This window comes from Schistocerca piceifrons, chromosome 3 (assembly GCF_021461385.2).
Source record: "Schistocerca piceifrons isolate TAMUIC-IGC-003096 chromosome 3, iqSchPice1.1, whole genome shotgun sequence".
Taxonomy (NCBI): Eukaryota; Metazoa; Arthropoda; class Insecta; order Orthoptera; family Acrididae; genus Schistocerca; species Schistocerca piceifrons.
The window spans coordinates 99,727,974-100,881,406 of NC_060140.1; positions in this window are offsets into that span (position 1 = coordinate 99,727,974).

A 1,153,433-nucleotide genomic window follows, 5' to 3' on the forward strand; every position below is an offset into this window, starting at 1 on the left:
TTTCATATCAGTGTACACTCCGCTGCAAAGTGAAAATCTCATTCTGGAGTGCAGCCCATATTCGCGAATGCTGCGTTGATACCAGTGCGTAGAGATGCGACGTTGCGGTGCTTTGTCTTATTGACAACCCTTTTGACTACTCTCCAAACATAGTAGTCGAGGAGGTTCAAATCCGGTCTATTCGGGGGGGCAGAACACCTTTGGCCAGAACACGTCAACGTTATCCGAGAGCCAGTTATGGACTAAATGGCTCTATGAAGTCCTCCTCTGCCATCAGACGCACTGTTCACTCTCTGGCATTCACTAGTGACGCCAGTTTCCTCGTGACACGTGTTTTCTCCTATGAGGTTTACTCGAGAGTTTGCGGAACCTTCCTCAGATTTCTCGGAAGAATTATACTTCGCCACAGTATCGTAAACAGTTTATCTCGGATACCCGAAGAATCGAACTATTTGAGTGGGCGAACAACCACCGCGAAGACTTTCGATAATCGCGGCTCTTTGGTTGTATTCCGCACTTGTCCCGACCATCTCGGCCATTTTGAGATTCTGACTGTTTACTAGCTAGCTACGGCTTTCAGTATTGCCAATCGCGACCTCCGGTGGAATTGAAATTGATATTTGTCCGGAATTAAACGCCGCACCCTGTACGGAAAGCTATTAAATTTGTGTCACAAGAGGCAAACAAAGAAGCAAAATTCTCTTTAAAAAGTGTGCGTGAGAGGTTTGCAAGAATTGCGAGCTATTCCAACTGCACAGAAATGAGAATAAAGAAGGTGGTGGTAAACAATGTTACAGGTACTTCCTAAGACTTCCATTGTTCAGAACAGATGCAGGACAAGTAGAAGGAAATACGTTTAAGTATTATAAACGAACCGATTTTCATTGAACTGACACACAATTTTCTCATATAATGTGTATTTTACTTTACATAATCAGCGCTGTAAGTGACATTGTCTGCTACTTTATATTTTGGATCTGTTTATGTTTTTATTTTTCCTTCGCGGAGTGCGTGACTGCACCTGTTTGCGTAGCTTGATCCTTTGTTTATGTGACAATTTCTTTTCCGATACTCTAGTGAGTAGTTATTGACTGCGAATGCTTACATTTGCCATACTGTCGTTAACCTGTTGGTGCACTACTGGCCATTAAAATTGCTACACCAAGAAGAAATGCAGATGATAAACAGGTATTCATTGGACAAATATATACACTAGAACTGACATGTGATTACATTTTCACGCAATTTTGGTGCATAGATCCTGCGAAATCAGTACCCAGAACAACCACTTCTGGCCGTAATAACGGCCTTGATACGCCTGGGTATTGAGTCAAACAGAGCTTGGATGGCGCACACAGGTACAGCTGCCCATGCAGCTTCAGCACGATACCACAGTTCATCAAGAGTAGTGACGGGCGTTTTGTGACGAGCAGATTGCTCGGCCACCATTGACCAGACGTTATCAATTGGTGAGAGATCTGGAGAATGTGCTGGCCAGGCCCGTACAGGACCTGCTACATGCGGTCGTGCATTATCCTGCTGAAATGTAGGGTTTCGCAGGGATCGAAAGAAGGGCAGAGCCACGGGTCGTAACACATCTGAAATGTAACGTCCACTGTTCAAAGTGCCGTCAGTGCGAACAAGAGGTGACCGAGACGTGTAACCAATGGCACCCCATACCATCACGCAAGGTGATACGCCACTATGGCGATGACGAATACACGCTTCCAATGTGCGTTCACCGCCATGTCGCCAAACACGGATGCGACCATCATGATGCTGTAAAGAGAACCTGGATTCATCCGAAGAATGTCTTTTTGCGATTCGTGCACCCAGGTTAGTCGTTGAGTACACCATCGCAGGCGCCCCTGCCTGTGATGCAGCGTCTAGGGTAACCATAGGGCAGGGGTAGGGCAGCCATAATCTCCGAGCTGATAGTCCATGCTGCTGCAACTGTCGTCGAACTGTTCGTGCAGATGGTTGATGTCTTGCAAATGTCCCCATCTGTTGACCTATGGATCGAGACGTGGCTGCAGGATCCATGTGGATAAGATGCCTCTCATCTCGACTGCTAGTGATACGAGGCCGCTGGGATCCAGCACGGCGCTCCGTATTACCTTCCTGAACCCACCGATTCCATATTCTGCCATCAGTCATTGGACGCGAGCAGAAATGTCCTGATGAACTGCAATCGCGATAGGCTACAATCCGACCTATATCAAAGTCGGAAACGCGATGGTACGCATTTGTCCTCCTTACATGAGGCATCACAACAACGTTTCACCAGGCAAAGCTGGTCAACTGCTGGTTGTGTATGAGAAATCGGTTGGCAACTTTCCTCATGTCAATACGTTGTAGGTGTCGCCACCGGCGCCAACCTTGTGTGAATGCGCTGAAAAGCTAATCATTTGTATACCACCGCATCTTCTTCGTGTCGGTTAAATTTCGCGTCTGTAGCACGTCATCTTCGCGGTGTAGCAATTTTAATGTCCAGTAGTGTATATCGTTTGGAGAATTGATAGCTGTAGCTTAAATATTAAGAGTGGTAACGTGTGTGTGTTGTTTCTTCTTCACCGTGCTGTGTCCGTTCACAATGGAGCCTTCCCCACTACCACTGTCTGCTGCTCTTGTGCGCCGTCTGCAAGGTATATGCCAAGTTACCCCTGTGCACTCTCTGCAGAGCGTGTGACTTTTCTGAGGACAGGCCGCCTTTGCTGCTCCTTGCCGATCAAGGAGTCACGGTGCTAAGATGCCGGACCCACATTCTGGAAGAAAGCTGCACAAATCAGTAGCACGATATCCTGATTTAGAGGTTACGGCAAGTACGAGTATGGTTTCTTTGGTATTTATATTTCTGATTTTATTCACTGCACAAATTGTTAGTCCTTAACTATGGCATGGCATAGGTAATACACTCCAGAGGATGAGTTTATGAACTCAAATTCGCAGTGGAAGAATGAATATCTAACATCTTTCTGAGACTTAAAGGTTAGACTAGTGAGTCCGCCATAGCTACCACATAGCTACGATTCCTCTAGATGAAGCACACATTCGAATATTCTGAACTAAAATTGAAGGATTTGAGCATTATTGAGGGGAATATTCTAAAAGCTGTCTCCGGTTTTATAGATGTTATATGGTATTAAGGCTACTATTGAAAGTCTTTCATTACAAAAATAATGCTAATAAAAGCTATCCTGCTTCCTCTGTCGAAACTGATTGTACGAGGATTGCCCAGAAAGTACTGCACCGCATTTTTTTTTTCTTCAACAATTCTTTATTGAACGTAACGAGAATTACACACAGTGAAGAATGGTGTTTTATCTTTTATACTGATCGTTGCACCACGAGGAAGGACATCAAACAGAATAACCCCTTCAGAGTCGCAGAAGACCTTCGACAAGACGTTACCGACTGATGGTGAGGCTTTGATCTTTTTCCTCGAAGGAGAGGTGAAGCCACTCCATGGACTGGCGTTTTGTTTTTGGTTCGAAGTGATGAATCCATGTTGCAACGTGTGACGGTACAAATGCCCGTTACTAGATGAATAGGTCTAGTACGCAAGGATTGCTTTGTGAAGAGCGAGCGCGCGACATGGTGCATGTTTCGCCGAAGAGCATGGTGCTCCCGCGCGAGATTTGCAACGGTCGGTGTGACGGTCTCCGCCGCCGGGCGGCCACGTGGCCAGCAGCTTGGGGCATTGTTTAGTTTTCGCGCATTACGTGAACACTATGTAACTTACGGTGAAGAGCGATGCGGCAGTGGATTGTGGTCAGCAATATGCACCTTCTGAAAGATAGATCCTTATTTCAAGTCACGAGACGCAGAAGTCAAAGTAACCTCTAAATCGGTTAATATCATGAATACTGAAAGATTAATAAACATAGTAAATAACAACTTACATGGATGAGCGAGCACACATTAAAAACGTTTCGTCATAGCGGATCGGATGTCGTAGTCATATGTGAAGATTCATAAATAATTGAGCCCATAAAGAACAATAAACGAAGTTTGATGGAAAATTGTTTACAAAATTCAATAGAAAATTCATGACATAATGAACGGCAGTATATAATTTTTTTGGAGGCATTACACGTATTTTAAACTAGTTAAGTTATACTATACACTTAACTTGCAATACTTTTCATTGTTTGCAAATTATTATTAATATTTATCACCCATAATTAATTAATTATTATATATATGAAGATTTTGCGCAGCGCAATGTGTATATCGCTATAGATTACGTCTAAGAACGGTACTACATGCAGTTCTATGTTAAAAGTTTGCAGCACAGATGCGCTAAGTAGCGAAATTTTGCAAAAACTAAAACTTGATTTACGAGCGACAGAATAATCCTAGAAATTAATGTAACATAGTGAATAAGATGTGCTTTTAGCGCGGTTCCGGTGGTGAACTTATTTCTGTCGAGGGATGTATGTATCTAAATTTGTAACCGTAACTGTTGAGATTGCTACTTGCATAACCTGGTGGGTACACGTCCGAGCCTATATAAGCGAGCGGCCATCTTGGCCAGGTGAGTCGTTGGTCAGTCGTTCGGCAGTCGGGGAGCTGGTGGGTGGCGAGCAAGCCCCACTTTTGTGTGGCCCACATGGTCGTTTGAGTAAGAATTTCTTTTCGCGCCGATGTATTTCGACAAAGAGTATTGTTTAATAGTGCAAGTGTGCATGCACATATTTGGTGAACTGGAAGTGCTACGATTATTCGTGTGAGTACGAATTACGAGGTATACATCGGCGTAAGTGAACGTGTGGCGATCTGTGATTTCGCGCCAAAACTGCTAGAACAAAGAGGACAGTGGGACTTGTGGTTCTGTTCGAATTGAGTGAGTAATTTTCGTTTATAGCAGCCTACATGACTGCTATTGGGGGCTCGGAGTCAAATTATTATTGAAGTAAAACTGTAAACCGTCTCACCAGTGCTAATTTCATTGTGTGAAAGAAGAGGACAACGCCAATAAATAGTGATTGAACTGTGTTGTGAAAACTGATTTTGCTATAATAATCGCCTAATTATTGTTCCCTAGCATAAACTGTACTCATGAATATTAATTCAAAAACTGTAACTAATGCGCAGATGGGGAACAGTGTACTAATGCACCAAGTGTGAAAATCACCCCCTGAGACTTACGTGGGAGCTAAAATTAGCACTAACATTTTTAACGAACATTTATATATGCACATTCGTGAGAACGCTTCAACCGCCCTTTATTTAGCGCCCTGTTGCAAACGCCTGTGACAATGTTCGACAAAAAATTGCCAGGATCAGTCTCCTAACGAACAAGCAGTGCCTTACAGACGGTCTTCCGTTGCTATTGATGGTCTTTCTTTCTTTTTTTTTTTTTTTTTAAGCACTATGGGACTTAACAGCTGAGGTCATCAGTCACCTAAACTTAGAATTAAACCTAACTAACCTAAGGAGGACATCACGCACATCCATGCCCGAGGCAGGATTCGAACCTGCGACCAAAGCAGCAGCGTGGTTCCGGACTGAACTGCCTAGAACCGCTCGGCCACCGCGGCCGGCGGTCTTTCATTAAGCGGCTAGGAATCCAGCGGGTACAAACCTTTGAGTACCACGACTGGTAGTCTATTGTGTCAGCACTACCAACAGAGACGTCCAGTTTAGCAGCAGGGTGTTTGTTTTTGATCGTTCAGTCACCTCGAACAAGAGTGTCCGCACGTTCCAACATTGCGGGAATCGCAGCGGTATGCGGCCGGCCGGCAGGCGGGATGTCGAGCAGCTCTGCGCGACCCCGTTACGATGATGACAGACGTCTCGGACAACGACTCACCGTGCTTTTTCTGGCTGCCAGGTCCCCGTAGACACATTGCAAGCGCCTATGGACATCTGTGATGCTCTAGTTTTCCGCCAACAGGGTCTCAATGTCAGTTCTCTGGTTGGGAGGCACCTCCGTTACAGACGCCATTTTGAAAGCTTTATATAGCGCCGCTACCTGTCAGAAAAGGGGTAAGGCAAGGATGTGCTCTCTCTCCTCTTATATTCAATGCTTACATCCAGAAAGCAAAAGGCCAAGTTTGAGAAACTACTGTGGTGGGGATCAGAATTAATAGGCAGAAGATAGACGTGCTACGTTACGCAGATGATATTGCTATAGTCGGAGACAAAGATCTAAAGGAAGTCCTCAGAAAAATGGAAAAAATTCTATGCAATCAGTATGGAATGAGAATAAACAAGAAAAAGACTGAATTGATGGTATGCAGTACAGGAGCAGGATATGAACCTCTGAGAATGAGAATTGGAAGAGAGGAGCTGGAAGTGATAGAGGAATTAACTTACCTGGGAAGCAAAATCACAAGAGATGGTAGAAGCCGGAAAGAAATTGCGACTAGAATACAAAAGGCCAAAATTGCATTTAATCGGAGAAGGAACTTACTCACCAGCAAAAACATCAGTCTGAAAAGGAAGGAAACGTATCCGTCTGAAAATAAGGAAACGTATCATGAAAGGTTTTGTTTGGAGTGTGGCCCTATGCGGATGTGAAACTTGAACAATTGGAAGAGAAGACGGATAGAGGCCCTGGAGATGTGGTGCTATGGAAGGATGATGAAGATCAGCTGGAGAGACAAAGCAATAAATGGAGAGGTGCTTAGAAGAGTACAGGAAACCTGATCTCTGTGGAGGCACATCTGAACAAGAAGAGACAAACTTGTAGGGCGCATCCTACAACAACATCAGTGGAACAACAGCAGAAGGAGCTATTTAGGGAAAGAATCGGCGGGGGTGACCAAGGATATCATACATGCAACATATCATGAATGACGTTGGATGTAACACATATGTGGAAATGAAGAGGAAGGCAGACAGAAGAGAGGAATGGCACTCTGCGGCAAACCAACCTCAGGGTTCAACACTAAAAGATCGACCTGTCAGAAGTTCATGAAATTATAGGAGCTGAAGCGGATATATTAAAGATGTCCCACAACTAATGCCGCTAATTTCGCATTTTTTTCCAACCGAAACTGGCCGAGAAATCAAATGTGTTGAATTATTTATTGAACCCCTGTCGTAATAATTTGAAATTTCATGCATCATGCTAAAGTTGTAGAAGCGATGAACTTTTTCCATTCACTATTTTATGGGGTTGGGCAGCAAGGGAGGAAGGGTTGTTGTTATTGTTGTTGTGGTCTTCAATCTTGAGACTGGTTTGATGCAGCACTCCATGCTACTCTATCCTGTGCAAGCTTCTTCATCTCCCAGTAGCTATTGCAACCTACATCCTTCTGAATATGCTTAGTGTCTTCATCTCTTGGTCTCCCTCTGCCATTTTTATCCTCCACGCTGTCCCCGAATATTAAATTGGCGATCTCTTGATGCCTCAGAACATGTCCTGCTAAGCGATTCCTTCTTCTAGTCAAGCTGTGCCACAAACTCCTCTTCCCCCCAATTCTGTTCAATACCTCCTCGTTACTTATGTAATCTACCCATCTAATCTTCAGCATTCTTCTGTAGCACGACATTTCGAAAGCTTCTATTCTCTTCTTGTCCAAACTATTTATCGTCCATGTTTCACTTCCATACATGGCTACACTCCATATAAATACTTTCAGGAACGACTTCCTGACCCTTAAATCTATAGTCGATGTTAACAAATTTCTCTTCTTCAGAAACGCTTTCCTTGCCATTGCCAGTCTACATTTTATATCCTCTCTACTGCGACCATCATCAGTTATTTTGCTCCCCAAATAGCAAAACTCCTTTACTACTTTAAATGTCTCATTTCCTAATCTAATCCCCTCAGCATCACCCGACTTAATTCGACTACATTCCATTATCCTTGTTTTGCTTTTGTTGATGTTCATCTTATATCCTCCTTTCAAGACACTGTCCATTCCGTTCAACTTCTCTTCGAAATCCTTTGCTGTCTCTGACAGAATTACAATGTGGAGGGAGGGTTTCAGTGAAAAAAGAAATTTGAAAGGCTTTGAAATTAGGTGTAAGATTTGTTGGAAGAGGCTAAGTATTCCCGTTCTAAAACACTGAATGAATACAGAGTAATTGGCAAGCAGCGGGCTACACTTCCTGAAGGCGTACAGATAGTTTCTAAATTCGATATTTCCCCTACTGTGTTGCTCCCATAACGTAAAAATTCTATCCACTAATGTGTACATTACGACAGCATTTCAAATTTTTAAATTCGCTCAGTTATAGTATGAAACATTGAATAATCTAATTTCTGTAGATGCTGGAGGCCGTTAGATAGGCATGCTAAAACTATGACCAGATGATCAGGAATAGTTTACAGCTGTTAGGTGTTACAGTTAATGGGCAAAACGCTGTGTTGTTACAAGTTGATTAACATATTCTTTATTTTCCAGATGTCTGTTGTGGAGGCTTCGTGCGCGCCATGAGAACGCGATGCCATCATTCCCAAGACTCAGGCACTCATGGTATAATGTCCTCGCAGACGAAGCCGCTATGAAATGTTGTGTTTGTCTTTCGTGCCCGTAGCTTTCACAGGTCTGGACAAAAGCTGCAATTGCACTGAATAGCTACAGTTCGCCCCACTCTAGTAAATACGTCAACGTTTCGCAATAGAAATGTTTGCGGTGGTTGGAACTGCGCATAAAGCACAAATGTCACGTGTGTATAACCTCTGCCTGAACGCAGATGCATTACAGCTCTGCCCGGATGTTGTATATACGATCACTGATAGCGCAGCGAGCGGCCGATAGATTCGCGATTAATCGGAGAAGAGGATAAAAAAGAGTGCCACCCATTGTGACGTCTAGTGCTCTTGGTAATATTTGCGTTTCAGTTGGCCACAATAACGGAAAGCCTGTGTGAAAGGAATTCCTCTCGAGCGTAAATCATCCTTCTGAATAAAACGCATTTTGCGCTCGCAAATGGGAATGCGGTGCTGCTGCGATGTTTTATAATGTCCGCGGCACAGGGGGAATGCGTAATTGGAAAGTAAACCGCATAAACACAGCATTACACCACTCACGCCCGTTTACAAGCACTACTTTTACATGTATGCGGTTGAATTTTGCTTTAACGTCCTTGAAGTTGAGTGAGCCTTTTAAAATGGATTCTTCCTGCACGTCAAGGCGCCTTTTGCCGCGTTTCCCTTCTTGGTTCCATCGTGAAACACGTAAATTTATGTGGAAATTCTATAGGGCAGCCTTAATCTCAACATCAGCATTTAATTTTATGCATAAATGTGCTCTACCCATGCATTACTAATGCCAAAATTAGCACGGGTCTTTGAGTCGTTAGTATTCTGACTGGTGTGATGCGGCCCACAACGACTCTTATCTAAACTCAGATTGGAATGTATACCGCAGAGACAGGCACGACAGTGAAGGGGCAGGCGTGTTTATAGCAATAAAAAGTGCAATAGTATCGAATGAAATTGACGGAGGTCCCAAACGTGAAATAATTTGGGTGATGGTCACGGTTAACGCAGGCTCGAACATGGTAATTGGATGTCTCTATAGGCCCCTGGCTCAGCAGCTGTTGTCGCTCAACACTTGAAGGAAGATTTGGAAAATATTTCGAGTAGATTTCCCGACCATGTTATAGTTTTGGGTGGAGAATTTAGTTTACCAAATATAGACTGGAAAACTCAAACTTTTATAACGGGTGGCAGGGACAAAGAATCCAGTGACTTTTTTTTTTAAAGTTCATTATTTGAAAGCTACCTATTAGACCTTCTGGTGACAAACAGACCCGAACTATTTGAAACAGTTAAGACAGAACAGGGAATCAGCGATCATAAAGCGGTTACTGCGTCGGTGATTTCAACCGTTGATAGAAATATTAAAAAAGGTAGGAAGATTTTTCTGTTTACCAAAAGTGACAAGAAGCAGACTTCAGAGTACTTGACGGCTCAACACAAAAGTTTTATCTGAAGTACAGATAGTGCTGAGGATCAGTGGACAAAATTCAAAACCATCGTACAATATGGATTAGATGAGTACGTGACAAGCAAGATCGTAAGAGATGGGAAAGAGCCACCGCGGTACAACAACGGAGTTAAAAAACTGCTACGGAAGCAAAGGAGACTTCACAGCAAAGATAAACATAGCCAAAGCCTTGCAGACAAACAAAAATTACACGGAGCGAAATGTAGTGTGAGGAGGGCTACGCGAGAGGCGTTCAGCGAATTCGAAAGTAAAGTTCTATGTACCCACTTGGCAGAAAATACTAAGAAATTTTGGTCTTACGTCAAAGCGGTAGGTGGATCTAAACAAAATGTCCAGAATCTCTGTGACCAAAATGGTACTGAAACAGAGGATGACAGACTAAAGGCCGAAATACTAAATGAGTTTTTCCAAAGCTGTTTCACAGAGGAAGACTGCACTGTAGTTCCCTCTCTAGATTTTCGCATTGATGACAAAATGGTAGATATCGAAATAGATGACAGAGGGATAGAAAAACAAATAAAATCGCTCAAAAAAGGCTGGCCGCTGGACGTGATGGGACACTAGTTCGATTTTGCACAGAGTACGCGAAGGAACTTGCTCCCCTTCTTGCAGCGGTGTACCGCAGGTCTCTAGAAGAGCGTAGCGTTCCAAAGTATTGGAAAAGGCCACAGGTCATCCCCGTCATCCCCAGATGTGCAGAACTGTAGGCCTATATCTCTAACGTCAATCAGTCGTAGAATTTTGGAACACGTATTATGTTCGAGTATAATGACTTTTCTAGAAACTAAAAATCTACTCTGTAGGAATCAGCATGGGTTTCAAAAACGGCGATCGTGTGAAACCCAGTTCGCGCTATTCGTCCATGAGACTCAGAGGGCCATAGACACAGGTTCACAGGTAGATGCCGTGTTTCTTGACTTCCGCAAGGCGTTTGATACAGTTCCCCACAGTCGTTTAATGAACAAAGTAAGAGCATATGGACTATCAGACCAATTGTGTGATTGGATTGAAGAGTTCCTAGATATCAGAACGCAATATGTCATTCTCAATGGAGAGAAGTCTCCCCAAGTAAGAGAGATTTCAGGTGTGCGATAGGGGAGTGTCGTAGGAGCGTTGCTATTCACAACATATATTAATGACCTTGTGGATAACATCGGAAGTTCACTGTGGCTTTTTGCGGATGATGCTGTAGAATACCGAGAGGTTGTAACAATGGAAAATTGTACTGAAATGCAGGAGGATCCGCATCGAATTGACGCATGGTGCAGGGAATGGCAATTGAATCTCAATGTAGACGAGTGTAATGTGCTGCGAATACATAGAAAGAAAGAACCTTTATCATTTAGCTACAATATAGCAGATCAGCAACTTGAAGCAGTTAATTCCTTACATTGTCTGGGAGTAGGCATTAGGAGTGATCTAAAATGGAATGACCATATAAAATTAATCGTCCGTAAAGCAGATGCCAGACTAATATTCATTGGAAGAATCCTAAGGAAATGCAGTCCGAAAACAAAGGAAGTAGGTTAATGTACACTTGTTCGCCCACTGCTTGAATACTGCTCACCGATGTGGGATCCGTACCAGATAGGGTTGATAGAAGAGATGGAGAAGATCCAACGGAGAGCAGCGCGCTTCCTTAGAGATCATTTAGTAATTGCGAAAGCGTTACGGAGATGGTACATAAACTCCAGTGAAAGACTCTGCAAGAGAGACGCTCAGTAGCTCGGTGCGGGCTTTTGTTGAAGTTTCAAGAACATACCTACACTGAGGAGTCAAGCGGTATATTGCTCCCTCCTACGTACCTCTCGCGAAGAGACCATGAGGATAAAATAAGAGAGATTAGATCCCATACATACGCATACCCACAGTCGTTCTTTCAACGAACAATACGAGAGTGGAATAGCAGGGAGAACCGATAGAGGTACTCAAGGTACCCTCCGCCCCACACCGTCAGGTGGCTTGCGGAGTATGGCTGTAGATGTAGATGTAGATATACCAACCTATTCATCTCACAGTAACGCTGCCACACAACACCCTCAGTTTTTTGTCGTATGTATTTTAATGTCTGTCTTCCCCTGGTTTATTGTCATCTGGCACTAGTCCTAGTGCGATGAAACTTATTCGTTGTTCCCGTTACATCACTGCCTTTACGCAATGTCGGGCTTGGTTAGCACTTGGATAGCTGACCCTCTTGGTCTGCCGAGCGCTTTTGACAAGCGGGGTGCAGTCAGCTCTTGTGAAGCCGATTGAGGGACTGGATGACTGAAGAGTAGCGGTTCCGGTCTCGAAAACTGACCACGTCAGCGACAGAGGAGTGCCTATCACATACCCTTCCCTGTCCGCATCCAGGGATACCTACAGACTGAAGATAACACGGCGGTCAGTCGGTACCCTTGGGTCTTCCGAATTCTATTCGGACGGAGTTAATTCGTGTCCTATCACCCATATGCTAGAGAGTGTTCTCCACATATTTCTTTCCTCGTCGACGCTGCAGACGGTCTCTTCATTTCTTATCTGTCCACTTAATTTTCGGCACTCTTCCCTGTCACCACGTCTAAAACACCCTGATTTTTCTCTGTTCCTGCTTGCCGGCAATCCATGATTTCATTACATACCGCAAACTGTTGAAGATGTACGTTCTCAGAAATTTCCTCTTCAACATAAGACCCACGTTTGATATTACTAGAGGCTCGCGGAGTGACCGCGAGGTTAGATGCGCCACGTCACGGATCGCGCGGCCCCTCCCGCTGGAGGTTAGAGTGCTTCCTCGGCCGTGTGTGTTGTTCTTGGCGTCAGCTAGTTTTAAGTTATTTAAAGTAGTGTGTAAGTGTAGTGACCTATGACCTAAGCAAAAAATGTTCAAATGTGTGTGAAATCTTATGGGACTTAACTGCTAAGGTCATCAGTCCCTAAGCTTACACACTACTTAACCTAAATTATCCTAAGGACAAACACACACACACACTCGTCCCCGAGGGACGACTCGAACCTCCGCCGGGACCAGCCGCACAGTCCATGACTGCAGCGCCTGAGACCGCCCGGCTAATCCCACGCGGCTATGACCTCAGCAGTTTGGTCCCTTAATTCCCACACATTTGTCATACGACTAGGCTTCTCTCAGCGTGGAATGCTCTGTTTGCCTGTGTTACTCTGCTTTTACCGTCATGCGTTATTTTACTTTCAAGGTAGCGGAACTGAAGACCTCCATTATAAACGATGGTAAAGGACAAATTGGTTGTTTCGAGAAACTGCACAGTGAAGTTTCAATTAAAGGTCTTAAAAGAGATATTTAAAGCACATGCTTTCTGATTCCTTTATTCAGATAAGTCAGAGTTTTCAAATATTTCTAATACAACAACATTCACTCAAAAAAAAAATAAATAAATAAAGAAAACGACGCACTACGAAGGAATATACGTATATGAACAGAACAGAAATCGGCAGAGTGACGTCCTATAATGATCAAAAGTATGCGAATGACCTGAAATGAGATTCACTTGATTTGTATGCAACCCACATAGCGTAACTACCTTGCAGGTTCTCTGCTTTCTTTTCGGTACAGACGTTTGAATATACCGGGTGATCAAAAAGTCAGTATAAATTTGAAAACTTAATAAACCACGGAATAATGTAGATAGAGAGGTAAAAAATGACACACACGCTTGGAATGTGGTTTTATTAGAACAAAAAAAAAAACGAAGCTCACAAAAATTTCCGACAGATGGCGCTGGACAGCAAAACGTCAGTGACTGCGCATGACAATCGTGTATAAAAAGAACTGTAATGAGAGAGAGAATAAGATGCGCCAGCAGTCGCAGCATGTTGACGTTACCTGAAAAGGCGCTTTTAGTGAAGCTGTATTATCAGAATGGGGAATGTGCTAGTTCAGCGTTACGATCCTATCGCCATAGAAAGGGGATTTAAACGAGTAAAGGTCCGTTGACAAATGCAGCTGTGGCGAGAATGGTTCAAAATGGCTCTGAGCACTATGGGACTTAACTTGTGAGGTCATCAGTCCCCTAGAACTTAGAACTACTTAAACCTAACTAACCTAAGGACATCACACACATCCACGCCCGAGGCAGGATTCGAGCCTGCTGTGGCGAGAATGGTTCAAAATGGCTCTGAGCATTATGGGACTTATCTTCTGAGGTCATTAGTCCCCTAGAACTTAGAACTACTTAAACCTAACTAACCTAAGGACATCACACACATCCATGCCCGAGGCAGGATTCGAACCTACGACCGTAGCGGTCACGCGGTTCCAGACTGCAGCGCCTAGAACCGCTCGGCCACTTCGGCCGGCTGTGGCGAGAATGATTTCGAAGTTCAAAGCCACGGGTTGTTTAGACGATAGACCCCGTAGTGGCCGACCGAGCAAAAGGCGTAATGCTGCTGAGACAGTTCAGGGAGAATTGGAGACTGCAGTGGGTTCCTCTATGCAAGGGGAAGTCAGCGCTCGTGCATTCCGTAAACTTCCGTTTGGTTGGCTCTTAGGCGTACCCTCCGATTCTATCCGTACAAAATCCATCGGCATCATGAACTGTTACATGGCGATTTAGTGAAGCGGAGGGCATTTGCGGTGTGGGCGTTTCAAAAGATGGCGGAAGATGACGATTGGTTGAGTAACGTGTTGTGGACCAACGAAGCTCATTCACGCTCCGAGGGTTTGTCATCGCCCACAACTTCAGAATTTGGGCTACTGAAAATCCTAGAACTGTCGTGGAAGCTCCATTGCACGACAAGAAAGTCACGGTATTGGTTGGATTTACCACATCTACCGTTATCGGGCCATTTTTCTTCGAGGAAATGCGTGATTCTGGTTTTGTAACTGCTACCTTGACGGGTGAGAGGTACGCCGATGTGTTACAGAATCGCATCATCCCCAGTCTGGCTTATTAACACCTGCTGGAACGTACGATGTTTATGCAGGATGGCGCTCCACCCCATACTGCGAGACGCGTGAAGGAGCTCTTGCGCGCGTCGTTTGGTGATGATCGTGTGCTCAGCCGCCACTTTCATCATGCTTGGCCTCCCAGGTCCCCAGACTTCAGTCCGTGCGATTATTGGCTTTGGGGTTACCTGAAGTCGCAAGTGTATCGGGATCTACCGACATCTCTAGGGATGCTGAAAGACAACATCCGACGCAAATGCCTCACCATAACTCCGGATATGCTTTACAGTGCTGTTCACAACATTATTCCTCGACTACAGCTATTGTTGAGGAATGATGGTGGACATATTGAGCATTTCCTATAAAGAACATCATCTTTGCTTTGTCTTACTTTGTTATGCTAATTATTGCTATTCTGATCAGGTGAAGCGCCATCTGTCAGACACTTTTTGAACTTCTGTATTTTTTGGTTCTAATAAAACCCCATGTCATTCCAAGCATGTGTGTCAATTTGTACCTCTCTATCTACATTATTCCGTGATTTATTCAGTTTTCAAATTTATACTGTCTTCTTGATCACCCGATACAAAATGATTACTACAAGAGGCCACAAGAGATCATTGCTCCGTGTGGCTATCGGCCCAGATCCAAATTAATATCACGATAATGCAAATATCAGAAAACACGTCATTAGAGACGACAAAGCCATTAGACTTGCACTCAAATTTATTACAGTAACCGAAATTTCAAACAGTAAATTTCAACTTGCAATTACATTACGAAGATTCTTATACTGTACTGGGAACTGGACCTTCAGTTCAGAAATTATTGCCCCTTTTAACTAACGACGGAAAATATCAAATATAGTTTCAGTCACAAGAAACAAAAGCGTGCGTGGGTTTAAACTTGAAATGACGTTGCATAGAGCTTTGTGTTGGACGGGGATTCGAGCCCAGCACCTAATCGGGTTGTTAACCAACCATTATCAAATGTTAGACTTCGTAATTTTGCACCAATACCGAGATGATTGAAACTGGAATGACGAGACGAAAAAGTTCTGCCTTATCGATGTTCCAACCCAGCCCCAATTGCAGTTGACATCTAGCCACGAATAAACGTTAAAAATCGGTTTATTTCACCAGTACCGAGATTTAAACATGTCAGAACTGGAAATAACATGACAGAAAGTTCTGTGCTGACTGGAAGTCGAACCATGCACATATCGTCGTTGTTGACTACACGTGTAGAATCGTTGACTCTTGTGTCCTTTTTGATGAATAACTAAGAGCCACAAGTTTGAACCTGAAATCATATGTCGAAATGTTCTGTGCCTGACTGGGAGTTGAAAACCAGTACCAATTATTGTTGTTGAAAACGCAATGAGAGGTGTTCAAAATCATGATCATTTGTCACCTGTAGGTTGATGACACAATGGGAACTATTGTCCCATACCAGGACTCGAATCGGTACGCGCCTTCTACGTGGAGACCTTGAGGATTCCTCAATCTTGGGAAACAATGGAACTGCATCGTGTTAAAGGGGTCAGACCAGCGAAAGAACGGATGTGAGTTAGAATCGCAGTCTAGCACCAACACCTCAAGTTCAGACACAATAAGAATTAAGTATCCTCTAACATTGCATGACGAGTGGCTCATTACTAAGAAAAATTCTCTTGTAAACAGTTGAATGCAAATTGGTGACAACAGTCTCAACCTGCTGGGAGTTTCGCCTGTCATGTCTCACCCTATTCCGATTCTCCTAAAATAAGTAGCGAAGGGGCGTCGTTTTTAATGTGGATTTGGAACCAAGGCGCAACGACTCGTTGTTAAACTGACGAGACCAGATGCGAAGATGGTCTGTTTGTGCTTGTTAAAAATGGTTTCTCGAAGTGTGAATCGATTCCAGACCTTAGGCATACGTAGCTAAAATCATTCCAACAGACCACCAGCATACACAGAAAACTGGTTCCTGGTTGTATCGTGAAGTAGGTTGTTCCACACTGGAAGAGAATTCAAATTCCCAGGAAGTTTGCTACAACCTGTTTGTAACACATATTTCCTTGTTTGTTCTCGTCATGTTAGTTAGCTGCCTTCGCTGCTCAACGTGTGCTTTTGACTTGATACTGTGATCACTGAAATATAATAACATGACTGTCAGCTGCACGAACTGACAATACAGTAGGGTGCGGAAGCCTCAGCAAGAAGTGTAGCCTTCCATTTGTGATTCTGTGCTGATGTATTTTTTGATAGTTTAGTCATAAATACGGCGCAGTGTAAACGTAAAAAAAGCCAGATATCTGACACACTCTCAACTTTACGTTTGAAGCTGCACTTTGTCTCATAATATTTCGTAGGTTAAGGTGTAGTGACCTTTTCTGTTGCTGTATATTATGTGAAAAGTACCGACGTATGTAATCCACGTGGACACAATTTATCTGAAAACTATGGAAAATTGCAAGTAGGCCTCGTGCTCTGAGGATTCCCTACAAACCTACTTACGTTTATAGATAACAACAATAGTTTCGTGTGGAATAGTGGCCTAGTACAAGTCCTTCTATTGGACGCCATTTCTGTAGTTTGTATGGTCCTAACCCAACTGTTCAACCGGTAAAAGCAGACTTACAGTTTAAGTTGGAGTTTCTGTAAACTGCTTGAGATGTGAGAGATGTGAGACTGAAAAATCGGTGATCCATCTGACAAACTGTCTCACGGCCTCTTAGTTTTCAGAAACGCACCTTACCGTTTACTTCCTCTTTGTGACTTGTGGCACTGTTTATTGGAGAAACAAAAAACTATTTCAGAGTATGGTTTTGTGTTTCTTTTGACAAAAAATGAAAGGTGTATCTAACGGTAAACATAAAATAAGTAAAATAAAGTACCTCCAATGGTCACAGGTTCCTTTCATTGTCGTAACACATCACATGTATGCTGTCATATTTTGTAAACAAACTATTGGGTGCATGGATTGTATAGCAGAAGAAAAAAATTATCACAAAGTACAAAGAATATACGTCCTAACAACATTATTACAGAATAAATTTTTAAGGACTTGGAGGTGTTGTTTTGAGGTGTCGAATCCATTTGTTGGAATAAATACTTCAGGTGGTATATAAATCGGATTTTGAGTGTTTTGTTTTGTCTATGGTCTTCTCTGCTTCCGAGCAAGAGGTTCACAAATTTTTTTTCATGATATAGGAAATGCTTGTAGCGGCAGGAAAGAACAGACAGAATCAACTTCACCGTGGGTGGAGACAAGGTGGACACTGTGCTGGTCCGTCAGATGATATTGACCTTCTCTAAACTTTAGATTTTCTTATTTTTATCTATTTGTATTTTAATTTTTAAACCTTACAAGTCGCTACACAGAAGAAATGAAACGGAATCGGAGTTCATTCTATATATCTTCCACCACTTAAGAAAGAAAAAATTTTCCCGTTGTCTTTTACTTTCTTTTTATTGATTAAAGAAGATAAACAAGACCAAGGGGGCCACAAAAATGAAATAAAATGTAATAATATTCCTGAGCGAGACCATGAGTAGGAAACGACATGAATCGCTTAACTCGGCCGATACCTTGATTACGAAGTACAAGGTTTGACATATTGGCGAATAAGTCGCGATACTGTGGCAGACACAAGCTTTCCAATATGCAGTGACCATATAATGGTGCAAGGCGGATGTCTCTCTACAGACCCCCCCGGTCCGATCTACACTGTAATGAACATAGTTGCCTAACAACCAATGCAGTGGTATTTGAGTTTGCTCGTAGCTTCAGAGCAATAGGATATCAGAAGTAAAAAGAATGTCAATGGATCGAGTCTAAAACACAGTGCCAGATCGTTTCGTGACCATGATAGGTAAGTGTATTTTGTAGCGTCTCCATGGTAAAATAGCGACTCCACTGATCCATGTCAGTGAGTCCAAGACGAAATAGGCGCTCATTGGTGTACCATCTGGTTCTACGAGGACGCCACCGCTGTTGATGAACCATGAAGACTAAGATGATATCACACCGTCTTCCTAGAAGATTGCTGTGACGCCCGTTCAGCCGGTGCCGTTCAGTCAGTCCCTCTCGCGCGCATAAACATACATGTGGTGGTGAGGAGCTAACTCCGTAAAATATGTGCCGCCAAATAACTGACAGGAATATAAAATTCACAGACACGTTTTAACTGGAAGTTCACCACTCGAATAACATCGACAGGTGGATGAAGATAGCCCGGCCGCAGCCGGTAAAATAACCGAGACGTGAATGTGTGGATTGCGTGAGAGATAGTCAGCACGAAACGCCGAACAAATCACACAAACGGTTTCCTATGGATATCGGAAAGCCCCACACCCCAGAGAGAACACGTGTAGACCACCAGAACCGACATGAATGTAGTGTGGTCACCTACAGCAGTGACCGTCAAACTTCCATTGCTCGAGAGCCAATACTGACGTTGTGAGGCGGCAACTCGGGCCATTTATGTACCGATTACGGTGTTAATTGACAACCTACGTAAATTAGTAATTTATGAGCTCCCAACAGATTAGCTACGGAAAGGGAGTGGTAAATTGGCCGCCGGCTCGCAAGTTGACACCCTTTGGAATATTTGCGTATCGACCATGCACTGTTTACTTTGCTACCATCATCACAGACGTAAAAGTTGTGGCATTTGATTGTCTGACAAACTATTGTTGCGTTGTCTGTGTAAACAGATGATTAATTGATTATCAACAGTACTTGTACTTAAATGTGAATGCGTTATGCAATATGACATGCGATCACAAATTTTTGTTGAAGGTGCTGACTCTTACTTCTCTTCTACTCACTGCGCAGTATTACAACGAAGTCAACAACACCTCTGTCAAAGAAGACTGATTATCACACTTCTGCCAAATCCGAGTTTTCAGTGGAACAAAGTAATCTATCACATGAGGCTTGTTACCATAGTAATAGATGTCTTTTTTTCTGTTTACAAGTCGAGCTATTTGTAGTTGCAAACTTGAGCTTCCTGGAACAACGTTGTGTATGAACGAAAATAGCGGACCTGGCTGATGTTTGTTTCGTTCCAAACGATACTGTATCGTTATATAAAAGCACATGAAAATGGAAGCAGAATGTCAAAATAAGTTCGTAGGACAGTGGGAAATATTTCCGCAGCGGGTAAAGGCGTGCCTGAAAAAAAAAAAAAAAAAAAAAAAAAAAAACAGGAAACAACAATACACTGATACTATTTTACAAATACCTTGTTTTGGCAGGATTTTTTTATAAAAATAGGGGTTAGGTTTTTTGTTTCGGGGCGTAGTGTTCAGCATTGGGACCGTACTTTTGCATTAAGTGGGGAAAAAAGGAGAGTAACTGATGTCATGACTAGCTGTGAGTGGAATTATGTAATATCTGATGCTTGTTTAAGTACACATTTAATTAGAAAGGAAATGAGCCAGAATGTTTTTGTGACTGTTAATGTTCCAGAAGTACACTACTGGCCATTAAAATTGATACACCAAGAGGAAATGCAGGTGATAAACGGGTATTCATTGGACAAATATATTGTACTAGAACTGACGTGTGATTATATTTTTACGCAATTTGGGTGCATAGATCCTGAGAAGTCAGTACCCAGAACAACCACATCTGGGCGTAATAACGGCCATGATACACCAGGGCATTGAGTCCAACAGAGCTTGGATGGCGTGTACAGGTACAGCTGCCCATGCAGCTTCAACACGGTACCACAGTTCATCAAGAGTAGTGACTGGCGTATTGTGACGAGCCAGTTGCTCGGCCACCATTGACCAGACGTTTTCAATTGGTGAGATATCTGGAGAATATGCTGGCTAGGGCAGCAGTCGAACATTTTCTGTATCCAGAAAGGTCCGTACAGGACCTGCAACATTCGGTCGTGCATTATCCTGCTGAAATGTAGGGTTTCGCAGGGATCGAATGAAGGGTAGAGCCACGGGTCGTAACACATCTGAAATGTAACGTCTACTGTTCAATATGCCGTCAATGGGAACAAGAGGTGACCGAGACGTGTAACCAATGGCACCCCATTCCATCACTCCGGGTGATACGCCAGTATGGCGATGACGAATAAACGCTTCCAATGTGCGTCCACCGCGATGTCGCCAAACACGGTTGCGACCAACATGATGCTGTAAACAGAACCTGGATTCATAAAAAAAAAATGACGTTTTGCCATTCGTGCACCCAGGTTCGTCGTTGAGTACACCATCGCAGGCGCTCCTGTCTGTGATGCAGCGTCAAGGGTAACCGCAGCCATGGTCTCCGAGCTGATAGTCCATGCTGCTGTAAACGTCGTCGAACTGTTCGTGCAGATGGTTGTTGTCTTGCAAACGTCCCTATCTCTTGACTCGGGGATCGAGACGTGGCTGCACGATCAGTTACACCCATGCGGATAAGATGCCTGTCATCTCGACTGCTAATGATACGAGGCCGTTGGAATGCAGCACGGCGTTCCGTATTACCCTCCTGAACCCACGGATTCCATATTCTACTAACAGTCATTGGATGTCGACCAACGCGAGCAGCAATGTCGCGATACTATAAACCGCAATCGCGATGGCCTACAATCCGACCTTTATCAAAGCCGGAAACGTGATGGTATGCATTTCTTCTCCTTACATGAGGCATCACAACAACGTTTCAGCAGGCAACGCCGGTCAACTGCTGTTTGTGTATGAGAAATCGGTTGGAAACTTTCGTCATGTCAGGACGTTGTAGGTGTCGCCACCGCTGCCAACCTTGTGTGAATGCTCTGAAAAGCTAATCATTTGCATATCACAGCATCTTCTTCCTGTCGGTTAAATTTCGCGTCTGTAGCACGTCATCTTCGCCTCTTCGTGGTGTAGCAATTTTAATGGCCAGTAGTGTAATTATGACGTCTGACCATAATCTGAAAATTACTAGCGCCATCATCTAATCTGAGTAGAACTGTCACTGTGGTGTAGCGGTTATCAGCGGCTCTCGCAGCCGAGCGAAGCAGACGTGCGGTGTCTGCTCTCCGCTGTCAGAGAGAGCCCGCGCGCCTTGTTTACTTTCTTCGGCCGACACGAACGTGACGCCGTAGCGCTACAAGACCATGGCAAACCAATACAGAAGATCAACCTTGAAATTCACATTTCGGAACGACTTTACCCGACCAAAGGCGCTCGAAGTCGAACCCTTTTTAAAAGAGGAAGCCAAGATCCCGGCTGCCGACATTGTCGGCATTCACTTTTCGATCGTCAGTAGCACGGTCTATGTAAAGCTCATAAACGAAACTACATGCGACAAGGTCCTTCGTGAGATGAAACAAGAACTCCGCTTCTGCCACGCAGATGGCAATGTTGGCAACGTCGAGGTCGGCCATGCCGCAATGGGACTGCGGACTATACGCATATTCGAACTTCAATTTGAACTCCCGGCGGCAGAAGTTGTAGCTGCGCTCCGCCCCTACGGCACGGTACACGAACACGTGGCTGAAAAATGGACCCAGTTTAAGACGTATCCAGTACTCAATGGAGTACGCCGAGTGCGCATAGATCTCCAACGACACGTGCCATCCTATCTACAGATAGGAGGATGCGGGGCCATAGTTGTTTATGACGGCCAGCCGAAGACGTGTTCCGGATGCGGCAAGGAAGGTCACCTTCGTTCCGAGTGCCTCCAGCGTCGGATCACACAACTCCCACAGAAGGACGTTGCACCACCAGCGGCGAAGACTATTCTACCCGTGACTTGCGCGGCGGCGCTCACGACGTTCTCCACACAACAGACACGGTCGACCGCTTCAGCGGTACAAGAATCACTTTCCACGGACAAAACCCTGGATGATCTGCCGACCTGGCCAGTGGTGGAAAATAGTACTACGACTCTGGAGCTACCGAACGCGACAGACATTGACGCCGGCAAGATGGCAATTGATTCCCTTATTATACCGATCGAAGCGTTTGTTCCGGCGGAGCGTGAGTCAGTGCCGTCTTCTGACAATGAAGGCCATGTACGGAAACAGCGATCACCGAAACGCCGAAAGCGCCGTCGTCGGACCGTGTCGGAACACAGCGGTTCGCATTCGGCCGGGGAAGAGCAACTGACCACTCAAGAAGCAAGCCGCGAAGCTGAGGCTGTTTCCACTGACTCCAACCTTGCAGAACAGACAGAAAAACATGCAGCTTTCGACCATCAGCCCATTGACAGAAACAGTGAGCAGCGGGAAGGTACCAGTGCAGGCAGCGAAGTCACCCGGTCCCTTACTATCAAACATTCCGAGGCTATGGAACATGAACAGACATCCGCGCCCGCTTCGTGGGCCGAGGACGTCGATACACGAGATCCCGACCCGCGGCCAGCTGAGGCGCCGCCGGATCATGCAGCATAAGCAGCACAAGGAGGACCGCGTTCGGCGGGGGGTGACATCACTTCCGATGTTCGCTTCTCTTCAACTTCAACATTGATAACCTCGCCCAAACGACGCGTTGCCAGGCTTACCGCCTGGCGACAATGAATATCAACATGATCAGTTCTCCTGTCAAGATCCAACTTTTGAAAGAAACCATACGAGCCATGGGAGTTGACTTTGCTTTCCTACATGAAGTGCAAAACGACTGCACTTCCGCACTTTTACGGTTACGCCACACATGTGACGCCCGGTAGCCCTGCAGACACCGGACTGGCAATATTAGTGCGTGAAGGTATTGAAGTTACCGACGTCACGTTTCTTCCCTCCGCGCGAGGAATAGTATTTACGGCACTCAACAGCCGATTCATTAATGTTTACGCGCCGTCGGGTACCACAAGACGTCACGACCGCGCCAGATTCTACTCCACAGATGTCGCTCCCCTTTTCCTTGGACGATACGACCACAGCGTCTTTGCCGGCGATTTTAATTGCGTACTTCACCCCAAGGACCAAATCCCACATTACATGCCTTGTCCGGAACTGGGTGCGATGATCCAAGAACTTCACTTGTGAGACACGTGGGAAAAAGTCCACGGTAACCGCTCTGGCCACACTCATCTTACCAGTCATTCGGCCAGCCGACTTGACCGCATATATGTGTCACAAGATCTCACACAAGGTGTGGTGGACACCGAATTATGGCCTCAAGCCTATTCCGATCACAGTGCCTATATATGCACCATACACCTACGCCCCCAACAAGTCTGGCGCAGCAATGGCTTTTGGAAGCTCAACATAACTCATCTCCAGGACCTGGATTGCCGTCGGCAAGTTGCAGCAACGTGGACTGATTGTGAACGCCGCCACCCACTATACACCTCGACCCTGGAGTGGTGGCTACTACACTCCTGGAAATGGAAAAAAGAACACATTGACACCGGTGTGTCAGACCCACCATACTTGCTCCGGACACTGCGAGAGGGCTGTACAAGTAATGATCACACGCACGGCACAGCGGACACACCAGGAACCGCGGTGTTGGCCGTCGAATGGCGCTAGCTGCGCAGCATTTGTGCACCGCCGCCGTCAGTGTCAGCCAGTTTGCCGTGGCATACGGAGCTCCATCGCAGTCTTTAACACTGGTAGCATGCCGCGACAGCGTGGACGTGAACCGTATGTGCAGTTGACGGACTTTGAGCGAGGGCGTATAGTGGGCATGCGGGAGGCCGGGTGGACGTACCGCCGAATTGCTCAACACGTGGGGCGTGAGGTCTCCACAGTACATCGATGTTGTCGCCAGTGGTCGGCGGAAGGTGCACGTGCCCGTCGACCTGGGACCGGACCGCAGCGACGCACGGATGCACGCCAAGACCGTAGGATCCTACGCAGTGCCGTAGGGGACCGCACCGCCACTTCCCAGCAAATTAGGGACACTGTTGCTCCTGGTGTATCGGCGAGGACCATTCGCAACCGTCTCCATGAAGCTGGGCTACGGTCCCGCACACCGTTAGGCCGTCTTCCGCTCACGCCCCAACATCGTGCAGCCCGCCTCCAGTGGTGTCGCGACAGGCGTGAATGGAGGGACGAATGGAGACGTGTCGTCTTCAGCGATGAGAGTCGCTTCTGCCTTGGTGCCAATGATGGTCGTATGCGTGTTTGGCGCCGTGCAGGTGAGCGCCACAATCAGGACTGCATACGACCGAGGCACACAGGGCCAACACCCGGCATCATGGTGTGGGGAGCGATCTCCTACACTGGCCGTACACCACTGGTGATCGTCGAGGGGACACTGAATGGTGCACGGTACATCCAAACCGTCATCGAACCCATCGTTCTACCATTCCTAGACCGGCAAGGGAACTTGCTGTTCCAACAGGACAATGCACGTCCGCATGTATCCCGTGCCACCCAACGTGCTCTAGAAGGTGTAAGTCAACTACCCTGGCCAGCAAGATCTCCGGATCTGTCCCCCATTGAGCATGTTTGGGACTGGATGAAGCGTCGTCTCACGCGGTCTGCACGTCCAGCACGAACGCTGGTCCAACTGAGGCGCCAGGTGGAAATGGCATGGCAAGCCGTTCCACAGGACTACATCCAGCATCTCTACGATCGTCTCCATGGCAGAATAGCAGCCTGCATTGCTGCGAAAGGTGGATATACACTGTACTAGTGCCGACATTGTGCATGCTCTGTTGCCTGTGTCTATGTGCCTGTGGTTCTGTCAGTGTGATCATGTGATGTATCTGACCCCAGCAATGTGTCAATAAAGTTTCCCCTTCCTGGGACAATGAATTCACGGTGTTCTTATTTCAATTTCCAGGAGTGTATGTGCCAAACCAGCAATCCGTAGGACACTTATGCAATATGGCAAGGACGTGACTGCGTGGCATCGACAGACCCTCGATTTTTACTACGCGGCACTCAGGGACCTCGACGCCTTACCCCCTTCCCCGGAGAGACAACATGACCAAAACAGAATCAAGGCTCACATACTATCATTGACGAAGCGCCGACTAGAAGGTGCAGTAGTCCGCTCGCGACGGCACGGCCGAACGGTTGCAGAGGAACCCACTATGCACCACGTAGTGGCGGATAAGCGCCGACAACGCCAACATTTAATCACACAACTCAGGACACACGACGGTCGCTTATGTACGACCCAAGCAACCATAGTAAAGGCGGTGGAGGATCATTTTCGTCATCTTTACAAGGAAAGAGCCGTCGATGATGAGGCCACTACTGAAGTGTTACAGCAGGTAACACGTACAATCGACGAAGCTACCGTGAATGCACTAACAGAGGAAATCTCACTCGAAGAAGTCGAAGACGCCGTGGACAAAGGTGCGGCCAATAAGTCTCCTGGACCTGATGGATTGCCCATAGAATTCTACCGGACTTTCCGTGACATCATGATGCCTCGCTGGGTTATAATGTTCCGCGAACTTATGTCTCCAGACTGTGTTGTGCCGCCAGCGTTTGTAGAAGGTCTTCTCATACCGGTACACAAGCCAGGTGGAGGGCTATCGATTAACGACTATCGGCCGCTTACAATGCTGAACGCCGATTACAAGATTTTCACCAGGATTATGGAGAGCCGTATTAAGACGACTTTGCCGATGATCCTTGCTCCAGAACAGACGTCGCAGGGGGGAGAAGCCAACATACACATGGCCACCGGTGACTGCAGGGACTTTATAGCGATCGCTTCTGCGTGCCGTCTGAGAGCGGCGATCGTCTCCGTCGATTTCAACCGCGCCTTTGATAGAGTGCACCACAACTTCCTCCTACGAGTGATGGACTGTATGGGATTCCCCCGGGCCTCATCGACACCCTACGGCGTATTTGGACCGCAGCCAGCTCACACGTCCAGGTCAATGGAAGGACTGTAGGATCAGTACCCATTAAGAGGTCTCTACGACAGGATTGTCCCCTTTCTACCTACCTTTATGCAATCGCACTCGAGCCACTCCTAGGGGGCTTTAACCACCGCCTATCTGGCATCACACTGCGGGACGTCACCTTTCGCTATAGGACATACGCTGACGACCTGCTACTGTTGGCTTGTTCCAATGACGAAGTTCAAAGCGTACTAACCTGGATTGAGCGATACGGACAGGCCGCAGGCAGTATTCTGAACATCAACAAGTCGGCGGCGTTGGATATTGGGCGTGGTCTCGGACCGGAAGCCCTCGCTCCCCTCCGACCAGTTTCTGATCTGCGATATTTGGGAATCACGTTCAAGAAAGATGTACGTAAAACAGCTGCAGCAAACTACCGACGGTTATTACAGATCATACGCGCAATGGTGCGACAGAACCTGCTCCGGGACTTGAATCAGCTACAACGTGTTGAATACCTGAACCTCTACGTGGCATCAAAACTCAACCACGTGGCACAGGTCCTCCCACTACCGCTGCAGATAGGTCGCCGGCTTCAGGCGGCCTTCAGTTACTACGTTTCCGCAGGTCATATCTTTAAAGTACGATACGACACTCTTACCCTCCCAGTACACAAAGGAGGGCTGGGATTGGTCAACGTCAGGGCGAGAGCAGCTGCCCTTTACATGAGCAACATGAGGAAACGATGGGAAAGTCAACATACCCCTCTCACGGGTCGTTTACTACAGGTTCTGATGCCAGCCTCTAACGTCCCGCCGGTGTCTGTTGAGCACGTCGCACCACAGCTCTCCCATGCGTCGACCTTCATTCTTGATTACAGCTATGTCAGCTCGAACCTCTCCGCCACACGTCCACCAAAGGCGAAAGATTTTTATACCAACCTTCTGCGGGCTGTTCCCCATAACGTGGTGGAATACGAGTACCCTACGGTTCACTGGCCAAGAGTGTGGAAAACGATACACCACAACTTTCTGTCATCCACGGTGCGTTCGAAGTGGTATCAGATCGCCAACAAAAAATATGCCACACGACAGCGACTTTACACTATTGGACTGGCAGACTCCCCTTATTGCCCAGATCGTCACCTTTTGGATACCGATGAACATCGTTTTACTTGCGCATCATCGTCCGGAGTTTGGCGACTAACACAGAAGATATTGGCTTGTTACCTCCGGGTCACACCTGATATGATTGACCCTCAGATCCTACTCTGTCCCGATGAAACTTACTTTCCGGCTGCAAAATATCATGCGCTTACATGGTTCAAAGGACTTACCGTCGCCGACATCTTTAGCGACGGAGAGAAAGAGCAGCTTGATTACTGGTGGTTCCTACAAAATGCTCACAATGCCCTCGAACGCACACCGAAATACCGTACGCTCTTCGCAAATTATTTACGCAGCGTTTTCGTTAACCCCCCACTCAGCTGGGGAGTGCGAAGCTGCGGTTAATGTTCTATGCCGCATCACACTAACGGCTCAACATTCTGCCTTGTCAGCCATGACCAAAGGAAGAGACAAGCTGCTGCAAGGATACTGTTTTCCTTGAGACACTAGCGAAGCAGAGCCTCCGTTGCAGATGCCCTTCAAAGGCGCTATTGGAGATATAAGATAACGATGGCGAGGCTCCAAGTGGAACCAGTTACATTATTGAAGAACCTTTTAGTTGGAATTACATCAGTGATTTATATTTTCATTTTTTGATTACTCTTTTATGCCACCTTTGTTGTTGTAACACTTACTTGTAACACTTAGTTACTAGAATTCTCATTTGTATACGTTCCCTAAATGTAATCATGTAAAAAAAAAAAAAAAGTGGCAAAGGATAGCCCTAACCTTGATTTCCCATATCTCCCCTGGTATATAGGCAGCTCTCTGGGGTGGATTTACTCAGGAGCCAACTTCTGAAGTGGATCAGATTTTTTGTTATAGGATGAAAAGTGGCGGTGGCACTTAGGTTTTTTTTAGTTCTATTTTCCTTTTTAAAGGAAAAAAAAGTGGTCAAAAAAGGGGTGGCGTAAAAAATAACAAAAAAAAAATAAAAAAGGGCTAGCGTAAAAAATGGAAAAAATAAAAAACCAAAAATTTTAAAAACAAAAAAAGAATAAAAAATAAAAAAGACTATTGAATGGAGGGTCGTGTGTTCAAAACTCACCTGAACTATAAGAGTTATTTTCTATATTCCGTTGAGGACATTCTAGAAGTATTTGCACATATCAAGAATCATTGTAGTGGAATGTTCTGTAACTGTATATATACCGTATGTGTTCTGGCAGGAGGCAGTTGGCTTGCGCTCTTATATGTGCTAGTGCTGAATAAACCTTCGTTAAGTGAAGTTAGTGTTCGTCATTCATCTAATTACACTTTCTTCTACGTGACATTATTCTGGTAGTGCACATTATCGACGACACAGTGTCAAACCAAGGTGTGCGGTGAGACCCTGAAAAGGTGAGATCTATAACGGAATTTCCTATTCCTAAAAGTATTAGAGATGTGAGAAGCTTCCTCGGATTATGTTCTTATTACCGTCATTTTATCAAAGACTTTTGTATCAAAGCCAGGCCACTCCAAGAGTTGTTAAAAGGCAATGCTAAATTTATCTGGGGTGGTCCTCAACAAGATTCTTTCGATGTGCTGCGAAAAGCTCTGACGACTGACCCTGTACTTGGTCTGTACGATGAGAGAGCACATACGGAACTACACACAGATGCCAGTGGGTATGGGATCGGTGTTGTTCTGGTGAGAATTTCTGATGGAAAAGAGAAGGTAATAGGCTACGCTTCCAGGACACTTACAAAAGCTGAGAGAAATTACTCAACTACAGAAAGAAAATGTCTTGCTGTGAACTGGGCCATGTGCCAATTTCGACAGTATCTCTATGGAAGGCCATTCGCAGTTGTTACAGACCATCATTCACTTTGTTGGTTGACAAGCCTTAACGATCCGACAGGACCACTCATCAGGTGGGCACTATGTCTTCAAGAGTGTGACACTACCATAGTGTACAAAAGTGAAAGAAAACACCAAGATGCCGACTGCTTCTCAAGAAACTCTGTGTAGGACCATCAAGACTTTGATGAAGATAGTGACTGTCTCACTGCACTGCAGGATCTCACTGCTGAGCAGAAGAAGGACACTTAGGTATCTCAAACTATGCTTGTCTTAAATCGGTTAGGGGATGTGAAAGGACAATTTAAGGTAGATAATGGGTTACGTTGCAGGAAGAACTTTGATCCGCTTGGGAAGTGGTGGCTACCAGTGATTCCTAAACACATGCGCTTAGATATCTATAGAAATTCCATGACGCACCTGAGGCCGGACATGTGGGATTTATTAAGACAAACGACAGGATCCGCAAGAGATTTTTCTGGCCAGGTTCATTTAGTAGTGTCCGTCACTATGTGTCGTACAGTCGAGAGTACCAGAGGAGAAAGGCAGTTCCTCATGAGCCACATGGCCGACTCATACCAATTCCACCAGCCGAAACGCCTTTCCAGCGTGTTGGGATTGACCTCCTCGGACGATTTCCACCTTCTGCTAGTGGCAATAGATGGATTATTAAAATGCTTTTTTATTCCCGTCTCTGATCACAAATTAATCCTTTAGACGATGACCGGTTTCAGTCTGTAATGACCATCTTCGGATCTAAAATATATACATCTGGTGAGCAGTGTGTCTTTTAACATAAAACAGCAATATGTATCGCAATATACTGTCATACACCAGGGAAATGTACAGATAAAATATGGTGTAACGTACCTTTTTGTACACCATGTCCTAAAGTGATACGGCCATAATGGCATCGTCAAACCATATGAATATAATCAGCATAGCATCAATTTCGTATTGCTGATTCTATCTGTTCCATGTGAGGTTTGTTTGCTACACTTGCTAAACTTGATAATCCTCCGAATTTCCTCCGCCATGTCAGCCGGGGCATAGTGTAAGTCGAGAAGTCCCGAATAGCTTCCCATTCCGCCACTGTGTCCTCCTCTGCACGGTGGAGTGCATTATCTTCATCCTCCGTGGGGGGACGTAGTCATCTCGATAACCAAATAATGCCTCGCGTATTTATACCCAACCTTACTTGATGAGTTATGTTGAGAACAGAAGGCATTTCCCTTACTTCCGCACAGTAGTCGGTCTAATCTTGTAACTGATTATCTCCTACCTACTCATGGAATGTATAGTCAAACTATATAATTTTATTTATTGAATGCTTATATGTTGTTTAAAATTTTTCTGTGAGAGATATGTCACGATGTATGTAAAGCCCTCTATTGGTTAAGTGCTTACGATCGGTGCGCGCCTACATAAGATCCTAGCGGCCGACCCAACAGAGGGCGCTGTTCATTGATCTGTCTCTCTTTCAGCTGTCATATAGACATTTTATCTTTCATAAGTAATTTATAGGTTGCCACAGGCAATGTATTACGCTATATTAATTGCTGACCGTAAATTCACCATAAAAACGGTCGGACCTATACTCTTCATATATTTTCTTTTAATAATTTTACATGTGTAACTGCATACATCTTTTAATGTATCACAATTGGTTTCTTTGATAGTCATCAATTTTAATAAGTCTGCTACATGCATTTTATCTCATGTGCTTTTATGAAATTATGTTTTTGCGTAAATGATTACTACATATAAGGAAGCCCACAGTAGCGACATCTAGGGAGGGTGTGGGCAAACAGGTTTCTGGATGCTGCTGTACTTCAGTAGCTAGTTGGCAATAATCACTATGTGGACGATGTGGCCTATTCTACACCATATTTTAAATCTATATGACGATGCTATGCTGATTATGTTCATATGTTTTGACGATGCCATTATGGCCGTATCACTTTAGGACATGGTGTAAAAAAGGTACGTTATACCATATTTTATCTGTACATTTCCCTGGTGTATGACAGTGTATCATGATACATATTTTTTTTTATATTAAAAGACATCCTCCAGCAGCGCCTTAACCTTCAGTCCGCTCCTTCCTGTAATACCTGTAATCTCCTGCATCCCACATACTCCCAAAAATGTAAAGCCCGACCCCCTCCAACCACTCCTGAACTCACCGTCCCTGTCCGCCCTCTGGATACCCTCACCCCTCCTGGCAATTCCCTTCTTCTCCCCCCCCCCCTCCCCTACCCCGCTGAGGACATCATCAGGTTCCTCACCATTCTTCTACAGAATGTCCACCATTTCCAGCGCCCTCACACCCTCCAGCAGATATCCCTTGTCGCCTGTTCCGTCTTTCACCTTAAAATGTATGCCACCTACTCCCACAACCAGGCCCATTTCACCTTCTCCCGTCTCGACACCCTCGTCTAAATCTCTGTCATGGCGCGACAGCACCGTATCCTGTTCAACAACATTTGTTCCCTTCCCACCAACAAGAACCTCTTCATGCACACCCTCGCCACCCACCATGTGGATGCCTTCCTCCTCAATGAAACCTTTCTTCAGCCCCACCACACCATACACACCTCGCCCTACCTCCTTCACCGCTCCAACAATCCCTCATCCAATAGTGCGTTGCGGAGTTGCCATTGGTCACCACCGCGAGATCCCAGTTCGTCTCCAACCTTTTCTTCCCGACCCCACAGAATACTTAATCCTTAGTCTCCTCTTCCCTCGCCATACCATCACCTGTGCCACCATCTATGTCCGCCCTAACGCTCCTATTCCTTTTGACTTCCTCTCCCACATTGACTGTACCTTCTCCTCGTACGTGATCGCCGCCGACCTCAACATCCATAGTCGTTCTGCCACCCAGACACGGCGGTGGCATCAGTTCCTCTCCTCCCTTCAGGGCGACCTCGTCCCCATTCCCCAGCACACCCGCCCTGAATCCAACTCCACTCCTGATGTCATCCTCTCCTCCCCTAATCTCCTTGGCCGCATAACGGTGGATATCCTGGACCCCATTGGTAGTGACCATCTCCCTGCCCTCCTCACCATTTCAGACGGTCGTCGCCCCCTCCCCGACCCCCGTCATGACCCTCCCCCAAAGTATGTCCATGATTATTCCCATGCCGACTGGAATGCCTACCGGGATACCCTATCCACCCAGGTCGATGGCCACCCCTTCACCTACCGCCACCCTTATGATATTACCCATGCCGCCTCCTTCCTCCAGCAGACCTTGTCTGAGGCCATGGAGGCCCACGTCCCTTCTGTTGCAATCCATCCCCACCGTCCTACCTTACCCCCATAGGTCGTCGTCCTCCTCCTCCTCCTCCTCGACAGTTTGTAGTGTGGTTATTCGTCGAGTGTGAATAGCTTCATGTTTTTTATGTTACTGTGTCTACTGGTTTTTACCCGCCAAATTGTTCAGTCTCTTTTGTGTCTTCTATATGTTTTCTCTTTGTTAACTCTGAAGCTGAAGAGCAGCATAAGGTGCTGCTGCCAGCTTACCTGCTGTACAGGTGTTGAAATTACAATAAAGGAAAAAAAGGTTAAAAGACACCCCCACACGGATCCTCTATGATCTCATTCCTTTCCCCAATATGCTCCTATTCCTCGAACATATCCACATACTCTACACCTCCTGCCGCCTTGATACCCCTCACCCCCTGGTTGCTCCTCTCTTCTCCCATCCCCACCCCTGCCACGTCTTCACTGTTGTTTCCCCCTACCCTCCATCTCTGCACCCTTCATCTCCTTTCCCAAGGTGGCTTCCATCAACTCCCCCTCCCAGATGATGCCTTCTCACCCTCCATTGATCCCTCCTATCAACTCTGACCCTCACTCCCCCCCTCCTTTACTCCATCCTTTTCGTGGGCTCCCTCTCCCCCCTTCCATCCTCTTTTTTCCCCACCTACCCTCTCTCTGCCCCCTTCTCACCCCTGAGTCCTTTAGCATTTCCATCCTCTGCCTTTTCCCATTCCCCCTCGCATCTGCTCTGCCCCTCTCCCCACTTATGAGTCCTCTCCCTCCTTTGGTTCCCCACCCCCTTTCGTTTTTTCCTCTCCTCCCTCCTTGTTTTCCCCCTCATCTGCCCAGTCCCCCCCCCCCCCCCCCAATCTGCCCTTTGCTAGGGAGTGTATTCTTTGTGCCGACATTTTCGTGCAGTGTTTTACAGTGAGTGTTCAGTGTTGTGTGTCTTTTGGGAAGTGTTGCGAACGGCCATCATACTGTCACAGGGTGTGATTTTTTATCTCTTGCGAACCGAAACCAAACTGTCGCCGTGTTTTTTAGATTGTGTGTCTACTACGATACTTGTCTGATTCCTGTGTATTTTATTCGCATTGCCAACCACTTTGCTTTATGTTTTAACTTTCCACCATTTTCCGCCATTTTACAATTTAAGTCGCCGTTTTATCGCCTGCTTTTATTGTTTCTTTCCTTCTCACGTTTTTCAAAAGTCTGTAGTCTGTAGAGCAGCGTAATAAGCGGCAACGTTACTTATCACATGACGACTGTCTACCATCCAAAAATAAACGGTCTTTCTGAACGCCTTAATAAGACCTTGGCCGACATGCTATCAATGTTCGTCAGTGTTGAGCAGAGCAACTGGGATGAGGTGCTGCATTTCGTTACGTTTGCCTACAACACTGCCAAACAAGACACCACATTTACGCCATTTGTCCTGGTGCATTGGCGTGAGGCGGCTACGATGACTGACACTGTGTTTCCTTTTCATCCTGATGACCTAGACGACGACTGCATCGACCAGGTGTTAGCCAGAAGCTGGCTGCTGTGGTCCGAGGGGTTCTAGGCGCTTCAGTCCGGAACCTCGCGACTGCTACGGTCGTAGGATCGAATCCTGCCTCGGGCATGGATGTGTGTGATGTCCTTAGGTTAGTTAGGTTTACGTAGTTCTAAGTTCTAGGGGATTGATGACCTCAGATGTTGTCCCATAGCGCTCAGAGCCATTTGAACCCGGAAGATCCGCAGTTACCTCGACTCCAAAAGCTGGAGGCTCAAGAAAACAATCACCGAACCACTGTTCGGAAGGTTGGTCTCTCTGAGAAGCTCCTCAGGCGCTACTTTGGACCTTATAAGATTGTAAGACAGTTGTTACTTATGAAGTTGAAGGTTGCGATCGCGACACAAGAAGACGAAAGATCAAGGACATGGTTCACGTCCTTTGAATGAAGCCCTATAAGGATCCTGCAAGCCAGGGTAGATTAGAAGCTCCAGCAACAGGCAACAAGCGGAAAGGAGACGAAGAGCATAGCTGCAAAGGAAGTTATAAGAAGATCACCGCCAGGGCGAACAGCAGTCATCGGGAGTCGGAGTATGCAGGACCGATGACTCGTTCCCGGACTAGGAGGACGTAAAACCGAGACGCTGTTCTCTTAAGGAGGGAGCAATGTCGCAGAAGAAAGTGAGTAGCACCGTCACTGTGGAGTAACGGTTATGATACTAAATTGTTGCATGGAGGTTCGTGAGTTCAAAAGTCACCTGAACTGTAGAATTTTAACTTCTATATTCAGTTTGAGGATATTCTGGCAGTATCGACAAATATCAAGAATAATTGTACTTGAATGTTCTGTGACCATGTATATACCGTACGTGTTCTGGCCACAGGCAGTTCGCTCCACGCTCTTGTATGTGGAAGTGCTGAATAAACCTTCGTTAAGAGAAGTTTGTGTTCGTCATTCATCTAATTGCACCTTCTTTTACGTGCCCATATCAATGAAGACCCCCCATGAACCATGGACCTTGCCGTTGGTGGGGAGGCTTGCGTGCCTCAGCGATACAGATGGCCGTACCGTAGGTGCAACCACAACGGAGGGGTATCTGTTGAGAGGCCAGATAAACATGTGCTTCCTGAAGAGGGGCAGCAGCCTTTTCAGTAGTTGCAGGGGCAACAGTCTGGATGATTGACTGATCTGGCCTTGTAACATTAACCAAAACGGCCTTGCTGTGCTGGTACTGCGAACGGCTGAAAGCAAGGGGAAACTACAGCCGTAATTTCTCCCGAGGACATGCAGCTTTACTGTATGATTAAATGATGATGGCGTCCTCTTGGGTAAAATATTCCGGAGGTAAAATAGTCCCCCATTCGGATCTCCGGGCGGGGACTACTCAAGAGGACGTCGTTATCAGGAGAAAGAAAACTGGCATTCTACGGATCGGAGCGTGGAATGTCATATCCCTTAATCGGGCAGGTAGGTTAGAAAATTTAAAAAGGGAAATGGATAGGTTAAAGTTAGATATAGTGGGAATTAGTGAAGTTCTGTGGCAGGAGGAACAAGACTTTTGGTCAGGTGATTACAGGGTTATAAATACAAAATCAAATAGGGGTAATGCAGGAGTAGGTTTAATAATGAATAAAAAAATAGGAGTGCGGGTTAGCTACTACAAACAGCATAGTGAACGAATTATTGTGGCCAAGATAGACACAAAGCCCATGCCTACTACAGTAGTACAAGTTTATATGCCAACTAGCTCTGCAGATGATGAAGAAATTGATGAAATGTATGACGAGATAAAAGAAATTATTCAGGTAGTGAAGAGAGACGAAAATTTAATAGTCATGGGTGACTGGAATTCATCAGTAGGAAAAGGGAGAGAAGGAAACATAGTAGGTGAATATGGATTGGGGGGAAGAAATGAAAGAGGAAGCCGCCTTGTACAATTTTGCACAGAGCATAACTTAATCATAGCTAACACTTGGTTCAAGAATCATGAAAGAAGGTTGTATACCTGGAAGAATCCTGGAGATACTAAAAGGTATCAGATAGATTACATAATGGTAAGACAGAGATTTAGGAACCAGGTTTTAAATTGTAAGACATTTCCAGGGGCAAATGTGGAATCTGACCACAATCTATGGGTTATGAGCTGCAGATTGAAACTGAAGAAACTGCAAAACGGCGGGAATTTAAGGAGATGGTACCTGGATAAACTGAAAGAACCAGAGGTTGTACAGAGTTTCAGGGAGAGCATAAGGGAACAATTGACAGGAATGGGGGAAAGAAATACAGTAGAAGAAGAATGGGTAGCTCTGAGGGATGAAGTAGTGAAGGCAGCAGAGGATCAAGTAGGTAAAAAGACGAGGGCTAATAGAAATCCTTGGGTAACAGAAGAAATATTGAATTTAATTGATGAAAGGAGAAAATATAAAAATGCAGTAAATGAAGCAGGCAAAAAGGAATACAAACGTCTCAACAATGAGATCGACAGGAAGTGCAAAATTTTTAAGCAGGGATGGCTAGAGGACAAAGGTAAGGATGTAGAGGCTTGTCTCACTAGGGGTAAGATAGATACTGCCTACAGGAAAATTAAAGAAACCTTTGGAGAGAAGAGAACCACTTGTATGAATATCAAGAGCTCAGATGGCAACCCAGTTCTAAGCAAAGAAGGGAAGGCAGAAAGGTGGAAGGAGTATATAGAGGGTTTATACAAGGGCGATGTACTTGAGGACAATATCATGGAAATGGAAGAGGATGTAGATGAAGATGAAATGGGAGATAAGATACTGCGTGAAGAGTTTCACAGAGCACTGAAAGACCTGAGTCGAAACAAGGCACCGGGAGTAGACAACATTCCATTAGAACTACTGATGGCCTTGGAAGAGCCAGTCATGACAAAACTCTACCATCTGGTGAGCAAGATGTATGAGACAGGCGAAATACCCACAGACTTCAAGAAGAATATAATAATTCCAATCCCAAAGAAAGCAGGTGTTGACAGATGTGAAAATTACCGAACTATCAGTTTAATAAGTCACAGCTGCAAAATACTAACGCGAATTCTTTACAGACGAATGGAAAAACTGGTAAAAGCGGACCTCGGGGAAGATCAGTTTGGAATCCGTAGAAATGTTGGAACACGTGAGGCAATACTAACCTTACGACTTATCTTAGAAGAAAGATTAAGAAAAGGCAAACCTACGTTTCTAGCATTTGTAGACTTAGAGAAAGCTTTTGACAACGTTAACTGGAATACTCTCTTTCAAATTCTGAAGGTGGCAGGGGTAAGATACAGGGAGCGAAAGGCTATTTACAATTTGTACAGAAACCAGATGGCAGTTATAAGAGTCGAGGGGCATGAAAGGGAAGCAGTGGTTGGGAAAGGAGTAAGACAGGGTTGTAGCCTCTCCCCGATGTTATTCAATCTGCATATTGAGCAAGCAGTAAAGGAAACAAAAGAAAAATTCGGAGAAGGTATTAAAATTCATGGAGAAGAAGTAAAAGCTTTGAGGTTCGCCGATGACATTGTAATTCTGTCAGAGACAGCAAAGGACTTGGAAGAGCAGTTGAACGGAATGGACAGTGTCTTGAAAGGAGGATATAAGACGAACATCAACAAAAGCAAAACGAGGATAATGGAATGTAGTCAAATTTAATCGGGTGATGCTGAGGGGATTCGATTAGGAAATGAGACACTTAAAGTAGTAAAGGAGTTTTGCTATTTAGGGAGTAAAATAACTGATGATGGTCGAAGTAGAGAGGATATAAAATGTAGACTGGCAATGGCAAGGAAATCGTTTCTGAAGAAGAGAAATTTGTTAACATCGACTATAGATTTAAGGGTCAGGAAGTCGTTCCTGAAAGTATTTATATGGAGTGTAGCCATGTATGGAAGTGAAACATGGACGATAAATAGTTTGGACAAGAAGAGAATAGAAGCTTTCGAAATGTGGTGCTACAGAAGAATGCTGAAGATTAGATTGGTAGATTACACAAGTAACGAGGAGGTATTGAACAGAATTGGGGGGAAGAGGAGTTTGTGGCTTGACTAGAAGAAGAAATCGGTTGGTAGGACATGTTTTGAGGCATCAAGGGATCACAAATTTAGCATTGGAGGGTAGCGTGGAGGGTAAAAATCGTAGAGGGAGACCAAGAGATCAATACACTGAGCAGATTCAGAAGGATGTAGGTTGCAGTAGGTACTGGGAGATGAAGAAGCTTGCACGGGATAGAGTAGCATAGAGAGCTGCATCAAACCAGTCTCAGGACTGAAGACCACAACAACAACAACAACAACATCAATGAAGATCATCCAAATGCAGTGCAACTGCGTCTTAATCATAATGTCACTCAAGGTTGGGGCCGGCCGTTGTGACCGTGCGGTTCTAGGCGCTACAATCTGGAACCTGGTGACGCAGGCCGCAGGTTCGAATCCTGCCGCGGACATGGATGTGTGTAATGTCCTTAGGTTAGTTAGGTTTAATTAATTCTAAGTTCTAGGCGACTGATGACCTCAGAAGTTAAGTAGCATTGTGCTCAGAGCCATTTTGAACTCAAGGTTGGGTACGTTGTTTTACTCTAAGAACAAAGGAGAAAATCAACCTCAAGTTAACATCCCTACACCACTGCAAAGCCTGTGCAATGACCTCAGCACGTTGAAAGCGTCAGCTGTGAACGGAACAGAGTTCTGTGTAGTTGTGAGTGAAGTATGTTGGAGCTAAGTGAATACGATCGTGGGAAAATTGTTGAGGCTCGTATGGTGTGGCCATCCCTTTGTTATGTATAGAGCATATTCCTCTATTGGCCGAGATAATGATGCTCTTTTCGGATATGTGTCTATTACCCTGATGTACAATACCGGGAATTTTACGTGAACTTTCCTTCTGACTGAACAGTTCGATTTATTTTCCCTTTGTTCAACTGTTGTTGTTACTTGTCCTAGATAGAAATAATTTTTGGTTATAGTTTGGAAGTTAATTAAATAAATATGTGTTGTTTCAGTATGTTTCATTAACACTTTCCATTTTTTCCCACAGTAACAGAAAATTAATATTTCTTTTTTTATAATTAACTTTGTACTTTTTCAAAAAAATGACTCTGAGCACTATGGGACTTAACATCTGAGGTCATCAGTCCCCTAGAACTTAGAACTACTTAAACCTAACTAACCTAAGGACATCACACAACACCCAGTCATCACATACTATTTCAAATAGGCAACGTTCTTACACCGAAAGCTACGCAAAATTGAGATGACTGTCCAAATATTATAAAATATGCTAAGCGCACGTTGCTGTTTTATAATACATACTGTACCGCTTGTTCACAGATAATGAAAAGTAACAACAACTGAATTTATTTACCGAAAAATTATGAAATTGTGATATACAACAAGCTTCGAGAGAGGTCTTCAATTTTTTGGAACGTTTTCCTTCGAAAAAGCAGAAATCGGTAAAATTATACTAAAATTATTTTAATGAAACATTCTTGATCGTATATATTTCGTTTGGTAGCCGGTTTCGGTCTTTTATAAGACCATCATCAAACACGTTTTTTATTCTTTGGTGACAGCAGGAGCCGGTGGCTTGGTGAAGGTCGCTCTAGACACTTGTGAGACACTGCTCACCAGTTGGAGTCTGTTGTTGGTTGCTAGATGCATATTATGCTCACCGGACAAAGTAATTAGTCCCTCCCGCCCCTCCCCACTGAAATACTTGTAAGCACCATTTACTATCGTGTAATTTCGACCATGGACTTGCTAACTACCTGAATTTGATTAGAAAGTGTGTCCACAAGCCTTTGCCACTACGTCACACCCAAGTTAAACCATCGCCGAGGAGTTGATCGCGCATTTCCACCAAACTGTGGGGATGCTTAGGTCGGCATTTTACCTGCTGTTCTAACGTGACCCACAGATTTTCTTCGGGGTTCAGGTCATATGATTTTGTAGGGCAATCGAGATGTAATAGGTTGGGAGTGTTTTCAGAAAACCAGTTGCATTTATAAATAATGTCATTTCTTCACTTCTAGGATGAAATCGTTCGGTACACACTACATTAGATACATACATACAAATATGCTGAATAGATTGGTTTCATAATTACAAGTAAACGGAGATTGCACCTAAAGTAATCAAATTTCTTTCAAAAGGTCTTAACACTCATTGCGCTCATAGTCGCTACTGTCGGTTATTGTGCCTTCAGTGATCATTAGTAACATACAGGCACACAATTCTTCTTCACAGAATGGCTGGATATTGTTTTCACGGGTCTATTACAAAAAGAGAACAATTTTGTTAACATATATTTAACGTTTTCTTTGAAGAACACTGAGTGGACCCACGGACAGGTGACAGATGCGACCAGTGACTGCCGGATGGTATGAAGTAGAGGTATAAGACCCAGTAGATAAGCTACATGGTTGGACTGGTACAGGGAGTCATGTATTCAGCATGGAACAGGTTTGGCTCAAATGGCTCTGACCACTACGGGACTTAATTGCGGAGGTCATCAGACTCCTAGAACTTAGAACTACTTAAACCTAACTAACCTAAGGACATCACACACATCCATGTCCGAGGCAGGATTCGAACCTGCGACCGCAGCGGTCGCGCGGTTCCAGACTGTAGCGCCTAGAACCGCTCGGCCACACTGGCCGGCTGGACCAGGTTTCAGCGAACAGTCGTACAGAGGAATCAAAAACGGCTTTGCACATCTCATAACAGTTGTACTGAAAATAATAGTTCTTACTACAAAGACGCTAATTTTCTGTTTACAAGTTAGGCATAAATCATCAGTACACACAGAGGTAGGATATCTATGCAGTATTTTCATGGGACATCGTTTTATAGTTTGTTTATCACAGTGACACTTGGTATCATAGAACGTCTTACTAGTTCTTTAATATTCTGCACCACAACATGCCGTTAGCTAGCTTCGCACATCACTAATGTTCATCTCAAGCACATCACGTGTTCTTATTAAACATAGTTTTGTATCCATCTTGATCATGGTATCTGAATTTCTTTTTTTTAACGGCACCGCTGGCGCGACGCTCAGTGTCGATAGTCAGGATTATCTTGGGTCACTGCGATTGTCGTTGGGTACACGCGTGAGCACTGTTAACAGCCAGTCGTCGTAACCGCATAATGTGTTTATGTGCCTGTGCATATGGAACGCCTGGCAGATATGCATAAGGACATCACTCTTCGGCACATTGAACCACAAACAAGCATCAGCTCATGGGACTGAATCCACGTAAGAGAAGTTTTTACCCATTTCACACAAGATTACACTCATACGTCATCCTGTCAGCAAGTGCCCTAATTCCAGTCATGAATGTTTAATGATTACTAGGAGCATGCACTGATTTCGCAACAGCTTGACAGCAGGTTTCCTTTTTAGAATTCTGTCATTTCTGCTGCATAGACATATTCCAAGTCCGCCCCTGTGGATCTCGCTATACTCAATAGAATGCAAAAATTCTTTCACCTTATATACACTACGAATATTAGCTTTACATTGCTCTTTGGATTTTTATGTCCTTAACAGAAACATTTATACTGAACCATACTAGCCTTTTATCGGTGAACTACTGGCTAGGTACAGCTACGACGATCCATTTCAAGAATCTGCCGCTGTATGGGCTTACCACTATGGAAAGCTTAGGCAATAGATTTTTCTTTTGTTCCGTGAACAATCTGCTCTTAGGAGAATTTTGACCACATAAACGTAAAAATACATCCAAATGAAATTGAAGGTTTCAAACATCAATCAAAGTGGCATTATGTCTTAGTATACACACTACTTTCACATTAGAACATTTGTCTATCACTTAACTACATCTGCTTCAATGTTCAAAATTAATGGATTAGAAGTTTGTCTCATTCACGCTCATGAATCATCATTTCGTAAACATAAACTTTAGGAGAGCTATAGCTAACCAATTAATTTCATTACCAATATTAGCAATTTGCTCTCAGTACTGCACTCTGGAGCACATACCAACTTAAATCATTTGTATGTCATGGTCAGTTAACCATTAAATTATGGGCAGTACAGCTTAAAGACTAATATACATATATAGAAACATTATCTTTATCTACAGGCTGTCCCACATAAAGCCCGTATGCCTCACGCTCGAAATTCAAGTTACAATAAACTAATTAAAACAGAATAAGTTAGAGTAAGATTAAAACAACATGTACTTTGCTTAAGAGATTCTGGAAGTGGTGGCCGCGGGAATTATGAGACAGCGTTGCCACTTCACAAGCAATTCGACTAGAGATGGTTAAGCTATATGTGAGATGTGCCAGTTTTATGTGAGACACCCTCTATATGAAAAGTAGTGATAGAAAAGAAAAAGCATCTTTAAAAACAAAATTTTAATTCTGTACTAAAGCACTTCTGTATCTTAAGCGTCCATTAGTATCACATATTGACATACTGTACACTTGATATATTTTCTTCCATTGTACTGGATTTTCTCTTTCATACATACAAAGGAATACAACTGTATACATATTTCTGACAACAGCTGATAATGTCATACAGCCCTTGGTCCACTTAAAAATATTAGTACACTGTAGTAAAACTATTCATATAATAGTTTACTTTATAGTGTTTCTTTACATGAAATTAACAGCTTAGCATTTGGATAGGATATTCCTTAGAACGTGTTTATGCGTGAATAACTAATCAACGATTAAAACCTTTTATGTTTCCTCAATTTAAGGCATACAAACATCACTATTACTTTTTCAAATCTTGGGGACTGTAAAGTTCTTTAATTTTGTTTCACTTCAGAAAATCTGGAAGATAACTGCTTCGATATGGGATCTGGATCATCTTATACCGTCCAGTATACAGTAGCTGCCATTTACAATTTATTCATTTCTTTTGAAAAAAGATTTTGCTTGTAACTGAAGCAATGTGGTTTCCGTTACGAAATGTTCCTGTACACATCCCAGCCAATTGGCACAGGTGTTCCTTCGGATTTATCTAGTTGTTGATTTCTTTGCTGTTAGTTATGATGGTGTATAAGGTGTTGTGTAAATTGGAAAATTATTGACTATTTGTTGAAAAGTTTCGATAAACGCCACGCAACATGTATCTTTCAAGCTTGCAAATACGTGCAAAAATCTCAGTAAATACGTGGAATGAGATTACTTTGTGCATTAAATTTTCATATTAGAATGTGTATGATGCTGTGGTTTTGTAAAACGTCTTTCTATAATTTTCATGTGAAGTTTGGTGCAGTGTCTGTTAAAAGTGCGCGAGGTTTGCCTACTTGCCTACTATCTCTATCTAGTGTCTAAGAACCCTTCTGATTATGACAGATGTGCCTGTTGATCTTATGGCACCTAGCTTGACGTTTTCGAAAAACGGTCATAAAGGGCAAGTAACACTGATGGATACGATTTCTAAATATTATGTTAGTGATGTAGACTGTAGTTCTGTGTAGTAACACTTGTTTGCAAGTTTTGGTTTTGATGGATCGACCGAGTTTTCAAAAACTTTTCTATATATCTTCGCGTATTTGGAAAATAACCTAAAGCCTTATCTTTCTCAGACTTTTGTTGCACTGAAGTGTCTCTAAACATAATGCACTTGGTCTGAGCATTACATCTATAGAACAACGCGTTATTCTGTAATGTTCAGTGTTGCAAGAGTTTCTCAGATGAACACATTTTGTTGCACTGAAGTGTTTCTAAACATAAAGCACTTGGTCTGAGCATTACATGTGTAGAACAACGCGTTATTCTGTAATGTTCAGTGTTGCAGGAGTTTCTCAGATGAATTCTACATGAGCCATGTCTTTCCGCCGCATTAGCTGAACGGTCAGAGCGTTGAAATGCCACGCACGGGGTCCCGGGTTCGATTCCCGGCTGTGATGGGATAATTTCTCCCATCAGGGACTGGATGTGGTGCTGTGCTCATCATCATTTCATACCCATTGTCGACGCGCAAGTCGCCCAATGTGGCGTCGCACTCAATAAGACTTGCACTTGGCCACCGAACCACCCGCGTGGGAACTTCCGGCCACTGACACCATACGATCATTTCCATTTTCTTTGTTCAAATTAGAATCAGCATGTCATAACGCAGTCACGTTAGAACACATATCTAGATAGTACTGCCTAAACTGAGTGTCAGTGGTTTGTTCAGATAAGTCCGTAAGATCAATTAGATTTGTGGTAATTGCGACAATTTATCTGCTACAACATTATCTTTCATAGGCACTGTCTCAAAACTATATTCCTGAGGGGATGCTGTCCACCTTATGATTTTAGCATGAAGTAACTTGCAGGTCAGAAAAACCTCAGTGCCTGGGTGATGGCAAAATAATTTAATGTTTTTACTGCAAATGTAGTACTTAAATTTCTTGAACGCCCGTACAATGGCTGGAGCTTCTGGCTCAGAAGTGGAATATGCCTGCTCACATTCTGAAACTAATCACGTTAACTTAAAACATATTGTTTTTCCCAGGCATCTGAAACTGACGAGCTGCAAATCCGGAAAAAGATATGCCCATTGAAATACAAAAATCCGTATTCATGCCAGGATGATGCAGGTTCTCAGAATTTTGTAAGGTGTTTTATATAGCAACGAAATCTGAATTACATGTCTCTGTCCAATACCATACAACATTTCTCTTTAGTAACCTAAACAGTGCTGAGCTACTGAGCAATTCATTAGGAACAAAATGACGAAAAAACGAAAGGAGGTGGATGAATGCCTGTATCTGCTTCTTTGTTTCAGGAGGTGGAAAATTCTTTATTGCACTTATTTTATTGGGGGTCAGGCGTTATCCCCGAAGAAGATGTAATGTACCCAGCAAATTTCATTTCTTCCAGAAGTTTGATTTTTGTAGGTTGGCTGCCACTGCAGCCTATGAAAATTTACATAATGCTCCGTCAAGCACATTACGATGTTTCTCCCACGTAACAACATCAATTAAGGTGTCATCAGCATACAGTGTTTTTAACTTACAAGTTAGGTCCTAGAACTGTATGTAGTGCAGCTAAAGTCTTACCGCAACCTGAATTGAGTTCAAATGGCAATACAAAAATGGTTCAAATGGCTCTGAGCACTATGGGACATAACTTCTGAGGTCATCAGTCCACTAGAACTTAGAACTACTTAAACCTAACTAACCTAAGGACATCACACACATCCATGCCCGAGGCAGGATTCGAACCTGCGACCGTAGCGGGCGCGTGGTTCACGACTGTAGCGCCTAGAACCGCTCGGCCACCCCGGCCGGCAATGGCAATACACAAAAGTGGTAACTTCCGCCAGAGGGTTTAGTGAATTAGTTTGATGACGCCTCGTTGTTGGTAGTCAGCCATGGTCATGGTCACTTAAATAATACTTCATTGTACGGACTGGTATCGGACAGACAATGGTGCATCTGACTATTCTGCGGGTTAGTATCATCCATATGTAAGTAGCCTGTTTATGTGTTTGTACGTTGGCAGCGCTATGCAGCCCTTTGCATTAATATCACTGACAGCACTGTGCGCCCTCGGTAAGAGACTCTGTGGCTGGTCGGACTCGCAGTTGCAAGTGAATAGCCAGCAGTGATGGCAGTTGGAGGTGAAGTTGGAAGTTATTAGTTAGCAGTGATGGAGGTTAGAAGTCTGAAGTGTTAGTGCAAGCGGACGTTTTGGACGTGTGTCCGTCATGGAGATGTAATATTGTTGACGATTATATCATTTATGGAACTAGTTATCACGGATGATTATATATTTTTTGAACTGGATGTCACTTGATTAAGGTAAAATCTGCTAAATACATTGTTTGCTCTGCTTCAAAATCTTTCCTTTGCTAACCACATGCCTATTAGTTGTCAGAGCCTACAGTAGTTAGAATCTTTTATTTAGCTGACTGTGTTGTTGCTTGCTGTATCGCTGTAGTTCGTGTAATGGAGAATCTCTGTGAGGTAAGTGGCTTATGTAATGTGTGGGTATTGTTAGGATATCTTCTAATTCAGGACCATTCTTTTGTGTGAAGTAAGTCAGATTGCGTTGCGTTTATATTGTGGGTCATTAATGAACAGACTAAGTTTGAGCTGTATTTGTCTGGGAAAATTCTGTAGCTCAGTGTTGAAACGATAAAGACAAGCAAAGTGACAGCATGTCGATTTCACTCAACAGTTTAAGTAAAAATATGTAAAGACGTTTCACATATCCCTTAGGTTCTGGTTTGCAATATGTGCAGTAATCGATGTTGTTGCTCCTACAGCGCTGTCATCCCTGTTTCCATGGTGACTAGGGTGATAGCGATTATTGTTTCTCCTTCTGCCATTATTTAGGTTTGACAGGCAATTGTCAGTACGTCATGTGTCATATCCGGATGTCATAGGAAGCGGCGTCACTTGGGCCGTGCATTCGGCTGGCCTGAATTATGTTACTGTGCTCACGGCTGGTTAGATTGTGGTGCACTATTATGGCAGTTATTATCTCTTCATTGATAAGGTCTATAGAGTCAAGTATGGATATAAAATTCTCTGTATTAACATCTGGTTCATGTACCAATATCTCGCGAATGTCTAAAGGCAACTTCGCATTATTTATGAGAAATTGGCAGGTCCCATAGAGACGTGATGATGTTTGGTTTGTGAGGCGCTCAACTGTGTGGTCATGAGCGCCTGTACAAAGTCCCAATCTCTACACAGTCCAATTTTTTTCTCAAACAAATCTGGCCATTGTCACGAATGATGACGATTAAATGATGTGGACAGCACAAATACCCAGTCTCCGGCCAGAGAAAATCCCCAGTCCGGCCGGGAATCGAACCCAGGACCCCGTGATCCAGAAGCAGCACTAGACCACCAGCTGCGGACAACCCATAGAGAGTATTGTCTCTTTGCAGAATATCTACGGAGGCTAACCTGTTTGGCATGAATTGTTTGAGGTCCCCTAAGACTTTGCCGGTGGCATCTTCAACATTGTTTAGATAATAATGCCCCTTCAGATTGTTCACATGTTTGCCAAGATTCTGCCCTTCGAGTTGCCCAAAGGTCGCCCCCACACTGTTGTGAAGCCTATCTCTGCTGTTCACTCCAGAACTGAGATAGCACCCCTTTGAAAGCGTTTATGAACACATCTGGGAGTGCATACATGTAATTCGTTTCATTACCATATATTGTGAGATGCACAACAGGATTATTGTAACTCTCGCATGTTGCATTACACAATTTCTGTTGCACAGTTGTGATTTGTGTTGTAACTTGGTCACGCTTTTCTGGCAAATCTTCTCATAGATTAGATTTTATTTGTGTTAATTCTGATTTTATTGATTCCCCAGACTTCTCCTGTTTGGACGTCGCAGCTGTTCGTTGAATATGTTCTAATTCTGATTTACTATCAAGTGCAAAAGTCGTTGTGAGAACTCATCAACAATGTGCTTGCACTCATCAAATTGCCTGTTGTTCTACAACAGTATCGACTTCATTTCCTAATTTATGTACAGTATATTTTAATCATTTTTACTTCTTAAACTAAAAACATATTGTTTCTGGAAGAACTTTATTGGCCTATTTTTGGTTGTGGAATTTGACCTGTAAAAACATTACACTGTAGTGATAAATTATTAAAGTTATTATTTAATCTTTGGAAATAATTGCAGTGTTTTTCTAAATGCTCAGATATTTTGTTAGATTTATTTTGTTGTTCAGTTTTAAGAACTTTTATCCTTTCATCCACTGCCTAAAATCTTAGTAACATCTGCATAATTGGATCAATGGGCTGGTAAATTATTTGTATGTTCGGATCACCTGAAGTATCGTCCATTCTAATATTTGCTTCACATTAAACAACATCGCACTGAATAATTTCATTATTTGAAGGACTGTCCATGTGAATATAAGTTTCACATAAAAGATCTCAATTAGAGTATTTTCATCACTTTCAGGATGCGTTTATAGATCGCATTCCGAAATATATGAATTTTCCATTTCAGTGTTAGCGAATTCGCTTTGTTGTGTAAAGCTCCATGTTACAATTTTCTTCCACAGCCCTTTTAGTAATCTTTCCTATTTCTACCATATATTAAAAGAATTTTTAATATATTATGAACTGAAATAGCATCTAGTCGGTAAAAGTGCTTAACATTTACAATTATCTCAGTCAATAATAAAGGCTGTGTATACAACAATGTGGTGTGACTTTGCCATTACATTTTTACGTGCTACTAGAGAAGGCGTCCTGACTTTAAAATTCATTGTACAGGAAAAAATATAGAATTTGAGGTTAAAAAAATGCTTTTTTATTGACGAAGATCTTATTGGTGAAGGCTGTACGCATATTAAACTAAGCCAAAAAGCCTGTGGTCGTTGCCTTGAATAATGATTGGATGTAAATTCTGGATAATTATTCTCCTATTTTTTGTAAGGTAATTTTTTCGATTTCTCTTCCGATTGATTGTTCTTTGATTTTTCGTTACTGTGTTGTATCCATCAACGGCTTCCTTATGAAATATTAAAAACCGACAATGTAAAATATCTACAAGTCGTGTGACACTTTCGCTAGTATAGCTCCTTTTTCACTTCAAATAAAAGATTACTGGTAAGAAGAGGAAGCAGAATGATTTTAATAACGGGAGCTAGGGAAAATAATTAGCGTAATCAGTGGTGACTCATTCACTGCTAACACAGTGATGCTTGACCGTCAACAGATATTTCAATGCCTTTGCAAAGGAATGATTCTTTATAAGATATCAGAATGTATGTAATAAATTTATATTAAATGCAGGTTCCAATATTTACAATGATATATGCATTTAAGGCTGCTGTAATGGCATTAGAGCGGTGGTCAAAGGTATTACCAATTAGCACCATCCGGCTTAAATCGTCACCCATCAACACAAAAGTCGAAAAAATATTTAAAAATCGATGTTAGTGCAAGGAATCAAGACAATATCAAATAACGTTTCTCTCAGGATTTTATTAGTTCTCTAAGAATAACAAAATAAGGACGCCATGCCCTTATATTTACCATTGTGACCAGAGGCGTACGAAGTGTGGTACAGGAAGATGAATTTCATTCCTCAATCATTTGTTTTAAACAAAATCCAAATGATTATTTAGAGTTTATAAGGTTATATAACATTGACAGTGCGTTTGTGAGACTGGGTATGCTTTTTATATACATATAATTTTTCTATTATTAAAGCTTAAAACGTCATTTTTTTGGATGAATCCAGATTCTGTTTACAGCTTCATGATTGACGTATCCGTGTTTGGCGACATCGCGGGGAAAGGACATTGGAAGCGTGTATTCGTCATCGCCATACTGGCGTATCACCCGGCGTGATGGTATGGGGTGCCATTTGTTACACGTCTCGGTCACCTCTTGTTCGCGTTGACGGCACTTTGAACAGTGGACGTTACATTTCACATGTCTTACGACCCGTAGCTCTACCCTTGATTCGATCCCTGCGAAACGCTACATTTCAGCAGAATAATGCACGACCGCATATTGCAGGTTCTGTACGGGCCTTTCGGGATACTGAAAATGTTCGACTGCTGCCCTGGCCAGAACATTCTCCACATCTCCCACCAATTGAAAACGTCCGGTCAGTGGTGGCCGAGCAACTGGTTCGTCACAATACGCCAGTCACTACTCTTGATGAACTGTGGTATCGTGTTGAAGCTGGATGGGCGGCTGTACCTGTACACGCCGTCCAAACTCTGTTTGACTCAATGCCCAGGCGTATCAAGGCCGTTATTAGGGGCAGAAGTCGTTGCTCTGGATACTTATTTCTCATGATCTATGCACCCAAATTGCGTGAAAATGTAATCACATGTAAGTTCTAGTATAATATATTTGTTCAATGAATTCCCCGTTTATCATCTGCACTTCTTCTTGGTGTAGCAATTTTTAAAGGCCAGTAGTGTACTTTGGCTGTGACGCATCACGAGCGAGAACCTACTGACAGGGCTAGAGGGAACGAATTGCCGTGATAGGTGGAGAGCACGTCTTTCGCCTCAGATGAAAAATTCATTTCCCACTACATGCTTTGGAAAAGATTTCATAAGTACATTCCTCGTAAGTATCGTTTCGAATATCGTGGAAATGTATGTGCGCCGTGCGCCCGCGTTTAATTTCGCGTAATTGCCGCGGATTTGTAATACCTCGGGCCACAAGAGCGCATGGAGCGTTACAGTCGCTGGTGGAGGGCAGGTCGCAGGAGAAGGTGGTCTAAAGGCTGCGGCACCCTGTAGGAGAGGAGAGTGTGACACTGGCGGCGAAGAGCGCAAGTGAGGCACCGTGTTGTTGTGGCCAAGCGTCAGCCGTGGCCTGTTGGCTGGAGTGGTGCCTTTGCACACTGCGGATTTGGCGGGGCCGAGAGCTGGTCGCAGCCGTGAACATTGCTCGTTAAAGGCTACTTCGGCAGGGCGCAAAGTATTCGGAGTGTCCTCTGCTTCTGAAGTTGCAAGGAGTTTCTGTCCATTGTGGTGCCGGGTTGCAGTCCGGCCTGACCTTTGCAGGTACTTGACGTGGTGGCGTCTGCTGGGTGATACCCGCGGGTTCCCGACTCTCAGTAATCTTCGTTACATCTTCCTCTCGGCGCTCTCTAAGCAAGCATTTGTCAGTATGCGCTGGATACTACTAGAAATACCGGTGAGCTTCCGACTAGCGTGCACGTCACTTGGTGTCGCGTGGTGGCTATTTTGACTCCGTATCCTGGTTGTCCGTTGTTATATATAGGGTGGACCATTGATCGTGACCGGGCCAAATATCTCACGAAATAAGCGTCAAACGAAAAAACTACAAAGAACGAAACTTGTCCGGCTTGAACGGGGAAACCAGATGGCGCTATAGTTGGCGCGCTAGATGGGGCTGCCCTAGGTCAAATGGATATCAGCTGCTTTTTTTTGAACAGGAACACCCATTTTTTATTACATATGCGTGTAGTACGTAAAGTAGTATGACCACTTTTTCAGCTTTGTGATAGATGGCGCTGTAATAGTAACAAACATATGGCTCACAATTTTAGACGAACAGTTGGTAACATGTAGGTTTTTTAAATTAAAATACGGATCGTAGGTACATTTGAACATTTTATTTCGGTTGTTCCAATGTAATACATGTACCTTTGTGAACTTACCATTTCCGAGAACGCATGCTGTTACAGTGTGATTATCTGTAAATACCACATTATTGCAATAAATGCTCAAAATGATGTCCGTAAACCTCAATGCATTTGGCAATACGTGTAACGTCATTCCTCTCAACAGCGAGTAGTTCGCCTTCCGTAATGTTCGCACATGCATTGATATTGCGTTGACGCATGTTGTCAAGCGTTCGGTGGATCACGATAGCAAATATCCTTCAACTTTCCTCACAGAAAGAAATCCGGGGACGTCAGATCCGGTGAACGTGCGGACCATGGTATGGTGCTTCGACGACCAATCCACCTGTCATGAAATATGCTATTCAACACCGCTTCAACCGCACGGGAGCTATGTGCCGGACATCCATAATGTTGGAAGTACATCGCCATTCTGTCATTCAGTGAAACATCTTGTGGTAACATCGGTAGAACATTACGTAGGAAATCAGGGAAATCAGCACACATTGCACCATTTAGATTGCCATCGATAAAATGGGGGCCAATTATCCTTCCTCCAAAAATGCCGTACATTAACCCGCCAAGGTCACTGATGGCCCACTTGTCGCAGCCAATGTGGATTTTCCGTTTCCCAAAAGTGCATATTATGCCGGTTTACGTTATCGCTGTTGGTAAATGACGCTTCGTCGCTAAATAGAACGGGTGCAAAAAATCTGTCATCGTCCAGTAATTTCTCTTGTGCCCAGTGGCACAACTATACTCGACGTTCAAAGTCGTCGCCATGCAATTCCTGGTGCGCAGAAATATGGTACGGGTGCAATCGATGTTGATGTAGCATTCGCAACACCGACGCTTTTGAGATTCCCGATTCTCGTCCAGTTTGTCTGCTACTGATGTGCGGATTAGCCGCGACGGCAGCTAAAACACCTACTTGGGCGTCAACATTTGTTGCATGTCGTGGCTGACGATTCACATGTGGCTGAACACTTCCTGTTTACTTAAATAACTTCACTATCCGGCGAACGGTCCGGACACTTGGATGATGTCATCCACGATACCGAGCAACATACATAGCACACGCCCGTTGGGCATTTTGATCACAATAGCCATACATCAACACGATATCGACCTATTCCGCAATTGGTAAACGGTCCATTTTAACACAGGTAATGCATCACGAAGCAAGTAATGTCCGCACTGGCGGAATGTTACGTGATACCACGTACTTATACGTTTGTGACTATTGCAGCGCCATCTATCAGAAAGCGAAAAAGTGGTCCAACTAAAACATTCATATTTCTTTACGTACTACACGAATATGTAATAAAAATGGGGGTTACTATTTTTAAAAGAAACGCAGTTGATATCCGTTTGACCTATGGCAGCGCTATCTAGCGGGCCAACCATAGCGCCATCTGGTTTCCCCCTTCGAGCCAGACGAGTTTCGTTCTTTGTAGTTTTTTCGTTTGATGCTTATTTCGTGAGATATTTGGTCCAGTCACTATCAATGGACCACCCTGTATAAATGTGTTATTTATGAATGTTGGTTTGTACTACTTGAGCCCAGTTCAGTCAGTGTGTGTGGGCTTGTGGTTCTCACTATTCCAAACTAATTTTAGAAGATGGAGATGTAATTCTCCTGATTTACGAATAGTTCTTTATAGTCAGTGAAAATTGTTTAATCAATCTACCTGATTTCTGAGGCATATCTATAGTTACCTGTTGATTAGTTTCACGAGCTCGAGCCGTTTACTGAATTGTTTGCATCTATCAAAGAAAAAAAACTAAAGGAAAATTTTCTGTCTCAGTAGTCGGGTCAAAGGTTCCAGCATATTGTTCGTACCTTTCTGCATTTGTAGTAAATTGAAGTTTTACTAAATAATAAACAAGTTTTCTCTGTATTACAGGATAGATGGTTGTATCTCTTGTTAACTGGGGCTGGTTTAAGATGCCTGTGTACCATGGCTGAAATTTTTAACAAAGGTTTCTAGCCGGCCGTAGTGACCGACCGGTTCTAGGCTCTTCAGTCTGGAACCGCGCGACCCCTACGGTAACAGGTTCGAAACCTGCCTCGGGCATGGATGGGTGCGATGTCCCTAGGTTAGTTAGGTTTAAGTAGGTCTAAGTTCTAGGGGACGGATGTCCCCATAGTGCTCAGAGCCATTTCAACCATTTGAAGGTTTCTACACTCCTGGAAATTGAAATAAGAACACCGTGAATTCATTGTCCCAGGAAAGGGAAACTTTATTGACACATTCCTGGGGTCAGATACATCACATGATCACACTGACAGAACCACAGGCACATAGACACAGGCAACAGAGCATGCACAATGTCGGCACTAGTACAGTGTATATCCACCTTTCGCAGCAATGCAGGCTGCTATTCTCCCATGGAGACGATCGTAGAGATGCTGGATGTAGTCCTGTGGAACGGCTTGCCATGCCATTTCCACCTGGCGCCTCAGTTGGACCAGCGTTCGTGCTGGACGTGCAGACCGCGTGAGACGACGCTTCATCCAGTCCCAAACATGCTCAATGGGGAACAGATCAGGAGATCTTGCTGGCCAGGGTAGTTGACTTACACCTTCTAGAGCACGTTGGGTGGCACGGGATACATGCGGACGTGCATTGTGCTGTTGGAACAGCAAGTTCCCTTGCCGGTCTAGGAATGGTAGAACGATGGGTTCGATGACGGTTTGGATGTACCGTGCACTATTCAGTGTCCCCTCGACGATCACCAGTGGTGTACGGCCAGTGTAGGAGATCGCTCCCCACACCATGATGCCGGGTGTTGGCCCTGTGTGCCTCGGTCGTATGCAGTCCTGATTGTGGCGCTCACCTGCACGGCGCCAAACACGCATACGACCATCATTGTCACCAAGGCAGAAGCGACTCTCATCGCTGAAGACGACACGTCTCCATTCGTCTCTCCATTCACGCCTGTCGCGACACCACTGGAGGCGGGCTGCACGATGTTGGGGCGTGAGCGGAAGACGGCCTAATGGTGTGCGGGACCGTAGCCCAGCTTCATAGAGACGGTTGCGAATGGTTCTCGCCGATACCCCAGGAGCAACAGTGTCCCTAATTTGCTGGGAAGTGGCGGTGCGGTCCCCTACGGCACTGCGTAGGATCCTACGGTCTTGGCGTGCATCCGTGCGTCGCTGCGGTCCTGTCCCAGGTCGACGGGCACGTGCACCTTCCGCCGACCACTGGCGACAACATCGATGTACTGTGGAGACCTCACGCCCCACGTGTTGAGCAATTCGGCGGTACGTCCACCCGGCCTCCCGCATGCCCACTATACGCCCTCGCTCAAAGTCCGTCAACTGCACATACGGTTCACGTCCACGCTGTCGCGGCATGCTACCAGTGTTAAAGACTGCGATGGAGCTCCGTATGCCACGGCAAACTGGCTGACACTGACGGCGGCGGTGCACAAATGCTGCGCAGCTAGCGCCATTCGACGGCCAACACCGCGGTTCCTGGTGTGTCCGCTGTGCCGTGCGTGTGATCATTGCTTGTACAGCCCTCTCGCAGCGTCCGGAGCAAGTATGGTGGGTCTGACACAACGGTGTCAATGTGTTCTTTTTTCCATTTCCAGGAGTGTAGTACTGTGGCAGCGGCAACCGCCGTCCTATGTTAGTAGATAAGGAGGAATTATTTCTACTGGCGTTGCCTCTGCCAACGCCTCTATCATCGTAAATTAGAACCACATTTTGCAGTCAGTTTAGCTGCTTCTAAAGCAATGCCGGTTTGATAGTTACTGGTAATAGCGAATGGTTGATATGTTTGACAAAGTCATTTGATCTTAGCCTTTGCTGTTTCGAATGTAAATGTGTTTTTACTTCATGTAATATTCTTTACTAAAAGGAGGTGACTATACTGTTGCCGTTTGAGTTGTATGCTACCAGTTGTGTTATTGGAATTAAGTCTTTTCAGTTCTGGAGGCAATTTGTTAATGTTATTCGTGGACTTTTTATTTAAAAAAAATAAATTCATTGGTGTTTTTAGAAACGTCAATAAATTCATTATGTATTAGTACCTTTCCATTCAACAGCAGCTCCCTACCGCGTTTTGGTTTGTTGTTTCTAAGCATCACACTTAGTAATAATGACAGCGTTTTCAGAGATTTAATGTAAAATTGAGATTCATGTCGTGAATCAGGTCTTTTTGTTCCAGGTAGCGTATGTTTTTAGTCTAGTGTGTTACCTCATATATTACACCATACAAGTTAGTAATAACACTGAACGCAAGTGGAATGATAGCGTAGTGGGTAAAGCGCTAAGTTTGTAATCTGTCGTTATCGGGATCGAATCCTGCTACTATAATTTACATATAATAGTAAATCCTCCTATGTATTGTGTTGTATATCTTACAGGGTTTTCTTTCCAGATGACCCCCCCTGTAACGCGTTCATCGCTACAATTAGATACCAAAAGACAATGATGTCCAATTTACGTAATGTAGATTTGGCTCTTAGTCAACAACATCAAGAGCTACACGTGGGACTCTATATTCTGCCGCTGAACTAGGAATACGATGCTATGTTTCAGCTACGCAAACATATCGTCAATAAATGTCACTGTGCATTTTTTTTGTTTTGTATCTGGCTGCAGATAGATAGGATTCTGAAATACGACCAGAGTTCAACTCTAACAATATTAAGTGTTTTCGACTTATTTTACCTTTATATGGTCATCTGTGCTCTTTCAATTTCTAGAGTATATTTTAACTTTTACCTGCTATACAAATTTAAGAATTTTGTAGCAGTTACCACATTTTTATTAAAATTACTCATTTATATTTGCAACTAACGATAAGACGTATACACAGGCACCTTTGGAGATACTAAATGTCATTTTATTTAGTAAACGTTCTCTGCGTGTCAGTTCGGCGGTGCTCTTGCTTCAGGGATGTACTCTGTGACTTGTAATATGAGACAGATATCCTTGGCGAAACATATTGTAAATGCTTGTTATATCTCTGACGTGACAGCGCATCTTACGTCAATTATCCGGCTAACTAAGATATAGAGTACATTTACAGCTCTAATTGGGCACTTGCATTAACCTTTAACGAGGTATGTGTAGTTACAATTCACTCTTTGTATTATATTTTTGACATAACACGCTACGTTTGGCAATTTAATATGCTGTACACTTCACAGACCGGGTGTGGTAACTCTGATTTATCGAGATCTGGCATCGTAAATATAGATTTTGCAAATGTGATCTTCGCTGAGAAGCTGTCTACCTTCAAGATGAATATTTTCAGATCGACCCTTATTACTCAGTATGACCAAGATACCCACGAAAATTACACTGAACTGAATTTTGAGAAAGCAGACGCACTTTGTTCACCGGTGTAGCTATTCTCTCTATGTAGAAAAATGAGTACTGTTCACTAACTACTGAAAATATGACCTCACGTACAACCTTGGAAGCACGTGGATATAAACAGCAGTCGCATGGAGTGGAAAACCTCTCTGTCTCTCCAGTAAAAGAAAAATTAATTAGGAAAGCCACACAACTAACGAACATGTGTTGAGGCACATACATTTATTACATGCTGAAAATCACAAGGGATAATCCTTGTTTCCGGGCTATGTGAGAATGTTGCTGAACAAAGGCACAAACTTTCAAGTTGTAGCTCAATTATGAAACGTACTAATATACGAGAGAGTCTCTGCAAGAACCATACACTTTACCTACCTCTGCGTTACTGTATACGCCACAAGTTAGCAAAAATGTTGGAGCAGACTACGGATTTTCTTCATCGGCAAAAAACCTACAACTTCGTTTTATATCCATTATTGGTTCTTCTATATAGTTTGGACAGTGGTGGAGAAAGATTGCGCCATTGGCTTGCGGCCTTCATAATCTGATCACTCCCCTCTTGGTCTTACAGTCTTACTATTCCCTCGTGGTTGTTGAGCGTATTGTATACTACCCGCCTTTTGAAGTATCTCAAACGTATTTTCAGAAAATTCCGAACATTTTTAGTTATTACGCACTTTTATAGATCGACTGATTCGATGAATGTGTGTTACATCATAACACAATCGCGAGGTGGGAACAGGATGCGCTTTATGGGATTCTTCTACATTCACATTAAGCTGATGGCGTAAATCAAGTTCCTTCCGGGTTTCTAAACTTATAATTGGCATCCAAAGGACTAATCAAGACAGTGTGTAGTGCGTATAAGGTCGGGAGACGTACCATCAAACTTACGGAAAATATCATCCGCACAATTCCGAAGGTAGGTATGGCAGGAAGAGAATTACCGTAGAAGCAGCTTAACCGCTCAGTGATTCGAAGTGCTTAGAAGAATAATTTATAAATGACTGGAAAAATTCGAGACTTGGGTGACAATCAGTTTGGCGAGAGGTAGTCCTGACATTGCGCTGGGTAACGGAAGCAAGGCTTAAGAAAAATCAAGACTTGCGCATAGGATTTGTCGACCCAGAAATAGTATAATGTAGAATTTTGCAAGATTTTCCAAATTCTAAGATAAATAGACGTAAGCAGTAGTTAAACACGGGTAAACACATACGAGGGTCGTTCAATAAGTAATGCTCCACTTTTTTTTATCAGAACACACACTACTGGCCTTTAAAATTGCTACAGCAAGAAGAAATGCAGATGATAAACGGGTATTCATTGGGCAAATATATTATTCTAGAACTGACATGTGATAACATTTTCACGTAATTTGAGTGCATAGATCCTGAGAAATCAGTACCCAGAACAAACAACTCTGGCCGTAATAACGGCCTTGATATGCCTGGGCATTGAGTCAAAAAGAGCTTGGATGGCGTGTACAGGTACATCTGCCAATGCAGCTTCAACACGGTACCACAGTTCATCAACAGTAGTGACTGGCGTATTGTGACGAGCTAGTTGCTCGGCCACCAGTGACGAGCCGTTTTCAATTCGTGAGAGATCTGGAGAATGTGCTGGCCAAGACAGCAGTCGAACATTTTCTGTATCCAGAAAAGCCCGTACAGGACCTGCAACATGTGATCGTGCATTATCCTGTTGAAATGTAGGGTTTCGCGGGGATCGAATAAAGGGTAGAGCCACGGGTCATAACACATCTGAAATGTAACGTCCACTGTTCAAAGTGCCGTCAATGCGAACAAGAGGTGGCTGAGACGTGTAACCAATGGCGACCCGTACCATCACGCCGCGTGATACGTCAGTATGGCGATGACGAATACACGCTTCCAATGTGCGTTCACCGCGATGTCGCCAAATACGGATGCGATCATCATGATGCTGTAAACAGAACCTGGATTCATAAAAAAAAATGACGTTTTGCCATTCGTGTACCCAGGTTCGTCGTTGAGTACACCATCGCAGGCGGTACTGTCTGTGATGCAGCGTCAAAGGGAACCGAAGCCATGGTCTCCGAGCTGATAGTCCATGCTGCTGTAAACGTCGTCGAACTGTTAGTGCAGATGGTTGTTGTCTTGCAAACGTCCCCATCTGTTGACTAAGGGATCGAGACGTGGCTGCACGATCCGTTACAGCCATGCGGATAAGATGCCTGTCATCTCGACTGCTAGTGATACGAAACCGTTGAGATTCAGCACGGCGTTCCGTATTATCCTCCTGAACCCACTTATTCCATATTCTGCTAACAGTCATTGGATCTCGACCAACGCGAGCAGCAATGTCGCGATACGATAAACCGCAATCTCGATAGGCTACAATCCGACCTTTATCAAAGTCGGAAACGTAATGGTACGCATTTCTCCTCCTTACTCGAGACATCACAATCACGTTTCACCAGGCAACGCCGATCAACTGCTGTTTGTGTATGAGAAATCGGTTGGAAACTTTTCTCGCGTCAGCACGTTGTAGGTGTCGCCACCGGCGCCAACCTTGTGTGAATGCTCTGAGAAGCTAATCTTTTGCATATCACAGCATCTTCTTCCTGTCGGTTAAATTTCGCGCCTGTAGCACGTCATCGTTGTGGTGCAGCAATTTTAATGGTTATTACTGTATTTATTGTTAAGAGGCAGAATTTGTTGGCAATATTCACCGATATGTTGATGTCCTGTTTTTCTAGGTAGTCGCCACAACGTTCTAGGGCCATAACGCAACGTTGTGGAAGAACACGTATTCCCTGCTGGGAAAAGCTCTTGTCCTGTAGGGTCTGCAGCTCGTGGTCGTGCGGTAGCGTTCTCGCTTCCCGCGCCCGGGTTCCCGGGTTCGATTCCCGGCGGGGTCAGGGATTTTCTCTGCCTCGTGATGACTGGGTGTTGTGTGATGTCCTTGGTTAGTTAGGTTTAAGTAGTTCTAAGTTCTAGGGGACTGATGACCATAGCTGTTAAGTCGCATAGTGCTCAGAGCCATTTGAACCATTTGTCCTGTAGGCGTAGCCATGTTTTCACTACAATTCTGACACTCTCGTCATATTCAAAGTGTGTTCCTCGTAGAGAATCTTCAAGCGGCCCAAAGAGATGGAAGTCCGTGGGTGCCAGGTCTGGACTTTTGGGTGGATGAGGCAATGACGTCCAACCCAATTTGTCGAGATGTGTTTCCGAGTTCTCCGACTTGTGTGTGGGGTTGTCATATCGTGTTGGAGCAAGACGTTTGCTGGATTCATGTCCCATCGAACACGTCAGAAACGGTCCTTGAGTTTATCCAGAGTCTTCACGTATGCCTCTCAATTGATGGTTGACCCTCTTGGCATCACATTCACGAGAATGACGTCATCACAATCCCAGATGACTGTCACCACGTCTTTTCCGGCAGTTGTCTTGAATTTCTTGTTTTGTGGTGAATGAAGATGATGCCACTCCACGTGCCGCCTTTTTGTTTCCAGCGCAAAGATGTACACTCAAATTTCGTTCCCCGCAACGATACGTGACAGAAAGGACTGTCCCTCGGTCTCAAAACGCACCAACAATTCAGATGAAATGGCCTTTATTTGAATCTTATGGCCCGCTATGAGTATTCGTGGAGCACCTCTTTGAATATGCGAGAGTCTCGATCATTGCAAACCCACTTCCAATGCTGATCGACAATTGTAGAGCCAATTGTCGAGTTGGGATGCGCCGGTCGGCACGAATAATGGCATCCGCATGATTCAGTATGTCTGGAGCAGTTTCTATGGCAGGACGCCAAGAGCGTGGTTGATGATGAAGCTGCATTTACCTATCGCCCAACTGTACTCCTATCAACTGCAACATCGCCAAACACTGCACACATACGTTTATGGATGTTCACCACTGTTTCTTTTTCTGCACACAGGAATTCAACAACATCACGCTGCTTGTAACGTCAGTCGTATGTAGACGCCATTTTGATGCTGTACTACGGCTCTGCCAGTTGCCAGAACTTCACCGGCGCACAGAACAAATATCAAAATGAAGCACCAAGAAGGACGTTTGTCTATGCATAATATTGGCTTTTTTCAAAACAGTGGGGCATTACTTACTGAGCGATCCTCGTACGTGCAACAACGAAGACGGAACAATAAGGTATAGTATTATTCCATTTCAAGAACAAAGTGTTCGGATTGATAGTGGTGTTAAGACTGGGATGCAGTAGTACTCACCTCCTGATCAGACCATACGCCGAAGAAGTCATGGTGGAAATTAATTATAGGTTCAGGAGAGGGATTATAATTCAGGGGAAAGAATATTAATGGTAAGATTCACTGAAAACGTTGTTGTCCTCAGCGAGAGTATGGAAGAATTTCATGGTATACTGAATAAGTAGTCTAATGAGCACACGTGGTGGATTGAGAGCAAACCGTAGGAAGCGAAAGTAATAAGTACCAGCAGAAGTGGGGCATTCGGGAGGACGACGGTTCAGTCGCGTCTCCGGCCATCCTGATTTAGGTTTTCCGTGATTTCCCTAAATCGTTTCAGGCAAATGCCGGGATGGTTCCTTTGAAAGGGCACGGCCGATTTCCTTCCCAATCCTTCCCTAACCCGAGCTTGCGCTCCGTCTCTAATGACCTCGTTGTCGACGGGACGTTAAACACTAACCACCACCACCAGAAGTGGGGCTGGTGATGAACTTAGCATCAAAAATTTAAGTTAAGGGCATCCGGTCGCTCTTTGACGTTAACAACTCCAAATCCTATAATGACTATTCCGATCCCATACAGGGGAACGATAAAGGCAGAACAAAAAGGATAATAAGTAGAAGAATATTGAATTGTATGAGATGTGATGCTAGGGAATCGCGTTGAAAATTAGGTGGACTGATAGGTAATGGGATGCTTCTAATCAGGATAGCCGAGGAAACAAAGTTATTGAAAAATCTGACGAAACGAAGAGAGAGGATCGTAGTATTTTTATTAAGAAATGAGAGAATAGCGCCGGCCGCTGTGGCCGAGCTGTTCTAGGCGTTTCAGTCCGGAACCGCGCGGCTGCTACGGTCGCAGGTTCGAATCGTGCCTCGGGCATGTATGTGTGTGATATCCATAGGTTAATTAGGTTTAAGTAGTTCTAAGTCTAGGGGAATGATGACCTCAGATCTTAAGTCCCATAGTGTTTAGAGCCACTTGAACCATTGTTTTGTTGTTGAGAGAATAGCTTGCATGACACTTGAGTGAGTTGTAGAGGGTGAAACCTGTAGGGGAAGACAGAGATTAGATTATACTCAACAAAACATGTAGGAAGTTCGGTCTGAAGTGATGGGTTTTGTAGAGAGTCGTTATGAAACTTCGCTGAATGATAGTGGCTCCCACCAGCCCCCTCTCCCCCCCCCCCCCCAAATCCCCAAAAATAAGCACAAGTTATTCTTTAAGTGTATTCCTTCAACGGAAACGACGGTAATGAGAGCTGAAGTGGTCATGGAAAATCTTATGTATTGTTCATCGATCAAGGTGGTGAGCCACTACATTCATATTCCAGTGGAAGGCGCTACAAACCCCCGCCTGGCCATTCTGTTTTAGGTTCTCTCTATTTTTCTAAATACATTAAGGTGAAAGCTGTGATATTTTCCTTGTGAACTCACGGCAGATTTCTTCCCCATTTCTGGCGTGCGCTCCGTGTCTAATGAATTCGCTATCGACGGGACGCACTAATTTGTCTATGATGGCTGTTGCTGCAGTATTGTTACATAGTACAGGAGGAGAACATTGTCATCTTGTTGGACACATAATCATTCACTATTTTTATCGGGGGCATACAAGCCAATCAATGCGCCTCGGGATAATAGCATACGTAAACGAGCTGCCAGTAAACGGCGTAAAGGTCCAAGGATTGTCCCCGGCCGCCATGTCATCCTCTTCCTTGCGACATTATGCGGATGGAGAATGGAGAGAAGTGTGAGCAGCACACCGCTCTCCGGGCCGTTTTGCCGACTCTCCAGACTGCGGAGTCGCTACTGTGCGGCAAAGTGGCTCCTCAATTGGCATCAAAAGGCTGAGCGCACGCTGCACCAGGCCTCGCAGCAAGGAGAACTCCTTGTCAGCACCAGAAATCGAACCCAGGTCCTCCACTTGGTAACCACATACGCTGACCACTTAGCTACGGATGCGGATTAATAGCTTATATAAGCTAACTGGCAAAGAAGGCCCTAGGCGCTTCAGTCTGGAACCGCGCTACGGTCGCAGGTTCGAATCCAGCCTCGAACATGGATGTGTGTGACGTCCTTAGGTTAGTTAGATTTAAGTAGTTCTAAGTCTAGGAGACTGATGACCTCAGATGTAAAGTCCCCTAGTGCTCAGAGCCATTTGAACCTTTTTTTTTTTTTTTTTTTTTTTTTTAAAGAAGGTCCACTGTGTTTACATGTACTTGATTATTTCGTACAACATAGTAACTGATTAAATTGGCAACTGCTTTTATAAAGAAGCAGTGTCGTCAGGTAACGAACGTTATACGCGCATCAAGGGGAGGATCACTCACTGAAATGCTAGAAGTGAAATAATTATGAGTGGGGCGTAGTAGGCAAGTTTCACAGATAACTGGACGAAAGCATTCGGAGCAATACCTAACAAGCTTGGCTGTCAAGGATTCCCTTGGAGAAGGAAGTTGGCAGCACTGTTCGTACTTAGAAGCTGCTGCTTTGCGCAGCATATACACAGCATGAACATAGCACCGTCTCCGTGCTGTAACTGAAATAGACAAATCACATATTTAGTGGAGCGCGTACTAGTGGCACCTGACATAAAAGTGGCAAAAGTTGCTACGTGTCAGCATTTGTAGCTGAGAGTTACTATCAGTTCAGCCCAAACATCCATGGTAGCAGTAAACTTGTTTCTACTGTAGTTCAACAAAACAGTTGGCTCTTTGCATACCAGTTACTACTATTTAAACACTTCTTTGACAGAGCAGCAGAACAACAGAAGTGTGACAACACAAAGAGAAATTACGAATAACATTTATTAGTAGCTGTAACACAAAATTTATTTAATTATGGTAGCAGTTTGATGTGTGGCTCGTCATATCCTATAACTAATAAAATTAAATTAAAACAACTTTGCTGTCACTCTGACTGAAGGTAATTATGGAGGCACTCATGGTTGCCCTATTACATCACAAATAATGGCTGCTAAGACGGAACGTAGTCTTCCCGGAATGTAGACTTCTGAACGAAAAAGACGGAATTGTGCACCGTAGTGTAATTAGCACTTTTCGCTGGGCTGCTTGTGGCTGAAGTACAGGTACTGTCTCTACTGCCTGCGCTATAGGCGCAGAAATGAGAAAATGTCCACAGCGTGACGTCATTTCTATCTGTTGACAGGAGAATCTCTACCTTCGCCAGTAAAAGGTGGCAGTAAAGTATAATCCGCACTGTGTGTCTGCTAGCAAGGCTATAAGTAAACGAATACAACATGCTGATAGAGGTGATGGAGACCACTGCAGCTGCACTGAACTGAGAAGGTTGTGGTGTTGTGTTGCTTCCTGGAACGTTTACATATGTGATGAATGTTGTGAGTAAGAAATAGCAGTTACCGGCACACTATCAGCCACTGATTCTCGTGTATACGGAGTGCCCCATACTCTTGCTGGAGGCTGTGCCCAGCATGCTTTGCAGAGCTTACTTTTCTTTCTAAATATTAACACAAATACAGAGCAGATACATTCAGATGCACAAAGTAAATGAAAGTCAATAATTTTTTGTGCATTAAATAAAATCTGAGATACATTCTTCAAATGTTTTGCGAGCGCAGTACGCTCTATGATCTACATCTACATCCATACTCCGCAAGCCACCTCACGGTGTATGGCGGAGAGTACCTTGAGTACCTCTACCGGTTCTCCCTTCTATTCCAGTCTCGTGTTGCTCGTGGAATGAAAGATTGTCGGTATGTCTCTGTGTGGGGTCTTTTCTCTCTGATTTTATCCTCATGGTCTCTTCGCGAGTTATACGTAGGAGTGAGCAATATAGTGCTTGACTCCTCGGTGAAGGTATGTTCTCCAAACTTCAGAAAAAGCCCGTACCGAGCTACTGAGCGTCTCCCTTGCAGAGTCTTCCACTGGAGTTTATCTATCATCTCCGTAACGCTTTTGCAATTACTAAATGATCCTGTAAGGGAGCGCGCTGCTCTCCGTTGGATCTTCTCTATCTCTTCTATCAACCTCATCTGGTACGGATCCCACACCGGTGAGCAGTATTCAAGCAGTGGGCGAACAACTGTACTGTAACCTACTTCCTTTGTTTTCGGATTGCATTTCCTTAGGATACTTCCAATGAATCTCAGTCTGGCATCTGCTTTACCGACGATTAATTTTATATGGTCATTCCATTTTAAATCACTCCTAATGCCTACTCCCAGATAATTTATGGAATTAACTGCTTCCAGTTGCTGACCTGCTATATTGTAGTTAAATGATAAAGGATCTTTCTTTCTTTACACTTGTCTACATTGAGGTTCAATCTGATCTAATCTACAGCCAAACAAATGATCACAATTATAGAAAAACTGGATGATTTATTGTAGAGAAAGTGCTTCATAAATTGAGCACGTCAATAACGCGTTGGTCCACCTCCGACAATTAGGCAAGCAATTATTCGATCTGGCACTGATTCATAGAATTGTTGGATGCCCTCCTAAGGCATTTCTTGCCATATACTGTCCAACTCGTGATTTAGATAATCGAGTTCCCGAGATGGCTGGAGAGACTTGTCTATAATGCTCCAAATGTTCTCAATTGTAGAGAGTGGCGACCTTGCTGGATAACGTAGAGTTTGGAAAGCACGAACACAAGCAGTAGGAACTCTCGCCGTGTACAGGGGAGAATTTGCGTACTGTGGCCCATCGGGTCCATCCGACCGCCGTGTCAACCTCACCAGAGGATGCAAATAGGAGTGACGTGTTGTCAGCTCACCACTCTCCCGACCGTTATAATGGTTTTCTTTGACCGGAGCCAATACTATGTGGTCGAGTAGCTCCTCAATTCGCATCACGAGGCTGAGTGTACCCCGAAAAATGGCAACAGCGAATGGCGGCCTGGATGGTCACCCATCCAAATGCCGGCCACGCCCGACAGCACTTAACTTCGATGATTTAATGGGAACAAGTGTATCCACTGTGGCAAGGCCGTTGCTAAAGGCAACAACATGTTGCGTGGAATTTCGTTTACTTACCGCTGTGTTGTAAGGGTTCCGCGAATGACAACCAAAGGGGACTTTCTATGAAATGAAATGGCCCTGCTGACCATCTCTGCTGGTTGTCAGGCCGTATGGTGGGAGACAGCCAGGCTGGTATCTTACCGTCTTCGGGCTCGTCGCCAGACAGGTCTTCATTGGTCACTGGGGATCACCTCGAAGCGAGACTCACTACAGATGACAATTCTGCCCCAGTCAACGAGATTCCAGGTCGAATATGCCCGACACCACTGTAAAAGGGCTTGTTGGTCTTCAGACTTCAATGGCAGTCGGTGCATGGGCCGCTACGTGCTCAGTCCACTTTCTGTGAGCCGTCTATTAGTAGTCCTTGTGGTCACTGAAGCACCATTTGGACGTCGGATCGATGATAATGATGAATCCAGTTCTCTGACTGCCTCTCTGATGACTTCTCAGTCATGACGTTCATTCGTCTCTCTCGGTCGGCTGCTTCATTCTTGACGCCGTGTTCGAGCGTGGTACCCATTCCTGCTCGTATCGTCGAATAGTGGCATGATATCTATTCTAATATCTAGTGATTCGTGGATTACCCCAACTGGCTTACCTTAGCCCAACTACACATCCTCTGTAAAAAGCTGATATCTGCATATATTATTAATGGGCCTGTCTGTGAGGCACAGCTACTGTCCAAAACAATATACGGAATGAAATTTGCGTAGACTGTATGAAATGGTAGCAGAATGTCCCATCTTCGCTATCGTTGCCGGCTGCACAGTGAAATTTCATCAGCGTCACACGTTCATCCATCAGCCACCAAACCTTACAGTTTTGTATTTTCCGTCGATACCTGTACGAATATCAACATCGGGCCAATTTTCAACTGCTGCGCGTTGTGTCGTTTTTCTTGTCTTGGAGTGAATTTTTGGTTTCGTCACCCAGGGCTTCGCCTGCATACACGTATGTTAGATATATGTCAATCATAGATACATGTCACATACACTTAGGATATTTCACAAATATTTGCACACATCTTTCAACCGTAGCTCTAGAGAAATTCGGCCTAAAATTTGAGGAAACTTGTAATTTTGCCAGTAACTGACCGTCATTTTGAGAAAAAGGACTCTCTCGCACTTGTGTATTTCTCAAGTGTTTTACACCATGCGTATCTAGAGAGGACGGTAGACGTATCTATGGTGTCTGCATGATCTTTGATCCCGAACCCGCTGGAAAAATTTTCACCCATTGCTCTGCTCACACTCACGATGTGGTTGATGCACTGAATAACGCAAATAAGAAACCAATCGAGGATCATACGAGCACATTCAAAGGATTCCAAGTCAGCTAATTACAGAAAAGAAATACCAACAGGTCATGAATGAGAATTTCACTCTGCAGCGGAATGTGCGCTGATATGAAACTTCCTGGAAGATTAAAACTGTGTGCCGGACTGAGACTCGAACTCGGGACCCTTTCCTTTCGCGGGCAAGTGCTCTACCATCTGAGCTACCCAAGCACGACCCGTCCTCACAGGATCAGGTCATTTCTGCACATTTATACATGGCAGTCCTTTTCATCGTTACCTCTACCCCTAGCAGCAGTAGATGTAATTTGCTCCGGTATACTTTTATACAAGTAATAATTCAAGTGTACAAAAAACTTGAATGAAATAGTTGCAGACGTTCCCGAGTAATGCTTTTGTGTCACGGTTTTCCACCCCCAAACAGAAGACGGTCCTGCCACGAGTGTGATGAAAGTTCTAGACGCCAAAGGCACCAGTTTTTACCCTTCCGTTATCAATACTGCACGAGCAGTTACTTTATCCGTAGCAATTCCACCGCGTACAAGTTTGTAGTACACGAGACCTCCATACCAGATTACAGTTCTTCCAATTGATTCTTAGACGGAGCGTGCAGTGGCTAGCACACCGGACTCGCATTCGGGAGGACGATGGATCAATCCCGCGTCCGGCCATCCTAATTTAGGAATTTATGTTTTCCGTAATTTCCCTAAATCGCTACAGGCAAATGTCGGGATGGTTCCTTTGAAAGGGCACGGTGGACGTCCTTCCCCGTCCTTCCCTAATCCGATGACACCGATGACCTCACTGTTTGGTCTCCTCCTAAAAACAACCCAACCTTGGACAGAGCGCTGAATATCTGCTGTTCACAGCTTGCATTCATTTAGGCATGAAGTGGGTTTCACACTAAGCTGGATGATGAATTGTCACATTAACCATGTGTCGGCAGATGCAAATCCTCCAGGGATTATGTGAGCCAGGTATGAGGCATCAGTATGTTGACAGGAATTTTTTATGACACACTCGTAGGTTGATACACTTTACTGGCCAAATTAACAGCTGCTGTTTATCATCAATTTCTGCGTGATAAATTACCCGCTTTATTAGAGATACATAGTAAATACCCCATACGCGGTGATTTAAAGAATGAAATTTCCACATATAAAATAGCTTCAAACGTTTCACTGTTAACAAATAACCAAATGTACTAAGTACTTGAGGTTAAGAGAGAAAAAGTTTAGAGTCGTTTTGAAGCTACATTTAATATTTGTTGGAGGTTGGTAAGTGCCTTGATGATGTAATACTGCGCTGAATATAGTGCGGGTAATTTACGCATCATTTCGAGTAAGAGCTCCTGAACTCTGTGACGTACAATGCAATAATTCTTCAGGTATATCCTGTGGTATATCCGTATACTGTCTGCAAAATTTGTTGTGATTGTAGTAGTAAAGGAGTAAAAACTTAAAATGTCATAGCTGGTTCTAAAATGGTTCAAATGGCTCTGAGCACTATGGGACTCAACTGCTGTGGTCATAAGTCCCCTAGAACTTAGAACTACTTAAACCTAACTAACCTAAGGACATCACACACATCCACGCCCGAGGAAGGATTCTAACCTGCGACCGTAGCGGTCGTGCGGTTCCAGACTGTAGCGCCTCTAACCGGTCGGCCACTTCGGCCGGCGTCATAGCTGGTGCTGAAGTTTTATTGCAATAACAGTGAAAATGTAGTAGGCTATAAACCCTGATATAATTTTTCGGAGGTGTCAACGGCAAGAAGTTTCTTAAAAGTTGTAAATTATGTGTAAAGTTTACTGGAAGGCGCTAAATATTCTCACTCTGAAGTTTTGGAAATTTGTCGTAAGGTCTTACGGGACCAAACTGCTGAGGTCATCAGTCCATAACCTTACGCACTGCTTAATCTAACTTATACTACGGACAACACACACACACACACACACACACACACACACACACACACACACACACACACACACACCATGCCCGAGGGAGGACTCGAACCTCCGAAGGGGAAAGCCCCGCGGACCGTCACAAGGCGCCTGAGACCGCGCGGCTACCCCGCGTGACACTTTGAAATACTGGATGAATATAGTCCGTATATTTTGCACGCGTCAGCTGCGGTGCCTCACTTATCCTACTGTGTTAAACCTGCAACGTAAGATTACACCTCTTCAGCCAGCCGGTGTGGCCGAGCGGTTCTAGGCGCTACAGTCTGGAACCGCGCGACCGCTACGGTAGCAGGTTCGAATCCTGCCTCGGGCATGGATGTGTGCTATGTCCATAGGTTAGTTAGGTTTAAGTAGTTTTAAGTTCTAGGGGACTGATGACCTCAGAAGTTAAGTACCATAGTGCTCAGAGCCATTTCTTTACACATCTTCATGAGTAGATTATGCAATCATTTCGAATTTCTAAATTCGGTCAGTAGTTGTATGACATACTGAAAAACAAATTTTTCTCGCCCTGGAAGCCGTTACACAGGCAACCTGCATTTGGAACCGTGAAGGGTTAGTTCAGTGGTCGTCAAACGTTTTTGATTAAGACGCCGTATTGGCATTGTAGGGCGAAACTACGGGCGGCATAGAACAGCAAAAGATGAGACGGGGTAAAGTGACCATTCAAAGAGAAATCAACTGATAGAACCCCACGACTCACACATTTTGAACCTACATGTTATAAGGTATCAAACCAAGTATTTTAACAGAAAAGGAACATGCTGTAAGGTATTGGAACTAATACAATATCTGAAGCCTTTCATAGTGACCATTACCTAAGAGGGTAATGTGGCCAGTGCCATTGCGACAGGATCCCATGTTTATTTTTCTGTTTCCGGGGCACATTTTCTGGATGTCTTAATCCGCTCCATCCGTTGTATTATTCGTGTTTTTTGGAAGTAACTAATACAGGGTTGTACACTTAGGTCACTTTTCCCGACACGTAGTGCAGGATCTTTTAGAAATCGGACGCCAAGTCGGCATTAGTGATCCACTGACCGAGCGACGTGGTTAGCACACTGGACTCGCATTCGAGAGGACGAAGGTTCAAACTCGTTTCCGGCCATTCTGATTTAGGTTTTGCGTGGTTTCCCTAAATTGCTTCAGGCAAATACGGGGATGATTTTTTCGAAAGGGCACAGTCGACCTCCTCCCCATGTTTCCCAAATCTGATGGGACCGATGACATTGCTGTTTGCTCTCTTCCCCCAAATCAACCAACCACCCAAATACAGAAAAAAACCATAAAATTGAAATAAATGACAAAGAACTACACTGATATTATAAAAAATTGTTACCCACAATACAAGTGCGGTTACAAGAGTAATATACTCATCAATGAGTTATCTTACATCAGACTACTCAAAAACAAAACAAAAAATGTTTTGTGCGGAATGTTATTCAGCTCTCCCTGCGGTGCCATTCCGTACTATTATGTGTCGTGTTCCGGGAACTCAGCCGGCCGGGGTGGCCGAGCGGTTCTAGGCGCTACAGTCTAGAACCGCGCGACCGCTACCGTCGCAGGTTCGAATCCTGCTTCGGGCATGGATGTGCTTGATCTCGTTAGGTTAGTTAGGTTTAAGTAGTTCTAAGTTCTAGGGGACTGATGATCTCAGAAGTTAAGTCCCATAGTGCTCAGAGCCATTTGAACCATTTTTTGAACCGGGAACTCATTCTGCGGTTTTCTGAGTTACACAGTTACTACGTTTCTTTGCAGAACCGTGTATGCCGTGTTCTGAGACCATAGGTGCCCCCTATGGAACTTAACATCTGAGGTCATCAGTACCCTATAACTTAGAACTACTTAAACCTAACTAACCAAAGGACATCACACACATCCATGCCCGATGTAGGATTCGAACCTGCGACCGTAGCAGTCGCGCGGTTCAGGACTGAAGTGCCTAGAACCGCTCGGTCACATCGGCCGGCTGTTATCTAAGGTTTTTGGATTCTGCCTGTAGTTGACAGAAACATACTATTATAAAATGCGGCTGAGAACTGCTGGCCGTAAGAACACTTGATTCGGGTCGCATACGGCCCACATGCCGCGGTCTGAAGTCCACTGGTTTAGTCGTTTAGTAATATGCACAGATTAACCTTCTAGAACGACAACGGATGTAATGTTTACACGATGGAGGAATATCTTATTTTCTGCACTAGGTATTATGTCAAGTTAGGTTTTAGCTTTAATCCGTGAATATGTAGTCAGTGCATCCTGTGGAAGTTGGAGAAAACCCGGTTTCACTGTTGCAAGCTGTTTGACAACCGACCCATGGAAAAGGTGCGGTTCTATTCCGTCACAATTAGGAAAGATGATAATGTGGTAATGGAGCAAGCACGTGATCTCATTTAGCAGTAATAGGGTACAGCTCGAATCACACATTCACACATTTAAAGTACTGTTGTGTTGCAGCATGCACCACTAACTAAACATATACGAGTATGCGATGAAACTTGGCTGTGAGAGACCTGAAAGTTACAGGGCGCACAGGATTTTACTCTGACCTATAGAGCTTGAATAGAGAGGACTACGGTAGTGAGATTTCCATTGTGAATGATTGGGAGATAAGCTGTCGATGTTTTTAAGAAGCCATTGTAATTTCTGATGTTTTGATGGTCACACGGAAGGTCCCAATACGATTTACGGACCAGAAGAAGTTGAGTTTTTAAATAGATACTGATCAGCGTTCTGCGAGAAGCTGCAGGCCTACGCCACGAAGATTGGGAGACCTCAGAGAGACTACGGAAGATTATTGTACTATGTACGAGGACTACGTTCTTGTACGAACAATAACTCAAACGTATGACAGTTTCAAGGATACAGGACTAGAACATGCTGTGTATTGCCTTAGAATATTTATGGTTTATTCCCAGGTTACGCCGGCCGCTGTAGCCGAGCGGTTCTAGGCGCTCCAGTCCGGAACCACGCTGCTGCTACGGTCGCAGGTTCGAATCCTGTCTCGGGCATGGATGTGTGTGATGTCCTTAGGTTAGTTAGGTTTAAGTAGTTCTTAGTCTAGGAGACTGATGACCTTAGATGTTAAGTCCCATAGTGCTTAGAGCCGTTGGATAAGCAGCTGAGCAGCAAGTCGTATACTCCTAGCTCACTCGTTTGTTACATAGTTTAATTCTTAATTTCTTTGCGTGTTTTTGGTACTTGCATTGTTTAATTCATAAATTTCGGGCGTATTACAGTATTTGAGAGTTGTAGCATCGCGTTTTAGTACCTGAATAGTGTAATTTCGCGTAGTCGTTTGTCTACTGTTTTTGTTTTGAACGGCCAGTGTCGGTTGGTCACAGTCAGTGTGCTCCCTGCCGCCGTTGGATAAGTAACTGAGCAGCAAGTCGTATACTCCTAGCTCACTCATTTGTTACATAGTTTAATTCTTAATTTCTTTGCGTGTTTTTGGTACTTGCATTATTTAATTCATAAATTTCGGGCGTATTATGGTATTTGAGGGTGTAGCATCGCGTTTTAGTACCTGAATAGTGTAATTTCGCTTAGTCTCCTTCCGCCACCGAGCAGTGTCAGCAGTGCGCATTTACTAGGCAATCTTGTATTTTAATAACCGTTTAAATTTTGTCGATTTGTTTGCGCTCTCTGTAGATTAGTTCAGACGTTCTTTGCAAAACAGTTTTTAGCATGGATAGGGACTGCAACTGCTGTGTTCGGATGCAGGCTGAGTTGGCATCGCCCGCATCTCCTGGTCGTGAGGTAGCGTTCTCGCTTCCCACGCCCGGGTTCCCGGGTTCGATTCCCGGTGGGGTCAGGGATTTTCTCTGCCTCGTGATGGCTGGGTGTTGTGTGATGTCCTTAGGTTAGTTAGGTTTAAGTAGTTCTAAGTTCTAGGGGACTGATGACCATAGATGTTAAGTCCCATAGTGCTCAGAGGCATTTGAACCATTTTGAGTTGGCATCCCTTCGCTCCCAACTTCAGGCAGTGTTGGCTTCGGTCACACAGCTTGAGGCTGTTGCCAATGGGCATCACTGTGGGGGTCCGGATGGGGGTTTGTCGGGGACGGCCAGCTCGTCCCACGCATCCCCTGATCGGACTACGACTGTGGTTGCCCGGGATACTGCCCGCATTGAGGCTGATCCCTCACCTGTGGTAGAGTGGGAGGTCGTTTCAAGGTGTGGCAGGGGGCGAAAGACATTCTGGAGGGCTGAACGGAAAGCCTCTCCAGTTTGTCTGACGAACCGGTTTCAGGCTCTGTCTCAGGCTGATACAGATCTTCGGCCTGACATGGCTGCTTGTCCTGTTCCAGAGGTTGCCCCTCAGTCTGCAAGATCCGGGCAGTTGCAGAGGGTGGGCTTACTGGTAGTTGGGAGCTCCAACGTCAGGCGCGTAATGGGGCCCCTTAGGGAAATGGCAGCAAGGAAGGGGGAGAAAACCAATGTGCACTCCGTGTGCATACCGGGGGGAGTCATTCCAGATGTGGAAAGGGTCCTTCCGGATGCCATGAAGGGTACAGGGTGCACCCATCTGCAGGTGGTCGCTCATGTCGGCACCAATGATGTGTGTCGCTATGGATCGGAGGAAATCCTCTCTGGCTTCCGGCGGCTATCTGATTTGGTGAAGACTGCCAGTCTCGCTAGCGGGATGAAAGCAGAGCTCACCATCTGCAGCATCGTCGACAGGACTGACTGCGGACCTTTGGTACAGAGCCGAGTGGAGGGTCTGAATCAGAGGCTGAGACGGTTCTGCGACCGTGTGGGCTGCAGATTCCTCGACTTGCGCCATAGGGTGGTGGGGTTTCGGGTTCCGCTGGATAGGTCAGGAGTCCACTACACGCAACATGCGGCTACACGGGTAGCAGGGGTTGTGTGGCGTGGGCTGGGCGGTTTCTTAGGTTAGATGGCCTTGGGCAAGTACAGAAAGGGCAACAGCCTCAACGGGTGCGGGGCAAAGTCTGGACATGCGGGGACCAAGCAGCAATCGGTATTGTAATTGTCAACTGTCGAAGCTGCGTTGGTAAAGTACCGAAACTTCAAGCGCTGATAGAAAGCACCGAAGCTGAAATCGTTATAGGTACAGAAAGCTGGCTTAAGCCAGAGATAAATTCTGCCAAAATTTTTACAAAGGTACAGACGGTGTTTAGAAAGGATAGATTGCATGCAACCGATGGTGGAGTGTTCGTCGCTGTTAGTAGTAGTTTATCCTGTAGTGAAGTAGAAGTGGATAGTTCCTGTGAATTATTATGGGTGGAGGTTGCACTAAACAACCGAACTAGGTTAATAATTGGCTCCTTTTACCGACCTCCCGACTCAGCAGCATTAGTGGCAGAACAACTGAGAGAAAATCTGGAATACATTTCACATAAATTTTCTCAGCATGTTATAGTCTTAGGTGGAGATTTCAATTTACCAGATATAGACTGGGACACTCAGATGTTTAGGACGGGTGGTAGGGACAGAGCATTGAGTGACATTATACTGAGTGCACTATCCGAAAATTACCTCGAGCAATTAAACAGAGAACCGACTCGTGGAGATAACATCTTGGACCTACTGATAACAAACAGACCCGAACTTTTCGACTCTGTATGTACAGAACAGGGAATCAGTGATCATAAGGCCGTTGCAGCATCCCTGAATATGGAAGTTAAGAGGAATATAAAAAAAGGGAGGAAGGTTTATCTGTTTAGCAAGAGTAATAGAAGGCAGATTTCAGACTACCTAACAGATCAAAACGAAAATTTCTGTTCCGACACTGACAATGTTGAGTGTTTATGGAAAAAGTTCAAGGCAATCGTAAAATGCGTTTTAGACAGGTACGTGCCGAGTAAAACTGTGAGGGACGGGAAAAACCCACCGTGGTACAACAACAAAGTTAGCAAACTACTGCGAAAGCAAAGAGAGCTCCACTCCAAGTTTAAACGCAGCCAAAACCTCTCAGACAAACAGAAGCTAAACGATGTCAAAGTTAGCGTAAGGAGGGCTCTGCGTGAAGCGTTCATTGAATTCGAAAGTGAAATTCTATGTACCGACTTGACAGAAAATCCTAGGAAGTTCTGGTCTTACGTTAAATCAGTAAGTGGCTCGAAACAGCATATCCAGACACTACGCGATGATGATGGCATTGAAACAGAGGATGACACGCGTAAAGCTGAAATACTAAACACCTTTTTCCAAAGCTGTTTCACAGAGGAAGACCGCAGTGCAGTTCCTTCTCTAAATCCTCGCACAAACGAAAAAATGGCTGACATCGAAATAAGTGTCCAAGGAATAGAAAAACAACTGGAATCACTCAATAGAGGAAAGTCCACTGGACCTGACGGGATACCAATTCGATTCTACACAGAGTACGCGAAAGAACTTGCCCCCCTTCTAACAGCCGTGTACCGCAAGTCTCTAGAGGAACGGAGGGTTCCAAATGATTGGAAAAGAGCACAGATAGTCCCAGTCTTCAAGAAGGGTCGTCGAGCAGATGCGCAAAACTATAGACCTATATCTCTTACGTCGATCTCTGGTAGAATTTTAGAACATGTTTTTTGCTCGCGTATCATGTCATTTCTGGAAACCCAGAATCTACTATGTAGGAATCAACATGGATTCCGGAAACAGCGATCGTGTGAGACCCAACTCGCCTTATTTGTTCATGAGACCCAGAAAATATTAGATACAGGCTCCCAGGTAGATGCTATTTTTCTTGACTTCCGGAAGGCGTTCGATACAGTTCCGCACTGTCGCCTGATGAACAAAGTAAGAGCCTACGGAATATCAGACCAGCTGTGTGGCTGGAGTGAAGAGTTTTTAGCAAACAGAACACAGCATGTTGTTATCAATGGAGAGACGTCTACAGACGTTAAAGTAACCTCTGGCGTGCCACAGGGAAGTGTTATGGGACCATTGCTTTTCACAATATATATAAATGACTTAGTAGATAGCGTCGGAAGTTCCATGCGGCTTTTCGCGGATGATGCTGTAGTATACAGAGAAGTTGCAGCATTAGAAAATTGTAGCGAAATGCAGGAAGATCTGCAGCGGATAGGCACATGGTGCAGGGAGTGGCAACTGACCCTTAACATAAACAAATGTAACGTATTGCGAATACATAGAAAGAAGGATCCTTTATTGTACGATTATATGATAGCCGAACAAACACTGGTAGCAGTTACTTCTGTAAAATACCTGGGAGTGTGCGTGCGGAGCGATTTGAAGTGGAATGATCATATAAAATTAATTGTTGGTAAGGCGGGTACCAGGTTGAGATTCATTGGGAGAGTGCTTAGAAAATGTAGTCCATCAACAAAGGAGGTGGCTTACAAAACACTCGTTCGACCTATACTTGAGTATTGCTCATCAGTGTGGGATCCGTACCAGATCGGTCTGACGGAGGAGATAGAGAAGATCCAAAGAAGAGCGGGGCTTTTCGTCACAGGGTTAGTTGGTAACCGTGATAGCGTTACGGAGATGTTTAATAAACTCAAGTGGCAGACTCTGCAAGAGAGGCGCTCTGCATCGCGGTGTAGCTTGCTCGCCAGGTTTCGAGAGGGTGCGTTTCTGGATGAGGTATCGAATATATTGCTTCCCCCTACTTATACCTCCCGAGGAGATCACGAATGTAAAATTAGAGAGATTAGAGCGCGCACGGAGGCTTTCAGACAGTTGTTCTTCCCGCGAACCATACGCGACTGGAACAGGAAAGGGAGGTAATGACAGTGGCACGTAAAGTGCCCTCCGCCACACACCGTTGGGTGGCTTGCGGAGTATCAATGTAGATGTAGATGTAGATGTAGATTTCCCAGGTTACTTTGGTCAGCTGATGGCAGATAGCTAGAAGGGTGAACATCAACAATGATTAAAAGCTGAGTTCACTTACATTAACTTCTTCATAAAAAAGTATTAAAACACCAACTTACACATACACTATATGAACAAAAGTATCCGGACACCTGGCTGAAAATGACTTACAATTTCGTGGCGCTCTCCATCGGTAATAATGGAATTCAATATGGTGTTGGCCCACCCTCAGCTTTGATGACGGCTTCCACTCTCGGAGGCATATGTTCAATCAGGTACTGGAAGATTTGTTGGGGGAATGGCAGCCCTATTCTTCACGGAGTTCTGCACTGAGGAGAGATATCGATGTCGGTCAGTGAGGCCTGGCACGAAGTCGGCGTTCCAAAATATCCCAAAGGAGTTTACGCTCCTTACATCGAGCGAGGGTTCGTTTGTCATTTACCGGCGTGATGTGTGGCTTATGATCAGCCGTTCGACCATGAAATCCAAGTTTACTCACCTTAGCCTGACTGTCATGATACTTACACTAGATCCTTACGCAGTCTGGAATTCCTGTGTGATGGTCTGCATAGATGTCTGCCTATTACACATTATGTCTAATTCGGGGATGGTGATTGCATCTTTCAACACGATCGAGCACCTGTTCATAATGCACGGCCTGTGGCGGAGTGGTTACACTACAATAACATCCATGTAATGGACTGGCCTGCACAGAGCCCTGACTTGAATCCTATAGAACACTTTTGGGATGTTTTGGAACGCCGACTTCGTGCCATGCCCCACCGACCGACATCGATACCTCTCCTTAGTGGAGCACTCCGAGAAGAATGGGCTGCCATTACACAAGAAACATTCCAGCACCTGCGAGAGTGGAATCTGTCATCAAGGCTAAGGGTGGGCCAACACCATACTGAGTTCCAGCATTACCTATGGACGGCACCACAAACTAGTAAGTCATTTTCAGCCAGGTGTCCGCATACTCTTGATCACATAGTGTATCTCTTCAAGTTTCCTCATCAAATACTGTTTTTTATTTTACTTGGTTTCCTTTATTAAATGCAAACTGTAACATAGGCGCACTTTTGAGTGTAGTGTTAATGTTTATCTTGTTTTCTCCCTTTTATATTTGTACATTGTTCAACTTTTTACTTTTTAAAATGCAGTATCACCACATTTTCAAAGATGGCGTTTACAGTATGTTCCCTCACATTCCTCCATTTTCGTACATTTATTCATTTATGTTTATTTTATGGATTTTGATCATGTTCCTCATACATATTGTTAATTCTTTCTTTAAATAGGTTTGTGTATCACACTCCATCCTATATAACTCCTGAAGTAGCCTTTTCAAGTACTAATTTCATTTTATTTTATTGGGTTTGGTTATTAATATAAACTGTTATGTAACTTCCTGTTCCTGTTTTGTGTTAGAGTTTTTCCCGTTTACTCCCTTTGTATTTATCTAGTGTTTAACGTTTCAAGTTGCATTACCACCACATTTCTGCTTCAAACTAGATGTGTAACTTCTTTCCCAATGTTGATTGCAAGCACTGTAACATTTTTGGCAACAATAGTCAGTAAATGAATGAAGAAGGGGATTTTAAGCCGAAAACCGGTTAACACAAAAGCAATATTGTAGAACAAAAGCAACCTAGCGCGTTTCAGTTATCATACAAAATAAAATGAGATGATATTTTCTTTTAAATTTTTCTTCTTGCTGTCATAGTGAGGTGTATCCGGGTAATGTAAGATAAAAATGATCATATTCTGTCAACTATGTAAAAGCAAAGTTCGTTTGTATTATTAAATAATTTTCTTTGATAACTGTATCGATATCTAAAGAGACGCTACACTCATATGTTGCATAAAAGAGCAGTTAGACGGCTTCTGGAAGACGCTCGCATTTAGCTTCACTCTGTTTTGTTCTTTCAGGTGAGACGAATGATAGAACGTGAACCAGTCTTGTAATCTGATTTATTCTGAACGATAACTAATTATATAACACCTGTATACAATCAATGTAGTCTCCTACAGAATTCTTCAGTATGTTTTTTACGTTTTTTTTATTTCAGAAAGTATATTTCAGAAAGTGTAATATACATTGTACGAAAGCCACCAGACAGATCATGTATAGTATTTCATTTCAAACAGAACGTGCACTTTTTTAATACGAAGTCCGAATCAGTGCCGCTACCACTATTAAATGCCGAAACTAAATCGAAATTTTTCACTGTCATTTGGCCTATCGAACGATGGTACGTGCAGCAACACGCATGGTCTTATACAGTTTCCTAGTAAGCGGTGGCTGTTTCAATTTACAAGAAAAAAAGTCAGCAATCTACGGAGTAACTAATATTTAATGTACAGATTTAAATTCAATACGTCGTGCCATCGCGTTTCTTTATGTGTCCTTTACATGGCAAACCTTTACTTATGTACTGCACTCTGTTAAGCAGTTTCAATTACCTTTACAATTTTCACTTGCTCTTTACTGTCAGACAAGGCTATATTACACTTGCGACGCGCAACTGGACGTACATTAAGTTTTGTACATGGTTTGTGAATTATAACTATCGTATGTACATGTATGAACTATTTCTTTGTTACATTAACACGGTACACGACACCTGGTGGAAGGAAAACTAATGTAAAGGATAGAATAAAAGAATCATTTGTCCTTTACTGCCGAACTTCGACTTTACAATACTTCTGCACAGTAGTTATTCTTCTATTTTATTAGCATCTTAATAATATGTAAATACTATTATAACGAATAAAAATATTTCTTTAATGTTAATTCGAGTCATACATAACCCTATAGTGGTTGGATCTTCATAGGGAGCTCTGTGGAACGTGAGTACAAAACACACGCGATAAAATCAAAATAAAAAATTCGCACACTGTATACTAGACAATAGAGGCAAAATGTGTTTATAGAGTAATACTATGCAAGAAACTGTATTGTTTCAAGCAACATTGTTTGCAACGATATATGACCTACAAATAACAAAAAACTTACTGTCCTGCAGTCACAATGCACCAAAGGGGAAGCGCCGTGGTAGAGAAGATCAAGCAAATAAATCTATCACGCGTCTGGCAGTATTTGCATATCAGTTCACCACAATGGCCCTAAACTGCACTGAAAAGAGCCTCTCATGAACATATATATCGTTGGGAATAAAACGCAGTTTGCATGGCGAAATAAATGCATACGGGAGCAGCAGCAGCAGCAGAGTTTGGGAGCAGCGAGAGCACTGTTTGCAGTATTTTTCCGGACAGCAGTTCCTGCATTCAAGTGCGAAATTTGCGTGCATAACAAAGTAAACAGAAACCACTGTCGTAACTTCATTTCCAGCAAAACTCACGTCAGTTTTTTTTTTCCTTTTTTTTCACGACGGGTGTGCTGTTCGTTGACAGGTCTGGCGTAATGAGTGACACCACACTAACATCAGTAAATGTATAGTATCCCGTCTGCAGCTACCTACGGGAAGCAAACTTAGTCATCATCATCATTATCATATCATAGTCTGGAACTTGTCACCAGGTACAGAAGTCATTGATACCACCATGCTGCTGTTTCGTTTTGGTTTGAACTACAAGTTTAGTTTTAGAAAATCGTAGGCTTCCCTTCATGAAGTTCAGTGTGTGACGTCTCCTGCCAAGACATTTGTAAAATCTGTGTAATATATGAAAATACCATTTATCTATGTTCTTATATTTCATTCCAGTATGATCAGTTGTCGATTATGAGGATTCGGTATAAAAGAAAGATTTATTTTGGGTTTTTATGTTCGTATAACATCACGTATGTCAATTTTACAAAAAACGTCTGTGGTCGGCGAGTGTGAAAACCGACGCCGAGAATGATAATTAAAAATATAACAAAGATATATATTGGCATATGAAATTGCTTATAAGTATCGGAGGCTTAGACATTACTCTGTCTTTTCGTAGCCGCGAGTGTTGTAAGAGCCTGTGACGCTCTCTCGAACGCTGAATTCGCTCTCATTTGTTTTTTGATCGAGAAAGACGCCATTGGGCACTGATGTATAAAGAAGGTGTGTTACTTTGAATTTTATGTTAATTCTGAATATAGAAATTGTCAAAAATAGTTGTAACAATTTGTAGCTCGCATGTTCACTATTTCATCCGACATTTTTAGCCCTTTTTCAGGGAAATTAGCATTTTTTGTGACGCAGTGCTGCGCCACGATCGCGAGAGCCGCTGCCGCGGCAAATTCAAATTGAATGAAAGCAGTTTTCTTGCAACTAAGCGGGCAGGTAACTGTACATTAAAATGATTTCTTTCAGCTTCCCGGAGACCACAGTGGAGAATTGCAGATTTTTTTATGCATTTTCAGATGAACATGAGCATCAGCTGGTACAATATCAGTGACTTAAATCAGAGAGTTAAGACTTCACTTGCGTGAGATCAAAGACTGCAGTGTTGAAATCTGGTCTGGCTAATAACATATAAATCATTTTAATCTTTAGTTTCATGTTCTCCTGTTAGCCGTGGTACTCAATAGTGTTAAAATATTAAAACATCCGCTGAATCTTTTATGTCTGACAAACATTGCATACTGTAACTTCTGTGCGTGTAATAAGAATAATTTTCAGTGCATTTCAAAAACTTAAGTAGAGAAACACATGTTTTATTTCTTAATCAGTTACAGTAATGATATAATGTTTCATTTCTAACAAGCCAGATCAGAGTAATAAGAACATAGTTTTACAAATTAAATATCATACAATCACAGCAGAGAATCTTTTAGCGTTGTGCGTATCCCCACACAACAGATCAGAGTGCACAAAGTTAAATTTCCAACCACAGAAACCAGTAGTGAGAACAGCATTCCATCTTTTGTGTTTGCAACGATAAACAACATATGGTTTATTTTTAAGTGCTGTGCCATATAAACTGTATTATGGCCAAAGATTATAAAAGTTTAATCCATGATTTTATTACTTCCGAGCAAATGAACAACATTCTTTTACATTCAGTCAAACTGTATATAAAAATCAAAGTACACGGGGATACGTAACACGTGAGATTTCTTTGTTATTTTAACCTACGTAATTGTAGTTAATTTCAGTGATCTGCTGATGTGCGCCCTTATTATACATCTAAATCTACAATTATACTCCGCAAGCCACCCAACGGTGTGTGGCGAAGGGCGCTTTACGTGCCACTGTCATTACCCCCCCTTTCCTGTTCCAGTCACGTATGGTTCGCGGGAAGAACGACTGCCGGATAGCCTCCGTGCGCGCTCGAATCTCTCTAATTTTACATTCGTGATCTCCTCGGGAGGTGTAAATAGATGGAAGCAATATATTTGATACCTCATCCAGAAACGCACCCTCTCGAAACCTGGATAGCAAGCTACACCGCGATGCCGAACGCCTCTCGTGCAGAGTCTGCCACTTGAGTTTGCTAAACATCTCCGTACCCGCTATCACGCTTACCAAACAACCCTGTGACGAAACGCGCCGCTCTTCTTTGGCTCTTCTCGATCTCCTCCGTCAACCCGGCCTGGTACGGATCCCACACTGATGAGCAGTACTCAAGTATAGGTCGATCGAGTGTTTTGTAAGCCACTCCTTTGTTGATGGACTACATTTTCTAAGCACTCTCCCAATGAATCTCAACCTAGTACCCGCCTTACCAACAATTAATTTTATATGATGATTCCACTTCAAATCGTTCCGCACGCATACTCCCAGATATTTTACAATAGTAACTGCTACCAGTGTTTGTTCCGCTATTATATAATCATACAATAAAGAATCATTCTTTCTATGTATTCGCAATACATTACATTTGTCTAAGTTAAGGGTCAGTTGCCACTCCCTGTACCAAGTGCCTATCCGCTGCAGATCTTCCTGCATTTCGCTGAAATTTTCTAACGCTGCAACTTCTCTGTATACTACAGCATCATCCCCGAAAAGCCGTATCGAACTTCCGACACTATCTACTAGGTCATTTATACATATTGTGAAAAGCAATGGTCCCATAACACTCCCCTGTGGCACGCCAGAGGTTACTTTAACGTCTGTAGACATCTATCCATTGAGAACAACATGCTGTGTTCTGTTTGCTAAAAGCTCTTCTATCCAGCGACACAGCTGGTCTGATATTCCGTAGGCTTTGTTTATCAGGCGACATTGCGGAGCTGTATCTAACGCCTTCCGGAAGTCAGGGGTAATAAAAAAGTTTTCGTTCGAAGGCCGTACAGTTTAGTCAGGCAGTGTTGCCGTGAGCGTTAAGGCAATCGTCCCATCGACGCACCAGGATGAAGAATCGCGTTTAGTAAGACACCGTGTCCCGCTGCGTTACGAAGTCCCGTGACTGCCTGCTGCACGCCATCGTCCAACAGCAATTGTCTGCTCTTCAAGACCCTTTTTAAAGGACCGAAGGCGTGATAATAGCATTGGGAGAGATCAGGAGTGAAGGGGGAGGGGGGGGGGGCTGTTCTAATGCCTCCCACATGAGTTGTCGTGAATTCTGCGTTACGACATTTCCTGCATGGGGATGTATGTTGACATGAAGCTGCAACACCCCTTGTTCACAACGGTTGTTTTCGATAGACATGCTGCCCCCTACACCCTCTTCATTCTCCGATGTATATGTGAAGATATTTGTCCCTCAGCAGCCAAGAAAATAATAATGGCACGTTGGTCCTGTTTGGACGCATTTGCTAATAACGTCGCCATAGTTCATGTCTGTGCAGTTACCGCACTCAAGTCGCAAAGACACGAATGCCGCACAAATCCCATGCCTGTATGTCAGTGATTAGCTACCTGCATTTTTATCTTCCTTGTGTAGCATCAGGACTTGTATAGACTTAGTGTCAGCAAACTGAACGTAGTTGGTTACACACTGTTTTTGTTTGTAACAGATCTGAAGATGATAGTTGCCTAAATCGGTAATGGTGAAGTGTAAAAATTTGTGCGATCAAGGCGGATCTGTAAAACTAAGAAAATCATCGGCGTGAGCTTTCGGAGCCGAAGGCCCACTCGTGTACCCTAGATGATTTCACGTCACAAAGCTTTACGCCTCGCCTGGGCCCGTCAGCACCGACATTGGACTGTTGACGACTGGAAACATGTTTCCTGGTCGCACGAATCTCGTTTCAAATGATGTCGAATTGTTTATTTATTTATTTATTTATTTTTTTTTTATTTGGCAATTTGTGGTAAGTTCCTATAAAACCAAACTCTGACGTCATCGTTCCCTAGGCTTACATACTCCTTAATCTAACTTAAACTAACTTACGCCAACGACAACACACACATCCAGAGCGAGGACTCTAACCTCCGACGGGATAGCCACGCGAACCACGGCAATGCGCCTGAGACCGCGCGGCTACCCCGCGCGGCAATTGCGTCGAGCGGATGGACGTGTAAGTGTATGAAGATAACGTCATGAATCCATAGACCCTGCATGTCGGCAGAGAACTGTTCAAGCTGGTGGAGGCTCTGTAATGGTGTGGGGCGTGTGTGGTTGGAGTGATACGGGACCCCTGATATGTCTAGACACGATGGGTGACACGTAACCATCCTCTCTGATTACCTGCATCCGTTCGTGCCCCTTGTGCATTCCGACGGTCTTGGGCAATTCCAGCGGACAACGCAACACCCCACACGTCCATAATTGTTATAGAGTGGCTCCAGGAACACTCTTGTGAGCTTAAATACTTCCGCTGGCCACCAAACCCCTATGACATCAACATTATTGAGCCTATCTTCGATGCCTTGCAACGTGCTGTTCAGAAGAGATCCCCACCCCCTCGTACTCCTATCGACGAATGGCCAGCGCTGTAAGATTCATGGTGTCAGTTCCCTCCAGCTCTACTTCAGACATTAGTCGAGTACATACCACATCGTTTTGTGACACTTCTCCGTGCTCAAAGGGGGCCCTACACGAGAACTGAAATGTGATTTCATTTTCACGTAATTTGGGTGCATAGATCCTGAGAAATCAGTACCCAAAACAACCACCTCTGGCCCCAATAACGGCCTTGATGCGCCTGGCCATTAACAGAGCTTGGATGGCGTGTACAGGTACAGCTACCCATGCAGCTTCAACACGATACCACAGTTCATCAAGAGTAGTGACTGGCATATTGTGACGAGCCAGTTGCTCGGCCACCATTGACAAGACGTTTTCAATTGGTGAGAGATCTGGAGAATGTGCTGACCAGGGCAGCAGTCGAAAATTTTCTGTATCCAGAAAGGTCCGTACAGGACCTGCAACATGCGGTCGTGCATTAACCTGATGAAATGTAGGTTTTCGCAGGGATCGAATGAAGGATAGAGCCACGGGTCGTAACACATCTGAAATATAACGTCTACTGTTCAATGTGCCGTCAATGGTAACAAGAGGTGACCGAGACGTGTAACCAATGGCACCCCATTCCATCACGCCGGGTGATACGCCAGTATGGCGATGACGAATAAACACTTCCAATGTGCGTCCACCGCGATGTCACCAAACACGGATGTGACCATCATGATGCTGTAAACAGAAACTGGATTCATCCGAAAAAATGACGTTTTGCAATTCGTGCACCCAGGTTCGTCGTTGAGTACACGATCGCAGGTGCTCCTGTCTGTGATGCAGCGTCAAGGGTAACCGCAGCCATGGTCTCAGAGCTGATAGTCCGTGCGACGTTCCTCATGTCAGCACGTTGTAGGGGTCGTCACCGGCGCCAGCCTTGTGTGAATGTTCTGAAAAGCTAATCATTTGCATATCACAGCATCTTCTTCCTGCAGGTTAAATTTCGCGTCTGTAGCACGTCATCTTCGTGGGGCAGCAACTTTAATTGCCAGTAGTGTAATTAATTAATTGGGATGAGATATGGAACGTTCCTGCCTTGACATATTACTGCTAATATGGCATTTTTTTTTTTTTTTTTTTTTTTTTTTTTTTTTTTTTTTTTTTTTTTTTTTTGCAAATTGTTGGGTGTTAGAGGCTACGTTGACCCTTTCGCATTGAAAAGGTTTCGCAAGTGTTCTTCTTCCTTGGCTGCACGGAAGAGGAGGTCTTGCTTACCTCGTGTCCTCTAAAGTTGTCTCGAAATCCCGAAAACTTTTCTTCTCTGCCGACCGCATATCCTAATATGCGAGCAATGAACTGTGAGCGAAGGAATCAGAAATGGGGATATCACAACGCCACTTCAATGATAATCTAAAAGTGCAATGATGCCACTTGATTTTAGTCGTCTCATTGTCACATCCTGGAAAATGAATCATTATAACAATAAACCACATGAGAGCCAGTTTAAAAGAAATGTGCGCACAAGCATGCACGAAATGTCGCGTGTGGCATTTATTACTTATCTAGCATTATGAAACTTCACTAAACATCTCCAGCGCTTTTGATAACTGAACATTATCGTACACAAACGTTTTCCAACGTATCTTCAAGACTGATTCACCCTTGTGCGAACATAAGACTCTTACACGGTGCACTCGTATTGTTTGCAGGAATACTAGTCGAAGTCTTCCTTTTGTAAATGTTTTCGAGATTGAATAATAGCTTCACTTAACTTGAATAACACAAAATATCTACTCGCAGTAAGTACATAGTGTTGGCGTGAAAGTTATATCTAGATTAAGTTTACAATTTTTTTCAGACGCTGGTTTCAGCGATAGTGTACTCAACGACGAACCTGGGTGCACGAATGGCAAAACGTCATTTTTTCTGATGAATCCAGATTCTGTTTACAGCATCATGGTGGTCACATCCGTGTTTGGTGACATCGCGGTGAACGCACATTGGAAGCGTGTATTCGTCATCGCCATACAGGCGTATCAGCCTGCATGATGGTATTCGGTGTCATTGGTTACACGTCTCGGTCACCTCTTGTTCGCATTGACGGCACTTTGAACATTGGACGTTACATTTCAGATGTGCTACCCTTCATTCGATCCCTGCGAAAACCTACATTTCAGCAGGTTAATGCACGACCGCATGTTGCAGGTCGTGTACGGGCCTTTCTGGATACAGCAGAAAATGTTCGACTGCTGCCCTAGCCAGCATATTCTCAAGTTCTCTCACCGACTGAAAACGTCTGGTCAATGGTGGCCGAGCAATTGGCTAGTCACAATACGCCAGTCACTACTCTTGATGAACTGTGGTATCGTGCTGAAGCTGCGTAGGCAGCTGAACCTGTACACGCCATCCAAGCTCTGTTTGACTCAATGTCCAGGCTTATCAAGGACGTTATTACGGCCAGAGGTGGTTGTTTTGGGTACTGATTTCTCAGGATCTATGCCCCCAAATTGCGTGAAAATGTAATCACATGTCAGTTCTAGTGTAATATATTTGTCCATTGAATACCCGCATATCATCTGCATTTCTTCTTGGTGTAGCAATTTTAATGGCCAGTAGTGTTATTAGCAAGTGTTAGGAGCCGCTTCAAGATGGCGTATAGCTGTTCAGTCCAATACAATAGAGCTGCATCTAAAGCTGGCTGGCGGTTGACCTAGAGAGTGCTAAGGCAGAATTTGTAAAAACAAGAAACGGGTTAAGCTTCTCTGAGCATCGCCGCAAAGCCGTAATACAAGAAGTTAAATTTGTTAGTTGTCAACCAATGAGGACACGACACCACGCCGTGACACCTGGCGACCAAAGATATGTCGACATCACGCTTGCCGCCCGCGCCTGCGTGTATACATAATGTACTGGGATGAAGTGACTAATGCCCACCCGCAACATGTCCAATTACTATACTGATGATTTGTGTGTTAATATAACAAATGTAAATTTTCTTCTCTGCTTTATTAATTTAAATTTATTACAGTTTGGAGCCGAACGCGAGGTCATCCAATTTGCATCTCATTTCCATTCGCATTTTATTACAGTTTGTATTGATAGAGGGTCATTGTTCTGGTGGGCTTTACTCAGGAGGAATAAATGAGAAAAATTACATAGGAAAATTTACGGAAAGAAGTGACCTTCTATATCCTTTATGTATCTCTTCTAGAAGTCACTACCATGTCAATAAGAGACAGTTTGTCTCGTTCTGTTTATGAATTTAAATCATTGGAGTATCTTATGAGTTTGTCGTTCCGTGATGCCTGAACTGTTAGCCTAGGACGTCTGCAAATGACTCTTCTTTTAACTTACGAAATTCACATTGCAGTGCACAGAAGATTACGAGCTGGGAATTTCTTTCAGAAACAGGTATATTAAAAAAAAAAAAAAAATATTGCGGATTACTGTGCAGTGAAAGACATAATTGTGAGCGTACTATTGCTGTTGTGGTTTGGAGACGGAGGACTGCTTTGATATACTGTGCGCACTAGTCTGTCCTGCACTAGCCTTCTTACATTTGCCTAACTTCTGCAAACTACGTGCAATCCAATCTGTTTACTGTTGTATGAAACCTCTCGTATTTATGTCCTGTCGAATTTCCCCATACCTTCTCCAATATCGCCACCCCTGTAACACACATACAACACACTGTTCCTTATATCATCAACCTATACCTTGATGCTTCAGAACGTATCTTACCAGCCCGTCCCTTCCATCATTCAAGTTGTGGTATAAATATCTATTCTCTCCTTTCCGATTCAGTGCCTCTTCATTAGTTGCACGACATACACTCTCAATTTTCCACATTCTTCAGTACCTACACATTTGAGAACATACTATGCTACTCCTGTATTTATTGTTTACTACTTATACTTTACTTAAGATCAACACTCTGAAAAAAACTTCCAAACACCTAAATTTTCAATACATGTAAATTTGTTTGACTTTTTCTCAGAAACGTTTAGTCGCTGTTGTTCATTTGTACTTTATGTTCTCCTCACTACATTTACCTCCATATCCATGCTCCGCAAGCAAATGTACTGTGCGTGGCAGAGAGAACCATTATCATCGACTTTCTCTCTTATTCCATTGACATATTGAGCGAGGAAACTATGAGTCTCTAAATGCCTTCTTGCGCACCCTGTTCCCTCGTAACTTATCCCATTACCCTTAGGAGAGATATAAGACGGTGTCAGCTTAATGATCGCTCAGTCGTCTCCGAATACAGGTCAATTTACCCAACGCAGTTCCTCTAGGACTACGTCGTCTTCATTCCCGAGATTCCTATTCACGTTGGCCAAGCATTTATGATAGTCTTTAATGTGGGCTACACCCACCTGCTACAGTTCTAACAGAACGTCTCTCAAGTCGTTGGATTTCTGTAGTCATACATACTTGACAGACGCTCTAAACGTTGGAGCAATGGAATTGGTTGCACTAGCGTATTGTACGTTATTACACTACACATTCGTAGAACCCTTTCATCGAATCCAGTCATCCATTCGCCTTCAGTAATGCTAACGCTACACGGTCGTTCACATTTATATTCTTACAAAGGAGTCATGCTTACTTCTCATCAGAGACTTCGTCCAGATTTACGTTGTATGCGGGGTATGGCCAGAAATGGAAGTGACAGAAGCTGGAGCAGATGGCCGATACTTTACACAGAACAGCATTTTCAGCGCGGGTTGAGTCAGGCATAAGTATTTTATGTGCATGTAACATACAGCTAGCGGCTGTCGAGAAGGAAAGACTACAGAACGGTAATCCCAGGATGTGAGCTCGATTCCTTCTGCGGGAAGTTTATTTTGTTTTTACGTTACTTGCGCTGCAAATAAACCGAAATAGTGCTCAGTATATAGTATTTATAAACAGTTTCATAAAAGGCTTGAAAAGGGGGGGAAAAGGGTGAGTACGCCTCACTACTTCATCAATATCTGGGAAACGTACGGCAACCTTGAACAAAAATTTTTTACTAATGCTGTGAAACCCTGCGAATAGGAGAACAAATTTCTTCTGTTAATTGACTTGTGGGGAAGACAAAAAGATCTACGTCTATATTTTACAAGATCAATGATTATCATCGTGCAGCGTTAAAGTAATTCACCTCCTAATACACTCACAGGTGCAAACCTGCAATGTCTATTTTTATCTTCAGAATAATAATTTCATCAAAAAATTTCCATTTTGCTCCTCAGGAGAAGATTGAGTCAAACTTGATTCCAGTGCCAATATTTGATGAAGTGAAATGGTGTTGTTACGCGTAGTTTGTCGGCAAACTGTGCGATGAGAGTGAACCTTTTATGAATGCAAACCAAGTTGGAAACTTTAAATTCAACATGTTAGTATCAAAATGGGACGTTTTTAACGTGTGCAAGAAGCGAATAAAATGGCTATTTTTACGATGAATATCAATCCTGCAATTGTAAACTATCAACTCTGAAATAAAAATAGTACCTAATTTTATACATGAAGTTGTCGTGTGAACCTTCACAAACGTTCGTTGACCTTTCAGTAACGTAGTTCTAACCAAAAAAGTGAGTTTTCGCGTAGAAACTCGAACCCATGATCCTTGCATTATCGTTCTGTACCCTTTCCTCTTCGCCAACCGCTGTCCAGAAACTGCGACTGTTGCTCGGAAAGTAATGCACAGAGTTTCTTATCTTCAACAATTCTTTATTGAACATAATGAGAATAACACACACGAAAAATAGTGTTTTATCTACACACCCAGTTTTTCCACATAATAACCATCCCTTTCAATGGCCTCTCTCCAGAGCGAAACAAGGGCGTGTATGCCCTGTCGGTACAATTCCTTGTCCTTCTGATAACCTCTCCCTTCGTGTACAGCAACTAACTGTACTTCTGTCGATGCTCCATACACGTTGCAAAGGCGTTGGTGTATATTCCCCACGGTTTCTTTCTCTGCAGTGAAAATTCGATGACGGCACGTTGCTTGTAACGTACATCACTTACAGACGCCATTTTGAAACTGCCCAGCAGCTACTCTATATGTCGAAAGTGACGGAGACTTGCCACGCTCACTCAGGAGACTTCAGATAACACACACGTAACGTTTCACGTTCGTAGCATTATTTTCTACTGAGAAAAAGAAAATGCGGAGCATTACTTTCTGCGCTGATGCACCAAAAAATACTGTCCTCGTCTAAATGCTTGGCCATTTCCGTCACTACCATTTCTGGTGTGAAGTGCTCACGACGATCTCCACTAATCTTGTAATCAGATCCCACACTATCTTTTCTCTTTGTTATAAACGTTATGTTACATTTATCCACGTCTGAAGAGAGCTATCATTCAACACCTAATGGAAACTTTGTCGTGCTATTACGTTTCTTTGGGGCAGATCTTATGTTGCTTTTGTTTCTCTGTAACTTTGACTGTGCAGTATGAATGACTGAATTTAACTTTTCAAATACTCTCGAGCCAGTCACATATTTGCGGATATACTCCACGTGATATTATTTCCGTCAGTAGCCTACGATGGTGTATATGTCGAAAGTCTTTTGCAAAAGAGACGGTATCTACCAATTCACCTGCGTCTGTTGTTTGCAAGGTGTCGTGTATGCACAAAGCAAGCAATGTTTTTCTGAATCTGGACTGATTTCACAAAAGAAGTGTGATTTCCGCCAGGAATGTCATAATGTTTCACTTTACAATTTCCTAGCTTCATCAGTTATTTCGCGGTCGAAATACCAAAACTCGTCTACCACTTTAACTATCTCATTTCTTGATCTACTACCGTTAGCGTCACATGATATAAATCGAATACATTTATTGACTTCATTTTTCTTTTGTTAATGTTCATCATATAATCTCTGACAGACTGACATCATTGGAAAACTTTATTTATTCTTCTTCTTTCTGTTTATACTAAACCATCAATACCAAAGGGGGGGGGGGGGTACATTATGTTCTTCTTTCGTATTATTGTAACCAAGTCGTGTGCTACAATTTTAAAATTTCGAATAAAAAGGTTTTTAATCATTTCTTCTGCTAGATTATATAGCTGTTCCAAATTTATTTTGCAAAATTTAATTAAGAAATTTACTTATTATCCAAGTGTTTCAGGTGGTCATGAAGTCTTAGCACTAGATGGGACTTTTCACTGCGACTGTCTTATTCGATAAATAATAATATTAAAAGATAGCTTCACATTCTGGATCCCACTTGCAGACAAGTATCTTTTTAGAATATGTTGTTAATAAGTCTACAACATTTATTGAAATTGGCACCCCCCCCCCCTCAAACTGGTAGAATACTTAATAAAAGCGTTAATATCTACATCTACTTTTACATGGATACTCTGCAAATCACATTTAAGTGCCTGGCAGAGGGTTCATCGAACCACCTTCACAATTCTCTATTATTCCAATCTCGTATAGCGCGCGGAAAGAATGAACACCTATATCTTTCCGTACAAGCTCTGATTTCCCTTATTTTAAAGTGGTGATCGTTCCTCCGTATGTAGGTCGGTGTCAACCAAATATTTTCGCATTCGGATTATTGATATTTCCACCTGTTCCTCCAGCTTGCTAAAGATCTTCTGCCCAATGGCTAATACTTTTACATAAATTTTTATATTCTGTCGTCCTCCGTTCTTGACATGGTTCTTCCAATTGTTCGTGGATTCGTTAATCTGCTCATTTATACTTTTCACTGGCGGTTCTTCTCTGACGTCAGCATTTCTCACCTGCAGGATGTCCAGTTATTGTTCTCAGGAAGCGATATTTCTCTTCTTGGTTCATTTCATTTAGTCAGCGTCCACGACTAATGTCTTCAAGGCATAGTAGGCACTGATCTCTATTGTGGAACTTAGGCACTGTTTCCTTTCTTACTTTAATTCTGAGGGTTTTATAGACTGTTCCGTTAATGTAATAAATCAGTCTACTATCTTTTGTCTGTCCATTTCTGCCTTGAATGAGGAAGTATTTCCTAAGAAGTTGAAAGAGTTTACTCTTTCTGTAAATTTGTGATTAGTTTGTTAGGAGTTAGCTCCTGATGCTTGATAACCATAACTTTTGTTTTCTTTGTTGAGATTACGTAATTTATCTACAAACGGTGTAGGTTAATTACCGTCTTTTGCAGCTGTAATAAAAGTCTTATTAAGATCAAACGCGCTTCACTTTGTTCTAAGCCGCCTTTTTTTTTAATTTAATCTTCGTGTTCTTCCAGGATGTGTTGGATTTTAACAGACAGAACTTTCACTGCACTAAATATCTCCTCGTTTCCTGTGTTTTATTTTGCTGTTGCCGTGTTAGATGTTGTGGATAAATATGTAAGTAGGCTGTTTAGGTTTTTTTTATTGGTAACGCCACCTCTGTATGAAAATCACTGGCTGTGCTGTGTGCAGTCTGTGGCTGCTTTGCATTGTTGTAATACTCGCCATTGTAGTGTTAGGCAGCTGGCTGTGAACAGCGCGTAGCGTTGCGCAGTTGGAGGTGAGCCGCCAGCAGTGGTGGATGTGGGGAGAGAGATGGCGGAGTTTTGAAATTTGTCATGAACTGCTATATTTATATATGATGATATCAAGGTAAATACATTGTTTGTTCTCTATTAATATCTTTCATTTGCTAACTATCCCTATCAGTAGTTAGTGCCTTCCATACTTTGAATCTTTTATTTAGCTGGCAGTAGTGGCGCTCGCTGTATTGCAGTAGCTTGAGCAGCGAAGATTTTTGTGAGGTAAGTGATTTGTGAAAGGTATAGTTTAATGTTAGTCAGGGCCATTCTTTTGTAGGGAATTTTGAAAGTCAGATTGCGTTGCGCTAACAAAATATTGTGTGTCAGGTTAAGTACAGTCGTGCATAATTGTTATAAGGGGACGTTTCATATGGCGACCCTTAGCCTAGGATACCTCACTGGAATCTTCTGATTTTTTTCTTGTAGTTTGTGTATTTAGTGTAGCTTTTGTTTATTGCTAGCGCATAATTGTAGAGAGAAACAGTTGTGGCATGCATGTAGATTTGCACCAAGTATTTCGCAGCTGCGCTGGTAATTAACTAGATATTATTTTCAGTGCTATGTTAATGTATTCCCCTATCTTTGCTCTTCAAATTGTGCTTTTCTGTGTTATCGTGTGAAATATTGTGACAATAATGGCGTGTGAAAAACGTAACACTCGGCTCCAAAGTAAACTGAGAAATGACAGTGAAGACGAAAGCAGTGTGTTGGCCCCACCATGTAATGAATTAACTAATATTCAAAGTAGTAATTTGGTAACTGTGCATAGGGAAATGGAGCGGGCGTCAAACAATGGCGTAGGCAGTGAAACAGGTAGTGAACAGGGAAGCATTATCGATCGATCGGTCGGCAACAGCTCGCCTCAGGAATCCGAAATGATAGGACACAATTTTGCAAACACTGTAGATTCAGGTTTTGCGTCCTCACCGTTTTCTCAAATGAGTCAAGACACGTTTTCCGCTTGTCAAAATGTGAATGTTGCCGGTGCAAATTCACTGCCGAAAAGCACTGAGGAACATGTTTCAGACACTAGTGCATTGTTATTACAGTTAATGCAACAAATGGGACAAAGGCTACAAAAGTTAGACACAACGCTTGAACAAAATCAGAAACAAACACAGCAACAGTTACACACAATGGAACAAAATCAGAGACAAACACAGCAAAAGCTTCAAAAGTTAGACTCATTGGAACAAACTCTCGAACAAACACGTGAGGATTTAACTGCTGAGTTACATAACATTGAATCGAAATGTCAGAAAGTGTGTAATGACGTAAAAACACAAATTTGTGAGCATTTTCAACCTATTTTTTCGCGGCATGAAAATGCATTACAGAATCACGAAGCAGCCATAAAAGAACTGCAAACCATTGTTCATGAAAATCATGAGACCTTGTGGGCTAAAATTGACTCAGTTGCATCTACCGATTCGGTTACGCAACTTGCAAAAACTCAGGAAAACTTAAAGGACACAGTAGATTCGATTTCAACACAAATGGACACTCTGAAGCTTGGTTCAGAAAAACACACTGAGGAAATGTGTTCATTATCAGAGAAAGTAGTTGAACTTTCGGATCAGCTAAATAATTTATCCACGAAGGTAGATGATAATCTGAATGACGCAAAGCCGGTAGTCTTTAATGACACAGAACAGAGCGAACAAATTAGGAAACTGAAACAAAATCTGAATCAAATTGATACGCAACACCAAAGAGAAATCCGGGAAGTACAAGATCAGCTGACACAGGTAATACAAGAATTACGTATTTCAGAAGACACTCGCGCTCCAACACGGGAAGAGGAACTTAGAAATACGCAAAAGCCACAAAATAATAACACAGGGCATTTCGGTAATTATGAAAGAAATTGGCAAGGTACACCGAATTTTGAGATGGAACCGCCGACACGACGTAACTATGACCGAGATGCTACTCGCCGACACGATGATTTTGACTATATGCTGTTCATGACTACACGTAAATTCAAAACATTTAAAAATTCTGGCAACGACATTCATCCACAAGCATGGCTCCATCAATTCTCGCATTGTTTTCCTCCCAACTGGTCGTTAGAACACAGATTAGAATTTATGTGTGGCTACTTAGAGAATGAACCAGCTGTAAGAATGCGGTCGGTCATTCACGATTGCCACAGTGAAGGAGAGTTTTACCATGCCTTCCTCTCAGCATATTGGTCTCAGGCCACACAAGACCGAGTAAAACATAGCATCATAATGATGAAACGTTTCGAACAATCTGAATTTTCCAGTCTTATGAAATATTTTGAAGACATGTTGCACAAGAATCAGTACCTGTCAAACCCATACAGCCCCTCAGAACTTATCCGCATTTGCTTAATCAAATTGCCTGAACATTTACGACACATTATTTTGGCAGGACGTTGCAAAGACGACATTGAAGCTTTTCAGGGACTGTTACAAGAATTGGAAATTGACACTGACAATCGCGGAAGGCGGAAACAGGAACACAACAATTACAGGTCACATCCGTCACAATTCCTCGATAATAACTGGACGCGACAAGGCTATTCTCACAACACAAATCGTGACCAAAACAGACACCACCCGTATGACAACCGTTGGCAGAGTAGTAATATTTACAGGGAAAGATCACCTCTCCGCGGTAATGACTATCACAGAGACAATCAGAGAAACAGACAATATGGGAACCAAAACAATTATTATTACGGGAGACAGAATAACTTGAGACGCAACGGTCCAGTGCGCAGTTACGATTCAGGGAGAAATTCTCCACCACTTAACCGACAAGAAAGAAACTACAGGAACTACCGACATGACGACAGACGATCTGATCGTAACGACAGACCTGAATTGCATCAGAACTGGCGGGATTCAAACAGAGCAGGGCCCTCTCGTCACGGTGAATTTGTAGAAGTTAGGTCTCCAAACCCCAATAACGACGCGCGCCAACAAAGAGACAATAGGCAATGACTCACACCGCTGGCAGCCACAAAACATACTTATGAAACTGACGACGCAGCTGCCGTAGCTAGTAATTACGTAAAAATGGAAGACATTAGGGACATCTTACTCCAGGAACACGACATAAAACATAACAGCATTGCATATCCTGTGATTCACATTACAGTAAATGATGTAAAATTTACGGCAGTACTTGACTCTGGCAGTCCCATTTCAGTAATTAGTGAAACAGCCTTTAGCAAATGCAACAAATCGAACGATTGTCCCACACTTCCGTTACGTAAGATTAAATTACAAGGTGCAATCTTTGGAAAAAGTGTAGATGTATGCCAACAAACCAACTTAGAATTCTTTTGTCAAAGCCACAGCTTCTCTATGAGCTTTCTTATTGTTCCATTATTGTCGACGGAAATTATACTGGGAGTAGACTTTTTGAATGAATACAAAGCAATCTTAAGCTTTCACGATGCTGAAATAAGTTTAGAAAAAGAAGGTAAGTCAATAGCTTTGAAATTTGAAGATTGGCTCTCAAACCATGACGAGGAAATTAATCGGCTTTACCTCCTGTTAGACAACAGTTCGGAATTTTCAACGGAACTTGACACTAACAATCACTCTGCAAGTACTGACAGGGATGGTATCGACGACATATTTGATACTAATGATTTAATTCAAAATAAAATTCAAACAATTGAGAACTGTAATGACATTGATAGGCAGGACCTTTTTGAGATTTTACAGGCACATTCCACAGTTTTTACTCACAAAACAGGAACAATCAAGGGATTTCAATACCAATTTCGTGTTCGTGAGCATACTAAATTTTGTGTTAGACCATACGTAATTCCGGCGCATTATAGGGACCGTGTTAGAACAGAAGTACAATCTATGCTTGATGAGGGCATTATTGAGCCTGCAGTAAGCTCATACAACAATCCATTACATGTTGTTGAGAAGAAAAATGGATCGATCAGGTTTGTCTTAGATTCGAGACAAATCAATACGATCATTATTCCTGAAACAGACAGGCCGCAAACGTTGGGAGAACTTCTTCAAAATTTTAATGGTGTAAAAGTGTTGTCTTCCATTGATCTCAGATCCAGCTTTTATCAGATCGAACTTCATCCAGAATGTAGAAAATACACAGCTTTCCTTTGTTTCGGCGTTTGTTATCAGTTTCGGAAACTTCCCTTTGGTTTGAACATTTCTTCAGCAGCATTCATTCGCGGGCTAAATTCCATATTGCCTGAGTTCTTAAAACGTCACATCACCTTATATGTGGACGATATTCTAATAGCAGAAGCTTCATGGGAACAACATAATCGCATCCTCAACAGTTTGTTACGCATTTTTGCAGAATCTGGAATTACAGTTAACTTGGAAAAGTCTGAATTCGGTAGGACAAAAGTGAAGTTTTTGGGACATATTATTTCTTCTGAAGGCATTCAGCCGGATCCTGAAAAGTTAGAAGCAATCAGAGCCATTCCAGTTCCATCTACAAAAAGACAAGTCCGCAGTTTTCTAGGTCTCGTAAATTTTTAGCGTCGTTTTCTGAATATGCAAATTCTTGTTACACCAAAACTTTGTTCTCTCACTGGAAAAAATACTATCTGGAACTGGGACGAACAAGCACAGTTGGAATTCGATTCTTTAAAAGAAGCGTTACTTCATGCGCCAATATTAGCTCATCCAGATCTATCACAAGATTTCTGCCTTAGCACGGATTCTTCTAAAGTCGGTCTTGGTGCCCATTTATTTCAAGAAGCCATAGAAAATGACACTACCGTTCAGAAAACCATTGCTTTTGCTAGCCGAGTGCTAACAAAATCTGAAAAAAATTATTCCGTTACTGAATTAGAAGCTTTAGCAATCGTTTGGGCATTTAACAAATTCCGTTTCTTTCTTTCTGGTAAGCACGTAAAAGTATACAGTGATCATCGTGCATTACAATTTCTTATGTCTTCAAAATTAAATCATGACAGGTTAAAACGTTGGGCATTGTTTCTGCAAGAATTCCGCTTCACAATAGTCTACATTCCCGGCAAGGAAAACATTGTTGCGGACGCACTGTCACGCGCACCGGCTGGGCTTGAGAAAAGTAACAAAGAAGGCAACCTCGAGAAAAATTTCAGTATTCTTTACATTCAGAAAGTCGCCTTTGAAAACTTCATCACCACATCTTTAAAAGACATTGCTCATGAACAAGATAAAGATCCGATTTGGAGAGACATCAAAAGTAAATGGCATGAAAAGACACACACTCAGATTCGGCATTATTACCTGGTTAGAAACAACATACTGTTCAAACGCTGCACTGTTGATGACAAGCTATGGGTACTTTGCATTCCTGACGATTTTGTTAATAAGCTCATTTGGTACATTCATTTCAGCTACGCACATTTTGGTCCACGAAAATGTTATCATATTCTTCGAACGACTTGTTATTTTAACAATATGGAAAAAAGAATTCGAAGAGTCTTGTCTATTTGTAAACTTTGTCAAAAGGCGAAACCATCTACTATCTCCCATAGTGCTCCGCTGTTTCCTATCATTCCTTCTAAATTAAAAGAATTTGCTGCTGTTGATCTCTTGGGACCGCTTGTCAGAACATCTAATGGATTTTCGTACGTTGTAGTCGCTGTTGAACTTACTTCAAAATTTGTTTCTTTCACACCGTTACGTAAAGCCACTGGATGGTCTGTATCCAACGCCTTTGTTAAAAATTTCTTACGTGAAGTTGGACACGTTAGTAAAGTCATTTCAGATAACGGACCGCAATTCAGATCTGCTGTTTGGTCACGCATGCTTCGCAACCATAAAATCAAACCTGTTTTTATTTCATTGTACTCACCACATTGTAACCCGTCTGAACGGATTATGAAAGAAATCAATAAGCTTTGCAGACTTTATTGTCACAGAAAGCATCAGCATTGGGACAGATATTTACACTTATTTCAAAATGTGCTGAATGAAATGCCTCATGATTCCACTGTTTTACCACCTACTCTTGTACTAAAGAATGAAGAACCACCGAACAGAATCAGAGAGCTTGTACCTTTCCCAAATACACGTAAACTTCGACACAAAGACATAATTGATTTGGCTTTTAAAAATATAAAATCTGCAGCAGACAAAAGGAGAAAACTACACGGTAAAGCAAATGCAAAGAAATTGTACATTGGTCAGAAAGTTCTCATTAAAGCTCATTCATTGTCACATAAGAAGAAACACTTGAATCACAAATTCTTTCTAGTTTACAATGGACCTTACAGAATCCGACGTATACCACATGATAATTGCGTTGAAGTTGAAACTCTGCGTACTAGGAAGAGTAAAGGTTTACACCACATTTCTCATGTAAAACCATTTATTGAAAGATAATCTGCTTTTTAACTTCGTCTTTGCCATAAAATTTTTCACTTCACATTTCTAATATGCATTGTCAGACTTAGAATCTGTTAACATACAACAATGTTTGAAGTTAAATATCCAATCAAGAACCAAGAGAACTTACTTAAACAGAAATGACGAATGCATTGCTATAGTGAACAGACGTCACAGTGTTATTGTGTGTGTACATTCTTGCTTGTTAGTTGCACGATTATGGAACGACTATAAGGCTTACATACTTAGAACATTTACCAGTACTGCTAATGAGATTTTAATGCAACATTTTGGTTTACTTGAAAATATATTCTGGATTTAAAGTACTTTCTGTGAGATACCAGATGACACAGTGGTTAGTTTATGTGACAGCTACACGATTTTATCACGACGCTACTAATGAGTGACAATATACAATGTTGCTTTTGCGGTGTTTCTGTTTTATATCTGCACAGTTTTTCTGTTTTATACTGGAAAGTAAAACATGTTTTAGTAGTAACTTTTGTAGTATAGCTACAATGAGACAGGGTTTTCCGTAGCACAACAATACGTTACAGCACAGTACGTTCTTCACCACAACAATAAGCGTAATAACTAAGATATCTATATGCAAAGCATTTCACTTTCGTTTATCATGAGGTAAGTACATTGTCTTCTGCAGAACTTAGCTTTCGGAGGACGATAACTACTACACTTCCACACAGATTATGTTGCAACAAGTCGCACATTTAGCGCTACAGTACATGTATTTGAGTGATTAATTTTGTACTTAAAACATTTATTTTTAAAGATTTTTGAATTACAAAGAAAGTTTTCCGTGATACATTTCATTCCATTGCTGTAATCTGTAACACCTGAGGGTATAATTACATTAATCCTCAGGGGGGTATACGCCTACTTTGTGTACCATGTGTTTGGCAACCACAAGGAACCCTAGATAATATGGCATTTGCTTATACAACTTTACACATCAGTACCATATTTCTCTAACACACAAATTACACAGCTATCTGATCATTTAACTGAGAGATAAACTTTTTTAATTACATCAGTGACAGATGTTTACGCAATTACACAGTTGGATAACTTCACACTTATGAAACTGTATTTTGTCTGTACTTTGTAAACTGTTCATATTTTTTCGGAACCATTGTGATACTATGAGAGCTTTGAATGATGTATTTGGTAAGGGAGCATGATTTTAAAGTACGTTTGAGGTAGATGACACTATTGAAATGAGCAGAGAATTTTTTTTAGGTTTTGAAATTATTGCAGAAAGCTACGACGTTTTTGAGATTTGACTGAGGTGTTATGATGTTATTATTACGACGACGATGTGTACTATGCTGTTGATATATGTTTATGATCAATAAGATGATGCCACCGTATATGAGGAATAAGAAGTATGTTGGAAACCAAGAATCGTACTTTAAGAGTTATGAAATGTGCGTAAATTCGTGACTGTATCACAATGCTGACGAATATTTTATTTGGACACTTATATTTATAGGATTCTCTTTCTACAGATTTGCAACGCTAATTCTTGACCTGTGAAATATTTTTATATGAGACTGTCACTGTAGCGGAAACTGCTGTCGTAAATATTTCCGTAAGAAAGTTAAGTGACCACCTGCACGTGCGTCGTCGGCACACAGCTGTGTCAGACACCTGGAGAACAAGCCATTAAGTAGAGTGAGGGCCTTTCCAGAGGCACAGGTAAAAAAAAAAAAAAAAGGAAAGAAAGGCAGACCTTTATCCTCGCCATTGACATTCCTTTGGAGCAAATATTGCAAATGCGACACCCTCATTACTTCCATTAACCTCGCTATTGACATTCCTTTGTAGAAAGCATCGCAAATATTACACGCTCATTACTTGAAAACATATGATTACTCGTACTTTGTGCTAATTACTGAAATGCTTATGAATTGATGGGAAATATTCGTACATCTGCACACCTGATTATGACAAGTGTCTTTCTACGAGAGTTGAGAGCTACTGACTTACGAATTGCCACATGACTATTGAATGATATTTTTATGCTTTGGTTTGCGTAATTGCTTATTTCATTTGATACCTGGTTTCCAGCTGTGTTGCAGCATTGCTTTTATAAAATAAAATGCATTTGCTAATGTGAACACTTTCTGTCAACAGATCTATTAAATAATTATGCTATGATCCACATTCTTTAAAAAAGGAGCACTTGGAGAGGAAAGAACAATAAGAAGGAACTAGTAACAGTAACAAATAATTTTCTTTTCAAGTACATGGTAATATTTCTTTTTACAATCAGTTGTTGTGGTGCACCACTTTAATTACATAGATATTAAGATGTGAATATACATTTCCCTTATCTGCATTGTTGTTTTTACTGTAATATTTTTTCTGCTTGAGCTATGTCATGTTTAGATATAAGCTGCTGTTTGCCAGGCATAGTGCTACTGAACTTAAATTTGTGTTACTGTGCTAAGACAGATTTATTTTTTTGTTGCAGCACATTGGCTCATATTAGTTGTAATGTTGCATTGCTTGGTAATTTAGATTTACTGTAGCTTGCTTTGCAATTTTCCAATTTTTTGGTCATTGCTGTTTGTGTTACTTATTTTGTGCTGCTGCATTGCCTCGTCCCTTAGTTTAGCATCTGAGCTCAGTAGATTTAAGTTAGCTTAAGAGGGGGTAGCCTCTAAGAGAATGAGTTGCGATGAATTGGAAGAAATGCATTGAGAAAACAGGTTTAGGTAGGATTTTCTTGGAAATAAATGTTGAGGTAAGAAATGTGTGAACATATAAATACAGAAAGCATGCTTAGATAGAATTTTTTTGCTGGAAACAAAGGATGAAATAAGAGGAAAGATATATGAAGTTTTGGGTTGGACTGCAGTACCAAATGTTACACTGAAAACGAACCCTGTCCTTTCCCATTGGTGTCATCCCACTATGTGTTTGTGTACCCTTGTGTATTTGTTTTCTTCCTGTCTCTGTGTAGTTTCATAGAATTTTTTCTTCTTTTAATATTAAGCTACATTCACTATGATGAGGAATACTGTTATCCTCGAATATAATTGGCATTAATAATATGTTATTTACTTTGTAAAGATGTTAGACATTATTAATTCTGTTCTGTCTAATGCTCATGTGTGAAGTTGATGTTTCAAAAGTTATTGTGATCTTTTATGTATATACTCATGTCATAATTCCACTGATGTATATGTTAGTTCGATTCTTTTGTAAAGCCTGTACTACAAATGTTATCTGTATTGTTATGTTCTTTAATGATGTATTTTGTACCTTTGTTATTGTATTCTTCTGTTATAAAATTGTAATTGTCACCAGTTCATGATACTATTAACTTGTAAGTTACATTTCACTGCACACGTTTCTGTTGGTCATAGTATATGGACAATATGTGAGACGTAGGGACTGTTAGTGTTTGCACGTGTGTTACTAATTCAGCAAGAGACTGGATAAAAGCATTGCTGGTTCTAAGGACAATTCCAAAAACTTTGTGAGTGCGCAAGTGGTGTTTTATGGACTTGCTATATTCTCCGCAAGACTCTTCGATGGTGAATGTGGACCTGCACAATCGCAACAGATGGCTGCTGGCCTTCTCTACAAGGACTACAGTGGGTCTGCATCTATGATGACCCACCAGTACCATTATCTCTACAAGGACTACAGTGGGTCTGCATCTTTGATGACCCACCAGTACCATTATCTCTACAAGGACTACAGTGGGTCTGCATCTATGATGACCCACCAACGCCATTATTTCTACAAGGACTACAGTGGGTCTGCATCTTTGATGACCCACCAATACCATTATCTCTACAAGGACTACAGTGGGTCTGCACCTCTGGTGGCCCACCAATACCATACTCTCTACCAGGACTACAGTGGGTCTGCTCTGTGATGACCTACCTACCAATATTCTTCCAAACTACGACTGACTCTGCTGTGGGTTTGCTCTGTGGTGGCCCATTACCTGTCAGCATGTCAAGAGTCAGCACTGTCTTTCCGTTGGAAGGACAACACTACTTCTTCAAGACTGCATGGAAATCCACTGTGTGCAATTTCTTTTACTAATGAGACTTTGTGAAAAAAAACCTGTAATTACTATTATGATGAATGATCAGGACTATCTTTATGGACTGTGAGAAAATTTTAGCTTTTGACCAACATTGTATCAATAAGTGTGTGTATTTGATTTCTTTGTTATTGTAATTATGAAAAATTTTATCAAATCATTATTGGCCACTGCCCAAAAAAAATTTGTAAAAATTTTTGTGGGGAGCATGGGGGCTATGTAAGTAGGCTGTTTAGGTTTTTTTATTGGTAACGCCACCTCTGTATGAAAATCACTGGCTGTGCTGTGTGCAGTCTGTGGCTGCTTTGCATTGTTGTAATACTCGCCATTGTAGTGTTAGGCAGCTGGCTGTGAACAGCGCGTAGCGTTGCGCAGTTGGAGGTGAGCCGCCAGCAGTGGTGGATGTGGGGAGAGAGATGGCGGAGTTTTGAAATTTGTCATGAACTGCTATATTTATATATGATGATATCAAGGTAAATACATTGTTTGTTCTCTATTAATATCTTTCATTTGCTAACTATCCCTATCAGTAGTTAGTGCCTTCCATAGTTTGAATCTTTTATTTAGCTGGCAGTAGTGGCGCTCGCTGTATTGCAGTAGCTTGAGCAGCGAAGATTTTTGTGAGGTAAGTGATTTGTGAAAGGTATAGTTCAATGTTAGTCAGGGCCATTCTTTTGTAGGGAATTTTGAAAGTCAGATTGCGTTGCGCTAACAAAATATTGTGTGTCAGGTTAAGTACAGTCGTGCATAATTGTTATAATGGGACGTTTCAAATATAAGCACATGTTAAGAGTGTGTTATCCTGATTTTTATGTATTGGATTGTGTTACCCATCATAGAGTTGTTTAGTGCAAAGAATGTACCAACATAACCTTCATGAAATATTACGATTTAGAAAAACCTTACATGGCCAATACTACAAGATCTTCCCTTACAGCAGTAGAAAATAAATTTCATTCTCTGTTATAATCTTGTTGAGGGTTACAGCTTTGTTTGTTCTTTGTTGAAATGAAAAAAAAGGGGTGTACTGGTAGTCATTTGTGGAGTCAGACTGAAATCCTCCCATACTTCGAGTTTGGAGCATTCTGTAGCTGACACAGATCTCGTATCACCCCAGGAAGATCCTAGACTCTAGAGATCAGAAATGGAGCAACTATGAGTCTACTGCTGCGGGCTGCATACATTGGAAAACAAGGCACCACTGTTACGTCAGTGCTAGATTACCTTGATTCCCAAGTGTGGTATCGCGAGTATGACAAAGACTGAAAACGGTTGCTTCAAACTCGTCGATTAGTTCTCTGTTACTGAAGGCTACTCGCGACTTAGTACGGAAGTCGGTTACACCAGCTTGCTATTGTAAGGTAGCGTGCATGATCGAGTGTCGTGATTAGACGTCGCTGAACAAAGCTCTGATTTGTGAGACTGTAGAGGATGAAACACGAAAATTAACTGATGCAATGTCTGTAGTTGCAAATGTGTTTCGCTTGAGAGTGTCTGGAATATGCTGCAGTCCACAATTCAGACGAAAAACATAAAAATTTCGTCTAATGCAAAGAAGTGGTTCCATTCTACTTTATTCCACCTCCAGCAGCAAAAAAAGTAATTTATGTACTGAGTCAAACGAAAACTGGGCAAAGAGCAATTTGGGTTGTTACGTCACGTAGTTGTTATGTCCCTGCGACCAAGCACGCTATTTCTGTATTCTTTTCGTGATGGCAACTTTAGTTTATAGGCTATCAGCGACTTTTTTGTTTTACAATTCATTTCTGTAACTTTGTAGAAGACTGTTGTAAATTTATATTGATAACTAATCGCCATTTAGAGAACGCACTTCATCAGTGAGTCACGTTTTCTGGTACTGTCGTCACAGACTTGGTAGCATCTCGAAAGTGTGTGTATTTGATCGTCGTTGTTAGTCAGTCACTGAGCAAATATTAAAATAAATTTATGCAGGATGTCTGTTTTAGCTTCAGACAGCTAAATACCTCGAAAAAGACGTGTCGGGTGAAAAAAGTATTCTGGGTGAAAAGTCAGTAAAGCGGACTTGTGTCTGTGCTGGTCACCTCCTAACCATCCCTCCCGTGTACGAGGAATTAACAACATATTTTCAAATCGGATCCTCCCCCCTCCCCATTTTCATTGCATATTCGGATTCTATGCCAAAAAATACGTACGATTGAATCGAAGCATTGTTTTCCTTCTTGGTAGATGGCGCCGTGATTGACAACTATGAAGTGTACCTGTTTTCCATTTAAGAACCTACGCATTGCATTTTACATTTCATTTACAATGTAAGTGTAACTCTCTGTGTTCTAACGGCTGATACTGATAGTAGTGCTAGACACTGACATTTGAATTAACTACACTACTGGCCATTAAAATTGCTACACCAAGAAGAAATGCAGATGATAAACGGGTATTCAGTGGACAAATATATTATACTAGAACTATGAATACATTTTCACGCAATTTGGTTGCATAGATCCTGAGAAATCAGTACCCAGAACAACCACCTCTGGCCGTAATAACGGCCTTGATAAGCCTGGGCATTGAGTCAAACAGAGCTTGGATGGTGTGTACAGGTACAGCTGCTCATGCACCTTCAACACGATACCACAGTTCATCAAGAGTAGTGACTGGCGCATTGTGACGAGCCAGCTGCTAGGCCACCATTGAACAAACGTTTTCAGTTCGTGAGAGATCTGGAGGATGTGCTGGCCAGGGCAGCAGACGAACATTTTTTGTATCCAGAAAGGCCCGTACAGGACCTACAACGTGCGGTCGTGCATTATCCTACTTAAATGTAGAGTTTCGCAGGAATCGAATGAAGGGTACAGCCACGGGTCGTAACACATCTGAAATGTAACATCCACTGTTCAAAGTGCCGTCAGTGCGAACAAGAGGTGACCGAGACGTGTAACCAATGGCACCCCATACCATCACGGTGGATGATACGCCATTATGGCGATGACGAATACACGCTTCCAATGTGCGTTCTCCGCGATGTCGCCAAACACGGATGTGAGCATCATGAAGCTATAAACCCCGAACCTGGATTCATCCGAAAAAATGACGTTTTGCCATTCGTGCACCCAGGTTCGTCGTTGAGTACACCACTGCAGGCGCCCCCCTCTGTGATGCAGCGTCAAGGGTAACCGCAGCCATGGTCTCAGAGCTGATAGTCCATGCTGCTGCAAACGTCGTCGATCTGTTCGTGCAGATAGTTGTTGTCTTGCAAACGTGCCCATCTGTTAACTCAGGGATCGGCACGTGGCTGCACGATTCGTTACAGCCATGCGGATGCCTGTCATCTCAACTGCTAGTGATACGAGGCCGTTGGGATCCACCACGGCGTTCCGTATTACGCTCATCAACCTACCGATTCCATATTCTGCTAACAGTCATTGGATCTCGACCAACGCGAGCAGCAATGTCGCGATACGATAAACTGCAATCGCGATAGGCTACAATCCAACCTTCATCAAAGTCGGAAACGTGATGGTACGCATTTCTCTTCCTTACACAAGGCATCACAACAACGTTTCACCAGGCAACGCCTGTGAACTGCTGTTTGTGTATGAGAAATCGGTTGCAAACTTCCCTCATGTCAGCACGTTGTAGGTATCGCCACCGGCGCCAGCCTTGTGTGAATGATCTGAAAAGCTAATCATTTGCGTATCACAGCATCTTCTTCCGGTCGGTCAAATTTCGCGTCTGTAGCACGTCATTTTCGTGGTGTAGCAATTTTAAAGGCCAGTAGTGTACTTGTATGGCAACGTAGTTTTCTGTTCCGTAAGGGGATGCTTGATATCGGTGGCTCCCCCCGAAGCCCGCCAGCAGAGTGGCTGGTTTCAGTGTCTGTTTCCATCTACCCGCCGTATTTCTTGCTCTGGCCGCTAGGCGACTATCCGTGGAATACAGACCACAACGACTGAAATAAGGTCATGAAGTCATGTTGGCCGGCCGCGGTGGCCGTGCGGTTCTGGCGCTGCAGTCCGGAACCGCGGGACCGCTACGGTCGCAGGTTCGAATCCTGCCTCGGGCATGGGTGTGTCTGCTGTCCTTAGGTTAGTTAGGTTTAAGTAGTTCTAAGTTCTAGGGGACTTATGACCTAAGATGTTGAGCCCCATAGTGCTCAGAGCCATTTGAACCATTTTAAGTCATGTTGAACGGCGCACCTGCCGTGGATCCTCGCCGAAATCAAACATCCCAGTGTTGAGAGGCAAGGAGACTCACTAAATTCAAGCGTTCTGGTGGCGACAGAAAACTTATACATCCACGTCTTTCTTGCTGGGTCATGCTGAACGTAGTTTCTAACAAGACACTGAGTTTTTTTTAACATGGCCTGTGCTGTACCGTCAAATCAGTAACACTCGAGTAAGTTTCTGACGTAAGTATCAACCTTAGAATACAAAGGTTGAAGTTTAGGTCGCAAATGAAACGTAGAATAAAATGCGTCGGTTCTTAACTGCAAAAAACAATCACGCTTGATAATCATCGGTTACAGCGCCATCTACCACGAATGGAAAACAATTATTTGAGTAAACAGTAAGTATTTTTTGGCGATTAATCCGAATACGCAATGAAAATGGGGAAGAGCGTCCACATTTGAAAATACGAAGTTGACCCTGCCCACGCACGGCGGGCGATTAGATGGCGGCGAGTTGTAGCATGTCGGCTTTCCCACAATCAACTTTTCGGCAAAACATTTTTTTCGTACGATGCGTCGTTTTCGATATAGTGATTTAGCTGCCCCTACCGATGTTGTTTTATGCAGCCTGCAATGTTATATCTGGACTTCCAAAACCACACGTGAGATTTCAAATTCTCTCGCTTGTGAATTTTGTCAACGAACTACAGTGCATATAAGGGTTGAGAGTGGATCGAATTTTCAGCGTAATTAGTTTTAGCGGAACGTTCACAAAAGTGGTATTTCTTTCATTACCGTCATGGGCACGTTTAAATAAAAAATTTTAACGAAATAGTGAACTATACTGGTGGGATGATTGTCCAATCAATAGAGGCTAAAAAGGAGACGAATATCGGGAATATTCGGCGTAATCGGAAATTTTTGCGTAGTGGTAGGAGGGAATGCCACGAACATCATCTTAGAAGCTCTGATGAGCAGGGGAGGGGAGGAGGGGGGAGGAAGACAGTGTAGGTAAGTTTGAGGGTCACTTCTGTAGGTTTTTAGAGTTCCGTACCTCAATTGCTGAAAACGAAGAAGTTATACGTTCACTTCCTTGTAGGTCTGTCTGTCTCTCTCTTAAAAACACCGTTTTATCACGAACCGATTGACTTATCACGTTGCAATGGGTGTTACATACCAAGGTCTATGGGCCCCTAGTAGTACAAAAAAACGTTAGTCGATGCAATCAGATGGTACGGCTACAGGGTGCTTGAGAAGTGATGGTCAATCATGAACACATGGAAAGTACAGGCCAAAAATAGCTAAAAAGCTCCAATAAAAACGGCTCCTAAAATCAACCATTTCTAGATGCAACACATTTTCTGCTTGGCTTCCTCAGTGTCTAGGAACACATGTACATCTGGAAGGACACTGTTAGTAAAAGCGTGAATGGCCTTTCAGACCATGATGCACAAAATTTAAGACTAAAAGGCTTTTGTACTCAAACCAATGTCATATTTAATTACAAACTATGTAGGAAAGTTACTCCAACAGCAACAGAGAGTTTTTTAAACATTGTCAAGGAACAGGAGTGGAAGCATGTTTATAGTGCCAATAACATAGACAATAAATACAATGCTTTCCTAAGCACATTTCTGATGCTCTTTGAGAGTTGCTTTACATTAGAACATTCCAAACGGGGTACTAGCAGTAATAGGCAGCCCAGGTAGCTGACTAGTGGGATAAGGATATCTTGTAGAACTAAGCGAGAATTATATCAAAATGTTAGAAGCAGTCACAATCAAGCTACAGTAGACCATTACAAACAGCAATGTAAGATGCTTAAAAATGTTATTAGGAAGACAAAGAGTATGTGGTATGCAGATAGAATAGCTAATTCACAGGACAGAGTTAAAACCATATGGTCAGTTGTCAAGGAAGTGTCTGGTCAGCAGCACAAGGTCGACGATATAAAGTTAGTTCGCGGTAAATATATTACTGTTACTGATAAATCAGATATATGTACAGTATTTAACAATCATTTTCTGAGCATTGCTGTGGAATTAAATAAAAATTTAGTTTCTGAAGGAAATCATGTAACTTTCATGGCAAATACCTTTCCGAGGAACCACAATTCTATGTTAGGGAATTCAGATAGACTACTTAAAACGAATGGAGGACTTGTCAAATCACAGAACAAATTTGGAGGAAAAATTATTCTTGAGGAGTGCTGTTTATTCAGTTATGAGAATGAGTTTCTCCATTACACACAAAACAGGATAAATAATAATTAGTGAAGATTGCGTAATGCTATACTAAGCGTAAACGATAAATGTTCACAAAAAAACAACAGCGGTGTAGGTAAAGTCGAGATGAATAGTTTCATACAGGAGTCTTTTGTTCTAGGAAGTCAGCAGGGAACAACCTCAAATTGTCCTACAAAAGACACCTAAGTCACGTCACTTGCGTGCCGTGCAAGGTTTTGTCTAAAATCGTCTTTTAATGTTAAAAATCCCTTGCTTTTTCACAAACACAATTTAAAAATGACGACGGTTCTGTTTTGCCTCAAAATATCGTGGACTTAAAGCACACCAACCCACAGTTTAAATCGTTTAGATCAGTGGTAGTCAAACTGCGACTCGCTGGCCACATGTGGCCTGATTACAGTATTCATGCCTTCCGCGGTTCTCAGCCATATTTTATAACAACACTACTTGACAAATCAGGTATTACCCTTGTACTCATTTTCCCAACTTTCTCTTAGAAATGAAAACTGTATTTGTAGTGTAACATCGGAAACATTTCATTTCCATGTATTGGTGGAAGCATTTTTTAAATCATGAAACAGTTTCTGTTAAGTGAAACTGCTCTGCACGCCTACAACGCTGTTTTGTGAAGATCTGTATGGCAACGCCCCTTCAGAATCCTATAAACGATTGTTGTTTTCACCTACAGCCGTTTCCGCTTCCCTGTTGAAAGCTGTTAAAAGTGTTGCCAGTTGACAGGGATTTCCTTAAATTGATTCGACTGTAGGAGTGTCTTAGCAGTGCGTTGCATGATGCGATATTTGTTCACTCACCTCATTGTTAATGACGTCATATCTCCTCAGCTATGACAGCTAAGTGGCTCTTACTCCCGCAGCGGTTGTTAGCCGATAAGTGTGTTAAATTTTGTTGACATCGAACCTGTCGTTAAGGAGGAGATGTGGAACATACGAACGTGAGAGGAGGACTGCTGTACTGTTCTTCTTCAAGTACTGACAACTCAGTGGTGCGCTATAGTATGCATTTTGACACGGAAATAGTATGGATTCTTGTAATGCTCATTGCAGAGACAGTAATCTTCAAATTTGGTTCTTAATTGTAGCAAGGGAAATGATATTATATTGACAATGTTCTAATACAATACAATGCGTAGAAAATAACTGACATTAAAAATGTTTAGTAAAGATTTTTTTTTTCGTGTGTCGAATTGCATAATGCATTTAGATATAGGTACAATTACTGTTAGTCTTAATGTCTATGTATATGAAGGACAACGTCCTGACTATCTGACTGAGTCATCAACGCCCAGCACAAACCGCTAACGATTCAAGCTAGAAATGTGGGGAAGGTGTGGATCTTTTATTGTAGGTGTCGTTTAAGAAGGGATTTTTCGACATTACAAAACCAGGGGGTGAAATTGGGGAAAAAAGGTTTTTTGAAAAAATGTCGCTATAAACACAATTTTAAAGCCAGACCTACGAAAGTTAGTATTTGGTTTCTGGGTCAGGAACAGAGAAATACATGCTTCAGCACTTTTGCAAATTTAACCCTATAGGGATGAATAGTGGTTGAAAGCTTTTTTTTTTGTTTTTTAAACTGTATCATCATTAAACAACTAATAAAGTATTTTTAAAGCTACAGCTATGAACATTGGTACTTGACTTCTCGGTTACAAATAAAGAAATACATGTTTCAGGTCTCAAATACTCCTCTGTGATACAGACGAGAGGGAATTGAGGCAATAATTAAATCACTGAACACTAAGGACTCTCATGGTTATGATGGAGTGTCTAGCAGAATATTAAAGTACTGTGCTGCATATGTCAGCCCTGCATTTATCCATATTTGTAATTTTTCCATTAGGAATGGTCAGTTTCCTGAGCGATTAAAGTACTCAGTAGTAAAGTCGCTTTATAAAAGGAGAGAAAGGAATAATATAGATAATTTTAGATCTATTTTTATGGCATCAGTGTTCGCAAAAGTTATTGAAAAGGCTGTGTATGTAAGGATAATTGATTATTTTATATCACACGATTTACTATCAAATGTACAGTTCGCCTTTAGAAGTCGCTTAACAGCTGAAAACGTTACATTCTCTTTTCTCTGTTAGGTACTGGATGGGCTAAACAAAAGGTTTCAAACGCTTGGCATTTTTTTTATTTAGCTAAGGGATTTGATTGTGTTGATCACAAAATATTGCTTCAGATGCTGGACCATTACGGAATACGGGGGAGCAGCTCACAATTGGTTCACCTCCTACTTTAGCAACATGCAGCAAAAGGTCTATATTCACAATGTTGATAATGGCTGTGATGTGTGGCCTGAGAGGGGTACCGTCAGGTGGGGGGTGGCCCAGGGATCGGTGTTGGGACCACTCCTGTTCCTTTTTCATATAAATGATATGCCATCTAGTATTACGGGTAATTCTGAAATATTTCTGTTTGATGATGAGACTAACTTCGTAGTAAAGGACATTGGCTCGGTTTCAAATAGTGCAGTACATCACCTAAGTTCTTGGCCTGTAGAAAATAAACGCTAAATCACAGTAAGACTCAATTTTTACAATTTCTAACACACAATTCAACAAAACCTGACGTTTAATTTCACAGAACGGGCATATGATTAGTGAAACTGAACAGTTCAAATTTCTAGGTGTTCAGATAGATAGTAAGCTGTCGTGGAAAGGCCACGTTCAGTATCTTGTTCAAAGACTTACTACTGCCATTTTTACTATTCGAACGGTATCAGAAGTGAGTGATCGTTAGACACGTAAATTAGTCTACTTTGCTTATTTTAATTCGCTTATGTCGTATGGTATTACATTTTGGGGTAACTCTTCTCATTCTAAAAGGATATTTTTGGCTCAGAAACGGGCGGTTCGGGCTATAAGTGGTGTGAGTTCACGTACCTCTTGTCGACCCCTGTTCACGAGTCTGGGTATTTTGACATTGGCCTCTCAATATGTATACTCCTTACTATCATTTCTTGTTAACAATATTAGCTTATTCCCAAGAGTGAGCAGCTTTCGCTCGGTTAATACTTCGTAGAAATAAAACCTACATTTGGATCGGAGTTCCTTAACTCTTGTGGAAAAGGATGTGCAGTAAACTGCTGCACACATTTTCAATAAGCTATCACTCGAATTGAAAAATCCTAGCAGGAATCCACACGCTTTCAAATTGAAACTGAAAGTTTCCTCATGGGTCACTCCTTCTTTTCTGTCTATGCTGATTCTTATTGTGTTGTTGACTGCGTTTACTTAAACTTATGGACTGAGTTTTTTCGGGTTCGTGAACATTTATTTTTCTCTGTTATTACTTTTATGTTGTAATTTCGTGTAGTGACACGTTCCATGACCTTGGAGATTTGCTCCTCAATTTGGTCCTACAGAACTTGACGTGTAAATAAATAAATAAATAAATAAATGGCATCTCTAAATGTTAAAGTAGATTTTCTAAATATTGTCTGTGTGTCTGAATGCACAACTGAACTTGTCTCTGAAATGAGTTGCGGATCTACTCAGGCAGTCCTGGGGAATTCTGTAAATGCTGGAAGATTGCTTCAGTCCCCAAGCGTAATTCCTCAAGAGAGTTGATCTCGGTAGCGTAGGCCAGGCTTTTCACATAGTCCCACACACAGAAATCTATAGGATTTATATCCGGAGACCTTGGAGACAATGGCACAAGACCTCCTTTACCTCTCCAATGTTGACCATACGTCCGAGTTAGAAGCCGGCGCACCCATAAACGAGAATGAGCTGGAGCACCGTCATGCATGAACCACATGTTCAGACGTTGGTTCAGTGGGGCATCATCATGTACATCTGGAAGTACAGTGGGCCGAAACCTCATGAACTGCTGTCCGGTTAGCCTCTGTGGTAGGACGTGTGATCCAATCATGCGGTCTCCGAGTAGTCCTGCCCAGACGTCCAACGAATAACGCTGCTGATGTCGTGATATGTGTGTTGCATTAGTACTGAAATCAGCCCAGATGTGACAGTCATGGTAGCTAAAAATACCGTCACAGGTGAATCCAGCCTCATCCGTGAATAGATTACTACTTACAAATAGGGGATTCAGGGTACACTGTTGTTGCCCCATTGGCTGAAAGTCTCTCTAGGAGGGAAGTCTACATTGTTGAGGGCTTGAACTCGCTGGAGATGATATGGATGGAGTACTTGCCGATGTAAAATCCGCAACACACTGCTATGACTCAGGACACGCTCTTGGGTAGCAAATTCTACTAGTCGAAGTACTCCGACGTTTGTGTACAATACGTAACACCCTTTCCTCAACATCGGATGTAATGGATGTGGATCGACCTCGTCATACATGGTGTGCAAAATTCCCGGTTTCTCTGAGGCGTTAATGTAACCGGCTAATTGTACGCCCGTCGGGCTACATGCGGAAAGGAAAAGCTTCTCCATACAATCATTCAGCTTCAAGGGCACCGCCATTCGCTTTGCCATACGTGAAGTGCATGTCAGCGTACGCTTCATTGGCGTAACCTGTGTCCATGGTGCCTTCACGTTCGTAGCTGATTGTGAGGCCTGTACGGCACAGCGCACGGAGGGAGAAAGAGAAGTAGTTGCGCATGTGCAAACAAACAGATAGTCGATCCCAAATCTTGAGCAACCAACGTAAATACTGCGGTATTCGGGGGGTGTTTACAGTTGGTTCCCACCTCGAATCTCGAGATACATCTGCCATGGCTGATTTGCGGATCCATGTTTATTGGAGTATTTTAGCTACTTTTGGACTGTACTTTCCATGTGAGAATTATTGACCATAGCTTCTGAAACTCCCTGTACTCTCAGACTCACTCATCATAACCTCTAGGGCACTTCCCTTTGGCCTGTAATCATGAAATTCGGCAGAAAAGGTTTCACAGTACAACCAAGGGAAAAAGTCCGAAAACTGTAAACTTGTAACTACACATACGAAACAGAAAGCTTTTTTATCATTTCTTATCTGACTATTTGTGTAAATCGTTCTGTTAAGACCACTAACACGTCTTTGTCTCAGGAACGGGTAGAAATATCAAGTTGAAATTTATATCACATACATAGGGTTACAAACAACATTAGCTTCTAAGTCAGTGCAATCAAAAAGTCAAATATTTCAATATTCGCATACCAACCTATAAAAACCCATAGGGTACTTCCTGTTGACTTACCATCATGAAATTTGCCAGGAAAGAAGATTCCACAGTAGAAGTAAAGAAAAAAATCTCAAAATAGTTAATTTGTAATTATATCACAAAACAATTCTTTTGTCATTTGTTTTCCCACGACAAACTTGAAATTAAAACCATAAGTAGTTCAGCATTGAATCTGACCTCAATGCAATAGTAAAAGCAGAATAACAGGACACGTTTTGAAATTCATCCACCGTCATGTATTTGGGAGCGTTCCCTGCACATAGATATGGCGTTTCATGTTATATCTGAAACGCTATATCCACAGACAGTAATCGCTCCTGGACAACTGAAGATGGATAAATTCTGAAAGGCGTCATATGGGCAATGAATTCATTGATTCGCTGATGTTTGGCTTTTACCATTGCGACCCAATCAGACTGAATATACAACTACCGATTATTGCGATAATGGTGGCACGCCTCCTGCATGACTTGATGCCTTATTTATATTATTGAAATGAAAACACTCTCGAGAATCTTGGAATTCCTCAGACCGATATTTTTCCAGTAACAATGTCGACAACAGCAATAATGGTCGAGATTCACGATTGCCGGAATGGATGAAGAGCCGACATATGTGACTAAGTTTATGTGATCGCTCTATGCTTGTTGACACCAGTGCCTACCAATTTAAATTGTATATTACAGCACTGAGGATGGTCACTAAGTGACCGAAAATCGATTTTGCGGATAATAAAACAAAAAAATACGACCAATGCTGTTTCTCCTTCCAAGTATATTTGTACTTAACTTTGTACTTAACACTCAGTGCGCGAGTCCGACCCACACCTGGCCAATTTTTTCTTGAATAACTAAGAATTAGTATCCTTCAGCGAAAACGTATCCAAGTACGAAATTTAATTACATTAAATTTCCTACTAAAAGTTACTGTTTAATTTTTTCTACAGCACCTATATACCGATGAGCCAAAAAGTGGTAAAATTGCTTAATATTGTGTAGGGCCCCCGCGAGCACGCAGAAGTGCTGCAACACGACGTGGCATGGATTCGACTAATATCTGAAGTAGTGCTGGAGGGAACTGACACCATGAATCCTACAGCGTTGTCCATAAATCCGTAAGAGTACGAGGGGTTGGAGGTCTCTTCTGAACAGTATGTCCAAAGGGATCCCAGATATGCTCAATAACGTTCATGTCTGGAGAGTTCGGTGGCTAGCGGATTTTTTAAACTCAGAATAGTGTTCCTGGAGCCACTCTGGAGCAATTCTGGACGTGTGGTGTGTCGCATTACCTGCTGCAATTGCCCAAGTTGGTCGGAATGCACAGTGGACATGAATGGGTACAGGGTCGTATCTTTATGAAGCAGGTGACCTATATCACTCCAGTTGCACACGCCCAACACCATTACAGAGCCTCCACTACCTTGAACAGTCTCCTGATGACATTCAGGGTCCATAGATTCATAGGTAGAGATAGAGACTAGTGTTTAACGTCCCGTCGACAACGAGGTCATTAGAGACGGCATAGATTCATGATGTTATCTCCATACACCTACACATCCATCCGCTCGATGCAATTTGAGACGAGACTCGTCCGACAAGGCAACATGTTTCCAATCATCAACAGTCCAAAGTCGGTGTTGACGGGCCCAGTCAAGGCGTAAAGATTTGTAATCATCAAGGGTACACGAGTGGGGCTTCGCGTCCGAAATCCCGTATCGATGACGTTTCGTTGAATGGTTCGCACGCTGACACTTGCTGATGGCCCAGCATTTAAATCTGCAGCAATTTTCGGAAGGTTTGCACTTCTGTCACGATGAACGATTCAGTCCTCGTTGGTCTCGTTCTTGCAGGATCTTATTCCGGCCGCAGTGATTTCGGAGATTTGATATTCCTGATATTCACGGTACACTCGTGAAATGATCGTACGGGAAGATACCCACTTCATCGCCACCTCTGAGATTCTGTGTCCCATCGCTCGTGCGCAAACACGACGTTCAAACTCGCTTACATCTGGATAACCTGCCATTGTAGCAGCAGTAACCGATCTAACAGCTGCGTCCGACGCTTACTTGTCTTATGTAGGCGACCGCAGTGCCGTATTCTGCTTGTTTTCATATCTCTGTGTACGCATGCCCATACCAGTTTCCCTGGCGCTTCAGTGTAGTTTGCGAGTGCTTTTAGAAGGCCAGATTTAACACTGCGTGTTGCATAAAACGTTATCTGTAGGGACAGCTGATTCAATTTGTATATAAACTGCACAATACTGACAATAACAATCGTCATGCCCATGCAACTCCGCGAGTCCACGCTTATACTGGCTAACACGAGCACCCGCTCTCCTTTCTATAGTGGATGAGTCCATTTGTACCAGAAAGAGAGTCCAGTGGTGAGTTCTCGGTTGAATGGGCAGTGGCGGAGATTCGAGAGCTGAGTCTCCGAGCACACTGAGGCGGCGAGTTCGCAGAGAACGTCATAGCAGTAGACGGACGTTTCTGATATCTGCTGGACCCAAGTCGATCATTAGCAAGGCAGTTGGAGGACTAGCCAGATTCGAGCTGCAGGTGAGAATAGTGGGGATAGAAAATCAGAAGAGAGCAGAAGACAATTTGTGCTAAGAGTCTAATCTCTTGTTCACCGGCCGGGGTGGCCGAGCGGTTCTAGGCGCTACAGTCTGGAACCGCGCGACCGCTACGGTCGGAGGTTCGAATCCTGCCTCGGGCATGGATGTGTGTGATGTCCTTAGGTTAGTTAGGTCTAAGTAGTTCTAAGTTCTCGGGGACTAATGACCTCAGAAGTTAAGTCCCATAGTGCTCAGAGCCATAATCTCTTGTTTATCTCGCCGCGCCGTATACTGATCGTCAAAACAAGTATTCGGCGAGGACAGCAAGGCAGCCGCCAGCGACCGGATGTCCACCTTACGCGGGGCAATCCGGTTTTAATTGGAAAAACGCCGACCACATAACGAGACTAATCCGGCGCTGTCCGGCCGCGCAGAGAAAAACCACCGAGCTGGTAACAAACGTAATCCGAGATCCGGAGCCGCCTAATCCCCGACCGGCCCTCCCAGATCTGTCAGCACTCTTCGTGGGCTCCGCTCCTTTCTCCTTTCTTTAGATTGGAGACGCTACGTTGGCACTGTGGATAAAAAAGGGAAAGTGGGTGCAGCGGCAGAAATCTAGACGAACGAGAACGGCACGGTCGTTTCCTGTCCGGCTTTTTGTGTGACCAGGGTATTAAGCTGATGAGATGCGTCGAGCATGAGAAAGTGTCTTCCTGCTTCCTCATTATCCAGACAAGCACAATTTGTAAAGGCTTCTTTATCTGAGTAACGACAGAGTGCTTCTGCTGACATGATGGTACTGGTGTTTCAATGCAGTGATGTTCTTAGCAGTCGCTTTTGCTTAAGACTGCTTCTCAAGTTCGAGGTATCACTAAACTAAACTGCCTCACCAAAAACAGGGCGAGGTGGCGCACTGGTTAGCTCACTGGACTTGCATTCGGAAGGACGACGGTTCAGATCCGTATCCGGCCATCCTGATTTAGTTTTTCCCTGATTTCCCTAAATCACTCCAGGCAAATACCGGGATGATTCCTTTGAAAGGGCACAGCCGATTTCCTCCCCCATCCTTCCCTAATACGATGGGACCGATGACCTCATTGTTTGGTCTCCTCCCCCAAACCAACCACCCAACCAACCTCACCAAAACAGCAGCACTCAAAATGCATGGTCAGATGCCAGTCTAACTTTGTACATGTAAATTGCAAGTGGTCTGTTGATTGCAATTCTTCGTGTCAGGTAGAACAGCTAGCAGAGTTCAGTTGAGCCGTGGCTGGCTCGAGTCATGCTTGTCTTGGGTTAAACCTCGGTTGCAGTCCTGTGGTTTAATTTCTCATGGGGTTACCGCGATAATGTTGCTGTCCTCTCCGTGAGGGCAGCAGCAGCGTGTATCGATACTAGTACTGCTGTACTATCTTTGGTGTGGCGGATATAGTTTCCGTCTGGCCGGTGTGTGACGATTCGGTCGGTTGGCGTGGAGCAGTAACGAAATCTCCGTCGTGGGTACTCTGGCCGGGGCCGCTGGCGGTCTGTACGCGCGCTTGGAGTGTGAGGTGCTGCTTGCGAGTGCTACGAAGTTCGTCGCCCACCGATCTTAGACATGAAATTTGAGTCGTCACTTAACCTACTATCGAGCCTCAACTGTTTTCACTCCTTCGTTTGATACTGGTTGTCGCTTTTGGGACATTCCCGCGAGCAACAACGTGTGTGTGTTTTCAAGTCGGCTAAGATTCCAGCCATCTTCCTGTGGAGTTTAACTTATTTTAATTTATTCCCCGTTATTGAAGTTTACCAGCGGCATCTTCTGCCTTGTGACCGTTCACGTTCCGGTTACCTGCTCTGGTCGTTGACGTAATTTTCGACAGTGTATTTTCCTCGTCGTGCTGTTGCTGTCCAGTGCGGCTAGTAGTTCGACAGCTGAGGTGTTTTTGGTCGTTGTATTGAAATCTTGTGATTGTTTTGCTGGTTGCGTGGAGCGGAACTGATTTGGTTGATTGGTCGGTCGGCTGTCTGTCGGTTAGGTTGCCTTTAGGGAGGACCCAAGGGAGGACTCGAACCTCCGACGGGGGTAGCCGAGCGATGATCGTCACAATTGTCCAATATCGTCACAGGCGATGAAACATGGGTTAATCACTTCGAACTGGAAACAAAACGGCGATCCATGGAGTTCACAACCCCTCCTTTGAAGGAAAAGATAAAAGCCTGCCTTCAAAGTAAAGTCACGGCAACGCTCTTCTCTGACTTGGAGGGTTATTCTCTTTGATGTCCTGCTTCATGCTGCAACGATTAACTGTGGAGTATACTGTGCTACCCTCAGAAAGTTGAAGAAACGACTTCAGAGTGTTCGTCGACACAAAAATGCAAACACATGACAACGCAAGGCCTCACAAAAGTCGGCGCACCCAAGTAGGGTTCACAAAACTACACTGGAGTCTTCTTTCTCATCAGCCCTACAACTCGGATCTGACACCTTCCGACTTCCATACGACTGGCCCAAAGAAGGATGCACTCCGCGGGAAGCAGTACGTGGGTGATCGGGAAGTAATTGATGCAGCAAGACTTCGTCTCCGACGTGGAGCAGTACGGTGGTACCATGTAGATATGAAGGCACTCTCAGTGAGGTAGCATAAGGCCGTCGCACTGAGCGGAGATTACGTTGAAAAATAGAGTTTTGCAGCCAAAAGAATGATAGATAATATTATGTACAGGAATCCTGAATAAAACCAATCTGATTTCAGAAAAAAAAAATGTTGCATTTATTACTGAACACCCCTCATAACTGGTAAGGCACACACACCCCGAGTACGGACCAGAGGTTATTCAGTTTGTTGATTGGGTGCACTTGCTACGGACGAGCTGAATACGAAATGTTATTTTTGTTGAAACCCGTCTTGCTACTAACCAAGTATTTAAAGCTTTATTTGAAGAATGTCACTTAACGTTTTATTGACTTTCAAACTGCTTTGATAAGTGTAATTCAAGCTGTAATATTGATGGTGCATATTTTTAAAATATTTTTAATTAATTTTAGTAGATGGCTGGTTCAGATTGCCTTGTTTAAACTGTAGGAAATTAACTGGATTATGTGTTCTGAAAGATTGTGCCATTTCCTTTCTGATGACCTCTGGAAATTAAAAGGAAGTTTCACATCAAAATGTTATTCTACAGGAGACCAGTACTTACTGCTCCCCTGTTACATGCACGAGTTACCATGGTAAACATTCGTCAACATGCCAAATATCCTAATGAATAATGTAATTTCCTCACTATCGAATTTCATCTGCCCAGATCGCAATAACTGTATATAGACAACCAGTTCCAGTGATTTAAACTAATTAATTAATCGAATAAATATATGTATTTGTATATGGAAGAGTAGTTATGATGGGTTAAAGTAATTAAATTAATCGATTAATCTTCAAATCATCTGCTTACATAGGCGATTATGCCACTCTATGTAGTGCACGTTCATTTAGTCATGGACATACACACAACAAAAAATTTTGCAGCAGCCCGGTTCCCAGAACGCCTGAAAATAGACGTTGACTGTGGATATTGTGTCACAGACTCAGTCCCTTTGACTGTTCAGCGATGTCACTAAACCCGCCCAAAGATGTAAACAACCACGCATGAGCAGCGCCTATCAGAGGGAGGGGTCCGACAGCCTATCAGTTCCAGCCATTCCAACAGGAAGGAGGTACACAGCTCGTGCTTTCTGAAGTTCAACCATGCCTAGACAGCCAATATCGCGTCCGCATTGTTACTTTGTGACAGGAAAATCTCTCAACAAGGGATGAGTTTAGGCGTCTCGGAGTGAAACAAGCAATGTTGTTCGCACATGGAGGAGATACACAGAGACAGGAATTGTTGATGACGTGCCTCGCCAAGGCCGCCCAAGGGCTAGTACTGCAGTGGCTACCTACGGATTATGGCTCGGAGGAATCCTGACGGGAACGCCACCATGTTGAATAATGCTTTTCGTGCACCCACAAGACGTCGTGTTACGACTCAAACTGTGTGCAATAGGCTGCATGGTGCGCAACTTCACTCCCAACGTCCATGGCGAAGTCCATCTTTGCAATCACGACACCATGTAGAGCGGTACAATGGGCCCAACAACATGCCGAATGGACCGCTCAGGACTGGCATCACGTTCTCTTCACCGATGAGTGTCACATATGCCTTCAACCAGACAATCGTCGGAGACGTATTTGGAGGGAACCCGGTTAGGCTGAACGCCTTAGACACACTGTCCAGCTAGTGCAGCAAGATGGAGGCTCCCCGTTGTTTTGGTGTGGCTTTATGTGGGGTCAACGTACGCCGCTGGTGATCATGAAAGTCGCCGTAACGGCTGTACGATACATGAATGTCATCCTCCAACTGATATCGGCAGAATATTGGCAAAGCATTCGTCTTCATGGACGAAAATTCGCGCCTTCGTAGTGCACATCTTGTGGGTGACTTCCTTCAGGATAACGACATCGTTCGAGTAGAGTGGCCAGTATGTCCTACAGACATGAACCCTATGGAACATGCCTGGGATAGATTGAAAAGAGCTGTTCATGTACGACGTGATCCACCACCTACTCTGAGGGATATACGCCGAATCGCCGTTTAGGTATGGGACAATCTGGACCAACAGTGCCTTGATGAACTTGTGGATAGTATGCCACGACGAATACAGGCATGAGGACGTGCTGTTGGGTACTGATGTGTACCCCAATCTGGACCACTACCTCTGAAGGTCTCGCTATATGGTCGTACAACATGAAACGTGTGGTTTTCATGGGCAATAAAAAGGGTGGATATGATGTTTATGTTGATCTCTGTTGTCATTTTCTGTACACGTTCCGGACCTCTCGGTACTGAGGTGATTCTAAACTTTCTTTGAAGTGTGTATTTGGGAACATGGCTAAATTCCTATGCACTACATAGAGTGGCACAATGGTCTATGTACGAAAACGATCTGTGGATGTCCATTTAACTTGCCGAAACTAGTTGTCGAAACATACATTTATCGTGATCTGCACAAGTAAACTTTTCTAGTACGAAGAATCATTCAGATTCAGAGAACACTCTCCTGTTGATACTGTCAGGTAATCATATATCGCCGGCCGCGGTCGTCTAGCGGTTCTAGGCGCTCAGTCCGGAACCGCGCGACTGCTACGGTCGCAGGTTCGAATCCTGCCTTGGGCATGGATGTGTGTCCTTAGGTTAGTTAGGTTTAAGTAGTTCTAAGTTCTAGGGGACTGATGACCTTAGATGTTAAGTCCCGTAGTGCTCAGAGCCATTTGAACCATTTTGAACCATATATCCTTTTGCCTTCTACCCAGTCGACGTTAGATCGTCGCCGCGTTTCCATGGCATCGACACTTCCGTCAAATAACCATTCGCCTGATTACATGACGCACCCAACTCTATTTTATTTTCATCGCGGTTATAATTACGTCTTCGAGTCCAGTGTCAGACGTAATACACATTTTTCGGTATAGCGCAAAACCACTCCTGTAACTGACTGAACGTCCACTGAAATGAAATGTATGCATGGAATATTTTGGCTGGGAAGCCCCTTCTGAGTACTTAGGCAACCTGGTGCCCTTTTTCGCTGACCCCACTTGGATGAGTTCCTGCGTTGAGCATAATGAATTTATGATGAGGACAACACTCACAACCAGTGCCGACCCGTCCAGGAATCGAACCCTGGGCCCAACGTCGAGAGGCAGCAACGGTAACCACAATACCACCACCTGTTGACTGATCGTCCACTAATACTGAGCTGGTCGATTCTGAAGCCCCTTGTCATGACGTAGGGACTACGTAGAAGGAAGGAAAACACAAATACACCACGACTCTCTCAGTAATAATAACCGCGCATTTGCTTCTGTGTACAGGTAGTAAACGTAGTTACAGAAAGGCAGAAACACAGAAATGTTACGCGAACTCTACGAATAGGAGCGATTACTTAAATAGTGACATTTGGAAAATATTACTTTTACCGATATTTACATAGTATTTGTGATAATACCATCATAGCCTTCCGAACAGCCACATTGATTCGAGGAGATTGATGTATTCAATAGGTATGATTCCATCTTAGCGGAGCGGTGGAAAACCACACAAGTACAAAATGTTTCCACTAATCGATCAAAACGGTCTCTGTGAACAGCAGAGCGGAATCTCTAAAGTATTTTCAGCTAATGTCTGTTTAAGTTATAGGATCGTTAGGCAACTTAAAGAACACTTTAAAAAAACAGTCGAAACATTTTCATTTAAATAACAGATAATTAAAAAGCTGTTGCTGATATCTACATTCGATAATTCTACGGAAGTGTTGTACATTCTTATTAATACCGTAATTATATCACAAGGATGCAATGAAGGTAACACAGTTGGGGGTAATTTTTAGAATTCGAATGGACACCTGTGACGTAGAAAATTGTTCGAGGGGCGTTTGAAAAGTCCGTACAAAAATGAAAACTACTTACGTGTCTGGGGTGAAGCTTCTTTTTTTTTTTCGACAGTCTCCTTTCAGACTTACACACTTTATCCAACGCTATTCTAATTTGTTGATCCCTTCCGAATAACAGGAATTGTCCATGTCTGCAACATAGCTATTCGTTGCTGCAATCACCTCCTCATTTGAATAAAGTCTTTGTCCCGCCAGCCATTTCTTCAAATTGGGAAAAGATAGTAGTCCGAGGGAGCCAAGTCTGGAGAAAAGGAGGATGTGAAAAGAGTTGGAATCCTATTTCCATTAATTTTGCGACCACAACTGCTGAGGTGTGTGCTGGTACATTGTCGTGATGGAAAAAGTATATTTTTACGGTCCAATCGATAGCCTTTTTCTTGCAGCTCGGTTTTTAGACGGTCCAATAACGATGAATAATATGCAGCTGTAATAGTTTTACGCTTTTCCAGGTAGTCGATGTCGATTATCCCTTGTGAATCCCAAAAGACCGTCGGCATAACCTTTCCGGGCGAAGGAATGGTCTTCGCCTTTTTTGGTGCAGATTATCCCTTGGTAACCCATTGTTTAGATAGTTATTTGGTCTCAGGAGTATAGTAATGTATCCATGTCCCATCTACAGAGTCGAAACGATGCTTAAAATCCTGCGGATTCTTCCTGAACAGCTGCAAACCATCGTTGCAACACTTCACACGATTCCGTTTTCGGTCAAGCTTGAGCAATCGCGGAACCCATCTTGAGGATCTACATCTACATCTACATCCATACTCCGCAAGCCACCTGACGGTGTGTGGCGGAGGGTACCTTGAGTACCTCTATCGGTTCTCCCTTCTATTACAGTCTCGTATTGTTCGCGGAAAGAAGGATTGTCGGTATGCCTCTGTATGGGCTCTAATCTCTCTGATTTTATCCTCATGGTCTCTTCGTGAGATATACGTAGGAGGGAGCAATATACTGCTTGACTCTTCGGTGAAGGTATGTTCTCGAAACTTTGACAAAAGCCCGTACCGAGCTACTGAGCGTCTCTCCTGCAGAGTCTTCCACTGGAGTTTATCTATCATCTCCGTAACGCTTTCGCGATTACTAAATGATCCTGTAACGAAGCGCGCTGCTCTCCGTTGGATCTTCTCTATATCTTCTATCAACCCTATCCGGTACGGATCCCACACTGCTGAGCAGTATTCAAGCAGTGGGCGAACAAGCGTACTGTAACCTACTTCCTTTGTTTTCGGATTGCATTTCCTTAGGATTCTTCCAATGAATGGCATCTGCTTTACCGACGATCAACATTATATGATCATTCCATTTTAAATCACTCCTAATGCGTACTCCCAGATAATTTATGGTATTAACTGCTTCCAGTTGCTGACCTGCTATTTTGTAGCTAAATGATAAAGGATCTATCTTTCTGTGTATTCGCAGCACATTACACTTGTCTACATTGAGATTCAATTGCCATTCCCTGCACCATGCGTCAATTCGCTGCAGATCCTCCTGCATTTCAGTACAATTTTCCATTGTTGCAACCTCTCGATACACCACAGCATCATCTGCAAAAAGCCTCAGTGAACTTCCGATGTCATCCACAAGGCCATTTATGTATATTGTGAATAGCAACGGTCCTATGACACTCCCCTGCGTCACACCTGAAATCACTCTTACTTCGGAAGACTTCTCTCCATTGAGAATGACATGCTGCGTCCTGTTATCTAGGAACTCCTCAATCCAATCACACAATTGGTCTGATAGTCCATATGCTCTTACTTTGTTCATTAAACGACTGTGGGGAACTGTATCGAACGCCTTGCGGAAGTCAAGAAACACGGCATCTACCTGTGAACCCGTGTCTATGACCCTCTGAGTCTCGTGGACGAATAGCGCGAGCTGGGTTTCACATGTCCAAAAGTTTGTGCAAAATGTTATGCACCTGTTCATTCGAGATGCGCACTGCACTAGCAATCTCACGCACCTTAACTCTTCTGTCATCCATCGCCATATCATGGAATTTATCAATGTTTTCTGGAGTCGTAACCTCTACCGTGGGTCCAGAAAGTTCAGCATCGCTTGTGCCCATATGGCCACTGTGAAAATTTTAAAACCACTTATAAACTGTTATAATCGAAGGTATAGAGTCACCGTAATGTTTATCAAGCTTCTCTATAGTCTCCTAAGGCGTTTCGCCTTTAATAAAGTAATCTTTAATCAGCACACGAAATTCTTTTTCGTCCATTTTTTGACAATCACTCGACTTCCTTGATTCACACGAATGCCAAACACAAAGAAATAGGCCAATATGGCTGAAACTTGGTGTGCCTTCTTTCCAAAGATGCTACTAACTAAACATGATCTCGATATGCGCCGGTGGTGCCATCTCTCGGATTTTGCACGGACTTTTTAAAAGCCCCTCGTAATGTTCAGCGTTCGAAGCCATAACGCTATTTTACCGTCTCCACTTCAAAACCAGTGAAAAACTATAGCACAAATAACATCTTCGTGAGTTTTACCTTTAGAAAAGCAGTTAAATTGTTTGACGGCATCTATATTTTCAATGACCACATTCAAATTAATGTTTTCCAATTCTATCCCATTATAAAGACTGGTTTTGCCCCAAATGAACTCTTTACCAAAGGTCAGTTACAAGACATTAGAGAAACTGTAAATGATCTACGCTTTTTGTGAATTCAGTATCGTGCGTAGTTCCTGAAATATTTAAGTGTGTGGACATGCTATCAAAGAAGTTATTGGTACGTTGGTAAGTCACTGTGGCTTCCGTACGAATTCTCAAAGCTCAGATGTGATTAAAGTCCCGAGTTCGAGTCTCGGTCCGGCACACAGTTTTAATCTGCCAGAAAGTTTCATATCAGCGCATACTCCGCTGTAAAGTGAAAATTTCATTCTATCAGATGTGACTGCTAAGCAATCGCGTAAGAGAGACACAAGACCATCAATCTCCACTGACTAAGGACGCTACACATAGGGTCATGCATTTCCAGCTGGAATATCGTGTGAAAGTTTATCAGAAGTGGAGACTATCACTTGTATTCTAAAACCTATCTGTAAACACAGAATGGTCCGCTTGCTGTAGGATCCTCTCATCGGAGTCCAAAAGCAATCAGAACGTAAACAGAAAGAAATTGTTTCAAAAAGATTTATACAATTTCACAAGATTATATCTAACGTAGACGAAGATGCAAACTTGGGATGCATTGTAACTTACTCATAGTGTAAGGTATCCGTCACAGGCATCTAAGACGTCACCTCGCACCTACATGATTAATTTTCAGTATGTAAGTAAATACCTGAATGTACTCGTGGACTCAGTGCCATATTTGATACCATTCATTAGCTATAAAAGTACCGCGAAAAGGAAATCATTCAGGAAAATACGAATATTGTGCCGGTCACATTATCATCTGAGGAATGCGTGTTGCTTCTGTGACCCTTCACGTGCAGTTTACATGATCAGAGGTCGACAAGGAGATGGAGACACTGTGCTTGAGTGACACCATCGTGGCAGTCACAAGGATCGCCGTCGGGAGGAAGGGCAAGGTAATGACTGTCTGTCGAGAGGAACTGAAAAGGGAATGACGTGTGGTCACCATCGGCAGTGGTTGCACGTAGCTGAGAAAAACCCAGTGAATGTGATTTTCATGTTGAGGTGGCAAGAAATGCGTGAATATTGTGAATCAATTATAGACAAGGTATTGCATTCATTCAGATTTTCGCCAAACTGCTGAATATAATTGATGAAGATGGAGCAGCCGGTTTTTGCTTTGTACATTAAAAAATTAACAATAATAATGTTTAACCCAAAAATGAAAAGGATTGTGGATTTCTTGTGACACACAGTCATCTTTCCACAAATGAAACGTTACATTTTGCAGTAACATCGCTGTGATGGGAACGTCATTCTCAGCCACAGTACTTTTGTCGTAGAGAAAAGTCATGAAGACTATAGGATTTAACATACGAGAACAGTCACTGCAAACGACATGTTATTTTATAGATATTACTCTCAGATTATAACAAAATAAAGCCATTGTGCAATAAAAGTGATAACTGACAACGGCAAAAAAATATCTTGCAGACTAAAAATTCAATTGTAGTTCAGTTGATTTATACTTCCCTTCCAAAGTCAGAAAAAATTAGCTTCTTAACCTAGTGAAAGCAACAGTGAAAAAGAACCTTGTGATTTACACAGGTCCACGTACAACATTGGGATGCTTTGAGCCATAACGTTTAGACTCAAAGGTCTCATTTATCTTTCACAAATGTGCAATGTGCCTCCAGTGTATGCATGATAAACCTCCACACCATTGTCTAACTCATCCCCTACTTCTGAGGATGTATGCGTAGCTACTGCATTCACCGCTGTTGCGATGCAGCTTTGCAGTTCAACCAAAAGTAACACAAATGGAGTGTGTCATAGATTCACATAAAAATGTCACGTACCTTGAAATCAGATGACTTTTGAGACCAGTTGTGCAATGCGAGCACGATACGCCCCTGAATGGTCAATCCTAGCTTACTGTTAAAGAAAAAACGCTTTTACTGCCAGGTAAAGTAAAGTTCTATGTACTGACTTGGCAGAAAATCCTAAGAAATTTTGGTCTTATGTCAAAGCCGTAGGTGGGTCAAAACAAAATGTCCAGACACTCTGTGACCAAAATGGTACTGAAACAGAGGATGACAGACTAAAGGCCGAAATACTAAATGTCTTTTTCCAAAGTTGTTTCACAGAGGAAGATTGCACTGTAGTTCCTTCTCTAGATTGTCGCACAGATGACAAAATGGTAGATATCGAAATAGACGACAGAGGGATAGAGAAACAATTAAAATCGCTCAAAAGAGGAAAGGCCTCTGGACCTGATGGGATACCAGTTCAATTTTACACAGAGTACGCGAAGGATCTTGCCCCCCTTCTTGCAGCAGTGTACTGTAGGTCTCTAGAAGAGCGTAGCGTTCCAAAGGATTGGAAAAGGGCACAGGTCATCCCCGTTTTCAAGAAGGGACGTCGAGCAGATGTGCTGAACTATAGACATATATCTCTAACGTCGATCAGTTGTAGAATTTTGGAACACGTAATGTGTTCGAGTATAATGACTTTTCTGGAGACAAGAAATCTACTCTGTAGGAATCAGCATGGGTTTCGAGAAAGACGGTCATGTGAAACCCAGCTCGCGCTATTCGTCCACGAGACTCAGAGGGCCATAGACACGGGTTCACAGGTAGATGCAGTGTTTCTTGACTTCCGCAAGGCGTTCGATACAGTTCCCCACAGTCGTTTAATGAACAAAGTAAGAGCATATGGACTATCAGACCAATTGTGTGATTGGATTGAGAAGTTCCTAGATAACAGGACGCAGCATGTCATTCTCAATGGAGAGAAGTCTTCTGAAGTAAGAGTGATTTCAGGTGTGCCGCAGGGGAGTGTCATAGGACCGTTGCTATTCACAATATACATAAATGACCTTATGGATGACATCGGAAGTTCACTGAGGCTTTTTGCGGATGATGCTGTGATGTATCGAGAGGTTGTAACAATGGAAAATTGTACTGAAATGCAGGAGGATCTGCAGCGAATTGACGCATGGTGCAGGGAATGGCAATTGAATCTCAATGTAGACAAATGTAATGTGCTGCGAATACACAGAAAGATAGATCCTTTATCATTTAGCTACAAAATAGCAGGTCAGCAACTGGAAGCAGTTAATACCATAAATTATCTGGGAGTACGCATTAGGAGTGATTTAAAATGGAATGATCATATAATGTTGATCGTCGGTAAAGCAGATGCCATTCATTGGAAGAATCCTAAGGAAATGCAATCCGAAAACAAAGGAAGTAGGTTACAGTACGCTTGTTCGCCCACTGCTTGAATACTGCTCAGCAGTGTGGGATCCGTACCGGATAGGGTTGATAGAAGATATAGAGAAGATCCAACGGAGAGCAGCGCGCTTCGTTACAGGATCATTTAGTAATCGCGAAAGCGTTACGGAGATGATAGATAAACTCCAGTGGAAGACTCTGCAGGAGAGACGCTCAGTAGCTCGGTACGGGCTTTTGTCAAAGTTTCGAGAACATACCTTCACCGAAGAGTCAAGCAGTATATTGCTCCCTCCTACGTATATCTCACGAAGAGACCATGAGGATAAAATCAGAGAGATTAGAGCCCATACAGAGGCATACCGACAATCCTTCTTTCCGCGAACAATACGAGACTGTAATAGAAGGGAGAACCGATAGAGGTACTCAAGGTACCCTCCGCCACACACCGTCAGGTGGCTTGCGGAGTATGGATGTAGATGTAGATGTAAAGGTGTGGAGGTGATCCATCCTGTTGAACAATTACATCTTCGGTATGTTCTCAGAATTATGTCAAACGCCAGATATCCAATATATTCTGTTGCGCGACTCCTGTGAAAAGTTACAAGCTGCAATTATCTTCCCGAGAACTGGTGCAAAACACAAGAACATTTGGAGAGTCCCTGTTGTGCTCGACTATGCTATGTGTCTGCAGTCTCCATATCCATTTCTTTCAGTGAGTTACTTTTTCACTTATAACCTCGTACCTAAACACTAAAATTGAAAGCCAATTGTTCCATCTCCACATCCCAAATGAAATTATAAAACTCTGTATCATCCTCGAGGGCTTCTGAAAATTGAATGGTGTATGGGTCCGCGCAAAACAGCCAGACACACACATGAAGCGAGACTGACTTTTGACTGATACTACGAGTGAACGGTGAGCTTCTTTCAAAACTATGTCGAACCCGCTCTATGTTCTTCAATGAGCAGACGGGGGTAACGTGTGGATTTCCCTGGCATATTAGCAACGAACTAGCGTCTTCAAGCAGCTGGTGGCATCTTCGAAGCCTTTTAGCTGTAGTAAAGCAGTGCATGGACTATGGATCTATACAACATGCAGTGGCTTCCATCTCTCAAAGATACAAATATCTACACTGCTGACGGAACAATAAAGGAAAAGGTGTCTGTGGTAAGATATGACGCGCCTGCTGTTCCCGAAAAGAGGCAACAGCCTTTTCAGTAGTTATAGAAGAACAATCTGGATGACTGATCTCAGACTGTAAAATTAGCCAAGATGGCCTTTCTGCGTTGGTACCTTCCAACGGTTGGAAGCAAGGGGCAAATACAGTCGTTATTTCTTCCACCGGCATATGGCTGACTGTACATAATAACGGCATCATTCTGAGTAACATATTACAGAGACAAAACAATCCGCCATTGAGACCTCTGAGCTTTCACTACTCAGGAGTATGTCGTCATCGGGAAAAGCAAAACTTGCATGCTGTGGGTTGGAGAACTAAATAAATAAGTAATATGTAGTTAGATATATAGTGGGAATTTGTTAAATCTGAGAGAAAGAAAAGGACTTCTGGTCAGCTGAGTTCAAGGCTATAGACACAAAATCAAATACGGGCAGATCTAATTATGAATAATAAAATAGAAATGTGGGCAAGCTATCATGAACACTATAGTGGATGCGTTATTGTAGCGAAGGTAGACACGAAGATTCACACAACAGTAAAAGTTTATGTGTCAGCTGGGTCTGCAAATGGTGAAGTGATTGAAAGAACGCACGAAGTGACAAAAGAAACTATTCATATACAGTCGTTATATAGTTAAGAGGGACGAAAAGTAATTGTTGTAGGGATTTGAATACGATAGTAGGAAAGACAAAGACAGTAGAATAGTAAGAGAAGATGGGGTGAGTGAGAAGGGAATGAAAAGGGTAGCCACCTGGTAGAATGTTGCTCAGTGCAAAATTTGATAATGGTTGACACTAGGTTAATGAATTATCAGTCATGGAAGAGACATGGAGTCGCTAAAAGGTTTGAGCAGATTTTAGAACCAGATTTCAAACTGAAAACCATTCACAGGGACGTGTATCGCATTATATTTTACTTGTTACCAACTGAAAATTTAAACTGAAGAAATTACAGGAAGGTAGAAAATTAAGAAGGTAACTGTGTAAGTTGAAAGAACGACAGATTCCCAAGAATTTAGAATGGAGCGTTTGGCAGGTACTGACTAAAACTCTTAGTCACCTTTCATTACATCTACACTCCTGGAAATGGAAAAAAGAACACATTGACACTGGTGTGTCAGACCCACCATACTTGCTCCGGACACTGCGAGAGGGCTGTACAAGCAATGATCACACGCACGGCACAGCGGACACACCAGGAACCGCGGTATTGGCCGTCGAATGGCGCTAGCTGCGCAGCATTTGTGCACCGCCGCCGTCAGTGTCAGCCAGTTTGCCGTGGCATACGGAGCTCCATCGCAGTCTTTAACACTGGTAGCATGCCGCGACAGCATGGACGTGAACCGTATGTGCAGTTGACGGACTTTGAGCGAGGGCGTATAGTGGGCATGCGGGAGGCCGGGTGGGCGTACCGCCGAATTGCTCAACACGTGGGGCGTGAGGTCTCCACAGTACATCGATGTTGTCGCCAGTGGTCGGCGGAAGGTGCACGTGCCCGTCGACCTGGGACCGGACCGCAGCGACGCACGGATGCACGCCAAGACCGTAGGATCCTACGCAGTGCCGTAGGGGACCGCACCGCCACTTCCCAGCAAATTAGGGACACTGTTGCTCCTGGGGTATCGGCGAGGACCATTCGCAACCGTCTCCATGAAGCTGGGCTACGGTCCCGCACACCGTTAGGCCGTCTTCCGCTCACGCCCCAACATCGTGCAGCCCGCCTCCAACGGTGTCGCGACAGGCGTGAATGGAGGGACGAATGGAGACGTGTCGTCTTCAGCGATGAGAGTCGCTTCTGCCTTGGTCCAATGATGGTCGTATGCGTGTTTGGCGCCGTGCAGGTGAACGCCACAATCAGGACTGCATACGACCGAGGCACAAAGGGCCAACACCCGGCATCATGGTGTGGGGAGTGATCTCCTACACTGGCCGTACACCACTGGTGATCGTCGAGGGGACACTGAATAGTGCACGGTACATCCAAACCGTTATCGATCCCATCGTTCTACCATTCCTAGACCGGCAAGGGAACTTGCTGTTCCAACAGGACAATGCACGTCCCGCATGTATCTCGTGCCACCCAACGTGCTCTAGAAGGTGTAAGTCAACTACCCTGGCCAGCAAGATCTCCGGATCTGTCCCCTATTGAGCATGTTTGGGACTGGATGAAGCGTCGTCTCACGCGGTCTGCACGTCCAGCACGAACGCTGGTCCAACTGAGGCGCCAGGTGGAAATGGCATGGCAAGCCGTTCCACAGGACTACATCCAGCATCTCTACGATCGTCTCCATGGGAGAATAGCAGCCTGCATTGCTGCGAAAGGTGGATATACACTGTACTAGTGCCGACATTGTGCATGCTCTGTTGCCTGTGTCTATGTGCCTGTGGTTCTGTCAGTGTGATCATGTGATGTATCTGAGCCCAGGAATGTGTCAATAAAGTTTCCCCTTCCTGGGACAATGAATTCACGGTGTTCTTATTTCAATTTCCAGGAGTGTATATCATCGGTTACTAGATACGTAAGAAAAATTAATACTGTTAATTCAGAAACATATTTTACGTGTTAATACGAAGTTCACAATCTTCCCTATGGTGAGCATCACATACTAGACGGTACTTCTCTCGGTTCTAAAGTGGTTCAACTGATTTCTCTGTTAGTAGAGGTCAATGGGAACTACTGTAAGTAAGCGACTCTATGAGTCGACAAACAATTCATACGTGCAGAAAATGAAATAAATATTGACGTTATAAGAGATGTGACGTAGCAGACACTTTACATCTACATGTGAATCTACATGGATACGCTGCAAATCACATTTAAGTTCATCGAACCATCTTCACAATTCTCTATTGTGGCAATCTCGTATAGCACGCTGAAAGAACGAACACCTGTATCTTTCGTTACGAGCTCTGATTTCCCTTATTTTATCGTGGTGATAGTTTCTTCGTATGTAGCGTGGCGACAACAAAATATTTTCGCAATAGGAGGAGAAAGTGGTGAGTGGAATTTCGTGAGAAGACTCACCCGCTACAAAAAACACCTGTGTTTTAATGATGCCAAAATCCTGTATCATATCAGTGACACTCTCCTCCCTATTTCACGATAATACAAAACGTGCTGTCCTTCTTTGAACTTTTTCGATGTTCTCCATCAATTGTATCTGGTAAGGATCCTACACCGCACAGCAGTATTCTAAAAGAGGAAGGACAAGCGTAATGTAGGCAGTCACCTTAGTAGATCTGTTACATTTTCTATGTGTCCTGTCAATAAAACGCAGTCTTTAGTTAGCCACTCCCTCAACATTTTCTACGTGTTCTTTCCATTATAAATTGTTCGTAATTGTAATTCGTTAGGTATGTACTTGAATTCGCAGCCTTCAGATTTGACTGTTTATCGCGTAACCGAAGTGTAACGGATTCCTTTTAGCACTTATGTGGATGACCTCACACTTTTCATTATTTAGGGTCAATTGAAAATTTTCGCGCCATACACATATCTTTTCTAAATCGTTTCAAAATTTGTTTTGATCTTCTGATGACTTTACTAGTCGATAAACGAAAGTGTCGTCTGCAAACAACCTAAGACGGCTGCTCAGATTGTCTCTCAATTCAGTTATATAGTTGAGGAACAGCAAAGGGTTACCTTGAGTAACGCCAGAAATCACTTGTTGTACTCGATGACTTTCCGTCAATTACTACGAACCGTGACCTCTCTGACATGAAATCACGAATCCAGCCAAATAACTGAGCCGATATTCCATAAGCACGAAATTTCACTAGAAGCCGCTTGTGTGGCACAATATCAAAAGCCTTCCGGATATCCGGAAATACGGAACGAATTTGAAATCCCTTGTGAATAGGACCCAACTCTTCTTGCGAGTAGAGGGCTAGTTGTGTTTCACAAGAACGTTGTTTTCTAAATCCGAGTTGACTGAGTGTCAATATACCGTTTTATTTGAGCTAATTTATAGTGTGCGAACACAATATGTGTTCCAAATACCTTCTGCATATCGACGTTAACGATGTGGGCCTGTAATTTAGTGGATTACTCCACTAGCTTTCTTGGATATTGGTGTGACCTGTGCAAATTTCGAGTCTTTAGGTAGGGATCTATCGTCGAGCGAACGGTTGTAAATGATTGTTAAGTAGGGACCTATTGCATCAGCATACTCTGAAAGGAACCTAATTGGTATACAGTCTAGACCAGACATTCAGCTACACATAAAATTGCACTGTTGCGCTGCTAAAAAAAATGATTCAAATGGCTCTGAGCACTATGGGACTTAACTGCTCAGGTCATCAGTCCCCTAGAACTTAGAACTACTTAAACCTAACTAACCTAAGGACATCACACACCCATGCCATTCGAACCTGCAACCGTAGCGGTCGCGCGATTCCAGACTGAAGTGCCTAGAACCACTTGGCCACATCGGCCGGCGGTTATTTGTTGTTTTCAGCTGTACGGTAATATATTCTTACCACATGACTCATATTTTATACGTATTTATTTTATAACGACGTGACACGACGTATCGCTTGTTGTTGCAACACGCTCGGTGTTTCACAACTTGAGCTTCTACTGCTGTTTATTTATATTTTGCTTCTTTTTTCACGTTTCAGTACACCTTCTCACAGTTTATGTCTCTCCTTTAATATCCAGTGAGGAGCTTGAATATGTTGTTTACACTAAAGCGCCAAAGAAATTCGTATAGCCATGCATATTCAAATACAGAGATATGTAAACAGGCAGATTATAGCGCTGCGGTCGGCAACGCCTATGCAGGACAACAAGTGTCTGCTCCTACAACGGCAGGCTATCAATATTTAAGTGAGTTTGAACGTGGTGTTATAATCGGCGCACGAGCAATGGGACACAGCATCTCCGAGCTAACGATGAAGTGGGGATTCTCCCGTACGACCATTTCACGAGTGTACCGTGAATATCAGGAATCCGGTAAAACATGAAATCTCCGACATCGCTGCCGCTGCGAAAAGATCCTTCAAGAACGGAACCAACTACGACTGAAGAGAATCGTTCAAAGTGACAGAAGTGCAAGCCTTCCGCAAATTGCTGCATATTTCAATGCTGGGCCATTAACAAGTGTCAGTATGCAACCATTCAAAGAAACATCATCGGTGTGGGCTTCTGGAGCCGAAGACTGCACGACACAAAGCTTTACGCCTCGCTTGGTCCCATAACTGCCGACTTTGGACTGTTCATGGCTGGAAACATGTTGTCTGGCCGGACGAGTATCGCTTCAAATTGTATAGAGCGGATGGACGTGTGCGGTTATGGGAATAACCTCATTAATCCATGGACCCTGTATGTCATCAGGGGATTGCTCAAGCTGCTGGAGGCTCTGTAATGGTGTTGGACGTGTGCTGTTGGAGTAATATGGGACCCCTGACACGTCTAGATACGACTCTGACAAGTGACACGTACGTAAGCATCCTGTCTGATCACCTCCATCCATTCATGTCCATTGTGCATTTCGTCGGAATTGGGCAATTTCGGCAGGACAGTGCGACACCTCGCATGTCCAGAATTGCTCCAGGAACACGCTTCCGAGTTTAAACACTTCCAAGACATGAATATTATTGAACGTATCTGGGATTCCATGCAACGTGCTCTTCGGAAGAGATCTCAATCCCCTCTTACTCTTAGAGGCTTATGGACAGCCCTGCAGGATTCATGGTGTCAGTTCCCTCCAGCACTACTTCAGACATTAAACGAGCTCATGCCACGTCGTGATGCGGAACTTCTGTGTGGTTTGAAAAACATTCCGGACAATTCGAGTGGATGATTTGGCAATGTATGGGACGTAATTGAGTTCGTACTCAATATCCTGCACCGGCAACACTTTCGCAATTATGGACAACTATAGAGGCAATATGGCCCAATATTTCTGCGTGGGACTTCCAACGACTTGTTGAGTGCATACCACGTCGAGCTGCTTCATAAAGCCGGGAAAAGGAAGTCTGACACGATATTAGGAAGTATTCCTTCACATTTGACTAAATATAACAGCCAGTAATTTATCCAAAGGTTTTTCGTGAAAATGCTTTCATCTCTCATTTTGCACCCCTGTACCAGACTTAAAACGTGAAATGAAAAATAAACGAAATGAACCGTGATTTATTTTCAAAGAATATTCTTAACAATTTATTTTATTTACTAGCGATTCGTCAAGAACATTAACCCATTTAATCACACTATGTAAGCATGGAAGTAGTTGCAAAGGAGTAACTGATGAAATCGTAACCAAATTCCTTTTAACAAATGAGAATTTCATTCACTTTAATAGTGCCTAAAAGCTCTTTTTAAGAGAAACAGATTTAAAATTATAATCAGAAAGTACCCTCTAGGCAGAAAGAAACAAGTTTTGACAGTATGAGCTTTCGGGCAGAGAAACTTGTCGCTCCCTTTTGACACGGCCGTAGTTACGACCGCTCACAACAGCCTCTGAAAGACTACACTGGTGCAAATCTGCAACAAACCAGATAACTTTAAACTAAGAATTTTAACAATTTACACAAGCACACAAACTATGCACCCCCGTAGGAGGGATGGAAATGATACAAAACACTAGCAATTCAAATATTAACCTTCCCATCGATGGTGCAACTTGATTTTAACTTCTATGACAGTCTTACGGTGAAAGGATGACAACTTTATATACTAAAATGATCGTTTAATTAAAAGCCCATGAAATGCAATCTCATATAAAAAGGATGGCCAAACAATAGTTATGATGCTCTACAATACACAGATACCGCCTCTCAAGATCATAGGCAATAATATCAAAGTTTCCAAAGATCAAAACATATTTCAGGTATTAGGCCGTTACACTCCAAGCAATAAATTCTTTAACACACCAAATCCGACAAAAATGACAGAGGCAGCCACTAACGTATGGTAGATTGATAGGGAGATTACCGAACAATCCGAACCGCAGGTTGCTCTAACCCGCCCCTACTCGACAAGGGAAAAACGGACCACCCATTCTCGCTTCCCACGCCCGGGTTCCCGGGTTCGATTCCCGGCGGGGTCAGGGATTTTCTCTACCTCGTGATGGCTGGGTGTTGTGTGCTGTCCTTAGGTTAGTTAGATTTAAGTAGTTCTAAGTTCTAGGGGATTTATGACCACAGCAGTTGAGTCCCATAGTGCTCAGAGCCATTTGAACCATTTTTGAACGGACCACCCAATTTATAAACAAACACCTTTCCATGGGTGGGCAAACGGAGAAGAATGGTGGGACGATCCCAGAGCAAAACGGCTGGTGACCTCACCAAGAAAACAAGTAGAATTTAACAAATCAAACAACACATCACTAATCACGTAACTTCAAATAAACTGCGATTTCTCGAGAAGACCTGGCGCAGCACCCCCAAGTCGCTCTCTCGAACCGTCCGCTGCCAGCCGTTTCAACTGACGCAGGAAGGCGCGCCGATCTCCCGTCTCACGGCGTCGCAGCTCGCACCGGCCAGACTGATCTCGTGGGTTGACTCCTGTTGCTCTCGTGTCGACCGCGAAGCCACTACCCCTCGCTATACGCCACGGCCCACTGGACTCACCTGGCGACCTCACATGCGCCGACGCTCAAGACGGACAAGTCACCTTGTGTCTCTGTGCGCGACCGACCAACCGATCGATCAAACCGCCAATGACCATTGCCTGAGCAAACTCGAACAGACTGGCGGCCTAATGCGCAGACTCAGATGCAGGAACCAAGCCCCGACCGGGCGACCACTCGCTGAGTTCTCTTACTGGCGGAGTGGACTCTCATTTTGACGGCTTTAAAGGTTTATCCGAACGACAGACATACTAGCAATCCGAACGACAGACAAATTGCCTAACAAATGCGGACGAGAGACAGACTAGCAAGCTGGGGACGAGAGACTGACCCAGACTGACCCACTGGCGAGCTCATAGCGCCCCTTAACCCTTTCGTTGGCAAAATTATTGAGTCTTTTTTAATGAATGGAGAGCAGATAGTAGTTAACAGTCAATTATATTTATCATACAGAATATAAAATTTGCTCCAGCTGTGATAGTGAGGTCACACAACAAGGTGCCCTTCCTTAGAGTTAAATGACAAAAACAACTTTTTCAATATATGTCATATTTATTTGATAAATTTACTTCTCTTGTTACAATGATTGTTGACAATTACTTGCCATGAAATTTTCTGAAACATGGATCTATGCAAAGTAGTATTTGACAATACGTATAAACACAGCGAGTGCTCTTTTCCGCAGCTTTGGTACTACGATGACGGCACGTCCAGTAGGTTTCTCCTAAAATGGGTTGATGCTCCCCTACAGCACGTGACGAAAATCTTCAGGTACTTTACCCATTTTTGCCAGAATGACAGGTTTTTGTCTACGCCTTTTTTGGGATGAGAAGCCAGCGATCAATTGTCTGGCTAGATGGATCCTGTATGTGAGCTGATCATGCCGTTCACTTTCTCTTTTACTTATTTTCCACAGGATAAAACTATTCACAGCAGCAATGTCCATCAGGAAGTAAAATATTCTGTGCCACCATTTTACAGAACGTCTGTCAATAGCATACCTTTCTCGTTATTGATCGATCGACACCACCCATTATTTTGTTGTATTCTGCCACAACTTCAGGACAAGAAATCTCTGTACTAGTACCATCCTTGTTTTTCCTTTCCACTGTGGCTGTTTCTCATGGGTCATGAACTGAGGACAGGAGAGTGACTGGACGGTTATCCATCCACTTTACTGCAGAAATGGCTCCTTTTGTTTCAAACTGGAATTCTCCTCGTTCCAATTTTACGTTTTCCTTCATAAATTTGGGTAAATCAAAAGTATTTACCTTATACTATACCTTTGAGGAAAAAAATCATAAAATGTCACGCAAACAGCACTGAAAGACTCCTATACAGAGCAACACTCAGCTATACAATGCCTCTGCGCGAAGGTACAGCAAAAACGGCGGGAACTTCCGATTGGAAGTTGTACCCTATACTGTTCACTAAGTGGTAGGACCGTACAGAGGTGGGAACTGTGAATCCCACGGGACTAGGAGCGAGTTCATTGTAGTGGGAAGCATGTTTCCCACGGCTCACGAAAGGGTTAAATGCACGTGAACAGGCAACCTTCCCCCTTTCCCACGAGAAGAAGATACCAAAGCTGCGATTGCCACAGCGGCGCCACCGCCAGAGACGGAGGGCGACTGCTTCACACTACGCGCTGCGGCGCGCTCTTAGAAACAGCAATTTTTACCACGGCTCACCAAAACTCTCAAATGTGAATACAATTTCAGTCATCCACTTCGAGCAAACATCTTTTAATTCTGAGACCAAGGAGAGAAATGGCAGTCCAAGTTTTCAGTCCGTTTCGTTGTTAGTCTACCGTTCCACTGCTGCTGGGCGCCTGGTGTAGTGTCTTGTTACTTCGCAGACGCACTTGTGCGGAGTGTGGACTCTCTGTGGGAAGCTGCAGGTACTTCATCTTTTCCTCGGCCAATTCCGCTGTACTCGGTTCCATTAGTGGCTGGCGCCTGACCTAAATGCATGTTTCCGGCGGTTTCTCCGCTCGGGCAGAGTCACGAGTCGGTAATAAGACGCGCGTACTGCTCTCCAGGGAGGCCCGCCTGCGACTTTTATCCGCCGAGAAGATTGCATTGTGCCGGGCTATCCGAAAGCAGCAACTCTTTGCAGAGCGTTACCTGACTTAACAACGCCCTTCCGCGCTCTGCCAGATTGGCGGTATTGCAGTAGCTTCCAGCTCTGGGATAACTTCTTCTTCTTCTCCTGCTCCTCCTCTTACCGCTACCTCTTACCGCTACTCTTTCTGCGGTCTCAAAGTAAAACGAGTAGCCTTTCTCGGCTACGAGAGAACATGGCTCCTGTATGCACTCCACGTTGTGTGCTCCAGGTTAATGATGCACCGAAGCCAATGCAGTCCTGCTTCCGTGAATGAGAACCTGAACAGTTCTGGAACTTAGAAAATCGCAGTGTCCACGCGATTATAGCATAATATACGTAAGGGAAACAAATCATTTATTAATCCGTCTTATACAGTCTACAACGTATCACGTCTCTTTAACGTTGTCACAAGTCGACTTCATTACTCAATGTAAGCAAGTGCTGTATTGGTCGTCACGAAGGACAGATCGAACGACTTCCGGGAATTCAGCCAGGTAACACTATCAGCGACCGCCGATAAACGGCACACACGATTACAGCAGCCATGTAGACCTGCTATCGCCGAGCATTGCTTGGATACCGGTCACCCCATGTTATACAATAACACCGAGATAATGGCATGCACGTCCAGCTACTGGGACAGCGTTATTAAGGAGGCAGTTGAGATTAAATTAGCGAGCAACCTCGTTAACAGGGATGGAAGTTTTTGTTTAAATTGGGTTTGGAATCCGGCTCTCTGCGAGTTCGTAGTCTCACTGTCGATAGGTCTGACTTTGGTCATCTTTGGTGGCACTAGTGTTCAGTGTGTGTGTGTTATCTCTCCTGCATCAGTCCGAGAACCGTAGTTTTAAATTTGCATGTACGACGCCTGTCTGTTGCTGTTTGCCTTGAAAATGGCGGGGTGTTCTCCCTCCGAAAAATCGGCGGTCTACATCTACATCTACATCTACATCCATACTCCGCAAGCCACCTGACGGTGTGTGGCGGAGGGTACCTTGAGTACCTCTATCGGTTCTCCCTTCTATTCCAGTCTCGTATTGTTCGTGGAAAGAAGGATTCTCGGTATGCCTCTGTGTGGGCTCTAATCTCTCTGATTTTTTCCTCATGGTCTCTTCGCGAGATATACGTAGGAGGGAGCAATATACTGCTTGACTCTTCGGTGAAGGTATGTTCTCGAAACTTTGACAAAAGCCCGTACCGAGCTACTGAGCGTCTCTCCTGCAGAGTCTTCCAATGGAGTTTATCTATCATCTCCGTAACGCTTTCGCGATTACTAAATGATCCTGTAACGAAGCGCGCTGCTCTCCGTTGGATCTTCTCTATATCTTCTATCAACCCTATCTGGTACGGATCCCACACTGCTGAGCAGTATTCAAGCAGTGGGCGAACAAGCGTACTGTAACCTACTTCCTTTGTTTTCGGATTGCATTTCCTTAGGATTCTTCCAATGAATCTCAGTCTGGCATCTGCTTTACCGACGATCAACATTATATGATCATACCATTTTAAATCACTCCTAATGCGTACTCCCAGATAATTTATGGTATTAACTGCTTCCAGTTGCTGACCTGCTATTTTGTAGCTAAATTATAAAGGATCTATCTTTCTGTGTATTCGCAGTACATTACACTTGTCTACATTGAGATTCAATTGCCATTCCCTGCACCATGCGTCAATTCGCTGCAGATCCTCCTGCATTTCAGTACAATTTTCCATTGTTACAACCTCTCTATACACCACAGCATCATCCGCAAAAAGCCTCAGTGAACTTCCGATGTCATCCACAAGGTCATTTATGTATATTGTGAATAGCAACGGTCCTATGACACTCCCCTGCGGCACACCTGAAATCACTCTTACTTCGGAAGACTTCTCTCCATTGAGAATGACATGCTGCGTCCTGTTATCTAGGAACTCCTCAATCCAATCACACAATTGGTCTGATAGTCCATATGCTCTTACTTTGTTCATTAAACGACTGTGGCGAACTGTATCGAACGCCTTGCGGAAGTCAAGAAACACTGAAAGTGTTACCTGGCCGAATTCCCGGAAGTTATTTGAAAGTTGTAAACGCCAGGAGAAACTCAGGTCTCACATTATTTACCTCTACAGGGAGGAAATGTATCGATGTATACGTATGTTGGATAAACATCGTAGCTGTCGAGTTAGACTGCAATGTGCTTTGTCGTTTTTATTGAGGTGTCGTGATGAAAACCATGTCCCAACATTTTCCAAGGTTGTGCACCATATTAATTCTCCTGCCGCCAATCGCATCAAGCAACGTGCTGGCTTGGCTCCTGTTCGTGAATGGATTCGTTTCACTCGTCGACGTTTGTATTCTGTTTCCAAAGAATTGTATCGTTTTCATTTAATGGTTCCATCGGAATTGTCTGATTTCACTTGGGATTGGTTGGACGGAGCCTCATGGACTCAAGCTGACTGGGAATACAATTCCGTTACTGGCCGGCATTTGGCAAAGATTGAACGTTTTCAGCGCTCGGAGTCTGATGTTATATCTCGACGTTCTGTGACAAATCTCACTGAGAAATCTTTTGACGAGTCAACCTTATCCTTGATTGCGAAGGGTTTAAATTTTGCACCCACTCCGAAGAGTTTGCTGGTAGTTGAATTTATTAGTTCAGTTGAACAGGCAGTTTGCAAACTACCTCCTGACGCTGCAGAGGAGGGTAGGAGGCATGCCGTGTGTTGACTAGGGCTCGTACACCCAAGAGTAATGTAACAGCAGCAGAGAGGGCTGCTTCAAGCTCTCTCAGAGTTGATCCTGATATTGTTATTCTAACTGCGAACAAGGGCAATGCTACCGTTGTTTTAAATAAACAGGATTATTTACAAAAGATGCAACGTTTACTATCTGATTCAGCGTCTCACAGAATCGATGCTGACCCAACAAGAAGTGTTGAGAGGAAGACCAACATCCTCCTGAAGAAAATTGGTTTGTCGCAGGACACTATCAAGAGTCTTAACACCTATAGTGCTGTTCCCCCTACGTTATATGGCCTTCCGAAGGTTCACAAGGAAGGGGTTCCTTTCCGTCCTATCGTGAGTAACATCGGCGCTCCGACATATCGTGTAGCCAAAAATCTTGCTTCTCTGTTGAGTCCACAAGTAGGTCGGTGTGAACATCATATCAGGAACTCAGCTGATTTTTTACGTCGTTTGGAGGAACTGCTGTTGAATGACTCTGATATTTTAGTGGGTTTCGATGTGGTCTCTCTCTTCACTCGTGTTTCTCTGTCTGATTCACTGCTGTTAATTGAGGCTAAGTTTGGTGCTGAATTAACTAATCTCTCTCGGCATCTGTTGACATCCACTTACTTTTTATTGAATGGCCGGTATTACGAGTAGACAGATGGAGTTGCTAAGGGTAGTCCGTTATGTCCTGTGATCACAAATTTGTTTATGGAAGACTTCGAGGAACGTGCATTGGAGTCGGCGCCTTTGAAACCCACATGTTCCTTTAGATATTGCATGGGGGCTTAATTAAATATGATTGAAAATATTTTTAGATTTTTAGTAGCTGTTTGTCCGCTTACGCTATTCTCGTAAACGGTTGGCCCTGACTAGTATTATTACGCTATCTGACTGCAAAGAACAACAAGAATGAAATGAAATCTTTCGTTAACACAATTAATTAATTAAGTCCCCAGCAACTATAAAACCTACTAAACCAAAGCACAAGTGTAGCTGTTCTGTATGTGGTAGTATGACTCAACGCACATCTGGCACGGTTCTTCTTCAACAAGACAAGAATTTTAAATACCATTTATACAGAAGTAACTAAAGGAAATAGAAATACCATAATTACTCAAGAAAACCAGAATTACACTCTAATACAAGAACACAAGCCAGATGCTTTGTTGACTGAACCTGTCATGACGCATTATTTAAAACATGGAAATAATGAAAAAACACGCAATATTTTACCTTCATATATATTGACAAAAAGCACTCTGCTCGTTACAATATCTTCATTAGAATAGCATCTGGTATCTCTCCCATCAAATAACTGCATAAAACATGGAACAACACTCTCCACTATCACATCTCACTCCGACTTCACGACAAGCAGTGCCCACTAGCACATCTCGCCACGAACTGTCTTCTACGAGCTCTGCCCACGCACAACTGACTTCTACGAGCTCTCTCCTAGCACTGACTGCCACGAGTTCTAAACACGCACTGACTGCCACGAGTTCTAAACACGCACTGACTGCCACGAGTTCTTAACAGGCACTGTGGAGGCGGCTTAATAGTACTCTTTGGCGCAATCTCTGGCGCAGTGGCTCAGTGTAGCCACCTTTCAATATGTTGACTATACGTTTGTTGTTTCTCCTCATGGTAGGGAGAATTTGAATGCCTTTCTAGAGTATCTGAACCCGATGCACCCGAACATTCGTTTTACGATGGAGATGGAAGAGGATGGTTGCCTTCCCTTTCTTGTCGTGTTGGTTAGGAGGAAGGATGATGGATCATTGAGAGATGCAGTCTACAGGAAACGTACTCACACCTCCTTGTACTTGCAGGCTAATAGTTGTCACCATCCGGCTCAGCGTGAAGGGGTACTTGGTTCCTTGGTACACAGGGCACATGTCGCTTCCGACCCTGAGACTTTGTCAGCTGAGCTGTCCCATCTTGAAGTTACGTTTCGTCAATATGGTTATAGTGATAGACAAACTGAACGTGCGTTGTGCTATCGACAAACTGTGCATCGGGTGATTGATGATAATTCTGAGTCTACACCTAAGTCTACTGCCTTTTTGACTTACGTAGGAAACACTTCCAATAAGATCGGTCGTATTTTACAGAAATATGATGTGAAATGTTTTTTCCGACCTCCATCTAAAATTAGAGTGCTTTTATGTTCTGTTAAGGATGATCTTGGCCTGCGTATAGTGGGTGTATATAGCATTCCTTGTAACTGCGGCATGACATATATTGGTCAAACTATCAGAACCGTAGAGGACCGATGTACTGAGCATATACGGCACACACAATTACAGTAGCCAAGTAGATCTGCTATTGCCGAACATTGCTTGGATACAGGTCACCCCATATTATATGATAACACCGAGATATTGGCATGCACGTCCAGCTATTGGGACAGTGTTATTAAGGAGACAGTTGAGATTAAATTAGCGAGCAACGTCGTTAACAGGGATGGAGGTTATTGCTTAAACTCTGTTTGGAATCCGGCTCTCTCCCTTATCAAAAAACAGAGGGACAGAGTCAATGCTACCTCACATGCGAGTTCGTAGTCTAACTTTCGATAGCTCTGACTTTGGACATCTTTGGTGGCACTAGTGTTCTGTGTGTGTTATCTCCCTGCATCAGTCCGACAACCGAGGTTTTAAACTTGCATATACGTCGCCTGTCCGCTGGAGTTTGCCTTGAAAATAACGGGTGTTCTCCCTCCGAAATATCGGCGGTCGCTGAAAGTGTTACCTGGCTGAATTCCAGGAAGTTATTTGAAAGTTGTGTACTCCATGAGAAACTCAGGTCTCAGATCTAATGAAAACAAAAAAGTTATGTCTACACTGAGCACGAATGTTTACGTTTGTGATTGTGACATGGAGAGTGTTCTGATATTTTGTATTGTGAGTACAACCACACTTCAAGAAGTATGTAATAACTCCAGTCACGTAGAATGCAATGGCTGACAGGTCTGAATACCAGTTCACCCATCGGTTTAGTGATAATAAGACGTGATTGCAAATAATGATAGAAATTTTTCACAGAAGAATGGAATAGTGGATAGAAGCCGAACTCGGAGAAGGTCAGTTTCGTTTATGGAGAACTGTAAGAACATCTGAGGCATGAATAACAGTATGACCTATCTTAGAAGATGTTGTCGGTGTAGCCCTCACTACGAAGACTGGTTTGATTTAACTCTCTATGCCACTCTATCCTGTGCAAGCCTCTTCATCTCAGAGTAATACAGCCTTCTGAATCTGCTTACTGCATTCCTCTATTGGTCTCTCTACGATTTTTACCTTACACATTTCCCTCCAGTGCTAAATTGGTGATCCCTTAATATCTCAGAATGTGGTCTATCAACCTATCCCTTCGTCTACTCAGGTTGTGCCACAAATTTCTTTCCTCCTCAATTCTGTTCAACACCTCCTCAGTAGTTGAGTGATCTACCCGTCTAATCTTCAGCATTCTTCCGTAGCATCACGTTTCAAAAGCTTCTACTCTCCTCTTCGAAAACAGACTGAAGAAAAACAAACCTATAAATACTGAATTTGTAAGTTTAGCTTTTGACCATGTTGACTTGACCATACTCTTTAAAGAGTGGAAGATAGCAGAGAAAAAAATACATGCAGTGAATGGCTGTTTACAACTTGTACGCAAACAAGAGTGCAGTTGTTAGAGTGAAAGACCACGAAACGGATGATTATTAGACGTACATCACCAAAAATAAAACAAGACTCATGGAATGTAGCCGAATTACATCAGATGATGCTGAGGAATTAGCTTTGGACACACTAACGGGACATTACAAGTAGTAGACGAGTTATGCTGTTTCAGCGAACTGACTATAGCTTGAAACATTTTTTTTCTGAAAAATTCATGATGTGAAGTTAGTGATTAGGACGTGCTTCATGAAGGTGTTTCTTTGGATTTTAGCCTTCTACGGAGGTGGAACGTAGGGCGATAAGCAGTTTATACAAGAACAGAATATCAGCTTTCGAAATATGATGCTACAGAAGAACATCGAAAATTATGTGGGTAGATCGAATAATTCAAAACTTAACATCTGAGGTTATCAATACCCTAGAAATTAGAGCTACTTAAACCTAACTAGCCTACGGACATCACACAAATCCATGCCCGAGGCAGGATTCGAACCAGCGACCGTATCAGTCGCGCGGTTCCGGACTGAAGCACCTAGAACCGCTCGGCCACCGGGGCCGGCTAGAGTAATTAATGCCACCAAATCGAACTCAAGAAAAACGAAATTTTTAACACAAAATGACAGAAAGAAGGAATCGCTTGATAGGACACACCCTGAGGCATCAAGAATATAAAATTTGGTTTGCTAACGAAGCAAAGTATCGGAGCTAAAACTTACAGAAGGTGACTTAGGCATTAAAATCAGTACCGACATCCAATACCCTTGCAAGGCACCCTGCTGAACCTCTAAATCCTTATCTCAGTCTCCAAGCAGAAATCAATCAACAGACTCGAACCAACAATGAAATTTATCCAGAGATGTACTTCCTCTTTCAGCCCATACTCTCATTTTCCTCTCCTCCGACCTCAATAACTGTTGAATGAAACTAGTTACTTATAGGGGTTGATAAATATCAAGGGGGACAGTTGAAAATGTATGCCCTGAACGGGACTCGAATTCGAGATCTCCTGCTTACATGGTAGTGCTCTATTCGACATTTTTTATTATTTTTTCTTGTCTTTTTTGGTAGAGATCATGAGCAAAACGTTGCAAGTAACGTGGAAAAAAGTAAATAAAAACCTCTACTGTTGGAATATTAAAGACGACGTTCTTCACAATATTTCTTGGAAATGTAAAACATTAATCAGTCTATTTTCTCAACTTCCTTTTTTTGCAAATTTAAATAAGTATGCAGTCTCAACATCAGCAACAACCCAACTTTTTTTAATTTTTTTATTTTTTTGTATGGGGGAGCGCATGAGAAAGAAAACGAATAGGTTGCAGATACAGAGCTATTCGTGAAAAGGATAAACATGTTTAAGGAGAAAAACTTAGAAGTTGAGGAGAAAAGAGAAATGAAAGATGTAGGAATACTTGCTGCGCCACGCTACACTTCGTCGCGCTCTCGGAACAACGTCCATTCCATCATTGACCATTAGAAGGGGAATGTGGAATCTTCCAGTCTTGGCTGACACGTTTCATTGAGATTCCAGCTCCGAGGGGGTTGGCGCAAATACTGTGTAAGTAGTTCGTGAAAGTGGCCCGATAGTGTCTATGTCGGCGAAGAGTGTGATGGTGTACTTGGAGGCGTGTCCAAAAGTCCGCCGGACGCTGGATCGACGGTGTCGGCCCGGAAGGAAGAGGTAGTCGATAGCCACGTCACTGATCCATATAATGCCGTGATGTGGTGGTACTCGGAGGCTGAAATCCACAATCTTCTGTACGAGGGTCCAGACAGCTGCTGCTGCCCCACACTCAAAACGATGTAAGACTGTATCTTCAACATTGCGCTCTTTTTTTTTTTAAAAAAACTCTATTTTCACAACAATACTAATTATACATATTAACCCACCTCCTAACATGATTAGTGGACCATTAATTGATACATAAAATTGGGTTATAATGCAGCTTGATATTACAGTTATGTTAGTGAACTACAGTTTAAACTACTACAGTGTGTTAGTTTTCTACAACAATGGGCAGTTTAATTTAACCTACTTGTTAATTATCTAACCTCGAATGACTAATAACTGCAGCGTCACAGGTGTGCCAGTAAACTACAAACCTACTTAGAATAGCCAGGCTCCACAAGCTAACTCCGAGGAGCATGCTCCTGGCACTTGGCTGGCCAAAGTTAGTATTCGCTGCAGTTTCCTAAATTAATGTCCTAAATCTAAGTCCTACAAAATACTAACTTAACCTATGTCATAATCGGTGGTCTTTGACCCCTCCCCTAGTCCCGTACGTGGCGGTTTCCAACTGATAGAAGTCGGCCATTCCACGCACAGGCGGTATAAGAATGGCATCTGGTCTAAATCGGTTGGTCTATGAATTAGTACCTATTCTTGGTCCCTCAGGTATTCTGTTAACACTTTCCGTGATACCTCATCTGCCAGAGCATTCAAAGTGTGAAAAGTGTCTTCTTGTCTGAGTAGGTGGTATGTGTCATTGTTCGGAAGTCTGTCTCGGAGTGTTGTCGCGGCATCATTGAAGAGAGGGCACTCGAAAACCACATGGTCGGGAGTTCCCTCTGCCGCGCCACAGTCACATTCGGAGGTTTCCCTTTTCTCAAACCGACATAGATATGTCGGATAGGGTCCATGACCAGTGAGAAAGTGAATAAGTCCTCGTGTAGGTTCAAATTATTTCATGCCCCCACGCTCTTTTACGTCAGGTAAGAACTGGAAGATTCTTCTCCCCGTTTCTTCCTCCTCCCAAGCCCTCTGCCAAAGTTCCTCCCCTCTGTTTCGTATTTCTCTCTTATCCTCCACCCTCACACCCAAGATCTCTATTATTTTCTCCCTGTTCCCCTTTTTGGCCCAGTACCATGCCGCTTGCTCACGTATCTTGATATTTAGCGGGCAGAGCCCCATTATGACTAACAGAGCTTCCCCCGGTGATGTTCTGTAGGCCCCCACAGATCTCAAAATCGTGATTCTTTGGACTATTCTCACTGTCATGGCGGGCACGACCCGCGTGAGCCTGTGCGCCCAGACTCCCGAGCCGTAACCCACTACTGAGGTTAGAATAGTATTGTGATAAAGTTTTATGAGATGAGATGAAATCTTTTACGTCCAATGGAGATGAGATTGTTTAGTAATTGGAGAGCTCTCTGGGTTACGGTGTCTATGTGTTTCCTGAAGTTCCATCTCTCGTCCATTATGACTCCCAAGTATCGCGTCTCCCGTCGCCAAAGAACTGGTGAGCCATCTATTGTAACAGTGGGTTTCCTGAATAGCTGGCCTTTTAGCAGTAAGTATGTAGATTTACTCGGAGATATTTTCATCTGTATTTTGGCACTGTTTTTGCAGTTTCTCTATGGCCCTTTCGATCTTTGGTTCGATGTCTTCTCGGTTGCGACCGCCGACCAGCAGGAGGAGGTCATCTGCGTAGGCTATCACCTCTAGTACTTCTTCACTTTGCTGTAGTCTATCTAGCAATGGTTCCATATGGATGTCCCAGAAAAGGGTTGCCAGAACAGAGCCTTGGGGACACCCTTTGGAAATTACTTTCCCAATTCTCCCGCTAGGGGATGATAGCCATACTTCCCGGTCCTTACAATAGCTCCTCAGACACCCATATAGCGGCCCTGGACACTCTTTCTTCCGCAGACAGGAGAAGAGCGAAGGCCACCACAGGTTGTCGAAGGCGTCACTGATACCCACCATGATGCCGACGACGTACTTATGCGGGGTTAAGCCACAGACCTCAGCCGCCAGAGCAATAGCATCAGATGCCGACCGCCCCGGCCTGAAGCCGAACTGCCTGCCGCTCATCCCGCACAGCACCCGTGTGAGCCGTCAATCTGTCAGCAAGCAGTTTTTCCAACAGCTTCCGGAACAGGACCAATAGGCAAATTGGCCTGTATGATTTGACTTCGGCCAGGTTTTTTTCTGGTCCCTTTTTTATTGTGACCACGTTCGCGGTTTTCCACCTCTTGGGAAACTTCCTTTGTCTGAGACACTCGCTAAAGAGGTGAGTTAGCTGCGCGATTAACTGGGGTGTCAGGAATTGCACCACCTCAGCCACAATGCCGTCTGGTCCTGGAGCTTTCCCTCTTTTTAGGGATCTTATTTGTGCAGGCACATCCTCTTCCGAGAAGGGGTAGACTGCCGTGTCGTTGTTGTATTCTCCTAGGTCTGTATTTCTCAGTTGCTGCTGGCTTACGGTTTCCCCATCCGCATTGACGTCAGGCAGTCTCCTGCCAAGATTCCGTCATCCTGTCCCCCTGCCTGACTTGATAGCTCCAGGGGAGAGCGGATTTTTTTTCCCACTGATTTATAGGGGAGACCCCACGGGTCTATAGCCAACTGGTTCAACACGAAGCTCTCCCGGCTACGCATTCTTATTTCGCGTAGTTCCTTCTGAAATCTCTGCTTGGCCTCCCTATATTGCAACTGCCATCCTTGCCTTTCCAGCCAGACGACACTGCGCTGGTAGTTCCTCCTCAGCCTCCTGACAGATTGACGTAACTCCTCTAATTCGGCCGACCATAGTGACGGTGAGGCCGCCATGGCCTTCCTCCTGGTTGGTATAGCGGCCCGCACCTCTCTGTGTACTGCGCCCACCAGTTCCTCAGCTCTTTCGTCCACGTCTACGTCTTGATGTACGTCACCTTCCGGTAAGGCAGGAATGTCGAACTCCCTTGCTAGGCGTCCCCAAACCGCTTTGTTGTAATTGAATTGTACTTCCCACCCCATAGTCCAGCGGCACTCCCTTTCACCTAGAGCGAAAGTTATTAAATTATGGTCACTAGTGGTGGCATTGCTCACGACTTTCCAGCTCTGTATGAGATCTGCGTTTGGAGATGTTGGGGTTACGTCTATGTTCGTGCCCTGTCCTCCTCCTGCTGCGTAGGTAGGAGGATTGCCCGGCTTGTTGGCCACCACGAGCTGTGAAGCCATGATAAACTCTTCCACTTCGTTTGTATCTCTGGTGCCACTGTACCACAGGGGGGATTTCGCATTAATGTCAGCTGTTATGACCATCTTCCGTCCCCGCAACGTGGTAACTCTTGCCAGATGTTCTAAATGCTGCTCAATCTCGTCTCCGTATTGGAAGTACGTGTTCATGAGAATAATTATTCCCACTGGAGACTGAAGCTCCACGACGCTGCAGTGACTAGTTGTAAATTATGAGAGCGTGGTGACCCTCAGAAGTTTATTTGTAACTGCTATCGCCGCTCTTGGGTCCTCGCCTCTGCTGACAATTTGCCATGTTGCGGCAGCAAAAGCTATTTTTCCAGCTTGGGAGTACGGCTCCTGTAGGGAGAGCACATCTAGTCTCCTCTCCTCCACCTCTTTACGGAGCTCCTGCATCACAAGTCGGCTATTGTTCGTGTTTAATTGTCCAATTGTTATCTCATTCGTCATGGGAAGTATGTGTGCATGTGGTCGTCTGGCCAGGTCTTACTCCAGTCGAAAGCAATTCGTCCGTTTGCCAGTACAGCCTGTTAGAAGATGTCCTGGAGGTCAAACTTCTCACCACGTCTCTCAAAGACTTTCTTCAGCAGGTCCAGCAGGGCTCCGAAATCAGTGGGGAGATTCACTGACTTTAGCTGAATTCTGTCCACAGCCTCCATTACCGAGAAGGTTGCCTTCCTACCCGCTTCATGTCCTACACGGACCACATGTCGTAAGGCAGTGGCCAGGGTAATCGGCTCTTCCAAATGGCTCAAATGGCTCTAGGGACTATAGGACTTAACTTCTGAGGTCATCAGTCCCCTAGAACTTAGAACTACTTAAACCTAACTAACCTATCCACATCCATGTCCCAGGCAGGATTCGAACCTGCAACCATAGCGGTCCCGCAGTTCCAGACTGTAGCGCCTGGAACGGCTCGGCCACCCCGGCCGGCTCGGCTCTTCCAGCCTAGCCAGTTGCATCGTGTACTCGATATTGGGGTACACCCTTACCAGGTCCACAGGTGGCAATCTGACCACTAGAGTGTTGTGTGTTGTGGACTTCAGACTTGTACTTGTGACTGCGTTGTCTTGAATAGGTTGAGTTCCTTTAAGTTGCTTTCCTGTTGGGGTTGTTACAGTCATAGGATGCCCTTGCCGCTTCAGATGGACTGTCGGCTTCGTTCCCCGGCATTGAGGGGCGGGATCTATGCCCATTGCCGGGAGCTCTGTCTGTATACTGCTGTCAATCATGTAGCGCTCTGTTTGGATGGCTTTGTCTTGGGATTCTGTCTTATTGGCGCCCGAGAGTGCCATCAAGAAATTCTTAAATCTAGTTGCCCTCATAGCATCCCGCCTCCTCTTGCTCGGGGATTTGCGCTTTGGCATCCCGTTTTGTGGTCTGTGATCAGCCATAATCGATTCTAGAGATCAATCGTTGCTCTAGCATCCGATATGTTGGACAATTACGTCCCGTGGCTCCACATGACTTTTTTCCGCGACTTTTGCAGGGAATGTAGACCGCTGCTGCTTTGCAGCCTTTGCGGTTGTGTCCGTTTGTGCCACACTTCGTACAAGCCGACTCCCTGGTACAAAGCCTTAGAATGTGGTCCAGGTCACCACAGTTGTGGCAGCGAGGTAGTACGATGTAATCCCTGACGTTGACCGAATGGAAGCCAACGTATAATCTGCCCATTGCCGTGATCTTTCTCCACATTGGTGCCGTGACCTCGGCAACGTGATGAACAACATCACGCCCCCGAGGCCCCGTCTTCAATCTTAATTTGAAACTGCTTTTAAATTCCTCCTCATTTACGTCATCAAAGTTTTGCTCTCTTATTGTGTCTGTCAGTTCCTCATCAGTCATTATGGTGAGTACATCATAAAGGATTACTAGGGGATTTCTCTTCTTTGGAGGTTCACACTTGACTACTAAATTTAATTTTTGATTGTTTAGTAACTTATCTTTGTCCTCCTCTGAAGCAACCTCCACATTTACCGAATTTTTACTTGGTTTAATCGTCTTTGTTCTGATTTTGTCTTTTGCTCGATTGATTGTTTTCGTAAATAGCTTCTAAATTTTCTTCACACTGGTGTCTTGCCCAGGCAGATTCCTGAGAAAGACCGCAGTGTCTGTTCTCTTGGCTAATTTGTCTATTGTCTCTTTAGTTGTGTTTGGCTTGGTTGGCGCTTGCGCAGCCACCGCCGCCCGGGTCTTGACCGGTTGGTTCCGCAATCTGCTGTTTCCCTTCTATAACTCTTCCACCCGGCCTTCAAGTTTTGCATGAGCAATGGCCCATGCTGTAAGTTCATTTTTGATGATAGACAGAGCCGCTTGGCTTATCTTACCATTTTTCACATTTTACTCTAAGAGCAGTGAAATTCTGGCATGCCTCTGTGTTTCACCCTCTGCCTGTCCCAGCTCGTCCTGGGGAGAGAAGCGCGTTTCGACGCACACGAATCACTCGTTTCAATTGTCGCCATCATGAATAAACGAGTGATAAAAGATGGGAGCCCATCTCTTACCTCAGACCGGCTCCTCTGGTACGGAGGGGGGGGGGGGGGGGGACAAAAGGCAGCTCGCCCACTGGCCTCGTCCCAAGGCCAAGGGCACCCTTCGAACTGCAGGGTTCAGCGCGCAGTTGCCAGCGCACTGCTCCCCATCGGTGGCTCCGTCATCGTCGATTTCACTCGACGCTTCTCGGCAAGTGCACCCCGCACTCCGGAGAGGCGGATGCACCCCTCGTCCTTCGCCGCTTACTAGCCCGAGCTTCCACCTCTCGGCCAAGGACCCATTCCTACTCAGGTGGTGGGTCGGTTACCCAGTCGTTCAGCGGTCTGGACCCATCAGACCTAGCCCAGGCGATGTCACCACCTCCTGGGTTTGTCAGAACAGTCCCAGATACCCAGGGGCGCGGTGAAGCACCCCTGCCGAATCGCGCCGCGATCCCACGGCGACAAACGAGGTCTCCGGCATGCAGAACACCTGATGGTCTGTGCCCTGCGAACAGAGAGGGACTGGTGTTCGGTTCCTCGACACAGCTCCCCCTGTGCCACGCACCCTTCGCTTTCGCATCGGGTTGGGTCGCAGCTCTCCCTTTTGTGGCAAGGCAGAATGCGAAGCTTAACATCTGGCACCACGGGAAGGCGGAAAGAGCCACTTGGGAAGGAGAGGCTATAAGAGACGCATCACTTCCCCCTGTGAGGACTGCCGCGGCACGCCCGACTGGAAGCGATACGCCCCAGTGCGAGCCTCCGTGCTTTACGGCGCGCCGGCAACGAGCGGGCCCGCGCCGAACGCGCCACAAGCGACCGACCACACGCCAGCACTTTGCACTTGAGGCACAGGGGTGAGTCAACCAGCGCGATGCGATGCACTTTCTGTCTTGTAGTGTATTTGCCGTTGACGAGAAGATACGACATCGCGGTGGTGTCAGTGCTGTGGTATGGTTGGTGGATCGTTTTCCAAGCTGTAGGCCATGAAACCTGGGGGTGACGTGCTTCGCCGGGGTTGCGGGGTGGGTACTTTCGGAGAAGGTGGTAGATGTCGCGGGTGGTGTCTTCCTCGTCCTGGGGAGCTCGGTGCATATGTAACTGTATTTCAAAAAGAAACGGCCGATGTGCGACATCGGAGGGGGGATGTGTGCCAAAGACGTCGGTGGGCGTCGCAAAACAGGTGCGAGCTCGGTGGTCAACATTCCAGCAAAACTAGCATTTTGGCTTTTCCATAATCGGAGCATAGTATTGAAGTAAAGTGCCGTAGTCCTGGCTCTCACATCTAGGCCACCATCCCGCTTCGGTAAGGTGAGGGCATGAAATTGGAGTTTGAAGATGTGTCCAGAAAATGTAAAATACCAGAAAGCCGCATGTAATCTGGCTGCCATGGTCGCAGTGGTGGACAGAATCTGGGCTATGTGGGGTATCAAGGCCGCCAGATGGGTACTGACGAAGGTGACTCTCTGGCAGATATTCAGTGAGCCTCGTAGGTGATTTTGTATGCTTGCCCAGATGCGTTGCAGTAGCGCCCGAAAATTGATCGCCGGTGTGCGGAAAGTGCCTCGCGTCTCCGAGACAGCGACGGGTGTCCACCAACTGGCGGGTCTACGCTATCTGCGGGAAGGTTGAAACACGTATGTATTCATTGCCAGCGATGGCGAGGCATGACAGAATCTCTGACCAGAGAGTTATTTATCGTTGCTAGTCTGCGCTTGACCGCGCGAGAAGTCAGTTGCGTGTAGCGAGTCGGCAGGAACAGTAGCTGTAGTAGAAGTCAGATGCAGTAGCATGTAGCGAGTCGGCAGGAACACTTGTGTCTGCGCGAGTCTGCAGTAGTAGTCAGTCGGATACAGTAGTGGCGAGTGTACGGTTGTACTGAGCAGGCGTCGGCATGCGTCGACGGCGTGTTCTTCTTGCGACTCTGGTCAGGACTGTGGTGGACGATGAGTATTGTTGTAGAAGGTAATGAAGCAGCATTGCGCACATCTAGTAATGTATGTTAATTGTAATTAATTTGTTCAAAAAATGCCCCAATAATAATTTTTTCATAAAGCAACTCTTTTAAAGAAAAACATTCATTTCAATTTAAAGAATACTTCCTAGGCATTTCCTCCAAGAATCAAAATTAAATATACGCCAGTATTGCACAAAGCTGTGTCGATAGATAAGAGCAGATATAGATGGAGTTTTTTTATATAGATGCAGTTTTTATTGAGGGAAGAATTTTTGCTTTTTTATTCAGAATACAGGGCCGAAGGTCAGCGCTGCTGTCCTTATAAAATTTATCAGGTTTAATTATTTCACAGGGCCGAAGGTCAGCGCTGCTGTCCTTATAAAATTTGTCAGGTTAATTATTTCACAGGGCCGAAGGTCAGCGCTGCTGCCCTTATAAAATTTACCAGATATTATTATTTCAGTTAGGTTATATTTCCTACATGGTTCATTATCTAATTAATATTTTTGTGGATTTATCATCAATCTTCATTCCTAAATTTTGTGAGGAGATTACACTTGGATTCATGTCAATTTAACGATATTTTGTGAGGAGTCAACATTCGGCTCATTTTTTTATTATCATTGACTTTTATTTTTGCTGGGAGGTTACACTTGGCGACCCTGCCAGGATCGTATTTCTTTGAGAATCTTCTGAGAAGTAGTCATATATCTGCTCTTATTTACATAAATGTAATTAGCACTTGGCGCAACGCATTTACTAATTTGTCACTCTTTCTGCCACAGATCATCGGCAATTTGGTGCTTTTTATTGTAATAGTGTTTGTTGGTTTTGCATTGTCTTTGTTTCATTTGTGAATAATTGTGATTTGTGTAAAAATGCCGCGAAAAACTGTTAACAGTACATCGCGATGTATAATGAGTGAAATAACCGACTTAAATAATTTGATCGATAGTACTTGCGACATGCAGTGTAATGGTGACAATCCTCCATTTACAGACAATCAGTGTGTACCGACCACTAATGTTGATTTTGATCCTAGTGATGAACAGACGAATTCAATTGTGTCCTCTGTTAATTTAACGACAATTGATGACGCGGGGCGTTCTGTTGCAATGAGTGCTGCCCAGCTTAACACACCCGGTTTGCGGGACCTACGTGATGAACGGACAGATTTTTTTAATGAAAATGAACAGTGTAATCAGAATGCGTCGGATTTATTTCATTCCAAGGTAGTGACTAACAGTGCACATCCGATTGACAAACATTTTCAAGAATCACAGAATAACCAAATGGTTACACAAAATGTGACAATTGCTGATACACCAACACACAGCACAGAGAATAGAGTTGCTAATTTTGGGTCGGGTCAAATTATGGCATTGTTGCTGCAAAAGAATAAACAACTTAGTGAAAAACTAGACAACACTTCCAAACAGTTGAATGAAAAAATAGACAGCAATTCAAAACGGTCAGATGAAAGACAAGACAACAATCACAAACAACTTAGTGAACAGAACATACAACTTAATGAAAAACTAGACAATTCCAGACAGCTTAGTGAACAGATTGCAGCTGTTGCGGCACAGTGTCATGATACTAAGGAACAGTTACGTGTGGAAATTGAGGCTTGTGCTAAGGAAAGTAGTGAAGAAATTAGATCTGTTGCTCAAGAATTAAGGGATATGCAAACAACTACAACAGAAGCACTTAGAGGCGAAATTAGTGCAGTCGGTAAACAATGCTCTGAAAAAGCAACACAGTTATGGTACGAGTTTAAATTAATGACAGTAGAACTTTCGTGCACACTGGATGCAAAGATAGACGCGAAATTCGAACAACAGAACAGTCAAATTGACGAACGTTTTAATCACCACCTACAAAACAGTGATACGCGTTTCCGTAAATTTATACATGAACAGAATAAAGTAAAATGACAAGTGATGGAAACAATTACCGCACAGAGACAGGAAGATAACGTAAATTGTTTGCGAAAGCAAAAACATACGTAGACAACAATATTGCTACAGTATCGCACAAAATTAATACCATCGAACAGTTGAACACCGAATTGCGTGATGAAATTTATGATCTTCAATAAAAAACAGATACACATACAGTAGATATTCAGACAGTGACAGACAGACTCGAACAATTAGAACTAACACAGGATTCTGATGTCGTCAAAGCTGACGTTAAAAAATTGAACGAAACCACACGTAAATTACAAAAACTGATTAATGCTTCTGACACTAAAAACGATGATCAGGTAAAAATACTGACTGAAAAATATGATGAATTGATGAATTTGCCAGTCGTATTGACGTTATTGCAAATAATAATGACAGCAAATCAGACAATACTTCACCGATTTCGTTTAACCAAACACCTGAATTCCAAAATCTACAGCAGACAATCAGTGAGATAGATTCGTCTAATAATACATTACGTAGAAAATTTTCAAGTTTACAGCAAGAGGTAACAGAGATAAAAAATATTTCAGTTAATAACACGTCACAGCATACGGCGAATTCTGAACATTTCTCACACTCACACAGCCAGTATAATTCACAGAGAGTATGCGACTTAGATTCCAAACAGTCACGGACAAATAGATTCTCATATAATACTGAACCTGTTCCGACATACAGAGACGATAATTTTGATTACAAGCATTTTCTATCAGTGAGAAAATTTGAAGTATTTAAAAATGACAGAGCACAGATTGACTCCCTGGATTGGATACAACAATTTAGCTTTGCTTTTCCACCGACTTGGCCTGTAACACATAAACTTGAATTTATTTGCAGTTTTTTGGAAGGCGAACTGGCAACTCGTATGAGACCGGTTGCGAGGCAATGATATTCGGTAGAAGATTTTCAGAATGATTTTCTGTCACTTATATTGGTCAAAGACGACACAGCGTGGAATTAAGGATCAATTAATTAGTTTACCGAATTATGAGAACTCAAATTTTCCCCGTGTCATGCAATTTCTTGAGCACATGGTCCACCAAAATCAGTACTTAAGTGAACCATACAGTGAATCTGCACTTATACAATTATGCTATTCTAAATTACCACGGTCTTTCAGAGTGTCACTTTTAACGGGTCAACAGAAAGAAAACATTTCGGCATTCAGAGATCTGTTACAGCTTTTGGAAGTGCAACAATCGGATTATTCCTTTGTAAACAAAATTTTTCATATAATAAACAAGGCCAACAAACTTACAGTAATTGCGATCAGCAACGCAATTTCAATAGCAAAGCTAATAGACGCTTTAGGAGCGACAACCACCAGAACTTTAATAACAGGCAAAATTTTAATTATCAGTATCGTCAAAATTATCAGCAACAGGAACCACATTTTGGCAACAATATAGGTTTTTCTCCGCAACAGCATGAAAGCCAGCCGGTTAGCACACCTAACCAACAATGCAGTGTGCAAGGTCAGCCAAGCTTTAATGTTTCGCCGCATGCACGTATAGTCTCAGCTGCAACAAATAGTAACGCACAGCAGCAAGGAAATAACTACGTACAGAAAACACAGTATTTTAATTCCTATCGCAATGCGCCGTATAGAAATGACTATCACGATAGACGAAAAGACGATGAGCACAATTTTTAGTGTACATCTAATAACAGTCGGTCTTACCAACAGCAAAATCATCCGCAAGAACATATTCTCATGAATGAACCAGATAGTAGATATCATCCAGAACGTAATACGTCTGGAAGAAATAACAGAACAGTTCAAATAGTCGACATGCGACAGAATCCTCCTGATAATAATAATACGTCAGATAGAATTTGACTAGATACTGTACAGGTCGCATCTTCCAGTAACACAAGTAGTACTTTAGACACGCAGAATGTTGTTCACGAAAATGTTATTACTTTTGACGACATCCGAGACACTCTTTTGCAGGAAAGACCAATTGTTCAAAAAACCATTTCACACCCTGCCATCGAAATTACAATTGGATCATCGAAATTTTCGGCAGTAATCGATTCAGGATCACCTATGTCAGTTATAAATGAAGAAACTTTCAACGAGTGTAACAAAGAAAATACCTATCCTACGTTACCACTAGGGAAAACGAAAATAAAAGGAGCAGTATCGAGTAAAGGAGTAGACGTTAAATTACAGACACATTTATCATTTTGTATTGCAGGTCACACGTTTCACTCAAATTTTTGGATTGTTCCCTTATTGACAACAGACGTTATTTTAGGTACGAATTTTCTGGTACAACACGACGCAGTTATAGATTTTCAAAATTCCTATTTAATGTTAAAGGATGAAAATGTACAATTGGCTTTAGAATTTCAGCACTCTTTATCTGCGGAAGAACAAACAATTAATCGTACTGAGGTCATTTCCTTATCACACAGCAGACTGTAATTCCACATTGTTCACAGATACGTACGTACACAACTATAATATTCCAGACGAAGCCGACTATGACGTAATACAGACGATTTCTGATAAAGTTAAACAGAGTAGTGCAAATACAGACGACGAACGCACGCAACCACACAAAATTCTTTTACAGCAAGCTCCAGTTTTTGACAACGTTCCTGGTGCTATGTCCGGTTTTATGTATGAATTTCAAGTTAAACAGCACGACACATTTAAAGCCAAGCATTATCCCATTCCGTATATTCATAGAGAACAGCTTAAGAAAGAATTGCAAGCTATGCTTGACCAAGGTATTATTGAACCGGCAGTTACTCCGTACATAAACCCGCTCCATATTGTTAAGAAAAAGGATGACTCACTTCGCCTCGTACTTGATTCGCGTCGTATTAATGACATAATTATTAATGAAACAGATCGCCCACAGACACTAGATGAACTTCTACAGAAATTTCATGGTACTGCTATTTATTCTACATTAGATTTGAAATCGGGATTTTGGCAAATTCAGCTCCATCCGAACTGCAGAAAGTACACAGCATTTCTCTGTTTTGGTGACTGTTATCAATTTTGTAAATTACCGTTCGGCTTAACTATTTCTTCAGCAGTTTTTATTCGCGGTTTGGACACAATACTTCCGACAGAACTGAAAGACAGAGTCACAACGTACGTGGACGACATTCTTATTGCAGAAGCTAATTGGTCTGAATACAATCTGATTGTTGAACGACTGTTGCAAACTTTTCGTGCACAAGGACTCACAGTTAATCTCAGTAAATCGCACTTTGGCAAAACTTCTATAAAATTTCTTGGACATGTAATTTCGGCAGAGGGCATTACGCCTGACCAGGAAAAAATTCAAGCTCTACGTGACATTACTGTTCCTACGACGAAGAAACAACTACGCAGCTTTTTGGGTTTAATTAACTTTTTTCGTAAATTTATTCATTACTCTGCTTTAGACACCCCTAGATTGTGTCAATTGACAGGTAAAAACACTATTTGGTCCTGGGACAAGCAAGCACATTCTGAATTTATGAACCTGAAACATGCTTTGTTGAATGCACCACTTTTATCGCACCCAGATCTTACTAGAAATTTTTCCATTGCTACCGACAGTTCTAACACCGCTTCAGGTGTACACATTTTTCAGGAAATTGAAGAAGATGGTTGCACAGTAATTAAAAACATCGCATATGCAAGTCGCATTTTGTCACCTGCTGAACGAAATTATTCCGTTACAGAACTTGAAACATTATGTGTTGTTTGGGCTTCTACGAGATTTCGGCATTTTATTTATGGAAGACATACTACCGTTTATACAGACCACAGACCGATACAATTTTTACTTTCGGCTAAATTCACACACGACAGATTAAGCAGAAGGAAACTTTATTTACAGGAATTTAATTTTACAATTGTTCACATTCCCGGCACACAAAATGTTGTAGCAGTCGCACTATCCCGTTCTCTCAGCAACAATCAGCAAGACATCGCAACCAACTTATGCAAAGCAAATTTCAGCGTCATGTACATTCAACAAGTTGCATTTGAAAATTTCATCTCGTCATCATTGCAAGACATAGCACAAGAGCAGAATAAAGACAGCGTATGGAAAGAGATTAAACACCTTTGGCAAGAAAGGAATAATGTTACCATTAGAAACCATTACACTGTACGCAATGACATTCTGTTTCGCCGCTCTCATGCTGACAGCAACAATTGGCTATTATGCATTCCTGACGAACTTGTTAACAAATTAATCTGGTATACTCATTTAAGTTACGCACTTTACGGAGCCAGAAAATGTTTTCTTATACTGAGACAGAACTATTATTTTACGAACATGGAGAAACGTATTCGACGAGTTTTAGCGTCATGTAAAATCTGCCAGAAAGCTAAGTCAGACACAACTTCACATATTCCTCCATTACATCCCATTGTACCTGTTAAATTGAGACATATGGCCGCTGTAGACATTTTTGGTCCGATTCCCAGAACTAATAGAGGTTTTTGCTACATCTTTGTTGCTGTTGAACTTACTTCAAAATTTGTTACCTTCACTCCGTTACGCAAAGCTACTGCTAAAACTGTTTCGAAAGCATTTGTAAAACATTTTCTATTTCATGTAGGGCATGTGTTGAAAGTAATTTCCGACAATGGATCACAGTTTCGATCTGCCATATGGACACGTATGTTACGAGCTAGAAACATTTCTCCGATCTCCAGGCACCATGCTTCTTCGAACCCTTGTGAAAGAAATTGGTAAACTGTGTAGAATATACTGCCACACACACATACTCTCATTCCAGGATGTAATTAATTCCATACCAAATGAATCCACTATGCTATCTCCGTCGAACCCTTGTGAAAGAAATTGGTAAACTGTGTAGAATATACTGCCACACACACATACTCTCATTCCAGGATGTAATTAATTCCATACCAAATGAATCCACTATGCTATCTCCGTCTGTTATACTGAAAAATGATGAACCACCTAACAAAATTAAAGAATTAGTAAACTTTCCTACATCTCGTCGACTACGACACCATGAAATAATTGACATTGCGCTGAACAACATCAAACGTGCCGCAGAGCGCCGGAAAAGACAGCAAAAACAGGTTTGTACACGCCGTGACTTTCACATTGGACAGAAGATACTAGTACGTACACACTATTTATCCAATAGAGTAAAAGGTAGGTGCAGTACATTTGAACTTCTATACGCAGGTCCATATCGGATTCGCAGCATTCCTCACCCCAAAGTTGTACACGTCGAAACTTTGAGAACCAGAAAAACCAAAGGAAACCACCACATATCGAATATCAAACCTTTTATTGAATGAAGATACTTTATGATTTAACATGCTGTAATGCCATTTGCTAATTTTTATGACCACTTATGCAATTATATTCACATGAATACTTACTGATGATTGTCGTATTTTTCTTGGCAAGTGCCCGGCAATGTAAAGTTAGCAGGTCGCTCTTCTTGTCGTTACACATCAGACCGTGCACATTTTTCCAGATGAACTTACACATTTTATGACCATTTATGCAATTATATTTATGTGACTACTTACTGATGATTGTCGTATTTTTCTTGGCAAGTGCCCAGCAAGGTAAAGTTAGCAGGTCGCTCTTCTTGTCGTTACACATCAGACTGTGCACATTTTCCATTTTTTATGTATGTATGATTGTTTTCCTGTTTTGTTTGTATGCACTATGAAATAGTTGAGATATAGCAAACACCAGTTGACTTTGACATTTTTGCCTTATGATATCTCAACATTGTGACTACTTTACTTCTTTTTTTTTTTTTGCTGCTACATTATGATACACTGGGTACATTTTTGCCTCTGAACACTATCTATGATTTGGACATATTACGTTTTCTGCCATGCTATGCTGTATGCTCAATTATGTTACTATAAACCAGTTTTTATTTAATGAGTATATGATTTAAATGCAAGACATTAATCTTTGTTCATGATTTTCAGAACGAAATAACGTGTAAAAGAAATAAATTCAACAGAAATGGGAATTTCACTTTCGGAATGAACGAAAGAGGATGCAATACTTCGTGATGAAGAGTGAATGGATCAGAATTAACAAGCATTAACAAGAATATACTATACACATCGTATGATAGCAGTCTTAACTAATTTTTTCTTTCAGAATACAAGGCGATTGATGCAGGCTGTCAGACAGAACTACACATCTTAGTTTTAGTGATGAAATATGCTAGAAATAAGGAATAGTTGTGTAATGAGTAATGAAGTGACTTTTTTTTGCAGATGATAATGAATGGTGATGAATAATGATGAAGAATATGCTACTACGGATAATGAAGTTTTTCTTTACAGGTGATGATAATAATAGAGTTATGGTGATATGGATAATGAAGTTTTTCTTTGCAGATGAAAATAATGATGAAGTTTATACATTTGCTGTTAGTTAAGAGATGCTATGTAGTTATTTAAGTATTTGGTGCAGTTCGTTTTGACAGTATGTGTTATATTGCATAGTATGAAGACTGAAGGTTTTGGAAAGGACAGCTAGGGAACACATTTTTTTTTATACACATTTCACTACCTGTTAATTCGAAGTTCACTACTTTTCAGCATAAAATGCGTTTCATCTTTCAGTTTAATAATCTATTTTTGCATTTTGCAGGAGAAATTATTTATGAAATTATTGTGCTATAAGCAGTTGTTCATTAAACCTATGTCATTTATGAATGTGATTACATATACTCTACTTGTTTCATAATCTTGCTACAGCTGACTCATGACGAATGACGTTACACATCTTCATTTGCAGCAACAACTCAAAAGCAAATATTTTCATTCTTCAGTAATTACCCAACGCAATGCATTGCTTATATATATATATATATATATATATATATATATATATATATATATATATATATAATGCTTTGTAATTAGGCAATGAGTACCAATGTTCTCTGTAAAACGACTGATGAACATTATTCTGTCATTTATTACCTCCTGTTTTCAATGATGACCTCTGATGGTTTATAATTAAGCAATGAGTGCCAATGTTCTCTGTAAAACGACTCAGGAATATTATTCTGTAATACTATGTCATTTATTAGCTGCTGTTTTTAATTATGACTGCTGATGGTTTATAATTAGGCAATGAGTGCCAATGTCCTCTGTAAAACGATTTATGTACATTATTCTGTAATACTATGTCATTTATTAGCTCCTGTTTCAATTATGACTTCTGATGGTTTATAATTAGGCAATGAGTTCCAATGTTCTCTGTAAAACAACACATGAACATTATTCTGTAATACTACATACATGGTACAGAAATATTCAATAACTGGGCAATGAGTGCCACCAGCTATTAGTGTAATTCTCAATGAAGACTAGTATGTGACTTAATGTCCTTCACCTTCTGACCTAATTACCTGGAATTACTGCAATATCCGTTTGTCCTGTATATCCTCATGATCATGGGGCACTATATTTGGTTTTTGCACTAATTCTGCGTTGGTGTACCTTGCAAGAGCGTGGTGTCACACGACATGCTGTCCACCACCGTGAGCGATGGAGATGTTATTATGGTCCCACTGTTTGGTATACCTAATGTTCTACCAAAAAGATAACATGGAATATTACTACGACATTTCAGTGTATTGGCTACGCTGATTAATACTTCTGGGAAAAGAACTTTAGATTGTCTCACTTGGTGTTGTGCTTCTGTAGAAAGATATGGACTTTCAGTGCAGCTGCGTGCAACCTAAAGTGCTACAACCATGATGCAATCCTTCCTTTTCCTATCCTAATTCTTGTAACATAGTGACAATCATTTTTGCTAACATGATTTGTATTCATGATCTATACATTTTTTGTTTTGCTGATATGTTCTGAACTACAGTGCATGTGCACTTATGTCATTTGTTAATTTGTTTTGTACTCATTGTATATATATTTTGTCATTACCTGATATGTTCTGTACTCAGTGCATGTGCACTATATTTACTTCATGTTCTACACCTATATATCTGTATATTCTGTGATTGTAAAGTTAGTTAGTCTAAAAAAAAAATTTGTTGCTCATGGCAAGTCCAAATGGCTCACCATCGCTGCCAAATTTTTGCCCCCCAGTGGAGGGTTATGAAACACGTATGTATTCATTACCAGCGATGACGAGGCATGACAGAATCTCTGACCAGAGAGATATTTATCGTTGCTAGTCTGCGCTTGACCGCGCGAGAAGTCAGTTGCGTGTAGCGAGTCGGCAGGAACAGTAGCTGTAGTAGAAGTTGGATGCAGTAGCATGTAGCGAGCCGGCAGGAACAGTTGTGTCTGCGCGAGTCTGCAGTAGTAGTCAGTCGGATACAGTAGTAGCGAGTGGACGGTTGTACTGAGCAGGCGTCGGCATGCGTCGACGGCGTGTTCTTCTTGCGACTCTGGTCAGGACTGTGGTGGACGATGAGTATTGTTGTAGAAGGTAATGAAGCAGCATTGCGCACATCCAGTAATGTATGTTAATTGTAATTAATTTGTTCAAAAAATGCCCCAATAATAATTTTTTTATAAAGTAACTCTTTTAAAGAAAAATATTCATTTCAATTTAAAGAATATTTCCTATACGTTTCCTCCAAGAATCAAAATTAAATATACGCCAGCATTGCATGAAGCTGTGTCGATAGATAAGAGCTGATATAGATGCAGTTTTTTATATAGATGGAGTTTTTATTGAGGGAAGAATTTTTGCTTTTTTATTCAGAATACAGGGCCGAAGGTCAGCGCTGCTGTCCTTATAAAATTTAACAGGTTTAATTATTTCACAGGGCCGAAGGTCAGCGCTGCTGTCCTTATAAAATTTGTCAGGTTTAATTATTTCACAGGGCCGAAGGTCAGCGCTGCTGCCCTTATAAAATTTACCAGATATTATTATTTCTGTTAGGACGTTATATTTCCTACATGGTTCATTATCTAATTAATATTATTGTGGATTTATCATCAATCTTCATTCCTTAATTTTGTGAGGAGATTCATGTCAGTTTAACGATATTTTGTGGGGAGTCAACATCTGGCTCATTTTTTTTTATTATCATTGACTTTTATTTTTGCTGGGAGGCTACACGGTAGCGGTCGATCCTCAGTGCGCATGATTTTGCGACGTTCATAGCGCTCCCTGCCCCTGCACTGTAACGGGTAATCCACTACATCGCAGCTTGTACGTCGGTCGCTGAACGTATGACGAGAGCCAAGTGGTCCGCGTAGTCTCGCCAGCGGAACATATGATCCTTGACTGGAATACCTACCAAGCGTCGCCGTAATCCGCAAATGAGTGGTTCCATCACGATGGCATAAGGCACCGTCGACAGTGGGAAACCCTGCGTACTGAGCGTTCAATCCGTATGGGTTCTCTAAGTCTGCCGTTGTCGAAAAACCTGGACGTTGCCCGACGAAGGAGTCTCATAATCACTTGCGTGAATTACGGAGAAATCGCCATCCAGTCCATCACTGCGTTGAGGAGTGCATGGCTGACGCGGTCAAACGCTTGGTTGAAGTCGCTAGAGATTAAAGCGGCAGGCAGTTGCGAATGTGTTGCCAAAGCGATCATATCTCGATATTCATTGATTGCTGTATCTATTATTATCCCTGCCTAAGGATGTGGGAAACAATTTCTCGTAATACACGTTTGAGACTCACAGCTGGAAGGCGTGTGAAAATGATAATGTGCTGAAACCCTTAGCTGCCGACAGGTGTTGTTGATGTACCTTAATGGGGACAGGTGAAAATGTGTGCCCCGACCGGGACTCGAACCCGGGATATTTGGCCATCTATTAGGTACATTACGTATGTAGATTGTGGACAGTTGGGAATTGGGTCGCACGGGAAGCGTGCAAGTCCCTGCAGCCGCGCTATTCATCTGTGTCCTCGATGGCTCAGATGGATAAAGCGTCTGCGATGTAAGCAGGAGATCCTGGTTCGAGTCCCGGTCGTGGCACACATTTTCAGCTGTCCCCATCGAGGTATATCAATATATCAATAACACTTGTCGCCAGCTGAGGGTTTCAACTAATTACCATTTATTCTAGAGAAGCTGCACGGTCGTTAGTGGTATCTGTTCTTTCGAGAACAGTTACTATATTCATATATATAGCGTGTGAAAATCTTCAAGTCGGAACTGAGAATCGTGATCGGCCGATAACTATAGAGTCGTGTTCCTCCTGCAGGTTTCGGGACATATGAGTAAGCCTTCCATGAACGTTGGTGGCAGGAGTGCCGCGCCGGACAAACGTTCGCACGACATGTCCCTCCGTCGTGGTAACATCAAATCTTGGAAGTTTCTGTAAAAGTCGAGCGGTAAACCATCCGATTCAATGATCCTTTGGCCACAGCGCCATGGACGTCATCGGTGGTCATTTCTGCAGTCAGGAGGGTTGCAGCCGCGGCGGTTAGCGTACAATGTATCTCGTGGGCAACCTCAGGAAAGGCCTCTGCACCGACAGGTACTTCTTGACAGAAAAGTCAGTAGTGCGTTGTGAAGGCATCCGCAATGGTAGCTTGCGAAGTCAGCTGGCGTCCATCTTGTAGGTCTAAATTCGTCATAAAGGCCTGTCGGTGTCGACGAACATTTTGAACAATATGATGCATAGAAGGTTCTTCACCGCTAATCCTATCTTGGCTGCGTGCTCGTACAATGGCTCCTTCCAGATGGCATCTGGTCAAGGTTAGAACCTTTGCCTTCATGCGTTGAACTTCTTTTAGACGATCTGGGGCTGGAGGATGATCCACGAGCTCTGGTAGTGCGCTATAGTAGAAATCTGTTGTGTGATGATTCCACCTGGTTTTGGCTCTGCCGTAGTGTGTCAAGGTGCGTCGGGTGGCCGATTTGGCGCACAGTAATCACCATTGCAGTGTGGCCTCGTAATGCATGATGCGTTGAACACAAGCGTGCCACGTGTCGGTGACCTGTTGTCGACATTCAGGGTCCCGCAGTAGCGTGACGTTGAGTTTCCGAGGTCCTGCACTGCGCCATATAGATTGCCTACGTTGTTTCATGGTACAGATGTAGATGTCATGATCCGAAAAGGCAGACGGCCAACGTTCCTCATAGAGGAGAAGGGGTTTCAGAGCGTCAGAGATGTATATTCTGTCGAGTCGGCTGTGGAGTGGCTCGTGAGGTGTGTATGCCCCTGGCGGTCTCCGTGTACCACCCTCCAAGTGTCGAGGAGACGAAGGCGGCGGACGAGGAAGCGAAGTTCCGGACATGTGGTGAAATGAGGGTATTGGTCTATATGCTCGAGAAGACAGTTGAAATCAACACCTACGATGAGATGATCGTATCCGCCGAGAAATAAAGGCGAGATATCTTCCACGTAGAACTGGGAGCGATCCCTCCGTTTATCAGTGCCCGATGGGGCGTAGAGATTTATGACTTTGATTCCTTCAACTGTTATGGTCACCCCTCGGACCGTTGGGAAATATATGACATCGGAAACTGCGATCCGTTCCCAGAGGAGGATGGCTGCGCCTGTGTGTTCCATAGCCGCCGGGGCGGCGTTCGTCTCGTGTCATCAGTCTTTTGATTGGTTTGATGCGGCCCTCCACGAATTTCTCTCCTCTGCATCTCAGAATAGCACTTGCAACCTACGTCCTCAATTATCTGCTGGGTGTATTCCACTCTGTGTCTTCCTCTACAGTTTTTGCTCGCTAAAGGTCCCTCTAGTACCATGGCAGTCCCTGATGTCTTAACAGAGAATATCCTGTCATATCTCCTTCTCAGTGGTTTCCAGACATTCCTCTCCTTTCCTTTCCTTTCCTTTCCTTTCCTTTCCTTTCCTTTCCTTTCCTTTCCTTTCCTTTCCTTTCCTTAAGGCGGCAAAGACGCTACTGAGTTCGAACGCTGTCGTGTAATAGGATGTTCCTTAGCAGGAATGTAGCCACTGTACATGATTGCTGTCACCGGTGATCACGAGAATGTTCGGTCGCATGAAGAACGAGGTTCGGACAGTCACGTGGGACTACCGGTCGGGAAGACCATCGTATTCGGCGTATGGCTGTGGTGTATCGCACTGCATGTCCAGCAGCTACATGAACAGCAGTTTGTACCATAACGATACAACAACTAACTCTTACAAACCGATTACTTCAAGAACAACTCTGAGACAGATATCCTGTAGCGGGTATCCACTGACTCTAGACGACCGCCATTTCCAATTCACTGGTGTCAAGTGTTTTCTGATGACAGGTGGTTCTATCTCGGTTCCAAAGTTGGCCGTGTGTTGGTTACAAGCAGTCCATTTGTGGGCCTGTAACCAACCTGTCTGTAAGCTTGACACATTGAACCTACAGTAAGAGCTATGGTCTGGGATGCGATTTCGTAAGACAGCAGGAGCATCCTCATGGTTATCCCACACACTCTGTCTGCAAATCTGTACGTCAGTCCCGTAATTGTATCTGTTGTGCTGTCATTCATAAACAGCGTCCCAGGCGGTGCTTTCCAACTGAACAACACTCGCCCACATAGTGCTATTGTAACCTAACGTACTGTACAGGGGGTCAACATGTTGCCTTGGCCTGCTCGATCACCATTCTGTCTCCAATATCATCGGATGACAACGCCAGCGTCACCCACAAATAGCATTAACCGCCCCTGTACTGGCCGACCAGGTACAACAGGCATGGAACAGCATACTGACATCTGGCACCTTTGCACCACAACGCATGTACGTTTGCATGCTTGCATTCGACGTTCTGGCAGTTACACTGGTTATTAATGTACCAGTATTTAACATTTGTAATGGCTTATCTCGTATCTACATTTACCCGAGGTTTTGTAATATTACTCACTCACGTAAGTTACCCAGACAAATATGTTCCCGAAATTTCATTACTCTAATTATTTTTTTGTGTCACGATTTTATTTCCTTCAGCATACTTCAGGTGACTGACGAAAGAAGGAGATTCAAAAATGTTCACGGAAATTCAGGAATGCAATAATTCAAGTCACTTAGGAATAAAATAAACAGGAAACACAGGGAAGCTAAGGCGAAATGGTTACATGAAAAATGTGGGGAAATCGAAAAGAAGCGTTGTCAAGCGGACTGACTGAGCATATAGAAATGTCAAAATAGCCTTCGGTGAAATTAAAAGCAGCAGCGGTAAAATTAAGAATGACATCAGATTCCACTGTTAAACCCAGAGGAAATAAAGGGTTGGAAAAACTACATTGAAGACCTCTGGAAAGAGGACGAGGTGTCTGATAACGCCACAGAACAATGAGCATGAATAGACAGGGAAGAGATAGAGGATCCAGTAATAGAATCAGAGTTTAAACGAGCTCTGGGCGAATTCAAATAAATAAAAGATATACAAATCCGTGGGAATTTCTAACACTGTTGATGGAAGTGGCAACAAAGCGGTTCCAAATGGTTCAAATAGCTTTGAGCACTATGGGACTTAACTTCTGAGGTCATCAGTCCCCTAGAACTTAGAACTACTTAAACCTAACTAAACTACGGACATCACACACACAGATGTGCGAGGCAGGATTCGAACCTGCGACCGCAGCGGTCGCGCAGTTTCAAACTGTAGCGCCTAGAACCGCTCGGCCACCCCTGCCGGCTAACAAAGCGGCCATATTGTTGTGTACAAAGTACAACGTGGTGACAAGAGCCATGGAATAGCGATATGCAAGTATACAGATGACGGAAGTATTGCGTACACAAGGTATGAAAGGGCAGTGCATTGGCGGAGCTGTCATATGATTCACGTAAAGAAGTTGCCGATGTGGTTATGGACGCTCAACTAGAATTACCCGATTCTGAACGTGGAATGGTAGTTGGAGCTAGGCGCATGGGACATTACACTTCGGAAATCGTTAAAGAATTCAATATTCCGAGAGTCACAGTGTGGAGAAAGTATTGACGACACTAAATTTCAGAGAATTACCTCTCACAACGAATAACACAGTGGCCGACGGTCTTTACTTAACGACCGAAAACAACGGCGTTCGAGTAGAGTTGTCAGTCTAACAGACAAGCAACACTGGATGAAATAACCGTAAATATCGATGCAAGCCGTACGATAAACGTGTCCGTTAGTGAGACGAAATTTGGCGTTAATGGGCTATGGCAGTAGACCGATCTCGACCGCTACGATCGCAGGTTCGAATCCTGCCTCGGGGATAGATGTGTGTGATGTCCTCAGGTTAGTTAGGTTTAACTAGTTCTAAGTTCTAGGGGACTGATGACCTCAGAAGTTAAGTCCCATAGTGCTCAGAGCCATTTGAACCAGTAGACCGATGCGTGTGACTGCTAACAGCACGATATCGTCTGCAGCGCCTCTCTTGGGCTCATGATCACGTCGTTTGGACCTAGACGGCTGGAAATAGAGGTCTGGTCAGATGAGTCCAGACATCAGATGGTAAGAGCTGACGGTAGGGTTCGAGTTTGGCGCAGACCCTGCAGAGCCACGGACATCGCTTGTCAACAAGGCGCTGTGCTGGCTGGTGGTGGCTCTGTTAACTGCGTCCTCTGGTTCAACTGAATTGATCATTGGCTGGAAGTGGTTCGGCTACTTGGAGACAATTTACAGCCATTCATGGACGTTATGTTTCCAAACCGATGGACTTTTTATGGATGACAATGCTCCATGTCACCGAGCCACAGCTATTCGCGATTGGTATGAAGAACATTCTGGAAATTCGAGGGAAGGATCTGGCCACTCAGGTCGCCCGACGTGAACCCCATCGAACATTTATGAGACATAATGTAGAGGTCAGTTGGTGTGCACCATTCTGCACACTTTTGCAGTTATGGACGGCAATGGAGGAAGCACGGCTCAATATTTCCGCAGGGCACTTTCAGCGACTTGTTGCGTCCATGGCACGTCGAGCTGATGCGCTACGCTGGGATAAAGGGAGTGCGACACGACATTAGGAGACATCCAATGAATTTTGTCACCTCAGTGTGTGAGACTCTCGATGTACCATGTTACTTTCGGAAAACAACAATCACACGATTCCGAAGAGGGCAAAGCCGAAAACTGTGACAAATATTGTACAATCGGCGTAACAACTCATGCATCCGAGTCGCTGATCAGAATGATATACAGAAATATGGAAAGAGACGATCACATTGACCTTAGAGAAGGCAAAGGAATCAGAGAGGCAGTTCTGATGTTGCGTTCGATGTTGGAAGCGAGACTAGTGAAAAAAATCAAGATACGTTCGCTGAATCTGTTGATCTGGAAAAGCGTTCGGCAATATAAAATGGTGCAAGCTGTTTGAAATTCTCAAGAAAATACGAGTAAGCAATAGACGGGTAGTACACAATATCTACAAGAATCTAAAGGGAACAATAAGACTGGAAGACGAGGAACTTAATTGCCGGATGAAAAAGGCTGTAAGGCAGAGATGTAGTCTTTCGCCCCTACTGTTTAATCTACACATAGAATAAGCAAAAGAGGGATTAAAATGTAATACGGAAGGATATCAGTGGCAAGATTCACTGATGAGAGTGCTACCTTCAGTGATAATGAGGAAGAATTGCAGCATCTGTTGAATGGAATGAAGGGTCTAATGGGAAAAGAATATGGATTGAGAGTAAATCGAAGAAAGACGGAAGTAACGAGAAGTGGTAAAAAGAGAACAGCTATGAACTCGAAATCACTATTGAGTGTTACGTAGCAGACGCGGTTAACGAACCCCGCTACCTAGGCAGCAAATAGCCAACAATGGATGGTGCAGCGAAAAGGGTATCCCTTACCAAGACCCGTCAACAAGTGTCAAACATGTGCCTTAATTTGATGAAGAATTCCATGAGGATGTACATTTGGAACAGAGCATTATGTATCAGTGAAGCATGAAGTGTGAGAAAATCGGAACAAAAGAGAATCGGAACATTCGAGATGTAATACTACAAAAGAATGTTGAAAATTAGGTGGACAAATAAGGAACGAGAAGGTTGTCTACAGAATCGGAGAGGAAGAGAATGTATGGAAAAAACTGACAAAAGGAAGAGCAGGATGATAGGGCATGGTACTACAGGTAGCTGTAGTGAGTAAAAACAGTATAGAGGGAAGGAAGACAGAGATTAGAAAACATCCAGCAAGTAATTGGGGACGTATGTTGCAAGTGCTACTTTGAAAAGATTTGGACATGAGAGGATATCGTGACAAAAAAAAGAGAAAAAATGGAAATAATTGCTTCCAGTGATAATAGTTCTGAAGTCGTGTATGAAGCTAACATGCTGCTCATAACTGGCTATGTTCTGGTGGAGAATTGATCAATTACGTGAGGTGTACAAAGAGTGGCTGGTATCATGAATGCGCAGCTCCTTGTGCCTTCTAAACGACCACCGGACGTGGTGAGTGGCCTCTGGCATCACTGGGCAACAAGATCCTTCGATGCGATGCTTGAAGTCATTGAGGTAGGTTCAGTTACATTGTAGAACGCAACCTTACACTGCCGTACGTGAGGCATGTCACAATGCACAGTAAAACATGATTCGGTCTGTAACAGATATTGACGTGCAGTAAACTTCTCATGGCATGAAATGAGTACGCTGAAATGTTGCTGATGATCGGCGAACGCCGATATGATTCAATGAATCAGTCATGATTTACGGCATGGGATATCATGGTCACAGAGGTTCGTCAGGCATTCTTTTGTTGCGTGGTGTACGAATTAGGGAAATAAGTGGTTCGAGATGGCTTGCTAATAATAGACGAAGACCAGCAAGAAATGAGGATAGAATTCTGTGTTTTAGGTGCGATACACCACGATCCTCGTTTCAGCTTACAAGAAGTTCTTGCAGTCACTGGTGTCTACTGGCGAATAATGTACGGAAGCAAGTTTCATCCGTTTCACGTGTCACTGACTCAGAAGATGCTTGTGAACGATTTCCTTCGGATAGTTACTTGCTCCCTTGAATAACTTTACCTTTGACGCCTTACAAACCGTGACGGTCCCTAATGGATCCTCGCTCACAAATTATAATACGTCATAATACGCGTTGCTGGGTCACAGATAACTCTAGGTGGATACGTCATGTCGATAAAGGAGATGGTCCATTAAGGTGTATTGTGGAAAGCATGGAGAATAAAATGATCGATCCGACTTCGCCATCTCTGACAGGTGACATTTATCGAGCTTTTATAGTCGACACAGGCCGTATGTGGATGCGGCACGACGCTCATCGAGCGCGTTCTGTACGTGACGTTGCTGAAGAACTGAACAACACATTTCCTGGAAGATGTTTATGGGCGGCACGGGTGCGCGATTTAACATCAGTAGATTTCCTTTTGCAGGGGTATCTAACAATGACGTCAAACAGCGCATCGAGCAAGCTTGTCGGTCCGTGAACTGGAAACTATACAACCCGTTCGCAGGTCGTTTCCTAGCCACACTGAGTTGTCCACTGAGGAAAACAGCAGTCGTTTGAACGCTTCACTTAAATCGGCTTTTCGCTACCTGAACACGATTCTGAACTGCCAGTTATGTATATTATGTTGCATACACCCCCAAAACCTTAAAAGTTTCTGACTTATGGAAATTTTATTTAAACTTATTTATACACAGTTGGTTTGACTACACGAGCTTCATGAAAATAGTGTTCTATTTAACAAATGATAACTCATTGCTATAGCTCTCTGGGAAGCAACAAAATAAACTATGTTCATAAATATACAGGAAGAGCAACTTTTCTTACTTTTACCTTTAATAAATAAATGTTCCGTTCACATATTTTTTTGTGAGTTACATAGAATGAGGCCTTATTTAAAACACCCTGTATGCAGGATGATTCAGGTGCTCCTACCAATCTTGTTTTGTGCAGATCGCAGTGTTATATCTGTGCTTCAAAATCCACAGCCGAGACTTTCATATCCTTTCGTTCGCTACACGTAAACTATTAATCCTACATAAAAACGAATAGGACCGTTTTGCAAAAGATTTAATGCAGTTTTGTTTTGGGATACGTTTTCGGTGGAAGCCATGGTTTTCGATTCTTTAAAAAATAGTGTTCAAAGTGACCTTCGAACGCACCCCCACTCCCACACTCATCCTTCAACAATCAGGATTTCTAGTATGTTGTTCATGGTATTCCCTCCTACCAGCGTACAAAAATTTTTGACAACATGAACTATTCGCGATATTGGATCCTTTCTAATCTCTATTGTCTGTGCTTCTACGCTACCAGCATGTTCGGCTGTTTATTTAGCGTTATTAATTTAAACGTGCACGTGAGCGTAATGGGAAAAAACGGTTTTCGTAAAGGTTACGATAAAGCTTCGTTGACAATTCAGTCCAAACGTATCTCTTACAAGCACAGTTGTTTTGTAGTCAGAAGGCCTGTCAAATACAGCGATGTAATTGTTTATTTTACGCTGTTAAAATACACAAGATTGTTCGGTAAAATTTGCACAAATATCGATTTTACAATTTCTAAGTGCTCGACTAAGTCTGTGGCGAAGCAAGGCCATTCAGTGATGATCACAAAAACTCGAATATGAAAAATAGTTAGTGGAGTTGCAAATTTTTGTACAGTGGTTGGAGGGAGTCCATGAACAACATACTAGAAATAATGATGAGCTGGAGCTGAGTGTGGGACTGGGGGTGCGTTTGAAGGTCTCTTTCATATTTTTTCTTGAATACCTCGAAAACTATGGCCTCTAGCGGAAACTTGGCCCAGTACAAAATTTAAATTTCCTGTAAATAATGTTCTGTTCATTTTTTCTGTAAGACTAATAGCCCTTACCCACCGAGAGAAAGACTATGAACATCGCGAGTGTGGTTTTTGAAGGCTTTGTACAACAATGCAAGTTGAATTAAACGACTTCGGCGGGGGCAGCTAAGTAACTCGTACAAAATCGCTGTAAGCTGTGTCCTGCCACTATGCAGGAAATCGAAACAGCAACAAAGAAAAAGAACGGCTGTGTCTTGCGTTTCTGGACATTGCATATGTGTATTATGTGTCTAAATACGTTACAAGTAATCAAAGTATATTCTGAGAAAAACGCTATATGCAATGCTGTTGCAGAACGTTTGGTATTTTGAAATTAATCTTTACGAAACAGTATTGAAAAGTAATTCCTCCGAATATATTTCGTGAAAATCCTTAAAGCTTTTGTGTTGATATACGCTACTGGCCATTAAAATTGAACACCAAGAAGAAATGCAGATGATAAACGGGTATTCATTGGACAAGTATATTATACTAGAACTGTCATGTCATTACATTTTCACACAATTTGGGTGCATAGATCCTGAGAAATCAGTACCTAGAACAACCACCTCTGGCCGTAATAACGGCCTTGATACGCCTGGGCATTGAGTCAAACAGAGCTTGCATGGGGTGTACAGGTACAGCTGCCCGTGCAGCTTCAACACGATACCACAGTTCAACAAGAGTAGTGACTGGCGTATTGTGACGAGCCAGTTGCTCGGCCACCATTGACCAGACGTTTTCAATTGGTGATAGATGTGGAGAATGTGCTGGCCAGGGCAGCAGTCAAACATTTTCTGTATCCAGAAAGGCCTGTACAGGACCTGCAACATGCCGGTGTGCGTTATCCTGCTGAAATGTAGGATTTCGCAGGGATCGAATGAAGGGTAGAGCCACGGGTCGTAACACATCTGAAATGTAGCGCCCAGTGTTCAAACAGCCGTCAATGCGAACAAGAGGGGACCGAGACGTGTAACCAATGGCACCCCATACCATCACGCCGGGTGATATGGCAGTATGGCGATGACGAATACACGCTACCAATGTGAGTTCACCGCGATGTCGCCAAACACGGATGCGACTATCATGATGCTGTAAACAGAACCTGGATTCATCAGAAAAAATGACGTTTTGCCATTCGTGCACCCAGGTTTGTCGTTGAGTACACCATCGTAGGCGCTCCTGTCTGTGATGCAGCGTCAAGGGTAACCGCAGCCATGGCCTCGGATCTAATAGTCCATGCTGCTGCAAATGTCGTCGATTTGTTCGTGCAGATGTTTGTTGTGTTGCAAACGTCGCCATATGTTGACTCAGGGATCGAGACGTGGCTGCACGATCCGTTACAGCCATGCAGATAAGATACCTGTCACCTAGACTGCTAGTGATACGAGGCCGTTGGGATCCAGCACGGCGTTCCGTATTACCCTCCTGAACCTACCGATTCCATATTCTGATAACAGTAATTGGATCTCGACCAACGCGAACAGCAATGTCGTGATACGATAAACCGCAATCGCGATAGGCTACAATCCGACCTTTATCAAAGTCGGAAAGGTGATGGTATGCAATTCTCCTCCTTACACGAGGCATCACAACTTTTCACCAGGCAACGCCGGTCAACTGCTGTTTGTGTATGAGAAATCGGTTGGAAACTTTCCTCATGTCAGCACGTTGTAGGTGTTGCCACCGGCGACAAGCTTGTGTGAATGCTCTGAGAAGCTAATCATTTGCATATCACAGCATCTTCTTCCTGTCGGTTAAATTTCGCGTCTGTAGCGCCTCATATTCGTAGTGTAGCAATTTAAATGGCCTGTTGTGTATTTATTTCTCAACATGGTACCCTTGCGGAGAACATGTATATCCCAGGAAGGGACCAGTTTGTCGATACCGTCACTCTAGAATGTTTGACATTGTTGACGGAGCCACAACCTCACCTCTGCTTGCACAGTTCCATTACTATGAAAGAAAAGTCATCGAAGGCGTTTATGTTTTGCAAATACGTGAAAATCCGATTTAATAAAGAAGAGACTGTATGATGATTGACGAAAGTGTACCGAAGGCGTTGGACTGTTGCAGATGTCGCAGCGTTCGTGTCTGGTCTGGCATTGTCATGCTGAAGTAGTGTGTGCTCCGAACTTCTCCGAACTTCTCAAACTCGTGCTTTCAGTTTTCTGAGCGTGTCGCAGTATCTTGCAGAGCTTATTGTGGTGCCTTTAGGCGTGAATTCCAAATGCACCACACCTTAGACATCCCAGAAAACTGTGAGCATTACTTTGTCTGCTGATGTCGCGGCGTTGAACTTATATGGCGCCGGTGAGCATCTGTTGGCGGAACACTGTCGATACTCTCTTGTTCCCGGTGAGAAAATCGTAAACTCAGTTTTCATTATCTCAAGCGCATTACTGATGTCGATACAATTATCACCGTACATTTTTCTATGGATTTTAATTAGAGCTAATTTTCTGCGGTTAGAAACTCGATTTACTGTACGCTGTTTCTTTCTCATATACCGACTTCGTTACGTTGCACACTGTCATCTTACACGCTAGAGTTCGGAGCCCTCTAGCAGCAGTCGGTTGCAGTTTGCGCCAGCGAAACAGGGAAGTTGACCGAGTAACTCGTGATATCTCAACCGATATTGAGAACAGAATCTTCAGCACGCCGTCGTAACGTCACTGTAACTGTAAAGAAGTAATCGCGAAATTGGAATAAAATTTCCACCTAAATAGGTAAAATAAAGCAACCAAATTTTTAAAAATTCAACTGCAATTGGCCATGAAAGAAAAAAAGCAAAGATTGAAACATAACAGCAACACGCGTTACATCACTACACGCGTCTTTTCCAGAGCGTTCGAAAGATGGTAAAAAAAAGTATAGCGTCCCATTTAAAAAACATGTACTTGCCTCATTATCACGGTCAATATAAACGTTGCGATTATTGTGCATGTACCAACGTATGTGCCCCATAGTCCGCTATGATTCGCCGAAAACCACATGCAGATACGTGCAATCGCCCCCGGAAAAAATGGGGTGCTGCGTCTTACGCGACTCACCCTATATATATAAAGTTTGCATCATCTCGTCCGAGAGATCCGGAACCTGTACAGAAAATTGGAATAGAGATCAACATAAACATCATTTCTGCCCTTTTTATTGATCCTGGCAACCACACATTGGATGTTGTACCACCATACAGCGAGTCCTTTGGAGGTGGTGGTCCAGATTGCTGTACATACCGGTACCTCTAATACCTAACAGCACGTCCTCTTGCATTGATGCACGCCTGTATTCGTCGTGGCACACTATCCACAAGTTCATCAAGGCACTGTTGGTCCGGTTTGTCCTACTCCTCAACGGCGATTCGGTTCCCTCAGATTGGTTGGTGGATCACGTCGTCCATAAACAGCCCTTTTCAGTCTATCCATGGCTGGTTCGATAGGGCTCATGTCTGGTGAACATGCTTGCCACTTTAGTCGAGCGATGTCGTTATCCTGAAGGAAGTCATTCACAAGATGCGCACGATGGGGGCGCAAATTGTCGTCCATGAAGACGAATACCTCGTCAATTTCCTGCTGATATGGTTGCTCTATCGGTGGAAGGATGGCATTCACGTATCGTACAGCCGTTATGGCGCCTTCCATGACCACTAGCGGCGTGCGTCGGCCCCACATAATGTCACCCCAAAACAGCAAAGAACTCCACCTTGGTGCACTCGCTGGACCGTCTGTCTAAAGCATTCTGCCTGACCTGGTTGGCTTAAAACATATCTCCGACGATTGTCTGGTTGAATGCACATGCAACACTCATCGGTGAAGAGAACGTGATGCCAATCTTGAGCGCAGCGACAATCACCGGCACGACGATGAAGAACGGAAGAGCAGAGAGAGCTGCGAGACGACGTCCGCCAACAGTACGCTGGCAAGGGCACCACGATTCGAGGAGCATCTATACGAAGAGAATATAAGCGCCGCGCCGCCTAGCCGCGGCCGCATTGGAAGACGAGCCGCCATACAAACGCTACAGCGGTGACCTATGAACTGAATTCTTTTGCTTGCATTGAAATTGTATACACCGAAGGACAATATTTCTATGTTGCCATTTGCTTCTGACACATCTTTGTTAATACGCAAAGTTAAGTATTGTCAATTTAACGTATTGAAATAAAACCCATTAATGCGATTTGCTTGAATTGTTGTCTAGCGATCCGAGTAAACCGACCACTGCGCACCCTATATTAGACGAGTGGGCAGGATACTGCAGACCGCCTCTGACTCCTCAAATTCATCTCTAGCCAGACGTGGGGGTTGCATCCCTCTGCCATCCTCCACACCTACAAATCCTTAATCCGTCCCATCCTCTGTTATGCCAGTCTTGCCTGGTTATCTGCCCCCCCCCCCCCCCAAATTCTATAAGTCCCTCCAGATCCTTGAGCATCATGCACTCCAACCTCACCTTCCATATACGCCTCCCGTCCCCTATGCGGATCCTCTACGACCTCATTCCTTTCCCCCATCTGTTCCCATTCCTCGAACATATCTGCATTCTCTACACCTCCTGCCACCTTGATCGCCCTCACCCCCTGGTTGCTCCTCTCCTCTCCCATCCCCACCCCCTGCCATGTCTTCACTGTTGTGTCCCCCCTACCCTCCACCTCTACACCCTTCATCTCCTTTCCCAAGGTGGCTTCCATCAAATCTGCCTCCCAGATGATGCCCTCTCTCTTCCTCCATTTATCCCTCCTATCAACTCTGATCCTCACTCCCCCTCCTTTCCTCTGTCCTTTCTTGGGCTCCCCCACTTCCATCCTCTTTTTTTCCCCACCTACCATCTCTCTGCCCCCCTTCTCTCCCCCGAGTCCTTTTGCATTTCCCTCCTCTGCCTTTTCCCATTCCCTCTCGCATCTGCCCTGCCCCTCTCCCCCCCTTTATGAGTCATCTCCCTCCTTTGGCTCCCCCCCCCCTTTGGTTTTTTTCCTCTCCTGCCTCCTTGTTTTCACCCTCATCTGCCCAGCTCCCCCCCTCCCCCCCCCATCTGCCCTAGGCTACGGAGTGTCATCTCTGTGCCGACATTTTCGTGCAGAGTTTTACAGTGAGTGCTCAGTGTTGTGTGTCTTTTGGGAAGTGTTGCAAACGCCCATCATACTGTCGCTGGGTGTGATTTTTTATCTCTTGTGAACAGAAACCAGACTGTCGCCATGTTTTTTTAATTGTGTGTCTACTATGTTACTTGCCTGATTCCTGTGTATTTTATTAGCATTGGCAACCCCTTTTCTTTATGTTTTAACTTTCCACAATTTTCCGCCCTTTTACAATTTATGTCACCGTTTTATCGCCTGCTTTTATTGTTTCTTTTCTTCTTATGTTTTTAAAAAGTCTGTAGGCTGTAGAGCAGCGTACTAAGATGCTGCCAGCCTGCCCCCTTCGGGGGGGAATCGAAATTCAATAAAGGAAAAAAAAAAAGATACTGCAGTTACAGTCGACCTTCAAAAATATTGTTTCAAGTTAGTCACGTCTCTGAAAGGACCGTGTAAAATCCTGGGTCTGTAATTTAAAACCACTGTGTAAGCCTGTGACATTTAAGTTGTTATTTAAACATTTTGCTAACGTTTTTAATTTGGTTAAGCCATTGCGCTCCTTTGAATTTAAAGAATTCTACTCACTGTTTTGAAACTGCTGATTTCTAAAAGATTATTTGACTGTGTTTCACTGTTGTTACTTTAAAAAAAAAAACTTTAATAAATGGGGACCACCATAAGGTGGGACCCAGCCCTACCATGAATTCTTGTTAATCTAACTTGCTGGAACTCCTCTACCTCCGTAACTTTATACAGTACACAATAGGTAGAACGCAACAACGACTAGCGAAAGTTTGAATTTGTAACAAATTCCATAAGCAAATGTAAAGGAACTAGACCGCTGATAACTCGAGAGGAGCAGAAGCGATTCGGTCATCACGAATGACGTCGTACAGCATAGCCTCTCTTCGGCGACATAAATACTCCAGCCCTCTGGCTTTTTGCACTCAGTCATTAGGCTCGATGGCGTTCACGTCGTTCACACTCGATTCTCTGGTTATGATAACATCTTGTGTGTGAGATTGTTCTAGTACTGATCTTACGCTTGCTACCCTACGAGACAGAGTCCAGCATCCAGTACTGATGTCAGCACAACAGGCAGTGCTGATGGGTAGACTGAAAGTCTATCAGCACCACTCCGGTCCAGGGTAAAAGCTGCCGTAAACTCGTTAGCGTCGCTCGGGTGTGATGGTCTATCGTACCGTCGGATCAGGTTCAGTATTTAGCACGACTACACGGCATCAGACAATGTTGTCTACCTTAGCAGGTATCTGGCACACATCGAGGATTCCCCAAAACAGCGTGTGAATCAAAACTTACACGTCTTGGTCACCAACATCACTGAAATCAGATCTAGTGATAGGGCGCGCCTTCCTCCCCAGAGGGCATTAAAACTACCGCATCAGGGAGTCATCAGCTTCCACTTCAACGTGACACAATGTTCGTGGCAGCAGTGAGTCCTCTATTTCATTCAGTGGATTCTTCTCCGGATTACGTAGCCACTGGTTAGTGCAGAAATTGCAGCAACAGCCATTTTCAGCAACAAATATAATTATTCTATGAGGTTTCGGGATTGCAGTCGGATCATGTTGACTTATTGCCACAATATTTCGGCTGGCAGCCGTTCAGCTATCTTCTGGTGTCCACCACTGGAGACTGCTAATTCGTGGTGTCGGCTTTACAGCAAAAATTCCGCGCATGCGCATTGGCGGCGTCACTGGAGCTTCTCTGTCGAAATCCACGCCCTCTCCAAATACGGTTCCATCTATGGCGCACAGGCGCATGCGTAAGGGCGAAACTACACGTCCTCCCTCTGTCGGAATGCACAGTCGGAACCCTAAAGACAAACGTCACACGTCGCCAGACGTATCATTACGAATGAAGTCTTTTCTCTCAGGAGAAATTGAAGAGACCAACGGGTCCCAAGCCTGTTCAGTTGAATGCCACCGTCGCGATTTGTAAGATCTTGTGCATGACGTGTTTCCACAGATTCTCTAATTACTGAATCCCAAAAGGATCTCCCACCGGGGCCAATATTTTTGTCGCAGAATAATCCAGTGTCCTGTGGCAATACAATGCTCAGCTTCGGCCTTCCATGTACTGTGCGTATCGTCTGACCTACGTAATCTTTACCACACTAGCAAGGAATTTTGTAAATTTCGGCATTCCGCAGTCCCAGATCGTCCTTTACCAAACCGAGAAGAGCATTAATCTTCACCCGGTGTCGGGAAGATGACCTTAACTGTTGTCTCCTTAGGATCTTGCTCGCCTTAGACGAAAGGTTTCCGACGTATGGAAGGAACGCCCTAGACCTGAACAGCTCCTTCATGATGTTGTGTGTGGTCACTTTTCTTCCTTCTTAGCTCTGTACTAATCTGATGTGGGGAGTAACCATTATGTCTGAACACCGACTGTAGATGTTCTAGCTCTCTTGTAACGCTGCCCCCATCAGGAACAACATGTGCCCGGTGCAACAACATTCTAAGAATGCCGGCAGTTTGTGAAGGGTGATGCCAACTCGACGCTTGCAAATATTGTGGCAAGAAGTCAACACGATCCGCCTGCAATCACGAAACCTCGCAGAATATTCAGTATGCCGGGAAAACATCAAGAATCACACTAAATGCTATAATTTTGAATACTGTTTTATTGTGTGTAACGGTAACCCGTTAATCGCTCACCTGTCTTTCATGCTAAAATCCTGATAATTTAGCCTCGTGTTTGTGAATCAACAAATCAAATTTGACGGGCCCTATAGACGATCCATCCACTGACATAATGAAAGTCATTGGATAATGATATGCCCATATGCAAACGCTGTAGTACCTTGTACACAAGTTGTAAAAGGATAGTGCATTGGCTGAGCTGTCATTTGCACCCAGGTGATTCCGACGATTATGGCCGCACGACGAGAGTTAACATACTTTTAACGCGGAATAGTAGTTGGAGATAGATGCACAGGACATTCCACTTCGGAAAACAACAGGGAATTTAATATTACGAGATCCACAGTATCAAAAGTGTGCCGAGAATACCAGATTGCACGCATTAACTCTCACCATTGGCAACGAAGTGGCTGATGACCTCCATTTAACCACCGAGAGCAGCGACGTCTGCATGGCGTTGTCAATGATAATAGGCAATCAACACTGGGTGAAATCAACGTGGGCGTTGCGACGACCATATCCCTTAGGACGGTGTGGCCAAATTTGGCGTTAATGGCCAATGGCAGCAGACGACCGATTTCAGTGCCTCTGCTAGCATTACTACATCGCCTGCATCGCCTCTCCTGAGTTCATGACCATATCAGTTGGGACCCAGATGAATAGAAAACGGTGGCCTGGTCAGACGAGTCCCAATCTCAGTTGGTAAGAGCTGATGGTAGGGTTCGAGTGTGCTGCAGATCCCACGAAGCCATGGCGTTGTGCAAATGGTGGTGGCTCCATAATGGTGTGGGCTGTGTTTACATGGAATGGACTGGGCCCTCTGATCCAGCTGAACCGGTCATCGACTGGAAATGGTTATTCTTGGCTACTTGGAGACGATGTGCAGCCATTCATCTAGTTCATGTTCCCGAACAACGATGGCGGGCAATGCGCCATGTCACAGCGCCAGAATTGTTCACGACTGCTTTGAAGAATATTCTGGAGACTTCGTGCACCTGATCTGGCCACTCGTCGAACATTTATGGGACATACGTGAAAGGACAGGTCGTGCACAAGATGTTGCACCAGCAACATTTTTGCAATTATGGACGGTCATAGAGGCAACGTGGCTCAATATTTCTGCGGGTCTTCTAACGACTTGTTGAGTCCACACCAAGCACTGATAAATGGGTTTAATGACGGTTGAGCGAACACGAAACTTCCTGGCAGATTAAAACTGCGTGCCCGACCGAGACTCGAACTCGGGACCTTTGCCTTTCGCGGGCAAGTGCTCTGCAAGGTTCGCAGGAGAGCTTCTGTAAAGTTTGGAAGGTAGGAGACGAGGTACTGGCAGAAGTAAAGCTGTGAGTACCGGGCGTGAGTCGTGCTTCGGTAGCTCAGTTGGTAGAGCACTTGCCCGCGAAAGGCAAAGGTCCCGAGTTCGAGTCTCGGTCGGGCACACAGTTTTAATCTGCCAGGAAGTTTCATATCAGCGCACACTCCGCTGCAGAGTGAAAATCTCATTCTGGTTGAGCGAACAATTTCTCCCACACAATCGGTGACTCACGGTACGCATGGTGATCTGAAATGTAATGACCACTTTTACATCCCCGTCCGCCACCACAAGGAATATAAAAGTCCTTGGCATTCCATAACAGTGACTGGGTGTTAGAAGTTCTGTAGAAAGCGGCATCCACGAAAAATAACATCAAAATCAAGAAGTAATTTAATGATACAAGAATAAAAGGAACCGCTCCCGCTGTTTAAGTCAGCAAGATGGCCGGCCGTTGTAGCCGAGCGGTTCTAGGCAGTTCTAGGGGACTGATGACCTCAGATGTTAAGCCCCATAGTGCTGAGAGCCATTTTTTCAGCAAGATGATTGTATGCCTCCAAGAACAAAAATGGTTTTCTATTATCCTTGAAGCCATCCAGTAACACAGTCAAATCAAAACTGAGCCGTCTCATGTTTACTCTAAACGAGCAAAAATGACCTATAGTCTCTGATGTGAATAGGCTACGCATAGAAAACTGAATGCGTTCACCTGATCAATTAGTACTTCACCCAATGTTACTGTGATGTTCTGTCAAACTGTGAAGACTGTCTTACGTCCCCTCCAGCAGTAACACATCGGTCTGAGATTCATTGGAGTACTCTACGAAAAAAGTGACGTACAAAACATTGGTTTGAACGACTGGAGTACCCCACATCACTCTAGAACCTTACAGGTTGGATTAACAGAAAAAGGGAACACACAACGAAGAGCGGCGTGTTTTGTCACTGGATCGTTATTTTTAAGCTAGTTGGCGTAGACAGAACGCAGTTTACGATCGCCTGAGCTGGCAGTGACGCAGCAACTACTCGAACAGACTGGTAGTTAATATGATTAATGACAGTGTATTTCAGATGCTAGCCAGAAACAAAGTCCAGAGCATAGCGGAAGTTGTTTTAAGTATGTCCAAACAGACAGTGGAGCGATCCGAGTCGAAAAACTTAAAGACAGACAAAATCAATTACTCTGCTATCAACGGCACATCTCGGAGGCTTCAGAGAATGGCGAGAACTGCACGGCAAGTGCCAGGCTGCAGTATTTACGGATTCTGTCACATCAGTAGACGTGTCCGAGCGACACGCCAGTGGAGGCGCGCTCCTTGGAGCTAGGTGCAGCCGCGGTATGAAACTCAGGTATCTCTGACCTTTCCTCTACATCAATACTCTAAATCGCATGGGGGATACGATTCATTGTCGTATACTAAACGTTTAATGGGTATAGGAGCGCTGTGCGGATTCTTAACAAACTCCGTTGGAGTTTTGTATCATGAAATAACTTTTACTGTTGTAAGTGTACGTCCCAGGAAGAAGACTACGTATCACATCCCCTTACATACATCTCTAGAAACGGCAACAACAAGAAAATAAGAGAAATTACTGTTAATGTGGAGGCTTCCCAACAGTCCTTTCTCCCGCACAGTAATCAGGAATGGCATAGGCGAAGAGGATATGTTGAACCAGAAATACAACACATTTTGTTTCTAAAAGCAGATTGGTTCTATTCAGTATTCGAATACACTATATTATTCCCCACTCTTATAGCTACAAAACCCTTTTTCTCAACATAATTTCCGTTCACTGTGATGGCTATACGCCGCCTTACCGGAAGGGCATGTATGTCCATTCGCTCTCACTCCACTGGCCGACGTCGAAGTCAACGTCTTGCAGCATCAATAACCTCCACATCTTGCACATACTGCTTCCACAGAGTGCATCCTTCGGTGGACAAAAGAGATGGAAACTCTTTATCGTCTTCTGTTGCGCGGCGAGGAACAGAGCCAGCGAATTAATGAGCGAGTGTCGCCACTACCAACACAGATGTCCAGTTGAGCAGCGAGATGTTTGATGGTGATTCGTCGATCACCTATAATGAGAGCGTCCTCACATTCCAAATCTGAGGGAACCACATTTGTGTGGGGTCCGACGGCAGGTGGTAGATCGATCAGGTTTGCGCTCCCTCCTTGACAGACGCTTCGCTCAGAAACTCACCGTGTGTTCGTTCACTGCGAGCTCTCGGTACACATTTTGCAAACTCCTATGAGTATCTATGATGCTCTGGTTTCCTGATAAAAGGAACTGAATGACAGCTCTGTGGCTGTAACGTACCTCCCTTAAAATACTCCATTTTCAAAAATTCAAGTGGCGGAACTATTTATAGCTATCGGAACATCATGGAACTTTTTCTTTTTTTAGTTGGGTCATCACTCTTCTCATTAGTTTGGTGCAACCCGCCACGACTTCCTCTACTGTGCCAACCGCTTCATCTCAGGATTGCACTTGTAACCCGTGTCCTCAGTTATTTGCTGGATGTATTCCAGTTTCTGTCATCCTATACAGTTTTAGCACTCTACAATTCCCTCATGTCTCACCAGATTTCCTATCATCCTATCCCTTCTCCTTGTCAGTGTTTTTCACATATTTGTTTTCTCTCCAATTCTGGGTGGAACCTCTTCAGTCCTTACCTTATGAGTCCACCTAATTTTCAACATCCGTCTGTAGCACCTCATCTCCAATGCATCGAGTCCCTTCTGTCCCAGTTTTCCTACAGTTCATGTTTCACTACAATACACTGTTGTACCCCAGACGTACATTCTCAAAACTTTCTTCCTCAGATTAAGGTCTATGTTTACTACTGCTAGATTTCCTCTGGGCAGGAATGCCTCATTTGCCATTGCTAGTCTGCTTTTCATGTCCTCCTTACTCCGTCCGTCACAGGTTATTTTACTGCCTAGGTAGCAGTATTCCTGAACTTCAACTAAATCGAGACCATCAATCCTGATGTTTTCTCGCTGTTCTCATTTACGCTACTCCCCATGACTTTCGACTATCTTCGATTTACTCTCAGTCCATATTCTGGACTCATTAGATTTCTCATTCCATTCAGCATATCATGTAATTCTTCTCCACTTTCACTCAGGATAGCAATGTCATTAGCGAATCGTGTCAGTGATACCCTTTCACCTTGGATTTTAGTTCCGCTCCTAAACCTTTCTTTTATTTCCAACATTGCTTCTTTGATGTACTGATTGAACAGTAGGGGCGAAAGACCACATCCTGCCATACATCATTTTTAATCCGAGCACTTCGTTCTTGGTCGTCCACTCACATTATTCCCTCTTGGCTGTTCTACATACTCCCTATAGCTTACCCCTGTTTTTCTAAGAATTTCGAACATCTTGCACCATTTTACAACTTCGAACGCTTTTTACAGGTCGACAAATCCGATAAACGTGTCTTGATTTATCTTTAGTTTTGCTTTCATTATCAACCGCAACGTCAGAAATGCCATTCTCGTGTCTTTACCTTTTCTAAAGCCAAACTGAACGTCATCTATCACATCCTCAGATTTCTTCCATTCTTCTGTGTGTTATTCTTTTCAGCAACTAAATTGGAATTCCAAGTTTTTGCACCATTCTTTTGCTTTATAAACTATTTTCTTGGAACACACCTCAGTTTTAGGTTCAAGATTTGTAACCTTTTGTCCCAAAGCACCGAACGGCTACCTTTTTTAACCCCTAATTATTTTCTTGTAGTGCTTTTCTTAATTCCTCACTTTCTCGTCATGCTTTTCTTATTTCCTCCTTGTATGCTTTTTGTGCTTTTCTTAATTCATCATTATGTTCTTTTTCTTCTTACAAAATTAATTTTAGCGTAGACCTTAGAGCCTAATCATTATCCTGAATTGGCAAAGTATCTCCTGACTCAGCACTATGAGTTACTGTATGTAACTCACATGTTGGCTTTTTAGTTATGTCAACGTCAGAATCATTTTCTCTGGCATCGCCATTTCAGTCAATCACTTTCCACTAAATCTACATTTTCACTGTCTTCGCTATTACTTAATTCTACATTCGCAGTGAAATCATTCATGGCTCTTTCAGATTTCTCTGAGATCATTGATTGGGCCGGTCCGTCTACCTCCTCGACTTACCGGGACCAATTACCTTCACTTTTTGCAGGAATACCCCGCGTGCTGAAAGATGTTCCCCTGGACATACGGCCACGCTTGTGTTTGGAGCATTATGGGGCGTCCTCACGCAACAGTCATGCTGTGCGCAGATATTTAAATGAACTCTTCGACGGCCGGTTAATTGGCATATGTGCTCGTGGCATATGACACCCGAGATCAGCAGACGTCACGCCACCGGAATTTTACGAGTAGCTGTGGGGATTCTGTAAGGTTCTAGTTCACCCATCTGGACGCGAGCCACCTAGAAACGAAGAAGGATTAATGTATCGCATTTAGAATGCCGTCAATCACATCAGGGCAATGCCAGGAATCTTTGGAAGAGTTCGTCAAAACACCGCTCGACGTTACCAAGTTTACGTCGCGTCAAAGAGTCGCCGCTTTAAGTAAACAATGTCCTAGCTACAAAAATGGCCCGTCTCAGAGCCGACAGAATTTGTAAGAGACTTTCTGTACGCGAACTAACAGCTGTTGACGGGTTTGTTCCCGGTACGTCTTATCATGGAACTACAATGGATGTTTCGGGACCCCGGCAGATTCCCCCCCCACAGGCCACAAGAGTGGAAGGCTGACGCGCTGCCACCGAGCGTGCGCGCCGCCTTCGATTCATCTCGATCTCCGGCATTCGCGGTCATGCGTTGTCCAGAGCATCCGGTTACAGGGCAACCCCGCGGCCAATAGGATCGCTCGGTGCCAAGTTTCCGTAGTTTAAAAACCGCGCGTTGTCGACCTACCCGACATTAGTAATTTTGGTTCCTATTGGCATCAACTATCCACGATTAAAATTTAGTTACACAGTTGTTCTCCACCCTGTATAGATAGTGGGAGGTATTAACGTGCGTAGCCAAGCGGGGTAGCCGTGCGGTCTTACGCGCCTTGCCACGGTTCGCGCGGCTGATCCCGTCGGAGGTTCGAGTCTTCCTTTGGGCATGGGTGTATGTGCTGTCCTTAGCATAGATAGTTTAAGTAGTATGTAAGCCTAGGAACCGATGACCTTAGCAGTTTGGTTCCACAGAACTTACCACAAATTTCCAAAAAATTTGGCGTGCATATGAAAAACCCCTTCCCTCGAAAATTTCTGTGCTTCGTACCTCCTCCGTGTTACCACAGATGACGTGTCAACGATCTCATTTTTACTAAGGCTGCAGTACACTTGAGGTGTCTACTTTCTTCCACCGTCCTGAGTGGAATGAATAAATTCTAATTAATGTTCACGAATTAATGTCCTATAATTGTTGTCCCTTGTTTAGAAAACGGCACGTAGGTCGTTTATCCGTTATGTTGCCGCTGTAATAAACTCTTAACGAGCAACTAAATTTTCAGTTATTTTGTTTATACGGGATGCCACTCGCTTTTATTCTCAGAATAATTTCCATTCTTCAAACCCTCGTAGAAAATAAATAAAGTAATGAACTGCGTATTTCCGTGATTACTCTCAAACTGTTCTCAGTAGCCTGTACAAATAACCAGATACTGGTAATTAAGTCTTAACTGATACCGAGCGCTGTAGACAATATGTCTATCCTTCGAGGCTGACTAACAGGCTCATATTTACAAACCGCAGATTGTTAATTAAGCCCTAACTAATACCAACAATGGCAGGCAACATGCCTGTCGTCCGATACTGCCGAACCTGCTCGTATCTTATCACCTAACCACTTCGCCCGCCACGCAAGTGCCTCCAAAGTGCTTCGTCTGCCTTTTCGTTTAGATATTGTTTGTTGTTCTGCTGGTAATTAACACTTTTAAATGAAGAGAGAGATGCTTTCATAGAAAATGCAAGTAAATTCAAAGTTTTTCTAACATTAGTAATGGAATTTTGGCGCCCTACTTCCGAACGCAGCAGCCAGTCGGAGAGGAGGGCTACAATTTAGTCGGCCATTCTCCGATATCCGTTCCTGGAGGTGACAGCTGGATTGTTAGAATAACTCGCGAAAATACGGCCGAGTTAATTTGTCAAAACCGGTGGTATTTCGACATAAAAACCCAATAAGGTGAGCTGACAGGATAGAAATGATAGAGAAGATTCAACGGAGAGCAGCGCGCTTCGTTACAATATAATTTAGTAATCGCGAAAGCGTTACGGAGACTCCAGTGGAAGACTCTGCAAAAGAGACACGTTCAGTAGCTCGGTACGGGCTTTTGTTGAAGTTTCGAGAACATACCTTCACCGGGGAGTCAAGCAGTATATTGCTCCCTCCTACGTATATCTCGCGAAGAGACCATGAGGATAAAATCAGAGAGATTAGAGCCCACACAGAGGCATACCGACAATCTTTCTTTCCACGAACAATACGAGACTGGAATAGAAGGGAGAACCGATAGAGTTACTCAAAGTACCCTCCGCCACACACCGTCAGGTGGCTAGCGACGTATGGATGTAGATGTAGATCATCGGTACCTCACTCCACATTATGTCTTCCCATTGCTGCCTTCTCAACTTCTCTGAAAAAAGCCTCTTGTAGATGGATACTTTGTGTCATGGCTGTAAAAGCTGAAATATTACAAAACTTCCGTCACTTTTCTCCACTCACAGAAACACTCATTTTTGTGCTTTACAAAAGTCATACAATACGTACAAGAGCCAAGTGGGAATACTAAGAGTGGACGACCAAGAACGAAATGCTCGGATTAGAAAACGTGGAAGCAAGGATGTAGTCTTCCGCCCCTACTGTAGAATCTGTACATCGAAGAAGAAGTGGTGGAAATAAAAGAAAGGTTGAGTAGTGGGATTAAAATTCAAAGTGAAATTACACTCCTGGAAATGGAAAAAAGAACACATTGACACCGGTGTGTCAGACCCACCATACTTGCTCCGGACACTGCGAGAGGGCTGTACAAGCAATGATCACACGCACGGCACAGCGGACACACCAGGAACCGCGGTGTTGGCCGTTGAATGGCGCTAGCTGCGCAGCATTTGTGCACCGCCGCCGTCAGTGTCAGCCAGTTTGCCGTGGCATACGGAGCTCCATCGCAGTCTTTAACACTGGTAGCATGCCGCGACAGCGTGGACGTGAACCGTATGTGCAGTTGACGGACTTTGAGCGAGGGCGTATAGTGGCATGCGGGAGGCCGGGTGGACGTACCGCCGAATTGCTCAACACGTGGGGCGTGAGGTCTCCACAGAACATCGATGTTGTCGCCAGTGGTCGGCGGAAGGTGCACGTGCCCGTCGACCTGGGACCGGACCGCAGCGACGCACGGATGCACGCCAACACCGTAGGATCCTACACAGTGCCGTAGGGGACCGCACCGCCACTTCCCCGCAAATTAGGGACACTGTTGCTCCTGGGGTATCGGCGAGGACCATTCGCAACCGTCTCCATGAAGCTGGGCTACGGTCCCGCACACCGTTAGGCCGTCTTCCGCTCACGCCCCAACATCGTGCAGCCCGCCTCCAGTGGTGTCGCGACAGGCGTGAATGGAGGGACGAATGGAGACGTGTCGTCTTCAGCGATGAGAGTCGCTTCTGCCTTGGTGCCAATGATGGTCGTATGCGTGTTTGGCGCCGTGCAGGTGAGCGCCACAATCAGGACTGCATACGACCGAGGCACACAGGGCCAACACCCGGCATCATTATGTGGGGAGCGATCTCCTACACTGGCCGTACACCACTGGTGATCGTCGAGGGGCACTGAATAGTGCACGGTACATCCAAACCGTCATCAAACCCATCGTTCTACCATTCCTAGACCGGCAAGGGAACTTGCTGTTCCAACAGGACAATGCACGTCTGCATGTATCCCGTGCCACCCAACGTGCTCTAGAAGGTGTAAGTCAACTACCCTGGCCAGCAAGATCTCCGGATCTGTCCCCCATTGAGCATGTTTGGGACTGGATGAAGCGTCGTCTCACGCGGTCTGCACGTCCAGCACGAACGCTGGTCCAACTGAGGCGCCAGGTGGAAATGGCATGGCAAGCCGTTCCACAGGACTACATCCAGCATCTCTACGATCGTCTCCATGGGAGAATAACAGCCTGCATTGCTGCAAAAGGTGGATATACACTGTACTAGTGCCGACATTGTGCATGCTCTGTTGCCTGTGTCTATGTGCCTGTGGTTCTGTCAGTGTGATCATGTGATGTATCTGACCCCAGGAATGTGTCAATAAAGTTTCCCCTTCCTGGGACAATGAATTCACGGTGTTCTTATTTCAATTTCCAGGAGTGTATATCAATGATACGATTCGCTAATGATATTGCTATCCTGAGTGAAAGTGAAGAAGAATTAAATATGCTGAATGGAATCAATAGTCTAATGAGTACAGAATATGGATTGAGGGTAAATCGAAGAAAGACGAAAGCAGAACTGAGAACACCGAGGAACTTAATATTAGGATTGATGGTCACGAAACAGATGTAGTTGAGGAATTCTACCACCTAGGCAGTAAAGCCGGCCGCGGTGGCCGTGCGGTTCTGGCGCTGCAGTCTGGAACCGCGGGACTGCTACGGTCGCAGGTTCGAATCCTGCCTCGGTCATGGATGTGTGTGATGTCCTTAGGTTAGTCAGGTTTAAGTAGTTCTACGTTCTAGGGGACTTATGACCTAAGATGTTGAGTCCCATAGTGCTCAGAACCATTTGAACCATTTAGGCAGCAAAATAGCCAATGACAGACGGACCTACGAGAATATCAGAAGAAGACTAGCACTGGCAAAAAGAGCATTCCTGGCCGAGAGAAGTTTACTAGAATCGAACATAGACCTTAATATGAGGAAGAAATTTCTGAGTAGGTACGTATGGAGCACAGCGTTGTACGGTAGTGAAACATGGACATGGACTGTGGGAAAACCGGAACAGAAGGGAATCGAAGCATTTGAGATGTAGAGCTACAGAGGAATGTTGAAAATTAGGATTACTGATAAGGAATGAGGAGGTTCTGCGCAGAATCAGAGAGGAAGGGAATATGTGGGGAACACTGACAAGTACAAGGGACAGGATGGTAGGACATCTGTTAGGACATCCGTGAATGTCTTCGATGGTATTAGAGCTGTAGAGGGCAAAAACTGTAGAGGAAGACAGAGATTGGAATACAGCCAGCAAATAAATGAGGAAGTGGGTTACAAGTGCAATCCTGAGATGAAGAGATTGGCACAGGAGAGGAATTCGTAGCGGACCGCATCCAACCAGTCAGAAGACTGATGACTAAAAAAAAAAAAGAACAATCCTTTAGTTCACATCCTCTGTTAGTATGATGCGTTTTATAGTCTCCGTAGGAGAAGCAAGAAAGTAATAATTCACCAGCTAAACCAAGTGACGCCGGAATTACAATTCTAAAGCCTGGAGGGCTGTGTAATGCTATTAAGGACACGGACTTTAAACGGAAGCGTTCCGTTACGGGACGAGTATTTTTATTTTACACGTGTTGTATACGTATCTTATTGAGATGCAATCGACGACTTGATAAAGAGTGTCCTGGGCCTTTTCGGCTAAAAAAAAAAAAATGCTGTGATACACGTGCAAATAGATTGCATTTCAAATCAAGTTTCTGAGGTAAATTTTGAGAAATGAGCTGTCGATGTAGTAGTTCTCTCCTTGCAGAGACATAGTATTCCATTTCTACGCCTAAACGGCGTTTTCATTAAACCAGTTCTACTGGTAAACCTTGTTGTACCGTTGATGGCTTCATTGTTCCTGGAGTTGACAGCTGGATTGTTCGAATAACTCGCAAATATATGGCGAGATAATTTGTCAAAACCGTCGGTATTTCGACAGAAAAACCCAGTGAGGTGATCTGACAGGAAGGGTAACCTGTCGAGATGTCGGCTGTTTTCGACAAATTAACATGGCCACATTTTCGTGAGCTACTCGATCACAGTACACGCCATGAAAAGCTTACAGATGAGAATCGGATTATTTGTGTCCCTTGCATGATCATGTCAAATAATTTATTTGCACCGAGGTCCACGGGAAAGAAAGAAAAATCGAGTGAAAAGCTTATTCCGCACCGGATGTCGTTGGCTGGATTAAAATTTTTTATGTCCTTATCACCACGGCGCTGTTTCAGTCTGCAGGCATTTTCAGATAAGTACAATATGTTCCTTCGAGCGGACATACTTGAGTAACAGTTTAGACGTTCTTCCAAACAAATGTTGCTTAAATGTAATGTTGTGGGTGGAGTTTCAAATCGTGCAGTCAAACAATGTTGTTAAGAACGGTGACGTCACGTTCCCTTATAAGTGTGACGCTCACACTTGAAAGTGATGTGTTACATCACGATTACTTTGTCTTCTGTTCAAACCCTTCGTCACATAGTAACATTTACGTACAAATTCGAATATAAATTAGAAGTATTCCAACCGCTTTCTTCCTTACTGTTTTTTCCACCTGCAAAAGCTATTCAAGAGAAGGGAAAAATAGTAGTTCCACTAGCTCCTGAATGGTTCCAACAATACCTGAGACTCACAAAGAATTCCTTAAGCATTAGTGAGTAAATACAAGAACTGCTGAGTGTCGCCCTAAGAGTCCAGTCCAGGTCTTACACTTTGCACCATACTCTTTACATTTACTCTACAAACATTTGTCTTTCTCCACGAGGCGTCCACTGAAAGCCATCTACACGCGTTGCGGCTTGAAAGGAAGTGTGTCTTGGAATCCATTAGTAAATTGCGTGGCAGCGAGAGACAATTTTTCAAAGTGGCTGAGAAGGTTAATGATTTATGAGAGGCTGAGCTTCTCAAGCTGCGGAGATAACTCCTGGACCTTATGCTAGAGACACGAGCGCAGAGATGACCGTAACTGTTCACTAAAGCCTCCCGCTAAATATGCTAATAGGGTGTTCAGATACGCAAATCGAAAGAGAAATATTGACAAATATATGAACTGTCATCTTATCTGAAATATCTTTCCTGTTACACTATTTATAATGGGAATAAAATCCGGAGTACATTAGAAGAACGCTGGTCATCATTCCTGCGTATCGGTTCCTTACCGAAAATTTATCTTGTTCTGAGAACTGAACAGCTGAAAGTGTACGATATGATTAAGGTACAAGTGCAATATGAGGACAATGTGAGAATTAACGGAGATTTGTCTTCAGCAGTGTGCAAAATTAATGTCATATTACTTATCATGGTATTTGATTGCTGCATAATTTCGAAGCGTTTTTGTCTTGCGTGCTGGTATTCCGGTTGCTATGAGTTTATCTATAGATTGTCAATTTTTATTTGTAGTTCACTCTTGCTACTTGAGTTTACATTTGGCATTTGGAGCTAGTGAGTGGAGATGAGAACACTAGAAAATAGTGTGCTAAATGGAGAAAACGGAACATTTCTGACATTTCTTCTGTTTGAGGTCAGTAGAGGCGTAACAGGAGCGGACGCAGCCAGAAACGTTTGCCACTGGGATAATGCCACTGGACAGATCACAGCAAGAAAAAGGTTTTCTCGTTTTAAGAAGGACCGTTTTGACATTAATGACTCTCCATGTTCATGGAGACCCTCAACGTTTGATGAAGATCGTTGAAACTCATTACTCGACAACGATCCGCCTTGATGTACCCGAGAACTAGCAGATGTGATGAACTGTGATGATTCAACCATCGCGCGACATTTGCGTGCAAGAAAGGTTCAAAAATTGCAGTATATGCACCGGATGTTCTAAGCCAAGATCACAAAAATCTCATCGTAAATTGTCTCTTGAGCAACAAAGACCATTCCTACCTTGTGTTGTTACTGGTGACGAGAAATGGTGTCTTTATGCTAATATAAGGAAAAGGTACCAAGAAGGTAGCTGCGAAGAAACCATGGGTAACAGAAGAAATGCTTCAGTTGATTGATGAAAGGAGGAAGTACAAACATGTTCCGGGAAAATCCGGAATACAGAAATACAAGTCGCTGAGGAATGAAATAAATAGGAAGTGCAGAGAAGCTAAGACGAAATGGCTGCAGGAAAAATGTGAAGACATCGAAAAAGATATGATTGTCGGAAGGACAGACTCAGCATACAGGAAAGTCAAAACAACCTTTGGTGACATTAAAAGCAACGGTGGTAACATTAAGAGTGCAACGGGAATTCCACTGTTGAATGCAGAGGAGAGAGCAGATAGGTGGAAAGAATACATTGAAGGCCTCTATGAGGGTGAAGATTTGTCTGATGTGATAGAAGAAGAAACAGGAGTCGATTTAGAAGAGATAGGGCATCCAGTATTACAATCGGAATTCAAAAGAGCTTTGGAGGACTTACGGTCAAATAAGGCAGAAGGGATAGATAACATTCCATCAGAATTTCTAAAATCATTGGGAGAAGTGGCAACAAAACGACTATTCACGTTGGTGTGTAGACTATATGAGTCTGGCGACATACCATCTGACTTTCGGAAAAGCATTATCCACACAATTCCGAAAACGCCAAGAGCTGACAAGTGCGAGAATTATCGAACAATCAGCTTAACTGCTCATGCATCGAAGCTGCTTACAAGAATAATATACAGAAGAATGGAAAAGAAAATTGAGAATGGGCTAGGGAGGATCAGTTTGGCTTTAGGAAAAGTAAAGGGACGAGAGAGGCAATTCTGACGTTAGGGCTAATAATGGAAGCAAGGCCAAAGAAAAATCAAGACACTTTCATAGGATTTGTCGACCTGGAAAAAGCGTTCGACAATATAAAATGGTGCAACCTGTTCGAGATTCTGAAAAAAGTAGGGGTAAGCTATAGGGAGAGACGGGTCATATACAACATGTACAACAACCAAGAGGGAATAATAAGAGTGGACGATCAAGAACGAAGTGCTCGTATTAAGAAGGGTGTAAGACAAGGCTGTAGCTTTTCGCCCCTACTCTTCAATCTGTACATCGAGGAAGCAATGATGGAAATAAAAGAAAGGTTCAGGAGTGGAATTAAAATACAAGGAGAAAGGATATCAATGATACGATTGGCTGATGACATTGCTATCCTGAGTGAAAGTGAAGGAGAATTAAATGATCTGCTGAACTGAATGAACAGTCTAATGAGTACACAGTATGGTTTGAGAGTAAATCGGAGAAAGACGAAGGTAATGAGAAGTAGTAGAAATGAGAACAGCGAGAAACTTAACATCAGGATTGATGGTCACGAAGTCAATCAAGTTAAGGAATTCTCCTACCTAGGCAGTAAAATAACCAATGACGGACGGAGCAAGGAGGACTTCAAAAGCAGACTCGCTATGGCAAAAAAGGCATTTCTGGCCAAGAGAAGTGTACTAATATCAAATACCGGCCTTAATTTGAGGAAGAAATTTCTGAGGATGTACATCTGGAGTACAGCATTGTATGGTACTGAAACATGGTCTGTGGGAAAACCGGAACATAAGAGAATCGAAGCATTTGAGATGTGTTGCTATAGACGAATGTTGAAAATTAGGTGGACTGATAAGGTAAGGTATGAGGAGGTTCTACGCAGAATCGGAGAGGAAAGGAATATGTGGAAAACACTGATAAGGAGAAGGGACAGGATGATAGGACATCTGCTAAGACATGAGGGAATGACTTCCATGGTAGTAGAGGGAGCTGTAGAGGGCAAAAACTGTAGAGGAAGACAGAGATTGGAATACGTCAAGCAAATAATTGAGCACGTAGGTTGTAAGAGCTACTCTGAGATGAAGAGGTTGGTACAGGAAAGGAATTCGTGGCGGGCCGCATCAAACCAGTCAGTAGACTGATGACAAAAAAAAAAAAAAAAAAAAAAAAAAAAGGGAAATAAAAGAATGAAAAGGCCCAAGAAAAGCAGAAATTCCCCGTTCAAAGACATGCGCGCATCCACAAAAAATAATACTATGCATCCGGTGTAAAAGCGACGGTGTACTGCGAATTGCTTCCCCGAAGTGTAGCCTAGCCATCACTGCTGATATTTATCGCCAGCAACCAAGCCACGTTTCAGGCGCAATCCAAGAACAACGGCCAGGAAGACTACGTGACGTAATGTTAGCCACGATAACGCTCCGCAGCATTCTGCTAGAATGACAGAAAACACTATATAGGAGACTGATTGGGAAGTCACTCCGCACCCACCTTGTTCACTTGACCTTACGCACTCAGATTTTCATCTTTTCCCCTCTCTATCAAACAATCATAGAAGAACTTCCTTCCCAGACGAAAATGCTCTCCAAACATGTCTCGACTGGTTCCTCGCCCCAAAACCTAGTGATTTCTACGATCACGGAATCGAAAAGTTACCCCACCGTTGGCAGACTGTTGTAAATATTGAAGGAGAATATATTATTGGTGACTAAATTCTCTGTTATGTGTATCTGTTGTGTTTATTAAACTTATACACAAATGCTACGAACTTATACAGCAACCCAATAGATTTCCGGCTATTGTTTCTCAAAAGTTACAGACATGATTTTGGGAATCGCTATAGGCAATCAACACGGTTAGGCAAGTATGGAAGCGGAGCAGAGATGTATGGTGAAACATTCTGTAGCGGATACGGACGGCAAGCAGGAACAACCACTAAGCAACTTTAACCAAAGACAGACTCTAATGGCCCGGCACCTGCGAAGGAACATCAAGAAAATGGCAAAACTGGTTGCCCGTTGGCGTGCTGTTGTCGTCAGCATCTACAGAAAGTGGTTGAAGGACGACGAAACCACAAGCAGGAGACAAGGTGATATCCGTTAATAAAACGTTCTCGGGTTTCAAGCCGCGTCAAATGGTTTACTTCCCACAATCTTTCGGCAGAGATCTCCTCTGCCATTGTCAAATGCATGACTGTCGTGTGGTTATCATTGCCGTACATATATCGCCCCGCCGTAGCTCGTGACGTCACTAGTGCTCGGTCCCGCACCATATATGGTAATGTTTCAGCCGCGCGACTGCCGATCTCGCTTCAACTCCCTCAACACCGGATCCCACGCTGTACTCAGCTGCAATCCACCGTCTCTATTGAAGGAGTTGTCAGAAATTATAATCTCTGTGGCCTCATTTATCACGCTGATCTAGAAGCCATTAGTCCGTTAAATAATAAAAGTCCCATGGAATGCAATTCGGTATCCGTTTTCCAGAGCATGTTCTGCTTCAAGTGACTTTTCGGGATAGCGCAGACGGCAATACCTTTCATGTTCTATGCGGCGCTGTTCAATAGTGCGAACAGTCTGGCCGACATAAAACTGCCCACATCCATACGGTATCTTGTAAATTCTGGTGTTCTGAGGCCTACATCATCTTTCACAGATTCCATTAGTTGCCGGATCTTGCCGGAGGCCTGAAGTGTCTGTTTTATGCCTCTTCAGGAGCCGACTAATCTTCCCTGTTGTCGAACCACAAAATGGTACGAATGCAACTTGCTTGGTGTCTTATTCAGAGGTCTTCTTCCTTTGAGGCTTGGATAACACTGCTTGTGAAATCAGTTTGTTGTTGTAACTCCGTTTTCCTTAAAAACTTTGCGTAAGTGGCTCAATTCTCTCGGCAATTTTTCAGAGTCTGAGACGGTTTCAGCTCGATGTACTTAAGGTCCTCAGAACTGACTGTTTATGTGCTGGGTGATGGAAACTGGTGGCGTGCAGATAACGATCCGTGTGGGTGGGCTTGCGGTTAACGCTATGACCTACAGACCCATTGGGTTTACGACGGATGAGCACGTCCGAGAACGGCAGGGGACCCTCCTTCTCTACTTCCAATGTGAAGTTGATGTGGTCGCGGATGCTGTTAAGGTGCTCCAGGAGCTCTTCTAACTTTTCTTGTACATGTGACCAAACGACGAAGATGTCGTCGACGTAGCGATAAAAACAGCTTGGCTTTGCAGGATCCGTGTCCAAGGCTACGTCTCCGAAATGCTCCATAAAGAGGTTGGCTACTACTGGAGCTAATGGACTTCCCATCGCCACGCCGTCAGTTTGGTTAAAATATTTTCCATCATGTAAGATATATGACGACGTCAGAGTGTGCTTAAATAAATCCACAATGGTGTCGTTAAAGAGCTGGGACAGTAAGTCAATAGAGTTTGTGATGGGGACACACGTGAATAAAGAAACCACATCGAAGCTAACCATAATATCCCCTTCAGCAAGTCGCAGACCTTTAATCCGATTGATGAAGTCCGCCGTATTCCTTATATGGTGTCCACAGTGTCCAACGTATTTACAGAGGAGGCTGACCAGATGTTTAGCAAGTTTCTAGGTCGATGATCCGATGGTACTCACTATCAGCCTCAACGATGTGTCCTTCTTACGCACCTTCGCCAGCCCATAGAACCTGGGTGGTCTTTGTGCCTTGGGGAGGCGGTTCTTAATGGTATTCTCTTCCAGTGATGACCGTCTGCGAAGCTGTAAAGTCTTCCTCACTATTCTGGATGTTGAGTCCCGAGGTAGTTTTTGGTATGTGTCTTCCTCCAACATCCGTCTGATTTTTGCGTCGTAGTCGGCTCCTTCCATTAAGACGGCGGGATTGCCCTTGTCAGCTGGTAGGGCGACGGTGAGAGGATCATTCCGGAGAGCACGAAGGTCACTGCGTTCAGCTCTAGTCATATTTGAAGCTAGTGGTTTGGATTTTAAAAGGATACGGCTCGTTTCTCTACGAATTTCCTCAGCCACATCACTTGGAAACTTACGAACCGCTTGTGCAACACCATTCAATATGTCAGCGAAGGGGATGCTTCGTGGTGAAGGAGCAAAGTTAAGTCCCTTCTTAAGTGCTGAGATGGCACCTGCGTCGATGTTTCTTGTTGTCATGTTGATCACAGCAAGTTCCGTTCAAAAAATGGTTCAAATGGCTCTGAGCACTGTGGGACTTAACTTCTGAGATCAGCAATCCCTTAGAACTTAGAACTACTTTAACCGAACTAACCTTAGGACATCACACACATCCATGCCCGAGGCAGGATTCGAACCTGCGACAGTAGCGGTCTCGCACTTCCAGACTGTAGCGCCTAGAACCGCTCGGCCATCCCGTTCCGTGCTGTGGGCAGTGCTCGTGGGCAGTAAACCACTTTACGCGGCTTGAAACCTGAGAATGTCTTATTAAAGGAGACAAGGTGTAGGACGCCCACAACTCGTCACCGAACGTGGAATTCGAAGGCTTTCGCACTGTGTAAATTACGACAGGCGAAATCTGTGGCAGATCTAACGACAGATTATCAAAAAATACTATTTTAGTCCTGAATGGCTGTCATTGTGTTTTGTTTAACGAAGCGGACAAGGGGTTTAAGGCTCTATTAGTGCTACCAAATATTCAGGAATAGAAAGGTGTGCATTAAAATGTAAAACCTGGTCTCCGTACCATTTTAAACTAAATGGAGTAGTATTTCCATCCAGTCCGTAAGTAACACGACGTATTTAGCTAATTAGTTATCAGTGCAAATTTGGTTCACTTGTTGAGAAAGTGTAGTGGCCCGAAATATGATGAACATCTACATCTACATTTACATCTAGATACATTCTCCTCAAGCTACCCTACGTTACGTTTCGGACGCTACCTTGTGCCATTAATACTCATTTTCGTTCCTGTTTCTCTCGCTGACTGACGGAAGTACGAATACCTGCATGCCCCCGTATCGGCATCAGTTTGTATTGTCTTCATGCTCCTAACATGAAATGTACGTTGGTGGCAGTAGAATCGTTCTGCAGTCAGCCTCAAACGACATTTCTCAGAATATGCTCAGTAGTGCCTTGCGAAGAGAGCGTTGCGTGCCCCTCAGGCTACGCACAGACTGCTCTCCAACATCAATGGTTTTTTACACTACAGTAATGCATATTAAAAGTATTGGAATGTCATTATTATTTAGATCTTTACAAGAGCTATTATGTAGGTGGGCTTGGATTATGTTACATCTACGTAAATGTCATCGCACGGTTTATTACCATTACTCAGAACCATGAAAGCTTCTATCATTAACTTCATCCAAGGAGAATTCATTACTTGCGTTTCTCACATAATAACAATTACAATAACGCCGTTGCAACGACATATTATAGGAAAGAAAAGCCCGCATCTCGTGGCCGTGCGGTAGCGTTCTCGCTTCCCACGCCCGGGTTCCCGGGTTCGATTCCCGGCGGGGTCAGGGATTTTCTCTGCCTCGTGATGGCTGGGTGTTGTGTGCTGTCCTTAGGTTAGTTAGGTTTAAGTAGTTCTAAGTTCTAGGGGACTGATGACCATAGATGTTAAGTCCCATAGTGCTCAGAGCCATTTTAGGAAAGAAAATAATTTAAACACACGTTAGTAACCACGTTAGCATCCCACATTTAAATATAAAGCATTGAAAATATGAAAGTAAATTATTGATAAGTTTGGATACGAAAGTACAGGGCTATTACAAATGATTGAAGCGATTTCATAAATTCACTGTAGCTCCATTCATTGACATATGGTCACGACACACTACAGATACGTAGAAAAACTCATAAAGCTTTGTTCGGCTGAAGCCGCACTTCAGGTTTCTGCCGCCAGAGCGCTCGAGAGCGCAGTGAGACAAAATGGCGACAGGAGCCGAGAAAGCGTATGTCGTGCTTGAAATGCACTCACATCAGTCAGTCATAACAGAGCAACGACACTTCAGGACGAAGTTCAACAAAGATCCACCAACTGCTAATTCCATTCGGCGATGGTATGCGCAGTTTAAAGCTTCTGGATGCCTCTGTAAGGGGAAATCAACGGGTCGGCCTGCAGTGAGCGAAGAAACGGTTGAACGCGTGCGGGCAAGTTTCACGCGTAGCCCGCGGAAGTCGACGAATAAAGCAAGCAGGGAGCTAAACGTACCACAGCCGACGGTTTGGAAAATATTACGGAAAAGGCTAAAGCAGAAGCCTTACCGTTTACAATTTCTACAAGCCCTGACACCCGATCACAAAGTCAAACGCTTTGAATTTTCGGCGTGGTTGCAACAGCTCATGGAAGAGGATGCGTTCAGTGCGAAACTTGTTTTCAGTGATGAAGCAACATTTTTTCTTAATGTTGAAGTGAACAGACACAATGTGCGAATCTGAGCGGTAGAGAATCCTCACGCATTCGTGCAGCAAATTCGCAATTCACCAAAAGTTAACGTGTTTTGTGCAATCTCACGGTTTAAAGTTTACGGCCCCTTTTTCTTCTGCGAAAAAAAAACGTTACAGGACACGTGTATTTGGACATGCTGGAAAATTGGCTCATGCCACAACTGGAGACCGACAGCGCCGACTTCATCTTTCAACAGGATGGTGCTCCACTGCACTTCCATCATGATGTTCGGCATTTGTTAAACAGGTGATTGGAAAACCGATGGATCGGTCGTGGTGGAGATCATGATCAGCAATTCATGTCATGGCCTCCACGCTCTCCCGACTTAACCCCATGCGATTTCTTTCTGTGGGGTTATGTGAAAGATTCAGTGTTTAAACCTCCTCTACCAAGAAACGTGCCAGAACTGCGAGCTCGCATCAACGATGCTTTCGAACTCATTGATGGGGACATGCTGCGCCGGGTGTGGGAGGAACTTGATTATCGGCTTGATGTCTGCCGAATCACTAAAGGAGCACATATCGAACATTTGTGTATGCCTAAAAAAACTTTTTGAGTTTTTGTATGTGTGTGCAAAGCATTGTGAAAATATCTCAAACAATAAAGTTATTGTAGAACTGTGAAATTGCTTCAATCATTTGTAATAACCCTGTATATAATAGCACTGATGCAAACCGTTAATAATCTTGCCACTGGCATGGTCATCCACCCATTGTTTCACACATCTCGCTCATACCGTGTGGTTATCATTGAAGTGCATCTACTCAGAGAGATCACGTGTGGAACGCAGTTATCGTAAGACATCGAAACTTGGTATACATGCTTAAAGAGTTAACACTGAACCGATTTACGCAGGAAAAAAATTTTTCTAACTTTGGCCTCCAGGTGCAAATCTGGCGCTGTACACTGTTTGTAAGATGGTATGACATCCACGCTGTCATTTGGAAAGGCATAACCTGAGTGAACAGTATGGATATCGAGAAGAGAGAGTGTACACCGTTAGTGAAACTGTTTTATGTGAACGGCAGCAAGTCCGATGTCATTGAACGGTTTAGAGAATATTTTTTTGAGTCATCATCTTTCTGACCCTCCAAGAATGTCTCAACTGCGCCAACCACTTCATCTCAGAATAGCACTTGCAACCTACGTCCTCAATTAATTGCTGGATGCGTTCAAGTCTCTGTTTTTACCCTTTAAGCTCCCTCTAGTAAATGGGAAGTTATTCTGTAATGTCTTAGCAGATGTCTTAACCTTCAGTTCGTTCTTCTTGTTAGTGTTTTCCATACATATTCTTTCCTCGCCGATTCTCCAGGGAATCTCCTCATTCCGTACCTTATTAGTCCATCTAATTTTCAAAATTCTTCCGTAGCACCACATCTGAAATGCTTAGACTTTTATATTCCGGTTTTTGGCGCAGTCTATGTTTCTCTGCCATACAGTGCTATGCTCCAAACATGCACTCTCAGGCATTTCTTCCTCAAAATAAGCCTTTGTTTGATACTAGTACTCTTCTCTTGGTCAGGAATGCCCTGATTGCCATGCTTTTCATGTCCTTCTTGCTCCGTCCGTCTTCGGTTACTTTGCTGCCAAAGTAGCAGAATTCCTTAACTTCAGCTACTTCGTGATCACTAATCCGGGTGTTAAGGTTCACGCTGTTCTCATTTCTGCTACTTCTCATTACTTTCGTCTTTCTTCTGTTTACCCTCAGCCCATATGCTGTACTCATTGCACTGTTCGGTCCATTCAGCAAATTCCGTGGTTCTCCTTCATTTTCACTGAGGTCTGCAATGTCATCAGCGAAACGTCATTTATGTCTCTTCATTCTGAATTTTAATTCCACTTTTGCACCTTTCTTTTACTTCTGTCATTGGCTCTTCGATGTGTACTTTAAACAAAAGTAGCCAAAGACTCTATATCACTGTCTTTATCCCAGAACTTAGTTCTTGGTCTCCCACTCTTATTGTTCCCTCTTGGCTCTTGTACATACTGTATAATAGCCGTCTTTCCCTACAGCTTACCTTTATGTTCAACAGAATCTCGAAATGCTTGCACCACTTGAGACTGTCAAACGGTTTTTCCAGGTCGACAGATCCTAGGAACGTTATTGATTCTCCTTTAGTGTCTAATATTGAAGATGTGCTTGATAACGACCAGTTTGGCTTCAGGAGAAGTAAAGGAAAGCCACTAGAGAGGCAATTCCGACACTGCAGTTGATAATGAAAGCGATTTCATTATCAACTGCAGTATCGTAATTGCCTCTCTAGTGCCTTTCCTTTACTTCTCCTGAAGCCCAACTGGTCGTTATCCAGCACATCTTCAATATTATTTTCGTCAGGTTACCTTCCATTCAGAAGGCTGTTGCACGCAGTGACTGTTATATTGAATTGTTAATAATAGATTTCAGCCATCAGTCGTCCTTTTGAAATTTTATTGGAAGCTCTAGATTTCAGCTAGAAACTAGCCATTCTCAATGCACTATCATTTTTGATCAATGCATGTAATGCCTGCTGGTCGGACTTCATCCACAGTTCATTGAACCCAGCCGGGAATCGAACCCGGGTCCCTTAACGTGGCATTCCGTCGCGCTGACCACTCAGCTAACAGGGGTGGATAGTATTCCGGTGGAGGTTACTGGCGAGGTTGCTGTTGCTGTAATTGACCATGACCATGCAGCACATGTACCCGGCAGTATTGGTGCTCACGGTGTGTCACAAGAATTGTCTATCCTATGGTCAGAAGTACGGGAAGTTTTGCGATGTATTTTACGCAAGTATCCATAAAAGACACAGACGGTGCAGCAAATTCAATCTCATGACGCACGGCAAAATTCCGAATTATCTCTTCGGGTTCTGCCACGGATCAGAGCTGACTACATGTGCAATATTCTGTGGAGTGGCGGGGCAATCTTCACACTACAGGGTGTAGAGGAGATACATAATTTCCGAATATGAGGTAGTGTTAAACCGTGTATTGTGTCGTCGTAACTGCCGTCTGCGTCACGTCTGCTGTGCAGCAAGCTACGTTAATTTAAGTATTAACTGTATTTTTCTTACTTGTCACTTCTTCTTCCGTGTGTTTTTGCTTTTAGGAAGCTTTAATTTTCTAGTGCTAGTAATAGTGTTCCATAGATTTCGTGTTTGTTTTGGATACAGTCAGAGAGAGTCCCTTGAGTCAGCTGTAGTGCCAGTAGTGCTAGTGTTTGTTTTGAATACAGTCCAGAGACAGGTAGTGCTGTTTTCATTGTTTTCAACAAGAAGTGTCTAATAACCACAGTTTAGTCAGCTATCAGCCGCCTTTAGTGAATTAGCAGTCTAGTTAAAAGTTGATTAACTCTCTACAGTAAATTGATTTCTTAGGATGGGTAGGATGTGTGACTGCTGTGTACGGACGCAGGAGGAGCTGGCCACTGTTCGCGAACAGCTGAACGTATTGATGGCCACGGTCAGCCGTCTTCAGGCTGCTGCCTCGGAGTGTAGCCGCAGTGGGGAGTCTGGTGCGTCGCATGGTACACCCCAGGTGTTACATGCTTCACCCACTGTCCCTGCTGTCGAGACGTCTTCGAGGGTACCGGGCGCGGTTGGGCCACCCTCTCCCCAAGGGGAGTGGCGGGTTCAGCGGCGTTCGCGGCGCACGAGGCGGAGGGTCAATGTGGAGGCTGGCCGTGTGGCATCACTCGCTCTGCCTGTGGGTGGACATGTGGCCTCTCCTTCAGCAAGGTCCGAGCAGGCACACTGGGGGAGGGGTTTATTAGTAATGGGGAGCTCCAACGTTAGGCGGGTGATGGAGCCCCTTAGGGAAATAGCGGAATGGTCGGGGAAGAAGGCCAGTGTTCACTCTGTCTGCTTGCCGGGGGGTCTCATCCGAGATGTGGAGGCGGCCCTGCTGGCGGCGATAGAGAGCGCTGGGTGCACCCGACTGCAAACTGTTGCTCATGTCGGCACCAATGACTCCTGCCGTTTGGGTTCAGAGGTCATCCTTGGTTCATAGAGGCGGTTGACCGAGTTGGTGAGAGCGGAAAGCCTCGCTCGTGGGGTGGAATCAGAGCTAATTATTTGTGGTATCGTTCTAAGAACCGATCGCGGTCCTCTGGTTTGGAACCGAGTGGAAGGCTTAAACCAGAGGCTCAGACGATTCTGCGCAGATCGAAGGTGCAAATTTCTCGACCTCCACAATCGGGTGGAGAAATGTAGGGCCCCCCTGAATAGGTCAGGCGTGCACTGCACGCAGGAAGCGACTACAAGGGTAGCGGAGTACGTGTGGAGTGTACATTGGGGTTTTTAGGTAAGAGAATTCCCTCCCTAGGCCCGACAAGACGCCTCCTGAGACGCGGCAAGGTAGTAGTAGGCAAAACGCAACAGGGAATAACAATATTAATGTGGTAATAGTAAACTGCAGGAGCGTCTATAGAAAGGTCCCAGAACTGCTCTCACTAGTAAACAGTCTCAATGCCCACATAGTACTAGGGACAGAAAGTTGGCTGAAACCAGATGTAAACAGTAATGACATTCTAAACTCAGATTGGAATGTATACGCAGAGACAGGCTGGACAATGAAGTGGGAGGCGTGTTTATAGCGATAAGAAGTGCAATAGTATCGAAGGAAATTGACGGAGATTCGAAATGTGAAATAATTTGGGTGAAGGTCACGGTTAAAGCATGCTCAGACATGGTAACTGGATGTCTCTATAGGCCCCCTGGCCCAGCAGCTGTTGTGACTGAGCACCTGAAGGATAATTTGGAAAATATTTGGAGTAGATTTCCCCACCATGTTATAGTTCTGGGTGGAAATTTTAATTTGCCGGATATAAACTGGGAGACTCAAACGTTCATAACGAGTGGCAGGGACAAAGAATCCAGTGAAAATTTTTTAAGTGCTTTATCTGAAAACTACCTTGAGCAGTTAAACAGAGAACCGACTCGTCACGGTAACATATTAGACCTTCTGTTGACAAACAGACCCGAACTATTTGAAACAGTTAACGCAGAACAGGGAATCAGTGATCATACAGCGGTTACTGCATCGATGATTTCAGCCGTAAATAGAAATATTATAAAAGGTAGGAAGATTTTTCTGTTTAGCAAAAGTGACAAAAAGCAGATTTCAGAGTGCCTGACGGCTCAACACAAAAGTTTTGTCTCAAGTACAGATAGTGTTGAGGATCAGTGGACAAAGTTCAAAACCATCGTACAATAAGCGTTAGATGAGTATGTGCCAGGCAAAATCGTAACAAAGCCTTGCAGACAAACAAAAATTACGCGAAGCGAAATGTAGTGTGAGGAGGGCTATGCGAGAGGCGTTCAATGAATTCGAAAGTAAAGTTCTATGTACTAACTTGGCAGAAAATCCTAAGAAATTTTGGTCTTATGTCAAAGCGGTAGGTGGATCAAAACAAAATGTCCAGACACTCTGTGACCAAAATGGTACTGAAACAGAGGATGACAGACTAAAGGCCGAAACACTAAATGTCTTTTTCCAAAGCCGTTTCACAGAGGAAGACTGCACTGTAGTTCCTTCTCTAAATTGTCGCAGAGATGACAAAATGGTATATATCGAAATAGACGACAGTGGGATAGAGAAACAATTAAAATTGCTCAAAAGAGGAAAGGCCCCTGGACCTGATGGGATACCAGTTCGATTTTATACAGAGTACGCGAAGGAACTTACCCCCCTTCTTTCAGCGGTGTACCGTCGGTCTCTAGAAGAGCGTAGCACACCAAAGGATTGGAAAAGGGCACAGGTCATCCCCGTTTTCAAGAAGGGACGTCGAACAGATGTGCAGAACTATAGACCTATATCTTTAACGTCAATCAGTTGTAGAATTTTGGAACACGTATTATGTTCGAGTATAATGACTTTTCTGGAGACTAGAAATCTACTCTGTAGGAATTAGCACGGGTTTTGAAAAATATCGTGTGAAACCCAGCTCGCGCTATTCGTTCAGAGACTCAGAGCGCCATAGATACGGGTTCCCAGGTAGATGCCGTGTTTCTCGACTTCCGCAAGGCGTTTGATACAGTTCCCCACAGTCTTTCAATGAACAAAGTAAGAGAATATGGACTGTCAGACCAATTGTGTGATTGGATTGAAGAGTTCATAGATAACAGAACGCAGCATTCTCAATGTAGAGAGGTCTTCCGAAGAAAGAGTGATTTCAGGTGTGCCGCAGGGGAGTGTCGTAGGATCGTTGCTATTCACAATATACATGAATGACCTTGTGGATGACATCGGAATTTCACTGAGGCTTTTTGCGGATGATGCTGTGGTATATCGAGAGATTGTAACAATGGAGAATTGTACTGAAATGCAGGAGGATCTGCAGCGAATTGACGCATGGTGGGGGGAATGGCAATTGAATCTCAATGTAGGAAAGTGTAATGTGCTGGGAATACATAGAAAGAAAGATCCTTTATCATTTAGCTACAATATAGCAGGTCAGCAACTGGAAGCAGTTAATTCCATTAATTATCTGGGAGTAGACATTAGGAGTGATCTAAAATGGAATGACCATATAAAATTAATCATCGGCAAAGCAGGTGCCAGACTGAGATTCATTGGAAGAATCCTAAGGCAATGCAATCCAAAATCAAAGGAACTAGGTTACAGTACACTTGTTCGCCACTGCTTGAATACTGCTCCGTACCAGATAGATCTGACAGAAGAGATAGAGAAGATCCAACGGGGAGCATCGCGCTTCGTTACGGGATCATTTAGTAATCGCGAAAGCGTTACGGAGATGATAGACTCCAGAGGAAGACTCTGCAGGAGAGACGCTCAGTAGCTCGGTACAGCCTTTTGTTGAAGTTTCGAGAACATACCTTCACCGAGGAATCAAGCAGTATATTGCTTTCTCCTACGTATATCTCGCGAAGAGACCATGAGGATAAAATCGGAGAAATTAGAGCCCACAAAGAAGCATACCGACAATCCTTCTTTCCACGAACAATACGAGACTGGAATAGAAGGGAGAACCGATAGAGGTACTCAAGGTACCCTCCGCCACGCACCGTAAGGTGGCTTGCGGAGTATAGATGTAGATGTAGATGTAGATGTATAAGGACCGTTGCAGTTGCTACACGTGACTATATGGTGTGGATTCACGAGCACCTTTATTCTCGATCTGTTATTCTTTGAAGTGAATAATCTGATTAATACGGTCTTCCATGGATGTGTTATCTCCAGAGACTTTCCATATGCATGGCCTGCAAGAGCATCTAATCTGAATTCATAAGGATTTCGGCCCTGGGGATATGTAAAAGAAGACGTTTACCAGAGACACTTTCGGTCTCTAACTGATCTGAAGACCAGTCTACGTAAACACGGAATTGCTGCGAACAATTGTTGATCACGTCGGTATGTGTAAGCAGCGGTTTGTAACAAAATCAACGTTATGCTTTTCTCACTTGTTTCGGCCACTTTCCTGTCCTAATCCATTACACGTAGAAACATGTCTATACGTCTTTCTTGCATTCACAGCGCCAGATTTTCACTTACTTTACTTTACTTACATGTGGCAAGGGCCTTATCGACCATACGCCTGCTCTATGAGCCTCTTCCACTTCTGTCCAATGCGCTGAGTCCAGTTGCTGTTGCTGTTCATCCTAGTTGTGTCCTCCCGAATGTTATTACGCCATCTGATTCTGGATCTCCCTCTTCCTCTCGTTCCATCTATTGTTCTGCTGAGTGCCATTTTAGATAGTCTGTTCCCTGTCAATCTTGCTATATAGCCTGCCCAATTCAACTTTCTCCTCTTGAGCACTTCGACGATGTTGCGCTGTTTGTACAGCCCTCTTAATTCTTCATTTCTTCTTATTTCCATTCCATGTTATTTTCGTTGCATACAGGTCCAAAAATTATCTTTCGAATATTAACAGTTTCTCTTCATCTTTCTTTCTATATATCAGTGTTTCACATCCATATAACATCACAGGTATAATGGTGATTGATATAAGCGGATTTTGAAGTTATGATAAGTGATCTTTTTCCTAGAATTTTGACGAAACTAAAAAGTGTCTTGTTTACTGTTGCTAAACGGGCATCTATTTCTATATGTGTTCTGTTGTTATTACTAAAAAGATTTCCTAGGTCCTTGAACTGGTCAACAGCCTTGAAATTGAATCCATCTACAGCCAGAGGAGCAACTTTCCTGCGTTTCCTATTTATGGGCAGGTATTGTCTTTTCTTCATTAACATGTTATCCTGTTTTCCCACTAATTTTGCATCATTCCGATTAATTCCGTTTTGGAACTCCTTATTAGTGCTACATCATGTGCATAGCCAAGTCTTGTAATGTTCACATCCTGTAGCTGGATCCCTTGTGAATCACTGGACGACCAAAATTGGAACTAAATCTTGTTTGAGAGTAAATCGATTGCGCATTAACCAACTATAATATCTACCAGGTTTTGTTGCCCTACGATAATTACAGCCAACACGGTACGTCTGTGAGCAGCTGCACTGTAATTGTAACCATCCGTAACATAATTGCTGCTGCTCCCTCTTGACCGGCGAACGAAAGTCACCAGTGTATCCAACGAGCCGATTTCATCAACCTGTGGAGCGCAGCCAACCATTCAGTGACGTTTGAAGCAATACAACACAACCCCGTGGCATCCGAGTTTATACCATTCACGTCTGCTGTGTGTGTGATAGCTCTTAACAGACTGTTGCTACTTCCACATGCTGAAATCTCACACCTTGTCCTGCCAGTTGCGTCAGTAAAAGTGCTTCCCCTAATTAACGGTATTATCAACCTGTCAACCTTAAATTACATACTTCATCTCATGCCTGAACAAAGATCAGGACCACACAATCTCAGTGTATATTAATCTTACGCTGCTCTTTCAGAAATAAGAAGTGGCTCTCCGTCTTTTATCAACGTTTATAGACAAGTGTTTAAACTTTCATTCCATTCGGAACTGATATACATCATGAGAAATGACTCCCATGCGCACGAACACACTCTTTTATTCGTCGTAACATGGAAGCAGTCTCCGAATTTCACAATGAGGTAATGCTTATCTTGTCTGAAATACATGATGTGTCAGTTCATGAAGATCGCTGGCTACTATTCATTTTCCCATCGCTTCAGTGGCGTGATGTATGGTTGACAAATAAGGCTTCCAGGAAAGCGAACTAGGGTTCCTCAGAGCGTTTGTGGTGTCATCTACAGTGTGGGTCTGACCTTGTCCTGTTGGAATATGCCACCTGACACGCTGGTCACTACGGTAATGACAAAAGGATTTATCATTCCTGCAAAATATTGGCGAAGTTTCCTCTTCCCTGTAGCAATTATCAAATTAGTCACGTTGCCGTGACTATTAACGCTCCGTGTTATAATTCTGGGAGTTAGTTACACACAGGCCTTCAAGATAGTTCCTTACTGTGAGCTTTCACCAACTCGCCAATAGACAGGCCGGTGTGGATCTGACTGCCACAAACAGGAGCAAGGCTCGTAGATGAACACCAGTCACTATTTCAGCTAATTGTGGATTTATACGCTACGCAAGTCTCTGTTGTATGTGACGTGGTGTCAAGGTTAAACGACACACAGCAAGTCGACATTTCAATCTGTTATCGACGGTTCTCGGTGCCTCTCTGCCCTTTACCTCTTCTTCCCGGATTTTAACTTTTGACATCCGACTACATTCGTCAGAGATAGTCGATCAGCCGTACTGTTTTCTCATGGTAACATTGCTCAGGAACGACGAGCTTAACCTCCTATTGTCACAATGTTCTCCTATGTCAGTCTCGTACGACTCCTTATGCAGTCATTGCACCCATTGCTGACACGCTGTGGCATATCCTGGGAGCAATGGATACCTTTTCTAGATGACTCACAACTGCTCAGAAACTGCGAAATCAAATAATGTTTTCGCGCTAAAACAGGCGCATTTTTTTATTTTGAATGGCCAACGTAAAGAATACTTAATTAAATTGAAGGGTGATATCTTGATACATTTTGTAACTTGATAGCTGAGGATCCCACAGTGCACCGGTCAGAATATATGGCATGGAAGAAGGCATGAGTATCATTCGAGATACAAGATGCATATAGATGAATACCTCATTAAGGATACTATTAACGCAGTTATCCTGGTAATAAGACAGTTTGGTCACGAAGCATGGCAGTGGGCAAAAATCCACGAAATATGGAACAACAAATACTCTTCAAGAAAAGCTAAATGATACATGACGTGTGAACTTTACTGTATATGTAGCAATGTTTTGATTGTTTCATTCACCAAGAAATTCCATACTGTGCTGGATGGAAGTGGATGATTGTCGCTGGCATGTATCTGAATATATTGCGCGATATAGAACACTTATTTTTCTTACAAAAATCTAAATACTCTACGACTTTTGAACTTTACTGTATTAGTGAATATACTCATTTGTACAATTCTCACCCTGTTCCATCCATACTGGCATTAATATTACGTCATGAGGACATATGTAACTGCGGTTGACACCACGGGTCCAATACTAGTTCGACAATAGTGTATTTACGTAATAGTACCTAAATGAAACTGGAAAGGAAAGGAAGTTAATTTATTTCATTAAGCCTTTACTTTTTCTTGCATATACATAAGTATATCATCTTGTATTCACAATACTTGCTTATAGACGGTATTTGCAGTGGTTGAGGAAAACGTGCTAAACCATGACAGGTATTATACCCACGAAGAATAATCGAAATGTTTATCCGAAATCGCTGTAGTATACCGTTCGATGGCTCATTTGTTACTTACTAACATTTTTATATTTGAGTCCATATAGATTTTTTTCTTTATCTTTCTGTTGAATGTCGATAAAGTGGATTGCAGAAACGCGTTGAGATATTAAAAACTGATCTATTTGATATTACACGTCGTTATTATAATCTAAAAGACAAAACCGAGCAAGCATCGTATTATGTCGGACGAATGAAACAATAAAAGCATTCTCACATGTGTGCTGATATTCGTAAGTCACAGAGTACATATCTTTTCCTAAGAGTATTTTTGCTCCATATTTCGCTTATTTTTGCTCGCCACACTCAACCCCTGCCACCCGCCGCGATCAAATCCCTTAATAACAGCATGAGTCCAAGGGCAGTTGACCACGAAAAGCACGAGTGGGTGGCAGTAGGTAGTTATGGAGAAGATTCTGTTAATGAGTACACACACAAGCCTTTTATGTATAGGAACAGATTAATTGCTAAGAGATTACATAAGGCTTTTCGCTGCATGCGGAAAAAAGTATTAGGATGCTTTTACAAAGCTGGCCATAAAAATTTCATCATCAGAAATGTTAGTAAATTGTTAAATTTGATAGATTGTGCATATACATTATACTAGGAATAATACAGGAATAATACAGGATTAGGTGCTGATTTGGTGGCTATTTTTTCTCTCTCATCAGTCTTCTGACTTGTTTGATGCGGCCCGCCACGAATTCCTCTCCTGTGCCAATCTCTTCATCTCAGAGGCACTTGAAACCTAAATCCTCAATTATTTGCTGCGTGTATTCCAATCCCTGTCTTCCTCTACAGTTTTTGGCCTCTATAGCTCCCTCTAGTACCATGGAAGTCATTCTCTCATGTCTTAACAGATGTCCTATCATCCTGTCCCTTCTCCTTATCAGACTTTTCCACATGTTCCTTTCCTCTCCGATTTTGTGTAGAACCTCCTCATTCCTTACCTTATCAGTCCACCTAATTTTCAACACTTGTCTGTAGCACCACACCTCAAATACCTCGATTCTCTCCTGTTCTTGTTTTCCCACTGTCCATGTTTCACTACCATACAATGCTATAATCCAGACGTAAATTCTCAGAAGTTTCTTCGTTAACTTCATCAACTTCGTGACCGTCAATCCTGGTGTTAAGTCTCTCGCTTTTCTCATTTCGACTACTTCTTATTACCTTCGCCTTTCTTCGATTTAGTCTCAATCCATACTCTGTGCTCATTAGACCATTCCGTCCAGCAGATCATGTAATTCTTCTTCACTTTCACTCAAGATAGCAGTGACATCAGCGAATCGTCTCATTGATATCCTTTCACCTTGAATTCTAATTCCACTCCTAAACCTTTCTTTTATTGCCATCATTGCTCCCTCGACGTACGGATTGAACAGTAGCGGCGAAAGACTACATCCTTGTCCTACATCATTTTTAATACGAGCACTTCGTTCTTAGTCGTCCACTCTTATTATTTCCTCGTGGCTGTTGTACAAATTGTATAGGACACGTCTCTCCCTATAGCTTACCACAACTTTTTTTCAGAATTTCTAACACCTTGCACCATTTTACATTGTCGAACGCTTTTTCCAGGTCGACAAATCCTATGAACGGGTCTTGATTTTTCTTTAGTCTTGCTTCCATTATTAATCGCAACGTCAGAATGGCCTCTCTCGTGCCGTTACCTTTCCTAAAGCCAAACTGATCGTCATCTAGTGCATCCTCAATTTTCTTTTCCAGTCTTCTGTATATTATTCTTGTAAGCTATTTGGATGTATGAGCTGTTAAGCTGATTGTGTGATAATTCTCGCACGTGTCTACTCTTGCCGTCTTCGGAATTTTGTGGATGATGCTTTTCCGAAAGTCAGACGGTTTGTCGCCAGATGGCTCTGAGCACTACGGAACTTAACTGCTGTGGTTATTAGTCCCTTGAACTTAGAACTACTTAAACCCAACTAACCTAAGAACATGACACACACCCATGCCCGAGGCAGGATTCGAACCTGCGACCTTTTGTCGTCAGACCCATACATTCTACATACCAACGTGAATAGTCGTTTTGTTGCTACTTCCCCAAATGTGTTGTAACTGCGACGAGGACGGTCGCGGGGTAGCAATGACGGAAAGCGCGGCGGGACCCGCGGAGAGGCCCGCAGACAACAGCACAACGGGAGAGGACGGACACGACCAACGTAGGACGGAATGAATACAACAAGACCGAACAACAGAGTTACAAGGAAACAAACTCGTACACGAGCCAGGAAGTAAGCAGTCTAGCGCAAAACGAGGTATAAACCGACGTAAGCGAGATTAGACTGACTGGCACTATAGGACTCAACTGCTGAGGTCATAAGTCCCCTAGAACTTAGAACTACTTAAACCTAACTAACCTAAGGACATCACACACATCCATGCCCGAGGCAGGATTCGAACTTGCGACCGTAGCGGTCACGCGGTTCCAGACTGAAGCGCCTAGAACCGCTCGGCCACTCCGGCCGGCTGACTGGCAGAGCTTTCTTTTTTTTTTACTTTAAAAACCTGTACAACAGGCAGGCTGTCAGCAGCATTCTACGCTGCTCTTCAGCCATAGAATACACGATGAGAAAAAACAGGAAGAATACACATAAGTTACAGAACGGTGGGCAATAAAACAGTAGACACATAAGGACAAACATAGAGCCGTTCACACTCGATGATAAACCACACGGCAAACTGTTGATACGACGCACAAACGCTGAAGATGGCGATGGCACAGGTGAACGATGAAGTGCGAGGGTGAACACGGAACACTAAACACGACGGCACACACGAGACACTGATGGCGATTATCTCCGGCGCGCGAAAGTCCACGTAGTGTGTGCGAGTCCGGGGACCTGCCAAGAAAGGAGGAGGGGGGGTGGGAGAGGGAGAAGGGAGAGCAGAGATGCCATGGGCAGAGGAGATAGGAGGAAAGGAGGAAGGGGGAGGGGAAGCCTGGGGGAAGAGGGATGGAGGAAGAAGGATGGGGGGGGGAAAGGAGAGACAAGGGAGGGAGGGTGCCTAAAAGAAAGGACACAGGAAGTGGGGGGGGGAGGATCAAAGTTGATAGGAGGGGTAGATGGAGGGGAGGAGCACATCATCAGGGAGGGGGAGTTGGCGGAAGCCACCTAGGGAGAGTGTAAGGAGGGTGGAGAGATGGAGACCAGGTGGGACGTGGGAATACAGGCGTGGCAGCGGGCGGGGGTGGGATAGGATGAGTGAGACAAGCGGATGAGGAGGATCGAGTTGGCGGGAGGTGTACAGGATCCGTATCCTACTGGCAGAGCGAAAGGCAGGCGCTTAAGTTCGCTATCGGGGGCGCCGCTATTGGCCGCTGGGACCACGTGTTCCACTGTGGCGCCCTCACACTAAAAGCGGGCCAGGAGGCGCGCGCCGCCACAGCTTAAGGCGCGCTGGTACAGAGACCTCTATGGGTCTGCGTCCATGACGTCTGGAGCGGATTCAACTTCCGCGGCGCGCGGTACCAGAACATGATTTCAGAAATTCTGATGGAATGTTATCTATCCCTTCTGCCTTGCCGGCCGGAGTGGCCGAGCGGTTCTAGGTGCTACAGTCTGGAACTGCGCGACCGCTACGGTCACAGGTTCGAATTCTGCCTCAGGCATGGATGTGTGTGGTGTCCTTAGATTAGCTAGGTTTAAGTAGTTCTAAGTCCTAGGGGACTGATGACCTCAGCAGTTAAGTCCCATAGTGCTCAGAGCCATTTGAACCTTCGGCCTTACTTGATCTTAAGTCCTCCAAAGTTCTTTTAAATTCTGATTCTAACACTGGTTCCCCTATGTCTTCTAAATCGGCTCCTGTTCCTTCTTTTATCACATCAGGCAAATCTTCCTCCTCATAGGGGCATTCGATGTATTTCTTCACCTATCCGCTGTCTCTTCTGCATTTAACAGTGTAATTCCCGTTGCACTGTTAATGTTACCACAACTGCTGAGGTCATCAGTCCCCTAGGACTTAGAACTACTTAAACCTTAAGTAGTTCTAAGTCCTAGGGGACTGATGACCTCAGCAGTTAAGTCCCATAGTGCTCAGAGCCATTTGAACCTTCGGCCTTACTTGATCTTAAGTCCTCCAAAGTTCTTTTAAATTCTGATTCTAACACTGGTTCCCCTATGTCTTCTAAATCGGCTCCTGTTCCTTCTTTTATCACATCAGGCAAATCTTCCTCCTCATAGGGGCATTCGATGTATTTCTTCACCTATCCGCTGTCTCTTCTGCATTTAACAGTGTAATTCCCGTTGCACTGTTAATGTTACCACACTCGCTTTTAGTATCAGTGAAGGTTGTTTCGACTTTACTGTATGTTGAGTATGTCCTTCCGACAATCATTTATTTTTCGATGTCTTCACATTTTTTCCTGCAGCCATTTCGTCTAAGCTTCCCTGCACTTCCTATGTATTTTTTCCTCGGCGAATTCTATTTCTGTGCTCCTGCATCTACCTGAACACTTTTGTACTTCCCAGTTTCATGGATTAATTGAAGTATTTCTTCTGTTACCTATGGTTTCTTCACAATTACCTTCTTCGTACCCATGTTTTCCTTTCCAACTTCTGTGATTGCCCTTTTTAGAGATGTCCATTCCTCTTCAGCTGTACGCCTACTGAGCTATTCCTTGTTGCTGCATCTATAGGCTTAGAGAACTTCAACGGAATCTCGTCATTCCTTAGTACTTCCGTATCCCACTTCGATGCGTATTGCTTCTCCTGGTACAATGTAATGGGGAATTAAATACCATATCTCACTAGAGCTAGTCTGATAAGCCAAAACAGTGTGACCATGCCCACCGCAGGACGTTGGATGCAGCCTGGTAGCTCTGTGGGTACGTGACATGATAACAAAAGCATGTAAACGGAGCAGGCATGGATAGGGCGTCACCCTAGCGAAGAAATCCCTTGAGATAAGCGACTTTGACGAAGGACAGATTATTATTAAGCAGAGCCTGTGAAAAATTATCTCGGAAACGGCGAGCTGGTCGAATGTTCACGTGATGCTGTCGTGAGCATCTACGGAAAGTCGGAGAATGATAGTTTAACTACCACTAGGTGCTTCACAGAACGTGAAGTTCAGAGGCATGTCTGGTGTGTAAGGTCGGATGGATGGTGATCCGTCGCATCTCTGCTGCAAGAGCACAATACTAGTGCATGCACAAGCGTTCAGCAAGGAAGTCTACAGCAAGGCACCCCTACATACTTACATGTTGACATTGTTAGTTACGATTTCAGTGGGCATGGGACCATTGGTATTCGACCGTCGACCAATGCAAACGTGTCGGCTCTTCAAAAAATTGATTCAAATGGCTCTGAGCACTATGGGACTTAACATTTGAGTCCGCAGCTCGTGGTCGTGCGGTATCGTTCGCGCTTCCCGCGCCCGGGTTCCCGGGTTCGATTTCCGGCGGGGTCAGGGATTTTCTCTGCCTCGTGATGATTGGGTGTTATGTGATGTCCTTAGGTTAGTTCTAAGTTCTAGGGGACTGATGACCATAGCCGTTAAGCCCCATAGTGCTCAGAGCCATTACTTAACATCTGAGGCCATCAGTCCCCTAGAACTCGGAATTACTTAAACCTAACTAACCTAAGGACATCACACACATCCATGCCAGAGGCAGGGTTCGAACCTGCGACCGTGGCGGTCACGCGGTTCCAGACTGAAGCGCCTAGAACCGCTCTTCCACACCGGCCGGCTGTCGGCTCTTCAGATGAATCACGTTTTTGCAAGACTAGGTCCATGGTAGTCACGACAAACGCCGTCGTCGAGGTGAGCGGTGGTTCGAAACGTCCAGTGCACCACGGACGTAGACTGGTGGGAGCAGTGTTATGCTATGGGAGACACACTATCGCGCTTGCATAGGACCTGTCTGACAGCTGTGAACCACCTGCATCCCTTCATGCTTGATGTCTTCCTCATGTCATTCTTCAGCAATATAATTGTCCTTGTTTCGGAGACAGAACAGTGCTAGAAAGGTTTGAGGAGAGTTATAGTAAAATGTCGCGTGACTAGGGCCTCCAGGCGGGTAGACCACTAGCCTGGTGGAAGTCTTTCGATTTGACGCCACTTCGGCGACTTGGGCGTCGATGGGGATGAAATGATGATGGTTAGGACAACACAACACCCACTCCCTGAGCGGAGAAAAATCTCCGACTCAGCCATGAATCGAACCCGGGGCCTTGGGATTGAGAGTCTGTCACGCTGTCCACTCACCTACCGGGGGCGGACGAACCCATGTTGATTCCTCGGCGCCCAAAATCCGCCTGCTGTAAATCCTAGATATTTCCCATTTGGGTCGCTATCGGCCGCCATTTCCGCGTGCGCAAATCAACGGCCTCCTGCTTAAACAGTTTACATGACCTGTGCATAGACATCAAATGCCACATATGCCCACAAACCTACCAACAAACTTTCGGATCTCTGATTGGCAAAATCAGTGATGTATTTGGTTCCAAAGATGCATAAACAAGCTATTAAGAAGGTGGTCACAATGTTTTCGCTCATCAGTGTATGTATGTCCGAACGGACCGGCAGCGTTGGCATTCCAGTTCTCGCCGCTTCCAAAAATAGAACCGGGCACTCTCGGCGTCGCAGCGGGGTGTAAGGTGGGTGCTACAGTGGCGAGAAAAGTGGCTGTCCGAGAGAGCGGAGCGCGCGCGGGGTGGCGGTAGGGGTGGCGGCGGCCGCAGGGGGTGGGGGCGGCGGCGGCCGTGGAGGGGGTGTTGTGGACGGCGGAGGGGCGGCGCCGCCAGAGCCCCAGTGTGTCGCGAGCCGCCGGCACAGCAGTCCGCCTCCGCGAGCGCACGCAGCCCCAGCTGTTCCCACCTGCCGTGACGTCATCTCCTGCCATGCAGGCGGCAGCCGGCTTCCCGCAGCGCGGACGCTCACGGTTTTGACCCCGTCGTCTGGACTAGCAGCCGTTCTAGGAACAAATTGTCGCGTAATTTGTTTTATCACTCCTTTTTTAACTCCTCCTCGAACTTTTCTCGAAATCCTCGTCTCGTTATCCGTGAGCCGCGCAAGGCAACGACTTACTCTACGGGAGTGATTGACATAAACGAGCTCCGCCGATCCGTTGCGCGAGTGTGATCTCTCCCCCGCAGGCTGTGTCTCTGCTGGCAGAGGTGTTCTCGGCCCCACCTTCAGTTCTCCGTTTCGGAGGAACGAGACGAAGGTAGGAACAGTTTCCGCTGCAGCAGCTTCGTAGTCCAACAGCGCATGGCAAACTAATTTTTTTTTTTTTTTATTTTTCCCAAGCTCCCTCGCTTCTGAAGCACTCCTGTCACCAAAGCTGCTAGCGACGAATAAAATGAAACTACATTCGATGTTCCAGTCAACAGACCGTATCAAACAACTTCGCACAGGTAGCTCTCGTCCGCATAAAACTGGCGAACAATTCGTAACCGTCGTTTGTTTCTCGGCAATATTGTCGACCTAATCTGATGTATCAACGATGCCACTGGCGAACTCCCGGAACTGGATTAGGACCGCTTGCGCGGCGGTGGGGGTGAGACGGGGTGTTAACCCTTAACAGCCAGCGTCCACGTGGAGGCCGAACGCTGACGCCATCTATCCTGCGCTTAGCTTTAAGACTGGCCATCTGTACACTATTACGATTTCTATCACTAAACTCAGTTCGGGTCTACCATAAAAAACGTATGACTGCTTAACGATTCTCCCCACCCGACATTTAGTAGGCAAATGCGTTCGGACATTGTTTTGGCAATACACAAATCAGACGAGAAATCTTGCAAACTAATAAGATTAAAAATTACATTTTCTCTCTGTGCTTAAACAAATGCTTATATAGTACTATACATTTCAGTCAATTTACACTCCTAGTTATCCATGCGGATTACAATTCTGTTGAAATACAAAAGAAGTGTTTACTCCATAGCAATGAACAGTTGCTTAAAAGCACGTTGTTCATATTATTTGCCTTTGAATACAGAGGACGTTCGTGACTGACTAAAAAATATTTCAACACTTAAAACGTTTCTACTTGTTCGTAAATTGAATTAAAACTAGTCATGAAGACATGAAAAAAAGGCGAGTAGCATATTGCAGCAACCGTAAGTGGCTGCATTAGTTTCAATAAGCAAATAAATATAGTTACGTGAATCTGCTTGCATTACTTGTATTGAATAAGAAAACCTCATATTCCTATAAACCAAGATCCACGGCGATATCAGCATCGCTGGATAGTTATTTAAATGTCCTTTACAAAGTTTAACGATGTCTGATGCAAAAATGAAACGAAATGATACGCTGTGCTTCAATATTTAGTGGTACATTTTGTGAGGGGGTGATTACAAGGACTCCTACAAGAACATATACTCAACAAATTTGGCTTCATAGCTTAACGAGAGAATAACAAAAACGCAGGATTCCTCAATAAGATATTTTTCTTGTGCTCCGAAAAAAACCTTGAGCTTCTGATGAAGTTTAGTAACACTTTTGCGCTGGTAGAGTGATATGTCCCGACATATTTTACAGAGCCTTCCCCATGTGCGTTCCTATATAAAGGATGAACCATAAGTGCACCGACCAAATTTCGGAGGTTGTTCAGGAATATTTAGGCACCCGTGATCTCCAGTGGTTCATCACACAGCGGTTATTTTCTTTCCGTCAATCATCTTTGTATCTGAACTGCGCTGAAAAAAATCCACTCAGCAGTGCAGATATGTCCCTTGCTTAAAATAAACTTGTTCCATTCAATCATGGTACTCATTGCTTTCGACAATGTTCCCTCAAGCTTGGAAGCAGTACTAGTTGATTCTGCCTCGGCTCTGCTTTACCGCCAGTGTTCACTGTACGTTAACAGCGAGACACAATGGTACGGACAGCTTTAAGGATGAAGAGGTGTTCGATATGCAGCTCGTGTGTGAGATCATTAATTGCAATGAAAGAGTGGCAACAAGGTGCTATTCTATTTCCGCAGCAATGGAAACCACATTGTGATTTCAGGTGTGCCGCAGGGGAGTGTCATAGGAACGTTGCTGTTCACAATATACATAAATGACCTTGTGGATGACATCGGAAATTCACTGAGGCTTTTTGCGGATGATGCTGTGGTATATCGAGAGGTTTTAACAAAGGAAAATTGTACTGAAATGCAAGAGGATCTGCAGGGAATTGACGCATGGTGCAGGGAATGGCAATTGAATCTCAATGTAGACAAGTGTAATGTGCTGCGAATACATAGAAAGAAAGATCCCATATCATTTAGCCACAATATAGGAGGTCAGCAACTGGAAGCAGTTAATTCCATAAATTATCTGGAAGTACGCATTAGGAGTGATTTAAAATGGAATGATCGTATAAAGTTGATCGTCGGTAAAGCAGATGCGAGACTGAGATTCATTGGAAGAATCCTAAGGAAATGTAGTCCGAAAACAAAGGAGGTAGGTTACAGTACACTTGTTCACCCACTGCTCGAATACTGCTCAGCAGTGTGGGATCCATACCAGATAGTGTTGGTAGAAGACATAGAGAAGATCCAACGGAGAGCAGCGCGCTTCCTTACACGATCATTTAGTAATCGTGAAACCGTTACGGAGATGATAGATAAACTCCAGTGGAAGACTCTGCAGGAGTCTCGGTACGGGCTTTTGTTGAGGTTTCGAGAACATACCTTCACCGAGGAGTCAGGCAGTATATTGCTCCCTCCTACGTATATCTCGCGAAGAGACCATGAGGATAAAATCAGAGAGATTAGAGCCCACACAGAGGCATACCGACAATCCTTTCCACGAACGACACGAGACTGCAATAGAAGGAAGAACCGATAGACGTACTCAAGGTACCCTCCACCACACACCGTCAGGTGGCTTGCGGAGTATGGATGTAGATGTAGATGTAGATGTAGATCACAGTGCTTTTGCATCTGTCTGCTGATTCTTGCGTTTGTGTATTTTAGTGACTCATTGCTACAGACTTTATCACGGTTGTGGCGCTCTTTTCACAGAAACTAAGGTGAACGGACAGCAAATCGAATAAATCATAATTAGGTTATTGCCCTCTAACGAGTCACTGGAGACTAGGGTTCGTTGCACTATAGTAGAAAACAGCTCTAATAGTTCTCGTTCAGTCCGTACATTAGTGTCTGCCATCTCTCGACAAGAAACTGAAAAAGTAATAACCATCTGCAAAGGAGTTCTAGTATATTAATCAACATCCATGTACGACTGGAGTAAGTAACCTCAAAGTAAGACAATTATCAAAGGAATTGCTTACATTACTGTGGCATATATAAATTTGTAGTAAAATCTCAGCTCAGATATAAAATAACAGAGACAGCACTGTCTACGTAATCGTTTTACGATCGTACTTTATGACAACAACATGAAGAAATGTTGACAAGTGCTTTCGCAGCCAATTATATGACAAGCGGTAAGCGAAACTGCGTCACCGTGCGTAGACCGTAAAAATTTATTCAGCTGCAAACGTTGCCAACTCATGTTACGATGTCGCTGCTTCCCGCTAATGAGAATATGGAGGCGCAGTTAAAATATAGCGAGAGACATTTCTCCCTTCCTCCTCGGTCCAAAAAATCTCGTTTTAACTGGAAGGGCTTTCGGAAGTAAATACTACGAAGGAACAACTTCTTCTTTGTCGTGGAACATTCCTTCCCGCGGAACCTATTGTAAATTAAAATGGTAACGAACATAAAAAAACTGACAATCGATGTGTCGGAATGAACACAGAGATTGCTGTTCAACTTGTATAAAAAATTTCTGTTGCAATTCGAACGTTCAGTGTTTCAGCCAAGCAAAGTGACCCAGTAGTAAAGCTATTCATGGAGAGCAAATTCTCGTGTAACAATCCAAGCTTACGTTCCCCCGTAGTTTTCTTGCGTAGCTTTAGCCTGAAGCGTCGTCGGCTACTTCAACAAGGCCACATCTGGCTTCCATTACCACACCCGTCCACCTTGGCTTTGCTCTCTCGGTAATGACCTCCATGTAAACGATATGGGTCTTAACGTATGATCCTTCCTTTCCTAAAATTACAAAATATGTGACGAAATTGGTGAGTGCAGAGATAACAATCTGTCATAAAACTTATGATTAGTATCAACACCAGAGTACTTTGAATTAATGATTCGCCAATTTCTTCCCACGTCAGATTTATAAGTAGCGTGAAGCTTTCGACGACTTCTTTCATCGTCACTGTGAGGGGTTTTCTGCAAGCAAGCGATACTTCATTTAGTTTGCCGGATTACCCTTATTGTCTCAAGGAGACGTCACGAAGACACGAAATTTCCATATGCTGTCAGAGATTGCGTCGCTATCTGTTGTGAAAGAACATTGATAGGGACGTTGATATCGTTAGATGGTGGACGGCTCAGATTATTTCTCTGTTGTCGTTCACTGCCAAGTGTCCTTCTCCGTGCACAGGTAACGGAAATAGTGCTCTGCAGTTTAAAATCGTGTTGCACGTTCTGATCTCAACTTCTTCTTTGATAATAGAGTCGCAATAGATACATGCATCTAACGCGATCCTACTTTATCGCTTGAAAGAAAAACGAGGAAGCTGCTGAAGAAATTTAGTGTTGTAGATATTGTAATAAAGAATCTGTGAAACCGATCTCCTATGGTTTAAAAGACATAAAGAGGGCTATGCATTGCGCCCTGTCATTAATACTACAGATTCTCCGAACTACAGTCTAGCAAAATATCTAACCAAGTTGCTTACCCAAATAATTGATCTCTGAAAATATCATAACAGAAACGCTCAAATATCTGTGTTAAAAAATAAATCAGAATCAGTCCAGACGATATTACGAGGCCTATTCGGGAAGTAATGACCGACCGGTCGCGAAATGGAAACCACTGTGAAAATCAAAAATGTTTCATTTGCAACAGTTAGTAACATCTTCCAGCTATTTCTCTACATAGCCGCCGCTCCGATTTAGACACTTGTCGTAGCGTTGTACCAACTTTCCAATGCCCTCGTCATAGAAGCAAGCCGCCTATGCTCCCTGCCAATTCTCTAAGCCGATATACAGCTCATTGATTGCGCCAGTACGTTGTCTTCATAGCTTGCGGTTCATGTGAGCAGAGATGAAACTCAGGGAGAGTCAATTGCGGGCTCTATCGTGGGGTATCAAAGACTTCCCATTGAAAACGCTGCAGGAGCATCTTTATTGCCCCTCAGTGTGCGGCCGAGAATTGTCATGCAGAAGGAAATGCATGACAGTTATGTTATGTGGGCTGCATGATATCAGGCGCAATCTAACACCAGGCGCTCATATTTGGCGGGAGACGCTGTTGTTCTGTCTTTACTGCTCACTGTGCCTTCAGAACTGAAAAGAGCGATGTGACGCGATCGGCGGGCGTACTAGAGACACTGCCCAACACACCTGTGCAAACCTTCATCGGATTTTCACTGTGGTTTCCATTTCGCACCCCATCGGACAATATTTTCCGAACAGCTCTGTACAATCAGTTTGGATGCGCTTTTTTTTCACAAAAGTCCCTGTGTAAGATACATTAAAGTCATTAACTGCCTACCTGCCTACTAACACTAGCAAATTATTTTGCCCTAATTTGCTAACCACCTACATTTGTATAGTGATCAATGTTACGACTAGCAGAGTAGCCATGGGTTTTCCATCTCTGGCTGTGGCTGATTTCTTTATGAGGCATTTCGGAAAACATATGGAATTCAGCTCCTCTTTATCCATCCTGATTATTTCATTACGTTGACGTCTTCTTTATCATATTTTCACCGGTTCATTGAGATGAGTAGTACGCATAATATCAAGTTTACAGTTCAGATGTAGAAAGAAAGAGGATTACCATTTTTAGATGTTTTCATTGAACGAAAATCAGATGGGCAGCTAGGCAACACTGTTTATCAGAAGCCAACACATACTGACTTATATCTCAGTGCGCAAAGCTTTAGTCATGCAGTACGAAAAGCAGGCAGCTTCAAACAAACTGATACATAGAGCTGAAACTGTTTCTCAGAGGGGCCACCTTCATTGTTAGATCAGATCCCTAAGAATCGTGTTTCTAAAGAACGATTATGGTGAACGAGATGTTAAGTTACCCATCACTAAGAAACAAGAGCACAGAGCTAATCATCAGAATATGACCATCCTATTCATTTCTTCGAAGCTACAATATAAGATTAATATAATAGGCAGAGTCCTGGGCAAATGTGATATTCAATTTAGTTTTTGACTACGCAAGAAAATTAAAGGAGAAGCTGGGTTCAGTAGAAGAAAACCATGGGGCTGGTGTTTCTGGAATTTACAAAATTCCTTGTGAATGTTGAAGTTGTTACACTGGTCAGTCGATACGAACAATTTCTATACGATGCATAGAGCGCCGACACCACATTAAATATCGCAATTTCGACATATCGCTGTTGCAGAACATGGCCCCATGAACAACATCCGGTGATTTTATGAAACGGAAATATTCTCGTATATCTGCCTACTCGAATTCTGTAATCAGAGAGCATTTGAAATAAAAATTAACAACAAGAACTATAGCCGGGGCAGCGGCTATTCCTCTAATTGTGCACGGGATTTGGGTACTTGATGCTAGAGGCCGCCAACTGTCGCCGTATTCCCGCTCGTTCTCGTAAGCGAGTCTGAGCAGCGAGAATGCTGCCTGTGAGATTATCGTCTTCCGAGAGCGCGGTCTCGATAACGAGGGGAACCCGACACTCTCGGCTAGCCACCTGCAGCGCCACCGGTCGCGTGGGGCCGTTCCGAACGCGGGTCGTACTGTGTGCGGCTACCCGATCTACAAGTATACTAGTAAGGAACATGCACGTGTGACGTGTCACAGTTGTGCTGGTATGTAGGAATGCATTTTGGGAGATTTAAGACACATTTCGGTCGAACGAATCAGAACTGAGGCATTTGAACAAATCCAGTCCACGCAAATATAAAAGTAAAGCTGCCAAAATTTCCTGTAAAAGTGGTATCAGTGGTGGCATTCACGTTACTCAGAAACTGTCATGTAACGGCGACAAGGGAAATCGTGAAACCTTATGATAAACCAAGAGGTAACGACTGTATATTATTTTCTGCATGAAGATGCGCTTATCGTCGGGTCTAAGCTAAGCATTAACACGAAGTGATTTCTTGCAGTAGCAAGGAAAACTAGCGACCCACTTTCCTGCCTACCATAGATATTAATGTTGAATTTTGTGTTTGTGCGTTTTCTACTTACGTTTGTTTTTAAAGCGACGTCTCATTTTACAAATGTTTCCTATTTCGTGTGTAACTGCGCACACGCAAGATTTCCTTTCGCGGAATTAGTTTCGAAGTTTATTGCCTTTATGCTTATGTTTATTTCTTTTTATTTAGCTATTATCCCATTGTTTCTTCACTCTTCGACGACTTAATACGGTTCATTGTATTTATTACGACCTCCGTCAGCATTAAAGATTGCCGTCAACTACAGGCAAGGTTGTTGACATATCTGTCTCAGAGTTAATTTTGTAACGTTTACTATCAAAGCTAATTGTGTAACTTTTGTGTTTTATTTTTATTTTGTTGTAGGCCCTAGTTCTATAAAAGATATTTCACTTTTGCAACAACGCTGTACAGGTAGAATGTTCTAGAAGGCAGGTGCCTGGACTTACGAACAGTCTTTCGCAGGCTCTGTGGCTACGTACTTGGAACGCTTGAAGGAAACGATTACCACTTTTCAGGTCATAGATGCTTAATGTATTAATCACTGTACGTAGTTACCGTTTGTTATCGTTTGGTACCCTTCTGTTAACCATCACTGCCTTGCAATTTTATTTTTATATGCTGTGCTTTCTGACTGAAAATGTACAAATCACAGCAACAGACATAAGAAAAACTACAAAAAGCCGGATCCACCTGTTGCTAAAGCTGAAATAACCTTAAGATTACGCTGCTTGAACTCAACAAAGAGAAATGCGTTATGGAATGATGTTCTGAGATAACTCATCACTTAGAAAGAAAATACTGATTGCACAATAGAGAGCGGTAAAAATAATAAGCGATGTTCACTCACGGAAATCATGTAGGCACAATAATCTTCAAGGAGGTTGGCATTTTAACTGCGCCGTCAAAATACATATATTCGCTAATGACATTCGTTATAAACAGCCCATCACAGTTTGTGAAGAACAGTGTTGTCCATAGGGAGAACACTAGAGGGGAAGCCGGCCGAAGTGGCCGTGCGGTTAAAGGCGCTGCAGTCTGGAACCGCAAGACCGCTACGGTCGCAGGTTCGAATCCTGCCTCGGGCATGGATGTTTGTGTTGTCCTTAGGTTAGTTAGGTTTAACTAGTTCTAAGTTCTAGGGGACTAATGACCTCAGCAGTTGAGTCCCATAGTGCTCAGAGCCATTTGAACCATTTGAACACTAGAGGGGAAAAAGATTTCACCCATTGTTAAAGCTGTCAGTGGCTCAGAAAGGAGTTCAATATACAGCAACAAATATCTCTGATTACTTGTCCAATAACATAAAATGTCTGGCAGGTAGCAAAGTGAGTTTTGAAACCGAACTTAAAAATCACTTCTCCTGGACAACTCCTTCTGTTCCATTGAAGAATGACGCTCTTTCCACATCATTTCCATAAAACACTCATTCAAATGATCTATCAATTTAACTAACTGCCTGACCAAAGACTGTTGTACCTGCAGTCGTACAATAGCACCCATAAGAAAAACGATTTAAAGCAGCAGCGGCCGGCCGGTGTGGCATTGCGGTTCTAGGCGTTTCAGTCTGGAACCGCGAGACCGCCACGGTCGCAGGTTCGAATCCTGCCTCGGGCATGGATGTGTGTGATGTCCTTAGGTTAGTCAGGTTTAAGTAGTTCTAAGTTATAGGGAACTGATGAACTACGAAGTTAAGTCCCATAGTGCTCAGAGCCATTTTAAAGCAGCAGCTTAGGATGTGATCCACCTGCTAAACAGTACGTTGGAATAAATCTGTTATTTAGTGAAGAAGTAGCGTCTTATACACAACCAATTTTCTTCTACTCAGCCGGCCGGAGTGGCCGTGCTGTTCTAGGTGCTACAATCTGGAACGGAGCAACCGCTACGGTCGCCGGTTCGAATCCTGTCTCGGGCATAGAAGTGTCTGCTGTCCTTAGGAAAGTTAGGTTTAATTAGTTCTAAGTTCTAGGCGACTGATGACCTCAGAAGTTAAGTCTCATAGTGCTCAGAGCCATTTGAACCATTTGATCTTCTACTCAAGCGATGTAAACAACCGTAGTACACAATAATAAATTAATTATATTAAAATAAAGTGTACATATTCAAAACGAATAATGTAGAATATAGTTTCACAAATTAATCTAAAACCTTAATTCAGCAGTCCCATTTCTGAAGATATTGCACTGCAGTTCGGTCTGTTCTCCTGTTAGTACCGTAGTTATACAATAATTTACATTACTTAGTATGAAGTATTTAATATTCACTGCATAATTGTGCAGTCATTACTTGTCACTTCTCAATATTATATCTGATTACGTACACACCTCAGAAAACCAGTTGTCAGTTGTCTTTGCTTCTGTGATTCAAATTTAGCTTATCTGGTTCTCTTATTGTTATGGATGATGAGAATATCATTAACGCGATCGGAATCTAGACAACTTCTTTTCCGAGTCAGTACCATCCCTTCCTTACTAAAATTTCTTTCACTCGAGGCACTACTGGCAGGTATACAGAAAACCTCTTTGCTGAGTTTGCTGAGTTTCGACAGGGCACACGAATTTGTTTTCCACCATGAAAGAAAGTCTGTGAACTCATCGTTTGCACTCACCAAGTTCATATATTTCTCAACCTCATCTTTCGATTTTGAGGTGAATGTTCGCCAATTTTGAAATTTTTTTGTTGGAGTAGGCATGACATCTTTGGTTACGTTCGTATGAAAAACGTTATTTAACATTTTTCGCACAACTTGATGAATTTTTTCTCTTCTTTCTTCGGGAAAAACTAATAGTTCCTTGAAACAGGAATGCAAGAACGTTGCCACGTAATGAATGTCATGTAGTTCATTTAGAACGTTCTGTCTTATTAACAGTTCTGCTATTTTCTTTAGCTTACACATTGTCACATCGTCGGTTTCAGTTTCGCAGAGACCTATCAGTTTCAAAATCCGCGGCACTACAAATGGTAGTGTCGGCTCATTGTCTCCTTCCAAATCGTCCGTGGGCTCTTTGCAAACCTTCAGAAATTGAATAACGCTTTCCACAGTCGCATTCTGATACGACACCATCATCTCATGTTTGTTTGAATCACGCAAAACGGCCTCTATTTGGTCTTTCTGTGAATAGAATGAGTCTAACATCATGTACGCATTGTTCCACGTGGTTTCTACATCATGGTGTAAGGTTTTAGCTAATCTCGCGACTAAGCCAGATCGCTTCATAAAGCCTACTAGTTTATGTACAGTCCGGATGGAGTCATACACTGCAGGAATCTCATCCATTAAGAAACCTTCATTGAATGTGTGTCTCAGTGCTGTATTAATATAGTGCATCACACATGGGAGTCGTTTGTGTGCTTCTAGTGCTTTCTTGATGTTAGCTGCCTGATCTGTAACGAAATTAACCTGTCTTAGTTCCGAGGACGTTATCTGCAACTCTGCCATTTGTTCATATATTTCCGTAATGATATGTTCACCAGTCTTTGCAAAATCGAGAAACCTCGTAGTTAACAGTACATTGTTTTTTAGTTTCCATTTGTCCGTCGATTCATCAATATAGCAGGATGCGACAGTCAGGTAATGGGTCTTACGATAACTGTCTGTCCACTGATTGCACGTCATTGAACACTGGTTTTACCAATTGCGTTTTTCACTACTGGAATAAGTTCACTCCTGAATTGATCAGCCAATTCCTTAATATGTCGTGCTACAGTCCTTGGGGAAGGTAGCACGTCTTGGGCAGTGATTTGTCCATATTTTGCTCCTGTATTTATCAGTTCGTGAGCTAAGCTTATGAATCCTTCACCACTTACCATTTTAAACGGTCGGAGGTCTGTTGCACACATTAAAACACATTTGTCCCTAATAGATATTTTATCAGCACTGGCAGTTGCAACGCTTGACAAGTGTCGATTATCCCTATATTTATGTCTGTTCATTCCTGTTGTGCTTCCTTTGTAAGCAAGCAATGCTCCACAATTTCCATTTTGGCACTGAACGTAACCAAGCGGAAGATATGTATCTCTTTCAATAACCACCTGAAACAGTCGTAATAAACACCTTCATGTATGTTTCACGAAGACAACTTTTCTTTTCGTTTACGGACAGAACAAACGTATCGATTCATTAAAAAATGCTACACAAATGAAGCAATTCGATTAATCAAATACTATCACGTATCGAATTCGGAAGCTCTATTCTGTAATTATTTAGTAATAACTGAAGGGGTTACCTTAAATTTTTCCCAACTGGAACTGCCACTCCTTACTCCCACTTTATTTATCAGAATGTACGTTCCATCAGCAAGTTTCTTCAACACAACATCTTTTGTGATGGTAATCATTGCATTGGTCCCGGTTCCGGAACCACTCATGCTGAGTTTAGTCCCGTGACAGTTTACTGGCTACCGCTACGTTACGATAATGCGAGTCTCTCGGCCAGCTCGCGGTCTCGCAGTCTCGGGCCGGCGCGTGTCCTGTTCGACAATCCTCGTCTCAGCTCGTTTCGTAGCGTGACGTCAGTCATCCCCACCTCAATCGCCTGTGCCAGCGATAATGAGCCGCGTACTTAGCGAGAAGCGGGCGAGACTGACAAGGGAACCTCCCCATCGCACCCCCCTCACATTTAGTTATAAGTTGGCACAATGGATAGGCCTTGAAAAAGTGAACACAGATCAATCGAGAAAACAGGAAGAAGTTGTGCGGAACTATGAAAAAAATAAGCAAAATATACAAACTGAGTAGTCTATGGACAACATAGGCAACATCAAGGATTATGTGAGCTTAGGAGCGTCGTGGTCCCGTGGTTAGCGTCAGCAGCTGCGGCTCGAGAAGTCCTTTGTTCAAGTCTCACCGCAAGTGAAAAGTTTACGTTCTCTATTTTCGCAAAGTTATGATCTGTCCGTTCGTTCATTGACGTCTCTCTTCACTGTAATAGGTTTAGTGTCTGTGTTTTGCGACCGCACCGCGAAACCGTGCGATTAGTAGACGTAAGTACGTGCCTCTCCAATGGGAAACAAAAAAATTTGATCACAAGGTCATAGGTCAACCGATTACTCCCAGGAAAACACGTCTGATATATTCTATACGACACTGGTGACGGCATGTGCGTCACATGACAGGAATATGTTGTCGACCCACCTAACTTGTACACTTGGCGAATGGGTAAAAAGATTCTTCTGCCTTCCCTGATTTACGTTTTCTTGTGGATGTGATAATCACTCCCAAAATGATTACATAAGAGTTTGTGACATAAACTGCAACAAATGAATGCAACAGTTTCACAGTCGCATAGTTTTCCCTGTGCTCTGTCAAAACAAATGTTTTTAACGTTTTGAAATTTTTCTGTGTGTAGACCGTCAAATACTGCATATGTCCAAGCAAATTTGAACATGTCCTGGAATTTTGGTGAGCGAAGTTGATTATGTGTGAGTGTCTGAATTTTGATAATTGTCTGAAAATAAAAAATCAAAATTATCGTTCCATGGCAGACTGAAACCGAGGACCTCTCCTTCCCCAGCTACTCACGCTAACCACGGGACCACGGCGCTCTTCGATGCAGAATATACTTGATGTTGCATATCTTGCGCATGGACTACTCGGTTTGTATATTTTTCTTATTTTTTAATAGTTCCACACAACTTCTTCCTGTTTTCTCGATTGATCTGTGTTCACTTTTTCAAGGCCTATCCACTGTGCCAACTTATAACTACATCTGAGGGGGGGTCCGATGGGGAGGTCCCCTTGTGAGCAGCGTTTTGACGTACTCTACTTGACGCTGAAAGAGAACAGGGAAATAAGATGTGTGAATCTAACGTAATCTGTGTCGCTAGCTGTGTTCTTCCACCACAGACATCGACATTATCTCTGCTAGCATGCGAAAGTTCCGTATCTTCGTGACGTCTCCATGATATTATTCGGGTAATTCGCCCTACTAACACGGCCTGCTCATAATTTCTGACAATTACGACGAAGGCACTCGTTAAAAGGTTGAAACTACATGCAAATCAGGCGAGGCAGGAAAACCGTGAAGCATTAATCCCAGAATGTCGCCACAAAAAACTATATTCGTTCACCACAACTTTCCTATGTTACGTCGGATGCCACGCCATCTTTTGAGCTCTGAACTATCCTAGGCAGGCAGTTTTTAGGAAACAGTTAGTGTAACACGTACACCAGCCTCGAGTGCATCACTCCATTTTTCACGTCAGTAAATCTATATCAGGGGTGAAAGAAGCAATGAGTGACAGAATACCAATGAAGACCTACCTAAAAATTTGAAAAGTATATGACGTAACTTCGTGGCAGATTAAAAATGTGTGCTAGACGAGGATTCAATCCAGGAACCTCCTAGAGCTCATACCGACTTAGCTATCCAGGCACGACTGACGAACCTCCCGCTCCACCCTCTCCCAGAGGTTCAGCGTCAGTCAGTGTATCTCTTCGACTTTTTAAAATTCACAGCTTTACTGAGCAGGCCAACATTATTCCATCAGAACTTCTGCAAGAAACAATATTACGGAAGCCGGCGGCCGTGACCGAGAAGTTCTAGGCGCTTCAGTCCGGAAACGCGCTGCTGCTACAGTCGGAGGTTCGAGTCCTGCCTCGGGCATGGATATGTGTGTGATGTCCTTAGCTTAGTTAGGTTTAGTTAGTTCTAAGTCTAGAGGACTGATGACCTTAGATGTTATGTCCTATAGTGCTTAGAGCCATTTACAGTGTTACGAGTACATGGTTCAGCTTGAGGCTAGTAGATCATTTCCGATTGAAAGCCTTCCCTCCTAACCTCAGAGAGCATAAGAGACTATGACTCCGGTTTTTATGCCCTGAGATATTTCCGCTTTATAGCTGATGCAGCCTAACTGGATTGGTTTAAGAAGGGGACCGTACCTACTCGTCATCACCAATTTCGCCCGAACTTATCGTACGAGGTCTGTTCAAAAAATCCCGGAACATTCGTAATTTCACGTGTGAAATCCGGTTGGAACCTCTCCACACGATTGTGTTTAATGTGTAACTGAGGGGAGTTTCATTGTTGTATGTCTGTTAGTTATTGTTCAGTGCTACATTGAGTAGAAAGCTGTGTCGGAAATTTTGCGAATTTCGAGATGGAACAGTTAGACGATACACGCGTCTCCGTTAAATTTTGCGTGAAACTCCAGAAAACCTTTGCAGAGACACACCAAATGATACAGGAAGCCTACGGCGATGAGTGCTTTAGCCGTACTCGGTGTTACTAATGGTTCACACGTTTTAAAATGGCCGGACGTGAGTTAAAGGTGACCCTCATTTAGGACACCCTTCGACGTCTGCCGACGACGCTCATGCCAGGAACGTCAACGAAATCGTACGTGCCAATCTAAGACTCACTGTAAGAGAGACTGCGGAAGAATGTAACATTTCAGTTAGATCATGTCATGAGATCCTGACATAAGGTCTTGCAATGCATTGCATTGCTGCCTAGTCCGTCTCACGGATCACTAGTCAAGACCAGAAGGGACTGCACCCCGCAGTCTGTGAAGAGATTTTGGATCGCACAATTGAGAAAGATATGTTCCTTAAGATACCCATAACTTGTGATGAGACGAGGGTCTACCCTTATGATGTTGGGACCAAGGTTCAATCTTGACAGTCGTTCTGGAAACGTTCTCCAAGACCAAAAGAAGCCGGCGCTGGTAGATTTGCTTGACTTCGAAGGATTATTTCATCACGAATTCACAGTGTTGCGACGCCTGCGAGAAACTGTGAGAAGGAAATGACCTGAAATGTGGCGAGACAATTCATGGCTCCTGCATCACGATAAAGCACCCGTGCATTCATCCCTATTGGTGCGTGACTATTGCACAAAGACGAATCACTGTGCTGTTTCATCCTCCGTATTCTCGAGACATGGTCCCCGCTGACATTTCTTTATTACCAAAGCTGAAAACTACATTGAACGGACGAAGATTTGCAAAGACAGGAAAGGTAAAACAAAATTCGCAGACTGCACTTCGAGTGATCCAGCAAAAGGCGTGCCAAGACTGCTTCTGGGACTGGAAGAGTCGTTTTGAACGTTGTATCAATTGTTCAATTGTGGAGGAAAGTATTTCGAAGTAGACCATATACAATAAGTAAAAGGTAAGCTTAGAAAAATTTTGTAGATAGAGTTACGGAACTTTTTGAAAGGACCTCGTATATGTAGGTCTAGGCCAGAAACAAATTTGATGGAAGCGGGAGCTCCAGGTGGCCGCGCGTTAACAAAAAAAAAAAAAAAAAAAAAAAATCCTGGCGCAGAGTTTCTTAAGCATTAGCCATTTACCTTAGAGCAGTTTCCAGACAACGGTGGGCACAGTGGAAAGAAAACAGAATGGTAATTGAAGGTCGGGGGATCAAGTCCCTATCTACCTTCAATGTTTACGTTGCTTGCAATGCTCAATATATTGTATTTATTAATACTTTCATGAAAGGCATGAGAAGGAAAGACAGATAGAAAGTTTGAGACTGCAAATAAACTTCGAAGAAGGGAGTGTAGAAGCAACATTTTAACAATTATACAGTTAGTTTAAAGTTTCTAACCAAAACCAGACTTCGTTTACAGTCATACAGTGTTATCTCTAGTTGCACAATTAGGCAGTAAACCTGGTGTATCACATCATTTCGCCAGATGTAGGTGAGTATAGCCTGTGATTTAAAGTGGAACATAGTTTCATGCTGACTTCTGGGGATGAGATTTCTATTTTTCTTTCGACGAGGGAAGAGCCGTTTTTAAGCTCTCTGATCAAATTCTTTAGGTGACAACGGAAACGGACATCGCAAGGGTTGAAAAATACAGCACGATGGCAATCGTTCTGTATTTTGAAGAATTTCGTCGTATAACTGCGGATCTGTTCGTCCTCCCCAGGCGTCATTTAACGTATCACATCTGTTCTCCGGCGCACAGGTTTTAATCACAACAAATACAATAGGTTAAGAATTATCTTGTTTTATGTAAAGTATAAGTAACGTAAAAATTGAAAATAAAAAGCTTCTACGTATGGCCTCGAACTCACGACCGTTGAATTAGCATTGTGTTCTCTTTCCATTGCGTCAACGCCAACCGCTGCCTGGAAACCACGCTAACATAAATTGCCTATGCCTCGCCTGTACCGCGCAAGGAGTTATTTTTTTATAAACTCTTGTCCATTTGGAGCTTCCATTTCTGACTCTTTCATTTCTGGGAAAAGCCTGGATATATCACGAATTTGTGCGGAATCTGTGATGAGGAGTAGGCACCGTCCTCTTGTAAATTTCAGAGAGGCAAGGGTTTTCGCAAAGCGAAACGGAATAATAAAAAAAAAGTTTGCGTTAGAGTTAACCAAGACAAAACTGAAATCAGAATCCTCTCCGCAGACCTCATGAACTTACCAACTATGCACGTAAAGGACTTGCATCTTATGCTTTGCGCATTACAAACGTTTTTCAGTTTGTGCCCGTCACCACTTGGTAATATTCTGAAAATGTTAAGCATGTGTGGTAAGAGAAATCATGTCGACGTCGGCAAATTTTATTCAGTAGAAGTGAAATCTGTGCACAACGCCGAAACTTCCTCGCATCTTTAAATCCATTAAAATGAATGTGTCCCGTTCCGAAAACGTCGTTCATGAGTGAACTCACTTGAAAGTACGGAACGCGTGGTAGATTAACTAGAAAATGCAAGAACCATACACTCATTCTGAACCTCCAGAAACGTCTCAGTTTAGCCGGTGAACCTGTAGGTGGTGGTGTAAGGGGCATACAGTATAGCTGGCCACTCTTTCCAACCCGATTTTGTAATAATTGAATCGGTCCGTGCTTGAACTGACTTAGTGAGCCGCTGTATAGGAATTCTTACCATACGTTATGTGGAGATGCTCCCGTAGTTTTGTGTCCCATTGCAGAGCCGTAGCAACGCCGTCGGATTCTGAAAGTGCAATACCACTGTCTATGTTTTACGAAATGAAGGGGGAAGAAGTTTTGTGTGCAAATAACTTTTACACAGGATGCCATTATGGTGCGTTTATTTAAGAAATAATGTCCTTTCGACAACTGCTCACTATGGCTCACAGTTTGTAATTTGAGCATACAAACGGTATAGTTCGTATAAAATCGTACTTATTTGGTTATGCCAAAGTTATTCTTTTATTTACTAATATCAACGTTTCTAGGCATTGTAAAATTACTGAAGGATAGTATTTATGACCCGTAGACTCTTCCTAATGCCTGACTGGCAAAAGCAACTACTGTTAGCAAATATTTATTAATAACAATTACTTGATTCGTGCCAGAATAAACGTACTTTCGCTATGTATCTCTTTCTGACCTCACGAGTGATTTTGCATCGGCACCTCATCCCAGTGGCTCTGAAAGCGTCAGATGGACAACCGCCTCTGCTAGCCAGCGTGCGAACCTACCGCTCGTACCTACCCTCCTACGTTCTGGAGCGCTGATAAGTTCACTCAAAAGTATGTGAAACAGCAAAACTGGAAATAAATTAAAATCCACTCTTACCTGCAAATAAGGGGCGCCTTACTAACAAAGACTAGAAAAAGTTAAAATAAATTCATAAAAACACCAATTATGGCCAACGTAACGTAGTCATTAGTTTTTGAACAGAAGATAACATGTTTCATGCACACATAAAATTCATTGGACCATGAATCCTTGCATTACCACAGGACACCCTAGAGGAAAGAAAATCATCACAAATTACTACTGATTCGTGAAGCATTATTTTACAAATGGAAGAAGAACCAGATAAATCATGTGAATATTTGGCTGACTGAATAAAAGTTGGAGGTTGATTCCCCCATGCGTTCTAAAAAAGCTCAACGCGAAAACAAGCACGTAAATAGTTCTCACGTTAAACACCACTACATAATACACCACTGGCCATTAAAATTGCTACACCAAGAAGAAATGCAGGTGATAAACGGGTGTTCATTGGACAGATATATTTTACTAGAACTGACATGTGATTACATTTTCACGCAATTTCGGTGCATAGATCCTGAGAAATCAGTATCCAGAACAACCACTTCTGTCCGTAATAACGGCCTTGATACGCCTGGGCATTGCGTCAAACAGAGCTTGGATGGCGTGTACAGGTACACAGGTACCATAGTTCATCGAGAGTAGTGACTGGCGTATTGTGACGAGCCAGTTGCTCGGCCACCATTGACCAGACGTTTTCAATTGGTGAGAGATCTGGAGAATGTGCTGGCCAGGGCAGCAGTCAAACATTTTCTGAATCCACAAAGGCCCGTACAGGACCTGCAACATTATCCTGCTAAAATGTAGGGTTTCGCAGGGATCGAATGAAGGGTAGAGTCACGGGTCGTAACACATCTGAAATGTAACGTCCACTGTTCAAAGTGCCGTCAATGCGAACAAGAGGTGACCGAGACGTGTAACCAATGGCACCCCATACCATCACGCCGGGTGATACGCCGAATGGCGATGACGAATACACGCTTCCAATGTGCGTTCACCGCAATGTCGCCAAACACGGAAGCGACCATCATGATGCTTTAAACAGAACGTGGATTCATCCGAAAAAATGACGTTTTGCCATTGGTGCACCCAGGTTCGTCGTTGACTACACTATCGGAGGCGCTCCTATCTGTGATGCAGCGTCAAGGGTAACCGCAGCCATGGTCTCCGAGCTGATAGTCCATGCCGCTGCAAACGTCGTCGAACTGTTCGTGCAGATGGTTGTTGTCTTCCAAACGTCCCCATCTGTTGACTCAGGGATCGAGACATGGCTGCACGATGCGTTACAGCCATGCGGATAAGATGCCTGTCATCTCGACTGGTAGATACGAGGCCGTTGGGATCCAGCACGGCGTTCCGTATTACCCTCCTGAACCCACCGATTCCATATTCTGCTACAGTCATTGGATCTCGACCAAAAGGAGCAGCAATGTCGCGATACGGTAAACCGCAACCGCAATAGGCTACATTCCGACCTTTATCAAAGTCGGAAACGTAATGGTACTCATTTCTCTTCCTTTCACGAGGCATCACAACAACGTTTCACCAGGCAACGCTGGTCAACTGCTGTTTGTGTATGAGAAATCGGTTGGAAACTTTCGTCATGTCAGGACGTTGTAGGTGTCGCCACCGGCGCCAACCTTGTATGAATGCTCTGAAAAGCTTATCATTTGCATATCACAGCATCTTCTTCCTGCCGGTTAAATTTCGCGTCTGTACCACGTCGTCTTCGTGGTGTAGCATTTTTAATGGTCAGTAGTGTATGTCACAAAAAGAAATGTAATACAAGCAATCGACGTTAGCTTAAAATCACGTATATGCAGAGGCAATATCAAAAGCCGGTAACAATCTCACAGCTACCATCATGGGTATAATTACTTCTTTTGTTATTTGTTATGTAAGATGTACTTTATATATTACTACATCCCTATAATTCTATTATATGTTCAAATTTCAGTATAGGTCTGAAGATGTCACCTGAAAAGAAAAGTTTCTCGTGGTCAAGATTGTTTATGTTCATTTTGAACTAATAAAATATCCGCTGAACTCAAAAATTAGTCTCGCCGTAATCCAGAAGGAAGTCAGACAAATGTGTCCATTTCACTGTTACAAGACAAAGCGCCTTCACAAGTTCTCGGATAAGCACGCAGTCGTCACGGCAGCTAGGAGAAGTGATTGTCTTTGAGTGCCGACTTCGAGGCCGCCTACCTTCCCTACTGGATGGTTCGCGTGGCAGCTCGCTCGACCCGTCAAGACCCAGACTTGACGTTTCCACCCAGAGACACACTACCCCGGCTGACAGACAGGATTATCTTCACGCGCACGAGTATGCGGCGTGACAGTTGCTTCGAGTGACAGCAGATGCCCATGATAACGACTGTTACCTCTTTCAGCGAAGTCTGCGCTATTTTCAATGTTTCTGGCAGGTTAAGTGTGTATGGTGAATTGGTAATCGGACTTTTTAACACGGCGTTACGCTGGCGTTGCTGCAGTGGACTGTGATAGACGAAAACTGTGTGACCAGAAGCCGGAGCGTTGCCTTACACGATCTGTGCTCTTACCCGCTGAGCTGGCGACGGTCTGGGCTCAATTTCCGGGTTACAAAACACACTGGGTGTTCATTACACAGATGTGCGACATAAAAACTGTTTCACATTTATTAAGTGACTTTTAAAGTGTTTTCAACGGTTATTTCGGGAAAAATAGTGAAAAAATTCCACCACGTATATTATTTCACAAACTGCTTGTCTAGTTTTAACTTTTTTCGATATTTCAGCGCTCTAGAGAGTTTGAGTTTTGCTTTTTAGTATCTCCATAAATTGTTATTTAGCCGTTTTTATTCTAGATATACGTAAAATAAAGAGTAATTAGGAGAAACCAGCAATATTTTCATGTTAGTGCCTGTCTGTCGCACTGCCCCTTCTCCCGCCATCACCAAGCACTGAGCTTCTGCTATTGCCCTTCAGTTCACAGTACCTCTTCACTCTGTGCTGTTCACGTGTTATTGTTAGTAGTGCTTTAAAGTGGTGACTGTTTCCTTCTGTTTTGAAGTTGTTTTATGGACAATGGCTACCAGAGAATGTATAAACTCGCCAGATTGCTTCTGCTACATTTGTATTAAGTATACCGTTAAAAAGCAACAAAGAAACATTTCCGATTTTGTTGAAAAAGTATATTTTGCCCGTTTTTGTATAAAGTTAGGCGATCAAGATAAGCCTTGGGCCCTACATAAAGTTTGTTCAGTGTGTGTGGAAGACTGAGGCAATGGTTTCATCGAAAGAAGCATTCCTTCGTTTTGGAATACCAATGGTTTGGAGGAAGCCCAAAAATTATAGCGATGACTGCTATTTTTGTTCTTGCAACGTACGAGGTTTGAATTTGAAAAAACAAAAAGGATATTTCTTACTCTAACATTCAATGAGCCATTCGCCCTGTTCCTCATGGACCTGAAATACCAGTGCCCTCTCCTCCAGATTCTTTGGACCATATAGATGATCACGAGCCATTGGCTCAGCAAAGTGATAGTGAAGAAGACAGATTGCTACTATCCCGGTACAACTGATCCCATTCCATTCTCACAATCTGAACTGAACCATTTAGTTAGAGTCCTAGGCCTTTCTAAAGAATCGGTCGAGGTTTTAGGATATAGATTGAAAGAAAAACATATCCTTTTCTTCTTATCGATCGACGGAAAACTAATGACAGATTCCAACTTTGTGGACAAAATGGAAACAGAAGAGAAGGCAGCATGGAGAACCTTTAAATTAGTTGTTACCGGTTTCCTAGGAAACAAAACAGATCCAAAATACAAGACAATCGTCGCAGACATGCTCGACAACTTTAAGAATCTGGGCTGCAACATGAACATTAAAGTTCATTTTTTCCACTCTCATCTTGACTACTTCCCTGCAAACCTTGGTGATGTAAATGAAGAGCAGGGCGAAAGATTCCACCAAGATATCAAAGAAATGGAAAGAAGATATCAAGGAAGATGGACTACTGCTGGATGATAAAAACAGTTGATCCTCAACGAGTCCACAGCCGGAAAAGCAATAAAAGAAGCTTCAACAAAAGCGAAAGCGTTATTATAAGTACTTATGAGTTTAAAGAGAAATGGAAGTGTACTGATGAGTGAACAATAAAACAAGTGTTTTTGTGTTTTTGACATGTATTAGGAAAAACTTTCGTTGAAATAAACTGGCCGGCCGGGGTGGCCGAGCGGTTCTAGCTGGTAGATTCTGGAACCGCGCGACCGCTACAGCCGCAGGTTCGAATCCTGCCTCGGGTATGGAAGTGTGTGATGTTCTTAGGTTAGTTGGGTTTAAGTAGTTCTAAGATCTAGGGGACTAATGACCACAGAAGTTAAGTCCCATAGTGCTCAGAGCCATTTGAAACATTTAAAATAAACTGCGCTAGCATTTAAGTTCACTAAACAAACAAAATGCCCAGCGATCACGCAAATAGTATACGTTCTGCCTTTACAAGGGACAGAACTAATAATCTACGGCCGGGTGACGTGTCTGGCGTATCGGTAATAATTATTACGTACAGCAACCATCCTTGTGAATAATTCTGCCTGTTGTGATTCTTGAGGTTTTACGTGCGTTCTGAATATTCTATAAGGTTTCGCGTTTGCAGCCGGATCATGTTGACTTCTTTGTACAATATTTTGCCTGACGACCGTCCAGCCATCTTCAGGTGAGTGTCTGCCACCAGAGACTGCTAGTTCACGGTGTCGGCCTTATAGAAAAATTGGTGCGGAGATGCACGCACATTGGCGGAGTCCAATGATGGGGCTGCAATACCGAAACCTCATAGAACAGTCTGTCTATTGCTGAAATCCATACTAAAATACCTACAGTAGTTCCTGAGATTAGTCTTCATATAAAGACAGAAAAACAAGGCCGACATTGTAACTTATAATGTGTACAGATGACGATGTGTGTGTAGATGTATCAATTCTGATAGTAATAACTCCGAAGTTTGGAAATTAGTGGTACGTTCCTATGGGATCACACTGCTGAGGTCATTGGTCCCTAGGCTTACACACTAATTAATCTAAATTAAATTAACTTACTCTAAGGACAACACACACACCCATGCCCGAGGGAGGACTCGAACCTCCGACGGGGGAAGCTGCCCGTGGCAAGGCGCCTCAGACTGCACGGCTACCCCGTGCATCTAGTAATAATTCCACGTGGCTGAACGGCCTGGTGCAAGTTTTTAAATTGGTCGCCACTTGGGCGACTTTTGTGTCCCTGCCTTACCCCTGTTATCTAACTTGGAAAAGGGGACCCAAGCTTAACGTGGAAATCTCAACATCACTGTGGAATGAACACAAGGTTAAATGACATAAGGGAGACCAGGTCACATTGGCTCACCATCTTCCTTGATTTTTTGTTCCAGCTTGTTTCAAATATTACTATTGCTCTTTTTATGCGGAAACATCGCACCAGTTATATACTGTAATAGGATGACTGGAGCGGGTGACGTGGTCAGGGTTGTAGGGCGTGGCTGTTTTTAGCAATCTTCCTCTTTATTGCTGGTTCTTCCAATACATTTTCCTGTAGTTCAGCCCCACCGCTCGTGTCGTGGTGGAGACGAGCTGATGCACGCAGTCCGGGGAACGCGACGCCGCGCTCAGTCGGCGGCTGCGCAGGCGGTAGGAGGTTAGCAGCACGAGGCGTGGCCCAGCTAGCAGACGCGGCGACTCGTGACGACGCCGGGAGTCGCCGGTGCAGCAGCGGGCAACGCCCCCTGCCAGCTGGTCCTCGGGGACAGCGTCACTGATGACGACGACGTGACAGCGACCGAACGCCCGGTCGGTCGAACCGAACGCTGACGCCTACCTCTGATGCCCTTAAATAGTGCAGGCCGCTGCTGAATCCGCCGGTTACACGGCGGCGTGTTTATTAGAAGGTTCTCGATGAGTTGGCTAATGCAACCGCACCACGCGCGGCCCGCGCGAGCGTAATTCAGCTAATGCTGCGTTCTGATGGCTGCCGCGCATGTACACACATACCGATGCACGTTGCAAAACTGTGTCACCTCCATAAGCCGCTGGCCGGCCTTCGTCCGACGTTTGCCGTAAGGCTGGCGCATCGCGCACTGAAACACACAAAATCACAATTTCGCACCGTATTTCCTAAAAATAACCCCTTGTCCTCTACAATACAGATAGCGTCTATTCTTTCAGAGATGCAAGTACGAAGGAACGAACACCATCTATATATAATATACATTCGGCAGACAGTAGTGTGATATATTAGTGCGGATGCACAACAGTGTCCGAAACCTTGTGGTGATACGGTTAGGCTGCGAGCAAGTGAATTAATGGACAGCTGGCGCTGCTCGGTAGCGGTTCAGGAGGTAAACTTGATACATTCACACGTAGGAGACTGAACAGATAACGGTACCTACAAGACATTACGAGAAAACGTGCTATGAAGATGGTTCCGTGACGTCAGTGGAGCATCGATGCCGCTTGTGCGTGGTTCAAATGGTTCTGAGCACTGTGCGACTTAACTTCGGAGGTCATCAGTCCCCTAGAACTTAGAACTACTTAAACCTAACTAACCTAAGGACATCACATACATCCACGCCCGAGGCAGGATTCGAACATGTGACCGTAGCGGTCGCGCGGTTCCATACCTAAGCACCTAGAACCGCTCGGGACTCTGGCCAGCGAGTGTGTTTCCAGAAATGTTATTTCATGTTTGTATATTTCTTTGAAGGAATTTCTTTTAAAATCATGGAGTCAAAGATAAGTCATGGAAAACAGGATTTATTTTTTGTCAGTAAATAAATAAATGTTCTTCTCTGGCCATTTATCTTTTCCATATGTTCCTGTTTGGCGACGGAGAGACAGTGATCAGGTGTCATAAAACGATCCCTGCCCAATTTGCCCCCGGAACTATCTCGTTTTTCTTTTTTCTTAAAAAAAAAGGAAAAGGCGGTTAAGCTGATCGTTCGCATAAAGCGGGAAATTCGGGTTCGACTCTCAGTCTATTACCATTGAGTTCACTTAATGCCCAACTGCACTTAAACGCAGGATACTTCGTACATTATGTTTTGAAAGGTGAGGTGAAGATCACACGAACGTCATGCAGTACATGATCACTGCCTATTGGACATGCTTGTGAATGCCTCGATACCGAGACCTCTTTGCGAACATGTTGAATCTTGTTTTCCGACGTCAAGGTGCTCCTTAATTTTATTTTCCTCATGATCAATGTTTTACTTCTTATGTATATTTCCCATCGGATTTGCTTCGGCTTGTTCTCTCCTAGTTTACCTGCTCGTTTTGTTTTGTGTTTTGAGCCAGTATCGCTCCAGCGCTGTTGTGTAATGTGTGTAGCTGAAGTATATATACACATGAGCGTAGACAATCCTTGAAGTCTGATTGAAATTTTCTTGCTTTGCTGTTTACAATATAATCTGATAACGTTGCCTTTCATATATATATTAAATAAAAACTACATAAATATAAAAATCTGTATAAAGATTGTTTATACACGAGAGCTTGGTGGTGGGTTTTCGGCTATGTTCTCGGTTTTCCTCCTTTCTCTTTTTATTATTGTTTTTTAATCATAATTAACTTTTTCTCCCATTTGCAGCTTTTGTTACATGATGATTTGACTATGGTTTTCTGAGGTTTCATGATAGTACCAAGTCGCTCTGTTAACAAAAAAATAAAAGAAAAATGTTGTCACGGTGATGAAATGCAAGGGGCGAGGTCCGTGTTCACACCTCCCTCCTGCCCCAATTTTTTGTATGACAACATTACGAACTGTCGGTCCGGTTATTGACGTGTCTGCATTCAAATTTGTGTATGTGTCGTGGTGTATCGTCCGTTTCCAACAACGAGGTTTACTGAAGGGATCTTTAGACGTACGTACCTCCTACTTGTTTCCATTTTTGTGAGGGATCTATTCGGCTTCTCGCCTGCTTTCACTATTTATCACATTTACTTGCGACGGTAATATATTCTTACAACATGAGTCATATTCTACAGCCAATGTATAGTATGACAACTGCGGAAGGATAACAGACACATGAATGATCGGACTGGCAGTTTACAATTTTTTGATGAAAAAAAAAGGGCATGAAGGAGATTTGAACACGCATCTTCCACTTTGCAGTCCACACGGTGAGCACAAAACCATGACACAGGAGCGCTTGCGATTGCACGTCTTTAACTTGGACCATTCACTATCTTGTTTCTTCTTTCACAGTTCTTTACGCCTTGTTTCTATTTTCATGCTTGATCTGTGTTCATTCTTCGACGGGCTACTGACTGGGCCATTTTACCACTAAATCTGAGGGGCTATGATGGGTTGTTTCTCTTGTGTACGGAGTGGTTTGAAATGTAACGGCCACACGACATTAAACAAGAGTAAGGCAGATGTCTGAGTGAGATAAATTCAAAGTATCCGCGGCTAGCTGGCCATTGTGGCCGAGCGGTTCTAGGCGCTTCAGTCTGGAACCGCGCCGCAGCTACGGTCGCAAGTTCGAATCCTGCCTCGAGCGTTGATGTGTGGATTGTCCTTAGGTTAGTTAAGTTTGAGTAGTACTGAGTCTAGGGGACTGATGACCTCAGACGTTAAGTCCGATAGTGCTCAGAGCCATTTGAACCATTTTATCCCCAGCAAATGTAGTCCATCAAGAAAGAAAGTATCTTAGAAAACACTTGTTAGATCAATACCTGAAAACGGATCGTCAGTATGGGATCCATACCAGATAGGACTGATTGATGAACTAGAGGAGAACCAAAGAAGAGCGGCCACTGCTGTTACAGATTCATGTACTAAGCACGAAAACTTCATAGAGTTGATCAGAAAGCTGCAGTGACAGACGCATTGCGCGTCATATTGTCGGTTCTTCATAAAGTTCCGAGAGCGTATGTTTCTAGAAGTGTGAGCAAATACTCTCTTTGTCAGAAACCTCCAGTACAGTTTTTTTTCTTTTTGAATAAAAAATTGCTACTATCGAAGTAGTCCGTTTGGTTACCTACACACGGTTGCCAACGTTTCAGGAGATCTTGAAACCAAGCAGGAAAATTTTCAGCTGTGATGCTTGTAAGCTCATTTGCCACAGCCCGTTGTATGTATGCGATATCTTGATGAAGCTTTTCCTCCAGTCGACTTTCACCTGCGGAAACCAGAAAAAATCGGCGATAGGTCGGGCGAATATGGCGGATGTGAGACGGCAACAACAGAATGGCTGGCCAGATGCTCAGTAGCAGATAAATCAGTGTGGGGTCGTACATTGTCATGCAATAAGAAGAAGTCCTTAGAACGCCACAAATCAGAGCGGCGACGTCTAACTGCTCGTCAAAAACGTTTTAAGACTTCGATATAAAGAGTTCGGTTCACTGTTCGACCTTTATCCTTTAGAGTCGAAGAACGTGATCAACATGGCCTTTCTACTCGAAGGCTATCGTTTGACGTTTTTCGAGGCTGGTGATCGAGGACATTCGATCGAGGACATTCAGCATTTTGACGCTTCGTGTGAGTGTCGTATTGGTAGCGCCAGCTTTCATCCTCAGCAATAATCTGGCAGATATATGTGATCACGGCAGGCCCTGTCCAGTAGTTTAGCAGAAGTACTTACTCATTCATGTTTATGTTCGTGTATTAGTGTAGTGTCGGCAGACTTGCCAACACTACGTACACTAATAGAAAGAGGCGGCCAAGATGCACGCGCTAACTCACGCAGGGTGGCGTGAGGACTGAAACAGGATACGTAATGAATGCTATAAAGAAAAGTACGTAGCTGCTGGAATACTTAACTTTAATCCATCATTTGTATACAGCGTTCTTGATGATACGAGTGAGACTCTCTCTAGATAAATGCAATGTAATGCTAATGGCGCCTTGCTAGGTCGTAGCCATGGACTTAGCTGAAGGCTACCCTAACTAGCTGCTCTGCAAATGAGCGAGTCTTCGTCCGTGTAGTCGCTAGCAAAGTCGTCCGTACAACTGGGGCGAGTGCTAGTCCGTATCTCGAGACCTGCCTTGTGGTGGCGCTCGGTCTGCGATCACTGACAGTGGCGACACGCGGGTCCGACATGTACTAATGGACCGCGGCCGATTTAAAGCTACCACCTAGCAAGTGTGGTGTCTGGCGGTAACACCACAATTAGTGTATGATGGACGAGTTTGGGATTGAGTTTCCGTTTCCATGAATATTTGTGTAAAATCTTATGACACACATCACGATTTAAATTAAGTTCTTCTGGTATCGTCTTGCACTGAATCTCTGACTTCACGAAAGATTTTTTACCACTCCAAAACACGACATCTTGGAAGTGTCTCGCCTGCATACGCTTGCTCAATCATTGTCCACGTTTCACTATGGGTATTCCTGAGCTTTACGCAGAACTTAACGTTCACTCTTCGCGCACAATCAGCACGCATTATGTCACCGTAATAATGCGCCAAGAACCTAAACAGTGTGTTACGAAACACCGCCCTGCCAACTAGTAACTCTGTGCGCAAAGATGAACAAGGTCATGTTAAGGACGCACACACACCAGGTGACAATACAGACATTTGTTCATTTTAAGTACTGCAAACTCGAAAAAAAAAACTCTCCTGAAACTTTTCTGAAAAAGAGAGTTTATCGCTTTGTCCTACGTTTATCTCTCGAAAAGACAATGAAGATCAAATGAGGGAGATCCGGACACACACGGAGGCTTACCGGCAATCGTTCTTCCAGCGATCTATCCGCGACACGAACAAGAATGAGGGGAAGTGACAGGGTATAACAGCACCCTCCACCAAACACCGCGAAATGGCTTGTGGAGTATACATGTAGATGTACACTGAAACCTTACCGTCTCCTCTATATCTCTTTTGTTACGCAACCTTCCCTTCTACAATAACCTATGAAACCTTCCCTTAGGATTTCTATCTCTCGCTTAATAATAACAAATGAAATCTTCCCTTTGAAATTATTTCTATTTCTCAATAACAGTAAGTGCAATTTTCGCATACAAATTTAAATGCTGCTTATTAAAAGTTATTTGTTGATTATTTTGACGAAACATGGAATGTGTCGTCGTCGTGGCCCTCAGTCGTTACCTGCAATAACCCAAAACTGTTCCTTACCTTTTTTACTGTTACTGGATCGCCATCTGACTGCTACATCGAACTGTGACATGAATATACTTACTCTGTTTTACTATGCTTTACTAGCTGCTGGTGGGTTGTCATAATAAGTGGCTGTATTTATTACCAAAGCTGACGTTATTATTTAATAGCAAAGCTGACGCTATTCTTTAATTAATTTGACTGAAGTTACGTAATTCATAGCTAAACTTTTTCTTGATAACAGTAAAATTTTGCGAGGTTTTACGTTGATGGTTTTTGGGATGGATTATAATTACTAAAGCAATATTGCTGGCAAAAATTAATTATATTCTGAAAACGATTCTTCAAATATTTTACAGAGGTTCAAATGGGACTTACTTTTTACAATAATCTTACAAGTAGCATTGCGCAAACATACCTTCAGTAGTCTTGAGTTTCTCAAAATAAAATAATTCAATAATATTAGTTCCTCTTATAATAATAGTTAGCTGATGTCTCTGTACATCCGTTTATAATCTCTTGTAAATCATAGCTAGTGGCTGGCAGGCACACCGCTCCTCTCAACCTCTCGCTTCAGACTTACTACCGACTCGCTTCACATCTCGCTTACTACTGACTTCCTACGTACGCTAAAGTGCAGTCCCTCCCGCCTACAACGCTTTCTGGTGCAGACAATCGCTGCTACCGTTACAAAATGTATCAGTGCGCGGTCTTTCCCGCTTTTTCTTAAAATGTATCCATACGCGGTCTCTCCCGTCATTTTTAAAATTATATCAATGTGCGGTCTATCCCGTGAACAATACCTAGGTGCAGACATTCCCTGCTATCGCAATTATTTCCAAAATGACTAATATTAATTATTTCTACTTAATCCTATTAATAAAATATAAACATCTTTCCTAAATTGTGGTTTGACAATAGACAGTAGGAATATACACGTCTCACAACATCAATAGTTTTATTTGAAAATTAGAAGCTGATATTAATATATCTGACCCAAAAAGCAACCGTGTGATTGACAGAGCTTGAGCGGGGTTGGTGAGTGGTAGGTGAAGCAGTGTTCTCAGCGTGTACCCTGCTTGACTCGAAACGAGTAACGAAGCGACAACATGGCGATCGACAAAGCACGTCGAATGGCTGACTGTTGGCCTTTTACATTCGATTTCCTGACATGTCAGTCACTAGTTTGTTTTAAACGAAGTTTAATACCCCTATGACAAGACCCCTGTACGTTGTTTAGTGAAATCTTTCGTTCAGTTCATTTAAGTTTAAACAGTACTAAGATATACACTAAAACGCCAAAGAAAGTGGTATAGGTATGCGTATTAAAATACAGAAACATATAATCCGGCAGAATACGGCGCTGCGCACGAGCGATGGGACACAGCATTTCCGAGGTAGCGATGAAGTGGGGATTTTCCCGTACGACCATTTCACGAGTGTACCGAAAATATCAGGAATCCGGTAAAACATCAAATCTCCGACATCGCTACGGCCGGAGAAAGATCCTACAAGGACGGAACCAACGACGACTGAAGAGAATCGTTCAGCTTGACGAAAGTGCAACGATTCCGCAGATTGCTTCAGATTTCAATGCTGGGCCATGAACAACTGTCAGCGGGCGAACCACTCAACGAAACATCATCGAATGGGCTTTCGGAGCCGAAGGCCTACTCGTGTACCCTTGATGACTGCACAAAACTTTACGCCTCGCCTGGGCCTGTCAACATCGACATTGGACTGTTGATGACTGGAAACTTGTTCCCTGGTCGGACGAGCCTCGTTTCAAATTGTATAGAGCGGATGGACGTGTACGCGTTTGGAGACAACCTCATGACCCTGCATGTCAGCAGAAGACTCTGGTGTGTGTACAGCCCCAAGCTGTTGGATGCAGTGTAATGGTGTGAGGCGTGTGTTGTTGGAGTGATATGGGACCCCTGATTCGTATAGATACGACCCTGACGGCTGACAGGTGCGTAATCATCCCGTCTGATCACCTGCAACCATTCATGTATACTGTGCATTCCGACGGGCAATTCCAGCAGGATAATGCGACTCCCCCCCCACGTCCACAATTGCTACAGAGTGGCTCGGAAAACACTCTCCTGAGTTTAAACGGTTCCGCTGGCCACCAAACTCCCCAGACATGAACATTATTGAGCATATCTGGGATGCCTTGCAACATGCTGTTCAGAAGAGATCTCCACGTACTCTTACGGATTTATGCACAGCCCTGCAGGATTCATGCCGTCAGTTCACTCCTGCACTACTTCGACATTAGCCGAGTCCATGCCACGTCGTCTTGCGGCACTTCTACTTGTTCGCGGGGGCTCTACACGATGTTAGGCACGTGTACCAGTTTCTTGCTCTCTTCAGTGTATTAAACGGTCGCCCACCTATTTGAGGTGCGCGGCTCACCGCGTAGAATTTCATGGTTTTGTTCCTTGTTTTAGTAAGACAACGCAAATTACAAAAAAAGGACAGTCTATATCGCTAATGCGCTGTGTGCAGGGACCAGATGAGTGGAAAGAAGAACATGCTTGTGGTAGCGCAGAAGTCAGCAGTTGCACAATTTCTTGTTTTGAAAACAGGTTTCTTTTTTTCCCAGCACAGTCACACACCTTATCGGTAACAAATTAATGTAATCGATCGTCACCGCCGTTCTTCATAAGTACGAGAGAAGTAAGTTTTCTAAGTGATGGAATGAGAAACTTTATGTCTTATGGTATGATATCACTGCATGTCACGAGTCTTGATTTTGACAGAATCTGCATAGCTTCACTTTTAGTCTCACTTATCGTGTGGATCTGACGATGGCCGGTGGTGGCTGAACCGGCTGAACCCGCTCTTACTTATACTGTGTATAATTGTGCCGGAAAATAAACTGCCTTCAAAGTAAGTAATTATTTTCATGCAGTTATGGAGACCTAGTGGAAGCAAAAATCGTAAGTACTCCCAATATCAAAAAAGAAAGAGGCGAAATAAAAATTGGACTAGCTATAATCCTAGCTAGTCAATCGTCCTGAATCTAAAGGGGTGCGCTACGAATGTACTGCTGTCAGTGGAATCCCGGGTAATACGGGACAGCGGACTGTATCGACAAGAGATGTTTTTTAATCCTCCCCCTAGTGGAAGCACCCATACCGACACAGCAGTGTGAAATATAGACGACCTTGTTCACAAGCGCTATTTTGAATCAGGCCACCGTGCGTTTCGGAGTAGCAACACGTTATCTGTTTTTAGTGAATTTTCGGTGCACAAATTTTGCAGTGTTCTATTTACTTCCCAAGTAAGATAAATTTCATTATTTTTGTATCTTTAGGCACAATTTGCATTATTCTCTATACTGTAGGTTCGGAAAATGTTTAGCCAAAGTAACAGTAATGATAATGTTACACTACTAGAGCTGTATGTTCGGGTAGTATTGGACAAAGCAGTTACTGACTATACTAGACAAAACACATAGCATAAAAATATAAAAATATAAATTTTTACAATTTTTTTTAACCGTTAAAGATGGTGAATTCTGGAAATAAACGGGATGTAAATAATATGAAGGAAGTCAGTCTTCTTGAACTGATAATAAGACAAGTGTGTGAAATATATTCTTGAGAGAAGTACGTTAGGTAGAGTGACCTGAAGCTTCACGGGAAAACAAAAAGGTGACCATGAAACTTATTTAGGTAATAATTCTTTTTCGGGGTCATGCAGTAAAGAACGGTCACTTTAAAATTTTTGCTACCCAGCTTATGCCTTCGAGTAAAGATGAGTTCTTAAATCTAGTATACAAATACGCAGGGCAGCTGGAAATAGAGGATCGGTTCAATTAGATAAAAATGAAAGAGAAGGGTGACGATACCTGAATTCAATCGTTTCCAGCGTGCAGCAGGTTACAGCAAGGAACTAGTTGACAGATTTTTTGATAAGCTAGGTCATTTGATGCATATGCGAAAGTTTATAGCTATTTACAAACCAATTAAAACATTTTTGCAGAAAAAATGACCTTTTAGTGTTTTACTGTTTCGTTTCGGGTACATGTCTCTAAATATTTGATCGAACAAAATGACACTGTGATTTATAATTTTATCAAGTAACGCATCGTAGTGTTGTTGGGTGTCAAGAATATTCCAATGAAATCTTCAGAAAATAATTTCGAAATGCTTACATGCCCGATGCGGTCAGACTGCTGTAATAACTGAACGATCGTTAAGGAGCACAACACGATAAATTTGTTATTAACATCAGCAACGAAAACTGAAGGGACAAAATGCAAGGTAAGTAGATCTCTTTAAATAGGGGAAAACCTGTTACACAGAAACAACATCATTTACATGGATTCAAAAAATAAGGAATGTCTAACGTTGCGATATGAAAATGAACACACAGCACTGAAATCTTTTTAAACACTTTTGAATTATACAGTGGGTGAATTTATCGTTGATTATGTAATTTCAATTCTTCTCGGACGTTCGGCCTAGTACTGTCGTTGGTTCTGCAAAAAAATTTGACGAATGGACTTGCAGACATCTGAGATGGTGACTGAGCAGCGATGTGATGCTTCAGTGGGAACAGTTTGAATGGTCGCTCAATGAAGCATTATAAAGAAATTATCGAAATTAGTATATTTGTTACAACAGTGCTTCAGTAAATTTCTTCCAGAAATATCCATAAATTGGAAGACATTTACCTCGACAGAGAGGAATAAATTTCCGGAAAAAACACGGCAACTGACAGCAATACATCTTCTCTCCAGTATTCTACGAAATATATGTTCTATAAGACTGAATGCAATAAAGTGTGAGATGAATCCTTCTGTGGTCTAAAGCGATTAGAAAGTTTCCATCCAAACATGAAACCAGAACATCAGGTAGTGCAACGCATTGAATAAATGTAACCTGGTTTGTCTATATCACATGCTGGAAGCGCTGTACCAATTACGGCGTTTGCTGCATTAACAAAGAACAGACTTCCACTATCAAATATAGAGTGATTAATGTTACTTCTACTCAAACTTTTCTGAGATCTCAAACAGGTTTGTTTATTCTAAAAAGCACACCGCTGGCACTGGTGATAAATCATCATTTAGTTTGCTGTCCAAGTAGCAAACCCCACCTACCACATTCAGAGTCTCATTTTCTGCCGTCCCTGAAGGAATTGAAATAAAATCGCCAAACCTCAAAGTTTTAACTTCTTCCGCCTGAACTCTAGTTGGGTTTCCAAATTTCTCCTTTATTTCCTTTAATGGAGAGTTCCAATAACATCGGGGTAAGGCTACAACCCTGCGTCACTTTCTCCGAATCTTATAGTGGCAGTATAGTTTTAGTGCAAGTTGCAAATAATCTTTCGTTCCGTGTATTTTATACCTTCTTTCTTCAAAATTTCTAAGAATATAGTCCTGTCAATATTGTCAAAAAAATATTGAAAATAATTCAATTTGAAAGTTCTTCACAAAATTGACCATCATCATAGCAGGCAAGAAATACACGAAAAAATTGGCAAAAAGAAAACAGTCAACGGATTTGAGGTTGCGGTTTCCCTTTGGAACCACTGGGAAATATATTTTTCAGTCATAATCGTTTCTTGAGATGTATTTGAAAGCAATTACGTACTTTTGCTAGACGCAGTTCCACATCTCGAAACGTCCATGAACTCATTATACCTAAAACAAACTATAGTCCTAAATAAGTAGCAAGTATGGAACTAAAATTTTAAAAAATTATATGAAAAGTACATTCTCCTTCAGTGATTTCATGTCCAACCTCTCATAAAAGCAGCAGTAGAGTCTCAGGTTTACGTTCCAGTAACGTCTAATATACTTACATTCACTGTCAACAATCTCGTCAATATGTTCACCTCATAAAAAAGACGTGTCGCGATCTCCTACAGTGACGTGAAACAATTTCCGAGCGCACTGCTGCTTTGAATGCTGTAAGTATCTGCTACAATGCACTACGTTTGTGGCAGTAGCTCAGTGTACCCGTACATGATTCTGTTTTTTAATAGCATCGGTGGTTTCGTGCAAACGGCAGTGGCACTTATAATAATAATAATAATAATAATAATGACTCCTGTATCAACTGCAGGAGTCATACCACACAATATCCACCAGTACATCAACGCAATACAGCTACACCCAAACGTATTTATACAACTACAGAAATCTGTAATTATTGATACATGTTCAATTACCCGAAAGTTCCTAAATGCAATGTAACATATACCGTACAGTTAAAAGGAAGACACGCTTGCTCAAGGTCCGCGTCACTTTCCATTTTTAACCAGACATAACGTCTCAGAAAGGAAAGAAATAGTAATAACAATAATAAAGGGAAAGTTTAAAACTACAAATGTTATAAACGCATGTTGCCTTTCTTCTACTTATCTTCTAGAATAAAAAGTCAGAATTCCCTCGCGTATTCCTAATCACGAACACAAGCTAGTACCTCCATTCTTTGTAAATTTATGATGAATGTTATGTAATGGATAGATTTACAAATACCTGGTAGACACCGCACATATTAATGGTACCAACAAAATTTTACTTTATATAAAAGAGTAAAGTAGGCAACATTCCATTGGAACTACTGACAGCCTTGGGAGAGCCACTCCTGACAAAACTTTACCATCTGGTGAGCAAGATGTATGAGACAGGCGTAATACCCTCGGACTTGAAGAAGAATATAATAATTCTAATCCCAAAGAAAGCAGGTGTTGACAGATGTGAAAATTACCGAACTATCAGTTTAATAAGTCACAGCTGCAAAATACTAACGCGAATTCTTTGCAGACGAATAGAAAAACTGGTAGAAGCCGACCTCGGCGAAGATCAGTTTGGATTCCGCAGAAATGATGGAACACGTGAGGCAATGCTGACCCTACGACTTATCTTAGAAAATAGATTAAGGAGAGGCAAACCTACATTTCTAGCATTTGTAGACTTAGAGAAAGCTTTTGACAATGTTGACTGGAATATTCTCTTTCAAATTCTAAAGGTGGCAGGGGTAAAATACAGGGAGCGAAAGGCTATTTACAATTTGTACAGAAACCAGATGGCAGTTATAAGAGTCGAGGGGCATGAAAGGGAAGCAGCGGTTGGGGAGTGAGACAGGGTTGTAGCCTGTCCCCGATATTATTCAATCTGTATACTGAGCGAGCAGTAAAGGAAACAAAAGAAAAATTCGGAGTAGGTATTAAAATCGATGGGGAAGAAATGAAGTCTTTAAGGTTCGCCGATGACATTGTAATTCTGTCGGAGACAGCAAAGGACTTGCAAGAGCAGTTGAACGGAATGGACAGTGTCTTGAAAGGAGGCTATAAGATGAACAACAACAAAAGCATAACGAGCATAATGGAATGTAGTCGGATTATGGCGGGTGATGCTGAGGGAATCAGATTAGGAAATGAGACACTTAAAATAGTAAAGGAGTTTTGCTATTTGGGGAGCAAAATAACTCATGATGGTCGAAGTAGAGAGGATATAAAATGTAGACTGGCAATGGCAAGGAAAGCGTTTCTGAAGAAGAGAAATTTGTTAACATCGAGTATAGATTTAAGTGTCAGGAAGTCGTTTCTCAAAGTATTTGTATGGAGTGTAGCCATGTATGGAAGTGAAACACGGACGATAAATAGTTTGGACAAGAAGAGAATAGAATCTTTCGAAATGTGGTGCTACAGAAGAATGCTGAAGATTAGATGGGTAGATCACATAACTAATGAGGAGGTATTAAACAGAATTGGGGAGGAGTTTGTGTCACAACTTGACAAGAAGAAGGGACCGGTTGGTATGACATGTTCTGAGGCATCAAGGGATCACAAATTTAGCATTGAAGGGCAGCGTGGAGGGTAAAAATCGGAGAGGGAGACCTAGAGATGAATACACTAACCAGATTCAGAAGGATGTAGGTTGCAGTAAGCACTAGGAGATGAAGAAGCTTCACAGGATAGAGTAGCATCAAGAGCTGCATCAAACCAGTCTCAGGACTGAAGACAACAACAACAACAACAAAGCATATAACATCAGAGTCACATGGACTGGAATTTTATGTCACTCCGCTGCAGACCAAGCCTGCAAACCCCAGGCCGGGGACCACATCCGGCCCTTATGGGTTATTGGTGTGGCCCGTCAAGCCAGGATAACCGTACGCGAGTATTACGTCGATTTAAACGTAGTGAATATATTGGTAGGTGACTAACTACCACATGACAGATACAAAGAGTATGAAAGGAGATTCCACTCAATTATTTTGCAGACTCCTCCTTTAGAATGCGCTGCAGTTGTACCCCTTTGGATAACAGCATTTGCTTTGAAAAACAAAAAAGTCCACTAATGCGCGTTCAAGTACAAACAATACATCGATCTCGAACAGTCTGGTGCAACCCCGGAATCACTGTGACTACGACGTCAAGACGATTTTCACTGGTGCCAAAAGCAGCGTTCTCCAGGTGTGGTAGTGAAGCTGCTCCGTGAACGGATGTCCAGAGTTAATTAACAAAGCAATTAGGGATGAAGCTACTCCTGACACATCGGGACCATATTCGTTACTACAAACAGGTAATATTTAGGCACGAAAATTTTCACGAAACGTTGCTACTTTAATGCACCATATAGTCGCTGATAATGTATGCTGGCAGAGTTGGTAGTTATGCAGCATAAAAGGAGAAACATTCCTTTCTACAACGCCACAGCGACTGAAATTTAGTTGCTCTTCACCCAACCTCACGTGGTACACCTACGTCAACAGCCTTTCTTGGTACACCTTGCTTGTGTGAATTGGTTAGTTTTGTGGGTGAAAAGAGTTTATTTTTAGGTTTTGTAAACCATTTTCAATTTGTGCAATTATTCAGCGTCTGGTAAGTTCAAGTTCAAAATACTCATACGCGTATATAAATTTTTGATTAAGCGTTCTTTTGTTTTAACGTTCTGATGATCCGGATTACTTCAGTGCTTTGTATTCAGCCTGCCTTTGCGGAAGTCAGGTGATAGTGAAAATAAACGAAGAATTCCTGACAAACATCGAAATTTCCAAGAAGAGTGGGAGTTGGAGTTCTTTTGCTGTGAGGTAAATAATAAAGTAACGTGCTCGATATGCAGTCATGTTAGTAGTGTACCAAAATTTCACTACAGTCGTCATTATAAACATGTGTTAAAACATAATAATTAAAAAGAATTAGTTTGACAAGAAAACTTGAGACAGCTCAAGACGGGATACAAGAAACGACATCTAATGGGTTTAAAAGAATAACACAAGAAAGCCAAGCGGCGGTGCTCACAAGTTAGTCTTGTCAGAGTTGATAGCTGAACAGTCGCAACCTTTTACTGAAGGTGATTTCATAAAAGAATATTTAGTAAAAACTGTATAAATGTCTTGTCGAGGAAATTAGAGAGCTTTTTGAGCAGTCTCTTTCTCTTAAAATACAGGTACAGAGTAAGTTCGTGATAAGTTGAGATCAATGTAAAATCATCTAACTTTTTTCACTGCCTGTGATAAGAGTACGAATATTAGAGGCGTACAACAGTAGGTTGCGTTTCTTCACGCCTATGGCAGAGATTTCAACGTTTTTCAGGAATTATTAGAAATAGTTCGAAGCAAAACAACTGTAAAGGACAAGTTATATTTAACAACGTTTTTGAACTGCAAAAGTACGAATAACTCCTGTCGAAATTAACTTACGTAGCTATACACTATGTGATCAAAAGTATCCGGACACTCCCAAAAACATACGTTTTTCATATTAGGTGCACTGTGCTGCCACCTACCGCCATGCGACCTCAGTAGCCATTAGACATCGTGAGAGAACAGAAATGGGCGCTTCGCGGAACTCACAGACTTCGAACGTGGTCAGGTGATGGGGTGTCACTTGTGTCATACGTCTGTACGCTAGATTTCCACTTCCAAACATCTCTAGGTCCACTGTTTCCGATGTGATAGTGAGGTGGAAACGAGAAGGCACACGTACAGCACAAACGCATACTGGCCGACCTTGTCTGTTGACCGACAGAGACCGCAGTTGAACTGGGTCGTAATGTGTAGTAGGCAGACACGTATCTAGACCATCACATAGGAATTCCAAACTGCCTCAGGATCCACTGCAAATACTATGACAATTAGGCGGGAGGTGAGAAAACTTTGATTTCAAGGTCGAGCGGCTTCTCATAAACTACACATCACGAAAAATATGGATTTCGTTGCGTTACTGAAAAAAAAGAAGAGTAATTTATGATGGATTCACGATTTTTATACTCATCGTATTATACATCAAGAAGTATTTTGCACAATGGTAAAGAACGTGTAACAGGTGTTAAAACCTACCAGAAACAATCATCAGTTTCATTAAATCTCGAGGATCAAATCAGCTACAGTTCTCTGCTGTCTTACATGAACTAAACACGATTACCGGTATTCGTCTTTTTCACACTGTACCGAGGTACGTTGATTATCCTCTGTCTCTGTTCATAAGCAATTATGGGTTTTAAAATGGGAAGCATGCCAGTTACTGAGAAGCAAAAATCGAGATACGAGACTGTATTTGATAAAATACTGTTACGATATTTCTCCTTCATGAGGGTTGTAACAAAACACATATGATTTCAACCTGAAACTTCGAGAAATACATCACATCATCATGAACATATGTGATCAAGCTGAAGTATTCAAAGGTAAGCTAGTTAAATGGGAGAAAGAGTAAAAAATTAAAACTTAACCCACTTCCGAGATGAAACATAAACTAATCTAGTTCAGGTGAGACAAAATCACACAAAAAGTAAGCAGAAAAAGTCTTGAGCTACAAATGTATTTGAGACAAAATTTGCAGAATTTATATTGTTGGAGAACGTGTTTCCCTTGTTCTCTTCCATTTCTTCTATATCTGTGGAATTAGTCGCAAGTGGATGTAATTGAGATCCAGTGTGACTCAGATTCGAAAATAAAATTTAGCAAATTATTGAATTTTATGATAATTTTCCTACTTAGTTTGGTAATTCCCGAACATTTGCATATGAAATCATTTTTATGTTTGAAAGTAGTTGTGGTATTGACCCATTATTTTCACCAATGAAATTACACAAATCTTCTGTCGGATTCAAAATTTGAGACACGAACCTTAGCTCGGTCTTCATAGTAACAACAGCGAATAAGTTTTCTCCCAAAATAAGGAAGAGTTCAGCAGGAAAGAGATGTCAAGTGTCAGGAAGAGAACAGTATTGTTGTTCTTGTGTTTAGTAATATATATTTCCAAATAAATTTACGTTTCTCTGAATTCTAAATTTTATGTCCTTCGTTTCTCTTCGCACGCCGCCTACCCCCTGTCAGCTTCTGAGTTTAACACATTGGTACAGACAAATTTAACGTAGAGTGTGGTAATTGTATACCATCCGGCTCAAGCCATGTGCAACGACTTTCGAAACAATGAAGATTTGGCGGCCTGCAGCCTGGGATGCAAAATGGTCTGAAGACTCAACAACTGTCAGTACATTGACCCGACACGTCACGTTTGTAAACTGCTGGCCAGAATAATATACAAGAAAACAGAAGACCAACGTTCAATGACTATCATTTGATGATTTCATGAAAAGATGCCAAGGAAGCAATTCTGGTATTGTGCTTAGCAATGCAAGGTCGCATGAAGAAAAATCGTGATGCTTTCGTAGCATTTGTGGAGTTTGCCTAAATTTTCAACAATTTTGAGTTACATGTACCGAATCCTAAGGAGATTAAGCTTTAAGTACAGAGGTACATTCTGAATATTCTTTGAATGTAAACTAGAAGTACAATGTACTGAAGTACATTACCGACATAGAGCAAAACGCATGGTAGTTATACATTATGACACTGCGACACATCTTGTCCAGAAGAAGGGTCGAGGCATCAAGGAAAAGTTAATTTGGTAATGGAGGGAGGTTGTGTGGGGAAGGTAGAATTAAAATTGTAGTGGGAGATTAAAGCTTTACTACTGTAAGCAGGTTGATTGCATGTAGGCTTCAATAGATGAAGAGACTTGGACACGACAGATCAGCGAGCAGAGCTGGATCAAAACATTCTTCTAACTAAAGCCCTTGTTATAACCATAATATAGAGTAGATATGTCTAGCAAAAACCTGTGCGTCGTAGGTGGAAAGAAGCGGAAGCCCCGTCTACAAGACTATCAGAAGCGGTCCACAAAACTGTCATGTCACATGCTTAACATCTTTTTTTGTAAATTCTTGAAGAATATTTTGAGCTGAAATATAATTAGGTAGCCGGCCGGAGTGGCCGAGCGGTTCTAGGCGCTACCGTCTGGAACCGTGCGACCGCTGCGATCGCAGGTTCGATTCCTGCCTCGGGCATGGATGTTTGTGATGTCCTTAGGTTAGTTAGGTTTAAGCAGTTCTACGTTCTAGGGGACTGATGACCACAGCAGTTAAGTCCCATAGTGCTCAGAGCCAATTGAACCATTTATAATTACGTATTTCTAACAGAATGGCCTCCTCCATACCAAGCAGCGTGTATTCGAAAGAAAGGTCATGCGAAACCAAACAAGCACTTTTATCGCACGACGTGCTGAAACCCGTGAATCAAGACAATGAGGAAAATGCAGTACTCCTTGATTTGGGAAAGCGTTTGACGGAGTAACATAGCTACTCTTCTTATTAAAAGCACGATCGAGTCTGTCTGTCAAGTGAAATCCTTGACTTGACTCGGATTTCCTGGTAGTGAGGACGGAGTGTGATACCTTCCATGGACAGTCATCAACGTATCCAGATATAACATCAGGCCCTCCCAAGGGAAGCATATTGGATTTGTAGCTATTTATGTTGTATGCTAATGATTTAGCACAGAATAGTAATAAATACCTTACACTTTAAGCAGGTGAAGCGGTAATCTATAAAGTATTACTGTTTGAGGAAATCTGTGCAAATGTTCTTTCAGACCTTGATCAGATTTAAAATCAGTGCAGAGATTGGTGAGACAAAGAAAGGTATTATCATTTATTAATGATTCACAACTGGTGCTAGTTAACTCATACAAAAACCTCGGCGTAACAACTTGCTACAGTATGAAACTGAACTATCACATACGCTCACATCGTAGAGAAAGTAGGATATAGCGTCTGGTTTACTAGTAGGATATTAGGAAAATGTCACCCGTAGGTAGAGGAGATTTCTTGCAAGAATGAAACGCCCGCTAAGCCCGCTGGACAGAACAGGTAATGAGGATTATGGAAAGGGCCAAATAAGGATGAGTCAGTTAATTTATTGTAATTCAATAACACATTTACAACCAAAGCGACACATAGCCGTGCCTTTACCAAATGCAACTCTTTCACGGCTGACGGCCTCCAAACAAGAAATGTTTAAAATCAACAAGATAAAATCCCATTAAAATAGCAAATAAAATAATAAAAAAACATATGACAGCTAGGTGGAAAGTCTCAAGGCAAGTAGATAGGACAAACAAATGCAACGTGCAATACAAATGGCTGAAGGCCACAATTCAGTTTCAAAATTTTAAAATATATTTCCATAATCTTTTAAAGGCAGAGGGCCGCAATGTTTAAGCTCAAAAGAAAATTTGGAAAATAAAGTTGCAAGGATGAAAGCCCCAATTAATATTACAAAACTTTTAAAAAAAGAAAATATCACTATAATCCTTAAATTTTAAGTAGCTGAAAACAGATAATTAAACATCGGTGGAGAAGATAATAAAGACAACGCGCTACAGTCGCAGGTTCGAATCCTGCCTCGGGCATGGATGTGTGTGATGTCCTTAGGTTAGTTAGGTTTAAGTAGTTCTAAGTTCTAGGGGACTGATGACCTTAGAAGTTAAGTCCCATAGTGCTCAGAGCCGTTTGAACAATTTTTTTTATTTTATTGTTATCGTTGATGTTGTTGTTGTTGAAGGTAGGCGAAATACTACGCGGGCAGTGGAACTGTACAGAGAGCGATGTCCTGACAAGAACCCACTTGATGATGCGAGGGACAGACAAGCGAAAACCGAACACCCGCCACAAAGGAACCACGTAATGGTTCCATTCAAAAGTAATCATCACACACGATGGGAGAAGAGACGATTAATACCTGTTTCCTCGTCCGACAGACACCGACCTCCAATCATATCCTCCTTCACGGTGAAACATCCGGAGAATGTTGCACTGTTTCGAAACCAACCTCTGAATCGTAGCCTTCGTCCGATTGGCAGTGGGAGATGTTATAGTATAACAGGATGATTCTGTCCGACAGCATCCCGACAGCCCGACGGCAAACGGTAAAGCCAAAAGCGGAAACACCTCCGCCAAAGGAATCCAAAGCCGTTCAGGTAAGTTCCGGCTAGGTCATGACCTTCTTCGACTACACGGGTCCTCTGTTCGTCGAGTTTCTCGAGCGTGGATCCACAATCAGTCCGCACTGCTGTAAGGCACTTTGCAGAAACTGCTAAGTGGAGCAAAGTAAAAAATCCCAGGAATGCTGTCGGACGAAATCATTGTGTTGCATGTTAACGCCAGTGCCCACACTGCCAATTGCACGAACGCTACACTTTAGCGATTTGGTTCAGAACCACTGCAGCGTCCTCTGTAAAGCCCGGATCTTTCACCGTGTGATTTCCATGTCTTTTGCGACCTGAAGGAAGACATAGGGGGACGTCGGCTTCAGTCGGACGAGGCAGTGCAAGTGTGAGTGCGATAGTGTATCCGTCAGCGACTCGTCTCCCAGTGGGTGGTGACTACTTTTGAATTGTGCCATTCCATAGTCCTGCTGTGGCGGTAGTTCGATTTTCAAAAAAATATTCAAATATTAGTGAAACCTTATGGGACTTAACTGCTAAGGTCATCAGTCCGCCGGCCAGAGTGGCCGAGTGGTTCTAGGCGTTTCAGTCTGGATCCGAGCGACCGCTACGGTCGCTGGTTCGAATCCCGCCTCGGGCATGGATGTCCTTAGGTTCGTTACGTTTAAGTAGTTCTAAGTTCTAGGGGACTGATGGCCTCTGATGTTAAGTCCCACAGTGCTCAGAGCCATTTGAGCCATTTGTCATCAGTCCCTAAGCTTACACATTACTTAACCTAAACTATCCTAAGGACAAACACACCCACCCGGTGCCCGAGGGAGGACTCGAACCTCCGCCGGGACCAGCCGCACAGGTCCGATTTTCATTTGACTGCCCATTATAGACGCTAACTATCCCGAGAATAGCTACTTGCAACGTTTCTAGAACTGGCTTTAAATATTAACTCTGCGAATATACTACAAACCTGTAGGGACAGAGGAGACAAAATTAAACTATTTACAGGGCGCTCTGAGATATACAGGTTGTAAATTTTAAGTTGACAAACCAGAATAACTCGAAAAATGAGCTTCACACGAGAAAACGTGTAGAGTCCAAAGTTGAGGGGAATATCTGCTGATGCTAAAACTAGCCCACCACCTCGGCATCCTGGGTGTGGAGCGGGAGGCAACTTTAAAATTTCAAATGGGAAACCCCATTTTTTATTGCCTAATTAGATTCTACATTAAACAAACTACGTACATTTTGTCTTAAACATTTGTTTTGATTCTTGGTAGTTGGTGCTGTAATTCAAGAAAACCCATGTTCTCATTTTTATGTGGAAAATGGTTACGGATTTATAAAAAATACTTATTTACTTCGTAAATTTTGATTCGCTAAAAGTAAACCTCTTCCCCATAGGGTGGGGCTTGAGAGAGAGGAATTTTGGTTTTACAAATGTTGACTCAAATATTAATATATGGGTCAACATTTGTAAAACTCTAATTCCTGTCTCTCAAACCCCACCCTATGGGGAGAGAGGGAGAGTTTTAGTTTTAGCGAATCAAAATTTACAAAGTAAATAAGTATTCTTTATTTATCCGTAACAAAAATGAGAAAAGGCATTTTCTTGAATTACAGCGCCAACTGCCAAGAATCTAAAGAATTGTTTAAGAGAAAATATACGTAGTTTTTCATGTAGAATCTGATTCTGCAATAAAAAATTGGGATTCTAATTTGAATTTTTCAAGCTGCCTCCCAACCCACCCCCCAGGGGCTGGGGTGATGGGCCAATTTTAGCACCACCAGATGTCCCCCTCGAAAATAATCAGCTTTGGATTCTACACCTTTTTCGTGTGAAGCTCATTTTTCGAGTTATTCTGGTTAGTCAGCTTAAAATTTACACCATGTATGTGTGAAGGAAGTGGGGAGAAGCCCTAATAAATGATCCTCTTCCAATAACTTTAGAGTAGTTTGTAGAGATGTAGGTACAGACGTACAAGTTCATGTAGATGTAGTTGTAGGATGAGATCACATCGGGAACCTGCGATGTAGCTCCCTGTTAAGCCACTAAAACATTTGTGTTATTATATCTTTTTTTTTAACCTTGATGTTGGCATGACGTTAATCTCAAACAAGCTTCATATGCATGATGAACACTATCTTCGCTATCCAGCCAATGGCTTCTGAGAGAAACAGCATTCTGTTTCACAAAACCCTGTACATAAAACATTTAATGAATAATCTTAATAATTCACACATCTGTCTATAATCGACATCCTCGTGGGAGAAATGTACTGGGGTGTACTCAACCTCGTGATACCAGTTGAGACGCTACTTGACTGAGAAGTGGAGGCTCCAAGGTCTAGAAAAATGATGGTGAGTGGTGAGTAGTGTTCTACCCCATACCCCTCCGTACCACATTCAAGTGTCGCCGTTGGAAAAGGATGACATGGCAGTTGGTGGATCCCAACTGGTCTCTCTGGGGAAAAACGCAGGGCTATGCCATGCTGCATCTATATTATTAGGTGGATAAAGTGATCACCCAAATCACACTGTTCCACTTACACATTGGATGTCTAACGGCTTCCATAAATTTGACTTTCAGTATTCCGTACAATTTGATCGTTGAGTGCAGAAACCACTTCAGTCACAAAAATCCCAAAAAATCGTTTTCGATGAAAAGATCCTTGGAGACGCAAGATGTGTGTTGAGTGCAAGAATTACTTTAGTCTGTTAAATAGATCCGTAGGTACAGGGTGTCTTTTTCGAGCGCTGAGCGCAGAAATAACATGAGTCAGTGACTGACGTGGTTTCTGCTGACACTTCTAGATCGCATGACCAGTCTTGCCCCTTTTATCGAACATGCGCCGAGTGTTTACCATCATAAACAGCTGCTCTTACCGAAGTCTTTATTTTGTTGATTGTCTTCAACGTGTTCCAAGTTCGTGCTTAACGTTTCCTTTTCTGTGTTCAATAAGTTTGTGAGTACGACAAGCAGTGAAAGCGATCATGAAACAGCTCCTAAAAAGAGGAGGAGAAATGGAGCAAAACATTGAAGAAACGTCATTACAACCTCTAAGGTTCGCAGGGTTTAACACACCAACTGGAAAGGGCGTCTCATCCCATCTAGAGCAACAGGTGCTGCTTGTAACTGTAAATTACAATGCTTTACTACGTTTAGTGATGATGAAAAATCTGAATTTGTTACTAATTTTTTTTCAGTTGAAATCAAAAGACGAGCAAGACATTTCCTTACAACAACTGATTGAAAAACACCCCATTAAGCTCCGTAGGCCTCGTTCTGAACAGCCTAGAGAAACAGCAGCCAGTTTCGAATATTTCTTACTACACAGAGGAGAAAGGAAAAGTACATGTAAGAAAGCGTTTATTTCATTCTACGGCATTACTGAGGGCAGGGTTCGATGGCTCACTGATCTTCTAAATCACCTCAAGATAAACGAGGTAAGAATCTCAAGAAGAACACGATTTCTGCAGGAGTTTGTTCTAAAAGTATGGCAGCTTACCCATCTGGGAAACTTCCAATCAACATCAAGAAAATGGAAGACATCAAGAATATGATAATTCATTTTCCTAAAAACTTCGCAGTTTTTTATGATGAACTATTTACCTGACCAACCACTGCACATGACAACGATACAATGGTCGAGAATTATCTATTTTAAGAGCGTTTTACTTTGTTATATTCCTGTTTTCTCACAACTTTGCAATACTGTAACTTCATTTTTGATATAATATGAAAAAATATAAACTTTAAATAAATAATTACTTTTTTCCACGTTTTGGGCCGTCTGTAAACACCAGTTGAGTGCAGAAACAGCATAGGTCTGGATCTAGTTTTAATTTTCCTGAGCCTAATTTATATCGAAATTAGGAAATATTTTCATGACAGCAACATAAGTACATGTTATGACAGAGGAAAGAAAAGTTAAAATATTTGATAATTTGGAGGAGTTATGACGTTCTTTCTCTCTCACGAAAAATTTGCAATTTTTGACTGAAGTGATTTCCGCATGCACCGATTCAATTATTGACTAAATTTGAAAATCTAAAATGTTTTTGTGGCATCACATATCGATAGGACCCCATGGGCGTTATAGCAACGGAATCACCGTCTGACACCAATAGCGGTCACGCGGCATCTGGCGGACCCATTCGTACACGCCTGCCGAGCCCCACCTGTGGCAGGCCTGTACCACGGGCGCCCTCTGCAGCCGCAATACAGGACGCCCTGCGGCAACGAAACCACCCGACAATCCTTCTTTCCACGAACAATGCGAAACTGGAATTGTCTAGCAGGTCCTCTAATTGCTCCTTGGTACAGTCGTTTGACAATTGAAAATGGTTCCAACAAGTCACCACTAGAAAACACTGCTCTGTATCGTAGTAACTCAAGATGTAAAATAATACCACGATGGTACTATTATCAGGTAACACGTTATCACAGATAAGACTGTCCTTAAGACTTGTAAGATCACATTTATTACAATAAATGACATACCTGAATGTTACCACTCTCATTATTACGTCAGATAGGTAATGCACGTAGTAAGTTCGACGTATTCATGATTTCCTCTTCAATGTAACATACAGTACTTATTATTTAACACAAAATGACATTAAAGATTTAAGTTATCCACGAGCAGCTAGTTGAGAATATGTATGAACTTCAAATGACACGATGAACCATTTCGTTCTGCATATGAATTCAAACCCAGGTCAGGAAGACTAAGCAAAGATTTCGTGACTGACGCAAACTAACAGTCATTCCTGATTAGGCGTACAGAGAGTGATATACCTCGATTTTAGACAGTATCAGTCAGCAAATATCAACTTTAAATTACGTAACGCAAACATTTTTAACGGACCCGATTCCTCCCCAGCATCTCTTGTCCCTGTTAATGAACTACGAGAGATGTTAAATATTGCTTCTTCACAAGTAACTTACATGCAAGGCCGAGAGGTAAAACTTTGTGTAGAACAGGGATTCGAAACCAGAACCTAATCTCATTGATATCGAAACACAACCAACTGTAACATATCGGATTTCCATGGCAGTAGCTGGATGTTTTAACTGAAATGACGAGACGAAACATTAACTTTTTCCTTCCCAGGAATCCAACCCGGCACCTATCACTGTTATATTCTAGAGAATACGAACGTTAAATATGGGTTTGTTGCACCAGCAGCGACATGTGAGCGTGTTTGAACTAGAAATAATATGACGATGAGTTCAGTGCTCACTGGGAATAGAGCCCCACAGATATCGTTGTTGACTACACACAAAGAGGCGTCAGCTACAGAATTTTTCTCCACCAGCAGCTCGGAATAACATCTTGAACTTACAGTGATCTCGCAAATACTTCTGTGTCCCACTGGGAGTCAAAAACGTAAGATATCGTTGGTGTTGACAACGAATGAAAAAACATTACAAATCAAACTTATTATCCACCAGCAGATAGGTGTTCTCATGCTAGAGCTTGATAACACATAATGAAAACTTTACTGCCGGGCCAGGGTTCGAACACATTCACACATAATATGTGGAGATGTTGAGGAATCTGCAGTTTTGAACATACAACAAATTGCAGCCGAGCTGTATTGCCACGAAGGGATCAAATTCCGCGTTAAGGGCGGTCTGAATTGCATTCTCAGTTCAGAACCAATTTTGTCGATATATAGAAGCTCAGATAAAAGATGGAATAAGTGTACTGTGACCCTACATAGCGTTTGTTTCGTCACTAGAAATAAATAGTATAAGAAGGGTTACTTGTGATAGAGTTTCTACATATCGCCACTCCAGACTTTATTGTAGTTCAACCTAACGTCTACTTGGCAGAGAAGGAATATGATCTTTAATGTGAATTTCAGACCACGCTGCCATTATATCTTCTTCACTTGGTGTAATCAGAAGAAAATGGAATCTTTCTCTTCCCATCTAAAACAATTGATGGAAGTGGGAATCGAACCCAAACCATAGGTATAAGAACGTACCATCAGTCCAACAGACCACCATACACTCTTTGCCTGCCCCTCATTTTTCTATCATAACACCGTTGCGCCACATGGATAAGAGTTCTGACACACAGGCTCCCTGTAGTAAATTGCAGCATGTTCAGTAAATTCATTTACTTGGTTGACCAAATCACCATGAACTAGCTGCCTCGGCTACCCAGTGCATACATTCGACTCTATTTTTTAATCACCGAAATAAAATCACGTAACTGCCACCTACTCAGAACTGCCAACAGTGTAGGATGCACAAATTTAAATAGGAAGTGTTCCTTTCTATTTTAGTTAATCTATTGCGCTATCTGTGTGTAAAAAACATTCACTGCTAGATTTTTTTAAAACGCAATTCTGCTGAAGTTACCAATCTAATGGAACTTTGAACATAATTACCTTCACTTCTCAACTCAGAACAGTCGCATGTGGAAAACAGGCTAACTTCTGTGACATTTTGTTCTTTTCAGGTTTAATAGACAGCCAGGCAGCAGATGAATCTCGATACTTTTGTATTAAGTATGGGGAGAGCGCATCGTGCCCAAATACGTCGTAAAAGTATTTTCTACATTAGCTGTCGCGTGGTAGTGGCACTTTACTCTTCTTAAAACATTGTTTGACAGCTTTAGCTCATAACAAGTTTTCTACATGCATGTAATCAATAAACTGCATGTGCGTCGTCAGACTGTTATATATAACATCAGAGAATTCGCATATATCGTTGATGATTAATTTCGCTCTCATGTTTACTATTGTTTCAACAACACTAAAGGAAACCTTACGAAAATTGTGCACTGTATTATATGAAATGAAGTAAAACTACCCACGATAACCTTACGACGAAAGTCGGTTTTAAGAAAACTGAGTATCTGTATACAAGCATGCCTCTATCGACACGAATTAGTAAAATATTACTCACTTAGATTTTGATTGGGTCTGTGTTTAATTGGTATGCTGTGTCATACTCAAGAGGTATGCAAATGTGGCACTTCATAAATATAGTTATGTATTTCTAGAAGCCCAAAATTTGCTTGACAGCAGCGGAAAGAGGCGTTACCCGTTGTGCAGCATTGTAAGTCTTTCACCACTGCGCTGTGAGCCGAAAGTATTTTCTTGCGATTTTCTTATTGATGTTTGATCTGCCTCCTTAAACCTGAAAAGAACAAAATGTCACAGAAGTTAGCCCGTTTTCCACATGCGACTATTCTGAGTTGAGAAGTGAAGGCAATTATGTTCAAAGTTCCATTAGATTGGTAACTTCAGCAGAATTGCGTTTTAAAAAAATTTAGCAGTGAATGTGTTCGAACTCGCGACAGCTTACACATGGTGCACAACACTTACCATTACGCTAATAGCGGACACATAGCTGGAACACCTCCAGAGCTGAACAACAAGTCCTCCAGAACTTCTGCATACCATAGCGCTGCGTGATATTGCAAATGGCCGGGTCTAGACTTCTGAGAGAAACAGTTACAGCTTTTCTTTTGCGCTGCACAACGTTTTTTACTAACAGATAGCGCAATAGTTTAACTAAAATAGAAAGGAACACTTCCTATTTAAATTTCCGCATCCTACACTGTTGGCAGTTCTGTGTAGGTGGCAGTTACGTGATTTTATTTCGGTGATTACAAAATAGAGTCGAATGTATGCACTGGGTAGCCGAGGCAGCTAGTTCATGGTGATTCGGTCAACCAAGTAAATGAATTTACTGAACATGCCGCAATTTACTACAGGGAGCCTGTGAGTCAGAACTCTCCTCCATGTGGCGCAACGGTGTTATGATAGAAAAATGAGGCGCAGGAAAAGAGTGTATGGTGGTCTGTTGGATTGATGGTAGGTTCCTATACCTATGGTCTGGGTTCGATTCCCACTTCCATCAATTGTTTTAGATGGGGAGAGAAAGATTCCATTCTTTTCTGACTACACCAAGTGAAGAAGATATAATGGCAGCGTGGTCTGAAATTCACATTAAAAATGATATTCCTTCTCTGCCAAGTAGACGTTAGGTTGAACCACAATAAAGTCTGGAGTGGCGATATGTAGAAACTCTATCACCAGTAACCCTTCTTATACTGTTTATTTCTAGTGACGAAACAAACGCTATGTAGGGTCACAGTACACTTATTCCATCTTTTATCTGAGCTTCTATATATCGACAAAATTGGTTCTGAACTGAGAATGCAACTCAGACCGCCCTTAACGCGGAATTTGATCCCTGCTTGGCAATACAGCTCGGCTGCAATTTGTTGTTTGTTCAAAACTGCAGATTCCTCAACATCTCCACATATTATGTGTGAATGTGTTCGAATCCTGGCCCGGCACTAAAGATTTCATTATGTATTATCAAGCTCTAGCATGAGAACACCTATCTGCTGGTGGATAATAAGTTTGATTTTTAATGTTTGAATTGTCTTCAATCATGAGTTCTGCTTCGAACTGGTCCCAAAATGTTTCGCGAAAATATAGTCATTTATCTGTCTGCACATGTACATCACTTCCACCGATTTCCACCCCAGTCGGATAATTTCTTCAAGGTGCGTCGCTTTTTTTTTTTTTATTCATGAGAGTTCGGTTCTTTAATGAATAAGGAGTGGGGGAGGGTTATCGATGGTTCCTGATTGGAGAAGTGAACTACACAAAATGTGGCATCTCATATACCTAACAGTTGCTACCACAAAATTACGAAAATTTGCACCCTAGAATTTACGCACGTTTTAGATGAGCACCGTGAGCACAAATTATCTCTACGTCTAAGTTAATAACGCACCGAAGCGGGCGTTCTGTTACCGAGTATTCTAGTTTATTACACAATTTATCGCATAGTTCGTTTCCACCAGAACCTATAATAACGACATATTACAAAACCGATCTGGCAATTACTGTTTAAAGCAGTAGTATATCGGTTTGATTGATGAAATATGAAACCTAGTTAAACAGACAGCGCTCCATCGTATCGTCCTGCCACTATATACAGCCCACGTGACGACTGTAGTACGTAGTACAGTGGAACCGCAGGAAGATAAACACAAACTGGTATCTGAATGGATGTCGGTCACATCTCATAGCTTCTTCAAATTGCACTTTGATCTCTAGTTTTGCTGTCATACTGAAAATTTGTGTATACGCGTCCCTTACTCGAGTCGTTAATGGATGTCCATACTCGCTGCGTGTACAGATATCAATCATCGATACAGTTGTTCACTTCCAGTTGTTTATTAGAGTAATGGAGACCACTGAATCGGATTGTTCGGCTCCGTCACCGACCGGCAGGAGTACCTACTTTGCAGAGAACCTGGGTTCAGTTTGAAGTACTGCTACAGGTTTTCCCTCGGTGAGAGGTCTGGAACTGCGTGCACTCCTTTAACCACACACTGCAACCCCATTCAGTGAAGTCAGAAAACGAAATTTGTACCAGACTGGGCGTTCTACAACCTACAGCAGGTGCTTGATAATGTTCTTGTTGTAATATTAGACAAGTCATTTCCGTCTTATGGGCTATAAAGTTCACTGTGATAATTGTCCGTAAACTTCGCAAACCCCGATCACTAACGATAAAATTTAGTTTACTGTTAGTCTTCACTTATCGACGGCATCTCCCATGTCTTGGACAGCTACTTGTCTTTTTTGCGTGGGTCCACAACCGTGTGAATTTTTCAAATAAAACACTTTTTCCTTCAAGCCTTTAACTAAAATGAATTTTTTATTCGCCGCAGTTAGCCTGTTTCGACTGCTTTAATATTTTTAAGTGAACCATAAAGCAATCAAAACATAAACACATCATGATGGCATGGAGTGATATGCTTTCTATCAAAGGAAATCGTAAATTGTGTTCTGGAGATTTGAAAATACTGCTATTTTCGTTAGCGACTTGCCTAAATGAGAAGGTCGAACTAGTCGAATTTGGCCAATATTAACTTATACATAGTTCCGTTGATTAAAATGACAACCTTCGAGAAACGTGATTTTATTTAATAAAGACATTCGTGAGGATTGAATAAACAAAGCCAATGACAATACTACTACAACAACATTTTTTGCGCTCTTTTTGCGAGTAACCTTTCCACCTTTCGAAATAGGTACCGTTCTTTCTGCTAATTTTAGTCAATTTCTCAACGTTTCTGGGGACAGATAAAGCATAATATCTCAGTTGCATAAATTTACACATGATTGCGTTTGTAACTCCTACTATGATTATTATTAATTCTGGTTTTATTGTTATTAATATTATATTGTTATAAACATTATTATTATTAATAATAGTAGTCGTAGAAGTAGTAATAATAATAATAATAGTAATTGCAGTACTGGTACTAGTACTGCAGTTATTACTAGCTACAATCTATTTCAGTTACTCTCTATAGTCTTATGCGTATGAGTGTTTTCTTTTCGGTTGTTACCATCACTGTTATTGTTTACAGTATTATACTTACTGTGATAATTTAAATAATCTGTGACGAAGACTGATTTAAATGTGTAAACAGTCTGATGAGAGGGCATGAACACAGTCATTTGCTCAGAATAAACAAATAAATAAATAAATAATTATAATCAGTCATGAAACAATAGGGTGGATGGTGTCAAGTTTGCGGGACATCGAGGAGAGAGTATTCAACGTGAGAGAGTAGACAGAGGAAATTGATAAGTTTGTACACAAACTTGAGGGGTATGCCAGATGGACAGAAAAGGCGAGGCAATATGCATGGTGATCCAGAATTTGAAGTGAGTATTAAAATTTTGGTAGAGCAGGAACAGTGACAGGTTAGTATAATAGAGGGTTGATTAATCATTTCTTTCTTATGCTAATCTGTCATTTATTAGGTGGAACAAAGTCCCCGCTTAATGTTACAAAAAGATAACTTTCTTTGAAAACAAAAAAGTTTCTTCTCTTACCAATATTTTATAACAAGCCAAACAACATGCCACCTTATTGAATTGAATTATTAGCAACTGAACTGAATTTACATTCCTTTTCGGGTTTTCTCTCGACGCTTTCCGGCGGACGCCGAATAAGGAGACGGTCGCAGAGTCCGGGGTCGATGGCCGGCGTAGCGAAGACGTGGCACCTGGACCTTCCGGCTGCGTCGAAGTCTCTTCCGGGCGGCAGTCCGCCGCGGATCGAAAGACGCCTGCTTCCCTTTCTTCCGGTTATTTAACACGGCGGCTCCAGTCTTCCTCCGCTGATTCCGGAGTTATGATTGGCGGCCGTTGGCGATCCTTGACTTGTGGACGGTGGTATCTCAGTGTGACCATCCGCGCAAAAGGCTCGTGCGCGTGCGTAGTTCGCGGCTGATTGAATGTTTGGCGGGAAGCGCTAAGTTGCAGGCGCCGCTTAACTCCGCCGCGGTAGCCGACTGTTGCGTTTGTGCGGCTGTGCGTGCCACTTCAATTTCTGCTCTACCAAAATTTTAATTCTCACTTCAAATTCTGGAACATCATCCACATTGCCTCATCCTTCATATCCATCTAACATACCGCTCAATATCGTGTAAAAACTTACCAATCTACCCACTCACTGTGAATGCCTTCCGATTCCTCGATATTCCGCGAATTTGACGCAATCCACTATATCGTTTAATCCAATCAGGGCTGTATACATGATGGAGGGATGCAAACCCAATGTTCAGTTGGTTAGTTTATTGTGGGCTTTTCGTTCTGTTGAAAGTAGCTGCAGTTTCCTACTTACTGTAAAGTCGAGGGCTATTCTGAGGTAGGCTACTCAATATTATGGGCCAAGTAATTGTTACAGAAAACTGCGCTATACTTCAAGGTGACACGCATACATGACCTATTTTTAAACATAGTTATCAAGTCTCTGTAATCACTATCGGAAAGTTCTACCAGACGTTCATTGGCTCGATGATACAAATCCGCCATCAGTCACGGAATGATTTAGTAACCGCTGTGTGAACGCCTTCATCGATGGGAGGTCAGCCCCCACCCCTACCCCAACCAACCATTGAGATATTCTTTCATATTACTGAATAAAAGGACAGCGCATAGTGTGACATCTTGACTTTGCAATCAGCGTCAACCACGGCTGTATGACCTTGGTCAAATTGTTGGCACCATTCACTATGGCTGCACGCAACATTGCAGTCTGACAATCGTTGTTTCACTGTCTCAAAATTACCCGATTCGGGAAGTGTAGTATCATGGTAAATGACAGTGCAAGTGATAGTGATTCCGTTAAGAGTGCTTGCTGATGAAATTTATCTGTAGGGACAGGTAAATTTCCAAAGATGTAGTAAACGATACCAGAGTTTATAAAACCCTACGATACTGAACTATGCAATGTGATCACAGAAATATATAACTCTATTACTCGGCTGTGTTCTGTCCAATAAAAGAATTTCTTTGAACTATTGTGAGGTACAACACTACGCATAACAAATAACAATAAGTTTTCGTCATCAAGAGACTTATTTTATGATGATGGAAATAATTAAAAACAAATGGGGCACTATCGATCCAAATAACTCTTTATATTTCCTTTACATTGTGTATTACATACGTAATGTCTAAACAGAATGTTCCAGTAATGTCATTAAAGAAGTTTCACACTGAATTTCGTTATTCGGTGTGGAGTTACCGGTCTGCTGTACGTATTACCTTACATTTCAACGCAGGTGAAAGTTATTTTTATTAACCTTGATGTATTTCGACTACAACCTCATTTTGTCATCTTTTGGAAAACATTCTTTTTGAAAATAATTTGTTCTAAAAGTTGTTAATGATAAAATTATTCGCATTCTAGAATATTATTCAGTGATACTGAAAAAAATTTTGATAACCCGTTCTATATTCTTGTAACTATAATTCTTAGCTTTCTAAAAATGTTTAATGTGGTAATTTTAAAATTACTGTCCAGTTCTATATTCTTGTAACCTTAATTCTCAGCTTTCTAAAAATGTTTAATGTGCTGATTTTAAAATTACTGTGACTACAAAGTTTTTCTCTTGCAAAAATTCTCGCGAGAAATGCGAAACTATCAGTGTGGGCGTTGCAAGCCAATTGTTGAAGACTGTTCAGATTTTGTCCTCTGGCGCAGCAGACGGTGAGAGCGAAAATTGGCTAGGGGTTGTGTGGGCATAAATTCTCAATAGGCTTTAAATACATTTATTAATAATAAAGCTCAACAATCCAGAATGCATGAATAAAGTCAAACACTCGTATAACAGCTAGTTCAGCTAGTTCTAAACTCACAAGTACGCTAAACATAATATCTAGTACGTCATAATAAATAGTAAACTCATCTCTTCTCAGAATACCTTAGGCTTTACAATAATGAGAGGATAAAAAGTAAGACACCAACATTCTGAAACGAACTATGCAAGCTGTAAAGGAAAGACGAGAAAGAAATATAATAATCAAATACACAAAAGTACTCTAGCAGAAGGTGACGCAGCAAAGCCCCAAACTTATACATTACTAATACAATCAGCTAACAGGAGGAACAGTAAATATGTAATAAAAACACACTGACACAGACGAACTATTGTGGACCACAAGCCATGATAAATGATATAAAAATCATCCAATGGCAGTTTTTTGTTTACACCAGTACAACCAGTCTTAATTTATAGTGCTATCTATCCTTCGAATGCATCAATCTGTCCTTCTTACAAATTCCGAGTAATTTTAAAAAAAAAAAATCTGTGACATGGTGAAAATCACATATGGAAATACAGTGGTCGCTTAGGTTAACAATCAGAGCCGCAACCGACGAAGTCCTTGTTGTATTTGTCGATATAAGCACACGCAGCATCTGGCTATTGCTCGAGAGGGCTTTCTAAATTGCTATTAAGATTACTGCGTCCTCAGTGTAGTCCAGATCAGTAAGTACGTCAACACATGGTTGATACGTTTGTTCTCTTTCTTTAGCTGCGGTAGCCGTCGTGTTCTTCGAACGAAGATTTGGTACTCGTTTGGAGTTGAAAATGCCTCCACAAGTGGTGGTGTTAATTTATGGGTCAAGTAAGGGTCGAAGTAGCATCGCACTCTAAGGTCACTAATTTTGCCGACTCATCCCTAATCCGTTGTTGGTGTTTCAGGATAAGCTTTGTGCTCAAGTGTCTTTTACATAGTTATAAGGCCGCTTCCAATGTTCACAGTGCGTTCTTTGGTCTGGAGCATACAGCTGTTATGCATAATGACAGTGCTTTGTATTGGTAACTGTTGAGTATCTAAGCAGCTTTCTGGGGTTGTCCCATGCAACACGCAAGTGTAATCTAGGTGAACTCGCAGCATCGCGCGGTACACATGGACAGCAATTATGGGGTACATAACCAAGGTTTTTTAAAAGAGTAAACAGCCATTTGATGTGTTTTACTATATTTATGTACTGTAATACCTATATTTCGACTTTTAAGCCATTATCAAGTACAATGCTAAACGTTGTTAGACCGTTATCATGGTATATCTGTTAAGGGAGTCCAGTACTTGATAATGGCATGAAAGCCAAAATCTAGATAGTACAGAAGATAAATATAATAATACACAGTCAAATGGTGGTTTATTCTTTAAAATAATGTTGCATGAATGTGGCTCATCGCCACCGAAAACTTTTCACAGCTCGAGTCTTTTCCGACATGTCACGAAGTGAATTCAGAGAACTTTCACACTTAGCTTCGACATGATGTGTATGTCGGAATCATCGAAGCTCATGAAGGCCTGGGTATTCAACGCATCCTGTGAAGGGAATCTGGTAAGCAGCTAGTTGAGCGGCTTACGTTAATTTGAATCTGTGTCCTGAATGGACCTATATCCTGACTGCCGACTTACTAGCTATGACGTTAAATCCCTTCCCCTGTAGATAGTGGCTGAAATTTTGTATTATTTTGTTCAAGATATTTTTTATCAGCTTGCAATGAATCATTAGTAGCATAAATACATACGCAGATCGTCGGCATATCGAAATATCCAACATCTCTCTCACAGGATAAATCAGACGTCACTGGTATCAATGTTAAAAAAGGGGGAGAGAATATATTCTTGTGCCAGTCCCGTACTGGGCATCCTCTACCCGATAGCACCATGACACGAAAACATTATTGCCATCGTTTTCTGTAATAGGGACGGAAAGCAGCACAGGAAATTTTCTGGTAGCTGCAGGTTCCTCAGTGTTTGAGGAAGGACTGTTAACAAGACTTCGTTTCATCTACTGTGACCATGTGAAACTATTTTCGTCCGGTCCCAACTGTGGGTTCTTTGATGGTTCTGGGAGAAGGCTCATCACACTAGAATACATGAAATATTACCTCACTTCGTTACAAAAATAAATAAATGATTTACTTAACTTTGACTCACTTCTTCGCCACAGGAGTACTCGATAATTTACAACTTTCTCTGAGTAGCAAGGCATCATTTGATGCACTAATTAACAAATTGTTCTCTTGCAGCACAATATTGCATGTTTCAGTGAACAAGTCCATCAGAAATTTTAATTATCGCATTGTTCCTAAACTATGGTGCTGATTCCTTCAGATGAAGTCACGAAATATGGCCGAAATCTTGCTAACTCAACATCATTATATTGACCTCAGTGAGATGGCGCTGCCGCACTGAGAGGGCAGGCGTGGTCTTCTGCAGCTCGTCCCATACACTGTTCAGGATTGCAACGAGCCTCTGATGACTGTGATATCAATTCATGTTGCCATCTTCTGTGTGGCAATGTGGTCTCTGTACGATATCACAGTATGCATCATTCAAATGTGTATGAAATATATAGGATTGTGAGAACAGAAAAAATAAAGTTCATGAACAATATGGTTAATGAAATCGAAAAGGGAAATACAATATCAGACAACATAAATATGTTTCAGATGTTGAAACATGTGATAAATGGTCACAGAAACGAAGCTTTAGTTATTAATGATAAGGGTGGAAGTATGCTAACAGACAAGAAAAAAAGCCTGAATAGGTCGAGAGAATATTTTGAAGAGCTATTAGATGCTGAAGATCCAGAGAGTGCCTTTCCACATGAGACTAATACAGAGGGTGAAGGAGAAGCCACAAACACTGAAGTGACTCAGCAAGATGTAGAAAGAGCAATGAGGGAACTAAAGAATAATAAAGCACCAGGGGAGGTTAGGATAACGGCAGAGATGTTGAGGGCAGAAGGAGAAACATTTCAGGAAAAGCTCTACAATCTCGTAAAAGAACTATGGGGAAAAGAGGAAATCTCAGAATGGGAATCAGCCGTCATTTTCCCAGTGCTTAAAATGAACAGCAATAGGTATTGTAACAACTCCAGAGGCATTTCTCTCCTAAGTGTACCTTATAAACTTCTAGCTTTAATAATACTTGAGAAACTGAAGCCATTTGCAGAAGATATTGCTGGAGAGTACCAGGCAGGCTTCCAGGAAGGACGACCGACCACCGATCAATTTTCACCATAAGGCAAATCTGGGAAAAGTGCTGGGAATTCAACCATCGGTTTCTGGTGACGTTCGTGGACTTCTCAAGGGCTTATGACAGTACCCACAGATTAAGTATACACAACTTCCTGAAACAGCTTGGTACACCAATGAAGTTAATACATATGGTCAAGGTGTTCACAGGGGAGACAATAGCCAAAGTCAAATGCCAAGGGGAGCTGTCTGAGCAATTCCACATCAGAACGGGTATGAGACTAAGTGAGGTTATTTCACCACTGTTATTTAGTCTGGTCCTAGAGAAAGTAATCCGAAGAATGAAAACAGAAAACAAAGGGGTGACGCTAAATGGTAGGACAGATTTATTGGGTTATGCAGACGACATCGCAGTTCTAGCAGAATCAGAGGAAGAGATGACAGAAACCGTAGAGGACCTAGCGCAAAATGCAAGTAAGATCGGGTTAGGGATTAGTGCGGAAAAGACCGAGGTAATGGAGTTATCAAGAGAAACCCCTAACGACATGCCATTACAGGTACGGATATGGAAATTTGCTAAAGTGGAAAATTTTAAATACCTTGGCACATTTTTCAACAGGCAAAATAATTAATAACAGGAAATAAACCAACGTTTTGTGCCTAAAACTTATTTCAGTCTAGATACTGTCAATTAACAACAAACTTATAGCATACTATGCCGTGATAGTACCAGTGTTTGTTGTATGGGACAGAAGCCCTGAGAACAACAAAGAAGCATGAAGGAAACTTGTTGATCTTCAGAAGAAAAATTATGAGAAGGATCTTTGGACCTCCCCAGGAAGTGAGTTCGTGGAGACGTAGAAAAAACCAAGAACTGTATGAGCTGATGAGGCAACCGAACATCGTTCAAAAACTGAAAGCGCGGAGCATAAGTTTGGCAGGCCACATTGCTAAGAAACCAGACACCTCTCAGGCAGAAGCCGTTCTTATGGGAAGACCTGATGGTAGCCGTCCAATCGGAAGACCCAGGAAACGATGGGACGATAAGCTACAGAAGGACCTTTGCCAGCTAGGAGTCCGTGACAACTGGATCCAAAGTGCACAAGATCGCCATCTATGGATCGGCACTGAGATGTTGGCGCATGATCTACAGGGTCCTCGATCCCCGGTTTGATGATGATGACGATGATGATGATGATGATGATGATGATGATAATGTCCACTACAGGTATTAACACTTATCTGTCGTGCCCTGTACTAGCCAGAAACCTAGCTAGAAATGGATCATTAGTTCACAAATCTCTACGTCATTTAGCCATATTGTCCAAAAATTTTATGCACACAGGAAAACAGCGATGTCGGTCAATATGACTCGGCTCGAATTACGTTATTCCCTGTTATCAAAATGGGTCCAATGTGTGTCGTTTTCATATCTCCAATCTTAATCCTATCTTTCCACACTTTGCTGGGAATGTGTAATGACATATGTTCGTCCCACGATGGCGGGAGCATGTTCAAGTGATATCAGATGTAGTCCCGTCGGGGGCTTATGGAGGCATCATTAGTTCATGGGCGGTTCCTGGGAAAACCATACAAAAAGTGTTTTGTTACTATATTTCCGTCGTCACCATTGAGCCAAAACTCAGTCGAGGATACCAAGATGGCTACGCACAGAATATGGTTGTAATTTTTACGATATATTTCTAAGATCCCAATCACGAACAACTTCAAAAATTTTCTTGATATCTTATCCGTTTCCGATATACAGAGGTTCAAAGTTGCCCTACTTCTACACGCAAAATACGCACGTAAAATCAGGTGCGAGGCGAAAGTTTATAAAATGACTTTGAACGAAGAAATATGCTGTAACATGTCTCTGTTATCATCTGGGAACCTAATGTTGCAGTAATGAAGAACATGCAAACTGTTTGTCCACGTAAAAGCTGACCTTAGATGTGAATTTTGTTTAGCGTTATTTCAGTTTCACATTAGTAAGCTATCTAAATTATACAGACCATTTCTTTCCATATTAGTTACAAGCCATGCTGCAGCATGGAAAAGAAGCGGAAAAAGATGCTATCGGCGCACAATAAATGTGAATGTGTTTCTGTTTATTTAAAAAAATTTCCCAAGTATTTTAGCGTGGAACGTAGTTGACAGTGACAGAACAGTGCTAGGAAAAGAGTGAAGGAGACAGTGTTAGAAGGGGGAGGATGGTGGAGTAAAGAGAAAGTGGAACTGGGTGGGAGCCAGTGGCAATGAGAGACAGAGTATATGACAGTGACAACAAAGAAGAGAGTGATAGTGACAGCGTGAAGAGAAAGCAGCAGTATGGAAGAAGGAATGAGACAGCAGCAGTAAGAAAAAGCAAGAGGCAGATTGCGACATTGAGAGGAGGTAGTGGTGGTAGGACAGAATGGAGACTGCGGCTGTGATACAGGAGGCAATAACAGAGACACGCAATGAGATAACAGCAACGAGTTAGGGGGTAATGACTGAGAGAAAGGAGAACTGAGAGTGGATGGGTATGAGCGACCTAGTGGGCGTCAGTGAGTTTCAATTGGCGAAGGTTGTGAGAGTCTGAGGTTGAGTCGAATGTTAAAAAAGTGCGTAAATGTTCCCATGCCAAAATTTTTGGCAAAAAGTTTAAAGATGCTGAGGATGGTGAATGAGGCAGCTTGTACCCCACTTGTCAGTCCGTGTCAGTAAAACATTCGCACTTTTGTGCTCCGATAAGAGCATTTTTCCTCTGGTTCTGTACTGCTTCAATATATAGCAGGAACTTCCCCGCTTAGAATGGGCCGGTAGAATATTCCGAATGCTTACTACACGTTATTTTGTATGAGATTAACAAAAAGTGCCTCAAACACTTTAGCCATACAATGTTTCAGAGCTTTGATAAATAGTCAATAAGGTTTGCACTAACAAACAATGACAGACGTCAAAAACGGTTCTGTACTATAGGTAGGAAAGACGATTAGGCTTTGATGTCTCATCGACATTAGTGACGGAGCATTCAGAGGAACAACTGGCGGCTTAGGAAATCACAAAAACCTAAATTTCGATGGACGGACGCAGATTTAACATTAGAAGGACCAGGGGTTACGGACTATCTACAAGGATCAATCCGTCATTTTGACGGTTCGAGATTTATTTGCCTTTTTTAGAAATAGTAAACAAGTTTAGAAACGTACCAGTTCATTCCATACTATTTATAGAGATTACCAGACTATTGTTTTCTTTTTTTCTGAAAATTTACGGGTACAACGAACATTTTATGCATAACAATTAATCCAAATACCTAAGATTTTCAAATTTGAAATAGATCCCCGCAGTAAAAACAAGTGTTTTAGCATAAATAACATGCATGTGTTAAAGCATAATATATTGTAGCTCTGATTTCGCTTATTCAAATCCACCTGATGCATGGCGACACCTGACACTAGAGTATACAGTGTTGCCTAAACATCGTCCATAAGCAAATTTGCTGCATTTTTCTGTAAATAAATGGTTGCTCCTATTCTACCCTCTACATCCTCCAACCCCTTGCGAATGTTGCTATGTTGAGGTATTGTATCAGGAGTTCTATTCTGTACACCTGTGCCCTTGTATCCTGAAACCAACTCCTCTGCCAACAGTTATATAAACTGAGAGCAGCTTACTTTTTGTCCTGTTACTTCCTGAAAGAGTGCTCATGCATGAATGTCTGCCAGGACCAATACATCGAAAAAAGCTTACGTGGGTCATCTACGACATCCGTAAGATCCGTACTTGACATTGTGAAGTCGAGCCATGTGGCGTGTCATGCCAACGCCATACATGGTATTACTGTAGTACGCCACTGATTCTGGTATCTTTTGAGGACGACAGCAACTGTGTCATGCACTGAACTCAAAGTAAGCACAGTTTTTGTGTTGTTGTTTTTTTCGCCTGACAGCACGTTGGAATTACGTCAGTTCACATATAAAGTACAGTCGTGTGCAAAGGAGCTGCAGCGGATTTTGCTGATTGACGTATTTTCCTTCTAGACATCCTCACTGTGCCAGCTATGCTTGTACTCATACGTTTCAAACTTCCTGTAAGACATTTGATTCTGAAAAAAATATTGTCACATGTAATATTCCTTCGTGCGGAAACAAACTGATATGTAAGACATGTTACAACAAACTGTGAGGCGCTGCTCTGTAAAGGTGAGGAAAATCCTTCACCTGATACCTTGAATTTGCATCAACTACAAGCCAAAACTTTGTTCCAAATTTCTCTGGTTTATAGCTCATACGTTGAATGAAGTCGTCATCTGGCGCTGAAATCAGATACTTCAAAATTTCTTCATATCTCGGAAAAACCATTATGAACCAGTTAGAATGTCGTCAACACTAGCTTCGCCACTTGAGCACTAAAGTTTCTTTTCTGATCGACAAAGGGTCTGCAGAATGCCATAAAATGAGCAAAGCAAACAACAATAGCTGTGAACAGGTCGGAAATCTGTTATTCTCAAGATCGTACCCGTAGAAATGACGGATGGCGACCCTTCTAGTAGGAATTCACTGTGTCGTGTTTCAGAAAGTTCCTCCACGCTTCATATTTTTCAGATGTGTGGCTCAGAAATATATTTTAAAAGTCTTAGAAAATGGAGATTATAGAATAAAACACTTACACGAAATACGTCTACTAAAGCAGAGCACTCGTCAAATTAAGGGTTGCGGTATTTCTAGTGTTAAAATCTCGTCCATCCGAATGATTCCTTGGAGCTAACCACTGCACAACCTCTGTCACTCTTCTTATGGGGGAACCATTGTTTAAAAAAAATTGTTTATTGTTTACGTCTCATGCCCAAATTTGCAAAATTGGGAATGTTTTAGTAGCATCTAAACGTTTTATCGCAGGACACTTAGCTTGAAACCTTCTTTTTTCACAAGTGTAATTGGACTCTGGTAATTTCCGAGCCCAATTTCAGGCCGACGGTACTGGCCCTCTGCTATTCCATTCGCCTATTGTTCAGCTTGTCTCTGCCTCTGTTTGTAGTTGCCTTAAACATGGAAAGCCGTATTAGCCGCAGGATGCCAAACAGCTTTGACCGACGGCGAATATTAAGGACCATTCAGTCAGCAAAAGCAGCTTAAACACACCCACACACATACACACGCACGCACGCACACACACTATGCACGCGCGCGCGCAACCACGCACACGCGTGGAATTTTGGATAAAGTGTACAGGATCCGGATCCGGTTATGATTGGCTGTCATGTCAGCCTGATAGCCACGAGGTCCAATTAACTGGAGAACAAAGACAGTTGTCATTAAATTCTTGTGCTCGGGAGGACGCAATTAATGCATGGGATGTGTGCTGGGGAGTGGGGAGGAGGGGCTGCTATGAGAAGAGAATCCGCCGGGACGGATCGAAAGCCTTTCAGCGCGAGATGGACGAGCTCGTACGTACGGTAAATCCCCGGGGCCCTCCGGAAAGATGGGACACGAACCGGTGCCCTCGAAGCCCATTGTACACAGACTCGGCACAGAGGAGAACAATGAGCTGCTGTGATTGGAACACGGGCTCTCCTGGGTGACGCGGCGTGTCAACCAGCGAGCAACGGAAGCAGCGCTCTGGAAGCGTCTAGTAGGGCAGAAACAATGAAAGGTCTTTAGGGAAAGCAGATATTCCAGATCTTCACGCCTATATATAACGAAAGTTTTTATCAGATTCAAAGTTCTTCTTGTATAGAAGATTGATCGCCTCACTTTGTGACATGAAGTTACTTTTGATCGGCAAAAGACTATTTTCATGTAGACGAACAGAGATCTGGACCTCCTGAAACAAGCAGAGTGAGATAAGGTCTTCAATTTTCTTTGATATGTGGTGTCTGTATTTTCGCACATGTCCGAAACAACAGACATCACATATTCATACAGAGTGACAATTACTGAACTACAAGAAAAAAAATATAGATACAAACTACAGCGTGAGCTTCGTTGCTAAACCAAACCGCAAATGTGCGTACTTATTGCCACAATATTCCTAACGCAAACCTTTCAGAAATTAGGACAATTTTATTTCATATAGTTCAGTATCTGTTACCCAGTAATTAGGGCGAGGACGGTTGGTGATCTTTTCACTGGGGATGCACACCAGAAGGAGACAGAGGCACAGACAGAGGGACAAAAAAGTAATAAATGCTGGCCAGTTGTAGACACTGGTTGGTTACACACAGAGCGAAAGAGACAATGGCAGTGTGACAGGAAAAGAGGGACACAGTAGCAGTGGAACATTGTTAACAGTGGTAGAAGACTAGGATGAAAAGAGAGAGAAGGGGACAGTAGGGGAAGGGGGGGACAGGAATAAAGCGAAAGAGAAATTGGAAATGGGTGAGAACCAATGATAACGAAAGAGGGAGTATACCGCAACGACAACGAGGAAGAGAGGGATAGTGAGAAGAGACACCAGCAGTTGGAAGGAAGGAATAAGATATTAGCAGTAAGAGAAAGCAAGAAGGAAGTAGTGACAGTGAGAGGAAACAGTAATAGTAGGACAGAACTAAGAACTCTGTGGCTGTGATGTTAGGTAGGAGACAGTGATTGCTGGACAGACAATGAGTTGGCAAGAGTAGGTGAGTGAGAAAGGGCGGCTGGGAATGGATGGGAAAGAGCGATTTACAGCGACGGACTATTGGGTATGAGTGGGTTACAGTCACGGGAAGTTCTGGGAATTTCAGGTGAGGTGTATCTTAAAACAAAGCGAATATGTTTTGCATGTCAAAATTTTTGGGTGTAATTTTATGGTGCTGCGGAAGGTAAAATGAAACAACAGGTAGCCCCCTTTTCAATCACACGCTTTTAATGAATAGGAACGTTTTCACATTTTTTTTGTGCTCCGATAGGAGCATTTTTCTTATGGTGTGTTGATAATCAATTATTTAGTAAGGGTTTCGACAACGCTACACTTACAGCCTCCTTACAGACTACATGCTTTATATTAACCCAGAGGGAGGTGTCTAGCAGCGTGACGTCACGCAATCGTGTTGAATACGACAGCGTCTCCCCACCCACCGGTTTGCAAATAACAGAATTAATGGATCGCTTGTAACTAAGGAAATACGAGGAGGACATCCACCATGCTGGAACCGAGTCACTTGCTGAGTTCTCAAGAGTACACGTTCTACTGACGTGGGAAAAGTCTTTACCAAAAAGTTGTATTCTGCTCGTTCAACATACCATGAATAAAATAATTGCCTATCACGTGCTGCACGGTTGTGCATCACCACACATTCACACTCCACTCTCATTTACTGAACATCTTACGATGCCAATGTGGATTTTCCGTCGAACATTAGTGCATCTTTCTTAAAGTTACGTTCCTGTGATATGAAACATCGGTAAACAATGTTTCTGGTATCAATGGCTCTTTGTATTCTACGAGAATTGGCACGCGCATTTATTGCCGCAGCAGCAACAAGCAAGTACTGCTCCTTCAGATTCGTTGGTACCAGTCCCTTATCGTATATGTTTTTTTGGGGTAAAACTTCAGCTATCCCAAATTCTTTTTGTGGCATTCACGAATGTTGGACGAAGTTGACAGCGTCTACCTGAGAACTGTTCTGTGTACGGTTTGCCGCTCTTGATGTATTCTGGTGCTTAAGCATGCTGCATAAACCATTTTCAGGAGTGCTATGCCATTCACTAATGAACGCTCTTATAAGCGTTCATTACTAAATGGCATCGCACTCCTGAAAATGGTTTATGCAGCACTCCTCGTAACAAACCTGTTCTACGTAGACAGTGGTTCCATCGCACTTCAATTGACTTCTCCGAAGGCAAATAAACAACTGACGACGTATCCGCTGACGTCGCAGATTCCGGTCGAAAGCAGCCCAAACATCACATACTTGTTGCCTCGGATGCGGAAGTTTCCTTACAGAGCGGCGTAAACATCCGCAACACAGAAAATTTTTGTAATCATTGTAGTTATACTTCTTAATTTCTCGGTAGATGTAGGAAAGAGGAATTAGATTATATTATAGTAGACGTTCTTTTCCGTACTTTTCATTTCAACTGATCCTTTGTAAGGAGATCCTCCACAATGTAAAAGTGTCCGTAATTAAAATTATTGTTTCAAAACATTGTAGACAGAGAACCAGAGAACCACTGCTCAGAATGACGTCTAGTCCCAATAGCATATTATAGACATAGGAGGAGTTGTTCTGGGAAAAAAAAACGAAAATTTTACCAATGCCTGGCGCTGTAAGCCTCTTAACGTAAAAGGGGTCGGCTGAAAATGTCAATTGAATAGCAATATGAGGGCTACGATTTGAGATGCACATTACGCCATCCGTACTATTCAATGTCCGCCCCGATATCTGAGTGGTCAGCGTGACGGACTGCCGTCGTACGGGTGCTGGTTCGATTCCCGGCTACGTAGAGGATTTTCCCCGCTCAGGGGCTGGGTGTTGTGCTGTCTTCATCATCATTTCATCCCCATCCGGCGCGCAGGTCGCCCAATGTGGCGTCGAATGTAATAAGACCTGCACCAAGGCGACCGGACCTGCCCCGCAAGGGGGCTCCCGGCCAATGACGCCAAACGCTCATTTCCACTGCTATTCAATGTGCATGACTCCGCAAGTTCGGCAGTCAACAGTTGTTGCACTGCTAGCTAGGAAAGCCCACCCACCACGGCAACGTCGCACTACACCGGAAGGGAAGAATCAGTCTTTAACTGTCCTGAGGCCTAAACTGCATAAAAAGCAAAAAGACGCCGGTTTCTAATTGTCCTAGAGCCAAAAGCCACATAAAGGCAAAATGTCATCGGTTTATGACTGTCGTGTGACTGGAACAAGTGATGTTCAGTATACTGTACATCGTTTTCTACCACAAACTGAAATCGAGTAAGCCGGCCGAAGTGGCCGTGCGGTTCTAGGCACTGCAGTCTGAAACCGCGAGACCGCTACGGTCGCAGGTTCGAATCCTGCCTCGGCCATGGATGTGTGTGATGTCCATAGGTTAGTTAAGTTTAAGTTGTTCTAAGTTCTAGGGGACTAATGACCTCAGAAGTTGAGTCCCATAGAGCTCAGAGCCATTTGAACCATGTTTTGAAATCGAAAAACAGCGTCTTCCACAACAGATCTGAACGTCTCTGAGGTGCGGGATTGTTTGGTAGAGTGTCATGTTCAGAATGCATTGAGCAATGTATGCCTACAGTTCAGCTACGTTCGTTATTGGAGCACTGAACACAACAGTTTTCTAATAACTCCGCAGCCGGATGTCACATGTATTAAGATCAGGTGATACGGACGGCCAGGATGTAGGGAAATGAAGGCTCATAATTCTAGAGTTTCCGATATGCCTCTGCACCAGCACTGGCTTTGCAAGGTGCGTAGGATCACTATACTGCATAAAAAATGATCCTACCCACACATCCACGCCGCTGAAGGACTGGAATTGATTTTGGTGCGCAAAAGACTGTAACAGCGTTTATCTCCTGGAAGGAATAGGGGCCTAGGATAAACGATGCCGTCAAGCCGTACCTAACTGTCAACTCGGCTTAATGAAGTGGTACCGATGGATGAGCGCTCGAAGTTTACGTTGCCCCTATTCTGCAATTTTGCTTATTGACGTCTCCTTGGAGATGGATTTAGGCTATGTCCGTCCACAGAATGTTCCGTGACCATCAGTTATCCACTTCGATGCCAGTAAGAAATTCCAGAGTGAGTGTTTGTTTTGGTGGCTTGACAGCAGGAAGCACTTCCTAAACATGGGTGATATGTACGGATAGTAATGCAGAATGCCTCGTAGGATTCTGTGCACCGTGCTCACAGACATGTCCACCGTTCGGGGAATCCCCCGTGTACTGCATATTTGTACACCACCGGCCGACCTCTCCTGTGATGCAGTTGGCATTTCTTCAAAATATCTCGGATCGACTGCCTTCCTCCCTCCACTACACTGCGCTTCAAAAGAACTTGTCTTTTCGAAATTTGAAAGCAATTTCTCCAGAGCCTTTATCAGACATCGAAGCAATGCCTTTTGCCACACACTTGAGATCCGGCCGTAGTGGCCGAGCGTTTCTAGGCGCTTGAGTCTGGAACCTCGCGACCGCCACGGTCGCAGGTTCGAATCCTGCCCCGGGCATGGATGTGTGTGATGTCCTTAGGTTAATTAGGTTTAAGTAGTTCTGAGTTCTAGGGGACTGATGACCTCAGAAGTTAAGTCCCATGGTGCTCAGAGCCATTTGAACCATACGCTTGAGAGTTCGAAACTTCTGGACTACTGACACAGAGTCACCGTTCTTGTAAAAGAGCTTTACCAGCAGCGCTCCATTCTTTAAGGAGGCAGTCATGCTGCGCGTCTTGTGATGAAACTGGAGAACAGCCGTGTCTGTTGGCGTCCATATTCTAACGTTTACAGCGCCATCTGTTGGTCAAATTGCGTTTGGAAATTAGGTCGAGTTGTTGGTATGGAAGTCGGCCGTGCCCTTTCAAAGGAACCATCCCGGCATTTGCCTGGAGCGATTTAGGGAAATCACGGAAAGCCTAAATCAGGATGGCAGGACGCGGGATTGAACCGTCGTCCTGCCGAATGCGAGTCCAGTGTGCTAGCCACTGCGCCACTACGCTCGGTTTAGAAATTAGAACTTTAATTATAACCACCTTGTAGTACATGCCAGAAAAACAAGACTGCATAATAAATATTTACAATGAAAAACAAATACGCTGATGTGCCATCCACAGGTCCCAAATGAAATGGTCCTCGTGGACGTCGAATACGAAACAAAAACAAGTTAAACGTTCTTACATTTAAAAGGTAATCAGTACCATGTCACAAAACATGTAAATGTTAAATACACTGAGGTGCGTGTAATAATTCTTCGGCTAATGTAGCCATGCATCCTCATACTCGAATAAAAAATTAGCACATTTATTTAAAATGATCGCATTACTGCACTGAATCTGTTCTGAAGTCAGACTGAATAATTATATCACTGAATTTGTCTCATCGAGATGTTTTATGTGATACTACATTTATTTTGCTAGGGAATTAAGCTACGAATGAAAAAAAAATGCCTCTCCAGTTATCGTGTGTTTCCAGGATGACAGTTAGATGGGAATTACTGAACATTATTCTTACTGTCCACCAGTAATTTTGGGTCAGGTTAATTGCGAGGCAACGCCCTTCACTCTGTAATTGTTAGCTGCTAGGGGTGATGATCAAGATATTAGTGACAGTCAGAGCAGCTTGAAGGGGGACGTCAGGAGCGACGGAATACATTCATTATTGGAGGTAGGTGGTGATTTGGACCAGTCAGGTAATGGCAACAAAACAGATCTGAAGTGTTTATTCAGAGCTCGCTGCCAAAATATAGTTTTTTTTTGTTGTAAAAATGGCAGTTTAGGGTGGTGGTGGAAAAAATACCTTCGCTGACAGCCTGTTGTTTTCTTGCTAAGGTCGTCAGTTTAAATGAGACCCACCAGGGTCACTCAGCCTTACTTTCATTTGGTGTCCTGTCACAGTCGCCACTGTTGTGATGTCACACCTCGCCTACCCACCGCTTCCACTGACAAGTGGTAGCCAAAGAAGGCGTTGCCATACCTCGTAGCGTTGGGAGCATCTTACTCGGCCATACTAGCAGATGTGAATCAGTCAATATCACAATCATAAGATGAGAAAAGAGCAATTTCGATACATGCTGCACTTGAGATTTAAAAAGGACCAAAAAACGAATATTGAGCATTTAAACCGGGGGGAAGGAAAAGTCTATTGTTAAATATCAAGCACAAGTGTTATCAAGCATCAGTTAAAGTAAAAATTACAAAAAAATGGATTAATTCGGTTCCTATAAGTGTGAGATGAGCGTGAATGAGAAACGCTGCAACGCAGGGCAACAGCTTGATAGCGCGTTACCTAACCTGAGAGGTGTAACATCGCGCCGTGTTATGCCGACGGCGATTGGTGGTTGTCCATGATGTCATCTACGATGGAAACGGATGCTGCCTGTCGACTGCTCCAGGACACCGACAAAAGTGTGGCAGAGCTGTTACCGACATTTTCGAAAAGTACTTTACCGATTTAATTCACATTTTTCACAATATACTCTAATAAACTTTGTTAACAAATATTTATAAAAGTTCTTGACTGGCATATCTCAGATTTTTAGACAATACTCTAATAAATATTTGTACAAAGATGGGGTTCATTTTTTAACATATGTAATAACAGGGAAACGTTGTGTACGTGTGCGGGGAGAGGAAAAAAGATTTTTCTCTCTGGCTACTGACGACAATGTCCAGATGGACGAGCCATTAGGACTTGTGGGTGGGCATCCAGGGCTGACCTTAAATGACAGAACAGGGAACTAAGTCAAAGAAAGACAATATACTTCAGTGTACGGAACGCAAGGGGTGCGTCTTGGGTCGATAGTTACCAGGTATAGGCCAGTCTAGGAGGACTAACAACTAACTGAAGTGGGCAACGGAAGGGGAGGCACTTATGTTGGTGGCCATGGGAGCCGTAGCCACTGCCTCCCAAGAAAAACGTCCTCCTCGAGGTCTGGATGACAAGAGAGAGAAGCAACTGTGTTCTGCACTGCAGAATCCTCCAGCTTCCACGCACGTGAGCTGTATACTACGCACGCCATTGGCTAAAACCGATGGCGTGAATTCACTAACAGTGAAACGTCCCCTTTTTGAACAATTATACAAGACTGTGCTTAAACTGACACACAATATTTTTAGCGCAACGCAATCTGACTTTCAAAATTCGCTACAAAAAAATGGCCCTGACTAACATTAACCTGTACCTTTCACAAATCACTTACCTCACAAAAATCTTCGTTACTCAAACTACTGCAATACAGCGAGCGCCACTACTGCCAGCTAAATAAAAGATTCAAACTAAGGAAGGCACTAACTACTGATAGGCATAGTTAGCAAATGAAAGATTTTAATAGAGAACAAACACTGTATTTACCTTAATAGTCATATTATATATAGCAGTTCATGACAAATTTCAAAACTCCGCCATCTCTCTCCCCACATCCACCACTGCTGGCGGCTCACCTCCAACTGCGCAACGCTACGCGCTGTTCACATCCAGCTGCCGCTGCCCAACACTACAATGGCAGACAACAATGCAAACTAGCCACATACTGCACACAGCACAGCCAGTGATTTTCAGAGCGCTACGTGGCGTTACCAATATGAGAACCTAAACAGCCTACTTACAACAGTTTCAACAGGGGGTCCAAGGCATCTCTTCTCGACAGATTTAACTGGACAAAACTACCTCGGTTCTGAAAGGCAGACAGCTTGTGTCAATTAAGCCAAGCTAATTTGCTCTGGGAGAAAACTTGTAAAGATTTCACTGCAGTATTTGAAATAAAATTTTTTAAAGCACTCCCGTTAAATACTCCTTGACTGGCTGCCGTCCTATACAATTAGGAAAAAGATCTCGAAAAATTGTTGACTGATCTACTTCAAATGTTTACGCGATATTCTGATAAAAGTTGAGGCATACATTGGCCACGTATATATATTATCCAAAGTAATCGACAGATTGCGATCTTATGCGAGGTTGGCTCGGCACCAGCACTTGAAATATTCAGTGTGATGTTGCTACATCAAGGACTACCCCTACCAACCCTAATCACCAGATCTGGTCCATGCGACTATCAACACCAGTCCACAAGTGAGGAAACCATTGCGTGGGAGACGCTTTGCAGCCGGTCTTTGTGGCCGAGCGATTCTAGGCGCTTCAGTCTGGAACAGCGCGACCGCTACGGTCGCAGGTTCGAATCCTGCCTCGGGCATGGATGTGTGTCATGTCCTTATGTTAGTTAATTTTAAGTAGTTCTAAGTTCTAGGGGACTGATGACCTCAGATGTTAAGTCCCATAGTGCTCAGCGCCATTTGAGCCATTTTCAAGACGCTTTGCAAACAAGGCTAACGTCCTCACGGCACTTCGGCGACAGGCGGTACACAAGGATGGCAATTCCAATGACGACAGACGCCTTCCTCATCGTTGACAAAGCTGCGTATATGCAGTATGGGACTATTTTGAAGCACATTTTGTCCCATTTGCATTTGTGGACAATAAGTATACTTTAAGTTCCAATGTGTGCGTTTCATTCAATCTTTACCGTGACCTCCAGAACTGGAATTGTATATTATGTTGCCATTCAGATAGACACTCCCGTACCCGTGCAGTGCACATCGTAGAATTCTCATGTTGTCACATTATCGCAACATATACCATAGTTGACTTGACTTACATAATTACTCCGGTATATGATCTATACCACTATAAAAAGACAAGTCATTGTTTACCGTTGTAACCAAAAATATCGAAGAGCTCTTGACCGACTTACTTCGAATTTTTCTACGATACTCTAACACACATTCATTCAGACAAACCTAGGGTCATTGGCTGTGAAGATGTGCAGTTTCGTTTTCTTTCTTGCTGTCAGTATCAGCTGCGATATCGGAGCGTTTAAACCAGTATACAAATGTGCAAATGTTGCTTCTCCAATATTTATTCTTTTTCCCCATATGCAATTGTGAATAAAAATTGTATGTACAATAATGTGCGATTCTGTTATCTTCCTCATAGTCGGTTTTCACAGAAAACAGGAAAGTTGTATTTATAGCTTATCGGCGTATGATTAAAATACTACTAACGAGTCTGAATCATCCTCGTATACTAATAATCCCATCCGCTTTACTTATTTTAGACGACTTCTGTTTCCGATCAAGGATTCGATGGCAATAAGAATAAAAAAAGGCTGAAGGTAAGAGGGGGGGGGGGGGACAGAAACGGAGGACGAAATGAAGAGTGGGAAGTAGGAAATGGACAGTGAGAGAGGAGAGGGAGTGATGCACAGCGAGAAAAGGTAGGATTTGATGGAGGGAGAGAGCGGGAGCAACAGGAGATATGGAAGGGATATGGGGAGAGAGAGAGAGAGTTAGGGGGGGGGGGGGGAGGAAGGAGATTAGCATGAATATCCAGTTCCATGTGTATTAAGTTTATGCTTAAGTTCGTATCGTTTTTGTTTTTGATGTTGGTATTCTGGTTGATATGGATTTATGTTTGGATCGTCATTTTCTGTTTGTAGTTTAGTGTTACTGTATGAATTTCAAATATTTTCATTTTGTTATTTGGAGACGCTATGAAATGGAGTGCCAAGTGGAGAAATCGAAACACTTCCGACCACTCTTCCATTGGGTTCGACAATGCGGTGATAACAAAAGAGACAGATAGAAACATTAGAATCGTACATAGGGTAATGCCATTAAGAAACTCATTTTCTCGTTTTAAGGAGAATGGTTTCGACATTAGTGATTCTCCACGTTCAGGAAGACGCTCGGGGCCTGATGAAGGCCGCTTAAACGCATTAGTTTGCAATGATCCACGTCACTGTACTCGAGAACTCGCAAATGAACTACAATCACTCCACCATTTATCGATAGTTTCATGCAGTCGGGAACGTTCAAAAGTCGTGTGTTCGCGCACCGCATACTCTAAGCCAAAATCACAAAAATCTGCGAGTGGCCATATGTGCATCTGTGCTTGTTCGTCATCAATACGCTATTGAACAACACGGGCCATTGCTATCCCGTATCGTTACTGGTAACGACAAATGGTGTCTTTATGCTAACATAAGGAACAGAAAGTCCAAACAAAGCGGCAACTCCCCGTACAACGACCTGCGTGCATCCATGAAGGATAATGTAATGCGTGTGGAGGAACAACGACGGTGCGGTGTACTACGAGTTACTTCTCCGAAGTGAACCATCATTGCTGACGTTAACTGTCAACAACTGAAACGTCTTACAGAAGCAATCCGAGACGAACAACCAGGAAGACCGCTTGAAGTGCTACTCCACGATAGTTCCCTCCCACATTCTGCAAGACAAAAAAAAAAAAATACTATACAGGACTTGGTTTGAGAAGTCATTCAGCCTCCAACTCATTCACCTGACCTTGCGCTCTCAGATTTTCGTCTTTTCCGCTCTCCCGAACAACCTTCATTGAACTTTCTTTCCGGATGAATACACGCTACGAACACGGCTGGACGAGTTCTTCCCCTCAAAACTCCGTGATTTCTACAGTCGCGAAATCGAAAAGTTACTGCAGCATTGGCAGAGATGTAAATAGTGAAGAAGAATATATTTTTGACGGCTAAAGTCTCTGTTATATGTATATGTCGCGTTCATTAAAACTTGCAGCAAAGCGCTACGAAATTATGCATCAACCTGTTAACTAGCAATTGTGAAACATTGCAAGGTTCGCTAGTGATACAAAAAAATGCAGTTGGTGGTGTTCAAGAATGAGCTGTGGCTCTAGAACAGTGGTTCCCAACCTTCCTGAGACCCCAAATAATCAAATGGTTCAAATGGATCTAAGCGCTATGGATTTAACATCTGAGGTCATCAGTCATATAGACTTAGAACTACTTAAACCTAACCAACCTAAGGACATCACACACATCCATCCCCCGAGGCAGGATTCGAACCTGCGATCGTAGCAGCAGCGCGGTTCCGGACTGAAGCGCCTAGAACTGCTCGGCCATAGCTGGCGGCCCCTAATAATCCTGTCGGAGGAACATCCGTAACTGAGCATTATAGCAGAGGTTGAAAATACCGGCACTTATGTGTCCATCATCAGGCGTTATAACTCTGTGCTGTGAACCAGACCGACGCGGTGGACAGGTACACCACGCGGTGTATTGTTAACACCAGCGAGCGCAGAGCACGCTTACAACTGCAGCGGTATTTTCAACCTCTGCTCCTTTCTGAGACCATTGCCACTGAGTATAGTCAGATGTTACCAATTACCCCTTCCCCACCCCCGCAAGAACCCTAACCTCACTATCGCATTTAGTCTTTTGAGTCAAAAACAATTTCCTTTAAACACTTTGTAACACCTCCGATTTATGTATCCCGCTCGATCGGGATCTGAATAGCAGCCCAAACTCAAATTCAATCACTGCAATCCAACACTGCCATCCAACACTGCAACACTGCAATCCAAATGATGCCGGCGCGGTAGACGCGAAACCAAAAATATCGGCACAGAAATAACACTGATCACTCTCGTAATTATACTTCTTCACTTTCCCGTATTATTCTAACACAAAGGGGTTAAACCGCGGCGATGGCCACTCCCTTTGTCGGTAAGCCGTGTATTACAGCAACCGGCCTCCGCACGGCTCGGCCCGCAACCTGGGAACTGACTCACTCAACTCTCGCCCTCCCAACACGACACACTATCGATTGTTTGCCCCATCGACCTGTGCCGAGTGCAAACTCATAGTAAGGGCCTACGGACCCCTTACAACTTCCATTTTTAAAATCGAAAGGCAGATGATACTTAGTTTTCGCATGTCTTACTGAACCACGAACGAAGAAGACAATGAGACAATTAGTACTGTTTCTTTCTAACAACCTCTTTTTTTAATAGAGTGGTGACTCCATCCTCACTGCATCACGAGCGCTACCTACAACTCCATCTCAAAAAAGAAAACTATTCGCATTGAGGGTAGACACTTGTAACGAAACGTACTTCTTTCCCTACCGAAATCTATTTCATCCACACCCTGCACGCAATTTAAAACAATCAGATTAAAATGGATGTGCAATCTTTAGACCTGCTGTCTTTAGGGAAATCACTTGACCACTCGACTCATTACCTCTGAACTGCTAAAAATTGAAGACTTTTGGCTAACAATGTTTTCTGTCTGACAACTGGTAACAATAACAATAATAAAAATAATAGTTATATCAATAACAATAATAATTATAATTATAACACTCTGTAGGGTGCACAGCAGTGCAGTACCTATCTCAAAGTTACTGTTGTGTTGTGATAATTCATTCGTTTACTGTTGCGGAGTGAATAATGAAGCAATATCGATCAAATTTTGAGAACTATGTACAACTTGGAGAAGACATTTTCATATTGTTGTTGTTGTTGTGGTCTTCAGTCCTGAGACTGGTTTGATGCAGCTCTCCATGCTACTCTATCCTGTGCAAGCTTCTTCATCTCCGAGTACCTACTGCAACCTACATCCTTCTGAATCTGCTTAGTGTACTGATCTCTTGGTCTCCCTCTACGATTTTTACCCTCCTCACTGCCCTCCAATGCTAAATTTGTGATCCCTTGATGCCTCAAAACATGTCCTACCAACCGATCCCTTCTTCTAGTCAAGCTGTGCCACAAACTTCTCTTCTCCCCAATCCTGTTCAATACCTCCTCATTAGTTACGTGATCTACCCACCTTATCTTCAGCATTCTTCTGTAGCACCACATTTCGAAAGCTTCTATTCTCTTCTTGTCCAAACTGGTTATCGTCCATGTTTCACTTCCATACATGGCTACACTCCATACAAATACTTTCAGAAACGACTTCCTGACACTTAAATCTATACTCGATGTTAACAAATTTCTCTTCTTCAGAAACGATTTCCTTGCCATTGCCAGTCTACATTTTATATCCTCTCTACTTCGACCATCATCAGTTATTTTACTCCCTAAATAGCAAAACTCCTTTACTACTTTAAGTGTCTCATTTCCTAATCTAATCCCCACAGCATCACCCGATTTAATTTGACTACATTCCATTATCCTCGTTTTGCTTTTGTTGATGTTCATCTTATATGCTCCTTTCAAGACACTGTCCATTCCGTTCAACTGCTCTTCCAAGTCCTTTGCTGTCTCTGACAGAATTACAATGTCATCGGCGAACCTCAACGTTTTTACTTCTTCTCCATGAATTTTAATACCTACTCCGAATTTTTCTTTTGTTTCCTTTGCTGCTTGCTCAATATACAGATTGAATAACATCGGGGAGAGGCTACAACCCTGTCTCACTCCCTTCCCAACCACTGCTTCCCTTTCATGTCCCTCGACTCTTGTAACTGCCATCTGGTTTCTGTACAAATTGTAAATAGCCTTTCGCTCCCTGTATTTTACCCCTGCCACCTTCAGAATTTGAAAGAGAGTATTCCAGTTAACGTTGTCAAAAGCTTTCTCTAAGTCTACAAATGCTAGAAACGTAGGTTTGCCTTTTCTTAATCTTTCTTCTAAGATAAGTCGTAAGGTTAGTATTGCCTCACGTGTTCCAACATTTCTACGGAATCCAAACTGATCTTCCCCGAGGTTGGCTTCTACTAGTTTTTCCATTCGTCTGTAAAGAATTCGCGTTAGTATTTTGCAGCTGTGACTTATTAAACTGATAGTTCGGTAATTTTCACATCTGTCAACACCTGCTTTCTTTGGTATTGGAATTATTATATTCTTCTTGAAGTCTATGGGTATTTCGCCTGTCTCATACATCTTGCTCACCAGATGGTAGAGTTTTGTCATGACTGGCTCTCCCAAGGCCATCAGTAGTTCTAATGGAATGTTGTCTACTCCCGGGGCCTTGTTTCGACTCAGGTCTTTCAGTGCTCTGTCAAACTCTTCACGCAGTATCTTATCTCCCATTTCATCTTCATCTACATCCTCTTCCATTTCCATAATACTGTCCTCAAGTACATCGCCCTTGTATAAACCCTCTATATACTCCTTCCACCTTTCTGCCTTCCCTTCTTTGCTTAGAACTGGGTTGCCATCTGAGCTCTTGATATTCATACAAGTGGTTCTCTTCTCTCCAAAGGTCTCTTTAATTTTCCTGTAGGCAGTGTCTATCTTACCCCTAGTGAGACAAGCCTCTACATCCTTACATTTGTCCTCTAGCCATCCCTGCTTAGCCATTTTGCACTTCCTGTCGATCTCATTTTTGAGACGTTTGTATTCCCTTTTGCATGCTTCATTTACTGCATTTTTATATTTTCTCCTTTCATCAATTAAATTCAATATTTCTTCTGTTACCCAAGGATTTCTATTAGCCCTCGTCTTTTTACCTACTTGATCCTCTGCTGCCTTCACTACTTCATCCCTCAGAGCTACCCATTCTTCTTCTACTGTATTTCTTTCTCCCATTCCTGTCAATTGTTCCCTTATGCTCTCCCTGAAACTCTCTACAACCTCTGGTTCTTTCAGTTTATCCAGGTCCCATCTCCTTAAATTCCCACCTTTTTGCAGTTTCTTCAGTTTCAATCTGCAGTTCATAACCAATAATCCTGCCTCGGGCATGGAAGTGTGTGATGTCCTTAGGTTAGTTAGCTTTAATTAGTTCTAAGTTCTAAGCAACAGATGACCTCAGAAGATAAGTCGCATAGTGCTCAGAGCCATTTTATAGATACACGGTAGAAAAAAACAAAGTACCAGTATGTGCATAGTAGGTTGTTATACAAACTGTAAACCACAACTCATTGCTTCACATGTTAATGCTGGTACTTGATGAAGAATGTAAATATTGGTAACTTTTATAGTCAGCATTATAGTGTTACGTAGTAGTGATAATAATAAAGATCCATTAAAAATAGTTCAGTTTCAGTTGCAAAATTTTCTTTTTACCTCTCAGAAAATTACGCTTTACCCCTCCAAGGGTAATTACTCCCAAGTCGGGAACCACTGGACTAGAATCACTTGTAGACCTGCAGTTTCGAAACTCTGCGGTTTGCCGCCAGATGTCACTGGTTAGTAACCTTAGTTTTGGTTTTGGCTGCTGTACTGCCATATGGGAAGAGCGTAAAGCCAAAGAAGGGTAATAAAGCGTTTAGCTCTTTAGAGCGAATTAATGAAAACAAAAAAAACAAAAATTCTGGCCGTCGCGCGCCAGCAGGTGCCGTAATCCGCACCTGGCGCAGCGGTGTTAATCGCCGTCCATTCCGCCGGCGGCCATGACAAACAACGGACACGCCCGTTAGGCGTTATGGCGGAGCGCTGGGCCCAGAGCCACGACTGTTGCAGACTTAATAGCTGGCCTTTCGTCTCTCGCTGTTCCGGGAACAAAGCGCCGAGGTGAGTTTCGCCTACGTCGTAACGCCCACAATTAGCGAAATTCAATTTTCCGTGACAGGCAGAAAGCGCGCTTTTCTCCGCACAACCGCTGTGGATAATTGGATGTTAAGCTACATTACACCTAATGTTGTTCTTCCAGGCAGTACCCTTTTAACGACTCATTGTTTAGAAGCTCTATAGCAGGCTACTTACTTCTTTTAGTGTGCACTACAACGACTTTCAGTTACCCACTAATTATATCATGATCTCATTACCCACTCACGAAAAGACGTAAACAGCATAAAACTTTTTAAAAATTTTCAAGTCATACGACACATTGTGTGTGCGCTAGGACCTCCACCGAGAGAAATGTACATGTACAGACCTATCTATGCCTTCCTATTTTCTCTATACAGGGGAAACTTTAACGGACAAACTGCAGAGACTGGAAACGGAGGAAGAAAGGTCTATGAAAATGTATGTGTCCGGAAATGCAACTTTGCGACGGTAGTTGGTGCTGGGCTATGATGAGTGAGGGATAACAAGTCAGTGAATGCATGACAAACGCAATATTCCATCGCATTTACAAATGTGTGGTTTCCGCGTTCGTGTCATGTTTACTGGTTCAAAAAAAAAAAAAAAATGGCTCTGAGCACTATGGGACTTAACATCTGTGGTCATCAGTCCCGTAGAACTTAGAACTACTTAAACCTAACTAACCTAAGGACATCACACACACCCATGCCCGAGGCAGGATTCGAACCTGAGACCGTAGCAGTCGCGCGGTTCCGGACTGAGCGCCTAGAACCGCTAGACCACCGCGGCCGCCTCATGTTTACTGTTCAAGAATGTAATGGAAGTGGATACGTTCAGTCTAATTGCCCGCGGAGTTTTTTTTTTTTATTAAGATCGTCATTAGTACAGCGTCCCAAATTGACGGTTGCTGATCTTGTGCCTTCTCCTCTTGCCCGCGGATCTACTTCTGCTTCGGATCATATTGACCAAACAGTCAGTTCTGATAATAGTGTCAATGACCTTCCTCCTTTACTTCCGCGACAGGTTCAGAATCCTGTTGCCCCCAGGATTGAACCTGTAACAGTGACAAACAAGAGACGTCGCACTCAGGATGGTGATGGTGAGGATTTGGCTGTGCCTTCTGCCCCAGTCTCTTCCCCATCGATTGTGTGCCCTGCTCCTCTCGATGCTATGATACTTCCAGGCCGTGGTAGTGAGTGGTGAAGAAGTTATCTCCAGCATCCCTCCCGCTCACGAAATGGCTCTTTCTGGGCTGCCTGTGTATGGGGAGAGAACAGAGTCACTCCCTTCGTCTTTGCGTCCTCCGTTACACTCTGAGCCGATGCAGTTTCGCCCGCATCTCGTGGTCGTGCGGTAGCGTTCTTGCTTCCCACGCCCGGGTTCCCGGGTTCGATTCCCGGCGGGGTCAGAGATTTTCTCTGCCTCGTGATGGCTGGGTGTTGTGTGCTGTCCTTAGGTTAGTTAGGTTTAAGTAGTTCTAAGTTCTAGGGGACTTATGACCACAGCAGTTGAGTCCCATAGTGCTCAGAGCCATTTGATTTTTGATGCAGTTTCCTTCTACTCGTTCGTCTTCAGACGCCGATAGTTTCCTGAATTTGTCGACTACAGTAACTCCCGAGGAGAATAAAATTATCGGCTGGGTATCACCTGTTGCATTGTCAGTTCCACAGAATGCTTCCGCTATAGTGACTGGACCTGCAATACTGACTCTAGATCTGAGGGCCAGGAAGCTGTGCCTACGACCCCTCCCATATCTCTGTCAGCGTATACAACCTGACCGTGCGGTGGTACGTAAGAAATCTAAGAAAAAATATTGCGATGACAGGTGTTCTGGTCTCCCGATGTCTGATTCCTCTGTGGATTCCACCATGGACCTCGACTCTCAACTGTCTACTTAATTCTGTGCAACCCTGTATAGCTGTGATCAATGACCCAAGCCTACACGTTCCTTGCGTTAAATGTTAATCGTGTGGAATCAGAATTGCGATTGGCAGTCAATTTGTGATTCATGTGCGGACATAGTCTTCTTGCAGGAGGTGTTATTTAGGCATTTCTCCTTACCTCGTTTTCGTGCGATCTTTAATGTAGCACCCGAATATTCTACGGGGACCGCCTTATTTTCTCGCAAAGGCATTCGTATCGCTGAGGTGGAAATGTTGGATTCTGGGAGCGGCATAGGTTGTCAACTTCTTAATCTGTTCTTTTATATGCTCCTTCTGGCCCTGGTCGCGCAGTGGTTCGCTCGCGTTTCTTATAAAGATGATATTGTTTATCTGTTGCATAAGAGTCCTCCGGGTTTTCTGTTGGGTAGTGATTTTAACTGTGTGTTGCGTCCTGCAGATCAATCACCAGATTTACATTTCTGTCGTGAATTACATCAACTGGTCCGCTCCTTACGCCTGAAAGACGTCTGGATATGTAAATACCTGACGTTAGTTAAATTTACTCACTTTACTGTGACTTCTTGTAGCCGGTTAGATAGGTTTTTTTTTCAGACTGAAAGCGTTTTCTGAGCTAACTCTATGAAAATTGTATTTGGCATCTGTGTCAGAAATAAAAGAACACATGTCTCATTCCATTCGGAAATTCACCCCCAAATGATGTGAAATAGGAAACAAAATTTTGTAGGAAAATATTTCGTTACTGAGCCGTGGTAAAATTTGCAGTTTTGAAGAGCGCGCCGCAGCGCGTAGTGTGAAGCAATCGCCCTCCGTTTCTGGCGGTGGCGCCGCTGTGGAAATCGCAGCTTTGGTGTCTCCCTGTGGTGGGACAGGGGAAAGGTAGCCTGTTCACGTGCATTTAAGGGGCGCTATGAGCTCGCTAGGTGGTCCTCCTCCGCCAACACTTCCCTGGTGCACCCATCTCTCTCCTCAGTCCCAGACGGGATTCCGTTCTCATCTCCTCCACCAGCCCCACCCTCCATACTGACATCCTCTCCCGCCTCCCCATCACCCGTTTTGGCCCCAACGCCTCCCTCACCCCTGCTCCTTCCGCATCTCCTAGCCGCCAACCCCAACCCCCGCGTCGCCCGCCGACCCTCACCGCCGTGATCACTCGGCTCAGTCCGTCGATCATGGAGGAGGAGGTGTTGGCGGAGCTCAAGGCGCTTCCCATGCTGGAGGTGTGGGCGGTCCGCCGCATTTTCAACTCGGCCGGCCCCACCCGCCTTATGCGGGTTTTCTCCGAGGACGCCCCCTCCATTGACCGTCTCCTGAAGGAGGGTGCCCTCCTCTTCAACCAGCGTTACAGGGTCGACCCCTCCCGTTCCCCTCTTCAATCCCTGCACTGCCAGAGGCGTCTGCGCTATAACGCACACCCCACAGCTGAGTGCCGTGAGGCCCCCACCTGCCCGGATTGTAGGCAAGCGCACTTCCTCCGGCAGTGCCCTAACCTCCAACCCCCTCCTTCCTGTAATACCTGCAATCTTCCCCATCCCACCTATTCCCAAAAGTGTAAAGCCCGACCCCCTCCAACCACTCCTGAACTCACCATGCCTGTCCGTCCTCTGGACGCCCCCACCCCTCCTGGAAATCCCCTTCGTCCCCCCCCCCCCCCACCGCTGAGGACATCATCCGGTTCCTCACCATCGTCCTCCAGAATGTCCATCCCTTTCAGCGCCCCCACACCCTCCAACAGGTATCCCTCGCCACTCGTTCCATTTTCCACCTCAAAATGTACGCCACCTACTCCAACAACCAGGCCCATTTCACCTTCTCCCGCCTTGACACCCTCGTTTAAATCCCTGTCATGGCGCGACAGCAACGTATCCTTTTCAACAACATCCGCTCCCTACCCGCCAACAAGAACCTCTTCCTGCACACCCTTGCCACCCACCGTGTGGATGCCTTCCTCCTTAATGAAACCTTCCTCCAACCCCACCACACCATCCACACTTCGCCCTATCTCCACCACCGCTCCGATAATCCCCTCCCAATTGCGCGTGGCGGAGTTGCCATTGGTCACCACCGCCAGATCCCCGTTAGGCCCCAACCTCTCCTTCTCGACCCCACCGAACACCTGATCCTTAGTCTCTTCTTCCCCGACCTTACCGTTACCTGCGCCACCATCTATGTCCGCCCTAACGCCCCTATTCCCTTCGACTTCCTCTCCCACATTGACCATACCTTCTCCTCCTACGTGATCGCCGCCGACCTCAACATTCATAGTCGTTCCGCCGCCCAGTTACGGCGGTGGCAAGGGTTCCTCTCCTCCCTACAAGCGACCTCATCCCCATCCCCCAGCACACCCGTCCCAAATCCAATTCCACTCCTGATGTTATCCTCTCCTCCCCCAACCTCCTTGGCTGCATAACGGTGGATGTCCTGGCACCTATTGGTAGCGACCATCTCCCTGTCCTCCTCACCGTTTCAGACGGTCGTCGGCCTCACCCCGACCCTCGTCATGACCCTCCCCCCAAGTATGTCCATGACTATTCCCGTGCCGACTGGAATGCCTACCGGGATACCCTTTCCACCCAGGTCGATAGCCAGCCCTTCACCTACAACCAACCTGACGATGTCACCCATGCCGCCTCCTTTCTCCAGCAGACCTTGTCTGAGGCCGTGAAGGCCCACATCCCTACTGTCGCCATCCACCCCCACCGTCCTACCTTACCCCACAGGCCGTCCTCCTCCTCCGTGAATCCCGTCGTCTCTACCGTGCCATCCTCCGCACGCGTGACCCGGACACACTACGACACCACCGGCAACTCCAGTGACATATTCGAAATTTGCTCGCGGCTACGAAACGCCGGGACTGGAAACGGACATGCACCTGTTTAAATGCTACCCTACCAATCAACTCGTCCAAGTACTGGTCGGCCTTCCGTCGCCTTAACGGAACTAAACCCTCCCCCTATTATCCTCTTCTCCATGATGATCACCCTTTCCCTGACATCCTTAGTCAGGCCAATCACTTTGCCTCCTACCTCTCCGATGTCTTTTCCATCCCCGATGATCCCCAGTTCGATTACTCCCACCTTCCCGGATATCCACGATCGAACTGACACCTCTATCCCTCCCCTCGCTCCTGGTCTCCAGTACTTGGACAACATTGCACACACGGAACTCAATGCCCCTATCACTACTCAGGATCTCATTGATACACTCCGCACAAAATGCAACACCGCTCCTGGTCACGATCGTGTCACTTACCGTCACCTTCGTGAAGCTCCCGTCTCTTTCCTCTCGACCCTGGCCAGGCTCTACAATGTAGTCCTGTCCACCGGTTACAACCCCGACCTGTGGAAAACTTCCCATATCCTTATGTTCCTTAAACCTGGCAAACCGCCGTCCGCTGTCTCCTCCTACTGTCCCATCAGCCTTACCTCGGTCTTCAGCAAGGTCCTGGAATCTATCCTCACCCGACGCATCCACCAGCACCTCCGCCAGCACCGCCTCCTTCCCGTTACCCAGTGTGGCTTTCGGCCGTCCTTCTCTTCCGATGACCTTCTCCTTCACCTCAGTCATCTCCTTTCCGAACAGCTTAATTCCCGTCGCTCCGCAATTTTCCTATCCCTGGACCTCGAACGTGCCTATAACCATGTATGGCATTCCGGTCTCCTCTTCAAGCTCCAAACCTTCGCCCTTCCCATTAATTACGTCCCTCTGATTGGCTCCTTTCTCTCCCGCCGTCCTTCCTATGTCACCATCCATAACACAGATTCCTACACCTTTTTCCCCTCTGCCAGTGTGCTCCTAGGCTCCGTCCTCTCCCCCCTTCTGTATCTTTTGTACACGGCGGACATGCCGCCGCCGTCACCCCCGTCCACCTTCTCCAGTTTGCCGATGACACCACTTTCCTTGCCCTTGCCCCCACCCTGCAGCGCTCCCAACACCTTCTCCAATCCCATCTTGACCGGTTCACCGCTTGATGCAACCAATGGTTGCTCAAGGTCAATCCCTCCAAAACCCAGGCGATCATTGTAGGCAAAACCACCCCTTCCTTCCGCCTCCTTGATTTATACATCACCATCTATGGCCGTCCTATCACCCTCACTCCCACCCTTAAGTACCTTGGCGTCACCCTCGACCGTCGCCTCTCCTGGACTCCCCACCTCCGGACAGTCCAAGCCAAGGCACGCTCCCGACTCAGTCTCCTCAAGCTCCTCTCCGGCCGTACGTGGGGTCTGGACCCCTCCACCATCCTCCACACCTCATCCGCCCTATCCTTTGTTATGCCCATCCGGCTTGGATCTCCACCCCCCCTGCCTTTTATAAATCCCTCCAAATCCTTGAACGTCATGCTCTCCGCCTCGCCTATCGCATCCGTCTCCCCTCCCCCACGCGGGTCCTGTACAATCTCATCCCCTTCCCCACCTCCTCCTTTTCCTTGAAAGGATACGGATCCTGTACACCTCCCACAAACTCGATCCTCCTCACCCGCTCGTCTCCCCGATCCTCTCCCACCCCCACCCGCTGCCGCGCCTGTATTCCCACGTCCCGCCTGGTCTCCATCTCTCCACCCTCCTTACCCTCTCCCAAGGTGGCTTCCGCCAGCTCCGCCTCCCTGATGATGTCCTCCTCCCCACCATCTACGCCTCCTACCAACTTTAATCCTCCCTCCCTCTTCCTGTATCTGTTCCTTTGGGCACCCTCCATCCCATCCCTCCCCTCCCCTTCTCCCCAGTTCTCCCCCGGGCCTCCCCTCCCCTGTCCTTCTACTCCTCCTCCCCTCTCCTCAGCCATTGGCATCTCTGTTCTCCCCTCTCCACCCTCTCCACCCACCCTCACCCTTCTTCCCCTCTTGGCAGGTCCCCGGACTCGCACACACTACGTGGACTTCCGCACGCTGGAGATCATCGCCATCTGTGTCTCGTGTGTGTGACGTCGTTTAGTGTTTTTAGTGTCCGCCGTCACGCTTCTCCGTTCACTTACGCCATCAGATTCTTCAGTGTTGTGTGCGCCGTGTCAACGTGTTTTCAGTGTCTTTCTCGTCGAGTGTGAACGGCTCCATGTTTTTTGTGTGACTGTGACCACTATTTTTTTGCCCGTCTCTATGTTCATTTTCGTTCTCCATTCTTGTACTGTGATTGTCAACTCTATGGCTGAAGAGCGGCGTAGCATGCCGCTGACAGCCTACCTGATTGCTCAGGTGTTAAAATAACAATAAAGTAAGAAAAAAAAAGCTCGCTAGGTGGCGAGTCTGGTCAGTTAGTCAGCCGGGTCAGTGTGAGGCAGTCAGTGTCTGTCTGTCTACCGGAGTGCTAGTATGTGTTAGGCCGCCAGTCTGCTCGAGTTTGTTCAGGCTTTGGTCATTGGCGGTTGGATCGATCGGTTGGTCGGTCGCGCACTGGGACACAAGATGACTTAGCCGTCTTCAGCGTCGGCACATGTGAGGTCGCCACGTCAGTCGAGTGGGCCGCGCCGTATAGCGAGGGGTTGTGGCTTCGTGGCCGACACGAGAGCAACAGGAGTCAACCCACGGCATCGGTCTGGCCGGTGCGAGCTGCGACGCCGTGAGAAGGGAGATAGGCGCGCCTTCCTGCGTCCGTTGAAGCGGCTGGCAGCGGACGGTTCGGGAGAGCGTTTTGGGGGTGCTGCGCCAGGTCTTCACCAGAAATGGCAGTTTATTAGAAGTTAAGTGATTGGTGATTAGTTGTTTCACTTACATGTTAAATTCTGGTTGTTTTCTTGGTCAATCTCTCGTCCCCAGCTTGCTCGTCTGTCTTTCGTCCGCATTTGTTGGGCAGTTAGTGTCTGTATGTCTGTCGGTCTGCCGTATGTTAATGGGTGCCTCTGTCATGTTTGTCGGATTCGGTGCTAACGAATTTATTGCTTGAAGTGTAACGGCCGAATTCCTCAAATATGTTTTTATCTTGCCTATCACCTTGAGAGCCGGTATATGTGTAATGTAGAGCATGTTTGACTAACTTTGTATATTTTATGTAGGACTACATTTCGTGGGATTTTATTTAAATGGTCATTTTAGTATATAAAGTTGGTACCCTTTCACCGTAAGAGTGGTGGCAAGTTTATCTTTAATGTTAGTGTTTTGTACCATTTCCATCCCTCCTATGGGGTGCATGGTTTATGTGCTTGTGTGAGTTGTTAAAATTTTAGTTTAAAGTAATCTGATGTGTTGCAGATTTGCACCAGTGTAGTCTTTCAGAGGTTGTTGTGAGGGTTCGTGACTACGGCCGTGTCAAAAGGGAGCGGCAAGGTTCTCAGCCGAAAGTTCATACAGTCAAAAAAAATAAATAAATAAATAAATAAATAAATAAATAATAATAATTGTTCTTTCTGCCTCTGAATAAATTGTCGCTTGATATTTAGAGGACGCTTATCTGATTGCAATATTAAACCTGTCTCTAAAAAAAAGGGGCGGGTTTAGGAATAAAATTTCCATTTGTTGAAAGAAATTTGATTTATTTTCATCAGTTACCCACTGGCAACTACTTCCACGCTCAAATAGTGTGATTAAATGTGTTAATGTTCTTGTTGAATCGATAGTAAATAAAGTAAATTCTTAAGAATAAAGTTTTGAAAGTAAATTCACGATTCAGTTATATTTAAATCCATGAAAATTGGTATTTCACTTCTCGGTTCGATATAAAGAAATTTGTCTTAGGGGGTGAAATTAACAATGGAAATGTCACCACAAGAACGTAAATGGCATGATTAATGAAAGCTTTGGATTCCAGCTACCAGAATCGCTTTTTGGTCAGAAGTACATTCGAGAAAGACCATGCTTCTAGCACCTCAGTTATCGTGAAATGTTTAGAAGGTGTTTGAATTAGTGAGCATGATAAAAATTCGATTAAAGGAAAACAAAAAAAAAAGTTGTGTGCGGACTATACTGTCTACGTGAACGAGGTGGCGGGCGCTAAGCTAGTTGTCTATTCGAGGGTAAGTCAAAAATTGCCCTCTAATAGCTTTACCTCTTACACGCTATACAAACAGGATACGTACGTTAACATCATTTTTCAACATAGTCCCCCTTCTTTTCAAGACACTTCGTCCATGGTTGCACAAGTTGCCCGATGCCCTCAGAAATGAAGGTTTCCGGATGAGCAGCTAGCCACACATGCACCGCGTCCTTCACTTTTTGGTCCCTGGTGAACCGATGGTCTCTTAATGCCTCTTGGAGTGGACCAAACAAGTGGTAGTCGGAGGGGCTAGATCAAGAACCATACGGAAGATGTGCCATCGCTTCACACTTGAGTTTCCGGAGCGTTTCAGAACTGTGGGCAGCGGTACGTGCATGTGGAATGACATTCGCACTGACATACATAGTGAACCGGAGCTCCACCGAAAAGCATTCACAGGTCAGAGGTGGTAGTATGGATTGAAACAAGAAATAACTAACAAACATGGGCCCTTAAACGCATACCTTAAGTGCTTTGAGCACTTGTTCATCTTTGCTGTTTATGACGCACATCTCGTCGGCTGAAAGCCCTTCGCTTTCAGTATTTTGAGAGGAGAAAAACGGGCCATTAGAAGCGGGATGTAAACTGCATACGTTGAGAGCTAAGGGAACGTCTTCAGTATTATAAGAGATGTTTCACTGCGACGAAGATGAGCAACTGCCCGCAGCTCTTAAGAAACGCGTTTCAAAGCTCATGTTTAGTAGACTTTTTTTCTTGTACTGATTCATATTGCCATCTCGGAAGATTTGTCGGTGGAATTCTAGTTCACCTTGCGTGTCGTTCCCCCCGTCGAAGGTTCAAATCCTCCCTCGGGCGTGGGTGTGCGTGTTGTCCTTAGTGTAAGCTAGTTTAAGTAATGTGCAAGCTTAGGGACCGATGACATCAGCAGTTTGGTCCCATATAAGTTGCGTGTCAGACCAAAGTGCTCCAAATGTATAATAACGCACATACATTCATAAGAATCTGACAGGAGTGTTTTGGTGTTGTGGTCTTCAGTCCTGAGACTGGTTTGATGCAGCTCTCCATGGTACTGTATCCTGTGCAAGCTTCTTCATCTCCTAGTACCTACTGCAACCTACATCCTTTAGAATCTGCTTAGTATACTCGTCTCTTGGTCTCCCTCTACGATTTTTACCCTCCACACTGCCCTCCAGTACTAAACTGATGATCCCTTGATGCCTCAGAACATGTCCTACCAACCGATCCCTTCTTCTACACTCCTGGAAATGGAAAAAAGAACACATTGACACCGGTGTGTCAGACCCACCATACTTGCTCCGGACACTGCGAGAGGGCTGTACAAGCAATGATCACCCGCACGGCACAGCGGACACACCAGGAACCGCGGTGTTGGCCGTCGAATGGCGCTAGCTGCGCAGCATTTGTGCACCGCCGCCGTCAGTGTCAGCCAGTTTGCCGTGGCATACGGAGCTCCATCGCAGTCTTTAACACTGGTAGCATGCCGCGACAGCGTGGACGTGAACCTTATGTGCAGTTGACGGACTTTGAGCGAGGGCGTATAGTGGGCATGCGGGAGGCCGGGTGGACGTACCGCCGAATTGCTCAACACGTGGGGCGTGAGGTCTCCACAGCACATCGATGTTGTCGCCAGTGGTCGGCGGAAGGTGCACGTGCCCGTCGACCTGGGACCGGACCGCAGCGACGCACGGATGCACGCCAAGACCGTAGGATCCTACGCAGTGCCGTAGGGGACCGCACCGCCACTTCCCAGCAAATTAGGGACACTGTTGCTCCTGGGGTATCGGCGACGACCATTCGCAACCGTCTCCATGAAGCTGGGCTACGGTCCCGCACAACGCTAGGCCGTCTTCCGCTCACGCCCCAACATCGTGCAGCCCGCCTCCAGTGGTGTCGCGACAGGCGTGAATGGAGGGACGAATGGAGACGTGTCGTCTTCAGCGATGAGAGTCGCTTCTGCCTTGGTGGCAATGATGGTCGTATGCGTGTTTGGCGCCGTGCAGGTGAGCGCCACAATCAGGACTGCATACGACCGAGGCACACAGGGCCAACACCCGGCATCCTGGTGTGGGGAGCGATCTCCTACACTGGCCGTACACCACTGGTGATCGTCGAGGGGACACTGAATAGTGCACGGTACATCCAAACCGTCATCGAACCCATCGTTCTACCATTCCTAGACCGGCAAGGGAACTTGCTGTTCCAACAGGACAATGCACGTCCGCATGTATCCCGTGCCACCCAACGTGCTCTAGAAGGTGTAAGTCAACTACCCTGGCCAGCAAGATCTCCGGATCTGTCCCCCATTGAGCATGTTTGGGACTGGATGAAGCGTCGTCTCACGCGGTCTGCACGTCCAGCACGAACGCTGGTCCAACTGAGGCGCCAGGTGGAAATGGCATGGCAAGCCGTTCCATAGGACTACATCCAGCATCTCTACGATCGTCTCCATGGGAGAATAGCAGCCTGCATTGCTGCGAAAGGTGGATATACACTGTACTAGTGCCGACATTGTGCATGCTCTGTTGCCTGTGTCTATGTGCCTGTGGTTCTGTCAGTTTGATCATGTGATGTATCTGACCCCAGGAATGTGTCAATAAAGTTTCCCCTTCCTGGGACAATTAATTCACGGTGTTCTTATTTCAATTTCCAGGAGTGTAGTTAAGTTGTGCCACAAACTTCTCTTCACCCCAATCCTATTCAACACTTCCTCATTAGTTATGTGATCTACCCATCTAATCTTCAGCATTCTTCTGTAGCACCACATTTCGAAAGCTAGTTATCGTCCATGTTTCACTTCCATACATGGCTACGCTCCAAACAAATACTTTCAGAAACGACTTCCTGACACTTAAATCTATACTCGATGTTAACAAATTTCTCTTCTTCAGAAATGTTTTCCTTGCCATTGCCAGACTAAATTTTACATCCTCCCCTACTCCGACCATCATCAGTTACTTTGCTCCTCAAATAGCAAAACTCCTTTACTACTTTAAGTGTCTCATTTCCTAATCTAATTCCCTCAGCATCACCTGACTTAATTCGTCATTACAATTTCATAAATATAGTACCAAGCTGCTCCCCACGTGGAATGTCATACACCCCTACATGTATCACACTAAGGTGCGTAGTATCGTAGTCACCCGTATGTATCTGATGTATCTGACCTAGCTGCTCCGCATGTGCTACAACGCGGACATTCAGATAAATCTCACCATTTTTCTCCCCTTGTGAAACAAGGAAAATATATGTATCAGAACAATCTCTTCCCCATGTGCCGCGCGTGATTAGCCGAACGGTCTACGGCGCTGCAGGCATGGACTGTGTGGCTGATCCCTGCGGAGGTTCGAATCCTCCCTCATGCATGGGTGTGTGTGTTTGTCCTTAGGATACTTTAGGTTAAGTAATGTGTAAGCTTAGGGACTGATGACCTTAGCAGTTAAGTTCCATAAGATTTCACACACATTTAAACATTTTGAACATCTTCCTCATGTGGAATAACATACGAGGGTGTTCCCATGTGGAATAACACGCCTACTCACATGTATCTGACCAAGTTGCTTCCAATACGGAATAACGTACTAACCGAAATGCACCTAGCCCACGTACCCTCATTATAGGATGATTTTTCTAAGAGACAGGCGGCGCCCATCCGTTCTATGATTCTACGGTACTCCTCTTTCTTACCTCCATTCTACAACTACAGCGGACAGAACGAAAAATTTCATCTCCGCTACAAACGCCCATTAACAGGAGATGGCAACGCAGGGTGGATTGGAGGAGGGAAGAGAACGGTGCATACCTCCAGCCACAGCTCGTGCCTCATCGTTCAGGTCCATCGTTTGGACTCGTTCGCCCTTTTTCGCAGGCCTTCCCTCAACGTGTTTCGTTCTATCAGCCACAAGGGTTCCGTGCGACTGCGTGAGGCTTACGCCATTTATTCAGGTACACCCAGTCACTCTGGCTTACACGGTGAAATAAGTGAATTAGCTCTAAAAACGACTTTTTACCTGTTGTCTTATATGTTAATTAGTCTCACCACGATCGCTTCTCACATTCCATCTTCTATACGTGAATGGTGTCAGATAGGCATTTTCCATAATGAGCTCCAATGCTTCTAGTTTAACCATCATCGTCATTTCGGGATACGCGTGCAGAAGTAAGTAATAAGTTACCTGGCATATCTAGGAATATACGAGCCAGGAACTGTTTTGTTAAAACTCTCAGAGACGCACTCGGTCTGCCTTCAGCAGTCAAACGCTAATGGACTAATGCGGCACTTACAGAAGGTGACTGGAATTTTCATATGGTGTGTTGCCCGTAAAAGGTGAAAATCTCTCTTGGAGTTCAGTATCAGTCTGTTATAAAGGAATGCTCGCGATTTTCTGGATTATCCAGAGTGACTTACGCGAAGCCCCTAGCAAGCGATTATTCTCATTTAGTTTCTCAAAAGGCGAAAATCTCAGTTGGAGGATTCAGTCTGTTATAAAGACATCTCACGGTTTTCTGGAACATAAATTCAGAGTGACTTACGTAAAGCACCTAGGGAGCGATGATTCTCATTTAGTTCCGCAGTCACTACGAGTAATTTCCAGATGCTGTTGTAAAAACGTAGACTATAAATGAACAGTTACCAAAAAAAATTAAAATGTTTGTCCTGGAAACTGAAATATTTCGATGAGTAAAAATGTAAGGTGGTGTAAGCTACTGTCACGATGTTTGACGGCATGATACCAAAATGAAAAGTTCTTCGTGTCATTTCTTACTAAATCTGTAATAGGAGACTGAGAAAAATGACGGATTCACTCCATTTACGTGCTTTAATTAATCATTAGTCTCTTCAGCAGCTTCTTAAGTCTTTCCGTTTCTTCACCTCTGTTTAATATTTTCGACTGTATCACATCTACATCTATATTACACTATACAAATGGTTCAGATGGCTCTGAGCACTATGGGACTTAACATCTTAGGTCATCAGTCCCCTAGAACTTAGAACTACTTAAACCTAACTAACCTAAGGACATGACACACATCCATGCCCGAGGCAGGATTCGAACCTGCGACCGTAGCAGTCCCGCAGTTCCGGACTGCAGCGCGTAGAACCGCTCGGCCACCGCGGCCGGCTTACACTATACAGCTTACAGCATATCGCTGTGGTACTTCCGAAATTGTTCCAATCACGAATAATCTGTGAGATGTACGATTCTTGGTATGCCCCCGTATGGCAAGAATTTCTCTAATTTTGCAATAGTGGATGGTCATTGTGTGAGGAAGGAAGTAATTCGTTGCTTGAATTTTCCTGAGATGTACATTCTCGGAATTTGAGAAGCAAGCTTCTTCGTGATGCACTATGCTTTCCTCGTAGCGTCTGCCCCTATTGTACCGATTTCTCCAATTTTGCCTTAATGCGTTGTGACTTCTCGATATACGTGTGTAAAAGAAAGTAGTACTTCTTTTTCCTGAAATGTTCACCTCGGAATATGAGCAGAAAACATTTTCATGGTTCAAAGTGCCGTTCTTGCAGCTTTTTCTCCAGGAGATCGATGAGCAAGTTCTTGTAGCCGTCGCGCATTTAACTGAACTGTGATGAAACACTGTTCTGCTCTGAATCATCTTTGCCTCCTGTATGTGTCCTACCTACTGAGCAATATCCGAGAATCCGTTGAACAACGAGAATTGTCTAAGTTCCCTTATTCGTCAGCAAATTACATTTATTTGACATTCTATCAGAATACCTCAGCCTAACATCAGCCTACTTCCATATTTGTCTCTTCTTCACCTTCCCTTGCCGAATTAACTATTCCAGGCAACATTAGTATACGTTGCTTCAAATGATTCTGAGACGTTTCCGTAGACTTCGTTCCTGTTCTATTCTGTCAGATATCTATTTACTGTTCACGTAATTTCGGGTTTTAAGATCCCTTTGCCTGTGAAATGTTTCTCCCGTGATGAGTCAACTCAGAAGTGTGATCGAAATAGTTGTTACAAAATTGTCAAATTACGTCACCTGAAAGTGGGATGGGGAGAAAAGGAAGCAGCTAATGATATCATCATCATCGGGACTATATACGGAACCAGCGGCACACGAGTGAGTGAACTGGCATTCGAACCCAGGACCTCCTGCGTATTAGGCAGCTGCGTTAACCAGTGCGCTATCCGGGACACAGTGTATATTGCAAAACTATCTCGGCAGCCCCTCCCCCCCTCGACCGGCTGACCAACATTTCCAACTAGCACCATCTACCTACAGTATATATCCACATCCACTAAGCTCGCTAATTTTAGATTCCCGCCGGATGTCGAACGTAATTGTGCATCTGCAAAGGTTGTGGAATCATTGCCCATCGATGCGATCAATGCGTGGTGTCTGTTCTTCCGGACAAAATAGCGAGCATGGAAGCCACGGAAAAATGCTGTAGATAGGTGGCGTTAGTTGGGAGTATGGGTCAGCTGGGAAGCGCGCCGACATAGTCCGCGCATTTGCAATAAACACTGTGCGGATGGCGCACTGGTTAACGCAGCTGCCTACTACGCAGGAGACCCTGAGTTCGAATGCCAGTACGACGCACATTTACACTAATCGCCAGTGGTTCCGCAAATAGTTCCGTTGCAGCTGATATCATTAGCTCCTTCGCCTTCCTTTGTCCCCCCCCCCCCACCGCCCCCCCCCCTCTTCCATCCTCATGTTTCATAACATTGCCGAAGATAATCTTTAGAAGTCAATTTTTTGGCATTAGATAGATGACAAGAAGAAAAGTTTGCGGAATGAAGTCAATGAATACCTCTCGTAAAAGAGAAACGACGAAATAGGCAGCTTCATTAGTTTTATATAGAAATTTGACAGTGGTTCTACAGCTACAAGTGTGAGTCAAATGAAAACCTTAAATATTTTTCAAAAATATTATTTATTGTGCAGAAGTGCTACAAAGCTGTATCATTTTTCAACATAATCTCCCCCACGCTCAATGCAAGTCCTCCAGCGCCTGCAAAGTGAATAAATTCCTTCAGAAAAAAATTCTTTTGGTAGTCCGCGCAAGCACTCATGCACTGCGTGGCATACCTATTCATCAGAAAGGAAGTTCTTTCCTCCCATTACGTGTTTGAGTGGTCCAAACATATGGAAATCACTTGGGCTGAGGAGTATGGCGGATGAGGAAGACATTCAAAATGCAGGTCTGTGATTGTTGCAACTATTGTACGGGCAGTGAGGGGCCTTCCATTGTTATGTTGCAAAAGGACACCTGCTGACAGAAATCCACGTCGCTTTGATTTGATTGCAGGCCGCAGATGATTTTTTAGGAGATCTCTGTATGATGCACTGGTGACAGTGGTCGCTCTAGGCCTGTAAAGCTCCTAAATGACGCATTTTTCGTCCCAAAAGAGAGTCAGCATAACCTTCCCCGCTGATCTGGGTTTTGGTGATGAGGAATGGCGCCATTCCTTGCTCGCTCTCTTCGTTTCTGGTTAGTCGAAGTAAACCCAGGTTTCGTCCCCAGTAAAGATTGTTGCAAAGAAGTTCTTCACAAGCATCAACACGTCGTTCTCTCATTTCAGGAGTCAGCTGCCGTGGCACCCATCTTGCAGACACTTTGTGAAACTGGAGCACATTATAGACAATGTGGTGTGCTGACCAATGACTAATATGTAAATGTGCTGCAATGTCATTCAGTGTCACTCAGCGGTTTTCTTTCACTGTGGCTTCAACTGCTGCAATGTTCTGTGGAGTCACAACACGTTGTGCCTGACCTGGACGAGGAGCATCTTCCACAAAAGTCACACCATTTGCGAACTTCCTACTCCATTCGTAGACTTGCTGCTGTGACAAACACGCATGACCGTACTGAACCTTCATTCGTCGATGAATTTCAATAGGTTTCACACCTTCACTACGCAAAATCCGAATAACAGAACGCTGTTCTTCCCTGGTGCAAGTCGCAAATGAGGCCTCCATCTTTATACTGATACTGCGACGGTATGTGTCGTTCTGCACTATGGTTCCACCTACAGGCCATTATGCACGCCGTTTGTAGCACGCTTACCAAGTTACAGGATAACGGAGCGAAATTTCGATTTGTTATTACAAATGTAAGGTTTTCATTTGACTCACCCTCGCGTATAAGGTCAAGTTACTTTACTAGCGATATTATTACAAGTATGACAGGTTTCTTACGACAGATTTCTCAATCTTTTTTCTACGTTGGGCCGTGCGTCTTCTGTGAAGCTGCTTTTTTGTGGTGGGTTTCTTCGGAGCAGATCTGAATTCTCGCCGAATTTATCTTCCAAATGAAAAATCTCATTTCCAGTTATGTCATGTCCCTCTTCGCCACATGTGCGGCGGATGTTTCGTCACAGCTACAAAGAAACATATTTTTTCCCATTTTCTGCGTCCTAATTTCGTGTCCTGTTTTGCTCTACAGCGAATTGGGGGGAGGGGGAGGGGGGGGGAGGAATGGCGACATAAAAAGGGGACAGTGATATAAAAGCTGCAGTGATGATCTCTTAGAATGAGTAAATGCATGTGACGTCTATAGCACGTCGCCTCAGAGTTCTTTGAAATCAGAGTCCGTTCGACGAATGAAAGATGATAATTTCATCGTCACTATCGTTTGATGTTGGCGGAAAGTTTTGTCTTATTTCACTCAGGTGCTCTTAATAATTTCAGCTTTTCCGTAGGAAGAAAGTTTATAACACTGGAAAGGTGAAACAGCAGAAACTCTTTTAACGAGGTTGCATGCCTTAAATGATTGGTGACGTCAAAAAGAAATATTATGGTTCGAGTTTCTATATGGTCATTAATTTTGACGACGATTTTATTTCATGTCCCCTACGGTATTAAGAAGTTTCGTTCATTGAAGTAGGTCTTAAGCTATAGAGCGGCTATTCCTTTGTCAGATAACTCATACAGCAGTTGTTCAGTGGAGCTAATTAGCGATTTCTTATGCAGGGTGGACGCGAATCCAACGAAAAATTTTCCGAAGTTGTTCAGGTTTTTCTTAATATTTTGGTAAGATGAACTCTTGATCTCCAGTGGCTCATTGCAGATTGCAAGACCCAGGGAAAGAGTTTGAGACAGCCCTAAACTACAGAGTGCCAACAAAGGTTCGAACGTACGAAATAGGTTCTCAGATATGTGACTGACAGGTTCGGTAAGTAATAGAACCCAGTACGTTTTCATGGACGATGAATGTTCATCGAAGACAAATACATCGTCAGGCGTGCCCCGTGGAAGTATGACAGTATCCCTCTTCTCTATATACGAAAACGACTTGCTGGATAGGGAGAGCGCAGTCTGCTGATGGTTCTATAGTGTACTGGATTGGGATGTCATTGAGAATATGTAAAGGTTTCAGGGCGACTTGGGTTGAATTTTTTTTTTTTTTTTTTTTTGGGAAATGAATGGCGGCTTGCTCAAAAAGCGTAAAAATGAAAGTTAATGCAGATTATTAGGAAAAAGCAACATCTGAAAATACGTCCAAAAATGGTTGAAGTTCTTCCTGTAACTATTGTCGATTTTTTATCACATAATTTTTAATGAGAATAAGTAAAGCATCTGTAGACAAAAACGTTCTTGCTTTAAACTGTCGAAGATCTTTATACTCGTCAGTGTGTTTTGCACAACCATCTCTTGTTCACTGCGTCAGAGGTTCTTCTGCTAAAACTTGAAATATCCATTCATAAACTACGTGGAGACTATTTCAGTGCAATAGAAATTTTCCGACGCGTTTGGGTACATGTAACCAGATTTCTTCTAGTGCATACTACTTTCTTTTAGTCGACAGTTCATCTAAAATTTAAATTGTTAATCAAAATAATGCACAGAAAACACATCTTATAGTTTGAACTGATTCTGATTATACACTCCTGGAAATGGAAAAAAGAACACATTGACACCGGTGTGTCAGACCCACCATACTTGCTCCGGACATTGCGAGAGGGCTGTACAAGCAATGATCACACGCACGGCACAGCGGACACACCAGGAACCGCGGTGTTGGCCGTCGAATGGCGCTAGCTGCGCAGCATTTGTGCACCGCCGCCGTCAGTGTCAGCCAGTTTGCCGTGGCATACGGAGCTCCATCGCAGTCTTTAACACTGGTAGCATGCCGCGACAGCGTGGACGTGAACCGTATGTGCAGTTGACGGACATTGAGCGAGGGCGTATAGTGGGCATGCGGGAGGCCGGGTGGACGTGCCGCCGAATTGCTCAACACGTGGGGCGTGAGGTCTCCACAGTACATCGATGTTGTCGCCAGTGGTCGGCAGAAGGTGCACGTGCCCGTCGACCTGGGACCGGACCGCAGCGACGCACGGATGCACGCCAAGACCGTAGGATCCTACGCAGTGCCGTAGGGGTCCGCACCGCCACTTCCCAGCAAATTAGGACACTGTTGCTCCTGGGGTATCGGCGACGACCATTCGCAACCGTCTCCATGAAGCTGGGCTACGGTCCCGCACACCGTTAGGCCGTCTTCCGCTCACGCCCCAACATCGTGCAGCCCGCCTCCAGTGGTGTCGCGACAGGCGTGAATGGAGGGACGAATGGAGACGTGTCGTCTTCAGCAATGAGAGTCGCTTCTGCCTTGGTGCCAATGATGGTCGTATGCGTGTTTGGCGCCGTGCAGGTGAGCGCCACAATCAGGACTGCATACGACCGAGGCACACAGGGCCACCATCCGGCATCATGGTGTGGGGAGCGATCTCCTACACTGGCCGTACACCACTGGTGATCGTCGAGGGGACACTGAATAGTGCACGGTACATCCAAACCGTCATCGAACCCATCGTTCTACCATTCCTAGACCGGCAAGGGAACTTGCTGTTCCAACAGGACAATGCACGTCCGCATGTATCCCGTGCCACCCAACGTGCTCTAGAAGGTGTAAGTCAACTACCCTGGCCAGCAAGATCTCCGGATCTGTCCCCCATTGAGCATGTTTGGGACTGGATGAAGCGTCTTCTCACGCGGTCTGCACGTCCAGCACGAACGCTGGTCCAACTGAGGCGCCAGGTGGAAATGGCATGGCAAGCCGTTCCACAGGACTACATCCAGCATCTCTACGATCGTCTCCATGGGAGAATAGCAGCCTGCATTGCTGCGAAAGGTGGATATACACTGTACTAGTGCCGACATTGTGCATGCCCTGTTGCCTGTGTCTATGTGCCTGTGGTTCTGTCAGTGTGATCATGTGATGTATCTGACCCCAGGAATGTGTCAATAAAGTTTCCCCTTCCTGGGACAATGAATTCACGGTGTTCTTATTTCAATTTCCAGGAGTGTATTTTCCAGATTAACTGCAGCGTTTTACTAGTTATTTTCTCTTTACATACCCTTTTCCTACTGGCTATTAATTGTAACTCTATACAGTAAATTCACAAAAATTGAAGATGAGTCGGCCACATCAATGGTTTTTTAACATTTTTCTTCCCCTATTCCCAAGCTTGAGTCTACTCCACAATGTTTCCTGTCCCCAGGCGCATAGCGACAAACAGTTATTAGTGTTGCACAGAATAACTACTCGCTCTCGCAGGAGAAATAAATGTAGTCTCCTACATAAAAGTGTCACGCTAAATATGTGTTTGTTTACTCAAATCAAGATGTGATTCACGAGGTAGTACAACATTCTATTAGCGCACAAGCCTCGCCAGTGTGACCTAACTTACAAGCGCTTGGCACTGATCGTGCTACACTGTTGTGAGTATTTTGGCCCATTACTTTAAACTACGTAAGATGAGACTTTAATGTTAATTATTTTCATTCCGTAGGCGGGGTCAAAAAAGAGCTGAATACTTCGTAGGAGGCCAAATGAATGCTTGATTTTGTTTTACATGAGCGCCAGGCTCCCTACAACGTAATAATTTCACGAAGTGAAGTCCAGGCCAGAGTTTACTGATCTGCCTTAACTGATATCGCTGAAAATATCTGAACTCTTGTAAATGCGAATTACTGAAATCCTCAAACTCAAAGTAAATAATGATTTAGTAGCCACTGCTATGAATGAAATCTTCAAAATAATTTAATATTTGAATCTGCCGCGTAATGGGGGCCAATTGTTGCCCTCAAGCGATAACGGCTTTTGGGCGTCGTAGGAGCTGAAAAATATTAATTATTCTTTCTCTGTAAGTGAAAAAGTGAGATGAGGTTCTTATATTACCTGGAAATAATAACATGAGCTGGTTTTTATACATATCATTTAAGCAATACTTTACATACACACCTTAATATCGTCTAGGAGAGAAAACAATACGAACATCTGAAAGCGTTAAGCGCTACCCACAATCTCTGACGAAGAAAATAAGCAGAAGAAGAAGATTTGTTCTGTCCATCGTATATATAATTACACAAAGATTACTCTTTCATCGTAGGGGGTGACAACCAATCAGGAGTCTTCATCACATGTATGGAATCAGTTAACCAGATCTGATAATGAATGCGATTAGTAACTCCCAACGTATCAAAGAGGATTTCTGAGAACTGTTCCATATCTTTGAGCACCTTCTCACTTTGGGCTACTAACGATACAAAAAATCCGATGATATTTGTGATGGTAAACGGAAATTTAATATTCTCCTTAAACTTGCAGAAACATTGCCCATCCACATACTTAATAATACATTGTGTCTTCACCAAGAAATCACCCCTCCCTCGACCACCCTCCCCCCAAAAATCTTAGAGGTGCTAAGCCCCTTAACAACCAAAAAACAAAACGGTTAAGAAAAATTGCCTATTTTAAGTTTCAAGCGACACTGACCGAGAACAGACAAAACATTGCCTTCAGAGGCCGTACATTTTTCTTAATGGCGCGAGTGATAGGGCCAAATCCTTCCACGCCACGATAGCGATAATAATTCTGGCTGGGAATTTAGACTAACACAAATAAAAGGCAGCCGATTAACGTGAATATCTTGTATATTAAAGATGCGATTCGGTGGCCTTCACATAGACCTGTTTCACGCCACCGCTCCCTAACGTCACGAGTTTTCAAGAGGCTGTTTGTAATTCCAACCAGAAGACCTGGCTGGCTGATAACACCAGAGACACACCATTTCCTGCAGTTGCCTCTGACTTACGTACAAGACTCCCCGAACTTCACCTGACTGTGGAAATAACTGCAAATAACGCTGCAAATAATTTGGGATTATCAAACGTCCTAAGCAACTGCGATCTTGTGACAACATCCCTTCTAGAACACCGTGCACCAAAACCTGTAGTTCGAGAGCAGCATACAGAAACAGATTCTCACGCATTCCTTCCACTCTAAAGCAATACTCACTGACCATCCTTTCGCTCAGCCGAATCCCTGCTCTCTGTTTGATAACTAATTTGGAAAATTCACAAAAGTGGTGTTCGATGCTGAATAGCTTCCGCATCTAATTTGTATAAAAATACCTTCCGCGAGGGGAATAACAGCTTGCAACATAACTGTGACAGGCGTAGCGCTACGGCCTATTCCTCCAATAAAACCGTAATTACAGCTTGACCAGTAGCTGCAGACAGAGAGTTATATTCGTTCAGAATAGACAATAAACGATTTGGCAACTGTATATACACTTACCAAAATTCGGTTTGACTGCCACCTGCCAGAGTGCTGATTACCAGATTACCCTGGAGTATTTCAGAACTCATATCGTCTTGCCAACTTGTTTATCCGCTGTTACAAAGAGTATAAATCTGCTTGCATTTGCAAAATTTGTGGACAATTGGCAACATCTTTAAAGACAAACAACATGAATCTCCCAACGAAATGATGGCAGTATGACTCAACCAGAAAATTCTGCGAGCGCAATGCTCCTAACTGTTCAAAAATTTCAACATTCTCCCGCGCATCAGATAACATTTGACCACAAGAGGTATAGGCAGTACACCTTACCCAGAGTATCCACCGGTATCGTTAATGGACGATATAACAGGGCGGTTAAGCGCTGCACGAGCCTCGATCGGTGGGTGCCCTCGGATTTGCGACTCATAAGCCAAATATGCGCTTTCGTAAGGTAGACGATTTCCATGATAGATCTGGGCGCAGTCTCCATCTCTGTAACAAACAACACTGTACACGCAGTTATAAAATCTGGGATTTATGCAGTACGACACTATTGAGTTCGTTTCTGCTATCAGTGAACTGTCCCTTTCTTTTCAGGAAAATTAAATAGAGCTCAAGAACAATCTTGAAGAGAAATGAAAAAGATTGTGCCGAAACTCGGTAATACACAGGGCGGCGACAATCCAGAGGATATAGTTTTGAATTTACACTTCATTACAATCTCTTACATCAAATAAATATAACCAAAAACAAGGGTAATTATATAGGTTTTTATAAAAGGCACAACAAGCCTACAGAACCCACATTATACAAAGAGCTGCCACCTGCCCTATCATGATCTAATATATTTATGATACTATAAAATAAGAAAAAGAGAATAAATGCCCTTGTCTTTTGCTCTTGATATATTGTGCTTTAAATACTTACACAAAATGGAGAAACTAATAGGAGAAAAGCACTAAAGAATCCGCGATTGATTTTAAGCTTTGCTCTTGAATTTAACGTTATCTTTTACGAGTTTATTCAGAAGAGAAAGAACCTCCGAAAATTGTTTACATTAGTATTTGAATTTCTTACGATAGAAATGGTTAAAGTTCTTTCTGTGACCGTTGTCGAATTTTTATCATATACTTTCTAATCAGAAAGTAAGGAGTCTGCAGACAAAAAAGGTTCTTGCAATGAACTTGTAAGTAGACTGTTTAGGTTTTTATGTTGGTAACGCCACGTAGCGCTCTGTATGAAAATCACTGACTGTGCTGTGTGCAGTTTGTGGCTGGGTGGACTCATTGTTGGAATATTCCCTTGTCTAGCGTTGGACAGTCGGAGGTGAGCCCCCAGCAGCGGTGGATGTGGAGAGAGAAATACAAGTTTTGAGAGGTTGCTGTAAGCGGACGTGCGTCGGCCAGAAAAAGGAAATTTGTAAAGACAGATGTCATGAATATATATATATATATATATATATATATATATATATATATATATAATGACTTTTGAACACTATTAAGGTAAATACATTGTTTGTTCTCTATCAAAATCTTTCATTTGCTAACTATGTCTACCCGTAGTTAGTGCCTTCAATAGTTAGAATCTTTTATTTAGCTGGCAGTATCGGCGCTTGCTGCATTAGTTCGAGTAACGAAGATTTTTGTGAGGTAAGTGATTCATGAAAGATATAGGTTATTGTTAGTCAGGGCCATTCTTTTGTAGGCACTATTGGAAGTCAGATTGCGTTACGCTAAAAGTATTGTGTGACAGTTTGGTGATGATCAGAGAAAACTGTTTGAGTACGTTGAGTTTTGCTCAGCTGTTTCTGTATCAAATAACGTAAGATTTTTACCAGCACAGTCATTCATAATTTTTCTAACGGGACGTTTCAAACTGTCGAAGGTCGGTATACTCGTCGCCGTATTCTGCTCAGCGATCTTTCCTTTCCAGCTTCAGAGGTTCTTCTGTTAAAATTTGAAATATTCAGTCATTCATAAACTACTCGGAGACCATTTAAGTGCAGCAATAGTTTTCCGATGATAATTGGATGCAAGAGATCAGATTTCTCCGAGTAAAGTGCATATTATTTTCTTTTCATCGAAACGTCATTTAATGAAAAACTGGCCCTGTAAAATTTGCAAGTTAGTATCATTATACCCAATTCACATCTGCCCGCTTCATTTATGGAACAGGCAAAGCTCTGAACATATAAACTTCAAGTGTTAGAATAATGTTAACGAAGCATGTCTGATAGTTTTAACTGATTTTGATCATTTGTTGCGGACTGACCACAGCGTTTTACTTGTTTTTTCTTTGTACATATTCTTGTCCTTCCGGCTAGTAATTACAACTTCATTTCGTAAGTTCACAAAAACTGAGGAGGGCTGAGCCACAACAATGGTTCTCACATTTTTCTCTCCCTAACCGCAAACTCGGCTCTGCTCCACCGCATCTCACGATCCCCAGTCATACAGCAGCAAAGAGTAATTACTGTTGCAGAGAGCAACTACTCACACTCGATGGCAAAAATAGCTATGGTCCGCTAGACGTAGATGTCACACGGTTTCTTTCTCTCAGCTCTCTCCTCAGTCTCCAAGCTCTTTATCCTGTGCACCCTCTGGTCCACCGGATTCAGGACTGTCTGCGCTTGCTCCACCTGGGGGGCGTCTCGGTGGCGTTCCTCTGGCTCCCGGGACACGTTGGTATCTGTGGAAATGAGGCGGCCGATGTTGCAGCCAAGGTTGCAGTCTCTCTTCCTCGGGCAGCTATTCAATCGATTCCCTTCGCCGATCTACGGAGCGTTCTATGTCGACGTGTTGTTCATTTATGGCACACGCATTGGTCGACACTTCCCAATAATAAATTGCGAGACATGAAAGCTCTTCCTTGTGCTTGGACCTCTTCCTCCCGAACGCGTCGTCGGGAGGAGGTAATTTTAGCTAGACTCCGGATAGGGCACTGTCTTTTTAGCCATCGACATCTTTTAAGCTGCGATCCTCCCCCACTCTGTCCCCACTGCTCTCAGCTGTGGACGGTAAGATACCTTTTAATTGAGTGCCCCTATTTTAATCCGTTACGCTCCCGTCTACAGCTTTCGCCTGATATATCGTCGATTTTAGCAGATGACACGCGCTCAGCTGACCGCGTTCTCAAGTTTATTAGTGCCAGTGAAATGACGTCCGTCATTTGAAGCTTTTTTTGGGGACAACCAACCTCTTTCTGTAGTGGATTTTTAAGCCTTCCTTCCGCTTTTAGTTTCTCCAATTTTATGACTTTCGTTCCCATTGCTGCTGGTTTTCAATTTCGGCTTTTTACTGTTTCCTAAGTCACGGACCGGGCGCTAATGACCATAGAAGTTTTGCGCCCTAAAAACGAAAAAAAAAAGGCACACGGTTTCTTTGGCGTTCACCGTTAATTTGGTCGCTGCCCTCACAGGAAGCCTCTTTTATAGTTATTCCCAGTCAATATGATGTACCACAATGAACACTGATTACAGGTTGGTACAGGAAACGTCTATATGACACCGAAGCAAAGCTCAGTTCTGTCCATCGAGACAGAATAACTTTCCACAGGCAAATCCCGGGATGTTTCCATTGAAAGGGCACTGCCTACTTCCTTTCCCATCCTTCCCAATCCGATGGTACCGATGACTTTGCTGTTTGGTTCCCTTCTCCCAAGTCAACCAACCAGCCAACGTGCCTACCAATAATAATTTTCCATCAGCACTCAACGCTGTCCCAGTGTGTCAGCAACTAAGGGCACTTGGTATCGATCGTATTCAACTTAAGTGAGCCACCGTAAATGCCGCAGCCTAGTACGGTTACAACGCCGTCTCTCCATGTAAGCCCCTACACGACGGCTAAATAATACATCCCAACTCTGCTCGGCTTCCACTGGTGTCTTCTGCAAGTTTTAAAGTGTACTCCGGCACCACACCACCTCGTGCATGCCGTAAAGTGCGCTTCGGCGAAGAGCTGCTTTGTTCTCCCAGTGACGGAGCGTACATTTGATCACTTGTGAACTGCCTTCTGCGGCGCGTGATACATTACCTAATCATGACAGTGTATATTAAATAAAGTTAAACTACCTAGTAAGAAAAAAATTAATTTTCCTCATCCTTTTAATTTCATTTGTGTTACACGTTTTCCGGAACGAAGCCATTTTAACCCCTTTCCGAAAATACGAATAGGATCGTGACACGCTTGAGTAGCTATTCATATCTGCGTCTGTGAGTCCAGACGTCTTACTTCCACGGTGGGTTCAGGACTTACATGCCCCATTTGATAACCTAATACCGCTGGAAGCGACTATATCACAGGATTTCTTTCTATCACTCATTAGGTTACCGACATCTAAAAGGTCTGTGACACTACTGAATGTCGTACCATTCCTTGACAACTCCATGAACAGGGCTTCAGGAAACGTGACCTCCTCTAGCAATTATTTACCTGTCATTACCTCCTCCTTCAGCTTTCCAACAACAGTATGTTAGTTGAAGCTGACAATTGTAACAAGGGGAAGCCACGACGTTTGGAACGCGGATTTACTGCAAACTTCGTACACTCATAGTACTCCATGAGGACAACAAAATGTGTAAGCAGTAGCGAGTACCACTCAAGCGTTATTGGGAAAATCACAAGATAATTTCGGTCGTCAAATATATATACTAGTACGCGGCCATGTTTACAAGGAATCTGAGGCAGCCGAGTGGATAGCTTCCAAGCCCCGTAATCGCTAGATCGAGTCCCGTTCGTCAGTTTCTTTTTCTGTTTCTAACAATGTCATTTTCTTTACTGTCTATATTACAGTTTATATAATGGGAAAAATACGTGTAATAGGATTAACTTTTATTAAATTTACCATGTTATTTGGCAGTCTACACATTTTTACTAACGCAAATAGTATAATATTCATAACTATCGACTAGTAAACGACGACACGCATAAAGTGATACTGAAAATGTATGCTTGTCCGTGATTTGAGAAATCCCTTATACGTGGAAGGAGCCCGAAACTACTTGTTACCTGCTAGTTTTGACCGGCTCAGAGGGCTTTCAAAAGATGTACAATTAATCGTCGCCTTCGACAATACGAGTACAAGTTGCGGGATCGTAATTTTCGTAAAAACATGGAAAACAAAGTTAAACGGGACCAGCTGCATTGAATAAACTCTGTTTCCGGATACGCAAGGTCTTTTGATGTTTTCCCTAGATAAACAAACCTCGTTAACATTTTCAAAAACCTCTGTTTCAGCCGATAATTTGGAAGCAAACGATGCAAAATGCAGCATTTCCTTAAATATCGGCGCTGATAATTGGTCATGCAGTATCGAGTGTATTTTAATAGCGTCTTCACGAGAAGCAATTTCTCGTTCTCTTTCGATTAAATACGAACAGTTTTGAAGACACGGACAAGCACACATATTCAGTATCACTTTATGCCTTTGGTTGTTTACTAGTCGATAGTTATGAATATTATATTATTTGTGATAGTAAAAATTTGTAGACTGCCACATAACATTGTAAATTTAATAAAAGTTCATCTGATTACACGTATTTTTCCCATTATATCAATTGTAATATAAATAGTAAAGAAAATGACTGTGTTAGAAAGTAAAAAAAAAAAAGACGAACGGGACTCGATCCATCAGTCACGGGGGCTTGAAAGCTACCCCGCGGCTGCCACCGCTTCATGGTAAAAATGGCCACGCACAGGTATATATTTGCCGACCGAAATTATCTTGTGTTTTTATGAGTAACACTTGAGAAGTACGGGCTACTGCTTACACATTTTGTTGTCCTCATGCAGTACTACGAGTGTACGATGGTTGCAGTAAATCCGCGTTCCAAACGTCGTGGCTTCCCCTTGTAAGTCTCAAGACCTGGGTGGAAAGGAAACGTTTTATTTTATCAACTGAAAATTCCGCCCGTGCTTACTGCCGCTGTTCACGTTCTGTTTATAATTTCCGTGAAATAAGGCACACTCTACCTTATATTTTAAAGAAACGGCGAGGTTTCTCGGTGTCACGTTTGATTTTAACCTTTCCTTGTCACCACACCCTATAGATTTGAAAGTGTCGTCATTGAAAGCACTATATTTATGAAAATGTGTTACACACTTCTGAGAAGTCTGCCTGAATGTATCAGTACTACATACTACACGGCGCATGGACCTATAAAACTGCTTAATAATTTCCTCACGGTGCATCATGACTTCCTCCTGCTTCACAAGTGATTTCAAACTTCTCTGTCTGCTGGAGAGTCCGCTGCAGAGTGAATGACTGGAAATTGTAGGATAAGATAATTTCGATTACTTGGCAATTTCGTGCTCACACAGTGTAACTTCATATTCTCCCACATGAGTATTAACACACGAAATTTGATTTTCCTTCGCCAGTCAGTACTCCCTTCCAGTTCCTCAATACAGCACAAGAAGGCTACGATGTTCTACCTTTACCTTCAGTTTTACTGTACTCACGTTAGACTCAGTACCGTATTCTGCCCCAATATCCGGAACGATCGGTATGCTCCTACCCGAAACATAACATCCAGAGTATTTCACTCCGCTCGACAAAGATAATTCTTTTTCGTTAAAGACCATCTGCATCTCCGCTATATATGCGAATGTGCCATTTCTTACATGGGGAAACTATTAGAATAACCGATGAGGATGCACAGAGATAAAAGAATTAAGCAAATCCGCTGTTGCAGAGCAGCGCCTGAAATAGGGTCACGAAACGGAACACTTTGAGACTAATGTCGTGGGGCAAACGCCAAGTTGCTGGGACCACGTAATTAACAATTCTACCGAAGTAAATATGTTGAAAATCCTAAAAAAAACAGGCATGGAGGCTTTTAATCAGACGGGCAGAATGTGCGTTTCACGGAGTGTCAGTGTGGGCGGTGAAAACCGGAAGAGCAAAAAATGGTGAATTGGGAATGAGTTGAAGTCTGATATACATCCGACTCGGTAGCTACGAGATCTTCGCGACAGACTGCTAACCGAAGAGAACCAGGTTTGATTCCCGGCCTGGTCCGAGATTTTCTCCGCTTGGGAACGGTATTGTGCTGTCCTGTGCTCGTATCGCTGAAACTGACATTCCGCAGTTGAAATGGCTGCATGGACACGTCCCTAAAGCCTATAAGAAATAAATAAAAAAAACTCGGATAAAATTAACGGAGCGAAAGAAACAGCACCTCGGTCGAACACCCGGGTGAACACCATTAAAATAAAGGACGGTGAAAGCTAAGTGGATAGGTTTGCTAATAAATGATGTGGCTCTCTTCAGAACTGACGAAGGAAGAAAAATGTACACAATGACAAGACACGTGTTAAGGCGTCAGATAATAACTTCCTTGATAGAAGAATTCATCATAGAGAGAAAATCATGTAGAGGAAGTATGGGTAGGAAATATACAGGGAGTACGAGCTGCTCTGAAACAGAAATTGTAGAGAGCCGCTTCAAAACGATCAGAAGGAAGAAACGGTTTTTCTTCAGTGACCTCGATATATATTGCCTTGATCGTCATAATATTGTTAATATCTATCTCTAGTAATTGATGACACTTGAGACAGTCTTTCTTTGTCTGATTGTACTTCCACGAACATGTAATGCATTTAGAAGGCAGATGAATATTCGAGCAATCACATGATGTTTTTTCATTTTTTGTGGTTACGTTCGCCCAAATTTCCACAAACTTCTTTGTCTCCTTTTTTGCAGTGTATCCCAGATCCCAGATTAACACAGCAAACACAACTGTATTCAACGCATGCTTCTTATATCCTTAACAACCCAAAGAGAATCTGGTCATATGTAAAGTACACCAGCGGTAAGTCTCAATCAATGCCTTCACTGCGTGATGACAATGGTGATGTCACTGAAATTTGGAAATTTATGGTAATATCCTAGGGGACCAAACTGCTGAGGTCATCGGTGCCTACGCTTACACACTGCTTAATCTAAGTTTAACTAACTTACGCTAAGGACAACACACACACACACACACACACACATTCCCCAGGGAGAACTCGAATCTCCGACGGGGGGGAGGGGGGGGGGTGGGGGGGGGGAGCCGCGCCAACCGTGACAAGGCACCCGTGACGACTCAGCTAACCCACACAGCTGTGATGTCGTTGACAGTGTCACTAATAGAGATTTACTAAACAGTTTTCCGAAACTTCACCACAGCAGACGAAGTAAACATTCCAGAATTCGAATCTAGAACAGCTGCCAACACGAGCAACTTAGAAGTACACTATGTGATCAAAAGTATCCGGACACCCCCAAAAACATACGTTTTTCGTATTAGGTGCATTGTGCTTCCACCTACTGGCAGGTACTCCATATCAGCAACCTCAGTAGTCATTAGCCATCGTGAGAGAGCAGAATGGGACGCTCCGCGGAACTCACGGACTTCGAACGTGGTCAGGTGATTGGGTGTCACTTGTCATACGTCTGTACGCGAGATTTCCACACTCCTAAACATCCCCAGGTCCACTGTTTCAGATGTGATAGTGAACTGGAAACGTGAAGGGTCACGTACAGCACAAAAGCGTACAGGCCGACCTCGTCTGTTGACTGACAGAGACCGACGACAGTAGAAGAGGGTCGTAATGTGTAATAGGCAGACATCTATCGAGACCATCACACAGGAATTCCAAACTGCATCAGGATCTACTGCAAGTACTACGACAGTGAGGTGGAGGTGAGAAAACTTGGCTTTCATGGTCGGGCGGCTGCCCATAAGCCACACATCACGCCCGTAAATGCCAAACGACGCCTCGGTTGGTGTAAGGAGCGTAAACATTGGACTCTTGAACAGTGGAAAACTATCGTGTGGAGTGACGAATCACGGTACACAATGTGCCAATCGGATGGCAGTATGTGGGTTTGGCAAACGTCTGGTGAACGTCATCTGCCACCGTATGTAGTGCCAACTGTAAAATACGGAGGCCGTGGTGTTATGACGTAGTTGTCTTTTTCATGGAGGGAACTTGTGCCCCTTGTTGTTTTGCGTGGCACTATCGTAGCACAGGCCTACATTGATGGCTTAAGCAACTTCTTGCTTCCAACTGTTGAAAGCAATTCGGAGATGGCTATTGCATCTTTCAACTCGATCGAGCACCTGTTCATAAGGCACGGCCTATAACGGAGTGGTTAAATGACAATAACATCCCTGTAACGGACTGGCCTGCACTTAGTCCTGACCTGAATACACCTATGGGATGTTTTGGAACGACGACCTCGTGCCAGGCCTCACAGACCGACATCGCTACCTCTCCCTAGTGCAGCACTCGGTAAAGAATGGGTTGCCATTCCTCAAGAAACCTTCCAGCACCTGACTGAACGTATGCCTGCGAGAGTGGGAGCTGTGATAAAGGCTAAGGGTGGGCCAACACCATACTGAATTACAGCATTACCGATGGATGGCGCCACGAACTTGTTAGTCATTTTCAGCCAGGTGTCCGGATACTTTTGATCACATAGTGGAGGTATCCTCGGTGTAGCGAAGCAGCTTAAATCAATAGAGAAGGCCTCCCGTCCAGACTGTGTACCACTCAGGCTCCTTTCAGAGTATGCTGATACAGTGGTTCCATACTTAGGAATCGTATACTCCCGGTCTCTCGTCGAAAAATCCGTGTCCAAAGACTGGAAAGCTGCACAAGTCACACCAATACGCAAGAAAGTAAATGAGAATAATCCGCTGAATTACAGATCCATATGACTAACGTCGACTTGGGTAGGATTTTGGATCATATACTGTGTTCAAAAACTATGAATTACGTCGAAGGAAACGACTTGTTGACAAACAGGCTATACTGTGTTCAGAATTATGAATTACGTCGAAGGAAACGACTTATTGAGAAACAGGCTGCGGGGATTCGGAAAATATTGCTATTACGAAACTGAAATAGCTCTTTTCTTTCACAAGTACTGAGTGCTACCGACACGGGATGTTAAATTGATTCCATACTTTTAGATTTTCATAAGGTTTTCGACATTGTTCCTCACGAGCGATTCTAATTAAATTACGTGCCTATGGACTATCGCTTCAGTTGCGTGTCTCGATTCGTGTTTTGCTGTCTGGAAGGTAGTAACTGACGGAAAGTCATCGATTAAAACAGACGTACTATCTGGCTTCGCCGAAGGTGTTGTTGTAGGCCCTCTGCTGTTCCTGAAATACATAAACGAAATAGCAGACAACATGAGCAACCCTCTTGGATTGTTTGCAGATGATGCAATTATATACTGTCGTGTAAAGTCATCAGGGAATCGAAACCAGTGGCAAACTAATTTAGACAAGCTAACTGTATGGTGCGGAAAGTGACAGTTCAATATAAATAATTGAAAGTTTGAAGTCATCCACATGAGTACTAACAGAAATCCGCTAAATTTCGGTTACACGATAAATCACACAACAACAAAGGTTGTAAATTCAACTAGATACTTAGGGATCGCAGTTATCCGCCAGGATAGCCGAAACCTCCTGCAATGCACATTGGACGAGGCCTCCAGGAGGGTGATGTGGCACCCCTGCCGCTTGTGCGGACTTTCCGGTACCTGGGCACTACCTTTACCCCCACGGTCACACGCACAGCGGCAACGAATTTCCGTCGCCTGTTACACGTCATCCGCAACGACGTCCGCCAGAACCTCTTGCGCCGCCAGGACACACTTCAACGGGTTGAGTTTATTAATCTTTATGTGGCATCAAAACTGGTTCACGTCGCACAAGTTCTCCCTCTGCCAACTGCAATTGGGCGCAACCTTCAGGCGGCTTTTGGCTATTATCTCACGGCTGGTTCAATGTTTAAAGTCCGTTATGAGACACTTACCCTGCCCTCACGGTATGGTGGCGTCGAGCTCGTCAATGTCCGTATGCGAGCTGCAGCCTTGTACATGAGTACCATGAGAAAACAGTGGATGGGCCAGGGCACATCTCTAACACGCAGCGTGCTTGAGGTCCTCCTACCTGCTTCCACCTCACCACCGGTGTCTGTCGGCCATATCGTGCCTTATTTGTCCCATATTTCGACCTTTTTCGTCGACTACCGTTACATACATACCAGTCTCCCAGATACACGCCCACCTAGGACTAAGGATTTTTACAGCCTGTTGCTGCGCTTTGTTCCCCGGAATGTGATGGAAAGCAAACATCTCTCCATCCAGTGGCCCATAGTGTGGACTACCGTCCACCAGCCCTTCCTCCCTACGAACGTCCGGGCACTGTGGTATCACATAGTCAACAGGAAATTTGCCACGTAGCAGCGCCTGCACAACATTGGCTTGTCAGAATCCCCTCTTTGTCTCCTTTGCCAGCGACTGGACACTGATGAACACCGTCTGACATGCGCCTCATCGCAAGATGTATGGCGCTTCGTGCAGCAAATCATTGCCTGCTATCTCCGGGTGCCACCAGACACAATCGAACCTCGAATGTTTCTATACTCGGAGGACCGACATTTTCCCGCCGCCAAATGTCATGCTGTTACCTGGGTCAAAGGGTGGGCGGTCGCTTATCTCTTTCATGAGGGACCTAAATCCCGCCTCGACTTCTGGACCTATTTACGAACAGCCCATGCAGTTCTCGAAAACACGCCACGTTACCGAACATTATTTGCTAACTATCTTCGAGCGGTCTTTGTTAGACCTCCACTGAGTTGGGGGATGCCTGGCTCAGAGGGCACCTACCCCTAACTCAGTGGAGGTCTACCGCCTACGATCTATTCTACTTCTGACCTCCGCGAATGGGAGAGCGCGTCGCAGATTCCGCGGATTTTATTTCTTTTTGCTTTTCCTTTTTCCTTTCTTTTTCTTTAACCAGAATTTATATTTCTTTTCCCTTTCGCCGATGTGTTCCCATAATTTCATGATATTAGCGAATCTTACAAAAACACATGCAAATAAATAAATATCAACGCCTTCCACTACTATTGATTCCTGTGTCTCCCATTTCCCTAAGCACCACAGGCTCGGTGGTGGTGAGGAGGACACTGTGGCCAGGCTTTGGGTTTCGACCCCTGCCCACTTTGCCCCCCGAGCCCCCACCGGCCCACTATATTAAAAAAAAAAAGGTTGCGGCTTCGGTCAAAAAAAAATAAAAAAAAGATGGATAGAGCGCCTGCCATGTAAGCAGGAGATTCCGGGTTCCAGTCCCGGTCGGGGCACACATTTTCAGCTGTCCACATCGAGGTATAACAACACCACCTGTCGGCAGCTGAGGTTGTCAGTTAGTCATCATTTACTTCTGTTTTACTCGATGCCTGGCCGTCTATTACCACGAGCTGTGACCTTTCTGACAGGAAATCACGAATGCAGTCGTACAACTGACGCGATACTTCGTAGGCATGCAGTTTGATTAGAACACGCTTGTGAGGAACGGTGTCGAAAGCCTTCTGGAAATCTAAAAATATGGAATCAATTTGAGATCCCCTGTCGACAGCACTTATTGCTTCATGTGTATAAAGAGCTAGTTGTGTTTCACCATAACGATATTTTCTGAATCCGTGCTGACTATATGTCAATTAATCCTTTTCTTCGAGGTACTTAATAATGTTCGAACACAGTATTTGTTCTAAAACCCTACTGCAAATCGACGTTAGTGATATAGGCCTGTAATTCAGCGAATTACTACTACTTCCCTTTTTGGGTCTTGATGTGACTGGAGCAATTTTACAGTCTTTAGGTACGTATCTTTCTGTGAGCGAGTGGTTGTATATAATTGCCAAATATGGAGCTATTTTATCAGCATACTCTGAGAGGGACCTGACTGGTATACAATCGGGACCGGAGGCCTTGCCTTTATTAAGTGATTTAAAAAAAAAAAAAAGCGCTTATGTGCTGCTTCCTGGACTCGGGTAGGCGCGCCGGCCCCGGATCGAATCCGCCCAGCGGATTAACGTCGACGGCCAGTATGCCGGCAAGCCTGGATGTTGTTTTTACTCGGTTTTTCACATCCCGCTAGGTGAATACCGGGTTGGTCCCCAAGTTCCGCCTCAGTTACACGACTCACAGACATTTGAAAACGTTCACACTCTTTCATGACTTACGCTAGACGCAGACAGCTGGGGTACACAACTTCCATCCTGGGGGCTTCAGAGTCGTGTCAGAAAGGGCATCCGGCCACCCTCTGCCATTAAGACTGCCAAATCCGTCATAACAACGCCGACTCCGCGTTGGAGCGGGACAAAGTCCCTGCGAAAGAAAGAAAGCGAAAGAAAGATCTTAGGGATTGCAGTTAGGAATAACTTAAATTGGAACGATCACATAGATAATGTCGTGGCTAAAGCAAATCAAAGACTGCGATTTATTGGCAGAACACTTAGAATGTACAACAGGTATACTAAAGAGACTGCTTAAAAGTTTGTCCACCCTCTTCTGGAGTCCTGCTTGTAGTGTGGGGTCTGCATCAGATAGGACTGACCGAGAAAATCGAAAAGTTCAAAGAAGGGCAGCTCGTTTCGTGTTATTACGAAACATGGACTAGAGTGCCACTGACATGATACGTGAAGTGGGGTGGCAATCATTAAAACAAAGAAATTATTCGTTGTGGCAGTATCACGTAAAATTTCAATCAGCAACTTTCTCCTCCGATTGCGAAGATAGTCTGTTGGCACTAAGCTACTTGGGGAGAAATGATCATCATGATAAAATAAGAGGAATCAGACTCGAAAAGGATCATTTAACTGCTTGCGTTTCTGCGTGGGTTTGGAGAGTGGAACGGTAGGAAAATAGCTCGAATGTGGTTCAAGGAACCCTCTGCCAGGCACTTAATTGCAGAGTTATCATGCAGCCTTAGATGTACATAAACAGCGCTCAAATTTGAATAAGTCTGTCAAACAATGTGCAATGGAGACAAGCTCTGGCGATTGCTCAACAATCATTCGCAGAAATCTCACCGCCTGAGCCTGTGTCGTCGAAGACGAGTAGGAAGCAACACCTGCCCATCGCGTAGGTTCGACACAGGTATATCGATGCTGGTCTCTGCCATCATGCCTTCAACCTCCGCCCTGCGTCGCAACCACCGCAGAATGAGACGCGATAAACTCCATCGGCACGATTTCCCGCTACAGAGACAAATTCAGCAGCTCTCATAACTTTGCGGAAATGAAATCGATCCTTAAAACTTGGTCCACGGTGGTCGTACATATAGATTCTCTCGTCTTTTCGCATTGTTAAAATACGCCGCCGCAGGAACAAAGGAGCCTAGCTGCTGCGATCGCTAATAAACAAATATGGCAGAGTTTTCGCTCAGTGGTAGGGGGCGCGTGTTGTTGCACTCGGCAACGGCCCGGAGCGGGGGAGTGGGGCGGGGGGTGGTTTGGAGAGGGGGTAGAGGTGGGAGAGAGGGAGGGAGGGAGGGAGGGAAGCAGCGACGGCGCAGCCAGGCGGCACGTCGCGACGGCAAATATTTGGCCGGCGGAGCGAGCGGGCCGCGAGCGGAGGCGAGGCGAGGCGGCCGTTTGCAGAGCGCGTATTGATCCGGACGCACCCCCCGCCCCCACACCAGCTACTACTATTGTGAGCGAGTGCGCCCACCGCCTCCACCCACAACCCCCAACCCACCCCCTCCGAACCACCGCTGACACGTGGTCTCAGACGCCGCCTGCTCCCAGACTTTGGGTGCCGTCCGCTCTTTAGCGGGCGTTCGCCACTGGCTGCACTGCTCGAGAATTTGGCGACCCCGCCAGGAGACGCTCTGTATGTACCTTTGTCATTCGGGAGTACGCTATGGGTGGCAGTTATCGCTGAAACAACCTCCCGTTTAACTGGTGTTAAAACCGTCCAAAATAACTAGTTTCTGAAATAACCGATTTTCGGAATTTGTTCATATTATTTCCTGTAATAATATAATACCAGTAAAAGTAGTAATAAATCGAACGAAGATTGAAACATTTTTACTCCCAAAGTTACAGGCTACATGGGATCAAAATACGAAATTATACATGCAAATAAAAGAAAACGTAAGTCAGTCCATTGTCTACTGCATCTCGAAAAGTGAGAAGTGGTTGAACACTAAAAGAAAAAAGTCTCCAGTATTCGCCTATTGACTCCAATTTTTGAAACTCTGCTCGAAAATAATTTTTTAATCGAGATTTATACCACTATTTGGGCATTACGAATATTCAGTGCCAAAGGATGAAAACTGACGTTGAAGAACTCTACTTTTCATATTAATTAGTCCGTTTTCAACGACTACAAGCAGATACGAGCGTATTACGTAGAAACACACAGCGTATCAGCTATATTGTAATTTTATTGAAAACTATGAATGAATTGTTAAGATTTAAGTTTTCTTCTCCCTTCTCCTGTGATCTAAGAAGTTTGTTATGGCCACTCCTTTGAATCAAATAGAGCATTGTACTTTACTGATACTGCAGTTTGTGAAATACTTCCAGACTTGGGATAGGTCTGTTCTGTAGCACAGCTGTTATCCAATGACGACAGTGAGGAATTACCACACAAACCAGATGGAGCAAGTCTTGCACACAGCGTGTACATCCGTACCATCTAACTGACCATGTCACACGGCAACAGGACGAGGCTGTACGAATTTTTATGGCAAGTGTTTGTTGACATTTTCTGTCGGCATTGGTATTAAAATAGCACTGTTCACTTTTCCCATTTTCTATTATAACCCAATATATCAAATCAGTAGAAATATTATAAATAAAAATTAATCCTTTTTAAAGAATGGTTTATTTAAAAACCATCATCTTAGCACTGCTACTAAGGTTTATTGATATTTCGGTTTTTTAGCCAGTCTTAGTAAAAAATAAAAAACACCTGTTACAACTGAGGACAAATAAATACCGACAAACACTGGTTATTCACAACTAAAATACCAGTATTGGCTTTAAGTGGTTGGCATTTCACATGCTTTTACACACGTATCACAATTTTTACTGCACGCGCCCTGATGAATCCTGTCCTGGTCCTATTCTCTATCAGGCAAAAAGCGTTTTCAAAGAGTTTTATCTTTATAACTTTCCAATTATCATTCAGTAAGTTTTCCTGTATGGCGTTGTCAATTTTTGAAGATCGTACATCAACATTAATACCTCTCATGCAACTATACGTAGTGGAAGGAACATCGAATCAATTATCATTATTATTTTATTCGAAATTTAAGCAATGACTCGGTTTGAACTTGGGATCTGGGACGTCGTTACTATTAGTAAATTAAACTAACATTTTTTTAAGGTGATGCAGTCCTCTCCTTGTTTTAAATGCCCTTTTACCATTTGTCTCTATTTTTTTCATTTTTTCTTAAGGGGAGTGGACAGGGGTGGGGGGGGGGAGGGGGGGGAGGGAGGAGGGTTGGGGAACAGAGTGGGCAGGGTACGAATCCTTTGGCGTGGCCACAGTGCCCCCTTCCTGTTTGTGGCGCGGTTCTGCTATCATCTCTGTTTTAACTAGTGACTCCCACTTTTAGCGCGCTATATGTCTGCAACTTGACGTTAACCATGGCGGGTGGTTAGAAGGCAGTTACCTTTCGATGATGATTCTTCACCACTCGAGGGTGTGTCTTCTAGTAGTGCGAAATCGGTCCTGATTTTTTAAAAAAAGTATTCTACAGCTAGTGGGGATAATTTCTTTCAAAATGTGGAAATTTGGCTACATCTGCCTACAGTTTAAAATATCATGCTGGCATAGGTAAGTGGGAGACATAGGCATCACCAGATGTGTAAGGCTTTGCTTCCCTCTTTTTTTTTTTTTTTTTTTTTTTTTGCTAGTAATACGAAATTATGCCGGCGGTGTGGCCGAGCGGTTCTAGGCGCGTCAGTTTGGAACCGCGTGACGGCTACGGTCGCAGGTTCGAATCCTATTTGGGGCATGGCTGTGTGTGATGTCCTTAGGTTTAAGTAGTTCTAAGTTCTAGGGCAGTTGAATGGAATGGACAGTGTCTTGAGAGGAGGATATAACATGAACATCAACAAAAGCAAAACAAGGATAATGGAATGTAGTCTAATTAAGTCGGGTGATGCTGAGGGAATTAGATTAGGAAATGAGGCACTTAAAGTAGTAAAAGAGTTTTGCTATTTGGGGAGCAAAATAACTGATGATGAACGAAGTAGAGAGGATATAAAATGTAGGCTGGCAATGGCAAGGAAAGCGTTTCTAAAGAAGAGAAATTTGTTAACATCCAGTATTGATTTAAGTGTCAGGAAGTCATTTCTGAAAGTATTCGTATGGAGTGTAGCCATGTATGGAAGTGAAACATGGACGATAAATAGTTTGGACAAGAAGAGAATAGAAGCTTTCGAAATGTGTTGCTACAGAAGAATGCTGAAGATTAGATGGGTAGATCACATAACTAATGAGGAAGTATTGAATAGGATTGGGGAGAAGAGAAGTTTGTGGCACAACTTGACCAGAAGAAGGGATCAGTTGGTAGGACATGTTCTGAGGCATCAAGGGATCACCAATTTAGTATTGGAGGGCAGCGTGGAGGGTAAAAATCGTAGAGGGAGACCAAGAGATGAATACACTAAGAAGATTCAGAAGGATGTAGGTTGAAGTAGGTACTGGGAGATGAAAACGCTTGCACAGGATAGAGTAGCATGGAGAGCTGCATCAAACCAGTCTCAGGACTAAAGACCACAACAACAACAAGTTCTAGGGGACTGATGACCTCAGACGTTAAGTCCCATAGTGCTCAGAGCCATTTGAACCATTATGAAATTATGATTAACATATGTCACCTACATATAAAACAGAGACTTAGTGACAAGAAAGGACAAGAACCGAAAGGGCTGGGATCCCTGTATGCGAGGTGCTCAGGGACATTACACGGATGAGCTTGCATGTGCCAAATGCCGGATCCGGGAACAAAGAGAGGAGATGAAAAGGTGTGTTGAGAGAATTACGTTGCCATGCGGCAAGCCGACGTCTGTCGTACGTAGGAGCAGGAAGAGAGTTAGTAATAGAACTCTACTTCGGCGTGGCGAAGCCGTGCGGGCAGCACTTACAAGGGGAGGCCGCCAATTGTGAAATTCAGATTCGATTCATACTGCGCATTATAAAAGCTCATGGCCAGAGGTGTAATGTGGCAAAGCACCAAGATGCACTTCTCAGCCGTTGTCGACAAAATCGACAGTTAAAAGAAACCGTTGCGGTGAAATAGTCTCTACGATTCATGATTTTCTACAGCGTCGTGGCGCAGCGGTAAGCGCTCGGGTTCGTAATCCGAAGGTCGCCGGGTCGAATCTCGCGCCATGCAACCTTTTTTTTTAGTATTTGTTTTATGTAATCCAAATATATATATATATATATATATATATATATAATTCCCGGCAATCAGTTGCAACAATTATGCATATAATAAGTTGTTGAAGGTCGTTTGTCGTGGAAAAACTGGCGACTTCGAACATCATTATGTTTTCCGCAAACAAAGTTGTATTTCACAAATGTTATTAATTATCTTCATAATGTTATCCACGTATAGTTAACGGAAGACGTAGAAACGATATTCCGAAACGAATACGTATAGCGTAAGTCAAACGTTCGAATTAGAATAGACACACCACGAACACACATTTTTGCTGTGGCAGGTATGAAATATAAACTCCGTTACTCGCTCGTTACACTTGAAGGACAGATGTTGAATGGGCCGAAACGAGCCGCCGCATAACAGCATAGTTGCGTGGTAACTTCGAAAGAAAGTAGATGCGGTCCCTAGCGCAACTTATAACATCGTCGAAAATCAGTGCGGACGGGAGAGCTTTGGTACATCCTGTTAAAAAAAAAAGGGAAAAATGGAGGCAGTACAATCGGAGAGCGATCCGCCTTCACCAACATGCATAAGCAATTCATTAATAGTATATATATATATATATATATATATATATATATATATATATATATATATATATATATATATATATATATATGGTGTTTCAAAAATGACCGGTATATTTGAAACGGCAATAAAAACTAAACGAGCAGCGATAGAAATACACCGTTTGTTGCAATATGCTTGGGACAACAGTACATTTTCAGGCAGACAAACTTTCGAAATTACAGTAGTTACAATTTTCAACAACAGATGGCGCTGCGGTCTGGGAAACTCTATAGTACGATATTTTCCACATATCCACCATGCGTAGCAATAATATGGCGTAGTCTCTGAATGAAATTACCCGAAACCTTTGACAACGTGTCTGGCGGAATGGCTTCACATGCAGATGAGATGTACTGCTTCAGCTGTTCAATTGTTTCTGGATTCTGGCGGTACACCTGGTCTTTCAAGTGTCCCCACAGAAAGAAGTCACAGGGGTTCATGTCTGGCGAATAGGGAGGCCAATCCACGCCGCCTCCTGTATGTTTCGGATAGCCCAAAGCAATCACACGATCATCGAAATATTCATTCAGGAAATTAAAGATGTGGGCCGTGCGATGTGGCAGGGCACCATCTTGCATAAACCACGAGGTGTTCGCAGTGTCGTCTAAGGCAGTTTGTACCGCCACAAATTCACGAAGAATGTCCAGATAGCGTGATGCAGTAATCGTTTCGGATCTGAAAAATGGGCCAATGATTCCTTTGGAAGAAATGGCGGCCCAGACCAGTACTTTTTGAGGATGCAGGGACGATGGGACTGCAAGATGGGGCTTTTAGGTTCCCCATATGCGCCAGTTCTGTTTATTGACGAAGCCGTCGAGGTAAAAATAAGCTTCGTGAGTAAACCAAATGCTGCCCACATGCATAACGCCGTCATCATTCCTGTGCACTATATCGTTAGCGAATGTCTCTCGTGCAGCAATGGTAGCGGCGCTGAGGGGTTGCCGCGTTTGAATTTTGTATGGATAGAGGTGTAAACTCTGGCGCATGAGACGATACGTGGACGTTGACGTCATTTGGACGGCAGCTGCAACACGGCGAACGGAAACCTGAGGCCGCTGTTGGATCACCTGCTGCACTAGCTGCACGTTGCCCTCTGTGGTTGCCGTACGCGGTCGCCCTACCTTTTCAGCACGTTCATCCGTCACGTTCCCAGTCCGTTGAAATTTTTCAAACAGATCCTTTATTGTATCGCTTTTCGGTCCTTTGGTTACATTAAACCTCCGTTGAAAACTTCGTCTTGTTGCAACAACACTGTGTTCTAGGCGGTGGAATTCCAACACTAGAAAAATCCTCTGTTCTAAGGAGTAAACCATGTTGTCTACAGCACACTTGCACGTTGTGAACAGCACACGCTTACAGCAGAAAGACGACGTACAGAATGGCGCACCCACAGACTGCGTTGTCTTCTATATCTTTCACATCACTTGCAGCGCCATCTGTTGTTGAAAATTGTAACTACTGTAATTTCGAAAGTTTGTCCGCCTGAAAATGTACTGTTGTCCCAAGCATATTGCAACAAACGGTGTATTTCTATCGCTGCTCGTTTAGTTTTTATTGCCGTTTCAAATATACCGGTCGTTTTTGAAACACCCTGTATATATATATATATATGAATTACAAAAAACTAATAATAAAAAAAAAGTTGCATGGTCCGAGATTCGATCTGGCGACCTTTGGATTACGAACCCGAGCGCTTACCGCTGCGCCACAACGCTGTAGAAAACTATTAATCGTAGAGAGTATTTCACCGCAACGGTTTCTTTTAACTGTCGATTTTATCGACAACGGCTGAGAAGTGCATCTTGGCGCTTTGCCACATTACACCTTTGGCCATGAGCTTTTATTATGCTAAGTATGAATCGAATCTGAATTTCACAATTGGCGGCCTCCCCTTGTTAGTACCAGTCACGCGCTACGCACGCGCATCGCATCGGAAGGACACAGACAGCAATAGGCTCACGCGCCACCACTTGGAGCTTAGTGAGCGACGCGTGGCATGACAAGCGAGCGATGTGGCAGATGGCGTGCATCACTCGACGCTGACAGAAGTGATAACAGTTCATGACACCACGTCTTCTTCGAACGATGAAGCTTTCCTGCCTTTAGACGACTCAATTAAGATAAACAGATGTCTAATATACGTTGCTGGCTACATCCTTTCATTGGCGTTGGGGGCTATGGCTGCGACAGTGATGGGAGAGTATTAAAGTGTTGTGAAGCCATAGTACACTTAAATTAAGGTATCTGTTCAGAAAATACGACGCACCAGTTTCCAGCTGCGCGCTTTATTTAATTAAAACACACAACACGGGTTGGAAAAACGTGACTCCATTAGCAAGTTCTTCATGATATTATGCCATTCTATAATCAGAGTGAAATAATGTCTTTCCGAAAGAAGTTGTGTTTCGAAATGAAATGCAACACGCATCTGGAAAACTGGTGCGTCATATTCTCCATACATATAAAAAGTATTCTATAGAGGTGAGGTCCCACTTCCGGATCCTATACCTTTGCCTGCAAATTTCCTTTTTACAAGGGTTGCCCAGGAAGTGATGCATCGCTTCCTTTTCTCAGCCGAAAACAATGATACGAATGCGAAACGTTACGTATGTATTATTTGAAGTCACCTGATTGAGCGAGCCAAGTTTAAGTGACTTCTGACACATGGCGCAGCTGCAGAACAGTTCCAAAATGCCGTCTCTAGGTGCTGTATGTTACAAGCGGCGTGCCGTCATTCAATTTCTCACAGCAGTGAAAGATACTGTGTAGCATATTCACAAACTCGTGTGCAAAGTCTATAGAGCATCTGTTGTCAACAGAAGAACAGTTAGTCTCTAGGCACGGAGGGTGAGGTCATCAGAAGTCTGTTCGGAGGAGCTCCACGTTTTGCAGCGATCGGGAAGATATTCTGCAGCTGTCACACCTGTCTGACGTGTTGTAGCGTTCTTCCACGTGTTTGGGCCATTAAAAATGCCATTCCTAGAAGACATTTTCAGGACGATGAGGAGATGATTCTGACAGTGAAGCACTGGCTCCGCCACCAGGACAAGGATTGGCGCACTTGTTTTGCGCTGGAGGAAGGCCATAGAGCGGGATGGAGGTTACGTGGAAAAATTGGGAGTGTAGATAATTACCTTCTGGGCAACCATCGTATTCAGTTGCGTGAAAAGCTTTTGCCCTCACAAAATACATAATGAGGTCAGATATAGACAGTTGTTGTTGTGGTATTCAGTCCTGAGACTGATTTGATGCAGCTCTCCATGCTACTCTATCCTGTGCAAGCCTCTTCATCTCCCAGTACCTACTGCAGCCTACATCCTTCTGAATCTGGTTACCGTATTCATCTCTTGGTCTCCCTCGACGATTTTTACCCTCCACGCTGCCCTCCAGTACTAAATTGGTGATCCCTTGATGCCTCAGAACATGTCCTACCAACCGATCCCTTCTTCTAGTCAAGTTGTGCCACAAACTCCTCTTCTCCCCAATTCTATTGAATACCTTCTCATTAGTTATGTGATCTACCCATCTAATCTTCAGCATTCTTCTCTAGCACTACATTTCGAAAGCTTCTATTCTCTTCTTGTCCAAACTATTTAACGTCCATGTTTCACTTCCATACATGGCTACACTCCATACAAATACTTTCAGAAACGACTTCCTGACACTTAAATCAATACTCGATGTTAACAAATTTCTCTTCTTCAGAAACGCGTTCCTTGCCTTGCCATTATATCCTATCTACTTCGACCATCATCAGTTATTTTGCTCCCCAAATAGCAAAACCCCTTTATTACTTTAAGTGTCTCATTTCCTAATCTAATTCCCACAGAATCGCCCGACTTAATTCGACTACATTCCATTATCCTCGTTTTGTTTTTGTTGATGTTCATGTTATATCCGCCTTTCAAGACACTTTCCATTCCGTTCAACTGCTCTTCCAAGTCCTTTGCTGTCTCTGACAGAATTACAAAGTTTTTATTTCTTCTCCATGGATTTTATTACCTACTCCGAACTTTTCTTTCGTTTCCTTTACTGCTTGCTGAATATACAGATCGAATAGCATCGGGGAGAGGCTACAACCCTGTCTCACTCCCTTCCCAATCACTGCTTCCCTTTCATGTCCCTCGACTCTTATAACTGCCATCTGCTTTCTGTACAAATTGTAAATAGCCTTTCGCTTCCTGTATTGTATCCCTGCAGAATTTGAAAGAGAGTATTTCAGTCAACATTGTCAAAAGCTTTCACTAAGTCTACAAATGCTAGAAACGTAGGGTTGCCTTTCCTTAATCTTTCTTCTAAGATAAGTCGTAGGGTCGGTATTGCCTCACGTGTTCCAACATTTCTACGGAATCCAAACTGATCTTCCCCGAGGTCGGCTTCTGCTAGTTTTTCCATTCGTCTGTAAAGAATTCGCGTTAGTATTTTGCAGCTGTGATTATTAAAACTGATAGTTCGGTAATTTTCACATCTGTCAACACCTGCTTTCTTTGGGATTGGAGTTATTATATTCTTCTTGAAGTCTGAGGGAATTTCGCCTGTCTCATACATCTTGCTCACCACATGTTAGAGTTTTGTCAGGACTAGCTCTCCCAAGGCTGTCAGTAGTTCCAATGGAATATTGTCTACTCCCGGGGCCTTGTTTCGACTTAGGTCTTTCAGTGCTCTGTCAAACTCTTCACGCAGTATCATATATCCCATTTCATCTTCATCTACCTCCTCTTCCATTTCCATAATATTATCCTCGAGAACATCGCCCCTGTATAGTCCCTCTATATACTCCTTCCACCTTTCTGCTTTCCCTTCTTTGCTTAGAACTGGGTTTCCATCTGAGCTCTTGATATTCATGCAAGTGGTTCTCTTTTATCCAAAGGTCTCTTTAATTTTCCTGTAGGCAGTATCTATCTTCCCCTCTTGAGATAAGCCTCTACATCCTTACATTTGTCCTCTAGCCGTCCCTGCTTAGCCATTTTTGAGACGTTTGTACTCCTTTTTGCCTGCATCACTTGCTGCATTTTTGTATTTTCTCATTTCATCAATTAAATTCAGTATCTCTCCTGTTACAAAAGAATTTCTACTAGCCTTCGTCTTTTTACCATCTTGATCCTCTGCTGCCTTCACTATTTCATTCCTCAAAGCTACCCATTCTTCTTCCACTGTATTTCTTTCCCCCATTCCTGTCAATTGTTACCTTATGCTCTCCCTGAAACTCTGTATAACCTCTGGTTCTTTCAGTTTATCCTGGTCCCATCTCCTTAAATTCCCACCTTTTTGTAGTTTCTTCAGTTAGAATCTACAGTTCATAACCAACAGATTGTAGCTAGAGTCCACACCTGCCCCTGGAAATGTCTTACAGTTTTAAATCTGGTTCCTAAATCTCTGTCTAACCATTATATAATCTGTCTGAAACCTTTTAGTATCTCCAGGGTTCTTCCATGTATACAACCTTCTTTCATGATTCTTGAACCAAGTGTTAGCTATGATTAAGTTATGCTCTGTGAAAAATTCTACCAGGCGGCTTCCTCTTTCATTTCTTAGCCCCAATCCATATTCACCTACTACGTTTCCTTCTCTTCCTTTTCCTACTGTCGAATTCTAGCCACCCATGACTATTAAATTTTCATCTCCCTTCACTACCCGAATAATTTCTTTTATCTCATCATACATTTCCTCATCTGCAGAGCTAGTTGGCATATAAACTTGTACTACTGTAGTAGGCGTGGGCTTCGTGTCTATCTTGGCCACAATAATGCGTTCACGATGCTGTTTGTAATAGCTTACGCGCACTCTTATTTTTTATTCATTATTAAACCTACTCCCGCGTTACCCCTATTTGATTTTGAAAGTTAACTGAAGAAAATGCATATCCAGTTATAGATTGACTACTGGAAGGAAGTACCGTATATAGAATGTTCTTTCATAAAAAAAAATGGTTCAAATGGCTCTGAGCACTATGGGACTCAACTGCTGAGGTCATTAGTCCCCTAGAACTTAGAACTAGTTAAACCTAACTAACCTAAGGACATCACAAACATCCATGCCCGAGGCAGGATTCGAACCTGCGACCGTAGCGGTCTTGCGGTTCCAGACTGCAGCGCCTTTAACCGCACGGCCACTTCGGCCGGCGTTCTTTCATAATGTTAGTGCCAAATTCCGACCGTTGGTTCACGGGAAACCACACTGCATATTCCAGTTTAGTTCCGCATCTTCTTCCTTTTCCACAAATTCCTAAAATAAATTTAAATTAATGCACCTGTCTGTGACATTTCACTTGCATTGTTTTCTCGCTATTTATGTTTTGCGTTCACGTTGATCTAATCAGCACCGTTGTAAGTAAATGAGCCAGAAGTCGAAGAAAATGAATATTGAACTCAGGTCACCTCTTACCCTTCTTGGTACAAACAGTCGCAAAACAAAAGGAGAAAGTCTCGTAAATTGTCATAATACAGGGCAGATGTGTAGCGTGACAAGTGCAGCACCTCTCCTTCATTCTGTTGGCAATAAGGAATGCCAGACGACGCGGTTACGTCACTTCGGTCCTGTAGGCGCTGCCCTGTTAGGCTGTGTTTGATGCAACTCTGCAAGCCACTTGCCACACTTGTTCAAACGGTTCAAATGGCTCTGAGCACTATGGGACTTAATATCTGAGGCCATCAGAACCCTAGAACTTAGAACTACTGAAACCTAACTAACCTAAGGACATCACACACATCCATGCCCGAGGTAGGATTCGAACCTGCGACCGTAGCAGTCACGCAGTTCCAGACTGTAGCGCCTAGAACCGCTCGGCCACACCGCCCGCCCCACACTTGTTCCACAACTGTCTTTCGCCGTCGCGTACGTAGCATGCCACCACGGCGTTTCACGTTTATTATGCGGCTGCCGTTGTGTGCAGCATGGTTGCTCCCTACATTTTATTACTTCCTCTCTGTCATCAGTTCCAGTGAGATGAAACGCGTATATGTGCTTGCATTAGTTTTAGCATAACGCCGTTTAAAAACGAGAATTTAATGGATTCACCCATTTCCTGTAGATTATGTATATGCCCGTGTTGCTTCGTGTAACTTTATGCTTGAGAGAGACAGCTATAACACTGAAGATAAATTGCCTTCAACAACTGCAGGCAGCTGACTAAATACACTCCTGGAAATTGAAATAAGAACACCGTGAATTCATTGTCCGAGGAAGGGGAAACTTTATTGACACATTCCTGGGGTCAGATACATCACATGATCACACTGACAAAACCACAGGCACATAGACACAGGCAACAGAGCATGCACAATGTCGGCACTAGTACAGTGTATATCCACCTTTCGCAGCAATGCAGGCTGCTATTCTCCTATGGAGACGATCGTAGAGATGCTGGATGTAGTCCTGTGGAACGGCTTGCCATGCCATTTCCACCTGGCGCCTCAGTTGGACCAGCGTTCGTGCTGGACGTGCAGACCGCGTGAGACGACGCTTCATCCAGTCCCAAACATGCTCAATGGGGGACAGATCCGGAGATCTTGCTGGCCAGGGTAGTTGACTTACACCTTCTAGAGCACGTTGGGTGGCACGGGATACATGCGGACGTGCATTGTCCTGTTGGAACAGCAAGTTCCCTTGCCGGTCTAGGAATGGTAGAACGATGGGTTCGATGACGGTTTGGATGTACCGTGCACTATTCAGTGTCCCCTCGACGATCACCAGTGGTGTACGGCCAGTGTAGGAGATCGCTCCCCACACCATGATGCCGGGTGTTGGCCCTGTGTGCCTCGGTCGTATGCAGTCCTGATTGTGGCGCTCACCTGCACGGCGCCAAACACGCATACGACCATCATTGGCACCAAGGCAGAAGCGACTCTCATCGCTGAAGACGACACGTCTCCATTCGTCCCTCCATTCACGCCTGTCGCGACACCACTGGAGGCGGGCTGCACGATGTTGGGGCGTGAGCGGAAGACGGCCTAACGGTGTGCGGGACCGTAGCCCAGCTTCATGGAGACGGTTGCGAATGGTCCTCGCCGATACCCCAGGAGCAACAGTGTCCCTAATTTGCTGGGAAGTGGCGGTGCGGTCCCCTACGGCACTGAGTAGGATCCTACGGTCTTGGCGTGCATCCGTGCGTCGCTGCGGTCCGGTCCCAGGTCGACGGGCACGTGCACCTTCCGCGGACCACTGGCGACAACATCGATGTACTGTGGAGACCTCACGCCCCACGTGTTGAGCAATTCGGCGGTACGTCCACCCGGCCTCCCGCATGCCCACTATACGCCCTCGCTCAAAGTCCGTCAACTGCACATACGGTTCAAGTCCACGCTGTCGCGGCATGCTACCAGTGTTAAAGACTGCGATGGAGCTCCGTATGCCACGGCAAACTGGCTGACACTGACGGCGGTGGTGCACAAATGCTGCGCAGCTAGCGCCATTCGACGGCCAACACCGCGGTTCCTGGTGTGTCCGCTGTGCCGTGCGTGTGATCATTGCTTGTACAGCCCTCTCGCAGTGTCCGGAGCAAGTATGGTGGGTCTGACACACCGGTGTCAATTTGTTCTTTTTTCCATTTCCAGGAGTGTACATCGAGATATTTAAAGAATTATGTGAAGAGCGTAATGGTGGATTTATTTTTGACTTCAGCTGTGTCCGTAAACTGGCAGTTTTGTAAAATATAATTGTATAACGGATTACCCAGTGGAAAATGTTATGTTGGCAGAAGAGTCAACACCGTGTTACGAGTAGAGGCCGAAATGGCGCGCGTTTTAGCTCACACACGCTGGCGTGAGGAGGGAAGAACTATACTGACATTGAGGTCTGGAACATGACAAGGAATTAGAATTCAGAAAGCGGACGTAATTAGTTTGATACTTAACTTAAATCCACTAATGATGGACGTCGCTCTTGACGATACGTGATTCACAATATTATCTGTACAGAATTCATTCTAATTACTGAAAAAGGCGCCTTGCTAGGTCGTAGCAAATGACGTAGCTGAAGGCTATGCTAAACTATCGTCTCTGAAAATGACAGCGTATGTAGGCAGTGAACCATCGCTAGCAAAGTCGGCTGCACAACTGGGGCGAATGTCTAGACTAGACCTGCCGTATGGCGGCGCTCGGTCTGCAATCACCGATAGTGGCGACACGCGGGTCCGACGTAAACTAACGGATCGCGGCCGATTTAAAGGCTACCACCTAGCAAGTGTGGTGTCTGGCGGTGACACCACAGAAAATCTATCGATAGAGCAAGGTGAGAGACAAGTGTGTTCTTTATTTCCTAATGTTTCTAATATTTACACATGTGACGCCATCCGAAAATGGAAAGAGTGCCAGGAGGGATCCTTATAAACAAGAACAATTACATTGATATGCTGTTATATGTTCATGACATGGTATTAATGGTAAATTCTGTGTGAAGTACCCAGAATTGTAATTGCGATGATATTTCTGAACATGTTCAGCATTTCATTTACCTAGAGAACGATATCACTTTTAAGGAAGACAGGAATGTAGATGCTACATCTGATTTGATACAGAGATATCAAACTGGATGTTGCACTATAACCAGAATCACAAAAAATGAAATTCTGTAAGCTGAATGGTAGTATCTCTCGTGCAATAGGGCAGTGAAACTAGATTCATGAAGAGAAAAGATTCTAGACACTGAAATGAAATTTTTACGAGTTGCTAATGGTGGCACTAATGTGGACGGGATTCCTTATGAAAATATAACACAACAACTGAATATTTTTGTAACTAATGACTAAATAGAAGAACACGGGTGGAGAATAGATCATATGCAGCTGAAACTCAGTCACCGCCAAAGTGGAAGTAGGTGTCCTCATTCCCAAATAAGTAGGAGTGTAGCAAAGATTCCTCGAAGATAGTTGGCATATAAAAGTCGGTAACGTGGCGTTACGTTCGAACGCTGCTTGGGCAGTTTGTAAACTGTTCCAGAAAACGAGGCAGGACTTTGGTCCCTGCCGCGCAAAAGGTAACTGACAACTGATCCGTTTTATCACGTAAGAGCAATTGGTTGTCGAAAAATACGTATCCTCCAGGAATAGAAACATGCGCGTTTCAAATGCGTAAGTGTCAGCTTCGTCTCGTTAGAGGCAATAATTTCGAGCATTCCTTGTAAAAAAAAGTGATTTGAAATGTAAAGAAACTTTGTAAAATTTATTTTATGTCTTCTTTCTTGCCATTTTCTTTGTTCATATACAGTGATCGTCGGTAAATGTTAGAATGAAGGTTTAGTCATGCTGTCTGCACCGCAAGGAAAAATTAAAACGTTTGGTCTTTGGATTTCATTATTAATAACATTACGTCTTGCAGTACCACATGTTGGCTGTATAAATGTAGTGATGTTTCTGCGCTAGAGCTTATTATCTTAAGAAAATAATGACATTACGATGCTTTCAGTGTAGCCGTTTTAATAGTCAAGGTATGTAAAGTTTAAGTCTGTCTAGCTTCGATTGCTCGGCTGAAACCAATACGTTCAGGTATCTTAATAACCAACTTCGTTCTTTATTGTAATTTGTATTGGTTGTGGCAGTGTGCAGGGGACAGTCACGTGAGAGCGAGACAGATGGGGAAATGACTAACAAGGAGACGGCACGACCGTGTGGTCGGGGATTTGTCCGAAATTTTGTATGGTGAAAGAAGACCCCTAACACTTCATGTGGTTAAAACATTAGGACGCACTTTTCGGAAAATCCCGAGAAAAATCGATCCGAAGTTTCTTAGGTGCCTCATCAGTATATAATGTTAGCCCACTGCCAGGCCGCCGTCTTGCCCAGAAGGTTAGGGCTCGGACTTCGGCTCTTACGCCAGAGGTCTCGGGTTCGATTCCTCCTCTGGCATTTTTTTCTTCTGTTTCATTTTCTTTTGTTATTCCACCAATTGTTCTGAAAGTTTCCCAATCCTACATTATCTTTAATAAAGTAGTTACATTATTGAATAAAAATTATTTTCTTTTTGTCCAACAACACAATTCATGGAGGTGGGTTTTCAATTTTTCTTTGTAAAGTATATGAGGAGAAACATTGGGTTTTTAATCAGGAAAACAAAGCCGATAGGGAAACATTCATTTTTCTACATATAATAAACAAGAACCGCAGTGGTAATTATCGTAAAAAAAAAACAAAGCAATAATTTTTGCGACCTCTTGCGCAACATATAAAAGCGGATTTTTTGCAATCACAGGGTGTTTGCAATAAATCTGTACAAAAACATGCCCCATTAACATTTACGAAAATGTTTCGAGTTTATGATAATTTTGAGGCAAACCAGGCATATTGAATCATGTCTCGGAATATTGGTGACGATAATTGATGGTGAATTATAGAATGAATTTTTATACAATCATCCCGGGAATTAATTTCACGATTCTCTTGTAACAATGCGCTGCAATTTTGCGAGCGCTTTATGAAATTTTTAACTTGCCTGTAAAAGTAAAGGTTGCACCAAAGAGGTATGACTTTTACAGACCAAGTTGGCATATTTTCGTCATCTTGAAAAATTGCGTCACGTATCTCCTGATTCGTTTGACCTCCCCAAGAGTCAATGAAAAGTAAATATTTATTCTCCCCGACGTAAGATTTTAAACTTTTCCGGAGAAAATCCATGCCTAAAACTGTTGTCAATTTTCCGGACTCCGATGATGTTACGCTGACGTTCGTATAAGTATTGGCATAATCATCTGTTAATTTGTGAATATGAGGTCCGAAATGACCAGTCGTTTCTTGTAAGCATGTGAAGACATGTGGGAGCAGATTTCCGGATAATGTTATTGAACATTGTGCGGTGTACGAATGCGTCACTTTATTCAAATCCGACATTTTCAAGAAAACTGTTTTACTCCCTTTTTCAGTGAGAGTCCTGTTGAAAACAGATTGATATTGGCATCCTGAAACAATAGTATTTTTAGTATTAAACAATATTCGAATGTGTATGTAAATATCTTTTACTATAATTAAATTTGATATATTTTACATCGGTAAAAACATTTTGTACGCAGAAAACACGTATTTACCTGTTAGGTCAGTATTTATCACATAATCCACGTGGTATTAGATTAAACGGCACGTCTGCCGACGAAAGGTCTCCACAGACGCCTGGATGTCCTCCATTGACGCCGCTTCTTTTTTCGAAACCAGGTTCGTGATCTTGCATTATGAAATTCTGTGCGTCTGTTTAAATGCCGTGACCCATCGATCAGACGCGTTGAATTTGAAATCGACGAATTTTGCAGCCACAGCCAATGCCAATTGCTGTAAATTTATTGTCGTGCCTTGCTGATATTGCTGTCTTGCTTCCACAAAACGGCCGTAGGTCCACAAATCTATCGCCTCAAATTTATCCATTCGCGTACCACTTAATATCTTTCTCCCATTGTGAAAGATATTCTTTTCTCTTCAATTGGCGGCACCCTTTTTTAAAAAAATTAAATTATTTTCCGTCAAAGCTTTTCATAGTACACCACTGCGTCCTTCAATCGTATTTTTTATAGGTCACTATGAATGGATTCTTCAGGAATTTCTTCTCCTATTCCAGATCAGCCAGCAACTTCTTCAGTCGACATGCTTAACCTCGGATCGGAATAACACGTTGAAATTTGAAACAGGCACGTCTGTTCACGACGAAATCGAAAAACAGACTGCCATTTATTTCTCACGGCTCGCGCACAGTCCTATGCGCAGATGACCGTTATAATCCCAAGGGGACCCTTACAAAGCCCCTTTAAACTTTTAAACCCCATAAAACGAAATAGAACAATGGGCACGAATATTTTTCAGTGAATGAAAAACTTTACGTTCTTGAGCTAAAATAATGTAGGTTTGGGAAACTTTTTGAATAATTGGTGGAATAACAAAAGAAAATGAAACAGAAGAAAATAAAGGGCCCAAGGCGGAATCGAACCTGAGACCTCTGACGTAAGAGTCCAAGCTCTAACCATCTACGCCAGACGGCGTACATTTTACACTCATACGGCACCTAAGAAACTTTGGACCGATTTTTCTCGGGATTTTCTGAGTAGTGCGTCCTAATATTTTAACCACGTGAGGTGTTAGGGGTCCTCTTTCACCACACAAAATTTCGAACAAATCCCCGACCCCACGGTCGTGCCGTCTCCTTGTATATAAACTGTTTATTATTTCAAGTAATTGCTACAACTGTTCAGACATGCAGCCCACTGGTCAATGCCGTCATGGAAAAATAATAGCAGTTGTCCACGGAACCGTGACTGAACCAAGCGCGCTCCTCTTCGTTCGAAGCTAATCACGTTCGCGAATGTCTTTCTTCGGGGCTTCAAAAATTTTGAAATGGTAAGAGTAATCAGTGACACTACATGGGGAATATGTAAGGGCTTACCACGAAACTACTACGACGTAGTCGAAACAATAGGTATGCCCGCTCCGGGAACGTAATGATGACCTTTTAATTTGACTGCACGGTCCCGCTGCTCTTTGACTTCCTCGAACACAACGGTAGTCTTGGAAGGAATGTAGCTACTATACATAATTGCTGTCAGCGGTGCTCACGAGAATGTACAGTCGCAAGAGGACTGGGCTCTGGATGGCCATGTGGCATTACGGAGAGGAAAGACCATCGTGTTCGGCGTATGGCTCTGTATTTGGAGCCGCGATTTGACCAGTTAGTACTACAATGACACAACGAACTGTTACAAGACAATTACTTCGAGGACTGCTTCGAGCTAGATGCCCTGTAGCGTGCATTCCTCTGATCCCACCACCACGATTGGCGGCTTAAATGGTGTCAAGCGAGAGTTGATCGAAGAGCTCGGTTGAGGCAAGATGTGCTTTCAGATGAAAGCTGGTTCTGCGTGCTAGACACAATGGATCCGCAACTGAAGTAGCGTCCGGAGTGCAATTTCGTACGTCAGCAGGGGCAATCCACTTGTTATCACAGGCACTTTGACTGGAAATTTGTAGTCAGTATGGTGATTCGACCTGTTGTGATCCTGTTCATAAGCATAAATCCAGGGGGTGTGTTTTCCAACAGGATAACGCTCGCTCCCATACCACTGTTGTAACACAATATCCTCCACAGTGCCTAAATCTACATCTACATATACAGGGTGTTACAAAAAGGTATGCCCGAACTTCCAGGAAACATTCGTCACACACAAAGAAAGAAAATATGTTATGTGGACATGTGTCCGGAAACGCTTACTTTCCATGTTTGAGCTAATTTTATTACTTCTCTTCAAATCACATTAATCATGGAATGGAAACACACAGCAACAGAACGTACCAGCGTGACTTCAAACACTTTGTTACAAGAAATGTTCAAAATGTCCTCCGTTAACGAGGATACATGCATCCACCATACGTCGCATGGAATCCCTGATGCGCTGATGCAGCGCTCGAGAATGGCGTATTGTATCACAGCCGTCCTCAATACGAGCACGAAAAGTCTCTACATTTGGTACCGGGGTTGCGTGGACAAGAGCTTTCAAATGCCCCCATAAATGAAATTCAAGAGGGTTGAGGTCAGGAGAGCGTAGAGGCCATGGAATCGGTCCGCCTCTACCAATCCATCGGTCACCGAATCTGTTGTTGAGAAGCGTACGAACACTTCGACTGAAATGTGCAGGAGCTCCATCGGGCATGAACCGCATGTTGTGTCGTACTTGTAAAGGCACATGTTCTAGCAGCTAGTTATTGTTTGTTGTGTCATATCTTCTGAGATTCGTTCTTCGAGTCCCAGCCAGTTACCTTGGCCGGTGCGCTATCAGCGCTGTCGCCGAATAGTGTTTACCATGTGGGCACAGAAGCGGAAGTTATACAAGTTTCTTTCCTCGATTTCTGGAAAAGTTTGCGTTTGCGGACCCTATACCCGATGATGAAAAATGCTCTGTTTACAATTATCTACCGATCCCTCCAATTTTGAGTCGATTGCTCTTCACAACCTTTAGGGGTGATTCTCTCAATAACGTGGGGGTGTTGACCCAAAATAACTTAGATTGCTTCGCTTTAGGTTGTACCCAAGCGACCTGCCAAATTTGAGCCGAATCCGTTGGCCGTGTCTGAGGCCTTCCCCTTGTGAGACTTTTGTATTTGACATCTAAAGAAATATGTGCTAGGGAAAGAAACTTTATATGGTAAAATCACCACAAGAATTCAAAAGAAAGGGTCAACAAAGACCTCCGGCACTAGATGCCGGAATCGCCTTTTGGTCAGAAGTACATTCGGAAATGACCATGCTTCTACGACCTTAATTAGCACTGAAAGCTTAGAACAACATAAATGTTTGACTACAGGGAAAGAAAACCGTACAGACCATACATTCAACGCAAGTGAACAAGAGGCGCTAAGATAGTTATCGAATACGTTATTGTCTGGGAAAATTGCAGCACCTAGAAAGAGACATTTAATTGCAATGAAATTTATTCCACAGGTTAGAGACACGACAACACTAAAATGTTTAGAATTACATATCTGTACATGCACTTTGACAGTGGGAATTCAGTGCCATATGAAGATGCCAAATGCTGCAATAAGAGCCTGTAGACGTTATGTCAGCTGGACCTGCATGCAGGAGAGGGAGTGCCTCGGGCTCTCAGACGTCCCTGGTGTAGCGCTTACTTCAAATTGCCTGCACTGTACAGGGATCAGATCGCACGTTATAGCTAATGACACCCTGTGGTGTATGTACTGTAAGACCTTCGGTACACACACCATCAGATTATTTGACTTGTCGCTCTAACGAAGTAGGCGAGTGTCAGCAATATGTCTCGTGGTCTTATCGTGGCGTGTTTATCTTCTGCCGTTAGGTCAGACGATAGAAATGCCACTTGCACGCTTGGAGTAGCAGATTGACGGTGACCAACTTTAAACAGAACATGATTAATTTTCACACACATTTATTAAAATAATTAAAAGCATAGACATTATGTAACTTGATTCTGGATGCTGTTTTCAATTGACAATCTGAAGTTCCTTTGGTCTTGGTACGTTAATCTTATTCTCACATATCTCTGATACTTGACAGTGTCTATTCATTTATCTTCATGGGTATGTACAGGAATATGGTAATCTTATTAGGTGCAGACTGAAACTTGACTACAGACTGGTACATACTAATGCAGACTGGTACAGACTGCTGCAGACAAATGCAGACTGGTGCAGACAAATGCAGACTGACTAATCGGAGGTCTGTACACTCGTCATAATACCTCTCGCGTTCAGGTATCACTGCACGAGTGTGATCCGCGAGGAGAAAAGGTTCTACGTTAGCGGCGATCTCATTGGCTGCATTACATATTAATACGCGGATCGGTGGAAGCAGAATTTGGTCCATCTCTAAGGCAGCGCCATCTCGTAGTGCGGAGATGGACGAGCGCTGCGCCTGCGCTGTTGTGGTTAGCGGGGCGCGCTCTAGTGGGAAAGCTGTGTACGCGCTGACTACGCAGAACTATGTACACAACACATCCCCAATCATCACACTTGGCGTCTGTTCGCTATTACGCTCAATAATGAGGACTGCCCGGATGCGGTCACCACAATACTATCAAACACGTACGCGGTCATCAATGTAGGACAAGCTGGAGCCAAACATGCCCGAGAACTTGTTTTATGGCACTCAGCCCGCCTGTGATAGCGCTCACATGACCATTTCAGTCGGAGGCGTTTCTGCTTTCTAGTCAGTGGAAACCGATGCAATGGCATGCTTGCCGCCAGTCCTGTTCTCAGAGGTGGTGTCGAATCGACAACATAGACCTGTCCTGCTATTTGGAATGTTCCAACGTCAAGCCAACACTGTGGACTGAGCTGTTCTGTCGGTTACGACAATCCGGACGAGGAAGCAATCAGCTGATGCTATGGTCGCATTGTGTGGTCCAGTACCCGATCACTGCTGTTTACAGTATTCACCGTACTAGCCTCAATTTTACGGTACCAGTCACTCGGCCCTGTTCAAAACCACTTAGAATTTAATATTGCGCCCTCTGACGACGAAAACGAAGCCCAGTAGCTCTACTGTCGCTAGACGAAGTAATCTAACAGTGAAGGGAAGTAGATGCCCCTTAGTGTACGTAAGAAGAACGAGATGGCCGATCTGGTACGTAAAGTAGAAAGAAACTACTTTTATTCAGAAGCAGTACATTGTGTGTGTGTGTGTGTGTGTGTGTGTGTGTGTGTGTGTGTGTTTACTACAGTAAGGAGAAACAGTGAAGCTAAACAAGACTCCAAATTCTTTAAATGTTCTCCAAGGCTCAGTGACTAACATTATTAGAAGTAATCGTAGTATTGCTAGTTTCAGTCTTAGTACTTTGCATTCTTTATAGTATTCTTTGTAGTGTTGTTTAAATGAAAGGGAGCTTGGATCTGGGAATACTACGTTGCTAAAACAAGATAAAAGAAAGAACTTTTAATAATATTTAATCATGTCAAAGGCATTTTAACACAGGAAAACTGAACACTATAAAATCATAAATAATACTAATGTTTAAAATGACACAACATTTACCAGAAGCTTTGAAGTTTTGCACATGAGAGTCAGATACAATATTAACAACTCACAAGTTTGAGACAAATAAACACAGATAGCCAAAACTACTGCATTTTACTAATAGTGCATTAACATTATGTTACCAGCTGTAGCTAGCTTGGAGATCGCTTGGTTCCTGTAATTCTAAAACACGCACATTAGACATAAAAGTCACATAACCATAAGCCCACCAGGGGGTCCACAACTCTTTTGTGGACACGTGCGTAGCGAGCACGGGACCCCGAGCTAATGTGGCCTTCCTTCCTTTCCGGGCTGCATACCTTCCCTTTCCGCATCCTTCCCCGTCCCCCATCTTCGCCCCCCCCCCCTCACCTCTGGCTCTTTCCTTCGCTTTCTCCCCCTCTGGGAGTATGGTTTGTGCCTACGTCCGGAGACGGACGCTTGTGAATGTACCGCATTCTTCGCTTGTATGTCTTCATCCTTCCTTTGTCCTTCCCTTTTCCTTACCTCTTCTCTTTACCCTTTTCTCCGCTGCGGCGTTTGTGACCTCTCTTCTTTCCTTTCCCTTTCTCTTTCTTCCTCCCTGTGCGTGTCTGAAGGCCGACCCACGCACTTCCATGCATAGCCGGTGACGGGGTAACGCGTAATTCCCTGCCCCGGGTAGACAGGTAGGACACGTACGTACCCCCTGGTAACGGCCAGGCCCAGGGAGGGGTGATTACACGAGCTGATACCTTCCGAAAGTGCCGATTGGTCCCTCCGTCCGTTTGTCGGGAGGTGTGACCTGAGGTGTGAACAATCACCTAAGGCGGGAGTGCCCTCAGAGAGGGCCCCCACAAGGGAGGAGCTCGCCATCGGAGACGCCGGTAATCATGAGGGATTCTTCCGCAATGGTTTCCTCACCTTCCACTATGTCTGCTCACAAACGTAAGTTCACTGAGTCTCAGCCACAGTCAGTTCTTCCATCGTTGCCACAGTTCCTTGTTGTTTCTCGGTCTGACGAAGGTCACGACTTCTCCACGGTCAACCCTTTCATTATTCAGAAAGGTGTCGACGCAATTGCAGGTCCTGTAAAGTCTTGTTCCAGATTACGGAATGGCATCCTGTTGTTAGAAACAGTCAGTGCCCTCCAGGCACAAAAATTGCTGCGTACCTCACTACTACACACCTTCCCTGTCTGGGTGGAACCGCACCGTACTTTTAATTCCTCGCATGGAGTCGTTTATACACGCTCCCTCGATGGATTATCTGACGAAGAAATTCAGCACTACTTGTCTGACCAGGGCGTAACGGCTGTTAATAGGGTTATAAAATGGGTTGACACGAACATCATTTCAACCCGCACTGTCTTCTTGACATTTGACAAAGTTCAACTCCCATCTAAAATCAAAGCAGGCTATGAGACAATTTCCGTTCGCCCTTATGTCCCAAACCCTACGCGTTGCTATCGGTGTCAGCGGTTCAATCACACCAGCCAGTCCTGTTCCAATCCGGCCAAATGTGTTACGTGTGGCAAGGATGCCCATGAGGGTGCTTGTCCACCTCCATCCCCTCGCTGCATCAACTGTATGGGTGACCACGTGCTTCCTCTCGAGATTGTCCCGCTATTAAGAACGAAAAGCTCATCCAGGAAATTAGAGTAAAGGAAAAGGTGTCGACTTTTGCTGCTCGAAAATTATTCGCCAGTCGACAGCCCACCGTGCCTCAGAAAGGAAAATACAGCACTGTCCTTGCTTCTCGTCGGCCAACAAAGGAGGCGGCCACACAGACTTGCGACCTCACCTTTAGTGCCACGGTCGTCAGATCGGCCAGCGCAAAGATTGCCCGTTCAACCTCACCACTTTCGCCTGCCCACTCTCTGGCTCACCCTTCGTCGAGTTCTGCTAAATCTAGAGCCCAAAAGTCAGACACCAAGACTTCGAAAAAAGGGCACTCTCGTGAAGAGTTTTTACATACGGCAACTTCCCAACCATCGGTTCCTCCTTCCTCTAAACATCATACTTCCAAGAAGGCTACAAAGAAACCTAGTTCCTCTCCTTCTCCGCCAAGGCGTGTCCCACCAACAGCACCACCTGGCGGAAATCGCCCTCGGCCGTCTTCTGTGTCGCCGAGGCGCACTGCTGGCGGCCGATCACTGGTGGCAGGAGCTGCTCCTGACCAACCTATGGACCAGGATCTTCTGCCTTCGGCTGAATGCCATTCCATGCTGTCGGTCGCAAGCTCAGAGCAGTCGCTGAGTTGACAGCGACTTTGGTCACATTCCTCCATTTTCTGTTCACCCTGTGTCCATTATCCACTGGAATATCCGCGGCATTCGAGCCAATCGGGATGAATTGTCGATCCTCTTACGATCCTACTCGCCAGTCATCTTCTGTCTTCAGGAAACAAAGCTGCGTCCCCATGACCGCTTTGTTCTCCCTCATTTTCAGTCCGTCCGATATGATCTCCCCTCTGTTGAAGGCACTCCAGCACATGGAGGACTCATGATTCTTCTCCATGAAACTCTCCATTATCACCCAATCCATTTAAACACTCCTTCCAAGCTGTCGCCGTCCGTCTTTCCCTTTCCGGATACACGTTCTCTCTGTGTACTGTATACATTCCGTCGTCCACACCAATGGCACGAGCTGATCTCCTTCATCTTCTTGGTCAGCTTCCACCCCCATATTTGCTGGTTGGGGACTTCAATACCCACCACCCGCTTTGGGGATCTCCACATCCTTGTCCACGTGGCTCACTATTGCTAGACCTCTTCCACCACGCAGATCTAGTTTGCCTCAACACTGGGGTCCCTACATTTTTGTCTGCCTCCACGACAAATTTATCTCGTTTGGACCTTGCGGTCGGTACTGTTCCGCTAGCTCGGCGCTTCGAATGGTTCGCCCTTGATGATACACACTCGAGTGACCACTTTCCATGTGTTCTTAGACTGCAGCCTCAACTGCCCTACATGCGCCCGCGACGCTGGAAGTTTGCCCAAGCCGATTGGACGCTTTTTTCGTCTCTAGCGACATTCGATGACCGTCACTTTCCCAGCGTCGACGATGAGGTCACACATATTACCGACGTTATTCTTACAGCTGCGGAACATTCAGTACCACGCACCTCCGAATTGCCCCGGCGCCCCCCAGTTCCTTGGTGGAACGAGGCATGCCGTGATGCAATACGTGAGCGGCGACGTGCGCGTTTTCCGCCACCATCCTACTTTGGCCAACTGTATCCGCTATAAGCAGTTCCGAGCGCGATGCCGTCGTGTCATCCGCGATAGCAAGAAAGCAAGCTGAAAATTCTTTATTAGCTCATTTAACACCTTCACTCCCTCCTCGGAAGTTTGGAGTCGGCTTCGACGGTTCTCAGGCGCGCCTAGTTTCTCCCCGGTCTCTGGGCTCACTGTCACGCATGACACATTAGTGGACCCCGTCGCAATTTCTAACTCATTGGGTCAGCACTTTGCTGAGATTTCGAGCTCTTCAAATTACCCGCCAGCGTTTCTCCCGAAGAAACGTGCAGCGGAAGTGCGACCTCTTGCTTTCTCCTCTCAAAATCGCGAAAGCTACAATACCGTTTTCTCCTTGCGGGAACTCCAGCATGCACTCTCTTCTTCTCGCTCCTCCGCCCCAAGACCGGATGGTATCCACATCCAAATGCTGATGCATTTATAAACCCATAGTCTGCGTTACCTCCTTCGCCTTTATTATCGAATTTGGACCGACAGTACTTTTCCCAGACGATGGCGGGAAGCTATCGTCGTTCCTGTTCCGAAACCTGGAAAGGACAAACATCTCCCCTCTAGCTATCGCCCCATTTCTCTCACGAGTAGTGTCTGTAAGGTTTTGGAGCGTATGGTGAATTACCGTTTAGCGTGGTGGCTGGAATCCCGCAGTCTTTTAACACCTGACCAATGCGGATTCCGAAAGCATCGTTCTGCAGTTGACCATCTTGTTGCTCTCTCCACTTATATCATGAACAATTTTCTCCGGAAACGCCAAACAGTAGCAATATTTTTTGATCTGGAGAGAGCATACGATACCTGTTGGAGGACAGGCATCCTCCGCACACTGTTCTCTTGGGGCTTTCGAGGTCGGCTGTCCCTTTTTCTTCGCGAATTTATGGCAGAGCGCACATTTAGGGTGCGGGTGAACACTACTCTCTCCCGTACTTTCTCCCAAGAAAACGGGGTACCCTAGGGCTCTGTGCTAAGTGTTGTACTGTTTGCCATCGCCATTAATCCAATTATGGATTGTCTCCTTCCTGATGTCTCGGGCTCTCTCTTTATGGACGATTTTGCGATCTACTACAGCTCTCAACGGACCAGCCTTCTTGAAAGACGTCTTCAAGGATGTCTCGATCGCCTCCACTCGTGGAGCATCGAAACCGGCTTCCGATTTTCTCCCAGTAAGACCGTTTGTGTTAATTTTTGGCGACGTAAGGAGTTTCTTCCTCCCTCCTTACATCTAGGTCCTGTCAGCCTTCCGTTTTCAAACGTCGCTAAATTCTTGGGTCTCATGTTTGACAGAAAACTGTGCTGGTCCTCCCAAGTTTCCTATCTTTCGGCTCGCTGTCTGCGATCCCTTAACACCCTCCGTGTCCTGAATGGTTCCTCCTGGGGAGCGGACCGAGTGGTCCTTCTCCGCCTCTATCGCGCCTTAGTGCGCTCGAAATTGGACTATGGAAGCATAGTCTACTCCTCTGCTCGGCCGTCTATTCTTCGGCGTCTCGACTCTATCCACCACCGTGGATTACGTTTAGTGTCTGGAGCTTTTTACACGAGCCCTGTGGAAAGCCTTTATGCTGAGACTGCTGAACCTTCGCTGTCCAATCGGCGAGGAGTCCTTCTGAGTCGTTATGCTAGCCATCTGTCTTCCATGCCTGCTAATCCAGCCCATGACATTTTTTTCGACGCCTCCTTTGATGTGTTGTATGCAGGCCGCCCCTCCTCCCTACTACCACCGGGAGTCCGCTTCCGTCAACTGCTCCATTCTCTTTCCTTCCGCTTTCCTAAAACCTTCTTGGCAACTTGGGGTACAGCACCGCCTTGGCTCCGTCCCCGGATCTGCCTGCTCCGTGACCTTTGTCGATTTCCCAAGGATGGTACCCCTTCACTTGTTTATCGTCGGGCATTTGCTGCTCTATGTGCACAAATGACGGACGCCAAATTTAATTACACCGACGGCTCGAAAACATCGTTAGGTGTAGGGAGTGCCTATATTGTTGGCGACACCCCAAATCACTTTCGGCTTCCCGACCAGTGTTCGGTTTATACTGCGGAGCTTTACGCTGTTCTCCAGGCTGTCCACTACATCCGCCGCCATCAGCGGATACAGTACGTTATCTGCTCAGATTCTCTCAGCTCTCTCCTCAGTCTCCAAGCTCTTTATCCTGTGCACCCTCTGGTCCACCGGATTCAGGACTGTCTGCGCTTGCTCCACCTGGGGGGCGTCTCGGTGGCGTTCCTCTGGCTCCCGGGACACGTTGGTATCTGTGGAAATGAGGCGGCCGATATCGCAGCCAAGGCTGCAGTCTCTCTTCCTCGGCCAGCTATTCAATCGATTCCCTTCGCCGATCTACGGAGCGTTCTATGTCGACGTGTTGTTCATTTATGGCACACGCATTGGTCGACACTTACCCATAATAAATTGCGGGACATGAAAGCTCTTCCTTGTGCTTGGACCTCTTCCTCCCGAACGCGTCGTCGGGAGGAGGTAATTTTAACTAGACTCCGGATAGGGCACTGTCTTTTTAGCCATCGACATCTTTTAAGCGGCGATCCTCCCCCACTCTGTCCCCACTGCTCTCAGCTGTGGACGGTAAGACACCTTTTAATTGAGTGCCCCTATTTTAATCCGTTACGCTACCGTTTACAGCTATCGCCTGATATATTGTCGATTTTAGCAGATGACATGCGCTCAGCCGACCGCGTTCTCAAGTTTATTAGTGCCAGTGAAATGACGTCAGTCATTTGAAGCTTTTTTTGGGGACAACCAACCCCTTTCTGTAGTGGATTTTTAAGCCTTCCTTCTGCTTTTAGTTACTCCAATTTTATGACTTTCGTTCCCATTGCTTCTGGTTTTCAATTTCGGTTTTTTACTGTTTCCTAAGTCACGGACCGGGCGCTAATGACCATAGAAGTTTTGCGCCCTAAAAACCAAAACAAAAAAAAAACATAACCGTAAGTTGCAGGCCAGAATATCTTAGAAGGCTCTTAAAAACTTTAACTAAGCAGTAAAAGCTTGCATGCCTTGGCACAGAAATTTTGAATTTTAAAAAAAATCACTGTGGGAATAAAAAGGACAAAAAATGTAAACGGAATGCCGGTTTTAACACATGGGCTGCTAAACGAAAGTACATAACTAAAAAATAATAATTTCTTGTAAATGAATAAATACAGAAAAGAGATTTGCACAAAACAATCAACATTAAAACATATGTTTACCTTCGCCTGCCGGGGTGGCCGAGCGGTTCTGGGAGCTACAGTCTGGCACCGCGCGACCGCTACGGTCGCAGGTTCGAATCCTGCCTCGGGCATAGATGTGTGTGATGTCCTTAGCTTAGTTAGGTTTAAGTAGTACTAAGTTCTAGTGGACTGATGTCCTCAGAATTTAAGTGCCATAGTGCTCAGAGCCATTTGAACCATTTTTTTGTTTCCGTTTTGCAAGTGTTGTGTACAGCATTGTACACAAGGGTAGGAGAGGTAGGGGTACAGAGTGATGCAGTAACTGTTGTTCTAGGAAAGCTGGACAGGAGCATAAATGAGTAGCTAATAAGTCACCACAGTAAACAGAAGATTTACGGAACTTGTATTTCTCGAAGTGTATAAAGACAAATAGTGCAGCAAGAAACAGAGTTCTGCTGTCAATGTCCATGAGGAAGAGTCTCGCTGTACTAAGCACGAACTATGAGTAGTAGTGATGAGATTCCAAGTGCAAATGGGATGAGTGTCTGCTGCTGGCCATGCTATATTCTGGCGGCAGAGGCCGCTCATAATCCAGAGCTTCTGGAGGCGTGGCTCAGCAGGCATGCACCATTCGGTCCGCTAGGTCCCGTGCGACCACTATCTGTGTCTAACCGAAGCTTTATATTTCAATGCAAAGCTTGGGACGGATGTATGATGGTATCGATACATGACAGCAAGTATGCTCAGAATAACTCAGGATTGTCCTATTAACACGGAATGCTAATTCAGACAGAAGTCTAAGATAACTGTTATATTGCTGGAGAAGGCCGAAATGCACGCTATAAGCTCACGCAGGATGGCGTGAGGTATCGTTCTTGATGAGACATGCTTCATACGATAACTATCAATTGCTATGGCGCCTTGCTAGGTCGTAGCCATTGACTTAGCTGAAGGCTATTCTAACTATCTTCTCTGCAAATAAACGAGGCTTCGTCAGTGTTGCATCGCTAGCTAAGTCGTCCGTACAACTGGGGCGAGTGCTAGTCAGTCTCTCGAGACCTGCCGTGTGGTGGCGCTCGGTCTGCCATCACTGACAGTGGCGACGCGCGGGTCCGACATGTACTAATGGACCGCGGCCGATTTAAAGCTACCACCTAGCAAGTGTGGTGTCTGGCGGTGACACCGCAATAACTATGAGTTGTCACTGTCCAGAGCTAAGCAGGATGTGAAATCAAACTGAATTTTGCCCAATGAACAAGGCATTTCGCGGATGCGCGGATGCCGGGAGCCCTTTTCGTCTTTTAGTTACACGTAACAAAGGTGCTCACAGTTTTCCTGCTAAGCCTGTGCTTGGATGTAAGCAACTACCAACAGCACAGCATCGATAACCAAGATAGCAAAAGTGAGAAACGTGCTACTCAGAAGATGCAAACCCGCAACCATGAAGGAAGAGGGAAGCAATAAATCTTCCTCTGCCTTATGCACACCATTTCTACAGCCACTGCTAATGTGACAGATCTGAGCTCCGTCCTCATTGAGTGACCTAACTTACTAAACGAAATTCCAGGCAGACTCTGAGGCTAGGCAGGAGCGCGCATGCGGTTACATGAGCCCGGTGAGCAACTCCGCACCCTCTGGCGAGACGCCGACCAATTCGTCGCCTGGAAACGCCGAGCAGAGAAGTTTCATAGGCAGCAGAAATCGATTCTAACAAGGGAACCTCCCCATCGCACCCCCCTCAGATTTAGTTATAAATTGACACAGTGGATAGGCCTTGAAAAACTGAACACAGATCAATCGAGAAAACAGGAAGAAGTTGTGTGGAACTATGAAAAAATAAGCAAAATATACAAACTGAGTAGTCCATGTACAACATATGCAACGTAAAGGACATTCACAGCTGATGGGCGCCGTGGTCTCGTGGTTAGAGTGAGCAACTGCGGAACGAAAAGTCCTTGGTTCGAGTCCTCCCTTGAGTGAAAATTTTACTTTCTTTATTTTGCCAAAATTACGATCTGTCCGTTCATTCATTGACGTCTCTGTTCACTGTAATAAGTTTAGTGTCTGTTTTGCGACCGCACCGCAAAACCGTGCGATTAGTAGACGAAAGGACGTGCCTCTCCAATAGGAACCGAAAACATTTGATCGCAAGGTCATAGGTCAACCGATTCCTCCACAGGAAAACACGTCTGATATATTCTTTACGACACTGGTGACGGCATGTGCGTCACATGACAGGAATATGTTGTCGACCCACCTAACTTGTACACTTGGCGAATGGTTAAAAAGATTCTTCTGCCTTGCCCAATTTAGGTTTTCTTGTGGATGTGATAATCACTCCAAAAAAGTGATGAAAACATAAGAGTTTGTCGTTTAAACTGCATCAAATGAATGCAACAGTTTCACAGTCGCACAGTTTTCCATGTGCTCTGTCAAAACATGTTTTTTTACGTTTTCAAATGTTTCCGTGCGTAGACCGTCAAATTCTGTATATGTCCAAGCAAATCTGAACATGTCCTGGAATCTTGGAGAGCGAAGTTGATTACGTGTGAGTGCCTGAACTTTGATAATTATCTGAAAATAAAAAATTAAAGTTTTCACCCGAGAGAAGATTTGAACCTAGGACCTATCGTTCTGCAACTGCTCACGCTAACCACGGGCCCACGGCGCTCGTAAGCTAACACGTTCCTTGATGTTGCCTACCTTGTGCATGGACTACTCAGTTTGTATATTTTGCTTATTTTTTTCATAGTTCCACACAACTTCTTCCTGTTTTCTCGATTGATCTGTGTTCAGTTTTTCAAGGCCTATCCACTGTGCCAACTTATAACTAAATCTGAGGGGGGTGCGATGGGGAGGTTCCCTTGTAAGAAGCGCACGCCACAATTTCAGTAGTAACATAACTACACTGCTGTAACACAACTAATAGCAGTATGTATAAAGGTAAGTGTAAATATAGTGAATTTCAATGAAAACGTAGGCTTCCGCGACCGTTGTCACAGTCAAGAAAATTCTTCTGGGTTTGTGACCACATTGTCAACTATAAAATTCGGACGTTTCGGCGACTACTGCAGGACGCCTTCCTCAGGCTTAATTACTGGTATAGTACAGAAGAGTGCTGTCACTGGATATGAGGCTGAGGAGAAGAGGTATTAAGTGTTCTTTTATTGGTCTTTGCATTGCGTCTTGTTTTAACAGAAAAAGACGTTTTCCATTGGAGTGTCCTTTATTGTTTGCCATTGATGGAAATCGGCGAATAGGAAACTGAGAGGCGACAGTGGCGTAGCGCTTTTTACTGACTGCCTAGTATCGGCTAGGGTGCGTCAGCACTTGCATAACCTCCGCCGCTGCGGCCTACCGCGCGCCTGTTGCTTTGCGACAGTTGTCCTTCCTCAAAGCTGCTGGCAGCCAAGACGCTCGGAGTCGGTACCTGTCTTCTCTTTTTCTGTTGTCGGATCGCTTGGGTATTTCTGCAGCCTCTTTAATCTTCCTCCTCAAACTAAACGGCTGTTTCACCACTACCCGAGCCGCTCTATATTTGATCTTCATCTTGCAATTTTCCTGGTGTTCTGCCACCGCTCATTTGTTGTATTGCTTGAGACAGATGTATCTCTTGTGTTCAGGTACCTTTTGCTTATTGGACGCCCAGTCTCACCTACCTACAGCAGCCCACATTTGCACCCGATTTCATAAACTCCGGTGGCATGAAACTTGTCAATTGTATCCATCGTCGAACGGAGGACGTCTTTCACTTTATTGTTGCAACGAAAAATCCGCTTAATATCTGCCCAGACGTTCATTGACTCGTTGTACGTAAGGAACCAGGACGGTGTTCCGTGCTTCGTTCTGCCATTTCCCTATTACCCTCCTCCTTTATCGCCATCGTTTTGTGGATCATCCTCATGTCGTAGCCCTTAGCTCCAAAACTGGACCTGAGGTTCTGTAGCTCCACTTTGTCTTCATCGCTGATCCTGTGGGCCCTCTTAGTTAAAGTTTGCAGGGCCGGTTTCTTTTGTGTAGGATGGTGGTGGGACAATGCATGCAGGTATCTATCAGTATTCGTGGGCTTTCTACAAACTCTGTGCCCAAGCTTCCCACCAGGCTCACGGTAAACTTCTACGCCGAGGAAAGGCAATACGCCGTTCTTTTCTATCTCCATGGTGAAATGAATTTTGCTGTGCTGCTGATTGAGATGTTGGTGGAAGTTCTGAAGCTCTTCTTCTCCGTGTGGCCAGATGACAAAGTTGTCGTCGACGTATCTTAGCCAGCATTCTGGGTGCGGACTGGACTGCTGTGTCTTCGAACCCTTGCATAAAAATATCTTCTGCGACAGGTAATAGAGGGGAACCCATAGCTACACCGTTCGTCGGAATTGTATAGTTAACTATGCGGTCACAAACCCAGAAGTATTTTATTGACATAGTCAAGTTCATTGGGAACATTGAAGACCTATGACTCTTTTTCTGTCACAGTAAAGGAATGCACCAATGAGAGTGGAAAGAATGCCATATGAAAATTAAATATCGGGTAGTGTAAAAGAGCGAGTTGAGCCCTGAGGGTTCCGTACGTGTATACACATGATAATAACACAGTGGTCTGGTTGTAGTCTTTCTATTGGCTACCACTTCGGCTACTTGCATATCCCTACTTACCTAAGTTATCCAGTCAGCGAAAGAGGACCTAGAGTTTAATGTGGAATGGCTTCTGGTGACTCCTCACATCGTTATGAAATGAAGGCTAGGTTTAACAGAGAAAAATCTGTTGTCGCCCCCTCTAGATTCGATACCACTACCTCCATGCATTCCACCTCTAGACCTCTAGGCCAAACATATGTGCGGATAATTCTTCCATAGGTTTTGGTGAGTGGGCCTTGCCGCCGTGGATACACCGGTTCCCGTCAGATCACCGAAGTTAAATGCTGTCGGACGTGGCCGGCACTTGGATGGGTGACCATCGGGCAATTTTTCAGGGCGCACTCAGCCTCGTGATGCCAACTGAGGAGCTACTCGAGTGAATAGTAGCGCCTCCGGCAAAGAAAACCATCATCACGACCGGGAGAGCGGTGTGCTGACCACACTCCGCTCCTATCCGCGTCCTCACATGAGGATGACACGGCGGTCGGATGGTACCGATGGGCCACTTGTGGCCTGTAGACGGAGTGCTTTTTGAAGACTGAGTTATTGGGTGATAAAATATGTGACACACATGGCCATAACACTTTACTACACTAACTTACAAGTTTAAAATATTTTCGCCGCCAAGGAACAGTAGACATTCCACGGATTTCACCTTTGTACCTCTGCTCGTTCCTGAGAAGAAGAGTCCTTCACAGCCGGACAGACAGACAGACAGATGGAGAACAGTGTAATCCTAGAAGGGTTCTGTTTTAAAGATTAAAGTACAGAACCCCACAAGGAAAGAAAATAAATGGATTGTCATTACTGGGTACGATTTTGTATACAATGGTAAGGAGACGCAGGCTACAGAATAGTGCAGCAACTGCCATCGTAGGAAAACAGGACGGGAACAGAGATAATAAGCGAATAAGTTAACACAACAAACAGAAGATTAACTTAACTTGTATTTCTCCAAGTGAATGAAGACAATCACAAGTAATTCAGCAAGATACAGAGAACAGCTGATACAAAAGCAACAAGTATGAGGCTACTAGGCGGAGTTTATATGGCAATCCATAGCAAAGTGACTCCAAGCGTGAGAGGGCTCTGTGGCTGTCCCTGGCCATCCTATATCGAGGCAGCAGTGGGCGCTCGGAGTACAGAGCCGCTGGGGGCACGGCTCTGCGGCCGCCCTCCATTGGGTCCGCTGGATCGCACGTGACCCCTATCGACATTGAACAGAAACATCTAATTCCGTTACCAACTGTGGAATTCCGGGAGGGTGGCACCGATACAAATGCTCATGTAAATTTAATTTTGTAGCTAACACTTCACTATTGTCATCAAGGAAGTGGATGGCGATAAATAAATTGTGGTTCCACTGCTCTAGAATCTGCCTTCGTAACACAGTGGGTAGCATGGCTGACAACCATGTGTGTGTGTGGGGGGGGGGGGGGGAGGCTAATTCGATTCCCGGCCGGTTCAGAGACATTATCCACTCAGAGGCTGGGTACTGTGTTCTCCTCGTCCTCAGATCATCACCACCATCATCATCGACACCCAAGTCGAGGAACTGGCATCATGTAAAAGGACTTGCACTAGCCTGCCGACCAACATCAGCTGGTGTGTCGCTGCTGACAATGCCATGTGATCATTTCGTTTCCCTGTTCTACAAATCCTCCGATTTTGGAGACACTCACATCATGGGTGTCATAATTTTCGCAAACAATAGTGTGGACTAGGGAGGACGCAAAATGATACTGACAGGCCGTGGAGCCAGCTCCAGGCATAGTACGGTGGTTTCGATGTGAATACTGTGTACGAAAAAAATTATTATACCTGGGAAGACGAGGTCAGTTTTGATCCTATGGCGGCGAGTGCCACCTGGGGAATGGTAGATGTGCTGATAATGGTTTCAGCGACAGATAGCATAGTCGCATAGCTACCAGAGCGCTATCTGTGTCCATCCTTTCATTGGGGAAGCTCGTAGCTGAAAAGCTCAGTATGGTGCAGACGTATGGAGCAGACAACCATGGCGCGTAGGCGCATTCGTTCTTCCTACAGCCAACTGACCGAGTTTGAAAGGGGTCAGATCTACTATATACTACGCTAGCCACCAAGCGGTGTGTGGCGGAGGGCACAATTCGTGACGAAGTCATATGCCCCCCCCCCCCCCCTGTTCCACTCCCGGATCGCACGAGGGAAAAACGACTGATCGCCTCAGTACGAGCTCTTAATTCCCGGATCTTTGAATGATGGTCATTACTCGATCTGGAAGTTGGTGTTAATAATATATCCTCGGTGAAGATTGGATTTCGGAATTTAGTGAGCAGCCCCTTCCGTTTAGCGCGTCGTCTCTCTGCAAGTGTGTCCCACTTCAACTTTGTATGAGATTCGTAACGCTCTCGCGATGGCTAAATGTACCAGTCACTAATCTATTCGCTCTTCTTTGGACTTTCTCAATTTCTTGAATCGGGCCCAACTGGTAAGACTGGACAAACTAACGTATTGTAAGCTATTTCCTTTGTTGAAGGACTGCATCGCTTCAGGACTCTACCAATAAACCGCAATCTGGAGTTCGCCTTACACGTTACTTGTGTAATCTGATCATTCCATTTGAGATCATTTCGAATAGTCACACCCAGATACTTGACTGACGTTACCGCTTCCAAAGACTGTTCATTTATTTGTACTCATACATTAATGGGGATTTACGCCTTGTTATACACAGTAGGCTACACTTACACACTTGTGACTTTCCGATTGGAGGGATGGTCCTTTCGGAGAATTGTCTCATTAGTTGGACGTGCTGTGCCAGCTGTGCAATGATGTTGGCATCAGTGGTCACGTGAACGTTCTCACACCTGTAGGTTCTGGACATCCATGTGAAACTAACACCCGCCACCCCCGTCATATTGAAGGGCTGCAGTGGAAGACATACAAGCTACCTCACCAGATATAAGAGGGCCTGTGAACCCAGACATGGCAACACGAACTGTTGCGAACTGTTTATTATCAGTGGGACTACAAGCATGTATACCTCTACCTGTCTTCCACTCGCGCCGCATCATCGACTTGCACGGCTCGGGTGGTGCCGTCAGAGGATGACTTGCAAGATGGAATGGCGTGCCATGGTCGTCAGTGATGAAAGCAGATTCTGCCTGCACGCAAGTGATGGTCGTCTGCGCGTACGACGAGCGCTGACTCGTAGAGTGCATTCGTCCAAGACACACTGGTCACACCCCAGGTCTTATGGTCTGAGGCGCCATAAGCTACAACAATTGTTCACCTTTGCTGTTTCTGGAGGGGATGCCAACCAGCGCTCGCTACGTAGAGAATGTTGTTAAAGCCGTTCTTTTGCCATTCTTGCAACGGGGAGGTGATATGTTGTTCCATCAAGACAACGCTCACCCACTCGCCGTCTGTGTAACGTAATGTGCTATGCATTACGTGCAGCAACTTCACTGAGCAGCATGATCTCTGGACTTGTCTCCAGTTGACCACGTGTGTAATGTGGTGGGATAAGCGGTATCTCGTGCGACTCGTCAATCAACAACTCTCACAGAACTACGTGAACAGGTCAAGCAAGACGTATTCTGTTATGTCTGCCAAAGACGGCTCCTAGGCCCCTGGCAGGAAGACTACACTCAAGACACCCCTGTGTACCATATAACATACACAGGCGCAACCAAGAGGAAAACAATTCTTCAAAATAAACAGAACTTGCTAGAGAATAACGCGAACCATTTTCTGAAGAGGTCGCCTCACAGACACAGGGAAAGTTGGAGTACTCCGCCGGCTTTATAAGGCCAGCGCAGCAGCAGTACAGCCAGTTCCTCGCCGAGCTAGGACCAGCTCCGACGGATCTCACCGACGCTCTTAATGACTAGTCGTCTACATGTTGTTTGTTTCCTTTGTGTGTATAAAGCGATATTTCGAGAAGTGTAGTTCTGTTTCAATAAATGACATCATACTGAGTGTTCTACAATACTGAGTATTCTTCATAATCCAGTATTCCAATCTATCCGATCTTTTGGATGTCATATCTACCACCTGCAATCCCACCTGTGGAGGCTGCATCACATACTAATATGAGCGTTTCAGCATAGGCCGACACCTGGTGCTTCAGAACCACTTGCGCTATTTATCTGTAATTGTAATCATTTCATGTACGCCACATGCACTGTTGCAGCAATAAATCTTCAGTGAATTGGAAACCTCGGCAGTGTAATTAGATTTACCAGGTGATCAAAAAGTGAGTATAAATCTGAAAACTGAATAAATCATAGAATGATGTAGATAGAGAGGTACAAATTGACGCACATGCTTGGAATGACATGGGGTTTTATTAGAACCAAAAAAATGCAAAAGTTCAAAAAATGTCCGAAAGATGGCGCTTCATCCGATCAGAATAACAATAATCAGCATAACAAAGTAAGACAAAGGAAAGATGATGTTCTTTACAGGAAATGCTCAATATGTCCACCATCATTCTTCAACAATAGCTGTAGTCGAGGAATAATGTTGTGAACAGCACTGTAAAGAATGTCCGGAGTTATGGTGAGGCTTTGGCGTCGGATGTTGTCTTCCAGCATCCCTAGAGATGTCGGTCGATCATGATACAGTTCAGGTAACCCCAAAGCCAATAATCTCACGGACTGAGGTCTGGGCACCTGGGAGGCAAAGCATGACGAAAGTGGCGGCTGAGCACACGATCATTACCAAACGACTCGCTCAAGAGATCTTTCACGCGTCTAGCAATATGGGGTGGAGCGCCATCCTGCATAAACATCGTACGTTCCAGCGGGTGTTTATCAGCCAGGCTCGGGATGATGCGATTCTGTGACATATCGGCGTACCTCTCACCCATCACGGTAGCTGTTACAAAACCAGAATCACGCATTTCCTCGAAGAAAAAAGGCCCGATAACGGTAGATGTGGTGAATCCAACCCATGCCGTAACTTTCTCGTCGTGCAATGGAGTTTCTACGACAGTTCTAGGATTTTCGATAGCCCAAATTCTGCGTTGACAGACCCTCGGAGCGTGATATGAGCTTCGTCGGTCCACAACACGTCACTCAATCAATCGTCATCTTCCGCCATCTTTTGAAACGCCCACGCCGCAAATGCCCTCCGCTTCACTAAATCGCCAGCTAACGGTTCATGATGCCGATGGATTTTGTACAGATAGCATCGGAGGGTACGCATAGGTGCCAACCAAACAGTAGTGCACGGAATGCCGGTGCGACGTGCGACTGCATGAGCGCTGACTTCCCCGGGCATAGACGAACCCGCTACATTCTCCATTTCTTCCTGAACTGTCTCAGCAGCATTACGCCTTGTGCTCGGTCAGCCACTACGGGGTCTATCGTCTCAAAAACCCGTGGATTCGAACTTCGAAATCATTCTCGCCACAGCTGCATTTGTCAACGGACCTTTACCCGCTCGAAACCCCTTCTGGCAATTGGATCTTAACGCTGAACTACCACATTCCCCATTCTGATAATACAGCTTCACTAAAAGCGTCTTTTCAGGTAATGTCAACATGCTGCGACTGCTGGCGCATCTGATTCTCTCTATTACAGCTCCTTTTATACACGATTGTCATGCGCAGTCACTGATGTTTTACTGTCCAGTGCCATCTGCCGGACAATCTATGAACATTTTTTTTTTTAGTTCTAATAAAACCCCATGTCATTCCAAGCATGTGTGTCAATTTTTATCTCTCTATCTACAGTATTCCGTGGTTTATTAAGTTCTCAAATTTATACTGACTTTTTGATCACCCGGTACATGTGGAAACATTGTCTACCTAGCCGATGTTCCCATCGACTAATTCCGAGAGGATTTATCCCCTTTTCTAAACAGGACTCGGGCGGACGGCCATCATTTCATCCAGAGAATGCTGCACTCTTTCTCTGTCCTCTCTTCTTTAACAGGTTTTTCGTTATCTGTTTGTGGCATATGGGGGCGACGTTTCCCCCACCCATCCTCCCCCCCCCCCCCACCACCCTGCAGCTGCCCGGACGGCCCATTCACGTACAGCTCGCCACGCTAGGCCGTGCTGCGGTACGCTACGGCACGTGCACGTATCTTGCTGCGACTAACGAAGCGCCGACGCCGCTTGCCGCGAACGCAACGGGCTTTTAATCAGGGCCGGAAAGTTTAATTAGAGCAGCCGACGGTCAGCGCAGCGCGGGCGGCGAGGGGGGCAGAGGGGTAGCGTGGGAGGGGGGCGGCGGCGGCGAGGGCTGGAGCTGGAGTTTCCTGTCTGCGGAGACCGACAGGCGGACGCGCTGGTTTAATGGAGATGCCCCTGGCTCCAGTAGCGGCCGACTCGGTTCCCCATTAATATCTCGACGGGCTTAATTTCATTTTATCGTGAGGATATGCTCGAGACAGGTAGAAATTGTGCTGAAAATTGAACTTGTTGGTAACCAGCAAAGCAGGCTCTTCACCGTAAAGTTTCCTCTCGTCTCCATCAGCGTTGAAAAGAAAGTTCACTTTAAGCCGGTCTCGCTACCGGATATCTAGTACACGCTACCCGCTAAGCCCCCTTTGAGCTGAGTACGTCTTCTCCTGGGTACGTTATACGAGAACTATCCAGAAAGTAACAGACCTTCTGTTACAAAAAGTAACAACATAGAACAAATATTAAAAACAGTTCAAAAGCAAGATCGCACAGACTAGTTTTTATTCAAAACAACCGGTTTCAACAGTCTTCGTTGTCATCTTCAGGTCTTGAACATTTTTATGTTGTAAAACACGTTCATTTTACGCTGACCTCATGCACATGTTGTCAAGTGTCTAAAACTCAGCATGATATAAACATTTATCCACTTAAAACACTGTGCACGAGGTCAGCGTAAAATGAACATGTTTTACTACAGAAAGTATTTAAGAGCTGAAGATGGCAGGTAAGACTGTTGAAACCGGTTGTCTTGAACAAAAAGTATTTTTTGCTATCTTGGCTTTTAAATAGTTTTTAACAATTAAAACAGATCACCCTTCGTACTCTCATAAAGAGAAAAATTCAGATATGGAAAACCAGATTTTACTACACACATTTTAAAGATACACTCTTAACCTATTTCTCTACATAATCGCCTTCAAACTGAGGCACTTACCATGCCGGGGCACAAGTTTTTCACTACCGTCTCTGTAGAAATCTGCCATTTGCGATCGCGACGTCTAGTATATACTGGTATTCAGTTCGGCATCAGTACCAAAGCGTTGTTTAGCGAGCCATGTCTTCATTACTGTGAAGAATTGGTAGTCGGTCGGCGCCAAATCCGGGCTGCATGGTGGATGATGAAACATCTTCCATCTAAAACTCCGATGGAACCCTCAGGTGCGACTGGCCGTGTGCGGACATGCGTTGTCGTGAAAAAAGTAAAATTTTTGCGCAGAGTTTTCCCCGACACTTGTTTTATGTACCCCACCATAACTCTGTCAGTGTTTGAAAATAGCTGAGTTATTTCACCTAACTGTCGTGTCACGTTCAAGGAAATCAATGAGAATCACTGCCTTAGAGACCCATAACACGTTAGCCATGATCTTTACTGACAGCGTTTACAAACGCTTCCTTAGTTTCTTGAGAGAATTTGTGTGTCCCCATTCCGTCGGCTTCCTTTTCGTTACACAATTGATATGCTTCACTCAAGTCTCGCCCCCAGTTACGATAAGACTGATAACTTTGTTAGCGTTTTTCTTGTAATCTTCGACGAAGGTCAGTGGTGCAGCCAGTGACTGTTTTTTGTGACCTGTTACGATTTTGGTTACCTACCCAGCATAGAATATCTGGTAACCAAGCTTCTCCTCCACTATTTCACGCACCGAGCTCGGTAAAATTTGGGGGAAATGTTGCGATAGTACCGTAATCTTGAAATGATGATTTTCAGGAACTTTGTCGATGATGTCCATCACCAGTTCTTCAATCAAACGGCTATGACTACCACCGCGGTTCTCACCGTGAACGTTGGTACAACCATTTTTGAAATCAAACCACCATTGCCTCACTCGTCTTTCACTCATTATTCCGCTTCCGTACACGTCATAAAGGTCACGATGAATTATTTGGTTTGCAGATTTTGCCAACAGAAATCCAGTTACAGAAAGAACCTCATAAGCAGCAAGATCTGTTGCAGTGCACATTTTAACACATCATAGAAAGAAAAGTAGCAGAGACACAGATCACTCTCTACCACCGATGAACGCGTACTGAGTGTAGGAACGTTATAGTATCAAGACTGTGGCTTTAGTCCAGCCCAGTACCACAACAGACCAAATCGTCTGTTGCCTTCTGGATAATCCAATTCCTTTTTTTTCCTTTTTTTTTTAGTTATCTGTCGTCTGACTGGTTTGACGCGGCACGCCCCGATTTCGTTTACACCACCGACCTCTTTATCTCAGAGTAGCACCTGCAACATGCGTCCTCAATTATATGCTGTATGTATTCCAACCTCTGTCTTTCTACACAGTTTTTACCCTCTACAACTCCCTATAGTACCACGGAAGTCATTCCCAGATGTCCTGTCACCCTGTCCCTTCTTTTTGTCAGTGCTTTCCACATATTGGTACCTGTCCGATTCTGCTCAGAACCTCCTCATTTCTTACCTTATCAGTTCAAATGGTTCAAATGGTTCTGAGCACTATGCGACTTAACTTCTGAGGTCATCAGTCGCCTAGAACTTAGAACTAATTAAACCTAACTAACCTAAGGACATCACACACATCCATGCCCGAGGCAGGATTCGAACCTGCGACCGTAGCGGTCACGCGGTTCTAGACTGAAGCGCCTTTAACCGCACGGCCACACCGGCCGGCTCAGTTCACCTAATTTTCAACATTCGTATGTAGCGCCACATCTAAGATGCTTCGATTCTCTTCCGGTTTTCCCATAGTCCATGTTTCACTACCATAAAATTTCGTGCTCCAAACGTACATTCCGAGAAACTTTTCCTCAAATTAAGGCCTATTTTTGATACTGAAGACTTCTCTTGGCCAGGAATGTCCGCTTTGACAGTGGTAGTATGCTTCTGATGTCCTCCTTGCTCTGTCCGACATTCATTATATTTGTGCCTAGGTAGCAGAATTCCTTAACTTGCAGAAATGAGAACAGCGAGAAACTTAACATCAGGCTGATGGTCACGAAGTAGATGTTTGTTTATTTGTTTAGACACGAATAAACAAACATCTACTTCGTGACCATCAGCCTGATGTTAAGTTTCTCGCTGTTCTCATTTCTGCTACTTCTCATTACTTTTGTCTTTCTTTGATTTACTCTCGGTTCACACTCTGTACTCATTAGACTTTTCAATCCATTCAGGAGATCATGTAATGTTTCTTTACTTTTACTCAGAATAGCAATATCATCAGCCAATCGTATCGTTGACGTCCTTTCACCTTGACCTTGGTGGTCCACACTTATTATTCCTCGTTAGCTCTTGTACATGTTGCATATTATCCGTCTCTTCCTCAAGCTTAACCTATTTTTCTCAGAATTTCGAACATCTTGCACTATTTTACACTGTCGAACGCTTTTTCCAGGTCAACAAATCCTATGAGTGATCCATTTGTTAATTTCAGCAAAAAAATGTTGTAAAATACGAGGGTGATTTATTTCCCAACCTCCGATCGGTCGCGAAGTGGAAACTACAGCGAAACTCTAGAACGTTTAATCTGCAACGTTTAGCTAGTCCGTTCAGCTACTTTTCTACACAGTCTCCTACTCCGACTTAGTCATCTGTCGTAGAGTGGCATCACCTTTAAAATACCCCCCTAATAGAAGTCAACCGCCTGTTATTTCCACAAATTGCCTCCTCTGTTCTGCAATTACTTGTCTGTGCCAAAATACTGTCCTCACAGCCAGCGCTGCAAGTAACATTATGTAGTGGTTGAAAATGTCTGTTATTCTACATCAGAACCAACATTTATTTGGTAGAATTTACGTCATGACATACAAAACAGTTTACCTCTGAAGTAATCGATCTGTGACAGATCCAGTGGGTGCATTCGATCTTGGACATTTTCAAGAAAAGAGCGGTGGGTTCAATAGTATTATGTCACACCACAATCTCTCATTACACAGCATACTCGTCCGTCGTCCCCCGTTCTTCGGTAAATTTCTTCTTGTTTCGCTTAAATTACTATTTCCCTTCTCTTGTGCAGTTTCCTTCATTTCCTGCAACATCCAGTTTAGAGCTAAACTTGTCTTTTCAGCGTTTCCCCTCATTCGTCTCTCTTTTCTTACTTTCACATATTTCGCAATTCACTCATTTTCTCTTCTTCTTTTCTTATATTTCCATCTATCCCTCTGTCTCTTCCCTCTCTTACGTTTTACCTCCCTCCTCACATTCGTATTCATCATATCCATTCCTTGATTTTTTTTCTTGCTCAATCATCGATCCCCTTCTGTTTCACTTCTTAATTCCTCATGCTACTTTCATGTTACGCCAAATTCCAAGTTTCCTTGTCTGTGCAGATTTCTCTTCCTCCTTCTTCTGTGAAACCTTTTCCAACCTGGACAGATCTTCTTTTCTCCAATCCCTCTTTTTTTCTCTATCTCCTTCATCTAGAAAATGGTTCTTATCAGCACTAGATTGTTGAAAACATTTTCTGCATCGTTGTTAAGAAATAAACCTCACATCACTATCATAGCACGTCGTACTGACGCAGCTACCTGCTAGTATAAAGAAATTGTTAATCAAATTTTGTATCCTATAAAAGGTTTTATTTCCTTTTGCCTTATTTCATTCTCTATGTTTAATTTATATTATATTTAAAAAAGACGTCAGCGTTTCTAATACGAACCTAATAAAACTCGTATTGTGCACTATCCGATCAAAAGTTTACAGATACCACCAGTAAGGGCGAAACTGACCAATAGATGTCACTAGAGGCGTACCCAGCAGTAGAAAAGGAGGCAGGAAGTGTTGTCAGTAGAGAAGCAGTAATAGTAGAACGTAATTCTTCAGGCTTTCCCGACGAGGCATTAGACATGTTGAATAATCGCGTTTCTATCGGTTATCGCGTCTTTCTTGCACAATATTTCACCTGCGTGACTCGCAATCTTCTTCGGGTGGAGTCTGATACCCCATGTGATCAAAAGTATCCGGACATCTGGTTGAAAATCACAAGTTCGTGGTGCCCTCCATCGATAATGCTGGAATTCACTATGGTGTTGGCCCAGCCTTAGCCTTGATGACAGCTTTCACTCTCGCAGTCATACGTTCAATCAGGTGCTGGAAAGTTTCTTGAGGAATGGCAGCACGTTGTTCACGGAGTGCTGCGCTAAGCACAGGTATCGTCGATGTCGGTCGGTGAGGCCTGGCACGAAGTCGGCGTTTGAAAACATGCCAAAGGTTTTCCATAGGATTCAGGTCAGGCCAGTCCATTACAGGGATGTAACCACTACGCCACAGGCCATGCATTATGAACATGTGCTCGATCGTGTTGAAACATGCAATCGCCTCGCCGAATTGCTCTTCAACAGTGAGAAGCAAGAAGGTGCTTAAACTATCAATGTAGGCCTGTGCTGTGACAGTGCCACGCAAAACAACAAGGGGCGCAAGTTCCCTCCATGAAAAACACGACCACACCGTAACAACACCGCTTCCGAATTTTACAGTTGACACTACACACGCTGGCAGGTGACTTTCACCCCTTATACGCCATACCTCCGCCGTGCCATCGGATCTTCACATTGTGTACCATGTTTCCACACAACGTTTTTCCACTGTTCAGTCGTCCAATGTTTACGCTCCTTCATCAAGTGAGGCGTCGTTTGGCATTTACCGGCGTGATGTGTGGCTTATTAGTAGCCGCTCCATGAAATCCACATTTTCTCACTTCCCGCCTGTCATAGTACTTGCAGTGGATCCTGATGCAGTTTGGAATTCCTGTGTGATGGTCTGGATAGATGTCTGCCTATTACACATTACGACCCTCTTCAGCTCTTGGCGGCCTCTGTCAGTCAACATACGGGGGTCAGCCTGTACGCTTTTGTGCTGTACGTGTCCCTTTACGTTTCCACTTCACTATCACACCGGAAACAGTGGACCTAGGGATGTTCAGGAGTGTGGAAATCTCGGATACAGACTGAAGACACAGGTGACAGCCAATCACCTGACCACGTTCGAAGTCCGTGAGTTCCTCGTAGACCTCCATTCTGCTCTCTCACGATGTCTAACGGCTACTGAGGTCGCTGATATGGAGTAACTGGCAGTAAGTGACAGCACAAGGCACCTAATATGAAAAACGTATGTTTTTTTTGTGGGGGGGGGGGAGATGTCCGGATACTTTTGATCATATAGTGTACCTGAAGAAGACAGCGAGTCACGCAGTTGAAATATCATGCAAGAAAGAAGCCAATGACCGGCAGAAACCCGACTGTTCAACATGACAACAGTAGATTCGGGTCGCTCAGGATAGCTCAGTGACTTCAAACGTGGACTAGTCACTGAATGTCACCCGAGAAACCAATGCGTCAGGGACATATAAAGCCTTCTGAAGTAGCTCAAGTCGACTGCCGGTGATGCGACAGTGAAGTGGAAAAGCGAAGGAAGAGCCACAGCTAAATCGAGATTTGATAGACCTCATGTATTAACGGGCAGGGACCGTCAGGCATTGTGGAGTGCGTTTGTAAAAAGTCCCATGAAATCAGCGGGAGAAATCACTCATAGGTTTTCAACGTGCTACCAGGAGGCCGGCTAGCACAATGGCTATGCGTAAGGAGGTAAAAATACTGAGGCAAAATTGTTGAGCAGTTCCTCATATTTCTGCAGTTATTGCTAAGTGACGCGTGAGTTGGTGTAAAGGGCGTCGCCACAGCACAGCGGAGGACTCGAGACAAGAGATCTGGAATGATGAAGAACGCTGTGCCCTGAGGCAGTCCGGTAGAAGGGTTTGGGTTGTGCGAATCCATGGAGAACGTTACCTGCAATCATGTGTAGTTCCAACAGTGAAATATTGAGAAGCTGGTATTACAGTATGCTTAGAGTGTTGCTATTAAGAAAGCGTTGAATGCGGAAGGATATGATCGTATTTTGCATACAGTAGAGGAACACTTCGCAGGCGGCTACTGTTTGTATCCACATGACAATGCACCCTGTTGTAAAACAGCACCAGTATGACAATGTTTTATGGATGATAACATTTCTGAAGTGGAATAGGCGGACTACGGTCCCGTCCTGAACACATGGGACGCCACTGGCATGGGTTAGAGACTGTCTTCGTTCCAGACCCAAGATTCCAACATGATTACCTTCTCTGGTGTCAGCTGTTGATGAAGAACGGTCTGCCATTCGTCTGCAGATATTCAGACACCTCGTTGAAAGCGTCCCCAGCAAAGCTGTTGTAGCTCACTATACTTATGTGTCTGTTCAAATGGTTCAAATGGCTCTGAGCACTATGGGACTCAACATCTTAGGTCATAAGTCCCCTAGAACTTAGAACTACTTAAACCTAACTAACCTAAGGACATCACACACACCCATGCCCGAGGCAGGATTCGAACCTGCGACCGTAGCAGTCCCGCGGTTCCGGACTGCAGCGCCAGAACCGCACGGCCACCGCCGCCGGCTATGTGTCTGTAAAACAGCTCCAGTGAGACAATGGTTTATGGATAATAACATTTCTGAAATCGAATGAGCTGACTACTATCCCGTCCTGAACACATCGGACACCACTGGCATGGGTTAAAGATTGGATGCCAACGGCCTTGCCGCAGTGGTAACACCGTTTCCCATCAGGTCACCTAAGCTAAGTGGTGTCCGGATTGGCTAGCACTTCGATGGGTGACCGTCCTGCTCTGCCGTGCGCTGTTGGCAAGCTGGATGCACTCAGCCCTTGTGAAATCAGTTGAGGAGTTAATCGACTGAGAAATACCGACTCCAGTAACAAAAACTGACAACGCCTGGGAGAGCTTATGCTGACCAAACGTCCCTCCATATCTGCGTCCAGAGACGCCTATTGGCTGAGTTTGACGTGGCTGTCGATCGGTACCGTTAGGCCTTCCGTGACCTGTTCATATGGAATAACAGGTGTCTGATGCTTTCGATCAGACACCGTATCTCAGAATATTCTAAGTCACAGATGGCTGTCATTCATTTGTAATTATGGCTGCTGGAGGAACATACTTTTACTTCATACATACCAATACTTGAAACTTCCTGGCAGATTAAAACTGAATGCCGGACCGAGACTCGAACTCGGGACCTTTGCCTTCGCCAGCAGGTGATCTACCATCTGAGCTACCCAAGCCCGACTCACCTCCCGTACGCACACCTGTACTTCTACCAGTACCTCGTCTCCTACTTTCCAAACTTTACAGAAGCTGTCCTGCGAACCTTGCAGGACTATCACTCCTGAAAGAAAGGATATTATGGAGACATGGCTTAGCCACAGCCTGGGGGATGTTTCCAGAATGAGATTTTCAATCTGCAGGGGAGAGTGTGCGCTGTTATGAAACTTACGGGCAGATTATAACTGTGTGCCGGACCGAGACTCGAACTCGGGACCTTTGCAGAGTGAAGATCTCATTCTGGAAACATCCCCCAGGCTGTGGCTAAGCCATGTCTCCATAATATCCTTTCTTTCAGGAATGCTGGTTCTGCAACGTTCGCAGGAGAGCTTCTGTAAAGTTTCGAAAGTAGGAGACGAGGTACTGGCAGAAGTAAAGCTGTGAGGACGGGGCGTGAGTCGTGTTTGGGTAGCCCACATGGTAGAGCACTTGCCCGCGGAAGGCAAAGGTCCCGAGTTCGAGTCTCGGTCCGGCACACAGTTTTAATCTGCCAGGAAGTTTCATAACAGCGCACCCTCCTCCGCTGCAGAGTGAAAATCTCATTCTGGATACCAATACTTACTTCCGTTTCACTACATTATTAATTTACATAATTCATTGCAGCACTTAGTTACGACATTACAACAAATTATCCTTAATGACGGGAGATCAGATCCTAATATTCCTTCCTTCTATATCAGACTGTTGATGTGTACAGCAAACTGCCAACTTCGGAAGTTGTTAGTCATTACCATTGAAGTGTTTCTATATAAAAATATATTAAAAAGGAATAAGATGCTCTGGAGGCGGTACGATCAAACAGAAGTTCGTCCTGACCATTTCGAGTAAGATACTTTGCAACAAAAACGAGAATGTTTAATGCATTAGGGAACATTTATTGCGAACCAAGCTCCATCGTCTACCATTTCAGGTTTTTGTTACCTTGGCCACATCGAAGAGTGTCATTCAGATCATTTTCAGAATGTAATTATTATATGATGCTGCTGACTCGATGGGAATATCTGTTTTGTCTTTGCCGCAGTCTGTTTTTCTGCTTGCTGTTCTTTCCATTAATATATATGATAAAGGTGAATACGAACTTTCAGCTGCCGCCTGTGCTCACCGCCATATCGGTGTTATTCCGTCCTATTCTTTCTATTGATATATATGATCATGGTAAATATGAACTTTCAGCTGCCATCTCTCTCTTCCTTGGGGACAATTACCGCCTGGAGTTGAACACGACACTCACAGCCACTGCACGGGTGTGATGTGTAGTTCTCGAAGGGATGTCCAGGTGCGACGAAGTTTAGTCTGGAACGATTTTCTTTACATGTATAACCTACTAGCTGGAAAGACGACTATATACTGATTGGATAATAAATCCATATGAATGGAGTGAGAGTTCGAAAATAGGTGAATGTAGAGATAAACATAACTTTGGAACAATTGCAGCGGTATCAGTGAAACATGACAGACATGGCACTATTGGCCAAAATTTTTTGAGAAGAAGATCCACCCCTACCACGCGTGTGAGAAAGCGCTGATAGGTAAAGGGTAATATAAATCAGGTACAGGCTTGAATAATTTCAATCCAAATTGTTACACGCATCACCTAGGGATGAGTTTAAAGGGAGAAACTCTGAACCTCATGGAGCAATTTCACAGCAACTTTGTATACGTTTGATCTACTTGGTTCAAAGGGCTCTGAGCACTATGGGACTTCACATCTGAGGTCATCAGTCCCCTAGAACTTGGAACTACTTAAAAATAACTAAGGACATCACACACATCCATGCCCTAGGCAGGATTCGAACATGAGACCGTAGCGGTCGCGCGGTTCCAGAGTGAAGCGCCTAGAACCGCTCGACCACACTGGCCTTGATCTACTACCAGGAATAAAATGTTGAGGGGGGGGGGGACACCACCAGGACCCTTAGAGGGAGAGACTGAGGTTGGAAACAGTGACATGCTAAAATTCTCTTAAACGATCGACGTTAGTATTGCCAGAGTTCCGTCAGTAGACGTGTTAGGAGTAAATTACATATCTACCCTGTATATTAATCACCGAACAACCAACCAGATGAAATCTTCAATCTTGATTCAATGCCAATGTATATTAAATTAGTATTCTATTAAATCAGTATTCTGACAAGTTGTAGCTGCAATCGGACTTTACTATACATTGAATATACATCATACAAGAAATTAATCATTAGCGTACGTTAGGGTGACATCCATCTAGCATCCTACATTCAACCAATTCAAAAAATGTTTTTTGCAAAAAGATTCAGTGTAGTCTGACAGTTGTTGCTGTACGTTATGTTCGAGTTGTTGATATTCCTTGGACCCACGTACGGTGCAGCAGTCCCTTTGCTGCACCTGCGATGGGGTCAAGCGGAGCGCTAGTTTTCGTTACCGCACGAATTTATCGAGCAAACAAGTAGAATAACCGCAACAGAACGTGCTCCGTAGTAAAATTTCATAGATAGTAAAGAGAGCTCTAACCCCAAAATGATCTTTCTACTCAACTTTCCCCAAACATACAACAACGTTTGCTTGTTCACTTATAAATCAACCTAGTAAGAGACATTCCTATCAATCAAATGGTTTCATTCTTTGTAATTCTTACTAGGAAAATAGCAGAAAAATTCGTACCCTTTTAGTGTCAAATGCAGAATCAATGTGGTATAGTTCTAGTGAATAGGAAGCCAGACTGAAGTATGTTGGAAGGATTAAAGGCAACCTTTTTCTTTTTCGAAAAAGTCACGACAGTAATTGTGGTACGCTTACTAGTAATTACAATGAAACTGCCTAGTAAAAATTTAAGCAAGAGAACGCATTACGTCTTAGAGTCGTCAATCATCGTGAGAGCGTCACAAATTCTCATCAGATCTCAGTGAGAAACGCTACAAGGGAAACGTAGTGTTTATTAAGGGACAAACTAGAAACTTAGTGTTTATTAAGGGACAAACTACACTTCCATCATGTAATTGCTTTAACACTGCAGGAGCTTATCAGACACTTTGCTATCATTTCTACGGGAGACACTACGAGAAATAGCCTTGTGCAGGACGCTACAATAGATTTTTTAAATTCTAAAATAGAACACTAAGAAAGAAATGGAGACACACTTGACTTTCTTCCACAGTCATCTCAAGTGGCTATGATGACTGTTAAACGAGAAAAAATTGTATTAATAAATGTCTGTACCTTGCCCAACCCAGCATCCTACGAATGGCATAGACTGTATGACACTCAGTATTTAGTCGTTCGTGGTATTAAAACCTAAGTAGTTACTCCTAGATGTTTTACGTTAGGTACAGTTTCCAGCAATTTCTCATTAGTAAAGTAGTTATACAGTAGTGGATTTCTTTTCCTATGTATGCTCGGTGTGTTACGTATATTTACGTTTGCGGTCAATTGCCAGAGCCTGCACCATTCATGAATCATCTGTAGGTAGTTCTGCATATCAGTACTGTCTTCTGGATTTGTCTAAGCTGAACGTCTTAGATGAATCACCACTTATATATCACCTCTTTCTAGGAGCTTCCCACATTACTGTCAGTTCTGGTAACAGCCCTTCCATGAGAACTTCGTAAAGACTTTTGTCTGATAGGAAGTTCGATCAAGTAACCGTTCTGAAACTACTTTGTCGAAAATCACATGTCGAGAATCATGGCTGTGATATTATATGACTTATAACTGAAGAAGCAACAAGCCACAATTATTGTTTAACAAGGTTTATTTGGATCAAACTACGACCGGTTTCGGATTTTTTATAAATCCATCTTGAGGTGGTTGTTACACTTTTCGTTTTGTTTTCTTGGTGGGGCCTCGTTTTGCGTTTTGCGTTTTTGTTCACCGTTTGGTAAAGTTTACGATAGATTTATTTTTTATGACTTCTATAAAAGAATTTATGCAAAGGTTTCATACTGAAATGTGGTGAAAACTTATGTGTTGTTTGCTTCTGTGTGACGAAAGTTTCCACCACATTTCACGTTTTAATAACTTTAAAGTCTTTTCATAAATGCTTTGACAGAGGTCACAAGAAATAAATCTCTCGCAAACTTTATTATATTGTGAACGAAAAACTTTGTCTATTCTCGTGCAGCATATCAATAACGAATACAAAACGTGGTCCCAAGACGAAATCAAAACGAAATGTCTAACAACCATCTGAGGAATTTTTTAAACATTCAATTAAACCGTCTTGAGCGGTTTTAGGCGCTACAGTCTGGAACCGCGCGACCGTTACTGTCACAGGTTCGAATCCTGCCTCGGGCATGGATATGTGTGATGTCCTTAGGTTAGTTAGGTTTAAGTAGGTCTACGTTGTAGGGGACTGATGACCTCAGATGTTAAGTCCCATAGTGCTCAGAGCCATTTCAGTTTGAAACCTTGTTGAACAATATTCGCGGCTGGTAGCTTCTTCTATTGAAAACCCAACTGATCTGATATTTGTGTACGTTGTACTTAGTAGACAGCTGTGCGGAACTTACTGAAAGCTGCCAGGATGTCATGACGCTACACAACGTTTCTAAAAGAGGATTTTGCACCTCCAAAGTGAGATATCTGACGTTACAGGGTGACTGAAATTTATTTCTTTAGAATGTCACGTTCTGTCGATTTTCCTTACATCCTGGCTCATCCTATACGTTGGTGTGTGCGCTCATGGTTCAACTGTTATGTTACACTTCAGTCTCTCACTCTTTAACAAGGTCATGGTGATCAGTACGTTCCATTCTTGGAACTGGAACCATGAAGATATTATGAACGCCCCGCCAACATAGAGCCACTGAGACCGTGTTTCATTTTAAGAGTTGTATATTAATCTTAGTACAAGAAAGCCCCCATGCAGTGCGTGTAGAAGTTAGATTCAATTTGTTTCCTCGGCGTTACTTTTGCTCATGATTTATTCAGCCTGCGGTGTACAGAAATGCAAATGCGATGCAAATGCTACACACTGGAGTGCTTTATAAATGTATTTGCGGAGATGAGAGCCGGGGTTTTGGCGGCCGGAGGTGTGGCGTGTCGAGCGGTGCGGCCGCGCGGCTGCCTCTGCGGTTGGTTTAGGGGGGTTTGATGGGGGGGGGGGGGGGGCGCAGGGTGCCGAGGGGGGCGCCTGGGGGGCTGCAACCCCCGCGGCCTAAGCTCGCCGGAATGGGGCCACCGGCGTTTAATCCCGACGAGTCCGCGTGGAAGTATTCCAAATGAGAGGCGGCCACTCCCGCGCTTTCCGTTTACAAGGACGCGTCCCACACTCCTTTTGCTGCCCCCGGTAATCCTTTTACGTTGTGTGGCATTCGTACTGGGCTGTGGCACCTGACATTAACACTTCTCTTCAATCTATTGCTGGGATTTCTGTGTGTGATGCAATGTTTACTCTCTTATGTGTTGTGGTGTAGCTGCCAATGTGGGGCAGTGTTGGGGAATACGAGTCTGCATTAACGAACAACCTGACACCGAGTTTGTTAAAAATGGAACACGGCTCTCTATTATTAAAATATTTCACAAGTAGGTCATGGACTTCTAAGTGTTGAACAGTGGTCGGTTGTTCAGTAATCAAGAGCAGCCAATTTATTGGTTGAGCGCTTTGAGTTAAACGTGGCATTGTGTTATACGCAAGTTGATACGTAACAGTATTATGCTAATCATGAAGAAATTTGTAACGATGTGGAATCACCTGTAAGTGAATTTTACATAAAGATGGAAACGGATTTACGATAGAGCGTACATCACAATTATTATGAATCAGATACACAGGCAGTGTCCTCAACAGCGTGGGTTATATATGGTACATCTACTCTACGTGTATTTGTGTATAACTTGCAAGTCACCTTAAGGTGTGTGATAGAGGATACTTGTGGTACAATTATGACTGGCCCCACTTCCTCGTTCCATTCGCGGATATGCGTGGCGAGAACCACTGTCCATAACCTTCCGTGTGACGATGTCTGTACTGTGATACGACGTTGGAGGAGATTGCTGCAGTTTTGACATTATTTCTGCCTTCTCCTTCGACAAATGAAACTCTCGAATGAGAAACTCAATTCCGCCTGACTTTTTCTGTTCTGTATATCATCTTTTTCGTTAAAATCAGAACCTGGTGGTGTGGTAGACTTGCCATGTTCTTCTTCTTCCACACTGTTTACATCTTCTGCTTGAAGGTCATAATTTTGGGGCGGACCAGGAACTCGATATCTATCAGGAAATGGAATGGGTCGAGGATGAGAGATTATAGTACTGATCAGTTCCTCTCTCATTCATTCACAATCCTGCCTTCGTACGTCAAACAGAAAGAGCGGTTATCTGAATCGTGTATAGGCTCCCGCCAAGCCATAGGCACAACAAAATCAAAGTGTCCTTTTTTTTTTCAGTGGTTCCTCTGGAATAACTGAATAAGAGTTTTCTCACAATCGTCTCCTTCACGACGATAGAAGGGTCTTATGTTGGTCACATCCATCTGCAAGGTGACCCAGAACGTGATATGGTAGGAACGTTAATCATAAAGTTTTAATAATCACGTCAAAATAAAAAATATATGTTTTTTATGTTTTGTTTGTGTCTAATTGCTTGGCTAGTGCCCTGATATGTATTAATAGTCACATGCCATAGTACCGTACCAAGCCGCTAGCGGAGTGAAATGACGTAGCGCAGCCCGTTGAGAAGGGATGATTTTCGCTGCTGCCCGTAAGGAATCACCGCACGAAACTACACTTTATCAACTGGCCGTACCAGTTTCTTATGCCCCTTCTGTCTGAGTTTTATGATATTGTGGTGCGGATATTTCATTGTGTACCAACACTGGAAACATTTGTACCTCTGTCTACATCTATACGTTGCAAAGACTGTGGAGTGCGAGGCAGAGGGTACTTTCCATTGAACCAGCTATCGAGGCTTTTTTCCGTATCACTTTCCCATAGAGCACCGGAAAAATGATTGCTTCAACGTCTCTGTGCACGCAGCAATTACTCTTATTTTGTTTTCGCGATCCCTACAGCAGCGATATTTGGAGGTTGTTGTACATTCCTAAATTCTTAAGTCAAATGTTGTCCGTGTAAGTTACTAAATAGGTTTTTAAGCGATAGTTTGCGTCTGCGTTCAAGTGTTTGCTAGCACAGTTCCTTTTGTGTCTCCGTGTCGCTGTCCCATATTTCAAACAGACCTGTGACCACTCGTTCTGCTCTTCTTTGTTATACGACCAATATCCCCTGTTAGTTATATCTGTAAGGATCCCACACACTTGAGCAGTATTCTAGGGTGGGTCGCACGAGTTTTTTGTATGTAATTTTCTTTGTAGACTTATTGCCTTTACATTGGATTCTACTAATGACCCAAAGTCTTTCACCCTACATTGCGAAGACTGAACCTACGAAATTATTCCGTTTCTTATCGCTGCCAAATGTTACATGAATGTATTTGTATTAGATAGCCGAGTCCAAATCTATGATCCACTTATATTGTAGTCACACGATATTAAGTGTTTTCGATTTGTGAAGTGAACTGTTTTACGTTTTTTAACATTAAATGAAAGTTAGTAAATTTTGTACCACTTTCAAATCTTGTCAAGATCTGAATGAATATTTGTGCAACTTTTCTCAGACAGCCGGCCGGTGTGGCCGTGCGGTTCTAGGCCCTACAGTCTGGAACCGCGTGACCGCTACGGTCGCAGGTTCGAATCCTGCCTCGCGCATGGATGTGTGTGATGTCCTTAGGTTAGTTAGGTTTAAGTAGTTCTAAGTTCTAGGGGACTGATGACCACAGATGTTAAGTCCCATAGTGCTCAGAGCCATTTGAACCATTTTTTTTCTCAGACAGTTCTTGATTGTAGATATCTGCATAATCAGCGTAAACTCTGAAATTACTATTAACATCTCTGCAAAGTTATCAATATACGATGTAAAAAACAAGTTCCCAATGCAACTTCCGTGGGCCACCATGCAGTGTGTCATCTGATGACGGCTCTGCAGCCGAGATAAAGCGCTGCGTCCTCTCTACCAACAAACGCTCAATCTAGTCACAAATTTCGCTTAAGCGTACTTTCGGTGATAAGCGTATGACTGGTACTGAGTGAAATGCTTTTCAGAAGCTGTCACCTACTGCCAGGTACTCCATATCAGAGACGTCAGTAGTCATTAGACATCATGAGATAGCAGAATGGGGTGCTCCGCGGAATTCACGGACTTCTAACGTGGTCAGGTGATTGGGTGTCACTGGTGTCATACGTCTGTACGCGAGATTTCCACACTCCTAAACATCCCTAGGTCCACCGTTACCGATGTGATAGTGAAGTGGAAACGTGAAGGGACACGTACAACACAAAAGGATACTGGCCGAACTCGTCTCTTAACTGACATAGACTGCTGACATTTGAAGAGGGTCGTAGTGTGTAATAAGCAGACTTCTATCCAGGCCATCGCACAGGAATTCCAAACTGCATCAGGATCCAGTGCAAGTACTATGACAGTTAGGCGGGAGGTGGGAAAACTTGGGTTTCAGGGTCGAGCGACTGCTCGAGAGCCACACATCACGCCGGAAAATGCCAAACGACGCCTCGCTTGGTGTAAGAAGCGTATGCATTGTACGATTTAACAGTGAAAAACTGTGTGTGGAGTGACGAATCACGCTACACAATGTGACGATCCGATGGCAGGGTGACGATCGTAGAGATGCTGGATGTAGTCCTGTGGAACGGCTTGCCATGCCATTTCCACCTGGCGCCTCAGTTGGACCAGCGTTCGTGCTGGACGTGCAGACCGCGTGAGACGACGCTTCATCCAGTCCCAAACATGCTCAATGGGGGACAGATCCGGAGATCTTGCTGGCCAGGGTAGTTGACTTACACCTTCTAGAGCACGTTGGGTGGCACGGGATACATGCGGTCGTGCATTGTCCTGTTGGAACAGCAAGTTCCCTTGCTGGTCTAGGAATGGTAGAACGATGGGTTCGATGACGGTTTGGATGTACCGTGCACTATTCAGTGTCCCCTCGACGATCACCAGTGGTGTACGGCCAGCGTAGGAGATCGCTCCCCACATCATGATGCCGGGTGTTGGCCCTGTGTGCCTCGGTCGTATGCAGTCCTGATTGTGGCGCTCACCTGCACGGCGCCAAACACGCATACGACCATCATTGGCACCAAGGCAGAAGCGACTCTCATCGCTGAAGACGACACGTCTCCATTCGTCCCTCCATTCACGCGTGTCGCGACACCACTGGAGGCGGGCTGCACGATGTTGGGGCGTGAGCGGAAGACGGCCTAACGGTGTGCGGGACCGTAGCCCAGCTTCATGGAGACGGTTTCGAATGGTCCTCGCCGATATCCCAGGAGCAACAGTGTCCCTAATTTGCTGGGAAGTGGCGGTGCGGTCCCCTACGGCACTGCGTAGGATCCTACGGTCTTGGCGTGCATCCGTGCGTCGCTGCGGTCCGGTCCCAGGTCGACGGGCACGTGCACCTTCCGCCGATCACTGGCAACAACATCGATGTACTGTGGAGACCTCACGCCCCACGTGTTGAGCAATTCGGCGGTACGTCCACCCGGCCTCCCGCATGCCCACTATACGCCCTCGCTCAAAGTCCGTCAACTGCACATACGGTTCACGTCCACGCTGTCGCGGCATGCTACCAGTGTTAAAGACTGCGATGGAGCTCCGTATGCCACGGCAAACTGGTTGACACTGACGGCGGCGGTGCACAAATGCTGCGCAGCTAGCGCCATTCGACGGCCAACACCGCGGTTCCTGGTGTGTCCGCTGTGCCGTGCGTGTGATCATTGCTTGTACAGCCCTGTCGCAGTGTCCGGAGCAAGTATGGTGGGTCTGACACACCGGTGTCAATGTGTTCTTTTTTCCATTTCCAGGAGTGTAGATGTTTTAAGCACCTTCATGCTTCCCACTGATGAAGAGCAATTCGGTGATGGCAATTGTATCTTTCAACACGATCGAGCACATGTCCATAATGGGTTACACGACAATAACATCCCTGTAATGGACTGGCCTGCACTGAGTGCTGACCTGAATCCTGTAGAACACCTCTGGGATGTTTTGGAACGCCGACTTCACGCCAGGCCTCACCGACCGACATCGATACGTCTGCTCGAGTGGCACGCATTACAAGATCGGCGCCGAGCACCACGGAGAATTTCACTATTCAAATTTCGTGCGAGTACCTTCCGAAAGGAGTCGGTTCAAAATGGCTCTGAGCACTATGCGACTTAACTTCTGAGGTCATCAGTCGCCTAGAACTTAGAACTAATTAAACCTAACTAACCTAAGGAGATCACACACATCCATGCCCGAGGCAGGATTCGAACCTGCGACCGTAGCGGTCACGCGGTTCCAGACTGAAGCGCCTTTAACCGCACGGCCACACCGGCCGGCTGAAAGGAGTCGGACAGCATATTACTTTCTCCTACATATATTTCTAGAAACTACACAACGACAATATTTCACTAAATTATGGCCAGTACAGATATTTATCGACAGTCATTTTTCCCATCCGCTGTTCTCTAGCGCAACAGGGACGGGGTGAATCAGCTACTATTTCCAGAAGAACTCTCTGCTACACACCGTCAGATGGCTTGCAGTATATGGTGTGGATGCAGATAGTTGTAGAATCAGTAGCGAAGATAAAAGGCTGTGTTGACTTTATTGGGAGAATTCTAGGGAACAGTGGCTCACCTATAAAGGATACAGCCAGTAGAACAATAGTACGACCAGTTCCGGAGTACTGCCAGAGTGTTTGGGATGTGCACCAGGTCGAATTAAAGAACGACGTCGAAGCAATCCAGAGGTGTGCTCGATTAGCAAGTGAGTATTACGTAAACACTTCGTGAACTCAAAATGGAATCTCTGGAGGGAAGATGACGTTCTTTTCGCAAAACACTCTCGAGAAAATTTAGAAAACCGGTACTTGCTACTGACTTTGGAACTCGCCTCCTGCCGTCAACGTACATTTCGCGTGAGGACTGCGAAGACAGGATGAATAAGGGTTCAAATGGCTCTGAGCACTATGTGACTCAACTGCTGAGGTCATTAGTCCCCTAGAACTTAGAACTAGTTAAACCTAACTAACCTAAGGACATCACAAACATCCATGCCCGAGGCAGGATTAGAACCTGCGACCGTAGCGGTCTTGCGGTTCCAGACTGCAGCGCCTTTAACCGCACGGCCACTTCGGCCGGCCAGGATGAATAAGGGCTCGTATGTGGAGTAGACAGCCGTTTCCCTCGATCCATTTGTGTGGGGAACGGGGAAGACACTGACTGGTAGTGGTACAAGGTACTGCCCACCATGCACTTGAGGAGTACGTGTTCAGCTGTAGATGTAGACACAGATGTAGGGCCGGCTGAAGTGGCCGTGCGGTTAAAGGCGCTGCAGTCTGGAACCACAAGACCACTACGGTCGCAGGTTCGAATCCTGCCTCGGGCATGGATGTGTGTGATGTCCTTAGGTTAGTTAGGTTTAACTAGTTCTAAGTTCTAGGGGACTAATGACCTCAGAAGTTGAGTCCCATAGTGCTCAGAGCCATTTGACAGATGTAGGTCACTCAATTTGAGAGAGAAATAAGCACACAAACAATTGCGTAACTTTATGAGTAGCCTCATAGTTACAGCGGACAGGATTGCGACGGATATCTTCTTTTCAGTTACCATCCACATCCATATCCTAGGAGGGACGCCTCACTCCGTCTCCCACTTTACGACACAGCGACGCTACGGTCGAGAGCCGGCGATCCAGGCGCTGACAGGTCGGGACTTACACAGGGAATACCGAGAACAGCTCCCGCTGGGCGCGATTGTAATTTGGGCGTCCATTTATAACTCGACGTGGCGCGGGGTCGCAATTTCGCACCGCATTCGCGGCGGGAATTATCGCACATCGGCCGGCTGGCGCGGCCGCACTGTGATGCAAATCCGCGGCGACACCTGCGAGCAGTGCCGCCAACCCCTGGGGTCGTTACGGCCATTCATTCCGAGACGAGAGCTTGGCGCCGGTTGCCGCCCGGCCGTAACCGGTCACTGACTGTGGCGACTTAGCGCCTCATCCGCCTTCCGCTAATGGCGTTTCAGCCTTCACTACCACTGACGAGTCACGTTATTATGCACATCTGGAGGCGGAGAACGGACAGCAGAGGGCAATGATGGTAGTGGCTAAATCAAGGTCTACGCTGTCCCCCCACAGCTTGAAAAGCTCCCAGCCGTTTGGAAACTGATTGTGAAACCACCCTGAAATACACCCCCTAACGCTCAAAACGATCTATTAACAATGCAATCTTCCTGCTATTATGTCCGCCCCCGGTAGCTGAATGGTCAGCGTGACGGATTGTCAATCCTCTGGGCCCGGGTTCGACTCCGGGTTGGGTCATGGAATTTTCTCCACCCAGGGACTGGGTGTTGTGCTGTCATCATCATCCTCATCGACTGCAGGGCGCCGAAGTGGTGTCAAATGGAAAGACCGGCACTTGGTGAACGGCCTGCCCGGCGGGGGGCCCTAGCCGTACGATTAAACAAAAAAACTGCTATTATTAACTTTAGGACATGGTAAAACTTGAATAATCCGCGAAGAAATACAGGGTGATTCAAAAAGAATACCACAACTTTAGGAATTTAAAACTCTGCAACGACAAAAGGCAGAGCTAAGCACTATCTGTCGGCGAATTAAGGGAACTATAAAGTTTCATTTAGTTGTACATTTGTTCGCTTGAGGCGCTGTTGACTAGGCGTCAGCGTCAGTTGATGCTAAGATGGCGACCGCTCAACAGAAAGCTTTTTGTGTTATTGAGTACGGCAGAAGTGAATCGACGACAGTTGTTCAGCGTGCATTTCGAACGAAGTATGGTGTTAAACCTCCTGATAGGTGGTGTATTAAACGTTGGTAGAAACAGTTTACAGAGAATGGGTGTTTGTGCAAAGGGAAAAGTTCTGTACGGCCGAGAACGAGTGATGAAAATGTAGCACGCATCCAGCAAGCATTTGTTCGCAGCCCAGGAAAATCGACTCGCAGAGCTAGCAGAGAGCTTCCAATTCCACAATCAACTGTATGGAGAGTCCACATTGGCACTTATCTGTCCGTAACTACCTGAACGTCAACTACCCGAGGCGATGGATCGGCCGCCAGGCAGCCCGTGACAGAGCACTTCATCACTGGCCTCCAAGAAACCCTGATCTTACCCCCTGCGATTTTTTCTTATGGGGGTATGTTAAGGATATGGTGTTTCGGCCACCTCTCCCAGCCACCATTGATGATTTGAAACGAGAAATAACAGCAGCTATCCAAACTGTTACGCCTGATATGCTACAGAGAGTGTGAAACGAGTTGGAGTATCGGGTTGATATTGCTCGAGTGTCTGGAGGGGGCCATATTGAACATCTCTGAACTTGTTTTTGAGTGAAAAAAAACCTTTGTAAATACTCTTTGTAATGATGTATAACAGAAGGTTATATTATGTTTCTTTCATTAAATACACATTTTTAAAGTTGTGGTATTCTTTTTGAATCACCCTGTAAGATAGACGAAATTTAAAAGATTTTGAACTTGGCTGCGCTTCAGCAACTTGCCGCCAAGAGCTTCAGTTGATTGGAAATAACAGCAAAATACAGCTGTATTAAATCTTGGCCATAATTTCGACAGTTTTAAAACTTCTTCACAGGGAATTGTACGCAGAATAACATATTGTCTATGCCTGATGTGAGAGTCGTTGAGTCCGTCTAGTAAATGTTGGTGTCATCCACTTAATCACCATTTTTAAATTATATATTTTAGATGCTGATTGAGTGGATGACACGTTTCCACATTAGAGATAGATAATTTGTGATTCTACATACAATGCCTTCTGAAAAAGGAAAGAAAGTTTTAAAACTGTCGAAACCATGCTCAATGTTTAATGAAACTGTATTTTGCAACTGGTTGGCTGTTATTTACGTTATAATACTGACGGCAAATGTTTCACGTTACTACGCTTAGTTGTAACAGGACAAATGTGTTTTTGTATCCCGCCTGGATAGGCAGCGCGTGGGTCTGCTCCTGAAAACTGAAGGGTAGGCCGAATGTAGGAAGCTAGGAGGAGCAGGTGCGGTAGAACACTTCGTATTGCAATTAAAAGTGGTTTTACTATACCACCACACAATAACTTGAATACATCAATTGTACTTAACTTTGGCTGAAATGAACATGTAGGTGCGAAGCTGTACATCAAGTTACAAAGGCAAAATCTGTAGTGGCTCGCCCACTATGAACCCAGATCACGTAAGAAACAGATTGACCGTCCTTACGGCGGAACAGGCAACCGTAAAAATAGTTTTCCCGTGGGCCAACAGATGTCACAGGCGACGCTACAATGCTAACTGACCTGTCCATGTCGCGGAATTGGCAACGCTGTATCTTCGGTGACGTGACTGACGCTGATTTGCGTTCGGCTAGAGCGCTGCGCGCGAAATGCATTCGTCACACTGCTGACTGTAGCTCATTATCGGCTGTGGTTTTTCCCGAGTTTTCAATCTAAGAATGTAGATTAGCTCCTGTAATTCTACAAACCAAGTTTATTTCTCACAATCACATGCGAAATGAAAGAAACGAAAAGTAACACACAAACATTTCTCGCGAGTTACTGTTTAAATGCAGACTGTATTGCAGTCACAAGGGTTTTACACTCGCCTTCCATGCCGTCTTTGCTATACAGCTCTTCTGATACGGATTATGGTGGTAAAAAAGATCTCCACGTGCAGGTTAACACTAGAAAGTTTTCAAAATGCGCACTCGGTTATGATGCGAATTAAGGCTGGACATATTTCAGTGACAGTCATTTCAAATTTAAATTCTTTTACTTTGCGTGTAACTTATCGTAAATGATATAAGAGTGGCACAAAACGATGAATTTTGGATTGTTGTTGAAAGGGGGCTGCAAACGCGGTAATATACAAGTGAAAGCGTGTTTTTCGAGCATATTTTGGCGGTGTCAACTTTAAAGAGCCACAGACGGCAAACCATAATTATGTTAAAAATTTACTTTGTACAGTTTAAAGATAACCCGCAAATATTCGCAACAGACGTACGCTTTTATCTGCAACACAGTTATTACTCGGGATATCCGCACTCGCGCAGACCTGTTACTGTAAGTAGTGTTGTTTTCAAGTAAAAGCTGTGTGAGGATTATTAGCGCACAGATAAAAAAAAATAAAATAGGCAGCGTCTATAGTTTGCATGTTATGCTCGTTCTCTTCTATTCTCCTCCCTTCATTCCAGTATAAACGCTTGTTCACAAGTATAAACGAATGGCAGTGAACATTGGCGAATTACCTATGAATAGGCTACTCGTTTGCAGCAGTGTAAACGAGGTTTTACACTCGTTCACTTCGTTCGCTCTAGTATATACCAGGAATTATAGGGACCGATGATCTAGCAGTTAGATGACGACTATTATTCATTTATTTCACTGTTGCGATTTCAGTTCTAGAGTCATTTTCATGTACCGAGGGAAAGGTCTTGTAAGGTAATGCTTCTTAAATTTTTTACCAAATGTTACCACACTACGCTTTGCATTTTGTTATCCATATGTTATATTGGTTTCAGATTTCACATTGCACACAAAAATGCCTCTACACTCAAAATTACGAGAGTAAAGTGAATAAACAGTTTTAAAAAGTCCAAATCGCAGCAAAGATTTCATTTAGAAATTATATGATATGATTCTTGTACAGGAAGGGCTGCCACGTTATATCGAATATAACATCGACAAAATTTAAATAGGATCGAATGCTTATGGATCTTTATTAATTCTTACTCCTAACTAATTTATTGATTCACCTGAATTTAAAATCCACTCGCCTAACCTTTCTTTATCTTTGACGGGAAATCTGAACATTTTTAGTTCAGTATTTGTTCGTCTACTCCTTCCACAGTTGATATACTCGTAGGTCCTCGGTATGACGACTCGATCCTCTACCACCGGTATGTCAGAAACAGCTGTACTTCACAAACGCCAAATAGTGGAAAGCTGCACGCGTTCGGCCGATGTTGCCACATTTCACAGAACGGAGTGCCATCTAGTGGTTGATTCCAGAAGTAAGGGTGTGACGCTGTTGCCGCCTGGTGGCCGTTCCCTGACAAGTGTTGCCTGCTAGACCAAGCGATCGGTCAATCTGTTTCTTACGTGATCTGGGCTATGAAATAGAAACAATGTTGCTTGGTTGTCTACTCGGAATCAAAACGGGCTGAGTCTGGAGCAGCGCTCGGAGAGCTGCACAGCGCCGGCTAGGGGGCGCTGTCGTCGGTGTCGGTGTCGTAGTGCCAACCTAGCAGGGCGCACCTACGTTGCGGGATCGTAGCTGCCGATACCACATCTGTTATGTGTAACCTGCACTGCCTAATAACCTCAAGAACTATGAGCTTGTGTGGTGCCATGAATAAGTTTCAATGACTCCTTCTCTGCCACCGTTTGTCTCGAGCTACTTCATTTACGTTGCCTTACCTTTAGTGCTCTACATCTCTTCCGGAAGAATACTGCAACTGCTGCTCATTCATGCTTCGTTATTGATGGATTATTTGCAAGGAAAGTGAATAGAGAGTGGTTTTAAGAAGCAGATCTTAAGTCTCAACATATAGCGTTATGGAACGAGTTGTGGAACTTGTGACAGATGAAGAGGTCTGAGACAATGAATTCGCGAAGACGATATGTATGAAAATTGTAATATATTGTTGGAAAAGACAACGTGAAAGTACATAAGTTTATTCGTTATTTAATAAATAAAAATTTTATGCTATTCTTTGGTAAGCGCACTTATAGATAATGGCTGTAACGATTTGACTGATTTAAAACAAAGATATTCTTAATCAACTAGTAGGGAAAGAAAAGTTGGCTGGAATATGCAAAATACGAAAATCCTATAAGTGCTATTTTGTATGGGATTTTTGTATGAAGACCCTAACTCATCATTTGGAAGATCGATAAGGGTAATTGGTTCAAATGGCTCTGAGCACTATGGGACTCAACTTCTGAGGTCATCAGTCCCCTAGAACGTAGAACTACTTAAACCTAACTAACCTATGGACATCACACACATCCATGCTCGAGGCTGCGACCGTAGCGGTCCCGCGCTTCCAGACTGTAGCGCCTAGAACGGCACGGTCACTCTGGCCGGCAAGGGTAATTCCTTTCATGGTTTTGCTCATTATTGTGCTGGAAACTCTCTCAGGAAAATATCCTGAGAATTACAAAGAGAAGTTGGAAAATTCAGACAAACTGAAAAAATCGTAATCAGAATATAGATTTCAACCAAATATGGTGCATATATTACTAGGGTGACCAGATGCTATTGTTTAAAAAGGAGGACAAACAGCTTCAAAAAGGCAAAGGGAGAAAAAAGAGGACACATCAAACGGGTCAACTGCAGATGAGGGTACCACCCGTCAGCTTTGGACAAGTCACGTGACTGCCGGGAATTACCGGTAAAACTAATAGTTAATTGTTACTGATGGTCAGGTGGTGGTTAACTTGCAATATAAAAAAAATTAAAAACATTGATTGTGGTGACAGTGTGGCGTCAATTGTTTTGTTATTTCAACAACACGGAATTGTTTACAGAGCGAAAAACGTAAGACCATTCACCTCCCTTCATTCGACGCACCGCTACCAACATCTACAATTCAAGCAGCAGCTGACGCCATGTAAACTGCACTTTAACCTTCCGTATACAAATAAATTGAATGACTATGAAACAATGAAATAAAACCATGATAGTTAATCTGTCGAGTTATTTCTTACCTTTATTGGCCACTGAGACGTACTTTCCAGCTCCACATATCTTACATTCCGCTTCATATTCATTTCTCCCTTTCTTGAAAGTTGGATATTTGCAGGAAAGGACATCAGGAAATGTACACTTTCGTTTAGGCATAGCCAAATATTTTACGTAACTCACTCGGTTAAAAATTACACTCACAAATCACAAGTGCACTACAGGAAGCCAAGCCAATACAAAGCGAAGATACGAAATGAAAATTTTAAGTAATCGATATTTGTATTGGCTTATAGGTCGATAGCATCGACGATCCTGGTGCCACCTACTAACACCACCTTCGTGCGTGCCTATCACGAAGGCTGTGCCAATAGTTGAAGTATTTAAGAAAAGAGCAATAAAACGGGACGAATTGTAAATTTAACTGTATTACGCTCAACTTTGCGAGAAAGCCGGACACTGTAAAAATCCTCCCGGACCCCGGACAAAGGGCTAAAAAGGAGGACATGTCCGGATTAATCCGGACGTCTGGTCACCCTGTCTCTAAAGAAATGATGTGGGGAGGTAAGAACCAGTAACCTCCACCTGGGGTGAGAGCGCTAACATGGAGAGAAAACGGTGAGGGGACTGACAGATATGGAGGAGGGGGAGGAAGGCACAGAAAGGAGGAGATGGCCTGAGAGAGGGGAGGAGTAGCAGATGGGCGAAGAGGGGGCCAGGAAAAGATTGATGAAGAGTGGTGGGTGGAGAAGTTGGACACACGGAGGGGGTGAAGGAGATGGACGGAAAGGGGGACGGAGGAGACGGAGTAAAATAAATGGAATAAATACATACCTGGGCAATGTCAGGTTCTCAACTAGCTGATAAATAAAGTATCAGATTAAGCCAGTTAACATACTCACCGAACATAGTAGCAGGAAGGATATAAAAAATAAGGTTACAAGCTTCTGAAACGTCTTGTGAGTAAGAGAGGCGCAACTGTCTAAAGGGATGCCAGGAATCGGAATGCTTTGTGCTAAAACTGCCCGAGGTGACCTAATTGAAACTAATTGAAACAGCCAGCGCTACGGTTGGCCAGTACCAGTCAAAGTTGACTAGAAAGCCGCCGTCTTCCAAGCCGTTGTAGGGAATATGATGCACTCTTCGTTGCTAGCGATGTATGACGTACTCCAGCTGGATAATTCAAGACCGCACAGACCGGTCCACACGATAAACGGTTTGAGAAAGGCACCTATCCTTGAGTGGCCTGCATGTTGCCCTGATTTTTCACCCATAGAGCACGTATGAGATGGGAAGAAGCTTACCTTAACAGAGGCTCCAGTCAGAAATTTGCATGAACCGAAACTGTTCCGGACATTCCAAGAAATTCCGCTGTATGACGTTTTATGCCAAGACGAATGCCAGGGTTTATTAATGTTCTTGGGGATCACTGTGTCAATAAGGGGCATCACTTTCGGGAGGAATGTAAGTCAATGAGTTAACGCCTGTTACGTGGTGAGTACCTCCACAAAGCTTGGTAAATATCGGAACGGTGATTCCTAATCAAATGCTTTCGATTTCTGTCAGTTTATATCAGTTTCTACACCTACATATACATGGATACTCTTCAAATCACATTTAAGTGCCTGGCAGAGCGTTCACCAAACCACCTTAACAATTCTCTGTTATTCCAATCTGGTATAGCGCACTGAAAGAATGAACATCTTTATCTTTCCGTACGAGCTCTGATTTCCCTTATTTTATGATGGTGATTTTCCTCCCTTTGTAGGTCGGTGTCAAAAAATATTTTCGCATTCGGAGTAGAAAGTTGGTGATTGGAATTTCTTGAGAAGGTTCTGTCGCAACGAAAAACGTCTTTCATTTAACGATTTCCAGCCCAAATCCTGTATCTTTTCTGTGACACTCTCTCCCATATTTCGCGATAATACAAAACGTGCTGCCTTTCTTTGAACTTTTTCGATGTACTCCGTCAGTCCTATCTGGTAAGGATCCCACACCGCGCAGCAGTATTCTAAAAGAGGACGGACAAGCGTAATGTAGGCAGTCTCCTTAGTAGGTCTGTTTCATTTTCTAAGTGTCCTGCCAATAAAACGCAGCCTTTGGTTAACCTTCCCCACAACATTTCCTATGTGTTCCTTCCAATTTAAGTTGTTCGTAATTGTAATACCTAGGTATTTAGTTGAATTTAGGGCTTTTAGATTAGACTGATTTATCGTGTAACCGAAGTTTAACGGATTGCTTTTAGCACTCATGTCGATGACCTCACACTTTTCGTTACGTATGGTCAACTGCCAATTTTTGCTCCAAACAGATATCTTTTCCAAATCGCTTTGCAACTTGTTTTCGTCTTCTAATGAGTTTACTGAAAGATAAACAGCCGCGCGGGTTATCCGAGTGGTCTAAGGCGCTGCAGTCATCGACTGTGCGGCTGGTCCCGGCGGAGGTTCGAGTCCTGCCTCGGGCATGGGCGTGTGTGTTTGTCCTTAGGAAATTTAGATTAAGTAGTGTGTAAGCTAAGGGACTAATGACCTTAGTAGTTAAGTCCCATAAGGTTTCACACACATATGAACAATTTTTGAACGATAAACGCGTTTATATAGATACGTAACACTACCTTGCGGAACGCCAGAAATCACTCCTGTTTTATTTGACTTTCCGTCAGTTACTACGAACTGTGACAGGAAATCACAAATCCAGTCACATAACTGAGACGATATTCCATAAGCACGCAATTTGAATACGAGCCGCTTGTGTGGTACAGCGTCTTTTAAAAGCCTTCCGGAAATGCAGAAATACGGAATCGATCTGAAATCCCTTGTCAATAGCACTCAACAGTTCATGTGTTTCACAGGAACGATGTTTTCTAAACCCATGTTTACTGTGTGTCAATAAACAGTTTTCTTCGAGGTAATTCATAATATTCGAACACAATATATGTTCTAAAATCCTGCTAAATATCGACGTTAGCGATATGGGCCTGTAATTTAGTGGATTTCTCATACTACCTTTCTTGAATATTGGTGTGACCTGTGTAACTTTCCAGTCTTCGGGTATGGATCTTTCGTCGAGCGAATGGTTGTATATGATTGTTAAGTATGGAGCTAACGCATCAGCATACTCCGGAAGGAACCTAATTGGCTTACAGTCTGGACCAGAAGACATGTTTTTATTAAGTGATTTAAGTTGCTTCACTACTCCGAGGATATTTACTTCTACGTTACTCATGTTGGCAGCTGTTCTTGAATCGAAATCTGGAATATTTTCTTCGTCTTCTTTTGTGAAGGCATTTCGGAAGACTGTTTAGTAACACTGCTTTGAAAGTTTCGTATGAAGATCGTACTTCAACTAAGAGACCTGCAAATTTTTGAGTACAGTTGTTAACAAATGTCACGTGAATATACACTCCTAGAAATGGAAAAAAGAACACATTGACACCGGTGCGTCAGACCCACCATACTTGCTCCGGACACTGCGAGAGGGCTGTACAAGCAATGATCACACGCACGGCACAGCGGACACACCAGGAACCGCGGTGTTGGCCGTCGAATGGCGCTAGCTGCGCAGCATTTGTGCACCGCCGCCGTCAGTGTCAGCCAGTTTGCCGTGGCATACGGAGCTCCATCGCAGTCTTTAACACTGGTACCATGCCGCGACAGCGTGGACGTGAACCGTATGTGCAGTTGACGGACTTTGAGCGAGGGCATATAGTGGGCATGCGGGAGGCCGGGTGGACGTACCGCCGAATTGCTCAACACGTGGGGCGTGAGGTCTCCACAGTACATCGATGTTGTCGCCAGTGGTCGGCGGAAGGTGCACGTGCCCGTCGACCTGGGACCGGACCGCAGCGACGCACGGATGCACGCCAAGACCGTAGGATCCTACGCAGTGCCGTAGGGGACCGCACCGCCACTTCCCAGCAAATTAGGGACACTGTTGCTCCTGGGGTATCGGCGAGGACCATTCGCAACCGTCTCCATGAAGCTGGGCTACGGTCTCGCACACCGTTAGGCCGTCTTCCGCTCACGCCCCAACATCGTGCAGCCCGCCTCCAGTGGTGTCGCGACAGGCGTGAATGGAGGGACGAGTGGAGACGTGTCGTCTTCTGCCTTGGTGCCAATGATGGTCGTATGCGTGTTTGGCGCCGTGCAGGTGAGCGCCACAATCAGGACTGCATACGACCGAGGCACACAGGGCCAACACCCGGCATCATGGTGTGGGGAGCGATCTCCTACACTGGCCGTACACCACTGGTGATCGTCGAGGGGACACTGAATAGTGCACGGTACATCCAAACCGTCATCGAACCCATCGTTCTACCATTCCTAGACCGGCAAGGGAACTTGCTGTTCCAACAGGACAATGCACGTCCACATGTATCCCGTGCCACCCAACGTGCTCTAGAAGGTGTAAGTCAACTACCTTGGCCAGCAAGGTCTCCGGATGTGTCCCCCATTGAGCTTGTTTGGGACTGGATGAAGCGTCGTCTCACGCGGTCTGCACGTCCAGCACGAACGCTGGTCCAACTGAGGAGCCAGGTGGAAATGTCATGGCAAGCCGTTCCACAGGACTACATCCAGCATCTCTACGATCGTCTCCATGGAAGAATAGCAGCCTGCATTGCTGCGAAAGGTGGATATACACTGTACTAGTGCCGACATTGTGCATGCTCTGTTGCCTGTGTCTATGTGCCTGTGGTTCTGTCAGTGTGATCATGTGATGTATCTGACCCCAGGAATGTGTCAATAAAGTTTCCCCTTCCTGGGACAATGAATTCACGGTGTTCTTATTTCAATTTCCAAGAGTGTAGGTTAAAATCGAGACACGGTGCTGTTTTAACGGCCAGCGCCGGGCGGTTGCCTCCAGCGCGGCGTACAGTATCAGGTAGCGGCAAACGCTTAAGGGAGCGCAGCTTGCACGCCGCGGCACGCAAATTCTGTCCAGGAGGCTGGAAGCGGGGGCCGGCGCCCTCATCACACTGGAAATACGGCCCTCCTCGGCGCCACCATCCTGGGCCGATACCGTAATGGCTTTTCAATACCAGGTCGCAAGCGCAGGCGCGCCGCAAAAAGAACACCGCCTACGACGCCGTTCCTCTCACGCACCGTAGCGAGGAAAACATTAAGTTCGCGCTCCGCCCAACTTCTCTTCGTTTCCAGCCAGCGTGGAAGTCTCGATTTGTATATTAATGATAGTCAGGCGGCACTCTGCGGGAAGGTAAACGCCTTTATCGGCACCACTCCTTGCCCTGACCCTTCCCAAAGCAACGAATTCACCTAGTACTACGTATGTGTCTGGGTTCACAACCACAATGGAGTAGAGCAGACGTGATGATAGACTGGGCATGGATGACGGTAATGCAACTCTTCTTCAATAACAGTCGACTACAGACTCAGTGATGTACGTATAACATACACTACTAGCCATTAAAATTGCTACACCAAGAGGAAATGCAAATGATAAACGGGTATTCATTGGACAAATATACTATACTAGAACTGACATATGATTACGTTTTCACGCACGTCGGGTGCATATATCCTGAGAAATCAGTACCCATAACAACCACCTCTAGCCGTCATAACGGCCTTTATACGCCTGGGCATTGAGTCAAACAGAGCTTGGATGGCGTGTACAGGTACAGCTGCCCATGCAGCTTCAACACGATACCACAGTTCAAAAGTAGTGACTGGCGTATTGTGACGAGCCAGTTGCTCGGTCGCCATTGACAAGACGTTTTCAATTTGTGAGAGATCTGGAAAATGTGCTGGCCAGGGCAGCAGTCGAACATTTTCTGTATCCAGAAAGGCCCGTACATGACCTGCAACATGCGGTCGTGCATTATCCTGCTGAAATGTAGGGTTTCGCAAGAATCGAATGAAGGGTAGAGCCACGGATCATAACACATCTAAAATGTAACGTCCGCTGTTCAAAGTGCCGTCAATGCGAACAAGAGGCGACCGAGACGTGTAACAAATGGCACCCATACCATCACGCCGGGTGATAAGCCAGTATGGCGGTGACGCGCTTCCAATGTGCGTTCACCGCGTTGTCGCCAAACACGGATGCGATCAACATGATGCTGTAAACTGAACCTGGATTCATCTGAAAAAATGACCTTCTGCCATTCGTGCACCCAGGTTCGTCGTCAAGTACACCATCGCAGGCGCTACTGTCTGTGATACAGCGTCAAGGGTAACCGCAGCCAAGCTCTCCGAGCTGATAGTCCATGCTGCTGCAAACGATGTCGAACTGTTCGTAGAGATGGTTGTCGTCCCCATCGGTTGACTCAGGGATCGTGACGTGGCTGCACGATCCGTTACTGCCATGTGGATAAGATGCCTGTCCTAATGATACGAGGCCGCTGGGATCCAGCACGGCGTTTCGTATTACCCTCCTGAACCCACCGATTCCATATTCTGCTAAGAGTCATTGGATCTCGACCAACGCGAGCAGCAATGTCGCGGTACGATGAACCGCAATCGCGACAGGCTACAATCCGTCCTTTATCAAAGTCGGAAACGTGATGGTACGCATTTCTCCTCCTTACACGAGGCATCACAACAACGTTTCACGACGCAACGCCGGTAAACTGCTGTTTGTGTATGAGAAATGGGTTGGAAACTTTCCTCATGTCAGCACGTTGTAGGTGTCACCACCGGCGCCAACCTTGCGTGAATGCTCTGAAAAGCTAATCATTTGCATATCACAGCATCTTCTTTCTGTCGGTTAAATTTCGCGTCTGTAGTACGTCATCTTCGTGGTGTAGCAATATTAATGGCCAGTAGTGTAATAAAGAGCCACGTTATTCTATTGATGAAGCCCACACGACTGAACAGTTTAAAAAGGCATTGAAACTGGTGGCAAAAGTTCCCGGAAACAACAGAATTGTTATTGGGCCTGGAGACAATGGTCTGTCAACAAAGGAAAGCTCCACACATAGGCAGTCAGAGGTTACAGACAAAGAGAAGAGATAAAACTTGGATGATAATGGGCCACGTAAGTCAGAGTTGGTACAAGACCTTTGGTGTTGTTTTGAAATAGGGTATAACTGCCTAAAATCTTTTCCTCAACCTTTGTTTTGGTGTAAATGGTAAAAACAAGGGTTCTAACCAAAACGATACCCAGCAAGAAAATGTTTTGTAAGACAATTCGAGACGCTACGAAAAGTGTCGGATAGTATGGGCCGCGCAAATAAATATTACTTTTTAATATAAGAAAGCTGTATTTGTGGTTCATAGACAAATTAATCGGTTTATATATCAAAACTACAAGATAATAAAGTAAACAGTTAGTTAAAAAATCTTTCAACTTCTGGTCTATTGAAGTCGACGCAACGCAGTACACTTGTGGAGAGAGATTTTCTGTAAGACTTTCTGTCTGCCTGTTCATTTTCACAGTGATTTGTCTCGATACAGTTTGAAGTTTTCCGGCAAATGGTGAGGTAACCTTTGAAAGTCAGTATTAGCTATAGGCATTAATCTGGAATCTAAATCTCTCACGTGCGTTTTTTCAAATGTTGCTCTCAAAAATCACATCTGTGTTGGCATGTAAGTCTACTCACTCCCAACAATGATTTCAATCTCCTTGGAAGACGCAAACGATCTTCATGAGGCATTTCGGTCATTTTGACTTCCAAAACTCTTGAAACCTCTGCTTTTGGCCAGGAATACTGTCTTTGTCTGTGGTGCTTCGTCTGTAACGTGTTATTTTGCCTCCAGGGTAGGTACAACTATTTTCAGGAGATTATCGAACATCTTGAATCGTATTACATTGTCGAGGGCGACAAATCTTAGAACGTATCTTGCTTCTTCTTACATGAGGACTCGATTGATGATAATAATAATGATGATGATGATGATGATGACGACGATGACAGGTGCTGTTGGGCACACATCATCATGATTTTCAGCACCCTTAAGGAGATATTCGAGACGAGTGTGGTTAAACAAAATAACAGTTTTAAAATTAATTACAAGATTAATTCAAAAAAGAACAAGATCTTTCTCTCTCCTTTTCTCTCCCCCCCCCCCTCTCTCTCTCACTCTCTCTCTCTCTCTCTCTCTCTCTCTCTCTCTCTCTCTCTCCCTCTGACACACACACACACACACACACACACACACACGCACACACACACACACGCAATAACGAGTGAAATCTTGTTCTTGCTGCCATTATCAAGCACGAAGTCAGAAATGCCTTCAACTATTTAAATTTGTAAAGTATGAGTAGCCGATTTTGCTCTGTTAGCAGTGGGCGCATAATTGATCTTGTAGTCAGCTACATTGATGTGAACATGGTATTCTTGTGTCAAACGAATAATAATGATAAAAATCGTGTAAAGGATAAATATCGTATTAAAATTTGTGCTTGTCACTTATTATTCACCAGACCTTGAAGGCTCGCTAAATCGATATTAATTCATGACAGTGGCAGTGTGTAATGCGTTGAACAACAGGAGAACGCCAGCTGATTGCAGTACAATACGTATTCATATGTACAAAATCATTTGTTATTGCCGGCCGCTGTGGCCGAGCGGTTCTAGGCGCTTCAGTCTGGAACTGCGCTGCTGCTACTGTCGCAGATTCGAATCCTGTCTCGGGCATGGATGTGTGTGATGTCCTTAGGTTAGTTAGGTTTAAGTAGTTCTAAGTCTAGGGGACTGATGACCTCAGATGTTAAGTCCCATAGTGCTTAGACCCATTTGAACCTTTGTTATTGCTTCTAAGTAAACGCACCACTTCGTGTTCTGACCTCTGTCTGATTAATTTTTAACTGCTCCGATTGCTTTCGTTCTTACTGGTAATTAAAAATCTTTACAGCTTCCGTATTACAGCTTGCGACTTTGGAAATCTTTTGTGGGAAGAGAATCTAAACCTGTTTTAAAAGTATTTCCCCCTTACAGGAGAAGAGCTGCCTCTTAATTTCGGAAATACCTGTGTTGATGACAGCTCGGCCTCTATCGTCGTACTAAACTGGTTTGACCCTGTGGTTATATGCTCTGACACCAGATGGAGCCTGCCACGCCTTCAATCCTTTTCAATCCAACATCATGGAATCGTATTATTCACCTAACGTCGGAAGCGGATGTAGGATTGAGGATGAGCTCCATCTCCCATGAAGGTGAACATTGAAATCGGAGAAATACCGAGGTCCCTGTGAGACAATTCTCAATAAAAAGAAGAATGGCCCATAAAAGTTGTTTATAGAATTGACACAGAACCCATTAACCTTCGGCGACTCTGTTTCGTTTGAACTACCACAGGAGTTTCGTTCTCCAAAATCTAACAAAATGGCGATTAATTGTACTAGAAAGGTGGACAGTGGATTCATAAAAGAGAGAGAGAGAGAGAGACAGACAGTGATCGTTCTGTTCTCTGGAACTGTAGTGTAAAATTCGTACTATTCAATGTCGTCAACAGGATGCAATGCTTTGCAGTAACTGCAAGTTCATATTGATTTATTACTCGCCGTTAGTTGAGGGACATGAATTTATTACTTGTTCGCGTTGTAAAGTTCCTAGGACTCCCTTCGTAAATTCCACGTATACGCTCGATGTTTTCATCCACCGCGCACAGAGGAGCTGTGTTTTTTCCTTCGCATGTCACCCATCTCCTACAAGTTTTCGATGGCATTCGTAAATTTGCTAATGAGGAGGCTTCTCTTTGTGGAATTGTCGTCGAAATGCACATTGCGCATTAACGATGGAAGCTAATTTTTGCTAATTGCAGATCACAAAACAATAGTTCGTGATGTCGACATTTTCCTATACTCAAGCCACAGCACCAGTGCAGCTATGAATTGAACTTCTATGTACACTGTTCAAAACTTTCAGCTTTTATGTGTCTACGAGATTGTAGCTCTATTTCTGCCTTTTGTGGACTGAGACAGGAAAGTTCTTGAAACCTGTTCCTTCTTTTCCATTAACGATGCTAGAGCATGTGGTAGTACTTTTACGTTGGCGGCCGTGGGACAACGACCTTATATTAAAAAACTAAAAACTGCCTCGATTGCGAAAAAAGCACCTAGTGTTAAGTGTTAACCCAACTTTCGGCGTAAATAACTACACATTCTTCAGAACAAGAATAAAACCCACAAGTGCCCAAGAAGACCTTTGTCAATGATTAAAAGAACACCATAGCTATGCATTTATAAACGAAATAGAAAAGGAAAACACAAACAGTACATATGTACAAAGTCAAAACCACTACTTAACTTAATGGTGTACGTTCCACCTCACACCGGCCTATGTTCGATGGGTGTGGTGGAGCGTGTGAGGTGGAGCGTACACCATTAAGTTAAGTAGTGGTTTTGACTTTGTACATATGTACTGTTTGTGTTTTCCTTTTCTATTTCGTTTATAAATGCGTAGCTATGGTGTTCTTTTAATCATTGACAAAGGTCTTCTTAGGCACTTCTGGGTTTTATTGTTATTCTGAAGAAGGTGTAGTTATCCACGCCGAAATCTGGGTTAACACATAACACTAGGTGCTTTTTCCGCAATCGAGGCGGGTTTTTAGTTTCTTAATACACTCCTGGAAATTGAAATAAGAACACCGTGAATTCGTTGTCCCAGGAAGGGGAAACTTTATTGACACATTCCTGTGGTCAGGTACATCACATGATCACACTGACAGAACCACAGGCACATAGACACAGGCAACAGAGCATGCACAATGTCGGCACTAGTACAGTGTATATCCACCTTTCGCAGCAATGCAGGCTGCTATTCTCCCATGGAGATGATCGTAGAGATGCTGGATGTAGTCCTGTGGAACGGCTTGCCATGCCATTTCCACCTGGCGCCTCAGTTGGACCAGCGTTCGTGCTGGACGTGCAGACCGCGTGAGACGACGCTTCATCCAGTCCCAAACATGCTCAATGGGGGACAGATCCGGAGATCTTGCTGGCCAGGGTAGTTGACTTACACCTTCTAGAGCACGCTGGGTGGCACGGGATACATGCGGACGTGCATTGTCCTGTTGGAACAGCAAGTTCCCTTGCCGGTCTAGGAATGGTAGAACGATGGGTTCGATGACGGTTTGGATGTACCGTGCACTATTCAGTGTCCCCTCGACGATCACCAGTGGTGTACGGCCAGTGTAGGAGATCGCTCCCCACACCATGATGCCGGGTGTTGGCCCTGTGTGCCTCGGTCGTACGCAGTCCTGATTGTGGCGCTCACCTGCACGGCGCCAAACACGCATACGACCATCATTGGCACCAAGGCAGAAGCGACTCTCATCGCTGAAGACGACACGTCTCCATTCGTCCCTCCATTCACGCGTGTCGCGACACCACTGGAGGCGGGCTGCACGATGTTGGGGCGTGAGCGGACGGCCTAACGGTGTGCGGGACCGTAGCCCAGCTTCATGGAGACGGTTGCGAATGGTCCTCGCCGATACCCCAGGAGCAACAGTGTCCCTAATTTGCTGGGAAGTGGCGGTGCGGTCCCCTACGGCACTGCGTAGGGTCCTACGGTCTTGGCGTGCATCCGTGCGTCGCTGCGGTCCGGTCCCAGGTTGACGGGCACGTGCACCTTCCGCCGACCACTGGTGACAACATCGATGTACTGTGGAGACCTCACGCCCCACGTGTTGAGGAATTCGGCGGTACGTCCACCCGGCCTCCCGCATGCCCACTATACGCCCTCGCTCAAAGTCTGTCAACTGCACATACGGTTCACGTCCACGCTGTCGCGGCATGCTACCAGTGTTAAAGACTGCGATGGAGCTCCGTATGCCACGGCAAACTGGCTGACACTGACGGCGGCGGTGCACAAATGCTGCGCAGCTAGCGCCATTCGACGGCCAACACCGCGGTTCCTGGTGTGTCCGCTGTGTCGTGCGTGTGATCATTGCTTGTACAGCCCTCTCGCAGTGTCCGGAGCAAGTATGGTGGGTCTGACACACCGGTGTCAATGTGTTCTTTTTTCCATTTCCAGGAGTGTATATTAACCCACGATTGCTGACGCGCTGGGATGTTGAAGGTTCTTACAACGACCTTAGCTCCCCTGAGAAGGCAGCTGCTTCTCTTTAGGTCAGCGGAGGCTTGAAACCTGCCTAGCAAGACATTAATCTAGGAGGTGCCATCTTATTACTTTATGCAGGCCGTCGTGCACCACTTTGACCCCGTAGCCAGCATCCACGGCCCTCACTACGCAGCAGAATTTTGTGCTACGTGGTGGAGCCCGCGGGCACTCGGACCCGTGGATGGGACTGCGTGGATTTCTTTTACCTCGGTTTTTAGTATTATCTTTTATTTACTTGCAGAAATTGTTTTTAAAGAAAATACATAAATTTTGAAGTAGCAAATTACAAATTTACGACATGTTTCAAGAAGAGAACAAAAAGCTGACAGGAAACTGAAAAAACGGACGTAGAACCCCGCCCGGGGATGGGTATTTGGTATTGAACTTCGAGTCCTGCTTCACTCATTGTATCGTGTATTTTCCGTTGTGTTTTCTATGCCGATGAGTAAGTGCCGGTTTCTACTCCGTTTCAAAAGGAAGTACTGAGGGCAATTAATTTTCCTGCACCGCATACGCACCGATTGCTTTTTGAAAGCAACACTTGCTGTTGGTGATTGGTATAAGGGCAGTGTACAGCCACGAAATGAACCTTGCCTCGGCCAAGACTGACATGGCGCATCTGTAACTGCGCTTCGATATTCTGCCAATTGCCTATACTGCAAACTTTGAGTCGCCGCCTACATTATATCAGGTCCCCAGTGATCTGCAATGAGAATGGTATAACGGGAATAGAACTCGTTATGAATAGGAAGGTAGGGCAGAGAGTGTGTTACTGTGAACAGTTCCAGTGACAGGGTTGTTCTCATCAGAACAGACAGCAAAATGAAACGATCGTGTGGCATTGTCGGCCGGAAAGCCCAAACTGGGAAGTTCAGCCGCTGGCTTGCAGTTCTTGTTTCAGTCTACATCACATTGGGAGACTTGGGCCTCGGTGGTGACGTTGACGAGAGCATGATAAGGACAATACAACACCCAGTGCATGAGCGGAGAAAATCTCCAGCACAGCCGGGAATCGAACCCAGGCCCGCAACATGGTAGACTAACAAGTTACCTCTCAGCTAAGCAGGCAAATAGAATCGACAGCAAACCAACGCCGACAACGATAATTCTAGTACACCTCCCGACGTCGCAAGCTGAAGATGAAGAGATAGAGAAAGTATATGTGTTTTTGAAAGGGTAATTCAGTATGTACAGATAGATGAAAATCTAAGTCACGGGGGACTGAAATGCAGTTGTAGGTGAAGGAGTAGCAGAAACGGTTACGGTAGAATGTGGGCTTGGCACTAGAAATGAGAGGGGAGAAAGGCTAATAGAGTTCTGCAACAAAATTGCAGCTAGTAATAGCGAATTTTCTGTTCAAGAATTACGAGAAGAGAGACTCTTGGAGAAGGCAGAGAAGTAGGGGAAGATTTCAGTTGAATTTCGTCACGGTCAGACAAATATTCCGAAGTTAGATACTGGATTGTAAGGCATACCCAGAAGCAGATACAGGGTCAGATCACAATTTAGTAGTGATGAAGAGAAGGCCGACGTTTAAGGGATTCGTCAGGAAGAATCAATACGCAAAGAAGTGGGAAACGAGTACTAAGGAATGAAGAGTTTCGCTCTCTAAGGCGATAATACAACAAGGACTTGCTCAGTAGGTAGTTCAGTTGAAAAGAAATGGACATCTCCCAAAATGACAATTACAGAATTTGGAAATGTAAACATAGGTACATAGAAGATAGCTGCGAAGAAACCATGGGTAACAGAAGAAACGCTTAACTTCATCGATGGAACAAGGAAGTTCAAAAACATTCAGGCAAAGTCAGAAAAACAAGTTGCTGAGAAATGAAATAAATAGGAAGTACAGGGAAGCTAGGACGAAACTGGTGCATGAAATATGAAGAAATCGGAAAAGAAGCGACTGTATGAATTACTGACCCCGCGGATAGCAAAATCAAAATAACTTTCGGTGAAATTAAAAGAGGGATGGTAACATTAAGAGTGCAATTGCAAATCCATTGTTAAATACAGGGGAGAGAGCGGATAGGTGGAAAGAGTACACTGAAGACTTCTATGACGGGAAAATTTGTGTGATATGATAGAAGACGAAGCAGGAATCGATACAGTGTTAGAATCAATATTTGAAAGAACTTTGAAAGACTTAAGATCAAATAAAGCAGAAGGCGCACATAACATTCCGTCAGAATTTCTAAGCTCATTGGGAAAGCGGCAACAAAACGACTATTCACATTGGTGTGTAGAATGTATGAGTCTGGCGATATACGATCTGACTTTCGAAACCATAGCATCCACACAGTTCTGAAGTCTGAGAGAGATGACAACTCTGAGAATTATCGCACAATCAGCTTAATAGCTGATACATACAAGCTACTGATAATAATAATAAACAAATGATTGCAAAAGGAAATTGAAATTGTGTTAGACGATGTTCAGTTTAGCTTTAGGAAAGGCAAAGGCACCAGAGACGCAGTTCTGACTTTGCGAATGATAATGGAATCAAGACTAAAGCAAAATGAATTTATAGGATTTGTCGACCTGGAATAACCCTTAGACGTTGTAAAATGGGGAAAGATGTTCGAAATTCTGAGATAAATAGGGGTAGTATACATGTACAAGGGCCAAGAGTGAAGTGATCAAATTAAAAAGGGCTGAGCACTATGGGACTAAACTTCTGACGTCATCAGTCCCCTAGAACTTAGAACTACTTAAACCTAACTAACTTAAGGACATCACATACTTCCATGCCCGAGGCAGGATTCGAACCTGCGACCGTAGCAGTCGCGCCGTTCCAGACTGTAGCGCCCAGAACTGCTCGGCCACACCAACCGGCTGTAAGACAGGGATGTACTCTTTCGCCCGTACCGTTCAATCGTATCGAAGAAGCAATGATGAAAAAAAAAAAAAGGTTTAGGAGTGGGATTAAAATTCATGGTGAAAGGATACCAGTGATACGATTCGCTGATGACATTGCTACATTAAGTGAAAGTGGAGAAGAATTACATGATCTGCTGAATGGAATTAACAGTCTAATGGGTGCAGAATATGGACTGAGGCTAAATCGAAGAAAGACGAAAGTAATGAGAAGCAGCAGGAATGAGAACGGCGAGAAATTTTACTCAGGGTTGATGGTCACGAAAAATGACCAATGGCGTACGGATGAGGAAGGTCTCAAAAGAAGACTAGCACTGGCAAAAAGGGCAGTCCTGTCCAAGAGTACTAGTATCAAACACAGGCCTTCCTCAATTACATTCAAGAGAGGTTCAATTGTGATATCCCAGAAGGTAAGTCCGCAGATAGAGCCTAATGGATATATTTTGGTAATCCTTTTGGCAACCTCAGGGTTGTCCTCTTGCCATTGTGTTCCTACAGTAGTCTAGGAAACAGGGATCCAGATACCTGTAGTTCTCGAAATCGTCCAGACGTTACTGACCACCAAAGATGATCAAAGGTGCAAGCAATTTTTTTATGCATTGCATGTCCATGCTTCTCTGGAAAACCTGATCAGTTGCTTCATCAACAGATTTCCCGGCCTAAAGTCAAAGCCAAATTGGTGTTGACTAAAGCCATGGAGTGCCCTGTGGGCCTGGAGACAGTTACACAGAAGCCTCTCATGGACTTTAGCCAACCTGTCTAACCTGCCTATCAAGAAAATTGGAACGTATGATTTTGATTAAGACGGATCCCTGTGCGTCTTTTAATAATTAATGCATTAGATGTTTTCTAGACTGCAGACACCCGACCCAGCCTCAGGGCATCATTTATTAAATTTGTTAATTATGAGGACATCTGCGGTGAGTTGTGCAATGTTTCCTTGAGGATATGGTCTGGCTGTGATGCTTCCTTGGTTTTCAAGCCAGCAGTTGCTAGCGCGACCTCTTTTAGTAACATTCCCAATGTGTTCTGTTGTAGACGTGTTGTGACGCAATGTTCCAAGTGTTCTTGTCTAGTCCTGATTAGTACGGGTTTTCGCGTCCCAATATTCTTTCAGTCAAATCTGTTCGTGGCGAATGGTGCTTGCCCTCAGGTAGAGCCTCCACTTGCGTCTCATATCCTGTCTCAGCCCATATAGTTCGGAGCTCCCGGAAGCATCTGACATACGGTGGTTAATGACGGTCGGTATGTGTTTTCGTTGGGCAGTGGGCGGTTTGTAGTATTTGCTGAAGTCTTTATGCTCTTAAGTCTACAATTTCATCTAATGTTTTCGATAAGTTTATCTCTTACGTAAATTTGAATTCCCTCCCAGTTTGCCCTGCTTATTAAATATTTATTTCATGGTGATGCATGATCTATTTTAGTCGTTGTGTGAATGATGATTGCATAACTATTACATATCGTTACATGCAGACGCACACTGTAGTATTTCTATATTTACAACTACATAATTAACTTTAGTTATGGTTGTACTGCTACTGCCAGCTGCTTTTCCTATATATATTGGTGGTTGTCTTTTCTTTGTTGATAACGTGCAGATTGATCAGACTTGGGATGACATTAACGATCTGATGTCGGTCATCAATGGAACCACAATGCCACAAGATGGATCTGGAATTGGTGTCGGCTGCAGTGATCATCATCTTCCCTCTTGTTGGTTGCAGTGATCACCTTTTACCCTCTCAAGCAACGTACTATCTGTTGTACCATGTGTTGAATCATATTTGAGTACTGGGTGTACCATGACGCCAATATCCATGTGTATATACCCGTGGTTACCACTACTGTAACAACATCTCTGGTCACAAATGGGTGATTTTCGTAGTGTGATACTTGGTCCCCATTATCAATATAGTAGCCATGGTCTCTACATCTCCTGTCAGCTGTTGGTGGGGGGCGGGGGGGAGTTACATATTAATTATCCATTTGTACAATATCGGTCTCAAAGGCTGGTGAAATCAACTTTAAACTCTTGGGGTAGCCTGGGACGTTCCGCACTCACACTCAATTCTAGTCCTTATAGCAATGAGCTGAGAGATCTTCACGGCTGCCTTGTGTACACTTGGTACTTCAGACTTGATGAATGTTGAAACATCTGGCAGTAGACAATCGAGCCTATCATCAATCACTTGCAGGCAAAGGCTTTTTGATCCCTAATTGACCGTGGATTTGATAAAAGCACAGCAGAAGGGAAGAAGGCATAATGTTGTTGTTGTTGTTGTTGTTGTTGTGGTCTTCAGTCCTGAGACTGGTTTGATGCAGCTCTCCATGCTACTCTATCCTGTGCAAGCTTTTTCATCTCCCAGTACCTACTGCAACCTACATCCTTCTGAATCTGCTTAGTGTATTCATCTCTTGGTCTCCCCCTACGTTTTTTACCCTCCACGCTGCCCTCCAATACTAAATTTGTGATCCCTAGATGCCTCAAAACATGTCCTACCAACCGATCCCTTCTTCTAGTCAAGTTGTGCCACAAACTTCTCTTCTCCCCAATCCTATTCAATACTTCCTCATTAGTTATGTGATCTACCCATCTAATCTTCAGCATTCTTCTGTAGCACCACATTTCGAAAGCTTCTATTCTCTTCTTGTCCAAACTATTTATCGTCCATGTTTCACTTCCATACATGGCTACACTCCATACGAATACTTTCAGAAATGACTTCCTGACACTTAAATCAATACTGGATGTTAACAAATTTCTCTTCTTCAGAAACGCTTTCCTTGCCATTGCCAGCCTACATTTTATATCCTCTCTACTTCGACCATCATCAGTTATTTTGCTCCCCAAATAGCAAAACTCCTTTACTACTTTAAGTGCCTCATTTCCTAATCTGATTCCCTCAGCATCACCCGACTTAATTTGACTACATTCCATTATCCTTGTTTTGCTTTTGTTGATGTTCATCTTATATCCTCCTTTCAAGACACTGTCCATTCCATTCAACTGCTCTTCCAAGTCCTTTGCTGTCTCTGACAGAATTACAATGTCATCGGCGAACCTCAAAGTTTTTATTTCTTCTCCATGAATTTTAATACCTACTCCGAATTTTTCTTTTGTTTCCTTTACTGCTTGCTCAATATACAGATCGAACAACATCGGGGAGAGGCTACAACCCTGTCTTACTCCCTTCCCAACCACTGCTTCCCTTTCATGTCCCTCGACTCTTATAACTGCCATCTGGTTTCTGTACAAATTGTAAATAGCCTTTCGCTCCCTGTATTTTACCCCTGCCACCTTTAGAATTTGAAAGAGAGTATTCCAGTCAACATTGTCAAAAGCTTTCTCTAAGTCTACAAATGCTAGAAACGTAGGTTTGCCTTTCCTTAATCTTTCTTCTAAGATAAGTCGTAAGGTTAGTATTGCCTCACGTGTTCCAACATTTCTAAGGAATCCAAACTGATCTTCCCCGATGTTCGCTTCTACCAGTTTTTCCATTCGTCTGTAAAGAATTCGTGTTAGTATTTTGCAGCTGTGACTTATTAAGCTGATAGCTCGGTAATTTTCACATCTGTCAACAACTGCTTTCTTTGGGATTGGAATTATTATATTCTTCTTGAAGTCTGAGGGTATTTCGCCTGTTTCATACATCTTGCTCACCAGATGGCAGAGTTTTGTCAGGACTGGCTCTCCCACGGCCGTCAGTAGTTCCAATGGAATATTGTCTACTCCGGGGGCCTTGTTTCGACTCAGGTCTTTCAGTGCTCTGTCAAACTCTTCACGCAGTATCATATCTCCCATTTCATCTTCATCTACATCCTCTTCCATTTCCATAATACTGTCCTCAAGTACATCACCCTTGTATAGACCCTCTATATACTCCTTCCACCTTTCTGCCTTCCCTTCTTTGCTTAGAACTGGGTTTCCATCTGAGCTCTTGATATTCATACAAGTGGTTCTCTTATCTCCAAAGGTCTCTTTAATTTTCCTGTAGGCGGTATCTATCTTACCCCTAGTGAGATAGGCCTCTACATCCTTACATTTGTCCTCTAGCCATCCCTGCTTAGCCATTTTGCACTTCCTGTCGATCTCATTTTTGAGACGTTTGCATTTCTGCATTTATATATTTTCTCCTTTCAACAATTAAATTCAATATTTCTTCTGTTTCCCAAGGATTTCTACTAGCCCTCGTCTTTTTACCTACTTGATCCTCTGCTGCCTTCACTACTTCATCCCTCAAAGCTACCCATTCTTCTTCTACTGTATTTATTTCCCCCATTCCTGTCAATTGCTCCCTTATGCTCTCCCTGAATCTCTGTACAACCTCTGGTTCTTTTAGTTTATCCAGGTCCGATCTCCTTAAATTCCCACCTTTTTGCAGTTTCTTCAGTTTTAATCTACAGGTCATAACCAATAGATTGTGGTCAGAGTCCACATCTGCCCCTGGAAATGTCTTACAATTTAAAACCTGGTTCCTAAATCTCTGTCTTACGATTATATAATCTATCTGAAATCTGTCAGTTTCTCCAGGCTTCTTCCACGTACACAACCTTCTTTCATGATTCTTAAACCAAGTGTTAGCTATGATTAAGTTGTGCTCTGTGCAAAATTCCACCAGGCGACTTCCTCTTTCATTTCTTACCCCATATCCATATTCACCAACTACACTCCTGGAAATTGAAATAAGAACACCGTGAATTCATTGTCCCAGGAAGGGGAAACTTTATTGACACATTCCTGGGGTCAGATACATCACATGATCACACTGACAGAACCACAGGCACATAGACACAGGCAACAGAGCATGCACAATGTCGGCACTAGTACAGTGTATATCCACCTTTCGCAGCAATGCAGGCTGCTATTCTCCCATGGAGACGATCGTAGAGATGCTGGATGTAGTCCTGTGGAACGGCTTGCCATGCCATTTCCACCTGGCGCCTCAGTTGGACCAGCGTTCGTGCTGGACGTGCAGACCGCGTGAGATGACGCTTCATCCAGTCCCAAACATGCTCAATGGGGGACAGATCCGGAGATCTTGCTGGCCAGGGTAGTTGACTTACACCTTCTAGAGCACGTTGGGTGGCACGGGATACATGCGGACGTGCATTGTCCTGTTGGAACAGCAAGTTCCCTTGCCGGTCTAGGAATGGTAGAACGATGGGTTCGATGACGGTGTGGATGTACCGTGCACTATTCAATGTCCCCTCGACGATCACCAGTGGTGTACGGCCAGTGTAGGAGATCGCTCCCCACACCATGATGCCGGTTGTTGGCCCTGTGTGCCGCGGTCGTATGCAGTCCTGATTGTGGCGCTCACCTGCACGGCGCCAAACACGCATACGACCATCATTGGCACCAAGGCAGAAGCGACTCTCATCGCTGAAGACGACACGTCTCCATTCGTCCCTCCATTCACGCCTGTCGCGACACCACTGGAGGCGGGCTGCACGATGTTGGGGCGTGAGCGGAAGACGGACTAACGGTGTGCGGGACCGTAGCCCAGCTTCATGGAGACGGTTGCGAATGGTCCTCGCCGATACCCCAGGAGCAACAGTGTCCCTAATTTGCTGGGAAGTGGCGGTGCGGTCCCCTACGGCACTGCGTAGGATCCTACGGTCTTGGCGTGCATCCGTGCGTCGCTGCGGTCCGGTCCCAGGTCGACGGGCACGTGCACCTTCCGCCGACCACTGGCGACAACATCGACGTACTGTGGAGACCTCACGCCCCACGTGTTGAGCAATTCGGCGGTACGTCCACCCGGCCTCCCGCATGCCCACTATACGCCCTCGCTCAAAGTCCGTCAACTGCACATACGGTTCACGTCCACGCTGTCGCGGCATGCTACCAGTGTTAAAGACTGCGATGGAGCTCCGTATGCTACGGCAAACTGGCTGACACTGACGGCGGCGGTGCACAAATGCTGCGCAGCTGGCGCCATTCGACGGCCAACACCGCGGTTCCTGGTGTGTCCGCTGTGCCGTGCGTGTGATCATTGCTTGTACAGCCCTCTCGCAGTGTCCGGAGCAAGTATGGTGGGTCTGACACACCGGTGTCAATGTGTTCTTTTTTCCATTTCCAGGAGTGTATGTTTCCTTCTCTTCCTTTTCCTACTACCGAATTCCAGTCACCCATTACTATTAAATTTTCATCTCCCTTCACTATCCGAATAATTTCTTTTATCTCATCATACATTTCTTCAATTTCTTCGTCATCTGCAGAGCTAGTTGGCATATAAACTTGTACTACTGTAGTAGGTGTGGGCTTCGTATCTATCTTGGCCACAATAATGCGTTCACTATGCTGTTTGTAGTAGCTTACCCGCATTCCTATTTTCCTATTCATTATTAAACCTACTCCTGCATTACCCCTATTTGATTTTGTGTTTATAACCCTGTAGTCACCTGACCAGAAGTCTTGTTCCTCCTGCCACCGAACTTCACTAATTCCCACTATATCTAACTTCAACCTATCCATTTCCCTTTTTAAATTTTCTAACCTACCTGCCCGATTAAGGGATCTGACATTCCACGCTCCGATCCGTAGAACGCCAGTTTTCTTTCTCCTGCCCTTGCAACTACTGAAAAGGCTGTTGCCCTCTTCAGGAACCACACGTTTGTCTGGCCTCTCAACAGATACCCCTCCGTTGTGGTTGCACCTACGGTACGGCTATCTGTATCGCTGAGGCACGCAAGTTTCCCCACCAACGGCAAGGTCCATGGTTCATGGAGGGGGAAGGCATAATAATTGTTAGAAATATGGAAATAACACTGCTGTATTTTTCAGTGTACATTAGGATTGAGCCAGCAAAGAAAACACTCAAAAAATATGGTACTGGTTATTATACAGTCGGCTGCTGTATTTTAAGGGTTAATGGGAATAGTATAGAAGAAAAATGATCACAAATGGAAAATAGGATCTGTTCGTAATATAAGCAAGGTAGTCACGCCAGTAGTCATCGTACATGACAATAACCCGTTGGAAACGCTGAGACTCTAATTCACAAAAACCAAAGTATTTACTGGTGGTAGCAAAGAGTAAGGGTAGGCCTTGCAAGGATGAGAATCACATTGAGACCCAATTCCCGACATCGGTTCTTTACCTCACTTGGTCATGTATTCTAAAGTGTAGGTGGCAGTGGTACAGCATCTTGGGTTAAGGCAGCTTTGGCAGAGGTGAATTGCTAATAAAATCACGTGGTTGTTATAATTAATGTCCGAAGAACCATAACTTTATGCACAAAAGACTGCGTGTTTCATCTGATAGCCAATACTTACTAAACCTCTGCATCACACGGCGGCTGCTCTTTCGTACATGGGCAAAAGAACGGACTCGTCGTATTCTTTTACCTGGTTCGCCTTGGTGGACAATGAATCTGCAACCTTCATTGCGCACCGACATTTACGTTCGATCTCCAGTGGAAATTTAAAATTTGTGTGTCGGACATGAACGGGGATTGTGAACAGGTACTGCTAGATTGAAATGTGAGTCAGCTGGAGAGCGTCCTGAATAGTCGGCGCATTTGCGATAAACAATGTGCCTGGGTGGTGCAATAGTAAACACAACCCTCGGAGGTTCGAGTCCTCCCTCGGGCATGGGTGTGTGTGTCGTCCTTAGCGTAAGTTAGTTTAAGTTAGATTAAGTAGTGTGTAAGCTTAGGGACCGATGACCTCAGCAATATGGTCCCATAAGACATTACCACAAATTTCCAATTTCCATTTTTGATGCAACTTTTACTAAAGCTACAACCCATTCACCTTCTATATTGCCGTCATCTTGCGAGATTATGTTTTACAACCTGGCACGTCATGATGAAGTTTGTAACTACATAAAGTCATAGGCCTGCAGGTTCATAACACGAATGCATGTAACAGATGACTACAGGTAATGATGATAGTTTTTACTGCATATTCGGCGCTTTTTTTACGTTTTGGACGATCTTAATACGGTTGTAGAAAGCAACCGCAACTAATTATCGTGGCTTAACTGTACAGAGAAAAAAAATTGCGGTCTAGACATTACTTTTTTTAATAAAATAAATAATTTGTGTTTGATAAAAGACGTTTATCTTTTGTCTTGATCCATACTACGACCTCTGAAAGTGGCTTTCCTACAATCTTGGCAACAACAACAGTGGCACATGTGTTCCACTGTCAGACATACCACAAAGATTTTCGCTTATAACTTTCCACTTTCGGACCAGGATCCCTTGCAGCTGTACTTTCTCCTCCATCCCCTAAAGTTTGCAGCGTTATAATGGAGGCATCATGTATAACTGATTCTGTAATAAATGGTATAAACTTTTTAATGATTATATAGAATCCGCCTCGATTGCAAATATCCTAAACAGAACACACTGTAGCAATTACAATTCATTTACAGAATGAAATTTTGACTCTGCAGTGGAGTGTGTGCTGACGTCATACTGTGTGGCAGATGAAAACTGTGTGCCAGACTGAGACTCGAATTCGGGACCTTTACCTTTTGCTGGCAAGTGCTCTACCAACAGAGCTACCCAAATTGAGCTTTTGTAGCTCAGTTGGTGGAGCACTTGCCCGCAAAATGCAAAGGTCCCGATTTGGAGTCTCGGCCAAGCACATAGTTTTAATGTGCCAGGAAGTTTCACACATCATTTATTTTGCTTAGGACGTCAAGCGGGCCGACTTGGAGCAGGAGAGGCACCTCGGGACATTTTAATTTCCACTGCCTATACTTTTACAAGTAAATTCATAAAACTTTGTCAGCATGACCAAGAAGGATTCAGAATTCACACTTATAGCAGTGCAAGTTCTAAATAATAACGTAATAATTTTCTTTACATCTGAAATTTCAACATTTTTTTTCACTTACTAATGGCAGCATTTGTTGCTATAGGTGCACTTTTCTTCCTAAGTAAGAGAGATTCTTCGATGAATTTTGCACAGCATACAAACCATACTTAAAGGTGTATGAAACTCTAGAATTTTCCAAATCTATTAAAACCTGTGGTAAAAATTGAGGTAATTAACTATAAAATTTGTGTTTTTTCTAAACATGAAGTTTAAAATATAACAGTTCATTCGTTTCTACATAAATTAAATAAATTCTAGTTTTATACACCTATGAGTATGGTGTGTATGCTGTGCAAAATTCATCGAAGAATCTCTCTAACTTATGAAGAAAAGTGTACCTATAGCAACAAATGCAGCCATTAGTAAGTGAAAAAATGATGAAATTTCGCACATAAAAAAATTTATTTTGTTATGTTTTAGAACGTCCACTGCAGCGGGTGTGAATCCTGAATCCTTTCTGGTGATGCTGACAGAGTTTCATGAATTTATTTGTGAAGGTATGGACACTGGAAATTAAAATGTCCTGAGATGTCTCTACTGCTCCAAGTCGGCCCGTTTGACTTCCTACCCCCTTAATTAAATAATACTATTATTGGTGTGGTGATCTGTATGGTTTTTAAAGGACAACTGCCGATTTCTGAGATGCTACAAGGTGGTAAATGTGCTGGCATAAACCTCTCCGCGGACGATTACGCTCTCCCCGGCCGCGCCACAGGTAGCCTACTTGCAGGCGCGGTAGCAGCCGCTTGTTTTGAGAGCGAGTCTGGCGCCGCGGGCCGACGTAAACAAACAGCTGCGTGTTTTGCCGGCGCCCTGGGCGCTGCACCCTGCACCCTGCGCTCGCTCCGGCCAGCGTTCCCAGACCAGACCCTAGCAGAGGAGAACCGAGCAGACGCTCATTAATTACGCGGCGAGCCGCAGCCGGCAGCCGGCGCGTCCGCCCGCCCTCGCTCCTTCCGGCGGCCCTACCGTAAACACTTGTTAAACAGCCCGCTGCTCGCTCACTCTGTTTGTGATTACGTAAGTGCGCCTCTGAACGCGTGAGACCATCCCTGTCCGCAGAGGTACGCGACAAGTAAACCATTTACAGAGTTGTCAGACATTATGTGACACATTTTTAAGGAAACCTTGTGGTGAGGGATTCTATTAACTAAGAATGTCATCAGATTCTCATTTAAAACCTGTAGTGATGAGCAGCAGAAATGTGATAAGCTGTAAATTTAACTTCGCATTTGGGGAACAGGAAGTGGGTTAAGTCAAGGAATTCTGATACGTTGGAAGTGAAATAACGAATGACATACTAAGCGAGGAAGATATAACAGTAGACTCCATGGCGTGTTGTGTGCACCACGACCAAATAGTGTATAGAATTGGAAGGAAACTTAGGATTGGTCGAATTTTGTTGTTTTATTGTCAGCAAAATCGATTTTCGGTCACTTAGTGACCACCCTCAGTGCTGTAATATACAATTAAAATTGGTAGGCACCGGTATCAAGCTGTAACCACGAGCTTAGAGAGATTTATGTGATCGATCTAAGCTTATGGTTATAGCTTGATACCAGTGCCTACCAGTTTTAATTGTATATGTTCATAGCAAAGTTTCAGGATACTAATCACCGTTTCTGAGCAACGTAAAAAGTCGTAGATAATACTTCACACGATCTTCAGATCAGCACGAGATCACCCTTGTATGTTTCCCGAGGCAACTTCCCAAGATCGCTCTAAGCTTGTGGTTATAGCTTGATACCAGTGCATACCAATTTTAATTGTATATTACAGCACTGAGGATGGCCACTAAGCGACCAAAAATCTATTTTTCTGACAATAAAACAACAAAATACGGCCAATGCTGATTTCCCTTCCAATTCGATATAACAGTAGAGTAGAAGTGAAAAACAGTGTGTTCCTGCTTCGAGAAATCTACTAATATCAAACGTGGATCTTCATTTTAAGAATAAAATTCTGAAAATGTAAGTTTGGAGCCCAGAATTGTAGCTAAGAGCTCCATGGACCATCACAAAACCAGAAAGGAAAACAGTTACTGTTTGAAATATGCTTTTATAAGTGGTTGTTCAGAACTCGGTGGAATAATAAGATATCAGGAGATTCTCCACAGAATCGGTGAGGATACGTATATTTGGACAAAAACCTGACAGGCTGATAAAATAAGTGTCAACACATGGGGAATAGCATCAGTGGTGCTAAAAGTAGCTGTTGTGGTAACACGTATTGACACCACCCCATAACAATCATAGCAACGGAACTGCAAGTTTCTGTAAGACTCGGTAGTGGTCATGAGGGATCTGACAGACCCAATGCTGCACGCCCGCTGAGCCACATTCCAGTGGCTCTGTACCACGCGTTCCCTCTGCTGTCATGATACTGGATGGCCAATGGCAGCCACTCACCCTACTTGCACTCGGAGCCACTCCGTAATGACACCATTGATCATGCCTAGCACAATGAGCCTCATCCTGGCTGACATTATGATTTGGAGAATGCTCAGGAAGCAAAGACAGTTGCACTCGCAGTACAAGAATGATCCGGAGAATGAGGACAGGCAAAAGTTAGTAGAGATTCGTGCTGCTGTAAAAAGAGCGATGCGCGAAGCATACAACCACTACCACCATCATACCTTCTTCCCTCCGGGGTAAGAATAGGCCCGAGGTATTCCTGCTTGTCGTAAAAGGCGACTAAAATGAGTTTCAACCGTTTCGGCCTTCCGTGTGATGGTCCCCCTTGGGGTTTGACCTCCATTTTTCAAAATTCTACAGAAGTATGAGCCTTTTGGGGAAGGACGCCTTACGTGGTGTAACACTGGTCCTCAGTGCACTAAGACCTTGGCACTCAGCATTGTAACGGCGTTGTAACCATACCCACTATTCCTCAAATTGGGCCTAAATACCTGATGGGTTGTATAAGTTACACCCATAGTGCGTCCCCATCTGGACCTACGATCATGATGGACTTTCCATGGCACCCAAAATCCTGCATGGTAGCCAGCCCGTTGTGTTGACAACACAGGAATCGTACTGCCGATACGTGAGCTGCACCCTCCCCACGTCGGCCAAGGAGTAGATGCCCGTCTCCTTGGGGCATCAGGACTCCCAGCAACGGTCATCCCGCCAAGTGGCCCTTGCTGAGGCTGGGTGGCGCCCGTGGAGAGAGCCCCTGGTCGGAGTGGGTGGTATCGGGGCGGACGTTTCGCAGATGAAACGTCAACATGTATCAGGTCACTCTGCGGCCAAGTCTTTTAAAAAGAAAGGTACTGTCTGGTTCTGGTTCTCCTGCCCTTTCCCCCTTGGCCACTCCCTGGGAGGAAGGACAGGCCCGCCGGCTTGGGGCGAAGTACTTCCCCCACTATTTGATCTGTTCTCGGACCGATGGGGGGACGTTTGCCACATCCAAGCCCATGTTCTTTGTTCAGCACATCGAGGACATCTTCGGGGAAATCGAGGGTCTCAGTAAAATGCGTTCGGGGTCCGTTCTTATAAAGACCACCTCCGCCACACAGTCGGCGGCGCTCCAGGCGTGCGACCGACTAGGGGACATCCCAGTGTCCATTGTCCCGCATCTGGCACTGAATAGGACGCAGGGGGTTATTTTTCATCAGGACCTCCTGCTGCAATCTGATGAGAAGCTCAGGGCCAACCTGGAGCGCCAAGGCGTGCATTTCGTCTGGCGAGTCCAGGGTGGCCCCAAAGACCATCGCATCGACACCGGGGCCTTTATCCTCGCCTTTGAGGGGGACGTTCTTCCGGAGAAGGTAAAGATGATGTGCTACCGGTGCGACGTGCAACCTTACGCCTGCCTCCTATGCGCTGCTTTTGGTGTTTGCGCTTTGGGCACATGTAGTCATGGTGTGAGGCTGAGCCCCTTTGTGGCGATTCTAGACATCCTCTTCGTGCGGAACATACATGCACCCCACCACCTCGGTGCATTAATTGTCCTGGCATCCACTCGCCTAGATCTTTAGACTGCCCCGCATATCAGAAGGAGAAGAAGATTATTCTGTGGCCAGGAAGAAGTATGAGCACCTCCATCCCGTGCCGTTGACAACTTCGTTTGCCTCAGTCGTGTCCACTCCTTCCACAGTATCCTTACCCCCATCCTGTCCCCCCTCCACCTCCTCCCCCTATCCGGGGTCTATGCCTCTGCCTCCCAAATCCTCCTCCCCCGTGGCCCCCACCCCCTCTGCCCCAGGGGCCACCCTTCCTCCTCCTCCCCCCCCCCCCCGCCGCCTGAGAAGCGATCCTCTTCTCAGGCGTCCATCGGGGAAACGTTCCAGACCCTGGCTTCCGAGGTCCGGCGTTCCAAAACGGACCCCGCGCATGAGGACCTTCTTCGGGTCCAGCCCACCATCCCTGTGCCTGCTTGGACTTCCAAGAAGGCCTCCAAGGAGAAGTCTCTATCCCCCTCTCCACCCTGGCGCGTTTCGTCTGATGCTCCATCCGTGAGTCACTGCTCCCGGCCATCCTCAGTTTCGCCGGGACGCTCTGCTGCCAGGCGCTCAGCTGGCCTCTCGTCGGCAAATGATGCTGCCCCTCCTACGCAACCCGGGACAGCAGCCACAGCTGGCGACGACTCGATGGAACAGGATCCGCCTCCCACCGGTTGTAGCGTTGTTCCCTCGAAACCTGGCCCTCCGCGGCCGTCGAGGTGTCCAGCTCTTCCCCGTCTCGTTCCCCCCTTTTTTCTGACTAGCGATGGCCTTGTTACATTGGAACATAAGAGGTATTCGATCTAATTGGGAGGAATTACAACTGCTCCTCCGCCTGCACTGTCCGCTCGTCCTTGGTCTCCAGGAAACCAAGTTGCGCCCAACTGACCGTATTGCCTTTACCCACTATACCTCGGAGCAGTATGACCTCACCCCTGTGGACGGTGTTCCAGCTCATGGTGGGGTCATGTAGCTCGTTCAGGACGATGTCTGTTACCATCCCATCCCATTGACCACCCCACTCCAAACAATAGCTGTCCATATTACTCTTTCTGCCCTTACTTTTTCAGTTTGTACCGTCTACACTCCATCGTCATCCGCAGTTAGTCGGGCTGACATGATGCACCTGAATGTTCAGCTTCCTCCGCCGTTTTTATTGTTTGGTGACTGCCCATCATCCCCTTTGGGGCTCTCCTGCATCCTGTCAAAGAGGCTCACTCTTGGCAGATGTCTTCATCCATCTCAGTCTTGTCTGCCTCAATACTGGCGCCCCGACTTTCCTCTCGGACTCTACTCATACCTACTCCCACTTGGACCTTTCGATCTGTTCTACCACTCTTGCCTGTCGGTTCGAGTGGTATGTCCTTTCTGACACCTATTCGAGTGACCACTTCCCCTGTGTCGTTCGTCTCCTGCACCACACCCCATCCCCACGTCCTTCGAGCTGGAACATACCGAAAGCTGACTGGGGACTTTACTCCTCCCTGGCGACCTTTCCGGACCACGATTTTCTCAGTTGTGACAGTCAGGTCGAATACCTCACGGCTGTTATCATCAATGCTGCCGAACGTTCCATTCCTCATACTACCTCTTCTTCACGTCGCGTTTCCGTCCCCTGGTGGAATGAGGCTTGTAGAGACGCTATCCGTGCTCGACAACGTGCTTTAAGCACCTTTCGCCGCCATCCTACGTTGGCGAATTGTATTGGATACAAACGACTCCGAGCGCAATGCCGTAGAGTCATCAAAGACAGCAAAAAAGCTTGTTGTCATCTTTCACCAGCTCCTTTAACAGTTTTACTCCCTCTTCTGTCGTTTGGGGTGGCCTGCGCCGGCTGTCGGGCATTAAGGCCCACTCACCGGTACCTGGCCTGACCTCAGGTAATGAGGTCCTTGTTGATCCTGTGGCTGTCTCCAACGCCTTTGGCCGCTTTTTCGCGGAGGTTTCAAGCTCCGCCCATTACCACCCTGCCTTTCTTCCCAGGAAGGAGGCAATAGAGGCTTGGCGACCTTCCTTCCACTCGCTGAATCTGGAAACTTATAATGCCCCCTTTACTATGTGGGAACTCGAACGTGCGCTTGCACTGTCCCGGTCCTCTGCTCCGGGGCCAGATGCCATTCACGTTCAGATGCTGGCACACCTTTCTCCGGCGGGCAAAAGCTTCCTTCTTCGTACCTACAATCGCGTCTGCACCAAAGGTCAGGTCCCCATGTGTTGGCGTGACGCTGTCGTTGTTCCTATACCCAAACCCGGGAAGGATAGACACCTTTCTTCTAGTTACCGCCCCATTTCTCTTACAAGCTGTGTCTGTAAGGTGATGGAGTGCATGGTTAATGCTCGGTTAGTCTGGATTCTTGATTCTCGACGGCTACTTACCAATCTCCAATGCGGCTTTCGTCGCCGCCGCTCCGCTGTTGACCACCTTGTGACCTTGTCGACATTCATCATGAACAACTTTTTGCGAAAGCGCCAAACGGTAGCCATGTTCTTCGATTTGGAGAAGGCTTATGATACCTGTTGGAGAGGAGGTATCCTCTGCACTATGCACAGGTAGGGTCTATGCGGTCGCCTGCCCCTTTTTATTGATTCCCTTTTTAACAGATCGAAAGTTTACGGTACGTGTGGGTTCCGTATTGTCCGACGTCTTCCTCCAGGAGAACGGAGTGCCTCAGGGCTCCGTCTTAAGTGTAGCCCTTTTTGCCATCGCGATCAATCCAATTATGGATTGCGTTCCACCTAATGTCTCAGGCTCTCTCTTTGTCGACTTCGCGATCTACTGCAGTGCCCAGAGAACATGCCTCCTGGAGCGCTGCCTTCAGCGTTGTCTAGACAGCCTATACTCAAGGAGCGTGGCAAATGGCTTCCGGTTCTCTGAAGAGAAGACGGTTTGTATCAACTTTCGGCGATATAAAGCGTTGCTTCCGCCATCCTTACATCTTGGTCCCGTTGTTCTCCCATTCGTGGAAACTACTAAGTTCCTAGGGCTCACATTGGACAGGAAACTTTGTTGGTCTCCGCACGTCTCTCATTTGGCGGCCTGTTGAACACGTTCCCTTAATGTCCTCTGATTTCTTAGCGGTTCATCTTGCGGAGCAGATCGCACTGTCCTGCTTCGCTTGTATCGGTCTATAGTCGGATCGAAGCTGGATTATGGGAGCTTCGTCTACTCGTCTGCTCGGCCATCCCTCTTACGCCGTCTCAACTCCATCCACCATCGGGGGTTACATCTTGCGACCGGAGCCTTCTACACTAGTCCTGTCGAGAGTCTTTATGGTGAAGCTCCCGAATTACCATTGACCTACCGGCGCGACGTACTGCTGTGTCGGTATGCCTGCCGGCTGTTGTCAATGCCCGACCACCCCTCTTATCAGTCCTTCTTCGCCGATTCTCTCGACCGTCAGTACGGGTTGTATGTGTCTGTCCTGCTGCCCCCTGGAGTCCGCTTCCGTCGCCTGCTTCGACAATTGGATTTTGCCCTCCCTACCACCTTCAGAGAGGGTGAGAGCCCGACACCACCTTGGCTCCAAGCTCCGGTTCATATTTATCTCAACCTCAGCTCACTCCTGAAGGAGGGTACTCCGGCTGCAGTGTATTGCTCACGGTTTGTCGAACTTCGTGCTCGACTTGCCAGTCACACCTTTATTTACACTGATGGCTCCAAAACTGACGATGGTGTCGGCTGTGCCTTTGTCGTCGGGGCCGTCACCTTTAAATACCGGCTCCTCGACCAATGTTCGAGCTTTACGGCCGAGCTTTTTGCTCTCCATCAGGCCGTTCAGTATGCCCGCCGCCACCGCCATTCATCGCATGTACTCTGCTCTGATTCACTCAGTGCTCTTCAGAGCCTTGGAGCTCCCTATCCGGTCCATCCCTTGGTGCAACGGATCCAGCAGTCCCTCCATTCTTTCGCTGATGATGGCTCTCCTGTCAGCTTTCTGTGGGTTCCCGGACATGTAGGAGTGCCTGGGAATGAGGCTGCTGATGCTGCAGCCAAGGCTGCAGTCCTCCTGCCTCGGCCAGCCTCCCGTTGTGTCCCGTCATCTGACGTTAGTGGTGTTGTTTGTAAGACGCTTGTGTCGTTGTGGTGGGATACTTGGTCATCCCTTCAAGGAAACAAGCTCCAGGCAGTAAAACCGTTCCCAACTGCTTGGACAACCTCCTCCCGACCATCTCGGTGAGAAGAGGTCCTTCTGACCAGGTTGCGGATTGGGCATTGCCGGATTAGCCACCGCTACCTGCTCTCCAGTGACCCAGCTCCGCAGTGCCCTTGTGGTCATGCATTAACAGTGCGCCATGTTTTATTGTCGTGTCCCCGCTTTAGTCAATCTCGTGTTGTCCTGTCCCTGCCATCTACTTTACCGGATATTTTAGCTGATGACGCTCGAGCAGCTGCTCGTGTTCTTCGTTTTATTACTTTGACTGGATTGTCCAAAGACATCTAACTCTTATACTTATTTTATCTGCATCTTTGTAAGGACTTTCTGGTGTCCCCCCCCTCTCCCCTTGAATTTTACTAGATTCTATGTGCTCTAACAAATGTGACTGGGCGCTAATGAACTCAGTAGTTGAGCGCCCTTAAACCCCAACAAAAAAAAAAAAAAAAAAAAAAAAAAAAAAAAAAAAAAACAATCATACCTTATCAAAAGATCTTGCTGAAAATCTAAGGAATTTCTGGTCTTACGTAAAATCGGTAAGCGGGTCGAAGGCTTCCATCCAGTCACTCACTCATCAGTCTGGCATGGCAACAGAAGACAGCAAAACGAAAGCTGAAATTTTAAATGTAGCATATGAGAAATCTTTCACGCAGGAGGATCGTACAAACATACCGCTGTTTGAGTCTCGTACAGATTCCCGTAAGGGGGACATAGTGATAGACATCCCTGGGGTTGCGAAGCAGCTGAATGGGTTGAAAATAAATAAATCGCCATTCGGTTTTACAGAGAGTACTCTACTGCATTGGCTCCTTACTTAGCTTGCATTTATCGCGAATCTCTTGCCCAACGTAAAGTCCCGAGCGACTGGAAGAAAGCGCCGGTGACGCCTGTATATAAGAAGGGTAGAAGGACGGATCCTCAAAATTAGAGACCAATATCCTTAACATCGGTTTGTTGCAGGATTCTCAAACACATTCTCATTTCGAATATAATGAATTTCCTTGAGACAGAGAATTTGCTGTGCATGCATCAGCACGGCTTTAGAAAGCATTGCTCCTGCGAAACGCAACTCGACCTTTTTTCACATGATATCTTGCGAACCATGGATGAAGGGTATCAGACGGATGCCATATTCCTTGAGTTCCGGAAAGCGTTTGACTCGGTGCCGCACTGCAGACTCCTAAATAAGGTACGATCATATGGGATTGGTTCCAAAAATGGTTCAAATGGCTCTGAGCACTATGGGACTTAACATCTTAGGTCATCAGTCCCCTAGAACTTATAGCTACTTAAACCTAACTAACCTAAGGACATCACACACATCCATGCCCGAGGCAGGATTCGAACCTGCGACCGTAGCAGTCCCGCGGTTCCGGACTGCAGCGCCTAGAACCGCACGACCACCGCGGCCGGTGGATTGGTTCCGAAATATGTGAGTGACTCGAAGACTTCTTAAGTAATAGAACCCAGTACGTTGTCCTCGATGGTGAGTGTTCATAGGAGGAGAGGGTATCATCTGGAGTGCCCCAGGGAAGTGTGGTAGGTCCGCTGTTGTTTCCTATCAACATAAATGATCTTTTGGATAGGGTGGATACCAATGTGCGGCTGATTACTGATGATGCTGTGGTGTACGGGAAGGGGTCGTCGTTGAGTGACTGTAGGAGGATGACTTGAACAGGATTTGTGATTGGTGTAAGGAAACGCAGCTAACTCTAAATATAGATAAATGTAAATTAATGCAGATGAATAGGAAAAAGAATCCCGTAATGTTTGAATACTCCATTAGTAGTGCAGTGCTTGACACAGTCACGTCGATTAAATATTTGGGCGTAATATTGCAGAGCGATATGAAGTAGGACAAGAATGTAATGGCAGTTGTGGGGAAGGTGGATAGTCGTCTTCGGTTCATTGGTAGAATTTTGGGAAGATGTGGTTCATCTGTAAAGGAGACCGCTTATAAAACACTAATACGACCTATTCTTGAGTACTGACCGAGCTTTTGGGATCCCTATCAGGTCGGATTGAGGGAGGACATAGAAGCAATTCAGAGGCTGGCTGCTAGATTTGTTACTGGTAGGTTTGATCATCATGCGAGTGTTACGGAAATGCTTCGGGAACTCGGGTGGGAGTCTCTGGAGGAAAGGAGGCGCTCTTTTCGTGAATCGCTACTGAGGAAATTTAGAGAACAAGTATTTGAGGCTGACTGCAGTACAATTTTACTGCCGCCAACTTATATTTCGCGGAAAGATCACAAAGATAAGATGTTAGAGATTAGGGCTCGTACAGAGGCATATAGGCAGTCATTTTTCCCTCGTTCTGTTTGGGAGTGGAACAGGGAGAGAAGACGCCAGGAGGCACCCTCCGCCACGCACTGTATGGTGGATTGCAGAGAATGTATGTAGGTGTAGATGTAGCTAACCTTTCTTTCTTGTTGCAACATTTGTAATGAGTCTTCTTACCGTTAGAGAAATAAAAGTTAAGTAAATCCTCGGTTTACTGTGTTACTTGTTCGCTAATCATTTCTACTCTTGCGCAGCTTTCCTATGACAACAGTTACCACGCAACTCTTTAGCCCAGCTCTTCCTACCATTGTGTACAAAGTCGTACACAACAGTTGTTGGAGGCAAAAGCTGTAGAGGAAGACTGACTGGAGTACTCACATGTCTAACAAGTAACTGGGGATCTTAGGTTCAAGTGCCACTAAGAGATGAAGTGGTTGCCAACCAAAAGAAAATCGTGGCGACGTTATATTTATAGGCTGCACTTGGTCAAGAGATGGTAAGCGTCTATTGGCTGTTTTACCAAAAGGTGTACATTGTAACCTTCATATACTACAAGGACGGTGCTTTAATGTAGCGTAAGGTTTGGTTGGAAAGTGCTAAGTGCTACATAAACTGGGAATTTCTAAATGTAACACCGAGTCCACTACTCCTTGCACAGCTGGAGGCAATATGCTTACCTCTTTTCTTGTAAAGATGACTAATAGTCGTCGTCTTCCCGATTGGTTTCTTCTCCGCTGGCCGCATGAGACGAACCGTAGTTATGAGAAACTCGAGAAATCTAATCGCAGCTAAAAATGAGATCAGCGAAATAATGAGATGCCACTAGACCATCTTCTATTCATAGAATCACAAAATAAAGACAGCAGTTCCGAGAACCAGTCTACCAGTAATGTTCATAGCATAGTTTCTGGATACTAATCACCGTTTCTGAACACCGTAAAAAGTCGTAGATAATACTTCACACGATCTTCAGATCAGCACGAGATCATCCTTGTATGTTTTCGATTCAACTTCCCATGAAACTGTTCTGTCTTTACGAGGAATCGCAGTTTACACACTGAGTCACGTATTTCCTCTTAACATTAATCAAAGGCTCCCACACATGATCTTGAAATTAACATGACATTCCACATTTACGTGATACGGAGCAATTTCCAGCAAATTGTTAGCTTTTACACGAGATGGCACTTCCGACACGGATTCATGTTTTGTCTCTTAGAAAACTCTGTAGTAAAATGAAACACCTGTAGCCGTCCTTTCGATGTTATTTATTATAACAACCAGTTTCTATGACTCAGTACACTATCTTCGTGGCCGGTCGGAGTGGCCGTGCGGTCCTGGGCGCTACAGTCTGGAACCGAGCGACCGCTACGGTCGCAGGTTCGAATCCTGCCTCGGGCATGGATGTGTGTGATGTCCTTAGGTTAGTTACGTTTAATTAGTGCTAAGTTCTGGGCGACTGATGACCTCAGAAGTTAAGTCCCATAGTGCTCGGAGCCATTTGAACCATTTTGAACGATTGTTCACCACCTCAGGTCTGAAGACGGTGTATTGAGTCACCGAACACCGAGAGTACGGCTGTAGATGTTTCATTTTATTACATAAGGGAAAAACCGAAGTCCCAAAATCCTTCAATCAGAAGGATGGACATACAAAAACTTCGGGAACTGGTCATAGACTCCTACTGAGCTACCTTAACAAACTGTCGTCTGCCCGTTCAGGGCACGCTTGCCATTGGTTTATTTTGTCCGCCAGTGATTGTCGATAGTAACTGAAATTTGCAATTAGTTTCTGTATATGAATTGAGAGTAATCTTAATTATTGTTAATGGGTTAACAGTACAGGTAACGTCAGCAGCACGGTTGATATGTGTATTAACATTCAGACAGTAAATCTAACTAATGAAAGACACGCTTCTTCACCCCAATTTCTTACGTAAATCCCCGCTATCTCTATAGGTTCCAGCACAATATGGCGTCTAATCACCGCTCACTTTTCAAGCCCTGAGGCCACATGTTGGGTTGCGCTACGCGTTCGCATCTTGCTCTCTTACAGCGAGGTCAATCTTTCTATAGTGCACGTTAAAGCGTAACAACAAAATGTAGGCAGAGATCTGGCTTAAGCGCTAGCTGCACCAAACAGACTTCTTGTAAGCGTTAGTCCCGCCTAGTACAAGGTGTGATGTAGTTACGATCTCGCAAATTTTTATTCGGCTTTGTTGCCGGATGCCCTTTCTGTCGCCGGAGTCGTCAGTTTCCTGTGGGAGGGAAATCTAGTGTGAATTATGTTTGTGAATTATGAAAACTATTCTCTGTGCGTGATTTTAACTGTTTTGTGTATCATAATTTCTTATGCGCATATTGAGGACCACCAATCATTTACATAAACGAGTGTGTGGAAAACGCCTAAATGCCACGTTCAATTCACCTACTCACCAGCCGTGGTCGTTAAACGCCTGCGGGGATTCGATCCGGATCTGTCGTACCTGACTGTCTCGTAACCTAGTACGCTGCGTGTTACATATTACCAGCACGTCACTAGACCAAAAGCTGGACTAATGAATACATTAGGAGTTTCGGAGGGACAGTAGGACAGTAGATATTTTTGTAATTTGAAAGAGTAATTGGAATAAAATGTTCCATACAACGTGGGCCAGATTTTATTGGTTGGTTACAGACATACGTTTTCATTTCGTGTGTTGGTAGCCGGCCGGAGTGGCCGAGCGGCTCTAGGCGCTTCAGTGTGGAACCGCGGGATCGCTACGGTCGCAGGTTAGAATCCTGCCTCGGGCATGGATGTGTGTGATGTCCTTAGGTTAGTTCTAAGTTCTAGGGAACTGATGACCTCAGATGTTAAGTCCCAAAGTGCTCGGAGCCATTTGAACCATTTCATTTGTGTTGGTATTTCGGTTGTTAAGGGTTTATTTATTGATTCTCATTTTTGTTTTGAAGTTCAAATTGTGAAGCTGCGTTTCAGATCGCACAACTGAATTTCTCAACTGTGATTGTGATTTCTTGACCAGTTCTACCGTGTCGTTAAAGCATATGGCACGTATTCACAAATGCTGAGTATGCCGATATGGTAATTGTGTTCATGACTTGCAATGGAAAATCTGCTAAGGGTTGTAGAGAATATGGTAGATGACCAGCAAATTCAACAGTGCTTACTCGTGTTTTTACTAAACTACGTGGGACTGGTGCACAGTACAGCTGTTATATCTCATCTTAACGTGTAAATGAGCATAATGTGCGTAAAGAAAACACATTATTTAGCTGGTAGGACGTAGTCGTCCAACAAACACACGATTTCTATCCGCATGGGTGTTCGACATGGAAGTATATGTTGAGCATTACATCTGCCCACCCTCTGTTCTTGCCACTTATCTGGGACTCAGGTTTGAGAAGGAGACGAAGGTAGACAATTGGAGAATGTTTCCATTGGTTAGTTTCAAATCGACGAGTAATTCCACTAATCTCTGAAACCACTTTCATTCTTGCGGTGCTAACAACACTCGTAACACACATCGTTGGTCCTACGAAATCCCAGATAACTTCGTGTAAACACGTTTTTAAGCAGTCGTCTCTGTAAATATGTGGTGTGCTCTAATAGACAGTCAGCTGACTGATTCTTTTGTGATTCTCCATCGTCTTAAAAGGCCCCAGTACGTAGACTTTCTCCAAACCGAGCTTCCAGCATTACTGTAAGACGTTCCTATGGCTACAAGGGTGGGTTGTCAACTGGCACATTGTCAGGAGCCCTGCACATTCTAGCACATTATCTAAACCTAACATACACCGCAGGATAGATCGCCAGAAATGCTCACATTTCTTAGTTACCAAGGTTCCAGGACTGCATCTCTTGTTTTGCCGCGGTAATAGTAGAAAGGGAAAATAATAAACACACGTGTCGAATTGATTGTTCATACTATGAATAGTCGTAACGTCATAAAAAATGCCAACAGGCACTAGGAAGAGCTACAAATTCTGTTGTCAACAGAAATCGAAGCACATTGACGTCGGAGGTGGACTTTACGAAAACTAACTTTGAATTGAATCACTTGATTTCCTTAACAACTGTGTATACATTGCGAAACACAGTTTCAAGCATCACGTTTATGGAATCCCGAAATTGTCTTAGACTGTGACGTACAGTTTTGAAAATTGGCTAAAAGTGCCCACAACTTTCCTCTGTAACTACGCAAAACTGTGGCAATCTGCGATCTCACCCTCGGGTTCAGTGACACTTCAGATAGCGATGAGTCGACACATGCATAAAAAAGCCCAGAACCCGAGAGTTCAAGTGAAGTGCAAGGTGGGTTAATGATGTCACACTGGCACCTAATTTCACCACAGTTCTTCCCAACACCACCGTGGAAGTGTCACTCGAGAGGAAGGTCGTCATACCAGTCTTACCCACATTTCAGACCTTAGTTTGTCGCCTCTGTGATGGAGGTATGAACTGCGACCCTTAACGATGAAATCACTCAGTTTTCTAATGGGAGATCGAGGAAAACATTTCAGACAGGACGTCGCTCACAATCACCACGCAAAGGTCTCTGAGAATGGCGTAAAGGGCGTCAATGAAACCAAACCTGTCCTTGGGGGCTTTGATTCCCACATATTTCGCGTTAGAAAACGACAGTTCGCTGTATGATACAGGTTGACCTCTGACACTAATGTGCCCCGCCCCCCTTCTGGACGATTCAACCCTTCTATAACCCTATTGAACGTGATAGCACTCCTTTAATGAGCAGCGTGACCGAAAGTTTTGTTCTGGTGTATGGGGTGAAACCAATAGGGACCGATCAGAACCATTGGAGGAAATCTGAATGTGATAAGAAGCAGCAAAGGATGCTTAAGCTTTCTCGGTCCTCCTGGTGCACGATCAAAGGGCTTGGGTGAGGGGGGGGGGGGGGGGGGGGGAGAGGTAATGTTAACACAAATGGCGAAGGCTATCTCTAAAACATCCAGTTCGGCAAATTCTCGGTACCACTCGCCCTCCTTTTTTGATCGTGTAAAAATGTGCATGTACAGAGTCAACCTGTGACAGAGTCCTAGGCGCCTGCAGGCATGCAACCGCCTAGCAAGCCTCGGACGTCACATACGCACTAGCAGGGACTAGAGAAGCTGAGGCTGTCTCCAGACGCCTAGTCCTCTGTCACGGAGTGTCTCTGTATGGGTATATGGGTATATGGGTATAAAGTGCTCAACACAGAAGGGCGGGTGGCACCAAGGGAGGTGCGAAACTGTCATTTTATTACCCATATTTCAATTGTGCAACCCCCCGCCCCCCTCCCTGTGATCAGCAGGGCTGAAAAAGTAGAAGCACTCTTTGCTGCTTCGATTCACGTTCAAATTTCATCAAATGGTATCGAAACGTCCCTAGTGGCTCCACCGCGTACACCAGGGAAAAACCTGCAGTGCACTTCGAAGGGGAGCGATCAGTTTCATTGACGTTGCTGTCCCATGATGTCCTTATAGAAGAACTGATCCGTGCTGGGGTGTCAGAAGTGTCAAGTTTGCCTTGAAGGTCGTCCTGTTTCTCACAGCACTGGGAACCGTCGTTTTCGACCACGAAATGTGTGGGAATCAGCGCCCGAAGGAAAGGAGTAGCTTCATTGACGCCATTTACGCCACTCCCTGAGGACTTTTCTTGACGATTCTAAGCTGTGGTGTGTCTGAAATGTTTTCCTCGGTCTGCCAAAAGAAAACCGAGTGATTTCAACCCAGGGCGTTGCGGTTGTGACCTCCATCGCAGAGGTGTCAAAAGAAAGGGTGAAATGCGGGCAAGAGGATCTTGATATAGACCGGGTTGTTGTTACTGTAAGTGTTGGCATATATTGATGACGTGATCCAGTAGTGTCTGAACATCGTTGAGCGGGCTGGCGTAGACTAATGACTTTGTGTCCCCATAACTAAAAATCTCGTGAACTGAAGTCTGCGGAACGGGAAGGTCTAGATGTCAGACCTCCTAGACCACTCAAGTGGTTCTGAAATTGCATCATCAGATTTCAGGCACATAGCGAAGGAAATATTCTGGTGCGCAGTGTCTCATATACGACGTTTACAGTCTTTGCTGATTTGGTAATACATAAACAAGAAAACGACGATAATGAGCCCCAATTAATCTTTGTGGTAGGATGTATGGTCCTAGTATTAGGAATGCCTGGCCTTACGTTGACGGAGGAATGATGTTGATGCCCCCTTTCTGTAACTGAATACGCAATTCCATTAGCCCACACATGCAGGTTATGAATGTTCACGCCATCTTTTGTGAACCCTGTCTTATTGGTAAATAATACCTTCAACGGAAACAGCGGACCTGCAGCACACTTCTACAAGAGCCATTGACAGAACTGCGATTTGCTACAGTAGTCTCCTGACCCTAGTGTCTGGATGCGCTGAAGATGGTATGGATACAGAAACTGTTTTTGTAGTACCACCCAAACAAGATGATGACTCACGCCTTCTGCTGCTCTCAATCGCTGCACTCTGGTTCCAGGTGTTTCGTCCACTAAACGTAACATGTGCTCCCAGATCTGAGGTGTGCAGACTGACAGACGCTGACCCTGTTCACATTGTAGGGTGCCAGAGAACCTGCGTACCGAAGACGCTAAAAGATTGAGCTGAATAGCTTATCAGACGGTACTCTACGATGTGGATATTTTTCCACGTAGAGCGCATGGGTTCACAGGCAACCTGCTTTTTCTGACCTGTATCAGAAAATGATATCCGCCACACCACTTGTGGAGCAGAACGCCTCAAACACGTGGAAGAGAAAAGAAAATGTATAGAATCATTTGTGTACAGAACAGTACAAATATCACGATAGCAGTAAACAAGAAAATTAATACACTTTGGTAAGTAGATGCCACACTGCGATACATACGCGGCATTGCAATTAAATTACCGCACACGCTAACAAGACTGAAACAGCAGTACCTCTCACACAATGCGAACAACGCAACGACCTACAGATTACCCATTGCTCAGATTTTCGTGCACACAAGCGTACTTCGATACAGCGAGACATATGTAGCTGTGGAAGTACCGACTCTGCCAGTACAATATTTGTTTCCTCATTATTTACCTTGTCTGTCACGGAGGCTATCACATTCACATCCAAAATTCAGCAACTACGGGAAGGTCACATGGACATATGACCGGCAGTGCATTACTAGGCAGTTACACACACTTGAAGCTGGAGATAAAAACTATTTGACAGTTCAGATTTCAGTGTTCAGAAGCACACGTCGGAACACACCAAGCAAGTGGGGATGTTCTGTCTGTACTAGCGTTCTAGCTCCACATTCAAGAGGGGTGCTATGTTGTCCTCGATGGTATTGCGCTCGCAAATCAGTATTGGAGGCTTGAGGGTGGCTGGGAAAGGGGGAGGGGGGAGGGTAGGTGCTTCAGTGCTGCTGCTAACGCAATCTAGTGTGGACGTATGCAGTGTACTATAGCGCTGGGAGATGGTGACAGGAAAAGGCTGGCTTTGTCTTATACAGGCAGGCAAATGGCAATTGGCTGGCGACAGCATGATTGTACCGGAGAAGTATCCCCGCCGACAATAGCTGTACCATAAACTGTTTACAACAGATTTTTGTCATTTGTGTGAGACGGTCTCGTTTACGTGAAAGAGTAACAATGAAAGGTGGGAGACATTCCTTGGAGGGACAGGTCATAAACACGGTAAAATATGACTCCAGTGTCAGCACCAGACAAATGGCCTGTCACCCATGGGGTAAGGGGTGTGACCGTGTGAAACATTCTGGACGACAATTGTCACTATTCGTATCACTTACAAACCTGCAAAACTTACTACCTACGAACTCACCTGCTGGTTCGTCGTACAGACCACAAAGGTGTTGCGATTTTTATTCTCTTTCCTATTCACAGAAGAGGCTGCTTTCACGAAGGGCGGTATCATCAACCATCAAAACACTCACCTGTGGCCTGTGGAGAATCTCCATTGTTTCAACAGATCCTCGCAATTTTCTTCATTGTGTGGCACGAGTAAGTCCAAGCATGTATTGCTCGTCACGTCTTTCAAGTGACACCAAATGCCAATGGAAAACGTTCGTTTGTCCCCATTTACAAAAAAACTATTCTTAAAGCGGAATTTCATGTGCCCATTCGGTAGAGCGGTTCCAAAGTAATCTAGGACGATATTCGTTTCACCGATATGTATTAACAGGCACAGTAAAACAGGAGGAATAGACAGTACTCGAGCAGCGACTCAGGGTTCCGCCGTGGCCGGCACTGACTGCTAATGGCATGCAGCATCGCTGTTCAGTCACTGCTGGTGTACCGCTTACCCCTTTTGCGTCATTGTCCCTGTTCAGAGGCAAAACGAATATCGTCCTAGACTACTTTCGAACCGCTCTATGGAATGCGCACATAAAACTCCGCGATAAAAATAATTTTGTTTCTAATAGGAAAAATACCGACGCTTTCCTTTGACAACAGGCATCGCACAAAACATGTAATGAGCAGTATTTGTTTGGGCTGACTCCAGCTACACATTGCAAGAACGAGGTTCTAAGAATCTTCTGAAACACCAGAGAAAATGCGCTTGACCGCTCTTAGAAGAGACTCGTCGTATAAATACAAGACATTGTTTTCAAAAATTGAAAATTTACTGACCGGTCTACTCACATTTTTACAAAATGCCCTAATAAAAGTTTGGACACAGGCTAGATATTTTCTATATATAGAGTATATAAATACGTATGTAATATATAAAGAGGGAACGACGTCGACAAAAATCTCAATTTATTGACTGATTTACTTGAAATTTTTAAGTGATACTCTAATAAACATTCTGATGGGCTACATTCTTTGTTATATAGGGTTTATAAAGCTATGCATAATACACACACATATACATTTTATGTAAACGGGAACCGTTGTTAACAAAAGTCTCGAAAAAGGTCTTGACTGATTTACTTGAAATTTTTACACCTTGCCCTAATAAACACTCAGACAGACAAGAGCTACACATCGTCTAAACAGCAACGACCACTATTTTCATGAAAGTGTGGTTTCGTCGTACTGTTTTGTTTTCATCTTTGTACTCGGGTGTAACAGGAAACAGGCGACATTGATATCAACGGAGAAGAAGAGAGAGTACGTGACCGACATAGGGAGGGAGGAGGGGGAGATAGGCAAACAAAGCGGGTAGGAGCAGATGTACACACAGAGGGGTATGCGGTGGCGGAATAACATCAATAATACTTGCATACGTAATCCGTCTCCAGGAATACTCTTGAAACTTAAACGAATCACTGCAGCGGTAAAATACTTTTTATACCATCACAATAATATACTGAGGGAAAAAAATCGCAAAACCAAAAAATAATTCGAGTAATGGAATTTCGGGAATATATTTGTCTAGATAACATAGTCAAGTGATTAACACTGCAATGTACCAGGTTAATGTAAGCGCGAGATAAGTCACTACAAAAGTGAAATGCTGATACATTAATAACCGGTGTAAGCGCAGACTGTTCAGTGCAAAAATGCGAACGTGTATCCATTGTGTTGTACAGGTACCGGACATACGTTTGTGGAATAGAGTTCCATGCCTGTTGCACTCGCTTGGTCAATACAGGGACGGTTAATGCTATTTGTGGATGACGCTGGAGCTGTCGTGCAAAGGTAGTCCATATGTGCTCGGCTGGAGACAGATCTGGTGCTCGAGTAGGTCCAGACAACATTGTCGATGCTCTGTAGAGCCGGTCTGGTTACAACAGCCGTATGCGGGTGAGCGTTATCCTGCTAGAAAACACCCCCTGGAGTGCTGGTCATGAATGGCAGCGCAACAGGTCGAATCGCCAGGCTGACGAACAATTTTACAGTCAGAGTGTATGAGATAACCACCAGAGTGCTTCTACTGTCATACGGTATCGCGCACCAGACAGTGATACAAGGTGTGGGTTCAGAATGCAGACATGTTGGTTGCAGGTCCTCAAGTGGGCTCTGTCTAACCGACACACGGCCATCACTGGCACCGAAGCAGAATCAGCTTTCATCAGAAAACACAAGAGACCTCGACCCTGCCCTCCAGTGAGCTCTCGGTTGACACCACTAAAGCGACAAATGGCGGTGGTTTGGGGTCAGTGGAATGAGACCTCTGTACTTACTGAAGTACTTATAATGGTAATCATCGAGCACGTGCGTAAATTGTGAGCACAGGCCCTGTATGGACCCTGTATTACTTCTTTCTACCACATGTTTTAAATACGTACATACGAACAACCTTACGGAATTTCGTAACTGACTGACGTCTACCTTGTACAAAGATCGAGATATATTGTGCGTATATTTCAAGTATGAAATCGAGAAATTTCTACAGTGCAGACTCCATATAACTTCTCAGTACTAGTTCATCTACATCTACATCTATACCCCGCAAGCCACCCAACGGTGTGTGGCGGAGGGCACTTTACGTGCCACTGTCATTACCTCCCTTTTCTGTTCCAGTCGCGTATGGTTCGCGGGAAGAACGACTGTCTGAAAGCCTCCGTGCGCGCTCTAATCTCTCTAATTTTACATTCGTGATCTCCTCGGGAGGTATAAGTAGGAGGAAGCAATATATTCGATACCTCATCCAGAAACGCACCTTCTCGAAACCTGGCGAGCAAGCTACACCGCGATACAGAGCGCCTCTCTTGTAGAGTCTGCCACTTGAGTTTGTTAAACATCTCCGTAACGCTATCACGGTTACCAAATAACCCTGTGACGAAACGCGCCGCTCTTCTTTGGATCTTCTCTATCTCCTCCGTCAACCCGATCTGGTACGGATCCCACACTGATGAGCAATACTCAAGTATAGGTCGAACGAGTGTTTTGTAAGCCACCTCTTTTGTTGATGGACTACATTTTCTAAGGACTCTCCCAATGAATCTCAACCTGGTACCCGCCTTACCAACAATTAATTTTATATGATCGTTCCACTTCAAATCGTTCAGCACGCATACTCCCAGATATTTTACAGAAGTAACTGCTACCAGTGTTTGTTCCGCTATCATATAATCATACAATAAAGAATCCTTCTTTCTATGTATTCGCAATACATTACATTTGTCTATGTTAAGGGTCAGTTGCCACTCCCTGCACCAAGTGCCCATCCGCTGCAGATCTTCCTACATTTCGCTACAATTTTCTAATGCTGCAACTTCTCTGTATACTACAGCATCATCCGCGAAAAGCCGCATGGGACTTCCGACACTATCTACTAGGTCATTTATATATATTGTGAAAAGCAATGGTCCCATAACACTCCCCCGTGGCACGCCAGAGGTTACTTTAACGTCTGTAGACGTCTCTCCATTGATAACAACATGCTGTGTTCTGTTTGCCAAAAACTCTTCAATCCAGTCACACAGCTGGTCTGATATTCCGTAGGCTCTTACTTTGTTTATCAGGCGACAGTGCCGATCCGTATCGAACGCCTTCTGGAAGTCAAGAAAAATAGCATCTACCTGGGAGCCTGTATCTAATATTTTCTGGGTCTCATGAACAAATAAAGTTCTCTTGTATACATAGATTCACACCTATAATATATCTCTGAATTAATACAGAAATAAAATTATATCAGCAGCTTTAGTTCTCCAGCATAATTATTAGTAGGAACATAAATACCGAATTATATTCTTTTAACACATAAATTGTTCGAAGAATGAACTACGAGGGTCACTCCAAAAGAAATGCACACTATTTTTTTAATCCATCTTTTATTCTACATGTTTGAAAGTTTTACGGTGTGTAGATACATCCTTTAGGAACAATATTTTCATTTCTCCACATAATTTCCATCCCTCTCAACTACCTTACGCCATCTTGGAACCAGCGCCTGTATACCCGCATGGTAACATTCTGGACCAACCTGTAGGAGCCACTCTTTGGCAGTGTGCACAAGGGAGTCATCATCTTCAAACCTTGATCGACGAAGAGAGTCTTTCAGTTTCGAAAAGAGATGATAGTCGCATGGAACCAGGTCAGGACTGTAAGGCGGGTGTTTTATTGTTTTTCAGCCGAGTTTTGTGATTGCTTCCATGGTTTTTTGACTGACATGTGGCCGTCCATCGTCGTGCAACAGCAAAAACATCCTGCTTTTGCCGATGTGGTCGAACACAACTCAGTCGAGCTTGAAGTAACTTCAGTGTCGTCACATATGCATCAAAATTTATGGTGGTTCCACTTGGCATGATGTCCACAAGCAAGAGTCCTTCGGAATCGAAAAACACCGTAGCCATAACTTTTCCAGCAGAAGGTGTGGTTTTGATTTTTTTTTCTTGGGTGAATTTGCATGATGCCACTCCACTGATTGCCTCTACGTCTCTGGTGAAAAATGATGGAGCCATGTTTCATCACCTGTCAGATTTCTTCCAAGAAATTCGTCTCCACCATTCTCGTTCTGTTCCAAAAGTTCGCTGCATACCTTTTTCTTCTTTATTTGTGAGCCACTGTCAACATCCTGGGAACCCACCTGGCACAAACCTTTTTAACGCCAACACTTTCAGTATTCTGCAAACACTTCCTTCCCCTATCCCAACGGAGCGTGACAGTTCGTTCACTGTGATGCGTCTGTCAGCAGTCACCAATTCGTTAACACTCTGCACATTGTCTGGAGTGTGTGCAGTACGAGGCCTGCCGCTGCGAGAACAATCCTCAATATTTCCGTGCCCACTTTCATCACGCAACCAGCTTGCCCATCGACTAACAGTACTGCAATAGACAGCAGCATCTCCATACACCTTTTTTCAACCTCTTGTGGATGTTTGGCACTGTCTCGTTTTCACAGCACAGGAATTCTATGACAGCACGTTGCTTCTGTCGAACGTCAAGTGTAGCAGCCATCTTGAAGACATGCCGTGACGGCACCACTCACGGGAACAGGGTGAACTAAGTTTGAAAACGAGCGGGAAGGATGTATCTACACACTGTAAAACTTTCACAAATGCACAATGAAAACTGTATTTTTACAATAATAGAGTGCATTTCTTTTGGAGTGACCCTTGTAGTACGGTTTCTCGGAATATAACAACTATTTATGCACGTTTTGCTAATCCTGATTTCAGATACAAAGTCATTAACGCGTAGATTCCTTTTACTTCTTATGAGTCCATGGTAATATACAAAATAACACAGCATGGGTGAGTGATTCTATTTAGTTTAGTTATACGCCATGTAACGGTGTGCCGCTGGACCGCAAATATATCGTTAACTTCTGCTAATAGTATAATCAGCTTCGCTAAACTCGTGAAATAATCTATCTCTCGTGTCTCCGCGGCAGAAATGTTAAATATATGGGCTATCCTAACGATTGTAAATTTGATTTTATGTACAGTTATTCGAAATTGGTCTAATAACTGCAGGCCTTCCTTTTTAATCGTATAATTACGCTAACCGTAACCAAAGATAAAATTTATCGCCGAATCAGCGACATAATTTCTCCTCTATTATTTATTTATTTCACACAATTAATTTTCTTTATTTCCTATCGTACTATTGAAGTTACTGTGAAGTATTTCGTTTACCTCTATCGCCTACACCAGTAAATTATTTTTTACTTTTATCCCTTTTTCTCAGAATAATAGTTAACAGAGTATACCCATCCAGAAGGACGTAACACAAACAAACTGCTTCTGAACTGGTATCCTCTAACATAGCTAATTGATATTACTAATATATTTGCCTTCTCTTTTCTTTATATACTTGTTAGAATTTTTTTTTATTCTTTCATTCTTTGGGGCTCAAGATTAATAAAGACAAAGTCTATTTGCTTCGAATGAGAAATTGGGGACTTTATTTTAAAATTCCATTAATCAGAGTTTATTTAATCTTTAATTTTGTACAGCAGATTGTCGTCAGCTGTTAGCGATTTCTGGCAAAACTCAGCCCCAAAACAACAACAATGCATCATAAAAAAGTTTGGAAACAAAACACCTACGCGCCACCACCCCTTTAGGCCATCAACAATTAAAGGATAATTATGCCTCTTGAGGTGTTGACAAACACGTCCCTCAACGTTTCTTAAAATAATGGTCAATCGCCACAATAACGGCACAGTGATAATTCTCCAGCCGCGCGGAGTGGCCGCACGGTTCGAGTACCCACCCGGGCATGTGTGTGTGTGTGTGTGTGTGTGTGTGTGTGTTTTGTCCTTAGCGTACGTTAGTTTATGTAGTGCGTAAGTCTAGGGACCGATGACATCTCTAAGGTAACTAAGTGTTGGCTTTAGGTGTTTTCAAGATTGTATGGTGCCTTAGGAATTCACACACGTTTGAACATTTGAACATAATTCTGCTCAAAACTCGCATTAATGACTTCCATAACTAAGAAAGCGGGTGTTGACAGATGTGAAAATTACTGAACAATCAGTTTAATAAGCCACAGCTGCAAAATACTAACACGAATTCTTTACAGACGAATGGAAAAACTAGTAGAAGACGACCTCGGAGAAGATCAGTTTGGATTCCGTAGAAATACTGGAACACGTGAGGCAATACTGACCTTACGACTTATCTTAGAAGAAAGATTAAGGAAAGGCAAACCTACGTTTCTAGCATTTGTAGACTTAGAGAAAGCTTTTGACAATGTTGACTGGAATACTCTCTTTCAAATTCTAAAAGTGGCAGGGGTAAAATACAGGGAGCGAAAGGCTATTTACAATTTGTACAGAAACCAGATGGCAGTTATAAGAATCGAGGGACACGAAAGGGAAGCAGTTGTTGGGAAGGGAGTAAGACAGGGTTGTAGCCTCGCCCCGATGTTATTCAATCTGTATATTGAGCATGCAGTAAAGGAAACAAAAGGAAAATTCGGAGTAGGTATTAAAAGCCATGGAGAAGAAATAAAAACTTTGAGGTTCGCCGATGACATTGTAATTCTGTCAGAGACAGCAAAGGACTTGGAAGAGCAGTTGAATGGAATGGATAGGGTCTTGAAAGGAGGATATAAGATAAACATCAACAAAAGCAAAACGAAGATAATGGAATGTAGTAGAATTAAGTCGGGTGATGCTGAGGGAATTAGATTAGGAAATGAGACCCTTAAAGTAGTAAAGGAATTTTGCTATTTGTATAGCAAAATAACTGATGATGGTCGAAGTAGAGAGGATATGAAATGTAGACTGGCAATGGCAAGGAAAGCGTTTCTGAAGAAGAGAAATTTGTTAACATCGAGTATAGATTTAAGTGTTAGGAAGTTGTTTCTGAAAGTATTTGTATGGAGTGTAGCCATGTATGGAAGTGAAACATGGACGATAAACAGTTTGGATAAGAAGAGAATAGAAGCTTTCGAAGTGTGGTGCTACAGAAGAATGCTGAAGATTAGATGGGTAGATCACATAACTAATGAGGAGGTATTGAATAGAATTGGGGAGAAGAGGAGTTTGTGGCACAAATTGACAAGAAGAAGGAACCGGTTGGTAGGACACCTTCTGAGGCATCGAGGGCTCACCAATTTGGTACTGGAGGGCAGCGTGGAGGGTAAAAATCGTAGAGAGAGACAAAGAGATGAATACACTAAGCAGATTCAGAAGGATGTAGGTTGTAGTAAGTACTGGGAGATGAAGAAGCTTGCACAGGATAGAGTAGCATGGAGAGCTGCATCAAACCAGTCTCATGACTGAAGACCACAACAACAACAACAACAACATCCACAAGGTCATCTTACTAATAAATCTGAGGGTGATGGCACCGGGGGTTTCACATGTAAGTAATTGTTCATGAAGGTTTGGAACATGTAGTATTCGCCACCACGAACACTGAAAAACTTGGCTACATGAATTTCCATCATACCGAGAAGGCATCAATCAAACGCTGACGGGCGGTACCCGTGTCGCTACCGCTCTCGCTGAATGAACTGATTATTAATTTGGCCGGCAGTTAAGGGCGATCCATAAATGACGCCACTGCCTCGCACTCGCGGACTAATGCCGGCGCGCCGAGCTGCGTTCCGCGCACGCACGCACGCTGCCGCGCTGTGCCCTGCGTGCCGGCCGTGAGCGGAAACAAGAGGATGCTCATTAGCTAACTGAATTAATTCGCATCGCGCACACACTTCCTGCGCCCGCGCGGCGCCGCCAATTTCAGTATTTATCGCCAATATGGAAATAGCGCGGCGGTTCCGACCGTGCAACCGGCTAACGACTGCGATTACACTCGTGTCTGCCCCGTGTTCTGCTCACACGCCACTCTACTGTACCGTGCAGTTGCCGCAGGGGACGCACCGCAGGCAGTGCGTCAGTGACATCCATAAACTTCAGTCTGTATTGGAGGCCTTTATTTGTGTGTTTTCCACCTGAAACGCACCTCACTGCTACGATCGGATTCCAACAGCAGGACAAGCATCGCTACAGGCGAACTGTATTGAAATACCCATTCCATCAGCGACAGTAAAAGAACATAAACCATAGACCGTATGTGGTTTTAGCTATGGACTCAACCTCTAATTATACCAATATCTTAAAAGTTTGTACATCCTTGGAGCAGCAACCGTAAGATGAAATCTTATTATACACTTCTGGCCATTAAAATTGCTACACCAAGAAGAAATGCAGATGATAAACGGGTATTCATTGGACAAATATATTTTACTAGAACTGACATGTGATTATTTTCGCGCAGTTCGGGTGCATAGATCCTGAGAAATCAGTACCCGGAACAACCACCTCTGGCCGTTATAACAGCCTTGATACGCTTGGGCATTGAGTCAAACAGAGCTTGAATGGCGTGTACAGGTACAGCTGCCCATGCAGCTGCAACACGATACTACAGTTCATCAAGAGTAGTGACTGGCTTATTGTGACGAGCCACTTGCTCGGCCACCATTGACCAGACGCTTTCAGTTGGTGAGAGATCTGGAGAATGTGGTGGCCAGGGCAGCAGTCGAACATTTCCTGTATCTAGAAAGGCCCGTACAGGACCTGCAACATGCGGTCGTGCATTTTCCTGCTGAAACGTAGGGTTTCGCAAGGATCGAATGGAGGGTTGAGCCACGGGTCGTAACACATCTGAATTGTAACGTCCACTGTTCAAAGTGCCGTGAATGCGAACAAGAGGTGACCGACGCGTGTAACAAATGGCACCCCATATCATCACACCAGGTGATACGCCAGTATGACGATGACGTATACACGCTTCCAATGTGCGATCACCGCGATGTTGCCAAACACGGATGCGACCATGATGATGCTGTAAACAGAACCTGGATCGATCCGAAAAAATGACGTTTTGCCATTCGTGCACCCACATTCGTTGTTGAGTACACCATCGCAGGCGCTCCTGTCTGTGATGTAGCGTCAAGGGTAACCGCAGCCATGGTCTCCGAACTGATAGTCCATGCTGCTGCAAACGTCGTCGAACTGTTCGTGCAGATGGTTGTTGTCTTGCAAACGTCCCCATCTGTTGGCTCCGGGAGCGAGACGTGACTACACGATTTGTTAAAGTCATGCCTGTCGTCCCGACTGCTAGTGATTCGAGGCCGTTGGGATGCAGCTCGGCGTTCCGTATTATCTTCATGAAACCACCGATTCCAATTTACTGCTAACAGTCATTGGATCTCGACCAACGCGAGCAGCAATGTCGCGATACGATAAACCGCAATCGCGATAGGCTACAATCCGACCTTTATCGAAGTCGGAAACGTCATGGTACGCATTTCTCCTCCTTACAAGAGGCATCGCAACAACGTTTCATGAGGCAACGCTGGTCAACCGCTGTTTGTGTATGAGAAATCCGTTGAAAACTTTCCTCATGTCAGCACGTTGTAGGTGTCGCCACCGGCGCCAAGCTTGTGTGAATGCTCTGAAAAGCTAACCACTTGCATACCACAGCAACTTCTTCCTGTCGGTTAAATTTCACGTCTGTAGCACGTCATCTTCGTAGTGTGGCAATTTTAATGGCCAGTAGTGTAGAAATAGTAAACAACCAGTCAGATGCAAAATGGAAGGTTGATTAAGACAATAATTGTTAAGGTTGTCGTTTCCGTTTTATGACAAAGTGCCTCTTGGCTACTGCCTCGGGTTCTTCGGCCGACGATCATCTGATGATTTTTCTGACGTTTCGCCAGCACGAGTGACTGGCATTTCCTAGGTTTAACCCTCCATTGCTGGTGGACTGGAGACGAGCTCGCGGCCGTGGACTATATGAACCTGGCGCGCCAACGTCCAGTGGCTTCTCCGCGGTCATTTCCGGTGCGGTTCTCTTGCTACCTGCGACGGTCCTCGATGCAGCACGGGAAGACAGGATCAGTTTATCCTGAGGCTTTCTTCTTCTTTGTTGAAGCTATTCTCGTGGTTGTGTATCTCTATCGCTTCTCTGAACAAGCGTGTGTGATAGTTCTTTTCTATAACCACAACTTCTGTAAATTTCCTTTAATTTACGTCTATGGTCACAAACGTTTTGTTAACAGATTACCGATTTCGGTCTATAATGACCATCATAAGGTTTTGCATTTAACATTTGACGGTGCAACTATGGCTGCAGTACATTAGGAGTTTGTTTTTATAAAACAGTTCTGATGATGGTCATTATAGACCGAAACTGGTAATCTGTTAACAAAAAATTTGTGACCACAGGTGTAAATTAAAGGAAATTTATTGTATATACGGGTCACTGTTCTTTCGTGACATTATCGCAGCTTGCACAATTTCTATGATGGTGAGGGGGGAGGGGGAGAGAGGGAGAGGGGGGAGGGGGAGAGGGGGAGAGGGAGAGGGAGGGGGAGAGGGGGGAGGGGAAGAGGGGGAGAGGGGCGAGGGGAAGAGGGTGTGGAGGGAGGGGGAGAGGGGGGAGGGGGAGGGGGGAGAGGGGGGAAGGGGAGAGGGGGAGAGGGGGTGAGGGGGGAGGGGGAGAGAGGGGTGGGGGAGGGGGAGAGGGGGAGAGGGGGAGAGGTGGGAGGGGGGAGAGGGGGAGAGGTGGGAGGGGGAGAGGTGGGTGGGGGGAGAGGGAGAGGGGGGAGGGGAGAGAGGGAGAGGGGGGAGGAGGGAGAGGGGGGCAGGGGGGAGAGGGGGTGAGAGGGAGAGGGGGGAGGGGGTGAGAGGGAGAGGGGGGAGGGGGTGAGAGGGAGAGGGGGAAGAGGGGGAGAGGGAGAGGGTGGAGAGGGGGAGAGGGGGAGGGGGGGAGGGGGAGAGAGGGGAGAGGGAGAGGGGGAGGGGGAGAGGTAGGGTGAGAGAGGGAGAGGGGGAGGGGGAGAGGGGGAGGGGGTGAGAGGGAGAGGGGGAGAGGGAGAGTGGGAGGGGGAGAGGGAGAGGGGGAGGGGGGAGGGGGAGAGGGGGAGAGGGGGAGGGGGAGGGGGAGAGGGGGAGAGGGGGAGGGAGAGGGAGAGGGAGAGGGAGAGGGAGAGGAAGAGGGAAGGGGGAGGGTTAGGGGGAGGGGGAGGGGGGAAGATGGACAGTGTGGGAGTTGAAGGAGGTGAGCAGAGGGAGGAGGTGCTGGAGATGGACAGTGTGGGAGTTGAAGGAGGTGAGCAGAGGGAGGAGGTGCCGGAGATGGACAGAGAGTGTGGGAAAGGAGGAGACAGATTGATACAAGACTAGAATAAATACGTACCCTGGCAACGCAGACTTCTCAGCTAGTAATATAGCGAAGCCTCACAGCTATTCTGTCACATGATCAGTCGCAGTTAAATTAAACGTAGAAAGTTGACCTTCGAATATGACGCAGGTGGTCCACCGTATATCATTCATACAGCACGCTGAGCTGCGGTACAAAGGGTGACTTATTGGCCTCAGCTCCCGGCCTGAGATTCTGCGGTCGGGCGACGCGCCGGATCCACCTGCGCCATAGAAATCCGCCGGGAGCAGAAGTTTACTCTCGGAAATTGCCGCCCGACTCCAATTCCCAGCCCGCAGCGCGTCGGCGCTAAAGCCGATGGCGTCGGCTGCCGGGTACTTGCCCACGTGGAACGATACTCTCCGTCCTACACGAATCGGGTATGTGTCGGGCGGGAAATGTATCTGTGAACCACAGCTGGAGAAACCAGCTTAATTAACTGCCGTGCTTCCTGCAAGCAGTTCTCGCAGTATTGTCTTCACGTAACCGGCAGGTAACGTACCGGTTCCTGGAGAGCCTACTGAAAACCGTAGTAAAATGTTCCGACATCCATAAGTGAACCGTTTCAATAACGAACAAAACTTTGCGTATTTATGTATGTAAATGTGTTATTAATGACGAAGTATTATTCTGGAACGAGAAAACTCTCCACCTTTACGTGTCTTCAACATAAAAAATTATTAATAATAAATATATTGCTATGTATAAAATACTAAGAATAACAGAGACATGAATACATCATGTCTTGAATTTATATATAGTTGTGGGATAAAGACTTGGATGAATAAAATGGTCACCCTCGTGTCTGCTCTTTAACCTACTAGGGGCTTTAGTACGAGTTTGCTTCTGAACGCACATGTATAAAAAGTATTTGTCCTTTCAATCTCGTTTCATACCTCTCACTCCATGTGAATATAATTACGTGGTAATAATTAATTATGACTAGAATTCAAGTTTTATCTTTGACCATCTGTCATTCTTTAATTTATCACACTATTTTCAGGCTTCACCCACAAGACAACAAGAAAAAATACTTTAAATAATTTGCTGTCGGGAACAGAGAATGTTATTTGCAGAAAGATTTTCATTAAATATACACGACAAACTCAAAGATAATAAATTATGATGAGTCTTAGGCTTGGTTATGAGTAAATCACTGCCGTAAACACTATTCAAATCATAATTAACAGTATAAAAGGTCAGTGTTTAACAAATAATTTACGTAACGTTGACAATAATGGTGCAGTTACGGATGTGATTATATTGTGTGTCCCTCCACACCTATTGAGAGAGCAAATACCTTAATTTGGTATTTCTTAGAAGAATTTTAGTCAGTGTAACCAAAGGGCATCGTCAGATATATCAGGCCAACGTCGCCTTCGTTAAACTCAGTAAAAACTAGAAATATAAACTAGTAAAATCATTACATTTTCTAGATGGACGCGAGAGGCACCAAGATCTGCATAACGCGTCCCCGTTCACAGGAGCGAGTAACAGAGTAAGATGGGGGCTCAGGTAGTAAGCATAATGCGCCACAGCGTCGTGTGCCAGTACTGAAGCCTGATACAGAATCACCTCAAGATGTCACGCTGCGACGCAGCAGTGATAAAAATGAGAGATCGTAAACTGGATATACATACCCACTAAAGCTTTATAAATGTAATGCGCACAAAACATTGATGAGATGGAATTACTAGGGGCAACACCTGTGCATAACTTATCCTAAAATTTTGACGAAGTAAAATATAAATGAAGGCGGTAAATATAAAATTAGAAAACAAGGTGTATAATACAACACACAGATGCAGTACATAAACAGATCTTTCGTATCATATACCACTATAACGAGAACATTAAAAACACAGGACCGTAATTTCAGATAAAGAGGCCTCCCATATAACACTCAATACTGCGTCATTCGTAACTAGAACGTCTAGCAAGAAAACTTTTTTATATAAAATAAGTAAAATTATTAGGCTTAAAAAATACACACCAACGTGGAAGACGGACGTTATGCGGGTAAACTTACCCCCTCCCTTTTTTTTATAGCTACATTGAAATGTGTAAAATGCGTCATCACTGAAAGCGACAAACTCGCAAGTATCCTATTTGAGAGAAAAAAAAAACTGTTACTCGCGCCTGTGAACGGGTACGCGCTATGCAGATCTTGGTGCCTCTCGTGTCCATCTAGAAAAGATAATGATTTTACTATTTTATATTTCTAGTTTTTACTGAGTTTAACGAAGGCGATGCTAGCCTGATATATCCGACGATGCCCTTCGGCTACACTGACTAAAGGATTCTTCTAAGAAATACCAAATTAAGGTATTAGCTCTTTTAATTGGCGATCTGTTTATACTTTCAATAGATGATCTGTTTATACATGCTTATAGGTTATCCAAGCCTGCACAACGCGATCGCGATTCTTAAACAGATGTATTTGTTCTCTGTTTTCTATGTAGATAACCTAAAGATGCCTAAATAAGGCGAAACGCGTCGTTGAAAAATAAAAAATAAAAAAATAAAATTGCAACCAAGACTCTTTTTAACCAATACTGTTAATCACTGGTTTGCTGTATGCCACATATAGATTGGAAGAATTTCTAGTACCTTCATTCACAATTATTTGCCTACGTAGCGACATTGATGATTTTAGCCACTGTTAAAGTGTGTGCGAAATATATGCGACGTCTCAAATATTTTCATCGACGGTTCCAAACGTATCAAACCGACACCTTTAATGAAAAAAGAGGATAAAAGAAAGAGAGAGACGATATAGTAATACACCCGACCCACACGTGTTAGGCCGTCATTTCACTCCCGATGAAACCACAATATCGAATTTCGACTCCGTCCACAAACGATGAGCAACAAGCAATGAATCGAAGATAGCAAGGCAAAAGTAAAACGCTGAAGTAAAGTCTAACTGACGTACTTCTAGAAATGTGAGTCATAATTAGGGTCCGTATTTTAATGAGAAGTCGTGTTTCTTGCCTGAACGTTAGGGTGAATTCTACGATTTATGGAAGAATTCAGGTATAGTCGTGTAGAAAAATGTATTTCTATTTCTCATTAAAGTCATATTTACACTTTTCTTAGTAATAAGTCATATTTCGGCCAGCTTGCCAAAAATGCATACATTTGTCATATCTTTGAGGGCACAAGAATAAAAACGTGAAATTGTTGCGCACATGACAGTGTTTCAGATGATATTGAACCAGATAAAGACAACAATTAATACAAAATTTATTTATTAGTACAATAGCAGACATGCTACTCGGTTCACTGATGTAAGACACTCTTGCTCGGGGAGACAACAACAATCTCGAAGCCAACAAAGGCGGCCTCCGATGTATTTAACATCGCACACGTTGGCACAGTACTCAGTTTGAATACAAACTGACTGGTTCAACATGCTGAAAGTAAAGTGCTCCAACAGCTTGAAGGTGCTCGGGTTTGTTCGTAATTCTGAAGAGAAGTTCTTCAGCACTGTCGGGGCAATATTTATCAAACTGTGCGAAGTTAGTGCGTATAAGCTCTTTAATGTGTAACAATACTCTAAAGCAGCCAAACACAGCAGCTATGTGACGGGAAGTGCTGGAAATGACAGCAGGAAAACGCTGTTATTTGAGCAGACATGACCATTCATCCCGAACCGTTCAATCAGCCTTCTTGAATGCGTGTGACAGGATGGTACCTTGAAACAAACATTCTATTGAAGAAGCTGAAGAATCCACGCTTCAGACAGTTTTTGAAGTACGGATCACATTCAGTTCTAAACGAATCTACAGGGAGAAAAACTATTTACGCGTGTGATACGAGCCGCTACTCAACAAAATAATTATAAAAAGCTAAAAGGTCTGGGTGTTCATAGATGAAGCGCATAGTGAGGGAGGTTGTTATGCTGTAAATGTTGTAGTTGGTGAATTGACAGGCAAGGATAAATGTTACTCATAACATGTGTGTTCTCGAGCGAGAAAACAACTCCACGACTGTTACTTCATTTGACAGCTTTATGAACCTACTGTGGCCTCCTTGTATGAACAGAGACAAAGTTTTGCTGTCAGTAATAGATGGTGCTGCATACATGACAACGAGAGTCGAGGGGTTTCAGATTCTCTACCCCAGTGTTGTGTATATTACCTGCACATGCGTTACACAGAGTTGCAGAGCACGTGCGATGAAATTACCCTGGTGTGGACCAGGCAACCCTGTGGCAAGCAAATTTTTCTGAAAACTCCGCTAAGGGTGCAGAAACACAAGGAACAATCACGTTCACTGAAATCCGTCCTGAGCTTATCTTTACACGATGGGGTTCTCGATTTAACGCTGCTGAGGATAACTACACTGAAGAGCCAAAGAAACTGGTACAGCTGCCTAATATCGTGTAGAAACCCTGCGAGCACACAGAAGTGCCGCAAAACGACGTCGCATAGACTCGACTAATGTCTGAAGTACTGCTGGAGGGAATTGACACCATGAATCCTGCACGGCTGTCCATAAACCCCTATGAGTACGAGGGAGTGGAGATCTCTTCTGAACAGCACGTTGCAAGGCATCACAGATATTGTCAGTAATGTTCATGTCTGGTGACTTTGTGGCCAGCGGAAGTGTTTAAGTTCAGAAGAGTGTTCCTCGACCCACTCTGTGAAAATTCTGCTCCATCGGAATACACAACTGACATGAATGGATGCAGGTAATCAGACAGGATGTTTACGTACGTGTCATCCATCAGAGTCGTATCCTGGCGTATCAGGGGTTCCATATGACTCCAACTGCACACGCCCCGCGCTGATGTTGGAGATATGATATTTTACTGATTTCCTGATATTCACGGTAAACTCGTGAAATGGTCGCAGGGGAAATCCCCACTTCATCAGGACCTCGGAGACGCTGTGTCCCATCGTTCATGCGCCAACTATAACACCACTTTCAGATTCACTTAAACATTTATAACCTAACATGGTAGCAGCAGTAACCGATCTAACAACTGCGCCATACACTTGTTGTCTTACATAGGTGTCGTCGACCGCAGCGCCGTTTCTGGCTGCTTACATAACTCTATATTTGAATACGCATGACTATATAAATTTCTTAGGCGCTTCAGTGTACACTAAGGACGCCAGCATAAAGATAATCGTCTGTGATCTTGATAGCGATTTATAAACGCCATCAGAACTGTGATAGGAAGTCTGTATAGATACCTTCTCTGGAAACTTAGCATACGTCAACGCTAACTTTAGTGGTATCCAAATCCATTAAACGACTGTAAACTGCTAGTACTCACATGTACCCTGGATATTGTGCGGCATGTGTAGAGTGAGTTGGATCGAGGTCATGGCCATGTAGCTGACACAGTAAACAACAAATCTGCAAAATGTTCTTCTGTGGAATCTTGGATATTCTACAATATTCGGAATTACTGACCGTCTTTCTGGGAACGTCCGCCCCGATAGCTGAGTGGTCAGCACAGCGGTCTGTCACGCCAAGGGACCCGGGTTCGATTGCCGGTTGGATCGGAGATTTTCTCCGCTCAGGGACTGGGTGTTGTGTTGTCCTCATTATTGCTTATCATCCCCAGTGGAAGGCAACGGGACACCAACACTGGAATCACTTCCCAAGACGGTCATGCGGTGGACCTCTCTGACGAAGCTTCCCCCCCATTACAAGGCCTGGGAATACCATAACATTTGAAGACGATGAACCAGTGTGCGATTTGCAGGGGGGGATGGGGGGATTTCCCCCCCTCTGCATCAGACCATCCCGTTCTCTGGTTTTAGTTTATGCATCCCAACCTGGGATGTTTATTTCCCACACACTGGAGTAAAACTTTACATATAATTTAAATTTGTGGAGCCGAAAGTTTTTAGTAAGTCTTGCTATTAATACTATTAATATGTTTCAGTTTTCTAACATCAGAATAAGTACAGCTTTTCACAAATGTGCTCTGCTTTTTGAATTCCACTCGTTTACCTGTATGTAGATGATTTTGTGAATGACCTTTACCTATAATGTACTTTTAAAGATATAACAAGGGATGGCGGCTTTTCTGATAGTGCATACGCGTGAATAGTGAGTTTCGGCATTAACATGTATTTATAAATAGCTGATTAACCATGCGTAACGCCACCGTCCAAGCTAGTAACATATATAATTGTACTAAACCCCTAAGACATTTCCCCCCCTCCTCCCCACTGGTAAAAGCACAAATCGAACCCTGCGATGAACCAAAGTGGGCTTCAGTGATCTGACCGCCTCCGAATACGCCCCTGTGGTGTACTGTAAGGTGGACCTTTTCCAAGTACAAAACTATTCTCAGAGACAATCATAGATATCTGAAAATGAGATACCTGAAAATGCATGTTGTCATTCAGTGTAGCTCTGGAGAAACTGAAGACTGACAGGAGGTGTCAACTAAATTGGAATACTTCAAACAAGTGGTGTGTAGCTGAGGAAACATGGTTTTGTTGTTTCCATAGATGTTATTGTTTCCACTGTACTTCCTGTCTTTTTTTTCAGGAACATGCAGACATTTCAAAAATAAGTGTTTGTTAGTTTCAAACACTTAAAAAGTAAGTACTATAACCACATATTTTTCGGAAGTGAATTTTGTATCGCATGGAGTATAAGAAAATAAAAAAAATTGTTTTTGAATAAACTTGTATACTGTCATAGTTTAATTTTTAAGTCCATATTTATATTAGATTTGGGTCGTAAATACTAATAACTGTTCTTAGGTCAGTAAAATGTGAGCCTTAGTAATAATAGATAATCCACCTAAAATTGAATATGGAATTTTAATATGGCAGATCCTCGCCAAGCCCTTCGGCTATTGAAGATAACTATTGTGAACGGCAAAGCCGGTTTCCGATTTCCGCAGGACTAGGGACAACACTACATCTACATCTACATTTATACTCCGCAAGCCACCCAACGGTGTGTGGCGGAGGGCACTTTACGTGCCACTGTCACTACCTCCCTTTCCTGTTCCAGTCGCGTATGGTTCGCGGGAAGAACGACTGTCTGAAAGCCTCCGTGCGCGCTCTAATCTCTCTGATTTTACATTCGTGATCTCCTCGGGAGGTATAAGTAGGGGGAAGCAATATATTCGATACCTCATCCAGAAACACACCCTCTCGAAACCTGGCGAGCAAGCTACACCGCGATGCAGAGCGCCTCTCTTGCAGAGTCTGCCACTTAAGTTTGCGAAACATCTCCGTAACGCTGTCACGCTTACCAAATAACCCTGTGACGAAACGCGCCGCTCTTCTTTGGATATTCTCTATCTCCTCCGTCAGACCGATCTGGTACGGATCCCACACTGATGAGCAATACTCAAGTATAGGTCGAACGAGTGTTTTGTAAGCCGCCACCTTTGTTGATAGACTACATTTTCTAAGCACTCTCCCAATGAATCTCAACCTGGTACCCGCCTTACCAACAATTAATTTTATATGATCATTCCACTTCAAATCGTTCCGCACGCATACTCCCAGATATTTTACAGAAGTAACTGCTACCAGTGTTTGTTCCGCTATCATATAATCATACAATAAAGGATCCTTCTTTCTATGTATTCGCAATACATTACATTTGTCTATGTTAAGGGTCAGTTGCCACTCCCTGCACCAAGTGCCTATCCGCTGCAGATCTTCCTGCATTTCGCTACAATTTTCTAATGCTGCAACTTCTCTGTATGCTACACCATCATCCGCGAAAAGCCGTGATAATGCAGCTAGATGGTGGCGATTTAGATCCATCATGCTGTTATCAAAGGCTAGCGATTTCCTAAAACCTTCCTCCTCCTAGTTTCCGCAGAGGGTTGGCAAAAAGCAGCAGCTTACAGCTAGTGCTGTGAGTGTGAGCTGGAAGTGCCCAACTGAGGTGGTTCCATTCTTCTCTGGAGGCTGATCGGCCGAAAGGTAACGCGAACGTAAATACAAGACACGGATTAGGTTTTTGACCTGTTCAGACTGGTCGACTGCGTCCTACAATCCATTACGGAGAGCTATCAACAGGGGTTGGACGAAAATATGGAAACATCAAACATAAATGCATGTGCTGTGGCAGCCTGTAGGCTGTGCTGCTATGTTTGATCTCGAACGGCATTTGTTGCAAGTGTCAGTCTTGGTTAGAAAAGTGTTCTGTTGAGTTGTGAGTGCATTATGTCGGAGCTACATGGAATCGAACGTGGAGAAATTTTTGGTGCTAGTATGTGGGTGCTCCCGTGGCCAAGGGAGCCAAAGCGTTGGCTGTTTCAAGAGGTACCGTATCGAACAGTTACACCGCGTACAGTGAAAGCTGAATAACTTTGTTCGATAAGTCATAACGCGGACAAAAGTGTGTGCTGCGTGATCGTGACGGCCTTTGAAGAGAAATGTGACGAAAAGAAGAGAACTCAGCTCCAACAGTTACTGCAGAACTGAATGACACTCTCACGAAGCCTGTCAGCACCAGACAGCTCCATAGGCACGGAAGTGCAGGGTGACTGGAATTTCAAATCCGCTCATCAGTTCCACAATGCCCGTAACACTAAAACGGGGTGCCGAAGTCACAAACCAGGGAAAAAGACTTTATATTGTCGAAAGATTCCTATTTCACAGTTTTGAATTTAGGGCAGAGTTTACGTCCCAAGAGTATTGAATGCAGACGTTCGGTGACGATTTCGGCAGCCATACGGTGGTATTCCATGGGCCCCACTTGGTTACTATATAGTCACATTGCTGTCAAGGATCATGACACCATTCTGGCTGATCAGGTCCAACCCAAAGTACAATGTACGTTGCTCAGTGGTGATACTGTATTCCAGGAAGACGGGCGCGGTCTCAGGCGCCTTGTCACGGTTCGCGCAGCTCCCCCAGTCGGAGGTTCGAATCCTCCATCGGGCATGGGTGTGTGGCTTGTTCTTAGTTTAAGTTAGATTAAGTAGTGTGTAAGCCTAGGGACCGATGACATCAGCAGTTTGATCACATAGGATCTTACCACCACAATCAATCTCACCACTCGCGTCTTTCAGGAATGCTTCTCTGAGCACGAGAATGGGCTGCCACTTCTGCCCTGGCCACAGCGGCCAAAAGATCTCAGTATTGTTGTTCCTCTGTGGTCTGCTTTGGAGAGAAGGGTGTATGATCGCTCTCCACCTCCATTATCCCTCTTTGACCTTGCAACTATTCTGTAGGAAGAATAATATAAGATTCCTTTGAAAATCGTATAGGATCTGTATTTATCCATTTTGCGACGGCTAGACGCTGTTTTGAATGCCAATGGGTTTACTACACCGTATGGAATGTTTATTGTTTTCTGTATTTCCCTATTTTTGCCCACTGCCTGTATAATCGTGGGACATGTGATTAGTACGTCGCCAATTCCTATAGCCGCTAGTGCCAGTGGATGAATCTTTACGACAACGCTGCTCTTCATTTGTCCTCACGACACGGGCAGCTACTTCGGAAAAATACGAAGCGGTATCAGGACTGGAATGTATGCCCTCCAGCACGGAAGGCAGCGACACCAAACATTGGGCTTCGGAGGAATTTTGCGTGCCTAAGATAATTTCATGGAGCAGTTTGGTGGCTTGCGATACTGGGGAGCTAGCTTGCTGCTCTGGTGGTGCAGATGTCGTACATCCTCCTGGAAGGAGCCAATGTTTTCGTTGTCTGTTTCTGAAATCGGGTTTTAGTGATCCCTCGTAAGCAAATGGGATGATTTTCCTTTTCCGTTTATTGCCATTGGATTGCACTTCTATCGTTGTTATTATCTGTGACATTTGCTAATAGCCTGCTGGAGGCGGTATATCATTCTGTGAGCAGTGATTATACACTGAAGAGCCAAAGAAACTGGTACACTTGCCTAATATCGTGTATCGGCTCGCGCGAGCACGCAGAAGTGCCGCAACACGACGTGGCTCGAATGGTTCGAATGGCTCTAAGGACTATGGGACTTAACACCTGAGGTCATCAGTTAGAACTACTTAAACCTAACTAACCTAAGGACATCAAACACATCCTTGGCCGAGGCAGGATTCAAACCTGCGACCGTAGCAGCAGCGCGGTTCTGGACTAAAGCGCCTAGAAGCGCTCGGTCAGAGCGGCCGGCCACGACGTGGCATGGACTCGACTAATGTCTGAAGTGTTGCTGGAGAGAATTGACACCAAGAATCCAACGAGGCAGTCCATAAATTCATAAGAGTACGAGGGGGTGGAGATCTCTTCTGTTGCAAGGCATGCCAGGAATGTTCAATAATGTTCACGTAAGGGGAGTTTCGTAGCCAGCGGAAGTGTTTAAACTCAAAACAGTGCTCCGGGAGCCACTCTGTAGCAATTCTGGACGTGTGGGGTGTCTTATTGTCTTTTTGAAACTGCTCAAGTCCGTCGGAATGCACAATGGACATGAATGGATGCAGGTGATTTTACAGTATGCTTACGTGCGTGTCACCTGTCTGAGTTGGATCTAGACGTATCAGGGGTACCATAGCACTCCAGCTGCACAAGCCCCACACCATTACCGAGTCTCCATCAACTTCAACAGCCCCCTGCTGACATACAGGGCCCATGGATTCATGAAGTTCTCTCCATACCCTCAGACGTCCATCCAATGATACAATTTGAAACGGTACTTGTCCGAAACGGGAAGGTGTTTCTAGTCACTAACAATCCAATGTCGCAGCTGACGGGCCCAGGCGCGGCGTAAAGCTTTGTGTGGTACAACATCGACGATGTTTTGCTGAATGGTTCGCACGCTGTTTGTCTAGCATGAAATATGCAGAAATTTTCGGACGGGGTGCAGTTCTGTCACGTTGAACGATTCTCTTCAGTCGTCGTTTGTCCCGTTCTTGCAGGGTCTTTTTCTGGCCGCAGCGATGTAGGAGATTTGATGTTTTACCCGATTCCTGATATTCACGACACATTAGTGAGATGTTGGTATTGGAAAATCCCAATTTCATCGCTACCTCGGAGATGCTGTGACTCACCGCTCGTGCGCCGACTATAACACCACGTTCAAACTCACTTAAGTCTTCATAACTTGCCATCGCAGCAGCAGTAGCCGATCTAACAACTGCGCCAGAAACTTGTTGTCTTATGTAGATGTTGCCGACCGAAACGCCATATTTCTACATCTACATCTATACTCCGCGAGCCACCTTACGGTGTGTGGCGGAGGGTACTTATTGTACCACTATCTGATCCCCCCTTCCCTGTTCCATTCACGAATTGTGCGTGGGAAGAACGACTGCTTGTAAGTCTCCGTATTTGCTCTAATTTCTCGGATCTTTTCGTTGTGATCATTACGCGAGATATATGTGGGCGGTAGTAATATGTTGCCCATCTCTTCCCGGAATGTGCTCTCTCGTAATTTCGATAATAAACCTCTCCGTATTGCGTAACGCCTTTCTTGAAGTGTCCGCCACTGGAGCTTGTTCAGCATCTCCGTAACGCTCTCGCGCTGACTAAATGTCCCCATGACGAATCGCGCTGCTTTTCGCTGGATCATGTCTATCTCTTCTATTAATCCAACCTGGTAAGGGTCCCATACTGATGAGCAATACTCAAGAATCGGACGAACAAGCGTTTTGTAAGCTACTTCTTTCGTCGATGAGTCACATTTTCTTAGAATTCTTCCTATGAATCTCAACCTGGCGCCTGCTTTTCCCACTATTTGTTTTATGTGATCATTCCACTTCAGATCGCTCCGGATAGTAACTCCTAAGTATTTTACGGTCGTTACCGCTTCCAATGATTTACCACCTATGGCATAATCGTACTGGAATGGATTTCTGCCCCTATGTATGCGCATTATATTACATTTATCTACGTTTAGGGAAAGCTGCCAGCTGTCGCACCATGCATTAATCCTCTGCAGGTCCTCCTGGAGTACGTACGAGTCTTCTGATGTTGCTACTTTCTTGTAGACAACCGTGTCATCTGCAAATAGCCTCACGGAGCTACCGATGTTGTCAACTAAGTCATTTATGTATATTGTAAACAATAAAGGTCCTATCACGCTTCCCTGCGGTACTCCCAAAATTACCTCTACATCTGCAGATTTTGAACCGTTAAGAATGACATGTTGTGTTCTTTCTTCTAGGAAATCCTGAATCCAATCACAAACCTGGTCCGATATTCCGTAAGCTCGTATTTTTTTCACTAAACGTAAGTGCGGAACCGTATCAAATGCCTTCCTGAAGTCCAGGAATACGGCATCAATCTGCTCGCCAGTGTCTACGGCACTGTGAATTTCTTGGGCAAATAGGGCGAGCTGAGTTTCACATGATCTCTGTTTGCGGAATCCATGTTGGTTATGATGAAGGAGATTTGTATTATCTAAGAACGTCATAATACGAGAACACAAAACATGTTCCATTATTCTACAACAGATTGACGTAAGCGACATAGGCCTATAATTATTCGCATCTGATTTATGACCCTTCTTGAAAATGGGAACGACCTGCGCTTTCTTCCAGTCGCTAGGTACTTTACGTTATTCCAGCGATCTACGATAAATTGCTGATAGAAAGGGGGCAAGTTCTTTAGCATAATCACTGTAGAATCTTAAGGGTATCTCGTCTGGTCCGGATGCTTTTCCGCTACTAAGTGATAGCAGTTGTTTTTCAATTCCGATATCGTTTATTTCAATATTTTCCATTTTGGCGTCCGTGCGACGGCTGAAGTCAGGGACCGTGTTACGATTTTCCGCAGTGAAACAGTTTCGGAACACTGAATTCAGTATTTCTGCCTTTCTTCGGTCGTCCTCTGTTTCGGTGCCATCGTGGTCAACGAGTGACTGAATAGGGGATTTAGATCCGCTTACCGATTTTACATATGACCAAAACTTTTTAGGGTTCTTGTTTAGATTGTTTGCCAATGTTTTATGTTCGAATTCGTTGAATGCTTCTCTCATTGCTCTCTTTACGCTCTTTTTCGCTTCGTTCAGCTTTTCCTTATCAGCTATGATTCGACTACTCTTAAACCTATGATGAAGCTTTCTTTGTTTCCGTAGTACCTTTCGTACATGATTGTTATACCACGGTGGATCTTTCCCCTCGCTTTGGACCTTAGTCGGTACGAACTTATCTAAGGCGTACTGGACGATGTTTCTGAATTTTTTCCATTTTTGTTCCACATCCTCTTCCTCAGAAATGAACGTTTGATGGTCGTCACTCAGATATTCTGCGATTTGTGCCCTATCACTCTTGTTAAGCAAATATATTTTCCTTCCTTTCTTGGCATTTCTTATTACACTTGTAGTCATTGATGCAACCACTGACTTATGATCACTGATACCCTCTTCTACATTCACGGAGTCGAAAAGTTCCGGTCTATTTGTTGCTATGAGGTCTAAAACGTTAGCTTCACGAGTTGGTTCTCTAACTATCTGCTCGAAGTAATTATCGGACAAGGCAGTCAGGATAATGTCACAAGAGTCTCTGTCCCTGGCTCCAGTTCTGATTGTGTGACTATCCCATTCTATACCTGGTTGATTGAAGTCTCCCCCTGTTACAATAGTATGATCACGAAACTTCTTCACGACGTTCTGCAGGTTCTCTCTGAGGCGCTCAACTACTACGGTTGCTGATGCAGGTGGTCTATAGAAGCATCCGACTATCATATCTGACCCACCTTTGATACTTAACTTAACCCAGATTATTTCACATTCGCATTCGCTAATAACTTCACTGGATATTATTGAATTCTTTACTGCTATAAATACTCCTCCACCATTGGCGTTTATCCTATCCTTGCGGTATATATTCCATTCTGTGTCTAGGATTTCGTTACTGTTCACTTCCGATTTTAACCAACTTTCCGTTCCTAATACTATATGCGCACTATTTCCTTCAATAAGAGATACTAATTCAGGAACCTTGCCCTGGATACTCCTGCAGTTTACCAATATTACGTTGACTTTTCCTGTTTTTGTTCTCTGAGGACGGACGTTCTTTATCAACGATGATAATGTCCTCTCTGGTAAGCCGTCAGGTATTTTATCGTTTCGCCCAAGGGGGGGTCCCTCTAACCTAAAAAACCCCCGTGTGCACGCCACACGTACTCTGCTACCCTAGTAGCTGCTTCCGGTGTGTAGTGCACGCCTGACCTGTCTAGGGGGGCCCTACAGTTCTCCACCCAATAACGGAGGTCGATGAATTTGCAACCATTATAGTCGCAGAGTCGTCTGAGCCTCTGGTTTAGACCCTCCATACGGCTCCAAACCAGAGGACCGCGATCGACTCTGGGCACTATGCTGCAGATATTAAGCTCAGCTTGCACTCCGCGTGCGATGCTGGTTGTCTTCACCAAATCAGCCAGCCGCCGGAAGGAACCAAGGATGGCCTCAGAACCCAAGCGGCAGGCGTCATTCGTTCCGACATGTGCTACTATCTGCAGCCGGTCACACCCAGTGCGTTCAATAGCTGCCGGAAGGGCCTCCTCCACATTACGGACGAGACCCCCCGGCAAGCACACCGAGTGCACACTGGCATTCTTCCCCGACCTACCCGCTATTTTCCTAAGGGGCTCCATAACCCGCCTAACGTTGGAGCTCCCTATAACTAATAGGCCCGCCGTCTGTGACTGTCGGGACCTTGCCGGAGAATGGGCCACTGGCCCAACAGGCGAGGCATCCTGTGGTGGCTCGGAAACGATGTCATCACCACTAGGAAGCACCCCGTACCTGTTGGAAAGGGGTAAGGCAGCTGCCACGCGGCCAGATCCCACCTTCGCCTTTCGGCCAGGCACGCGCGAGCCCACCACTGTCCGCCATTCACCCTGGAGTGATGGCTGACCGGTAAGATGCTCACTGCCGGAAGACGCAGCGACATCAGGGGTTCCATGTGATTCCAAGGCCACCGAAGTAGGCATAGGTCTCACCACAGTTGCCCCAACGCCACCACGAGCCGACGCCTGCGCCTCGAGCTCGATGAGCCTAACAGACAAAGCCTCCACCTGCCCCCGAAGAGTGGCCAATTCTCCTTGCGTCCGCTCACAACAACCACAGTCCCTACACATGACTATGTTTACCCTACAAGCGAACGGTGTACTCGCCTTATTAGCAGCAGGAAATCTAAGTGCTCTCTCACTGACGGTCTAACCGACACTGAGCTGTTCTAACCAAACAAACAAAAGCCTGTACGATACGAGGGTCGATAGCAACGGCGATACTGTACACTACACTGTTATTAAAATAAACGGTTGTGTCTAGTAGGCACTCCAACACGCAAGAAATTACAAAAATAAAATAGTAACTATCCAGATAACTGAAAATAAGTTGTACCTGTTTGAAGCTCGCAAAAATGTGTAACAAGCGAACGGTGTACTCGCCTTATTAGCAGCAGGAAATCGAAGTGCTCTCTCACTGACGGTCTAACCGACACTGAGCTGTTCTAACCAAACAAACAAAAGCCTGTACGATACGAGGGTCGATAGCAACGGCGATACTGTACACTACACTGTTATTAAAATAAAAGGTTGTGTCTAGTAGGCACTCCAACACGCAAGAAATTACAAAAATAAAATAGTAACTACCCAGATAACTGAAAATAAGTTGTACCTGTTTGAAGCTCGCAAAAATGTGTAACAAGCGAACGGTGTACTCGCCTTATTAGCAGCAGGAAATCGAAGTGCTCTCTCACTGACGGTCTAACCGACACTGAGCTGTTCTAACCAAACAAACAAAAGCCTGTACGATACGAGGGTCGATAGCAACGGCGATACTGTACACTACACTGTTATTAAAATAAAAGGTTGTGTCTAGTAGGCACTCCAACACGCAAGAAATTACAAAAATAAAATAGTAACTACCCAGATAACTGAAAATAAGTTGTACCTGTTTGAAGCTCGCAAAAATGTGTAACAAGCGAACGGTGTACTCGCCTTATTAGCAGCAGGAAATCGAAGTGCTCTCTCACTGACGGTCTAACCGACACTGAGCTGTTCTAACCAAACAAACAAAAGCCTGTACGATACGAGGGTCAGTAGCAACGGCGATACTGTACACTACACTGTTATTAAAATAAAAGGTTGTGTCTAGTAGGCACTCCAACACGCAAGAAATTACAAAAATAAAATAGTAACTATCCAGATAACTGAAAATAAGTTGTACCTGTTTGAAGCTCGCAAAAATGTGTAACAAGCGAACGGTGTACTCGCCTTATTAGCAGCAGGAAATCGAAGTGCTCTCTCACTGACGGTCTAACCGACACTGAGCTGTTCTAACCAAACAAACAAAAGCCTGTACGATACGAGGGTCGATAGCAACGGCGATACTGTACACTACACTGTTATTAAAATAAACGGTTGTGTCTAGTAGGCACTCCAACACGCAAGAAATTACAAAAATAAAATAGTAACTATCCAGATAACTGAAAATAAGTTGTACCTGTTTGAAGCTCGCAAAAATGTGTAACAAGCGAACGGTGTACTCGCCTTATTAGCAGCAGGAAATCGAAGTGCTCTCTCACTGACGGTCTAACCGACACTGAGCTGTTCTAACCAAACAAACAAAAGCCTGTACGATACGAGGGTCGATAGCAACGGCGATACTGTACACTACACTGTTATTAAAATAAAAGGTTGTGTCTAGTAGGCACTCCAACACGCAAGAAATTACAAAAATAAAATAGTAACTACCCAGATAACTGAAAATAAGTTGTACCTGTTTGAAGCTCGCAAAAATGTGTAACAAGCGAACGGTGTACTCGCCTTATTAGCAGCAGGAAATCGAAGTGCTCTCTCACTGACGGTCTAACCGACACTGAGCTGTTCTAACCAAACAAACAAAAGCCTGTACGATACGAGGGTCAGTAGCAACGGCGATACTGTACACTACACTGTTATTAAAATAAAAGGTTGTGTCTAGTAGGCACTCCAACACGCAAGAAATTACAAAAATAAAATAGTAACTACCCAGATAACTGAAAATAAGTTGTACCTGTTTGAAGCTCGCAAAAATGTGTAACAAGCGAACGGTGTACTCGCCTTATTAGCAGCAGGAAATCGAATCCTTGTATTTGAATACGGATGCCTATTCCAGTTTCTTTGGCGCTTCCGAGTATTCCAATGCAGTAATCGGACATGGGAATCTTTCTGGAAATAAGACTGCCACAGAACATTTATTGACATTGGAATAGTGAGAAGCTTAACATTGTCTCATCGTTAAAAAGAATGGTTTGTGTGAAGCAGAACACCAGCTCTCTGTCGATCTATCCTAGGTTCCGTATCTGGGCACCTCATCCAGCTACACTATGCTACAAATCTGCTACTATCGACCTCGTATTTTATGTTACAATTCTCTGAAGCCTTTTTGTTACCGAAAATTTATTAACTGACAATTTTAACAAACTCCAGCAAGAATGACACGCCTTCATTAATGTGGGTCGTAGCCTTAAACATACATACTCTCATGACATGCGATTTACAATGCAATAATAAGTAAAAACGAAAATTTTTTAACCACTAGTGTGGTGTTTACCGTCAATTTATTACAAGAAGTCGTACCAGTTGTAAGTAGGCTGTTTAGATCTTTATGTTGGTAACGCCATGTAGCGCGCTGTATGAAAATCACTGACTGTGCCGTGTGCAGCCTGTGGCTGGTTGGACTCATTGTTGGAATATTCGCTTGTGTAGTGTTGGGCAGTTGGATGTGAACAGCGCGTAGCGTTGGGCAGTTGGAGGTGAGCCGCCAGCAGTGGTGGATGTGGAGAGAGAGATGCCAGAGTTTTTAGAGGTTACTATAAGCGGACGCTCTGGACGTGTGTCCGCCAGAAAAAGGAAATATGTAAAGATGGTTGTCATGATTTGATAGATAATATATCATGACTTTAGAACATTATTAAGGAAGATGCATTGTTTGTTCTCTATCAATATCTTTCATTTTCTAACTATGCCTATCAGTAGTTAGTTCCTTCAGTAGTTAGAGAATTTTTTATTTAGCTGGCAGTATTGGCGCTCGCTATATTGCAGTAATTCGAGTAGGGATTATTGAAAGTCAGACTGCGTTGCACTAAGAAAAATATTGTGTCAGTTTAGTGATGATCAGAATAAATAAAGAGACAACTGTCTGAGTACGTTCAGTTTTACTCAGCTGTCTTTGTATCAAATAACGTAGAAGTTTACCAGCACAGTAATTCACAATTTTCCAAAGGGGACGTTTCACAGTAACGATTCGTTCTCGATATTCAATGTGCTGGTGCCAAGAAACATATTGACTGGGTGCACTGTACACTGAGGCAAGAAAAGTCATGGGGTAGCGGTAAGCAGTATGCACATATGTGGTAGTATCGCATACTCAGGTTATTCATGTGAAAAGCTTTCAGACGACAGGAATTAACAAACGTAGAATGCGGGACGGAAACTGGAGCTGGACGCATGGGACATTCAGTGTCGGAAATAGTTGGAGAATTCATTATCCCGAGATACACTATTTCAGACATTATCTCCCACCACGGTCAACGCAGTGGCCGACGTCCTTCACTTAACACCGAGAGTTGAGTTCTTTGCGTTGTCAGTGCTAACAGACAAGCAACACAGCGTGGAAACAACGAAATATCCGTTAGCACAGTGCGGCGAAATTTGGTGTCAGTGGGTTATGACAGCAAACGACCGACGCGAGTGCGTTTGCTAACAGCACGACATCACCTGCAATGCCTATGCTGGACTTACGACCATGCGGTTGGACCGTAGATGATTGAAAAACCGTGACGTGATCAGATGAGTCCCAATTTCCGTCGGTAAGACCTCATGGTAGGATTCGAGTGTGGAATAGCACGAAGCCGTGGACCCAGTTCGTCAACAAGGCACTGATGAAGCCTAGTAGTGCCTGCATAGTGGTTCAAATAGCTCTGGGCACTATGGGACTTAACATCTGAGGTCATCAGTCCCCAGAACTTAGAACTACTTAAACCTACCTACCTAAGGACGTCACACACATCCATGCCCGCGACGGGATTCGAACCTGCGACGTAGAGGTCGCGCGGTTCCAGATTGAAGCGCTGCATAGTGGTATGAGCTGTGTTTGTGTAGAATGGACTGGGTCTTCTGGTCCAAATGAACCGATCATTGACTGTAAATGGTTACGTTGGGTGACTTGGAGACCATTTGCCGCCATTGATGGACTTCGTGTGCCCAAACAAGGATGTCATGTCACCGAGATGCAGTTCTTTTCGATTGGTTTGAAGAACATTCTGGACAATTCGAACGAATGATTTGGCCACCCAGATCGCCCGACATGACTCCCATCGAACATTTACGGTGCATAATCGAGAGATTAATTCGCGCACCAAATCCTGCACCAGCAACACTTTCGCAATTAAGGATGGCTATAGAGGCAACATTGTTCAGTATTTCTGCAGGGGACTTCCAACGACTTGTTGAGTCCGTGTCACGTCCAATTCCTGCACTACGCTGGGTAGAAGAAGATCTGACACGATTTTAGAAGGTGTCCCACGACCTTTGTCGCATCAGTGTATAGCATAAAATCCACCGGATATTGGCTTCTACTGAACATGACAAGCGCTAATAACCTCGCGTTGAGCGCCGGTAGCTCCAACCACCACAGATACGGTCGGGAGTCCTGCTTTCTGCTTGAGACGGAGCGAGCGATCTTGCTTTCTGTACGTTCTACTTTACATGAGACGTTGGCAAAATATAAATGATCGTATTTTGTGACAAACGTGACGAAATGGCTCTCCAACGTGAAATACCAGGACGTGACGTCACGAAGGTCGTAGAGTGCCAGGTCAGCTTTAGCTAACGCGTTGCGTGTGTCGACGGCATAAGCGTGCGTAGACGCTAGCCGCGGGCACGAGGCTTCTCACTACGCTACGGAAGCTCCGAGACGATAAGTGAGGAGGACCGTTTGTCACTTCTAACCGAAACCTGAAACACACATCCCAATTTTTGGAAGAAAACAAAGGTCACACCCGTCTACAGGAAGATTGTGAGAAGTCATTCATTGACCTCCTGTCCAGCATTACTGACATCCAGCTGTTGCAGAATTCTTGAACGTATCCTAATCTCAAACACAATGAGCTGTCTCAAATAGATTGACCGTCTCCACGTCTACCACCGTGGATTCCGGAAACATAGGTCATGCGACAATACACTCACACTTTTGTCGCATGGCACCTTGTAAGCCATTGTTCAAAACAGTCAGTTGGAGGCAATATTTATCAACTTTCTTAACATATTTGAGTCAGTACTACACCGACCGTTATCAATGAAGGTACGATCAAGTGAGTTATCACACGAAATTCGTGAATACACTCCTGGAAATGGAAAAAAGAACACATTGACACTGGTGTGTCAGACCCACCATACTTGCTCCGGACACTGCGAGAGGGCTGTACAAGCAATGATCACACGCACGGCACAGCGGACACACCAGGAACCGCGGTATTGGCCGTCGAATGGCGCTAGCTGCGCAGCATTTGTGCACCGCCGCCGTCAGTGTCAGCCAGTTTGCCGTGGCATACGGAGCTCCATCGCAGTCTTTAACACTGGTAGCATGCCGCGACAGCATGGACGTGAACCGTATGTGCAGTTGACGGACTTTGAGCGAGGGCGTATAGTGGGCATGCGGGAGGCCGGGTGGACGTACCGCCGAATTGCTCAACACGTGGGGCGTGAGGTCTCCACAGTACATCGATGTTGTCGCCAGTGGTCGGCGGAAGGTGCACGTGCCCGTCGACCTGGGACCGGACCGCAGCGACTCACGGATGCACGCCAAGACCGTAGGATCCTACGCAGTGCCGTAGGGGACCGCACCGCCACTTCCCAGCAAATTAGGGACACTGTTGCTCCTGGGGTATCGGCGAGGACCATTCGCAACCGTCTCCATGAAGCTGGGCTACGGTCCCGCACACCGTTAGGCCGTCTTCCGCTCACGCCCCAACATCGTGCAGCCCGCCTCCAACGGTGTCGCGACAGGCGTGAATGGAGGGACGAATGGAGACGTGTCGTCTTCAGCGATGAGAGTCGCTTCTGCCTTGGTCCAATGATGGTCGTATGCGTGTTTGGCGCCGTGCAGGTGAACGCCACAATCAGGACTGCATACGACCGAGGCACAAAGGGCCAACACCCGGCATCATGGTGTGGGGAGTGATGTCCTACATTGGCCGTACACCACTGGTGATCGTCGAGGGGACACTGAATAGTGCACGGTACATCCAAACCGTTATCGATCCCATCGTTCTACCATTCCTAGACCGGCAAGGGAACTTGCTGTTCCAACAGGACAATGCACGTCCCGCATGTATCTCGTGCCACCCAACGTGCTCTAGAAGGTGTAAGTCAACTACCCTGGCCAGCAAGATCTCCGGATCTGTCCCCTATTGAGCATGTTTGGGACTGGATGAAGCGTCGTCTCACGCGGTCTGCACGTCCAGCACGAACGCTGGTCCAACTGAGGCGCCAGGTGGAAATGGCATGGCAAGCCGTTCCACAGGACTACATCCAGCATCTCTACGATCGTCTCCATGGGAGAATAGCAGCCTGCATTGCTGCGAAAGGTGGATATACACTGTACTAGTGCCGACATTGTGCATGCTCTGTTGCCTGTGTCTATGTGCCTGTGGTTCTGTCAGTGTGATCATGTGATGTATCTGACCCCAGGAATGTGTCAATAAAGTTTCCCCTTCCTGGGACAATGAATTCACGGTGTTCTTATTTCAATTTCCAGGAGTGTAGATGGGGGATTTGTTGGTACGGAGGGCGTAGCTTCAGGCCTGGCCATTGGGATCTTTGGTGTTTATGTCTAATAATGCCTGCCACACGTTATTAACAATAACCGCAGACTTCTGATGAAGCAGTTATCCGAAATGAAGTCCTGTCTGGACAAAGCTGCGCAGGTCTTCAGGCAGCTCTTGCTTCCTAGTTTGCAACATTCTTTCCCTCAAAGTTGTTATTGTTGTGGTCTTCAGTCCTGAGACTGGTTTGACGCAGCTGTCCATGCTTCTCTATCCTGTGCAAGCTGCTTCATCTCCCAATACGTACTGCAGCCCACAACCTTCTGAATCTGCTTAGTGTATTCATCTCTTGGTCTCCCTCTACGATTTTTACCCTCCACGCTGCCCTGCAATACTAAATTGGTGATCCCTTGATGCCTCAGAACATGTCCTGCCAACCGATCCTTTCTTCTAGTCAAGTTGTGCCACAAACTCCTCCCCAATTCTATTCAATACCTCCTCGTTAGTTATGTGATCTACCCACCCAATCTTCAGCATTCTTCTGTAGCACCACATTTCGAAAGCTTCTATTCTCTTCTTGTCCAAACTATTTATGCCCATGTTTAACTTCCATGCATGGCTACACTCCACACAAATACTTTCAGAAAGGACTTCCTGATACTTAAATCTATACTCCATGTTAACAAATTTCTCTTCTTCAGAAACGCTTTCCTTGCCATTGCCAGTGTACATTTTATACCCTCTCTACTTCGACCATCATCAGTTATTTTGCTCCCAAAATAGCAAAACTCATCTACTACTTTGTCTCATTTCCTAATCTAATTCCCTCAGCATCACCCGAATTAATTCGACTACATTCCATTATCCTCGTTTCGCTTTTGTTGATGTTCATCTTATATCCTCCTTTCAAGACACTGTCCATTCCGTTCAACTACTCTTCCAAGTCCTTTGCTGTCTGACAGACTTCGCTGTCTCTCCCTCAAAGTAGAATAGTGATTATTTATTACATCGTTACTTTTATTTTGTCTCCACCGTATCCCTTCTGTCTCTCAGACAGTTTGTCTAGCGTACGTTTTATACCTTTGACCGTTCTTCTGCTTCATGCTATCACTGGTTAATTGAAACTTTTTTTTTCATTTTTAGCTGGTTCTACATCCGCACTCTGCAAGCCAGCTTAAGTTGTATGGTGGAGGGTACTAGTCATTACCTTTCATGTTCTATTTTCAAATACAGCGAGGGAAAAGAGAGTATCAATACTCCCCCGTACGAACCGGAATTTCCCCTGTCTGCGTGATACTTAAGAGAAATGTGCGGTGGTGGCAGTGGAAACATTCTGCAGACAACTTCAAATGTCTGTTCTCTAAATTTTTTCAATAGTGGATCGTGAATAGAACGTCGTCTCCTATCCAGGGATTCCCTTTTCAGTTCATGAAGCATCTCCGAACACTCGCGTTCTGGTCGTAGCTATCGGTGACAAACCTAGCAGTCCGCCTGTGAATTGCTTCGAGGTCTCCCTTTAATCCGACCTCGGTAGCGATAGCGGACACTCGAGCAGGCTCAAAATGGTTCAAATGGCTCTGAGCACTATGGAACTTAACGTCTGAGGTCATCAGTCCCCTAGAACTTAGAATTACTTAAACCTAACTAACTTAAGGACATCACACACATCCATGCCCGAGGCAGGATTCGAACCTGCGACCGTAGCAGCAGCGCGGTTCCAGACTGAAGCGCCTAGAACTGCTCGGCCACAGCGGCCGGCCACTCGAGCAGTGCTCAAGAATGGATCGTACTAGCGATCTATACGCGTTCTCCTCTGCAGATGAGCCACACTTTCCAAAAACTCTCCCAATAACAGGAACTCGACCATTCACCTTCTCTACTACCGTCCTTGCCGATCGTTCCATTTCATTTCACTACGCAACGTTACCCCCCGATAAGTAAACTTCTAATGCTGCATTCGTACATAACGAGATAGTTTTCCCTATTCATCTGGAATAACTTATATCTTTCCACATACAAAGCAAGCTGACATTCATCATACCATCTAACAATTTTGTCTAAATCATCTTGTTTCCTCCTACAGTCACTCAACAACGACACCGTCCCGTATATTACAACCCCAGATGTGTCCTCAACCTGATCGTCAGATCATTTATGTATTCAGAGAATAAGAGACATCCCACCAGACTTCAGTGATGCACTCCTGACGATACCCTTGTCTCTGATGAACATCCGCCATCGATTGTTACTTAAGAAGTCTTCGACTCAATCGCATACCTGCGAACCTATTCCATATGCTCGTAACTTTATCAACAAATGGTTCAAATGGCTCTAAGCACTATGGCACTTAACATCCGAGGTCATCAGTCCCCTGGACTTCGTAAACCGGACTAACCTAAGGACATCACACACATCCATGCCCGAGGCAGGACTCGAACCTGCGACCGTAGCAGCCGCGTGGTTCCAGACTGAAGCGCCTAGAACCGCTCGGCCACAGCGGCCGGCCTTCATCAACAGTCTGCAGTGGGGCACAGTATCAAATAATTTCCGAAAATCCATTAATATTGCATCTGTCTATAGACCTTTATCCATGGTTCGCGGACGACTTTCTTTTCGAGAAACAGCATTGAGAAAATTTAGAGAACCGGCGTTTGAAGCTGACTGCCGAACGGTTCTACTGCTGCCTACATACATCACGCGTAAGGACCACGAAGATGACATACGAAAAATTAGGACTCATACGGAGGCGTACAGTCAGTCGTTTTTCCCTCGCTATATTATTTGTAACCCCTCGTCTCCAGTTTTGTAAAGGCCTCGTCGCTACTGCTGTGGCGGCCGACTTGCCTCTGCTGTTACGGTAGGCAAATAATCGTAGATAGACTTCACAGTACGTAGCAAATGCAATTTACAACAATTGTCTGTTGACTTCTAAGAGTTCACTAAGGGACTTTCCCTGTCTATGTCAGCCCTGGACGATGGTCTACAACCGAGTGGACGAGAGCTGCTCTTCTATCTCCTGAGTAGGCTTTTGTCCGTTGTCGTCTGATCATTGGCGGATTGGTCGGCAATTGACCGACGCCAAGTCGGTATCTTCATCCTCAACGCGCTGGTGTAACTCGCGCAAGTGGCGAGTCTCTATGGCTCTGGCACCAGCTCGCATCTTTTCGCCTGTGATGCTTTTTCCTAGCCGGGTCTTGTTCGGACAACACAGCACTTAAATATCTTCAACATCTCGCAGCCCTGTCAGCAACTGTATAAATATTAATTTGAATTTTAATAAAAAAATGGTTCAAATGGCTCTGAGCACTATGGGACTTAACATCTGTGGTCATCAGTCCCCTAGAACTTAAAACTACTTAAACCTAACCAACCGAAGGACCTCACACACACACATCCATGCCCGAGGCAGGATTCGAACCTGCGACCGTAGCAGTCGCGCGGTTCCGGACTGAGCGCCTAGAACCGCTAGACCACCGCGGCTGGCGAATTTTAATAATGAACAGCCTTAGTTGCACCGTTTACCTAGAATTTACCTATGTCCCAGTACAGCACTCGTGGCCTTCGGATCGCGGTCGCGAAATGGGACCGAGGCAGTGCCAGATTTACAGTTTCACGATAATTTATGGATTTGTAGTTTTAGCTATGGACAAACGGTAGGTACTGTTATTCTGAAGAAGGTTGGGTTATCCCGACTGAAACATAGGTAAAGTCTACGTAAACGGTGCAACTGAGGCTGATAATTATTAAAATTAAGAAATCGACACAGCACTATCTGCGAGTGGAACAGGAGGGAAATGACAAGTAGTGTTACAGGGTACCCTCCGCGAGGTACCGTATGGTGGGTTGCCGAGTATCTACCTAGACTTAGATGTAGATATCGGATGAGAAAATTGCAAGCGGAGATTGCCACGTGCGATGCTTTCTAAATCTGGACTGAGCTTCGTTTTAGTCCTTTCACGTGTCATTCAGAACCATTACCTAACAATAGAGATAAATTGTTTGATCCGCCTGTTGTTATATTCTGTGTAGTGCGATGGATCTCAACTTCCCTCTTGCAGTTTCCTCATTTCCTGGAAACGAATGATTTTTCTCTGCAGATTGCGACGTTTTTCTCAGATTTTTCTGATATTTATTACATTTTGCACTGTTAGTAGGACACTGGAAGGAAGGAAGGAAGGAAGGAAGATAGGGTTTAACACCCTGTTGACATCGAGGTCATTAGAGATGCTGAACAAGCTCGGATAGTGGCATGAATGGGGAAGGAAATCGGCTGTGCCCTTTCAAAGGAAATCATGCCGGTATTTGCCTGGAGCTATTTAGGGAAATCACGGAAAAGCTAAATCTGGATTACCTGAAACGGGGTCGAAGCGTCATCCTCCCGAATGCGAGTCCATTGTGCTTACCACTGCGCCACCTCGCTCGGTTTTTTAGTATACGTTTGGTTAGATGTGTTTCCCAGAAAATTGACGACATTGCTTGAAGTTTTGAAGGAGTCTTTCCCTTATAGCAGAGCTACGTATTGGAGTGAAACATGCGAAAAGAAATAGTGGGACGTTATCTGTATTCAGTGTCAGAGTTCCCATGCAACGTAGCACAAGAGTGAGAGTACTAGCCGTCACCACGCGCGTGACCATTTGAAACGTTTGCAGTAGACCGCTGGTGGGTGTAGCTAGAAAGGAAGATTCTGAATAATAAGAGTACATCTGTATATCCCGTGGTCCTAAGTCCTGACGATTTTTTTCCTCGGACAGAGTGGATCAAACTCAAAGGGTGTTATGCGGACATTCAAATATTTCTGTTCTCTCTCGTCCTGTCGCTAACTATTGGTGGCTTTGCCTGTAGTGAAGTCTCTTGTGTCAATCAATGAGGCGTGTTTGTAGCAGAGAGATTCACAGCTGAGGGACAGATTGTAAGAAAGCGTCGTTGTTGTTGTCGGTAGTTATATACGCAACTTAGGCTTTGTGCAGAAACGGCCGTCCACCGGCAGGTATGAGTTCGTTGTTCATGTGTCCTGTTGGTTCTTAATTAGAGGGGAGAAAATTTTGTGAACTGCTATTCGTCTTGTTGAATAGCCGAGCATAATGTCGTCTATGTGCCACATGCATTGGTCCTCTTCCTTTTGGCAATAAACGATCATTTGTGTAATCTATTGTGCACCATTCCTATTTTGTATTGGCTGCTCCTTACACTCATTCGGATGCGCTTGGCAATGTACTGGTTGTTCTTAAAACTGTGGTACTAATTGTTAGCTGCGTTCAGTGCAGCTTAATTTTTGATATGAATCTTGGAACTTACTGAAGATCGACCAAAACTTGCTTTTGAACTGTAAGGTCGATTGAGAGACATGGGCGCTTAGTTTGTTTAATCATTGATTTGAGAGTGCTATAGCTGGAATTTTACCAACCTGAGTCTGTCAGACTGGTGTTACAGAAAATGTAAATTCGTCAGGTTAATTACCTGTTTCCATATTTGAGATTTTAGGAATTGTGCTAATGTTTAATTTTGTTAAAGCTGTGTTTTGATATTTTGTGGAATAATTGTATTTTCATAATTAGGAACTGGATGCATACCACCTTGGAATTTCAGTTTTTTGGAGAAATAAATCGTTTCGAAGTGTGCCACGTATCTCAACCCAGTACCACCTCTCCGCAAATCCCAGTTCTCGCTACACCAAGTGCTCCACAAGACCAGCTAATGGGTCTCCACAGTGTAATGTGGTGTATTTGCAGCAAATTCCATGCCTCTGCCCCCGAAGTTCACTTCTGCTGCCAATTTCGTTACTACGTGCGACATAAACATTGATAATTAAAACATGTCTAAATAGCTCAGTATTTATTTTGTAAATAAGTAAAGGAATAGTTCAGCACTGAAATTTGACATGTATTTTACACTGATGTTAATCTACATTTCATTGTCGTCCACAAAATAGAAAACGTTTATAAAAAATAGAAAATGAGGAAGAAAGGGAAGGGATCGGCTCAAGGTGCTGTGGTTATTCAGTGGCGACTGCTCAAAATTGGTTCGGGATAGGGGCTCCAACCCGGATGTACCACATCCTGTTGGAGTTCGGACGATATTAGTGCATCCAGACTGAAACAAATATCAAGAGCCTTCGCACTCTTACATTAATACACAAACGTGAGTGATGACGCGGCTGAAGCATACATTTATACACTACTGGCCATTAAAATTGCTACACCACGAAGATGACGTGCTACAGACGCGAAATTTAACCGACAGGAAGAAGATGCCGTGATATGCAAATGATTAGCTTTTCAGAGCATTCACACAAGGCTGGCGCCGGTGGCGACATCTACAACGTGCTAAAATGAGGAAAGTTTCCAACCGATTTCTCATACGCAAACAGCAGTTGACCGGCGTTGCCTGGTGAAACGTTGTTGTGATGCCTCGTGTGGGGAGGAGAAATGCGTATAATCACGTTTCCGACTTCGATAAAGGTTGGATTGTATCGCGACATTGCTGCTCGCGTTGGTCGATATCCAATGACTGTTAGCAGAATATGGAATCCGTGGGATCAGGAGGGTAATACGAAACGCCGTGCTGGACCCCAACGGCCTCGTGTCACTAGCAGTCGAGATGACAGGCATATTATCGGCATGGCTGTAACGGATCGTGCAGCCATGTCTCGTTCCCTGAGTCATGGGGACGTTTGCAAACAACCACCATCTGCACGAACAGTTCGACGACATTTACAGCAGCATGGACTATCAGCTCGGATACCATGGCTGCGGTTACCCTTGCTGCATCACAGACAGGAGCGCCTGCGATGGTGTACTCAACGACGAACCTGGTTGCACGAATGGCAAAATTTCATTTTTGGATAAATCCAGGTTCTGTTTACAGCATCCTGATGGTCGCATCCGTGTTTGGCGACATCGCGGTGAACTCACATTGGAAACGTGTATTCGTCATCGCCATACTGGCGTATCACCCAGCGTGATGGTATGGGTCGCCATTGGTTACACGTCTCGGTCACCTCTTGTTCGCATTGACGGCACTTTGATCAGTGGACGTTACATTTGAGGTGTGTTACGACACGTGGCTCTACCCTTCATCCGATCCCTGCGAAACCCTGCATTTCAGCAGGATAATGCACGCCCGTATGTTGTAGGTCCTGTACGGGCCTTTCTGGATACAGAAGATGTTCGACTGCTGCCCTGGCCAACACATTCTCCAGATCTATTACCAACTGGAAAAGTCTGGCCAATGGTGGCCGAGCAACTGGCTCATCTCAATACGCCAGTCGCTACTCTTGATGAACTGTGGTATCGTGTTGAAGCTGCATGGGCAGCTGTACCTGTACACGCCATCCAAGCTCTGTTTGACTGAATGGCCAGGCGTATCAAGACCGTTATTACGGCCAGAGGTGGTTGTTCTGGGTACTGATTTCGTAGGATTATGCAACCAAATTGCGTGAAAATGTAAGGTTCTAGTACAATATATTTGTCCCATGAATATCCGTTTATCATCTGCATTTCTTCTTGGTGTAGCAATTTTAATGGCCAGTAGTGTATGAAAGAAAGAATGAGGAGAGGAAGGTGTGGAGTGGGTGGGAAATCATGACTTCCAGCAGACAGGTCATTGTGGTAACGCAGTGGCGAAACCTGAAAATTTATCGCTTCACACGAGCGGCACAAATTTTCCCATTCTCTATTTCATATAAATGTATGCACCAGCTACGTCATCAAAAGTTGTGTCTGTCCTATCTGACATGTACGACAGAGCAGACATGTCTCGAAGACACACAAAAGTAAACGTACTGCAGGTCTACGTGACACACCGCAACACCAGGTCCCTCGAAAGTGACGCTTGAGCTCCATACAAAGTGTGTTCATAAAGATTCCTCTTACCACTAGTTCACGGGAGCTCATGGCAAATAGCGACCTATAAAAATATATTTAATTTTGTAATTGATCTATATCTCTGTTCCCATTAGCAGTAACTTCCTGTTGAATATTACATTTGTTTAATTGTCTATTAACATGGTAACAACCGTTCTTTATGTCCTCAAACCTGCCTGCCATTTTAGTAAAATAAATGAAGTTTTTTAGCAGTTTTAAAAGAACTGTTTCCAAAACTTCTACAGCTGCTTCCGTTCAAACATGATACAATTTTGTAATTGGGCAAATGAGTTAGTGTTCCACGAAACCTAGCAAGATATGGGGCGATGAATCAAACTGATGTCAACATTCGAAATATGTATTTATTATAGAACTAAAAAAAAAAAAAATGTTGGCAGGGACTGAATGGTTATCAGTGGAACCAGCCAACAACCAGTAATATTTTACTATTGTTAAATCTATGTCTTACGCATAAAAAATGGAATTCATGTGATATAAAATTTTGGTTATGTTCAAGGAGTTTGTCATTAAGTATAGTTATCGACTTTGCTTCGCAAATCAATCATGAAATTATATCACAGAAGGCGTAAACGAAACGGTTAGAAAATAACGAAAAACACTGTTCTGTGCCAGATGTATTGATCGGGTAGGGAATGAAGTTATCCTGAAACGCGACAATGAGAAACGAATGCTAAGCCATTTTTCTGCCGCTTCTTATTTACAAATGAAAAATTAAATACTATAGATGTTCTTCAGTATTTATTTAACCAACCGGTTTTAGACAAACATATTCAGAGTACCGTAGGACTCCCATTTTTCCATTTATAAAAAGAGGAATAACATGTCTGATAGAGTGCCTAATGAACAGAGGAGGTAGAATGATTACCTCAAACGCCTTTAAGGTGTCGACAAGTAGACGGCTCTAATAACCTAGACGTTGACAGGGTGTTTGACTGTAATCATATTTCCTTCCTTCGCTACCAAGCGCGTTATTCTTGTACGCTGGCCTGTTTTCAGCATCGGAGAGAAAGACAGTTGAGTTCATCGTTCTCCACCTTGTGGTTGACGTAGCGAATGGAAGCGGGGAGGGAGGGAGAACTCGTTACGTCTGTCACGAAGGCGGGAAAACGCGCGCAGGCCGAGGCGCCTTTGTAGACTGTAAGTAAAAGCGGAGCCGGTCGATAATCGACTGGCGGTCGCAGGTCGACAGCGGCAGCGGGCAGCGCGGATCGACCAGCTACGGGCTGGCGGACCTGTGCGAAAGTCCCCACCTGGTAGTGGCGTGCCTGGAAAGCAACGGCTGCCTGGAGCACGCTATCCACGCCCGTTTTGCTTCACATCATGTCACTTCACATCGTTGCTGGGCGTCAGTCTTCTCTTGCTTCCCGCGGAGTGACACTGGATGAGTCGAGGGAAGGGGTTATATGACGGCTAATGGTCTCAGCGTGTATAAACCATTATTGAGATAGGTTCATCAGCACTCCCAGGTATTTTGATGACAACGATGTCCTCAGTCTTTAAGGTAGTTGCACTGTATGACTGTGAGGAAATCTACGATAATGATAAATTCTTGTGGTTCAAAGGCGTGGGGTATGTCTTTCACTTGAACACTATTTCGGTGAGTTGCGTGTCCCTTATATAGCCCAGACAGTCTACGGGGGAACAGAGGCCCACAATTTAACGTCGAATCCGAAAACACTGTCGGTCTTTCAGGTAATTTATAATGTTCGAACACAATATATGTTGCAGAATCCTGCTGCATATCGAGGGTTATGGTATGGGCCTGTAATTTAGTGTATTACTCCTACTACCTTTCTCGAATGTTGGTATGCCGCTTGCAACTTTTCAGTCCTTGGGTACTGATCTTCCGTCGAGTGAGCGGTTGTATATGATTGTTAAGTATGGAGCTATTCCATCAACATATAAGGAACCTAACTGGTAGACAGTCTATAGCAGAAGATTTGATTTTGATTGATTAATAAATAAAATGTAGCAACGAGACATCATTGTATACATTTTAATGTGGTAATTATTGTTTTTCCGAAACCAAACATTTTAAGACTGATCGAGCCATCCTATTCGTGGTCATCCTATCATTCTTCTAACCGTGGGTCTTTAGTCATAGGCTTCGGTTGTATCCGGCTTTAATCCAGACGCAGTAGGCGGTCGTGCCATTCCTTTCTGTACTATTGGATTTTTTCTACGATTCCTACAACATACAACTCCTCTATCCTCTCACTGTTCCTTATCTTACGATTTTCTAATTTGTATCCTCCAAAATGTCTTAGAAATCACCTTTTTATGGCTTCAATTCTCTGTAACTGTTTCGTCGTTAAATTCCGTACTACACATCCATTGAGTAGTGATTGTTCATCACAATATTATAAAATACGAGTACTGATTTTCTCCTGGTTTGTTCAGAAGCTTTCTATTAATCGTACCAAACATGTGTGAGTACATTTGTAATTTCTGTTCTAGATCATTCTCGTTAGCCCAGGTTGTTGAAAGTATGGACGTGCTCCAATATCTTATTCTCGTTAGTGACTTTAGCATTAAGATGCTCTTTTCCACAAAAGGCCATTACTAAGGCTTCCTTTGTGGGTTTGGTCAAGTTATATTGCTTTGTAATTACATGTAAGGACCAGACAGCGCGTTGTAGATTGCCTTACGTATCCGCTATTGTAACTTGACCATCTGCGAAAAGAAGTGACTTAAATAATGTCCATCGAGATGGGGAGGAGTCCTCTGTTTTCTTGTGCCATCTGTTGACGATAGGACAGATATACCGGTTGAATAGTGTGGGTGATAATGGACACACGTATCAGACTCCATGTGTGATTCTTTGCATTTCTGTGCTAGTGGCTGAGGCGGCGCATATCTTGACTTTGTTATTAATGTGGAAACTCTGAATTGACTTGATTAAGTGCTGAAGAATACCATACAGCCCTAAAATTTCCAGTATCATAGATCTCACCAGTAGTTCGAAGGCGTTTCATAACCCACAAAAGCTATATGTATTGAGATGTTAACTTCTCTGTGCTTTCCTATTATCTGATTTATAGAGAAAACGCGTAATCTTCCAGGTCTGAAACTATTGTGTTCTTCTATCAGAAAATACTCTGTTAAAACACTTAAATTTTTGGAAAGTATATTGGTATATATCTCACACCCGTAAGAGTATATAGTACATGATGAACTAAAGACAGAGAATGATAAGGCATATAAATTTGTGTGCAAGACCTAAGAACAAAAGTATCTTTCGTATAATGTGTCAATACCAATAAACGCAGCTTGATGAAATTTGATATAAACACAGGAAGAAGTTCTATAGTGTAGTACAGAAAGTAACTGAAAGAAATACAAAAATGATACTTTTGATACAGAAAAAACTGCCCTAGTTGCACAAGATAGATTTATTTAATCCTCATAAGTAACACGTTTTGCCTGTTCTAGGTATCACAATACAATCTGCGGAAATTGCAGACTGGCCTAAGCATAAATTGCTTTTAAAGACAATAATAAATGAATAAATTTAAAATAAAAGAAGGAAGACCAAAATCTATTGCACTACGTAGCACTGAGCCACATTTATATTTCAAGGGGTTGGTGAGAGGTATAAATTTCAACTCATAAAATGTTGCGCAATGTGAGATTACCGATAATAACTCTTGCTAATCGTGACCGACGCGTCGAACGTAATTAAAAGTCCCATAGAACCAGGAGGTGACAGCCACACAGCCACAGTCAGTGCTTCATTACATCATCAATAAAGTTCTTCCTAATCGTAACGAGGCGTAGAAAGTGGCTAAGAGCCCAAACGAACTGGGAGGTAACAGCCAGACAGCTAGTGACAATGATTCATTACATCACCTAGAATCAAAAAGAAAAAAAAAAGTAATGACAGCGGGAAAAAGAAAGCTACTAATGCGTGTAAGAGGTACCTAATTAGCCAAATAGGCAAATTCAGTCAGCAGAAAAAAACTCACGAGTGCAAAATAAACCCATATAATGGTAAGCTAATACACGTCTGGCAAACGAATGGGTACTAATTAGCCATCATGTGAAACCATGACTGTTTCTTTTTCCTATATCTAAAGATGTCTTACGTTTACTGCGCCAGTACCACCACGGCAGCCACGGAGTGGAGTGATTTTAAATGATACTTTATTCCAAAGACAATGATTACACTGGAGTCATCGCTATTTACGATGGTCTTCTGGACATTACAAAAGGCGGGAAATGGTTCTTAATATGGTGTGTGATAACCACGGACGGCTATGCATGATCTGCAACATGGTTCCATGCTGGCAACAAGATTGGTAAAGGGTTCTCGTGGTAAAGCGTTGCGTTCCTCCATAAGGGCTATTGACAAATGCTGGATGGTCGTTGGTGCATACGGAAGTACTGTATTGTTACTGGCTGCACTACGAGCTCCCACCTATCGACATTTGATGGCACGTTCAGCATTTGCGTTTACAAACCTGAGGTTGGTATTACCAGCCCTCCATACCTGTCACTTCGATGGCTGTCCTCTTCAAAATAGTCGTCAGTAACGGACACCTATGCCAGCCGTAATGTTGACAACCGGAACAACAATGAAATGAATCGACCGCTTGAAATAATTTACTGGCGCAGCGAACAGAAATCACGTTTCTGTGAGTAATACTGGTCTTGTATATGCTAATACAAGATTTAAGAGCGACCAGTTGTCGAGTGGGTCCCAGTGTTTAGAGAGTTTACGAAATCGGACAGGAAGAAAGCAAAGGAATTTAGAGGCGCTCTAGAACGTCTATATCAGATCGGCATAGCCCATACCAGTGCATAACGTGAATGCTCAAGGAAATTCGTAAGTTCTAGACGTAATTATGTATAAAATTTATCCCAAATTTACCTCCCACTCAATAAAAGTGTACTTATTACTAAAACTATAAACCCACAAAATATTATACAATTTAAACTCGTATGCCAATCTTTGAATAAACGGAACATAATTGTAATTGAACTGTAACTGGTCTGAATACAAATTGTCTTTATATTGAACGCGCAACGGAAATAAAACAGTTATCTGGCCCTCATCAAAATTCCCGCTTACCTCGCGTCTTCACAACATTGTTGCAGATTTCTCGAAAGCACAAAAGCAAACAGCAAGCGGGCAGCGGCTAACTTAGGTTTCTATTTTCTAAATGTTCAAATGTGTGTGAATTCCTAAGGGACCAAACTGCTGTGGTCATCGGTCCCTACACTTACACACTAGTTAAAGTGACTTAAACTAACTTATGGTAAGAACAACACACACACACCCATGCTCGAGGGAGGACTCGAACCTCCTGCGGGAGTCGCCACGCAGTCCGTGACATGGCGCCTCAAAACGCGCAGCCGCTCCGCGCGGCTTCTATTATCTACATAAAATTTCCAAACAATATTCAAACCGTTGCACACCACATGGTGCAACATGATACGCGTAAACATTTAAACAGTGGGATGGGGAGAGTAACTATTCCTATGCAATGATATTCCAAGAAAACTATTTTAGAATGAAATATGTATTCAAAAAGACAGAGTAAAACTTCGCGTGGTCTGGACAATACTATGCTTAAAAAAGTGAACAATGATTTTAAAAGTTTGCAATGTTATCAGAGAATTTCTATAGAAATCGAGCAGCTTAATCAGTGGATATGCTAATACATCACTCAGGGAAGTGGGATGACCGTTCTCCCAGCTTTGTGCAAGTGAACGAGGTTAACTAGCTGACAATAATCATTCTGACATATCAGCTGCGCAGTCCTGCAATCTTACCTCAAAAATCTCTAAAAAAAATAACAATATTCAAAATCTACATTCTATAATATTCATCTTTGCTTTCCTTTACAATAAATCTTTCTTCATCTAACAGACACAATCACAAGTTAACACAGCACTACTAAACACAACCATCACCTACCACATTTCAACTAAGAGTATATCAGATTGCGCAAGAGGTAAAGACTGAGGCACAACATGACCAAAGGTTGTTTATCAGTAACGTAACTTGCTCTCTCTCTCTCTCTCTCTCTCTCTCCCTCTCTCTCTCTCTCTCTGACTTACTCTGTGACGTGCTCATATAGAAAACAAAACGACAGGACCAACTTACAAATTAAATATGAACTGTGTGCACTTGACACAGTAAGGAAAATAGTTGTATTAACGGAGCTGAGACAAACGGAGAGCCGGCCGCTGGTGGCCGAGCGGTTCTAGGCGCTTCAGTCTGGAACCGCGCGACCGCTACGGTCGCAGGTTCGAATCCTGCCTCGGGCATGGATGTGTGTGATGTCCTTAGGTTAGTTAGGTTTAAGTAGTTCTAAGTTCTAGGGGACTGATAACCTCAGATGTTAAGTCCCATAGTGCTCAGAGTGTTGTGGACTGGCAAGACAGCCAATCCACTAGGACGGGAGGCCGAAGGGCACGCGTTTAAGCTCACGCAGGGTGGCGTGAGGTCTGGAACGGGACAAGGTCTTTATAGTAGCAAAAATAGTACGTAGCTTCTGGAATACTTAACTTTAATCCATAATTGGTGAACATCGGTCTGACGGTACATGCATCACAAGATAAATAGCAAATGATAAAGGCGCCTTGCTAGGTCGTAGCAAATGACGTAGCTGAAGGCTATGCTAACTATCGTCTCGGCAAATGAGAGCGTAATTTGTCAGTGAACCATCGCTAGCAAAGACGGCTGTATAACTGGGGCGAGTGCTAGGACGTCTCTCTAGACCAGCCGTGTGGCGGCGCTCGGTCTGCAATCACTGACAGTGGCGACACGCGGGTCCGACGCATACTACCGGACCGCGGCCGATTTAAATGCTACCACCTAGCAAGTGTGGTGTCTGGCGGTGTCACCACACAGAGCCATATGACCCATTTGTCACGGCTTTGCGCCTGGGAGTGACATTCTCGAAAATGGCGAAGGTGCTCGCCTGTTCGAGCGCTGCTGTCATGAAAAGTGGCTGAAAGACGGTGAATCCAGGACTAACTGACAATTAAGTTGACCCAACGGCTTCGTCAGTTACGATTGCAGTGCACACGGGACCATCGAGAATGGACCGTAATTGCGTGGTGCACGTGCCATGGTTGGCTGAAACACGTTTCTTGTCACACCATGTCTATGCTCCCGTCCGATTACGCCCCTTTCTATGCGAACGGCTACTTCAAACACGCACAGCTCCACGTACTCTGGTCGGTGTGAACAACAGTGTACTACGCGGGATATTCACGTCGGTTTCTATAGAACGCACCAGGTGTAGACGTAATAAATCGGAATTTCCCTACAAATGGTGCTAGCAGTCAATGTAGGTCCGCGAGACCGCGTCTGCACCGTCTCTGCTTCCTGTAAGTTCCATACATCTGTCCCTGTTTCAATTCCGTAAACATGTCGAATTCTGCGCCCACGAACTATGATTTGCGGACAACTTTGGTTTTCCTGTTAACATTTCAAGAAAACTGCTGCAGAATCGCATCGAATGCTTGTCGAAGCTTTCGGCGAACATGCTCTTGGGACAACACAGTCTTTCGAGTGGTTCAAAAACTTCAAATGCGGTGATTTTGACGTTAGATACGACGATCTAGGGAAAGCACCGAAAAAGTTCGAAAACAACCAATTGCAGGCCTTATTGGATAAAGATGATACTCAAACAATTGAATGCGTCGCAGAAAGCCGTTTCTCTTCTATTGAAAGCTATGGGAAAGGTGCAGAAAGTGAGAAAATGGGTTCCTCGTGAACTGAATGAAAGACAGCAAGCCTATCGAAAGACCACTTGCCAAATGGTGCTCGCCAGATACGAAAGAAATTAGTTTCTCCACCGAATAGTGACAGATGATGGAAAATGAATATATTTTGAAAATCCCAAGCGTTGTAAATCGTGGGTGAGTCCAGGCAAACCATCGACATCCACTGCAAGACCAAATCGCTTTGGAAAAAAGGCAATCCTCTGTGTTTGGTGGGATCAGAAGGGTGTAATCTATTATGAGCTACTGAAACATGGTGAAACCGTTAACACTTATCGCTACCAACAGCATATGATGGATTTAAATCGAGCATTGCGTGGAAAACGACAGGAATATGGAAAAAGACAACAAAAGGTCATATTGTTCCATGATAATGTCCCATCACACACGGCAAAACGGGTGAGGGAAACGATAGAAGCGTTCAGTTGGGAAATATTTGTGCATGCGACTTATTCTCCAGACTTGGCTCCGTCCGATTACGAGCTGTTTGCATCAATGGAATACGCACTCGCTGAACAAGGCTTCAATTCGTAAGAAAATGTACGAAAATGGCTCGCTGACTGGTTCGCTTAAGAAGGAGGTTTTTTTGGCGTGGCAGTCATAGCTTGCCAGACGGGTGGGGGAAATGTATAAATAGCAATGAAGATTGAATAAAATATTGTTCATCAGTTTCAAACAACAGACTTGTAATTATTGCAACCAAACTCCGGTTTCATACTTCTGCACCTGGTATGATAGTAATCGAAGACACCATGACACCTGTGCAGGCGACAAGCTACGCACTTACCCGTACCCTTGAGTTACTTGGATTTTATGACATATTGTGGAGGAGGTTCTGTTTACTGTTGAATTTTTATACGGAGTGATTCTTATGAACCTTTAAAAATCACCGATGCGACATAGATGACGTTGAGATAATTAATTTAATATAAGACACGTCGAGAAATACCTCAAAATTGGATGACAAATGTAGAACATGTGACGTCCCAGATGACGTACCTCTCTGTACGTGCAACGGTTGACCGTCTGTCGCACCTCATCATTCCAACCCAAGTAAAGTATTCACGTCGCCCTGGCTCTGGGCGCATGTGCTCGACTTGAGCGCGTGGGGTTCAGCATTTGAATCTAGGGTCTGGCAAGCAGCACTTTTTCATTGCGTGAAACATATATGTATCTGCATTGAGGTAAGTTTTCATACTTTATTTAGCGGTCTCGCGATCTCCGCAGGTTTATTGCAAAGTACAGCACTACTGGTGTATGACGTCACAAGTGAATGAGTATAAGCTTCCGAATTGCGTCGTTACCAGCAAATAACCTATTTCTCTTTACTAAATAATGTTAAAAAACAAAAAAGTAAAGAACAGAAGGAACGAAACATAAAATAAGAACACCTTTTGTTTGGTTACAGCGAAAAGTATTAACTTTGTAGCTTCTACGTTTACTACATATCAAATTTACAAAAGGTGTTCGAAATTTCCTCTGTTTGCTTGTATGCGAGTATTGCATCGCTCGATGACCTCTCCACATCCAAACCGAGCCGCTGCACATGCGGCGAGGTACATCATCTGGTGACATCACATGTTCAACATTTCTCATCCATTTTTGAGGATACTTCCCGGTATCAGCGACCACAAGTGTCTCATGTTAAATTAGTTGTCTCAGCATCAACTACCTCCCTTCGGTCGTTTTTAAACGTTAACAAGAATCACCCTATACATATCTTCCAATAAAAGCACAGCGTAGTCAAGTCTGGTAGCAATAGTGGGCAACGAGACATCCTGAAAGAGATCCCAGCAGAGGGGTCGATTATTTTAGAATGAAATATGACGCGGCCTAACGACCCAGAAGATTTTAACTTTAAAAGTATAACACGGCTGGGGTTTCTTCGTTCGCCTATGACGGCAATTCAGAGGGAAATTTAGCTCTTAAAGCTGTAGGAATGACCTGCACACAGCATTGAGAAAGCTGAAAATTTCACTTTCGGCATGGTCCAGTATGACTGGATCGGTAAATGTTATTGAGAATGGGTGAGAGAGATTGTATTTTATACGAGTTTGAATGTTATCCATTTTTAGCTTTACGTTTTCTTATCACACTTGCCTCAGACTATTGAACCACTGGCGACAGTAAACTCGCTATTGAGCGCCCTAAACCCACAAAGTAACGCATTCAAACCGTTGCACTCCAAGCACTTTCAGTGAGCATCTGTGGATTAGAGCATGCTTGTCAGCAAGTATCTACCAGATGGGAGGGAACCGCCGCTGAGTTACCGAACGCTACAGAACGGCTTTTGTCGGGGCCCTGTCGCCATTAGGATGCTAGCAGCTAATCCTCGAGGCGTGCTCAATCTGTCGCTAGCCAAAGCACGTGGCTCTACCCCCACCCCCCCCCCCCTCTGTAAAGCAAACACAACTTGTAGATCGTACACACGCACACATAATACTTACGTACTCGCTAGGTGGAGGGAAAAAGAAAATCGAGACTCCGTCGCTGTGTTCGGTAGCGCATCTGCTGAGATTTTCCATCTCTGCGGATTATCTGCCCGCAGCAGCACCCGAAAGACGGGCACGGTATTGCGTGCGATACGTTTCGTAATCCTATTAATATTATCGTCACGCTCGAAAACAACTCAGAGGCTGTGTGCTGTAGATTTTCACGTCGTCGTTCGAGCGCCAGAACTGGTTGTTGAAGTTTGTAACGAACTGCTCTTCATGGCAGCTCTCTCTCCCTCTCTCTCTCTCTCTCTCTCTCTCCCATTCTCGACGACTCCTCTTTTCATTCATTTCCCCCTCTCCCACCTCCCACCCCTTCCACCCAGCCAGCCAGCTAGCTGCTGCATTACGTTGCGGTCTTCTCACAGAAATGACATTACCGGCACCTATATCTCCATGGAAAATATTATTCCGCGAGAGGCTCTCAGAGACGGAAAAAGGGGTGGCGGTTAATTCAGCGCGGAGAGGCGACCGGCTTAACGTCAACGGCTCGCGAAACACACTGTCAAAGAGACGTTATTATGCCGCGCTGCCTCCCCGAGGACGAAGAAAAGCGGAGCGGCGCTGCTGCGAGGTGTTTTTAAAAAAGTGTTTCTACAAACTTAGTTCTGGTCGCTCAATAGAAAGAGAGAGTCTCTTTGGCAGCCGCCGCGGAAACACTGAAGCCCGCGGGCTAACGACCTTTAAACTCTTTAACTAACTGCCACTGTAGTTACCTTCACTTAGCGCCACCACTGATCCTTACAGCGTCTGCAGTTCATCACTATTAATTTCGCGTTCCTAACGCTTGCTGCAGCCCTACTCTTCATAGCGAAAGCAATATTCTCTTCTAAATAGCACAACGACAACAATAGATCACTGTGTTCAGTTATGAAATACAGAGAAAAGACATAAATCACGAGTGCTCGGCCAGCTACAAAAGAGAAAAGAAGATTAGTGTTTGACGTGTGGTCTACGACAAGGTTTTCAGATATGGGATTAGGTCGACGACTTTTTAGGTTACAGAACCCAGTACATTGACCTGAAAGGCGAGTGTATCGGAGACAATCGTATCTTCAGGAGTGCTCCATGAAAGAGCACTACTGGCTCATGTTCTGTGTGTACATAAACAATCTGAGTGACAGGGTGACCAGCACCCTGCGACTGTCTGCTGATGACGCAGTAGTGTACGGCAAAGCGTCATCGTTGGGAGCCTGCAAGGAGATTTAGAATGAGTTGGATAGAATATCTATACCGTGTTATGGATGGCAACTTGCACTAAATGCGGGAAAGTGCAAGTTAATCCAATGAGTAGGAAAAGCAGTCTTCTAATGTTTGAATACAGCCTTTAACGAAATTTAAAAAAAAATGTTTATTTATTTATTATTTTTAAAAATGAAATTGAATGAATGACAATGGATTTGAAAATGTGGGGAAGAAATGTTGCTTGAAATATTTTTTGTTATTTGCTCTTTCAGTACGAACTTTGTTGTAGAACCCCCTCTTTACGTGTGGTAATAAAAATTCATTTAGACAGAATTAAGCACATTTAAAATTACGTGAACCTTAGCAACCCTCTCATGCTGATAAATTCATATTAACTGATTAAGAACATTTAGTTGAAAATTGTATAAATTAAATTTTTCTACGTATTTCGGCCTTGGCACACATTTTCTAAATGCAGTGGTTTTTTAAATATTTACTGTTTCTTTCCCGGCGATACCTATGGAACACAAGACTGTCTCTGTTAGCAGAAAGTGGTTAAATATTGCCAAGCCGACCTGAACGTTTAATTATCATTGACAAAACACACTTCACTATACGTTTAAGTTATTTGCGTTACAAATTGAAAGAACCAACAGATTAACATCTTCAACGTTAATTATCCGCCTATGAATGCACAAATGTAAAACCAGTAATAAATTCCGTCAGCCTCACGATCGCTGTAAAAGAAAAATATTTCGTAATTCACTGCTAATTTTATCTGCTCCAGATTTACGGGTTTGGTTAGTTTTTTTTAGCGGAACAATTTTTTAAATGTGCCGCCGCTGCAAATCGTTCGGTCGCGGCACAGCCCAGCAACACCAACGATAATCGCTAAAAATGCTGAAAATTCTTTAAAGAAATATTATAGATGACATGGGCAAGCTAATTTACATTAGTAATACACAATTTTGATAAATTATAATGTATTTAGACCACAACAATAATTAAACTTACATTGCTTTGTAATTTCTCCTCTAATTGCGGCTAAAGATAGATACAGACAAAAGAAGTTCACTCATTCATAAAATGCTACGTCACAGGTTCCTCTCTCTCTCAGCTCTCGAGGAAGACGACAAAGAATGCACATTATGTATTCCTATTTATACTCTTGCTGATTGTGAATGTCTCTTTGTAATCTTACAACATTATTTTCCTCTGTGGCTGTATTTTACATTTTTTTTATCGCAGATATTAACATATTTCGTAATTACATTATGAGTATAGATATATTACAATCATAAATACATCGAGAATATTATTACATAAAATATTACAATAATGACGAATGTCCTTTATACAAAATTAAATAATATTTTTTGTTGAACAATTACAGTACATACGAAATGCTTCATAGTGGCGTACATAGTACAATTAAATGTCAATTCATTTTATTGATAGTGTGTGTGCTGCCAGGGAACGTTACAAGCCCCGTTAGTTACAAAGCGACATCAAACGTAACGCGGACGTAGGGTCGGTTGTGGAGAAGACAAACGGTCGACGTCGGTACAACGGAATAATTCTAGAAATGTGTATCTGATCTAAAAATGAGACACCGAACAGAACACTTTGAGGACCAATTACTGAGCACTGCTAGAGTGATTGGGATGCCGACCAGGACCTGATTAAAGGAAGGCATCGAAGTTTCTTTATCTGCAACCGGTAAGTTTGATCAAGACGTAAGTGTTAGGCAATGATACACGAACTTGTATGGCAACCTGTGGAGGGAAACAACACTGAGAGAGCTTAGAGAAGTGGTTTTTGCAATCGACAGCAGAACGAACTTGTTTCCACCAACATTTATCGCATGTAGGACTCCGAAGGAAAGATAAATCAGTTATTTATCCCTCGTTACATTAGCGAGTGTAACAGGAAGAGGGATGACTAGCAATGGTACAAAGTATGCTTGGCCATAAACCCTTATGGTTTCTCGCAGGGTACACACAACAGTAGCAAGCAATGCTTAAGAAACGTTTAAAAGAAACTCAATTTTTGAGTACCAGAAACGACATAGACAGCTTTATACCGTAGTAATGGATCCCGAGGCTTCACATTGGGAAGGTAGGATAAAGAACCATAAAGACAGTGAACCGGTACGGCCTGTGGTGAATGAGAAAAGAGGACCTGTAGCAAAATTAAGGAAACGATTCAGAGAGATGCTTCGGAAATGGCATACTTTTAACGAAACGCTTTCGCTTATAAATAGTAAGAAAGTTACACAAGTAATACAAGAGAGTAACTTACGTGAGTGTACAAGGTTGTTCTGATTGGAAGTAGCTAATTTGTATACATCTGTGTCATTATGGAAAATAGCTTACGTGAACATGATAAAATATGTGATGTAGAAATTGATGATTTTGAAAGATTTATTGCTCATATACGGTACGTTTTATCTACAGAATAAAGATTTAGCAATGAGATGTGCATTCCCAGGGCAGATGGCAGACATCTTCTTTGATAAGTACGAAATAGTTTTTTTAAAGGCAAATGTTAAGTACATTGACAAAATACAGATGTACAGAAGATATGTTGATGATGTTTTCATAATATGTCAGGGTTCCCCGGAAGAAATAAATGAGTTGATGAATGACTTCAATAAGATGCACAAGGATATAGTTTTTAAAGTAAAGCATGAGCAACCTGGAGTCTTATATTATCCGGAACTGAGGATCGACAGTAAGAATAATAAGCTCGCCATATGAATATATAGGAAACTCACGTTCGTAGAGGCGGTTACCGATAAGCTCTCATGCCACTTCCATAAATCTAAATTAGTGTTTTGAACGGTTTGATGCAGCAGTAATTCATGGTAACCAACAAAGTAATAAAAATCCCGACACATATAAAGGGTCATGCCGTATTGTGGTACCATCTCACATGAATTAGCGAGGTTGTTTAACTATAGAGGGTTTCCGATTGCTTTCAAGACGGACAAAAAATTAGGCCAGACGCTGAGATATAAGATCGACACAGATGAGAGCTGGATGAGGAAAACGGGAGGGTATGAAGTGAAATGTCAAGATTGTGAAGCGAGATACGTGGGTCAAACGGGACGGAATTTTAAATTTTGATCTAAAGAGAATATTAATAGAGAGAACGGCTCGTCAGCTGTAGTAAAGCATCTCAAGAATGAGCAGCATTCGTTGGGGAATGTAATGAATGCATGAGGGTATTGCACGTTGAAGAAAAAGGGTTGTTGCTAACGGAATGGTGTCTAAAGGGCATATCTGGGCGCACTTTAGCGATATTCTCCTTAAGAAGCAGCCACCACTATATTTTACGTAGGATTTTCGCATAGACTACTGTTTTATGCAGAAATGAGGTAATTTTGAGTGGGCTATGACGAATATTTCAAAGATTTTTTGACAGACAGTAGTATCGTTGGTGCTGAGCATTAGGCTTTAAGTAAATATCATCGTTAGTAGGTGATGGAAGCGGCTTTCAATTTGGAACTGTACCTCGGAAACGATGGATGGAAGTTGCGACAATTAATGGCATAAAAATAACTCAGGATGTCTGTAATCCTTATTCAGCTGTTGGTATAAAGAGCACTGTTTAATCTGGTTTGCTGGCCGCGGTGGTCGTGCGGTTCTAGGCGCTCCAGTCCGGAGCCGCGCTGCTGCTACGGTCGCAGGTTCGAATCCTGCCTCGGGCATTGAAGTGTGTGATGTCCTTAGGTTAGTTAGGTTTAATTAGTTCTAACTTCTAGGGGACTGATGACCACAGCAGTTGATTCCCATTGTGCTCAGAGCCATTTGAACCATTTTTTAAAAATCTGGTTTCCTTATTTTTAGCACTTGGAAATGGGATAATGTGATCCCGAAACATGTTGTGGCAGTAATCACACGATTGACTACTGGGCTGAATATCCTTAATATTGCTTGTAAGAATCAAATAATTATGATTACCTGTTTAGTTTAGTGCTGAGTCTCCTTTGGAGCTCAGTGCAGCAGATGTTATGCATGTCTTGGGATCGACAAGGCCTTGATAAGATCCGGAGCTTTGTTGCTCCAGAAGTGTACGCAATTCAAATAAACTACAGTCCTGCATCCGGAAGCGTCCCACATATGTTCCAAGAAGTTAACACCGGCCAGAGTTGCTGGCACAGATACCAAAGAGAGTTGACGACCATGCTCCTCAAACCACTGTAGTATGATCTTGGCTTTACAATGAGGACAGTTATCATGCTGGAAGATGCTGTGGCCGCGAGGGCAAACATCAAGCATGAAAAGATGCAGGTGAAATGCAATACAGTTCACGTACACCACAAGTCTCACACAAAAAAAACACGTAAGTGCAGCAAAAAAAAAAAAAAAAAAAAAAAAAAAGTCTGTGAACAGGCCTCGAACACCCAATGGTACCGACCGGTCGCTGTGTCATCCTCAACCCTTAGGCATCACCGAATGCGGGTACAGAGGGACATGCGGTCGTCTCACCACTCACCTGGCAGGTTTCAGCTTTCGTGACCGGTTCGGCTACTTCTCAATCAAGTGGATCCTCAGCTGGCCTCACAAGGGCCCAGTGCACCCCACTTGCCAACAGCGCTCGGCAGACCTGGACGGTGACCCATCCAAGTGCTAACCAAGCCGGACAGTTTTTAAGTTCGATATCTGACGGGAACCAACGACCTTGCCGCAGTGGTAACACCAGTTCCCCTCTAATCACTGAAGTTAACCGCCGTCGGGCTGGGCCAGCGCTTGGATGGATGACCATCCGGTCTGCCGAGTGGGGTTGGCAAGCGGGTTGTATTCAACCCCTGTAAACCAGACTGAGGAGCTCCTTGATTGAGAAGTAACGGCTACGGTCTCGTAAACTGACATACGGTCGGGAGAAAACGGTATGTTGACCACATGCCCCTCTATATCCGCATCCAGTTACGCCCGTAGGCTGTCACGGCGGCCGGTCAGTACCGTTGGGCCTTAGTGGCACGTTCGGATGGAGTTTAGATCTGACGAGAGTCTGTGTCACCACTGCGGCAAAGCTGCTGGATGCATGTGAATGTAACCCATAGCATAATAATGCCTCCGCCGACCTGCGTCTGTACCGCATGTTTTGACCAGTCCTTCGCCGGTATGATGGCGCATCGGGATAGGGCCATCCACCTGTTATAACAACAAACGTAAATCATCCGACCAGGTGACACGTTTCCATTGACACACTTTTCAGTCTCATTGATGCCATGCCCGTTGTTATCGTAATTGAACGTGTCGTTGGGTGAACGTGGGAAAACGTTGGAGGCATCTGTTGCAGACCCCATATTTAACAACATGCGCTGAATGGTCTGCTCCAAAACACTTTTTCCCGTACAAGCATTGCAATCTATTGTCACTTCTGCCTACCTTGCTTAACAGAGTGCGTTGAAGTCCTCCGAGCTTCACGTTGTGTGACAAGGAGTGGACATTATACGATTATAGTTGGTGGTGGCTTCAATTTACCCTCGAAATGCTGTCGAAAATAATAAAATGCATAAAATATCATTCGAAATTGTGCAAAACGCATTCTCTGAATATTTCGAGCAGTGTCCGCCCCTGGTAGCTGAGCGGTCAGAACGACGGAATGTCATACCTAACGGCCCGGGTTTGATTCCCGGCTCGGTCGGAAATTTTCTCCGCTCAGTCGCCGAAGTGGCGTCAATTCGAAAGACTTGCACCAGGCGACCGGTATACCCGACAGGAGGCGCTAGTCACACGGCATTTCTATTTCCTTTTCGAGCAGTTACTTCATGAGCCCACGCGAATAGTAAACAGTTGTGAAAACACACTTGACGTCTTAGCAATAAATGATCCTGAGTTAATAACGAGCATCAAAACGGACACAGGTATTAGTGAACGCAGGGTTGTCGTAGCGAGACTGAATATTGTAACCCCCAAATCCTCCAAAACTAAACGAAAAATATACCTATTCAAAAAAGCAGATAAATATTAACTTAAAGCCATCCTGAGAGACAATCTCCACTCCTTCCAAATTAACAATATAAGTGTAAAACGATGTGGCTTGCATTTAAAAAAAAATAGTATCGGCAGAAAATGAGAGATTTATACCAAATAAATTAACAAACGACGAAGCTGATCCTCCTTGGTACACAAAAAGTGTCAGAACATTGTTGCAGAAACAACGAAAGAAAAAAACGTTCAAATGTGTGTGAAATCTTATGGGACTTAACTGCTAAGGTCATCAGTTCCTAAGCTTACACACTACTTAACCTAAGTTATCCTTAGGACAAACACACACATCCATGCCCGAGGGAGGATTAGAACCTCCGCCGGGACCAGCCGCACAGTCCAAATAACGAAAGAATCAAGCCAAATTTAAACAGACGCAAAATCTCCAAGATTCGCGGTCTTTTATAGAATCTCGAAATTTGGCGCGGACTTCAATGCGAGGTGCTTATAATAGGTTCCACAACGAAACTTTGTCTCGAAACCTGGCAGAAAATTCAAAGAGATTATGGGCGTATGTAAACTAAGCTAGCCGCAAGACACAATCAATGCCTTCTCCGCGCAATGACAATGGAGATACTATCGAAGACTGTGCTGCCAAAGCAGAGTTACTAAACACAGCCTTCCGAAAAGCCTTCACAAAAGAAGACGAAGTAAATATTGTAGAATTCGAATCAAGAACAGCTGCCAACATAAGTAACGTAGATGTAGATATCCTCGGAGTAGTGAAGCAACTTAAACCACTTAATAAAAGCAATTAGGTTCATTTCAAAGTATGCTGATGCAATAGCTCCATACATAACAATCATATACAATCGTCCGCTCACGGAAGATCCGCACCCAAAGACTGGTAATTTGCACAGGTCACAACAATATTGAAGAAAGGTAGAAGGAATAACCCACTAAATTACAGGCCCATATTGTTAACGTCAATACGCAGCAGGAATCTGGAACATATATTGTGTTCGAACATTATGAATTACGTCGAAGAAAACGGTCTGTTGACACACAATCAACATGGATTTAGGAAACATCGTTCTTGTGAAACACAACAGTTCTTTACTTTCATGAAGTATTGAGTGCTATTGACAAGCGATTTCTGATTGATTCCGTATTACTGGATTTCCGGAAAGCTATTGACATTGTACCACACAAGCGGCTTGTAGTAAATTGCGTGCTTATGGAATGTCGTCTCAGTTATGTGACTGGATTCGTGATTTTCTGTCAGAGAGATCACAGTTCGTAGTAACTCACGGAAAGTCATCGAGTAAAACACAAGTGATTTTTGCCAATCGCCAAGGTAGTGTTATAGGCCCTCTGCTGTTCCTTATCTACATAAACGATTTAGGAGACAATCTGAGCAGCCGTCGTAGGTTGTTTGGAGATGACGCTGTCGATTATCGTTTATCGTTCAGTAAACTCATCAGAAGACGAAAACAAGTTGCAAAGCGAATTAGAAAATATATCTGTTTGGTTCAAAAGTTGGCAGTTGACCCTAAATAATGGAAAGTGTGAGGTCATCGACATGAGTGCTACAAGCAATCCGTTAAATTTCGGTTACACGATAAATCAGTCAAATCTAAAGGCTGTAAATTCAACAAAATACCTAGGAATTACAATTACGAACAATTTAAATTGGAAAGAAAACGTAGAAAATGTTATGGGAAAGGCAATCCAAAGACTGCATTTTACTGGGAAATCACTAAAAAAAGTAACAGATCCACTAAAGAGAATGCCTACATTATGCTTGTCCGTCCTCTTTTAGAATACTGCTGCGCCATCTGGGATCTTTTCCAGATAGGATTGACAGAGAATATCGAAAAAGTTCAAAGAAGGGCAGCACGTTTTGTATTATCGTGAAACAGGGAAGAGTGTCACTGAAATGGTACAGGATTTTGACATCATTAAAACAAAGGCGTTTTTTGTTGCGAAGGATTCTACTCAGATCACCAACTTTCTCCTCCGAATGCGAAAATATTTTATTGACACCGACCTACATAGGGAGAAACGATCACCATGATAAAATAATAGAAATCAGAGCTCGTGCGGGTAGATATAGACGTTCGTTCTTTCCGCGCGCTATACGAGATTGGAAAAATAGAGAATTGTGAAGGTGATTGATGAACCCTCTGCCAGGCATTTAGATGTAATTTGTAGAGTATCCATGTAGAAGTAGATACAGAGGTTGCCACTCAGTCGCAGTTTTACCGTCGTTCAGCCACTTATGACTGCGGTAGAGCGCAAACATCTGAGCATCTCCTCTGTTTACGAGATGACGTTCCCAGTCACAGGCCCATAATAAACTGGTGGTGATCACAGTCGCTTGTTAGTCGACCACAGTACTATTGTACCTGGGAGAGGAAGCCCTTCTATCCGCTTGTAGTGAGTGTCTATCGTGATACTTCACGGGGATCCCCTGAATCACTGGTACACGCACAACTGTCTTGAAATCATTCACAATTCAATGCGTTTTCCTCACTTACCATTGTACTTGTTTACTGTATAGTCACTGGATGTTTACGAAAACGGCCACGAGAGGCCAGGTGCAGTTGTATCACGGTATGTCAGTGGGTTACAAAGCTGCTACTCGACCCGTCGGGTGAATGAAGCACCATTCGTCTCTGCACCACTTACGTACTTTCCTTGCCTCGTCACGTGCCTGCAGCAGCAGCAGCCATGGAATCACCAATCGCGCGATGTTTTAGCTCATCGTTGTATCCAGATGTTACACTCGTAACTGTAGAAGGAGTTTGGATGACGTGGGGATACGTAAGGAAATCGGCTGTAGTCTGTCAGAGGTGACATATCGATATTTAACTGAATTCTACGTCAGTGCCTGGAAGAACATGATTTTTTTTTTGTCATCAGTCTTCTCTCTGGTTTACCGGCCCGCTACACGAGTTACACTCCTGTGCCAACCCCTTCATCTCAGAATGGCACTTGCAACCTACGTTCTAAGTTGTTTGCTGGATGTATTCCAATCTCTGCCTTCCTCTACAGTTTTTGCCTTCTACACCTCCCTGTAGCACCATGGAAGGCATTCGCTGATGTCTTAACAGATGTCCAATCATCCTGTCCCTTCTCCTGGTAAGTGTTTTCCACATATTCCTTTGCTCTCCGATTCCGCTCATAAGCTCCTCGTTCCTTACCTTGTCAGTCCACCTAATTTTCAACATTAGTCTGTAGCACCATATATCAAACGCTTCGATCCTCTTCTGCTCCGCCGGCCGCTGTGGCCGAGCGATTCTAGGCGCTTCAGTCTGGAACCGCACGACCGCTACGGTCACAGGTTCGAATCCTGCCTCGGGCATGGATGTGTGTGATGTCCTTAGGTTAGTTAGATTGAAGTAGTTCTAAGTTTTAGGGGACTGATGACCTCAGATGTTAAGTCCCATAGTGCTCAGAGCCATTTGAACCATTGGAACCTCTTCTGTTCTAGTTTTCCCGGAGTCTATGTTTCACCACCAATACAATGCTGTGTTGCAAATGCACATTCTCAGAAATTTCTGCCTTAAGTTAAGGTCTATTTTTGGTAGATTTAGACTTATCTTGGCTAAGAGTGCCATTCCTGCCAGTGTATAGTCTGCTTTTGATGTCTTTGCTCCGTCCGTTATTCGTTATTCTGCTAAGTAGAAGAATTCTCTAATTTCATCTACTTCGTGACTCTGAACTCTGATGTCGATTTCCTCGCTGTTCTCGTTTCTGCTACTTCTCATTACTTTCGTCTTTATTCAATTTAATCTCCATCCGTATTCTGTACTCATTAGATTAATCATTCCATTCAGCAAATGATGTAATTCTTCTTTATGTGATAATAATATTATATACGATGTTCTGCAAAATTATCTTCATCTGCAGACAATCCTGTTGGAAGAACATCCGCAACTTAGCATTATAGCAGAGGTTGAAAACACCACTTCAATTGTAAATTTAGTGTGAAAATAAAGAAATTTACAAATGAAAAGGTATTTTCAACCTCTGCTATCTTTATTTGGCCACGAACTAGATTTCGGCTTCTTAGACCATCTTCAAGTATCAACTGAATGTCACAGAAGCAGATGGAAATGTACGGCAACTTAATACATACATCTTATTTGTAAAGAACATACAAAAATTACGTTATGTGTTCACGAAGAAAAACATTAATCTTTTTCCACATGGGAACAATTATATTCACTAAAAAAGGATGGGGAAACTAAGTTTTATGTGGAGATACATTAAACAACTAACGAGGAATAAATTCAATTTACAATATGAATCAAGTTTTCGTTACAATTACTAAATTTATGAAAGGAGAAAAAAAACTGATTAGCCTGTGGCAATTAGGCTACCTGAATACGAGATCTGCTGGAGATGAAGAAAGAAGGATTTGTACTTTGCTGATCAACTTTTAACAGAAACCATTTAATGTGACGTAGAAAATGAATATTATGTTAGGGAAATGAGGTAGATGATCCTACTGGTAATGCTGGAAATCAGCAAACACATCACACAATGTCAGCTTAGTATAACATGATCAAACTCAATTTCCGTTTTCCCCTTTTTCACGCTAAGTTTTTGTTACAAATACTAGATTTAAGCTGTGAATTCAACTTATTTCTGAAAACCTACTGCAACCTACATCCATTAATCTTGTTTACTATTTTCATGCCTTGGTATTAAAAAAAATATGTGTGAAATCTTATGGGACTTAACTGCTAAGGTCATCAGTCCCTAAGCTTACACACTACTTAACATAAATCATCCTAGGGACAAACACACGCACCCATGCCCGAGGGAGGACTCGAACCTCCGCCAAGACCAGCCGCACAGTCCATGATTGCAGCGCCCTAGACCTCTCGGCTAATCCCGCGCGGCCCTTGGTATTCATCTCAAGTTTCTACCCCCACACTTCTTACCATTACCAAACCGTCGAGTCCCTGATGCCTCAGCGATCCTCTCCTTTAGTCAAGTTGTGCCATAAATTTCTTTTCTCCCCAATTCGATTCACCGCTTCTTTAATAGTTACTCGTCCTCATTTAATCTTCAATACATTTCAAAAGCTCTTTTTTTATAGTTTTTCTATATTACTTGCCGTCCACCATCAGTTCCGTACAATACAACATTCCACGCTAATAATTTCGGAAAATACATTCTAACACTTACATTTTTACTATATTTTAACAAATTTTTCTCTCTCAAAAATGTTTATCTTTCTGCAGCCGGTCTAATTTATACGAGGGCCATTTTTCTCAAGGTCTGATCGGTCGTGAAATGGAGACCGCAGCGAAAATGGAAGATGTTTTACTTCCAAAATTTAGCGGCCCCTTCCAGCTACATCCCCACACAGCAGCTCGGCCACAGCAACAACAAATGAATTCGACCTGGCCGCTGGCCTAGGGTGATCGCAGGCGCTAGCGCCCCTGGGACACAGTTTGGGCATGACTAATGGAGATGGAATAACTATTTTCGAAAACGAACGATTTTTTCAGAGTTTCATGAAGAAATTTGGCTAAATCATGGTAAGCGCTATTCATACTGTTAGGAACCGGGCGTATTGGATGGTTAGGTTTGTGAATTTTGAATTGAGGACGACGTTCTCGGGGCTGAGGTTCATGTTGACAAGCATTTTCTTATGGAAAGATTTGATTAAAAATTTTGCATCACTGATAGCTGACCTGACTTCTTTCTGTAGTTCCGGAGCTGGATCCTCATGCAGTTCCGAAATATTATTTTCATTAAAAAATCTAATGTTTAGTAATGTATTCAGAATTGTAAGCAGTAACCAAAGAGCAACCTTCGTCAGACTTGGTTATTAAAGCGTTAGTTTCTTTAAGTTTATTAATGATAGATTTAACCAATTTCTCATTGTTATGCGTAACATTTTGAAAACAGACCGTGTTTTACAAAGAATGTTAGCTACGTCAAAGGCAATTCTTGTTTGACGTGAGTTATCCATTTTTATACAATCAAGACCAGTTCTTAGGTCGACGAGCATAGTTTATATTACATTTTTGTCTGCCAAGTTGGGCATGACATTGTACTTTAGGCCTTTTTCGGGTAAGACAGTTTCATTCCCTGCAAAAGTAATGTTGGTCTTATTTAAAATTCTTTTATGAAATACGTGGCTGCTATTCTTAAAAGGATTTTGAGGACATTTTTCAGTGGGATACAGAGAAAAAGTTTACTATTTTGAATTTAATGAACAATTGTATCAGCAACCCTATGGTCTCGCTATGGGAAATCCGTTAGCTGGTATCCTTGCTGACATATTCATTAACTGTCAAGAAGAAAATTTCTTCAACTGTTTCTCAGCTCCAGCGCTAGGCATTCTCTCCTTTTTCAGCCACGTTGATAATATTTCAGTCATCTACGAAGGACGTGTTGATGGCACTGACCGTATTTTCAATTTCTTCAATGAACTTTACGAGAAAATATCGCTGGAACTCGAAAAGGAATTTTCTTGACTTGACGCTTACAGTAGAAGAAAATAAAATCTCACTAAAAAAATTTCGCAAAGAAACTTATGCCGATCTGATCCTACGTGCGTATTCTATGCACCCACAATCTCATAAGAACGCTTACTTTCACTCTACTATTCACAGAGCTACTTCTATTCCACTCTCGAAAGAAAAATTTGAGGAAGAAATTAATATAATCAAAACGATAGCAGTTAATAACGAATACGAACGTGCCATAGTGGATAACATCCTTAAAAAACTGTAGAAAAAGTTACTACACTCGGCACCTCTATCATTGAGTCCAGCCTAAAGAAGAAGTTTTTTCTATTCCTTTCTTGGGGCCCATCTCCTATCGGATCCAACGCCTTCTTATTAATAAATACAACTGTAATGTCGCCTTTTCAACTAATAATAGTTTGAAAAATAAAATTATTCATAATTTAAAATCGACCCATTCCCTTTTGAAAAACTCTGGTGTCTATAAGATTCTTTGCGACACCTGCTTTCTTACTACATAGGACAAACAGGACGTGCCTTTACAGTCAGATATAAAGAACATCTTTTAATAAAAAACGGTACTAACTCCCAAAATTCGTCTTTTGCTGACCACCTTCTAATTACAGGTCACGCGCGTAAAGATGTTCACGAAATCAACATTATGCAAACTGAGAAGAAAGGGCATAGATTAGAAATTCTCGGAGAATTATAAATTTCTCGAAATAATGGCCTCATTCTTAATGAGCAGCAACAATTACTTAATAAAAGCTTCTTCAACGGTATAAAGCCGTTACTTGATATTTGATTTCGTGTTCCCCCATGCAGTTACCGAAATATTTCTTCTAAGTCGATTTATAACTGCATGTTATACCGTTTTTTATTCGCTGGGTTATTCATCTCCTTTTGTAATTCTGTAATGGCGTTTCTCAGCCTTTAAACTGTACTTCTAAGCTCTCATGTAGACAGATTGTTATCATGTCTGCTGCTATCAGATAAAATATTACCTCTTACTTCATGTATTACACATTTCACCTGTCTATATTTGGAATGTTAAGTAGCCAGTTTGTATTTGTGGTTACTAGATGGCACTTTTGGTATAACGTTCACCTCCCCGCAATTGCTAAGGCGGGTGCCTCAGTCTAATACTACCACATTTCGACATGTGGTGCAGCCCTTAGTGGCCTGCCTCTCTGTTTTCTATTTTAATATTTTGTGACTAAAGCGTTATCGCTTCATATTAACAGAGACATGCCAGTTTTAAATGTTTTATTTCTGATGAAGGCACTCTTAGAAGTACCCGAAACCTATGTCAAGACGACTTCATTTTCGCGACAGAGGGATGCACTGTTTTAATTTTACCTTGTAACGGTCGCTGAAAACGCAGCCATGATTAAAGCTTCTGTCAATGAATGCCAAGCCAAGTAACTGTTTGGGTAAGGCCCAGATGTGGACCAACGCGATATTGACTTGCTCAATCTACAATACTGGCCATTAAAATTGCTACACCAAGAAGAAATGCAGATGATAAACGGGTATTCACTGGACAAATATATTATACTAGAACTGACATGTGACTACATTTTCACGCAATTTGGGTGCACACATCCAGAGAAATCAGCACCCTGAACAACCACCTCTGGCCGCAATAACGGCCTTGATACGTCTGGGCATTGTCAAACAGAGCTTGGCTGGCGTGCACAGGTACAGCTGCCCATGCAGCTTCAACACGATACGACAGTTCATGAAGAGTAATGACTGCCGTATTGTGACGAGCCAGTTGCTCGGCCACCATTGACCAGACGTTTACAATTGGTTTGAGATCTGGAGAATGTGCTGGCCAGGGCAGCAGTCGAACATTTTCTGTATCCATAAAGGCCCGTACTGGACCTGCAACATGCGGTCGTGCATTATCCTGTTGAAATGTAGGGTATCGCTGGGGTTGAATTAAGGGTAGAGCTACGGGGCGTAACACATCTGAAATGTAACGTCCACTGTTCAAAGTGCCATGAATGCGAACAAGAGGTGACCGAGACGTGTAACCAATGGCACCCCATACCATCACGCCGGGTGATTCGCCAGTATGGCGATGACGAATACACGCTTCCGATGTGCGTTCACCGCGATGTCGCCAAACACGGGTGCCCCCTTCATGATGCTGCAAACAGAACCTGGATTCATCCGAAATAATGTTTTGCCATTCGTGCACCCAGGTTCGTCGTAGACTACACCATCGCAAGCGCTCCTGTCTGTGATGCAGCGTCAAGAGAAACCGCAGCCATGGTCTCCGAGCTGATAGTCCATGCTGCTGTAAACGTCGTCCAACTGTTCGTGCATATGGTTGTTGTCTTGTAAACGTCCCCATCTGTTGACTCAGGGATCGAGACGTGGCTGCACGATCCGTTACAGCCATGCGGATAAGATGCCTGTCATCTCGACTGCTAGTGATACGAGGCCGTTGGGATCCAGCACGGCGTTCCGTATTACCCTTCTGAACCCACCGATTCCACATTATGCTAACAGTCATTGGATCTTGAACAACGCGAGAAGCAATATCGCGATACGATAAACCGCAATCGCGATGGGCTACAGTCCGACCTTTATCAAAGTCGGAAACGTCATGGTACAGATTTCTCCTCCTTACACGAGGCATCACAACAATGTTTGACCAAGCAACGTCGGTCAACTGCAGTTTGTGTATGAGAAATCGCTTGGAAACTTCCTCATGTCAGCACGTTGTAGGTGTCGCCACCGGCGCCAACCTTTTCTGAATGGTCTTAAAAGCTAATCATTTGCATATCACAGCATCTTCTTCCTGTCGGTTAAATTTCGCGTCTGTAGCATGTCATGTTCGTGGTGTAGCAATTTTAATGGCTTGTAGTGTATGAGTATCTTATTCTTGAATAAATCGTAGAATTTTTATGAAAATGTAATCATTTGTTCACACGTACATGTACATCACATCTACCGATTTGCGTCCCTTTCTGATAATTCGTTCTTGATGCTGTCTTCTTTTCTCTTATAATGTATATTCTCATTTACACACATCCCTGTGAGTGTGGTTGATTAGTGGTTCGCATATCAGTAAACAAAATGAAATTGCTGTATGTACTATGGCTAGATCACCGCCTCTCCTGCTTTACAGAGAGGGCAAGGTATCATGTTCCACCACGTTCTGTGGTGAGGAATTGTCGAACAACACAAGTTCATCGACCTTCAATACTTGCCATAAATACTGACGATAGCAGCAAGCAAATACCTGAGCAACTTCGACGGTTCGTTTGGGAACCGCGTGACCGCTACGGTCGCAGGTTCGAATCCTGCCTCGGGCATGGATGTGTGTGATGTCCTTAGGTTAGTTATGGGGGACTGATGACCTCAGATGTTAAGTCCCATAGTGCTCAGAGCCATTTTTTTGAACTTCGCCGAGTTGTTCGTTCTCAAGCGCCGACTCACAACAAACTGGTCTTCGCCAAAGTCGCCCTCGGTAGTGGATGCCCCATTTGCGTCACTTGCCACATTCCGCGTTCTTTTCTCATCGGCTGATACACCTTCTTTACAGCCTCACGTGCCAGCATCGCAGTCAGGCTGCACTCAATCCCACTATGGACGATGGGCATAAATTTTAGTTTTGATTCATCGGTGTCCAGTTTGGAGAGTGGAATCATATGACAGAAATTTTCTCGTATGGACCGTGGACAATGTTAATTTTCATTCTCTACTTTTGAATTAAGTGGAGTCGCACCGCCCAAAATGACAAAATTTGACACTTTTACTTTTATGCAAATTGTGAAAATATCGATGTTTATGCTTAATTTGGTGTTGGTTTTAATGAAATATTCGATTATTTACTATTTTAAATAAATATTTGAAAATAATCATACAATGACATTTCCGAGATTTTGTTTTCCATCATTTCGCGTATTGGCATTTTTCTCTCGAACTATGTAGTCTAGAAGGCTCTGGTTTCTTTTGTTTTGTAGAGAGCTGTCCGTTTCATAAGCTGCCTGCACTGGCGGTACTTCGCAGTAAACTCTTTGAGCTGTACATTTGTGTTTGACAACAACAGTTATCCACTAGCCGCGTTTTAGCTTCTGTCTTTCCTGTGATAGTTTTCGTCATGACTAAACCAAAAGGAGTGTTTAAAAAATTCGAAACAAAGGAAGCAGATACTACAGAACAAATATAGCAGCAGTAAAAAGCTTCTGTCTTTCCTGTGATAGTTTTCGTCATGACTAAACCAAAAGGAGTGTTTAAAAAATACGAAACACAGGAAACAGATACTACAGAACAAATATAGCAGCAGTAAAAAGAGTGGTTAGGCAATTTATTTTCACAAGCTGTCTACAGATGCTGAACCAATACACAACCTCTGTTCCACTGAATGGTGTAAATACTTGAAGGCAAAAGAGGAGGGGAAAGTAGACACCTTCTCGCACAAAATTACGATACCAAATGCTGTTATGCTTGCCATGAAACCTGTGTTTCAGGACCCTGCCCAACCAGCTGTTGAAGAAATGTCTCAAGGGCAAAACACAAAATGCGAATGAATTATTTAACAATGTTGTATGATTAAGGATACCAAAAATGTGTTTGTTGGAAGGTCAGTCTTTGAACTTGGTGTTTTGAATGCTGTTCTTACTTTTAATGCTGGCTATTCTGGAAGGCTACGGGTTTTGGAATATCTTGGCATTCATAAAGGTTACAACACCACTAAAAGTGTGATGGACTTGGACCAACTATGAATCATGAAGGCAGAGATTGCAACAAACAATATGTCAAATGAAGCCAGATCCAAGAGAAGGAGGGCAGCACTGGGTGAGGAAGATGAAGGAGGAGATGAGGACTACCATCCAGGAGGATTGTAACATATTTTTTATGTATCAGTTGGCTGTATGTTAAAATTTTTTCTTTAAACGCAATTTTCTCAACATCGTATTTTTCAGTATAAAAGCCCCTTTTTCGCAGAAACTTCTGAATCTACATCAATGAATTATTGACCACATAACATAGATAGTGCAATGATGTTGTAGCTCTACTTTAGTAGTATTTACTGTAATAGTTAAAATTCAAGATATTAAAATTGTGAAAATTTACACCAAAAAATTATATGTTTAGGGAAAAAATTCATAATTTTTTCACAGTTGTTATTTTAAAGTGATTGTATGGAAATACAGTTACAAAACATGGCAGAACATGTGATAAAACACCACAATTATATACTCAACTGTTCCTGAGATAACGAGGCATTTAAATAGCCAATTAAGCATTGTCGAGATAGGGCAGTACGACTCCCTTTAAATGTTCTAGAGGATAAATTTTTCATGTGCAAGAAGAAACTTTTGGACGATTAACAAGGTAGAGTACGTAAAAGGAAATTACTTTCATGTCTAACAAATGCAGCTACATTTCAGGTTCCCACACACTGAGGCGACTGGCCTGTCAGTAGAAGCGCTTTGTACTGGCGGGTGTATCAGGGTAGAGCGGTTGCAAATCGCACGAGAGTTTCCCACCTGCCAGTCTGTCGCAGCCGGCACCTCGGTGCGGACACATTTAAGCCCAGACGTGGCCGGACGGCTGACGGCCCCCGCTTCCACCTGTTGCTGCGGCCAAGGTTCGAACCGTAATCCCGTCTGCGCGGCCCGCGTGCTGAGTAGCGGCTTCGTGTCACACTGTATGTGAGGAGTAGAGGAGACGTGTGCACACGGACAAGCAGGACTCCCTTTCTGATTTTCCTTAATTTTTGTGTGTGTGTGTGTGTGTCGGGGGGGGGGGGGGGAGAGGGTTTGGGTGGGTGGCTGTAGGGAGTTATCAGAGATCTAAAGCTCGGGGGGGGGGGGGGGGGTCGGGAAAAAATCGTAACACCAACAAGTAGTTAATAATGGATTTTCGGGAATGCACTTGTCTAGGTAACATATTTATGTAATTAACATTGCAAGCTCACAGGTTAAGGGTAAGCGCGAGATAAGAGATTGAAAATGTGGAATGTTGGTACATTAATATCCGGTGTAATTGCCAGAATGCAGAAAGCGAGTATGCAAACATACATGGAGTGTGTTGTACAGGACCGGCCACTGTGGCCGAGAGGTTCTAGGCGCTTCAGTCCGGAACCGCGCTGCTGCTACTGGCGCAGGTTCGAATCCTGCCTCCGGTATGGATGTGTGTGATGTCCTTACATTAGTTAGGTTTAAGTAGTTCTACGTCTAGGGGACTGATGACGTTAGATTTTAAGTCCCATAGTGCTTAGAGCCATTTGTTGCACAGGCACCAGATGTTAGTTCGTGCTTTGGAGTTCTGTGCCTGTTGAACTTGGTCAATGCAGGGACGATTAATGCTGGTTATGGATGACGCTGGAGTTGTCACCCGATGGGGTCCAATACGAGCTCGATGTAGGTTCAGTGTGTCTAGCAGTGTGGTGCCGAGACAGAACCAGCAATTATCAGAAAATACCGTACGCAAGCAGCCACCACATGGTCCACCAGCATCTGTTCGATGTACTGCCCCGTTGTAAAGGGACCATGGACAAGGACAATATTCTTATAGCTGTCAACCCTCAAGCCTCCCCACAACAGCACAGAACCTTGTAAGTCCGTTCATTTCCTGGACGACTTTTGGCAGGTACAGCTACGACGGATCTCCTCACAAGAACGCGGTTATCTCCTTGCCCATCTCCTTGCGTCAGAGGATATCTGTCCTCGTCTGTGAATATCACATATGTCCAGTGACGAAGTTGGCAGTTGATATAGGAATGGCAGAACTGAAACGTGTGAAACGTCTGCGTCGTAAAGTCCGTTCTCGTAACCTGCTCATTAAAGTCTGATTGGACAAGACTGCTCCAGTGACCCTTCTGATATCATGTTCAGTGCTCTACGATAGCTGTACGCAGTGTAGAGATGGATGACCAATTGTCGATTTTCACGTGGAGTTGTAATGCTTCAGCGACCTTGTCCAACTCAGCCAGTGTACTGACCTGTCGCCACGTAACGTGTCCACGACCTATGGGTGACACATGGAGAGGCTTTGCCATCCGGAGCAACACAACCGAAAGTCCATCCTTTTTTGGACAAAACAGCCCGCCCCTGCAACTTTCACTCCATAAAGGTTTCGATCTGGATATGCTTTGCTGAATACAGCGTCCACAAATGACAACTGACATCTGTGTACCTCACTAGGAAACACTGGACACCGGTACTCGCGCTCTTCTGAGGGGTTGCCTGTCACCTTAATGCATAGCACAGCCTAACTGAAAGCAAAGATCTCAAGCCATGCAGTGAGCCGACAGGTTCCGCCTGTACCAAAATACATTTAACATACCGAACATGGGTACACATATTCCCTTAATTCTTTTGAACAGTGTATTATACCTGCTGTGATAATAAAATATAAAATAAAGAAGACAGTCAACTGGTTAAGAGAGTTACCTCATTGTCAGTCACTGATTTTGATTTGTTGTTACCACCTTCAGAAAACAGCTATTTAACGATCTTTAAACTACAGTCTGCTCTTATCTATTGTACTTGTTCGGACTACGTTAATAATGTGGCATTGCCTAACCTGTTTCTTAATTTCGTGACTTTATGTTTCTGTTAGTACTATTTCATGACGTCCTCGAATACATATCTCACTAAGTGCGCTTTTTTCTTCTTTGTATTACAGGTACTTCAGAAATCTATCAAGTTTTTATCACATCAGTCAGTGTAAAATGCCGTGATGAACTGCCACAAGTAGGTAAGTCAGGATATTATTAATCTTTTTCCTGTCAGCTTCAACACTGCACTTTTATACTGCGTTTTTAAGTCACTAATTTTTTTTCTTTCTGCACGGATACGTACATTGACAAACACTTAATGTTATCGTTGTGATACATTCTATCCCAATGATATCGGAAATTAGGAAAAAAGGCGAAGTGAATGTAGTCAACGTTAAAGTGACAAAGAAAGTGGGGCAAAGACAAAGCCCATGAAGTACAACGGTAGCTGCAGATATTTCATCTGAAGCGTCCTTTGACATACTGCTACCCGCCCTGATAACCAAGCGTGTTAATACGCCGATTCCGTCGTTCGGGCAGGAGCGCCTGGATCAAATTTTCCCGGTGTATTACAGATGATGGTCGGTGTTCCGGCCAGCTCTGATTTCATTTTTAGGCGGTTTTCCACATCCAACAACGTGAATACCGGGCTGCTACCCAAATTCGGCCTCATTTACACCATTCACTGTCATTTAGAAAACGTTCTTACTCTTTTAGACGAATGTGCAAACAGCTGGCGTACACACCCAAGGGCAAACAGTGTTGCGACAAGAAGACCATGTGGCCACCCCATAAATTAACAATGCCAAATCTAATAGTAACAAAGCGGATACTGCGTAGATCCGGGTCAAAGACTCAAGGAATCCTTGAACATTCGTTTATCCTACGCAAGGTGTTAACGTAAAATGCTTAAGTTGAACACACTTCTGATGCTACATATCAAATGTACCACAGGGTTTTGTGGAGCGAGTTCTGAGTGAATAATGTGCAGACTGACAACTTCAAACATCTATTAATTAAATTAATTAAAAACATGCAATTTGTTAATAAAATAATTCTTAGATCAAGATTATCAGGCTAAGAATTCAGCCTAAAGTTGACAATTAAGAAAAAAACAATTTGTTCATAATACTGTTATACAGAACCAGACTCATCTGCCAAAGAATTCAGCACAAGATTTGTACATGTACAGAGGTATCGTTAAAAGATCACTGCACAGCACCAAAATCGGCAGGGCACATCTACACCACATTTATTAGAGATGTCTCTCTGCAGTCTGCAACGATAAATGAGACATCCTAAAGAAGACATGGCCTCTTTTTCAGGAAAGTAGCACCATTTCACGCAAGGCAATATAGAGCCGATTATGGAAGCTCTCTGTCCCAGTTGATGACCTCAGCTGAAGCAGTCAGCATCATCGAATAGGACTAAAGAGTTATCCAAGTCTCAGACCAGACAGAAATGTACTTTTGTACATGTTGAACAATGTCCTTCAAAGGAACATTCTGTTAACTAGAGATATCAAGTGATCCCTCAATAGTCGATGACAGTTATAAATTATCAAACAGTCCTGTAGAAAAAGGTTATCACTTTGTTAAATCTTTTTATCATTCATGTAATAAAGTGAGCTAATATTTCACATGTTGTAGTCCAGATCTAGTTTAGTCGGAACATAACAAATACGAGCTACTTAGACATCGGGTGTCTACAGGATACAAACGGCAGCGCTTAATTTTGGAAGTGCCGACAGTAACACATTACGTAGGGAAAAAAGTCTGACCATCTGAAAAATAAATATTAGCGTTCATGAAACGGCGATTACAGTTCTTTTCGTACCAATTTGGACCTCTGTTTATTACAGACCGTCCAGGCCCACCACAACTCCATCTATAATAACCCAGTGATATTCCTACTTGCTCTTCAGATTAAGGTAAGAAATTTACAAGTTTCACAAAATTATCATATACTGTAGGAGATGTACTAACTGACATTGGGTAATACAAAATTTAATGATCCTGACAAATAAAATAAAATCACAATCGTAAGGAGTTCCACATATCTTCTGAAACATGTCGGCAACATGGTAAATATAAAAAGACTCACAGTATTCAAGTCAGTAACAACTGCAAAAATATCCAATTTTTCTTCAAATACGATCATGACATTATTTCTGTCATTCTTGCTGGACACCACTGTGGTTCGTAATACTAGATCAGTGAGTACATTAAACATTAAAAGCTAAACTTACGTAAGTTTATGCCTCCTGAGACTTGGTGGCTTTTGAAATACCCAATACCACATTGTAAGAAGACGTTCATAAATAGCCGGCCAGAGTGGCCGAGCGGTTAAAGGCGCTACAGTCTGGAACCGCACGACCGCTACGGTCGCAGGTTCGAATCCTGCCTCGGGCATGGATGTGTGTGATGTCCTTACGTTAGTTAGGTTTAAGTAGTTTTAAGTTCTAGGGGACTTATGACCACAGCAGTTGAGTCCCATAGTGCTCAGAGCCATTTGAACCATTTTGAACGTTCATAAATGCCGCACTTTCTAACTACACTGGTGAGAAGAAAACGCAACACCAAGAAAAAAAATGTCGTAGAGAAATGAAATTTCTGGAGTGTATTTGTCTAGGTAATATATTTGAGTGAATAACATTTTAAGATCACAGGTTAATGTAAACACGAGATAAGTCATTGCAAATTAGAAATGGTGGTACGTAAATAATCTACGTAACCACTAGAAAAAATTGTTCAAATGGCTCTGAGCACTATGGGACTTAACTTCTGAGGTCATCAGTCCCCTAGAACTTAGACCTACTAAAACCTAACTAACCTAAGGACATCACACACATCCATGCCCGAGGCAGTATTCGAAACTGCGACCGTAGCGGTCGCGTGGTTCCAGACTGTAGTGCCTAGAACAGCTCGGCCACCCTGGCCAGCCAACCGCTAGAATGTTGAATACAAACACGCAAACTCGCATGCATTGTGTTATACAAATGCCGGATTTCAGTTTGTGGGATGGAATTCCATGCCTGTTGCGCTTGGTCAGACAATATAGCGATGGTTAAAGCTGTTTGTAAATGTCACTGGATTTGTTGTCCGATAATATCCCTTATAAACTCTACTGGAGACAGGTCTGGCGTTCGAGAAGACCAAGGCAACATGTCGACACTCTGTAGAGCTTTTTGGGTTATAACAGCGGTAAGTGAGCGAGTGTTATCCTACTGGAAAACACTCTGGAATGCTATTCATGAATGACAGCACAACAGGTCGAATCACCAGACTGATGTGCAGATCCGGAGTCAGGGTGCGTGGAATAACCACGAGAGGGATTCAGCTGTCTTGTAAAATTGCACACCAGACTCAAAGTGTAGGACCAGTGTGTCCAGCACGGAGACATTTTGGTTCCGGGCCGTCAACTGGCATCCTTGTAACTAGCACACAGCCATCACTGGCATCGAGGCAGGACCGGCTTTCACCAGAACATACCTCCACCTCACTCTCCAATGAGCTCCCCGCTTGACGCCACCGAAATCGTACTGGCCATTTAAATTGCTACACCACGAAGATGACGTGCTACAGACGCGAAATTTAACCAACAGGAAGAAGAAGCTGTGATATGCAAATGATTAGCTTTTCAGAGTATTCACTCAAGGCTGGCGCCGGTGCCGACACCTGCAACGTGCTGACATTAGGAAAGTTTCCAAGCGATTTCTCATACAGAAACAGCAGTTGACCGGCGTTGCCTGGTGGAACGTAGAGTTGTGATGCCTCGTGTAAGGAGGAGAAATGCGTACCATCACGTTTCCGACTTTGATAAAGGTCGCAAAGTAGCCTATCGCGATTGCTGTTTATCGTATCACGACATTGCTGCTCGCGTTGGTCGAGATCCAATGACTGTTAGCAGAATATGGAATCTGTGGGTTCAGGAGGGTAATACGGAACGCCGTGCTAGATCCAAACGGCCTCGTGTCACTGGCAGTCGAGATGACAGGCATCTTATCCGCATGGCTGTAACGGATTATGAATCCACGTCTCGATCCCTGAGTCAACAGATGGGGACGTTTGCAAGACAACAACCATATGCACGAACATTTCGACGACGTTTGCAGCAGCATGGACTATCAGCTCGGAGAGCATGGCTGCGGTTACCCTTGACGCTGCATCACAGACAGGAGCCTCTGCGATGGTCTACTTAACGACGAACCTGGGTGCATGAATGGCAAAACGTAATTTCTTGGGATGAATTCAGGTTCTGTTAACGCCATCATGATGGTCGCATCCGTGTTTGGCGACATCACGGTGAACGCACATTGGAAGCGTGTATTCGTCGTCGCCATACTGGCGTATCACCCGGCGTGATGGTACGGGGTGCCATTGGTTACACGTCTCGGTCATCTCTTGTTCGGCGACCGAAGTAGCCGAGTGGTTCTAGGCGCTACAGTCTGGAACCGCGCGACCGCCACGGTCGCAGGTTCGTATCCTGCCTCGGGCATGGATGTGTGTGATGTCCTTAGGTTAGTTAGGTTTAAGAAGCTCTAGGGGACTGATGACCTCAGCAGTTAAGTCCCTTAGTGATCAGAGCCATTTCAACCATTGGAACCTCTTGTTCGCATTGACGGCACTTTTAACAGTGGACGTTACATTTCAGATGTGTTACGATCCGTGGCTCTACCCTTCATTCCATCCCTGGGAAACCCTACATTTCAGCACGGTAATGCACGACTGCATGTTGCAGGTCCTGCACGGGCCTTTCTGGATACGGAAAACGTTCGACTGCTGCTCTGGCCAGCACATTCTCCACATCTCTTACCAACTGAAAACGTCTGGTCAATGGTGGCCGAGCAACTGGCTCGTCACAATACGCCAGTCACTACTCTTGATGAACTGTGGTATCGTGTTGAAGCTGCATGGGCAACTGTACCCGTACACACCATCCAAGCTCTGTTTGACTCAACGCCCAGGCGTATCAAGGCCGTTATTACGGCCAGAGGTGGTTGTTCTGTGTATTCATTTCTCAGCATCTATGCATCCAAATTGGGTGAAAATGTAATCACATGTTAGTTCTAGTATAATATATTTGTCCAATGAATACCCGTTTATCATCTGCTTTTCTTCTTGGTGTAAGGACCATTAGTGTAAATGGCCGTGTTTGGAGCTCAGTGGACTGCACGCTGCAGGGCGTCTTGGAACGGTCCTTTAAATAAGCGATTGTAACAGTTTCTTGTGTGACTCTAGTGACGACTGCTGCTCAGATTGCTGCTGGAAATACAGTACGATGCGACAGAGTCATACGGCGAACACGATGGTCTTCCCTCCACGGTATTCTTGTAAATGTACATTCTAGTGACCACCGCTGCCAGCAATCATGTACAGTGGCTAAATCCCAGCCAAGTCTTTTTGCAGTATCTTAAAAGGATCATCTAACTGCTCATAGTCCTATTACATGATCTCGTTCAACCACAACAAAAACGCCGCTATCAACTGATAACGGCGTTTTTGTCACGTTAAAGCCATCCTTGACTAACATCAACTCAACACGTCAAATCTCAAACGTAACTAACGCTTTTGACCGTTACAGCGTGGACCAAGCTAGGTGGCGCAGTGGTTATCACACTCGATTCGCATTCGAGAGGACGACGGTTCAGACCCGCATCCGGCCATCCTGATTTAGGCTTTCCGTGATTTCCCTAAATCGTTTCAGGCAAATGCCAGGATGGTTCCTTTGAAAGGGCACGGCCGACTTCTTTCCCCATCCTTCCCTTATCCGATGAGACCGATGACCTTGAAGTTTGCTCTCCTCCGCAAATCAACCCAACGATTACAGCGTGTGTTTAAACCAAACTTGATTTACATCCTGGTAGTGACGCTACAAGCGCCAGTCTTATGCGACTGGGGTGAAAGTTGAATAGATATCATTTTCCACATGTAGAAACTGGCCTACCAAGTTTCGTGTATGTGGCACAACTCCTCCTTGGCGTTGCAATCCTTTTTCTGTCAGTACAGTTACGTGGGTAACGGCCAGTGTGAAAACGGAGGTGCTGCCTGCGAGCTCTGATTCACCAGCTTGCTTACCCGAACCGTATGATTATGAAACAAACTGCAGTTACTAAATTCTCCAATTGAGGAAGAACAGCAGTCGAGTACACATTACGTGAACCAAGCACTTTATGTCACAGAAGAAACATACAGCTAAATTAGGTATTCCTTTTACTGCCGTGACACCATAAGGCAGTGACTCTCCTCCTAAAAGCTTAGCTGTATTCTTGTAGTCCACCTCGGCTTTATTCCAAATCAGGCAACACTAGGCAGCAATGCGGGAGTCTGATACCAAAGCCGCTCAGCCACCAGCGGCAGCAACTGTGATCAAGGCAGAGCACAACCTCCGTAAACTACCTGCAGTTGCGCCTGTTAACTCCGCAGAGAGTTTACGATTCCTTGCGGAACTGTGCTGCTCTCCATCTCACAACATACTGTCCATTAATCCTCACTCTGGGCACGCTTTTGTGTAACATCACCCAACGAGCACCACAAACCCGAGCCAACGGTGCTCTTCGTAACTCCAATGTACTGACAAGCGCCACGAGGCTGCTACGGTCGCAGTTTCGAATCCAGTCTCGGGCATGGATGTGTGTGACGTCCTTAGGTTGGTTAGGTTTAAGCAGTTCTGAGTCTAGGGGACTGATGATCTCCGATGTTAAGTCCCATAGTGCTCAGAGCCATTTGAACCATTTTGACAAGCGGCACATACCCCCGCCAGCAATCCCCTTCCCTACATCTGGAGCTATGCAGCAATAGAGCAAAAAGGATCATGTTAAAAAAATATATAATCCAGTCAGCAAGGTCATCACTCAAAAGTTTGACCTGGGAAAGACGAACTCTCACACTATGCTTTCATTCTGCATCAGATAACAATAATTTGACAAGAGCTGAAAGCCTATTTTTCTTACGCCCGCTTCGTCATGTATCCTGTCTTGCGAGGTCTCCCAACTTAATGCTTGGTCATAGGTTTCAAGGCGGCAATCAATTTGTTCTAAATAATACTTAAACTTGTCTAGTCCAAAGAGTAAAGTTAAAGCCTCAGCCTCGCCGACCAAATAATTATCATCCAAGTCTCTGAGAACCCTATCTGCGTAAGCTACAATATCTCTGTCTTCATCACTTTCGTGTAGTAAGACAGAACCAATACCTCACGTCAATTCATCAGACTGTAGCATAAAGTGTTTATTAAAATTATGCAACATTAACGCAGGATCTGTACTTAATGTTTGCTTCAGGCCAGTGGATGCAGCCATTTGCGTTTCTCCCCACTCAAACTTGCGCCCTTTTTTCTCATCTCGGTTGAAGGAACTGCCTTATGTGTGAATCCCAGAATAATTTTTTTCAATAAATTAGTTATACCAATAAACTATGCAATTCCTTCTTTTGGGACGTTAGATCTATAGTGACCCTTTCAGGTAACAACACGTGACATAAAAATGACATGTTGTGACAAGCTAATTTCATCTTGCCCGGGTTAACCATCAAACCAGCTTTCGAAAGCCAAGAAAATACTTGGCGCAAATGTAAGAGATGAACATCAATATCCTTACTACAGAGAGCCAAATCGTTTTAACACTTTCCAGAATGAGATTTTCACTCTGCAGCGGAGTGTACGCTGATATGAAACTTCCTGGCAGATTAAAACTGTGTGCCGGACCGAGATTCGAACTCGGGACGTTTGCCTTTCGCTGTCAAGTGCTCTACCAACTGGGCTACCCAAGCACGACACATGCCGCGTCCACACAGCCTTACTTCTGGCCAGTACCTCGCCTCCTACCTTCCAAATATTACAGAAGCTCTCCTGTGAACCTTGCAGAACTAGCACTCCTGAAAGAAAGGGTATTGCGGAGACATGTCTGAGCCACAGCCTGGGGGATGTTTACAGAATGAGATTTTTATTCTGCAGCGGATTGTGCGCCGATATGAAACTTCCTGGCAGAGTAAAACTGTGTGGAAGGCAGGAGATGAGGTACTGCCGGAAGTAAGGCTGTGAGGACGGGGCGTGAGTCGTGCTTGGGTAGCTCAATTGGTAGAGCGCTTGCTGGCGAAAGGCAAAGATCCCGAGTTCGAGTCTCGGTCCGGCACACAGTTTTAATCTCCTCGGAATTTACCATTGACCATTGAACTCTCCAACCTATCTGAAACCAGAATTTAAGATGGGCAAAGGGACAGATCACATTACTGTTTTCTTATTTAGTTCTCATCGATGATAGGAGTACTTTCGTCATTCGACTTGGGAACTAAAAATGTAGCTGGTGCATATGGTGATTTTGAAGGGAAGAGCACCCCTTTATGTAACATTTCGCCAGCCAGTTCTTTTAACACCCTGGTGGCCATAATCAGTATGGGGATTAGTGCATCGGAATATTTTAAGTCATCTCAATGGAATACACTATTAAGAAGGTCAGTAATCAGCAGATAAGAAAATTCTTGGTAGATGGTTGTAACTTTTTCCTTCATTTCGCCTTGCAGGTAACTAAGCGACTCATTTTGATGTTGTGACAACCAGTTCGCTTTGGTTAGGTGCTTCTTGCTTTAGCTATTATTAAATTTAACCTGTGCTTCTTTATGCTGGTTTAAATCTGAAACAGAAGTTTTACCTGCCTAATCGTAAATCAGCCCTACTCTGTCAATAATATCGAACGCTAAAATCATGGTATAGCAGTTCGTTTTTATTCTGAATTTAATTTCCCTAGTATATCGACCCACCCTAATCTTTACAAAAACCTGTCCTATCGCTTCCACACCGATGCTATTTGCTGCCGCGTAACGTTCAAGCACCTTGAATATTGGTGGCCTCACACAAAGCACTTTATGTTTGTTAAACTAATGTTCGTCTAAGGCAGTCGCAGCAATTCCAGAGTCCTATGAAGCATTACTGGTTCTTCGTTTACTGAACAACATATAAATGATAGCTTGCCCTTATCTGTATGAAGAATTCCTTTAGTCATATTAATTGAGGTAACCCTTTGTTTTTTTACTGTGAACCGATCGCCCTCACCCTTTATTATACGGAAGCTCACTGTTTCGACAATTCCCTCTGACATGTCCATCCATCCATCAACACCAACAACGCCAAGTCTGGTCTGGTCCACCTTAAAGCCTAAAATGTTGTCCAAAACTTTATGGTTACAATTTGGACTTTGTGTCCTACTTATGCACACGGCAAAAGTCTAACCTCATTTTTCTACTTATTCCCTGCCATATCTTTCCTTTGCCTCTCATCCACATATTTTATCACCTGTATTTGGCATACAAGGCTATTTACTTGTTCAAAGGTTTCTGGTACCGTACAAAAGACTGATTTCCTCCTATCTCCTGGTTTTAAGGCGTCCTGTATATGTTGTGTAACTTCTGTCTCAGTATATTCCGGAGAAAATGCTCTTGCCGTTTCTCGTACTTCATTTACGCAACTATCAATTGTTTCTTACCATCCATGTTCTCGACCACACCGAGAATATGCTAGCTCTTTATGTGGTCTAGATGGTTTCATATTATTGCAAAACATTGACTGCAGTTCATCAAGTCCGTGCATTTCTCCAATCGCTTCTAAGACCCTTTCAGATAAGTGTCCTCGTGTTTTAGCCGCCCAAAATTTGTTAGCAAGTGGGGCTCTGTGATTCCTATTACTCATGCTTTGTCTTGGAGGTCAGTTAATACATACAAGAATTTGACAGTCGTACGACATGGTTCAACATTTTGACATATACTCGTGCAAAAGTTTGGTTAATTTGGCAAACATATGTAACCCATCGAAATGCAACTTGTCTGACGTCGCCGTTCTGGTACTATTACTTAATTTAGTATACGACGCCGTCACCCTATTCAGCCACTGACTAATGTCTGCTATTCGTTGTTACAGTATTTCAGTGCCGACTTCAGACTTTCCTCCAAATCTTTCTACATTGTCAACTAAACGAGTCCGTAACTTTCTGACCTGAATACAAAGAACGATATTCTGTTATACTATGTCTCATTAAGAGCAGCAGAAACAACCAACCAGTCTTGGCTCTTTGTTTTTCTGGAGACTGAACAGTAACCGGTTTACCCGTATTCCAGCATAGTGCTGTATTATTTATTCAACGTTTCCTTTTGCTCCAACGTCCTTCCTACGTACCCTATATTGAAGCTCATCTTTCCGCGTCCAACCTGAAACTCTTACAATAGAAATAGCCGTTCTGAATCAAAATAACGTGATAAGTATCCTACATTTGTTTGTCACGCTGCACTATCCTCCCAGATCTTTTCGCTCTGCTACCTTTTTTTGTACCATAAGCTTTTGTGGAGCGAGGTATGGGTGATTTACGTGGAGACTGACATTTTTTAAACTTTTGTTAACTAAAAACATGCAGTTGATTAGCAACATAATTTTTAAACTAATATTTGACTCAAAAATTTACAATTAAACAAATACAACGGCTTAGTGAAGTTAACTTACGGAAACAGGCGGACACGCCAAAGAAGTCCGCCTAGAATTTATGCAAAAATATAATACAACAAATTGTCATGGAAACGAATTAAACATCGTACGTTCATATGGTATAAAAGTTATTACTTGATCTTCACGCCGGCCGTTGTAAAAGTTTGCATACGGAAATAACTCTCGTCATCCAAAAAATAAATATTAGCATTCATCAAATCTTCTGGTCCAGACTGCATACCAAGTAGGTTCCTTTCAGAGTATGCTGATGCATTAGCTCCATACTTAACAACCATTTACAACCGTTCGCTAGACGAAAGATCCGTATCCAAAGACCTGAAAGTTGCACAGGTCACACCAAAATTCAAGAAAGGTAGTATTAGTAATCCACTAAATTGCAGGCCCATATCGCTAACGTCGGTATGCGGCAGGATTCTGGAACATATATTGTGTTTATACATTATGAATTACGTCGAAGAAAACGGTGTATTAACACACAGTCAACATGGGTTTAGAAAACATCGTTCCTGTGAAACAGAACTAGCCCTTTATTCACATAAAGAGTTGAGTGCTATTGACAAGGGATTTCAGATATATTCCATATTTCTGGATTTTCGGGTGGCTTTTTACACTGTACCACACAAGCGACTTGTTGTGGAATTGGGAGCTTATGGAATATGTCTCAGTTATGTGACTGGATTTGTGACTTCCTGTCATTGAGGTCACAGTTCATAGTAATTGACGGAAAGTCATCGAGTAAAATGGAAGTGATTTCTGGCGTTCCCCAATGTAGTGTAATAGGTCCTTTGCTGTTCCTTATCTGTATAAACGATTTGGGAGACAATCTGAGCAGCAGTCTGAAGTTGCTTGGAGATGACGTTGTCGTTTATCGACTAACGAAGTCATCGGAAGATCAAAACAAATTGCAAAACGATTTATAAAAGATATCTGAATGGTGTGAAAACTGGCAGTTGACCCTAAATAACGAAAAGTGTAAGGTCATCCACATAAGTGCTAAAAGGAATTCGTTAAACTTCGGTTTCACGATAAATCAGTCTAATCTAAAAGCCGTAAATTCAACTAAATACTTAGGTATTACAATCACGAACAACTTTAATTAGAAGGAACACATAGAAAATGCTGTAGGGAATGCTAACCAGAGACTGCGTTTTATTGGCAGGACACTTGGAAAATGTAACAGATCTACTAAGGAGACTGCCTACACTACGCTTGTCGGTCCTCTTTTAGAATACTGCTGCGCGGTTTGGGATCCTTACCACATAGGACTGACGGAGTGCATGGAAAAGTTCAAAGAAGGGCAGCACGTTTCGTATTATCGCAAAATATGGGAGAGAGTGTCACATAAATGATATAGGATATGGGCTGGACGTCATTAGAAGAAAGGCGTTTCTCGTTGCGATTGGATCTTCTCACGAAATTCCAATCACCAACGTTCTCCTTCGAACGCAAAAATATAGGGTGAAACGATCACCACGATAAAATAAGGGAAATGAGAGCTCGTATGGGAAGATATAAATGTTCATTCTTTCCGCGCGCTTTACGAGATTGGAATAACAGAGAATTGTGAAGGTGGTTTGATGAACCCTCTGCCAAGCACTTAAATGTGATTCGCAGAGTATCGATGTAGATGTAGATCAAACAACCATTATCGTATTAGTCTGGACCTGTGGCTGTTATATCCCATCTAGCTCTGCCACGAGTCTGCCTACAGGATATTCGTAAATTTCCGTTACAAACTTGCAAAACCTGTAGAGGGGAGTCAGTAGATAATATTTTCAATTGGAATCCATGTTCAGAAACACAGCGTTTCAGTCCTACATCTATTTGAAAACGTGTTGTAACGCGACCACATTTAGAAGTAACTGACTGGACTTGACACAGTACATCACAGTACATGAGATGTTTTAGAGTTCCACTCATTAATAGCCAGATAAATTGTTCGTGTATTCTCTTCAACGTGGTGCATTACAGTCTCTTCCAATTCGGGTGTGTGGCGTCTCCTTGGAGCTCCACTGTCACGCCTGCTGAAGCCGTTGCGTAATTCTGGCGAAAAGGGTATGCGAAGGAATCAGACACTGTGGAAAAGATCTTGATAAAACCGACGAGCAGCTCTGCCTTTACCGTGAGCTTCCCCGTTTACGAGGATCATGTCAGTGTATTCTGCAAACGGTTACTTAACGATGTTGCACTAACACTCACAGATATGTGAATAAGGCTTGAAACAGATCAGAGAGGTAAGACAGACATAAAAAGACATCATCTGATCCGACGTAAGCAGTCGCCACCGCGTACATTCGAAACATGTTTTCAAACGGCTGTAGCATGGAAGTGGTACGTTTCCGGACAGGCGTTTCTTTTCGGGACATTATGTACACCCTCTCCTCTACAAATGGCTCTGAGCAGTATGTGACTTAACTTCCAAGGTCATCAGTCCCCTATAACTTAGAACTACTTAAACCTAACTAACCTAAGGACATCACACACATCCATGCCCGAGGCAGGATTCGAACCTGCGACCGTAGCGGCCGCGCGGTTCCAGACTGTAGCGCCTTAAACCGCTTGGCCACCACGGCCGGCTCTCCTCTACAAGTTCTAGAAGTTTGTAATGGGAATTTAAGAACACTCTTTATAACAGTCCAGTTACTCTTCAAATTAGAACAACAAATTATAAGTATTTCAAACTTATCATCATATACAGTTGGAGATGTAGTAATTAGACTGGGCAAGTTCTGTATTTAATGAGCCCTGCAAGAAAAATAAAACCAATGTCCTAAAGAGTTTCACTTATCTTCAAAAACATGTTGGGAATCCAATAAATATAAAGCAGTTCGCAATATTTAAGGCAGTAACAACAATAAAACAGCTCTACCATGATCCGTAACAGTCTATTAGTCAGTGCACTAAAAAGGTAAACTTATGTCAGTCTATGACCGGCCTGGTAACTTTCGACATTAGCGCCAACCATACACGGTAACGAGGCATCTATAATTACAAGCCCCAATGACTAACTTGGTATTTGGGGAACGGCCAAATGGCATACTATCCACATGTTCATCAAGGCACTGTTGGTCCAGATTGTCCTACTCCTCAACGGCTATACAGCGTATATCCCTCAGAGTAGTTCGTGGGTCACATCGTCCATAAACAGGCATTTTCAATCTATCCTAGTCACGTTCGATAGGGTTCATGTCTGGAGAACATGCTGGCCACTCTAGTCGAGCGATGTCGGTATCCTGAAGGAAGTCATTCACAAGATGTGCACGATGGGGCGCGAATGGCCTCCATGAAGACGAATGCCTCGTCAGTATGTCGCCGATATGGTTGCACTATCGGTCAGAGGATGAAATTCACGGCGCCTTCCATGACCACCAGCGGCGTACGCCGGCTACAAAAAAATTGTTCAAATGGCTCTGAGCACTATGGAACTTAACATCTGTGGTCATCAGTCCCCTAGAACTTAGAACTACTTAAACCTAACTAACCTAAGGACATCACACACATCCATGCCCGAGGCAGGATTCGAACCTGCGACCGTAGCAGTCGTGCGGTTCCGGACTGAGCGCCTAGAACCGCTAGACCACCGCGGCCGGCCGCCGGCTACACATTATGCCACCCCAAAACAGCAGGGAACCGCCTTCTTGCTGTACTCGGTGGACAGTGTGTCTAAGGCGTTCAACCTGACCGGGTTGCCCCCAAATACGTCTCCGACGATTGTCTGGTTGAAGGCATATGTGACTAATCGATGAAGAGACCGTGATACCAAGCTTGAGGGGTCCATTCGGCATGTTGTTGGGCCCATCTGTACCGCGCTGCAAGGTGTTGTGGTTGCAAAGATGGAACTCGTCATGGTCGTCGGGAGTGAAGCTGCGCATCACGCAGCCTATTGCGCACAGTTTAAGTCGTAACACGACGTCCTGTGGCTGCACGGAAACCATTATTCAACATGGTGACGTTGCTGTCAGGGTTCCTCTGAGCCGTAATCCGTAGGTAGCGGTCATCCACTGCAGTAGTAGCCCTTGGGCGGCCTGAGCGAGAAATGTCATCGACAGTTCCTGTCCCTCTGTCTCTCCTCCATGTCCGAACAACATCGCTTTGTTTAATTCCGAAACGCCTGGACACTTTCCTTGTTGTGAGTTCTTCCTGGCACAAAGTAACAATTCGGACTCGATCGAATCGCAGTATGGAGCGTCTGGGAATGGTTGAACTACAGACAACACGAGCCGTGTACTTCTTTCCTGGTGGAATGACTAGAACTGATGGGCTGTCTGACCGCCTCTGTCTAATAGGCGCTGCTTATGCATGGTTGTTTACATCTTTGGGCGGGTTTAGTGACATCTCTGAACAGTCAAAGGGACTGTGATACAATATCCACAGTCAACGTCTGTATTCAGGAGTTCAGGGAACCGGGGTGATGCAAAAGTTTTTTTGATGTGTTTATATTCACTCGGTGGGGCCTACATCTGGTTAATCGTTGCAGTGGGACGTAACATTACTAGCTGGAATGCTTCATACGCTACACAATTCATTGTACAATTTTCACGCCTACAAAACGGTATACACGATACAAAAGGACAGGTAATTTGGAAAGAAATATGAGTTAGTGCTCAACAATAACTGTAATAATTGTACCGTGTCAGTCTGGTCTGGGTTTTTATGTTCAGCCTCCAAGGATCGCAATCCTTAGAAATAATCAACAACACAACCGTTCATAGCTTATAAAGGGCAAACTTCATTTAGCTTCTTGTGAATTACCATAAGCTACAGTACATATTGCTGCAATCATAAGGGACAATTTAGTTTTTACAGTTCGAATAACCACGAGCGAATCACATTACCCCAGCGCTTTAATAATAGTTGCCAGTGCACTCACTGGGCCTTAGCTCACTTACTTCATTAAATGATATACTGATCTTGACCCATGCACGTAGTTTCACTTTCACTTATAACACCGTATGCAAAATACAAGCGCCGACGACTACTAATTACAGAAACTGAACAAAGGTTAAATGGAAATGCCGCTTTTGAGCTGTAGGATTAGTCATACATTTCCAACACCGTTAATGAGAATAGTGAGCGAGCGGACTTAGCTCGGCCAACAACTTCAATTTAGAGGAAAGATACCGTTAATTTTCCACTTCTTGGTACTTCCGTAGGCTGTATACGAGTATAAATCGCCTCTTGGAAGTTTAGCTGTGACTGAATCCTCTACCGCTGGATAGTCGTTTCCACATCCATCAGTAGTAACCAGGAACGCCAACTGCAGTCCAGTATGGTTCTGCGGCCGGGCAGTGTACCGGGCCGTTACCAGCTCGGCCACTCACGACCCGGATCACAAGTGTTTGGCGAAATATCTCGTTCTCGGCTCATGCCGCGCAGCACGGTGTGCACGTTGTGCCACCGTTCCAAACAAAAATCTCACAATGACACAGGTGTGCCAACAGCCGACACATGTTCACCGTTTCTGCCACATGCTAATCAGCATTCACCTTCCCATCAGTAGCTACCAAATCAGTTCTGCAGTCATACCTAACACATCCCAAGACGACGATTCTAGGATTTGGAGAGTTCTGACTGTCAATAATCGATGCTGGGCCTGTGAAAGCCCACCATATCTCCTACAGATGCTTAGGCGTCTACCAGATGTCCAAAAATTACCTCTGAACACCACAGAGTATGTCTCAATGTCCGAGGTGACCCTTGACCTACACCACGCTATTCTCTGTGATCTCTGGTACTGTGCAAGCAGTAAAAAACGCTTGGCAACTCGAGATGTAAACTCAGCTTCCGATAGTTTCTTCCTAATAGTGCCCATATGACTGTAAGCTCTGTCTAGATTTCAGTAGACGTAATCCGCCTATTCGTCACATCCAACAGAACAGACTTCCGATCTTTTCGTGGTGTTGTCGTTCCTAAAGGACCCACCTACCGGCCTCACCGTTTTCCTTAGTATCTGACCGCTCATTCATCAGTCAATACAATACAGTCAACTGTCTGTGCGACCTGGTCCATTTCTGTCATGCCAATGATTGACCTTTCCCAAAGTCTGAAAGGTGTCACTATGCGGCATGTACATGTCTTCTGGGAATCCTGTCTTGCAGTCTCCATCTGAGATGTTTAGTAACGTTAGACACGGAACCCCTCACTTGCTCAACACTGCTCTTCATCTGTAAGAATGCTACTTTCCTGCACTGAAAATAAGATATTTAAGAAGAAAGGAGGAGAAAACTGAGGATCCGTTGGATCAATATTATTTCAGGTTTAGTAAAAGTGAAGGCACCGGACAGCACTTATGCAGTTGCGCTTGATAAAATGGTTCAAATGGCTCTAAGCACTATGGGACTTAACATCTGAGGTCATCAGTCCCCTAGACTTAGAACTACTTAAACCTAACTAACCTAAGGACATCACACACAACCATGCCCGAGGCAGGATTCGAACCTGCGACCGTAGCAGCAACACGGTTCCAGACTGAAGCGCCCATAACCGCTCGGCCACAGCGGCCGGCGCGCACGATAATGGAACATAGAAGAGCAAATATCAAGAAACGTTCATAGGATTTCTCGAATTAGAAAAAGCGCTCGACAGTGTAATATGGTGCAATATGTTCGAAATGCTGAGAAAAATAAGAGTAAGCTACAGGTAAAGACAGGTATCACACCATATGTAGGGGAAGGCGGGGCAAGATGGGGAAGCTAACTTCAAACCCTTACAAAAGGGTCAAAAATAAACAAATTCAAGTAGGTTTAATTATCATTTGTTTATTTAACCATTGAATTACAATAGCATGCAAAGAAACCTGCAAACTTGTTACATTTAGTTAGAAATTTCTCAATTTGAAACATAAACTACCAATACCCCGTCTGTCCCCATATGCGGGGTAAGATGGGGAACTAGCATGAGTTCATCTCTAAAGCTTAAATAAGGACTGTAATAACGAAATTATGTAACGATAAGGTTTCGAAACATGGTTCTGCGAATTGTAGAATCAGGTATTACGTTTTATTTAGACCTCTTACTTTCACATAGTACACAAGTGTGGACAGCCTCGTCATCATCGCTTTCTATCCCCGCACAAGTGTCGTGGGCCCAGCGTCCGCAGCTAATACACCGTATCCAGCCTCCTTCAGAGAAGTCATAGCAGTATAAACATTCTTCACTCTCTTCCTCGTTGTCATTCGACCCCAGTTTATTATCCCTTGAGCATGAAGGGGTGGTTAAGACGTCAGTAACGTTCGTCACTTTTTCGTTGTCATCATGTCCTTTTGGTGGTATCCCAGGTTTATTAAACGTCTTTGAGAAGAGTTTTCGTTTACATGCAGCACGTTTGGGGACTCCTTTTCGTTTAATTTCTTCAGATAGTTCACTCATATAAGGAGATTCGGTTAAAACAACGGGGTTTTCCACGCCTGTTAGATGGTTTCCTTTTGATTTTTTTTATCCACCTTTGGAATAGCTAACACCATTTCAGGGCTGGCAACCTCAAAGTTAGAAGAAACAGAGGCTTGATCGTCAGTTGTTAATTGTTCAGGTGTTTCACGTCTTGACAACCTCTCTGGTATTTGGTCTCCCGTTTCTGCAACTTCAGATGTGTGAGCTTGATGAATGTCTGTAGTTGAACAGGGAAGGTAATCACTTTCTTGAAACACATTTCTGTTTACAGGCCAAATGTCTGTTTTCCGAAACCCGTTCACTGCTGTGGACATTGTAGCTGAATGAATGAAGGCTTTGCCGAATAAACTTACGATCTGATGCAGCGTAACAACTTTTCCAGGATGGGTTCGAAGCCACGATCTTACTTCATCTTCGTAAATTTACTGAGAGGTTTCATAAATGCCACGTCCAATGGTTGCAGACGGTGTGAGCTGTGTGGTGGCAAACACAGCAAGACAACCCCGTTTTCGCTGTCCACATCTATCAGTTCTAAATTCTTGGTGTGAGTTTTGTGGCCGTCAAATATGAAAAGTATTGGTCTTTCCTTTGACGCTCCAGTAAATGCAATAAACTTCTTAAACCAAGTCAAAAATAGTTCTTTCGTCACCCAGCCAGTTTCCTGGACTTCTGCCCAGGCACCATTCGGCAGGCCAGTCTCAAACGCTTGTTGCATTCGTATTCGAGTATAAATTAACATAGATGGTACGTAGCACCCCCACGCCGAAACACAGATTTCTGCAGTCACAGTCTGGTCTCTTTCTGCTGAAGTAATTGCTCCCGGCTGTCTGCGACCTTTCAAAGCAACCACCTTTGTGTGACCTTTTGGAATGACGGTTAAACCAGTCTCATCGCAATTCAAAATTCTGTCTCCCATAAACTTGAATGTGTCTAATTGACTTTCTAACAGATCGAAAAACCGATCTACAGCAACTCGATTAAACCCCATTTCTCGTGCGATTGATGTGGCCGCTCGTGTTCCTATTGTTAAGGTAGGATTTCGTACAAGAAAGCCATTTAACCAATCTCTTCCAGTAGATTTGGCTGCAGTATTAAGTGGATGTTTGATGATGTTTCGTTCAGGTAGCTGAAAAGCAAGTTCTCAAAGGTCTTTAAGTGTTAGGCCAAAATACTGTCCTTCCCTCTGTGTTAAGTAGCCTTCAAGTTCTGCCTCTTGTTCTAGGGTAAACACACTAGTGATTGGTCCTAACCTTTACACAACTGTATAGCCAGGATTAGCACGTTTCTTTGCCACATGTCGTTCAATCGTTGTCTGTGGCACGTTGAACTGTCGAACAGCCCTGAAAGAACCCATATGAGCTTCTATAACAGCATTTACAGCGCCTTCCATTGACTCCAGTGACCAATCTTGCCTTGCGAACCATCTGAAATGAAACACGTGGAACGTACTATTAAGTCAGATCATTCCTGGCAATCTGTATTATATATGGTGGTGGTGGTGGTTAGTGTTTAACGTCCCGTCGACAACGAGGTCATTAGAGACGGAGCGCAAGCTCGGGTTAGGGAAGGATTGGGAAGGAAATCGGCCGTGCCCTTTCAAAGGAACCATCCCGGCATTTGCCTGAAACGATTTAGGGAAATCACGGAAAACCTAAATCAGGATGGCTGGAGACGGGATTGAACCGTCGTTCTCCCGAATGCGAGTCCAGTGTGCTAACCATTGCGCCACCTCGCTCGGAGTGTATTATATAGTAAATACCATATTTCCAATACTCAGTCGTTACAGCATTACAAGAATACTGACTTTGCACGTTTCGTGTACTTTTATTCACCATATAGCCGAAGGCATACTTTGTAATTTATTAGGAAACGTTGGAATAACGAATATCATTCTACTTACAATTGTATTCAACGTATAATATACTTATTCAAAACCCGCAGCGAGGTAAACACATGAGACGATAAGACGATAAGAATGGTTGGACAAATAGTAGGGGCCAGACGGGGAAGCTCCCCATCTTACCCCCTACCCTGCTGTCAGGTTATGTTACGCCTACATGAACACTACTTAGTGAACATTGACTACTGGCACAGCAGTTTACTGTTAATATGACGTACTTTTCAGTGCTATATATACAGTCTGGACAAATGTTCACGAAACACATGTTTTAGGACCTCGAAAGATGTAAAACATTGCAAATCAGTATAACAATTGCACGTACCTTGCAAAGCTCACAGGAATCGCCGCGGAGCTAAGGCTCAGCAATGTCAACACATTGGGACCTGAGTATTGATGATGTTGACGTAGCTATCCACAGATGGCGGCACTCTAACTGTAGCTTATAGCCCTTCCCCGTCGTACCCCACCTCCTCGTCTTGCCACGCCTTCCCCTACAACAACCAAGACGGAACAATAACAGTCCAAGACCAAGTAACGAAGGGTTCAGCTCACAGATGCCGCCTTTTGTCCTACTGCCCAATCTATACACCGAAGAAGCAATGACAAAAATAAAAAATGGGTTGAACAATGCGATTAAAAACCATTGTGAAAGCAAATCAATAACAAGATCTGCCAATTTTTCTTTAATCAGAGAATGTGAAGAACAAATACATGCTCTGGTGAATGGAATGAACAGCCTAATATGTACAGAATCTGAACTGGGAGTAAACCGAAAAAAGACCAATGCAATGACAAGTAGCAGAAATGAAAATTGCGAGAATCTTATGATCAAAATTGGTGATAACGAAGCAGATGAAGATAAGGAACTCTGCTACCTTGGAAAAAAAAACCATGACGGAAGAAGCAAGGAGGACCTGAAAACCTGACCAGCACAGGCAAGAGGACATTGCTGGTCACGACGACTGTATTGCTCTAATAGGCCTTGAGGAAGAAATTTCTGAGAAGGTACTTTTAGAGCACTGTATTGTATGATAGTGAATCATGGACATTGCGAAAAATCGGAACAGAAGGGAATAGAAGCGTCTGAAATATGGCACTACAGAACAATGTTAAAATGAAGTGGACTGATAAGGTAATGAACGAAGAGGTTCTCCGCAGAATCAGTAAAGACAGTATTATATGAAAGACACTGAAGCCGGCCGGAGTGGCCGAGAGGTTCTAGGCGGTACAGTCTGGAACCGCGCGACCGCTACGGTCGCAGGTTCGAATCCTGCCTCGGGCATGGATGTGTGTGTTGTCCTTATGTTAGTTAGGTTTAAGTAGTTCTAAGTTCTAGGGACTGATGACCTCAGCAGTTAAGTCCTATCGTGCTCAGAGCCATTTGAACCATTTATAAAGACACCGAAAAGAAGATGGAACTGAATGGTAGGGCTTCTGTTGCGACATCAAGATAACTTCCATGGTACTGGCCGGAGCAGCCGAGGGTAAAAGATGGTTGGCTAGTGGGGGGGGGGGGGGGGGGGCGGCAGGGACTCGAATACCTCAGACAAATAATTGAGGGTGTAGGGGGCAAGTGCTATCTTGAGTGCTGAGGAGGAATTCATGCTGGACTGCATGAAGCATGTCAGAAGACTCATAAAAAGTGCAGGAAGTTTTAATCAACGTATCCCAAATGTGTGGATACACTGGTGAATTTTATCTCACCTTTCGGTCGAGGTGCTCCTGTCCATATCCGCGAGTGTAAATGAATGCCAGGCCAGGAATTGTTTGCAGCTCAGACAACAGCTCGCTGTTTTTCTGAATCCTCCCCCTGCTGACAAGTTGCAGTTCGCAGCAGTATTAGGGTGTTGAGTAAGGCCTTTATCACGGGTCGACATCAGTTATCCGAATAAATCACTCCAGTTGACGGAGACGGTGCCAATTTTCATTATCAATTTTGTTGTGTTAGGCCTGCGTTCTCGTTCACCACCACCCCCTACCTCTGCACGACTGGTACCCAGTGAAAGGAAACACATCAACCATACACCAGCGGCAACAATAATAACCGCTTTGTTTACATCAACGCCACGGCACGCCGATGGCGGTTCTGTTTTGTCGCGTGCGCTCCAGCGTTCTCACGGACGCCTGCCCGCGCTAAATTATTAACAATTATCTCATTTGTCAAACGCCGGACACAATAGCGCCCGCAGCCTTCAACCGTATTACTTTCCCCTCTTTTTTGTCCCCGCCTCCCCTTTCGATTTTTTACCCCGGCGACGGGAATGAGGGTGCACTGTGGCTGCCACGGACAGGCATTAGCGCCGGCGGTGAAAAGAGGACACGCGGGATCGGGGTGTTCGGCAGAAGCGGTAATCAGCGCAGGGGTGGGGGGTGAAGCGGCGGTCAAAAGCGAGCCGCCCTCAATCGCGCCCGACAACAATAACAAACACTGATTCGCCATTAGCGGCAAATATCGAGCCGCTGTCGGCGGCGACGCGCATACGTCGACCCACCGCCGGATTCGGCGCGCAGTTTCGAAGGGCGAGGTATCGATTACAGATTAATTATGGCGGTCCCGGCCAGACGGAGGGGGGGGGGGGTTGTCGGAGGCCCGCTGATCCCGGCTAAGAGCGGTCCAGCCGTGCCAGCGGGCGAGGGCACGCAGCTATAATTGCTCTGACGGATGAATTCAATTTGGCGACGGCCCTGCCCGAGGCGGCGGAGACGCGCTGGTTGCATCCGGGCGGACTCACGTCGCATCCACCGAAGTGCTCTCTCTACCCACGCACAAATGTGCATCAGTGCTCCACTGTCGGTAGGTATCGCTCCGGATTCTTCTGCTTCGCTATATCGCAAGGACCGTAAGCAAATCCTTCCCACAGAGAGAGAGAAAGAGAGAGAGACAGAAAGAACTATCAAGAGAGGGGGGAGAGGGAGACGGAGAGAAACAGGAACGGGGGGGGGGAGAGTGTGTGTGTGTGTGTGTGTGTGTGTGTGTGTGAGAGAGAGAGAGAGAGAGAGAGAGAGAGAGAGAAAGGGAGGGAGAGAAGCAGGAACAGGGAGACGGAGAGAACAGGGAATGAGAGAAGCAGGAACAGGGAGAGAGAAAGAAAGGGAGGGACAAAAGCAGGAACAGGGGGACAGAGGCAGAGAGAGAAAGGGAAGAAGTAGGAACAGGGAGAGAGACAGAGAGGGGAAAGGAGGGAGAGAAGCCGGAACAGGGGGAGAGGGAGAAAAAGAGAGGGAGAGAAGCAGGAACAGGGTCCGAGAGAGAAAGGGATGAAGAGAAGCAGGAACAGGGTCAGAGAGAGAGAGGGAGGGATACAAGTAGGAACAGTGGGGAGAGAGAGAGAGAGAGAGAGAGAGAGAGAGAGAGAGAGAGAGAGAGAGAGATGGTATTAGTACTGTGATTAAAAAATGGTTCAAATGGCTCTAAGCACTATGGGACTTATCATCTGAGGTCATCAGTCCCCTAGACTTAGAACTAAAACCTAACTAACCTAAGCATATCACATCCATACCAGAGGCAGGATTCGAACCTGCGACCATAGCAGCAGCGCTGTTTCGCATAGAACTGCTCGGCCACAGCGGCCGGCAGTACTGTGGTGTTACGCGTTGTTTCCTGGGACTGTCGTAGTGTAATGTTAAACGAGGACATGTTTCCACAGGCTGTAGCTGTGTGTAAAAATTTTATTCACTGTGTACCAATTTCTACCTCAAGGTCATCACTAAGCATTTGCCTGTTAACATAAAAAGGACAAACATGAATCAAACACGTTCTTTAAATGTAAAGCCATGTACAGGTTTGTGTGAATATCAAGAAGAGAAACCAGTACAAAGCAAAGAAGGTAAAGCTGTAAGGTGGAAGGAGTGTACAGACGATCTATACAAAGGAGATGATCTTGAAGGCAATATTATAGAAATGGAACGTACATGAAAATGAGATGGGCGACATGATACTACGCGAAGAATCTGAAACTGCACTGACAGACGTAAGTCGAAATAAGGCCTCGGGAATAGAAATTACGTCAGCACTACTGATATTCTTAAGAGAGCCAGCTAAGACAAAACCCTTCCATCTGGTGTGTACGATATGTGAGACACGCGGAATACCCTCGGACTTCAACAAGACTATAACAATTCCAATTCCAAAGAAATCAGGTTCTGACAGGTGTAAATATTACAGAAATCACTTTAATAAGTCATAACTACAAAATGATGACACGATTTATCAACAGGAGAATGGGGAAACTGCTAGAAACAGACCATGTGAAAAGTCAGTTGGAGTCTCAGGGAAATGCAGGAACACGTCAGACAACACTGATCCTACGAGTTATCTTAGAAGATGGGTTAAGGAGAGACAGGCCTACATGTACAGCATCTGTAGAGAAAGTTTCTGCCAGTTTTAAGTGACATTATGGTCGTAGCAGGAGTAAAGTACCGGGATCGGAGGCCTATTTACAACTTGTACAGAAACCAGATGGCAGTTATGAGAGCAAAGGGGAATGAAAGGGAAGCAGTCGTTGAGAAGAGAATGAGACAATGTTATAGCCTATCGCCAATGTTATTCAACCTGTACATCAAACAAATAGCAGGGGAAACCAAAGAAATAGTTGGAGTAGCAATTAATATTCGGGGAGAAGAAATAAAAGTAAAGAGAGAAATAGTATTTGATTTCCTGGCGGATTTACTATGGGGTCATAGTTAGTAGCACACGTCGGCTAGCTCTCATCTGCAGTCTACACTCGACACCGGAGACAACACGGTTTCGAAGTTTTGTTCGGTCCTGGATATGAGAGCGGAGGGGAATGAAAGGGAAGCAGTCGTTGAGAAGAGAATGAGAAAATGTTGTAGCCCATCGCCAATGTTACTCAGTCTGTACTTTAAACAAATAGTAAGAGAAATAAAAGAAATAGTTGGAGTAGCAATTAACGTTCAGGGAGAAGAAATAAAAGTAAAGAGAAAAAGAGTATTTGATTTCCTGGAGCATTTACTATGGGGTCCTAGTTATTAGCACACGTCGGCTAGCTTTCATCTGGAGTCTATTACTCGAAACCGGAGACAACACGGTTTTGAACTTTCTTCGGCCCTGCAGGGGTGATCGGATAGACAAAGTAGTTAATGCGACCGATGGCGATAAGCAGAAAATCCTGGTTCGAGTATTGTTCCGGCACAAACAGTTATTAGTGCACAGTAGCATTAACCAAATCTGTTTAGTACTGTACAGTTAACGTCAAACCGTATTTGCAATATGCGACTTCATTTAGCAGAAGATACGAAAAATTGTCAGATAGTACATTGATAATAATATTAAAATGTATTACTTACAGATGTTGTGCAAAAATACGGAAACACAGCGAGAAATGCGAGGTTGAAGATAAATGCACATACTAGCCAAGTACGCAGGTTGCGCTGTTGTGTTTGACCGCGATCGGCAGATGTGCAATCTCCTCAGCGCATTACAAGTGTCAGCTGCGGTCTCTGTAGTCGTGGGAGCAGTATATCGGAGGAAAGTGAATTCTAACTTGCTGGTGTTTGCATAGTGGGTGCTTCCGTAGGTAAGAAAGCCGAAGTGTTGGGTGTTGCAAGAGGCACCGCGCCCAAGTTTTATTACTGATACAGCGATGATGGTGTCTGGTTTGTGAGGTGCTCAACTGCGTGGTCATCAAAGCCTTTACAAGCCTTTACAGTCCAGTCTAGCCACTGGGATGATGGTGAAATGATGAGGACAACACAGACACCCAGTCCCGTGCAGAGAAAATTCCCAACCCGGCCGGGAATCGAACCAGGGACCCCGTGATCCAGAGGCAGCAACGCTAGCCACTAGATCACGAGATGCGGACATACCTCATGCAGCGAAAGCACAAATTTATCATCCTCTAAGCCACAACGCGGACGAAACTGTGTGTTGAGTCACCATGACCTACGGTCGTTGAAGAGGATTGTGACGAAAAATAAGAGAGGCGACAGCTGCCAAGGTCTCTGCAGAACTGAATGGCCTTCTCACGAACTCTCTCAGCACCAAAACAACACGACGGGGGATCCATAAGCAGCGAACTGCAGGACGAGCTAGAGTCCCAAAAATACTCATCAGTGATGCAAGCGCCCTTAACAGGAACCTGTGTTACCGGAGACATAAAACCTGGAATATGGAGAAGTGTAAGGGAGCTTCCTGGCAGAATAAAACCGCGTGCCGGATCGAGATTTAAACTCGGGACTTTTGCCTTTCACCGACAAGCACGACTCACGACCCGTCCTCACAGCTTTAATTCCGCCAGTACGTCTCCTACCATCCAAACTTCACAGAAGCTCTCCTGAATACCAGGTAGGAGACTACGTACATGGAAGATATGTCGATTCCAGTAGCTGCGCAGTGATCTCTCGTGTGGCGTTGAGACTCTGTTCTAGCAACTTATAAAATAGCCCCTCATTCCACACGGAGTCGAAGTCTCTGATGACAGAGCCGCAGGCCATGTAGTGTCCACGAATCCTGTTAATGATCAATGTTACGACGAGTGTGAACTATCTGCAAGGTAAACTCTAGCACTGAATGTTGTAATTACGATATAAATCACAACCACATCATAGTGACAGCTATTACTGAACAATTGTGCACTTTAATGTAACTGGTTCGATAACGGTGAATCACTGTTGTTTTCCGCGCAAGAACTGGCCAAAGCATACATGAATGGTGTATCAAAAAAGACTAAACGCTATCGATGTACTGAAATAATGCCGTTTATAATATACCGTGCATTAAGCAAGAAAATATACTACCGTTTATACGTTACTTTTCATGTCTGGTGTTAATATTCATCAATAAATCTGACGTTATCGTAATCCATAAATTACTTTAATGTTTGCAAAAAAGATTCTACTATAAAGTGCTGGTTCGATGTCGCAAAGGAAAATTAATGGTAGTAAACTGATTTAATAATTGGGCAGACTGAGTAGAATTAGAATTCGTTGCACACATTATGCGATCCCCTAACATTTCTACACGACACTCTTTTAATTATCTAAATCATAAATTGCCTGAAAAATGAGTGATTGTATTATACACAGTTATGTACCCTGACACAATTAGCACAAGCACGCCGTCTTCAGGCCACAAGTGGCCCATCGGGACCATCCGACCGCCGTGTCATCCTCAATGGAGGATGCGGATAGGAAGGGCGTGGGGTCAGCATACCGCTCTCCCGGTCGTTATGATGGCATTCTTGACCGAACCCGCTACTATTCGGTCGAGTAGCTCCTCAATTGGCATCACGAGGCTGAGTGCACCCCGAAAAATGGCAACAGCGCATGGCAGCTGGGTGGTAACCCATCCAAGTGCCGGCCACGCCCAACAGCGCTTAACTTCGGTGATCTCACAGGAACCGGTGTATCCACTGCGGCAAGGCCGTTGCCCCGTTTTTAATGATGACTACAAAAATTGTTTCGAACAGTGGAAGCACCTGTGGGACAAATACATTAGTGGTAATGGAGAGTGTTTTGAAGGGGATAAAGTTGTTTTTGTAAACAATTTGAAAAAGTATTGCTTTTAAAAAACAATTCCGGTTTCTTTTTGGGTACCCCGTCGTATGAGCACAGCGAGTGCAGACGTCAGTGGGCAGAAGTTGGGCTACAAGTACTGACGCGGGCTTACGGGTGCTGTGCGCTCACGAGTTTGCAATGCAAAGCAGGAGCCTGGACTGAGCCAAACTGCATTAGCTGTCGCCAGCGGCGAGAAACTGGCGCCAGCGACACGGCGCGCACAGCGTATGAGCCGCAAGCTCAACTCTTGTAGACACTCAAACAGGTCCCCCTCCTGCACACTGCAGTCTGTGTTTGCCGGCCACCGCTCGTGCGCACTCGGTCCTTTTCTCTGCTGCTGCTCCTGGGACTTGCTACTAAACGAGAGCGTCTGAAGGGATAGACACACGCTTCGTCCAGCCCAGTGACTGTCGCTCGTTCCTGAGGGATCTGCCATAAAAGATACGCTCTTCGTGACGTCCATCTTTCTGCGTGACTCGATAGTGTGACAGGCAGGACAGAAGGATGGATGAGGCAATTATATCCAGCGGCTGTGTCAGGACGTCCCGAGCGTGGCTGATCATGGAGCTCTGTAACTTTCTTTATCCGTCGCCCAACTGTACTACTACCGACTGCAGAATCGCCATACACTGGCCAAAAGCGTTTATGGATATTCACCACGGTTTCTTTTGGTGTACACAAGAATTCAGTAACAGCACGCTGTAGCGTGAGTCGTGTGTAGACGCCATTTGGACGCTGTACTACCTGTACAGCTCTGCCATCAACTTGTAAGGGTATTAGGATATCGCCGGCTTAGTTGTGCAGTATCTTTGCGGCAGTCGCGTCTGTCGAGTCGAACATGGGACCCGGAACTGTTATGTTGTGTAGTGTGTAGCTCTGCATGTGAGAGGCATTCAAAAAAATGGTTCAAATGGCTCTAAGCACTATGGGACTTAACATCTGAGATCATCAGTCCCCTAGAGGTAGTACTACTTAAACCTAACTAACCTAAGGACATCACACACATCCATGCCCGAGGCAGGGTTCGAACCTGCGACCGTAGAAGCCGCGTGGTTCCGGACTGAAGCGCCTAGAACCGCCCGGCCACCGCGGCCGGCTTGAGAGGCATTGTTAGGATGGAAATTTAAGTGCTGCTCCAAGTGATATTATAGTAAAGTGATGGAATATGGAAGTAATTCAGAGGAAAGTGCGTAATGAGGCAATTAAAAGTGAGCAGTGCCGCCGATGTCATATTTGTGTATCCTCTCGTTGAGCATCACACATTAATCATGGGCGCCGTGTTCGGTCTCCAAGAATGAACTAATAAGAATCGGTAATACTATTTACCACGAAAGAGAGCATTTAAGTGCCAGTGTCTTGTAGCGAGCGTGAGAACGTGCGTTCGGTCATCGCGTTCCGCATCATCAACAATCAACCGCGTCGTGTAGGGTTACGCGTACGCTCGAAAAAAATGGCTCTGAGCACTATGGGACTTAACATCTTAGGCCATCAGTCACCTAGAACTTAGAACTGCTTAAACTTAACTAACCTAAGGACATCACACACATCCATGCCCGAGGCAGGATTCGAACGTGCGACCGTAGCAGCCGCGTGGTTCCGAACTGAAGCGCCTTGAACCGCTTGGCCACCGCGGTCGGCGGTCATGAGTCCCCTAGAACTTAGAACTGCTTAAGCCTAACTAACCTAAGGACATCACATACATCCATGACCGAGGCAGGATTCGAACCTGCGACGTAGCGGTGGCGTGGTTCCAGACTGTAACGCCTAGAACCGCTCGGCCAACCGGGCCGGCCTCTATGATCGTCTCAGAATATAGGTGTTCATACCAGACGTCGAACAGTGTTGTATTTTATCGTTGAGCGGCTCCCGTAACCCCACTTGCGTATTTAGACAGATAATTTCAGGCAGCAGTGTGGAGCAGAACAGTACGACCGCCGCCAGATTATCAGGTACGTGGTGGGAATAGGGCGCACGGTCGAAACAACAACCAGTTTAAAGGTACCCCACCCATTAGTACTCCCGGGCGTGTTACAAGCATCACTGGCGCACAGAACAAACATTAAATGTGAAGCACAAACAAGGACGTTTGTCTACGTATATTAATGGCTTTTTAAGAAAAATGTGGGGCATTACTTATTGAACGACCCTCGTTCATGGTGGGATTTCTAATGACGACTCTCGATTACGTTGAGACCTCATTTGAGCGTCCTTCGTTACTCGACAACTCTCTCCAGATGGTGGTGTTCAGCGAGAGTGCAGACGGATAGGACGTCATTTACGTTAAATATGGAGCGCTGTATAGTTACAATTCACTCGCAATAAAGTCGGCCCTGTTCAATGTACGCAACGTTCAGTGAAAACGTGCGCCACCGCAAACTGCTGCGGCTATACCGCCGAGAGTGATCGAGGTAAGCCGCGGGAGAATGGCGGTCACGCTCGCTTTTTCCAGACCACGTAACGTTTGCGCCAAACTTCCGCGGTTACGCCCTGCGTCGACAGTCAGCGCCAAAATTACAGCCGCCCCGGGCGACGAGCGCTGTTTTTTTCACTCACTTGATCGACGGCAGCTCTCTCTCTCTCTCTCTAAAGGTGGACGAATGCGATCGAACTGCACATGGGAAACCTTTCATAAATTTGCAACATATGTCATGACAGATGGAAATAGCCCCATCGAAGGTCTGCAGAATGGACAACAACAGACCCGAAGTGTAAGAGACACATGGTCCAGTTATGTGGTCAGACAGTCTCTGACAACTGTACGATCTAAGGTCAAACAAGTCAGCTAGAGTCGATAATACAGCTCTGAAGTTGAAGAAACTTGCAGTTGTTTTCGATAAGAGCGAGAACTATCGCACAATTTTACTGAAAAGAATAATATACTGAAGAATAGACAAGAAAATTGAGGAGTTTTTAGATGATCAGTTTGGCTTCACATAAGCACCAGAGAGGTGTTCCTGACCTTTGGTTTACCAATGGAAGGAAGATTTAAGCAGAACAAAAACACCTTCATAGGATTCGTCGGCGTAGAAAAGCATTCGAAAAAGTAAAATGGTTCAATATTTTCGCAATTCTCAGAAACGTAAGCTGTAGGGAAAGACGGGTGACATGGAATATGTATAACAACGAAGAAGATACAGGACAAATGGAAGACCAAAAACCAAGTGCTCCGATTAGAGTCCAGCGTGCTAATTACTGCGCCACCTCGCTCGGTTAGAGGGTGCTGTTGCTTCTTATACGTCATGACCTAGAGCCCTCTCCTGCCATAGTAATTGGTAATGTTGTGTCCGATTCACTTCTCTTACAGATTCACCCTTGTAGTGGATGTGACACAGCGTTGTGCACAATGGTTCCGTATTCGAATGGAGAGTTTACCGACATGGTGTTTACTAACGGAAAGGAAAATGGCAACGGGCAGTGGGCAGCAATGTTGTATCGGGAGACCTATCCCTGCCGACAAAAACGACAGCATTCAATGTTTGCAACAGCGTTTCGCCGTTTGTCTGAGACAGGATGGTCTTAGGATGCAGGAAATCATGAAGGACGTACCCGAAATGTTCGGACAGCAGACTTGCACTGTGGAAAGCGATCGCCGTGTCAGCACTAGTCAGTTGGCCAGCCAGTACAGGGTAACCCAGACGACCGTGTGGAACATTCTCCATGACAATTGTTGCTACCTCAATCACTTACAGCGTGTGCATGGCTTAGTAGCGACAGACTTTCCTCATCGGGAGCAGTTTTGTCACTAATTTCTTCACCAGGCAACCACCATTCCGGGATTTGTATCATCCATTCTAGTTCCAGATGACACTACCTTTTCGCGGAGTGGTTTCTTCAGCTTCCATAAAAGTCGTGTATGGGGTAGTATGAGAACTCCCGTGGTATGATGACAGCGAATCACCAGCATCGGTGCAGCCGATATGTGTGGGCCGGGATAGTTGGCGATCGTATTTTGGACCAGTCTTCCCTCTACGTCGCTTAACAGTCATGAAGCATCGTTGTTTCTTGCGGGTGACTTTGCCTCCCCTCCTGGAAGAAGTGCCATTGATGAATCGAGGGGTTATGTGGCTGCTACATGATGCTTCAGAACACTTCGCAGTTAACGTTCGGACACATCTCACTCGTGCCTTTCCTGGTCGGTGGATCGGACGAGATGGCCCAGTTGCTCGTCCACCGAATCTCAACTCGTGTGATTTCTGGTTAAGGGGCCATCTCAAAAGTACCGTGTATGCAGAACCCGTTTCAGATGTGAAGACACTGGGAGCAGCGTATTCATGCTGACACTGTTGGAGCCTGGCCGATGTGAACGTACGAGACAGAACATACAACGGCACGTTCACCTATGCTCTGAGGCACATGGAAACCACTTTCAACACATACTATAACTGTGGCTGCATGGTATAGCGCGTATTAGACCGCAAGCCCACCCGGTTGGCCGTGCGGTCTAACGCACGACTTTTCGGGCGAGAAGGAGCGCCGGTCCCCAGCACGAATCCGCCCGACGGATTTATGTCGAGGTCCGCTGAGTCGACCAATCTGTGGATGGTTTTTAGGCGGTTTTCCATCTGCCTCGGCGAATGCGGGCTGGTTTCCCTTATTCTGACTAAGCTACACTATGTCGACGATTGCTGCGCAAACATGTTCTCCACGTACGCGTACACCACCATTACTCTACCACACAGACATAGGGGTTATACTCGTCTGGTGTGAGACGTTCCCGGGGGGTACACCGAGGGCCGAACCGCACAATAACCCTGGGTTCGGTGTGGGGCGGCGGAGGGGTGGACTGCGGTAGTCGTCGTGGGGTTGTGAACCACTGCGGCTGTTGTGGGGACGGAGCCTCTCCGTCATTTCTAGGTCCCTGGTTAACATAACATAACATTAGACCCCAATCTCTTTAACAATATATGACTGAATAACCATGCATTTCCGGACATAAGTTTATTAGACCTTTATGTTCCGTATCCTCTGATCGAGAAGTTTGTATACGATGGAAAGAGTCACCATGAATGTAGGAGAAGGAACGATGGAAATGAAAGGGGGTTCGGAAGTTAGATTTAGGATGAAAGAATATCAATGAAAAAATTCGGTGATGATAAAGCTGTGTCCAGGGCAATTGAGGAAGCATTACAAAACGTTCCGAATGAAATGGACAGTCTACTGATCACGGGATGTGGACCGATGAAAGTCGAAAGCAACGAGGAGTAGCAGAAATGAGATTAGTGATAATATCAAAATTGGGGACCTGAAGGTAGTCGAAGTGAAGGGTATCTGTTACAATGGAAGGAAGACAACTCAAGACGAGCGAAGCAGAGAGAACAGAAAAAGCAGAGCAGCACAGGCAAAGAAAGCATTTCTGTCCAAAAGAGTCTACTGCGAGCAAACATTCGCCTTAATTTGACAAAGAATTTTGTGAGGATGTACGTTTCGAAAACAGCATTGTGAGAAAGTGAATCGCGCACTGTGTGAAAACTAGAAAAGTAGAAATTCGAAGCGATTCAGATGTGGTGCTATGGACGGGTGTTGAAAGTTAGATGGACTGATAAAATATAAGAAATGAGGAGCTTCCAAAGAACAAAATACTAACAAGGAGGGGAGACGTGTATTGTGTTAAGACATCGGCAGCTAGCTTCATTGGAGTAAAGGGACCTGTACAGTGGCGCCAGGAGTCAGGGAAATCCGCATCCTCGTGACCACCTGCTACTACCTCTTTTGCTAAAATGGTTCAAATGGCTCTGAGCACTATGCGACTTAACTTCTGAGGTCATCAGTTGCCTAGAACTTAGAACTAATTAAACCTAACTAACCTAAGGACATCACACACATCCATGCCCGAGGCAGGATTCGAACTTGCGACCGGAGCGGTCGCTCAACTCCAGACTGTAGCGTCTAGAACCGCACGGCCACTCCGACCGGCCCTCTTTTGCTAAGACATAGCTAATGTAGAGGATGGAACCTAAACTTTTACCCAAAACTTAATCACTACAGTAGTTACGGAATAGCATTTTTAATAGAGTAGTGATTTTAAAATGATGTAGTAGCTTCATTTAAATGGAAAACATTATCAGCGAAGCGTGTACGGTATCGGTAAAGAGCGATGAAAAATTTTCGTCTGAGGGCGTTACTGCAGCGTACATGTAACGTAGGGCGACTCCGATGCGGGTGTACAAGCTCCGATATCTAGGCAAGGGATTATTGCGGCATTTGTGGTTCTCCAGCGTGCATGCGATAAACGCGGAAACGTGTATTAGGCAACGTTATTACCAAATGCGGACAAACAGAACCAACATGCTGTCATTCTTTTCTTTTTTTTAACTGCCAAAGGACAGGCCCTGGTAGACATCCATCTGAGAGTAAAGTACTTGTGGGGACAGCATGTTTGTCAAAAACCATCGTTGTGGAATGGTGCGCCAAGTACCTTGCTGCGATTTGTCACAAGACGCCGGTCGATCTGGGAGGCCAGCCACATCCATTACGGACAACTCGAGTTGGAGACACTCGAGGACAACTCAAGTGGGAGACACTCGTGGTCAACTCAAGTAGGAGACACTCGAGGTCAACTCAAGTGGGAGACACTCGAGGTCAACTCAAGTGGGAGACACTCGAGGTCAACTCAAGTGGGAGACACTCGAGGTCAACTCAAGTGGGAGACACTCGAGGTCAACTCAAGTAGGAGACACTCGAGGTCAACTCAAGTGGGAGACACCCGAGGTCAACTCAAGTGGGAGACACTCGAGGTCAACTCAAGTAGGAGACACTCGAGGACAACTCAAGTGAGAGAAACTCGAGGACAAAAGTGGGAGACACTCGAAGACAACTCAAGTGGGAGACACTCGAGGTCAACTCAAGTGGGAAACACTTGAGGTCAATTCAAGTGGGAGACACTCGTGGTCAACTCAAGTGGGAGACACTCGTGGTCAACTCAAGTGGGAGACACTCGAAGACAACTCAAGTGGGAGACACTCGAGGTCAACTCAAGTAGGAGACACTCGAGTACAACTCAAGTGGGAGAAACTCAAGGACAAATGGGAGTCACTCGAGGACAACTCAAGTGGGAGACACTCGAGGACAACTCAAGTGGGAGACACCTGAGGACAACTCAAGTGGGAGACACTCGAGGACAACTCAAGTGGGAGACACTCGAGGACAACTCAAGTGGGAGACACTCGAGGACAACTCAAGTGGGAGACACTCGAGGACAACTCAGGTGGGAGACACTCGAGGACAACTCAGGTGGGAGACACTCGAGGACAACTCAAGTGTGAGGCACTCGAGGACAACTCAAGTGGGAGAAACTCAAGGACAAATGGGAGTCACTCGAGGACAGCTCAAGTGGGAGACACTCGAGGACAACTCAAGTGGGATACACACGAGGACAACTCAAGTGGGAGACACTCGAGGTCAACTCAAGTAGGAGACACTCGAGGACAACTCAAGTGGGAGAAACTCAAGGACAAATGGGAGTCACTCAAGGACAACTCAAGTGGGAGACACTCGAGGACAACTCAAGTGGGAGACACTCCAGGACAACTCAGGTGGGAGACACTCGTGGTCAACTCAAGTGGGAGACACTCGTGGTCAACTCAAGTGGGAGACACTCGAAGACAACTCAAGTGGGAGACACTCGAGGTCAACTCAAGTAGGAGACACTCGAGGACAACTCAAGCGGGAGAAACTCAAGGACAAATGGGAGTCACTCGAGGACAACTCAAGTGGGAGACACTCGAGGACAACTCAAGTGGGAGACACTCGAGGACAACTCAAGTGGGAGACACTCGAGGACAACTCAAGTGGGAGACACTCGAGGACAACTCAAGTGGGAGATACTCGAGGACAACTCAAGTGGGAGATACTCGAGGACAACTCAAGTGGGAGACACTCGAGGACAACTCAAGTGGGAGATACTCGAGGACAACTCAAGTGGGAGACACTCGAGGTCAACTCAAGTGGGAGACACTCGTGGACAACTCAAGTGGGAGACACTCGTGGACAACTCAAGTGGGAGACACTCGAGGGCAACTAAAGTGGGAGACACTCGAGGACAACTCAAGTGGGAGATACTCGAGGACAACTCAAGTGGGAGACACTCGAGGACAACTCAAGTGGGAGACACTCGTGGACAACTCCAGTGGGAGACACTCGAGGACAACTCAGGTGGGAGACACTCGAGGACAACTCAAGTGTGAGGCACTCGAGGACAACTCAAGTGGGAGAAACTCAAGGACAAATGGGAGTCACTCGAGGACAACTCAAGTGGGAGACACTCGAGGACAACTCAAGTGGGAAACACTCGAGGACAACTCAAGTGGGAGACACTCGTGGTCAACTCAAGTGGGAGACACTCATGGTCAACTCAAGTGGGAGACACTTGAAGACAACTCAAGTGGGAGACACTCGAGGTCAACTCAAGTAGGAGTCACTCGAGGACAACTCAAGTGGGAGAAACTCAAGGACAAATGGGAGTCACTCGAGGACAACTCAAGGACAAATGGGAGTCACTCGAGGACAACTCAAGTGGGAGACACTCGAGGACAACTCAAGTGGGAGATACTCGAGGACAACTCAAGTGGGAGACACTCGAGGACAACTCAAGTGGGAGACACTCGAGGACAACTCAAGTGGGAGACACTTGAGGACAACTCAAGTGGGAGACACTGGAGGACAACTCAAGTGGGAGACACTCGAGGTCAACTCAAGTAGGAGACACTCGAGGACAACTCAAGTGGGAGACACTCGAGGACAACTCAAGTGGGAGACACTCGTGGTCAACTCAAGTGGGAGACACTCGAAGACAACTCAAGTGGGAGACACTCAAGGTCAACTCAAATAGGAGACACTCGAGGACAACTCAAGTGGGAGAAACTCAAGGACAAATGGGAGTCACTCGAGGACAACTCAAGTGGGAGACACTCGAGGACAACTCAAGTGGGAGACACTCGAGGACAACTCAAGTGTGAGGCACTTGAGGACAACTCAAGTGGGAGAAACTCAAGGACAAATGGGAGTCACTCGAGGACAACTCAAGTGGGAGGCACTCGAGGACAACTCAAGTGGGAGGCACTCGAGGACAACTCAAGTGGGAGACACTCGAGGACAACTCAAGTGGGAGACACTCGAGGACAACTCAAGTGGGATACATTCGAGGACAACTCAAGTGGGAGACACTCGAGGACAACTAAAGTGGGAGACACTCGAGGACAACTCAAGTGGGAGACACTCGAGTACAACTCAAGTGGGAGACACTCGAGGACAACTCAAGTGGAAGAAACTCAAGGACAAATGGGAGTCACTCGAGGACAACTCAAGTGGGAGACACGCGAGGTAAACTCAAGTTGTACGAATGTAGTGTGGGACAATACGTTGAGAATGTGGGTTTCGCGGGAGGCGTGCCAGAGATAAATCCCTGCAGTCGCGCTATCCTCTGTGTCCTCGGTGGCTCAGATGGATAGCCGGCACAGTAGCTTAGCGTGTTCGGTCAGAGGGTTAGTTCCCTCTCTAATAAAAAAAAAACTGAGTTAATCGATCAACGACGAACTTAAACGGATGCCTTACGACGTCCGCCCCGAGCAGATGCAACGAACAAAATCGAACAAAATGAGATTAAAAAAAAAAAAAGAATGTGAGTAGAGAGTCTGCGATGTAAGAAGGAGATCCCTGGTTCGAGTCCCGGTCGGGGCACACATTTTCATCTGTCGCCGTTGACGTATGTCAACGCCTGTAAGCAGCTAAGGGTATTCATTTCATTGTAATTTCGTAATAATATTTGTTTATTTACCGGTTTCGGTTTAAGTAAAAGCCATCATCAGAAGAGCTGCCAGCAACAGCCATAGGGGGCCAAAATTTGTGAAGCCTTTACATAACCAGAAACAGGTAAATAAACAAATATTATTACAATTTCGACTGTTCATTTTAACATCCCTTTTAGTTTTCCTTCAATAAGGCATTGTTAGTCTTAAATTTGTATGACCTTACAGGGAGCTTCCCTTCGCTGTACGTCACTGGGGATCAGACCTCTAGCATCTTTGGGGCATGCTTAACAGCTCAACTGACACATCACACCAGCTACATGTGATGTGGCTGTGCAGAGTTACATACCTCTAGTGCGCTAGTTATATGGGGCCATTCAAATCCTACATTGAGTATGACCCATATTTGCATGTTGACAGCATTACAGAACGATAGACCACAGTGTTGGCATACCACGATCCAAGAACTGTCGAATTTTTATGCATGCTTGTGAACTTTTTCCTTCTTACAAAATGCCATCTCTAAATGAGAAACCCACTGCACAATCTTTCTTATTGTATAAAATGTGTACTTTGTACAGTTGTGTTGAAATTTTAATCATGTGCGCATCAAATGGTGTAGTATACTTATAACTATTTGTCGTCTATTACATTTCCTGGACGCGCCCGTCGTCTCCTGCTGCTCGCTATTGGAAACGCCCGCACTGGATTTACGGTTGCTGGAGGTTGGGGAGTATTCTGCAAGGTCGAACATACGGGCCAGCTTTCCCTTAATCCAGCTAAATGGTGGTCGTCTGGTCCGACCTTGCTGTGTTCAAATCTGAGTGATATCCACATGATGATCGCTGTCTCCTTTTACGCGTTGGAAATGTAAGTTAGTGGGCCCCCATAAAGCAGTACCTTACATCAAGTACAAAGTGCGTTATTAGGAAATGGCTGACTGAAGTCCCTACAGTCATGGTCATAGGGGAAACACCAGGCATAACTGAGATTCTCACGTTGCAATATTGCAACACTTTCATTAAAGTCAATTAAAGTATCCCCCTTTAAACATAATACAGCAGTGTTTCAGTTGCAAAATATTTTTATTCTCTCATTGGTATTGGAGAAAAGATCATTTAAGATGAGAAACTAAGATAATTCTGACACAAAGTCCGTCTGCAAGTTAATCATTAATCACTCAAACTGGAAGTTTCATACTGACAAGGGAAGTACACCAGTTCGAGTTGATAAAACCGACTGAAAACGAGTTTAAAATATAATGTTCGAATAGCTGTCAACGTCATTCATCTGTAACTTTACGTGTGCGGTTGCTACCGTCATCTCAAGGTCCTTGCTGTAGCTGTAAAGATAATACGAGTGTTGCCGTTACAGTGTGTGGTGGTGAAGTACACTTACTAATATCAGATGTGGATAAGCTGAAGCCAATTAATTCTGTGAGCCTGCTGTGTGGAGAGATGCGTCGAAGATACGCACCACATAATGAGGATGAAATTGAAGTGGAGGATGAACCGCTTGCGTGCTTGTTATGTGACGTCATATGCGAAAATGGTATGAGGAGTTAAGAGAAATACATACACGGTGGGTAGGAATAGTGTTTGTGAGTGTCACGAAGTAGAAAAATCCACATATGGGTATGAGAGCTCCAGCAGTTCTGACCTCGCCAGTAAGTGAAGGAACTGCAAATCAAAGTTGGCACGCACCTTCACCCTCAACAGTATCACGACCCACTGTGCTCCAGTGTGTTGACGGCCGAACATTAGACAACATTTCTGACGATAAATTTAATCGCAGTTATCAATCTTACAGAAAAGTTATCAACCTTCATAGTTACATCCGTTCGAAATCCAACTGCAACATAATTTTAGACTATGTGGTGCACAAAATGCAATACTCAGGCCACTTCAATGAAAATAAAACATCAAAATGGAAGACTGTAAAAGGATCTATCAGAGTACAGTTTCACAAAGCCAGACAGTGTGGATAGGTAGCCCACTACAGGCACATTGAAACGTGTGTTCTGGAAGCCACTAGTAGTGGGACTAAGTATGTGCCAGCTCACTCCACATTGTTGCCAAATTTATTCAAGATGGCGGCGATGACATCATCCAAGATGGCGGCATGTAGACTGTGCAACAGCACATGACATCATCCAAGATGGCCGAGTTTGGCGGGAAAATAGGCCAATTGTGCTAGTCCACTAACCTAACCTCCAGAAAAAATGACGGGAATTTTGAATTTTGGCGGGAAAATAGACCAATTGGGCTACGTCCACTGACCTAAGCCTCAAGAAAAAATGGGCGCGAAATTCAAATTCCAACAGGATAATACATGCAAAACCGTACTTGTATTTATTATTATTCATTATTATTGATTATCATTTATTAACATTCATTATCATTTATTATTATTTATATCATGCATGTGTGTACGTAGTGCAACTGTGTTAGTTCATACCCCTGCCACCAGAGAGCGCTGCCGTGACGTCATTCAAGATTTGGCAGGAAGAAAGCCAATTGTGCTGCCTCCACTGAACTACCATTACCGTTCTCCTGCACGTTCAGTCTTTGCTGAGCCGTCGTTGTCAAACCATCACCACGTGTTCGATCATAGAGGTGAATATGGGTGGTAGAGCAGCCTTATATAACTGCATTTCATGTAGACATTCGAGGGAGGACTGTAGCCACAGTACACTATATGAGGTGTGGAAGCGTATGATAATGGAGGAGTGTCGGAGGAATAAGTACAAGAATTCTGTCCAGCAGATTTCGGCAATACAGAGGGATGAGCCAGGATGCATCCCGTAACCAGCATATGCTCATATAGGTAAGAAAAGGGGTTCGGTATGCTTTTAACTACCTAGTTTGAACTACTTTTCAAGGTCATCCAACGGCTCAGTTCCACATCCGAAATACAGGCACACAGACTGTTGTATATGGGAAATATCTTAGGATTTTCGCTGGCTTAGCAAATTCTGGTATGAAATAGTTATTACCTTTGCATATACATCTACAGACAGAAAACCACTCTTTCTTTATTTTTCTTAGGTGTACTTTTAATAATGTCCAATTTAATTTTTAACTTATAACTTAAATCCATATCTGAATCATCTATTTCTTTCTCCAACCAGTAATTTGGCAAATACAAGGGAAGGTACATTCTCGAATTCTAATAATATCTAATTTTATTCCTGTAAAATACTTGTTTTATGGCTTTAACTATTAGCTCTGTTCCTTCCTGCAGCTCTTCTAGGCGAGAGCATTCGGGGATTTTAACTTTTCCTCGTATCTCCTCCATGACGCTACAGTTAAAGTGTTCCACGTCCTCCTGTGTGCATGTCGGCAACTCTTCTGCTCCACATTCTTGCGAGATTTCTGTGTAGAACATTACGTTTACAACTTTTGCAAACGAGTGTTCATTAAATGTAGTTATTCCATCAGTTTTAAACTCGGCAAATGGCTGTTCTGTTGCTAGGTGGACGATATCTAGTTCGACACACTGAGATACAATATAACCACCGTTTTTAAGCCGATCCAAATGGGAACAGAACTTAATAAACACATTTTTCGTGTATCCCTTGATATAGTAAACGTTCTCGACCCCACAGATTTCGGCCAGTACTCCAACACGTGACCAGTTTCCATGGCTGTTTACTGTAAATGCCAATATTTTGTATTCCCCCTTCGTAGAGAGATTTTTCCATACACTGTGTTTAAATCCGTACGCAAACCTGGCCTGCACATCCGCAATAGCCTCCTCCTTTTCCATTTGCAGCTTATATTCTTCCTTTATGGCAGCTGTCTTCTCTGTGTACTTTAGTTTTCTTTTCTTTAGTTCGATGTCCTCCATTTCCAGTTTCCTTTTTCGTGTACGTAAAACATTAATTGCACTTAAAGGAGTAATTTCTTTAATGGGGAATGGTTTAAGTCTGTGCGATACATTTACTCTTTCTCTTAAGACTTGGGGGATAACTTTATTTACAGGAACCACTCCCAATTCGGCGATATCTATATCGTACGGTATTGTGGAGAACAGGGTTCTAGATTGAGAAAAATAAGTTTCTCCTACGTTAACATAACACTTCTGCGTAATACTAATATTGTCTTTGTTGGAGTCTGTGCTAAGAACCTCTACGTAGTTTACAGGTAGATAATTAGAACTGTATGCAGACAGAGCATAGCTTACAAGCTTCTCTCGGTCCTGAGAGTCCGGCAGACTTACGTGCACACCAGTCAATTTTCGAATGTTCTTATTACCGCAGTAGACAAATTTCAGAACGTTGTTAAACATCCCACAGCAAGTGTTCTGTAAATTATTATCTAGCCGACACCACATAGACACAATTGGCACAGAGTAAAGTGGAGCTCATTGTAAATACCGCTTGTTAGTGTCTAATACACGTAAACAGCTCTGCACTGGGTCGAACACACGATCCATTCTGTAGTTGTATACAGTAGCCTCCAGCCTGGTAATACCTTGCTCCTTAGCCAAAGAAGATGTAAAACTCTCCCGTAGTCGCGTGTCTGGACACTTTATAAAGTCTATAATATGGTTACTGATAACTTTGTTTACTCCTGGACTTGTGATTTGACATATAAATTTGTTATACACCTTTACCTTACAATTGGAGCTCATCCACGTTAAACAGTCCATTCCAGCTGTCTTATCGTTGTCCACAATCACCTTGCTGCTTCCCTGATGGTCTCCTTCCATGCAGAAGTCGTGGGTCGATATTAGGTAGTCGCACAACTCCACTTTATTAAAAATTCCGGCAAAGTCTTGCGTAATGTCTAAATCCAAAGGTAATAATCGTCTACAAGTAGCTGCTTCAATATTCCAGGCAACTCTTTCATTAGAACATCCAATTTAACGTCAGTTAATTCCACTTTATATGGTATCTAACATTCTGCATGGTATCTGTTTGTTCTGTGTCTCCCTACCACTTTCGTGCAACGACGCTCTGACTAGTTTGAACCTGGGACCTGTTGCTGGTAAGGAGACGACAGACCACACATGACATGTAGATTTCAGAAGAGTTCAGTGAGACTAGCGATGATATAATCAAATACTTAATGATTTCAGCGTCAGCTCCACTGCACTCCCTGTAAAAGAATCTTAATACTAACTAAATTTAGTGGAAGGGGTTCAAGGCTTTCCTATTTTTACTTACCTGGTACAATAACGTGGAAAAAGCAGTTAAGTTTACCATTGGAATTTTTATTCTACTCACAAAACATTGTTTATAAATTGCACTATTGATAAAATGAAATATTTTAATACAGGATGATAAAAACCAACTGCGTTCAACAAAAATGTGAACGAATATTCCCTGAATGGGTTTCCAAGCTCTACAATGGATCGAAGGATGACCTATGCCATATCACATCTATAATCTAGGTTTGAGTTTCATAAAAGATAAAACTATCAAAAATGGTCTACAGTGACCCTCAATTATCTTTAATTACTTATTTAACTTGTCGTAAATTACAGTAGCTGGTGTGGCTTCTCAATAATTATATAACAGAAAAATTATCGCGTTTCAGATTTTAACTTCTAGTAGCAAATGTGAATACCATGAAGTTTAATTGACGATCGACACTAGTATTACGTAAAAAGGGGATGTAACAGATGAGACTTCTGCAGTTCTGAGTGAATCCTTATGCGCTCTTAACTTACGTTGTGCAAGACGCGACAGTTGGCTGCGACTGCGACGCTGCCCCCTCCTCTTTCCCCACCATGACAGACGGCGACACGGCCGCAACACGACTGGAGTCGTCGCTGTTTCCCAAGCTCCGGTCGGCGGCGGCGGATCCAAATACATAAGAAAAATAAGAATTCCGATTTTCTTGCTGTAAAAAATACTGTATGTTAATGCAACAAAGTTACATCGGCTCCCAGAGTTAGTTTTTCGATACAGATTCTCCTTTTACTTTAAAAAATTGAAAAGTATCTCTTCCGGTTTTGCGTGTTTTTTTCGCTGTACATTACTTCTCTATCAATTGTGAGGAAAGTAAAAGGCACAAAAAATTGATGTTTGCGTATCTTACAGTTTCACATCACAGCTTGATAATGAGGTGTATATTTTTCCGATATTCGTCACAGTTATTCCGATACTTAATTTACAAGCGACCTACTGCATAAAATTTGAATTGTGTACAGTGAAAAATGTGGTCGCTGGCTACTTCACGTATGGTTCACGTTAGGTCATACATCGTTGCCGATGAAAAGAAGCTAACATATCGAAATTGTTTTTAAAGTTGAGATCAGAATGATATCGATCTCCGTTTCCGAGATTTGGGCTCATATATCTCCGGGAGCGTCGCGACTAGCCGCCAGTTCTGTCGACGCGCAACGAGAATCGTGTGGTCATCACACGATAGAGAATGCATTTGTTTTGTTTCGCTGACATTTGGACCTAATGAAACCATTTTATGTCATATATTTCTCCGGTATGAGTTACTAATATTTGCCGGCCGCGGTGGTCTAGCGGTTCAGGCGCTCAGTCCGGAACCGCGCGATTACTACGGTCGCAGGTTCGAATTCTGCCTCGGGCATGGATGTGTGTGATGTCCTTAGGTTAGTTAGGTTTAAGTAGTTCTAAGTTCTAGGAGACTGATGACCACAGATGTTAAGTCCCATAGTGCTCAGAGCCATTTGAACCATAGTTACTAATATTTCTCCACATGCTCTTAACAATTTCATTTAAAATGCCACGAAATGAAGGTTTCTTAAAGCCAAGTGATCAAGCAGAACCCATTTTCTTGGTTTTGCTGAGGCATATGAACCTGTTCCAAGCTTTCTTTCTCGTTTATTTCTCTGATACGAGTCCCGAATATTCATCCATCTGTTTTTGCACATTTCACCTAAAATTCCAATGAAAGATAAGTTTATTAACAATAAGCGCACGATAGCGTCATTGCATTGTTTCAAGTTCTTGACAACAAGATAGGGGTACACCTTAAACATCTCTAGAATTTTCATTCTGAACGTCTACAGTATACACTGGCAGAAATGTGGAAGAAATAATGTCCGTGCTAGTTCACAAAATTTCCCCAAATTATACTTGTCAGTTTCTCCCATGCAGAAACTTTTGGAACAAGCTAAGGCAACTTTCATAGCCGACTGACTCTTTATTCCCATCCAAATTAACTTCCATATTCTTATCTTCTGACAGCATACATCGTTATGGATAACATGAACATTTAATCTTGCCAAGCTGCACTCAAAAGATGACTCCAGGATTTACAAAAGACGAATTTCAATTGTGAACTGTGTCAGATCAGAAGGGTCTTGTAAAACAGTAGTGCACTTTTGGCACAAGTTTTTTGAGCACCATCTTCTACCAATGAATTGAAGTGAATGTGACAAATTACTTATTGCAGCATACTGTTTGCGCAATCTGTTGAGAAACGCCTTCCTCAAAAACGAACATCTATTGATTACAGAAAGCTGTACAACAATCTGGTGGTGGTTTTTCACAACTAGAAGGTATCATAAAGACACCAATCTACCATTTACTTTCAAAGTGAAGGTATTGTAAAATGTAACTTTCTCGTTGTACTTTACATTGTTCATTTTATAATGTACTTACCGTTTTCAATTTTTATCGTCCCAAAAAAGAGTAATGCGAAAATTTACCTTCAAGTTCATTTTCATCATTCTAATTCTACATGTGCATGGATTATACTGATTTTCATAACAGGCCTGAAAAATTTGCATTAATGGGAAAATATTATATATTTCACTCACCTGCGAGTTTCAACTGTGCACCAATTTCTTCCCAAATTCTGTCTCTGAACATAGTGTCTCTATATTTAGGGTTCTTCAAATCGTAAAGGCAAGGATGTTGCGAGACCAGGTCACAGAGCATCACATCCTGTGAGTGGCTCATTTCAGTTTTCCTTGACCGGCTCGACATCTTTCTGGCAGCCGTACGTCTTTGTGTTGTCCGACTTCCGTCGCAACACTGCTCACTGGTGCAGTGCTGCGACAGCTGCCGCAACAGTCGTGCGTCGCATCCCAAACTCGAACTGCGCATGCGCCAGCAGGCAACTTCTGACGTCACGTAGCGACCCGTCGCAGTCGCTAGTGTGCGTCGCGTCTTGGACAACGTACCTTCATGCGGCATCGCTTGCGTTCATTACCTTGTCGTTGGTTAGGCAGTGTCAGGGGGCGGCGGGCGGCGCAGCTCCATACAGCTCGCCGTCTCGGAAGCAACTCTCTCCTAATTTCTCCTTACTACAATTTACAGAAGTTGGGTTAAGAAACATATATCTAGCTGTGTTTTCAACTGACCAGTCAGGGTCTCAATGTTAACCTTAAGCTCCGCCTACAAAAATTCTGTCTATCCAATGAGCATCGTTATACTTTTCGTGGTGGGGCAATGTTTTTAATGTTGGCAACGTAACAGAGACGCGTACAGTCTCACGCTAAAACTTGCAGCTGGTGTGGCCCTTTTAGTGTTATCATAAGATCTATACTGTTCTTCTGGAGGGCTCTATCTTTTAACATGAGCTGGGGGCTGCCCTTAGCGATGTGGGTGCGACTTCTAGCTTACACAGTTCTGCTCTCGGATTCTGTTCTCGTTTCTCCCCTCGCAACTGCGTCTGTTTCACGGTGGGAAGGTATGACATGCATTTAGGCGTTGTTGTGTTAGTCTGTGGTATTCCATTTGCTCACTCGTTGATCGTATTAATTTGGTTAATTTAATGTCAGGATTTATTCTGTGCTATGTGACATACTGCCGGATTTGCTATCATGTCACGGTTTTCATGGAAAGTGTTGGATTTGCCTGACACCTTACAGGTATAGCCACAAGATTTTTATATTTCTTCGAAATGGTTTCCAGTGCTTCCTTGCCTCTTACTGTCACACTGCCGATTCCATGTAGCAGAAATGGTAGCTTCGCCTTGACGCCATGTCTTGCAGTGACGAACTTGGAGAATTTACTACGTAGATAATAGTTAATTGAGCCACACATCTCCTTCTTTACCATTACAGATTGTCCCCTCTCTAACTGCTCCTGACAGTCTGGTCACAGATTTTAACTACCATAATATTAACAGAGAACGGTTATGTAATAGGAGTAAGCACATTTAAATTATTCTTGCTAGGAAGCGTACCATTTTCGGTGTAATTTATGTTGCCAATGTCAGAAACAAGATTGTCCAGGTTCTCCAGTAGTAACCATAAACCAAAGCGTTCGTCGGTTGGTCTCGTCCTCCTCCCTAATAGCTGGGGCATGATAAGGACTTACCACTTTCAACTACCACAGAAGACTGATCGGTTGCGGCTGTCATGCAACCTTTTATACTCTAAATATCCACGATAGCGTCATTTCCGGTAACGTGATTTCCGGTTGTACACTCAGCATAGACCCTAGCTCAATTGCGCTATTTTGTGCGCAAGGTATCCGTGGGAGGGAAGGCGACTGCCCCTCGCAAGTCCCACCCTATCCCGCGCCGCACAGTACCGCTATCACGTTCGGATACTACTGTACACTAGTCCGTCCTGCTATTGCGGTGTGCCATCCCACCGAAACGCCGTCACAGTGCAGTGCTATACTCTACCGTACGAATACTGCACTGTACCACACTGTCCGAAACCGAATGCATGTATACCCCCATACTCGACTGCATCGATACTGCGCAGTACTGTGGCGTCCAAAAACGTGTCGAATTACTTGTGGCGAGGCAACCGTAGTTAATAAATTGTGATCAAGACTTTTTTTTATAGTAAATAGTATGGAAAATAGTTCGTTGATTGTATTTCCGCGGCTGGCGATGCAGGCAGCTTTTCTAACGTATGCCTTACAGTTCGCACCCAAAGATAAGTTACTCTAGTCTACAGATAACTGACTAAGGCTCTCTGAGACGCACAAGTGCTTATAAACGGGCGCATGAATACGAGGGGTGTTTAATAAATACTGTAGCACATTTTTTCCCCCAGCTGTATCGGTTAAAAAATGCGGAATTTTTTGTGAGACATCTGGAACACTCCCTCTTTAGCCCCTACAGTTTCATGAAGTTCCGATAGGCGACTGCGCTGAGCGTAGACTTCAAAATGGCGTCTGTAATAGAGGCGCGTTCAAAGCAGTACCGGCCGGTGTAGCCGTGCGGTCTGGGCGCTTCAGTCTGGAACCGCGTGACCGCTCCGGCCGCAGGTTCGAATCCTGCCTCGGGCATGGATGTGTGTGATGTCCTTAGGTTGGTTAGGTTTAAGTAGTTCTAAGTTCTAGGGGACTGATGACCACAGAAATTATGTCCCATAGTGCTCAGAGCCATTTGAACCATTTTTTTTCAAAGCAGTGGGCTCTCATTTTCTTCTGGTGGAAAATCAGTGCATCGCAGTTATTCGTAGTCACTTAGAAACCTGGCGGTGAACAAAAGCACGACGAGTCGTTGGGCGAGGGCTCTGTGCTCATCAAAACAAGGTCGTGGAACCTGCCCGATCAACTGAAACGCCTTCGTCGACACAGAAATGCAGACGAACTCCGTGATACCGCAAGTCTGCGCAACCAAGAGAAGCTCACAGATATTGATTGGACTGTTCTTGCTCATCCACCGTACAGCCCGGGTCTCGCACCTTCCGACTTCCCTCTGTTTCGCCCTATGAAGAACACACGCCACGGAATGGGGCGGTTATCAATGCCTCAAGACGTTGGCTCCAACTGCGACCATTAAAGTGGTACCATGTAGATACACAGGCCTTACCATGAGATGGCTTAAGGTCATCATATTGAACGGAGATTAAGCTGGAAAATTAGGTTTTGTAGCCAAAAGAATGGGGAATAATATGCTCTATTGGAATCCTGAATAAAATCAATCTCCTTTCAGAAGAATAAAGTTTTGCCTTACTTACCGAACGATCCTCGTCAATGGGATGATAGTTGTCCAGCAACAGACGACTCTTAAGACGACAGACAAGAAGAGACATTTCATGGTTTTTGGTGTTTTAATTTAGACTTCCAGCAATGTGTTTCGCAGGTTTGGCATGTACAGTAATTTGTACTCAAAACGCAAACTAAAATCAAATGGCTCTGAGCACTATGGGACTTAACTTCTTTGATCATCAGTCGCCTAGAACTTAGAACTACTTAAACCTAACTAACCTAAGGACATCACACACATCCATGCCCGAGGCAGGATTCGAACCTGCGACCGTAGCGGTCGCGCGGTTCCAGACTGTAGCGCCTAGAACCGCATGGACACTGCGGCCGGCAAACTAAAGCCAAAATGTCGTATTGCAAGCAAGACGACGCGCCGATTACAACCATTCGGAACATAATTTTCAGACTGGTGTGCCTTGTAGTGAGCAGTTATCACGTCGATAACTAAATGAATGGCTTTCGGACATGAAATATGATACAATACTGTGACACGCCCCTCTGTATAAGACCGGGGCCTCTCCTTTCTGTTCTCCATTTATGCATTACTGGGCGCGTGCACGTCAGGCATGTCAGAAGTAGAGTCACCTTCCACCTGCGGCAGAGGGCTAATCGCAGCGGACTTGTCGACTTTATCACGCGCGGTCACGCAGCTACACGCCGACGCCATTTGTTCTCCCTCCCCACATCTCCCCACCGTGTCACGCTGCTCGCTTAATTTCAGCCGTCTCGTATAAATAAGAAGTCCTCCTCTACTCCCCACTCCTCCCTCCGTTCTCACCCCCCCCCCTCCTCCTCCTCCCGATCAGCCCCTGGGGGCGCAGCTTGCACGCGCACTGTGTGCGACGGTCGTGTATACGCGGGTTTGGCGGCTGCACTGAGGCGGCTAATTGGTTCGCCACATATCAAAGCGGTGCAGATTAATTACAGTTGCCGGTAGCTGGTGGATCTGACGCAGCTTCCGATACGCCCAACTGAAGGGCGACCCCGAAATTATCACCTGGGTTCAGCGTTCCGCAGCTCTGTGATTAAAGGGCACGTGCTGTTTATTTCCTCCCCCCTGCCACTATTATTCCAAAACATTGTATCCGCTGCTTCTGATGAAAGCAGACGTTCGAAGGCTTAACTGAAAATTAACCTCAGTTGCAAAAACTGCCTTTCCTTCAGCCCAGACAATCCTCTTCACAAAGAATTAACTCTCTCAACATCGTAAGTGAAGTGAATTGAAAAAAAATAATGTAGATAACAAACTTACGGTTAACATAGTGGATACAACGAAACCGAAGTGGAAGAGGGTAACTAATTGAAGGCAGTGGTGCAATAACTAGATACATCTACATCTACATTTATACTCCGCAAGCCACTCAACTGTGTGTGGCGGAGGGCACTTTACGTGCCACTGTCATTATCTCCAGTCGCGTATGGTTCGCGGGAGGAACGACAGCCGGAAAGCCTCCGTGCGCGCTCGAATCTCTCTAATTTTACAATCGTGATCTCCACGGGAGGTATAAGTAGGAGGAAGCAATACATTCGATACCTCATCGAGAAACACACCCTCTCGAAACCTGTACAGCAAGCTTCACCACGATGCAGAGCGCCTCTCTTGCGGAGTCTGCCACTTGAGTTTGTTAAACATCTCCGTAACGCTATCACGTTTACCAAATAACCCTGTGACGAAACGCGCCTCTGTTCTTTGGATCTTCTCTATCTCCTCCGTCAACCCGACCTGGTACGGATCCCACACTGATGAGCAATACTCAAGTACAGGTCGAACGAGTGTTTTGTAAGCCACCTCCTTTGTTGATGGACTACATTGCCTAAGGACTCTCTCAATGAATCTCAACCTGGTACCCGCCTTACCAACAATTAATTTTATATGATCATTCCACTTCAAATCGTTCCGCACGCACACTCCCAGATATTTTACAGAAGTAACTGCTACCAGTGATTGTTCAGCTATCATATAATCATACAATAAAGGATCCTTCTTTCTATGTATTCGCAATACATTACGTTTGTCTATGTTAAGGGTCAGTTGCCACTCCCTGCACCAAGTTCCTATCCGCTGCAGATCTTCCTGCATTTCACTGCGATTTTCTAATGCTGCAACTTCTCTGTATACTACAGCATCATCCGCGAAAAGCCGCATGGAACTTCCGACACTATCTACTAGGTCATTTATATATATTGTGAAAAGCAATGGTCCCATAACACTCCCCTGTGGCACGCCAGAGGTTACTTTAACGTCTGTAGACGTCTCTCCATTGATAACAACATGCTGTGTTCTGTTTGCTAAAAACTCTTCAATCCAGCCACACAGCTGGTCTGATATTCCGGAGGCTCTTACTTTGTCCATCAGGCGTCAGTGCGGAACTGTATCGAACGCCTTCCGGAAGTCAAGAAAAATAGCATCTACCTGGGAGCCTGTATTTAATATTTTCTGCGTCTCATGAACAAATAAAGCGAGTTGGGTCTCACACGATCGCTGTTTCCGGATTCCACGATGATTCCTACAGAGTAGATTCTGGGTTTCCAGAAACGACATGGTACGCGAGCAAAAACATGTTCTAAAATTCTACAACAGATCGACGTCAGAGGTATAGGTCTACAGTTTTGCGCATCTGCTCGACGACCCTTCTTGAAGACTATGACGACCTGTGCTCTTTTCCAATCATTTGGAACCCTCCGTTCCTCTAGAGACTTGCGATACACGGCTGTTAGAAGGGGGGCAAGTGCTTTCGTGTACTCTGCGTAGAATCGAATTGATATCCCGTCAGGTCCAGTGGACTTTCCTCTGATGAGTGATTTCAGTTGCTTTTCTATTCCTTGGACACTTGTTTTGATGTCAGCCATGATATGACCACTTCTAGCCCAAAATGAGGTTTTCTACCACTGGATAGTTTGGAAACTGATCGATCGTATGATGCAAGAACGAGACTTGTCTATGGGACCAGTTCAGAATAACATAGGAAATGGATTTCTCCATGACAACTGGTTGTATGAAGAAGAAGACGTATTCGAGAGTTGCCTTCTCTTTCGCCAAACAGTAGTCAGACTACTGGCATGTGGAAGGAGTAGAACACTGAGCAGATGTGTCTGCAGTGAGATCTCTGTGCGCAGAATGACATGCTTAAAACAACAAGACATTTATTTACTTTATTGAATTTATTTAATGTAGCAACTAATACACATAATTTCACTTCCATTCTTGTGGTTTAGATAAGTGAAATACTATCACTTGTATGGAACGTTTACCGTTTGATATATTTGCTTGTTACAGTGCAGGTTTGTTGTCTTTGTAACTTGTGGGAGGCAAGGGCCAAGAGAAGTGATAAGTTGTCTGCACCGTTTCATTAATGACATACTTCACAGAAATGTAGATCTAAATCTACACCTACATCGATACTGTGCAAGTAACACTTAAGTGCCTTGCTCTGGTATCATCAAATCACCTTCACAACAGCGCGCGGAAAAAATGATCATTGGTATCTTTCCGTGCGTGCTCTGATTTCCCTTATTTTATTATGATGATCGTTTCTTCCAATGTAAGTCCGTATCAACAAAATATTTTCACATTCGGTGGAGAAAGTTGGTGTCTGAAATTTCATGAAAAGGTCCCGCAGCAACGAGAAATACCTTTGTACATATTTACTTAAGCACACTGGACTCGTATTCTGGAGGACGACGGTTCAGATCCGCGTCCGGCCACCCTGATTTAGGTTTTCTGTGATTTCCCTAAATCACTTTAGGCAAATCCCGGGATGGTTCCTTTGAAAGCGCACGGCCAACTTCCTTCCTCATCTTTCCATAATCCCATGGAACCGAAGTCTCTGCTGTTCGCCCCCTGCCCCTAACTCAATCAACCAACATATTTACTGACTACTGCTACGCCCATAACAAATCACAGCACATGCATTTTTTGTATACACATAAATGTTCAAAGTCACAGCCTTCATCTACCCTGTGACCTTAGCTCTAGGCTGGTTGAAAAGGAAAAAGGAAACATGAGCGGTTGTAACCAGAAGAGAGTGGAAGAAAACTCGCCAAATTACATCCAAGAAATTCACTGTGGTTCGACTTCACATCCTACTTAAAAACCTATTTCGGTCTAACACTATGACGGCTGATAATGAGCAGTCTACAATTTCAAAGTAAAATTACTTTGAATAGTCCTTTATCAAAAGTTTTCGACCACGTAAAATTTTGGATAGGTGTACAGCAACCAACCACAAATTCTATTTAGGTTACTTTATTCAAAAAGTGGCATATACAAGTCATCACTAGACGGCTTTCATGCATTCGTCAAAGCATAATTACGATGCATTGGTTTACTGTTGAGTTTCCTTAGGAGAAACAGTAATCCACAATTACGAACGTGTAATTACGATGGTTACGCTACAGACATGAGTTAGAATACAACTTAGGTGAAATGTCCGTCTCGCGCATTTGTTTCCACAGTTTCCATAAAACGAATCATATTGGGAACGCTTTCCGTATTTTCACTCTCGCAACGTCGATTTGCAATACCAAACACTACAGTTTAGTCACGAAAGAATTTACATCGCGCACCACATGTTTTCACGTAACGTCCATTCAAACACACATCTGTAGCGGAAGTATCTTTATTACACGTTAGTTACTGTCAGTTATTGTTTATCCTAGGGAAACTCGTCAGTCGTTCAATGTAGTATATATTTTGAAGAAAGCATGAAACACGTCTGATGATAAATTGTAAAAATTCGAAACCAGTAACGGTACCATGAAGTAATCTGAAACTAGTTTGTGGCTGCTTGCTGTACATCACCAACATTTTATTTTATACAACAACCAAAGTCTACAACTGTGTCTTTATTTGATGAAACTGTGTTATCTGTCATGATTCCGTCATTCAGAAAGTCTGAACTGCACAGACTTCTCCTGGGGAGAAACCTTATAAAGTACCTCTGTCAGTTAATGCTGAGCGATATCAAGATGTCGTTAAGCTCGCCGAGAAGTATGTGCCAGCCTCACACATGGAATTTTTATAGTAAACTTATCTGTGACAGAACTCTTACAGACGCTATGAAGGTATCTAATTGGCTTTTGTTGTTTTATTGTAGTGTATGGTTATATCTCGTGGTATTTTGTCTATGTCGTAATATGTAGTTGAGCTCGCGACTACAGAAACAGTTCAGCTTGTATTAAAGTCCTTAAGTAATCTCGTGATTGTTGAAAAGTGATCACCACTCAACAATGCAACACTAAACATTGTACTGCAGCGCTCGTGGCGAGAGTACAGTCCGTTCTCTTAAATTTAAGAAACCTGTCTTGTTATCAATAATACAAGCAATCTGACTGCGAGAAAAAAAATGGCTCTGAGCACTATGGGACTTAACATCTGAGGTCATCAGTCCCCTAGAACTTAGAAATACTTAAACCTAACTAACCTAAGGACATCACACACATCCATGCCCGAGGCAGGATTCGAACCTGCGACCGTAGCGGTCGCGCGGTTCCAGACTGTAGCGCCCAGAACCGCTCGGTCACATCGGCCGGCACTGCGAGAAAAATAAGACACATAAATGCCCTGTCTTAAATGTATGCCACTGCTGAAACTTTAATTGTATCACACGAAAATTATAAATGTCCTACCTGTTTGCACAATGAATAAGTGCTGTGCGGCTGCTATCACCAAACTACTGCAGCTGCTGCTGCTAGGCCAGTTAAAAAATAAAAATTCAAACTCTTAGCAACACGATGTGCAATGCATGCTTTAAACTATAGAGACAACTACAAAACTTCTGTGCTAATAAATCTCATTACTGCAGTGATCATTCGCAAATAAAATTGTGTTACTAAAAATTAGGGAAAGCAAAACTACACTCCTGGAAATGGAAAAAAGAACAAATTGACACCGGTGTGTCAGACCCACCATACTTGCTCCGGACACTGCGAGAGGGCTGTACAAGCAATGATCACACGCACGGCACAGCGGACACACCAGGAACCGCGGTGTTGGCCGTCGAATGGCGCTAGCTGCGCAGCATTTGTGCACCGCCGCCGTCAGTGTCAGCCAGTTTGCCGTGGCATACGGAGCTCTATCGCAGTCTTTAACACTGGTAGCATGCCGCGACAGCGTGGACGTGAACCGTATGTGCAGTTGACGGACTTTGAGCGAGGGCGTATAGTGGGCATGCGGGAGGCCGGGTGGACGTACCGCCGAATTGCTCAACACGTGGGGCGTGAGGTCTCCACAGTACACCGATATTGTCGCCAGTGGTCGGCGGAAGGTGCACGTGCCCGTCGACCTGGGACCGGACCGCAGCGACGCATGGATGCACGCCAAGACCGTAGGATCCTACGCAGTGCCGTAGGGGACCGCACCGCCACTTCCCAGCAAATTAGGGACACTGTTGCTCCTGGGGTATCGGCGAGGACCATTCGCAACCGTCTCCATGAAGCTGGGCTACGGTCCCGCACACCGTTAGGCCGTCTTCCGCTCACGCCCCAACATCGTGCAGCCCGCTTCCAGTGGTGTCGCGACAGGCGTGAATGGAGGGACGAATGGAGACGTGTCGTCTTCAGCGATGAGAGTCGCTTCTGCCTTGGTGCCAATGATGGTCGTATGCGTGTTTGGCGCCGTGCAGGTGAGCGCCACAATCAGGACTGCATACGACCGAGGCACACAGGGCCAACACGCAGCATCATGGTGTGGGGAGCGATCTCCTACACTGGCCGTACACCACTGGTGATCGTCGAGGGGACACTGAATAGTGCACGGTACATCCAAACCGTCATCGAACCCATCGTTCTACCATTCCTAGACCGGCAAGGGAACTTGCTGTTCCAACAGGACAATGCACGTCCGCATGTATCCCGTGCCACCCAACGTGCTCTAGAAGGTGTAAGTCAACTACCCTGGCCAGCAAGATCTCCGGATCTGTCCCCCATTGAGCATGTTTGGGACTGGATGAAGCGTCGTCTCACGCGGTCTGCACGTCCAGCACGAACGCTGGTCCAACTGAGGCGCCAGGTGGAAATGGTATGGCAAGCCGTTCCACAGGACTACATCCAGCATCTCTACGATCGTCTCCATGGGAAGAATAGCAGCCTGCATTGCTGCGAAAGGTGGATATACACTGTACTAGTGCCGACATTGTGCATGCTCTGTTGCCTGTGTCTATGTGCCTGTGGTTCTGTCAGTGTGATCATGTGATGTATCGGACCCCAGGAATGTGTCAATAAAGTTTCCCCTTCCTGGGACAATGAATTCACGGTGTTCTAATTTCAATTTCCAGGAGTGTATATATGTGAAACTTAGAATAAAGAGACGAATGCCATCGATGGGGAAACAATACAGTAACTGAGATAGCAAAACTTTACATTACTAAGACGAAACATTTTAACACTTGAAGTATTTAAAATTCACTTTACATTATAGTGGAAAAACCTGAACAGATTCTCTTTACTTTCTTACAAACACATGTGTTATCAAAATGAAATTTTCACTCTGCAGCGGAGTGTGCGCTGCTATCAAATTTCCTGGCAGATTAAAACTGTGTGATGAACCGAGACTCGAACTCGGGACCTTTGCCTTTCGCGGGCAAGTGCTCTACCAACTGAGCTACCCAAGCAGGACTCAGGCTCCCTCCCCACAGAGCACTTGCCCGTGAAAGGCAAAGGTCCCAATTTCGAGTCTCTGTCCGGCACACAGTTTCACTCTGCCAGGAAGATACATATGTTATCCATCTTTGAGGAAAAATCAGTATGTCACACATTGGCAGGTTATCAAAAAAATTTTCATTTCTAAATTCCTGACCTAATTAATTACTATGCTTGGATTTCTCGGCAAATCCTCTATTACAGTACCTTTTGAAGTCTTCTGAAAGAACTTACAAAATACCTGCCCATAAATGAAAAATAATATTAGAAAATTATTGCTGGCACACACCACGCCCTAAACACATCTTACTCCATTACATTACAAGATACAACTGGACTTCTCTCTCTCTCTCTCTCTCTCTCTCTCTCTCTCTCTCTAAGACTGCATTCCACTCACAAGCAAAGGTTCTACTAACAATCTCTCGCAGCGCAACCTCTTTAGCACAGATGTTGCCCACTGTTACTCAGATGTTATTGACGCTTTACTTTCCCGAGTGACATCCAAAATTATTACAAAAATTACAATTTTTCGTATAAGACAAAACGCTTACAGCTATATCCGCATCAGCAGAAGGAGCAGCAGAATGAACTTCCTGTTAACCTTCAGCAGCTATGACGTTCTGCAGAGTACTCCGCTAAATATTCAGTAATCTTGGAAAGTGCTAATGTACGCCTCCGTACCTGAGTGATGAGGACAGCTGACTGCCATGGGTTTGATTCTTGATACTGCCAAAGGTTTATCCTTGGTGAGAGGACTTGCATAGCGTGAATTCACCCTCGCGGTGCTAGTTGAGGAGCTACTTGACGGAGTAATAGCGGCTATAGATCCTGACAACACAACGGCTGGGAGAGTGGTGTAATCACTCAGTGTCCGTCCATTCTGCATCCAATGACCCCGTTGGCGGAGGATGACACGGTGATCGGTCGGCAGCGACAGGCCCGCCAAGACCTGTGGACTAGGAGAGAGAGCGTAAAATGTTAATAGCTTGTGTTTTTCAGTTACTTCCTTATTCATCTGACACCATAAAATAAAGTTGTTTGGTGCAAGAGAGTGATATGTCCAGTCTTTTATAGCTCAACAAACATCGCAATAAATCTTTGTTTATGTAATAAGTTAATATCACATTTTATTACGAAAATAACTGTCAGATACTGTGCTGTGTGTAAGAACCAAAGGCGTTACTCCTTGCGTAAGGAAAGAGAACATTATCACTGCATTATCTCCGATTTTTATTATCTCTGATGTTAAAATGATATAATGTTAATGACTCTTGTTTGTTCTTGCTCTGATAAAGACGAAGGGAACTTATAATTGTGAATATTACAACTCGATAGTAAGAACAAAAGTTGTATTCAAGGAAGAAGTAAACGAGTGCTTATCTCTGATAAATAACTAGGAGAGACTCGAAGGTAAGTACTACTCTATTTAGTCATGCTAATTACTACAGAACGTTTAAGCTACAATACGTCGACGTGGAAGTGGAGAGACACTGGGAAGATTGGCGAAAGAACCTGAAAATAAACAACACTTTCAACGGACTCAAGAAACAAGCAACAAGGTCTCTGCCACAGCTCTTTACCAACAAATAACCACGAGACAAAACTCACGCAAGGTGAGTTTTGTTTCAATGGACATTTGACTACACCGTTTTAAAACCAAGAACACCGGGTAATCTTGTCTATAAAACCATAAAATACAATAAAAAAACAATAAAGTAAGTTATTGCGGTGTGCTCCTGGCCTAAGTAATGATCGGAAAAAGACAAGTTCTATGACCGATTTTTTTCCAATTTGTGGACAGATTTCTATATTTTTCTCTGAATTCTGTGATCGTGACTTACCTGGTTGTTGCCCCTACACTCTCAGTTCTCCTTCTATAACATCTCCGAAGATTAGAGCACCAATGACAGTGGCGAAGAAAGCCTGCGACCATATGTGGAAAATGTAATAATACTGCAGCGATAATTTGTTGCAGCGTCACGTCGAATCTCTCTCGCACACAGTTCCTCAGCAATTTTCTGATAAACCTGAGGCTGACATCTGCCAAATGTTTTTGAGAGAGGCTACCGATAGGGGAAAAGAATATTGGACTTAAGAAGTGTGTATAGCTTGTGTTCTCGCAAATTACTAGTCTGGTGAACTTGTGCCTCGCAGGTGACCTCCCGCATCACCCAGGCATGCTTCCGCGCCTTTGAACTCGCCGCCGGTGCAGTGAGGACGCCCCCGACGTTTCTCCCTTGCCACTGTGTGGATTGCGTCGACAGCAATTAAAAATAATGATGTTGTTAAGGAGGCGGCGGTCTGTGTCTGCCGTGGCGGGCGGCGTCCGCCCCCGTCTGTCTGTCTGTCCCTTCTGTCGCATCTGTACTGTCCGTCTGCAAGGCGGCACTCTATGGCTTGTTATTTCTCCGCTCTTAATTCTCCACGCCGCTTGTAAATGTTGTTTCTGTCTTCCTCCTGTTAGCGAGTACGGCACCCATTGTGTCCTTAACATGCTGTTACACCTACGTATGAGGTGCTTCACAAATTGTCTGTGAATATTTCAGTGAAAATCGGAAAGCTTACATGACATCTCAGTTTCAACCGTCACCGGCAAAGAAGTCCCGTTGTGCTTGTATGCAGCGCATCTACCGATTTTTCCACTGTTGTAAGCAGTGCCGGAAGTCTGCTCGCTGAATCTTGTTAAAAATTACGTGCCATTTCGCTTGAGTCTATAAAATCAAAACTCAGCTCATCCAACATCAATTTTTCAGGAAGAGGAATATATCTCAAGACGCTAGAACAGGCAAGCAGAGTGGCTGATGATTGTTGTCGTTATTTTTTGCCATGAATCCCCACACAGTGAGCTATGTAAAAAGAAGCGCCAAAGCAACTTGTACATGCATTTGTAATTCAAATACAGAGATATGTAGAAAGTAATAATAATTATGAAGAATCCGCCGCGATTGCACAAACTACCTGGTGTTTACCTAGGTTTCAGCGTGGGTAACCACGCCTTCTTCAGAACAAATATAAAACAGCTTGTCTAAATAGGCATAGTTAAAGGCTAAAATTAACACCTACAGCGGCAAAGACCCCATAATTTTTTTAAAAAAATGCTGCAGATATTATTAGTGCGATTTTATCCGTTAACAATAACGTCCATAGCATAGCTATCTTTTTAGTTTAGTTGTAATTTCTACCTAATTCTAGGGCCTCCTTAAGCTTGTGGCTGATTTACCATCCGTGCACAAAGTTTGTCGTGCGTCGCTATTAAATATGTCTTAATTCTCGCATCATAGCTTTTATCATTTACTCAATTTGCTATTTGTACGGTCGGCCGGTGTGGCCGTGCGGTTCTAGGCGCTTCAGTGTGGAACCGCGTGACCGCTACGGTCGCAGGTTCGAATCGTGCCTCGGGCATGGATGTGTGTGATGTCCTTAGGTTAGTTAGGTTTAAGTAGTTCTAGGGGACTGATGACCATAGATGTTAAGTCCCATAGTGCTCAGAACCATTTAAACCATTTTGAATTTAAGCTATTTGTGCGACAACTTTTGGCAATCAGTTAGGTCCCGATCCGTGTTAACTTTGTAATCCCGCTCCCATGCATAAGAAGAGCGTTTCCTGGATGCGCGCATGCGCGGTGATTTCGATAGCCGCGCATGTCGAGCAGCCTGCGGTGCCTCACTTCGGTGGAGAGCCTGTGACCATCCTACGTTGGCTGGGGCGAGACAGCACACACAGGGTTGAGATAAGGAATATTATTGACTTGGTACGTATGTACCGTTTATTTGTAAAAAAATTTTTATGGGGTCTTTGCCGCTGTAGGTGTTGATTTTAGTCTTTGACTATGGCTACTTAGACAAGCTGTTTTTAATTTGTCCTGAAGAAGCCGTGGTTACCCACGCTGAAACCTAGGTAAACACCAGGTAGTTTGTGCAGTCGAGGCGGATTCTACATAATTATTTTGATAGATTGCTGACGAGCTGCAATGCTGAAAGTTCTTATATATAGAAAGGCAGAATACGGCGCTGCGGTCGACAACGCCTATACAGGGTGTTATAAAAAGGTACGGCCAAACTTTCAGGAAACATTCCTCACACACAAAGAAAGAAAATATGTTATGTGGACATGTGTCCGGAAACGCTTACTTTCCATGTTAGAGCTCATTTTATTACTTCTCTTCAAATCACATTAATCATGGAATGGAAACACACAGCATCAGAACGTACCAGCGTGACTTCAAACACTTTGTTACAGGAATTGTTCAAAATGTCCTCCGTTAGCGAGGATACATGCATCCACCCTCCGTCGCATAGAATCCCTGATGCGCTGATGCAGCCCTGGAGAATGGCGTATTGTATCACAGCCGTCCTCAATACGAGCACGAAGAGTCTCTACATTTGGTACCGGGGTTGCGTAGAGGAGAGCTTTCAAATGCCCCCATAAATGAAAGTCAAGAGGGTTGAGGTCAGGAGAGCGTGGAGGCCATGGAATTGGTCCGCCTCTACCAATCCATCGGTCACCGAATCTGTTGTTGAGAAGCGTACGAACACTTCGACTGAAATGTGCATCGTGCATGAACCACATGTGTCGTACTTGTAAAGGCACATGTTCTACCAGCACAGGTAGAGTATCCCGTATGAAATCATGGCGGTGAATCGAGGAAGTACAGTACATACTGACGAAACTAAAATGAGCTCTAACATGGAAATTAAGCGTTTCCCGACACTTGTCCACATAACATCTTTTCTTTAATTGTGTGTGAGGAATGTTTCCTGAAAGTTTGGCCGTATCTTTTTGTAACACCCTGTATAAGACGACCAGTGTCTGCCGCAGTTGTTACATCGGTTACTGCCGCTACAATGACCGATTATCAAGATATATATGAGTTTGGACGTGGTGTTATAGCTGACGCACGAGCGATGGGGCACAGCATCTCCGAGGTAACGATGAAATGGGGATTTTCCCCTACGTTTCATGAGTATACCGTGGATATCAGGAATCTGGTAAAACATAAAATCTCCGACATCGCTGCGGCCGGAAAAGGACCCTGCAAGAACGGGACCATCAACGGCTGAAAAGAATCGTTCAACGTGACAGAAGTGCAACCGTTCCACAAATTGCTGCAGATTTCAATGCTGCGCCATCAACAAATGTCAGCGAGTCAACCGTTCAACGAAACCTCACCGATATGGGTTTTCGGAGCCGAAGGCCCACTCGTGTACCCTTGATGACTTACGACACAAAGCTTTACGTCTCTCCTGGACCCGTCAACACCGAAACTGGACCTATGATGACTGGAAACATGTTGCCTGGTCGGACGAGTCTCTTTTCAAACAAGCGGATGGACGTGTACGATATGGAGAAAATCTCATTAATCCATGGACCCTGCATGTCGGCAAGGGACTGTTCAAGCTGATGGAGTCTCTGTAATGGTGTCGGACGTGAGCAGTTGGAGTGATATGGGATCCCTGATACATCTAGACACGACTCTGACAGGTGACACGTACGTAACCATCCTGTCTGGTCACCGGAATCCATTCACGTCAATTGTGCATTCCGACGAACTTAGGCAATTCCAGCAGGACAATGCGACGCTCCACACGTCCATAATTGCTACAGAGTTATTCCAGCAACACTTCCACTGGTCACCAAATTCCCCAGACATGAATATTATTCAGAAGATCTCGGATGCCTTGCAACGTGCTGTTCAGAAGAGATCTCCATCCCTTCGCTCTCTTACGGATTTATGGACAGCGCTGCAGGTTTCATGGTGTCAGTTCCCTCCAGCACTGCTTCAGACACTTGTCGACTCCATATCACGTCGTGTTGAGGCACTTCTGTGTGCACGTGGGCGTCCTACACAATGTTATTCAGGTGTACCAGTTTGTTTAGCACTTCAGTGTTCAGTATGTCCAGGTGTTTTGTCAGTGCAAGCAACCACTGTCTTTTCTGTCATCTCTCAGGCCTTCTTCCCTCCGTCTCTTGAGATCGTTCCAGTAGACCTTTACTGTGCCTCTCAGACCTCGTGGGAGGGATTCCTTGACGAAAATTCCGCCACGCGGGATTAGCCGAGCGGTCTAGGTGCTACATTCATGGACAGTGCCGGTGGTCCCGGCGGAGGTTCGAGTCCTCCCTCAGGCATGGGTGTGTGTGTTTGTCCTTAGGATAATTGACGTTAAGTAGTGTGTAAGCTTAGGGACTGATGACCTTAGCAGTTAAGATTTCACACACATTTGAACATTTTTGAGGACAATTCCACGAATGTCAAAAAAGAACCATCAGCGTTGACTTGATGTTGCTGTGAACTTGTGCGCCTGTCTGGCCCACAGAGAGTATGGTGTCTTTCACTACGCAGATTACTCTCTTGTTTCAGGGTCATAACAGTACATCCATGATTCATGCGTTGTTACGATCCTGGACAGAAATATGGGTGATCTCGAACCCTTATTTCAAGGTCAGCGTGCACCTGACTCTGATGATCGTTCAAAAAAAGAGCAACGAACTTCGCTGCAATGCGTCTCACTTTCAGTTCATCAGACAGAATGTCTCCGATGAAATTCGAATGATTTCAAAGCACATGGCTCCTTCGCTTGTGGATCATTTCACACAGTTTCGCATTCCTCTCCGGAGTTTTCATCCTTACTCGCCCAAGTTCTTCACGTCTTCCACATTCTCCCAGTCACCTTCAAATGGCTTGAACCAATCATGTTGCTTGTCTCTGTGGATCTCAGATCAAAACTTAATGCAGATGCTCTGGTGATTTAAGTCGGCCATTTCGAAATTCGCAGACATAGTAGAAAGATAGTGTAAAGAAATCAGCAACAACGTCCAAGCCGAAGCACCCGCGACTCCACTTGGTCGGACACGCAGCTGAAAGGGACAATTAGAAGGACTCAGCGGAGTTGGTACTGCTCATTCTTCAGCGCAATATTCAAATTGTCGGAAATTCAATGTTTAACAACTGGTATACACTCAGCAAGCGACAGTGCTGCCCGAGGCCAAAATAATACTAGTGAATTTCTGTCCTATCCAGTCAGTGTATAAAACGCACAGTAACCTCTTAGCCTGTTCACGTACGAGATATGCCGGCACGATGTAACAATAAAACTGTTGCAGAGATTTCTTTTCTGGAATAGTGGTTCTCTAAATTTATCCAGCAGGATTTCGCGACCGCAGTGTCGCCACGCTTCCAAAGGTACCCGTTTAAGTTACAAGAACATGCTTTCCTATTTTCGTACGTGCAGTACTGATCTGTAATTGTGCTACTTGGATGTCTCTAAATTCAATGTCTCCAGCCATTCCTGTTTGATAAGAACTCCAAGCCACACTCTACAATTAGTCGTTCCAACATGCGGGAATACAGAAGCTTCCAATTCCACCCGTATTCTTTGACCTATGACGTCACCAATATGGCGTAAACGACCATTCTCAACGTCTCCAATATGGTGCCTATGCCGTCATTACATAACCAAGACAACAAACACAAAAATACATATAAAACCTACAAACACATCTCCCTCCAAAAGTATAATCAAACTAACGGGACCAGCGCTGGAAATTAGTGGTTTTTTGGTGGGAACAAAATGGTTCAAATGGCTCTGAGCACTATGGGACTTAACTTCTGAGGTCATCAGTTCCCTAGAACTTAGAACTACTTAAACATAACTAACCTAAGGACATCACACACATCCATGATCGAGGCAGGATTCGAACCTGCGAACGTAGCGGTCACGCGGTTCCAGACTGTTGCGCCTAGAACCGCTCGGTCACCTCGGCCGGCTGGGCGGTGACAAACACACCACGATACCATGCCACACAAAACGACGACATAAAAACACCACAAAATTCCTAAATTCCGCTACACTTACAACATCGACAGGAATCAGTCACTTCCCTTCACCTACATAACTCAACCGCAATTGTCGATGCCAAAAAATAGAAATCAACTATTCCACAAATTATAATCACACTGCAACTGCCGATACCACAAAACGAACACCTAAAACAACAAAACTTGGATTCAGACTCTTCCCTTGAGCTATATAGCTCAAATACAATTGACGATACCAAACAAATTGAAATTGAGTACTTCCCCTAAGATACATCAGTCAACCACAAGTGCCGATACCAAATCATCACACACCAACAGATGGCCAGCCGGCCGGAGTGGCCGTGCGGTTATAGGCACTACAGTCTGGAACCGCGTGACCGCTACGGTCGCAGGTTCGAATCCTGCCTCGGGCATGGATGTGTGTTATGTCCTTAGGTTAGTTAGGTTTAAGTAGTTCTAAGTTCTAGGGGACTGATGACCACAGTAGTTAAGTCCCATAGTGCTCAGAGCCATTTGAACCATTTTGAACCAACAGATGCTGTAAATAACACTGACCCAACAATACATGAAAACCCCACCGAACGTCATAACATGTGAACAATAGACCCAAAAAAAACAATACTTACCACAAAAAAGATCCGGCGCTTCACACTAAAAAAAAATGGCTCTGAGCACTATGGGACTTACGATCTGAGGTCATCAGTCCCCAAGAACTTAGAACTACTTAAACCTAACTAACCTAAGGACATCACACACATCCATGCCCGAGGCAGGATTCGAACCTGCGACCGTAGCTGTCGCGCGGTTCGAGACTTAAGCGCCTAGAACCGCTCGGCCACTCCGGCTGGCTGCACTACACACTAGGTCAGGCACCCCAATCACTCACACACACACACACACACACACACACACACACACACGCACACACACACACACACACACACACACACACACACACACAAGCAAACAGAATGCCGAACTCGCATATTCTGCTTGCATACGCCACATTACACGATCTCCGCCACAAGCCCAAAACGTTGCAGAACATTTATGATGAACAACATGTCGTCTCCCATTTCAGCCCACAAACGCGCTCTATTAAACTTGGAAGTCGTATCCATACCTAATAAAAGAAGCCGCAAATTGAATTAAACGACTTACCGCGCGTCAAACAGCAAACCAATAACATCAAATGACACCGCAATTACATCAACATATCGGAAACTTAATTCTTAACTCACTGAAACTAATTTCCATTCTTCTACAACAAAATGGTTCAAATGGCTCTGAGCACTATGGGACTCAACTGCTGAGGTCATTAGTCCCCTAGAACTTAGAACTAGTTAAACCTAACTAACCTAAGGACATCACAAACATCCATGCCCGAGGCAGGATTCGAACCTGCGACCGTAGCAGTCACGCGGTTCCGGACTGAGCGCCTGAACCGCTAGACCACCGCGGCCGGCCCCTTCTACAACAGTCACGACCGATAAATGCACACTTCAAGCACCAACACCCAGATGAACCCAATACACCACATAGCACTCGTACCATACACACACCACCAATCGCAACAAGACGACATCTACAAACACAACACAGTCAAAATGAAACTCCGCGCCGTTATGATGTCACACACCACAACACCCTTACGTCACTGGTCAAAGCCGTCGGGTAGGATCGCATGCGTCCGTTGACTTCCTTTAGACATGGCGTGCATTTTTCCAGAACTCTCCCAACCAATATAAGACTAAAAATTTTACCTGTTGTTCGTTTATAATATTGATTTTCATTATTACTCCAAAATATTTAAACAATATGACTCCCTAACGTTCGATACTGATCTTGATATCACATATTATCGATATTTTTTTAAGTGGGTGATCTTCATCACCTTAATCTGTATCAGAGCACCAGTCGTCGTCCATATCCATTCGCCGGGTCGGATGCCGCTCCTGGACGTTCCCGGGTCGTCGTAGTGGGGACGGCTGACGCGGAATTCGACGTGTCAAGCCTTGCCAGACATCAATCAAATGCCTCCAGCGCTGCTGAGACAGGTACCTCTGCCGCGTGCGTACATGCATTTGCTTCCTCTGATACTGTCACTCGAAATGCGACCGAGTACTGGCTGCCTGGACAGCGGCCATGCCGTCCTGTTCAGCCGTCCATTGGAAGAATACCAGGAAAGCGTGGTTATGACCCGACACTAGCTTAAACGAAATACTAGCAGCAATAGAAGCACTGCATTCGGCGAATGAAGCATCGCCTGATATCGTGGCAGCTGCTGACGTGTGGACTCCTGCACTCTGTTGCTGGCGCCATGGAATTGTTGGTAGTTGGTTGCTGGACCGAGCAGCAGGTAAGATTATAGTGTCCTCCCTTCCTGCAGGGGAAACGACGGAGGCATCTCCCTGTGCTGGGCGGTTGAGATATAGATGGAAACTGAAAATACCACATTTTCTTCAAAGTAACAGCATATAGCAGCAAAATCACGCATTAAGCCCCATCTTTCTTTATTCATACATGACATCTTGTAAACTATCGATGGAGACGAACAGGTAGATATGTCTTACTGTATTTTCCGAAAGGCGTTGGACAGTGTACCACATCATAGACTAGTACCGGAGTATCTTCGCATTTAAGTCACTGATTCGATGATTATTTGATTCACAGAACCCAGTAAGTTGTTATACTGCACAGTGAATATTCCACAAAAATGACAGTAACATCGAATGAACTTGAACGCAGCATATCCTGGCAGGGTCGCTATATGAAACGTCCCCTTTTGGAAAATTATAAATTACTTTGCTGGAAAAACTCTTACGTTATTTGATTTTCAAACAGCTGAGCAGAACTAAACGTACTGAGACATTTCCTCCTTTACTTATTCTGAAACGATAAACTGACACACAAACGCAATCTGACTTTCAATAATCCCTACAAAAGAATGGCCCTGACTAACAATAACCTATACCTGTCATGAATCACTTCCCTCACAAAAATCTTCGTTAGTCGAACTACTGCAAAACATCGAGCGCCAATACTGCCAGCTAAATAAAAGATTCTAACTACTGAAGGCACTAACTAGTGATAGGAATAGTTAGCAAATGAAAGATTTTGATAGAGAACAAGCAATGTATTTACCTTAATAGTGTTCAAAAGTCATACTACATATATCAGTTCATGTCATTCAGTCTTACAAATTTCCTGTTTCTCACGGACACTCGTTCAGATCGTCCGCTCTCAAAATTCTGCCATCTATCCCCCCACATCCACCACTGCTGGCGGCTCACCCCCAACTGCGCAACGCTATGCGCTGTTCACATCCAAGTCCCCAACACTACAATAGCAAATATTCCATCAATGCCAACCAGCCACAGACTGCACACAGCACAGTCAGTGATTTTCATACAGAGCGCTACGTGGCGTTACCAACATAAAAACCTAAACAGCCTACTTACACAGTAACCTCTGATGTTCTTAGTATACCTAAACGATACATCAGATATAGTCAGCACTATTCAAAGAGAGTTACCTACGATTATTTTGTCTATCAGAAAGTACCACTGGTGGAAGAACATAAGGCGATGTAGGAAAACTTGGAGAAAGTTTTTATTTGCTGTAATGGATGACACCTCGCTCAAAACTGGATATATGTAAGTTACAGCCGACAAAAAAGAAAACGAACCTGATAGTACCTCATTACAAAATTGGTGGATGACATCTTGAGCTCACCAAGTTGTATAAAGATTTGAGGACGATACAAAAAAACGATGTGGAGTGAGATGTAAAATAAGCACTACAGAAGGCTAACGAAAGATGGAAGTGAATTGCATAGAAGATGTAAAATTTAAAATTTTCCCTGCGAACTCAATATTCTTCGATGGCTCACCTGATGATGGCTGGCAGTTGTCCAGTCGAACTGCAAGCCCGAAATCTTTTTGAATACGCATAGAAGATGTCAGTGCGACAAATTCTGTCGTACTGTCGAAGCTTCTGGAGTCCTTATCCAGCAGGAGTAACGATAAACGTCGAATTAATTCGCAGACGCACTCATAGTGTCATAAAAGGCCAGTGGTATAGACCTTACGAAAGTGTGCCATAACTACTCGGGGCACTTAAATGAGGAACACCAGAAGAATCATGCCGAATTCACAAAGAATCTCGGTTGGCTACAGTTAGAGAACCTCTGCGAGGATTACGCTGTCGTTTCTCTGAGCAGACTGCTGCCTAATTAGAGGGCACAAAAAGCGGGATCCTAGAGGAAGGACCGGGGAAAACAATGAGCATTAGTTATTAAGTAACTCCTCAAACAGCTATTAGCCAATGTTTTCTTCTAGATTCAAAAATATATTAAAGACCAATTTTAAGAAACATTATTTGAATCCCAAATGTCAAACAACTTAGATATGCTTCACAATTCTATCGGTATTACAAAATATCAAACACCTTAAATATCAATAAATTGCAATGAACCAGTGCGACGTCAGATCAGGGAAAAGTCTACTGACGGCGTAACAGGCCCCAGACGTAGACCTCGGGCACCGACCCCGGCTACAACAAGGCAAGCGAGAGTAAGCTGACCGCTACAACATTTAAAGTAAGCACACTCTTAAAAAGTGGAAGGGTGAAACCAAACTAAAGCCTCTGATCCGGCTCTAAAGGATATCACACGTCGAGCTGGTAAGAATACGGAAGTAACAAAGATTAAAAGTTAATCGTACTTAAAATGCCGCAATAATCTTGACAAACGTAAAAGCCGTTTTCAAACTAGTATCCACAACTCAAAAGGTTCATTCACCCTGCGAGGGTTTACAAGTATTTCCTCCTTGTACAATTCAAGCATAATGAATATCATATCAAACATTCCACTAATTCCGCTGGCGAGTAGTTGTGCTATCTAAGGGGGGAGATACGACCGGCTGCAAGAAGCAAGGCACCGCCACTGACTACAGTGGATCCCCTTTCTTAAGTTCAACAGAATGCCAAGATGAAATTTACTGTGGTGAGTCAAATGAAACCCTTAAATTTGTAATAACAAATCGAAATTTCGCGCCGTTATCCTGTAAGTTGGTAAGCGTGCTACAAACAGCGTGCACAATGGCTTGTAGGTGGCAGCATAGTGCAGATGCACACATACCGTCGCAGTATTAGTATAAAGATGGCCACCCCACTTCGACTTGCACCAGGTAAGCTCAGCGTTCTGTTATTCGGTTTTTCCGTAGTGAAGGTGTGAAACCTATTGAAATTCATCGACGAAAGAAAGTTGAGTACGGTCATGCATGTTTGTCACAGTAGCAAGTCTACGAATGGAGTAGGAAGTTCGCAAATGGTGTGACTTCAGTGGAGGATGCTCCTCGTCCAGGTCAGGCACAACCAGTTGTGACTCAACAGAACATTGCAGCAGTTGAGGCCATAGTGAAGAAAAACCGCCGAGTGACACTGAATGACATTCTAGATTAGTCATGGGTCAGCACACCACATTGTGCATGATGTGCTCCAGTTTCACAAAGTGTCTGCATGAGTGAAAGACATGTTGATGCTTGTGAAGAACTTCTTCGGCGTTTTGAACGAGAAGATGATGGCTTCCATGCAAGGATCGTTACTGGGGACGAAACCTGGGTTTACTTCCACCAACAAGAAACGAAGAGAGCGAGCAAGGTATGGCGCCATTCCTCATCACCAAAACCAAAGAAGTTTCGAACAGAACCATCAGCAGGGAAGGTTATGTTGACTCTCTTTTGGGGCGAAAAAGGCGTCAGTTTGTAGCATTACATGTCTAGGGGGACCACTGTCACCAATGCATCATACACAGATGTCCTAAAGTATCATCTGCTGCCTGCAATCAAATCAAAGCGACATGGAGTGCTGTCAGCAGGTGTCCTTTTGCAACATGAAATGCAAGGCCCCACACTGCCCGTGCAACAGTTGCAACAATCACAGACCTGCATTTTGAGTGTCTTCCTCATCAACCATACTCACCAGACCTTGCCCCAAGTGATTTACATATGTTTTGACCACTCAAAGAGCAATGGGAGGAAAGAAGTTCCGTTCTGATGTAGAGGTACGCCACGCGGTGCATGGGTGGTTGCGCCGACTACCAAACGAATTTTTTTCTAAAGGAATTTATTCACTTTGTAAGCGCAGGAGGACTTGCAATGAACGTGGGGGAGATTATGTTGAAAAGTAGTACAACTTTGTACGATTTCTGCACAATAAATAATATTTAAAGAATATTTAAGGTTTTCATTTGACTTACCCTCATAAATTTGAGCACAGGCTGGTAAGACCTTAAAATCAAAATCACAAGGAAACAACAGTTTGGACTTTTACTGAAAATCGGGAGACAGAAATTAAAAAAAAAATCTAAACAAATAAGCCAATTTCCATACGGGAGGAAGTTGAGCACTTGCCAGAGGGCCCTTCAGATAATCGCAAATTAAATGCAAAATACGGAAACGTAGTACAACTAAAGGTGAAAATCAAGCGGAAGGCGAGGGCCAAGCTTCTTCCGACCAACTGCAGGTAACCGAGACAAGTTTCTGGTGATAATTACAAATTGTGCTCACCCATGAACAAAAGGAGGTAGGACGTGGCTCTGTCCTCGACCGAAAAACAAAAAATAAATAAATAAATAAATAATAGAGTGTCTCTCTGTGTCCGGCAAAATCCCACGATGAAGGTGTTCCGTGCGATCGGAGCAGAGCAGACCTGGGCACGATTCGTAGGCTTCCTCGAGGAAACCACGAAACCACGCGAAGTAGCACAAGTGGGGGAAAGTGGTGGAGGGGGCGGGGCTAAGCTCGCCAAGCGCGTCACGGCACCAACCAAACAGTCCTGTACGGTAAACATCGGCTCTTGACGCTCGCACCGGAATATCCGCCCGCCAACAGTACTGGCCAATTGCTCCCCAAGAAGCACGTACGCTCCGCCGGACACCACCAGTAGCAGCCCGACCCGGCCGCCTCCCTCTCTCAGGATCCACTGCTTCCTTCCTACCACCGAGAGGGACCAAAGACACTCGAACCGGCAAAGAAGGTCCTCAACTATCGACCTGGCACCACGCCTCAACTACTGTAAAAGAAAACAATTCTTATTATATAATTTTTATAGATTAAAAATCCGCTTCAGTTGCCAGTAATTTCTTAGTATATTCTATGACCGGTTTCGAAACATAAAGCCTCATCTTCAGGTGACACCAAATAATTATAGGAATATAAATATGGTGCGACCGTCAGTCATGGGGGCGTAAGACCAGCAAGCGCCCACCTGGAGACAGCACGAGACGGAAGTGAGACACTTGTATAAACGTAAACGTAGCTCCAACATCGAGGGCTACGTAGTTTCCTGGTAAGGAAGAAAAACGCAAAAGGAAGAAACATGGACGTGCAACAAAACAAGGAACGTGGACTTCTAGTTAGCAGCATTCATAATGGGGGCGGCACCAGAACACTTCCCGCCCCCCGTCCCCCGACCCTGTAACCTCCCAACAGAAATATCTCGTTTGAATTCCCAAAAGAAAAATTTCTTTCAAATAATAAAATTTCAATTTTTAATGTGACCTTCTACTAAAGGCTGACTGCACATCGAGATTAATAAGTTTTGACGTCAGCAACGCTGCATCATGGCCCTGTGAAATCATCCTGAATGAACTGAAAAAGTCTTACCTCACAATGATGTCGCCGGATAACGCTATCTATATATATATGCTCGTATAAGAAATTTTTGGCACAGCCCAGTGCAATGCTGGCCACTAGATTTTCATTTGTAGGAAAACGACTGATTTTCTTTTGCTTAATCAAGATAAGTATGCACAGGAAAAATTCGTAAAATCTTTAAACTCAGACAAATGACTGGCAAAAGTTTTCTTCAGAACAAAAGTTATTATTGAAACATTTCTGAAAGGAATTACATGGGACTTTAACATTACAATTGTGGTTAAATCAGTTGTGGCAATTAACATACGCGAGCAGCAACAAGGAACAATTATATATATATATATATATATATATATATATATATATATATATATATGTGTGTGTGTGTGTGTGTGTGTGTGTGTGTGTGTGTGTATGTATATAATTTTACCTTATACTACATCGCTCAGGCACTGCCATCGTTCTGCACGTCCGGCACAACGCAAGTCAACCGCTGGATTGCCATGTCCGAACTCCAAAACTCAAAGCTACAAAACACGACTGCTCTCTGCGAGCTACTAAACTCGACTTACTGCCAACACTGCTCTGACCTGCGATTCTATTGTAGCACAGATATTCCATATCGCAGGCAGCGCGTGAACAATCCATCGAAATTACATTTGCTCAAGTGCGCTAGTGAATAGTAATGAATCCCTAATGAACCACCTACAACCCCTTGTGTAATTCGATCAAGCAAAGAACCCTGTACAGATTCGTTCGCCAGAAGGAACGTGGGACTGGGTTACCATTTCGTTATGACAGACTCGAGATCAGTGTGAGGGATCCAAAAAGAAATGCAGTTTGTCATTAGTCCTTGGTCATCTCGCAAGCGGTACACCCCACCCATCAAGCTTGTCGTAAAATGTTACTCGCCAGTAATTAGCAGACTCTTGCCTGTATAGTCGACGCTGCTGCAGCTGTGCCTCTTCTTACTGAAGAAAGGTTCAAAAGGCGAATTTAGCCTTGGCCGAGTTGGTATGTAGTTAACCGACTACTATCTTCCTTTGTCGTAAATAACAGGTCGTAAGTCTCTTGAAAAAAGAAAACAGTATACAGAGATACTATTGGGAGAATTTTAGGAAAGAGAGGTTCACCTCTAAACGAGACCGCATATAGGACACTGGTGCGGCCTATTCCTGAATAGTGCTCGAATGTTTCAGATCCGTATCAGTTCGGATTAAAGGAAGACTTCGTTAGACGGATTGATAGATTTGTTACGGGTAGGTTCGAACAACACAATTAGTTACGAAGATGGTTCGGGAGCTCAAACGGGAATTCCTGGACGGAAGGCCACCACTGAGAAGGAAATGACAAGTAGTGGTACAGGGTACCTTTCGCCACGCACATTTTGTGGCTTGCGGAGTGTCTATGTAGATGTAGATGCAGATTTCCCGTGAGGGCGGTGCGTAACAGGAAAGCCTATATTTGCTGTGGTGGGTGCCACATCTCGGCCGCCCTATCGAAGATTAAGCGTGTTCATCAGTGTCGATCATCACGCAGCTGTCACGTAAGAGGGAATTCGCCAAATGAATCGCATGGTGTTGCGGCTATTCTAAGACTTTAACCATTCGGCTACAAACGTTGTCAATTATGCTGCAATCGTCTTATATTTCGCTTACGGGTCAGGAGAATAACGTAAGAGAGATCAGGACTAGTGGCCATTAAAATTGCTACACCACGAAGATGATGTGCTACAGACGCGAACTTTAACCGCCCAGAAGAAGATGCTCTGATATGCAAATGATTAGCTTTTAAGAGCATTCACACAATGTTGGCACCGGTGGCGACACCTACAACGTACTGACACGAGGAAAGCTTCCAACCGATTTCCCATACACAAACAGCAGTTGACCGGCGTTGCCTGGTGAAACGTTGTTGTGATGCCTCGCGTAAAGGGGAGAAATGCGTACCATCACGTTTCCGACTTTGATAAAGGTCGGATTGTAGCTTATTCCGATTGCGGTTTATCGTATCGCGACACCGGCCGATGTGGCCGAGCGGTTCTAGGCGTTTCAGTCTGGAACCGCGCGACCACTACGGTCGCAGGTTCGAATCCTGCCTCGGGCATGGATGTGTGTGATGTCCTTAGGTTAATTAGGTTTAAGTAGTTCTAAGTTCTAGGGGACTGATGACCTCATATGTTAAGTCCCATAGTGCTCAGAGCCATTTGAACCATTTGAACGTATCGCGACATTGCTGCTCGCGTTGGTCCAGATCCAATGACTGTTAACAGAGTATGGAATCGGTGGGTTCAGGAGGGTAATACGGAACGCCGTGCTGGATCCCAACGGCCTCGTATCACTAACAGTCGAGATGACAGGCATCTTATCCGCATGCCTGTAACGGATCGTGCAGCCACGCCTCGATCCCTGAGTCATCAGATGGGGACGTTTGCAAGACAACAACCATCTGCACGAACAGATCGACGACGTTTGCAGCAGCATGGACTATCAGCTCGGAGACCATCGCTGCGGTTACCCCTGACGCTGCGTCACAGACAGGAGCGCCTGCGATGGTGTACTCAACGACGAACCTGAATGCACGAATGGCAAAACTTCAAATCCAGGTTCTGTTTACAGCATCATGATGGTCGCATCCGTGTTTGGCGACATCGCGGTGAACGAACATTAGAAGCGTGTATTGTCATCGCCATACTGGCTATCACCTGGCGTGATGGTATGGTGTGCCATTGGTTACACGTCTCGGTCACGTCTTGTTCGCGCTGACGGCACTTTGAACAGTGGACGTCACATTTTAGATGTGTTACGACGCGTGGCTCTATCCTTCATTTGATCCCTGTGAAACCCTACATTTCAGCAGGATAATGCTCGACCGCATGTTGCAGGTGCTGTACGGGCCTTTCTGGATACAGAAAATGTTCGACTCCTGCCTTGGCCAGTACATTCTCCAGATCTCTCACCAACTGAAAACGTCTGGTCAACGGTGACCGAGCAACTGGCTCGTCACAATACGCCAGTCACTACTGTTGATGAACTGTAGTATCGTGTTGAAGCTGCATGGACAGACGTACCTGTACACGCCATCCAAGCTCTGTTTGACTCAATGCCCAGGCGTATTAAGGCCATTATTATGGCCAGAGGTGGTTGTTGTGGGTACTGATTTCTCAGTATCTATGCACCCAAATTGCGTGAAAATGTAATTACATGTCAGTTCTAGGATAATATATTTGTCCAATGAATACCCGTATAATCTGCATTTCTTCTTGGTGTAGCTATTTTAATGGCCAGTAGTGTAGATGTAGATGTAGATATCCCGTGGGGGCCATTCGTAACAGGAAAGCCTGTATTTGCTGTGTCGGGTGCTACATCTCGCCCGCCCCCATCGAAGATTAAGCGGTGTTCATCAGTGTCGATCATCACGCAGCTGTAACGAAGGAGGAAATTAGCCAGTGAATCGCATGGTGCTTCGTTGCGGGTATTCTAAGACTTTAACCATTCGGCTACAAAGGTTGTCAATTACTCTGCCATCGTCTTACATTTCGCTTACGGGTCAGGAGAATAACGTAAGAGAGATCAGGACACGTACAGAGGTCTGTAGAAATTCATTTTTCCGTCGTTCAATACGAGAATGGTACACGGCAGAGGAACGACAATATTAGTTCGATATACTCTCCACCATTCAACTGTGCAGTGGATTGCAGAGTGTATGTGAAGATGCAGATCGTCGTGTATTAGAATCAGTGCATCAGGACTAATAACTTACGAGCAAACGTTACGAACTGTGCTTTGTCAGCCCACGTCAAACAGCGTATGCAAGGCCATTCCTCTTCCCTCTACAGTTGCTCTATTTCTATACCAACCAACGTCAATACACTGGCTGTGTAGCAGTAAATACTTGTCAGGCTGGCTGTAGCCAGGAAAGTAATTACTGTCTGGTAGTCGAATTTGGAGCGCTGCACGTCACATGAGCTGAAATTTAACGTGCGGAGGAACAGCAGGTGTGCAATCTGAAGAGCTGAGCCGCTGCACGGGTGAGCGTATTTCAAACGTCAACTGTAACGGAAGTTATTTCTAACTGCCAACAGAAATTTGTGCATACATAGAATATGGCAGGGTTGCCAGAAGCTCAGGTACCATAGGTCAGAGTTGAAGTCGGCATGGGTCGTCTGAAATAATCACCAGCAAAAGAGGTTCGTAAATTCATCGTGAAGCGGGTGATTCGGAGAATGGACGATCGCGTTGAGATACCAAGGTGTTACAAAAAGAACTCATTGACGTTCACAAGACTGCGTATCTTTTACATGAATTAACAAAGAAACTTGCGAGAGACTTTAACCTACGCTTATGGCTGATAAACGTTTGTTTTCAAAAGGAGCATCCAAATTCAAAACGGGACATCTCTTAAGTGAAAGCAGATACAAACATGTCGTAATTTTTCAGTTAGGTTCATGATTAAACTTTTCGATTACCTTTCACATCTCCTCAGTGTGCTCTCCTTCAGACGCACGACAAATGGGCAGACATTCAGACCACAAACAAATTCGTCTCACATTTTTCCAGCTTTATTGACATTGCAACAGTACTGTTTCTATGCGGCGTTGTAGAACATCCTTAGCTCGTGGACGGGAAGGGACGTAGATGTAGCCCTGGGCGGCTTTGAAGGCCAGTGGAGCAGTGCGTAATCTGTACGCTCCCTACACCTGATGGAACTTCGAGTAAGCTAATTGTTTGCTAAATATAGTCGCATTGTTTTAAGTGAAATGCACGTGTTGAAACGCAGAACGAATGCAATACGCCTTTTGTTCCTGTTGTATTCATCACACAATGTTTACTCTCTGCGACTACATGTACCACTGTGCCATGGATGTTATTCGCCGATATCTAAACTGATGTCCTACCTTCCTGTACCTTCTTCTTGACAGAGTTTTCCACTTATTCATTTCCTCACCAGTTCTGCGAAGAACCTACTCATTCGTTACCGTGTCACCCTGTACTTTGTGGTCATCAATCCCGATGTTTTGTTTCTCACTGTTCTCATTTCCGCTACTTAATAATTACTTCAGTCTTTCTTCGATTTACTCTCATTTTACTCGTAAGACTGTTCATTCCATTCAGCAGATCGTGTAATTCTTGGCTTTCACTGAGGATAAAAATGTCATCAGTGAATGTTATCATTGATATCCTTTCAGGTTGAATTTTAATTCCACTCTTGAACCTTTCTTTTATTTCCCTCATCGCGTCTTCGATGTATAGATTGAGTAGTGGGGCCAAAGACTACATTCTTTTTTAGTCCTAGCACTTCGTTCCTCGTCGTTCAGTCTTATATTCCCTCTTCGTTCTTGAACATGTTGTATATTACCCGTCCCTCCCTATAGCCTGCCACTATTTTCCTCAGAATTTCCGACATCTTGTACAGTTTTATATTGCCGAACTCTTTTTCCAGGTCGACAAGCCCTATGAAAGTGTCTTCATTTTTCTTTAGTCTTGCTTCCATTATCAACCCCAACTTCAGAATTGCGTCTCTGGTGCCTTTACATTTCCTAAAGCCAACCTGATGCTCATCTAACACATCTACAGTTTTCTTTCCTATTCTTCTGTATATTATTCTTGTCAGCAAATTGGATGCATGAGCTGTTACGTTGATTGTGCGATAATTCTCGCACTTGTCAGCTCTTGCAGTCTTCGGAATTGTGTGGATGATACCCTTCCGAAAGTAAGATAGGATATCGCCAGACTCAAACGTTCTACACACCAACGTGGATATTTGTTTTATTGCCACATCCCCCAATGATTTTAGAAATTTTGATGGAATGTTATCTATCTCTTCTACCTTATTTGATTTTAAGTTTTCCAAAGCTCTTTTACATTTTTATTCTAATGCTGGATCCCCTGTCCCTTATGTGGGCTCCTGTTTCATCTTCTTTCACGTCGTCAGATAAGTTTTAATCGCAGAGGCCTTCCATGTATTCGTTCTACGTCTCCGCCTCTCTTTTTTTGTATTTAACAATGGTATTCTCACTGCACTCTTAATGTTATTGCTTTTGCTTTTAGTTTCAGCGAAGGCTGTTTGACTTTCGTGTATGGTGAGTCACACCTCTCTACAATCTTCTCGTTTTCAATTTCTTCACACTTGTCAAGTACAAAATATATGATAGGAACAGATGGCCTTACAATGAAAAATAGTTGCTGTTACTGAGATGGGTTGTCTGCACGCAGAAAATGTACAGCAAGTCACAGGGGCACGTAGAGGTAAGCAAGAACTAAATAAAAATATAGGCTAATACAGCTTAGGAGCTGTTCATCATAATTCATTAAAAGAAACTTATCTTCAGTGAGCAGATAGTGCATGGTAATAATTTAAAGTTCAATTGGACTGACCTGACTTTAACTGTAGTGTAGTCCCGAATGCAGAGAACGATAACTAATGTGGACTGTCGTTGGTGACTGACACATATGTCCTAGCATGTACAGGAACAAACTTTCGTGTCCAACAGAGTGCGTAACAACCCCCAATGACCATGGAAACCAATTTAATATAATGATAATGTCACACAACGGAAAACGTCTTATTTAGATGGATATTAATAAGGGAGATTCAATAAAGCAAGAAACAAATGGGTACCACACTGCTCACATAGGTTAATGAGAGGAGGGAGCTTCTAGCTATGGAGGGAAACAAATGGAAACATGAAGATTATCCTGTGATACTTAAAAACGACCGCTGACAAGCTGATAAAGGTTTACAACATTTAAGTATAATATTGGCACAGTTAGGTGGGAGGAGGATGAAAAACAGTTATGTTAATAATTCGCGGACGCAACTAGTGATTGGATGAGTTGTTAAATAAAAGTAGTAAGCAGAGGGAAAGATTGGAGTGAGCGCTATAGGCTGCCAGATTGCGCGTTGAGAGCAACAAGCTGTATGGCTGATTTTTAAGACTGCCTACTCGGCTCCTGAAGGCAGAGAACTGACTTCGCATCTGAATGACGACCACTTGTGCGATGACAGACCGTCTTACCAAAGCATGCGGAGCATGAATAAAGTAGCTGGCGGCATCAGTGGCAGGAGAATGTGATATCCGCCGTCATTTTGTTTTTACTGCTTATGAACAGACATCTTTCGAGCGGTAAGAAGGCTCGTTTCATCTACAAACCTCTCCCGTCCTAACCTGGAGTCCTAACTCTTCAACGTACTCTTCCAAGTCCTGCAGTGAAGCCATTATTTTAGAAGAACTAAAATGAAGTGCTTACTCTTCAAAAACCTAAAGCGAAGTGTTTCTACTCTTGAAATCCTACAGTGAATTGCCTTACAAGGAGATAAAACGAAGTGTTAACCTACTGGTTGCTCTGGAACTTTACGGTTTTCCATCAGAGCAGCAACTCACTGGCCAATGTTGAAAATATTCCGAGTGGTAACCTGGGCACCTCAACTGGAAATGTTTATCTCCCACTTACGTACGAGGGTCACTCCAAAAGAAATGCACACTATTTCTGTAAAAATACAGTTTTCGTTCTGCATGTGTGAAAGTTTTACAGTGTGTAGATACATCCTTTCCGCTTGTTTTCAAACTTAGTTCAACCCGTTCCCGTGAGTGGCGCCATCACAGCATGTCTTCAAGATGGCTGCTACACTTGACGTTCGTCAGAAGCAACGTGCTGTCATAGAATTCCCGTGCTGTGAAAACGAGACAGGGGGAAACATCCACAAAATATTGAAAAAGGTGTATGGAGATGCTGCTGTCGATCGCAGTACAGTTAGCCGGTGGGCAAGCAGGTTACGTGATGAAAGCGGGCACGGCAATATTGAGGATTGTCCTCGCAGCGGCAGGCCTCGTACTGCACACACTCCAGACAATGTGCAGAGAATTAACGAATTGGTGACCGCTGACAGACGCATCACAGTGAACAAATTGTCACTTTACGCTGGGATAGGGGAAGAAAGTGTTTGTAGATTACTGAAAGTGTTGCTGTTAAAAAAGGTTTGTGCCAGGTGGGTTACCAGGTTGTCGACAGTGGCTCACAAAGAAACAAGAACAACGGTATGCTGCGTTCTTTTGGAACAGTACGAGAATGGCGGAGATGAATTTCTTGGAAGAATTGTGACAAGTGATGAAACATGGCTCCAGCAAAAAAATAAATAAAAAATAGAATAAATAAATAAATAAATAAATAATTTCAAATGGCTCTGAGCAATATGGGACTTAACTTCTGAGGTCATCAGTCACCTAGAACTTAGAACTACTTAAACCGAACTAACTTAAGGACATCACACACATCCATGCCCGAGGCTATATGATTAGTGAGTCTGAACGGAGTAAATTCCTAGGTGTCTAGATAGATGGTAAGCTGTCATGGAATGCCCAAATTGAGAATCTTGTTCAAATACTGAATGCTGCAGTATTTACCAATAGAACATGAAAATTAGTCTACTTCGCCTATTTTCGCTCGCTAATTACCGATGGCGTAATATTCTGAAAGAACTCTTACCGTTCACAAAGGGTACTTCTGGTGCAGTGGCGGGCAGTTCGAGCAACATGTCCTGTAAGTTCGCGAACCCTTTGTCGACTAGTGTTCTGGAGCCTGGGAACTCTTACAGTGGCTTCTCAAAGTATTTTTCCATTAATGTCATTTGTTGATAACAATAGGAGATAATTCCTCGCACAGAAAGGCGTACAGTATTCTGTTACAACAATTTTCAATAAACTACCATCAGAATTATAAAAATTTTAGCAGCAATCCTCGCAGTAATCTGAAGAATTCAGTCATGGATCATTCCTTCTCATCTGTAGTGGGAATCATGGAAAAAAATAAGCAAATTATTGTGTTAAATTCATGAGTATGCTACTGTGTTCACAGCAGCTTGTCATTTGTGTAGGAGTCTGTAAATTTTATTTTACTATTAAATTTTCTGACCTTAATTCCATGTACTAATTCGTACGACAGCCATGGAGATCTGTTTCGTAATTTCGGCCTGTTGAACTGGACGTATAAAATATTTAAAAAAATATAAAAACTTTATTGCGCTGAATCTATCTGAGTCGAGTGGCGAGCTATATCCGTGTTTGGTGCATGGATAACCGTTTCAGATCTACACTCTACAAAAAAAGAACGATTTACCTCGATTACCTCGAAGGAATTATCGGAATGAGACGGGAATCAGTAGATGTGACGTGCGTGTCAAGACAAACAAATGATTACACTTACAGAAAAGTTCGACGACTTAGTCAAGGGAAAGAACTTTAAAAACGCGTTAGTCCATCTCTCGCTCTTACGCAAGCAGTTATTCGGGGAAACATCGATTGATATAGTTGTTGGATGTCCTCTTCAGGGATGTCGTGCCAAATTTTGTCCAATTACTGCGCTAGATTTTCAAAAACTCCAGCTAGTTGGAGCAACCTGCCCATAATTCTCCAAACGTTCTCAGTTGGGGAGAAATCCGGCGGCCTTGCTGACCAAAGTAGTGTTTGGAAAACACGACGAAAAGCATTAGAAACTCCTGCCATGTGCAGGGGGGGGGGGCACTATTTTGCTGAAATGTAAGCCTAGGAGGGTATGTCATGAAGGGCAACAAAACGGGAAGTAGTATATCGTCGAAGTACCGCTGTGCTGTGAGGACGCCACGATTGACTACACAAGGGCTTCTGCTATGAATTAAAATGACAACCCAGGCTATCACTCTATGTTGTCGTCCCGTATGACGGGCGTCAGTCAGTTTCGTATGACACTGCTGTTCGCTAGACATCGGGGCTCATTTCGAAGCTGGGCTCATCGTTAAAGAAAATTCTACTCCAATCAATGAGATACCCGGGTGAAGTATCTGGAGACGCTCCAAGCAGCGTGGGGTAATAACTTAAATGTCACCCACCATAAGATCCGACAGATGTCACTAAACCCGCCCAAGGATGTAAACACCCACGCATGAGCAGCGCCTATTAGACGGAGGGAGTACGTCAGCCGATCAGCTCTAATTATTGCACCAGGAAGGAGGTGCACTGCTAGTATCGTCTGTAGTTCAACCATGCCTAGACGGTCAACACTGCGGTCCGATCGCGTCCGCATTGCTACTTTGTGACAGGAAAGGCTCTCAACAAGGGAAGTGTCCAGGCGATTTGGAGTGAACCAAAGTGATATTGTTCAGATATGGAGGAGACACATAGATACAGGAATTGTCGATGACATGCCTCACTCAGGCCGCCCAAGGGATACTATTGCAGTTGATGACCGATACCTACGGATTATGGCACGGAGGAACCCTGACAGGAACGCTACCATGTTGAATAATGCTTTTCGTGCAACCAGAGGGCGTCATGTTACGACTCAAATCGTAAGCAAAAGGCTTTATGATGCGCAGCTTCACTCCCGACGTCCATGGCGATGTCCGTATTTGCAGCCACGACTCCATGCAGCGCGATACAGATGGGCCCAACAATGTGCAAAATGGACCGCTCAGGAATGGCATCATGGAAGACGCTGTAACGGCTGTACAATACGAGAATCCCATCCTCCGACCGATAGTGCAACAACATCGACAGCATATTGGTGAGGCATTCGTCCTCATCGACGACGTTCGCGCCCCTATCGTGCACATTTTGTGAATGACTTCCTTCAGGATAACGACATCGTTCGGCTAGAGTGGCCAGCATATTCTCCCGACACGAGCCCTCTCGAACACGCCTGGGATAGATTGAAAAGGGCTGTTTGTGGACGAAGTGACCCACCAACCACTCTGAGGGATCTATGCCGAATCGCCGTTGAGGAGTGGGACAATCTGGACCAACAGTGTCTTGATGTACTTGTGGATAGTATGCCACGACGAATACAGGTGTGCATCATTGCAAGAGGACGTGCTGCTGGGTGTTAGAGGTACCGGTGTGTACGGCAATGTGGACCACCAGCTCTGAAGGTCTCGCTGTATGGTGGTACAACATGCAATGTGTGGTTTTCAGGAGCAATAGAAACGGCGGAAATGATATGTATTTTGACCTCTATTCCAATTTTCTGTACAGGTTCCAACTCTCGTAACCGAGGTGATGCAAAGCTTTTTTTTAAGTATGTATTTATTTGTTTTTGTCTTAGTGTGTGTATAAGTAACGTATGGCGGAATCACGAAATAGTTCTTGCATCGTGCGTCCTCTGTTGGGAGCTAGCCCTAAGTCAGTTACACCTACTAGGCGTCTATGTGCCCACCCATGAGCGTCCGTGTTCCGTATCTTCCGGAGAACACCGCTGTAACGCCTTATCGCCAGCTCAACTCGAGGCATAGTGAGCGAGCAAGGGAGTGACCGAGTTGGCTGCCCCAGGGAGACACTACCAGCAACGAGTTACAGAAACAATTTACAACTGGCGTCAAGGGAATCTAGTAGCTTCGATTCTTGAGTTAAAAATCACCCCACGTTCCTATATTCAAACGTGTAGCAGATATATTCTAGTAAATCAGATCGTTTTGAAACGCCCCGTAGATCGGTGCTGCCCATTGGGGGTACAAGTTGTGATGTATCACTGTCTGGCACACAATGCCGGCCGCCATGGCCGAGCGGTTCTAGGCGCGTCGGTCTGGAACCGCGCGACCGCTACGGTCGCAGGTTCGGCTCCTGCCTCTGGTATGGATGAGTGTGATGTCAGGTTAGTTAGGTTTAAGTAGTTCTAAGTTCTAGGGGACTGATGACCTCAGATTTTAAGCTCAGAGCCATTTGAACCAGTTTTGGCACACATTCTTGAACGAGCGAGGTTATTTGTTTACACAGCGTTTTGCTGACATCACACCACACAAGAAAATATTTATTTGTCTTTAATAATACATGTACACATATTTAAAATATAGAAAAATTCCTAACTGTAAATTAATTAAATTTACAATATTTAAGAAGCACAGAATACCACAGACAGCTATCCAGCTGAACATATTCATTTTAAGTCTTTCTTGTCCTCAGGATCTCCTCCGGATCGCCAGAAAAGGATCCTTTTGGGCATATGCATATGATATGCTGAACAGTTTGTCGTTCTGCATCACAGTCAGAACAGGGCGATGATGTTTATCCCCGTTTATATGCTTAGTCATCACATCTTCCACTATCTGCCCTTATAGTGTTCAGTGCAGGCAACAACTTAGAGTGCTCTTCAGAATCTGGTGGCGTGTACCAGATGCAGGGCATGTTCATCTGTTCTGAGCTAGCGTTGTTCTACCATATTCTCTGTTGTTGTTTGCTCCACTGGCCGTCAAAGGTTTTGAACCTTGTAGAGGTGGATGGCGAGAACGAATTCTCTCTTTATGGAGTGCAGCTATGTTCTCATGTACTAGGAGATAATTTTTACCACCTAGTTTTGTAAACTCCCGCTTGAGAGTAGATTCTCCCCACAAAAGCGGGGAGCTATATGGCAGAGAGTAGGCAACCAGAAACTTTCTGGCTCTTCCTGTGATGATGCGAGTAGTCTGGTGTACGGGTTGTTGATCCAGACTGAAGCACAATATTCTTCCACAGGACACACGACCCCAGGAGCAATGTTAGAGGTGATGATACACCTGCTGTACAACGCAGCATCTGCAAGACACTGTTTCTTCTTCTTAGCGGCAGTTTCCAGCAAGTGCTCTTTAAAGCTGAGCGTCCTGTCAAGGGTGACTCCCAGATAATATAGATTTTTGTTGTGGTTCAGCGGTTCCACTTATAAATATATCTTGATTTGCCAGTTGGGAAGATTTTTGTTACGGTGGAAACTGGTGACTTCTGTTTTCTACACGACTGACATTATTCCAGCACATGACCGTAAGCTCCAATTAAGGGAGTATTTGCGAACAATTTGAAGGTCTTCGGTCAAGACAGAGCAATGTACTGGGAAACAGGAGTGGAACTACCACTGATCCTGGTGGAAGGCCATTATTAAGTTTCGTCAGAGTTCTCATCTTACACAGAAGAGCCAAAGAAACCGGTACACCTGCCTAATATCGTGTAGCGGCCCGCGAGCACGCAGAATTGCCGCAGTACGACGTGGCATGGACTCGACAAATGTCTGAAGTAGAGCTGGAGGGAACTGACACCATGAATCCATGAATCCTGCAGGGTTGTCCATAAATCCGTAAGATACGAGGAGGAAGTGGGGAGAGATCTCTTCCGAACAGCACGTTGCAAGACAACCCAGATGTTCTCAATAATGTTCGTGTCTGCGGAGTCTGGTGACCAGCGGAAGTGTTTAAACTCGCAAGCGAGTTCCTGGTGCCACTGTGTAGCAATTCTGGACGTGTGAGGTGGCGTAGTCCTGCTGGAATTGCCCAAGTCTGTCGGAATGCACGATGGCATGAATGGATTCAGGTGACCAAACAGAATGCATACGTACGTGTCAACTCTCAGAGTCGTTTCTAAGCCATCACTCCAGCTGTACACGCCCCAGACCATTACAGAGCCTCCACCAGCTTGAACAGTCTCCTGTTCACATGCAAGTTCATGGATTCATCAGGTTGTCTCCACACCTGTACACGTCCATTCGCTCAGTACTATTTGAAACGAGACTCGTCGAACCAGGCAACAGTCCAGTAGCGGTGTTAATGGACCCAGGCAAAAGCTTTGTGTCGTCCAGTCATCAAGGGTGCACGAGTGGGCCTTCGTCTCCGAAAGCCCATATCGATGATATCTTTGAATGGTTCGCACGCTGACACTTGATAGCCCAGCACTGAAGCCTGCAGCAATCTGCGGAAGGGTTCCATTTCTGTTGCGCTGAAAGATTCCCTTCAGTCGTCGTTGGTCCCGTCCTTGCAGGATCTTTTGTCGGTCGTGGCGATGTCACGATGTCAGAGATTTGATGTTTTAGTGGTTTCCTGATCATCACTGTACAGTCGTGAACTGGTCGTAGGAGTAAATTCATCGCTACCTCGTAGATACTGTGTCTCATCGCCCGTTCGCCGACTATAACACCACGCTGTAACTCAATTTGACCTTGATAGCGTGTCATTGCAGCAGCATTAACCGATTAATAACTTCGCCAGACATTTGTTGTCCTATATATGCGTTGCCGAAGACAGCTCCATATTATATATCTTTCTATTTGAATACTCATGCTTATACCAGTTTCTTTCGCTCTTCAGTGTATTATCCATTAGAACATGAGAGCGTCTATTGCTTAATATAGCACTGATCACGTTTCCAATTATGAAATATGGTATGCCTCGTAAGAGTTTGAATACTGCCCTTTGTCTCCACACAGTGTCATAAGCTGCTCTTAGGTCTATAAACACAGTTAAGATCTCTTGTTTGTTTTCGAATCCTACTTCAGAAAAGTTGTAATTGACATTACCTGTTCGGTGCAGCTGTGGTTTGGGTGGAATCCTGCCTGTTCAGCAGATTGTGGCTGAGTGTTTTATACAGCATAATTTCCAAAAGCTAATATATTGTGGAACCGATTTCCTTTTCCATCCACACGTCACATCCACGCTTGCACCCCAGTGATGTCATCGTGTACGAAACTTTTCATTACAGACGGCAATATCGACAAGCTAGATAAGTTCGCGTTTGAAAATTAGATGTTTCTTTTATTTCACGTGGGCATGTCTCCAACATAAAACGAATTGTTAGACACACCAAAAGTCCTGGACACGACCTAATACCCATAAAATCAACCTCACGAAAGTTGTCAATGCCGGGCCCGGGAGACTAGTAACGGAAAAGGATGAATGAAAACAATCCATTCGGATGGATTTTTGAAGGAAACAAGTTGAAAATTACCCGCCGCGTTTTAATGCATATAAAAGCACCTCTAAATTGTTGATTTAGTGCCTGCGCAAATTAAATGCAAACAACATGCGACGCACGACACAATTAACATCAATAGTGATACGAGCAACAAAGCTGGGTGGTCAAAATAAGGCTCAATGGCTTGTGCGTCAATTACTCCTGGCCGACCGCTACAGCCGAGCAGTTCTAGGCGCTTCAGTCCGGAATCGCGCTGCTGCTACGGTTGCAGGTTCGAATCCTGCCTCGGGCATGGCTGTGTGTGTTGTCCTTAGGCTAGTTAGGTTTAAGTAATTCTAAGTACAGAGGACTGTTGACCTCAGATGTCAAGACCCATAGTGCTTAGAGCCATTTCAACCATTTTTTTAACTACTCCTGCTACAAGAATCTGGGCTAGTTTGACACTCCTCACCACCTCCAATTTTTTTGTGTCCTTAAAAACATTTCTTCTTCCCCGCACGAAATGGGAACTCGTTACAATGAAGCAAACATACATCCTAGAGGAAAAAAATCGGTAGGTGTGATGTACGTGAACAGACAAACAATTTCAGAGAAGTTTGATTTATTCGTGAGAAAGACCTTCACAAACTGAGCAAGTCAATAACGCGTTGGTTGATCTCTGATCCTAATGGAAGCAGTTATTCCAATTGGAATGATTAATAAGATTGTCGAATAACCTGGCGAATTCTGACCAATAGGCGGGTTAGATCATCAAAATCCCGAGATAGTTGGAGAGCACTGCCTATAATGCTCCAGACGTTCTCAAATGGGGAGAGATCCGGCGATCTTGCTGGCCAACGTAGAGTTTGGAAAGCACGTAGATAAGCAGTAGAAACACTCGCTGTCTGAGGGCAGGTATTATCTTGCTGAGAAGTAACTCCAGAATGGCTTGCCATGAACTCAAACAATATAGGACGTAGATTATCGTCGACGTACTACTGTGCCGGAAAGAGTAGCGCATGCGACGAGCAAAGGGGTCCTGCTACGAAAAGAAAATTCACACCAGACCACCACTTGCGCCGTATGACGGGTGATTGGTGTCGCACCATTGTCCGAGTCGTCTACAGACGTGTATTCGGCGTGGAATGAAGTAGAATCGTCTTCAGTGATGAGATCTCCTGTAAAATGGGCATCGAATAGCCACCAACTGTGTGAGTCAATGCCAAGCCGAATAAATGCTTGCACAAGAGCCAGAGTATTTGTTCGCACATGCACATCACGTCCACCGACTTCCGTCCAATTCGGATAATTCCTTCATGGTGCAGTGTTGTTTTTCTTTTTTTCCTTTCTTATTCTTTATAACTTAAGGATTGCCTAACCATAGATTAGTTGTAAGACATACAGTATCTTAAAATGCAAGTCAGACTGAGGACATAAAAATTTAGTTTAATCTGATGAAGTGAACATTTGATAATGGATAGTACAGAACAATGTTCTGAAAGTTATTGCAAGCTAAAATAAAATGACTCTAAACTCTGTTTGACCAGCCGGCCGTTGCGACCGAGCGGTTCTAGGCGCTTCAGTCTGGAACCGCGCGACCACTACGGTCGCAGGTTCGAATCCTGCCTCGGGCATAGATGCTTGTGCTGTCCTTCGGTTAGTTAGGTTTAAGTAGTTGTACGTTCTAGGGGACTGATGACCTCAGATGTTAAGTCCGATAGTGCTCACACTCATTTGAGCCATCTGTGGGACCCAAGTTCAATTGGAATCCTGCAGGAAGTAAATTCAATGAAACTTACACATCTGGGCAGCTCGCAACATCAAAATAATGGTGACACAACATTCGACGTAGATAAGTAAGCAAGATACCTAACTAAATGAGTTAACTAAGTGTTGAACAGAAGACGGATTGTGCTACTGCCCGAGCGAAACTTACACTCTTGAAGTACAGCGAGAGGGCACTCTTCAGCACCAGATGAGAGGCGCGAAGCGAATCCTCTCCCTTCAACAAAGTTCTCTCCAGAAATCTCACATTTCTAAGATCGGCGTGTAGAGGAGTCTGCATGCAACAGCCAATGTGACGAACGAATACAGGAGAAGAGAATAGAAACTTCCCACCCAAAACCTTGCAAAAAGTATCATGACGATGCAGGAGGTTGCGGCTGGTGTTGAACAGTCCCTCTCCGTTACTCAGCACCGACTATACCGCGTCTTGAGATGGACCTGTCTCTTTGGACTGGGCAATCCATAATTTTTACAGGGAATCAACTAAATATCTAACAGCAGGAAAACACTAGTATACACTAAATGTATTCGCTGTTGCGAATATGGACAACCATTAGCTGTTGAATGGAGTGAAGACAATGAAAATTTGTGGCATACCGGTACTACAACCCGCTTACCATGAGCTGTCGCCTTATCATTTGGCTATCCCTGCACGACGCCGAGCCAAATCCGATCTTCCATATGTCGTCAACCATGCATCCACAACCTATATTCGTACAACCATTATGTACCCTCGTATATACGGTAAAGATCAGGAATTTTACGTAAAGGTCCCTTTCCCGGTGTCGACGAATAATTACGATATTCTAGTGCCAGTGTTATTCCAAATAACACAAGCACTGGAATGTCCTGAACACCAGTATGTGGCCTTATGTTTGATATACCGACAGAAAGGCCAAATTCTTGATCAAACAGCCTCGGCGGCATCCGATCCTGTGACAAATGGATTAGAGTGAACAATGATCATTTCGGGGAACAGGACTATTTCTAAGAAAACTGGCGGAAAACGCCCATTCGCTGCTATTGAGACACAGTGAAAAGCATACCTACAGAGATTCGTTACATTCAATAACTTGTGGTCTCTCTAAAGGAAAGGACTTTTAAGTGTAGACTTCAGATTCTAAAACTAGTTCAGGACAGTCCTACACAGAGGAGAGGATCAGACCTATGATGTGAAAACAATAAATCAAAAGGAGTGCGCTCGAATATAACGAGGGAAGTTCACTGAAAACGATTAGCAGAAAGAAAACGAATAAATGGAAATTTAGACTGCAAGGAAATTTGGACTACAAGGTAATAGGATGGTGACACATCACACATGAAGTATAAAAATCTGCTACACCGACACAAATTCATTCATATTGCGCACCACAAGAAATTAACACTCCGCGAAGATATAAACACTGATAAATCATATCGAAACATGAAGCATTAAATTTAGCGACAAGTAAGGTATTAAGCCCAAGTTGTCGGTAACGGACTGAAGACAAAAGATATCTACAAGATCGCATGTAATAAGCATTTTCAATCAGACTGAAAGCGCGAGGCTCACTAAAAGCATCTGCAATTATTAGCTCGACATGGAAGCGTTGATTTAGTTGCATCTTCCGACATGCTAGCCTGCAACCTAACTTAGACTAGATTATGTTCCATGGGAACAGGGGTAATCACAAGGCGACGGCAGCTAGAGTGACAAAAGACCAGCCTCAAGGCGTTCGTTAAAGAAGGAGCCTCCCTTGTTTGCGAAGACTACAGATTTACAGATAGCTGTGTCAGAGGGCATCTATGGAACGGAAATGCTTAGGCTAGTATTGCAACGCTCCGAACCAACGAAAGTTCCCTGATCTACCTCGTTGTATTTGAGAAACACTCGACCACGTACCTATAACGTACAGGTAGACATTCCGGACGTGGTAAAGTACAAGTAAATGAGTTGGTGGTCTCAAGTGAAATAAAACGGAACAGCTCAAACGTCTGCTTTTCCCGAGTATCTGTGATATCTCAATAGTCGGAGGTGCGAACAAAAACTTATGAATTAGTAAAATCTTCTCGGACTTCCAGCCGCATCGGATGGTTAAAATCCTACAAGCCTTCGACTGAGCTCACCTCAGCCATTGCCAAGTGGTAAATGACTGCCGTGTCGCTCGCTGCTTGCTGTGACGTCACTGGTGTTCTGGCTAAATGGCTCTGAGCACTATGGGACTTAACTGCTGTGGTCATCAGTCCCCTAGAACTTAGAACTACTTAAAGCTAACTAACCTAAGGACATCACACACATTCATGCCCGAGGCAGGATTCGAACCTGTGATCGTAGCGGTCGCGCGGTTCCAGACTGTAGCGCCACTCCGGCCGGCTTCTTTACCCAAGACAGCACATTATCACTCATGTTTATATAGAGATGACACAAAGTTTTATAGCCACTATATTAATTTTAGCAACAAGAATAAGGAATTAAATAAAATATGCCAACTTGCACAAAGATTATTTGTAATGGAGAATGATGTGTCAGAGATAAATACTGTAACCAATCTGCTTTACTTCAATTGATAGGGGAATTGTATGGGAACGTTATGCTTCGTAAATTGCAATAGTAAAAACATGGGCCCTGAATAAACGACACGGAACACAATGTGGCTGCAGCTGAATTTCAATTTCAACAAAATCACTCTTTATTACTAGAGGGAGGACCACATGAAGAATCTGATGACGATAGGGATTCGATCGATGGCCTGCAACGGAAACGTGTTGGTTCCCCTTTATTTCCGAAATAGTTCTATCTAATAATTTGCCAGAAAGGTCATCAGTATGCATACAGAAGTTTTACAGTATAAAAAAGAATACATTTCAATAAGCTGAAAGCTGATATTAAATTACAGATCGGGTATGGTGTGTTTGTCTGTGGTTTGAGGTTTTCGGGCGCTAAAAAGCATGGTCATCAGTGCCCAAACGCATAGAAACAGGAAACGGCTGGACTGGGAAGTCGTGAACTAAGGTTGAAATATTACACTAAAACCACATAGAAACTACAGTAGTACAGGCATGCGTATTCAAATGCAGAGATATGTAAACAAGCAGAATACGGAGCTGCGGTCGGCAGCGCCTATATAAGACAACAAGTCTGGTGCAGTTGTTCCCTGCTGCTACAGTGGCAGGTTATCAAGATTTAAGTAAGTTTGAACGTGATGTTGTTAACCAATTACTGCTGCTTCAATGACACGTTTTCAAGGTTTAGATGTGTTTCAACGTGGTGTCGTAGTCGGCGCACGAGCGATGGGACACAGCATCTCCGAGGTAGCGGTGAAGTGGGGATTTTCCCGTACGACAATTTCACAAGTGTACCGTGAATATCAGGAATCTGGTAAAACATCAAATCTCCGACTTCGCTGCGGCCGAAGAAAGATCTTGCAGCAACGCGACCAACGACGACTGAAAAGAGAATCGTTCATAGTGACAGAAGTGCAACCCGTCCACAGATTGCTGCAGATTTCAGTGCTGACCCATGAACAAGTGTCAGCGTGCGAACCATTCAACAAAACATCGACGATATGGGCTTGCGGAGCCGAAGGCGCGCTCCTGTACCAGTGATGACTGCACAACACAAAGCTGTACATCTCGCCCGGGCCCGTCAACACCGACATTGGACTGTTAACGACTGGAAACATGTTGCCAGGACGGACGAGTCTTGTTTCAAATTTTATCGAGCGGGTGGACATTCACGGGTATGGAGACAACCACATGAATCTATGGATCCTACATGTCGGCAGGGGAGTGCTCAAGCTGGTAGAGGCTCTGCAATGGTGGGGGACGTGTGCAGTTGGAGTGATATGGGACGCCTGATACGTCTAGATACGACTCTGACAGGTGACACGTACGTGAGCGTCCTGTCTGATCACCTACATCCAGTCATGTCCATTGTGCATACCGACAGACTTGGGCAATTCCAGCAGGACAATGCGACACCCCACACCTCAAGAATTGCTACAGAGTGGCTCCAGGAGCACTCTTCCGTGTTTAAACACTTCCGCTGACCAGCAAACTTCCCAGACATGAACTTTATTGAGCATAACTAGGATGGCTTTTAACGTGCTGCTCAAAGGAGACCTTCACCCCTCGTATTCTTACGGATTTATGGATAGCCCTGCAGGATACATAGTTTCAATTCTCTCAAAAAATGGTTCAAATGGCTCTGAGTACTATGGGACTTAACTTCTGAGATCATCAGTCCCCTAGAACTTAGAACTACTTAAACCTAACTAACCTAAGGACATCCCACACAACCATGCCCGAGGCAGGATTCGGACCTGCGACCGTAGCGGTCCCGCGGTTCCAAACTGTAGCACCTAGAACCGCTCGGCCACCTCGGCCGGCTTAATTCTCTCCAGCACTACTTAAGACTTCAGTCGGGTCCATGCCACGTCGTGTTGCAGCACTTCGTGCTCGCGGGGCCCTACTCGATATTAGGCAGGTGTACCAGTTTCCTTGGCTCGTCAGTGTGTAATGGAACGACGCAAAGTATCATTAAGCACACATATGAAAAAAGGGAGACAGTCCCCCATTGTTAATCTACCGTAACATAACGTGAGAAATGATCATGTTATCATTGAGGGGTTTCAACATACAAGCACGGCGAATACTAGGAGCACCATCAGGACACAGGGACAAGAAACATAAAATCCGGACATCACAGATGGATTCATTGATGTCCGCAGCTCGTGGTCGTGCGGTACCGTTCCCGCGCCCGGGTTCCCGGGCTCGATTCCCGGCGGGGTCAGCGATTTTCTCTGTCTCGTGATGACTGGGTGTTGTGTGATGTCCTTAGGTTAGTTAGGTTCAAGTAGTTCTAAGTTCTAGGGGACTGATGACCATAGATGTTAAGTTCCATAGTGCTCAGAGCTAATTTTGGATTCATTGAATCATTCGGGTTAAACGTTTCATTAATGTTCTGCGACCTGCAGTGTTACGCCAAGAGGGGCACTACAACACAACAAACGGAAAGTTCTAAATTCACTAAACTATTACACCTTAGCAAACTGCGAGTTTGAATATCTACTGCTGTTACATATGATTAATTAACGTCCACGAAAGAGAACCTTATTCCGATATTGGTATCGTTGATGCCAGCGTAGTGCCTGAGGAACACGTGGTCGCTAATCGGTGCACTATCATCAAGAGAAGACCAATCCTAATATTAAATGTGCGGTATGTCGAATGGTACGTATGATTTGAACAAGCAAACCCTCTTCTAGTGATTTATTCTCTCATAAAGTGTACTTATTACTGTGACCAACTACCCAGCAGTCGTAAAAGAGACGAGGATTTTAAATTTACACGTTAAGTAACACAAACATGACTATAAATTACAAGCTCATGTGAAACAAGTTTGTTCCCTCTGATAACCTCTACAAACTGAGAAACAGTTTATGGCAGTAAGTGCTGCCTGAATACCCATATGCTTTGCACAATCGGTAATGGTGGGCCAACAGTCAGCTGCACAAAAACCATTCACGCAAATAACCGAAAAGGTCTTCGAAATGTCTGGTTTGCACATGTCTGAACATTGAAAACATCGACAAAGTATAAACACTGAAAGGTAACTGAGTAAACGACCTGAAACGCACTGTGAGAATTTGAATTTCTGCGTAAAGTGAAGCATGAAGGGTATACACGTCTGCCTCACCTGAACGTCTGACGGCAAGTGTCGTTTCAAAGCGATTTCCGATTTCTTGCCTCCCACGGCTGTTGAGGGGAAAGGTTGCTCAAAGAAGCTTGCTGTGTGATAACCAAATTAGTGAAAAAATCTTTTGCCTACAATCCCAACTAGTTGTGCAGGCAGCTTCTCTGTCTACGAACTAATATTCAGTGACTGGAAAACCTGCGTGAACGGACACGCTGCACTTCACCCAAAGAACAGAATTATGAAATACTTAATTTCCAAAGATACACAGCAGCTGGAAATTGGGAATGAAGAACATTTGTTCAGTTTATCACGCATTCAGATTTACTTACACACAGGATGAACAGTATAAGAATAATACTGAAACCTTTCTTAAATCAGCGAAATCACATCGACACACTTCCTCGAAGTCTGCTACATACGTCACTGAGTAGCGAGGGGTAGAAACTACAACAGAGACATGTTAACTACCAAGAAGGAGATCTAATGGAACCCTTTAAGCATATACATTTGCCGGCCGGTGTGGCCGAGCGGTTCTAGGCTCATCAGTCTGGAACCGCGCTATCGCTACGGTCGCAGGTTCGAATCCTGCCTCGGGCATGGATGTGTGTGATGTCTTTAGGTTAGTTAGGTTTAAGTAGTTCTGAGTTCTAGAGGACTGATGACCTCAAATGTTAAGTCCCATAGTGCTCAGAGCCATTTGAACCATTTGAACCATATGCATTTAGTAACACGTTAACTGATTACTCCATCACTTCTTGGCAGAACAAATTCATAACTATAAATGAAAATCAAAATATTGGGTAGTTCCTGTTTTCTCCCTTCATATTTTTTTACTGGTTAACTTCCACATTTTAATTAAATTACCATTGCATTGTCAAAGATGATATTTACTCTGTGTTCGCACCTATACCTCAACGTGTAGCCCTTCTTCAATACTATTCTTTCCCGACGACAGTCGCTTAACTTCTGATGATTGCGTTGTAAGCCGGAAGCTGGTTGAAAAATAGATTAATACTTTAGAAAGTACACGGCACCGTGCTTTTCTTTATACTCATTTAGCATCACGTGAAAAATTGTGGTGCCCTCTATAAAGCTTTTAACATCCCAGAAGATCTGGGACCCCTTGAGTCTTCTGAGCTGTTGTGGTGTTTCATCTCTGAAGAGGCCCTCGGATGGTCTTTTTTTGCATTATCAAACGCCCTGGACTTACGTACACACTGCAGTACGTCGTCTTTACCACAAAAAGTGTGGAAAGTAAAAAAAAGTGTATCATTAGATTACAGTAAATAACTCTGAAGGGGTTGCCTTTATATTGTGTACAACCGTTAATTCGTTTCGAAGCTGCATGCGTGGGAGACTGTTACGGAAAACTACCAAATATTTAACAGATTCCTCTCGATCACAGCATGCATAAAGAGTTGGGATTCGTTGTTCGTCTAAGAAAGCGTAAAGACCTGCTCGATTACTGCTTTAGGACGTTTAAGTCCCTCAGATATGAGACAGGTGTTCCATCATTCATAAACGTACGCTCTGCTGACCATTGAACTGTGTGGAGTAAGGAAAGAAAGACGGGAGTTGAACGTCCCGTCGACAACTAGGTCATTAGAGACGGAAGAGCAGCTCGGATAGGGAAGTAAGGGGGAGGGAAATTGTCCGTGTCCTTCCAAAAGAATCTTCCCAGCATTTGCCTACAGCAATTTAGGGAAATCAGAGGAAACCTGAAGCAGGATCCAGGGACGCGGATTTAACCCATCGTCCGCCAAAATGCATGGTGCGAAGGCTGAGGTACGTGTTATCCAACAAGTCTAGCACGAACGACAAGACGAATTTTCATTGGATTTTCACAGGGAACTTGAGCGTAAAATAAAGGAACGTATAGGCCTCCTTTCATGAAAACCATGTCAGGGGGAAAAAACAAGTGATTTAAAATTTTATTTAAAACTGTCGTCGCTACAGTCCGGAACCGCGCGACCGCTGCGGTCGCAGGTTCGAATCCTGCCTCGGGCATGGATGTGTGTGATGTCCTTAGGTTAGTTAGGTTTAAGTAGCTCTAAGTTCAAGGGGACTGATGACCTTAGAAGTTAAGTCCAATAGTGCTCAGAGCCATTTGAACCAAAACTGTCGTGTTTGTTTGAACATACTAACGTCTAAAACTACTAGATGGATCTTCGGGGGGTCTTCACAGACTACTTGAGCGTAGCTTGGGGCAACGTCAGACTTATTTTTGAAAATCGTATCATCTACAAAATCATAATTTTACGTTTTATCTAAAATCGCCTGTTTTGCTCAGTAGTTCCGATGTTTAATCATAAAGGTGTAGTACACCAAACCTTTTTAACTCAATTACAGGATTAAGCGCCCCAGTCTTATCTTTACGAATACAGACTAACAGCGATTTTGCTTGACTGGGATATATGCATTTACTGACATCACTTTCTTTACGAAAAACTAAATGACATTATTTTGCTCTTTTCCATAGGTTTTATTTCTGTTGTTTGCTAGGAAAAAAGAATTTATTAAGTTTTCTTTGTGAGTTTGGCGCCCACTGATTATCTTTTGATTTAATTTTGTTTACGAATATAAAACCTAGAAAGTGGACGAGTCTGTTCGAGCACACCAGAACAGCTAAAAGACTGAAGCCTATGCCATCTCAAAAGTCCAATAAAAATTATGAGGCGGAACTTGATGTAGTTAGAGATCTTCAGGCTTTAGCTCACTCTCTCGAAACTCCTTCTGAAAGGGAAGCGTGGCGTAACTCTTCAGAACCCGTCACTCACAGGCGCTTAAAGTTACTTCACTCCATCGTAACGTCATAGAATTTCGATGGGAAGTGGTGCAGGCGAACGTGTTTTTATACGTCAAATCCTGCTTTTTCCTGACAGTTTATTATTTCATTTTAAATATGTACAATTCCCAGTGAGCTTACGTTGCGCCATGGTCATAAACAAAGTACAAGGTACACCCTGTGTGTTTTGAGCTTGGACCTTAGCGTCAGTCGCTTTTTGCGCGCGTCAGCTCCTCGAGGCTGTCTCCCATGTTACTGAAGCAAACAAACTCTTCGTTTATGTTTCCAATCACACTATTTCACACATCGTATGCAAAGAAGGCTTATAAGTCAAGAATAAATTCCTTGCGTACCAAGTCTCGGAGAAAGCTGTAACTATGTAAATACCTGGCTAACAGCAAGCTTCCTAAATAGTATTGATTATTTTGGAGAGAAGGTGTTGCAAATAAAATTCTCTATCAATGGATGGACTTAACAAAAATTTAGAACCTTACAGTGTCTGATTGAATTCTGAATGCAGTCTTCACGATAATCGAAATGACTGGAGACTCTCGACGTATGACGATACGTCTGTAACTGCAATACAGGTCAGTGTTAGGTCAATGGGTTTTCAACCGAAAGCGTCAGGCTTCAAACAGCATTCGGATTGCCAGACCTAAGTTTTCTAACAACTTATATCTGCTGAAGGAAAGACCCATGAAACTGCCAAGGCTTATTTCCTAACCGTGCTCCTCTGCGGTTGTTATCATTTTCTAACGAGTTTGATATCGATAGTGAATATAAAGCTTCACCTTGACTTTAATTTTTTCTGAATTGTTTGCAGTTTTGTCAACTACAGTGCGTGCGTGACTAACTTCGATCTAACTTTAGCTGGAGTTGTGTTTAGTACCTTGACATTTCGTAATCTGCTCATTCTGTTGCGGGAGTGCTTGTATTAAATTTAAATGTAGGTTTGCAGTCGTCTAACTCGTTGTTTGTACGTGACCTCCCACAGATACGGATGCATGTCTAGCTGTGAATAAAAAAATTGTAGTGAACACTGCAGACATTAGTTCGGGTAAACAGTGCATAGTGTTTCACGAGGTAGCATACATGTTTATCGTGGATTTGTTGCTATGTATGTGCTTGCATAAAATATGAATAACAGCGGTGACTCTCAAAAAAAAAAAAAAAAAAACAGAGTTGAGTGTGTGTATTTTCACCCAAATGATTTTCATCATAGTTGCGGTATCATTTATTTCGTCTGTTGATATAAGAGAACATATTTTGTAAATTAAGAATATGTGCCCACATCTTCTAGGGATTACATTATTTTTCTATTGTATCTCATTTCAGACTTTTTTCTGTGAGTGTCTGTCGATTTCAGGAAGAGACGTATAATACACGCAGAGTGTGTTGTAATACTATGGTGTACTCAAAAGCGTGGCTGTCGCAAAAAAACAGGTCTATATTTAAAAAATATTGAGGTATTTTTATCTGGAATCTTAATTACCGTTGAAGCAGACATGCTCTGATCCCTGCGAGGCGTATTATTAGCAGTTTCGTTTTCTCTTAAGGCAGTTTTGTTTTTCGGCTGTCTGTGGACCTTTTCTAGGTCATTGACAGTAATAGTTCAGCGTAATGTGGAACTTGTTTGTTTTGTTGTGTGGATTAGTGGAAAGAATACAACTGAGGCATTGAGGTGAGGTATTGCATAAGGGTATTGAAAACTAAGTGGAATTGCAAGGTAAAAAATGAATAGGACCTCCGCGTAATCGGTTAGAAAAGGAATATTTAGAAACAATTAACTAGGGAAGGGACAGCACGTGACAGCTTTAGTGCTGCTAGAGGGCATTGCGGAGGGCAATAAATGTGATGGAACGAAAAGACTAGACCATACATAACAAGCAATTGAGGATTGATGGTGTAAGTTTTATTTTAAAATGAAGTGATTAGCGCAAGAGAAGGAAAGAAAGTAGTACTCTCCTATATTTCCCTGATACTCGCGCACGCTTCTTGGAGCAACTCGTTAGAAAACACGATTTGAAGTCTCGTGGTTTGTTCCTTCTGCGCGGTGTTGCGATATTTGGTTGAAGATCGTCAGCCGCGAAATTTGGTCGTTTTCGGAGAGACTTTTGGCAGTTTTGTTTTTGTTCTTAAGTGCGCAGTGGGCTGTGTCACATTGAACCGGGTGGAGGAAGAGAGTGTGCGTGGAAAAGAGTAAAAAATGTGCGTGCTTTAGTGCTTCCTGCTAACTGAATTGTTTTATGCCCAGCAAAATTGTATTTTGAATGTGATAGTTTTCTCGTCTTGTTAAAAACTTGATCAGCGACTACTAATCCCAGTTACATGCACTTGATATATGGTATAAAGCTTAGTTCAGTCGATGCACCATGCTCGGTGTTACAGTTTTCGTAGACTATAGAAGATTCCAACAGATGTAATAGTATTCTGAATAATTTTACTGTAATTAGAAGATAACGTACTCAAAAGTAATAAAGGGAAAAAATTTGAACTGTAGCTTTCTTGTTATTAAGATGAATCTCATTTAACATTTACATCCTATTTCGTAGCAGCTGACACGGGATAGCTCAAAAGATGCATTACCTTGATGAAGTCCTTATGGAGCATAGTACCATGCTACCATCTAGGATCTCGGTCAGGAGGTACTGTTTATCAGGTCAGAGGTTTCACGCTTTGTGCTCAAATTTGCACTATGGAGTAACAAATGATATCGAACCTAAGCTACATACACACACAAAACTTAGCGTTCTTTTCTGTACATCGCGGGACGATTAGACGGGGAATTGTCGGCTTTCATGTGCATCACATTTGTAACCACTTGTGAACGATAGTTCAACACTTTGGAATGACAAGGTTTCAACTAACAATTAATTCGTTTATTGTAAACCCATGCCAAAGTTTCAGTGACGCATTGTTCAACTGTCTCTCCACCTATAGCAGTGATATTTTGATATGGGACAACTCAATGATTGTCAGATGAACTATAAAGAACGTTTAAAAAAGGGTTACAATAAAAGTGCAACATAGACTTTTCCACATTCCCGCTGTCTCCTCATTGTAAAACTGCTGCTCCAGACAACCCCTGAAAACCACAAGAAATCAGTATATGATCATGATATTCAAACATCTCGTGCATTTTCAGGTGTAACTTACCTCTATGCTAGTTTATTCTGTCAATTTATAGGAGCAAATTTCCTATTCCATTTTTTTCTTCCAAATGTGTAAAAATATACACTCCTGGAAATGGAAAAAAGAACATATTGACACCGGTGTGTCAGACCCACCATACTTGCTCCGGACACTGCGAGAGGGCTGTACAAGCAATGATCACACGCACGGCACAGCGGACACACCAGGAACCGCGGTGTTGGCCGTCGAATGGCGCTAGCTGCGCAGCATTTGTGCACCGCCGCCGTCAGTGTCAGCCAGTTTGCCGTGGCATACGGAGCTCCATCGCAGTCTTTAACACTGGTAGCATGCCGCGACAGCGTGGACGTGAACCGTATGTGCAGTTGACGGACTTTGAGCGAGGGCGTATAGTGGGCATGCGGGAGGCCGGGTGGACGTACCGCCGAATTGTTCAACACGTGGGGCGTGAGGTCTCCACAGTACATCGATGTTGTCGCCAGTGGTCGGCGGAAGGTGCACGTGCCCGTCGACCTGGGACCGGACCGCAGCGACGCACGGATGCACGCAGTGCTGTAGGGGACCGCACCGCCACTTTCCAGCAAATTAGGGACACTGTTGCTCCTGAGGTATCGGCGAGGACCATTCGCAACCGTCTCCATGAAGCTGGGCTACGGTCCCGCACACCGTTAGGCCGTCTTCCGCTCACGCCCCAACATCGTGCAGCCCGCCTCCAGTGGTGTCGCGACGGGCGTGAATGGAGGGACGAATGGAGACGTGTCGTCTTCAGCGATGAGAGTCGCTTCTGCCTTGGTGCCAATGATGGTCGTATGCGTGTTTGGCGCCGTGCAGGTGAGCGCCACAATCAGGACTGCATACGACCGAGGCACACAGGGCCAACACCCGGCTTCATGGTGTGGGGAGCGATCTCCTACACTGGCCGTACACCACTGGTGATCGTCGAGGGGACACTGAATAGTGCACGGTACATCCAAACCGTCATCGAACCCATCGTTCTACCATTCCTAGACCGGCAAGGGAACTTGCTGTTCCAACAGGACAATGCACGTCCGCATGTATCCCGTGCCACCCAACGTGCTCTAGAAGGTGTAAGTCAACTACCCTGGCCAGCAAGATCTCCGGATCTGTCCCCCATTGAGCATGTTTGGGACTGGATGAAGCGTCGTCTCACGCGGTCTGCACGTCCAGCACGAACGCTGGTCCAACTGAGGCATGGCAAGCCGTTCCACAGGACTACATCCAGCGTCTCTACGATCGTCTCCATGGGAGAATAGCAGCCTGCATTGCTGCGAAAGGTGGATATACACTGTACTAGTGCCGACATTGTGCATGCTCTGTTGCCTGTGTCTATGTGCCTGTGGTTCTGTCAGTGTGATCATGTGATGTATCTGACCCCAGGAATGTGCCAATTAAGTTTCCCCTTCCTGGGACAATGAATTCACGGTGTTCTTATTTCAATTTCCAGGAGTGTATATGGTAGATATTTTTCCTATTTAGATTCTAACGTTTGTTAGGCTCATTAGATTCAATCTATGAGAACCAAGAACCATACGAATCTGTAACTTCGCTAGATAATTACTTACAAGAAAAATAATTCAGCAATAAAAGAAAAGATCCATCTGTCACATAGAACCCTGTCACCCCAACGAATTAAACGAAGTGATGTCAGTTGGAACTTCGGAGTTCTTCTAACTCTGCTATTTCTCCACAGATTTCAGTAGGAATAGGTCTGATGTTAACTTGCTACACGAACAACATTTTCTTCGACTTTCTCAGTCGGAACCTTTCCATTCCAAAGAGTCGAGTCACAGACTTTTGTTACCATAGATAAAATGTATTGCAATGCAGCGACTACTATAAGAGCCGGCCGGAGTGGCCGTGCGGTTCTAGACGCTACAATCTGGAACCGAGTGATCGCTTCGGTCGCAGGTTCGAATCCTGCCTCGGGCATGGTGATGTCCTTAGGTTAGTTAGGTTTAAGTAGTTCTAAGTTCTAGGGGACTGATGACGTCAGAAGTTAAGTCCCATAGTGCTCAGAGCCATTTGAACCATCTGACTACTATAAGAATTTAATTTTGACCATCTGAAATATATTCTACCACTGGAACATTTTTTGTTGTAGGATAAATTTTGGAAAAATAAAGGAGCATACTTTTATATATTTGGGGCAGGAGTTTGATGATTTGGAATGGAATAAAATGTTTTACGATTCCTAAGGAGTATAGTATTACCTATCGGGTTAAAAGGATAATCAGATCTCTTTGTGTAAAACAGACTGTAGTAATCCTCGCTGACTAGAATGCTACAAGAGGCCAAAATCAGGAAACGTGTATGCTTGGTGCAATAGAAGAGCGATGAATATTAAATTCACTGATAATGTCTTTTTTTCCTTTTTTATGACTGGTTTGATGCAGACCACCACCAACTGTTCTCCTTTGCCAAAGTTACCAATCTCTTCATCTCAAAGTACCACTTGCGACCTACATCATCAATTATTTGCTAGAAGTATTCCAGTTTCTGTCTTCATCTAAAGGTTTTACGCTGTAGAGCTCCCTCTATCACCACAGCAGTTTTTCCCTGCTGTCTTAACAGGTGTCCTATCATCTTGTTCCATTTTTCTTGTCTGATTTTCTCAGTAGATTCTTTTCCTCTCACATTCCATGCACAAACTCTTCATTCTTTATCTTATCAGTCCACTTAATTGTCATCATTCTTCTGTGGCACCACATCTCAAAGGCTTCGATTCTCTTCTGTTCTTCTGTCTTTGGCAAGACCGTCGGCAGAACAAGGGCGACTTTTTATTGCGGGAAATCTTGGGACGCCATTACTGGTCATTTTTGTACAAACTGTAAGCAGTGGTGGGGTTCGAATGCAGGACCGAAGGAGTTTTCGTTACTAGTGAAAGACATTACCCCTAGATCACGGGTTACACATGATAACGTTAGAAATAAGAAATATCTTCGCAAAATTCCTTCACAGAAAATTCCCTAGCAGATAAAGTAAGTTTCTCGAGCGAGTAGGGTCGGCTTGTCAGGTGGGTAGTAATTTTGTCTGGATTTCAGTATAGAGAGTGAGTTTGGGAATTTTAAAGGCGAAGCGAGCGAAATGAGACAAAGATAAGTATTCGCTATGAATTTCTGATATACGTGGGTATTGGGATATTCCCTCCGTCGAGGGCTGAGAATATTTTGGGTAGTATTGAGCATAGTGTGGCAAGGAATATTCATACGGTTTTTCAAGAGACCTCACGAAACTTTCTCGCCATTAGTTTTGAAAATTCGGTAACTTACTGCTTTCTCATCTGGTAATACCAAGTTCTGCTGTCAAACTGACTGAATTAATGTTAAATGGCCACAAGTAAATCAGTTTATCTGTACGATCTTACACACACCATGCGGCCTATACTCAGTGTATACCAAGAATGGTAGCACGAATAGCTGAAAGGTTTATTTGGCACACTAGAGAGCGTTATGGAGATACTGAGAAACCTGAACTTGGAGATCAACGCCATCTATACTGCTCTAGGAATATACTACAACCCCATAAGTATGGCTCCAGCACAAACCATGAAGACAAGATGAAACTAACTACAGGGTGCTCAAAGGTCCAGTCAGTCTTTCTTCCCGGGCTCTGTATGTGACCTTGCACAGGATACATGTAAACATAAATCGATCCACGAAGTATTCAGTCATGATATCCTTCCTTCTACCTACAGTTCTCATCGGTTCCACGGAGAACCAGCAGCTAGTTATTTATGTCATGTCTTTTTTCTTACATTCGTCTGTCACACCAAATCTTAGACGCTTTGATTCTCTCCTTACACAGCTTTCCGGTTCTGCCATATACTCAACGATTTCCACAAATCGTGGGTACATTACAAGTGATCACGTTGGCCAATTTATTTCTGCGGTGGATGTTCGTGCAACACGCAGTATCACTTCCTTCGACAGCCAGTCATTAAGTAACGGTGTAGAAACTATATACAGCACAATCCTCACATCTCCCAATAAGACTGCAGACAATAGTAAGTGTACTATCACTCTGCTCCCTTTGTGAACGAACTGCACACTGAGAAACCATCTGCAGAAACCATACGTTTTGTGTGTCTAGGTAGGCAAATCGGATGCGAGTATTATGCAAACAGTGAAATACTCAGTGCTCTGCGTACTGTGACATGAAGAAGTGTATGTATTGGTATCTTAAAACTTTTTAAGTTCTGCGGTAGAAATCGTTGTGCGGAACGCCTCGCTCAAGTCTCTCCAACAGCTGAGCTGAACGGCAGTATATTAATGATTAAATTACTCTTTGAGAACCTTCTGAAAATTGATTATACCTTTCTGCGATATTTGTCTAGCGCAGAATCATAAGTTTTTCTAATAGTTGCTTGTAGACTGTGTAAAACAAAGTGGAGCACATTTCGTTGAGGCAGTGTTTGCTGACCTGGAAGCAATGATGCATAAACCGTCACAGCCGTTCACCAAAAGAACAACGTGTCAGAAATGGAATATCTGTTAAACACTATTATTAACAGAAACGTAAACGTTCTCGTACAGGGATTCGTTATTGAGAAAATAAATACTGAGCTGGAGGTGTCAGGATCTTGTTGCGATTAGGTAGCGAAATTCCTTTTGCAGCGTTCAAGTCACCGATTTTTGTTTTAAATAAAGCTCTGGCCTTCAGTGCCACTTCAGTACGCCTGGCTGCCACTACTGCCAGCTCCAGGTGCTTTAATTAATCACGAACTATGACTTTGTCGAGTGATATAGTGTTTTCTACTGCTGCAAATTTCCACTGAAGTAAAAAGAAAGACACGTAATTATTCGAGTAACACAGTGGTGTAAAGCACAACTAACGACGCGGCAAAGTTACTGTTTGTGGCGGAAGCGGACTCATTTGAAACAACACAGCTGCCGCCGACTCTTAAACCGCGATGCACGTTATCAGTTTTCTTTTTCGCCGACTCATTTTTCTTATCGCGCTCTCTCTCTCACACACACTTTTCTCATGTCAGCTGCAAGCTCATTAGAAACAGTTTAGCTTAACGCTAGCTAATGAAGGGATGGAATTTGCCACCTGCTGGAACAATTGTTGTTTAAATGCGATGTGTTTTATGCACACTGTAAAAATAACTCGAGCTTTTGTGGTCTTTTATTCACTCAGAAGCACTAACTTGGTATGTGGAATGAAAAATTTAATCACTTTACCTTAACTACATAATTCTTACGTCGTCGCTAATGAGTTTTACACGGAATAGAGACTAGGAAAAAGAAGGTCGACTCAAGAGACACTGGAGGAGCTGTTTGATACTGACAATAATTGATGTGAAGCCATCATACAACTGTTATTCCACCAATATCGAGGACATTCATCCCAGTTGTCAAATCTGTGATGATTTCCACGTGTTTCGGGACAAATAGTTCAAATGGCTTTGAGAACTATGGGACTTAACTTCTAAGGTCATCAGTCCCCTAGAGCTTAGAACTGCTTAAACCTAATTAACCTAAGGACATCACACACATCCATGCCCGAGGCAGGATACGAACCTGCGACCGTAGCGGTCGCGCGGTTCCAGACTGTAGCGCCTAGAACGTCTCGGCCACCCCGGCCGGTTGTTTCGGGACAACAGTATCCAATTTCCAAGCCCTAACATGAAGGAAACCAGATAAACCAATCCTCCTTATACCGACAACATATAATGATTACAGACGTCCTGAGTTATAACCTACATAAGGCCTCGCCACAACTTAAAAACAAGCTGCACGCGTGCGTTGTCAAATCAAACAATAATACGCAAACATCACAAGCCGGTGCATCCACCGTTACCGAGATGTGCCTGCAAAGTGGAAGCCGCTGCCATCACCTACCAGCGATGATATTTACTTAAAGCGTAATGCTCACAAGCGTACTGATGAGAGTTCCGAAATCGATTGCGCATTAAAGAAAACCGTCCTTGCAACCTAAGACGATATTATTTAGAGTTCCAAATCATTACACTCCTGTGTTGCGACCATCCGTTACGACAAATAATCAAAATATGATGCATGTTTATTTATTGGCCTCAATCAGTTAAACTCTAAAGGATATTTTCAGACAGTGAAAATAAAGTAGAGCAACGGCTGATGAATAGGTACAAACTACAGTACGATAGTGTGGTTCGGCGACTTAGTGTCAGCCAGCAGATCCGATCCAAAGTTAGTTCTAGGAATCTGAAGCCTTTCACTTAATGTTTCCTCTTGCAATGTTTGTTGATCTGAAAAAAAAAAAAAAACAAGCTGAACCGTGGCTCAGAATCCAAGCGAAGCTGTAGGTCCGCTCATAACTGACTGGATAAGTCAGTGCAAAGATCACAATGAGGCTACAGCATACCACCAGTAATAGGACTATGTGTAGTAAGTCTCTGTAGAAGAGATCTGGAGGCACAGGAATGCTTCAAATAGATCACATATTGATAAGACAGAGATGTCGACCCACTCTGACCACTATCTATTGTTTATTAACTGCAGATTAAGACTGAAGAAATTCCAGACAGCGAAGGACTTGGAAGACAATTTGTATGGAATCACTAGTGCCTTGAAAAGAGGCTACAAGATGAACATCAGAAAAGTGAAACAAGGGTGAGGGAATACAGTCAAAAGCGGCGGTTGTGGCTGAGCGGTTTTAGGCGCTTCAGTCCGGAACCGCGCTGCTGCTACGTTCGCAGGTTCGAATCCTGCCTCGAACATGTCCTTAGTTGGGTTTAAGTAGTTCTAAGTCTAGGGGACTGATGACCTCAGATGTTGTCCCATAGTGCTCAGAGCCATTTGAGCCAGCCAGTGTAGTCAAAATAAATCAGGTGATTTGGTGTGAGCTGCATTGGGAAATGAGACTTTAAAAGTAGATGATTAGTGTTGTTACTTGGACAGCAGCACATATGATTACGGCTGAAGTAGGGAGGATATAAAACGCAGACTGGCTACAGAACGAAAATCATTTATGAAAGAGAGAAGTTCGTTAACATCTAACATAAATGAATTAGAAAGCCTATGCTGAATGTATTTGTGTGGATTATACACTTGAATGGAAATGAGACGTGCGTGATAAGCAGTTCAGACAAAATAGAAGCAGCTTGCCTCGAATCAGCAAAAATAGAAGGTCTTCATATGTTGTGCAGTGAGGAATGCTGAAATTTAGAATAGTAGATCGGGTAACTAATGAGGAGAGACCGATTCGAACTGGGGAAAAGAATTTGTGGCACAACTTGAATAAGCGTAGGGATCAGTTGACAGGACATACCAGGCAGACAGGAACCATGGTTACCTCGGGATGACACTTTGAAAGTGGGCGTACAGTCTTCCTTTGTCCGTCTGTGCAGTTAGCCACTAGGTACGTCGTTTCTCTTGAGCGCGTTTCTGGACTAAAGGAGTGAAATCAGTGTTAGTTAGGACAATGCCTTGGAGAGGCCTTTCTTCGGATCCACAGTTTTATTGTGACGGGTCCCAGAACGAGCATCAAACCACACTAAATTAACTAATGTCTATGTGATTTTCCCTTGCAATCCATATTTCATTCAAAGCATGTATTACATTTCTATTTGTTTGGTACTGCTTGTTGAGATGTTTGACTTTTTGTGAAATTCTTGCACTTCAACGCCGTTTGCGCTTAATGAGTTGTAAGGCAAGATCCACAACTGTAAATACAAATGCCACTTGCAGCTAACGTTTTTACGTAAACTGAGCTTCATGAAAGCGTGAATTACGCAGAAGTCTCTCTGACTTCCAGGATACAGAAGAAACGGAATGTGTAAAGTAATGCAACACAAAATCAAACGTAGGACCAAGTAGACTGTTACTCAACTTGGCAAAATTAAATTAATCGTTTTCCAAATGCATACAGAAAAAAAGCGTCTAATATTCTTCTTCCTATTGCTTGAACTCAGAGTTTTTCGTGCTGTTTCCTTTATGCAGTGGTACATATTGATTCTCTGCGCTTAACGGAGGCACAGGTATTTCGAGCCATGGACGGACATTCTGCATTATTCCTGGAATAAACAACCCTTTTGACCTATGTACTTTATTACACTTTTGTTTTCATTAAATTTGCATCTCATTTATGTTAAAATTGTGACATCAATTATAATTTAATTTTAAATGTAATTTACTGTTTGCCGTCCGGTTTTATCAGTTCATTTTTCAGCACACGTTCTAGATCCATTGTTTTCCAAAGACATACAAGGAATATTTAGACGGCGACTGGGATGCGGAAACTAGCCCAAAAGGGATATGATAACAAAAACAAAACAACAGTGGGGACACTTGTCAGTAGCGGCGAAAAAATTAAACGTGAAGTCAGGTTTGCACAAGTTTTATCGTATAATTGACAAAAGTGGCAGCACCGAGCCGTTTTCGCACTGTCATACGAACCATTACCTCTCTATGAGCCTTCTGCCATCTATAGATTCAGTTGTTAAAGCGAAAGTCTATGGCAGACCTTAACTTCAGACCTTCCTTTAGCTGCTTCTGTGGCTTTCATTCTGTGTGAAATTTGACTACGTTTTATAACAATGATAGTACATCTAAATCTAAATGTCAACTCTGCAATTCACACTTAAGTGCCTGGCAGAGGGTTTATTATCTGCTTCCAAACTATTTCTCTACTTTAACATTCTCAAATAGGACACGGAAACAACGAACACTTAAAGCTCTTCGTGCGCGTTCTAGTTTCTCTTAATTTATTGCGGGTGTCATTTCTCACTATGAAGCTTAGCATCAAAACAAAAATATTTTCGTATTTGGAGGAGATAATTGGTGACCGAAATTTGGTGAAAAGTTTTCACCGCAACGAAAAACGCCTTCGTTTGAATAATTATCCACCTCAACTCGCGTATTATATCTGTGACATTATCTCACCTATTTCACGATAATATAAAAAATGCTGCCCTTCATTGCACTTTTTTGACGGCTTCCGTAAATTCTCCCTGGTACGGGTACAATACCTCGCAGCAGTATTTCAGAAGAGGACGAACAAGATTAGTGTAGGCGGTTTGTTTAACAGGTCTTTTTCATCTTCGAAGTGTTCTGGGAATAAAATACAATCTTTGATCCGGCTTTCTCGTAACGTTTTTTACATGATTGTTCCAGTTTACGTTTTTCGTGACTCTGATACCATATTCTTTCAAAAGACGTAACGTTCACCAGTGAAAAAAATATGGTTCAATGGGTCAAATGGCTCTGAGTACTATGGGACTTAACATCTGTGGTCATCAGTCCCCTAGAACTTAGAACTACTTAAACCTAACTAACCTAAGGACATCACACACATCCATGCATGAGGCAGGATTCGAACCTGCGACCGTAGCGGTCACGCGGTTCCAGACTGAAGCACCTAAAACCGCACGGCCACACCGGCCGGCCAAACAAAAATATGGCAAAGGCCCAATAATGGAGCTGCTCCATAACACAGCTCAATCGGTAACTTTGGGAGAATACAATTGTTTTGATTCACACCAATGGGAATTTTCGGAACCCGAAAATTGCCAGTTTTGCTTATACACGATTTCATTCAGGCGTAAGTGTGCTTGACCTATGACCCAGATGTAGCCAACGTCAAAATCATCAATCACTGCGAGAATCCGGTTTGCAAAGATAGGCCTCTGTTGCACAGTTCTTTGAGGTAATGCCTGGTGGCTTAGGACTTTGAATGACGAGACGTGTAATCTCTATCTCATGTTTTCTGTGGGTTAAAATGCTTCAAACCATTCTCTGCTACAGTTATTCGAACGAATTCCTGTGGTTTTGCTGAGTAATTCTAGAAACTGTGTCGACATTATCTGGAGTAACTACATGTTGTCTGGGGCCGACATTTGCTGCTAGATCGTCGGCCACGATGCCTGTCCACTGGAACTTGGGGAAGAGCCTGCGAATGGTTTTCGTACTGCGTCCTTTTAGAAAATTACATCCTGTTTGAAAACTGCGCTTTTTTGCCGTAAGACTGTGTTCCAACCTGTGATATTTGAGTACCAGAAAAACGCGTTGTTCAGTGGAATACGTGACTTCAAAGTCTTCTTTCGGTGCGCTAATCTGAGCTCACGTTTCAATGGCGAAAGTAGCCACTGTGAGCTGCGGCGCATTATTTATAGCCACTACGTATTCCGATTGCAGCACCAACGGTCGGAACCTTTTCGAACTATTTACAAACATCTGTATAAAATTCCTGCAGTTTTTACAACAAACATACTATTTGTTGCACTCGTCTATCGGTCATAGATTTCGAGGGATTTAGTTTCAAAACCAGGGACTCCTTCGCCGGACACACTGTAGCTGCCCAACATTTCAACTACATAAAATACACTCCTGGAAATTGAAATAAGAACACCGTGAATTCATTGTCCCAGGAAGGGGAAACTTTATTGACACATTCCTGGGGTCAGATACATCACATGATCACACTGACAGATCCACAGGCACATAGACACAGGCAACAGAGCATGCACAATGTCGGCACTAGTACAGTGTATATCCACCTTTCGCAGCAATGCAGGCTGCTATTCTCCCATGGAGACGATCGTAGAGATGCTGGATGTAGTCCTGTGGAACGGCTTGCCATGCCATTTCCACCTGGCGCCTCAGTTGGACCAACGTTCGTGCTGGACGTGCAGACCGCGTGAGACGACGCTTCATCCAGTCCCAAACATGCTCAATGGGGGACAGATCCGGAGATCTTGCTGGCCAGGGTAGTTGACTTACACCTTCTAGAGCACGTTGGGTGGCACGGGATACATGCGGACGTGCATTGTCCTGTTGGAACAGCAAGTTCCCTTGCCGGTCTAGGAATGGTAGAACGATGGGTTCGATGACGGTTTGGATGTACCGTGCACTATTCAGTGTCCCCTCGACGATCACCAGTGGTGTACGGCCAGTGTAGGAGATCGCTCCCCACACCATGAAGCCGGGTGTTGGCCCTGTGTGCCTCGGTCGTATGCAGTCCTGATTGTGGCGCTCACCTGCACGGCGCCAAACACGCATACGACCATCATTGGCACCAAGGCAGAAGCGACTCTCATCGCTGAAGACGACACGTCTCCATTCGTCCCTCCATTCACGCCCGTCGCGACACCACTGGAGGCGGGCTGCACGATGTTGGGGCGTGAGCGGAAGACGGCCTAACGGTGTGCGGGACCGTAGCCCAGCTTCATGGAGACGGTTGCGAATGGTCCTCGCCGATACCCCAGGAGCAACAGTGTCCCTAATTTGCTGGGAAGTGGCGGTGCGGTCCCCTACGGCACTGCGCAGGATCCTACGGTCTTGGCGTGCATCCGTGCGTCGCTGCGGTCCGGTCCCAGGTCGACGGGCACGTGCACCTTCCGCCGACCACTGGCGACAACATCGATGTACTGTGGAGACCTCACGCCCCACGTGTTGAGCAATTCGGCGGTACGTCCACCCGGCCTCCCGCATGCCCACTATACGCCCTCGCTCAAAGTCCATACGGTTCACGTCCACGCTGTCGCGGCATGCTACCAGTGTTAAAGACTGCGATGGAGCTCCGTATGCCACGGCAAACTGGCTGACACTGACGGCGGCGGTGCACAAATGCTGCGCAGCTAGCGCCATTCGACGGCCAACACTGCGGTTCCTGGTGTGTCCGCTGTGCCGTGCGTGTGATCATTGCTTGTACAGCCCTCTCGCAGTGTCCGGAGCAAGTATGGTGGGTCTGACACACCGGTGTCAATGTGTTCTTCTTTCCATTTCCAGGAGTGTAAAACAGGTAGCGCCTGGTATGCTGCCCCCACTACTAGCACCGTGTTTCTGGAATACAGAAGACCTTGATCCGGTCAGGCAGTTTTAATCTTGTAATTCCTGTATCTCCTTAATACTTTGCACAGGGCAAACAAATCTCTTGCAGTGTCTGCTATTGCAGTTGGGCGAGCGCCTGCGTGACGTTTTCGAGCATTCTAAACGAACCTGTGACGAAACACACTGCTCTTCTTTGGATCTTCTCCATCTCCTCTATCAATCTTTGCTGGTATGGATCCTAGGCTGACGAAAAATCCTCGAGTATTGGTCAAAAGAGGCTTCAGCAAGCTATTTCCGTGGATGGACTACACTTCCTGAGCATTCTTCCAATGAATCTCAGTCTGGCATCTCCCTTATGTGCTCCTTCCACCTTCAGCCGTCTACATTTCAAGTCGTTATTCTACGATGGTGAGTCGAATGAAAACCTTAAATATTTTTTTAAATATTATTTATTGTGCAGAAGTGGTACAAAGCTGCATCACTTTTCAACATAATCTCCCCCACGCTCAGTGCAAGTCTACCAGCGCTTACAAAGTGCATAAATTTCTTTAGAAAAAAATTCTTTTAGTAATCCGCCCAACCACTCATGCACCGCGTGGCGTACCTCTTCATCAGAACGGAACTTCTTTCCTCCCATTGCGTCTTTGAGTGGTCCAAACATATGGAAACCACTTGGGTCAAGGTCTGGTGAGTATGGTGGATGAGGAAGACACTCAAAATGCAGGTCTGTGATTGTTGCAACTGTTGTACGGACAGTGTGGGGCCTTGCATTGTCATGTTGCAAAAGGACACCAACTGACAGCAATCCACGTCGCTTTGATTTGATTACAGACCGCAGAAAACTTTTTAGGATATCTGTGTATGATTCAGTGGTAACAGTGGTCCCTCTAGGCACGTAATGCTCCAAAATGACGCCTTTTCGTCCAAAACGAGAGTGAGCATAATCATTCCTGCTGATGGTTCTGTTCGAAACATCTTTGGTTTTGGTGATGAGGAATGACGCCATTCCTTGCTCGCACTCTTTGTTTCCGGTTGGTAGAAATGGACCCAGGTTTCGTCCCCAGTAACGATTCTTGCAAGGAAGCCATCACCTTCTGGTTCAAAGCGCCGAAGAAATTCTTCACAAGCATCAACACGTCGTTCTCTCATTTCAGGAGTCAGCTGCCGTAGCACTCATCCTGCAGACACTTTGTGAAACTGGAGCACATCATGCACAATGTGATGTGGTGACCTATGACTAATCTGTAAACATGCTGCAATGTCATTCAGTGTCACTCGGCGGTTTTCCTTCACTATGGCTTCAACTGCTGCAATGTTCTGTGTAGTCACAACTGGTTGTGCCTGACCTGGACGAGGAGCATCTTCCACTGAGGTCACAACATTTGCAAACTTCCTACTCCATTCGTAGACTTGCTGCTGTGACAAACATGCGTCACCGTACTGAACTTTCATTCGTCAGTGAATTTCAATAGGTTTCACAACTTCACTACCCAAAAACCGAATAACAGAACGCTGTTCTTCCCTGGTGCAGGTCGGAAGTGGGGCGGCCAACTTTATATTGATACTGAGACGGTATGTGTGCATCTGCACTATGCTGCCACCTACAAGCCATTCAGCACGCTGTTTGTAGCACGCTTACCAACTTACAGGATAACGGCGAGAAATTTCGATTTGTTATTCCAAATTTAAGGTTTTCATTTGACTCACCCTCGTGTTGGAGCAACCATTTTCAGCGCTACATTGCGTCATCTTTAGGGCACTGTGAAAATACAAAAATGATAAGTGTCAAATACATTATAAAAGGGTCTGTGTAAGTATTTCTCATAGTGTCAATATGTAATAACATACAACGATACCAAACTGTACAAAAAAAAGCGGTTCAAATGGCTCTGAGCACTATGGGACTTAACTTCTGAGGTCATCAGTTCCCTAGAACTAAGAACTACTTAAACCTAACCTAAAGACATCACACACATCCATGCCCGAGGCAGGATTTGAACCTGCGATCGTAGCGGTCGCGCGGTTCCAGACTGAAGCGCCTAGAACCGCTCGGCCACTCTGGCCGGCCAAAACTGTACCGGCAGTAACATCAGAGTTACAGATAAATTAAGGAAAAAATGACAAAACTGTGTGTCCCTCTTTTCAGAGATGGTTGCAGGACCTTTGATCTTTAGTGCAGAATATCAAATCAAACACCTTTCGGTCTTCTAAACTTCCAAATTGTTATTTTACTGGGCTACCACTTTTGGCGCTATATTACTCCAACTTGAGGCCCCCTGACCGACGTTCGAACCATTCAATCGACAAGATGTGATCGATCGGATTTAGATCTGGTGAGTAGGGAGGCCAGCACAACTGGAACTAGCTACTGTGTTCTTCGGACTACTCCATTACACTCCTGGCCATGTGACATGGTGCATTATCTTGTTGAAAAATGCCACTGCCGTCGGGAAACATGATTATCACTAAGGGTGTACGTCGTCTGCAACTGGTGTTGGCCATCATGGTGGCTTGCACGAGGTCCTGCCCCATGGACACCCACGCAAATGTTCAAAGAACCTAGTGGACCCACCGCCAGCTTGTCTCCGTCCCGCAGTAGGGTGACGAGAAGCAGTTCCCCTGGAAGACGACGGATTCGCGCCCTCGCATCGGCGTGATGAAGAAGCTGTCGGGATTCATCAGACTACGCATCACGCTGCCACTGCGCCAACGTCCAGTGCCGATGGTCACTTTCCCACTTTCCCACTTCAGTCGTAGTTACCGGAGTCGTGATGTTAACATTGGTACATGCATGGGTCGTCGGCTGCGGTGGACGATCGTTATCGGTGTTTGTTACACTATGTGTTCAGGCACACTTGTACTCTGGCCAGCATTAATTTCTGATGTTAGTTGCGCCACAATTCGCCGCCTATCCTGTTTTACCTGGCTGCCCAGCCTACAACATCCAACACGGTTTCACATTCGTTTCGACACGTGTTAAAGACACAACAGCAAGTCGTGCAGTTTCCGAAATGCTTGTACCGACCTTCCGGGCCATCCCAATCTGCCCTCGATCAAACTCAGGTAGATCGCTCGCCCTCTCCGTTCTACACACAGACAGCAAGCTCACCGATACTACATGCTCCGTGCGTGTGTCTGACTAGTAATCATTCCTCGCCAGGTCACGCTGCTATCTTCTGGGCGCGTTTATGTCAATACTAGGTCGGTGGCCATAAGGATCTGGCTGATCAGTGATGACTGGGTCCACAAACTTTTGGATGACTTGCTAATCATTTCATCTTTTTGCCTACTTTTAATCTAATTTGTGGATTTCGTTTTCGTTTATCACATATTTCTGTCACTTTTCTCTTTTCTGCGCACTCATTTCACGAACCACATGATATCGACTACATATGTTATGACGTTTACACTCTGTACCTCATACTATAGCCGCTTTTGTGACCCATTTACCACACCTGCTATACGAGATTTAAACTTAAATGCTTATATCATTATTTCATCAGATTTCTAACGTGTATGGTATGTGGAACAGCAGACAAATTGACACCACCACATGCAACTGCTTTAACATGGCCTGTCACAGATCTACATTATTAACTGGCCCACGACATCCCTCGTAAGTAGCCTTGAAATTTTCAGGCTCAACGTTTATCAATTTCATATTTATATTTGATGAATGATTGCTTTCAGCTTGCTTGGAAATGACCAAGTGTCGAAACCGCAGTCACAGTAACTAATTTTTAAGAGCCTAAAGTGGAGTGACTTCATTTTAAAAAAATAAACCCTAACGTGTGTTGCCTATTCACACAGATTGAGCCATTTAATAAGAAACACCCCTTTACTTCGCGAATAATTCAAGTAATCGAAACGAGATTTTCGACAGATGATAGTACACACAGGGGCACATAATTTACTACGGATTAAACACTCCGTATTCTTGTATCAACCCAGAGAATTCTAGCGGAACGATATAACATTTTGTGATGCATTCCTTTCTAAGTTCAAAATTACATTGGAAACCAGTTTTCTCGTTAGTTAGGCCAGACTGTCACTTATTTACGTTCTTTTGTATGCACAGTTTCGATTTTCCCTTTGTTCTATTTTTTTTCCTTCATATACTTGGTCTCTCTTAAGAGAGAAAACTCGGAGGGGAACATGTAAACTTCGCTATACGTCACGAAAACAAAATAAAACATAAAATACAGAAAAGTAAGACACTAAATCCATTACTACAACGTGAGTGAGTGCGTCGAACGTTTCAGCAGGCAACTGTTTCAACCTGTGCAAAATGTTTAGTAAAAATGGTTCAAATGACTCTGAGCACTATGGGACTTAACTTCTGAGGTCATCTGTCCCCTAGAACTTAGTACTACTTAAATCTAACTAACCTAAGGACATCACACACATCCATGCCCGAGGTAGGAATCAAACCTGCGACCGTAGCGGTCTCACGGTTCCAGACTGAAGCGCCTAGAACGGCTGGGCCACTCCGGCCGGCAATGTTTAGTATATTCAGTATTTTAGGTCTCTACACACGGTGCAACCAGTTGACTTGATTGAACCAACCGTTCCGTGGTAGGCAGCTACTTACGGATCGATTAAAACTTGACGGAACGCAGCGGAAAGGAACGTCACAAAGACCTACAATGCTTATGAAATGGTGGCATATATTTACACAGGCCGTCAACGGAAGGCGACGGGACTAGAAGCGGCGTGTCGTCGCCGCATAACATCGGAAGTTATCTTGCAGTGCTCACTCATGCCTTTATGTTGTGGTCGTCTTCAGTCTGAAGAATCACTTGATGCAGATTTTTACCCCAGACACTTGCCTCCAGTACTAACCCTTGATGTCAAACAATGTGTCCCATCAACCGTTCCCTTCTTCCAGTCAGGGAGTGCCACAAATTTCTCCATCTCCCCTATTCTTTTCAGTACTTCCTCATTTCTTAAGTGATCTACCCATCCTTCTCTAGTACCACACATCCTCTTCTTGTCTAAACTGTTTATCGTCCATGTTTCACTTCCATACATGGCTACACTCCGTACAGATACTTCCAGAAAAGACTTCCTAACACTTTATATCCGATGTGTTATCACATTTTCCTTCTTCATAAACACTTTTCTTGCAACTGCATGTCTATATATGAGTATTATATCCTCTATACTTCCGCCGTCATCAGTTGGTTTGCTACCCAGATAAAACTCATCAACTATTTCAATTGTCACGTTTCCTAATCTAATGTCCTGGACGTCATCCGATTTAAACTTACCACATTACATTACCCTTGTTTTGATTTTCTTGATGTTCGTCTTTCCTTTCAAGATACTGTCGCTTCCATTTAGCTTCTCTTCCACCTCCCTTGCTGTCTCTGACAGAATCACAGTATCATCGACATATCTCAAAGGTTTTATTTCTTTCACTGATCTTTAATTCCTACATCAAATCTTTCTTTGGTTTTCATTATTGCTTGCTCATTATACCGACTGAATAACATCGGGGATGGGCTACTACCTTGTCTCACTCCCTTCTCAACAACTGCTCCCTTTCATGCTACTCGACTGCCGTCTTTTTCCTGCACAGCCTCTAAATAGCCTTTTGCTCCCAGCAGTTTAGCCCTACTACTGTACCTTCGGAATTTCAAAGACAGTAGTCTAGTCAACATTGTCAAAAGTTTTTCCATGTCTACAAATGCTATTAATGTTGGTTTGCCTTTCCTTAACCTAACTTCTAAGAGAAGTTGTAGGTCAGTATTGTGTCCAGTGTTCCTGTATTTCTCTGCAGTCGAAACTGATCTCCTCGAGCTCGGCTTGTACCATTTTCCCATTAATCTGTAAGGCATTCATATCAATATTTTTTAATCATGACTTATTAAACTTACAGTTGACTAATAGCCTAACTTAGTTGACTAATAGTCAAACTTTTCAGCACGTTCTTTCTATGAATTTTTATTATTACTTTCTTTTCGAAGTCTTATGGTATTTCGCTTGCCTCATACGTCTTCCATACCAGGTGAAAAGGTTTTGTCTTGGCTGACTCTGCCAAGGCTATCAGTAGTTCTGACGGAATATCGTCTACTCCCGCAGCCATGTTTCGACGTAGGTCTTTCGGCGCTCTGTCAAATTCTTCTTGCTGTATCGTATCTCCCATCTCATTTTCATCTACGTCCTCTAGCCATATCTCCCTAGCCATTTTACACTTCCTGTCAATCTTACTTTTTAGTCGTTTGTATTGCCTTTCGCCTGCTTCATTTGCTGTATTATCCAAGGACTCCTATTACGACTTGTCTCTTTAGCTATTTGATGCTCTGCTGACATCACTATTTCTTCTCTAGAAGCTAGCCATTCGTGTATCTTATTCCTTTCTTCTGTTCGATGCTGCGGAGACTCTCCTCATTCGTTACCTTACCAATCAACATAGTTTTAACATTCTTCTGCGGCGCCATATCTCAGATGCTTTGATCCTCTTCTGTCCCATTATTCCCACAGTCTGTATTTCACTACCATGCCATGCTGTGCTCCAAACATACATTCTCAGAAATTTCTTCCTCAAATTAAGGTCTATGTTTGACACTAGTAGACTTCTCTTGGCCAGGAATGCCCTTTTCGTGAGTGCTAGTCTGCTTTTGATGTCCTTCTTGATCGGGAATTACCAGGATCAGGAAAAATTTATAGAACATATATTTTTTTCTTTTCCCAAAACTCATTTATTTTTTAAAGGAACAACAGTTACTCTTGAAGGAAATCAGGTAGGAAAATTCCAAGTTAATTTGCCATGTTAAATTTACACACTTGAGAAGTGTTCAAAATGGTGAATAACACAGTTACTGAATTACTGTAATACCCCTTAAATGTCCTTAAACAAAATGCAAGAAGATAAGAAGTTAACAATATTGGCCGTTAAGGAAATTCAAATATAAGAAAATTTATATAAATTAGCGAAATAATTAAATTTGTGTAAGCGAGATCAAAACCAAGCCATAAATAATATCTCGCCTTTGTCTAACAATGTGTATTAAAAGGAAAAATAACATTAATGAGAAAATTCAATTTGAGAAGCCAATTAATCAGATAAAGGCCTCTGGACTGACAGCAAAATTTCATTTACAGTACAAGTCAGATAACATAAGGTACTTAACTTGAGCTCAGACTGTCAGGACACGCGACTGCAAACAAATAGCAAGCCGCACTTCGAAATGTTCAAGAGCCGTGCGGGGTAGCCGTGCGGTCAGGGGCGCCTTCTCACGGTTCGCGCTGGCTCCCCCTGTCGGAGATTCGAGTCCTTCCTCGGACATGGGTGTGTGTGTGTGTGTGTGTGTGTGTGTGTGTGTGTGTGTGTGTGTTGTCCTTAGCGTAAGTTAGTTTAAGTTAGATTAAGTAGTGTGTAAGCTTAGGGACCGATGACCTCAGCTGTTTGGTCCCACAGGACTTACCACAAATTTCCAAAATATTTCCGTAGCTGCGACCGCAGGCGAGCCAGGCCCATGCGGCAAGAAGCTGCCGACATTGAATGCTCTTCCGGCAACTTAGTTGGAGCTGTCAATAAACACCGAACATAATTGTCTCACTGAAGGCTAATGTTTGAACACGATTGCACTTGTAGTAATATTTTCAGTAAGGTCAGACGCCCTAGGAAATAAGCCTCGCTACAAATGTAAGGTGTGAAAGGGTACTACTCAAAGGGAGCTGCAAATTCTTCCAGTAAGGAATATAAATCACAGCTCGCTAAGGTCTTACCATTAGCTGGGGGTCATAACAAACAAAAGAGTTTTTAGCAAACAGAACACAGCATGTTGTTATCAATGGAGAGACGTCTACAGACGTTGAAGTAACCTCTGGCGTGCCACAGGGGAGTGTTATGGGACCATTTCTTTTCACAATATATATAAATGACCTACTAGAGAGTGTCGGAAGTTCCATGCGGCTTTTCGCGGATGATACTGTAGTATACAGAGAAGTTGCAGCATAAGAAAATTGTAGCGAAATGCAGGAAGGTCTGCAGCGGACAGGCACTTGGTGCACGGAGTGGCAACTGGCCCTTAACATAGACAAATGTAATGTATTGCGAATACATAGAAAGAAGGATCCTTTATTGTATGATTATATGATAGCGGAACAAACACTGGTAGCAGTTACTTCTGTAAAATATCTGGGAGTATGCGTGCGGAACGATTTGAAGTGGAATGATCATATAAAATTAATTGTTGGTAAGGCGGGTACCAGGTTGAGATTCATTGGGAGAGTCCTTAGAAAATGTAGTCCATCAACAAAGGAGGTGGTTTACAAAACACTAGTTCGGCCTATACTTGAGTATTGCTCATCAGTGTGGGATCCGTACCAGATCGGTCTGACGGAGGAGATATAGAAGATCCAAAGAAAAGCGGCGCGTTTCGTCACAGGGTTATTTGGTAACCGTGATAGCGTTACGGAGATGTTTAAAAAACTCAAGTGGCAGACTGTGCAAGAGAGGCGCTCTGCATCGCGGTGTAGCTTGCTCGCCAGGTTTCGAGAGGGTGCGTTTCTGGATGAGGTATCAAATATATTGCTTCCCCCTACTTATACCTCCCGAGGAGATCACGAATGTAAAATTAGAGAGATCAGAGCGCGCACGGAGGCTTTCAGACAGTCGTTCTTCCCGCGAACCATACGCGACTGTAACAGGAGACGGAGGTAATGACAGTGGCACGTAAAGTGCCCTCCGCCACACACCGTTGGGTAGCTTGCGGAGTATAAATGTAGATGTAGATGTAGAACTCAAAGGACTGTATGACAATAATACCAAGGAGTACACCAGCTTCTGAAACATAGTGAAAACAAATATTAGAACACAGAAAAAGTTTGTTCCCTCGCATAAAACAATTTAAAAACAAAAAGGCAAAATTTTAAAGCTAGATAATTCACAGGCCCCTGACATAATTATACCTGAAAGCTATGTACATTACACAGTAAAAAAAACCACCATAACAAGCAGATATGATGCAAGGTGGCAAATTTCATACACCACAAAGGAATAGCTGTAACCTTGACCAATGGTGCCTGCCCCAATAGAAATTGGGGCATGAACCCTACAGCCTAAGGCCGGGATGAATGTAGTAAATGCATAATACGCGAACGTTTCATCACAAGACTAATTAACCATGGCATATTTTTAGAGAGAACCCTGGCCGGCAGATTAGCACAAGTCACTTCAAAAAACACACACAGGGTAGGCAGGGCAACAAATATAAAACGCGATATATCAGCTCTAGCAGCTTGCTGGGCGGGAAATCGATGCACGGAGCTGCACGTTCAGATATGTACAGGATAGACCAACAAAACCCATTGCCTTCCACCCAGTCCTGGTGAAGAATAGCGAATAACGACCGAGAAAAGACGTCGTGCCGATCGGCAACGCGTGTCCTTTGGTCCAAGCTCTGCTTCTCCTGTAATCTTTTCTTCTTCTAGTAGAACCGCACTCCAATCCTCCATGACCATTACATTTTCATCTCCCTTTACGTAATGAATTATCCATTCAACACCCTCAAGTACGCTTTCTACATCTTCATCTTCGGCTCGCGGCATCGTCATGTATTCCTGAACTGTTTCAATGGAAAACTTCTTTGTAGTTCCATCTGTGTTTCGGCTGTCTGCACGGGTGAGGTTTCGTGCTTTATTCACCATTTGGTTAGATTTCGTGACACACTTCATGACGACTCGGGTACTTTTACCGCGGGTGATCTTCCACAGTAGATCTCATATATTCGAAAACTATAAATAATTGTTTCACGACACCTGGACTAACAAAAAGTCACAATATGAACAAATCATTACATTAATTGCTGAATAAATCTGCATAAAAAAATGGCTCTGAGCACTATGCGACTTAACTTCTGAGATCATCAGTCGCCTAGAACTTAGAACTAATTAAACGTAACTAACCTAAGGACATTACACACATCCATGCCCGAGGCAGGATTCGAACCTGCGACCGTAGTGGTCACGCGGTTCCAGACTGAAGCGCCTTTAACCGCACGGCCACACCGGCCGGCTCTGCATCGAATAATCATTTTTAACAGCGAAAATGTCAGTTCTACTGAAGAAGAAATATATACAGTACTGGCCATTAAGTTTGCTACACCACGACGATGACGTGCTACAGACATGACTTTTAACCGACAGGAAGAAGATGCTATTATATGCAAATGATTAGCTTTTCAGAGTATTCACACAAGGTTGGCGCCGGTGGCGACACCTACAACGTGCTGACACGAGGAAAATTTCCAACCGATTTCTCATACACAAACAGCAGTTGACCGGCGTTGCCTGATGAAACGTTGTTGTGATGCCTCGTGTAAGGAGGAGAAATGCGTACCATCACGTTTCCGACTTTGATAGAGGTCGGATTGTAAAATATCGCGATTGCGGTTTATCGTTCGCAACATTGCTGCTCGCATTGTTCGAGATCCAGTGACTGTTAGCAGAATATGGAATCGGTGGATTTAGGAGGGTAATACGGAACGCCGTGCAGGATCCCAACGGCCTCATATCACTAGCAGTCGAGATGACAGGCATCTTATCCGCATGGCTGTAATGCATCCTGCAGCCACGTCTCGAACAATGAGTCAACAGATGTGGACGTTTCCACGACAACAACCATACGTGTTTGGCTACATCGCGGTGAACGCACATTGGAAGCGTGTATTTTACATCTACATCTACATTTACACTCCGCAAGCCACCCAACGGTGTGTGGCGGAGGGCACTTTACGTGCCACTGTCATTACCTCCCTTTCCTGTTCCAGTCGCGTATGGTTCGCGGGAAGAACGACTGTCTGAAAGCCTCTGTGCGCGCTCTAATCTCTCTAATTTTACATTCGTGATCTCCTCGGGCGGTATAAGTAGGGGGAAGCAATATATTCGATACCTCATCCAGAAACGCACCCTCTCGAAACCTGGCGAGCAAGCTACACCGCGATGCAGAGCGCCTCTCTTGCACAGTCTGCCACTTGTGTTTATTAAACATCTCCGTAACGCTATCACGGTTACCAAATAACCCTGTGACGAAACGCGCCGCTCTTCTTTGGATCTTCTCTATCTCCTCCGTCAAAACGATCTGGTACGGATCCCACGCTGATGAGAAATACTCAAGTATAGGTCGAACGAGTGTTTTGTAAGCCACCTCCTTTGTTGATGGACTACATTTTCTAAGCACTCTCCCAATGAATCTCAACTTGGTACCCGCCTTACCAACAATTAATTTTATATGATCATTCCACTTCAAATCGTTCCGCACGCATACTCCCAGATATTTTACAGAAGTAACTGCTACCAGTGTTTGTTCCGCTATCGTATAATCATACAATAAAGGATCCTTCTTTCTATGTATTCGCAATACATTACATTTGTCTATTCTAAGGGTCAGTTGCCACTCCCTGCACCAAGTGCCTATCCGCTGCAGATCTTCCTGCATTTCGGTACAATTTTCTAATGCTGCAACTTCTCTGTATACCACAGTATCATCCGCGAAAAGTCGCATGGAACTTCCGACACTATCTACTAGGTCATTTATATATATTGTGAAAAGAAATGGTCCCATAACACTCCCCTGTGGCACGCCAGAGATTACTTTAACGTCTGTAGACGTCTCTCCATTGATAACAACATGCTGTGTTCTGTTTGCTAAAAAGTCTTCAATCCAGCCCCACAGTTGGTCTGATATTCCGTAGTCTCTTACTTTGTTTATCAGGCGACAGTGCGGAACTGTATCGAACGCCTTCCGGAAGTCAAGAAAAATAGCATCTACCTGGGAGCCTGTATCTAATATTTTCTGGGTCTCAAAAAAAAAATAAAGCGAGTTGGGTCTCACACGATCGCTGTTTCCGGAATTCATGTTGATTCCTACATAGTAGATTCTGGGTTTCCAAAAACGACATGATACTCGAGCAAAAAACATGTTCTAAAATTCTACAACAGATCGACGTCAGAGATATAGGTCTATAGTTTTGCGCATCTGCTCGACGACCCTTCTTGAAGACTGGGACTACCTGTGCTCTTTTCCAATCATTTGGAACCCTCCGTTCCTCTAGAGACTTGCGGTACACGGCTGTTAGAAGGGGGGGAAAGTTCTTTCGCGTACTCTGTGTAGAATCGAATTGGTATCCCGTCAGGTCCAGTGGACTTTCCTCTATTGAGTGATTCCAGTTGCTTTTCTATTCCTTGGACACTTATTTCGATGTCAGCCATTTTTTCGTTTGTGCGAGGATATAGAGACGGAACTGCAGTGCGGTCTTCCTCTGTGAAACAGCTTTGGAAAAAGGTGTTTAGTATTTCAGCTTTACGCGTGTCATCCTCTGTTTCAATGCCATCATCATCCCGGAGTGTCTGGATATGCTGTTTCGAGCCACTTACTGATTTAACGTAAGACCAGAATTTCCTAGGATTTTCTGTCAAGTCGGTACATAGAATATTACTTTCGAATTCACTGAACGCTTCACGCATAGCCCTCCTTACGCTAACTTTGACATCGTTTAGCTTCTGTTTGTCTGAGAGGTTTTGGCTGCGTTTAAACTTGGAGTGAAGCTCTCTTTGCTTTCGCAGTAGTTTCCTAACTTTGTTGTTGTACCGCGGTAGGTTTTTCCCGTCCCTCACAGTTTTACTCGGCACGTACCTGTCTAAAACGAATTTTACGATTGCCTTGAACTTTTTCCATAAACACTCAACATTGTCAGTGTCGGAACAGAAATTTTCGTTTTGATCTGTTAGGTAGTCTGAAACCTGCCTTCTATTACTCTTGCTTAACAGATAAACCTTCCTCCCTTTTTTTATATTCCTATTAACTTCCATACTCAGGGATGCTGCAACGGCCTTATGATCACTGATTCCCTGTTCTGCACATAAAGAGTCGAAAAGTTCGGGTCTGTTTGTTATCAGTAGGTCCAAGATGTTATCTCCACGAGTCGGTTCTCTGTTTAATTGCTCGAGGTAGTTTTCGGATAGTGCACTCAGTATAATGTCACTCGATGCTCTGTCCCTACCACCCGTCCTAAACATCTGAGTGTCCCAGTCTATATCTGGTAAATTCAAATCTCCACCCAAGACTATAACATGCTGAGAAAATTTATGTGAAATGTATTCAAATTTTCTCTCAGTTGTTCTGCCACTAATGCTGCTGAGTCGGGAGGTCGGTAAAAGCAGCCAATTATTAACCTAGCTCGGTTGTTGAGTGTAACTTCCACCCATAATAATTCACAGGAACTATCCACTTCTACTTCACTACAGGATAAACTACTACTAACAGCGACGAACACTTCACCACCGGCTGCATGCAATCTATCCTTTCTAAACACCGTCTGTACCTTTGTAAAAATTTCGGCAGAGTTTATCTCTGGCTTAAGCCAGCTTTCTGTACCTATAACGATTTCAGCTTCGGTGCTTTCTATTAGCGCTTGAAGTTCTGTACTTTACCAACGCAGCTTCGACAGTTGACAATTACAATACCGATTGCTGCTTGGTCCCCGCATGTCCTGACTTTGTCCCGCACCCGTTGAGGCTGCTGCCCTTTCTGTACTTGCCCAAGGCCATCTAACTTAAAAAACCGCCCAGCCCACGCCACACAACCCCTGCTACCCGTGTAGCCGATTGTTGCGTGTAGTGGACTCCTGACCTATCCAGCGGAACCCGGCGTGATGGTATGGGGATGCCATTGGTTACACGTCTGACGGCACTTTCAACAGTGTTACGATCCGTGGCTCTACCCTTCATTCGATCTCTGCGAAACCCTACATTTCAGCAGGATAATGCACGACCGCATACTGCAGGTCCTTTACGGGCCTTTCTCGATACAGAAAATGTTCGACTGCTGGTGTGGCCAGCACATTCTCCAGATCTCTCACCAATTGAAAACGTATGGTCAATGGTGGCCGAGCAACTGGCTCGTTACAATACGCCAGTCACTACTCTTGATGAAATATGGTATCGTGTTGAAGCTGCATCGGCAGCTGTTCCTGTACACGCCATCCAAGCTCTGTTTGATTCAATGCCCAGGCGTATCAAGGCCGTTATTACGGTTAGAGATGGTGGTTCTCGGTACTGATTTCTCGGGATCTATGCACCCAAATTACTTGAAAATGTAATCACATGTCAGTTCTAGTATAATATATTTGTCCAATGAATATCCGTTTATCATCTGCATTTTTTCTTGGTGTAGCAATTTTAATGGCCAGCAGTGTAGTTGTATTTGACACTATTTTGCTACTTGGAAAGAAAAAACATAATGGATGGAGTAAAGATTTGTTTTATATGTACAGCTTTAGCGTATTATGGGTATGAACAAAAACAACCAAATAATTCTAAAAATTGTAGTTGAGGAAAACAGTAATTTCTCCGATACTGCCACATTTTCTGCCTGGCTGACCAACAGGCCGCGTGTGTCTCCATTTCCTGAATACGGGGTAGTCGATTATCTAGATTATGATACTTACGGTGAAAGGATACGTGTTTGGTGCTTGCATGATGGTGCACCGGCACACTTTAGGGTGGCTGTTCGGGAATAGGTAGCATAAATGTTAGACCACAATTTTAACGGTCGTGGCTCGTCGATACCACGGCCTTCCAGGTCCCTCGACTTGAACCCGTTGTACTTCTTTTGTTGGGACACTTAAAAGATTTTGTGTATTCCATCTCTGTTGGTAATGCCGAGGGGCTCCGAGAACGCATTGTGAGTGCTTACCAATGCGTTCGGAACACGCCTGGAATTGTTGAACGCGTACGGGCATCGATAAAGAGATGTAGTGGAGCTTGCGTTCCCATGAACGGTGGCCATGCGGAACACTTGTTATAATGTTTTCGTCCTGGAGTGCACACCTGCAGTTTGATCCCCGAGGACTCTGTCATAAGGCGTTCATATACTCAGGCGTAAGTATTCGTATCAGGGAAACCACTGGTTTCCGGACCTACGTTTATTAGAATTATTTGCTTGTTTCATCGTCCTCTACTCTCCTCTTTCGTTTGGTCGTTAAGACAACGCCCAGTAGATAACTTTTTGTTTAGTTTTATCACGATCACATTGTATGGTACAATCATAACTTGTTATGATTGTGTTATGACACAGAGGGGCTGAGCGGACACACCTCTGCATGAAGTATGGAGTGGCAGTTGGATACCCGCGAAATGTCACTAACGCTAGTAAAATAATTTCAAAGTTCAATTCTTTATTAACCAAGTTAACAGTCGGAAATGCCTGAGCTAGCAGGACAGAGCGGGTTAGGTTGTGGAAAGGGGCCAAGATGAGGTTACTGTCAGTTACACTCAACAACAAGCTTTATTTGTCCACACACAATATTACACAAGAATGCAAAACACTCAAAGTTGTAATGGATCTCCTTTGATTAAACTTAGATCGGCTGAAGGCCACACCCAAAATCCAAGACGTAAGGCCTAAGTAAGAAATTGACATAGAAGGTTCTTCTGGAGGTGTCACCCAAAAATATTTTCTAAATCTTCAAACTAAACAGGCTGAAGGCCTTAGCACTTTAATTTTAATAGAACTCGGCCGGAGGCCGCATAATAAGCAATAAGAAATGTTTCAATCCGACAGCAGAAGGCCTAATCTTAAAACAATTGAAAGAAATTCGGCTGAAGGCCCGATACCAAAACATCACAACCACATGCCTTAAGAGCAAGACAAGAACATTATTTCAAGAGATATTAAAACTCGGCTGAAAGCCAAACGTCAACACAATAATCTAAGGGCTTAAGGGCTTAACAGCTTTGATGTAAAATTCGGCTTAAGGCCGCTACAAGAACAACAATCCCATGCCTTAAGGGCAAGACAAGAACATTAATTCAGGATGTATAAAACTCGGCTAAAGCCCACACATCACCCAAATAACTAAAATTCCAACAGGGAAGTTACTACGTAACAGGCGCGGAACGGCGCTCAGAAGTTCCAAGGGTTTGCCTGGAATTGTAACACTAACGCCCGTTTAGCCGAGACAGGCAGCCTGAACAATAATCTTTTAATCGGAAGGCAACCCAGACAGCCGATCGACCAATCAACCAAATCAGTTCCGCTCTACGCAACCAGCAAAACGACCACAAGGTTTCAATACAACGACACACAGAATCAAACGAAGGAATGCAAACAGTTGAGGCTCGATAGTAAGTTGAGCTAGGACTCAACTTTCATGTCCAAGATCGGTGGGCGACGAACTTCGTAGCACTCGCAAGGAGCACCTCACACTCCAACCTCTCGTGCAAGTCGCCAGCGGCTCCAGCCCGACTCTGCGCGACGGGGGCTTGCCTGCTGCTCCACGCTAACCGACCAACTGGACTGCTGGTCTGTCCGCGACTGCTGCTTCGTCGCGACTGCACTGCTGGCGCGTCTCCAACACACTGACTTCCTTCAGACGGACTACGTCCCAGAGACACTGGCTCTGACCCAACACTGCAGTGGTGCAGTGGTTGCAGTGGTGTCAGCACAGGAAGGTAACGACCCAAATACACGTAGCCGATGAGTCAACCGACCGAACGACCAAAAAACGGTCGTTCCCGCTGGTTCAAAATGGTTCAAATGGCTCTGAGCACTATGGGACTTAACATCTGAGGTCATCAGTTCCCTGGAACTTAGATCTACTTAAACCTAACTAACCTAAGGACATCACATACATCCTTGCCCGAGGCAGGATTCGAACCTGCGACCATAGTGGTCGCACAGTTCCAGACTGAAGCGCCTAGAACCGCTCGGCCACTCTGGCCGGCGTTCCCGCTTTTACTGGCTGTGTGGACCTCACTTGGGCTCTGTCTCTGACTGCACTGCTGCTGCGTCCCGACCGTCCTCCTGGTCAGTCTCCAACTGCACTGCTGGACGTCCCGAACTGACTTTCTTCCTTCGGACGGACAACGTCCCAGACAAACTGGCTCCGACCGAGCGAGATGGCACAGTGGGTAGTACACTGGACTCGCATTCAGGAGGACGACGGTTCAATCCCGTGTCCGGCCATCTTGATTTAGGTTTTCAGTGATTTCCCTAAATCACCCAAGGCAAAGCCCGGGATGGTTCCTTCGAAAGGGCACGGCCGACTTCCTTTCCTAATCCGGTGACCGATGTTCTCGCTGTCTGGTTTCCTCCCCCAAAACAACCCAACCCAACACTGGCTCCGACCCAACCCTGCAGAGGTAGCACAACCGACATCTCAGCGCAGGAAGGAAACGACCCAAATACACGTTGCCGATGAGTCGACCGACCGAACGACCAACCGATGGTCGTTCCCGCTGGTACTGGCTGTGTGAACCTCGCTGGGGCTCCATCCCCGACTGAACTCCTGCTGCGTCCCGACTGCACTGCTGGTCCGACTCGAACCGAACTGCCAGACACACGATGACTCTGAAATACCACTGGTCGCTCCAAGGATGGTAAGACAGTGCATTTATCGATACGCGCTGCTCATTTGCTCACGGGCAAGTAAGGCAGGAAATTAGTGACGCCTAGTAAATGGAATAAGAAAGCAAGGCGGCAGATGACATGAACACGAGCCGTGCACAGCTCACAGTCAGTTTGTTCCACAGCGGCCTTTTAGCCGATGCCTCATTCAGCTGCGTGTTCGGTTCCCGCTGACTGACCCTTCGTCGCAGCAGGCTGCTGTGGTCCAGCACAAATGGTCTCCTACTAGCTGCTGGAGTGTGCTCGAATTCTGTGTTGAGCCCTAGTGATCCATCCGAAATTTGGTGTTGTCGGAAGTCTTGTGGTCTGTCGATCTCTTTCCCATCGGTCAGATAGTGCTTAACATCTGGAGGGCCTAAGTGTTGAACAGGACAGTGGATCCCACGAGTTCTCCGCGCTGAAGTTCGATGCTGTCAGCACTCTACGATGTGATGTTGTCCGAAGATCGTCAGCTTCTCCATCTGCAATGGTGGGCGGCGAACTGTACGAAGCTCGTAAGGCGGAGACAGTCATCTCATGTACACTTTCGGCTGGTTTGTAGACTGTTCTGGAGTATCTAAGACATAGATTCGCTACAGTATCGTAATCATGGAATCCAGTGCTTTTACTGTGAACGCCATGGATCCCAGTTATCAATTCTTTGAGAGCTGGAGAGCTCGAGTATTTGAAGGGAGCTAACGTGAGGCTATGAGGCGATGCTCGGTTCGTAATGACCGCATGTGTCCTTATTAACCTGCTATACTCGCTTACAGACTGTTAACTGCTGTGTAGGTTCCCTGATTATGATTCTTATAAAATAAGTACAGTTTCTTTCGACATCCATTACGAGCTATCGAATATGCGTCTCATGTTTCCGTTTGTTTTCTGCTCAGCACCTCGTCTGACTCTCTCGGCCGGCCGGGGTGGCCGAGCGGCTCTAGCCGCTGCAGTCTGGAACCCTGTGACCCCTACGGTCGCAGGTTCGAATCCTGCCTCGGGCATGGATGTGTGTGACGTCCTTAGGTTAGATAGGTTTAAGTAGTTCTAAGTTCTGGGGGACTGATGACCTCAGAAGTTAAGTCCCATAGTGCTCAGAGTCATTTGAACCATTTGTACCTTTTCTTTATCAGTGTTTTGCGCATATTCCTTTTCTCTCTGGTTCTGCATTTCTTACCTTATCAGTCCACCTAATTTTCAACATTCGTCTGTAGCGCCACATCTCAAATTCTTCGATTCTCTTCTGCTTCGGTTTTCCCAGTCAGTGTTTCATTACCATACAAATCTGTACTCCAGACGAACATTCTCAGAAATTTCTTTCTCAGATTAAGGCCAGGAATGCCCTTTTTGCCATATCTAGTCTGCTTTTGATGTCCTCCTTGCTCCGTCTGTCATTTGTTATGTTACTGCCTAGGTAGCAGAATTCATTTCCATCATTGCTTCTCCGATGCACAGTTTGAGTAGCAGGGGCGAAAGACTACATCCCCGTCTTACACCCTTTTCAATCCGAGTACTTCATTCTTGGTCGTCCTCTCTTAGTATTCGCTGTTGGCTCTTGTTCATATTGTATATTACCCTCTCTCTCTATAGCTTACCCCTATCTTTCTCAGAATTTCAAACATCTTGCACTATTTTACATTGTCAAAAGCTTTTTCTCTGTCGACAAATCCTATGAATGTGACTTGATTTTTCTTTTGTCTTGCTTCCATTATCAATCGCAGCGACAGAATTGCTTCTCTCTTGCCTTTACCTTTTCCAAAGCCAAACTGATCGTCATCTAGCTCGTCCCCAATTTTCTTTTCCATTCTTCTGATTATTATTTATGTGAGCAGCTTGGATGCATGAGCTGTTGATTGTGGGATAATTGTATGTGAAATCGTATGGGACTTAACTGCTAACCTAAATTATCATAAGGACAAACACACACACACCCATGCCCGAGGGAGGACTCGAACCTCCGCCGGGACCACCAGCACAGTCCATGACTGCAGCGCCTTCGACCGCTCGGCTAATCCCGCGCGGCCGTGGGATAATTCTCGTACTTGTCAGATCTTGGTGCCTTCGGAATTGTGTGGATGACATTTCTCCGAAAGTCAGAAAGTATGTCGCCGGACTCATATATTCTACATACCAATGTCAATAGTCGCTGCAGGTGACTGAGGAGATGGTAACTTATCTATCTACATCTACATCTATGTGATTACTCTGCTACACACAATAAAGTGCCTGGCAGAGGGTTCAATGAACCACCTTCATGCTGTCTCTCTACCGTTGCACTCTCTAACGGCACGTGGTATAAACGGGCACTTAAATTTTTCCGTGCGAGCCCTGATTTCTCTCATGTTTTCGTCATGATCATTTCTCTCTATGTAGGGGGTGCCCGCAGAATGTTTTTGCAATCGGAGGAGGAAACTGGTGATTGAACTTTCATGAGAAGATCCCGTCGCAACGAAAAACGCCTTTGTTGTAATGACTGCCACTCCAATTCATGTATCATGTCTCTGACACTATCTTCCCCTTTTCGCGAGGAAACAAAACGAGCTGCCCTTCTTTGTACTTTTTCGATGTCATCCGTCAGTCCCGCCTGATGCGGATCCCACACCGCACAGCAGTACTCCAGAATAGGGCGGACAAACGTAGCGTAAGCAGTCTCTTTGGTAGACCTGTTGCAACTTGTAAGTGTTCTGCAAATGAATCGCAGTCTTTGATTTGCTCTACCCACAATAGTATCTATGTGATCGTTCCAATTTAGGTTATTTATAATTGTAATCCCTAAGTATTTAGTTGAATTTACAGCCTCAGATTTGTGTGACTTATCGCGTAATCGAAATTTAGCGGTTTTTCTTTTTTTTTTAGCAGTCATAACTCTACTTGCACCGTTCGGTACGGGGCTAAGGGAAGTAATCTTGTGTCCCTACAGCCCATCATTTGACGGTAGCGTTGTCTGCCATTCTGTTCCGTTATGTTGATACCCAGTGTGAATCGGCCTTTACACACAAGCTAGTGACACGTTCCGACCATGAGAGGCCCATTTTGAGCAGAAATGCGAGCAGGTAAAACGGGGCAAACTCAGCAAGCGCGTCCCCTAGATCCAGGGGGATTCGGCTCGGCCCACTGCACTGTGCGTCGTGGTGTAGACCCCCCCCCCAGCGCGGAGGCGGAGCTCGGCGTCTTGGAGTTCCTTCCGTGCGCTCTCCCTACCTTGCCTTGCCCTGCCTCGCCTCGCCTTCGCTTCCCGCAGGAAACTTGTCAGCGCCAACTCAAACAAAACGCGGCGCGGCGCAGCGATTACTTTTTGGCTGGGACTGCCTCCGCGCAGCCTGCTGCCGTGTTTGAGTTGTCGCCTCCGGCAGCTGGGGGCGGCTGCCGGCGGCCGTGCTGCTGCGCGGTCCCACACCGCCTCTTCCACACGGCACGAAATATCAACAGCGGTTTCTTCGTGCTGGGGTTCACAGCCCTCGTGATCGGACGTAACACTTTGTCAGCTCTTACAAGGGATCGAAACAATACTCGTGTACGTCCTCTGTTCATCAGTCCCAGTGTGTTACGAGCAGACACTGATGTTCAAACATCTGATCCGCAGGGGCGGGCAGGAATCCTGCGCGTGTGCGGTGCACTTGCTCGTGTGCAATTAACAGGTGTTCTGCGTGCACACAGGGGAAAGCTGACGACCCGCCTCTCTCCCATCCCCACCATACCGTCTCTCCGCTCCTTCCTCTGTAATACGTTTTGTTTCCTAGCTTGCTTTACTGAATGAGGGAATAAGGTTAGTAGGAGTGATTGAAAGAAATCATGGTTTGAAAGAGTACCCATTACCTACGATACGTTTTATTTAATTATCACAGGTGGGGTTTGCCGGCCGGTGTGGCCGAGCTGTTCTAGGCGCTACAGTCTGGAACCGCGCGACCGCTACGGTCGCAGGTTCGAATCCTGCCTCGGGCATGGATGTGTGTGATGTCATTAGGTTAGTTAGGTTTAAGTAGTTCTAAGTTCTAGGGGACTGATGACCTGAGAAGTTACGTCCCATAGTGCTCAGAGCCATTTGAACCATTTTGAACAGGTGGGGTTTACAATACGTTTAATGTCTGGATCAAAATTTGTGCATACAGACAAACGCGAACAGTAAAGTAAATTTTCATCACTGATGTTTGCTCTTAACCCAGACTTAATAATTTTCATAATATAAAAAAATCTCTCACAACCGTAAGTCGAGCCAGACATAGACATTATCTTCGCGGCTTCACAATGGAGACGAGGAAACTCTGGCTGTGGAAAGTCGTGATAAAAGTTCATTACACGCCTTGCCAAAAGGAACTTGTCTCTCAGACGAGAATTACACTGTAGATCTATTAATTCCATTTGCAAATTGTGATGAATATCATCTGCAGAAACAGCAAATGGTCTCAAGAACCATTCAAAAGCTTGGGATAAATATGATATATCCCCAAATCGCTTGAGAAATTCCACTTTTATTGCACTAAGTACGGAAAGGGAAGCAGTGGTTGGGAAGGGAGTAAGACAGGGTTGTAGCCTCTCCCCGATGTTGTTCAATCTGTATATTGAGCAAGCAGTAAAGGAAACAAAAGAAAAATTCGGAGTAGGTATTAAAATTCATGGAGAAGAAATAAAAACTTTGAGGTTCGCCGATGACATTGTAATTCTGTCAGAGACAGCAAAGGACTTGGAAGAGCAGTTGAATGGAATGGACAGTGTCTTGAAAGGAGGATATAAGATGAACATCAACAAAAGCAAAACAAGGATAATGGAATGTAGTCTAATTAAGTCGGGTGATGCTGAGGGAATTAGATTAGGAAATGAGGCACTTAAAGTAGTAAAGGAGTTTTGCTGTTTGGGGAGCAAAATAACTGATGATGGTCGAAGTAGAGAGGATATAAAATGTAGGCTGGCAATGGCAAGGAAAGCGTTTCTGAAGAAGAGAAATTTGTTAACATCCAGTATAGATTTAAGTGTCAGGAAGTCATTTCTGAAAGTATTCGTATGGAGTGTAGCCATGTATGGAAGTGAAACATGGACGATAAATAGTTTGGACAAGAAGAGAATAGAAGCTTTCGAAATGTGGTGCTACAGAAGAATGCTGAAGATTAGATGGGTAGATCACATAACTAATGAGGAAGTATTGAATAGGATTGGGGAGAAGAGAAGTTTGTGGCACAACTTGACCAGAAGAAGGGATCGGTTGGTAGGACATGTTCTGAGGCATCAAGGGATCACCAATTTAGTATTGGAGGGCAGCGTGGAGGGTAAAAATCGTAGAGGGAGACCAAGAGATGAATACACTAAGCAGATTCAGAAGGATGTAGGTTGCAGTAGGTACTGGGAAATGAAAAAGCTTGCACAGGATAGAGTAGCATGGAGAGCTGCATCAAACCAGTCTCAGGGCTGAAGACCACAACAACAACAACAAGTACGGAAACATATTCTTTGCAATTCTGTTCTCGCACAGAGTAGGGACACGCTCTGCGTTCCCTGGCGAGAGCTGTCGTTCCCACAGTTCAAGCATGTTAGTGAGAGCTTGCACCTTTTCAGCCATTTCACAAATTAGCTGTTTTTCTCCTTGCAGATTTGTGTTCCATGCATTCATGTGTCCGGTAATGTCCACTACAAATGCAGGGTCGATAGCCCGCTCTGGATCTTCTAACTTGGGAGCGTACCGCAACCTGCCGGCTGTCGCCACTGCCCCGGTCGACGATTGCACGCGGTCAGCGCACTTGCAGCGCTGTAAGCTCATAAGCCGCGTGCAACGTTACCTCGCCCCTGCTTCAGTGAAATTTGATGTCTGTCTACAGGATGATATTTCCCACGGTGTAAATACTCTAGAGATTTATCGATGACAGGATACGGAACAAGAAAGGTCTAATGAACTTATGTCTGGAAGTGCATGGTTTCTGTTGTAACTGACAATGTGAAAATTTTCACAAGCTGCGACATCGTCGCGAAAAAACACAGTGACCCGTATATGTAATAAGTTTCCTTTAATTTACGTCTATGGTCACAATCTTTTCTGTTTAACAGATTACCGGTTTCGGTCTTTAATAACCATCATCAGATCTGTCTCATAAAATCAAAGTCCTAATGCATTGCCTGCCATAGTGGCATTTAATGACACAGATCTGATGATGGTCATTAAAGACCGAAACCGGTAATCTGTTAAACAGAAAAGATTGTGACCATAGACGTAAATTAAAGGAAACTTATTGAAAATTTTTACAACACCACTTTTATTTACACGAGTCTACATGGAAATGACTGAATAACAACGAAAAGTCACAATCAGGAATCCAGTACGAATTTCCTACTAGACGCAACAAAAGATAACTTCTGAGCTTCCCCCAAGAGTCCGTGGTAACACACATACACTTTATTCCAAGTCCTATTCCGATGGCGAAGACGTAGTCTTCCGTGGAGACCTCCTTGGGGTCGGTAATCGGCGTGAACTGACGCCCGGTGCTGGTTCTAGACTTTAAATAGTATTGGCCAGCCAATCAGATATTGGTGTAGTAATAATTCCTGCAGGCCATCTCGAACTCCCTCTGCAGAAAATAGTACGCAGAATGTCTGTTTCCAAAGCAGCCGATGTTTACCATTGCTTACGCCTTGGGCATAGACAACCCCGGTCCTGTGTGGTGTTAGATGTGTTGCCGGCCCGCAGGGGCTACCCTGGCGACGGCGTAACAGTTTCCATGCTAGAGACCATTTATTTAATCATGCTTTGTTACAGAGACTGTCGTCTAATACGCGCTGTACCTTGCAGCCACACTCACAGTATGCATGGTTTCCTCTCAGAGGGTAGTACTGCTCCTCATGCGTCGTGCCCTAGCGCCCTCTCCTGTCATAGTATATGGTATAAACGTGCCCGGTTCACTTATCTTGCTGGTTCACCTTCTAGTGGGTGTGATACGGCGTTGTACACAAGGCTCCGTATTCGAATCGAGAGCTTGCCGACATGGCGTTTACTAACGGAAATACAAATGGCAACGGGCGTCGGGCAGCATGACCGTATCAGGAGACCAGTCCTCGCCGACAACAACCACAGCATTCAATGTTTGCAACAGTATTTCCACGTCTGTGTGGCACTGGGTCGTTTCAGGAAGCAGGAAATCATGAAGGACGTATACGAAATGTTCGCACACCAGACTTGGAGGAAATTGTGATTTAACAGTGTGGAAGGCAACCGCCGTGTCAGTACCAGGCAATTGGCGGGCAGCATGGCCGTATCAGGAGACCAGTCCTCGCCGACAACAACCACAGCATTCAATGTTTGCAACAGTATTTCCACGTCTGTGTGGCACTGGGTCGTTTCAGGAAGCAGGAAATCATGAAGGACGTATACGAAATGTTCGCACACCAGACTTGGAGGAAATCGTGATTTAACAGTGTGGAAGGCAACCGCCGTGTCAGTACCAGGCAATTGGCCCACCAGTACAGGGTAAGCCAGACGATTGTGGGGAACCTTCTCCATGACAACTGTTACTTCCCTTATCACTTACAGCGTGGGCAGGCCTTACTAGCGACAGACTTTCCGCAGCGGGAGCAGTTTCGTCACTGGTTTTGAAAGTATCATAGATAAAATTATCTTTAATAGTGAAAGTATCTAACCAAAATTGTTTCCTTTTGAATTAGTGAAAGCATCAAAGATAAAATTGTTCCCAAATAATTATTCAACAAACCTGCATCTGACTGCGTCTGCGAACTTGTTTCGTGCACTCCTCCATTTTGCCAGTAATGAAACATGTATGTGACTCAGCAATCAAGTTTAAGAGAATAATGCCGTTTGTGCAGTGGCATTAAAATGGTACTGAAAAATTGACTTTTGGCCCTGATGTTTATTTAATGAAATTGTATCTTGACTTGAATAATGCCATTCGTGCAATGGCATAAAATTTGATGTTTGGAATAACTTGAGAGGCCTCATTTTCTGTACGTTCTTTACTACTTTACTACTATACTACTTTACTACTTCACTACTTTACTACTTTACTACTCATTTTCATATTCAACACAAGCAAAGGATGTGGATTAGATTCAGGCTGTTAGATTTGAACATAATGTTGGTCTCGATATGTATATATTCTTGAAATTTTAACTCATACATAAAAACTACCATTTCCAACATTTTTGTAGCACGAATCACTCTCACAAAAAATTTTACAAAACACTTATGCGTCAGACCTTGGACATACAAATCCTAGCTCTGAACATTATCTACCATAAACCATTTTGAAATCATTATATAGCTTCTCCCATTAACGTGCTAAAGTTTGCTCAGTGTAAACTGCGCAGCGTGAATGCTACCTTAAAGCTGTCATCACTCGTGTGCTTCCCCCGGGCGCCTCGCTGCGACTCTCGAGTTTTTTACTGTGCGCGCCCAGCTCTCTTAACCATCAAAGATCCTCCTACTCAAAGATATTATACTCATTCCACCTTGCGGTTGGCAACTATCGACTTTATTTTCTGGATCTACCCTGATCAGACCTTAGCACATACCGTTCAGTTTCTTCACCGGGCAATCACGGCTCTGGGTTCATCCACCCCATTCACAGATGAGGCCACCCTCATACGGAGTGGTCTCTTCAACTTTTATAACAGTCATCCGTGGGATAGTATGCACAACCCCTATGGAATGGTGACAGCGTATCATCAGTGTCGGTGGGGTCGGAATGTGTGGGCCGGGATAACTGTCGATCGTACTTTGGAACCAGTCTTCCTTCAAGGTCGCCTAACATGTCACCCAACAGGCTTTTCTTGCGGGTTACTTTGCCTCCCCTCCTGGAAGAATTGCCATTAATGATTCCAAGGGTTATGAGGATGCTACAAGACGGTGCTCCAGACCACTTCGCCGTTAACGTCCGGACACACCTCAGTCGTGTCTTCCCTGTTCGATGGATCGGACGACGGGGTCCAGTTGCATGGCCTGCTCGTTTAGTGGATTTCAACCCGTGCGATTTCTGGTTATGGGGCCATCTCAGAAGTATCGTGTATGCAGAGCCCATTTCAGATGTGGAGACACTGGAACAGCGTATTCATGCTGCCTTTGACACTGTTCGGATGCAGCCTGGCCGATGTCAACGTGTGGGACAGAACATGCTGCCGGCCGTTGGTGGCCGAGCGGTTCTGGCGCTACAGTCTGGAACCGCGCGACCGCTACGGTCGCGGGCTTGAATCCTGCCCCGGGCATGGATGTGTGTGTTGTCCTTAGGTTAGTTAGGTTTAAGTAGTTCTAAGTTCTAGGGGACTTATGACCTCAGCAGTTGAGTCCCACAGTGCTCAGAGACATTTGAACCATTTTTGAACGGAACATGCTACTGCGCCTACACGCATGCGTTGAGGCACATGGAGAACATTTTCAACATATCGGTAACAATGGGTGCGTGATTCATCGTCTATTAGACCACAGCCTCTGTAACAAAGTATGACTGGTAACTAACTGAAACGCTCAGCTGCAAACACGTGTTGTTGATATACCTCGATTCTGACAGCTGAAAATGTGTGCCCCGACCGGGACTCGAGCCCGCGCTCAGATGGATAGAGCATCTGCCATGTAAGCATGGAGATCCCGAGTTCGAGTCCCGGTCGGGACGCACATTTTCAGCTGTCCCCATCAAGGTATATCAACAACACCTGCGGTAAATGTTTTTGTCGAATAATACCTCTAGGTCGTACTTGTCTTTCTTCAGTGATTTGCTCTAGCGTACTCTTTGGATTTGTTAACTTTCATATTTCTCTTACACACAAATGCAAAGTTTTTAAAAATGTCCCTGATTGGTGGCAGAACAGATCCATCTTCGTATTCATTTTCATTCGGTTTTAATCCTTCACGTAGATGTACTTCCCTTTTTTGTTGATTGCCCTCATTTCGCAAATCAGAAAGAAAATTATTAGTGGTAAACGGATGCATCGATCGCAGGGTACTCAGCGACCGTTAGGAATTAATTGGTGGACACCTTCATCAGACGAGAGCATTTTGAGATATTCATCGTCTTGATGGCAACACGTTGAAGGTTTAAAGTCTCACCTAGCAGCGTGTGCAGCACAGAATGCCGCATCCAACTTACACGATTTTGCAGGCACGATTGTGCCTAGTAGAGACTTAAACAGTTTGTGTCAACCGGAGGTGGAGAGGGTAGAAAGGAAAGGAAATAATGATATCACCTGCATCGGACACTCTTCTTAGTTTAAACACTTCTGTCGCCCATCAAACTCCCCAGAAATGAACGTTATTGAGCATATCTGGGGTGCCTTGCAACGTGCTGTTCAGAGGAGATCTCAACCCCATCGTACTCTTACGGATTCATGGAGAGCCCTGAAGGATTCATGGTGTCAATTCCCTCCAGCACTACTTCAGACATTAATGGAGTCCATGCCATGTCGTGTTGCGGCATTTCTGCGTGCTCGCGTGGGCCCTACATGACTTTTGGCAGGTGTACTGGTTTCTGTGGCTCTTAAGTGTACAGGTATGTGGGTTATGACGATCTGCTCCATCACTGTACCTCACTCAGTTTAGCTGCCTACCCATAGTCATGGTGTCAGAAAGTCTGCTGGTAGCACACTGTAACTTGTGGCTGATTCCTTCTGCTGATTACATGCAAGTTTTCTGCAGCCACACTTGTTAATGCTCTTCCTTCCCTGACCGTCAGTACGTTAGGTCTAACTGATTTTGATTTAACTGTGGTTGCTTCTTGGCCTTTGCACTATACATCGCGAACAGTGGATATGGGCGACTGGAGAAGGGTAGTATTGTCCTTGATGGATTTGTTACTCAGGTGGCACCCACTGAGTAGTCCATGTTCGGAGCTACTGACCTCTCCTGACCAACCCATTCTGATGTTGCTGCTTCCCTTCTGACAAGACAGTTCTCGCAGTTCCAGCAGTAGTGGACACCAAAAGATCCTGAGGAAGATCCCAGCAGAGGGGTCGAAACGTCGAACATTTTAGAAGAAACATGACGCGGCCTAATAACCCAGAAGATTTTAACTTCAGTGACAACGGCCACGAAAGCCTGCAGACTTTCATAAGATAGTTCTCCCTCTGGTTTCATTTGTGCTGACGTGTCCGCCTCTTGTGATATGTAGTGGTCAGTTCCTCATTGCATAGGTGGCATATAATGTATAGCTGGAAACGTTTTCGTCTGATGAGCGACCACTAGTAATAAATCACATTAAAAGGAAAAAGAGTGCTGTGGCGAGGACTGTGCGTGTCGGCAGAGGACGCAGACTGGAGAGCTGCTGGAACTGCGGTGTCTCCTCCCTGCTCACGTCCGCTACAGCCCGCCTTGTATCTCGGCTCCCGGCCATTAAATCACCTCAGTCTAGTCCTGAATACTGCCGTGAAATGTGCTTTTTCCGGCTTCTTGGATTCGAGTTGGCGGTCTGCACTAAATCACCATCGATTTCCTGCCGGCGGGCCCATTCTTATACGGGCTCATGGGCCACAACCGCCGTCAGGTCGGTCGAAGCAGAACACCGTGCCATAAAGGACACGTGTAACGCCAGCGTCTCGGCATCTGACTCAGCAGGTAGCGAATAACTTCTCCCACGTCAGCTCCAAACATAGTCATTAACATGCCGGAGTTGGGTACTTACATGAATGTTCTTACTGATCTCTTACTCGTCTTACATTGAATCGCTTACACGATTCATTTCCCCCATTTTGTATTTACGTCCTCAGTTTTCGAATGGCTCGTAAGGGGCTGGGAGTGTACAAATTTCTGTGTGTAAAACGCAAAATCAGACATACATGCACGCTGATCAGAATGTTTAACGACTGATTGGGTACATCTTCGTTTCGGCATTTCCCTTGCAGCAGTCTCCATCTAGCCCTGTAATTGTTGGCGAAATAAACACCTAATAAGGGCCAAAAGTAGCTCGCAAACAGCCAAGCATATTCTACCTCGGGACATATAAGGTGTGCTCCACTGTCCACAAACTGTTTTAATAATGCAATGACATTTTAATTCTGTCAGAGACAGCAAAGCACCTGGAAGAGCAGCTGAACGGAATGGACAGTGTCTTGAAAGGAGGATATAAGATGAACATCAACAAAAGCAAAACGAAAATAATGGAATGTAGTCGAATTACGTCGGGTGATGCTGAGGGAATGAGATTAGGAAATGAGACACTTAAAGTAGTAAAGGAGTTTTGCTATTTGGGGAGCAAAAGAACTGATGATGGTCGAAGTAGAGAGGATATTAAATGTAGACTGGCAGTGGCAAGGAAAGCGTTGCAGAAGAAGAGAAATTTGTTAACATCGAGTATAGATTTAAGTGTCAGGACGTCGTTTCTGAAAGTATTTGTATGGAGTGTAGCCATGTATGGAAGTGAAACGTGCACGATAAATACTTTAGACAAAAAGAGAATAGAAGCTTTCGAAATGTGGTGCTACAGAAGAATGACGAAGGTTAGATGGGTAGATCACATAACTAATGAGGAGGTATTGAATAGAATTGGGGAGAAGAGAAATTTGTGGCACAACGTGACTAGAAGAAGGGATCGCTTGGTAGGACATATTCTGAGGCATCAAGGGATCAGCAATTTAGTATTGGAGGGCAGCGCGGAGGGTAAAAATCGTAGAGGGAGACCAAGAGATGAATACACTAAACAGATTCAGAACGATGTACGTTGCAGTAGATACTGGGAGATGAAGAAGCTTGCACAGGATACAGTAGCGTGGAGAGCTGCATCAAACCAGTCTCTGGACTGAAGACCACAACAACAACAACAACAATGCAATGACTTCAAAATTGTCTTTAACACTTCAGCCGCAGTGGTCTGTTTGCAATACCTTGTGATCAATAGTCGTGCTATTCAGTAACACTGTTCACTGACTGGACCCTTGCTAACTTGAATCTCACTGCGCTGATATTCAGTTCATCTTTTCCTAATCGACACAGTTCCTTGTACTTTACTCTCGCCGACACTAATAACTTCAGAAATCACTTTGACGAGTGTTGATGTCACGAGACCAAGCAAAACTTTACCCGTGATTTCTAATTACACACGGTCTATTATTTCTGTCAAATGGAATGTTGAGCGAATTATGTTCCAGTTCACGTTTCCTGCTTTCATAGCCTCGTGGAGTGATAGTTTTTTAACGTGACGACATAGCACACGGATACGGAAGGTACTATTATTCATAACATAAAGGGCGACCAAAAGTTTCCCTTCGAAGGCGATACAGTCCAGAATCGGTATGCCAATCAGGAAAAATTGCCATGAGCATTCAGGCGCTCATCCCACCTACACGCTGGGTTGAAGATACCTGTTTGGTAAAACATCGGCCGGCCTGTGTGACAGAGCGGTTCTAGGCGCTTCAGTCCGGAACCGCGCGACCGCTACTGTCGCAGGTTCGAATCCTGCCTCGGACATGTATGTGTGTGATGTCCTTAAGTTAGTTAGGTTTAAGTAGTTCTAAGTTCTAGGGGACTGATGACCTCAGATGGTAAGTCCCATAGTGCTTAGAGCCATTTGAACCATTTTGGTAAAACAGCGTGTACAGTTGTATGAGGAAGTCCGTCACTGCCTACTCCATATTTTCGTCCGATAGGAATCGCAGACCCATCAGGGTCTTTTCCATGGGACGTGATGATGGTACGGGGAGGGATCAAAACTGTAGAGCCAGTTTAGAGTGTCTCCTGCTTGAGTTGGTATAACGTCAGTGTTACTACATTTGCGACATGGGGACGTGCGTTATCATTAATCACCACCACCCCTTGTAGCTGTTTTCCCAAATGTTTCGCCTTAATTGAACGCCATAATTTCTCCAGCGTTGTGCAGAACCTTTCCTCAGTGATGGAGACACAAGGTTCCATGAAATCAACAAGTAGCGGGCTCCACTAATCAGAAAACAGGATGAGCATCATGATTTGCAGCAGATGGCTGGCTCTTCCTGCAACGTGTGGAAGATGGATGACAGATATGCTGGCCCATATACATTCTCCATTCTCTGATGAATGTCTAACGATGTTCATCCTTTAGCAGCCAAGAGTAGCGTAAGTGCACCAGAGTAGAGATGAGCTGCAACAGAGACAGCCGCAGACAAGCAAGAGTGCTATGCGTTGCAAACCAAAACACGACCAACAGACAGTGCATACCAGAGCCAGCTGGGAGCAGTATAGCAACAGCCGATGCTACAGTACGCTAGCGGAAGAGTGGAAGCCTTTCCTCACTTGCCACCATAGAAGTGTCTATAGTACGTGCCATAAGCCTTAAAGCAACAAGTCCGGAATGTATAAGTTCTCAGTCATTCACGCACTAAATCATTCTCGTCTGAGAATCACAGCATGAGCCTCTGACACCCAGAGCGACATCGCAGAATGCGGTACATGGTCCGCTGTTGGACCATGGGACATGGAAGCCTGCACTAAGTCAGGAGGGAGCCGCGTACTCGCTGGAGGAAGTGCACAGCCTTCGTCAGCATCATTTGAGTGACGCCATGCTCGGCAGCGCTCTTTGACCTGTTAGCAGTGCTGGTCGTCTTTTAGAATGAGATTTTTACTCTGCAGCGGAGTGTGCGCTGATATGAAACTTCCCGACAGATTAAAACTGTGTGCCGGACCGAGACTCGAACTCGGGACCTCTGCCTTTCGCGGGCGAGCGCTCTTCCAACTGAGCTACCCAAGCACGACTCACGGCCCGTCCTCACAGCTTCAATTCTGCCAGTACCTCGTCTCCTACCTTCCAAACTTGACAGAAGCTCCTCTGCGAGCACTTGCCCGCGAAAGGCAAAGGTCCCGAGTTCGGGTCTCGGTCCGCCACACAGTTTTAACCTGTCAGGAAGTTTCATATCAGCGCACGCTCCACTGCAGGGTGAAAATCTCATTCTGGAAACATCCCTCAGGCTGTGCCTAAGCCACGTCTCCGCAATATCCTTTCTTCCAGGTTCGCAGAAGAACTTCTGTGAATTTTGGAAGGTAGGAGACGAGGTACTGGCAGAATTGAAGCTGTGAGGACGGGTAGTGAGTCCTCCTTGGGTAGCTCAGTTGGAAGAGCACTTGCCTGCGAAAGGCAAAGATCCCGTGGTCGTCTTTTGTTTCATGTGAGAGGCAACTGGATGCCTCCACCAAGCTGTTCCTGATGTACTCTGAGGGACGGAACAAAAAAATTAAATGAATAAATCTACTGTCATCCTGGCGTCTCATTTCACTCTCCACGGCTGATAGTCTAAGGATCATTTAACACTCATGTCAGAACACTGAGGACGCCTTTTTACTGCACTGTCTCGACCTACAGCCTAGGCCAAGGTGAGGCAGAGAAATACTTTTGTATTCCAGTCATGGAGAAGAAGTCTGACAGTCACGCATTTTGTGAAGTAAACTTCATTGCAAGTAGAGAACCAGTGGGTTTGTCTAGTTTTAGAGGTAATGGAAGTCACGAATGGCTAGTGCTGTTAGATGTGCACAGTATAACCCTGAGGGTCACTCAGTGCCATATACGAAATCAAGTCCAGTAAAGTTGAGCCGTGTCGCCATTGAATTTGTAGACTGTTCTGTCTGGCACTACTGGCTCAGGTGTAGGATCGACTATCCCTCTTGTGACCCCATTGCCAATATCTGTGGGGAAGAGCTCGTATCCGTGGGTTGTGTCCTTAGGTGGTCTTTGCTTGCCGATATATATAGGGGGTTCGCTGGCCCGAGAGACAGAGAGAGAGAGAGACAGACAGACATCCAGTTTGGGGATTGGCGGCAGCGTCGTGACAAGAGGTGGTCACGAGGTCCGAGCGGCTGAAGCCATGAGCTGCGCAAGGAGGGCCTGCCGGAGAAGATGCCTGAGTCTTCACCGGGATCAGCGTCGACTACAAGTAGCAGGCCGACATCCTGTCGGTTGGTTGGCAACATTCGTGTCGGACGACCGCTCGTGGCCTGGCTGCCCTCTTCATTGGAACCACTCAGTAACCGCTGCGACGCACAGTGGATCCATGGAACTGCTTGCTGATAAACGCGAGTAACATTCTGTAATCCTCGTGGTGATTTGGGTCATTGCCTTCCTGCCCTCCTTATTATTTTCTGGTATGTACCCGACCCTCAGAATTTTACTCGGTCGGCTCTTTGGTAGTAAATATAGACCGTAGTATTGTACTAAGACACTAGTTGTTTGAAAATTTATCCCGCTATGATATTGCCTTTCCTTTCCCGTATGTACCCGACCATTAATGATCTAATAATCAGCTCCTGGTCGTAAATACAGCCGAAACAATTGTACCAAGACACAGGTTGCCGTTAAACAAAAGAGGGACCTTGTGGTTAGATTTATATGTTAACAGGTTCAATTCTTTGATTGTAATTGCATTTGTCAGTCATTAGTTAGAATCTGAACAACCTGTTGTACTACCCCGTGCTTTGCTGTGTTTGAAAGACCCGGTCATTATTGGTGTATTTTAGCTGGATCTTGTGGTTCTGCCGAGTGATTTCTCTTGTAATAGGTGTTCACAAGTAATGTTTTAAGACGTTCCTTCAGAGCGGTCTTAATAACTGACAATCGTTTTAACTTTGAAAATATTAACAGCCTGCTGTCACCAGGGCTTTAGTCAAAATAAGATTTTTGAAATGGGATGGTTTGGGATCCTGTCCCACCTCGGTAGCCGATTGAAATTAAGAGGTTGGTTACTTTGCAATAAGCCTTATCATTGTTATATTGTTTCCTAATCTGTTTAACCTTTAAGCACAGGTGAGCGTCTTAACCCCGAACCTTTAGACATAATAATTTTTTCATAATACGGGGCCACAGTCATAATATATTTCTTTAAAGTCAGTACCGCCATTGGACTGTTGTTTATTTGCAGTGTTAACGTATACATGATCATAATTTTGGCTTCAAATTGCCATTATCAATTGTCTTTTGCAAGTGTAATACAGAGCCTAAGATGGCATACTGTCGTTTTTTAAGTACACTATTAGCCACATTGTCTAAGGGTCGATATTTCTGGTAGGGCCTACTGCTTTGTTTTATCACTGAGTATACCATCCTGACCATCAGTCAAGCCTTATTATTGTCAAACTGAAGTCATGGAAAGGTTCTTATGTTTCAGAATCAGATCAAAATCGAATGGGGCCAAGTGGGGACTTCGAGGTGTCGGAAAATTGTAGATGTCGCAACGCTCGTGTGTGCTCTGGCATTGTCGTGCTGAAAGGTACAGTGCTCCATGTGTGGAAGAGCTCTTCGAATTCGAAACTCGACTACAGCATGCTGTTTCTGACGCACACTGCTATGCTACAATTCGGGAGCCTGTGTATGTATGTATGTGTGTGTGTGTGTGTGTGTGTGTGTGTGTGTGTGTGTGTGTTTGGAGGCTTAAGGCGCTCAACGGTGAGGATACAAGCCCTATTTCACGTAGCAAAAGAAACGAATGTGGATGAAATTACTAAACTTGTTGCCACAAGACGAGGAGGAAACCTATAAAATGGCACACATTCAGTCACTCCCACCTCGCTCGGGTTGAACCACACACTCACTCTACCTCACACGTTTAAGGCAACGGAGAAAAGGCGATGAAAGTTCCTATACCATTAATTAAAATAAGAGTAAAGCGACTGGCGAGCTAAAAAGAAGGCGCAGGGAAATGTGATTGGCTGACCACTTACAAGATAACGTGGGTGAGCCAGTCAGCCTGTTAACACATCAGAACATCTCCCTAAAATTTAGTAACCAAGTTGGACAAATCGCGAAACCTTAAAGCTCTCACCATATTCCCTTGAACTTAAAACAGAGGGCAAATCTATCGGCAAAGCTGCCGCTGCCCTCTGATGTGAAAATAACGCACAATCCATTAAAATGTGGCGCACAGTAATCCGTATAGCACAAGCACTACACATTGGAGAGTTTTCTCGCCGGAGCAAGAAACCATGCTTCATAAGACTGTGGCCTGTGCGGATACTAGTAAGCATAACCTCATCGCGTTTGCGCGGCTGGATGGAGGTACAACATGGCCGCTTCGTGGGCTTTACTAGACGGAGCTTATTGTCTGTTACTGCAGCTACTCATTACCCATCGACGCATGACTCTGCACCTCAGCAGCAACACTATAGCATGCAGGGGAATGGCACATTACGTTAATTGAGGATCACGCTACGCCCTTTCGTCCCCTGCAATACCCACGTGCCGTGGCACCTCCTCTCCCAGCCATTGTAAGCGGGGAAGAGCGTCCTGGATATACTGGACTACTTTATCGGCTGAATACAAACGTTGCGGGGACTGAAGGCACTTATGATGTTGGAACAGATGAGGAATTTAGAAGACATGGCACATGTCATTTGCTCCAGCGCCCTCGAGATCGCGAGTAATTCTGCATCAAATATAGTGAACTCTGGAGGGCCGTCCGCTGTGGTCGAGCGGTTCTAGGTGCTTCAGTCCGGAAACGCGCTGCTGCTACGGTCGCAGTTTCGAATCCTGTCTCGGGCATGGACGTGTGTGATGTCCTTAGGTTAGTTAGGGGACTGATGACCTCAGATGTTAAGTCCCATAGTGCTCAGGGCCATTATTTTGAACTCTGGAGGCAATCGAGTCTTGAGGACCCGACCCGGAAAAACAATAGAGCAGCCAACGGAATCTCTTCATTTAGGTCCATCGGTGAATACAGTTACATAGTTCTAGTGCACATTTAACATTTCGGAAAATATCGTGTTAATAACACAAGTAGGAGTGTAATCTCTCGTATACTGTAAATATGTAGACATGAAGAATAAAGATGTAAATCGGTAATAACGTTTGTTTTATTTAATAAGCATCAAGGATTTTCACATAAAATATTTGGAGGCGTTAGTTTTCACCACTCCCTCGTACAGCCAAACTTTCCGGCTCAATACGTGATCTGAAAGGGGGAAACAAGCTGTAATAACTGGTAGCATGTGATGTACGCTCTGCCACGCGCTTCACATTGGTTTTCACGGTTTGAGGACAACCATGGAAAAAATAAATCTCAAAGGCTGGAAGAAACTTTGAAACTCGATTCTTGTTGATACCGCGTAGCGCCGTGTTTGTACTGCAGACGACGATAAAAGTGATGAATATATACGGTTGCTGACACACTTTCGACTCCATTTGAAGAGCACTGAAGGGACCGCAAATGCTACCAATAAATCACCATCAACATACCTCCTCATTCCATGAGTCTCTATGGTCTGGAATCTAACTAATGATTGGTGCACAATCTAGCAATAAACAGTTTTACGCTACCAACCTTACAACACACATTTCGTACATTAGACTTTTACACTGTGGGTTTCACATGCATGACAATTTTCAAATGTACTTGGTATTGGCCTACTTTGGCACTTCAGTACATCTCCACCAGTCTGTACGCATACCGAGGCACAGATAGAAGGAAATCATGTGAGGTATATGAAAAACGTAACACCAAATGGCAGCGTTATAAATATCATTAGGACACAGCCTAGTACTTACATACAAGTAATCTCTATGTAACATGTATAGCGCAAATCTATCTCCTTGTATTCTACACCCTTCCAACCATATGCAGAATATTTTGTTGTGATTGGACAGCAGGTTGTTGTAATTTTGTATTTCAGCCACATTATGTCATAGGTAATCGCCGCTGTTTTGCACGGGGCGAGGTCACATAGCCTTCTGTTCGAGAGTTAGTTAGTTAGTTAGTTACATGTTCCATAGATAATTTGAACGATTCCTTTATCGAAATTATGGGCCAAGTCAGTTTTCAGGACATGTATAAAAGATCTGTACTAACATTTATGAACACATTATTATTTTAGTGCTGCTCATGCTACTACACTTAAAAACAAGTTTTTTCACTGGCTGCCAGTACAAGTTCGTCAACGGAATAGGAGTCACCCAGAATAAATGACTTCAACTTAGATTTAAGACTGACTTTGCTACGTGTCAAACATTTTATATTACAGGCAGATAATGATCAAAGATTTTTGTTGCTGCATGTTGAACTCCATTCTGAACCACTGACAGGCTTAATAATGGATAATAAAGGTCAAATTGTCCTCTCTTGTTGGTATGAACATCACTGTTCTCAGATTATGGATTACTTATTTCGTATTTCATTAGTGACTATACGTATTGCGATGACACATTTAAAATGCCTTGCTCGTTGAAGAGATACCTATGGGACATCTGGGACTAAACACCACAGTTACTGCCCTGTTTTGTGAAATCAGTTCTTTCTTTCTAAGTTACGAATTACCCCAGAAAATTATTCTATGAGACATTACTGAGTGGAAATACGCAAAACATATCTGGAGGTTGATTCGTTTGATTCGAATATTAGCAATTATACGAATAGCAAAAATATCTGAACCTAATTGTTTGAAAAGCTTGATAATATTCTTCTTAGAGTTCAAGTTTTCATCAAGATGTACACCCATAAATTTCGAGATTCTGCCTTACTTACTGACTCCTGCTCATGTGCTACATCAACAGCTTTTATGACTATTTGTTGCACAAAGCTGAATATAATGTGTTTTTTTTCAAAATTTTCGAGGAGGTCCATTTTTCTGAAAACCATTTTTAATTCTTTGGAAAGTATAATATGAAGGGCTTGTTTCAATAGTGGTACAAGTACATTTTTGTTCATTCTGAGACACAAAGTCGTAAAGTTAAATGAACACTGAAAAATCTGCGGTTGTGATACCAGAAATATTCAAGTATATATACTCGAATATTCTAGTATATATATTTGAATATATCTGGTATCTGAGCTGCAGATTTTTCAGCTAGTAACATGTAATCCAGGGCATCTGAATACGACCACATCGAGATACACCAAAAGCAGCGCCACCAGATGAAGTAAATCATGAAGACACACATTACCTCATAGCAAGAAACACACTTCTCAACCCCGGCGCGAACGTGTTTAGGTTAAATTTGCTGAAGTTAGAAGGTGCGTGTATGTCTTGAGGCGCGTAAATTACCCAGACTTTATTCACCCAGTACTTGAGAGCGACAGCACTTCGTGATTTTCAACATACTTCACACTCAATTTCAAACCTTTTCGAAACTTTTTTTCACTGAGCACTCCCGACAAAATAATGTGAGGCGAAAACGATATGCTTGCTACATTTTCGTTATTCATTCAGTAAAACTTCTCCACCATACTCGACGTTTTATGACTTCTTCGGTAGTAACTCTATTCACATGTCGTAGGTAATATCCACATATGCCACTAAATGTACCTTCAAAGTTATATAGTTCTGGAAATGTGATATCATAAACACTGAGATTTGTGATGGACTATCGTTCCTAAAAACGGAAATTATTCATGTTACACTTTTCGATTATATGATAATGAGAGCTCTTAGCGAGTTGGAATAAACCCTTTTGCTTCACTTTTCCAGAATTCTACAGGTGAATAACCGGAAACTAATAAAACCGACATAATTAGGGTTTTGGATCTTCAGTCATAGATGTTCTAAATTCTTAACGTCAAATACTTAACACATGAACTCATTTATGAATTAATCAGACGTTTTATACTTGTTTATACTTGGTACTCCGATTCTTTAAGGCGTCTGAGGTGATGGGGGGCAGGGCAGTTGTGGGGGCTGGGGGGTTACAGGTCACATCATATATGAAAGACTTACTTCAATAGTGGTACAAGACAATTTTTGTTCATTCTGAGATACAGAGTCCTAAAGTCAAATGACCGCCGAAAAATCTGCAGTTCAGATACCAGAAATATTCAAGTATATATACCCGAATATTCGAGTATATATACTTGAATATTTCTGGTATCTGAACTGCAGATTTTTCAGCGTTCATTTAACTTTCTGGTGGCGCTGCTTTTGGTGTATCTCGATGTGGTCGTATTCAGATGCCCTGGATTACTATTTTAATATACCTATCTTCTATTTTGAAAAAGTCTTAAGTTCATTGTTCTGAAACAACAAGAGATCATATGAAATAACTATACAGTAAATTAATCTTTAAGTGATACTTCATTTCTTGAGGAAGCTCTCTCGTTGAAGGGTCGGACAAGATTGTATTCACAGCTGTTCATGGCGCCTGGCTGACAGGTACTACATCATACGTTAATGTATTGCTAGCAGCATGATCGGTAGAGTCGAGCTTGATCTTGAATCACCGATGGTTCACGGCATCTCTTGGCAGCATTTAGTGTGAGGCACCGATGGTGCACGCAAGCGTGAATGTCTTAATACTTATCTTACCGCTTTAAACCTGCAACACAAGAGTATACCTCTCAATGAGTAGGCTGTCATAACATTTTAAGTTCTTAAATTCGGTCAAATTACATGAAATGATGAAAATTAAGTTTTTGTTGCCCCAGGGAGCCGTTAGAGAGGGAACCTTCAGCTTGGATTGTGCGGTTTCATCCATATAGTAATATAGATAATGACCGTTCCTTTACAATTCCATTAATTTTCACTTGTTATCTGGATTTGGTGCGGTTTCATGCTTTGTAACACAGATGTGTGCTTAATAATTTTTTTATATGTACGAAATTTATGTAAATGTACATTGCTGATGGCACAAATGAATAACTGTATGTCGGTATTACACTCCTTACTCTGTGTAATACACAGTTGTTGATATTCATGTTACTAGCTATGTTTAGCTATGACTTTGTATGCAATGTTACAAGTAATGTATTTTTGAGGTGAAGCATTTAATTATCCCCGTTATTTACGACATCAACAAATACGTTTAATGCATTCCATATGTGAGGTGTATATTACCGATATTAGCTTGCAGTATAACAAGATCTTTGATAGTTTCATTGCTATACGTTTGCACAGCAGTTTTGTATTTCAGTCTGCATGTGGACGCATCGCGGGCGTGAGTTTTATACTGATGCATGAAACGATTAGTATTGGCAGAGGTTTGTTCTTCAATACATACTTCCGTTAGATTATACTTGGTTTTTCTGTCTTCTTTATAATCATATGATATAGATCTCGTTAGTATTCATGAGTGACTCCAGATGGGGGTTGCTGGACTGATTTGTATGCCATATGTGTTTCACATGTTACACAGAGATTATATGAATGTAGGTACTGGGCCATAGCCTGTACTAAATTCACAATTCTGTCATTCTGTGTTGCGTTTTTTTTTTTTTTTTTATTAATATACGTTACATTCTACCTGTATTTAGTATGTTTATAGGTTGTTTGATAATGATTAAAAAGTCGGCACTGGCCAACAGAAAATAAATTTGAAAACTGTACAACCTGTAATGGACAATCTTGTCATTTGAAAAACATTAGGTTTTTGTTACCGAAGTCGTTCTTCACGGGACTGAATGGTGCCTGCAGATAGATTGTCAAATTTAACGGAAGCGTATGCGGTATTCACACTCACACATTGAAACATACTATCAGGTACCTTTTATACACAGATCACCCACGAAATATTTCACGAGGTGACTTATCAAGCTAGCGACTCCCTGTCATTCACTATCAGAGTTCATTTGTAAACAACAGCGTCTGCAAATCGCAGAGAGGTTTAGTATTTTAACGTTCCTATCTCACCTGGATCAAATTGAACTAAAAGTGTTTTACAATTTATGTGTAATTAATAATAGTACGGACAGCGATAATGAAGTACAGTTGGTCATTTTACTGTTTATAATATATGCTGTGTTAATTAGTACCTCCACACATACGTTTATTATTATGAACAGCTCACATACTCACAATCAGAATGCAGTAGGCGTTCGTTTATTCAAATAACGAGACGGTCTGTATTTGGTCGTTGTTCGGTAATTAGTGACAGACGTCAGTATCGCGTTCAAATGTTCTGTGGATATGCATTCCGTGTCTTCACAGCAGTGGTTTTCGTTGCATTCTGCATTATTATGCCATGATTATGAACATCCTTTGCCTTTACGGGCAGTTTACCACTTGCAGGGCAGGGCAAGTGGACGATCTAAATCTTTTGCCAAGAGCGTAAACAGGAGGATGGTGATTCCTTACTCCAATAGCTGACGATATTTTCTAAGATTATAAAAGGTTTCTTGTATCGCTCGTCTGACCATTGCCTCCTGAAATTAACCTGAACCATGGTGAAACGCTGCCTACATCAATCTCTACATCTATTTTCTGCAAGCCGCTTTTCACTGTATGACGGAGGGTTCTTCGTTCCAGTATTATCGATTTTATTTCCTGCTCCATTCCCGTGTTGAGTGAGGAGAAAATCGGTGTCTATTCGCCGCTGTACGAGGCTTGGATGTATCTCGCCTTCTTTTCATGATGTATACGTGGGACATTGGAGGGCAGCGTGGAGGGTAAAAATCGTAGAGGGAGACCAAGAGATGAATACACTAAGCAGATTCAGAAGGATGTAGGTTGCAGTAGGTACTGGGAGATGAAAAAGCTTGCACAGGATAGAGTAGCATGGAGAGCTCCATCAAACCAGTCTCAGGATTGAAGACCACAACAACAACAACAGCGTGGGACATGCGGTGGTGGTAAGACAGCCGTTACAGGCTCTTCTTGGAATACCGGTTCTCTACATTCATTGAAGAGTTTTTCGCGGGAATTATCTGGCCTTTCTTCAAAGAACTACCCCTGAAATTTCTCGCGATGGTTTCCCTTACAGTTTTGTGTCGGCTACAGCCGCCTGTTATAATCCTAGGAGCCTGTCTCTGAAAAGCCTCTTGTCACGGCCGCTTGGTAAGGAATTGTAGCCTAGGATTTGGGTGGAGTGATGTCTGGGCTGGTGATTATGCGACAGTGGGCTTATTTTAAACAACTTTTATTTGTGACCATATATTACAACTTAAAAACTCATAACAACATCAACAGAAATCCCTCCAACAAATAAAGTCAGAAATAAAACGCGTTCCGTCCAGGGATACTTCTTACAAAATTTGAGCACAGCAAAACAAAAATAAAATACTAATTTTAAACACATTCAAATATTCCTAAGAAATAATCTTTACTCATCCCATGTGACACTGCTACTGGGCACCAATCAAGAAACAAATATCGCAATATCAGCCTGTAATAGCTTTACAATTCGGCACACAGAATTACTTTATATTATTGAGACCAGCAGCTGCCATGAAAAGACATACACTATACTAGGACTTTCCATCCAGTGCTAATGGACAACACAACTACATAGCTTGGGAGGGAAGCAACACATCAAACAACTCTCATGGCTATGTACAATGATCGCATAACAATTTCTGCGTGAGAGCAATAATCATAGTGCAATAAAATATCGTAATTTAAGTATGGCGTCGGCGCTACAGACAGCCTAATTTTTATAACGTGTGGCCCTCGACTATTTAATTTTGAAGATGCTCGCGCTGGTCGATTCAAACATGTCAAAATGAAGAAAACGTTACATGTGACTTGGCTGCTCTCCGGTTTATTTATTTATTTTAAATTCAGATATGGCCACATGATTCGTCTAAAGATTACAATTCGTAAGATGGAGAAACGTAAGTAATTTCAAATTACGGTACATGAAAGTTCCACATCCAAGCAATACGGTAAATACACTATTCATGTTGGCAGTCATATGACAAAGTTGGTAATGAATCGCCCGTTTTACGGGCATGAGTACACTTATCTAAAATTACGCAGTAAAAAGCCAATTAATATTGTAATTGCATATTTAACAGGCGTTGAGGGGTAATCACACAAAACAGCCATGGTGACACTGCCAAATACGAAACCGCCGTTCTCCTCAATTATTACTGGGTGTGCAATAATTAGTTCCCAGTACTGTTCATTGTGGGACAATGACTGTGAAACTTCAGATACTATCAGCGTATAAACAAGAATGACATGCAACACATAGAATGTCTTATGTACCATTTACAAGTGAAATGCAAGCGACAAGAACATGCATGGGCAGATACAGGAATAACTGTCATTATTACAGTGTATGTACCTTTAAGGAAACAAGATATCTCTCTCTTCTGCCCTACAGACCACCGTGCAGCACACACTTTCAATTAAAGGCTTCTCCACGCTTGGAAAACCACAATAGGAAGCAGCTGACTTCTCAATCGCCACCCGCGGCATGATAATCTACTCTGACAGAACCTGTCAGCTGCCTTTTAATAGATGCGATCCACAAGAGCACAACACCTGGCTGACAAACTGTCCAACGTTCCTCGTCTCTGGCTGCGAGTTGCCGTCTTGTTCTTGACACTGGAAAAAAGACACCTTAAGCTCCTCAAGTAGACGACGTCTACCTACACGATCGTCTCGACCAGCTCACCCCGAGTGGACCGTTGCGATACTGCACTCGGCCCGGCTCTACGGCGCTCAAGGCTCCAGCCTCTCTTTCTTGCTTGTTGGTCGTCAATTAACTGCTCCGCTCCGACTCGTGATCGGGCTCGATCATGGAGGGGGGCGGGGCGAAGGGGGGGGGGGGTGTCACGAGACAGGGGCTGGAGGGGGAGGGGTAGTGCTAGCAGCAGTATCTGCAAGTGCCATGTGACCTCTCGCGAAGAGCAGCACTACGAATTGCCAGAAATCTCGTCGCTGGTGGCACTAAGTCCAAATGTACCACTTCGCACAACCGAAAACGGGGCGAACACAAAGAGGGCTGAATAGAAATGGAAGTTCCAAAAAAGTTCTGTGCTGTCGGGTCGGAAGATTGATGGGAACATCAAAGATTTTTTTTGTATTTGTTTGTAGTGGACTAATCGAACAGGGAAATTATGACTTCCAAAGTTTTTGAGACAGTCATATGATGTTTTGTTCATTGTATCGAATGTGGTGCTGAATTTGACTATCTCAAACTTTATTTGTAAGTTCCGATCTAAATGGTGTTGTTTTTTAATTTAAGTATATGGCACGCAAATCTGCATCTCTGTTTCATTAGCCGAAAGTTCAGTTTTAAAGGATACTTTAACAAGTATACTTTGCTTCGGCTAATTGAAAGTACAGAGTTGTGTTCTCGAAATTTGTGGAGGGAGGAGAATCAGTAACCGTCAGCGTGTCTTCAAAAGAAGACCAAGAATGTGACGGAAATGGAAAACCACGTGGCGTTTTTCTCAGTTCGGGGGATTATAGTGTGATTAAAGAATATGCAAAAAGTAACCAGTTACTTAGATTGTATGAAAATAAAATTCGTTATTTAAAAGGCAAAGGTTATATTGATGTCTTTTCAAATAACAGGGCTGATGAGACACTTTTATTTTAACAGATGCGGTGTCATTTCTGAGTCAAGATGTTGTTCGAAAGCTCTCCGTTACTTATGAGGTACAAATTGTGGATTGAGAGGCAGCGTTTTTTAAACAAGATGTTAGAGAGTTAATGTATTAGCAAACAATGCTAGTTAAGTTAGTTAAATGTTAAAGAAACTAAGGATACAACAATTTTTATTTGGAAAAGAGAATAAAAATCAAGAACACACACACATATACACTCCTGGAAATTGAAATAAGAACACCGTGAATTCATTGTCCCAGGAAGGTGAAACTTTATCGACACATTCCTGGGGTCAGATACATCACATGATCACACTGACAGAACCACAGGCACATAGACACAGGCAACAGAGCATGCACAATGTCGGCACTAGTACAGTGTATATCCACCTTTCGCAGCAATGAAGGCTGCTATTCTCCCATGGAGACGATCGTAGAGATGCTGGATGTAGTCCTGTGGAACGGCTTGCCATTCCATTTCCACCTGGCGCCTCAGTTGGACCAGCGTTCGTGCTGGACGTGCAGACCGCGTGAGACGACGCTTCATCCAGTCCCAAACATGCTCAAAGGGGGACAGATCCGGAGATCTTGCTGGCCAGGGTAGTTGACGAACACCTTCTAGAGCACGTTGGGTGGCACGGGATACATGCGGACGTGCATTGTCCTGTTGGAACAGCAAGTTCCCTTGCCGGTCTAGGAATGGTAGAACGATGGGTCCGATGACGGTTTGGATGTACCGTGCACTATTCAGTGTCCCCTCGACGATCACCAGTGGTGTACGGCCAGTGTAGGAGATCGCTCCCCACACCATGATGCCGGGTGTTGGCCCTGTGTGCCTCGGTCGTATGCAGTGGCGCTCACCTGCACGGCGCCAAACACGCATACGACCATCATTGGCACCAAGGCAGAAGCGACTCTCATCGCTGAAGACGACATTCGTCCCTCCATTCACGCCTGTCGCGACACCACTGGAGGCGGGCTGCACGATGTTGGGGCGTGAGCGGAAGACGGCCTAACGGTGTGCGGGACCGTAGCCCAGCTTCATGGAGACGGTTGCGAATGGTCCTCGCTGATACCCCAGGAGCAACAGTGTCCCTAATTTGCTGGGAAGTGGCGGTGCGGTCCCCTACGGCACTGCGTAGGATCCTACGGTCTTGGCGTGCATCCGTGCGTCGCTGCGGTCCGGTCCCAGGTCGACGGGCACGTGCACCTTCCGCCGACCACTGGCGACAACATCGATGTACTGTGGAGACCTCACGCCCCACGTGTTGAGCAATTCGGCAGTATGTCCACCCGGCCTCCCGCATGCCCACTATACGCCCTCGCTCAAAGTCCGTCAACGGCACATACGGTTCACGTCCACGCTGTCGCGGAATGCTACCAGTGTTAAAGACTGCGATGGAGCTCCGTATGCCACGGCAAACTGGCTGACACTGACGGCGGCGGTGCACAAATGCTGCGCAGCTAGCGCCATTCGACGGCCAACACCGTGGTTCCTGGTGTGTCCGCTGTGCCGTGCGTGTGATCATTGCTTGTACAGCCCTCTCGCAGTGTCCGGAGCAAGTATGGTGGGTCTGACACACTGGTGTCAATGTGTTCTTTTTTCCATTTCCAGGAGTATATATATATATATATATATATATATATATATATATATATATATATATATATATATGTGTGTGTGTGTGTGTGTGTGTGTGTGTTTTTGTTTGTGTGTGTGTGTGTGTGTGTGTGTGTGTGTGTGTGTAAGTATTTTCTGTGTATCTGTGTGTATACTGTCGATTTAATTAGTATCACTTCTTAATTTTTCTGTTTTTGGTTTTTGGGCTAAATATTAACATGGCAAAATCTGTTTCGGAGCTAGCAGAGTAAGAAGCAAAGTTCATCTGATTCAAAAAAGTTTTATCCAACACAAAAACTAAAAGTGTTGCATGAATTCTTGATTTTTATTCTCTTTTCCAAATAAAAATTGTTGTATCCTTAGTTTCTTTAACATTAAACTAACTTAACTAGCATTGTTTGCTAATACATTAACTCACTAACATCTTGTTTAAAAAACGCTGCCTCTCAATCCACAATTTGTACCTCATAAGTAACGGAGAGCTTTCGAACAACATCTTGACTCAAAAATGACACCTCATCTGTTAAAATAAAAGTGTCTCATCAGCCCTGTTATATATATATATGTGTGTGTGTGTGTGTGTGTGTGTGTGTGTGTGTGTGTGCGTGCGTGTGTGTGTGTGTGTGTGTGTGTGTGTGTGTTTGTCTGTGTATTTGTGTATATACTCTCTATTTAATTTATATCACTTGATAATTATTGGAAGCTGTAGTCACATTACACGAAACAACATAATTAATGTTATAAGAACAATATGGTGGGTATACCAAGGTAAGAGAGGGCCGCGGTGGCGGAGCGGTTCTAGGCGCTTCAGTCCGGAACCGCGCGATCACTACGGTCGCAGGTTCGAAACCTGCGTCAGGCATGGATGTCTGCGATGTGCTTAGGTTAGTTAAGTTCAAGTAGTTCTAAGTTCTAGGGAACTGATGACCTCAGATGTTGAGTCCCATAGTGCTGAGAGCCATTTGAACCACTTTTTTTCAACCAAGGCAAGACAATAATTTTACTCGCGAAATACTTATCAATGAAAATGCAAATAAGCCTTAGGTTAATGAAGACTGAATTTACACGGCATGGTTATGAATCAATTGCACTTCACAGAGGAAACGTATTCTGGCCCACCAAAATCGAAACTGCAAGTCCCATCTTACTGGTAATAATAGCTCACTGAAGACGTGAACATCAATGTGGTATGCTAAGAAATGTATTTACAGCAGCTGTCACCTTGTCTTCCGCTGTTCATACTCAGAGGAATATGGGACTCAATGCTGATTATAATACAAGCCCAGGCCATAATCACCAACTACTTTGTTTTTCTTCCAAAATATGTCATAGCAGCCACTGTTTCTCCTTACCAACCACACCACAGCACATACAAAAATGGGACCGCCAGGGATAGAATCTTTATTTCTGCTTCAAAAACGTAGGCAATGTTGTACGCAGTGACTGCGCGTAATTGTGATTGGTCGAGCCACTGCTCACCAGAAAGAACGTCGTTAGAGATAAGCCCCTGCACTGAGGCGTGAGTGACTACTTTGCAGATATCGATCAGTGTGCACTGATCATCGTACCAAAATTGCTCATGAGCTAGCAAATACGTAAAACGTAAGTAATTGTAAATTGCCTATTATAACACACAACCTTAAAGTTCTTTCATTTCTGGTAGTGATTTGTTGACGTGAAATGCGGCAAGACCCAATATGGTTCAGAGTGCATGTAAAACTGTGGCTCACCCTATATGTGAGTTGAAAACTTGTAGAAAGACACTGGCATGCCGCCTCCAGAAGAAACACGCCTGGGGAAAGCACTGCACTGTTCCACTCTCAGTTTTGAATCTGGCCAGACGTGATGAAAAGTCACTGCGACAACAACCGGTCGTTTGGTGCAGTTCACTGGATTTGTGTCCATAGAGCCCTGGTGGAAATGGGCTCCTGATGCCATATATGCAAATCAGCAACGATCTGGCACACGGTAAGGATTTAGTCTCAATCATTCATCAGGTTATAAAATACTGTTTATTTATAAGTATAGAACGTACAAATCTGGGTGATACATGAAAAAGATACACTCACCAAGTTTCAAACATTCACTGTTTGAGCCCAGTTCCGTCGATACGTTCACCAGCGTGTTTCCGCCAATCTTCGTCACAGCAGCAGTGATGCATTCCTGCAGTTCCTGCAGCGTTATTGGCATTGTGGGTACATAAACTTTTTCCGTAAGACCCCCGCTACAGGAAGAAATCACATGACGTGAGATCTGGAGCCTGTCACTGGAGAAGAAGGGGCCATACACTGTTGTCTTGAATATGGCACAGAACGTATCTATTTGTGTTGAATCCCTTTCCAGCTCCACATAGGCGTACAGCAATTCAGGGCGCCCTACTCTCGCAGTGACGATACACGTTTCCCGGTAGAGGTCGTCTCTTCACTGAATATCAGTGTCTCCATGAAGTCATCGTCTTCCACAGCTGCCGGCCGGAGTGGCCAAGCGGTTCTAGGCGCTACAGTCTGGAACCGCGCGACCGCTACGGTCGCAGGTTCGAATCCTGCCTCAGGCATGGATGTGTGTGATGTCCTTAGGTTAGTTAGGTTTAAGTAGTTCTAAGTTCTAGGGGACTGATGACCTCAGAAGTTAAGTCCCATAGTGCTCAGAGCGACCTGAACCATTTTTTTTCTTCAACAGCTGGCTGCATTCAGGCATGAAACTCCAATCATCAGGCATGAACATCTGAAGTCAGGCGTTGTAATAGTCGCAAACGCTAGGGTTTGAAGTACAAACAGTGCCGGAAAACATTCCATCCTCTTTCCTGCAGAATGCCCAATTCGATGTTGGCATAAATGGTTGACTTCTGTCCGCTGCAAACAAAGATATGTCTCACATACTCCACTGAGAGAAGTGGTCACTCCATACTTTTGTGTTTACACAGACAAACAGTAAGCTAGGTGAAACCACCGGAAAGTGCTCTGGTGTCCAGGTGCAGCTTCTACGTATTTGCGTACGATTTCACGTTGATCGTTCGTAACCAATGAACACTGCACATATTCTGACACACAAAAACTCCTGCATTGTCACCTGATGAGTGCAATCATATGCCTGCCATCTAGATTGTACACAAGCCACGAGACAGGCTTTTTAAACATGGTGAGGGTATCTTTTTCACACGAGGGCAGTTCAATAAGTAATGCAACTCATTTTGTTTCTGAAACAGGGGTTGTTTTATTCAGCATTGAAATACACCAGGTTATTCCCCAATCTTTTAGCTACACAACACTATTTTTCAACGTAATCTCCACTCAATGCTACGGCCTTTCGCCACCTTGAAATGAGGGCCTGTATGCCTGCACGGTACCATTCCACTGGTCGATGTCGGAGCCAACGTCGTACTGCATCAATAACTTCTTCATCATCCGCGTAGTGCCTCCCACGGATTGCGTCCTTCATTGGGCCAAACATATCGAAATCCGACGGTGAGAGATCGGGGCTGTAGGGTGCATGAAGAACAGTCCACTGAAGTTTTGTGAGCTCCTCTCGGGTGCGAAGACTTAGGTCTTGCGTTGTCATGAAGAAGGAGAAGTTCGTTCAGATTTTTGTGCCTACGAACACGCTGAAGTCGTTTCTTCAATTTCTGAAGAGTAGCACAATACACTTCGGAGTTGATCGTTTGACCATGGGGAAGGACATCGAACAGAATAACCCCTTCAGCGTCCCAGAAGACTGTAACCATGACTTTACCGGCTGAGGGTATGGTTTTAAACTTTTTCTTGGTAGGGGAGTGGGTGTGGCGCCACTCCATTGATTGCCGTTTTGTTTCAGGTTCGAAGTGATGAACCCATGCTTCATCGCCTGTAACAATCTTTGACAAGAAATTGTCACCCTCACCCACATGACGTGCAAGCAATTCCGCACAGATGGTTCTCCTTTGCTCTTTATGGTGTTCGGTTAGACAACGAGGGACCCAGCGGGAACAAACCTTTGAATATCCCAACTGGTGAACAATTGTGACAGCACTACCAACAGAGTTGGTTCAAATGGCTCTGAGCACTATGGGACTTAACTACTGAGGTCATCAGTCCCCTAGAACTTAGAACTACTTAAACCTAACTAACCTGAGGACATCACACACATCCATGCCCGAGGCAGGATTCGAACTACCAACAGAGATGTCAAGTTGAGCACTGAGTTGTTTGATGGTGATCCGTCGATCATCTCGAACGAGTGTGTTCGCACGCTCCGCCATTGCAGGAGTCACAGCTGTGCACGGCCGGCCCGCACGCGGGAGATCAGACAGTCTTGCTTGACCTTGCGGCGATGATGACTCACGCTTTGCCCAACGACTCACCGTGCTTTTGTCCACTGCCAGATAACCGTAGACATTCTGCAAGTGCCTATGAATATCTGAGATGCCCTGGTTTTCCGCCAAAAGAAACTCGATCACTGCCCGTTGTTTGCAACGCACATCCGTTACACACGCCATTTTAACAGCTCTGTACAGCACTGCCACCTGTCGGAAGTCAATGAAACGATACGAGACGAAGCGGGAATGTTTGAAAATATTCCACAAGAAATTGTCGGTTTTTTCAACCAAAATTGCCCGAGAAAAAAAAAATGTTGCATTACTTATTGAACTGCCCTCGTATATGACCCATCTTTACATGTCGTACACGTGTCACCAAACAATGCTTTGAATCCTATGAATCATTTTGGCGATACATGTAGTCTGACTCTGATGAAACAGTAAGGCGTGCGTTCGTCAAAAAATCGTCCTGTGCGACGGCTTACGTATGTATTGAAACGATGTCTCTCCTATACTGTAGATGTATCCTGGACACTGTTGACTTTGGGAACCTGAATATCTGTGTAATCTCCGATACGCTGCGACCCAATGTTTCTTCCACAGATTATTAGCCGGCCGCTGGGGCCGAGTGATTCTAGGCGCTTCAGTCCGGAACCGCGAGACTGCTACGGTCGCTGGTTCGAATCCTGCCTCGGGCATGGATGTGTGTGATGGCCTTAAGTTAGTTAGATTTAAGTAGTACTAGGTTTTAGGGGACTGATGACCTGAGATGTTAAGTCCCATAGTGCTTAGAGCCATTTGTACTATTTGAACCGATTACTATAGGATAACCAGCGAGGTTCTGCCGTATACACTACACATCAGCGTATAATAGATTGCTCAGACACCTTCTCTACACTCTCGCAATATCCAGCCGCAACATTCATGACACATACGTGGTAAATCTTCAAATGTGACAACGCCTCCCATGACTTTTGGTCATTCATATTACTTCTTTGCACACACTTCATACTGAGAGTACAGTGGCTCAGTATGTTGATTGTAACATGTCTTTGTCACAACATAATCCACCATCGACTGACTGACTCAGTCTCACGCAACATTCCCTTCCAGCATAATGATATGCCATTAACAGACAAATATTTTATAACTTTAAGTTCTATGTAAATTTTGGACCTGCTGCTTGACGATGATTTGGCTTTCAGAAGGGTAAGGGTACCATGGAGGGAATCCAAATGTTGGGATTCATAATGAAAGAAAGACTTTAAGAAAAGTCAAGAACGTTGCCAGGAATTACCGACGTTACAAAAGGGTTCGACAGTGTAAAACGTTGGACGATATTCAAGATTCTAAGAAAAATAGAAGCAAGTTACTGAAAAGTCGGAAAATGTACAACATATACAAGAACAAAGAGGGAATAATAAAAAAACTCACAGATTAAGAAGGGCCTGGACAGGTATATAGCCTTTCGCCCCTACTCTTCAGTCTATACATGGGAGCAATGACAAAAACAAAGGCTCTTGAGAGGGATTGACATTCAAGGTGACAGGATATAAACAATAACATTTGCTGTTGTCGCTGCTCTCTTTTGTGAAAGTAATGACGAATTGTAGGACCTGTTTGATGCAACTAACAATCTAATGGGAACAGAGTAGGAACTGAGAGTAAATTGAAGAAAGATGAAAGTAATGAAGAGTAGCAGAAATGAGACTAGCAATAAATCTAATTTCAGAATTGGGGCCGCACGGGGTAGCTGCGCGGCCTGGGGCTCCTTGTCATGGTCCGCGCGGCCTTACCCGTCGGAGGTTCGAGTCCTGCCTCGGGCATGGGTGTGGTGGTTTGTCCTCAGCGTAAGTTAGCTTCAGGTAGTGTAAGTAGTGTGTAAGTGTAGGGACCGACGACCTAAGTAGTTTGTTCCCACAAGACCATACCACAATTATTTCAGAATTGGAAACTACGAAGGAGACGAAGTAAAATAATTCTGCTGCCTTGGAAGCAAAAGAACACATGACAGACGAAGCAAGGAGGACATAAAAAGCGTATTAGTAGAGGCAAAGAGGGCATTTGCGGCCATGAGAAGTCTAATAGTCTTAATTTAAGAAAGAAGTTTCTATCGACATGCATTTGGAGAACAACATTATAGGGTAATGAATTATGGACGGTGGGAAAACCGTAAAAGGGAGGAATTGAAGCAGTTGAGTTGCACTGCTATAAAAGGATGTTGAAAATTAGTTCAACATAAGGGATGAGGAGGTTCTCCAGAGAATCAGCCAAGAAAGGAACATATGGAAAACACTGGAAGAAGGGGCCAGCTGATGGGACATGTCTTAAGATGTCATTGCATAACTTCGATGGTGCTAACGGAGCAGTAGAATGTAAACGCTGCAGGGGAAGACAAACTGGAATGCTTTAAAAAATGACTGAGAACATAGGTTGCAAGTGCTACTGTAAGATGAAGAGGGTGTCACAATAGAGGAATTCATGGTGGACCACACAGGGTCAGTCACAAGAGTGCTGGCGTAAGCTGTCACCAGCACACTTGTCGGCAAAGATGTGGCAAGAAAATCGATAGCAGGTGATGGATCAAGTGCGCCTATCAGGAGAGAGGCCAAAGACAGACACCCCAGCAACACACCGACAACACTCTCTCGACCGCCAGTATTTACATCTCCGCTGCTGACCAGAGGGTCTCAGTCAGTCACCAGCGCTGTCAAGTCTCCACCGCAGACGCTCCGTCACTAGCTGAGTCGCTGGTGCACTAACTCGCATCCTAGTTTGGCGTCTGTCATTCATCGCTAAGCCAGACTTATACTTCGCCAGCAGTGAGGCTAGCGTGGACTATTAGTGAAGGGGTTGTACCATAACACATGGACTCGTAAAGTAGCTTCCTGTTTATTTAAATAAAGAGCCCGTTTTAATACATGTGTGCTGTTTTGTTGTAGACAGAGGATACCAGTCGCCAAATAACATCCTCTCCCTTGATTCGTATGGTACAAGACTCAGCAGTGGCAACAACTACACAGAAACCAGAGTAATGACTCAAAAAAATTAATGAAACATAGTTTATAATTAACATTAATATAACTCACACAACACATTTCAGTTCAATTACGAATGTTTAATGAGATATCTGAACAGTCCAACATGTCGTTTTAATAATTTGCCAATTAATGAATGTCAAAATGGATTCAGTGTCACAATGTAATAAAATTAATCGTATTACAAAAATTCACGTTAAGGATTATTTAATTTAAAATGTCAAAACGATTACTTTCCGCTTGCGTGTTTGAATTTGTTTTAGTTACTTAATATTGTAAGATGGGTGATAAATTGAAAATTAAATACCTAGTATAATTTAAAACTGTGAATGGCAATCTAATAGCTTATTGCCTCAGTACAAAACAATATGTCAGAATTTTGTCCAGTATTAGCCCTCGTAAAAGTTTTTGTTCAATTAAACGTGTAACTTCACAAACATAAATTTTGCATTTAGCGGAGAACTGACAAAAATATTTGTTGTCTAACATCAGTTTGATGAGTGATGATTTTGGCACAGTAGCTGAAAGTAAGGTTATGCTACAAATAGTTATTGTCGGAACTGAAAAATCACAAAAGATCTTGGAATACTAAGGCAATTCTGTTGACTCAAGTTAGTACCCATGCATAGATCCTACGCTCTTACATATTGTTCACAATGTTACGACATAACAGGCCAAGAAGAAGTTGTGAGATCATTACTCAGTGTCCCTCTGTGCAAATAACAGGCGTGGATACATAAATTTGTTACGCGGTAAGCATTGAGAGTCCATTTTTTTTTAAAACGAGGGCAGTTCAATAAGTAATGCAACACATTTTTTTCTGAAACAGGGGTTGTTTTATTCAGCATTGAAATACACCAGGTTATTCCCCAACCTTTTAGCTACACAACACTATTTTTCAACGTAATCTCCATTCAATGCTACGGCCTTACGCCACCTTGAAATGAGGGCCTGTATGCCTGCACGGTACCATTCCACTGGTCGATGTCGGAGCCAACGTTGTACTGCATCAATAACTTCTTCATCATCCGCGTAGTGCCTCCCACGGATTGCGTCCTTCATTGGGCCAAACATATGGAAATCCGACTGTGCGAGATCGGGGCTGTAGGGTGCATGAGGAAGAACAGTCCACTGAAGTTTTGTGAGCTCCTCTCGGGTGCGAAGACTTGTGTGAGGTCTTGCGTTGTCATGAAGAAGCAGAAGTTCGTTCAGATTTTTGTGCCTACGAACACGCTGAAGTCGTTTCTTCAATTTCTGAAGAGTAGCACAATACACTTCAGAGTTGATCGTTTGACCATGGGGAAGGACATCGAACAGAATAACCCCTTCAGCGTCCCAGAAGACTGTAACCATGACTTTACCGGCTGAGGGTATGACTTTAAACATTTTCTTGGTAGGGGAGTGGGTGTGGCGCCACTCCATTGATTGCCGTTTTGTTTCAGGTTCGAAGTGATGAACCCATGTTTCATCGCCTGTAACAATCTTTGACAAGAAATTGTCACCCTCAGCCACATAACAAGCAAGCAATTCCGCACAGATGGTTCTCCTTTGCTCTTTATGGTGTTCGGTTAGACAACGAGGGACCCAGCGGGAACAAACCTTTGAATATCCCAACTGGTGAACAATTGTGACAGCACTACCAACAGAGATGTCAAGTTGAGCACTGAGTTGTTTGATGGTGTTCCGTCGATCATCTCGAACGAGTGTGTTCGCACGCTCCGCCATTGCAGGAGTCACAGCTGTGCACGGCCGGCCCGCACGCGGGAGATCAGACAGTCTTGCTTGACCTTGCTGCGATGATGACACACGCTTTGCCCAACGACTCACCGTGCTTTTGTCCACTGCCAGATAACCGTAGACATTCTGCAAGCGCCTATGAATATCTGAGATGCCCTGGTTTTCCGCCAAAAGAAACTCGATCACTGCCCGTTGTTTGCAATGCACATCCGTTACAGACGCCATTTTAACAGCTCCGTACAGCGCTGCCACCTGTCGGAAGTCAATGAAACTATACGAGACGAAGCGGGAATGTTTGAAAATATTCCACAAGAAATTTCCGGTTTTTTCAACCAAAATTGGCCGAGAAAAAAAATGTGTTGCGTTACTTATTGAACTGCCCTCGCATTATGTGGCCGCGATAGAAATTCAAATCAACAGTCTGTGAACTTGCTATTAATAAATAAAAGTTTTCTTGTGATATCTAAGTTCAGTATCTCAGTACCTTCTCAACAGCGCCTGTTGAACAGTTGACGTGGGGATAGATCAGAGCTAGTGAAGAGCGCTTTATGTGAAGTCAAATGGTGCTACGTATTGTGTTCGCGTCGATAAAATTGAACGAGTATCTGCTTACATCATTGCTGTACCTCACAGACTGTGTCGCTTTACTCCCTAAGTGTAGAATTCCTAGCGGTCTATAAAGCACGCTAACAGCATGAAATAACTCAACAAAAAAGCCGTTGACGAACAATACCTATCGACTAATTTTGAGGAAAACTTGTCAGTTTTACAATTGACCAATAAGGCTGGTAATTTTTTTTCCTTCCATGGAAGCTTGTTAGCGTAATAGATGAAAAGCTTCGTTTGAACAAGATTACGCGACCACGTAACTGGCCTCAAATAAAGTCACGGGGAAAAAATAGGAAGTTTCTGGTATGGCGAATATATGGTAAACGATTGGAGGACTGGGTTTACTTGACCAGCTCGGTGAAGCTAAAGTCAGTTTATTCGAATTTCGTAAGAACGGTAGAAAGTATGTCGGAGTTCCTGGAGCAACTTCTTCCTAGAGGTGAGGGCGTAACTGCATCATACACGAAATCACTTGTAATAGACCCTCGCGACAAATCCGGCAGTGTGTTCTGACAGAAACCGTACAAGTCGCAGTTCCTTGAATGACAGCGCCAACAATAGCTTATTATCTGGCGCCTGCCGCTTCCGCTGCAGAGTGAAAATCTCATTCTGGAAACATCCCCCAGGCTGTGGCTAACCCATGTCTCCGCAATGTCCTTTCTTTCAGGAGTGCTAGTTCTGCAAGGTTCGTAGGAGAGCTTCTGTAAAGTTTGGGAGGTAGGAGACGAGGTACTGGCAGAAGTACAGCTGTGAGTACCGGGCGTGAGTCGTGCTTCGGTAGCTCAGTTGGTAGAGCACTTGCCCGCGAAAGACAAAGGTCCCGAGTTCGAGTCTAGGTCGGGCACACAGTTTTAATCTGCCAGGAAGTTTCATATCAGCGCACACTCCGCTGCAGAGTGAAAATCTCATTCTGGATGTTAACAAATGGCAAAAGTGCACACGCACTGTAAAACTCTTTAGCATTTTTACAACAAATAAACATAATAAGTACAAATCATATTGACAAATGACAAAAGTGCACACGCACTGTAGTTCAGAACATATCTGGGAATCACAAAATGTATACGTAATGAGTACAAATGGCATAAAGTGCACACACACTGTAAAACTCTTTAGCATTTTTACAACAAATAAACATATCAAGGAGTGAAATAAAGCGCACTCGCACTGTAGAAGTCTTTAGCATTTTTACATACCATGGAGTAAAATAAAGTGCACACGCACTGTAGAAGTCTTTAGCATTTTTAGGACAACTGATCTTGTTAACAAATGAAATGAAGTGCACACGCACTGTATATGTCTTTATCATTTTACAAGAATTAGGAAAGGAATGGGAAGGATTGCGTCATGGTTGTAGCACTTTAGGTTGCACGCAGCTGCACTGAAAGTCCACATCTTTCTATAGAAGCACAACACCAAGTGAGACAATCTGAAGTTCTTTTCCTTGAAGTATTAATCAGTGTAGCCAAGACACTGAAATGTCGTAATAATATTCCATGCTATCATTTTGGTAGTACACTAGGTACACCAAACAGTGGGACCATAATAACATCTCCATCGCTCAAGGTGGTGGACAGCATGTTGTGTCAACACCATGTTCTTGTAAAGTACACCAACGTAGAATTAGTGCAAAAACCAAACATAGTGCTCCATGATCATGAGGATACACAGGAGAAATGGATATTGCAGTAATTTCTGGTAATTAGGTCAGAAGGTGAAGGACATTAAGTCACATAGTAGTCTTCATTGAGAATTACACTAGTCTAACAACTGATTTGAGTAATTGGTGGCACTCATCGCCCAGTTACTGAACATTTCTGTACCATGTATGTAGTATTACAGAATATTGTTCATAAATTATCTGAATATAGTAATTATTGGCACTCATTGGCCAGATACAAAGCATTGTTTTATGCATTATTCAGAAGTCATCATTCAAAATAGGAGCTAATGAATGGCATAGTATTAACATAATTCACTTAGGTATAGTAGTCATTGGCCAGTTACAAAGCATTTTTTTATGCATTATTCAGAAGTCATCATTCAAAATGAGTTAATTATTGGCATAGCATTTATACATAATTCATCTAATTATAGTAATCATTGGCATCATAGGTCATCTCATTACAATAATCAGTGGCAGTCATTGGTCAGTTACAAAACATTTTTTTATGCGTTATTCAGAAGTCATCATTCAAAATGAGAGTTAATTATTGGCATAGCATTTATACATAATTCATCTAATTATAGTAATCATTGGCATCATACGTCATCTCATTACAATAATCAGTGGCAGTCATTGGTCAGTTACAAAACATTTTTTTATGTGTTATTCAGAAGTCATCATTCAAAATGAGAGTTAATTATTGGCATAGCATTTATACATAATTCATCTAATTATAGTAATCATTGGCATCATACGTCATCTTATTACAGTAATCAGTGGCATTCACTGGCCAGTTACAAAGCTTTTTTTTATGCATTATTCAAAAGGCATCATTCAAAATCAGTTAATTATTGGCATAGCATTTATAGAGTATAACAAAAATATTATTTACAGAAATTATGCGCATAGTATTCATGCATTATTACAAAGCATCATTCAGTATTATTCAGAAGTCATTATTGAAGTGACATACTATTCAGAGCTGATCAGTATTGCTCAGAACTCTCTTAAACTGGTAGCATTATTTGGGACTGGTAATCCTTTTTTTTTTTTTTTTTTTTTTTTTTTTTTTTTTTTTTTTTTTTTTGCTAGCAATGCATTGCGTTGGGATCGATAATTAATTACTGGGGGATAACAATATTTGCTTTTGAGTTATTGCTGCAAATGAAGTTGTGTAACGTCATTCATCTTGAGTCAGCTGAAGCAAGGTTATGAAACAAGTAGAGTATATGTGATCACATTCATAAATGACATAGGTTTAATGAACAACTGTTTATAGCACATTAATTTCATGAATAATTTCTCCTGCAAAATATACAAAATGGATTATTAAACTGAAAGAAGAAACGCATATTATGCTGAAAAGTAGTGAACTTCGAATTAACAGGTAGTGAAATGTGTATAAAAAAATATATATGTTCTCCAGCTGTCCTTTCCAAAACCTTCAGTCATCATACCATGCGATATAAGACATACTGTCAAAACGAACTGCAACAAATACTTAAATAACTACATATCATCTCTTAACTAACAGTAAATATATGAACTTCATCATTATTTTCATCTGCAAAGAAAAAACTTCATTATCCATATTATCATAACTCCATTATTATCATCATCTGTAAAGAAAAACTTCATTATCCATAGTAGCATATTCTTCATCATTATTCATCACCATTCATTATCATCTGCAATAAAGTCACTTCATTATTCATTATACAACTATTCCTTATTTCTAGCATATTTCATCACTAAAACTAAGATGTGTATTTCTGTCTGACAGCCTGCATCAATCGCCTCGTATTCTGAAAGAAAAAATTAGTTAAGACTGCTATCATACGATGTGTATAGTATATTCTTGTTAATGGTTGTTAATTCTGATCCATTTACTCTTCGTCACGAGGTAATGCATCTTCTTTCGTTCATTCCGAAGGTGAAATTCCCATTTCTGTTTAATTTATTTCGTTTACACGTTATTTCTTTCTGAAAATGATGAACAAAGATTAATGTCTTGCATTTAATTCATATACCCATTAAATAAAAACTGGTTTATAGTAACATAATTGAGCATACAGCATAGCATGACAGAAAACGTAATATGTCAAAAACATCGACAGTGTTCAGAAGCAAAATTGCACACAGGGCATCACAATGTAGCAGCAAAAGTAAAGCAGTCACGATGCTGAGACATCATAAGGCAAACATGTTAAAGTCAACTGGTGTTTGTTATATCTTAAGTATTTCATAGTGCATACAAACAAAACAGGAAAGCAATCATACATACACAAAAAATGGAAAATATGCACGGTCTGATGCGTAACGACAAGAAAAGCGACCTGCTAACCTTACCTCGCCGGGCACATGCCAAGAAAAAATACGACAATCATCAGTAAGTAGTCACATAAATATAATTGCATAAGTGGTCAAAAATGTGTAAGTTCATCTGGAAAAATATGCACGGTCTGATGTGTAACGACAAGAAAAGCGACCTGCTCACATTACCTTCCCGGGCACTTCCCAAGAAAAAATACGACAATCATCAGTAAGTGTTCATGTGTATATAATTGCATAATTGGTCATAAAAAATTAGGAAATGGCATTACAGCGTGATAAATCGTAAAGTATGTTCATTCAATAAAAGGTTTGATGTTCGACATGTGGTGGTTCCCTTTGGTTTTTCTGGTTCTCAAAGTTTCGACGTGTACTACATTGGGGTGAGGAATGCTGCGAATCCGATATGGACCTGCGTATAGAAGCTCAAATTTACTGCACCTACTCTTTCCTCTGTTGGATAAATAGTGTGTACGTACTAACATCTTCTGTCCAATGTGAAAGTCACGGCGTGTACAAACCTGTTTTTGCTGTCTTCTCCGGCGCTCTGCGGCACGTTTGATGTTGTTCAGCGCAATGTCAATTATTTCATGGTGTCGTAATCGACGAGATGTAGGAAAGGTTACTAATTCTTTAATTTTGTTAGGTGGTTCAACATTTTTCAGTTTAACAGACGGAGATAGCATAGTGGATTCATTTGGTATGGAATTAATTACATCCTGGAATGAGAGTATGTATGTGCCCCAATCAATGTGTTTTTTATGGCAGTATATTCTACACAGTTTACCAATTTCTTTCATTAATCGTTCACAAGGGTTCGAAGAAGCATGGTACCTGGATATATAGATCGGAGAAATGTTTCTAGCTCGTAACATACGTGTCCATATAGCAGATCGAAACTGTGATCCATTGTCGGAAATTACTTTCAACACATGCCCTACATGAAATAGAAAATGTTTTACAAATGCTTTCGAAACAGTTTTATCAGTAGCTTTGCGTAACGGAGTGAAGGTAACAAATTTTGGAGTTCAACAGCGACAAAGATGTAGCGAAAACCTCTATTAGTTCTGGGAATCGGACCAAAAATGTCTACAGCGGCCATATGTCTCAATTTAACAGGTACAATGGGATGTAATGGAGGAATATGTGAAGTCGTGTCTGATTTAGCTTTCTGGCAGATTTTACATGACGCTAAAACTCGTCGTATACGTTTCTCCGTGTTGGTAAAATAACAGTTCTGTCTCAGTATAAGAAAACATTTTCTGGCTCCGTAATGTGCATAACTTGTATACCAGATTAATTTGTTAACAAGTTCGTCAGGAATGCATAATAACCAATTGTTGCTGTCAGGATGAGAGCGGCGAAATAGAATGTCATTGCGTACAGTGTAATGGTTTCTAATGGTAACATTATTCCTATCTTGCCAAAGATGTTTGATTTCTTTCCATACGTTATCTTTACTCTGCTCTTGTGCTATGTCTTGTAATGACGACGGAATGAAATTTTCAAATGCAACTTGTTGAATGTACATGACGCTGAAATTTGCTTTGCAGAAGTTGGTTGCGATGTCTTGCTGATTGTTGTTAAGAGAACGGGATAGTGCGTCTGCTACAATATTTTGTGTACCGGGAATGTGAACAATTGTAAAATTAAATTCCTGCAAATAAAGTTTCCATCTACTTAATCTGTCGTGTGTAAATTTGGCCGAAAGTAAAAACTGTATCGCTCTATGATCTGTGTAAACGGTGGTATGTCTTCCATAAAGAAAATGCCTAAATCTGGTAAAAGCCCATACAACACATAATGTTTCAAGTTCTGTAATAGAACAATTTCGTTCAGCAGGTGACAGAATGCGACTTGCAAAAGCGATGTTTTTAATTACTGTACAACCATCTTCTTCAATTTCCTGAAAAATATGTACGCCCAAAGCGGTGTTAGAACTGTCGGTGGCAATAGAAAAAATTTCTGGTAAGATCTGGGTGCGATAAATGTGGTGCATACAACAAAGCATGTTTCAAATTCTCGTGAACAAGATTCTGCGTGTCAAAAGTATTGCTTGCGTTACTGGAATATGCAACCTGTACTGTATCTAGTGAAATTCCATCTGACGTGTCATTATTTTCGGGAGGATGCTGTGGCATTTCCATTATTTGTACTGTTCTGTTATTTCTTCCTGACGTCTTACGTTCTGGATGATACCTACTGTCTGGTTCATTCATGATAATATGTTGTTGCTGATGTTCTTGCTGCTGATAAGATAGACTGTTATTAAATGTACGCTGAAAATTGTGCTCATTATTTTTACGTCTGTCGTGATAGTCATTTCTATACGGCGCATTGCGATAGGAATTGAAATAGTGTGTTTTCAGTACGTACTGATTCCCTTGTTGCTGTGCGTTACTATTTGTTGGAGCTGACGCTATATGCGTACGCGGCGAAACATTAAAGCTTGGTTGACCTTGTACATTACATTGCTGGTTACGTATGCTAACCGACTGGTTTTGTTGCTATTGCGGTGAAAAACGTCTATTGTTACAAAAATGTGGTTCCTGTTGCTGATAATTTTGGCGATAGCTGAAAATGCTGTACATACTGATGATTACAATTTTATCTGTTATTAAAATTACGGCGATAGTTGTCATTTCGGGAGTGTCTAAAGAGAACTGTCACTTTCGGTAAAATTTGTCATATCAGGTTTTCTTTACCCATTTCTTAATCCTAGATAGAGCGATAGTTGAAGAGCCGTTTTGATAGATATAAAGGATAGTAGAAGAGAAGGCAGCAGTGCAGAAAACTAAAGATGAAACAGCACTACTACGGCTCGGGGCCCTGTGCACGCTACGGCACATATTCATTAAAGCGTAATGAATCCCCTGAGGTCAATTACGCGCTGCAAATAAACTTTAGCTTCTGCGTTACAGGCAATGGCGGTGAAAATTCAAAAGCACATTGCTGCATCCATGCTAATTCTAGTTTCTGCATTACAGGTAATGGCGGAGAAAGTACAAAAATAAATCGACGTATCCAGTTCAAAGCGTGTACCTGTGTTCTGTCATTATTAAGTACCTCAGATTTTCTTACGGATAAAAATTGCTCGTAATCAACGTTATCGTCTCTAAATGTGTGAAAGGTTCAGGATTGCATAAGAATCTATTTATCTGCGTCTCTTCGGATTTTAAATCGCGTAGTCTCTATAAATTACTTAAGTTATACTGGCTGTGTGAGTGTGACAAATGTTCGGAATGTGCCGTATGCTGTGACGTGTTAGTGACTGAAACATTTTTCATTTCTGTCGCTTTAATACGTTCGTCAATTTGGTTGTTCTGTTGTTCACATTTCTTATCGACTTCCGTATCCAAAGTTTGTGGAAGTTCTGATGACTTTAAATTAAACTCGTCGCGTATCTGTGTTGCTTTTTCTGAACATTGTTCAGTGACTGCATTAATTTCACCTCTAAGTGATTCTGTTGTCGCTGCGTCTTTATTACTTAATTCCTGTGCAACAGATCTAATTTCTTCACTACTGTTACTAGCACAAGCCTTAATTTCGTCACGTAATTGTTCTTTAGTATCATGACGTTGCACGGTAACGGCTGTAATCTGTTCACTAAGTTGTTTGTTCTGTTCGTTAAGGTTGTCGTGTTTTTCATTCGACAGTTTGAAACTTTCATTAATTAGTTCGGTCGACCTGTCATATTTTTCATTGAGTTGTTTGCACGATTCATTAAGTTTGTCATAATTTTCATTAAGTTGTTTGAAATGGTTGTCGATTATTTCATTCAACTGTTTAGAATAGTTATCTAACATTTCATTCCGCTGTAGCAATACTGCCATAACTTGATCCAAGCCAATATTACCTACTCTATTCTCTGTGCTGTTTGATGGCGTACATGCAATTGTCGCGTTTTGTGTATCCATTTGGATATTCTGTGATTCTTGAAAATGTTTGCTAGTCGGATGTGCACTGTTAGACACTACCTCGGAATCAAATAAATCTGTCCTACTTTGAGTATACTGTTCATTTTCGTTGGAAACAATTATCTGTTCGCTACGTAAATTTTGCAAATCGGGCCTGTCGAACTGGGCAGCGTTCATTGTAACAGAACGTCCCGCGTCATCAATTGTCGTTAAATTAACAAAGGACACAATTGAATTCGTTTGTTCATCATTAGGATAAAAATCATTACAAGTGGTCGGTACGCACTGATTGTCTGTAAATGGAGGATTGTCATCATTACACTGCGTGTCGCAAGTACTATCGGGCAAATTATTAGAATCAGCTATTTCACTCATTACACATCGCGATGTACTGTTAACAGTCTTTCGCGGCATTTTTCACAAATCAGAATTATTCACAAATGAAACAAAGACAATGCAAAATGCAACAAACACAAATACAACAAAGAGCAACAAACTGCCGATGATCTGTGAAAGAAAGAGTGACAAATTAGTAAATGCGTTGCGCCAGATGCAAACTACGTTTAAGTAAATAAGAGCAGATATATGACTACTTATCAGAAGATTCCCAAAGAAATACGATCTTGGCCGGATGGCGCCAAGTGTAACCTCCCCACAGAAAATATTTTAAATGAAAATGGAGCCAAGTGTAACCTCTCCACAGAAAATATTTTAAATGAAAATGAAAATGTGCCAAGTGTAACCTCCCCACAGAAAAAATGAAAAATGAAAATGAGCCGAGTGTAACCTACCCAAAGAATAATAATTAAATGAATTTTAAATATTTTGACCTCTGAACAAAATTGCCTCCCATTTATAGTCTGTGTGCAGAAATGCATTCACATTTAATGTTACCACAAAATTCTTTTCTCATTTAATGTCAAGTTCGAAATAGAAAAATTCCTAAACACCAAAATAATAAAAAAAGTTTTGTAACCTGATGAATTTTATGAGGACAGCAGCGCTGCCCATCGGCCCTGTATTCTGAATAAAAAAAAAAGCAAAAATTCTTACCTCAATAAAACTGCAATTATATCTGCTCTTAATTAGTCATTTTTCGACACAGCTTCGTGCAATGCTGGCGTATATTTTTTTTTATCCTTAGATGCAATGATAATGAATTGGAAAAATTCTTTAAATTGAAATGAATGCTTTTCTTTAAAAGAGTTACTTTATATTATAAAAATTATTATTGGGGCATTTTTTAACAAATTAAATTACAATTAACATACATTATTAAATATGCGCAAGGCTGCTTCTTTACCTTCTACAACAATACTCATCCTCCAAGAGTCCTGACCAGAGTCGCGAGCAGAGCACACAGCCGACGCATGCCGACTCCCGCAGACCACTACAGACTACTATTCGACTACTACTGTCGACTCGCGCAGACTAGCGACAAGCAACAACTAACGATAAACTACTCTCTGGTCAGAGATTCTGTCATGCCTCGCCCATCGCCGGCAAAGCATACGTCTTACAACTGTAGAAGTTGCACACCACATCACACTACGTCCCGACGAAACTGCCATTGCCGGCCCATGTCACGTCGTCGGCTCGGAGCGCTCACGTGGCAACATATATCCAGGTATTTAAAACTTCTGACTCAGAAATTTGCGAGCGTCTATGATAAGATGTGTTGGTGTCTAAGGCCATCCCCAACCCCGACCTCCGTTGTAGACAGCCTCGTTGAGTGAAGGGGAGGGGAGGGAAGGGTGAAGCGTTCTGCTAATGTTCAACCTAGTCGTGTGTTTCCTATAACTGAAAGATTCCTCTCTCTTATAAAGAAACTGAAAAATTTAGGAACGGCAATCTTCACACTCTGTTCCATGATGGTGAACTGAATATTCACAGTTTGATTATTGAGCTTCTGGAGAAAATCTTTTAAATCTTGGTGCGACCCATTATATAAAAAGAAGGCGCCGTCAACAAAGCGACACCATAACAGGACATTCTAGGTCTGTCTGCAACAGCAAGAGAGCGGTAAGCCCATAGTCAAACCTTGTCATTGGACTAATATCTACCTCCAAACCTAAAATAATTAAACTGTAAAACTACTTTCAAAATGGCGAGAACGTCATCAATACCGTTCTGTGGTCTGTCACTGGATCTCCTGAGATTATCACTTATTATGTCTTGTTCTTGATCTGTGGGGATGCTTGTTTACATATTTTTTACATCAAAGGAAGTCATACATGTGTTTGGGGAAGCTGACACCTTGGAAAGTGTTGAAATAACCTTCACTCTATTTGAAATATTAAGCTAAACCTGATGTCTAAAATTCTTATTTAAGTAATGTGCTAGCATTTTTTCAACCAAATAACCTGCTCCACTGTTTGAATTTATAATCAGATGAATCAGAAACTTATTTTTGTGGATCTCTTGGCATCGTCAAAAGCAACGCTTCCTCCCCAGCCCGTCTACAACAGGGGTTGGGGATGGTCTTAGCCCCCAACACATTTTATCATAGACGCCCCACACATTCGTGAGTCAGAAGTTTGAAATACCTGGGTATAAATGTTGGGAATTGCTTTATTCGGTTTAAATAGAACTTTTAGTCTCTTGGCTTCGAGCACCTGAAGATCCAAATTTAATTTGCGAAACCGGTCATGTTCTCCAATAAAGAACTGTAACAGTAGCAGAGGTCTTGTTTATTTAGTTCACGGAATACTTCGGCTGTGATTGCCCAACATATAAAATAGTGTGTACATTTTGTATTTATGTCACACATGTATATTTTCTGTTGTGTGTGTACTATGTCCAGAGAATTTCTCTGTAAAATCAGAGGAACGGCTTGTTGAAGGAAAGTGGAACGAGAGGAGAAAGGAATAGAGTAAAGCGGTGAAAATATGTGGATGTCAAATGTGTGAAAAAAGGATATTTGAATGACTAAAGTCTAACAGCTAATAATAAAAGGTGTTTATAGTTACAGTAAAGAACGTGTGATTTCTAATTATTACATTGTTTAGATTCTAAGAAAGTGATATGTGAGCTGTAGATTTTCCCGTACGACCTTTTCACGAGTGTACCGTGAATATCAGGAATCCGGCAAAACATCAAATCTCTGAAATAGCTGCGGCTGGAAGAACATCCTACAAGAACGGGACCAGCGACGACTGAAGAGAATCGTTCAACGTGACAGAAGCGCAGCCCCAGCCGCAGATTTCAATGCTGGGCCGTCAACAAGTGCCAACGTGTAAACCATTCAACGAAACGTTATAGATATGGGCTTTCGGAGCCGAATGCACACTCGTGTACCCTTGATCTCCGTAAGACACAAAGCTTTACGCATCGCCTGGGCCTCAAAACCGACATTGGAGTGTTGATGACTGGAAACATGTTGCCTGGTTGGACGAGTGTCGTTTCAAATTGTATCTAGCGTATAGACATGTACGGGCATGGAGACGACCTCATGCCTCCCTGGATCCTGCATGTCAGCAGGGAGTTTTGAAATTCGTGGAGGTTCTGTAATAGTGTGGGGTGTGTGCAATTGGAACGATATGAGACCCCTGATACATTTAGATACGACTCTGACAGCTGACACGTACGTAAGCACCCCATCTGGTCACCTGCATCCATTCGTGTCCGCTATGCATTCAGACCGACTTGGGCAACTCCAGCAGGACAATGCGACACCCCATAGTCCATAAAGGCTACAGAGTGGCTCCAGTAACACTGTTCTGAGTTTAAACACTTCAACTGGCCACCAAACTACCCAGACATGAACATTATTTAGCATATCTGGGATGCCTTGCAACGTGCTGTTCAGAAGAGATCTCCACCCCCTCGTACTCTTACGGATTTATGGACAGCCCTGTAGGATTCATGGTGTCAGTTCCCTCCAGTAGCACTTCAAACATAAGGCGAGTCCATACCACGTCATGTTGAGGCACTTCTGCCTGAGATATTAGGCAGGTGTACCAGTTTCTTTGACTCTTCAGCGTATAACGGGCGTTGCGAGCAAATATGAGTGAAAATTGGCGATTATGACAAACTGAAAATATTAGTCACTCCGCATTGTTCCTTCGTATACTACTACGAGTTGATTTGTACTTTTCAGAAAAGATCTTTTATTCAAGCTAATTTGTCGCACAAGGGCGTGAATAATTATTTTGTCTCATAGTCGGATAAAATCAAGAAAGGCGACACGACATCTTATCATAATCAACAGAGGCGGAGACAGCAGCATCGTTCACCGTCACGAGATAGGAACTGCCAACAGCCTTCGCTCTCTGAATTGCTGAAGTTAAGCAAGTAATCATGTAGCCAATACTCGGGTGGGTAACTGTCATACCATACCATGTGCTGATAGCTGCTTTCCCTTTGCCTTTAGGCGGAATGGTGGCTGTAAACTTCTTGATCAGCAGACCTCGTGCCAATGTCCTTCATTACATCCGAAACCTCTCCGCAGTGTCTCATAAAGTGAGCACCCGTGATACGGTTGATGGTGACACGTCCGTCGGATGTGAACGTTAAGCTCGGCGGTCATTTTGGTGGCACTGGGTTTCTCACTTTTCTTCCCTCATAATCATCCAACACAAAGGTGACACCACGCTACGCACACTCGTTACATTTACCTACACTTAACAGATTCAATTAAACAAGCGTTAATGATACTTCACGAAGAAAATATGCCATTGTGCATGCCGTTCTTCTACCCGACCGTGTCATAAGACTACTATTTGAGAGGTGGGAGGGACTTGTTAGCTTACTTCTTTGGGCACGCCGGCCGGAGTGGCCGTTCTGTTCTAGGCGCTACAGTCTGGAACCGAGCGACCGCTACGGTCGCAGGTTCGAATCCTGCCTCGGGCATCGATGTATGTGATGTCCTTAGGTTAGTCAGGTTTAATTAGTTCTAAGTTCTAGGCGACTGATGACCTCTGAAGTTTAGTCGCATAGTGCTCAGAGCCATTTCTTTGGGCACCGAAAAACACCAGTATCAATTTGAACAAAATAGATTCAAGGGTACGGAACAAACGCCAACATAGAATTGAAAGACTTCCTTCTCCTACGTAATAAAAATAAAATTCTTATTTAGAAGCAAACTCGCAGGTGAGATTAATTGTAGAGTTGATATATATATATATATATATATATATTTAGGTGCGGAAGATGCGTGTATGTAGTGTATGTAGTACTATCACCGTCAAAGGGTGGTACGGGACTGCAAGTTCCACCGCCACACCTCCAAAGTGAATTGTAGTGGCTGCAAGTCCCACCGCCACACCTCCAAAGTGAATTGTAGTGACGCAGTCACTGCCCTGTGGAAATTTACTGCCTCACCAACACAGTTAGACCGCAATAGATCGATGATGCTGTATTGTAACATATCACCCCGGACTACAAGTCAAGATGCGTGCTAATCACTCCTAAAGTGAATAACACAGTATGAAATGTGACCCAGGACTTGTTTAACACCTTCTCCCGATCCTTACAGTGGAAACACCCTTTCGCCACCAACCGTACCAACAGACTCAACCAGCCTACCCGCGACTGAGCATCTCCACTATATTGTAACAATCCCATAACATAAGACGCACGATATCCTGCCGATACGTAAGCCGGCAATAAACCAATTAACAGCGTACTGCAGTCGTTAAGGTATTGGCAGCAAAAAAATTAATAAGTCGTCCTGGTAAGAATTTTAACAGGTAGAGCCTGGAAACCTAGGCGGAGACGTATAGTGCTTGACGCTTTCGCCAGACCAATATGAGGCTGCGAGCACTAAGAAACTGCTTAATTCAAGATGCCTGATTGCTAATTGCGGGTAAAAATTTGACGCGGTCACAGCACAGTGTACAGAGGCCAACAGTTGACAAGCAGTGCTGTGTTCAGCAGCTCGAGAGTTCCTGGTAGCAGACGAGCCTCGGGTATCCGTCAGACGACAGCAGAAAATTGTGTGAAAGAATCTATTCAGTTGAGCTGGTTCACAAAGAAAGACTTGCATTCTTGCCTGTAAGCACCTCTGGACCGTGGGTAATCCTGACGGTTCGATTTGAGCAATACGAAACTGGCTCCTTTCCATGATTCGAGTCAAAGTGATAGGCGAATCAGGCTGTTTGTTCTAGAATCGATTATCTAGTAAGCCTCATCTAGTAAGCCTCATCTATGTTTTTCACTCACTGAAAGTATGAGCCAGTGCCTTCGCTCACTGACATTATGAGCGAAAGTCTGTGCTATTTGACATATTCACGTGAACCAGGGAGGAAGCAATAAGATCAGATCAACGTACCAACTCACAAGCTCGTGTCTTCGTTTCTATCTCCATAGCCTGATACCCGAGTCTCTCTGTATTGTCTCCAACCACAGAAACTTGATAAACCTCAACTAGTCACTATCGCCAACTTATTCGCTTGTACGAAGCCGTTCGCGTGTCAAAGAGTCGCTAGACCTGTAAAAACCCAACATCGCTTACTGTTCAACTGAGGGATTCACTTAAGTATGTTGCGACCCCTGTGGGGTTCAACAGATATAATATAATAAATTTATACACGCCGGAGAAGTGTGGACACGAAGATGAGCGGACAGCAGCGTTTACCCGATATTTGCGGACACCGCCTCTGTCAGGTACTTTGGGCACCGATTCTGACGAGGGAAGACCTTCGTGTAGCTGGCTGCGTCCGCAAATATCCGCATTTAAGCCGTCATGTTCACATGTTTCCCGACACCGCCAGTGCATAAAGAGCCTCCATACGTTCAGGAATTTCTAACAATACCATATTGTCACTCCTTCCATAAACGGAAGCTACCATCATACTATCACTACTTACGTCAGTAATTTCATTTGGTAACGGGAACTAGAGAAGCCAAAATGTAAAAGAGCTAAGTGTTTGTTGCTGTTTTACTAGCTACGACTGACGAAGAAAAAATAACAAAAGAAAAAGATGGTGTATGAAAAGTTGAGAAAAAAACGACGGACTCCGGTTTTAATTTGAATATAGGAAACAGAGTCTCTTGTGGCTTTTGGGAGATTGCCAAATGGCTCTGGTCACTATGGGACTTAACATCTGAGGTCAACAGTCCCATAGATCTTAGAACTACTTATACCTAAGTAACCTAAGGACATCACACACATCCATGAACGAGGCAGAATTCGAACCTGCGACCGTAGCGGTCTCGCGGTTCCAGACTGAAGCGCCTAGAACCGGTCGGCCGCTCCGCCAGGCGAGAGATCATCTTTTTAACGTCCCGTCGACAACGAGATGGAGCACAAGTTCGGATTAGGGAAGGATGGAGAGGGAAATTGGCCGTGCCCTTTCAGAGGAACTATCCCGGCATTTGCCTGAAGCAATTTAGGGAAATAACGGAAAAATCTGAATGGCCGGACGTGGGTTTAAACAGTCGTCCTCCCGAATGTGACTCGAGTGTGCTAACCACTGCTCCACCTCTCTCGGTCTTGTGGCTTACGAAAAATAATTAATGATGCCACGGATGAGAACTGAGAATGAAAACATGGCAGTTTGATAAAAAATTGCAGCTGAGAAAAGGTTTGGAATAACTGATATATCTGGCGACAGGAAGTCATTTCGTGATGTTTGGTGTTGCAATATCAGCAAACACTAGCGCTACACTTGCTATGAAAACCTGCAACGTAATTATATTTGTCAAGCAATAATGTTTTTAGTCAATTCAAAACAAGTAAAGGAACAATTTTTGGTATTTTGTGTTTTTTCGTGTGGTATGAAGCCGGCCGCGGTGGTCTCGCGGTTCTAGGCGCGCAGTCCGGAACCGTGCGACTGCTACGGTCGCAGGTTCGAATCCTGCCTCGGGCATGGATGTGTGTGATGTCCTTAGGTTAGTTAGGTTTAAGTAGTTCTAAGTTCTAGAGGACTGATGACCACAGCTGTTAAGTGCCATAGTGCTCAGAGCCATTTGAACCATTTTTTTTTTTTTTTTTTTGTGGTATGAAGATTAGTGATACTGTAGATTAATATGCAAATATAAACAAACAGCGGTAAAATCTTGTACGTACGTGTAGAGTTTGATAAGCACATAATTTTTGCCAGAGCTGGATGTACTGATTCCAGTACCATTTGGAATAATTTCTGAGACAGGCGTATATTTTACAGATTACCGTTTATTGCATGAACGCGATGTAGTGTTCGAAGAGAAAGCAGTTTTCCATTGCTGCAATGTGCGATACCGCTGCCATTTAATTCGACTAGCTAATACTGCGTTTCCATATCTGAAATGAAAGCAGTATCGTAGAGATTTATTTAATAACGACATTATGAAGTGTCAGTATAATTATTACTACACATACTTTCGCTACCTAATTATCTTGTATTAAAATACTACTCAAAACTTCAAGCTGAGAGATTAGGTTTTCGTTTTGTTTTAAACGGGCAGTAAGAGAATATGCATGAATGCATCTATTGATAGTTCAGGAATATACTTGGTCCAGAAAATGCTTTCTTTTTATTTAGAGATTTCAACACATGGACTGTTGGGTGAACAGTTTGTCTTTTTTATATTAAAACAGCATCATGTCATTTTTGGTGGCAACTTCGTGGTAGTAATGACACACTTGACTTCTCTGACACAGTAGATAATAATGCAGCTTCAGAAAATTGCTCATAAGTACTTATATGATTTAAGTTAAACACAGACCAACAAACTGTTCACACTCATGCAAATATGGACAACAAAAAATATGAAAAGCAAACTTTTCAAAATGGTTAAAGGACACAGCACCTCAAGGACATATTTAAAATAAATAGGAAACAAACACAATTGATGTAAATTGTATCACATTTTCGGGAATGCAGTCTTTCTCAGCGAATTTCGATGATGATGTCTTCTCGGGTTATCAGCCGAGTCAAGGCGTCATTTTGTGGCAACATTTCTACAAGTTTTACTTCTTGTCATTTTAAGGCGAAGAACGACGCCTTGGCTTATAAGCGAAGAAGTGTCTAAGTATCACATTTGTTTCTAAACCACTTGACTCTCTCCAGGAAATTACTGATACTAGTAGCTAAAAATCGCGTTGTTGTTAGATCTTTCATTTCCTCCCATGATGATGTATCAAAATTGTTGTCCTCAATAAATTGAGGCCTTATTTCGTGGTTTCTATTACAAAACGAGACATGTAAATTAAATACACGATGCAGCAACAGCAATATAAGAAGTGCCCACAGAAATAGAAATCCAGGAGGAGCAAGCAGATTCGCGAAACTCACCAGTGAATGACGTACACCTAGCACGAACTGAAAATATTTCCTGGGAACTGTTGCTGTCCAGGTCGAGAGGCGTTGGAAGAGGGTACCCACTCTTTCGGACCAAGTAAATCCTTCCCAGAATCGGTTGCGTCCTCAAATACTCGGTGACCGTAATTCTCCATGTCCGCATACTTCTGGATACCTAAACTTATATGCCAGTATCTCGTGGTCGTGCGGTAGCGTTCTCGCTTCCCACGCCCGGGTTCCCGGGTTCGATTCCCGGCGGGGTCAGGGATTTTCTCTGCCTCGTGATGGCTGGGTGTTGTGTGCTGTCCTTAGGTTAGTTAGGTTTAAGTAGTTCTAAGTTCTAGGGGACTTATGACCACAGCAGTTGAGTCCCATAGTGCTCAGAGCCATTTTGAACCTAAATTTATCTAGTAGAAATTACCATACGTTGCCAAATATACAGGTCCTCAACGTTGTTCGTACGGAAATAGAGCGAGTAATGCAACACATTGCTTTCCCTTCAGCCCGTAGACTTTCATTAAGTTAGACAGATGGCGGCGCTGTATGTAGTCTTCAGAATGGGCGCTTTAACTGAGGTGCTTCCAAGCAGAGAACTGTCATTGAATTTCTTTCCGCGGAAAGCCAGAGCGCAGATACTGATAGGCGCTTGCAGAATGTAGACGGAGACCTGGTAGTGAACAAAAGCACGGCGAGTCGCTGGGCAAGGCGTCTGTCAGCAACAAGGTCGGGCAAATCTGCCTGATCTCCCGCGTGCCGGCCGGCAGCACACCGCTGAGACTCCTGCAATGTTGGAACTTGCGGACACTCTAATTCGAGGTGATCGACAGATGACAAACACCTCGCTGCTCAGCAGGACGTCTCTGTTAGCTGTGCTGACACACTGGTACGGCAGTTAGGGTACTGCAAGGTGTGTGACCGCTAGGATCCTTTCCGCCTAACAGAAGACGGTAAAGAGCAACCAAAGACTGTCTGCGGAACTGCTTGCGCGTCACGTAGCAGCTCGTGGTCATTTTATGCCGAACTTTGTCACAGCTTATGAAACATGTGTTCAGCCCACTGAATTGGAAAGAAAACGGCACCTATAAAGTGGTGCCACACCATCTCACCTCTGAAGAACAAGTTCAAAAAGCTGAACCCCCAACCAGTTGAGTCATGGGACTGAATGGGTTATTCCGTATGATGTCCTCCCTCGTGGTACAATGATCAACTCTGACATTTATCGTGCTACCCTCAGGAAACTGAAGAAAATATTTCATCGTGTTCTTCGCCATAAAAATGCAAACGAAATTTTCCGTCTCCATGTCAATGCGAGGCCTCACACAGGTTTGCGCATCCGAGACGAGCTCACAACACTTCACTGGACTGGTGGACCCCATCCACCCTACAACCCAGATGTAGCACCTTCCGACTTCCATCCGTTTAACCGAAGAAGGACGCACTCTGATGGAAGCAGTAAATGGGTAATGGGGCGGTTATTTATGAAGCAGGATTTTGACTCCGACTCGACTAGTAGAGTGGTTCCATATCGAAATTCACTACCGGCCATTAAAATTGCTACACCACGAAGATGTGCTAAAGCCGCGAAATTTAACCGACAGGAAGAAGATGCTCCAACATGGAAATGGTTAGCTTTTCAGAACATTCACACAAGGTTGGCGTCGGTGGCAATACCTACAACGTGCTGACATGAGGAAAGTTTCTAAACGATTTCTCATACACAAACAGGAGTTGACCGGCGTTGCCTGGTGAAACGCTGTTGTCATGACTCGTGTAAGGAGGAGAAATGCGTACCATCACGTTGATAAAGGTCGGATTGTAGCCTATCGCGATTGCGGTTTATCGTATCGCCCATTGCTGCTCGCGTTGGTCGAGATCCAATGACTGTTAGCAGAATATGGAATCGGTGGGTTCAGGAGGGTAATACGGAACGCCGTGCTGCATCCCAACGGCCTCGTATCACTAGCAGTCGAGATGACAGGCATCATATCCGCATGGCTGTAACGGATCGTGCAGCCACTTTTCGATCCCTGAGTCAACAGATGGGGACGTTTGCAAGACAACAACCATTTGTACGAGCAGCTCGACAACGTTTGCAGCAGCATGGACTATCAGCTCGGAGACCATGGCTACGGTTACCCTTAACACTGCATCACAGACAGGAGCGCCTGCGATGGCGTACTCAACGACGAACCTGGGTGCATGAACAGCAAAACATTTTTTCAGATCAATCCAGGTTCTGTTTACAGCATCATGATGGTAGCTTCCGTGTTTGGCGACATCGCGGTGAACGCACATTGGAAGCGTGTATACGTCATTGCCATACTGGCGTATAACCTGGCATGATGGTATGGGGTGCCATTGGTTACACGTCTCGGTCACCTCTTGTTCGCATTGATTTCCGTGGCCCTACTCTTCATTCAATCCATGCGAAACACTACATTTCAGCAGGATAATGCACCACCGCATGTTGCAGGTCCTGTACAGGCCTTTCTGGATACAAAAATGCTCGACTGCTGCCCTGGCCATCACATTCTCCAGATCTCTCACCAATGGAAAACATTTGGTCAGTGGTGGCCGAGCAACTGGTTCGTCACAATACGCCAGTCACTACTCTTGATGAACTGTGATATCGTGTTGAAGCATGGGAAGCTGTACCTGTACACGCCATCCAAGCTGTATTTGACTCAATGCCCAGGCGTATCAAGGCCGTTATTACGGCCAGAGGTGGTTGTTCTGGGTACAGACTTCTCAGGATCTATGCACAGAAATTGCGTGAAAATGTAATCACATGTCAGTTCTAGTATAATATATTTGTCCAATGAATACCCGTTTATCATCTGCATTTCTTCTTCGTGTAGCAATTTTAATGGCCGGTAGTGTACATGCCCTCCCACTAAGGTGGCGTAAGGCTGTCGACAGAAAAGTTATTATGTTGGAAAATAGAGTTTTGTAACAAAAGCGCGTGGGCAATATGGTGTATTGAAGTTCTGAATGAAGCCAACCTGATATCAGAAGAAAACAATTGCTGCATTACTTATTGGACGCCCCTCGTAATGAGGAAATAACGAACTACACTAAAAAAGTATAAACATCAGTATAGTTATAAGGCACCAGCAGAATTTAAATGTCTGAACAGGGATGTACTATTTCGAAGTCATAATAAGATCATATTGTCAGAGATTATACATACCGTTTAATTTATTTGTAAAAGAACTGGCAAAACATAAAAGGCTGAACGGATATTTTAGGAGCAGCAACATATGCCACACATGCAGCCTTGTCATGACATCGCGAGGAAACCAGTCAGGTGAACGAAGTACGTTGGAGTCGCACGTCCCGCCGGCGATGAGACTGTTAGAGCGCTGATTCGACAAGGATATGGAAGTAAATCAGCTATGTCCTTCTCAAAGTAACCATCCCTTTATTTGACTAAGTCGATTTAGAAAAACCATTGAAAGTATACGTCCAGTGGCTGGTCGAGGTTCCGAACCGGTGCCCTACCGAATGAGAGACTACTTCTTACCACAGGGCTACCTCGCCCCATTCCAATGAATAGACTATAGCAGTGTCAGTACTTTTCAAGTGTGGCAGTTTCCAGCACCAGTCTGCTATTTATTATCTGAGATACCTAACGTCCTGTCAGTTGCACACAGATTTTTCAGCCGATTTCTATTTTCACCAATTTATATTCATAAGTCGTTCCCAGGAGAGTGTATTGGGATTCTTGCTGTTAACATTGTGTTTTAAAATGTGACGGTCACTGTTAACTCCATGCCGAGAGTTTTTGTAGTTGAACAAACAGTCAGACGGTGATAAATTTCAAAATGGTGTAAAGATTGCCATCTAGATCTGTATATACAAAAAGGCACAACTGTGCACTTCACAGAACAAAACAAAACATTGTATGCTATGGTTACAATGCCTAAAAGTCACGACTCGAATCAGTCACTTCATACAAACCCCAGACTGTAAACATTTATTGGGGTGCCACCTATGTGTTCATTAGTAAGATATTGAAAAAATGCAGTCATTCTAAAGAGGACATGCCTGCATGTTCCGTGTTAGAGGATTACTCAAGTGCTTGGGACTAATCCAAAATAGGACTAACTAGAAATACTGAATGTATGTGGTAGTACTTGATTGGCTATAGAGTGTCACTGAAATTCTGAAAACCTTGAAACGGATGTCGCTTTACAGCGTTGAAATAGTTAAAGCTTACGTGGATAATGTCAACAACCAGTGAAGTATCAGCGAATATACTTCTCCTCCCGACGCACACCTGTTGTGGGGACCGTGAAGACAAATTGGATTAATTCGGTGCCTACAGAATCATTTAAGTAGTCATTCTTCCAGTGCCCCATACACTAATCGAACTGGAAGAAACCCAAACGTGTGGGACAACGGAAGGTACTGTCTGCCATGCACTTCACAGTAGTCTGCAGATCATATGTATGTACATACAAAATATACAACACGTTATGTAAAACAAGTTTCGAACCCGTGGAACGATGAAGTCGCAATGTTGTTCCTACTATTCGTGCCACGAAATTTCCACATTTCGCATGATTTTATCAGCTGCGATATTACGGTGCATCCCCCACCTTTTTCAGAGTGACTTGTAACTAATTAATCGGATGCGCACGGTCTGTTGGGCGCAGTCGTTTACATATTCTCATGTCGTACTTTAACCGATATTATTTTTCACTTCCTGTTTTCAAAATTAATTTGCTGTATTTTTGCCCTTTTTGCTGCATCGTGTTGGTTTGTTTTGTCGTTTAATTCAGCATTAGCTTCATTGTACCCTCTGATATATATTTTAGCACTGCAGTGGCCGCCCAGTGGTCGTTTTCAAATTGCAGCCATGCATTAGCAGAATGGAAGTTATTCTTTTAGTATGAAGTATACGACGGGGAAATATACCCAATTACGCCGCGTTCGTCGTGTATAATAAAATGTCGACAGTTAGCAGCGAACGCTCACATATTTCCTTGCTCTGAATTAGACTTATGAACAGGGAACTATTCAGTGCGGAGTGCATTAAATGAAAAATCCTATACACTGCCAGATGATACCAATGCATCTGAAGGGGTAGTTAGGCAACAGCGTTCAAGCAGAATGCGTTGGCTGCACGACATAACGGAAACGTACTTACTAATAAATTTATTACACACTTACATAGGAGCACAACGCGTTTCCTAGAAATGTGCCAGGCGCGAATCAAGCTGAATGTATTAAAAGAGACAATACTTCGTTGAAAAGTAAGTAGTCAGATAATGGCTGCTTCAAAATAGAGATTAATTCTTACAGTAAAATAAAAATGGTAACCGTGCACTGTCAATAATGCTACTTATCAAGAACAAGCAGCGCTGTTACCAGATCACGTTTAAAACTACACACACATTACGCAGTACATGTGATGCTGACGGATTTTAGTTGTGGCGGAAGTCCCGTGGGGTGGAATCTCCCTGCAGCTAAATCGAAGTGAGAAACGCCCTACTTTAATAGGGGGTAACACTGAGTTAAAACAACACAAACAACTTCCTAAAGTGACAACTGAGTTATATTTGTGTTACTTACACCGAATGTAAACCACGTTAACATGCAGAGCTTTTTTTGTTGAGTGATTGGGCTTAAGGCTAACAATGGAAACTTCCCATCGCACCCCCCCCCTCCCCCCCCCCTTCGCCCACCCCCGCCACAGACTTTGTAGTAAAATGTATCAGTGAATAGGCCGTCAAAAACTGAACACAGATCAAGCATGACAACAGGAAGAAGTTGCACTGAACTCTGAAAAAAGTAGCAAAAAAGAAACAGTGAACGGTTCAAGCTCAAGATGTGCAACATTGAGCGAACTGGAAGAAACTCGAAGTCGTGGTCGTGTTTCCATGATGTTGGAGTGCAAAGCGCGTGATTGGTATTCACACCTCATTAGTGCCCCATACATTTTTTCACAAAATTGTGAGCTTTCCGTGCGGACAGTAACGTGTCTTTACTCATTCCGTAGTCTTGCCAGTTGCCAATCTACACTTCGGTTACCCCTCTCCCCCCCCCCCCCCCCTCCCACTATGAACCATGGACCTTGCCGTTGGTGGGGAGGCTTGCATGCCTCAGCGATGCAGATAACCGTACCGTAGGTGCAACCACAACGGAGGGGTATGTGTTGCGAGGCCAGACAAACGTGTGGTTCCTGAAGAGGGGCAGCAGTCTTTTCAGTAGTTGCAGCGGCAGTCTGGATGACTGACTGATCTGGCCTTGTAACACTAAGCAAAACGGCCTTGCTGTGCTGGTACTGCGAACGGCTGAAAGCAAGGGGAAACTACGGCCGTAATTTTTCCCGAGGGCATGCAGCTTTACTGTACGGTTAAATGATGATGGCGTCCTCTTGGGTAAAATAGTTCCCCATTCCGATCTCCGGGCGGGGACTACTCAGGAGGACGTTTTCAGGAGAAAGAAAACTGGCGTTCTACGGATCGGAGCGTGGGATGTCAGATCCCTTAATCGGGCAGGTAGGTTAGAAAATTTAAAAAGAGAAATGGACAGGATAAAGTTAGATATATTGGGTATTAGTGAAGTTCGGTGGCAGGAGGAACAAGACTTCTGGTCAGGTTAATACAGGGTTATAAATACAAAATCAAATAGGGGTAATTCAAGAGTAGGTTCAATAATGAATAGGAAAATAGGAATTCGGGTAAGCTACTACAAACAGCATAGTGAACGCATTATTGTGGACAAGATAGATACGAAGCCCACGCCTACCACCGTTGTACAAGTTTATATGCCAACTAGCTCAGCAGATGAAGAAGCGATTGATGAAATGTATGATGAGATAAAAGAAGTTATTTAGGTAGTGAAGCGAGACGAAAATTTAATAGTCATGGGTAGGAAAAGGAAGAGAAGGAAACGTAGTAGGTGAATATGGAATGGGAGTAAGTAATGAAAGAGGAAGCCGCCTGGTAGAATTTTGCACAGAGCATAACTTAATCATAGCAAACACGGTTCAAGAATCATAAACGAATGAAATTTTCACACTACAGCGGAATGTGCGCTGGTATGAAACTTCCTGGCAGATTAAAACTGTGTGCCGGACCGAAACTCGAAGTCTGGACCTTTGCCTTTCGCGGGAAAGTGCTCTACCAACTGAGCTACCCAAGTACCGAGGCATCAAGTTGTCACCAATTTAGTATTGGAGGGCAGTGTGAAGGGTAAAAATCGTAGAGGGAGACCAAGAGATGAATACACTAAACAGATTCAGAAGTATGTAGGTTGCAGTAGGTACTGAGAGATGGAGAACCTTGCACAGGATAGAGTTGCATGGAGAGCTTCATCAAACGAGTATCTGGACCGAAGACCACAACAACAACTACAACAACAACATCGGTTACAGGATATAAGTCACGTGGCAAGAGTATATTAACGTCGCAAGTAAATGCGTTGAGTAGTGAGAGCAGGCGAGATGCCGCATACAAGTCTCACAGAAATGAAATCTACAAGCAAACGGGTGTGAAATATGTTACAACAACGTAATTCAACAGTGAAAACTTCCAGAACGGAACGCAAGAGCCATAACATGTGGTGCTTGTGTAGAACAAATAGGATATACGGTCGTCTGGAGGTCCCTTCCTCGCTGTTGCAAACGTACTTTGCACCACGGCATAGACACGGGTTTGAATGCAGTGAACAGGAGCAGACATGTCAAGGACCGGAAAGTGTAATTTTTTGAATATATATTCAAAATCTGAGAGGGGTGCGGTGGGGAGTTTGGCTAGTGAGTTCAGCACGATAGAATCACTTCATCTCTCATCTGTATTTACATCCATCGCCCTCAATTATTTTACATGGAAATGTTGTAACTACAAAAAATTCCGATTTTGATGTTTTGTATCGAGATGGTAGTATGTGGCAATGCCAGTGGCACAGAGAAGTTAGTATATCCAGATATAAGAAAACTTAGCTGAAGACGTAGTCGCTAGATAGCGGAAACAATATGTGCAGAATTGTTGATGCCGACAAGGTAGCGTTTGTTTTTAGTGTCACGGCAACGGACATGCCTAAACGTGTTGTTAACAAATTGTAGTGCTTGTTATGATACAGATCTGTGCTTATAAATGAGTATGCCGGCAAAACCTCCACCATTCATGATGCTAAGTTTGAATTACTGCGTCTTCACTCTTGCTTTACATATTCGTGTGAGTTTAACCAAACTCGCATGTACACAAAGTTCTTTCCTAGCATACACGTAAGCGCCGTTATGAGTGTCGCGAATTCACTTAAGACGACCTAAGGAAGTTCACACAAAATTTTGGAAACCAACAGCTGATGAACAGGGAACATTCTGATGGGTCTCGTTAATATCTTGAATATTCAGAGTAATCGTGATGGAAAATACACACACCAAAAAAAGTCTTGCATCACCTCGGTTCTGCGAGTTCCGGAACCTGTACATAAAATTGGAATAGAGATCAACATGACCATAATTTCCGCCCTTTCATTGCTCATGAAAACCACACATTTGCATGTTGTACCACCATACAGCGAGACCTTCAGAGGTGGTGGTCCAGATTTCTGTACACACCGGTACCTCTAATACTCAGCAGCACGTCCCCTTACATTGATGCACGCCTGTATTCGTCGTGGCACACTATCCACAAGTTCATCAAGGCACTGTTGGTCCAGATCGTCCCACTCCACGACGGCGATTCGGCATAGATCCCTCAGAGTGGTTGGCGGGTCACGTCGTCCGTAAACAGCCCTTTTCAATCTATTCCAGGTACGTTCGATAGGGTTCATGTCTGGAGAACATGCTGGCCACTCTAGTCGAGCGATGTCGTTGTCCTGAAGGAAGTCATTCACAAGATGTGCATGATGGGGTCGCGAATTGTCTTCTATGAAGGCGAATGCTTCGCCAGTATGCTGCCGATATGGTTGCTCTATCGGTCGGAGGATAGCATTGACGTATCGTACAGCCGTTACGGCGCCTTCCGTGACCACCAGCGGCGTGCATCGGCCCCATGAAAGTCACTCGCTGGACAGTGTGCCTAAGGCGTTCAGCCTGACTGGGTTGTATGGTTGAAGGTAGATGCGACACTCGCCGGCGAAGAGAACGTGATGCCAACCCTCAGCGGACCATTCGGCATGTTGTTGGGCCCATCTGTACTGCGCTGCACTGTGTCGTGGTTGCAAAGACGGATCTCGCAATGGACGTCGGCAGTGAAGTTCCACATCATGAAGCCTATTACACACAGTATGAGTCGTAACACGACGTCTTGTGGCTGCACGTAAAGCATTATTCCACATGGTGAAGTTGCTGTCAGGGTTCCTCCGAGCCATAATCCGTAGGCATACGTAGCGGTGATCCACAGCAGTAGCAGCCCTTGGGCAGCCTGAGCGAGGCATGTCATCTACAGTTCCTGTCTGTCTGTATCTCCTCCATGTCCGAAAAACATCGCTTTGGTTCCCTCCGAGACGCCTGGACACTTCTTCCCTTGTTGAGAGCTCTTCCTGGCACAAAGTAACAATGCGGACGTGATTGACCCGCAGTACTGACCGTCTAGGCATGGTTGTACAACAGGCAACACGAGTCGTGTACCTCCTTCTTGGCGGAATGATTGGAACTGATCGGCTGTCGGACCCCCTCCGTCTAACAGCCGCTGCTCATGCATAGCTGTTTACATCTTTGGGAGGGTTTAGTGAGGACTGTGTCTATGACAACAGTATCCACAGTCAACATTTATCTTAAGGAGTTCGGGGTTATGCAAAATTATTATTATTTTTTTATGCTTGTATTGTGATCCAGCATTAAGTAAGCGGCCAGTTTCTGACATATATTGCTTACCCTGCAACAGTGGTCATTTGCACGTTTCCAGCAGATATTTTAAAAATATGTTGGGGCTGACAGAGAAACTTCTGTATTCTGTAGAAGCAAGAGGGAACGAAAATATTTGATTACTAGGGGGAAAATCCTTAGTATCTATGTTTAATGTCCTAGATGTGAACCGTCATGCATTTTACAGCAGAATTTATACACAAAACGCAAAACAGTTGGTTGGTTGGTTTGGGGAAGGAGACCAGACAGCGTGGTCATCGGTCTCATCGGATTTGGGAAGGATGGGGAAGGAAGTCGGCCGTGCCCTTTTCAGAGGAACCATCCCGGCATTTGCCTGGAGTGATTTAGGGAAATCACGGAAAACTTAAATCAGGATGGCCGGACGCGGGATTGAACCGTCGTCCTCCCGAATGCGAGTCCAGTGTCTAACCACTGCGCCACCTCGCTCGGTCGCAAAACAGTAATTCCGACTTTGAATAAGGAGTGATTTTACATGTTTAATGCACAGTAATTGGGACTCGATAGACAAAAACATGCCAAATTTTTCAAATGTCATATGTAATGCAAAGCATGAGTGTATGCCTTCCTGTTTCCGTAATAACGTTAGCGGAAACAAATTCTTAAATTTGTTTTTTTGTCCGGCAAATAGTTTTATTTGTGTGAGTTACAATCTTTCCTATGTCAGTGTCTCATTCGTTGCCGATTACAGCAGCTCTCTCTTCCCCAATAGATTTTGTTCCACCAGCGGCACCCATTTCCACAGAAATCATTCCCAGATATATAGACACATATCCTGTTATCCTGTCCCTATCTCTAGAAAGCGTGTTGCATACATTCTTTTCCCAACAGATACATCTACGCTCCACAAGGAGTGAGATGGGTGGTATCTCTGATAGGAGTACCTGTCATTCCTCCTCGTTATCCTGTTCTACTCACGAATGGCTCATCGGAATAAGGGCCATTGGTAAAGCTACATGTGATATGATATTCCTCTGCTTTAATCGTAATGAACTTTTCGCATACACTACTAGCCATAAAAATTGCTACACCCCGAAAATGACGTGCTACAGACGCGAAATTTAACCGACAGGAAGACGATGCTGTGATATGCAAACGATTAGCTTCTCAGAGCATTCACACAAGGTTGGTGCCGGTGGGAACACCTACAACATGCTGACATGAGCAAAGTTTCCAACCGATTTCTCATACACAAACAGAAGTTAATAGGCGTTTCCAGGTGAAACATTATTGTGATGCCTCGTGTAAGGAAGAGAAATGCGTACCATCACGGTTCCGACTCTGATAAAAGTCGAATTGCAGCCTATCGCGATTGCGGTTAATCGTATCGCGACATTGCTGCTCGTATTGGTCGAGATCCAATGACTGTTAACAGAATATGGAATCGGTGGGTTCAGGAGGGTAATACGGAACGCCGTACTGCATCCCAACGGCCTCGTATCACTAGCAGTCGAGATGACAGGCATCTTATCCGCATGGCTGTAACGGATCGTGCAGCCACGTCTCGATCCCCGAATCAACAGATGGGGACGTTTGCAAGACAACAACCTTCTGCACGAACTGTGCGATGACGTTTGCAGCAGCATGGACTATCATCTCGGAGACCATGGCTGCGCCGGCCGTGGTGGACGCGCGATTCTAGGCGCTACATCCTGGAACCGCCTGACCGCTACGGTCGCAGGTTCGAATCCTGCCTCGGGCATGGATGTGTTTGTTGTCCTTAAGGGACTAATGACCTCAGAAGTTAAGTCCCATAGTGCTCAGATCCATTTGAACCATTGAAGACCATGGCTGCGGTTACCCTTGACGCTGCATCACAGACACGAGCGCCTGCGATGGTGTACTCCATGACGAACCTGGGTGCACGAATGGCACAACGTCATTTTTTCTGATGAATCCAGGTTCTGTTTACAGCATCACGATGGTCGCATCCGTGTTTGGCGACATCGCGGTGAACGCACATTGGAAGCGTGTATTCGTCATCGCCATACTGATGTATCACCCGGCGTGATGGTATGGGGTGACGTTGGCCACACGTCTCTGTCACCTCTTGTTCGCATTGACGGCACTTCGAACAGTGAACGTTACATTTCAGATGTGTTGCGATCCGTGGCTCTACCCTTCATCCGATTCCTACGAAACCCCACATTTCAGCTGGATAATGCACGACCGCATGTTGCAGGTCCTGTACCGGCCTTTTTGGATGCAGAAAATGTTCGACTGCTGCCCTGGCCAGCACATTCTCCAGATCTCTCACCAATTGAAAACATTTGGTCAATGGTTGCCGAGCAACTGGCTCGTCAAAATACGCCAGTCACTCTTGATGGTGGTATCGTGTTGAAGCTGCTCGGGCACCTGTACCTGTACACGCCATCCACGTTCTGTTTGACTCAATGCCCAGGCGTATCAAGGCCGTTATTACCGCCAGAGGTGGTAGTTCTGGGTACTGGTTTCTCAGGATCTACGCACCCAAATTGAGTGAAAATGTAATCACATGTCAGTTCTAGTATAATATATTTGTCCAATGAATACCCGTTTATCATCTGCATTTCTTCTTGGTGTAGAAATTTTAATGGTCAGTAGTGTATGTTGTCCGGCTCTTCATGGATCGCAAGGTCTTGGAATTTCAACAGTAAACCTCTCAGTGATGCACGATGCCTCATTTGCAGCGTCTGTCACTGGAGGTTGTTGAGCTATCCCGAAACTCTCTCACATGGAGTAATCGATCTTGTGACGTAACGCTCACTTTTCGATTGATCTTCTCTACCTCTTGTATTAATTCTACTTGGTAACGAACTATGCTCGAGAACCGGTCAAACGAGAGTTTCTCTTTTAAGTGATTCGCCGCTAAAAGTTGAGAATGACAAACTAGCGTGCTGGGCACGCTGGCTGTCGAGTGAGTGTTGATGACTGGCTATGGGGCCCAGGGCAAACACTGCTAACAGCTACAAAGAACTGGTCTCGATTCGTTGCCTAGTGATACAGGCACACTATCCCTCGTTGACTCTGACTGGGTCCGATGAATGGGCGGCGGCTTCCGCCCACTGCTGCTGAACTGACATGTAGCACTACTGACTTCAGGCAGCGTGTTGTGTTGTGATGCGACGGTGTCCCACTCGGAAGACGTGCTCTCAGCTCCAAATGCGGCCACTGTGGCGGTGAGGTCAGCGTCGGTGGCAGCAGACACGATGGAGAATCGGTAGAGCGGTGAGCGTAGACGGCAGCAGCCTCCAGGTTTCGGACACATGGCTGGAACTGGTGGTGCCCAGTCACTTCGCGATTCAGTAGTGCCCCGGCGTCATGGCGATGATGACTAATCTCTGTTTTAAAATCTAAATTTATTTACACCGATGAGCCAAAACCTTATGACCACTGTCCAACGCGAGCTTGAAGGCCGCCCGGTGGCGTTGGGGACACGTGACGCGATACGCAATAGGAAAAATATGTAAGCGGAACAGACACGGACGAGGGATTACCCTAGCGAAGATATGGGTTGCAAATGGGGAAGTCCATTGAGTTAAGTGACTTTAAATATATGTCGTGTGACTAGGGCCTCCCATCGGGTAAACCGCTCGCCGGATGCAAGTCTTTCGATTTGACGCCACTTCAGCGACTTGCGCTTCGATGGTGATGAAATGATGGTGATTAGGACAACACAACACCAAGTCCCTGAGCGGAGAAAATCTCCGACTCAGCCGGGAATCGAACCCGGGCCCTTAGGATTGACATTCTGTCGCGCTGACCACTTTTTTTTTTTTTTTTTTTCAAACGTATTGTATATTCCCATTTGCTTCTGACGTATTAAAAAGGTTGCGTTCAGTCGCTTTGAAATTGGTGGGTAGCTCCTGGTAATGAACAGGAAAGTTCGTCAGCTTCCACTGACATAACTGTCTAAGAAAAAGAGACTTATTACAACTGAAGGAGGTTAAAGTTTAACGGCGAATCGACATTAAGAATGAAACTCTTGTTCGATTCACAGTAAGGGGAAAGGTATCAGCCAAGACCTGATTATACCATCTATCGTGGTCAACATTCACCTGCAAAGAGCTAGGAAAATCACAGAAAATCGTATTTCCCAGTTCCCATACATTGTGTGACATGAAGGAAGCGTTTCAGAATGGACCCAAAAGTGGTTACCGCTACATGAAAGAAAAATTCATTGTCAGAAGTGGGATTCGAACCCACGCCCACAGAAGTGGACTGCGACCTGAACGCAGCTCCTTTTTTTTTTTTTTTTTTTTTTAACTCAGAATCTTTCGCTTTTTTTTTTTTACATGATTACATTCAGGGAACTTGTACAAATGAGAATTCTAGTAACTAAGTGTTACAAGTAAGTGTTACAACAACAAAGGTGGCATAAAGAGTAATCAAAAAATAAAAATATAAATCACTGATGTAATTCCAACTAAAAGGTTCTTCAATAATGTAACTGGTTACACCTGGAGCCTCACCATCGTTATCTGATATCTCCAGTAGCGCCTTTGAAGGGCATCTGCAATGGAGGCATTCTGCTTCGCTAGTGCCTCAAGGAAAACAGCATCCTTGCAGCAGCTTTCCACTCAGCTACCGAGGGCGGACAGTGACTTTGACAAAAGACACGTTATTATTACGCAGAGCCAATGAACGATGACCTGGACAACGGCGAAGCTAGTCCAATGTTCACCCCCTGCCGTTGTGAGTGTCTACGGAAAGAGGTAGATGGGCAGTGAATCTACCACTAGGCCAAATGGTTGGACGTCCACGATTCTCAACAGAACGTTGGGTCCGGAGACTTATCTGCTGTGTAAAGTAGGACAGATGACGGTGGCACCTCTGTCGAAAGAGCACAACGCTGGTGAACGCAGAACTGTTTCGGAGCATACCATTCATCGTCAGTTGTTGAACATGGAGCTGCGCAGCGGACCACCCCTACATGTTCACGTGTTGACCCAACGACATCGTCAGTTAGGACTGTAGTGGGCACGGCACCATCGCGATTCGATCGTCGATCAATCGAAACATGACGGCTCTTTGAGTGAATCACATTTTTGCTACACTAGGTCGATGATCTTCTCCACAAACGCCGTCATCGAAATGAACGGCGACCAGAAACGTAAAGCGCGCCATAGGCGCAGGTTGGTGGGAGCAGTACTATGATGTGAGATATACAGGGTGATAAAAAAGAATACCACAACTTTAAAAATGTGTATTTAATGAAACAAACATAATATAACCTTCTGTTATACATCATTACAAAGAGTATTTAAAAAGGTTTTTTTCACTCAAAAACAAGTTCAGAGATGTTCAATATCACCCCCTCCAGACACTCGAGCAATATCAACCCGATATTCCAACTCGTTCCACACTCTCTGTAGCATATCAGGCGTAACAGTTTGGATAGCTGCTGTTATTTCTCGTTTCAAATCATCAATGGTGGCTGGGAGAGGTGGCTGAAACACCATATCCTTAACATACCCCCATAAGAAAAAATCGCAGGGGGTAAGATCAGGGCTTCTTGGAGGCCAGTGATGAAGTGCTCTGTCACGGGCTGCCTGGCGGCCGATCCATCGCCTCGGGTAGTTGACGTTCAGGTAGTTACGGACAGATAAGTGCCAATGTGGTGGCGCTCCATCCTGCTGAAATATGAATTGCTGTGCTTCTTGTTCGAGCTGAGGGAACAGCCAATTCTCTAACATCTCCAGATACTGTAGTCCAGTTACAGTAGCACCTTCGAAGAAAAAGGGACCAAAAACTTTATTGGCTGAAATGGCACAGAAAACGTTCACCTTAGGCGAGTCACGGTCATACTGAGTTGTTTCCCGCGGATTCTCAGTGCCCCATATACAGACATTGTGACGGTTGACTTTCCCGTTAGTGTGGAAGGTTGCTTCATCACTAACCACAATCTTTGAAACGAAAGATTCATCTGTTTCCATTTGAGCAAGGATAAAATCACAGAAATCGATTCTTTTAATCTTATCAGCTGCAGACAGTGCTTGAACCAATTTCAGACGATAAGGTTTCATAACTAACCTTTTTCGTAGGACTCTCCATACAGTTGATTGTGGAATTTGCAGCTCTCTGCTAGCTCTGCGAGTCGATTTTCCTGGGCTGCGAACAAATGCTTGCTGCATGCGTGCTACATTTTCATCACTCGTTCTCGGCCGTCGAGAACTTTTCCCTTTGCACAAACACCCATTCTCTGTAAACTGTTTATACCAACGTTTAATACACCACCTATCAGGAGGTTTAACACCATACTTCGTTCGAAATGCACGCTGAACAACTGTCGTCGATTCACTTCTGCCGTACTCAATAACACAAAAAGCTTTCTGTTGAGCGGTCGCCATCTTAGCATCAACTGACGCTGACGCCTAGTCAACAGCGCCTCAAGCGAACAAATGTACAACTAAATGAAACTTTATAGCTCCCTTAATTCGCCGACAGATAGTGCTTAGCTCTGCCTTTTGTCGTTGCAGAATTTTAAATTCCTAAAGCAATATAATTACGCTTCTCTGTCTGACTTCTTAATTTGGCATTAGAAGTTTTATTCTTCGTATCATTCTTCTGAGCTTTTTTTCAGCAGAAGACTAGCACCAACAGTTTCATTTTGTAACACCGCATCGGAAACTCCTCCACTTCCACAGTCCGCGATTCACTTCCTTAAAATGCTGGCACCCCGACGTACATTTCCAGAAATACTAAACTCTTGTTGACGAGGAATTTTCCCTTCCCCTATGCGGCACTGCTTCTTATATCCTCCTTCCTTAGCCCATTATGCGATATTTTACTCACAAGATAGCAGAATTCCTTCTCTACGTGCATCATATGTACTCAAAGTCTCACGATGATTTTCTCGGTAGTTTCATTTCTGCTACTTTACAGTTCTTTCATCTTTCTTCACTTCTGTTGTTTGCTCTGTTTCATTTATTATTTACTTGTTTTACCCTCAGTTCATATTCTGTCGTCAGTAGACTGTTCTTACTGTACATCGGCTTCTGGACTTCTTTCTCACTTTCACACGTTAGCAATGTCGATTCGTACCGTTGATGTCATTTCACACTGGATTTTAATACCACTATAAGTTTTTCTTTATTTGTCTTCACTGTTTCTTTGATATATAGGTTGAACAGTAGAGGATAGAAATCTGCTTTGCGGCTACACTATTGTCCAATCATAGATCACGTGCGATGTGTATTGGGGAATTCTGAATGATTTTAGAAATTAAAAATGGCGCCAGCTATTTAATTCGTTTGCGACACTTCGTTAAGATTCACAGAGAAAGTCAAAGAATGTTAAACTTTTATTTTGTATAATTATCTCATTCCTTGGCCACATGCACAACATGTAATCGATAATACGTATTACGCCACACATTCTGAAATACATGTCGAGACACCGACGCGAGAACATTAGCTATGGTCGAGTTCTCGAGTTGTTTGTGGCATAGGAGGCTCATAGAAAAGGCTTTTCACGTAATCCAATTAAAAGAAATCCATGTGTTATATGTAGATGGCAGTGCAAGCGCTACGAAAGGTCCTCATCGCTGAAGAACTACTTCCCTACGCCGAGTGTAGTGCGTGGAAATAGATCAGCAGGTGTACACCCGCACACCGGCTATTAATAGCGGCGTAGTTTCTGTCATCGGAACTTCTTCGACGATGCTCTGAGCCAAGACATGTGTCGGCTTATCCTAGCCCTTCCATCAGAATGTGGTGTCACCGCCAGACACCACACTTGCCAGGTGGTAGCCTTTAAATCGGCCGCGTTCCATTAGTATACGTCGGACCCGCGTGTCGCCACTGTCAGTGATTGCAGACCGAGCGCCACCACACGACAGGTCTAGTGAAACGTCCTAGCACTCTCCCCAGTTGTACAGCCGACGTTGATAGGAATGGTTCACTGACAAATTACGCTCATTTGCCGAGACGATAGTTGGCATAGCCTTCAGCTACGTCATTTGCTACGACCTAGCAAGGCGCCATTAACAGTTTATATTGAGATTATAATTCATGTATAAACAAGAGCGATGTTCTCCAATTGTGGATTAAAGTTAAGTATTCAAAGAGCTTCGTACTTTAACTGTTCCAGACCTCACGCAAGTCTGCGTGAGCTTAAACGCGTGCATTTCGGCCTCCTCTAGCAACACGATGTTGGCTCTTCTGCCAACACATCACAGAACACCGAAGGAGCCGCCATACCGAGACTTCCTCTTCTTCCTTCCCGTGGGAAACATCGTTTGATTAGTACCTAAGTCATCTTCACTGACTTTGTTGTTTGAAGGTGCAGACCGCTACGGTCACAGGTTCGAATCCTGCCTTGGGCATGGATGTGTGTGATGTCCTTAGGTTAGTTAAGTTTAAGCAGTTATAAGTTCTAGGGGACTGATGACCTCAGATGTTAAGTCCCATATCGCTCAGAGCCATTTGAACCATTTGAACTTATAAGTGACTGACTGCATCTCTTACAAAATCTTCTCTGCACTGTACTAACAGAACCACAACTGTTAATTTATAACATCCAGACCGCCACTTTTACTTCTCATACGGACTTCTCATTTACGCACCACTGCGCATGCGCGCCGTCTATTTCACTACTCTTGCGTAACGGCAAAAGTACTGTCTTTCATATTCTCTAAAATTTTTATCTACGAATCGTTGTTGTTGTTGTTGTGGTCTTCAGTCCAGAGACTGATTTGATGCAGCTCTCCATGCTACTCTATCCTGTGCAAGGTTCTTCATCTCCGAGTACCTACTGCAACCTACATCCTTCTGAATCTCCCAGTACCTACTGCAACCAACATCCTTCTAAATCTGCGTAGTATATTCATCTCTTGGTCTCCCTCTACGACTTTTACCCTCCACGCTGCCCTCCAGTACTAACTTGGTGATCCCTTGATACCTAATAATATGCCCTGCCAACCGTTCCCGTCAAGTTGTGCCACAAATTTCAAAAATGGTTCAAATGGCCCTGAGCACTATGGGACTTAACATCTGTGGTCATCAGTCCCCTAGAACTTAGAACTACTTAAACCTAACTAACCAAAGGACATCATACACATCCATGCCCCAGGCAGGATTCGAACCTGCGACCGTAGCGGTCACGCGGTTCCAGACTGAAGCGCCACAAATTTCTCTTCAATTCTATTCAATACCTCCTCATTAGTTATGTCATCTACCCATCTAATCTTCAGCATTCTTCTGTAGCACCACATTTCGAAAGCTTCTACATTCTTCTTGTCTAAACTGTTTATCGTCCACGTTTCACCTCCATACAACCCCGTCTCACTCCCTTCCCATCCACTGCTTCCCTTTCATGACCCTCGACTCTTATAACTGCCATCTGGTTTCTGTACAAATTGTAGCCTTTCGTTCCCTGTATTTCAGCCCTGCCATCTTGAGAATTTGAAAGAGAATATTCCAGTCAACATTGTCAAAAGCTTTCTCTAAGTCTACAAATGCTAGAAAGATAGGTTTGCCTTCCCTTAATCTATTTTCTAAGATAGTTCGTAGGGTCAGTATTACCTCACGTATTCCAACATTTCTACGGAATCCAAACTGATCTTCCCCGAGGACAGCTTCTACCACTTTTTCCATTCGACTGTAAAGAATTCGTGTTAGTATTTTGCAGGCGTGGCTTATTAAACTGATAGTTCGGTAATTTTCACATCTGCCAACACCTTCTCTCTTGTTATGCGTTAAATATAGTGATGTGAAGAACTTAAGGACGAAAGTAACTTTGGCGTGATGGGTCACTCCCAACTAAGATAGTTCGATGGAACTTGGACCACACATAGAACGAAGTGCCAAATTACAGTACAGAAGGCCACTGAGAGAATTACGCAAGGAGATGATAAGAAATGAAAGTTTTATGATAATATGTTTCTGATAAGTAACAGCGTCCTCCCCATGAACCATGGACCTTGCCGTTGGTGGGGAGGCTTGCGTGCCTCAGCGATACAGATAGCCGTACCGTAGGTACAACCACAACGGAGGGGTATCTGCTGAGAGGCCAGACAAACGTGTGGTTCCTGAAGAGGGGCAGCAGCCTTTTCAGTAGTTGCAAGGGCAACAGTCTGGATGATTGACTGATCTGGCCTTGTAACAATAACCAAAACGGCCTTGCTGTACTGGTACTGCGAACGGCTGAAAGCAAGGGGAAACTACGGCCGTAATTTTTCCCGAGGGCATGCAGCTTTACTGTATGATTAAATGATGATGGCGTCCTCTTGGGTAAAATATTCCGGAGGTAAAATAGTCCCCCATTCGGATCTCCGGGCGGGGACTACTCAAGAGGATGTCGTTATCAGGAGAAAGAAAACTGGCGTTCTACGGATCGGAGCGTGGAATGTCAGGTCCCTTAATCGGGCAGGTAGGTTAGAAAATTTGAAAAGGGAAATGGATAGGTTAAAGTTAGATATAGTGGGAACTAGTGAAGTTCGGTGGCAGGAGGAACAAGACTTCTGGTCAGATGACTACAGGGTTATAAACACAAAGTCAAATAGGGGTAATGCAGGAGTAGGTTTAATAATGAATAGGAAAATAGGAACGCGGGTAAGCTACTACAAACAGCATAGTGAACGCATTATTGTGGCCAAGATAGATACGAAGCCCACACCTACTACAGTAGTACAAGTTTATATGCCAACTAGCTCTGCAGATGACGAAGAAATTGAAGAAATGTATGATGAAATAAAAGAAATTATTCAGATAGTGAAGGGAGACGAAAATTTAATCGTCATGGGTGACTGGAATTCGAGTGTAGGAAAAGGGAGAGAAGGAAATGTAGTAGGTGAATATGGATTGGGGCTAAGAGATGAAAGAGGAAGCCGTCTGGTAGAATTTTGCACAGAGCACAACTTAATCATAGCTAACACTTGGTTTAAGAATCATGATAGAAGGTTGTATACATGGAAGAACCCTGGAGATACTAAAAGGTATCAGATAGATTATATAATGGTAAGACAGAGATTTAGGAATCAGGTTTTAAATTGTAAGACATTTCCAGGGGCAGATGCGGACTCTGACCACAATCTATTGGTTATGACCTGTAGATTAAAACTTAAGAAACTGCAAAAAGGTGGGAATTTAAGGAGATGGGACCTGGATAAACTGAAAGAACCAGAGGTTGTACAGAGTTTCAGGGAGAGCATAAGGGAACAATTGACAGGAATGGGGGAAAGAAATACAGTAGAAGAAGAATGGGTAGCTTTGAGGGATGAAGTCGTGAAGGCAGCAGAGGATCAAGTAGGTAAAAAGACGAGGGCTAGTAGAAATCCTTGGGTAACAGAAGAAATATTGAATTTAATTGATGAAAGGAGAAAATATAAAAATGCAGTAAATGAATCAGGCAAAAAGGAATACAAACGCCTCAAAAATGAGATCGACAGGAAGTGCAAAATGGCTAAGCAGGGATGGCTAGAGGACAAATGTAAGGATGTAGAGGCTTATATCACTAGGGGTAAGATAGATACTGCCTACAGGAAAATTAAAGAGACCTTTGGAGAGAAGAGAACCACTTGTATGAACATCAAGAGCTCTGATGGAAACCCAGTTCTAAGCAAAGAAGGGAAAGCAGAAAGGTGGAAGGAGTATATAGAGGGTCTATACAAGGGCGATGTACTTGAGGACAATATTATGGAAATGGAAGAGGATGTAGATGAAGATGAAATGGGAGATACGATACTGCGTGAAGAGTTTGACAGAGCACTGAAAGACCTGTGTCGAAACAAGGCCCCTGGAGTAGACAACATTCCATTGGAACTACTGACGGCCTTGGGAGAGCCAGTCCTGACAAAACTCTACCATCTGGTGAGCAAGATGTATGAAACTGGCGAAATACCCTCAGACTTCAAGAAGAATATAATAATTCCAATCCCAAAGAAAGCAGGTGTTGACAGATGTGAGAATTACCGAAAAATCAGTTTAATAAGCCACAGCTGCAAAATACTAACACGAATTCTTTACAGACGAATGGAAAAACTAGTAGAAGCCGACCTCGGGGAAGATCAGTTTGGATTCCGTAGAAATACTGGATCACGTGAGGCAATACTGACCTTACGACTTATCTTAGAAGAAAGATTAAGGAAAGGCAAACCTACGTTTCTAGCATTTGTAGACTTAGAGAAAGCTTTTGACAATGTTGACTGGAATACTCTCTTTCAAATTCTAAAGGTGGCAGGGGTAAAATACAGGGAGCGAAAGGCTATTTACAATTTGTACAGAAACCAGATGGCAGTTGTAAGAGTCGAGGGACATGAAAGGGAAGCAGTGGTTGGGAAGGGAGTAAGACAGGGTTGTAGCCTCTCCCCGATGTTATTCAATCTGTATATTGAGCAAGCAGTAAAGGAAACAAAAGAAAAATTCGGAGTAGGTATTAAAATCCATGGAGAAGAAATAAAAACTTTGAGGTTCGCCGATGACATTGTAATTCTGTCAGAGACAGCAAAGGACTTGGAAGAGCAGTTGAACGGAATGGATGGTGTCTTGAAGGGAGGATATAAGATGAACATCAACAAAGGCAAAACGAGGATAATGGAATGTAGTCGAATTAAGTCGGGTGATGTTGAGGGTATTAGATTAGGAAATGAGACACTTAAAGTAGTAAAGGAGTTTTGCTATTTGGGGAGTAAAATAACTGATGATGGTCGAAGTAGAGAGGATATAAAATGTAGACTGGCAATGGCAAAGAAAGCGTTTCTAAAGAAGAGAAATTTGTTAACATCGAGTATAGATTTAAGTGTGAGGAAGTCATTTCTGAAAGTATTTGTATGGAGTGTAGCCATGTATGGAAGTGAAACATGGACGGTAAATAGTTTGGACAAGAAGAGAATAGGAGCTTTCGAAATGTGGTGCTACAGAAGAATGATGAAGATTAGATGGGTAGATCACATAACTAATGAGGAGGTACTGAATAGGATTGGGGAGAAGAGGAGTTTGTGGCACAACTTGACCAGAAGAAGGGATCGGTTGGTAGGACATGTTCTGAGGCATCAAGGGATCACCAATTTAGTATTGGAGGGCAGCGTGGAGGGTAAAAATCGTAGGGGGAGACCAAGAGATGAATACACTAAGCAGATTCAGAAGGATGTAGGTTGCACTAGGTACTGGGAGATGAAGAAGCTTGCACAGGATAGAATAGCATGGAGAGCTGCATCAAACCAGTCTCAGGACTGAAGACCACAACAACAACAACAAGTAACAGCGTGATGAAACTTATACCATATATGGAAAGCAGTTCTACAGAATATTACAGAAGTTATCTGAAAGCAGTACACAATGAGACGAACAGAAAAGACACTCATTCAAAGAAAATAATTGCACTGGAGTCATCACGATTCCTGATGACCCCTGGACAATACAAAAGGCGGGTCATGTTTCTTAATATGGTGCATATTCACCATGAATGTCAGTGAATGCGTTTCCACGTTCTCCCATGCTGGCCACAACGATGGTAAGGAGTTCTTGTGTTTGGACGTTCCATTCTTCCTCCTGTGCGGTTAGCAGCTGCTGCATTGTGGTTCAGAAACGTCGAACGAGATAGTTGTGGTGCTCCAGAAGTTATTCTGTGGGGAAGCATAATGTTCTATGGGCGTACTAACCTCCAAATCTTTTCAGCACAGTACACTCACCTATCAGTGTCACTGTGACTCTGTACCCCTTTCTCATGTGCGTCTCTTCAGGTGTGCATTCGCCCTGACTTCAGTTCTGTGGACGACAGTGCGCGGCAGAATCAAACTGCGCTGGTGGGGGAGCTCACGGAACGAAAGTAAATTCGGTGAATGGACTGGTCCGCTCGTTTCTCCGACTTAAACCCCATAGGGCACGTATGGGTTGCCTTTGCAGTACGTCCATATGCACCAACGAATATCCAGCGTGCCGGCCGAAGTGGGCGTGCGGTTAAAGGCGCTGCAGTCTGGAACCGCAAGACCGCTACGGTCGCAGGTTCGAATCCTGCCTCGGGCATGGATGTTTGTAATGTCCTTAGGTTAGTTAGGTTTAACTAATTCTAAGTTCTAGGGGACTAATGACCTCAGCAGTTGAGTCCCACAAAAAAAAAAAATAAAATAAAATAAAATAAAAATATCCAGCACGTGTTAACTGCGCTGCTGGTGGAATGGAACACCCTACCATAAGAACTCCTTATCAACACTATAGCCAGGACAGGAGTATGTTGCTAAGCATTCGTTTTGATCACATATTCTGTAAAGGACAATGCTCCACCTTTTGTGATGTGCTGGCGAGCATTATGCTATGTTTGAATGCATGGTTTCGCGGCGATATGAATTTATAAAATTTTCTCGGGCTTCCAGCTGCGTCAGGTCGTTAAAATCCCAAGAGCTTTCGTCCGAGCTCTCCCCGGTCATTGTGAAGTGCTAATACTGACTGCTGTGTCACCGTGGCCGAGTCGTTATATAGCCGCACTGCTGGCTGTGACGTCACTGGTGCTTTCTTCCTCACCATAGACTGACCAGAACTGAGCCACATCCGAAAAGTCTTCCGGGAAAACGGGTACAGCGACGGACAGGTGTCACAGGCTATATCTGGTGTGAAACGCAAGAAACACATCAACAGAGAAGAGAACACTACCGAAGAAGAAAGCAAGAAACTTTTGTTTTTGCCTTTCTATGGTACAGTGTCGGGAAAGATTAGCCGACTCCTGAAATATAACATTTCATCGGTGTTCAAGACCCCTGCAAAAATTCGTCAGCTCATGAGGCCTGTGAAGGACGATCCAGAGCTTAGAACGCCTGGAGTGTAGAAGATACCATGTCAGTGTGGCTGTTACTACGTCGGCCAAACAGTACGCACTGTGGAGTAACGGAATACGAGAGGTGCTTACGCCTGCGCAATCCAGGAAAATCGGCAGTGGCAGAACACGCCTTAGAAAATGGGCACCGAATTCTATTCGACGAAACATCTGTCGTTATGAAGACAAGGGATTTTGGGATAGTGTCATAAAAGAAGCTATTGAAATAAAACCCTCTGAAAACACTATCAGCAAGGATGGCAGTTTGCACCTCAGCACAGCCTGGGACCCGGCTATCGCGAAGTTAAAACGGGCGGGATGAAAACATTACTGTATATGGTGAGGAAGCGAGCACCAGTGACGTCACAGCCAGCAGTGCGGCTATATAACAACGCGGGCACAGCGATACAACAGTCATTCTTACCACTTGACAATGACCGGGGAGATGTCGGCCGAAAGCTCGTCGGATTTTAACCACCTGAAGCGGCTGGAAGCACGAGAAAATTTTATTAATTATGCTATGTTCCACCTAATTATTGTCATTTGGTTCGTCTCCTCCGTATTTGTTTCAGTAACCTTCTGTACTATACCGTAGCAGTTCTTTGAATATAAGGTCCAAGTTCCATCGAGCTACGTTACTTTCGCTCTTACGCTTAGCGCGCGAATGCAGTTACAGGTGTTTGTAACCACTATCCTCAAGTTGTATAGGTTAGTACCGTTTTTTACGAGTGCAAAGAAAGGTATTCGGTAAGGATCCTGCCTTTCCCGAATACTCTTCCACAAATACTTCGACGCTGGAATAAATTAATGTAAAGATACCAGAAGAAAAGAAAAATGCTTAGATTTGTAAATGATGTGGTAATGTTAGGCAAATCTTAAAACATTCTCCGAAATGGCACTGAAAATATGAACAAGATGTCTTTCGAGTTTTATTACAATAAGCAAATGACAAAACTTAAGTTTTGCAATTTCACAGACGTGTCGCAAGCAAAGGGCGACATACGAAATAATCAAACTTCTTCAGTATAAACAATTCCAAGTCTGTGCTGCAAAGAGTGTACAAGAGCAATAACTGGCGTCGATGTTTCTATCCAAGCTGCTAATCTTGAAGCTGCTATTAAACTAGGGCGCCAACTGTCGGCCGCGGCGCTTATGTCCCCTTCACATAGGGGCCGCTGCTGTCGCGTTGTCGTCCTGGAGAGGGGTCGATCAGCGTGCGATTCGCTGACGTCTTGATTCAAATGGTTCAAATGGCTCTGAGTTCTATGGGACTTAACTTCTGAGGTCATCAGTTCCCTAGAACTTAGAACTACTTAAACCTAACTAACCTAAGGATATCACACACATCCGTGCCCGAGGCAGGATTCGAACCTGCGACCGTAGCGGTCGCGCGGTTCCAGACTGTAGCGCCTAGAACCTCTCGGCCAAGCCGGACGGCCGCTGACGTCTTCTCACAGCCCATCCCTTTTCTATTGTTCCCGACTGTCATGCCGCGCTTGACTTTACGCCGTAACAGGTTCATGATCGGCTTAGTGGGACGTGATTTTAAATCAAAATGTCGCACAGCATGACAGATACAGTATTGATTTCCTCGTATTTCGCTGTTATTATATTGTTACTTGCAGTGTGCTGTTCGAAGACAACAGCATATTGAAGATTTATCACGAGCTCGTCACTCTTGTACGGTTTCCTATAATTAAATGCCAATTACTGACACATCGGCAGGAAAAGCGTTCAGGGGTTAGTAAGGGAAACAACACTGAAGTCGAAAATTTGCTTGGCTAAGGAGTAGTGTAGTTGTTAGGGATGTGAATTACGGAGTCGAAGGAAATAGTTTCATGTTTTGCTATATTTTAATATATTTGTCCTTTTTACCTTAGCGTTTTAACACATTCTGAGGCTTTCTTAAGAATGTAATACAAGAATAGTACGCAATATTCGATGGTATTTACATTCAAGAGCGCACTGTCTAAGGAATTCTTCGCTTTTGTGAGCTATGTGGTTAGAAAACAAAGGATGACATTGTTATGAGCGAAACGAACAGCAATGATGCATATATTCCCTATTTCTCACAAATATTTCGCTGCTTTTTTTTTCTTTTTTTTTCAAATAGGTCGCGATTTCTGATGATATAGTTAGGGAGCTTAAATTCATATTCTTCCTGGTATCAAATATTTTGCTCTTTAGTTCGGATTATTTTGCGATGGTTTGGTTAAGAAGCAGCCTAAGAGGACAGCTTAAATTCTGTATTAAGCTATTATTTCTGCAGCTTCCGAGAGTCCATTCACACACCGGAGAACCTGGTGTCACCCGCCACGCTCTTGGACACGTACATGTCATTCTGACGTCACTTCCGAGCAGAGCGAGTGTGTGAATAGCTTCCCCCTGGTAGAAGTTTGTCACGTGATCAGCAGAGATAGACCTTGTTAATGATTAAATTTAACTGTCGAACAGTCGTCTGTTAGCAATAAAATTTATCTATCGATTCGGTAGACCTACTCGTACAGTATCGCTAAGCCTCTTGGCTCCTTCTTACTTGCTAAAATTGTTCGCATGTTCATACATTTCTTTGGCCTCTCTAAATTTGTTTCAAAAACTTTGTGGTTTCCTGGCTGAAAAGCGTGCGCTGAAACAGCTGATGTTTTACTTTCGCTAGTGAGCAAACTCTCTTGCGTTCATTGAGAGGTGTATTTACTCCACTATCTGTAACTACAATGTAGACCTCTAAAAAATGGTTCAAATGGCTCTGAGCACTATGGGACTCAACTGCTGAGGTCATTAGTCCCCTAGAACTTAGAACTAGTTAAACCTAACTAACCTAAGGACATCACAAACATCCATGCCCGAGGCAGGATTCGAACCTGCGACCGTAGCGGTCTTGCGGTTCCAGACTGCAGCGCCTTTAACCGCACGGCCACTTCGGCCGGCTGTAGACCTCTCCACACGTAGACAGAATCTCATGGAACATGCTTCTCTAACGAGAATGTCGTTTAGAAATCTGAGAGTTTGACATACTTTCTTCGTTGATCTAAAAATTGGTCTCATGTTATGTTCCCGTAACATTTTACCAATGAGTTTTTAAAGATGAGGGGAGAGACTGTTCTTCCATCGATGTTCCTCATAACTGTGAAAGACCACCAAAGACTTTTCCTAGTCAGAAAAAACGTTTTAGTTTCTTCAAATTTATATGCAGGATAGTCCATTGATAGTGACCGGGCCCAATATCTCACGAAATAAGCATCAAACGAAAAAACTACAAAGAACGAAGCTCGTCTGGGAAACCAGATGACGCTATGGTTGGCCCGCTAGATGGCGCTGCCATTGGTCAAACGGATATCAACTGCATTTTTTTAAATAGGAACAAGAGAAATTACTGGACGATGACAGATTTCTTGCACGCGTTCTATTTAGCGACGGAGCGTCATGCACCAACAGCAGTAACGTAAACCGGCACAACATGCAATATTGGGCAACGGAAAATCAACGATGGCTGCGACAAGTGGAACATCAGCGACCTTGGCGGGTTAATGAATGGTGCGGCATTATGGGAGGAACGATAATTGGCCCTCATTTTATCGATGGCAACCTAAATGGTGCAATGTATGATGATTTCCTACGTAACATCTACTGATGCTACTACAAGATGTTTCACTGCATGACAGAAAGGCGATGTACTTCCAACATGATGGATGTCCGGCACATAGCTAGCGTGAGGTTGAAGCGGTATTGAATAGCATATTTCATGACAGGTGGATTGGTCGTCGAAGCACCATACCACGGCCCGCACGTTCACCAGATTTGACGTCCCCGGATTTCTTTCTGTGGGAAAGTTGAAGGATATATGCTATCGTGATCCACCGACAACGCCTGAGAACATGCGTCAGCGCACTGGCAGTGCATGTGCGAACATTACGGAAGGTGAACTACTCGCTGTTGAGGGGAATGTCGTTACACGCATTGCCAAATGCATTGAGGTCATGATTTTGAGCATTTGAGCATTTATTGTATTATTTACAGGTAATCACGCTGTAACAGCATGCGTTCTCAGAAATGGTAAGTTGACAAAAGTACATGTATCACATTGGAACAACCGAAATAAAATGCTCAAACGTACCTACATTCTGTATTTTAATTTAAAAAACCTTCCTGTTACGAACTGTTTGTCAAAAATTGGGAACCATATGTTTGTGACTATTACAGCGCCATCTATCACAAAGCGAAAAAAGTGGTCCAACTAAAGCATTCATATTTCTTTACATACTATACGAATATGTAATAAAAAATCGGGGTTCCTATTTTAAAGAACGCAGTTGATATCCGTTTGACCTATGCAGCGCCATCTAGCGCGCCATCTGGTTTCCCCTTCAAGCTAGACGAGTCTTGTTCTTTGTAGTTTTTTCGTTTGACGCTTATTTTGTGAGATATTTGGCCCGGTCACGATGAATGGACCTCCCTGTATATATACGTCTTTTTGTAGTAAACCTTACCACACGTGCATGCAATGCAAAGAGGGGGGCGCTTTCTCTTTAGAGATCTGAGGGTGTATCATATTTTTTGTTGACTTTTGCCAATCAGTTTCATTTTTAAACAAAAAGGGGGAGACTTTGTTCTTCCATTGGTGTTTTTGATGGTTGTGAAGGACCATCGAGGAACAGAGAGACCGATGTATTGGACTCCAGTAGAAATACTGTTCATCGTGCAATTGATGGACGGAAGGTGTGGTGTCACCGCCAGACACCACACTTGCTACGTGGTAGCCTTTAAATCGGCCGCGGTCCGTTAGTATACGTCGGACCCGCGTGTCGCCACTATCAATGATTGCAGACCGACCGCCGCCATACGGCAGGTCTAGTCTAGAGAGACTCCCTAGCACTCGTCCGGTTGTACTTTGCGAGAGAGGGTTCACTGTCTACATACGCTCTCATTTGCAGAGACGATAGTTTAGCATAGCCTTCAGCTACGTCATTTGCTACGACCTAGCAAGGCGCCATATTCAGTTACTATAATTACTTCAAGAACGTATTCTGAACAGATAATATTGTGAATCATGTACCGTCAAGAGCGACGTTCATCATTAATGGATTAAAGTTAAGTATCAAACTAATTACGCCCGCTTTCTGAATTCTCATTCCTTGTCATGTTCCAGACCTCACGTCAGTATAGTTCTTCCCTCCTCACGCCAGCCTGCGTGAGCTAAAACGCTTGCATTTCGGCCTCCACTCGTAACACGGTGTTGGCTCTTCTGCTAACACAAAAGAAGGAAAGCGTGAGAGGCCGGCACAAGGGAGACTAAGACTTCAGTCCATCAGACAGATGAAACAAGATCTGATAGTACACAACATACTCTGAACCGGAGAGACTAGTAGAACCAGATTGCCGCCACCAAATCTACGGATTGAGAACATGAGAAGAAGAAGAAGAAGAAGAGGTGAGGTTCTACGAAGTCACTTAAGATGGTGTCCTAAGTCGCCGCGCTGTGACGATGGAGCACATCCACCTCACCAGATGTTGGCAGTTGCTCGTGCAAGATACGAGTGGTAAAACTGCCACCTGAAGATGACGTCATGGGCTCCATCGCAATACCGCCAATTCGTGTGGCATTAACCGACATTCCGCACGAGTGCCGCAGCGATATTTGTTACGCCAAGAAAACTTCAAATAGCAGAATTTTGAAGAGTTTCGGGACAGGAGAGAGCAATTTCGGGTCTGGGTGATGACGGGTGGCGGCGTCGCACGGCGGGCGGGCGGTGTTTATCTGCGCAGCGGCGCTCCGGCCGGGCAGCCAGCTAAGCTATCGCACAGTAATTAAACAATGAATCAGGCCGGCCGCAGCTGGGAGCTGCGCGCTGCGGCGCACTGCGCACGCGCAGTAATCGGCCGTGAATCAAAATATTAACGTGAAAAACAGCGGCCCCGTTATCGCCTCGTAACCGGCGCGTGACGCGCGCGGAATCACACACGTCACACTGCGCAATGCTGGTGTGACGCGCGGGGAACGTATCGGGAAGAGGACACCGAACGTGTGAGGGATGTGTTGGTCCGTTGTGAGGGAGGGGGTGGGGGTGGTGGGGCAGGGAGGGGAGGGGGAGACTGCGAGGCTTGCGGGAGGCGCCCGTTGCGATCGTGTTCCCGCCTGTCCGCTGCAATTGAGCCCTTCAATGTCCCGACGCAGAGCGGTGAATTGGTTGTTTTCGCTGATGCGAAATGCGCCTCTACCGGCTACACGCGGCTATTTCGGCTTTATTTGCATGTTTACTATTCATTGGTACCTCCGACGGTCAGCCGCAGTTACAGTTCCATATTGCGGTAGCACTGACAATCCGCTGTTGAAAAGGCTGACAGAGGTAGGAAATTTCCCTCGTTTCCCTTCACATTCAGTACTCTTCATGTACACTACTGGCCATTAAAATTGCTACACCACGGAGATGACGTGCTACAGACGCGAAATGTAACCGACAGGAAGAAGATGCTGTGATATGCAAATGATTAGCTTTTCAGAGCATTCACACAAGGATGGCGCCGGTGGTGACACCTGCAACGTGCCGACATGAGGAAAGTTTCCAACCGATTTCTCATACGCTAACAGCAGTTGACCGGCGTTACCCGGTGAAACGTTGTTGTGATGCCTCGCGTAAGGAGGATAAATGCGTACCATAACGTTTCCGACTTTTATAAAGGTCGGATTGTAGCCTATCGTGATTGCGGTTTATCGTATCGCGACATTGCTGCTCGCGTTGGTCGAGATCCAATGATTGTCAGCAGAATATAGAATCGGTGGGTTCAGGACGGTAATACGGAACGCCGTGCTTGATCCCAACGGCCTCGTATCACTAGCAGTCGAGATGACAGGCATCTTATCCGCATGACTGTAACAGATCGTGCAGCCACGTCTCGATTCCTGACGTTTGCAGGACAACAACCATCTGTACGAATAGTTCGACGACGTTTGTAGTAGCATGGACTATCAGCTCGGAGACCATGGCTGCGATTATCCTTGACGCTGCATCACAGACGAGCGCCTGCGATGGTGTACTCAGCGACGAACCTGGGTGCACGAATGGCAAAACGTCATTTTATCGGATGAATCCAGGTTCTGTTTACAGTACCATTATAGTCGCATCCGTGTTTGGCGACATCGCGGTGAACGCACATTGGTAGCGTGTATTCGTCATCGCCATACTGGCGTATCACCCGGTGTGATGGTATGGGGTGCCATTGGTTACACGTCTCGGTCACCTCTTGTTTGCATTGACGGCACTTAGAACAGTGGACGTTACATTTCAGATGTGTTACGACCCGTGGCTCTACCCTTCACTTGATCCCTGCGAAACCCTACATTTCAGCAGGATAATGCACGACCGCATGTTGCAGGTCCTGTACGGGCCTTTCTGGACACAGAAAATGTTCGACTACTGCCCTGGCCAGCACATTCTCCAGATATTTCACCAATTGAAAACGTGTGGTCAATGGTGGCCGAGGAATTGGTTCGTCACAATACGCCAGTCACTACTCTTGATGAACTGTGGTATCGTGTTGAAGCTGTATGGGCAGCTGTACCTGCACACGCCATCCATGCTCTGTTTGAATCAATGCCCAGGCGTATGAAGGCTGTTATTACGGCCGGAGGTGGTTATTCTGGGTACTGATTTCTCAGGATCTATGCACCCAAACTGCGTGAAAATGTAATCACATGTCAGTTCTAGTATAAATATTTGTCCACTGAATACCCGTTTATCATCTGCATTTCTTCTTGGAGTAGCAATTTTAATGGCCAGTAGAGTATTAGACAGGGTGGTTCAGCTGCTCATACCGCTGGGTTTTATGCAACCCAGAATATCTTCAAACATCAAATGCAAAATTATCGTGCTCTCTCGCTCGCTGAGCGCAAACTATTACACCTACAAACAAGAACGAACAGGATGTTTTTGTAGGAAATGTCATGTAGCCGAACTTTGTACTGAGATGCGTTTCCACCATAGGCCATAGTTTTTGAATTATTCAACAATAACGTACGAAAGTGACAAACGCCTTTTTCTTCCATAAAAGCTGTGCCCTCCAGCGGAAACGTATCCAAGTACAAAATTTTACTACATCAAGGAACTAATAGTTTGCACGTAGCGAGGGAGAGAACGTGAAAGTCTAGCAGATGATGTTAAAAGGATTGCGGACAGTCTAAAACCCCGCGCTAGGGGCACGTGTACCACACTGTGTTCAGCTGACCAGATCAGTGGTCACATTGCACTCGTTATGTTGGGAAGATTTCACTTTAACCTCTCGTCAACAACAGATTTCTTAGTAATAGAACACTAGCCGAGAAAGAGAGAATAGCAGGCATGCAAGTGAAGTGTGTAGCACTTCTCCAAAATATGGGTTCAGCTGTCGCGCGACCCTGCGTAGTACTTGCTCGTAGGAGGGTATGAAGGAGTTGATACAAGAGGGAGACGACTTCTTTTTCTGTTGGAAAGTGACGGGTTTGATTTAAATGTGCTCTGTATTCCTACAACTATCAAAAATCCTAAATTGGGGATAGATGAGTCGTAAAACCTTGGCTTCATATGGGTGTGTGTTAATGTTCGTTAATTATAAGTTAGAAAGGCCCCCGAGTGTCGGAACATATTTACGAATCGCTCGTCATCCGCGTATAAAAGTAGTTCACCCTACAGAAACGCTACATCTTCTTTTTCATATGTTTTGCCATTTTCTCGTGTGGTCAAGAAGAGACTTCATCGATATTTTAAGTCTCATGTACAAGGTGCTCGCATCAGTCTTTCCACCAGACGTCAATGGCATTATGCCATTGGAAGTAACTTTTGTTTTGACAAAGTGTTTGCTGACGATTTTCGGCGACGATAGGCGTCTGTTTTGTATTGGTTATGCATCTGAGAGTTGGCTGGCTAGGAGCACTGTGGGCAGTGCATATGTGTTGTGTGTTACTTATAACCCAGTCATGTGCACGTTCCTTATTCGCTTCAAAGAGATCTTTCTCCCCTTATAGCCCCTCATTTTTATGCTTTTCTTGTTGAACACTTCTCTATCAATTTAATGGGATTGGTAGTATGCAGCACACATGGTTAGTAGACGCTTCTAGCTCGGTGAAATCTCACTATCAAAGAGCTGGCAAATAGTGTAAGTGTGTTTTATCTCTTTCTTCCGTCGCTTTTTGGTAGAACAACTTCAAAACTACAAATTAAAAGTCCATTTTTGTCTATGTTCTATGGTATTAATTTATTTTGTTATCCGTTTTTCAGCTTAAAAATTCAACATCAGATTAATTGTGTATCATCGTCAAAGACGTTGAAAAAGATGCTACAGATGAAGAGCGAAGTACGAACACAGAGTAAAGGTCATATTGAAACTGCTAGAGTAATAGCATTAAAATGTTAAAAAGTGCGTAAATGTAAACTGATCAAACCATAAAATCATTAACAATCAACAGCAAACTAAAGAAAAGAAGAAAAAGAGTACCTGCATAACAGTTCAAATTAAATTGCTAATAATAATAAAGTAGAATTAATACATGCCAGAGCACTGAAGAATAGTTTAAATGGTACTACATACAGAAGATACTACAAAAATAGAGAGCAACAGAATACATGGAGTATATAGACTATCACAACAAAATAAATGAATACAGGGAAAAGGAGGATTAGAATGAAGACAGTATGGGAAGCAATGGAAAACTGTTAGGGTTAACTGAGGTTTAGAAGAGGGAAGGTATTGAGCTCTTTGGTCATTTAGTGCTAAAGCAGAACTATAGGCCAGATGTTTACTGATTTCTAGGCCTTCCAACAGATTGGTTTTAGTTACTAAGTGAACAACATGCCATTGTGGCCAGTAGCTGTGCACCTCATTCAGTACATAACAGATATACAGGCCTAATTCTACATTATGTAACTGCGTTCACGTTGAGCCAAGCCAGCTGCTATGTCTCTGCTTGACTGACCAACATAAAACTTATCACAGTACCTCAATGTTGCCTAGTAGTCTGCTCTTACCTTTACTGTGTACATTGGCATGTGGTGTTCCTCGCACAGTAGGAAATCCAGTAGTTACAGAATCTCTGTGTTTTGGCTATACTTTGTGATACTGATCGTAGGTATTGAATTATACACAACCTCCTGTAAACTTTGCTATATCCTCACAGGCTAACAATGCCTCCCACACTGCCTGTTTCATTCGGTTCCTCCATTTCTCCTGTATTTATTTTATTTTGATTGTCTATGTACGTATATTCTGTTGCTGTAATTCTCCTCTCTTTTGTTCTGCATCGCCATCCATATGTAATACCTCTTTCAGCTTTCTTCGGTACTCTTGTCATGTACTAATTTTAATTTATTGGTATAGTTAATTTAGTTTAAATTGTTATATAGGCACTCTTTATTAGAGTTTAATGTTAATGTTTTTCTGATTTGTTCCCTTTATATTTATTTAATGATTAACTTTCACATTTTAATTGCACTATACTGCACTGTAAAACATGACATTTACTCTGTGTTCGTATCTCACTCTTTTGAGTGACATCTTGTTGAATGTTACGTAATTTCTACCTCCTTTGACGACGGTAGTCAGTTAAAGTCTGATGATGCCACTGTAAGCCAAAAATCGGTTAGCAAAATAAAGTTATTATTTAGAATAAACGTAATGTTGTTATTTTAATTTGGACCATTGAGTGTGGGGAAACCAGAAAATTAGGGAATCGAACCGTTTGAAATTTGATGGTGTTGAATGATTTTGAAAATTAGAGAGAGCTGTAAATAGTAGAAATTGTAGGGAAAGACAGATGTTGGAATGTTATCACCATTAGTCGCCTTACCCATTACTGGTTATTGTGACCAAATCCCTTCGTTCATTTCTTATGTAACTGAACATTCGACGAGAGTTTTCCATCCACAACTATCTTCACTCTTCTTAATGAAATGTGAATAGGCAGGCCGGCCATGTTCTTCACTTGAGGCAACAAAATACTTTCCTGGTGGTCTTATATTTTCAATTTTGTCTTTGAAGATGGCCTTCTCTTCTCAAAATGTGGCCAAGCAACTGTAAGTAAGTTTGACTGGCACAGGAAGATAAACATCTCAAGGTGCTAAGTTCTCCTTTAATGAAAGCATCCCTTTTTCATTCCTTCCAATGAACGCGTAACATCTTACTCGAATAACACTTCTCAAACGCATTAATTCGACTCTCGCAACTATCTTTCACGCCACAGTTATCGCAGCCGTACAAGAACACACGCAACGCCAATGACTGCACCAAGAGCATCTTTGTTGTTTGGAATATTGTCCGATTCTGCCGGATTTTAGTGATCTTAAGTGGAATGTATCTGACACCAAACCAGTCATAATACTGCTGCCTTTCTCCCTCAAATGTACGGTGCGTCTCTCCTACGAGTCTAAAACTAAACTTCGTCCGAAGAGGCCTTGATAGGCCCAACGGTTCCGACCGGCCGCCGTGTCATCCTCAGCCCACTAGCGTCAATGAATGCGGAGATGGAGGGGCATGTGGTCAACAGACCGCTCTCCCGACCATATGTCAGTTTACGAGATCGGAGCCGCTACTGCTGATTCAAGTAGCTCCTCAGTAAGTTTTACAGTGTGTAGATACATCCATTAGGAACAATATTTTCATTTCGCCACATAATTTCCATCCCTCTCAACTGCCTTACGCCATCTTGGAACCAGCGCCCGTATACCTGCACGGTAAAATTCTGCACCAACCTGTTGGAGCCACTGTTTGGCAGCGTGCACAAGGGAGTCATCATCTTCAAACCTTGTTCCACGAAGAGAGTATTTCAGTTTCCCAAAGAGATGATAGTCACATGGAGCCAGGTCAGGACCGTAAGGCGGGTGTTTCAGTGTTGTCCATCCGAGTTTTGTGATCGCTTCCATGGTTTTTTGACTAACACGTGGCCGTGCATTGTCGTGCAACAGCAAAACATCCTGCTTTTGCCACTGTGGTCGAGTACGACTCAGTCGAGATTGAAGTTTCTTCAGTGTCGTCACAAATGCATCAGAATTTATGGTGGTTCCATTTGACATGATGTCCACAAGCAAGAGACCTTCGGAATCGAAAAACACCGCAGACATAACTTTTCCAGCAGAAGGGGTGGTTTTGAATTATTTTTTCTTGGGTGAATTTCCATGATTGTCTCTTCGTCTCTGGTGAAAAATGATGGAGCCATGTTTCATCACCTGTCACAATTCTCCCAAGAAATTCATCTCCATCATTCTCGTACTGTTCCAAAAGTTCTTTGCATACCGTTTTCTTGTTTCTTTGTGAGCCACTGTCAACGTCTTGGGAACCCTCCTGGCACAAACCTTTTTTAACGCCAAAACTCTCAGTATTTGGAAATACTTCCTTCCCCTATCCCACCGTAGCGAGACAATTCGTTCACTGTGATGCGTCTATCAGTAGTCACCCATTCGTTAACTCTCTGCACATTGTCTGGAGTGTGTGCAGTACGAAGCCTGCCGCGGCGAGGACAATCCTCAACATTGCCGCTCCCGCTTTCATCACGTAACCTGCTTGCCCACCGATTAACTAAACTGCGATCGACAGCAGTATCTCCATACACCGTTTTCAATCTCTTGTGGATGTTTCCCACCGTCTCGTTTTCACAGCATAGGAATTCTATAACAGCACGTTGCTTCTGACGAACGTCAAGTGTAGCAAAAATGGTTCAAATGGCTCTGAACACTATGGGACTTAACATCTTAGGTCATCAGTCCCCTAGAACTTAGAACTACTTAAACCTAACTAACCTAAGGACTTCACACACATCCATGCCCGAGGCAGGATTCGAACCTGCGACCGTAGCAGTCGCGCGGTTCCGGACTGCGCGCCTAGAACCGCGAGACCACCGCGGCCGGCGTCAAGTGTAGCAGCCACTTTGAAGACATGTTGTAACGGCGTCAGTCACGGGAACAGGTTGATCTAAGTTTGAAAACAAGCGGGAAGGATCTATCTATACACTGTAAAACTTTCACACATGCAGAATGAAAACCGTATTTTTACAAAAATTGTGTTCATTTCTTTTGGAGTGACCCTCGTAAATAAGTATTGCCCATCACGTTTTACATGCGAGACCCAGTGCCAACAAAAAGTGTTGATTTGTTTCTAGTTACAACCAAAATGATTTTTAAAGCGGAATTTTACGTGCCCATTCGACGGAGCGGTCCATATTATGAAGCTGGTATCTGTACAGATTCCATTGGTAATCTTGCAGCTCTGCAAGAATGAAACTACAATGAAATCCAGACCTTCAGCTGTTTGCAGGCGTTGATAAATATCAACGGGGACAGTTGAAAAATGTGTGCCCCGAACGGGAGTCGAACCCGGGACCTTCTGCTTACAGAGTAGACGCTCTATCCGAATGAGCCACCGAGGACACAGACGGTTATGCGACTGCAGGGACTTGTCTTTGGGACGCTCCCCGTGAGACCCACACTTTCAAACTTTCTGTCCACACACTACATTTGTAGTGCTACACTACATTTGTAGTACTCATTACTTGCGGCAGTCAATCTACCGATTCCCGTACCAGTTTAAACAATGTGAGTGCATCCGCACTGACGAAGATAATTGGCCGGTAAGCCTTATCTACATGAAGCTTTATCAACGCCTGTAAGCAGCAAAAGGCCTGGATTTCATTATAATTTCGATCCATGTAAGTCTAGTTTGACATTTTTTATCGATTTGTGTTAGGAGGGACAGCAAAACACGTAGATTAAACAGCAGTGCAGGAGCGACTCATAAGGGAAATTCCCCACCGCACGCTCCGCAGATTTAGTGGTAAGATCGTCCAGTGGATAAACCGTCAAAAACAGATCACAGATCGAGCATGAAAACAGGAAGGAGGTGTACTGAAGTATGAAGAAAGAAACAAAACAGAAATAGTGAACTGGCGAAGCTCAACATACGCCACATCGAGCGAACTGCAAGAACCACGGTGTCGTGGTTGGTGGTCACGCTCCTGGACTATAAACTGGGGGATCCGTGTTTGAATCTCCCTCGTGGCCTACGTTTTTTCCACAAAATTATGAGCTTTCCGTCCCATTATTGACGTATCTCTTCTCCTGTAGTCGGGCAATTGTGTATTATACGTTGGTTAAAGAATATGAAACATGTAAGAATATACCGTCGCAAGTAAATGTGATGAATAGTTAGCGCAGGCGAGATGCTACGTAGACCTCTAACAGAAATGAAAACAAGAAATAAACGGGTGTGAACTATATCACAACAAAGGAATTCAAGAGGCAAAACTTACAAAATGGAATGCAAGAGCCATTGCATGTAGTACTTGCGTAGAAAGAATAGGAGATACGTACGTCCAGCAGTCCCTTTCTTACACCTCGCCGTTGCAACCGGACGTTACACCACGACACAGACACAAATATAGCGATCAGACGCGTCATTGAGCGGACAGACAGTTCACAATTTTGTGGAAAAAAGAAAGATGCACGAGGGAGATTACAAGACGGATGTGCCCCTTCGCAGTTCAACACAGTGACCACATAATGACGACGGATTTTCTCTTTACATTCACTCTACGTCGTACATCTTAAGCTTGGACCTTTCACTATTTCTGTTTGGCTTCTTTTTTCACAATTCAGTACGCCGTCTTCCTGTTTTCATGTTTGATCAGTTTTTAGCGGGCTATCCACTCGGTCATCCTATCAGTAAATCTGAGGGGTTCGCGATGGGGAGTTTCCCTTATCAATAGCGCTGAATGTTTGGCTTTAGCAATCAGTTTCGGCCAGGTCACTACAGTCACTGCTGGAGTATTCGTTGTTCGTACAGTTTCACTGTCTCTGTTAATATATTTTGATAAAACAAATATCCCATTATATTAATCTGGGACCGGAGTATCGCAAGGGCACATAAAACTCCGATTTTACGTGGGCTCTGGGTGTCGCATGAATGACACGATGAGCATTATTTATTTCGCTGACTCCAGCTACACAAAGCAAAAACGAAACTGCAAATATCTGCTGAAACGCCAGAGAAAATGCGCTGACGACTGTTAACAGAGACGTGTGTGCGTTGCAACGTAAACTTCCAGTACTGGTGGTGGTAAAACTCTACCTAAGTAAGAAGATTACCGTCGCTTTGTAGAGTCCTACAGCTCCTGCAACCTACGCGTCTGTAGTAAATGGTTTCTAAAATTCGTGTGGTCCAGGAAATTACTGCTTCCTGCGAGTTATTGCCGGGTATTAATAATTTTTAGCGGAAGGTTTTAACCAACCGGTAAATGTTTGAACGCAACGGATAACGCAACATTTTTTTGAACCACTATAGAAGGCACCTATACAGGGCTTGATAGGCAGTATATAGCTTTTATTTGCTTTCATGACCCAGGCTTCCATTGTGGTACTTATTTTCACTTATTCTTCATGATGGAGGGAGCAAATAAACAGTCGAGGGTAGACAGAATTGATATTTATTCAGTGCCGCTGGCATTTCAGCAACTATCAGTGTTTCTATTGCAATATACATCATCCCAACTGGTCTCTCTAGTTAACATGGTACAGTTTCGCCACGTAATTATGGAATGGGAGAGAGGAGCGCAGACCTGGATTCAATGTAATTTTATACAAACACACGATTTTACCTAAACCCATGCTTATTACGCCCATTTGCTGTAAGTAACTCAGAACAAGTTCCAAAAATACACTACAACCAAGCTAGGTCAGGGCGGAAGAGTGTTTCGCAAGTCTTTATCAAATCAACGGGGCATAAAAATCTGATACTTTTCCTAGTGGCACGAGCTTAAAACATGTAGTTTACGTAACGGGCAACATTGACAGCAAATCTAATAGTTATGGGGAGCACACTTCAATGCTATTCAACACGTGTGGCCTAGTTTCGGTAGCCAACACAAATCCAGAAAATATACGGACACACAAGATTATTCATTCTCATTTTACACTCGCCCACTATCGTATGATTATTCATCGTGTACAATACATTTTCCTACCGAAACTACACTTTATCAATGTGGCGGTTGCTCCAACAGATCACGTGATGCGAAGACAAGTCGCAAAGAAAACATATGGATAATAAATAAAAATACGCAAAAATATTACTGTAAATGAATGAGAAGATTAAAATACATTGAATTAGTGAATTTCCGTTAAGCACAGAGCAATAATACGACAGTGAGCTTAAGGCCCATGGTGCGTGGCCTGACCAAGGCACATACGCAAAGTTCTACTGAAATTCAAATAAGTTATGAAAATAAATTCCCTCATGGGGTTTAGTGGTAAACTCGCACCTGATTTCAACATCTGGACTTCATTACCGAGCAGCTTTCAGACAGTCCAATACCTTTGTTAACATTACCAAAACGAGAGCTGCGTCTCCAGATCTGTCCAGCGCCGCGACGCAGGAACAAGTGTTCGACCGGACACCTCGTCTCACCGTTCTTCGTTCAAAAGGTGGTGGAGGGGATGGTTCACCAACCTAACGAAGCCAATACTCGTGCCTTCGCGACCTCTCTGACCTGACTCGCCCACCATCTTTGCCAAACTTGTTCACGTTTAGGGATTGAGACTATCCTACCACAGAACGACTCTACACACGCAATGCCACGACCTTTGACCAGAGCTTTCGCCTACGTCACATACTATCCCATTCATACAGTCCAAGGTCGCATACAGGAAAGGATACAAGGAAACATCGTACACATGAAATAAAATAAATAAATAAGTAAATAAATGAACACCGCTTGGTCCATTCTCTTCTGTTTGCCATACACGGAATTCACTTCTGCAGAGTCAAAACACTCTGGCTATAGTTCTCCTGTACCGGAATTTGTTGGAAAAATATGGAACGGGACAACAAGTTCCGTTTCAGTGTGTGTGTGTGTGTGTGTGTGTGTGTGTGTGTGTGTGTGTGTACTTGCGTGAATTCGAATGTCGTTGCTGTGGTCGCTTCTCGATCGTGTACCTCGTAAATGATTAGGAATTGTCCTAACATTCTCGAGAGTAATATGTCTTTGTAAATCTCTGATTTCACGTATCACGTGCAGTCTAGTGATTTCTAAATGCTTTGTCTGACCAAGTTGTGGTTACTGAGGCTTTAATCCGTCCAGTTTTTGCGAAAGGGGGATGTTCTCTCACATTGCACAGGAATTTAGAGCTGTCAGAGTCAATGCCTATATATCTCATCTGGTTAACTGTGGACGTCGAACACTTGTCACACATGTGCGTAGTGTATGATGTAGCGCCTCGATGCTCGTTTGATAGAATTAACTTTGTGCCTTATGTCATTATAATATCTTCTGTTATTCATTACACTTCAGAACGTATATGAATGAAGGTAAACTACGAGAGTTCGTTTCAAGCATGTGATTTCCGCAATTCCCAACTGCTTTAATCCTGGTGCGCAGCATATGTGACATTTAGCTCAGAGTAACTCGAGTCCGCAGCGTGAGTATAACGTGTTCGTGTTGTCCTTTTCTTCGACGATATTAATCAGTATCTAAATATGTATGTCTCGCAACTATTCATCAAATGCCGTCTATGTCCGCAATTTCAATTTTTTTATTAACATGGAATTTCTGAATTAAGACTAATATATTATTTTGGAAACAGAATTTTTACGAGAGTATTACGATTAAACGATACAAAATCTTAGGAACCACCTGATTCGGCACAAGAGTTTTCATTGCATGGTTACTTGCTCAATCTACTTTTTTTCAGTTTTCTTTTCCGATATGAAGCACCGCACAAATATGGTTAGAGATACTTGCCAAATTGTCCTATAACTCCACAGTGCTATCAGAACCGTTATCAAGAGTGTGTTTCCGTTTCTTTCTTTTTTCTTTTTCGCGATCTGTCTGACGCGGCCTGCCACGAATTTCTCTCCGTGTTCCAACCTTTTCATCTCAGATTATAAATTGCAGCGTACGTCCTCAATTATTTGTTGGATGCTTTCCAATCTCAGCCTACCTCTACAGTTTTTACCCTCTACATTTCCCTCTAGTACCACAGAAGTTACTCCCTGAAGTCTTAATAGATGTCCTATCATCCTAACTCTTCTCCTTTTCTGTGTTTTCCATACTTTTCCTCCCCGATTCTGTGGATAACCTAATTCCTAACCTTACCAGCTCACCTATTTTTCAACACTCTTCTGTAGCACATCTCAAATGCTTGGATTCTCTTCTGTTCCGGTTTTCCCACAGTTCATGCATCACTAACATACAATGTTGCGCCCCAAACAAACATTCTCAGAAATTTCTTCCACAGATTAAGACCTATGTTTGATACCAAGCAGACTTCTCTTGGCCAGAAAATCCCTTTTTGCCAATGCTAATGTGATTTTTATGTCCTCCTCGCTCCGTCCACCATCGGTTGTTTTGTTGTCTACGTAGCAGGACTCCTTAACTCCGTCTACTTCATGACCCCAAATTCTGATGTTAAGTTTCTCGCTGTTTTCGGTAGTGCTACTTCTTCTTCTTTCGTCCTTCATCGATTTGTTCTCATTCCATATGTGTACCTGTTAGGCTGTTGATCACATTAAGCACATCCTGTAATACTTCATTTTCATTCAGGATAGCAATGTCATCAACGAATCTTTTCACTGATATCGTTTCACCCTTGTTGCGAATCCTGATTCTATATACTGAGCATCCTTAATAGGGCCTTACGGACTAATCTTTTGGTGGGCAGAATAGTTATTCGTTGCATTTTAAATAATCAGTATTAAGTGAGATGCTTATTCAATATTAGTCATACACAGAATAAATTATCTGTCTCGTCAGCTTATACAGGGTGGTCCATAGGTCATAACCGGGCCAAATATCTCACGAAATAAGCCTCAAAATAAAGAACGAAACTTGTCTATCTTGAAGGGGGAAACCAGATGGCGCTTTGGTTAACCCGCGAGATGGCGCTGCCATAGGTCAAACGGATATCTACTTCGTTTTTTTTTTTAATAGGACCCCCCATTTTTATTACATATTCGTGTAGTATGTAAAGAAATATTTTTTAAATAGGAACCCCCATTTTTATTACATATTCGTGTAGTACGTAAAGAAATAACAATGTCTTAGTTGGACCACTTTTTCTCCTTTGTGATAGATGAGGCTGTAATAGTCACAAACATATGGCTCACAATTTTAGACGAACGGTTGGAAACAGGTAGGTTTTTTTTAAATTAAAATACAGACTGTAGATACGTTTGAACATTTTATATCGGTTGTTCCAATGTGATAAATGTAGCTTTGTGAACATATCATTTCTGAGAACGCATCTGTTACAGCGTGATTACCTGTAAATACCACATTAATGCAATAAATGCTCAAAATGATGTCCGTAAACCTCAATGCATTTGGCAATACGTGTAACGACATTCCTCTCAACAGCAATTAGTTCGCCTTCCGTAATGTTCGCACATGCATTGACAACGCCCTGACGCATGTTGTCAGGCGTTGTCGGTGGATCACCATAGCAAACATCCTTCAACTTTTCCCACAGAAGGAAATCCGGGGACGTCAGATCCGGTGAACGTGCGGGCTATGGCATGGTGCTTCGACGACCAATCCACCTGTCATAAAATATGCTATTTAATACAGCTTCAACTGCACGCGAGCTACTTGTCAGATATCCATCATGTTGGAAGTACATCGCCATTCTCTCATGCAGTAAAAAACATCTTGTAATAACATCAGTAGAACATTACGTAGGAAATCAGCATACATTGCACCATTTAGATTGCCATCGATAAAATGGGGCAAATTATCCTTCCTCCCATAATGCCGGACCATACATTAACCTGCCAAGAACGCTGATGTTCCACTTATCGCAGCCATCGTGGATTTTCCGTTGCCCAATAATGCATAATATGCCGGTTTACGTTACCGCTGTTGATGAATGACGCTTCGTCGCTAAATAGAACGCGTACAAAAAATCTGTCATCGTCCCGTAATTTCTCTTGTGCCCAGTGGCAGAACTGTACTCGATGTCAAAGTTGTCGCCGTGCAATTCCTGGTGCACAGAAATATGGTACGGGTGCAATCGATGTTGATGTAGCATTCTCAACACCGAGGTTTTTGATATTCCCGATTCTCACGCAATTTGTCTGCTACTGATGTGCGGATTAGCCGCGACAGCAGCTAAAACACCTACTTGGGCATCATCATTTGCTGCAGGTCGTGGTTGACGTTTCACATGTGGCTGAACACTTCCTGTTTCCTTAAATAACGTAACTATCCGGCGAACGTTCCAGACTCTTGGATGATGTCGTCCAGGATACCGAGCAGCATACATAGCACACGCCCGTTGGGCATTTTGATCACAATAACCATACATCAACACGATATCGACCTTTTCCGCAATTGGTAAATGGTCCATTTTAACACGGGTAATGTATCAGGAAGGAAATGCCGTCCGCGCTGGTGGAATGTTACGTGATACTACGTACTTATACGTTTGTGACTATTACAGCGCCATGTATCACAGAGCGAAAAAAGTGGTTCAACTAAAACATTAATATTTCTTTATGTACTACAAGAATATGTAATAAAATGGGGGTTCCTATTTTAAATAACGCAGCTGATACCCGTTTGACCTATGGCAGCGCTATCTAGCGTGCCAACCATCGCGGAATCTGGTTTCCCCCTTCAAGCTAGACGAGTTTCGTTCTTTGTACTTTTTTCGTTTGATGCTTATTTCGTGAGGTACTTGGCCCGGTCACTATCAATTGACCACCTTGTATAGTCAAGTTCACTCAGAATGCAGTTGTCCAGTGAAATAAGTAAAATGTACTTAAATATTACATATTAATTAAGACAACTTTCAAAAATACAGTCAACATTAAATTACATAGCTTTCATCTTCCACGTTAAAATGCAAGTTTAAGCGAGGAAACTTTTAATCACCCCTCTGGATCATCCAGTCACTCATGTTGTGCCACTTTGCTTTTGGATATTTGCAGATAGCCAAAACAGATACGACCCATTTCAAGCGAATGTAATATCGACGATATTTTACGTAACACGACGGCAGCTGATTCGTATTCGCATTAACTTTAATATTTGCTTAGCAGCCAGTGGTGCTGGACTCTGGGTTTTTTCATCGCACAGTGCGTGGTTCGCTTCGCCCCTGCGAGCACTCGCGTCCCCAGTCGGGTTGGGTCGGCCGCCATTGGCGCGTTGGTGGCGGTTCGCTCTAATTGATGGCATTCGGCCTGCTCTTATTAATTGCTAGCCGTAAATTGGGGCAGTCGATACCCGCGCGGTTATAGCGTGAAAATGCGAGCTGCCGGGGCCGCGGCCGGAGCGGATTACGAGGATCCAATATCGGGCGCCGCAGTCGGCGACGCGCGTGGTGTAGCGCGGGCCAGCGGTCAGCGGGACGAGGTCTCGCATGTAAGAGCGAACAGTCCGACCAGCGGCGCGGAATGGTTCTTCAGGATTCAAGGAAGTTCGGACAAATTTTACTCGTCCGAGGTCCAGCCTACATCTGCATCTTCACCTGCGTCTTCCGCAACACGGCGTGTCGCGGAGGGTTCTTTGTGTACTAATATCACCTCCACACTATCTTACTCCAGCTTGCTAAAAGGACGATTGCTGGCAAGCCTTCGCGTCAGTTCGAATTTCTCTAATTTTACGGTCGTAGCCTTTACGTAGCGATGTTACGTAAACTCTCCCTTGTTTTCTGCTTGTACTACGTGATCTGGATCGTCTACATCCAGTAACAGATCTCTCCTCAGTGTCCAGTGGTAAGTTACACGACGGATTTTGGATTACGCTATTTGGTGTAACGTGCCGTAAGCCCCGAACGAGGTCTCTTTGAGTCTTTTGTAACTATTATAACATGGGATTTACTAGCTATAAAAGCAGTCTATTTACGATTCTCCTGCATGTACAGATATTTACTGAATAATGTCGTTTTAGTTTAAAAACAAGGATGTGCTAGTAATTTCTAAAGGACCTGGCCTTCTGCAGAAAGACGTCGTATATTTACCCAACAATACAAAGTTATCGCTACACTTTAAGGCAAACAGTAAATGTGCAAACTTATATCGAATGTAACACCAACATTATTTAACGTACCAAATAAGCCACCACACATGTAGGTTAAGGAAAAACCACATATACATGATAATAAATCGTCTAAAGCAATAAAGCTTTTCCTCAACACAAAACAAAACTAAATGTGAACCATGAAAGGCAAGAATCTTCAACAAATTTGCTTGTGAAGGAGAGGTAACTACTTTTACAAGAATATTCATATATTAGAAAGACCAGTGAAGTGTAAGAATGGGCGAATCATTAGACCCCATAATTTTTTTGTGTGTCTTGGAAAGTGTCCATGATAATAACAACAGAAATATATGCTTCTGATGCGTGAAATACGTGTTTGCACTCCTATGCTATCAGCGAAGTAAGCTGAAAACACACATATTCGAAAGAATTGCTTCATGAATAAATTGTCGCTTTTGTCATTGAATCAGTGTGTTTCGGCTGTTTCCAAATGTATTTTTAATGATACTTCAGGACTCTTGATGAAATACTAACACATGGAACACAAAAATGTAACTGTTCCGTTAATTAAGTAGAAAATAACTAAAGACAAACGTTATCCTTACGATGCATATGTATGTTCCCTTTCTCACCACTTGCAGCGCTAGTGTCGCTCCAGCTGTCAAACAGTAACAACGTTTGCGTCAGAGAGTGTCGTGATTGTATGTATTGGATTATGGCATTACTCCATTCTATCTCTGATCAAGGCACAGATATGGCTAATCAAAATGGCTATCCACCTCTCGATATATTCGTTGACTCTTCTAGGAACAAACGCTCTCTAAACTTTCTCAGTAAACCACACTTTGACGCAGAATGCCTGTCTTATGTTGTCTACCACTGGAGTTGTCTGAGCATTTTCTCGCTTGCTGAATGAAACGAAACACGCCATTCTTCTTTGGATCTTCTCTGTTTTCTCTATCAGTCCTGTCTGCAACAGATCCCCCCCTGAATAGCAATATGCTCAACTACTGGTGGAATGAGGGCTTTTCAAGCGACCTCCTTTGTGGGCACACTTCCACTGAATCTCAGTCTCGCATCTGCCTCACCTCGGATTAGTTTTATGTGGTCGTTCCTGATTAAATCGCTCCTGATACATACTCAAAGATGATTTACGGATGTGAGTTCTTCCAGCGGTTATTATGTAGTCGTGCAGCCATATATTATCGTATATTTCTGTCTATTTATTCATTATATTTGTTTACTGCCATCACTGAAACAAGTGACCATCCTCTGAGGGTCTTCCTGCACTTGGTTACAACTTTCTAGAAGGTCTCTGCATACAACAGTATCATTCACGAAAGGCTCATGGAATTTTGACATGTGCTAGGTAACTTGCCAGTTACATATAACTTTATTTAGTTCCCTAAACACTACAGAGCAAATTTACGACCGTAACTATCGACTGAATATGTCACACAATCTTATGGCTTAAGGGCACAACCTCTTTAATTTTTAAATCGGCAAAAGACCCATGATTTAAAACACAATAAATATTCATAAGGCAGAAAGCCCAAAGCTTTATCCCGAAAAAAATATTTTAAATGAGGCTGAAGGCCCAAACAATCTAAGACTTAACAAGTAAGGAATTTTAATTTTAAGACGGCTGAAAGCACATGATTGAAAAACACAACTACAATGAATTTACAAAAGGCAAAAGGTCCAAAGCTTTATCCAAAAAAATATTTTAAATGAGGCTTAAGGCCCAAACAATGCAAGACTTGACAAGTACGGAACTTTCAATTTTAAAACTGCTGAATGCCCATTATTTAAAGCCCAACTAAAAGCTTGCAAATTCAGATCATCGGCTATGAGGCATTAAAATACACAATCAAATACCAATAAGAAAAAGCAGTACAGCCAGCGGCGCTCAGAAGTTTCGGGAGGTCGGCCTGCACTAGAAACATTAACGTTCGCTTAAGGGAGACAGGCAGTTGACCCAACTACATCTGATCCGCCGGCAAACCAACCAAGAGGCAGTCAACGGTCCCACCGACAAGACGACATGCTTTCCACCCGACCAATACACAAGGAACTCCTATGCCAAAATGTAAAAGGCGTAGCCGCCCACAGCCAAGTATGCATAAGCTGTCAAAACTACACACACGTGTTGGACAGCGACAACACGGTGAGGAAAGGGCACTGCCTGAATTTTTCGCCAGCGGCCAGGGCAGGTAACCGGAACGCTAACGGCCACTAGGCATAAATTCCGCTGGTGAATACAGTTCAACTCCACCGGATTGTGGCCAAACTTTCGCCAACTCGAACACTCGCTGTTGCACAGGGGAATACCCCCAACAGCCAACCATGAAAACCAAAGGCACAATGTGAACAGTCTGGCTTCAGTAATTAAATCACTTCTTAACTTTGATGTCCTGCGTCGGTGAGCCACGAACCTCGTAGCAATCGGAACAGCTCCCACACACTCCGACAATGCGTAGAGACCGCCAGCGGGCCCTGCCCACTGCGCCGCGCGCTGATTTCCTGACTGATCCACACCAACCGACTGACTGCCACACATCAGCACGGAGACAGCACTAAAATAACTGAGCGGTCGACTTCACAAGCTATACACAGTTTCACGAACACTTGCACGAAGGACTAGACAATACTAACGGCAGCGACTGTCCAATAACAAGGACGAATCACGAGTCGCCACACGCAGGCAACCCATAAGCGATCGCGAATCAACATACACGTCGTCCGACAAGACGACCGACCGACAACCAACATAGGTGGTCGACACTCAAGTGATATGTATCGGCAACCGTCGGACGAGTCATAGCTGTCCGGACCTCACTGCAGCCGCGCCCCTACTGAACTTCCACCGCGTCCTAAGTCAAACACGGCCAGGTCCGAACTGAACTGCTAGCGCCTCCCAACTCTCTGGCAGATCCGAATTCACTCCGAACACACGACAACCGCGAAGTAATAACTGTCAGCAAAGATAATACGCCAGTGCTTATATCGATGAGCGCCGCTGCTGCCGCTCACGGGCAGATAAGGCGGCAACTCAGTGACACCAGTAATTGAAATTAACATAACGAGGTGGTAGTACCGTAAAAACAGGATGTCAAATGAGATATGGCACGAACACGAGCCAGGCATGGCTCAGTTCATACGTATGACGGGAATGCTCATTTCCAGCAAAAAACTCCATATCGACATATGTCCTATTCTGAAAAGATTCCTATGCTCGAACCTTCTTTAATAGGCAGCAATGGGGCACTGTGTCAGATGCTTTGCGTATATCTAGAAACATACAAAATGGCTCTGAGCACTATAACTGCTGAGGTCATCAGTCGCCTAGAACTTAGAACTACTTAAACCTAACTAACCTAAGGACATCACACACATCTATGCCCGAGGCAGGATTCGAACCTGCGACCATAGCGGTCACGCGGTTCCAGACTGAAGCGCCTAGAACCGCACGGCCACACCGACCGGAAGTATCCTGCAGGTGGCAGTGATAAAGCCGACCGCAGAGCTAACGCAGGCACTGCTGCCTGCAATTGGCGCCACTTTCTCCGTGTTGTCCTACCCACCCGACGGCCACCGAACTGCCCCTCTGCTCGCTCCGCCTCTCGATTCGCCGGCAGCCGCCTTGGGTCTTCCCCGTGCCGCACTCCACAACCTTACTCTTCTCGCTGCCCAGGTGTCAGGCTGGTTCCGCTACCCCCTGAAGCACTTTGCCCTGCCGCTGCTAGCTGCCGCCCCTTCCTTCCAATGCGTCCGATGCCGTCTCGCCCATGGCGAGAAAACTAGCTGCTTTTTTAGAGGCGGGCCGCGACCCACATTGTGCTGCGATTATTTTTTTTCTTTATTGAATTTCGATTCCCCCCCAAGGGGGCGGGCTGGCAGCAGCTTAGTATACCGCTCTTCAGTCTACAGACTTTGATTTAAAAAGATGAAGAGAATAAATAATAAAAACAGGCGGTAAAATCGGGGACTTAAATAGTAATACGGCGAAAAAATCGTGGAACTTAAAACATAGAACAAAGGGATGATGATGCTAATAAAATACATACGAAGCAGAGGGGTAAAATATTAGACAGACAATTAAAAAACACGGCGACAGTCTGGTTTCAGTTTGCAAAAGACATAAAATTCACACCCAGCGACAGCATGGTTTCTGTTCGCAACACTAGAAAGACGAACAACACTGAACATTCACTGGAACACTGCACTAAAAAGTTGGCAAATGTGACGTACCACAGCCGAGAGCAGGTGGGGGGAAACTGCACAGATGATGGGAAAATAAAAAAGGGGTTGAAGGAGAGGAAAAGCGAAGGGGGTGGAGGGGTGAAAGGAGCCGATGGAGGATGAGGACCATAAGAGGGATGCGGGGTGCTGGGCAGACACGACAGGGAGTGGGGAAGGCAGAGGAGGGGAATACAAAAGGACTCGGGGGGGGGGTGGAGGTAGGGAGAGGTTTGGCAGGGAGAAAACGGGATGGAAGCGGGGAAAGAGGGAGACCAGGGAAAGGACGGAGAAAGGAGGGGGGTGAGGATCAGAGTTGATAGGAGGGATAAATGTAGGGAGAGAGGGCATCATCCAGGAGGGGGAGTTGATGGAAGCCACCTTGGGAAAGGAGATGAAGGGTGTAGAGATGGAGGGTAGGGGGGACACAACAGTGAAGACGTGGCAGGGGGCCTGGGATGGGAGAGGAGAGGAGCAACCAGGGGGTGAGGGGGATTAAGGCGGCAGGAGGGGTAGAGGACAAGGATATGTTCGAGGAATAGGAGCAGATGGGGGAAAGGAATGAGGTCATAGAGGATCCGTGTGGGGGACGGAAGGCATATATGAAAGGCAATGCAGAGTGCATGACCCTCAAGGATCTGGAGGGACATATAGAATTTGGGGAGGGGGGGGCAGAGATCCAGGCGGGACTGGCATAACAAAGGATGGGATGGATTAAGGATTTGTAGGTGTGGAGGATGGTAGAGGGGTGCAACCCCCATGTCCGGCCAGAGAGGAGTTTCAGGAGTCTGAGGCGATTGTGAGCTTTGGACTAGATGGAGCGGAGATGAGGGATCTAGGTGAGGTGCTGCAATTATCACGGTACACTGCTCAACTTCCAGTTAAGGTGGAGTCATAATCGAGAACGAGCCACTATCGAAAAATAATATACACTGCGACTGAACACGGTGTGGATGGCCGCAATGTGATGAAACCTTCGAAGCCTATAGCGATTAATAAACACGTTAGTTTCATAGTTAACACTTTGCCGTCCGCACGTCTTGTACAAATTTATTCGCTTGGTGCCGTCAGCGCCAAGCCGGATTACTTGCCTTCTGGCCGGCCGCTTGTCATACTTCCGTAGATGACAAGCTCTGGGTGCTTAAATTTTCCGGAAATCATGTATTTTGCCGTGAAAAGAAAATGAAGTCCCATACTGCGTGACAGATCGTAGGGGAATGGTGCGGGTGGCCCGCACCGCCATACTAGGTAAGGTCCGAGGTGGTTTGCCATTGCCTTCCTCCAACCAGAATGTGGATGAATGATGATGATGATGAAGACGACAAAACAACACCCAGTCATTTCGAGGCAGAGAAAACCCCTGATACCGCCGGGAATCGAACCCAGGACTCCGTGCTCGGGAAGGGACAACGCTACCGCTAGACCACGAGCAGCGGACTTCGTTCCACAAACACGAATTTTCTTTTCAAGTAACTTCTCTGCAAGTTCTACATTGTTGTAATAATTATCCATGCAGAGGTGATGCCACTTTCCATCAGAAGGTGTCAATAGTTCCATCACTGTTTTTACTAAAGGCTGTCCAGCAGTCGTGTGAAGTTAGCACTCCTTTTTCGAGAAATATACATTTTTTTCAGAGTTCTTGATAGATATGGCGTAGTTCTGGAGTTCTTTGTACAAAATTTCAATAGTTCTGCAGAATTTAGCGAAGAAAACAACAATATTCGAAAAAATTTTCGTATCGAAAACGTTCTTTGGCAATTTCCGCAAAATGTAAATAAGTACAAGAGTTCTGAGCACAGTTCTGAACAGAGCTCCAAGAGTTCTTTCGAAAATCCAAGCAACGTTTTTTTGTGCAGCTAATAGTTTACGAGATAATTGCATTTTACTGAGAAAATCTTTTCACTTACTGTGAAGTTGGCACCCTTTTTTTCACAAATGTATACTTTTTTCAGATTTCTTGATAGACATGCCATAGTTCTAGAGTTCTTTGTACAAAATTTCAATAGTTCTGCAAAATTTAGCGACGTAAACAACATTCGAAAAAATTTTCGTATCGAAAACATTCTTCGTCTATTTTCGCAAATTGTAAATAAGTACAACAGTTCTGAGCACAGTTCTGAACAGAACTCCAAGAGTTCTATCGAAAACCCAAGTAACATTTTTTTGCGCAGCTAATAGTTTACGAGATAATTGCAATTTAAGGAGAAAATCTTTTCACTTACTGTGAAGTTGGCACCCTTTTCTTCAGAAATGTATATTTCTTTCACAGTTCTTGACAGGTATGCCATAGTTCTAGAGTTCTTTGTACAAAATTTCAATAGTTCTGCAGAATTTAGGGAAGAAAACAACAATACTCGAAAAAATTTTTCTATCGAAATCATTTTTTGTCAATTTTCGCAAAAACTAAACTGGTACAACAGTTCTGAGGACAGTTCTGAACAGAACCCCAAGAGCTCTATCGAAAACCCAATTAACATTTTTTTTGTGCAGCTAATAGTTTACGAAATAATTGCAATTTAAGGAGAAAATCTTTTCATTTACTGTGAAGTTGGCACCCTTTTCTTCAGAAATGTATATTTCTTTCACAGTTCTTGACAGGTATGCCATAGTTCTAGAGTTCTTTGTACAAAATTTCAATAGTTCTGCAGAATTTAGGGAAGAAAACAACAATACTCGAAAAAATTTTTCTATCGAAATCATTTTTTGTCAATTTTCGCAAAAACTAAACTGGTACAACAGTTCTGAGGACAGTTCTGAACAGAACCCCAAGAGCTCTATCGAAAACCCAATTAACATTTTTTTTGTGCAGCTAATAGTTTACGAAATAATTGCAATTTAAGGAGAAAATCTTTTCATTTACTGTGAAGTTGGCACCCTTTTCTTCAGAAATGTATATTTCTTTCACAGTTCTTGACAGGTATGCCATAGTTCTAGAGTTCTTTGTACAAAATTTCAATAGTTCTGCAGAATTTAGGGAAGAAAACAACAATACTCGAAAAAATTTTTCTATCGAAATCATTTTTTGTCAATTTTCGCAAAAATTAAACTGGTACAACAGTTCTGAGGACAGTTCTGAACAGAACCCCAAGAGCTCTATCGAAAATCCTAATAACATTTTTCTATGGCGATAATAGTTTGTGATAAATTGATTTAATGTAGGACACACTTTCTCTACAGAAAATATAAATATATTCGTACAACAGTTCTGATGACAGTTCTGGACACCACGTGAAGAGTTCTATCGAAATTCCTAGTAGAATTTTTTAGTGCAGGTAATAGTTTAAGAGGTAATCGCAACTTAATTAAGAACCCCATAAGAGCTCCTACTGTGAAGCTGGCACCCTTTTTTCAGAAATATATATTTTTTCAGAGTTCTTGATAGGTAAGTCATAGTTATAGAGTTCTCGGTACAAAATTTCAATAGTTATGCAGAATTTAGCGAAGAAAACAACATTGTATAACAAAGCTGATTCAGGAACCCTTTCCTTTTGATACAATTCTTCCTGTTGCCACAATAAATCACTTGTGCATAGATTCCAACTGTACTGATCATTACAAAAATACAACCATTGACCAGCGGCGCACATTTCTTGCAGCGTTGTACAAAGCATTCGGCTTATCCGCTGTGAAAATACCACACTTAACGCTATTTTAAAATTTACGGTGGATGGCTTCCGTTTATCTACAATGTCAGCATCTATCGAATTATCTTCATGCAAACGTGATGCCTGGATCACTCACTTCCCCTTTTAGGTACGGAGGAAACTAGAGTTCAGTCTTGAGGAAGTCAAAAAAGGAAATGTGGGCAGCCCTTCTTTTACTGATAGCAAACTCTAGAGAAATCTCCACACTTGTTTTTCTTCATCATGCCAACAAAAGAAAAACTCTCCCTTCATAGCTCTATTATCATTCCAGTACTAGTAAACCTGTTGTCCGCTTTCACATTTCGACCTGACTGATATATAGGTTTACACAGTCACAGAACAACATCAAATTGTTTATTGCTCAGTTGGTAAATCCTTCTGGTTGCAACACAGCGTATATTTCCAAATTGTACAGGTAAAATACTTAAGAATCCACACTTAAGAATCCATACTCGTTTGTTTTGATTGATACATATTGGCGAAAACTGTACCTTCCACAGAATCCTTCCAGCTTCTTGCCTACTGTAACATTTTCTCCAAGGGTGTAAGATTTGTGGTAGTTGCGTACAAACACAGTAAATATTTCCCGAATAGCTGTTAGCTTGTCTAATTGTCTCCTTTCATCACGAATAGCGCGACTGTAAAATCTAAGGCTCTCCAGAATAAATTTGAAACGTTTTATTTTCGTTTGCGAGGTGAAATTTTTCAATGCCATCACCATCAGTTCCACACAGATCTTCCCGGCTGTATCTGTTACTTTTGTTAAAAACAATTAAAAACAAGAGACTGATGAAGGCTTTCAATTCAATATCATCTATTGATTTTACCCCTCTCTCACGCTGAAATGAGGCTTTGATGCTCTCAAAATTCTGATTGGAATACAAAACTACAACAGTCAAATATCGTTATCTATGAGGTAATTACAGCATCACAAATGCTGCTTTGGCTGCACCTATTGGTACAGGTAAATTTCGAATAATATTATGCTCTTCGAACAATATGCTTCGAATTTCTTCAACATTATCTAGTACTTCCCACTTAAAATAATAAAATTCCTATAAAATAACGCAACCAGGCGCAGTGTATTAATCTGATATTTGACGTTCAGACAGCGGACACTGACTATTAAACAGTTCAAACAGAATTTAAGTGCAGTTTACATTCTGGATTAGCTTTGTACTACTACCTCCGTTGATAAACAAATAAACTAATCGCTGAAATGAAATACGAAAGGGCACAGTGGATAAAAACGAGCAATCGGCTCATATCTCATCAAGAGAGCATTAGCGTCGATACTGAATCATACATACAACAATGAAAGGCACACATGAAGTGTATATTTTTAGAATCAGGAAGAACCAGATGAATTTTATCACGTAAAACAGTAATTGTTTTGAACTCTCATGACATCCAGGACCCACTAACAGCTAAAAATATGCCCAGGACCCTCATGGATGAAAGTTATATTGCAACATCACCAGCCGCTAGGATACATAAAAACATGTGCTGTGTGTAACGAATAAATTTGAAATTGATGTCGTTAATATTGTTGCAAACATTTGTTCTAGTTAGAAAGGAAGTGTGGAAGTTTGATGAGTTACACTACAGCGAGAGTTAAAAGTCTTTACAATGTATAGAAACGTAAGTATATTTACTGAATATATCGTACAAACGAACTAAGTAGTATGTTTAAATCCTAATTCAATACATGACTGATAGAGGTGTTATAATGTTGAGGGGATACAGTATTAAAGTTAATAAGAAGTTCGAAATTTGTAAATAAGAACCTCGTTTATTTGGTCCTCAATAATCCGGATTTCCGGTTTATCCGGATTCATATTTTGTGTCCCTTGGTATTTTTCTCTTTTTTTTTCTTATAACACGAAGATGTGTAGTCGGTGAGGTACATAGGCTGCTTATCACCAGGCCGGTAATTTAGTCTAGTACTGAGTGATAAGGAACTCGGAGTGTGTGAATGACATTGTTTCTCAAGTATTGTACATTAATATAACGGTGTATTGATGCCCATCAAGTAAGTTGCATAGTAACCACGCCAACAGCACTCCACCACAGCTCATTGTACCTCTGGTGCGATTCTCGACAGGTGTGACACCATCTGGTTAGTGGCGCGTGTGAATGTATCTGCTCTCTCAGCCATCTGTTTGTTTTGCACTGACGAGCCTTCTCTCCTTGAATCATCTAAGCGTGCACATCCCACGCTTCCACCTACAGTTACCACAGTCAGTCTTAAGAAGGTGTACTGGCATTTGTATAGTGCTGAACATTTAGACTTTTTGTATTTAGTAGAATATACATCCGGTTTTCGATTTTCGGTTTTCCAAAATAAAAGTGAGAATTTACGATCGTACTCATAGCTGTACTTCCAGCAGTACTTCATCTCCTGCGTTCCCAATTTCGTAGAGGTTGTCCTACGAAAATTGCAGAAGAAGCACTCCTGGACGAAAGGATATTGTGACGATATTCTTTGGTCACAGCCTGGGGTTAGAGACCCGGTCCGGCACACAGTTTTTATCTGCCAGTAAGTTTCACATCGGCGCACACCCACTGCAGAGTGAACGCACAATCTATTTCATAATCTACTGGCACCATAAAAATGTTATGAGGGTTTTTAAAAGAACTCTTTCGGTGCTATCCAGAACTGGCAGCAAAAGGGTTGTTCCAATTTATTATAATGTAGACCAAGTGGGTCTCTCGAAAATGCTATTATCTCATTAACTGTTATCCCCACAAAAAATGTTATTACAGTTGTCGGTAGAACTCTTAGGGTCGTATTAAGAAATGCCGTCAGATCTTTTGTACGAATTTATTACTTTTACATGACAAAAGTGAGTCCCACATTAATTATCTCATATAATGTCATCGTCACAAATAATGTTATTATAGTTTTTGGTAGAACTCTGTGAGTGATATTCAGAACTGTCATCAGAACTATTCTACGAATTTTGCTATATTAGATAAAGTGAGTATCAGATTAAAACAATTATTGTATAAACTATTATCGCCACAAAAATGTTCTTATCATTTTCAATGCAACTCTTCCGGTGCTATCCAGAACTGCCAACAGAACTGTTATACAAATTTATTTTTTCCAAACTGACAAATAATTTTTTACCATACCAAAATTTTGCCGTGTTATTGTTTTCTTCCCGAAATTCTGTAGAACTATTCGTGTTTTGAGCAGGGAAATCTAGAACTATTGCATATATATCAAGAACTGTGAAAAAAATTTATATTTATCGTAAAAGGGGTTCAAACTTCACGGGAAATGCTCATAAGCATTCCTTAATAATGGCAGTTACTACGTAAACAATTACCTGCACAAAATATGTTACTAGTTTTTTCGATAGAACTCTTACAATGCTATCCAGAGCTGGCATCAGAGCATACGAACAGACATAATTTTTTTTCTTTGAGTAAGAGTGCCCCACAATTAATCAATTACCATAAAACTATTACAACCACAAAAAATGTTATTATGATTATAGATAGAAGTCTTGACGTGTTAACCAGAATTGTTCATCAAAACTGTTGAACGAATTTACTTTTTCTGTGGAGAAAGTGGGTCTAACATCAAAGCAGTTACCGTATAAACTATCATCGCCACAAAAAGATGTTATTAGGATTTTCGATAGAGCTCTTGGTGTTCTGTTCAGAACTGTTGTACGAATTTACTTTTTGCGGAAATTGACAAAGAATGTATTCGATACGAAAAATTTTTCGAGTATTGTCGTTTTTTTCGCTAAATTATGCAGGACTATTCAAATTTTGTACAAATAACTCTAGAACTATGACATTTCTATCAAGAACTCTGAAAAAATATATATATTTCTGAAGAAAAGGATTCCAACTTCACAGTAAGTGAAGAGGTTCCCTAATTAAATTGCAATTATATCGTAACGTGTTAGCTGCACAAAAAATTGTAATTAGGATATTCTATAGAACTATTGGGGTTCTGTTCAGAACTGCCCTCAGAACTGTTGTCCGAATTTACTTTTTGCGAAAATTAATAACAAATGTTTGCTATACCAAATTTTTTTCGAGTATTGTTGTTTTCTTCGTTAAATTCTGCAGAACTATTGAAATTTTGTACAAAGAACTCTAGAACTATGCCATATCTATCAAGAACTCTGAAAATGATATACATTTCTGAAAAAAAGGGTGCGAACTTCACAGTAAGTGAAAAGATTTTCTCCTTAAATTGCAATTATCTCGTAAACTATTAGCTGCACAAAAAAATGTTACTTGGGTTTTCGATAGAACTCTTGGAGTTCTGTTCAGAACTGTGCTCAGAACTGTTGTACTTATTTACAATTTGCGAAAATTGACGAAGAATGTTTTCGATACGAAAATTTTTTCGAATATTGTTTTCGTCGCTAAATTCTGCAGAACTATTGAAATTTTGTACAAGGAACTCTAGAACTATGGCATATCTATCAAGAAATCTGAAAAAAGTATACATTTCTGAAAAAAAGGGTGCCAGCTTCACAGTAGGAGCTCTTATGGAATTCTTAATTAAGTTGCAATTACCTCTTAAACTATTACCTGCACAAAAAAATTTCACTAGGATTTTCGATAGAACTCTTCACGTGGTGTCCAGAACTGTCATCAGAACTGTTGTACGAATATATTTATATTTTCCGTAAAGAAAGTGTGTCCCATATTAAATCAATTTATCTCAAACCATTATCGCCATAGAAAAATGTTGTTGGGATTTTCGATAGAGCTCTTGGGGTTCTGTTCAGAACTGTCCTCAGAACTGTTGTACAAGTTTAATTTTTACGAAAATTGAAAAAAAATGTTTTCGATACGAAAATTTTTTCGAATTTTGTTGTTTTCTTCGCTAAATTCTGCAGAACTATTGAAATTTTGTACAAAGAACTCTTGAACTATGCCATATCTATCAAGAACTCTGAAAAAAATATATATTTCTAAAAAAAAGGGCGCCAACTTCACAGTAAGTGAAAAGATTTTCTCATTAAAATGCAATTATCTCGTAAACTATTAGCTGCACAAAAAAATGTTACTTGGGTTTTCGATAGAACTCTTGGAGTTCTGTTCAGAACTGTGCTCTGAACTGTTGTACTTATTTACAATTTGCGAAAATTGACGAAGAATGTTTTCGATACGAAAATTTTTTCGAATATTGTTTTCGTCGCTAAATTCTGTAGAACTATTGAAATTTTGCACAAAGAACTCTAGAACTATGGCATATCTATCAAGAAATCTGAAAAAAGTATACATTTGTGAAAAAAAGGGTGCCAACTTCACAGTAAGTGAAAAGATTTTCTCCTTAAATTGCAATTATCTCGTAAACTATTAGCTGCGCAAAAAAATGTTACTTGGGTTTTCGATAGAACTCTTGGAGTTCTGTTCAGAACTGTGCTCAGAACTGTTGTACTTATTTACAATTTGCGAAAATTGACGAAGAATGTTTTCGATACGAAAATTTTTTCGAATATTGTTTTCGTCGCTAAATTCTGTAGAACTATTGAAATTTTGCACAAAGAACTCTAGAACTATGGCATATCTATCAAGAAATCTGAAAAAAGTATACATTTGTGAAAAAAAGGGTGCCAACTTCACAGTAAGTGAAAAGATTTTCTCCTTAAATTGCAATTATCTCGTAAACTATTAGCTGCGCAAAAAAATGTTACTTGGGTTTTCGATAGAACTCTTGGAGTTCTGTTCAGAACTGTGCTCAGAACTGTTGTACTTATTTACAATTTGCGAAAATTGACGAAGAATATTTTCGATACGAAAATTTTTTCGAATATTGTTTTCGTCGCTAAATTCTGCAGAACTATTGAAATTTTGTACAAAGAACTCTAGAACTATGGCATATCTATCAAGAAATCTGAAAAAAGTATACATTTCTGAAAAAAAGGGTGCCAGCTTCACAGTAGGAGCTCTTATGGAATTCTTAATTAAGTTGCAATTACCTCTTAAACTATTACCTGCACAAAAAAATTTCACTAGGATTTTCGATAGAACTCTTCACTTGGTGTCCAGAACTGTCATCAGAACTGTTGTACGAATATATTTATATTTTCCGTAAAGAAAGTGTGTCCCATATTAAATCAATTTATCTCAAACCATTATCGCCATAGAAAAATGTTGTTGGGATTTTCGATACAGCTCTTGGGGTTCTGTTCAGAACTGTCCTCAGAACTGTTGTACAAGTTTAATTTTTACGAAAATTGACAAAAAATGTTTTCAATACGAAAATTTTTTCGAATTTTGTTGTTTTCTTCGCTAATTTCTGCAGAACTATTGAAATTTTGTACAAAGAACTCTAGAACTATGCCATATCTATCAAGAACTCTGAAAAAAATATATATTTCTAAAAAAAAGGGTGCCAACTTCACAGTAAGTGAAAAGATTTTCTCATTAAAATGCAATTATCTCGTAAACTATTAGCTGCACAAAAAAATGTTACTTGGGTTTTCGAAAGAACTCTTGGAGCTCTATTCAGAACTGTGCTCAGAATTCTTGTACTTATTTACATTTTGCGGAAATTGCCAAAGAACGTTTTCGATACGCAAATTTTTTCGAATATTTTTGTTTTCTTCGCTAAATTCTGCAGAACTATTGCTATTTTGTACAAAGAACTCTAGAACTATGCCGTATCTATCAAGAACTCTGAAAAAAAATGTATATTTCTCGAAAAAGGGGTGCTAACTTCACACGACTCTGTCCAGCGCCGGAATATATCTTGAGTGAGGAAATGTATCCCGTACGCGAATCGCACGGCATCCGAATCACGTATTTCGTAATTTTCGATGGATTGTAAAATTTAAAATTTAACCGTTCACGCCACGGGATCATTCCTTCATCAGTTGTGATGTTTTGACTTAAATTAAACGTTTCTTTAAACTTTTTGGAACAATTGTCAGTTACGAATTGCACTTTGACAAGCTGGTCGGCATTATCCGATTTATTTTTGTAGTCATAAAAATATAAAAATTATAATATTTGTCTGAATCGGCAGCGGGACATCGTTTAGCGAAATATCGAAGTGTCTGTCAACATATTCGTTGACCAACAATCATCGATCCTTGCTTTTTGTATAATTCCCTTAAGGACAGCAAGCCCAAACCATTTTATAAGTTCGGGTCACGTGTTTTTGTTGTGGTCTTCAGTCCAGAGACTGGTTTGAAGCAGCTCTCCATGCTACTATATAATCTGTGCAAGCTTCTTCATCTCCCAGTACTTACTGCAACCTACATCCTTCTGAATCTGTTTAGTGTATTCATCTATTGGTCTTCCTCTACGATTTTTACCCTCCACGCTGCCCTCCAATACTAAATTGGTGATCCCCTGATGCCTCAGAATATGTCCTACCAAGCGATCTCTTCTTCTAGTCAAGTTGTGCCACAAATTTATCTTCTCTCCAATTCTATTCAGTACCTCATCTTTAGTTATGTGATAGACCCATCTAATCTTCAGCATTCTTCTGTAGCACCACACTTCGAAAGCTTCTGTTCTCGTTGGGACTTAACATCTGTGGTCATCAGTCCCCTAGAACTTAGAACTACGCAAACCTAACTAACCTAAGGACATCCATCACACACATCCATGCCGGAGGCAGGACTCGAACCTGCGACCGTAGTGGTCACGCGGTTCCAGACTGAAGCGCTTAGAACCGCACGGCCACACCGGCCGGATTACTTCTCGTGAAGACGCTGTTAAAATACAGTCGATACTGCATGACCAGTTATCAGCACCGATATTTAAGGAAATGCTGCGTTATGTGTGGTTCACTTCCAAATTATCGTCTGAAATACAGGTTTTTGAAAATGTTAACGAGGCTTGTTTTTCCACGTAAAACATCAAAGACCTTGCTTATGGAGAAACATAGCATTTATTCAATGCAGCTGGCGCCGTTTAACTTTATGTTTTCCATGTTTTTACGAAAAATACCATCCTGCAACTTCTAATGTCGAAAGTGACGATTAATTGCACATCATCCGAAAGCCGTCTGTGGCGGTCAAAACTTGAAGGAAACAAGTACTTTCGGGCTCCTTCCAGGTATAAGGGATTTCTCAAATCACGGACAAGCATACATTTACAGTATCACTTATGCGTTTGGTCGTTTACTAGTCGTTGGTTATGAATATTACATTATTTGCGATAGTAAAAATTTGTAGACTGCCAAACAACATTCTAAATTTAATAAAAGTTCATCCGACTACACGTATTTTTGCATTATATCAACTGTAATATAAATAGTAAAGAAAATGACTGTGTTGAAAATAAGAAAAAACTGACGAAAGGGATTCGATCCAGCGATTATGGGGCTTGAATGCTAACCACCCGGCTGCCACCTCTTCATGGTAAGAATGGCCACTCACGGATATATATATCTGACGACCGAAATTTTCTTGCTATTTTCTCAATAACGCTTGAGAAGTACGCGCTACTGCTTACACATTTTCTTGTCCTCGTGGAATACTATGAGTGTACGACGTTTACAGTAAATCCACGTTCCAAACGTCGTGCCCTCCCCTTGTAAGTTTAACGGGCGCGTAATGCACTACCCCGAATGATGCTTCGTTAGTAATTCTAGGAATATGCCCACTGGACTTGGAAGATTAGGAAAAGTAGAGCCTTTTACTGGTTAAAGAAAGGCAGGCAAAGGGAATTACGAAGGGTACTGGGAACTGAGGCCAATTCGAAAGAGGCAATAAAATGTCTCATATTATAACTGTGGGAAAAAGAATGGGACACTTCAGGCACTGGCAGAAGAGCATACAAATTTCTCCTTAACATCGGGAACATGGGGTCTTGCTCACTCGTCACTAACAGGCTGCCTAAGAGATGCAGTGTTCTCAGAATGCTATGCACAAGTCAAACAAAGATCATTAGTAGTTTTATTTCTATAGAGCAAATGACAATGCTTTAGCGATCTGAGTACTTGGTGTGGAAGGTTGTTTACACGGCTTGGCTAGCGCAAGCTGCCGGTGTGCAATGGAGCAATCGCAAGCAAGGGACTCAACCCGATAAATAGCTTGCTGCTCAAATGTATGAGCCGACAAGGCACCGGAATCGTACAGATCTAATATTTGCACTGCCTGGTGATCTGATGGATCGGACTGTTTTAAAATCTGTTTTCAGATTTTGACATCAGGTACACTGTACAGGATCGCATCACGGAAAATTACATCTGAATATAAAGCACTGCAAGCGCATTTGAAGTTACATTTCTTGGTCATACCTTGCGAATCTGTTACACACATGCGATACGTTTGTTCTGACCATTTTTTCCAGTTAAATAATGGATACCTAGCTGCTACCATATTCAATCGTTGGTCATAATACACTCCTGGAAATTGAAATAAGAACACCGTGAATTCATTGTCCCAGGAAGGGGAAACTTTATTGACACATTCCTGGGGTCAGATACATCACATGATCACACTGACAGAACCACAGGCACATAGACACAGGCAACAGAGCATGCACAATGTCGGCACTAGTACAGTGTATATCCACCTTTCGCAGCAATGCAGGCTGCTATTCTCCCATGGAGACGATCGTAGAGATGCTGGATGTAGTCCTGTGGAACGGCTTGCCATGCCATTTCCACCTGGCGCCTCAGTTGGACCAGCGTTCGTGCTGGACGTGCAGACCGCGTGAGACGACGCTTCATCCAGTCCCAAACATGCTCAATGGGGGACAGATCCGGAGATCTTACTGGCCAGGGTAGTTGACTTACACCTTCTAGAGCACGTTGGGTGGCACGGGATACATGCGGACGTGCATTGTCCTGTTGGAACAGCAAGTTCCCTTGCCGGTCTAGGAATGGTAGAACGATGGGTTCGATGACGGTTTGGATGTACCGTGCACTATTCAGTGTCCCCTCGACGATCACCAGTGGTGTACGGCCAGTGTAGGAGATCGCTCCCCACATCATGATGCCGGGTGTTGGCCCTGTGTGCCTCGGTCGTATGCAGTCCTGATTGTGGCGCTCACCTGCACGGCGCCAAACACGCATACGACCATCATTGGCACCAAGGCAGAAGCGACTCTCATCGCTGAAGATGACACGTCTCCATTCGTCCCTCCATTCACGCCTGTCGCGCCACCACTGGAGGCGGGCTGCACGATGTTGGGGCGTGAGCGGAAGACGGCCTAACGGTGTGCGGGACCGTAGCCCAGCTTCATGGAGACGGTAGCGAATGGTCCTCGCCGATACCCCAGGAGCAACAGTGTCCCTAATTTGCTGGGAAGTGGCGGTGCGGTCCCCTACGGCACTGCGTAGGATCCTACGGTCTTGGCGTGCATCCGTGCGTCGCTGCGGTCCGGTCCCAGGTCGACGGGCACGTGCACCTTCCGCCGACCACTGGCGACAACATCGATGTACTGTGGAGACCTCACGCCCCACGTGTTGAGCAATTCGGCGGTACGTCCACCCGGCCTCCCGCATGCCCACTATACGTCCTCGCTGCACATACGGTTCACGTCCACGCTGTCGCGGCATGCTACCAGTGTTAAAGACTGCGATGGAGCTCCGTATGCCACGGCAAACTGGCTGACACTGACGGCGGCGGTACACAAATGCTGCGCAGCTAGCGCCATTCGACGGCCAACACCGCGGTTCCTGGTGTGTCCGCTGTGCCGTGCGTGTGATCATTGCTTGTACAGCCCTCTCGCAGTGTCCGGAGCAAGTATGGTGGGTCTGACACACCGGTGTCAATGTGTTCTTTTTTCCATTTCCATGAGTGTAGTTTGTTAGTGAATCTGTCACTGCGTCGTAAGCAAGTTCACTCGGAGTGGCGTTAGGAAATACATTTTTGAATTTATCTTAACACTGCACTTCCTACCGTGGATAATTGATAGGGAAGTTTCACAGTACCTGGGACGTTGTGGGCGAGTAAATGTGCCTCAAACTGTTGCAACCACTCACACCATTCTTCTTCTTGTTCACAAATTTGTCGAAAAGGTGAATTAGGCGGTGCTTGTTCCGTAGGTGCGCAGCGTTGGCGACTAGTTCTTGCACCGTCTTGAGCAGCGTAGAAATCTGCTGCGTCTGTAACTGAAACATCTGCATTAGCCGTATGGCACTAACGCTTGAAGTTGCGAAGCCTCAGCAGCGGGCGGGACTGGTGGTCATGTTGGAAGAGACAAATGCAGCAAATGGACAAAAATAATAACAAAATCAGAGTAATGTTCTGCAATGCCCACGTGAACACACTGATTTCCATAAACGACAAAAAACTGGTAAAGCAAAGCGAGTGCCCTGCAAAGTAAAGACGAGAGAGAATTAAGGTGCCGGCACAATATAGACAAAAAAGTCGGTGGCCGTCAGGCACGGGGATTGTTCCTAACACCTCGTCGCCAGTTGTAGGGTCTCGCCCACTCGTCGCTAATAGTGTGCCTAAGGGATGCAGTGTCCCCAGAATAATATACAACGATTCAAATAAATAACATAAGTACTTTTATTTCTATAAAGCAGTTGACAATATTTAACTTTTAAGATACAACGGTGTCACAAGTAGCATGCAAACACTGTATGGAGTGTGACCACGGCGGGGGATGCAGGAGGGTAGGCGCCTCGACTGGCCGGAAGTTGTGGCTGCAAGGGACGTCGATCTTCCGGCCGTACCTCGCCATCCCGCCTGCGCTCTGGCGGAAACGTACCCCAGAAAGCGACCAGAAGGGTACACGTCCAACTCCTGCTGCCAGGAACGGGAAAGGCAGCGACTGCTGCGGTGTGGGCGGGCCCAGCTCCATCGGTAGGACGAGAGGATGTGGAGGAGGCGAAGGCTCCACGGGGTCGATCCAGCGGCGTGGTGATGACACCCTCTGGCAACTGCTGCGGCCGCGCTGTCCTCCCGACCCGTGAACCTGGGGGAAAAGAGACTGAAAGATAATCATGTACGTGACAGAGGCCAAGTTGATTCTGAAGGCAACGCTGCATACCATCTGGACCTGTAAGAAGACACACGTAAGCGCCAAGTATATGGACGATCTCGTCTCGCGCCCACTGTCTGCTGCCGCTAAAATTCCTGTAAGACAATATCGTGCGGCGCGAAGCGATACTTCCGGCCTTCCTTCGGTGCCGGATGCTGAGGAGGGTGGAGCAGGTGGAGCAGTGTCCGATGGCGGCGGCCGTGAAGCAATTCCGCCACCGATGGTCCATCTCGTGCGTGCGAACGATACAAGGCGAGAAACAGTTGTAATGCTTGATCCCTGGTGTGTACGAAGCGAAGTTTGGCCATCTGCTGCTTGAATGTTCTGACAAAACGTTCCGCTTCGCTGCTTGACTGTGGATGGAACGGTGCACTAATTAGATGCAGTATCCCACTGCGTTTACAAAATGTTTCAAACTCATGGGTCGTGAACTGAGGTCTGTTGTCTGACACTATTACTTCAGGTAAAAATTCTAGGCGAAAGGTCTGTGACAACACCTGAATTGTGCTAAGTGACGTTGTCAAGTTCATAGGCGCAGCAAAAGGAAACTTGCTATACGATTCTACCACAATCAACCAGCGAGTGTTCCAAAAAGGTGCCGCAAAGTCTATGTACACACGTTGCAATAGCGATTGCAACTTAGGCCAAGAAGAGAACTTTGGTGGCGGAGCGGAATACTTTCCTGCACGTACGTGATACTGTGACGGCATCTGTTCAATTTGGGCGTCCATGACCTGCCAAGTACAGTGTCGATGTGCTAACTGCTTCGTACGAACAATCCCCCAGCGTCTTTGGTAAAGTAATGCACCACTTCTTTTTGCAAAGCTTGAGCGATCAACTCACGGGCAGGCCACTGTCATTTTGTACAAGAATCACACCTTTCTGTACAGCGAGGCTATACTGACTTGCAAAGTAGCGGCGCACTACAGAGTAAAATATGGCGTTTCAGTCTTCGATCGCTATTCTTTATTTTCAATTACCGGTTTCGGGCTAGCTGCCCATCTTCAGATCATATGTTGTAGTTACAGAGTAACTTGTCCGTACAGAACACACAGTTCACTGTCATACTTTACTTATGACAGTGAACTGTGTGTTCTGTACGGACAAGTTACTCTGTAACTACAACATATGATCTGAAGATGGGTAGCTAGCCCGAAACCGGTAATTGAAAATAAAGAATAGCGATCGAAGACTGAAACGCCATATTTTATTTAATGAACGATCGCGGAATACCCAGTGAGACAACCATGTCTAGTTTTGATGCACTACAGAGTTCTTTATGCTATTCAGTGAGTGAGGCCAAGACGTGCGAACGTATTTGAGCAAAGCAATCAAATCTGGATCAGCGTCTGTGGCCTGTGCAATTTTTTTATAGTTATGCGCAAAAGACTAAAGCAATTCAGAATCCTGAGCAACGATGTGACAACAAGATACAGCAGAAGCGTCAAAGTCTGTGCCAGTGTCAAACTGAAGACGTGAAAGTGCGTCCCCATTACCACGTTGGGCTGTTGGTCAATACACAACCTCGTACTGGTATTGAGACAACAACAAAGACCATTTTCGCAATTTTTGGGCAGTTCGTACAGGAACAGATTTCGTCGGATGAAATAAGGACTGCAAATGCTTCTGATTCGCTACTAACTAGAATTTTCTAACATACAAATTCTAATAAATAACATCAGTAGTTTTATTTCTATAAATCAATACACAGTGTCACAAGTAATATGCAAACAGTAATAGTCCTCGTTATTGCCAAAGTTCAGACAAGTAACTACACTGCTGGCCATTAAAATTGCTACACCAAGAAGATAATGTGATACAGACGCGAAATTTAACCGACAGGAAGAAGATGCTGTGATATGCAAAGGACTAGCTTGTCAGAGCATTCACACAAGGTTGGCGCCGGTGGCGACACCTACAACGTGCTGACATAAAGAAAGTTTCCAACCGATTTCTCATACATAAACAGCAGTTGACCGGCGTTGCCTGGTTGAAACGTTGTTGTGATGCCTCGTGTAAGGAGGAGAAATGCGTACCATCATGTTTCCGACTTTGATAAAAATCGAATTGTAGCGTATCGCGATTGCGGTTTATCGTATCGCGACATTGCTGCTCGCGTTGGTCGAGATCCAATGACTGTTAGTAGAATATGGAGTCGGTGAGTTCAGGAGGGTAATACGGAACGCCGTGCTGGATCCCAATGGCCTCGTATCACTAGTAGTCGAGATGACAGGCATCTTATCCGCATGGCTGTAACGGATCGTGCAGCCACGTCTCGATCCCTGAGTCAACGTATGGGGACGTTTACAAGACAACAACCATCTGCACGAACAGTTCGACGACATTTGCAGCAGCGTGGACTATTAGCTCGGAGACCATGGCTGCAGTTACCCTTGACGCTGCATCACAGACAGGAGCGCCTGCGATGGCGTACTCAACGACGAACCTGGATGCACGAATGGCAAAACGTCATTTTTTCGAATGAATTCAGGTTCTGTTTACAGCATCATGATGTTCGCATGCGTGTATGACGACATCGCCGTGAACGCACATTGGAAGCGTGTATTCGTCATCGCCATACTGGGGTAACGCCCGGCGTGATGTTATGGGGTACCATTGGTTATACGTCTCGGACACCTCTTGTTCGCATTGACGGCACTTTGAGCGGTGGACGTTACATTTCAGGTGTGTTACTACCCGTAGCTCTACCCTTCATTCGATTCCAGCGAAACCCTACATTTCAGCGGGATAATGCACGATTGCATGTTGCAGGTCCTGTGCGGGCCTTTCTGCATACAGAAAATGTTCGACTGCTGCCCTGGCCAGCACATTCTCCAGATTTCTCACCAATTGAGAACGTCTGGTGAATGGTGGCCGAACAACTGGCTCGTCACAATACGCCAGTCAATACTCTTGATGAACTGTGGTATCGTGTTGAAGCTGCATGGGCAGCTGTACCTGTACACGCCATCCACGCTTTGTTTGACTCAATGCCCAGGCGTATCAAGCCCGTTATTACGGCCAGAGATGGCCAGTAGTGTATAAGGATCACAGCTAGTTGTAGCACGCTCCGCAAAATACGTTCCATTGAAGTCAGTACGCTCTTGGCGCGGCGCGGTCCAATTCCGCGCACGATTGGCCGACGTTTCCTGACCGCCTTCTCTGGTTTTCCATTAGTGTTAGTTTCGGCACTTCTGGTTACGCCAGAACAAGGGAGAGATTAAAACTGAACTTTCTTAACCCTTCGTGTGGATTGATACATTACCTGACTGGACATGGCCCTTAAGCGACATATCTATACTAAATCAGAAGACAGATGAATGATATTTGCTCCTACGGTAGTGAGGGCACACAAGAATACTTATTGTCGGACTGCACGCTCTATGAAGATGCAGCAGGTAATGGATCTCAGGTATTAAGGATATGGGATCCAAAAGCAGCACTAAGCAGCGAGTCTACCAGGCTCGTCATGAACGGTATTGCAGCCGCAATGTCCAAGAAGGCCAAGGAACTCTTCACGAGGCTTTCAACCGCAAGTCATCATAGTGCCATCCAGGGTACACGATAACCGAGGTCGGCAACCACCGAATGAAATACTATCCGATTGCGTTCGTTCAAAATAATGTCCAAAATTTCTGCTAAGGTCATCAGTCCCTAAGCTTACACACTACTTAACCTAAATTATCCTAAGGACAGACACACACACCCATGCCCGAGGGAGGACTCGAAACTCAGCCCGGGGCCAGCCGCACAGTCCATGACTGTAGTGCTCGGCTAATCCCGCGCGGCCCATTGCGTTGCAAGTGGCCATGAATGTGTTATGCATGGACTTACTTTCTGTAGTGGAAACGCCGCAGACTATGGCTGTTGACTGAGGTAGTATGAGGGCTGATCCAGTAGCGGAAACAACCACCTACAAGTTAAATGTACGGAAATAAATGAACAAACAGAGAACAAATTATGTAGTTTTTGTAGTAGATTAGTAGCTGGGTAATTGGTTAAGGGTATATGTAGTTTTGTAGTACGTAGTTGTACTTATTATCTCTTTTTTTTTTTAAATTAGGCATCAGAAACAAATGATTAATAAATAAGATATTACTATCAGAGGAAAAGTGATTTTTATTACCTAGTTTGGCTTTTCAGATAATACGCTGTAATTATGAAGAATAAATAAATAAAAGTAAAATAAAAAATTACTACATTGTCTGGTTTCTGCTCTTGAGGGAGAATGGGTTACCATTCCTTCACAGAAAAGCAACTGAATTCACTCAACAGAGGAAAGTCCACTGGACCTGACGGGATACCAGTTCGAGTCTACACAGAGCACGCGAGAGAACTTGGCCCCCTTCTAACTGCCGTGTACCGCAAGTCTCTAGACGAACATAAGGTTCCAAATGATTGGAAAAGAGCACAGGTAGTTCCAGTTTCCAAGAAGGGTCGCCGAGCAGATGCGCAAAACTATAGGCCTATATCTCTGACATCGATCTGTTGTAGAATTTTAGAACATGTTTTCTGCTCGCGTATCATGTCATTTCTGGAAACCCAGAATCTACTCTGTAGGAATCAACACGGATTCCGGAAACAGCGATCGCGTGGGACCCAACTCGCTTTATTTGTTCATGAGACCCAGAAAATATTAGATACAGGCTCTCAGGTAGATGCCATTTTCCTTTACTTCTGGAAGGCGTTCGATACAGTTCCGCACTGTCGCCTGATAAACAAAGTAAAAGCCTCCGGAATATCAGACCAGCTGTGTGGCTGGATTCAAGAGTTTTTAGCAAATAGAACACAGCATGTTGTTCTCAATGGAGAGACGTCTAAAGACGTTAAAGTAACCTCTGGCGTACCACAGGGGAGTGTTATGGGACCATTGCTTTTCACAATATATATAAATGACGTAGTAGATGGAAGTTCCATGAGGCTTTTCGCGGATGATGCTGTAGTATACAGAGATGTTGCAGCATTAGAAAATTGCAGTGAAATGCAGGAAGATCTGCAGCGGATAGGCACTTGGTGAAGGGAGTGGCAACTGACCCTTAACATAGACAAATGTAATGTACTGCGAATACATAGAATGAAGGATCGTTTATTGTATGATTATATGATAGCGGAACAAACACTGGTAGCAATTACTTCTGTAAAATATCTAAGAGTATGCGTACGGAACGATTTGAAGTGGAATAACCATATAAAATTATTGGCAAGGCGGGTGCAAGGTTGAGATTCATTGGGAGAGTCCGTAGAAAGTGTAGTCCATCAACAAAGGTGGTGGCCTACAAAACACTCGTTTGACCTATACTTGAGTATTGCTCATCAGTGTGGGATCCGTACCTGGTCGGATTGACACAGGAGATACAGAAGATCCAAAGAAGAGCGGCGCGTTTCGTCACAGCATTATTTGGTAAGCGTGATAGCGTTACGGAGATGTTTAGCAAATTCAAGTGGCAGACTCTGCAAGAGAGGCGCACTGCATCGCGGTGTAGCTTGCTGTCCAGGTTTCGAGAGGGTGCGTTTCTGGATGAGGTAGCGAATATATAGCTTCCCCCTACTTATACCTCCAGAGGAGATCACGAATGTAAAGTTAGAGAGATTCGAGCGCGCACGGAGGATTTCCGGCAGTCGTTCTTCTCGCGATCCATACGCGACTGGAACAGGAAAGGGAGGTAATGACAGTGGCAAGTAAAGTGCCCTCCGCAACACATCGTTGGGTGGCTTGCGAAATGTAGATGTAGATGTAGAAAATGTCCGCAGCAAAGTTCAAGGCATCATAATCGCGAAGTGTGGACACACGCCGTATTAATTTTCAATAATGCGTGTCCGGATACTTTTGATCAGATTGTGTAAATAGGACGTCTCAAAATTCTTCTGATTTCAAGGCAGCAGCCGCCGCGTATTGACCGCTGCAGACGGCCGGCAGAACGCCGCCCCCGTGCCCTCGTGAGCTCCTTACCGTCGCTCTTATTGGAGCGGCCGCCACCCCCGCCGCCTCCGCCGCCTCCGCGCCAGTGTATTACGGCGGTCTCGCGGGCCTAAGCCGTTTAGTTTTCAGTCGCGCCGCCCCGCGTCCCAGGCAGCGCCGCGGAAGTTGCGCGCTCGTCTTCCCGGACAAAGCCCAAATTAGTTCTCCGCCAGTCTCTTTCCTCGTCGCCGTAATCCAGACGAACTCAGGTGTCGGGACAATCCCTCCCTTCCGCCATCCCAGAGTATTAGACCGGGCGACTAAAGAAACAAAAGAAACAACACAGAGAAAGAGAGAGGGAGGATGCTGCAGTGGGTTTTGTCTACGCGCCAGTTCGCTGTCTCGCAAGTTTTCATGGAGCAATGCTCTCACAAAAAGCACGTGCGGATAACAACGCCGAAGGACGGAATTCAAATGTTCAAATGTGTGTGAAATCTTATGGGACTTAACTGCTAAGGTCTCAGTCCCTAAGCTTACACACTACTTAACCTACATTATCCTCTGGACAAACACACATAGCCATGCCCGAAGGAGGACTCGAACCTCCGCCGGGACCAGCAGCACAGTCCATGACTGCACCGCCTTAGACCGCTCGGAAGGACGGATTTGTGAGATCTGAAAGTAACAACCCGAATACCTCAGGCGAGTCCTGTGAGGTCATTACTGGCTACGATACATAAGATACACCATTTATCCTGACTACATAGTGCTTATCCAGAATCCAGAAACCTTGTGGATGACATCGGAAGTTCACTGAGGCTTTTTGCGGATGATGCTGTGGTGTATCGAGAGGTTGTAACAATGGAAAATTGTACTGAAATGCAGGAGGATCTGCAGCGAATTGACGCATGGTGCAGGGAATGGCAATTGAATCTCAATGTAGACAAAGTGTAATGTGCTGCGAATACACAGAAAGATAGATCCTTTATCATTTAGGTACAAAATAGCAGGTCAGCAACTGGAAGCAGTTAATACCATAAATTATCTGGGAGTACGCATTAGGAGTGATTTAAAATGGAATGATCATATAATGTTGATCGTCGGTAAAGCAGATGCCAGACTGAGATTCATTGGAAGAATGCTAAGGAAATGCAATCCGAAAACAAAGGAAGTAGCTTATAGTACGCTTGTTCGCCCAATGCTTGAATACTGCTCAGCAGTGTGGGATCCGTACCAGATAGGGTTGATAGAAGATATAGAGAAGATCCATCGGAGAGCAGCGCGCTTCGTTACAGGATCATTTAGTAATCGCGAAAGCGTTACGGAGATGATAGATAAACTCCAGTGGAAGACTCTGCAGGAGAGACGCTCAGTAGCTAGGTACGGGCTTTTGTCAAAGTTTCGAGAACATACCTTCACCGAAGAGTCAAGCAGTATATTGCTCCCTCCTACGTATATCTCGCGAAGAGACCATGAGGATAAGATCAGAGAGATTAGAGCCCACACAGAGGCATACCGACAATCCTTCTTTCCACGAACAATACGAGACTGGAATAGAAGGGAGAACCGATAGAGGTACTCAAGGTACCCTCCGCCATACACCGTCAGGTGGCTTGCGGAGTATGGATGTAGATGTAGATGTAGAATTAAAGAGGTGCCGCGAGGTGTGGCAGCGTGGTTAGAGGCGCCATGTTACGCATTGCGCCCCCCCCCCCCCCCCCCACGCCGAAGGTTCGAGTCACCCCTCGGGCATGGGTCTGTGTGTGTTGGCCTTAGCGTGAGTTTGTTCAAGTAGTGTATAAGTCTAGGCACCGATGACTTCAGCAAATTGGTCCCTTAGGAATTCACGCACATTTGAACATTTTTGAATTAAAAATGTAAGCGTGCGCTTCCGCGGCCCTTATCACTGTCAATAAGATTCTTTAGGGACGTTGACGGCATTGTCAGTATATAAAATTGTCCGACGTTTCGGCCACTTGCAATAGTTGGATAATTTTATACAGGTTGGTCCATTGATCGTGACTGGGCCAAATATCTCACGAAATAAGCGTCAAACGAAAAAACTTCAAGGAACGAAACTTGCCTAGCTTGAAGGGGGATGCCGCTATGGTTGGCCCGCTAGATGGCGCTGACATAGGTCAGACGGATACCAACTGCGTTTTTAAATATAGGAACCCGCATTTTTTATTACATATTAGTGTAGTATGTAAAGAAATATGAATGTTTTAGTTGGGTTACTTTTTCCGCTTTGTGATAGATGGGGTTGTAATAGTCGCAAACGTGTAAGTACGTGGTATCACGTAACAATGCCCAGCACATCCGTGTGAAGCATTGCATGGACAGATCTATGTAATTTCATGTAAATTTACTGTCACGAAAACGATGGACAGCACAAAAATGGGCTCTTATCTACTTATTTACTGTAAATAATTTCAAATCAAAATAACTTATGCAAATTAATTTTGTGAAATTTAATTATTATTTCATGAATAATATTTCATCGGCATAGCGTCAGTCAGCCTGTGGCTGATTGTGATGGACTGTAATACTACTGTGTTTTTGTTTTAGAAAGTAAGTGAAGAGCTTTCCTGATCTGATCTCTCTCTCTTGTCTGTTAACCTGCAGACTGATAGGGCGCATTGTAGCTGCGTTCCTTGCTTATCACTAATTACCCTTTCTTTTGTGGAGACAAATGTGATGTAAGTGTCATGTATTAGCTGTGCAACCATTTGCAATTAACGAGCTTAACAGACCGTGGAGTGGAGACGCAATGGCCTAATACAATTAGTATGCAGCCGATTATTGATCTGAAACTTGCCACAGTGCTCCTGAGATTAAATGCCAATCATCACGAAGCGCTTTGCAAACTTGAATGCTAGCGCGGAACCTAAAGTGATCTGGCCACAGTCCCCAAGTTATGATTCCGTCTCGCCCCTAAATAGCACAAACCAGCACCGCAAAACTGATGGTGGTATTGAAAGGTGTATATTTTATACCATTCTTCTAGAACTCAATTTCGCCACTAACGAAGATACATCCACCAACAACAATAGTACATCCAATACATTCGCAGTTGCGAATAAGGACTACCATCAGCTGTAGAATGGAACAACGACAATGAAAATTTGTCAGCTTGTAGAAAGTTTGGGCCTGCTCGTCAATCGTGTGTGGACAGTCTAATGGTAAGGCGACCGCTCACGATAAGCTGTAAATCTAGGTTCGAATCCCGGTCCAACACAAATTTTCACTGTCGTCGATGCATTCTATAGCTGATGGTAGCCTTTATTCGCAATTGCGAATTCATTTGATGTGTTCCGTGACGACTGTAGTCGCCGCAGTGCTTCCCCAAAGGAAGTTTGCGTCGTAATCAGAATAACACAGGCGCTGAAACATCGTATCAACAATAACCATCTACTCCAGTTATTTTTAACAGTTTTGTTTTTAGTGACTAATTTCAGTTTGTGTTTAAAGTCATCATACATTTCAGTAATATTGCGTGAGCAGACGCTTCGAGTGCAGAGCTTCATCAGATTTTTACTGTCGCTTTCATATGGTTCGAATGGCCCTGAGCACTATGGAACTTAACATCTGAGATCATCAGTCTCCTAGATTTACAACTACTTAAACCTAACTAACCTGAGGACATCACACACATGCAAGCCTGAGGCAGGGTTCGAACCTGCGACCGTAGCAGCAGCGCGGTTCCGGGTTGAAGCGCCTAGAGCCGCTCGGCCACCAGGGTCTATCGGACCTTATTTTCCGAATAGCCCACGTATCAACCTGAGCGATTGCCTTAATCGTAACTTTGTTCATTACGATGGTACTGGAACGCCGGAAGGAAAAAACAGCTGAGATGTTAGGGAAAGCACTGTCATGATGCTATCCAAAAGCCGGCAGCTGTGGCCGAGCGGTTCTAGGCGCTTCAGTCCGGAACCGTGCTGCTGTTACGGTCGCAGGTTCGAACCCTGCCTCGGGCATGGATGTGTGTGATGTTCTTAGGTTAGTTACGTTTAAGTAGTTCTTACCCGTGGTCTAGGGGTAGCGTCTGATTCATAATCGAAAACGTCTTCGGTGCCGGGTTCGATCCTCGCCACTGCCTAAATTTTGATAAATAATCAGCATTGGCGGCCGAAGACTTCCGGTATAAGAAGTCAGCCTCATTCTGCCAACGCCCTTGTCAAAAATGGCGGGGGTGCAGATAGAGGTTCAGGGCACTCTCTTGTCCTAGGGGTGGGAAATTGCCCTAAAGGCGGAAGAATCTGCAATGATCAACGACATGAGGATGCAGAAGGCAATGGAAACCACTGCATTAAAGACACGTAACGTGTATCCACAGGACATGTGGCCTGTAATTGAAGAAGTGTCATGATGATCTCTCCATTGGCAAAAGGTTCCGGAATAATCCCCCATTCGGATCTCCGGGAGGGGACTGCCAAGGGGGAGGTTACCATGAGAAAAAGATTGAATAATCATCGAAAGGATAACGTTCTACGAGTCGGGGCGTGGAATGTCAGAAGCTTGAACGTGGTAGGGAAACTAGGAAATCTGAAAAGGGAAATGCAAAGGCTCAATCTAGATATAGTAGGGGTCAGTGAAGTGAAGTGGAAGGAAGACAAGGATTTCTGGTCAGATGAGTATCGGGTAATATCAACAGCAGCAGAAAATGGTATAACAGGTGTAGGATTCGTTATGAATAGGAAGGTAGGGCAGAGGGTGTGTTACTGTGAACAGTTCAGTGACCGGGTTGCTCTAATCAGAATCGACAGCAGACCAAGACCGACAACGATAGTTCAGGTATACATGCCGACGTCGCAAGCTGAAGATGAACAGATAGAGAAAGTGTATGAGGATATTGAAAGGGTAATGCAGTATGTAAAGGGGGACGAAAATCTACTAGTCATGGGCGACTGGAATGCAGTTGTAGGGGAAGGAGTAGAAGAAAAGGTTACAGGAGAATATGGGCTTGGGACAAGGAATGAAAGAGGAGAAAGACTAATTGAGTTCTGTAACAAGTTTCAGCTAGTAATAGCGAATACCCTGTTCAAGAATCACAAGAGGAGGAGGTGTACTTGGAAAAGGCCGGGAGATACGGGAAGATTTCAATTAGATAACCTCATGGACAGACAGAGATTCCGAAATCAGATACTGGATTGTAAGGCGTACTCAGATCACAATATAGTAGTGATGAAGAGTAGGCTGAAGTTCAAGACATTAGTCAGGAAGAATCAATACGCAACGATGTGGGATACGGAAGTACTAAGGAATGACGAGATACGTTTGAAGTTCTCTAACGCTATAGATACAGCAATAAGGAATAGCGCAGTAGGCAGTACAGTTGAAGAGGAATGGACATCTCTAAAAAGGGCCATCACAGAAGTTGGGAAGGAAAACATAGGTACAAAGAAGGTAGCTGCGAAGAAACCATGGGTAACAGAAGAAATACTTCAGTTGATTGATGAAAGGATGAAGTACAAACATGTTCCGGGAAAATCAGGAATACAGAAATACAAGTCACTGAGGAATGAAATAAATAGGAAGTGCAGGGAAGCTAAGACGAAATGGCTGCAGGAAAAATGTGAAGACATCGATAAAAGATATGAATGTCGGAAGGACAGACTCAGCATACAGGAAAGTCAAAACAACCTTTGGTGACATTAAAAGCAACGGTGGTAACATTAAGAGTGCAACGGGAATTCCACTGTTAAATGCAGAGGAGAGAGCAGATAGGTGGAAAGAATACATTGAAAGCCTCTATGAGGGTGAAGATTTGTCTGATGTGATAGAAGAAGAAACAGGAGTCGATTTAGAAGAGATAGGGGATCCAGTATTAGAATCGGAATTTAAAAGAGCTTTGGAGGACTCACGGTCAAATAAGGCAGAAGGGATAGATAACATTCCATCAGAATTTCTAAAATCATTGGGGGAAGTGGCAACATAACGACTATTCACGTTGGTGTGTAGAATATATGAGTCTGGTGACATACCATCTGACTTCGGAAAAGCATCATCCACACAATTCAGAAGACGGCACGAGCTGACATGTGCGAGAATTATCGCACGATCAGCTTAACAGCTCATGCATCGATGCTGCTTACAAGAATAATATACAGAAGAATGGAAAAGAAAATTGAGAATGCGCTAGGTGACGATCAGTTTGGCTTTAGGAAAAGTAAAGGGACGAGAGAGGCAATTCTGACGTTACGGCTAATAATGGAAGCAAGGCTAAAGAAAAATCAAGACACTTTCATAGGATTTGTCGACCTGGAAAAAGCGTTCGACAATATAAAATGGTGCAAGCTGTTCGAGATTCTGAAAAAAGTAGGGGTAAGCTATAGGGAGAGACGGGTCATATACAATATGTACAACAACCAGGAGGGAATAATATGAGTGGACAATCAAGAACGAAGTGCTCGCATTAAGAAGGGTGTAAGACAAGGCTGTAGCCTTTCGCCCCTACTCTTCAATCCGTACATCGAGGAAGCAATGATGGAAATAAAAGAAAGGTTCAGGAGTGGAATTAAAATACAAGGTGAAAGGATATCAATGATACGATTCGCTGATGACATTGCTATCTTGAGTGAAAGTGAAGAAGAATTAAATGATCTGCTGAACGGAATGAACAGTCTAATGAGTACACAGTATGGTTTCAGAGTAAATCGGAGAAAGACGAAGGTAATGAGAAGTAGTTGAAATGAGAACAGCGAGAAACTAAACATCAGGATTGATGGTCACGAAGTCAATGAAGTTAAGGAATTCTGCTTCCTAGGCAGTAAAATAACCAATGACGGACGGAGCAAGGAGGACATCAAAAGCAGACTCGATATGGCAAAAAAGGCATTTCTGGCCAAGAGAAGTCTACTAATATCAAATACCGGCCTTAATCTGAGGAAGAACTTTCTGAGGATGTACGTCTGGAGTACAGCATTGTATGGTAGTGAAACATGGACTGTGGGAAAACCAGAACAGAAGAGAATCGAAGCATTTGAGATGTGGTGCTATAGACGAATGTTGAAAATTAGGTGGACTGATATGGCAAGGTATGAGGAGGTTCTACGCAGCATCGGAGAGGAAAGGAATATGTGGAAAACACTGATAAGGAGAAGGGACGGGATGATAGACATGAGGGAATGACTTCCATGGTACTAGAGGGAGCTGTAGAGAGCAAAAACTGTAGAGGAAGACAGAGATTGGAATACGTCAAGCAAATAATTGAGGACGTAGGTTGCAAGTGCTACTCTGAGATGAAGAGGTTAGCACAGGAAAGGAATTCGTGGCGGGCCGCATCAAACCAGTCAGTAGACTGATGACCAAAAAAAAAAAAAAAAAAAAAGTCTTGGGGACTCATGTCCTCATATGTTAAGTCCCATAGTGCTTAGAGCCATTTGAACCTTTTTGCTATCGAAAACTGTTGCTGAGGCAACTGTCGTATACTTTGGTCCATTGATCACGGAGATGCACGATTGCTGCAGAAATGTGTTCGGGTGAACAGACGTGCAACTGTTGGGCAGCTGATCACCCTGGTGAACCAAGGTGCTATCAACAGTGTCTCCTCAACACCGCTAAGCGAACGTTTCTCCTCATGGGACTCTGCAGCAGCCACCTGGTTCATGCAGCCACGCTGACTGGTCATCGCCGACGAAGGTTGCAAACAGCACGCCAGTGCAGCAGCTAGACACACACATAATGACGACAGATGGTCTTTTCAGATGACCTACGGCCGTCGGCGATTTCATCGTGAAAAGTCTGAAAGGAAACACCCAGCGACAATCGTCGGAAGGGTTCAGACTGTAGCCTTCTCCAGCGTTATGGTCTGGGGTATCTTCCATGGTATTTCCTGGACCGTGTCCTCATTCTGCGAGGCACACTCGATCAACGCAAGTGTGCATCTATCCTTAGCGACCGTGTATCCGGGCCTCGTCATGAAGTTTGTTCTTCCTCTGCACGATGGCATCTATCAACAAGACAACGTGCCACACAGCTTGCATTGTACGTGAATGATTGGAAGAACACTGAGATAATTTTATCGTACTCCTCTGGCAACCAGTCAATGCTCATCCCCCCGATTAAAACCCAGTCGACCATCTGTGGAGCCACCTCCATCAGGCTGTACGCGTCATGGGTCCTCAGTCGTAAAAGTTTGCCCACTTGGCCACGGCAGTGGATTCGACATGGTTCTGCATCGCTTTCGATACCTTCGAGAATTTCACCGACTGTTTTCATACACGTCCGCGATGCGAAAGGTGGTTTTTCACCCTTTCAACAAGTGGTCATATTAATGTAAGTATACCGTGTATTTTATATATTTTTATATTTTATATAAGTTCAATCTTCGGCCATCGCTATATGTGCACTTTCACGTCAGCCATATTCTCACCTGGCCATCATCTATTCGCCGCAGGTTTTCTGATACTCAGTCCAGGGATCGAAATACTGACAGTGGTGCCCAGTTACACAAATCACGCTTCCGGCAAAACATTTTTCACAACTTTTAAACATAAAATTTCCCCCATTGTCGACAATGGCTGCACTCTCGGCTGTCTCTCTATAAAACATCATCTCCAAGTGACCTGGTCGAGTGATTGGCTCACACAGTACATTAATACGTTAGTGACAATGGACCGTTAAATCGGTCTTTGCAGGTTCTCGAATAAAGAGATGTCTGTGAGACATTTAATGATTCAGTTTCTCCACTTTCTCTTGGCATACAATGTGTCAAATACACTGAAGAGCCAAAGAAACTAATGGTCCTGCCTAATATCGTGTAGGGCGCCCGCGAGCTCGCAAAAGTGCTACAACACGATGTGTCATGGTCTCAACTAATGCCTGAAGTACTGCTGGATGCCTCCACACCTTGAACCCTGCAGAGTAGTCCATAAATCCGTAAGACTAGGAGGGGGTGGAGATCTCTTCTGAACAGCACTTTGCAGTGTACCCCAGATACGATCAATAATGTTCATGTCTGTTGAGTTTTGTGGCCATAGAAAGTGTCTAAACTCAGAAAAGTGTTCCTGGAGCCACTTGTAGCAATTCCGGAGGTGTTAGGTATCGCTTTGCCCAACTCTGTCGAAATGCACAATGGGCGTGAATGGATGCAGGATGCTTACGGTCGTGCAAAGTCGTGTATAAACCCTCTGCCAGGCACTTTATAGTGAATAGTACAGTAATCACGTAATTGTAGATGTAGACGTATCAGGGGTCCCATAAACCTCCAACTGCACACCGTCCCACACCATTACAGAGCCTCCACCAGCTTGAACAGTCCCCTGCTGACATGCAGGGTCCATGGATTCATGAGGTTGCCGCCATTCCCGGACACGTCCATCCTCTTGATACAATTTAGAACGAGACCCGTCTGACCAGGCAACATGATTCCAGTCATCAACAGTCCAACCTCGGTGTTGACGGGCCCAGAAGAGGCGTAAAGCTCTGTGTCGTACAGTCATCAAGGGTACATGAGTGGACCTTCGGCTTCGAATGCCCATATGGATGATGTTTTGTTGAATGGTTCTCACACTGACACTTGTTGATGCTCCAGCATTGAAATATGCAGAAATTTGCGGAACGACTGCGCTCCTGTCACGTTGAACGATTCTCTTCAGTCGTTGTTGGTCCCGTTCTTACAGGATCTTTTTCCGGCAGCAGCAATGTCAGAGATATGATATTTTACCGGATTCCTGATTTTCGTGGCACACTCGTGCAATGGTCGTAAGGGAAAATTCCAACTTCATCGCTACCTAAGAGATGAAGTCTCCCACCGCCCGTGCACCGACTGCAACACCACGTTCAAACACACTTAAACCTTAATAAACCGTCATTGTAACAGCAGTAACCGATCTGTCAACTGCACCAGACACTTGTTGTTTTATATAGGCGTTGCCGACCGCAGCATCACATTCTGCCTGTTTCTCTGCATTTGAATACGCATGCCTATACCAGTTTCTTTGGCGCTTCAGTGCTATAACAAATTCTAAAAAAATTAAAATGTAGACTTCATGTGCAGAGAATCACTAAAGTCAGTGAAACATATCATGAGAAATAAGAAGCCAGTAAAGTGAGAGAAAAGCAGTTGTGGCAGTTTTATTAGACAGATTTAATTCTTCAGCGTGGCAGCGATGATGGCATCGGAGAGCCCGTGAGTAAATTAAACACAGCCGTACATCGTGGTGTGCCGTCCTATTTCCTCCCCCTACTGCCATTTATTTAACAGTCAGTCATGTATGTGGGTGTGTGCGTGTGTGAGACAGAGAAGAGGTAATTTACGGTAGTGCAGAGGCGAATGACTCAGCCAGCTTTTAGTGTTGCCGTTACGCCAGAAAGTCCTGACCAATAAAAACACTCCAACAACTAGTGAGCTGCGCTCTAAGCGACCTGCCTTAGCTCACTCGCTTGCCGGTTAAATCGGCGCTTGAGATACATAAAACACTTATCTACTATCTCTTCGTCTTGTTCTCCCACCACCAGCTTAACTGCCCCCCACCCCTTACCCACTTACATTTTATGCAGTTGCTCCCTGCTACAAGGTATTTTTTGTCCCTTCCAGCTGGTCGAAACATTCGCCGAATGTCGTGCGTCAACCGGGGCTAAAGTCGCTCAGACTTTCGTGACCCTACAAGCCGAGCTCGCTCCCTGGCTTAGGATAACAGCCGCAAAGTGGTGGCTGGGGTAGGGAGGGGAGGGGGGGGGGGGTGAATGGAGTAAACCGCTAAACTTGAATGTGGTGCTGCTCGCGAACGTTTTCATCAGCTCGGTTAGCTGCATTTGCTGGCTGCACCGCTTTTCTCTACAAACGATCGCGTAAGTATTACTCGAAGCATCACATCTCAACACGAAGAACAAATGCAACTTCTGTGGAAATACTGCATTTACTTTTCTGTAGTAATTTCACAGACGAGCCCTCATTAAATCAGACTACTGAGGTGTCAATATGTGACCGTGAGGAAGCAAGGAGACCATTTAAATTCTTTTGTCAGACTGTAACTAAGTTCCAGATAAGGATTCAATCACTTATCAGTCGTTTCCGATCGTGAACGCTCTTATGTATACGCCTGGGTGGTCAGAAGTTTTTTTGAAAGTTTCTAGCCGACGACATTTATTTATTTATTATCTAAACTTAACCTTGCGAAGACCTTCTTTGAAATTTAATCACGAATTCAATGTACTGATCGTTCGTTAGGCTCTATCCCGGCATGACGTAAGCATGATCGAAATCCACTGAGCTTATTACTTAAAAAGAACTGTAACATGAACTTAAGTACTGCTCATTATGGCCTGAAACAGAAGACTTTCACCCATAATGTGTAATTTCGTACAAATGATGTTCTATGCAGCTGTCCTGCACTCTCGTTCCACTAACTTATTCACTCTAAGAAAAATACGCATTCAGCATATTCAAAAGCAAAACAAACTTGGGCCAAATTAAAAATAAGGGAACCAACACTCAAAGTGAAAGAGGAATTGTGTTGCAAAATTACGAGAAAGAGGAATGCCTGATGACGAGATAGATGATTTGGCAGTCGATGTGGGTAGTACAGGAGATTTAGTATTACACTCAGAGTTTAAAAGAGTTTTAGAAGTTTTGCTATTAAATGAGACAGAAGGGATGCATAACATTCCTTCGTAATTCCTTCTTTTTCGAGTTGTTGATGAAAGTTTACGGTTTAGGTGGTTGGAGCTCATCAACAAACAAACTCAAAATGAACTTTCGAAATGCTCTCCTCTTGCTTCTAAACACGCTTAGTTTTGCAGTTTCGAAGACGCGTCGATGAAAACATGTAAACTCAAAACAAACGTTCTAAACGTCCTCCTCTTGCCTCTAAACACGCATGGTTTACTAGCTTCCGCGAAGTGTCAATTAAAAGTTTCAACATCCGGATGGTCCAATTGTTTGAGGTGCCCCAGAGATAATAAACCAGAGGACTGCGGTTGGTGGAACGTGGAGACCATGGAACTGAACTATCATGGTAGATACCAGCTAGTGCATGTCCAATGCTGAGACTCAGTTGTGCTCGACCTCTATCATGTATAGGCCACCTGATTCTTCATAAGTGCAGAGACACATCCTCTAGCAGGTCTTGAAGGGTGTTCTGAATAAGGTCACTGTAGGCATCACATGCGCTGGCAGGATGTATGGCCCAACCCGATATAGCTACAATTCCAACCCTCAATTAATCTTATACTGATGCTGACATCTAGCCTGTACTGTAGCATAAGGCTTGCGATCTGCCCATATGTGTTGGTGGTGAAAACTGGGTCCGGCACACAGTTTTAATCTGCCAGGAAGTTTCATATCAGCGCACACTCCGCTGCAGAGTGAAAATCTCATTCTGGAAACATCCCCAGGCTGTGGCTAAACCATGTCTCCACTATATCCTTCTTTCAGGAATACTACTCCTGCAAGGTTCGCAGGAGAGGTTCTGTAAAGTTTGGAAGGTAGGAGACGAGGTACTGGCGGAAGTAAAGCTGTAAGGAGGGGCGTGAGTCATGCTTGGGTAGCTCAGTTGGTAGAGCACTTGCCTGCGAAAGGCAATGGTCCTGAGTTCGAGTTTCGGTCCGGCACACAGTTTTAATCTGCCAGGAAGTTTCGTACCAGCGCACACTGCTTTGCAGAGTGAAAATCTCATTTTGGTTATATCATATCTTCCAAACATTGCCTCGTCTGCAAACAAAACTGAAAAGACAAACAATGAATAGGTGTTTGTGCAACAAACCGTCGGTCAAAGTTTTCTCATGGTGAGAAATCGGCAGGCATAAGGCCCTGCAGACGTTGAAAATTATACGGGTCCATGAGTCGCTCGTGATGTATTCTCCATGCCGAACTTCGGGTTTACCATATTCTAGGGCCGCTTGTCTTGCGCTGATACCAGCTTCTTCTTCGACAACCCGCAGAACATGGTCTTCCTGGTCAGGAGTACGAGCAACAGGTGGTCTTCATAGGTCAATAGTCGGAGGTTTGACGGATTTTCTCTCAGCAACGCGTTTATTCACAGCACCGAAAATAGGATACCACGGCTGCCTTCTGTCCGAGAACCCCGTCTGATAGGGAGTGCAGCTTCGTCTCCGATACCACTCGCTAGGCCGTATATAAAAATCGTGTCTGCCTGTTCACGAAATCAATATCCTACCTTGTTTGAACGGAGCTTTTCAGTTAACACGTACACAATGGACACGTTTAAGACAGACGAACGACGTACGTAAACATGTCTCCCTGGCAACACAACGGCGTCTCTGAAACAATGAGCGCCGGCCATGGTGGCCGAGCGGTTCTAGGCACTACAGTCTGGAACCGCACTACCGCTACGGTCGCAGTTCCGAATCCTGCCTCGGGCATGGATGTGTATGATGTCCTTAGGCTAGTTAGGTTTAAGTAGTTCTAAGTTCTAGGGGACTGATGACCTCAGAAGTTAAGTCCCATAGGGCTCAGAGCCATTTGAACCATTTTGTAAATGCTAACAGGGCCAGCGATAGTACAGCGACGTCTGCACAGACTTCCAACCGTTGCTTTAACTGTCATTTCAAAATTTGCTTCTTTTGCCAAAACAGAGATGAGTTTGTCTCGCCTCACTGAAACGTTGTGAAGACACAACTGCGAGAGAGTTCTGAAATGGTGGTTAATTAATTTCATCAAGTGAGAAACTGAGGAAGAGTATTTCGGGCAACACCTGTACTGTGCAATGGAAGCGTTCATGCATGAAAAACCCGAGCTCTTTTCCAAATTAAAGCTTTCCAAACAATGGCGCTCAACTACAACCAGGCTGTCCTATCACTCGAGACGCGGCCAAGTCGTTTTCCGAAACACACATGGGCTGCTCCCAGCACAGAGACACGCTCGCCACCTTCCTTGTGCAGCTGCTATAGCGTGCGTAGAATGTCGTGGCCGCTAGGTGCGCTGACGCCGACGCTGCACTGACGAGAGTGTCTCCCTCGACTTGAGTCGGAAGTTCTAGCGCTGGAGCGCTTCGCCCTCCTCTTGGCGGTGTGGTGAGTGGTGACATGGGGGTGTGGAGCGAGAGAGAGACAGTGGAAGAGGAGGAAAACGGAAGGCCTCATGTGACTGGCCCGGTGGTGGGTATTTTTTTTTTAAATAGAGAATAGCATAGTAGAAGGGACAGTAAGAGAAGCAGGAAACGAAAGACTCAATTGACAAGCCGGTTACTGAATGAGAGAGGAGAAGACAATAAGGAGAAGAGAGAGTGAAAGAGGAAGAAAGAAAGAGAAAGTAAAACGAAGGGCAAAGTGGCCAGTCGTCGACAAACCGACGGCGAGAAAGACACAGGCAGATTGTGGGGGCGGGAGAACCTAGGAAGCGAGCGGAGCGGTAGTAGGGCCCTAGGAGTCGACAGACACAGAGGGAGTGGAGGATGAGAACAAGGAGGGAAAGAAGAAGTAAGGAACGTCCATGTGGGCTTGGGCAGCCAGCAGGGAGGGGGGAGAAAGAATGGAAGGGGGAGACAGGAGAGGGGGGGGGGATGACTGGCGAAGAGGGATCATTGGACAAGGAGGTCAGGTCAATAGGTGGTGGCCAGGCAATGAAGGCAGGTAGCAAGCGAGAGGATTACAGGATTGGTGGAGTGACAGGAGTGGTGTTAAAAGGAAACGGTGGAGGAGCATACACGGTCGTGAAGGAGGGGGATACCAGCAAGCAGGTGAAGTTCTCGGGTAGGGGAACGGTAGGGGAAGCGGAAGGCAACCCAGAGAGCACGGTTCTGCACCGTCTGGAGTCGGTAGAGATGTGTGGGTGCGGCGTTGCCCCACACGACCGAATCGTATTCGAGGATGGGGCGGATCAGGGACGTGTAGAGGAGGATACCAAGATGCTGGGGAAGGGAAGAAGTAGGACTGATGAGGGAGTAGAGCTGGCCGATGCGCCCCAAGGCTTTCCGCCACATGTCCTCAATGTGGGGATGCCAGATGATGGCCCTGACCAGGGTGACCCCCCAGATATTTAGCAGTCCTGGGGTACCGAGGACAGTGACAGGGGGGGGGGGGTAATCGACGGGCCACCTGCGCTAACACATAATGAGCACCTGTGTCTTGACCAGGTTAAATGCTAGGCGCCGTTTTGTGGCATACTCGACTAGGGAGTCACTGGCAAGCTGAAGCTTTTGGCGGAGGAGGGCCTTGCTCCGGGAGCGATTATAGACCGCCGTGTCATCGGCATACAGGGCGAGATGCACCTGAGGGACGGTGGGCGTGTCGGCTGTGAAAAGACTGTATAAGACAGGCCCTAGGACGCTCCACTGCGGAACACACGCCCTGATGCCCCGACTGGTGGAGGTAACTCCCGGGATCCGGACATGGAAGGTGCGTCCTTCGAGATAAGTGGCGATGAGTCGGACTTTGGGAGGCGGAGTAGGCTAGGTATGCAGTTAGCTGAAGACAGCGGCAGTTGTGGGGGGTCGCTCGTAGCGCTGTAGCGGAAACGCCGAGCGCTGGACGGGAAGTGGCCGTTCTAAATTGAAGCCTAAGCTCCCTTGTTTTGTAAATATTATGTGAGGCCCATCCACGCTCACACTTGCACGGTGACCATTTCGTTTGTACCTAGAAATACTTCCGCCGAAAATGCAGCTACTTATTTCCACCTGGCTTGTTAACCCTTTGTGCGTCACATTTAGAAAAAAATTAGGGAATTTTTTTTTGTGACGAATATTTACTGTATATGTTGCACATATGCCATATCCATTGCAAAACTTCTTTTGAAGCTATTGATTAATAAATAAAATAATGATTCCAAATGGTATCATTAGAAATTACATAATAATTACTAGAAAAATGCATACATAACTGTATTGTAAATTTCCCTTGCCCTTGAGGAACTACGTAAAGTTGGTTCCATAACCAAGAATTTCAGTATACACAGAATAAAACTAAACACAACAGTTATTGTTCACTCACTAATGCAGTAGCACAACTCACGACACTTCTCTGTTCTGCACTTCAAACAAACGGCGAGTCATGAAAGCAAACGCCACTGTGATCTTTTGGCCAAACTTGGAACTACGTAAAGCGATGCCAAACGGTATCATTGAAGCATCGGGAAGCTCAAAACATCCAGGAATACTTAATGAAGCCATTTGGAATCGCAGACGCAGAAAGGGTTAACCATATGTAAATTTCAGAGAAGGGTCATGAGTTGCGAATTTCGAGTAAAACTTACACATTTTCCAGTTGCCATTTCAAAATTTGCTTCTTTTACCAAATCACTGATGAGTTTAAACCCTCTCTCCTCACTGACACGTTGTGAAGACACAACTGCGAGAGAATTCTGAAATGCTGGTTAATTAAGTTTATTAAGTGAGGAACTGAGGAAGAGTAAAATCAGAAGCTTATGAAAAAGCACATGCTCGCTACAAAAAATGTGTAATGCCTTCACATATGTTTTTTCCAAAACCCATAGCATTTCTCGTTTCACCAGCTATGGCCCTTAAAAATACATTCTTTCGCAGAAAGAGTCAGTAGTTACTAGAATAACACAATAGATAATGAAGTTAAACATAACAACGGTATAGTACAATACTCTCCTCTTTGTGAGCTGTCATTTGCTAAAGTCTCATTTCGATATCTGAAACCGTTTATGAAATATGAGGAATGTTGTGCACGTTTCACCCTGTCTTTATTGCTAGCGTAATGCGATCGCAAATGAGTGCACTAAATAGACCAGTTTTCTCGAGACTGGTGACACATAGATACCTCTACCCAAGTGTAAGGAAAAACTCAATATGTTAGCTAAATTACATACGTAACAACATACACTGAAGGATCAAAGAAACTGGTACACCTGCCTAATATCGTGTAGGGTGCCTGCAAGTACTCAGAAGTGCTGCAACAGAACATGGCATGGACTCCTCTAATGTCTGAAGTAGTGCTCGAGGGAATTGACACCATTAATCAAGCCAGGCCTACGTTGTAAGGCATCCCAGGTATGCTGAATAATGTACATGCCTGTGGAGTTTGATGGACAGCGGAAGTGTTTAAACTCAGAAGAGTGCTCCTGTAGACACTAGCAATTCTGGACGATTGGGGAGTCGCATTGTCCTGCTGGAATTGTCCAAGTCATTCGGAATGCACAGCGGACTTGAATGGTTACCAGGCAGAATGCTTACGTACGTGTCACCTGTCAGAGTCGTATCTAGACATATCACAGGTTTCACATCTCTCAAATTGTACATGCCCCACACCAGTAGAGAGCCTCCACCAGCTTGAACAGTCCCCTGGTGACATGCAGGATCCATGGATTCGTGAGGTTGTGTCCATAACGTACATGTCCATCCACTCGATACAATTTGAAACGGGACTCGCTCGACCAGGCAACATGTTTCCAATCATCAACTGTCCGAAGCCAGAGTTGACAGGCTAATGTGGGGCGTAAAACATTGTATTGTGGAGTCATCAAAGGTAAACGAGTGGGCGTTCGCATCCAAAACCCCATATTGATGATGTTTCGTGGAATGGTTCACTCCCTGACACTTGCTGATGGCCCAACATTGAAATCTCCAGCAATCTGTGGATGGGTTGCACTTCCGTCATGTTGAACGATGCTCTCCGGTCAACGTTGGTCCCGTTCTTGCAGGATCTTTTTCGGGCCGCAGCGACGTGGGAGATTTGATGTTTTACTGGATTCCTGATATTCACGGTACATTCGTGAAATGATCATGGGGGGAAAATCCTTACTTCATGGCTATCTTAGAGATGCTGCGTCCCACCGCTCGTGCGCCGACTATAACACCACGTTCGAACTCACTTAAATCTTGATGACCTGCCATTGTAGCAGCAGCAGACGATCTAACATCTATGCTAGGCACTTGTTTCCTTAAAATCGTTTCAGAAAGGCTGCAGGGTGGGCGCCTCAATTCAGTCATCGCTGAGCGGCCGGAAGGTGGAAACACTTATCGGCCTCCTCTACCGAACAAACGAATGATGCGCCCAGCACTATGGACGACAACTGGTCACTGCCCGTCGACCACCGTATCCTGCATGAGCTGCAACTCAAAGACTCCATCCCTGCCCGAGCCACCCTGCCTCCCGAATCACATTCGCACCACGAGACTCTCTGGTAAAGAGATTCTACACAAACAGCAATTCCACCAGAGGGGCATGAAGTCGGACAATACCAAAACTTTGCGGAAGGTTTCAACACATGGCACAGAATTTAACCATAGTCAGCCATTCATTTTATCGCTTTCCAGCAGGACGCATAGACATTTAATCGATCTACAGTGCGCCACTAATACAGTATTCGAATGTTACAGGTTTCATTTTCCTCCTCACCTGCATTTTTTCCACATGTAAAGCAAGCTGCATTCACCACAACAAATCAAACCTTTTATGCCAGTATCGTATATTCGCGTGCAGTATATTCGTATATTCTCCAATAGTCTTAGATATCTGCTCACTCTCTCCGTTGGGTCGTTTACGTGCGTGAACACCAAGAGCAGTACCATCACAATTTCCCTGACCACACCCTTGTCTCTAATGAACACGCACTGTCCAGGAAAAAGTACTGCGTTCTATTACTTAAAAAGTCTTCTTTCGAGCCAGTCACGTATCGGAGAACTTTACTCTGTACACTCGGACGTTCAAAGCACTCCGCTCTGTGACAGTTGTTGAAACGTCCTCCTGAGTTTTAGGAGCTAGTTGTGTTTCAAAAGAACGACGAGGAAAGAAAATCGTAGTGAAGTGTCTCTTTAGTATACCTGTTACATTTTCTTTCTGCCAATAAAACGCAGTCTTTGGTTTGCCTTAACCATACTTTCTATCTGCTCTTTCCAATTTAAGTTGTTGATAATTGTAGTGTCTAGGTATTTAGGTGAATTTATGGCACTTAAATTCTGCCGATTTATCGTGTAACCGAAATTTAATGCATTCCTTTTAGCATGCATCTGGATGACCTCAAACTTTTGATTATTTAGGGTCAATTGCACCGTACAGATATCTTTTATAAATCGTTTTGCAGTTTCTTTTGATTTTCTGATGACTTTATTAGACAAAAAACGACAGCATCATCTGCAAAAAACCTAAGACTATTGCTCAAGTTGTCTTCTGTCATGTATATAGATAAAAAATATTAGAGGGTCTGTAAGACTACCTTGAGAGATGCCAGACATTACTTCCGTTTTACTAGATGGCCGTGTGTCAGTTGCTATGGACTGTGAGTCACTGAATCACGAATCCAGTTACATAACTGAGACGATATTCCATAAGCACGCAATTTCACTACAAGTCGCTTGTGTGGTACGCTATAAAGAGCCTTCTGGAAATCTAGAAACACGAAATCAGCATACTTTGAAAGGAACGTAACCGGAATACAGTCTGCACAGCACTTGCTTTTATTGAGTGATTTAAGATGCTTCACTACTCCGAGAATATCTGATTCCAAGTCACCCTGGCAGCTTTTCTTGATTCGAGTTCTGGAATATTTACTTACAAGGGAACCTCCCCATCGCACCCCCCTCAGATTTAGTTATAAGTTGGCACAGTGGATAGGCCTTCAAAAACTGAACACAGATCAATCGAGAAAACAGGAAGAAGTTGTGTGGAACTATGAAAAAATAAGCATAATATACAAACTGATTAGTCCATGTGGAAGATATACAACATCAAGGATAATATCAGCTCAGCAGAGCAGTGGTCCCGTGGTTAGCGTGAGCAACTGAGGAACGAGACGTCCTTGGTTCAAGGCTTCTCTCGAGTGAAAAATTTAATTTTTTATTTGCAGTTTATGTCACAAACTCTTATGTTTTCATCACTTTTTGGGAGTGATTATCACATCCACAAGAAAACCTAAATAGGACAAGGTAGAAGAATCGTTTTACCCATTCGCCAAGTGTACAAGTTAGGTGGGTCGACAACATATTCCTGTCATGTGACGCACATACCGTCACCAGTGTCGTATAGAATATATCAGACGTGTTTTCCTGTGGAGGAATCGGTTGACCTATGACCTTGCGATCAAATGTTTTCAGTTCCCATTGGAGAGGCACGTCCTTTCGTCTACTAATCGAACGGTTTTGCGGTGCGGTCGCAAAACACAGACACTAAACATATTACAGTGAACAGAGACGTCAATGAACAAACTGACAGATCACAACTTTGCGAAAATAAAGAAAAAAAGTTTTCACTCGAGGGAAGACTTGAACCAAGGACTTCTCATTCCGCAGCTGCTCACGCTAACCACGGGACCACGGCGTTCATGAGCTCGTACTGTCCTTGAAGTTACCTATCTTACACATTGACTACTCAGTTTGTATATTTTGCTTATTTTTCCATAGTTCCACACAACTTCTTCCTATTTTCTGGATTGATCTGTGTTCAGATTTTGAAGCACTATCCACTGTGCCAACTTATAACTAAATCTGAGGGGGGTGCGATGGGGAGGTTCCCTTGTTAGTCTTCTTCGCCGAAGGAATTTCAGAAGGCTGTGTTTGGTAATTCTGCTTTGGTAGTACTGTCGTCGATATTACTTCCATAGCTATCGCGCAGAGAAGGCTTTGATAGTGTCTTGCCGTAAGCGTATTTTACGTAAGACCAGAATCTCTTTGGATTTCCTGCCAGGTTCCAAATCAAAGCTTCGTTGGCAGACTATTACAAACATCTCGCATTGATATCCGCGATAAACTTCGAGCTTCTATAAAAGATCGCCAGTCCTCGAGATTTTGCGTTCGTTTAAATTTGGCATCTTTTTTTGTACACTAAAGTGCCAAAGAAACTCGTAATGGCATAAGTACTCAAATAATGAGATATGTAAAGAGACAGAACTCATAACAAGTGCCTGGCGCAGTTGTTAGATCGGTTACTGCTTCTACAATAGCAAGTTATTAAGACTTAAGGGAGTTTGAACGTGGCAGTACAGCCGGTGCACGAGCGATGGGACACAGCATCTACGAGGTACCGATGATGTGGGGACCATTTCACGAGTGTACCGTGAATATCAGGAATCAGGTAAAACATCAAATCTCTGACACCGCTGCGGTCGGAAAAAGATCCTGCAAGAACAGGACCAACGACGAATGAAGAGAATCGTTCAACGTGACAGAAGTACAGTCCTTCCGCAAACTGCTGCAGATTTCAGTGCTGGGCCATCAACAAGTGTTAGCGTACGAACCATTCAATGAAACATCACCGATATGGGCTTTCAGAGCCGAAGACATACTCGCGTGGCCTTGATGACTGCACGACACACAACTTTATGCCTCGCCTGGGCCCGTCAACACCGACATTGTACTGTTGACGATTGGAAGCATGTTGCCTGGTCGGACGAGTCTTCTTTCAAATTTATCGAGCGCATGGACGTATGGAGACAACCTCATGAATCCATGGACCTTGCAAGTCAGTAGGGGACTGTTAAAGCTCGTAGAGGCTCTGTAATGGCGAGGGGCGTGTGCAGGTGGAGTGATATGGGACCTCTGATACGTCTAGATACGTATCTGACAGGTGATACGTAAGTAAGCATTGTGAATTCCGACAGACATGGGCAATTCCAGCAGGACAATGCGACATCCCACACGTCCAGAATAGGAACATTCTTCTGCGTTTAAACATCTCCGTTGGCTACCAAACTCCCGACGTGCTGTTCAGAAGAGATCTCCACCCCGTCTTACTCTTACGGATTTACGGACAGCACTGAAGGATTCATGGTGTCAATTTCCCCGACTACTGCTTCATATATTAGCCGCCGGCCGCTGTGGCCGAGCGGTTCTAGGGGCTACAGTCTGGAACCGTTCGACCGCTACGGTCGCAAGTTCGAATCCTGCCTAGGTATGGATGTGTGTGATGTCCTTAGGTTGGTTAGGTTTCATTAGTTCTAAGTTCTGGGGGACTGATGACCTCAGAAGTTAAGTCCCATAATGTTCATCGCCATATATTAGTCGAGACCACACCACGTCGTATTGCGGCTCTTCTGTGAGCTCGCGGCGACCCTACACGATGTTAGACAGGTGTACTAGTTTGTTTGGCTCTTCTGTGTAGTTGTTTCCGCATCAGTGTTTTTTGTACCATCGTTTGTTAATTTCTTTGGTGTAAATCTCTCAATTGCTGTCGATACTGTTGTTGTTGTTGTGGTCTTCAGTTCTGAGACTGGTTTGATGCAGCTGTCCATGCTACTCTATCCTGTGCAAGCTTTTTCATCTCCCAGTACCTACTGCAACCTACATCCTTCTGAATCTGCTTAGTGTATTCATCTCTTGGTCTCCCTCTACGATTTTTACCCTCTACGCTGCCCTCCAATACTAAATTGGTGATCCCTTGATGCCTCAGAACATGTCCTACCAACCGATCCCTTCTTCTGGTCAAGTTGTGCCACAAACTTCTCTTCTCCCCAATCCTATTCAATACTTCCTCATTAGTTATGTGATCTACCCATCTAATCTTCAGCATTCTTCTGTAGCACCACATTTCGAAAGCTTCTATTCTCTTCTTGTCCAAACTATTTATCGTCCATGTTTCACTTCCATACATGGCTACACTCCATACGAATACTTTCAGAAATGACTTCCTGACACTTAAATCAATACTGGATGTTAACAAATTTCTCTTCTTCAGAAACGCTTTCCTTGCCATTGCCAGCCTACATTTTATATCCTCTCTACTTTTTGAATAGGTATTTTTTTCGTTTCATTTTAGGAAGATTTGCGATTTACAATATTCACTGTCGCTTCGACAACCCTGTGTTCACTAATCCCCGTATCTGTTTTGATGTTCGTTACTAGCTCATAATTATTTTTTGCTAAGCGGCCAATAGTGTACAGGATATTGTGCCAGAATCGTCGCGTTTCGCATGTGTGATGCTTTCTAAATCCGCATTGATTATTGGGCAGAAGCTTCTCTGTCTCAAGAAAATTGCTACATTGTAACTTTAGAATGTACTCAAGAATTCTGCAGCAACCCGAAGTTGAGCATAGTAGTGTATAATTTCTGTTGCACTGTTCTTCTACCCTTCTTGTTCAGGGGCATCACCTGCATTTCTTGCAGTTCCTTGGGACTTTCAACTGGCCGAGAGATTCGCAGCAAGTGCAAACTCGTTAAGGAGCCAGAGACGAAGTCTACTCTCTGTAAAGCCAGGTGACACCTGGATCGTATCGATGTTGCTTACGATTGATTATTCGTCCCTGTCCTTGTGCCACAATTTTTCACGCTGGGTTATAATTGCGGCTTATTGAATATGGCGATTTCCTTGAAGTTAATTTTTCTCTAACTTGGTATGTGTTTTCAGGAAAAATTGTTAAGAGAGGCAGCTGTAAAGTTTTTATTATTCCTTCGAAAAATGAAACTACGCAATTAATCGTTTGTTTGTGACTACGTGCCCAGTCTCCAACTTAAAACTTTGCGAAATATCTTTATAACAGAAAACCAACGATACGACGTAGATTGTGATATTTAAAATAGAGGAGTGTAGTAACGCAACACATTCCTTTTCTGAAGGCAAGTAGGTTTTATTCGAGATTACATACATCATACTATTCCCCACGCTTTTTGGTACAAAACCTTATTGTTTACATAATCTCCGTTCAGTGCGACGATCTTACGCCACATTACTCTGAGGAGCTGTACGTCCGCATGGTACCAGTTTACTCGTCGACGAGGATATCAGGACTACCAACAGAGACGTCCAGCTGTGCAGCTGGGTGTTTGAGTGTGATTCGTCGATCACCTCAAATAAGAGTGTCCGCACGTTCCAGAGTTTCAGGAGTCACAAATGTGTGCTGCTGATCGGCACGCAGCAGACCGGAGAGATTTACGCTACCTTATTGCGGGCATAACAGATGACTCACCCAACAACTCACCGTGATTTTGAAACTTTCTGGCAGATTAAAACTGTGTGCCGGACCGAGAATCGATCTCGGGACCTTCGCAGGAGAGCTTCTGTGAAGTTTTGAAGCTAGGAGACGAGGTACTGGCAGAAGTAAAGCTGTGAGGACGCGGCGTCAGTCGTGCTTGGGTAGCTCAGTTGGTAGAGCACATGCCCGCGGAAGGCAAAGGTCCCGAGTTCGAGTCTCGGTGCGGCACACAGTTTTAATCTGCCAGGAAGTTTGATATCAACGCACACTCCGCTGCAGAGTGAAAATCTCGTTGTGAAAACATCCCCCAGGCTGTGGCTAAGCCATGTCTCCGCAATATCCTTCCTTTCAGGAGTGCTAGTTCTGCAAGGTTCGCAGGAGAGCTTCTGTAAAGTTTGGAAGGTAGGGGAAGAGGTACTGGCAGAAGTAAAGCTGTGAGGACGGGGCCTGAGTCGTGCTTGGGTAGCTCAGTTTGTGGAGCGCTTCCCCGCGAAAGGCAAAGGTCCTGAGTACGAGTCTCGGTCCGGCACACAATCTGCCAGGAACTTTCATATCAGCGCACACTCCGCTGCAGAGTGAAAACCTCATTCTGAAAACACCGTGATTTTGTTCACTATCAGGTCTCCATAGACATTCTGCAAGCGCCTTTGAATATCTGCGATGATCTGGTTGCCCTCCATAAGAAACTAAATGTCAGCTATCTGCTTGGAACGACGCCATTTTGAAGGCTACGTAAAGCACCGACGCCTGTCGAAACTTCATGAAACAATAAGGTCCGAATCGGAAATATTCAAGGTGCCCACAACAAATTCCTCATTATTTTCAACCTAAACAGGCCGAGAAAAGAAATCTACTGCATTACATATTGAACGTCCCTCGTACTTTCAGAAAGACTGAGAGATCCTATCACTGGACTCGAAGATAATCACCGATAACAGCCCATACACTTATTCTACGCCCCTCGTATTAATAACAGCAGAAACCTGACCCTACTGGAGATACTTGAAATCAATAAACATACGACATACTATGTCAGATTACTTTTAAAAGATAGACTATTCCTTCTTTATCCGAATATTAGGCAGCAATTCTAAGCCTGTTTTCATCGCTTGTTAAATATAACGTCATCCACTTAAAACTTTATACGTGGGTAAGCCATTACTTATTTGTTGTTATATCTTCGCAATTTTCAGGCTGATAGGTTAGTTTCGTTATCGCTGCTGTGGTGTTAATCATGGCTGCTCCGCTGTCTATTTGCGCCAAAGAAGAGCAATGTTTAGTGATCCGTTGTTTGCACTCGGAAGGCGTATCAGTGGCCGAAATTCATCGAAGACATTCGGTACAGTACGGGGTGTCAACGAATGGACTAAAAAATTCCGAAGTGGTCGCACAAGTGTTACTCAAGATGAAGGAGCCGGTGGACCGCCCCGTGACAAATTAAGGAACCATTGAGTGTTCACGTGAAACGATTCTCTTTGACAGACGATTAACTATTGACGAAGTGGCACATCGCCTGCAAATTAGTCACGGTTCTGCCTAAGAAATCATCCACAGCAGACTTTGGTTTCATAAATTTTGTGCAAGATGGGTCCCAAAACAATTCAACAGTTGCATAATCAAACGCGCTTCGACATTTGCAAGAAACATTTGGATCGCTATGGTAACGAAGGGGACAGCTTGTTAGATAGGATCATTGCTGGTGACGAAACATGGATCCATCATTACGAGCCGGAGAGTAAACGGCAGAGTATGGAATGGAAACATCCAAATTCTCCGTACAAAAGAAAGTTCAAGACCCAACCGTCCGCAGGGAAACTGATGCTTACGGTCTTTTTGGGACGCACAAGGTCCAGTACTGGAACAGTAAGGGGAAAGGGGCACAAAATTAACAGCATACGTTACATTGAGATGCTTACTGGCAGGCTAAAGCCTGCAATTCGAAGCAAACACCGAGGATTGCTGTTCAAAAGGTGTTGTATTGTAGCAAGACGATGTCCGCATACCGCTGCCCACACTGCTCAAATGCTCCAGGAACTCAAATTTGAAGTACTGGATCATCCTCCATATAGTCACGATCTTGCCCCTTCTGACTATCACTTGTTCGGTCCTTTCACACAGGCATTAAGGGGCCGTCGATTTGTCTCGACCGAAGCAGTAAGCGGTGCATTCCTGGCTCACAGCTCAACCGAGAACCTTCTTTTATGAGGGCATCAGGCAGCTTGTACAACGTTGAACCAAGTGTGTTAAAATGCAAGGAGACTATATCGAAAAATGATGTTCTTCTAAGTTTCCTATTTGTTTACTTTGCGGATAATAACTGACTTACCCTCGTAGTACCTTCCTTCGAAAACACACTATATCGCATTTTTTTGCCTTCAGTACCTGTATGAGCAATATATGTGTAACTCGCACATAATTTTATCTGTGGTTACTACATCCAGTGGTCACCTGAAGATTTCTTAAAAAGTCGAAAGACGATACGTGACCACATGAATATATGGCAGGACATCAGGAAAGTGTCCCATATTTAATACTTTCATGTTCCTTCTAGTACCAACGGAAATTACAGTTAACTATGATTAAAACTTTATGAAGACACCTCGCCTATTGACTGGAAAGAATCGAAAATGTTTTTGTGGTTGCAATAAACGATTTCTAGTATTTTCTCCCAATTTCCACAGTTCTAAGCTGCGCGTATTACCATTACACTCCGAGCAGTTTCATACACGGAGTTAATGTTTGATAGTAATGGCGACGATCCTTTGCGCGATGCAGTTGGCAGCTCTGTTTCTCCCTCGCGCCAAACAGCCTGGCCGGCGACTTCCCTAAAGCCCGCACCGGTTCAGCCCGCATGGTGATGTATGTGCTGTTAATGGCCCCTCGTGTTTGCCGGGTATTTCAATCGCGCTATGCAAATTCCTACCAAGCGCGCGCCCTGGGCATTTTTACTCTTTTACTTTTTTGTATCCTGTCCGCGGCCGCCATCAGAATTTCCTGCATTGCAGAAAGCGTCGGAGTAAATTACATATGAGTCACACATTTACGGTATAATAAACTCTTTTGACATTCAGATTTGCTCAAAGAGTTTTTGAAACTCTATTTTGGATCACACCACGCCCTACAGTCTGCTTTTATTTCGTCGTCCTGCTCATTTCCTGTGACGACGATTCCCGAGCAATGTTTTCTGCCGTCCAGAACGTTCGTTCCGCCATTCTGCACGAAACAAAAAGCCAATATTTTGTATATATAGAATTAATACACAGTTAATTTCCAAGAATCATATTTCCTACAGGTTTCTAATGACTTTCGCATACCAGCAGTATTCCGGAAAATATGTTGCCCTTGAATGGAAAACTTATATGTTGGTACAGACAATTTGTTTAATTATAAAATATGTTGATTTCTGTTGCGAAAAAGTGGAAATTTTGCATACATATCGTGTAATCCGATAAAACTGTTTTTTTTTTAACCGTTTGGTATACATCCAGTGCCATAAATTACATCTCAGGAAGCTATAACTGGGAAACACGTTCTGCTATTTATAGTCGAAATGAAACAGTTCACCGTATTGAGAACTACAATTTCAGTTATTTTTCGAAATAAATTAAATTTATCTGCTACACTTTCGATAATACGTAAGATATATTTCCTGCAGTATGTTGCTGGCAATTATGGCAGTTCTAAATTTTTGTAACTACACACATCAAAAAAAGTTTTCATCGCCTCGGTTCCAAGGGTTCCGGAACATGTACAGAAAATTGGAATAAAGATCGACATACACATCACTTCCGCCGATTTTATTGCTCATGAAAACCACACATTGCATGTTATACCACCATACAGCGAGACCTTCAGTGGTGGTGGTCCATATTGCTGTACACACTGGTACCTCTAATACCCAGTAGCACGTCCTCTTGCATTAATGCATGCCTGTATTCGTCGTGCCATAGTATCCACAAGTTCTTCAAGGCACTGCTGGCCCAGATTGTCCCACTTCTCAACGGCGATTCGGCGTAGATCCCTCAGAGTGGTTGTTGGGTCGCGTCGTCCATAAACAGCCCTTTTCAATCTATCCCAGGCATGTCGATAGGGTTCATGCCTGGAGAACATGCTGGCTACCCTAGTCGAGAGATGTCGTTATCCTGAAGGGAGGCATTCACAAGATGTGCACGATGGGGGCGCGAATTGTCGTCCATGAATACGAATGCCTCGCCAAGATGCTGCCGATATGGTTTCACTGTATGTCGTATCCTACAGCCATTACAGCGCCTTCCATGACTACCAGCGGCGTACGTCGGCCCCACAAAATGCCACCCCAAAACAACAGGGAACCTCGACCTTGCTGCACTCTCTGGACAGTGTGTCTAAGGTGTTCAGGCTGACCAAGTTGCCTTCAAACACGTCTCCAATGATTGTCTGGTGCAAGGCATATGCGACACTCATCGGTGAAGAGGACGTGATGCCAGTCCCGAGTGATCCATTCGGTATGTTGTTGGGCCCATCTGTATCATTTGCGCACAGTTTGAGTCGTAACACGAAGTCCTGTGGCTGCACGAAAAGCATTTCTCGGAGCCACAATCCGCAGGTAGCGGTCATCCACTGCAGTAGTAGCCCTTGGATGGCCTGAGTGATTGTCAGCGACAGTTCCTGTCTTTCTGCATCTCCTCCACGTCCCAACAACATTGCTTTGGTTCACTCCAGGACCCCTGGACACTTCCCTTGTTGAGAGCCCTTCCTGGCACAAAGTAACATTACGAACGCGATCGAACGGCGGTATTGACCGTCTAGGCACGGTTGAAGTACAGGCAACATGAGTCGTGTACCTCTGTTGTGATGATATGACTGGAACTTATCGGCTGTTTTAACCACTTCGTCTCATAGGCGCTGCTCATGCATGGCTGTTTAAACGTTTGGGCAGGTTTAGTGACATCCCTGAACAGTCAAAGGGACTGTGTCTGTGATACTATAACCAAAGTCAGCGTTTATCTTCAGGAGTTCTGGGAACCCAGGTGATGCAAAAGTTGTTATGATGTGTGTAATTCACTATCAATCATCGATTATGATATCCGGGGTCTGAGGTGAAACGTCCATTGGTTGCCAATCTTAGTTCCGAATATCGATTCAGAAGTGGCTTTCTGGGCCAACGGCGCTGTCACAGTGCTGGCACAAGTTCCCATCAGACCACCGAAGATTCGCACAGTCGAGCTTGGCTAGCAGTTAGTTGGGTAACCTCCCGGATCGTGAGGCCATTGCAGGAGCTGCTTGAGAAGTATCACCTCTGGTGACGGAAACTGACAACGGATGGAAGAACGGTGTGCTGATCACATGCCGCTCCATATCTACATCCAGTGACGCCTATAGAATAAGGATGACAAGGCGGTCGGTCGGTCCCGCTGGACCTACAAAAGCTTGTTCGAACGGAATTTAGATTAGTTTTTGTGATATTCTAGAAAGTGATGATATGCGGTTGTTGCAGAAACCATTTACGACTACCAGATAAGGGGACAGAGCAGTTGAAACGGAATTAATAGCGACAATGCACCAGTGATTAATAGTGCGCTTCCGGGTGTTCTGCAGAGTTGTTCTTTCCACTTTAGGGACAATATTTCGACCAGCGGCACAGCCATCTTCCTCAGGTGCTGCGAGTTCTGCTATTAAGTCTACTCGTTGCCTGGGCACTCCCGCCAGATTGCGAACTATTGTTGATCTCACGCGACTGCTTATAGTCAAGTTCGATTGTCGACGCCCTCTTTTGTTTTTCGGAGCTCGCATTGATACTCTGTTAAGCGCATAGGTTCTCAGCGTTTCCCATCTCTGGTGGATGTCAAGGCCGACGAGATTTTAACAAACTGAATTGCCGGACTCTAGCAGTATTTAATCTGAAACGTCCCTTCCTGTTTATTAGGTTTCCCGACATCTTCATGTCGATAGATTCATTAATTATGCTGTGCCAGGTACTTGGTATTTGTACCACAATACTGATGTTTATGTTCGAGGTTGTGCTCGGCTACCTAATTTGATTCGTTGTTTTAGTCGAGTAGGTAGCTGATGTTCCTTGTACCTGGTGATCAAAAAGTCAGTATAAATTTGAAAATGTAGATACAGAGGTAAAAATTGACACACATGCTTGGAATGACATGGGGTTTTATTAAAACAAAAAAAAAACAAAGTTCACAAAATGTCCGACAGGTGGCGCTGGACAGCAAGACGTCAGTGACTGCGCATGACAACCGTGTATAAAAGGAGCTGTAATGAGAGAGAGAATCAGATGCACCAGCAGTCGCAGCATGTTGACGTTACCTGAAAAGGCGCTTTTAGTGAAGCTGTATTATCAGAATAGGGAATGTGCTAGTTCAGCGTTACGATCCTATCGGCATAGGAAGGGGATTCGAACGGGTAAAGGTCCGTTGACAAATGCAGCTGCGGTGAGAATGATTTCGAAGTTCGAAGCCACGGGTTGTTTAGACGGTCGACCCCGTAGTGGCCGACCGAGCACAAGGCGTAATGCTGCTGAGACATTTCAGGAAGAAATGGAGACCGTAGCGGGTTCGTCTATGCACGGGGAAGAATCGCTCGTAAAGTCGCACGTCGCACCGGCATTTCATACAGTACTGTTTGGTTGGCACTTAGGCATACCCTCCGATGCTATCCGTACAAAATCCATCGACATCATAAACTGTTACCTGGCAATTTAGTGAAGCGGAGGGCATTTGTGGTGTAGGCGTTTCAAAAGATGGCGGAAGATGACAATTGGTTGAGTAACGGTTTGTGGACCGACGAAGCTCATTTCACGCTCTGAGGGTCTGTCAGCGCCCACAACTGCGGAATTTGGGCTACCGAAAAGCCTAGAACTGTCGTGGAAGCTCCATTGCACGACGAGAAATTCACGGTATGGATTGGATTTACCACATCTACCGTTATCGGGCCTTCTTTCTTCGAGGAAATGCGTGATTCTGGTTTTGTAACTGCTATCATGACGGGTGAGAGCTACGCCGATATGTTACAGAATCGCATCATCCCCAGCCTGGCTGATAAACACTTGCTGGAACGTACGATGTTTATGCAGGATGGCGCTCCACCCCATATTGCTAGACGCGTGAAAGATCTCTTGCGAGCGTCGTTTGGTGATGATCGCGTGGTCAGCCGCCACTTCCGTCATGCTTGGGCTCCCAGGTCCCCAGACCTCAGTCCGTGCGATTACTGGCTTTGGGGTTACCTGAAGTCTTAAGTGTATCGTGATCGACCGACATCTCTAGGGATGCTGAAAGACAACATCCGACGCCAATGCCTCACCATAACTCTGGACATGCTTTACAGTGCTGTTTACATTATTCCTCGACTACAGCTATTGTTGACGAATGGTGGTGGACATATTGAGCAATTCATGCAAAGAACGTCATCTTTGCTTTGTCTTACTTAGTTATGCTAATTATTGCTATTCTGATCAGATGAAGCGCCATATGTCGGACATTTTTTGAACTTTTGTATTTTTTTGGTTCTAATAAAACTCCGTGTCATTCCAAGCATGTGTGTCAATTTGTACCTTTCTATATTATTCCGTGATTTATTCAGTTTTCAAATTTATACTGACTTTTTGATCACCCAGTGTCTGTCCTCGATGCTCTGATAGTTATCCTCAAAGTAAGACATCCCACATTCACTGGCAATGCGATACACAAGGTGTCCGAGACCTAGACCATCTGTAACATTAAACACACCACTTCATATCTCAGTTGAAGGGAGCGACATACACTGAATATGACAGTCTAATTAATGAGTTTCAATAAATATGGCTATCTGAAATGACCATTTAGTGCTGAAGCGATCTGTAATTCTGTATTGTAATCCTCTTTTGAGAACAAATTTGTTTCCCAAGATAGCTATGTTACAGTTACTGCATGGTTAGTTTCGGCGATATATACTGCCATCTTCAGAGTCACAAAACTGCGCAGAGGTAATTCTTCATACAGCGCTTAAACCAGCCGTCACATGAGGAATACACAATATTCATAAAAAATGGAGGCATTCCAATGACATGCCAGGTGTTCTGTCATAAAGTATGTATCACAAAGAGCATACTCAAAGTATGTAAAATACGTGTATCACAGAGTATGTATCACAGATTGCGTACCAAAAGTTGTACATACTTTATGATAGAACACCTGCCACGTCATTGCAACACTTCTATTTTTTATGAAGCTTGTGTAGTCCTCATATGACGGAGTGGTGTAAGCATTGTATGATTGACGATCACTGCCTAGTTTTATGGAAGTGAGGATGGCAATGTATAATGCCGAAACTAGGAATTTAGTAACTGTGTTAACATAGCGATCTTGGAAAATAAACTGGTTTGCAAAAGAAGACTACAATCCGAAATATAGATGTGAGAAAATCTAGTACACATGGACGGAGGTTTCAATATAATAACGCTTGGGATCTGGCACACCATTTAATAAAATATCGTCGGCCGCCACATTAACCAGAGTTGGCAAACGCTGAGAGCATCTGCATGTCACGGAATAACAGTGCGGGCTCTCAAAAAAAAAGAGCATCAAAAGTGGTATTGGGCATCGGGAATCGAACTTGGCTATAAATAGCGGCGTGAGACCAACAGTAGTTCATAACTTGCTTGGAATCCAGGCAGCCAACACATAATTCCAAAACTCACAGTACCTGAAGAAGGTGGGTGCGTCAGTCACTGAAATTGTGTACATAAAATGGAGACAAGAACTCGGCAGAACACCCGAAAGCATACTATTAACCATTCACGCCGAGGAAATCTGAGAGATCACACTGTTCTTATATATACTTGGATATAACACAAATCCTCCAGTATGAAAATCCATAAAGCAATTTGCCAAAAATGCTAAAAATGAGTTTTGCACTACCTTCACTACCTCCTTTTTTTAACGGAGCTATTCTGTTTTCTCTGTGCTTCTTTTTCAGTACTTTTCTGAACACAGGTAATTGCTACGGGCATTCATCTGTGTCATGGAGGTTAAATCAAAGCCGAATTTTCAGTGGAATGCAATAGCTACCGTTCGTGAAAGTGAGTTTGCGGACGTACAAACCGTTCAGCGCATTCTGAACGGACGTTTCAACTTAGTGCGTGCATACATTCTCATTGTGCACAAAATGGAGTCACAGCACAGGAAGGTGCCTACCAAACGGGCATACAGCCTATCAACCGTCTACATGTTTACTCTGCACTTCACACATACATATTTCGGAGGAGATTCGCCGAAGGACTTTCACACTGTTTCTCGATCATTCACTCACGAATAGCGCGTGGAAGAAACGTACTGTTACGTCCTTCCTTGCGGGCTCTCATTTCTGTCAGTTTATTGTGATGATTGTTTATTCCCTCTATGTGGGAAGTCAACAACTTATTATATTTTGGCATTTTGAGTTGAATGTTCGTCACTGAAATTTCTGGAAAAGATTTCGCAGAAGCGAAGGAAGGCCATTGTTTTAATTATTGCGCACTCAGCATGTATATGTTATCCGTGTATGGCTCTGATTCCTATTTTGCCATAATGCGGGACGAACTGCTCTTCCCTCAACTTTTTCGATGCCTTCCGTCAATCCCGAGTGTTAAGGATCCCTGCAATAACCCAGAAGAGGAAGTAAAGCGTAATGTAGGCTGTCTCTTTAGATTTGTTGTATATTATAAGTGTTCTTCCAATAAAATAGTCTTTGTCTCCCCTTTTTCAAATCATTTTGCACGTGATGCCTCCTGTGTAATTTGCTCGTAATTGTAATTCCGAGGTATTTAGTTTTAAAACCTTCAAATTAGTGATATTTGTCGCGTAACCGAAACTTCACGCAATATTTGTATTAGTAAATTGGAGATAATCGGGAGAAAGATGTCAGATAAGGAACTACCATATACAGTTAAAATATCAGACTCTTTTTTATGAAAACTTGATGATTCCCACTGCTTGTGTAGTCAAAAGATATTAAAACACGTCATCTATGTACTTACTGTTACTACTTCCTGCGTACAGCTTCTTGTATGTTGGTACTGGAAACAACCTTCTACAAAGAGATTTGACTTTTAATATTTTGGCTCACATCTTTTAATTCTTACTTTTGAGCCATAACATGTTACCATCAATTATTTGTGTTTCCTAGATGGTCTACCTTTTATGTGACTTTCGGTAAGTATAGTAAACAATCCAGCTGCTAAGAGTGAGAATTCCCTGCAATCATCTGAGAATTAATCATTTCTCAATTATAGCAGCGTTACATGGGGACAACCAGTAAATTACTTTTTATGAAAGCTGTAGGTTCTTACAGTACATGACATGAGCAGTTTATGACCGAATATAAATTAATTTCAGTTTTTTTTTCATTTCAGGTAAATGAAGACATGTGACACCATATCTAGATGGAAGGCAGGAACCACCAATCTTCCACATTGTGATGGTAACAAAACAGTTAGCTTTACCTGGTAATATAGAAACTGAAAATAATAAAATATTGTTCCATGTGTTTATACACTGCATTGCTACTCATATGTGAAACGGTTTTCAGTGTATTTCGAGAAAGTGAATTATCCTTTCACATGAAACCGTGTACCTTATCAGGTGCACCACTCTAAACGTGTTTTCTGCGCAGATGAAGTCAAGAAGAATTCCTTGAACTGTATAACAGTAGGAAAATTGTTATTACGGTTTTTTATGCTGCTGGAACACTTTAGGTGTTAAATTTTCCTCCTTGACTAACGGAATAAAAAGGGTTATCAGCGAGTGGAACTGTGAACAATTAACTGTATGCTGTACCAACGTCAAGCTCGGAATGACATATTTTTACCACTTGTTTCTCAGATCCTTGTAGCTTAATGTGTATATGCTTTCATTTTTTTGTTACCAGATGACTTGGTCTTCTATGTGGAATATGAGATGGTGTAGAGTAGGATAAATTAAACAATCCCTCATTTTAACTAGCCGAGACTTATAGCAAAAATGTAATATTTGCACAATTGTTTGTTGTTGTAGTCTTCAGTCCTGAGACTGGTTTGATGCAGCTCTCCATGCTACTCTATCCTGTGCAAGCTTATTCATCTCCCAGTACTTATTGCAACCTACATCCTTCTGAATCTGCTTAGTTTATTCATCTCTTGGTCTCCCTCTACGATTTTCACCCTCCACGCTGCCGTCCAATACTAAGTTGGTAATCCCTTGATGCGTCAGAACATGTCCTAGCAACCGAACCCTTCTTCTGTTCAAGTTGTGTCACAAACTCCTCTTCTCCCCAATTCTATTCAATACGTTCTCATTAGTTGTGTGATCTACCCATCTAATCTTCAGCATTCTTCTGTAACACCACATTTCGAAAGCTTCTATTCTCTTCTTGTCCAAACTATTTATCGTCCATGTTTCACTTCCATACATGGCTACACTCCATACAAATACATTCAGAAACGATGTCCTGACACTTAAATCTATACTCGATGTTAACAAATCTCTCTTCTTCAGAAACGCCTTTCTTGTCATCGCCAGTCTACATTTTATATCCTCCCTACTTCGACCATCATCAGTTATTTTGCTCCCCAAATAGCAAAACTCCTTTACTACTTTAAGTGTCTCATTTCCTAATCTAATTCCCTCAGCATCACCCGACTTAATTCGACTGCATTCCATTATCCTCGTTTTGCATTTGTTGATGTTCATCTTATGTCCTCCTTTCAGGACACTGTCCATTCCGTTCAACTGCTCTTCCAAGTCCTTTGCTGTCTCTGACTAAATGGAGAATAAATGTCATTCTTCACTGACTATTTTCTCGATGATTATTTAATAATTAGATAGATATGATTACTTTTTATTGTAGAGACGAAAGGGAATAGAATCGTTGGAAGGCATCTTCCCATTGAATTCAGATGCAAGAATATTTCACAAGTTGGACAGGCACGTTGTGCTGGGTGTCAGGAAGTATATCTCTCTTTATAAGGCATTTTGTGTCTCCATGCTGATGATTTATCATTAACATGATTTATCTTAGTGGCTGTTGTCGCTAAAACTAATTAATATTTCAAAATACTGATTCATTAATGTCGTAACTACCAGGCAGTTCAACTGTTTTCGTTTGGTTTCGTGCAACAGCCTTTACGAAGTTCGCAGGTACGAATGTGTGTCGTTTGTGCACATATCCTACTAAGTATGTTTATGCATGCAGTAGCGTCGTGCCAGCACCACTTGCAACACCATCACGTACGAAACTTAAACATTTCATCACGCAGTACGTTCCATTTGATTCTGTTACTCTCCAAGGGATGATTTCTCTTGAGACGAGATAATTATTCTGTTATATACGACCAAGCGAATGCTGTAGGCAGATGTTTTACTGAAAAAAGGAGCGCCTGCGATATTTACTGTTTTGTAATATTTATCCCGTCTCTACCGCTCTGGAAGCTTTGTAGAACTCATTGCAAACTAATAAAGCATTTTATTGTGAAGTCTGTGTTTAATTCCAACTGAAAGCCGCTCGAGAAATGAAAGAACACCGGTGAAAAAGAAAAAGTTTCTCAACTTTACAAAGCATTCCGCCCTTTGTAGCAGACAGGACTGCTACCCTCTACGTCCGATGAAACTCCTGAGCAGATGTTAAACTTGGTGTGTCTTTGTTATGTGTGATGCACTTTCTCGCTATTTGTTCTTAATCAATGTGTTAGCTTGAGAAGAAATTCTCTTACTTATGCATTAATTCAAATCCGATAGCAAGGCAAATTAGTGATCCAGATATTCCTTCTAAACGAAATCCTTTGAAAGAGTTCTACACAATCATTGAGTCTAGCTGCTTTGGTACCTAGTCTTTGCTGTTTCCCACAAAACCGGTTCTGAAAATGAAAATTTTTCTGTTACCGGTGTGGAATGTACGAGGGGCAGTCAGTAAGTAATGCAACATGTTTTTAGCTCGGACAATTTTGGTTGAAGAAATGCGGAATTTTGTGTGGGACATTGCGGAATACGTGTCCTTCAAAATGGCGTCTGTATCGGAGATGTATTCCAAGCAGAAAGCTGTCACTGCATTTTTCTTGACCGAAAATTAGAGCATTGCAAATATCCATAGGCGCTTGCAGAGCGCCTGTGAAGACCTGGCCGCCAACAAAAGTACGGTGGGTCGTTTGAGCGACACGTCTGACATTATCACAACAACGCACACAGCTGTGACTGATGCAATGTTGGGACGTGTGGACACTCTCATTCCCGGTGATCGACGGATCACAGTCAGACACTTGACAGCACAACTTGACCTTTCTGATGGAAGTGCTGCCACACTCGTCCATCAGTTGGGATACTCGGAGATGTTTGTTTTCTCGGGGTTCCCCGCCATCTGACAGAAAACGGTAAAGAGAACGATGCACTCCGCGCGAGGCAATACGTGCATGAAATGGGAGGTTACTGATGCATCCAGATATTGGCTCCGATATCTGCTAGTAGAGTGGTAATACGTGGCTCAAAGGCCCTCCCAGTAACGAGGCATAAGGCAGTCGCATAGAATGATTACGTTGAAAAATAGGGCTCTGCAGCCAAAAGAGTCGCAAATAAAAAATGTGTTGCATCTTGAATAAAACCAAGCTGCTTAAAAAAAAAAAAAGTGTTGCCCTACTTTCTGAACAACCCTAATACATTAAAAATTTATGGGAATCTGTAGTATTTTCTGCTGTTTGTACTACGTTACTGGCAATTAAAATTGATACACCACGAAGATGACATGCTACAGACGCGAAATTTAACCGACGGGAAGAAGATGCTGCGATACGCAAATGATTAACTTTTCAGAGCATTCACACAAGGTTGGCGTCGGTGGCGACACCTACAACGTGCTGACATGAGGAATGTTTCCAACCGATTTCTCATACACAAACAGTAGTAGACCGGCGTTGCCTGGTGAAACGTTGTTGTGATGCCTCGTGTAAGGAGGAGAAATACGTACCATCAGGTTTCCGACCTTGATGAAGGTGAGATTGTAGCCTATCCCGATTGCGGTTTATCGTATCGTGACATTGCTGCTCGCGTTGGTCGAGATGACAGGCATCTTATCCGCATGGCTGTAACGGATCGTGCAGCCACGTCTCCATCCCTGAGTCAACAGATGGGGACGTTTGCCAACAACCATCTGCACGAACAGTTCGACGACGTTTGCTGCAGCATGGACTATCAGCTCGGAGACCATGGCTGCGGTTACCCTTGACGCTGCATCACAGAGCGCCTGCGATGGTGTACTCAACGACGAACCTGGTGGCACGAATGGCAAAACGTCATTTTATCGGATGGATCCAGATTCTGTTTATAGCATCATAATGGTGACTTCCGTGTTTGGTGACATTGCGGTGAACGCGTGTATTCGTCATCGCCATACTGGCGTATCACCCGGCGTGATGGTATGGGGTGCCATTGGTTACATGTCTCGGTCACCTCTTGTTCGCATTGACGGCATTTTGAACAGTGGACGCTACATTTCAGATGTGTTACGACCCGTGGTTCTACCCTTCATTCGATCCCTGCGAAACCCCTCATTTCGGCAGGATAATGCACGACCGCATGTTGCAGGTACTGTACGGTCCTTTCCGGATACAGAAAATGTTCGACTGCTGCCCTGGCCAGTACATTCTCCAGATATCTCAGCAACTGGCCGAGCAACTGGCTCGTCACAATACGCCAGTCATTACTCCTGATGAACTGTGGTATCGTGTTGAAGTTGCATGGGCAACTATATCTGTACAAGCTCTGTTTGACTCAATGCCCAGGCGTATCAAGGCCGTTATTACGGCAATATGTGGTTGTTCTGAGTACTGCTTTCTCAGGATCTATGCACCCAAATTGCTTGAAAATGTAATCACATGCCATTTCTAGTGTAATATACTTGTCCAGTCAATAGCCGTTTATCGTCTCCATTTCTTCTTGGTGTAGCAATTTTAATGGCCAGTAGTGTAATAGTTTACGATTTCTACAATTGTCATTTTTTGTTCAGCGACGGAAAAGAATCGCAGCACAAAAAATAATGAATGTAGAGTAATAAAATTTCGGGAATTCATTTGTTTAGGTAACATATTTAAGTGGTTTACGACGCAGGATCACAAGTTAACGTAAGCTCGGGATAAGCGATTGCGAATGTGAAACGTGGTACATGAACATCCGGTGTAACTACCAGAATGTTGAATGCAGGCATGCAAACGTCCATGCACCATGTTTTATAGGTGCCGGATGTCGATTTTTGAGATGGAGCTCTACGCCTGTTGCACTTGGTCAGTCAATGCAGGGACGGTGTTCGGTGACACTAAAGCTGTCGCCCTATGATGTCCTATATGCACTTGATTGGAGATGGATCTGGTGACACAGTAGGCCGAGGCAACATATCGAAACTCTGTAAAGGACCTTGCGTTACAACGGCAGTAGGTGGGCGAGCGTTATCCGGTTGGAAATCACCCCCTGGACTTCTGTAATTCAGTGGGTCAAATCACCATACTGGCCTACAAATTTGCAGCCTGGGTGGGTGGGATAATCACGAGGTGCTCCTGCTGTCATACGAATTCGCACCCGAGACATAACTCAAGATGTGAGTCCAGTGTGTCTAACACGCAGACAGGTTGTTTACACGCCGTCATCTAGCTTCTTTCTAACCAACATAGGGCTACCACTGGCACCGACGCAGAACCACCTTTCGTCAGAAAACACAAGAGAGCTCCACCCTGCCATCCAATTAGCTCTCGCTTCACTCTTCCAAAGTCGCAAATGGCAGTGGTTTGTGGTCAGCGGCATGCACGCTGCAGGGCGTCGTCTCAGAGCTGTCCTCGAAGCAAGCAAATTGGAACAGCTCGTTGTGCCACAATGTTGCCAACCGCTGCTCAGATTGCTGCCGCAGATGCAGTACGATTTGCCACAGCCATAGGCGGAACACGCTGCTGCGACGGTACATTCTCGTGAGCACCGCTGCCGGCAGTCATGTACAGGGCTATTACAAATGATTGAAGCGATTTCATAAATTCACTGTAGCTCCATTCATTGACATATGGTCACGACACACTACAGATACGTAGAAAAACTCATAAAAGTTTTGTTCGGCTGAAGCCGCACTTCAGGCTTCTGCCGCCAGAGCGCTCGAGTGCGCAGTGAGACAAAATGGCGACAGGGGCCGAGAAAGCATATGTCGTGCTTGAAATGCACTCACATCATTCAGTCATAACAGTGCAACGACACTTCAGGACGAAGTTCAACAAAGATCCACCAACTGCTAACTCCATTCGGCGATGGTAAGCGCAGTGTAAAGCTTCTGGATGCCTCTGTAAGGGGAAATCAACGGGTCGGCCTGCAGTGAGCGAAGAAACGGTTGAATGCGTGCGGGCAAGTTTCACGCGTAACCCGCGGAAGTCGACGATTAAAGCAAGCAGGGAGCTAAACGTACCACAGCCGACGGTTTGGAAAATCTTACGGAAAAGGCTAAAGCAGAATCCTTACCGTTTACAATTGCTACAAGCCCTGACACCCGATGACAAAGTCAAACGCTTTGAATTTTCGGCGTGGTTGCAACTGCTCATGGAAGAGGATGCGTTCACTGCGAAACTTGTTTTCAGTGATGAAGCAACATTTTTTCTTAATGATGAAGTGAACAGACACAATGTGCGAATCTGGGCGTTAGAGAATCCTCACGCATTCGTGCAGCAAATTCGCAATTCACCAAAAGTTAATGTGTTTTGTGCAATCTCACGGTTTAAAGTTTACAGCCCCTTTTTCTTCTGCGAAAAAAACGTTACAGGACACGTGTATCTGGACATGCTGGAAAATTGGCTCATGCCACAACTGGAGACCGACAGCGCCGACATCATCTTTCAACAGGATGGTACTCCACCGCACTTCCATCATGATGTTCGGCATTTGTTAAACAGGAGATTGGAAAACCGATGGATCGGTCGTGGTGGAGATCATGATCAGCAATTCATGTCATGGCCTCCACGCTCTCCCGACTTAACCCCATGTGATTTCTTTCTGTGGGGTTATGTGAAACATTCAGTGTTTAAACCTCCTCTACCAAGAAACGTGCCAGAACTGCGGGCTCGCATCAACGATGCTTTCGAACTCATTGATGGGGACGTGCTGCGCCGAGTGTGGGAGGAACTTGATTATCGGCTTGATGTCTGTCGAATCACTAAAGAGGCACATATCGAACATTTGTGAATGCCTAAAAAAACTTTTTGAGTTTTTGTATGTGTGTGCAAAGCATTGTGAAAATATCTCAAATAATAAAGTTATTGTAGAGCTGTGAAATCGCTTCAATCATTTGTGATAACCCTGTACATTGGCCACATTCCTGCCAAGTCTTTCTGCAATATCAGAGAAGGAACATCCGGTGTTTCGTAGACCTATTGGACGACCTCATTCAAACACAGTGAACTGTCGACAAAGGTCTCTCTCTCGTGCGTTAGAGGCATTCTTGATTAACATCAACTCACCACGTCCATTCTCAAAGGTAACAAATGATCGCGACCTTTAAGGCGTCTCTTTAAAGCAAACCTGATTTCCATCTTCATAGAAGCACTACTAGCGCTACTCTTATGTGACTAACCCGAAATTTGAACAGACAGCATATATCAGATGTAGGGTCATGCCTATCAACTTTCATTTATGTCGCTCAACTCCTCGGTGCTGCGATTTTTTTCCGGCAGTTTATTTATGCGCACATCTTTTGCTGAAACTGATGCTGTGTCCGGTTCGTCTAGGTTCCTTAATTCTATCAGATTCCCAGTGTCTCTCGCTGTATAGCCAGATGAGAGGTATACCATGTGTAGTGCACTATGAGCGTAAGGTCTTTCCCTGATAACAAAAATTTATTTGTATGGAACTACGCTGCATATTGCTTTGACACTTGTTGAAAATAGTAGCTTAACTTATAAGGTTTTTTTATGACTATGCGTTTTGTTGTACATGGTGAATCAAATCGTGACGTTTTTGTGAATACGCTTCTGCCTGTGCTCTGACATCTCACAGGAATTTCAACTGTGGACCGTGTTTCAACGAACCGCCACACTGTACGTTATTTGTTCCCAAGTTCTTGGACTAAACCTCTACTGACGGATAGATAACTACAGAAGTTCCATTATCGTGGCCACCACTATCACGTCTTATGTGAAGTTACATTAAGGATAAATTGTTCAGTTCACCAGTTCCTGGCACGGGTACGAAATACTGTAGAGACGGTGGTGGAAGAGATGTTGGCAAAGACATATGCAGAAGGTCAGTATCACCCAGACTAGGGGTACTTACCCTTTTTCAGTTACCGCCACCTTTTATATCTCTGGTAGTAGTAAAAGTTTCTAACCGCCCACCAGTTTCACAGTACTGACGATTTACAAAGTAGGGAAGTAACTTCACTTCATAAAAATGTTAAGACGGAGCTACAGGAAGTTCAAACATATGATAATAAGTATTTACGTCATAATTTTACGACCAACTCATAAAAATATTTTTAAAACCTCTGCAGTCTAGTGGCCACGACGGAAGGTGGAACACTCACACAATCGCTAATGGGTGGTATTGACCAGGTCGACTGCCACTGGCCCAGACGTTCTACAGGCTGCAAAGAGAGCGCATGTGAAAGTGTGTCCATAAAAAGGTTATGAGCTAAGCTACCTTTCAAAAAAAGGGGTAGATAATTGTATCCAGCATAATTCATGAGAAATAATTTTTGTAATCAGGAAAACATTTTGTGCTCGGTTCGTATTACTTTGTGCTCTGTGCTAAAAATGCGGATGGTATGGCGCAACAGGAAGAGACTCATATGGACGAGGCTCACGCACACTAAAATGTCCGTCAGCTTGTTTTACTGAACTCTGTCAAAAGCCTTTTCTAAATCTATAAAAAACAGCAAAGATTTCTCTACCTTTTTCCATAATACTTTCCCCTATAGCTCTTAACAGGCCAGTAGTATATCTTGTTCCTTTTCCTCTTTTAAATCCGAACTGCTCCTCTGGAATTCCTCTGTCCAGCTTGCCATACAGCCTTCTCTTCAACACTCTCAGCAAGACTTAAGCTGCATGAGAAATTTGGTGGTCCTATACTCTTCACATTTTTTAATGTTTCTCTTTTCCTCTGTTGATATCATAACTGTTGCAAGGAAGTCCCCAGGCCATTCCCCTTTGTCATATATCTCGTTACAGAGGTAGACAATTTCTTTTCTTGCCGTGTTTCCCTTACTCTTCAACAGTTCTGCTGGCAAATCATCAATTCCACATGCCTTCCTATTCTTTCAGTTTAATTTATGCTATTTGTCTTTTACTGCATATACGTTTTGTCATATCCCAGAGACTTGATTCTGCTGTGTCACTTCTTTTGGAAAGCAGACAGTGCCACTCTGTATCCAGATTCGACTAACCTGCAGAGTTGCACGAAATCGTGAAAAAAAAATGACGCACTAAAGTACGTCAACAGCGCAACGGAAGTTGGATGATGTTTTCACAAGACGGCTAAGGAATAGATTGTATCAGATTTCTCTTTTCATTTGTGAAATAGAAATTATCATTGCTAGTCATCTTGCACAGGATATGGGAAGATGGCAGAAAGCACTTGGGAAGAAATACGGGAATTTAATTACTTTACATGAGATTTAATATTAATTGCTTTTTAAGTTTCCGTTTTATTTATGCTAGTTGGACAGATAAATTACAAGAGGAAAGTACACAACCAGTAGGTAATGTCTTCACTGGTGAATGAAAATGGTTCAAAAACTGAGTTCACCATACTGACGAATTTTCTAAAAATCATATCAAAAACTAACTTCACCATACTGGCGAATTTTCTAAAAATTCTCATAATGCCAATGTCTCCCCTGAGTTGCTTGCTTTCATAGAGCTCGAAACCTGTCATCGAAAGCCACAGTGTGACAGTATTATGAGTGAAATGACGCATATTAGCCATTCAGGGAAAAACAGACAAAATCCGTTAAAGTTGAAAGGTGGCTACACTGTGCCACTGCGCCAGAGATTGCGCCAAAGAGTACTATTAAGCCGCCTCCACAGTGCTTGTTATGAGATTGTAGAAGACAGTGGTTGTTGAGAGTTCGTGGCAGTCAGTGCTAGTAGAGAGCACAGTGTGTGTTAAGAGCTCGTGATTGTCGTGAAGTCGGAGTGAGATGTGGTAGTAAAGAGTGTTGCTCCTTGTTTTATGCAGTTATTTGATGGGAGAGATAGCAGATGTTATTGTAATGAGTGCATTTCGTCAATATATATGAAGGTAAAATTTATAATGTTTTTTTTTATTAATTGTCTATCTGAAATAATGTGTCACTACAGGTTCAGTCAACAAAGCATCTGGCTTGTGTTCTTGGATTAGAGTGGAATTCTGGTTTTCTTGCGTAATTATAGTTTTCTAATTTTCTTTTGTCACGTCTGTATAGTTGGTATTTAAAAATTCTTGTCTTGTTGGAAAAGAACCGTGCCAGATGCATACGTTGAGTCACACTCCCACATACAGAACAGTTACATTTGTGCTTGGATTTTGTAGGTTTTTTAGTTGCTGGGGACTTAATTAATTAACTGTGTTTACGAAAATTTTCTTACATTGTTTGTTGCAGTCAGATAGCGTAATAATACTAGTCAGGGCCAACCGATTACGAGACTGCGTAATCGGACATACAGCTACAGCTACTAAAAATATTTTCAATCTTATATTTAATTAAGCCCCCATGCACGTGGCGACCGCTGCTTCGGATCGTCCCTTGGATTCTTCTGATTGTGAAAATTGTAGACTGTAGTATTGTTGTAGTAATTTGTAGTTTATTAATTGTAGTCTATTTTGCATGTGTAGATTTGGTAATTGGCATTCTTTTAATGGTATTTTTCAAAATTTAATTTTTATTGCCTTGTATACGCGTTTGACAATTTAGTGCAATTATTTCAATTGTTCGATTGATCGTGTTTGAGGGAGTCATTGCATTTGAATGGTATTGTTGAGATAAAGAGTCACCGTGTGTAATTTTCGTACAGTGACGAATTCTTTGTATGTTTTGCAAATGATTACGCGATCTATGAAAAAGGCAAAAATGATGGATAGTGAGAATGACGAAATTGTTGACATGGCGAACTCGCCAACAGAGGAAAACAGCATGATGGATAATGAAGTGGAAAACAATTTAATAAGTCGGGAAGACAGTCCGGAACCAGTTCAAGGTTTTTCTCAATCAGAAAATTTACAGAATACGAGATTAATGACAGAAGATTCTGTAATAGTATCGAACAAAGATAGCTTTACAGCTATGACGAAAGAAGTCTATTTCGCGGGAAACGTTAAGGGTGAAAAGAGTTTCGAACCAGTTACTATGGAGCAGTTAATGAGTGCAATATTAAATTTGGGAGCACGTATGGAAACACGGTTAGACTCACTAGACTCACAAATAGGAACAATTATAACCAAGATGAAAGCAGTGGGATCACAGTTACGATCTGAAGTAGAAACTGATATGGGAACAATGGAAACACAGTTAGGCTCACGAACGGGGACATGTTTCAAAAACATGGAAGATGAATTAAAGAGGGAAGTTAGAGAGGAGGAGCAACCGATTTTGAATGCTCACAATAATAGTTTAATTTCAACAGAAATTAGACAAGAGGAAGAGGACCGAGAAAAGGAAGAAAAAGATAGCGTGATAGTACAGAAATTTTCAGAGTTAAATCTACAATGTGCACACGATAAGGAAGAAATAATTGAAAGACTCGAGGAATCCGTACCAAATGACAGAATAAATAACTTAACGCAACAATGTGAACAGTTAACTACTAAATGTGACAACACCGAAACCCGAGTCGCGACATTTACAGAAGACGTAAATAAACAGAAAGAACAATTAAGTGACTCATCGGAAAGAGTTGAGGAGATCTCAGATAAATTGACAAGTGTTAGTTTAGCAGAAGGGTGTGGAGAAAGTAATTTGTTTCATTTACGGGATGCAACAAGAGAGCGCCAGGCGCGCGAATTTAACAATAATCGTCATTGTGACTGGGACAGACGCAGTAGGTCTTTGTCGCCACAATGCGAAAACTTTGACTATAAACACTTTTTGACTGTTCGGAAACTTAAGATCTTCCGCAATTCTAAGAATGACATACATCCATGTTCATGGCTAGATCAATTTATGTACGCACTTCCGCCAAAGTTGCCATTAAGTCACAAACTTGAAATTATGTGCAGTTATTAACGTCCTCAGGGGATTCACTATTCTAAGTGAATATGTGCCGTAGCGAGCATAGGGCCCCGAGCTGTAGTGGTGCTATTTCTCTTTTAGTTTTCTGTACCGCTGCCTACTCTTTTACTATTCTTTGCATCTGTCAAACCAACTCTTCGACTATCAATCTATCTAGTGAGTAAGTAAACAATAACCGGATTTGACTAATGTACCTAAAAGTGATTTCGTAAATTACCATTTGGACTTATTGTACCTTCAGCAGCATTCATTCGTAGCTTAAATGAAATTTTACCTGTTTATCTTCGTGACAATATTACTTCATATGTTGACGACATTCTTATTGTTAAACGTTCTTGGAGTGAGCACAACAAAATTTTGGATTCATTGTTACGTATCTTTGCAAGAGTTGGCATGACAGTGAACTTGGAAAAATCTGAATTTGGTCGTTCTTAGGTGAAATTTCTCGGTCACATTATTGCTACAGAAGGTATTCTTCCTGATCCAGAGAAACTAGATGCTATTCAGTTCGCAATGACATTCTTTTTAAACGAAAATCGGTCGACAGCTTCGTTTGGTTAGTTTGTATTCCTGATGAGTGGGTCAATAAATTGATTTGGTATACGCATTTCAGTTATGCACACTTTGGTCCCAGAAAATGCTTTCATAAATTACGAGAAAATTGTTACTTCAGTAATATGGAAAAACGTATTCGATCTGTTCTTGCCAAATGCAAATTATGTCAAATGGCTAAGCCTCCAACGATTTCTCACAGAGCACCGTTGTTTCCTGTCATTCCAGCGAAATTAAAGGAGATGGCTGCAGTCGATTTGTTTGGTCCAGTGGTTCGTTATACTAATGGTTTTGCGTACATTTTCGTAGCAGTGGAGTTGACGTCAAAATATGTGTGTTTTACACCTTTACGCAAAGCAACAGCTCGTTCAGTATCTAACGCTTTCATCAAACATTTTCTTAAAGAAGTTGGTCATGTTGATAAGGTTATATCAGATAATGGATCACAGTTTCGTTCAAAAATTTGGCTTCGTACTCTACAGCGTCGTAAAATTAAACCAATTTTCATTTCACTTTTTCACCCTCAATCTAACGCTTCAGAAAGATGGATGAAGGAAATCAATAAATTGTGTCGTCTTTATTGTCATCAGAATCACAGAACTTGGGATCAGTATCTTCATATTTTTCAAAACATTCTGAATGAACTCCCTAATGATTCAACTTCTTTACCGCCTCTATTGATATTAAAAAATAAAGCACCGACAAATCGCATTTCTGAAATCGTTCCTTTTCCGCCTTCACGGAAACTACGGCATTGTGAAGTTGTGAACATGGCTCTACGAAATATTGCATCTGCGGCTGCTAGAAGAAAGAAATTGGCGAAACGTCCTGGTCGTTTAAAAAATTTGTCAGTTGGTCAGAAGGTATTAATTAAGTCCCACCGTTTGTCTCATAAAGGAAAAGGCTTATGTCGCAAATTTTTTCTGCTTTATAACGGTCCATACAGAATTCGCAAAATTATACATGATAACACTGTTGAAGTAGAAACTCTTAAATCTCGACGCTCTAAAGGAATACACCATATATCTAACGTAAAAATTTTTGTGGAATGACATACTTTGGAGAACTAACAGCTACATGTAAACATGCGGAGAGTACAAGGATACCGCGCTGTGTTTTGGCGGCGGCATATACTCAAAGCAACAGTCAAGTCTGCGCGCCGCACAAGGCAGTCGCTGACCGCGAACAATTGCTTCCTACGTCACGCGGCTACAGCTGATCGAGCGCTCAGTGCGAATGCACTGACAGCCGTAAACAAAAACTCAGTCTAATTTCTCCGACTAAATTCAGTATAAAGCTATAGTGACTTGATGAATTCTGTTATTAACATTTAGTATTTTGCAGGATACGGTTGTATAAAGTATTTAAGAACTTCAGGTAAATTCTGTGCGTGTCTCCGACGTTAAGACGACTTGCTATCGAGAAAATTTCAGGAAGAATGTAATTTCGAAGAAGAAACTAATAAACTAAAAAAGGTAACTATTAATTGAGTTTATTTTTCAGGTAACGTATTTCCACTTAGGTACGTACTTTAGACGTAATTTGCTGCTCGCGATTACGTGATTCATACTTTGTGCTAATTTCATGTTCTATGGATTTACTTGTGAAGCGACGTGCTTGCATACGTTAACTGATTTTGACAATGATGATTAATGAACTGGGTTGTGACTTGTATATATTATGCATCGCTTGGCTGCTATGCTTTTTGACTGACGTCATATTTTTCTATTATGTGCCTGATGTGCTTATTTATTTAAATTATAATTGTTATCTGATTAATTGTGCTGACTGTGATTATGTATGTATGTTGTACTTTGTCATTTATCTGCTTGCGTCTTCATGTTTACTTATTAAGATTACATATGAACATTTATTTGCGTATGCTGATATGATGATAATGACCTGTTTATTACGTAAGATATATGTTTGCTGCTTTTTGTATGGATTACATATTTACACATTTCTGTTTTGTTGCCATAACTGCTCTTTAATTTGGTGTATAGCAATGCTGATGTACAGTGTATAAACATAGAGTTTAGGTCACACTATGGTATTAATTATAGATTGTTCGCTTGGCAGAGCCTCGTTGTAGGAATTGTGCTGCATCCACTTATTGACATTCTGTTCTCTACTGGTATATTTACTCGCTATTGCAAGTTTTGCTTACGCTCAGTGCCTTATATTTTTAAGATGAGAAAATGAACTGCTATCATTCGACGAACGACATTAGTACAAGAAAGTCATTGAAGTCACATGAGCTGAGGTTTTATGGAAGCTGTATAACTTTATGCTAATAGGAAGGAAGCTAACGACATGACATACCAATACTAGGTTTAGACCATTAAGAGTTATTACACTGCATTTTTCGTGAGCAACTGAAATAGGAAGTGACACTTGACACAAAAAATACTCCACATGTTTGCTTCTGCTATGATTCTTGAAGTGGTGTACACACTGTGAAATATTATGATCATTCACACTCCGTAATCGTACTTAATTACTGAGAGTTATTCGAACTAAGTCTGTTAGAGGTCAGGTATGCATTTCTTTTATTTAATGATGGACAAGGAACCAAAATGTATCTTATAATTTATAATGAGTAAAAAATTTGGGTCAGATGGATTACACAGAGGTTGTGTGTGTTGACACTGTGTCTTCGGATTGTATGGGATGCTGAATTGAAGTTGCATTAGGATTTTATCTGTACTTGTTCGAGGAGACTGACTAGAGGAAAGAGTTGTGTTGGAAGTGAGATGATATTGGCAATAAGGTTCACATTTATCGACGTATTATTGAGGTATAGAGATTATATGAAGTTGATGAGAGGTAAGGTAAATGATATTGATGATAAGACGTATTGAAGAGGTATTATTGAGGTATTATTGAGATTAAGTTGATGATTATTGGAGTTTTGGTGTATAAGAGGTAAAGTAAGTGAGGAGCATATTTTTTGTTGGTCTTATGGAACAAGGAGGATGAAGATACCAGACTAGAACACTAAAATAGAAGGAAGATAGTCTATACACACACTTTGTTAAATAACTAAGCAGTATATACTTTTTTTGGAGAGAGGAAGTAATTGCATATCTTGGCTCACTGACAGTTGTTCAACAACAGTACATTTTGATCTGGCTTGGCAAACATTGGTCTTGACATGATGACTATGACGTTGACCTAACTATTATTGACTGTTATACATTGCTGCCAGTACTACTTGATACACATGATGAACATCAGATTTTGACAGAATTACATTTACACAGTTAACACTATTCAATTACACAGTAGTACTTAATGTGGATGAAAGATGAGTGAGTGTGTTTTGTGTGTTTTCCTTTCCTAATCCTACCCACCTATCTCCTAAATATTATTTTATTTGTTGGTAGTGGCTTGCACTGACACCCATGAATATTATAGGTTTACTGGTATTTGTGTATTGTAATAGTTAATAGGACAATTATCTGATATCATTTATGTGTTTGTTATGATTTGTATGTTTAGTGTAAAAGCACTGTATGTGCATTCAAACTATTGTTCATGCCTGAACTGTCTGATTAGTGAAGATAAATATTCTGAACTGTTACCTGCACTTTTCAATATGATGTGTGACATTTGGTCGTGTTTAATTTCTGCTGATGAACAGTGTGATCAGTGCTAGTGAATTTTATCGAACTGCTTCTGCTGAGAGATGTGACTTTTTGCTGTCTGCACCTGCTCTCAACATTGCTGGGTGCAACTGATGGACTGTTTCTACTGAAATGATATCACTTGTTGGTGTTTGCACCTACTCAACATTGATAGGTGCAACTGATTGACTGCTTCTACTGAAATGATGGCCACTTGTTGGTGTCTGCACCTGCTTAACATTGCTGAGTGCATCTAATGAACTGTTTCCACTGAAATGAAGTCACTTGTTGCTGTATGCACCTACTCAACATTGCTGGGTGCAACTGATGGACTGTTTCTACTGAAATGATATCACTTGTTGGTGTTTGCACCTGCTCAACATTGCTGGGTGCAACTGATGGACTGTTTCTGCTGAAATGATGTCACTTGTTGGTGTCTGCACATGCTCAACATTGCTAGGTGCAACTGATGAACTGTTTCTACTGAAATGAAGTCACTTGTTGCTGTCTGCACCTACTCAACATTGCTGGGTACCTCTGATGGATTACCTCTACTGAACTAATGTGACTTGTGCTGGGTGTACCTGCTAAACCTTACTGAGTGCAACTGATGGACTGCTTCTACTGAAATGATGGTCACTTGTTGGTGTCTGCACCTGCTCAACATTGCTGGGTGCAACTGATGGACTGCTTCTACTGAAATGATGTCACTTGTTGGTGTCTGCACCTGCTTAACATTGCTGGGTGCCACTGATGAACTGTTTCTACTGAATTAATGTGACTTGTTGCTGGGTGTACCTGCTAAACTTTACTGGGTGCAACTGATGGACTGCTTCTACTGAAAAGATGTTACCTGTTGGTGTTCTTTTTTTGTATAAACTAATCATTGAAGGCATTTTATGTGAACATTTGCATAAACTGATTCTTTGTATATTGTAAACTATTATGTAAAGTCACATGTATGAAAAGAAGTTGTATTGCTTACTGTATTTCATACATTAGGTTAGTGAAAGGTCAGTGCAAAGCCAAAATTTTTAACTAATTATGTGATGTTTAGGTATTAATATTATCTTTTATTTTTGTCTGTATTTTTGTGGATGAATTTGGTGGTATTTTCACCACCAATGCTGGCAAAAATACCATCAAATTCTGGCCTGTGGAGGAGGGGCATATGAAAGGTGGCTACACTGTGCCACTGCGCCAGAGATTGCGCCAAAGAGTACTATTAAGCCGCCTCCACAGTGCTTGTTATGAGACTGTAGAAGACAGTGGTTGTTGAGAGTTCGTGGCAGTCAGTGCTAGTAGAGAGCACAGTGTGTGTTAAGAGCTCGTGATTGTCGTGAAGTCGGAGTGAGATGTGGTAGTAAAGAGTGTTGCTCCTTGTTTTATGCAGTTATTTGATGGGAGAGATAGCAGATGTTATTGTAATGAGTGCATTTCGTCAATATATATGAAGGTAAAATTTATAATGTTTTTTTTTATTAATTGTCTATCTGAAATAATGTGTCACTACAGGTTCAGTCAACAAAGCATCTGGCTTGTGTTCTTGGATTAGAGTGGAATTCTGGTTTTCTTGCGTAATTATAGTTTTCTAATTTTCTTTTGTCACGTCTGTATAGTTGGTATTTAAAAATTCTTGTCTTGTTGGAAAAGAACCGTGCCAGATGCATACGTTGAGTCACACTCCCACATACAGAACAGTTACATTTGTGCTTGGATTTTGTAGGTTTTTTAGTTGCTGGGGACTTAATTAATTAACTGTGTTTACGAAAATTTTCTTACATTGTTTGTTGCAGTCAGATAGCGTAATAATACTAGTCAGGGCCAACCGATTACGAGACTGCGTAATCGGACATACAGCTACAGCTACTAAAAATATTTTCAATCTTATATTTAATTAAGCCCCATGCAAAGTCACCACGTGCAAATATAGATATCGATCTTGATACTCATTCTACTGAGGTTTGAATGCTCTGTTTAACCGTTAAAGTAATAATTTGATCCATTATAGTACAATCATGTCTGGCAATTGGAAAATCTACCAATCTTGAAAAAATTCAAATATTCCGATAATATATTAATAGTCCTTAAGTTTGAATGTAAATACACTCCTGGAAATTGAAATAAGAACACCGTGAGTTCATTGTCCCAGGAAGGGGAAACTTTATTGACACATTCCTGGGGTCAGATACATCACATGATCACACTGACAGAACCACAGGCACATAGACACAGGCAACAGAGCATGCACAATGTCGGCACTAGTACAGTGTATATCCACCTTTCGCAGCAATGCAGGCTGCTATTCTCCCATGGAGACGATCGTAGAGATGCTGGATGTAGTCCTGTGGAACGGCTTGCCATGCCATTTCCACCTGGCGCCTCAGTTGGACCAGCGTTCGTGCTGGACGTGCAGACCGCGTGAGACGACGCTTCATCCAGTCCCAAACATGCCCAATGGGGGACAGATCCGGAGATCTTGCTGGCCAGGGTAGTTGACTTACACCTTCTAGAGCACGTTGGGTGGCACGGGATACATGCGGACGTGCATTGTCCTGTTGGAACAGCAAGTTCCCTTGCCGGTCTAGGAATGGTAGAACGATGGGTTCGATGACGGTTTGGATGTACCGTGCACTATTCAGTGTCCCCTCGACGATCACCAGTGGTGTACGGCCAGTGTAGGAGATCGCTCCCCACACCATGATGCCGGGTGTTGGCCCTGTGTGCCTCGGTCGTATGCAGTCCTGATTGTGGCGCTCACCTGCACGGCGCCAAACACGCATACGACCATCATTGGCACCAAGGCAGAAGCGACTCTCATCGCTGAAGACGACACGTCTCCATTCGTCCCTCCATTCACGCCTGTCGCGACACCACTGGAGGCGGGCTGCACGATGTTGGGGCGTGAGCGGAAGACGGCCTAACGGTGTGCGGGACCGTAGCCCAGCTTCATGGAGACGGTTGCGAATGGTCCTCGCCGATACCCCAGGAGCAACAGTGTCCCTAATTTGCTGGCAAGTGGCGGTGCGGTCCCCTACGGCACTGCGTAGGATCCTACGGTCTTGGCGTGCATCCGTGCGTCGCTGCGGTCCGGTCCCAGGTCGACGGGCACGTGCACCTTCCGCCGACCACTGGCGACAACATCGATGTACTGTGGAGACCTCACGCCCCACGTGCTGAGCAATTCGGCGGTACGTCCACCCGGCCTCCCGCATGCCCACTATACGCCCTCGCTCAAAGTCCGTCAACTGCACATACGGTTCACGTCCACGCTGTCGCGGCATGCTACCAGTGTTAAAGACTGCGATGGAGCTCCGTATGCCACGGCAAACTGGCTGACACTGACGGCGGCGGTGTACAAATGTTGCGCAGCTAGCGCCATTCGACGGCCAACACCGCGGTTCCTGGTGTGTCCGCTGTGCCGTGCGTGTGATCATTGCTTGTACAGCCCTCTCGCAGTGTCCGGAGCAAGTATGGTGGGTCTGACACACCGGTGTCAATGTGTTCTTTTTTCCATTTCCAGGAGTGTAACTCAATGAATACCTACATCGACTTACGACATGAATGAGCCAATCGTAAAGGAAGTGAAGTTACTACATTAGGAGCACGCTCGAGAGCACGTTTTGCTTACCTCGTAGTCACATAGTGTGTCCTCTCAAACTTCTTAGAAATCTATGTTAACCATCATTTGACCGGCGCTACTTTACTGGCTGCGGACATTAGTCGGCCAATCACCAAAACATTCTTCCAACACGGTGGGTGCCAGTAAACTTCCAAAAAATCAATGCCTCATTCCCGTCGAAGTTTACTGGACCAATTCGAACAGGAAAGTCTTTGGAACTTCGCACAGATTCCCGCACTGGCCTTGTACTTGACCAGTCACAGAGCGTACTTACTAAGGAGAGTGAGAAGTTCATTGCCTATTGCCGGAGGTGGGTCGGTTCCTTCCTCGTAAAGAGATCTCGTCGCCGATGGGCAAGTGTTACCTCTGCATGGGTGGGTCCGAGCCAGTGTGCCCGGGTCGCCGTGTCTCCGAGTTCCGAAAGGACATCAAGTTGAGCTGGGTTGGAGCTGCAGTGAGCCGTTACCGACACTCATAACTTGAGTGGGGACGACCTTGGTTGGTCGTTCGGTCAGTCGTCTCATCGGACGACGTGTATTTGGTCGCCGACCGCTTATGGAAACACTGTGTGTGTGTGTTACTTGTCACTTCTCCTTGTTGTTCCACGGTGATTAGTTTTAGGATTGTCGGAGTTCTTTGTGCAAGTGTTTACGTGGAACTGCTTGTAGCTTCTGTGATTTCCGCTGAGCAGATGAATGCTGACTGCGTACTGGAGTAGCCAGTCGGTCGGTTGCGACAGAGCAGGGAATTGATTAGGTTGTTGGTTGGTTCTTCAGCCGTTCCTAACTCAGGCTGCCACCCGATTATTTAGTGTTACGCTTGGCTGCCTGTCTCACCTAAACTGTTGTTAAAGTTTCCTCCCTAGGCCGACCCATGGAACACTTCTGAGCACCACTGTTTGTTGTTTGTGATTGTCATTTTATTTGGTCGCAGGTACTGTGCCAGGCTTTCAGCCGTGTGTTAATATTGTCTGTTTTATGTTTAGTATATGGCCTTAAGCCGAACTTCATAACAACTTTAAAATTAAGCATTCAGCCGTGTTTCATTGAAAATTCTTGTTGCTCTGCTTTTAGGCCTTCAGCCGCGTTTGTTTCAGAATCTGTGGCTTTAATATATAAATCCTTGTCTGTATGATTTCTCTTTAATTATCTTGAATTCTTGAAACAGCCTTCAGCCGTATTCTGTAAATGTTTATCTTAAGGTTGTCTTTAATTATTCTTGATTAATTGTTTGGGCCTTCAGCCGAGAAGATACTTCAAGTTTTCTTAAGAGGTTTTTTTATTGTACTGTGTAAAAGCTTATCTTTAAAGTCTCTCTTTTATTATGCGAAGAATCTTCCTTAATATGGTCTTTAGCCGGAATTTGTAAATGCTTGGATTTAAAGAATTTCATTAGCTGATCTGAAATATTATTTCGGCCTTTAGCCGAGAAGATATTGTAGTTTTACTTAAATAGGGCCTTCAGCCGTTACTCTAAATCCTGTTGTTTTAGAAACAATCATTTTAAACCTATTCTGGAGAAGTTACTTGGGCCCTCAGCCGTGAATTGAACTTTGTCGATTCAAAGAGAAAACTGTGCATTGGTTTGAGGAATAAAGTTGTATGTGTTCTTATATAACTAACAGTAATTGACCTTGCCCCCTTTACACAACCTGATCCGCTTTGTCCTGCACAACCAGATTTCAATATGGTAAAAGAATAGTACAGGATTAATATGAAACAGAGTACGATGAAGTAAATGGACAGTGGACCCTAGACAGTCTTCCTCCCAACTACTATTTATGTAAAGCAAACAGCAGCACTGTAGCTTGCTAAATTAACTGAAAGTAAATTACAAGGGTCGTTGAATAAATAACGCAAAACATTTTTTCTTAAAGCAAGTTGATTTTATTCAAGATTCCCCACTGTTGTGGATGCAAAACCCTACTTCTCAAGATAATCTCCATTCAGTGCGACGGCCTTACGCCACCCTATTGCGGAGCCAACGTCAATAACCTCCCCACCATCCACGCACCGCTTCCCTTGGAGTGCATTCTCCATTGGGCAAAAGAGATGGAGGTCGGAAGGAGCGAGAATAGGGCTGTAGGGTGAATATGGAAGAACATTCGAAGCAAGTTTTGTGACCTCCTCTCGGGAGCGCAGACTTCCGTGAAGCGTTGCGTTGACATAGAGAAGGAGAAATTCGTTTGCATTTTTATGGCGACGAACACGGCGAAGTCGATTTTTCCCTTTTCTGGGGTTAGCACAATACACTTCAGAGTTGATCATCGCATCATGATGGATGAAACCTAACGTAATAACCCCACCAAAGTCCCACAAGACCTTCGCCATGACCTCGCCGGCTGAGGGTGGAACTCTGAACTTTTTCTTAGGAGGAGACGTGGAATGGTGCCACTCCTCGGATTGCCGTATTCTTTCCATTTCAAAACGATGAACCTATTTCATCGCCTGTGACGATGTACGACAAAAATTTGCACGATTAGCCTCGTAACAAGCAAGCAGTTCCACACAGATGGTTCTTCGTTGCTATTTATTGTCTCCTATTAGGTTGGGAGGAACCCAGCGTGCAGGAACCTTTAAAAACCCCAACTGGTGGTGTGTCGACAGTACTAACATAGAGCAGCGATGTGTTTTATTGTGATCCGTCGATCACCTCTGATGAGAATGTCCGTACGGCTTATTGCTACCGATAACGTTCTAAATCATAAGAACATCCCAGACGCTGTGTTTTGGTGCACTCTTCTTGAATAGAAACGGCCAGGAGCCAGTTGTCTCGAAAAACGACCCCACGACACCAAACGCTTCGCCCAATCGGATGGATGCTACAAATTTCAGCGCCCGTTACTCAGCCTTTACGTGCTTACCGAATAAAACTTCAAGCCGAGTTCAGTCGAAAATTCAACAGCTCGCGCACTGGTGTGCCTGTCCAGTAGCAAGAGGGACTTTTAAAAACATAGGGACAAACTGTTGTCTAAAAAGTCCGATCACACCACAAGCCAGCTTTGGAAACTAAAAACTCAAACTTCGTACTCACGCTTCTACAACGAGTACCAAGAAAGCTATACTTATACTGCAATTGCACATGCACTTCCAGATAAATACACACTCATATATCACAGGGATGATAGTGATCATGTTATGGGTAAACAGTAACACAGGATGCTGACATAAAATAAAAGAAATGAAATCAATCCTGTTGGCTCCACATTAAATCATCTCGCAGGCGTGGTCAGCTGATTAGCGAATATTAGAAAACCAATCTGCTGAACTAAATGAAGCCAATTTAATTATTACAAATAATGGTTTCATGAAAAGTGGCAGAGACGGATGCATTTCAGACTGAAGCCGAATAAATGTGCCAATAACTGTAAAACATGATGATCGCAGCACCAACTAACAGTGCTTTTCTTATCGTTTTGTTTGTTTGTTTTAACACGGGACGACTGCTGGACGAGAACTAGACAAATCAGAATGCGCCCATTTGTGGGGAACGGTTATTAATCCTTGGGGCCACCTGCACGATTTATTCTAAGCCAGTACTTTCACAAAGAAATACAGTCAGTCTCGAATCAAACCCACGACAACTGTGACCGGTCACAATAGACGGTAATATCAGCACTTGTGTGCAGAGAATTTGTGAAATACAACTCGTAAAATTCAAACTAAATTGTGTGTCACAAAACATCGCTGGGAAGAACCGAGATCCACTGTGTTGTAATCTTCTGCCATAGCACATAATTAGTGAACAAATTAGGATCAGACACTTTGCATTCCATAACTTTTTGACTGAATTGCATATTTCTTCATACACGTTTCTTCCTGGTAATTTATTTACTATGGAACAATCAGTGGTAGGGAGCGGACAGGGAGTGGTAAGGTCTTGTGCCGAAATTAAGTGATACATTTTGAGAAATATTTCATTACACTCAGTTTCGAAACGCAAGAAATAATTAAGTACGACAACTAATAGTATGATGTATTTTAACACTTGCATAAAATGATTAAGGACTATTAAAAACTATTTACCTGACCATTCACTTTATTTTCTGTACAAAGTGAAACTTCGACAATTTATTCTCAATTATGTTAAGTTTTAAGAGGGTAAGTGAAAAAATTGCCAACCACACTATTGAACTTAAGACCACAGCATGAAAAACTAGTGAATCATCGAAACAACCTGAAATTCAGTAAACACTAACCCACGTTTCTGTAAAGCTAATCTTAGTTAACTGCAACAGTAGTTATGTAAAATTTCTAGATTTTTACAGTTTTTGATAAAAGCCTGAATTACAAATAACATTCTGCATAATAAAAGTACGTGCGGCTCAACTGCACCATATTTAAATATCCATACTTAGCTTAAAACTCAGTAACAATTTCTGTGAGTAGCTCACTATAACTTATACAACCTGAATCAAATATCTGCTTCTCGAAGCCTAATCGTAGTAGCAAACAGAAAATACTTAACGATCAGAATTATGTAATGATAACTGAGGCAATTCGCTGTTGAATGAAAGAAGTGAACAACAAATTAATCGACTTACGTAGACAGTGTTTTATCAGCCATTAATAGTACGAGAGTCATCCTTTACCATCACAGTCGCCATCGACATGTGGAGTCTGCAGCTTCCAACAGCTCAGGCTGTATCTGCATAATTCTGCACACCGAAACAAGAATACAACAAATTCCTGTAACGTAAAGCGATTACTACAACCAGCTAAAAACACAATTTTTTTTTCAGTTTCAACATTTTGCCTACACAGGAGCAACAACCTCTTTAATATTTCATGAATCGTTTATTAACAGTCTGTCACAAACATATGTACTGCAACTGTGACATTATTAATAAAAGTTGCATGAAATAAAAAACACAAGGTGTATGGCTTGCAAGTTTAAAACGGTAATATCAGTTATTCGTACTTACGTATATGTAAAAGCTCAATCCATACTAGAACCGCAAATAACGTGACCGGAAACCAGGTCACTGAAAGTTACTTAAGTACTTAATGAACCTTTCTGTGGCTTTACACAAATGAACACACTTTAACCAGTGCGCTACGAACTAGTCTAACAATTAAAACAATTTCTCACCGCTTTTTAGTGGATCCGAATATTGCAGTACCCTGTTTGAGTTCTATAGTTTCCTCTGGGTTTAACTATGACAACGTTGCAGGGACAGACTACTGGCGCCAGAAAGTGCGACCACGACTCCAGTACTCAGTTTTCACAGTGCTGAGAAGGTGCTTTCTAAAATCTCTTTGTGGAAATATGGTTTACTGTTTGTCCAGGAGGCACCCACTCTTTATGAACAATTCCCTTGGCATCCAAGTAGCACACAAGCGCCCGCATCTCGTGGTCGTGCGGTAGCGTTCTCGCTTCCCATGCCCGGGTTCCCGGGTTCGATTCCCGGCGGGGTCAGGGATTTTCTCTGCCTCGTGATGGCTGGGTGTTGTGTGCTGTCCTTAGGTTAGTTAGGTTTAAGTAGTTCTAAGTTCTAGGGGACTGATGACCATAGATGTTAAGTCCCATAGTGCTCAGAGCCTCAGAGCCAGCACACAAGCATGAACTTCACTTTTGACTTTCACATGCGAGCTTTCTTTGGTCTGGGTGATCCCTTTGAGCACCATTGCGAACTTCGACTTTTTGTCTCTGGATGATACTGAAAAAAAAAAAAACAACTTTCATCACCAGTGATAACACGGCACAACATTTCTGGATTGAATTCCGTTTGCTCTAAGAGGTCGACTGCCACATTTTTTCGTGTTTCTCGGTGTCGTGGTATGAGATTTTTGGGGACCATTTTTGCACAAATCTTTCTCATACCAAGATCGTCAGTTATTATTAGACTAACCGTTTCTTGATTGATGTTCAATTCTTCTGCAATCATTTTCACGGATAATCTTCGATCAGATCGTACGAGTTCAGGCACCCTGGCCAAGTTGACATCCATTAGCGAGGTTGATGGTCATCCACTGCGGTCTTCATCTTCAGTATTCGTTCTGCCTTCACTAAACATTTTATGGCAACGATAAACTTAAGCTCTTGACATAACCTCCTCTCCAAAAGCCTTCTGAAGCTTATCGTGAGTTATCGTCGCGTTTTCACGTAATTTAGCACAAAAAGAAATGGCATACCACTGCGCAATATTATTCAGTTCCCTTTCCGTGACGGGTGACATAAGCACGCGTTAACTTATTACAGCACAACTCACGACTGAGTAGGTGCATCGATGTGCCGCTTGGACTAGAAGCAGCTTATAGACGAAGATCAAAGACATTGTGCCTACGCAAGCCTGCAGGGTTGCCACATCTTGCAAAGAAAATTAGTCTCATTACTTTATTGTCGCACCTCGTATACTAGAAAGAAAAGCAACATTCGTTGGATATCATTTTAATTTTTGGGGCAAAAATATCACTACCAACAGATTTCAAGTAAACATTAAATAATTGATAGAAAACACAAACAAAAAGTTTTAGTTTGGAAACGTCGACTGCTCGTCGACGAATCAAAATACGTTCTTCTTCGCCTGAGATGAGTCTGTGGGAATAATAATGCAATCTCAATGTGAAGGTTGAAGGTACTTCTGCTGCTACAATTTTGAAAACTCGGACTCATTACTTGACAGCTGGAGACAGATGTCTGCGTCAGCATCTATGGAAGGAGAACACGTTTTGCTTTTTTAGCAGGGGGGGTACAATTTTTTGTTTCTCAAACGGATCCAAAAGTAACCGTCACTACCTAAAGTAGATCTCAACATTAAATTCGTGGCAGTTTCTGTCAACACATCATATTCATTCCTCCAGAATGGGGAGATAACCCAGGGAGTACTACGAATACGTTCTCCGGGCCATAACAGCCCCTCTTCCAGCCTGGTCCCTTCTGACGATTGTCGCGGAGTGTTCGTTTCACATCGATGGGGCATAAAACGCTACTGAATGAAAAAGGTCACCTGTCACCGCTCAGTCGACATCCAGTTACGGTACTGGCGTGCAGATTCCAGCCTTCGCCACAGATCAACGTCAGTATGCATTGGTGCATGAGCCAGGTGCGTGCTGCAGAAGCTCATATGCAACAACCTAAACGGCCGTTGAGGAGATGTTGGACGTTCCTTGGTTCATTTGGACAGTCAGTTGCTCAACAGATGCACGTCGATTCGCCTGTCGTTCACCCTTGTTGTCTTTGACCCTTGATTCACCACAGCTGCCTCGCCGCCTGTTTTGACTAGTACCATTCTGCCATGCACGGTGTACTCGTAATTTCACGACGGTGGCATGCAAATCATTTACGAACGTAGTCGGATGAGAATTGCTTCCACGGTTGATCCGAAAGCCAGTAATCGTGGTCTTCGGGATGTCAGATAAATCACCCAGTCTCCGCATTACGACGACTGCACCGTTACCCGCGTCTGCCTGACACACTTCATATACCTTCCATTGCTACTGCTGGCACCTTACGTCTGTGAGTAGTTATTGCAAATTGACTTCGAACATAGGCAATGGTTACATAAATGTGACTGGACCATGTATATGTACGCGTCTTCTGCGTACTGTCATAAGCATGTCTTCTCTTCCAGCAGTTCTGAGGAAACATTGTTCCATGTGAAACGTCCCCTTAGAACAATTATACATGACTGTCCTTAAACTGACACACAATATTTTTAGCGCAACGCATTCTGACTTTCAATAATCCCTACAAAAGAGTGGCCCTGACTAACATTAACCTATACCTTTCACAAATCACTTACCTCACAAAAATCTTCGTTACTCGAACTACTGCAATACGGCGAGCGCCACTACTGCCAGCTAAATAAAAGATTCAAACTACAGAAGGCACTAACTACTGATAGGCATAGTTAGCAAATGAAAGATTTTGATAGAGAACAAATGATGTATTTACCTTAATAGTCATAATATATATAGCAGTTCATGACATCCAGTCTTACAAATTTCAAAACTCCGCCATCTCTCTCCCCACATCCACCACTGCTGGCGGCTCACCTCCAACTGCGTAACGCTACGCGCTGTTCACATCCAGCTGCCCAACACTACAATGGCAGACAACAATGCAAACTAGCCACAGACTGCACACAGCACAGCTGGTGATTTTCATACAGAGCGCTACGTAACGTTGCCAATGAGAAAACATAAACAGCCTACTTACACATGTTGGAAGGAGAAACAGCCTTGGTCGTATTTTTTTGTTATATTATCCGCAAAATCGATTTTCGGTCACTTAGTGACCATCCTCAGTGCTAGAAGTTAAAAATTTCACATAACGATCAGAGAGTATAAAACAGAAAATCACAACTACACCTGCGTATGAACATAACAGTTGGTAGGAACATGAACCTGTTCAGCAGACCTCGGTGTGCCAGGGCTTGGAACGCCCTCTATGTGACATGTGTCACATGAAAACTTAATATTTCTGGTTTTGCGAGATATTAACACAAAATAACTCTTGTGCATTTGGGAATCATGAAGCAATTCAAATTTAAAATGTACGTAAAACACATAGCAGACGAAGGGGGAAGGAAACATCTAAAATACATTGGCGTATTGTTTTTTAAAAACAAACTTACAAAACATAAAACAGATCGATAATAAGTTGTCAGAGTGCAGGACAGGTAAATGAGAAAAAGACAATGAAAAAGAATATGTATGAATAACATAAAATGAGGTATAACACAGGTTAAAAAAAAAAAAAAAACATAATACCCATCATCTGGCGTGGGAAGTTAGAAGTACAACGTTCGTGATTTACGTAAAATGTTACATTAACACTAAGGAGTCAAATATGTAAAAAATAGTAATAGTATGAAACTGCCATTACGCAATAAAGTCGCCAATCAATTGTTCCATGTGTTATCACGCACCACAGCAAATTCCATCAAGATGTACTGTGAGTTAGTAATTCGGGAAATGCTTCCCTCCGTGGCCTGAAAGACAGTGATCACAACCTTTTGGGCGTCAGAGAGATCGCTCCGTCTCCGTATTGTGAGAAAGACTGCACTGTTTCTCGCGTTCCCCGGACATTGTTTTCACACCCTCTGTTGCTAGTGCTGGCACCTGTCGTCTTTGTTACTGCACGTTAATGTCGAGCATAGGTTGTCACACTGGTGTGACCGTGACTGTGAAATTCGTTGCACACTGGCTATGAAACTGTGGATATCTAAATATTATAGCGATATTAGTAGTAGTTTTATTTTATGTGTTAGATATATGTTGGTTTATACTCGTCAATGTTTAGCAGCACATAAGATACGAAACGGAGAGCACATTGCAGGCAGGTAACTCACATAGCTTGCATTCACAGTGCGTTGCGTGCATAGCTGCAGCTGTTAAAGGGACTCCCAGGCGAGTCACGAGCTGGCAGCACGAAATGACCTCGCTGCGGTCTGCATTCGCTCTGTGCAAACACGAGTTCTGCCGATTGCAATCATGCATGGCCGTCGTTTTACATAATGTGGCTACAGCCTTCAACGGTTAAGATCACCAGCGCTGCAGAACGGAAAGTTCTCTCCGCTCTGACTGTATACAGGTTGGTTATAATGAAAATTTCGCTTCTTCAGTCACAATAGACGGGAACCTATATACCGTATGGATACCCAGTGTCATAGGAATTACGTTCAGACTCTGCGTTACAGCTTTTGCATAGTTGATACTGTGTCATGACTTGCAGTTAGGCGACGGTACTGGCATGGCGACGTCGGTTGAAACACAAGCATAAGTTTAACGTTATAAGCTAAAGAAGTGAATTAAAACTTATGCTGCGGCCAGAACTCGAACCTGAGTCTTTTTTGCTTACTAGGTAGATACGTTGAACATTACACCACCACATTATGGTCAACAGAGATGCACGAACTATCCAAGTCAATTACCCTCCCCAACACAAACTGCAATTCGCATCTCCCCTTATATTGTCACTATTATCAGGGCTCTCCGACATTCGAATAGCACCCCAGCATTGGACGTAATGGGTAAATGCTGTACTACATGTGATGGTATAGATCTTAAATTAAATTTTCCCTGAGACATTTAAGTCTATAATTTATCTACGATAACGTTGGAAGCTGAAGAATTTGAGTTTGTGTTGGGGAGGGTAATTGACTTGTGTAGTTCGTGCAGCTATGTTGACCATATGGCTGTGGTGATGTATTGGTCAGCATATCTGCCTAGTAAGCAAGAAGACACGGATTTTATTTTTTTATTTTTTGAATGTTTTCCTTTACTATGTGCCCTATTTAATTTATATTGTTTACTCACTTTCCTCTCTGCCTCTCTTATGTATAATCTGTAGTATACGTAAAAAAGTCTTCTTCCATTTCTGCTCCATCTATCATGCTGATGTTTCGCTCATACTGTCCCACCTAACTGTGCAAACTAAAGGAAGAGAACAAACCAGAATGCACAATGTGCCTGTGGCATCATAAGTGCGTCACATACAGAAATTTGAACTCAAAATCAATGTGTCGATGCTACATATAAATTATTATGTCTGTCCTGCAATGTTTTACAAAAAAAAAGGAACAATAAGAGAAAAACCAAAAAGAAAAGAATATACAAACGAAAACCTATAAAATGACAGTAATGTTAACCAACACTAGGAATACAATAGGTTAATAGAATGAATTGTTTTTTTAAAAATGCATCGTTGTTCATATATATTTAAATAAATATATATGGTTACAAAAAAAGCGGTTCGAGACCTGGAACCAGCACAAATTTTAATTCACTTCTTCAGCTTCCAACGTTATCGTAGATAAATTGGAGACTTGAATGTCTCAGGGACAATTTAATTTAAGATCTATACAAGCATCAGTGTTCATTAATGTTGCAGACAGTCAACTTGGGTCTGGGCCGGTATTAATTGGGTTCTTTATTCATAAGAATAGAAAATTACTTAACTCTCCATAATAGTCCACGCTAGTATCACTGCTGGTGAAGTACAAGTCCGCTACGCACACTACACTGATCGCTAGATGGAGGTTGAGCTAACTGCAACAGCGACTCCCCATGGGCTGCGAATGAGGACTCAACTCGTTGACTGGAACTAACTGGGCCCTCCGGTAGTGGCGCCGATCTAAATACTGGCGGCCTAGAAGGCGTTATCGGCACGTTTCTTGCGAGTCTGTCTTTGGCCTCTGTCGATCTTCTCGCAACCTCTTAGCTGCGTGGAGTGCTCGCGACGGCTTACGCCAGCACAACGGGGACACTCTAAAGTAGCGAATTTTTACTTATATCCGTCCTGTACATCTACGTCTGTACCCCCCCTCCCCCCCCAAGCCATGTCACGGTGTGTGGCGTAGGTTATATTTGGCATCATTATCATGTTACCCGTTGCTGTCCCTTTAGTGAAAGGTTTGGGGGAGAACAACTACGGGTAATGTTCTGTACGAGGCCAAATTTGTTTTATGTTTTCGACTTGGTCATTTCGCCACCCATATTGGGGGACTTAATATGTTCCCCAACTCTTCTTCGAACGTAGGCTCTCGGAATTTCAGCATAATTGTCTCCGTGGTACACGACACCTTGTTCTAGTGATTGCCTCTGGAGTTTGTTGAGCATCGCTGTAACACTCTGTCGTTTACTAAAACATGCCATAACAAAACGCGCTGCTCTTCTTTGGATCTTCTCTATCTCTTTTGTTAATCCTAGTTGGCATGGATCCCAGACAGATGAACAATATTTAAGAATCTGTCGAACAATTCTTTCGTAAAACACTTCTTTCGCTAATGAATTGTAAAGGGCTGTCAAATGAAAACTGAACACTCGCCACAACGAGGTCCATGGAATGGTCATATTCAAATTTAATCAGTACAAGCGTTAGGATATTTATCTCACTGGGAGACTAGACAATCAATTCCTATTGTGTAGAATGCGTTCGGCCTCCGGTGGATTCACAACCACAACCACTCTTGCGCTTCCTTGTCCGAATGAAACATGTCTTTTTTCAGGTCGTTATGAATGTGAAAATCACTCGGTGGAAGATCCAGGCTGTAGGGAGGATGTTGCAGTATTTCCCAACAAAATCAGTGAAGTTCGGCCTTCGTCCAATTGGCAGTGTGCCAATGGCCGATGTCTTGCAGCAGGATGGTTCCGACTGATAGCATTCCTGGGCGTTTTTACCTTACGGCGCTTCGCAAAGTGTTTTCATAGCGCTGCGGACTGATTGTTGTTCCACGCTCAAGGAACTCAACGAACCGAGGGTCCCTGCAGTCGGAGAGAAAGATTATCATGACCTTACTGGGACTTGTGTGAACAGCTTTGGATTTCGTAGTCGGCGGAGGTGTAGAATGTGCCCATTCTTGGCTTTGCCATTTGTCCTGGGGCTGCCGGTATCTTGCACGATAATCCGATGCGGCGCGAAAGGTGCAGGTCACAGCTTCGAGTCCTTGTCATGAATACATGATTTTGACCTGCTTATTAACCTTACGTAAGTCCAAAATTTCTTGGAATTCCTGGTGTGTCAGAAGACACAACTCATTTATTTCTTTTTTTTTTCATTCTTCTGACTGGTTTGATGCGTTCCGACATGAATTCCTCTCCTGTGCCAACCTGTTTATCTACGTCCTCAATTATTTGCTGGATGTATTCCAATCTCTGCCTTCCTCTACATCTGGTACCATGTAAGTCATTCCCTGATGTCTTACGGTCGCAGGTTCGAATCCTCCCTCGGCCATGGATGTGCGTGATGTCCTTAGGTTAGTTATGTTTAAGTAGTTATGAGTCTAGGGGACTGATGACCTCAGATGTTAAGTCCCATGTTTGGAGCCATTTGAACCCGATGTCTTAACAGACCCTGTCCCTTCTTCTGGTCAGTGTTTGTCACATACTCCTTTCCTCTCCGAGTCTGCACAGAACCTCCACATTATCACCTTATCAAGCCACCTATTTTTCAATATTCATCTGTAGCACCACACCTCAAATGTTTCGATCCTCTTCTGTTACGCTTTTCCCACAGTCGGTGTTTCACTACCACACAATGCTTATCTTATGTATGTCCTTTATTATTACTATTTATTAATTGTCCGCCCCCGGGTAGCTGAATGGTCAGCGTGACGACTTGTCAGTCCGCTGGGCCCGGGTTCGATTCTCGGCTGGGTCGGAGAATTTTCTCCGTCCAGGAACTGAGTATTGTCCTGTCCTCCTCATCATCATCCTCATCGACTGCAGGTCGCCGAAGCAGCGTCAAATTGAAAGACCGGCACCCAGCGAACGATCTGCTGACGGCGGGCCCCTAACCATACAAATAAATAAACAAACTTATTAATTGTCCATACTGGATCAAGAGTTGACTTAAGAAAGATTTCGTGTGTAAACTACATTTCCTTAGGACTATTGTAATGAAACTGTCTGCCATCTGCCTTTTCTACAATTGAACTACGTCGTCGCTCAACGTCCCATGCCACTAGACGTGTATTTGTACTCTGCACTACAAAGTTACAGGATCACCTTTTTCATAATCCCATAACTGTCTCCCATTTGAAATTTGGCTCAAAGGTGCCTAAAGCCTTCGTCTGCAATGCTGGAAGAGGGTGGTGCTCTGGTCACGAAGTCGCTCTCGGGCTCAGCGACTCTTCAGCCAGCAAAGTGTGGACAAATATGAAAAAAGGCCGGAGCTCAGAAGTTCACGTGAGGTGTAACGTGGGTTAATGATGTCACATTGGTATTGTGGCAAGTAAGCTCTATGATACCTTGACCATACATAGAAAGGCCTGGTGTAGTACATAAGGTAACTGAGAGAAATACGCCATCAGACGAATAGAAATGAGACCTTCATTCAAAGACGATAATTACAGTGAAGTCAACGCGTTTCGATGGTCCCCAGGACACTATAAACAGAGAAATATGCTTCTTAATAGTGTGTGTGTTCGCCACGGACGACAATGCATGCCTTTCCTTGTGGTGCGGTTCCCCAGGAACTTGCTTTGTAGGATCTTACTTCATCCCAGAGATGTTAAATGGAAATAATTATGCATACTTTCTGGCTCACATTCTATCTGTTCTTCTAATTCTTACTACGGGACAAGTGATTGTTTTTGTGGTTCCAGCCTGGCGGCTACCCAGCTCAATGCAACGGAATGTGCAATGCAGTGGTTTGGCAGGTCTCTTCATTTGACACCTCTTGATTTCTTTGTAGGAAGACGCGGTAATATGGAGTCCACTATGATGCCCCAACTACGCCAGACGATATGCACCGTAGAATCGCCACAGCATGCAAAGGGTGTATCATCCAATGTACTTTCACCTGTTCATCTCTCTCTTGAACGGCGATTGTAGATGTACATTGCTGTCGATGGTAGATACGTTTGTCCGACAGCAGGTGGTCTACTTAAAGAAGCATTCTCTTTTTTTAAAAAAAAAAGAAAAAAACACATTAAGTTAAAACAAATGTTTCATTTTTCCCTTGAATAGGGCTGTTTGTAATTACGAAGTACAAATGACCGACGTTTCGGCTCTGAAAAGTAAGCAGCAACGATGAAGTTTCAAACGGGAAACTGTCTTCCGAAGCTGTATTCATTTCGACAAAAACTGGAAACATACATCTCAAATAGTTTTTCTAAGCCCAATCTGATACGCGATAATGTAGCATATGCCGTAAATCCATAGACAAAAATCGTACCAGACACTGTATCTACGTTATATAAGAAATTAGGTTTTGTCTTAGAATCGTAGGTTTGTCTTGCTGCATATAACGAGTGGGCCTCGTGCTCTGCTTGGGTAGTTTATATCGCAATAGGTGATTGGCAACAGTACTTTCCACTTTTAGTACGTTACCGCGAAGAGTTTCAACATCAGAATCAACCAGCATTGTATCACAGTACTCGTCTTTCCAAACCCTTTTCAATGCCGTTAGAAAGTATACACTCTTTTTAAAAAATCATACTTGCTTCAGTATCTCGGGCCATATAAGAGTTAAGACACATTATCACATACGAAAGTACATGCCTCTTAGCGCAGTATCATTTGCCACAAAACTAGTTTCGATACCTGGAACCGTTCATGAAATAAAAGCAGCGTTACGGCTTATATGACTCATATATACGTATACGAAAGAGGTAATGCTACTTATATATATATATATATATATATATATATATATATATATATATATGGTGTCACTGCCAGACACCACACTTGCTAGGTGGTAGCTTTAAATCGGCCGCGGTCCATTAGTACATGTCGGACCCGCGTGTCGCCACTGTCAGTGAGCGCAGACCGAGCGCCACCACACGGCAGGTCTCGAGAGACTTCCTAGCACTCGCCCCAGTTGTACGGACGACTTAGCTAGCGATGCAACACTGACGAAGCCTCGCTTATTTGCAGAGAAGATAGTTAGAATAGCCTTCAGCTAAGTCAATGGCTATGACCTAGCAAGGCGCCATTAGCATTATATTGCATATATCTAAAGAGTCTAACTTGTATCGTCAAGAGCGATATACAAATGGTGGATTAAAGTTAAGTATTCCAGCAGCTACGTACTTTACTTTATAGCATTCATGCCGTATCCTGTTTCAGACCTCACGCCAGCCTGCGTGAGTTTAACGCGTGCATTTCGGCCTCCTCTCTCAATTAGTGTGCGTAGTGTTGGCTAACTGCCAACACTACAATATATATATATATATATACATATATATATATATATATATATATATATATATATTGCATATAACGAGTGGGCCTCGTGCTCTGCTTGGGTAGTTTATATCGCAATAGGTGATTGGCAACAGTACTTTCCACTTTTAGTACGTTACCGCTTTAAATCGGCGGTTTTTTTTTTTTTGCTGCTACTACATGGCGTTGACACTAACGCAAGTCGGTGTTATAATCCTTGCAACAACATTACCAAAAAAATTAATTAATGACCGGGAAAACAGGTCACCCGGTACTGTTGCTCCGGTACTGTTGCTGCAGGAGTACTATATTTCCCTCGGGCCGCTCTACTGAGCGGGCACGCTAAATTCCGCTTAAACAATAATTTTGTTTATATCGGTAAACAAACCCACGATTCTCGACCACACAGGGAGACGTGATGAGCGGTATTTTTTGGGAATGATTCCAGCTACACGTAGCACATACAGAATTATTATATTATGTTGTGTCTCTCTCCTAAGAGTAGTCAGGCGAATTTTGTCATATGTTTCGGCAGATATCTGCAATGTCGATTTTGCTTTGTCTAGCTGGAGCCAGCCCCAAAAAGTACTGCTCATCACGTCTCTCATGCGACTCCCTGTTGGACTTAAATCATAGGTATATATGTATATATAGTACTCCTTTCCGTCTTCGAAAGGGCTAGTGATGTATATGTATATGCATAGGGCTAGTGATATATATGTATATGCATAATTTAATTCTTTCGAAGACAGAAAAGTGTTTTCGGAATTTTCATGAGTTAAAATGTTTATCTCTCTAGGGATAGATGGAGAAGATACTGTAATTGGTAATCATCATTGTCGCTACTAGGAGGGATTTGCGATGTATTCTGCCAAACTGTGTGGACTGGCTTTGGGGAAAATCTGCGTGTCCGAGGGTTGGAACATTCCTGCGTATCGTGGGGGCTTTTACGCTCCACCCGCGATGAGGCCTAACGTTATTAAATCGGTCCCGTCTTTGATCAGTGCAAGCTTCGGTGGCTTTTCAAAACAGGCGCATTATTGCCATCTGCCTCGGTTATTACGCGGCACGACGACGACGAGGCTATTGTATTTGCCATCTGCCAACAGCTGTATAGCACTCGTAATTTAATCATAAAAAAACTGGAGAAATGACAGTATTTAAGTGCTGTTGTTTATTCAGGATACTGAATAACTGCTACGAGCCGAATAATCGGTTTAAGTGCAGGCCATTCGCTAGCTATTAAGTTCATAAGATGAGATCAGTAAAACTTACTCTGGTATCTGACGTCATAACTCGTTAAGTACCGTCATAAAACGACAGGTGTATAGGGACTGCCACTCGTTATTAAAAATCTGAAATACGAACCCTGATTGCTACCCTGGCTTACGGCAATGACTTACATGACCTCTAACATGTACAAATTATACGTAGTGGTTAGTCGTACTAGTGCAAGTGGACAAGTGACAGTAGCTCTCAACGTAGTTACAAAACACAACTGAAGTAAACAGGTTAAGGGCGTTATCACCCCATCGCATCGTCTCCTCTGGATGACATAAAACAGTTCACGACAGCGCGAATAAAGCTGACAAATTCACCATCAAATAAATTTTCAAATGAGCAGAAAAGCTACTAAACGACGCAGTACGCTATTATTAGTACACCACTTTCAGTCAGCCGTACTGCATAGCACACAATGACAATATACAACGTTGATTTCACAAAACAGGATTGGAAATAGTAGTTGGGAATAGTAGTAGCATTCTTCATTCACACATGTAACAGCACCACACACATATACTCGAAAATAAACGCGTTCGTAATTGTAGCGAATCACACTTCAATTATCGTGAGACGGTCTTTCTATGACGCTCATAAATTTACAAGCACTCACAGTAGAACGCCACTGACCAGTTTAGAATTAGCTCTTTCAGCGCAGTGTCGGTTGCTGTAATTGAAAGCAAGCAAATTGTAACTGAATTTCAATAGTGGCAGAAAATGACTAGCTGATGTTATAGCCGGCACGGTAGCTCAGCGTGTTCGGTCAGAGAGCTGGTTGGTCTCTGTAATAAAAAAAAACTGAGTGAAAGGATCAATAACGGTCTTCAACGGATGTCATGTGATGTCAGCTACGACCAAATACAACGAAAAAGAAAAAACAAATGTTATCAGGTAACAGTAACGACAATGAATATTTGAGGAGCTAAAACGGTCCTAACTGTCTCACACTTTTGTAGCTGCTGACTGATTAACTTTCACGACTGGCGTTAAGACAAAATTTCCTGAAGCTTGTAAACAGCTGAAATTTTTTACAGTATGCTTCCATTATGATCCACGAGTATCTATATCGCCTGTACTCGTTCCACACTGAATATAACCTTGGATTCACAGTGTGCACTGTACAGTCACAAACAAGTAACAGCTTCACAAAGAATATATACACCATAACACCCGGATGGCTAAATATATCTTGATATGCCATGCCCATCTGTCCAAATAAAAAGCTTCTTAGCCTGAGCGAATGTACGTATGCAAATATCTGGCAGCTTGCTTTTCTCAATACACCTAACTGAACTGACACCCCCAGACACAACCAACGCATACAATGAAATACATAAGTTATGAATGAAAACACAAACGATATTTATTATTTATTTTACAAACCGGTTTTCGTCTGAATATAAATATCTTTGTCCTTGATGATGGCGTAAGAGTCGAAAACCAGTTTGTAAACTAAGAAGCATTGTAGAATATTGTATCAGTATCTTGTCTGTTTTATTTCATAATGTATGAAGTTTTGTACCAAGAGCTGACAGAACATTCAGTCAATGAAAATATATAAACGTAATAAATAAACAACTTCCATAATTGCTACTATAGTTTTGATTATTGATGTTTTACAGTTAGCTACCGAAGTTTCATGCATGGTGTGGACAAGTAATGCACATACATTTTATGTAAATGTTATTCACAGTTGACAAAGAACATCATAAATACCTGCCTTTCTTTGAAAACAAATATTCCTTAACAGATCCCCGAAGACCTGTAGCCTTCGCCACATAATACAAATTGTATCTGCTGAAGAGACCGATGACCTTTGTATCAGAGTAGATTAAAGACGACGGTGTCGTAGTCACATAATATTTAGCTAGAATTGATAACCGATTTCGAATTTGCAGCCATCATCAGATCTAAAAAGTTAGCAGCGTGATGTAGGCACGTACTCAGTACTGATATAGTGACAATGCATCATGTGCCACTTCTGAGTTCTTACTTCTGATTATGGCTGCAGAGTCGAAACCGGTTATCGATTTTAATAAAATACTGTGTGAGCAGCCGGCCGGTGTGGCCGAGCGGTTCTAGGCGCTTCCGTCTGGAACCGCGCTACCGCTACGGTCGCAGGTTCGAATCCTGCCTTGGGCATGGATGTGTGTGATGTCCTTAGGTTAGTTAGGTTTAAGTAGTTCTAAGTTCTAGGGGACTGATGACCTCAGACGTTAAGTCCCATAGTGCTCAGAGCCATTTGAACCAACTATGTGAGCAATACATTTGCGTTATAAGCTGCCATATTGGTCAACGGGTGGAAAATCACAGCGATCCTATGCTCCTACATTATTCCGGAAGGCTTTCAAGAGACGGTTCCAACGTGTACTAGGAAGGTAGTACACTTTACACTTCTTTCCTCCCGATTACGGGTCGCAGCATAGCGTTTGAGTAATCATTGTTTAAAGAGAGATCAAGTGCAAGAGAACACTGAACATTGTTGCCACAAATAATCTTCAGACTCCAGTATTGTAAAACGTTTGCCAATAACATAGTACGTAATCTGTGTGGCCGTCTATTTCTCCATGACCATTATCTAACGCTATTTGGCTCTGTGACGAATCTGTATAGTTGCTGCGTGCAAGCAGTCAACGTGATAACAGCGAGTCGGAGCAGGTTTCGAGATGAATATACAGGCTTTAAGACTTCGTAGCATTTATTACATTCAGCTTACAATTATAAGCAGTACATCAAGTGAAAGAGCAACTCAAACACTTTTTCTTACAAGTGTTCAATCTGAGCACCATTCGTCGCGCATCGAGTCGATGGTTGAGTTCTTCCCAAATCTTGGCAGTGTGTCTGGAGAAAATTGTTGCAACAATGCTGTTTCTAAAGTCGGATAGATCAGTTGATAACGGAAGCGCATGCACATGATTCTCTACGCATTTCCAAATGTAAAAATCGTCTGGCGTCAGGTTGTGTTTGAACATGGAGATTGTGGTGTCACCGCCAGACACCACACTTGCTAGGTGGTAGCCTTTAAATCGGCCGCGGTCGGTTAGCATACGTCGGACCCGCGTGTCGCCACTATCAGTGATTGCAGACCGAGCGCCGCCACACGGCAGGTCTAGAGAGACGTCCTAACACTCGCCCCAGTTGTACAGCCGACTTTGCTAGCGATGGTTCACTGACAAATTACGCTCTCATTTGCCGAGACGATAGTTAGCATAGCCTTCAGCTACGTCATTTGCTACGACCTAGCAAGGCGCCATTATCATTTGCTATTTATCTTGTGATGCATGTACTGTCAGACCGATGTTCACCAATTATGGATTAAAGTTAAGTATTCCAGAAGCTACGTACTTTTTTTACTAGACTCAACTCCTTTAACTGTTCCAGACCTCACGCCAGCCTGCGTGAGCTTAAACGCGTGCCTTTCGGCTTCCTGTCCTAGTGGCTTGGTTGTCTTGCCAAGTCACAGCAGAGATCATGCAAAACAAGCTCTGTTATCTGGACCTTTCCGACCAATCCAGAGGTCGGAAACAACGCCACCTAATCAATCGCTTGCTGTGTTATGCTAGTGAGGCGACGCACCAACTACCTGCCAAATAAAGTTCATTGGTTCAGCTTCTACCAAGTGAGAAAAGAGCCATAGTTCTAGCACACCTAGATAAGAAAGGCCAGTTCCAATTGCTTCACCGAAATATAAATGCCTATAAATTTTCCGCCGTGATATGGAGCAAGAAAGATTAGGGAAGTTTCGTTCCAATGGCACCATCTCTTAGGCATTTCCTGACTCCCAGAAATGTACGTTGCATGTGTCCACAGTTCGATTCATCGCTAAAGACGGACCGATCCAGAAAATCCTCATCGTCATGCGGCAACATTCAGTTTGCAAAGTTGGTACGTAAACCGTAATCTGTATGTTTTGGAGCTTGTAACGACTGTAAACAATAAGGATTTAGTTGTAAATGTCTCCTTAACAGTCTCCCAAGTTATTGGAATTGCTGATTCACGACTAGCCTTCCCAACCGATTTCACTGCTACGCGTGAAAGACCCTCACTAGTCCAACGCGATATTCAGTCGCTCTTGGTGGTTCCACAGCCTTTACTTTATGGACACTTATACAGACAAAAGTGTTAGACAATGCAAAATTGTGCAACAAGTTCGAAATATTGAGAAAAATAGGGGTAAGGTATAGGGAAAGACGGGTGATGTAGAATGTGTACAAGAACCCAGAAGGACCAGTAAGAGTGGAAGACCAATAACGAAGTGTACGGATTAAAAAGTGCGAAAGGCAGATATGTAGTGTTCCACCACTGCTGTTCAATGTATTCGTCGAAGAAGCAATCACAGAAATAAGAAATGATCTAGGTTGGGATTAAAATTCAAGATGAAAGGATGTCATTGTTAAGATTCGGTTATGTTATCCTCCGTCGAAGTGAAGAACAACTACAGGATCTGTTGAACGGAATGAACAGTAATGAGTGCAATATATGGACTGCAAGTAAATCGAAGAAAGACGAAAGTAATGTGAAGGCGCAAGGGGAACAGCGAGAAACGTAACATCGTAATTGGTGATCACGAAGTAGATGAAATTAATGGGTTCTCCTACCCAGTCATGGAGCAAGTATGACATCAAAAGCAGTCTAGCACTGGAAACAAGGATATTCCTAACCTAGAGAAATGTATTAGTATCAAACATAGTTATCAAATTGAAGAAGAAATTTCTGAGAATCTACATTTGAAACACAGCATTGGTCGGCAGTGAGACATGGACTGTGTGAAAACTGGAGCAGAAGAGAATAGAAGGGTTTGAGATGTGGTGCTACAGGCAAGTATTGAAAATTAGGTGGACTGATAAGGCTAGGAACGAGGACATTTTCCAGAGAATCGGCGAGGAAAGAATATATGGAAAACACATACAAGAAGAAGAGGCAGGATGGTACGATATCTGTTAAGACATCAGGGAATAAGATCCATGGTACTAGAGAAGTGGTTCTCAATCTGGGGGTAATTACCCCCTGAGGAGTATAATGAAATTATATAAAAAGTAAAAACTAAACGATTAGATTCTATTCCATTCACGAAACTAAGTCATTTTCAAAAAATCATTACTATTTTGTAAGATTGTAATATTGATTATACAAGTTGTCAATAATTGCGGTTTCTCAATTAGCAGCATTAATGCGATGGAGGTTACAGGCTCCTCACATAGTCCACAACTACACACGCATGTTGTGCTTTGTCCAATACATTCCTGATGATAAAAGTGATACAAATACGTAATAAATGCTAAATATATCACGAAAATGCTTTCTCCAAATTGTAGATAGTCTGCAGTAGCCCAGAAATTACTTCATTACTCGCTTAGAAACAGATAAAATGAATTAGTTAACAGCACGACACACCAATTACTACGTAAAGGCTGCTGTAGTGCTGTACACAGTATTATTATTATTATTATTATTATTACTCTCATTGTTAGTGGCTGTGGTTAGACACAAAGCATTAACAAAAAGAATTCTTCCAATATCTGCCAGTTCAGAAGGTAGGAGAGCAGCAAAAAAGTGTTATACGAACAGTAAGTGCAGTGCACACATTTTAATTTGGTTGTTTTTAAATGGGGTTGCAGTGTGCAGGTCAAGCTAGAGCCGCAATGGAGAGGAGTAATGCAGGGGATGTATGTTTTGGAAATGTGTCTACCCTAACTGTGGATAGTTAGCTTCTTACCTCAGACAGAGGTGTGAGTAGCACATTCTAACGCACGCATACACACACACACACACACACACACACACACACACACACACACACACACACACACACCACATATACACTATTATGATTCATATAACAGACAGTGGGGGTGGATGGAGATGGGAAGGGCGGTACTAGCTAATGTCTGTCTGCACTCAGGGGAACTGGTCTAGGAAAGTTTGGGGACCACTGTACTGTACTAGAGGGAGTAGTAGACGGAAAAACCTGTAGAGGAAGGCAGGTTTGCAAGTGCTAGTGTGTACTGGTACAGGAGATGAATTCGTGGCAGGCCGCATGAAACCAGTGAGAAGACGTCCAGAAAATAACTGAGGAAATAGGTTGTAAGTGCTATTCCACATCTACATCTACATATATACTCGGCTAGCCACCGAGTAGTGTGCGACGAAGGGCACTATTCGCGCCAACGTCATATCCCCCCCCCCCCCTCCCACACACACACACTCATCCACTAGCGGATCGCACAAGGGATAAACGACTGTCCGACCGCCTCTAATTTCCCTTATCTTTGAATGGTGATTATTGCGCGATTTGAAAGTTGGTGGTAATAATACACTACTGCCCATTAAAATTGCTTCACCAAGAAGAAATGCAGATGATAAACGGGTATTGACTGGACAAATATATTATACTAGAACTCAAATGTGATTACATTTTCATGCAATTTGTGTGCGTAGATCCTGAGAAATCAGTACCCAGACCAACCACCTCCGGCAGCAATAACAGCCTTGATACGCCTGGGCATTGAGTCAAACAGAGCTTGGATGGCGTGTACAGGTACAGCTGCCCATGCAGCTTCAGCACGATACCACAGTTCATCAGGAGTAGTGACTGACGTATTATTACGAGCCAGTTGCTCGGCCACTATTGACCAGACGTTTTCAGTTGGTGAGAGATCTGGAGAATTTGCTGGCCAGGGCAGGAGTCGAACATTTTCTTTATCCAGAAAGGCCCGTACAGGACCTGCAACATGCGGTCGTGCATTATCCTGCTGAAATGTAAGGTTTCACAGGAATTGAATGAAGGGTAGAGCCACGGCTCGTAACTCATCTGAAATGTAACGTCCACTGTTCAAAGTGCCTGAGTGCGAACAACAGGTAACCGAGACGTGTAACCAATGGCACCCCATACCATCACACCGGGTGATACGCTAGTATGGCGATGACGAATACACGCTTCCAATGTGCATTCACCGCGATGTCGCCAAACACGAAGGCGACCATCATGATGCTGTAAACAGAACCTGGATTTATCCGAAAAAAAATGACGTTTTGCCATTCGTGCACCGAGGTTGGTCGTTTAGTTCACCATCGCAGGCGCTCCTGTCTGTGATGCAGCGTCAAGGGTAACCGCAGCCATGGTTTCCGAGCTGATAGTCCATGATGCTGCAAACGTCGTCGCACGGTTCGTGCAAAAGGTTTTTGTCTTGCGAACGTCGCCATCTGTTGACTCAGGGATGGAGACGTGGCTGCACGATCCGTTACAGCCATGCGGATAAGATGCCTGTCATCTCGACTTCTAGTGATACGAGGCAGTTGGGATCCAACACGGCTTTCCGTATTACCCTCCTGAACCCACCGATTCCATATTCTACTAACAGTCATTAGATCTCCACCAATGCGAGCAACAATGTCGCGATACGATAAACCGCAATCGCGATAGGCTGGATCCCGACCTTTATCAAAGTCGGAATCGTGATAGTACGCATTTCTCCGCCTTACACGAGGCATCAAAACAACGTTTCATCAGGCAACGCCGGTCAACTGCTGTTTGTGTTTGATAAATCGGTTGGAAACTTTCCTCATGTCAGCACGTTGAAGGTGTAGCCACCGGCGCCAACCTTTTGTGAATGCTCCGAAAAGCTAATCATTTGCATATCACAGCATCTTCTTCCCGTCATTTAAATTTCGCGTCTGTAGCACGTCATCTTCGTGGTGTAGCAATTTTAATGGCCAGTGGTGTAGATGCTCTACATCCTTGGCGAAGATCGGATTTTGGAATTTAGTGAGCAGCCCTTCCGTTTAGCGCTTCGTCTATCTGCAAGTGTGTCCGACTACAAACTTCCTATGAGCTTTGTAACGCTCTCGCGATCGCTAAATGTACCAGTCACGAATCTTGCCGCTCTTCTTTGGACCTTCTCAGTCTCTGGAATGTGACCCAACTGGTAAGGGTCCCATACAGACGAACAATACTCTAAGACTGGATTCTGTGTTGGTATAGGAGATGAATTGTGGCGGACAGCATGAAAGAAATCAGAAGACATCCAGCAAATAACTGAGGAAGTAGTTTGCAAGTGCTACTTTGTGCTAGCATAGGAAATGAATTCGTGTGGGCCACACGAAAACAGTGAGAAGACGTCCAGGAAATAACTGAGGTATTAGGTTTCAAGTACTACTATGTGTTGGTGCAGGTGATGAATTCGTAGCGGGCCACATGAAACCTGTCGGAAGAGTGATGACTGAAAGAAAAAGTGTTTGAGTTGCTCTTTCGTTTGATTTCTTATTTGTAACTGTAAGTTGAATGTAATAAATGCTAAGAAGTTTTGAAACCTGTATATTTGTTTAGAAGCACTGTGTACTTCCATGTCAGGGAATTCTATTCCTGCCACATTTACATGTCTAATGCCAAGTGCATTTGGTGAATACAGCAAACAATAGTGGAGTTTCTACATCTCACAGCAGCAGGTTATCCCCCGTGGTCCATCGCGCTATCTGGCTCCCGCCGGAACCACTACGCTCCATTCTGCACCGAACTGCGACCACCGCCGCGTCCCCCCAACCGCTGACCGTTGCGTGTCGCGCTCCGCCAGATAAAACGATGTGCCGCAATTCCGGGCCCGCGCGCTGGTGTGGCCTGTGGCGGAGGAGGGAGGGGTGTGGCGAGGAGCGGCAATTACCAGTGACGGCCGGCGCTGCGATTGGCTGGCAGGCGGCGCCGATTTACGGCCGTCGCAACGCACCGCGACGCGCAGATATGATACACGCACGCCGCACCGGCGAATAACTCAGCGCAGCTATTGGCTCCGGACGCCGCGCCGTGACGTCGAAACGGGTGCGAACGCCGCTCGCTACTGGGTCCGCCGCGCGATGCCCTGAGCAGTGTTTCCGCCGCTGAACTCAACCGGCAGACAACACCATCTGTGCTGTCGCCGCCGCCGGCGCCAACTAGTAATATTGCGGGACCGCTCACATCAACCGGCATCTGAACCCGGCCAATCAAACTTTTTTATGTTCGTATTTCACCGAAGAGACATTACCCACTCCCAGCGACAAGGACGGGCTTCATATGGATGTCTGCTGCAGCCGAGAGATGAGTACCACTAAATCCTCTTTCCTGCAGGGGAGACAATAATGTGCCGCAGAACGTTTGGCATTTTCCCGAGCTCAAGCGGGAGAGGGGCGGCTTTCCCCACTAAGACTTTGAACAGGAGATCATTCAAATCTCTCTCCTTGTAAGGAGAGCAATTTTGCATGCCAACGACTCGTACCCCTTTTTCTGCAATGATCGCTTTATAGAATATTCTTATGTTGACAAATTAGAAGGAGCAATTTGTTTTACTTGATAAAATCTTTCTAAAGCCAAGCCATTTTCAATAACTCGTTTCGACAGTCTTTGCTGTCATCATCGGGTCTTTTTGTTACAAAATCATTTCGATTTGGAACCTCATGTCAAGTATAAGTAGGCTGTTTAGGTTTTTATGTTGGTAACGCCACGTAGCGTTCTGTATGAAAATTACTGACTGTGCTCTGTGCAGTCTGTGACTGGTTTGCATTGTTGTAATATTTGCTATTGTAGTGTTGGGCAATTGGATGTGAACAGCGCGCAGCGTTGCGCAGTTGGAGGCGAGCCGCCAGCAGTGGTGGATGTGGGGATAGGGACGATCTGGATGTGTGTCCGTCAGAAAAAGGAAATTTGTAAGACTGAATGTCATGAACTGATATATGTATTATGACTTTTGAACACTACTAAGGTAAATACATTGTTTGTTCTCTATCAGCATCTTTCATTTGCTAACTATGCCTATCAGTAGTTAGTGCCTTCAGTAGTTAGAATCTTTTATTTAGCTGGCAGTATTGCTGCTCGCTGTATTGCGGTAGTTTGAGTAACGAAGATTTTTGTGAGGTAAGTGATTCATGAAAGGTATAGGTTGTTGTTAGTCAGGGCCATTCTTTTGTGGGGATTTTTGAAAGTCAGATTGCGTTGCGCTAAAAGAAAATATTGTGTGTCAGTTTAGTGTTGATCATAACAAGTAGAGAGAGAAATGTCTGAGTACGTTCAGTTTCGCTCAGTTGCTTGAAAATCAAATAACATAGAGGTTTTCCAGCACTGTCATTTTTAAATTTTTCTAAGGGGATGTGTCACAAGTTGTCATGTTACTGCGTAAAACGTAGCCAAAAATAAAATATTTAGAATCAAAAAGCAACGAGCTGTAACATATGCGCCGTTTAACGTGGACCATCAACGAATGGAACATGTCAAGCTAATGTAAAGAGAAGTGCTACTGTGCGTTTTACTATATAGGCTATTGTGATTTTTGTGACTTAACAGATATTTGCGAGTGTTAAATATACGCACAATATGCTTTTTGATTGTAAATATTTTATGCCTGACAAACCTTTGTATAACGTGCCAGCTTTTTTCCGCTAATATCACAACTTGCCATGAGGTCCAACTCACAATGAACACATTTTGTAGCAAAAACTTTGAAGCCCTGAAGTTGACTGCAAACGCTATCAAAACCAGTTTTTGATCTATGAATAATCTAAGCATATTTGTGTTTAGTTCTGACCCTTCGAGGTCACCCACTTCTCTTGTCAGCGCACCTCTATTGGTCTTCGACTCTTTTTATTCCATTTCCTTTTTTGTGGGAAAATAAGCGCATTGCAAATGAAACTGGATATATGGAGAAATCAATTCCGGGAGCATAATTTCACGCATCTTCCGAATGCCGCGAAGTTTGCAGCTAACATTTATAATGACCTTCTTGAATCATTCGTTTGGTCTTGCGATAATTTAGATGTAGGTTTCACGGAAAGATTCGAGAGTTTGAGGTCACTTGAGCCAGGTTTCGAAATCTTCATGTCACCACGTTCGGTTGACGTTAGAACTGTGTCCGTAGAGGTGCAAATAGAATTAGTAGATGTGCAGTGTGACCGCTTTATTGACGACCAGTTTAGAATGGATAATGATATCATTCAGTTTCATTCCTGCCTTCTACATAATAGATTTACTGAACTACATACGGAAGTGGCAGCTATAATGTACTAAATGGTTATAATTGAACTGAAGCTGCTCACAGAAGTCCAGTGTGGCTGTTATTTTATGGCCGGCCGGGATGGCCGAGCGGTTCTAGGCGCTACAGTCTGGAACCGCGTGAACACTACAGTCGCAGGTTCAAATCCTGCCTCGGGCATGGATGTGTGTGATGTCCTTAGGTTAGTTAGGTTTAAGTAGTTCTAAGTTCTACGCGACTGATGACCTCAGAAGTTAAGTCGCATAGTGCTCAGAGCCATTTGAACCATTTTGAACTTCGACTAGATGGTGCATCCGCAACTCAATGTGATCAACAGTTGCTCGAGGCAATCCCGGTGGAATTCGTTGTGTCCGACTTCTTGGACACTGGGGATGCTACTAATAACACAGTTAATTAGAACACTCTGAATAAGTAATTCTTTATTAATTATAATGAAACTCATATTTGCTCGCCAGGCTCGGCTGTAGCTATGAAACTGCACACGTGGATTGCGGTTCAGAACACTGCAAAAGAGCCACGATTATTGAGTGGCGAAATAAATTCTGAACGGCTGTACTGTGGCTTCATTACAATTACTAGAACACACATGTTCGTAGACACTTGTTGACACAGCTCTGAGAGCGTTGGCGCGTAGGCACCGTTCGCAGAAGACAGCAGTCTCTTCACTTCCCGACGGAAGGGCTGCGTCACGGCGAGTAGGCAGATCAACGACGTTACTCCAGCGGGAACTTCCCGGAAGTGGACAGGATCCGACCTCGAAGAGAACTGTCTTCCTGGTCTCTGGCGACGCTATTTCAGGGCAGGGCCGCGGTGATGGCGCCTCGAAACTATGAGACGCGTGGCTTCTTCTTGGCACCTCACTGGCGCCTCATGATTCTGCTTTGCTCTGCAGTATCTCTGGTGTGGTCGGTACTTCTCGTGCCGCTCTCGATGCTCGACGACACAGCAGAATCTGAGCAACGTACTCCTGTACTCTGATAAATGTGTTCTTTTAGATACACCCGAAGCCAAAAGTCACATGAATACATGTCAGATGATCTTGCAGGCCATGCATCTGTAAAACCTCTGCATTTAACACGTTAGTGGAAGTTTGTGTTAAGTAGATCTTTCACTGGACGAGAGACATGAGGTGTTGCTCCATCTTGCATTAAAATCGTGGTTTCCATACACTTGGACTCCTCCAAAACAGTAATCACATGCTGTACAAGGAGCTCTCGGTCACGTGCAGTCTTCACGTTACACCTGACAGGACCTCTGGGCGTATTCTCTTCAAAGAAGAATGCACCGGGAGTAAAACTGTTTGCGATTCCACACCACACAGTCACATGTGGCGAGTTTAGTGGCTCTTCGTGAGCAACACGCGGTTTAACAGTACCCCAAATTCGGCATATTTTGGCCACAGGCGAATGTTTGGGCGAAGGTGATGTTTTTGGCCAAAGCCGAAGCCGAATGTTAGGTCGGACATTACATGCAGGCAACGTAGTTCCAAAATAAAATAAAATGTATACTGCTGATGAAGCGTGGAGTTGGTTCACAGAACTGCTGTAGTTTTCAAAAAGAAGTGCTGCTGAATAGATGGTGAAAGCTAGGTCTTATAAAAGGAAAGCTCCACCCACAGTTCTACACTTCATCTGTAGAGGAAACCAATAAGCGGTACAATTAACAAAGATATGATAATTAATTGAAAGCCTCAGCTGCCGACATGTGGTGTAGACATACCTCGATGGGGACAGCTGAAAATATGTGCCCCGACCGGCACTCGAACCCGGGATCTCCTGCTTACATGGCAGACGCTCTATCCATCTCTCCCTCTCACTCTTTTTTTCCTTGGTAGTATCGGACGTCACATGACATCCGTTGAAGTTCGTTGTTGATCCGTTCACTCAGTTTTTTTATTACAGGTACCAGCCGGCTCTCTAACCTAACACGCTGAGCTACCGTGCCGGCATCTATCTGAGCCACCGAGGACACAGATGAATAGCGCGACTGCAGGGAGTTATCTCTTGCAAGCTTCAAGTGAGACTCACATTTCCAACTGTCCACAATCTACATACGTAATGTTCCTAGTAGATATTGGCCCATCCACTCAATACTCGTGCCAACTAAGGTGACGATTTCCGTAAGAGTTTGGGCAACCTGTGCGCATTCGCACGGACGAAGTTGAATGGCCGGGTAGCCTTTAACTATATATGAAGACAGCAACTGTTCTCAAAAGAACTATCTACTAGGAACATTACGTGTGTAGATTGTGAACAGTTAGAAATGTGAGTCTCGCGGGAAGCGTGCGAGGGATAAGTCCCTGCAGTCTCCCTATTCACAATGGACTCGCATTCGGGAGGACGACGGTTCAATCCCGCGTCCGGTCATCCTGATTTAGGTTTTCCGTGATTTCCCTAAATCGCTCCAGGCAAATGCCGGGATGGTTCCTTTGAAAGGGCAGGGCCGATTTCCTTCCCCGTCCTTCCCCAATCCGAAGAGGCCGATGACCTCGTTGTCTGGTCTCCTCCCCCCAAACAACCCAACCCCTCACCCTATTCATCTGTGTCCTCTGTGGCTCAGATGGATTTTCTTTTTAATCTCATTTTGTTCGTTTTCGTTCGTTGTATCTGCTCGGGGCTGACGTTTCAAGACACCCGTTTCAGTTCGTCGTGGATCCATTGACTCAGTTTTTTTTTATTTCAGAGGGCAGCTAACCCCCTGACCAAAGTGCTGAGTTACCGTGCTGGCATAAAAAAACAATGGATAGAGCGTCTGCCATGTAAGCAGGAGTTTCCGGGTTCGAGTCCAGGTCGGGGCAAACATTTTCAGCTGTCCCCATCGAGGTATATCAACAACACCTGTCGGCAGTTGAGGGTTTCAGTTAATTATTATTTGTTCTAGAGCAGCTGCACGGTCATTAATGGTATCTGTTCTTTCGAGAACAGTTACTATCTTCATATATTAGCAAATAGCCCGTATACAGATAGGAAAACATCATCATACTGGACACGCAAACAAAGTGGAAAGTTGATTGCATTTCTCAAATGCATTTAAAATATGCGAAAAGACATTCCAAGGTGTTTAAGAGAATTAGTAAGTGAATCTGGACTCTGTAATCTGGATTGACTGTTTCTGATCCAGTGCTGTTTGTCCTTAAGACTCAACCACTTTGTGAAACGCAGCAGAGGTGCACTGAAACACAAGTACGCGAGAAACGAGTCCAGCCGGATGCTGGAGACGCCGCTTTGAGACGCCGCAGCGTGCCGGGTGCTCGTGGGCTAATGCTGGAAGGCGTGCGGGAGGCGACCGCTTCATTACCGCCAGAGGCGGAGCCGCGGGCTCAGGGAGCGCGGCTGCTCCGGCGCCTCCGCAAAGGCCTCTGTGGTGTGCCGTGGCGCGAGCAGCGACGAGGCCCGGGGACCCGCACCGTGTCGCGAGGGGAGCAGCCGGGCCGCGCACTCTGCAGCGGAGGGGCTGTCTGGTCCGTCACACGTCTCGAGGGAGGCGGGCCGCCTCCAGACGGCAGAGGTAGCACTGCCAGCTCCTGCTGCTGCTGCTCCCTTACGTGCTAGTAAACACATTAAACCGATAAGTGTAACTGTTCTACTGTAACAGTATTTTATTGAACATCACAGAGTTACCATACAGGGTAATTCAACTGCACCTACCGATGTCGTTTTATGCAGTGTTAAATCAGGCCTTCAGAAACCACTCCCGAGATTTTCGTAGTCCCCTTTATGGCGAATCTGATTGCAGTTCTTACACGGACACGTTCTCCTTAGAGGCAGTAATTTTCGAATTTTTCAAGAAAAATGTACAAATACGACCTTCAAACGCATCACCACTCCAACACTCAGCTCCCACAGCAAAGGATTTCTATTGTTGTGAGAAAATGGAACTCCTAAAGCCGTCCTTATATTTCATATCTTTTTTTGCAACCAGTTTTGGAGCTTCAATGCGCCATCTTCAGGCTGTAGTTGGCAGTCGATGGTTAGAATTCTGACACTATTCAGGTAGTCTGCGTAACCAGTTATGCTGACCATTGATGCAATATTATTATTACCTTTATTACCAATTCTATGTCATTCACCAGCCACAGCTGGACAGACAGCGTCAAGATACAACATTATCAAAATACGTGAGTACAACTCTACTATGATAGTAATTTAATACCACAAGACACATTTAAGTTATAAATTAGATTACAATAATATCACAGCTATAAAATAGATACAACTATATAATGAAATAAAATATAACAGTTGCTGTTGGAGTCATGGAACTGAGCTGCAGCTCAAGTAAACGCTATGCTATTACTAGAGAAAAATTCTTCAATATTGTAGAAGGCTGGCTCTTTTAGCTTACACAAAATAGTAATTTCAAACTGCTCCCATGGTAAAGACTGAATGTAATCAGGTAGAGCATTAAACAATTTTAGGGCCACCATTGGGAAGCTGTTCTGTGTCTCTGATAATCGACACCTTGGCATGTCGATACTGTCTTTGTTGCGAGTGCTGTATTTGTGAACTTCATTTCTCTTTCTGTAAATATCATGGTTTCTCTTTATGTGGAAGAGGCAGTCCATTATATACTGGCTGTAAACAGTCAGAACTCCTAACCTGGTAAAAATTGGTTTACAGTGGTCGTGTTTGTTTGCTTGAAGTAATGATCCTCATTGCTTTCTTTTGCAGTAAAAACACAGTCTTGCAGCCTGCAGAATGGCCCCAAAACAACAGCCCATAACTGATGTGGCTATCGCACATTGCATAGTACACAGTTAGAAGATACTGTTCTAATACTATACTCTTCAGTTTCCTCAAGAGGTACAGGACCCGTGAAAGTTTGGTACATACATGTTTGGTGTGCTGTTGCCAGGTTAATTTGGTATTAATGAGAAAGCCCAGAAGTTCAACATCTGCTGCGTTGCCCAGTACTCCAGTATTGTTGAGGCTGCATATCATCCTCTGAATTTTTTCTTCATTAATTTTCATTCTGTTCATGATAAATCAGGCCTTAGCTTCATTGAACAAGACTTCTGCTTGTTGTACTGCCTGTTCAACGTTCTCTCCTCTTGAGAGCAAGGTTGTATCATCCGCAAACTGCAAGGTGTGCCCATTGGACCCTATGTCATTTACGAAGATAAGGACAGCAGGGGCCCTATTACCGATCCCTGTGGCACACCATGCTGTAGCTTCTTCTCACCTGAATCAGGTCCTTGCACGGAGACAATCATATATGGGTCGAGTGAACGCCTTCCGCATCTACTACAGCCATAACATAGCGCACTGAAGCGCCGAAATCGGTTGCAACAAAATAAATAAAATCATAAGGACGGCTGTAGGCTCACGCCGCCTGCGTAGTTGACCACTTACGAATTGTAAAATGGAGGTTTCTGTAAATTTTACCTAACAGTTTTGTGAATTTTAACAGCCCAAAATAAACAATTACATCGTTGTATTTGTCATTCCCTCTGATTACGGAACTACTTTGCTTGTAAGGATTAAGTATGGATCGAATTGTTAATGTGTTAGTTTCAGCGTAACTTTTGAAAAAACTCCTTTTTCTTTCATTATCCTGACGGACCCCTTTAAACAACATTTAAAAAGAGTTGTTTTTCTTTCACTGCCCTCATGAGCACGTTTAAATTGGTAATGTTAACGAAACAGCCGACTATAATGGTGGTGTCTGTCAGACAGCTAAGGACCCGGAAGAGCAGTTGAACGGAATGGACAGTGTCTTGAAAGGAGGATACAAGATGAACATCAACAAAACCAAAACGAGGACGATGGAATGTAATCGAATTAAATCAGGAGATGCTGAAGGAATTAGATTAGGAAATGAGACACTTAAAGTACTAGATGGGTTTTGCTTTTTAGGGTGCAAAATAACTTATGATGGTCTAAGTAGAGAGGATATAAAATGGGGACTGGCAACGGCAAGAAAAGCGTTTCTGAAGAAGAGAAATCTGTTAACTTCGAGTATAGGTTTAAGCGTCAGGAAGTCTTTTCTGAAAGTATTTGTATAGATTGCAGTGTATGGAAGTGAAACATAGACGATAAATAGTTTAGATATGAAGAGAATGGAAGCTTCCGAAATGTGATGCTACAGAATAATGCTCAAGATTAGGTCGGTAGACCATGTAACTAATGAGGAGGTACTGAATAGAATTGGAGAGAAGAGGAATTTGTGGAAAAACTTGAGTAGAAGAAGGGATCGGTTGGTAAGACGCGTTCTGACGCATCAATTTAGTATTGGAGGGTAGCATGGAGGGTAAAAATCGTAGAGAGAGAGATGAAGAGATGAATGCACTAAACAGGTTCAGAAGGATGTAGGTTCCAGTAGTTACTGCGAGATGAAGAAGCTTGCACAGGATAGAGTAGCATGGACAGCTGCATCAAACCAATCTCTGGACTGAAGACCACAAGAAGAAGATTGGTTGCGTAATAGCCGAATAAAAAAAAACCAAAAACCGTCGAATAGCGGGAATAGTTCACGCAGACAGAAATATCTGTGCAGTGGTAGAAGGGAGTGCAACGAACAACGTAGTGAGGGATGAGTGAGGAGTATTGGACGTACGTTTGAAAGTCATTTTTGTACGTTTTTCTTGAATAATTCGAAAACTTTGGCCTCCATCGAAATCGTATCCCAGTACAAAATTTAATTATATTAAATTCTCTACAGTCAGAGATCGTTAATGTCTGCAGTATGATTAACAGTTTGCAAATAGAGGGCGAGAGAGTATGGAAATCTTTACACATAGTTTTTGAAGGCCAGAAATAACCATGCGAATTGCATACAACGATATCGGTAGGAACAGCTGAATCGCGCTGTATACTGGGCGATTTTTCGACGTGTGCACAAAATCAAACGACGTACAGTTAAAGATGGAAGGGATTGAAATCACGATACAATCACAACCAGATCTCAATTCACTCATACTCACAGAAACAAACAGCACTCCGACACATGTTCTGTAGACTCAACACAGTATCATTTAGCACAGAAAACTGTCAGAAAGAAGTGACATCATTATAAGAGGACCATTTTTTTTCCATTCTCAGATAGCCCACAAATTATTTTATCATTAAAATAGTTACTTTTCTACATTCTCACCGTAACGGTAGAGGCCTGTGGACAAGCTTTCCACTGCCCTTTTCGTAAAATAAAAGGCATGATGAACGCTACTGGAATGGATGGAATACATGCCGAACTAACGAATTGTAAGTGTTTACCAGATATAAGAGACAATTAATGAACGCATACTGGAGGAAATGCAGATTCTCCAAACAGAAGTAATCTTTCTCTTCAAGAAAGGGAAATGTAGTGACTGCAAAAACTGCCGTAGCGTCAGTCTTCTAATGACGTCCACAAACTATACTCAAAGATCCATAAGCACGGGAAGAATATCACGGAAGCTGTTATTTTTCAGTAACAAAATGACACAATGACAAAACAGATTTAGATCAGGTCGTTCCTGTATGGACAACGTGATTGTAATGAAGAACATTACAGAAAGATACAGAGAATTTAACACAGTAGCCCGAGAAGATAGTCACAAATTCCAGTCCTCTCCTCTGTTAAAAATACCTCTTACCTGCACGCCACACACACACACACACACACACACACACACACACACACACATACACACACATCATTTTTCCTGTAGCGACAATTTCTCACAGCAGCTGCATAGGAAATGCTGAAGTTTGCAAGAGAACGCCTTTCTGAATGCTGAAAATGAATTCTTAATGTTTTTCACATTCCAAGACGCACTTCGCTTTTTTAATAAGTAGGTGTCCCTGAATATGACACGATTTTTCGTTTCCTCCTATTGGCTTTCAGATTTTACAGTAAAACGAGCAGTTCATTATTAAAAATAATGCAGTTTTCTCCCATTTGGAAAACCAGCTGAAAGTCTCCAGTTTCTCGTGTATTATCGATCTTGAGAAGGCTTTAGACCATGTAAGCCACGACAGTCTTTGGAAGATTATGTCAGAATGTCCATATCCTTAACAGCTAATACAGGCAGAGAGAAGTCTTTACAAAAAACCTCGCGTATTGTAACAAACAAAGGTAACAACCAATTAGAGGAAATATTTATTAAACATGTTGTAAGAGAACGGTGTGGGCTATCGCTTGCTGTTTTTAATATTTAAATTGACTTCATCCTCTCTACATGGAAATGTAAAATCAACAAACGAAAGAAGATAGCGAATGAAGAATACCTGAAAGTGTTTCTGCTTGCAGTTGATATCGTTAGTATTAAAAAGAATTAAGATGATGTCCAGAGATCAGTACACCAGATGAACGAAATATGAAACAATCACAGTTTAAAGGCTTCTGACAACAAAATTAAATTAATGGCATTCCGACAAAAATATCCAGTCAGATTAAAAACTGCTTCAGATAATTCAACTTTACGACAAGTGTCTCAAATCTCTTATTTGGTTCTCTGATAAATGTTTAGATTTTGACTCTGATAATTAAAATAAATAAGACACATTCAAGGTGTCTGTGGCACCCATTAGCACAATATTAAGCTACAAGGTACAAAAGAGACCACGACTGTTCAAAAGGTAGACATGAAGTTCCTGAGGAGGACGAAGGGCTGCTCAAGAAGAGGCACGACTACAAGTGAAGATATTGGAACAGTTTTAATATTTCAACATTAATGAAAAAAATCGAAAAAACTGGAGACACCACATGAGAATGCCAAGTCAGAGAACACTACAGGAGATCATGAATTACAAAGCGAATGGCCAAACAGATACTGGAAGACCTCTGAAAAGATGCGAATGATTTTCTTTGTGAGTTCGGAACAGGCAACAAACCAATCTTTGAAAGAAATATGATGATAAAATGTTGCCGTCAATGAACTGAAATGCGTCTTGACGTTGCCCTGAAACTTCATGTTTGTTTTGAACCGTTGCTCTGCTTTTCACTTCTTCAGTTCAGGGAAATGGTGGAAGTCTTTCGGCGTTAGGTCAATATTGCAAGGCAGGCACAACAATTTCAGAAGTTATCGTGTCTCATTTCTTTTGTTTTGAATTGCTTTCCGCTCATTCTTTGCTGAATTTCTGCTGCACTGTTCCCATATGCTTGCCGGAAACAAATAACTCTCTAGGTTTGCACGTGGGGCGAGCATCAGTTGAGGCAGCAACGTTTACGTGACTGCAGCTCAACACCGAGTCCCACGAGAAAGACAGTCCGTGGCGCGTACGTCACAGCACGTGATACTGTCGGTCATAAAAGTGCAAGCGGCTGTCGGGGAACGAGTGACTATTTCAGACGAGTTTAGTAATTCTTGACTGCGTGTTTAAATGCATGGAAGTTCTCGTCATCGCACGACAAAATTTAGACCTTTAGCGGGTACCCTTTCAATTATGAGGGTGGTTTGAAAAGTTCCCCGAATCACCACGAGAGGTCAGCGTTACCGCAACGAGTTGTTCACGTGATGTTCATTGGACCGTTGCCTGTAAACAGATGCCTCCTCAGTGCTCTAGGAAGAAAGCTGTGGCGGTGACATGGCTCGATTGTTGTTCCCGCGTAGTGGTTTGCGAAGACGAAAAAAATCGAGATCCGAGCAGTGATTAGGTACTTCGTAAAGAAAGGTATGAAATCAAAGGACATTCATGCCGATTTCAAGAATACACTGGGGGGACTCTGCTCCTTCATATTCAACTGTTGCCAAGTGGACAGAATGAACTTAAATTTGGTAGGGAGAGCTTAGATGATGATCCGCGCAGCGGTCGGCCGAGATGTCACTGCTCCAGAAATCATTGCAAAAGTACACGAAATGGTCATGGACGATCGCCGACTGAAAGTGTGCGTAATTGATCACGCTTGCCAGATGTCATCTGAAAGAGTATATCACATTTTAACTGAAGAATTAGAAATGTAAAAATTATCTGCAAGGTGGGTGCCGCGACTCTTGACTCTTGATCAAAAACACATGAGAATGGACATATCGGAACAATGTTTGGCCCATTTTAGGAGAAACGAACACGATTTTTTGCCCCGGTTTGTGACCACAGATGACACTTGGGTGCACTAATATACCCCAGAGACATAACAACAGTCAGGGAAGTGGAATCATGCTGATTCTCCTCAAGCAAAGACATTTCCTTCGGCGGGAAATGACATGGTATCAGTGTTCTGGGATGCCAATGGGATTCTGTTTGTAGATTATCTCCCCATTGGGCAAACAATTACTGTAGAATACGATGCTGACCCCCTGGACAAATTGCAACAAAAGTTACGCAAAAAAGGCCACGTTTATCAAAGAAGGAGGTCATCTTCCATCAAGACAATTCGCGCCTGCACACATGTGCCATCGCTATGGCAAAATTACACTAATTAAGGTATGAATTGTTGCCACACCCGCCTTATTCACCTGACATGGCTCCGTCGGACTTCCATCCATCTCTTGCCAAAACTGAAAATTTTTCTCGGTGGACGAAGATTCACTTCAAACAGAGAACTGATAACCAGAATTGACAACTATTTTGCAGGCCTGGAGGAAACTCATTTTCGAGATTGGATCAAGGCACTGGAACATCGCTGGACAAAGTGCATTGATCTACAAGGACACTACATTGAAAAATATAAAAGTTTCAGTGATATAAGTACTTTTTTTTCTATTCCGCTCCGAGAACTTTTCAAACCGACCTCGTACACACTGATTTCTCGTGGGCTCTGCGCGCAGCCGAGCGTTCGCGAATTGTGGTGGAGAAACCAGCTAGTGTGACGTCACAAGTTCGTTGCGGGCTGGCCCGGCCCAATACAGGTTGACGTCTTGAACTCGGCAGTGACTGACCGTGTGGTGCGGAAGATGCTCAGTCGCCTGCTGCGCATATAACCCATTAGCCTCTTGTGTAGCGTTGATGCTGGGCGATTGAAGGCTCAAATAATTATTTGCATGAAGTCTTTTAATAACCAGGTTTTTAAAATAGGATAAGAATTATATAATAGTTTCTGCAAGCTCCATAAAGATTCAGATCCCCAAAGATATAGTACTGAAAATTCGTGATTGTGAATTTTTAATAGGTATGAAAATACTTGTAAGATTTAAGACGAAAAACCATGGGACGATAGCAATAGATAATAGTACGGAGATGAACTATTTATGCACCAACTGGTAAGTAATGTATTATTAAGTGGCTGAACTACTTACTACTTATGCATCAATTATGTACTGTATGTGGCCCACCGTTTTCATGTTAAACCGTGTAATACGGGGTGACACAGAATAACGGGAATGCATGAAAGTAGTAGTGGCAACCATGGGCAGGTGGCAGCACTGCGGTTCGTGACAGCGACTAAACAGAATGAGATTCTCACTCTGCAGCGGAGTGTGCGCTGATATGGGACTTCCTGGCAGATTGAAATGGTGTGCCGTACCGAGACTCGAATTCGGGACCTTTGCCTTTTTCGGGGAAGTGCTCTACCAACTGAGCTACCCAAGCACGACTCACGCCCCGTCCTCACGGCTTTACTTCTGCCAGTACCTCATCTCCTACCTTCCAAACTTTACAGAAGCTCTCCTGCAAACTATGAGGAACTAGCACTCCTGAAAGAAAGGATATTGCAGAGACACGGCTTACCACAGCCTGGGGGATGTTTCCAGAATGAGAGTTTCACTCTGCAGAAGTAAAGCTGTGAGGACAGGGAGTGAGTCGTGCTTGGGTAACTCAGTTGGTAGAGCACTTGCCCGCGAAAGGCAAAGGTCTCGAGTTCGAGTGTCGGACCTGCACACCGTTTTAATCTGCCAGGAAGTTTCAGCGAGTAAACAGTCCGCTATTTCAGTAGCCATGGATCAATGGAACGGACAATAGCATGCATTAGCCGTAAAAATACTTTGTAAACACAATGATAGTTTAGTAGCGACGCAGAGGGAGTTCCGATGTTTTTATAATTTAGGTCGTCATGATGCCGTTCCGTCAAAACACTCGATGAAATGTTAGATTAATAACTTTGAAGAGACTGGATCTGCCCTCAAGAAGAAACGAACATGATGACCAAGAAGTGTGCGTTCTCTAGCGAACATTGAAGTTGTACGCGAGTCTGTCTTACGGAGCCTGCGGCGTTCAGTTCGTAAGCAAGCAGCAGTGGTTGGAATGTCCCGCAGAATTCTTCATCTTGATTTAAAATTTCGTCCGTACAAACTACAGATGGTGTAACAATTGAAGGACAACGATTACCGGTTACGGTTAGGATTCTGTCGACAGATGATAACAAAAATAAACAATGACGATGAATATCTGAAGAAGTTGTGGATGTCAGATGAGGCACAGTTTCATCTCATAGGTTTTGTGAACAAAAAGAACTACCGTTACTAGGCAAACACAAATCCTAATGACGTTCATAAGCGCCCTTTACACACTAGTAAAGTGACCGTATGGTGTGGTGTTTCATCACATGAGATTATCGGACCGTAGTTTTTTGCAAATGAACAGGGAAACACAATATCTGTCAATGCCGAACGTTACGTGGAGATGTTACGAACTTTCGTTACACCTGCATTGAACAGCTTTCCAAACGTTCAAGAATCCTTGTTTCAAAAGGACGGAGCGACATCACACACTGTACGGCAATCAGTGGCATATGTTCGAGAATTGTGTGATCTTACGATTCGGTAACATTCCCTGGCCCTCTAGATCGCCAGATTTATCCGTTTGTGATTTATTCTTGTGGGGCTAAGTCAAGACCAAATTCTACACGACTCGGCCAAGAACAGTGGATGAGTTAAAACAGAGAATTCGGGATACTATTCATAGTATCACATCTGAGATGTTGCAGCGTTCAATGACGAGTCTCAACAGCAGATTTCACGAATATAGTCGTACAGGAGGACGCCATCTAAAGGACGTGATTTTTTAAAAATGATATTTGCCATCAATGTTTCGTAAATGGCAACGTTGTAAGGTTGTAATTACTATGAATGCAATTTCTTTCCTTCAGTTATAGTTTTTTTGGATTGTGGAAATGTTCCGTTTTTCTGTGTCACCCTGTATTTTCATAACTATTAAAAATTCACTATCACAAATTTTCTGTGCTATCTCTATGGTGTTAGGAATCTTTATGGAGCTAGGAGAAGTTATTTTGTAGTTTTTCAGTTCAATTTAAAACTTGATGCATTAAAAATTAATTTTTATTTAAATTATCATTTTCTGCTTTATGGTCTTGTGTGTGTAAAATTTATCAGTCGGTTTCAAGTATTTTGGTGAGATTACAAAGGAGACATGCGGTAAGTCTCAGGTTTATTTCAATTTCTCTTCACCTTCAAACTAGAATATTGTTTCCTTCTATTTATACGTAACGGAAATACTATAAAGGTAAAAGTTAGATCCGAGATCACTCGAGGCCTATCAGCAATAGTTCTACTCGAGGAACATTCGCGGCTGCAACAGGAAAAGAGGAAAATGCCAGTGGTACACAAAATACTCTCCGCCAGCCACAACACAGAAAAGCCAGTTGATATCGCACTGTGCATGGGGGCTTAATTATTGAATGAATGCAAATACTTTTTAATTTTTAGTCGCTGTCTGTCCGGTTACGCAGTCTCGTAAACGGTTGGCCCTGATTAGTATTTGTACGCAATCTGACTGCATAGAACAACAACAAAGAATGAAAGAAAACTTCCGTTAACACAATTAATTAATTAAGTCCCCAGCAACTATAAAACCTACGAAACAACAAAACACAAGTGTAGCTGTTCTGTGTGTGGAAGTGTGATTCAACGTACACATCTGGCACGGTTCTTCCTCAATACGACAAGATATTTTAAATACCATTTATACTGAAGCAATTAAAAAAAATAAACAGAAATACTATAATTGCACATAGAAACCAGAAATACAGTCTAATACAAGAACACGAGCCAGATGCTTTGTTGACTGAACCTGTGACCAAGAGGCATTATTGTTTAAGACATTGAAATAATGAAAAAAAAGGGGATTTTTTACCTTCATATATATTGATGAAAAGCACACTCTGATCATTACAGCATCCCCAATCCAACAACATCTGGTGTCTAGCCCATCAAAACAATACTACAAGTTCTGAACAAGCACTCTCCATGGGAACTTCTCAACAACGACTCACCACTGCTACATCTCAACAAGCACTCTCCACAACGACTTCTCGACAAGAACTGCCAGTGGAGGCGGCTGAATAATACTCTTTGGCGCAATCTCTGGCGCTGTGGCTCATTGTAGCCACCTTTCAACTGTCATCCAGTTCTGAGCTTTGTTTAAAATTTCAAGTCTCTAGGTTATCGGGAAGTTACCTCAAAGTCTACTGCAAAATTTGTACCGAACAGAGAGACAAAGGAGAAAGCGACCTAATAAAATCATGGTTAAGAAAGGAATCTCGTATAAGTAACACACTAAAACACAAAAGCAAGCACACACAGTGACAAAATCACAACACCGATAAGGAAGAAGGTTCACGATGACATAGAATGACACAAGCACAAATTCACACATTAAATACCATATATCTTCGAAAGGTAAGGATTCCTTTGAAAACAGGCAATTCAGTCCAAAAATACGTCCCAAAAATGGCAAGACACAGACATCTGCCAGAAGGCTGTAAAATACCTTTACTGTATAACATACGACGAATCGTCGGATCATTAGACATCCGGTACAAAGAACATTTTACCGTCTGCAACTATGTGACAAACCGTCCACCTTTAGCAGAACATTCAAGAGGAATCACAGGTCAACTACAAGAAAGGAAGTTATAAAAAATATTAAATAATGAAAGACTCCTGAAGAACGTACAAGAAAACTATCACACATAAAAAATGAATGCATAGAAGTAACTACTATTAAAAATGCAAGTGAATATGAGAAACAAATAATTCCTTACACTAAACGATTACATAATGGAAAAATATCGCAATAGGTGATTACGAATCCATTCCTCTTGTACGTAAAAAAAAAACTAAAAAAAAAAACTTACATGTACACACACACACACACACACACACACACACACACACACACACACACACACGCACATACATACATATATACATACATCTTAAAACAAAAAAATGAAAAGGGAACACCACCTAGGAAAAGAAAGAAGATACCAGACGTCTTACGGTATTATGTTACGAAATAACAGTGACTACATGATAAAATGGAAACTTTCACCTGTTTTCGACCTGGAAGAGAACTGTATGATTTTCCTAAAATGAGCTACATGCTTTAATGTAAGTACTTTTTCATTTTGTTATAAGATATTTCGCTAAATTGCGGAAAACCAACAGGTGAAAGGAAAAGACCTTGTAGTAGTCCAAGACACCCATTGAACATGCCTTGTAAAAAAAAAAATGCTTCTAGGTATATAAACAGGAAGCTAATCTGCAGCATGCAAAAAGGCACTCTTTTCCAAACTGCGACATTTTATTACAGCTGCTGCGAAAACTGGTCACTACAGGGAACATAATAAGTATCATTTTTGATCTGGTATCGCGATGTTAAGCGGATAAAGTCGCATTGCTGGGCAGATAGATGAGTGAGTCAGACACGGCGCAGCAAGTTCATGACAATTCTACGTACTTTTTCCGTATACGTTGAACGATATGACCTGCACCTCATAATTTTAAGAGGAGCAAATCTTCCAACAATCGCACTCAGTACTGTTTTCCGCTCGTACTGAATGCCAAATTCCGTTTTCACATTCCATAAATTCACGTGATTACTGAATGCTGCCTAACACTGCAAATGTTTACGTCCAATATATGCGCATAGATGAATACAAATTTCTTATGACGGAATGCACTTTCACTATTTATTTGCAATGATAATGGAATGTAGCGTTCCGAACCTGTTTGTGGATTAGAACGAGAGCTTCACTGAGTGTTAGAGGGAACAGAATGGTATACTAGGCAGTTGTCAAACCGGTAGCGCGATAGGATCTTCGATTCATCTACTCTATTTATGCTACGAAGGCTTGCTGTTCAGTAACGTCTCCGAAATTTTTATGTGAAAACTCTTCTTTTAAACAAACCAAACATTATTTACATTCTACACTCCTGGAAATTGAAATAAGAACACCGTGAATTCATTGTCCCAGGAAGGGGAAACTTTATTGACACATTCCTGGGGTCAGATACATCACATGATCACACTGACAGAACCACAGGCACATAGACACAGGCAACAGAGCATGCACAATGTCGGCACTAGTACAGTGTATATCCACCTTTCGCAGCAATGCAGGCTGCTATTCTCCCATGGAGACGATCGTAGAGATGTTGGATGTAGTCCTGTGGAACGGCTTGCCATGCCATTTCCACCTGGCGCCTCAGTTGGACCAGCGTTCGTGCTGGACGTGCAGACCGCGTGAGACGACGCTTCATCCAGTCCCAAACATGCTCAATGGGGGACAGATCCGGAGATCTTGCTGGCCAGGGTAGTTGACTTACACCTTCTAGAGCACGTTGGGTGGCACGGGATACATGCGGACGTGCATTGTCCTGTTGGAACAGCAAGTTCCCTTGCCGGTCTAGGAATGGTAGAACGATGGGTTCGATGACGGTTTGGATGTACCGTGCACTATTCAGTGTCCCCTCGACGATCACCACTGGTGTACGGCCAGTGTAGGAGATCGCTCCCCACACCATGATGCCGGGTGTTGGCCCTGTGTGCCTCGGTCGTATGCAGTCCTTATTGTGGCGCTCACCTGCACGGCGCCAAACACGCATACGACCATCATTGGCACCAAGGCAGAAGCGACTCTCATCGCTGAAGACGACACGTCTCCATTCGTCCCTCCATTCACGCCTGTCGCGACACCACTGGAGGCGGGCTGCACGATGTTGGGGCGTGAGCCGAAGACGGCCCAACGGTGTGCGGGACCGTAGCCCAGCTTCATGGAGACGGTTGCGAATGGTCCTCGCCGATACCCCAGGAGCAACAGTGTCCCTAATTTGCTGGGAAGTGGCGGTGCGATCCCCTACGGCACTGCGTAGGATCCTACGGTCTTGGCGTGCATCCGTGCGTCGCTGCGGTCCGGTCCCAGGTAGACGGGCACGTGCACCTTCCGCCGACCACTGGCGACAACATCGATGTACTGTGGAGACCTCACGCCCCTCGTGTTGAGCAATTCGGCGGTACGTCCACCCGGCCTCCCGCATGCCCACTATACGCCCTCGCTCAAAGTCCGTCAACTGCACATACGGTTCACGTCCACGCCGTCGCGGCATGCTACCAGTGTTAAAGACTGCGATGGAGCTCCGTATGCCACGGCAAACTGGCTGACACTGACGGCGGCGGTGCACAAAAGCTGCGCAGCTAGCGCCATTCGACGGCCAACACCGCGGTTCCTGGTGTGTCCGCTGTGCCGTGCGTGTGATCATTGCTTGTACAGCCCTCTCGCAGTGTCCGGAGCAAGTACGGTGGGTCTGACACACCGGTGTCAATGTGTTCTTTTTTCCATTTCCAGGAGTGTACATCTACACTACTGGCCATTAAAATTGCTACATCAAGAAGAAATGCAGATGATAAACGGGTATTCATTGGAGAAATATGTTATACTAGAACTGACATGTGATTACATTTTCACGCAATTTGGGTGCATAGATCCTGAGAAAGAAATACCCAGAACAACCACCTCTGGCCATAATAACTGCCTTGACACGCCTGGGCATTGAGTCAAACAGTGCTTGGATGGCGTGTACAGGTACAGCTGCCCATGCAGCTTCAACACCATACCACAGTTCATCAAGAGTAGTGACTGACGTATTGTGACGAGCCAGTTGCTCGGCCACCATTGACCAGACGTTTTCAATTAGTGACAGATCTGGAGAATGTGTTGGGCAGGGCAGCAGTCGAACATTTTCTGTATCCAGCAAGGCCCGTACAGGACCTGCATTATGCTGTCGTGCATTATCCTGCTGAAATGTAGGGTTTCGTAGGGACCGAATCAAGGGTAGAGCTATGGGTCGTAAGACATCTTAAATGTAACGTCCACTGTTCAAAGTGCCGTCAATGCGAGCAAGAGGTGACCGAGACGTGTAACCAATGACACCCCATACCATCACGCCGGGTGTTACGCCAGTATGCCGATGACGCCCACGCTTCCAATGTGCGTTCACCGCAATGTCGCCAAACACGAATGCGACCATCATGATGCTTGAAACAGAACCTGGATTCATTCGAAAAAATGATATTTGCCATTCGTGCACCCAGGTTCGTCGTTGAGTACACCATGGCAGGCGCTCCTGTCCGTGATGCAGCGTCAAGGGTAACCGCAGCCATGGTCTCCGAGCTGATAGACCATGCTGCTGCAAACGTCGTCGAACTGTTCGTGCAGATGGTTGTTATCTTGCAAACGTCCCCATCTGTTGACTATTGGATCGAGACGTGGCTGCACGATCCGTTACAGCCGTGCGGATAAGATGCCTGTCATCTCGACTGCTAGTGATACGAGGCAGTTGGGATCCAACACGGCGTTCCGTATTAACCTCCTGAACCCACCGATTCCATATTCTGCTAACAGTCATTGGATCTCCACCAACGCGAGCAGCAATGTCGCGGTACGACAAACTGCAATCGCGATAGGCTAGAATCCGACCTTTATCAAAGTCGGAATCGTGATGGTACGCATTTTTCCTCCTTACACGAGGCATCAAAACAACGTTTCATCAGGCAACGCCGGTCAGCTGCTGTTTGTGTTTGAGAAATCGGTTGGAAACTTTCCTCATGTCAGCACGTTGAAGGTGTCGCCACCGGCGCCAACCTTTTGTGAATGCTCTGAAAAGCTAATCATTTGCATATCACAGCATCTTCTTGCTGTCGGTTAAATTTCGCGTCTGTATCACGTCATCTTCGTGGTGTAGTAATTTTTATGGCCAGTAGTGTATATTCTTCGTGACTACATATTTATCTCGCAACATAGTCACCCTGGGGACGAATGCGTTCCTCCGTGTGAGAGACCAGTTTGTTGACGTGTAGAGCCACAGCCTCACCTCCGCTCGCACCGCTTTATCACTGTCGAAGTGAAGTCCTTGAAGGTCTTGTTTAAGCTTGTTGAAACTCGGATGGGGCCAAGTCGGAACTGCATGGGGGATGATGGATGACAGGGAACCCGAGGCGTCGGACTGTTGCAGATGACGCTGCGCACGTGTGTGGTCTGGCATTGTCATGCTGGGAGAGAGGATGCCTCTCCATATGAGCACGAACTTTTCGAATTTGAAACTTCTCACGCAGCGACATAATTACGATACTCACAGCCGTGTTAAACGCAACATTTAAAAAAAAATACGGATACGGAGTTGGTTTCTAAGTATATTATGGGAAAATTGCACTGAAAGTTGAGTGACCTTGGGAACACTTAACGAAACGTGGGAAAATACTTCATCATTGGAGTCATCAAGGTGCACTCTTTCTTTCAGTCCTCACCCATCGCTTGCGATATGGTCTGTTGCAAGGATGGAAAGAACCATGTAGATTCCGTGTATCCAGACTTTTAAAAAACTTTTCGATTGACAATCATGTTGATATTTTCTGAAGAAAATGTAAATAAAATGGCACAATTTCAGAGACTTTTCTGGTCTAAACAAATATCATTTTAGGTGTACAAAATGAAGCGGCTAGTGAAAATTTCTACAAGGCCGGGAATCGAAACTAGGTCTCCTGCTTAGCCACGAAGCCATCTTGGCACACCGGTTCACAGAATTGCGCAGAAAAGTACAAATTTTCACTCGCCCCTTGAGACTATATACATAAGATCGAGAAACTTAACATTAAGATTGATGGTCACGAAGTCAGTGAAGTTAAGGAATTCTGCTACCTAGCCAGTAAAATAACCAATGATGGACGGAGCAAGGAGGACATCAAAAGCAGACTCGCTATGGCAAAAAAGGCATTTCTGGCCAAGAGAAGTCTACTAATATCAAATACCGGCCTTAATTTGAGGAAGAAATTTCTGAGGATGTACCTCTGGAGTGGAGCATTGTATGGTAGTGAAACATGGTCTGTGGGAAAACCGGAACAGAAGAGAATCGAAGCATCTGAGATGTGGTGCTATAGACGTATGTTGAAAATTAGGTGGACTGATAAGGTAAGGAATGAGGAGGTTCTACGCAGAATCGGAGAGGAAAGGAATATGTGGAAAACACTGATAAGGAGAAGGGACGGGATGATAGGACATCTGCTAAGACATGAGGGAATGACTTCCATGGTATTAGAGGGATCTGTAGAGGGCAAAAACTGTAGAGGAAGACAGAGATTGGAATACGTCAAGCAAATAATTGAGGACGTAGGTTGCAAGTGCTACTCTGAGATGAAGAGGTTAGCACAGGAAAGGAATTCGTGGCGGGCCGCATCAAACCAGTCAGTAGACTGATGACCAAAAAAAAAAAAAGAAATCATTCCACAACCGATACCACACGGCGGGCCGTCATCCTCGAAGAATCCGAAGTTGGCAGCCCAAGTGCAGCGGACGTCCACGAGCAGTCGCTACTGCAACTGGCTCTGTCCAATCCTGAGTGGAGCCAGTTCCACCCCCTATGCTGCAGCACTGCCAGGGCGTGAGACTCGAAACTCGACCGCATGACGCTTTGTTTGCAGCGGCAGTTCCTATTACTCCCAGTTACTCCCGTTACTTTTCGGAGCCCAGCCAGTCTAGTCCATGACGAGGCCAGCAGAGTCACTTAGCAGTACAATGATGTACATCGCTGTTCAGTGTTCGCCTTGCCTCAGAGACGTCAGCTCACGGTTATGACAGTTAGCTTCGTGGAACTTTAACTTCAGTCAGGCGCAACACAAATATTGTACAGTAACTTACAGGGAGATATTGAATGAACACTGAAGCGCCAAAGAAACCGGTACAGGCATGCGCATACAAATACAGAGATATGTAAACAGGCAGGATACGGCGCTGTAGTCGGCAGCTCCTATATAAGACAACAAGTGTCTGGCACAGGTGTTAGATCGGTTACTGCTGCTAAAATGCCAGGTTATAAAGATTTCAGCGAATTTGGTGTTATAGTCAGCGAACGAGTGGTGGGACACACGAGGTAGCGATGAAGAGGGGATTCTCCCGTACGACCGTTTGGTGAGTGAACCGTGAATATCAGGAATCCGGTAAAACACCACTTATCCGACACCTCTACGGCCGGAAAAAAATCCTGCAAGAACGGGACCAACGGCGACTGAAGAGAATCGTTCAATGTCACAGAAGTGCAACCCTTCCGCAAAATGCTGCACATTTCACTGCTGGGCCATCAACAATTGTCAGCGTGCGAGCCATTCAACGAAACATCATTGATATGGACTTTCGGAGCCAAAGACCCCCTCGCGTACCCCTGATGACTGCACGGCACAAAAGATTTACACTTCGCCTGGCCGCTGACCGCGCGGTGTAGCTTCAAATGGTTCAAATGGCTCTGAGCTCTATGGGACTTAACATCTGAAGTCATCAGTCCCCTAGAAGTTAGTACCACTTAAACCTAACTAACCTAAGGACATCACACACATCCATGCCCGAGGCAGGATTCGAACCTGCGACCGTAGCGGTTGCGCTGTTCCGGACTGAAGCGCCTAGTACCGCTAGGCCAACGTGGCCGGCGAGCAGTGTAGCAGCGTGGTCAAAGGCACCTTGCACGGTTCTCGCGGTTCGCCCCGTCGGAGTTTCGAGCCGACCTCCGCCATGGCTGTGTGTGTTGTCCTTAGCGTAAATTAGTTTAAGTTAGAGTAAGTAGTGTGTCAGCCTAGGGACCGATGACCTCACAGGAACTTACCACCATGACATCTCGCCTGGGCCGGCCGCTGGTGGCCGAGCGATTATAGGCGCTTCAGTCTGGAACCGCGCGACCGCTACGGTCGCAGGTTCGAATCCTGCCTCGGGCATGGATGTGTGTGATGTCCTTAGGTTAGTTAGGTTGAAGTAGTTCTAAGTTCTAGGGGACTGATGACCTGCGATGTTAAGTCCCATAGTGCTCAGAGCCATTTGAACCATTTTGAACATCTCGCCTGGGCCCGACAACATCGACACTGGATTATTGATGCCTGGGAACATGTTGCCAGCTTTGATGAGTCTCGTTTCAAATTGTATCGAGTGGATGGACGTGTACAGGTATGGAGACATGACGGATAGGTTATGTATCAGACTACGTTGGTGACCATTTTACATTGTATTTAGCTTATGACATGAGTCACGTATCCTGCTACTTTTACGTAGGTCCATTTGTATCTAATTGATTAGTTTCTTGTTTTTGTAGATAATCTGGGCTACCCCAAAAGGCTGAAATATGTCATTGAATTGGCATTAAATAATTTCGCAATGGAATGTGTTTTCTTCTGAAATCAGCACTTTTTATCCCAGCCGGCACTCGTATGAACTGATACCTTCGTACTTTAAATGCAAACATGTGTAGATTCTTTCTAAGTACCGTATTTGCGCTGCAACCCTTAAAACCAGTTGCTGATGCAATTCTTCGGACGAATTTCCTCGGATGTTGCTGAACAAGTTCAGAATCTGTGGTGGCATTCCCTGGGACTCTTTGTTCATCAGCCACGCTGCCTTTCCCGATGGAATTTGGCGAAGAGCTTGCTAATAATTTTCGCATCGGGTACATTTAGAATATTAAATCTCGTATGAAAACTGTGCCTTGTTTCCGTAACGCTGCGGGTTAACCTCTGATATTCCAGTACCAGAAACACACCTTGTTCCCTGGAATAACTGACTTCGTCCTCCTTCGTTATGCTAGCCTCATTGCACGTTTCAGCGTTTGAACTCATCACTCTGGGTTTTGGAGTACTACACTACTGGCCATTAAAATTGCTGCTACAGACGCGAAATGTAACCGACAGGAAGAAGATGCTGTGATATGCAACTGATTAGCTTTTCAGAGCATTCACACAAGGTTGGCGCCGGTGGCGACACCCACAACGTGCTGACATGAGGAAAGTTTCCAACCAATTTCTCATACACAAACAGCAGTTGATCGGCGTTGCCTGGTGAAACTTTGTTGTGATGCCTCGTGTAAGGAGGAGAAATGCCTACCATCACGTTTCCGACTTTGATAAAGGTCGGATTGTAGCCTATCACGATTACGGTTTACATTTCGCGACATTGCTGCTCGCTTTGGTCGAGATCGAATGACTGTTAGCAGAATATGGAATCGGTGGGTTCAGGAGGGTAATACGGAACACCGTGCTGGATCGCAGCGGCCTCGAATCACTAGCAGTCGAGATAAAAGGCATCTTATCCGCATGGCTGTAACGGATCGTGCAGCCACGTCACGATCCCTGAGTCAACAGATAGGAACGTTTGCAAGACAACAACCATCTGCACGAACAGTTCGACGACGTTTGCAGCAGCATGGACTATCAGCTTGGAGACCATGGCTGCGGTTACTCTTGACGCTGCATCACGGACAGGAGCGCCCGCGATGGTACACCCAACGACGAACCTGGGTGCACGAATGGCAAAACGTCATTTTTTTCGGATTCTATTTACAGCATCATGATGGTCGTATCCGTGTTTGGTGACATCGCGGTGAACGCTCATTGGAAGCGTATTTTCGTCATCGCCATACTAGCGTATCACCCGGCGTGATGGTATGGGGTGCCATTGGTTACACGTCTCGGTCACCTCTTGTTCGCTTTCACGGCACTCTGAACAGCGGACGTTAAATTTCAGATGTGTTACCAGCCGTGGCTCTACCCTTCATTCTATTCCTGCGAAACCCTACATTTCAGCAGGACATTGCGCTACCGCATGTTGCAGGTCCTGTACGGGCTATTTTGGTTACAGAAAATGCTCGACTCCTGCCCTGGCCAGCACATTCTCGAAATATCTAATTGAAAACGTCTGGTCAATGGTGGCCGAGCAACTGGCTCCTCACAATGCGCCAGTCACTACTCTTGATGACCTGTGGTATCGTGTTGAAGCTGCATGGGCAGCTGTACCTGTACACGCCATCCAATCTCTGTTTGACTCAATGCCCAGGCGTATCAAGGCCGTTATTAAGGCCAGAGGTGGTTGTTCTGGGTACTGATTTCACAGGATCTATGCACCCAAATTGCGGAAATGTAATCGCACGTCAGTTCTAGTATAATACATTTTTCCAATGAATACTCGTTTATCATCCGCATTTCTTGTTGGTGTGGCAATTTTAATGGCCAGTAGTGAATATATAGGTACTTTGTACTGCGATTACAGGGCCAGCTGTAAGCAGGTTTTGTAACTACTACTTCCAAAAATCTGTATCACATCTTTACACTTCACGATAGACGTACGGCTTGTTGCACTCTTCTGTCGATCTTGGTTTCTATGTTTTTTAATTACAAAACGAAAGTCCTTTGTTCGATACTCCGTATGTACATCGGAGTTCTAATTTTGGTATACATTAATGGGGCCTCAGTTAAATGCCAGAAAGTAAATATAGGTACCGGTAGCCTTAAGCGTTTGGAAGCCAGTCTTTTCGTAATACTGACGATGCACGAATACGGAGGGTGCGGCAGGAAGTCGCGCCGCGCTGAGATATTTCGCAATGCGAGGACCACGTCGTTTGTTCAGACGTCATAAAATATTAACGGCTGGCATTAGTCGGCGCCGTAAGACTTCATTAATCTTTAATGGCGGCGATTACAACGGGGGAGCGCGTGACCTGCCCTGGCAGCGATGCACGAGGCCAGGTCGGGCGCGGGTCCCTCATTGCCGCTCTGCCGGTCGTTTTGCCTCTAAACGCCGATCAGTGCGGCTGCGGAACCAATTCCAGCCGCGATAACGGCTCCACCCACGAATCTGATAGTATCAGAATACCGCCTGCAGTCGACCGTAATGAGTCAATTAACGTTTCGTTACACTAATAGCGACGTCGTGGCTCGAAGAAAGTCTTTGGTGAAGGGTTTCATGTTCCTGCCACAATGCTGGTAAATGGCCTCCACAGCGCATTATAAACAATGTACTGCAGTACGCGGACGAGAGTCAGATTCTAACAGGGCAATGGAATATCAAGTAATGAGCGTTGCTGCAAAGAAACTGACACCTGTTTTCTCTGAGAGAAACGTTTAACAAGTGTTTTATTTGACAATAGGCGTTTCGGGATTTTACGCCATCTCTACAGTACTTAAAAATTTGAATATGTGATGCTGAACATCAGATATCAGACGTTTCCTGTCTTTCAGTTATCTGAAAAAATAATTTTTGTCATTCCAGTTTTCGGTGTGAAATATACAGGGTGAAAAGTATTTAACTTTGGGAAGTTGTAGGGGGCATCAAAACAAATATTTTCCCTAACGTCAATTTTTCCTATGAGGAGTATTTAAACTGGTAGAGGAAGATTTCTCTGGCGGCAAATTAATTAAACCAATAAATACTTTGCCATTTTTTAATGACCAAGAGACAACACATTAACACAACCCAATTTCAATTACAGTATATGTTCAAAAATGACTCAATTGACACGTAAACAAACGTTACACGTCGGATAATGTTCTCTCTGACACGGGCAAAAATCCCAGGAGTATCCTGAATTGTTCCTGCTGCTGCTACTATCCGAGCAACCAGATCCTGTTGTGATGCAACAGGAGTTGCGTAAACAAGGTTGCGCATCTCTCCCCACACAAAGTAGTCCAGAGAGGACATATCTGGGGATCGAGCAGGCCATGGTACAGGACCACCTCTGCCAATCCACGTTTCTGGGAACAGTCGGTCCAGGAATCGACGCACACGACGACTGAAATGTGCCGGCGCCCCGTCCTACATGCGTAGTATTGTAGTGAGTGGGAGCAATTCTGGCAATGCTCGGGCGAGAAAATTGTAATAGTGCCTGTCATTTAATGGCCTAGGTAGCAGATAAGGCCCCATTAAACAGTCTCCAACAACACTGACCCAAACATTAACGAAGAACCGCACTTGATGAGCGCTAGTAACTGTGGCATGTGGGTTATCCTGACTCAAAACACGCGAATTGTGCATGTTGAAGACTCCATCATGCCAGAACTTTGCTTCATCGGTAAACAACACAGAGGATGTAAATGTAGGATGCATTTCCACTGTTCCAGGTACCACTGCGAAAACTGTGCTCTGGGTGGATAATCAACTGGTTCCAGGCTGTGGACTCGCTGTAAGTGAAATGGCCGTAACAATTGCTCTCGAATGACTGTTTTTACATTCGTCTCATTCGTCCCCATGTTACGTGCAACTGCACGAGTGCTGATTGAAGGATCCCGCTCCACATACTGCAAGACAGCTTCCTGACATTACAGCGTTCTTACCGCGCGACGGCGTCCCTGTCCAGGTAATCTGCTAAATGACCCGGTCTCACGCAGACGTTAGTACACAGCAGCAAAGGTCGTATGATGCGGGATGCGGCGATTAGAATACTGTTGTAGATAAACCCGCTGTGCAGCTCGTCCTTTGTGGTGCGCTACGTAGTACGCACCAACCATATCAGTGTACTCAATCCAGGTGTATCGCTCCACTAGTAAACAGAGACAATGCACCACTACACTGGTGGACAACAGTTGCCTATAACTGAAGATCGTAATAAGCCTCTAACAACTGAAGAGAGTAGTACGGCGTCCACCGGTTTAAACAATGCTCATAGGAAAAAATTACACTAGGGAAAAATATTTGTTTTGATGTCCCCTACAACCTCCCAGAGTTTGTCGGTTTAAATACTTTTCACCCTGTAGAGGGGTGTGTAAAAATATGGAAGCACCAAAATCAGAACACATTATCATGCCTAATATCGTGTAGTGCAATAAGCGACTATTGGGAGGGCGTAAGTAGAGTTTCCAGAATGAGATTTTCACCCTGCAGCGGAGTGTGCGCTGATATGAAACTTCCTGGTAGATTAAAGCTGTGTACCATGGCGAGACTCGAACTCGGAACCTTTGCTTTTCGCAGGCAAGTGCTCTACCAACAGAACTATCCAACCACAACTCACAACTCCTCCTCTAGCTTCAGTTCTGCCAGAATCTCATAGCGTATCTGCCAAACTTCGCAGAAGCTCTTCCGCGAACGTTGAGAGCTCTTGCCCTCGGAAGGCAAAGGTCCGGAGTCGGAGTCTCGGTCCGGCACATAGTTTTATTCTGACAGGAGTTGGTTCTGTGTTAGGTGGCACTCTCGCAGTTCACTCATCAGTTTTCCTCGGAAGGATGGTAGTGACCTGTGGTCGCCGGCAGGTGCAGTGACATAAGATTCAGAATTAGTCATTTACTTCCATAAAAAAATGCAGTTAGTGTCTTGAGTCGTGGTTGTCTACGTCTGTCAATGCCCGCTGAGGAATCGCGTCGCAATCGGCCTTCAGCCCGCTCAAGGCAACTGACACTGGCCACTTCATTTCAACCTGCTGCTGCACTGAAGGTTCGCCGATTGTGGTGGTCCGGGCACCAACTGTACGACGGCGTCGCAACAGTGAGTGTCGGCGGTGAATGTACTAACTTACACACGCCGACTTGGTAGGTGCTCTGTCCCCACCCGCTTGCCACCCTTCTTCGTCATCCGTCGTACCGCGACGGCCGGGTTGGGGATTTCGTCTGCTCGGGGCTTGGTATTTGTGTTGTCCTCATCATTTCATCATCTTCCGTGAAAGTGGCGAGACTGGACTGTGTCAGCATTGGGGATCTGTACGCGCGCTGATAACCTCGAAGTTGAGCGCCGCACAAACCGATCATCATCATCATCAATCATTATCATCGAATTTCGAAGATACTGGCGTGCCTTCCAGGTAGGCCCTATCCAGTCCACCGTAATGTCAGGAGCCCTGATGTCCCAATCCTCGTGTGAAGAAAATGTCATCCCATCTGCGACAGAAGCAGACTGTGATGTTGAACTCTGCGACTGCTGATCATTTCTCTCAGTAGCGGCTGTTGTTGTCTGTAGGGTGCAGGAAATATGTAACAGACTTGTGCCAGACGTCACTTCGCTGCAGTCAGAGATTTGAGTGCGAACGTAATTTACGCAATCGATCCATCTGACCAACTGGCTCTCACGTCCGTCGGCCGTCGTAATTTAATACATTATTATTGATATTTTGATTTTTTTGATTGTTGACGACTTACGTGGTGGGCCTTAATAAAAATGATATTTCATTCAATTTTGATTTACGGTTAAATGCTTTTGTGAAGTACTCCTTTTTAACAATATTAATCTCAAATTATTTTTTACGTTAATGAATGTTAGACTCGCTGAATCTTAAAACATGTGCATTTAAGTTGAACAATGGAATAAACTTTTCATATTAATTTCCTCGACTAGTCAGTTCACTTTAAAGCAAGAAATCTTTAGTTATTAATTACAATTGCGGCCCACACACGCGCGAGAGTATTTTTCTTTACCTCCGTTAACCATCGTATTGTAGTCGGAGTCCTGGCTCAATCTTAAAGCTACGTATTTTCTGCAACTTCGGGCGGCTGTGGAGAAAAATTAATATTATGTTAATAGTGGGCGAGTTTTCAGCTTCCGCTAATTTTTCATAAGTTAATATCGCCACGTAATGGCGTCGTTGGCTGCATCGGCCGCTGCGATTGTTGAACTGTAAATTACTTGAATGCAGGTTAATTCAAGGATGGCGGACATGAAATCGGGATCACCTCTCACAGATTAAACGTGCACAATAATATTAAATGAATATATTATATGCTTAACTCATACAAATATGCTTACATTTGCCAGCACTCGCAAGATGTCCGTCTGTACACAATCAAGACAAGAGATGAAGTGAAGTTGACTAAAAAATTAACAAAAGAGCGTATCTTGTCGTCTCTTTAGATCATTTTGTCATCAATTATTTCTTTGTAATCGAAACTTAGACAGAGAAATGATTGTTTTACGGCTACATGATAAAAATATATTATTCAATTTTTAAATGTCTCTTCTTTATAAATACTGTTTTTTTAAGTCTTTTCGTAATATAGAACTGGGGACGCTATATTGCCCCCCGAAATGTTTATGTCATAAAAAATATGTTCGTGTATTTTTTTTTTGGCATAAATATTTCCTCTTTCATGTCCACAGTGTCCACACGCAGATTTTCCTTTCACAGTCTACATATGTCACATCGTATGTTTAAACCGTTGTAATTACTGAGGTGTGTTGCACACAAAGTGTAATACAGATGAAGTTATCTACATAACAGTATAATATACAATTGGTTACGTATACAGTCATGTACACAAGGACATAGAATATAATCAGTTGGCTGCTTCTTTTTAGGGTTGCAACTTTTGCAGTGTTCAAAGGTATACAATCACGAGTTAGTCCGGAATATTTGAAGTCCCAGGGGTGTCAACTGTTGGCTCCCCCTTTGGCGTGGCCGTAGGGAAACCCTGGGGAAAACCTCGGCGGAGCGACAGACTAACTGCTTTGGTCACTTTCACTTCATTGTTTCTGGGATGTCATTGGAGTACAGGACGTGCATACATTACAAATATTTTTTGTTGCACTATGCAAAGAAATGAGGTCAGTATAACAATTGATTGCGGTGTCGTTGATGATCTACGCCGCGACGTTTAGCTCGCGACGGTGCCGGTTGGTGTGTTCGGTGCTCGGCGTTCGCGGCGGCTGCGGAGAGGTCAACGCCCGCTCGACGCCAGCGTGTCTCTCGCCGTCGCGGAACGTCAGAATCAAAACAAGGGGATTCTGTTGGTTACTCAGTTGTTTTTCCATATCGTGTCCTCAAGGTCCGATTGCCTCAGACTTTTACTGTCTTTGATGCAGAATTGTTTGCGATCTTGCGGGCACTGGAGCACATGAGACATTCTTCCTCTCCTAAATTTCTTGTCTCTTCCGGTTCACTCAGTGCCCTTCACTCATTGCAACGTTTGTATCCGGCAGACAAAATTGTCCAGAGCATCCAGGATGCCCTCCTCCGACTACAGCGACTGGGGGAGGTTGTAGCTTTCTGCTGGGTTCCGGGGCATGTTGGCATTGCTGGGAATGAAAGGGCAGATCTCGCAGCCAAGGAGGCGTGTCTCTCCCCACAAGTATCTCAGTGTGCTATCTCCTTGCACGCACTCACCTCGCTGTTGAGCTAACGGGTCATGCGCCGGTGGGAGGATGAGTGGCTGGAAGTGACTGACAATAAGCTCCGTATAGTCGAGCCCACAACGCGTGTGTGGTGTACTTCCTTTCAGCACCATCGACGGGACGAGGTTCTCCTCACTCGGCTTCGAATAGGCCACAGCCCTATGACGCACGGCTTCCTGCTCCGGCGAGAGGACCCTCCAATTTGTGGTGCTTGCGGCGTCCAGGTCACTGTGCGCCACGTTTTATTGGATTGCATTTTATTTTCTGACCATCGGGTCGCGGCTGACTTGCCAGCGGACCTTCCATCTCTTTTAGGCAACACTCGGACGAATGTGGTTAAAGTTTTAAAGTTCTGTGCCCAGTCAAATTTTTTTACGAAGATTTTAGGGAGAGGATTTTAATTTGCTCACTGTGTGACAAGCTCGCCCGTATTTTATGTAAGTGGCCAGCCAATAACAATTTCCTGTGACATTCGTGTTGCTATGTTTCCCCTTTCCTTAGGTTTTATTTTCTTATGTAGCATTTTCCTTCTTTTCCTGCTTGCTTTGAGTGTGTGCTTTAGTTTTCATAGGTCTGTCCACATTCGTTCCTTTTAATGTGTGCCAGGGCGCTGATGACCTCGATGTTGAGCGCCCATAAGCCCCAACACACCACCACCACCACCAGAATCAGCTGATCGGCTGCACGGTTGGCGATGCGCTTCTGTCTCGCCCGGGCGTGGCGAAGTGGGATGATATTCGCCCCCCGCGCTTGTTGGCAGGAGTCAGCTCTGCTACGCATCTCCGACGTAGTACATGAAACATACACACAACTAACGTAATATTTGTTTCCCGCTGCAGATGGTTACGCTAGTGGGAAAGAAGCATTTATTAGTGCGGCAGTTGTTGTTAAGTTTTCGCCAGTTTCCGAGTGTCAAGCCAGCCAGCACTGTCTTGCAGAATACATGACATGGATCTTCTCCCGTGAATGATGTTTTGATGCGCCACTGTTTCCATTACACGTCAGTTTTTTTCTTGATAAAATTATTTGTTTTCGCCACACTCGCAGGCACTGGTGAGTGCCCCAGTACGAGCTTAGCACAAACATTCGCCGTTTCTGCGGTCGCTGTTTTGCAACAGTCCACGCATCACATTCCAATCTCGCATTATTGTGCTCACTGAAACTACAGTCTGTCTCAAAAATATTAACTGTGGGTTCACTTCACGTTAACAGTTCACATTTATAAGCAAATTCACAGTTTTTCGTGCGTAATATTGGCGTTTGGCGTCTTTACCGCTGTTGAACGTTCAATACTAGCACTTCACTGTCCGTATCACAGTTTCACCTTCACAGTTTTTCACACTGCTTAAAGTAACTGTTTCGATTAGTGCACAAACACTAATGTATTTCATTCAGTCTGAACCGGATTTTGGCTCGTGCTGGATTTTACCAGTCTCTCGCACCAATTATCTGTTTTCATTTTCCACTTAGAGTCGTACTTGCCTTCAGATTTTTTGACTATACAATTGTATTTTCGTCTCATCTGAGGTAAGTCCCCACGTCATGTCTGCCCACTCATTGCGTACTTGCCCTCCAGAGCCAGGCTCGACTTTACAAAACTTTGCCTCTCGCATTATTGTACACATTTTATAATCTAGGCCTAGCGTGCAAGTTCCTAGATTAATGTTAGATTTGTGACTTTTTTTTACACCATAAATTCGTGCAAATCTCTGCTTTAGCAGATGGCAATATATTTTAACAGTGCTTAGCGGTAGTCGCGATTACTGATTTGCTTTGTACCTTGTCCACAACACATGAGGTACCTTGGGTGATGTACACCCTACACTCATGTCGTTTAGTAAATTATGACTGAGCATATTTCAAGATCGGTACAGACATAAATATATGGAACAACATATACTCTATAATATTGAAGTTCATAAGTTTCATTACTGCTACAGTTCAAAAACATTCATGACATACTAATGAAAAATTCTTTCATCATTAAATGCTGTTGAATTTTTTTCTTTTTAATATTTTTAAAGCATTTTTAAACATGAAATTTGTAAAATATTCTTAAACCTACGTTCATATTTTCTTTCAAAATGCAATTGTTTAAAAATGCTGTTATTCCTTAACATCTACAAAATTGAATCGCACAAATCTTGTGCGCCCCCATTGTCTTTAAATGCTACACTAAAATCTGAACATTTACACACAGAAAAAAATACACCCTAAACTTAACCTACTACACTCAAATGTAAACGTTGCTCTACTGAGCGAACTTCTGCAAGTTCAAAATGGTTCAAATGGCTCTGAGCACTATGGGACTTAACATGTATGGTCATCAGTCCCCTAGAACTTAGAACTACTTAAACCTAACTAACCTAAGGACGGCACACAACACCCAGCCATCATGAGGCAGAGAAAATCCCTGACCCCGCCGGGAATCGAACCCGGGAACCCGGGCGTGGGAAGCGAGAACGCTACCGCACGACCACGAGATGCGGGCTTCTGTAAGTCTTTGTATGGATAGAGTCCTTTAATCTCTTCCGATTCTACGTCACCCAACAAATAACTACATCCATGTGGTATGTCTATGATTTTGTAGGGCCCGGCATACACCGGTTGCCATTTTTTATTCTTTTTCGCTAACAGAGATGACTTGGGGTGAGTCCTTATTAGCACCAAGTCACCTGTTTGATACACTGTTACCTTCTTTGTTTTCTTGTCATGCTTCTCCTTTCGGCGCTCCGCGCACCTCGTTAAGTAATTTAAAGTCTCAGCTACAATTTGTTCATGAGGTACAACTTGTAGTGGTACAGTTGGTAATGGTGACAGCCAGCTGTCGGTTTCATTCTTTCCAAACATGACTTCTAGTGGAGTATAACCGGTGGCTGAATGTGGCAATCTGTTGTGGAGTTCCTCAAAAGTCGAAACGTATTCTGCCCACTTGGTGTGGCGATTCGGAATGTAAGTTCTCATGAACCTGTTCAACTCTTTAAAGGTACGTTCTACAAGGCTGCTCTCCGGGTGAAATCGAGCTACAAAAATGTGTCTAATACCTTGCTCTTGTAGAAACGTTTTCCATTTGAGACCAGTAAAATAGGTGGCATTATCGGATAATATGATCTGTGGTTTGCCAACATTAACAAAATAATCTGTTCGTAATTTCTGAATGAGGGGTGTGGCCGTTGAAGCTTTTGCGGGATACAATTTTAGAAATTTGGAAAAGGCATCATATACAGCAAATATATATTTCACACCACCTCTGCCAGTGGGTAGTGGCCCTAGAATGTCAACAGAAATCAGTCGTAATGGTTTGTTAGGAACAACAGGTTGCAATTTACTTACAGTGGGCAGATTTGTAGGTTTCGTCCTTTGACAAACTACACATGTCCCTACAACATTCTTAATTATTCTTTTCATATTCTTAAAATGACATTGTTTTGCGAGAAGTGCTCTACATTTTTCAATGCCCACGTGTCCCCACGAAAGGTGCATGTGGCAGATTAAATCACTAATACATACTTCCGGTACACGGATACACCACAAGTCCTTGTTAACATCCTGCCGGTAATATAATACCCTATTTTGCACAGAATAATGGCTACCTATCTGATTTCCACCCGAAGATAGGAGTTCTTGTTTGAGTTTCCCCAAGGCGGGATCTTCGTCCTGTAAACTAGGCAGTTGCTTGCATGCCTGCAGGAACTTTTTTCGACAAGTAAGGTCTTCCATAACTAAAATTTTGTACTCTGTTGCCTGTTCTAGTATTGTTGTTAATTCAGGCAGACCTTGCGGCAACCGTGACAAAGCATCAGGTACTACGTTGTCACAACCTTTTATACACATTGTTTGAAATTGATATTCCTGCAGAGCAAGCACCCACCTAGTCAACCTGTCGTGCATTAACTTGCATGTCAGCAAAAAACTTAAAGCCTGATGATCACAGAAAATTTTTACATTTTTTCCGTACACATAAACCTGAACTTCTTCATGGCCCATACTACTGCTAGTGTTTTCGAGTTAGGTGACCGTATATGATCGTTCACAACTTGACAACACTCGGCTTGCGAAACCGATTATTCCTACGTTCTTGTCTCCACCTTCCTCATCGATTTGGAATAAACAAGCGCCTAGTCCGACAGTGGAAGCGTTTTTAGCAAGGCTCCTTTGACATGTCAGGATGTGACAGTAGATTAGCGTTTAGAAGGGCTTGTCGCATTTGCTCAAATGACTGCTGGCACAGTTCATTCCATATCCAGGGTGTATTCTTTCTCAACAAGTTTAAGAGGGTATTATCATTTAAATGCTGGTCAGGTATGAATCGTCTGAAAAATGACACTAGACCCAGAAATGCCTTTAACTGTTTCTTGGTTCTAGGAGGAGGGAAGTTCTCAATTGCTGCCATTTTCTTCGGATCGGGCACAATACCTGTAGGTGATATTACATGACCAAGAAATTTTATTCTCTCCCTGCCAAATTTGGATTTTGCGAGGTTTGCTGTTACGCCTACCTCAGAAAATCTTTTTAGTACGCATCTCAGCGTGTCCATGTGGCTTTCCCAATCGGGAGTAGCAATTAATAAGTCATCGACATACAACGTTACTCGGTCCAACAAATCTGGTCCTAATACTGTATCGAGCGCTGCAGTGAAGACACCTGCACTAACATTTAATCCAAATGGTAAAGCTTTAAATTGGTAACTTCTCCCGGCAAACACAAAGGCAGTGTACTTTCTTGATGATTCAGTTAGTGGGATTTGCCAATACGACGAACGCATATCGACAGAGGTCAGATATTTAACTCCATAAAACTTCTGTATCTGTTCATCCAGGTTTTCTGGTCGCGTTCTGACAGGTACAATTATTTCGTTAACATCGCGCGCATCAAGCACGAGACGTATACTGCCTTCCGCTTTCGCTACTGCCACGAGCGGACTGCTGTACGGAGATAGAGATGGTTCTATTATCCCCCAATCGAGCATTTTTATTATTTCCTTCGTAACTGCCTCCTTCATTGACCACGGGATGGTGTAGTTTGCGTGACAGAAAGTACCGTGAGGTACCACTTCGATGTTATAGGTGTAGCCCTCGATAACAGCGGGTTTTTCCGAAAACACATTCTCATAATCTGTGAGTAGTTGAGTCAGTTCGTTTTGTGCTTCAGTCAAATGTTCTGACTCCCTGACTTTCATGGCTATCAGTTTGCTTTTTTCCTCTTTGTCTTCGGTAATAAATTCTTTATAATATGCTTGTCTTGTACTTAAGTCAGAATATAAATTCATGACCTGTATTCCTTGGAATCTAGACTGAAAGTTCCGGCAATATTTACCATGCACTTCTCGTGTCCTCAACAATGGCAAAACTACACGTCTACCCTCATTCATAAGGCTTACTTCCCCGCACAAGAGGTCGATTTTTGCGTCCCTCTGGCGTAAAAATTCCATCCCAGGATGCAAGCAACACCTAATCCTTTAACTACTAGGAACGAGCTTTTCACTGCTTCATTTCCTACCGTAAACTCGACTTGCACCTGGTGCTTTATGATATGAGATTGTGCACCTATTGCACCTGTTACACGACAATTCTTCACTGGCAATACTGGTATTCTATTATTTTGACTGAAGTACTTGTAAAAATTTGCACTCATGACATTGGTTGAAGCACCGGTATCGACTGTTATCTGTATTGGTGCTCCGTATATATCTGCTTGCAATATAGCCTGCACAACACTTTTGTCGGTTTGGTTACATTTCTGCGGTATGTCTACAAGTTCCTTTTCTATTTTTATTCCCTCATTGTATCTCAGCATACAAAGTTTATGGCTGTCATCCGTGAATGTGCCCTCACTACACCATCCTGCAGCCAACAACGGAGAGCGTATTGTGGCTGTCTTTAGTTTAACGGATGAGCATTAGTGGGTTGACAGTTGTCTGTCACTTCCACTAACCTCACATTGTGGTTCTGTTTGTTGTTGTTGCTACTGTTGGGTTGGCTGCCCTGCCTTCCCGATGGTGTATTTTGATACTGTGTATGGCCCTGGTTTTGCGGTGGTCGGTTGTAACTTCCTGACATGTTCTGTGACGGACCTGGGTTGGCGTTCCATTGTGGCGCTGTGTTTTGTTGCCACTGTGGTGCTGGTTCATTACAACCACGCCACTGGTTTCGGTTGTTCCGCCATTGCGGATTGCTGTTACCATTATATCCATTACTCATGCGTCCATCATGATGTCTCTTTCGATTTTGACGATTATAACCGTTGCCATTATAACCATTGCCATTGTTTGTGCCTCGATTCTGTTGCCGGTGCTCTCGCCTATTCCCGTTACCATTTGGTACTAAGTTACTACCGTTACTGTGGCTGCTATTGTAATCGGCTTTTTGTTGATTACAGCCTGCATTGTTCCGCTTGTTTTCGGTTTTCATATCTTCGATCAGTAAGTCAACAGAATACACTATTTCCATGAATTGTTCTATATCGTATTCCGGCACATTGATGAAATATCTTTTAATTTCACTGGGCAACTTCATTTTTATTAATCTGATTATGTCACGATCGGACATTGGCTCGTCCCAGTACCTGGTTTTGTTTATATACGTTTCAAAATACTTGCGTAACGTTCCCACCTTAGGATTGTACATTTCTGGACTGTACAACTCCTTTCGTAGTCTTTCTTGGACGCTATCGGACCAGAATTTTAGCAAGAAAGCACCTTCAAACTGTTGCATCGTTAGACATTTTTCGGACACGTCGGTCGCCCACAGTGCCGCGTCACCTTGAATAAAGGAGACCACGAACTGTATTCCTTGTCTTTCCGTCCATGTCCTGGGAAACACATTCCTCAAGCTCTTAATGAATACAACAGGGTGGACATTTCGTTTTTCGCTATTGAAGGGTTGGAATGTCCTGTGTTTTATTACATTGTCCTCTTTTTTGCACATCTGATTGCTACATTCTGGGACATTCATTACTTCGTGATGTGCGCTGCACGGTATCGTATGTTGTTCGTGTTCATAATTCACATTAGGTTGCGGTTGCGCACTCGCACCCTGCATACAGTCTGCGTTATTATAGTAATAAGTACGCGGAGTCGGATTCATTATCTGTCCGCCACTGTTTACATTGCTTTTCAACGCAGACAGTCTCCGCGCGACCTCCTGCTGCCAATTTGGCAACTCCGCTGTCACACGGGATTTGATCTGTGTTAATTCAGCACGTAGTGCGGCAGCGCTAGCGTCAATATTTACACTCGCGGCCGCAGTCGCTTGTTCTACAGCTGTTTTTACGTCTTTGCAGATATCTCGCGATCCTTTACTTCTAGCCAGTCATTTAATTCTTTTTCTACTTTTTGAGCTTGCACTTCCAAATACGCGTCAATACTTTTCTCCACATTATCCACGCGGTTGGTTAAAGCCTTCTTCAAGCCTAGCCTGCGATATCTGTAACTTTGCATCTCGCCGGCTAAGCTTTGCACAAGATCAGGGATTTCTTTGCAAGCGTCCCGCATCTCGGCAAGTTCGCTTTGGATACTATCTAGCTTCGCTTCACTGCGCTGCTCTTGCTCAATGAGCTTTTGCGTTAATTTTTTCTCCTGCTCATGTAGCATCTGAGTCAGTTTTTCGTCTCTTTGTTTTTCCCTCTGTTCTGACATTCTTTCTTTTTCCCTTTCTTTCTGTTCTCTTTGTTGCTCTTGCTCATAGAGCATCTGAGCCAGTTTTTCGTCTCTTTCCCTATCTCTTTCTTCGAGTCTACGCAGAAATTCAGCAAAAGGGTCTGCAATTGGTGAGCATACTGGTGCTCCGCTTAATCTAGCACTCGATTGGCCCCCCTGCCCAGGCAGTGGAGTTGTTATTCTATTCCCATTCTGCTGTGGAGCGTCATTCACCGTCCACAGATCCTCGCCCCCCGCTCCGGAAATATGTTATCCGAGGCGGCGGCTTGGGAATCGTTTGCGTATTGCAAATGACCCTCACTTTCCATATTAACAAAATTTTGTTCGTCTGGTACGGATGCTTTAGCTTGTCCTATCTTACCCATAATAAATTCACTTTAAGCCACTGACGAATCTTTTACTCTGATACACACACGAATAATTATCCCCTCCAAAAATAAACATATAAATAAACAAAACGAAAAATTATCCCCTCCAAAAATAAACACATAAATACACAAAACGAATAATTATCCCTTCCAAAAATAAACACATAAATACACAAAAAACCGAAGGTATCTCATGTGCACATGGGTTCGATATTCTGCACAGAGCTTCACAGGATGCTTGCACAATAGGCCTTACTTTACTTATTTTTCTTACTCGCAATCCTTTTTCTTTTCTACACTTTTTCTTCTCCAGATCTCCTCAGGGTATGGTTTAGTTGTTGTACATGTAAAAGAATTCATATAAGCATCAGTATTTTACAACAATTAGACACATACATAACTACATTCAGTACAATAGAATCATATTGATCGGGTCCCAAAGTTGCGCCGCCAATCTCGCGTCCGTCGGCCGTTGTAATTTAATATATTATTACTGTTATTTTTTTTATTGTTGCCGACTTACGTGGTAGGCCTTAATAAAAATGATATTTCATTGAATTTTGATTTACGGTTGAATGCTTTTGTGAAGTTCTCCTTTTTAACAATATTAATCTCAAATTATTTGTTACGTTAATGAACGTTAGACTCGCTGAATCTTAAAACATGAGCATATAAGTTGAACAATGGAATAAACTTTTCATATTAATTTCCTCGGCTAGTCAGTTCACTTTAAAGCAAGAAATCTTTAGTTATTAATTACAATTGCGGCCCACACACGCGGGAGAGTATTTTTCTTACCTCCGTTAACCATTGTAGTGCAGTCGGAGTTCTGGCTGTGGCTCTCGGCTATGGTACTGAAAATTAGAATCTTAAGGCTACGTATTTTCTGCAACGTCGGGCGGCTGTGGAGAAAAATTAATATTATGTTAATAGTGGGCGAGTTTTCCGCTTCCGTTAATTTTTCATAAGTTGATATCGCCACGTAATGGCGTCGTTGGCTGCATCGGCCGCTGCGATTGTTGAACCGTAAATTACTTGAATGCAGGTTAATTCAAAGAAGGCGGACATGAAATCGGGATCACCTCTTACAAATTAAACGTGCACAATAATATTAAATGAATATATTATATGCTTAACTCATACAAATATGCTTACATTTGCCAGCACTCGCAAGATGTCCGTCTATACACAATCGAGACAAGAGAAGAAGTGAAGTTGACTAAAAAATTAACAAAAGAGCGTATCTTGTCGTCTCTTTAGATCATTTTGTCATAAATTATTTCTTTGTAATCGAAACTTAGACAGAGAAATTATTGTTTTACGGCTACATGATAAAAATATAGTATTCAATTTTTAAATGTCTCTTCTTTATAAATACTTTTTTTTAAAGTCTTTTCGCAATATAGAACTGGTGACGCTATACACTGTCGAAGTTCACTCATCAGTTTTCCTCGAAAGGATGGTAGTGACCTGTGGTCGCCGGCAGGTGCAGTGAAAGAAGATTCAGAATTAGTCATTTACTTCCATAAAAAAGTGCAGTTAGTGTCTTGAGTCGTGGTTGTCTACGTCTGTCAATGCCCGCTGAGGAATCGCGTCGCAATCGGCCTTCAGCCCGCTCAAGGCAACTGACACTGGCCACTTCATTTCAATCTGCTGCTGCACTGGAGGTTCGCCGATTGTGGTGGTCCGGGCACCAACTGTACCACGGCGTCACAACAGTGAGTGTCGGCGGTGCATGTATTAACTTAAACACGCCGACCTGGTAGGTGCTCTGTCCCCACCCGCTTGCCACCCTTCTTCGTCATCCGTCGTACCGCGATGTCGGTTGTCGTGTAGCCTCCATTTTCGAGTCCGCAGCTCGTGGTCTAGTGGCTAGCGTTGCTGTCTCTGGATCACGGAGTCCCGAGTTCGATTCCTGGCCGGGTTGGGGATTTCGTCTGCTCGGGGCTGGGTATTTGTGTTGTCCTCATCATTTTTTCATCTTTCGTGAAAGTGGCGAGACTGGACTGTGTCAGCATTGGGGATCTGTACGCGCGCTGATAACCTCGAAGTTGAGCGCCGCACAAACCAATCATCATCATCATCAATCATTATCATCGAATTTCGAAGATACTGGCGTGCCGTCCAGGCAGGCCCTATCCAGTCCACCGTAATGTCAGGAGCCCTGGTGTCCCAATCCTCGTGGGAAGAAAATGTCATCCCATCTGCGACAGAAGCAGACTGTGATGTTGAACTTTGCGACTGCTGATCATTTCTCTCAGTAGCGGCTGTTATTGTCTGTAGGGTGCAGGAAATCTGTAACAGACTTGTGCCAGACGTCACTTCGCTGCAGTCAGGGAATCGAGTGCGAACGTAATTTACGTAATCGATGCATCTGACCAACTGCCTTACGAGGTAAACTGTTGGGGTACTTATGGTGCAAAGTAGTGGCTGATGTTATTCGTCGTGATCGCCAAGGTGTCAGTGGATTTCTATATATGAAGGTAGTATCTATTCCCGAAAGAATAGATACCAATAATGACAATGCAGCTCCTCTAGAATGAAATGGCATTTAAATTGGGACCCTAGCTGCATCAGGCGTTGATATACATCATTGGGGACAAGTTGAAAATGTGAGCCCTGATCGGGACTCGAACTCTGGATCTCATGTTTACGTGGCAGACGCTCTATCCATCTGGGCCACCGAGGGCACAGAGGATAGTGCGCGTATAGGGACTTATCCCTTGCACGCTCCGCGTGAGACCCATATACCCAATATGTCCACACCAGCAGGAGATCCGTGTTCGAGTCCCCTTCGGGGCACACATTTTCAACATGTTCCCAATGATGTATATCAACGCCTGTTTGCAACTGGGGCGTCGATTTAATTATCATTTCAATGGCTTTCCTTCTGCCGTGCTTGCTTAACTGGTTTGTAATAGTATAGTATAGAACTGATTCGGAAAAGCTATTGGTACCATTTGTTGCATTCTCACGTAATGAAAGTGACGTGACCATGTTTGGCTGCTCTGACCCACTATACTCTGCTGAAGTCTGCTGCCTGCCCCGCCACAAACGCCGATGCTGTGTTTTGCCCTGACCCAGTCTCGAGGTGAATTGTTTTCATTGCGATCGCCTCGCTTCGACACTGCCTTAATGTAGAGAGAGAGCTTCGCCCTGGGACTTTGAAAATATTTCCCGTTTTATTGCCCTATACAAGGTTGTCAAACAACAGCAGAAAACCTGCTGGCATTCAAAACAGATTCCAGTCGTTACAGAATGGATAAATTTTTCCTACAAAATAGTGGCAATTTCAGTCAACTACGAGGCTATTCGGAAAGCAAGGAACGATAGGTCGCGAAATGGAAACCACAGTGAAAATCGAAACTGTCTTATTTGCAATAGCTAGCTACAACTTCCAGCTACTTATCTTTATAGGCGCCGATCGGACTTACACGTTTGCCGTAGCGTTGTGTCAACTTCCCAATACCCTCGCTATAGAAGGCTGCCGCCAGTGCTTTCCGCCAATTCTCTACGCTGGCCTACAGCTCATTGTCTGTGCCAAAATGTTGTCTTCATCGCCAGCGGTTCAAGTGAGCAGAGATGAAACTCAGAGGGAGACAATTACAGTCTGTATTGTGGGTAATCAAACATTTCGAATTGAAAACGATGCAGGAGTATCTTCATTGCCCTGCAGAAAGAGGCTCAGAATTGTCTAGTAGAAGAAAACGCACGACAGTTATGTAATGTTGGCTGCATAGTTTCAGGCGAAATGTCTCACCAGGTCCTCGTACTTGGCGGGAGACATTACCGTTCTAGGTATCTTTATGTGCTCCCTGTGTGCTCAGAACTAAAAAGAACGACGTAATGCGATCTACGGGCATACTATAGACACTGTCAAACACACCTGTGCAAAACTTCATCAGATTTTCACAGTGGTTTCCATTTCGCGGCCGATAGTTCTTTACTGTCCGAATAACCCTCGTATAATGGAGGTGGACAGCGGTCACGCACCCTTCCCTCCAATGTAAATCAAAAAGACTCAATAATATTTAGATCTGATGACTGTGGTTGCCGGGGAGATGCGATCACTCAACCTCGTCTTCACAAAACCAGTCCAGGATGATGCGAGCTGTGTTAGCAGGGACGCTATCGTGCACTAATGGGGAACAAACAGTATGCTGTAGGATGGATCCGTTCAGCCAAAATAGTCACATAATCCCCGGCAGTAATGCGAAATTGCAGAGTAACCATGGGGCCCATGGAATAGCACAATATGTCTGCCCAAATCGCCACGGAACTCCTGCCACATTTCACTCTCGGAACGTAAACTCCGCCAGAAGTTAAAAACAGTGTGAAACAAGGCTCATCCGACCAAACCACAGTCTTCCATTGTTCTATATGCCACGTTTCATGGCTTCGGCACGACGGTTTGCTGTTATTGGCATTTCCGTCACTGGTGTTTTGCAATTTCAGTTTGCCCTGTAATTCCCTGCTTGCGGAGCTCCCTTGGTGTTGTTTTGGTTCTGACAGGTTTCGAGAGTGCGAATTCAATTCAAATGGTTCAAATGGCTCTGAGCACTTTGGGACTTATCATCTGAGGTCATCACTCTCCTAGAACTTAGATCTACTTAAACCTAACTAACCTAAGGACATCACACACATGCATGCCCGAGGCAGAATTCGAACCTGCGACCGTAGCGGTAGCGCGCTTCCAGACTGAACTGCCTAGAACCGCTCGGCCACTCTGGCCGGCGCGAATTCAATTCTGTAGTGACTTTTATAGCTGTCGTTCCCTTATTGTTCATCAAAATCCTCAACACATCCTTTCCTCCGCGTTGTCTCTTAGCCTTATGACGTTTTTCCGCTTTCCCGGTATGCGGTAGAAATCTCTTGAAACACCAATCACTAGGAGCTACTTTAGTTACAGACATACCAACAATGTACCCAAGTTTGAATTCACTTAGCTGCGACACAGTGCAGTTATAACTAGACAGAATACTGTTCTGACCACCATTGGCACTTCACTTGCAACGTACTGAGGACATTGAAAAAGTGCCGTTGGTGGTCAGATAGAATAGCGCAACTTGCGGGCTTGGCTACCATCTGCTTTTAAGCCGCGGTGTTTGCATTTTTTTGCCATTCGTTGTACGTACTGCTACAAACACACACACACACACGCACACACACGTTTCTGCCGCTGTTTGCTGTAGCTTTCATGAGATTGGTATTTTTGTGTGTTGCTTGCTGTTACAGATTTCGAAGAATCCCTCGATGTACCGCCTCCCATAACTGATTTCCCACATAAACGGAGCTTCTTTTCTTAGTTTGTAACCTCCCCCTTTCTAATCGGTCAACTGGATTGCGATTTAGCTGACTGTTATCCCATGTGACTAAAGAAATTTTACAGTTAGTAAGACTTTCGTTTCGATAGAATAACGCCTGTTACTTGGTGGAAAGTGTACAACAGACTCTTCTGAAGGAAGAATCTATTCTAAACTTAAGCTAAATACTGATGATCATTTTGAAATTGGTGGAATATAGTGTAATCGCTCACGAATCGTACGGGGGGGGGGGGGGGGTGGAATATTTACTACAAAGTTCACTGATATCACAAAGAAAACACTGTTTAGCTAAACAAAAGGGATAATTAAACGGTCGCCAGCCCGCTAGGGCAATGTCTCCACAATCTTGAGGAAGGTACTGGCAGAGAAATTTAAGCAAATAATCACTGGCGTGGCAACAGAAAATTGTCACCCCTTCCCACAGCATTACAGTTCATGAATCAGAAAGCAATGAGTTTGCAGATACTCATTCTGAAATACTAAATTTTGAAAGTAACATTAAATGAAATTACTGATTGAATAGATGAGTGGCTTAACTTAAACTTTGTTATGTAAAAAAAAAATAAAGCTACTTTCAGTGACCTCTGTGTAACGTAATACAAAAATTTAGAAAAAGGCAAGCAAATTACTTTTGATTATTGAAAGATTGAACTGAATTTATTTTAAGTAAATGAGAAATTGGTTTTACTTTTAAAATAACAGACCAAGCCAGCAGAAGCCTCTCGCTAAGCTAAGTACAGAATTAATGAAATTGCGCACTCTTAATTTGTGCTGCATCTTTAGTTATTAGTTTTGCCAGTGAATTTTACTTTACTTTAAGTAGCCTCTGTTACGCAATACAAGAATGAATAGTTATTGTGGCAGAAAATTTTGGCTGAACCTCGCATAATCGCTTTTCATATTCTTACGACACTCGGTGATTGCACGGAAAGGAAAAGTACCCCGTTTGGTAATAATGTCCGAGGACAATGACAACACAGGTGCCCTACAAGTTTTAACGATTGCAAGTTATTATTCAAGTTATTCGTGCTTTGTGAAAGATACGTTGCTGGACAAAGCCACTACATTACGATTCTGTAGCTGTGTGGACGACTAAGAATGTAGCCCACGACAATGCTGAGCTGCCGTTGTTGTTGAAGCTGCAGTTCGATGAGAAGAACACCGAGTCGTCTCCAGAGCCACGGACAATTATGGGACGGGCAAGTGTTGGAATTGCAACTTCCTCCCCCTGCAAAATCCTACCGTGCCCGCAATACTCGCAGGTTAACGAATCAGGCGCGTCTACATTAGCGCGAGCATAGCTGCCCTCTTGTGGATGATAAAGCTGAAGGTATACATTCACACTCTTTCACGACTGAAGCTGTTCCGATTGTACTGCTTGCTACGTGCTGATCCTCTCAAACGTAAAGGTCAACAACGGCAGAACCACCACCGTTTTGTCATTGCTACTACCATTTTGCCATTGTTATAGATATATTGCGAAGCAGTTCCCTTAGCTAGTACCCAACAATTTTCCTTATAATTACACTCAACTATATAAAGTCAAAATTAAAAACACTAGTAACTTGATTACGTATTAGAGTTTCTGTAGTACAGCTTACACCTTCAGAATCAAAAGCCCAATGCAAGTTATCAACTAATATTAAACGGGGAAATTTTCGATGTTGCAGATCTTTTATCTGCATTTTCTGTGTTACAAGTTTTCTTTTTTCGTTTTTCTTAAACAATGAGTCGAAGAGGTACTGTTGTGGTCCACAGTCCCAAGTCTCCTTCGATGTAGCTCTCTGGTCTTTCCTGTGTAAGACTCTTCATCTCAGAATAATTACCACAACCATATTCCCTTGCGCTTTCTTACTCTACTATTTTTATACCCCCCTCTCACCTCCCTACACTTTCTCCAATTAGCAAATTAACTATTCCTTGATAGCAAACGATCAGTCCTACCAAATATCCCTCTTATTAGTTAAGTTGTGTCATAGAGCTCCTTTCTCACGAATGCGATTCAGCAGCCTGTAATAATTTACTCGAGCCGTCCATTAGATCATTAACATTTTTCTGCAACATCACATTTCGGATGCTTCAAGTTTGAATAGTTTATCGTCCATCTTTCCTACCATGTAAGGCTACATTCCACACAAGTACCTTCACAAAAGGCTTTCTCACGTTTAAATTAGTATTCGACGTTAGTAACAATCTTTCTTCTTCACTGTCACTCTGCGTTTTACATCATTTTACTTCCGCTCTCGTCAGACTTTTCATGACTGATATCTTAATCGAGTTCGCCGGTTTGATTCGACTGCACTCCCTCTCTCCTGTTGATGTTCATCTTACAACATTTTCGTAGGACATTGTTCGTTCCGTTCAGATGATCTTCCAAGTCCATTGCAAGTTTTGTTAATACTTCATTACGTTTGAAGATTGCGATTACCAAACTTACGCTGCATTCAAGAAAGCTTTTGTTGTCAATTTGCTTTCTTTCTTTGAGGGAAGCATCAAAAACGTGTTGGAGTGTGTTTCCTTTCCTACCTCTCCCACGGAAATCTCATCAGAAAGTGAAGTATTTTTGTGTTCACACGAATTCTGTCGTTGACCCAGCACATTATGCATATAATGGTGAGGGCATGCTTTAAGAGGCCTTTCGTGTAAAGTGCTTCATCCTTACATGTTTAATGTATAACCTCGCTCTTCCGGTGATAAATATGAAAACTGACCGACTGGAAAACATTTTCCAATTTTCTATGTAGCTTAAGCTAGTGATTGCCGTAGTGAGTAAAAAGTAATTAAATTACTCCGTCTTCTAATTTTGAGATAATGGCATGCCAGTTGTATGATGAGTATTTATTTAGATCCACTGGCAAATGGTAATTTATGTGGTAGATATATCTGTAATGCAGCTTTAGAAATCTGTTTAGTTATTATATTACTCAGTTACGAAAACTGCACTTGAAAGTAGCATTTGCAGTCTATATTATCTACAAGTGTTAGGTTGAAGACTGCATAAATGAAATTAAATTGTATTCTAATTGAAGTAATTAACTTTGCTAAAAATAAAAATGGATTCAATGATGAATGAAATCGATGAAGATGCAGATGAATGAAATCGATGAAGATGCAATGGTATGTGCATCACATTATAATTTCAATTATTTCCATGAGAAACATCGTACTCAGGATCACATATAAGTTGGTTGCTGTTGCTCTATCAGTATTTCTCCATTGTATACCAAGATTAGAAACAACACAGTATTACACTCTTTGTGTCAACGAATACCTCAAGTTCGCTTTACTGAATTTTTTTACTGCTTCGTACTGGGAGCAGTTTCACATGTCCTTTGGGGAAGTAGGTAGTGTTCGTGTACACCTTGATCTAGATACATATTCTGCATGGCGAAGGGTACGTTGTACCATTGCTATTTGTTCCGTTTCTTGACCCAGTCGCAAATGGAGCGACGGAAAAGGGCTGTCTGTATGCTTGCCTGATTTTTCCTAATTTTCTCCTGCCTTTATCTTCCTTGTCTTCGCTGCCCTTATCCTAGATGTCCGCTGGTGCCAGTAGAATAACAAATGCCGGAGTAGGTTGATTATGTGGGCCGACGTGTCCCTATTTAAGAGGGCCATTGTGCCCCATCGCCATATTGGAATTATTTTAGTTCGTTTACGAAAACATTTTAAACATTTATCGCCTTAAACAGTATCAAAATAAGCCTTAAACTATCGACTGTAATCGTTGTACTTACTGGTTTAATAATAACTTCGTCTTCGAGTTCACATCAAGATATCTTGTGTAAGCAAAATTTAGTTTCAATAACAAGAAAACATAAAACGCCTGCCCATCTTCGCTCGACAATTTAACTGCACCGAGATATTCGTGGAAATACACTTGTTGCTACCAACCTCCTTGGCAAGTAGCGTATTCTGACTCCAGTTTAACGAAATAATACCATTTGGCCAAAGTTACTCTATGGCCAGTGTGCCCCAGTCTTCCCTACCGACATGTTTAATGAAGACTAATAATAATGGGCACTTATTTCAATGAAAGGAAAAGTGCAAAGTATGGTACAAAACAGTAACACAGCCTACAGTAATGGCTACCTTACCTGTGAGATAGATAAGACTGACCGCAACCGCCGGCCGGAGTGGCCGTGCGGTTCTAGGCGCTACAGTCTGGAGCCGAGCGATCGCTACGGTCGCAGGTTCAAATCCTGCCTCGAGCATGGATGTGTGTGATGTCCTTAGGTTAGTTAGGTTTAATTAGTTCTACGTTCTAGGCGACTGATGACCTGAGAAGTTAAGTCGCATAGTGCTCAGAGCCATTTGAACCATTTGATTTGAACTGACTGCAACCCCAAACACAAATAATTAGTTGCTGAAGCCTTCCGACTGCTACCGGTCCAGTCTAGGGCTCTGATCCCCCAACATAACGCAATGTAGAAGCGACCGTTCGGGAAGCCCTTCCTCAATGATGCTCAGTCTGATCAAATCTGCAAATTTTCTGTGTCCTGTCGAGGCATTACTATTGTGCCGTCCATTGTGCGTTACCACTGACTCATCACGTGAAATAAGCGAGAGGTAGTGTACATCTCGTTCGGATGGTCGCTGTATAATGAACTACGGACTGCTAATGCAGATCACGGTGGAAGTTCGAAACATAGGCAGAACACATGTTGACACAAATGTTTGGTCAAAGATACGTGATTGCTTTTTAATTGTTCTACTGCTGCGTAACATGTCACTGATTCAGTTGATTAAAGGTAGTGAATACGATGTGTAGTATTTAGATGTTCAATTTGTTTTTAAAGTGCGCTGCTGTCAGCTGCGCAATGTGTTTAGACAAGATGAGACTCGCAAATACACAGTTCTGGTGCAAGGAGCATTTGCAAAAAAATTTACGAAAATATCTGTACCTCATTGTATCGTGGTTTGCCAACTTATTGCGAGATTTTGAGTGAGGCGCTCCGTGTTAGATGTTGAACGAACCACCGCTCAAAACTAAACGAAGGGAAGTTATTGGGTATTTCTGAGATTATGCAGCAGATTCCAGCAAAATCACTGCGCAATTTTTCTCAAGATAAAGATAACAGTATTGCATTTGCAGAGAGCGATTAGGTAAATACCGAACTTGTTCTCGTATAAAGTGACAGCAGCGCAAGAATTGAAAAATGTGAATCATAAAGAGTGAATCCTTTACTGCAAGTTGTTTTCGCCATTTATTGAGAGGAATACCACTTACATTCTTGATGTCACCTTTTATGCAGATTAGGTGTCTTTTCACCTCTCTAGTCCCGTTAACACACAAAACACACGATTATCGTCGAGAATTCTCGTGCTACGCTTTATACACCATTGTGTGATCAGAAAATTGGAGTGTCAATAGGAATATCCAGATGTCACATTACTGGATCTTGGTTTCTTAAAGAAACCCAGAACAATGTACGTTAAAGTTTAGGGATCCACGATTTCATTGGCCAGCTAAAGGAAGACGAAATCAACTACCAATGGCTGCAACAAGACGTACAGAGCTAACATAATGACTCTGAGCACTATGGGACTTAACATCTGAGGTCATCAGTCCCCTATAACTTAGAACTACTTAAACCTAACAAACCTAAGGACATCCATGCCCGAGGCAGGATTCGAACCTGCGACCGTAGCAGTCGCGCGATTCTGGACTGAAGCGCCTAGAAACGCTCTGCCACCGCGGCCGGCAAAGATAACAGTACTACGCGTCTTCTGGAAGAGTTTCATGGGGAACGTGTCATCTCAAAAGGACCAATGGGCCCCTCGCTCCCTGGAGCTTGCTGGGCAAGAGTTTTTCTTTGGCGGGCACCAAAACATCTACATCTACATCTACATCTACAGCCATACTCCGCAAGCCACCTGACGGTGTGTGGCGGAGGGTACTTTGAGTACCTGTATCGGTTCTCCCTTCTATTCCAGTCTCGTATTGTTCGTGGAAAGAAAGATTGTCGGTATGCCTCTGTGTGGGCTCTAATCTCCTAATCTCTCCGATTTCATCCTCATGATCTCTTCGTGAGATATACGTAGGAGGGAGCAATATACTGCTTGACTCCTCGGTGAAGGTATGTTTTCGAAACTTCGACAAAAGCCCGAACCGATTTACTGAGCGTCTCTCTTGCAGAGTTTTCCACTGGAGTTTATCTATCATCTCCGTAACGCTTTCGCGATTAGTAAAAGATCCTGTAACGAAGCGTGCTGCTCTCCGTTGGACCTTCTCTATCTATCAACCCTATCTGGTACGGGTCCCACACCAGTGAGCAGTATTCAAGCAGTGGACGAACAAGTGTACTGTAACCTACTTCCTTTGTTTTCGGATTGCATTTCCTTAGGATTCATCCAATGAAACTCAGTCTGGCATATGCTTGACCGACTATTAATTTTATATGGTCATTCCATTTTAAATCACTCCTAACGCCTACTCCCAGATAGTTTATGGAATAACTGCTTCCAGTTGCTAACCTGCTATATTGTAGATAAATGATACAGGATCTTTCTTTCTATGTATTCGCAGCACATTACACTTGTCTACATTAAGATTCAATTGCCATTCCCTGCACCATGCGTCAATTCGTTGCAGATCCTCATGCATTTCAGTACAATTTTCCATTGTTGCAACCTCTCGATATACTACAGCATCATCCGTAAAAAGCCTCAATGAACTTCCGATGTTATCCACAAGGTCATTTATTTATATTGTGAATAGCAAAGGTCCTACAACACTCCCCTGCGGCACCCTTGAAATCACTCTGACTTCGGAAGACTTCTCTCCATTGAGAATGACATTCTGCGTTCTGTTATCTAGGAACTCTTCAATCCAATCACACAATTGGTCTGATAGTCCATATGCTTTTACGTTGTTCATTAAACGACTGTGGGGAACTGTATCAAACGCCTTGCGGAAGTCAAGAAACACTTCATATACCTGGGAATCCGTGTCTATGGCCCTCTGAGTCTCGTGGACGAATAGCGCGAGCTGGGCTTCGCACGACCGTCTTTTTCAAAACCCATGCTGATTCCTACAGAGTAGATTTCTAGTCGTCAGAAAAGTCATTATACTCGAACATAATATGTGTTCCAAAATTCTACAAGTGATCGACGTTAGAGATATAGGTGTATAGTTCTGCACATCTGTTCGACGTCCCTTCTTGAAAACGGGGATGATCTGTGCCCTTTTCCAATCTTTTGGAACGCTACGCTCTTCTAGAGACCTACGGTACAACGCTGCAGGAAGAGGGGCAAGTTCCTTCGCGTCCTCTGTGTAAAATCGAACTGGTATCCCATCAGAAGGGATCGGTTGGTAGGACATGTTCTGAGGCATCAAAGGATCACCAATTTAGTATGTGTAATGTTTCGCTATCACGCAAGCACGCTTTGTATCTTAAAAAAAAAGCCTCGCATAACTGTGTACGTGAGAAGCATATCACAATCATATCAGCAGAAAATGGGTCCCAGTTAAATTAACGAGTGCAGACATGCGTAGTCGCCCGAAGATTTAATTTTCAATGTTGTAACTGCACAGCAACTTTGTAAACACCATGTACAGTAGCGTATAGGGTGGGCTGCCTTTGATAGCATTCTCTAGGGAGCCCCCGTCTCTGTCCCATACAGCGCTGACACAGAAATTTCTCGTATCTGTTTGCGTCAAAGTTTATGCTAAAGCCGACCGTAAACCTCGCAATTTATGCACCTGCTGCACTGAACAGTAGTTATGACATCACTAGTACAGTACCCTTTCCAAGAATGTACACAGCGTAATTACCATCTCATTAAACGGTCGACAGCAGCAGAGGGAGCCCCGCGGAACAGCCATACACAGCCTGTGTCCGGCAGCGGCATCCCTTCTGCGAAATGCGCCACTGCAGTGCTTTTCCGACTCTGCGCCGCGGGCTGGTCGAGCAACCGCATATGCGAGCACTCTCAGATAGGACCTGGGGCACTTGCACGTGCTGGCCTGAGCGTCAGGTAAGCCTGCCACGACGCCACAGTTCGGGGTGTACTGTGTTAATTCTCCACGCAGCCTCATTCGCAATTACCGCCCGTTCGAATGTCAGGGCGAAACCTGAAAGCAATTTATAATGACATTCCCTACCGTTGCGCGGCACAGTGATTTAGTAGAAATTCGCGGTTCGACATGACCTCACTCTTCGTGATGTGGCATAGTATTCAGGTGGAGTGGGATGCGTGCTTCGATTTTTGCGGAAGAGGGGCATAATTTAACTGTTATTTTATTTGGCATCAACAGAATAGAAATACACTTTGGGCAAAATATTTATGTAGCTCGCAAAGGTACTTAAATAGGGCTCCATGCAGTCAGTACCAAAATGTCTTCAATTACGCGAAAGAATATTCACACGTAAGTTGACAGCAACTTGCCTGGTCGTTGGCCATAATCAGGGATCATATCTGAGATAACTTCAGCAGTAAAACGTAACATAGCGAACCAACTTTTAGACCTAATTACGATCATAACACACAATTATCCATTTCTCAGTTTCTGGTACTACTACTAATATCGTCATCAGCTACACACAACTTATACTAAACTTCCTACGCATGTTGTTGTTGTTGTTGTGGTCTTCAGTCCTGAGACTGGTTTGATGCAGCTCTTCATGCTACTCTATCCTGTGCAAGGTTCTTCATCTCCCAGTACCTTCTGCAACCTACATCCTTCAGAATCTGTTTAGTGTATTCATCTCTTAGTATCCCTCTATAATTTTTGGCCTCCACGCTGCCCTCCAATTCTAAATTGGTGATCCCTTGAGGCCTCATAGTATGTCCTACCAAGCGATCCCTTCTTCTAGTCAAGTTGTGCCACAAACTCCTCTTCTCCCCAATCCTGTTCAATACCTCCTCATTAGTTATATGATCTACCCATCTAATCTTCAGCATTCTTCTGTAGCACCACATTTCGAAAGCTTCTATTCTCTTCTTGTCCAAACTATTTATCGTCCATGTTTCACTTCCATACATGGCTACACTACATACAAATACTTTCAAAAACGACATCCTGACACTGATGTCTATACCCGATGTTAACAAATTTCTCTTCTTCAGAAGCACTTTCCTTGCCATTGCCAGTCTACATTTTATATCCTCTCTACTTCGACTATCATCAGTTATTTTGCTCCCCAAATAGCAAAACTTCTTTACTACTTTAAGCGTCTCATTTCCTAATCTGATTCCTGCAGCATCACCCAATTTAATTCGACTACATTCCATTGTCCTCGTTTTGCTTTTGTTGATGTTCATCTTATACCCTCAAGACACTGTCCATTCCGTTAAGCTGCTCTTGCAGGTCCTTTGCTGTCTCTGACAGAATTATAATGTCATCGGCGAACCTTATAGTTTTTATTTCTTCTCCATGGATTTTAATTCATACTCCGAATTTTTCTTTTGTTTCCTTTACTGCTTGCTTAATATACAGATTGAATAACATCGGGGAGGGGCTAAACCCCTGTCTCACTCCCTTCCCAACCACTGCTTCCCTTTCATGCCCCTCGACTCTTACGCTAATACAGACTTATTTTAAAACTGCATGTCTGCCTTCATCTATCTACGTAGGTAGGTATATTCCACATCTCCTCCTAAACTGTTGGATCGATTTGAACCAAACCTGGTACACATATCACTTACTGTCTGAAAGGAAGCGCTTTGGGGGTAAAAGACACCTACCTTCAAAGGCATCGGGGTGGCGCTGTGGATGAAAAAGAAGTATAGTCTACGATGCACTCATAACCAGACTTTAATTCATCCAGCATTTGAGAATGAGAGCACTTGGCCACTCGGAACAAACTTTGTGTGTGCACACATGGGCGATGCCTAGGGTAAAAGGCTCCTCCTTAAACCCCTGGATAGATTTCAACCAAACTTGCTACACATATTTCTTGCTGTCTGGGAAGAAACACTGTGGGGTTAAAAACCAGCAACTACCTATTGATTTAGGGGTGATAATGAAGAGAGATATTGTGGAGGAGAAGCTGGACGGACAGCAGGTTAGGAAGAGAGGGATACAGATAGCAGGGGACGGACAGAGAGTGATGGCCGAGGAGATGGATAGTGGAGGGAATTGATCGAGAAGGATGGGACGGAGGAGGAGATAGACAGTGGGACAAGGAGATTCCCAGAGATAGAGGAGTAGGAGATGGACAGAGTGAGCATGAAGGAGGGGATGGACAGAGAGAGGGTAATGGAAATGTGGAGAGATAGGATAGAGGAGGACACTGTCAGAGATAGGAGAAGTAGGAGGAGATTGACAGGGGGGGAAGTTGGCCGTATGAGGATGAAGGAGGAGGTGGGCAGAGATATGGAGAGCACATGGACACAGGAGGAGGAAAAGATGAGCAGAGAGAGGGAGAAACAGGAGATAGATAGCGAGAACACAACCCAGAACTGGAAAAACTACTCTTTCGACCAAGAAGGACCTGCAAGCTATTCACATTGGTCGGAAACAAAGTGCCTCTCCAAAGACGCAAAATTTCTTCACTGACCAGACAAAGAGGTTGCTTCAGTTCTTATATCGATTAATCGAAACATTATAGCAGTCCCGCGTAAAGTATTTCACAGAAAAATGTCGCTGTCTACTAAAAGAAAATTTAATGGAGAGAAATGGAAGTGCCGGATGAACACAAAACTTTCAACATCTTTGAGTATCTTTTTTTAGCACATTGGAAACGATTGGTGAGTAGATCTGTTCAAGTATTTTATGCCTATTTCTGACTAGAAACAGAACCTTTTGCCAGAGCATCTAGTAACCTCCATAGAGACAACGCTGCAGGATTTATTTCCCATTGAGAACGAAATTTTAGCACTGCACGCAAAGAAGGATTCGGTGCTGGTGATGGCGTGGGCGAAAAGGGGAGTAGTTAAAATTTGAAGTAATTGTACCCCATACTCACAAATGAGTTTTTGATATAAGAACGTGGGCTTACGCGGCCGGTGGCATAGTGATTAAAATTCTTCTCGTTATTATGCCGCGTCATTGCTAAAAACTAACAACAATAATAAAATAAAAACGACGTTTCGGCCGAATTTCAACGGCCTTCCTCAGGGCACGACTGGTTTTGCATGGGGATTTGTGCTTCTATTTATTACAGACTATCGATGTCTGACGTCACTGTTGTAAACCTTTTAATTGGCCCTCTAATATGATTGCGTAGTCATGACGTAAGGGAAAGAGGCTACTCGTGGATGTCCATGTCGTCAACGATTGGTAGCTGTCCGCCAACCAGCGTTCGGCTTCTGGTCGGCAAGTTTTCCTCCTGGTGTGCACGGAAGTGGACTGACAGTTGCTCTACAACTGTTTGTGCAGATACGTCCGTGTCTCGTGTAGCTTCTGCCCCGCGACCTGCGGGCATTTCAGGCACTTTTAAATGTCGGCAAACTTGCATCAAGTGTGGGAGAGATTATATATAAATATATACAGTATGTGAACTAACAATAATATTTAAAAAAAATTGCATTTGACTTACCCTTGTACATTCGTATTTCATTTTCACATTCTATATGCGCCACGTCAAATGCTATAATTTTGGCTACATCTTACCTCAACTTTTTTTGTACTGCCACCATTGTAAAATAGTCATAAATTCATTGGAAATGTCCTTGCTAGTAAGAAGTTGTTTTTTCTATACAGCTTGCATGTACCACATGCGCTGTTTGTCATAAAAAGTGAATTCTCATTTCTATTTCAACTGGAGAGTAGAAAACCAGTTCACAAATTCCTCAAGAATTGGCACAAAGACGAGTGCAGTTTGAAAGGATGTGCTCCGATTCAGCGCGGCGTAGTGCCGCAATCTCGTGCCGGGCCTGTGTGGGGCCGTATCAGCGGCAGTAAGCAGTAACCAGTGGCTGTCGGCCAGCGGCAGTAACAGTAACAGCGGGGCCGCACCTGGCGGGCACATTACGGCCAATCACGGCGCCGCTGCCCCATCACGACCCGCCGCTGCCTCTACCACACCTGTGACAACCTGCTGCGGTCGTGCCGTGACACGACCAACGGGCGATTGCTCTCTCACTGTCACGCATACCTTCCTAAGTTTTTTCGAGTGAGATTTCACCGTGGGGAGCTGTAAACGGGAGCCACAACACGTCAAGACAGCGTTGAGATTGGATTGCACAGAGCTTTTGGTATCAAAATCTTCTTAAAAGGAAGCGGAGCTCGCAAGGTACGCACTGTGTTCGAAATGAAATGACAAGCTCTTGAAGAACAACTATCATACCTATGTAAACTTTTACTAAATGTTTCCTTATTTCCGTTGTAGTCTGAAGAGATTTGTGTCTCGAATCACGTTGCTTTGTTAATAAATCTAAGCAAATAATAAAATTTGTGGCACGTGGTCGTCGCTGAAAAAGTTTTTAGATGTACATTTATTTAGTGATTCGGGTTTTAGTTTCATATTTCGGTTGTTAAATCGTATTACAGGTTAATTATAAGGTCTACGAGACATTATAAAAGTCGGTATAGTTAAACGGCTAAACATAATCACACGATTTATACAGTACTTGAAACTAAACACTCAATATTTTTTAGCGTCTAGCCGATACGTTGGTCTGGAAGACCCGCGACAGAGGTTTCACAGACCGCAGTTGCTGAAGATGGCGGCGACCTAGGAAGAATTTCTGTGCTAGAATTTGCTCATTGCCCATCGGTAGTGCGAGTGTAGCGAGCTACCCACGGCAAATATCGTAAGACAAAAAATGGCTCTGAGCACTATGGGACTTAACGTCTGAGGTCATCAGTCCCCTAGAACCTAACTAACCTAAGGACGTCCATGCCCGAGGCAAGATTCGAACCTGAGACCGTAGCGGTTGCGCGGTTCCAGACTCAAGCACCTAGAACCGCTTGGTCACCGTGGCCGGCTATCGTAAGACACCACCAGTTTACAACAGCGTTGTGAAGTGGTGTGAGCCGCGCTCTCCCCCAACTAAGCGCTTTCATGAACTGTCTATCTGTATTTGGTTTCCCACCCTTGTCGTGGTTACCTCGTGGTTCTTCTTCCTTCTACGTGTGGCAGTAATGATGTGTACCATCTTTGGTTTGGAGCATATAGTTTCCTGCAAGCGGGTCTGGAGTCAGTCGGTCGGTTTTTGCGGTCGCGGGAAGTTATCTCCGCGCTCTGCAGTCCGCTGTGTCCGTTGGCAGCCGCTGCGCCCTGTGGAGCTGTACGATCGCTACGAGCTTCGTGGTTCATCGACCCAGGACGTCAAAGTTGAGTATTGGTTTCAACTACCCACGCCACGTCTATTCAGGTTGTGGTGGTTCGCTTCGGTGGTTTACTGTTGGGAAGGTTTTCCGGTGAGCAACACCGAGTAGTTCTACTGCTGAGACTTAGCCAACATGCGGTAGAATTAACTATTTTGGTTGATTACGATTTGAGTGCACCAGTGGAACTTTCTGCATTGTCACCGTTAGTGTTCTGGTTACCTGCACTGGGCACTGACGTAAACTCAGGCAGTGTTCTTTTGAGTGAAGTTAACTATTACCGCGTTTCAAATTCAAGTGTACCAGCGGAATTTTCTGCCTAGTGGCCGTTAGTGTCTCGGTTACCTGCCATGGCCACTAAGGTAATTTCAGGCAGCGTCCTTCTCTCACCTGTTGTCGCTGTCCAACATGGCAGGTAATTTTGACAGCTAATACATACTCCATTGTTGATTATCACGTTGGCAACATTGCCAGTTTGAGGTCTCATGCACTGATTGACGGGAAGCAAGTCGTTGTGTCGGTCGGTCCGTGGCTGTACCCTGGTTGGGTTCCGACGGATCAAGTGTAGTTGGGCTCACCACCTGTCTCACCTAAGTGAACGAGGGCAGACCGACCTCCCTGGAGGCTTTTGAGTCCCAGCGGTGTTTAATTATCTGTTTCCAGCTATTTTAAATTTTAGGCTTATGGTTATTTGTTTTGTTTTGTTAAAATTATGCAAAATTAATTTTTAAATTTATCTTTCAAGCTTAAACACTGCGGCCTTCTGCCTTTAAAGATTATGGTAATGTATTTTTAAATTTTGAAGTGTAATTGTAGCCCTCATCCATTGGTATTGCACCTTGCGTTTGTTGCTTCCTTAAATTATTTTATTGCTATTTCAATTGGATTTTTAACTTGTTGATTTTTAAGATTTCTTGTTGTTACACATGCTGGCCTTCTGCCTGTAATGGTCTATGGTAATATATTCTGAAGTTTCGAAATTTAATTGTGGCCCTGAGCCATTTGTGTTGCTCGTTGCATATGTTGCTTTTTTTGTTTTTAAATTATTTTATTGCTATTTTAATTGAATTGTTTTTTTTTAAGGTTTCCTGTTGGCCTTCTGCCTTTAAGGGTCTATGGTAATATATTCTAAAATTTTGGAATTTAATTGTAGTCCTCAGCCATTTATATTGCACTTTGCGTATGTTGTTTTTTGAATTATTTTATTGCTATCTTAATTGGATTTTTATCTTGTTGAGATTTCTTGTTGGAGGCCTTCAGCCGTGAAAGGGTTGCATCCGGTAAAGATTCGGCTATGTGCCGCTTTGGTTGTAAAGCTTATTAAATTTCAATAAATGACAATTAAAAGCAGAAACTGACCTCAATCGTTAGCCCTTTCCACAGTCCTATTACCTGTTCTGCCCAGCGGGTTTATCGGGCGTGTCATGGTGCAATAAATTCGAGGAGGATGGGTGTTTGTGCGAAGCAAGACGTGCGTGTCGGCCAGGAGTGTCAGAAAAGACGGTGGGCCGTGTGATGAACATGATATTGCGAAGTCATTTAAAGTCCATCTACAGAGCTAGTGCAGAGCTGAACATTACTCAGTAAACTGTGTGGAAATCCTTCTTAAGAGATTAACAGAGAAGCTGTATAAATAGCAACTATTGCAAGCTGTAAGCTATGGCGACAAATTGGACCGTCAGCAATTCAGCATTGTTATGTACAACCATCTTGAAAACGACGACTCCGTAAGGAAATTAATCTTCACCTGCGAAGTAACTTTTGGCACAGCGCACACATATGCGGGACAGATAATCGACAAGGAACTGTCGAACACGTACAGGATTTCGAGGAAGTTAGTATGGCCCGCATCGTGTCCAACAAGACAGTCAATGAACTCTTCTTCTTCGCTAAGAGACCTGTCAATAACGTCACTTATCTCGACATGCTGCAGTTGTGGCACATACCACGGTTGCAAACTGATAGCACGTATTTCGTCTTCCAACAAGATGGTGCCCCTGCACGTTTCCAAAATTATGCTCGACACGCCGGGCAGTGGCGGACTTCATGAGCCTTGTGATTTTCCTTTTTCTCTGTGGGATTATATTATGTTCCACGTCTACCATAGAAACACAAAGACTTGCGAGGCCACATAGCAATAAGTGGTCATACCATCACTCCCAATATGCTGCGTCAGTTCTGGGCAAAAATGACCTACCGATCACATTACTGTCCACATCCCATTCCCAAACCATTACATATTTAAACTTTTCTATACGTCTCTCTTACATTCACGGCGCCAGTTTTGCGCCTGTGGCCGAAACTAGATGTAATTTGTTCCCAGCGTAAATCGGTTCCGTATTAACGCATTAGGATATCTACCAATTTTTAAATCCCACACTGGACGTCTATGAGTAGCTGCACTTCAATTGTAACCACCTGTTACTTGAGTTATGGAGATCCTAAGCCATGTATTCACGTATTATAATTATAAAGAGCCTTTATCTCATTCAATACATAACTTTTCAGAGGAAGAAGCATGACTTACTATCTGGAAAACTGATGTGGAACTGGATCATTCCCAGAGATGTGATAGGGGATTGGAAAGGAAGGGCGACATAGAATTTTATCTCAGGGAGTTTCCTAGCAGATTGAAGCTGTGGGCAAGACCGGGATTCGAACCTGGGACGCTTGGCTTTGACGGGAGAGTGCTCTATCGACCAAACTATCCAAGCAAGACTTATGACCCGCCATCCACAGCTTTACTTCCGCCAGTACCTCATTTCCTACGTTCCACACTTCACAGAAGTTCTCCAGCATATCTTGCGCAATTAGCGCTCCGGAAGGAAAGATATTGCGGGGACATGGCTTAGCCATAGTATGAGGATTGTTTCATGAATGAATACTGACTCTACAGGAAAATATCTGTCAAGTCCGGAAGATACGAGATAAAGTGCTGGCGGAAGTAAAGCAGCGAGGGCGGGTCTACATCTACATCGACATCCATACTCCGCAAGCCACTTGACGGTGTGTGGCGGAGAGTACCTCGTGTACCTCTATCGGTTCTCCCTTCTACTCCAGTCCCGTATTGTTCATGGAAAGAAAGACTGTCGGTATGCCTCTGTGTGGACTCTAATCTCTATGATTTTATTCTCATGGTCTCTTCGCGATATATACGTAGGAGGGAGCAATATACTGCTTGACTCCTCGGTGAAGGTATGTTCTCGAAACTTCAACAAAAGCCCGTACCGAGCTACTGAGCGTCTCTCCTGCAGAGTCTTTCGCTGGAGTTTATCTATCATCTCCGTAACGCTTTCGCGATTACTAAATGATCCTGTAACGAAGCGCGCTGCTCTCCGTTGGATCTTTTCTATCAACCTAATCTGGTACGGATCCCACACCGGTGAGCAGTATTCAAGCAGTGGGCGAACAAGTGTACTGTAACCTACTTCCCTTGTTTTCGGACTGTATTTCCTTAGGGCTCTTCCAATGAATCTCAGTCTGGCATCTGCTTTACCGACGATTAATTTTATATGGTGATTCCATTTTAAATCACTCTTAACTCTTACTCCCAAATAATTGATGCAATTTACTGCTTCCAGTTGCTGACCTGCTATATTGTAGCTAAATGATAAGGGATCTTTCTTTCTATGTATTCGCAGGACATTTCACTTGTCTGCATTGAGATTCAATTGCCATTCCCTGCACCATGCGTCAATTAGCTGCAGATCCTCCTGCAGTTCTGTACAATCCTCCACCGCTACAACCCCTCGATATACCACAACATCATCCGCAAAAAGCCTCAGTGAACCCCCGACGCTATCCACAAAGTCATTTATGTATATTGTGAATAGCAACGGTCCTACGACACTCCCCTGCGGCACACCTGAAATCACTCTTACTTCAGAAGACTTCTCTCCATTGAGAATGACATGCTGCATTCTGTTACCTAAGAACTCTTCAATCCAGTCACACAATTGGTCTGATAGTCCATATGCTCTTACTTTGTTCATTAAACGACTGTGGGGAACTGTATCGAACGCCTTGCGGAAGTCAAGAAACACGGCATCTACCTGGGAACCCGTGTCTATGGCCCTCTGAGTCTCGTGGACGAATAGCGCTGGCTGGGTTTCACACGATCGTCTTTTTCGAAACCCATGCTGATTCGTATAGAGACTAGAAACCTATTCTCCAGGTAAGTCATTATACTCAAGCATAATACGTGTTCCAAAATTCTACAACTGTTCGACGTTAGAGATATAGGTCTATAGTTCTGCACAACTGTTCGACGTCCCTTCTTGAAAACGGGGATGACCTGTGCCCTTTTCCAATCCTTTGGAACGCTACGCTCTTCTAGAGACCTACGGTACACCGCTGCAAGAAGGGGGTAAGTTCCTTCGCGTACTCTGTGTAAAATAGAACTGGTATCCCATCAGGTGCAGCGGCCTTTCCTCTTTTGAGCGATTTTAATTGTTTCTCTATCCCTCTGTCGTCTATTTCGATATCTACCATTTTTTCATCTGTGCGACAATCTAGAGAAGGAACTACAGTGCAGTCTTGCTATGTGAAACAGCTTTGGAAAAAGTATTTCGGCCTTTCGGCTGTCATCCTCTGTTTTAGAACCATTTTGGTCACAGAGTGTCTGGACATTTTGTTTTGATCCACCTACCGCTTTGACATAAGACCAAAATTTCTTAGGGTTTTCTGCCAAGTGAGTACATAGAACTTTACTTTCGAATTCATTGAACGCCTCTTCCATAGCCATCCTCGCACTACATTTCGCTTCAAGTAATTTTTGTTTGTCTGCAGGGCTTTGGCTATGTTTATGTTTGCTTTGAAGTTCCCTTTGCTTCCGCAGCAGTTTTCTAACTCGGTTGTTGTACCACGGTTGCTCTTTTCCATCTCGTACGATCTTGCTTGGCACATACTCATGTAACGCATATTGTACGATGGTTTTGAACGTTGTCCACTGATCCTAAACATTATCTGTACTTGAGACAAAAATTTTGTGTTGAGACGTCAGGTACTCCGAAATCTGCCTTTTTCACTTTTGCTAAACAGAAAAATTTTCCTACCTTTTTTAATATTTCTATTTACGGCTGAAATCATCAATGCAGTAACCACTTTATGATCGCTGATTCTCTGTTCTGCGAGTCATGACTGGATAGCATAGTCTATAAAGCACCGGCACACGAAACGGAGAATTCCCGGGTTCGACTCCCGGTCTACCAGCAACATGCGCTATGCGGCGACTAGGGGGCCATGCGGGAGAAAGTACACTGAAGAGCCAAAGAAACTAGTACAATTCTGGTATCGTGTAGGGCCACCACGGGCATGCAGAAGTGCCGGAATACGACGTGGCATGGATTCGACTAATGACTGCAGTAGTGCTGGAGGGAACTGACACCATGAATCCTACAGGGCTGTCCATAAATCTGTAAGAGCGCGAGGGAGTGGAACTCTCTTCTGAACAACAAATTGCAAGGCATCCCAGATATGCTCAATAATGTTCATGTCGTGGGGAGATTTGTGGACAGCGGAAGTGTTTAGACTCAGAAGAGTGTTCCTGGTGAAGAGTGTTCTGGACGTGTGGGGTATCGCATTGTCCTGTTGGAATTGTCCAAGTCCATAGGAATGCACAAAGGGTATGGATGGATGCAGGTGAACATACAGGATACTTACGTTCGTGTCACCTGTCAGACTAGTATCTAGACGTATCAGGGGTCCCATATCACTGCAACTGCACACGCAACACACCATTACAGAGCCTCCACCAGTTTGAACTGCCCGCTGCTGACCTGCAGGATCCACGGATTGAAGAGGATGTCTCCGACTCCTACACGTCCATCCACTCGATACATTTTGAAACAGGACTCGTCCCACCAGGCAACTTGTTTCCAGTCATCAACAGTCCAATGTCGGTGTTGGCGGACCCAGGTGAGGCGTAAAGCTTAGTGTCGTGGAGTCATCAAGGGTAAACGAGTGGGCCTTAGACTCCGAAGGCCTATTTCGAGCCAGCCGGAGTGGCTGTGCGGTTCTAGGCACTACAGTCTGGAGCCTATAGACCGCTACGGTCGCAGGTTCGAATCCTGCCTCGGGCATGGATGTGTGTGATATCCTTAGGTTACTTAGGTTTAATTAGTTCTAAGTTCTAGGCGACTGATGACCTCAGAAGTTAAGTCGCATAGTGCTCAGAGACATCCTATTTCGATGTTGCTTCATTGAATGGTTCGCACGCTGACACTTGTTGATGCCCCAGCATTGAAATCCGCAGCAATTTGCGGAAGGGTTGCTTTTCTGTCACGTTGAACGATTCTCTTCAGTCGTTGTTGGTCCCGTTCTTGCAGGATCTTTTTCCGTCCACAGAGATGTCGGATATATGATATTTTACAGGCTTCCTGATATTCACGGTACATTCGTGAAACGATCCTATGGGAAATTCCCCCCTCATCGCTTCCTCGGAGATGATGTCTCCCATCGCGCGTGCGCCGATTATCGCACTACGTGCATACTCACTTAAATCATGATAACCTACCATTTTAGCAAGAGAAACTGACCTGACGACTGCGCCAGACACTTGTTATCTTATATAGGCGAAGCCGACCGCCGCGCCGTATTCTACCTGTTTATGTATCTTTGTGTTTGAATACTCAGGCCTGTACCAGTTTCTTTGGCGCTTCAGTCTACATTTTGGTGCTGACATGCAATTTAGTAACAAAACAAATAACAAACACAACTTCAAACAAATAAAATCTACTGTTGGAATGGAGCACGGAGATCATAAAAACATTAACTGAAATATTTTTTAATAAATTCAGAATGAACAGAGCTGAAACTTTTACGAGTGAATTGGCGTTAGCTATGGTTCAAATAAAAATAGATTTTAATTTTACTCCAAATCTACACTTCAAAATAGATGGGATAATTGTAACACAGACTTCACACTTATACTTCAATTAAGCGAAACAGTTTAAGTCTCAGACTTAAAGCATACGCAAAGAACTCATTCATAGCTTGCTGGACACGATAGCTTTTACGAGCAGTATATGAGAAACGTAAGACAGAAATCAGAAATTCTTCCAATCCATATGTGGCATACAGCAAATGAGTGCTTAACAGTATTGGTTAAAAACAGTCTTGGTTGCAATTTTAGTTTTTTGTTTTTTGTTTTTTTTGTTTTCATCTATGCGTTTCGCCTTATTTACGCATCTTCAGGTTGATTTTAATTTGGTATTTCTTAGAACGATCCTTTAGACAGTGTAGCCAAAGGGCATCGTCGAATATATCAGTCAGAAGTGTAGAACTTCGTCCAATTTCGTAGCGATCCTTTACCCTGTTAGTAGGCAGTCGGGTATATAGTGGTCAGACGTAAATACGAAAGTCCTACTGAGCGGGCCAACAAAACAACACGTCTCCACTATTCATGTCCTTTAGGAACTTACTTCTCAGACGCCAACAGAACACCGGCAGGAACGTCCTTCCTGCATTCTGGGCCGCTATCTGTGTATTGCCAACCGGTAGCCGCTAATTGCATTCGTAGGGGCGGACTACAAGCCCCGCCCATTGCGCTCCTCGGCCAATGCCGCCGCTCACTTGTTGAGGCGGCTGCCGCTGGCGGGGCAGCGTCCTTGAAACTCCCAGCTTACTCGGAGCTGACGTCAAAACCACATATACGGAGCCCAAATGCGGGCCCGCAAGAACCTGTCACGTCACACTAGTTGCCTTGGCTCGATATAAATCGTGAACTCTGGCCTACGTGCGGGGCGAGGCAGAAAATGAGCATGTTAATGAAAAGATGCCGAATAAAGTCCTCAACTAAGTCGCATGTTATCAAGAGTGTGAGTCTCAAATTTTAACTCGCTCCCAGCTGGAGACGGTCGTTACAACTCGTAAACCTGTAGTGTCACGTGCTGCGGCTGTGCTGTACGCCTCGTGGCCCCAGACATGAACGTGGCCAGCAGCACATTTCCAATACACCTAACTTCTCATGTGGGTGAGTAGACCCTCGAAATGGCAACATTTCACTGGAAAAAATAAGTAAATATCTGTAACAAAGAAGAATATAAATGTTATTGGTGATTGTTTCAGTCACAGCAATGTAGGCTGCCCGTTTAGGTGCCTGCCTAACCGCACTCTAGGAACATACAAGATATTAGGAAATAAACGGCCGAATTTTTCTGACAAGCAAGAAATGTAAACGTCATTTCTGATCGTTTCACTCGCAGCTTCTTCATCCTTGGTTTGTTAATTAGACATAAGTGACAAAATCGGGGAAACGTATTCCTGAGTGACTATGATATTGTCAAAGGAAGGTGGCACCCTTTCGTTTGACACAAGGTGTCCAAGTATCTTGATTTCTTTTTCTCCAAAGAGACACTTTCTCTTTGTGTAGTTGAGTAGTTTCTCCGAAATGACTGAATTTGATGCCCCAGAGTCCACAAGAGCTTGGGGAGCTTGGGCTGGTCGGCCATCCATGAGGATATCGACTTAGTTTTCTATCATTTTTGTAGCGTCATCGGTCCTGCATACTCCGACTCCCGATGACTGATATTCGCCCTGGCGGTGCAACATTACTCATCACATGTCGACTGCCTACCATCCGCACACTAACGGGCTTTGAATGCATTAATAAGACCTTGGCTGACAGCTATCAATGTTCGTCAGTGTTGGGCAGAGCAACTGGGATGAGGTGCTACCTTTCGTGACGTTTGCCTACAACACCGCCAAACAAGACACCACAGGATTTACGCCATTTTTCCTGGTGCATGGGCGTGAAGCGACTGCGATGATGGACACTGTGCTTCCGTTATATCCTGAAGACATGGACAACGACTACATCGGCCAGGTGTTAACCAGCGCTGAGGAAGGTCGGCAGTCAGCTCCACTCCTCACACTGCTGGTTCAAGAGAAAGATCGCCGGAGGTATGACGCGAGCCACCGCCCTGTTGTCTACCAGCCTGGTGACCTCGTCTGGATCTTCACTCCTGTTCGGAAGGTTTGTCTCTCTGACAAGCTCCTCAGGCGCTAATTTGGACCTTATAAGGTTGTAAGACAGTTGTCTGATGTTACTTATGAAGTTGAAGATTTCGACCCCGACACAAGACGACGAAGGATCAGAGATACGGTCCACGTCCTTCGAATGAAGCCCTATAAATATCCCGCAACCCAGGGTAAAGTCGAAGCTCCAGCAACAGGTAACAAGCGGAAAGGAGACGAAGAGAGTAGCGGTAAAAGAAGTTCTAAGAAGATCACCGCCAGGGCGAACATTATTCATCGGGAGTCAGAGTACCTAGGACTGTTGACTCACTCCCGGACTAGGAGGACGTGACACCAAGACGCTGTTCTCTTAAGGAAGGAGCAATGTCGCAGTAGAAGGTGAGCAGCGCAGCTTCTGTGGTGTAGTGGGTATGGTACTAGACTGTTGCAAGGAGAGCCGTGAAATCAGAAGTCACCTGAACAGTAAAATTTCAATTTCTATATTCGGTTCGAAGAAGTTCTGGAATTATCCACAAATATCAAGAATCATTGTACTGGAATGTTCTGTAGCTGTATATGTACTGTATGAGTTCCGGCCGGAGGCTGTTCGTTCCGCGCTCTTGTATGTGTAAATGCTGAAAAAATCTTTGGTAAGTGAAATTAGTGTTCGTCATTCATCTAATTAACCTTCTTCTACATGACATTATTGTATGTAAACAATATCAAATATTCCAGAAGATAGTTGTATTTCATTAATTAGAAACTCACAAACGAGAAGACCACGGCGAACAAGTAGAATTATCGACAACATTATCATTAATCTTGGTGTAGCGCTTGACACAGTCACGTCGATTAAATATTTGGGCGTAACGTTGCAGAGCGATATGAAGTGGGACAAGCATGTAATGACAGAGTGGGGAAGGCAAATAGTCGTCTTCGGTTCATTGGTAGACTTTTGGGAAGATGTGGCTCATCTGTAAAGGAGACCGCTTATCCCTGAGTACTGCTCGATCGTTTGGGATCCCTATCAGGTCGGATTGAAGGAGGACATAGAAGCAATTCAGATGCGGGCTGCTAGATTTGTTACTGGTAGGTTTGATCATCACGCGAGTGTTACGGAAATGCTTCAGAAACTCGGGTGGGAGTCTCTGGAGGAAAGGCGTTCTTTTCGTGAATCGCTACTGAGGAAATTTGGAGAACCAGCATTTGAGACTTGACTGCACTACAATTTTACTGCCGCCAACTTATATTTCGCGGAAAGACGACAAAGATAAGATAATAGAGATTAGAGCTCGTACAGAGGCAGTCACTTTTCCCTCGTTCTGTTTGGGAGTGGAACAGGAAGAGAAGATGCTAGTTGTGGTACGAGGTACCCTCCGCCACGCACCGTATGTTGGATTGCGGAGTATGTATGTAGATGTAGATGTAGAATCTTAGGAGGAGAAGGCTTTTAACACCACTCCATCATTGAAAACCGCTTAATTATAAGAAATCGCACCAACATTGCAGTGTCAGTGGTAAATCTTTGTGGCTGCTTTGTCTAGACGCAGCATATTGCCTTAACACGTAAGCTATAATACAGAGACAATACGTCGAAATCAATATGGCCTCTCCAAAATTGTCGATTGACATCATCACATCGAGTGACACGTCATAAGTCCCGAGTAAGCTGAGTGTGATACGAATGCGATTCGTGCTGGCGCAGGCTCCTCAGTCAAACCTCGTGCCGTCTCGGCAAATAAAGAAAACTGCTCCAGCCCTGGCGCCGACTGTGGAACATCAACTGTGCCGTAGTATCACGGCTCACCACTGTTACGTCGGCAATGACCAGGAGGAAAGTGCTTGCTCACGCAAAGCCTTTTACCTACGGAATGATCAGCAGATAGCTAACGTCACATTCCAGGGTTACAACGAAGCGATGCCGTCTACGTGTCTCCAGTTAATGTTCCAAAGATGTCCCAGCTGTACACAATTTGATTGCGAGAGAAGCAATGACACTTTTCGTCTGTCTACATCGACGAATCAACGCAAACTGTAGAAAGTGTTGGTAGGTTACGAAACAATTGCCCCCTTTCGAAGTTTATCTTGCAGTGAAGAGGTCCACGAAATGAACTCTCTTGCTACAGCTCAGTTACCATTACATTGTGTTCTACTTAAAGTCGTATCTCCAGTTAATTTGTTACTGAACCGAGCAGTAAAACCATAGCACTGTATGTAGAACAGTCTGAGAGACTCGATCGACGACCTTAACACGACAGGGAGAGAGTTGATCACCCTTTCTATGGAAGATACCAATATATCCAACTGATCCTCATTCTGCATTTATGAGATTGGATTTTCAGCACAGACTCTCAGTCACCGTTACGTTCAATAATCATTGGAAAATTTGTCGGCTGTATTTACGACAGTGAAAATGTTCCAGAGTTAAAACGTAGGCTCAACTACGATGCAAAGGCGTTAATTTTTATTCGTTCCGAAGTTACATGCCTTCCGCGTCACAGTTATCTTAATACAACACACGACATGAAATAGGAAGCGTTCACAAGGTTTCATCAAAGAAAAGAAAAAAAAAATGGGTGGACAAATTTACAAGCCTATCAACGCTTTCTATGGACTGCAGGTTCTTGTGTCTAGATGAAATTGCTGATAAAAATACGAGGATTGTCCAGAAAGTAAGTTCTGATCGATAGCGAAATGGACACCACAGTGAAGCTTTGCACAGACGTTTTGGCAGTGTCTCTAGTAAGCCCATCGATCGCATCAAGACGCTCTTTTCAGTTGTGAGAGCACTGTTAGCTAGTGAAGGTGCCTAGAACAACGATGTCTCCCGCCAAGCAGGAGAGCCCGCCGAGAGGCTTCGCCTTAATGAATGCAGCCCACCTAACACAACTGCCATGCACTTCCTTCGTCATGTCAATTCTCAGCCGCACTCTGCAGGGGCTGTGAAGACACTCCTACAGCCTTTTCGATGTGAAGTGTTCTATCACCTACAACACAGGCCTAATTGGATCGTCCTGAGTATCATCTCTGTGCACATAAAACGCTGGATACGAAGACAACACTTTGGCGCAGACTATGCGCTATAGGCCAGCGTAGGGAATTATTAGAAAGCACAGACGGCTGCCTTCTATGACGTTGTTGTTGGAAATTTGGTATAACGCACCAACAGATGTCTAAATCGGAGCGGCGGCTATGTAGAGAACTACCTGTAGCTAACTCTTGCAAATGAAATGTTTCAGATTTTCACCGTGGTTTCCATTTAGCGACCGATCAGAGCTTTCTTTCTGGACAACCCTCGTATGTCCCTTCGAAACAATTAAAAATTAGTACCTGTGACTTAGTGTATCTTTCAACTGTGAACCAGGACCTAACGGTCAATTTGAAAGACATGAAATTCCTGAAAAGTAAATAAAGTAATTCCGTTTCTACATTTTAGTCAATTTTCATTCCTTTTCCTAATACAATAGGGGAAGATATGATAAGATCAGAGAAATAACAGAGGACTTCAACGAGCACAAACGTCAACTAAACACTTGTCGGTTGGATGTCTGCCAATGGAAGTGAGACCAAAGTGACAAAGGCCTACAACATTTTGCCGCGCGGGATTAGCCGAGCGGACGAGTCATGGACTGTGTGGCTGATCCTGGCGGAGGTTCGAGTCCTCCCTCGGGCATGGGTGTGTGTGTTTCTCCTTAGGATAATTTAGGTTAAGTAGTGTGCAAGCTTAGGGACTGATGACCTTAGCAGTTAAGTCCCATGAGATTTCACGCACATTTGAACATTTTTTGCACAACATTTTCCTGAACATTAGACCACCGTTACGGGTTTAATGGTGCAAGTCCTGGCCGTGGATTGGTTTATTTCGTCACTGGGCGTGGCCCGTATCCAGCCCACCTACAGCTCTTCTCACATTCTGCCGACGGGAACTGCCAATGCGCTGAACAAGGATCCTCTGAAAACACCGTGCTGCACTGCGAGAGGTACTAACACGCTTGGCGTAATGTACTAGGAATCACGACACTACATAAAACGCTCAGGGACCCACACAAATGGGGAAAACTAAATGAACTAACAGACCAAAATGGTTCAAATGGCTCCGAGCACTATGTGACTTAACTTCTGAGGTCATCAGTCGCCTAGCACGTAGAGCTAATTAAACCGAACTAACCTAAGGACATCACACACATCCGTGCCCGAGGCAGGATTCGAACCTGCGACCGTAGCGAACGCTCGGTTCCAGACTGTAGCGCCTAGAACCGCACGGCCAGTCCGGCCGGCAACAAACCACTTCTCCAAGACAGAATTAACTCTATATTAAGGAAATGGGACGTTACAGGCATCGTAGCAGAGACTGAATGGGAGACTGGGTCAATAAGATGAGGACTCCAGTACTACGGACACAGAAGACGAAACACTCGAAGTAGAGCATACAGACGCCCAAACGTAGGGACAATAAAAAGGAAGACATCACATAATTGTGACCGGCTGTTGTACCAGGTGCAACACTAAATCTGTTACCATAATAACATAGATTTTTAACACAGAGTGTAAGTTGGAATAAGAGTAAACATACGACAAAACACATGAGGAGACGCAATACATTGCATACATAACACATGTCAATACTAATTCTTCATCACATGATGTAAAATCTCCATATATAGGGTGTACACTGATCGTGACCAGGCCAAATATCTCACAAAATAAGCGTCAAACGAAAAAACTACAAAGGCCGAAACTTGTATAGCTTCAAGGGAGAAACCAGATGGAGCTATGGATGGCTCGCTAGATGGCGCTGCCATGGGTCAAACAGATATCAACTGCGTTTTTTTAAAATAGGAAACCCCATTATTTATTACATACTCGTGTAGTACGTAAAGAAATTTGAATGTTTTATTTGGACCGCTTTTCTCGCTTTGAGATAGATGGCGCTGTAATAGTCACAAACATATGGCTCACAATTTTAGACGAACAGTTGGTAACAGGTAGGTTGTTTAAATTAAAATACAGAACGTAGGTACGTTTAAATATTTTATTTCGGTTGTTCCAATGTGATATATGTACCTTTGTGAACTTATCATTTCTGAGAAAGCATGCTGTTACAGCGTGATTACTTGTAAATACCAATTTAATGCAATAAATGCTCAAAATGATGTCCGTCAACCTCAATTCATTGGCAATACATGTAACGACAGTCCTCTCAAAATAGAGCAGTTCGCCTTCCGTAATGTTCACACATGCATTGACAATGCGCTGAGCTTGTTGTCAGGCGTTGTCAGTGGATCACGATAGCAAATATCCTTCAACTTTCCCCACAGAAAGAAATCCGGGGACGTCAGACCCGGCGAACGTGCGGGCCATGGTATGGTGCGTCGACGATCAATTCACCTGTCATGAATTATGCTATTCAATACCACTTCAACGGCACGCGAGCTATGTGCCGGACATCCATCATGTTGGAAGTACATCGCCATTTCGTCATGCAGTGAAACATCTTGTAGTAACATCGGTAGAACATTACATAGGAAATCAGCATACATTGCACCATTTACATAGCCATCGACAAAATGGGGGCCAATTATCCTTCCTCCCATAATGCCGCACCATACATTAACCCGCCAAGGTCGCTGATGTTCCACTTGTTGCAGCCATTGTGGATTTTCCGTCGCCCAATAGTGCATTTTATGCCAGTTTACGTTACCGCTGTTGGTGAATGACGCTTCGTCGTTAAATAGAACGCGTGCACAAAATTTGTCATTTTCCCCTTAATTTCTCTTGTGCCCAGTGGCAGAACTGTAAACGACGTTGAAAGTCGTTTCCATGCAATTCCTGGTGCATAGAAATATGGTACGGGTGCAATCGATGTTGTAGCATTCTCAACACCGACGTTTTTGAGATTTCCAATTCTCGCGCAATTTGTCTGCTACTGATGTGCGGATTGGCCGCGACAGCAGCTAAAACACCTACTTGGGCATCATCATTTGTTGCAGGTCATGGTTGACGTTTCACACGTGGCTGAACACTTCCTGTATCCTTAAATAACGTAACTATCCGGAAAACGGTCCGGACGCTTGGATGATGTCGTCCAGGATACCGAGCAGCATACATAGCACACGCCCGTTGGGTATTTTGATCACAACAGCCATACATCAACACGATATCGGCGTTTTCCGCAATTGGTAAACGGTCCAATTTAACACGGGTAATGTATCACGAAACAAATACAGTCCATACTGGCGGAATGTTACGTGATACCAGGTGCTTATACGTTTGTGGCTATCACAGCGCCATCTATCACAAAGCGAAAAAAGTGGTCCAACTAAAACATTCATCTTTCTTTACGTACTACACGAATATGTAATAAAAAGTTGGGGTTCCTATTTAAAAAAAAAACACAATTGATAACCGTTTGACCAATGGCAGGGCCATCTAGCGGGCCAACCATGGCGCCATCTGGTTTCCCCCTTCAAGCTAGACGAGTTTCGTTCTTTGTAGTTTCCGAGCCTGATGCTCATTCCGTGAGATATTTGGCCCGGTCACTACCAATGGACCACCCTGTAGAATGTATAACATATTGCGGCCCGTTATTGTACCAGGCATCACGGTAAACCTGTAAAACACTAATCTAGGATTAAGTAGACTAGCATATCAACATACCTTGGTAAGGAATCTTGGAGGCACTGCACAGAAATTTCGGGCTCGAGGTCACAATCTGAGATATCCTTCCTGTGCAGCGCAGCTAAAGGGATCTCTACTACTCAATCTGTCCTATCGTATTTTAGTGCTCATCTGAAATAAAATATTTCTTGGTTTAAGTGGTGCACTACTGTCGGCTCGGTACTTATTAGATAGCGGGCTCTTAAAAAAATTGGAAGATGAACTACTGCGACAAAACTTCGGAGATTGGTCTGAGATATTTCCTATTTTGGTACAACGGACCCTTGACAGAGTAATTACCCCCATTTATTTCTGTGTTTGTATTGCAATCAAAACATCTGTAGAATAGCGCAATGTCGACGGTATGTTCTATGTGTCTTGTTTTAAACAAACGTGTACCATTTAGTAACGATAGTCAGAACTGTCAACAAAAAATTTTATTTCACACTGAAACTATCGTTCAATCTTGGTCAGTCGTCTCGCGTTTTCAGGAGTAGTAGTTCTACGCGAACAGTGACACACTGCAGTATTATGGATGGGCTTGCTGATAAAGAGTTGTTCGATATGCACCTTTTGTATGGGTTCAGTGAACATAATGGAACAGCGTCACAGCGACTCTAGCCCGAGCTGTTTTCGCAGCGACGACAACCACATGCAGTAACTTTGCATCTCCTTTTTCACAATTAATTTAGTGTTGTGCTTTGGTGATTACATATTATATGCTGCATCGCTGTTGTAGAGGGATTTTCACACAAACGAAGACAACTGTGGTAACAATGCGAGTAACTAGTAATACCACTTTGTAACGAGTCACAATAGACCATTGGTGCCTGGTACATAAATACTCAGAAGATATCCCTGAAGAGCATCGGAAATTTTAGCCTCGCGGGGTAGCCGTGCGGTCGAGGGCGTCTTGTCACGGTTCCCGCGGCTGCCCCGTCGGAGGTTCGAGTCCTTCCTCGGGCAAGTGTGTGTGTGTGTTGTCCTTAGCGTAAGTTAGTTTAAGGAGAACGTAACCCTAGGCACCGATGGCCTCAGGAGTTTGGTCCCGTAGTCCTTACCACAAATTTCCATTTTCCTCGGAAATTTTGTTGCTGGATTTTGGCATGAATAAAGAAATCTTAGAACGCTAGGTAATTAGCTATAGTGGCTGTCACTAAATTAAACACCTCAAGGGCACACCCGGTCCCTACACTCCGGCGGCGCTTAAGCGCTATGATTCGCCTACCTAATAACTCTGTTGTGGCATACAAACTGTTAATAGTCGGTATGCCATCACCAGCTAAATGCTCCATGTCTCCGTGTGATATCGGGTGTTTAAGTGTGGTTTCTGTCTTCCGTGGAATGGTGCACTTGGTAGTGAGCAAAATGCGGGAGGAAGGGCCTGCGTGTAGCGCTACACCAGTCAGTGCGAGTAAAGGGCGAAGAGACATTCGGAAACAATACTGTCGTGTAGAAAGTATTGAACATTTTTTACTGATCTGGTCAACAGTGAAGAACCCAGGAATTTCAAAAATTTTGCATATTCCTGAATCAGCTCAGTAACTTCGGCAGGGTCTCTGGATGTGAGTTCATATATTGATTCTACAAGAAAGGGATGTGAATGAAAACGGGAATTACGGAATTAGACGATTCTGAAAATAAGTTAGTGCGCAGAACTGTACTTCGATACTACGACAACGGAGAGTATCCGATGGCTAGAAAAATGCAGGGTGGTCTCCTCGAAAAAATCAATTATTCTGGACACGTTCTTTGTTTTCTCCGCTCACTTGCTTTTTGATTCCAAAAGTATAAAGGCGGACAAAAAATTTTAATGGATGCAGGGACTTTGGAGCAAAAAGAGCGAAGTTTTGTGTAAAATGCGTTGCTGAGTGCTGAGGACAATAGTCTTAAAGTATACTTCGATGAAACTTGGGTATTACAAAACAACAGGTAAAAATATTTTGCTCAACTTCAACGGGAAGTACCTGCAGTTACTTTTGTATAGCGTATATCGGTGCTCGGTGCAGTGACGAAGGTTAACAGCTGCCAAGAAAAAAAAAAATCGGGCGGTAGAGAAAATTCTCGGTCGTATTGACCCCTGGGTGCATGAGTGTTCGGAATGACGCAAACGCATGACAGGGACCTCAGAAGCTACCAATGAGATTTCTGTAAATATCGTTATTTTTCAGTTTTGATACGTATGTTATGACAACTTACTTTTATAAACTAGAAAATACTGTCTTATAAAATTCATCTATAGTTAGTTTAAGTTAGGAAAACATTAAAGAAAAACTTTGGACGTTAATTTCAACGGAATATGTTTCAATTTAATCTTTACTGATTTTATTATTTTGGCATATAACAACTTATATTAGCGTTTATATAAAGTAGGAATTGCACAATGCTGAGGTACAATGCAAATCAATATGCATAAAGCATCCAAACACAAAGTATAAAGTAAGAAGGTGGCTAAGTTACACATTAAAAGAGCACAACAAAAATTAAGCTGCAAAGCATTTTATTCTACTAAAGATACACGGCCTGTTGCAAAAGTCTACACATCATTGGAAACCATCATCACAGACAAACACACTATGTTCGTTGCATACATTGTTAGAACATTTTGAGCAGCACCGAGAAATTTTCCTTTCAAGTTTACATGGACACAAGGAAGTGTTACAGGACCTCTAATGTTCTCATATATATTAACGATATAGGAGGCAATCTTAGTAGCCGTCTTAGATTGTTTGCAGTAAAGACATCAGATGACCAAAATGAATTGCAAAATGATTTAGATAAAATATCTGTATGTTGCGAAAAGAGGCAATAGACCGTGAATAAAGAAAACTGTGAAGTTATTCACATGAGTACTAAAAGAAATCCACTAAATTTCCGCCGGCAGGGGCGCCGAGCGCTTCTAGGCGCTGCAGTCTGGAACCGTGAGACCACTACGGTCGCAGGTTCGAATCCTGCATCGGGCATGGATGTGTGTGATGTCCTTAGGTTAGTTAGGTTTAAGTAGTTCTAAGTTCTAGGGGACTGATGACCTCAGAAGTTACGTCCCGTAGTGCTCAGAGCCATTTGAACCAACTAAATTTCGATTACGCTGGAAGCCACACAAATCTGAAGGCTGTAAATTCAACTAAATACTTAGGGATTACAATTACAAATAATCTAAATTGGAACGATCTCATAGAAAATGTTGTGGGTAGAGCAAATTAAAGATTGCGATTCTTTGGCAGAACACCTAGAAGGTGCAACAGGTATACTAAAGAGGCAGCTTACACCACGCTTGTCCGCCCTATTCTGGAGTACTGCTGTGATGTGTGGGATCTGCATCAGGTATGACTGACGGATGACATCGGAAATGTACAAAGAAGCGTGGCTCGTTTTGTATTATCTCGAAATTGGGAAGATAGTGCCACAGACATGATACGTGAATTGGAGTGGCAACCATTAAAACAAAGGCAATTTTCGTTGCGACGGGATCTTCCCATGAAATTTAGAATCGCCTGTTTGCTCCTCCGATTGCGAAAACATTCTATTGGCACCCACGTACATAGGGAGAAACGATCATCACGATAAAATTAGAGAAATCAGGGTCCGCACAGAAAAATTGAAGTGCTCGTTTTTCCCGTGCGCTGTTAGAGAGTAGAGACAACTTGAGATTGGTTCATTGAACCCTCTGCCAGGCACTTTATTGTGAATAGCAGAGTAATCACGTACATGTAGATCCACGATATTATTTGTGATGAAGTAGCTCCGAGCACATTTTGTTCAAAAAATGGCTCTAAGCACTATGCGACTTAACATCTGAGGTCATCAGTCCCCTAGACTTAGAACTACTTACACCTAACCAACCTAAGGACTTCACACATATCCACACCCGAGGCAGGATTCGAACCTGCGACCGTAGCAACTGCGCGGTTCTGGACTGAAGCGCCTACGCTGTGGCCGAGCCGTTCTAGGCGCTTCAGTCCGGAACCGCGCTGCTGCTACGGTCGCAGATTCGAATCCTGCCTCGGGCATGGATGTGTGTGATGTCCCTAGGGTAGTTATGTTTAAGTAGTTCTAAGTCTAGGGGACTGATGACCTCAGATGTTAAGTCTCATAGTGCTCACAGCCATCTGAACCCTCTTTTTGAAGTGCCTAGAACCGCTCGGCCACAGCGACAGCTCACATTTTGTTGTTTATGTTGTTTCATTAACAGGTGTTGGAGAAACTTTCATTGTGTTATGAGTAAGCGTTCTACTAGGAGGAGGTGGTATTTTGCTCCATTGAGTTCCATCGCGTCCGATTTTGCAGTCTGGGCTGGAAGTGCTACATTATTTGCATTTCGCGATTGGGTTGTGCTTGCTATATTATTTGTATTTGTAGGCTGCGGTGTTCTTGCTACATTATTTGAATTTTATAGGTTCGCAGTATTTGCAAAATGTGTTCAGATGTCTGTGAATTCCTAAGGGACCATACTGCTGAGGTCATCGCCCCGGAGACTTACACACTAGTTAAACTAACTTAAGCTAAAAACAACACAGACACCCATGCCCAACGGAGGACTCGAATTCCCGGCGGGAGCGGCCGCGCAGTCCATGACATGACGCCTCAAAGAGAAGGAATAATAGAGAGAATAACGAACATAATTACGTACACCACCTAAGAGAGGAAAACCTTTCACTTCTGAGGTCAACTTCAACAATGAACAGGAAGTCTAGACAACAGTAATAGACTTCCTGTTCAGTGTTGAAGTTGATTCAGAAGGTTTTCAGCACGTGCAGCAATTGCCAGTATAAAAATTTCACAGGTACCGACATTCACAGACTGGCAGAAAATCGCTTGCTAGAGCATTAGATTACAACACACCTGAAAAGCCCCATGCATGCATTATGTAGATAGCAGTAAGGAAACACTGCTATCATACAGTGTTTGCTCTATTAAATGCAGTTTTGTCGTGTTTCTTAATCCTTTAAGTATTTTTAAGGATTAAGTAAAATAGGGTCCAGTTATTATGTTTAAAGGAACGATTAATTCACTCTGGGGCCTGAAAGGCCCCCATCATGCATCCAAGGGCGGGCAAAGGCGAGGTGTCTGAACTAAAATCCTGGCGGTGGCACACATGTATTCACTCGCTGTCACGCACTGCGTCTCTCGTAAATAAAATGTGTTCATACGTGTCACAATGCAGTAATGATGCCTGAGCTGTTACCATAATTAATTTCATAGTTTTCTGAACAACTTTCTCGCTGAAAGTTTCTACGAGGTCCAAGAAAATACAAATTCGTCAGCCACGACATTTTTGCCATACAGGCGGAACAGTTTCACGCCTCTTACCGCATCTTATTTTATGATCGAAATAATGTCCGCCACTGGTAGCTGAGTGGTCAGCGCGATGGAACCAGCCAGGATTCGAGTCCCGGCTGGGTCGGAAATTTTCTCCGCTCAGGGACTGGGTGTTGTGTTGTCCTTATCATCATCATTTTATCCCCATCGACACGTAAGTCGCCGCAGTGGCGTCAATTCGAAAGACTTGCACCAAGTGAACGGTCTACCCGACGGGAGGCCCTAGTCACACGACATTTACTGTTCATTTCCATCGAAATAATTTTATGTTTTCACGATAAAATATGTGGCATATGTATCTACAAACCTTGCGAATGTTCATACGTTATTTTCAGTTCACAGATATCAGTGTTTCTGTTTTTTTCCACAAGTCAAAACAAATAAATATTTTTCTTCAGCATTTCTTGTTATGTTATTTTTTATTTATTTTCGTAGTAGCTGGCAAGAATTTTCTTTCGGAAAGTACCGCATCATATTCTAGACTAAAAATAAATATGTCCAATATTTTCCAGAATTGTAACTAAAGTCCCAGGATCACTGCTTAAAACTTTTATTATTACGACAGCTGTTTCGGATGATTTCCATTTTCAAGTGCATCTACGTTGTCCTAACGTATATATAACAGCTGGTGGGACTATGTTTGGTGACTGTTCTCGTTATACTACAAATGGAGCTCTAAAATATCGATTTCACATCTATTTTGGGCTGTTTTGTAGAGTTTACGTAATATTTTGATACAATACTGTAACTATTTACCGTAGCTTTTTGACAAAAGAAATGGTTCAAATGGCTCTGAGCACTATGCGACTTAATTTCTGAGGTCATCAGTCGCCTAGAACTTAGAACTAATTAAACGTAACCTAAGGACATCACACACATCCATGCCCGAGGCAAGATTCGAACCCGCGACTGCAGCGGTCGCTCGGCTCCAGACTGTAGCGCCTAGAACCGCTCGGCCACCCCGGCCGGCTTTAAGCAGTGATACTGGAATCTTACTTACAATGTCCTTTCAAGACATATATTTCACAGTAGGCCCAGCATAAAGTATGTTTTTCAGCATTTTGTTAACATTTGAAATTATCACGAACTGGCAATGCTGTAGGACGGTGAAATAACTTTGAGGTTGCTGTTTGTGTGACGGCCACTATATCAGTGTAAGAAAACATTGTACCCAGTGCATAATATGCGTGAACACAACTTGCTTCGGTTGGAGTTGTGTCTCCGTTGGGTGCTGTTGGTACACAATCCACTAGATGGCGGGGGCTTTTTCCAGGAACTTGGAAAGGCTTGCACACCACTGTCGTCAGATGGCGGGGCGCACAGGTTGTGCAGTCACTGCGCGGTACGCCTCCGATATCCGTCAGCAAATAATTTTATTTTCGTCCCGCCGCTTGACGCCGCGCCGGTTCGCCGCCTCTCGCTCGCCGGCGTACTTCTTTTTATTATTACTGTTATTGGGTGCGGCTGGCGCACCGGGTGATGGGGTACTGAATAAAGTAAACAGCTACAGCCGCTGCTTCCCCTCCTGCAGGAGCCGTTCCGGTAAGTAGGTCGCCTCCACAGCGGCACTCATTTCCCTGCGCCCGGAGTGCTCGCAGGGCCATTCTCGCGGCACCAATCTCCCGCATTTCGACTGCCGCCACAGCGCCGCGCACCGTGCACTCTGATTGGTCCCCACGAACGCCCCCTCCTCCGCCCCCCCTCCACCAGTTCCTACGTCTCGAGGGACTTATTTCTGCGGTAGCAGCGCCGCGGAAATGTAAAAGGAAACGCTCGGGCACGTAAACCGTCACGAACTGGAAAATTGCCTTATCTGGCGGTAAGATTGAGTCAATAGTCCAAGACAACGTGCGAATGCAATGTCTCGAGAACTTACCCATACGACAATAACAACATGCGTGTAACCTGGTGTGGTGTGCGTACTGTAAGACCTTCGGTACACACACCATCAGATTATTTGACTTGTCGCTCTAACGAAGTAGGTGAGTGTCAGCAATATGTCTTGTTGTCTTATCGTGGCGTCTTTATCTTCTGCCGTTAGGTCAGACGATAGAAATGCCACTTGCACGCTTAGAGTAGTAGATTGACGTTGACCAACTTTAAACAGAACTTGATTAATTTTCACACACATCTATTAAAATAATAAAAAGCATACACCTTACGTAACTTGATTGTGGATGCTATTTACAACTGACAATCTGAAGTTCCTTTGGTCTTGGTATGTTAATCTTATTCTCGCATATCTCTGATACTTGACAAAGTGTCTATTCATTTATCTTCATGGCTATGTACAGGAATATGGTAATCTTCTTAGGTGCAGACTGAAACTTGACTATAGACTGGTACAGACTAATGCAGACTGGTACGACTAATGCAGACTAACTTATCGGAAGTCTGTACACTCGTTATAATACCCTGTGCTTTCAGGTATCACTGCGCGAGTGTGATCCGCGAGGAGAAAAGGTTCTACGCTAGCAGCAATCTCATTGGCTGCGTTACATATTAATACGCGGATCGGCGGAAGCCGAATTTGGTCCATCTCTAAGGCAGCGCAATTTCGTAGTGCAGAGACGGACGAGCGCTGCGCATGCGCTGTTGTGCTTAGCGGGGATCGCTCTAGTGTGAAAGTTGTGTATGCGCTGACTTCGCGGAACTATGTACACAACACCTGGTAGTGAAGGAAGGCAGGATTCGGTTACCATTGTGGATGGGGCCGTAATCAGTTACTATTGGTTCCCTTTTGCAACTACACACATTTATTTTAAAACGGTAATTCCAGGCTCAGCAATGAAGAAATACAGAACTGTGCAATTAATACTGCTTTCAGTGCATTACACTTTACCAAATGAGCATAAAAATACAGGCACAGCAAATAATGTTTTAAAAACAAGCCAATGTTATCCCAGTTAGAATTTTAAGGCAAGTAACCACAGTCACGGCTGAAAGCCTATAACTCCAACAACGGCAATTATATAAAAGATTAAGAAAACATACAGTAAAAAAGCAAATACAACAGCAAAGGTTAATTGAAAAAGACAAGCAACTCATCTCCAAACAGGTGAGGCAAAATGATGGTAAACTTGGTAGCACAATCATTTAAACCGGCTGTAACGCCAAGAATGGCAATTGTATTAAAAATTTAGAAACATACAATAACACAACTAATACAATAATAAAACACAAGGGCCAGTCACAGACGGTGCACCAGAAATCGACCTCTGAGTAGGTCTGGCAAAAAAAAAAAAAAAAACACTTTTGCGAGCAATAAGATAGGCAGCCAAGAGTAGCATTCATTTGACAAGATGATAACTCAGACCAGTGGCAGTCTAACGAATGACGAATGACAATCTTGCTGAGGCTACCTGTCGTCCAATAAACCAAATGCAAAGATGTAAAAATACGCCAAAGCCAGAACCGCAGTCTGGACTCCGCCTGCAGAATACTGTGCTTAGAGTGCCCGGAACAAGAAAGGAATCACTACCACCAGAGTAGAAGAATCGCCAACCAACCTACAATCAAGAAAGCTGTCAAAACTACACCTTTCACCGGACAGTAGCGGTAAGGCGAGGAACATACACTGCCGTTACAAACTCTAACCTCCAGGGCAGGTTGTTGCTGTTGTGGTCTTCAGTCCTGAGACTGGTTTGATGCAGCTCTCCATGCCACTCTATCCTGTGCAAGCTTCTTCATCTCCCAGTACGTACTGCAGCCTACATCCTTCTGAATCTGCTTAGTGTATTCATCTCTTGGTCTCCCTCTACGAATTTTACCCTCCACGCTGTCCTCCAATACTAAATTGGTGATCCCTTGATGCCAGGGCATGTAACTAGGGCGTTAGCGGCTACGAGGCAGGAAAAAAAAACGCTGGTTGAATATAACAAATAGTAACAAACACAACGCAATAAATAGTAGTGAAGTCCAGGAAAGCTAATCAGGTCCACCTTCTCAAAGCACTGCACTCGCTGCTCTTCACCTTGACCACACTACGAGCAGCAACAGGAACCCAAGTCACTGGAGAACCACAAGATACAATGGTGGAGGTTTTCTACTTGAACCAAAATGCACTCTTAACTTGCAGGATCCGCTTTACAACGAGGTCGTGAACCCCAGTGACCACAGGCCTTCAATCCGGTAGTCCATATGCGCCGCCAGCGGTCCCGGCGTGTTTCCGAACTGTGCGGACCTGGCTCCTCCTGAGTCCCCAACCGATCTGCACACTCACACGACCCGGAAGAACAACGATGTCGCCCCAAAGATAGGGCCACAGTTTCTACATAGCCACTAGCGGACAGCCAACGCTTGCAAAACCAAGTGGCGCCAGTCAACACAAGAAGAAGACAAACAACCACAACCATGTCAACTAAACAATACAGTCTGGCCTCCAGCAGCGGACGGAAACCTACAAACAGTACCAACGCGAGCCGCAGCTTGGATTAAAAAAAAAAAAAATGGTTCAAATGGCTCTGAGCACTATACGACTTAACTTCTGAGGTCATCAGTCGCCTAGAACTTAGAACTAATTAAACCTAACTAACCTAAGGACATCACACACATCCATGCCCGAGGCAGGATTCGAACCTGCGACCGTAGCGGTCACGCGGTTCCAGACTGAAGCGCCTTTAACCGCATGGCCACACCGGCCGGCAGCTTGGATCAATGCGTTAAATATTGGTGTACGCACATGGACGTGAATAGACATATCGAGGAGCGCCATAATACAGTAAGCTGTATGATGTTTGTTTAGTGTTACACACGCAATAATTTCTGTTTCCCAGGTAGTGCATAAGTCGTACTTTATTAGTACAACACGTAAAAGGCAATGTCCAACAACCACATCTACATCTAGATCATACTCCGGTAGCCACCTGAAGGTGAGTAGCGGAGGATACTTCTGGCACCACTAGGTGATCCTACATTCCCTGTACCCCTCCCGAATGGTGTGGGGGAAGAATGAGTGTCGGTAAGTTTCTGTATTAGCTCTAGTTTTTCGAATTTTCTCGTCGCAGTCACTTCACTTCAAATTGCAACGGTAAACCTTTCTGTGATGCACAACACATCTCTCGTAACGTTTGCCACTGGAGTTTGTTGATCATTTTTGCAACGCTCCCAGGCCGACTAAACGAACCCTCTTGGGCTCATTATCAAATCTATTGAACCCTAGACGACTGGAAAACCGTCGCCAGCTCAGACGAGTCCTGGTTTCAGATGGTAAGAGCTGATGAAAGGGTTCGAGTGTAGCACAGACCATACGAAACCAATTGACCTAAGTTGTCAACGAGCAACTTGGCAAGTTGGTGGTGGCTGTACAACAGGGTTGGCTATGCTTGCATGAAATGGACTGGGTCCTATGGTCCAAATGAACCGGTCATTGAATGGAAATGGTTATGTTCGGCGACTTGGAGACCTTTTGCAGCCATTCATGGTCTTCATGTTCCCAAATAACGATGGAATTTTTATTTATGACAAGCCCCAGGTCACCGGGTTACAATTGTTCGCAGTTGGTTTGAAGAACATCATGGCCAGTTCTAGCGAATGATTTTACCACACAAATCGTGCGACACGAATCCAATCAAAAATTTATGGGACGTAATCGAGAGGTCAGTTCGTGCGCAAAGTCCTGCATCGACCACATTTTCACATTTATTGACGGCTAGAGAATCAGCGTTCCTCAGTATTTCTGCAGGGGACTTCCAATGGCTCGTTGAGTACATGCCACGACGAGCTGCTGTACTGATCCGGGCAAAAGGAGGTCCGAAAGGGCATTAGGAGGTATGCCTTAACTTTTGTCATCTCAGTGCGTGTGGCCATTTCACTTAATTCCGTTCTGCATAGTTAGTTCTAGATATTTTACGACAGATACTGTCTCCAGAAATCTGTCATCAACAGTGTAGATAGTAACAACACCAACGCTATACTATTGTACATACAATAAGTTTTTCTTCTGATTTTGGTAAATTAGTGTAATCGATGTTCTGATTTCATTTCTTTTTCTTTTCATGTCATTGTGTTGAGGAAACTATAAACAATTTTCGATGTGGATATTAATGTTTATGTCAAATTGCAAGCAATATTATAAGAAAATGGAAATGTAAGAAATGTTGAAACTGTTGTAAGATGTTAAAGTTGTAATTGTGCGCCTGGTCCATACGTAGGCAATGTATTAGGATATGTGGAATGCAAAACCTTTGGTGAATATCCTGTCTGTAGGGGAGCGGTAAAAGGTGGATGGCAGGCGAGCGCGGGAAAATGCACACGGGCGCTGCACGGCATAACGGGCTCAGCAGTGATAGTCGGAGTTCGGCATCGGTCTGAGTAACACGTTCTGGACCGAGGAGGCTCTCCTGGAAAACGTAGTTGCATTGAGCCTCGGATGTGCCGTTTCTGACGACTGTACAGCATGGCAAAATTCCATAGGCACTAAATGGAAAATTATTGCGACACTATGAAGAAGTAAAGTGCCGATACATCAAGAGCCATAGCTGTTATTGTATGTGTGCTCTGCGCCTCGCCATCTCGCCGACCGCTAACCTCCGCATCGATACGAACAGGTTGAATCTTTTAGTACTGTATTCGTGTGGACCAGTGTTACTTTTGTTCCTTACTGTTCAATAACAACTTAACTTTTACCAGAACTGTCCTATCATTTAATTATGCTCATCACTAACCTAGACAGGATCCATTCCACATGTTGTGCAATCCGAGTGTCCCGAGATGAAGATTTAAAGTTTATGTTAATAATAATTACCTGCAGACCTATCTATGTTAGAATGATGTTTAAAGAACTTTGTTGTTAATGAATATATAGGTAAATAATATAGGTCTGACAAAGTTGGAAGATAATGTTGAAATTGGTTTAGTAATGAAGGCTAATTAATTTGAGACAAAAATAATGGTAGTTATTTGAGCAAGAAATAAGACAAAAAGAGTAGTAACTCATATATTGGAAATCTTGAGTGCATAACGATTCCATAATCAAAAATTTCAGTACAGTGATCATAAAAGTTTCAGGGTCCCCCCCCTTTTTCTTTGCTATTCATGTAAATTCTGGAATGTACTGAACTGATTTGACCAGCAAAGTTAAAGTCAAGATAAAACCAAAAGTTATTAGTGTTTTACCTTTTTCAAAATTGACATTGTATGTGTGTTTCGAAAGTGCTATTTCTAGGGTAACCTATGCCCGATTTTAATCAGATCAATAGACTGTACGAAGTTTGTAGTAAACATTGTAGTGTATTGTTGTGTATTTATGGCTTGTTCATATTAGTACAGAAAGTGAAATTATTAGTTCAGTAGATTTTCTGGTTCTAAAATTTACTATATTATGCAGTGTTATTACGTGTTGTTTTGCATACACGTACTTCAACTTGTACGGGGAAGAAACTCAATTAATGCCTAATTAGGCTGGCGACCGTTTTATTAACAAATTGGTAGCATCTGCTGTGTTGTTTCCTGTCCGTCCTAACGTATAGTTGCACTTCGGACTTGCTTGACGTACCATTGTTGTTACTGAGTGGGTGAAAGTCTGATTTTGCCTCCATTCAGGTACACGCGGTCAACATATATACCAAAATCCTTTCTTATAAGGAGAAGCCCGTCAACTTACCATAGCACAGGCTTTAATAAGTATCGTGCGCAGTAGCGTAGTGTTACAAGTTGTGCTGTACTGAATTTCTATTCCTATGAATGCGCAATATGTTAATGTGAATTATCTCCACAAACTAAAATATCCTGCTGATCAGATTCGAATATGACGAAGTCGAAGTCCGCCCTCACGTTATGTTCGAGTATAATGACTTTTCTGGTGACTAGAAATCTACTCTGTAGGAATCAGCATGGGTTTCGAAAAAGACGATCTTGTGAAACCCAGCTCGCGCTATTCGTCCACGAGACTCAGAGGTTCATACACACGGGTTCCCAGGTAGATGCCGTGTTTCTTGGCGTTTGATACAGTTCCCCACAGTCGTTTAATGAACAAAATAGGAGCATATGGACTATCAGACCAATTGTGTGACTGGATTGAAGAGTTCCTTAGTAACAGAACGCAGCATGTCATTCTCAATGGAGAGAAGTCTTCCGAAGTAAGAGTGATTTCAAGTGTGGCGCAGGGTAGTGTCGTAGGACTGTTGCTTTTCACAATATATATAAATGACCTTGGAAGTTCACTGAGGCTTTTTGCGAATGATGCTGTAGTATATCGAGAGGTTGTAACAATGGAAAATTGTAGTGAAATGCAGGAGGATCTGCAACGAATTGACGCATGGTGCAGGGAATGGTAGTTGCATCTCAATGAAGACAACTGTAATGTGCTGCGAATACATGTAAGAAAGATCCTTTATCATTTAGTTACAATATAGCAGGTGTGCAACTGGGAGCAGTTACTAGCATAAATTATTTGGGAGTTGGCATTAGGAGTGATTTAAAATGGAATGACCATATAAAATTAATCGTCGGTAAAGCAGATGCCAAACTGAGATTCATTGGAAGAACCCTAAGAAAGTGCAGACCGAAAACAAAGGAAATAGTTTACAGTACACTTGTTCGCCCACTGCTTGAATACTTCTCACCGGTGTGGGATCCGTCCCAGATAGGGTTGATAGAAGAGAGAGAGAAGATCCAACGGAGAGCAGCGCGCTTCGTTACAGGATCATTTAGTAATCGCGAAAGCGTTACGGAGATGATAGATAAACTCCAGTGGAAGACTCTGGAAGAGAGATGCTCAGTTGCTCGGTACGGGCTTTTCTTGAAGTTTCGAGAACATACCTTCACCGAGGTGTCAAGCAGTATATTTTAGTGCCATACGCGTTTCGCCTTTATTTTCTGCAAGGCATCATCAGTGGCCTGGAATATGTACATATGTTAGCTATTTTATTTACATTTTTGTCATTGTGCCTGTAGGTTATAAACAGTTCTGGTGGTTGGTATTTCCTATTAAGTAGTAATGTTTTGAACTGTACTTACAGGTTGCGTGGACAATTTCCTACACGCAGGATTCCAATATACGACATTATTCCCCACTCCTTTCGCTACAAAACCCATTTTTCAACATAATCTCCGTACAATGCGACTTCCTTAAGCCACCCTACTGCTAGGTACCACGCATCAGTAACCTCCCATTATCTACGTACTGCTTCAGCGGAGTGCTTCTTTCATTGGTCCAAACAGATGGAAGTCGGAAGATGCGTGATCCAGGCTGTAGGGTGGATGAGGAAGAACGGTTCAATGAAGTTTTGTGACCTTCTCCCGGGAGCCCACACTTTCGTGAGGCCTTGCAGTTCATGGAAATGGAGAAATTCGTTTGCATTTTCGTGACGACTGAAGACTAACACTCTGAAATCGTTTCTTCAATTTCCTGTGCGTACCACAGTACACTTCAGAGTTGATCATTGCACCAAAAGGGAAGCATATCTCCATCAGAGTCCAAGAAGTTCATCGCCACGACTTTACTTGCGGAGGATGTGGCTTTGAACATTTTCGTAAGTGGAATGTTGTGTGGTCCCACTCCATGGACTGCCGTTTTGTTTGTGATTCGAAGTGATGAACCAATGTTTCTCTGCCTGTGACGATGTTCGGTACAGAATTGTCTCGGTCAGCGTCGTAACCATCAAGCAATTCCGCACGAATGCTCCTTCGCTGACCTTTATGGTCTTCTGTTAGACGGCAAAGAACTGAACGGTCACAAGCCATTGAGTACCCCAACTGATGGACGAGTGTGTCAGTACTGTCAACAGAGACGCCCAGTTGAGCAGCGAGGTGTTTGATTGTAATTCGTCGATCACCTCGAATGAGACTGTCTGCACATCCCAAGCTTGCACCACAACTGGAGGACGAGTGTGTCAGTACTATTAACAGAGACACCCAGTTGGGCAGCGAGCTGTTTGATTGTAATTCGTCGATCACCTCGAATGAGACTGTCCGCACGTTCCAAGCTTGCACCCCAACTGGTGGACGAGTGTGTCAGTACTATCAACAGAGACGCTCAGTTGAGCAGCGAGGTGTTTGATTGTAATTCGTCGATCACCTCGAATGAGACTGTCCTCACATCCCAAGCTTGCACCACAACTGGAGGACGAGTGTGTCAGTATTATTAACAGAGACACCCAGTTGGGCAGCGAGCTGTTTGATTGTAATTCATCGATCACCTCGAATGAGACTGTCCGCACGTTCCAAGCTTGCACCCCAACTGGTGGACGAGTGTGTCAGTACTATCAACAGAGACGCCCAGTTGAGCAGCGAGGTGTTTGATTGTAATTCGTCGATCACCTCGAATGAGACTGTCCACACGTTCCAAGCTTGCACCCCAACTGGAGGACGAGTGTGTCAGTAATATCAACAGAGAGGCCCATTTGAGCAGCGAGGTGTCTGATTGTATTTCGTCGATCACCTCGAATGAGACTGTCCGCACGTTCCAAGCTTGCACCCCAACTGGTGGACGAGTGTGTCAGTACTTTCAAAAGAAACGCCCAGTTGAGCAGCGAGTTTCGAATCCTACCTCGGGCATGGATGTGTGTGACGTCCTTAGGTTTGTTAGGCTTAAGTAGTTCGAAGTTATAGGGGACTGATGACCTCAGATGTTAAGTCCCATAGAGCTCAGGGCCATTTGAACTAGCCAAATATCTCAACATAAGCTAGGTCTCTTTCCCTCATATTAAAACTGTTATTTATATTGTATTGTATTGTATTGTATTGTATGCATGGAACTTGGGGTCCTATAAATGACGGACAGACTTCGTCCCCGCCGTAGCCCTCAGTGGTTCACAACCCCACAACAGGCTACAGCAGTCCACTCACCCCACCGCCGCCCCACACCAAACCCAGGATTATTGTGCGGTTCGGCCCCCAGAGGACTTCACCGGGAACGTCTCCCACCAGACGAGTGCAACCCCAAACGTTTGCGTGGTAGAGTAATTATGGCGTACGCGTGCGTGGAGACAGTGTTTGCACAACAATCGCTGACATAGTGTAACTGAGGCGGAATAAGGGGAACCAGCTCGCCTCTGCCGAGGTAGATGGAAAACCGCCTAAAAGCCATCCACAGGCTGGCCGGCACACCGGGCCTCGACGCTAGTCCGCCGGGCGGATTCGTGCCGGGGACCGGCACGCCTTCCCGCACGGAAAGCAGTGCTTTATGTTATTTATGTTGGTGTCACATCGAAGAATGAAAGGGGATGGCTGTGAAAATTCAATGGAAACCTAGCAGTTTCCATTGAATTTTCACAGCCATTCAATGGAAACCTAGCAGTTTCCATTGAATTTTCACAGCCATCCTCTTTCATTCTTCGATGTAACACCAACATAAATAACATAAAGCACTGCTTTCCGTGCGGGAAGGCGTGCCGGTCCCCGGCACGAATCCGCCCGGCGGACTAGCGTCGAGGCCCGGTGTGCCGGCCAGCCTGTGGATGGTTTTTAGGCGGTTTTCCATCTACCTCGGCAGAGGCGAGCTGGTTCCCCTTATTCCGCCTCAGTTACAGGGATATCGCACAAGATTTTAAAAATGGTTGAAATGGCTCTAAGCACTATGGGACTTAAGATCTGAGGTCATCAGCCTCCTAGGATTTAGTAATACTTAAACCTAACTAACCTAAGGACATCACACACATCCATTCCCGAGGCAGGATTCGAACCTGCGACCGTAGCAACAGCGCGGTTCCGGACTAAAGTGCCTAGAACCGCTCGGTCACAACGGCGGGCACAAGATTTTACTGTTAATCGTTCACACATAGTTACAGATCTTTTCAACATAATATCAAGAGTTAAGCTTTTTAAAATGTTTGAAGAAAATTCAGAAAACCATAACAGAAAAAGCAGAAGGCATTTTAACACACAGATATAAAAATTTTTGGTCCTAAGTTCAATAGATAGCCTTCTTAAAATTACTGAAGAATACTCTAAACACAACAACAATGTGGTCGAAGGGACCGGAGGGCAGATAAATTTGATTAACTATCGTGATTTGCCAAGACTGCGCAGATGGCGACTTACTGCATTTAGAGAATAACACACTTATAAAAATTTTAAATACATAATAAGCACGCTAGCAGATTAAAACAAAACACAGGGACTGATGATCTGAGGGCTCTTCATTGAATAAAAGGCGATGTCAATTAAAATTGTTACAGGAATATTATTTCAAAAGAAATACAGGTGCAAGGTAATTCCGGTGAAATGCGAGATTATGAAAACTGCACAGAAGCCAGCTTACAGCGTTAAGAAATTATATTACGAAGTAAGGCACAAAACAAAATTTCCAGAGCTGTCGGAACGCCAAGTTTCAGCTGACCGATTACTAAATGTCTTTCATAAACAAGGGAAAATACTAAAAGTAACTTTATATCAACTGTAAACGGCGTTTAAAATCGAGTCGCCATACATTGCTTCCGTTTATTGGCGACAGCCCAAAATTTACAATGAACTACCTGACTTCTAGCCAACAGCATTTCACGAACTTACCCACTCTAGCAACATCAGATTAAATGGGATTAAACGGCTGGCCAGCAAGACCCTCAAAACAACAGTAGTTATAAGCCAGACAACAGTGGCCAGTACACACCATTAAAAACAGGCTTGAAATATATACAACATTATGTAATTATGACGGCAATTCCTACGAAGTACATATATCTAGTTAGTACACCGTATGTCATATTAACTCGACCCAGAAGAAAATAGCGCTGTCGGAATGGGCCAGCCGGCCGAAGTGGCCGTGCGGTTAAAGGCGCTGCAGTCTGGAACCGCAAGACCGCTACGGTCGAATCCTGCCTCGGGCATGGATGTTTGTGATGTCCTTAGGTTAGTTAGGTTTAACTAGTTAAGTTCTAGGAGACTAATGACCTCAGCAGTTGAGTCCCATAGTGCTCAGAGCCATTTGAACCATTTTGGAATAGGCCAACAGCAGTATTTTTATTTTTTTATGCAAGTTATCCGCTCGATACTGAAGCTAAATCAACTATTATAGCGATGACGGCAACTGCAAATATCTCACACGCCGCACATTACAAACCAGCCTAATGAACGGCATTCGACAAGACAGGGAGTACAAAAATGCGCGATTTGCTCACATCCAATCTTTTCTCAGCGACAGCCAGTCCACATTCGTTACAAAAGTTGGCCAACATTAAAAAGTCCAGGCTTGCTTCCTTTCTGAGAGTGAATTCCATATAACCAGTGCCGCTTGAAAATCGACAACAGTGTAGTTCCAAGTCTGCAGCGTGGCTTCACACAAAAGATTCCCGGTGTCGTGAGCAGCCAGCAGCGACAAGGAAAACTGACCATAGTGTCTGTAGTCCCCAGCGTCCTATCCTCGCCGGCGGAGCGGCATAATAGGCCTTCCTCGGCCGCGCCCTCTCTCGGCCGGCTACAGAACTCACAGAATTCTCTGAGCAAAGATATGAGAGCGTCATCAGAACGCGCACTCGCACGTATCAGAGACGTATGCCTACTTTACTTTAGCATCGTTATTGGTCTTCTTAATTATTAAATTATGTGCATGGCTTTTGTATCAAAAACTTTTCCCGCCAGCGTCCATTACCACACGTGTGTATGTTTAAATATTCCCTCTCGGGGGGTGACGTTCGGGGGGCGAGGGGGGGGGGGGGAATCTTGTAGATGCCCCAACGGTCGTTAAAGCAAATGAAACTTATAAAACTTAAAAACTACTCTCTCTAAACTCTAGAGGCACCGATCCCCGCCAACCAGGTGCCACAACCTCTTGGCGACTTACGCTCCCAAGCACTCATGCAGTCCGCCAGCTTACAGTGATTAGACCAAGATAGCGACAGTTAATTTAGAAAGCAACATACGATTGTTAGTTTTTGTTTCTCAGCCAGTGCTGAATTAATAACAACGTACAACACATTTAACTCCAGGGACGCATTTAATAAGAAAAATGTGTATTTTCTTATTGGAAGTAGACCCCCCATGGGGGGAGGGGGGGGGGCAGCAGATGGAGACTGCCTGGTTTGAATATAACAGTATCATATCTGAGATTATTAATACCCACCATCCTCAAACGAGTTTACAAAAAGTTTTTGATTTGAATATGGGAATTTAGTTGTCAGTCCTTGTGCAACACCACTTGTTTTGAATCAACTTCACATAAATAATTATTAGAAAAATAATTTATATTCACCAGAATCTGTGATCAGGGAGTGTATATCAAAACAGTGTTGCATACTGAGTTACGTAAAGTATTTTTATCACAGACTATACACTTGAATATTAAATGAACATTTGTGACAAACTTCCAGTACAAGTGAAATCCTAGACTGAATGGTTGGAAAGACTGACCATGGGCCCTAACTGTTCTCTGTGAGATACTGTGCAACTGGTATGTAACGGAGGACTACAAGATCAGGCGTGAATTAGCATATATCTCTAACGTCGATCAGTTGTAGAATTTTGGAACATGTATTTTGTTCGAGTATAATGACTTTTCTGGAGACCTGAAATCTACTCTGTAGGAATCAGCATGGGTTTCGAAAAATACGATCGTATGAAACCCAGCTCACGCTATTCGTCCACGAGACTCAGAGGGCCATAGAGACGGGTTCCCAGGTAGATGCCGTGTTTCTTGACTTCCGCAAGGCGTTTGATACAATTCCCCACAGTCGTTTAATGAACAAAGTAAGAGCATATGGACTATCAGACCAATTGTGGGGTTGGATTGAAGAGTTCCCAGATAACAGAACACAGCTTGTCATTTTCAATGGAGTGAAGTATTCCGAAGTGATTTCAGGTGTGCCGCAGGGGAGTGTCGTAGAACCGTTGCTACTCACAATATATATAAATGACCGTCTGGATAACATCGGATGTTCACTGAGGCTTTTTGCGGATGATACTGTAGTATATCGAGAGGTTGTAATAATGGAAAATTGTACTGAAATGCAGGACGATCTGCAACGAATTGACGCATAGTGCAAGGAATGGCAATTGAATCTCAATGTAGACAAGTGTAATGTGCTGCGAATAGATAGATAGAAAGAAAGATCCTTTATCATTTAGCTACAATATAGCAGGTCAGCTACTGGAAGCAGTTGATTACATAAATTATCTGGGAGTAGGCAATAGGAGTGATTTAAAATGGAATCACCATATAAAATTAATAGTCGGTAAAGCAGATGCCAGACTGAGGTTCATTGGAAGAATCCTAAGGAAATGCAATCCGAAAACGAAGAAAGTAGGTTTCAGTACACTTGTTCGCCCACTGCTGGAATACTGCTCGCCAGTGTGGGATCCTTATCAGATAGGGTTGATAGATGAGATAGGGAAGATCCAAGGAGAGCAGCGCGCTTCGTTATAGGATCATTTGGTAATCGCGAAAGAATTACAGAGATGATAGATAAACTCCAGTGGAAGACTCTGCACGAGAGACGCTCAGTAGCTCTGTGTTGGCTTTTGTTGAAGTTTCGAGAACATGCCTTCACCGAGGGGTCAAGCAGTGTATTGCTCCCTCCTACGTATATCTCGCAAAGAGGCCATGAGGATAAAATCAGAGAGATCAGAGCCCACACAGAGACATACCGACAATCTTTCCTTTCACGAACAATACGAGATGGAACAGAAGGGAGAAACGATAGAGGTACCCTAGGTACCCACCGCCACACATCGTCAGGTGGCTTGCGGAGTATGGGTGTAGATGTAGATGTAGACAACGCATCTCGGTTGATCACTCGGGAAAGGCTACTATGGAGCACGCACAACTGATTCGTACCTCAGCTTCGGTACAGGTTAATCCCTTACATAGGTGGAATTTGAACAGCCTATTAATTCCCTAAGTGCCGGACCTATGTATATTACCACTTCTGTTGTCGTAGGGGTTGAAAAGTAGGTTTCACTCGTAAGATTATTTTTATACAAAACACGATCGGTTTCGGGCTCTTACATGCCCATCATCAGGTGTAATACTGAATATAAACAAGAGACCGGAGCTAATAACAGTTTTTACCCACAGTAGTACACATAAAGTGCGAAACAGTTTCATTTAACGTTTTAGAAACCAGCGGTCGGGCTAGGTGCGGTAAGAACTAAGCAATACAAAGTGACGCCAGATAATACTACGGACGACTGCTTTGGTAAAGAAATATGCAATGAACGCCAGGACACTTACGCTCTGTGCTGTGACTCCGAGCGCCTCGGTAGGCGAGTGAAGGACGCGGTCACCGTGTACCACCAGCCAGCGCAGAGCACGGAGTAGCGTCCACGAAGGGGGCACCCAACTGGTAAATCAGAGTGGCAAAAGTACTGCCATCTGTTGACGGGAGGAAGAACGCGGATTTACAGGGTGACAGTTATTAAACTATATGAATAAAAACGTAAATTAGTTACAAACTATAGCGTGCACACACTTTATTCAACATGTAAACGTCACTAGAAGTATATGGATTTCTTCATCTACGTCTACACAAATACTCTTCAAATCACATTTAAGTGCCTGGCAGAGGGTATATCGAACCACCTTCACAATTCTCTATTGCCCCGATTTCGTATAGCGCGCGGAAAAAATGAACATCTATATCCATCCGTGCGAGCTCTGATTTCCGTTATTTTACTATGGTGATCGATCTCTACTCGCTATATAGGTCGGCGTCAACAAAATATTGTCTGATTAGCAGGAGAAAGTTGGTGATTGAAATTTGGTGAAAAGATTCCTCCGCAAAATGCCATAGTTTTAATGATCTCCACCCCAAATACTGTACAATTTCAGTGTCATTCTCTCCACTGTTTCACGATAACGCAAAACGTGCTGCCCTTCCTTGTACTTTCCCGATGTACTCTGTCGGTCCTATCTAGTAAGGATTCCATACCACGCAGCAGTATTCTAAAAGAGGGCGGACAAGGGTAGTGTAGGCAGTCTCTTTAGTAGATCTGTTACATTTTCTATGTATCCTGCCAATAAAACGCAGTCTCTGGTTTGCCTTCCCCACAACATTTTCTCTGTGTTCCTTCCAATTTAAGTGGTTCGTAATTGTAATTCCTAACTATTTAGCTGAATTTGCGGCCTTTAGATTTGACTGATTCATCGCGTAACCAAAGTTTAACGGATTTCTTTTAGCACTCTTGTGGATGACCTCGCACTTTTCGCTATTTGTGGTCAATTGTCTATTTTCGCACCATACAGACATATATTCGAAATCGTTTTGCAATTTGTTTTGATCTTCTGATGACTTTACTAATCGATAAACGACAGCGTCGACTGCAAACAACCTAAGATTGCTGCTCAGATTGTCTCCCAAATCGTTTAAAATGATGAGGAACAGCAAAGGGCATGTAACGCTACTTTGGGGAATGCCAGAAATCACTTCCGGTTTATTCGATGACTATCCGTCAATTACCATGAACTGTGACCTCTCTGACAGGAAATCTCGAATGCGGTCACATAACTGAGACGATATTCCATGAGCAGGCAATTTATGTTATCACATGTTCGATACGTTTGCCATCATTGAATGCTGTGGCGCAGACGAAAAGCGAAGTTCTGCATGACCCGCTGAAGTGTCGGAACATCGATGCTGTCGATGACCTCATGAAGGGCTGTTTTCAGCTCTACAATGATTTTGGGATTACTGGCGTACGCCTTGTCTTTAGTACAGCCACCAAAAAATGAGTCCCATTTGTTCAGATCCGGAGAATATTCCGGCCAATCGAGGACCAAGCCAGTGGCCTCTGGGTACTCAGGAGCCAGAATGTGATCCCCAAAGTGCTCCTCCATCACATCACTCTCCTGCTTCAATGGGGCCTTGCATGAACCACATCTTGCCGAAATCAGGGTCACTTTGAACAATTGGGATGAAATCATCTTCTAAAAAGGTCATGCACTGTTCGGTAGTCATCGTACCATTAAAGAATATCCAACCGATAATCCCGTGACTGGGCATTGCACACCACACAGTTACCTGCTGACGGTGAAGAGATTTCTCGATCGTGAAATGCGGGTTCTCGGTCCCTCAAAAGCACTGACGAACCAATCCAAATGACAGAGGACATATTTATTCCCACCATGCCGCTCCAACCGTAGTTTGAAATTCTTAACGTAAATCGTTCGGAAGTTATGACGATTTTATTTCATATACTACGACAATTGTCATCCCATACATTCAAAAAAAATTACATAGAAAGTTAAAAGTACATTACGAGTGGTAAAGGAACATAGTAAAGAGGGGCAGTACAGAAATTTAATAAAACTAAGTGGAAGCTGTCGACATGAAATAATGTATAAACCGTAAAACACGATGGAAATTTTTCCCATTACACGAGTGGCATGCAAGTTTTTAATTTTGAGGGGATATACAGGGTGGTCCACTGGTAATGACCGGGCCAAATCTCTCACGAAGTAAGCATGAAACGAAAAAACTACAAAGAACGAAACTCGTCTAGCTTGAAGGGGAAACCAGATGGCGCTATGGGTGGCCCACTATATGGCGCTGTCATAGGTCAAACGGATATAACTGCGTTTTTTAAAATAGCAATCTCATTTTTATCACATGAATGTTTTAGTTGGACCGCTTTTCTCGCTTTGAGATAGATGGCGCTGTAAAAGTCACAAGTATTGCTCACAATTTTAGACGAACAGTTGTTAACAGGTAGGTTTTCTAAATTAAAATACAGAACGTAGGTAAGTTTGAACATTTTATTTCGGTTGTTCCAATGTACGTTTGAAAACTTATCATTTCTGAGAAGGCAAGCTGTTACAGCGTAATTACCTGTAAAAACCACATTAATGCAATAAATGCTCAACATCATGTCCGTCAACCTCAATGCATTTGGCATTACGTGTAACGACATTCCTCTCAACAGCAAGTAGTTCGCCTTCCGTTATGTTCGCACATGCATTGACAATGTGCTGACGCATGTTGTCAGGCGTTGTCGATGGATCACGATAGCAAATATGCTTCAACTTTCCCCACAGAAAGAAATCCAGGGACATCATATCCGGTGAATGTGCGGGCCATGGTATGGTGCTTCGACTTCCAAACCACCTGTCATGAAATGTGCTATTCAATACCGCTTCAACCGCACACGAGCTATGTGCCGGACATCCATCATGTTGGAAGTACATCGCCATACTATCATGCAGTGAAACATCTTTAAGTAACATCGGTAGAACATTACGTAGGAAATCAGCATACATTACACCATTTAGATTGCCATCGATAAAATGAGGGCCAATTATCCTTCCTCCCATAATGCCCCACCGTACATTAACACGCCAAGGTCGCTGATGTTCCACTTGTCGCAGCTATCGTGGATTTTCCGTTGCCCAATAGTGCATATTATGCCGGTTTACGTTACTGCTGTTAGTGAATGACGCTTCGTCGCTAAATAGAACACCTGCAAAAAAAATCTATCATCTCCCGTAATTTCTCTTGTGACCAGCGGCAGAACTGTACACGACGTTCAAAGTCTTCGCCATAGAAATATGGTACGGGTGCTATCGATGTTGATGTAGCATTCTCAACACCGACGTTTTTGTGATTCCAGATTCTCGCGCAGTTTGTCTGCTACTGATGTGTGGATTAGCAGCGACAGTAGCTAAAACACCTACTTGGGGATTATCATTTGTTGTAGGTCGTGGTTAACGTTTCACATGTGGCTGAACACTTCCTGTTTCCTTAAATAACGTAACGGTCCGGACACTTGGATGATGTCGTCCAGGACACCGAGCAGCATACATAGCACACACCCTTTGGCCATTTTGATCACAATAGCCATACATCAGCACGATATCGACCTTTTCCGCAATTGGTAAACGGTCCATTTTAACACGGGTAATGTATCACGAAGCAAATACCGTCCGCACTGGCGGAATGTTACGTGATAGCACGTACTTGTACGTTTGTGATTATTACAGCACCATCTATCACAAAGCGAAAAAAGTGGTCCAACTAAAACATTCACATTTCTTTACGTACTACACGAATATGCAATAAAAAATGGGGGTTCCTATTTAAAAAAACGCAGTTGATATCCGTTTGACCTATGGCAGCGCCATCTAGCGGGCCAACCAAAGCGCCATCTGGTTTCCCCCTTTAAGCTAGATGTGGGCAATGGTTTTGTCGTGTGTAGACCGATGATGCAATCAGGGCAGCTGCGCACCAGGACGGTCAAAGCACTCTGGAGCGGAGTCCACGAGAGAAGCTGGAGAAGTTTCGTTCTTTGTAGTTTTTTCGTTTGACGCTTATTTCGTGAGATACTTGGCCTGGTCACTATCAATGGTCCACCCAGTATATAGCGACGAGGAACAACGTGGCACAGTCATGAGTCAAAAGAACGTACACATGTACCACTCCTATTAAAAAGCATCTCGCTATTGAATAAAATGAAAAGTAGTAAACCTTATAGTCCACACTATCAAAAACTGCTACACCAACTAATAACTATCAGCAACAGCACGCAAGGGATGCATTAAAAGCACGATCAGTTTAAAACTTTCTGTTGTCGTTGTTCATGTGGGCAATGGTTTTGTCGTGTGTAGACCGATGCTGCAATCAGGGCAGCTGCGCACCAGGACGGTCAAAGCACTCTGGAGCGGAGTCCACGAGAGAAGCCCGTCCACGAAATTTCAAAGTTTTACGTCCGGCGGTCCGGATGAGGACCGAAGTAGTGTCTCTGTCGGTCCCGACGAGAACTGTCTTCCTTCCGCGCACCAACCAGCCAAAACCCACGACTTTGAGTGCGCCAAAAGCCCGTAATTGCCAATCCTGGCTGAGAGGCAAACTCCGCACAAAATACGCCTCTGGAACTGGTGCGGGGGACTCCCACCATACATAAAGTTTACACAACATCCTCCAATAGAATAATTTCTCCTCAGAGCAAACGGCGCCTGCAAACGTGAGTTAACGTCACGGTCGCGTCACCAACCACCGAGCTCTCAGACTGTGCGTGCGCGAAGCCATAGGTGGGGGAGCAGGGAAACGCGATATGCAAAGGCAACCGCCTACGTGTGACGCCAGAGGCTAGCGTATCCCGTGGTGTCGGACAGGCAGTTCTAGGAAGGCCAGCAAACCCTGCTGGTTCTCTAGGCGAAGCCTCGTCGTTTCGCACAGGCGCACCGTGGGGGCATCAGAATATGCCATCCACGCTGTAAGACTGTTAGTCAAGGCTCCAGCTTGGCACGGCCGGCGGAACCTGAAAGCGAGCCACTTGCCCCAGTCTGCGTACAAAAGCGGCTGCAAGGCTACAGTTACCTCAGCACCCAGCAGACCCGCTATGCGCTTCCGAGAACTGGCCTGAAGCCTTCGACTCACTAACACCCCCCCCCCCCAATCCCTCCAACCCACGCCATCGGCTGCATGCCTTAGGCCGCCGGTATTACACTATCAAATCAAATTTCTTTGTCAAATATTTGATCAAAGATGTGATCAAATATTCTTCTAATATATTTGACAAAGATCTTTGACGTGGCGCTAAAAAGGAGTATTACACTGTCATAACACTTTTTTTTCAAGATGGCTAACAACAACAACTTGTTGCCAACAGCAGTTGTATGTACAACAATCGTACTGTGTGCACATGCGGAAGAGAAGCGCGGGAAAAAAAGGAAACGTACCTGGGTGAAGCCGTGGATTTTACGACGACACGATAAAAGAATTCAACAAAACTTGTTACGTGAGCTTATAGTAGAAGACGTCAAATCGATTAACAGTTACTTTAGAATGGATCAGCATACATTTCTGTATGTGCTCAGTGAAGTGTATCCTCATATCACAAACCACAATACTCACTTAATAACTGCTGTATCTGCAGAAGACAGGTTCACTGTAACACTCCGATTCCTTGCTACAGGAGAGGGTTAGGTTAGGTTAGGTTAGGTCTCCAATCTTCTTAATCAGTTTTTGTATTCAGGGTGCCTCACGTTGTAAAGCGCCTCATCAGCTTCATACATCTCTATTAATTTTGTAGTTGTCGGTACACACCAATTGTATTTACCGGCAATGTTTATAAACACACTACAGATGAAAGAACGCTGCAGCGATACTAGCGCTCCACGTGGTAACGTGTCACGTTGCAATGAACAAAAGACAGCGATGCCCATTTGCTCAAATATTTGACGACATTTGGCAAAGTTCCTACTACACCATCAGATTTCTTTGACAAAGATATTGGACAAAGAAATTTGATATTGTAGTACCGACCTTATCCGTATTAAGTGGCCACGAAACAGAAGGGAGAAAAAGTGGGAGAAAGGAAAAAGTTCCACAACCCAAACAAATTGGAACATCATGTCATTAGAGGACACGGTGCTCAATCAAAATGTCTTCATATAAAAGATCGGCCAACACACAATAAATAAACTCTGCATAATCGATAAAATGAAAGAAGTTTGGATCTTAAAGGCCTTCCATCCCGGAGATGGGTAGGCCAGAAGGACCTATCGACTCTCGGCATCACACATGTTGATTATGTTTTTCAAACAAAATTTGTTTATATAATACACGTACTTCAGATTTCCTGACGGATGAACGCTGGTCTGGCCTTTAAACGAAATTTTGCCCGAGTTCAGATTCACGCAGTGTACAGGGTGGTCCCTGTTACAGCGTGATTACCTGTAAGTACCACAATATGCAATAAATGCTCAAAATGATGTCCGTCAACCTCAATGCATTTGGCAGTACGTGTAACGACATTCCTCTCAACAGCGAGTATTCACCTTCCGTAATGTTCGCACATGCATCGACAATACGCTGACCCATGTTGTGAGGCGTTGTCGGTGGATCACGATAGCAAATATCCTTCAACTTTCCCCACAGAAAGAAATCCGGAGACGTTAGATCCCGTGAACATCCGGGCCATGGTATGGAGCTTCGACGACCAATCCACCTGTCACGAAATATGCTATTAAATACCGCTTCAACCGCAAGCGAGCTATGTGCCGGACATCCATCATGATGGAAGTACATCGCCATTTTGTCCTGCAGTGAAACATCTTGTAGTAACATCGGTAGAGCATTACGTAGGAAATCAGCATATATTGCCCCATTTAGATTACCGTCGATAAAATTGGGGCCAATTATCCTTCCTCCCATAATCCCACACCATACATTAACCCGCCAAGGTCGCTGATGTTCCACTTGTCGCAGCCGTCGTGGATTTTCCGTTGCCCAATAGTGCATATTACGCCGGTTTACTTTACCGCTGTTGGTGAATGACGCTTCGTCGCTGAATAGAACGCGTTCAAAAAATGTGTCATCGTTTCGTAATTTCTCTTGTTTCCAGTGGCAGAACAGTACACGACGTTCAAAGTCGTCACCATGCAATTCCTGGTGCATAGATATACGGTAAGGGTGCAATCGATGTTGATGTAGCATTCTCAACTTCGACGTTTTTGAGATTCCCGATTCTCGTGCAATTTGTCTGCTACTGACGTTCGGATTAGCCGCGACAGCAGATAAAACATCTGCTTGGGCATGATCATTTGTTGCAGGTCGTGGTTGACGTTTCACATGTGGCTGAACATTTCTGGTTTCCTTAAATAACGTAACTATCCGGCGAACGGTCCGGACACTTGGATACCGAGCAGCATACATAGCACACGCCAGTTGGGGATTTTGATCACAATAACCATACATCATCACGATATCGACCTTTTCCGTAATTGGTAAACGGTCCATTTTTACACGGGTAATATATACTGAAGCAAATACCGTCCACAATGACGGAATGTTACCTGATACGACGTACTTATACATTTGTGACTATTACAGCAAAAAATGTGGTGCAACTAAAACATTCAAATTTCTTTACGTACTACACGAATATGTGATACAATGTGGGGGTTCCTATTAAAAAAAAACGCAGTTGATATCCGTTTGACCTATGGCAGCGCCATCTAGCGGGCCAACCATAGCGTCATCTGGTGTCCCCCTTCAAGATAGACGAGTTTCGTTCTTTGTAGTTTTTTCGTTTGATGCTTATTTCGTGAGGTATTTGGTCTGGTCACTATCAATGGACCACCCTGTATGTGTGGGACACCGTTTATAGCTGAAATGAAATGATCGTTTGGCATTGTTGGCCTGGAGACACCGCCCAGGGAAATTTGGCCTCCTGGTGCAAATCTTATTTCAGGTGACGCCATATTGGACGACTTGCGCATCTGTGATGATGACGAGGACAACGCTACACCCAGTGTAGGGCGGAGAAAATCTTCGACCGCTTCGGGAATCGAAACCGGGCCCGCTGCAAGCTAGGCAAGCACATTACCACTCAGCTAAGCAGGGGGACAGCTGGGATAGATACCGGGGAAAACAGACAACGCCCGAACGCCAATACCTTGAATATATGGAGGTTGTGGGGAGCATGTGCTAGGACCGTTTCTCTAATAAAACATGAGGAGACAGGGTGTACAGAGGGAGATAGGGTGGTAACTTACATATTGGTTCGAATCTCATTCTAGCCAACGTGATTAGTATTTCACAAGATGCCTTGAAAAGTATCTGGGTACACTTTGAAAGTTATATCTGTTTAGGTTGGAACTTAACTCCTGCTACCACCGGCTAAGCGCATTAGCTGGGTGGCTAGCCTTAACTGATGCTATCATACATTGCGTAGCAGTATGAAACAGAACAATATCGTAACTGTTGATAAAAAAGTTAATCATCCCGCTTTAATTCATGCTATTAAACACTGTGAGCCGTGCTCACTCCCAACTCTGCGTTTTCGTGAATTTCGCTGTCTGTGTTTGGTTCCCCGCCATTGTTGCGGTTACGTCGTGGCTATTCTTCCTTCTACGTGTGGCAGCAGTAACGTGTATCGATATTCGCGCCGTGTACAATCTTTGGGTTGGTGCATATAGTTTCCGGCTAGGGGGCCTGGAGACGATCGGTCGGTTGTTATGGACGAGGGAAGTTATCTCCGTACGGCACAGTCGGCTGGGGCCTCTGGCAGCCCTTGTGCAGTGTCGGAGCGTGCGTGGAGCTGTCCGATCGCTACGAGCTTCGTGGTTCACCGACCCAGGACGTCAAAGTTGAGTAGTGGTTTCAACTACTCAAGCCTCGTCCTTTCATGTTGTGGTGGTTCGTTTCGGTGGGGAGCTTTTCCTGTGAACAACACCGAGTATTTCTACTGCTGAAATTCAGCCGCTATGCGGTGCAAAAACTAGTTTGGTTGACTACAATTCGAGAGCACCAGTGGAATTTTCTGCCTTGTGGCCGTTAGTGTTCTGGTTACCTGCCCCGGGCACTGACTTAAATTCAGGCAGTGTTCCGTTTGGTGAAGTTAACTATATTCCGTGTTTCAAATTCAAGTGTACCAGCAGAATTTTTCTGCCTAGTGGCCGTTAGTGTTCCGGTTACCTGCCCTGCCCACTAACGTAATTGCAGGCAGCGTCCTTTCCTCGCCAGTTGTCGCTGTCCAACATGGCGTGTAATTTTGACAGCTAATACGTACGTCATTGTGGATTATCACGATCGTAATCTTTTCTGTTTTTTACTGATTGATGGGAAGCAAGTCGTTGTGTCGGTCGGTTCGTGCCTGTCCCCTGGTTGGGTTCCGACGGATCAAGTATAGTTGGGCTCACCACCTGTCTCACGTAAGAGAACGAGGGCAGACCGACCTCCCTGGAGGCTTCTGAGTGCCACCGGTGTCTAATTATCTTTTTTTAACTGCTTAAAATTAAAGGCTTATGGTTATTTTTTTCTTTTTACATGAAAATTTTGAAAAATTAATTCTTTAATTTATTTTTCAAGCTTAAACATTGCGGCCTTCTGCCTATAAAAGATTATAGTAATATATTTTTAAATTTTGAAACTGAATTGTGACCTTGAGCCATTGGTATTGCACCTTGCATATGTTTATTCTATCTGCTTTGCCTTAAGGTTTTCCATTTAGCCGTGATATGTTTTTTATTTATTTTATTTGCCTTTCAATTGCATTTTTATTTTCTTAGTTTTTAAGATTTCTTGTTTTAAACGTTCTGGCCTTCTGCCCTTAAAAGGCTATGGTAATATATACTGAAATTTTGAAACTTAATTGTGGCTTTCAGCCTTTGCTATTGCACCTTGCATATGTTTGTTCTATCTACCTTGCAGTGATGTTTTTTTAATTATTTTATTGATATTTTAATTGGATTTTAATCTTGTTGATTTTTTTTAAGGATTTCTTGTTTGGAGGCCTTCAGCCGTGAAAGAGTTGCGTTTGGTAAAGGTTTGACTGTGTGCTGCTTTGGTTGTAAATGTTATTAAATTACAATAAATTACAATTAGAAGGTGGAACTGACCCCTACCCTATTTGGCCCTTTCTACAACCTTAATTTCCTGTTCTGCCCAGCGAGTTTAGCGGTCGTCTCACATTGTAGAGCTGGGCACAACGCATTACAAGACCCGAACCAGTGAGGAAATGGTTAATCATGAATGCACATCAAATATAAGTTAGCATAACGCTATGGATTTCGAATAAATGATTTTACCATCCTTTTCCAGATAACGTTTCTGACGGCACATAACTCACCCCTTAATTCTGAATTAATTGAACGTCCATCAATGCGTGTGAAACGTTTAGTTACTCCTGTGCAGAGAAAGAAACTTACTTCTACGCTAACGATCTTGTTAGTAGGACGTCAATCAGTTGGAGAGTAAGCTGAAAGTAAAGTAGTGTTTTGAAAAGTACACGATCCATTTAATTTACGTCTATGGTCACAATCTTTCCTGTTTAACAGATTACCGGTTTCGGTCTTTAATGACCATCATCAGATCTGTCTCATAAAATCAAAGTCCTAATTTTATGAGACAGATCTGATGATGGTCATTAAAGACCGAAGCCGGTAATCTGTTAAACAGAAAAGATTGTGACCATAGACGTAAATCAAAGGAAACTTTTTACATATACGGGTCACTGTGTTTTTTTCGCGACGGTGTCGCAGCTTGTGAGTACACGATCCGTCAGATTATTTGACGTCAAAGTGCAGTAAACATTCACATATGGCAGGTAGCAGCACTAAAATGGAAAATACATGAAATGTGTCCGGGGTTGCGGAAAAGAGTGCATTTGTCGTCGTAATGCGGAAACAGAGCGATTTATCTGACTTCCGAAGTGGCATGATCACTGGATTTCGTGCTAAGGGCGGAAGCATTTCCGAAACGGCTAAGTTTGTAAAATGTTCACGCGCCGCCGTGGTTACAGTATAGCGTGCACGGTAAAATAGGGCTGTCCAAAACCGGCGGGTACACCTAGGGCCATAGATGACAGGGATGAACGACGGCTGCGGAGATGGGCAGGGGCGAATAGACGTGCAACAGTTGAGCAACTGACCGCCCAGATGAAAAAAAAAGGAGGCTGTTAAGTGAATTCCTCCCAACCGGTCAGCGAGCGTCGCTGAGTGTGGACATCCACAGCAGGCGCCTGGTTCAGACACCTATGCTTTCTGCTGTCCATCGACGATGAAGGCTGGAACTGGCACGCCAATAAGAGACTGGGTGGCGACAGGTGGCCTTTTCAGACGAGTCACGATTCGTGGTCCATCAGATTGACTGGCGTGTACGGCGTGACACGTCTGAAAGAAAATACCCTGCAACAGTTGTCGGAAGGGTTCAGGCCGGAGGAGGAAGCTGTTTGGTTATGGAAATGTTTTTGTGGCATTCGTAGGGGATTTCATCGTTTTGGAAGACACAGTGGTTCAACACAAGTATGCTTCTATACTTGCGCACAATGTCCACCAGCACATGTTGTTTTTCCTCGGCACAGAACATGCTGGTAGGACGTTTTGTCCTACCAGCAGGACGAAATGTGTCACACAGCTCACAGTGTAAGTGCGTTGTTAGAAGAGCACCAGAATGAGTTTACCGTTCTTCCCTGTCGGCCAATCCCCCCAACCCCCTCACCAGATACACTAATGGCCATTAAAATTGCTACACCACGAAGATGACGTGCTAAAGACGCGAAATTTAATCGACAGGAAGAAGATGATGCGATATGCAAATGATTAGCTTTTCAGAGCATTCACACAAGGTTGGCGCCGGTGGCGATACCTACAACGTGCTGACGTGAGGAAAGTTTCCAACCGATTTCTCATACACAAACAGCAGTTGAGCGGCGTCGTCTGGTGAAACGTTGTTGTGAAGCCTCGCGTAAGGAGGAGAAATGCGTACCATCACGTTTCCGACTTTGATAAAGGTCGGATTGTAGCCTATCGTGATTGCGGTGTATCGTATCGCGACATTGCAGCTCGCGTTGATCGAGATCCAATCACTGTTAGCAGAATATGGAATCGGTGGGTTCAGCAGGGTTATACGGAACGCCGTGCTGGATCCCAACGGCCTCGTATCACTAGCAGTCGAGATGACAGGCATCTTATCCACATGGCTGTAACGGATCGTGCAGCCACGTCCCGATCCCTGAGTAAACAGGTGGTGGCGTTTGCAAGACAACAATCGTCTGCACGATCAGTTCGACGACGTTTGCAGCAGCATGGACTATCAGCTCGGAGACCATGGCTGCGGTTACCCTTAACGCTGCATCACAGACAGGAGCGCCTGTGATGTTGTACTCAACGAAGAACCTGGGTGCACGAATGGAAAAACGTCATTTTTTCGGATGACTCCAGGTTCTGTTTACAGCATCATGATAGTCGCAACCGTGTTTGGCGACATCGCGGTGAACGCACATTGGAAGCGTGTATTCGTCATCGCCATACTGGCGTTATCACCCGGCGTGATGGTTTGGGGTGCCATTGGTTACACATCTCGGTCACCTCTCGCTCGCATTGACGGCACTTTGAACAGTGGACGTTACATTTCAGATGTGTTACGACCCGTGGCTCTAACCTTCATTCGATCCCTGCGAAATCCTACGTTTCTGCAGGATAATGCGCGACCGCAATATGCAGGTCCTGTACGGGCCTTTCTTGATACAGAAAATGTTCGACTGCTGCCCTGGCCAGCACATTCTCCATATATCTCACCAACTGAAGACGTCTCGTCAATGGTGACCGAGCAACTGGCTCGTCACAATACGCCAGTCACTACTCTTGATGAACTGTGGTATCGTTTTGAAGCTGCATGGGCAGCGTTACCCGCGCACGCCATCCAGTCTCTGTTTGACTCAATGCCCAGGCGTATCAAGGCCGTTATTACGGCCAGAGGTGGTAGTTCTGGGTACTGCTTTCTCAGGATCTATGCACCCAAATTGCGTGAAAAGGTAATCACTTGTCAGTTCCAGTATAATATATTTGTCCAATGAATACCCGTTTATCATATGTATTTCTTCTTGCTGTAATGGCCAGTTGTGTATAAATCCAATCGAGAACCTGTGGGACCATCTCGATGGGGATGTTAGTGGCGTGGATCCTCAACCGAGAAACGTAACGCAGCTGACCGTGACACGAGTCGGTATGGCTTCATATCACTGTCTGTACCTTCCAAAATCACTGTGACCCCTCTTGCGGGTCTCGCAGTGGTCTGCATTGGGAGAAGGTGGTTATTGAGGCTTTTGACAGGTGGTCATGTTATTGTAACTGGACAGTGTATTAGTGGACGCGGTCTGGACCACATACGGCTCACTCCAGAATAAAGACATTCAGCGGCAAAGGGAATTCTCATAGCAAGTCGTCAAAGTATCTTACGATAATGGATCACTATTCTGAAATTCCGTAACTCACAGAAACAATATAAACAGGATACATGATAAGCACTCCGTCTTCAGGCCACGAGTGGCCTACCGGGACCACCCGACCGCCGTGCCATCCTCAGAGGAGGATGCGGATAATAGGTGCGTGCGGTCAGCACACTGGTCTCCCGGTCGTTATGATGTTATCCTTGACAGAAGCCGCTACTATTCGGTCGAGAAGCTCCTCAATTGGCATCACGAGGCTGAGTGCACCCCGAAAAATGGCAATAGCGCATGGCGGCTGGATGGTCACCCATCCAAGTGCCGGCCACGCCCAACAGTGCTTAACTTCGGTGACCTCACGGGAGCCGGCGTATTTACTGCGGCGAGGCCGTTGCCCAGATAGGATACATGATGGATGGCTAAATCCAAATTACACTCGAATCATGGATAATAATAAGATACCTGCCTCAAGATTTTCTATTCCACGGAAACACACAGTCACAGCACGTTCACAGGGAGATTCATGATTTTAGAACAAACATTTAGTGCTTATACAAGGCATCTACGTACAAAGACACAGGCTGTTTCAGTTGCTGAAGCCTGACCGAAGCTCGACAGCTGGAATTGCTGCAGTCTCATCCGAAATGTTTTGCTGCAGTTCTTGAAGACTAAAAGTGTTATTGCAATACACCTTAGACTTGAGGGCTGCCCACACAAAAGTAATCGCCCAGCGACAGGTCCAGAGACCTGGGTGGCCAGCTAGGGCTGCTACCAGACTGGCCTCTGCTGACAACTCTGTCAGGTGTTAAGATTGTGGAAATGTGCTCCAAGATTCACCGGCAGTTACTCCAACCTGCAGGAAGTAACTGTAGGTTAGGTTATAAGCACGCATTCACGTCAAGTCGTACCCACTCGTCCGGGCCACTTTTATTTGCCCGACCCTGTAAATCGACATTTTGTTTCTTTACTTTAGCAAAGTTCCTCTAATGGACATTGGATAGGTCACCATGAAAATGTCTCTCAGACGCACAGTTTTCCATGTTTCTGGTACGAGCGATTTATATTCTTAGATTACATTAGATTAGATTACTACCTTGTCCATAGATCATGAATACGACGCTTCGTAATGATGTCGAACTTGTCAGGTTAATAAAAGGTGTCTATACGAGATATTACATTACACAAAATATTACATGACACTTTTTTGTGGGGGTTGGGGAAATTACCCACTTACTATATCCAAAAATTCATCTAACGAGTAGGAGGAGTTGCCTTTAAGAAATTCTTTTAATTTCCTTTTAAATGCTATATGGCTATCTGTCAGACTTTTGATGCTATTAGGTAAGTGACCGAAGACTTTTGTGGCAGTATAATTTACCCCCTTCTGTGCTAAAGTTAGATTTAACCTTGAGTAGTGAAGATAATCCTTTCTACTAGTAGCTATGTACACTGCTATTACTTTTGAATTCGTTCGGATTGTTAATAACAAATTTCATAAGTGAATATATATATTGTGAGGCTACAGTGAAGATCTCTAGCTCTTTAAATAAGTGACTGCAGGATGATCTTGGATGAGCTCCAGCAATTATTCTGATTACACGCTTCTGTGCAATGCACACTCTTTCACTCAATGATGAGTTACCCCAGAATATGATGCCATACGATAGCAGAGAATGAAAATAGACGTGGTAAGCTAATTTACTGAGATTTATATCGCCAAAACTTGCAATAGCAAAACGTTCCACCAGATTTTCAGTGTGTTTTTTCCAGTTCAACCCCTCATCAATGCATACACCTAGAAATTTTGAATATTCTGCCTTAGCTACCGATTTCTGATTGAAGTCTATATTTATTGATCGTGTCATTCCATTTTACTAAGCATATTTTCGTGTGGTTTTGAGCGTTTCAGGTAGTTCGCTCACTTCCTTTGTCAGAGAGCTAGTCCATCATAGTCTGCAAAAGAGGTTGTGTGAAGTTGTGGGAAATTGTGTCGGATGGGTGGTGAGTCCTGCGGTCGGCAAGAGCAATGCTCTCGATAGGGCAGGGTTCCGAATTCGTGTCTATGTCTGGCACACAGTTTAATACGTCAGGAAGTTCCATAATAGTGCACACTCCGCTGCAGAGTGAAAGAGTCATTCTGATTATGAAAGAAGGTTACCAGTCCGTCTTGAGAACAGTGTTTCTCCTCAGTTCCGTAGTATTGCGGCACTGCTATATATAAAACTTCGCTTTTCAATGTTGGGAACTTTACGGACCTACCGTTCGCGACGTCGTCCTTTTAAATGTTAAACAACACCCACGGACTGTTCTAAGAAACCCGGCCAGGACGGATTATTAAGTTTACAGAGTCGCGCCACAATAGGGGGCGGGAAAAGTTGGGCAATATCTGGCAGCGGCAGCGGCAGCCGGATGATGCTCTTGCCTCCTTCCCCGCGCCCTGCCTTTGTCAGGCTGCTGCGGCTGCTCTTAGCGCAGCCACAAAGGACCCGCTGCAGAATTCCTGCTGGCCACACCACACGAATCCTCAGGTCCGACAGTCCCCGTCTCTCTCAAGTGTAGAGACGCTCTAGTGCGGGCCGGCTTGCTGTTTGGTGGAATGCATATGGATTTCACTTACCCACAACACGAAAATGGCGAGCGCGGATATTGCGAGAAGTATCACGTAGTCAGCTTACAGACCATGCATCAAGTTGTTAGCAACAATAATATCCAGAAGAATACAAACGAAGACTGAGGTTGTGTTAGGTTCAAATGGTTTAAATGGCTCTGAGCACTATGGGACTTAACATCTAAGGTCATCAGTTCCGTAGAACTTAGAACTACTTAAACCTAACTAACCTAAGGACATCAGACACATCCATGCCCGAGGCAGGATTCGAACCTGCGACCGTAGCGGTCGTGCGGGTCCAGACTGTAGCGCCTAGAACCGCTCGGCCACCCCGGCCGGCTTGTGTTAGGCGATTTTTGGCTTTAGGAAAGGCAAAAGCACAAGAGAGGCACCTGTAACGTAGCGCTTGATAATGAAAGCAAAAGTGAAGAAAAATCAAGGCACATTCATAGTATTTGTCGACCTAGATAAAGCGTTCGACAGAGTAAAATGGTGCAACATGTTCTAAATTCTGAGAATAATAGCAGTAAATTGTAGCGAAATACGAGTAACATAAGATGTGTACAAGAAACCAGGAACAATAAAGCCGCGCGGGATTAGCCGAGCGCTGCAGTCGTGGACCGTGAGGCTGGTCCCGGCGGAGGTTCGAGTCCTCCCTCGGGCATGGGAGTATGTGTTTGTCCTTAGGATAGTTTAGGTTAGGTGGTGTGTAAGCTTAGGGACTGATGGCCTTAGCAGTTAAGTCCCATAAAATTTCACACACATTTTGGAACAATAAGACTGGAATACCAAGAGCGAAGTCCTCCAATTAAAAAGGGAGAGAGACTGTGATGGCCAACGGTCTTGCCGCAGTTGTAACACCGGTTCCGTCAGGTCACCGTAGTTAATCGCTGTCGGGCTGGGCTTGCACTTGTGTGGGTGACCATCCGGTCCGACGGGCGCTATTGGCAAGCGGAGTGCACTGAGCCACTGTGAGGCAAACTGAGGAGCTACTTGATTCAGAAGGAACGGGATTTCACAATATATATATATATATATATATATATATATATATATATATATATATATAAATGACCTAGTAGATAGTGTCGGAAGTTCCATGCGGCTTTTCGCGGATGATGCTGTAGTATACAGAGAAGTTGCAGCATTAGAAAATTGCAGCGAAACGCAGGAAGATCTGCAGCGGATAGGCACTTGGTACAGAGAGTGGCAACTGACCCTTAACATAGACAAATGTAACGTATTGCGAATACGTAGAAAGAAGGATCCTTTATTGTATGATTATATGATAGCGGAACAAACACTGGTAGCAGTTACTTCTGTAAAATATCTGGGAGTACGCGTGCGGAGCGATTTGAAGTGGAATGATCACATAAAATTAATTGTTGGTAAGGCGGGTACCAGGTTGAGATTCATTGGGAGAGTCTTTAGAAAATGTAGTCAATCAACAGAGGTGATGGCTTACGAAACACCCGTTCGACATATACTTGAGTATTGCTCATCAGTGTGGGATCCGTACCAGGTCGGGTTGACGGAGGAGATAGAGAAGATCCAAAGAAGAGCGACGCGTTTCGTCACAGCGTTATTTGGTAAGCGTGACAGCATTACGGAGATGTTTAGCAAACTCAAGTGGTAGACTCCGCAAGCGAGGCGCTCTGCATCGCTGTGTAGCTTGCTGTCCAGGTTTCGAGAGGGTGTCTTTCTGGATGAGGTATCGAATATATTGCCTCCCCCTACTTATACCTCCCGAGGAGATCACGAATGTAAAATTACAGAGATTCGAGCGCGCACGGAGGCTTTCCGGTAGTCGTTCTTCCTGCAACCATACGTGACTGGAACAGGAAAGGGAGGTAATGACAATGACACGTAAAGTGCCCTCCGCCACACATCGTTGGGTGGCTTGCGGAGTATAAATGCAGATGTAGAAGTAGCGCCTCTGGTCTCATAAACTGACATACGGCCGGGATAGCGGTGTGCTGACCCCTTGCCCGTCCACATCCATATCCAGTGACGCTTGTGGTCGGAGGATGACACGGCGGTCGGTCGGTACCGTTTGGCCCTCCAAGGCCTGTCCGGACGGAGTTTAGTTTAGTTTAGAGACAGTGATACAGTCTTTAGTCCCTACTGTTCCATCCATACATCGAAGGTTCAGAAGTGACATTAAAATTCAGGATGAAAGGATGTTAGTTGTAAGATCGCTGATGACATTGCTATCCTCAGTGACAGTAAGGAAGACGTAAAGAATCTGTTTTATGATACAGACTTTGAATAACTAAACCATTAAAAGAGAAAAGTAATGACAACTAGCAGAAATGCATATAGCGAGAGACTTAACGACAACATCAATACTGGCGATGGCGAAGCACATAACGTTAAAGAATTCTGCTACCTTGGAAGCAAAATAAACCATGACAGACTAAACAAAGCGTAAAAAGCTGCCTACCGAAAGCAAAAAGAGGTTTCCTGGCCAAGAGGAATCCACTAGTATCACACGTAAGCCTCATGATGAGGAAGAAATTGTGAGGATGTACTTTTGGAGCGCAGCACTGTATCCGTCTGATATCTAGTGCTACAGAAGAATGTCGAACAGTAGGTGATTGACAAGATAGGGAATGAGGAGGTTCTCCGCAGTATCTGCGAAGGAAGGAACATGCCGAAAACACTGACAGAAAGAAGGGACGGGATTACAGAACGAGTGTAAAACAGCAGAAAATAACCTGCGTGGTACGTGAAGTGCGAGAGTAAACACTGTCGGGGAAGACAAATAATTGAGAGCTTGGGTTCAAATGGTTCAAATGGCTCTGAGCACTATGGCACATCCATGCCCGAGGCAGGATTCGAACCTGCGGCCGTAGCGGTCGCGTGGTTCCAGACTGTAGCGCCTAGAACCGCTCGACCACCGCGGCCGGCTCGTTCACGTCACATCAGCCTTTGCCGAAATAGAATTATCGATGTGAGTGCAAAGCAGCTGTAAGAGAGAGACAGCTCTTCAATAAATTTAAATAAGAACGTTAGTGTGCATTTATTTACACATAAATCTGTGGTGTAACAGGTGTTACTAACCTTTTAAAACCGATCGAAAACCATATTTGATGCCATAAGTACAAATTTTCGTATTTAAATGAATAAATAGGTAAATTTTTAGAATACGTCCTTTCGAAAAATATACTTTATCTTAGTTTTTCTTGAAATAAGGTACGTTACTTATCTCTACAAAACTGGCAACTCTAGCCACGGTTCATGTGTTACGGGAACGTCTGGAAAGGTATCTAAATGACAACGCACAATCCCGGGGACTGAAACATTCGTACAACTGCCGTAACTGCCAGAGGTTTGTGTCAGTGAGTTCTCTCACATTAAGTGAAGTGACTCGAACCCAAAGTGTGACCTACAAACATCCATACAGCTGACATGGCCGCGGAGACTGGTTTCATTTTACTGAAGAAACCGACTGGACAAATAAAGAATAGACTGTTAAAACTAAATGCTTATCCCATCACTAAGCAATAAACAGAGGAGCAGGTTTCTACTTAAACTGTTATTAAGTTTCTGATCGACCTTTCTATTACTTGCAACGTGATAAAGAAATTATGCCAGTCTACGGAGGTGAGGACGCTTTACGTGCGAGAAAAACTTTTACGTGCGAGAAAAACAACGTTAATAATGATTGCAACAACTGTAATACTTAGAGGAATTACAGTCGGACTCAACTGTTGACAACAGCCTTCTTATACTGAGGTACTAAACCTCAGAACGAAAATACACTACTGGCCATTAAAATTGCTACACCAAGAAAAAATGCAGATGATAAACGGGTATTCATTGGACAAATATATTATACTAGAACTGACATATGCGCTGCAGTCGCAGGTTCGAATCCTACCTCGGGCATGGATGTGTCTGATGTCCTTAGGTTAGTTGGTTTAATTAGTTCTTAGTTCTAGGCGACTGATGACCTGAGAAGTTAAGTCGCATAGTGCTCAGAGCCATTTGAACTGACATATGATTACATTTTCACGCAATTTGGGTGGATACATCCTGAGAAATCAGTACCCAGAACAACCACCTCTGGCCGTAATAACGGCCTTGATACGTCTGGGCATTGAGTCAAACAGAGATTGGTTGGCGTCTACAGGTATAGCTGCCCATGCAGCTTGAACACGATACCACAGTTCATCAAGAGTAGTGACTGGCGTATAGTGACGAGCCAGATTCTCGGCCACCATTGACCAGACGTTTTCAATTGGTGAGAGATCTGGAGAATGTGCTGGCCAGGGCAGTAGTCGAACATTTTCTGTATCCAAAAAGGCCCGTACAGGACCTACAACATGCGGTCGTACATTATCCTGCTGAAATGCAGGGTTTTTCAGGGATAGAATGAATGGTAGAGCCGCGGGTCGTAACACATCTCAAATGTAACGTCCACTGTTCAAAGTGCCGTCAATGTGAACTAGAGGTGACCGAGACGTGTAACCAATGGAACCCCATACCATCTCGCCGGGTGATGACGAATACACCCTTTCAATGTGCGTTCACCGCGATGTTGCCAAACACGGATGCGACCATCATGATGCTGTAAACAAAACCTGGATTCATCCGAAAAAATGACGTTTTGCCATTCGTGCACCCAGGTTCGTCGTTGAGTACACCATCGGAGGCGCTCCTGTCAGTGATGGAGCGTCAGGGTAACCGCAGCCATGGTCTCCGAGCTGATAGTCCATGATGCTGCGAACGTCGTCTAACTGTTCGTGCAGATGGTTGTTGTCTAGCAAACGTCCCCATCTGATGACTCAGGGATCGAGACGTGGCTGCACGATCCGTTACAGCCATGCGGATAAGATGCCTGTCATCTCGATTGCTAGCGATACGAGGCCGTTGGGATCCAGCACGGCGTTCCGTATTACCCTCCTGAACCCATCGATTCCATGTTCTGCTAACAGTAATTGGGTCTCGACCAACGCGAGCAGCAATGTGGCGATACGATAAACAGCAATCACGATAGGCTACAGTCCGACCTTTATCAAAGTCGGAAACATGATTGTACGCATTTCTCCTCGTTACATGAGGCATCACAACAACGTTGTTTTTGTATGAGAAATCGGTTGGAAACATTCCTCATGTCAGCACGTAGTAGGTGTCGCCACCGGCGCCAACCTTTGTGAATGCTCTGAAAAGCTAATCATTTGCATATCACAGCATCGTCTTCTTGTCGGTTAAATTTCGCGTCTGTAGGACGTCATCTTCGTGGTGTAGCAGTTTTAATGTCCAGTAGTGTAACTTCCGCATAGTGTGCCACTGCCAAGTAACGGAACTCAATGACCATACATAGAAAGAGTCTCTACAAAGTACTACAGAAGGTAATTGACGAAAATACCCAGTGAGACGAATACAAAGGACTCGTTCAATCAGATACAATAATTACACAAAAGTGAACGCTATTTATCATGGTACCCTGTACGTTAAAAAACACTGGAGGAGGATCATAATATGGTGTGTGACCACCAAGGTAGTCAGTGTGCTTCCATAAATTTGCAAGTGTCGTGACCATAGGGACTGGACCAACTGCGAATGTGAGGCGAAACAAGCGCTGTATCGTTTGAGAGATACAGTGGCGAGCGAATGTGCCAGGACGTACCCCAGTTCGCTGCTACTAGCGCCACGTCACCACAACGCGTCTGTGCGTAGCACACGAGTATTGCACCATAAATTAAAACTGAAATTAAAAGTTAAAGTTGCTTTTTCAAAGTTTGTCAACATATGATTTAGTGTAATAATGTTTAAACTGTCATGTATCAGATTGAATTGGTCAATATTTTTTACCTAAATACATCGCCTTAAGATAAAAATAAGTGGCGTTATATAATAAAGTTAGGAAGCCAGAAACATATGTGCAAATGTATGTCGAAATTAACTGGCACAAGTTTCAACATGATTAAAGTAATATTTTGGTCAGAATCCATGCTTTTAAGAAAAATTGAAAGCGCTAAATATTAGACTCAGAATTGTAAATATTTGTATGGCACTTCAGTTCAACATAAAAATAATAACTACATGCCCACATAAAGCTACCTCCAATAGTTTTCCAGTAATTTACAGAAAGCTAAATTTGGAACAAAAATTTCTTTATTTGTAATAGATGAAGTATGAGTTACATGAATGCTAGAAAGTATTGGTTACAGAAAGTGATGAAACCTATTAAATAAACAGCTATAACAAGTTTCAGGACCTTGATTTTAATAACAACCAATACAAGGTCTCTTAAAGTTGTAGTTCAGAGGTCATGTTCTACTGTCAGTTCTGTTCTGAAAATTCTAGAAGGCAAATTTCTGATGCAGGCGAGCTAAAACTTTTTCTGTGATTTTAACCAACTTACCTACATGCATGCAGAAATAACAGATTCATTTCCAAATTGATTCATAATCTTGTTATGAAATATTGTGTGTCCGAGGAAGCGGCCGTTTAGAGACTGCTGCCGTGTGCGTAAGGCGGATGACAGCAGATGTTCCCTAGGCCATCCGCTGCACCACATATATAAATACAGCCCGAGAGGCAGGACGAGGCTTCACTTCGCACTCAGCCACCGTAAAATCCGCGTCAGTCAAACGCCGGAGTCGCACTGCCTCGGGTGACGTCAGAGTCAGGCTGTTACTTACCTGTGGGTAGTGTCTCCATCGCTGAATTATTACGTCTTCTCTTAGATGAATTTCCACCGCTGCATCAGTTACTAGGACTGTAGTTGCAGCCCTTCACTGCCGTTGGCCGCTCCCTTGGCTACACTGCTTGATGATTATTGGATTCGACCTGAGTGTTACTGCTATTCCTGCCCTTTTGTACACCTCTTTAAGGCCTTTCTTACTCTGGTATGGTCCCTTGAACCCGGTGTCCTTGCATTATCAACTTATTTTTTGTGGCTTCCAGAATATTCCGTCTGTGCATGCCCGTGTTGAATCCTTGGTTGGTTGGTTGGTTGGTTTGGGGAAGGAGACCAGACAGCGTGGTCATCGGTCTCATCGGATTAGGGAAGGATTGGGAAGGAAGTCGGCCGTGCCCTTTCAGAGGAACCATCCCGGCATTTGCCTGGAGTGATTTAGGGAAGTCACGGAAAACCTAAATCAGGATGGCCGGACGCGGGATTGAACCGTCGTCCTCCCGAATGCGAGTCCAGTGTCTAACCACTGCGCCACCCCGCTCGGTGTTGAATCCTTCTAGTAAGTAGAGTTCCTGGTCCAAACCCTCCTATGGCTAGTAGGCGACTGCTTGGACCCCCGCTTCCCGTGTTTACCCTTTACACAGCTGTTATTCCCAGACGTGAAACTTTCTCACTATGTCCCGGACATAATTATGTATGTCTAAGTAAACCACACAAACGTGCCTGCTCAGAGGTGGTGGATGGAGATTTTTCCTTTACAATGCGAATTTTAATTAAAATATTCTGTGGTTGCGAGACCGTGAGTGGTAGCAGCAGAAGGAGTTGAAGAAGGACGGAAAGAGTAACGTGATGAAACATGATTAATGAAAGGGGAGAAGAAAGAAACGCAACTGAGAAATGAAAGAGTAAGCGGCGTAACTGGGGAATGTGGGGGCATCTGCTTTAACGTCTGACAGAGACATAACTGACAGTTTATGTTAATTTTTATGGAAATGTAATGACTACCTGGAGGTAACAAGCTATTTAATTTTGTGCAGAACGTAGGACAGCTTGTTCAAGAAGAGGTCGGCAGCAACAGACAAGAAGTCCTTTTATCGATGGGCAGGGGTAACGTATTAGAAGAAGTGAGACCTCGTGTTGTGATTATAATGGGACGTCATTTATGTAATCTCTGAGGCGACGTACTGGCGTGCATGCGTTCTGAGGAACCGATGATGTAGAGATAACTTGTGGTAACCTATCTGCGAGTATGAAGCATCATCGACATGGTCAAGGAGACGGATCTTTAAGATGTAACGAATACAAGTGTCCACGGTTATGCGTAACAACGTAATCTTCTAAATATTCTTCTCGTGCTCTGCTGTAAAAGTGAACTCCCGATTCCTTACTGAATCGAGCTCCCATGCACAAAACAGCTTCAAACTTTTTATTACTTCAGAAATGAATTAATGAGTTAAACATTTGACTTCAAGGATGTAAGCAAGAAAGAGTTTGGGAAACGTTTCAAATTTATCCAAAAGTTTGTTAGACGTCACTAGGTGCTCTCATTATGAAACACTGGGTAATTTGCGCACAATTCTAAGCAAAATATAGTTTTGCACGAGTGAAAATGTTTATGACGTCGTATTTCATGAAATATATGTCGAGTAAAGATAAAATTTTACAGCTATATCCAGTGATACATGAAGATAATGTCTGCAAATTTTGATTCGAATAGAGAAGAGAAATAAAATATTATGCTTGATGCCGAAGTTTTATCGGCCTCAACTTTAAGCAGAAGCTAGTTTTTCGTGCATAAAAATGTTTATGATGCCTAATCTACCAAACTATATGTCCCAAAATGGTATAATTTTGCAGGTACATTTTGCGATGTATATGGATATCGTCTGAAAACTGTGTAGCGAATATATAGTAACGACGTAATAAATTAAAGCGCCATAGCTGCTGCAGAAATTTAAGAGGCGATAAAAAAATTATCCTCTCATCGTTTTTTGCGGAAGGTCGGGGAAGGAGTGTCAACGAGGAAAAGTTTCGTTAAAGTTTGAACTTATGTGTGAAGTATCTTGGAAAACGCTCAATGTGAATACGGTATGTGTATACCATCAGGTACGATACATCAGTGCAAAGACATAGTTACTAACTGCACTACTTGTCTTAAGGTGTTAAACATTTAACCTAACGTTATACCTCTCAATGAGGATATTGTAACAGCATTTTAAATTTTTAAATTCAGTCAATAATTACGCGAAATGATGAAAAATCAATTTAGTTGCCCCTGGGAACAGTGAGATAGGCAACCTGCAATCGAAATGTGATTCCGGATAGAGGTTTAGTAATGTAGGGGAGTGTCTCAAAAGGAACTGCACAACCCGAATGTGTTGAGCAACTAATCTGTTCAACCTATTCTCACTAGTTTACAAAATTTTGTTTGCGGGTGTTCCAGGTTGTCTTGAGTGAAGCATAATGACCACGATTCAGGAAATGGTTCAGTGGGTGGAATGGCTTACGTAGACCATATCGGACACGCAGTTTCAAAGCAAGTACCTGACACGGTATAGGGAGCACTCGCAGGCGTTGACACGCTGTTGGTACGGTAATGTTGTGCAGACAGGTAGCGTTGCTGTGAAGTATCATACTGGACAAACTGGAACAAGTGAAACCGACACTGAACAGATACGACTTGCTTTTCAACGTTCACCGCAGCAACATCAATTCCCTAGGGCGACTGTGGACAGTGTCCTTGGGAAATGTTTACATGTCTATCCCGAGCGATTGCAACTGTTGCATGGGTGTTGAAACCATACGGCAAGCCACAGCATCTGCAACTTGCTGTAATGATCTTCACCGTCGAAACGAGGATGGAAATTATCTAAACGATTTAGCACTTTTCTAACGAAGCAACGTTGCACGTTTGTGGTAACGTACACAAATACAATATTAACAACTTGGGCACCTACACTGTGCTGGTAAGTTCCTTGCAACCGGCTCAGCTTGGTCTGAATCAACAATTCCACACACTGAGCCTTATCTTGAATCATTGTCAATAAACTTCATTGACGGCAACCTGGAACACACACAGAAACAGAACTTCGTGAGTTTTCCTGTCACATAAGACAAACGAGGTGTTCAAATGGTTCAAATGGTTCTGACCACTATGTGACTTACATTCTGAGGTCATCAGTCCCCTAGAGCTTAGAACTACTTAAACCTAACTAACCTAAGGACATCACACACATCCATGCCCGAAGCAGTATTCGAACCTGCGACCGTAGCGGTCGCGCAGTTCCATACTGTAGGGCCTAGAAACGCTCGGCCACTCCTGCCGGCCAAACGAGGTGTGAATGTCTTAATAAGTTTTGGCGTTATAACAGAATACTGTTGTAGCGTAGCTTTTGAGGTAGCATGTCGCTAGTGGAGGTCCGGTAGTACGACGGATTGCACAAGTATACATTTCACATCCTGTGGAATTGAATAGCAGGTGGAAAGGGGGGGGGGGGGCGAAATCACTAAAAATAGCCTCCGCCACAGTTCTCAAAGTGGCTTGCAGAGAATATATTGAAACGTCCCCTTAGAAAAATTATACATGACTGTGCTTAAACTGACACACAGTACTTTTAGGGCAACGCAGTCTGACTTTCAATAATCCCTACAAAAGAATGGCCCTGACTAACAATAATCTATACCTTTCATGAATCACTTACCTCATAAAAATCTTCGTTAAACTACTGCAATACAGCGAGCGCCACTACTGCCAGCTAAATAAAAGCTTCTAACTACCGAACGCACTAACTACTGATCGGCATAGTTAGCAAATGAAAGATTTTGATAGAGAACAAACAATGTATTTACCTTAATAGGGTTCAAAAGTCATTTTTTATATACATATATATATATATATATATATATATATATATATATATCAGTCCATGATATCCAATATTACAAATTTACTCTTTCTGATGGACACTCGTCCAGATCGTCCGCTCGCAAAATTCCGCCATCTCTCCCCCCACATCCACCACTGCTGGCTGATCACCTCCAACTGCGCAACGCTACGCGCTGCTAACATCCAGCTGCCCAACACTACAATAGCAAAAACAATGCAAACCAGCCACAGACTGCACACAGCACAGCCAGTGATTTTCATACAGAGCGCTACGTGGCGTTACCAATAAAAAAACCTAAACAGCCTGCTTACAATATGTACGCGAATTAGGGGTTGGGAAGGTGTAAAATTAGCAGGAAGGTCAGCATTGGGCGTAATTTAGATGATTTATTAACAGCAAAATCGATTTTCGATCGCATTATGATCATCTTCAGTGCTTTAGGGTACAAATGAAAGCTGGTGGGCACTGGTGTCTCGTTGTTAGCAGTAGCAGAAGCTATGAAACGATCACAATAGATTGCGGCGCAAGAAGTACCCTTCGCCTCACACCGGAAGGAGGATTGTGTACAGCTGTAATGTAGACGAATCGAAGTTGGAGAGATGGAGATAGTGCCGCAATAAATACTCTCCGCCACAAACCGGAAAGCGATTTGAGGTGTATATATGTGTACGAACTGAGAATGGGGAAAGGGGGAAGATACTGATTTAAGAAATACCCTCCGTCACACGCCGGAAACTTGCTTGCGGAGTGTAGATGTAGAAGCTCACGAATTGTGGTGTGGGAGGGCAGAAAAATAGTGATACAAATAGGGTCCACACATCGTCAAGTGGCATGCAGAGTATAGATGTTGATGTACACGAACTGGGAGGAAGAGCAGGAGGGGGAAGACGGTGATATAAGAAGTACTCTCAGCCACGCTCCGTACAGAAGCATGAGGATTATAAGTGTAGGTGTACACACGTGTTGGGAGGGGGGAGGGGAGGAATGAGTGATGTCAGAAGTACTCTCCGCCGCGCACCGTAAAGTTACACGAATTAGGAGCAGCAAGGGGGGGGGGGGATTTAGTGATATAAGAAGTACTATCCTCCATACACGTAAAGTATCCTGCGGAGTGCAGACGTAGGCGTAGACGGATTGAGAGCAGGACGAGGGGGGAAGATAGTGATATAAGACGGAATCCCCGGCACGCACCGTAAAGAAGCATGTGGACTATACAGGGTGAGTCACCTAACGTTACCGCTGGATATATTTCGTAAACCACATCAAATAATGACGAACCGATTCCACAGACCGAACGTGAGGAGAGGGGCTAGTGTAATTGTTTAATACAAACCATACAAAAATGCACGGAAGTATGTTTTTTAACACAAACCTGCGTTTTTTAAAATGGAACCCCGTTGGTTTTGTTAGCACATCTGAACATATAAACAAATACGTAATCAGTGCCGTTTGTTGCATTGTAAAATGTTAATAACATCCGGAGATATTGTAACCTAAAGTTGACGCTTGAGTACCACTCCTCCGCTCTTCGATGGTGTGTATCGGAGAGCACCGAATTACGTAGGGATACATCGCGTTTCTACAGAATGATCTGCCAACGTTGCTCGAAAATGTCCCACTGGAAACGCGTCGACGTATGTGGTATCAGCATGATGGTGCACCTGCACACTCCGCAATTAACACTAGGCTGACCCTTGACAGGATGTTCGACGGGCGTTTCATAGGACGTGGAGGACGCATAAATTGGCCATCCCGTTCTCCTGATCTTACACCTCTGGACTTCTTTCTGTGCGGTACGTTAAAGGAGAATGTGCACCGTGATGTGCCTACAACCCCAGAGGATATGAAACAACGTATTTGGGCAGATGTACTGCGGCGTGTACGACATTCATTACGCCAGAGATTGCAACTGTATGCAGCAAATGATGGCCACCACATTGAACATCTATTGGCCTGACATGTCGGGGCACACTCTATTCCACTCCGTAATTGAAAACGGAAACCACGTGTGTACGTGTACCTCACCCCTCATGGTAATGTACACGTGCGTCAGTGAAAAAGACCAATAAAAAGGTGTTAGCACGTGGACGTAATCTGCTGTTCCATTCTCTTCTGTACCTAAGGTCCATCACCGTTCCCTTTGGATCCCTACGTAATTTGGTGCTCTCCGATACACACGATCGAACAGCGGAGGAGTGGTATTCAAGCTTCAACTTCAATTAACAATATCTCCGGATGTAATCAATATTTTACAATGCAACAAACGGCACTGATTACGTATTTGTTTATATGTTCAGATGTGCTAACAAAACTAACGGGGTTCCATTTAAAAAACGTAGGTTTGTGTTAAAAAACATACTTCCATGCATTTTTTTATGGTTTGTGCTAACCAATTACACTAGCCCCTCTCCTCACGTTCGGTCTGTGGAATCGATTCGTCAGTATTTGATGTGGTTTACGAAATATATCCAGCGGTAATGTTAGGTGACTCACCCTGTATATGCAGGAGTACACGACTTGGGAGAAGGAGGGGGTAAGACAGTGATGCAAGAAGTACTCTCCCCCATGCACCGAAAAGTGGCATGCAGAGTGTAGATGTATAAGAATTGGGAAGAGGAGGACGAGAGGAAGACATTGATACACGAATTACCCTCGGCCACGCACCGTAAAGTAAGAGTAGAGCACAGATGTAGATGCACAAACTGGTGGGAGGAGGGGATGCACTGATACAAGAAATACACTAAACATAAAGAGGTACGCGGAGTATACAGGGCTATTACAAATGATTGAAGCGATTTCATAAATTCACTGTAGCTCCATTCATTGACATATGGTCACGACACACTACAGATACGTAGAAAAACTCAGAAAGTTTTGTTCGGCTGAAGCCGCACTTCAGGTTTCTGCCGCCAGAGCGCTCGAGAGCGCAGTGAGACAAAATGGCGACAGGAGCCGAGAAAGCGTATGTCGTGCTTGAAATGCACCCACATCAGTCAGTCATAACAGTGCAACGACACTTCAGGACGAAGTTCAACAAAGATCCACCATCTGCTAACTGCATTCGGCGATGGTATGCGCAGTTTAAAGATTCTGGATGCCTCTGTAAGGGGAAATCAACGGGTCGGCCTGCAGTGAGCGAAGAAACGGTTGAACGCGTGCGGGCAAGTTTCACACGTAGCCCACGGAAGTCGACGAATAAAGCAAGCACGGAGCTAAACGTACCACAGCCGACGGTTTGGAAAATCTTACGGAAAAGGCTAAAGCAGAAGCCTTACCGTTTACAATTGCTACAAGCCCTGACACCCAATGACAAAGTCAAACGCTTTGAATTTTCGGCGCGGTTGCAACAGCTCATGGAAGAGGATGCGTTCAGTGTGAAACTTGTTTTCAGTGATGATGCAGCATTTTTTCTTAATGGTGAATTGAAGAGACACAATGTGCGAATCTGGGCGGTAGAGAATCCTCACGCATTCGTGCAGCAAATTCGCAATTCACCAAAAGTTAACGTGGTTTGTGCAATCTCACGGTTTAAAGTTTACAGCCCCTTTTTCTTCTGCGAAAAAAACGTTACGGACACGTGTATCTGGACATGCTAGAAAATTGGCTCATGCCACAACTGGAGACCGACAGCGCTGACTTCATCTTTCAACAGGATGGTGCTCCACCGCACTTCCATCATGATGTTCGGCATTTCTTAAACAGGAGATTGGAAAACCGATGGATCGGTCGTGGTGGAGATCATGATCAGCAATTCATGTCATGGCCTCCACGCTCTCCCGACTTAACCCCATGCGATTTCTTTCTGTGGGGTTATGTGAAAGATTCAGTGTTTAAACCTCCTCTACCAAGAAACGTGCCAGAACTGCGAGCTCGCATCAACGATGCTTTCGAACTCATTGATGGGGACATGCTGCGCCGAGTGTGGGAGGAACTTGATTATCGGCTTGATGTTTGCCGAATCACTAAAAGGGCACATATCGAACATTTGTGAATGCCTAAAAAAACTTTTTGAGTTTTTGTATGTGTGTGCAAAGCATTGTGAAAATATCTCAAATAATAAAGTTGTTGTAGAGCTGTGAAATCGCTTCAATCATTTGTAATAACCCTGTACAAGGAGTGGTGAAATCACGATGGTTCCTGGTGCAGCTGATGGTGCACGTGAGGAGGTAGCAGCGCACTGTGCCCCCCCCCCCCCCTCCCGCCCCCGCGGCGAAGTCACGCGAGCGGCCGGGGCGGCGGGCCTGGCGGCCGAGTTATTTACCCGCGGGTGTTTGCTCTTTCCCCACCGGCGGCGTCGCGCCGAAATCTGATAGCCACTCCCCCTGCCAGTGCGCGGATCGGCAGCGATTCCTCTTCCTCCCATATCTCGGCCGAATAATCGGACGTGCTGCGCAAGAAGAAAGAACGAGGAAGGAGAGAAAAAAGGCGCCCATTTCCGCGCAGATAAGGCGGGGACACGGGGCCGGCTCGTTTGTATTCGGAAGGGCTGCCAGGTGTCCCCGGCGTATACGCTACGCACTTATCTATAATTCAGCGCGGGCGTGTCGCAGAGCCTTGTCGCAGCTAGCCGCGCTGCTAGCTCCGCGGCAGATAAGCCGCATGCGGGCGCACCCGGGACCGGCGCGTAAATAAAGAAGGCCCGCACGGAACGGCGCGGCAGCACTCTTTGTCTGCTCCGCACACCTGTGCGTGGGTGTGCGCTCTTTTTATTTTTTTCCGGCCACGCACGGGCGCCGTGCGTGCGCGGATCTCCGTCGTATTTCCTGGCACATTAACACGCCATCCTCGGCACTGTGCCGAAAAACAAGAGTCGTTTCGCACTCCAGGGTGATGGAGGACTAGTGTCCACCTCCGGTACGGCAGTGAACAAGACAGATGATTACGACTGTCTGCCGTCGGAAGTTAAATATCCTTCACAAATTGGCAGACAGTGTGATAATCACGCAGGCTGACACGATAAAGCGTCCGAAATAACACAGGAAAGAACCCTGAATACCTGTGAATCCAGTTGACGGACATAGGACCAGACGGAAGAGTTGAGTTTCAGGATGTTCGGATAGCTCGTCCCATCAGTCGAGAAGTGTTAAAATCTCCAATAAATCGTACATCACATCTTCAATTTTGTTGTTGTTGTTGTCTTCCGTACGTATACAGATTTTATGCAGCCCCACACGTTATTCTGTGCAAGCCTCTTCGTCTCCTACTGCAACCTACAAGTTTTTGAACCTGGTTACTGCATTTATATCTCCGCCACCGTCTACAGTTTTTGCCCTAACGAGTCCCTCTGGTTCTAAATTTGGTAATCCCTTCTTTTAGTCAAGTTACGCAACAAATTTCTTTTCCCTCAAAGTCTGTATTGATGCTGTTGTTGATAATTCTCCGGGTTATATGGACGTGGTCCATGGAATTCTTCTATTCCTAACGTTTCGCCCAATACTACGTTAGACATCCTCAAAGGTATGGCTGGTCCTGCTGAGTCCTGCCGACTAACGAGTCGGGCGTCGGAGAGCGGCCTAAACACCAAGAAAAGTGGGCGTGGTCAAGCTTGCACATAGTAGCAGAGAGAAAACTAGTCAAAGATAAAATGTAACTATCGATAATATTCCGTCATAGATAAAAATCACTTATCAATTCTGTAACACCACTGTCCATATCTCGCTTAATTTAGGGCCTCTTCTTTTCTATTAAAATTATCTTCATGTTTATTTCAATAGCCTCCCTAGAAGAATTCCATGGACCACGGTCATACAACCCGGAAGAATTACCAACAACAGTACCATCCGGACGTTAAAGCCTTCATCTATATTGATGACCACGTGTTTGACAGTTTTTGGAATGAAATACAAGACTGATCCAGCGAATCAGATATCCGACAGTTTGTTGGAAAGTTTTGGCGTAGATGTGCACGGGTCATGTAATCCGCGTAAATAATGGGCAACTGATAAGCATACGTGGTTATGGTGCCCAATAGCGACCCAGATGGGTCCCTTAGGATTTACATCAGGCAAATTTGGTCGCCGAGATGTCAACGTGAGTTCACTGTAATGCTTTTGAAATCACTGTAGCATGGTTCTGGCTGAAAGATGACATCGCCGTCGGAGAAGGCACCAAGCATGATGGGACGCAGGTGGTTCGCAGCTTTACCGTGTCTTGGATTACTACCACATGTCGCATACAAGCGTAATACTGATCCCACCAGCCTGCGTCCACCACGCGCTGCACATTTCCAGCGGCCGTTCACCTCTATGACGGCGTTTATGAAGGTGACCATCGACCTAGTGTAGCAAAAATCTGTTACACGAGAAGAGTAGACTTGTTTCCATTGATCGACGGTCGAATTCCGATGGTTCCGTGTCTTCTGTAGTCGTAGTTGACGTCGATGGGTCGACAAGTGACTACGTAGGGGTGGTCTCCTGCAGAGCTCCATATTCAACAACGTACGATGAACAGAGTGTGCACCAGCATTGTGCTCTTTCGGCAGAGATGCCACATATCACCACCTAGCCTACTTTACGGAGCAGACAAGCCTCCGAACCCCACGTTCTGTGAAGAGTCGTGGACGTCCAACCATTTAGTGCCCCGTGGTACTTTCACTTCCGTTCTCACGACAGTAGAGATACTCTCATATACCCGCTACGCCAACGGGCGAATTCCAACGTGGTGGTGGGCGGTGGTCATAATGTTCAAATGGATCAAATGGCTCTAAGCACTATGGGACTTAACACTAGAGGTCATGAGTCCCCTAGAATTAGAACTACTTAAACCTAACTAACATAAGGACATCGCACACATCCAAGCCCGAGGCAGGATTCGAACCTGTGACCGTAGCAGGAGCACGGTTCCAAACTGAAGCGCCTAGAACTGCTCGGCCACTCCGGCCGGCAAATTTAAGATCTCGTTTATTGCCCCATCTCAGTTGCATATTTTTCATTAGATTACACGTTTCGATCACCCAGGATAATCTTCAGTACCAAGCAGTTGTGTCAGCAACCCGTCTTGTCTGCGCAGAACCATGTATCAGAGAGATCTGATTCGTGGTTCTGAGTAGACAAGACAGGTTGCTGACACAACTACTTGGGTCTGAAGATGATCCTTAGTGATAGAAACATGTAATCTAATGAGAGATGAACAACTAAGATGGAACAGTGAATGAAAATTATGTTAGCAGTATGAAGTCAGCGATGAACCTCAAAATTTTTTTTTAACCTCAATTTCTTTTCCCGTTTTTTCTATGTTTTTCTTTACTGCTTGCTCAATAACATTGGGGATAGGCTACAGCCCTGTCTCACTCTCCTCTCATCCAGTGCCTCCTTTCATGCTCCTGCCGTCTGGTTTCTGTACAAGTTGTAAATAACCTTTCGCGCCATGTATTTTACCCCTATTACCTTCAGAGTTTCAAAGAGTGTATTCTAGTCAACATTGTCAAAAACTTCCTCCAAATCTACAAGAGATATAAACGAAGATTTGCCTTTTGTGGGCGCTGATGAGGGGAGGGAGTGGGGAATAGTAAAAGTTTGCAGAGGGAGACAAGGTAGAGTAAGGAGGTTCATATGGATGTGAGTTGCAGTTGTTATTCGGAGATGAAGGGGCTTGCCCAGTATACAGCAACGTGGAGAACATTATCAAACCAGGCTACCTAATCAAGACCATAACGAGAGCAAAAACATCGTTTGAAAACTTTTAAATTTCACTCAAGTCATCTTCACAGTGCATTGAAACGATACCTTGGATGTGGAAACGTTGTTCCTACGCCTCTGACGTAGAGCGTGGCGTGACGGATAGCATCTATGTTTTCATGTAATGCCCGTGCCTTGTCCTTGTGTTGCCCCAATAACATCTAGTTCAAATGGTTCAAATGGCTCTGAGCACTATGGGACGCAACTGCTGTGGTCATCAGTCCCCTAGAACTTAGAACTACTTAAACCTAACTAACCTAAGGACATCACACACATCCATGCCCGAGGCAGGATTCGAACCTGCGACCGTAGCAGTCGCACGGTTCCTGACTGCGCGCCTAGAACTAACATCTAGTTGTTCAGCTGGTGTTCTACATAGACATTCCCGGTGAGCTTAGGTATTAGCCATCGCAGGCATTTCTTTTATACAATCTCGATCTAATTTAATTGGTAGTCGGTAGATAATCCTCATGATGAGCTTCCATGTAAGACCGCTGGTAGAACTGTTGTTATAGATACGTACTTTGATATTCATGCCTAATTTTCTGGTCAGGCATAGTGGTAGCCGTAATTTCGTTGTGTTTTTACAGCTACTCCTGAACGTGGTATTCTGAAGGTGTACTTTCGTATTTACGTCTAATTTTCAGGTCAAGAATAGTGGTAGCCATGATTCCGTCATGTTTTATAGCGTCTCGTGGACGTGGTATTTTGTAGATGTGTTACGATCGTAGGGCGTTTTTTAGCAACATAGATAGAGGTGCTTTCTTGCTGGTTAATTGAATTTTGTTATTTATCCATCATCTTTCTAATTCTGTTAGATGATCTTGCAGACTCCTAATGTTAATCGTATGACACGTTCACTTGCAAGAAAACCGGTATCGTTGGCGATATAGAATAGCGTAACATTGTTCTTGGTCGGATATGGTTTACATTCACAAACTTGTCAAATGAACAATGATGTAAATAATTAGTATACAACTACCAACACAACCATTATGAATTCGAATTGATTATAGTCAATAACCAAACATTAAAAAATACTAAGTCAAAATAAAAAGAATTTAAGTACTTTCGCTTGCGATAATTCTTCTAAAATGATTCATTTCGCTAAAAAAAAAAAAAAAAAAAAAGAAAAAAAAAGAGCGTAGTCTTTAATCTGTATATTGGAGGAAAATATATTCGTAATTTCTTATAACGCTTTGAGTGCATATGTGACGGATTTTATTATCGGCTCGCTTCTACTGTTTATCATTTCTGTGGCCAAAGATATATGCAATTAAGTTGTGCCTATATTGTGACGTATCACATTGATTAACGCTTCCGTCCCTGAAGCCGTTTCTTGGATATTACGCAGTTCTTCGTTGAGCTTAAATGCACACTGACACTGCCTTGATTCATACAAGTTCGCACACACATCTACATCTACATCTACATGGATACTCTGCAAATCACATTTAAGTGCCTGGCAGAGGGTTCATCGATGGGTCGACAAGTGACTACGTAGGGGTGGTCTCCTGCAGAGCTCCATATTCAACAACGTACGATGAACAGTGTGTGCACCAGCATTGTGCTCTTTCGGCAGAGATGCCACATATCACCACCTAGCCTACTTTACGGAGCAGACAAGCCTCCGAACCCCACGTTCTGTGAAGAGTCGTGGACGTCCAACCATTTAGTGCCCCGTGGTACTTTCACTTCCGTTCTCACGACAGTAGAGATACTCTCATATACCCGCTACGCCAACGGGCGAATTCCAACGTGGTGGTGGGCGGTGGTCATAATGTTCAAATGGATCAAATGGCTCTAAGCACTATGGGACTTAACACTAGAGGTCATGAGTCCCCTAGAATTAGAACTACTTAAACCTAACTAACCTAAGGACATCACACACATCCAAGCCCGAGGCAGGATTCGAACCTGTGACCGTAGCTGGAGCACGGTTCCAAACTGATATATATATATATATATATATATATATATATATATATATATATATATATATATACTTACAATACATTTCTGGTTATAAATTTGCTGTGAGATGAAGAAAAAACTATGAAGTGTTTACAATACTTTTTTAAATATATTATTTATACATGTAAATAGTTCACTGCTTTATGTAACTAGTTTAGCTACTAAAAGTTGAAAACATAAAAGCTAAGATATATAATCCATTTATCTTTAGCTAACACATCCAGTAAATCCTGATGAAGTATTAAATCAAAACCAAAAGTAAGAATTACATACTTAGCCCATTTGATTTTCTTTGTATTATCTCGGCCACAACCGACACAAAAAATACCATAAATTGTGCAGTCTTCGTGTAACCAAAGCTTACAAGTTGTCCAACATAATCACTTTTTTCTTCTGTTTTCAGGTATAATTCTCAGCACGTTTTACCTTCGGATACGTTTTGTGATTCTTTCGTGTCGTCATCCGGGTCGTCCGATTGTAAAACGCTGTGCAAGGTAAGTCATTTGAATGAAAATACGAACATAACAGAAATGTTTCCAGTTATTTGGAAGTGTTGTCTGATTAGTGCGGAAAGTATTCCCAACGAGAAAAGGTGCGGAATATGTGCCGTATTTTATTGCGGTATGTATCCCGACCTGTAGGGGAGAGAAGCCGCAGCTTATAAATTCATGATCTTGATAGCCAAGATGGCTGCACTAGAATCGAAGCACGTCCAACAGAACTTACTGTTAATGTAACTACTTAGACACTCGGAAATTTCTGATTATTTAGCATACACTAAGAACTGATAGCGACTGTGAAAAAACTTTTGAAGGATGTTTATAGACTCCCCAAAGTTATTCCTCCAGAATTTATGGGAAACTTCCTCGATCGGAATGTAATTACTTTTATTATGCCCTGGCGTTCACTGAGCAACTTCAGTGCGGACAAACCCACACTGTGTCGGTGTTTGTCTCTACAGCGTGCGGCGCCTCTCTCTGATTTACCTAAATCAACCAATTTTTCTGAAAATGTAATAATTTGTTTACCTGTAAATGTGCATCATATCTACCAGTTTCCGTACCATTCCCATAACTCCTTCGTGGTGCGACTGTTTCTTTGTCTTAGAGTATATATTTGTATTAAGTCTTTTTAAACGAAAGAATACCAGTAACAATCTGTCTCACCCACTTGTATAACTAACTACACTACCTTATCCAACATGGCTGTTTGCGAGCATTCTTCGTATCAGCGGAAAACTTAAATATCGGTTATTAACTAATCTTCTGCGAGAGCAAATTTATTACGCAAGTTATCTATTTTCTTTGAAGACGACGATACTGTGCTGTTCGAAAAGTCACCTTAAACAAAAAATTCCAAGATGTCTTGTATACTACCATATAATATGACATAAAAGTCTCTATGAGTGATTATAGTAATAGATAATAAGCTCATGAAACAATACCGCACTGTTACTGTATGTCTACATTCCCTAAGTCTCTGACTGGTTGGTTTCGATCGTAGCCTGCATAATGGAAGTTCCTTTCTCATTAGGCAGAGATACGTCTGCCAGAAGATGTATTTGCGATTGAAATTAGTTGCAAATTGAAATTACATAATTATTAGAACAGTGGCCGCACTGCGTTTGCATTATGGCGTCTCTTAACCATATCGAAACTGTAGAGGCATTTCAAAATAATAACAATAACAACAGTTGTAATAACACAACCAGTCGAAGACAAGATTGGTGTCACAGTCAATGTGACAGACTATGTCTAGGGTTTCAACTACGGCAGACGGTAACAGCAAAATAGTCATGATTCTTACGAGCGCGGCGTGATGATGTAGAAGTTACTAAATAGTAAATAATTGTGCCAAGAATTAACAGTTTACGTATTTTAAACAATGTAACCCAAGCATGTAGCTAATATAAAGAAACACTGCCCTAAGGCAGACGAAAAAAATTCGCAACACCAAGAAGAAGTCGAGCGACATAAACGGAAGTCGGCAGGTGTGCGTCTACATCTGGAAGACGAGGTCTGTTCATATTTCACACCGGTCACCCAAGTGTGGCGCTAGTAGCGCCACAATGAGGATGCAAAGCAGGTTTGTTTTAAATACACGGACCGTGCTGTCGAACTTTAACGTTGAGCGTGCCAAGTTCAACGTGCTGCTGAACGCTCAGGAACGATGCGACTTGTGCATACGGTACGTGGGCCCCAACGTGGTATACGCGATCGCAACGCACTCCAGCGGCAGTTGACGGATGTTTCTAGTTCGTAAATCACACTGTTTACTCAACGAACGTGCGTAAAATTACCACGTTAGCTCTATTAAAACGCACATTTCCTCCATCGTCCACGAAAAGGAAAGTACCATGTCCGATCAATAAGAACACAGGCTTATAAAAGTTCCATTACAAACACCGCGGTAAGGACTTGTAATACTTCTCTGCATCAGATAAACATTATTTCATTGTTCCCACATTTTAGTAAAACCCCAAGGTCAGTCTTACTTGATCACTGTTTCTACCTTGTAGCAGAATCTGTGCAACATGTGAATTACGAAGCGTAAAAGAAAAAGAAGCATCTTTATACAAGTAGCGCAAGCTGTCCTGTAGATTAAGCCAATCCAACATAGTCACCCCTAAAAAAAAAGTGAACTTATATTTACATAACATCAAATATTATAGCGTATACTTATATTAAACTAATAATAAAGTATCAGAACCTAATAAAAACGCGAATGTTAGGGAAAAAAAATTGGGAGTGTTACAACGACGCGAACCACCGCCTCAACAAAACTCACTTGAGGACAGAGACGCTACTCATTACGCTAAGCCAACAACTCCCATAGTATTGCTAACCATAGAGTCTTACCCCTTGCTAAAATCTTTAATCTTAGATAATTATGTTACTAACTGAAATTTAATTATAACAAATTGTACCAAGAACAATGCGTTTTTGGTGGATCTTCAGTGTGTCGCTGCCTCACAACTCTGCACTGAAGGGAGACGGCATGCGTGTGACGTAGGTGGCGTTGTGCCATCTCATTGGTCAACGCTCAGTCGCACGCTCAGAATATCGGACATGCCAGCTATTGTTCTGCACGTTCGGAAAGACTCCCGAACGTGCTATTCCACGCTATGACGTCAGAAACTTGGCACGCTCAACGCTCAACGTTCGGATGCACGGTCCGTGTGCCGACGGCTTAAGGGTCGTGAGCGTTAATTACCTTTGAGATTGCATGTGGTGAGTTGGTGTTAATGAAGAATGCCTTTAAGGCGACAAAGAATCCATTATCAACTCCTCACTGAATTTGAATAAAGTCTTGTAATAGGGCTGCGAGAAGCTGAATATTCGTTCTGTGATGCTGCAGAAAGACTTAGCACGAATGTAGCCACTGTACATGACTGCTGACAGCGATGCTCACCTGGACGTAAAAAAAAAAAAAGTCTTCAGATGTGTGTGAAATCTTATGGGACTCAACTGTTAAGCTCATCAGTCCCTAAGCTTACACACTACTTAACCTAAATTATCCTAAGGACAAACACACACACCCATGCCCGAGGAAGGACTCGAGCCTCTGCCGGGACCAGCTGCACAGTCCATGACTGCAGCGCCTAGACCGCTCGGCTAAACCCGCGCGGCCACCTGATGGTAAGACCGTTGTGTTCGGCGTATGACTCTGGCGCATCGTACTGCATCTGCAGCAGCAACTTGAGCAGCAGTTGGTATCACAGCGACACAACAAACTGTTACTAATCAGTTACTTCAAGGACAGCTCCGAGACAGACGCCCTGTAGCGTGTATTGCACTGACCCAAAACCATCACTATTTGTGACTTCAGTGGTCCCGAGAGAGAGCTCATTGGAGGGCACCTTCGAGGTCTGCTCTTTTTTCTGATGAAAGCAGATTCCGCCTCGGTGCCATTGGTGTCCCTGTGTTGGTTAGGAGGCGAGCTGAGAGCCTCCGAACAAGCTATCTGTGTGCCAGACACAATGGAATCATGGCCTGGTGTGCGATTTCGTATGACAGCAGGAGCATTCTCGTGATTGTTCCCCATACCCTGGCTGAAAATTTGTACATGAGTCTGGTGATCCGTGCTGCCATTCATGAACAGCAGTCAGGAGGGGGGGGGGGGGAGGGGTGTTTTCCAGCAGGATACCGCTCGTCCACTTACCGCTGTAGTAACCTAACATGCTCTACAGAGTGTCGATATATTCCCTAGGCCTGTTCGATCATCAGATCTGTCTCCAGTTGAGCACTTGTTGGACAGCATCGGACGGCAACTCCAGCGTCATCTATAAACAGCTTTAGCCGATCTTGTAGTGACCGACCTAGTGCAACAGGCATGGAACTCGATTCCAAAAATTGACACCCGGCACCTGTGCAACACAATACTTGCGCGTTTACCGGCTTGCATTCAACATTCTGGCGGTTACACTGGTTATTAATGTACCAGCATTTAAGATTTCTTATGGCTTTTCTAGCGTTTACATTAACCTGTGGTGCTGCAATGTGAATTACTTAAGTGTGCTACCTGGACAAATTAATTCTCAAAATTTAATTACTCCTGATTAATTATATTCTGATGTTGCGATTTTGTTTTCCGTCCGTGTATTATCGGTGCCAACGGCCTTGCCTCAGTGGTAACACCGGTTCCCGTCAGATCACCGAAGTTAAGCGCTGTCGGGCTGGGTTAGCACTTGGATGGATGGCCATCCGGTCTGTCTAACGCTATTGGCAAGTGGGGAGCACTCAGCCCTTGTGAGGCAAACTGAGGAGATACTTGATTGAGAAGTAGCGGCTCCGCTCTCGTAAACTGACATATGGCCGGGAGAGCGGTGTGCTGACCACATGACCCTCTACATCCGCATCCAGTGACACCTGTGGGCTGAGGATGACACGGCGGCCGGTCGGTACCTCTGAGCCTTCTTTACCTGTTCGGGAGGAGTGAAGTGGGTGAGTGTGTTATCGGTATGACTCTATCCTTACGACTATTCCACGCGAAACCTCACCGACTTTTCGCTTGGCATAAAGGTGCGAGAACGCTAGCGTTCGGGTATTTTTGAAGGAACCGGCAAGACAGTGTCTGGTGTTTGCTGCGAAAGTTTCACAGAACCAGCAATGTGCACGCCGTATAACTGACTGCATCATAGCACTGCTTGTAGTATCACTCTTTCATATCCCAGGCTGCCGTAGATTGACTTCACATGACTTCTTTCGGGTACCACTCGTACTGAATTCGACGACATTCCACTTGCTACTTCGCCGCCTCAGTTTTTGGCGCTGCCTCACCCAAACCACCTCATCGTTCTCCGCATACTTCGTACACATTTTTTAACTAACTCGCCGTACTAAAAATAGTGTCGGTAAGCAGACCTTTCCGTGTTCGCTGTCCCAGCCACGAGTGCTCAGTGACATTGTTACAGGACGGCACTCGATAGAACAAATGCGAGATTTCCTGTCAGTCTTGGCCGGAGGCCCAAGTTGCAGCAAACTATTTGTGGAGCTCCGGTTTGGGCTGCAGCGAGCGACTGCAATAACGGGCGGACAGGCGCGGCCACAGATATTATGCTCTTGACCCTCTGCCCCTCCGGGCCCTCCCCCCCCCCCCCCCCGCCAACTCTGCCCCACCCCCTGCTGCTGCCACCGCTGGCCTCTCTGGAGCGACTGACCTCCCAATAACGGCGTGCTGGCATTCTCTGCTGCGCCACACCGCACCAGCCGGCAGCCGGAGGGACCACCTCACCCTGACGGAGACATCCTGGAGGCATCGTGAGCTGCACTCGTTGTCTCATTAAAATCCTCTGGTGCTATGTCGAGTCATCTTTTAAAATACTCTCTTCTCCTTCATCATCGTTTTCCCCTAGGAGTTTGACATTTTCGATCTGCACAGGCCTCTTTCGTTCTTAGATCTCTTTGTCTTCCATTCCGTTCCCGGGTTCGATTCCCGGCGGGCTCAGGGATTTTCTCTGCCTCGTGATGGCTGGGTGTTGTGTGCTGTTCTTAGGTTAGTTAGGTTTAAGTAGTTCTAAGGTCTAGGGGATTGATGACCATAGATGGTAAGTCCCATAGTGCTCAGAGCCATTTGAACCATTTTTTTTCTTCCATTCCTTCCTATATTTATTTTTCCCCTTCTTAGCTCTGGCCCTTGTCCCCTCTTCTTCTGGGCGGCTCCCAGTTTAACATCTTCCTTCGCCATCTATGGATAGGCATTTTCTGTACATGCCCGTTGTAATGAAACTGGTTCAAAACACCTTTTAAATAATAAAACATGACCTATATAAGGAATCTGATTACCCCAGTTAGTCATGAACGGAAAAAAATTAGGTAATTCAGTACAATTATTATATAGATGCGATAAATCACTTTAACGGGAGCCAAATGAACAATTAAAGTTAATAAAATTTCAGTAAACCTGCAAAAGTAAAAACAAATTATTGTAGGGGCCTACATAGACATCGCGCATCTGTTAGATGCCCACGAAATACGTAATTTTGTTTTGAAGCTGACAGACAATAAGAAAATAGGTGCAGTTTTCAAGCAGTAATGGCGGACGGTATCAGCTGGTAATATATGTAATTTTATGGTAGCTAATTTTACTACTCAAAATTAAAATATGTATTCTCTCCAAAAGAAGTTAGAAACAAACATTAAAATAAAATTATAATGATCAGCTAAATGTCTGAGAAGAATTTTGAAAGGAAATTATTAATTGAACCTTAATTTGGAGGGTTTTCAACACTGTCAACAAGACGAAATAATGGAAAGAATATTAATTGGGACAAAACAAAATTGAGACATCGTGACAGTATTTTTAAAAATAGTTAATTTAACTGTAATTGTCTCTAATTTTGAAATGAGAGAGTGCGTAATAATTTTCTTTTAATGTCTTAACTGCTGCTGCAGGCAGTACGATGACGTTAGCGGTGGTCCGCGCGGACGATGTGTCAAGTGAATCCTGGTTCGTGGAGTGAAGATAATGATGGATCCTCCTGTTTCATTAATATTCCAGTTACGGCGGTGGTCCACGTCTCCGTAGTAGTCGAATCAGCTGGCAGCACTGGCGCGATAATAATAGCTCCAGTATGTTATCGATACGCGCGCGACGTTTTATTATTAAAAGCTTATTAATCACGCGGTGCGTGTAGAAATTATGCATTTAAGATATATAACCAGTTAATGCCAATACTTCGTATAGTTCTTTCACCGTGTTGCCACAGGAAAACAGTCACATGTGGTTTTCACTATAACAGTCCGTTAAACATCAGTTCAATTACGTCGTCGTCTTTAAGACAGTTTGGACGATATAATAAATGTTTCTTGATCAAATCACAGCACTGTTCTTTTGCTTGACATTTTGGTTTGGTCCACTTTCACGCAATTCTAACAGTGTCTCCACACGACAATGGTTTCTGGTTCATGGCTAATTGTCACAAGTTCACACAGTTTGTAAAATCGTCACCGCAAACACTCCATATACTTTTCAGGTTTTACTGTTCACTTAATAACGCACAAGCTCCTATTAACACAGCGGACGCACGGTAATTAATTGTTTCTCCGCGTATCGCCGTCTTTCACGCCGAAATTTGCAACGTTTTACAACCGCGAAGCGACCACAATTCCACAACAACTCGCACATCCTCTATCGATAGTCGTTCGCTCTCTCCCTGACACAATACTTCTCCGAACCTAACAAAAGATTTACAAACCATATAGAACCAGAACATTCATATTCGTATAATATAAAATATAAAACAGTAGCAAAATGAATGAAGAAACAATGTGACGTATTAACAAATAAAGAATAGTTGAAATAAATGATACATACGTACTGTGACAAGGTAATGCACAAAAGAAAAAAAAATTATCGTCTTTCGGGGAAAGCAATGTCTTTTCATCGTACCACTAAAGCGCTCTATTTTCTAACGCGTTCTGTTTCGGAGTGCGTTACCTCCATTCACCTCCATACCACATTTCCTATCCAATCAAGCCTCGTCAGCTCCAGACATCTTCTCACGCAGTCCTTATCAAGTCTTTTAATTTTCTCCCTAACTTTCTTTGTTTGATGCCACATCTCAGCTCTATATAAAAACGCAGCGAGGTGACAAAAGCCTTGGGAGACCTTGTAATATCGTGTCGGACATCATTTTGCGAGGAGTAGTGTGGCAACTCGACATGTGGGGAACTCAACAAGTCTGTGGATGGCCCCTGTAGAAATACCGAGCCTTACTGCCTCCGTTGTTTGGAACCACTTTGCTCTTCACTTAAAGACGAAATTCCTTCTCTATTTTCTTACGTAAAATACCAGAGAATAGTCTAGCTCTTACTGGGATAACACTTATTAATGTATTTGTGAACACCGTTTTGTCAATATATACGAGGGCAGTTCAATAAGTAATGCAACACATTTTTTTTCTCGGCCAATTTTGGTTGAAAAAACCGGAAATTTCTTGTGGAATATTTTCAAACATTCCCGCTTCGTCTCGTATAGTTTCATTGACTTCCGACAGGTGGCAGCGCTGTACGGAGCTGTTAAAATGGCGTCTGTAACGGATGTGCGTTGCAAACAATGGGCAGTGATCGAGTTTCTTTTGGCGGAAAACCAGGGCATCTCAGATATTCATAGGCGCTTGCAGAATGTCTACGGTGATCTGGCAGTGGACAAAAGCACGGTGAGTCGTTGGGCAAAGCGTGTGTCATCATCGCCGCGAGGTCAAGCAAGACTGTCTGATCTCCCGCGTGCGGGCCGGCCGTGCACTGCTGTGACTCCTGCAATGGCGGAGCATGCGAACACACTCGTTCGAGATGATCGACGGATCACCATCAAACAACTCAGTGCTCAACTTGACATCTCTGTTGCTAGTGCTGTCACAATTGTTCACCAGTTGAGACATTCAAAGGTTTGTTCCCGCTGGGTCCCTCGTTGTCTAACCGAACACCATAAAGAGCAAAGGAGAACCATCTGTGCGGAATTGCTTGCTCGTCATGTGGCTGAGGGTGACAATTTCTTGTCAAAGATTGTTACAGGCGATGAAACATGGGTTCATCACTTCGAACCTGAAACAAAACGGCAATCAATGCAGTGGCGCCACACCCACTCCCCTACCAAGAAAAAGTTTAAAGCCATACCCTCAGCCGGTAAAGTCATGGTTACAGTCTTCTGGGACGCTGAAGGGGTTATTCTGTTCGATGTCCTTCCCCATGGTCAAACGATCAACTCTGAAGTGTATTGTGCTACTCTTCAGAAATTGAAGAAACGACTTCAGCGTGTTCGTAGGCACAAAAATCTGAACGAACTTCTCCTTCTTCATGACAACGCAAGACCTCACACAAGTCTTCGCACCCGAGAGGAGCTCACAAAACTTCAGTGGACTGTTCTTCCTCATGCACCCTACAGCCCCGATCTCGCACCGTCGGATTTCCATATGTTTGGTCCAATGAAGGACGCAATCCGTGGGAGGCACTACGCGGATGATGAAGAAGTTATTGATGCAGTACGACGTTGGCTCCGACATCGACCAGTGGAATGGTACCGTGCAGGCATACAGGCCCTCATTTCAAGGTGGCGTAAGGCCGTAGCATTGAATGGAGATTACGTTGAAAAATAGTGTTGTGTAGCTAAAAGATTGGGGAATAACCTGGTGTATTTCAATGCTGAATGAAACAACCCCTGTTTCAGAAAAAAAATGTGTTGCATTACTTATTGAACTGCCCTCGTATATATATATATATATATATATATATATATATATATATATATATATATATACCAGGTGATCAAAAAGTCAGTATAAATTTGAAAACTGAGTAAATCACGGAATAATGTAGACAGAGAGGTACAAATTGCCACACATGCTTGGAATTACATGGGGTTTTATTATAACCGTAAAAACACAAAAGTTCATTAAAAGTCCGATAGATGGCGCTTCATCTGATCAGAATAGCAATAATTAGCACAACAAAGTAAGACAAAGCAAAAATGATATTCTTTAGAGGAAATTCTCAATATGTCCACCATCATTCCTCAATAATAGTTGTAGTCGAGGAATAATGTTGTGAACAGCACTGTAAAGGAACTTCCTGGCAGATTAAAACTGTGTGCCTGACCGAGACTCGAACTCTTCTGCGAACAGTTTTAATCTGCCAGGAAGTTTCATATCAGCGCACACTCCGCTGCAGAGTGAAAATCTCATTCTGGAAACATCCCCCAGGCTGTGGCTAAGCCATGTCTCCGCAATATCCTTTTTTTCAGGAGTGCCAGTTCTGCAAGGTTCGCAGGAGAGCTTCTGTAAAGTTTGGAAGGTAGGAGACGAGATACTGGCAGAAGTAAAGCTGTGAGCACCGGGCGTGAGTCGTGCTTCGATAGCTCAGATGGTAGAGCACCTGACCGCGAAAGGCAAAGGTCCCGAGTTCGAGTCTCGGTCGGGTACACAGTTTTAATCTGCCAGGAAGTTTCATACTAGCGCACACTCCGCTGCAGAGTGAAAATCTCATTCTGGAGCACTGTAAAGCATGTCTGGAGTTATGGTGAGGCATTGGCGTCGAATGTTGTCTTTCAGCATCCCTAGAGATGTCGGTCGATCACGATACACTTGGTACTTCAGGTAACCCCAAAGCCAATAATCGCACGGACAGAGGTCTGGGGACCTGGAAGGCCAAGCATGACTAAATTGGCGACTGAGCACACGATCATCACCAAACGACAAGCGCAAGAGATCTTTCACGCGTCTAGCTATATGGGGTGGTTCTAATAAAACCCCATGTCATTCCAAGCATGTGTGTCAATTTTTACCTCTCTATCTACATTATTCCGTGGTTTATTAAGTTTTCAAATTTATACTGACTTTTTGATCACCCGGTATATATGTCGGAGATATACGGGGTGTTAGGGATATCAGTGAATATATTGTGATCGTTGGTACCTTAATATGTACCCACATCATTGTCCACATACTGATGGTCATATCCCATAAATGTTCTATGGGACTCATGTCGAGCGATCTGGGTGACCAAATCAATCGGTCGAATTATCCAGAATGTTCTTCAAATAAATCACGAACAGTTGTGGTCCAGTGACATGATGCGGTCTCATGATGTCCATGAACGATTCCAAATGGTCTGCAAGTAGGCAAACATAACCATTTGTCGTTAATGATCGATTCAGTTGAACCAGAGGGCCCAGTCCATTCCACACAAACACAACCCACACCATTTTGGAACAACCACCAGGTTTCACAGTTTCTTGTTGACAGCTGGGGTCCGTGACTTGGTGGGGTCTGCACCACACTCGAACCCTACTATCAGATCTTACCAACTTAAACCAGCACTCGTCTCACGAGGCCAAGTTTTCCAGCCGTCCAGGCTCCAGCCGATATGGTCACGTGCCCAGGAGAGGTGCTGTTAGCGAAGGCACTCGCGTCGGTCGTCTGTTGCCATTAAGGACAAATTCCGCCACACTGTCGTAACGAATACGTTCGTCGTACGTTTCACATTGATTTCTGCGGTTATTTCACGAAGTGTTACTTGCCTATTAGCACTTTCAACTCTACGCAAGCGCCGCTGCCGTCGGTGGTTAGCCAAAAGTCGTCGGCCACTGCGTTATCCGCGGTTAGGGGTACTGCCTGAAATTTGGCCTTCTCGGCAAACTTTTTACAGTGTGGATCTCAGAATATTGAGTCCCCTGACGATTTCCGAAATGTAATGTCCCCTGCATCTGGCTCCAACTACCACTCCGCTTTCAAAGTGTGTCAACTCCCGTCGTGCGTGGTAATCAGGTCGGAAACATATTCATATGAAGCACCTGAGTACAAATGACAGCTCCATTAATGCACTGCCCTTTTGTAACCTGCGTACCCGATAATGCCGTCACCTGTATAGGCCCACGTACGTTTCGCTATCTCATGACTTTTCTCACCTCAGTGTACATTGTCCGCCACACTGTATAATATCCTTTTCTTAATTTCCTGAGGATGTACGTCTGGAGGACAGCATTGTATGGTAGTGAAACATGGACTGTGGGATAACCGGAGCAGAAGAGAATCGACGCGTTTGAGATGTGGCGCTATAGACGAATGTTGAAAATTAGGTGGACTGATAAGGTAAGAACTGAGGAGGTTCTACGCAGAATCGGAGAGGAAAGGAATATGTGGAAAACACTGATAAGGAGAAGGGACAGGATGATAGGCCATCTGCTAAGACATGAGGGAATGACTTCGATGGTACTAGAGGGAGCTGTAGAGGGCAAAAACTGTAGAGGAAGACAGAGATTGGAATACGTCAAGCAAATAATTGAGGACGTAGGTTGCAAGTGCTACTCTGAGATGAAGAGGTTAGCACAGGAAAGGAATTCGTGGCGGGCCGCATCAAACCAGTCAGTAGACTGATGACCAAAAAAAACGTTTAGCAGGTCTCTTCCCCATTGCTATTTTGGAACTAGCATCTTTATCACATGTACTGAGTGAAGAGTATCTTCACTCATCTTTATTCCCATGACTATTTTCTGCCGGCCGCAGTGGCCGTGCGGTTAAAGGCGCTGCAGTCTGGAACCGCGAGACCGCTACGATCGCAGGTTCGAATCCTGCCTCGGGCATGGATGTTTGTGATGTCCTTAGGTTAGTTAGGTTTAACTAGTTCTAAGTTATAGGGGACTAATGACCTCAGCAGTTGAGTCCCATAGTGCTCAGAGCCATGACTATTTTCTGTACCAACCATTCAGCGCCTGTTCCAAATAATGTTAAACAGAATAGGTGACATTCCACAGCCTTGTTTTAGGCCCCGATCACAGAAAATACTTTGGGTAACCCTGCTTCCCACTGTAGTCATTACTTTGTGTTCTTGTACATCTGTTTAACCAGGTTAATCCATTTTTTTCTGACATTCTCAGTGACTCCCACAATTTCATTCCACGGACACTGTCATACGGTTTCTGTAGCTCCACAAAGTTCACATGCATTTCTAATTCTGGATTTTTAGAATAACTGCCAGATGAAGTGAATGGTATCACGACATGATGCTCGTTGTCTAAAACCACTTTGCTCTTCACTCAAAGCCGAAACATCCATTACCATTTCCTTACTCTAAATACAGCAGAAAAGTGTAGCCACTGCTAGGATAACACTTATTCCTCTACAATTTATGCACACCCTCTTGTCTCCTTTTTTTATATAGATCTCGGAGGTATACAGTTTTAAGGGTATCATTGCAGATATTGTAATAATTGGTACCTTAATATGTACCCACTCCAGCGTATTAGTTGCTTTGGCTCTGCATCTATAGTCTTCCCATAAACACGTCACATAATTTATTGCCTGATGTTTTCCGCATGGTCGTAACCACACCACTAAGCGGATTACACCTGCCACTATAGCCATTTTGTGTCCACGTGTGTACACTTCACCACCTGACCTGCTGCCCAGAGGGAAAATAAGCATTAATGGCTTGTCCCTGCCACATGTACTTGGAGCTACTAAGCAAACTGAAAAGATACTCGTCCTAGTAGCTATAAATTATTAGCCTTAAAATGAAGTAAATACTGAAGTAATGATCTTCAGTACACTATCCTCGGTCACCAAGAAAAATTGCACTTATACCCTTAATAACCTGTATCACAATTTCTACTCAATCGGTGGACCTCGTCTCGCCTCTGTTTCCTCAAAAGTTCCTGTAGACGTCTTATCAATAGATTTCTCCACACTTAAGAAGTTGCATTCGTATATTGTCTGGTCCTGGAACTTTATTTACTTTTCATTAGACAGTGCTGCTTTCACATCCACTTCCGTTATTTCTATACTTTTTTCTGCTTCTTCTTCTTCTTCTTCTTCTTCTTCTTCTTCTCATTACTAGTCCACCCAAAAATATTTAAAATACTAAAACTTAATATGAAATCTTACTTTCGTTAGTGTTTTGGCACGTCCGTTGCGTCGCGCGAAATTAACACACAGCGATGGCTACAGCCGACGGGCTCTTTGCGATGTGCAGCGCGCGAGACAAACTTAACGCAACCTACTGCCCCAAAGGTGTAATCGAAACTTTCACTATCTGGCCCACATTTATTCTTTGCACTCTTACACAGGTGAATTAGTTTGAGTAAAGGGTGCCATCCTCGCCTAGGCCCATGAGACAAGGTTAAACTTCTCACAACTCCAAAGTCAGTAATTCAAAGCCAGTAGCTAATCATTTTTAGAAATGATACCGTGATACGAGCACTGTGCATCTAACTGCTAACAGCTCAATGCACCGCTTCCAACTACTTACAAGCAGCTCATATATATATATATATATATATATATATATATATATATATATATACGCCCCCTCACAGCTATTAGCCTCCTCAACAACATATGCTGGTGGTAATCATTCTGTATGAGGGCGCGAAAAGCAATCGCATAGCCGATAGTATGGACAGAAGAAATGTGTGGTCATGGTGTGACGAGAGAGTAGCAAATGTCATCAATCGCTAGCCACTATGAATCAGGAACTCTGGTGATCCAATCTCTGTCCAACTCCATTTCCAGACACGTTATACTCTTTGCTGCCTGCAGACGTAGTTAATATCACGCACTATGTAGTCCTGAATCACTCATAAATTTAATTATTTATTATTATTATTCTTATTGCTATGGCTAGAGGATGGTGTACTTATGAACATAGGAAGTTATTTGGTCTCCACTTGATTCTAGTGACTGATTTTAGATTCACATGTAGGTACGCTCACTAAAGACCGATAAGCAGTTTCCAACATTTTCTGCAGTTTTTGTTGCTGTTAGAAGTAAGCCTGAGTTTTGTGCAGAATTGGTAACTATTTCTCCTTTTAAATATTTATGTGCTTCATAATACGAGTATATTAAAGCTATTTGAAAAATAGAACTGTTTATGCAGGGTGGTCCGATACCGTCTGAAAAACTCGTAAGAGTGTTTCAGGGGAAAAGTAAATGTTAAGAAAAAATTCGATGCCTTGCGCCGTTTCCGATTCAGTTGGTACTGAAGTTAGCTGATCACGTCGTTACGCGTATAAATTTAAGCAGTCACCCAGAGACAGTGTCGCCAAACGTGTTCTTCGTGTGCATTACAAGTGATAACTCACGAACCCACAAACGTCGGTATGTTACCACATTTTAGCACGTTCAAGTGCTTGAATTTGCGCTCGAAACGACCTGATTGGCTAACTTCAAATCTAATTAAATCGGAAACTGCAAAACGTTTCGAACTTTTTTACTTAACAATTATTTCTCAGCACAGCCTCCTCTGCAACACCCTTACAAGTTTTTCAGACTGTTTCTGATCACACTGTATATCATGTGGACAATTAAGCAATCTTTCACCGATCATATACCTTGAAACTGAAGGTCTTTTGCCATGGAACGTTTGATACTTGCAAATGAAATGAGTTTCTTTAATGTCTTAGCAATTTACGGGTACTGAAAATGGAAACTTGTGTTAGTTTTCAGTAGCTCCTATTTAAAAATATACTTAACAATTAAATGGTTTCTGCAAAATTTGATTTCACTTGCGGATTACTGATGCGTTGTATAAAATAATGTATCCAGCAGACTATTAAATACAGTGCTGACAAGATTTTTATCAATTGCAACGCTTTTAAATTTCAATTTGTTCCTAGGTACATGGCCACATTATACCTTGTAACATGTTTACACTTGTGGAGAAAGTTCAATATTACAGAGTAATTTTTGTAACTACAGAAAAAGAATGCAGCTCGTAAAAAGTGAATGCCATCTTTTAAAGATGTAAAACGTACACACTTCTATTGCAGGGCCAATTAGAGGCACATATATGATAAGCGTATCAAGGCACATCACTGTATGTCCACACTAAACAAAAATTTGTTACTTTCTGTGTGTCCTGTTGATGAAATTTAAGTGTCCAGTATTGTGTAGATCTAAACCCTAAAGGTCTGAGACACCTCTGTGTGTCTCTAATAACGCGTTTTCTACTTACATAGTGGAAGAATGGGTTAGCTTTCTTATCGTATCTGTGCCTGCGTTCCAGATGTGTTAGTAGTGCATTCTGTAGCTCATCGTGTTTGATAAACATTTTACAGCTGAAACGTATTTATTGACGTTCATAGCAACATACATGCTACAGTATCGAGCTACGTCTAGCAGAGATTTGATGTCTTATGCGCATCGCTGCTTTTTCATAAATACTCCACTGTATTTGTGACACTTACAGCTGGAACTACGTACACCTTATCAGTGGACGAAGTACTTTTACAGAAGATGTAAGGTATTTTTGCCTTTCGTGGTTAGCTGAACCCAGTTTCACTTTTCTTCATTCCGTATTATGTCAATATGTTTACGAAGAAAAGAAAAATGGTCAAGTTTCCTTTTAACTGACTAATTTAGAAGTAGCCAGCACTAATTACTGGAGGAAAACGCTGTTCACTTTAAAGTCCTGTTACCTAAGTAAGCGTTTTCTGTAGCACAGTTTCTTCTACCGCCTTGAGTTCTTTATAACTACCTAAGTCTTTTATCATGCTGTCGCAAGGAGGCTATCAAATGACAGCGTCCGGCCGGAGAGAAAACGCTTTTTTTCTGGCGCCAACGGTGCAGCGAGCGAAGAAATTAATTAACAGTTGAGAGTTATGGGTCCTCATTAGCCACGGATCATAAAAGGGCGTTAATTCACGGATGGGAAGGCAATCACTTTTTGATTGCATTTTTATGTGCGGACACAAAAAAACGCGAGGGTGAGGGCACTTAAAATTCCGTATGAACGTACAGAATGCCACATGACAGTAGCCAAACTGTCGGAGATAATCGCTATTTCTGGACCGACCAGACAAAATTTCTGTGAAGCTCTTTTACGTACGGAAACATGACTTCACTTTGATGTAGGTCGACCAGTCACAGCCTGATTAGTCTTTGTGAAGGGACATCACAGCAGCCTGTATTATTGCCAATTACTTTTTAAGAAGGCGTCGGAGAGTATTGTCCGAAGTTCCGTTTTTATTCTAACGTGATGCGGCAATACCATTCTTTTTTGTTCAATGCTTCGTACGGTTTTGCTGAACGTATTTTTCGATCAGTTCAGCTGGTGTACTTAACCACAAATTTCAGAGAGAGTAAAATTGTCGAATACCTCTTGCACATACTGCCAAATTTGTCATAAATGAATATTACTTACTTGAAGCAATATTATATTTTTAAACAGTGTTGCCTGCTTTCGGGACCACTATAAAATCATTCAGAAAGTAAAATTAAGATTGTAGAGCAAGCACAATTCCCTTGTAACATTATTTTACTGACATAAAGCAGCAAAGCCCTATACATGGTCACATATAATTTCTGAAGATGCTAGCATCCGACGTGAGAAACATGTGAGTAAAGGAAAGTTGCACGCGACTCGTGGCTGCTCTAAAATTTTAATTTCTAGTGGTCGCTGTTCCCAATCATGTGATGCTTACACTCGCTACATTCGGAAAATGTTTTGACACAGTATTAAAGCATAGTTTTTACAACAGAATTGCTGTGCAGATATGATCATATGCAGGACTGTTCAAACGTAATGACAATAATCTTTACTCAAAGAAGGCTGGATTCTCTCAGCACTATGCAACTCATATTTTGTGTTTTTCACATCGGCGTTATTCTTAGATATCAGAGACGTCTTGTCAATGCATACACGGAAGTCCAACTCTGTTGAATCTTAAATCCTTGTCAGATTATTGTGTAACTATTAAACCAGTGAAAGCCAATCATGGACAACCAGTAGTTAACAGATTATTGACACACTCTCACTAACAACCAATAATTGAGGATAAATAAGTGATTTACCATTCATTTACAATTAATCACGGACAATCAATTATTTAAAGTTAGTTGATGACTGCAATCGATCGGCAAAGTTTCTATCCTATCTTTGTCAGTCAGGAAATGACAATGATAAGCACGCCAAAGTAAAGTTATACTGCAGTTATAAGTATCCAGTCATTTCGAATATTTTGCTTTTTCTTTGCATTTCGTTTCTATACATTAGATGTAGACGTCAAAGAAATGACTTAGTGAGAAAATTAAGCCCTGCATGTTTGTATCAAATTGCTAATACAGGACAAAGAAGATTCACGCAGAATATAGGAAGGACCTTGTTCTTTATTTCATTTGGCGTTTAAATAAGCATATCGGCCAAGAAATTGGTCTCAATGAGAGTGTAAGTCCAAGGATGAAGTAATCGGAGTAAAAAAAGGGTAGACAGTGATGTAGTCACTCTACACCTCGAAGAAGCAGTGACGTAAATAAAGGATTAAGAGTGGTACTAAAACTGAAGATGAAAAGATATCAATGTTAGGATTCGCAGATGACATTGCCATCCTCAGTGAAAATAAAGATGTATTACAGGACCTGTTTAAGGAAATGAACTGTCTAATAAGTATAGAATATGGATTGAGAGTAAATCGAAGGAAGACGAAAGTAATGAGAAGTAGCAGAAATGAAAGCAGTGAGAAACTTAACATCAGGGTTGACAGTCATGTAGTTGGTGTAGTTAAGGAATTCTGCTATCTAGGCAGCAAAATAACCCATGACAGACGGAGCAAGGAGGACATAAAAAGCAGACTATGCACTGGTAAAAAGGGCATTCCTGGTCAATATAAGTCTGCTACTATCAAACCAATAGGTCTTAAATAGAGGAAGAAATTTCTGAGAATGTACGTTTGGAGCACATAATTATGTTATAGTGAGATGTGAAGTGTGGGAAAACCAGAAGAGAATAGAAGCATTTCTGATGTTGTGCTACAGAAGAATATTGAAAATTTGGTTGACTGATAAGATCAGGAATGAGGAGATTCTCCGCAGATCGGCGAGGGAAGGAATATATGGGAAACACTGACAAGAAGAAAGGAAAGGATGATAGTACACATGTTAGGATATCAGGGAGTAAATTCCATGATACTAGAGGGAGCTGTAAAGGCTAAAAACTGTAGAGAAAGAAAGAGACTGTGATACATCCACCAAATAACTGAGGATGGAGGTTGCAAGCGCTATATGAGACGAAAATGTCGGCACAGGAGAGGAATTCGCGGAGTGCTGAATCAAACCAGTCAGAAGAACGATAAAAAAAGATCGGGTGATTTAAGCGAGCCATTGGAGGTGCGATAGCATGTCTGAGAATTCTTCCAGTCAGGGAAATATGCGTGCAGTCCTGCGCTCACGACTGTAGCGTCTTGTAACCAGGAACTATCCACCGCACACTCAGCAAGAAGGTGTAGGAGAAGGGGCGGCACTTTGTCACTGAGAATCTTGAAACAAACATATTGATTCACTTTCATGGTAAGCTGAATGCCTGGGCCGAAGTTGTGGTACATATATCACCTCCAAAAGTGCACCTACTGTCTAAACTAAACCTTACACATAATGTGGCTTAAAAACCTCATTCTGCTGTCAGTGCACTCGAAGTCGATCCTCATTTGAAAAGTAGAAAATTTCTGACACCTACCAACAAGTCTCCTTGAAGACGGTTCAAAAAGGCTCTTATCACTATGGGACTTAACTTCTCAGGTCATCAGTCACCTAGAGCTTAGAACTACTTAAACCTAACTAACCTAAGGACATCACACACATCCATGCCCGAGGCAGGATTCGAACCGCCGACCGTAGCGGGCGCGCGGTTCCAGACCATACTTGAAGACGGTCAGTTTGTTTTCAGCTACTAACAAATTCGATGAAAGGAGAAAATTGACGAAAGGAGAAAATTTAAAACTTCAGGAAAAGATCCGGCGAATGGGCATAAAATCGTTTAAAAAAAGGGATTGACAGAAAGGGGAAATAGCTAAACAGTAATGGCGAGAGGAAAAATGTAAGGGTTTAGAGGCATATTTCACGAGGAGAAAGATAGATACGGCCTGCAGGAAAGTTAAAGAGGTCTTTGGGGAAAAGGGAAGCAGCTGTGTGAATATCAAGAGCTCTGATGGGAAACCAATACTAAGAAAAGGAAGGAAAGTTGAAAGTACGTAGAGAGTCTGTACAAGGGAGATGAACTTGAAGGCAGTGGTATAGAAAGGGAAGTGGATGCAGATGAAGGTGATATGGGAGACATTATATTGCGAGAAGGATCTGACAGAGCTCTGAAAGATCTAACAAGGCCCCGGAGGTAGACGACATTCTGTCCGAACTACTGATAGCCTTGGGAGAGCCAGCAGTGACGAAACTCTCTCATCTGGTGTGCAAGATGTGTGATACATGCGATATACAATAAGACTTCAAGAAGAAAGTAATAATTTCAATTATAAAGAAAGAAGGTGTGTGAAAGGTGTGAATATTACCAAACTATCAGCTTAATAAGTTATGGTTGGAAAATACAAACACGAATTCCCGACAAAAGAATGGAAAAACTGGTAGTAGCCGACCTCGGGGAAGATCAGTTTGGATTCCCGGGAAATGTAGGAATACGCGAGGCAACCCTGATCCTACGGCTTATTTCATAAGATAGGTTAAGGAAAGACAAACCTACGTTTATAGCGTTTGTAGACTTAGAGAAAACCTTTGACAATGTTGACTGGAATACTCTCTTTGAAATTCTGAAGGCAGCAGGGGTAAAATACAGGAAGCGAAAATCTATTTACAACTCGCTCTTTATCTGGCTGGCTCTGCTTTTTGGCTTTAGATATTTGCCTTCAAGTGACTGTTTCTTAGCACCATGCAGAGGACACATGTGACTTATGACAGTTTGGAGGCATGGACAGCTTTATAAATTATTGCAACTTGCCCCATGCAAACGGACAACAAAAACTGATTGATAACATGTTAACTGGAAGGACATTTACTGTAACTACAGAAGGAGATACTAGCTGTTCAAAAGTATTGAATAATGGGTTACCACAGTGTGGGGCGGCGGGTGGAATAGTTGTTAATGTTCCTATTATTTATTTACTGCTGTTGTTTGACGTTCTCAACACTGGCTCTCTAACTACAATATTGGCAACCAGAAAGTGATTAGCAAAACGTGAAGCCTGTAATTAGAATTCCTAGTGCCCACTTCATCTGAGGAATACATTTATAGCTACAGCTTATAGCTCTGAGGAATTACGAGATTGTCTGGGATTCATGATCAAAAACCATTCTCTCTAAAATGTTCACTATATCCTGAAAGTCACAGACCAAAAAGAATCCACACAATCCAACTACCATCCTGTTCAAATTAAACGATTTCATGGTTACGCGTATCCTGAGTAACTTATTACTGCATCCGAGGCTGTTTATATCAATGATACCGACGCGACGCGACTCCCGGCACAGGTGGTGCACTAATCAGCGTCTGGAGAGAAGTGGGGCTTTCCTCTTCTTGCGCAGCGTTCTTACATATAAAGCCGCGGTGCGGACGGCTAAGAGAATGCCTGATCAAATCTGCTCTCCTGACTAGCCGCTGGGCTAGTAATGCACTACTTTAAGTTATCGAATAAATCATTGCTTCCCTTGCTGATGGCCGATGAAGCTCTCAATTTAAATGTGAAATCAGCACACAGGTAAGTAATCATAATAAAAGTCTGACATTGCTAAGTCAAATATTTTGGGCGAGAGAATTAATTTAATTACACTACATGCAGTAGACAGGTTCTGAACTTGCCCTTTGGAGATACGCCTGTCGCAATAGTTTTATAGTTATTCAGTTGAAACTTCTCACATCTTTATGATTATAGCGGATCTCCCTTCTACTTAAATTTAAACATCCTACCATTATTTATTCGCCTACTTAATCTATCTTGCTTCCTTAATTTCTAAGACAAAAACTAGAAAATCATGAATTTCAACTAAAATTTTAATTTGCGAGGTCCAGAAAACTGTTTCTACTAAATTATTATGCAAAAGGAATCTAAATACAAATTTTTAAGTTTCTAGCTCTTTTCTGTTGCGCCAATAATTTTTACAGAAAAACATCCAAATTTCGAAAATGGTTAAAGTTATAGTACTGATATTCAACACATATTGATTTAGTATTACTCCTGACATTCTAGAAACGTTTCAGGTTATTTACTTGATTTTTAAAGTATTGCGCAACATTTATGACGTCGGAGCTAGTTACAGCGGACTGGCTGGCACACAATGGAAAGACTTATGTGAATTTTATAAGGCGTGAGTAGGCTGCTTCCCTACAACAGGGATCCATCCTTGCTCCTCTCTTGTTTAATCTGTATATATCCGATAGCCCTTTAACACAGTCCAGAAGGTTTGGCTATGCAGAAGACTGGGCAATAGCTACCCAACACAAAACTTTTGAGAGAACCCCCTGAAGAAATCCTAACTTCTGATCTACTTATCTTAAGCCACTATTTCCTCAAATTGATGTTACAACCAAACTCAAAATAAAACAGAAGTTTCATGTTTTCATGTGTCCAGTAGATTGGCATACAGAGCCCTCGATGTCTGTTTTGGAGAGAAAGTTCACCACAATATGCACCCGAAATACCTTGGGATCAGTTTGGATAGGAGCACTTGACACGAACATCTGCTAAGCTTAAAACCATAAACATCATTCTCCATAAACTCTGCGGCTCTCCGGGAATCAGCACTCGGTCTGGTATACTCAGCAGCAGAGCACTGGCCACCTATCTGGCTTAATAATCCAAACGTATAAAAGATAGAAGTACAACTTTACGAGGCCATGCGCATTGCTAGTGGGTCAGTACTACCACATACTGATCATCTATCTTGAGCCACATTCCACCTCCTGACATCGGACGGAAGAGCTCGCTACTACGTGAATACCAGAAGATTACTAATAATGCCGACCTTCCAGTAACGGACGACGGAATCCCTACGGAGCGAAAAAGACTAAGATCAAGACATCCCTCTCTCACCACAGCCAAGACTCTCGTGGAAACTGAATTCAATCCCCATCGATGAATGGTAACGCTGCCGGCAACAAAACTGTTCCCCGCAATACCTGAAGCTGCCTTGCGTCCACAAGAAACCACCTGCATTCGACCAGCCTCGGGCAGTCTGGACTCTGTGAATCGCATCCGTACGGACCACGGACGATTTGCAGACGCTCTCTACAAGCGGAACAAACCTTCATCACCATCCTGCGACTGTGTTGCGGAACGATAGACAGTTGATCATGACGTATCGACATGTCCCGCGTGTGTCTACAAGCTTCCTTTCGAGGATTTACTCACTGCGACGAGTGATGTTATAAAATACATAAATGACTTTGATGTCCCTCTGTAGCTGTTTTTATTGATGTTATTTTATGCTGGAAAGCTGTGCTTAAATGTGAACTTGTAGTAGTTTTGTAATCTTTGTATATGTATTGCCATACGATGAATAAAACAATTTTTTGTTCCCGATTTGCACAGTCCATAACTGACTTCTATGTGAACCTGTGAACCTAACATACAGTCTGAGAAGTTTCTTCCTCAGATCAAACCTAGTGTTTGTTACTAGTGGATTACTTTTGACTGGGAACGCTAACCTTCGTTTATAGCTTTTGCAGATTTGGAGAAACATTTTGACAATGTTACACTCTTTGAAACTTTAAAGGTAGCTAAAGATTACATAAAATCTGTACACAAACCAGACGGCAATTATAAGAGTCGAGAGGCATAAAAGGGAAGCAATGGTTGACATGAACCATGAACCGTGGACCTTGCCGTTGGTGGGGAGGTTTGCGTGCCTCAGCGATATAGATGGCCCTACCGTAGGTGCAACCACAACGGAGGGGTATCTGTTGAGAGGCCAGACAAACGTGTGGTTCCTGAAGAGGGGCAGCAGCCTTTTCAGTAGTTGCAGGGGCAACAGTCTGGTTGATTGCCTGATCTGGCCATGTAACATTAACCAAAACGGCCTTGCTGTGCTGGTACTGCGAACGGCTGAAAGCAAGGGGAAACTACAGCCGTAATTTTTCCCGAGGACATGCAGCTTTACTGTATGATTAAATGATGATGGCGTCCTCTTGGGTAAAATATTCCGGAGGTAAAATAGTCCCCCATTCGGATCTCCGGGCGGGGACTACTCAGGAGGACGTCGTTATCAGGAGAAAGAAAACTGGTGTTCTACGGATCGGAGCGTGGAATGTCAGATCCCTTAATCGGGCAGGTAGGTTAGAAAATTTAAAAAGGGAAATGGATAGGTTAAAGTTAGATATAGTGGGAATTAGTGAAGTTCGGTGGCAGGAGGAACAAGACTTTTGGTCAGGTGATTACAGGATTATAAGCACCAAATCAAATAGGGGTAATGCAGGAGTAGGTTTAATAATGAATAGGAAAGTAGGAGTGCGGGTTAGCTACTACAAAACAGCATAGTGAACGCATTATTGTGGCCAAGATAGACACAAAGCCCATGCCTACTACAGTAGTACAAGTTTATATGCCAACTAGCTCTGCAGATGATGAAGAAACAGATGAAATGTGTGATGAGATAAAAGAAATTATTCAGGTAGTGAAGGGAGACGAAAATTTAATAGTCATGGGTGACTGGAATTCGTCAGTAGGAAAAGGGAGAGAAGGAAACATAGTAGGTGAATATGGATTGGGGGGAAGGAATGAAAGAGGAAGCCACCTTGTAGAATTTTGCACAGAGCATAACTTAATCATAGCTAACACTTGGTTCAAGAATCATAAAAGAAGGTTGTATACCTGGAAGAATCCTGGAGATACTAAAAGGTATCAGATAGATTATATAATGGTAAGACAGAGATTTAGGAACCAGGTTTTAAATTGTAAGACATTTCCTGGGGCAGATGTGGATTCTGACCACAATCTATTGGTTATGAACTGCAGATTGAAACTGAAGAAACTGCAAAAAGGTGGGAATTTAAGGAGATAGGACCTGGATAAACTGAAAGAACCAGAGGTTGTAGAGAGTTTCAGGGAGAGCATAAGGGAACAATTGACAGGAATGGGGGAAAGAAATACAGTAGAAGAAGAATGGGTAGCTCTGAGGGATGAAGTGAAGGCAGCAGACGATCAAGTAGGTAAAAAGACGAGGGCTAATAGAAATCCTTGGGTAACAGAAGAAATATGGAATTTAATTGATGAAAGGAGAAAATATAAAAATGCAGTAAATGAAGTATGCAAAAAGGAATACAAACGTCTCAAAAATGATATCGACAGGAAGTGCAAAATGGCTAAGCAGGGATGGCTAGAGGACAAATGTAAGGATGTAGAGGCTTGTCTGACTAGGGGTAAGATAGATACTGCCTACAGGAAAATTAAAGAGACCTTTGGAGAGAAGAGAACCACTTTTATGAATATCAAGAGCTCAGATGGCAACCCAGTTCTAAGCAAAGAAGGGAAGGCAGAAAGGTGGAAGGAGTATATAGAGGGTTTATACAAGGGCGATGTACTTCAGGACAATATTGTGGAAATGGAAGAGGATGTAGATGAAGACGAAATGGGAGATAAGATACTGCGTGAAGAGTTTGACAGAGCACTGAAAGACCTGAGTCGAAACAAGGTACCGGGAGTAGACAACATTCCATTAGAACTACTGATGGCCTCGGGAGAGCTAATCATGACAAAACTCTACCATCTGGTGAGCTCGATGTATGAGACAGGCGAAATACCCTCAGACTTCAAGAAGAATATAATAATTCCAATCCCAAAGAAAGCAGGTGTTGACAGATGTGAAAATTACCGAACTATCGGTTTAGTAAGTCACAGCTGCAAAATACTAACGCGAATTATTTACAGACGAATGGAAAAACTGGTAGAAGCGGACCTCGGGGAAGATCAGTTTGGATTCCGTAGAAATGTTGGAACACGTGAGGCAATACTAACCTTACGACTTATGTTAGATGAAAGATTAAGAAAAGGCAAACCTACGTGTCTAGCATTTGAAGACTTAGAGAAAGCTTTTGACAATGTTAACTGGAATACTCTCTTTCAAATTCTGAAGGTGGCAGGGGTAAAATACAGGGAGCGAAAGGCTATTTACAATTTGTACAGAAACCAGATGGCAGTTATAAGAGTCGAGGGGCATGAAAGGCAAGCAGTGGTTGGGAGAGGAGTGAGACAGGGTTGTAGCCTCTCCCCGATGTTATTCAATCTGTATATGGAGCAAGCAGTAAAGGAAACAAAAGAAAAATTCGGAGTAAGTATTAAAATGCATGGAGAAGAAGTAAAAACTTTGAGGTTCGCCGATGACATTGTAATTTTGTCAGAGACAGCAAAGGACTTGGAAGAGCAGTTGAACGGAATGGACAGTGTCTTGAAAGGAGGATATAAGATGAAGATCAACAAAAGCAAAACGAGGATAATGGAATGTAGTCAACTTAAGTCGGGTGATGCAGGGGGAATTAGATTAGGAAATAAGACACTTAAAGTAGTAAAGGAGTTTTGCTATTTAGGGAGTAAAATAACTGATGATGGTCGAAGTAGAGAGGATATAAAATGTAGACTGGCAATGGCAAGGAAAGCGTTTCTGAAGAAGAGAAATTTGTTAACATCGAGTATAGATTTAAGTGTCAGGAAGTCGTTTCTGAAAGTATTTGTATGGAGTGTAGCCATGTATGGAAGTGAAACATGGACGATAACTAGTTTGGACAAGAAGAGAATAGAAGCTTTCGAAATGTGGTGCTACAGAAGAATGCTGAAGATAAGGTGGGTAGATCACGTAACTAATGAGGAAGTATTGAATAGGATTGGGGAGAAGAGAAGTTTGTGGCACAACTTGACTAGAAGAAGGGATCGGTTGGTAGGACATGTTCTGAGGCATCAAGGGATCACAAATTTAGCATTGGAGGGCACCGTGGAGGGTAAAAATTGTAGAGGGAGACCAAGAGATGAATACACTAAGCAGATTCAGAAGGATGTAGGTTGCAGTAGGTACTGGGAGATGAAGAAGCTTGCACAGGATAGAGAAGCATGGAGAGCTGCATCAAACCAGTCTCAGGACTGAAGGCCACAACAACAACAACATGGTTGAGGAGAGTGTGAGATGGGTTTGTTGCCTATCTCCGATGTTAATTAATATTTACAGCAAGCAAGCAGTATTGGAAGCAGTATCGGAGACAGGAAAGCGTGCGTGGTGATGGCTACTGTGGGAGTCAGCACCGACTTAAAGAATGAAGAAGAGAAGTTCCGATGGCCGGTGGCGGTGTACATAACACTTGCAGATTAATAGAACACTTTATTTCTAAACAGTGCCACCTACATGCAATTACTTTTCCACCGTATCACCACTCGCAGAACGCAGGCTAAGTTCGTGTTTCTATTACACAGTTCCGAGGATCTCGAAGTCGGCGACCGAACTGGAGGCCGACCTTCAATGGGTGGCTGGTTCAGTCAGCGTTGACAGGGGGCACTGAACTCTGTCTTCGTGGAGGTGTGGCGCTGTCCGCTCTTTCCATTGGAGCGAGGGTCGCCGACTTCTTTCTACTTGCTCCTTGCGTCGTCCATTACGTAAGATTTTGCTTCCAAGGTAGAAGATTCCATTCACTTTGTGGTCACGAATTTTGATGTTAAGTTTGTCACTAACCTCATAGCTCCTACTAATAATTACTTTCGTCTTATTTCGGTTTACTCTCAGTCATTAGACTATTCATTCCATTCGAGTCCCGAAACTCTTCTTCGCGTTCACTGAGGATAACATAGCCATCAGCAGAGTCATCAGCTATTCTTAATTTTCCCTCTTGGTTCCTGTGTGTATTTTGTATTACTCCTCTTGGCGTATAGCTTGCATCTATTTCTCCGTGAAATTCAAACATATTCAGTCGTTTTACACTGTCGAACGCTTTGTCTAGGTCGAGAAATCCTATGAACGTATCTCGATTGTTACTCATTTTTAGCACTACTAAACGCAACATAGAAATTTTCTCCCTGGTGGTTTTCTGAAAGTGAGATATTACGTGCAAAATTCGGACAGAAATTCATTGCATCTTGGAAAAAGTTGGATCTGAAATAGCGAGACTCGACCCCTAATACTGTATTGCGCCAGGTGCAGAGACGGCAAGTAAATAGTGGAGCTTACTGCATACATTACGGAACGCAATTAAGGGTGGAGGCAAAAACTAGGAGGGAAGAGCTTTTATGGCTTTGGAAACAAAGAACTATCGCTCCTTCTCCTATCTCAGCAAAATGTATAGTTTTCTTTTCATTTCTCATCCCATGTAGGCTTTCACGGCCGGCGTCTTCATCAGTAAACACTTCCGGGGTAAGTTGCCGTGGTCGATCTGTAGAAATTCTTCTCCCTGACGTTTCGTTCTTAACTACGGAGAACATCTTCCGAGGTGAGTCGACGACTGGCTGCTAGAAGCTGGGGCCGCCGCTTATATGGAGATCGTAGAGGGCGCTACCACACGTCACGTGGCGTCGATGTGTGGCTATCTCTGGCTATCGTCTGTTCTCTCGATTGCAGGCAATCGATTGTCACGTGATTGATGCAACGTCGACCGCCATATATTGTTCAATTTTAATCCTTCTTCTTTACGATTAAAATTGTATTGATGTTTGTGGATTTCAATTGCCTCTCTATACGTACGTGTATAATAGTGCGACGCCCTCGCTAGCACGCTTGTCCCACCAAATTTTATTTCGTGATCTCCATCCTTAAAAACATGTTCCGCTACTGCCGATTTGTCGATATGTCCCAAGCGACAGTTTCTTTTGTGCTCCGTCAACCGTGTATTGATGCTTCTCTTTGTAGTTCGTATGTAGCGGAACTTGTTTTTAAGGATGGAGATCACGAAATAAAATTTGGTGGGACAAGCGTGCTAGCGAGGACGTCGCACTATTACACACGTATGTATAGAGAGGCAATTGAAATCCACAAACATCAATACAATTTTAATCGTAAAGAAGAAGGATTAAAATTGAACAATATATGGCGGTCGACGTTGCATCAATCACGTGACAATCGATTTCCTGCGATCGAGAGAACAGACGATAGCCAGAGATAGCCACGCATCGACACCACGTGACGTGTGGTGGCGCCCTCTACGATCTCCATATAAGCGGCGGCCCCAGCTCCTAGCAGCCAGTCGTCGACTCACCTCGGAAGATGTTCTCCGTAGTTGAGAACGAAACGTCAGGGAGAAGAATTTCTACAGATCGACCACGGCAACTTACCCCGGAAGTGTTTGCTGATGGTTTTCATTTCTCATTCATGTTACCAGTGTGTCAGCATATGCGTGCGCTGTTTGTGTGTGAGTGTGCGTTTCTGTGTGTGTGTGTGTGTGTGTGTGTGTGCCAGTATGTCCTTGTCTGTGTGCGTGTGTGCACGGAGCATGTGAGCGTGACAAAGCGAGAGGGGCGGAGCGTGGCAGGCGCGAATGTGGAGGCAATTTGGCGCCGGCGCCTTATCTCTCCAGCCAGCGCGGCCAGCCCACGTGCGCGCCACGGAGCGTCGTTCTTGTGGCAGCCCGCCGCCCTCGGTTTCTTGTGCACCCTGCCTGCGGCTCCGCTCGCTCGCTTCCTTCCTTCCTACCTCCCTGCCGCAGGCAGCCGCTGTTCTGGCCGCTAACTCTGCTGGGGCAGCGCGAGTCTGCAAAAAACCCAGTCCCCTGCCCCCCACCCCTCACCAGTCACAGGTTGGCAGCTTCGCGCTACCTGCAGTGCTCGCGACCGACCGAGGTTTCCACATTCGTTCGTTCCAAGTAGCGGCGCTACTTCCGCTTCCATCCCCGGCCCCCCCAGCCCTGGTGAATTGTTTAATTCAAGTTTTATATCAGCGCTAGTGTTTCTACACGAGACTGCTGTATTAATTACACTGGCAACATAATCTCAGGTTCTTTTAACGTGATTGTTTAATGGTGAGCTTCCGGGTGTTCAGCAGAGTTGCCACTGCGAGGTATCATGTAAACTACGCCCAGCGAAATTTCCCCCCAAGATGAAGTCGAGGAAAGGTCCACTAATCTTCCTGTTCAGACTCTTGGCGGTAGAACTGCTGTGAGCTATTGCATGGTACTTTACTTTACAATACCTACTGTACGAATGTCAAGAGTTCAGATGGAAAACCAGCACTAAGCAAAGAAGGGAAAGCTGAAAGGCGGAAACAGTGTACAGAAGGCCTATGCATGTTAAATGTACCTGAAGGCAATGTCTTAGAATGAGAAGAGGACAATGGTAAAGGTGCGATACGAGGCTTGCTACTGCTACAAGAATATGACAAGGCACTGAATGACACAAGTCGAAACAAGGCTCCAGGTATAGACGCAATTTCCTCAGAGCTACTAATACCCTTGGGAGAGCCACCCATGACAAAATTATTCCACTTGGAATGCAACATGTATCATTCAGGGGAAATACCATAAGAGTTCAACAAGAACGTAATAATGGCAGTTCCACAGAAAGCAGGCACAGATAGGTGTGACTGTTACCGAACTGGCCGGCCATTGTGGCCGTGCGGTTCTAGGCGCTTCAGTCTGGAACCGCGTGACCGCTACGGTCGCAGGTTCGAATCCTGCCTCGGGCGTGGATGTGTGTGATGTCCTTAGGTTAGTTAGGTTTAAGTAGTTCTAAGTTCTAGGGGACTGATGACCACAGATGTTAAGTCCCATAGTGCTCAGAGCCATTTTTTTGTTACCGAACTATCGCTTTAATAAGCCTTCGTTGCAATGTAGCAACACGAATTATTTACAGAAGAAAGGAAAAAATGGTAGAATCCGACCTCGTGGAAGATCAGTATGGACCCCAGAGAAATGTAAGAACGCGAGAGGCAGTGCTGACCCTACGACTTACCTCACAAGACTGTCCGTCCCTGGTAGCTGAATGGCGCCGGCAGGGTTCGCTGCCCTCTGTGATAAAAAAACTGAGTTAATCGATCAACAACGAACTTAAATGGATGTCTTACGACGTCCGCCCCGAGCAGGTGCAACGTACAAAAGTGAACAAAACGAGATTAAAAAAAAAAAAAAAATTAGTGCGACAGAAGATCAATCCTAAGTACCCTGTTTCGATTTCTACTGGGTCGGAGATTTTCTCCGCTCAGGGGCTGGGTGTTGTTTTGTCCTAATCATAATCATTTCATCCCTATCGACTCCCAAATTGCCAAAGTGGCGTCAAATCGAAAGACTTGCACCCGGCGAACGGTGTATTCGAGGGGAGGCCCTAGTCACAAGACATTTACATTTTACCTTAGAAGACTGATTAAGGAAAGGCAAATGTACTTTTATAGGTTCTGTGCATTTGAAGAAACCTTTGATAGTGTGAATTCTAATACTCTCTATGAAATTCTGAAGGTTGTGAAGGAATATATACAACATGTACAGAAAGCAGACGGCAGTTATAGGAGTCGAGCTACATGAAAGGGAAGCAGTGGTTGATAAGAAAGTGAGACACAGCTGTAGCCAACCCCATGTTATTCAATCTGTACTGCGAACAAGCAGTATTAGAAATCAACTAAATATTTGCAGAAATAATTAAAGATCAGGGAGAAGAAATAAAAACTTCGAGTCTTCCCAATGACACTGTAATTCTGTCAGAGACAGCAGAGGACTTGGAAGAGCAATTGAACGGAATGAACAGTCTCTGAAAGGAGGATATAAAATGAACATTAATAATAGCAAAACAAGGGTACTAGAATGTACAAATGTACGTAGTAGAATTAAATCAGACAATACTGAGCGAATTAGATTAGCAACCGATGAGTTTTGCTATTTCGGTAGTAAAATAATTGATGATGGGTGAAAGGGAGAGGATATAAAATGTAGGCTGACAGTGACAAGAACAGCGTGTCTGAAGAAGAAAAATTTATTAATATCGAATGTAGATTTAATTGTTAGGAAGTCTTTTCTAAAGGAATTCGTCTGGAGTGTAGCCTCCTGTGGGGGTGAAACGTGGACGATATACAGTCCAGAAGAAAACAGAGTAGAAGCTTTGAAATGTGGTGCTACAAAAGAGCGTTGAAGAATAGGAGAGCATGTAACCAATGAGGTGATACTGAATGGAACAGGGGAGAAAGGAAATTTGTGGCACAGCTTGACTAAAAGAGGGCATTGGTTGATACCACACATTGTGAGACATCAAGGGATTTACCAGTTTAGTATTAGAGGGAGAGTGTAGGGGTAAAAATTGTAGATGGAGACCAAGAGAGCAGTTCTTTAAAGGACGCAGGTTGCAGTAGCTATACGGAGGTAGAGAAGTCTGCACAGGAAAGAGTAGCGTGGAGAGCTGTATGAAATTAGTCTTCGGACTGAAGACAACAACATCAATAATTACCAATCAACCTATCAACCTTTGCTGGCGCTCTTTTTTGCTTCAGTAGGCTATTTACATTGGAGATAATTTGCATCGCGTGCAGGGAGACACAGTACCTCACTGCTGAAAGCAAGAAACAGTCGTGTTAAGGGCGAAAGGGGGCTGCTCAAGCGATCATTGAGAATTTCTGGTGGAAAGCTTTCTGTGGGCTAAGGAAACTTTAGAAGTTTTTTAATTATTGGCAAAGATATGTGAGGATTTTATTAGTTGTTGAGTGCCAGTTATCTGTTTTCCTTCTGGAGACAGAGACTTTAGGGCTGGTGCACATTTACTTCAAAGTTTTTGGAAAAAGTTTTGTTTCTTTTTGATGTCTTCTGAAAGTTCACGTAGTTACTGTTCTCATATTGCATTTGTCTTTGTATAATTAATTTTGAAGCATCTTCTCTAGCTGCCGGAAATATGTCTTGCACATTTGCTGTGTACTACTGTTCCATTTTGGGACGTCTTCTTTCGAGGTTTTACTGCTTGTTCACAATCATCTTCCGTCTTCGTAAAAGGATTTGGTTTGGGTAGTTTTGATAAGATTGTGTTTCAGTTGTTCCTAGTTTCATGTTTTGTCGAGTTCGTTTGCTAATAGCAAATTAGGAATTATTTAGATCCCTTTGCTGAATTTTCTGGACTTTGAATTCAGTTTCACTCGGGTGAAATAGTGAACTTTGTCAATTTTTGCTCCTTTGCGTACTTGAACACTTAAAATCTCCTTTATGTTGTAGACACAAGACTGCAACATGTCAATTCGAAATTATTATGGAATGATTGCCTTGTTTACGATTTTGAGGTATTTTTTTAAATGACACAGTTAATTTCTTTGATTATGCGGTATACTACGACAACGTCGTTAAGACATTTTATTTCATGGGGTAGGCTTAGTGGATGAAATAATTTGGTCTGAAAGCTTATCGAACATTCAGTGTGCTACAGATATGTTGTGAAAATGAGTTCTTCAATATATTTTCGCACGAAATGCAAGCTCTTTGCCACTGAAAACACTCGTAAATAGTCTCTGAAATATTTTAGACGAAACTACGCATTCCTTCTCCGTGGCAGTGCGTTTTGACGTATTATACGCCCCACCGATCGTAACTTCGCCCGTGCATCGTAGCAAAGTTGCAAAATTTACGGCGACACGCAGACAGATGTAATCCTAAATCACGTGCTGGAAGGAGTTATACGACGAGGAACACTCCCTCATGGCTACCGGTGCCACGTGTGGAATCCTGCTGATGCTCGCCTCCAAGGGCGGCCGGAACCAACTTCCTCCACCACTCTTCTGCACGTGTTCGTCCGTGCCCAGAGAGCGAGTTCATGCTCTACAGTCGAATGGATGTATTTTGGAGGGACGTAAATAGCTCCGGAGGTCGTAGAATTTTCTAGCATGTTGTACCATAGGTAAAACCAAAGGATGTAAGTTCTTGTATGTAGAAACCATTTCCCTAATGACTAGATGCGTTTACATCTACATTAAAATTCACGAAACCATCCCGAAGAACGTGGCAGAGGATGCTTTCCAGGGTATCAACCATGTTTCATTTCTGTTAAATTCGCGTATGGAGCGTGGAAGAATGACTGCTTAAATACAGGACCGATATGTACGTATGGCGCTATAATGTACGACAATATCCCTGACTTAAAACCTGATTTCGAAACATAAGTAGACTTTCACAACTTTCTTTCTTGAACCGTCTGGCAACTTAGATTCTTCAGCATTTCAGTACGCTCTACTGCTGGTCAAACAATTACGTAACCATTCATGATAATGTTCTTTGTATATGTTCAACATTGCTGTTACTACTATTTGGTACGTGACCCAAAAAATTGAGCAATATTCTGGAATGGGCTGCTAAGTGTTTGTAAGCGATCTCCTTTGTACTCTAAGTAGCATTTTCATAATATTCTACCACTGGAAAGAAATCTGCCACCTTCTTCACCTACGACTGAGCCTATATGATAATTCCGTTTCATATCCACACATATTTCTACACCTAGGTATTTCTAAGAGTTGAGCGATTCCAGCTGTGAGTCATAGATATCGCCTCCACATGATATGTGTCTTTCGTTCTGTGAAGTGGGCGTTTCTACATTTCTAAACATTTGTAACAAGGTGCCAAACTTCGCACCAGTTTGGATTCCTGTCATGAGTTGAGTTGGTGCTAGGGCAGCTTTTTCGAACAATACCTCATTATATAGAACTGCATCATTTTCAAAATGTCTGAAGTTACTGTTAATATTGCCTGCAAGTCGTAAGTGTATAACATCAACGGCAAGGGACTAAACAGACGTACATAACGCGCAGTTGTATTTACATCTGTTGACTCTCCATCCAAGGGAACAAGAAATCTCCAGTCCACCGCAAATTTCATTCGATAGTCCTTATGGACGCACTTAAGTCAACAATACACACATAAAAAACAACGTTTTGCATTACCTCTGTTCCGAGAGTTCCGAACCTGTACAGAAAATTGGAATAGAGATCATCATAAACATCGTTTCTGCCCTTTTTGTTGCTCATGCAAACCACACCTTGCATGTTGTGCCACCATATAGCGAGCGAGACATTCAGAGGTGGTGGTCCAGATTGCTGTACATACCGGTACCTCTAATACCCAGCAGCACGTCCTCTTGCATTGATCATGCCTGTATTCGTCGTGGCATACTATCCACAAATTCATCAAGGTACTGTTGGTCCAGATTGTCCCACGCCTCAATGGCGACTCGACCTACCTCCCTCAGAGTGGTTGGTGGGTCACGTCGTCCATAAACAGCCCTTTTCAACCAATCCCTAGCATGTAAGATAGGGCTCATGTCTGGAGAACATGCTGGCCACTCTTCAAATGGCTCTAAGCACTATGAGACTTAACATCTGAGGTCATCAGTACCCAAGATTTAAAACTACGTAAACCTAACTAAGGACATCACACACATCCATGTCCTTGTCAGGATTCGAACCTGCGACCGTAGCAGCAGCGCTGTTCCGGACTGAAGCACCTAGAATCGCTCAGCCACAGCGGCTGGCCTGGCCACGCTAGTCGAGCGTTGTCGTTATCCTGAAGGAAGTCATTGATGTGCGCGATGAGGGCGGGAACTGTCGTCCACGAAGACGAATGCCTCGCCAATATCTTGCCGATATGGTTGCACTATAGGTCGGAGGATGGCATTCACGTATCGTACAGCCGTTATGGCGCCTTCCATGACCACCAAAGGCGTACTTCGGCCCCACATACAAGGTGCGGCTAGAAAAAAACCGGACTGGTGCTGGAAAAAACATTTATTTACAATTATTTACAATTTCATGTTATCTCCTTCAATGTACTTTCCTTCTCGGTCTCTACACCGCTCCATACGAATTTTCCAATGTTCATAGCAATGCTGCAGATCATTTTCGGGAAGTCCATACATTACTTCCGTCGCTTTTTCTTTTACTGCTTCAACAGTCTCAAATCTAGTTCCTTTCAAAGCTGACTTGACTTTAGGGAAAAGAAAAAAGTCACAGGGGGCCAAATCAGGTGAGTAGGGTGGATGATCTAAGATGGGAATGTTGTGTTTTGCCAAAAACGTCTTCACTGACAACGCACTGTGAGTTGTGGCATTGTCTTGGTGAAGGATCCATGACTTTTTTCTCCACAAATCGTTCCGTTTTCTCCGTACTCGCTCACGTAGGGTAGCCAGGACGCTAATGTAGTAATGCTGATTCACTGTTTGTCCCTCTGGTACCCAATCAATCTGCACAATTCCTTTGATGTCAAAAAAAAAAAAACAATCATCATTGCCTTGAATTTCGATTTTGACATTCGTGCTTTTTTTGTCGTGGAGAACCAGGAGTTTTCCAATGCATCGATTGGCGTTTAGTTTCGGCATCGTAAGTAAAAAACCACGATTCATCGCAAGTAATAACATTTTGTAAGAAGGTGGGATCACTTTCAATGTTTTCCAGGATGTCAGAACAAATCATTCTTCGGCGTTCCTTCTGTTCAATTGTGAGACACTTTGGAACCATTTTTGAACACATTTTGTTCATGTTGAAACTTTCATGAAGAATCTGCCTAACACTTTCCTTGTCAACTCCTGTTAACTCAGACACTGCTCTGATTGTTAAACGGCGATCTTGTCGAACAAGACTACCGATTTTTTCAATGTTTGCATCAGTTTTGCTGACAATGGTCTGCCAGTGCGAGTGTCATCACTGGTGTCTTCGCGGCCATTTTTAAATCGTTTAAACCACTCAAACGTGTTCGCGATAAACAATCATCGCCGTACACTTGTTGTAACATTATAAACGTTTCACTTGCAGATTTTCCTAGTTTGAAACAAAATTTGATGTTAACACGCTGTTCTTTCTGTACACTCAACATTTTCCGACGCACAGACAAAACGTCAACTACTTAAAACAGACGCCACGGGCAGACTGAGTGCAGGAGGCAGATGAAACTCGAGCAGTAGGCGGAGCGAGAGTCACGTGACAGGCCACGCGACTTTCAGCCTTATTGCATTCGTTTTATTGTTTCACCAGTACCAGTCCGGTTTTTTTCTAGCCACACCTCGTAATGCCACCCCAAAACATCAGAGAACCTCCACCTTGCTGCAATCGCTGGACAGTGTGTCTAAGGCGCTCAGCCTTACCGGGTTGCCTCCAAAACGCGTCTCCGGCGATTGTCTGATTGAAGGCATATGCGACATTCGTCGGTGAAGAGAACGTGATGATAATCTTGAGCGGTCAAATCGGCATGTTGTTGGGCCCATCTGTACCGCGCTGCATGGTGTCATGGTTGCAAAGATGGACCTCGCCATGGACGTCGGTAGTATGGTTGTGCATCATGCAGCCTATTACGTACAGTTTGAGTCTTAACACGTCGTCCTGTGGCTGCACGAAAAGCATTATTCAACATGGTGGCGTTGCTGTCAGGGTTCCTCCGAGCCATAACCCATAGGTAGCGGTCATCCACTGCAGAAGTAGCCCTTGGGCGGCACGAACGAGGCATATCATCGACTTTTGCTGTTTCTCTGTATCTCCTCCATGTCCGAACAACATCCCTCCCTGGCACAAAGTGAAAATGCGGACGCGATCGAACTGCGGTGTTGACCGTCTAGGCACGGTTTAACTACAGATAACACTAGCTGTGTATCTCCTTCCTGGAACCGATCGGCTGTCGGACCCCCTCGTCTAATAGGCGCTGCCCCTGCATTGTTGTTAGCATCTTTGGGCGGATTTAGTGACATCCCTGAACAGTCAAAGGGACTGTGAATGTGATACATTATCTACAGTAAACGTCTATCTTCATTTCGTCTGCTACAATAATTTGGAGTCAGGTACCGGTAAGTGAAGTATATGAATTTGGAGTCTGGATAGTAAGATTGAATGAACGATATGTGACACTATAAGATGACAACAGATACTGTTTACCACACAACATCGTTCTTTTCCGTCTGTCTGAACTGTTACGATATAGTTTATGCAACGTCTCGCAATAAAAACGACATCTGATTCCATACCTACATCTGCATCTACATCTACATGGTTACTCCGCAAGTCACCGTATGGAGTATGGCGGAAGTTACCTTGTATTACCACTAGCCATTTCCTTTCCTGTTTCACACGTCAATAGAACTGGGGAAGACTACTGTCTGTATGTCTAATTTCAGTTCCCTTATCTTCGTGGTCTTACGTGAAATGTTCATTGGTGGCTGCGGATACGATCTGCAGTCAGCTTGAAATGTCGATTCTTTTTTCTCAGCAGTGTTTCGCGAAATCTTCATTTTCTTAAGGGAAACGTATATTGGCCGCAGTGGAAATGATCTGATGTCAGCTTCCAGTGTCGGTTCCTTTTGCTCACTAGCGTTTCGTGAAAAGAAAACGCCTTCTTCCGTCCGAGGATTTCCATTTGATTTCACGAAGCCTATGGATGGAACATACCGGTAACAAATCTAGCACCCAGCCTCTGAGTGGCTGCGAAGTCTTTCTTTAATGCGCTCTACTAGAGATCCCAAACACTTGGAAGTACGCAAGAATGGGGCAACTAATGTTCTACAAGCCATGTCCTTAACGAATGAACCACATTTTCCCCAAATTCTCGCAATAAACCGAAGTCGGCAATTCGCCTTCCCTACTGTCCTCCCTACGTGCTCGTTCTTTCTCCTATCGCTTTTCAAAGTTACTCTTAGATATTTCACAGATTTAATCAATGTAAGTATATATATATATATAAAAAGGGAAGATTAGGTTTAAGGTCCCAGTCGACTTCGAGGTCATTAGAAACGGAGGACAAGCTCGGACTGTGTCAAGGACGGGGAATAAAATCGGCCGCGGCCTCTCAAAGTAACCATCCCGGCATTAGCCTGGAGCGATTCAGGGAAATCATGGAACACATAAATCTAGATGCCCGGACGCAGGTTTAAACCTTCGTCCTCCCGAATACGAATCCATAGGTGACTACTGAGCGAGGTGGCGCAGTGGTTAGACACTGGACTTGCATTCGGGAGGACGACGGTTCAATCCCGCGTCCGGCCATCCTGATTTAGGTTTTCCGTGATTTCCCTAAATCATTCCAGGCAAATGCCGGGATGGTTCCTCTGAAAGGGCACGGCCGACTTCCTTCCCCGTCATTCCCTAATCCGATGAGATCGATGACCACGCTGTCTGGTCTCCTTCCCCAAAACAACCAACCAACCATAGGTGACTGTATCAAGCAGCATACTATTAATTTTGCATTTAGACACTGTGTTGTGGCCGTTGTGGTCTTCAATACCGTGACTGGTCTGACGCAGCTCTCCATGGTACTCTATCCTGTGCCAGCTTCTTCATCCCCAAGTAAGTACTGCAACCTACATCCTTCTGAATCTGTTTAGTGTATTCATCTCTTGGTCTCCGTCTACGAGTTTTACCCTCCACGCTTAATTCCAATACTAAAGTGGTGACCACTTGATGCCTCAGAACGTGTCCTACCAACCGATCCCTTCTTCTAGTAAAGTTGTGCCATAAATTCCTCTTCTCCCAATTCTATTCAGTACCCCCTCATTAGTGACCTACTCATCTAATCTTCAGCATTCTGCTGTAGCACCACATTTCGAAAGGTTCTATTCTCTTCTTGTCTAAATCATTTATCGTCAATGTTTCACTTTCATACATGACTACACTCCATACAAATTGTTTCAGGAAAGGCTTCCTGACACTTATATCTATACTCGATGTTAACAAATTTATCTTCTTCAGAAACGCTTTCCTTGTCGTTGCCATTCTACATTCTATATCCTGCCTACTTCGACAGCAATCAGTTATTTTTCAGCTGAAATAGCAAAACTCATCAACTACTTTAAGATTCTCATTTCCTAATGTAATTTCCTCAGCACCACCTGATTTAATATAACAATATTCCATTAACTTCGTTCTGCTTTTATTTATTTATTTATTTATTGTTACCTGTTGTTTTTAAACAGGTCGTACATAGTAAATGAAAAGCACCAGTTTGCTTTTATTCTACAATATTACTTTTATTGTTAACCGGTTTTCGGCTTACAAGGCCATCTTCAGACTTGGCTGAAGATGGCCTTGTAAGCCGAAAACCGGTTAACAATAAAATTAATATTGTATAATAACAGCAAACTGGTGCTTTTCATTTATTATAATGTTGTTTTACCAAGAACCGACGGAAGATTCTGTTAACAGGTCGTACCTCTTACAATTTTAGTTCTTCATCTTCTTGCAGTTTTCCTTTCTTTTGTTTTATCTACAACATTTACATAGAGTGATGCTTTTCAAAATAACAATAATTTAAGATTGAAATTTAAATAAATTTTGTTGTTTTTAAAAATGATATAATAAGATGATAGGATAGAGGAGAGATTTGTTAGTACCATCACCGAATTTGACTGACGGTGAATACCTCGCAATGGTTTCTTCGAGCCGTTGACCGCCAGTTACACGGACGCACACACACACACACACACACACACACACACACACACACACAAACACACGCGCACGTACGCACGCCCGTGCACTCATACTCACACACACACACACACACACACACACACACACACACACACACACACATACACACACACACAAATGTTTCTTAATAGAGAAATAACATTCCTTATCCTATTTATTACTAATCCTATGTATTAACTTTAGGTGCCCATCCATGTACAACATTTGGTGACTTCTTGGTTAGATCGCCAGCACCTTAGAGAAATAACATTCCTAATCCTATTTATTACTAATCCTATGTATTAACTTTAGGTGCCCATCCATGTACAACATTTGGTGATTTCTTGGCTAGATCGCCAGCACCTTATGCTCATTTACTGTCACATCTCACCTTCCTCCTCCTGTTCCTTCTCATTGTCACTATTTTCGCTGTTACTGTGGGTGTTGCTGTCTACCCTCTGGAGATTGTTGTTACGTTGCACATAGGCATGGCTGTTATGTCGTGTCCGCAGGTACTCTTCATGTGTTGTTTTTGAAATACTGTTTGTCAGTACGTTGAATTGTGCCCATTGCTTTTCGTCTCTTGTTGTTGTGTATACAGGGAGGTCCATTGATCGTGACCGGGCCAAATATCTCACGAAATAAGCGTCAAACGAAAAAATTACAAAGAACGAAACTCTTCTAGCTTGAAGGGGAAACCAGATGGCCCGCTAGATGGCGCTACCATAGGTCAAACGGATATCAACTGCGTTTTTTAAAATAGGAACTCCCATTTTTTACTACATATTCCTGTGGTACGTAAAGAAATATGAATATTTCAGTTGTACCACTTTTTTCGCTTTGTGATAGATGGCGCCGTATTAGTCACAAACATGTGGCTCACAATTTTAGAAGAATAGTTGGTAACAGCTAGGTTTTTTAAATTAAATACAGATCGTAGGTACGTTCGAACATTTTATTTCAGTTGTTCCAATGTGATACATGTACCTTTGTGAACTTATCATTTCTGAAAACGCATGCTGTTACAACGTGATTACCTGTAAATACCACATTAACGCAAAAAATATGCAAAATGATGTTCGTCAACCTCAATGCATTTGGCAATACGTGTAACGACATTCCTCTCAACAGCGAGTAGCTCGCCTTCCGTAACGTTCGCAAATGCGATGACAGTTCGCTGACGCATGTTGTCAGGCGTTGTAGGTGGATCGCGATAGCAATATCCTTCCACTTTCCCCACAGAAAGACATCCGGGGACGTTCAGATCCGGTGAAAGTGCGGGCCACGGTATGGTGCTTCGACGACCAATCCAGCAGTCATGAAATATGCTATTCAATACAGCTTCAACTGCACGCGAGCTATGTGCCGAACATCCATCATGTTGGAAGTACATCGCCACTCTGTCATGCAGTGAAACAACTTGAAGTAACATCGGTAGAACATTACGTAGGAAATCAGTTTACACTGCTCATTTAGATCGCCGCATCACACATTAACCCGCCAAGGTCGCCGATGTTCCACTTGTCGCAGCCATCGTGGATTTTCCGTTGCCCAACAGTGCATATTATGACGGTTTACGTTACCGCTGTTGGTGAATGACGCTTCGTCACTAAATAGAACGCGTGCAAAAAATCTGTCATCCTCCTGTAATTTCTCTTGCGCCCAGTGGCACAACTGTACACGACGTTCAAAGTCGTCGCCATGCAATTCCTGGTGCATAGAAATATGGTACGGGTGCAATCGATGTTTTCGTAGCATTCTCAACACCGACGTTATTGAGATTCCCGATTCTCGCGCATATTGTCTGCTACTGATGTGCGGATTAGCCGCGACGGTAGCTGAAACACCTACTTGGGCATCATCATTTGTTGCAGATCGTGGTTGCCGTTTCACATGTGGCTGAACACTTCCTGTTTCCTTAAACAACGTAACTATCCGGCGAACGGTCCGGACACTTGGATGATGTCGTCCACGATATCGAGCAGCATATATAGCACACGCCTGTTGGGAATTTTGATCACAATAGCCATACATCAACACGATAACGACCTTTTCCGCAGATGGTAAACGGTCCATTTTAACACGGGTAATGTATCACGAAGCAACTTCCGTCCGCACTGGCGGAATGTTACGTGATACCACATCCTTATACGTTTGTGACTACTACAGCGTCATCTGTCACAAAGCGAAGAAAGTGGTCCAACTAAAACATTCATATTTCTTTACGTACGAGACGAATATTTAATAGAAAATGGGGGTTCCTATTTTTAAAAAGACGCAGTTGATATGACCTATGGCAGCGCCATCTTGCGGGCCAACTATAGCGCCATCTCGTTTTCCCATTCAAGCTATACGAGTTTCGTTCTTTGTAGTTTTTCGTTTGATGCTTATTTCGTGAGATATTTGGCCTAATCACTATCAATGGATCACCCTGTATATATCAATGGACCACCCTGTATATTTATGTCCATATCTGTGAAGCCTAAGTGCAGAGTATGTGCTGTGTACATAGTTCCGCACAGTCAGCGCGTACACAACTTTCCCATTAGAGCGCGCCCGCTAAGCACAACAGCGCAGGCGCAGCGCTCGTCTGTCTCCGCGTTACGAGATAGCGCTACCATAGAGACGGACCTAATACTGCTTCCGGCGATCCGCGTATTAATATGTAACGGAGCCAGTGAGATTGCTGCTAACCTTTTCTCCTCGCGGATCACACTCGCGCAGTGATACATGAACGCGCGAGGTATTATAGCGTGTGTACAGACCTCCAATTAGTCAGTCTGCATTTGTACACACCAGTCTGTACTAGTCTGCATTTGTCTGCATCAGTCTGTACCAGTCTGCATTAGTCTATACCAGTCTGTACGAGTTCTACATTTGTCTGTACCAGTCTATGTCAAGTTTCAGTCTGCGCCTAATAAATTACCACATTCCTGTACATAGCCATGTAGATAAATGTATAGGCACAGAGATAAATGTGAGAATAAGATTAACGTACCAATACCAAAGGAAATTCAGATTGTCAATTGTAAATAGCATCCAGAACCAAGTTAAGTAATTTTTATGCTTGTTATTATTTTAATGAATGTGTGTGAAAATTAATCAAGTTCTGTTTAAAGTCGGTCACTGTCAATTTGCTACTCTAAGCGTGCAAGTGGCATTTCTATCGTCTGACCTAACGGCAGAAGATAAACACGCCACGATAAGACCACGAGACATATTCCTGACACTCGCCTACTTCGTTAGAGCGACAAGTCAAATAATCTGATGGTATGTGTACTGAAGGTCTTACAGTATGCACACCACAGCATGTCTACTGTTCGCGCGTTACCTGCGTTCTGCTTTTCGTGATGTTCATCCTCCTTTCAACACTACAGGATTATTATTGCAACTCATCTGCATTAATTTACATTTTCCAACATTTAGAGCAAGCTGCCATTCATCGCACCAACTAGAAATTATGTCTAAGCCATGTATCCTCCTGCAGTTAGTGAACAACGACACCTTCCCGTAAAACAACAGCCCGCGTGTGTACGCGCATGTTTGTGTGTGTGTTTCTAATGAGAAATCTACTTGGACATCCTGGAATAATTTACTATGGGCTAGAAGGGATGATAGATAGAAGACAGGAAGATCAGAAAGAGATTTGATGGATGTCGGTTTAGAATGCACGAAGATGAGAAGGTTAGGACAAGAGAGGAAAAGAGGACTGCTTCAGAACGGCCGAAAGACGGATGACTTAAAACGAAAAGGGACGGATAATAACATAAGCGGTGAGGAGCTGAAACGGGATGAAGTCGGCGGTAAGCCGGCGCCCAGGCAGGAGTTAAAGAGGTTCTGCCTCTCCCGACGCGACGCAGCGACAGCTCTCCGCCCGGGCGGAGGCGGGCCTCTCCCACGGGGGCGGCACGTCCTACGTCCGCTGTCCTGGCGGCCGGGAGCGGCAGAGACGCCGCGCCGGCCTAAGAGGCTTGGAGCGTCATCGCTGTCATGGCGGCGCGCCGCTAACGAGAGCGGAGGCGGCGCCGGGGGCCGTAGTTGGCGGCACGTCGGCGCTCTTTAAGGCGGAGCCGGGAGGTGGGGGCGGCGTGGGTGGCGGCTGCCTGGGGCGGCAGAGCTGCCGCCGCTGCGGCTTAGGCGTCGCATCGCCTGGGGCCTAGTAGCCCTCTCCCCCCCACGACACTCGTAGCGGGGCAGAGCGTGCGGCGATGTGACGGCGACACGTCGGAGCAGGGCAGGACGCACTTCAAGTCTCTGGCTTACGCTCCACCACTGTGGCTCCGAGGTCTAGCCTTCCTGAGGAAATACTGGCCAAGTGCGAGTAGCACTCGCACTAGGTGTTTTCCGTACAAAAGTTCGAGTATAATGACTTTTCTGGAGAGGGTTTCGAAAAAGACGATCGTGTGAAACCCAGCTGGCGCTATTCGTCCACGAGACTCAGAGGGCCATAGACACGGGTTCCCAGGTAGACGCCGTGTTTCTTGACTTCCGCAAGGCGTTCGATACAGCTCCCCACAGTCGTTTAATGAACAAAGTAAGAGCATATGGACTATCAGGCCAATTGTGTGATTGGATTGTAGAGTTCCTAGATAACGGAACGCAGCATGTGATTCTCAATAGAGAGAAGTTTTCCGAAGTAAGAGTGATTTAAGGTGTGCTGGAGGGGAGTGTCGTAGGACCGTTGCTATTCACAATATACATAAATGACCTTGTGGATGACATCGGAAGCTCAAAAAATGGTTAAAATGGCTCTGAGCACTATGGGACTTAACTTCTATGGTCATCAGTCCCCTACAACTTAGAACTACGTAAACCTAACTAACCTAAGGACATCACACACATCCATGCCCGAGGTAGGATTCGAACCTGCGATCGTAGCAGTCGTGTGGTTCCGGACTGAGCGCCTAGAACCGCGCGGCCACCACGGCCGGCTATCGGAAGTTCACTGAGGCTTTTTTCGTGGTATATCGAGAGGTTGTAACAATGGAAAATTGTACTGAAATGCAGGAGGATCTGCAACGAATTGACGCATGGTGCAGGGAATGGCAACTGCATCTCAATGTTGACAAGTGTAATGTGCTGCGAATACATAGAAAGAAAGATCCCTTATCATTTAGCTACAATATAGCAGGTCAGCAACTGGAAGCAGTTAATTCGATAAATTATCTGGGAGTACGCATTAGGAGTGATTTAAAATGGAATGATCATATAAAGTTGATCGTCGGTAAAGCAGATGCTAGATTGAGATTCATTTCAAGAATCCTAAGGAAATGCAATCCGATAACAAAGCAAGTAGGTTACAGTGCGCTTGTTCGCCCACTGCTTGAATACTGCTCACCGGTGTGGGATCCGTACCAGATAGGGTTGATAGAAGAGATAGAGAAGATCCAACGGAGAGCAGCCTGCTTCGTTACAAGATCATTTAGTAATCGCGGAAGCGTTACGGAGATTATAGATAAACTCCAGTGGAAGATGTAACGTGCGCTTGGAGCACACAATACTCATTAAAGCCTGTACTATGGTAAGTGAGTGGGGTTTACCTTACGAGACAGGAATTTTGTATAGATATTGACCGCGTGTACCTGAATGGTGGCAAATCAGACTTACACCCACTCTGTAATAACAATGATACGTCAAATAAGTCCGAAATGCAACTACACGTCAGGACGGACAAAAAAGCAACACAGGAGATGCCACCAGTTGTTAATAATACGGTCGCCAGCCTAATTAGGCATTAACTGAGTTTCTTCCCTGTACTAGTTGGCAGATATTCGTGCAAAGTAACAAGTAGTAACTCTGCATAATATAGTAGAATTTTAGAACCAGAAAATCTACTGAACTGAGAGTTTCACTTTCTGTACTGATATGGAAAAACCATGAATACATAACACCACATTATAATGTATACTACCAAACTTCGTACTGTCTATTGACCTGATTAAAATCGGGCATAGGTTACCCTAGAAATAGTAATTTCGAGCCACAAACAAAATGTCAATTTTAATAAAGATAAAACACTGATAAATTTTGGCTTTTATATTGACTTTAACTTTTGCTGGTCAAATCAATTTAGAACACTTCAGAATTCAAATGAATAAAAAAATGGGGGGGGGGGGGAGACCTTGAAACTGTTATGATCACTGTATTAAAAAAAATTAATTACTGAAATTATTATGCGCTCAAGATTTCCAGTATGTGAGTTACTACTCTTTTTATCTTATTCCCTACTCATTGAAATACCTTTATATCTGCCTCGAAATAATTAAACTTCATTACTAAATCCATATTAAAGCTATCTTTCAACTTTGTCAGACCTTCGGTATTCATTTACTGGTTCATTAACAAAACAGTTCTTTGAACACCATTTTAACATAGTTAGGTCTGCAAGTAATTATTATTAACACAAACTTTAATTTTTCATCCCGTGACACTCGGATTGCACAACATTTGGAAAGGACCCTGTCTAGGTTAGTTGTGAGGATAATAAATGATAGGAAAGTTCTGGTAAAATTTAAGTTGTTATTGAACAGTATGGAACAAAAGTAACACTGGTCCATACGAATACAGTACTAAAAGTTTCAACCTGTTCGTATCGATGCGACGGTTGGCAGGCGGCAAGATGGCGAGGCACAGAGCACACATACAACCACAGCCATGGCTCTTGATGTATCGGCACTTACTTCCTCATAGCGTCGCAATACTTTTCCGTTTAGTGCCTATGGAATTTTGCCATGCTGTATGGGCGTTGGAACGGCATACCCGAGGCTCAATGAAACTACGTCTTCCAGGAGAGCCTCCTCGATCCAGAACGTGTTGCTCAGGCCAATGCCCAACTCCGACTACTACTGCTGAGCCCGTTGTGCCGTACAGTGCCCGCGTGCATTTTCCCGCGCTCGCCTGCCATCCACCTTTTACCGCTCCCTGACAGACCGGGTATTCACCCGAGGTTTAACATTCTACATATTCTAACACATTGCCTACGTATGGACCAGACGCACAGTTACAATTTTAAACATCTTACAATAGTTTCAACATTTGTTACCTTTCAATTCCATTACAATATTGCTTGACATTTGACATAAAACATTAATATTCACATTGAAAATTGTTTACAGTTTCCTTAACATAATGGCATGAAACAAAAAAGAAATGAAATCAGAACATCAATTACACTAATTTATCGAAAAATCAGATGGAAAAAAATTTACTTATATGTACAATAGTACAGCGTCGTTGTTGTTACAAAGACTCTGCAGGAGAGACGCTCAGTAGCTCGGTACGGGCTTTTGTTGAAGTTTCGAGAACATACCTTCACCGAGGAGTCAAGCAGTGTATTGCTCCCTCCTACGTATATCTCGCGAAGAGGCCATGAGTATAAAATCAGAGAGATTAGAGCCCACACAGAGGCATACCGACAATCCTTCTTTCCACAAACAATACGAGACTGGAATAGAAGGGAGAACCGATAGGGGTACTTAAGGTACCCTCCGCCACACACCGTCAGGTGGCTTGCGCAGTATGGATGTAGACGTAGATGTAGATGTAGAAAGTGCAAGGGTCACTCCAAAACAAATGCACACTATTTCTGTAAAAATACAGTTTTCATTCTGCATGTGTGAAAGTTTTACAGTGTGTACCAGCTGTACCTGTATGAAATTAGCGTTTTTTTGTGAAAATGAAACAATAATTTTCAATTGAAAAGTAAAAACATTTTATTCAAAGTACTGACCATCGCTTTCTATACATTTTGACCATCTTTCTGACAATTTGTGGACACCACACCAAAAGAAATGTTCGTCTTTTGAAGCAAACTAATCAGACACCCAATTTTCGACTTCTTCGTAGGAATCGAAGTGTTCATCAGCCAGTGCGTGTCTCCATTGATAAAAACAAATGATAGTCGGAAGGGGCCAAGTGTGGTGAATACGGCGGGTTGGCTAGCAGCTCGCAGCCAAGTATTTTGATTGTATCCTGGACCAGTTTTGCTTTGTGTGCAGGTGCATTGTCGTGTGAAAAAAATACTTTGCCATATCTTCTGGCCCATTCTGGCCTTTTTGCGATCAATGCACAATTCAAATTAATCATTTATTGTCTGTAGCGATTAGTATTCACAGTTACACCGGGTTTTAGAAGCTCATGACACACCACACCTTTCTGATCCCAACAAACACAGAGCGTTGTCTTCTTGCCGAATCGATCTGGTTTTGCAGTTGATGTTGATCGTTGTCCCGGATTAACCCATCGTTTTTCCCGTTTAGAATTCTTAAAATAAATCCATTTTTCATCGCCAGTAACAATTTGATGTAAAACTGTTTTTCTTTCATGTCTTTGAAGCAGAATTTGACAAATGGTTTTTCGGTTTTACATCTGTCTTTCATTCAATTCATATGGCACCCATTTTCCACACTTTTGGCTCTTTCCCATAGCTTTGTTTTTTGTGCAACATTTAGCATTGCTGCTATTTGCTTCTCACTCAGTCTTCATCCAATATTGCTTGTAATTCGGCGTCTTCGAACTTTATTGGTGGTCTTCCACGTTCTTCATTTCTTACATCAATATCATTATTTCTGAACCGTTGAAACCATCTTTTGCATGTTGCTTCTGATAGAGCACGATCACCATATGCCTCGACAAGCATTCGATGCGACTCTGCAGCACTTTTTTTTCAATTGAAATCACTTTCTGGTACAAAATTCGACATTGTGAACACGATGAAAACATATTTTTTGTTCCATGACTTGATATGTACTAAATATCTTTGACAGACGTCATACCAACCAAATAAAAAAATTAAGGCTTGTTCACAATAAATGTTCCCTGCCGACACATTTGTATCTTAACGCCATTTCATACCGGTACACCTGGTAGATACATCCTTCCCGCTAGTTTTCAAATTTAGTTCAACCTGTTCCCGTGAGTGGCGCCGTCACAGCATGTCTTCAAGATGGCTGCTACACTGGACGTTCGTCAGAAGCAACGTGCTGTCATAGAATTCCTGTGCTGTGAAAACGAGACAGTGGGAAACATCCACAAGAGGTTGAAAAATGTATTTGGAGATGCTGCTGTCGATCGCAGTACAGTTAGTCGGTGGGCGAGCAGGTTACGTGATGAAAGCGGGCACGGCAATATTGAGAGTTGTCCTCGCAGCGGCAGGCCTCGTACTGTACACACTCCAGACAATATGCAGAGAGTTAAAGAATTGGTGACTGCTGAGAGACGCATCACAGTGAACGAATTGTCACGCTACGTTGGGATAGGGGAAGGAAGTGTTTGCAGAATACTGAAAGTGTTGGCGTTAAAAAAGGTTGGTGGCAGGTAGGTTCCCAGAATGTTGACAGTGGCTCACAAAGAAACAAGAAAAACGGGATGCAGCGAACTTTTGGAACAGTACGAGAATGGTGGAGATGAATTTCTTGGAAGAATTGTGACAGGTGATGAAACATGGCTCCATCATTTTTCACCAGAGACGAAGAGACAGTCAATGGAGTGGCATTCACCCAAGAAAAAAAAAATTCAAAACCACACCTTCTGCTGGAAAAGTTATGGTTACAGCGTTTTTCGATTCCGAAGGACTCTTGCTTGTGGACATAATGCCAAGTGGAACCACCATAAATTCTGATGCATATGTGACGACACTGAAGAAACTTCAAGCTCGACTGAGTCGTGTTCGACCACTTCGGCAAAAGCAGGATGTTTTGGTGTTGCACGACAATGCACGGCCACATGTCAGTCAAAAAACCAAGCGATCACAAAACTCGGATGGACAACACTGAAACACCTACCTTACACTCCTGACCTGGCTCCTTATGATTAACATCTCTTTGGGAGACTGACTCTCTTCGTGGAACAAAGTTTTATGATGATGACTCCCTTGTGCACGCTGCCAAACAGTGGCTCCAACAGGTTGGAGCAGAATTTTACCGTGCGGGTATACAGGCGCTGGTTCCAAGGTGGCGTAAGGCAGTTGAGAGGGATGTAAATTATATGGAGAAATGAAAATATTGTTCCTAAAGGATGTATCTACACACTGTAAAACTTTTAAACGTGTAGAATAAAAGATGGATTTAAAAAAAATAGTGTGCATTTCTTTGGAGTGACCCTCGTAATTTCAGTACGTCGGCGGAAGATGCCATGCTTTTCGGTTTTCATCGTCGGAATTCTGTTATTTTCAAAACGAAATACACTGAAGCGCCAAAGAAACTGGTATAGAAATGGCTCTGAGCACTATGCGACTTAACTTCTGTGGTCATCAGTCGCCTAGAACTTAGAACTAATTAAACCTAACTAACCTAAGGACATCACACACATCCATGCCCGAGGCAGGATTCGAACCTGCGACTGTAGCGGCAGCTCGGCTCCAGACTGTAGCGCCTAGAACCGCACGGCCACTCCGGCCGGCAAACTGGTATAGACATGCATACTCAAATGCAGAGACATGTAAACAGGCAGAATACATCACTGCTGTTGGCAACGCCTATATAAGACAAGAAAAGTGTGTGGCGCAGTTGTTAGATCTGTTACTGCTGCTACAATGGCAGGTTATCAATATTTATATGAGTTTGAACGCAGTGCTATAGTCGGCGCACGAACGACGGGACACAGCATTTCCAAGGTAGCGATGAAGTGGGGATTATCCACGACCAATTCACGAGTGAACCGTGAATATCTGGAATCCGGTGAAACAACAAATCTCCAACATCTGTGCGGCCCGAAGAAGATCCTGCTAGAACGGGACCAACGATGACTGAAGAGAATCGTTCAACGTGACGGAAGTGCAACCCTTCCGCAAATTGCTGCAGATTTCAATGCTGGGCTATCAACAAGTGTCAACGTGCGAACAGTTCAATGAAACATCATCGATATTGGCTTTCAGAGCCGAAGGTCCACTTCTACGCTATTGCTGACTGCACGACACAAAGCTTTACGCCTCGCCTGGGCCTACCAGTACCGACATTGGACTGTAGATGACTGGAAACATGTTACCTGGCCGGACGAGTCTCGTTTAAAATTGTATCGAGCGGATGGACGTGTACGGGTATGGAGACCATAAATCCATGTACCCTGCATGTCTGAGCGGACTGTTGGGGAAGGCCCTGTAATAGTGTGGGGCGAGTGCAATTTGAGTGTTATGGGGCCCCTGATACTTCTAGATACGACTCTGACAGTTCATACTTACGTAAGCATCCTGTCTGATCACCTACATCCATTCATGTCCATTGTACGTTCCGTCGGACTTGGGCAATTCGGGCAGAACAATGCGACACCCCTCACCTACAGAATTGCTACAGAGTGGCTCCAGGAACACTCTTCTGAGTATAAACACTTCCACTGGCCACGAAACTCCCCACATATGAACATTATGTAATATATCTCTGGATGCTTTGCAACGTACCCCCTCGTACTCTTAGGGATTTACGGACAGACCTGCAAGATTCATGGTGTCAGTTCCCTACAGCACTACCTCAGACATTAGTCGAAGTCATGCCACGTCGGCCGGCCGCGGTGGTCTCGTGGTTAAGGCGCTCAGTTCGGAACCGCGCGACTGCTACGGTCGCGGGTTCGAATCCTGCCTCGGGCATGGATGTGTGTGATGTCCTTAGGTTAGTTAGGTTTAAGTAGTTCTAAGTTCTAGAGGACTGATGACCACAGAAGTTAAGTCCCATAGTGCTCAGAGCCATTTGAACCATTTGAACCATGCCACGTCGTATTGCGGCACTTCTGCGTGCTCGCGGAGGCCCTACGCTACGTTAGGCTGGTGTACTAGTTTCTTCGTCTCTTCAGTGTATAGTCACACATGTTTGGAAAGATTTCTTCAAACTCAAAACGGATGTACATGATAAATTCGTAAATGTCATGGTTTGCATTAATTTTTTTAACGTGTTGGACTACAATACTTATCACCCGAAAGGTCGGGGTTAGATGGGATAATAAATTTGACGCTATCATCAGTTTCATTACATACTAGCTGACAAACTCTTTGCTTCCCGGTTATTCATTTTGCCAGTTTTCCGTTGGAAATAAAATCTTATATTTACCGCCGCAGTAGACACGGTATGAGATGATCCCATACAGTTTCTGTACGCTGGGCGCTGCTTCTTTGCGTGTCTGCAACGTGATATTGTTAACGTCGGTATGGTAACGCCAGTCCATAGCTCTATAGACGGCTACTGTTTTGGCCTAAATCCGTTTTGCGCTTCGCAGTTGACAGATCTCGGAGATATCCTTAAGCTGACTCAACCGTAGGAGTGTCTTAGTAGTAAAGAATAAATGTATCAGAACTTAATGCGGCCTTTTTTCCATGCGTCCCAGAATTAATAACGTCATATCTCTTGATATATAAGTGTGGCACGATGATATAATTTTGAAGGCGCCTTTAGCAGCATTTTATGGGGACCCTGTCTAGGAAATTTATTGTCAATAGACTTAGTAGCAGAGAAGTAATAAATTTAATCGTCTAGCATTTTGCAGCAATTTTTCACGCATCTCATACTTTATGACGTATTTCCTAATCTACGATAGCTACGTGGTTCTTACCCCTACAGCAATTGTTACCTGATTGAGGGCGATGTGTGTATCAAAATCGGTTGAAATCGGTCCAGCGATTTAGGAGGAGATGCGGAAAACACGCGCAGACACACACACACACAAACACACACACACTCATGAAGGCACACACACACATACATACATCTTATAATATTTATACGTTATACCGTCACGTAATACAAAGTAAAGGTTTGTATTGCAATCACTTGCCGTCCTACGTTTGATATTTACTGTTTTTAAGCCAATTTTTGCATATATCTACTCCATCTGTGTATGATTTTTGAAGCTGCTCTTACAGTAAATGCACCGAATCAAGTTCACTTGCTATCCGATTTTTTTCGAAGCATTTTCCGTTACAGACAACACAGACATTGTCTTCAGCAATCGTTTTCTCTTTTCACCCTCGTTTCGTGGTTCGAGGACTTCCCTTTAGCGTCAATTCCTTTCTAATCCACTGCATTCTAGTTTCGTTTGATTTCCTGGCCTAGCCGGCCGCTGTGGCCAAGCGGCTCTAGGCGCTTCAGTCCGCAACCGCGCTGCTGGTACGGTCGCAGATTCGAATTCTGCCTCGGGTATGGATGTGTGTGCTGTCCTTAGTTTAGTTAGGTTTAAATAGTTCTAAGTCTAGGGGACTGAAGACCTCAGATGTTATGTCCCATAGTGCTTAGAGCCATGTGAATCACATTTCCTGGTCTGTCAACAGCGACGCTGTTTTATTTGTCTTCTTTGGTGTTCCCAAAACTGCTATCAGTACAGTCGTTTCAAATGAGGCAGAAGTATCTGCTTTATCTGAAGTCTCTGCTTTAACTGCCACACTAGCTTTAGATGCCATTTCTGCGATTACAGATTCAGTAAGTGTGTTGGGCTCTGAGGTGCCAGATCCACCAAGAATGTTCGTTCTCTTAACATGTTTTATTAATTTCTCTGCATCGTCCGCTAATCAATAAATGTACAGAAAGTAAACGGCTGTCCATCTTACCCCAAAGAAAATGTAGTCTTACGTAGACATCGGGGTGAGATACTAGCAGTAACTTTTTCCCGTATGGCTGCAAACGGGAAGTACCTGGACGCATAAATAGTTTAATACACAGATTACATGATAAACACAGTTAGGATTGGTAAATATGTCTAGAAAGCACTCTTATTGTTATTAAATATATCTGCGATTACGTTACAACCTAAATTTTAACAGATACCACAGTTGTTTGGTTCTCGAAGATGAAAAATATCCCTCTATATATAGTATGTATGTTATTCATCCACCCCGAGAAACGAGAATGTAGACAGTTTTTGTCGTTATTGATATCGATACTGACGAAATATCCGTCTCAGCAAATACAGGTTTTTCAAGAATGTTTTAATTTGAGTGGCCGTGCGGTTAAAGGCGCTGCAGTCTGGAACCGCAAGACCGCTACGGTCGCAGGTTCGAATCCTGCCTCGGGCATGGATGTTTGTGATGTCCTTAGGTTAGTTAGGTTTAACTAGTTCTAAGTTCTAGGGGACTAATAACCTCAGCAGTTGAGTCCCATAGTGCTCAGAGCCATTTGAACCATTTTTTTGTTTTAATTTGAAACTTAAATTTTTTTGTGTATTTTCTTATTTGCTACCGTAATTTTTCATATATTTTGTTAATTTTGGAATTACACTGAAGGGCCAAAGAAACTAGTACAGCTGCTTAATACCGTGTAGGGCACCTGCGAGCACACAGAATTGCCGCAAGACGACGTGGCATGGAATAAACTAACTTCTGAAGTATTGCTGGAGGGCTGTGCATAAATCCGTAAGAGTACGAGGGGATAGAGGTCTCTTATGAACAGTGTCTTGCAAGGCATCCCAGATATGCTCAACAATGTTCATGTCTGGTGAGTTGATGGCAAGTGGAAGTGTGTTCCTGGAGCCACTCTGTAGCGATTCTGGACGTGTGGGGTGTCGCAATGTTCTGCTGGAATTGCCCAAGTCCATAAGAATGCATATTGGACATGAATGGATGCAGGTGATTATACAGGATCCTTACGTACGTGTCACCTGTCAGAGACGTATCTAGACGTATCAGCGGTCTCATATGACTCCAACTGCACACGTTCCGCATCATTGCACAGCCTCCACCAGATTGAACAGTCCCCTGCTGAAATGCAGGGTCCATGGATTCATGTGGCTGTCTCCATACCCGTACACGCCCGTCCGCTCGATACAATTTGTAACGGGAATCGTCCGACCAGGCAACATGCTCCCGTCATCAACAGTTCAATTTCAGAGCTGACGGGCCCAGGCGAGACGTACAGATCATCAAGGGTACACGAGTGGACCTTCTGCTCCGAAAGCTCGTATCGATGATGTTTCGTTGAATGTTTCGCACGCTGACACTTGTTGATAGCACAGTATTGAAATCTGTAGCAATTTGCGGGAAGATTGCACTTTATCTCGTTTAACGATTCTCTTCAGTCATCGTTAGTCGCATTCTTGCAGTATCTTTTTCCGGCCGCAGTTATGTCGGAGATTTGATACTTTACCTCATTCCTCATATTCAAGGGACACTCGTGAAATGATCGCACAGGAAAATCCTCACTTGATCGCTACCTCGGAGATGCTGTGTGCCATCGCTCGTACGCCGACTATACACTACGTTGAAACTGGCTTAAATTTTGATAACCTGCCATTGTAGCAGCAGTAACCGATGTAATAACTGCGCCAGATACTTGTTGTTTGTATAGGCGTTGTTGACCGCAGGGCCGTATTCCGCCTGTTTACATACCTTTATTTTTGAATAAGCACGCCTACATCAGTTTCTTGGGCGTTTCAGTGTTTTTGTAAATTACGTGCACAAACCTTCCTCATGAATCAGTCTTCCTATTACTGAAAATCAGATCAAAATCCCTACAATAGTTTCTGATATTTTTGACGGACTCCGAATTTAGTGCAACGTTCTAAGCGCAAAAAAATATTTTAATGTGATATAAATACAAATTAACAATTTTCAGAGTTTTTCCTTCACTCATACAGTAAAACCTTGCTTCTTGCCTAATTCCGTGGTTCTAGGTCAGCAGGAAGTCCTCTATAGGATTATAAGAGTGAGTTTGCGAGTACCAAAAAATATTCATGTCATTGACTTAGAAGCTTAAAAATTTACACTGCATAGTGACCATAGACCTTAATGTATGACATAAATTTCGACTTGATACCTCTAACTGTTCTTGAGACAAAAGGGTCTTAACTGTCGGACAGGCAGATAGACATACAGTCGGACTGATAACGAAATGATCCTATATGATTCCGTTTTTACCGATTGAGATACGGAACTTTAAACATTTATTTAAAGCACAGAACCATTTCTGTTTTTCCATTTTTCAACGTCTCATTCGCATACTCAGTTTGGATGACACTGGCTCGGCAAATTAAAAAACAATAATCGTTTTCACCAGGCTGTTATTCTAAATAGTTACTTTATTTACCTCGTCTACCTAGTTTCAAGACCGTGTTCATTCTCAAGTGCATAAAAAGATGTGCCCACCACATCCTTACATACGGTTCGTGTTTAATTCAGAAGTACCATCGGCGTTCTAGAAGATTATCACACGAAAACTAATCGACATTAAAAAAGTGACGCATATCACTGTATAGTGTATCTTCACAAGTTTCGATTCGTAATACACGCCCTGGCGCTGTTGCACTCCTGGACAGGCGTGTCAAGACACGTAGACACACCATCCGCTCCGTCATGTCGCATCGAATCAGTTCACGCCTGCAGATAGGCAACCCAATGGATAGATGTGAAAAGCGGATTGCTGTAGTGAGTTACTGGGCAGTTCGTTTGTAAGGCCGGTACTCGAGCTGAATGTAACTTTTAAAAGCAGAGAGGTGCTCTGTCCACTGACGTGTTTCTTTCTCGCATATGTTGTGCTTTTCACTCAGCCGTCTCATGAAATCCCAGAGTTGCTTACGGATAACCCTATATAAAACGGGAATCACATCCCATGCACAGTACACTGACAATCATCGTCTACACAATTGTGCATGACATGTAATTTGCTTTTTACGCTGCCTGTGAGAAGGTACAAAACGCAAACAAAAAACACACTTACATGCACAAAAAATAGGGACATTTACTAATTGAACAAAGGCGTCGGTAACGTGTGAGACAAACGTTGTACTGAACGAATTTCTGCATAAGAAGCTCTGAGCGCAATGAATCGTCTAATAAGGGAAAACTGCTTTTAGAACATCTGAAGGATTACCGGAAAGCCGGCCGAAGTGGCCGTGCGGTTAAAGACGCTGCAGTCTGGAACCGCAAGACCGCTACGGTCGCAGGTTCGAATCCTGCCTCGGACATGGATGTTTGTGATGTCCTTAGGTTAGTTAGGTTTAAGTAGTTCTAAGTTCTAGGGGACTAATGACCTCAGCAGTTGCGTCCCATACTGCTCAGAGCCATTTGAACCATTTTTTTGATTACCGGAAAAACTACTGGCGTTTTATACGGCAGGAATCTCATTGAAACAAAATGCATTGTATTCAGTGGATATTAGGGTGTAGTACACTTTCTTATTTATAAAACGCACATTTTTTTTGCACAATACAGCAAATTTTCGTCTACTTAATTGACTATTCAATCACCTTTCGAAGTAGAAAAAGAAAATGTGAATTTTGTGTTTCAGAATTTCAAGAGGACTTTTGCTTCACATTTTTGTGGGGCTTCATTTTATACTTCAATACTTTTAGTGATATGTACTAGTTAAATAGTAGGTGAACAAAGCAAAAACTGAGAAATTCATCACAACGTAGAGCGATTTTCAAATATTGGGTGGGAGTAGTTTAGAAAATGTGTGTGTGAATTCCTAAGGGACCAAACTGCTGAGGTCATCAGTCCCTAGACTTACACACTACTTAAACTAACTCATGCTAAGAACAACACACACACACACACACACACACACACACACACACACACACACACACACACGCGCGCGAGGGGGGACTCGAACCTCTGGCGGGTGGGGCCGGGCAGTCAGTGACATGGCGCCTCAAACCGCGCGGACACACCGCGCTGCTGCTTTGGAAGGATAAAGGACTCATAATGGGGACGCAATGGACTGTTCCCTGTAGCTTGACTGCTTCAACAAAATTAAACTATCAGTGAATGCTACCAATGACTAAATAGCATAATGTTTATTGCTTCACATTTTTGCCTCTCTTTATATCATAGGGCGTTCAACGGACTGTGGATGAGTTAGCGGAAGTGAAACGGAAATGAGATTATGAACGTTTTTCCGGCGAAAGAAAATTAGGTAAACTAACACTGTTCTGTAGCCTATCCTGTTCGGAATACTAAATCTGTATGAATACTAAATCTCCTAACTTTGGTACAGGTTGCCTGAGCAAAAAATTTGAGTGCAGTAATTTCTGCCGTTTGTCGCTTTGTTGCGTCGTAAAGTCACCGAAGAGGCACAACGCGCAAAATAGGTTCTTTTCTTTTCAAAAATGTTCCAATGTGTGTGAATTCCTAAGGGACCAAACTGCTGAGGTCATCGGTCCCTAGACTTACACACTACTTAAACTAACTCACGCTAAAGACAACACACACACCCACGCCCGAGGGCAATGTGTTAGAGACACAGGACAGAAAAATATCATGGTGATCTCTCCGTTTGCAAAAGATTCCACAATAGCCACAGTTCGGATCTCTGGGAGGGGACTGCCAAGGGGTTGGTGATCATGAGGAAAAGATTGAATAACCAAACCAACGAAAGGATAACGTTCTATGAGTCGGGGCGTGCAATGTCACAAGTCTGAACGTGGTAGGGAAGCTAGAAAATTTTAAAATAGAAATGCAAAGGTTCAATTTAGATATAGTGGGTGTCAGTGAAGTGAAATGCAGAGAAGAAAAGTACTCCTCGTCAGATGAGTGTAGGGTAACTCAATAGCAGAACATAATTATATAACGGAAATAGAATTCGTTATGAGTAGGATGGACGGGCAGAGAGTGAGTTACTGTGAACAGTGCAGAGATAGGGTTGCTCTTATCAGTAGACCAACCCCGACAACGCTAGTTCAGGTATACATGCCGACATTGCAAGCCGAAGATGAAGAGAGATAGAAAATGAGGATATGAAAAAGGGAGTTTAGTACGTAGAGGAAGATAAAAATCTAATAGTCGTTGGACTGCAATGCGGTGGTAGGGTAAGGATTAGAAGAAACAATTACCGGAGATACGGGTTTTGTAATAGGGATGAAAGGGGGGAAAGGCTAATTGAGTTCTGCAATACATTTCAGACGGTAGTAGCGAATACTCCGTTCACAAGAGGAGGAGGTATATTTAAAAAAGGCCGGGAGATACAGGAAGATTTCCGAGATCAGATACTGGATTGTAATGCGTACCCCGGATCATATATAGACTCAGAACACAGTTTATTAGTGATGAAGAGTAGGTTGAATTTTAAGAGACTAGTCAGGAGGAATCAATTTGCAAAGAATGGGATATGAATGAAGTCTTCTAAGGCTATAAATACTGCGATAATAAATAGCTCAATCGGAATGGACAACTATAAAAAGAGTAATCACAGAAGAGAGAAAGTAAAACATAGGTACAAAGAAGGTAACTGCGTAGAAACAATGGGTAACAGGAAAAATACTTCAGCTGAGCGATGAAAGAAGGAAGTTCAGGAATATTCAGGGAAATTCGGGAATACACAAATAGAAGTCACTTAGGAATGCAATAAATCGGAAATGCAGGGAAACTAAGGCGAAATATTTTACTAAAAATGTGAAGTAATCCAAAACGATACCACTATCGGAAGTTCTCACTCAGGAAATGGAAAAGTCAAAACAACCATCAGTGAATTTAAAAAGAAGGATGGTAATATTAAGACTGCAGTGGGAACTGCATTGTTAAATGCAAGGAGAGTGCGGATTGTTGGAAAGAGAATACTGAAGACCTCAATCAGGAGGAAGTCCAGTGTGATGAAGAGATAGAAGATGGAACAGCAGTCGTTGTAGAAGAAATAGGTCATCCAGTATTAGAATCTCAAAGAGATTTGGGAGACTTAAAATCAGATAAGGCAGCGGGGTAGACAACTTTCCATCGGAATCCCTAAAATCATTACGGGAACTGGCAACAAACGACTATTAACATTGGAGTGTAGATGTATGAGTCTGGCGATATAACATGTAACTTTCGGAATAACATCCTCCGCACAGTTCCGAAGACAGCATGAGCCAACAAGTGTGAGTTATCGTACGATCAGCTTAACAGCCGATGCATCTAATTCACTGACAAGAATAATATACAGAACAACGGAGAGGATGTGTTAGATGACGACCATTTTGGCTTTAGGAAAGCTTAAGGCACCAGAGATGCAGTTCTGACATTGCGGTTATTAACGGAAGCAAGACTAAAGAAAATCAAGACACGTTCGTAGGATTTGTCGACCTGGAAAAGCGTTCGACAGTGTCAGACAGTGCAAGATGTATGAAATTCTAAGAAAAATAGGGGTGAGCTATAGGGAAAGTCTGGCAATGTACAATATGCCAAGAGAGAACAATAAGAGTGGACGCCCAAGAACGTAGCGCTCGAATTAAGTGACAGGGTTGTAGTCTTCCGCCCTGTGGCGGGGTGGGTTCGTTCTGTCGTTCATTCGTCTCCTTAATCGCTCTGTCATTTTCATCGAGCAGTTCACCTACCTCTATATTTCTTCCTTCCGGCGTCCCTTCACCCTGCAGTATTAGATACACGCTAGGCAGTATAAAGCAGCCTACAACACAGAGGCCACGTAACTCGAGTTGCAAATCAGTTCACAAATTCCACTCGGTAGGAGAATGCAGTTTAATTGCAGTAAGCATTTGAAAATTCTATTAACGTCTTTTTATGCATAAGGAAGCACATGAAATGGCTATCAAGTCCGTATTTACTGTGGTAATACTCTGTCATTCAAAGTTCGCTGTCTGTCCAACATATTTCACTCGTAAAAGCAGCCAGAATTTCTGCAAGTCCGAACGATTAATTTTTCGATCTAACAGTCACTGACCCACCACTATTAGCGAGTTGAACATTCGATCGTTTCAGTGGTCTTCAATATTAGAAGTGCTCCCCAAAATATTCCATAAAGAACACGGAATATGCCACGTGGAATTGTCTCTACGACTAAAAGATCACACGCTTATAAAACTTCAACTAATTAGTTCTGAAACATCGCCCTTTCCTCAAAATGTTCGTAACTTAAAGCGCTTTAGTCACAACGCGTTATGTTTGAAATGATCTCACTAGCTCTTCATTTCACATATTATTTTCGCGGCGACAGCTAGCATGGTGTTACTCAGAAGCAGGTTAACGAGTGACTATCTCGATGCTCCTCCCCTCTCTGCCTATCTAACTATCTGAATGGGGGGAACCACTTAATTCTGATAGGCTATTGATCTGAATGACCAATCAGAATGATACTTCCAGATCATTCTCGCAGCAAAACTTGCATTAGCTAACCACTAATCAGATAGTCATTTACGCCATTAAAATTTCAATTTCTAATATATTGTTTAATAAAATAGAACCACATGAAAAATACTTTTAATTAATATGGAAACTTTTACCGTTTCAGTCTTTTATTCTGTCTGTTCTCTTACAAAGGCAAGCACACATCGACATACGTCATTAACATCGTGGTTGCAACACAATTTTCCCACAGTTCAATTTTATAAGGTTTTACAAAAAAACGACATTAAGTTTTAACGTATGTCCCACATACACTCTCTCATTCAAATGGGTCAAATGGCTGTGAGCACTATGGGACTTAACATCTGTGGTCATCAGTCCCCTAGAACTTAGAACTACTTAAACCTAACTAACCTAAGGACATCACACACACCCATGCCCGAGGCAGGATTCGAACCTGCGACCGTAGCAGCAGCGCGGCTCCGGACTGGAGCGCCTAGAACCACACGGCCACCGCGGCCGGCTCTCTCATTCTTTCCCATGTATTCACACAACAAAATAATAAGCAAATGATAATTTTCAATGATTTTTGTACTACATAACATAGAGTAATTAAAGTTTTATTATGACTTCAGATGATAATAAAATACATTTGGTTATTGTTCCGAACTGAGTTTTGGAACATAAGTGTCGGTTTTAGGAGATTTAAGTAATTTTCTGAATCTCTGTAACTATAATAGATAAAAATCTGGAATTCTCAGAGGATCCCTTCCGTATTAACAAAATATTGCGTACCAAGTTTGAACAAAATCGGATGATAGTTATTATGGTTTATTTAGATTCGTAGCGGGTATGAATTTGTGTACAGACTGAATGTTACTTGAGATCGTTCTCGCGTCAGATAGCGTCAGCTGCGTTGTGAGTCAGAGCTAAGAAGAAATAAACGTAGCAATACTGAAGCTTTGTGTGCCTTACTGCATCGAATGTTATTTCGTAATAACTTGCTACGTTACACTCCCTACTGTTCAATCTATATTTCGAAGAAGAAATAATGGAAATAAGAGAAAGAATCAACAGAGGAATTAAAGTTCAAGCTCAATGGATACCAGCGAATCCGCTGATAAGATTGCTGTTACCAGTGAATGTGAAGAAAAATTACAGGATTCATATGAAATAAGTTTTAGTCATGATAGAATTAAGCCAGTGGAAAACACTCACCGTAATAAAATATTCGTCTCAGTGGGCTCCAAATGGTCTTAAATTTCTACATTTTGCCTTATGTGCCTTCCAGGAAATCGATATTGTTGGTATTTTTTGAATTCACAGTTATTACGGCAGTTTTCGGTTAATCAGTAAGTGAAAAAACGTTATAATAACACACTGCTCGTTAAACCAAAGCACATATTTGTGTCACTTTGGCAAGCTTTCTGGCCAACTGTATAGGAACTACGTCTGGGAAACGCTTTATTGATTTTCTGGCTGCTCTCTTCGCGGAACCGGAGTGAAAATTGCGGGATTTCACTCACCTTACAAAGTGGAGGCAAATCAGGTTGCGAGACGGCTGCGCGAGATAAGCTCCTATTATTGCATTGTGTTCGTTAGGCCGCAGCGTTATGTAGTCTGCCGAGTTGTTAGATGTAATTACGGGGCTGATTTATTAGGTTCCTGTAATAGCTGTAAGCGTCAGAGTTAAGCGACTTGGTCGCTCGCTTCCTGCGAGAAATGCGCTGCCCTGTAGAATGGTCTCCTGGTGTTGAGGCGCAGTTCACAACTTCGAGAAAGACCCAGGCAGAGCAAGACCTTTGCGGGTGTAGCCTCTACCCCAGCCAAAAGACACTGTACGATGATGGCTGGTGGGTACTTCGTACCGGTACTAGCTACATTCTGAGGTACGCCAGTTGCAAGAAAAAGCAGTTTTCTATATGCCTCGCAAGAGATTCCAATCTCTGTGTTGTTGCAAGATCTGTAGGGGACTTCTATCTATAATGTTTCCTTCCAAAGTTTGTAGCGATCGTGTTATATAAGCTTGTTTTTACTCACTAAAATATTAATTTCGAATAGAAGCTAAGATAATACTAATTTAGGACATTTGCTGAGTGACGGGAGAAAGGGGACTCACCTGCGCGAAGTGCGTTGGAATTCTGAATCATCTTTCAGATCTTTTTTCCAGTCAGTTTTGATCAACGATGGAATTTGTGAAACTCCTATCGTACTAACCAACTTATCTTCCCAGAACTGCTTCATTTTTTCTCTTCGCTTTCCTCTACCCCTTACAAAATTTTGGTTCAAGCTTTAAATAGTTTCTCCCGTTGACTTCATACACTATTGGCCATTACAATTGCTACACCAAGAAGAAATGCAGATGATAAACGGGTATTCATTGGACAAATATATCATACTAGAACTGACATGTGATTACATTTTCACGCAATTTGGGTTCATAGATCCTGAGAAATCAGTACCCAGAACAACCACCTCTGGCTGTAATAACGGCCTTGATATGGATGGGCATTGAGTCAAACAGATGGCGTGTACATGTACAGCTGCCCATGCAGCTACAACACGATACCACAGTTCATGAAGAGTAGAGACTGGCGTATTGTGACGAGCCAGTTGCTCGGCCACCATTGACCAGACGATTTCAATTGGTGAGAGATCTGCAGAATGTGCTGGCCAGGGCAGCAGTCGAACATTTTCTGTATCCAGAAAGACCCGTACAGGACCTGCAACATGCGGTCGTGCATTATCGTGCTGAAATGTAGGGTTTCGCAGGGATCGAATGAAGGGTAGAGCCACGGGTCGTAACACACATGAAATGTAACGTCCACTGTTCAAAGTACCGTCAATGCGAACAAGAGGTGATCGAGACGTGTAACCAATGGCACCCCATACCTTCACGCCGGGTGATACGCCAGTATGGCGATGACGAATGCACGATTCCAATGTGGGTTCACCGCGATGTCGCCAGACATGGATGCGACCATCATGATGCTGTAAACAGAACCTGGATTCATCCGAAAAAATAGCGTTTTGCCATTCGTTCACTCAGGTTCGTCGTTGAGTACACTATCACAGGCGCTCCTGTCTGTGATGTAGCGTCGAGGGTAACCGCAGTCATGGTCTCCGAGCTGATAGTCTATGCTGCTGCAAACGTCATCGAACTGTACGTGCAGATGGTTGTTGTCTTGCAAACGTCCCCATCTGTTGACTCAGGGATCGAGACGTGGCTGCACGATCCATACAGCCATGCGGATAAGATGTCTGTCATTTCGACTGCTAGTGATAAGAGGCCGTTGGGATCCAGCAGGGATCCGTGCTACCCTCCTGAACCCACCGATTCCTTAGTCTGCTAACAGTCATTGTATCTCGACGAACGCGAGCAGCAATGTCGCAATACGATAAACCGCAATCGCGATAGGCTACAATCCGACCTTTATCAAAGTGGGAAACGTGATGGTACGCATTCCTCCTCCTTACTCGAGGCATCACAATAAGGTTTCACCAGGCACTGCCGGTCAACTGCTGTTTGTGTATGAGAAATCGGTTGGAAACTTTCCACATGTCAGCACGTTGCCAGCCTTGTGTAAATGCTCTGAAAAGCTAGTCAATTGCATATCACAGCGTCTTCTTTCTGTCGGTTAAATTTCGCGTCTGTAGCACGTCATCTTCGTGGTATAGCAAATTTTAATGTCCAGTAGTGTACTTCCAGAGCATCTCTTTTACTCACCACTATTAGAATGATGTGCAGACATACACATAATGCTGAAAGAAACTGAAAACTTACGCATTTTTAAATCAAACAAATACCTCTTGGGCTATCGCTACTTTCTGCAGATCGCGAACGACAAGTCGGCAAAATTATTCGTACGTAAAATGAACATATTAAAAACATATGGCGGCACGCCCTGTCTTAGCTGTGAGAGTTCTAAGTACCTACTACCTGATGACTTGTCTGGCGTCGTGGTAATAAATTATGTACAGAAACCTTCTTTCTGAATCAATCTAACATCATTTTCTTGGAACCTTCGTCCCACTACAACGCGGGGTCGGCCTTGTTACTGTGGGATTTGGTGATGTTAGTGTCAAAGGGTGGCCACGTGCCCTTCCTGCCGCCACCCGGTACCTCCCAGAATGGAATTGGTGTACCCCAGCTGCGTGCGTCTAGTGTAAGTTATGAAATAGTGCGGACGTTTTCAAATGTCTGGGAGTCGTGTGACTGCGGCGCGACGTGGGGACCCGCCTGGTATTCACCATGTGAGATGTGAAAAACCGCCTAAAAATAGCATTCAGGTTGGCCAGTACACCACCCTCGTTGTTAATCAGCCATGTAAATTCGATCCGGGGCCGGCGCGCCTACCCGAGTACAGGAAGCAGCGCATTAGGCCCATCGGCTAACCTGGCGGGTCCTCAATCAACCTACGCTACTGACCATTAAAATTGCTACATCACGATGATGACGTGCTACAGACGCGAAATTTAACCGACAGGAAGAAGATGCTGTGACATGAAAATCAGTAGCTTTTCAGAGCATTCACACAAGGTTGGCGCCGGTGACGACACCTGCAACGTGATGACATGAAGAAAGTTTCCAACCTATTTCTCATACACAAACAGCAGTTGATCGGTGTTCTCTGGTGAAACGTTGATGTGATGCCTCGTTTAAGGAGGAGAAGTGCGTACCATCACGTTTCCGACTTCGATACATGTCGGATTGTAGCCTATCGCGATTGCGGTTTATCGTATAGCGACATCGCGTTGGTCGAGATCCAATTACTGTTAGCAGAATATGGAATCGGTGGGTTCAGGGGGGTAATACGGAACGTTGTGCTCGATCCCAATGGCCTCGTATCACTAGCAGTCGAGAAGAGAGGCATCTTATCCACATGGCTGTAACGGATCGTGTAGCCACGTCTCGATCCCTGAGTCAACAGATGGGGACGTTTGCAGGACAACAACCATCTGCACGAGCAGTTCGACGACGTTTTCAGCAGCTCGGAGACCATGGCTGCGGTTACCCTTGACGCTGCATCACAGACAGGAGCTTCTGCGATGGTGTACTTAACGACTTACTCGAGGCATCACAATAACGTTCCACCAGGCACTGCCGGTCAACTGCTGCTTGTGTATGAGAAATCGGTTGGAAACTTTCCACATGCACGAATAACAAAACGACATTCTTCAGATGAATCCAGGTTCTGTGCCGGCCGGTGTGGCCGTGCGGTTAAAGGCGCTTCAGTCTGGAACCGCGTGACCGCTACGGTCGCAGGTTCGAATCCTGCCTCGGGCATGGATGTGTGTGATGTCCTTAGGTTAGTTAGGTTTAATTGGTTCTAAGTTCTAGGCGACTGATGACCTCAGATGTTAAGTCGCATAGTGCTCAGAGCCATTTGAACTATTTTTGAACCAGGTTCTGTTTACAGCATCATGATGGTCGCATCCGTGTTTGGCGAGATCGCGGTGAACCCGCATTGGAAGCGTGTATTCGTCATCGCCATACTGGCCTATCACCTGGCGTGATGGTATGGGGTGCCATTGGTTACACGTCTCGGTCACCTCTTGTTCGCATTGGCGGCACTTTGAACAGTGGACGCTACATTTCAGATATGTTACGACCCGTGGCTCTACCCTTCATTCGATCCCTCCTAAACCCTACATTTCAGCAGGATAATGCACGAGCGCAAGTTGCAGGTCCTGTACGGGCCTTTCTGGATACAGAAAATGTACGGCTTCTGCCCTGGCCAGTACATTTCTCCAGGTCTCTCACCAATTGAAAACGTCCGGTCGATGGTGGCCGAGCAACTGGCTCGTCACAATACGCCAGTCACTACTCTTGATGAACTGTGGTGTCGTGTTGAAGCTGCATAGGCATCTGTACCCGCACGCGCCATCCAAGCTCTGTTTGACTCAATGCCCATGCGTATCAAGGCCGTTATTACGGCCAGAGGTGATTGTTCTAGGTACTGATTTCTCAGGATCTATGCACCCAAATTGCGTGAAAATGTAATCATATGTCAGTTCTAGTATAATATATTTGTCCAATGAATACCCGTTTATCATCTGCATTTCTTCTTGGTGTAGCAATTTTAATGGCCAGTAGTGTATTTATTAGTAAAAATTCTCATCAAAGTCCCTAAAGTAGTTCCTGAGAATGGTCGTAACACAAAGACAGATAAACTCTGTGTGGGATCTTCATTTATTTATATTATAGACAAATGGAGCTGCTTCATATAAAAGAAGCACTGAACGAACAAAACTGTTCGGTACTGAGCCAAAGACAAGAGGTGAGTAACTCCGGAGATATTGCGCTTCTAGTTCCTCTGGACTTTATTGGATGAGCTGGTGAAGCGTACGTGCCACCTGTTGTCAACACGCGAGCGCGCAGTCGCTTGTTCCGACATCTGTACTGCTAACCGTTCAACTGGAGTGTTTCCCAATTCATTCCTATAAACAATAAAGTTTAGTGGTAGCTACTGGTTAAGCCATTAGACAAACAAAACGTGACAGGGGGAATTGTCTGCAAAATTCTCTGTTTTCTGCAGGCGACATGTTGAAAAATCGCTTTGGTCAATCAATTTTCGTCCATTCGCAAAATATGTTCATAAAATTTTAAGTTCCGTTCCCGCATTCTGTCTCTGATATTTCCGTTATATTTGTAGCAATGTAAATTTCTGTCATCTTTATTTTTCTACGGTCTTCAAACTTTCCTGTAGATTCTTCTCTCCTTTACCTCAGACATCTATAGTTCTCCCTTCTTGTTCAATATAGAACACTTGGGGCCATAACGTATCATTTGTTTCACACCACCTTGTAATTTATGGACCACGGTGCTTATTTTCTTGCTGTGTTGTTTTCTCGCCTGGCACCTCTGGCGATTTTGATGAAGTTTAGTAGCAGTTTTCTTGTTAATTTCTTGCACCTTTTTGCTATCCCAGCATTCCTCTATCTTCGTGCTGAACTCTATTTTGCATTCCTCAGATCCTTTACTAGTCTCAACGTAGTTAGCCTTTGTAAGGAAGGGTCTTGCCTAATATGAATTTCTGCAAGGTCTTCATCTTTTTGCTTGATCCACAGGGATCCAGTAACTTTATCCCTGTTGAATATTTCTAAGATCTTGTAGGACGGGCTATGGATATCCAATCAGTACAGCTTTTTGTCTCCTTCGAATCGCATTGGCGAGATTTTCTTGACGTTGGTAGAGTTCAAGATCGGGTTTGTACCATAGTCCCCATCTGGCGGTATCCTTGGTTCTGGCTAGTATTTTTCAAAGCATGTATTTTTCTGCAAGTGTTGTAGGTCCTATCTTTGCTTGATTTTCCATTGCTCAGAAGCTGCCGTTTCACCGAGATTCATTCTGCAACATACTTCACGGTTTTGTTTGTCTTGTTATGCTTGGTAGCGCTGACACTTCTATCTAGGTACGTCATTAATATTGGTAATGAATTTGTTCTTTCGATGTTGATCAATGTACATGTTCTATTTACAGTTACGTGCAGTGCTTGGAACTGCATAAAAGCCTTGTGAATTTTGTCATGTTGTGATAGGAAATCAGTATATTTAGTACATTTTGACTACCCAAGAGAGGATTATCCACGACAAGTGGTCATTAAGAATCATGATAATTTGATACAAAAACTTAACGATTCGTGAGAAGAATGGAACGATATGGATATCTAATGAATGGTTGCATAATATCATGAATATATATCAGGTATATGGACATGTTGACTTCAAAACGTGTGTTGCAGCCTATGATTCTTGACGAAAAATCACAGGAAGACTTGTCTAAAGATGCTGATGCGTCAGATACAGCAGTTGCGGTGTCGTCGAGTGATTATGCGAAAGAAATGTAGCTTCTGTTACGCTACACAAGCAACATATCAGTCAAATTTGACAGCTGACGAAGACTAAAGTGAAAAGAAATTAATAAATACGATTTCGGAAGAAAAGAGAGGACTATTCTTTTCTTTTAGAACCTGTTATTTCATCATAGTCATGTATCGATAATTTAAAATATCTTTTGGCTCTTACTGCACGATTCCTCGAAACACTGGCTGCCAAGGAATGCACAGAGAAGCATTCGGTCCTCTTTCCTCTTCTTGGTTCGATGTGGCTCGCCACGACTTCCTCTTCTGTGAAAAACTCTTCATCTCAGAACATCAATTGCAAATATTCTGATCCTTGTCTTTCGCTACAGGTTTTTACGTCTACATCTGCTTCTGGCACCGTGGAAGTAACGCCTTGACGTCTAACACTGGTCCTGTTATCCTATATCTTGTTACTCTATATCTTGTTAGGGTTTTAAACGTATTTCTTTCTTTGAAGATTCTGCCTGGTTCACATTTCTTGTATTACTAGTTGCTCCCAAATTTCGGCATTCATCTGTGGCACCACATCTCAAACGCTTCTATTCAACTCCGGCTTCAACACAGTCCATGATCCACTTCTATATAAGCTGTGCTTCAGATATACTGTTCCACAAATTTCTTCCTCTAATTACGACCTATTTTTCATGTACTGATATTTATTTGGGCATGGAATGCCCTCTTTGCCTGAATCGTCCAACCCCAGTTTTCACACTTTAGCACTGGCTATTCATAATGCCCAAACAGTGATATGATCCTTGATTACAACATCATTTTTGAGCATAGCTTCAAAAACTTAGAATCGATAGGAGAAGAGTGATGACTTTTTTCTAGTATTCAACTCCTTACGCCCTTTTATGTCCTCCTTGCTTCGACCGTCATATGTTATCTTCCTTTCAATGGAGAATAATTCCTTTATTTCGTGTACCTCATGATGCCCAATTCTGATGGTAACTTACTCACTAATGTCATCTCAGCTACACCTCATTTCTTTCGTCTTTCTGTCAATCCATATTCTGTGACTAGACCATTCGTTCCTTACAGTACGTCCTGTAATTCTTTGGTTTCAGTAATGAGCAGCTTTATGTTCAGCGAAACATGCCATAGACTTTCTCTGACCATGAATTTTGTAAGTTTAACAGGCAAGGGTGAAAGTTCGTCGTTTCTAAAAAAAGTGACTGTGTTGCTGATCGCGATGAAGATATAAGAAGTGTTACTAATAAAGCAACAGCAGGTGAAAAAATATTATATAAATTGTTCGAAATAACTAGAGGAGTGTTAGGTCGCAAAAAGAAAAGAAACCTGCATTAAGAAGACTACAAATATGAAACGAAAAATTTAAACAAACCGTAGAATATAGGAAAGTAGCGTACTAACGTACATTCTCTGCTCCAAGCAACACTGAATACAGTAACGAGTTAGGACTATCAACAATACTCAAATGAATAGTAATATGTTTGCTATAAAGCTGTCACCACTGAGAAACTGAAACAGAAATTGGTCGGACAGGGCGGCAGGGGAGGGGGGGGGGGGGCTGCAGCGGTCGAGAGGGATGTCTCGATGTATCACAATAAGATCCATTACAATATCGAAACAGTTAATGATACAGCTAATGGAACAGGAAAGAAGTATTATTTAACTATTAATTATAAAGGAAAATGACAATATTCCTTCAAAAATGTGGACAAGACCTAAAGAACAAATCTCTGTCTCGATCACTGGTGAAAATTTGTTCAACTTAACTACCATATAGGAGCAGTGTAAAATAAATTAATTAAGCTAAAAGTTCGATATCACTACATTTTCGCCGGGTGGCTGTACAGATGCTGTGGAAAACACCGTTATCGTTTAAATGGTGAACTTAATTATCGCTGATTTCTGACAAAGAATTCATGTCTTGTGCAATATTGCTGCATTTCCTGTCGCAGGCACAGTGGAAGTATCTCCTAAGATGCGCCCGTAACTCTACCAGTCTCTAAGGCTTAGTGCCTCCGGGGATCGTTCTTCCAGGTGTTTTAGGTGACAGCGGAGCTATTAAAGTTAAAATCTTGTGGGTTATTGGGCCGCGACATATTTCATTTTAAAATTCGTGCTACCTGTTTCATCTTTGTATACTGCAATGTGCTCTGTTGTACGGAACACTTCAGCAACGGCGTTTATTAAGCCTCAGTGCCCTGCAACACTCAACATGCGTAAAAGTGTTTGTATCACGAAGCGACGAAGTGGTGGACATGCTAGGGGTGCCGGTTTATTGCTAAGGCAACCGGTTTTAGATTACACCACTTTTATAACCTCCAGTTTAATCCAACTGTCAAATAAACCGATTTCTGAAATAATCGATTTTTTTCTTGCTGTTAGTCTAGTAATAAACGTAGACATCGAACAAACATTGAAAAATACTGCAAGACGCCCTCAGGCTTTTGGAATGCACGTCTCAAGATGTGTAGAGCCAAAAATCAAATAAAACAGGTAAATAAAGAAGAACTAACTTGGTCGAACAAGCGCCGCTGTCCTCGAAAATTAATGAGAGTTGAATAAAAGAAGAAGTAATTCCAAGTTTTTCAAACTTTACTGAAAAATCATTTTGTAATCAAGGATGTTGCCACCATTTGGGCATTGTGAATAATCAGTACTAAAGTGTGAAAATGGGGGATGGACCACTTTTTTCATGTTTAGTTGTTCGCTTCCAAGGGCTACAAGTACATAAAGACATGTTATGCAGGTACAGGAAGCAGATTAAATAGATTCCATTTTCAATAAAAACTATGAAAAGCTAAATTTTAATTCATTCCTGTTGCCATAATTTCCGTGCCCTTTTTTATTATTTTATACAAATGTCAAACAAACAATAAGTTTCTTTGGTGTTTTCTTTTTAAATTATTATAGCGGTCACGAAATGGAAACCACAGTGAAAATCAAAAATCTTCTATTTGTAATAGTTTGCTACACCATCCAGATACTTTTCTACATAGTCCACGCTCCAACTTAGACATTTTTCATAGCGTGGTACCAACATTCCAATACCCTCGTCATAGTAGGCAGCGGCCTGTACTTTCAGTCACTTCTCTACGTTGGTGTGCAGTCCGTTGTCTGTGCCCAAATGCTGTCTTCACAGCCAGTTGTTCATGTAAGCAGAGCTGAACATCAGAAAGAGTCAAGTCCGGGCTGTATGGTGGGTGGTCAAACACCTACCATAGAAAACGCTGCTGGGGCATCCTCATTGTCCCTGCAGTGTGCGGCCTAGAATTGTCATAAAGAAGTAAATGCATGACAGGTACGTTATGTGGGGTTGCACGAAACCAGGCGAAACCCCGCTGTTGCCACCGATATTTGGCGGGGACGCTGTTGTTCTAGGGATCTTCAAGTGTTCACCGCGTGCTCAGAACCGAAAAGAGCGACGTACGCGATCGACAGGCATACTAGAGGCACTGCTCAATACATCTGGGCAGGACTTCATCGAATTTTTCAATTTCGCGATCTAACGGACCGCACTTGCCGAATAGTTCTCGTATTTCAAATGAAAAACCCGTTTTGTAGAGAAGTATATTTATTTACTTGTCAATCACTCTGAGTATGTCTTGCACACTGCATTTGGACGCGCATCGTGTAGTAGATCATGCTACACGGCAACAGGTGCATTATTGTCTGAGCAATGTTGTAGCGATTCTCATGATATGTGTTTGCTGCTCGTTTCTAGCTGTCAGAGTTGTTTTAGAAATAGCACAGTCTCACTTATATTATTTTCTATAATAAAGCAATATTTCGAAGCAATGAAAATTTTACGAATAAACGTCACTCGTTGTGCATTTTCAACTTCTCGCGGCGTAATGAATATTCCATTAAATTTCGGGCATGCTCCCGCGTAAATAAAAAAAACAATGTTTCCAAGGAAGAAAGATGGGTGATGCGAAAGTTACGTGAGGATACTGATACAGTTGTCCAGCCTGCTGATAAAGATAATGCTACCGTCCTTTTGCTTCAGGATGTCTACAAGGAAAAGATTTGTGGTCTACTTAGTTCTGGTGCATACCGGAAGATTAAGAAATATCCTACTAACAAGGTGACAATAAGGACTGCTGCCTTGCTGAACGGTTCATCACTACCGAAGGAAGTCATAAGAAATTTAAAAGTACGAGGTGCAGTACCACCGAGATTTTATGGTCTTCCTAAAGTTCACAAGCTAGGTAAGGATGAGCGTCTAGAGGACTTGCCTGTGAGACCTATAACGAGCACTACTCGTTCTCCAACGTACTTTCCTGCCAAATATTTAGCTTCCTTATTAAAAAATGGTTCAAATGGCTCTGAGCACTATGCGACTTAACTTCTGAGGTCATCAGTCCCCTAGAACTTAGAAATAATTAAACCTAACTAACCTAAGGACGTCACGCACCTCCATGCCCGAGGCAGGATTGGAACCTGCGACCGTAGCGGTCGCTCCGCTCAAGATTGTAGCGCCTAGAACCGTACGGCCACTCCGGCCGGCCCTTATTAAAACAATTGGTTGGAAAATGTAGTCACCACATTCGTAATTCTATGGATTTTATTCAGAGACTTAGCAATGCCAGTCGAAATAGTACGGATGTGCTTGTTAGGTTTGGCGTGGTATCATTCTACACCAACGTACCTTTAAAGGACTCTTTATCTCTTATCAGCCAACATTTTGATAAGAACATTATGGCCTTATTTGAACATGTGCTTTTATCACCTTATTTTCAGTTTAATGGTAACTTTTATGAGCAAAGTGATGGTGTTGCCATGGGAAGCCTCCTCACCCCTCTGGTAGCTAGTTTATTCATGGAAAACTTCGAGGACAAGGCACTGGACTCGGCATGTTTTAAACCTACGGTCTTCTGGAGGTACGTGGACGACACATCCGTGGTATGGCCCCATGGGATGGATGAATTACGTCGATTTCTTGAGCATCTGAATTCCATCCACTCTAACATTAAATTTACTATGGAAATAGAAAAATACGGCTGCCTCCCCTTTTTGGATGTAATCGTTCGTCGTAAAGGTGATGGCAAATTAGGACATGCCGTATATCGGAAAGCAACACACACAAATCTGTATCTTCATGCCAGTAGCTGCCATCAGCCTTCACAGACCATAGGTCTCCTTAAGACCGTAGTGCATCGGGCGCGCTGTACATCCGATAAAGACAATGTGCAATAAGAGCTCACATACCTCAAGAGCATTTTTAAATCGAATGTATTTTCTCCGCAACAGATTCGTAGAGCATTCGATGCAAAACCTAAAATACAGGTATGTGATGGGGAAGAAGATAGTAATTCTTTCAGATGTAGTCCGTTTTTCCCCTATGTGGGTGCTCTTTCCTCGATGATAGGCCGTATTCTAGAGAAACACTGTATTAAGGTGATCTTCCGGCCCCCCACGAAAATTGCACCTTTATTAGGCTCTGTGAAGGACGATTTACAGCTTCGTAAAGCGGTGTGTATCAGATTCCTTGCGGAAATTGTGAGAAGTCGTACATACGTCAAACAACACGCACCGTTCATGAGAGGTGTGTGGTGCCTCGAAGATACACACGCTTATTACAGCCAGACAAGTCAGCTGTGGCCGAACATTGTATTGATACAGGGCATTCCATGAATTACAGTGAGGTGAAGATTTTAACATCCACCTCTTCTTTTTGGGTATCTATCTTCAAGGAAGCTATAGAGACTAGATTAGCTAATAATTTAATAAACAGAGGTAATGGTTTTAATTTGGACAAAGCATGGAATCCGGCTCTTGGGGTAATTAAATTGCAGAGAAGTCGCCATGGTGTCACCGCCGCCCATCATACATCGATAAGCGAATCGAATGTCTGTAGGCCTTCGCCACAGGCGGCGCATGTGTAAGCGTATTTCTATGCTACCGACCAGAATCTGTGACCCGCTTGCGCAGTACCGCCGCAGTGGAGCATATAAGGCCGCGCTTGGCATCTTGTCGTCAGTCTTGTGACTCACTCTGTGGATGGCCGGACGATACGCTACCGAATTGTCAGTGGAGGGAATTTTATTTGCGCGGCTGCATGCACGAAATTTAATGGACCAAACTTCACTCGTCTTCTTAAAGAGAAGATTTTATGTAATAACAAAAATTTAAACACCACTGTTATGTCAAACTGATATATAGGTTTATTAGCCGTTATTAGTAGCAAATAAAGAAACCTGTTATAATAGCGGCGATACAAACACCTAAAAATACCGGCTATTCAGTACTAAAATACTGATATCGGTTTTAAGTGGCATGGTTTTCCATCCGTAGAAGAGTAATGGAGCTCGTCGCGGAGTTGTTTGTTGTCTGCCGGCGTTCGTCGTAATCAGAAGACTCGGCTTTGGCTCCAGAAATACACCCACCGGCTGACTCTCAGTCGATTCTGGTTGTCAGGCCGCGCAGCCGTCATAAATACCGTGCATGCGGAACGATACCGAGCAACGCTTTATTTGCACCCACGTGACAAGCGACGCAGATTAGGGAGGCAAAGATTACACATTCAGTAGCCCAGACGGGAAATACGGCTCTAGCCGTGCGTCGCGTCACCACTTAGCGCCTGCTAGGAAGGCAACCCAAATGACACAGTTGTACAGCGTGTAGTCTCAGAGCCCCTTAGGATACAGCAGTGTGAAAGGCGTAACAAGAGACATGCTGGATCGCCTAGCGAGCGGCAAGTGATCTCGAGCCGCGTGCACGGCGACGAGGCAGCCTCTTAATACGGCGTCGCTGTGGAGGTGAGCGGTAATGGGCCCAAGTGCTGCCGAGAGCCCGGCCGGCGCCTGAGACGCTGCTACTGAGGCCGCTAGCCGGGCCCCTGGGAGGTGAGAGTGGAGACTGGCGGGCCGCCGGTCCGGGCCCCCGCCTCGTTACCGCCGCTGGCAGGCAGCCTCGCCACCCGACGTCCATTTTCCAGGCTGCCGCTTCGTCGCGTCCGGTGGCTTCCTTGTTATCTGCGTACTGAGCTGCCAGTAACTAGCGTGCCGGCTGCCACCGCTGCTTCGCTGCTCCACTGCCCGCAGGCGAGCGCCACTCTACTGTAGCGCGTTACGTGGATGATGCCGACATTGGCACCGTGTCCTCGTTATCACGTGTTAAAATCACAACCTGTTTGATATCTATCTGTAGAGATGTCTTGCACGATGTGAGATCAAAAAGTAACGGGAATTATTTAATTTCGCGGGCTTTATGCATTCGATTTTCTATTTTTTAAATCTTATTGATACACATGTTCCTGCTGTCTTCACTCTCAGCCTTCTTGGATATTTATTTTATTGCCAAAAGTCGAAAAGTTTGTAGGAGTAATTTTGTCATATGATGACATGATGGAGACCGTGGCTGTTATTTGAAGACAAATGTTGATGGTGTTAGGACAGCAACCAGCCACAAATTTACTTTCAGTTCCTTTATTCAAAGGGTACCGTTACCGGTTTCAAATTCAGTTGTGATTCATCTTCAGACGGTTTACACGCTTTCCTTATGACATGTGGTGTGTTTTTTTACAGATTAATTGTCCTAAAATATAAATAATACATAATTATAAGCACGCCATACTCTGATGGTTGCGTTACAGATTTTCGTTGCATGTGACTTACGTCAAATGTCGGTTTGGAGTGTTTGTTTACGTCCAACAGATGTGAATACATTCCCATTGCATTCTTACTGTTGCACACGTAAATTTTTCTGACTGAACACTTTAGATTTGTCACCGAGAAGATTTCTACCACGCACCACATGTGTTGATACATACAAAGAGCTTACAAACATATGAATAGATGCTATGATATAACGTAACATTTGAAGATGTCCTATGTTTGGAAGGATCATATATTCACTTATGTTACTGAAATGCCTTTTTGCCTTTTTGAGTTGATACTTTTACGTTAATTACAAAGTTAGTTTTTTTTTTTGCTGAAGAAAACCATTCAGTGGGAAACATTGAGAACAACTTAAAAATTTTACATCTAGTAGAGAAAGGACCTACTATGAATATATTAGAAGAAATAGAAACACACACACACAAAAACAGCACCCCCGATTATATACTTAACGAACAAACAGAGTTAGCTAACACCCCTTTTCTGAAAAATTTCCAAAAATTATTTTCCAACCGCCAAAGCAAATAATATTATTACGCTTATCTGCAGATGAAGCAGCAAATTTATATGTTTTTATTATTTTCATGATGCTAAATGTAATTAAATAATATACTATTTTACCTAAACAGTACTAAAAAACCAACTTTATAATTAATGTAACAGTATCAACTCAAAAAATCTGTGACTCTGTACTTGTGTAAAAGGCATTCCAGTTGCATAAGTGAAGATATGATCCTTCCAAACATAGGACATCTTCAAATGTTACGTTATATCATAGCATCTTTGATGTTTGTAAGCGTATCAAAACATATGGTGCGTGGTAGAAATCTTCTCACTGACAAATCTAAAGTGTTCAGTGAGAAAAATTTACGTGTGCAACAATAAGAATGCAGTCGGAGTGTATTCCCATCTGTTGGACGAATGTTATGAAAACAAACACTCCAAACCGACATTTCACGTAAGTCACATGCAACTAAAATCTGTAACGCAACCATCAGGGTATGGCGTGCTTATAATCGTGTATTATTTGTATTTTAGGACAATTAATTTGTAAAAAAAACACCACATGTCATAAGAAAAGCGTGTAGACCGTGTGAAGATGAAACCGGTAGGTACCCTTTGAATAAAGGAACTAAAAGTAAATTTGTGGTTGGTTGCTGTCCTAACACCATCAACAAAGTTCGTAGGTGTCTTCGAATTTTTGACGAATTGTTACTTTCCAAAAAGATGGATCAAAAATACGCATTAAATTTTGATTGAAAAATGGAATAAAGTGAAATATCACAGCCTAAATGTTAACTCTGGCCTTTGGCTAATCTACTATAAGACAAGAGTTTACGATGGTATAAATGTCTCAAAGAGGGTCGAGAAGACGATGAGAACCATGACCGCCATGGACGCATCAGTTACTGAGACAGTGTGGAAGAAGCAAAGAAAAGGGTCTTTCAAATTTGCGAATCACATCAGAAAGGTTGTCGATGACGTCGCTATATCATTTGGCTCATTCCAAGCAATTTTTTCGCATATTTTGGAGCTGAAACATGTAGCGGCAAAGTGTGTTCCGAAATTGTTGAATGTCGACCAAAAACGACGCAGCGTAGACATCGCTCACGATTTACTGAGTGAAAACGGCAACGACCCAGGGCTCCTAAAGAAGCTTGTAACATGTGACTAAACATGGTATCACATCTAAACCAATCCCCAATTGCCACAGTGAGAACTACCTGAGGATCCAAGACCGAAAAATATTCGACGAGTTCGATTGCATATTGCTATTCTCCGATTACAATGGGATAGTGCATCATGAGGTCATGCCTTACGGTCACTAAGGAATATTAGTTGGAAGTTCTGCATCGTTTGCGTGAATAAATCCGAAGAAAACGACCAGAATCGTGTCAAAACCACTCATGGAAATTGCATGGCGATAATGCAGCCGCTCACACCCCAATCCTTGTACTGCTTTTTGAAAAAAAAAAAAAACATTATGTTGCTTCAGCCAAAGTATTCGTCGGACATGGCCCCCTACGACTCTTTCTATTCCCGAAGCTGAAGAGTCCCATGAAAGCATGTCGTTTTGCCACCACTGATGAGATAAAAACAGAATCGGTGAAGGAGCTTGTAAAGGGACATTCTTCTCTAGAGTTACTTTACACCGAATGAAGTAATCGATACCAGAAGTAATATTCGAATTTTGAACAGGTCATTATTGTCTCAGCTGTTTTTCTAGAAAATTTCATATGATTCTGTATACGATGTCTTATATTACAGCCTGAAATGTAAAAAAAGAAATTACTTCTTTGTCAAAATCGATAGGTACTAACTCTGAATGTACAGTTAAAATTATTTTTTAAGAGACATTTGAAATTACGAAATATTTGGCACACTTAAAATTTCTATTGTGAATTACATAATTTAGTATTATTTATTATCTTTGTTTCTGGATTCATTTATAAAATAATAATATAAATTAATAGAAATTTATTTGTCAAGAAAATTTGTAAACCCTCTGGAGTATTGTTATTACCTCAGAGTGAGGAAGGTGGGCATGTCACTACCCAACTGTGATCTGAGTCTTTATTTGCCCAAGGGTATGACTTACAATCCAATAGCTGATTTCGGAATCCCATGATGGATGATAACTGTGTCTGATTTCGGAATCCCTTGATGCTAACTGAAATCTTATTGTATCTCCCGGTGATTTCCAAATATACTTCCTCCTCTTGTGATGCTTGCATAGAGTATTCACTATTACTGTCTGAAATTTATTGTATAATTAGTTAGACTATGCCCTCTATCATTCCTAGTACCAAGCCCATATTCTCCCGTAACCTGTTCTTCTACTCCTTCCCCTACAAATCCCCAATCGCTATTAGATTTTCATCTTCCTTTATGTACTGAATTACACGTTCAATATCGTCATATTTTTTGCTCTTGTTATATTACCCTGCACTCGTCAGACCAGAAATACTTGTCTTCTTTCCCGTTCACTTCACTGACGCCCGCTACATCCAGATGGAGCATTTGCATCTCCCTTTTCAGATTTTCTAGCTTCATTACCACGTCCATACTCCTGACATTCCACTCCCCGATTAGTAGAACGTTATCCTTTCGTTAGTTATTCAATCTTTTTCTCATGGTCACCTCCCCCTTGGTAGTTCCCTCCTGGAGATCCGAGTGGGGCACTTTTCTAGAATTGTTTGCCAATGGAGATATCATTATGACACTTTTTCAATATAAGGCCAGATGTGCTGTGGATACACGTTACGTGTCTTCAATGCAGTGGTCTCCTTTGCCTTCTGCATCCTGATGCCGTTGGTCATTCATCATTCTTCCGCGCTTAGGGGCAGTTTCCACTCCAATGGAAAGAGAGCGCCTTGAACCTCTGTCCGTTTCTTCGCCCTGGCCATTAGCAGAATCAGGGGGACTTCTTATGCCAGAAGTCTTCGATTACCATTGCTGAAGATTTTTATTCAAAATTCATGCAGTGGCGTGGTTGCTACCCGGGTCCGACCTCGATTTCTATTAACGTTACTCGTTACTTAGTAGGCCTACCGACCGTCACTTGGGAAAACAGTGTTGAATCCCCTGGAAACAGTCTACAATGTATTTTTGGACCCTTTTCTTGGCAAATAAGTATAATTTCCAGTCAACACTGTCCCTGATTGCAGTAGCGATGTACTACAACCAGAGATAAATGGATTAAATACTATCACCACCTGTACATCTCTATATACACCCGCTGTCTTCCATTGGTTGAAAAATGAACCTGTGTTTCTGTCACATTGTCAATGTTATCCCAATTTCCTTCATTCGTATTTTTTTAAGATTTTATTACAGCCCACATGTTCTACTTGTATGTCGCTTCTAATATGTCGTACTTACGATTTATTTCATCACAGTGCATTGCTTGAGAAGTATTGTGGCGAATATTTCAGTTTGCATGGCATATAGAATGTTTAGTGACCTGTATTAAACATAGAGATTCAAATATAACTGAACATTTACTAACCACTAGGCTTTTATACATTAAACATTTCGCTGTTTAGTACATAAGTAAACCTAGGATTCTCTCTTACGTAATGTTACAAGATGTACTTAACTCACAGTATCTTGTCTCCCTTTTTGCTGATAATCAATACTATATATAATACTCTGTACTTCGCATTGCTCTGTGACAGCCCTTTCGGTTTGTCCTTTGTTTTGTTAGTTCCGTTTTCCCTACTTATCGTCGTTGGCTCTTGTGTTGAGCTCCACTGGCAATTTTTGTATCTGCGCTCTGGAGAGTAAGTCGACTGATACGCGAAGGGGAGAAAAAGTAGGACACACCAGAAAAATGGAAGAAAAAAATACGGGTGAAGGAAATCGGGATAACGTTGAGAATGTGACAGAAACACAGGTTCATTTTTGAACCAATGGAAGACAGCGGGTGTATATAGAGAGGTACAGGTGGTGATAATAGTTAAACCATTTATCTCCTCTTGAATGCAGAGTGGTTGTGGTTGAGATGTGGGTTACTCGGTAGTTTATTCCAGAGTCGTCTGGCCAGAAATTGGGAGGAACCTGGAGAAACATTTAATATTACGTCTGCTTCTACTGAAGTCACAGGACGTACCGATCTTATTCCAGGTTAGAATTGATGATAGGTATATGATACGAAGAAGGATGTTAAGGTCATTAGGTACTACAAACTGGTCAAGAAAAGCGTGTGAAAATGCTATTCTGTCGCCTCCGACCAATATCCACCACATACATTCATGTCGCCTATAACATTATTTAGGAGTGTTCATTAGCATAGTAAAGGGTTTATTGTAATACTGCACCTAAATACTCTATAAAGAAACTTATATCGTCATTTACGTCACATTAATCGCCTCACAGGTGATACAGTATGGAAGAGCACGTAATAGCGAGCTGATAATAGGGGAGCAGAAGCAGTAATTGGCGCTACGAACCAACTCGCCTGTGAAGAGTACGTCGAAATGGCTTCCATTAAACACCCGTTTAGAATTAATTGGGCCATTAGTGCTGCAGAATCAATTTTGTACTTCACTTCATGAGCGTAAAGATGTGCCATGCCTGGTTTGAACCCACTTATTGCAGTAAACAGTGGAAACCTAGCAAATTAAAGCACGTTAGCCCTACCCGTTCATGCCAAAAGCTATTCATATCTCTCTCTCTCTCTCTCTCTCTCTCTCTCTCTCTCTCTCTCTCTCTCTGTCTCTCTCTCCTTCTCTCTCTCTCCTCCTCTCTCTCTCACTGTCTGTCTCTATGTCTACTTCCACGTTCCACGCGCAGTGAGCGAGAGAAGATGTAAATCTCGCACATGGGTTATGAAGGCGAGATCTCGTACACTGCGGGTTTCATAAAACCTCTTTGGTAAGGGCAGCTGAATCAGACTGTATGTATTAGCTTTCTGATGTGTTGTTTGATAATGAAATCACGGAGAGTCGTAGCAGAAGAGAATCTAAGTGTTTGAGACGTGGTGATATTGAGGAATGTTGAATAGTAGGTAGACTGGTACGATATAAGCACTTTCTCTGCGGAATCGGCGAGAGAGGAGCGTGGAGAAAACATCGTCAAAAATGGTTCAAATGGCTCTAAGCACTATGGGACTTAACATCTGAGGTCATCAGTCCCCTAGAACTTACAACTACTTAAACCTAACTAACCTAAGGACATCACACACATCCCTGCCCGAGGCAGTATTCGAACCTGCGACCGTAGCGGTCGCGCGGCTCCAGACTGTAGCACCTAGAACAGCTCGGCCACTCCGACCGGCAAACATCATCAAAGAAAAAGGACAGGATGATAGCATATGCGTTAAGACATCAATGAATAACTTCCACCATACTTTCGGGGACTGTAGAGAATAAGAATGTTAACATAAGACAAGAATACATACAGGAAACAATTAAGGATGTCTGGTAATGACGCTGGTACAGTAGAGGAGGCAGGCCGCACCAAAGCAGTAAGAGGACTGATGACCTCAAGAAAAAATTGGGAGCAGTGTATCAATCGCTGATCTATTAAGACGTATGTGTGTGATTAAAGAACGTAAAAGAAGACCACTCTAGAGGAGATGAAACAGATGGTTTGCGATATTTACTCCAGTCCACAGCCATGTCAAGCATCCAGGATGGTGGCTGTCTCATTTTGTACAATGAACTACAAGATAACGAACATACGGCTTAATAGGCAATGCCTCATTGATGAGGTTATGCCAAGTTTCATTCACCATCACCTCAGGCTATCGAACCTCATGATGCCCTGCCCTGGTAATAGGCGTCAAATGCCTCTGAGCACTATGGGACTTAACATCTGAGGTCATCAGTCCCCTATAACTTAGAACTACTTAAACCTAACTAACCTAAGGACATCACACACATCCATGCCCAAGGCAGGATTCGAACCTGCGACTGTAGCGGTTGCGCGGTTCCAGACTGTAGCGCCTAGAACCGCTCGGCCACTCCGGCCGGCGGTAATAGGCGTCGTTTTTGAACCAATAAACAGCACTGTGCAACCTAGAACTCTTTTTTTTAATATTTATTTGTTTGCAAAATGTTAATTTCTATCTCTGTCGTTTATTGCGGTTCCTTGAGCAAAGTCACTTCCGACTGCTTCTCTCTTTCTTTTTTGATGACAGTGGAGTACATTCGCTGCCGATGGAAGGGTGCACAGTACTAAGAAAAAAAAAGAATCATTAAAAATGCACCTCTTGCTTCTAACGCAAGCACTTGTCTACAAAAGTGTTGTGACTCTGGTCAACTATGACACGACAACGAAGTAATCATGAAGAATCGTCTGTTCCCATTTATGCCTACCGAATCAGGAATAACTGTGCACGAAAGTGGACAGACGAACTGCTGTACTACGCGCGTTAACTCGCAGCCTTGCTGGCGGATCGGCCTTGTCTGCGGCGTCTAACTTATCGATTCTATCGGCCACTTGTCGACCCTGAGGCCTGTCGATAGCGGACGACTTGTCTCACTCTTCCTCCCACTTCTCCTCCTCCTCCTCCTCCTCCTCCTCCTCCTGCACAGAAGCGGCCAATTTGGCCAATGGGACGGAAGGCCGGTGAACGGTGCGCTTCGCACCAGGACGCAGATTGCATTGGTTTTACTTAATAAAACTTCGGCACTGTGAGCAATCATCCCGACCGTGCGACCAGCGACAAAAGCCGAAATTTCAAACACTCAGTCAGTTTTGACCGTTGTGTGACGGTCGGGATTTGAAACCGGATTCTTGCTTTTTCGAGAACGACTCTGTCGTACGACTAAGCTAACCATACACAACCCGCGACCCGTTTTGACAACTTCAGCACTGCCAGGCTTCACTCTGACATTCCAGAGGCAAGGATCTGTCTTTGAGTCTTGGCCCAGCACAGAGTTTTAATCTGTCAGGTAGTTTCACAACACTAAAAACTGCGCTGCAGAATTTGAAGTTCATTCTGAAAGCTGAAACTTGTTTTAGGACACAGAACGTTACACCTATTAGTTAGAAGGCCCAATTGCAAACACATCCCAAGTGACAATTGACAAGCACTATTGAACTGGTGTACAGGAGATATGTCTCAGCAGAGGAGTCATTAAAGAATTGGAAATACGATTGACGATTGACACCGAAAGACTTAAAATAAAAAAGGAACTTAAGATTATTTAGATTTAAGTCCGTCTCTAATGATCTCGTCGTCGACAGGGCGTTGTACCGTAATCTTCCTTCTTTCTAAAAGTAAGACGAAGGTATCGGGAAGCCTTAAGGACAGAGAAAACAGATAATTAAAAAATAACTTCAGCGTGAAAACAATGCAATGAATCTTACTAGACTTAACGTATTTTAGTTATACATTTAACTATTCACTTATTCTAGTCAAAATTCTGGGTTATATCACTAGATCGTTACAGATCATCTAAGTTTGCAATTATTTTTGTTTCTTCTTACTTTCACTCTAAAATTTTGAAGGCCACACATACGCTCATCTTTGCGATGTCGCATCAGTGCGATATTGTATTTTAACTGTCTATGTATCAGATTCTCTGAGGCGAAATTTGGAGACTAGTTCAGCATTTACCAAACCGTGCGTGGGGAACCACCTAAAAACTACGTGTCGTCTGACTGCTGTATCACCCCACGCTCGTGAATTTCCCGTGCACACTTGATCCGAGTCTGGCTCAGAAGCCTGCCCCACAAAGCTAGTGTACCTTGCATTACGCTACATGAGCAGATATCTCTAATTCTGTACTCCTAATACCATTACTGCTGATAGTGTCTGCGCCGGCCGGGGTGGCCGTGCGGTTCTGGGCGCTGCAGTCTGGAGCCGAGCGACCGCTACGGTCGCAGGTTCGACTCCTGCCTCGGGCATGGATGTGTGTGATGTCCTTAGGTTAGTTAGGTTTAATTAGTTCTAAGTTCTAGGCGACTGATGACCTCAGAAGTTAAGTCGCATAGTGCTCGGAACCATTTGAACCATTTGATAGTGTTTGCTTTACAGTTCCTCACACTATAATTGTGTTATGCATTGGATCACTACACTCCTTTATTCTTTACCATAAACTAGGATAAACACGCAAAGTTTTCTATTATTTGATTATTTCCAGTTTCTCAGTTTTCCCTTATCAGATTCGTCATGATTCTGGGTCCACGTTACCTCTTTTTTACAAGGTGCGGCACAGTCACGATTAAGGACAGTAAGCCAGAAAATATAGAATATCTATCAATCTAGTCGGCAACGGCATTGCCGCAGTGGATACACCGGTTCCGGTCAGATCACCGAAGTTAAGCGCTGTCGGGGGTGCCCGGCACTTGGATGGGTGACCATCCGGGCAACCATGCGCTTTTGCCATTTTTGGGGTGCACTTAGCCTCGTGATGCCAACTGAGGAGCTAGTCGACCGAATAGTAGCGGCTCCGGTCAAATAAAACCATCATAACGACCGGGAGATCGTGTGCTGACCACACGCCCCTCCGTTCCGCGTCCTCATCTGAGGATGACACGGCGGTCGGATGGTCCAGATGGGCCACTTTTGACTTGCAGGCGGAGTGCTTTTTATCATTCTGCTCAATGATCAGGAAAAAATCGTCAGACTATCAATTTAGATCCGTTACGACTATCTTCACATCTATCAGAAAAACGGAAACTTTAATTCCAGTCAAAGATCACAAAAAATCGTTGTCAAACTATTCATTTATGTTCACAACGACCTTCTTCAGATCTGTCAGGAAATAAGAAACAGTATCTTACTGCCCCAGATAGCATGGCTGCATATCAGAATACATCAATTGTCTTTACACCGAGAAACCATTGGCTTATTCTCGGGCCTCCTGTTCCAACATCCCTTAACTGTTGTGTTCCAGGACAACCGACTGTAGGGCTGTCGGGGTCAACATTAGCCGACAGCTATATAAAAACAATTTATGTTGCTTCATACAACAGTTTTATGGCGATATAGTACAAGTAAATTCTGCGCAGAGTGGAATAACCCCGAAACAGTTCACCGGACAAAACACGTAATCCCATTGAAAGAAAAGGCTGGTCACTTTGAAGCACTGCAGATGTTGGAGAACTGCTACCAGTCAGGTCGTGTGTAATGTGTGGCAGATAAGTAGTGTGCATGTGCCAGTCACTGTATGGAATCATCGCAGTGAGCTGGGTCGACTTGCAACAACCGGCCGGAGTGTATGCCGTGTTCGTAGTCAGTCTCTCGGGTATTGGACCCAGCTCAATGTCGGGCAGAGCTCTTCTTTAGTTTGCCAAACACGGTGTATTTAGTAGAAAAACTTATAGATGGTGGGAAGCTGAGGAAAACATCAGAATTTCACCATCGTTATTATGACCCATCTGACATCCACTGCTGAAACTCCTTCTCTACACATACTCGCAGGACCTTTCCTTGGCTCGTGACCATATAGTTTGGACCCTACACGACTTAACAATCGTGACCCAGTCACATGAGTCCCGATTTCAGCTCGTAAGAGTTGACGGTAGGGTTTGAGTGTGGCGCAGCCCCACGAAGCCATGGACTCATGTTGTCAACAAGTCACTGTGTAAGCTGTTGGTGGCTCCATTATGGTGTGGGTTCTGTTCACAAGGAATGAACTGGGTTGGCTCAACAGAACCAGTCATTAACAGGAAATGGTTATGTTTGGCTGCCTGGAGACCTTTTGCAGTCATTCATGGACTTCGTGTTCCTAAATAATGATGCAACTTTATGACAATTCTCCACGCAACAGGCCACAATTGTTCGCGATCCATTTTGAGACCTTTGTGGACAGTTCGATAGAATGATCTGGCCATCCAGATCGCTCGACATAAATACCATCGAACAATTCGTGTACAAAATCCTGCACCCGAAAAAAATTTAAAAACTCTGGACAACTTAGAGGCATCATAGCACAACATTTCTGCACGGGACTTCCAACGACTTGTTGAGTCCATGTCACGTCCAGTAGCTGCACTACGCCGGGAAAAAGGAGATCCGAGCGATACTAGGTGCTATTCCATGACTTTTGTCACCTCAGTTTAACTGAGTTATACGAATCTTTGTTGCTCCAGAAGATATTCTACTTTCATATACCTACCTCCTATTGAGTAATATTGTTGGCCTCCTCCCATCTCCAACAATGCTGAATCCTTTCCGTTTCTCTAGTCCACAGTTCTGCGGAGAGCCTACACATTCCTTATCTTATACGTCCACCTAGTTTTCAACATTCTTCTACAGCACCAGATCTCAGACGCTTCGATTACCTTCTGTACTGTATTTACCGTTACCCACAATTCACTTCAGTACATTGCTGTGGTCTGAGTAATTTCTTTATCATACACTTAAAAATCATAGAAACTGGTACACCTGCCTAATTTCCTGTAGGGACGCCACAAGCATGCAGAAAGGCCACAACACGACGTGGCATGGACTCCACTAATGTCTGAAGGAGGGAATTGACACCACGAACCGTGCAGGGCTGTCCATAAATCCTAACAGTACGTGGGGGTGGAGATCTCTTCTGAACAGGACTTTGCAAGACATCCCAGATATGCTCAATAATGTTCATGTCTGGGAGTTTGATGGCCAGCGGTAGTCTTTAAACTCAGAGGAGTCTTCTTGGCGCCACTCTGTAGCAATTCAGTACGTCTGGGGTGTCGCATTGTCCTGCTGGAATTGGAATCCCCAAGTCCGTCGGAATGCACAATGGACATGAATGGATGCAGGTACGTGTCACCTGTCAGAGTCTTATCTAGACGCATCAGGTGTCCCATATCACTCCAGCGGCACACGACCCACGCCATTACAGAGCCTCCAACAGCTTGAGACATCCCCTGCTGACATGCAGGGTCCATTGATTCATATGGTTGTCTCCATACCCGTACACGTCCATCCCCTCGATACAATTTCAAACGAGACTTGTCCGACAAGACAACATGTTTCGTGCCATCAACAGTCGAATGTCGGTGTTGACGGGCCTAGGCGATGCGTAAAGCGTTGATCGTGCAGTCATGAAGGGTGCACAAGAAGGCCTCGTCTCCGAAAGCCCATAATGATGCTGTTTCGTTGAATGGTTCACACGCTGACCCTTTCTGATGGACCAGCATTGAAGTCGGCAGCAGTTCGCGGAAGTGTTGCACTTCTGTCACGCTGAACGATTGTCTTTAGTTGCCATTGGACCCGTTCTTGTAGGATCTTTTTCCAGCCTCAGCGATGTTGGAGATTTGATTTTCTACAGGATTCCTGATATTCACTTTCTACTCGTGAAATGGTTGTACGAAAAAGTCCCCACTTCGTCGCTATTTGCGAGACGGTGTGTCACTTCGCGCGTTCGCCGACTGTAACACCACGTTCAGACCAAGAAAAAATTTTGATAACCTGCCATTGTAGCAACAGTTACCGATTTAACAACTGCAGCAGACACTTGTCGTCTTATACAGGTGTTTGTCGTTCGCAGCACCGTATTATGTCTGTTTATATATCTCTGTATTTGAATACGCATGCCTGTACCAGATTCTTTGGCGCTTCAGTGGATTTGTGCTAAAGTTTAATATTAGCAGTTTTCTTCGGTCAGCAATGTCCTCTTTGTCCATGCTATTCTTTTTTTGTCCTTGCCTCGTCTGTCATGTGATATCTTGCTTTCAAGGTAGCAGAATTACTGCATTTGGTCCAATAACTGATCCGCAACTTTGTTGTTAGGTTTCTCACAGTTTTCATCTCTGCTACTCCCGATTAAATTCGTCCGTCTCCAGAATACTGTTACTCCATAATGCGTGCTCATTAGGCTATTCATTCCATTCAACAGATTTTGTAACTCTTCACTTTCACTAAGGATAGCAACGTCGCCAGCGAATTTGGTCATTGATATCCTTCCACCATGAGTTTTGGTGTCACTCTTAAGCTTTTCTTTTGTCTCCGTTACTGCTTGTTCTAGTGCAGACTGAACAATACAGCGAGAGACTAAATGTGTGTGTGTTATACCCTTTGTAATCCGAACACATTATTCTTGGTTTTCCATTACTACTTTTTCCTCTTGTTTTTTGTTCGTATTGTATATTGCCAGCACTTCCCTAAAAATTACAACTGTTTTACTGCGTATTTTGAAAATCTTACAACATTTTACATTGTTGAATACGTTTTCGAGGTCGACAAATCGTATCAGCGTGTCTACGTTTTTCTGATGTCTTGCTTCCGTTAAGAAGTGCAGCGTCGGAACAACCTTTCTGTTTTCTTTAGCTTTTCTAAAACCAAACTGATCGTCGTCTAATGTATCTTCAGTTTTCTGTTCCATGTGTATGTATGTTATTTTACTCCTCAACTTGTATGCATGAACCGTTAGACTGATTTGCTAGCCTCGTTAAATTCTGGAATATCTCGACGATATATTTCCGAAAGTCTGATAGTATGTCTCCTGACTCATAGGTTCTATAATCCAGCTTCAGTAACCGAGCGAGGTGGCGCAGTGGTTAGACACTGGACTCGCATTCGGGAGGACGACGGTTCAATCCCGCGTCCGGCCATCCTGATTTAGGTTTTCCGTGATTTCCCTAAATCAGTCCAGGCAAATGCCGGGATGGTTCCTCTGAAAGGGCACGGCCGACTTCCTTCCCCATCCTTCCCTAATCTGATGAGACCGATGACCACGCAGTCTGGTCTCCTTCCCCAAACCAACCAACCAACCAGCTTCAGTAATCCACCCAAACAACGATTTTTAGAGATTCCAAAGGCATTCTAGCTGTGCTTTCCGCCTTATTCGATTGTAACTATTCAAAAGCTCTGTTTAACTTGATTTTAATACTGTATCCCCTATGCCTTCCATATCTACTTTCACTTCTTCCTCCATCACGTCATCATGCAGTTCCCCATCGTCCTCTTACGGATTTATCGACAGCCCTGAAGGATACATGGTGTCAGGTACCTCCAGCCCTACTTCAGACGTTAGTCGAGTCCGAGCCACATGTTGCGGCACTTATGAATGCTCGCGAGGGCCCTAAGCGATATTACGCAGGTGTAACAATTTCTTTGGCTCTTCAGTATAAAAAATTAATTAGCTCCTATAAATGTTTATATTTAAGTGTAGAGACATATCAATAACTAAGTGATAGTTAAATGAATGAACGAAAGGCGGTTATGGCATATACTAAATAGATGATAGGGACAAGTTGATGGGACGGCTAGAATACACGAATAGTGAAGTTATTTTCGGAAGAGTTAATGTTAAAATGTTTTCAGATCTCACTAAAGCGTATCTTGGCTGCTTTAGAATACAACAGCACGGGAAACAGGAACATGACACTCCGGATAAAGTCGATTCGCGAGTATCGAACAACTGGTTGACGCACACACATTTGCTTAAAGAAACTGAGGGAGTTCTGACAGCGATACAAGATCATACCATTGTAGTAAGGTACTATGACTGTGTATCTTAAAAGAGCGAGGACTAGACGATAGCTGTAGGAAATGAAGGGATCAAAAGAAAGCGACCCAACACACCACATCAGAATGTAAAACGGAGCCAGCCGCGGAAAATATGAATAGACATGAAGAAGTCGCCAAAATAATACACCAGCTCTTCAGACAGCGCTATGAATCAGTTAAAGACTTCCCTCCTAACTGCTGTAGAAAACGAAAATTTGAAAATTTACTTGAACCGCACCTTACTAATACAACAATCCGTTCTAAATTTCGTGTAGTAACAAAGTTCAATAAGATGATCAAGTCACCTCCCTCACAGTCGTTGTACCTAACAGCAATAATATACAAAACCAAAAGGGCCAAGTAGAGGTACGTGGCTGATGAAATGAAAACTGTGTAACAACAGAAGTCAATACACATCGTTCCTGTGGTAATCCTGGACACTCGTGTTTCCCCAAAATGAATTTCTGTGAATCTGTAGGCCAAAAACTACATGTTTAACACTGTTGGCAAATGCTGAAGAACATAATTACTTCAGGAATATTTCATTCATATTGAGGACAATAACTATGCCAGAAATTAAAACTAAATTTTTCCATCAGTTCATTTTGTAGCTAATTAATTAATGGCATAAGTCTGAACAATAACAATAACGACTATCTCTTAAAGACAACATTTAAGAGAACTGTTGAAATCATTGCATCTGGCAAATCATAGCAATTTTTACTTCATGTATACTGTTTACTAGCTTTGTGTGACTTTCGCTGTTGTATACCAGGTTTGTCATGATATTTTTAATGTTACTTGGAAGTGAATAACGTTAAATGTAGCGATACTGAGAGTAAATTTTAAGTACTTGTAAAAGTTTGTCTATTAAAACTCGTAACAGCTATATTGATTTCAGTTTCCATTTTTGTTTATCATCACATTAAATAATTCCAGTATTTTGAAAATCAACCTTAACAATTTTGTGACCCCTGAATATGTGAGTTTACGCCCTGGCAAGAAATGCCTGCCATCATCAATGCGCGTGGTAATCACTGTTATGTGAATGTAACTCGAATTATTGTTACGTATTTGGTTTCAAAACTAAATCGTCTGCTTTAGGACACAAGACCGAATTGTTTCATTACATCGCGGGATTTCACAAAAATCCAATTTTTAATTAACGATAAATACGACTAAGCCATATAAATTGATCTTTATACTTTCATATCGTTACACTCAGATTTTTCTAAGGCAATGTACTCACCTGCCATTCTGGTGATAAGCAGTACACAGCGTTCTCAGTTTTTTTTTTTTTTTCTTGTCTATGCCTTACCGACACTTAATCAAGATCAGTTGCACAATTTTTGGCGGACGAAGTGTTAAGGTTGCAAAATAGCGTAGGAACTTGTCAGGAGAAAGGGAGGGACTTAATTCCAAAATATTTCTCACAAATATGTGTCATAGGGGATACGGTTGATGAGAGAAACGAGACTGAAGAAAAATCAAGACTTTTCATAGGACTTGTCGACCTGGAAAAACCGATCGAATATTTAGTGCAAGATGTTCGAAATCTAAGAAAAATAGGTGTACAGTGTAGGCTAAAGACGGGTAATATACAATACGTTCAAGAACCAAGAGAAAATAAAAAGACTACAGGACTAAAAACGAAGCGCTCGGACTAAAAGGTGTGTAAGACAGGGATGCAGTCTTCCGCCCCTACTGCTTAATCTACAAATCGAAGAAGCAGTAGTAGGAATAAAAGAACGGTTGAAGAGTGAAATTAAAATTCAGGGTGAAAGGATATCTATGATAAGATACACTGATGACTTTGCTCTCCTTTGCCAATGTGAAGAAGAATTACAGCGTCTACTGAATGGAGCGAACAGTCTAATGAGTACATAATATGAACTGAGAGTAAATCGAAGAAAGACAAAAGTAATGAGAAGTAACAGAAATGAGACGAGCGAGAAACTTAACGTCGAAGTTGGGGATCACGAAATAGACGAAGTTAAGGAATTCTGCTACCTAGTCAGTAAAATAGCCCATGACGGAAGGAGTAACGACGACATCAAAAGCAGACTAGCACTGACAAAGAAGGCATTGCTGGCCAAAAGAAGTCTATTAGTATTAAACACAGGCCTTAATTTTAGGACGAAATTTATGAGAATTTACGTTTAGAGCACAGCATTGCATGGTAGTGAAACATGGATCATCATCATCTCCTTCCAAGGATTATCGTTGTAATCACCTACATCTCTTACGAGGTGTATCTACTTCTCTCTTCCCAGTTGGCCGCCAATTCGGTACTTTTTTTGGGAATTTCTTTTCTATCATTCTATCAACATGATCCTTTCATTTCATTCTGTTCTCTTCTTTCTTTTCATTAACCGAAAAGGTTTTTAAATCTGATCTTACAGTTTCATCTCTTATTTTACGTATTTTATTATAGCCCCTCACTTTTGTAATAAACTTCACCTCGGCTGACTGTGTAAGTCTTTTTTTTTGTTTTTTTTTTGTTTTTCGTTATTTACAATGATTCGGAAACATATACAAGACTAGGTAAGCCTCAACGTTTTAGAATTTAATTTGTGTTTCCTTCCTTGTTTTTCTTCCCAAAGTTCTTCCAATTGTTCTGCATATGGCTTGATATTTTTTAACCTTCTTCTCAATGTCTTTGTCATAGTTAAAAGCAACATCATATTCTAGATATGTGAAGTGGAATACTTGTTCGATTTGACTGTGTTGTTGCCTTTGAAAAATTGTCTGTGGGAAAACTACAACAGTAGATAAACGAAGCATTTGAGATATCTGCTACAGAAGAATACTCATAATTTGGTAAACTGAAAAGGTAACGAATGGAGAGGTTCCCGCCGAATCAGCAGGAAAGGAGTATGAAGAAACACTGACAAGAACAAGGAACAGAATAATGGGATATCTGTTAAGACATCAGGGAATAACTTCCATGGTACCAGAGGGAACTTTCGAGAGTAAGACCCGTAGAGAAAGAGATAGGTTGCAGGCTGCAAGTACTACTCTGACATGAAAAGTAGGCACAGGAGTGGGATTCGTGGGTGTGCTCATCAAACCAGTTAGAAGACTTACGACAAGAAAAGGAGAGAAGTGAAATAAATTTACCTTTCGAGCTGAATATGTCACGGTAATCAACAAGACTGGTGAATGTAGTCAGTCGTTTGGTGTGTGTAATCACACACTGAACTTCCATACAATGAGGATTAAATGAGGAGCAAGTCGATCATCCCTTCTTACAGCCATATAGCTAAATGACTGTTTCAGTATTTACGTCAGCTGAATGGATGATGAGTCAGTGCAAACAATTTACTTGCTCCCATTCCTTGTTTAAATCCGAACAAATGAGCCACGAATAGCCGATTAAATAAAGCATACAATGCAACCGGAAAAACGATTTTGCGTAGTAACTGGAGCGAGTAATTCACTTGAAATACATTAATTAAAAGGGAAAAAAAGGTACTGGCCTGGACACTCTGTTGTAGCGTGTTAACTAACACAGTGTAAAACAAAGCATTTAGAGCGCAACGATTTTCTGTAGCTGTGTTAGCCACCGCCTGCACTGAGAAAAGAGCTGTTTTACGTTTTCAGATCTCTTAGTGTAAAGTGGCCCCGGTTTTGACGTCAGTGCTTCCTCGGTATTTGTAAGAGATAAATAGCGCTTATCTATGCTCAACCGACACGTTCGTAAATCTGAAGGTTGCTCATTTCTAAAACTACTTATTCCTTATGCTGTACCTGCGATGCTGGCTCGTTTTTGTTGTAGCGAAAGTGTTGTGTTGCCATACTATAAAAAATGGTTTGGGAAAAACGACTTTATGTGTTTAGATCCAGTAATGAATCGAAACAACATTCTAAGATAAGACCTGGGCTATTCTTGCGTTACTTACACCGAAAATCCAACATCTTTTTATAATAGCCAACTATTATCTAAGATAAGAGGTCAGATAGTTTTGCGTTAATTACACATCGGAAATGCAGCGTCATTATATAACAACCAAGGGCGCTATATGAAAAAGCTGGACTTTTGATGTAATTAATATAAAATTAACTCATATGTTATAGCAAAATAATTTTTGCCGCTGTTGTAATTCATTGTTAGGTGGAATTACATTAAAGTAGTGCTTTTACTTACGCCGATTTTTGCTGTATGACACCACCACCTCAAGGAATCTTCGCTACAACAAAACTGTATCAACAATGAGTGTACAGCACTAGTTTCAAAGGTGTAGGGCCCTCTAGTGGTGAACCTGTCGATCCAAAACCAGTAACAGCGTTTTTCCTTCTTAATATGTAGCATTATTAGGGGTAGATCCTTCAGCTTTTACTTTATTGTAATCATTAATATGTAATTTCACACAGACATGGTCTCACCATGTCAGTTTTCACAAAATAGTGTTAACTGAAACTAATGTGGAAGAATGCAGGGACCATGCTATGGGCAATGAAAGTTAGCTGAGTCAAAAAAAAAGAAGAAAAAAAGAACGGCATCTGAAGAAATCTCAACAGATAAGTTGAGTAAAACACACGGTGCTTAGGAATGTTGCTGACTCTCTACCTCTCCTCTTTCCTTTACGTAAGGCATGGTTACGTAAAATTGCTCTGTTTCCTTACGTAATGCCTTCAGAAATTACTACTATTTTTCTAATCTTTAGTGCTACATATTTAAACTTATGTTGAAAAACGTGAAGGAAACTAACATTGATGGAACTACACTCATTTTGACAACTGTGAAATGTCTCATACAGCCGAGATAATACACACACACAGCTTGACTAACAAATTGCACTTATTCCCTCTTCTTCTCCCCCGTTGTAAATGTTCAGAGTCATGAAGGAAACGGTACTGATCACTAAGACTAACAATAAAATTTTATTGTTCCCTGCTTAACGCGACTGTAACACAAAAGAGATCACATTATGCAGACAACTATAAAAAATTTAGAAGTATTTTCTAGCATGCTAACACCGGTGACAGAAAATAAGAAAAAGTTTAAAGGAAACTGAATTCGTTCTACAGGTAAACTGCGTGTACATTTGCCTATTGCTGATTAAATACAATGCCGAAAGCTTTTCGCCTCCGTTCCCTATGAAATTTCTGCAGTGGCCTGGAATGTATTGGCATTTTTGTATAACGGATTGCATTGACAGATTTTAGCAGCGTATTTTAAGTTGTAAATATTTTTGGATATCTCTGACTTCATAACTGAAAAGTATATATATATATATATATATATATATACTTTCCAGTTAAGAAAGTATATATATATATATATATATACTTTTCAGTTATGACGTCAGAGAGATCCAAAAATATTTACAACTATATATATATATATATATATATACCCTAGCCGAGCCTCAGGTACAGGGCGGGTCGCAGATGGCGGATAGCGAACGATCCATCAGATATGGTGGACAGCTGCGAATAAGGGGAAACCCAAATAAGCAGTCCCGGACCGAGGCGGCAGCATCACGAGGGTGTGGGAGGGTGACTTTTGGCAAGGGTCACACTCATTCAAAAACCACAGAACCCGAAGACGTTGCTGTGTCATGGCGAGTAAGTGCCGCCATTACAATAAGCACTGTCAACACCCAAATCCAGGACGCGTCTGAAGTGGGAACCATCGGCATCCTGGTCAGCGTCTGTTCACACAATGTGCGGCTGGTCATAATGCGCCAGGAACTAACAATCCCTGGTTCTAAACACCCAGTGGAAACACTGGACCAACTTGATTACAAGCAAGTATGACTCGTGCAAGTAATAACAACATTACCCCAGGTGGTAACCAATCCACCCATCAACAGATGGCAACCAGGAATTCGGATTCTGGGGAACCTGGACTTACACGATTACACCAGAGAAAGTCGGAGCTCTCTGGCAAACTTCCACTTAAAGCACCTACATACATTGGAACCTTTAACATAAATACATTAATCCAACCAGGAAAACTTCTAAACCTTACAACAGAACTTGAAAAGCAAAAGATAGTAATACTAGCTTTACAGGAGACACGTTTTACAGATGAAGAAACATCAGATTATGGCAACTATCGCATCTTTAAGAGCAAGACGGATAAACGAATCGGAAGAGGAGCCCCCCATCTCGGGATGGCGTTTATCATACACAAGAGCGTGCTCAGCTCCATCAAGGAAGTTACTCCCGTAAATAATAGGATAATGACGATGCGCTTACAATGTGCCAACAAAACATACACAATGGTTAATGTTCATGCTCCCACAAACGGTGACAACAAGAAAAACCCCATAGAAACAGAAAAGTTCTGGGAAAATTTGGAGAATATAATGGCCAAGATTCCAAAAGATGATACAAAAGTTCTACTCGGCGATTTTAATGCCCAAATTGGTAGAGAGAAAATCCACCAAAAAACCGTAGGCAAATATCCTGCACATAAATTTACCAATAAAAATGGTACAAGGCTCGTCGAACTATTTAAGCAGAATGACCTGAAGATAATTTCAACATCTCTAAGAAAATGTCCAAGAAAACAAAAGACATGGAGATCTCCTATACAACAAATTGGCGAGTTTCAAATAGATCATGTGGCGATTTCATACCCAGTACAAAAAGAAATTTACGACGTCCAAGTACGCAGAGGAGCAAACATTGATTCAGACCATTACCTAACTAGAATTAAAATCAAGTTTACAGCACGAAGAAGTCATCAGAAGAAAACAGAAATACAGAAATATGACACCAAGAAGATTAAAGAATCTAAAGTAAAAGAAGAATGGGAGAAGGAAAAGGCAAACACATGGGAAGAATTTCATTCTAAAATCACACGAATAGCTAAGGAAACTATTCCCTTGAAAAAGATATTCAAACATCCTTGGTGGGATTCAGACTGTGAAAATGCATTGGAAAGGAGAAAAAAGGCATTTCAAGAATATAACAGTAAAAAATCACAAGAAAGTCTACATTTATTTAACGAGGTTAGAAAACAGGTTTCAAAATCCATTAGGCAAGCAAAAAGGAAGTACACAAAGGCACAACTGGATGCCATAGAAGAAAATTTCCAAAACTATAATACAAGAGACTTCTACAGAACTTTCGCAGATAAAATACGAGGATATATCCCTCAAAATTTATGTTTCAGAAAACCTGATGGTAAATTAGCCCTAACAAACCAGGAAAACTGTCAAGTATTGGCTCAATATTTTTCTAACCTACTAAATTGCCCAGAACCTAGTTTAAGGTTTCCCAAAGAAATCAGTGCCAACGCTCAACCGGATTCATTACCACCAACACAGGAAGAAATCAAATGTCACATTAAAAACTTAAAAAATAATAGAACATCTGGCGAAGATGGCATTGTTGCAGAGCTATTAAAAAACCTAGGACCAAAGACGTTGCAAGAGCTCACAAAAATAATAACAAAAATATGGGAAACAGAAAAATTACCAGAGGATTGGAAATGTGCCCTTATTCACCCGTTACATAAAAAAGGAAACAGAACAAATGTCAATAACTACAGGGGAATCTCACTTTTACAAGTCACCTACAAAATTCTCTCAACATGCCTGCTGAAAAGAACACAAGAGCAGCTGGAACGCCAAATTGGTGATTATCAAGCAGGCTTTCGCCCCGGTCGCTCATGCATAGAACAAATATTTAATTTAAAGACAATATTAAAACACAAAGCAATTAGAAATGCCCCCATAATTTGTACATTCGTAGATTTTAAGAAAGCCTATGACTCAATTGACCGGCAATCTTTGTTTAACATTTTAGAGGAACTTGGACTTGACTCCAAAACACTAAGGCTTATCAAAGAATCACTGACAGACACTGTATCTAAAGTTAAATTCAGGGGAGAAATCTCTGAACCTTTTCTCATAAAATCTGGAGTACGTCAAGGTGACGGGCTATCTCCACTTCTGTTTAATATAGTCCTGGATAAAGTCATTAAGGAATGGGAAAAAGAATTAAAAAATCAATCCTACTGGAAACCAATCCATCTTGGTAGAACCAAAGACAACGTGGAGATATCTTGTTTAGCATTCGCGGACGACTTGGCCATACTTGCAGATGATGAAGAAATCGCCACCAAACAAATAGAGATCCTTAAGGAATGCGCGGATAAAGTAGGTTTACAAATTTCGTTTCAAAAGACAGAATTTTTCTGTACGAAATTCCATATACACAGTTTGAACACAAAATATGGAAAAATAAATAGAGTAAAACATTTTAAATACCTAGGTGAAATTTTGGAGCCAACCGGAGGAGAGAAAGTTGCACAGAAGATCAGACAACAGAAAATGAAGAGAGCATATGGTATGACACATGAAATATACAATAAAAAATGCATCTCCTCGAACACAAAAATCAGACACTACTGCGCAGTAATTAAGCCAGCAGCACTATATGCTAGTGAAACGCTCACACTCCACACGAAATGTGATTTAGAAAAAATACTAAAAGAAGAACGCAAAATTATGAGAAAGATTTTAGGTCCAAAATTAACAGAAGAAGGATACCGGATACAATCAAGAAGAACCACAGAAACTATATCAAACCTGGCAGCAGACATAAGAAGGCGAAGATTAAAATTTTATGGACATGTCACTAGACTTCCCCCCACACGACTCACCAACAGAATTCTCACTTACATAGAAAAAGTCAAATCAACAACACCATGGATTAGCCAAGTAAAATTAGATTTACAAAAAGCAAATATTGAACTTAAAGATGTCAAAGATAGAAAAACTTTTAGAAATAAGGTGGAAAAGTGGATTGTATTGTCGGAGAAGGAAGCACTAAAGAGACCAGGAACAAAATGGACAGAAGAAAGAAAAAGAAAACATGGAGAACGAATGAAAGAAGTATGGAAGAAACGACGTCAGAAAGCTTTGCGTGATCCTTCTGGGTCCATTCGCGATAAGTAAGTAAGTATATATATATATATATACAGGGTGGTCCATTGATAGTGACCGGGCCAAATTTCTCACGAAATAACCATCAAACGAAAAAACTACAAAGAACGAAACTCGTCTAGCTTGAAGGGGGAAACCAGATGGCGATATGGTTAGCGCGCTAGATGGCGCTGTCATAGGTCAAACGGATATCAATTGCGTTTTTTTTTTTAAATAGGAACCCCAATTTTTATTATATATTCGTGTAGTACGTAAATAAATATGAATGTTTTAGTTGGACCACTTTTTTCGCTTTGTGATAGATGGCGCTGTAATAGTCACAAACGTATACGTACGTGGTATCTAGTAACATTCCGCCAGTGCGGACGGTATTTGCTTTGTGATACATTACCCGTGTTAAAATGGGCCGTTTACCAATTGCGGGAAAGGTCGATATGGTGTTGATGTATGGCTATTGTGTTCAAAATGTCCAACGGGCGTGTGCTATGTATGCTGCTCGGTATCCTGGACGACATCTTCCAATTGTAAGGACCGTCCTCCGCATAGTTACGTTGGTTACGGAAACAGCCACATGTGAAACGTCAGCCACGACCTGCAACAAATGATGATGCCGGGTAGGTGTTTTAGCTGCTGTCGCGGCTAATCCGCACATCAGTAGCAGACAAATTGCGCGAGAGTCGGAAATCTCAAAAACGTCGCTATTGAGAATGTTCCATGAACATTTATTCCACCCGTACCGTATTTCTGTGCGCCAGGAATTGAATGGCGACGACTTTGAACGTCGTGTACAGTTCTGCCACTGGGCACAAGAGAAATTACCGGACGATGACAGATTTTTTGCACGAGTTCTATTTAGCGACGAAGCATCATTCACCAACAGCGGTAAGTTAAACAGGCATAATATGCACTGTTGGGCAACGGAAAATCCACGATGACTGCGACAGATGGAACATCAGTGACCTTGGCGGGTTAATGTATGGTGCGGCATTATGAGAGGAAGGAAAATTGGCCCCCATTTTATCGATGGCAGTTTAAATGGTGCAATGTATGCTCTTTTCCTACGTAATGTTCTACCGATGTTACTACAAGATGTTTCACTGCATGACAGAATGGCGATGTACTTCCAACATGATGGATGTCCGGCACATAGCTCGCTTGCGGTTGAAGCGGTATTGAATAGCATATTTGATGATAGGTGGATTGGTCGTCGAAGCACCATAGCCCGCACGTTCACCGGATCTGACGTCCACGGATTTCTTTCCGTGGGGAAAGCTGAAGGATATTTGCTATCGTGATCGAACGACAACGCCTGACAACACGCGTCAGCGCATTGCCAATGCACGTGTGAACATTACGGAAGGCGAACTACTCGCTGTTGAGAGGAATGTCGTTACACGTATTGCCAAATACATTGAGGTTGACGGACATTATTTTGAGCATTTATTACATTAATGTGGTATTTACAGGTAATCACGCTGTAACAGCATGCGTTCTAAGAATTGATAAGTTCACAAACAGTACATGTATCACACTGGAATAATCGAAATAAAATGTTCAAACGTACCTACGTTCTGTATTTTAATTTAAAAAACCTACCTGTTACCAACTGTTCGTCTAGTATTTTGAGCCATGTGTTTGTGACTATTACAGCGCCATCTATCACAAAGCGAAATAAATGGCCTAACTAAAGCATTCATATTTCTTTACGTACTACACGAATATGTAATAAAAATGGGGGTTCCTATTTAAAAAAACGTAGTTGATATCCGTTTGACCTATGGCAGCGCCATCTGGCGGGCCAACCATAGCGCCATCTGGTTTCCCCCTTCAAGCTAGAGAAGTTTCGTTCTTTGTAGTTTTTTCGTTTGACGCTTATTTCGTGAGATATTTGGCCCGGTCACAATCAATGGACCACTCTGTATAGCTTGTATGCATATGTGTGCGTGTGCGTGCTGGTGTGAAAGAGTGACAGAGAGGGAGGGAGGGAAAGAGAAACACACACACACACACACACACACACGCAGAGAGAGAGAGAGAGAGAGAGAGAGAGAGAGAGAGAGAGATTGCATGCATGAGTACCATTTATTAAGTACGCTGAATTGTTTCCACTGACAATTGTCAGTGGACACGAAATCTTCGGAGACTTCCCAAAAGGAACTATGCAGGATGGCTGAATCAAACGAGACATCAAATGTAGACTGGCACACGTGACGAAAAGTGTTTTCGGTGGAAGCGCTTCATCAGGAAAGCAGCATTATATGAAAGTGAAAAGCATTATTTGAAAGTGAAACACTGACCATTGCATAATGGAGGAAGAAGTAACTAGAAGAAATTCAAACGTAGAGCCATCAAAGTAAGTTTAAAATTTAGTGGGCAGATGAAGTGGAAAATGAATAAGTACTAGAAAGAATATATGAGGAAACGAGAGTCTAGAGGATCCTAACAGAAGCAGGGACAGGTTAGTAGCACATTTGCTACGGGATGCAGGAATAGTTGTTCTGGTGCTGGAAGCAGCAGCAGAGGGGAAAGTAATAGGAGCTGACCAGTACTACAATATGCAAGGGTGAAGGGTGTAACAGGCACATAGAAACGAATATATTAGCATAAGCGTCAAACCGATCGACAGTCGATATCCAAGTAGCCCCTAAATATGAATCAAAATTACCAACGTATCAGGTTTTAGACGGTGGTTGGTCACAACGGCCTAAAGTCTACAACACGCACTTCAGTGTCTGATTAGTTTACCATTTCACCATTTCATCTAGATCATCTGAAAAGAATCTTAGCATACCATTTCTAATGTAGACAAATGTCATGAATTTTTAAATTTCTAATACAGATTTGAAGTACAACAAAGAATATACTTAGATGGTTACCGGGGAGGATCTTCTCACCATCAGTCTTTGGAACAAGCAGTATTAAATCTAATGTAATAAATGTTAAACCTAACACGTACCAGTGTTTAAACTGAACGACTGTCTCATTTTCCGAAAATTCTTGACAATTTCCTAGAACACAATGAAATATCGGAAACGTGATACCTGCAGAAGGAAAATAACAAAGTAGTGAATAGCCAACCAGAGTCTTAGGTATTCATGCCTACGTTGATAGAAAAAAAACCTATTTTTGAGGAAGTATTTTTCAGTATCTGCTGTCAGAGTTACCCGTTATTGTGTTTCCTAATGCGGTCTGTATTCAGATGGTTCGACGAAGCATGTGGACAGGCTTAGCGTTATTTTTTCTTCGTTTTTGACTGTGTGTCCAGTCCGTTAGTATTACGCGCGCTGAGCGATCAAAAGTACGCTTACACTTATTAGTCAGCCGGCCTCTGTGAACGAGCGGTTCTAGGCGCTTCAGTCCGGAACCGCGCTGCTGCTACGGTCGTAGGTTCGAATCCTGCCTCGGGCATGGATGTGTGTGATGTCCTTATGTTAGCTTGGTTTAAGTAGTTCTAAGTCTAGGGGACTGATGACTTCATATGTTAAGTCCCATAGTACTTAGAGCCATTTAAACCATTTGAACACCTATTAGTCGAAATTATTACGGGTTTATCCACCCTCTGCATTCATGACGACTTGAACTTTGGCGGGCACATATTCAATGAGGCGTCTGAAATTCAGTGGAGGAATGGCAGCCCATTCTTTCTCAAGAACCGAAACCAAAAAAGATAGTGATATTCGACGTTGCGTTCTGTAGCTAAGTCGACGTCGTAACGCAGCCGAAATTGTCCTTTTGGGTTCAGGTTGGGAGTCTGGGGAGTTCCGTCCATTTCCGAAGTCCACACACCATCGACTCACACATGCTGCTTAAAGAGGGAGTGCGTTGTCATGCTAATGCTGTCAGCAACCGAACAGTTCCTCGAACGTATGCAGTACACGGCACTGTAAAATGTGTTATGTCCTTTTGCATTTATTTTTTCTTGTGTGCAACAAGGGAACCACAACCTAAGCACGAAAAGCACTTCCATAGGGTGAAACCACCTCTTCCGCACTTCACTGTTCGCACGCACGCATTCCGTCTTCAGGCCACAAGTGGCCCATAAGGACCACCCAAAGGCCGTATCATCCCCAGCTGAGGATGCGGATAGGAGGGGCGTGTGGTCAGCACACCGCTCTCCCGGTCGTTATGATATTCTGTGACCGGAGCTGCTACCATTCGGTCGAGTAGCTCCTCAATTGGCATCACGAGGCTGAGTGCACCCCGAAAAATGGCAACAGCGCATGACGGCCTGGATAGTCACTCATCCAAGTGCCGGCCACGCCCGACAGCGCTTAACTTCGGTGAGCTCACGGGAACCGGTGTATCCACTGCGGCAAGGTCGTTGCCATACTTCACTGTTGGTACTACACATAATGGCAAGTAACGTTCTACAGACATTCGCCAAACCAGAACCACTGCATTGCCGCACGCTATAGGGTGATTGATGAAGTTACTTGTTTTTAGTTGTCCACTAGCCAGTGGCGTCGCTATGGGCCCCACCTCATGCGTCGTTTAGTATTTTCTACAATGATGCATGGCTAACGTTGAGCTGCTTGAACACTGTACCCGCGCACAGCCATTGTTCTGGCTGGACAGCTGGCTGCACTTTGGAATTCACGATTGGATTGTTCCGCTAAACCCATGTAATTTTTTCGAACCACCCTCCTCTACACTCGGCGGTTTCTGCCCGACAGTACGGGAGGTATACCTGGTCTTGGTTCAGCTGCGGAGTAGTCATGACTGAAATATCCGAGTAATTGTTAAGGCACATCTTCTGGGTACTGAGAAATCGCCAAACATTGGTAATCGAGGTATCTGGGGTTCAAACCAACCAGAATACTTTTCTTTAATTCCGATGCTGCACATTCCTCTCGCCACTGGAACCTGGCTTCAACTTTTACTTTATGGATATCATGGTAAGCTCCGGACATAGTAGCTCCCGTGGCCAGAATGTATCTGCCACACACGTCGTACACATAAAAAAAAATGGAACAGCTACAGCCGTCCTTACAATGTTATTTGTTATTTGGCTACCAGATTCGGTGCTTTATTACACCATCTTCAGACCTTAACTAACGCTGAGGGGGTTAACTCCAATCGCATAGACGATTCAATAGTGGCCAAATTTATGAACTGATTTTCGTAGACTACCTTTAACAACTATCTTGTGTATCCAACCGTCAACTACCAACTGACAAGTTGACTCAACATCGTTGTCGCAGGTTGTTCATAGATTTTGGCCACTGATAAATCGTGTAGACGATTGAAGATAACCCCCTCAGCGTCAACTAAGGCCTGAAGACGGTGTTCTGAAGCACCGAAACTGGTAGCCATGTTATAAATAACATCGTAGAGACGGTTGCGGGGCTGGCCGGGGTGGCTGAGCGGTTCTAGGCGCTACAGTCTGGAACAGCGCGAGCGCTGCGGTCACAGGTTCTAATCCTGCCTCGGGCATGGATGTGTGTGATGTTCTTAGGCTAGTTAGGTTTAAGTAGTTCTAAGTTCTAGGGGACTGATGACCTCAGAAGTTAAGTCCCATAGTGCTCATAGCCATTTGAACCATTTTTGAACGGTTGTGGGTGTTCCATTTTATTGCATACATGAACGGCCAAAGTTCCTAAAACCACCAATCAGAAGAATGGACATACAAAAACTTCAGTGGTATGTAGATTTTGTCATTCTGCTATTCTGTATCGGCACAATAGATAAAATTTCTACATCTGCATCCACGTACATGCTCCGTAAGCCACCGTATGGTGCATGACGGAGGTACCTCAAACGCTAATAATTATTTGCTTTCCTGTTCCACTCGCAGAATTCGTATGAGCCCTATTTCTCTTATCTTCGTGGTCCTTACGTAAATGTACGCTGGCGTCAGGAGAATCGTTGCGCAGTCGGCGTCAGAGGTCAGTCCCCTAAATTCTCTAAGTAGTGTTTCGTGAAAAGAACGCCGTCCTCCCTGCAGGGAATCCCATTTGACTTCACCAAACGCCTCCGCAATACTTGCGTATTGATCGCACCTACCTGTAAGAAATATAGCAGCCCATCTCTCTAAATTGCTTCGATGTCTCCCTACAACCTGATAATGTGGGGATGTCAAACACTCGAGCAGCTGAACCACACTTCCGTAAAATTCTCCCAATAAACCTAAATCGACCATTCACCTTCCCTACCACATTTCTCACATGCTCATTCCATTTCATATCGCTTTTCAACTTTATCGCCAGATGTTTAAGCTACCGGACTGAGTATAGTAGCACATTACTATTGCTATACTCGAAAGTTACAGGATTGTGTCTTGTACTCCTCAGTATTAACTTGTATTTCTCTACGTTTAGAATTAGCTGCCGTTCATCACACCAACTAACAATTTTATCTAAGTCGTATCCTCCTGTAGTCACTTAACGACAACACTTTACCGTACACCACAGCGTCATCACCAAGTAACCGTAGATTGCTGTTCACCCCGCCTGCCAGATCATTTATGTATGTATAAAATGCCAGCGGTCCTATCATACTTACTGTGGGCACTGCCGACAACAGCCGTGTGATGAACACTCTCCGTCGGGGATCAGATACTGAGATATGTTTCTTAAGAAGTATTCCCGCATGCTTGTTAACAGTTTGCGTGGAATAGCATGTCAAACACATTCCGGGAATCTAGCAATATGCAATCTTCCTGTTGCCCTTCATCCATGGATCGCAGGATATCATGTGAGAACAGATAAAGCTGGGTTTTTGCAAGAGTTATGTTTTCTAAAACGGTGCTACTTTGTGGGCAGAACGCTTCTCGTCTCAATGCACTTGTTCAAGAATACTGCAGCAGAACTATGTTAAGGATATTGATCTGTAATTTTTCGGGTCAGTTATTTTACTCTTGTTCTATGCAGGAGTCACGTACGCTTTTCTCCGGTCGCTCGGGACTACGCGCTGGCGAAAGATTCACGATAAATGCAAGGTAAGTTAGGGACCAACTGCTTACATGATTTTTTTACGCCATTGATGCGCGCAATCAACGTTCGATCCTTCTTCGTGTACGATTTCACAATCACGAAATTGAAAATTTCAGCTTCCCATTTGCTGTGTTCTAGCAGCATATCGTACAGGTCAACGAGTCATTCGAAAATACCAGCAGTCATCGACCGGCTTGGTGATTTTACGTATGGCCAGAATTTTCTCGGTCGCTTGGGAAGATCATTTGTTAATTTGACAGTAGAACCTGTTGTACGCTTGGCGCATGAATTTTTTTAGAGGCGTTCGAACGAGGAGAAGAGGAGTGCCATAGCCAGATTTCCCAGAAACTTCGCTCTGTGGGAGAGGAGTCAAAATAAGTGAACATGTGTCTCGACTTATCCGTAGATTCTCGACCTATTCTGAGAAAAACGACGGCCAAAATATCAGCCGTACTTTATATGCCTTCACACGATAAGTTCAACTGAAGGAGTAGCATAGTGGCTAATGTTGTATATTCACCCTTTATCGCCCGCGTTCGAAAGCCGATTATTGTTTTTATTTATTTTTCATTTATTTACCGATGTCCATAGAAGACTACTACCCTAATTTCTCTCATCAAATTAGGCGATAAGAGGTCGTTGTATTAACTGACAAATTAAAATTGTATTTCACAATAAGTGTCATACGTAACACATGTGTCTATGGTATTTTCAGGGGTTACAATCTTTTTAAATTCTCAAATTCTTATACAGGGTGATTCAAAAGTAACTGTACACTCTTCACGTGTGTAACGTGCGCATGAAAATAAAAGTAAAACTCTCAAATAAGGTTTCGTCTGAAAATGGTTTATTTCCTAGTTATGCAGCAGAGTAGGGATCACAAGTACAACACAAACATTTGTTCTCAGACAGCAACGACGCTGAGTGTCTCGAAATTCAACTCAACTACGTACTGTACGTAGGCTCCACGACTTGTTCAAAATGATGTTCGTGTAGACGAAGGCAGTGACGTGCTCGACTTGTTACTGCTCTCGGAATGTTGGAGTCTCAGTTCACCTCACCCTAAACGGTTGCCCCTATTTTGAGTTCGCTGCTGTAGCTGAGCTACATTCTCAACAGGAACAGCATACTGGAGCTCCCTGAGACGGTCTGAAAGTCCAGGGGTTAAGATCTGGGGATACGGCGGGCCAAGCAACTGGTTCTGCACGACCCGTCCACCCACCGGGATAAGCAACTTTAAGATACTCTTTGTCTCCCGACTACATTGTACAGGAGCAACGTCTGTCGATATGCAGACAAACAAGACACGCGAAAAACATGTACTGCTCCGCGATGCAATGCTTATCACAAATGACATTATGGATCATAAGTAGCAAATAAAGCAGTTCCAGACAAAAGTTTATCAACATTTTACTCTTATTTTGATCCATATATTACGCCTATAAAATGCGTATTGAATCACTCTATTCTTATCTTAATTCTTACACTTTATTCTTTGGTTTGTTCTTCAGAGAGATTTGGCGCATTGCTTTGGCACATAGCGATAGTAGAAGCATTGGAAACATAGAAATTCCGAACACTACGAGCATCGCGCGAAGACTGGTTTACCACAGCGACATTTCTTTCTATGAATCTCACCCGAGAAAGAAACACCGTTAACACAGATTTTAGACGTTGGCAATAATTTCGGTGCTAATCACGCATAACGGATTATCTTTTTTTCCCCCTTTAAACTGGCGCTTTCAATCGGTTATGAATCAAGACGCACTACAGAAATTTTACCAAATACAATTTCTATTAATTTACTCATTTATTTATCTATTTATTTTCTTAATTTAGTCACCAGACAGACAGTTAGCAGATGAAATAAGACAACGTTGTTTCAACATACACTGGAAAACATTCGCGTATTATTCCTCTAAGGGCATAGGTAGATAAATGAAAAAAAAGAAAAATAAAATAAAAATAATAACACTTGGAAAATAAAGAGAGGAAATTCATAAGAAAGATTCTTGGATCCAGAAAAATATCAAATGAATTTACGTTCTGCCTAAGATCAAATCAAGAACTTTATCAACGATTTGAAATTATCACCACCACTATGAAGAAAAGAAGACTGTCTTCCTATGAACATATTAAAAGAATGGAATCAGAGAGGCTCGCCAACAAGATTCTTCTCTTCCAGGAGAATTGGAAGACACAAGTTCCGTGGGTGAAAGAAGTGCACTGCGATTTAGAAAAATGGGAGATCATGGCCGAATAAATTGCGAACAGGCATATCTTTAGGAAAAAGGTTGCGGAGGTGAAGGGATTCTTCGAGGAGAAAACGAGGAAGAACAGAGTATTCTCGGCAGAAGAACGTGCACGAGTGAGCCAACGGGTGAAGAAGTATTGGCCAAAGAGGAAGGAAGAGAACTTTAGAAAGTCAGGGAAGTTGTGTAAACGTCTACATCTACATCTATATATATATACTCCGCAATCCACCATACGGTGCGTAGCGGAGGGTACCTCGTACCACAATTAGCATCTTCTCTCCCTGTTCCACTCCCAAACAGAACGAGGGAAAAATGACTGCCTATATGCCTCTGTAGATCCCTAATGTCTCTTATCTTATCTTCGTGGTCTTTCCGCGAAATGTAAGTTGGCGGCAGTAAAATTGTACTGCAGTCAGCCTCAAATGCTGGTTCTCTAAATTTCCTCAGTAGCGATTCACAAAAAGAACGCCTCCTTTCCTCTAGAGACCCCCACCCGAGTTCCTGAAGCATTTCCGTAACACTCGCGTGATGATCAAACCTACCAGTAACAAATCTAGCAGCCAGTCTCTGAATTGCCTCTATGTCCTCCCTCAATCCGACCTGATAGGGACCCCAAACGCTCGAGCAGTATTCAAGAATAGGTCGTATTAGTGTTTTATAAGCGGTCTCCTTTACAGATGAACCACATTTCCCCAAAATTCTACCAATGAACCGAAGACGACTATCCGCCTTCCCCACAACTGCCATTACATGCTTATCCCACTTCACATCGCTCTGAAATGTTACGCCCAAATATTTAATCGACGTGACGGTGTCAAGCGCTACACTACTAATGGAGTATTCAAACATCACAGGATTCTTTTTCCTATTCGTCTGCATTAATTTACATTTATCTGTATTTAGAGTTAGCTGCCATTCTGTACACCAATCCCAAATCCTGTCCAAGTCATCTCGTATCCTCCTACAGTCACTCAACGACGAAACCTTCCCGTACACCAGAGCATCATCAGCAACGTAGCCCATAGATGGCTGTAGCGAAAATAAATAATAATAATCGGAGTTTGAACACAGGACTACGACTGTAGCCACTGTGACACTGTGTCGGTCAACCTGAATGGGTGCTAACAGGCATATAAACTACTTCAGAAACTTTGACCGTCGTTTTCTCAGACACGGTTGAGAATCTACGCCGAGACAAGTGTTCGCGTATTTTGGCTCCTCTTCCACTGAGCTGTATCTGGGAAATCGGGTGATGGCACTTGTCGCTTTCACCTCGTAAGTTTTGCCTGTCGGCAATGTGCTTTCTTATTTTGAACCGAGAGTGCAACACTCTATAACGGTACTTTGCGGACAGGCGTGTCAATAAGCACTATATTAACTAAAATCGGGGATAAATAGACTTTATTTAGGATGAATTGAAAAGGGGAAAGTAATACGAAACTTTAACAACTGCACAGTATTACTAAGACGCAATATAAGACAAAGTAATAAAAAGCAAAGTAGCAAAGACCAAGCGGGATAGAGAGATATAGGGGCGCGTTTGTTTTTTAATACATATAAAAGAACATGTAACACATTATTGAGCTCTCTACCTTTAGTTATCGCGATCGGGCTAGTCGATGAAAAAGTAGTACGCGACTGCGAAATTCGTTAAGGAGATTATTTAAAGACTCTTCAAGCACGTTTAAAATACATTACGTGTGACGAAGTGATCAGAGACGTTTATTGTCGGGTGAAGTGAAAATGATTCCGACAACATATTTCGAACTTTGTGTTAGCTGGGAAAAATACTCTTGGGAAACTATTATGGTTGTGGAAACCACGAAAGTTGTACGCAACGGAAAGGCGTAGTTTACGTAATTCTGCATTTTATAAAATGGTGAAACGCGTGTGAGCGGAACATTGGACGGTTGCGGGGGTAACTGATGCAAACAACGCGCCAGCATAAAAATAGTTCGCTTATTAACTACCAGATATTGATTAACGGGGACCTAAAATACTAAAGACAGTGCATACACCGTTAAATTGAACCCTGCGTGTGAAAGACAATCACATCGAACATTTCGAGAGCGAAGAATAGACATTTAAGTGCCGAATTGAGAGCCTGGGTCGTGTCGATATTTGGACATTATAAGACACGCGTTATTCAGAACACGATATCAACCATTCTGAAAACAAGGATAGGATCATCACCTCCAATCCCGATTCATATTTCATATTTAGTTAGTGAAAAGAAAAGTGTTAATAAACAAACTACATTTCAATTTTATCCACGATTTTGGCTTCATTACGTAGTCTTGACTACATGATAAACAATATCTGTGGAAGTTTTATACAACGTATCGTCATAATATTTAGCCAACCAATATTGTGGGACACCAAAAATGTAAATGCATGAAACTGTTCTTACAGCGGATGTATAATGTGTGGGTGCGACGAACTATATTGAGAAACTGAACATCCATTACGTACTTGCATGTTTATCTGCGAAAATGGTCCTTGTCGGTACAATAGCATACATTTCGAATAGAATCGCTGGAACATAGCAAACCATTCAGATTTATCGAACATCTAAATACGCATAATGCTGGTATCACCAGGATGTGTTCTTTCTCCTCTCCCCCGTGGTAGTAATTGAATTAAGAGTCAGCCGGGAATAACATTTAAATCAACTGACGACCATTGCGCTAGCGTCACGAATTTTCAAACGTCCACTGCCATGTATGGAGGCGCGTGACACCACGAGCGCTAACGTCGATCGAGGGGTGTCGTCGTGATCGTATTGAATGTCACTGAGCGGTCACAACTCTCTGCTCCCTCAGCAGTAGCTACCCTTTTCGATATTGCAGTTTCAATTGCCAACAGTGTGCAATAAGTGGGTAAATCTCGCTACGCTGCCGGTGCACTTTGCGGACGTCGCTGGTGTGAACTTGGCGCAGCTGCTGCTCCGCAGCCCACCGCAGGGCAGTGCGGGCTGGGACGGGCCCGCCTGCAGCCTGTATAGGGGTGCTCCGCTTCGCCTGCTTGTAGACGGCAGCCACCCCCGCCTGTAGTTAGGCGCCGGCCGCCCTTCAGAGCGCCGTCTCCGCGCAAACAGATTCCGGAGGATTAGTCCCAGACCGCAGTGAGCGCAGCCCGGAGCTCCGTCGGCCTTTATGCAAATAATTTGTCCACATTGTTTAGAGGTAAAACATGCTAATTGGAATCCCGATGTTTGCCGGCGCCGAATTAGCTCGTTCATTTGCTTTGCATTGAGCGCCCTAAGCACCCGTTCCGGGCCGCAGCCACTCTGAGTTGGAGGAGGTACCAAGTGCGTAAACCCGGCCTAAGCCCCCGAACAAGATACTTGCCCGGCTGTGTCGCCCGCTCCACTCGCTGTGTTCGCACCGGCGCGTCTTCGTCTCCACACACTGTACACAGTCTACAACAGTAGCTCGTAAAGCAGACAGCGTTTTCTCCCTGGCTACGTACGCCGAGCCACAAATCATTGGCAAAGAAGGTAAAGCAAGTGAGTGAATACATTCGTAGGGGCCTGCACAGTTTATAGTGCGTCCCAGGAAGAATGATCATTGTTCAGGCATACGACAGCTACGTACTTCATATGCACATACACCACATTCCGAATGGTTTCCGAGACAGAGCATATTTAAGGGGAGCCGGATGTGGTCAAATCCAAAAAATTACGATTGTTTTTTTTTTTTTGCTACCGAAAATTAATTGGAACATTCCTCTTTAATGTAAACTTTGAATTATTGTTCTACTCGCCCTAGAAGTGGAGTTATTACCATTTTCCTCCACGCCTGCAGAGGAAATGGGCGGCCGCTGAATCCATCTAACACCCTCTCGTGACTTCCTAGCGAACTGCTTGGGATTTTCTCGACGTGTTACGTATACAGCGCCTTATGTTACGCATACAGCGAGTGTGCAAGGGTTCGCTACATTGTTTTCTGTGACAAATGAAGCGCCAAGAGCGCGGAACATCGTCTCTTTGCTGTTTACCGTTTCGGCTCCGAAGGCTCAAACAAACTTTGGGTTCAAGTAAGCTCAGTGATGGAAAGACAATAGGAGGGAGAGGCAGGCTTACTGATGAGGTGATTCAACGTCTACAGAGATACTATGGGTATGCTATAAGGCAAAATACTAGTAATGTTAGTGACATGCGAAAAGCAGTGTGGTCATTGTTCCTTCATACTGTCTCTTCCAATGAATGGCCTCAACACAGCCCGTGCTCAAAAGATTTCTGGTGCAAATATAATGCAAAAAGGACTATGATCACAAACATGGTTTGCCAGCAGCTGTGATAAATGCAATAAAATCAATTTTTCATGACTTAGCACAGCCAGAATTGTTACTCTAATGTCTACACGGAAAGACGCAGAATCCTAATGAGAGCGTAAACAATTTGATTTGGAAAGTGATTCCTGAAAGGGTGTTTGTAAGCATAAAAACACTGCACTTTGGCATTTATGATGCAATAGCAACCTACAACCAAGGGAACAGTGTGAAGTGTGAAGTTCTGAAGGCATTAGGATTTACAGCTGGGGTGAACACTGTACGAGCACTAAGAAATATTGACAGAGAAAGGATAAGAGGAGCAGATAGAAGAGAAAGGCGTATGAAATATGATGGAACAACAGGCCAGAAAAGAAGACAGAAGAGGAAGCTTTTGGAGGATGAAGAAGAAGACCCTGATAATCCATCCTATAGTGCAGGAATGTATCGAGAAACTTTGATAGACATTTCCCGTAAATTAGAATTTTTCGAATATAAGGAACATTTTCTCAAAATCCACTCAAGCTAGAGAGATGAAATTTTTATACAGCACTCTTAGTGGTCAAGCTTACATTGTAACACAGCCATTTGGCAATATATTCAGTAGTTTCATTTCAGTTTAATTATAAAGCAATTATTTGTAAAAAAATTTGGGTCATTAATAAAAAAAATTATTGGAAGGAAACTGGAAGAGATACTCCAAAATCCCTTTGTCATAACTGCAGCACTAAACCACTCTATATGTAAAAAAAATTCAAATTTTTCTATTTGGTAGTTTATTCATAAATGTTCCTCAAACTTAGTGATTTTAACATGGGCAGCATAGGCACCTCCGGCTCCCCTTAATGTGCACAGTTATTTATTTTCTGTATGCAAGGTTCGCAAGAGACCTTCTGTGAAGTCTGGAAGATAGGAGACGAGGTACTGGCGGAATTAAAGCTGTGAGGACGAGGCGTGAGTCGTGCTTGGGTAGCTCAGTTGGTAGAGCACTTGCCCGCGAAAGGCAAAGGTCCCGAGTTCGAGTCCCGGTCCGGCACGCAGTTTTAATCTTCCAGGAAGTTTTATTTTCTGTGTTGTTTAATACACTGACAGGTTTACACGCGTAGATCAATTAATGAACCTCAGAACAGACTTTCAAGGCAACAGACAGTGTAATAATCAGTTTGTAACGAAATAATATCCAACCGTCTGCAAAAAGAATTTTAAATTCCTTACCGGTTTCGTGTACCTACTGCACTTCATCAGTAGGTTATGCCTATCGCATTTCTTACGGGTGTCAGTAACAATGTGCATACGGCAAAATCACCTTGGTCATGTACACTGAAGAGCCAAAGAAACTGCTACACCTGCCTAATATCGTGTAGGCCCCCGCAGGCGCGCAGAAGTGCCGCAGAATGACGTGGCATTGACTCGACTAATGTCTCAAGCACTGCTAGAGGGAAATGACACGATGATTCCTTCAGGGCTGTCTATAAATCCGTCAAAGTACGAGTGTATGTTGATCTCTTCTGAACAGCACGCTGCAAGGCATCCAAGATATACTCAATAATGTTCGTGTCTGGAGAGTTTCGTGACCAGGGAAGTGTTCAAAGACAGGATAATGTCCCTGGAGCCACTCTGTAGCAATTGTGGACGTTTGGGGTGCCGCATAGTCAGGTTGGAACAGCCCAAGTCCGTCGGATTGCAGAATTGACATGAATAGATGCAGATGATCGGACAGGATGCTTACGTACGTGTCATCTGTCAGAGTCGTATCTAGACTCAGGTGTTCCATATAACTCCAACTGCACACGCCCCACACTATTACAGAGCCTCCAACAGCTTGAACAGTCCCCTGCTGACGTGCAGGGTCCATGGATGCAAGATGATGTCTCCATACCCGTAAACGTCCATAAGCTTGATACAATTTGAAACGAGACTCGCCCGACCAGGCAACATGTTTCCAGTCATCAGCAGTCCTATGTCGGTGTTGATGGGCCCAGGCGAGGCGTAAAGTTTTGTGTCGTGCAGTCATGAAGGGTACACGAGTGGGCCTTCGGTCCCGAAAGCCCATATCGATGATGTTTCGTTGAATGCTTCGCACGCTGACACTTGTTGATGGCCCACCATTGAAATCAGCACCAATTCGCGGAAGGGTTGCACTTCTGTTACGTTGAACGATTCTGTTCAGTCGACGTTGGTCCCGTTCTTGCAGGATCTTTTTTCCGGCCCAGTGATGTCGAAGGTTTGATGTTTTACCGGATTTTAGATTTTCACGGTACGTTCTTAGAACGGTCGTACGGGAAAATCCCTACGTCATCGTTGCCTCGGAGATGCTGTGTCCCAGCCGGCCGGAGTGGCCGAGCGGTTATAGGCGCTACAGTCTGGAACCGCACGACCGCTACGGTCGCAGGTTCGAATCCTGCCTCGGGCATGGATGCGTGTGATGTCCTTAGGTTAGTTAGGTTTAAGTAGTTGTGAGTTCTAGGGGACTTATGACCACAGCAGTTGAGTCCCATAGTGCTCAGAGCCATGTGAACCATTTTTTTGCTGTGTCCCATCGCTCGTGCGCCGACTATAACACCACGTTCAAACTCACTTAAATCTTGTTAACATGTCATTGTAGCAGCAGTAACCAATCTAACAACTACGCCAGGCACTTGTTGCCTTATATAGGCGTTGCCGACCGCAGCGCCGTCTTCTGCATGTTTAAACACCTCTGTGTTTGAATACGCATCTCTATACCAATTTCTTTGGTGGTTCAACGTAGTTCACACTACCTGTTAAAACTAGTTTTATACGGACATTATGACTACACGACCACGACAATTTGCTGTATGCACCTTATTACTGACACTCGCAAATAATGCGATAGGCTTAACCTTCTGAAGAACTGAACTAAATGCTAGAAACTGGTAAAGAAATTAAGCTTTTTTATGACACTCGTCGCTTATTATTTAATTATATACGCCTACAGTTCTGAAGATGGATAAAGCACTAAATAATAATCAGTGGTGGATTAGTGAAATTTTGTGGTTGGGGGCGGTTGCCAGGAAGAGAAAGAGAAGAATAGAAAGAGGACCCAGGTGTTCTTCCCTTGGAAGTACGGAAAAACACATTAAAAAACTTCGAGTTTTACAAAGAATCAATTGAGAAACACTCTACAATCACGAATTTGACGTGTCGGAAAGTGCTCACAGTATTCTTCGATAGCAGCAGAGGCAGCACCATCGGAGAAGCTGTGAAGAAACGTCATATCTTCATATTCTTCATTAATGTAGAGACGTGGCAATTTAGGCAGCGCCGGCCGGACTGCCCGAGAGGTTCTAGGCACTACAGTCTCGAAACGCGCGACCGCTACGATCGCAGGTTCGAATCCTGCCTCGGGCTTGGATACGTGTGGTGTCCTTAGTTAGGTTTAAGTAGTTCCAAGTTCTAGGGGACTGATGACCTCAGAAGTTAAATCCCATAGTGCTCAGTGCCATTTTAACAATTTAGGCAGCGCTTGTACAAACACAGTTAACAGATATTTCTCTCTGATGCACTGTCAATCCCTAGCACTACTTCCTCACAACATGCCATTGGCAGTTTTCCCGCTCAGCGTGCTAGTTTAATCGCAGAGAGACATTCCGAACAAAGATGTTGAAATTTAAGACACATACTGCGCGCCAGTAGCCCAGAAAGCAAAGTTGCATTAAATGTGTTCTATCTCGGAAGCTATTTATAACACGGCATATGTCCATACTAAGTTTTTTGCTCGAAATGGGCGTTTCTCCCCTATATCTCAATACCGACCACTCCTCATGGGACACAGTTTATAGTGGGACGTCAGAAACATAGTTCTGAGATATAGTGTGCACAATGTTGTTTCACTGCTTCTTGTGCTGCCCATATTGTCTGTCAGGAACGGTGTAGTAATAACAAACAAAAAACAATAAAAATAAAAATACTACGTCGCAAGAAAAACGGAATTAGAAAACTGTTGTACACATAATGTAGCTAGATCCCTCTCAGTTCATGAGACCAAATACTAAAACCATAAAATGAAGTCGTGTTTTACGAACAGAGCTTATCCTTGATGATCGTTTTTGTTGTTGTAATGACTGCTTTTGGTCAAATGGGGCTTGAAATGAAAACTGTGGAGAGGATCATGGATGTCATCGACAGCTCTCTTATAAACATGATAACCGTTGACTGCTACGACCTTCTCCATATTTTGGATAAAAATATGGCCAAAGAGCATACCGTGACAGGAGTGTATTGGCAGGTGAGGCGGAAGGATTGGGAGTTGTGGGTGCACTAGTATCTTTTGCAAGGCAGTGCAGCTTTATCACAAAAACAAAATGAAACTATAGTCACAATTCCCTTATGGAAAAGATATGTTCCTGGTGTTAAGATCATCACCACTATCATCGACTTCCTTTCAGAGATTAGGCTGCTGCCTGTTCCGAACTCACAAACAAAATCAATCCCATCTTTTTTACGTCTTCCAATATATCTTGTCCCAGTCGGCTTGTAGTTCAGGATCGTCTGAGGAATTCTGTGACCTGGCATTCTCATTAGGTGTTGCTTCCAATCTTCACGATATTTTCGAACTTTTTCATTCATGATGAAAATATTTTATTCTGTTCTAATATCTTCGTTTCTAATCAAATTTCTTCTTGTGCAGCCCTCCGGCTTTCTTAGGAATCTCATCTCTGCTGTTTCAATTTGATTTACTATTTTTTACTTTTTACTTTTTTTTGTGTGGTAACCCAGTTTTCGCTTCTGTAGGACAGCACCGTAACCGTCCTTACTTTAGAGAATTTCATTATGCCTTCTATTTGCACTTAATGGCCCAATATTCAACTGATGGTACCACACACAGCTTGTAATTTGCGCATTTTTTTCCAATAACAGGGTACGAATCAAAACTCATAACTCAGCGAAAATGAGAGATTTGAGACACTTGTTCTGGAACTGGACTGCATATTTTCGTCGGAATGTCGTTATTTTTGTTTTGTTACTAGAAATTTCGAAGTTGTATTTCCTGCAAATTTCGTTCAGCTGGTATACTGACCTTTGGAAGACATTTTCATTCTTTTGAATAATAACGATGTCGTCAGCAAGCAAAACTACATTCAGGTATTCCTCATTCGTTATCTTAATTCCTCTGTTTACTTTACATTTCCATTTGTGAAGAACGAAGCCAATGTAGATATTAAAAAGGGTAGGTGACAGCCCGCATCCTTGTCTAACACCTTGGTTAATAACTGTTTCTTCTATTAGATTCCCACCTGTGTCTATTACAGTGCATGTCGCCCGTATACAGGACTGGTGTTAAGATACAACGAGTATGAAAATAAATTACGCTCAAGCGTTGAAATTCGGTCAACAAAACACCTTTAAAAAAAAAATCGAATAGGAGCGATGTGCCATGCCATTAACGTCAACAGAAAATCTGACCCATAAGTGGCATAAAATGAATTAAGTGTAATATTAGTAATTACTTACGTAAACCACTGGCAGATGCCTCATGAACACACTGAAGTGTGTCGATAAAATAGAGGACCATCAATTAAACAGGGATGTTTTCTTACACCATGCACGTAAAATGAACGACATTTCTTCACATAATATGCACTGTGGAGAAAGCAATCGAAAACAGAATTCAGCAGGATTACAAACTGTTGCAAGTGACCCTCTGAATATCCTAATTTGTAACAGACATATTTCAGCACATTGGTAAACCTTGACTATACAAGCACTCCGGTCGTAGGAACTCTGCAAGCAGTAGGAATAAAGCCGATCACATACTCCCACCGGTTCCCCTCTGTGTAGTCGTGCAATCGGCGGCACTTGCTGTGCTCGGCATTTTACTCTCCCCTCCACAGCCACGGGGCTGCAACGCTGCTCGCTCGCCCTGTCGATACGCCACCAGCCGCCGAGCGTTTTCCCCGTGGCGCAGCCCACGCCGTAACTCCTCTCCCTGAACAGGCGTTCGGTTTGTTCCGCTGCTTTCTGTAATGCTGTCCTCACACGAGACCACGCAGCTGACATTCACGTCAATGAGGGCTGGATATCCAACCTCAAGAGGCCCAGCACGTGGGTCACTTGGGACGTGCTACTTAAAGCGATTTGCGACTGTAGCGCTCTCCAGTGGCTGCTGTCGACTGCGTGTGACTCGCAAACCACACACTCCGTTCACGAAAATAGACACGCGTAAAGTTCTTACGTTATCTGTATTAAAACGCAAATGTCGTGCCTGCTCTATACACTAGTTATGTCTGTAGTATACATAAGTAACAACTTTAGTATCAACGAACATACTATAAGACAAAAAAGGAATTTTCATGCCTATGCAGTAAGGACGCTACCTCAAAACTCAAACTCATTGCTGACAAGGAAACATTCCCAGTGTCAATAAAAGAGCTGGATGATGGCTCTAAGCACTATGGGACTTAACATCTGAGATCATCAGTCCCCTAGAACTTAGAAGTGCTTAACCCTAACTAAACCAAGAACATCACACACATCCATGCCCGAGACAGGATTCGAACCTGCGACCGTATCAGCAGCGCGGTTCCGGACTGAAGTGCCTAGAACCGATCGGCCCCAGCGGCCGGCGAGCTGTTTGGCGGGTTTGTAGAGAGAAAAAAATAACGCAACGCTTTTTTTTTCTTTTTTTGCCCACTTTCTCTTTTATGTAGTAAAACGCACATTGAAAGATAATTTGGCATATTAGGTGTGGAGGGAATACGTTCGAAATGATGATATAGTAGTTAAAGGTGTATTATCGAATTTTGTAATAATCTGAAATTTTGTTACCGCACAACCATTCATTAATTCTGTAAGGTGAAAACTTTTGTCACAACATAAATCAAGCTTTCTAGCCCTGTGAAATAAAGCCAGTTCTGAAATACCATTTTTGAACAAAAATGCTATACACAGCGTGCTGTTGGAGTATTTTCGACATATCTTGTTACAGTATTGAAACATTCATTAGACTAGTTACTTATTTTACTTACATTTTTCGTTTTAGATAGCTTTATTATATTGTATTGAACTGGAGACCTAGAAAAGACGGAGGCTTCGTGCTCGCCGTAGGCCTCAGTGGTTCACAGCCCCACAGGCTACAGCACTACACTCACCCCGCCGCCGCACCGCACCGAACCCAGGGTTATTGTGCGGTTCGGACCCAATTGGACCCCCCCTTCCGGGACCGTCATCGTCTCACACCAGCCGAGTGTAACCTCAAATGTTTGCGTGGTAGCGTAATTATGGTGTACATGTACGAGGAGAAAGTGTCTGCGCAGCAATCGCTGACATAAACTGAGGCGGAGTAAGGGGAACCAGCCTGCATTCGCCGAGGCAGATGGAAAACCGCCTTAAAAACCATCCACAGACTGGCCGGCACACCGGACCTCGACAATAAACCGCCGGGCGGAAAGCAGTGTGTTAGACCAAACAGCCAACCAACTTTTCCTGTTTTTTTAGTTTAACGTTTCACATACGTGACATTGTGAACTGAAAATAATAACTAACTCATTGGCAATGACAGTCTAACTCAATCTGTATATTGAGCAAGCAGTAAAGGGAAGAAAAGAAAAATTAGGAGTCGGAATTAAAATTCATGGAGAAGAAATAAAAACTTTGAGATTCGGCGATGACATTGTAATCCTGTCACAGACAGCGAAGGACCTGGAAGAGCAGCTGAACGGAATGGACAGTGTCTTGAAAGGAAGATGTAAGATGAACATCAACGAAAGCAAAACGAGGATAATGGAATGTAGTCGAATTAAATCGGGTGATGCTGCGGGAATTAGATTAGGAAATGAGGCACTTAAAGTAGTAAAGGAGTTTTGCTATTTAGGGAGTAAAATAACTGATGATGGTCGAAATAAAGAGGACATAAAATGTAGACTGGCAATGGCAAGGAAATCGTTTCTGAAGAAGAGAAATTTGTTAACATCGAGTATAGATTTAAGTGTCAGGAAGTCGTTTCTGAAAGTATTTGTATGGAGTGTAGCCATGTATGGAAGACAAACGTGGATGATAAATAGTTTAGACAAGAAGAGAATAGAAGCTTTCTAAATTTGGTGCTACAGGAGAATGCTGAAGATTAGACGGGAAGATCACATAACTAACGAGGAGGCATTGAATAGGATTGGAGAGAGGAGAAATTTGTGGCACAACTTGACTAGAAGAAGGGATCGCTTGGTAGGACATATTCTGAGGTATCAAGGGATCACCAATTTAGTATTGGAGGGCAGCGTGGAGGGTAAAAATCGTAGAGGGAGACCAAGAGATGAATACACTAAACAGATTCAGAAGGATTTAGGCTGCAGTAGGTACTGGGGGATGAAGAAGCTTGCACAGGATAGAGTAACATGGAGAGCTGCATCAAACCAGTTTCGGGACTGAAGACCACAACAAAACAATCTCCAAAATCTGCGACCCGCCACGCTCAGCGTGGTCCACAGAATCCCCTCCAGATGTAGCAGTGGACAGAAATGTAGCGTCTGACTGTTAAGAAGTCTTTCCTGACAGTATGTGGAAGGAATGCAGTATTATATAGAATAGCATCGTCGACGATAAACACTTCAGACAAGAACAGAATAGAAGTTTTTCAAGTGTGATGATAAAAAGGAAGCTGATGATTAGATAAGTAGATCGAATGACCAATGTAATACTGAATCACAGTGGGGAGAAAAGATACTTATTGCACAGCCGGCCTAAAAGAAATATCAGTTGACAGGACAGATCTTTAGCCATCTAAAAATCATTAAACGAGTAGTGAACCGTACTGTAGGGGACAAAAAATGTAGAGGGGGACGAACACTCAAATAAAAGTAAACAGGATCAAACGGACGTAGGTTGCGGTAGTTGTTCAGAGACGGAGATCCTTCTGCAGGATCGGCTAGTGTATCCAGTGAGATCCTAGAGTGAGAACCGCAACAACAACAACAAAAGAATAACCAACAGTTATTGCTATTTTCTGTTTTTTTTGCCAGTCATGAATCAAGAAAATTTATGACTTCTGTAGTGTCCACAGACGGCTGTTTACTACGAATAACGTCCAAAATCGGCAGGCTGTTGGCGGAATGTGGAGGTGCTCAGCAGAAGTATCCCGGACCGCGCGGTCCGCAGACCCCTCCAGATGTCGGCCCGGGACAAGGCGGGCCAGAGAGCATCAATATGAATGCGACGCCCGGCGCGCCATCTGCGGATACATTATTCATGCGGCGCGATCGGTGCTCGTCATCCCAAACATTGGCAACTCTGCGCTGATCGAGCAATTCGCTTTGCAGTCGAGCCGAGCCGAGCCGCACCGCATCCACTCTGCGTCTGCGTTTTGTCCGCAGACGAACAAACACCACCTGCCGTCCGTCCGTCCGTCCGGATCTGGGAAGCGGAATCTGCGCCGTTCTGGGAGATTAGTTTTCATGCGGCTTGGAAGCTGTTTGAATCCTGGCGGAATAGATAAGGTCAAAGCGGGTGTTTCACGAGAGAAATCCCTTTTCCATCTTTCATGTTCTGAATGAGACAGCGCTATGTAGTTTCTCCACATCTGTTGTCACTCTCATAGTTCGTTCGCCCAACAGTCATATCATCCAGTGGTGAAATCATACATACTGTTGAGCACCTTGCTTAACTCGACAGTCATATCTCGACTAACGCAAATGTTGTTGTTGTTGTGGTCTTCAGACCTCAGACTGGTTTGATGCAGCTCTCCATGCTACTCTATCCCGTGCAAGCTTCTTCATCTGCCAGTACCTAGTGCAACTTACATCCTTCTGAATCTGTTTAGTGTATTCATCTCTTGGTCTCCCTCTACGATTTTTACCCTCCACGCTGCACTCCAGTACTATATTGGTGATCCTTTGATGACTCAGAACATATCCTACCAACCGATCCATTCTTCTAGTCAAGTTGTGCCACAAACTCCTCCCCAATCCTATTCAACACCGCCTCATTAGTTATATGATCTACCCATCTAATCTTCAGCATTCTTCTGTAGCACCACATTTCGAAAGCTTCTATTCTCTTCTTGTCCAAACTAGTTATCGTCCATGTTTAACTTCCATACGTGGCTACACTCCATACAAATACTTTCAGAAACGACTTCCTGACACTTAAATCTGTACTCGATGTTAACAAATTTCTCTTCTTCAGAAACGCTTTTCTTGCCATTGCCAGTCTACATTTGACATCCTCTCTACTTCGATCATCATCAGTTATTTTGCTCCCCAAATAGCAAAACTCCTGTACTACTTTAAGTGTCTCATTTCCTAATCTAATTCCCTCAGCAATACCCGACTTAATTCGACTACATTCCATTATCCTCGTTTTGTTTTTTTTGATATTCATCTTATACCCTCCTTTCATGACACTGTCCATTCCATTCAACTGCTCTTCCAAGTCCTTTGCTGCCTCTGACAGAATTACAATGTCATCGGCGAACCTCAATGTTTTAATTTCTTCTCCACGGATTTTAATTCCTACTCCGAATTTTTCTTTTGTTTCCTTCACTGCTTGCCCAATATACAGATTTAATAACATCAGGGATAGGCTACAACCCTGTCCCACTCCCTTCCCAACCACTGCTTCTCTTTCATGCCCCTCGACTCTTGTAACTGCCATCTGGTTTCTGTACAAATTGTAAATAGCCTTTCGTTCCATGTATTTTACCGCTGCCACCTTTAGAATTTGAAAGAGAGTATTCCGGACAACATTGTCAAAGGCTTTCTCTAAGTCTACAAATGCTAGAAACGTAGGTTTGCCTTTTCTTAATCTTTCTTCTAAGATAAGTCGTAAGGTCAGTATTCCCTCACGTGTTCCAACTTTTCTACGGAATCCAAACTGATCTTCCCCGAGGTCAGCTTCTACCAATTTTTCTATTCGTCTGTAGAGAATACGCGTTAGTATTTTGCATCCGTGACTCATTAAACTGATAGTTCGGTAATTTTAACATCTGTCAGCACCTGCTTTCTTTGTGAATGGAATTATTATATTCTTCTTGAAGTCTGAGGGTATTTCGCGTGTCTCATACATCTTGCTCACCAGATGGTGGAGTTTTATCAGGACTGGCTCTCTCAAGGCTCTCAGTAGTTCTAATGGAATGTTGTCTACTCCCGGGACCTTGTTTCGACTCAGGTCTTTCAGTGCTCTGTCAAACTCTTCATGCAGTATCGTATCTCCCACTTCATCTTCATCTACATCCTCTTCCATTTCCATAATATTGTCCTCAAGTACATTGCCCTTGTATAGGCCCTCTATATACTCCCTCCACCTTTCTGCTTCCCCTTCTTTGCTTAGAACTGGGTTTCCATCTGAGCTCTTGATATTCATACACGTGGTTCTCTTTTCTCTAAAGGTCTCTCTAATTTTCCGGTAGGCAGTAGCTATCTTACCCCTAGTGAGGTAAGCCTCTACATCCTTACATTTGTCCTCTAGCCATCCCTGCTTAGCCATTTTGCACTTCCTGTCGATCTCATTTTTGAGACGTTTGCATTTCTGCATTTATATATTTTCTCCTTTCAACAATTAAATTCAATATTTCTTCTGTTACCCAAGGATTTCTACTAGCCCTCGTCTTTTTACACACTAGGTCTTCTGCTGCCTTCACTACTTCATCTCTCAAAGCTACCCATTCTTCTTCTACTGTATTTCTTTCCCCCATTCCTGTCAGTTGTTCACTTATGCTCTCCCTGAAACTCTTTACAACCTCTGGTTTAGTCAGTTTATCCAGGTCCCATCTCCTTAAATTGCCACCTTTTTGTAGTTTCTTCAGTTTTAATCTACAGTTCATAACCAATAGATTGTGGTCAGAGTCCACATCTGCCTCTGGAAATGTCTTACAATTTAAAATCTGGTTCCTAAATCTCTGTCTTACCATTATGCAATCTGTCTGAAATCTGTTAGTATCTCCAGTCTTCTTCCATGTATACAACCTTATTGACGCCGAAATCCGATATCGTATAAGCGGTACAGCAGCTTTGGTCCATTTTCAGAACACAGTCTTCGACAATAAAGATTTGAGCACTATAAGCTTTTTGTCTGTCAGATCATCATTACACTAACTTTCACTCATGGATGCGTGACCTGGGTCACCTGTAGAAGACATCTGTGGCTCCTCAACAAAAATCGTCGACGCTGCCTCAGGAAATTTCTGAAAGTGAAACAGCAACACAAACGAACCAGTGATAGTATCCTGAAGGGAAACAACACCACAAGCTAGAGACGAGTATTATAGCCGGCCGGATTGGCCGATCGGTTCTAGGCGCTACCGTCTGGAACCGCGTGGCAGCTGAATCCTGCCTCGGGCATGGATGTATGTGATGTCCTTAGGTTAATTAGGTTTAAGTGGTTCTAAGTTCTAGGGGACTGATGACCTCAGAAGTTAAGTCCCCTAGTGCTCAGAGCCATTTGAACAATTTTGAACTTGTGTTATAAAACTTCCGTTGGCTACCGTAAGACTGTCGTAAATAAACGTAAAAACGGTAGTTTGCCTAGTAGCTTTTGTCAATTAAGATCGTAACTGTGTTACCTGTACGTAAGGTGTGTTGCATACCGATCGGGCGATTTCTATCGCTTTAACTGCATATGCGATAAGCGTCTCACTAGATTCCCCTATAAAATGGAAGCGGTGACCTGTCCAGAAACTGAGTGAGGATATATAAAGGCCTACATAAACCACTGGACAGTTTTGTTCTACATACAGTCACAGTTTAATGTTTTGTTTAGCCCGTTGCAGTTTTGGCAGTTTGCACTTATTTACAGCCAATTTAAACGCTGAAAAAATTTCCAATATTTATAAAAAATGCATTCTGAGGTCCGTCAAGAAGCTATTTGGTTGGAACGAGGCAAACTCGGTTCTTTAAGATGATAATGATCTGAAACGAGGCAAACTGAGTTCAACAGGATAATGATCCGAAACATCGCAGCCGTCTCTCTACAGCGTGGACACAAGACAATGGGGTTTCCACGATGGATTGCCCTTCAGTGCCTCCGGATGCAAATCCGATCGAAAATGGTAGGTCGTATAGTAAGCTGAAGCTGAAAGGAAAGCCAATATACTCGTATACTTTGAAGCAGCTGTCATATAAAATGAGGACCATACTGAGAACGTTACCGAGAGGATGTGCACAGAATCTCGTGAAAATTATGACAAAAATGTGCCAGGCTATAATCGATAATGACAGCGATAGGATTAACTTAGATAACTGTGCAATTAGTAATAACAAATATGTTCATGAAAATATATTTGTAATACTGTCTTTTATTTCGTACAGATAAGGGAGTACACTTTCTTATGGAACTGACTGTAGTTATGCTCCTGTCAGTTAATTAAAAGTAACAATATCTATAGCAAAATTGAATTGTCAATGTTTAGTTCAGCTGTTATTCGAAAATTGTTGATTTTTAGTGTGAAATAGAAGGACGTGGCAGTAAACATAAGAAATACAGATATCTCATATAGCGCTAGAGGACTCTGTTTCCTCAACAAAAAAAATTATAAAAAGAATGCAAAACAAAAGCATATCAAAGATCGCTTCAGTATTTCGACGTGCATATATATGAAACATGTTTCTGTTACTCATAAAAAATTTCTACTATTATTAATAATAACAGGAAACTCTATCCTTCCTGTTTTATAGAGGACAAAATGTAACTTTCTATAAAATTTTGTCTATTTTTGAGAGAACTGAATATATTGATGTCGAAACCGTTTTCCTCTTGTAACATGTACTGCAGCTATGGTATTCTACTGCGTAGCAAAACTTGCTGCTGGATGGCCACGTGTTGTACATGTGGCCAATGTTGTGAAATAAAACTTTAAACTTCGAAACTTGAAAGAAAAAAATGAACCTACTCAAATGTCCAAGGAAACAAATAGAGGCCTCAGCGGAAACTAGGTAACTAAAACTCAGTAACGAAGTACGTTATGAAAGTTACGTGATACGTGATATGAAGCGTAATGTTAGACTAAGAATATCCTCAAGAAAAAAGTACTGCTCTACACGAAAGAAAATAACTGTTTGAAATTAGCAACACCGCTCACTGAAAACTAATGTACTTCATGGGACGATACCTGAAAATCCTGATTACACCCAGTATGCACAATAATGCAAGATGAGATCAGCCCTGAGATAAAATTGACTTACATATTGATCAGCACGTTTTTGTGTGTGTGCATGTGTGTGTGTGTGTGTGTGTGTGTGTGTGTGTGTGTGTGTGTGTGTGTGTGTGTGTGTCTGGAGTACTGCTGTTCTCGCAAGCAAATATAAATCAACAGATGCAGCAGCTAGAGATAGATAACCTACTCGAAATTCTTTTTGTCAGAAACAGTCTGCTGCTTCGTGTGGCACAAGATGTAATGCAGACATGATAAAAATTCAAAACTTTGCTATGATTCAGGAAGGCAGGTTTTACTTTAAAGAAAATCATTTTTAAGAAATCAGGTTCTGATTATTGAGAAAAAGACAGTACAATATAGGCAGCATCTAACAGTTACAAAATTCTCTCATTAAAATAATTACGAACATACCTTTACACTAAGGTTATTTTGAGAGTCAAGGGATCACCAATTTAGTACTGGAGGGCAGCACGGAGGGTAAAAATCGTAGAGGGAGACCAAGAGAAGAATACACTAAACAGATTCAGAAGGATGTAGGTTGCAGTAGGTACTGGGAGATGAAGAAGCTTGCACAAGATAGAGTAGAATGGAGAGCTGCGTGGACCAGTCTCTGGACTGAAGACAACAGCAACAACAACATGGGTAAATACAAAAACAAAGTGTGTTTGCATCTGTGCCAGATACAAAGTAAAGTTAACAAGAGGAACAACTGACAAAACATCATTGTTTTCTAATTTTTTCTAATGTTACAAATGGATACAGAAATGTACAAGAAAATATAGTGTGCACAGAATAATAAACCTTATGTCACAGAAAATTTTTAGTTAGTCAGAATTATAACCAAAATGTTAAACATAGTAACAATGATACTAAAAAATAAAAAAATTGAAAAACGCATACACTATATAAAAGGATGAAACTACATATATCAGAAATAAAAGATAAACAAACAAATGTATCATGCTACATGTAAAGGAAAAGGGAAGGGAATTAAGTGAACTTCATAGTCAAAGTCTCACTTAGTCTGTGTAATAACTTATCTTAGGATCAGATATTATTCTAGTGCAGGGCTTCCCAACATTTTCAGCTGGCGGACCACTTCTTCAGTCGAAAACCCATGGTGGACCGCTAGTCACTCAAGAGCACAGTAACTTTAAATTTCAGAGCGAAACCAATGGTAACTGAAAGCTTCTTAATGCAAGTGCCATGTTCTCAATGACCCCCCTCCCCCCCCCCCACCCCCACAGAAGTATCAATAGTCTTTCATTTAGAGATGAATGAAAACAACTTGAAATTAACGATCCACTTTGAATTCCCATTGTATCCAGACACTTGCCAGTGGATTTACTCACTTTGTTCAACACACTATAGCCTGATTAAAATTACTTGGTATCTGACGTGGGGACCAGCCCGGGATTCACTTAGTAGGATGTGGACAACCGCCTAAAAACCACATCCAGGCTGGCCGGCACACTGGCCGTCGTCGTTAACGCGTCGGGCAGATTCGATCCGGGGCTGGCGCGCCTACCTGAGTCCAGGAAGCAGCGCGTGCTATATATGACTTTGCAAAATGAACGCAACACGTTGCTGCTATAAACACGCATCCGTTTGGCTTTCGCAAAAGGCCTAGGAATTTCTGGAGCTGCTGCGGGTCAAAAAAACTGCAGGTTTCGCATCGCTCCCCCGTTGGCTCTTAATCCAAGAAGTCGCTGAGTAAAGCATTCTGACAAAGGTCTCTTTACATGTACGACAGCAGCTTTCGTTTCTAAATGTTTTCCGCTATTTTACAGGAAGCTCTCTCTTCTCCAACGAAATAAGAATGAAGTGGCCGCTGGTTGCCTGACTGCCTGTGCCTGGTTCCGAGTGGTGTACCCACGTTTACAGACCGACGCTCTCTGCAGTGTCCATTGCTTCAAGGGCGGAAGGACGGAGGTGGGTGGGGGTGGTAATGACGTGGCCAAACACTGCTCCTCGGGCAGCGGGCAAACAAAGCTGGGCACCCACCACGGCTGCAGACAGAGGTCTAGTTGCACCACTGTTCGCGGTTAGGTTACGGTGTGTTAGGCTGTGGTAGGGCACCCTGTGTAGTGGCGCGCGTGGGCCCACCACTCCAGGCTGGAGTATTCGCCGTAAGCAAGCCCAGCGATTGTTCTACAGAGCACTGCCGTCGATACAAAGGAGTACAGGAGCTCCTTCCTCATACGCGCGGAAACCGCGTTGTTTGCGATGACTAGGAAAACAAAGGAATGTGTCCTCATCTGTTGCTCCTCACACTGAATATTCTGCTCATATCGTTCACCGTATGACTAAAAAAGGTCCAGTTGCAACTGTCTGTTTTAACACCCCCACTCCCAAGACGGCTAAACTGCAGTGATCGTAAGTCCAATAGTACAGAAAGAAGAAAGTCACTTCCGAAACACAAACGAAACGAGATAGGGAAACGTAAACTACTGCCCGAACTGACAGTCACTTCTCGCTCTCCACTTTTAATAAAACAGCACACTTTAATTTGATAAATGAACTACTAATTACTATGTTTCTGAAATGGTAGGAGATCTGACAAAAATGAAAAGAACCAAATAATTAGTGCAAAACAACATGTCGTCAGTCCACTATGTGCGGTTTGTAACGTCGCGAGTCAAACCGCAACAGCATTTTATTGCAGTAAGCTACACTACTGGCCATTAAAACTGCTACACCAAGAAATGCAGATGATAAACGGGTATTCATTGGACAAATACATTATACTAGAACAGACATGTGATTACATTTTCACGCAATCAGTACCCAGAACAATCACCTCTGTTCGTAATAACGGCCTTGATATACCTGGGCATTGAGTCAAAGAGAGCTTGGATGGCGTGTTCAGGTACAGCTGCCCATGCAGTTTCAACACGATACCACAGTTCATCAAGAGTAGTGACTGGCGTATTGTGACGAGCCAGTTGCTCGGCCACCATTGACGAGACGTTTTCAGTTGGTGAGAGATCTGGAGAATGTGCTAACCAGGGCAGCAGTCAAACATTTTCTGTATCAAGAAAGGCCCGTACAGGACCTGCAACATGCGGTCGTGCATTATCCTGCTGAAATGTAGGGTTTCGCAGGGATCGAATGAAGGGTAGAGCTACGGGTCGTAACACATCTGAAATGTAACGTCCTCGGTTCAAAGTGCCGTCAATGAGAACAAGAGATTTAACCAATGGCACCCCATACCATCACGCCGGGTGATACGCCAGTATGGCGATGACGAATACACGCTTCCAATGTGCGTTCACCGCGATGTCACCAAACACGGATGCTACCATCATGCCGGCCGAAGTGGCCGTGCGGTTAAAGGCGCTGCAGTCTGGAACCGCAGACCGCTGCGGTCGCAGGTTCAAATCCTGCCTCGGGCATGGATGTTTGTAATGTCCTTAGGTTAGTTAGGTTTAACTAGTTCTAAGTTCTAGGGGACTAATGACCTCAGCAGTTGAGTTCCATAGTGCTCAGAGCCATTTTTTGCTACCATCATGATGCTGTAAACAGAACCTGGATCCATCCGAAAAATGACGTTTTGCCACTCGTGCACCCAGGTTCGTCGTTGACTACGCCATCGCAGGCGCTCCTGTCTGTGATGCAGCGTTAAGGGTAAACGCAACCTGATAGTCAATGCTGCTGCAAACGTCGTCGAACTGTTCGTGCAGATGGTTGTTGTCTTGCAACACCCGATCTGTTGACTCAGGGATCGACACGTGGCTGCACGATCCATTACAGCCATACGGATAAGACGCCTGTCATCTCGACTGCTAGTGATCCGAGGCCATTGGGATCCAGCACGGCGTTCCGTATTACCCTCCTGAACCCAGCGATTCCATATTCTGCTAACAGTCATTGGATCTCGACCTACGCGAGCAGCAATGTCGCGATACGATAAACCACAATCGCGATAGGCTACAACCCGACATTTATCAAAGTCGGAAACGTGATGGTACGCATTTCTCCTCCTTACACGAGGCATAACAACAACGTTTCACCATGCAACGCCAGTCAACTGCTGTTTGAGTATGATAGATCGGTTGGAAACGTTCCTCATGTCAGCACGTTGTAGGTGTCGCCACCGGCGCCAGCCTTATGTGAATGTTCTGAAAAGCTAATCAGTTGCATATCACAGCATTTTCTTCCTCTCGGTAAAATTTCGCGTCTGGAGCACGTCATCTCTGTGGTGTAGCAATTTTAATGGCCAGTAGTGTACCTTGAAGTACGGGCTCGTAGCTTTGGAGTCGGTGGCGGTGACAGCAGCTTGTATCTCGGCGTGATTCACCTGCATTTGTCGCTAGCACGATCGTGGCAAGCGCTACTGCTGTCAGTTTCAGCGACAGAATATTCAAGCCCGTAAGAATCTAAATAAAGTATACTAACTCTTATTAAATTTCAAAAACAACTTTATTTTTAGCCTGTTGTTATAAGAAAAAGCTAGTTGCAAAATCTCAGCATTTTGGCCAAAAATAGGGAAACCCGACACTAGTAAGATTGAAGTCGGTTTGGATGCGTAACAGTTTGTCCTTTGCTATCAGTAGGAATCATTACTGAAGTTTGCAAAATGTTAGGTCAGTACGTTTGAATTTTTATACCTAAATAACGTTCACTAGTTTTCGTTTTCGTGATAGAGAATTCAGTAAGAATCAATATTCATTTAATTACTATTTGTTTTGTTGTGTAAATAAATGAGAGTAAATGAGAGTGTGTATGCGGGACAAACGTGAAGATTCAATATTATCTCCTGTTAAACATTATGTAACTTGGTCATGGGAAAGTGTGCAACAAACTGTTGCAACGAAAGCTCTAATTCCCTTTACTTGCTGATGACGTATGTCCAAGTGTGCTTGTTTTTGTAAGAAGGCAGCCAGAATAGTTATTTGTAGAAAATGCTTTTCTAAAGTTATTTCAAGCTTAGTTTTCGTTTGGTTTGGTTGGATGGAACATTTTACTAACAGTTGCAGCATTACATGACGTAAATGCATCTCTGAATGTTGATTGGAGTAAAACAATTTAGTCGCGAATTTGATCTTGAAAGATTGATATGACTGGCTGTGAATTTGATCATCCAATCAGAGTGAAGTCTTTCCTGCGCTGTATCAAGTAGTATATGCGCTGTGAGCAACGGCATTGAGGCAGTCGTGGTCTCGCTGTCGGACGCGCAGGTCATCCTGAATGGTTCCGAAAAAGTTATATGTGAAATGAAGAAGATACTGTTATTTAGCGTTAAGGTTATATCGCCGTGAAAGCAGATGCATTTACGGATAGATCGTGAAAATTTGAGCTTTGCGAAGGAATTGGCTGGAGAGATAAACGCCCCTGAACTCTCGGCCATTGTGAAGAATTCCGCATGGCATATTTCGTAATAGTTTACGGAATAGTTGGCGTGCAACTTCTTTTAAAGAAATCAACTGAAAGGGACCGAATGTAAAACTCAGGTTGTAGCTGAGTATAAACTGTGAAAATCTCGTAACAATTCGGGTTGAACTTTGGTGCATTTCTTGCTGTCTGGCGTGTGTACTAGGTGGTACGAGCTGTGAGATGAGGACCGTGATACTACCTGTTAGTTTTAAATGCGGGCTGATGGCACCTATTTGATTTGGCATCTGAAGAAAATAAAGAACTATTTGCCGAATTTTGACATTTTTCTAAGAGATGAAACAATCGCCCTCCACCCGAAAATTGCTCTACATCTACATGGATACTCTGCAAATCACATTTAATTGCCTGGCAGAGGGTTCATCGAACAAACTTCACAATTCTCTATTATTCCAATCTCGTATAGCGCGCGGAAAGAATGAACACCTATATCTTTCCGTACGAGCTCTTATTTCCCTTATTTTATCGTGGTGATCGTTCCTCCCTATGTAGGTCAGTGTCAACAAAATATTTTCGCATTCGGAGGAGAAAGTGGGTGATTGGAATTTCGTGAGAAGATTCCGTCGCAACGAAAAACGCCTTTCTTTTAACGATTTCCAGCCCAAATCCTGCATCATTTCTGTGACATTCTCTCCCATATTTCGCGATAGTACAAAACGTGCTGATTTCTTTGAAATTTTTCGATATACTCCGTCAGTATTATCTGATAAGGATCCCACACCGCGCAGCAGTATTCTAAAAGAGGACGGACAAGCGTAATGTAGGCAGACTCCTTAGTAGGTATGTTGCATTTTCTAAGTGTCCTGCCAATAAAACGCAGTCTTTGGTTAGCTTTCCCGACAATATTTTCTATGTGTTACTTCCAATTTAAGTTGTTCGTAATTGTAATACCTAGGTATTTAGTTGAATTTACAGCTTTTAGATTAGACTGATTTATCGTGTAACCAAAGTATAACGAGTTCCTTTTAGCACTCATGTGGATAACCTCACACTTTTCAATATTTAGGGTCAACTGCCACTTTTCGCACCATTCAGATATTTTTTCTAAATCGTTTTGCAGTTTGTTTTGATCTTCTGATGACTTTATTACTCGATAAACGACAGCGTCATCTGCAAACAACCGAAGACGGCTGCTCAGATTGTCTCCCAAATCGTTTATGTAGATAAGGAACAGCAAAGGGCCAATAACACTAGGCCAGAAATCACTTCTGTTTTACACGATGACTTTCCGTCAATTACTACGAACTGTGAACTCTCTGACAGGAAATCACAAATCCAATCACATAACTGAGACGATATTCCATAAGCACGCAATTTCAATACGAGCCGCTTGTGTGGTACAGTGTCAAAAGCCTTCCGGAAATCCATAAATACGGAATCGATCTGAAATCCCTTGTCAATTGCACTCAACACTTCATGTGAATAAAGAGCTAGTTGAGTTTCACAGGACCGATGTTTTCTGAACCCATGCTGACTGTGTGTCAATAGACAGTTTTCTTCGAGGTAATTCATAATGTTAGAACACAATATATATTCCAAAATCCTGCTACATATCGACGTTAACGATATGGGCCTGTAATTTAGTGGATTACTCATTTATATGACATTTAGCTACAGAGTTAATGCGGACTGTGCTGACGTAAGTATTGACGATGTCTTACTTCAACGCTGCTTTTAACATCGTCAGAACAGTATCTACGTTGCAGAGAAGAGGGTTGGTGACCAGACGCCATGCTGAGGTAGATGGAACTTTCGTGGTTGACAGTACGACGACAGAAGCATTAAGCAATTACGCGAATTGTAACCCAGCAACGCTGCAAGTTCCATAGCATAATTAATTATTTACTTATTTATTCTGGAAGGATTTGGGTCGTTGGGCCCTCTCTTACACATAACAAGACATTCACATGGTTCAAATGGCTCTGAGCACTATGGGACTTAACATCTAAGGTCATTAGTCCCCTAGAACTTAGAACTACTTAAACCTAACTAACCTAAGGACATCACACACATCCATGCCCGAGGCAGGATTCTAATCTGCGATCGTAGCAGCCGCGTGGTTCCGGATAGAACGCCTAGAACCGCTCGGCCACATCGGCCGGCTAACAAGACATCCTGCATACTTTAAATACTGTTCACACAACAAAGCAAATGTTACAGATGTGGGGGTACAATACTTAAAATATAAAATAAACTGTGGAAAGCAGCACTTGCTATGGTAGAAAAAGCATAGCGAATATTAGTTCATGAAAAGTACACGGTTCAGTCACACTAACATAATCACAGGCTACGTTCGACATCTAATTGCAGAAACCACTAAAAGAAGGCCGGTGGCAACACCAGCAGTGGAAGGTCTCTGAAGAGTTTTGGGATGGGGGGGGGGGGGGGGAGCGGCTAACAACGCAGTTACTGCCCTAATGTGGAAACGGAGCGTTTTCTCTGACGTTCAAAACGACACGATCATTGGTTTTCGGGCCAAGGGTGAAAGCATTTCCGAAGCGGCTAAGTTTTTGAACTGTTCACGTTCGCGGTGATTAAGTACACCATGCATTGCAAAACTGCGTTATCCAAAACCCGCTCCGAGGCAACTGCGATGCACCACAGACCATAGATGACAGGGGTAAACGACGGCTGTGGAGATGTGTACGGGCGAATAGACGTGGCATTGCTGTGCGGTTGACCGCCCGTATGAAGCAAGGGGCCACATAGTGTGTCTCGTCAACGAACGTTCAGGAAACGTGTGGGCCTCCACAGCGTGCGCCCGGTTCATACATCCATGCAGACTGCATCGGAAACCAAGACTGGAATATGCACGCCATTGCCGCAATTGGACCTCATTTGAGTGTCGACAGGTGGACTTTTCAAACGAAAGACGTTTGATGCTCCTTCGTTCACGTGACCATTGGCGTGAACGGCAGTGAAATATCTGAAAGCAGACACCCTGCAACAACAGTCGGAAGCGTCCAGGCAAGAAAACATTATCTAGAAGGCACAATGGACCAAAATAGATATGTCTCTACGCCTATACACAGTTTGGTTTTACTTGTTACGGTGGCATCTACCAGCAGGATAATGCAACGTGTCACACAGCACACACTGTACGTGTGTGGTTCGAAGAGAACCAGGATGAATTTACCGTACTTCCCTGCCCACCAAACTCAGCGCTATGGAGCCTCAGCCGTGGAACTCGGAGCAGGTGAACACAGCACTGGGGTAGACATTGCCCCACATCCCTATCGGTACCTTCCAGAACCGCGTTGACTCTCCTCCTGCATGTCTCGCAGCGGTCTACACTGCAAAAGATGCTCATTCAACATTTTGACAAGTGATCAAATTAATCTAATTGATCAGTGTATGAACATATTCGGAACGCAGGGTAAATTTATTATACAGGGTGGTCCATTGATAGTGACCGGGCCAAATATCTCACGAAATAAGCATCAAATGAAAAAACTACAAAGAACGAAACTCGCCTAGCTTGAAGGGGGGAACCAGATTTTGCTATGGTTGGGCCGCTAGATGGCGCTGCCATAGGTCAAACGGATATCAACTGCGTTTTTCTTTTTTTCAAATAGGAATCCCCATTTTTATTACATATTCGTGTAGTATGTAAAGAAATATCAATGTTTTAGTTGGACCACTTTTTTCGCTTTGTGATAGATGGCGCTGTAATAGTCACAAACGTATAAATACGTGGTATCACGTAACATTCCGCCAGTGCGGACGGTATTATCTTCGTAATACATTACACTAGTTAAAATGGACCGTTTACCTGCGATGTGCCGTGGCTAGCAGTGTATTCAACACTAAATTCTTCTCGAATCTTCATATGGAAATGATGCTCTAAGCCCCCCCTTTTCTAACTCCTACTTTCGCTGTTGCACATGGATTAAGAAGAAACGCGAACTGACTGTAATCGACCCTGCAATAATTTAATTTGATAGACATTAATTAAATAAAGGAAAGTTTCAGTAACATAGTGAGAAATGAAAGGGTTGCTCTACTGATTAACAGAATGAAAGTTCTGTCCAAAATAACAATTTGATTTATTATGACTAAACTCAAAATAATAAACAAATGACATGAAACATTTACAATACATCAAAATGGATCAAATTGGATACTCAAATAAATGCTGTGAAGGTGAAGTTGTCCATAAACTAGATTGTGACATTTATGATGAAGTGGTATGTGGAGCCAATCCCTTGCAACTCAAATCTTAAGAGAAACACACAACCAACCCCACATTAATTGCTGCTACAGTAGTGAGAACTCAGACAATGAACACCCAAGACAGAAGAAAGTCAGAAAAAGACGAACAGGCGCGCTCTGCTGAGCTCTGATAATCACGGTGCAAATTCCCTAATCTGCCGGTGCTGCGGACATACATTACCAAGCTGTCTTCTTAACTGCAAGGACACGATCTGGAGTACCGGAAGCGATGGCTGGTTGCTTCGACGTCCCGTCGTGGTGATGATAATGTCGCGAGTATAGCCCGAAACAAATTGTCCTGGTCTGGTTGTTCCAGACTAAAGACTTCCTATCAATACAAATGCGCCTCTGAGGGAGACGAAGAAGGCTTGCCACACAATCACTGACGGTACAGTGATTGATTTTAACAAGCGAAGTCACACAGTAACTCCGATACAGTCAACTTTAGCCAAAACTGCCCAAGTAAGACAACATAGGCCGCTTGTACGCAGAACGCTCAATTGCCAACTGTACTCGGAAAGTTATGTTGAAGTGGAAACTTCAGCACCTTCGTTATACAGTTACAATCAAATAAAAGTATATTAGACAGCCAACGGAAGGCAGGCTGTCCAGAGCAGCGAGATCTCAGTCTTGTAACCTACTCCGACCGAAAGGCGAGAGCCGACCACCACAAGAGCACCTGTACAAACCCAACACAGAACAAGTGTCTGGTGCAGTTGTTACATCGGTTACTGCTGCTACAATGACAGAATATCAAGATTTAAGTGAGAATGAACGTAGTGTTATAGTATGCGCATGAGTGACGGACACAGCATCTTCGAGGTGGCAATGGACTGGAGGTTTTCTCATACGACCATATGAAAAGTGTATGGTAAATATCAGGAATCCGGTAAAACGTCAAACCTCAGACATCGCTGTGGCCGAAAAAAGATCCTGCAAGAACTAGACCAACGACGACTGGAGATAATAGTTCAATGTGACAGAAGTGCAACCCTTCAGCAAATTTCCGCAGATTTCAATGCTGGGTCATCAACAAGTGTCAGTGTGCGAAACATTCAACGAAACATCATAGATATGGGCTTTCGGAGCCGAAGGCCCACTCCTGTACCATTGACGACAAGACAACACAAAGCTTTACACCTCGCCTGGGCTCGTCAACACAGATATTGGACTGTTGATGGCTGGAAACATGTTGCCTGCTTGGAAGAGTCTCGTTTCGAATTAAATTGAGCTGCAGTATGTGGAGACAACCTCATGAATCCAAAGAACCTGCATGTTAGCAGGGGACTGTTCAAGCTGGTGTAGGCTCTGTGATGGTGTGGGGAGTAAGCGTTGGTGTGATGTGGGACCGCTGGTGTGTCTACATACGAGTCTGACAGGTGAAACGTAAGCATTGAGTCTGATCACCTGCATCCATCCATGTCCTTCTGCATTCCGATGGACTTGGGAAATTCCAGCAAGACAATGCGACACCGCACACGTCCTGAATTGCCACAGTGCGGATCCAGGAACACTGTTCTGAGTTTAGGCACTTCTGGTGGCCACGAAAATCCGCAGACATGAACGTTATTGAGCATATCTCGGATGTCTTGGAACGTGCTGTTCAGAAGAGATCTCCACACCCACGTACTCTTACGGGTGTTTGGACAGCCCTGCAGGATCCACGGTGTCAGTTCTCTGCAGCACTACTTCAGACACTTGTCCATGCCACGTCGTACTGTGGCATTTCTGCGTGCTCGCGGGGGCCCTACACAATATTAGGCAGACGTACCAGTTTCTTTGGCCCTTTGGTGAACTTTGCTCCTGGCCCTAAAGAAGAAGAAAAGAAGTAAATTGTGTTTTACTTAAGGCAAATGTGTTCTCATAAAGATTTATGAGGGCATTATTTATCGTATTTGTCTGGAGTGCTTCTGTACTATCAGCGTCGCATGTAGGGTGATAGACCACAGATCGTTGACCCTAGAACTATACGTACCCTAGAACCCTAGATCTATACGTACATGCTGGACGAAAAATATCACTAACACTAGTTGACACGGCGCACATAACACGGATGACGGCGACAGCAGACGTGAACAGTGGTGGCGTGACGGCGAAAGAACACTAAACACAAATGAAGGCACACACACGAGACACTGATGGCGATGATCTCCAGCGCGCGAATGTTCACTTAGAGTGTGCCAGTCTGGGGACCTGCCAAGAGAGGAGGAGGAGGAAGGGGAGTGGGAGAAGGAGAGGGGAGAGCAGAGATGCCATGGGCAGGGGAGAGAGGGGTAGGGAGGAAGGGGGAGGGGAAGCCCGGGGGAAGAGGGGTGGAGGAAGGGGGATGGGGGAAAAGGAAAGAGAGGGGAGGGAGGGTGCCTAATGGAAAGGACACAGGAAGTGGGGGGGAGGATCAAAGTTGATAGGAGGTGTAGAAGGAGGGGAGGAGGACATCATCAGGGAGGGGGAGCTGGCGGAAGCGACCTTGGGAGAGGGTAAGGAGGGTGGAGAGATGGAGACTGGGTGGGACATGGGAGTACATGCGCGGCAGCGGGTGGGGGTGGGAGAGGATGGGTGAGACAAGCAGGTGAGAAGGATCGAGTTTGCAGGAGGTGTACAGCATCCATATCCTTTCAAGGAAAAGGAGGAGGTGGGGGAAGGGGATGAGATCGTACAGGATCTGCGTGGGGGAGGGGAGACGGATGTGATAGGCGAGGCGGAGAGCATGGCGTTCAAGGATTTGGAGGGATTTATAAAAGGTAGGGAGGGCGGAGATCCAGGTCGGATGGGCGTAACAGAGGATAGGGTGGATGAGGGATTTATAGGTGTGGAGGATGGTGGAGGGTTCCACACCCCACGTACGGCCGTAAAGGATCTTAAGGAGATGGAGTCGGGAGTGTGCCTTGGCTTGGATTGTCCGGAGATGGGGAGTCCAGGAGAGGTGACGGTCAAGGGTGACGCCAAGGTACTTAAGGGTGGGAGTGAGGGCGATAGGACGGCCATAGATGGTTAGATAGAAATCAAGGAGGCGGAAGGAAGGGGTGGTTTTGCCTACAATGATCGCCTGGGTTTTCGAGGGATTGACCTTGAGCAACCACTGGTTGCACCAAGCAGTGAACCAGTCAAGATGGGATTGGAGAAGGTGCTGGGAGCGTTGCAGGGTGGGGGCAAGGGCAAGGAAGGCGGTGTCATCGTCAAACTGGAGAAGGTGGACGGGGGGTGACGGGGCGGCATGTCCGCCGTATACAAAAGGTACAGAAGGAGGGAGAGGACGGAGCCTTGGGACACACCGGCGGAGGGGGAAAAGGTGTAGGAATCTGTGTTATGGATAGTGACGTAGGAAGGACGGTGGGAGAGAAAGGAACTGATCAGACGGACGTAGTTAATGGGAAGGGCGAAGGTTTGGAGCTTGAAGAGGAGACCGGAATGCCATACGCGGTCATAAGCACGTTCGAGGTCCAGGGAGAGGAAGATTGTGGAGCAACGGGAATTAAGCTGGTCGGAAAGGAGTGAAGTGAAGGCGAAGGTCGTCGGAAGAGAAGGACGGCCGAAAGTCACACTGGGTATCGGGAAGGAGGTGGTGCTGGCGGAGATGCTGGTGGATGCGTCAAGTGAGGATAGATTCCAGCACCTTGCTGAAGACCGAGGTAAGGCTGATGGGATGGTAGGAGGAGATGGCGGATGGCGGTTTGCCAGGTTTAAGGAATATCAGGATACGGGAGGTTTTCCACAGGTCGGGGTAGTAACCAGTGGACAGGACGACATTGTAGAGCCTCGCCAGAGTGGAGAGGAAAGAGACAGGAGCTACACGAAGGTAACGGTAGGTGACATGATCATGACCAGGAGCAGTGTTGCGTTTTGTGCGGAGTGTAGCAATGAGATCCTGTGTAGTGAAAGGGGCATTGAGTTCCGAGTGTGCAATGTTGTCCACGTACTGGTAACCAGGTGCAACGGGAGGGACAGAGGTGTCAGTTCGATCGCGGAAATCCGGGAAGAGGGAGTAATCGAACTGGGGATCATCGGGGATGGAAAACACATTCGAGAGGTAGGAGGCAAAGTGATTGGCCTTACTAAGGGTGTCAGGGAAGGGGTGGTCATCATGGAGAAGAGGATATTAGGGGGAGGGTTTAGTTCCGGTAAGGCGACGGAAGGCTGACCAAAACTTGGACGAGTTGATAGGTAGGGTAGCATTTAAACGGGTGCATGTCTGTCGCCAGTCCCGGCGTTTCTTAGCCGCGAGAAAATTACGAATGTGTCGCTGGAGTTTCCGGTGGCGTCTTAGTGTGTCCGGGTCACGCGTGTGGAGGAAGGCACGGTAGAGACGGCGGGATTCACGGAGGAGGTGGTGACCAATGGCAACTCCGCCACGCGCAATAGGGAGGGGATTATCGGAGTGGTGAAGGAGGTAGGGCGAAGTGTGGGGGTAAGGTAGGAGGGTGGGGGTGGATGGCGACAGTAGGGACGTGGGCCTCCACAGCCTCAGACAAGGTCTGCTGGAGAAAGGAAGCAGCATGGGTTACATCGTCAGGGTGGTGGTAGGTGAAGGGGTGGCTATCGACCTGGGTGGAGGGGTATCTCGGTAGGCATTCCAGTTGGCATGGGAACAGTCATGGACGTACTTAGGGGGAGGGTCATTACGAGGGTCGGGGCGGGGGCGACGACCGTCTGAAATGGTGAGGAGGACAGGGAGATGGTCGCTACCAATAGGCTCCAGGACATCTACCGTTATGCGGCCAAGGAAGTTGGGGGAGGAGAGGATAACATCGGGAGTGGAGTTGGATTCGGGACGGGTGTGCTGGGGGATGGGGATGAGGTCGCCCTGAAGGGATGAGAGGAACCGATGCCACCGCCGTAACTGGCGGCGGAACGACTATGGATGTTGAGGTCGGCGGCGATCACATAGGAGGAGAAGGTGCGGTCAATGTGGGAGAGGAAGTCGAAGGGAATAGGGGCGTTAGGGCGGACATAGATGGTGGCGCAGGTAATGGTAAGGCCGGGGAAGAACAGACTAAGGATCAGGTGTTCGGTGGGGTCGGGAAGGAGAGGTTGGAGCGGAACGGGGATCTGGCGGTGGTGACCAATGGCAACTCCGCCACGCGCAATAGGGAGGGGATTATCGGAGTGGTGAAGGAGGTAGGGCGAAGTGTGGACGGTGTGGTGGGTTTGGAGGAAGATTTCATTGAGGAGGGAGGCATCCACGTGGTGGGTGGCAAGGGTGTGCAGGAAGAGGTTCTTGTTGGAGTGAAGGGAGCGGATGTTGTTGAAAAGGATACGGTTCTGTCGCGCCATGACAGGGATTTAGACGAGGGTGTCAAGACGGGAGAAGATGAAATGGACCTGGTTGTTGGAGTAGGTGGCGTACATTTTTAGGTGGGAAACGGAACGGGCGCCGAGGGAGATCTGTTAGAGGGTGTGGGGGCGCTGAAAAGGATGAACATTCTGAAGGACGATGATGTTCAAACGTACCTACGTTCTGTAGTTAAATTAAAAAAAAAAACTACCCGTTACTAACTGTTCGTCTAAAATTGTGAGCCATATGTTTGTGACTGTTACAGTGCCATCTATGACAAAGCCAAAAAAGTGGTCCAACTAAAACATTCATATTTCTTTACATACTACACGATTTTTATTTTAAAAAAATGGGGTTTCCTATTTTAAAAAACGCGGTTGATCTCCGGTTGACCTATGGCTGCGCCATCTAGAGGGGCCGTCCATAGCGCCATCTGGTTTCCCCCTTCTAGCTAGACAAGTTGCGTTCTTTGTAGTTTTTTCGTTTGACGTTCATTTCGTGATATATTTGGCCCGGCCTCAATCAATGGATCACCCTGTATAACCGGTTTTGCAACATCTGTACAAACGTATTATTCCAGAACGAAATCTTCACTCTGCAGCAGAGTGTGCGCTGATATGAGACTTATTGGCAGATTGTGTGCGGGACCGCGGCTCGGACTCGGGACATTAGAATTTCGTGAAAGGCAGAGGTCGCGAATTCGAGTCTCGGTCCGGGACACATTTTTAATCTGCCAAGAAGTTTCATATCAGCGCACACTCCTCTGCAGAGTAAAAATCTCACTCTGGAAACATCCCCCAGGCTGTGACTAAGCCATGTCTCCGCAATATCCTTTCTTCCAGGAGTGCCAGTTCTGCAAGGTACGCAGGAGAGCTTCTGTGAAGCTTAGGAGATGAGGTACTGGCAGAATTACAGCTGTGAGGTGGCATCGTGAGTCGTGCTTGGGTAGCTCAGTCGCTTCAACAACGAACTTCAACGGATGTCATGTGGCGTCAGCTACGACCAAATACAATGACGGAAAAAAAAATCGGTAGACCACTTGCTTGTGAAATGCAAAGGTTCCGAGTTCGAATCTCGGTCCGGCACGTAGTTTTAATCCGTCAAGAAGTCTCAAAAATATTATTTTCTCACAGTATAAGACAATTACAAAAAAAGTTGTGCATTCATCTGCATTGATTCGTTACATGGTGTTGCATTTACACTTATATCAGTATAACTCTCAACTGCAGATGAGTAGCCCGCATCTCGTGGTCGTGCGGTAGCGTTCTCGCTTCCCACGCGCGGGTTCCCGGGTTCGATTCCCGGCGGGGTCAGGGATTTTCTCTGCTTCGTGATGGCTGGGTGTTGTGTGCTGTCCTTAGGTTAGTTAGGTTTAAGTAGTTCTAAGTTCTAGGGGACTGATGACCATAGATGTTAAGTCCCATAGTGCTCAGAGCCATTTTTTTTTTTTTTGCAGATGAGTAGCATTTTCCTCACATATGCAGCCATCATATCTTTCTTGTAATTTGATGGTGGTCTCCATTTTAATTGCTGTATTTCGAACTCCTCTTCAATCTCTTCGAAATGGCTATGGCAATGCATAGCCACAAGCGTTCTTTGAGATGGAATTCCGTCACTGCGGGACCCTTTAATCGCCAGACCTGCACCAAATCTGTGCCCTTCAGTATTCGTCCAGTAAAGATATTTTCTTGTCTGTCACAATACCATATGTTATCTATCGAAGCATTAATCCTTCATCAAAAAAAAAATGGCTCTGGGCACTATGGGACTTAACTGCTGTGGTCATCAGCCCCTAGAACTTCTTTTCTTTTTTTGGTCGACTGACTGGTTTGATGCGGCCCGCCACGAATTCCTTTCCTGTGCTAACCTCTTCATCTCAGAGTAGCACTTGCAACCTATGTCCTCAATTATTTGCTTGACATATTCCAATCTCTGTCTCCCTCGACAGTTTTTGCCCTCTACAGCTCCCTCTAGTACCATGGAAGTCATTCCCTCATGTCTTAGCAGATGACCTATCAGCCTGTCCCTTCTCCTTATCAGTGTTTTCCACATATTCCTTTACTCTCCGATTCTGCGTAGAACCTCCTCATTCCTTACCTTATCAGTCCACCTAATTTTCAACATTCGTCTATAGCACCACATCTCAAATGCTTCGATTCTCTTCTGTTCCGGTTTTCCCTCAGTCCATGTTTCACTACCATACAATGCTGCACTCCAGAGGTACATCCTCAGAAATTTCTTCCTCAAATTAAGGCCGGTATTTGATATTAGTAGACTTCTCTTGGCAAGAAATGCCTTTTTTGCCATAGCGAGTCTGCCTTTGATGTCCTCCTTGCTCCGTCCATCATTGGTTATTTTACTGCCTAGGTAGCAGAATTCCTTAACTTCACTGACTTCGTGACCATCAATCTTAATGTTAAGTTTCTCGCTGTTCTCATTTCTACTACTTCTCATTACCTTCGTCTTTCTCCGATTTACTCTCAAACCATACTGTGCACTCATTAGACTGTTCATTCCGTTCAGCAGATCATTTAATTCTTCTTCACTTTCACTCAGGATAGCAATGTCATCAGCGAATCGTATCATTGATATCCTTTCACCTTGTATTTTAATTCCACTCCTGAACCTTTCTTTTATTTCCATCATTGCTTCCTCGATATACAGATTGAAGAGTAGGGGCGAAAGGCTACAGCCTTGTCTTACACCCTTCTTAATACGAGCACTTCGTTCTTGATCGTCCACTCTTATTATCCCCTCTTGTTTGTTGTACATATTGTATATGACCCGTCTCTCCCTATAGCTTACCCCTGCTTTTTTCAGAATCTCGAACAGCTTGCACCATTTTATGTTGTCGAACGCTTTTTCCAGGTCGACAAATCCTATGAAAGTGTCTTGATTTTTCTTTAGCCGTGCTTCCATTATTAGTCGTAACGTCAGAATTGCCTCTCTCGTCCCTTTACTTTTCCTAAAGGCAAACTGATCGTCACCTAGCGCATTCTCAATTTTCGTTTCCATTCTTCTGTATATTATTCTTGTAAGCAGCTTCGATGCATGAGCTGTAAAGCTGATTGTGCGATAATTCTCGCCCTTGTCAGCTCTTGCCGTCTTCGGAATTGTAGGGATGATGCTTTTCCGAAAGTCAGATGGTATATCGCCAGACTCATATATTCTACACACCAACGTGAATAGTCGTTTTGTTGCCACTTCCCCCAATGATTTTAGAAATTCTGATGGAATGTTATCTATCCCTTCTGCCTTATTTGACCGTAAGTCCTCCAAAGATCTTTTAAATTCCGATTCTAATACTGGATCCCCTATCTCTTCTAAATCGACTCCTGTTCCTTCTTCTATCACAACAGGCAAATCTTCACCCTCATAGAGGCTTTCAATGTATTCTTTCCACCTATCTGCTCTCTCCTCTGCATTTAACAGTGGAATTCCCGTTGCACTCTTAATGTTAGCACCGTTGCTTTTAATGTCACCAAAGGTAGTTTTCACTTTCCTGTATGCTGAGTCTGTCCTTCCGACAATCATATCTGTTTCGATGTCTTCACATTTTTCCTGCAGCCATTTCGTCTTAGCTTCCCTGCACTTCCTATTTATTTCATTCCTCAGCGACTTGTATTTCTGTATTCCTGATTTTCCCGGAACATGTTTGTACTTCCTCCTTACCCATGGTTTCTTCGCAGCGACCTTCTTTGTACCTTCCCAACTTCTGTGATGGCCCTTTTTAGAGATGTCCATTCCTCTTCAACTGTACTGCCTACTGCCTTATTCCTTATTGCTGTATCTATAGCGTTAGAGAGCTTCAAACGTATCTCGTCATTCCTTAGTACTTCCGTATCCCACTTCTTTGCGTATTGATTCTTCCTGACTAATGTCTTGAACTTCAGCCTACTCTTCATCACTACTATATTGTGATCTGAGTCTATATCTGCTCCTGGGTACGCCTTACAATTCAGTATCTGATTTCGGAATCTCTGTCTGACCATGATGTAATCTAATTGAAATCTTCCCGTATCTCCCGGCCTTTTCCAAGTATACCTCCTCCTCATGTGATTCTTGAACAGGGTATTCGCTATTACTAGCTGAAACTTGTTACAGGACTCAATTAGTCTTTCTCCTCATTCACTCCTTGTCCCAAGCCCATATTCTCCTGTAACCTTTTCTTCTACTCCTTCCCCTACAGCTGCATTCCAGTCGCCCATGACTATTAGATTTTCGTTCCCCTTTACATACTGCATTACGCTTTCAGTATCCTCATACACTTTCTCGATCTGTTCATCTTCAGCTTGCGACGTCGGCATGTATACCTGAACTATCGTTGTCGATGTTGGTTTGCTGTCGATTCTGATTAGAACAACCCGGTCACTGAAGTGTTCACAATAACACACCCTCTGCCCTACCTTCCTATTCATAACGAATCCTACACCTGTTATACCATTTTCTGCTGCTGTTGATATTACCCGATACTCATCTGACCAGATATCCTTGTCTTCCTTCCACTTCACTTCACTGACCCCTAGTATATCTAGATTGAGCATTTGCATTTCTCTTTTCAGATTTTCTAGTTTCCCTACCACGTTCAAGCTTCTGACATTCCACGCCCCGACTCGTAGAACGTTATCCTTTTGTTGATTATTCAATCTTTTTCTCATGGTAACCTCCCCCTTGGCAGTCCGCTCCCGGAGATCCGAATGGGGGACTATTCCGGAATCTTTTGCCTAGAGAGAGAGATGGGGAGATCATCATGACACTTCTTCAATTACAGGCCACATGTCCTGTGGATACACGTTACGTGTCTTTAATGCAGTGGTTTCCATTGCCTTCTGCATCCTCATGTCGTTGATCATTGTTGATTCTTTTGCTTTTAGTAGCAATTTCCCACCCCTAGGACAAGAGAGTGCCCTGAACCTCTATCCGCTCCTCCGCCCTCTTTGACAAGGCCGTTGGTAGAATGAGGCTGACTTCTTATGCCGGAAGTCTTCGGCTGCCAATGCTGATTATTTATCAAAACTTAGGCAGTGGCGGGGATGGAACCCGGAACCAAAGACGTTTTGATTATGAATCAAAGACGCTACCCTTAGACCACGGGTCTAGGATCCCCTACAACTTACAACTACTTAAAGCTAATTAACCTAAGGACATCACACACATCCATGCCCGAGGCAGGATTCGATCCTGCGACCGTAGCGGTCGCGCGGTTCCAGACTGTAACGCCTAGAACCGCTTAATCCTTCATCTTCATGATCCTATCAAAAAGAATGACATTCTATAAATAGTCCAGCCGTGGTTGGTGGTCATTTTCTTTGTCCCTCCTAGCGTCTTTTCCCTGGTGTGATTTACATGTAGGCGAAAATTTTCAATGGTTTCTTGTAAATAGCAGTACTAATGTACATTTGAGGATATTCTGTTATCATAATCAATGTTATTACGTAACCTCGGTATGACACTTTTGGTAAGTTAGCAACTTTAGTAAATTGTTACCACACTGTGAATCCAGAAGCTGCGTTTATGAAGCCAGTAGGTTTAACTGAGTTAACTTTCCTTTGTCTAGATTTGAGGCTTGTTATTTTGTCCTTTGACATACATGTGTAAGTATCCGCATTAAATTGAGTTATTATACGTGAAAATATTTTTCTGTGTAGGTATTAATTTAAACGATCTTCAATAACTTCAGTGCTGAATAGTTTCAGCAGAGAAGTTCTGTTGTCAGAGGGCTAAAAATGGAGAATATTTCTGCAGCACTTAATGAAAGACATGATGTTAGAGGTGAAAATTTATCTACTGTAATTAACAGCTGCCAGAGACAATCACGAATGGATAATTTTCTCTGCTAAATCATTTCTAGTGAGAGTTGTGAGCTTACATTTGATCCGAGAAAGGAGGACAAATAGGTCTCAGGTCTGACCTTAGTGATTCACCGCTTTGTAGCAACTCAGTCACACTTGGAGAAATTCAAAGATCCTACCACATGACTGAAGACGTCAAACACTGACGACCTTCAAAACTCGGGCAACTTTCTGCTTTTTACTTCTTTGGAAATATCATCAAAGAAACAGTCTCGTGATCATTATTGCTAACATCAAACATTTCACTTTCCATGGAAACAATACGAATTACTCTCGCTTTAACAGCACTGTATATTATTTTACCGATAAAGAATTTCGTTGAACACCGTGGCTGCTGTTCAGTTACTGATTGCTGATGGTATCTGACACCACCAACGAGTTTTTTTTAAAAAAGCCTCTGTTCCATTGCCATGAACGGTTCCGCTACATTCTGCCCATTTTAACATGGCTACTTTTGTTTCATTACATAGATAGTGTCGTCAGAAACATGTCAAATATTAAAACCGCCAGCACCACCTTCTTTCCTGTATAAATGATATGCATAATTACAAATATGCTAATATTCATACTACTGATGTCATAGAAAGTGGATGACTTTTGTGCACTGTCATGTACCACATGTGCACATGATATACAATCTCTTAATGTGTATATAACACACTAAGAAACGGAGGAGTCGGTTCTGATTACATTGTGACGGGAATTAAAGAGTTGGCTTTCAGACCAACAGTGATACACCATTTGCTTACGTTGTTCATAAATATTTTCCTTTCGATGGCTAGAAAAAAATATATGTGTAGACCGCAACTAAAAGCAATAGAATAACACTGAAAGTTTTAAAGTATACTACAGGCATGTTAATTCATCGGTGAAAATAGAAAGAGAGAGCTACGATTCTCAAGCAGATATGAACAACACTGTGAAGAACAAAACTACCAAGGATCAACAGACTGATTTATGAATTTATTCACTGCTGCCGAGTGTTGTTTCGATAAGTGGATCAACTTCAGTCGAGGGAAGTTATCGTTACAGGAAACACTTACAAGAAATGTTCCTTGGAGTGAAAAACCACAATAAAACTAAGCATTGTGAAAACGAAACCTTCTCGTTCGTGTTAGGTTATGTAGGTTGCGCTATGACGTCATCATGGCAGTAATTCTGTGAAACAATAACTTTCGTAGATTGGAAAAGATCAAACTTTCGTAGATTCTCGGTGACCTCTCGTTGGAAACTAGTCTCATAGGAAACAATACCTACTTGCGACGGCTATATGTGGTTAATAATAATGTTGTTCAAATATCTGGAAGCTGCAGAACGCTCCTTACAAAAGAATTAAAACACAATGAAAGTCCGCAGCTAGTGCTCTAGGGGCTAGAGTTCCTGCTTCTAAAGCACGGAGTCCCGCGTTCGATTCCCGGCCGGGTTGGGGATTTTCTCTGCCCGGGGACTGTATGTATGTGTTGTCATCATTTCGTCCTCATCTTCATTCGTGACAGTGGCTAGATTGGACTGTGCAAACATTGGGGCTTTGTACGGGCGCTGTTGACCGCGCAAATGAGCGCCCCACAAACCAGACATCATCGTCATCACACTGAAAGGGTCGCTAGCAGAGTTCAAGAGGTGATAAATGCGAAGGGTGTCCACACGCCACATTAACGTCGAGTAACAGGTGTCCGGCTACTTTTCGTCCGATGGTGTAGCTTCCACATGGCAGTTGGGGCTGCTTGTATCGTAAAGTTAAACTGAGCAATGCTACAATTTTCCGTAACAACGTCTAACTCCTGCTAACTGACTCACGATTATCTACATACTCCGCAAGCCACCCAACAGTGTGTGGCGGAGGGCACTTTACGTGCCACTGTCATTACATCCCTTTCCTATTCCAGTCGCGAATGGTTCGCGGGAAGAACGACTGTCGGAAAGCCTCCGCGCGCGCTCGAATCTCTCTAATTTTACGTTCGTGATCTCCTCGGGAGGTATAAGTAGGGGGAAGTAATATATTCGATACCTCATCCAGAAACGCACCCTCTCGAAACCTGAACAGCAAGCTACACCGCGATGCAGAGCGCCTCTGTTGCAGTGTCCGGCACTAGAGTTTGCTAAACATCTCCGTAACGCTATCACGCTTACCAAATAACCATGTGACGGAACGCGCCGCTCTTCTTTGGATCTTCTCTATCTTCTCTGTCAACCCGACCTGGTAGGGATCCCACACTGATGAGCAATACTCAAGTATAGGTCGAACGAGTGTTTTGTAAGCCACCTCCTTTGTTGATGGACTACATTTTCTAAGGACTCTCCCAATGAGTCTCAACCTGGCATCCGCCTTACCAACAATTAATTTTGTATGACCATTCCACTTCAAATCGTTCCGTACGCATACTCCCAGATATTTTACAGAAGTAACTGCTACCAGTGTTTGTTCCACTACAATATACTCATACAATAAAGGATCCTTCTTTCCATGTATTCGCAATATATTACATTTGTCTATGTTATGGGTCAGTTGCCACTCCCTGCACCAAGTGCCTATTCGGTGGAGATCTTATCCGCGAAAAGCCGCATGGAACTTCCGGCACTATCTACTAAGTCATTTATATATATTGTGAAAAGCAATGGTCCCATAACACTATCCCCTGTGGCACGCCAGAGGTTACTTTAACGTCTGTAGATGTCTCTCCATTGAGAACAACATGCTGTGTTCTGTTTGCTAAAAACTCTTCAATACAGCCACACAGCTGGTCTGATATTCTGTAGGCTCTTACTTTGTTTATCAGGCGACAGTGCGGAACTGTATCGAACGCCTTCCGGAAGTCAAGGAAAGTGGCATCTACCTGGGGGCCTGGATCTGATATTTTCTGTGTCTCATGAACAAATAAAGCCTGTTGGGTCTCACACAATCGCTCCTTCCGTAATCCGTGTTGATTCCTACAGAGTAGATTCTGGGTTTCCAGAAATGACATGATACGAGAGCAAAAAACATGTTCTAAAATTCTACAACAGATTGATGTCAGAGACATAGGCCTACAGTTTTGCGCATTTGCTCGACGACCCTTCTTGAAAACTGGAACTACCTGTCTCTTTTCCAATCATTTGGAACCTACCGTTCTTCTAGAGACTTGCGGTACACGGCTGTTAGAAGGGGGGGGGGGGGGTGCGTACTGTAAGGCCTTCAGTACACACACCATCAGATTATTTGATTTTTCGCTCTAGCGAAGTAGGCGAGTGTTAGCAATATGTCTCGTGATCTTATCGTGGCGTGTTTATCTTCTGCCGTTAGGTCAGATGATGGAAATGCCACTTCCACGCTTAGAGTAGCAGATTGACGGTGACCAGCTTTAAACAGAACTTGATTAATTTTTACACACATTTATTAAAATAATAACAAGCATAAAAATTACTTAACTTGGTTCTCGATGCTGTTTACAATTGACAATCTCAAGTTCCTTTGGTATTGGTACGTTAATCTTATTCTCATATATATCTCTGATACTTGACAAAAGTGTCTATACATTTACCTTCATGGCTATGTACAGGAATATGCTAATCTTATTAGGCGCAGACTGAATATTGACTATAGACTTGTACAGACAAATGTAGAACTGGTACAGACTAATACAGACTGGTACAGACTGGTTCAGACAAATGCAGACTGACTAATCGGAGGTCGTTACACTTGTTGTAATACCTCGCGCGTTCACTGCGCGAGTGTGATCCGCGAGGAGAAAAGGTTCTACGTTAGCAGCAATCTCATTGGCTGCGTTACATATTAATACGCGGATCGGCGGAAGCAGAATTTGGTCCTTCTCTACGGTAGCGCCATCTCGTAGTGTGGAGACGGAAGACCGCTGCGCCTGCGCTGTTGTGCTTAGCGGGGCGCGCTCTAGTGGGAAAGTTGTGTACGCGCTCACTACGCGGAACTATGTACACAACAGGGGGCAGGTTCTTTCGCGTACTCTGGGTAGAATCGAATTGGTATCCCGTCAGGTTCAGTCGACTTTCTTCTGTTGAGCGATTTCAGTTGCTTTTCTATTATTTCTGCCTAGAAGTGTGAATGTAAAGTTTATTTGCTGGCTTCCCAGTAAACCAGGTGATCTTTCTGTTCATTATGAATTTGCCATTAGTGTGCTTGGTACCAGGCCAGCTCCTGCACAGTGAGCAGGCAATCACGCGCCCCGCGCGCTGACCCCATTTCCATGGAGGCCCGCCTGGCGGACGTGACCGCATCGCCGCTTGTCACCCGCGAGAATTACTTCCGCCCGCTTTCTTCCGCCTCTCGCAGCCACCTAATCGCCCCGCCCCCGCTGCCCCCCCCCCCTTCCACCAATCTCCCTCCCACTCTGTCGCTCCTAGAGCAGTCCTACTTTCCTCCCCTGCCCACCTACCTCCTTCCGCCTCCCACTCTCCCCCCCCCCCCACCCAATCCTTTCCCCTTTCTTTCGATTCCCATTCCGTACACTGCAGAGTCTTCTCGTCTTTCCCGGCCGTTTCCTCCGGCACGTACCTACGGAGTGATTCGAAATTGTTTCCCCGCGCTGAATACCGGATGAATTGCGCCCCGGAGCTGCCTCGGCGCGGCGGGGGTTCCCCGGCCTACACCCTCTCCCCACTTCCCAACCCTTGCCTCTCCACCCCACCACCACCACCACTGCCACCACCATCGCAGGACGCCGACGCTGCTGTCGCCGCAAGACGAAGACGCCGCCGCTGCCGCCGCCGCCGCGCCAGAAAAATAATATCGCGTGCCTTTCTAGTTCACCCCTCCGTCTGTAAATACACTCTGGCTCTCTTCCGCTCTCGCCTGTAGGATCTACGGGCGGTGCTCGGAATTGAAACCCGGAGTCTGATGCCGCCTCGCCGGCTCGTAAGACAAAGGAGGCGCGGGGGTGGAGCACGCCCTCGCAGCCAGTGGATCCGCCCCCGACAGCTGCCGCCGAGAGATCCGGTCGCCCCTGAGGTTACTCCTGCCAGCGTCTGCTTCAAGAGGCCTACAAGATTACGAGTTTATACGCCGTTCGCTGTCGGAGAGCTTGCGGCTGCCTGATAAATATATCACAGCTAAACAGACGTGACACTCCAGACCTTTAGAGGTAAATAATCGTACTGTAATGTAAATAATAGCCACACCTGCTATTAAACAAGGTCAACAGACAAAGTGTTAGTCACTCTGTTACAACAGCACACTGATCACTTTGGAGCACTGGAGACGAGGTACGACCACGCGGTAAAGTGGTTCAAATGGGTCTGAGCACTATGGGACTTAACTTCTGAGGTCATCAGTCCCATAGAACTTAGAACTACTTAAACCTAACTAACCTAAGGACATCACACACATCCATGCCCGAGGCAGGATTCGAACCTGCGCACACGTCCTCCAGTGGTAACAGTAAGTGATATCTAAGCCCCAAATCGATTGTAGGCACTCAGTGCAGTAAAATTAAATAGTCTACGATAATGATGGAATCTGAAGCAATGAATTAAAGTTCTTGCCTTGGCCAGAACTTGAACCTGGGTCTCATTGTTTACTTTTTTTTAATCCTATTTTGTTCGATATTGTTCGTTGCATTTGTTCGGCGCGGACGTCCCATAACACCCAATCAAGTTCATCCATGATGCATTCAGTCGGTTTGTTTTATTGCAGAGTGCAGCTAACCCTCTGACAGCATACGCACGTGCTTAAATGGCTTCAAATGGCTCTGAGCACTATGGGACTCAACATCTTAGGTCATAAGTCCCCTAGAACTTAGAACTACTTAAACCTAACTAACCTAAGGACATCACACATGCCCATGCCCAAGGCAGGATTCGAACCTGCGACCGTAGCAGCCTCGCGGTTCCGGACTGCAGCGCCAGAACTGCACGGCCACCGCGGCCGGCACGTGCTTAAATGCTAACCATTACGCCAGCATAGTACTATAGCTAACATTTCTGGACGGAATACTTAAGTTCAACACCCAAACGCAAACTTAAATTCGTATCTTCAGCTTATTTTCCCCTTCTTAGATCGTCACTTATTGTCAACGCTAGAGGGTTACTTTACTACAAGGTTCTACATAGTCTTCAGTGCTCCAAGCGTTTGGTGTTATTCCTAGCTTGTGTGGCTGTCAGTTACTGCACAGTACGATTATTTATCGCTACTATGAAAAGGAAAATACGCTGAAGATACGATTTGAAATTTGTGTTAGAGAGGACTCTGGACTTGGCTCGTCGGAGCAGCAAGCTGAGTGATAGTGGTCTGATGCTGTAATGATTAGCATTCCTTCCTTATAAGCAAGGGGACCCAGGTTCAATTTGTGAATGTCGAGAAAATTTTAATTCATTTCATCAGATTCCACCATTATTGTAGATATAGGAGAGACTCAAATGTCTCAAGGAATATAAAATTGTAAGATTAATTTACATATAATTTTCGTCCCAATAGATTCATAGCGAAGAGATCAAATGGTTCAAATGGCTCTGAGCACTATGGGACTCAACTGCTGAGGTCATTAGTCCCCTAGAACTTAGAACTAGTTAAACCTAACTAACCTAAGGACATCACAAACATCCACGCCCGAGGCAGGATTCGAACCTGCGACCGTAGCGGTCCTGCGGTTCCACACTGCAGCGCCTTTAACCGCACGGCCACACCAGCCGGCAGCAAAGAGATCGTCCAGTAACTACGAGATGTCAGGAAACACGAATACACAAACAATGTTTACAAGAAAAAAGGTGTGCTAATGTACAAATGAAGAGGACATCATGCATGTGGAGCAAGTCAAAAAATCTTAAATTTTCATTTAAAAGTGAGGTACATCTGAACATCCTTCGAGTGTTTTAGCCCTGCCTCATCAAATAAAAATTTTTTTTGCCATAATTATTTACATGGATTGCATTACTGCAATGAATTTGTGCACAGGCCAGATTGTTCATATTACTCGCCTTATTTGATATTATTAATAACAGAAACAAATATCAGTCGCTTCTGTTAAGATATTTATCAGTGGAATAGAAGGAACGGGTAACTAATATTCCTTTAGGCTGCTCTTAAACTAAACTCTACTTGCTGTTACACGCTTTATGTCTCCTGGCAAGTGTTCCTGAATAATGGGCACCTTCCTCGACCAAATTAAGTTACTTTAAATCTTTGAGACGATTATTTTTATTTCTAGCATTGATTCCGTGATCTGAATTGTCCATTTGAAAAAGACATATATTTTAACGACAATATCGTATGAGAAATAAATATACTGGAAAGCTGTAGTATGTGGTATCCATCATATCAAATATCCGCACCGAGCAGCGGCGCGCTCCATTAAGCGCGACCGAGAAATGCATCGTTGGCCGCATTCCCCGTGCGCGGCCTGCTGCTAACATAGCAGGCCACCTTCGTGTGTGCGCGCGCTTGTAACCACAGCGACTGGCCACTCGTAACACTCAGCGATTGGCCGCCCAGAATATACAGCTACCCCAGCCGCCGGCTCCATTAACTACGGAGCCTTATTTAACCCCGCTACTGACGTCTACAGGCCAGTTCTCATCGTGCAATGTTCTACAGGAAAACTCGGAAGTAGGACACTGCAGTCGACCTGCTGTTGTTAGATGTTGATTTGGCTGCGCTCTGGCTTAGAATCCGAATGCTATAGTGGAACTTCATCGTTCCCTAGGCTTAGTATGTCAACCGGCTTGTGATTTCTTCCGGTATTCTGCATTTCACTTGTACTTACTGGACACTGGTATTACGACACTCACAAAGAAACCTCCCCATCGAACCCCCCTCAGATTTAGTTATAAGTTGGCACAGTGGATAGGCCTCGAAAAACTGAACACAGATCAATCGAGAAAACAGGAAGAAGTTGTGTGGAACTATGAAAAAAATTAACAAAATATACAAACTGAGTAGTCCATGCGCAAGATATGCAACATCAAGGACAGTACGAGCTCATGAGCGCCGTGGTTCCGTGGTTATCGTGAGCAGCTGCGGAATGAGAGGTCTTTGGTTCAAGTCTTCCCTCGAGTGAAAAGTTTACATTCTTTATTTTCGCAAATTTATGATCTGTCCGTTCGTTCATTGACGTCTCTGTTCACTATAATAACTTTAGTGTCTGTGTTTTGCGACCGCACCGCAAACTTGCAGTTCGGAAAATATTAATTGACCTTGTTACTGAAGTCGCGAGCTATATTTACTGGATTCATATTGCCCACGGAATACATCTCACGTATTTAATGCCAGCCAGAGGGCCTCGTTAGCAAGAATACTCTCTCTTCCGTGCGCTGCAGTCGAGTGAGGGTGGTGTGTTTCCATGTTTGTTTAGGTGTAGCGTCCCCATACTACGGCGTAGTACCTCGCATCGGACGGACAGATAACAATTGTCTGAAAATAAAAAATTAAACTTTTCACTCGAGGGTGCACTTGAACCAAGGACCTCTCGTTCAGCAGCTGCTCACGCTAACCACGGAACCACGGCGCTCATCAGCTCAGATTGTCCATGAAGTTGCCTATCTTGCCCATGGACTACTCAGTTTGTATATTTTGCTTATTTTTTTCATAGTTCCACACAACTTCTTCCTGTTTTCTCGATTGATCTGTGTTCAGTTTTTCAAGGCCTATCCACTGTGCCAACTTATAACTAAATCTGAGGGGGGTGCGATGGGGAGGTTCCCTGTCAGTTCACATTATTTTTCATAGTGTGTCCATCGGCAGGATCCTTTCAAAAAGGACTTTACGGCTTTGAAAATTGATATAAATTAATTCATATTGCCTAAAGAGGTGATTGTAGTGTCAATTTGTAGGGAAATACATCAAGTTTTGTCTCGCTTAGTTCGCTTGTGCCGAATCGCACCGTAAGCAGCGCTAGCGGCAGTTGCGTTAAAGATGGCTGCCTTCACTGGACTCGAGGGTGCTACCTGTGTGTTGTGGTTTGAAGAATCGATGTCGGTGACAACGGTTCAGCGTAATTTCCCTACTAAGTACGCTCAACATCTTTCTAGTAGGCCTACAATTTGTGAGTGGCATAAAGGGTGCTCGGTAGGACATGGGAAACCATCAGGCCGTCTAAACACATCTGACGACGTCGCTGAGCAAGTGAGACAACGTTTTGTCAACAGCCCTACGAATTCGACCTGGCGTACATCTCGAAAACTGCAAACTCCATATACGACTCTTTGGCGTGTATTGAGAAACCGTTTGCATTTGAAACCGTGCAAATTGACGATCGTACAAGCAAGAAATGACACTGATAAAATTACTGGCAAGTGCTTCTGTGCGGATATGTTAAACAGATTGCTTGTCGATGAACATTTATTTTGGAAATTTCTGGTAAGATCTTATGGGACCAAAATGCTGAGGTCATCGGTCCATAAGCTTACGCACTACTTAATCATCTTACGTTAAGGACAACACTCCCCCCCCCCCCCCCCCGACGGGGGGAGTCGCTTAGACTGAGCATTTCATGGACAAAATTATCTTTTATGAAGAGTCGACTTTTCACTTTAAGTGGCAAGATTAACATGCATAACAGTAGGATTAGGGGTAGTGAAAATCCACATCAAACATTGCAACATGTTCGTGATAGCCCTAAACTGAACGTTTTTGTGCACTGAGCGAGAACAAAGTGTACAGCCCCCCCTTTTTTTTCCTGAGAGAACCATCAACAAGGGTATGTTAGAATAGTTTTTGATACCACAGACCAATGAAGATGACCAAGAACTAAATGTTATCATGCAAGGTGGTGCACCACACCACCAGCTGGCTGACGTCCGGGATTTTCCCAGTGACCGCTTTCCAGGTCAATGGATAGGCCGTGATGCGCCAATTCCATGGGCCCCACGTTCCCCAGACCTTTCACCAACTGATATTTTTTTATGGGGATTCATCGACGATATCGTGTTTGTACCTCCTGTGCCACCTTCTCTTCCTGAACTTACAGCAAGAATTTACGGCGCCACTGAGAAAGTTTCACCTACCATGGTACAGCGACTTTGGGAGGAAATTGACTTCCGATGGAATGTGAGCAGGATAACCAACGGAAGGCGCGTAAGAGATCTTTAGTTTAAGGTAAAAAGCTTGATGTATTTCCCTACAAAAGAACCCAGCTCTAATCTTCTTTCAGTAAATTTATATGAATTTTGGAAGTTGTAAAGTCCTTTTTGAAACACCCTGGCGCTTGATAACAGAATTATTTGTATCGTGTCGTGTCCATAAACCGCAGAACGGTGATATATTTGTTGTGTTATTCCTGGTTATAACATAATTAGTATCCCCAGGGCAAGACGTTCTATAGTTCATAACACAAATAGTTCATATTACGTTTTGGAAAACGGAAAATTTTTGCTTGACCGTATGGGTTATCAGAAAAAATTATCCCATCTGAAATAAAAGTAAGCAAAGCGGTGATGTGTAAGTATTATTAATAATATCAAATATTGTGATCATTACATATAATATGACTTCCGTACCATCTTTATCATGTTCAGCACTACAGCTGACAGTAGTGTCAACTATTAATAACAATCACCTCAGCTGGATTCTTACACATTTACTGTGTTATGGGAGTTCTAATTCGTTAAACATCTTCAGGTTGCCGAGATGTGCTAAGGTTAATGTAGTGTATTTATTCAAACAAAACTGCAGTTTAACCAGGAAACATTTGTAATATAACTGAGTTAAGGAAGCACGTGACACGTAATTGCCTCCATGGTCAGTATATACTGTTACCAAAATTAACGAATATCAGTCTTTTGAATGTGTCTGAATGACAGAAAAGACAAGTAGTCGTTGATTATAAATTATTGTAGAACGTATTAATACCATACTGTTCCTAGTAAAGACGTAAGTTATGTTATCATCATTAAAACGGGTCGTCCGATATCACGTATATCAGTTACATAATTATCTGAATATCTGTTTTCATTATCTCACCTGCAAGTACAATTTAATTATTAAATACACCTGGATAGATTTTCAAAAGCCACAAGAAAATCTTACGCTCTTTTCAACGGGTTAACGGTGGTTGACATGCTGTAAGTTGCTACAGTCGGGTATTACGATGAAATTTATGTGACATAATTCTCCCTTCTTATATAGACTGCGTGACAGAAATGAAGCACCCCGAAGAGGAGGAGAAATCGAAATGGAACTTCAAAAACTGACATCGTAAGAAATGTCATTTCACTGTTTACAAAATCGAGTAAAACATACAGAGATCTTCACAGCATAAAGTTTGGTTTACTTTTGACACAGCAACTTTTTATGACAGAATCAAGACCGGTTTATCTTCACACTGGCCATCGTCGGGTGCTATGGACAGCACTGGAAAAACGTACGACCGTGAGTAGCTTGACGATGCATGAATGTACAGGTTGACAATTATTGAACTATATGAAATCATTGGGGGAAGTGGCAAGAAAACGACTATTCACGTTGGTGTGTAGAATATATGAGTCTGGCGATGTACCATCTGAGTTTCGGAAAAGCATCATCGCCCGCATCTCGTGGTGGTGCGGTAGCTTTCTCGCTTCCCACGCCCGGGTTCCCGGGTTCGATTCCCGGCGGGGTCAGGGATTTTCTCTGCCTCGTGATGGCTGGGTGTTTTGTGCTGTCCTTAGGTTAGTTAGGTTTAATTAGTTCTAAGTTCTAGGCAACTGATGACCTCAGCAGTTGAGTCGCATAGTGCTCAGAGCCATTTGAACCAAAAGCATCATCCATACAATTCCGAAGACGGCAAGAGTTGACAAGTGCGAGAATTATCGCACAATCAGCTTAACAGCTCATGCATCGAAGCTGCTTACAAGAATAATATACAGAAGAATGGAAAAAAATTGAGAATGTGCTAGGTGACGATCAGTTTGCCTTTAGGAAAAGTAAAGGGACGAGAGAGGCAATTCTGACGTTACGGCTAGTTATGGAAGCAAGGCTAAAGAAAAATCAAGACACTTTCATAGGATCTGTCGACCTGGAAAAAGCGTTCGACAATATAAAATGGTGCAAGCTGTCCGAGATTCTGAAAAAAATAGGATTAAGCTATAGGGAGAGACGGGTCATATACAATATGTACAACAACCAAGAGGGAATAATAAGAGTGGACGATCAAGAACGAAGTGCTCGTATTAAGAAGGGTGTAAGACAAGGCTGTAGCCTTTCGTCCCTACTCTTCAATCTGTACATCGAGGAAGCAATCATGGAAATAAAAGATACGATTCGCTGATGTCATTACTATCCTGGTTGAAAGTGAAGAAGTATTAAATGATATGCTGAACGGAATGAACAGTCTAATGAGTACACAGTTTGGTTTGAGAGTAAATCGGAGAAAGACGAAGGTAATGAGAAGTAGTAGAAATGAGAACAGCCAGAAACTTAACATCAGGATTGATGGTCACGAAGTCAATGAAGTTAAGGAATTCTGCTACCTAGGCAGTAAAATAACCAATGACGGACGGAGCAAGGGGGACATCAAAAGCAGACTCGCTATGGCGAAAAGGGCATTTCTGGCCAAGAGAAGTCTACTAGTATCAAACACCGGCCTTAATTTGAGGAAGAAATTTCTGAGGATGTACGTCTGGAGTACAGCATTGTATGGTAGTGAAACATGGACTGTGGGAAGACCGGAACAGAAGAGAATCGAAGCATTTAAGATGTGGTGCTATAGACTGATGTTGAAAATTAGGTGGACTGATAAGGTAAGGAATGAGGAGGTTCTACGCAGAATCGGAGAGGAAAGGAATATGTGGAAAACACTGATACGGAGAAGGGACAGGATTATAGTACATCTGCTAAGACATGAGGGTTGGTTCAAATGGCTCTGAGCACTATGGGACTCAACTGCTGAGGTCATTAGTCCCCTAGAACTTAGAACTAGTTGAACCTAACTAACCTAAGGACATCACAAACATCCATGCCCGAGGCAGGATTCGAACCTGCGACCGTAGCGGTCTTGCGGTTCCAGACTGCAGCGCCATTAACCGCACGGCCAGACATGAGGGAATTACTTCCATGGTACTAGATGGAGCTGTAGAGGGCTAAAACTGTAGAGGAAGACAGAGATTGGAATACGTCAAGCAAATAATTGAGGACGTAGGTTGCAAGTGCTACTCTGAGATGAAGAGGTTAGCACAGGAAAGGAATTCGTGGCGGGCCGCATCAAACCAGTCAGTAGACTGACGACAAAAAGTTGGGATGTTCAAACTGTCCACAGTTGGCCGCGGAGCATGATGGAAATTAGTATGCGCTGTATGGTTTGGTTTAGAGACGGTGCCCTCTTTCATTTAGATGGCTTCGTGAGTAAGTAAAACTGGCGCATTTGGGGGGACAGAGAATCAGCATTTGGGAATGGAGATGTCTCTTCACCCTCTACAGGTGTGTAGTGTGCAATGTACAGTCACGGAATAATCGGTGCAGTATTCCTTGATGGCACGGTGACTACCGAAGGGTACGTGAGCGTTCTGGAAGATGATTTCATCCCCATTATCCAAAGTGATCCTGATTTCAACAAGACGTGGTTCATACAAGATGGAGCTCGACACCATCAAAGCAAGAGAGTGATGTCCTGGAGGAGCACTCAGGGGACCGCATTCTGACTCTAGGGTACCCAGAGGCCACTGGCATGGGCCTCGATTGGCCGCCATATTCTCCGGATCGGAACACAAGCGACTCCTTTTTGTGGGACTATGTTAAAGACAACGTGTACAGCAATAACCCCAAAACCATTTCTGAGCTGAAAACAGCCATTCAGGAGGTTATCGACAGCATCGATGTTCCGACGGTTCAATCTGTCATGGAGAATTACGCTATTCGTCTGCGCAATGATGGCAGGCATATCGAACATGGTATAATCTAAATCCGAATATCTGTAGTGACATTTACATGTTGAATAAAGTGTGTGCACGCCGTGGTTTGTAACTACTCCACGTTCCTTTTTTCATTTAGTTCAATAATTGTCAGCGTGTATATTCACTAAATGCCGCCCGTAGAATCTGAAGAGGATGACTGTGTACCGCAACCAGTTATGATTGTGCCATAAAAAGTGCCTGTATCAAAAATAAACAAAGCTTGATGGTAAGTCAATTCTTATGAGATAGTTTACCAGAATGGTCCTGCAACATATGCAGTTTCACATAACCTCATTAGATCCACACTCAACCTAATTATCTGCAATCAGAGAAATTATTTCAATATTAAATCCAGGAGTAATTGTCAACTTTCGTAATAACCCTAGACAGATTTGCATGCTAGTGGAAATAAGCGTGTTGGAGGCACACTGGCCGACACAAAGGTCGAGCCTGAGCGCTGGAACATCCTGCTGTGTCCTTCTGAGAAGGCCAGTGACAGGAAGCGGTTATTGACACAGCCGGGCTGCCCGCTCCCCTGGGACACCGGAGTGCCGCCGTGCAAATAAATAACAGTCATGATGGCCTGTAGCGACTGCCAGTGCAGATGTTTGCCATGCGGAGTGAGGGAGAATGTTTAACAAACATTGGCAACCAACTTTTTGGACAGATGCTGGAGATCGGTATCTTGCAAGAGGAAACGGAACCTCAAGCTAGTACTTTGATACCCATAACATGCCGCCGAACGTGTAGCTCTTCCCAAAAACATTGTCTGTAGACGTAAAAACACCGAACATCGATTTACAAACCCGTTTCCAGAAAGAACAACAGTGTCAAAGGGGAGCTGTCTCATTGGCAGAGGAGAGCGACATGAATGACTTTTTTTAGAAGAGAAATATAGAACAGAGACCAACGAAACATAGCCCAGGGGAGACGTGGAGCCTGTCGGAAGTTTCAGCGTCCAGCCAGTCAGATTAAGCTTACGCCGGAAAACATAGCAAAGCGAAGTTTCCTTGTCGGATACAGTAGCGCGGAAATCACTTCATCTTGTAACTTTATCTCATCACTTCATCTCATAGCTTCATCTCGTAACTTCAACTATATAGCTTCAACTGCCAATCCACCATCTTCGTCAGCTTCAGCCAATAGCTTACCTGATGCGTTTCGGGCACTTTGAAAATACTAAGGTCATCTGACAGTCGTAGGTGAGGGCCGTTGGCACACACACAGATTGACTTGGTAGAATTTCGATCATTCTCGGCTACATTATTTTGAGAGCAAGCCACTTCCGCAAGAAGCATAGGGAATTTCCAGCCAATTTATAACTAAGCGGCAAAAGGTGTGATGCATTATCTTCAATAGGCCTATGTATTACCTTCAGGAACTCTATTCCATATTGCCGGCCGGTGTGGGCGAGCGGTTCTAGGTCAGTCTGGAACCGCGCGACCGCTACGGTCGCAGGTTCGAATCCTGCCTCGGGCATGGATGTGTGTGGTGTCCTTAGTTTGGTTAGGTTTAAGTAGTTCTAAGTTCTAGAGGACTAATGACCTCAGATGTTAAGTCCCATAGTGCTCAGAGCCATTTTTCTATTCCATATTAACCACAGTCAGGACAATCACTACTATGTACTCGTACTTACGCGATTATTCCCTCACTCCCCCTCGCCCCCCCCCCCTCCCCGCTACCCAGCCCCCTCCCCCCAACCCTCATGTATGGCATTGACACTGGTTTACATTGTTAAATAATCATCAAAAGTTGCCATAGATTGCCATTATTATGCATCAAACATCAAGTATCTGTAGTGTCATCTTGCATCGTTTGTTGATTGACTAATATCTCATATGCAAATAAATACAAGTAATCAGTATACATTTGTCACTCCACTCCTTCCTACCCACATCACTAGCAGAATCGCCGTTATCCTTAGACAGAATGTCGTGTTTTTCAAAAACTTGACATTGTCAGCTCACTTATTAGTGTGCCGTTGCAACCCAAATGGTTCAAATGGCTCTGAGCACCATGCGACTTAACTGCTGAGGTCATCAGTCGCCTAGAACTTAGAACTAATTAAACCTAACTAACCTAAGGACTTCACACACATCCATGCCCGAGGCAGGATTCGAACCTGCGACCGTAGCGGTCGCTAGGCTCCAGACTGTAGCGCCTAGAACCGCACGGCCACTCCGGCCGGCGTTGCAACCCACCTGGTCTGGATGCTTGCACTTACTTGGCTGGGAAGTGCATCATAAGACAGTCGTATCCACTCCTGAGGCAAACTCATCATCACGCAGATAGTTCATAAAGGGTTATACCATGCTTGGAAACCGATGTCCTGTTGGAAAATGGCGCCGCGATACTGTCACATGAGAAGTTACACAAGTGGACGGAGGATACTCGTGACGTCAGAGTTTCCTCAGTCATCACCAGATTGCGGAGTTAATAGCAGCCTATGCGTGGAACGATAATTGCCTAATCGAGTCACTGCTAGTCTCAAATCAATGATGCGGAGAGACAGAGAATGTTGCAGTTCTTTCCCAGACAGCAGGCACGGATGTAAAGGGGTTACGATGCGCTTCGGACACAGTATGGCGATCATGCGATGTATAGTTTCAACAAAGCTCTCTTGGCATTTACAAAAAAATGGTACAAATGGCTCTAAGTACTATGGGACTTAACATCTGAGATCATCAGTCCCCTAGACTTAGAACTACTTGCACCTAACTAACCTAAGGGCATCGCACACATTCACGCAGGATTCAGGCAGGATTCGAACCCGCGACCGTAGCAGCATCGTGGTACCGGACTGAAGTACTTAGAAGCGCTCGGCCACAGCGGCCGACTGGCATTTACAATTATATTAGATAATAACATATTTGTCTTTTTGAGGAAAACTTTTCTGCAATTGTATTTTGTATATTTTCCTATTTCTGTCATCAATAATTGTGCTACTCAATATCAAAACTCATCTACTACTTTTACTGCCTCATTTCTCAAGCAAATTCAACAACACGCTATTACACATTTTTTACTTCTGTCGACGATTAGCTCACAAACCCATTTCAGTACACTATCCATTCTTTCAACCTGATATTCTGTATTCTATACCATCGCTAAGAGAATTACGAAATAAACGCAAATATAGTTTCCACATTTCTCTCGTACATGTTCAATAAAGTGCGAGACAGCCTACTATCTTGTCTCACTCTCTTTTCTGTTACTGCTGTCCATTCAGTTCTACATCTACATCTACACAGATACCCCCCAAGCCACTCTACGGTGCGTGGCGGAGGGTACCGTGTATCACTACTAACCATTTCCTTTCCTCTTCCAGTCGCGAATCAGAGCGAGGGGAAACGACTGTCTATAAGCCTCCGTATGAGCCCAAATTTCTCGTATCTTATCTTCGTAGTCCTTACTTGCGATGTATGTTAGCGGCAGTAGAAACGTTCTACAGTCGGCTTCAGTGCCGGTGTTCTACATTTTCTCAATAGAGTTTCTCGAAAAGAACGTCGCCTTCCGTCCAGGGATTCCCATTTGAGATCCCAAAGCATCTCCGTAACATTTGCGTGTTGTTAGAACCTACCGGTAACAAATCTAGCAGCCCGCTTCTATGTCTTACTTTAGTCCCATCTGGTAAGTATCCCAAACACTGAAGCGGTACTGAAGAATAGATCGCACCAGCGTTCTTTATTCGGTCTCCTTTATAGGTGAACCACTCTTTCCTATAATTCTTCCAATAAACCGAAGTCGAACATTCCCACACGCTCGTTCCATTTCATATCGCTTTGCAACGTTATGCCTAGGTATTTAAACGACTTGACTATGTCAAAAAGAACAGTAGTAATTTTGTACCCGGACGTTATAGATTTGTTCTTCCTACTCATCCGCATTAACTTAGATTTTTTCACATTGAGAGCTAGCAGCCATTCATCACACCAACTACAAATTTTGTTTAAATGTTCTTGTATCTTCTGCAGTCACTCAACTTCGACACTTTACAGTATCCCGCAGCACCATCAACAACCTCAGATTGCTGTCAAATCATTTATCTAGATACACACTTCCCTGGAGCACTCCTGACATTTTTGTCTCCATTGAACACCCGCCGTGGAGGACAATATACTGCGTCTATTACTTAAGAAGTCTTTGAGCCACTCAAATTTCTGTGAACTTAACATATATTCTAGTATCTTCGTTAACCGTGTCAAACGCCTTCCGAAAATCTAGAATATGGCACCCTCCTGTTTCCCTTCATCCATAGTTCGCAGCATATCATGCGGGAAAACGGCAAGCTGAGTTTCACAGGAGCGATGCTTTCCAAAAGCATGCTGATTCGTGAACATAAGCTTCTCAGTCTGAAGAAAATTTATTATATTCATACCGAGAATATGTTCAAGGGTTCTGCAACAAACCCAAGTTTGAAAGTCCCTATATACTGGAGTCACCCGGGCTTTTTTCCAGCCGCTTGGGACTTTGTGCTAGGTGAGAGAGATTCCACAATACATGCAAGCTAGATAACGGACAAATAGTCTCTAGACTCTTTGTAAATTCTAATTGGGAATCCATCCGGACCTGGTGATTTATTTGCTTTCAAAATTTGCAGTTGTGTCTCCACGCCAGGGATAATTATTACTATGTCGCCCACGCTGGAGTCTGTCCCATGGTCAAATGACGGTACGTTTGTATGTTTCTCCAGTTTAAACGATTTCTTGAATGTGGCATTTAAAACTTCGCCTTTCATTTTGTCATCTTCAACTGCCAC